Below are 1,029,349 nucleotides of genomic sequence, written 5' to 3'. Positions count from 1 at the left end.
TATCGAACGCTTCATTTGCAAGAGCGTGATTTTAGTTAAAGAGAAGTATGAATAAGAAGATGGCAAGACCAATCTTTTATCATTAGCAGAACATGTATGCATCAGCCTTGGCTCAGCTTGCTAAAAGGGCCCGGTTTCCTTCATTGATCTCCAGTTTCCGCCAAATATCGAAAATGAATTTTTAACTCCCAAAGTCCTTTTCTTGGCATCTGGCAAGAAACCAGTTCCAGTGTGTTCTATTCAAGTAGCTTAGGTATCACCCGGAATGCGGGTGTTCCAGTGTGCAGAATACTTTAAAGGTAAATTGAAACTATCAGTGTTGTGCGTTCCTTCCAGAGTGCATCATCGGTGGGGGCCGTACCTGGGGATACCGGTTCCTTGATTGTGCATGACGGGGTGAGTCATCGGCTGAGGCCCCAGATTCGGAACTTGTTGCCTTTGGTAAACTTTAACTCACTGTAATACATCTAGTAGGCAGGCAAGTACTCCTATACCTTACAGGGGTTGCCAACTGACCAGCTAAAATATATTAGGACCAAAGGTGTGCTGCACCCTATATTTATGATGTTATTTTGTGATCCATGTACTTAAGGTGACATATGGTGATTTATGTGTTTCAATTCATGCACTGATGTTAGGATGTATGTCGTTTTAATTCTTGAACTGTCCAGAATAGTGCGAACTATCTCAGTATTCCTCCTGTGTGCAATGTAGGGTAACTTGCGGGTTTAGACAGGTGCGAGGTCTCCACCCGGAGTAGCATCGCATTCCTAGCTGCCTTTCTGACTACCTCTTGTCTGTCATGGCTGGAGAACAGCTGGAGCTAGGAGGGAGCGACATGCAAAGCGTGTTACTCGATCACCATCTTGCTTCCAAGCAGTAGATTCTCAAAGGAAAGTAATTTTATAAACTGCTTGTTTTATTACATTGCCATTGTGACTTCGAAGAAGTAGACAGTATGGTGTGCTATGCCATCCAGGTATGGCACCCTGGTTACTGGGTGGTACGGTAGGTTGTACTGTTCGATTATACTGTATTATTGTGTCATAATGCTGTCATGTCTTAAACATCTACATGAGAATACAAAAGTGAAACATGAAAAGAATGGGCATGCAAAGAATGCTGCTACAATATTGTGTACTTGCACTTGGATGGTTACAGATGTATGTGTGTTGCGTGTGTGCACGTCAGAATGTGTTTGCATAGTGTTCACTTTATTGGCATTTGTGCATACTTTGGAATATATGTACACCGATGCTGCTTACTATATTGGTGTATGTGCATTCTACGTAATGTGTGACACAGGTGGTGCTCAATGTATTAGAGTGTCCGTGCACACTTTGAAATGTGTGTGCACAGCGGGTAATCACTGTACTGGCATCTAAGCATACTTAAGAATGTGTGCACTGTGGGTGTTGAATGTACTTGGATATATGTATACTTCGGAATGTGTGTGCAGAGATGGTGCTTTCCATACTGGCATATATGCATAGCTTCATGTTGTTAATTAACTCAAAAAACAAAGATATTTGTGTTGGTTGTAGGAAAAATGGCCAGATAAAATGCCGCTAAATTGCAGCTAAATTTCCATGTTTGTGCCGCTAAATTTGCATTTTTGTGCCGCTAAATTTGCTAATTCATGCCGCTATATCCTGGGGGGTCTGATTTAAGAATCGGTAAATGGAACTTACCTACATCTGGCCCTATATCACTAAACAAGTAATGTCAAAGATTACTTGAAATATGTCTATATATGTGTATCAGAGATTCTCAAAAACACATGCTCTTTGCGAATACCGATGACCCCGCGATGTCCAGAGTCGGGGCGAACACTTAAAACACCACAAAAACTATAACATGTCTGAAACCTATGGTTTTTTCAGTGACTTTCGAAGGTTTTTAAATGATAATATTTAAATGTAATAATAGTTATATGTATCTTTTCATACTGATTTTCTACAGTTTAATTGTTCATTTTTACATATTTAATTTTTTTATTACATTATATATTTTTAATATAAATGGAAATAAAAATATTTTTTTAAATATTGAAACTGAAATATTGTTTTTTCTATTGAATGTATAAGTGCAGAACTATAAGTGTGTTGGTTAGTTAGGGGACTGCATGCATAGTGGATAGGGGTTTGAAGCAGTCCATGTGCTAAGGCCTGGCTCAGTGCATGAGTTCTTGGGTACTGACTAAATGATTAGAGTACTACAAGGAGAGTGCCTGGGTGAATTTATAAGTGTTTGGCATTTGGCGCAGTGAATGGATTAGTACATGGTGCTGAATGGGTCACTAGAGGAGTGCAAGAGGAGTGACAGGGTGTTTCCTGGAACTGTATGGATCCTGACTGGGGAATTGAAGGTGTGAAAGACAAGTGTGGATGTGGTTAGAGGACTGCATGCATAGTGGATAGGCGTTTGAAGCAGTCCATGTGCTAAGGCCTAGCTCAGTGCATGAGTACTTGGCTACTGACTGAATGATTAGAGTACTGCAAGGAGAATGCCTGGGTGAATTTATAACTGTTTGGATTTGGTGCAGTTTAAAAAAAAAATTCAGATGGGTAGAGGTGGTAACTGATTCTGACTAACCAGTCTTAGAGCCAGTGCTATGCTAAAAGACACTTAGAATACGGGGGGCAAGATGGCGTCCGCACAGACGTGTGTGTGAGGGGCTCGTTACTCGGCTTATCTGGCGATGAATGCTGCGTGTCTCAGCGGCATCTTCTAGTTGAATCCGTGGCTTTGACTCCCGTAGCTTTGCTGACTGCTGAATGCGGAACACGGGGGGAAAGAGAAAAACTGAGGAAACTGCCTTTGCAGCAAGGAGGCGAGCCGCGGTGTCCGCCACATCGTTGGCCACTTAGAGGAAACGTAGATTGCAGGGCGTGGAGACCAGCGGAGGCGGCTGCCGAACTCTAGCCGGGTGTACCTGCTCACCTGCGGCAATTTGGAGCTGGATGAAGCTGACTTCTTGACCGGAGCTGTTGTCGAAGGAGCGTTTTGCTGGCAAATAGTAAGAGCCGGGTGTACTTGCTCACCTTCGGCCACACGGAGGTGTATGAAGCCGAATTAGTGTCCGGAGCTGGTGCCGAAGGAGTGTTTTGCTGGCAGTAAGGCAAACAGTAAGGCCCGGGAAAAGTGCTTTATTAAATAAATACACTGTGTGCAGCCATATAGAATTACAATTTTAGTGGTTTTGGAACGTGGATGTTGAGAAGATCTGAAGTACTCGGCAAAAACTATAGCTAAATATTGCCGCATAACTAACTATTGTTTATATAAGGATTTAAAAAAATATATTTTCTTGGGAAGAAGCCGAGGAAAGGAAAGACCTTTACTGCTATTAGTTAGTTACTTTTCGACACCAATTGCAATTTGTCTGCTACTGGTGGCTGGTGAAGCAATTGGGGTGTCTTTGCAAGCCGCTTTTTGAGAGATAATATCTGGAACTCTTCTATTATTGAACTTCGTGGTTCTATTGTGACATTGCTAGAGCCTGGCCATGGCACCTAAGGTTGCTCATGGAGGGAAAACTAGAATTGTAGGGGAAGGGGCGGTAGGAACACGTGCTGCATTTGCAGCAAAAACATCTAAAGAAGTTTCGGGTGTTGAAGATACTGAAGGCTTTGGGCACGGTAAAGAATTAGTTTATGGCACCCCTAAGATTTCGCAAATGTTTCAACCAGCTGCTGGGAAAAAAGCTGTGATTCCTGCCGCTAATTTGGATTCTCAGAGGAAAAAGCGATTGCTGTGGCTTTGGAGCAGGGACAGGTACCCCCAGTAGTACTTCCAGTACACCCAGTAGCACCTCCATTGTATGTACAGACACCTCAAATTGTGGTGCAGACTGTGGCTCAGACTGCGACTAGCGGCAAAGAGGTCAGCCTAAAGGAGGATTGGAATGATACTATCAGGGAAGAGGTCAATGGACCTTTAAGTAGTAAAGATTGCGAGTTTAACTCGCTTTCAGAGCGTTCAGAAGGATCTGATCTGGAAGGAGATCTTTTACTGCAGGAAAATTGATCCAAAGATGCTACCTCTGCTATGATGGACGACAGTCAGAGTAAAAATAGCTTTTCCGGAGACATGGTAGCAGAGGCGCTCACAGCTCGGAAGAAAGATAGGGTAGAAAGTGTGGGACCTGCCACTGCAGAAACATCTGACTGGGATTTCTCTAGTGGGGAACAGTTGTTAGAGAGACTGGACTTATCTGGCCAAGCAAATGGGGGTCCAGGTTTAGAGACATGAGGTCAAGTGTCACTGGAGGAAATCTATAGATCTATTTCGGAGCACAGGTTGGAGGCATGAGCGGAGCATTTAAAAACACATACTTCTTGCAGGAAATTGCAAAACACTGTACGACGCTTGGCCAAAACATGTAATGACTTCACCGATAGGATGGTGGAAGCTGAGGCCCGTATATCATCGCTAGAAGACCAGATGGTAACCCAAAAAGAAGTTGTTGCAGATATAAAGGCACATAAGGATGACGTACATGACAAGCTTACCGACTTAGAAAATAGACTTTGGCGTAATAACTTACTTGGGGTCCCTGCAGGCCTTGAGGGGCAAGATACTCAAAAATTCGTAGTAGAGCTGCTTGAGGAAGCACTTCCCGAAGTGAAAGAATGGAATTGGTCCCATGAAATGCAACGGGCACACAGATTTCCATTTAGGCAACGACCTGTAAGGACTGGGCAAGCAGTGCAGCAACCACGGGCTATATTGATTTCTCTGAATAATTTCTTGTCTAGGCAGGTACTGTGTTATCTGGCTAGATTGGACAAGAAGAGATCCGGTAAATGAATAAAAATATTTGTGCGGCCTGACTACTGCCACTCCACAGTTGAAAAGCGATGGCAACTACGGCAGCTGATTGCCCCGTTTCAAACTAAGGGCTTGCAAGTTTTCTTATTGCAACCAGCTACTTTGAAGACAGTTAATAAAGGACAGACAAGATTTCTTACGTCTGAGGCTGATGCTAAAGAATATCTTCATTCTTTGGGTTGAAGGTTTAAGTGTATAGGCATAGTTGCTACATATCTATAATAAGATATTTCAATTTCTGATATTATGCACTGATTCTTTGTTTGATGTCTCGAGTTTTATATATCATTTTTGATTATGGGAGGCCGAGTACTAAGAGAGCCAGTCACCAAGCAACACAAGGGCGATTGGCCCTATTGCCTCATTTAATGGGGAGGGGGCACTTGCAGGGTGGGTGAGGGGGCTTTGTTGGGTGGGAGAAGGGGGATATATGGGGACACTTGAGGTGTGGGGGGATGGGTACTTGGTAAAGGATAAAAAGGGTAAAATGTCAGTTTATAGCAAGTGCTATAAGAATTTTGGAGTACATTGTTTTTTCTTCTCTCTGTATGTTGATGACCAGCGATATTTAAGCCTCAATGACTAATAGTAGTTTACGTATATGATCATTCAATGTTTGTGGGCTTAACAATATCATTAAGCGGAAACGTGTGATTGCTGAGCTGCGGTTAATTAACCCAGTGTAATGAGGAGGTCAACCATTGGTTTTAGATCCAGTTTATTGAAGATATTAGGAATACAGGTGAGCGCCAGGGAGCAGCTATTAAACAGCCTTCCTCCTTTGCAACCGCTCCTCTCTTCTCTCGTTGCACATTCTACATTCTAACCTACATCACAGCATTCCTACCTCGAGGCATACACCTTAAAGAAACACGACTAAGATACAACATAACACCCAGACATTCTTTATATACAGGAAATGCATATCCCCTGGTCTAACCGTAGGATATTATCGGAGTTGGGATTGACTTTATTATCAGCATCTAGACAGTCTACTATGAATAGGGGGTGGCAATTTTGAGGGGGTCGGACTGTAATTGGTACGGGTAGAGAGAGGGTGGACAACTTTGGGAGGTGGGCGATAACTGAATGCATTATAGGGGGCACTAAGACTACAATATGAACAGTTTACGGATCAAACTTAGATGAAGCGGAGATTTTGGAGTCTTTGAATGTAGGGTTAGCACTATGGGGGACCCCTTTCCTACTGTTTGGGGATTTTAATATACATAGGGATTCTCAGATATTGGATGCCCAATTTGTTGACTATAGAGGCCGTAGGCCGAAAGTATTCAGGGCTTTACATCAGCTGCTGCAGCAACATGGCCTTGTGGATGGGTGGATGGTGGTTAATCAAGGAGATCCAGGGTATACGTTTTTCTCTTCTCCACATAAGAAGTTTACTAGGTTAGATTATATTTTCTTACCCAGATTTTTAACTATTGGTGCAAAGATGTAGGTAATGCCCCGCATTACGTCAGATCATGGCCCGGTGGTTATGGACTTGATTCGCTTCAACATTATGCGGGAACAGCGATCATTCACATTCAGTAAAAAGCTCATAAGCCATGAGGAGTATATATGTTATATTCAACTTTGGGCTAAGTGGTTTTTAGAATGCAATAGAGGAACAGCTACCCAACCAATGGTTTGGGACTCTTTTAAAGCCAGGCTAAGGGGTGAAACTTGTAGCTATGGCTGGGCTAAACAGAAGAAAAAGAAAGCCTTAATAGAGGAGCAACTTGAGGATTTGAGAAAGGCAGAGTGTGAGCTTATTTCAGTAATTTGTGCTAACAGGGACAGTCAAAGTGTACAGACTAAGGTAACCTCTAGCAAGGCTAGGATTAACGGGGCTTGGAGTCAGGAAATAGCAACCCAGTTCAAAATACATAAAGCTGAAAGATATGAATACGGAGAATCAACCGGTAGATGTCTAGCTCAAAGACTTCGGGGTAGGCAGGCATCCCAACGAAGTGAAATCTTGAAGAACGATAGAGGGGGTATAGCTGAGGCCATGGAAAGTATAATGGAGTTATTCCACTTGTACTATAAAGAATTATATACTCAAGATTCCGTTGCTGAGGATAAGATCGAGCAGTACCTTAGTGAACTTGATTTATCTGAGCTTGGGTCTATTGAAAGAGAAGAGTTGGAAGCTCCAATTTCCATGCAAGAATTACAGATAGCACTTGATGACTTAGCGCCAGGGAAAGCTGCCGGACCGGATCAACACCCTCTTGAGGTTTATCGGATGCTCTTTCCTATTATAAAGAACGATATGCTTGCCACTTTCATATCTGCTCAATGTGGAAACTCCCCTCCATCTTGGGATGATACAAATATCGTGGTTTTTAAGAAAAAAGACAAGTCCCTCAGACTCCCTGGGTCATATAGACCTCATTAATAAATGCTGATGCAAAAATATATTCAGAAATACTTGCATCTCGGTTAGCACAAATCCTTCCATCACTGGTATCTCGGCATCGGCATGGGTTTCTCCCTGGCAGGAGCATGGTTAACCATCTGCACAGGGTTATAGCGTTGCTGGATTACGCCTCTTCACTACAAACAAAATTGGTATTATATTTTTAGATGCTGAAAAAGCATTTGACCGTCTTGCATGGGCATTTTTATGGGCTACAATGCGAAAGATGGGGTTTGGGCCCAAGTTTTCGCTTGCAGTGCAGACTATGTATAAACACCCAAGATCTAAGATCTGTACAATGGGTCAAGAATCAGCTTTTGTATACATTACTAGGGGCACACGGCAAGGATGCCCATGTTCGCCTTTATTATTTGCTATTTACATTGAACAATTGTTGCAAATATTGGCAACTACCAATGGTATACAATCAATGTCAGTGGGCGAGTATCAAGTGCGTGTTCTAGCCTATGCCGACGACATATCGGTCGTAACATCGGATCCTGAACAAGCATTAAGAGAGATCGAGCATTTGACTCAAAAGTTTGGGATGGCCGCTGGATATAAGCTAAATGTTTCAAAAACCCAGGTTGTCTGCACCGAGGGGTTGTGTCCTGGAGAGCCGCGTGTGACACAAGAGGCTAGGTATTTGGGGATTAAAATTAGGATGTCACTCCAGGAGATAGTCAGTGTTAACTGGGCTGATATACTAGGATCAGTTAAAAGACAGCTGGAAAATGTGGAATGCCTACATTTATCAATGGTCAGTCGACGGAATGTTCTAAAGATGTGTATACTCCCCAGGGTGCTCTATTTTTTCGGACATTACCGCTGGAGTTGACGCATACACAATTAATGCACCTGCAATCTGTTACGGACAGGTTTATTTGGGGTTGGAAGAAGGCCCGGCGTGCATCAAAATATATGACGCTACCACTGGTAAGAAAAGGGTGGGGAGTGCCGAATTTCGCTTTCTATTATTTTGTTTGTCTTTTGCAAAACATGACATTTTTGGTCTTCGGGGGCGAAACAATGCCGTTCGAATCCCCAAATATTTATCAGATGTTACTAGGAGCTCAGGCGCGCAAAGTCTTGCTTAAATTTTTTGAAACAAGTTATTTTAAAAGAACAAGATTTAAAACTGTACTCGCAGCATTTAAAGGTTGGAAATGGATACGTAAAATTATATCCTTAAATTGAATCAGTTATTATACTCCTCTCGACTACACAGAAATATTCCTGTCGATATTTTGGGATGTAAAGATGACGACATGGAGAGATAAGGGGATTCGCGGTTTAGGGGATATCTATATTGCGGGGGCAATTGTTTCCTTTGCGGAATTAGCTGAACAATATATAATATCTAAGAATGACTTCTTAAAATATTTACAGATACAGGATTTTACTTATAAGCACTGTAGATCACTACCTATTTTAGCTAATGAACTTCTAGAAGCTCTGATAAAAAGGAGCAAGACTGGGACCTTGTATGATATATTATTGGCAAAATAGCCAGACAACATAGAGATTCAAGATAGGAAATGGAGGGTTAGACTTGGTAATGCTGGTTCATTCGTGCAAGAATCAATTGACATGGCGAGCAAAGTTATTTTGACCGCAAATTTACGCACCCAACACTGTAAAACCTTGTTTAATTTATACCATACACCTGCTAAACTGATGAAGTGGGGTGGTGTTTATGATGGAAAATGTTTTAGGTGTCACTCAGAGGTAGCAGATATTGTACACATTTTTTTTATTGTATTGTGTTGAGACCATTTTTTAAAAATATTGCACAATTTCTGTCTCAAACGACGAGTGTTAATGTCTCGATATCTAGAGAGATGTTGTTATTGGGGGTGTGTAAAGGCAGGGAAGATATGCAGACCTGTTATCTAGTTCGATATTTTATTTTTATGGCTATGGCCGTTGCTCGACTATGTATTGCCTCGATGTGGTTGAAATCAGAGGCGCCATCATACGAAATGTGGCGAGCAAAGTTTTATAATGTGTTTTATTTGGAATTTAATTTGTATCGTATTAAATCACTGAGGAAAAAACAATTAGGGGTAGAGATTTGGCAGCCCATGATACAACATATGGAAATGTCGCTTTGAAATTATGCTTTTAGATTATGTTATTTTTTTACTGCTTAAGGTATATGTAATGCCTTTACAGCTCTTGGGTTTTTGATTTATTTGTGATTTGTAATGGTTATAAATGCCATGAACTGAACAATAAATAAAACATTTTACATTAAATACTGTTAAAACACCTACACACACTAGGGAACACTATGCGTTGGGGCACCCCTGTGATTAGAATGACCTCCTCTGTAAGCACCTAGTACAAAATAGGGCAGGGAGATTAAAACTACCTCTTAAAACATGCCACAGGGCGCGTTTGCACACTGGTGAAGGGAGGAGGGGACTGAGCTGACGTGTGCAAACACACCCTGTGGCCATTTTAATTTGGCGGATAAAGTCCCCTTGAATCCTGGGTGTCCCTTGAGTCCAACTAGTCCACCACGTATCTCCAGTTAGCGCCACAGAGCTGCGTTGAAGAGAGGTGTAAAAAGTGGCACAGCCTGGACCACCTCTCTGCAATGCAGTGGCACATATTGGAAGCACCTGGTGGACTCGTTGGCCCCCAGGGGCCCTCAGGATTGAAGGCGAATTATTTCCCCATCTTAAAACGCAGAGCATCTTTGCACACGTCGCCTTAGGCCCCATCCCCTCCCTTCATCCTCATTTCCCCCAAAACTCTCTTCATTTTTCCTGGTATCTAGGCCGACACTGACCGAGGCCACCATGCTCACTGGCCGGTTGCTGCTGGTGGCAGCAGGGCAGCTCTCTCTTCACTTGGACTTGTCTACTAGCTTCTGACAGACACCCTGCTCCTTGAACCGGAAGGTAAGATCCAGGGTTAATTGGTGCGTTTTCCTGGAGACCTTGAGCCGGCCAAGTTCCAGCTGATCAGTGCTGCGCGTCCTAAAGTTCCTGAAGCCAGTCTGAGTAGGAAAGACTGTTCGAGGAGAGCAGTACGGATGTCAGTAGGGTACATATGGCTGCCAGAGAGCCCCAGCCTGGGGGCATCTCCCAGTACCTCATTCTTAACCATGGTCACGGAAATGTGGTAGACGGTCTTTCTCTGGGGGGTTCCCCTCTCCATCATCCTGTCGGGATAGGATTTGCTGTCCAGAAGGTGCATTATCTAGCAGGTAGGTGGGAGCACCAAGATAGCCTTCCTTTGCGGAAACAGGGATGGTGGCTCAGAAGTGCTTTGATTGAACCTAACCTTTTAGAATCGACATCCCTTCACAGAGGCCCCAGAGACCTCCATGTGTGCCTCTGAAAAGGGCCCCAGGACATACAGAGGACCCCCAGAGATCCTGAGCCTCTTCCATCAACTGGACACCGACAGATGTTCTGACTCTCACATGCAGAGGCCCTCGATTCCAGGCAAGCCTTTTCCATTCAGTGACGTTTGGAGATGTATCTAAAGGCGATGGGACAAATGCAATACAGACAATGTCCAAGAGACACACATGCAGACAGACAGTCTTTTAACCGGAGCAAAGAGCGATGGTGAAGGGAAGCAGCCCTCGCTGTTCTGGGTAGAATAGAGCATGGGGGCTCTCCTGGGCCCCTGCTTGCTCTGGGCCCCTGCATGTCTGCCCACACCCAAGAGCTCCTGCCCAGGAGAGGGGCCGGGGGCCTCAGTTTGTGTGGCCTTGGGTGCTCCAGCGTGCAGTGCAGGCGGGGGTGCCCCCGGGGTCCATCGTGGGAGGCAGCCGGGTGCTGCTCTCTGCAACTGCAGCCCTCGCGGGGCTCCGGTGGGCTCAGTCTCTCCACTGGCAGACTCTGGGGCAGCGGGCTGCTCTCCAGGGCGGCTGTGGATTGGGAGAGCCGAGCTCCAGGCAGCTGGATCCACCTCTCCCTGAACAATCAGTGATCGAAGCAGAGAGTCCCTCAGCACGGAAGAGGGGAGGGGGCAGGAGTGGCAAGCAAAGCCCGGAGTGGCTGGCGGAATGTAGGCGTGGCACACGGAAGTAGGGAGGAGTGTCTGAGCACCATGCAATGAGACATCACAGGGAACTCTCGGCAAACCCCAGACCGGGAGGTGGAGGTGCACGGCTATTACTGGTGTACCAACACAATAACACTTTACTTGCACTGCCGACGCGTGGCTGTACACAGCATTCATTGCAGCCACGAGGGCCTTAAAATGCCTATATAGTGTGGCCATGTTTTTAAAAGCCCCGGGGGGTGGCGTTCCCTGGGGGATGGAGGGCTGAGAGCCCCCCCCATGTAATTTTATAAAGCCCCTGGGGGTGGCGGTCTGTGGAGAGGGGGCTCTCCTGTACCCCGCTTGCTCTGGGTCCCTGCAGGTCTGCCCACACCCAAGAGCTCCTGACCAGGAGAGAGGCCGGGGGCCTCAGTTCGTGTGGCCTTGGGTGCTCCGTTGTGCAGTGCAGGCGGGGTTGTCCCCAGTGTCCATCATGGGAGGCATCCGGGCGCTGCTCTCTCCATCTGGAGGAACCTTCAGGCTGCAGCCCTCGCGGGGCTCAGTCCCCACTGCCAGACTCCGGGGCAGCGGGCTGCTCTCCAGGGCTGCTGTGGATCGGGAGAGCCGAGCTCCAGGTAGCTGGATCCACCTCTCCCCGAGCAATCAGTGATCAGAGTGGAGAGTCCCTCAGCACGGAAGAGGGGAGGGGGCAGGAGAGGCAAGCAAAGCCCGGAGTGGCTGGTGGAATGGAGGCGAGGCACGCGTAATTAGGGAGGAGTGTATGAGCACCGTGCAATCAGTCATTACAGGGAACTCTCAGCAAACCCCGGACTGGGAGGCGGAGGCGCGCGGCTATTACTGGTGTACCAACACAATAACACTTTATTCGCACTGTTGACGCGTGGCTGTACACGACATTCATTGCAGCCGCCGAGGGCCTTAAAGTGCCTATATAGTGCGGCCATGTTTTTAAAAGCCCCGGGGGTGGCGGTCCCTGGGGCTGGGGGGCTGAGAGCCCCCCATACAATTGTATACAGCCCCGGGGGCGTGGCGGTCCCCAGGGCTGGGGGGCCACTCTGTGCCTCCCATTACATTATGCAAATTGCCTCCGGGACTAATTAACCATGCTCTTTTTCCCCCTCGGGACGCACGGATCCTCCGCGCATCCCGCGATTTTTCTTTTAAAAAGAAAATGTTTTTGGGGCCTTTGGGGTCCTTGTGGGACCCCCTGAGCAGGCCTAGGGGGTCAGGGTATTTCCACCATGCCCCCTCTGCGTGTTTTTTGTGTTTCATTCACTGCTTTCTTGATGGCTGCCAACACTTCCTGGTTTGAAGTGTTGGCAGTCAATTAGAGCCAAGCTCGTGCTCAGGAGGTTAGGCTCCACCCAGATATCACCATCTTTATTTTTTGATTTTCTTAAAAACTGCTGAACGGAATTACACCATTATTTAAAAGCTCTCTTTCTCAAAACAAGGGCTACCTTTTTGTCAAATTTGGTGTAATTCCATTCAGCAATTTTTGCTATAACTGTCTCTAAAGTTTCCTATGGGAATTTTTTTTTACCTCTATTTTTTGAATTTCTCAGGAACTACTAAATAGATTTACACCATTTAACCAAAAGGCACCAGTCTGAACCAGGGGCTACCTTTTTGCCAAATTTGGTGAAATTCCGTTCAGCAGTTCGGGCGATTAAAGGTTCCTATGGGAAATTGCATGGGGAAAACACGTTTTGGGACCCCCATTTTTTTCCCAGCCCCGCTTGATGAATCACCCCGAGACTTTCAGGATAGGAGCAGACCGGAGCGCCATACCAGTTTTGACAATTTCGCGAAGATTCGTCAACCGGCGCCAAAGTTATTCCAAATAGAATGTTGTAGATTTCCTATGGATAATAGGTCCCAACTATAACTACTATATATATATATATGTGAGCAAGGCACCTGTGTGCCGAAACGTTATGAGCCGACAAGCGAATAAAATCATCTAAGCACCGCAAATCTGGTCCGTGCACTGTGTTCCTGGCGCATGCTGAGGCGAGCCGCAAAACGCGCCGGAAAACTCCAGACACGAACATGGACATTGTTAATGTGTCTACGCCTACCAGTCCCAGGATGCAAACTACCAGGGCTGTATGCGTTAGGTATATACCTTTAAGGGGCGGTACACTGTGCAACTTATCGGGAAGGGCTAGATATTACATCTGAGAACCACGAACCTTCCTGAACTATTTACACCCCTGGCGCTGAGGAAGGCAGAGAATACGCCGAAATGCATTCGCCGATTGTGGGTGATGGGGGACTGACACTTACCCATGTGATGGAATAAAAGCTGTTTCCTACGGTTCCCCTGCTGTGGCCTCTTCACTTTTTCTTTGGTTAAGGTGTGGAGTGTGGATATCTCAGCGCGGGTTCCAGTAACGCTCCAAGAGGCCGCCGCTTTGCTAAGTAGGCTCTGGACATCTGGATTCCGCTTCTGTGGAGGATTCTATCCGGGTTACCGGAATTACCAGAGCCCCCCTGCAAGTTCGGGACGAGATACGGCGGTGTTGAGGCCATCCAGCCTCACGATGGGCGAGGTTTGATTTTCAGCCTTGCCCCCGTCTAAAGTGCTCCCGGTGACGGCAGGGTAAAGCGGTTGGGGACAGGAGGAAACGGCATGTTCCACAAGCGTGGGATAAGGAAGGTTTCCCTCAGCAGCTTTGTGTGCCCACCCCACGCGACAGCCTCCAGACACGAACATGGACATTGCATCCTGGGACTGGTAGGCGTAGACACATTAACGAACTACCAGGGCTGTATGCGCTAGGTATATACCTTTAAGGGGGTACACTGTGCAACTTATCGGGAAGGGCTAGATATTACATCTGAGAACCACGAACCTTCCTGAATTATTTACACCCTTAGCGCTGAGGAAGGCAGAGAATACGCCGAAATGCATTCGCTGATTGTGGGTGATGGGGGACTGACACTTACCCATGTGATGGAATAAAAGCTGTTTCCTACGGTTCCCCTGCTGTGGCCTCTTCACTTTTTCTTCGGTTAAGGTGTGGAGTGTAAATATCTCAGCGCGGGTTCCAGTAACGTGCCAAGAGACCCCGCTTTGCTAAGTAGGCTCTGGACACCTGTATTCCGCTCCTGTGGAGGATTCTATCCGGGTTACCGGAATTACCAGAGCCCCCCTGCAAGTTCGGGACGAGATACGGCGGTGTTGAGGCCATCCAGCCTCACGATGGGCGAGGTTTGATTTTCAGCCTTGCCCCCGTCTAAAGTGCTCCTGGTGACGGCAGGGTAAAGCGGTTGGGGACCGGAGGAGACGGCGTGTTCCACAAGCGTGGGATAAGGAAGGTTTCCCTCAGCAGCTTTGTGTGCCCGCCCCACGCGACAGCCTCCAGACACGAACATGGACATTGCATCCTGGGACTGGTAGGCGTAGACACATTAACGAACTACCAGGGCTGTATGCGCTAGGTATATACCTTTAAGGGGCGGTACACTGTGCAACTTATCGGGAAGGGCTAGATATTACATCTGAGAACCACGAACCTTCCTGAACTATTTACACCCCTGGCGCTGAGGAAGGCAGAGAATACGCCGAAATGCATTCGCCGATTGTGGGTGATGGGGGACTGACACTTACCCATGTGATGGAATAAAAGCTGTTTCCTACGGCTCCCCTGCTGTGGCCTCTTCACTTTTTCTTCGGTTAAGGTGTGGAGTGTGGATATATATATATATATATATATATATACATATATATATATATATATATATTTATTACCTACTGGCGGTCGCCAGTTGGTAGTTATAGTTAGAACCTAGTTTCCATAGGAAAAGCATTTTTTGATTTGCTAATAACTTTGGCGTCATTTGATGAATCTTCGCAAAATTCTCCCAAATAAAAAAATATCCAGGTCAGCTCCTATCCTGAAAGTTTTTTGGGGTGATTCGTCAAGCGGGGGCTGAGAAAAAGGGGTGTCCCAAAACACGTTTTCCCGATGTTAATTTCCATAGGAATTTTTGAGACAGGCTACAGCCCGAACTGCTGAACAGAATTACTTCAAATTTAGCAAAATGGGCGTGCTTGGTTCAGAAAGCAACCTTTTTTTTAAATGAGTAAATCCGTTCAGCAGTTGCTGAGAAATTCAAGAATAAAAGTTTTGATATCTATGGCCGCAGTGGAGTCACGATCCCTCCTGACCATGAGCTGTATTCTAATTGGCTGCCAACACTCCAAACCAGGAAGAGTTGACAGCCATCTTGTGACTCGGTAGAACTGAGTCACAAGAAAACAGTAAAACAAAGGTGAAAAAAAAAAGAAAAGGGGGCAGAGTAGAAACACCATGACCCCCTAGGCCTGCTCAGGGGGTCCCACAAGGACCCCCAAGGCCAATAAAAAAATTATTTAAAAATAAAATCAGCCGAATTCACGCTGGGTGCGCAAATCCAGACGAAAAATGAAAAAAAAATGAAATGCGGGCTCCAGCGTTTCATTTAAATGAGGCCCCCGGGTCGGCCAGGTCCTAGGGGCATTGCTAAGAAATATATGCAGGGACCCAACGGATAGGACCGGCCCTGCAGGATGGCGTCCCTGGGGCCAAAAGTGGCCCAGGAGGGGGGAACGCGGCCACCCTCCCCTAAAAATTAAATAAATAAAGTTAAAAAAAGTAAAGGCCGGCCCGAGGGATGGGGTCCCCGGGGCCATAAATGGCCTAAGGAGGGGGGCCACGCGGCCCCCTCCAAATATATATAAAAATAATACTGCCCATGCCCTGGGGGATGGGGTCCCCAGGGCCGAAAATGGCCTCGGGAGCGAGGTCACGCGCCCCAATTCTCAAAAATATATATTTTTAAAAGGATGGCCATGCCCAGGGGGATAGGGTCCCCGGGGCCGAAATTGGCCTCGGGAGGGGGGCCACGTGGCCCCCTTCCCATTTTTTTTATAAAGAAAAAAAGAGGAGGCCTGGGGGATGGGGTCCCCAGGGCCACATTTAATGTAAAAGAAGGGGGGCCACACAGGCACCCTTGTAAAATAAAAAATAAATTAAAAAAAAGCCAGCATCGCAGTTAGGCCCTGCTACAATCCCTTAAGCACTACTGATGCTGTCCAGCCATCTCCTTGTCATTATCCATACACTCCTCCAATCACCCAGCCAGCACCATGTACTTATCCAATCACTCCGCCAAAACCCAAGCACTTATAAATTCACCATGCACTCTACTCATCAACTCAGTACCCATTGACTCATGCAATGACGCAGGCACTAATTCATGGCAAATACTGAGGAGGTCATGCTAATCACAGTGGTACCCCAACGCATAGTGTTCCCTAGTGTATGTAGGTGTTGTCACTGTATTCTAAGTGTCTTTTAGCCTAGCACTGGCTCTGGTCAGTCAGATTCAGTTACCACCAGTACCTGTCATTAAGAAATTGGGGGCAATGGAGGACTTTATGCCCCTCTCTTGGTTCTTTCTGCACATCTCTTGCTTCTTCCTGCACTTTTTTTCATCTTTCTTCACATGTCCTAACTTTGTAGGCATAGTTAGAAATTAGCATTTAAAAAAACATTGAAATTCACCGAAATTCACTGAAAAACCCATAGGTTTCAGCCACGTTATAGTTAGAAATTAGCATTTAAAAAACCTTAGAAATTCACTGAAAAAACAATAGGCTTCAGGGACGTTATAGTTACTTGGACATTTCACTCATAAGAAACCATAGAAATTCCTCCGTTATAGTTAGTTCAGCTAACTAGAACTCTCGCCCCCGCAATGCACTGCTGATGAGAAGTGTGGCTCAATGGTTAGAGCGGCAGACCCTGATGCAGAGGTCTGGCCTGGGACCAGGGTTCAATTCCTGCCTCAGCTGGCCTCGGCTGGTCTCGGCAGATCTTGGGCTCATAATTCCCCCGGACTTGATTTCTCGCCTCGGTGCCTACTCTAAGCATGGGTCCCACGCTGCAACTCTGGGCAATAGCTTGCTTAGTCTCCACAACGGCCCCCTACAGCGCTGGGGATGCCTAGTTGCACCCTGGGGGTGCCCAGGAGTGGACATTTCACGGGGAAAAACCAGGAAGGGTTCCCTAGCGGTATGAGTACAGCGCCAGGACACTCCGTAGTATCAGTGCGCTTTACAAATACGTCTACATTTACATTTACATTTACATGACGTCACATATTACATCATATTACATCATTCTTCCTCGGTATCTGTCCTGACTACTGCCTTCAAACTACAGTGTGGTCAGTAGAGTTTACAACTTGATACCTGTGGCTCATTAGCACTACAGAGAACATTGAATTTAGTCTCGATTTATTTAAAGCAGAGACAATTGTACTATGTCCTCAGACTTTTTTAAAGTATGGACAGTAAGAAATTCAGCCTTCATTTATTGAATGCAGAGACAATTCTACTATATGTCTTCAGATTTTGTTTAAATAAGTGACAACAACCATTCCTCCATGTCTGTGTCAACTACTGCCTCTGATCTACACTGCGGACAGCAGGGTTCACAACTTCAATTCAGCTTTCCATCTACACTATGGACAGCATTCAAGTTAGCCTTCATTTATGTAAGGTAGAGACAATTTTGTTAAATGATGCGACAAAAAACATTCCTCAATGTCTGTACTGAGTACTGCCTTCAAATGTACACTGCGATCAACAGAGTTCACCACTTGATACCAGTTCATGAGTCCTGTATGCAACAGTCAATGTATGGAGTACATTACAGATAATGCAGTGCAGCCTAAGATCTACACTGCGAAAAGCAGGGTTCACTACTTAAATTCAGCTTTCCATCTACACTACGGACAGCATTCAAGTTATCCTTGATTTATGTAAGGCAGAGACAATTTTGTTAAAGGATGCCACAAAAAACATTGCTCAATAGCTATACCAACTACTGCCTTCAAATGTACACTGCGATCCACAGAGTTTGCCACTTGATACATGTGGTGCATCAGCACTACAGACAACATTGAATTCAGTGTCGATTTTTTTAAGGCAGAGACAATTGTACTGTGTCCTCAGATTTTGTTAAAGTATGTGACAAAAAAAGCATTCCTCGATGTCTGTGTCAACTACTGCCTTCGATCTACACTGCGGACAGTAGGGTTCACAACTTGAAGTCAACTTTGCATGTACACTACGGACAGTAGGGAATTCAACCTTGATTTATTTAATATAGAGAACATTTTACTGTATGTGTTCTGGTTTTGTTAAAGTAAGTGACAAAAATCATTTGTTGATATCTCTGCTGACTACTGCCTTCAATCTACAGTGCGGACAGCAGGGTTCACATCTTGAATTCAGCTTTGAATCTATACTACGAACAGCATGAAATTTAGCCTTGATTTTTTAAAGTAGAGATAATTGTACTTTATGTCCTCAGATTTTGTTAAAAGATACAACAAAAGAATTTCTTGATGTCATGATCACTACAGCCTTCGATCTACATTGTGAGGGCTCACGATTCAGGTAGAATGGCGATTGTACATGATGCATTCCAGTAGACAAGAGACATTATACCACTGCGACCCCCCCGAACCACGAATCATCGCAGAGTGCGCACACACTGAGTTCTTTCGGTACCACTAACTCACTGCACCACAAGTCATCTCCCCGTAGCCTTATTAAGACAGAATTCACTAGGCAAAAAATGTTGCTCCCAGTGCAGCCTCCCTGCACTACGCATTATTGCAGGATACATATAAACTCAGCGCCAAAGATAGTACTATCTCAGTGCACCATAAATCATCGCAAACAAGAGTGAACAGTTTTATGTCACGGTGAGACATACTGTCCCTTTTTAAAAGTCCCTGAAACATACATATTTTAATAATGTATTCTATACATGTTCTATCTTTCATTTCAATCATGATTACAGATGATGCAGTCCACCCTAAGATCTACATTGCGGACAGCAGAGTTTAGAACTTGAATTCAGCTTTGCATCTACACTATAGACAGTAGGGAATTCAGCCTTGATTTACTTAATGCAGAGACAATTATACTGTATGTATTCAGATTTTGTTTAAATAAGTGAAAAAAAGCATTCTTCTATAACTGTGCTGACTAGTGGCTTCAATGTACACTGCGGACAGTAGGATTCACAACTTGAATTCAGCTTTCTAGCTACACTACAGAAAGTAGGGAGTTTAGCCTGGATTTATTTAAGGCACAGACAAAAAAAGACTCCTATGGCACTGCTAGTATGCACAAGCACCTTTAATCCCTGCATCCTGTGAACTATGCTCACAAAGATTGTAGAACACTGCAACGAAATGTACCTCCACCACCGGCAATACCAAGAACCTCTGGGGCATCACCTTCAACATCACCAACAGACATACGTCCCCATTTTGAGAAAGTTAGAATGCAGTGCGTGAAATGCAATCATTTAGTTTGTTATGGGGAGCAATCACTAGACCTAGTTTGCAGAGCAATTGATAACCATTGATAGTTTTTTTCTCCCTCAAAGGTCATGCAGTCCAGTATACAACAGTCAATGCTTTGTGTACAGACCGCTAGAACCACGCATCATCGCAGGGTGAGCACACACTGAGCACCAGACGTACCACTAACTCAGTGCACCATAAATAAACACCACATGGCCTTATTAAGGCAAAATTCAGTTGCCAAAAGACATTCTTACCAGTGCGTTCTGCTTGAACCACGCATCATCACAGGCTCTACATAAACCTCCTCTACCTCAGTGTACCACAACTCAAGAACCCTTTATGATAGAATCTTCTGTGTATAATTTCACATACAGTGCTCCTATCTTTGTACAGCAGAGGTCATAAACCGTTTATGATTGAATATCTGTGTATGATATTACGATGACTATTCTACTTGATACCAACACCAACGTAATAAAATGGAGTCGAGCACACATGCCCTTTACCCACTTCAACTATCTATCAACTCCAAGCCTCGAACAATGATTTCCAGCACCAAGTTCAGAAATGCGTCATGTCCACCATCTTTTATGCGAGCATCTATGGATGAATATAGGGTCAGTGATACCCTGTACCTTCCATGTTAGACATATTGTGGAACTTTAGACATAATGAGACATTTGCGTGTATGACCCGGGTGACGGCAGCACTACAACATGGACACCCAAATCAGTAGATTTTTCATATAGTTCATGACGGAACCACGCCCATAGCTCCGGAGTCATCGTTCACAGCCTCGCGCAGCACTGGCATACGTCAGTCCAGCCCACTCCGCTTACTCTTCCAGGAAAACACAACAACGGTACGTACATGGCCCAGATTTCCATTGTAGTGATTTCTTACTTACAGGTCTAGTTGTCAGAATGGCACACACACACTCCCTCATGGCTGGTATACACCCACACCACACACATTCAGCACACATGTCACTACACACATGACCCTACCAATAAAAAAAGAAGGGATGCACGTGCTCTATGCCATTTTAGAGTTGCTCCCATCGCAAGCGTTGTGATGGCCCGTCCTAGTGGTTCGGACGCCTCATGTAGGCCCTAACCACAGAGCAGGGGGACCACCACTACATGCGTGGCCTATTTGGTCTCTGAGTTAGTGGTACCACAAGGACGGAGTGTGTGAGCAACCTGCGATGATGATGGGAGCACGAGTATGTCCTTAGCCATAGCGATATCAAGACTCGGCACCATATGTGCGACTTCTTGGTGGCAGAGCGGGACTGCATGTTGTAGAAGGTGCCCTGTCCACGAAAAGGTGAGCAGTCAGGCCTGAATGCGCAGCGGAGGGAGTAGATGGGGTGCAGCAGACTGGATACAAAAAAGGCGACGCAGCGATTTAGGCGATGTAATTCTACTCCACATTAAGATAGTAAAAATTACCAATCATAACATCTTTCTTTTACTATTTTTTTGATATAGAGCTTTAGGGTGCACTATGTCCCGGCACATGGTCAAAGACAAACCGGTGATGGAAAGGTGAGCTGCAAATATTCTTTTCAGTCACTCTTTTACTTCCTCACTCTTTTGATAAAGAAATGATGCACAATATTAACTTCCTTTTTAACTTACAGGTTGTGTTGCACAAATTAGCGTCACGCCCCCCCTCCCAACACCTTCAAAGCTCAACGTTCGAGGATTTTGCGATGATGCCTTGCCATCATCTGAGAAGGCTGCTTTGACACGTGGTGAACCCTCTTTGAATCACGCCAATGGCACAGGGTGAGCAAAGAAGCTTGTTTCCGAAGCAACGAGAAGTCACCTGTGGGTGGAGAGAGTGGGTAGTGTGCAGCAGCTTGACTGCGTACGAATGTACAATTACCTTCGGGCAGTGGGAGTGGATAGGCTGCAAAAGTCTGAGGAGCAGATTTACAAGTCCCTTGCTCCACTTTTGCGTCACTTTTAACATGGGAAGAGTGATGCAAAAGTGGGGCAAGGAGCTTATAAATCTGCCCCTGAGTGCGCAAGAAGAAGCACTCACCTCCGGACTTTGGGAGTCAATGGGGTGCAACAGTCTGGGTACGTAGTAATGAGAACTCACCGCTATGCAGTGGGAGTGCATGGGATATAGTACTTTGGAAGAAAAACATCGCGCAAACACCTCCTTGCAGTGGAAGTTGATGAAATAAGGTATCCTGAGTATACAAAGGCTTAAAGCAATAATATACTTGTGAAGTTCTATGTACTATGCTATTACTAACTCTATACTATCTTTCAGATCACTAAACTGAAGGGTGCACTATGAACCGGCACGTGCTTGAACACACAACGGAGGCAAAACGGTGAGCTACAAAGATTTTCTCCAGTATTAACTGCTCCATCTATTACTTTCTCTCTCTCACACTTTTAATGCCGTTTTTTCTCTCTTTCTTTCTGTCTCTCACTCTCTCTCACATTGTTTCTATTTCTCTTTTAAAGTTATGGACGCTGCTGTCCACTCTGCCGATAAAAAAATCAAGGCTGAATTTAATACAGTCTGCATTGTACAACCAAAGCTGTGTTGAAGTTGTGAACTCTGTTCGCCACAGTGTTTACACAAGGTAAGCAGACCGGCCTAGATATACAATACCTCCGATTAAATGCGTTCCAAATAAAGAATATTGTCCTGCATAATGACGTGATCTCTCACCTAATTCTGTCTCATCTATGAATCATTTTAAAGACCTGTTGGTCCATACTGTAAATCTGACGCAGTAGGCACTTCAGCACAGACACCTCTTGAACGCGGGCCTATAAGAGAGGTGGAATGTATCAGGCACACTACAGACGTGCAAATTAACAAATATTGCCAAGTGTTACTTTAATTTGTGATCTTTGACCTCTTTCAGTCACATCGATCTAATTTTAAACACTTATTTTCATTTTTGTTTTGCAGGATACCTACCCTTCTTGCATTGGAGTCCATCGAACACTTTGTTTATTATATTGTTATGTTAAAGTTGTGTTTCCAGTTATTTATTATATTGTTATTTTGAAGTTAGGTTTCTAGTTATTTATTGTTGCTTTAATAAAAGTTAATAAAAAAAGTAAATATACGTCTTCTTTTTCTGACATTTCACTATTATTTAGTGTGATAATCATATGCCTACAAAACATTAAACAATTAAAATAGAAATGATGTTTATAACTAGAAGTATAATACTGAGGCTAACTCTTTACCAGGGTCTGTACCTGGGATTAACAGTTCCTATGGAAAATTTTAAAAACTCCAGCACAGTAACTGTTTCGATTAGCAACATTGTGTGGAAAACTTGTAACCTGTGTGCTCACATAAGTGTTCCATCCGCTGTTACTATGGTAACAGGCAGTAAGCAGTTTGGAGGTAGGGTAGAAAGGTACTGGCTGTACAGAAACCGTTATATTTACCCAGGATCCTCTACATGACAGAAAGAAAAGCAAACTAAGACAGAATACTGTGTAGCAGATTTACAAGCCCCTTGCACCACTTTTGCGTCACTTTTCCCATTTTAAAAGTGATGCAATAGTGACGCAAGGAACTTGTAAATTTGCCACCTCGCATATTAAACATGCTTAAGTCTACTTCAGAACAGATGTTAGGATCCGACATAAACTGCAATTAGTGAGAGTTTTCCTATTGGTCCTCAAATCCAGGGCCGCCTTGTAAATACAACGCTATTATCATACCTCCCTCTTCCTTTTTATATTCTCATAGAAACACCTACCTTCCCACTGAGAACAACTACATTGCAACTCATTGGAGATACAAGGGCGAGCCCTTAGCAAACCGGCTGCTAACATGCATTAATGCATCTTAGCGTCACCTAGTAAATAGGGCAATATAATTTTCACCGTATTTTTGGCTTTTTTACAAAAATTGCGGCGAAATGGCACTTGTAAATATATACTCTCAAGTTTCCTATGACACAACGAGAAACTCGACTCACGCCCTGCCATAGCAAACAGCAGTGTCCCGGGGGTAGACATGCTGAAAAACAGCAGGAGCCGCACCTAGGGGGTGGTGTTCCCCAAGGCTTTTGACTGCTCCAGAATGCAGACCACGCGGCCCCCTCCCAAAATATAAAAAACCCCGGAAGACCGACCTTTGAGCTCCCTTACCCATTTATTTTGTAGCACCGAGGAATGGTGGTCCCCGGGCTAAAGGGCCCCTCTGGACCCCCATCAAAAGTAATATTTTAGACCCCGGAATTGGGCCCTCCCAGGTAGCTAATGCTCAAACAAGTACAGGAGCCCCGCTTCGTTTTTATTTTTATTACAGCAGATCCATGCACCCAACGCACATTTCTCAGTTTTTTGCGCAAAAAAAACAATGTTTTTTCGACCCTAGGGGTCCTCGAGGGACCCCAAAAGCAGGTCTAGATGATCAAAATATTTCTTACATGCCCACTTTATACCTTTTGAAAACTTGTCCCACTATTTTCTAGATCCTCGCGTCTACCGAGGCACAAAATGGCTGCCAACTATTCCTGGTTTCGAATCTTAACAACCACTTGACAGCCAATTAGCATTTAGCGCGTGATCGGGACGGTGCGCTTATAATTCGCGAAAGATGCGCGGATCCACCGAGACCATAGATATATATGTACTTTTAATTGTATTTTTCCCAGGAACTACTCAACAGATTTACACCATATAAGCAAAAGGCACGAGTCTGAACCAAGTACTACCACTTTGCCAAATTTGGTGTAATTCCATTCAGCCGTTCGGGCTGTAGCCGTGATGAACGATTCCTATGGAAAATTGCATGGGGAAAACATGTATGGGAACCCCCTTTTTTCTTGGCCCCCGCTTCAAATGCAATATTTTAGACCCCGGGATTTCTCCTTCCCAGGTACCTAATTTTTAAACAAGCACAGGAGCCCGCGCTTCATTTTTTTTTTTTACGGCGGATCCATGCACCCAGCGCACATTTCTCTGTTTAAAAAAAAAATAATCTTTTTGGGGCCCTAGGGGTCCTTGTGGGACCCCCTAAGCAGGTCTAGAGGGTCAAACTATTTCTTACCTGACCCCTTTATACGTTTTAAACACTTGTTCCACTAATTTCTAAATCCTCGCTTCTACCGAGGCACAAAATGTCTGCCAACAATTATATAGATATATATGTACTTTTAATTGTAATTTTCTCAGGAACTACTGAACAGATTTACACCGTATAAGCAAAAGGCACGAGTCTGAACCAAGGACTACAACTTTGCCAAATTTGGTGTTATTCAGTTCAGCCGTTCGTGCTGTAGCCGCGATGAACGGTACCTATGGAAAATTGCTTGGGAAAACACATTAATCACCCCAAGACTTTCAGGATAGGAGCAGACCGGAGCGCCCCAGTTTAGAAAATTTCGCAAAGATTCGTCAACCGGCGCCAAAGTTATTCCAAATAGAATGTTGCAGATTTCCTATGGAAAATAGGTCCTAACTATAACTACCTACTGGCGACCGCCAGTAGGTATTATATATATATATATATTCTGTTTCCAAGAGGATCGTTAACACATGCGTCCCGGAATGCATGTGATCCTCTTGGGAACGGAATAAAGGAATTCGCATTATCGAGCTGGAGTGCGCAGCATTGTTTCTGTGATGGAGACTTGGTGTATTGAAATATTTTTCGTGTCGCCGTCTACACGAACTGCGCACCCGCACTGTTGAGAGCAAGGAAATTGGGCAGTCTTGTGTCTTCCATATATATATATACACATACAAATATGTACATATATATATATATAGTTAGAAATTGAGTTGTTGGTTGACTGCAGTATGAGCCTTGGTCAAGCAGAAACCACAATTCTAGTCAGAGTAAGGCACAAGAAAACCCTAAATCAATCTGTGCTCATCCTCTGGTAGCTTGGCACAGAGCAGTCAGGATTAACGAGAAGGCAATGGGTAATGTATTTGTGCAACACTTCAAACAGTAAAAACACAACATCAGGTATAGAAAAATAGAGTATATTTTAATAAATAAGACCAAAACATCCAAAAATCCAATAATGGAAACCAGAGATATTGAATGTTAAAACTTCAAGGCAAAGTACCGCCAAAAATCACAAAGCGCCAATACTGGATATCTTGTTGCACCAGGCCGGGGCAAAGTAACAAATTCAGGGTGACCACGATAGAGAATCGGCCAGCTATAGGGACCAGGTTAGGCCCACTTAAAAAAGTACCTCAAATCCTGTTTGCATAGTGTTGTAAGCATTTGAGGTACAGACGTGTTGCACAGTCAAAGTGCTGTGTCAGTTCTGAGATGCAGTGAGGCTGTGGTGCAAGGTCTTGTTGCATCGCTGTGAAGGTTCCCGTCAACTGGGCTTGCGATACAAAGTCCTGCTATGGAGGATGCGGCACACAGCTGAGGTGATGCTGGGTTCCAATGAGTTACAAGGCTGCAATGCAGAGGCCGGCATTATCGGCAAGCTGCCGTCAAAGAGAGATGCAAGGACCTGGGTCAGAGATGTGCTGCGCCGTCGGCGATGCGTCATTACTAAAGTTGCGAGGGTGATGCAGATCTTCTGTGCCAGGCCCAATACATGCAACACGAGCCATGTGCCGGTTCTGCTAGAGGGTGTACCGCTCAGCCAAGGAGATCCGTCAGTTTGGCCAGACGATGCACCACTCGGCAGAGGAGATATGTTGGTTCTGTGGGTAAGCACCTCAGGCCCACTTCCAAAGGTAGACTCACAGATGGCAGAGTCCAGGTGCAGATGCAAGGTTGTTGGAAGCCTGTTATGTCCCTGAGGCTTCGGATCAGGAGGTCAGTCCACTAGCACTTGGCATCACTCTGCTCTGACTTCAAGTTATGCAGTTCCAGTCCTTCTCACGCTGGCAATGAGGGCAGCAGGCTGCAGGTCAGCACAACAGGGCAGCAGATCTTCGAGCACATCAGTCAGCAGAGTGGCAGTCCTTCAGCTGCACAGCAGTCATCCTTCCTGGCAGGGTATCCACATGTCCACACATGTACTGAAGTGGTGGTGTCGGAGGTCCTTCTTTTATACACAGTTGTGCCTTTTGAGTGAGGAAAAACCTCTAGAGACATGCCTTCGAAGTGCTCCAAACGAACTACCGGGGTATGCAGCCCTTTGTGTAGGGAGGGCACACAGCCTGTTCAAGTGTAGGTGAGGTTGGATCAAGCTCTTCCCTCCCATCCTGTCAGTGATAGCCCAATCAGTTACACCTAAGTGCCCATTGTGTGTGGCTATCTAGGTGGAATACACAAAGCTCAGCTGCCGACTACACCCAGTCAAGTGACAAGAGACAGGCTGCAGGCACCACATGATTAAGGCAAGAAAATAGCAACTTTCTAAAAGTGGCATTTTCAGACAAATCAGACTTCACAATAAGATAGAATCTTAAATTAGGAATTCAGAGACATCAAATATGAACAAGTTAAGTCTTCCAATTTGGAAATCATACTTATAAAATGTAATAAGGTGTTCTCACTATTATCCTATGGGAGACATAGGCCTTGCAGTAGTGAAAAACGAATTTAAGAGTTTTTAACTTCTATGACAGGTAACATTTTAAAATACATGTCTTACTTTTTAGATATATTGCATCCTGCCCTCTGGGGTGTCCAGGATCTACCGTAGGGGTCACTTACAAGCCTTAAAATGAAAGGTTTGGGCCTTGCAAGAGATTTAACTTGACAGGTCAACATGTCAGTTCAAAGCTGCACAAACAGACTCTGCAAAAGCAGTCCTGAGACATGTTTAAGGGGTTAACTAAGGGGGTGGCACAACTAGTGCTGCAGGCCCCCTAGTAGCAATTCATTTATATGCCTTGGGCGCACTTACTGTCACTTTACTAGGGACTTATAGGTAAACTAATTATGCCAATTGGGTACAAGCCAATTCTACCATGAGTAGAGCACAAGCACTTTAGCAGTGGTAAATTGCACAGTCTTAAAGCCACAAAAACTAATTTGACAACAAGGGGAGGAGGAAGGCAAAATGTTTGGGGGTGACCCTGCAAAGAGTGGGCCCTTTCCAACACATACAAACATCTTTGGGATCGAAAAATGCGTCATGCTGGTGAAGTTGTGTGTACGAACAGAATAAAATGTTGAAGTTGCACGCATCTGTGGTCCATACTCCGTTCTTGAGCGCAGAGGGAAGCAACTGTGAAAAGGAGTTCAATATATATATATATATATATATATATATATATATATATATATATATATATATATATATATATATATATATATATATATATATATATATATATATATATATATATATACAGTAGTAGTCACCACTGTGTAGTTAAATTTGGGTCAGAGTTTCTTTAGAAAGAGCGTTTTTTTTGTGTATTGCTAATTACTTTTCTGTCTTTTGATGAAACTTCGCAAGACTTTCCAAAAATAAGCTCATCCACCTTAGCTCTTTCCTGGAAATTGGGCTGATACGTCAAACAGAGGCCGAGAAAAAAAGGAGGGCCACAAAACATATTTTTCCCAATAAATGTTCCATATGAATTTTGGGAAGTGATCCAAAAAAAAATAGCTGACCGCAATTGCACTAAATTTATCAGAATGCTAGATATTTACTCTGTGTGAAAGTGAGCATTTTGTTATTTGGTGTAAATCCATTTAGCCATTTTTTAGCGGTTAAGGTTCAAAATATGGTAATATCTGGATGGCTGCCCCCACTGGAGCACAACAATACTTCTGCAGTACCGCAAACTCAAACAAATAAAGCAGTCTGATTGTCTGAGAGTGAAATTATGCTGTGGGCAAGACACTAGGGTTGCCTGACCTGATCACCAAGTAAATGCGGGCAAATGAATAGTGCCTGTTATATTTGTGGATACATTATTCAACTTTTCTGGCAGCTTACAGACAATTGTGAAGACTGATGGAACACAGACTCAAATCTTTAGTGATTTTGAGCAATGCCTGTGTGTCCTTGGCCTACCAAAAAATGCAAGGCCAAAAGACTGAATTAGTTAGGAGGGTGAAACCACGTAAATAGCAAAAGTGACAAGATGGAACATTTGGGGGCCCCGCAGGAGAGATACTACAGTGTAAAAGTGAAAGAGGGTATATACTCACAGAGTCATGAAAGCCTAAAAATATCGAAAAGAAGTAAGGGTGGTATCTTGGACAGTGAAGACACAAAGTCTTGTTATTAAGATCTGTTGGCTTATGGTGTTCAATGACACAGACAGGTTTGATAATATCAATAATAAAAGCAGATCTAATAAGTAATGTAGTTCTTCTAAAGCAGCAAATGCAATTGTCTTTGTGATGCAACCAGGACGCAAAAGATGTTTGCATCGGTAGAATTTTTTAATTTCCTTTAAAATGACCTTGTAACTAGTTGCACACCGCTTATTTCTAATAACTTGGATAAGAATGATGTGCATAACAGCTAGAGCTGCCAACTTTGGAACTGGCAAACCTGGTTCGCATCTTGGAGTCGGCTCAACATCCTGTGATTCTGTCCTCAAAGACCAAGTAGAATCACAAAATAAGGCACAGTGCCCACTTCCTAATGAGTTTCCTCATTGTTTTCAACCAGGCACTTTTTTTAGTGAATTACCGGGCTTTTGTAGGAGTGACACTCATTAGGTAATGTATCTAATTCCTCAATTATATTACTGTGTTAATAGTGTGAGGGAACAGTTACTGTATTTTACCAAGCTAAAAATGTCCATCCAGTTTTCTGACGATTGGACTACAGCCTGCTCCTCGCCTGGATCTCCTTCCCTAAAACCCAGGCCTTTGAAACACTCCTGCATCGCATGTACACAGGCAGGGACAATCCTCACCAATCAGATCCCCTTCGCTGAGGCAGTCTTGTAATATATGGAAATTTCTTTGAATAATGCAAGTTTGCTCGACAGTGAGCATGACGCAAACACCACCTCTTAGCTGCGACAGCCAAAAAGGCGAGGACCTTCATAGCTAATAAGGTATAAAGGAGTGAGAGAGTTGGGACTGCGACATGCACATGCCTGCTGGGTGCCCCAAACTAGGCCAAGGGTAATAGTTGTAACGGCGGTAACAACCAGGGCCTCTGGGAACACCAAACTCAGCATCTGCCACCACCATGGCACCTCCACGCTTGGGGAAGTGGTGCAGACGAGGCTGACAGGCACTATGTGGTGTTTTCCTCCGTTGGACCCACCATACAGCTATCGTAGGAAATACGGCACGTACGATAAATATAAAACCACCACAAGAAAGTGTCCCCACCGACCACATGGGGAGAGAAGCTGAGTGTAATATGGGCAGGCAATCACTCGCACCTCCCACTCAGTGCCCTACTATGAAAGTTCCACCACAAAATACTAAAGGATTTCATCATAATTATAATGGCAGAGTCCAGGGGGTTTGACAACAACCCGACCCTAGTGAATGATACTATTGACTCAGAATAGGCCACATGGCTGACCAGTGCCGGCTAAAAGTATATCACCAACAGAGGTCGATAAGCCTGGGCCAGTCCCCGCAGAATATCCATCCACAAAACCAAGCACAAGGGAACCCGAATGCACCTTACACTCAGCAGCAGGGAATTCAGTCAGCCACTGCACCACCACAAAAGGAATCAGGTAATTGCACACAAGTTTGGCAACAGCATCAACAGGCAAGAAGTACAAGTTACTTACCTTCGGTAACGATGTATCTGGTAGAGATGTTCTCTAGCCGCAGATTCCTTAACTTGTTTGTTTGTATAACTTTATTCGATATACAATATCATAAAAGTATAAAAGCAATTTAAAACAAGTTAAAAAGGGGATGGAGGAGAGAGACAACTCTTAGTTATTACATTCTCACAATATGTACAAAAATATATAGCATAATCAATCCTCAATATTTGATAAATGCAGATGAACATAATGAAAAAGTACGAGGCATAAATTTAAAAAGTAGTTCATAATATAAAACAAAGTACAGCCCGATGGGAGATGACGATCTACAAATCTACGGCCTAGCCCTGAGTCATCCTAGAGAGCTTCATTCTAGCCAACCAGGCACAGCCCAGGTACTTAGCTGTCCCACAGATCACGCTAGGGATCGAGGTCTCAGATGTTAAGATACGCAGTGCCTCCCTATGGTTTTTACATCGCAAGTTGCCACAAACGGGTTTCAGCCATCTCCTTCTCGCCTGACCATACACTGGGCAGGCGAAGAGAAAATGGGCAACGGATTCCGTAGGGGAGGCACAGCCCGGACACCCTGTATCATTCCTTAACTTAGAATATCCCCAGGCGTCAGACTGGATCCAGGAAACTTTTTGAAGAAGCACCTCTGTGCGCCGGGGGACAGCGCCACACGACCCCACCCTGACGTCATCCACGTACGTCATGTCAGCGAGGTCATATAAGTCCCTCCCGGTGCGCTGACGTCAGTTTTCTTCAGAGAAACTTTTCTGCGGCACAACGCGGAGGCATCAACAAAAACTGTGAAAGTATGGCAACAGTGTGCGAAGGATGAAAAATCCATGAAATAAAGAAGGAGGATGGTGCAAGACACCATCGTAAAAGACAGAATCAAACACTGTCTACATATAAGTGAAAAGCGAGAGCGGAACAAAGCTGTGGGAAAGAACCCAGCAAAGTGAAGCATAGACTCTTCCCCAAGTGCAAGCAACAAGGGAAGAATATCTCAACAGACAGAAATAGACTGTTATTAGCATGTAGAACTGTGCCGTCCAGCAAGGACGGAGCACAGAAAGAACAACAATCCACTGCAGGAAGATATGAAAAGACTGGCACTTCTATAGTAATAGAGGTCTGAAACAGAGCTCAACAGATCCCCAAAGAAGGAGACTATAGAGGAGTCAAGAGCCCTGAGTCAATAGAGAAGGCGGGAGAGAGGGAAGGCAGCAGAAGAAGAGAAGAAAGAGATGAATCTCGTGATGAAGGTGAATCAAAAGGCACCATCTTACAGGAAAGAAGCCCCTTGAGGGAGGTAGCAGCTTATGGCAATTCTCAAAGGGGCGCAACAATGTGAGCACCCATGAAAGAAAAAACAATGGCAACTGAAAAGAGGCAAGTGGAGAAACCCACTTGGCAAGGTCCTCGCAAAATGGGGAGGATGGATGGGCGTTAAGGAATCTGCGGCTTGACAACGTCTTTACCAGATACATTGTTACCGAAGGTTAAGTACCTTGTACAACTGATAGAGACATCTAGCCGCAGATTCCTTAACTTATAATAGATAACACAGCTGTATCCCAGAGGAGAGGTGGGTCTCCGACAGAACAACAGGAAGTGCCCAAGCAGAGAGCTGGCAACAGAGTGACGGACAATGGGGAAGGCTGTGGCAAGACAGCCATACATCAAACCAAGTAGCTCGGAAGAGCAAAGATAACGGGAGGCAAGGCGTCCCAAAAATGCCAGAATGGAGCTACACCATACCCGTATAAGTATGAGACATAGAAACAGCACCAGCCATATACCAGAACAAAAGAAAGAGAGAGAGAGTCCTGAACTAAGCAGGAAGAACGACCACTCTCAGCTTAATGGCACACTGTGGACACCAACCAAAGGTTGAGGAAAACATGAAAAGATGCAACCAGGGCCTACCAGGCTAGCCCACGGAAGGAAAGCCGGAGAGGCTACAGCTCGGAACATAAGGGCAAGAGGAAGGCACTTAGCACTGTTGTAGAAGTACAGGTGGGAACAAGAAACACGCCAAGTGCCCACTCAGTCAGCTTGGAGTACAGGGGCGAACAGTAACAATCCAAAGCACGCTGAAGCGGGCCACCACTGAAATATGCACAGAGCAGGCAGCCACTGAGACAACAAGGTGGCGTAGCCAGAAGAAGTGTCGGACTTCCCAACCAGGCAGCTTGAAGACTAAGGTGAGAACTAACTCACGAAATACAGATATGCAGGGTGCAGACACTGGAATGACTGATATCATAAGAGCTGCCCCGCAGGCACAGCTGATATAGTATAGGGTGATACCTAATGAAAGGGTCACCTCCGAAGGAAGTGGCAGCCTAGGCTCCACAGTGCCAATTGGTGTATAAATGTAGGAAAGAATATCAGAATTCTAGACCACATCCCCCGACTGGGAGTAAAAAGCAACCCTCATCCAGAAAGAGAGGTATCAATGAGTATCTGAACACCAAGAGGAGAGTAGTGTAAAGCTGGGGAACCACCCGATGGAATGGGACGCATAAGGGACCCTATTTCTGAAGATGCAGCAACGCAGTACACCTAGGTGTACCGAAAGACACCCTGCCGCGCAGGCAAAGGCAATACCAAGTGCAGTCCTGAGAAGCTCCCTAACACATGGAGACATAGGACCAGACCTCGCAGCAGCGAAGAGAGGTGAAGGTGTAAGAAGAAGAGTATCCATGGCAACATATATATATATATATGTATATATATTACCTACTGGCGGTCGCCAGTAGGTATATATAGTTAGGATTTTTTCTCTATGGGTTTTTTGAAAATTCTATGTCTAATAACTTTGGCGTTTGTGGACGGAATTGGCTGAAATTTTCAGGAAAATGGCACATTTTGTTTCTGAGCAGCCCTTGAAAATTTGGGGGGGGTTCGTCAAGGGGGGGCCGAGAAAAAAGGGGGGTCCCAAAACGTGTTTTTAACATTGAGTTTTCCATAGGGCGGTTGGCCTCACTTTTAGCCCGAACGGCTGAATGGATTTGCACGAAACTTGGCAAAATTGTAGGGACTGGTAGCCCGATGTGCCTTTTGTAGGTCTCAATATATGTGCTCCAGTGGATTTTGAGAAATTAACGTTTAAAAAAAGATATATATCTGTAACAGCGGACCTGGCAGCGTCCCAGGACGCGTACTTTACGCGCAACGGAGCTTTGTGAAGCGAAGCTGATTGGTTCTCCGGCGTCTGTCAACATTCCAAAAAGTCCGTAGCGGCCGCCATCTTGTCTCTCGGTAGGATCGAGAGACAAGAGGAGGTCAAAACAAAGGGGGAAATAACTATAAGGGGGCATAGTAGATCCTCGCTGACCCCCTAGGTTTGATGTGGAGGTTTTAAAAGGGCCCCGCGGGGCAAAAAAAAATAATAATAATAATAATCGAACGGCTGAATGGATTTGCACGAAACTTGGCAAAATATTAGGGACTGGTAGCCCGATGTGCCTTTGCTAGGTCTCAATATATGTGCTCCAGTGGATTTTGAGAAATTAACGTTCAAAAAAAGATATATATCTGTAACAGCGCTCCGCTTCGCGTAACGGAGGTTTGCGAAGCTGATTGGTCATTCTGTCACTGGGCTATAGTTGGGCTACATCTGGCTGATATTTGGGCTACATTTGTTTTTTTGTGTGTCTGGCGGCCATCTTTGGGCTACATTGGGCTACATTGGGCTTCATTGGGCTACATTGGGCTACATTTGGGCTCCAACATATATATAGGCCAATGTAGCCCAATATATATTTTTCAAAGTTAATTTTCGTAAAAACCACTGGAGCATATATCTTGAGACATAGCAAAGGCACATCGGGCTACCAGTCCCTACAATTTTGCCAAGTTTCGTGGAAATCCATTCAGCCGTTCGAGCTAAAAGTGAGTCCAACCGCCCTATGGAAATGAAGGAAATTAATGGGTAATTTGTAATTAGCAAATAGCTAATCGCAAACTAGGAATGGTAAAGAATCGCTATTTATTCCTTAAAGTTCGCTATTTAGGAAATGCAAAAAACTTTGATGATACATATGGCGGTTCATCTCTAACAAGATAAGAAGCATAGGGATACATTTATGATGACTGGCGCATCACCAGGGATGTGTTAGTCATTCTGTGCCGCTGTTCCGTCACCTATGGTGTGCTGCATTTACAATGCGGCGCATCATGGGGCAAAAACAGCACAGATGCGTGATGTATCTGTGCCGTAAAGGTGGCGCATTGCTGGAGTTGTATCGCAAGTGTGATGAAGCTCCAGCAAGGGTCGGGGGTGCCCCTGTCGCAGGGTTTCTGTTCTCACACAGAACTGTGGACAGAGGATTGGAACCTCGGCGAATTAGGGTGTCCCAAAACTCACGTTAGTAATCAAAAACTCCTTAGCAAGCTAGGTACAGTGTCACATTGGATATAACAAACTCTCAATGTTTAGACAATCCAGAATATGAACTTATAGTACCTCAGGATACGTGGAACTCATGAACAGTCGGTCGTTATATATTTCTTAGAAACCAGAACATGGAGTTAAGAAGAACACATGTGTATTTGAAATGTTTATTTACTAATGCCGTCTTCTCAGGCGTAGTATCTTAGATAATAGAAGTACACATATTATCAGTAGCAAAATTACCAGCATAGTTACTAGTACATAAAAAGCGAATGGTGACAGTATGTTAACATGCTGTAAATGAATAAGAGTTAGCAACACTTATAAGCAGCCGCGGGCCGTGGAGGGAGTTACGGTGGGGCAGGGAGGCGGGGAGGGGGAGGGGCAAGGTAGAGAGAGCTCCACCCTGCTTCTCCCCCTCCCCGCCTCCATGCCTCACCGTAACTCCCTCCACGGCCCGCGGCTGCTTATATCTCACCCTCCCTAATACACATATTATATTATTTGCTAAGAAGGTCTCTTTGTGTTGGTTTAGGGCGTGCCCATACTTTAGTGTCTTAGATTTGAAGGAATCACATCAGCATACACCAGCTCTCTCTTCATGTGAACCGCATCAACTGTTGTGTATGTGTGTTCGGCAAAGCAATATAAAACCCGCCTCATGCCCAGAATTGGCAGAAGTTGCACTTATGTTATGAGTATGAAGTCGTGGAGATCAGACCTCATAACAATTCTGTATCGTGTTGTTCTTGAAACTTTAGCACTCGCTGTACAGATATAGTTTAACAAGCAAAGCAGATAGTAGAGCAATAACATATTATTCTCATGTAAACCACGATGAACTACTAGGTGGAAAGCTAAAGCAACAACTAAGTGTCGTGTGCAGAAGTTGCAAAAAAGGAAAAATGGCGTTTAAACCGGTAATGAGCCCATGCTAACTTAACACGGTGTAAAGATATCCAGGACCTAGATGACACCTCCCCATGATCCGGAAACGAACTGAATAAGATAATAGAAGTGCCATCTCATGAGAGCAGATTGCAAGTTTATATGTGGACGGTCCGCAAGGTAAAGCATTAAAAACTAGGAAAATTTAATGCTAAAGAAAAATAAAACAGCCAAGTACTTTATCGAGTCTTAAGCCAATAGGCAAGGTAAATAATAAAAACTTGACAAATAAGTCAATGAATTGTCAATGAAATGCTAGTACTCAGCATATCAAACATGAAAAAGGTCTATGACATAACTGTGTATGCAAAATAAGCTGCAACAGCCTCCAATAGGAAGTCACCGTCTTCATCCGAAAACAGTTCAGCCATCCAATTTAAAAGCGGAAAAGAACATACGTGCTCTCCCAGCACCGGATCCTCTATCACCATCAGAGGACAGCTCGGTGGGTTTTCAAGAAAGCTCTGTTCCAAGAAAGACTGTGCTGCCGCCAGTAAATTCCAGGGACCAAGTAGTCCATGCATCAATGCCACAGCCATAATCCTTTCGCCAGGACAAACCAACTCGTGAGTAATGATAGGAGTCATCAGCTGATTAAAGTCGACGTCAGGAGAAACCGGTCCGCAGAGACACAAATCAATGGCCCAATCGAAATCACAGGTCAGGCAGTGAAATACAGGCTGGACACAGGTGAAGTAGGAGAATCGAAAAGATAATCCATATGCCGTGCTTAATATCGCCAACGGCATTGTGCCATAATATTCTAGCATGCGATTGCGGAACAGTGTCAGCAGCTGCAGGGTGGGAGGTTGCATAGGAGGGACATCCATATTTAAAAATGTAAAAAAGCACAAGAGCGTCCGCTGGTAATGCAAGTAAAAATGCCAATCCACGAACCAGAGTGGAGAAAATAGAATGAAAGGAAGCAGGGATGACTCCAAAGATTTTCTCAAATGAAGTCACGAGACCACTGGTAACAACTTTAAAAAAGTGCGCCAGGGTCTTTGTGGAGGATGCGTTAAAGATAGTCGGAACCATCTTGCTGAAATTGAAAGGCAAATCTGAATTAAAAGTATTCCTTTTATCGTAACAGTAAGTGAACGGGTTATTTGCTGCAGAAATGTTCTATTTCCTCCCACACATGAACATAGGGAGTTTTCAATCTGGCCACAAATACCAACCTTGGGACAGATTTCAACGGCATGGCAAGAATAAGAGCTCTTTTATCTCAGAGAGAGGTGGCCTTGAGTTCGGCCCGTGAAACTTTCGTGCTTCACATAGCGAACACCCGTACAGAGGTGCAGACCCTTTTCAATTAACTCAGAACAATCTTCATTATTGAGCATCAAATAACTACCATTTTCCAACAACTTGAACGTGGGGATGATAGCAGGAACTGGCGTGCCTTGCAACACGCAAGCCATATTTGGTCGGTGTTTGTTGCATGAACCGTGTAACTGTATGTGCCTACACATTAGTGAATGATCTGGCGTCTCAGTGCATTCCTCTCCATTCAGATAAACTTCTTGATCATCTTTGAAACATCTGTATGTGTATGGAAGCGACCAGACCTCATGAAGAAAAGCACTACCTAAAGGTTCATAACGACCTATTGGTATATATTTCATACAATTTGAAAACTTATATAAAGCAAAAGGCAGCGTTATTAAACCGTGGATAAGGCACGTTGCCAAAAAACCGCAATCCTCTGCTGATGATGTCACTGAGCATGTCATGAATGATGTAATATGTGACATCATCAGCAGTGGATTACGGGTAATAGTATCTCTAGTTTACTCCCCTATAGCTGTCTTTCTTTTAACATAAGTGTCTGTTTCCTTCCCTTATACTTACTGTTTTTGGTTCGCTTCTAGTTCGCGTACCGGCGAGCGAACTGGGAAGTGAACTAAGAGAAATAGAGGTTGGCACAGTTCCAAATATTGTACCAATTTTTTAATAACGGGGAGGTAGTTCTGAAAAGAACTTTTTTTTTATTGTTTTTGTTGTTTTATATTTTTTTTATTATTTTTCAGAACATTTTTTTACTTTTTTTGAATTTTTCTGAAGTTTTATATTTTTTTGGGTTTTTCTTGGAGGGGGCAATGAAAACGATTCATTGTAAAGGGCTCAACAGGAGCAACAAATCAAAAAAAGAAGTATTTATTATTTTGGGCGTTTCGTACAAACTTGCATATGATAGTCAATAGCTCTGTTGATCAGAGTGATGCTTTTTTCTCCGTAGGAAATGAATCCATCGCAAAATACGCAGGTGTGTTTTACTTCATCAAATTTCATTTGTATATTTGGCACCATCTCCCTGCCCTCTGGTCCCGTTACTTCCGGTACAACAGATCTTCTGGCCATAATAGGGAGATTATCTAGGTCGTTCCGAAACTGTGCAGCACTGTAGTTGTTAGGATGCCACCTAGTCATATGGCGATGCATTGTGTAGTTTCCGAAACTGTATTTTTTCTCGGTTCCTCTGGACAGTCTATCTTGACATATAAGGCAAGTTACGTATCTTGCATTTACTTTTTTCTGACCTTTGGGAATTTTAAAAAATTGCCAAATGAAGTTTTCTTTCCGGTGAGACGTCCTGGGCTGCTCAGGCAAAAACTGCCTCTCTTCGTGCTCGTCGTCCTGTTCCTCTTCTTCTTCTTCTTGTTGAATTATAACTTGAGCAGGTGGTCCACTCTTCCTTGGATGTGGTGGAGGTGGTGGGGAAGCACCAGCTGAAGCTACTAAAGAAGCCATTGCTCAGTGATCACAAAGGGTCTTTCTCTCACAATGATGAAAGTCAGAGTGAGGAAAGAAGGAGGGATTTTCATCATTTGGGAAAAACAAGAGTTCTCAACCAATCAAAAGTGTTCATTTTAGATTATATGACCTAGTCTTACATCATTAGGAAACCAAAAGTGAAATGAACCAATGAAAAGTGTTATTACCAAGTCACATGACTTGCTGTGTTTACGTTAAGCGCTTTGCAGGGCCTCCCGGTTTGCTTCCAGAAACCTGCGCTTTGCGACTCGCTTCGCGTACCAGTTCGCTAACGTAGCACGTCATATGACGTATCACGCGACAACGTGAAACGTCATGCGGACGGGAGGCGTCACGATGTTGTTTTCTAACGCGCCACTTGCGGTAAAGAAACGTTTACCGGCTCGCAGTCTATTTCGCGGCATCAAGGTCAGCTAACGGGAAGCTTCCCGATTCGCGAAGCGGGAACGAAGAAAAAAAAATATTTAAAAAAAAAATTATTCATAAACATATAAAATATATTTTTGGATTTAAAGAAGAATACATTTTACAGCTACAGATATTAGCTGTTAAAAAACCAATGAAATTCACAGAAAAAACCATAGGTTATAGACCATATATAGTTAGGAATTAGCATTTACAAAACCTTGAAAATTCACTGAAAAAACCATAGGTTATAGACCATATATAGTTAGGAATTAGCATTTAGAAAACCTTATTTTACTCACACAAAACCATTGAAATTCCATATATAGTTAGTTGCACTAACTATATATCGTGCACCCGCAATCCACTGCTGATGATGTCACATATTACATCATTCATGACATGGTCAGTGACATCACTGATGACATCACTGATGACATCTCAAATGACATCACTGATGACATCACTGATGACATCTCATTTGACATCAATGACCACATCACTGATGATATCATTCATGTGACAATACAATGCATCTCCTCACATTTTAATATAACCTCTGTTTCACCCAGTGTTAAAAAGAGAGTATAATTTTTGAAACCATTGACACACCAATACTAGTTACTACATACGCACTCACTGATTGCTACGTCTACACACACCTTCACTCATTCACCCATACAATCATTCATACATACAATCACTCATCTTTACAACACTATCATATGCACTCATACACCTATACAGACACTCACAGTCTGCCACTCATCCATGGAGTTACTCACACACCTAGTCAGTCCTGTAAAGAATCAATGACACTTCCATTTTCTTGTCTATACAGTTAAACATAGAGCACCTTACATTTTCAAACATATACTAACACATACTTACCTTCTTATACAATCATTGATACAAGTACAGATTGATCTGCACAGAGTCACACACCTCCCAGCTAGCCACACACACACTCAGTCTCTCATACAAATACTTGGGCAATCAATCAATAACCCATATAGTTACTCATATAGCTACTGATCAACACATGCAGCAGTTTACAGAACAACAGACATAATGATGCACAAATTAAGACAGTTTAGTCACTAACCCATGCAGTCAGTGAGACACATTTAATCACTCACTCATACAGTCAGTCATGCACCTACTAAATCCTTCGTCCAGACACTTACACATCCACTCATTCTTCAATATGTAAGACATATTTAAACTTTATAGAAACAAAAAATCACTGGATGTTGTTATCAATGATGTCATCAGTGATGTCATTTGAGATGTCATCAGTGATGTCATCAGTGATGTCACTGACCATGTCATGAATGATGTAATATGTGACATCATCAGCAGTGGATTGCGGGTGCACGATATATAGTTAGTGCAACTAACTATATATGGAATTTCAATGGTTTTGTGTGAGTAAAATAAGGTTTTCTAAATGCTAATTCCTAACTATATATGGTCTATAACCTATGGTTTTTTCAGTGAATATATATATGTATATATATATATATATATATATATATATATATATATATATATATATATATACACACACACACATATATACGAAGAAGTGTAAAGGAGCCACGACCATGCAACATGGTTGTTAAGGGAGCACACCTAGTGCATTAATGGTAGGTGGCACATTTTAAGCCTGATAAACACTATGAAAACCTCCCAAGGAGGAGAATGAGGCATAGGCATATTAGCAAGACGACTCATGACGCATTGAAGATAGCACCAAGTCACAACATTGAACACCAAACAATGGCAAGATAAGAGCACCAGGGGACGCATAGAGCCCAAAGGGTTCTCTCGGCTCACTTGACATAAAGCAGAGCTATGTGATAGCATACAAGTACCCCACTTGGAGTATGGCACACCCCAAACAATGGGGAACACCTCTTAGGGCAAACCACAGTCAGAGGACCAGACATAACAACCTGTGGAGCACTGCCAGAGTAGGCTTACTGCCAGCTCAAAAATGCATAATGCATCTAAAGGATGCAAAATGATAGGGTAACCACCCAAGAACATGCAAAAAGAAGACCTGGTGCTTAAGGGAGGGTGAAAGCCCGCAAGGAGGAGCTGAACAGCCGATTCAGCGTGGGCATCAAACAAAAGGACCTCATTAAAGTGCAGATCAACAAGGTGCTCCTGGATATTCTCAGGGAAGACGGTATCCCGCAACCAAGCATGGCGCCGCAAGGCAACGGAACCAGCCATAGCTCGACCTAAGTAATCAGCAGTATCCAAGGCCGAGCGGATCGTAAACTCAGCAAAGTCATGGCCATCCCAGAGAAGATGAAGGAGGTCAACACGAGAACCTTCAGAGGTGGCAGAAAGCAAAAACTCTGCAGAGTCCCACAGGGCAGAGGTAGCCCGAGCCAGGACACACACCGTATTCAGTGACCGAAGGGCAGCACTAGTGGAGGTGAAGATGTTACGAACCCACGACTTAAGACATCTGGACTCCCGGGAGGAAGGAAGCATTAACTGAGGCAAGGAAGGGAAGGCAGTTTGCAAAACAAACCCCTGCACGTCAGGGTGGAAAAATAAGCAAACTGGATCATGTGGAGCAGGAAGGTGGCGGTACAAGACAGAACAAGCCACCGGATCACCTGAAGCCGGCAGAGCCCAGGTGCCCAAAAGGGTGTCATAAAGAGAAGCTTCAAAGGGCAGAAGCGGCTCCACATTCCCCAACCCATGGTGAAGGACATCAAGCATAGGGTCCACAGACAAGGTGACCGAAGGGGGCTGCATGTTCAGAACACAAGTGGCCAAGGATTCTACTCTTAGAAAAGCCGCACCATCCTCGCTAGCTCGCCGAGGAGGGGACAGCAACTCATCTGTAGGTGAGGGCTGTAAACTAAGCCGTCCAAGACACTGAGGGTGCGACCAATGGCCAAAGGAAGGGAGCCCCATTGACAAATGGGGGTCCTGATGGGGCTCCTGAGGAGGCAGGAATCCTGCCGGGTCCAGGGGCTCCTGAAGAGGTAGGGGTCCTGCCAGGTTTACAAATTCTAAGGGGGGCAAGGGCAGATCCAGCATCGCCGGACGAGAAGGCGATGTCAAACTCTCTCCAGAATCTTCCGGCAAAGAGTCAACAACCTGGCGTCAATGTGGCGCCAAAACAACTTCGTCTGCGCCGACCTAAAGAACGGTGATGTTTTAAACCCAGATCTGTTGACTGGGTGTGAGTGTTTGATTGGTTCAGATGCTCCGTCCATCACCACCCCCTTTTGTACCGCTTTGTTCACCATAAGTTGGCAGGGTATGCTCAGACGTGAGTCCCTTGCTCACTTTGCCACTGGATTCAAGCAAGCCTGGTTGAAGACGGCTGAAATGCCAGAAACCGGTCCTAGGAAGCTTGTTTCCGGTCCAGGGAAGGCATGGCTTGGCAGTTCGGGCTGGACTGTTCCCATGAGGCACAGGGTCAGACTGATTTGCATATGGCCACGTCTGAACTGGGGTGGCAGAGTGGGCTACAGAACGGTGATGGATTAAAACCAGATCTGTTGACTGGGTGTGAGTGTTTGATTGGTTCAGAGGCTCCGTCCGTCACCACCCCCTGTTGTACCGCTTTGTTCGCCATAAGTTGGCAGGGTATGCTTAGAAGCGAGTCTCTTGCTCACTTTGCCACTGGATTAAAGCAAGCCTAGCTGAAGACGGCTGAAATGCCAGAAACCGGTCCTAGGAAGCTTGTTTCCGGTCCAGGGAAGGCATGGCTTGGCAGTTCGGGCTGGACTGTTTCCATGAGGCACAGGGTCAGACTGATTTGCATATGGCCATGTCTGAACTGGGGTGGCAGAGTGGGTTAAAGAACGGTGATGGATTAAACCCAGATCTGTTGGCAGGGTGTGAGTGTGTGATTGGTTCAGATGCTCCGTCCATTACCACCCCCTTTTGTACCTACCCCGCCTCATTCGGCGCGGACTCGGATCCATCCGGCGCTGAGACAACCCCGTCTGGCGCCAATTCCACGATCACAAGCTCCACTTTCAAAGAAGGGGATGGCGCCGGAGCCGGGAGGCAAGCCTTCGGCACTGCACCGTGCCGACTCTGCCTCAACTACAACAGGCTCCGACTCCGATGTAAGAAGCGGAGTCGGGCCAGGGATGAGAGTTTACGGTGCTGGCCGGGCGCCAACCCCGGCTCAGGACAGGCGGCCGCCTCCCCGGAAGGCTGAGGTGTGCTTGAAGCAAGGCTTTGAGCACTATCAACCACCTGCAATGCCAGAGGGAGACCCACAGGACTATGCGGCACAGCAGGGGTGCTATGGGGCATAGATGGGGACCCAGCGGGGCCACACCCTGATCACACCATCTCCTTTGTCCCTGGAGGGCAAGGGCTTATGTGGCACAGAGGGCGAACCCACCGGCGAGTCCGTCGGGTACCCCGTAAGTAGTGGAGGCCCCGGGGACGCCCCAGGGACAGGAGATGACCCAAGGGAGGCCTGTAGAGCCGCAGCATAGGCCTCCATTTAGCTACGAGTTGCCCCTGCGCACGGATAGGGCAGATAGGGGAGGGGCGACTGCCAGGGGCGCATGTCCGGAGGGATCCGGAAACTAGTGCCCCTGACAACAGATGAAAGTGAGGTTGAGGACCTCGGCGACATGACGTACCCATAAGGGGCGAACGACGTCTCCAGGCCCCAGAGGGCGACCGACGGCGCAACTGGAAACCAGAGGGGCCTGCCGGCGATGAGGAGGTCGGAAGAAGAGACGACTCCGACCGGGACAGGCGAGCCGAAAGAAGCTTCATCCGAGGCTCCCGCCGGGACTTCGCTTAAGGTGTTGGCAGGCATCGCAATCCATCGAGTCGTGGTGTTCGCCCAAACACCACATACTTATAAGATGTGGGTCTGTTGCGGACATTTGCCGTGAACAGGAAGTACATGTTTTAAAGCACAAAGGAATCGCACACTGTTCCAGACGTGAAGCATCAAAAGAGGCCTGACACAGGCCAGAGGAACCGCTTACTCCGGATCCACGTTGCACGCGGAAAGGAAGTAAACTGACGTTAGCGTGCCGGGAGGGACTTATATGACCTCGCTGACATCACATACATGGACGACTTCAGAGCGGGGTCATGTAGCACCGTCTCCAGGAGCGCAGAGGTGCTGCAAAAAAAAATTACGGATCCAGTCTTGCGCCTGGGGATATTCTAAGTTAAGGAATCTGCGGCTAGATGTCTCTATCAGATACCTAGCCCAACAGGGAACAGGGCCACAACTGTGGCAGGGAGTGGTAACTGTCTGGGGCGGTTATGCCTTCGCACAAAAGCAGTGCACAAATGGGCAATAAATAAAACCCCTCAATGCTAAGCGTCCAATTCAGGCGCACCTCAAAATTCACTGTACCAAAATTCAAATGAAGGACCAATCAGACAATATTAGGAATTTTAAGCCTTTACTTATATTTGGGAATTCAGGACTGCTGTTTCTGCTTAGACGATTGGGTATCTTCACTAGAGCCCGCCATTCAGGATAACTGTGGGAGCCTAGTCTCAATTCTGCTTCTCATCTCCTAGGGCGTAGCTGGCTGACATCACCCCAGGGGGAGGACAATCTGACAGGGGGCAGGGTGCCTCCCATCCAGTCCTTAAAAGCAGCCACCCAGGTCCCCGTAGCCAAATCCAATTGGGATGGGTTCCGATCACCAAAGCGAAGGGATCCCATTCCTGGGCACCTAGCCTGGGACCAAAATTCCTTTGTGATGTGAGTTTCCAACAGCAACTCCAAAAAAGCTAGCAGCCTCCAGCCAATGGAGATCCCCTTTCAGTTACAAAATGAAGCTGTCCTCCAGTGTCAGGAGTCAGGTTTCTCGTAGGCTTGGGATAGTAAAGACCCCATAACCTGCAGAGCACACACACAAGTTTTGACAGGTTGCGGAGCGCTGCACATCACCAAGTCAGCCGGGAAGGGGGATTCGCCAGAACAACCAGTTATCCCAGTCCATCACCATCATTAGGCAAGTTTGGATGAATTCTTGCCCTAAAACCCCAAACTCTCCGTGCAGCAATTTTATCCTTCCTTTTCCTCAAATAATCCAAATATTCAAAGTCTGTTCACCGGGTCTTTTACCTTCAAAACGATGACAGAAGCATGTTGCTGGTTTGGAGTCCCTGGCCACAGCTGATAACCACAGCTCTAAATACCCCAGCAGAGACTTGGTCCGAAGGTGAGGCGGGTTCGGGGAAAAGGGAACCCTCAAGAGTCTATCAAAGCTCTGAGTGAGAATAGAATGCAGAATGTGTTCACCGCCGGTATCAGGCCTCGCAATCAGCCAACACACAATACCTTATACACACCATTTAAATGGCTGTAAGCCCAATCACAGACACCGCAATATCAGAGGCCCATGAGGGCTGCAGAACAGCTTTCTGACCCCTGCCAGTTCATGACAATTGAGATAACAGCTCACGTGAGATCTAGGGAAACGCCCAAAAGATCAATAAAAAGATTCCAAAAGCAAGCCCAAAAAGAAGTTTTTTAGAAAATGGGCGGTCAAAAAAACTGAAGCACCCCAGGAGGGCCATGTTGCACGCTGCATGCCGGGACTAGAGGGGTATACACATGACCTCAGGGCACATTATCATCACCAACAGTATTCAATTGAGACACACCGCCTCTTTGTACATCGCCCTGCACATGTGTAAGCCAAAAGACACTGCTCGCACCGATAAGCACCCCCATCCACTCACTAGGAGAGATAGAAGTTTGGCGGGCTGATGCTGCCCACAGACGCATAGAGGCAGGAGGCCCAACAACCCATAAAAAGGAATACGTCACACTCTTTAACATAACCCATCACAAATAGATACCCCGACTGGGGCCACCTTCCGGTGCCTCACTGAAAATTTGCGCGAATGAAGTGTGCAGAGCACAGGAACTCCTGAGAAAATTATTGACGACAGCACAAGCAACAATGCACTGTTTTCTTAACTAAGCAATGAACACAGCTCTTATCCAACAGGTTGGCAATCGAATATCCAAATGCACTACCATTTCAGTGGCCACATCAGCACCCCAACAGGATCTACTGTGTGCAAATTGAGAACTATGAACTGTATTTAACTTTTTGCCTCAAACTTTGTTAACTTAGAGATTCTCCCAATTACCAGAAGATTACAGACATCTCCTGTGGATTCATTCCAAGACCTACTATGTTCAATAAGTTATATATTGTTGCACTTCTTTGTACCTTATGTTTACTATGGGTGTTGTCGAATTTGTTCATCACCACAGAACTGCCAACTCTAATGGAGTCCACCTGGAACCTATCACCGCACTTGCTTAAGGACCTATACCACATCACTTATATTTACATCAAACCCAACACTAGCATTCCACATGCACTATACAGTGCCCTCATACAAAACACATGTATCAGCACATGACTGCTGGGGGCTCCAAGACATCAGCCAGGTCCTGTTACGTCTGTTCACTGATACCACATGCAGTAGGCGCGGACAGGCTTTACTTTTGTTCCAAGAGGTAGTCCACTAAAAAGCAAAACACCTTTTCCACCTATGCCTAAGCAGGATTAGGGCCAATATACAACCTAACAGAATAGCACCCCATAGAGTAGTAGTGACTCTGACCCTATACAACAACAATCCCACAGCATTGTACCTTTTCACTGAGCTAACGACATTCAAACTGAGCTAGATAGGAGGCGCACCATGGGGGAGGATACTGTTTTGCCCCAAGACTTTCCAGAGCAGAGATTTTTGAAGGTAGGAAAACCACCACACCAATGGAGGAACACATCCGCTCCTGCTTCCATCTGTGGAACCCAGGGTTGCCCTCAGCTTGTCTGGGGCTGTCTTCTATAATAACAAATGGACCCCAGACTGGGAGCTCCAGTGTAGGACCTTTTGCCTAAATGATACAAAGGGAATTGTAGGAGAGGGTTGAACAACAGCATAGATACCCCATGTTAGAAAATCTGGGATCCTGAGGTGAATAAATATACTTGATTTGCAGGAAAGGGGCAACCCCTAGTTGTACGGAAACTTACACTGTATTACAAACAAAAGAAAACTACATTCAAACTGAGCTAGATAGGAGGCGCAGGAGGGGCACCATGGGGTAGGATACTGTTTTTCCCTAAGACTTTCCAGAGCAGAGATTTTTGAAGGTAGCAAAACCACCACACCAATGCGGGAACACATTCGCTCCTGCTTCCATCTGTATTCCAAACAAAAGAAAACTGCGGCATAATAATGCACCTTCCGGACAAGCAATGGGGCACCTCCACGCTGATGGATACTTACTGGCAATGCGGCAAGTTCGCCTACACTCAGCTCGTCCCTGGATAGCGTGGCCTCTGCTCTATCATCACCATACAGACCCGACATTGGTCATTCCTGGAGAAGATCTGTCAGAGTTGCACCAACACCCACTAAAAAAGGATAACAATTAGATAGAAAGAATCGGTGGATTTGCTATATTGATTCGCACATCAATGTTAGTTTTCATCAGTCATATCATGATTCCATTTTACACATAACACACAATATGGAGCGCTACTTAGGCATTAGATGTACATCCACCTAGGACATCAAAAAGTGACCTCCTTTTCCCAACGAGAGTCAGGTCAGTAAGTCACAACAATGTAGAGTATAACACCAGTGCACTTCCAAGATAGTCACTTTGATCCATTCGCTATTATAGTGTTTTAAACACAGTCCATTTCCTTGATCTGATGCCAAATCCAACACAAATAGAAGATGTAGAAAGTTCAAGCCTTTATTTTTCACATGCTAAAATCCACAGCCGACGCGCGTTTCGCCCGCTTCGGGCTTTCTCAAGGCTCTTATCGTACAATATGATTCTTGTATCTAGTTAGTGTTGTGGCACTGTTATGGTTGTGTTCTTGTCCAATAAATCTTAATCTGAATAGCCCTTGTCTTGTTGCAGGTTCCTATGTTCCTTCCAATTGCGTACTTTGCGAAACAATTATCCCATAAATATCTTTATCGTGGAGCCCTGATACGTTCCACAACACTAACTAAATACAAGAATCATATTGTACGATAAGAGCCTTGAGAAAGCCCGAAGCGGGCGAAACGCACGTCAGCTGTGGATTTTAGCATGTGAAAAATAAAGGCTTGAACTTTCTACATCTTCTATTTGTGTTGGATTTGGCATCAGATCAAGGATATGGACTGTGTTTAAAACGCTATAATAGCGAATGGATCAAAGTGACTATCTTGGAAGTGCACTGGTGTTATACTCTACAAAAAAGGATAACAAGACTGGTTCATCGGGGTCAAGAAAAAAGAACTACTGATTATTTTGGCTAGGCTCAGATCAAGGACATCCCGGAAGAATTCAAACTGTTTGGAGGGTCTGTACCCTTCTTCACCATGCATAGGAAAGCAAACGCCTGCTGCTTACAAATAATCCGGTGAAAGATGCTCAAGATGATTAACAGCACTGAGCTTGGCCTTAATGTGATCAAGGAAGAACTGAGAGCCATCTATCTCATGGTGATGCAACATTGATATATCTTGGAATTAATGACCGCAATGGAGGGAGGGTGTATGCCAGAGTGGTGAGTCCTGCTGCATGTTTATCCCAGGAAATGACCTGGATAATGTGACTCCGACTTTTGCTATCAAAGCCTAACACCATTTACAAAGAGACATGCGTGAGGAGGGAGGAGCCTCTGAGAAGGAGTGGTACATGAACTGGTCCTCCTGACACCCCTGGTGGCTGACTGGTCTTTGCACATCATTGTTGCCCATTTTCATATTTGTATTGTTTTTGTGTGGGTTCCTGCAATTTGGAAGTAGTAATAATCAAAATTGAAGAATAACAAGGCCCCAATAATGTGACTGTCATGAACTATGGGTTACATAATGTAGTTGGAAATTCAAATAGAAGGGGAATGTTAAAATTGATGGAATCAACACCAATGTTTATAATGATACATTCGTACATAAGCACGAAATCGCATCACTAATATCAAATTTGCCAGTCATGAACTTTCCATCAAACCCAACTTGGAAATATGTGGTCAGGCAGGCTCTGTGACCTAGGCCTGAGCTTACTCATTGACAGGTCACAGGTGGGTGACACGTTGCCAGCATACAAAAGCGTGAACAGGAATCTCAGATAAGTGCAGCGGCACCACAATGGTCCTGGGAGATTGGCCCCAATAAAGCACACATGGCCAGAGGGATGCACACATTCCCAAAACACCATAGAGTCAGATGCCACATGAAGTTAGGAACACACAGCCAATAAGGACACATTACAAGTAGTGATCACGCACCCCTCATGCCGGACATCTGGACATGTTACCCACTGGCTCTCAATGAGGCCCACCTGCATTTTGTCATCACATGTTGCGCGGCGGACCGTGATCAGGCCCACGGTGCGGCCTGCTTTTTCCTCATGGGCCATAATACAGCCCTCGGCGCCTCCCTCTCTTCTTTGGACGTGTTGCGGTGCAGTGTGGCGGCACGCTGTTGCTGTTTTGGCATCGTGGGTGCATCCCGCGGCTCCTGCTCTCTTTCTGTGTCAGGCACGCTGCATACCTAAGCGGTGACCCGTTATCTGACAATTAGCATGAGGGGAATGTCACAGCTCTGGTTTTGGAACTGCGGCTTCCAATTTTCACATGTTGGGGCACCCTATTCTTACCTTCCTTTCACTGGATATATATTTCTTTGTACATTTCTTCAAGGGGCCATCTTGCCTTCCCATGATTCCATAGTCTTCTTCCCAGAAGGCCTTGGGAAGTATCTGCTATACCAATGCAAGATGGCGGCCTTCCTATTCTGCCCACTATCCTTTTCCTTATCCAAGAAGGTGGTTACTTACTTTCTGTTTGATCACTTCCTGTTCGGACACTTCCTATTCATGGGTATTTAAATGGCTGAATCCTTAATTTCCTTGCATTGCAACACTCTTTGCTTCTGCTGCTGTGTCCTCGCTCCTGTTAGTATCCTGTGCTCCTGCCTGATGTATCCATGATTCCTGCTGGTGTCCCTTGTTACCGATTATAGTCTTCTATTCCGGTTTTGATTCCTTACCTTCTAATCCCTCCTTACTGGTAGCTTCTTTCCTCCTTTCCATTCCTGGAGTCCCCACTTCCATCTGAGGTTTTTCCCCTATGGGGTTTTTTCCTGTTGGGACTCCTTTTGGAAGACATAGTCTGCTTTGGCCTCTTTCCTTGTCGGCAGCACTGTGGCTACCAGAAGGTGTCAGCCTTACCTCGGACAGAGCAGAACCCTCAAGAAGCGAAGTCAAGGATCTCTCCGACACGCCAGAACCGGTAAGAACACTACAAGTCATGCCATCAGGGGCTTTATTTATGACTCCACAGACCAGGCTTGCATTCTTTTACCAAAAAAGGATTGATGGAAGTACTTTATGATACCCAAAGAAATTAATAAAACCCTGTGCAGATTGACTGTACTTTGAGACAGTCCTCAGACCCGCTTCTGTATCTGCTCCTGGCCGAAGTGTTTAATTAAACCAACTGTTCCTGTTTTGCTAAATGCCTCGTCTTTTGTTTTTTCAAGGTAAATTCATATTCTAAGAACAATTGGCAGCTAGTAAGAAATTAATTTACATTGTGCTTTTTGCTAATAATTGGAGGGGGTGAGTGGGAGTTCTTGGTCAGCATCTGTCCCATGTGTATTAAATCACTCTTTATACAGAAAATTTACAATATTTAAAGTTATGTGCAGTCAGTAAATTCTAATTTATTAGTCTTGTACTACCATATCAAATGGGAATAGCTGAAATATATAGCTGTTGTTAAGCTCCAGAGTCAGGGCTGGACTGGGAACCCAAACCAGCCCTTGTCTGGTGCATAGCTAATTTAGCGAGCAAGCCTGATCACTACAAAGGGGGGCTTTGGGGTATTCCCCCGAAAAATAATTTGGGACAAAATGATGCATTCTACAGCACAGTTGCCATTATATATTCAATTTATTCGCTTTTAAAGCATACTAAATGGTGACCTTACTGTGCACCAGGAAACGTCAATTTTTGTTGACTCTTCAATGATTCCGTCACTATCACCCTCCACCAGTGCCTCTCATGTCTCCATTGCCTCTCTATCACATGTATTTCATTTATTTTATAGCTCCTCTTATACCAGTGTAAGGTGTCAGAGCACTTTAACTCAAACACACACAGAGACAATTAATCATGCATCTATAAATCAGTGTATAGAAAATGTGTAGGATTCACGCCATCCATACTAATAGGCAATTTTTAAGAGTGATTGGTATGGAGAAGCTCAAACTCAGGATTCAGAACATAACACTGTGGTTAGGGTTGACTTTAATAATAAGAATTTATTTCTATTTAAACAAACTTTTTTTTAGCAACATGAGGATAATGAAATACTGGGGAAAAAACATAACATTCTAACCTGTACCATGCAGTTTGCATGCAGCTGTTTGATGGCAGTTCATAGCTCACTGTGCAAGATTACGATTGTAACTTATGAATTGCACAGTAACAAAGGAATCTCGGAGACAAAAGCAGTAGCCCACTGAGCTATGCACATAAAATACTGTTCTTTGAAATGGTACACATTCTTTGCAGCAGGCATATTAACCCACTGCACTACCTTAGATGAGTCAAAAACTGCTACTAGACAAAACTCCCATCTCTCTCTGGCAGGTACATTAATCACAATAGTTATCTTGACACTTTTATTGTTGCCCTAAAACTGCTGGATATACAAGGGAATTTACAATGCTTTTAAAACTGCTGCACTGCTACAAAACCATCCCTCACTAACAAACTGTCCCTCCACCCTTCCAGCCTCCTGGGGAAACGCCCAATGTCTGGTACGGCCAGTCTAACCTTGGCCTGAATAGTATTACAACACATTGTAAAGGTCAACACATATAAATTCCTGCAGAGCAAAGGCATGTGGGCCAAAGCAATACGTTTTAATGTCTGATATTCGTTTGTCACAGTTGCAACAGGACATTATTGTCTTAATGCAGTAATGCAGTCGATGTGCCTCCTTCAGAGCTAGCAAATCTCAACAAGTTACCTTGGCCTCAGTTCCTGACTGTGGTGTCCCAAAAAGATCAGTTCTTCCCCCTGCTCTCTTTAATATCTAAATGATCCCACTTGCTAATATATTTAAGTTCGATATCCTGAGATTTCAGATGTATTCTGACAATGTCCATATATGCATTAACATGCCCAATGATCCAGGTAATAGTCGAAAATTCATCAAATGTTTTGCAAATGTCCAAAATTCAATGCATTTGAATTAGCGATGTCTCAACACTGAGATACTACGTTTTGGTCTGGCAATCCATACATCCTCCTATTTCACTGACCTCTTTCCAACCAAGCTCACTCTCAAAATATAGTGGCCCATCCCCAGCCAAAGTAGGGGGAGGGGGCCAGAGGAGGGAGGTGGGGAGGGCTTGGGTACAGAAACCCCCCAAAAACATACATTAACGCTGCTGCTACCATCTCCTCCGCATAAGCTCTTCCTGCTTCTGGCTCTGGTGCTGGACACAGGCTCCCAGCCTGCCCTGTGGCCAATCCTGAGGCTGCTCTCGTATGAGAGCAGCTTCAGGATTGGCTGGAGCATCGCAACTTGCACTCAAAAGCAGACTAGGAACCTGTGCCTGCTCTCCCCAACCCCAGCAAAGCAGCCGAGGCTGGAGAGAGCTTCACTGCGCATGAGGGTGTTTGGCCGGCCTGAAACGGCAGGATAAACACCTCATGCGCAGTGACGGGAGTGCCCACCACTCCCCTATCAGCAGTGTCATCCCTGGGACCTGCCCCCAAGACTCGACAGAGTCCTGGGGGCGGGCCCAGGCCCACGGGATTAAAATAAAACAATATTAAAACCGATTTAAAACCTGTTTTATTATCGTTTTATGTACTGATGGTTTCTGGAGCGGCACTCCTCCACCCTAATGGAGCGCCCGCTGCTGCTTTAACCTGTTGCTGACTAAAACTTTCAATGATAGTTCAACTGAAGAATGCTGCTAACAACTTCCTGTGCAATGAAATTACTGATGCTACCTTACCAACTGATTAGATGCCGCAGGCAGCTGCACAGAACAGTCTTGTCATTCAACTGACATGGTACAAATTCTTTGATGGTAGGTCATTCTATTCATAAGGCTCCACCCTCTGGACCTTGCTTCATTTTCCCCATCTGTTAAAAGTAAGTGTCTCAAATATAGGAAATTACTGAAAACCCACATCTTTCAACAGCCTTTGGCCTGTTTCTCACCTGATCTTTAGTTGGTCTTTCCTTTATTACTTTGAATGTGTTAGTGTTCTACCCTTCTTCCCACTTCATGTAACATCACTCTTAAATCACTTGTGACTCACTTGACCGAGTGTTGTACAAAAATCAATCAATAAAAATATAATAAGAATACAAATCAATCACCACTTCCAATGAAGAACAACATTGCTGGATACTCAAGAGAAAAATGGGGTCAAACACAAATACCTCAAATTCTGACAGACTCAATTTAACAAACACCAAATCAGCTACTGCTCTCTTCTAGATTAGTATTAGTTCAACACCTAATTGAAGGTAACTAGCGCAATCTATATTTATCTTCCTAGACACTGTGATGGGAAATCTCTCACCTTCTATTTTAGGACAAATGCTACTACTGGTCTAAATGGATAATTCGATAATTTTATATATATTCTCAGTCAACCATCTACTGGACAATAACCTGATTCTCAAATCATTTATGACTTTACACACAGTGAACCATTTGTTTCTACATGAGAAGGTAAATCCATGGCATTCCTACTGATTATGACAGACTCAAATGAACAATTGTAAAATGAGATATCAGATTTGCCTTATGCCACTCATTAAACCCTGTGATTGACCTAAACGATTTATGAAATGATACCAAATAAAAATATTCAACTACTGGAGAAACCCAAGACAGGATAGGGAAAGGGAGTTAAACTATGCCATTCCTTTAAATGTTTGGCTAAAATGCTAGTTATCTTTAAATCGGGAACAATATATACCCAGCAATGAATTTCAATGAGGTCTTAGTGGACACCAAGCAAACTACTCAAACTAGGTCTTAGAGAAAGAGGATAACTGCTGGAGATGCAACTGCCCAAAGGACAATCTGTTGCACATATTTGTAGGGTGAAGAAAAAGTACATGCTGGTGTATGCAAAAAGCAAAAGAATTCATTTGACAACCTCTATTGGCATTTGTTTGCCCAAGTCCTTTAATTTCTTCTACTGCGTCTCCCCATTACCTACATGTGGCAAAGGTACACATTTTTTTTAATGGATCATCAGAAGATCAATGGTGGCAAAAAAGTAATGTTAACTAAAGAGAGGATACTGTTTAAATGTTGCTGAGTTGTCATTCTCTCTACTAAGCATATCCCCTGCTCCATCTCCCGCTCCCTCTCCTTCTCCTCCTCCTCCTCCTTCTTCCCCCACTACAGCCAACATGCTTAAATCAGCTGAGTGCTTAGATAGGGTCTCTTATTCTTCCTCCTCCTACTCCTCAGATGTTTTGTCAGAATCATTCTGCCCAGGCAGTTTATTTTTCTCAGCCAATGCCAGTACTTTAGCTTTTAAGTCCATTCTTTGCTGGGCATTCCTTCTCCCTCTCCTAGCACCCTTGGACGCTAGGACTGGTGTCGGTGGTGATTGACCGGTTTTTAAAAAGTCCTTTCCTATCCCAGCTTTGGGCTGTTTACTCTGCAGTTTTGCCGCTGCTTTTGTAACTACAGACATCTTCTTTTTTCTGCTTCTTTTCTCCCCCCAGGCAGAGCACTGCAGGGAAGCTGAGGGGGTCACAACTTAGTCACTCCTTAGAGAGCTTAGAGAGCCCCTAGAAGCCTCCCAGAAACCTCCTAAGTGCTGGTTAAGATATGCTAACCTGCTGTAATCTTACAGCTTTATACAGCTTTGTGCTTTGTGCCACCTCAGTCCATGCCAGTTTCTAATAGGGTTGAAGAGGCAGTTGCAGGGGTATTAAAAGATACGAGATCCCCTTAGGCTGTGGAAATAATGTCCTCCCCCTGCCCTCCTACTGAGGGTCCAACTTCAGGTTAAACATTTAATAGTTCCTGCAGGTGTTGGTGCATCCTTCTCACTACCAGCTCCTTGCCTTACGGCCTCCCTCTGTTCAGCAACAGCTCTTATCTTGTTGCAATGCTGCTGCCTCCACTAAGTGTTTAGAGTTTAGCACTGCCGTGTGCATCCTATGTATGCCCTCTTATCCCTCACACATGCAGCACCGGGCATCCACGCACAGTCCAGGGGTTCTGCCTCCTGTGCTTACCGCATTCCTCCTGCTCCTGCTGCCTCACGTATTTCCCCATTCTCAAAGTAGCAGAGGTGAACAGCGGGTAACGTAAAAGCGGGTCCAATGGCGGCCGCAACCCACTTTGCCCACTAGAGACCGTGGATAGTGAGGTTAGCCTACAGGTAATTAAACAAATGAGCAAGCGGGCGGGCGAGTGGTCCGGAGACACAAAGTCAGTCAGGCAGGAGAAGGTTTTTCTACGGTCAATCGATCAAGCATGAAGGCAGACTGCGGCCATCAGACAGCAAACAGCAGCAGAGAGGAAGATGGAGCAGGGGATATGCTTAGTAGAGAGAATGACAACTCAGCAAAACGTAAACAGTATTGTTTCTTTCGTAAACCCCTCGCGATACGGGGGAAACCTACTAGTACGCCACGATCAAACAGGGAGGAAGAAAGGGCAGAAGACGAAACACGCCTACAGGATATGCAAGGCCAGAAAATATTATCTACACCTGCCCGCTCCCACGCCCTCCCTGTTCACGTTACAAATCCGCAGCCCATACTGAAATTTCACTTAGGGCAAGAACTGTTAGCAGCAAGTACAAACACCCATGGGGGGTCACCTCTGATTAGCCAGCCACTGATTAAAGTAGCTCAAGCACTCCTACAAATATCGCAAAAGGAAGTTGGGAAAGAGATATTGACAGACGAGCAGGACACAAGCAGGACACTGTGGCTGAACCTGAGCCAGAATCAGAGTCGGAAAAGGAAAAGGAAAAGGAGACACTTCTCACGTCGAGAATTAATGAAACTCTGAGTAATAAAAGATCTGACCAAGATGCCGTAATACAAGAAATACTTACAACTATACTGCAGGAACTACGGGACTTAAAGACCTCGCAAGCATTTGAAATATCACAGCTGCATAATAGGTTAATAAAGATGGAGGAAAGTCGAGAGCGCGCGACGCGGCAGCCATGATGGCCGCTCCTCCGTGAGCTCCGCAACAGCTGCGGCACTTCGCGCACGAAGGATCTCGCAGAAACGGCAAAACTGTCATTTGGACGCCGATTCCAGCGTCGGAAGTCTCCCTGACTATGAGGGTATGCTTGCTGACTTCCACGCTTCGTTTTTCTGTGGGGAAAATGCTTTTATGTGCCTAATCGAATTCCGGCCGCCATTTTGATTTTCTTCATATCGTTTTTTTTCTGGCCCCGAATTTCGTTTTAAGCTAATTAGCTTATTTTGGCACGTTTTTCTTCTCTTAAACTGGTGGACTTGTCATGTGGAGCACCATACTTCCCCTGGACATGTTTGCCTCTTCAGTTTTTGGATCTTCACCTCCGCTTTCCCTGTGAGGATCTGCCAGTCAGGATAATGGCCGCCATTTTGTACATTAACTTTATTTTTGTCTGATGCTGCATGCCATCGCAGTTTTTCTTCTCTCACTTATGTGGCCACGCTCTCATTTCCTTCACTTAGTATTGTTCCATGGTCTCCGCATGCCATATTTATCTGCTCCTTAGTCTGTTTTGGGTATTGCGTCTGCTGACTTTACTGCTCTTGTTTATTGAGCTTCTGGATTAGTGCAATCCCGTCCCTGGACCTCATTTAGTTGCTGCCTGTCTTCTTTGCCTACACGCCTATTTCTGACTGCTTCAATTTACTCTTTTTTCAGTGGCTTTTTTGTCGCTTTAAGCAAAAGCGCATTTCTGTGTCGTTTTTAAAAAAAAACAGAAACAACATCTGCCTGTTTCACAATGGAGCACGCGCAGAGTTCTAAGGCCTTATCTTTGACTCCTGTGTCTCGCAAAGACTCTGCTAACACTAGTAAACGTGTTAAGAACAATCCTCCTTCGCCTTCCAAGTCTCCTCCCCCCATAACGCTTGAGGATATTATGGAGGAACTCCGCCTTATTAGGCCTTTTATGGCGGACACTACCACGACATTACAGAGAATCGACGAAAAATGGTCTTCCTTAGACAAAAGAGTGACTGATGTTGAACAACGGATTAGTGATGTCCAAGATGTTGCTGCTAAGGTCGACAGTCTTACTAAGGAAGTTGTCCTACTTAAAAAAGCCACTGATGATTTGGAAAATAGAAATAGGCGCAACAACCTACGTATTTATGGGGTTCCAGAAAATTCAGAGGGCTCTGACATCATCGCCTTTCTGAAATCTCAAGTTTTGCCAATCACAGGTATCCCTAAACATCTGGACGTCAACATACAGAGAGCACACCGCCTCGGTCCTAAACACTCTTCTGCTTCCTCGAAGCCCAGGGGCATAATTGCGTACTTTCTTCTTTACTCTGACCTCATGGAAGTCCTTCATTCTGCTAAACAACATAAGCAGCTAGTGTGGTCTGGTAATAAACTTTTTTTCACCCAGGATGTATCAAAGCCGACAGCTGACCGTCGCAAGGAATTTTTGGACTTAAGACCCACACTTCGTGCTATGAATGCCAGATATGGACTCATTCACCCTTGCTTCTTTAAGGTTACATACAAGGAAAGATCCTACAGCTTCGACGATCCTGCAGACCTTCGCAAGTTCATCGATACACATAGGGTGGACAACATGGAACACAGTGGCTCTTAATGCTTCTCTTGTTTTCGTTTTGTTGATTCTATTTTTGTTGTGGCCCGTCTCCTTTTCTTCTTATAACGTGATGTTTTGCTCCCTTCTTGTTTTTTAGGTTGGGTGTTCCGGTCCTGGTTTCTTGGCCTCTCCCTCCCTCCGTTTTGTTGTGTCGCTATTTGACTGTCTCTGTTCTACCCCAGTATGCCGTCCTCCTTCATGGTTGTTTGGTAAGTCTCCTTCATTTGTATTAAATTGTCGGGCCTGGTCTCTCTCCCTATTTTCTGTTATTCTCTTACTTCTAGCTTTTCTTTGAGTCCAGATTCCCGCATTATACTTATTTTATGCGGCTGTCTCTCTTTGCTGCTCCCGCTCTCACTCTATTGTTAGTTCTGTTCTCGTTGTGTACAATCTATGGCTAAAGTTCCCCGACTTCTGGCCATCCTCTCTTTCCTATCTTTTTTCTCGGGAGGTTTCTCCTCCCTTTTCCTCCATTCTTTTCCCCTCTCTTCTTTCCCTCCTCTCTCTATCTCTCTTTCCCTTGTTCTCTTCTTTTCTTGTTTCCATTGCTCTTCATTTTGGCCTATTCTTTCTCTTTTAGGTTTTTTCTTGTCTTCTTCCCTTTTTTCGCTCTGGCACTATGGCATTAAATTCTCCACTCTTTTTCTCGTTCGTATATATTTCCTCGTTTTGCACGTTTGTCTGATACTCTTGCTTTGTTTTCCTTGGTCTTCCTATTTCCATTTTGCTTGCTCTTTTACCTATTTAGTCTTCCTTCCTACTTTGTCTGCTACTCACTTCTTCCAATTCTCCCTTTGCCTATTCTCTTCTTTTACTTGTCTTGTTTCCTTTCCCTATTTCTCTTTTACTCCCTTCTCATGAAAGGTTTCCGACTCATTTCTTGGAATGTTAAGGGTCTTCGGAACCCTATTAAGAAACAGCGTGTTTTATCTCACCTTGCCCGGTTGCAATGTCACATTGCCTTTCTTCAGGAGACACATCTCTCTACACTAGATTTGTCAATGTTACGTCGACAATGGGTTGGTGAAGTTTTCTGTTCTCCTGCTGTTAATCATAAAAACGGTGTGGTTATACTCTTTCATAAGACTTTATCTGTTCAAATACATAAAGAACTTTTTGATGCTGATGGTAGATGGTTGTTCCTAGACTGTACTGTAAATAATGTTCATCTCTCCCTCTGTAATGTTTATGGTCCGAATGGTATTGATCCCTCCTTTTGGCACGATTTCTCCTCCCTCCTTTCCTCCAATGCTAGTGAGGACATGATTGTTGGGGGGGATTGCAATCAATTGATGGACCCATTTTTGGATCGTAAATCACAAACGCGTTATGTTCCTAATAAAATGCAGATATCCTTCCATAAATCCATCTCCTCCAGAGGTCTCATAGATTCTTGGAGAATCTCTCATCCTGATTCCTTGGAGTTTTCTTTTTTTTCTCCTGTGCATACTTCCCTTTCCCGTATTGATTATATCTTTCTAACACACCACGCTTTTCAATTCATGACTAACTCCGAAATAGGCTCCATCCTCATTTCTGACCACGCCCCCGTTATTCTGGATATGGACTACCCTTCCCCTACACCTCAGTCTTCCCGATGGCGTTTTAATAATTCCCTTTTACTGGATCCTGCCTTTACAACACATTTCACTCAATTTATGGATGAGTTCTTTACTAATAATTCTCACACTTCCTCTGATTTTCACTTCCTTTGGGATGCTTTTAAAGCCACTGCTCGTGGCTGTATTATCGACTATGTGTCACGCAAAAAGAAGAAAGCACTTTCCCAAGCTTCTTCCTTTCTTACACGCATTAAAGAGCTTGAACATCTCTATTATACCTCCAATTCCCCCGATTCTTTATCTTCTCTCATTTCCGCTAAAATGCAGTTTAATAAACACACCTGGGACTCTGCTTCTAATCAACTTCTCCAATTTAATGCAAAAATGTATGGTGGTCGTAATAAAGCCGGTAGAGCTCTTGCGAATTATCTTAAAATTAAAAAACAAAAATCTAAAATAGTTTCCATCAAAGACCCGCAAGGTTCTATTCATTCCTCTGATGCTAAAATCCTTGATTGTTTTGTACAGTTTTATTCCTCTCTTTACACCCCTGAATCCACTCCCTCTACTGATCAATTAGATGCTTTTTTTCAGTCAATTCCCAAACCCTCCACTCCGCTGATTGACTTTTCCTCTCTTGACGCTCCACTTTCAGAAAAGGAAATTCTTGCTGCCCTCTCCCTTTTACCCAAAGATAAAACTCCTGGTCCCGATGGTTTTACAGTTCGTTTTTTTTTTCATTTCAAATCTGTTTTACTTCCCTATTTACTTCAGTTGCTCAATCACTTTTTCATCACCGGTGAGTCCAAAGGTTCTTTCACGCAGGCTATGCTTGTCCTTTTACCCAAAAAAGATAAAGATCCCTCCCTTTGCAAGAATTACCGGCCTATTTCATTAATCAATACTGATTGCAAGATCTTTGCGAAACTCTTGGCTCTTCGCATAAACTCCATTATTCCTGCTCTGGTTAATATCCACCAATCCGGTTTCGTTAAAGGTAGGTCCATCACCGATAATTCTAGAAATTTTCTCAACATTATTTACCTCTCCGCTAAAATGAATACTCCACTTGCTGCAATTACTCTTGATGCTGAGAAGGCTTTTGATCGGGTTAATTGGGACTTCATGTTTGGTGCTTTGCGTTGGCATGGCTTTAGCCCCACTTTCCTTAAATATATCCAACTCCTCTATTCCGCTCCATCTACCTCTATCTGGATCAATGGTATGCAGTCCAAATACTTTCCCCTTTATAGAGGTACTAGACAGGGTTGTCCTCTTTCCCCTCTTCTTTTCATTTTGGCGCTGGAACCCTTCCTCGTGAAGATTCGTCAATCCTCTTCTTATTCTGGTTTCATTTTTAAGGATGTGGAAATTAAGTTCACCGCCTATGCGGATGACATTTTGCTTTACATTTCTAACCCTTCGGTCTCCCTTCCCGCTTTTTTTTCTTTGCTACACGACTATTCCTCTGTTTCTGGTTATAAATTGAACATCGACAAAACAGAAGTTCTCCCTCTCAATAAATTCTGTCTCCCACATATGTTTCATGGCTCTGGTTTCCAATGGACCTCTAGCCATATCAAGTGTCTTGGTGTTCTTTATGCTAACTCCACTAGAGAGACTGTTAGAATCAATCATTCTGATATTCTTAAAAAACTCTCTTCACTTATTGATCGCTGGTCTCCTCTTTTTCTCTCTTGGTGGGGTCGTCTCTCTACTATTAAAATGATGCTCCTCCCCATTGTGAATTTCTATCTCTCTATGCTTCCTATTCCCCTTCCTCATTTCTTCTTTAAGTCCATCAACAGTCTCTTCTCTAAATTTTTATGGAACAATCGTAAAGCCAGAGTTGCTTTATCCCGTCTTCAACAGCCTAAACATCTTGGTGGTGTCAACTTTCCAAACATTTCACGCTTTCATTCTGCTTTTTCCCTCAAGCAAATCTGGTCTTTTTTACCTGACTCTCCTTCGCCGCTTATTACGTCCTGGAGCTCTTTAGAATCTGCACAAATCTCCCCTTTCTCTCTTCTCACCGCTTCTAACCTTACTCAGCCTCCTTCAAGATTTTCTTCGCCTATTTTCAAACATTCGAAAGCCCTTGTACTTGCTCTTTTCCGCTCCTTTTCCTCATCCTCTACTCTTCATTTGAATACCCCATTGTGGTACAATAAATCTCTTAAATTTCGTAACCGTGCCCTTTTTTGGAAGGAATGGATTGATAAAGGAATCCTTACTTATAGTCATCTTCTTCTTAATAATTCTCTAACGCCTTTTCAGGTACTTTGTGATTCTTTTGGTATCTCCAATAAATTCTCTTCACAGTTTCTTACACTTCTTCCTTCTCTACACTCCACTATCATACAGGATGCACCCACTTCCTGCACTCCTCCTCTCTTATCCCCTCCTCCTAATTTTCACATTCCCCTCAAAGCCTCAGCCATTTATAAATTACTTTCCCCTTCACCTTTGGTGAGGCCCAAAACGAAACTTGAACTTTCTTGGGAATCAGACCTTGGCCAAACCTTCCTCGTGTCCACCTGGGATTCAATTTGGTCTAAACTTCATTCCACCTCCCGCTCTGCTAGTACCACGCAGACCCTATACTATTTTTACAATAGATTGTTTTATACTCCTTGTGATCTTTTTAAATTTAAACTAATCTATTCCAAAAACTGTTGGTCCTGCTCCTGTATTACAAGTGATTTTAAACATATGTTTTTTCTATGCCCTAAGGTACAACTGTTATGGTCACGAATTTGGTCTTCCCTGAACAAAATTTTATCTACTAATATACCCTTTGATATTTCATTTGTTTTTCTGGGTGGTTTGGCTCCAGTCTGGGATGTTCCACCTTTTACTCGCAAATTCATTGACCTATGTATTGCTATTGCTTTTCAAATCATTACTACCAATTGGAAAGATACCAAGAATGTCGAATATGCTGCATGGTGGAATTGAATTTGTCATCATCATAGATTAGATCGTGCATGTGCCTCTTCTACCTCCCTTCTGATTAAACGTGATTTATTATGGTCCCCTTTAACAGATTACCTATCCAGATGTGCCATTTAGCTTCATACTCATTTGTTTGCTATAGGATGTTTTCCTTTTTTTTTATATACTATTAATATAATTATATTATGTATTAGCTTTATTATTGCTCTATTATTGATGTTTCTTTCCCCCCCCTCCTCCTTTCCCTCTCTCTCCTTCCTTCTTCTTCTTTCTTTTCCCTCCCCAAAATTCTAAAAGTTATAAAAGCATTTTCCCTTGGTATATTTTTTACCTCTCTGAGGTTTTTTATTTATACACGCAAGGTTTAGTTTTGTTTCTCCTGCTACTGTATTTTATCTTTTTGCAGTTGTACTGATGTTTTACATTGTCTTTATTTACTCAATAAAGCTTTTCAAACTTAAAGATGGAGGAAAGTCTAGGTAACCTACCCAGAAGGGTTACAGAAGTGGAGGCTTGTGTCTCAACCCTGGAAGATAACATCGTCATCATGCAAAAGGATCTCCAGGTGTTGAATAAGAGCCAGATGGAATCGTAGCTACAAGATTTAGAGAATTACTGTGCCTTGTGGGAATATCGGAGGGTTTGGAAAGTGCGAAGATTGTGAAATGGACTGAGTCTCTGCTGAAAAAAGCAATAACTGAATTGCAAGGAGACCTCACAATTACGAGAGCTCATAGGGTACCTGCGCATAAACCCGCGAATTCTAAATACCCACGGACCATCCTAATACATTTTTCCGATTATAGAATTAAAGAGCAAATCCTAAATGTGGCAATATCAAGGAGATCCTTCACCACCAATGAAATTAAAAACTTTAAAATTGAGTCTGACATGTCAGCAGCCTCTGCCCATAAACGCAAGGATTTTGTCAAAATGATTGACTCTTTTAAAGCTAAAGGGGCCCAGGCGATGATTGTGCAGCAATCTAAATTAAAAGTTATAGCCAAAGGAAAATTCTTTATTTTCACAGAGATACCAGAAGCCCAAAACCTCTTGGATGACCTAGGTGTATGAAGGAAAGGAAGACCTGGTGTCTATAAGGCTGAGCGGTAAAAAAATAAAAAGAGAGGGGGGATCAGAGGCAAATCGGGGAATGCAACAGGAATGCACAAGATGGCATCCAATAAAAAGGGGGAGGAAGAGGGAAGGACAGTGGGACAAGTTGGGATTCTCCTTCTCTGGGGCGGTGATGGGGGTGGTGATGGATGAAGTTATTAGAAAAAGAGCGTTCATGGACAGAAATATTTTTCTTTGAATCAGTTAAGAAAAGGATACGGAATGCTCCACTGTCTTACATAATTGTTTCTTTGCACATACTGCATATGTTGCATATTGAATACTGCACTTAAATGCATTTTAGTGTTTATCTTGCATCTTGCATAATTGTTACAATTTGTACTGTTGTCTATTGGTCTGATTGGTCTAATAGCTGCGTGATTTTGCACTTTAAATAGCTTTTTGTACAATTGATACAAATTGTACTGTAATATACTGGTCTAAATGCGTGATTTGCACTTTATTGCATGATTTGCACAACTGACAAATCGGATATGGCAGACATGCGTAATTTGCACAACTTAATGGCCTGTATTTTAGTCTCCTTTTGCCTTATTGAGGAGAAGAAATTTAATAAATTGAGCGATCGTCTATCTATGTATTTGCATATTTGCACCAGATGCACTTTAGAATTGCATTTTTGCACATACAGCACAAGTTGCGCTTTGGACAGGACACCCTGCGGTGTATGGATAAAATAGACCATATTTTTCCATTTTAAGTTATATCATGAATAGGAATAAACTATCAATCCTGTCTTTGAATGTTAACAGCTTAAACAACAGGCGTAAAACATGTGCAATAGAAAGCTGGCTAAAAGGTCACCATCCAGATGTAATCTTTTTACTAGAGACACATTTACGAGCCTCAGCAGATGCCTAGTAAAATGTTTAAAAACTGGGCGGGTTTTTAAAGGCTCTTCTGTGTCGGGGATTGCCCAGAGGGGTGTGAGCATCTATATAGGTAAGCATGTCCAATTGCAAGTGGAAGCATTACATTCAGATCGGAGGGGGAGATGAACATTCTTACATGGGAAAATAAACCACACAAAAGTGATACTCGTCACAATCTATGCACCAGTTATGGACGACCCGCTCCCCATTTTACAGTTAAAACAAGCGCTGTCAGGTATACCTGGTCAGATCATATGGGGCGGTGATTTTAATTTTTTGCAAAACCCAGTGGTTGATTCTACTAAAAAAGATCGAAGACAAAATAAACCACAAGTAGCCACTGCAATTTCGACTTGTAAGCCAGATTTAGATATTTTAGATAATTGGCGGTTTAACAATCTGATAAAAAGTGAGTACTCTTGTTATTCGGCAAAATATGACTCATCATCAAGTCTAGACTTTTTTCTAACCTCCCATAATCTGGAAGTTACTAAATATTAACATATAGCAAATGCCTTCTCAGACCACGTACTCATTAAGATGGAAACCCTTTTAGGGAGGAAAGATGAAACATCAAGAAGGTGGTATTTTAATAAACTTAACTTAGCAGATGAGCAATGGTGTGCAGATTTAGAGAAGGAGCTTAAGGCTAGATGTAGGTAAATCATTTTTACCGATTCTAAAATACCGAATTTTACCGATTCGGTATTTTAGAATCAGTAAATCTGATGTAGGTAAATATTTGGTATTTTTTACCGAATTGGTAAGATTCGGTAATTACCGAATCGGTATTTACCGATTCAGTAATTGCCATTCATTCCTATGGGCATGGAGGCCCATAGGAATGAATGTCAATTACTGAATCGGTAATTACTGATTCGGTAAATACCAAATAATTCAAGGGTGGCAGGGTGTCACTTTGACACCCTGTTGCACCCCTGATTAGGGCTTGTGTGCCATGTGGCACACATACATGCCCTCAGGGCATGTATGTGTGCCACGTGGCACAGGTGTACATGCACAGATTTGCATATACACAGGTATTCGTTATTTACCACCAACTAATAGTTGGTGGTAAATACCGAATCCTTGAAGCCCTGTGACACTGTTTACAGTGCCACCTACATCTTAAAATACAGACTCGGTAATTTTACCGAAATCTGTATTTTAAGATGCCCTACATCTCAGTATCCAAGTACCGGTCAGTAACGGCCTAAATCGGTATTTTCGGCCGTTACCGACCGGTATTTGGATACCTACATCTAGCCCTTAGTTCCATCTTTACTATAAATAAGGACTCTGCCCCTATTAATATCTTATGGGATGCTTTTAAGGCTATACTGAGAGGTATAATCACCTCAAAAGAGATACCAAAACAAAAAGCTAAAAAGGAGGAGAGAATGGCAATAGAAAATAGAGTGGCTGTGCGAATCAAAAATACTTTAGAAGCAGGACTTCGGATAAGACGCAAGAAATACTGAACGCAAAAATACAAATGAGGGAATTCTATTATGACTTAGGGGATAGGGCAAGTAGTATATATCTTCAGACAAGCTATGAAATAGTGAGTATACGGGAAGATTGCTAGCTTGGCAAGCTAATGGAAAACAAGTTCGAAATAGAGTTGAATGCATTCAGCACAAAGTAACCAAAACTCGCGTAAAAACTACGCCACTAATAGGTGAGGTGTTTCTTAAACATTATAAAGACATCTATCAGACATCGCACCATATTTCGTTAGAAACAACTAATGAATTTTTACAGGAATTGCCAATTCCGACTTTGGAAAATAATTTCAAAGAGCTGCTACTAGCCGAATTCATGAAGGGAGAATTCGGATGCGGTTATCAGCTCTTTACCCAACTGTATAGCTGCCGGAGAGGATGGTATTCCCGCAGAATTTTTTAAAGCATTTTCTACAGCACTCTGCCCCGAATTTTTAAGACTTGAAAATTATTTATTACAAGGGGGCGTCCCACCGGCATCTTTTCGCACAGCAGTAGTGATCAGTATTTTGAAAAAGATAAAGATAGCGGAAATGTGAACTCTTATAGGGCAATAAGCCATTTAAATACTGAACGTTCACTAAGCTCCTAGCCATAGACTAAACAAGATGGTGGGTTCACTCGTCGGGACAGATCAATAAGGTTACGTAGCAAGGAGACAGCTTTATACTAATACAAACTTTTTATTAGAGGCGCTGGATTTTTTTTAAAATTAATAAGGTCGAGGCACAGATTTGGTTTTTAGATGCTGAAAGAGCATTTGATCTTGTTTCTTGGAACTGTCTTTTTACAATTTTCGAGAAGTTTGGTTTCCCAAATTTGTTTATATTTTTATTGAAACAACTTTATATGGATTCACAGGCCCAAATTTTAATCAATTCTGTGAATATAGGGACATGCCAAATAAATAGAGGCACCAGACAAGGCTGTCCCCTTTCCCCGATTTTATTCGCTCTATTTATGGAGCCATTAGCAATTGCAATTAGGGAAAAAAGAGCTCAAACGGTTCTGGTTCAAGGTATGACGAACATAAAATTATATGCTGATGACAAAGATAGAGACCCAGACGGAAGTTATGAGAATCTTGCAGACTTTGAAAAAATAGGGGGTATAGGATTAATAAGTCTAAAATAGAAATTATATTATGCAACTGCGGTATGAATGAAGAACAGCCATTACAACGCGGGGATTACCCCGCACTGCCATTACAACGCGGGGATTACAACGAAAGTCGTTACAACGACTTTCGCTGGAGGACGCTATTGGATAGGGAATAGTTTAATTTTCTATCCAACAACTTCCCTACTGTCAACGTGGGCTGGAGTTGGAATAGAAAATTAAACTATTCCACTATCCAGCGCCCTCCAGTGAAAGTCATTGTAACGACTTTTGTTGTAATCCCCGCGTTGTAATGGCATGCGGGGTAAAAGCCCGCCTTGTATTGACATACAACCGGTATGAATTCTCTTTTATTGGAATTTAGACAGACATATAACACCCGTCCAAAGAGGTATTTAGGGATCTATGTAACCGAGAAAGTAGAAGATCTGTTTTCACTAAGTTATATGCCATTGTCGAAAAAGGAACACTTTCAGTTAACGGGATGGAATCAGTTGCCATTATCAATCATTATCAATAATAGGAAGAGTTGCATTAATCCGAATGTCTATCCTTCCGTTGTATAATTTTCTTTTCAGTGCTGCTCCTTGAGCACTTTAAATTATTCCATCGCCGATGGAGGATTATCTCTTCCTAATATCAGAAATTATCATGCGACATTTGCACATCACAGTTTTAGATTTTTTTTTTTTTAGATCCCCAAGAGGCAGATAACTTTTTCATGAAAAAGATCTTAAAGGAGTATAAAATACTCTAAAAAGTGTATTACAAGACCCTACAATGGTTATTCAAAAAAAACCCAGATTTTAACATACTACGACATTCTAAGCATTAATATCTCAACTAGGCTTTCGAATATATATATGGGGGAAACAAGCTTGTTAGAGAATAATATACTACGGCTGTGGGAAGAAAACGGGTATACCCTGATCCAGGATTTTATCAAGGGGAGCTGTTGGAAAACCTGGGCAGATATTAAAACGGGGCTTCGAGATCCAAACCCAATCTTAAAATGGTCATTCATTAGATTGAAACCTACATTGGAAAAACTAGATATGGAAAGCCTGTGTTATAAAAACTATTATTAGTAACGCCCTTAACTCCCTAACACTACGGAAAATCAGCAACTGGATTAAAATCTTCGATGACAATAAATCTCTTTCACTATATGGAAAAGTTAGGGATAGAAGGAAGAAAAGGGAAGCTATACAGGTAACTAAGTCAACCTGGAATAGGCTTAATAAACTTAACGCAGTTATATTTAGAGGGGCAAATTTTAAACGCATGCATTACTATTCGAAATGGTTAATATATGGAACACCCACTTTTCTTCATAAAATATACCCACAAATGGAAGGTAAATGTTTTCGCAGACGCATATCATTTGGGAGTGCCCAAAAATCCAAAGTTTCTGGCAGGAGATTGAGAAATATCTTATATTTATAATTGATCCCCTTATCACATCTGATTAAGCCACGGCAGTTTTGGGCTGTTCTCCTGTTAACTCCGCACATGAGGAAGGCCTGTTTATTGCAGCTTTAATAGCAAGATCTTTAATCCTGCAGTTGTGGAGAACAGAGAAGGTACCTACCTTTAACGCATGGAGGGCAAAATTGTCTAGAATACAAGAATTGGAAAAGAAATATGCAATAAGATCAAGAGCAGTTAGAAGGGATGAGAAACATTGGAATGTGTTTGAAATATAAGATAATACCTTATAGTGGCGATAAAAGGGTAAAACGTATGTATCTGTTTGGATATAGCACTTTGCACTTTAGATAAGTTGGATTATTTTTTTATATATATACTCTAGTTACATTTGGTATAACAAGATAGGACACATGTAAATATGATTTAGCACTTTGCACTTTAACCTACTGTGATCTTTCTCTGTACTATGGAAATATCATGATTTGAACTATTGAGTATTTTGAAATGTATATTTATTATGAAGTAATACTTTGTACTCTAGATTCAAATCAATTCCTTCCTTTTTCAATATTTTGAAACATGTATTTATATATGATATTATTGTATGCTATTAAGTCTATGAACTCACACTAAAAAAAAATAAAAAAAAGTAATGTTAAAAACATTGGGAATGCAATTGTGGATTACTGACGTCACAATTGCCCCAACCAAGCAAGCCTTGTTTAAAATGCGAGATAATATCTACACTTTTCATTTGGTATGATTTCCTTAATCACAGTAAATATAAGCACACACTTTTATCCATTACCAAACATTTTATGAAAGGAAATTGTATATATTTTACACTATTCCGACATAATAATTTAAGTCCATTTATAAGTCCTAAATGAATCTTTTTTTTAATAATATTTCATCTTAGAACTATTTTGTACCGACAGAAGATATTGATGGTAGAACTTCTAGCACCTAATCACCAAACTTGAAAACAATTATTTGATATTGAAAAAGTATTTGATAATGGTTAAATTGACAAAGAATCTGCCCAGAGACCTCTAGGTCACAGATCCATAGCACAATCCTTTATTAGCATGAGTATGAGGGGATAGGACGGGTAATATGTGATGATGTTCATGTTAGGCCCTGCAAACATAAAATCCTCATATTAACAAGGGGCTTTTCTCACTAGATCAGTTCTGATACAAAAGCAATCTGTGAAAAGAAGAAGCAAAATGAGTCTGGCTGCAAGAGACAAAGGCCTATTAGAAGAGTATTAGAAGACGCTATATGCAGAGAGAACAGAACATATGAAACTGGACATTTTATTTGGTCTTCACTGAAAAAATTGGACTGTTCTGATAGGAAGTACAAATCTGAAAGCAGAGGAACCCAGGACATATACAGAGATTAAGTTGCACATGTGCATTCGGCTTCACAATATGCAACTGTAGTTCTTTTTCCAGTACCTGACATCAAATGTGGTTATTTTTCATGTAGGGGACATAGTGACCTAGACGAAAATGTATGGTAGCCAGTGAATGCTTCCAGAAGCTTACTAGTTTATTGGATGTTTTATTCATTCTTTGCATTTTATAGCATTCGTGCAGTGCTTCCTTTTTTACTTTTTATTATCACAGGGGTCAAACATCAAATTAAAAAGATTGCAGCAGCTATATGCTAAGACATGTGAAACCAGTTGACTGTGAAATTGTGTGCATATCACCATTCCCACGTATACTGTTATCAATTATCAGGAGGACGTGGTGCGGAAAAGAATAACAACTGAGACCCCAGGATCATCTGGAAAACCATAGTTAATATTCTTACAAGAGATCATAATTAGTAATAAATATGTAATTGGGTTGTGTTACAAAAATGTGTCAAGTGATCTATCTTTTGATTTAAGGAAGTTTTAATTTGTATATAAAGCTGTTCATAATTCAGGCTGAGGTACAGCTGTTTTTAACATTGCTAAAGAAATCAATAAATTATCTTATATAACATCACTGCTTGTTTGCAAGGAGCAACAACTGAATTCATGGCATACAGCACATATATGTATTTTGTGTTGATCGTGGTGGCCAGTTAAAAAAATTCCTGTTAAGACAACATCATATTATTATCATCAGGTAAATGAAAAATACATCCACTGTAGATGGTAAAAGATTGATATATTTTAAATTGTGCATGATGTTACAAATTTAAAATTAAGCGTACAAGAGTTACCAAGATCTCTGTGCAATAGAAATAGGATTTGATGATCATCCTTAAGTACCTGAAAATACAATAAAAGTTATTATACATGCCTTTCATTTTCAGCCATCCCAAGAAACATGGACCTCAATCTTTGCCATAGTGTCAACAGACTTGTTTTAACAGCTGTTCAAACATGGTTGGCTAGATAAAATTCCCAATGTTAAGGCTACAGCTTGTAGGCAGTACCATTTCAAATATACTAATTCACATATTATGATATGTTCCAAACAATTCTATAAGTACCAAGAGGTGATAAAGCTTTAGGCTACCAACTAATTGCAATCATAGTCATTCAAGTACAGTTTTTGTGTAGGTCACTTGTGAAGTACCTTCATTTTGCAACCATGGACAAGAAAGAAAAGATACTGTAAATAGGTCTCCTGTTGCGCAATGGTCCTTGTGGCGCAAGTCAAACACACAAAATAAGATAATGCCCTGTATGGGAAAGAGGTATTCAAACCACAGCCATATATTCATGATTTTACGCTTCAAAAAAAAGTTATTACTTCACAGGAAGACTAAGTCAACCAGCAAGAAGCTGCACAACAAGCCAAGTCCACTGCTCCTGAAGCGGTATGGATGGACAGCTAAAAGATGTTTCTGACAAATAAAAAGCGATGCCTTGCATGAGGAGAGTGGATTCTGTTCATGGTAGTGGGAAACGTCTTGGTGATAAAATGGAAATTTTTCTCTGGATAGACAGGAAGTGTGCAAGAATACTGGCTGCATGATTTCCACCCAACTACTGAACCTTGTCAGAACATGGATGATTGTACTTAAGGAATATAAAAGCTATTCACTCATAACACAGAATGATATGGAACGTCCACTGTCGGCATTCATTTGATTGTTCATATGACTGTTTTCACATCCAAATTTCTAAAAAGATCGGTGTGATGCTTGCAAAATATTGTTAAAATAACTGGACACCATTTGTTGTAAAACCTTACTTTTTAAGGTATTAAAGTCTAGTAATATCACCGTTTTGATTCAAATCTCCAATACTTTCATAGTCACTTTCTCCCTGTGGAAGAGCATTGTGGAAGTCACTAGGTAAGGGTATTGTCCTTTCATCCTCTTTGCACATAACCTGGACTATTTCGTACTCTGAATCTGGCTCATCGTATGTTCTGAGCGATGACTCGGGCTCGTCAAAGTGGTTTGAGGTTTTTTCCAAGTCTCTAACTGTTGCATAAAGTTCACTGCCAATTGATGGAGATCGCCGAGTTGCAATTTCTTGAATGTAGGCATAATTGGCCAGCTCATCTTGGATCAGCATGGACTGACCTGTTTTGTTCACTGAAGAGTACATAGCCGCAATCTATAGAAAAAAACATTATAGCTTTAGAGTACAAACATACTTGACTGTCTTTCTTTAAACTACGCATTCCCTGAAAAAATCTCATGAAAACATACTGTGTAATTTTCACGCTCTTTTCAATAAAACATTATTTAATAAAGTATGCTTTTAAGGATCCTTCTCATAATCAAAATATTTAAAGCTTTTAGAAGTATCATATATAAAGCGCCTTACCCAAAGTTTATGTTTTCTTTGTCGTAATACAGGAAATGTCAGGTGGTGATATTGTGAGGCGGGTGCAATAAGGTTTTACACAACTCTGAGGGATGAAGGACAGAAGTTTGTCTACAATTGAACTTACTGGTTTGGCTGATAAGACAGTTGATGGGGAAAGCAATTCAGACTGAGTGAACGGAGTAGTGATTGAGTCCAACTATACCTGTTGGATCATGGGTAGGCCCAGAACCCTAGTATCTCCACCCCATATATCCCTGCCGGTCCTTTGACTTCCTCTACACTCATGTTGGAGATGAGTGAGATAGGGAGGAGCAGCGAGTCTGGAGGGCACCAGGCTCTAAAAGTTTGTCCTCATGCCTGGTTTCCTTGCCTCAATCTCTATTACTGTTATTGCATTGAGACTGGTCAATGGTTGCAGTTTGATCAGTGCGAGTATAATTAAGGGGTATACACTGACTTTCTTGTGTCTTTTTACAACCAGGCTTCCAAGACGGTCTTGGTGTACAGAGCATTTTAATATCACCAACGGTACTCATTAGACAATGGAATTCTGTTATAAATGCATGCTCTTTTCACATCTATTGCTTTCTCTCTTGTAGCCAAGTAGCAGTTATTATATAAATGCAATGTTGCCCTCTGAATTCCTGTCATGCTTATCTTGCTTCTCTCCCAAAGGATGACTACTCATAATTCACCACACCACCTGACCCTAACGAGTACCCCTTGCATCGCCAACACCCCCCCAAAATGCATCATTGAAAAACTCATCACACCACTCAATGGACTCCAGCCACAGCCAGCAGCTATCACAGTGTGAACTATATAAGCACCTCACAAGCTGCAATGGTGGGGTTGGTCGATACAAATATCAAAGAATGTGATCAGAAGATCCTTCGAAACAAACTAATTCAGTTCCAACACACTGCAACAGGGATAGGAGATTGAGTACTGGGCCTCAGGGAAATACAGCGGGAACAATGGCACCGGACACATAGGAAAATGGTCAAGTGCCAGGTAGAGTACTTTTCAGTGTACTTGAGAATGTGATCCAAAAGGTATGGGGAAATACAGAACATGTACACAGTGGTGCAGTATGCAAGAGCTGACTGCTCAAGCAACAAGGCCTGGGTGTAGTTCACGGATTTTTGCTATGCGGAACTTTGCAAAGTTACAAAAAAACTCTGCAAAGTTCCGCGAGTAGTGGAGTGCAGTGGGAGCTGCAGTTTGTGTTAGTATTCCTGCCGCTCAGGTAGAAATTCTACCCAAACATCAGATCGCGCTTGCGAACTTACTGTTCGCGCTCGTGAACTTACCGTTCGCGATCGCGAGCGTGGAAAAAACTTCGCTGCACATCACGATGCAGAGTTTTCTGCACTCCACGAGCTCCGTTAGGATGTTTCTTGTGTGGTCTAACAACATTAGAATAAGTGTTACACTTGACAATATTATTAAAGTGCATTTACTGTAGGATAAGTAAATTTACTCATACTGTATGCCTTAACTGTATTAAATAAGATGTTAATAAACTATCTCTACTTAGTAGAAAATCGATTTACTTAATGTGTGCCTTAAAACATTAACAGCCTGATTCATCAAGCTAAATTGCACTTGCAAAGGGCAAGATTCTCAGAATCTTGCCTTTTGCGAGTGCAATTTTTGCATTTGGGATTCATCATCCCAAATGCAAAAATCGCTATTAAAGAATTCGCACATTTGCGAAGAATTGCATTTAAGGAATCTCTATTTGAGATTCCTTAAATGCAATTCATGAATCATTTTAAAATTGCGAAATTGCAATTTTGGGCCGCTATTTACCGAGAGGTCAGACCTCGTGGTAAATAGCAAAAACTTAGAAAAATGCATTTAAATGCATTTTTCTAAGTTGCATGTTACACACACACATGTCCTTTGGACATGTGTGTGCGCAACACCAATGTAGATTACATTTCAGGGGTGCTACAGGGTGTCCTTTGGACACCACTGCACCCTTGAAATCGCATCCTTATTTGCGATTAGCTAATTGCTAATCGCAAATAAGGAATAACTCCCCATTCATTCCTATGGGCCTGTAGGCCCATAGGAATGAATGGGGAGTTATTCCTTATTTGCGATTAGCAATTTGCTAATCGCAAATAAGGAATATGTAGGAATCGCAATATTTTTTGCAATTCCTACATGAATCCCGTTTTGCAAGTCCTTAATAGCGATTCCTTTTGAATCGCTATTAGAGGCTCGCAAAACGGGAGAATGATGAATCTGGCTGTAAATGGCATTTGCTGTTTAAATGATTGAATAGAAACCATCCTCACATACATGCGATTACCCTAGAAACTACAAAGAATGTAATGTGTGCACTAATGTTTCATATATCACCTTAAAATGTAGTTCCTAGACATACTTGCATGTAAACCTTTAAGATTTTATTGTATGCCACATGTAATATGAATCTAATTTACTGACATTTTACATTTACGTGTTTAGATGTGCACACGCATATTAAATGTGAACCATTGAGTTATTCTTTTAACTTGACTTTAATAGGCCTGTTTTCCATGCTGCATAAAATACTGTTTTCCATTTTCTGCTAATTTGACTTTTCTTGAAGATATTCACACACAATTAGTTTGAGAATAGACACAATACTGTATTAGTGATAGAAAGAGAGCCTGAGAAGATGTGACCTTAATGAAATTACAGACAGCCAGAGCGTTAACTGAAAGGTCTATTCAACAATTTTACCACCTAGCTTTAGTGAGAAAGGACAATGTTGTTCCCATGTCCAGTGCGGGATACTCTCCGAATGTTGGAGTCACAACATGGGAACTGAGAAGGCCAATGGAACCCCTGATGATGCCAACAGAGGGGTGCTGCCTAAAAGACTCTTGTGTTATAACCATGTGTTCACACTGTTGGAGATCAGATCTCTTCAGAACTATTTCAGAAACTTTCCAGAGCCTTAGAGCACTTTCTCTGGACTTTGACTCTTTCGTAAGTACGGCTTAAGCTAACATTTATCTGTCCCAAGAAGACTTTTGATTGAGCTTCTGAAATGGTGACACTTTTCTACTTATTTGCCTGCCCTGTTCTATTTATTCCTTTATTGAATTTTTCATTTTCTTTTTAGGTCTTTTAGGTTCCAAACCATCCTCTTAGCTTGGAATCTAATTTAGATTTGCTCATACATTGATGAGAAAGTCTGGGACTTTTTTCTGAGCATCAGATACTTTTCTTAATCTTTTGTATTGCTCTGACTGAATTTCTTGTACTTTTGATACTAGTATGCCTAAACTTCTTTAGGAAGTAGGGTTTCACAGTTGTTATTTTGTATCTTTATAGCATGGTGTTAGGAGTTGTATACCTTAACTTATTTGCTAATTTGTAATAAATCTTCGTAACCATAGTTACTGATTCCTGGTCCTTATTGTGTAGCCTAATGAGTTACGCTGTAATTTGAAACTGATTGATGAAATGTTAACACCCATCACACCTCTCAGTCAGAAAATAAATGGTCCATCAGAGGACGTATGGTAAGAAAGTGGGCCTAGAGTGCTGGATCACTCCTTAACAGCATAGCAAGCAGAAGCTCACATCAAAACCCACTATAGTTGTATACAGTTGCTAGCAAGGTACTCTTTCAAAAGTGTAAAACTATTTAATAAGGTACTTTGACCTGAATTCATTTGTTTATTGTCCTGAAAAAGATGTGCACTTTAGACTATTTTCACGTCGTAAGGAAAGTAAAAATAAAAGTGTGTTCAAGGGCTCTGTGTGGTCTATGCAAAATGTCTTCCTATCCAGTGCCACTGTGTGACATTTTTGTCTTGCTCCGGTTTGGACCCAAATCCAGATAAACTTACTTTAGCACGCCCTATGAAGTACCTTTTGTTATGCACTCATTAGGAAATGTCTGTTCAATCCATTTGATGTTTATACCATTTACCTTAGGAAGCCCATATCCATGGTAATGGCCTGCCTCTTTTCTACAATGGATTAGAAGGAAGTTTTGACACACACTCCACGGTAAAATTTGTATGCTAGTCCATTCAAATTCATTTGTTGAATATGGGTCCCTGACTTAATTTACTTTCTCTTGACCCTACTCTGGACTAATAATTTCTGGAATATTAGTTGCTAACTCATTTTCGCTTTTAGAGCTGTATCACAAAAGGAAAATGTTACTTACTCTGTAAGCATCTGTTTGTGCATGTAGTGCTGTAGATTCCCATGTTTTGCACAATCCTGTGATCCAGTGTTGTACTCAGATGTGTATAACTTGTTTTTCTTTGAAGAAGTCTTTCGAGTCAAAAGGTGTTGTGACTCCTCCTATGACTGGTATTGTGTATGTTTATCAGTTCCTTTGTTAGATTGTTTTCCCACACGGTGGGTGAGGATGGCGATTAAAGTAAAGTAGAGGAAATATATCGACAACAGCCGAAGGCTTCCAGGGAAAAGGGTAGGCACATGTGAATCTACAGTAATACATGCCATAAACAGATGCTTAAGGGGCAAGTAACATTTCTCATTAGTGGAATGGGTAAAGGTAGATAAACGTGTGTAGGCTATAAAGCAGTTGTCCCCTAAAGTGGAGGCTAGCCAGAGGATGTTGCAAAAGATTGAAAATGTGTACGTAGTACAGCCTGGCAGGGTTGTGAACCATGGCTGTTTGGCCCACATGGAAGCCACCAGTATGAGAGTGAACGAGCTCTGCCAGAGTCTCCAGACCATATATGGAATAAGTGGAAGAGACAGTAAAGTGTAGGCAAAATCCTCCATGGTGTATTACCTATGGACTGTGGGAGAGGAATCCTGGAGGGAGAAGCTTTGGCATTTGACGTTTTCTGCGGTTGCGAAGAGGTCTACATCGGGAAATCCCTCAACTTTGTAAGTACAGGAGTAGGACTTGGGGATGAAGTTCCTACCTGTGGACTTGTTGCTACCTCCTGCTAAGCAGGTCTGCAAGTCTTTGTCCGCTCCTGGATGTTATTCCGCTAGCAGGTGTACCTTATGGTGGATCGCCCTACGCCAAATGCTCTGCACCAGCTTGGAGTGCTGGGGAGAGTGTGTGCCCCCCTATTTCCGAAGGTAGTACATGGCTGTCATGTTGTCTGGTTTGATGTTATATGTGGCAGTAGAAGCACTTGAGAGCCAATTGTACTGCAAGCACCTCCAGGTGGTTGATATGGAAGGACTGCTGAAGAAGTGTCCATAGACCCTGAACCGTCATATGCAGCAGATGTGCTACCAATCTGTGAAGGAGGCATCCGTGGTGATGGTCACCTGTGGGACTGGGGTTACCAAAGGTCTGGTTGTTGCTGTTCTGCCACTGCAGAGAGCGATGGCCCAAGTCAACACTAGATCCTCCAAAAGACCCTTTGATTGTGACCATTGAGCTGGCAGGCACTCCTGGAGCGGTCACATGCATAATCGAGCATGAGGAACAAAGGCAATGCAAAAGGCCATCATGGTTAGAAGACGTATCATCATTGTGACCTTCAACTGGTGATTAAGCTGAAAAAGAGGCAGCAGGTGCTGGGCGGCTTGAACCCAGGGCTGGGATAAGCTTTACCGATGACTGAGTTCAGAATCGCTCCTAAGAAGGGCTGTATCTGAAGTAGTTGGAGGTGAGAGGCTGACAATTATGGTGAAGATGAGATCGTGGAAGAGATTTAAGGTGATCAGAGTGTGGGCGAGGCACTGCTCCCTGCTTGCAATCTTTATCAGCCAGTCATCGAAGTATGGAAATACGTGGACGCCCCTCCTCCTGAGAGGCTACTTTTGCAAGGCATTTGGTAAAGACTAGGTGCTGTAGTTATACTGAAGGGCAGAACTTTAAATTGAAAATGCTGTCCACTCACCACAAACCTGAGGAAGCATCCATATGCAGGATGGATTGGAATGTGGAAATAAGTGCCCTTCAGGCCGAGGGTGGTCATGAAGTCACCTGCTGCAGCAGTGGGATGACATCCCGGAGCATGACCATGTGGAAGTGCTCTGACAGAATGTACTTGTTGAGGTGCCTGAGATCAAGTATGGGCCTGAGGGATCCGGCTTTCTTGGGGAGGAGAAAGTACAGGCAGAGTATCCCTTTGCAGCTGTGGAACAGGCTCTAGAGCCCCTTTGAGCAGTAGCGCATCTACTTCCTCCTGGAGGAGATACTGGTGGTATGTGCGGGGGGATGTTTAGTGGTGGAACAGTGTGCTCCACGCAACAGCAGTGTTGCACAATGGACAGAACCTATTGATTAGAGTTGATATTTTGCCATTATGCGAGAAACCTTTGTATGTGACCCTCAATAGGTGTGTGATCTGAGGGTAGGGAGAGAGAGTCACTGCTTGGTGGGAGTGGTCCCTTCGCCGCACCACCGCTGCCCCTGCCCTGTCAGTTATTCCCCCTGTAGGCACCCATGGAATAACCACAGGAGGCTTGCTAATGCTGTTGCCTCTGGTGTGAGGTGGATGCCTCTGGAGAGGCGATTTTTGTACTGTCACAACACCGCAGGCAAAGACAGAACCCGCGGGCGATGGGGACTGGAGAGCCCCCATTGACTTGACAGTCTCCAGGTCTTTCTTCATTTCCTCTAGCATATGATCAAGTTGGCAAGAGGTCAAGAGATCAAGTGGTCCAAGAGGTGTTCCCTGTCAAAAAGAATGTTGAACAAATGCTATTGGACTTCTGGCTGAAAGCCAGAGACATGGAGCCAGGCATGAAGGACGATCATGATACTGGAGTTGATATACCTGGCGGCAGATTTGGCTGCACCCTGGGCACATGTGATGGTGGTATTGGAGATGGTCTGGCCCTTGGCCAAAGCTCCTTAGTCCTTTGTCTGTATTGGTCTTGGAGATGTTGGATGAGTTCTCCCATCTCATGCCACTGAGCTCGGCTGCACCTGGAGAGTAGGCCGACCGAGTTGACGATGAGCCAATGGGTGACAGATTGGGTGAGCACACTTTTGTCCACTATTGTACAGAACAGAGGACCCTAGTAGTTAAGGATCACACGAATGATAGACATATACTAGATAGTATATATGACTTCTGTCCAGCCGGACAGGTATTTTATTTTTCAATTTTTCATGTAAAGATTGTAAATATAAAATTTATACAAAAGTGGGCACAGCCTGTGACCCACAGAGGACAAGACAAAACAGGTGACAAAACAATTATGTAAAGGCGCACAAAAGCGGTCTGTACTATTATTCAGTTTTACAGACAGGAATTAAGTCATAGCAACCCATTGTTTTACACAATACGCGAATTCAAACAAACATATGGTGCATAAAAGTCGACGGCATTTCGATGCAATTAGGGAATACATGCATCATCATCAGGACAAAAACTGGTGTGTCATGTTTGTCTTGAGAGTCTTTTACAATTTCATTACCCCTCATATATGCATGAATGCAAACTTGGCGGTACTTGGACTGTCAATAGTGATATATATAACATCATCGCCGGTGAAAGGAATAATGCGGGGAGTTATAGTGGAGGCTCGGTGTTCGTTCTCCCGGCGGTCAATTAGTCCATATTGGGAGTTATCTCGGTTCTGCTAGATAGCAGGACGGGGGGGGTTCTGGCGGTGTCCACAGCATCTATCATTTTGCTTTATATGTCTGGCAGCAGGGCCTCCCTAGTCCATTCTGCATTTGTTTATATACATGCAGTATGCACAAGCAGTCTCCAGGGTGAGCTGCCTCGAATATAAGGTGGATCTGATGGGGAGGCCTTATATTTCTCATCAACCCTGGGCATGACTACTTTGGCCTTAACTAGGTCTTTAAAGATATATTGGGTAGATTTTAGCATGCCCTTCAGCATGGACGGGTATTGGCTCGAGCGCAGTGTGTGTGAAAGTGTCTCAACTAAGTAGACATCCTCCTCAGTGATGGTGTGTAAGTTCACCTTGTGGAAGGTGTCTTCTTTGTAAATGGCTTCGAAATATGAGCTGGTACCATCCAGAGGGGAAGGCTTGGTGGGGTAGAGGTCAGGGTCATTGTCACCTGTGGGAACAACTCCATAAGTATCCTAAGGATAATCTTGGGGCTCTGGGTCATAGGGGGTATCATATGGATCCTTAGGATCTAGAGGGCTACCTTCCCCATATTATGAATGTGTGAACCCCTCTGGTGAAGCTGGTGGAGTGGAGTAGTTGTTTTAAGCGAAGGAGTGGCGGCCTTGAGTGGTGGAGAAGGAAGGTGAGGAAAGGGGAGAAAGCTGGGAAGGCAGGGGGTTGGTGCCCCATCTCGATGTTTCTTGGGTGTTGGAAGAGGTGGTGGATCCAATGCAAGTTGCTCCTTGAAGGCAGCTTCCTCTTGCGAGCGAGGGTGTCCTGTACCTTTGGTGGTTGCTTGGCAACATTCTTACCTGTTTGAGGGTGGATGAATAGTCACTTCTGCTTACTGTCCAACTTCTTCTGGAGGCGCTGCAGAAGTAGGGCATAGAGGTCTTCAAAGCCCATTCAGGAAAGTTCTATAGGTGGGCGTGTCACGGCGACAGGTGGTTTGGCTTCGAATCGGGTCTTGGTGTCAAAGGATGTTTCGGCTCCGAAGAGCGAGGCCCAGCTGATGCTGAGGAACCAGAAGGCATTGCTGGCATTTAGGAAAGCCAGGTCTTATGTGAGTATGTCAGCATAAGAGCTGGGGTCAGCTCTAAGGCCTTGTATCGGTGCTGCGGTACAAAAGGAGGTGGTGATGGACGGAGATTCTGAACCAATCAAACACTCACACCCAGTCAAAAGATCTAGGTTTAATCCATCACCGTTCTTTAGCCCACTCTGCCACCCCAGTTCAGACATGGCCATATGCAAATCAGTCTGACCCTGTGCCTCATGGGAACAGTCCAGCCCAAACTGCCAAGCCATGCCTTCCCTGGACCGGAAACAAGCTTCCTAGGACCGTTTGTATCGGTGCTGGCCAAGGCTAGGTTGCAGTGGTGGACTGGAAGGCTGTTGGGCTGGTAGTGGGCTTGAAGCCCGGCTCCCCAAGGGGAAGTGGTTGGCCGGTTGGTGTGAGTGATGGCGAACAGTAATCACGGTCGACGTCTTCGGGCATTGTCTTAGTGGGGGTGGCTGGTCGTCGGCTTCAGGGTCTGAAGGAGAGCTCAGCTCCAGACTAAAGCAGTCTGGGTACTCTGCTGACACGGAGGTGACCGTTTCCACTTACACTTCAGCGTCTTCACTGAAAATGTTGTGGCGTATCTTTGTCTTGCCACTGCTCCATCTTGCATCAAGCAAGGTTGCATACCAAGTGGTGATCATACCAGAAATATTTGGAGTAGAATTCAAAATGGTACCCTTTACACCATGGATTTATCACTATTTTGACTCTGGGCCCACGTAAGTATTCCATGTCTTTTTGGCTAATGAAGGCTCCTTGTTTCTATGTGAGAATCCCCCTGCTACTCCTCACTTCCCAATATCTTTGATACTGATATAACCAGTGTATTTATATATTTTGTTTGTGGATCTTTACATTAGACCATGCAATATATTCATTATACAGTGTAAGACAGACAAATCACAATAGAACAACAGCATATAGACAATTCTTTAATGTACAGTCAACTCGTGATTACAGTACATCAATTGACTTGTTGTCTGAAAGGCTATCCGTTATCCACATACCTAAGTGTCCAACACATATAATGACACATTATAACTTTAATGAGAAAGTGTCAAACATAACCATTGAAGGTTTGACAGTCACTTTTATTGGCGACATAGTATTCTCCCTCAGGTTGTATTGGTCCAACAGGTACTATATGGCCCTCTGTGGTTGTAGTTGATGGATTTTTGATGCTTTTAGTGGTTTCGGAGGTATAAGGGTACTTCTTGACCTTCCGGTGTCCCTCTTTTATCACAGTATATGTGTCCTGATCACGTTCCTAATTACACCAAAGAGTTTCGACCTTGATGGGCCAGGATTTTTGACGAACATCTTCCTCAGGGCTACAAGTTTACTTGTATGGGACACATTTGTGATTCTTGTCATTCCAGGGAACTCCGCCTTCTATATTAACAGGTGTGTTGATTAGGGGATGGGGGTTTAGGTTGGACTCCATCTCCTCTGTGTCACATAATAAGTAAGGTTAATTTACATATATATGCAAACCGCCAGGGTGGGTGCATCTAATATCCTGCTTTGTGGTGGCTGCTGATGCTTGTTTTAACGACCTCCCCATGCCGAGGCATCTGTGGGGAATGACTATCTGTGGGCGGTGACTCCAGATCCTTCATTACTTGGGCCGCACCTTCAATCCTCAGAGATTCAATCTTCAAACACAGAAAGGTCAAGGAGTACACTTATACCTCCAAGACCAATAAAACCCTCAAATATCTATCTACTTTAACAACTTAGGGCCATATAGTACTAGTAGGACAAATAAACCCTCAGGGAGAATACATCCCCAGTAAAATTGACTGTCAAACCTTCATTGGTTATGTTGGACTCTTTCTCAATGTTATATATATGTGAAATGTATGTTGATAACAAATAGCCTTTCAGACAAGTCAATTTATGTACTGTAATGTCGAGTTGACTGTACGTTAAAGAATTTTCTATGTTCTGTTGGTTTATAAGTGTCACTGTTGTGATGTGTCTGTCTTACAATGTATAATGAATACATTATGTGGTCTAATTTAAAGATCCACAAAAAAGTCTTACTCTCGCAAAAATCTTATTTAGGATTGTCTGCTTTTATTTTTATGCCATTATGGACTATAGAAAATATAGTAAGTGAAGTAAGGCGTAGCAGAGATAATCTCCTAAGGAAACAAGGAGCCTTCATTGCAAAGGAGACACAGAATACTTCCGTGGGCTCAGGGTCAAAATTGTGATAAAACCATGGTGTAAGGGGTGTCATTTTGAATGTTAGTACACCGATCCTGCCCTTATTGCCTTAACTGGATCACTCCCCATTGCGATAGATACAAATATTTGGAGTGGCACTGTGGACGGTACTGAAAAGGGGTTCTTTCCACCATGGCTTGAACATTCTCGAAGCGGGTGGCCGAAGAGAAGGGCTGAGGGGCCCGGGGCCCCAAACGGATCATTGACAAATATACTGGGACAGACCCGACGGAAGCGAGACAGAGTAAGAAAACTGCAAGGAATGCGATTGTTTTGTGCCAATGGGAGTTGAAGTAACAAAGAATCCGACGACAAATGCCACACATTTTTTCCATTAGCAAACAATGAAAATTCACTGTATTATGATGAATGCACTGTCCCGAGGGCAGCTGCGAACTCTCACTACCCAGGGGGCAGCGTATTCAGGTGAAAAACCTGCTTTAAAGCAGCTCCGTGTTTTCACAGTGTTGCCTGCACTTTGAAGAGGAATTAGAGATCCCCTTGCAGGCGGGTGCAGTGAGTGACTGCACCTACCTGCAAGGGGATGTCTGGGGGTCCATAGTACCCTCTTTACCCCCTGCAAAGCGTTGCCATCCTGGGGCACTGATAGTACGCCACCTTTTAGATGGCGCACTGTCAGTGCGCCTCTTGAGAGCTTCTTTGCCTCGGCGCCCGCGTCTGTAATACGGCGCAGGTGCAGAGGCAAAGGGATTCCTTAATTTGCATGGGGCATGCTCGGATGTAAATGAGGGGATGTCCTCTGAAGATAGCGCTGGCGCTTTACGTGCGCCAGCAATATCGGCATTACAGAAAGGGTCGTACAAGTGTCTGCAGCCCTTTCTGTACTACCATAGTGCATCAGGGGCACACAAAATGGACACAAACATCAGTTGCGCCGTGAGGCACTTGTATAATATGGCCCCAGGTGTTCAAATTACACATTTTAGGAATATTTGTCAAACCAAAACTAAATGTTACTCATAGAATACAAAGTATTGTTTCAATAACAAATTGAACAACTGAATAAAGTTTACAAATCTGAGAAACGAAGGCTTTAAAACTATAGGACGTATTGTAAATGGTTTGAGGGAGACAGCTTTTGAATTTGTTGGCTGCCTTTGCTTCATCGCCTAAATAGATTTCCGTTTTTGTGCTTTTCTGTTTATTTGGTTAACACCTGTCTACCCCATTTGAATGTGCTGTGCAAAGTATTAATTAGAGAAACACCACTCAAAATTGAAAATACCTTATATAGGGCAATTTGTGCTAGGCTCGAACATGGTGCCGTTTACTGCTGATCAGTTAAAATACAGCTGACAGCTATGCTGACATAATCAAATAACACCAAGTCAGATCTATTTATGTGTAATATGGGTAATACCACTGGCAATTTTAAATGTGTTCATGGCATATGAATCTGTAGGTACACATGCTCTGCATTCTACTGCCATCTAGTGTTGGGCTTAGAAGTGTACAACTTGTTTTTCTTTGAAGAAGTCTTTCACATCAAGAAGTGTTGTGACTCCTCCTATGACTGGTACTGCACATGGTCATTAGTTCCATTGTTAGATTGTTTTCTTCCGCCCTCAGGTTTCCTATATCCAGCATTTAGTGCTAGATATAAAACTTTTTGCAGTCGCAAACACTCCAATTCAGTGTGCAACTGTAAAAAAAGTTATTTTCAATATAAGACTGGTACAGTTGCTGTATGAATATAGAAAAACAATTTGTAAGGGACGTGTTGTGGGCATCGATTCCAAATTGCAATTCAGTAACATGTATATCAAAGGTATGCAACCAGAATCCCAGTTGTACCTGCTTCAAAAGTTACAGACTCCCAAGGCGGAGTGGTAACCTATTTATAAAAGCGATGGGGTGCCCTTTGGACCTCTTTCCATTTGTACATTTAGGGAAAACTTTCAGGGGGAGTAGCCATTTGTCCAGACAGCCACTGCCAATTCTCTCTGAAACATTTGAAAAAAATAACCTTTTTTATTTTAAATGAAGGCCTGTTTCCTTAAGGGAATTAGGTTGCTTAAAAATGAAAACAAATTTACTTTATGGCAAGTCAGTCACAGAAATGGTGTCTGCTGACCTTTGGTGGCCACCATGTCTGTGATCATTACCAATTGGACTGAGTCACTAATTAGTAGATCAGATTCCGACTCACTCAGAATACTTATTTTGTGAACAGACCTGTTAATGTATAGGTTGGTTTGCAAAATCAGTTTCTGCTCACAAAAAGACGAGTTACAAATAGTGACTGCTTTTCGCAACCATTAAAACAGTACATCTGCCCATTACTTGGGGACTTGGGGTCTCTGGAAGCCCTTGAGAGAGTGTGCATTTATCTCTGTGCCTCAGTTGACTATTTCCAATGATCAGTTAGCCATTCTACCTGACAGTAGACTTGTGCTGGTGCTGTTCGATGCAGGATTGCTCATATGAGAATGTTTTTCATTGACATGTTAAGCTATTAAGGATTTCTCAAATCAAATCCACTCGGTAAAATACCAATGGTTGAGTAACTATTGACAAGAATTTGTCAATGGAGGATGCATTTGCTATCAGTTGTGGCTGAACTTTATTTGACTTTTGAGGTTTCTCTTTAAATGGCAATTACAAATTAACTTGCTTCGGAACATGTATTTATTGCAGGAAAATTCTCTTAAATAAAGACCCCTGGCAGACTCACAGAACTCTACCTTGAATTACTTTTAGAAAGACTACTGAAAATACATATTTCCCAAATTGTCTTTGCCTAATATGTCAAATGATTTAGGTATTTTCAAGACTTACATACCCCTCTGTGTTCCACACAGACACCTTTTATCAGGTACTTATTGTTGCCTTGTATTTCAGGACTAGCAACATTTTGTACTTGATGAAATGGTTATCATGGCCATGTCTTATACTGATGTCCTTCATAAAATCACCCACATCCTCTGTATTTCCCTTTAACTCCTGAGGAAGGCTGTCTAACAGTTCAAAACACACTAAATGGGTCAGGCTGCTTTCATTTGATAACTTGTTGCAAGGACTTTTTGTCAGCAAGAAGCTTTGCGAAATTGAATACAAGATTTTAACTGGACCTTTGGAATTTGATTTAAAATGCAGTGTGGGGAGTTATTTTACAAAGATGTATCCACATTGCGGCAAGTCTCCTGGAAGTGGCTCTATATGCGTGAGTCTTTTACGAGCTTCACAGGTAGTCAACATCTGTGACACGAACTGTGAGGAGTGGAGCAGAAGATGGTGTGATATTTGAATTTTCTTCATGGTTTAGGCTTTAGAGAGTCTTGATCACTTATCAAGGCTTCTGCAGATAAGACGCCATCACATAAAAAGCAGTGCAATGTAGAACATATGATAGATTTCTGAAGAAAAATATGACCTCCTCCCAGCAGGAGGATCTGAAGAGTGGAAGCCTCAAAATATACTTACAACCTTCATGACCATCATGGACAATCTGGAAGGCAAAAGACCTCACTTCCCCTTGCCTAGCCAAAGTCGGGGAAAGGAGTTACAATGGGTCAGCAGATTTGTGATGTGTGCACCTTCCCAGTACAGGTTATGCTAAGGCAATACTGATAAAGGATCTGTTGGGGCTGTGGCACCCTTCAAGGATAGAGGAGTCAGGAGGTGTGCCAGGGTATGTTGCATGGCAGGTGACTATCAATGTATTCTCTGGTCAGAGATTTGTTTTTCCCCGATAGCTCCAGCTACAGTGATAGCCCCTGATGTGCTTCCCAGAATTGCTGAGTAAATCTGACAAGTCTGGATGAAAAGCATGTCATATGTTTACTCTACCAACCTCCTTTCACTGACACTTTATCTTTACCCAGAGGAAGAATCAATCTAAGGCAACCCAACGGCTCCTGTTTAAAACTGCCTGGAAGTTCTCATGTTAGGTGTGAAACCAAAGCAATAATTAGTCTCCTATTGAATAAACAATAAAACATTAAAATCTCAAAATAGAGCTCCTCAAAGGTACAGTACTACAGTTGAACTTACATCATCCTCTTGGACGTTGGACTCATCCTTCAAAGACTTGTAAGACAGTGAACTGTTCCTCTGAAACAAAAAAAAGAGAACATTCACACTTCTGCTGTTAAATGATGCCTATGACACCCTCTCTTTGCATCAGCTATTTTTCAATAATCCCATTTATGAATAACACCATTTACAAAAGCTACCTTCAACAGTGATCAGTTATTGAGCTCAACTCTATCAGTGTAAAGAGTTAATGTAGTATTCAGTCAAGACAGTGGGACTGGTGAAATTAGTGTGCCATGTGTTATAAAGACATCGGTGATGAGGCACAAATATTTAATAAGTATACCAGAAAAGATGCATTGGCATTTTAAATCAAATCACTAAATGTGCCACTAGGAAATAATTTAAAAATAAATAAATTCTGCTATGCCACTTTTATTTTTTGTAGCATATGCGCTCAATGTCCTAAAAAAAAAATGTATTTGAGGCAAATATTGTATTATGTTGAGCAACAAGTGAGGTAGGTCTTAATATTTACAACAGAAAATAAATGGGTTCCTTCCTCTATGAAAAAAAGTTAGTTCATCATTTTAGACTGGACTCAAATTTGGGAGTATTTGAGGATTTGTGGGTGAGATTTACACCCTGACTCAATGCCTGAAGGTCGCTTGCAAAGACTTCTGCTGGGAAGGTGCATGAATGCTGGCACACAGGTGGACCATATTTACATGCAGACATCCACATGTTAATGAGTCACAGCCCTTGTATGTGTTTATGCATTGTTGGAAATGTGTCCTTTCTACAGGGTTACCCTGTATTTTTTTGCTCTGTGGCTGAACCGTATTTTTGCTGGCTATAGAACTCTGTGCACGTTATCTCTGCTAACCAATTGTGAAGCGTGTGCTCCTCTTTTCAACATGATGAAATTGGTATACTTCTGATTGGTGTATTTCATTTGCCTATAAGTCCCAAGTATATGGTATCAAATGTACTAAGAGCTGGTAAATTACATGCTGTAAGTGGACTGTGGCACCTGTTGTGACGTCCAGTTAAGTGGCACTGTTAAGCATGCCTCCAGGCCCACCGGTAGCATAACAGTGCAGGTTTAACTGCAAATTTGACCTGTCAATATAGCCCTTTTTGGCAGACCTAAATCTTCCTTGTAAATGTTTGTAAGTCACCCCTAGGTAGGCCTTATCGCCAATAAGGCAGGGGGCATGGTACCTAAAAGTAGGAAATGTAAACGTTTAGTGTTAAATATGTCCATATAGAGAAAATACATTTAAAGCTATTCTCAATGTGCCAGGACCGGCTGTTCCATAGGAAAGCATTGGGATACAATATTAAGTGTAATAAATGTTATCTTCACTTAGAAGTTAAATCTGTATTTTTCTTTTTCCCCTCTGTCAGCTAGTAGTTAGCATTTCAATGGATGTGAATAAGGTGTGGACAGGACAGGGGCAAATAGCCTTGGGTTTGGGGAGGTGTTGTTATGCCCTTGACATGACATGCCCTCGTTATGCCATTGACATGACATGCCCTTGACATGGGCCCAGCCTGTGGGCCCATGAACTTGATTAGCATCAGAGTCTTACCCTGTCACAAGCAGCTGGATTTAACATCCAGGAGTTCCTGCTTCTTGTGACCCTCAAACCAGACCGGCCTCCATAACAGTGGGCCTCTTGTTGACATCACTGTGTCAGATCCTGCTGGAGTGACAAGAGCTGATTGAAAGGTCTGTTAGGGTTTTTCAAATGGCATTTATGGCACACATCAAAGGAGAAAAACAGAATGCCAAAACAATTTGTGAGTATTCTCTGGTTGCTAAAAGCTGAGCTTTGTTTTGCCAGACATCTGCTTCTGAGTTTGTTGAGGGTACATGCATTGCATAAAACTGGATTTAGTGTTAGATGTGGGAGGACACCAGGATTACAATATTGCACACACAGCACCCCCCCCCCCCCCAACCATTTGTGCCCAAGTTTATTGGGACTGATGACTTTGGCCATCTTGAAAATCCCCAAAATAGGTTAGGTTAGCCCCGGGAACCTTTAATCCATTGGTTATGGGTTCCCCAAGAGTCCTTTCCACACACTAGGTCATATCAATCATAAATGTGGCATTTCCAAATACTCACTTCAGAACACTCTGGGCCCTGTGGGAGATCAGAAGAGGACTGAACCTTCTTTCTGAGACCTGAGAATAACCTAGAAGACTGGACTTGCTCTGTCTCTTGTACCCAGAACAGCAAAGTGGCCTCAAAGGGTCATAAGGCAGGTTTCCTGCTAAGGCCACAGGGACACAAAAAGCTACAAGATACCTTTTTATGCAACTGCCTAGCTGGCAACTGGATCTGGAGTGGACCCTCTTGTTGGCCTTTGTGTGTCACCCTGTGAGTCTCTAAGTCTCTCTCCTGAGATTCTGGGGGAAGATTAGGAAAAATGTACTCTTGGTGTGGAATGAGGCTTTAAAGGAATTAAGGCAGAAGGTAAAATCTTTGATCAGGACAAGCCTGGTTAGTGTATCCGATCTGTGTTTCATCGCGGTTTGCATTCAACTGTGCTTAGGTCCTGTGACTATCATTGGCACTTTGTGCTTCTTGGCACTATTTCTACTTAAATTGTTTTTTAAAAATTATATCATTTAAAAATCATATCACTTTTTTTTGTTTAACATTGTTTTAATTGATTTTACAATAACTTTGCGGTTTACAGTGCATTATTTTCGTTCCTCTGCTTTGATCAAAACTTTTAATACAAGACAGAGCATGGCTTTACAGATATAGCTCGCTCAGTATCTACAAAAACGCCGGCCGATATTAACTGTTATAGTGATCTTTGTCCAGCTATCGGCTTGACATCATAGTGTACTGTTTTCAATTTACTTAATGCTTAGTCAACAACATAACATAAAAAACCTAACAACCTACACCTGAACCACTTACAGTGAACTTATATATACACCCATCTGTGTCGCACCCACAATTCCCCCCGCCCACGCACGTGACCCAACAAGGCCATTTTCTTTATGGATCTTTTTTACGTAATCACCCATTCATCCTAGTAGATAATACATACCAGGCATTTGGTATACCTTGCAGTGTGGGGGCTAGGTATATATACTTAAGAGGGGAGGCCAACAATGCATGTGTGAGCCCATGCAGGATAGCTGGACGAGGCAGTGATCGCTACCTTACATTCCCTACTTTATAGGCCATCTTCACTCGCATGTCCGTTGTCAATTGCAGGCATTCCCGGTGGCGACTGCAGGCGGTCCCGCCAGGCTATGCGAAAGTCCGATAGTATCGTGTCCCACACCGCAGCCCTCTAGCATCCTCCCGTTTAAGAGTAACACATTCCGCCTGCGTGCAGCATAGTGGTGATTGGTACCAGGCCTCTGCTGCCGGGCGGTCAGGCGACTTCCAACTGCATGTGAGCAGCCTCTTGGCGACTATGAGTCCCAGGTCTATGTACCTGGAGGGCACTGTGTTTTTTGGATCTGAGGTACAGACCCAAGAGGCATTGCTCCAACGTCCAGTCCAGTTCCCGGTACGTGCATTGAACCAAGCAACTGGTGACCATGCCCCAGTATGTATGGATGGCAACGCATAACCACAACACATGCAGTAGGTTTGCTCCTATTTCGTCGCATCTCGCACATTTGGCATCAGTGCGATCAAAATATTTATTTATGCGCTCCGGTGTTAGATAAGCTCTGTGAATGATATAATATTGTATGAGTCGGAATCGAACGTTCCGAGGTATTCGCACCGGGCTCTCAAGAAAATGTTCCCAGTCCCGATCAGTGGTGGGCCCCTTCAAGTCCGCGTCCCATCGAGCTCGGAAGGACAGCAGCTGCGGAGCCTTATGTGTGCGGAGGGATTCCGCAAACCACTTGGTTAAGTGCCTGCCTTTGCCCAGCTCGTGCAGATACTGTATACTTAAGTGGGTGGCAGGTTCTTAAAAATCATATCACCTTATTAGATTTTTGTCATTTTGGTATCATTGTTTTTATTAAATTGTACTCTATTTTTCAAATTCATTTTGGGAATTTTATTGTTTTGTATTTTAACTTTATTACTGTTTTAGTACTGCACAAATATTTTTTACATTGCCTCTACTTTAAGTCTGTCTGCTCTGTGCCATAGCTACCATGGGGGTTAAGCTCAGGTTTATTTAATGACTTTGTTTGTTCCCCCTGAAAAGGATTCTTATCCACGCTCTCAACTAATCCTAGCTGTGAAGTAAGGAGCGCCGTCCATTAGATGAGGGTTTGAGAGACAATCATGTATATCAAGTGGGGATTACACTATTAAAATGTACACACATTTAGGCAGTGGAAGATTGCGTTGTTTGTCCAGAATCCCATAATGTTCGGTCTAGTGCTGAGTCCAGGATTCAAATTTGGGTTCCCAGGTTCAAAAGGCTACAGCAAAGGCCACTAGACCACATCTCCCTAGTTCTTCCTGCAACAGTAACCAAATGACCATTATGCAGCTGTCAGTAAACTGATATACATCGCTCAAGATTAGGCCAATCTTTCTCTGGTCCAATCTATTTGCAGTTTAGGAGGTCACAGAGGGGTCTTGTGCTTTCTTTTGTGAGAAGGTAAGTAAACCCAAGGACCCTTCATCAGGAGGAACATTTCTATTTGATGCTCCTATGAAACACTGGTCCATAATTGAACTCCGCGTCTTTGATCTTGAGCAAAAACAATCCTTTTTAGTCTTTACTGCTCTCTTTTCATTTTCCCTTGATATCGGCAACGGCAATATCTCGCGTTCCTTCTGCTAATGTAGACAAAGCCCATAACACAGTATGACGTGTAATAACAGACATTGCTTCATTATGCTTGGGCCTTACTATGGTCGCAAACACTACCTTCTCCTGTAGATTTAGCTCACCTCAACCTGGGGAATAACCATTGACTCAGACATCTCCAGATCGTCAGATCCTCCAATTACTTTTTAATCAGTGTGCACTTCTCTTATGCGACGGGATTCCGCCCCTGCCTATTCTACTATGTCTGGTAAGCAGGAGGTCACCAAGAGAATGGGGGAGAACAGCCAATGAACTGCTAGCCTAAATTTAGCCGGCAACAGAGCCAATGCAGCAAATTTAGGTTGAGTTTTATGATTTCTAGGATTACGAATAACCCCCCAAACAGTGTAGGGCTGACTCCTCTAACTCTATCCCCATCACCCGTCTTAACATCTGTACCAGGCATTCATGTTCATATTTGCAGAGTACTGCTTTAATATTGGACCATATATTTCAGTTTAACTTAATCAATGACATTAAAAGCGCACCAGCCTTCAATAACGAGAAAATATGACCACATTGTGTGCTCAACCAGTGATAAGGACACGCAAAGGAAGCCTGAAGATGTTCTCTTCTGCTCCAGAGCTTCGAGGTAAGCCTTGTGCCATGGCCTCACTTGTGCACACTCTGTGTGTGAACAGAACAAGGACACCTGAATGACCCGAAGCTCTACCTGTGCTCCGCTTCTTCAGGCCTGAGCTCACCTGCGTTTCGTACAAACCCCGTTAATGGGACGTAAAGGCCAGGGGACTTCACCAATTCGTTTTTTTTCATGAATAACCATTTTAAATCAACATTCGGAAAGTCTTGGGTCTTTAGCAAAAGTAATATAGATGTTGGTGAATAAAGTGAGAGAAGAGCTTTATGGCATTAAAGAAAGACTGAAAAAACAAGGGAAGAAGCAAACTGAGGGTCGACGGGACAGGAGCATTCTCTGGGTGTGAAATGAAACATGTAAGAACCAGAGAACTGACACAATTAAAGAAAATACGGCTGAGGCAGGAGCAAGACATGAAGGGAGAAAGCTGCAAAGTAGGGTACTGTGTGGTGTTTTAAGACAAAGAAGCATTGGAATAGCCAATAGGTCTCGCCTTTGAGACCTTAAAAGTGTTTAGCCATGCAGCACATTATCAGACTACCCAATGCGTCACAGAACCTAAAATAATTAAATAAAAATGGTCTGAAAAACTACCTTCTGGAGAAAGCCTGTAGCACGTAATAAGCGCACTCGAAAACAATCAAACGTGTGCTGCAAGTTATGCTCATGGAACGTGAGAACGACATAGTGGTCGCAGTGAGAGTTACTCTGCACAAACACAACTTACATTTTTCTCTCATGTCAAGCCACCAAAAAAAAGCACAGGGAGGAGAATAGTTGCATGGACCAGTGATTGATGTCATTGATGATAAATGGGAACAGGCAATGACAGTACATGAACATTATTTCTGTGGCACACGTTCAAGCTACATTTTCATTACACATGATTACAATTTAAGCAACTCTGTGATTAAATAATTTGGCCAGAATCACACATTTAGTCAACTGCCAAAGCTGGGGTAGAGCCTGATTCTTAGACTTCCAAGACAGCAGCTCAACTAATAGACACCAGTGGTTATGTATGGAACAGATGGCAACCATTTTATGACGTCCCACAGCTATTTAAGCACCAGTCATACTTTCTGAAAACTTTTATCCAGATTTTATTTTCTACCTTGCTAGAAAGTCCATGCAAATAATGATCTAGTACTTGCTGCCTTAAGAAACTGACAAAAAAAAGGCAACATGCTGACTTTCTTGGCCGTTCACCTACTTGTTACCCAGCACAACCCAATTTGGCTACACACCTCCAATTGATTAACAAAATATTCTGAAAGAAACATTTATATTATTCAATTATAAACCCTACGAAGACACATATGGCTCAGCAGTTTACTCACTCAGCACCGGACTCACGCCGGCTGAGCAGCACGCACGCCCAGAGTTCGAGCAGACTGAACCCTGCTGCTCCGTCCCCCTTTTCGAGTCATTCTATTTTTGCCTGGGATTCGGTAACAACACAGGAAAACACCGCCACTCCCCAAACACCATGCGGCCCTTGAACACTTCAAGTGGACCGCTTGTAGGATTTCTTTCCTGGCGGGCTGACACCGATAGAACCAATTCACTCTTGATAGCGTGTGTCGCTGCATACCTTGGAACACACGCCATCCGTCTGGATTCGTTCCGTGACAACTTGCCACACTGTATGGAATTTTGTAACCTGGTTCTGATGATGGCCTAACATTTCAAAAAGGCCGAAAGGCCATCGACCCCCACAGCGTAACTTATGGCGCCTTCACTGTGATTGCCCAAAAAATCCTCATTTGTACATAAATATAACTGTACAGGCATCACTGTATATTTCTAAAGTATATAATCCTATTTGCGCCCCTTCACTGCTGTATATACCCCCTCATGTCACTTTCGCTGTTCACCTTTTCAGAAGCACTTTTGCACGTTACCACAGGTTAAATGACTTTTAATGTATATGGAATTATTTGTTATCGATTTAACCATATAAATCACTTAAATATATGTGGAAAGCAACTGTACATTATCGGCTCACTCCACTTCTTTGTGTTTCCCTATGCCCCTGCACAGCAATTTACCTTGCTCATTAACTAAGCCCCCTTACGAATGATACACCTTGAGACATTGCTTATGTTATATTAAGTAGTTTAAACAGCAACAATTGGACCAGCAACGCAACAAGCAGATATGCAACATACAATGTGTACTTGAATGACTATGAAAACGTGAAGCTCAACGACTTGCTATTGCACTCTGTCCTTCAACTGAGTTGCATGTATCATACGAATCCTCAGTAGTGCAGGGTGCCGTGCCATGTAATTTGCACAAAGGAACACTTGCCAAGCTACATGCAATAGATGCGTTAAGTTCTGGAACCGCACTATAAACATGCCAGGCATTGTAGAGCATCACAAACAAACCTAGCCATGCACAATTACCAGAGACGCCCATGGGACATCACCTGGACCGTGCACACCCTTTGCTGCAGGAGCAAAAGAGAAGCACATGGCACAGAACAAGCATAACCGAATCAACTAGCACTGCACAAGCAGCAGAAAAGTACCTTAAACAGGATGAGCACACGTTGGATCTTCCTGCAAATGTCCCATGTGCAGCAAATACACCACTCGTGTAACCAGTGTTACAAATGCACAACTTGCTAAAACACCCACACACACAACGAAACATCCACACACACTCACAACCACACCCAAACCCACACACACAACCACACACACATGTGTGCACTATCTGATCCAATGCCTATTAGATTCCCCATTTGACTCCTGTTTTGATGTTACCTTACTTTCCCTCAAATTGTAAAGCGCTCTGATATCCTTCGGGATCAAGTTCACGCTATATAAAACTTTATAAATAAATAAATAAATGGCCGTACCGGATATGGACCACTTGTGATAAAGCACTCCACTCGCAATAATCCGTGCTATATGACCCTACTCACATACTGTTTAGTTCACATATCCAAGAACTGCACCAAGTGCTGAACATGGACCACTTATGTTCCCTTTGCTGAACACACACACACACACAAGGCTCTGCACACACAACCAGTACTCCTGAAGCTGCACAAGCACGCTAATGCACCAGTGGTGCACATGCTCAACTCAGACACCAGACACTAAATAAGTTCTACTCAGCACTGGGCCCTGTACATGCTCAACACATACACAAGCAGCAATCAAACATCTATTCCAGCTCATGTACCTGAGGCTGCACATATACTGAACCTGGAGTTGCACATGCGTACATAGGAAGTAGTTCTGCAAGAGGCAATGCAACAATATCACTCATGCCACAGTGCTGCGGTCACCAGTTGTGTGCCTACATTTTGCACGTGTACCATTTATTTTATGTATTTATTTATAGAGTTTTGTATAGCACGAACTCGACCTGAAGGTATCAGAGCGCTTTACATAGTCGGCAGAGTAACAGTTGCATGAGTTACATATGGGATCAATACAATTCCAGTTACAAATGGGCAAATACAATTGCATGGAGTACTAGCAGCAGTGTACACAAGAAGTATACTATAATCAGGCACAGTGGTATGAGTTACAAATGGAGTAGGTTCAATTATATTGGGTAAGCACAGAGACAAGGCAACACTGTATATAAGAGGTATATGATAGACAGTAGGATATGTGGGCGATATAGTTATGAGGTAGCTACGATAGGGCGTGTTGATTTAGGTAACATTGTATGTATAAGCTAAGAGTGTTGGTGTGGAAACAGCAAGAAAGCAGAGAATAACATATAGGCCTATAATAACAATATACACCAGTGTTGGTGTTGAATGAGAAAAAGAGCATATAGGCTTAATATAACAGTGTAGACTAACAGTGTAGACTATCAGTGAAGGCATACGACACAAGATGCTTCCTGTGCACCAGGTGCTGTACAACACTATCCTGTACTTACTTCTTGTTGAACTCCAGAACTCCAATAAGGATGTATGACATTACAACGCATGCTTTTACATCGCATGCTTTTACATCGCAGTTTTTACAACGCATGCTGTTACAACGCATAGCGCTTTGGGGTGCTGGATAGTGAATAGTTTAATTTACTATTCCAACTCTAGTCCCCGTGGACACTAGAGAAAGTGTTGGATAGTAAGTTAAATCTATTCCCTATCCTAGAGCGCCCCCCAGTGCAATGCGTTGTAATGGTTTGCGTTGTAAAAGTTGCGATGTAAAAGCACTGCGTGATAAAAGTTGCGTTGTAAAGGATGTTTCCCCTCCAATAAGGGCTGAACTTGGACCATTTATTCGCCCATTGGTGCACACACATATACCAAAGCACATAGCACTGCAGATGTACAGTTCTTATACACAGTGTTCTGTTCTGCACATACTACAGATGGTCTAATTTCTCGCATGCAATTCCAGATGCTCCGCACCAGCCACTCATGCTGACATGGTACACAAACAGCAACCACCTTTGAATGCACATCGTAAAGTAGCTCCTGGTACACATGGTTCATTGATTAACCTAACACTATCCATGCAGTATTCTTCCAAGTAACTGATAAGAAAATGTGGATGTAAAGGGGTTATAACTTACTTTATTAGTAAAGAACAGACTCGTGTGAAATCTTCAGTCACAGATTAAAATCATCGCAAAATACCCCCGGACAATTATTGGGCTGCTGAGCATTGTGAGGGAAAAATGAACATAAAACAAGCGTGTGTTCTATGTAAGGCAGCTCGGTGGTTTAATGCACCAATTGCAGAGATCCTTGTGTTTATGCTTGCGGACCTTTCAATGAACACACAGACTGTATCTTTGTTTTCCTTGCTGAACCAAGGAAAGAGGCCGGCAGTTGTGAGTATCCAGCTGGGATCCTTTCACCTCCCACACCTTTTTGCCAGCCAGGATACAACTTGGCAAAAAAAGCTACTGCTTATCCTTTTAGTGAAACATCTGGAGCTGCATGACCGCATGCCAGAGTTTCAACCCCCCCTCACGCCTTCCCTAGGCTGGAGCTCTGCTGGGAATGCACTGAATGTGTGCTGTGGGGTCCCGGCAGGCAACAGAGCCGATTCATGGCCAGGCCAACCTGGAGCTCAGCGTCACCCCAGGAGAGCTGCCTGAACCGAATTTCATCGGATTGCCACGCTTTTCCAGCACTGGCATGGGATGGGTATCACTGTTCTGTCACCGGGACATTCATGCCTGGAAGAGGCGGCAGGGAATGAACCACACAGCTGTCCGTCTGAAACTCATTTTATGCCTTCAGATGTTTCGGTATCATCTAGCACAGTGGTCACTGTTCACTCTGCCTGTGTGTGATGTGCATATACAATACCAAAGAAGAAATTCTCTTGTGCATGTTATGTATTTTAGTAGTTTTGTATAGCATGTTATAGGCCCACAAGCGTCAGAGTGCTTTACATAGATCACAAGCAATTCACAAATCAGCCAGTATAAAATTACAAACACACTGCAAAAATGTAGATTTGTATTATCTGTATATTGGATAGTTTTTTGTACTTATTTAATGTACATGGCCTCCAATCTCTTTTTAGGTCTGGCCTACGCAGCGTGCATGTGCTGCATTGGAGACCTTTAGCCGTCGTTCTGCTCTTTTTCGAAGCACATACTCATGCTTGTGGCGGCATACACCTTACGAGAGCGAGCAGGGGCGTGCCACAAGCACGAGTATGTGCTTAAAAAAACAGCAGACTTCACGCACACACACACATAGGCACCTTCTCACTCTCTCTTTCTCCCGCGCCGCCTCCCTCTCTGTGTCTGCCTCCCACTCTCAGATGGCGCCTTTACAGCACCTCCCGGGACTCGTGGACAAGGTACACCTCCCATTGGCTGCCGCCTGGTGTGGACAAGTCCCGTGATGCCCCTCTCCGCCTTGCCCCCTGTAGTCTGTGCCTGGGCTTGGTTAGATGGAAGCCTGATTGGCTTTGCTTCTCGCTCCGTTCCTCCTGCTCCTCCTCGCGGCAACCTATATCAGGTCAGTGCTGCTGCTTTTAAGCTCACTCCGTTTCTGAGCCTGCCCAGTGATGTGCATTGTAAACACTGAATACAGAGCGCTTCATTCATTAACTGTGTGCGCTGCCAGCAGTCACCGCCGAGCAGAGAGGGTACACAGCCTGCACAGGGGCGAGAGGAAGACAATAAACAAGCCCGGGAATTGGCTGGCTTGGGTTGGGGGGCGATGTTTAAATCACTCAATAAGTGGGGGCCTCCTGGGGGCGCACCAGGATTTAAGTGCATGGGGGGCTTCTTCGGAATATGTGCATTCACCATTGTTTCACCCACCCACACCTAGATCCGGGTGTCGCAGCTGCAGGCAGAGTAAGGGCTCAAGCAAGGCGGGACAGCACAGAGGTGTCAGCGGACAGAGCACAAAAGCTAACGGGGAGCCGCTCAAACCTGTGCCTTAGGGATCCCTTAAGGAGGGGTACAGGGAGCAAGCTTCAGATCAGCATGGGGTCAGCAGAGGGCAGACACAGCACTTGCAGCCCGGGTCAGGCAGGTGGGCCACCCACAACATCTGCAGCAAATGTAGCGTAGAAGCCGTAGGAAATGCTAGACCTGCTGAGAAAGGGCATTCGCTCAGGGCGCTGTCACAAATGGTTGTGCTGTCAAGGTTTAAAGACTGGATTGGAACGATCAGAAAAGAAATGGGTATAAATGGGACTGGTTGGAAATAAATGACGTGTTTGGATAACAAGATGTTAATAAAGCTGCGGCCTTTTGCACCATCACCAAACTGGGTCACATGTGAGCATGAGGGTTTTGGGGTGCATGGGTGGGCCAGGAGGGGGAGGGTCTCACCCACTTGGGAGGGATTTGCATTTAGGAGCGGGCACTTATGAGACATTTATCTGGTGTAAGCTCATATGGGGAGGAGTATGGGTGTTGGCTGAAAGGGAGTGTTGGCTATTACCATGAGCAAATTCCTGTGGTAAGGTGGCCATTCGGTGGCGCTTGCCATACAGGTCTGGGGGGCTGCCATCCTGCTAAGCCCATTTCTTCGTTCCCTTTTAGGCCCCTGGTCTTGAGCGAGGCGGGGACAGACACCGCCCATGGAAGGTGTATGGTGTGTTGGACATGGGGTGCATGAAGAGCACTCTCAGGGTGTATTCCACCTGTTGTCAAATGTAGGTCCCCTCCATACTTTGTCGTGCATGTCCGGTCTTCTGTATCCGCATAAGGTCTCGACCCACATTTATCCGCCATATATTTTCCAAGTGGCTGAAGTGAATTCTCCGTTACCCGGGTGTCTGCATCTTGCGAGTATTCGTTAGTGTGGTTGGCTGAGGTTCCCTCGACTCTAGGCTGTCTAGCATGTCGCTCCATATCTCTAGAACACACTCTGCGTTTGTCAGTGCGGACCAGTTTAAGTCTCTTCTCATTCACTATCCCCCACTCCCATAGATCTGCCCCCCATCTTACCAATGTGGGTGGGCGAGTCTGGGTACACTGGATCGCAAAGCGGCGTTTTGCCAGCACCAAACCTAATAGGGCAAATTTATACAGCATCTTGGCCTTTCATTTATAAACTGTATTTGTATCAGTACTGAATATATTGTACATGGAGAACGGTATGTCGTACAGTGCCACTTTACATAGGGAGAGGATCTTTCCAGTTTATATAGAGTTTACAGAGTTTTCTCTGCCCTGTAGACCCATTTGCTGGTGTAACCCAAAATGAAGGGGCCCCTTCTTCATAATGTGATGAGGGGCCAGAGTCTCCTATATCTCTCAGATATTCATTGACCTTATTTAGGTTGACTGCGGCCCCATAAAAGGTTGGAGTCACCCTAGAGGGTTGCAGAGGCATCTGTTACACCCCTGCACCCATTGATGCAACAAATACACAATCCTCACACACCAATATAAGGAGCTGAGTTGTGACAGTATTAATTGTCTGAGAAACACTTCTCAAAGCACCTTCTTGGCATGCCACGTGCATTTTGCACCACCAAGTGATAATAATGAATATATACACAACTGATCAAAACTGATGTCATCAAGCAACAAGACATATTGTTAAATAAACTAGATAAACTAAGTACACCACCAACTTGAAAGCAATATACTAGTTAACATTTCAGCAAACGATTCCTTTACATCCATGTGCCGAGGTGTACTAAGACAACTGTGATTGGGGCTAGAAGAAATAGGATACAGACTATAGCTCTACCAAGTCAGTGGGATGCAAAGTAAAGCCCAGAAAGGCACTATAAAGTGGAGCACACACATACTGGATCATACTCACGTTCACCTCGTCCTCAGGTAGCACTGACCTCTATATGTGACACTAAACTGATGAACATGAGCGCTGCAGCATGCACCTCCCACTCCAATGAACCCTTGCGTTGGTTCTGCTGCTTAACTGAGCAATTCTTCACTTAGAGAGGATGTGTCGTAGCGGTAGAGCTGCCAACTATGGAGCTAGAGAACCAGGTTCGAGTCTCGGCTTAAACATCCTGTGATTTTGAGCAAATCACATAATCTCTCTGTGCCTACAAAAGCAGGCGCATGCAGAAAATAAGAAAAGGCGCTCAACCTTCGAAGCCGCCGCCATACCTAGCAAGGGGGAGCGGAAGGGGCTACAATGCCTTATGCCTCCATGAAAAGAAGATTTAAAATAAAACAGTCTGACGTGGGGTATGTTGGGGGGGGCGGGCATGCAGCACATGGAAAGAGGTGGTGGGAGGGAGGAATGTTATATTAAAATGTAAGCAGCTATGGCACCGAAGCCTAACACAGACAGGCAAACACTCATGCTCCTGGTGGTAGCCTTCTATCACAATGAGGGTAGCACTTTGGGCACCCCTCCTCGTCCACCAAGACCGTAATCCGCGAGACAGGCCTATGATATGGTGCACACATATAATCTGTGTTTATCTATGACAAAAATGAGCATTAGCGATTCAGACAACAATACAGTTGGGCACTCAGGACAGGGGTACACGGATCTTACCAAGCAGAAGGCTTTTCCATCCCAGCAGACAGACTGGTTACTAAATAGGCTTGATTAACAAAGGTAATAATCCGCAGTGAAGAGGTCAGCTTGGGCCTGGTTAAGGGATGCGTTCACCGGGACAGATTGGCTCACTTTATTCAAATTAGTGAAATGCCACGGTCACTGCTGGACCCCACTCTCATGATCAGTGATTTCTTGAACTGTTGTCCCACTTTCTCTTTGAATACAGCAATGGAAATAATCATTTATAATGATAGAATTTACAGTTACCCTTTGGTGTTTCTTGCCTGGTGTCTATCTACATAGACATATGGCCTTTGAACAATATGAGCAAACTGTTCCTGAAAATTTCAGGTTCTAGGTAAACATCATGAATGTGAATGGAAGTGGACACCAGTGTGGGCTCCACGGCTAAAGTGGAGGAGCGTTGTCCCACTGCTCAAAAGGAAAAACAAAATGATAGTAATGTTTATCGTTATCATCATTTTCTTTTTGCCTATTGCAGTCAGTGACAGGGTAGGGCTGGCCGGAGCAGAGGGAGGAGTGGTTTGCACTTCTTAAGTGTGCAAGACTGTTTGGCTGGCCCTTTTGGGCCAGCCAAAAAGTCATGCGCACTTTGCATGTTCCCCACCAGGCTGCATTACACAGCTGGTGAGGAATAAGCGCAGGCTCCCTGTCCCCGTCTGAGTGCCGAACTACAGCGCTCAGACCACTCACAGATGACTCAGATGATCCTGTGTGCCTGGGTACTTCATGCTGCAGACAGGAAGAAGGAAGATGACGGCAGAGAGGAGGCAGATCCAGGTAAGTCCTTTTTTTTCTTTCTTGGTTTTATCCTCCCCCGCCCCACCACCCCCGTCCAGCAGCAGCTGCTACTGGTGGACACAAGCTATCATTGATGACTTTTCTCAAGTGAGTAAAATTAAAATGATTATGGCCCTTGTTAGGAGTGGTGGAATTTCACCTGCAATGATAACTTTACGTGGAATTCTGACATCCACAATTATGAGTACCCCGGTGTCTCCAGGTCCAGAACTTTAAGATCAGCAAACTATAGACCAGATAATTCCAGGCCCCAAGGCACCAGACCTTGTGTATCATGTGGCAGACTGGGGCTGTGGGCAGGAGCATAGCTTGGTCCCCACTCAAAATCTGCAGCAGCACAAGGGGAGGGGGGCAGGCAATTCCCCCACAGACGAGTTCAAGCCTGTTCTTATATGCTGCTCCCACCACTTTGCACTGCCCTCTACTGCCCCCCCGCATGGACACTTTTCACCATTTCTGAGCAGAGGGAATTGCCAGTATTTATTTCGCAGAATAGGTAAAACGTTCACTGAAAAGGACTTGTTATTATTGGGTTCATATTGTTACTCTCCATTATGTGGTAAAAACTTGTAATTGTGGCATCTGGCTTAGCGATGCTGACTGGAATTCGAGACAGTACTTCGGTATCCCTGCATCAAATTGTGGCACACTCATAATGAGCGTCTAAGGGTTTTGTTTTAGATGCTGGCAGCTGTCAAAAAGAGGTGGATGTGCAGTCTTTCCTATTTGGAATGTATAGTCATAAACACACTTATAACAAGGTGGACGGGACCTCTCCCCTTTTTCGGTGGATGTCCTGCATCTACCATACTCTAAATACCCACCTAAGTCACATATAAGAGCTGTATGTAAATGCACAGTATAATGATATAGATTGTACAATAATAAACAATTTTGGTCCATTGTTGAAAGAGTTTTTGATGATTAACCCCCTTGTGCGCGGCCGCGATTCTGCACCTGTGCGGCATATTCCGATCGTGGGTGCGGTCATGACGGCCGGGAGCCGTCATCAGCACACGAGCACTGTGTGCCATGACGGCTCCCGGCCATCATCAGCATGGAAGGGGTTAACTGACCTTGTTGGTACAACCCCTCTAATTAATTATAACCTATGGTCTAGGAACATTACTGAACTTTATGAATGGAGGGGGCATTTTGATTTTATGAGATTCTCCTATATGTCCAGCCACTTTTCTTCTCCAGCTGTTGAAAGTATCTCAGGAATCATCAAAAGTAGCACTTCTAGAGCTGTGGGACCAGATGTCTGCTTCAGGGGCCATCTGACACAGAATATGCAACGATCGGCTCCTCTAGTATCAGCAATATTTGCCAACATTTTGTGAAGTAGGAAAATCACCCAAAAATGGCAAGGAGCATTTAGAACCTCAATGGTTTAAAAAATGGGTGAAAACGGACCATAGCAATAAATGACTTCTGGCTTTAATCATTCCCCTCAGAAAAACATTTGCTTGAGTACTACTTGAAGACTTAGGCCTTCATTTGGAGTTTGGCAGTAGGTGAGCACAGCCAGAAATTGGCCATGCTCCCACCTAAAAAAACTCGCGGGTTTTCCCACCTCATTTAGAGTTGCGTAAACCGCACGGTTTCCAAAGGCAGCACCACAGCTGGCTCCAGTGTCTGAAACCCATACCTGCTAGGCCACAGTAGTGGTTATGTCACCATATTCAAGACAGGGCTATTTAATTTGAATTTCCATATCTACTGGTCAAGCAGATCATGGCAGCACTGGGCAGGGAAAACAAACAATGGATAAGGGTAATTGCTTTTTGGTTTTCCTAAACAAACTCCTGCTTTGGGAATATGGTTCAGTCAAATCAAATAAATTAAAGCAAACAAAGATGGCACCCATTTGTATTGGGTTTTGTCTTCAATGCATTTGCTGCACTGGGGGATGCACTGAAAGCATGGAGATCCCCGCCAAGTGGAGAAGGATCTCCAAATGTGGTGGGAAGTCATCCACCATTGTGGCAGAGGCCAGACTCTCCACCCTCCTGGCGAACCACATGCCACACTTTAAATGCGCCCCGTAATGTCCTAGATCAATAACAGTAATATGCTTCCACCAAACTACAGGATTTAGAAAACAGTATTCCACTCTTCTGAATTCCCTAACTTCTGCCTTATTGGCCTATCGGGCAGGTGACTGTGACAAGCCACCCCATTGCTCTGCCTTAGATATTTACATTGAGCAGTATAAACAAAATTTTGTTAGGGAACAAAATGTTGCTTTTAAATGTCCCATAATGCCTTGTGTACTTTATTTCCAAACCCTACACCAAAATATGGACTCTACTTTCCTCTTAGAGCCAAAATAAAAACATATATACATATATATATATCGAAGCTCAGGGGTTTGTCACACAGGTAGGAAGCACCCGACAGCAGTGAAGGTTCAACCCAAAAACCTTTAATCATAGGTATAGATGGCACGCTACATGGCGGAAGGTTAGAAACAGTCTCTCCGTACGCCGTATGCGTTTCGAATTCCTTCTTCCTCAGCGGCATAGTACGAAATGGTGTGTAATCCCATGACTGCATGATTCATTCATAACACGCCTCTCAATGGCTGCCCGGATGGGACTGTGTGTAATGCAGTCTGGGAGTTGAAGTTTCTTTAATCCTGGATGGATACGCTTGTTTGACTGTTCCACCTGATAAGGCTCTGGATGAGCCCCCGCATGTGCTTCCATCCTCATCCAACACCGCTGCCCCAAACTGAGGTAGGTCAATCACTTTCCTCTTGGCCCCCCCTTTACTCACAGGGTGGTGCCATCCCGACGGCTGGACTGCCGCCAAATATCGAAGCTCAGGGGTTTGTCACACAGGTAGGAAGCACCCGACAGCAGTGAAGGTTCAACCCAAAACGTACGGCGTACGGAGAGACTGTTTCTAACCTTCCGCCATGTAGCGTGCCATCTATACCTATGATTAAAGGTTTTTGGGTTGAACCTTCACTGCTGTCGGGTGCTTCCTACCTGTGTGACAAACCCCTGAGCTTCGATATTTGGCGGCAGTCCAGCCGTCGGGATGGCACCACCCTGCGAGTAAAGGGGGGGCCAAGAGGAAAGTGATTGACCTACCTCAGTTTGGGGCAGCGGTGTTGGATGAGGATGGAAGCACATGCGGGGGCTCATCCAGAGCCTTATCAGGTGGAACAGTCAAACAAGCGTATCCATCCAGGATTAAAGAAACTTCAACTCCCAGACTGCATTATACACAGTCCCATCCGGGCAGCCATTGAGAGGCGTGTTATGAATGAATCATGCAGTCATGGGATTACACGCCATTTCGTACTATGCCGCTGAGGAAGAAGGAATTCGAAACGCGTACGGCGTACGGAGAGACTGTTTCTAACCTTCCGCCATGTAGCGTGCCATCTATACCTATGATTAAAGGTTTTTGGGTTGAACCTTCACTGCTGTCGGGTGCTTCCTACCTGTGTGACAAACCCCTGAGCTTCGATATTTGGCGGCAGTCCAGCCGTCGGGATGGCACCACCCTGCGAGTAAAGGGGGGGCCAAGAGGAAAGTGATAGACCTACCTCAGTTTGGGGCAGCGGTGTTGGATGAGGATGGAAGCACATGCGGGGGCTCATCCAGAGCCTTATCAGGTGGAACAGTCAAACAAGCGTATCCATCCAGGATTAAAGAAACTTCAACTCCCAGACTGCATTATACACAGTCCCATCCGGGCAGCCATTGAGAGGCGTGTTATGAATGAATCATGCAGTCATGGGATTACACGCCATTTCGTACTATGCCGCTGAGGAAGAAGGAATTCGAAACGCGTACGGCGTACGGAGAGACTGTTTCTAACCTTCCGCCATGTAGCGTGCCATCTATACCTACGATTAAAGGTTTTTGGGTTGAACCTTCACTGCTGTCGGGTGCTTCCTACCTGTGTGACAAACCCCTGAGCTTCGATATTTGGCGGCAGTCCAGCCGTCGGGATGGCACCACCCTGCGAGTAAAGGGGGGGCCAAGAGGAAAGTGATTGACCTACCTCAGTTTGGGGCAGCGGTGTTGGATGAGGATGGAAGCACATGCGGGGGCTCATCCAGAGCCTTATCAGGTGGAACAGTCAAACAAGCGTATCCATCCAGGATTAAAGAAACTTCAACTCCCAGACTGCATTATACACAGTCCCATCCGGGCAGCCATTGAGAGGCGTGTTATGAATGAATCATGCAGTCATGGGATTACACGCCATTTCGTACTATGCCGCTGAGGAAGAAGGAATTCGAAACGCGTACGGCGTACGGAGAGACTGTTTCTAACCTTCCGCCATGTAGCGTGCCATCTATACCTATGATTAAAGGTTTTTGGGTTGAACCTTCACTGCTGTCGGGTGCTTCCTACCTGTGTGACAAACCCCTGAGCTTCGATATTTGGCGGCAGTCCAGCCGTCGGGATGGCACCACCCTGCGAGTAAAGGGGGGGCCAAGAGGAAAGTGATTGACCTACCTCAGTTTGGGGCAGCGGTGTTGGATGAGGATGGAAGCACATGCGGGGGCTCATCCAGAGCCTTATCAGGTGGAACAGTCAAACAAGCGTATCCATCCAGGATTAAAGAAACTTCAACTCCCAGACTGCATTATACACAGTCCCATCCGGGCAGCCATTGAGAGGCGTGTTATGAATGAATCATGCAGTCATGGGATTACACGCCATTTCGTACTATGCCGCTGAGGAAGAAGGAATTCGAAACGCGTACGGCGTACGGAGAGACTGTTTCTAACCTTCCGCCATGTAGCGTGCCATCTATACCTATGATTAAAGGTTTTTGGGTTGAACCTTCACTGCTGTCGGGTGCTTCCTACCTGTGTGACAAACCCCTGAGCTTCGATATTTGGCGGCAGTCCAGCCGTCGGGATGGCACCACCCTGCGAGTAAAGGGGGGGCCAAGAGGAAAGTGATTGACCTACCTGAGTTTGGGGCAGCGGTGTTGGATGAGGATGGAAGCACATGCGGGGGCTCATCCAGAGCCTTATCAGGTGGAACAGTCAAACAAGCGTATCCATCCAGGATTAAAGAAACTTCAACTCCCAGACTGCATTATACACAGTCCCATCCGGGCAGCCATTGAGAGGCGTGTTATGAATGAATCATGCAGTCATGGGATTACACGCCATTTCGTACTATGCCGCTGAGGAAGAAGGAATTCGAAACGCGTACGGCGTACGGAGAGACTGTTTCTAACCTTCCGCCATGTAGCGTGCCATCTATACCTATGATTAAAGGTTTTTGGGTTGAACCTTCACTGCTGTCGGGTGCTTCCTACCTGTGTGACAAACCCCTGAGCTTCGACATATATATATATATTTATATATATATATATATAAGCTCCTAAATCTCCCTCCCGTCTCGGAAAGAGAATATAAGCACTCCAGGTTGGCAACGATTTTTATTCAGCACACAGCAACGCAGATGACAGACGCGTTTCGAACAATAGTCCTTCCTCAGTGTCGCCGACATTGAGTCTGTGACGCCTTTTAGTAAAGTTCCCACAGAAACAAAGAGCGGACTTTGTAAAATACACATTTGAACGTATAAAACGAAATGAAAAAATGGGTTAAGTGTGGCAGCCATATTATACAAGGCAAACATCGTCAAGAAATGCATATATACGGGTGAATTACACTGATTCTCTCATGTAAACATTAGGAATCACACCGTCACGCACAAATAAATCACCTGTGTGTCCTGTACTGACTTTTACCACTGCCAGACAGCAATAAGCAAAATTATATCACCGTGTATCGGCGTTAGTCTGACATACGTAACCCCAGGGAGTTAACACTGTTACCAGGTTGCAAAAGGCTGCATATTGAACATCAGAGACCGAAATCGTAATATAGCCGTGAATCGGCAAGGCTCCGGTAACATTCAATTCATAGTCAACCGGACAGTAACCTGTGTGGATTGCACAATATATAGTATTTACAAAACGATAATTTCAAAGGTTCTCTCAAAGGAATATATAGGAGGTTACTATGAGAATCCTTCAACAGGTATATATATATATATACATATCATGTTCTATTTACACAGACATCTTCCTAGGATCAGTAAATCAGAGTTCTATTACATTAAACTGTTCGATCCATACTAATTAAATGTATGTGCTAATACATTGTGCTAAGCCACAGGAAAAGGAGTAAAAAAGGAATTTTTAAGTTAAATGAAAATGGAATGGAATAGGGAATGGGGGAGGGGGGAGGGGGAGGGGAAAGGGGGAGGAGTGCGAGGGGAAGAGGAAAGGGAGGGAAAATGGAGGAAAATGAAAGAGAACTAAAGTTATGATTCACATTAATTATCAAATAAAGGCTACATGATGTATTACAGTATAATCATATTTATGGATCAATGATTGTAGCTTATCTGCCAAGGTGTACTGTCAGTTCCTCCCCTACATTTAATCCCACTGGGTACTTAGTTTGTAAATCTATTATGAATCTAGATTCAAGTCTACGGAGACGGAGTAATCTGTCTCCACCTCTGGGATTTTGAGGCACGTGATCAATGGCGAAATAACGTAACAGATCCCTGTTACTTCCATGTTTTTCGGCAAAGTGCCGGGCAACGGGGTAGGTTATGTCTTTATTCATGATTGCCCTTTGGTGTTCCAGTATCCGGAGTTTCACGTTGTTCATTGTGCTTCCGATATACTGGAGACCGCAGGGACAGACTAAACAGTACACCACAAAAGGTGTTGTGCATGTGATAAATGTATTTATCAATCTCGGTTGGTTGAGTCCTGGGACCTTATAGGTTAGTGTCCTTCTACTGTTATCGCAGGCCTTACATTTTCCACAGGGAAAAAAATCCTTTCATTTCTTTCAGAGTTCCTGTGGATTTAGGTGGCAAAGGCAAAAGATGGCTTTGCACTAGAGTATCTTTGATCGACTTGGACTTTCTGAAGGTTATGAGTGGTTTAGCTGGGACATCCCTTCCTATGATAGGATCTGTTTGTAGGATGTGCCAGTTCCTCATAAGAATTTGTCTTAATTGAGGAACCTCATCAGAATACGTAGTTATCAGACGGAATTTAGTTTTGGAGTCTGTATCTTCAACAGAATGAGACATCTGAGCAAAAAGAAGTTTTCTTGGGATTCTCAGAACTCTCCTGTAGGTGTTATCGAGGAGAGATTGTTCATAGCCTCTTGCTCGAAATCTAGCAATGCTGTCTTGTGCAGCTCTGACGAATTCAGACTCCAAAGAGCAATTCCGTCGTAGTCTAAGTAGCTCCCCATAGGGGATGCTACGGATCAAACTGGGAGGATGACTGCTCTCTTAGTGCAAAATGCTGTTGCCAGCTGTTGGCTTGCGGTAAAGGCTTGTCTCTAATTTGCCCTGATGTACATAGACTCTTAGATCAAGGTAATGCACTTCTTTTTCGCTGATATCAAATGTGAATCTCAGGTTCAGATTATTGATGTTGAGTGCTTCAACAAATTCCTCAGCCTGTGTGGTGGAGCCCCTCCACACCAGGAAGAGGTCGTCGATATATCGACGCCAGACGACAATGTGATCATCCCATTTGAGGTTTTCACCCGATAGGGCAACCTGCTCCTCCCACCAGCCGACGAAAAGATTTGCGTAGCTGGGGGCGAAGCAGGTTCCCATCGCTGTACCACTCAATTGCCTAAATAATTCATTCTGAAACAAAAAGATGTTGTTAAATAGGCAAAATCTCAGACATTCTATCAGGAATTGTCCATGTAGGGCAAATTTAGCTGATCTCTTGTCCAGAAAGTACTTGGCAGCCTCTATACCTTGGTCATGTTGGATACATGTATAGAGGCTGGCTATGTCTAGAGTGATTAGCAAATAGGATGGGTCCCATGTGATCTGGTCAATTATTTGAATGAAGTCTTTAGTGTCCTTCACAAAAGAAGGTAAAACAGTGACAAAGGGGAGAGGAAGGAATCAATGTAGATAGATAAGTTCTCGGTTAGACTCCCCTTGGAGGAGACGATGGGTCGTCCTGGAGGATTCTTGGAGTCTTTGTGTACCTTCGGTAACTGGTAGAAGGTAGGTAATATTGGTTCTGGGTTGCGTAAGAACAAAAACTCATCTGTGTCTAACATAGATTTATTCCGCCATTTAGTTAGCAAGGTGTGATAAGAGCGGATACTTTCTTTGTATTGTTCCATAGTTGTTTTTTGGTAGTATCCAGGTTCCTCTAGTTGTTTCAGAGATTCCTTGCAGTACTGGTTGCGAGTTAATAAAACAACATTGCCACCCTTGTCTGAGGGTTTCACCACTATTTCTTTGTTGTTATGAAAGTTGGATAAAACGTTCGATTGTGCCTGTGTTAAGTTATTCTTTTTGCAAGTTCTATTACTGCTGCACTGTCTGTGATGCATAAGATCTCGTGTTACGGCATCCGCAAAAGTGTCAATAGCGTCATATGGCATTTGCGGATTAAACTGTGATGGAGCTTTGAAATTAGTAATGGGGGATTGTTGTTCAATATTCCCCATTCCTGGCATATTGACATTAATGTCAGTAATTTCATCACTTTGTTCAGCTTGGAGATCTTCTAGCACCCGTGTTGTTTTCAGATCTTTAACGGATAGTACATCAGTTGGATAAATGGTGGTTTTCTTGCATGTTTTCTTTGAACCCTCCGTTTGTGGCTTTAGTTTGTGAAATTTATGCAGTTTTATCTTGCGAGTCAGGTTGAACAAGTCAATGCGGGTTTGAGTATATTCCAATCTTTTGTTGGGGCAAAAACTTAGCCCTAATTTGAGTGTCTCTTCTTCTACAGTTGTTAGGGGATTTTTAGTGAGGTTAACTATGGTAAGACCCGCGTCTACCACTTCTTGCCTCTTCTCTTGCGGATCTGTTGTCCTGCACCTCTGCCCCTTCCTCTTCCTCTACCTCGTCTGGTTCTGCGTCTTTTTCGGGTGGTTTCAGCTTCCCTCCTCTCAACCATGTGCTGCGGATAAGGTCGAACTCCAAATGAAAAGGAGTTTTCTTTCCTTCTCTGCTCGTGGTTGGTCTTTCGTCTTCGCAAGGCTCTTCCTCTGTGGCGGATGATTCAGAGGTAGGTGGTTCTTCCACTGGTCCGATGTTTTTACCTTTTTAAAGGGCTTTTCTAGGACCATCAAATTTTTTAGAGAATGTTAAAATTCTTCCCTGTACATAGTCGCGCTCATCCCTCTCAAACTTCTCTTGTTTGCGTTGACGTATCTTTAGTTTATATCTGACCAGGCGTTTCTTCATCTCCTCACGTAATTGTGTCACTGTAACATCATCTGTCTCCTTTGCAATTTCCAATTCTAGAGAGGCTATCTCGTCAATCGCTTTAGTTCTGTCACTCCATGCGAACTTTACTAAAAGCTCTAGCATGGCCTTACAGAATGCTGTTGTCAACTCCACCCATTGTTCTAAGAGCAGAGGATTAGGGCTTTCATAGGCGGGGACCGTATAAATACGGAGACCTCTAGGCACGCGATCGACATCCATGTAATTTTGTAAGGAGGTAGCCTCCCACCATCTCCCTCTCACTCATCCGTTCCACTTTCAAAAAAAGATTTTTTAGGGTGCTTTGGTGTGCATCCCTCTTGTCTCCAATTTTCACCGCAGCGGTTGCACCTGGTACACGCTTTTTAAATACGTCCAATGCCGCTTAGCGGCGTTCTTCCTCATTGCACATGCCTGTGTGCTAGGTAACCTCAGGGAAGCCTCCCTGGGTTATGGTGCCAGTACCTATTCGCCTCGCTGAGAAGATGGAATAGTGGGCCCTTGCAAATGCAAGTACAGACAGGAGTCAGCAATTGCGGGAATGGCGACTTACCGGTTATTCTTGATCTTCGCCGTGCGCCCATCCGCTATCTCCAGTCACTTCCGGTCCAGTTCGTCTCAGCGGTGCTCCCGATAAATTTCGTAAAGCTCCGTTCAACCAGATACCTCGGGGCACTCGTGTGGCGGGTGCTATCTTCGCGCCGGTTGCACGCGTGATATATATAAGCTCCTAAATCTCCCTCCCGTCTCGAAAAGAGAATATAAGCACTCCAGGTTGGCAACGATTTGTGTATATATATATATATATATATATATATATATATATATATATATATATATATATATATATATATATATATATATATATAGAGAGAGAGAGAGAGAGACGGACCACGATATTGTGCTGCAATATTTTTATTGCCTTACTCTGTCTTGACGCGTTCTGGCTCGGAGTCTGTGCAAAGGTTGCTTTCTTGTGTCTTAATTATTAATAAAAATTCTCAGCAATTTTGGTTTAAGCCTTCCTCAAACATCTCCCGTTTTAGGTAGTTAGCCGCAGCCAGGGCACAAGTCCTAAAAAAAGAAGTGGGGGGACTACCCTAGTTAATAAGTATGCAAGTGGCATCGCAGTGCATGGCATCGCAGCGTGTGACATCACGGCGTGTGACATCACAGCACGTGACATCACAGAAACTGGCATCACAAGAACTGATATCAGATCTTAAGCCCTCACATATATGTTTAGCAGGTGTATCATGAGTACATTTGAGCACATTTCGAGTATACTTGCAAACCCTCCTGATTTAGGCAGAAGATTCATACTTTTGTATGGTACACTTAAAACAATGTTACCTTTTGTCAGCGTTAAGCTTTCTATAGCCATAGTGCTTTAAAAGAAATAGTGATATTTAAATTATTACAATGCCTCCTCAATGGTAGTAAGCATATAAAAATGCTATTTAAGAAAAAAAAGGAGGGTAACTAGGTAAATTTCAGGCGCACAGCAATAGTATGGCAATCAGTAAATCACACAATGTAACAGGGTTCTCAAGCAAGGAGGGGAAGGTCACCCACTTCCCCACAGTCCCAAAACAAAGTTCCAGGTGAAAACACTTAATAGTTCCTTGCCGAGCTCTCCAAATATCCACAATTTCAAGTAATCCACAGTGTAGATAGATCAGGTTATGATCAAATGTCAAAGTAATGTTCAATAGCCACTTCAGCTGAGACACCAACGCACGTCGTGAGTCACAATTCCAATTTATTGAAACTCCTTCCAGTCAATAAAGGGCTTATAACAGCATTATGGCAGCCAACACGTGTTTCGTCAGGCATTAATAACATGCCATACCGACTTCTTCAGGGCTGCAAGCCAAGAAGATATATTAGCAACATAAAAGTTCACAGAAGTAACTATTCAAAGGGTAGAATGACTTACATTAAGTCAAAAAAGCACTTTCTATGTGAAAAGGCATAGTCCAGTAGTGATCATCAAAAAAAACAGGCACCGAAATAAAAAGTGCAACCCGAGGTGTCTCTAGTAGGTTATACTGGGCCCAAAAGTCCAATAACGATAAAATACATACATATTGAATAATTAATTTTACCAAAAGAAATCGTTGTATCCTCGATGAACAAAGTAGTCCTCAGTATGTACAGCAAAATAGGGTTCTGAAATAATATGAAACCATCCTTACTCCCGCAAATTGTGGATATTTGAAAAATGCTATTTAATTTGTGCAAATACTGGGAAAGATCAACACATCTGCCATTCTAACAGCGCATGCATATCTCCTAAACAGGGACTGAACAAAGTGAAAAGCTGCCTTTCTTAAGTATGTGTGAAGTGCTAACAAGGTGCGAGCCTTTATTTCCCCTGTGCTGAATTTGCATCAGGTGTGAGGCTCCTGACTGCTGCCAGCCAGGAGACTCCAACAAAAGGAGTCCTGATGACCCCTGAGACTCGTCCTGTGTTAAGGACCAGCAGGAGTCAGAAATCAGAGAGCCCGTCCAAGCCTGCACATTGTTGTGATCGAAAGCAGACAACAACGTGCAGGCGCTGCTGTATGTGTCCCGGTGTTTGGAAATTACACCGGGACGAATTCAGCATTTTTTTAGTGGAGCCCAACTTCTTGGCAGGGTGGACGGCGTCACCCCTGTGAAAGAAGTGGGGGGATGCCATCCACCCGCTTGGACCCCCGACTCGTGCCCTGGACGCAGCCCTCTACTACAGGAACATTCTGATGATATTTCATCATACCTCCTAATCTTGTAAAGCAGTAGGATCTTACTCAAATACGAATAAATTGAACATACATTTATATTGAAAGTCAAATTATGACATTAGGTAAAGTATGTTACAAGACCACTCAGTAATTGGACAAGATATGCCTTGATAGAATATGCTTGTTACAATATAAGGATTATATGTGACAATGAACTCAGGCAGCATGCCACCCTTGAAAGCAAGAAAAATCCTGCATGCCCACAATCGAGTTAGAGGTTTTTCATAGATTCCAATAAGAAGAGTGTACGCTTCAAATGTTACTTCAATCCTGGCTTGTGGCTGCCCCATCTAGCTTCCATGAATAATTTAAATCAATTGAGGTCTGATCTGGCAGCACATCCTGAACCTTAGACAGCCACAACTTTAGAAGCAAATGGGATGGAGCTAGGTCCAAAGCTCACCTAGGTTCTTTCACAGCAATCAAATTGGTAGTTTTCAATCTTCCATGGTCTTTCAAACCCTGCCACACTCTGAATTCAGGAAGAACTTTCTAAGAGTAGTAGCTGGTTTTAATATGCATGTATTCCTTTTTGCACTTCTTCGTTAACAGTCCTGCTAAATCATAAGCCCTTGACCACTCATAATGAATTAAAATATAAATTGAGGTATTTAAATCAGAACATGTCCTCTGTGGCTGATGTGCGAGATCAATATCTTCCAATTCAACATACTGATAAGATCTATGACAGAATGAACAGTAACTGAGAAATTTGTGATAAGATATTAAATTACTGGAAAATAATAGCGCTCATGTGCACCACGCTGGGTCAAATTTTTAACTCTTGACCAAATTGGTAAATGAAGTAAATCTCCATTTCCAAGTTGCATGTGCTTTTTTGTGGTCAGCACGTAGAAACTTTAGCCAATGTTACTTATGTGGAGGACTCATGCCAATTCATCCACATGAAGAGACAAAGGGCTAGATGTAGGTAATCACAATTTACCTATTCTTAAATACCGGATTTTTCCGATTCGGTATTTAAGAATCGGTAAATGTGATGTAGGTAATAAATCAGTAAAATGTACCGATTCGGTAATATTCCTTAATACCGGTCGGTAACGGGAAAATTACCGATTTTCGGCCGTTACCGACTGGTATTAAGCTACCTACATCTGGCCCAAAGTGATCTGTGGCACTCTCCCTCTTGAAATGCGTCAGAGAATAGCAAGGAGAAAGAAATGCTGGAAAGTGTTCATTTTTATCTGTTAACATAGGAAAAGGCAAAAGGTTCATTGGAAAAAGTAAAATGACTGAATGAATCGGATGTTTTTATTGTGGGACATACAATCCCCCCAAAATAGGGAGGATTTGGGCTACCAAAACCCCCTTGAAACATGCTTGTTCATGGGTGGAAACCACAGGGAATCTTCAGACCTTGTAATGGACAGAATGAATAAAACAAACTGTACACCAGAGAGAAGCAAGCATTGGGGTGCCTGCTGCTTGTTTTTGTACCAGCGAGAGAAGTCACAATGGTGTTAACAGGCAGCAGATGATGAGTGGCAAAGACAGAACACAGCTTCTAAAATGATTCACGCAGTTGCAGACAGCATTGGAAGGGATAGCAGGCGAGTAGCAGACTATCTGAAACTATGAAATGGTACAAGAACACCCATCATGGTAAGAAGAGACATTTTTCCATATCTGTAGCCATGAAACCACAAAACCTATGTTGGCCTCTCCATGGCTTTTCTGGCTCATTGCAACCTTGAAAAGATTCCTTTGTTCTCCCTGGTGAGAGGAAACCGTCAGTAGCACTTCGTCTTACAGCAAGAGACAGGGGCTGAAGACTTCAGCTGGAGAAGCACCTTATCAACGGTGCTTCTTGGAGCATCAAACGTGCTCAGCATCATCCCACCAAGAACAAAGAGCTGCAAACGGACGCCTTCTTGATCAATGCCTGAAAGTGCAGTTATAGCCAATGATTTATTCCAAAATACACTTACCTGTAGCAAAGCATTTGGAACACAAGTGCTGTGCACAAAATCAAATTGGTATATTAGATATAGGTGATGAAGTGAGTAAATAAAAAGGTGCTGTAAAAGAAGAATGGTAAATGGTCACTGAACAAAGACAGCGAAATATAAATCAAAAATTATAGATTAACTATTTATATTACGGTCCATGGTCAGCTGTGGTCCAAGAGCCAGGGAGGGGTTGAAAAGGGCCCCATTCCTCAGGAGGGTCAACTTTCCGAGCTCCTCAAGGCTGAAGTTGGTCGAGGGTCCTTAAGAGTGCATAATTCAGGACCAGAAGGGACACTCTAACCCAAGTATTGCTAGGATTATAGAGATTAGTGCATCAGAGTGCTCTTGGTGGGAAGAGTTTGTCTACAAAGTTAATTATTTGAGCCAAAGGAGAGTAAATATTGTGGGAGACTGATTATGAGGCTGTTGACATCATCAAGACTAATGACCTGCTATGTACAAGCTATTCCTGACTTCAAACAGACTTAACTGAATAAACAACTTTATTCTTCATAAACAGAGACAAGAGTGTGTGTGTTATTTTTTGCCTGAGTGAGTATATAAAAATGGCAGGTGAAATCCAACAGAAACCTTACCATACCAGACTGAAAGCCCCTCAACTCAACTATGTATTAAAAATACATTTATTAGAGGGGTGAACATCACAAACACCGCCCCTGAAGCTACGCCCTTGAACATAGCTAAAAGACATTGACAAAGCCAATAACTCTGGCGTAGGTGAGACCTATTGGCTTTGCCAATGCTAGGCTTTTTTTGTAAAGATGCACTTAAACGTTTTACATTGCAGGGACAGAAGCATGATGTAAGTGCATGTTTTAAATGTTTGTTGGGGTGATTTAGGCGGGAGAGGTTAGAATGTTATTGGCAAAGCTATAAAATGGCTTCCCAGCTTGCCTTTGGGAGGGGGAGTGGGCCTTCTAAATTGAACGACCTCAGTTTTATAGCTAAAGTATGCCCCTGGCACAAATGTGCTGAACACAGCCACTCGGGAAAGAGATAAACAGCGGGAGGGAATCCTTTGTTTTCCATGTGCTCCTTGAGAGCAGGAAGGGAGCAAAGTCACATTCAGCTGCCAAATGGAAAATACTGATGTTATTTACAGTCTGGGATAGAGATAAACATCAACATTGGAGTGTATTTTCTTAGCCATTGAAGAAACAATTGGGAAGTTTATCCAGATGTGGAGGTTTTTACTGCAAGCCTTTTGTAGACCTTGTTAACAAGTAGGACACTTTTAAATAAACATTATAGCTTCAATGCAATTTAGAAATTGCTTACTGAAACGAAGCTCAGTGAAGCTGGAAGAATTTTCGGAGTGGGGGTGCTGTCATCAATGTAACATCACTGAACTCCTAGAGGTCCTGAAAAATCCAGCAAAGACCAAATGTCTCAAATGAGCCACACCCATTTAGCTGGAGAGCGGCAGGTGTGGAAGTATGTTTGTGTTTAGGAGCACACAGTCACAAATATATTACTAAAGCACTGTTATAGCAAACTGTCCTTTACAGACCGCACAATGTCTAGTGACATGACCCCTAAATTTGCACAGACACACAGACCAACTAATAAAACTATAGGTCACACAAACAATGATGTGTGAAAATTGGGTTTCAGCGAATATTTGTCATTTGTTCATTACCAAGTATCTTGATTTCTTTAGATCCTATTAAAATCTTTAATTGCGTGATGCTTTAGAATTCGAAAGAAAAGCTCCTCATTGGTGCTTTCCAAATTGTTTATTTATTTTGAAATATTTGTACAGTTCATTTACAGGTATTTAAATTTTGTTATGTGTCAGATGGAAATGTCTTCCCTCAGCCTTTCCTTTCACAACAGCATGACTGTCACAAAGTAAACTTTACACAATATTCACATCTTGCAGTAAGAGAAAGAAAAGCAAACACCAGTCTCTGTGTTAAAAGAATAAGCAGCAGCTTATCAGAAGACTGGGCCTCTGCCTTTGAAAGCACAGAAAATATAAAAAGATAAAAACAAAATTTAAAGTCCTATTTATTGCTCATTCGCCGTCTGAACTCTGGCGTAGGTATTTTGGGGGTACTGCTGCATCCTGGGCACCCCTATTTCCAGTGCCTATGGCAAAGCTGTGCCAAAGTAAAAATATTTCAAAAACAATTCTGAATAGCTGCTTACCTGTGTTTTACTTCTTTGTTTTTTCCATTAATTGCAAGTGCCTGGCTGAGCGTCAAATCACGTGTTAAAACCATACTTATGTTGGAGAGAAAAACAGAACTGAAATGGAGCGCATCATGCTTCTGTCCCTGCAATTGTAATAACTTATGCAGGTTGCCTCTTTAGTAAGAAAATCAAGTGATGTAAAGACTTTATGTAAGCGCCTCTTTTCAAAATCAAAAGTCAGTAAAGAGCACTTACAACTGAGAGTAACGTTTCACAGGCAAAGCAACAAAAAAATCAATGTAACTCTGATTTACTGATGCAGTTTTACTTATGAGCACCAGTGCATACAGCAACAAGCAATGCCAGCAGCGGAGGTGGGACGGGGACTGCAAAGATTTGCACTCTTATGCGTGAAAGGGCTCAAATAATACGAGTATGTATGGCAACAAGCAACAACACACCGAGGGTTGAAGTGGGACTGTAAACTAATGCACTCTTATGGAGTGTGTAAGACAATAAAAAAAGAACTCCAGTAGCACATGGCTAGTGGAAGGACACTGGCCACAGACAGGAAGCTGTACTGGGTCTTTGCTCTATGGACTGGACCAAAAGATGAAGATAAAGTGAAACTGGGAGGCGTGACCAATGAAAAGCAAGGAAATGAGAGTGACGTTGAAGCCAACCAATGGTAAGTAATGGGCCGGCTCTAAGCCCTTTTTTACAATTTTATTTTTTAAGAATAGAAGACTTTCAAGCGACAGTGCATCTCAGGTGCGAACTAAAAAATTGAAGCTCGGGAAAGTCTGTGTAAGCCGTGATTGACAATAGTTTCGACACACATACTGGAGTAACAGTCACAAAAACCTGAATGGCAGAAACTTTTCAGATACTAGATAGATATTACACACTTTCATTAAGGGATATGGAGTTTGCCAGGGAAGTGGAGCAGTTCAGAAGGTGTACAATCTCAAAAAGTACTTATTAGGAGAGCTTTGAGCTCCATTATTTTGGGTCTCAAATGATTACAGTTATTAAAGTAACACAATACATGATAGAAACCACTATTTAACAGGGCATTCCCCTACGTAACAATGGAAAGAAAGATATAATTCAGACTGAATTAATATTTAATATTCATTCAGACTATCCAAAGTCACTTCTTTTCTCGTTATCTTCAATAAGATGTGCAAGCTGATCCAAATAAGAGTTCAACTACAGTAAACGATACCATATAATACACATATTTTGAAAAAGCTTTGACCTGTTCGTGGTTTTTAATGCATCAGTTGTTCACAACTAATACACTCTGAGTGTTTGATAATAGTGAAAAACTGACATTAAACAACTGAAACTGAATAAAAATTATTAGTCATGTCTCCCTTCAATTGCTTGACCTATAGCATGGAATTAAGGTTGCCACTTTTCCAAGAGAAATATACAGGCATTTGTTGTTGTAAGGGTCTGCAAAGGACCGGAGTTGAAACTAAGTAGGACTTTAAAAAAAATCATATGTATTCATTTGCAGAATTACTTTTCTGCCTTTGTTTACTTTAATTATTAGTCAGGGATCGTTAACTCAGCTGTAGAACACATTGGAAAGAGCTTTCTATTTATATTTGCTGTTAAAGTAAGTACAGATAATGGCAAAAAAAAATTGTATTCTTCTTCCAAAATGTTGGCTTTTATGCTAAAACACATATTTCAAACTCATTTTGTCGACGAAGGAAGGATGAGTGATCTCAAATCATATGCACGAGGAATGCTAAACATGATGATGCCTAAACCACGCATGCCTAAACAATGTGGTCTGAACCATGACTGCGTCTTTCCACACACGCCTTTACAATGAATTTCGTTGTAACAGCATGATTGCTAAAGGAATATGCATAGTAAATTCCACTCCCTAGCCCAACGCCTTGTGCCCCAAAACTTGATATCCCAGCCCTGCAACCCATTCCGCCTCAGCCCATAAAACTAACCAACTACTCACCCTGAGCCCTAATACTCGGCCCCAGCCCAAAAAACTCCCCTGACCCCAGTTCCCCACCCTGGGCCCTAAAACTAATCTCCCAGCACTGAAAAATACCCCTCTCCCCGCCCTGAGACCTAAATCGTGGACCCAGCTTCTCAAACTACCCTGTGACCCCCGCCCCGAGCCCTAAAATCCTACTCCCTGCCAAAAAAAAACCACACCCTCCCGAGCCAAAAAATGCCCTCCCCCAAACATGGCCCCAGTGCGCTTACCAGGCCACGTCCCGGAGCCTCCTCTCCTGATCCCACCTGTTCTTCATCTGCACATCTAGACCACTGACTGCCTTAACCACGCTCATGCATGGTTAAGGCAGATAAGTGGTTAAGGCAACCGTTGTTCCGCTTGTATGGAAACGCCATGCGTGGCTCAGCTTATGTTGTGAAGGCTGTTTCCAGCTAAAAATACTGGCTTCAGGTGCGTTTGCGTATTTCGGTAACGGGCGGGGCATTAAAATTCTGGTGGTGCTGGTAGAAAACCGACCAGGTTGCAACCTGAAATGGAATGTTTCTGCTTTGTCATAACAGCTTTGGGAGAACTTCTATCTGTTTTAGAGGCAATTTCTTAGGATGTTTCACTAACCATCAGAATTTGGTGAAGGTCTTTCTTTTACGTTAGATTACTTTTCAACGTTTGTTAGTTAGGTCTTCCTACAGGTCGGGAATTAATCCAGATATGCTAAATAATACCTTGCATTTTTATATACCACTTGATGCCACAGTTTTGTAATTCTGAAGTGCTCCATGTAAAACGTGTTACTAAAACCATACATGTCAACCCTCCCGATTCAGGCAGGAGACCACCGATTTCAAGGATAGTCTCCCACCTCCTAATTCTTACCTGCAAAAACCCGATCACTCAGCAGGGACTACTCTTGTGTGGCTCAGAATACGCAGAGCCAGTAACCTGCTTCTATAGGCCAGTACACCACATTTTTGTCACACACTCTCTGCCTGCCATAGAGCCTTCTCCATGTCCTGACAGGTATGGAAAAACATTTGCATTTCTCATATCTGACCCTGCAGCAGCACGCTTGCAAGTCCCGTACATGCCAATAGACCCTATGCAGGCCACAATAGAAGTCACTAGGAGAAATACATTCTCCCGATTCTTTTTTAAGAATCTTGCACTTTCTTCTTCCACAATGTTGGTAATTATGCTAAAACACACATATCAAACTCATTTTGTCGACAAAGGAAGGATGAGTAATCTCAACTCATGTCCACGAGGAATGCTAAACATGATGATTAACATAAAACTTCCATATGAAATGCAAGACATCTTAAGTAGAGTGCTCACCTTGCTGGGTCGGCTGGCACCTTCACATTCCTCTTCTACTTCCGGGTTCTGCTCTGTATCCTTTGCATGCACATTCTCATTTTCGTCAAGGAGTTTTTCAGGAACCGGAGGAGGTGCTTCTTCCTCTTTGTCCAGAGAATAGAAGTAAGTGCTCTCTGCGCTCACACACTGTTGACTCTTCCTATTGCGATCAACAGAGGCATACTCAGCAGATTCAGACCTACATTCAGGACTAGGGTCGTTACTCTGAAAATTGTTCGTTAAGATGATAACATCTAATTTCTTGCTTGCCTCTGATCTAGCAGTGATATTGCATTCCTTTATTTCATTCACAGTTTCATAAAGGCAGTCTTCGAGAATATTGTCTTGGGAAATACTGTCTTTGAGCACTTCGTATGGACCCTCTGTAACGAGGCACAGATCCGTATTTACGGGAAGTATGGGTTCCACCATGTTGGGGCTCGGGGGGATGCTTGGTAGCTCTCTGCTCTGGGGATGCTTTGTCGACTTCCCCGTAGTGTCCTGTGGCTCGCATAGGTCAGGGCAGGAGGTTTGTACTTCTTCATAAGGCTCAATACAGGCAGTTGTACTATCTTCTGAAATCACTGCAAAATAAATGATACATAATTTATATTTTAGTTGGCTATAGGTCAGCGTCGGAAAAACATATTTTAGAGCCACCGAGGTTAGAGAAGTTTAATAAACAAAAATTACCACTTACCGAGCATATGTTTAGTTAGGATGCACAAAATGGAAACGTGGATTCTAATGTATACAAAAACATAGATATTCTCTTTTAGATTGATTATTGAATGTCCTATAGCAATCTAATATTTCATAGCCTAAGGCTGCCCCAGCAAGGACCATGAAACACAAAAGTGTAAAGATAAGGACACATTTTCCTTGCAGGTAGACCTCTTTGCTGCTTTCTCTAGTCATCGATTCTTTAGCTTGAACCCAGAGATGGTTACTTTGCTTTTTCTCTAGCTATGTATGTTAAGGACCAAAAAATGCCTTTCTAATGCACCTTCTAAATTAAATCTTACAAGAAATGGCTACTGTTTTTGACATTATTGACACACGAAGACCCCAGTGTGGGCTCTTTGTGTGTTTATCAAGTCAGATAATCTTTCATGGGTAAAAACATACATCTAGTAGATTTTGAAAATGAGAGAGTAGAGATCCACTCTTAAGTGTAACATGGCCATGCCCTTTCTATTTTCAGCTACATGTGGGGGACGCTCAGATCCCGATAAAGAGTGAATAAATGGTTTTGGTATAATTGCATGGCTGAGATAACGGTCTTCACTTAGTGGCAATGAGACATCAGAGATGCTTCCCTACAACAGACTAAAGCTCTGCATTCCCATGACCATATTTTCAAGGGCATACGTTGGCTACTTTGAAACCGGTTAGCAATATAGGGTGTGCATTTAATACATATCTATCATTTCAAATCCTAGTCAAGGAAGTAGTTTGAAATGGTCTTTCCACCAATACAGTGTAAACAAGCATTTGCAATGCAATAGGTCTCGCATTAGGAAAGTTTGAGCTATTGGTCTTGTAAATGACGATTTTCTTTATTTATGTGTTGGTTTTGAAAATAGCTAAATTAATAGCTTTGTCATTTACAATGCCAATAGTTATAACTTTCGCAAATGTGACACCTATAGCATTTGTAATGCAACATGTTTTGTATTTACGTGACTTAGAAGAATTGATATTACAAATAACAATGGCTTTTAATTTTTTTAAATAATTAATACTTAAATAAAAGTGATTGTAATTTATAATGGCAATAGCTTAAACTTTTGTAAATAACTTTTGAGAAGATTATGTTCAGTGTATTTTATTGTGACGAAAATTCATGAACAGAAGGTAAATATTAACATATTTTTCTGACATTTGTAATGAAGCTTGAAACATTGAGAGAACATATTTGAACCAGTTGCTGTTGAATGGTTGCACAGATTGATGCTGTGATGGCGCGGAGTGATGTTGTGGTCGCGACGAGTGATGCTGTGGCGTTCAGTGATGCTGTGGTAGCGCATAGTGATGTTGTGGTGCCCCTGAGTGATGCTGTGGTGGCCCGGAGTGATGCTGTGGAGGCCGTGAGTGATGCTGTGGAGGCCGTGAGTGATGCTGTGGAGGCCGTGAGTGATGCTGTGGAGGCCCTGAGTGATGCTGTGGAGGCCCTGAGTGATGCTGTGGAGGCCCTGAGTGATGCTGTGGAGGCCCTGAGTGATGCTGTGGAGGCCCTGAGTGATGCTGTGGAGGCCCTGAGTGATGCTGTGGAGGCGCTGTGGTGGTGCTGAGTGATGCTGTGGTGGTGCTGAGTGATGCTGGGTTGGCGCTGAGTGATGCTGGGGTGGCGCTGAGTGATGCTGGGGTAGCGCTGAGTGATGCTGGGGTGGCGCTGAGTGATGCTGGGGTGGCGCTGAGTGATGCTGGGGTGGCGCTGAGTGATGCTGGAGTGGCGCTGAGTGATGCTGGAGTGGCGCTGAGTGATGCTGGAGTGGCGCTGAGTGATGCTGGAGTGGCGCTGAGTGATGCTGGGGTGGCGCTGAGGGATGCTGGGGTAGCGCTGAGTGATGCTGGGGTAGCGCTGAGTGATACTGGGGTTGCGCTCAGTGATGCTGGGGTTGCGCTCAGTGATGCTGGGGTAGCGCTGAGTGATGCTGGGGTAGCACTGAGTGATGCTGGGGTAGCACTGAGTGATGATGTGGTGGCGCTGAGTGATGATGTGGTGGTGCTGAGTGATGATGTGGTGGTGCTGCGTGATGCTCAGCACCACCCCAGCATCACTCAGCGCCACCCCAGCATCACTCAGTGCCACCCCAGCATCACTCAGCACCACCACAGCACCACTCAGCATCACCACATCATCACTCAGCGCTACCCCAGCATCAATCAGCACCACGACATTATCACTCAGCACCACCACATTATCACTCAGCACCACCACAGCACCACTCAGCACCACCACAGCATCACTCAGCACCACCACAGCACCGCTCAGCACCACCACAGCACCACTCAGCACCACCACATTATCACTCAGCACCACCACATTATCACTCAGCACCACCACATTATCACTCAGCAGCACCACTCAGCACCACTACAGCACCACTCAGCGCCACCCCAGCATCACTCAGTACCACCACAGCATCACTCAGCACCACCACAGCATCACTCAGCACCACCACATTATCACTCAGCACCACCACAGCACCACTCAGCACCACCACAGCATCACTCAGCGCCACACCAGCATCACTCAGCACCACCCCAGCATCACTCAGCACCACTCAGCACCACCACAGCATCACTCAGCGCCACCACAGTATCACTCAGCGCCACCCCAGCATCACTCAGCACCACCACAGCCCCACTCAGCACCACCACAGCACCACAACAGCACCACTCAGCACCACCACAGCCCCACTCAGCACCACCACAGCACCACCACATTATCACTCAGCACCACCACATTATCACTCAGCACCACCACAGCACCACTCAGCACCACCACAGCACCACTCAGCACCACCACAGCATCACTCAGCACCACCACAGCACCACTCAGCACCACTCAGCACCACCACAGCATAAACCAGCGCAACCCCAGCATCACTCAGCGCCACTCCAGCATCACTCAGCACCACCACAGCACCACTCAGCACCACTCAGCACCACCTCAGCATAAACCAGCGCAACCCCAGCATCACTCAGCGCCACTCCAGCATCACTCAGTGCCACCCCAGCATCACTCAGTGCCACCCCAGCATCACTCAGCACCACCACATCATCACTCAGCACCACCACAGCATCACTCAGCGCCACCACAGCATCACTCAGTGCTACCCCAGCATCACTCAGTGCTACCCCAGCATCACTCAGCGCTACCCCAGCATCACTCAGCGCTACCCCAGCATCACTCAGCGCTACCCCAGCATCACTCAGCGCTACCCCAGCAGCACTCAACGCCACCACATTATCACTCAGCACCACCACATTATCACTCCGCACCACCACAGCACCACTCAGCACCACCACAGCATCACTCAGCACCACCACAGCACCACTCAGCACTACCACAGCACCACTCAGCACCACCACAGCACCACTCAGCACCACTCAGCACCACCACAGCACCACTCAGCACCACCACATTATCAGTCAGCACCGCCACAGCACCATTCAGCACCACCACCATCACTCAGAACCACCACAGCACCACTCAGCACCACCACAGCACCACTCAGCACCACCACAGCACCACTCAGCACCACCACAGCATCACTCAGCACCACCACATTATCACTCAGCACCACTCAGCACCACCACAGCATCACTCAGCACCACCACAGCACCACTCATCACCATCACAGCATCACTCAGCGCCACACCAGCATCACTCAGCACCACCCCAGCATCACTCCGCACCACTCAGCACCACCACAGTATCACTCAGCGCCACCACAGTATCCCTCAGCGCCACCCCAGCATCACTCAGCACCACCACAGCACCACTCAGCATCACCACATCATCACTCAGTGCTACCCCAGCATCACTCAGCACCACCACTGCACCACTCAGCATCACTCAGCACCACCACAGCCCCACTCAGCACCACCACAGCACCACTCAGCACCACCACAGCACCACTCAGCACCACCACAGCCCCAATCAGCACCAGCACAGCATCACCACAGCATCACTCAGCACCACCACAGCCTCCCTCAGCACCACTACAGCATCACTCAGCACCACCACAGCATCACTCAGCACCACCACAGCATCCCTCCACCACCACAGCACCACTCAGCACCACCACATTATCACTCAGCACCACTCACCACCACCACAGCATCACTCAACACCACCACAGCATCACTCAGCACGACCACAGCATCACTCAGCACCACCACAGCACCACTCATCACCATCACAGCATCACTCAGCGCCACACCAGCATCACTCAGCACCACCCCAGCATCACTCCGCACCACTCAGCACCACCACAGCATCACTCAGCGCCACCACAGTATCACTCAGCGCCACCCCAGCATCACTCAACACCACCACAGCACCACTCAGCATCACCACATCATCACTCAGTGCTACCCCAGCATCACTCAGCACCACCACAGCACCACTCAGCATCACTCAGCACCACCACAGCACCACCACAGCCCCACTCAGCACCACTCAGCAGCACCACAGCACCACTCAGCACCACCACAGCCCCAATCAGCACCACTCAGCACCACCACAGCACCATTCAGCACCACCACAGTACCACCACAGCACCACTCAGCACCAGCACAGCATCACCACAGCATCACTCAGCACCACCACAGCCTCACTCAACACCACCACATCATCCCTCAGCACCACCACAGCACCACTCAGCACCACCACAGCACCACTCAGCACCACCACAGCACCACTCAGCACCACCACAGCATAAACCAGCGCAACCCCTGCATCACTCAGCGCCACCCCAGCATCACTCAGCTCCACCCCAGCATCACTCAGCGCCACCCCAGCATCACTCAGCGCGTGGTGCTGTGGTGGTGGAGGGGTGCTGTGGTGGTGCTGAGTGATGCTGTGGTGGTGCTGAGTGATGCTGTAGTGGTGCTGAGGGAGGCTGTGGTGGTGCTGAGTGATGCTGTGGTGATGCTGTGCTGGTGCTGATTGGGGCTGTGGTGGTGCTGAGTGGTGCTGTGGTGGTGCTGAGTGGTGCTGTGGTGGTGCTGAGTGGGGCTGTGGTGGTGCTGAGTGATGCTGAGTGGTGCAGTGGTGGTGCTGAGTGATGCTGGGGTAGCACTGAGTGATGATGTGGTGATGCTGAGTGGTGCTGTGGTGGTGCTGAGTGATGCTGGGGTGGCGCTGAGGGATACTGTGGTGGCGCTGAGTGATACTGTGGTGGTGCTGAGTGGTGCGGAGTGATGCTGGGGTGGTGCTGAGTGATGCTGGTGTGGCGCTGAGTGATGCTGTGATGGTGATGAGTGGTGCTGTGGTGGTGCTGAGTGATGCTGTGGTGGTGCTGAGTGGTGCTGAGTGATAATGTGGTGGTGCTGAGTGATGCTGTGGTGGTGCTGAGTGGTGCTGTGGTGGTGCTGAGTGGTGCTGTGGTGGTGCTGAGTGGTGCTGTGGTGGTTCTGAGTGATGGTGGTGGTGCTGAATGGTGCTGTGGCGGTGCTGACTGATAATGTGGTGGTGCTGAGTGGTGCTGTGGTGGTGCTGAGTGGTGCTGAGTGGTGCTGTGGTGGTGCTGAGTGGTGCTGTGGTAGTGCTGAGTGGTGCTGTGGTGGTGCTGAGTGATGCTGTGGTGGTGCTGAGTGGTGCTGTGGTGGTGCGGAGTGATAATGTGGTGGTGCTGAGTGATAATGTGGTGGCGTTGAGTGCTGCTGGGGTAGCGCTGAGTGATGCTGGGGTAGCGCTGAGTGATGCTGGGGTAGCGCTGAGTGATGCTGGGGTAGCGCTGAGTGATGCTGGGGTAGCACTGAGTGATGCTGGGGTAGCACTGAGTGATGCTGTGGTGGCGCTGAGTGATGCTGTGGTGGTGCTGAGTGATGATGTGGTGGTGCTGAGTGATGCTGGGGTGGCACTGAGTGATGCTGGGGTGGCACTGAGTGATGCTGGAGTGGCGCTGAGTGATGCTGGGGTTGCGCTGGTTTATGCTGAGGTGGTGCTGAGTGGTGCTGAGTGGTGCTGTGGTGGTGCTGAGTGATGCTGGAGTGGCGCTGAGTGATGCTGGGGTTGCGCTGGTTTATGCTGTGGTGGTGCTGAGTGGTGCTGAGTGGTGCTGTGGTGGTGCTGAGTGATGCTGTGGTGGTGCTGAGTGGTGCTGTGGTGGTGCTGAGTGGTGCTGTGGTGGTGCTGAGTGATAATGTGGTGGTGCTGAGTGATAATGTGGTGGTGCTGTGGTGGTGCTGAGTGGGGCTGTGGTGGTGCTGAGTGGTGCTGTTGTGGTGCTGTGGTGGTGCTGAGTGGGGCTGTGGTGGTGCTGAGTGATGCTGGGGTGGCGCTGAGTGATACTGTGGTGGCGCTGAGTGATGCTGTGGTGGTGCTGAGTGGTGCTGAGTGATGCTGGGGTGGTGCTGAGTGATGCTGGTGTGGCGCTGAGTGATGCTGTGGTGGTGCTGAGTGGTGCTGTGGTGGTGCTGAGTGATAATGTGGTGGTGCTGAGTGATGCTGTGGTGGTGCTGAGTGATGCTGTGGTGGTACTGAGTGATGCTGGGGTGGCGCTGAGTGGTGCTGTAGTGGTGCTGAGTGGTGCTGCTGAGTGATAATGTGGTGGTGCTGAGTGATAATGTGGTGGTGCTGAGTGATAATGTGGTGGTGCTGAGTGGTGCTGTGGTGGTGCTGAGCGGTGCTGTGGTGGTGCTGAGTGATGCTGTGGTGGTGCTGAGTGGTGCTGTGGTGGTGCTGAGTGATAATGTGGTGGTGCTGAGTGATAATGTCGTGGTGCTGATTGATGCTGGGGTAGCGCTGAGTGATGATGTGGTGATGCTGAGTGGTGCTGTGGTGGTGCTGAGTGATGCTGGGGTGGCACTGAGTGATGCTGGGGTGGCGCTGAGTGATGCTGGGGTGGTGCTGAGTGGTGCTGTGCTGGTGCTGTGGTGGTGCTGAGTGATGCTGGGGTGGTGCTGAGTGATGCTGGGGTGGTGCTGAGTGGTGCTGTGGTGGTGCTGAGTGGTGCTGTGGTGGTGCTAAGTGATGCTGTGGTGGTGCCGAGTGGTGCTGTGGTGGTGCCGAGTGATAATGTGGTGGTGCTGAGTGATAATGTGGTGGTGCTGAGTGATGATGTGGTGGTGCTGAGTGATGCTGGGGTGGTGCTGAGTGGTGCTGTGGTGGCGCTGAGTGATGCTCTGGTGGCGCTGAGTGGTGCTGTGGTGGTGCTGAGTGGTGCTGTGGTGGTGCTGAGTGGTGCTGTGGTGGCGCTGAGTGGTGCTGTGGTGGCGCTGAGTGATGCTGGGGTGGCGCTGAGTGATGCTGTGGTGGTGCTGAGTGGTGCTGAGTGATGCTGTGGTGGTGCTGAGTGGTGCTGAGTGATGCTGTGGTGGTGCTGAGTGGTGCTGTGGTGTTGCTGAGTGTTGATAGTGAAGTGGCGTCTGTTAGGGGGGCGGGTTGGAGTGTGTCAGTGTAGTCACAGTTTGTACTTGTGAACGTTTCTACTTTGTACATTCCTGCCAGCTTTGGCAGTGGATTGCAAATTAGAGCTAACAAGGGGAGAACAAGGAAACGATCATATAAATAATACCAAATAAACACCTACATAATTTTAGCTTGAAGCATTTAGGCGGATTTACCAAAGTCTACATTTTAGAAAGTGTGCCTTCATGCGAAGCCAGTGTAGGCTAAATGTGACCGGATACTAAACAAGAATAAGGTTTGTGCAAACCAGTTATTATAAGAAGTGCACACCTGCAACTAGCACACCACTTAAAATAAAATATTGAACACCTGGAGACAATCTCAAATAAGCAGCTGTTGGAATGTTACAATGCGCTTTATCCCATATATTTTTAACAAGGAGATGCAAAGAAAATTCCAGATTTCAACATCCTCCAACATTACTTCTCATGAAGGCATGAAATATAAACGTACTAAAAAAGGCTGCATCCGCTTTTACTGCTTCTTGCTCATAGTTGCACAGACAGCAACTCAAGGGACTGTTGGCTCAAGTTACCCCAATAACAGCCTCATTGAAAAGGCTCCCCCTCCATGAATGTCACAAAGAGATGAGCCAGGACAAAGCACTTTAATTTCAACATACATTTCCCAGAAGGTGGGTTAAAGCAGAGAAAGGAAACATGTCAGTCTCTTATGTGCGAGCCGAGATTAACATATTTGGTGAAAGGAAGAAATAAATTGGTTGGGGGAGGGAGATTAAGCAATTCAACTCGACAACTATTTTCAGACAGTTTGAGAAAGCGTATGCCAATGAACTTCCTTCTCAGAACCACCCGACTCCTTCACTTCAAACCCCCCCCCCCCCCACACACACACACACACATACACACACACAACCATCAACAGCTGACATAATATCGGGTAAATGGCTGGGCAAATGAAACGGAAAGATAGAAACGGATGTAAGGACTGCCAGATAAAAGATTTAGGTGTGTAATTCAATATTCAATGAACACATTCAACAGTAAAAATAAATACGGATCCTTTTAAACACATTTCCTAGTAGTAGGGATGCGTCTCTATCAATGGACGGGAATGGCTGTATTTGCTTTGTGTTCACTGCAACACACACCTCTCGTCCCCACCTGCACACATCTCTGTTCAGTGAGCCCCCACAGAAACAGATTCAAGCAGCTATCACATCAACGAGAGATAGCAAACAAAACATGGAACACAAATAAGATGGGAGTGAAGCAAGAGAAACACCGAGCACGGCGTCAGTGTCGGCATTTCTGTGGGGGGGGGGCGAGCGGGGATTAAATAAACAAGCTCTCTGCATTGCTGTGGGGGGGAGGGGTTGACTGGGGGAGAAGCAGCCTTTGATGTGCGAGCGAGTGGGAGGGAACGACCATATGGGGTGTGAATGAGAAGTGAGGCCAAGCGTGCGCTGGGGAAGCGTCGCGCCTCAGTAACTCACGTGCATTGGGGACAATCCTCGCTGGATTCATGAGTTTGTTTCGCCTACATTAGATCTCGACATCTGCAATGCGCAAGCGCATTGGCAGAGGTCGAGACCTAAAAAGGACCAAACAACAGAAAAACCCAAGTAGCTGACTTTTCAGGTGGTGGTCTTCCCCGCATGCTGTATATTAGTGCCTTAACTGAGAAGAATTCTACATCTTCTGCAGTTGATGTAAACTTGGAGGATTGATATGGTGTTTGCGCTGAAGCAATATGATCACAACTTCAAGGCCAAACAGGAGTTGCCATGACAAACGATACGGACACAGTTGGGTTTGGTATATGTAATTATACGGAGATTTATTAAATTACTCCTGGTTCGTTACCAATGTACTCTCCACAGCCATCTGTTCTTGGAGATCTTGGAATATTGCGTTATGTTTTTTGTTGCTTGTTTACCTTTTACTACTGTTTATAACAACTGATCCGGCAACATGAAGAAATGTGCAAGACAAACAGCACTATTTACTTTCTAGTGCTTTTTTAAAACACACACATAGTTGTAAAATAATAGCTTGGATATTTGGCAAAGTTAACTTTAACCAATGTCCATTTTTAAATGCTATTTTTATCCAATGTATGCACCCAGTCCATCCATTAGGTAGCATGTGGACAATCAGTGGAGCCAAGATCAAAAACAGTTTAGACACACAATGTTCATCTCATCCATTGCTGAGAAGCCATGAAACAAGAATTTGCACATTTTCATTTCATGTGTAGGTTCCTTGTACTAAGATGTCTTCTCTGGACGAAAACGAACCCAAAGCAAACATTGTAGATGACACCAAAGTGGAGAATCCCTTTTGTGAAAAATATTCATTTTCGTAAAAAGTGGTTTCATTAAAAAAAATATCTGTGACCAGGGATCAAATTGCAGGTCATATATCTTAAAGAAATGTTATGAAATATCCTCTTGTCACTTTTTGAGGAAATTCAGTTGTACCCTAATGTATAGTACCAGGAAAATGCATTAGTCTCCTTCAGCTAAACTCCTGCCTCTTTCCACCTCCAGATGCCCGAACCTGACGTGGGCATTGGGCAGAGATTTTTCCGAAGCTGAGAGTGTAATGTCCCTCCCTCCTCCACAAGCAGCACATCATTCCAGCATGGGGCAGTGGACCAAGGCAGCTTGGAGTCAGTGAAGCACCCACGGAAAGAGCAGTCAGGATGCCTCCTGTGGTTCATTGAAAAACAGTGTCTAACAGGATCTTTCCAACAGACAAGGGCAAATGTGAATTTTGTTTTGCAATTACTTGACAGATTCCTGGCAAAAGGTAGTTTTTTTCTGCAAGTAGAACTCTCTATCGACTAAGAGGCCTTTGAGGTTAGGAAGCAACACAAATCTCGGGAAAGAACATCTCCAATACCTAATGAGTTGCCTTCCCATCTTAGTTGCATAATTAGGTTTACCCCCTCTCACTAGCAGTATAAACGTACAACATGTATAACTCTTGATTGAATGTAGATATTTAAATCTGATTTGAGATAGGGACTAAGTGGTACATTTTGTGTTTAGCTGAATAGTAAGCAGATAATTTGGCTTAATGAGTAGACTTTTAGGGCTAGATTTAGGTAATTCAGTATTTTCGAATCGGTAATTGCAAAAAATACCGAATCGGTAAGATTCGGTATTTACCGAATTGGTAATTACCGATTCGGTATTTGCCATTCATTCCTATGGGCCTGGAGGCCCATAGGAATGAATGTCAATTACCGAATCGGTAAATACCGATTCGGTAAAATTGGGGAAAAGTCAAGGGTGGCAGGGTGTCACTTTGACACCCTGCTGCACCCCTGATTAGTGCTTGTGTGCACATGTGGCACAATAGTTGGTGGTAAATAACGAATCCTTAAAGCACAAAAGCACTCTTTAAAGTGCTTCCTACATCTCATTTACCGATTCGGTAAATACCGAATCGGTAAATGATGATTTGGTAAATACCGAATCGGTAAATACCGATTCGTTATTAACAGAATTGGTAAATATGACACCTACATAGGAAAAGGCTATTTCGGCCGTTACCGACCGATAAAAGCCTACCTACATCTGGCCCATAGTTCTTTAAAAAAAAAATAATAATAAGTCCATAACTAAATAAAACAGAACTTTCAGAAAGAGACAACGTTTTTGCTTTTTTCCTCCTATTTTCATAAGCACACAAAAGCTAGAAAATGTTTTCTGGAAAAAAGATGAATTTATCGTTTCTTAAATGAACGTTTTTCACCTCGTATTTTCTTACACACAAATCATGATTTCTTCTGAAGCACTAATTGTACTTTTGGTCATCAGTATTTCAGTAATTTGGAGAGAAAAAACGTGGTCATTTTAAGTAGCCTAAAGGTTTAGTTTTTGAACTTTGCTCGCTCAACTCTCCTAAATTGAAGGAAACTTGAGCTGTCTAATGTTTAAGCTCCCGAAATTTCACAGAGCTGATGAAGTTAAAAAAAAAGAAGACACCAAAAAGACAGCTTCAGCATTCCTTTGCAGCAGCAGGAAACAATTGATTTAGCTGTGAGTTGCAACAGATGCAGATTGGCAGTTGTCCACTATTTGAGCAACCACTTCCTCTTTCAGCGTCTAAATCCCACCAAGTGTCATCCCCTGTTTTATAGAAATAGCATAGTCTCCCAGTTCCTTCAGTACTGTACTCGCTGGTCAAGTACCCGGAAGCCCTGCACCGTCATACCCCCTGCTGTGCCTGTGGCTTATAAATGTAAATGTAAATGTACAGGAATTTATATAGCGCAAATCACCGAGCGGTTTCTAAGCGCTTGCTTAGGGAACCCGTCCTGGTATTCCCCTGTGAGATAACCCCGGCAGGGTATCCGCAAGGTGAAAGCCAGGCATCCCGCCGCGAGGGGCCGTTGTGGAGATTAAGAAAGCTATTGCCCAGAGTCGCAGAGTGTGAACCCGTGAATCGAGTAGGCACCGGAGCGAGAATTGCCGAGCCGGGAATTGAACCCTGGTCCCGGGCTGACCTCTGCTTCCAGGTCTGCCTCCTCTAACCAGTGAGCCACACTTATACTCCATCTTCCAGTCACAGGGTGTCCCACCCTCATTGATGGAACATCCTCAGACTAGATATCTATTGCGCGGGCAGCGGGTATATTTGGGAAACTTGTTTGCCATCACGGCTGCAACATGTTTTACTTGGCAAACTTTTGCCCACACCCAGTTAAAACGTGTATAACTTATTGTAGGTGTAAAAAAAATGACAAAATAGGATTACTCACTCTTCTGTTGTTCAGTAAACCTGCAGACGTGGTTTTAGTTTATATATCAATATATATTTATTTATACATATGATTTAATTTGAGTGCATATGCAACTAAATTAATCGTAACACATGTAACAAAAGATTAGTACAGTAAATAACTATCAACCAACTCCAGAGAACTCAATTTAGCAACATGAAAGCTCCAGCAAGTGAAGAGACTGATTCATGTGGGTGTACAACACTATTTTGAGGATAAAATGTGGATTTGTTCTGAAGACCAGTTTGAATTATGAAAACCTACATTGAATCTCATGGATTTTTATTACTGATGTACTTGGAAATAAAATGTCTTTTAGTAAGTGTTTTGCAGGACAAGTATTAAAAAGGGCTGAACATCGGACCGGTAAGTTAAAAGGGACAAACGTACGTACAGGAGTTTAGAGAAGTTTATCATTTCACAATTCCAGGATGTATTAAATACTCCAGCACCTGCAATTGAACAGCAAGATTTACTACTTACCGTCACCATTACTAATGCCACCGTTCTGGTAGGAGCTGGGAGGAGGATCAGTTGCCAAACTTGTGACAGAATGGCTAAACGTCTCTTTTTCAGAAGGCTGAAAAACAAAACAATGGAATTGAATTGCCAGCACATAAATACAAACGAACTACTATAAACCTGTCAAATTACCCCAAGATGGCATGCAGTGTGTGCAACTACTTATGTGTTCTTTATCTTTTAATGCACAGTAGTAGTCAGTTAATGCCCAATCAGAAAGTCTTCATCATTGTAGAATGGTGGCTGACCACTGACATGCCTATGCATTTCTTCAAGTCAGGTACCTTCTGCTTGCTCTATACACATGCTCTTTAGATCTAACTCTGAATACTTAGTAGAAGTTTACCTGCTATTATTCTAAAGTTTCCTTTAATTCATTTACAGATTTTGTCTCAAAAACGTCTTTTAGGTAGCCATTGAAAGTATTCGGTGCAAATGTTTGTGAAACATGCTTCAAGATGGCTGCCACATAGACTAACACACTAAGATCGTGCCAAATATATCAGGCAAAGTCAACCCCTCATTTTCATTACCTTTAGTGTAGCTAGCGAATGTACAATGGAAGTGAAGCAGAGGGGTCAAACTTAACACTTCCACTCCCCACCCATGAACATAGAGTTTATAAGATACACCAAGATGAAACCACTCTGAAACAGAAGTGATTCTAAGATCTCTCCCCTGAGAAATATGCATCCCCTTTGACTATGTATGAGACCGTGGAGAAAAGGCCTGCATGAGTTGGCACCTTAAGTTAATATGTAAATTATATGCATCCTAGAACCTTTTGTTGAATTGTGTATATACAAAAGGTTCATGTGCACTATTAGACTCACGACTAGTCAGTCAGTCAGTCAATTCATGTGGGGAAGGATTTACGTGTTGGCAATTTGTAGCATTGTACAAGATAGTTGTGGAGCACGGGCTTTGGAGAAAAGCTTTTTTTAATCGCTCCCACCTCTTGACAACCATTAGTCACATGCCGAGCATCCAGGTGACATGTTTTTAAACTTTTGGCCAATTTTTGATGGGAAGTTCTCTTCATGACGTCTGCTTTGGTTGATGAGTGCGGCACGTACAATGAGTATAAATGGACAGGTTGAAGCTGAACAACCATTACCTTTTTAATGGTGAATATTTGAAAATGCTTTCTGTGAATGTGTGTTCTTTATGATACAAGTCAAAGCACCGGTTTAAAAGGTAAACTGTGAATCATATTAATTTGCAAAACATTGTAACAGTATACTGTGTTTTACATCATCAGCCATATTCTGTTATTGTTAAAGGTGACAGTGAGGGGAGCGACAAGGAGATACTTTAAAATCAAAGGGCCATATTGTCAAAGCCATTTTAATTTCTAAATTCTACCTGGAGCACAAATGGCTAAACGTACATGTGCAAGAAATGCACAAAATAGGACCAACACACTAAATTCCATTTATTCATGAATCACCACAATGGTGCAATAATATGCATGTTTAAATCCTTTTCTAGGGGTGTGGAGTGGGCACTGCAGGGCAGCCATACACTGCCAATCCAAATCTGAGGACTCCCACATGCACAAGTTAGCAGGAAATTACAAACATTTTACAAATCAGTCCCATCCTGTGAATGGCAGAAGAGTTACTCCTGTTAAAGGCAAGAATAAATCATGTCTAGGGAAGGGTGGATTTGTTAAGAAGATGTGTTTCATTGGGACATACATTTCCCAATTAGATAAATAAGAAGGTGGGCACAAATGTGATGTCATTTACCTATGTGCAAATTTCACATCAAAAAAGCCATCACATCGTTGTATTTTAAAATTCATAGAACCCTGCGACAGCAGGGGTTTCCGGCAGTACTCGGACATTTGTTTATTTGCAGGCATGCAAAGATTTAGCCATAATACTCAAGACCTGATTATGAAAGAACACTATATCTTTTTAAGGACACCAGGATATAGTGTTCTTTCATAATCAGGTCTTGTGTATTATGGTTCAGTGAGTGGAGGGCGACCTGGTTATCATTGTCCCTCTTTTGCTCCTTTTTGTTGATGAGATGAAAAGATTTAAACCTGTGGGTGATTCTTTACAAACCATCCTGCCAAATGTTTTTGAGAAAGACTGCTGATGTTTAAGGATAAGAATGTGGAACCACACGAGAACATCGAGAGGGAAATAAAGTGCACACGGTACGTCCTCCGAGAAGTTAACACATCTAACCACAATAAGTACGAAGCATCAGAAGAGAAACCGGAAAAACATTCCGTCCCGTATTAATTACCCTAGGTTGGAAGACAAGATACAGTACTTCTGGATAAGGAAGCGTCACCCACGTAATGTGGCATGCTTCATCATAGGCTTTGTCACCCCATCCTGGTAAAATGGTACTACCAGAGCGGACTCAACCTCACGAGTATGAGAAAGATCTTGATAAATTATATTTCATGGAAAATTACAGGAATGCAGCGAAAAATACCTTGGGGTAACCCTGTAGGATATCCCTTAATTATCAGGGGCTCTAGGTATGGTTAAAGAAAAGAGGGGATGATTCTGGGTACTACGACACACACCTCTATTTTCTTGCCAAGGTGGATGCTCTTGGGCACTGTGACCCTCACATCTATATTTCTGCCAACATGTTTTTGCCTATGAACTAGCATAACATACGGTCTCGGGTATTGATCAGGGCTAATAAATGTAGAGATAAAAAGATCCCTCCTAAACAAGAATAGCAACTCTACATTCAGGTGAAACAATGACTTCCAACCTTAGTTCCATGGAGGTGACAGCCTAGGGAAGAGACATCCTAGTGAGCATTGCAGACAAAATTGACATACTTAATTTATACTGATATAAAATCAGCACAAGTGGTCCTTATAGTGACACTGCAAAATAAAACACACTACAAATAGCAAACTGTGATTCTGTAGAGGCAAAAAACACATGGATTCATTCATGCATCCTGACTTACCCGACTTGGGCAAATGCATTGTAACACGGTCAGATTGCGGGGGCCGGCTCCTGCAGTCACACGCTATTAGCATAACACTATTATAAATTAGTAACATTTCCAATTGAAAATCAGCTTGGGACAAAAGATTGTTTTCAATAGTGGTAATAATTGCCAAGATTGAATATAAAATGCTGTATTAGTAAGCGTAGAGCTATTGAGCCTGTAATACTATGCAGGAGTGGCTGCAGGACTTCAAATCATACCTATTAAAATATCCAAGTATATTTTTATACCCCAGAGAAACGAATAACAATACCCTTACTCGCATCAGTCCAACAGAGGACTGTTCAGGACACTCACGTTGTTACGGACGGCGTCCTTCTGTGTACCTACATCAGTCTTCCTAGTCTGCAGGATACTAGGCAGAGACACAGGGAGATGCTGTTAACGCCTTCGGCGCTCATGACGAGCCCAGCTCGTCATGAGCGTAACGTGCCCTACGCTGATGACGAGCTGGGCTCGTCATGTAACGCGGGGTTTTGCAAATCGCAGCGCGCAGCGGGAAAACCGCTAGCGCGCATGCGGTTAAAGGTGACGGCGGGGTTTTGCAAATCACAGCGCGCAGCGGGAAAACCGCTAGCGCGCATGCGGTTAAAGGTGACGGCGGGCATCACACTGAGACATGGCTACGCCCCTGTAGTCGACGAATAGTAACCACCAATGCGGCTATGATGGCTATCTTTCGGATGTCGTTGCTTAGAATGACAACAGGATCACGGGAGATGTAGTTTGCTTGATCGTACCCAACAGGAGCGTGATTCTTACATTTAAAGTGCACTATTGGTTATTTTACAGATGACCCGGAGGAATTCTATTATCTGTCTAGACTTAGAACCGGAAGGAGATCAAGGGAGCTGTAGTTGTGTTCCGGAAGAAAGCACAGTATTGTTTTTGACAATCATTCAAATTCATTAGTCATTCGAAGAAAGAAAGGGAAATATTACAATCAAATCCATTTTACTTATGGTTATTATTATAGGCATCCAATACCACGTTTTTGTGCGTGTGTGTCACCACCTAAAGGGATCTGAAGTGTTGTTGGGTTCCTCATACGCAGTGTGTGCATTATGTTTCATACTAGTATAACCCATGGCAAAAACTGGATTATAGAATATCTCACACTTCACTAAAGGGCGGAATGGCAGTTAAAATGCCCACATGAAATCCATTAGAAGCAAGGATAACAAAGAGACTTCCAGGGGGTGCTCCCAAAGAACGTTACTCAAGACACAGTTGTGTTCAGTTGACCCCATGAGATATCCTCATTCCTGTTCTTATCATCAGTCCCCAATCTGTAAATCCAACGCTGTTTGTATTGTAACAGTGGTGCAGTCATATCAGGGGTAGTGACTGTAGTTTTTCAATAAGGTACCATTCAATGTCGTCCGCTGAATGGTTTTTGACAAGGAAATGTTTTGTGAATTTTCTGTTATACTTCTTACATCTAATGATGCTTCGATGTTCACTAATCCTAGTTCTTATTTTACGGGGCGTCATCCTGATGTATAAGAGATTACAGGGGCATTTATTGACATAAATGACATTGGTGGAGTTACAATTGGTGAACCCTTTCAATTGCATGGTGTTACAAGACCTAGTTCCAGCTTTTTTGTGAATGTACACACGCTGCAATTTCCACACGAGAAATGGCCATTATTGGGGAGTTTATTCCATGGCGCTGATGATGGTGTAGTCCTATCTTGTTTCTTTGGGTGTGTGTGCACCAATATGGCAGGAAGACTTCTAGCTTTTCGAAAAGAAAAGAAAGGATTCTCCAATGCCAAAGATCCTGATTCCAGTATTCTCCAGTGTTTGTTAACAGTTTTTTAAAAGTCAAGTGAACTAGGGCAGATAGTTGTTATGCAGATTAATTTCTCTGTTTTCCTTTTGACCTGATGCATAAGTAACCGTTCCCTGTTAATGTTAGCTGCCAGTTTCTTCGCTTTTTTAATGATTGAGTCTGGATAGTTCTTTTCAAACAGTTTCTTGGAACTGACCTTTTCGTCCTCTGTAAATTCATGATCCTTTTTCTACCTTTACCTTTGTTTCTTAGGCATATTCCTGCTCTTACGCTCTCTTTTTATACTTCCCCTCAGCTCTATAGTGCTCAGATTCCTATTAATCTTGATGATCACCATCAAATAGTATAAGCGGTTGAAACGTCATTGACTTTTATACAGCTAGATTCAAGGACTATGCTCTCTCCTGCACAGGTTCTGAGTCTCCAGTCAGCTACATCACTATATACACACATTTCACTTTGTTCGCATTTGTTGCATTGTGTGATCACTTTTCTGAGTATTATTACTAATACATACATACAATTATTTGAACTGGAAAAAAAAGCGTTGGCACTGGCTGACTGGGAGATTTTCTTTTAAAGCGCAAGGGAGGAAACTGTAAAAACGCACAGTTTTCAATATTCCATTTTCTGGGTAAATATGGTGCATTTTTTTAACCAATGGTCTTAGGAAGAAATCGCAAAATTGAGAGAGTAGTTCTAATGCTGAATTTATACCCAACACTATTAGACGTCCTGGAGGGGGAAACTTGTTCTTATGGACCTTGGGGAGTTGTAAGGAACCCTAGGTTGTCGGTTAATCAAAAAAAACGGATTCATAATCCAGAGGCTGTCCAGTTTAGTGCTTACAAGAAAGGTGATTTCTTCCATAATCTCTGAAGTGGGGCCTCTACGAAGACATATATAATTGTGCGCATCATTTAAGAGGCGAAGGCATTCAGCATGATACATTGTCTGTGGGAAGATAACCACCACTCCACCCTTGTCTTCTAGTTTGATGATGTTAGACGGATCATTAGAAAATATCTGTAAATCTTCTCTTTCTCCTCCTTGTTGATATTCTGATTTTTTTCCCTAAAGGTATCTAGTTCCTTATTGACTGCCAGTACCTCTTGGGGCATTTCATGTGTTGCTGGTATGAAGGTGGATTGATAACACAAGATAGTGTTCTAGTCAGGCGTATCTCCCATGTCATTCACCACTGGTTTGTTGAAAAATAGTATGATTTTCCTTAGGAAATCTGTCATTTCCATCTTAAGTTTAAACAAGTCATCATTTGGTGTTGGAACACAACCAAGCCTTTAATAGGAATTTTACCCTCAGCCACTCTCATGACTTTCTCACTGAAATTGACTTGCTTTTTCCGGGGGTTGGAGCCTTATGTTTCGATCCTCTCAGGTCCTGGTCTCTGTCTTTCCAAGACATCCCTCTGTCTTTTCTTTTTCCTCTTTCTCGAACCTTGCCTCTGTTTAAAAAATGCCACCGGCGGGCCAGGTGTGGCCATTAGTACAATTACTAATGGTGTTCTTTAATTGAAATCGGCCGTGATCAAGCAAACTACATCTCACATGATCCTATTGCCATTCTAAGCAACAACATCCAATAGATTGCCATCACAGCTGCATTGGCAGTTACTATAGGTCGACTACATAGGCGTAGCCTCGTGGCAATATGATGGTGGCTGCCACCTTTAACAGCGTCTCTCCCTTGGTCTCAGCCAAGTGTCTGCAGACTGGGGAGACCGATGTAGGTACTCAGACGGACACCCGCTCCTTGACAAAGTAAGTGTCCTGAGCAGCCCTCTGTTGGGCTGATAGGAGTACGGGGTATTGTTAACCATTTCTCCGAGGTTTTTAGATATGCTCTGATATATTAATAGGTATGACTTGAAGTACTGTAGATGCTCCTGCATAGTACTAGAGAGAATTGATGGCCCTATATTTACTAATGCAGCAATTTATAATCAATCTTGGCATCTATAACCAACTTACCACTATTGAAAACAATCTTTTGTCACAAGCTGGTTCTCAATTGTAAATGCTACTAATTAATAAGAAAGTTATGCTAATAGTGTGTGACTATAGGAGCCGTCGCCCCGGCATCTGACCAGGTTATAAAGCATTCACACATGTTGGCTAAGTCAGAATGCATCATTGAATGCATGTGATTTTGTCTCTACAGAACTACAGATTTATGTGAGTAGTGTGTTTTGTTTTGAAGTGTCAATCTAAGGACCATGTGTGCTGATTTTTTATCACTGTGAATTACTTATGCCAATTTTGTCTACAATACTCACTATGATGGGTATTCCTTAGGCTGTCTCCTCCATGCAACTAAGGTAGGAAGTCCTTGTTTTACCCAAATGTAGAGGTGCTATTCTAGGGTAGGAGGGATTTTTTTTTGTATCCCTACCTTTATTAGCCCTGGTGAAGGCCCAAGACCATATGTTAGGTTTGTTATGGGCAGAAACATGTTGAAAGGAAGATAGGGGTTATCATACCCAACAGCATTCCCCTAGGAAGGAAGATAGATGTGAGGGGCATAGTGCACAGAAACATCCCCTCTTTTCTTCTAACCATACCTAGGGTACCTAATAATACAGGGATATCCTATAGGATTACCCTATGGTGGAGAAGTGTGGCTCACTGGTTAGAGGAGGCAGACCTGGAAGCAGAGGTCAGCCCGGGACCAGGGTTCAATTCCCGGCTCGGCGGGGTATTGAGTCCTAAAATGTCCATGGACTCGACAATTCTCGCTCCGGTGCCTACTCGATTCACGGGTTCACACTCTGCGACTCTGGGCAATAGCTTGCTTAATCTCCACAACGGCCCCTCGCGGTGGGATGCCTGGCTTTCACCTTGTGGATACCCTGCCGGAGTTATCTCACAGGGGAATACCAGGACGGGTTCCCTAGGCAAGCGCTTAGAAACCGCTTGGTGATTTGCGCTATATAAATTCCTGTACATTTACATTTACATATGGTATTTGTAGCTGGATCCCTTCAATTATCCAGGAATTATAATTTATCAAGGAGTCCCTCGTTTCTCAAGAGGTTGAGTCCACCCTGGTTATACCATCTTAGCAGGGTGGGGTGAGGAAACCTATGATAAAGCATGCCACATTATGTGGGGGAGGCTTCCTTATTCGGAAATGCTGGATATGGTCTTTCAGCCTAGGGTATTTAATACGGAACACAATGTTTTTCCAGGTTTTCTTCTGGCGTACCATACTTTTTGTGGTTAGTTTAGTACAAGAATTGTCAATTAGATAGGAATCAAAAACTAATTCAGCAAAACATCCCAAGCATGTGGAGATTAAATGCACCAGAAGAAGTATCCATACAAATAATTGGGACCCAATGCTCTGTAATAAAATCATGAATGGAACACAACTTACCACATTCATCAGGTTTTCATGATCCCCGTTCTGATGTTTTGGCTTCTTCTCTCTTTAAAAAAGGAAAACAAACAAAAGTTCATGTATTATAAACCTGTATACATTATGCTATTGAGAAACCTAAGGAAATGTTAATTAATAGGTAGATCTGAAGGGGAGATACTTAAGGAGGGACAGTCACAATAAATAAACACAGGGGTGTAGGTTAATCAACAATATTAGAGGGATGTGGGTCAATGATTTCACAACAAGCGACACAATACACCCAATTAAAAAGGACATGGGATGGGCAAAGTTTGGGAAATTAATTTGGAGCTTTGAAAATTAAGGAATATTTGCGGGAGAATTAATATATAGATGGAATTATTCACTCGCAACAGCTTTGCACATCCCTAAGTGATAATATACTACAAAATCTAGTTGAATAATAAATAATAGCTAGACCATATAATAAGCCACGCATATGACAGCGTTTTGTGTATTGTGCACTATTTTTAGTGCACAATGAGTCCTTGTGTCAAAAATTGACAAGAGGAAACATTTCGTGGTAAAATGGAGCACAAAATGTTGAATTTGCATAATGCATAATTTCTCCAAAATGTAACGGAATTATGAAAAAGCAAATTATGTGAATTTTGCACCCCCTAAATTTGACTTACACGCAGGTAGGTACTCTGTATGGACATGAAACCCATCCTGGAGAAGTCATTCATTTAGCTGCTTGTGACTGAAAAACTAACACTTTTACAAATGCACTCCGTTTGAAATGCAGGGTTCTGCTTCGGCCATTGGGACAATAACACTTGTACAGATACGTACAGACACAACACCCGTGTACACACACACATGCACTCACATAATCACATAATACATGTGTTTATGAAAGACCGTGTTCACCACTTGGGATATCTTGGCACAGAGCAACATATGTTTACTGTTACCCAAGTCAATGGTATTCATTTTATCAACTTCAGAAGGTGAAAGGCTCAGTAGACTTACTTGGATTCAAATCTGTCACCAAAGGCGAAATTCCTAAACTCACAGACACTCAAGTTGATACACATTTATGTGCACACTTGTTCACATGCACACTCTCACATGTGCACATGCTCATGTGCACCCACATGTGGATATGCTTGTGCACTACACTCATATGCATACACATACACACACACACACATACACACACTGTGTGCACACATTTACACACCCTCAAGTGCACACACTAACACGCACTCTTTTTTGCTTACTTTAGTGGTCATACTTTATCTGTGGGAGCAGAACAATAGCACCCTCCCTGACCCCAAGCACACTGAGGCAGGCTCAACCTGCTTGAAAGAAGCAGGGACCTTGGGGAGGGAGGCAGTCCAATGAGTACTGAGTCTATGTGCTGCAGGAATGACTAAGCAGAACAAATCAGATTTGAACTTCTTAAATTGGATGCAGACAGGAGTCAGTCTTTCTGACTTTACTCTCCTTGTAGAAGCCGCCTGTATCATGGTCAAGACAGTGAGAGTTGACCCTAATGCCTTGCCTTGGGTCACAGTGACAAGGGACCGCCAGCGGACAGAGTGTGTTTCCAATATTGTGAAAAGGCCTAAAACAGGGTCCTGCTACAACATCCTACTCTTGGCCAGGGAAATAGGCAACAGATGAGCTGACCACATCAGCTAGTCAGCTGTGCAGATTACCCAACTGAGAGTAAACATTGGGGGTTGTTCCACCTAACACACCCTCCTGAAGATACGCCCATTAATTCATACTTGGAACAAAAGCAGTTGGAACAGTTCCTAAAGATCATATCACACAAACCTACAAAACACATTCCAATTTTATTTTTGCACAATGTAATATTGTGACCACTCTCCAGCTCGTGACACTGCGTGTGGAGTCGATTTTGGAAAAGGGGGGTGGTGATGGACAGAGTTTCTGAATGATGCAGAATACTCTTACCAAGTCAAGAGATCATGGTTTTAATCCATCACCATTTTTTAGCTCACTGCACCATCCCAGCTCAGAACCTGGCTATTTGCAAATTAGTCTGTTCCTGTCCCAGTGCATGATGGGAACAGGGCAAACCAAACTACCAAGCCAATTCTTATACTGGGAAGGAAACAAGCTCCCGGGGACCGGTTTCTGGCATCACAGCCTTCTTCGGCCCGGTTTGCTTGAATCCTGATGGTGCAATGAGCAAGGGATTCACGTCTGAGTATACCCTCCCACACATAGTGTGGATAAAACCGATTTTGGAAAAGGGGGGTGGTGATGGACAGAGTTTCTGAATGATGCAGAATACTCTTACCAAGTCAAAAGATCATGGTTTTAATCCATCACCGTTTTTTAGCTCACTGCACCATCCCAGCTCAGAACCTGGCTATATGCAAATTAGTCTGTTCCTGTCCCAGTGCATGATGGGAACAGGGCAAACCAAACTACCAAGCCAATTCTTATACTGGGAAGGAAACAAGCTCCCGGGGACCGGTTTCTGGCATCACAGCCTTCTTCGGCCCGGTTTGCTTGAATCCTGATGGTGCAATGAGCAAGGGACTCACGTCTGAGTATACCCTCCCACACATAGTGTGGATAAAACCAATTTTGGAAAAGGGGGGTGGTGATGGACAGAGTTTCTGAATGATGCAGAATACTCTTACCAAGTCAAGAGATCATGGTTTTAATCCATCACCGTTTTTTTAGCTCACTGCACCATCCCAGCTCAGAACCTGGCTATATGCAAATTAGTCTGTTCCTGTCCCAGTGCATGATGGGAACAGGGCAAACCAAACTACCAAGCCAATTCTTATACTGGGAAGGAAACAAGCTCCCGGGGAACGGTTTCTGGCATCACAGCCTTCTTCGGCTCGGTTTGCTTGAATCCTGATGGTGCAATGAGCAAGGGACTCACGTCTGAGTATACCCTCCCACACATAGTGTGGATAAAACCGATTTTGGAAAAGGGGGGTGGTGATGGACAGAGTTTCTGAATGATGCAGAATACTCTTACCAAGTCAAGAGATCATGGTTTTAATCCATCACCGTTTTTTAGCTCACTGCACCATCCCAGCTCAGAACCTGGCTATATGCAAATTAGTCTGTTCCTTTAACAGTGCATGAAGGGAACAGGGCAAACCAAACTACCAAGCCAATTCTTATACTGGGAAGGAAACAAGCTCCTGGGGACCGGTTTCTGGCATCACAGCCTTCTTCGGCCCGGTTTGCTTGAATCCTGATGGTGCAATGAGCAAGGGACTCACGTCTGAGTATACCCTCCCACACATGCGTGTGGAGTCAACATTCTCTCACGGATGGTTGGAACGGTTAGATCGCCTGAGGCTCCGATGCTGGCGGTGTTGTTGTGCCAGCTGCTAGGGTGGTTTCTAATGAATAATAAAACCTAAATGCTAAATGTTGTAACATGATTTCTCCTCTTCTTTCTTTGCACCATTACTCTCCCTTCTGTTCAGCCTGAATGACTGTAGAATGTAGGATGATGTCACGGAATGTTGGTGTGGGGTCTTGGTTAGAGTGCGAGTTGAAGATGAGAGGCTGAGCAGCAGAGAGGCTGTTCCTGGTGGGGCTACTACTAATTACCATCTTACTACTATCAACCTTTTTCTACTTACCTGGAACTGGATATAATAAATTACATCCTGGAACCTACCACCTTGCCTACGATTTGGACTTCTTTACATAGTACAATAAACATACATGACTCCGTGTAGCTGCATTACCACATAATTTGTGGCGACAAGGGGCAGCAAATTGTTTGGAAAATGTTCCGCCTCCCTGCAGCTGAGTGTCCGCAAAGTCGGTTGACTCTGTGGTGATCGGACCAGGTGTTCAACAACAAGCACACAACCGATGTCTGGAAGTAAACCAGGTTTGAGGTGCGTGTGAGAAAGCCAGGGCGCAAGTTGCATCTGTTGAGGATTGGGGTGCTGTCTTCTTTCGTCGACTTTGCGCATGCTTAAAGGCGGATACTCCTTCATTGAGCATCTTGCTATGTGTTGAGCTAATTGCTGGCTGGTTGATTGGCTTGATGGAAGAGGGCAGGTTTGATTTCTCCCGAAGTGTTGTAGATGATTGTAACACTTCGCCTCATCCAGCCACATTGGTGGTGTCACCCGAGCAACGCATCATGAAATGAGCAGCATTTTCGACAGGCAAGAAGTGTGCAGAGTCGGTTGTATAGCTCCAAGTGTACAACAGAAAGTCACCGCCCATATTTTTATTTATGTGTAAACCAGTATTTGCCGGTTAACCAGTTTTTGAAGTGGCCTGTGTTAAAGTCTTCTCATTCCTGTGATGACAAACTTAGCTCCAAAAGTACGGCGGCGAGTTGCAGTCTATACTATTTGAGTGTGACCAGATTTGTGCAAACTGAGCAGCTTTGGATGTGGCAGGTACTTGTTATTCCACAGTCTTCGTTTACAGCTTTACCATAGGGTTATAGTACTTTATTGCCTTATTGAAGGTGTTACATATAATAATACATCAGAATAACAGCAGTGTCAGCCTACTTTCAAACGATTGTCTTGTCAGCTGGTGGCTCACAATCTTACCCTGTATATTTCTGACGTGGGAATGTTTCATGCAACAAAAGAGGCCATTATCTCCAGCAGAGTTAGTCTTGCGAGTTTATTGCCAGGATTTACAATGTCTAGTTGATCTATTTATGTGAACAACTGAAGAAGAAACTTACAAGACTAAGGAAAAGAGTATTAGCGCACAGTGATGTGCACACTTATGAACATTTCCACTATTTTTTTTGTTTTTTTAATCCTACAAATAAGACATTTTTAGCACACGGGATGTGCACACCATTGATTTTCACAGCTTTTAAAACGTGTGTGAAAGGTCTTGCCACTGTTGTCAGGTTGCTCATTGTTATAATTAACATTGTACGACAGTGGAATATGTAAGCATAGGATGTTGAACAAACCTCGCACATTATAAGAACGTGCATAATTTATATCTTGTGTAGTTTTGAAAAACGTTTACCTTATTCTTCTACATGCAGTCAGTATCACCAACTCGCCCATTTTTTACTTGTTCATTCTTTAGGTTTACCAAGGTAGATACACTTTTAAACATTTGTCTGACTAGTCAGTAGGTTTGATGTTCCTCCTAGTTTTGTGGTTTCCAAACATACATTTTTCAAGAGGGTACAAATAAAATCACTGAGGATGTGGACACATATTTCTGCTTTACAAAAACTAGTGGCCAAGTGCCAGTTTGAACATTTTAGTGATACGCTTATTAGGGACCAATTTATTTGCCAATATACTGATAGAACCATACACCAGAAATTGCTGTCTTTAGGTAATCCCTCACTAACAGAATGTATTCGAATCGTCAAAAGTAATCGGACCTCGTTCAAATCAGTGAAGGAACTGGATGATAAAAGTAGTGATCATGCCACTCCAGTTTGGTGCATGGAGGAAAAGTCTGTATCCAAGAATTGTCGGTCTAATAGTACTAATTTACCATGTTATTTCTTTGACCAGTCTAATACATGCTTCAGGTGTGGGAATTCATCTTACAAATAAGGGGGCAAAACATGTACTGCCAAAAATGTATCTTGAGGGTTATGCAACAAGATGCAGCACTTTGCTAATGTGCACCAAAGTTCAAAGCATACTAAAGTAGAACAACAGTGTCTGATGATAGAGAGGATGATCCTGAAGATCTTGTACATAAAATGCAGGATACTGTACTAGTGGTAGGTCAAAGTGAAGTGAAAAGTGGTGAACCATCTGATTGTATAGACTCCTATCCAGGATGAAAACAAAGTGTTGCATCTGCTGGTTGATTCAGGCGCACAAATCGCGATGATCACTATGGTGGGGAAAACCACTGCTATTTCCCAATCGCTCACCAGTATCCTATGAAGGATGGAAAATTGATTTGGTATGTTATTTTGAAGACATTGAGTTTTAAAGGAAGATCAATGCACTGCAAATTTTATGTTGCAGTCAGAGGCCTGAACAACCTTGGATTGTTCCACCTAGGTTTGTTTGGCATGGTGCTGAAGCCTGAAGCCACATAACAGGTTCTGCTCAAAAGGGACACTGATATATTGAGGAGTTGCTAAATCTGTACCTCAGAGTTTTCGGGCGACCTAGGAAAGGTCAAAGGGTTCAAGCACAGATTCAAAATAAAAGAGGGAGCAATACCCTTAAAACATAAGTTGAGAGGAGTACTCTTTAGTGTACGAGCCGATCTGGAAACAGAGTTGGAAATGTTGGCAAAGTGAGGGATCATTCAATGGTAGAGCCAGCTCTCTGGCTATCTCCATTGATAGTCGCACGTAAAAGGAATGGGAAGTTGAGCGCATATGTTGATCTTCGAACTCTTAACAAGGAGATTTGGGTAGACTCCCATCCTTTTCCTAAGATTGATGAGATTTTGGCCTTTGATGCTGAGGCGACATTTTTTTTTTACCAAACTTGATTTCTCTTTAGCATACCACCAGATTGAGTTGGATCCTAAATCCCACCACTACACAGCATTTGTTTCCCCATTGCACACCTTCCAATATTGTTTAATACTATTTGGTTTGGCATCAGCAGCATTGGTGTTCCAGAGGGACATGGTAACACTTCTCAAGGGTATCAACAATGTTGCCATATTGCAGGATGATGTGTTGATATTTGCACAGAATCGCCATACTCGTGATGACACACATAAGCAAGTACTCACACTGTTCCATCAACAGCGAGTAGTATTAAAAAGAAAAAAGTGTGAGTTCTTGAAAGATAGTGTTGAGTACTTAGGTCATGTGATCTCTTGTTCAGGCATTAGTCCTAAACCAAGGTTGGTCAATGCCATATGGCAACCACCACCACCCATGGACAAAAGCGGATCAAAGGCTTACTAGTTTTGTGTGAGTTTTACTCATGCTTTATCAAAGACTTTGCATTCAAGGTCAGACCGATTTCAAATCTCTTAAGGAGAGATGTCCAGTTTTGTTCGAGTGAAGAGTGTGCAACAGCTTTTGAATGGATCAAGTCTCAACTGACGAGTGTTAAAACACTCAAACCTTATGACCCCACACTCAAATGTGTCCTGACGGACGATGCTTGCAACATAGGCCTAGGGGTGGTCTCACCCAAAGAGCAGGTACTGTGGAAAACACAATTGGTTTTGCCTCCAGGGTACTTTGTGAGCCCAAATGTCACTCTTCTGTTATTAAAAAAATACCTATTAGCGTGCTGGTGGGCCACTGAAAAATGTTGCACCTACTTTTGGGGAACCCGGTTTGTGCTACAAACTGATCACAAACCTGTAGTGTTCATTTTGGGTGGAAACAATGGTAAAAACAACACATCTAGAATAGCTAGATATTCAGCCAGGTTGTTACAATTTCTGTTTGATCTTGAACACATCCAGAGAGGAGGAAAAGGTAGAGCAGACTGTCTTTCTCATTTTCCAATGAAAACGAATGTACTTGACACTGAATCCATTGACCCAGAGGATGAAAATTTAAGGGAGCTTCAGTTGATCTGGGAAAGGTATGTCCATTTTCTGAGTCAGAATGAAAGTCAGTCACACGTGATGATATAGTACTGGGTGTAGTTTCCAAATACATCATGGAGGGTTGGCTTAAGGAGAAAATACTTGAGCAAAGTATACAACCATTCAGTAAAGTGGCTGAAGAACTATCTTTGGATGATGGATTAGTTATAAGGCTAGACAAATTGATCCCTCCCGTCATCCTTACACCATTGATATTGAAACACGCACATGAAGGCAGTTAGGAGCCACTTTTACCAAGTGTAGGCTGCCGTCAGCATTTTGGTGGCTACAAATGGACAACAAAGTTGACATGTTAGTCAATGATTGTGTTGTCTGTTCAACTAGTAATAAGGCATTTAAAATGACTAATTCTCCATTAGTTCCCATTGAACTTCCGGATGGACCATGGTTAAAAGTTGGAATTGGTTTGGAGGGCCCATTTAATTTTGTTCCAAGTCATTCAAGATTTTCTTTGGTTCTCGTCACTTATTACACCAAATGGCCAGAAGTAAGATTCATTGGGGAACCAGATTCGAAAACAGTGATAACATTTCTAAAGGATCTGTGTATGAGGAAAGGTTTTCTGGAGTTCTTAGTTTCAGACAATGCGGTACAATTTGTTTCCTCTGAGGTGGAAGAGTTTCTTGAAGCAGGTAGTGTAAAGCGTCTCAGTAGCTCACTTTATCACCCAAACACAAATGGGCTTGTTGAGCGCTTTAACAGGGTGTTGGGAGAGTATGTACGATGGGCATTGCATAACAAGTGTGTTGTAAACACTGCTATTCAAACCATGTTGTGGTTTTATGGGAACACACCCCAGTCCCTAACTCGGGTCTCTACTTTCATGCTTCTCAGGGGCAGGGAAACAGCTACTGACTTTAGACCTGCATGAATGTCAAAATGGCTGAAGCATAAGGTTGATGTAGACAGATGGATGTATTTGTGAGGAATAATTATACTCTTTTTAAAAAATAATTGTATTTGATTTTTCCAGCGAGCAACAAAAGGTGCCTAAATGTGCACCCACAACCATAACTATATTGGAGCAGAAAAGCAGTCTTTCACTTTATGCACAGATACATTGTACAATCAGGTATTGCACAGCAGTCAAGCAAATATCAAATAACAGCAATAAAATCAGTCATCAGCAATAAATCATTGTGACTCCAATGATGGGGACATATCACCACCATCCCTCCAATTCATGCATTAGCATTTAGCCCAGAGACCCAAGGCCTTATTACATTTCCTTTGACATCCTCTGGCATATACATGACTTTCTGAAGAATGTTTCTCTAGCCTAACAGAAAGAGAAGGTTTATTACGACATGAAGAAAAAAGTTTCAGATAAACCCATCGTAGTTGGAGATTATGTGTAGATAAAGAAATGTTCCCAGGTCAGAAAACGTGATTCAAAGTTCTCCATACCAGTGCGTTTTGAGAGGGTATGTGGCAATGGTATTCATGTGGGAAGGGGTCATTGGTGGTACAGTTGTAAAGTGGTAAAGGTTCCCCCCGCCCCCAACAAAGTAGTACATGTCTCAATGCCAGGCAAGGTACCATGGTTAAACAGACTTCTTAACAGAAAAACTGCGTGCAGAATGGGTTACCAAAGGACAGCAAACGTTCTACGGCTTCTCAAATCAATGCCATCACATCCTCCTGCTTCTTCATTCGGAGCTCGCTACGCAAGATCTGCAAAGGCTCAAGGTGCACCATCAGACCATCCAGAACTCTGCTGTCAAACTGATCCTCTACCTCTTACAATGCACCCACATCACTCCCCACCTCAGAGAGCTGCACTGGCTCCTGGTCCAGAAACGTTTCCAGTTTAAACTCATCACACACACATTCAAGGCACTGCACAACACATCCCTCCTACCTCAACCACTGCCTCCACTTCCATCAAACCACCAGAATCCTTCGCTCTGTCTCGCTCTCTCACCCACACACCTAGCTTAAGCGGAAGGAGAGCCAGAGGATCCTTCTCCCACCTGACAGTGAAGTCCTGGAATGACCTCCCCCTGTATATATGGACCTCCTAGTCAATGCTGGAGTACCGAAAAAGCGGAAGATCTGGTTCTTTACCTAGCACTCTAGTCTAGGCATCGACCGCAGCCAGACTCAGATATCACCCACATAACACCTGGATAACCTCACGGGTGATAAGCTGCACTCTAGAAATCCACTTACGTAACATAAGCCTTGGGTGCTACCACTAGAAAGGGCCAAATTTCAGTTAAAGATGTGAAAAGCAGCCTTCTCCCACCTGACAGTGAAGTCCTGGAATGACCTCCCCCTGTATATATGGACCTCCTAGTCAATGCTGGAGTACCGAAAAAGCGGAAGATCTGGTTCTTTACCTAGCACTCTAGTCTAGGCATCGACCGCAGCCAGACTCAGATATCACCCACATAACACCTGGATAACCTCACGGGTGATAAGCTGCACTCTAGAAATCCACTTACGTAACATAAGCCTTGGGTGCTACCACTAGAAAGGGCCAAATTTCAGTTAAAGATGTGAAAAGCAGCCTTTTCATTTGTTGATAGGACTTGTTTCAGCTGAAAGAGGATTTTGACAAAAAGGACCGAATGCACTGACAAACATATTTTTAGAAAGAACAAATGTTTATCTGGAATTGCTAAGAAGTCTTGTAATGGAGCAAAGGATTTTCAGTAGAGAGGTAATGTTGGCTACAGGGTACATTGTGTATCAAACTTGGTTTCAAGGGAGATCATTTAACAGAATAGGGTTTTTACAACAGGAGCTTTAGACACAAAACCTAAGCATTACTTTTGTCTTACTTATTCACAAAGATTCATAACCTATGTGCATAATACTTAATTCATTTGGCAGTAATCAAACCAGATCTAAAAGCCTATAATAACAGTTTAAAGAAATAGTAATCATGGGCTGCTTCTCAAAGCCGTTCCTCAGAAGATCAGACAAAAAGTGTAGAGAGTTGAAGCGTGCACGTGGCATATAAACAAAGAAGGTGCCCATGTGTGGAGGAAGAATCATCCATACGACTGTGGTATGGAGAAGAGGCTTAAGGTGATTGCTAAAAGGCAAGCAGATTCAAATGCAGTTCAAGGGGAAAGTGCCCTGGAATTGAGCAGGTCCCACGTCATGTCCTTTTAGGATTTGAGCAACAGAAAATGTTTGTGTGTAGAATTGGGTACAAGAATCTTTTATTGAAGAAGGGTTGGATTGCATTTATTACAGGAGTTAAAAGTGTTCTCTTTTTTCAAAGTATCAGGAAAGCCTGTAGTTTACAGGACATTTGTGAATGAACCCATATCAAGGTGGAGGACAGAGTTAATGTACCTCCAGAATGAAGGATTTTTAGTCACTTCCTAAAAATGTACATAATTTTCATGATCATTCGATGCTGAATCACATGTCCTCATTTCTGCCTCCTTCACGGCCAAATGGAAGAGAACTATCCTTGATCATACCCAGTTGCATGATGTTTGTATGGCGCTGCCCAAATCTGTCTAGATGGGGCAAACTTTATAGAGCTAAGTGCCCCTGTATTACTCATCATAACTCAAAGGGTGACTGGAGACCTCCACACTCTTCCACTCTAACCGTTCATTTAGATTCACTCTAATACAGCGCTTCCAGAACCTTTTAGAAGCGGAACCCAAATCTTAGAATGACAAACTTTCCTGACTCATCTAGCTTTGATAGATATTAAGTGGGGAATTTGATTTATTTTTTATTGAAAGTGTGAAGTCAGAGATAGAAAGCCAATAAAAAAAATAACAGCATTAAAAGAAAGGCATATAGTAAAGGCCATTGGACATGATCATCAATCACAAGCAACTGACATCCATTTGCAACATGTAAATGAGTTGAGAGCCTGCGGTGGCCCACTGTCAATTAGTCCCTCTGGGCAGCCAGCCAGCCAGAGCCGAACAGCAAGCCACAAGCATCCAGTCCGGTCCCAAATATCCCTCGGCCTGGATAATGGGGAAAACATTGTAGCGTTGTTAAATTCAGTAAATTAATGAGTTGATCCAGTTCTCCTACTTTGGAGGTCATCCTCGTCTCCAACAGCAAAATACAAGTCTACACGCCTGCAGCAGTGCCAGGGCGGTATAGCTCAGTAGGATCATGGAATGTCCCACACCCACCCCAGCACAGTGACCCTCGGGTCTCTAGGCACTTCATAGGCTACCATGGTGGAAAGTGCAGTCAGAAGCTCCTCCCAGTAATAATAGATAGCAGGACAGGAACATGAGAGATGCAGAAACTTAGCATCCTTTTGGCCACATCTAACAGAGTTATCGTCCTCCCAGGGACCATAATTGTGGAGGGCCGTTGGAGTGCTAATGTAGAATTTGTTTAGAATATAACACGAAGCCTGATGCTTGGGGATAGTTGCTGGGCTGGTCTGGGCACAGCAAAAAGTCCACATATTCACTGGAGACTCGAGACCCATCTCTTCCTCCCATTTAATGCGCGTGGAATGCACTGGCGTCAGTCCATCTTTGAACGCAGCTCTATATAACTTGGATATTAATAGAGTCATTGAAGTGGCTGCAGGGAGTGTGTCCAGCGCCCCGGATCCGCAGGGAACTTCAGCCCTGGTGCCCCAGAGCTCTCTTTAGTCGGTAATATAGACAAATATGCAGGGGGAGCGCTGCATTGCATCAGCAAACTCACCCAAGCTCAGAAACGTCGTATTGACGTATAGGTCACCCCAGGTCACCCCATGTCACCATGCATCTGTTCTGCAGTTGGGATATCCCTTTGGTTCATGCGTGGCTGTGATTCGTGTATGATTGTGGAAGGGAAGGGGAATACAGAACCCCTAGGCCTGCGCTTATGGCCAGTCCATACCCATAATGTGCAATTCGCTGTGAGCATATTTAACGGATATCTTGGGGAGGCAGAGCCTATAAGTGCTATTAGCAATGTGGGTGCCATTGTATCTGCCGGGACATGTGAGGGATGAACGTCTTCAAGCCGTACCAGTTGGGTGCAAAATGCATCTGGACACAGAGGTAGTACAATCCAGGGTCACAAGCCTACAACTCCCGCTCTCACCACCCCCAGTTTAGAGGCAGTGCAAGTGGCTTTCACCCTAGTCAAGACTGCTTACAGGGCCCAGATTCGTTTTATGAACTGGGAGCGTATCTGACAGAATAGGCATCTTGTGATTGGCAGTGGAATGTTAACGAACAGGTAAAGTAGCGTCAGTACCATTTTGATGTGCCCTATTCTCCTGGCCAGTGTCAGAGGGAGAGTGATCCATCAAGACACCATGTCCATGAGCTTGCGTATAACGGTGTGCAAAATAGCGATGGACTGGGATGCGGCCCGAGTAATTACCAGTGGCTGAGATTAATTCAAGCATTTCATCCATAGCTTTTTTTTCATACTTTAGTCCTGTAGAGCCAATCTTGTGCCTATAACCAACAAAGTCACCCCAATCCACCCAATCTGATGGCTCAATCCCATCAGGACAGTGCCCATCCATATTCCCAGTACAATACAAAACATTCCCCTTAACCAACACCACATTGTAAACAACCAAAAGCGATTCACAACAAGGGGAAACATCCTTTACAACGCAACTTTTACCACGCAGTGCTTTTACATCGCAACTTTTACAACGCAAACCATTACAACGCATTGCGCTGGGGGGCGCTCCTGGATAGGGAATAGATTTAATTTACTATCTAACACCTTCCCTACTATCCACGGGGACTGGAGTTGGAATAGTAAATTAAACTATTCACTATCCAGCACCCCAAAGCCCTATGCGTTGTAATGACATGCGTTGTAAAAACTGCATTGTAAAGGCATGCGTGGTAAAAGCATGCGTTGTAATGTCATACATCCCACAACAAGTTATAAAAATGTGATTCCATCGGGTGTGCCTGCAATGACATTTGTGGGAGCTGATGGGGTCTTTAGATGATGTGGTATTGAAAGGGTGATGTATTCAATGGGACATGAATGTGAGTACATGATGAGACGCTAAGGCAGGGGTGCCTAGTTGTCCTCTCACAGGGATGATGATGCATTCCTATTCAGAATCTGTCTGATATTGTTGCGGGTTCCTCCTGCCAGGGCTTCTTAATGAAGTTGGATGCTTGCTTGGGATTCTGGACTGTATGTTGTTTACTGCCATGTAGGATTCACAAGTGGGCTGGGAATAGCATAGAGGATTGATTGTTGGCTGTGAGGAGTTGTTGTTTATCAGGCAGGAATTTCCTCCTGGCCTCCTGTACAGCTGTGGTGAAATCCGGGTACACTGAGCTATGTATTTTAATTGCATTTATATAGCGCTTACTACCCCTAACAAGGGATTAAAGTACTTTTTGTGAGTAGCACACTACTCCGGAACCCATAAAGGATTTGTGTTGAATTAGTATGGTGAAATATGGAAGTAATTTGAGTGGTGGATATGTTATTTAGTTATTTGGATAGAGAAGGGTAGCGGAGGGATAGAAGAGGGAAAAAGGTTTGCATTTATATAGTGCTTGCTACCCCTGATGAGGTGTTGAAGTTGTTTTTGGGCGAGTAGCACTCTACTCTGGAACCCATAAAGGATTAGTGGTGAATCATTAAAGTCAAATATGAAATTTGAGACGTAGACATGTTAGTCTGTTATCTTGATTGAAAATCATAGTGGAAGGATAGAAGAGCGAAGGATTTAGACTTTTTTTGTTTGTTTTGGAGGTCATAGCAGTAGGAAGAGGCTTGGGATGAGTAAAAAGGGATGTGGAGTGGAAGAGTCAGATAAATGCTTATATACAGAGGGATATGTTGTATATTTCTGTTTGTGCATGGTGCTTATTTTGTGCATGGTGCTTATGTGGGGAAGAGATAATTCTTGAGTAGTTTTCTGAAGATAAGTTGTTTGTTCGTGGATCTTAGGTTGGGGGTAAAGAGTTCCATAGTTTGGCTGCTTGAACAGAGAAGGATGTGCCACCCATGTTTTTTTTCTCGTATCTTGAGATTTTGAGGCTAGGTGACACTCTAGAGCGAAAGTTCCTTTGTTGAATGTGTTTGGTGATTTTATTCCTGACGAAGAGGGGTCCCATTCCATGTAACGCTTTGTGCGTAATACAAAGCAGCTTGAATGTGGATCTTCTGGAAACCGGTAACCAATGCAGGGCTTTCAAGGCACGGGAAATGTGGTCTAGCGGTTTGATATGCAAGAATAGTCTGTCAGCTAAGTTCCGAATCCGTTGTAGTCTTTTTGTGGTCGTTAAAGGTGATCCATGGTAGAGGCTATTGGCTTAATCGAGTTTCGTCAGAACAAGAGAGATGGTAGTTTGGACCTTGTGTGGAAATCCCAAATGGGGAAAGATTTGTTGCAGATTTTGTAGTTTCAAAGCTTGATCTTGCTAGTTTGGAAACTTGGGCATTCATCAATAGCTTGGAGTCTATGGTCATTCTGAGGTTTCTTACTTCCTTTGATACTTTAGATAGTGAACTCAGTTTATCAGGCCAGGCAGCAAGCAGGTCATAATGTTTCCAATCACCACACATAAGTATTTCCATTTTGGAAACATTCAATTTGAGATGGCTCCATGTCATCCAATGATCCACAGCTGAGACAACTGAAAATTGGCGAGTTTCCAATGTCTTTGGGGCATTCTAGTTGAAGGAGTATTTGTGTGTCATCTGCATAGTTATAGCACGTGAGGTGAAATTGATTGATCAGTACCGGTAATGACTTCATGTAGATGATGAAAAGCATGGTTGAGATAATAGAGCCTTTGAGGGGCCCCTGCTTTTGTGGAGTATGGTTTGGATGGGAAAGGTGGATGACATTAGTTCTGTTTTGAAGGTAGGACACGATCCAGTCTAGAGCAGTCCCCTCTATGCCGGCTGTGTAGAGTCTTTGTATCGGAGTGTCATGGTCAACCAGGTCAAAGGCAGTCGAGAGGTCCAAGAGAAGCAGCACAGCAACCCCGTTCAGCGGGTCCAAGTTTGTTTTCTTCAGTAAAGGGCGTATGTATGAATTTTTGAGTTCTTCTGGAAATATTCCAGTAGTTAAGAAATCGTTGATGATTCTTCTTACTGGAGTGGCGGCAGAGGTTGCTAGAAGAATTGTCTTGAAAGATTGCAAAAATTGTAGGTTTAACCTGCCCGTGATTGCATAATTTCTCTCCTGTTTTGTGTTTAAGCTTGTGGTTTTTACTTACCCGTGATGGTTTTAATTTAACCAGTTGAAATGTGGGATTTGCAGTCCAAAGTCTGTAGTTTTTTCACTCTCATTACCTGTGACTATCTGTTTTTCCCTCCTAATTTCTCCCTTGCTCTGTGCTCAGACCTCTGTGTTAAACAATCCACCCCAGCTCCCATTCTGTGTCAGCAAGTGAGTGAAACCAGACCCCCCCTTAGTAACAGGGATAGTCTACATCAGAGAGTGAGCAGAGGGTGCTCTGAGACAGTAGTAATCTGCTGTGAGCTGTTTAAGCTGTGTTTTCTACGGATTGTGTACTTGTTTTTGGCTAGGAGAGTGAATAATGTTTTATACAAACAGTATTGTTAGAGGAAGTTTGTTAGGCCCTTACCTGCAGAAGTCCAAAGTGTGGTTTGGACCTGTCTGTCTCCTAGGAGATTCAGAATAGAGAAGCAGCTTCTCAGACCCCCAGGGCCAGCAAACCTACGCCTGCCTCTCACACTTGCTTAGGCCCCTTAAGGGTTTGCTGGGTGAGCCCCAAAACATTAATCTCCATTTTGTGAGCTGCAGTTTCCCTGTGCCCCAGATTGCAGTGAACCAAAGACCAGGAGGTGGTAAGGAGGCAGACTAGTGTTGCTCTTTCCTAAAATTTAAAAAGCGATTTTCCCCACCCATGATTACATCATTTTAAACAAAATGTTTTGCTTGTAGCCGTTACAGTTTAAAAATTGTAGTTTTAACCTGCTCGTGATTGCATAATTTCTCACCAGTTTTGTGTTTAAACTTGTGTTTTTTACTTGCCCGTGACTGTTTTCATTTAACCTGTTGAATTGTGGGATTTGCAGTACAATATCTGTAGTTTTGCCCTAAACATGTTTTTGTTTTTTTCTTCCTCGCCAGTTGAAGTGCCGGATAGCGATTCCAGATATACAACAGGCATGTTATGATGGTGCGAGCGCACCGAGGATTGGGGTCATCGGTCTCACTTGCAAGGATTTGTGCACTGTCTCCTCCACCAAGAGGCACGAGAAGGCTTACTGTCCGAACATTTCTACTGGCATATTTTCTACGCCCTCTTCCTTGCTGCCTGCATTGGCATATTCTGTTATGCCTGGTATGTGAATATTGTTTCATCTGGATTGGGCTTCTAAATCTTAATTTTTTGCTGCAATGATTGCAGAACTTTCTCCATGTTGTGCAATGTATCACCCTTGGCTGCCATGCCGGCCTCCGCTGTCGATATTTTGCCTCTGCAAGGCGAGCCTCATGCTTGTTGAGTTTTTTAGTGACGGAGTCCATATGGGCGTTTAGAGTATCTATCTCAGAATCTATAGACACCAAACTCTGCTGCATTGCCCATAGTAGGGACTTGATCTCCACCTTACCCCGACAGAGTCTGATGCGTCTTCTGAGGGGTTGTCCAGTATCTTGCCCTGTGGCTGATGTCTTGGGCCCCTGTGGGGCTCGAAGGGGAGGCAGGACTGTTTGTTATCTGTTTTCCCCATATTCACACTCTTTCCCAGTCTTGGTTTCTGCTGCCGCTTCAGAGGCGGCTTAGCAACGTACCTGCTGTGGATCAGGGTCCTGGGTTCCTCTGCTGCTGGTGACTATGTTGAAGCGCCATAGGTAGACTCTGGTTAGTATTTATGAGTCCAACTGGGACTTCTCTTGGGCCAGAAGTGGGGTTCCAGGGCCCTGCAGTGGCCTAATTGATCCCCCTGCATCTACCTAGACCAGGACTTACCCTCTGGGGAAGGCACAAGCAGATCATGAGCAGAGTTATACCACAGCAGTGCAGGGGGTGCTCACCTCCAGTGTGCCAGGGGCCTCCCACTATCAAAGTTGTTTAAATTCCAGTGAGAAGTCCCAGTTCGATATTCATCCCTTCCCGGGGTTTGGGGGGAGAGAATGACCCCACCTGTGCATTGGCCTGCATCGTTGCTCTGGCCACACTGCACAATGAGAGGGTCACAGCCTTTCCTTTTGTGTGAGTCGCCAAGCTCGTCAGCTTCGCAAGGTTACACTATCTCCGCCTCTTCCTGCTACTACTGTCATAAGGCTTATATTTTACCAAGTAAACCTGTGCATTTGTTGCACAACATAACCATCCGAACTTTGCGAGAGTGACTCCACGCACACCACCCAGTTATGTTGGTGGAAATCCTGCTAGCTCATAGTAGACCCACAGTACCCCTAATTTTACAGGGTAAGAAATTGATGTGCAATCCTGACTCCCCAAAGCAATTATCGTAACAGATCTAGAGCCCTTTTGCTTAGTTACTTATGCATACCCAAAGAGATACACAAGAAATACACGGTAAAGTGTTTCAATATTTATGGAAGCATTGGGGTTCTGTAGTAAAATACTTGCACTGTAATAATCAATAGAAGGAAACAGAATAATGTGATTAGCATTATAAGAATGATGAAAAGGATAAGCAGTTCAACCATTTATTTATTACAGAGAATGTATGCTTGCATACAAGTACTGTAATATATTGTACTCCTACCTAACACATCCAAACCTATCATGTCAAGGGTGTGTGGACCTGCAAAATCCCTGTAGGGTGATCTATCCCCTCGTTACATGTGGGTAAGTGTTAGCAAGCCACCCGCCTTATTGTAGACCTGGACAGCATCCCTTTAATGAGGTAAACAGGAATCAACTGGGCTGGAATTCCAGCATGGATCGACCGCTCAGTGCCAGCCAAATGCTCCTCTACATAAATAAAGGCTTAATGTCATAAATATATAATAACATCCTCCATTTTACCATGTCAAAGCCCCAGCCAGGCACTATTGTTTATTCTATTGTGATAGCTCTGTCGTCAAGCGGCCAAAACAAATAACATCTTGCAAGATGAACTTAGCCCTTGACAGATGTTTAAGGTGTTATGATAAGAATGCATATGAAGTGGTAGTACAAGCAAAACTGAGTTTGTAGAATATTGTCCTGTATGTGCACGCAAATGAATGTGTGTCAGATGCCATCGTGTTCAGGGTGAGAAGGTGACTTAACAACGTGAGCATGTTAAATTGCGTTTCTTAACCAGGCCTAAGGTATCCACATGCCACACACTGCGGTTCAGCCAAGCCAATCTTCCCCGATAGTGCCCACGTGCCAGTAAGGTGGGTCCATAGCAGGCCGGCCAGTGTGCAACAACGCCGCTTAGAACGACACCCATGCATGGCACCTCTCAGGCCTCCGCACGCTATTCTATTGCATCCCCGTCCATGCCGCTTGGGTCTGCCACGTCCCAGTGAACTGTACTCTGGCTTTCTCTTTCCCGGTCCCTGCCCCCTCGGGCATAGGAGGTATGTGCTGATATCTCCCCTTACATCGATACTGAGTTTGAGGGCTGATGGCGGCTCAGTTAGAAGACATTTGGAAGCCATTTCCCCTGGCTGCCAGATCTTCACTGAAATGCGGCCATATTGCATGCCGGTTTTCTCGTGCATCCTGAAGCAGGCAATTTTTTAATGTAAATAAAGCATCATGTGGTAGCACACTGTCATTCACAAACAGCATATTTTCCTCTGAAAACTAAAGTTGCACAGACATACAGTTGTTACTGATAAAACTGTACTGCACAGAAAATGATAATTAGCACCAGGGGTTTTAGAATTTCTTAGAAAACGGTTTCATTAATCTCCTTAATACCTTTTTACACTCTGATAAACATCTTCACTAAACAAATAATCCAATATCTGTGTATTTAACAATGCCAGAGTCATACCTTCTTCCCATACAGTTTGTCGAAAAAACAGAAAGCAGATATCTGCTCCCTTATTTACGGATTTATTCAAGTCAAATCAGAAGAACATTTCTCAAATCTCAATAGCTTTCTTAGTGCTACTTTTAGAAAACCATTTACCAAGAAGAAAAAAATATATATGACAAAGAATGGCAAGCTCAAGATTTCAAACTGTGCCCTTATCAAGCAATTCCCGAATTTCCTCAGCTGTTATAAACAAAGCAGAGAATGTAACAGACAGTGGTGGCTCCTCCGCTATGACAGAGGAGCTTGCAGTGCAAAGTTAATGAAATATAAAATGATAATAATTTTGAGTTATTATCATTTTATGTTTCCTTTGTGGGTGGGCGGGCGGGGCTGCTCTTCTCTGTGAGCAGGGGATGAGTGGTTTGCCCACTCCTAAGTGTGCAATGACTGTTTGGTCGGCTCTCTCCGGCTGCCCAAACCAGTCATGCGCACTTTCCCCGTTCTCCTCGAAGGCTGTATTCCGTGGTTAAGCGTCGAACCAGGACACTCAAAATTAATCACAACGCTTATTGGTCAGGGGAGCCTGGGTGCTTACCAATCACATTGCTGCATTGCTGGCTGTTATTCCTGGCTTCCTGTTCCTCAAATCCCACGAGGAGAGTAGGAGCAGAGACGAGACCCCGGGCAGCAAGATAAGTGTATTTTTTTTTGTATATCGCAACCTCTCCGCCCATTTCATCCTCCCCCCGTTTCATCCTCCCCCCGTGCCCGTTCGGTCACCCCCCCGTGCCCGTTCGGTCACCCACGATGCTGCCACTGCTAACAGAGTGACCATGTTGACCATGTTGAAATGCCAGTCTCGTGTGATATCACTCCAAAACTGTCAAAATGTTTTGTTACATGGCTGGACTGCGATCTAGACAAACAAGCTCACATATACTGCATTCTAGAAGCTAGGTCAGCACATCTCTGATCACTAGGAAATAATCCACTCTGGATGAGGAGCCATGGTCCACTGAATAATAGGCATACTGTTTATCATATTAAGTGCATGCTTTCAACAATACCATAAAACAGATGACTTCAACAATATGGGACATGCCCAGTACTTAATTTGAAATGGTGGCTGCAGGTGTGGTCCACCGGCACTCATTTTTGGGACTGGCACAGGTTTTTCCTCATGAGATATTGCCTGAGAACTACAGAGATAAAAATACACAAAGAGGAAAGAAGGAGGAAGAGAAAGACTGAAAAACCATCACTAAGGGAGCCTGCAAGACTAAGATAAAGGAATAGTGTGTGTCTGCTTGTGGATTAAAGAGGCATGGGGTTGATTCAAGACTACGCATTCAGCATGGCTGTAGGTTTCGGAGCACCGCTTTGGGCACCGACACTCATTGATAATTTTTTTCTTTTTTTCTTCTTTTTTTTAAACAAATTAAGCACCGGAGGTGGCCATAGATAGTTGGCTAGAATCAGGAGAGGAATTGTCCCAGGTACCTACCAAGTGCTGTCTTAAAGTTCTGCTTCCCTCGCTTATGAATGAATCTCCAACGAAATAAGGACACAATGTGAAGCGCTACTGAGAAATCAGTTTTACCAGATTAGAACCGTAGATGATCCACAGAGTTTGCTCCCAACATTGTTATGCATGCGGATAGTCTCTTTGACCACTGGAAGCTGACCCTGGTGATTTAATACCCAGGAACGCCTGCTAAAATCGATGGATTTGTAGCTAGAAGAATTATTTTTCATGAGCTCATGCAGCAGAGTGCTTTTGAGACCTCCCTGGCAGCAACCTATTCATGGTACCCTTTTAGGAAATGAATCTCCTGCAGCAGCAGAATGGTACCCTTCAGCTTGTTTGCATGCGATTTCTTTTTTCTAAGCGTCACTAGATTATTGAGGTCACCGTTTTCTAAAATATAAAGTTAATCAATGTACCACCACCTTGTGTGCCCACTATCAAGTAAACGCAACTGTGGGTCTGCAGCGTAACACGCAATGCAAAGGAAGAACCCTAGTCCTGGTAATAGGAGACATTATGCATCAGAGATGTAGTCTCTTCCTTGTTAACAACTGCCCCACCTTCACCATAACCTAGTTCAGCAACTGACCAGTACATGGAAATCCCACTCCTATCTAAATGGGTTCACAAGCAAAACTAACCAAAATAAAGAAATATATGGGATATACCCCAGCGCATCAACAACATTCTGCATGAGCTAAATGACTATTTCCCTTTTCCAAATAAAAGCCATCCAGCAGGGCTTTAAGTTAGCCACCAATCTCTACCAAGTGACCCAACACAATCATCTCAGAAACATATGTACATCTGTACCTGTACAAGCTGTAGTACTCTAACAAAGTATAGGGACTGTTGGTTACCATATGTAGATAAAATACTGGACACACCAGGAACCAAAATGTGGCTTTGTGCTTATGGCGATTTGATGTTATACAATGTTTTTACCTATCTTGTCTGCTACTGTTGCTTTATTACGCCTTGAAACTGGGTTTCAGTGATTGCCATGTGTTATAAGTAAGTGAGCTCAGCTCCCTTTGGTCATCAACAGAGCCATTTGCAGTTTAGAACTGGGTTATTACCTGGGTCTTGTGTTGTACCTTATGCTATAACAAACATAGCGCTTCACAGCAGAGCTTTCAGAGTTTAGTGCTCAAACACTTGACAGCCCAGTTTGCACAACTTCCTAAAAACAGAACAATTGATGCACTTGCTGGAAATCCAGACCCTTAACTCGCAACGTCCTTTTTTCACGGTGATGTTCGGGACATGATTCCCGGCTGCACGTGAGCTGAAACCTTTCAGAGCAGCAGATGTAAGTGTTCAATATTAATTATTCTAAACACAAGTTTTGTATAATGATGTTCCACTACTTTTTTGTTCAAAGCTATTGTGTATGGTGCTTTTCCACAACACCACCAAAGTCAAACGAAATGCCTGAAGTTTCGAATAAAGGATTCAATGCTTCTCATTAAATCTATAGGCTGATGCTCGCCAGGCCCGGACTGACCGTTGCGGGCACATGGCAATCACCCAGTGCGCCACAAGGGTGGGGGCCGGTTTTGGGCCCTTGCTGCAAAAACGGTCCTGTAACAAAATCGGCCGAAAACCGGCCCTGGCAAAGAGCGAGGTCGCACCCCCAACCCCCTGGGGATGGGGGGGGGAGGGGGGCGGCCGAGCACTTTGCCAGGGCCGGTTTTGGTTCCCAGTCCAGCTCTGATGCTCGCAGAAATGTGATTCTTTTATGCCAACACAGGCCTGAAATACAACTTTATGAGACCAAGATCTAAATGAAAGCCCTAGGTCACAGTTTAAGACAGTAGATGGTGCATCGCCACCTGAGTACAGTCTCTGTACTCCGGAAGCAGTCTGGAGTTGTTTACTCCATGGATTTGGTGCACAGTGAAAGCAGTGAGATTCAGGGGCATAGGATCGGGATGCGGGTGTTTGGGGTGTTGCAACCCCCAAGTAATGCATTTTTGGCTTGGTAGTTGGGTCTTGCGGGCCTGAGTCGGATCTGCTGTGCCTCTGTTGGTTTTTCTCGCTGTCATCATTTCGCTAAATAGTTTTTAACTTCTTCATTTTTTGGATTTGGAGATTAACTATACTTAGTGATTGGTATATCGAAAAAGTAGCAAATCTGCACGTATAGAAGTACTCCTTGAATGGATGCAAATGTACTACTTTTTTTAATTCACAAACATTGGCAGCAGTATGCATGAAAAGCTGCGCCGGCCTCAGGTTCACTACTGACAACAAACACTCAATAGGTGATGGGGCGGATGCTTGAAAATAGTCTAAACTGGCAATCCCTAGGGGTATTTCAAATCATTGTTTTTAGCTAACTGTTCCACTCTAGGCAGATGCCCACCTAATGCATTGACAATTCTCCTCATGGGAACAGTCCTTCTCGAACCTTCGTCATCTCACCCCTCCACCCTGGAGCTCACTGATTTTTAGTTGGAAAATCTGAGCTTCACACCCCCAAATATCACCGACTACGCTAAATCCATGTGGTATTTCTGGGGGTTAAAGAACGCCGGGCGGAGGCTCTCGTCTTAGCAGCGGTCATCTTGAAGTGCATGGATGGAGATCAGTAGGAATGATTGTGAGGAGAGTTTACCAAAGGGGTGCACAGTGACATCCCAAGTGGCCGCTTGCCCGACTACTTCCGGAGCTTCTAAGGGCAGTCGGGTGCCTATCCAGGGCTTCCATGAAAGACAGTGCAGCCTGACATCAGTACTTGATTAAATACATTGTCAATAGCGAGTTTTAGTAAATGTGTGTTTAGATATAAAAACACAACAGCAATATATATATTAAAAAACTAAACACAAATAACGCTCTCCCAAATATTATTATCGCTATTATGTAGAGCATGAAAGGTGCCAAACTAAAGTCAGCCCTGCCTAAAAGTAAAGGTCCCATATGAAGAAGGATTAAAATTGAGATGAAATTCTAACATCAGACAGATGAACTGGACATTCGAGTACCCTTAATGGAAGTAGATAACAATTGCTGTTTTCAGGAGATCTAACCCGTGCTGCCGGGAGTTTCTCCATACATACGCCAGCTGGTTGCTTCGTTTTTCAGAGTTATCTCACTCCAAACAAAGATGCCCACACTGAAGCCAGGTCAAAGTTAAACAATGGCAAGAAACACGTTGGCACAGTCACAACACTTTAAATACATCAAACCAGCTCTTGTCTCCACTCCTTGTCGGGTCTTGTCAGCTGAGCCGACGACTATGGTTCTCTGGCAAGAACGCGCTTCTAGCCGAGACCCAAAAAGGACTTCGTAAGATGTAGAAATACACTTTTTAAAAGTTTGATAACTTTAGGGTTTCCATATTCCGTCTTCTTTCACGTGGTTCATCTGTCTAGAGCGGGCATGGACCCGTTCCTGAAGGACCTGGGTGATGCCCTGGAGTCAGCAGGGTGTAAGTAAGAAAGTTGCCTGCCTTGGTGAGGGCCCTGGGTGTGACGGGTGCCACACCCAGAGCTATAGCGGAGTTACAGGGTGATCCAGAGGCTGAATGCTACATAGGGTACCCTTTTCAGAAGCACAAGAACAGTGCAAATGCCAAACAACCCCAGGAGTCCTTACGCAGGACCCTCCAGGAACGACGGTGCCCCGCTAGTCCTTCAGGCGGTTGTAAACCTGACCAACCAGGGGCTTGCCTGAACATGCTTGTCCCTAAAAGGGCGCGACTAAAAGGGTGGACTGGTGGTCCACTGAATGTAAGGGGGCGATTCCCCAAAATGGTTAGCATTGATTGGTTTGGCCACTGTGCAGTGGCTCATCAGGTGGGCAGGGTAGCTTAGGGGAGTCACTTCTGCCTGCCCTTGGATCGCCCGTACGTTGACCCACCATGTTGGCATATTTCTTATTTGAAATAAACCTGCAGCAATATTACTATTACTCTGTCTTGTGTGTTTCTTTATTATGAGATTGCTATGTTGTGCGGGTTGGGTGAGTTGCCAATATTGGCACTAAGATGGCCACACTGAAGCCAGGTCAAACAATGGCAAGAAACACGATTGGCACAGTCACAACACTTTAAATACATCAAAAAAGGACTTTGTGAGATGTAGGAAGACACTTTTAAAAAGTTTGATAACTTCAGGGTTTCCATATTCCCTCTTCTGTCACGTGAGATAGCCCTGTAGTTGTTTGACTATAGGAAATCTTTTACTCCTATTTTCATTGGTCCTCTGTGGGCCTTTTTTTTAAAGAAAATGGATGCATCGCTCTGCGGAGTGGGCAACTATAAAGCCCTCTGCTCTCCAAACACAGCCAGTCTCTGTTTTGCACTGTCTCGCTACTTCCCCCCCCTCGTAGACAAAATGCAAAACACACGTGTCTTTATACATAACATACCAGAGTTTGGTTTCGAAGATTTGGTTTTGATCCAAAAAAGTGTGATTTATATCCACAACAAGTAGTGGCGTAAGTGCAAAATGATGGGCTCACACAGGTGTCCGATTCTTGAATATTTCATAGATATTACTTGGCCTTGAGCTGAATACCCCTCCCCTTGTTAGGTTGTCACCCCCACGTGCTGCAGGGGGGCCTTCGTTACCCCTTGGCTACACGGATTACATAATCCGTCGCTCTTGAGCTGTGGGCCATCAGAACATACTTAGAGATGCCTGCCAACTTAAAGAACAATCTCACCCTGTGAGGAGGGGGTGGGGCCTTGAAGGGGCCGGCCCTCAGGCCAAGAAGTACCTAGAGGCTTTTTGGAACCCCCCCCCCAAAAAAAACCTATCTCGTTTTCCCTGCCACGTGTGATATTGGCTCCTCCCCAAGTGACCGTGTGGTGGGAGCCAATATCATGTCACACAGTGGTACCATGTGAGTTGGCAGGTATGCGTAGAAATGTTTTCTTTCCAAAAAAAGATTAATGATGAGGAAGTCTAGGCATGAGTTATGTCTCTACTCTCTGGATACTTCTGTCAGGTATGATCAGTGCTTTGTAAAAGAATAAGTGCCAGGGCCCTAGTCAGGAGGCCACAGCAGCTGCACCACCCGTTGCCTCTGGCAGCGCTGCCAATTACAGTAACGGTACAAAAGGGGGTGGTGATGGACGGAGCATCTGACTCAATCAAACACTCACACCCAGTCAAAAGATCTGGGTTTAATCCATCACCGTTCTCTAGCCCACTCTGCCACCCCAGTTCAGACATGGCTATATGCAAATCAGTCTGACCCTGAGCCTCATGGGAACAGTCCAGCCCGAACTGCCAAGCCATGTCTTCCCTGGACCGGAAACAAGCTTCCGAGGACCGGTTTCTGGCATTCCAGCCGTCTTCAGCCCGGCTTGCTTGAATCCAGTGGCAAAGTGAGCAAGGGACTCACGTCTGAGCATACCCTGCCACACTTATGGTGGCCAAAAGCGGTACAAAAGGGGGTGGTGGTGGACGGAGCATCTGACTCAATCAAACACTCACACCCAGTCAAAAGATCTGGGTTTAATCCATCACCGTTCTTTAGCCCACTCTGCCACCCCAGTTCAGACATGGCTATATGCAAATTCGTCTGACCCAGAGCCTCATGGGAACAGTCCAGCCCGAACTGCCAGAAACCGGTCCTCGGAAGCTTGTTTCTGGTCCAGGGAAGGCATGGCTTGGCAGTTCGGGCTGGACTGTTCCCATGAGGCACAGGGTCAGACTGATTTGCATATAGCCATGTCTGAACTGGGGTGGCAGAGTGGGCTAAAGAACGGTGATGGATCAAACCCAGATCTTTTGACTGGGTGTGAGTGTTTGATTGGTTCAGATGCTCCGTCCATCACCACCCCCTTTTGTACCGTTTTTGGCCGCCATAAGTGTGGCAGGGTATGCTCAGACGTGAGTCCCTTGCTCACTTTGCCACTGGATTCAAGCAAGCCGGGCTGAAGACGGCTGTAATGCCAGAAACCGGTCCTCGGAAGCTTGTTTCCGGTCCAGGGAAGGCATGGCTTGGCAGTTCGGGCTGGACTGTTCCCATGAGGCACAGGGTCAGACTGATTTGCATATAGCCATGTCTGAACTGGGGTGGCAGAGTGGGCTAAAGAACGGTGATGGAGCAAACCCAGATCTTTTGACTGGGTGTGAGTGTTTGATTGGTTCAGATGCTCCGTCCATCACCACCCCCTTTTGTACCGCTTTTGGCCGCCATAAGTGTGGCAGGGTATGCTCAGACGTGAGTCCCTTGCTCACTTTGCCACTGGATTCAAGCAAGCCGGGCTGAAGACGGCTGTAATGCCAGAAACCGGTCCTCGGAAGCTTGTTTCCGGTCTAGGGAAGGCATGGCTTGGCAGTTCGGGCTGGACTGTTCCCATGAGGCACAGGGTCAGACTGATTTGCATATAGCCATGTCTGAACTGGGGTGGCAGAGTGGGCTAAAGAACGGTGATGGATCAAACCCAGATCTTTTGACTGGGTGTGAGTGTTTGATTGGTTCAGATGCTCCGTCCATCACCACCCCCTTTTGTACCGCCAATTACAGTAACAACACAACTACAAATCGTCACACTCCCATAAGTACAATGCAGACTGTTTGAGGCCACCACAGGTTTAAGAATGGCTTGGGAGCCGGTATTAATTGTTTTTTAATTTATTTTGAACTAACAACTTTTGTTCTGCTTATCATTAAATAACACCACCCGCTCAAATAAAGTACTGGTGCTGATATCACTAAAACCCTCAGGGTTGCTCACCAGACGTTGATTACCACCTACTAAGGGGGCGGGTGGGGGACGGTACATCTAGACTCGGTAAAGCACACGCCCTCTCCACTCTAAATATAATCAAAAGAGCCATGTCACAGAGATTTGTGCATATGAGAACAGTCTGTGGGACCTCGTGGCAAGGGATTCTACGTGTACACGGGAATCAGAGACAGACTTTGATTTCCCTCTCAGGTGGAGCCTCTGCATGAGCCCCTAAAGTTAAAAAATCCGAGGTGCCGCCCTTCACTCTCACGCCCTTTCATGGGGCCGGTGCGCGTGAATCCCTTCAGTCGGTCCCTGAGTGCTGGCATCTACTCTGGGGACTTGTCAGGCCTGTGAATCATCACTTCTTGGATCCAATCCTGCTCCAGGTCTGTGTCCCATGGCCCAAGGAACCTTCCCCACACCTCCAGGAATGCAGAGTTTAACATGGGGGTTTGTAAGGCCTTCCAGTGGAAGGGCATTTGTGCTATGCCTTCCCCGCCCATGTGTAGCACCAAAGTTGCATCAATTAGGTTCACACAAATGTATATGAAACCTAATGGGGAAAGCGAGGATGACGCTAAATGTAATACGCCAAGTAAGGGCCTGGCCTTGACTGACAAAGTCTGCATTCCCTGAACGTGATGGTTTGTGCTGCACACCTTTCATTTGGGTCAGCTGGACCCACACACCTCTCACAGATACTCCACTGGGCCTTACCTGTCACAGCTGGAGCAGAACAGGGTGAGGAGAGTGAGAAGAAGGAATGTGGTGACAGCTGCCAGCCCTCCCAGGGCAATGACAGGAACAGGACCACTGCTCAGCAGACCGGTTTCAGGCCCCATGACATCCACCAGTGCACGAGCTGCCCTGATCAGGAACTCTGAAGTGTTCTTTCTGTAAATAAAATCCAAACACCACTAATGATCATGTAATTCTGGTTACCGTAGAACATAATACATAAGGTAATAGCATTTGGGAATGTTCAAATTACATTACACCATATAAGATTTGTGATGCCAAACTCTTGCATATATATATCCTGGTGCTTTCATCTATACACCAGGTCTGTCTGCAAACAAATTACAGCCCATGAATTGGCTAAAAACATGCTTTGGTCGAGGCAGACCGGTCTGAACATGTGCACATTATATTACAGGAATTTAATTAAGTAAAATAAAAAAGAAAGACTCCTCAGTAAGCTAAGAGCTCACTGATTAGATCTACGTGTAATCAGCAATGTGTAAGCACAAGCAAAGCGGCAATGACTCATCCTTTCATCCAGAAGGACATAATAAGTACCACTGAACTGGGTTATGACAACAGATTACAGTCTTTTTTTGGAAATCCATAAACAATTTAAGGACGGAAGCAGAGAGAGTGGAGCTGCAGAGCAGTGGCCTGTTCAAGCTGATGTTGAAACAACATGAATAGTCATTAGGCGGATCGGTCTTGACAGCCTCTGAACCGCTATTTTATGAACCACACTAGTAGTATGTAGGTTGGTTTGAAAAAATAATGTAGTGGTTGCAAACATTCGGTATGCATACCGGGACAATAGCTTTAGTACATTCGGCCCTAATTGCATTTGTCCACATAATGCTTGATCGAGTAGAAATTAAGCTTTCTGGACCCAATTTTTTTCCCTTCAAGATAGACTAAATTTAGTAAATTTCATGAGCACGTTAAACACCAGTGAAAAAAAAGGCAGGATAAGCAATCACATCTCATATGACAATCCCAAGTATTTCATTCCTGAAACCCACCACACCTAGATTGGGCCATGAAATTGAAAGGTGACTAGACCCAGATGTCAACCACTCTATATTCTCAAACACTTGACCTCTCCCTCAGAGTCCAGATCAGGACTAACCCCTCCCATATGAGCTTCAAAAGACGATTAAAAGATCTTCTCCTCAATCGACACTTCAACCCTCTAGACTCTATCACTCAGCTCACTATTTACTGTAGGTTTGCTCCTCTCCAGAACTTGTGTGACCCAATGCTCAACAAGTCTGTGATTTCTGTAACGTATATTTCCTTAACACTGCTTTGATCATGTCTGTAAAGCGCTCCGATACACCTGGGTCTTGCCAGCGCTATATACAAGGATCCAATAATTCAATTTGCGTTTGCCTTCACCTGCACCAAATAAAGTTGCCCACACTAATGTCTAAACATTCACACAAAGCAGAAAGATTGAGGAGAGAAAGACGAGAGAAACCTCGAAAGGGAGAACACAGGAACCTGCAAGAGTAAAATAAAGGGGCAAGCAGCGCCTGGCAGTGGGATTAAAGAGGCATGAGGTGAATTTAAGGGCTAACTGCTTCGGAATTCTATAAACAGATATTTAATTACACAGACTGGGGCCTCTGAGCAGAGCTTTGGGCACAGAGCTCTCATTCTTTTACAACTGGGTCCTGGTCCAGACAAAGAAACATACTACCCACCTAAAACCAATCAAAACAACCCTACCTGAGCTGCAAACTGCTCTAATGATCTATGTGCTGAACTGAACTTGCTGCTGGGCTCATATTGCCTCCAATTGATTGTTTATTTTAACTTTATGTCTGATTGGCACTTTATGTACATTGCGCTCCTTTTTCGCTATCAGTCTCCTGCTTCCTTTCCCGACCAATCTCTGCGTGCCCCGGTTGTGTATCGTCTAACTGTTTCCATGATTTCTCTCTCCTACCTATTCTCCTTTGTCTACCTATACCCATGAAAAGCGCTCTGATACCCTCCGGGGTCATGTTCGAGCTATACAAAACTTTAAATAAATAAATAAATAGGTTCCAGTTCTGCCACGATGGACTGAGTACACTGGCTCACACCATGTCCCGACAGAACTAGCACTCTCATGCACATAACCAATCAGAGCAAACATTACTGGTTCATGAGTATATTGTCATCCCGCCGTGCAGGGTTTATTTCAGCGCCAATCCTCAAATACTCTTGAAAAAAACCGGATTTTCCAACATCATGGCTGCACCATGTCTAATTTAGCACTTTTTCAGAAGGCTTCTTATAACATCTCTCCAGCACTTGAAATGGAATCTGTCTTATCATCGAGCCCTTCTTGTTCCAGCACCCAGTGCTCCACCACAAACCGCCTACCTGCTTGTTAGAGTAGAGGTTTGAGAAGTACATAAAGAGCTCTACCCAGAATTGTAAGATATAAGAATAATATTGAGGAGACAGGTGCTGTCCCTTCACAGAGCAGGCATCACATTTTTGATATGTCAATCTCCATATAAATATTGTACAGCTGCCCTCTTTTTTTTTTTTTCAGCATTTTGTAAAGCGCGAACAGCTACCTCACAAGGAGGTGTCCCGGCGCTAGCAGAACACAGTTGACCAGAGGGTAAGAAGTGGGAAAGTTAGCGGGGTTGAGAGAAGAGCCAGGTCTTTAGCAACTTCTTAAAGCAAGGTTCGGAGGGGGCTTGCTGGATTGCTGGGGGAAGAGTGTTCCATGATGTTGTGACATTTGGCGAGAAAGTTCGACCTCCTAATCGAGCCCTTCTCGTTCGTGGGACAACCAGTTGAACGCGGCCGTTGGAACACAGCGCGCGGGCTTGGGAGTATCTCGGGAGACGAATTTTCAGGTACTCCGGGCAGGTACCAAACAGAGATCTGTAGGCCAGCGTGAGTGCCTTAAATTTGATTCTGCTGGCAACTGGAAGCCAGTGCAGTGATCGCAAGTGCGGAGAGACTGACTGCTTGAAAGGGATACGCAGCAGCAGTCTCGCAGCCGCATTTTGGACCCCCTGAAGTTTGTGAGTCAGGTATTTTGGTAGGCCCAGATATAGTCCGTTGGCGTAATCCAGCCTGGATGTAACAGTGGCATGGATTACAGTTTTCCGGCAACTCTCTGGGAGGAGCCTCAGGATCTTACGGAGGTTCCTCAGCTTACTCAAGCAACAACCGGCAACTTGTTGAATATGCGAGGTAAAGGACAGGCTATCGTCACACCTCACTCCAAGATTTTTTGCCGAGCGGTTGGGTAAGGGGGCTTGGCCCATCTCTGTTGGCCACCACAGTTCTGATGGGGGAGGGGGGCCTTTACCAAAGAAGATCACTTCAGTCTTATTGGCATTTAATTTTAGTTTGTTCGTATTCATCTAACAGGCTATATCTTGGAGACATCCCCTAAAGTTCGAGAAGGATTCCTGCGATACCTCTGAATACGGAAATACCAACTGGGTGTCATCGGCATAAGAAATTGCCTTGACACTCCAGTTGGCAATCAACGTAAAGAGAGGAGCGAGGTAGATGTTGAACAAAAGAGGGCTGAGTGCCGACCCTTGCGGGACTCCACAGCCGAGGACTCTAGGTGCTGAAGAGACAGTCCCCAGTGCCACCTTCTGTGTTCTCTGGGACAGATACGAGTGTATCCACCCCATTGCTTTGTCACGGATGCCTATCTCGGTCAGTCGCATCAGTAGTCTGGTGTGGTCCACAGTGTCGAAGGCGGCCAATAGATCCAGGAGTACCAGCATCGCTGAGTCTCCTGCATCCATCGACCACCTAACTGACTCTGCTACCTCAATTAGCGCTGTCTCCGTGCTGAAGCCGGGGCGAAAGCCTGACTGTGTTTCATGAAGTATCTTATTTGCTTCAATGAATTGACTCAGCTGGCGCTGTATTACTTTCTCAAACATTTTTCCGGGAGCGGCTAACAGTGAGATTGGGCGAAGATTACTGAGGTCTTCTGGATCCCCATTAGGTTTCTTTTTCAGTGGAAGGAGAGTTGCATGTTTCCAGCTGTTCGGGAATACTCCCGAAGCGGTGGATGAGTTCCAGATTTGTTGTATTGTAGGGGCTACAAAGTCCGCTATGGAGCCCCATAGTTTGGCTGGACATGGGTCGTCCGGAGAGCCGGATTTGCATCTAGCAAGTTCTTGTCTCACCGTACTTAGAGGTATGGTCTTAAATTGAGTAAGGGTTTCACCCATCACATCTTTAATCGCTAGGTCCGATTTCGCCGTTTTTATTTCTGGCCCAAAAGATTCATAAACTTTTTTGATTTTTTTGTCGAAGAACTCAGAGATGTTTTCACATAAAGTAACTGACGGAGGGACCTCCCTCTCGATGCATTTGGGTTTAAAAAAGGACTGTACCACCTTAAAGATCTGTTTACTTGACTGTTCTGCCTGTTGAATAGAATCCGCATAAAATTGTTTTTTTGTTTCTGATAGCTTTCTGCAGTTTTTTGGCTGCTTCCTTATATTTGGCTTTTTCTGCCAGCCCGTAGTTTGCTCTCCATTGTCTTTCCAGCCTTTTACAGGCTGCTTTCTCTATTCTGAGATCCTGCGAGAACCAGGGGGTGGAGGGGGAATCTCTCTTTGATAATGCACGTGAGACCGGAGCAATGGAAGAAACCATATTCCCGACCCACTCATTAAGGAGTTGAGCGTCTGTATTCGCGTCGGCGGTGAGAAGTGGGGTGTTCTGAGCCAGAACAGGGCCCATTATATCGGGGATAAGTTTTTTCCATTGCCTCTTCAAGAAATAGCATTTACTTGGAGCCGGACTATCATATGCCAGGTTCATTGTGAATGGGACCAGTGAGTGGTCTGACCAAGTCAGTGGTAGTGGTGTCTCAGGCTGCACATCCTTAATATTAGAAAAGATGAGATCGAGCATATGGCCCGCTGTATGTGTGGGGCCATCATTGATCAGCCTAAGCTTGGCCGTGTTTAATGTAGATCTGAGCAGCTCTGCAGCAGTACAATTTGTTTTGTCCATATGAATGTTAAAATCTCCTACCACAATACATTGAGGGTGGAGGAGGGAGCACTGAACAATCGTATCCAGCAGAGCGAGTAAATTGGGATCCTCACCGCTTGGAGGGCGATAAATCACTAATCCTGCTAACGATAGCTGTGGGCTCACCTGAAAACAGAAGTGAAGGCCCTCAATTCCCTGAATTATGGTAGGGGCAGAGGATGTCAGTATTAGCTGCTCTTTAAAATTAATGGCTACACCTCCACCTCTTTTTGCACCTGGGCGGTTGGCGAGACATATTTTAAAACCTAGAGGGACTGCTATCGCAATGGCGGTCATGTTATCCTCCTTGATCCAGGTTTCTGTTAAAAACAGAACGTCCCACTCCTGCTCTTCTAGTAGTAACCATACATCATCTGCGTGTTTAACTAGGGATCTGCAGTTCAGCAGGCTCGCTCTGAGGCCTTTCTGAAATAATGGTTTGGGTTTGGGGCACCTCACAGTGTCTCTAGGGCCAAGAGAGACCCCACAGGTCCTACAAGTATGGGGGGGCGCGAAGGTCTGAGGGTCTATCTCATGAGGGCAACACTCAGATGTGGAATTTAAAGCCCTTAAGTCCTCACCTGACCACACAATCCTTCCTCTATGTACTCCTTTCTCAACAGCATGTCTGGTCCCGGTCGCGGTCTAGTCGCGGACGGGCGCAGACGGGCACGCCTTAGGAGCGCCTTTGGCGCGCAAACGGCGCGCCCGCTGCGCTCGTCCGCTGCGCTTCCGGTGCGCTCGTCCGCTGCGCTTCCGGTGCATGCACATACTAAATAGGAGACAGAGAAAGGGGCGTGGCCTGACAGGTGGTGGGCGGGTCCTGAGTGACCCGGGGGGGGCGTCAACACCAGGAAGTGTCCCGCGTCAGCGTTCCTGCAGCTGCGCGGGAAAGCCCAGGGGAGAGAGGTAGGTTTGTTGTAAATCACAAATTACACTCAAATAGGTAAAAATTGTCTTTAAAAACACAGAGTTATGCAATTTTAAAAATAGCGAGGATCGACTCTCCCGGCTTCCGCCTCAGGAGGTCAGCAAGTTCAGACTCGTGCTTTTCTTGGCGCGCTATTTATCTGCTCGAGAAAGGGGCGTGGCCTGACAGGTGATGGGCGTGTCCTGAGTGACCCGGGGGGGGGGGCGTCAACACCAGGAAGTGTCCCGCGTCAGCGTTCCTGCAGCTGCGCGGGAAAGCCCAGGGGAGAGAGGTAGGTTTGTTGTAAATCACAAATTACACTCAAATAGGTAAAAATTGTCTTTAAAAACACAGAGTTATACAATTTTAAAAATAGCGAGGATCGACTCTCCCGGCTTCCGCCTCAGGAGGTCAGCAAGTTCAGACTCGCGCTTTTCTTGGCGCGCTATTTATCTGCTCGAGAAAGGGGCGTGGCCTGACAGGTGGTGGGCGTGTCCTGAGTGACCCAGGGGGGGGCGTCAACACCAGGAAGTGTCCCGCGTCAGCGTTCCTGCAGGTGCGCGGCTAAGCCCAGGGGAGAGAGGTAGGTTTGTTGTAAATCACAAATTACACTCAAATAGGTAAAAATTGTCATTAAAAACACAGAGTTATACAATTTTAAAAATAGAGAGGATCGACTCTCCCGACTTCCGCCTCAGGAGGTCAGCAAGTTCAGGTTCAGTTCTTTTGGTAACAGAAGTAGAACGAAAGGAAAGATAAAATAACCAGTCAACAAATTCATATTGACCACCGTGACATTTTCACTGCTACGCAAAGTTTGGAGCACATCTTTTTGGAGCATATGTTTTTATAATCATACTACAAGTGGGTAATCATTTTCTGATGATGTAGTTGCTTTTAATTCTTTAAGTGCTTCTCTTAAATTTCTGCTTTTAAAATGTGCTCTATTGTCAAATTCCATTAATTTGTTACACAAAAGTTTAGAGTGTTTAGTCAAAATATAGTCAATGTATTATCGTCCTGCATTTTCTGGAGTGACAAAGCTGCATGCACTCCAAATCAAAGGGGGCGAGTGTGCAGCAGGGCTGCACATCCTATCACCCAAAAATGATAACTTCTTTAGAGACGTGCGAAGTTGACAAAAAACACATCTTTCGACCACCGTTTGCCATCGTTAAAACATGTTGATTAACAAAATCGTGTAAGATTGCAATAAAAAAAATATTATTTACCACATAGCAAAATAAATGTTTTGAAGTGTTTTTCCTAAGTGTAGTGTGCACATTCTAGTTTATGCACGTCACGTAGACGTGACGTGCGGCGGCCATGTTGGCGCGCTGCGCGCGCATCCCCATTTGCGCGCCGAGGACGAGAACGATCGGCAGCGCCGACCGGCGCTCCTCAATAAGATTGTAATTGGTTAATATATACTTCTATGAACCCTTAACCAGCAGTCTGCACATTATTACACCCACCAACTTTACAGTGGCGACGAGGTCGGGAGGCTCCAGTCGGCAAGTTCGAGAAAATAAAACGGACCCCCCACGTGGGCAGCAGCAGGGTAGGCAACCCTCCAACCACCTAGTTACAGCGCAGAGCTGCTCCACACAGCCCAATAGCAGAGGGCGTAAGGGGGCACGGCTGAGCCCACCAAAGCACGGCAAGTTGAGGAGCGTGGCAGAGCCACAGCCACCCGAGAGGCGGCGAAGGGGCCGGAGAGGCAGCAGCACGCCCCGCAGAAGATAGCCCCCTGCGCAACCCTTCCCGCAACACCGCGCCGGGGAGGAACAGCGCTGGCTACCAAAGAGGAGGAGGCGGGGACCAGCAATAAGAGTCCCCAGGAGGACACCAACACAGAAGTGACGGACAGCACCCCAGGGAGTCCCACCAGCAAAGACGTCAAAGTGACAGCGATCAGGGAGGTGAGAATGAGCACGCCAGCAGGCTATGCGATTGCACCGGTGCAATTTCTACCGAAACCCGGGGACCCCCTGATGAAGTGGGAGGATTGGAAAGAATATATTGATAATTTCATAGGGGTCCTGGAGGACGAAAATGAAGAATTGTTCACCCCCCAAAGAAAGAAACGAATACTGTTACTGAACCTGGGACCGGAGGGTCTCAGGATTTACAAGAGTCTGGTGCCCAAAAAGAGGGAAGACGCTGATAAGGATGTATATGCCCATGCATTGGAAGACTTGGACGAGCGTTATCGCCCCACTATCTGCGTGTCAGTGGACAGGTTTAACTTCCAGCAGAGAAAACAACGGGCTGGAGAAACCATAGAAGAATACGTAGCGGCCTTGAGGAAGCTGGCTGCCCAGTGTAAATACGCACTGTGGGAAGACGAATTCATAAAGGATCAGATCGTGATGCATACTACGAGCCCAAATGTCCAAGACAAGTTATGGGCAAGCGGCGACACCACACTCAAAGATGTAATGGTCATCGTAAAGAGGGCGGAACTCGCAAGGAGGTGCGCTGACGCGACCAAGAAAGACGTAGCCCCCCCAATGATGGTGAACAGGATACAAGAAGGAGACCACCGCAAAGACCAGAGAGGCAAAGACCCAGTGGCCAAAGGAACAAACAGATGGCAAGGAAAGCAAACAGGTACTGATGGCAGGAAATCATGCTACAGATGCGGCAGTTGGTCCCACGACGCACGCGATAGAAGATGTCCAGCGTTCCGAGCCAAGTGCCTACACTGTGGCATCTTAGGCCACTATGAGAAGGTGTGTAGGAAGAAACATCCCAAGGGAATGGTGAAATGCATCGATTAAGGCGAAGAAGATCTGGAGGAGGTTGCAGAAGAAGAGGTGGTCACCGTCTTATGCATATATGACCAGGTACTGAGCGTAGAAGGGAAGAAATCTACAAAGCCCATCCTGGACATGTCTATGGGCGGGATCACCATCACTGTGGTGGCAGACACCGGATCCCCATTCACCATTGTCCAACGGGCAGTGTGGGAAGAAATGTTTAGACCCAAGTTGGGCCCAGAGTTGGAGAAACTAGACATTCGGCCGGTCACCTACAATGGCGACCGTATTCCAATGGTGGGGTTCCGACGCCTGTTGTTCGAATTTAGGGGCCGATCAGCATGGTGCAAGCTGTACATTGCAGAGAAAGGACCCTCCGTCCTAGGATGGCTAGACCAGGGCGACCTGGGAATAAAGCTGGATCCTGGAGGAAAGGAGCAAATATTACTCGCAGAGCAAGAGGAATGGCCCGACTTGAACAAATGGAAGGAGAATTACCCAAAAGTGTTCGGAGGCACGGTGGGACGGATGGAGAAATTCCAACACAAGATCGTGCTCAAGGAAGGGGCCATCCCTGTGGCTCACAAGGTGAGGAACGTACCGATTGCGGTGAGAGAAGCAGTCCAGAAAGAACTCCAAGAGTTGGAAAAGAAAGGAATAATAGAACCGATAACCTGTGCAGAATGGTTGGCGCCCTTAGTGGTCGTAATGAAGCCTAATGGGAAGGTCCGGCTCTGTGTGGACCTGAGAGAACTGAACAAAAATATCGTGGTGGAGAAATTTCCCCTCCCCAGAATCGAAGAAATGTTGGCCAAGACCAGGGGAGTAAGGTGGTACTCCACTATCGACTTGACATCGGCCTATCACCAAATAGCACTTCACCCGGACAGCAAAAGTCTTACATCCTTCATCACTCCGTTTGGGTGTTACCAGTTCTGTCGTATGCCATTTGGGCTGGCCTCGGCGGCCGCAGTCTTCCAGAAAATGATGCACCAACTATTCAGGGACTGCAAGGACGTCCAATATTTCCAGGACGACATCCTGGTGATGGGGCGGGACAGGCAGGATCACGACCAGAAGCTGGGAAACGTGTTACAAACGCTGGAGAACAAGGGCCTGACAGCGGAGTGGACAAAGTGCCGGTTGGGCCTACAATCGGTAACGTACCTAGGACACGAGATCGGACAACAGGGAGTTACACCCAAGTTGGAAAACGTGAAAGCCATCGCTGAAGCACCGCCCCCCAGGAACAAGGAAGAGGTCAGGTCGTTCTTGGGGATGGCGGAGTACTACAGCAAGTTTGTGGTACACTTCGCCTCTAAGACCCACCACATGAGGCTGCTGACCAGGGAAAGCACCGTGTTCCAGTGGACACCGGAAGCCCAAGCAGAGTTTGAAACTATCAAGAAGGATGTCACAGGAGCTGTTCCTCTCAAGGGTTACGACCCACAAGGCACCACCGTACTGACGACTGATGCCAGCGACAAGGGCCTGGGCGCTGTACTCATGCAAGACAGAGGAAGAGGGGAAATGGACACAATCAGTTTTGCATCCAGAGCATTGACGGATACAGAGAGCAAATACAGCGTGATTGAGAAAGAGATGCTGGCGGTGGTATGGGCCATGACGAAATTTCTGCAATTTCTGTGGGGAACACATTTTCTACTCACAACAGATCACAAGCCATTGGTGAAGGTGCTAACATCGAGCGGACACGCCAGTGCCACCCCCAGGATATCCAAAATGTCCCTAAAGTTACTCGAGTTTAGGTACGACGTGGAGTACATTCCTGGGAACCGGAACCGAGTAGCGGATTACCTGAGTAGGGCAGCCGCCATGGAGCCTGGAGAGGAACACCCTGCAGGAAGTGGGGAGTTGGTAGCTCTCATAGAAGACCAAGAGAAATTAATCAGCCAACAAGAATGGACAGAGGCATACGAGGAGGACACCGACATGAAGGAAGTAAAGGTGCACATCGTACAAGGATGGCCAGAAAAAAGAAACGTGAAGGCGAGCCTCAGGCCCTACTATCAAGTGCGGGAAGAACTGTCGATAGGAGACAAGGGGGTATTCATTTACAGAGGAGACAAGGTGATCCCCCCAAGGAACCTCACCACAAAACTTTTGAACCTGCTACATGAGGGCCACCTGGGCATAGGAAAACTCAAGGCAAGAGCTAAACAAAACTACTGGTGGCCAGGCATGGACATAAGGGCCGAAAGGCATGTCAGAGAATGTCCACAATGTCAGCGAGCAGACAAGACCTTAAAACCCTTGAGGCCAGCGATAGGAAAGTTTGACCCTCCTTCAAACCCGTGGGAGGAACTATCTGTAGACATTTTGGGACCTGTCCTAGATGACCAAGGCACACAGAAATATGTGTGTGTACTCATGGATCGATATTCAAAGTGGCCGGAGTTGAGAGTGGACGAGTCCATGGACACAGAGAACATCATAAAGTTTCTGTCAGAGACCTTTACTAGGGAAGGAATACCCAAATCGATCTTGAGTGACAATGGGCCCCAGTTCACGTCGGAAAGGTGGAACAAGTTCATGCAAAGAAATGGCATCACTGTCAAACACACGGCAATCTACCATCCGGCCGGTAACGGCCTAGTGGAGCGGTTTAACAGGGTAGTGATGGGAGCCATACAAGCCGCCATATCAAGTGAACAGAACTGGGAGAAAGCGCTTGAGAACATGGTATGGGCCTACTGAATAACCCCCACTGGCACGGGGTACAGCCCCTTCCAAATATTGAGGGGGCGAGAACCATTCACGCATGACAACAGGATCTGGAAAGAAAAGGTCGTCACCAGCGAATGGTCCCCTGCAGTGGTGCGGGCCAACCTGGAAAAAGCACAGACAATTTACAGCAATCATTACAATAAACGAAGGAATGTAAAAAGGACAGGCCTGGAAAAAGGAGAGTGGGTGAGAGTAAAGTTAGCCACTCTACAGAAGAAAGGAGACAGCAAGTATAGCAAGCCGATGCAAGTTGTGGAAGTGTATGATCGAGCGGCCCTGCTGAGTGATGGGAATGTGTGGTCCCAGGACCGCATGGCCAGGTGCAACAAGGTTCTGGGCTGGGAGCAACATGGAACTGAATGGGAAGACATGGATGATTCGAACGTGGAGAGGAGACAAGATGCCAGTGAGCAGCAAGACGGAGCAAGAGCAGGAACGGAAAGTGAAGAAGAAGGAGAGAACGGAAGTCAAGGAACAGAAATGGACAAGTTGGAGAGAAACATGAATGAAGGGGGAGCTGTGAGTGAAGGAGCAGAAGGCCATGAAACGCAGAGCCAAGAGACTATGGAGAACCCTGTCAGGGTTACAAGGAGTGGAAGGCAGGTGGTAAGGCCCTCCAGATATCGAGATTTCGAATTGGACACTGAACTGTAAGTGACTCAGCAAAGCTTGGTAAAAAGGGGAGATATGTAGTGTGCGCATTCTAGTTTATGCACGTCACGTAGACGTGACGTGCGGCGGCCATGTCTGCGCGCGCATCCCCATTTGCGCGCCGAGGACGAGAACGATCGGCAGCGCCGGCCGGCGCTCCTCAATAAGATTGTAATTGGTTAATAAATACTTCTATGAACCCTTAACCAGCAGTCTGCACATTATTACACCCACCAACTTTACACTAAGTAGGGTGATTTCTCTCGCCCAACGAAAGCACTTGTTACAGATTGCTTCGAAATTCTGAGACTGCAAGGTATCTAACGATCTGGCCCAAAAAGCAAACCCTCCGTCTTTCCGTCTTTAGCTGCCTACTCAATACTTGGAATGCCTTCAAAGATAGCTCCCACGTTTTCCCTTCCTGGTGATAACATTTTTCCATTTGGTAAAATACTTTCCCTTTCAGCCCCACCAAGTTGATTCCCACTCTGCAAAGCGATGCATTCCAACCGTTGACAAAAGCACATCTCCAGCCTAGGAAAGCGTCCGAGGGAAGATTGTGAAGGGCCTTAAGGCCACTGTCACTTTTATAAGGCCACTGTCACTTTTATAAAACCACTGGTCTAGTAACTATCCACTGTTCTCCGTATGTCTCCTTGAATACTTTTCATTTATGAACACAAGGGGGCGCTGCTTCACCGCCATGTTCTTGATACATTGGATTTAGTAGCAGAAACGTACGATTCAAGTCATGAGAATATTGCAAACGGATGCATCGCAGATGTATACAATGTCGGGGATTCCACGTGCAAATGCCAAGGGTTCGGATGAGAACGCATATTACTTGGGAGAACTGGTAGTACCCATATTTGTAAGTATTTCTTTCTGTTCTTTGACGGGGAATCTCCAGGCTGTATCCCTGAAGCCCTGCAGGAAACAGTCACGTGGAAGGTTGACTAATGTCTCTGATGCCATACTGGAAGGGCGAGATTTTGATCGATACCTTATCACTATTGATCTAAACCCCGATCTGGTCGACTGAACCTTTGTTGCCTGTCTTTGAGGAAGAAAGTGCCTCTCTCCCCAAGTTAGTTCACCCAATAAAGGACCCCGCTCCAAAAGATCACAAACAACTTCTAGCTTTCAAAAGTTTATTGTAAAGATATGATAAGCTGCAAATACAGGCATCTCAGAATGAGATTCACGAGATACACAGGTCCAACTACATACATGTGCTCTCTGAAAGCCCTCAGACGAGCAACGGAAATTACTAACACAAGTTCTAAGAATAATAAAGCTATCAGCATTGACGCATATCTCTCCTTCATTTAAGTTGGAGGAAAACACACAGGTTAGGCTGTCCCTACCCTGCTCTAGATGGTATCCCTACTTAACCAAATCCCAACCTAACAAAGGTGTCAGCAGTGAATGACCCCCAAGGGAAGTCACTCACTCTAAGTCTCTTGGTGAAAACCTATAGTTCTCCAGTCATGACCCCTCTCTGCCTACCCATCCGCTCTCTAAAGGGTCCTCAGGTATCTGCTCTAACTCCACCCAGGGGTGCTGTCCCTAATACAAAACAGTCAACAACATTTGAGACGCCCCTCGTGAGACGCCCCTCACGTGGTGTAGCTTCTGGCTTTTTCCATGCTGCTTTGTATTGGGCCTCATACGTTGGAGTTGACCTTGCTTCTCAGACTCTTCTCCGGCCCGCTGATACCCCTTAAACATTCCAGAACCCTCCTCCATGTCTGGGCCGTCTACTGAACAGACCTCTATTCATATTATTTATAATCGGATCCTCCCTTTCTCTTGCAGACAGACATCTGCAGCCAAGAACCCAACTCTCATAGACTTCCAAAAAGGTTTGCAACATTTCTCGGCCCAGACATGTACGTGTAAATCAATGTTAAAACATTACAGGCCTACAGCATTTCTCATAATGATTATAGCATTCAACTTCTTCATTAATTAAAGCATGTTAATACTCTTATTCTATTATTCAGTAAACACATCTATAAATCATGGCCCATTAATGCAATAGCCAAAACATTATTTCAATCTATGTCGTGAAAAGAAACACCTTCCCCTTCCCTTCTAGCTCTGGCCCTGAGGCCTACCACATTCTGCGTTTAACCACATGCCATCTTACATTTTAACAGCTAAACGACATGAATTCAGGAATAATCACATCTAATAAAATCATATAGTGTCACACATTTCTGTATTAGTTCCACTTCTACTTAAATCTCTACATTAGCTATACATTCAGAATATAATTGCAGATACTACTAGCACTCATGGCATTTCTCCTCATGATTTGTGCTTACTACAGGTAAGTGTGATGCACTCATACATTTAGGTCAGTTTGCGCTCTCTCAGTTCCCCCCTTTGATGACCTCTCGGGGTCATCACTAACATTTAAACTGCAGTTATTGCTGGCATAACTTGTCTCTGCGCTTCCAGAGCCCTCAGACTCCGGTACTGATTATCTTGTATGGCAGCCAATCTCTGCAGCTGCTCTCTTTGGGCCCTTTCTGACCTTCTTGCTCTGTACCATTTGAATACCCTCACCAATCCCCACAATATGATCCCACAGATCAATATTATGATGATAGGTTTTAGTATATACCACACAAAGCTTTTGCCTAAGGCGGAAATCCACCCTCCAACTTCACTCATTCCGTGGCCCACCTTTTCCCAGACATTTTCTCTACTCAAGTCTTCGATCTCCTTGTGAATATCAGTTATGTTCCTAATAACTTTCCCAAGGGGCTTCGAATTGTCTGGAATGTAAGTACAACATTCCTGGACCTTCAAAGCCTTACAGACTCCGCCCTCTTTTGCTAGTAGGACATCTAACGCAAGACGGTTCTGAAGAACCATAGCCCTTATCGATTGCATCTCTCCTTCTACCAACATTAAGGACTGAGCAGTGCTGGCAGACAACCTGTCGACGACTGTTGCCAGTCGTCTAATCTTAACATCATTAAGGATTACTCCCAAAAGAGGGAACATAGCTCCAAAGACATCTCCAACCATTTCTGCATCTCCTATATCTCTCCTTCCCCTCGATGATGTCTTGCCCTCGATGATCACTAAGTCTTGTGCATGATATATTTTGGGGAAGACAATTGCTAGGTAACATGATCCATACCAGTTGTCAGGTAGTCTCACGTAGGCATTTCTTCCACATACAAAATACACATTTGGAATCACTTGCATTCCCTTCAGGAAATCTTTAGTATAGTACTCTATATTGAAAGCATGTTCACAGTCGACTTCTCCCACGTATACATTTTCATAATACGTTTTGGCTCGGTGAAGACATAGCTTTCCTCTCTGCGTCTTATCTAAAGCTATTGGACCACTACTACCCTTTCTCTTGTGTGCCCTCTCTTCCTCGGTCCAATCTGTTTTCCATTGTCCTGATTTTTTCAAAATCTTTTGTCTCCTGTAACGATCATCCACCTGCCCTATGAACTTCTTCTCGACTTCTGACACCTTGCATGTCAGGTTATTTCTACGGGCATGTGAAGTATCTAAGGTAATCCAAGGAATGAAGAACTTGGCCAATCTGTCTTCACTCTTCCAGTAGTCCCATTTGTTCATCTGCTTATAATTTGGGACTTCTGGCAACACTGAATCATAGTTGGAGAAATAGTATTCAAAACTATCTCTCTCATAAAATATACTAAGCAATAAGCTACATGTAATGCCATATGTCAGCGGGAGGTGATGATATCTAATGCCTTCATCTACAGACGCCGGCAACTGCATGCAGACGTAACAGTCCTTAACCTCCATGGCATCCACGTATTCATATAAGAGTTTAGCATAAGCATTTGACCTAAAGTCTCCTTGGGACTCATCTACGTGTAACCTGCGGGCTTCTGCAGCTAATAACGCTTTCTCTTGAGTGTTTTCCCTTTTCTCACCAGCAACAGTGGGTGTAAGCGTTTCTACAGATTTCACATCAGTTACCTTCGCCTCTTCCTCATGTCCCTGTACATAAGAAATTGTTACCACTAAAGCTATTAATATTATCACTCCTACTATTAGTGTACCTATTATACATTTAGCTCTGCGGTTCTGGGTGCCGGCTTCCATTTCGTCAGACAATATGGCTCTCTCTTATCTTGGCACAAAGTTCCTTTCTTCTCGTTCCTTTACAGTCTCTTTACTCTTTTTGTCTTTAGAATCCACACAACTGGAAGCTGACAACCTTTTTCGCAAAAGTCCTTTAACAGTTCAATAAAGACAACCCTAGCCCTTCTCCATCAACTCAAGGGAAGGTCCCTAATATTCTCTGCTTCCTGGGCGCTAGGTAATCTTCTTTTTCTGCTCGCTTTATTTACAAAAGTCCTTTAAGCATCTACTATCAGGTTTGTACCTGCAGCTTCGATAGCAAAGTTCAGTATTTCCAAACGAAGATTGTGCTCTTCATGGGCTGTTATCGTTGTACCAAAGTCGGGGAATTGCAATTCTGAGAGAAACATGTGTTTTAACTTGCTGAGGCGGGGAGGTCTGGGGAGCATGAATGTTAGTGACCCTTCTTGTTCGACTCCGGGTACCAACAGTCGTATTTCCACGGTGACGATGGGCTCAGAACTGGACACCACCACCGCTCGAATCCTCCCTGTCTCCTGCTTCAAAGACATTTGTCGCCAGATATGTCCACTCAGGTGTGGAGTATCTTCTGTTAGGCACACGCACTCTTCTTGACCTTCTTCGGTCCGGTGCTTCAGCGCCCTGAGCACCTTCTTCCGGGTCTGAGTCTTCTGATATCGGAGGAAGGGTTACCTCTGGAGTTGACCTCAGGCTAGAGCTCCTTCTGTGCGGCCAATTAGCTTCTCCACGTGCCCTTCTACTCCTTCTCCTTCTTGTCTGTTCTCGCTCTCTGTCAGACCTGTCAGTGTCTGACTCGTACTCCCAGCTACTTTCCCCTTCTGTAGCGTCGTCTGTTTCGCTGTTGTACTGACCGTCCTCAGCTTGGTCAGACTCGTTCCCTGCTTCCGCTGGCACCTCTTCAGCTTGGCTAGCCCCCTCTATGGCTTCTCGGTCCTCTGCTGGACGTCTATCCGAGAGAGGAGCTGTTTCTTCCCGAGGTGCTGGAACCCTTCGCGTATGTGACGCGTGGATCCAATTGGGCAGGCCTCCCACCTTCACAGCCGTATTCGCAATCAAGATGATCTGGAAGGGCCCACGCCAACGAACATCCAAGCAGCTTCTTCTCACATGTTTTTTCACCAGGACCCAGTCCCCAGGGTACAGGTCATGGCACGGGCCCTGGCACGATGGAACCTCGGCAGCCTGCACCTGAAGGGACACAGAATGAATGGCGTCAGACAGCCCCTTACAATAGTCCAGGATCATATCATCTGTGATATTTAACAGTGCGGTAGTTGGGACAGATGGCAGTCTCATTGCTCTCCCCATTAACACCTCATGTGGTGACAACCCCGTTCTTCTGTCTGGGGTACTACGAAGGCTCATGAGGACCAATGGCAGGGCGTCAGGCCAACTCAGGGTCGTTGAGGAGCACACCTTTGCAATTCGGGCTTTGATCGTGCCATTGATCTGCTCCACAATTCCTGAGGCTTCTGGTCGGTAACTACAATGCAACTTCTGATCGATATTCAGAGCTGCACAAATCATCTTCACAAGCTCGCTATTGAAATGCGTTCCCCTATCTGATTCCAAAGAGGCCGGCACCCCGAAGCGCGGAATGAGTTCCCTAAGCAGTAACTTGGCCACTGTGAGGGTGTCGCACCTACGTGTAGGGTATGCCTCAACCCATCTGGAGAACACACAAACAACCACCAGGACATAGCGGAGGCGGTTGCATCTCGGCATTTCAATGAAATCTATCTGCATTCGATTGAATGGACCTCCAGACCTTCCTATGTGACTCAGTGCAACTGGTGTTCTTTTCCCTACGTTCAGCTGCTGACAGGTCACACAACGCTGGCACACTGCTTCTGCTGCTATTCTAAACTTAGGATTGTACCAAGTCTGTCTAAACACTCTCAGCATAGCGTCTCTCCCTAGGTGTACGGGACCATGTATGAGTCTGGCCATTGGACTCACCATCTCATTTGGCAACACTGCTCTGCCATCTGCTGAGACCCAAAAATGGGACTCACCCACTACACATCCTGCCTTTTCCCATGTTTCTTTTTCAAAATCAGGAGCATTTTCTTGCATGTTTGCCAGTTCGTCCCAAGTATCAACAGTTTCCAATATCATGGCTAATTCAGTCCTTACATTTATTCCACCCACTTCCACCTCTGTGAAAGAGTACCCTTGTTCTGCGCAATACCGCGCAACTTCATCAGCATATCTATTGCCTTTCGAAACGAAGTCCTCATTTCTGGTATGTGCGGTGCACTTTACAACTGCGATACCTGCTGGGCATTGCAACGCCTCTAACAACAGGCGCACAAACTCTCCATTGCGAATGGGAGAGCCTGAAGAGGTCATGAACCCTCTTTGAGACCATAACTGCCCGTAATCATGAACCACCCCATAACCATATTGGCTGTCGGTGTATATGGTGACTCGAATTTGATTGCTTGCCAAGCAAGCACGTGTCAAGGCAATAATCTCGGCTACCTGAGCGGAGTGTACTCCTTCCAGGCACCCAGCTTCTACAACTCCAGTAATTGTACAAACAGCATAAGCTGCTCTCAACTGCCCAACTTCGTCTCTTACACATGAGCCATCGACAAAGAATATTTCGTCTGGGTCGGTCAGTGGCTCATCTACGATGTCGGGTCTGGGTTTGGTGCATAGTTCAGTCACATCGAGGCAGTCATGGTCTGTACATTCATCATCATCCTCGATATCATTTGGGAGTGGCATCAAGGTGGCAGGGTTCAAAACAGAGCATCTCTTGAGGGTCACATTCTCTGCAGCAAGAATAACTTGCTCATAGCGCGTGAGCCTGCTGTTGGTCAGATGCTGTGTTTTGGTCCTGGTCATCAACAGTTCAACAGAATGGGGCACGCACACCTCTAACGGGTGCCCCATGACGATATTTTCACATCTCTCAATGCTGACACCCGTTGCAGCAACGGATTTGAGACATCCGGGCAACGCTGCGGCTACTGGGTCTAAAGTAGCCGAGAAATAAGCAACTGGTCTACGGGCATTCCCATGGATTTGGACTAACACAGACAACGCGCAACCTTCTCTCTCACAACAGTAAAGCAAAAATGGTTTATTGTAATCAGGCATTCCCAATGCCGGAGCACGACACAGGTCCTCTCGCAGCTGTAAGAATGCCATCAAACAGTCTTTGTCCCATGGTACCGGATCGCTCACCTCCTTATGCGTCAGTTTTTGCAAGGGCTTTGCTTTCAGTGAAAAGTTCGCGATCCACTGTCGGCAATAACCCACCATCCCTAGGAACATCCTGACCTCTCTCTGTGTCTTAGGCGCATTCATTTTCATGATCGCCTCTATCCTGTCTGGTGACACCTTTCGCTTGCCTTTCTCTATTCTGTGTCCCAAGTACTGCACTTCTGTCAGGCAGTACTGCAACTTTCCCGGGGACACCTTGTGCCCATTGGCAGCTAGGTGATTTAACAAAGCAATGGAGTCCTCCCTGCAAGCTTCTTCTGTTTCTGACGCCACGAGGAGGTCGTCTATGTACTGGACCAGAACTGACTTCTGGGGCAGCACTAGACTTTCAAGATTTTTCTTCAAAAGCTGGTTAAAGATCGATGGGCTCTCTGTATACCCCTGAGGAATACGACACCATGTTAGAACGCGACCTTCCAGCTTAAATGCGAAAAGAAAATGGCTTTCTTCGTCCAGAGGGATCGAAAAGAAAGCCTGACAAAGATCAATCACAGTGAACCACTCAGCTTGGAATGGAATCTGAAACAGTATCACTGATGGATTCGGTACCACTGGACAACACGAAACGACTATGTTATTAATCTTTCGAAGGTCCTGCACTATCCGAAATTTCCCATTTGGTTTCTGCAGACCCATAATCGGGGAGTTGCATGGACTACCCACGATTTCTTTCAGTATTCCCTGTTTAATCATGGACTCGATCACGGGCTTTATGCCTGCAATCGTTTCTGGAGTCAATTTATATTGGGGTGTTCTTGGGAACTCAGCATGCGGTTTCACTACAATTTTCACTGGGTCCACCCCTTTGACCAATCCAATCTCTTCCCCAGTGAAATCCCATACTTCTGGTGCCACTGTCTCTCTCAAGTCCCAGGGGAGCTCATCTACTGTCAAAGTAGGGTACAGCTCCACGCATATTCTTGAGTTTGCAACTTTGAAGTCTGCGTCATCATCATTGGTCAATACCTCCACTCCCTGAGGTGTACAGTATATAGTACAATTCAATTTACACAACAGGTCTCTGCCTAGCAGACACACAGGACTTGAATCGCAAACCACAAACTGGTGCTCATCGCTGTACTTCCCTATTTTCACCTGTACCGGTTCTGTCAATTGGCTGGTTATTCTCCTGTTTGCGACCCCCACCACTTGTATGGTCTCTCCAGACATGGGCAGGTCTGGAACTGCAGCTGATCTGATCGTGGATCTAGTGGCTCCTGTGTCCACCAGAAATGTCGTGGGGCACCCTGCTACTTCTGCTTCGACATAGGGTCCCCTCTGGTCCACCTCCAAGGCTGCCCCGAGGGTGCAGTCTTCTCTTTCCACTCTCTGTCCGGTTAATGGGTCCACATAATAGCACTCTTCTCCTTCTACAAACAGGGGCATCTGTCTATAGGTCTTACCCATAGTCCCTACTCGGGGAGGTTGCGGGAACTGGGCTCGGGGAGGAGCCCCCCCCCCTTTGAGCACCTTTCCTTGGTATGGCGTCACCCCTCTTGTAGGCGCGCTCTGGACCTCTTCCTCCTCTATCTCTTGCTCTCCTATCTCTACATTGTAGGGACACTCGCGTTTCCAATGCCCCACCTCGTTACACTGGTGGCACCTAGTCGTTTTCTTCAAGGCAGCTATGTCTAATCTGGGTCTAAAGGTGGAACTCTCCTCATTTCCCTTGTTCTGACTGTACTGCTTCTTTCCTCCTGTACCTGTTCCTAGCTGCTGTTGCTGCTGTCCCCCCTTTCCTGCTGCCTGCATCTGTACCACCATCAACTTTTCTTTTAGTTTCCTAGCCTTGGAGTCTATCTCATCACAGCAGTACCTGGCATACCTCAGTATTTCGTCTAGGGGTTTACTTTGCCAACAAATCGAGTGTTGCTGAATCATTAAACTAATATCCGGTCTCAGTCCCAGGACGAACTTGGACACGAATTGCCCTATGTCTTTTGGATCCATTACATCCAGGCCGCTATACTGTTTAAACGCCTTCAGCAATCTCTCGTAATATTCGTGGACGGTCTCTTTGGGTTCCTGTCTGGTTCGGTCTATTCTGACCCAATCTATGTCTTGCATTGGCACTTTCTCTTTCAGCCAAGTCATCACTCTCTCGAATTTTGCCATCACAATCTCGGACGGCCCATTAGTCTTAGCATCTCTCTCCGGCTCCGTTGTGGGCCACTCAGCGCTAACCTTGCATGCTGTCCACAGATCTCCTGGTACTACAATGTCGAACAGCGTGTTCAGATCTATCCATAGGACCTTTGAGATTTTTACAAATCTCTCGACTTGCTTGTACCACTCCACTGGGTTTTCCCGCAATTTGGGGAAGGAGGTGGTAAAAGCAGCTAAATCTCCCCTACTCCAAGGGACATGCACATAGTTCCCATTTGCGACTTCACGCAAAGGGTATGCTTCTATTCCCTGCAGCCTTCCTGGTGTCGTACCAAGCGTGCTTCTCCTGACGGTCCCTTTCTTGGACCACCTCTCTTCCCACTTATCTAGTGCCCTCCATGTCCTTATTCCAGTGATCAGTTCCCTTATGTGCGTTTTCAGCCCAATCGTTCTCCTCTCATCTAGGTCTCGATCTGTGTAATGTAGCCTGTGGTTACCCTGTAATGCTTTGGTTCTTGACAGGTCCACCATATAATTGCCTGCTAGTTCGACTAACTTCTCATGGATTGCTCTCGCTTTTCGAGTGATGTCCTTTGCCATATACAGTATTTCATCCTGCTCATACATTTCCATTCTTTCTAAAGGCAGGGTACCATCTATCATGTCATCCAGGTCTGACCTTAAGCTGGCGACATCGAGTCTCTTAGCTTTTATCTCAGCTCGCAATATGTCTTTCGAAGGGGGCTCACTGGTCTCCCTACCATCCCAACTCCGAGCTCTACGTTTGGGCTCGGGAGAGTTAATGAGTGCTCTCCCTTGCTCCCATCTCTCCAGGTCCCATGCTCGGCCATCCGATCTTGGAAGGTGATGGAACACGGGCCTGTTACCCCCACTCTTGCTCTGCCCACTCTCTCCTGCTTCTCTCCTTTCACCGTACGCCTCTCTGTTATTTTCCCTCTGGTCGCTACTCTCCCTTTGCCTGGTATCGCTCAGTATCCGATACGATCCTTCCTGGTTCCCCATATTCCCTGGGCTGCGCTCGTTTCCGTCATCACAGGGACTATGGTGCGACCTCTCACAACTCCCATTCTGTTCTCTGGTGCCGGGCACACAGTGTGGACACTTAAAGCTGTTTCTGTACTCTTGCGCTCTCCTCTCCCCTTCACTGAGTATTGGGCACGCCACCCCTCCACTCCCGGGGCCCCCGTTTTCCAGGTCTGTTCTATTCCCACTCCGGGCCCAATGGGTGACTCCCCTACTATCTCTCTCTCTACAGTCCCACTCCGGGCTGCTCTCCCCAGCCCCGCAGTGAGTCCGAGCTCTGCTGTCCTGACTTTCCCTTTCAGCTTCTGCAGCTATGATGCTCTTGTGAGCCTCCACTGCCTCATCCCACTTCTTCATGTACTCATTTAGCTCTTGAAAGGATTTTCGTCCAGTTCCCCTCAGATCCGCTGGCCATCTAGGGCCCCCAGGGTCCCCTCCTGGATCCCCTGCTGTGTGCATCGGGGTGCTCCACTCTCTCGGTATCGGCATCTGACTTGGGGAATTGATCGTATCGTTCCTCCTTGCCGTCTCTGCTCTTTCTCTGTCCTTCCGTACCCGTTCTTCCCCTCTTGCTCTCTCTGGGTCATATATCGATACTATAGGACCTATGGTAACAGGTACCTGTAGTGCAGCTGGTAATCCGTAGGATGTGGCGCACTCCGTTTCCGGCGCTCTTTGTACCACAAACCTCCCGACTACCTGTTGCACCTGACTAGGCTGGGACAGCTCTTTCTTTGCCTCAGGATCCCACTCTGAACTGGGAAGCGGTCTATGCTCTCCTGCATTGCCCCCCTTTTCTCCTTCACTATGCTCGACCTCTCCCCCTGCTCTATTATACGGGGGTGGCCTGTCTGTCAATAATCTGTTTATCAGGCTGTCCTCTGTTTCGCTCTCATCATCTTCTTCTAGGGGGCTTTTATTTCCAGGCACCTCTAACACTGGGTACAGTTTATTGACTTCCATGTTATGCACTCTCCATCTTTTAGCATCCGCATCCCACCTGGCATCCTGCACTGCCCTTACCGATCGTTTCACCCTTTCTTGTCGTCTGTTCATATTCTTTTCATGCGCTGCCCTAATCCATGCATCAAGAGCTTCAAACTGGGTCGGTCTAGGCAAGGGTCTCATTGAGGTCATGACTGATTTTAATCGATGTAACACCTCTAACCTGAACGTCCCGTACTTCGGGAACGTCAGTTCCTCATTTCCTTCCGTAATCTTACTCCACTCTGATATCCAAAGGATCGTATGCAACCCAACATTCACTGCCATGTAACGAGCCGGCGTACCCTCCGGCGGGGCTTCTTCCCCTTCATACGATCCCCGCTTCTCTTTTTTAAACACCGCTCTCAGCCATTTAAAACACTTCATAATTATGCGCACAATATCCAGCCTCGCTACTCTGTTTACTTCCTGATGACAATCCACCAATCCTGTCGCGGCTTTGCTAACTTGGCCTATCGCAGCGCGGTCTTTCTCCGGTCGGCCAATCACAGAGCGACAGTTTCTGACGTCTTTGCTAGCTGGCCTATCACAGCGCGGTCTTTCTCCTGTCGGCCAATCACGTCGCGACACTTCCTGACGTCACTTTTCTCCGCTTCGCAGCAGCACCCCTCCTTTCTCAACTCGTCTCCCGGTCATGCATGCGTCCCATTCATACACCGAAAAATGACTACTTCCGACCAAGCGGTCACTTCCCTCGACTGTACGTCCACAGTCTATATGTAATTGTCAACACAACTGACGAAATGTCTATCGTCTCTCTGATAGGTTGCTTACACACACAGTAACCTCCGACCAGCGTCCGTTACTCACGCACTCACTCTTACGTTCCCCCTATCTCGGTCTTTCGGGTGATCAATGGTACCTCATGACCCCCTTCACACTATTTGACAATTACTCTGGGTGTCCGATACACCCGAACCACTTAAGCTCTCCTTGAACTTAAGATTTCCACCGGTTGCGCGCGCTCACAACCTGTTCCACAGTCACTCTACAAACATTCAACTCCGCCAGACATTACAACATAGATACAATACAAAAACACCGCAATCTAACACGCATGACCCTTTATACTCACTCTCGACCGATACTGCTGCTTTTTCTGTCTCACGTCATCCGGATCTTCTTCAGCGGGCGGTTCTTCCGATCATCGATTTCTAGGGGCCTTGGGGTAAGCTAACCTGGCCTAGGTCACCGTCCTCAAGAAGGCAACCATCCTCTATAGCTACCAACTGGAAGGGCGAGATTTTGATCGATACCTTATCACTATTGATCTAAACCCCGATCTGGTCGACTGAACCTTTGTTGCCTGTCTTTGAGGAAGAAAGTGCCTCTCTCCCCAAGTTAGTTCACCCAATAAAGGACCCCGCTCCAAAAGATCACAAACAACTTCTAGCTTTCAAAAGTTTATTGTAAAGATATGATAAGCTGCAAATACAGGCATCTCAGAATGAGATTCACGAGATACACAGGTCCAACTACATACATGTGCTCTCTGAAAGCCCTCAGACGAGCAACGGAAATTACTAACACAAGTTCTAAGAATAATAAAGCTATCAGCATTGACGCATATCTCTCCTTCATTTAAGTTGGAGGAAAACACACAGGTTAGGCTGTCCCTACCCTGCTCTAGATGGTATCCCTACTTAACCAAATCCCAACCTAACAAAGGTGTCAGCAGTGAATGACCCCCAAGGGAAGTCACTCACTCTAAGTCTCTTGGTGAAAACCTATAGTTCTCCAGTCATGACCCCTCTCTGCCTACCCATCCGCTCTCTAAAGGGTCCTCAGGTATCTGCTCTAACTCCACCCAGGGGTGCTGTCCCTAATACAAAACAGTCAACAACATTTGAGACGCCCCTCGTGAGACGCCCCTCACGTGGTGTAGCTTCTGGCTTTTTCCATGCTGCTTTGTATTGGGCCTCATACGTTGGAGTTGACCTTGCTTCTCAGACTCTTCTCCGGCCCGCTGATACCCCTTAAACATTCCAGAACCCTCCTCCATGTCTGGGCCGTCTACTGAACAGACCTCTATTCATATTATTTATAATCGGATCCTCCCTTTCTCTTGCAGACAGACATCTGCAGCCAAGAACCCAACTCTCATAGACTTCCAAAAAGGTTTGCAACATTTCTCGGCCCAGACATGTACGTGTAAATCAATGTTAAAACATTACAGGCCTACAGCATTTCTCATAATGATTATAGCATTCAACTTCTTCATTAATTAAAGCATGTTAATACTCTTATTCTATTATTCAGTAAACACATCTATAAATCATGGCCCATTAATGCAATAGCCAAAACATTATTTCAATCTATGTCGTGAAAAGAAACACCTTCCCCTTCCCTTCTAGCTCTGGCCCTGAGGCCTACCACATTCTGCGTTTAACCACATGCCATCTTACATTTTAACAGCTAAACGACATGAATTCAGGAATAATCACATCTAATAAAATCATATAGTGTCACACATTTCTGTATTAGTTCCACTTCTACTTAAATCTCTACATTAGCTATACATTCAGAATATAATTGCAGATACTACTAGCACTCATGGCATTTCTCCTCATGATTTGTGCTTACTACAGGTAAGTGTGATGCACTCATACATTTAGGTCAGTTTGCGCTCTCTCAATACTATGGAATTGTCTCCTGTTCATTATCATAACTAAAAACAGTCTGTTTTAATTGCTATTGTACAGTATCTGGCAGATGCCAAAAGGCACTTTAGTCAGCAGTACGCGATGTCGAAGGAGTCAGACTCACTTACTTAATGTAAGACAGATTTGCAGTTTGTGCTTAATGTTAACGTGGGCAAATCCCTCCACATTCAATACTTCCTTTGAATGTGATAACTGTAATCATTGCTCTGCCGGCCTTGAGGTGTAGGCAGGAAGCGGTGTACATTGCTCTTGCATTCCACAAAACAAAAATGATTGATTCTAAAATTGAAAAACCGTAGGACAACAGAAAATCCTGTCTAGGTCTGCCGGGCTCTGTCTTACTTACATACAAGGAGCAATGATGAGGATAAGGCCAGAAGCTGAACATCAACCTATGCAGGCTCTTCAGGGCAGAGGGAGCCTGACCTCCAACTCCTCACTCACAGCACTCGGGACCTCCACGCTCAGGGACGCTTTAGGTGCCTCTCGCCACATTCTGCAGGTCTCATCCCTTTACATCACACTAAGGGATCACCCCAGCACAGGGGTGAGTTGTGCAGAGTAGACACATTATTGTGCAGAAGTGTGGCTCAATGGTTAGAGCGGCAGACCTTGATGCAGAAGTCTGGCCCGGGACCAGGGTTCAATTCCCGCCTCGGCGGGTCTTGGGCTCAATTTCCTTGGACCTGATAATTCTCGCCTCGGTGCCTATTCTAATCATAAGTCCCACTCTGCAACTCTGGGCAATAGCTTGCTTAATCTCCACAACGACCCCAACAACGCTAGGATGCCTGGCATCACCTTGGGAGTGCCCAGGAGTGGGCACTTCACAGGGAAAGGCCAGGAAGGGTTCCTCAGCGGTATTCGTACAAGCGCCGAGAGGCTTCCGGGTAGTCGTGCGCTATACAAGTACCTCTACATTTACATTACAACACCCACTGTCTGAGCCTAAAGCCCAGATGCCTCCTCTTAAAAACACAGAATGGATAAGAGGAAATAACATGCAAAATCTTGGTTAACAATGAAACCGCTCAGACAGTGTTTCACCAACTTCCCTTTACCCTCTGAAATGAATGCAGTGATGCAAGTTCCCTAATCAGGCAGAAATTGTTGCCAAATATGAGGCAGGTCACATCTACAGTAATCAAATAGCCAGTAAATGAAGTCTGAAGATTTTGACAGAAAATGGTGAATAAAAACCATGAGTTTTGTAATCTCAGTCCTGACCGCAAGCAAAATGAGCTGTAATTTGTGTTACATACATTCAGGAAATGAGGAGCTGGTCCCACTGAAATGTGCTGAATTTGTCTCAGTGTAATTTGCTGACACTTGGACCCATCAGCAGTGGAAGTGCCCACATTTTGTCTACTTCCCGTTCAGAGCAGCAATCTGCAGGTGGTGAGGGGGCTTTCTTATTTTCACCACCCAGCACAGCACAACACAAAGGCTTCACTTACAGGAACATCAGTTCCCATTTGTTCCAGTCTTATCCTGGCTAGGAGCTATCCGAAGCCTAACGCCTAGATGCCAATGTAATGGAGGAAAACAAAGTATATACAACTTGTTACCCATTTCACAAGTACTCAAGAGAAACTAGGATTCAGAGGCAGGTTTTTGACTTTGTTCAACCCCTGCAAGTAAAAATACGCATGCGCCATAAGAATGCAAATGTATCTATCTATCTATCTATCTATCTATCTATCTATCTATCTATCTATCTATCTGAGTATTTACACAAATAATGATTTAAATAGCACTCAATTTTCCATTTAATTCTTTAATAGTGCTACTCACCCAAATGTTAGATGTCAGAGTGCTTTACATCACACACATTATACAGACAATAAGTCATACAAGCGTGTAACCCAATGTACAGAAAATGTAACACATAACAATGAGGGTTACAAAATGTAGGGGTGACATATGGTCCATAATGGTAGGCAATATATGTTAAGAGTGCTTTGTCAGAAGAAACACAAAGTTAGGATTTAAAACGCAGAGAAATGGTTGAGGTTGTCTGTGTTAATGAGACTTTATTACTATCCAAAGGAACCGTTTTTAGCAACCTCAGAATAAGGACAGATTAAGAAAAAAATAATAAGGCTCCCATCTTTGCAGTTTTCATGCAGCTCCTTGATGCTGGATCAAGGCTGGCTGTAATATATTACAAGCATTGCAACTCACAACCTGCAAATAACAAAAGGATATCTGTGTCAAAAGCAGTAACCAACTTACCTTTCTACATAAAATACAAATCATATGATCTGCATGTCACATAATGTGCTTTGCAGCAAGTGCATTAACCATCTATGCTACTTTATGAGTAAGAACTGTGACTATAAAAAATGCAGATCTCCCCAGGAAGTGCATTAACCACGAGTTATCTTACAGTTATTATCACCCGAAAATTACTGGCCACACAAAGATATCTGCAGCAGGTGCTTTACCCTAGAAATTATTTTTTAAATGTAGCCTTTTTGTGACCAATAAAGAGCCAGAACAGATTTACTGTCACATCTGAACTCGTAGCCAATTTCTTTGTGGCAGAGTTTAAAAAAACATAAACGGATAGGTTGACTGTCAGACTCCACTTTTCATGACTACTCCTCTCGTGACTCCACCTACTTTCCACTTTCACACCTTGACCCCCAAGTTCTGGGTTCCCGGAGTACATTTTTCCTATTTCCAGAACTGGTTACACAAATATTCAATTATGTGGTTAAGAGAAAAAAAGGAGGGTTTAGATTGTGAATAAGAATTAATCTGTATGGAGTCTTGGATGTCTAGATAAAACTATGTTAGAGAAAGGGTTCTAAATGAGCCATGTCTGCCGGGGCCAAGCCCTGGCAAAGCAAATAAGCATTGGTAAAAAACAATAGATTTCGCCTATGTGATTAATCTTACGCTGTGTTATATTGTAAATTGTAGCTTAGTGAGTAGTTGTGCAATATAAGTTATTAAAACTTCATTAAAGTTTTATGACTTGTATATTGAGAAAGGCAATCTATTGTGCTGTTACTGGTGGAATTATAAAGCTGGGAAACTAGGTAAATGGGGGAGGACAAAGAAAAAAACCATGCACCCGACAAGTACAGTGTGAATATGGATGAGGCCGGGGACTGAGATTCGCTGACACTAAGCAGCATGTTGCTGGCTATGCCTTGCTCTGACTGGAAAGACATCTCGCAGTGATAAATACTGCGTCATGCCACAGGAGTCCCTTGTGAGCCTCTGTACAGAGGACTTAATGTTAATCCCTGTAGTCTGAAGGCAAACAATTTGAAAGACCTAAAGATTCGTTTATTGGATATGGGCGAATGATGTCTTAAGATGGAGCTGTATCTGTGGAAACAGAAATAAATAAAATGAGGGGGGACGCAAGGAGGTGTGACCCACAAGGAGGCTGCAAGACACAGGGAGGAGAGAGGCAGCATGCAGATGCACTTGTAAGGAGTGCTTGTTAGGAAATGCAAACAAGCAACACAAGTGATGAGGCTAAGGGCTAGGTGAGCTTTTGGAGGGTTTTCTGTGCTCTTGGCCCTGTCCCAGAAAACGCACTAACGAGACGAGAAGATGTTGTGGTGTAGCAGTCAGAGCTGCCGACTCCAGACCTGGGGACCATGGTTCAAATCTCGGCGTTGGCTCAACATCCTGTGATTCTAGACAAATCATTTAATCTCACTGTGACTATAAAAAATTAATGTGTATTGCAACTGGTGCTCCTTCAAAATACATTTTACTAAACTGCAAGAATGAGAATTGAACTAATTATAAACTAATAACAATTACTCCTCCCTCACACTATAAAACACAAAAAATGTGGCAAAATCAAAAGGCTGCAAATTGTGTGTGTGTTTTTTTTAATGACAGGCTGTTCGTTGAGTTTTGCAGCGGTATATCTTGGATTTTAGCACTGTATAACAGCTGAGGTGGACTAGGCAAACAGTAAACAGTTTGAAAGAGGTGTGATTTTGGAACGAGCGCTGCATAATAAAAGTGTGAAGAAATCTTACTTGGCACTCGCAGCAAGATCCTGCCTCTGCTGAAAGCAAATCTGCTGAAAGCAAATCTGCTGAAAGGGTTGAGTGCCATTTTGGAAGAAGTAGGTAGAAAAAAGTAGAGTGCTCACTCGTAATTAAAATACCAAAGAAGTTCAAGCGGATGGAAAGGAGTACTTCGGCCTTGGGACACTGATAAGAAGAAGGCATGGAGAACAACAAGAAATGGTATTCTACAACCAATAGAAACAGAGGAAAATGAAGTTCCAAACACACGAACAAATGAAAAGGTAGGGTGGGATGTAAGCCACTTTCATGATTTATATGAAATACAATAGATTTCACAAGCACAGTGCAAGCGCTGTGCAGGCAAAACCTAAACAAAGGGGTTTTGAAACAGCCCTGCAAAGCCCTGTAAGAATACTCTTAACCAGCCACAAGGCACGCAGGAAGAAAAACTGTGAATAGCAGCTTTATGTAAACAGTATCCATACTGCAGAGTTTATTTTTCACTTTAATGCACATGGATAGCAGACTGGCTAGGGACGAGGTGACTGGTCAATCTGGGTTTCAGGTTGATTCTTTCTAGGGTGCCAAACTGCAAGCCAGGGACTGTTCTGCCTTGATCCTCAGCACAACCGCCAGACAAAGAGAGTTGGGTGATTGCTTGACCATCACATTGTGAACCTGACCCCCTCTCCATGGCCTTGCTCCTCTCCCTCTCTCGTTCATGGGACTTTAGCTAAGAGACTGACTCGTAGGTGACTGTTGTGATTGTTTTAGTGCAGGAAGGTGTGCCTTCCTGCACAAAAACAATCATCCGCGCAACACAGGCAACCTTGCATCATGGTGCAAAGGTGCTTGCGTCGGCGCATGGCAGCCAATTGGGCGTGAGCGTAGGATAGAGCACAGTGATCCGTCATATCGTTGTCGATATGACGCATACCTGTGCTTTGAAAGGGACTCAGTGTGGCGCAGGAAAATGGCTGGCAGCACTGTGCTGAGTCCCTTTCACGGAAATAAGGCCCTCAGTGTGTAGCCTCTCATTAAGAACGGCATTTTGTGTGGCAATTATATATTTTTTTAAAGCGTTACAACATAACATACATGATCATTTACATACTGCATTCAAGACAGAACATATTGTTCGTACATGATACATGTACTTATTTCAGTCGTTTTCTGCATCACGTGTTAATTAATACATTTTTTAGGATCCAAGTTCTTCAGCTTTCGGCACGGAATCTGCTGAGCACATGATCTACTGTCACAAATTCTCCCACTCGTGCCATATAAAATGGCTGCTTTGACCAAAGGCTGGCATTGTGTCATAACACCGTATATCATGACATTATATCATATCTCCTCCTAATTTGTCTCTTTTTATCATTCCTTTTACCTTCTTCTAACCTGCCTTCATCCTTCCCTCACTCCTTTCTTCCATTCTCTTTCTGTTGCAACACTTTGAAGCAGCCCACAGGTGACCTAAACTGCAACACGACAAGGTGTTGAATGGAGTGTTTGAAGTAATCTCATTAATATGAGCTACTGGCAATTGCTCTGAGCTGCATTCAAATCCATCATTTTTCGCCACCATGCTATTCTAGACATAGGCCCCTCATGGTGCAAATCAGTATACAGACCCTGCTCCTCATTTGAACAGTCTGTCCCAAATTGCCAGACGAGACACCCTACCTTCAACCCCATACTGGTTTCGGGCTACTTAGGTCTCATCGGTGAGGTATAACTTGAGCTCTATGGCACAGAAAGCAAGGGACAAACATCTGGGAATACCTGTCACACTTAGGGTGTAAACTTTGATAAGGTGATGGATGAGTTCTTGAATTAATCCAACCACTGGCAAATTCTCTGGGTCGCATTCCAGTCCATTGTTTTTAACCGCCATGCCACTCTAAACAAAGGCTTGCTCTGTGCAAATCACAGTGGTGGCTCGCAGAGGGAGTGCTGCGAGGCGGTGAGGTGGGGAGGGTAATGGACTCGGACATATGACGGGCAGGAGTAAAGTAAGTAAATAAATAAATAAAACTATTTACCTTGCGCTCGCTGCATTGCTGAGTTCCAGCTCAAACCAGTTCTGGGAGCCGTCGGCTCCTGCTCTGGCACGAAACTAGACAAAAGGTCATGGGAGTAACTTCCCCTCTGTCCTGACCCTCCCATAGGAGGGTCCCCTGAATCTGTCCAACCTCTCCTGTGGGTACATAAGGGCTTACCTGGCTGTAAGACTTTAGATTTTAGGTGGACAAGATTCTGCAACAAGAAACCACTGACCTTCGACCGTCTGGACACTCTGGACTTCGCTGGACTTTGACTGGGCATGACTTTGTCTCCCTCTCTGTCCAAAGCTTTGTCTGTGCCTTTGCTCCATACAGACTCTGTGCAGGACCTGTGGTGCACTAAGGACAACTGAAGAATCTCCCTTGGGGTGAAGGAGTCACTCCCCTGCATTCGCAGGCATTGCAATGCAACTGACTGGTCTGTTGATCCTGAGCTCCTATGGACTCCAAAGGCTCCAGCAACACAGGAGGTCGGTTCCAAAGTTCCCTGAGATCGAGCTGCCCTCTCACTGAGTTTGAGGCAGGATCCCTTGTGATGACCGAGTAACCCAAACCACTGTGCACCGTGTAGTTTTGCAACTGCATATGCTTGTTGGCGATTCCCGAGCTTGTGCATTGGGCTGTGTAGTCCTGATCCTGAGCAGTGTTTCCACTAAAGAACTCTGGCCTTTTCGCACCAAGTGCTCTGTGGGATGGTACTTTGTGATCTTGCTCATGGTCCCCTCGCGACTCCTGGCCATTCGACCTGTGGGTCCTCCTGAGGGTCATCTGGAATTCTGTTGGGCTTTCCTGGTTTCTCCAGAAGTGCCCTGACGCCCCATTGCTTGTTAAGTCCCCTGGACCTTGCTGATCCACACCGGAACCTGCTTGACCTTCCTGAATGGGTTGCTGTTGCCCAGGCTTGTTGGTGCTCCAGTCGGACAGTAACCCGTCAGCACTCAACATCCTTAATGGGACAGCTCGCATCCGGCTCCTGTTCATCGTCGACATCTCCTGGCCCTCGTGGCTGCAGAGTCAAGCATCTCTTCTTCGCACCTGAAGCACCCGACATCGGTGGGCATTCGTTCACTGAGCTCCTGGTCACCCTGAAGTGATCCAGACTCTGTTCCCTTTCCTTTCAGGTTCCTTCCATCACAAATCCACCCTTGGATTCCAACGGACACTTTCTTCCTTCCCGGCAGCAGCTCTTCTTACAACCCTCCATTGAAAATGATGGCGGTTTCCGACACCACTCCAGACCTATGCACCTGGCTCATCTGGGATAGGTAACTCGGGTACTCTGGTATCCACAGGTAGGATGGCTCTCCAAACTCTTAAGATTCAAAGGGTTTCCTCAAAGTCCACCGAGAAGGGTCCTTAAAATTTAAAACTGTAACCGTGACTTCCCCATAGAATTGTATGGAGCCCACAGTCGTGTTAGCACACTGCACCCATCCTCCGTGGCGTCCCATTCTACTCAACTTGGGTGGGTCCTTTGGGTCCCAGTAATTCTACGTGCTCTAGACCCTGTTTCGACTCCAGTCGTGGTTCTTATACCACGATTTTAGAATATGGTCTGGTCTCCCCCTGGAGCCCACTGTGTATTGGGCTACTCAGCACTGTTTCTTTGGGAAAGTATTGTGTGCTTTGTGTTGTATCCTTGTGTAGAGGATACTAGAGATTGTTATATAAATAAATACATATTTTTAGAACTACTGTGTGGTACTCCTTTCATTTAGTTAATACTAAAGTTTATCATCTGGTAAAACAAGCTGCTTTACATTCCTTCAAGATTTAGCCTGAAGACTGCTATCCACAGCTACCACTAGGATAGCTTTCTAAAGGTTATCTTTGACCTCATATATCATAAGGGTTGTTTGAACTGGTGCAAGGTGCCCACTTTAATTAGTGGACAACATATACCAGGCCAACTCCTCAAACCCCCTGAACAGGAATGAGGCAGTATGGGGAACGGACATTAATTTACACACATTTACAGCACTTATAAACGACACAGTGCGACACGAAGCACTGGATCTGCAAGGGGCTCATCAAGCACAGAAAAGCTATCAAATGTCGTGTTTCCTAAACCCATTCCAAAAGAACAAATTATTTTAATCGGTATTTAACCAACCTTTAACTATTAAAAAAGGGTTTCTTGCTGGCAGCTCAGTCACAGAGTCTTTAAAACATGTATTACTTAATTGCATTTTGTGTTTTTATGGAGCATGGCCACACTCCAAGGGGTATCAAAGCCAATTATAGGTAAGGTATTGATGGCCACGAGGGTCTCTTTCACAAACACTTTCAACACCTAAGTTGAATTACAAAAAGTCACCTGTGGCTACAATCACAGGAGCATGTTAAGGACTTTAGTACTGCGGACAATGCGCTGGCACCGTGGGTTACCTACAGTACCAGGTTTAGGGGCAGAGACGGGAAATTGGGTAAAACAAAGGGGGTGGCATGAAAAATTGATAAAATATAGACCCATGTGCACATGCACAAATGTTGGATGCCATTTCCCACTCTGGTAACACTTGTAAAACTAATCTTGCAAGAGGGTGGAATATGTTTCTATGTAGGGAAAGGAATACCCGCCCAATCTTTCATGTGGCAGGCTTGGCAGGGGTTTCTCCACAGCATTACATATGTTTCGTCAGGCGGGGAAAAAAAAGCTGTGTCTAAAAATCCACAAGCTCTTGATGTTGCTGCTGTTGATTGTTAGTGTGATGATCACGCCAAATGTACCCAGAAAGGTGGGACAGTCCGCGACAATCTTCATGTCATTTCTAAACGTTACTAAAACGTATTACCTCAAAACTGTATTTAACAACTTTTGTTTGCTGAAAACATCACAAAGATCTTTCTTTATCCATTCTACTCTCAATGGTTATACTACACTCCCTCAACCTTGTTTTCTATTGCTTGGGTGAGAACCTCTGTGTCTTCCGCCTTGATTTTTTTCTTTGTTGTCACTACTCCTTTTCATTCTTAATTCTCCTCTTCTCTGTTTTCGCTTGGCTTCTTCTGTCTTTTCTTTTTTGCCTTTGCTGGTGTTGGGATGCATATCTACTTACCTTTTGTTGTTTTTCATGCCTCATTTTCTTTTACCCTTGCCATTCATGTTTTTAACTAAACAGGACCTCTAAGCCGACATCTGTAGTGTTTTGTTTCCCCCCTTGCACTACCCTTTTTTTAAAATTTATTTTTAACTGTTTTCGTTTTGCATTTTGCTATCGTACCCTCTATATTTAGGGTTGTGGTGCAAACAGAAAAAAGAACTATCGTAACTACATACAGATTATTTACGGTTCACTTTCGTTACTTCCATGAAACAATGAAAACCCATGCAATTCTCTCACTTTTACGAAATCATTGGAAGTTTTGGGTATTTTCTTGAAATGTATTACCTTCCAGACCCAGAATTTTATACTTTGTCTATGATATTGTTTCCTACGGCTTTTCTTAAATTTGGAATATTCTCAGTTTTGAGTAAGTATTCTATTCTGAATTCAAATGAAGTATTCTTAATGCCCTTTTTACATTAAATCATAAACTATTTTCTCTGCTTGCTGTCCTCACTCCTTAAATATCTGCGAAATACTTTTGCTACACTGAACAGTCATCAAAGCAACACCAACATGGTATGAATGCACTCTTTGACAGAGCCTGTGAAGCATGATTAAAAAAGTACAATAGCAATCAATTAGATAACAGTGAATGAAGGAGAAATACAGATGCACATGTCAACACCTCTATGGTGTTAAACATGAAACGCTAAAATAACCAACAATTTTTCAAACAATTGACTAATTAGCTCATGTTTGACATTAAAATCGATTTAATTATTCTTCGCATCTTACAATCAATCTTTCTAAGTAATACTATCCATTTTTGAAACATAAACTGGTCGTGCACGAGATAACTGAATTGCCCCACAATGACAAAGGGCCACACAGGTAATATGGGAAGGATTAATGCAGCTTTAGCATAATGTTCGAAGGGCCCAAACAAAAATTTGTACCCATCATTGGTTGAAAATTTGCTTTGATTCTTTATACTGTCCCCAATTTATCAGCGCTAACAAAATTGTGGAAGAGTTTTTTCCACAAAGAATATAAATATACATTACGAGGCCCCTAAGAATAACATTCTGGGCTCGAGAGGTGATGTTGGTCCTTTTCGTGTGTTATTGTTTTGAGATTCAATATTAACAGGTGTCATTTTTTGTCCCTCATTGTTAGTTTACAATAAATTCAACAGCTTATGAAAATAACGTTTTATAATATATCAAATAAGTACCATAACCATTTGCAAAATGCTATCTAGCTTTAATTTTCAATAAATGTTCCTCATTTTTCTTTTAGATAATTCTTACCTTAATTGGGTAATGCTCAAGCTGGTTATCACTAAAGCCGTTTTTATCTGTCCAACTAGTTCAGGAAAAGGTACAGATTGTGCACTAATGAAAGCCAATGTTTTACGATTAAGCAAACATTCTAGTTTTCATAAACTTCCTCATTCATAAATATCGTAATCCAAACAGAACCGCCCCACAAGTATAATACCCGTATTTGCGCATCTCGCCTCATTTCAACATCGCATTTGACCCTTGTGCACCTTTGCCTTGTGACAAAAGCTCAACTGGTTTACTCTAATATCTATAAAAGCCATTTTCTTCTTCGCAGATATTAATGTTTTGCTTGAGTGAATTAAAGAGTGCAAAAGCAAGTAAAATCAAAGATTGATTTCTAATCTGAATCTTGTGTGTATATGCAGACAAATCCGAGAAGAAATGCCTTCATCAAATTCTCCAAGGCCACACACTTCAATATCTGGTGCCAACATGGAATGCAAGTGTTGGGTATTCTGCATGGAATACGCAAAAAAAGATTGCAGAGTGGCACCCCACAAGAACCCTCCTCGATTAGTCATATTTAATTTTAGTGTTATTGCAGGTAATTCACAGAGATCCTTCATGAGGTCTTTATACACCTTCATCGGACTCATGTATTTGAAGTATGTGTTGGTTTAGTGTGCTCTGTAAACGGATTGCCTCTTGTTCTCCACCACTATCACGCTCTAGTCACTCACAGAAATGTGGCAAATTCCATATTGAAGGTTCATTGTAACCTCAAATCTCCTGGCACCTTCTCGCCTGCATAATGTTTGGTACTGTTGTCTCGATTTTGCAGTGATGCTGTTGTCTGATTTGTACAAAACAACTTCTTTTCAGGAGTGCTAATGCCCATTGGACTACCTATAGAAAATTAATATCTCTCTCTCTCATATTTGGAACTCACAGCAGTACCAGGTAGTCATATGAGGCAATTAAGTTTCCCCAGGCTTACCCTTCACTCCTCAGCCTTCGACTGTGAACTTTTAGCGGCACACAATATCTCCAGACGTAAGATTAACACAAATATGCACTAGCACATTTTTGTTTTACTTTTTTTTGTCTTTCCAAGTGGAAATACATGATATGCAGATATCCTTGTCTCAACACATCCCAGCTCAAAAAATGGCAGTGTTCAATACCTGCTTTCACCCCAAATGTACCACTTGTGCCTACATTTTTTATGCGCACATTGAGGTGTGCAGCTGTGGTAGGGACTGTATTTAAATTGTTAATGAATACCCACAGTTCTATGAGGTAGTGGGTGCTCAGAACTTTGAAAAAAGTCAACTTACTCACACTCCCTATGGAGCACCCATGTTTCTACCTTTAGCATAGGGATACACCAACGGATTCAAATTCTTTATCTGTACAAACCAAGTTCAGGAGAATAGGAGCAAATTTAGGGCAACTATTGTTCAATTTTAATGTGAAATATTTTGATAGCTACAGCAATCAACACTTTCTCGGCCCCTGGGAGCAGTAACTCTTATCCTTTCTATTAAAATCTTCACCCTGAAATTTCTCATCGGAAGAAATGAAAAGTGAAAAGCAACCACGAAAGGGGATAGCTTGACCAAGAGACAAATTTTAAATGATTTTTTTATTTATAGATGGCATGATATAGATCTCCAAATGTAGGATATTGTTGAATTTCAACGCTGACAACTGGCCTAAAAATAAGAACTCATTTGACAAAGCATGTTTGTAACAATGCAAAACACTGTCCACCAAGGACAGTAAGACACTGGACCTTCTCTCAGGTATTCAGTACCAGAGTTGAATGATACATGTGAAGCAGAAAGGAAAGAGACCAGCGGGAGATAAATCAACCATTCTTCCCCAGGATACTAAGCCGAGCATAGGTATGTGTTTAGCTCAGCGTATTTTTCCATGCACTACTTAAATTTGAGCTCATGAACATGTGTTAACATACTTTTGTGCAAGTTCATAAACATGTGTTAATATTCACATTATATCGGCACAGTTCCAGGTTCACACTAGCACCACTAGAACCACTGCATTCTGCGCCGCATGTGTGGCCTCTAACTATGAAGAGCACATGAAGAAATACAGATGTTCAAACCTAACTGTAGGCAAAAAGTGGGGGGTAACCATACAAAAAAGGGCACTTTCCTACAAAACCTCTTCTCCCCCAAATGAAAGAGTATGAGACTAACCTTTCCCAAGAGAGTCTTCATTGTCTAAGTGGAAAAATCTGGAAAGGCCATCCGCATTGGCATGGGCAGTCCGAGGTCTATGTTCCACTGCAAAGTCCATTCCCTGTAGAGAGATGGACCACCTCAAAAGTTTTGGGTTTTCAACTTTCATTTGCATTAGCTATCTGAAAGGTCTGTGATCCGTTTTTTTTACAGAGTTTTATATAGCGTGAACTTGACCTGAATCGGGTATCAGAACGCTTTACATAGCACCAGTAGCATTACATGAGAACACATTCATTTTTGTTAGTCACGGTGAGATTAAGTGATTTGTCCAGAATCACAGGATGTTCACCGTCATTGCAGAGACTCGAACCCAGTTCCCCAGATTCAAGGTTGATTGCCCTAGTCGTTAGGTCAACTCCTCTGCCCTAACTCCTCTTTCCTCTCAGCTGGAACTATGAAGTGAGTACCAAAAATGTATGGTCTCAGCTTCCTCAGGGACCAGACCACAGCAAAGGCCTCCCTATCAATGGCACTCAAACATGGTTCCCTAGGGAGTAACCTCCTGCCTGCTAATGAAAGCAACAGGCTAGTCTTGGCCATCAGTGTTGGTCTGAGATAGGACCCCTCCTATACCTAGCTCAGAGGCATCAGGCTGCACAATGAACTGCTTGGATTAATCTGGAGCTTTGAGAATAGGCGCTGAGCACATTGCCTCTTTTATAGTGTCAAAAGCCTTTTGACAGCTAACTGTCCAGTTCACTTTTTTGGGCATCTTGTGTGAGGGGAGTTCTGTATGGGAGGTCACAATGGATCCATACAGCTTCACAAACCTCCTGTAGTACCCAGTCAAGCCAAGGAATGCCCCGTCTTGGGTCTGGGTGGTTGGAGCTTCCCAATCCAGAACTGTCTAGATTTTGGGCTGGAGTGGTTGAATTTGGCCTCCACCTACAAGGTGACCCAGGTATACAACAGTTCCCTGCCCTATCAGGCATTTGGATGCCTTGATAGGTAGGCCTGCATCGTGCAAGGCCTGTAATATCCTCCCCCGGTGGGCCAGGTGAGCCTACCAGGAAGAGCTAAACCCAGCAATATCAAGATAAGCTGCACTCAAGCCTTCCATCCAAGCCAGCAAGGACTTGATCCACCAACCTTTGTAAGGGGCATTCTTTAGACCCATGAGCATCATAGTAAACTGGAAGTGCCCATCAGGTGTGGAGAGTGCTATTTTTTCTTTTGCTCCAGGGGCCATGCCAATCTGCCAGTACCCTGCAGTTAAGTCAAAGGTACTGAGAAATATGGCAGCCCCTAACTTAAATATCAACTCATCAGCACTGGGATGGGGTTTGCATCAGTCGTGGTGACAGCATTGAGGCCTCTGTGGTCAACACAATACCTAATTTCTCTCTTCCCACCCTGTGGATGAGTTTTGGGGACTAGGACCACTGGGCTGGCCCAAGAACTCTCAGAAAGGGCAATGAACCCCAACTCCAGCATCTTGTTGACCTCAGCCTTGATGCTCTCCTTAACTTGGTCGGACTGGCGCTAGATTTTGGTTTTGAGAGGCAAGCTGTCTCTAGTGTCCACATAATGGTGTTTGCTCAGGGGTTAAGGAGAAGAGCTGTGAATACTGTTGCAGGACCTGCCTACAATCAAGTTGCTTTTGGGCAGAGAGGGTGTCTGAATAGAAAACCTTATCTATTGACCCGTCTTGGGGGTTGTAAGAGAGGAGGTCACTCTGCCTCATGATCCTCATCAGTAACCATCATCATGGTTACATCAGCCTTGTCACAGAAACATTTAACGCGGTTCACATGTATCACCCTTCTGGGGGACCTGCTAGCGCCCAGGTCTACCAAGTATGTGACCTCACTCTTCTTTTCTAGGATAGGGTGAGGGCCACACAATTTGTCCTGGAGAGCCCCAGGTACCACAGGCTCTAAAACCCACACCTTCTGCTCTGATTGGAACTCCACCAGTGCAGCCTTCTGGTAATACGAGAGCTTCTAGAGCTCCTGGCTGGCCTCAAGATTTTTAGATGCTTTCTGCATGTACTCTTTCATCCTGGAACGAAGGCCTAGCAATAGTCCACAACATCTTGTTTTGGTTCATGATGGGGTTTCTCCCACCCTTCCCTCATGAGACGGGAAACATCCTTTTCAACGCAACTTTTACCACGCAGTGCCTTTACGACGCAACTATTACAACGCATGTCATTACGCCGCATTGCGCTGGGGGGTGCTCTAGGATAGGGAATGGATTTAATTTACTATCCAACACCTTCCCTACTATCCACGGGGACTGGAGTTGGAATAGTAAATTAAACTATTCACTATCCAGCACCCCTTACCGCTATGCATTGTAACAGCATGCGTTGTAAAACCTGCGATTTAAAGGCATGCGTAGTAAAAGCATGCGTTGTAATGTCATACATCCAAGACATAGTGGCCCCCTTACAGAGTGGCCAAACAGAAGTTCAAAGGGGGAAAACCTTGCTCCCTACTGAGGCACGCCTCTGTAGGCAAAAAGAAGGCAGGTTAACAGGACATCACATCTCCTTTTGAGTTTTTCAGGGAGACCCTTTATCATGCCTTTCAATGTTTTGTTGAAACTTTCAACAAGGCCATTGGTTTGTGGGTGATAAGGTGCTGTGAACGTATAGACCACTCCACACTCATCCCACGTGTATGTCAAGTATGCAGACATGAAGTTGGAACCTCGATTTGATAACCCTACCCTGGTGAAGACACCAATGAGGACCTTAGCTACTGCAGGGGCTGTAGTAGACCTAAGGGGATGGCTTTAGGATACCTGGTAGAGTGATCCACTACTACCAGTATGTATTTGTTTCCTGAGGCTGTGGGAGGTCCAAGTGGACCTACTATGTCCACACCTATCCTTTCAAAGGGAACCCCAACCACCGGTATTAGAATTAGGGGGGGGAGAATTTGGGTGTCCACTTGTTTTGCCAATGGCTTTACAGTTGGCATAGGAGATGCCAAACTACTTCACTTTTTGTGATATCGTTGGCTAATAAAAGTGGTTGACAAGTCTTTCCCAAGTTTTTGTCTGGCCCAAATTTCCAGCTAGGGGCTGTCATGGTCCAATGTGAGTAAGAACTCTTTATAGAACTGAGGCACTACCACACCCCTAGTAGCACCAGGTTTGGGGTCTCTGGCCTCAGTGTAAAGGAGTCCCTCCTCCCAATAGACCCTGTGGGAGCCACTGCCATCTCCCTGCTCCTGTACAGCAGCTTGCTACCTCAGGCTTTCAAGAGTGGGGCAGACCCGCTGCCTAAGGCACAGCTGTTACTAGAGGGTCCCCCTAGGCCCAAGAGCTCCACCTCGTAAGGTTCAAGTTCCAGGGACTCAGTTCCCTCTGGGGTTGACAAGTCCTCTACCTGAGGAGTGGGGTCCTGATCTTTTTGCTGTGTGGAAGCTGTTTCAGCAGCCTTCCTACCTTTTTTCTTGGACGGTTGGGCCATAATTTCAGGCTCCAACTATCCTTTATCACACTGTGCTAAGCACTGTGCTCTTGTTTTCACACACACTATCTCATGGATGTTGAGCATTGTTGCATGTGTCCTCCTTTCTACCTCAGCCCATGCTGAGGTCTCCAGATCATTTCTAAGCAGGCAATGGACAAGACATTTTGGAGCGACCACTACCTGTTTCAGGCTAATAACCCCTCCCCAAACTAATGTTACCATAGCCAGGGGATAAACTATAGTGCCACTATCAGCATTGGTCACTGGGAAAGATTTACCAGCTAGTAGCTTTCCTGGGGAAACCAGTGATTCTCTCAACATAGTGACACTGGCTCCTGTATCCCTCAGGACTTCTACACTTGACCCATTGTTCCGGGGGTGCTGCAGGTACTTAGTTAAGTGTGTGGTCCATGCAGCTAGGGTAGCCAAATCTACCCCACCCACAGAGACTAGTGCAGCTTCGGTGTGCACACCATTGATCCTATCTGGAGATAAGCCATTCCAGAGTAAACTGGAGGGGTACAAGGGGCTTGATTAGTGGGACAGGCAGGATATCCAGTTTGGTGTCCCACTTTCTTACAGTGTAAACACCAGGCCTTAGCAGGATCAACGTTTTTCCTTGTATAACCACCAGTGGACTGGGCGGAGTTCTTGAGCCCACCCCCGAACAGGTTTTTGGGGACCTTTAGAAGACTGTTGATTTTTATCTTTGGGCTTCTCATCCTCTTTCCACTGGGGAGGCTTTGTGACCCCCTTTCTCTTGGTCACCCCCAATGGTTGTCTTGGTAACCCTTGTCTTGACCCAGTGGTCCGCCTTCTTACCCAATTTTTGGGGAGAAATTGGACCTTGGTCTGCCAGATACTGATGCAACTTTTCATAATGCAGTTACTTAATATGTGTTTCTTCATAAACAGATTATAAAGTCCATCATAGTCCTGCACTTTACTTCCAGTTAGACAGTCACCTAGTGTTTTTACTGAGTAGTCTACAAATCCCACCCAGGGCTGACTCTGGGTTTTCTAAGCCACCTGAATTTAATTCTGTACTCCTCAGCTGTGAGTCCAAATCCCTCAGTCAGGGTGCACGTCAAGAGTTCATGAACCTCAACCTCTGCCCAGGTAAGGGTCAGGAATTTGTCCCTGCACTTACCAATTTACAGTTCCCAAAAGGAGCGCCCCCCAGTGAGTCTTTCCCACTTTCCTGGCTACGCAAGCCCTCTGAAAGGCTGTGAACCATATGGTGATATCACCATCCTCAAATTTAGCGAAACAATCCCCCTACATCTTATGATCCTTTAGGATCATAAGATCATTCCTTCTCTTTGTTGTTTAAATTGCTGCCACAATTGATGGGTCCTAGGCAAATATCTGCTCACTCTTTTTCTAGAGCTAGCAGCCTAGTCTCTAGCTTCAGTCTTTTGGTCAACCTTGCTAAAATATTGTTTCTTTAGTGAAGTTGTCTACCTCTGTAGGCTCTAGACCCTCTACTCCCTGGTCTTGAGGGTTAGGCACAAATTCCCCATGGGTTTTATTTCTAGAACCAAGCAGAACTTGGCACAAGTATGTAAAATATACTTTCAAATGCAAGGCTGTACACAGAAATGCAAATGTGGATGAAACTGGTACGTTACAGGTTTGTGTTTGCTTTAAAAACAGTTCAGAATACTTTGAAATAACTTTGGATTACTTTTGTGTTACTTTTCAGTTATATCGACTACTCTGGTAATAGGCCTAGATATTACACTGTTGGTACGACAATACAGAGGTAAGTAAGACAATTTATTTATCAAAGCACAGTTACTTTTGTTCAAAACAGAAAGCAGGCTGACAGAACATTTTTCAGAGGAAAAACCACAACATGGGTTCTTAAAGAGAATTGGTTTGCAGGTAGGTTAACAACTTACAAGGCCGAGTGTTTGGGGTTAGAACCAGGGTTCCCCAAAGTTAATGGGGGCACTCGTGTTGCACCACCAGCGGAACTAGGGCGGCTGGATGCAGAGCGCAGGGGCCCAATATTAGCCAAAGGGGCTAGGGGGCTGTCGGTTACGGGCTGCTCACGAGTAAGCCACTTGGTTGTGGGAGCAAAACTCCTGAGGTTACGATCGGGACTGCAAGGACCAACAATCAGCACAGGAGCTGTACCACCAGCAGCATGGGGGTGGCCAGATGCAGGGTGCCAAGGACGTCGGGAGCCCTGTGAATTCCAATGGAGATCTCTGGTTCGGAAGAAAGGCTGCAGGCTAGAGCAAGGAGGTTTCCCAAGGCCGACCATTGGTAAGAGAAGTAAGTTGGGGGATGGGGGAGGCCTGGACACTGTCAGTTGTGCCTCACAAGGCAGTGGGGCATCGCGTCTCGTGCAGGGGTGTCTTTAGGCATTGGGTTTTCTTACCAGCTCCGGTCGGGGGGACCCCTCAGAATGAGGCTGCAGGCGTTGAGTGTAAGGTCCAGGCAGGTCGGGGATCACCATATCCCGGGTCAGGGTCGCTCGAGAGACCTCCTCGTGGTGTTGGGCCACTTGAACTCAGGCCCTGGGCATCGGGTGCAGAGTGGTAAAGAATTGGGATCTGGTTGGATCCAGGGTCTGTGTTGGGAGTCTTTGGTTGAGCAAATCATGTGCTCATGGGAAACAGAGTCTTTTTGGTGAAAGCAGGGTAGGTCCTCTGGGTTCTAGATGGCATCTGGCTGCTGGACACGTCGAGGTTTAACTGGTTGCAGGTCAAAGTCAGGAAAGGCAGATAGGGCTGCGGGCAAAGCAGTTGTTGTCCTCCTCTTCCTCTTTCAGCAAGGCTCTTGGGTCCTTCTTTCTTCTTCTCGAGACTGAGGAGGCAAGGTTTAGGGTTGTCGTTAAATACCAAATCTAGGGGTGTTACAGGAGAGTGCAGGTTGGGACAAATAGGTCCGTTCTTTGGGGTGAGTACACCCCTTATTATGCCACCCTCCAGTGGGAGGGGTCCATGAGCCTCTCTCTGATTGGCTGGGTCCTCTCATCTTCAAGACTGAGGGTACTGAGATGTGTGCTTTACCTCACCATCCCCAGGTGAGGTTTGGGGTTGGCAAATGAGGGAACACCTCTCTTCCTAACTTGGCTTTTCCAGCCGATTCTCCTTCCCAAAGTGGGGGTCAGAAACGGTGGGAGCCAGTTGCTAGGGGCAGCAAAAGGCAGGGTCAGCTCAACAAAGGCAGCAAGCGTTTGAAGCTTCCCCTTCGTGGACCCAGCCCATCCTGGGGAGGAGGAATAACACCTCTGCCAAGAAGAGGCTTAGTTTCTGGACGCAGAGAGCGGAGGCTCTCTACTGAGGGGTCCAGAAACCTGCCTAGTGTGGCAAATGGTGGGTAGCCATTCAGGAACCACATCAGGGTAGGTCATTTTTCAATGGTATCTCTAAGATGCCCTCTCAGGGCATTTTACATTAAAACCCACACTGGCATCAGTGTGTGTTTAATGTGCTGAGAAGTTTGCTACCAAACTTCCAAGGTTGTAGTAAAGCCATTATGGAGCTGTGGTGTTTGTAAAGACCAACTACCAGACCATATACTCTTTATGGCTTTACTGCACTTATAATGTCTAAGCATGGACCTAGAAACTGTAGGGTACAGTGATCTTGCAAATGTACCCTCACCTGGGGTCTAGTGCACCCTGCTAAAGGGGTGACTTACCTAGGCCACAGTCAGTGATTTGCAGCCATGACACACAGGGAGGTGTGCCACATCGACTCTTCCCTTTTCTCTGCACCAAAATACACAGCCTGCAATTGCAGTGTGTGGGTGTTACTGTGCAGAGTCTCTAAGGGTGGCACAATAGGTGCTGCAGGCCTTAGAGGCCTTCCCTGATCACATAGCCCTTGGTGCCCATGGTACATTTTACAAGAGGCTTACCTGTGGCCAGAGATGTGCCAATTGAGGGTACAAAGGTACAGTTTTGGGAAATAATTTTATATAACAAAAAACAACAATCACACTCTGCAACGTTAAATGAATATGTAAATAAGTAATTAGTTCACGGTGCAGGTGGGTATCTATTTTATTTATTTATTAAGAAGTTTTATATAGCGCTGGCCAGACCGAGGGTATCGGAGCGCTTTACAACAGATGTAAAACAGAAATCACATAAAAAGGCATAAGTGAACATAAATGTTCAGACGGACCAGTGTGCTGAGCGTCATTGAGGTAGGGAAGTCCTGAGATAGCCTCGATGAGTTCACAGTGTCTTGGGCTAAATCTCAATCCGGGAGGAGGGAACGAGGAGGGGGTCGGGGAGAGGGGAAGAGGTAGGTAGTGACGGAACATTGTCAAGGGGATGCAAAGTGCAGGAAGAGGTAGGTAGTGGTGGAACATTGTCAAGTGGCTGCAGACTGCAGGAAGGGGTAGGCTGTAGTGGAACATTGTCTAGGGGCTACAGAGTGCAGGCTTGTGCATTTCGGCTGTGGTGTATTGCCTTTTGATCCATAGGTGTGAATCTGTAACCTGAAAATAGCGTCTTCCTAAATTGGAAAAACGTCTCCGCCGTTCACTCCACAATAATTTAAAATCTTTCTTTCAAATCATACGAGTTGATCCATATGTTTTCCAATATTCTTTTATTTCATATAATGTTCCATACTTGTAAATAGTGTTCAGATGTCCACAATAATTTAAAATCTTTCTTTCAAATCATACGAGTTGATCCATATGTTTTCCAATATTCTTTTATTTCATATAATGTTCCATACTTGTAAATAGTGTTCAGATGTCAAACTATTCCAAAATGTTTAACAAGTATCCATATCCATACAGTCCGTTCATTGAGCCCAATGAATTTCGGGACTAGCCCTTCATCAGGGGAAAGTTCAAGTGAGCTTCAAACTGCCTACATTGAGACGCCGATTCCATGCTGTCATGGAGTATGGAACGTTATATGAATTAAAAGAATATTGAATACACATATGGATCAACTTGTATGATTTGAAAGAAAGATTCTAAACTATTGTGGAGTGAATGGTGGGGATGTTTTTCAATTCTAGGAAGACGCTATTTTCAGGTTACAGTTTTGGGAAAGAACACAGGCCCTGGGAACCTGATTGGCAGGGGCCCAGGGCACATCAAGTCAAAGTGCATCAAGTGTCAGGCAAAAAGTGAGGGGTAGCCATGTAAAAAGGGGCACATTCCTACACTAACTTTCCATGACAAGTAGGTTACCAAACTGTGCTGGTAAGCCATGTTCACCTTTCCATGCTAGGACCCTGGCACTCAAATAATTACAGAAATATAGAAATAATAAAACGTCTGGAAGGGACGATGGCCGTAAAGAAAATACACACACTAGCACACACAAGCCCGTTACTATTTGTAAGGGAAAGGGTTAAATGTTGGAAATTTGTGTACACGTAAACACATTTTAATGGATTAAAAAAATGTAAATTCAGTTTATGTTGGTGGAGGGAAATACAAAGATAAGGACAACAGACATGGAATCAGCACTCTTGCGAAGATATCGAATGTTCTCACTTCTGTAACACAGACCCAATTTAGCTATTGATCAATTGATTATTACAGCTCAAACAGGCCATACTCAGCATCAGCACGCTATAAGAGAACACAGACCTCTGAAAAAGGGTGCTACCATTACCCATGGCCGAAGATGAACACAAAATGCTTACAAATGGATACAGCTAGTAACTAAAGGTCCGCAACCGGTGTACCATACACCGCTAATGGGCTGTGGACATTATTAATCAATCCCCGACATCATTTCCACTTCTTCATCTACTGCCACATACATAATTGTTAAATCTGACATTGCAGGCAAGAGAAGTGAACGCTACCGTACAGTCCCTGGAGAAGAACTAGCAAGCTGTATTATCATAGCAGGGCCAGATGTTACTATGAGACCTAATTATCTGAAACTCATTTCATTAAAAAAAAATTAAGAACTAATGAAAAACCAGCCTTTCCTGTCAGGGTGAGTTGATATAGACAGTAGGGAAAGGTCGTTTTCCGTGTGAGAACAGGCCACACATCTAAAACACGGGACAAATAGCAAATAGGGAAAAGATTCACTGCAGTTTTTAGTGGGGATGTTACATTCAACATAGAATCCTCCATGTTATACACATAGATGTCTTAGGGCATGGGCAAAGTGGGCTCTGGTCTAGGGTCCCAGCCTTTCAGGGGGCCCCCAATAAATTGGCTCAGTTCTCCCCACATTCCTGCGCTGAGGACCATGAATGATTCTTAAATATCGATTGTTTTGAATACCATTTTGCTTTAATTTAATTTTAATATGAGTGATGTGTGGGAGCATTTTACAGACATTTTGCAGACAAATGAGGTTTGCTTTTCAACATTATGCAACATCCATAAACAAGTTCCTTTTAGATCTAAACAGGACCTCACATATGAGAAATGGCAGTCGATGGCAGAGATTATTTGAAATAATACTAGTGAGCTGCTGCTATATTACAAAATATAAAAACACACATCCCTATCTCTCAATATTACATGGAAACACATTTGGAATTTGGACCAGTGTTCATGTACGGTGTCGGTGACCTGGCCAAAGAGGGCATGAAAAAGCTGAAATTGGTTGATAAATGCAAAGCTGTTCTGAACAGGGTCCCCCAAAGTAGGTTGGGCCAGTGCCCCCAAAATCCTTAAGATGTCCCTGATTATTCACAGCATCTGCTTCTTTCTGGCTTGCGTCTGGACTTAAATCCCTTGATAAAGATCCTAGTCTGCGGCAACTGATGAACTTTGAAAGTTGTGGGGTGTACATTCACACCTTTATTGGCATTGAGCAACTAGTGAGCCTTATTCTTTTCAAGAGTGGTTCAGAGACTATCTCCCCAAAAAGATTGTGAGGATGTGGCACCAAATACAACACATTTTTCTGATGAAATGTACAAAAGCCAGGTCTTTTCAAGATGTTCTCATGATATATTTCAAAACTTAAGAGTTGCCATCGCTCAGTGTTACACTGTTGTTCCAACTGTAGGTCCGTGGCAAAACCCAGAAAGAGCTGTCAAAAATATGGGCTTTTATACATATTCTCAGGTGGCTCTACAGCCTAGATATCCACACTGACATGTACATGCTTCTAACACCTGCTGAGATGGATACATCCCTGCTTACAGGCCCTTCTCATCCCAGAAGTCAACTTATTAACCCAAGCCCACTTGACACTAATAATATCTACCTGGAAGCTCCTGCTCAGAGCTTAGATAAAAAAAGTAGGCCAGAGCACACAGCAAAACGGATTGGTTTCTCAGTAAAAAAACATACTTTGTCCATTTGAAAGCCCTCCATTGGCTTAAGGTGAAGAAAATGATTAGTCCTAGTTATTGTTCAGAGTGCACCTTTTTAAACTCTCCAAATGTTCTGGATGCCATATTGCGATAGTGTAAACCTACGAGGTCTTTGTGGTCAGTTCATCAATTTCTTTTGATCTCACCTTATTAGATTGTCCAGTCAAGCTTTTTATGTAGAGGTAGAGCGTTGGCTGCAACCACATTGTGGAACTCTCGTCCACTTTAACTGCATAAGGAATCCTCCATTGTTGATTTTAGGAATTATTTGAAGACCTGGGTCTTCGTGCTGTAATGTTCACCAGTCTCATGACCACCTGCTTGGCACCTCTTACGACTGATCAGAAAATGCCAAGTAGCTTCAGTAAACGGTGCATTGCAGAAATAGTTTAACATAACATATCCTAGTCAGGGCCAGTGTGAATAATATTTTGGTGAAACCTCCACCCCCACCCCCACCAATTGTTCAAGGTGGGCATATGTTTGAATTATGACACAGTGGGTGAGTTTAGTAAAGAAATCCTAGTGCTGTGGTCGTGCCTGCTACATTTGAGAATGTGGGCATTACATAATGCTAGAGGAAAACAAAATAGTGTATGATGCACAGCAGAAAAGTCGATGATGTGTTCCCTTTATCAATAAACAGAAAGTTAAAAGAGGAGATGAAGAATCCTGACAGTAGTTATTTACAACCCCAAGGGTCACCATGATCGCAAGTGGCTTAATACCTTTATGAAACATATGAAAAACTTTAAAATGGGTGGAACATGTAGCTTCTAGCAGAAGGAAAACAACTGACATATGTATATGCTTATCCCTAAGGAGCCCTATTTGTCATAAAGGCCTAAATCGAATAACGAGTGTTTATATGGAAACAAACTGAAAAGGGCTGTGAAAATAACTGAACTATTTACTGAAAAATAGAACAAAAAAGAAAACAGACATTGGAAATGCCAGTAGGTCTGCCGTATAACGAAAAGTGGCTCTTCAGTCTCGAACAAGGTTAGGCACTCAATAAGTCAGTCCTCATACATCTACTCTGTCATTCATTCTTGCCCTCATACATCCATTCATCCACCCACTGACTCACTTATGCATTTACCTGCTAACTTATCTGCAGGAAAAACAGATACGCAAAATCCCACAAACATATGGAAGATAAATTGAAAGAATTAAAGTAAGAAAACAACATGTTGCCACTTAAACTTGGTGCCATTGGCGTGCAACACATAAATGAAATGAAACACTGTTGTTAGTGAACATCTTACAATTATTCATTGTTTTAAAGTACAATGTAGCTTCCACATTTAGAAGCAACGTGATGGCCATCTTGGAATATTAAAAACAATAAAAAGCAATGCATACTTCCATTCCAAGGGAGACACTCAGTAAAGATCACCCTCTGTGGACATCTGCGAATGCTAAAGTGTATAGTGCATCACTGTTGTACTTAGTCAACATAATCCTTATGAACATGGTGGCCAACCTGGCAAAATAAAACAATGATACAATATAGACAATACCATTCCAAGATGGCAAACCGGTTTGGAAATAGTGGCTGCAGAGGATGAAGCATACTGCATGTAATGAGGGATAAGTTATCAGCCCGGTAAGCCTGCCTGGAGCGCTGCATGATGCTAAAAAAGGAGGAAGAAATACATACAAGGGGACTTATACATGGGAAACTAAATGGCTGGTCACCACCAGCCCAGCCATGAAGCACACTAACCTCCAGATGTGCACATGAGATCAGGTCAAATGCTGTCACTCACAGCACATCAGAGCCAATGGCAGAAATGGTCTAACTGATTGCCTCACACAGTATGTGGTCATGGGGAGAAGCAGAATGAGAATGACACTTAACAGACAGACTTAGGCTGGTCAAAAGACACTATGTGTGCATTTAGAATTTGCTATGCTGCTTTTTTATAAGGGCCTGGCAGTCATTACCTCACTTAAGTAGGTCTAACAAGGACTACTACATTACTAACTTTCTAGCCCAAAGATTTAATCTGTGATAGCAACCAATACCTAACTCCCTGCATAATAAGATAACCTGGAAAATTCCACATAACAAAATACAAGTTTACAACATTCAACACAATGAAATAACAATCTACCTTCAAAGACCTATTGACTTTAAATAATCCATCTCACAATCAGTAAGACAGGCCTAAAAGCTTTGTTACACCTTTTCCTGATGAACAGATGAGACCAATTGCATCAGCCATAACTTTTCCCAATGAACCAATCAAGCCTTAGCCTTCATCATTGGTTTGTCAACATAATTAACTGAGGTCTCCTGTATTGCTAATAAGCTGATAACCATCAGGAGCAGTCATAGAAATGACTATATGCAAATCTACAGACAAAAGGTGTTGACAGTGGTCAAACGATTCAGGTCCCACATCACAAATTCAGAAGAAGTAAAGAATGCAAACAAAAAGTATATAGCGTGTGCTCGAATGGACATATAACACTGAGTCACCAATCTAGTGTTTAACAAACATCAGAAAGAGTAAACTTTCAAATGTTCATAACATGAAAAACATTCACATAGCACCACAAAGTTGAGTATGATGGTCTGTCAAACCGACAGGTCCAATAGTTTTCTTCAAAAGAACAAAGAATTGACAATCAATGAATTGGAGTCCAAAATACGAAGACAGCATGTGGATCAGGAATTCCAAGAGCTTTTTATTTCTTTAAGCTCCCAATCTCATTTGATGACATTCTCAAAGCTCAAAAATTCATGAGGAGACCTTACATTCCAAAATGGCACCGAAAAAGTTGTTACTCAAGAATGTCTCTGTGCCCCCGAGGGCAAAAATCAATTGATTTAAGACAGTTTTTCAGAAGTCAGCCAAACATTTCGGAAGAAGAGTTCAGTACAATCAAAAAATGTAATTATGATGAGGTCAAAGGAAAAACAACATTCTAGTAAAGACGTTGTGATGCCAACGGCTATGATAAGCCAATAATTGTGAAACTTTCCTTGGAGTATGTTAGGATTAATCGAGGTTGTTCTTCATCCTTTGATCTTTTTACCTCCTTGTTTTTAGCAATAAGGGTGTCTGCTCTTGTTTTTTCCTGGCTCTTGATTCTCCCCTTACTATGTCACTGTTCTTGTATCCACGTTTGAAAAAGCGTGTTTTAGTATCCTTGAATTTTTTCTCCATTTCATCCGGCTCAGAGCAATTTCTTTTCATCTGCAGAACTTCACCATACGGAATATTCTGTTTTAATGACTGTGGGTGAAAGCTTGTTCCGTGGAGGACACTATTGGTTGATTTTTTTTCCGAAAGAGTGTTGTCTGTAACTGATTGTCTTTGATATATACTTTAGTGTCCAGAAAATCAATTTCCTTTTTTTGTATGTTATATGTGAATTGGAGGCCTACTTCATTTTGATTTAGAATTGTTATAAAGTCAACAAGTTGTTGATTTGGTCCTTTCCATAACAGAAAAAGGTCGTCAATAATCGCGCTTTATTGACTTTATTAAGTACAAAATAAGATCACATGTGAATCCCAATTTGTTGTCTATCTGATTGAAGGTTTCTGTTGAAAACGTTACATTGGTTCAACAATATGTCCCCTAAAAAGAATATTGGAACACATTCGGGCAATTCAACACAATGATGAAAGCTATGCCATAGCCAAGCACCTACAAACCCATACCAACAATACCTGGCAGGATACTTAATTGAACATGAGAGAGGTGGGAATCGCATTCAAAAATTGAGACGCTTTGAGTCGAAATTAATAATCCGTTTTTAAGACCAGAATTTCGTGGGGACGCAACGGAGATGAAGAGATGCATGTGCACCTGTAAATACTAAACAAGAACTTGTGAACCAAATTTAACTAAATGATTGACTGTGTTGTCTTTGGTTAAATTTTCTATCTAAGGGAAATTAAGAAAAGTGACAGAATTCCATTTTAAATACGTTTGTTTGTTGGAAATAGTTCATCATGTGAAATCCTCATTTAACTTGATTTTTTCTTTGGTCTTTACTTTGCTTGTGACTTATCGATTATCATCACTGCCTACTGCTCTGTGGACCACTGTATATATGTAGATATCACGAGACTGTGGAAAATGAGAAGTCGTATAGAGTCAAACTGAATCTTTCGTTAGTAATAATTATATCCATTATATCGCACCAGAGTTTGGGTAGGATAGGGAACACCTCTAAGGGAACAGGTCATTATTAGGCACTCAGCCAATAACCATTGGACACTAAGTCCGTTATGCCCCACTGAGCAAACCCGCAGGAAATACAGTGATATTGTGCAATATATTCCAATCATACTATATGTTTGGTATTTACATCTGCCCAGTTTTCTATTTGACGTGAATATTTTCCGTCACTTTGACCTCTTATTAACCACCAAAATAGAGGTAAAGTAACATCCAACCACAAACGAAGGTGTGTAATATGGATAAGCTATGAACATAGCTAGTAACATGTAATTCACTACATAGCCCATAATGCATCATTAAGTGCTAACATGGTGACTCTGTATAAATAAGAGAAACTGACAATGGACTTATGTTTACTACCGTGATCAAGAACCTTAGTGTTCGTAACGCGTAGGTGGAAGAAGTAAAACAGGTCAATAAATCCTAAACTGAATATTCCAAGAGGTGTGCGGTGTTTTCTTACCGAAGAGTTTTGTTGCTGCCATATATATATATATATATATATATATATATATATATATATATATATATATATATATATATATATATATATATATATATATATATATTCCATCACGCAGGTAACCCAAAACAGAGTGAGACCTCAGGCACGTAGATTAGTTCACTATTTATTGGCGAGTTGCACGCAAGCTGAATACACAGGAGAGGCATCCAAATATACAACGCCAGACGAGTTTCGAGAGTCCATGCTCCCTTCCTCAATGTCGTGTATCCCATGAATCAAAGCAAAGTTCACCACACACCTGAGATATTTCAAGTCCCTGCCCCAGTGGGTGTGTCCCTCTCACAGCATCATGGTACTTATGGTGCGTAGTTCGAATTTTCTCATTGAGCATGCTTTAGCTCACAGAATGTTTAATTCAAATGTATACCGATCTGGGCATGACAAGGTTAACTTTCAGAGCTATCTGACTATTAATTTGTGGATGCTCCACAATGCTCCACAGATTCGTGAATCAGCTGTGGCTTCACAAATCAATTAAAAAGAATTGAGGCCTACTATTAGACTTGGGAGCCTTGTCTACCACAATGAAGTGCAGATTCGTGAATCTGGCCGTGGTGTTGCAAATCTGCGCCACTTTGAATGGCTGTTGTGGCTGCAATTACCCAACATGGTGTAAGGAACATGATATTCTTTATTAAGAAATCCTGGACACCAATTCGGTCCAGCAGAGCTTCCTGGATCACAATTCCAGCACCGGATCCTAAAATCATGTTACGAAATGAGGTGAATAGCTGTGTTTAATTTGAGCAGGTGGTTGCTGGTGGGGAGCACCACAATTCTTTTTGGGAACCAGCACTTATTTCTCCGCATAATAATCCACATTTGTATAGCGCACAATCACCCGTTAGGGTCTCTAGGCGCTGGGGGCCGTCGGGAAGATTAAGCAAGCTATTGCCCAGAGTCGCATGGTGCTGGGCTAACCTGCCGCCGGAGCCGGGGTTCGAACCCTGATCCCCAGATTCCAGCGTCAGTCGCCCTGGCCGCGGCGCCACACCTCTCTCACATATCTTACAGAGTGCAAGAGTTTAAATTCGAAAGACTGAGCAAGAGAGACGGCAAAACCAACACAAAGGGAGAAAACAAAAACTTGCAAGTGAGAACAAGCATTAGGAATGCATTAGGGCTCGGGTTTGTTTTAAGTTAGAGATAATGGCATTGTAAATGACAATGTGTTTTAGGCACTCTGCACTACCACTCTGCACTCTGCACTCTCAATCTGCACTCTGCACTACCAATCTGCACTCTGCACTACCAATCTGCACTCTGCACTACCACTCTGCACTCTGCACTACCACTCTGCACTCTGCCCTACCACTCTACACTCTGCACTACCACTCTGCACTACCACTCTGCACTACCACTCTACCACTCTGCACTCTGCACTACCACTCTGCACTCTGCACTACCACTCTGCACTACCACTCTGCACTCTGCACTACCACTCTGCACTACCACTCTGCACTCTGCACTACCACTCTGCACTACCAATCTGCACTCTGCACTACCAATCTGCACTCTGCACTACCAATCTGCACTCTGCACTACCAATCTGCACTCTGCACTACCACTCTGCACTCTGCACTACCACTCTGCACTACCACTCTGCACTACCACTCTGCACTACCACTCTGCACTCTGCAATACCACTCTGCACTACCAATCTGCACTCTGCACTCTCACGCTGCACTCTGCACTACCACTCTGCACTACCACTCGCACTCTCACTCTGCACTACCACTCTGCACTACCACTCTGCACTACCACTCTGCACTACCACTCTGCACTACCACTCTGCACTACCACTCTGCACTACCACTCTGCACTACCACTCTGCACTACCACTCTGCACTACCACTCTGCACTACCACTCTGCACTACCACTCTGCACTCTGCACTACCACTCTGCACTCTGCACTACCACTCTGCACTACCACTCTGCACTCTGCACTACCACTCTGCACTACCAATCTGCACTACCAATCTGCACTCTGCACTCTCAATCTGCACTACCACTACCACTCGCACTCTCAAAACTGCACTCTCACTCTGCACTACCACTCTGCACTCTGCACTACCACTCTGCACTCTGCACTACCACTCTGCACTCTGCACTACCACTCTGCACTACCACTCTGCACTCTGCACTACCACTCTGCACTCTGCACTACCACTCTGCACTACCACTCTGCACTACCACTCTGCACTCTGCACTACCACTCTGCACTCTGCACTACCACTCTGCACTACAACTCTGCACTCTGCACTACCACTCTGCACTCTGCACTACCACTCTGCACTCTGCACTACCAATCTGCACTACCACTCTGCACTCTGCACTACCACTCTGCACTACCGCTCTGCACTACCGCTCTGCACTACCGCTCTGCACTCTGCAATACCACTCTGCACTCTGCACTACCAAACTGCACTACCACTCTGCACTACCACTCTGCACTACCACTCTGCCCTACCACTCTGCCCTACCACTCTGCACTCTGCACTACCAATCTGCACTCGCCACCAGACACGGCGGACTCGTGGAAAATTAATGAAGTGACCTAGAGGGTGAGGATGGGATACTCCGCTACCATCGAGTTCGTAGAAGAACAAGATTACATACGAAAAACAAGCAGCACAGAAAGCATCACTTTCGCGATCACAATTGTTTAAACAAGCAGCACAGAAAGCATCACTTTTGCGATCGCAATTGTTTAAACAAGCAGCACAGAAAGAGATCACTTTCGCGATCGCAATTGTTTAAAAAAACGAGATCTGATTCTCTACATTGCTGGCCGGCTGTTCATGCGCGCACACAGAGCTGAAGGGAAAAAAAACACAGCAGTGCACACGCTCCCAGCACCATCTGCCTTCAATTACCGGCACCTCGGACAGCTGGTAATTGAGGATTTATGTATTCTTCTGCGCGTGTCCGAACACTTTATGCAGGAAGTGGACATTGACAAATTCCTAAGTCCTATGGCGTGCTGCCTTACTTAAACACAGCCTTGCCTGGACCAATTACCATGCACATGGCAAAATACCACACGCAAAAAACACGCGCTTTCTGGAATGTGGCAGCCCGGACCCCTTTCAGAATTCTTTTTTTTTCTAATACATAAGAGCTCGGAAACTCCGCCCCCACTTCGTGGTGACGTAGGCCCGAGCCCTAAAAAGGGGCCGCCTTGGTTTCTGGTGCATTGACGCTCCGGCCCTGGCTTCTAAGCAGAGCTTTGGGCACCAGCACTCTTTCTTTCACAAATTAAACACGGAAAAAAGTATCACAGCTGCTCTTGGTCTATTGCAATGTGGGGGTTGGCCGCACATAGCAGGGTGGGAGTAGAACTGGGAATGAATGACCTCTAAGAAAAGAAAGTTTCAAGTTCAACTACCTGACAAAATGCCTAGTAAAATATAGCGGTCATCTGTCCTCAGTCCTGAGACAAACTGATGGCAGTACTGCCAAAAAGATATGTAAGAGTCATAAAACAAACCAAGACAATTTAGGGAGGAACTCATGGAGACACTGAAGAGAAAGAAACCTGCCTGGGAACATCTCCAAGGCTCAAAAGGCTTGAAGTCGTGCATGTGTCTGGATTCTCCAGAGCTAAAAGTACAAAAAGATCATAGAAGAAACCTCACAACAGCCAGCACTAAACAGGCCATGAATCTGCATCATCCACTAGCACATGTGACTAGGGGAATCCTGTTTCCACTGAGGAAAAAATTTCAAGTTACCTACACACCTTCAGTTGATAGTGCACCACAAAAAGTGAGCTCACAAAGTATAATGTCTGAGTGTATTGACTGTCCCATCAGAACTGTCCTTTCCAACTTCTAGAAAATGTGCCTTTGTGGGCTGCCCAGTAGAATTGATTTGATCTGGATTGGTGTTCTGTGACATTTTGCAGTACTGAATGGAGTAGTTTGGTGTACTGTGGTGTGGTGGGTTAGGGTGGGTGGGTAGTATTATGATGCAATAAAGTGTTATGGCACAGAATAGCGTTGTGTCGCTTGGTTAGCTATGGAGTAAAATACTGCAGTATGATAGGTAGGATGGATTGAAGTAAGAAGAAGCTTGGCAGAGTTGATGTTTTGTGTTGAGTCATAGGCTGTCTGAAGTGTTTTGATATATTTTCTTTAGTTTAATATGGCTAGGAGTGTGGTTAGCTGGTACCTTATGGTTTGATGTGGTAAGCTGTGGCATGTTCTGCTGTGGTATTGTGGAAAGTGTGGGGGTATGATGGTATCAGCATGACGTTACTTGCTGAAAGACAATTTGCTGTGGGGAGTGAAGAGGGAGCTGGAGAAAGGCAGGGATGGTCTGGTCTTGGTTTTTCATTTTCGAATCAAAGTTCTGAGAGAGCAATATGTGCTGCTTGTTTTTCATCAATTACAGCATTAGCCTGACATAAATGCATGCAGCTGGGGCTGTTGTAATGACTTCAAGAGCCAAAGTGTTCAGCAATGGCCAGATCAGGTGATTAGTGTGCAGGGGATTAGTGAGGGTAGTGTAACCAATGGAGAGTGAAGCCAGAAGTTGTGGGTGGGCTGCACGCAGGAGAACCCTATGTTAGAACCTTGCTCGTTTTTTTCTTGGTGGAATACCTCATGCAGGAATGCCACGATATGATGACAATGCACCTGGGCCAAATCTAGCATTAGGAGTTCATAAAAACTGAACCTCCAATACCAGGGGCAAAAGGGGAAAGGGGAATGATGAGAAGAAAAAGACTTGTTGGTACTGAAAATTCTTCCCCTCTTCAAATATTCTGCTTCGGCTCAGAGCATTTTCGAAGACTCTCTGTCCACAGCTATTCTTTCCCTGATATACCTAAAATTAAAAAGGATTCGTTTAAGGCACATTGAAAGTTTCCAGCAGATCTGCAGGCCATATTTAGTGTTACTTCACACCAGGATCCTCATAATTAATTATTGCGTTCAGTGGTGATTATCACACCAGTCTTGCACAGAAGTCTTTATCAAATACAAATAGCAGCTTTGCACAAAAAGCTGCCGTAGCCTGTTTACTTCAGCAATTAATCCTGTCCACCCCCTCCCCCCATCCCCTGCCCCCTAGCATTCACCAGGCAGTGCGGCATCAAGACTATGGCCCCCTATACAGCATCCGGGCTTTCCAGGTGGCAGCAGGGGCATTACTGCACTCTTGAGGGATAGCAAAAGGCTAGGAGCCCTGTTCAAGACTCTTGCAGTTATTCTGTAGATGTAGCTTTTCTCTTTTAAATGGATACCTTTTTATTCATTATTATCCATTATTTCAATGCACTGACCGCAAACCCTCGCACACTGCCAACACTTGCAAGACTTGTAGATTCTTGCTTAAAAAAAAGAAATCTTGCAGTGGACATTCTGAAAGCCCAAGACTATCAACAGTCAACTCGTGATGGTTGGGACCTTGGAAACGTCCATTTATCTTTTACTAGAACTGTCCTCAAACACAAACTCTTTCCTCTATTCTAATCCTCGTTTTCTGGTGTCCTGTGGAGTGCAGTTCCTCTGTCTGGCAGCGTGGCATCCATCATACCACCACTGCAGGTAGGCGGGGCAGAGACAATTACAGTCATCAATCAGAGAAGGTTATATGACTCCTTCCTCCTGTCTGTCTTAGGCCCTGTAATCCGTGTACACAACTATTGTCACTCCTTTCATGAACCCTTTGCAATGCTTTGAACCCACATTTAGAACTGCGCTCCTATTGGTTAGCGCTTTCAAGGCTCCTATGTTTATGGTACCGAGAACTAGTATTTAACTTTCCTGGGGTTCTCTTTTGTTCCAAGTTAAAAACAGAATCCCATCGAAAGCACTGAGGAATGAATACGGCCTGTTGAAGGTTAACAGCTTAAGGGAGGTTTAAGAGCTTTTATAGAAGTGTTTGGCAACTGTACATAAAGCGTATTTCCTGTACTGACTCGGATATTGGCATAGGAGCCCTTGTGAACAATTGTGAACGTACAAGTTGGGGAAGAGCATTGGCACTTTGGCTTCTCCACCTAGTTTGGTAATACAATTATTGATACCAAGATGGTTAGCTATAGCGACTATCGGTGCCATGATTGACTACATGTAAGTATGGAAAAAAAAAGGAAAGATTGCAAATTCAGAGCTACCCGAAGGATAAGACAACATTACCAAAATGTGCACTATATAAACATCTGTTATAACAAACGTTAAATATACCTTTGCGGCATGTGCTTGCAATAAAACAACAACAAAAAAGTGAAAGACCTACTGGCTTGCTGGGGCAAATAGGGAAGAACATGGCGGCGGCAAGCTAGCTCGCCGCGGTGCTCCGTGTTGGTCTCCCTGCAGGATCGTCTCCCGCTTTGTGGGGAAGAGTGTACGAACATGAGGATATGAGTGAACGTCTCGGGGATTTGTGAGAGCGCTCTTTTGCTGAATTCCTGGCTTCGGTAGAAATATATCGGATTTCATTACCGTACGGATGGTTGGTTCCGTGCAGGTCAGCCGGCGGAGTGCGGGAGTCCTCTTTCTGTCTCCATGGTGCCTCGGCCTCGGCCGAAGTGAGTGCGGTGTCGGAGACGGAGACGGCTACAGCTACGGAGGTAGCGGGTGTTGTGGGGGGTATCGAGTGGATTCATCCGACGCAGGCAAGTCGGGTTTTAACGAGCTAAGCTCCGGGGTTTGCCTGATCCAGAGTGTTTGTGTAGCGGGGCGGTTGGAGAGTAAAAATAAAACGCACATTAGTTCCACCGCCCATCTAGTGAGCAGCAGCTTAGCCCCACTCTCTCCCCCCTGAGAAAACGCTCAGAATTACCAACTATTCTTATATCCAGCCCGAGGATTTGTGTAGCCGCGCTGGAGCTAAGGAAGGGTAAGAGATTGAGAAATCTGTTTTCTCCTCGAAGTGTTTCAGAGTCAGAGTCAGAGAATCACACTGATGCCGGTACAATCTTAGTCTCTAAAGAAGGACTACAAGGTCAGTCTCAATATTTACAAGACTCCGCTCCCTTTGCTGCAGTGGAGGGGTCTTTTGGGCAGGAATTGGCCAGAAGTCATTGGTAGAGACCACTCCTATTCTACCTGATTTTCCTATTGATACTGTCGATTCCTTTTTTAGAAAGAATACTCCAAGTATCCCTGGCGCATTCAACACTACTGGCAGCTCGCATAATACTCCTAAAGGCGAGCCTAAACGAGGTCGAGGTCGCGGACGTAAAAAGAAAATAGGACTAAATAAAGTCGGTGTTCCAGAAGGGGGAATAGAAGTTGTGAAAGGGGTCAATATATCATCTAAAACGAAATCATCCTCTTTTTTGAACACTGAATTCAAGTCAAAAACTCCAATTGTGAAGAGTAAAACCAAGGGAAGTCCAAAGACTCTAAAACACTACATCCGACAGGCTAAAAAATTACTCCTTCACTTCGCTCCTATTTTAAAGCCATTCCACAGATTTTACATCTTCCTGAAGGCTTAGACGATCAAGGTATGGCATCTACCTCAGAGAGCAATTCTTTATCTTCTTGCCAATCTGCCATATTAGCGGATACATCATTATCTGGGGTGACAGACCAAGCTGAAAAGTGGCCTGGTCAAGTAGTAGAAATAGCTCTAATTACTGATCTAGCAGCAAGCGCACAAGGATCACTAGACCCAGAATTAGAGCGACAGCTAGTGTTGTCCACGCAGCCCTTCCTGCCAGGACAATCTCAGCTCCAGTCTTCATCCATGCAGGAGCTGAGTTTACCTCAAGATCTCATTACAGTTTACTCTGAAGAGGATGAAGAATTAGACTCTACTGAGTTGGGAGGTGCATCTGGGGGTCCAGACGAAGATGACTCTGTTAACCCTGTCCAACTTGACATTAACTCATTATCGGCCCCTTCCTCTTCCTCTCAAGCTCCGATGACGGCAGCCTCTGTGCTGGAGATGTTTTCAGCTCTTACTTTGGAGATAAGGAAAGGATTTGCGGAGTCGACCGCTAATCAACTAGAGTTCAAAAACTATTGTGAAACACTTGACAATAAAATCGAAGGTCTCACTATAAGAACTGGAGTGTTAGAAGAGACGGTTGGTATTCACTCAGTTTATTTGGATCAGGCGAAGGAGGACATTAAGAAACTTACAAAGGAAGATCTGGCTCGCGAGAAGGGGGAACATCCGTATTTTGAATGTTCCGGAAGGATCTGAAGGGTCAGATATTAAACAATACATCGTCTCATTTCTGAAGGAAGCACTGTCTCTAGAATATACCCCCGCAGAATTGTCAGTCGATATTCAGAGGATACATAGAGATCCTTTTAAACTGAATCCACAGAGATCTAAACCACGCAAAATTTTAGTCAATTTTCACACTTATGTTCTAAAGGAACGCATCTTAAATATGGCTTTAAAACAAAAGTCTTTGTCTGGAAAAGGCTTTACTTTTTTGATAAGATCAGACCTTTCCCGAATAACACTCGAAAAGCAATGGGAATTTGGGAGGCGCTTGGATGCCTTCAGAAAATTAGGTGCAACAGCCCAGCTCATGTTTCCGGCAGCCCTTAAAGTGATGCACAACAACAAGATGTATAACATTAGGTCTGTGCAAGCAGCTGATGAGCTACTAATGGATCTGGGCAAAGGGTCCCGCAAGGTTTAATATTAGATGCCCTTTTTCAAAATCCTAACTGCTTAAAAAAGTCTTGCTATTTAATCCTTCATGTTCTCAATTTGAAAATTAAGAGGCAGATGCACCTATATATATACGCACTACATATGCACTACACTAGTTAAAAACCTCATAGTTTCAATTAATTTCTCTTTTTGATTCAAAAATTTTCATTCACTCATCATTAGTCACTTGAATAGTTAGCGGTTAGACTTTCTTGCAGGGGGTTAACCGGTGGGGCACTAGCTACTGGACATTGTTCCGGTTAGATAATGCAAGGGTTCTTCACGGGGGGAGGGGCTCTCACCCTGAGGGGGTGAGTGCGAAGGGGTGGCAAAAAAGTAAAAAAGTCCTCAATAACCTAAATGGTAGCTTTTGGAATGGTAATTCATATTTCACATATAATTGCTGTATGCAATCATTTAACATCATTATAAATATCTTTTTTGGTATAGTACTAATCATTGTGTTCTATTGGTTAGGAGATGAGTCGTGTAGGTTTCCTTTCCTGGAACGTCAATGGCCTCCGCACCAAGCCCCGAGCCAGTAGAATTATGCAATATCTGAAGGACTCGGATGCGCAGGTCATGGTGTTGCAGGAAACTCACCTTACGCATCTTGAACTGTTGGCACTTATTAAGAAGAATAGATGGATTGACTTTACGGTCTCTACCACCCAAGCTTCTCATACATGAGGTGTTGCGATTATTTTTAAAAGGGGAGTTAAAGCTAAGTTAATCTCGCAGGCTGTAGACTCTTCTGGCAGATGGGCCATAGCTTCAGTTCTTATGGCTGACTTTTCAGTTACGATAGTCGGCTATTACGGTCCGAATCAGGATGACCCCTCTTCATTGGAAACAATTTTCTTGCAGTTACTCTCCATTTCTGGGCCTATAATTTTAGCCGGCGACTTTAATATTGTGTTGGACCCCATCTTGGACAAGTCCCCGAATAATCGATCTATGGTTTTGTCTAAAACTAGATCCTTTTTACTAGACGCTATGAGACAGCATGGGTTTGTGGATGTCTGGCGACATAGGTCGGGAAACCAACAGGGGGTTTCCTATAGGAATTTTAAATATCACCATAAGTCAAGGATTGACTATATTTTGATTACTCAAAGACTGGTTGATTCTGTTAAAACAATAGAATATTTTCCTTCGCATCTTTCAGATCATTCTGCGGTTAAATTGGTGTTAGGTTTCTGTAGTATAAAAAACCCGACTACGTGGTCCTTTGATCGCTCTCTCCTCACTAATGAGGAGGATATCTTGTATCTAAAGTCAGAGACTCACAACTATCATTTTGTCTAATAATGGTACTGCCTCTAATAGAATTATCTGGGACTCGTTTAAGGCAACGTTGAGAGGGTTGATTGTTTCCAAAGTTGCCTTTCGGAGGACGAGTTATAACGAAATGATTTCCTCTTTAGAATCAGAGATGGCTCGTGTTCAACATGAGATCGACCTTAATAGTATAGCTTCGAGGTCTATTTTAGATCCTCTCCATAATCAACTGGTGGCTCTGAAGGGAAGTTTGGCCTCAATCCTAAATTTGAGGGTCCAACAGAGATGGGAAGCCAGTAAGTTGGCTCACTTTGAATATAGCGAGGGCGCTGGCAAATTACTGGCTTGGAAGACCAAAGTAGATCAGGTCCGGAACAACATTGCATCTATTAAAGTAGGAAACATCAATCTCTCTTCCGATGATGAAATTAGGAAGGCATTTAGGGAATTCTTCCAGGAAATATATCAAGAGGATAAAGTAATATCGGCTGAGTCTGCTAAAAGTTGGTTGAATAATATTACTCTACCCTCCTTTTCTCTTTCTCAATACTTGGATAAACCCATTACAGAGAGTGAGGTGATATCTGCTATTAAGAGATCTAAGAAGGGGAAGGCGTCAGGACCCGATGGCCTGCCAGCTGAGTTATACAAGATCTTGGACTCAGAGACCGCTCCTTTCCTCACTAAGCTGTTTAATCAAATCAAATACTTTTAGAAGGAATGTCCCCTCCATCATCTTGGGATAACGCCTCTATTACCCTCATTTTAAAACCAGGTAAACCTAAGGAAGAGTGTGGGTCGTATAGGCCAATTTCCATTTTGAATGTGGATTACAAAATCTTTACCACAGTTCTATCTTCAAGACTGGCCGATATCGCACCTTCTGTCCTTCATATGGATCAAAAGGGGTTCTTGAAGGGCAGACAATTATATGAATTGACCTATGATTTAATTGGTGCCATAGATATTGCAACATCCAATAATCTTCCATTGGCGGCCCTTACGCTAGACGCAACCAAGGCTTTCGACAGGGTTAATTGGGTGTACCTGTCGGAGGCCTTGGCCAAGTTTGGTGTCGGGGAAAGTTTCCATAGGGCGATTGGCCTGTTGTACAGTAATCCCTCTGCATCTCTTCTCGTTAACGGTGATCTATCGAGCCCTTTTTCTATCACTAGGGGAACCCGACAGGGGTGCCCGCTCTCCCCCCTGCTTTTCGATTTTTACATTGAGCCTTTTGCACAATATCTAAGGGAGGAGGTTTCCATCAAACCTTTCTATTATCATGGCTGGAAGAAGAAGGTGGCATTATATGCCGACGACGTGCTTATCTTAACATCAGAAGCCGCTATGGCTCTTCCGGCTATCGTGAAACTGGCTCATGCTTTTGGACAAGTGTCTGGTTATGAAATTAACACAGCCAAAACTGAAATGCTTGTTTGGAATGATGAGAACCCTCCAACAGAACTCCAGCCAGGCATCTCAATGCGATATCTAGGTTTGACAATAATCAAAGATATTAATAAAATAGTCCAAGTTAATTTGTCCACAGTATTTAAAGATTGCCGCAAGCTTCTCCAATCCTGGTCACACCTCCCTCTGTCATTAATAGATAGGGTCAATCTTATCAAAATGTCTATTCTTCCAAAAATTTATTTTCTATTTAACACCATTCCTTTATATTTCAATCCAAATATCTTAGCCAAATTTCAATCAAATATCTCATCTTTTATCTGGAAGAATCATCTCCCACGGATCGCCTGGAAAAAACTAAGACGGCGACGTGATAAGGGTGGTTTGGCAGCCCCAGAATTAAAAATGTATGCCTGGGCCTTTCAAATATCTCACTCACGAATGCTATTGAAGGGTCCCGTAGCCTAGGGCGTGGGTCTTATGTATGCAGCTATGTTGGAGGGGGAAAAAATTAACCATTCTAGTTTTCTTTTTAAGTTCGGAAATCCTAAGTTTTTGAAAAAAATTAAACTGAAGACTCTACAAGGTTTTGCTAGAACATGGGCTGAAATTATGAAATCCATAAAAGTAAATTACTTTTGTGAGAAAACTCCACTGTGGGACTTGCCCGAAAATCCTGACTGGCTTGATGACATCTTAGCAATCCGTCTGAGAGAGGCAGGTTTGGAAGTATGGGGTGACCTCTTTTATGAGGGAGATCTATTTTCGTGGGAACATCTGCAAGCCAAGGTAGGCCCTAATTTTTCCCGTTTCAAATATATACAGATTCACAGTTGGACTGTAGCTTATAAAGCATCTCCTGCCAATAAGAATAAGTTTAAACTTGGAGGGCACAGCCCATTTATTTCTGACTTACTAAACAGAGGTCCAGCAAAGAAAGAAATATCTAAATGGTATAATTGTATTCTGGAAGAGTCAGATGGGGACTTTGTTTTGCCAGACTCATTATGGGGTTCTGTTCTGATGGATCTGAATTTACAAAATCTTTGGAAGTCTTCTTTCGAGCTTCTGTGGAGCATTGTCAAGCCGTCCTGGCTTCGCAGAAATCATATTTGTACCCTGAATAATAGGGCGTATTATTCCCCTTTAAGACTTTCTAAATTCAAAGGAGGCCAGTCAGTGTCTTGTACTAAATGTGGTTTGATTGCTGCTTCGGATACACATATGTTTTTTGAATGCCCGGTATTAACCACATTCTGGCAGGATATCAGCAATTCCCTTACAGAATCTTTAGGAAGACCTGTCATAATGGATTTGTCTCTAATAATATTTGGAGTCCTAGAAGGTGTACAATATCCATTCAGATGTCTAGTTTTTTATTCAATCCTGCTTGCAAGAAGAGAGATCTGCAGGAGATGGAAGGACCCTCTACCTCCCTCCTTTAGAGATTGGCAAAACTCAGTATTGCAGACCTCAGTTACAGATCTGGCTAGATCTGGTAATTACAGAAAAAGGGCCTTTTGGCATTTATTCTCATGGCATCAGTGATTTACCCGTGTTTCCCCCCCCCCTCACAGACCCCCCCCTCCCCGAGTCCATTGATTGATCTCCTAAGGTGCTTCTATATTTTGTACCAATGGCTGCTAAAACTACCCCAAGGTTTGCCATAGATTGGCGGATCAGGGACTCAGTGCCTCTGGGAGAGGTGGCCCCCATAAGATTTGTGTCCCTTCCAGTTTTTCAGATAAACTGAGACAGCTATTACCCGCTAATTCCTTTGGTACTTTGTCTATATGGTGGTTATGAGGACAAAAAAAAAAGACCTACTGGGTTTGCCAAAGCTTATTTGAGAATGTATGTTTTGCAATCATCAGAGTAAGATTGCATACATTTTTATGTCTGAAAGAATGTAGGGGCATATTATCAAGAAACGGCGTTACAATTATCGCCGCTTTAATGGCAGAAAAGTGCTGCTAAAGCGTCGATAATAGGCTTGATAATATGCCCTTGTGAATCCCCATAGAAGCCCATGTTCTGGTGTGAACATGATCTTCTATGGGAATTCACTACGGCGTAGTATCAAGCCCATTATCGCCACTTTAGCAGCAGTTTTCTGCCGCTAAAATAATTTTAACGCCGTGCTTGATAATATGCCCCGAAGTTGGCCTTGTCGGAGGTAAAAAAAAAAAGTGTCATTATTTGCACAGACATTCAGACAAAAACTGCTTTTGTGCTAAAGTGTTCACAAAGTCAAGAGTTTGCAAATATGTTGTTTCTTTTATTTATAAAGCGCGCCGTCACCCATGAGGGTGTCGAGTGCTGAGCAGGTGGGCCCATGGTAGGTTGGTTAATTAAAAAGCCAGGCCTTGCAAACTGTTCTAGACGATGCACTCTCCATCCATGTGTATTTGCAAAAGAAAGTGTTTTTTTGTTAATGAAAACACTACGATGCATTCATTAAATGATGCAATTAATTACAGGAGCCCGCTTGTCCTGACAGGCACGGCTGGCAGATCATATCACTAGTAAAGCAGAGTTTTAACAAATGCTGGTTCGGTTTCTCGTATAAATGACGCACGATCTGAGTTCATTGTAAAGCCCGTCTGTTTTTCGGGGGGGGGTATGGATGGGGGTGTCTTGCAGCGTATAATCCCCGGCATCTTCTGAAGGTCCTTCCCGCGCCTCAGGGTGAACAAGCAGCAAGGCGGCATCATTTATCGGTATTGATTTCTCCCAGCTGTGCAGTAACCTGCCCTGTGACTGGCACTGCCCATTAAGGGCCGGCGCGAGGGCTCGGTCCTATCAGGCCGCTGTGCTGTAGTCACAGAAGGCCAGCAGTGGAGCCCGTTCATTCTTCCCAGATGTACTGGGAATAGGGCTGTGTGTTATTTATGTGCTATTACCAGAGACCTCTTTCCATGATTGGTACCCGGTGTCCAATGTACCTCCGCCAGCAACAGCAAACTGCCTGTAAACAACCATTGATAAAACCAATTGCCTTCTTGGCTTTAAAAAGAAAATAAGGTTGTCATGAGTTTCATTGCAGTGCAATCTTTCCTCAGAGCCTGGAGCTAGTCAAGATCCATACCATGGCCGATTCACAAAGCTCCTTTTGGGAGTAGGAGTCGCTCACTCCTGAGGCTGCAGGCACAAGACACATTCCGTGACGGGAGAAAGGCTTTGTGCATCTCAAGTGTGCAGAGAACCCCAGCAGCACAGGCAATGCACATGTAAACTCCAACTTGCTCTTCTCTCATGTACTGGATACAGACGACGGCTCAGCATACAGAGCACGGTTAGGCAAATTTGCACAACCTAAGGTGTGATGCGGATCAATATGGTGTTAAAAAGCCTAATGCTGAGGAATTTGTGGGCAACATTCAACAGTAATGGCAGTACGCCTATAAATCTCCTAGATAAAGAATTTGAAGGAACTGCCCCCCCTCCCCCACTATGTATAGTTGTCTCTGGAAAGCAGTCAATATTTAGCTTATCTCATGTCTCTTAGACTTCATCAATATTACATGGTGCATATCACATCTGCAGCTTTTCTCTGCTTTGTAACACGTTCTTCGTACTTCAGTCCCCCTACTAAATTGATCAGGTCATTTTACTATTATGTTCATGATATTCATTATTAAACAGCGCAACATAGCCCAAATCGCTTCATTTGCTAGTTATGTATGAACCCCCTGGGCTGAGTAGATAAAAATATCTTACATTTGAATAAAATAAAATATGAGATCCTGTTGAACCCTGGTGATCTGGAACAGCATTCCAGATGAAGACGAAGCTAGCACCACCACTCATCCACGTCTGGGAGGAGCTAAAGTACCACGCCTTCGTGTGACACATTACCCTCAAGAGGTAACAGAGCCTTCCTTTCCAGCACTGGGCACTGCTTGAAGAGTGAAAACTCTACCTGAGCCTCAAAGATGTAGTACCATATTTCATCAGTGCTCCTGTGCACCAGTTGCTTTACAACTAAGTTAGCACAATACAAGTACCATTCATGCATGTTTACAAAATATAAATGCATGTAAATGTTTATCTTTACAAATGTTTGTTGCTATTACTCAAAATCTTTCAGTGACTACAGTGTATCACCATATCAATGTTCTGTGGAGTAATCGGTCTGCTGTATTGGAGAGACCATTGCTTGCTAAGTGGTGGATACTTTAGATACATTCTCGAAGTTCTAGAACATAACAACACTGCTATTCCATCGCTGCTGTATGCAGTTGTTTGAACCTCCTGTTATGATGCTTGCCTTGACTGCAGGGCTAGATTTGCAACTGTGCGTGTAGCTTTGAAAGGAGATCAGCTCTTAAAAAAAGCAGGACAGATCTATGCAAACCAACCATAGTAGATCCCAATGCAACACTACCCGTCTCTAAATCCCTCAGAGTTCGCATTGTTTGTGTGGTAACATTTTTCTTGGATTTATATATTTTGTGGAAAATAATGATGATGATTAATGATAATTATGATGGTCCAATAAGCAAATGTTGAATTAACATGATTGCAGTAGAAACAAGTTAAGTATGGTAAATAGAAGTGTGATTAATAATGTAATTTAATTGTGCCACATTTTTACAAAATCACCGTCATATTGGATAATATCTATGCTGCACTGATACTGATTTGAATGTCACCCCTGTTCTTGTCCACCTCCCATTGCGTTCTCCTGAGCATCTTCTGTCCCCGCAAGTTCTGCAGAAGCGAAAACAAACGAGTGTCATGAATTTTTACTGTGCTGTATGCTTGTGTTGATAACGAACTGTTGCTAACTACCAATGACATGGCCCTTCCGCTGTAGTTCTGTTGCTGGTTCCAGTCTAATTCACTGGTATGAAGCTTCATTGACTAAATAATGCATATTATTATGGACATCTCCGGATAGCAATAAAACAGGAGATGCTCGATAATTTCTTGAAGTGCGTTAGTACTTATGAACTTAACAGCCACATTTAATCCTCTGATTTGTCTAAAACTGGTTAATTATTTTTGATCATGCCACAATGTGATTGTGTTTTTCTAATTTGTTATGCAAGAATTGTGTAATAGAACCCCTTGGTTTTGGGGGTGACCCAAATTACTTTTTCTCTACTAGGGATGCTGCCCAATTCTTTCCTCATTTAGGAGTTGGAGTATTTCAGATTCTTGACTACTCCATATAACTTTGAATTTGAGTCTTCATGGCATTTATTCTGTACTGCTTGATTCTGAATTTTTTGTAATAAAACCCTTTCAGTTTCTCTGATCTAACTCAGTTATTGAGTGGTCCTGGTTAATTGTAATTATTACTCTGCTAAAACTGATGTTGGGGAGGGTGTCTTTTAGTGTAAGATCACCATGGAACAGCACAGTCTAAGGTAAAATTTGTGGTGATCTGAATTTTCTGGTTCCTTGAATATTGGAGTACCATTCTACTTCCACATTGGCATACCACTAATTAATTTTGAATCTCAAGATTTGGGGGTGTCTGGAATGCATGTCCTCTCTTGGGTGCCTTAGGGCCAAACTAGTTTAAGTATTCAAGATTGGGAGTGGGTTTCTGAAGGAGCAGCTTCACAATGCAGTTTTCTAGACAGTTGTCAGCTCAGTAGACCTTAACCCCTTGTCATGAGCCACGGTTCCCGTGTGCTCATGACGGGCTCAGCTCGTCATGAGCCGTGGAACGCTCGCACGCTGGGCTAATTCCCCTGCTGTGCTGAACGTTCCACGAAAACGGGTGCACAGGAGCACTGTGCCTCATGACGAGCTGAGCTCGTCATGAGCACGGGGGCGCTGTGCGCGCCCCCCCTCCCCCCAGCACAGAGGGAATAACCCCAGCATGCAAGGGGTTAAAGAATAACAGAGTGGTCAAGTATTTAATTTGATCAAAGGCTAACCATTTTAGAATTCTTGAGGACATGGACCATGAAATGAGCAAGGGTAATTCTTGGAAAGGACTAGGAAAGGACCCATCTCTGGAATTAGCTAGAAACAATTTGTACAGATCCTCCCTGTGGAGAGAACAACTTTCTACACACAATGGGACAAGGAGTGAAATCATCTTCAATGTCTCATCTAATCTTTTGACATTTTTAAAAATTAAGATGGTAGATAGTGTCTTGAACATTGGGTAGAACAGATGCGCAAGTATTTAACACTTAGAGAATCATGAACATATTTGGAAATTTAGGGGAACTTAATAATGTGATCAGACTTAAGATTTTTTGGCCAGCTGGATTTGTGCTCTGTAATGTAAGAGTTTTGCGTGATAAAACGTTTTTTAATCAAGGGAACACTTTTCTTCCAACACCTTTCAGCCTGATGAGATTTTAAATTGACTTTTGTTAATTTAGAAGAGAGAACCATCTGGCGTTTGTACTTCTATTTGACCTTGCAGCAAACTAATGCTGTTTGCAGGTTGTATACCATTGCAGGTCAGCATGCTCTTTTGGAGATATACCTGAACTGCTACTATGTGCAGTTATTACCCCATCCACTCAGTTTTGTAGATGTATGTCAGGTGTGTTGCATTAGCAGAAATCAAAAGCACAAGGCTAACATCCAAAGTCCGAAGCTCAAATAATTGCAAAAGTTACTCCAGGAAATGTGGATGTCAGGGATAGTAGTATTGGCAGTGGTTGCCTTGACGGTTCTGGAGGCTTTTGCTGGGCCATGTACAAAAACTAGGAACAGTGTATGGCCAAGTAGTAGGTTCTCTGAAATTTGAGGCACATTCTGGGCAGTCATCCATGTGATTATGAATGGCCATTAAGAGTCCACAGATGGTGGACGTTGGCCAAAGTCGTATGAAAATGGTTAAAGAGAGGAAGAGCACAAGGTCAGAATAGAAAGTGAAGAAAGGCATTGGACCATTAACAACCTGGCATGCTAGCCTGCAGTAAAGTTGTTGTCGAGAAAATACACGTTTTTTCTTGTAAAAATAGTCTAAACTACATAGAACGAGGTTAAAAGAACCACAATGTTTCTATTCTGCAGTGCAGTTGCCAGAGGCGGTATTGGCACAGGGCCTCACTGAGGGTTGCGGACACTCTCGCCATGCCCATGCCATAGAGATTTCTAAAATGAGTCAATTGTTGGAGTTATTCCAGCAGGAGTGTGTTTGTGTTGGCACGTGAGTGTGTGTATCTGTGTGAAAGTGCATGTGCTTTCATTCTTAAAAAAATAAAATCCTGGATTGCAAAAACGCTACAACCACCTCTCCCTGAAAGGACTTTCTACACGTTTCTTCATAATGTTCAAACCGATCATCAAATATGGAATGACTTTTGGAGTTATGCAATTAGTCTGTGAATATACCTTAGAAAGTACTAAATTACATACACTATGCAACAATAATATTCAATTCTTAGATTTGTTTTTATTTGTAAGTTTTCTCTGCTCTTATTCAACTTCTCACTCGCATCCTAACAACTGTTGTAATTTTCCTGCAGTTATTAATGCGGCTCTTAAGTGGCTCAAAATGAATAGCTAACTCAATGCTTGCTTTTAATAAGATACTTTTATTGTTTTTTGGCACAATTCAATGTTATAGAAGTATTAGCTGCAAGGACAATGTTAGTATAGCACTCTCCCTTAATCCATGTGTGAAGAGACCCTCTACAAATTAGATTTAAACTATTACCAAACTGGACCTGTGCCTTAAAAGCCCCCTCTTATGAGACACTACCACTTGAGAAATCACAGGACAGAGGCAGCTTCTTGCTGCAATAGTTCCGCGTCTACTGTTTCCTGATTGTCTGAAGACTCCTGTCAGCGACATGTAATATCTGATGTCCAGGGTATTGATCCTGCGGATTCTCTCAACCGTGTGCGCCTGGGCAGAAGGCGAAGGGTGAAAGGGAGCGTAATAAGACAAATGAAGTGTCACTCACTGCTGCATGAGAAAGAATTGCTGCATCTTACCTGGATTATTGGTTCCACTGGCAGCTACGCGGTCCTTTTCACTGTGGCAACTGAAAAATAAATAAAGCGTTGGTTCAGGAAAGAGCGGGTACAAATTGGTTTACTCACACTTCACTGTCATGCGGGGCATTTTAATTAAAAACATATAAAGTAACCGTGCACACAGTATTCATAAATAAATGTGCCACCTGCTCGCTGTGTGTGACAGTATGCTCAGAGTCAGACTGTATAAGGCCACAGAACAAATCAGCCTAATGAGGCCACAAAAAGAGGGAATTTTAGAAGTCAAATTGGGAACCAATGCTATGTGCTATTGAGGATCAGAACAGCAAGACATTCTGGCGACTGGTGAATTCTGAAACCCCCTCATCACCATCGTCCCTTGAGGCACAGATAAGTGAGGAAGACTGGTATACCTTTATTTACTCATTGAATAGTGGTGGAGATTCTGAGAATTGGTCTGCCATCTGTTATCTTCTAGAAAAACCCTAGGAAGTGGGGCCTAATTCTGGGTGGGTTTTTAAAATGGGTAACATATGCTTGCTCCCTCCCAGATTAATTGAAGGGAGCCATAGTGAAAGTCATTCATAAAAAATGCAAAATAGACCAGACCACTAACTATCGCTTGATCTCCCTGCAAGATATTGCGTCCAAACTTTTTACTCACACACTGTTGAAGCTTCTAGTTGCCCGGGATTCAGACACTGGACTGATGCCCATGGAGCAAGGAGGTTTTAGACCTGTGGGGAAGCGCAAAGAGGTATATGGAGGCGGTAGGTGGCCTTTGCTGCTCGTTGACTTCCAAAGCAGCATGACAGAGTGGACAGAGTCTAGCTTTGGCAAAAATTCCACCAGTAACTATATCTGGGGCCCTGTTAGGTCTTCTGTTGAAGCTTCATGGAGATAATACAGTCAGGTCGACCTGGATGGGTTAGGAAGCCTGTCAAGGAAAATCCCGGTAGAGAATGGCTCATGTCAGGGGTGTGTTTTAGCACCTCTGCTGTTTAGTCTGTTTATTGCGGACCTCCTCCAGATTTTAAGTGCCACACTTTTTTTCACCAAAGATTGGGGGCAGGCATATCAACTGCCTTATGTATGTGGATGATCTGGTGGTGATAGATCTCACGCCTTTTGGGCTTCAGCAAAAACTGAATACACTTAACTTGGTCTTGAAAATAAACTAACAATCAATGTTGACAAGACAAAAGCATTGTTTTTCACAAAAAGAAAAAGGAAATTTACTTGGTCATTAGGGAATACGCCGCTGAAGCAGGTCCGAGAGTATAAGTATCGGGGTATGATCTTTTCAGATGATCTGTGTTGGGATACACATGGCCTACTGGGGGCTTATATAATCAAGAGATGTGAATGGCTTGAAAGGTTTTGATCGTAGACACAGCAGCTATACCTATATGCCATTAAGTAAAGTCATACAGGGCAAACTTATTCCCCATGCTCTATATGGAGTGGAGGTGCTGGCAATGGATAGACAAATCTCTTGGGAAGTCTTTGAAAGTATCTTCCTGAATTTGCTTCTTCATCTACCTAAAAATATGATGACCCAAGCTGTAAGGAGGGAGCTAAGAACTGTTGCCTGGAGTGCTCTCACAGTAGCATGTGCCTTGTGTTTTTATTTTTGGATTAAATATAAAGTCCCCGGTGATAACCTATCAGTGCTAATTTTAACTGAGGTAATGCCAATCTTCCCCAGTAAGAGGAACATTGTGACAGCAATGTTGAAGCGCCTGGTAGTCCCAGACATGCGTCTTGAGGCAGGCGAAGCAATAGAAATTAGTCAAACAAAGTGTACCCTCGGTGGATGTGCTGTTGAAACTAGCTGGAGGGAGGACCTTCATTATTTCAAGAACAAGAGCTCAGTTACTCCCTTCCTCATTTCTCAAAAGAGCATTGACCTTTTCCTGTATCTATATAAAATCCCAGATACATTTCTGCTAAATCCTATGGCTGAGGATTGGAATCGACCCATGATGGCGGATGCTAGGGCTAAATTTAAAAATAGCCAGTAACCATGGTCAGTGTCCTTGCAAACGGGGTAGAAAGTACCTAGTTAGACACCTATTGATGAACTGTTTATTCTTTCTCAAGGAAAGAAAGATTATCTGACTTGCTTTAAAAAAAATATGGGATACGGTCGAGAGAAATGGGTCTAAACTAGATATGCGGCCTCAGGTTTCAGGATATAGCAACTGCCATTGGTCAAAACCTGCACAAAATCATAACATCTTATGCTAGACTCTCTACCGCTTAGTGTTTTAGAACGAGGTTAGTACTCTCCTCAGGTCGGTAGTGGCATGTTCTTAGCAGGGTGTCTGACGTTGATCATATTGAGTGGATTCCCTGATTAGGAAACTGGTCTTGAGATAGGAAATCTGGAATTGCTATGGAGGTTGCCTGAATGGGACCCTTGGGTGTACAATAACTTGGCCTTACACACTACACTTTAGAATTTTTTAGACAGCAAGATGAGTTGCACGCCGCTGGTTAATCTATCATTTTTTAAATATTTTAATATGTGTGTGATAAAGGGCTGCTGACCTTCTATTGAGTTTTAGTGGGAAGAAATGTTAAATTGTATACTGCTTTGTACTGAGCATAGGCCAATGATACGCATTGGTGGAATTGATTTATTAAGTGTTATGTATTACAGATCTTATGATATTTGTAATTGTGTATGTCAATAAATTGGGCAATGTGCAATATGTCTGTAAGAATTTATTTTTGGGAAATAAAGACTTTTGACTTGACTGCAGAAGTACATAGAACAATCCCGTCGTTACTCTTCCTTACATTTCCCCTCTATATACTTTTGGCCCATATCGCTCATCTTACTTTCCTCAAACTTTATTTATTGTGTTCCCAATGTACATTTACTCAGTCCCTTGCACAATTTCGTGGTTAAATCTTTTTATTTTTACATTTCCTCATCTGAACTTGTCCCACTTTCGAGTAAACAAACTTTTAAATGCTTAAAAGAGTAAAGTGCTCAATATTTTCTCCAACATTTATCGAACAGACATTTCTTTCAAGATTTTCAATCATTTTTGGTCAAATGTATTTCATACAATCCTTGCTCAATTCACTAACAAGGGTTCTATGTGTTTTTCATATTACATACAGTGCAGGCGAGCTTGTCTAACATTATTATTGTTTGAGTGTTTGAAATGAATGCAAAGCGTGATACAATACAGGGCCTAGAAAGCAGGATAACTTGTCACTTGTGCAACTAATAAATGTGTGCTGGTGTTGCCATGTTTTTCTGAATTCACACTACAACTTCCAAAAGTTCAAAGTTCAAAAAGTACTTTATTCGGTTAATAGATAATAACCATAAAAGCAACAACATGAAATTTCATTTACACAGAAATATAAAAGGAAACAATTAAAGTTCATCCAGACCAACTGATTTCCGCAATTTAAAAACAAGTCTAAAAAATTCTGAGACTACTGCAACAACTAAAACTGTGTCCATTCTTTGCAACTCTAAAAATGCAGGGCGACATCTATTTAAATTCATTTCTTTGAGGATTGGGATAATAAGTTTCCTACGCGGTAAAGTATAAAATTTACAAAAAAATAAAACATGGATGTCAGATTGGCACGAGGATTCATCACATGGACACATAGGCAGAACATGTGACCACGAATTTATTTCCAGTCTGTGGGGCACATACACTTAATAAGCGCAAAAGCTGAAATATTGCTACAAATGAAGATGACCATATGTGTTCCATCTTGTCGGAAGAAAATAAGTAGTAAGCTTCCTCATATATTCTGAACCAGAGCACTGCTGAAATATCCTTTGTAATACAGGAGAAGAGCATAATCCAACCTCTCACACAAAGAAAGCTATGTACAATACTGGGTGAAGGTGCAGGATTGGACACATGAGCCAATTGCTGGAGACGATGCTGAATTATGGAGTTCTGACTTCTGGCTTGAAGGTGGGGCACATGACAATTTGGCTGGCCGTCTTGGGCCGGCTAAACAGTCATGCGCACTTTCATTGCTCTCCATAGGATGTATTGTACTGCCTGGGTTGGAAAACATGCCCAAGCTCCCTGTCCGAGTACCGAACTACGGCGCTCAAACCAGTCATGACGCTGATGACAGTAGCGTTGGGATTGGCTTAGGGGAGCCTGGGTGCTTCATGTTCACACAGAAGGAAGAGAATGGAGGAGAGGCGGTGACCAGCCAGCTGGTAAGTGAATTTTTTTATTTTTAACCTTCCCATCTCCCCCACCCCCGTTTGCCTCACTACTGCTGCCCGGAAGCAGCCGCCACTGTTAGGTACCTGACAGTTGTCTTGATCGAAGAAAAGGTCACAGTTATTGGCTTTGGCCATCTACGAGGTGTGACTCCAATAGCTTAGGGGAAACACGACAAAAGAACTATACACACTTAAATTAAGTAGGTGTATGATCAACTACTAGACGAACCAAAATTGTCAAAATGAGTGTATAAATGTGCAAGCATGCACACACACCTCTTTATACATTCAGACATGAAGCCTGATGCAGTGCAAATTATCTTATGGTGTCCATCTTGCTGCCTACTCCCAGAAATCCATATATGTATTCGGAGTATGGATGCATTTTGATATATTCTCAACTGAACTATACATTAAAATACATATACATTGCATACCATTAATTAAGTGATATATTAACACTTGTTATTTGCAACACTTCAAAAAAACAAAACTAAGGTTTTAAAGGATAAATAAAAAAATCAGGTTGAAATTATTATAATGACTGTTTCCGAGATCGAAAGAATGAAAACTAAAATTAACATAGATATGACAAATTTCGCACATATAATAGGATGCTTTCAATTTTTAGGATAGAGTCCTTCGCTATAGGAAAACACAAGTTAACACCAACCTACACTTATCAGAGACATGGAGAAGAATTAAAGCGCATCTACAGTCTCCAAGGGTGGGGCGGGGGTGTTGTCTGGAGATTATGCTGGTCACACTCTGAACAACTAATGAGATTTCCTTCTCTTGCAGAACAGCTTGATTCTATAGCATTAAACAGATTCTGAAACTATAATCACAGGCTGTCTGCTCTATCTAAACTGTGCAAGAAAATACATCAAATATAATAGGGCTGGCTCTTGCACTTCAAGTAGGCAGCTGAATGCTTAGCCCCTTTGTGGATTATTATTATAATCGTGTGCTGGCAGAGACACTGGGCAGGTGCTTGTTCTGGTCTGCGATGGCTCATCTGCCATTTAAATGTAACTGAAATTTGTATTTTAAAATAAAGTCTTAAATTCTGACTGCACCAATGTGGCCTAAACGTGTTTCTAAGGTGCAGTTCTAACAGTGGCACTAAATTATACTACAATTAGAAGGTCTACAACAAGGCACAGATATGGGGTGGAGATCTACCCATGCAGCCAGTGAGAGTAACAAGCATTGGCAATGCAGACATGCTTGGATTTTAATTTATGTTGTATGTAATAATGGTTACTTTGCTTGAAAAAGCTGTGGAATGAGATTGATCATATGTTGTATGTGTATGCAATTGTAAACATCTTAGAATTGTAATACATTCATATACTTATTCTTATGTTATAAAGGTTAGGCATGGTATGCATGGTAGATATGTTAAGTAGGCAGGTATAATATCTTAAGTTTGGTAACTGGTATGGTCTGTAGGCAAGCTATGATAGGTATATTATCTTAGGTACAGTAGATTAGGAACGGCAGATTTGCAATAGTAGGCAGGTATTTTACATTCTTTTTTTTTTTATTTGTACAGTACTGCCCACCATTATTATGGCATCACATCATATTCTTTTTTCTGGGCACCCTTTCGGATTACCTGTGAACATCAATCAAACTTTAGAAATTACTGATTGAAAGTGTATGTTGTTTGGGCTTAGCAGAGAGTGCGTTCAGCGTTTTAGAAATTGTCTGTGGGAGTTCATTTGGTAGGTATGTAGATACGGTATAATAGGTAGTAATAGTATAGCGGTAAGGCATGATAGGTAAGGTCGATAGGTATGACAGTTTAGGTATGGACGTTTAGGTTGGTAGGTAGTGTTAGACTTGGCATCCTTGGTGTGGTTCTTCCCTTACATATTGCCTTCAATCCTCCTTTTTTTCTGACTTTGTTTTACTGCTTTAGGACTCTGCACACTTTACCACTGCCAACCAGTGCTAAAGTGCTTGTGCTCTCTCTTTAAAACATGGTAGAAATAGCTTACACCCAATTGGCCTATTTAATTTACTTGTAAGTCCCTAGTAAAGTGGTAGTACATGTGGCCAGGGCCTGTAAATTAAATATTACTAGTGGGCCACAGCACTGCTTGTGTAACCCACTTAGGTAGCCCTTTAAACATGTCTCAGGCCTGCCATTGCAGCCTGAGTGTGTGCAGTTTTAAACTGCCATTTCGACCTGGCAAAATAAACCTTCAGCCAGGCCCAAACCTTCCTTTTTAATATAAATGTCACTTCTAGAGTAGGCCCTGAACAGCCCAAAGTGCAGGGTGCGGTGTACTTGAAATGTAGGACTTGTGCTATTAATTTTTACATGTCCTAGTAATGAAAAACTCCTAAAGTTGTTTATCACTACATCTCCTATACTATAACACTGTAGTTACCTTATTACATCTAATAAGCTGTAACTTCAAATTAGGAGCACACAGGCAGATCGAGTTTGGTGTTTAAAGAATTGTAAATCAAATCCTCCTTTAATGGCAAAAGTCAGATTTTATATCATAATTCTGAAAATACCACTTTTTTGGCATTTTCTTTTCCTAACCATTCGGGGCCTGCAGCCTGATCTTGGGTCACATGACTGGGTGTAGATGGAAGTTAGTCTTTGTGTATTGCTCCCAGGCAGTGAGACCAAAGGGGGAATAGGTGTTGGCAGCATGGGCCACTCTGAGTTAACGAAGAGGGGGAACTGTCACTTTCCACACTTGCACATCACAAAGATCCTGCCTGAGCACTCTCACAAAGTTTTTGTCACTAGTGCTTTGTGACCCCAGACAAACTGGATCCAGACAGGGAGGAAGGGGATGTCTGACGCCTTGGATTGGGGAGGAGGGGACCTCTAGAAGCAGATATAAAGGTTGGACCCTTAGACCCAACTCTTCAGTACACTTCTGGACCTGTAGACTCCGCCAGGAAGAAGGACTGCTGTACTGCTGAAGGGACTTCACAACACACAGAAACTGTAGTCGGTTGGACAGGTGTAATTATATTTAGTAAGTACATACTCTAGGAACTTCTCTGTCTAACTATGCTATCTAACTACTTGAAATCAAGGCAATTTCAAGAATTGGACGAGGAAGGCTCACTCACGCAATGTATGTAAAGTAACGTACCCAGGCAAGCAATATAAAGACTGGCACAATTCAATTGGCAAACAGAGCGAGATTAATGATGAAACACTGAATTAGCATGAAAAGTACATTTTAATAAATTTCATAAAAAGTGTCGAAGTAAATCATTGACATATTGATAAAACATGATAAAAACAGTTCCATTAACAAATATATATTGTTTATACAGTAAGGTGATATAGTGAGGAGATGGTTTCCTGTCTACGCGTTTCGACACGCTGAAGGTGTCTTCCTCAGGACACTACCATCATGATGCTGTTTTGCGATCTTTATACTGAGCCGGAACAGCGTGGTTTTTAAGATCAAGGCCCCTGTTGTTGCGTTTCAAATAAGGGAACTTTGCCAGAAAGTAAATAGCCGGCTGTATTTCAGGATGTATAATATATCGGGGCAGTAGTACTATTCCGTTAGAACACGGTCTGTGCGGGCTCAGGATATCAGCTGTCTGTGTTTAAAAAGTATGGTGACTGATTAGCGCTAAAAAGTGAAAAAGCGATCCTCCGTAGAACCGTGTGGCTTCACAGCCGAGTGAAATTTGATCGGGTTCAGATTATCGGCTATCTTTATTAAACAGAATAGTGGCGTGCCGGAGTCACAAAACTTCACTCGGCTGTGTAACCACGTGACTCCGGCATGCCACTATTCTGTTTAATAAAGATAGCCGATAATCTGAACCCGATCAAATTTCACTCGGCTGTGAAGCCACACGGTTCTACGGAGGATCGCTTTTTCACTTTTTAGCGCTAATCAGTCACCATACTTTTTAAACACAGACAGCTGATATCCTGAGCCCGCACAGACCGTGTTCTAACGGAATAGTACTACTGCCCCGATATATTATACATCCTGAAATACAGCCGGCTATTTACTTTCTGGCAAAGTTCCCTTATTTGAAACGCAACAACAGGGGCCTTGATCTTAAAAACGACGCTGTTCCGGCTCAGTATAAAGATCGCAAAACAGTATCATGATGGTAGTGTCCTGAGGAAGACACCTTCAACGTGTCGAAACGCGTAGACAGGAAACCATCTCCTTACTATATCACCTTACTGTATAAACAATGTATATCTGTTAATGGAACTGTTTTTATCATGTTTTATCAATATGTCAATGATTTACTTCAGGACACTTTTTATGAAATTTATTAAAATGTACTTTTCATGCTAATTCAGTGTTTCATCATTAATCTCGCTCTGTTTGCCAATTGAATTGTGCCAGTCTTTATATTGCTTGCCTGGGTACGTTACTTTACATACATTATTTGCCCTGACCCAGGAACTTTATCCAAATCAGGGGGTCCTTGTTTTTTCACATATTCACTCACGCAATGTAACATGCTTCATCATAGGCCATCTCATCCCAACATGGTAAGATGGTACTACCGGGGCGGACTCAACCTCAAGGGGGACTGACTTGAGGGAGTGCTTATAATTATTTATCTGGACATTTATCTGAGATCCAGTTTTCTGTACTAAAAATACCTTTAGGATAAACCACAAGAATTTGTTTATTAGATGGTACCCTTGGTATGAGTAAAAAATACTAGAAGAGTATTTTCAGAGAACATAATTGGGTGTCATGGACTTCACATACCTCTGTGGTGCCAACATGTGTCTGCCCATAAAGGGCATGCCGGCCTGAGTGTGGATGCTTGTGGCACGCATAGGGCATGACGATGACAGACGTGTACCATCCAGCCACGCTCCCTGCACTCCAACACAGCTTTTGCCAATATTACACACAGCCACAACACACACTGAAGAATCTTATTTGCGTGCTTAGTGGTAGGATTAATTTTGTACTTTCTTAAAATAGTTTCAGAGAAAATGTATATAAACATCCACAAAATGCTGTGGGCTGATCTACAGTGCAACAGGCAGCCCTTTGCACCAACGGCTGAAAGGGGGTCACCCAAACAAGCCAAAGGCTATAGAGAGCTGGCCTAAGCCTATGTCTAAAAATGGTATGTTGTATAGTGTGTCGATTGTAGTAGTAAAATCAGGACTTAACTTTCCACCTCAAGGTGCCTGTATCCAGGTTTAAGGAGCTGATGCTGAGGAAATCAGGCTCAGTGGTCTTTTTAATGCAATTTCCTTCATTAAGTAGAAATAGTGTTCCTTGGGGTAGTTGGGATAGGTTTTCAACAAAAACCATGATCAAGCTCTGCAATAATTTGCCCAAAACACCTCTGCAAGCAGCATTACCCTACCCATCTGAATAAACAGCTTTATCCTATTAACGCCCAGTCATATTGAACTGCTGCAGTACCAGTATTTCACAACTAACTACTTGTATATGTTGTATTTTTGCCCCAAGCTTGGATAGTGAGGTTTGCTATAATCCCAGCCTGTGTGTTAAAAAGGTTATGGTCATCCAGATCAATATAACAATGCGATAGGACCTCCACAGGCGAGGAATAAGTTGATATTTGCAAAGGGGAGCAAAATACCACCCTTCACTAAGAAGGGAAGAAAGGAACTGAGCTAGCGTTAACCTATAATTCTTAAGGAGCAGAGCTCCAGTCACAAAGTAGAAAATAAGGCTTTTTTAATACTGTAAAGGATTCTGCTCTCGCATCCATCAAAAGTAACCTCTTCAGGAGGATGTGACTTCAATCACGGGAATTATCCATGGCTTCCAAAAAAGGTCCTAAATGCATGAATTGAAAAATGCAATATGCACAAAAAAGCAACAAAACCTACCAACTGAAAGAAATATTAACACCTGATTTAAGGAGCTCTGATCCCCAGGAAAACATTAGCAGCAAAGGGCAGACATTATGCAGAGACCAAACATAAACAAAATAAGTGCCATTCAAAGAAACAGCCATGAAGCCATGAGTTCTCACTTAACCTGCCTCGAATGGGAGAATTTGTCATTCAAGACACTGTGATCATCTCTACAGGATGGAACCTAGACAGAACTTGGCCAGTGGAAGAGTCAATCAAATTGTGATAACTGAATGAAAGATCCAAGACCACAAAAGAGGTTCCTTCAAAGAAAATCAGAATCCAGCTAAGTTTCCCCGCTGAAGAATAATTTTCACTCAATACACCTAACCACTAAACTTGAATAGTTGCTCCTTGCAGAGTCACTCACCGTATCCAAAGAGGAGTGATATACTTCTTCAGAAAGGACCCGTTATAGGTTCAATTGATGGTGAAGTCTCTTAACAGTTGTCATTGTCAATGAGTTTGTTTTGCATGCCTTAGATGCACGGGGGAATTCCCTTGGAACTGTTTCTCTATCTCTGTCTGGAACACACTGAGCCTCGTTTGAAGCATTATCCTCATTTTGCCAGATCATAACACCAGTTGTAACACCTTCCATGTAACAGATATTGGACACCAGAATGTGAGGGACTGTGTGAATATTGTATAGCATGACTGTTGCCTTGGACATGCAGGAACGGAAAGCTTTTAACCTTCACTCTCCTACTAGGCCCATGGAGTAAGACTTTTACTCAGATTCAATATCGCACCTCCGAGGCGATGGTCCTCCGATGGACCTTTCTCTGTCGTAGTAAGGGGTGAGGAGACAGGATGTCCAACTGTCAACTACCCAATTAGGATTGGTAGTCAACTCACAAGTTGGTAATCAGGTTCAGATAAATCACTCTCAAAACCATGATATGAAGATTAAGGGCCAGATGTATCAAACAGTTTTACCCATTCTGTGTCTATGGGAAAATGTGTTCATACATCTGGTCCAAAGTATAGAAGATGTTTAGTCTAAGAAGAATCATGCAAATTAAGCTCTGCTGTGGCTACGCAGAACAGGAGTAAACAAACTTGATGTTCTGAATATAATCTAGGACTATCACAGTTATGCATTCAAGTCTGGTATCTCACCAAACTGCTCCAAATCGTCCAGAAACTCAATTCATCAGCATAGTTATATATGGTTATATAGTTTGATTTGGTCATGAATTACATCAATGGTGGGTCCACAACGGTCTGATCATCATCTTCCAGGGTACAAATGTAATCCAACATAATTTCCAACACAAGTCACGAGAAATGAATGTTCTTGAATCCTACAGGTAAGTTGTCACATAGCTTTAGGGGGCTATACCGGCTAGTAAAGGCCCTCTCCAGCGTTAAAGGCCCCGAGCGAGGGCCTTTAACAAGGGAGAGGGACTTTAATAGCCGGTATAGCCCAGCTACGAAGGGCTATAAGGCTATTAGAACATTCTGCCACTAGAAGCAGAATGTTCTAACAAAAAAAAACAAAGCCTAATGGGAGTGTGAGGGGATTGGAATCCCCTCAGGGTCCTTGAAGCCTTTGTTCACAGCCAGAGCTGTGAACAAAGAAACATTGGAATGTTGGAGCTCCAGGCTTATACCAGCCATTATAAGCCCGGAGCCCTCCATTGTTCTCAATGGAGCTCCCAACATTCCAATGTTCTAATTAACAGCAGATGCCAATATGCAGAAAATCCACCTGTCATGGATTTACAAATACAATACGGATACTGTCAGGTGTAAAATGTAAGATGACAATACGTTTCGAATAGAATTCATAAGATCAAAGAAAGCTGAACATAAATATGGGTAATCCAGCATTTGTGAATTCTGCATTTGCCCGGTTCAGATTATGAGCATTATCTAATGCATATCTAGTGATGCATTAGAACACAGCCTTAAAATGCAAAATCATTTTAGACAATGCCTTGCACACCTGAGGAAGGGATTTCCTCTATTTTGTAAAGATATAAATATTTTACTAAGTGCCTTCACTTACGTAAAGGGTGCATTCTACAAGATGCCATGTACTTAGTATTTTTTATGTTTGTGTACTTTTTAATGTATTGTATACCTAGAAGTAGTTAAGTAAAAGTACTACCTCTTTCACGGTCTTTCTTATGAAACAAACTTGAGTAATTGTTTCTGTGTTTCTAAACAGGTTTATGATTGGTGTTTAACTGTACGTTTTTGTGTAAAAGTAAAACGCATCGTCAACGTATTTTGTCAAAGAAGTATTAAGGGTGTTTTAATTCCATTTGATGATTCATGAAAATGTGCACTTTTCGGGATGTAAACATTTTTACTTTATGTTGTCTTACGAAATCATGAAACCAAAAATCTAATCGATAGGCAATAAAATATCAGTGAAAAAAGTTTGGGCGAAGTGTTAGATGTACCGGATGAATCTGGGTCTCCCAGTCCAAAACTGCTATGTCTTGAGCACCAAAAATATAAAATTCTTACTATACTATGGTTTATCCTTTTTAAAAATCCACATGAGTGACTTTGTAGAAGCACAGTCCACACATATTTAAGATCTCCATCTTACCCATCCTTCCTGTGCACCAACAGAGATTGATGTCCGCAGTCAAACAGCACGGCTTTTAGTTGTGTCGGCAGTAGAGAGACCGAGGATCCCGCATGGCTCCAGACAAGCGCTACAGGAAAAACAGAGGGCTCAGCTCTGAAGACGTCAGTGCTCCATTTTCTCTGCTATTGGGTGTCTCTGTAGCACCTGAAATACACAACAAATACATAAGAATTACATATTTGAAGCATGCACACAATACATTTTGCTGGTGTGACGCTGGAGTGTAAAACGTTGAGCCTTTGCGCAATTTACATGACTGGAAATTAAAAGCCAACCCATTTTGTGCATGTTTCTGTCCAAGTCTCTATGCCAGCTTCTTTGCTCTCTGCCAAATAGTCATAATATACCGGTATTGTACAAGTATTTGATTTATATGAGATCTTTACCAGGGGTAGGTCTCTTTTTAAAGAAGTGTCTAATCAGACGATATTTGTAGATAGTTCCTCATTGTAGATTAAACTCTGGTTGGATCATTGGAAGGCTTTTACCCAATGAAAATTAAGCAAGTCCTGGAACCACATGATGGAACTGGCTTGCCAGATCTGACAACAACGATCAAGTAACCTTTCCAGTGATTTAAATTTTTTCCACACAGGTATGTTTTTTTAACTGAGCCGAGACATGAAAAAGCATTGCCACTGTTCTATATTTGATTCCCATCAAAATGTGGGTTTCCAAATTTAAAATTGAAACTCCCATCTTTGTAATCCATAAAAAATATTGATAGAGGATATCTTTTGAGAATAGAAGCATGAAGCTTTTGCAGCTCAGCAATGTAATTACTACTCTGGCTCAGCTGCCTGGAAGTAAGGTGAAAAACCATTGGCTCTTCTTGTTATATGACCTAATGAAATTCGTTCAACACAACAAGCGTAACCCCTCAGTATTTTCCTGAAGTTAATCCAATCAGGCACTTGGATTTAAGTCATGCAGAAGTTATAATCTGCTTTTCGTTTTTTGTCGAAGTTAACGCCATATAATTTGACAAATTCTATGGCAACCTCCTACACAGCAGATAAAATTCTTTCTAACGCAAAGGATAAAAACTGCAACATCATCAGCAAAAGTAGCAAAGTATTCATTCTGCATGTGTCAATAAATGTTTATTGGTTTGCACATTAGGGACTCCATATAAACAGGGTGATCGCGGACACTCTTCTCTTGTTCCACATCCTATCAATGCAGGCTGTGAAGCACTGCCGTTTACTGATACAGAAGTTTGCGATTGATTGATTAATGACTTCATCAAAGTAATAAAAAGCGAGCTTTAGTGCACAGATTTCATTACGTCCCATTAGACCTGCCTCAAATTCTGGTCGAACTCTTCCTCTTAATTGAGTAGTATAATTGCAAGGGATGATCTAGAGTTTGTGCTCAATCAATAGGGTTCACAGACTAGTTAGTATGGCAGGTAGCGTCTCTACCTAGGATGAATCTGCTTGCATTGGCCTGTAACAAGGGAGAGGGCCTTCAACAACCAGTTCAGCCAGAGGAAGAAGCGCTTTAAGGCTTTTGGAGCATTCTGCCCACTGAGGGTAGAATGTTCTAAATTAAAAAGGGAGAAATAGAAAGACAAACAGTGGAATGTTGGAGCAGAAGGCTTCATTGTCTTTATTGGAAGTCCCAACGTTCTAATATAGCCTTATCGCCCGCCGTAGAGGGCTATACCGGCTATTAAAGGCCCTCTCCAGCGTTAAAAGCCCCGAGCCGAAGGCGAGGGCCTTTAACAAGGGAGAGGGACTTTAATAGCGGTATAGCCCATCTACGAAGGGCTATAAGGCTATTAGAACATTCTGTCACTAGAGGACAGAATGTTCTAACAAAACCTACAAAGCCTTTTGGGAGCGTGAGGGGATTGGAATCCCCTCAGGTTCCCTGAAGCCTTTGTTCACAGCCAGAGCTGTGAACAAAGAAACATCAGAATGTTGGAGCTCCAGGCTTATACCAGCCATTATAAGCCCAGAGCACTCCATTGTTTTCAATGGAGCTCCCAACATTCCAATGTTCTAATATATTTTCAAATATGTATTTAATAAAGATGTCAGATGACAGTAGATTCTCTATAAGATACTATTCCTTCCTAAACACAATATGTGTCTTTGCCCACATTATATAGATTGGTATGGTTTTATCATTCCTAACACCTTCTTAGAAATAAATCTCAACCCTGTGATTTCCCACTAGCAAGTGATATGATACTTTTCATAACTTCCTCTAAAGATGCTTGATTTTCCTAGTGCTAAGATCTGATTATCTGAAACTCTGCAGATATTTCGTGGACAGCTAGAGTCGCTATTTTTGGTTAGTGCGAGCTCTAGCTGCCAGAGGAAGATGATGCACCTGATGTATAAATTCTGGGCCGCGGCATGCATGTGCTGATGACTGGGGGATTTGCGCCTTTTATATTTACTCCTTTTTAGTTGTTTGTACAGGTTTTGCATTGGAGTATTTTATTCAATCTTTACTTCTCCCTTATTCTGTGCTTGACTCTTGTGGGACGGAGGTGGGGAGCGGGGAGATCGGACTTGTAGTGCTCTGGGGATTTCTCTCTGGACTCTGCCTGTGTTTAGCAGCCTTCTTTACTCCTCGTGGATAGCTTGAGGTGCCATTTTCTAGCTGCCAGAGGTAGACAAGGCACTGGATGTATAAAGTCAGGGATGCGACGTGCCAAAGACAAGCCCATCTGTGCCTGTCAGCTTCCAGTCAGCGACCAGCACCAGCCACTTTGCTTGACCTGAACTTACGTCTGGTAATTGTGTTTGCTATTCCACTCAGGAGCTTCTGGATTTACACCCCAAGAACCCATGCCTGCTTAAATCTAACCCTAATAACATGGGGGAGTGGGGTGTCTTCTATATGCAATTTATGTTGAAATAAAGATGTATGTATCTTCCCTGTGGAAGCAACTGATTTTTTTTTTACTGGTATGATGGCGCCAGGGCTTTTGCAACTTTTTACTTAATACTTGCTCCTTGCATAAGCATGCTTTTAATATTTTTGACATTCTATGCGACAGGCAGTCGGATGTTTTATTTCTAACTGAGATCTGGCTTACTGATACCGCCCTCCTTGTTGCTGAAACGGCCATTCCCCAGGGGTACTGTTTTTTAAATCTTGATAGACCTAGGGTCTACAAGCCAGCATACCGCTGCTCTCCCTTTAAGGATGATGAACATTTAGGGGCACAGGCCTTTGGTTTCTGCTTGTCCTGGTCACCCACCAGTCTCTAGCTGGTGTCCTGATATATAGGCCCCAAGTCTACACAGGGGACATTATCAAAACTATGAACGAAGCATTAGTCCACCTTTCACTTTGATTCTGGCCTTTGATTGTAATGGGTGAATTTAATATTCATGCTGATCGCTCATCAGACAATGAGACTTCTATATTGCTGGACAAAATGTGGTCTTTTAACTTGGCTCAATTTGTCACCAAGCCCACTCACTTGGCAGGACATATGATTGACTTTGTTTTCTCTAATATGCTGGACCCACTTCGTTTACCTTGCACAGACCATTTTTTAATTAAATTCCATTAGTCTGCTCCTACGTTTAATAGTGTGCATGTAAGGGGGCCCCTGAATATGTTTCAGTCGTATAGTAAGATCACGCCTGATGAGGAGGTGGGCTGAGGGATGTGCCTAGATCCCTTACAAAGTGAAAGGCGTGGCAATGACTCCTAGTTTGCAATCCAGAGATTCTAGGTTTTGCTAAACCAATGGTCTTATCTTTGTTCCTGTTAACCTTTCAAGAGCAATTTGAAGTCAGCCTTTTTAGGTCAAGCCAGGGCAGCGCATGCGCGGGGCATGCTGTATTCAAGTATTGACTTAAAGCTCCGCCTACCCTTCGCCCATATTTTTCATTGGCTTGTGTCCTTGTGCTTTGTAAGTGTTGGCGTCTGATTAGTTAAGAGGCTTGTTAGTCCCTCCTTATTACTGCCTTGTCTTCATTTGCAACCTCCCGTGAGGGTTGGCCCTTTCACTTCTGTTGTTACACGGTATGTCTTATTTAGTCTGTAAAAAACACAGTTGATGGACAGAATGTAGAACAATGTCATACATTCACCCCAGTACAAGGATCTGGGCCTAAATCCATCGTTTTTTTGCACTCCACACCACCCTGGGTTAGACACTGGCTATATGCAAATCAGCTCTGACCCTGTGCCTCATCGGACACTGTTCCCATGAGGCACAGGGTCAGAGCTGATTTGCATATAGCCAGTGTCTAACCCAGGGTGGTGTGGAGTGCAAAAAAACGATGGATTTAGGCCCAGATCCTTGTACTGGGGTGAATGTATGACAGTGTTCTACATTCTGTCCATCAACTGTGTTTTTTGCAATTTTCACCCCGAGTGGGCTGGGTATGCTCAGACGTGAGTCCCAGGCTCTCCACACCACTGGAGTCAAGCTATCCAGGCTGAATGAAGGCTGAGAGCCAGAAACCGGTCCTTGAATGCTTGATTTAGGTCTGGGAAAGACATGGCTTGGTAGTTCGGACTGGAATGTTCCCATGAGGCACAGGGTCAGAGGTGATTTGCATATAGCCAGTGTCTAATCCAGGGTGGTGTGGAGTGCAAAAAAATGATGGATTTAGGCCCAGATCCTTGTACTGGGGTGAATGTATGACATTGTTCTACATTCTGTCCATCAACTGTGTTTTTTGCAATTTTCACCCCGAGTGGGCTGGGTATGCTCAGACGTGAGTCCCAGGCTCTCCACACCACTGGAGTCAAGCTATCCAGGCTGAATGAAGGCTGATAGCCAAAAACCGGTCCTTGGATGCTTGATTTAGGTCTGGTAAAGACATGGCTTGGTAGTTCGGACTGGACTGTTCCCATGAGGCACAGGGTCAGAGCTGATTTGCATATAGCCAGTGTCTAACCCAGGGTGGTGTGGAGTGCAAAAAAACGATGGATTTAGGCCCAGATCCTTGTACTGGGGTGAATGTATGACATTGTTCTACATTCTGTCCATCAACTGTGTTTTTTGCAATTTTCACCCCGAGTGGGCTGGGTATGCTCAGACGTGAGTCCCAGGCTCTCCACACCACTGGAGTCAAGCTATCCAGGCTGAATGAAGGCTGATAGCCAGAAACCGGTCCTTGGATGCTTGATTTAGGTCTGGGAAAGACATGGCTTGGTAGTTCGGACTGGACTGTTCCCATGAGGCACAGGGTCAGAGCTGATTTGCATATAGCCAGTGTCTAACCCAGGGTGGTGTGGAGTGCAAAAAAACGATGGATTTAGGCCCAGATCCTTGTACTGGGGTGAATGTATGACATTGTTCTACATTCTGTCCATCAACTGTGTTTTTTGCAATTTTCACCCCGAGTTGGCTGGGTATGCTCAGACGTGAGTCCCAGGCTCTCCACACCACTGGAGTCAAGCTATCCAGGTTGAATGAAGGCTGATAGCCAGAAACCGGTCCTTGGATGCTTGATTTAGGTCTGGGAAAGACATGGCTTGGTAGTTCGGACTGGACTGTTCCCATGAGGCACAGGGTCAGAGCTGATTTGCATATAGCCAGTGTCTAACCCAGGGTGGTGTGGAGTGCAAAAAAACGATGGATTTAGGCCCAGATCCTTGTACTGGGGTGAATGTATGACATTGTTCTACATTCTGTCCATCAACTGTGTTTTTTGCAATTTTCACCCCGAGTGGGCTGGGTATGCTCAGACGTGAGTCCCAGGCTCTCCACACCACTGGAGTCAAGCTATCCAGGCTGAATGAAGGCTGATAGCCAGAAACCGGTCCTTGGATGCTTGATTTAGGTCTGGGAAAGACATGGCTTGGTAGTTCGGACTGGACTGTTCCCATGAGGCACAGGGTCAGAGCTGATTTGCATATAGCCAGTGTCTAACCCAGGGTGGTGTGGAGTGCAAAAAAACAATGGATTTAGGCCCAGATCCTTGTACTGGGGTGAATGTATGACATTGTTCTACATTCTGTCCATCAACTGTGTTTTTTGCAATTTTCACCCCGAGTGGGCTGGGTATGCTCAGACGTGAGTCCCAGGCTCTCCACACCACTGGAGTCAAGCTATCCAGGCTGAATGAAGGCTGATAGCCAGAAACCGGTCCTTGGATGCTTGATTTAGGTCTGGGAAAGACATGGCTTGGTAGTTCGGACTGGACTGTTCCCATGAGGCACAGGGTCAGAGCTGATTTGCATATAGCCAGTGTCTAACCCAGGGTGGTGTGGAGTGCAAAAAAACGATGGATTTAGGCCCAGATCCTTGTACTGGGGTGAATGTATGACATTGTTCTACATTCTGTCCATCAACTGTGTTTCTTGCAATTTTCACCCCGAGTGGGCTGGGTATGCTCAGACGTGAGTCCCAGGCTCTCCACACCACTGGAGTCAAGCTATCCAGGCTGAAAGAAGGCTGATAGCCAGAAACCGGTCCTTGGATGCTTGATTTAGGTCTGGGAAAGACATGGCTTGGTAGTTCGGACTGGACTGTTCCCATGAGGCACAGGGTCAGAGCTGATTTGCATATAGCCAGTGTCTAACCCAGGGTGGTGTGGAGTGCAAAAAAACGATGGATTTAGGCCCAGATCCTTGTACTGGGGTGAATGTATGACATTGTTCTACATTCTGTCCATCAACTGTGTTTTTTGCAATTTTCACCCCGAGTGGGCTGGGTATGCTCAGACGTGAGTCCCAGGCTCTCCACACCACTGGAGTCAAGCTATCCAGGCTGAATGAAGGCTGATAGCCAGAAACCGGTCCTTGGATGCTTGATTTAGGTCTGGGAAATACATGGCTTGGTAGTTCGGACTGGACTGTTCCCATGAGGCACAGGGTCAGAGCTGATTTGCATATAGCCAGTGTCTAACCCAGGGTGGTGTGGAGTGCAAAAAAACGATGGATTTAGGCCCAGATCCTTGTACTGGGGTGAATGTATGACATTGTTCTACATTCTGTCCATCAACTGTGTTTTTTGCAATTTATTTAGTATGTAAGCACTATTTTCTTTAATGAGTTTCTCCTACTGCAGGCACGATATACTTTCCTGCAGCAATTAGCGCGCCATGCGCGCTTTCAGTTTCCAAGCAGCCTGGAACAATGGTGGCTGCTTCTTTGCAGTGAAATAGTTCTCGCATTTACAAGAGCTTGAGCTATTGGCATTGTAAATGACAATGCCTTTTATTTATGTGTTAATTATCAAAACAGATAAATAAAAGGCATTGTCATTTACAATGCCAATAGCTTAAACTCTTGCGAGACCTATTGCATTGCAAATGCTTATTTCTCTAGATAACATTTACAAAAGTGTACAGCAGCATGGATATTCCTCATCTTGTCTCAAGAACATCTGTGTGTTTAGCTACAGAGGTAAAACCACTGTAGTCTATAGCTTATGCATGTGCTGGCATGGACATCTTCTCACGCACTGGTGCCATGCTTTGTCACAATGCACTATCTGCTGCCATGCACTCTGTCTTCGATCACCTCACATTTTATCTGAATTTTACCTCACATTTATTCCTCCTTTATTCTGCAATGATATGTCTTTATCTCCCTCAGTGCAGGACACCTGTATGAGTTTCAAGGTTATTACCATAAAAAACACATGAGACTACCTCCGATGAACATGACAGTCCATAGGGAGCACCCACTCGGGGTCACGAGTGCCTGCCACAGCCTCTGCCACTGCCTGCCATGTCTGTATTCCTGAGATCATCCCTAGTCTTGACCAAGATAAACTCAGGGGCCAAAAGATCCATATTCCAGCTGTCCACATTCATGGCCATATTTGAATATTGAATTTAACGGTGCATTCGCAGACGCCGTCCGTGGCACAGCCCAACACAAGCATTCAGATGCGTTTTCAGTTTTTTTCTTTTTTGCTTTCTGAAAGATGCCGACTGTTTCTTAAAATATATCCAGTTATTTATTACTTGTTACTTGACAATTTACCTGTCAGAAAAAGTATCCTGTAGAATCGTGTGATTGGAGGCAGGCATCGTGTCAAGGGAATTTAAATTAGCAGAATAAAAAATAAAAAAACAGCCACTCTAAAGACTTAAGTCACGGCGACAGAAGTCCGTATGTATGAGTGTGAAAGCCACAGGATAGTGAAAAGAGATGACGGAGACAACGAAGCGCACCAAACGTTTTAGGATGGGAAGGAAATAGACTATTTAGTTCTCAGGCTCCATGTGCTAATTGTTTTGTTATGCACGCTTGGACTTCGTACTTCTTCCTTACTATGATTAAGGAATTTACATATTTGTTTTGCTTCATGCTGCGTCTTCGTAAATGCATGATCAACGCACTAGAATAGATATTTATTTATTTTGTTTGCATTTTATTTAACATTAATAGAGAAGCGACTGCTCTTTGCTAGTTTTGTTTCCACTTTTTAATCGAAAATAAATAAGATAATTTTACTCCTTAAACGGAGGGCTGTGAACAAGATTAGGGAGGGGATGGGGACCCAAACCTCTGAATTTGTAAGGGTCCCACACTCGTGCTGCATCTTACTTATTTATACATTTAAAAGCAAGGGTGCTATCTCTATACGTGATAAGGGTGCTAAAACAGCTTCACTTGATGGCTTCATGGCCACAATTGGCCATGAAAAACACACCAAAGTGCAATGTCTGGGCAGCGTTACACCAATTCTGGTCCCTACAACAGAAAAAACAACCCCCAACTTGGAATCACAAGGGAGTATATATATTTTATCATAAAGTGCCAATTAGATTGGATGAGGAAGCCTCCACTGCAGGTTGTGGCACACATCAGTGCACCACATCCCACCCTGGTAAGGTGGTGCTACCAGGGCATTATCAACCTCATTAAGAGGGACTTCTTGATAAAATTCACTGGACAAGATGGGATCCAGACAAGTTAGAAATACCATAAGTAAACCCTGGGTAATACCTTTAATAGAGGGTACCTTAGGTACAGAAATGATTGGCCGTGGCCATGGCTCAAGGATGGCTTCATATGCTGATCTACAGTGTTTTCCCTAGGGAAAATATTTTTGAACTTTGAAAAACGTCCTCTTAATTCTGAAGGGCCCCGCTTCAGTTTGATGGCTGAGGCCCCACAAGATCGTCTGACATGCCTGCTTTAACCAATTGTACATTGTAGATATTTTGTAGTTGGGCCCCATGTTATAGGCACACCAAAAACCAGCCGTATCATTTTCATTTTCATTTGGTATGCTTACCTTGGCACTGACCATTCCACAAAGCACTTCTCATGCAAGAAGTCTTTGAACATCATCTTAAAACAAAAACATGATAAGTTACTGAATTTAACTGAGGTGCAACATCATAGCCACAATTGGAGGGGCTATGTAGTCCTTCCCAGTGTGCATTAGGAAAGAAGAAAACAACAAATAGCTTCCCGGCTAACAACAGGTAACTGATTTTCAAAGGAATCATATCCAAGCTGTTTCTAACAACTATGTAGCCTTACGGCTAGAGCGGTCGACCTCGAAGCTGGGGAACCGGGTTCGAGTTTCGCCAACGACGCTCAACATCCTGTGATTCTGGGCAAATCACTAATCTCCCTGTGCCTAACAAAAATTAATGTGCCCATCTGTAATGAAACCGGTGCTCATGTAAAGCGCTCTGATACCTGATGTCTCGGGTCTAGTTCGCGCTATATAAAACTCTATTAAAACAGTTTTTTTTTTAACTATATTAACCAGTTTGAAATATTAAGACAGGTTAATCAAACAAAGGGCCTTATTAGGCAACACACAGTGGCTGAACTGCTAAATGACTACTCTTACAAAAACGAAACTCTTTGGGATGGAAGAGAAACCTGGCAATCACTTAACACTTATAAGAAAACAAGGAGAGCTATTGCAGTCCTAAAAGCTATAAAGAAAACTGACCAGGCATATTATTTCCGATATTTTTACGTTTTTTCCCCTGTTACACCAAACTGCTCAATTTAGGCCGAAAACAAGACTGGCTAGGGTGAAAAAGTCCATTAGTCTCTAAAAAGTTGGAAAGCTGCCGGTTAACACATTTCTCCAAAACTTTAGAGGACGCAGATAAAGAAATGGGTCTATAGTTAGTCAAAACACTAGGTTAGGCAGATGGGTTTTTTTCAAAATGGGGAGTAGTTTAAACTGCTTCCAAGCTACAGTAACAGTAAAAAAGAGATTCATTACGTACCTTGTTTACCACAGGGTTTTGCACCCCCCACCTCCCTTGACCAGCGTATCAGTGGATCACAGGTCAGTCGCACAAAGGGTGCTAGAATCATGCTTCTGTGGCCTGCTGCAGCATCCCCACACCCAACCAACACACCTATGCTATTCTTCTCTGCAAATTCAGAGGCATATCGCACAAAAGGCACACACATCCAGCAAACATTGGACAAAAATGTTTTATTCCACCCACCCAATTCCTGAGGGTATAGGAACAGTTGATTAGTTTGTGAGTATTTTGTGGTATACAGCACATCTCGGTGATGCATTACTACCTCAAAATGGAGGGTTGTACGAGTCCAGAACAATAGCCTTATTTCACCAATAACTTAGGGACGCACATTATAAAGAGATTTCTCTCACTTGGGCATAGATTCATCAAGGTAAAATCCGCTCGCAAAGGGGCAGATTCTCAGAATCTGCCCCTTTGCGACCGGTATTTTTGCATTTGGGATGCATGATCCCAAATGCAAAATTCGCAAATTAAGAAATCGCAAAATTGAGTTCACTTGCATTTTGAGGAATCTCAAATTGAGATTCCTTAAATGCAATGCATTAAAGTTTAAAAAATAGAGATTTCGCTAATAGGGCTCGCAAATTACAATGAAGTTGAACTTCATGGTAATTTGCAAAAACTTTGAAAAATGCACTAAAGTGCATTTTTCAAAGTTTCATGTAGTGCACACACATGCCCTAAGGGCATGTGTGTGCGCAACATATGTGCACAGATCAATTTCAGGGTTACAACAGGGTGTCCTTTGGACACCCCTGCACCCTTGAAATCGTATTGTCAATTTGCGATTCGCTAATTGCGATTCGCAAATTGAGAATGTCTTCCCATTCATTCCTATGGGCCTCTAGGCCCATAGGAATGAATGGGGAGGTATTCCTTAATTGCGACTCGCAATTTGCGAGTCGCAATTAAGGAATATTAAGAAATCGCTATTTTTTAAGTGATTTCTTCATGCATTGCATTTTGCTATTCCTTAATAGCGAATCAAAATTTGTTGCTATTAAGGAATAGCAAAATGGGCTCTTGATGCATCTGGGGGTTGGTTCTTACTCCTATCGAGGTACCTAAGCAAAATACAGAATAGGGTGACCAGATTTCTATACAAAAAAACGGGACATTCCATCGACATAAAAGTAGGACTATAGAGCCCTCTTCCACATAGGCCCCGGGTATAACATAGGAGGAGTGAAATTACCCCATGCTTTTATTGGGCTACACCTGATTATAGGTTGTTTTATTTTTCCCTAACAAGTTTTACTGGGTGTGGGGGTACCAAATATGGTCCTTCTGGTTGGTAAAACCAGCCGGAAATAAAATGCATGACACTTTGGCTGAAGGAGTCAAGCCGCAGTACACTTATTCTGCTAGAAAAATGCTTCCCTTTCGCTCCCAGACTCCCCTCAACCTCTCTCTCTCTCACCCTCCATCACACCTCCAAGCCCGCACATAGATTTATCACTTGCTCAGAGCAAATCGTAAATGTATGTGATAAAACCCAAGTGGTTTTACTTCTAATTGCATGGTACTGGTGTGACATTTCCACACTGTGACAGTAAAATCACATATGATTATATGCTTACCCCAGTACTATGCAACTTATAATCAGGCCTTTTTCTTCAATAACACAGAAGCTAGAGACCATGTTACAGATTAGACCATTATAGTGATGCTCATTTCACAACATTACACAGGCATTTTTGTGGCAATCACAGAGAACATTACATTTTTGATTTCATCATTTTCTGATCCATATTAAATGCCCGTTAACAGCATAAAAACATAACAGTGACTAAGTCATGGCAGGTTTAGGGCTGTCAGTGTTCTAGTGCTTTTATTTTATAGCCACACCTGGTTTGCGGGTCACAAAGGAACGCTTTTGAAATTGCTTTTAAAATGGCAAATGCCACAAAACTAAGGCATTCTATGTGACATGTTAAATTAAGCTCAGTAGCTACCCTCTCCGAATGAAACTCGTGTTTTGGGGGAAAAACTCTAAGAATTATCACAAAAAAGAGGGTCTGATTTATGAGCAGCATTTCAAGGGCAGATCTCTGGCTGACCTGCCTGCGTCTCAAAACCAGGACGTCCAGTCACCCTAATACAGAAGGCTGTGAGCCTGCATAATCTTCTATATAAATATGATAAACCCATATTCGAACAAGCCCAAGAATGTGTTACCTGTGTGTAGTATGTATGAGGTGGTCCAGAAATTATTTCTGATGTCACAAGAAACAATCTTGGGGGGATCCTTCACAGTTCCCATCAGTGCACATTAAGACAGAGGGGATCTTGGTATGTTTGCAAGAAGATTAGGAGTTATGTACGCCTGTGTATGGCTGTGCCCATGAGCCAGTGAAATGCAGCAAAGGGTCTTTCAGCAGTCGATGCATGGTTGGACTTAGAAGAAATACAATATAGCACAATAATACAAAAACAACCCCGGCAAAAATGTTCAAAACACCCCATTGTGTTCTGTGTATAAGAGCTCACTGTCCTTGAAGTTCTCCCCTAAGCAATCTTTAACCCCTTCCATGCTGATGATGGCCCCTGGCCATCATGCACCACAGTGGGCGTGTGCTGATGACGGCTGGGGGCCGTCATGAACCTGCCCACTCAATAAAAGTGCCGCACAGGTGCAGAATCGCGGCCGCGCCCAAGGGGTTAAGGAAAAAGAGGCCCATGAGCTGCATTTTACAGCACATTTTTTGAACTGCACTGCATATATAGGCAGTTCTGAATGAGAACAACTTAAATATTCAAAGTCTTCAGAGTTTGTCAGCGTACCCAGGTGCACTATTTCTCCAAAGAAGAAAAAGATTTAGACCTTTAGGATCTGTGTCAGGACATAATGCCTGTTACTATTCCTATGTTGAATAAGAGTCCATCAAATGTGTGCAGTTAAATGTGCAACTGCCTCTCAAAATACCAACTTATAAGGGGTGTCAATGCTGCTCAATACGGTCAGTGCTTCCCATGAAGACAATAGGTAGCTCGCTGTGTATTTGGCTCTTCAGGGTGCCAGGACAGCTGTTCAGGTGGTAAGCGAGAGACAGCTTACTTATTTATCACAGGCTACCCTGTTTTAGGTTTAAACCTCTAATAACTGATAAAACACACTGAAAGGGAAAGCACCCTCATCAGTGTAACATAAAAACACCAATAAACTGCTGCACAACCACAAACTAAAATGCCCTTCAAGGATAGGAAAATGAGAGAGCATAAGTAATTTTAATTCTTTCTGAAGGGCCCAAAACAATGTAACTTTGTTATACAAGGTAGATGGAAGAAAACATTGGCTAATATTATTCTGTTTGAGTTGAGTTGTTTGGGAATGTAAATACAAGAATATATCTTCTTTCTTTTGAAGTTTTGTTTCCTCCAGTTTTGAGTGCTTGGGTTAAAGGTGCAGGGTTTCGAAGTTTCGAAGCGTGTTTTAGGTCTGTTCTGACTATTTTATACATATAGCGTACCAGAAAATATTTAAATCATATTTCATCTTTTATCAGTGTTTAATTCTTTTACTGATTGGTGAAATGGCTGCATTAGAAAATTGTTGGCCAAGCTGTACCATCACATTTACCCACAAACAAAATGGGTAACAGTCAGCCTACTTTCCTAACACGACAGAATTGAAAGCAGGTCACCTGCCATATATCACAGTCTTTAAAACTTTATAGCAAGGTGTAGTGATAGGTACCGATGAATAAAGTGCTGTCACCATGCACATGGGATAGTGGTGAAAAATTGACACAAAACAATCCACATACTAACAAATCTCATAGCTGTGATGTATTCCACTGTAATGTGATACCTTCTGCTAATCTTGGCTTTTTACCCTTTGGCATTTTGTTGCTAGGGTTTTTGAGCTGATAGTTACCACATTAATAGCAAATTTTCAAGCCCCAAAATACAATGCGATGTCTGTTAAAAGGTCAGGACTGACAAAGTGAGACATTTGCCACAGGGACACTTGGTGGTAGCTATGAATATCAACTCAACAGCAGCACCAGCCGTAATGTAATCAGGCAAGACAGCTGAAAAGCAGTGGTGAGCGTGCTTAAAGCGTTAGGTGCCTTAGAATACAGTGCTGCCAATTAATCTGGTGTAATTCAAAATTATAATGGTTTCACAAGGTACTAATCTTTGTACATCTGGTCTCAAGCGCTTTAATATTTTCAGCATACAATTTCAATTATATCCACTGGTAGATTTTATTTACCTACTTCTGAAGTCCTGGAAATTTAAGATTCCATATAGGCCCGCATGGCAATCCTGGGAGGTAAGGCTGGCCAGGAAAAGTGTCAATACACCAGGGTTTGTTTTTCCCCAATATTGTATTACCTCTTTGTTCGGAGTTATGCCAGACAGGATGGGACATAAAAGAGTAATAACGCATGCCTTCCCCCTTTCTATGCTGCAAAACTCACAATATTGTAGTTTTCCGCAAACAGTCATAGCAACAGAGGTAGTTTCAGGAGTAGATGTACTTTGGGCCAGTGTGAGTTGTGATAGCTTGAAGTGTAGCTTGCGGTTGTTCTTTGTTGGTAGAGTTAGTGTTAGGAGATTCTGATGGTGTCTTAAGCTGTGATAGGAATTCAGTTAAATTGATGTTATCTCAGGGGTAAGTTTTGTAGTCAATGTCTGGGGTAGGGGGCGTTTTCAGCAGCAGGATATGAAGGGATGTGTTTGCTTATAGAGTGAATCAATGTAAAAATATACATAACCCTGTGGAGAGTGTAAAATATGGGTGTTGGAAAGAGGTAATTTTTAAATATAATTTGTTATGTCTTGGTAGGATGTGCAGCACGGAGTCTTGTACATACTGAAGCACAAGCATCCACACTGAATAAATGAAATGCAATTTGCATAGCGCGTGGCTACTCCAAGGAGTGTCCTGGCACTCAGCTCGTGAGCGACTTTGCAAATTATAGCAGGACTGCTTATTCTTGCGAAAAAAGCCAAGTTTTCAGCCTTTTTTTGAACAGAGAGATAGAGCCCACTGAATGTACCTTGAGGGGGGAGCTTGTTCCATGCAGAATGCCCCAAATAGGAAAAGGCCCGTCCCCCAACTCTGGTGCAGCGCATCTTGGGGATCTTGGCTTGGAGGCTGACAGTTGATTGCAGGTTTCTGGTGAGGATGGAGAGGATGATTCTTGCCCTAAGGTAGCCTGTGCCTGTATGATGAAGTGCTTTGTGGACTAGTACCTCTTCCTTATTGGAAGCCAGGGTAGGGTACAAAAGTGAGGGGACTCGTGCGTTCTTGGACGTAGGCTAAGAAGAATGAGGCCTGCTGTGTTCTGTAACACCTAAAGTCAATTGGTCTGGTACTTAGGAAGTCCCAGATACAGGGCATTTCCATAGTCCAACCTCGAAGTTATGAGTGCTTGGCTGACCGATTTCCTTTCAGAGAATGAGAGAAAGTGCAGGATCTTTTTTTTAGAATGTGCAGGGGACCAAAGCACGTGCCTACCACAAAATGAATTTGTTGTTGGAAGGTTAGACAGTTGTCAAATTTGACCTCCAGATTTTTGACTGTTCCACCCGGAGGTCCTGGGTGCCTTCAGGGCCGGACTGGGAACCACACCCAGCCCTGGCAAAGTGCTCGCCCCCCCCCCCCCCCCAGCTTGGGGGTGCCGCCAAACTCTTTGCCAGGGCCGGTTTTTGGCCAATTTTGTTGCAGGGACGATTTTGCAGCTATGCTGCAAAAACGGCACTGTAACAAAAACGCCCCCCACCCGTGCAGCGCACCAGGGGACTGCCCAGTGCCCGCTACGGCCAGTCCGGCCCTGGGTGCCTTCAGAGCAGAAGATCTGCCATGTTTCCAGCCAGTTTTGACCGAGGAATAGAATTTCGGTTTTGTCTGTTACATTTTAGTTGATTGGTGGTAATCCAGTGAAATACAGCTGTTTGGCAGGGTTTGATAGACTCGCCTGCACTCTCTTCTCCCTTTTCACAGGAGAACAGCAGCTGAGCCTGGTTTGTATGGCACCATTAACAAGCGTGCAAACATTATCATGTCCTAGATATGTACAACACCATTGTCATGACAGACTACACATCACACAGGTATGCACAGAACCATTGTTGGGCCAGAAGCCCAATTATCTCAGTATGTCAAACCCATTTGAGTGCAAGGTCAACAGACAACATACAACTCATGCCAATTCTTACCCACCCACTCATACCTCATCTCATTCTTTAGGACCCGGATTGTGAATGGCAGAGGAACTGCAGCAGCTGTTCATCCACAGCTGGCGAGTGACAGCTGCTCAGTATACTTCTGCCTTGATAGATGGTAGCTCATGCTTCCTTCCTCCTCCACGGTGGACTGATTTTTGCTTCTGCAGGAATGACTCATGGACATTACTGACCCCGCCCACACCAGAGAGATGCAGTAACAACCTTCTACGTTATGTGCTGTCTTCCCAACAAGTAACCAGCTACCTTTAAAGGGTTGCTTATTTCATCCAGATGAGCAAGAGGGGTGGTCAACTGGGTGCAGGCAACTTCAAGCTTCTGCAGACAGAAAAGGACTATGAGCAGCAGCAGGGCTGGATCAGGGCAGCCAATCCATCGTGAAAGCAGTCCTCCTCACCTGCAGCACACCCAGAAACTAATGATTAACTAGGTTAACAAATGATTACCAGGTAGGAGTGGGTAGGTAGCGGCTGATGCGCACTATGCAGAACCTCAGTCTCACATAGGAGCAATGCCTTATGCGTGACCTACCGGGTACTGTTGAAGCCTGGTTAGTCTACAGGAGTGGGTAGATCCAGGTCCTAGCAGGTATAATAACAAGTAGATAATTGGTTGATGTGAGGATTTTTCCATGTCACCATATTTTTAAGTGTAGATAGTCTCACCTTTCTGGTCCTGATGAATCGCAGGTAGAATATACTTAGAGCGAGAAACATGTTGACCTTCTCTGATCAATAGGGACACTCTAACCCGAGACATTAAGCTTGGGTGAGAGCCTTGTTGCCTGTTTTTACTTAGGGTAGGAGACCCCCAGAATAATGTTTGGCTTTCTTGGTACCCCGAACCCTATTTTAACCACCTCCCTACATCTACACATTCCTGGCCCCTCACCCCCACTTCACCATACGGATATTGGAAAAAGATCTCAGAAAAAGTGCCCCTACTACAGGGAGCCCGTTGGGTATTGCACCGCCGACCCAACAAGGAGCAGCCCAGATGATGAAGCATGATACCTGAAAGGGTGTGTGAGGGCATTACAATCCAATACATGGATCCCCAACTCTAAACCCATGCTGGGGTATAGTTGGTTCCAGTCTCCCTGACTCTTACACTTTGTCACTGAGGAACAGCATAATCTATATTTTTGAAACAAATGATTACATCAATTTAAAATACACTGTTAAAGGGCCCAGAATACAGCCATCCTCCAGAAAGGCAAGGGCGAAACGTTTATAGTACCAAAGCATGAATGAGCTGCCCGACATATTGAAAGCGAGGGAATAACTACCGCACACCCCCGGGATGCATACTTCTAACTAAGTTTTCACTTCCGTTACATGTGTGAATAATGTGTCCACCCTCCCCTTCCCAACTGTTTAATATTTTTTAAGGAAACAACACACTTTAACCAAGCATTTACCAGAATGCACCAATATCTATAGTACCCCTGTTCGATCAGTGAAAGGCAGACAGGTGCATGCCTTGCTCTACTTTGAGTAGGGCATAGGTGTGGGGATGCTATGCAATTGCAAACTTAAATCTCAACTTATACAGCTTCCTAAATCCCATCTTATGCAGCTTCCCTATGTAATCATTTAATCTTGCAAAACCAAATTAGCTTCAGAAATAAATGATACGTCGTACCAAAGAAGGCCTCAGATTCTGGTGGGCAGATTTTGTAAAAATGCATTAGTGGAGCATCCAAGGGCCATATTATATGCAGTGTCCCAAGGGAGCAAAAAGCTGTTTGCGCCCTTTTTCTGCATCCGTGGAGCACTGTAGTATTACAGAAGGGGTGCAGACGCGTGTATGGCCCTGTCTGCATACAGATAGTGTTGGTCAGGGCTTTAAGTGGGATGAAAAAACTGGGGGGTCTCTCAAAGGGGAGTGGTCAATGTAATTAAGGGTGTGATTTAAAAACACCCAGGCCGCCAGACTTGTATTTTGCTGTTTCTGTCATTGTATCCAGATATATGATACAATAAGTAACATCATAAATACATCAAGTCAGCACTATTGGCTTTGTCAACGGTTGTTAGTTGCATAAGATAAATAAGCAGCAATTATGGCCTGTATATAATATTGAAAAAGTTTCCAGTTAAAGCCCTGGTGACACCACGACAATGTTGCTGCTCCTGAGTTTCAAAAAGAGAAGGGAAATCCAGAAAGAAAATGACTCTTAAAAGGATCTCCCTTCCCCTACAACGCTCACCTGGCATGACGTCATGCCGCAACTTCTCCACCAGTGAGAAGTGAGCAGCGCACATCGATGCGCCTGCTGTCACCGCAGTCCAGAAAACAATGGACCGCCTGTGCCAGGGCACGATGGAGACCCGTTTCGAGGCCTCCTTTAAACAAGCATTTGCAATGCAATAGGTCTCGTATTATTAAAGTTTGAGCTATTGGCATTGCTAATAATAATGCAACACCAATTGCTCAAACTTTAATAATGTGAGACCAATTGCATTGCAAATACTTGTTACTTTAGATTGTGTGCTGTTATGGCCAGAACTGCCGACTTTGGAACTAGAGTCCGAGTCCTGGCGTCGCCTCCACATCCTGTGATTTTGGGCAAATCACTTACTCCCCTGTGCCTAAAAAAGAATCTAGCCTTGTGTAATGTAACTCATGCTCGTGTGAAGCGCTCCAATGCCCTTGAGCCGAGTTTGTACTATGTAAAACTGCAAAAAGAAAAAAACGAGAGTTTGAGATATTGGCATTGTAAATGATAATGCCTTTTATTTATGTGTTGATTTTTGAAACATAAATAGAAGACATTGTCCTTTACAATGCCAATAGCTTAAATGCGAGACCTATTGCATTGCAAATGCTTGTTTCACCTGCTCCCAGTAAAGCTTGTTCTAAGGGTACCCGGATGTGTGCGCCGACCTGCAGGTCTGGTTGCTGGCCCGCAGCTGCAGAGGGGTGTGAGTATGCTGCATTCACAGGTTTGGGTCCCGTAAGGTCGGACCTTGCTCTTCACCCTTGTAGATATGACGTGAGTGAGGTTGGTTGGATAATAAGACAGGCGTTCAAAGCGATTTCACTTTGTGTGCATATATGTAAATAGCGTCAATAATACGGGTTTTCTGCATATTGTTTATATTACTGGGGGGAGGGGGTTTAAACCGAGCGCATCCATAGCATGCAGTAGAATGCAAACTTCTTCTGAAACAAACCTCTGTCTCAACAAACAAACAGCAGTGCACTCAGACAACTGTTCCATACAACCAGCTTTAGTCTGGTTCACAAAGCGCTAAATACAGCAGCGTGGGCGTGGCCTGACTCGCAGGCAAGACAGGATTCGTAGAGGTGCAGAGCTGCGCTATATCTGACACAAACAGAAGGATGAGACTCTAGGATACGCGGTGCTGGTGCTGGGGGGGTGCTGCTCTCCAATTAACTAAACCCCGGGCTCTGTGGGAGTAAATGAGCCCACTCAGAAGCAGCAGTCGGGAACCAGGTGCTAATGTTGCTTGGGTACCAACTAAGCATCGTGTTGATAAATAACCTCCGAAGAGATACATAATGTATCAAGTGAGGTGATGAATCTTGGAAATGGCCCCTCGGTCTCAGATTACATCCTGCCTCTTCTCCGTCATTGCCAATTTGGGCTCCAGTAACTCAGCTCAGCTGGAAGTTTCAGCTCCGTCACACTGACGTGTCCAGTCCCGCAAGGCTGCAGGCTATATGATGCCCACGCAGTTGGCACTCGTCAAACGTGGGCCAGATTGCACACATTTAACACCCTGGCTGGGCACCTGTTCCTCGATCATGGACTCGACAGACCGGGGAAAGTGGTCGGCATTAGCTCTGCTCTGGTCGGTCGAATGAAATGTTGTATTAGCTCTGGGCTGTCCACGTCATTGGCTGAAACTACCGTGCACCGGTGTAAAAAGGCAACAAGCCCTATTTCAAGTCGGGGGCAGTGAGTATGAGGCTAGCGAGGACACGTTAGGGGGCGCCTCTGGCCTGGATTCACCATTACAGCCCCGTCCCATCGTCCGCTCCAGTCCCCTCTATCCCTGCAACCTTTTTTAAACATGGTAAAAAGCGCACCTTTTTTGTTAGATCTCTGGCTGTGCTCCATGACATGCATAAACTGATTTTTCATCCGCTGAGCTGCTGTGTGAAAACAACACAATGCTAAATCTGTTTGTGTCACCTATCGTGCGTGTGCCTAAACCCTTCTATTTAAAGCTGTTTACAAACTATTGTGCACCCGGCTAGAATGCCCGGGCGGGCGCGGTCATGTTTAAATGAAATAAAAGTAAAGGCTGCTGTTCCAAACTGTGCCAGAGTCGAGGACATACACAATAACAGTCCGCACTTTTACAAAAACAAGAAAGAACCGAAAGGAAGCAGAGGCGCCGTTTTAGTGTTGTATGGTGCGCTGAAAGTTTAAAGACAAGGTTGACTTCTGCAAAGACACTGACATGCATGTGTCGCCATCCACAGAGGAAACGCTTGGATTAAAAACAGAGTTTGGGCGAGTTCCCGTTGTCTGCGTCCTGTCTTCACATGTCTTCACTACTTTGTAAAATGCAGACTGTTTACTAAGCCTGGAAAGTCAGCGGACGAGCTTGTTTATCCCACTGGGGGAGAGAGCGGAGGGGGATGGTGTGTTGGCCATGATTAATTAGGGGAGGAGAAGCCTTAGGGGAGGAGAAGCCGCAGAGCGCACGCTGGGCGAAGCCCTTTGATGTGCTGTGCTGTGCGGCCGTGAATGCGCGTGCTTGTTTGTTCACGTCATTCATGTGAACTGTAAGAAAACCGCAGTGCAAGAAGCCCTTAGTTTGACGAGGATTTCGAGCACTTGAATTCTCGATCCCTCAATGCGCTTGCGCGCATTGTAGGTCACGAGACCTAAAAACTGCCGGTGCTCAGATTCGGTGAAACCCGGCCCGCTTAAAGCCCTGGTGTTTGTGCTATCTTAAGGGGGCATTTCCTTACTGGCATGGGATCATGGCCCCATGCAAATGAGGGCAACGATGCCTCTGTGCCTGCGCTGCATTATAAACACGCTGACTCTGTGCCACAAAGAGGTGGCACACTGTCAGTGCCACTCGTGAAAGCAGTGCTCTGGAGAGTGGGAAGCAGGTCCCATGGACCCCTGTCTTCCCGGCTATTCCCCTTCAGGCTGAATATGCGCTCAATGCAACCACAGGTGGATTCCCTTTCCCCTTTGAGGTGCTGTGCAGGGGGGGGGGTTGGGTACCAACTGCACAGTGAAAAATGGACCGGCTTCGAGCTACTGATCCACCTTTTACGTATGCGCTGCTGCCAGCATAGGATCAAGTTGGTGGCTGCTGTGGAGGTAGCCCATTATTAATAATAGGGTACACTGTCCATTTGTATGCAGTACACCAATTTGAAAGTGCGCTGCAGTGCAAACAGGGACACTGCATCCTATTTGAAATACAGCGCCCCAGGGGCAGTATTACACAGTGCCCTGGGGGCGCAACAGGCATGTGTGCCAACTTTTTGCACCCTGGTGGCACTTCGATATTGCAGGAAGAGTTGCAGATGCTTACGTGAAAAGAGCATTTGAAGGTTATTTTACCTATTGTAAATCAGATGCATATTTTCCAAATAGTAGAATATCAGATGTTACAACAAAATGAAGTACTTAAGTTTAGTGACCTTTTCAGCAAGTAAAACTGATGTCCTAGGTTGAATTTGATGCTTAGGTGAAAAGGGTCCCAAAAGTGAAAGGTGGCTGGCAATCGCAGTCTTGTTCTCTGACACCTTAATTTGATGCTTAGGTGAAAAGCGTCCCAAAAGTGAAAGGTGGCTGGCAATCGCAGTCTTGTTCTCTGACACCTTAATTTGATGCTTAGGTGAAAAGCGTCCCAAAAGTGAAAGGTGGCTGGCAATCGCAGTCTTGCTCTCTGACACCTTAATTTGATGCTTAGGTGAAAAGCGTCCCAAAAGTGAAAGGTGGCTGGCAATCGCAGTCTTGTTCTCTGACACCTTAATTTGATGCTTAGGTGAAAAGCGTCCCAAAAGTGAAAGGTGGCTGGCAATCGCAGTCTTGCTCTCTGACACCTTAATTTGATGCTTAGGTGAAAAGCGTCCCAAAAGTGAAAGGTGGCTGGCAATCGCAGTCTTGCTCTCTGACACCTTAATTTGATGCTTAGGTGAAAAAGGTCCTAAAAGTGAAAGGTGGATTGCAATTGCAGTCCTGCTCTCTGACACCTTCCTGCTGAAGGAGCTCTTATTAAAATTATTGATGAGGTCATACCGCACACGCCGTCATAACCTGGTGCCTACGGCGAGGCACATGAAGCGCCGATGTTATCCGAAAGCAGGGCGGCCGCGTGATGGGAGCACGGCCTCTGTGCCTATGCGGCATAATGGAAGGGGCAGAGAGGGACAGAGGCCATCGGGAAGCTATAAAGAGGTGCGCACGGTCAGTGCGCCCTCTGAAAGGGGGCAGAGGTGATTCCATGTTCCTCCCACCCATCCCTCAACAGGTGGGTGAAGTCACTCACTGTGGAGAAGTGTGGCTCAATGGTTAGAGCGGCAGACCCTGATGCAGAGGTCTAGCCCGGGACCAGGGTTCAATTCCCCGCTTCGGCGGTTTTGGGCTCAAAAATTCCACGGACCTGATAATTCTCGCCTCGGTGCCTATTCCAATCATGGAGTCCCACTCTGCAACTCTGGGCAATAGCTTGCTTAATCTCCACAACGGCCCCCACAACGCTAAGGATGCCTGGCCTCCACCTTGGGGGTGCTCAGGAGTGGACACCTCACAGGGAAAGCCAGGATGGGTTCCACAGCGGTATTCGTACAAGCGCCTTGAGACTCTTGCGGGTGAGTAGTGCGCTATACAAGTATCAATTTACATTTACATTTTACCCCCCTCGCGGCGGGACACCTCCAGTGCCAAAGGAGCATTTGCTGCTTTCTCCAAAGCACCGCCACCTGGGCAGCGGCAGCAAGCTCGCATCTGTCCTGGACGGCAGCGCATAAACCATGACAGGACGTGGTCCATGTGTGCACACTGTGATGGTGGGCAGCGGCACAAAGAAGAGCAGTGCATCCGGTATGTAACATGGTGCAAATGTTTTTGTACTGGTTGGTCCGAGGTGCTAACATCGATGACAAGTTAATGCACGCAGATCCAGGGCTTTAAGTGGGCCGGGTCTCACTGTGTCTGATCACCTGCAGTTTTTTAAAGGGGACCTCGAAACGGGTCTCTATCGGGCTCTGTTTTGTGCCCTGTCACAGGCTGTCCGTTTTTTTTCCAGACTTCAGTGACAGCGGCACATCAATGTGCAGCTCACACTGCTCACTTCCAGGGCACAAGTCGTAAAAAAATAATTGGGGGGGACGCTGTCACCGGAAGTGACGTCACGAAAGGTGCCGAGCTCCTCGTCCCAGAAGGCCAAAAAGTGAAGTCCAGCTCTTTGGCAGGGGGATGGCGTCCCCCCCGGTAAAATAAGTGGGGAGACGACGTCCACCCGCGAGGTACCCCGACTCGAGCCCTGCTCACTTCTCACTAGTGGAAAAGTTACAGTATGACGTCATACCAGGTGAGCGTTGTAGTGGAAGGGAATCCTTTATTTTAACCCCACCGCCGCGGCGCTGGGGTGGGAGGGGGGCCGCGCGGCGCTGCCCTGCTGATGACGGAACCACTCAGTCACCAGCCACGGGCGCGTTGTGCTTGTGACGGAGTGGTTCTGTCACAGCCCCGCCCACCTAATAGAACATGCCTCGTATGCGCAAAATTAGTACTGCGCAGGCGCGGCGGCCGGACCGTAACGGAACCACTCCGTCATTAGCATAGCCCACCCGTGGCTGGTGACGGAATGGTTCCGTCACCAGATTCCAAGGGGTTAAAGAGAGTCATTTTCTCTCTGGATTTCCCTTCTCTTTTTGAAACTCCAGAGCAGTAACATTGTCGTGGTGTCACCAGGGCATTAAGTGGAAGCTTTTTTAATATATACAAGCCATGGTTGCTGATTATTTATCTTATGCCACTAACAACCATTGACAAAGCCAATAGTCCTGAGTTATTGTAGGTATGATGTTACTTGTATCATATATCTGGATGCAATCACAGGAACAGCAAAATACAAGTCGGGCGGCACACAATGCTAAGCACAGATTTTTAGCTTACGTGTTTTAAGCCGCCCCCATAATTACATTGGCCACGCCATCCCACTTAAAGCCCTACGCAGATCCATTGTAGTTACAGTGATCTGCGCAGAATACAAAGTCGCAAAAGACCTATATGCTCCCAGGGGATGCTGCCGCCTGGGAAGTGGTTACCCAGCGGCCAGTACACTTGTATCCATCTACTGCGCGCCTCAGACTCCGCTCAGAGCACCAAAGAAGGGAGAGGCGAGAGTGCGTGTACGCTCCTCCCCTCGTTAATCCAATTCCGTTTTGTAATTCCGAGGTTCGTGCCTGTCCCGGTCACGCTGCATCTGTATGCGGAGAACAGCTCGCGGCCTTATGCGGCTGCCAAGCCCACCGGGCACCAAACAATGCGGGCTCTGTGCGCGCGCGGGGCGCAGAGCCGCACAATGGCGGCCTGTGTGCGGCCCGTGCAGTGCCCTCTGCAGTCCCAGACTATTGCGAGAATACAGGCAACTGACGGGGCTTACTTCGGTACACAAACATCTTACAGACGCAATATGGGAGAGTACAAGTTAACTGGAGATCAAACGGTGAGGAGAGCGCTGCAAAGCGACGATTTGTTGCTAACTCGAGTTCCAGAGAATGATAAAAACAAGAGAGCGCTTACTACTCCTGAGGAGGAGCCGAAGCGCTTTGCAGCGAGTAAATACATTTCAGCAATAGAAGCAAACGATTCAAAAGCTTGTTTTCCATATAAAAGGTAAAGCAGCTCCTAGTTGCAAAACTTGTGTCCGATTACTGGTAGGGAAGTTTCATGTACTATACAACTTATTTTATTATTTTCAAACAATCTTTATCTAGTATCAATCAAATCGTTTGTTCAGCGATCGGGCCAATAAATGTCACCCCGTTGCTCCAATTCTCTTGAGAAAACTGAGCGCGAGCTTTTCAGTGAGAGAAATGGAGGCTTCCTGACCAGGCCATGGGTTTATTTGACACACCCGTTTACCGCGCTGCCTTTACAAACTACAAACTCCGTCTCCGCCGTTTTCCATCTGAGCTAGCTACTTCTTTCCTTTTTAGGTTTTGCCTAGCGAAAGCTGCGCTCTGCGCAGCTTTTCGCGCAGGCGAAATCCTGTTGAGAACTGTAGGGTGCTTTGGGTCGGCCCTCGTCATTGATTGGCTGGCTCCGTAAACGGAGCCTTGCCATTGGACGAGGGGCCTGTCCGTCAATGCCGGACCAGACACGGGGGCGTTCCTGACATTCTTTGCCTTTTGCCGACGTCACGCGACGCCGGGAACGCCCCCGAGTCTGGTCCGGCATTGCCGGCACCTCCCTTGCTCTACTGTCATCACCACAACACTGCGCCCATTTTATCCCAAGCTAAACACTCGGAGAGGCGCAGTGACCGGGTCTTTGAAGGCCGCTCTCCCAATGAAAACAAGTTTTCTCTCCGAGTCAGCACGAGCAGGAAGACGAGCAGCGCGCCTCCCAGCTGGCCTCTCGCATCAGCATCCAGAGCTGCCCTGCGCGGTGTGTAGCTTCAGTGGAGCTTCAGAGTGCAGAGTGGAGCTTCAGAGTGGAGCTTCAGAGTGGAGCTTCAGAGTGGAGCTTCAGAGTGCAGAGTGGAGCTTCAGAGTGGAGCTTCAGAGTGCAGAGTGGAGCTTCAGAGTGCAGATTCAGAGTGGAGCTTCAGAGTGCAGAGTGGAGCTTCAGAGTGCAGATTCAGAGTGGAGCTTCAGAGTGCAGAGTGGAGCTTCAGAGTGCAGATTCAGAGTGGAGCTTCAGAGTGCAGAGTGGAGCTTCAGAGTGCAGATTCAGAGTGGAGCTTCAGAGTGCAGAGTGGAGCTTCAGAGTGCAGATTCAGAGTGGAGCTTCAGAGTGCAGAGTGGAGCTTCAGAGTGGAGCTTCAGAGTGGAGCTTCAGAGTGGAGCTTCAGAGTGGAGCTTCAGAGTGCAGCTTCAGAGTGGAGCTTCAGAGTGGAGCTTCAGAGTGCAGCTTCAGAGTGGAGCTTCAGAGTGCAGAGTGGAGCTTCAGAGTGCAGATTCAGAGTGGAGCTTCAGAGTGCAGAGTGGAGCTTCAGAGTGCAGATTCAGAGTGGAGCTTCAGAGTGCAGAGTGGAGCTTCAGAGTGCAGATTCAGAGTGGAGCTTCAGAATGCAGAGTGGAGCTTCAGAGTGGAGCTTCAGAGTGCAGAGTGGAGCTTCAGAGTGCAGAGTGGAGCTTCAGAGTGCAGAGTGGAGCTTCAGAGTGGAGCTTCAGAGTGGAGCTTCAGAGTGGAGCTTCAGAGTGGAGCTTCAGAGTGGAGCTTCAGAGTGGAGCTTCAGAGTGGAGCTTCAGAGTGGAGAGTGGAGCTTCAGAGTGGAGAGTGGAGCTTCAGAGTGGAGCTTCAGAGTGGAGCTTCAGAGTGGAGAGTGGAGCTTCAGAGTGCAGAGTGGAGCTTCAGAGTGCAGATTCAGAGTGGAGCTTCAGAGTGCAGATTCAGAGTGGAGCTTCAGAGTGCAGAGTGGAGCTTCAGAGTGGAGCTTCAGAGTGGAGCTTCAGAGTGGAGCTTCAGAGTGGAGCTTCAGAGTGGAGCTTCAGAGTGGAGCTTCAGAGTGCAGCTTCAGAGTGCAGAGTGGAGCTTCAGAGTGCAGATTCAGAGTGCAGAGTGGAGCTTCAGAGTGCAGATTCAGAGTGGAGCTTCAGAGTGCAGAGTGGAGCTTCAGAGTGCAGAGTGGAGCTTCAGAGTGCAGAGTGGAGCTTCAGAGTGGAGCTTCAGAGTGGAGCTTCAGAGTGGAGCTTCAGAGTGGAGCTTCAGAGTGGAGCTTCAGAGTGGAGCTTCAGAGTGCAGAGTGGAGCTTCAGAGTGCAGATTCAGAGTGGAGCTTCAGAGTGCAGCTTCAGAGTGGAGCTTCAGAGTGCAGAGTGGAGCTTCAGAGTGCAGATTCAGAGTGGAGCTTCAGAGTGCAGAGTGGAGCTTCAGAGTGCAGATTCAGAGTGGAGCTTCAGAGTGCAGAGTGGAGCTTCAGAGTGCAGATTCAGAGTGGAGCTTCAGAGTGCAGAGTGGAGCTTCAGAGTGGAGCTTCAGAGTGCAGAGTGGAGCTTCAGAGTGGAGCTTCAGAGTGCAGAGTGGAGCTTCAGAGTGCAGAGTGGAGCTTCAGAGTGGAGCTTCAGAGTGCAGAGTGGAGCTTCAGAGTGGAGCTTCAGAGTGCAGAGTGGAGCTTCAGAGTGGAGCTTCAGAGTGCAGAGTGGAGCTTCAGAGTGGAGCTTCAGAGTGGAGCTTCAGAGTGGAGCTTCAGAGTGGAGCTTCAGAGTGGAGCTTCAGAGTGCAGAGTGGAGCTTCAGAGTGCAGAGTGGAGCTTCAGAGTGCAGAGTGGAGCTTCAGAGTGCAGAGTGGAGCTTCAGAGTGCAGAGTGGAGCTTCAGAGTGCAGAGTGGAGCTTCAGAGTGCAGAGTGGAGCTTCAGAGTGCAGATTCAGAGTGGAGCTTCAGAGTGCAGAGTGGAGCTTCAGAGTGGAGCTTCAGAGTGCAGAGTGGAGCTTCAGAGTGCAGAGTGGAGCTTCAGAGTGGAGCTTCAGAGTGGAGCTTCAGAGTGCAGAGTGGAGCTTCAGAGTGGAGCTTCAGAGTGGAGCTTCAGAGTGGAGCTTCAGAGTGGAGCTTCAGAGTGGAGCTTCAGAGTGGAGCTTCAGAGTGCAGATTCAGAGTGGAGATTCAGAGTGGAGCTTCAGAGTGCAGAGTGGAGCTTCAGAGTGCAGATTCAGAGTGGAGCTTCAGAGTGCAGAGTGGAGCTTCAGAGTGCAGATTCAGAGTGGAGCTTCAGAGTGCAGAGTGGAGCTTCAGAGTGCAGATTCAGAGTGGAGCTTCAGAGTGCAGAGTGGAGCTTCAGAGTGGAGCTTCAGAGTGCAGAGTGGAGCTTCAGAGTGGAGCTTCAGAGTGGAGCTTCAGAGTGGAGCTTCAGAGTGGAGCTTCAGAGTGGAGCTTCAGAGTGGAGCTTCAGAGTGGAGCTTCAGAGTGCAGCTTCAGAGTGCAGCTTCAGAGTGCAGCTTCAGAGTGCAGCTTCAGAGTGCAGCTTCAGAGTGCAGCTTCAGAGTGCAGATTCAGAGTGCAGATTCAGAGTGCAGATTCAGAGTGCAGATTCAGAGTGGAGCTTCAGAGTGGAGATTCAGAGTGGAGATTCAGAGTGGAGATTCAGAGTGGAGATTCAGAGTGGAGCTTCAGAGTGGAGCTTCAGAGTGGAGCTTCAGAGTGGAGCTTCAGAGTGGAGCTTCAGAGTGGAGCTTCAGAGTGGAGCTTCAGAGTGGAGCTTCAGAGTGGAGCTTCAGAGTGGAGCTTCAGAGTGCAGATTCAGAGTGGAGCTTCAGAGTGCAGATTCAGAGTGGAGCTTCAGAGTGGAGCTTCAGAGTGGAGCTTCAGAGTGGAGCTTCAGAGTGGAGCTTCAGAGTGGAGCTTCAGAGTGGAGCTTCAGAGTGGAGCTTCAGAGTGGAGCTTCAGAGTGGAGCATCAGAGTGCAGAGTGGAGCTTCAGAGTGCAGAGTGGAGCTTCAGAGTGCAGATTCAGAGTGGAGCTTCAGAGTGCAGAGTGGAGCTTCAGAGTGCAGAGTGGAGCTTCAGAGTGCAGATTCAGAGTGGAGCTTCAGAGTGCAGAGTGGAGCTTCAGAGTGCAGATTCAGAGTGCAGAGTGGAGCTTCAGAGTGCAGATTCAGAGTGGAGCTTCAGAGTGCAGAGTGGAGCTTCAGAGTGCAGATTCAGAGTGCAGAGTGGAGCTTCAGAGTGGAGCTTCAGAGTGGAGCTTCAGAGTGGAGCTTCAGAGTGGAGCTTCAGAGTGGAGCTTCAGAGTGGAGCTTCAGAGTGGAGCTTCAGAGTGCAGATTCAGAGTGCAGAGTGGAGCTTCAGAGTGCAGATTCAGAGTGGAGCATCAGAGTGCAGATTCAGAGTGGAGCTTCAGAGTGCAGAGTGGAGCTTCAGAGTGCAGATTCAGAGTGGAGCTTCAGAGTGCAGAGTGGAGCTTCAGAGTGCAGATTCAGAGTGGAGCTTCAGAGTGCAGAGTGGAGCTTCAGAGTGCAGATTCAGAGTGGAGCTTCAGAGTGCAGAGTGGAGCTTCAGAGTGCAGATTCACAGTGGAGCTTCAGAGTGCAGAGTGGAGCTTCAGAGTGGAGCTTCAGAGTGCAGAGTGGAGCTTCAGAGTGCAGAGTGGAGCTTCAGAGTGGAGCTTCAGAGTGGAGCTTCAGAGTGGAGCTTCAGAGTGGAGCTTCAGAGTGGAGCTTCAGAGTGGAGCTTCAGAGTGGAGCTTCAGAGTGGAGCTTCAGAGTGCAGATTCAGAGTGGAGCATCAGAGTGCAGATTCAGAGTGGAGCTTCAGAGTGCAGAGTGGAGCTTCAGAGTGCAGATTCAGAGTGGAGCTTCAGAGTGCAGAGTGGAGCTTCAGAGTGCAGATTCAGAGTGGAGCTTCAGAGTGCAGAGTGGAGCTTCAGAGTGGAGCTTCAGAGTGCAGAGTGGAGCTTCAGAGTGGAGCTTCAGAGTGGAGCTTCAGAGTGGAGCTTCAGAGTGGAGCTTCAGAGTGGAGCTTCAGAGTGGAGCTTCAGAGTGGAGCTTCAGAGTGGAGCTTCAGAGTGGAGCTTCAGAGTGCAGATTCAGAGTGGAGCTTCAGAGTGCAGATTCAGAGTGCAGATTCAGAGTGGAGCTTCAGAGTGCAGATTCAGAGTGGAGCTTCAGAGTGCAGATTCAGAGTGGAGCTTCAGAGTGGAGCTTCAGAGTGGAGATTCAGAGTGGAGCTTCAGAGTGGAGATTCAGAGTGGAGATTCAGAGTGGAGCTTCAGAGTGGAGCTTCAGAGTGGAGCTTCAGAGTGGAGCTTCAGAGTGGAGCTTCAGAGTGGAGCTTCAGAGTGGAGCTTCAGAGTGGAGCTTCAGAGTGGAGCTTCAGAGTGGAGCTTCAGAGTGGAGCTTCAGAGTGCAGAGTGGAGCTTCAGAGTGGAGCTTCAGAGTGCAGAGTGGAGCTTCAGAGTGCAGAGTGGAGCTTCAGAGTGGAGCTTCAGAGTGGAGCTTCAGAGTGGAGCTTCAGAGTGGAGCTTCAGAGTGGAGCTTCAGAGTGGAGCTTCAGAGTGGAGCTTCAGAGTGGAGCTTCAGAGTGGAGCTTCAGAGTGGAGCTTCAGAGTGCAGCTTCAGAGTGGAGCTTCAGAGTGCAGAGTGGAGCTTCAGAGTGCAGCTTCAGAGTGCAGAGTGCAGCTTCAGAGTGCAGAGTGGAGCTTCAGAGTGCAGAGTGGAGCTTCAGAGTGCAGAGTGGAGCTTCAGAGTGCAGAGTGGAGCTTCAGAGTGGAGCTTCAGAGTGTCAAGAGCAATGCCAATAGCTCTAACTTTAACAAAGGCAAAACCATTGCATTGTAAATGCTTGTTTGTTGTTGTAAGGTCTCAAAACGGTTACACGAGTAACAGGACTGAATAATTTGGGGGAAAACTGTGTTCTGCACGACACTGGAACACAATTACAACTAGTAGCTTTAACTTTGACAAACTAGCTCCCAGCCACACAAACCACTACAGACATGAGCTACGAATGGGGTTCACTCCCTGGTTTACTTTTAGTAACAATCGCCGGAAGATGGCAAAAACACAACAAAGGCGTCAAACACGTGGGCTGCTAAATAAAACTCAGCATGGGTGTCACAGGAGAACACAAGGCCTCATAATAGGGCCAGCACCCCATTGGACCCGACCATCTGAACTAGTCCTAAAGAAGACGAGTATCAAGAGAAATGTGTCAGAACACACCAAAAAAAGTCCCATCAACACACGACGGCCGGTCCGTAAGAGGAGGACAAAGCAAAGGGATAGTTGACTCTGCGGCGCGTGCTGTGCTAAAGGCCATGCACAGCAGGCATGGTGGGGACAAACCTTGATGTGACATCACAGACAAAGCAGGGTGGGCGCAGAGTGCCAATAGAAATTAGGGCATTATTTGAAATGAAGCCAATGTAGGTATGAGTATGTTGTGCATTTTACTCACTTAGAAATGTGATCTTTTCCCAAACAAAATGAAACGGAATTATTCAAATAGAAGTGGCCACTCTGATGTACAAGTGTCAGGTTTATTATCTCTAAAGTGTGTCCGGTGTGGAACTGGATAGGAGGGCAAGACTGTAAGGAGCTGCCCTTACTATACCCTAGCAGGACAATACCTGTGATGAGGGGGCGGGGGGGGGGGGGCAGCCACACACCCTCGCTACCACCACCTCTAGATTGCTGCCTGAGGAAAGATCCCCTACTTCACCACAATGTCTTTCTCCAAAAGGTCATGCGGAAAGGTGAAACAGGAAGCAGACAGCTCTGGTCTTAACATGAATCGACATCCTCACAGTAGGACTTGTCGTGATTGCCCACCAGTGACACGCTGAGGACTGAAGAAGACTACTAGGAACCAGGCGGGACTCGAGGTTTGAGCAAACAGTGACAAGCCACCCTCGCTCTGGAACAGAATCTAGGCCAGTAAATGGTTGGCTTTGAGGCTTGTATATACATCATCTGTCAACCTCAAAGGAGGGCATTGTGAGTCCAGAGGTGTGGAGATAGAGGGCTGTGTTTCTTGGCTGCACAGCATCGTTCAAGCCACATCGGAAAGGCAATGGCAGTCACGCAGACCCTTACTAAGCACCATGCTACCAGAGGCCATATGGCAGGACTGGACTGGTCGTAGCGGGGATTTGGCGTTTGCCCGGGAGGCTGGAAGGATGGGGCTGGTTCTGTTACTGGGGCCAGTTTTGCAACAATGCTGCAATATCGGCCCCTAGTAACAAAGGCCGCAGTGTTGAGGGCTGGTTTTGTTAACCACTGCATGCTTGCACCCCTCCACCCGGTGGGGGCCGGCCTGACAAAATGACCAGGGCTGCTTTGAGTTCCCAGTCCTTGGGCCTGAGTTTAGCAATGGTGGTGGGAGACCCTAGTCCAGCAGAGATTTCCATTCCTGGTCATATGCCCGGCAGGGGAACACCAGATGCTAGACCCCTCTGATGCCAGGCACATCCCAGACATGCTAATGAGAACTTGTCAGCCTTCCCACAAAAATGTATCAAGAACTCAGCTGTAGAAAGACTTCTTTTTCTATTGGCATGGCCAGAAGGCTTCCCTAATTAAGGGACATGTAACTGGCTGAGTCACTGACATCAGTCCCAAGTAAAAGTTTGATTAAAAACATTTTGCGTTTTGTAGGAAAGATTTCAGTTTTAAGGATGAATTTGGAATTGTTATGACTGGTGATGCAGCAGAGGGAGAAGCAATGGATTCATTGAAAGGGACCAGTGCCCAGGGATCTCAACATCCCGCGTAAGGTGATGAGATATTAGAATCAAGGTTGAAACTTGAAGGAGGGCGTTCATAAACAAACTAAAGTAACCCCCGACACTCTCCATAGCTACTTTTAGTTAATAATACTGCTGCATTGTGTAGAAACTCGCAGACAGCCTTGCAAGGAGCTTCCCTTGAGGTAGCAATTTGGTAATAGAATCTAAGGGAAAAACATCCTTTTCTCGCACCGTCCATAAGTTCATGCAGTAGCCCACCTTAACTACATAAAGAAACCACTCTTCATAGAGGCATTTGTTGTTACTGGCACACAGGATTAGTGGGTGATTCCTGGGGCTACACTGGTTCTGAGCCAGATGCAGGAGAGGCATTTGTGGAGACATGATGTCTCTTCTCAGGGGCGCAACTAAACCCAAACTTCAGGGGGGAGGGGCTTCAGCACTCCCAGCCAGGGCTGACCCTTGCACTGGCCGCACACGGTGCAACAGTCTTTTTAGGCACCACTCCCCCATTTCCTCCTTGAATTCCCTCACTACCACTCACCAACAATGAACCTCATCTCTCTATAGCACCTTTCTGACAAACATTTCATTTTTCTTATAGCGCTACTCATAGTTTACTCACAATCAGTTCTGTGATCTGCATGGTACACGTTCTTTGTAGCAGGCACATTAAACCTCTGCGCTGTGTGGGTAGCAGGAGTGCCCATGTGAGTGCACGATGAACTATGCAACAGTGTGAGTGAGCACAAGTGCATTCTGAGTGCAGAGTGATCTCTGAGTGAGCAGGGTGAGCGGGTGAAAGGTGTGAGTGCATAGTGATCAGTGTGAGTACATTGTGATCGCTGTGAGTGCAGGTTGAGGGTGAAAGTGAAGGGCGAGAATGAGGAGTGAGTTGTCTGAATGCAGGGTGCATTTGCAGACACTTGAAGTAACTCAGCATGTTATTGACGGTGGCGTACCCCTTTTAGACTTATGGGCGTTGCGCGCCTGTCTCTTCTTAATGTGTTTTCTCTCCTCCTTTACAGTCGCCCATCTGGGAAATTTGGATTTACACTAAGGCTATTTTAAGAAACCGGTGTCTCTCTGCTACTGGAGTCGTGGTGTAACAATGACAAATGGTTATACTGTGTCATTTGTGATGGTCTACATCTACACTGCAGTGGGACTGTGGCTTATGACACTCCACAGAAGGTGTAACCCATCCACTCAGTGCCTCACCTTGCCTTTGTGGCCAAAGCTTGGTCTGCTGGGAATGGCAACCTAAACCTCAGCAAGACAGGTGCTACGGTATGCTTTGCCTCCTGCGGGCAGAGGGAAGGTTCTTGGGGTACTACCCAAACGAGAGAGGGGAAACAAGCATCAACAAAGCCAAAAGGTCTCGCTTATGTGAGAGCTATTGGTTTGCCAGTGTCTTTTAGTCATGTTGTACAGCAGTTTTGCTGTTGTACAGCATGCCTAAAAGTTATCCAAAAAAAGCGTTACAAACGTTTTTAAAAAGCGCAATTCTGCAAGAAGGTAAAACAAAGGGATATGACTTAGCCAGTGCTGGGCACGTCCTAGCACTTTTTTTTCATTACGGCGGGCAGGTAGGGGGCCGACACAGACAAAGGTGGATGGTGCTGGGAGGAAAGAGGCAACATGGACAATGGCGGGTGGGAGGGAAGAAGCAACACAGATAATGGGAGGGTCCGTGGGAGGGAAGAAGAACCACGCACAAGAGGGGATTGAGGTTAAAAGAAATGAATATGCTACTTACCAGTATGCATCTGTTCTTGGCATGTAGGGCTGCTAACATTCATATCTTAGCATTAGATCGCCGCCTAGTGTTGGGCTCGGATGATTGCACATTGTTGTCCTGGAAGAGTCTTCGAAGTATCCTGAGATAGGTGGCTCCTCCCCTGGACTACAGTGCGCATGGGCATCGGCTCCATCCCCAGATTGTTTTTCGCCATTGTGGCAGAAGATGGAGTGAAAAGTGTAAAAGATGTCCATGCTAATGAATAAATACAATAGTATATCTGCAGCTGCGACAGGCACCGGGGAGGAGGGCGGGCGATATGAATGTTAGCAGCCCTACATGCCAAGAACAGATGCATACTGGTAAGTAGCATATTCAGTTCGAGGCATGTGGGCTGCTAAATTCATATCTTAGCATAGAATACATAGCAGTCCCTCCATCAGCGGCGGTTGCCCGTGCCAGCTGCAGAAACCTGAAAAAGTGTCTTGAGAACAGCCTGTCCTACAGCTGCTTGCTGCTTGGAATGCACATCAACACAGTAGTGTTTTGTGAAGGTATGTGGTGTGACCCACGTGGCTGCTCTGCAAATATCCTCTAAAGGAATGTTCCCTAGGAAAGCCATGGATGCCCCCAGTTTGCGTGTGGAGTGCGCTCTGGGGGGTATTGTTAAAGTGCGCTTGGCTTTTTGATAACATATCTGGATGCACTTAACAATCCACCTGGCTATCCCTGCTTTGGAAATTGGGTTGCCTTTGTGTTGGGGTGCGAAGGCAACAAAGAGTTGTTTTGTCTTTCTAAAGGGTTGTGTTCTGTCTATGTAGTACATCAACGCCCTCCGTACATCTAAGGTATGGAGCATTCTTTCCGCCACCGTTTGCGGGTTTTGAAAGAATGCTGGTAAGTCAATAGTTTGGTTTAGATGAAACTGTGACACCACCTTCGGAAGGAATTTGGGGTTAGTGCGTAGCACTACCCTATTTGAATGGATTTGAATGAATGGCTCTTGGATTGTGAGCGCCTGCAGCTCACTGACACGCCTCAGAGACGTAATAGCCACAAGGAAAGCTACTTTCCACGTAAGGAACTGGAGTTCACACGAGTGCAGGGGCTCAAATGGCGGTCCCATCAGTCTGGTGAGAACGACATTGAGGTTCCACACCGGAGCTGGCGGTGTTCTTGGGGGAATGACTCGTTTCAGACCTTCAAGGAAGGCTTTAATGGCAGGCACCCTGAAGACAGAGAGGTGCTGCCTGTTCTGGAGATAAGCCGCTATGGCGGATAGATGTATCCGAATGGAAGTGTACGCTAGATTGCACTTGTAAAGATGCAACAGATAGCAGATGATGTTGGGGATAGATGCATCTAGCGGGTCGATGTCATTGGCCGTACAGTAAATGACAAAACGCTTCCACTTTGCAGCATAGCATGCTCTAGTAGTTGGTTTCCTCGCCTCCTTGATGATGTGCATGCACTCCGGAGGTAGGATAAGGTATCCAAACTCTAGGACTTCAGGAGCCAGATCGCCAGGTTGAGCTGTTGTGGATCTGGATGCTGAATGTCTCCATGGTTCTGCGTCAAAAGACTGGGCGTGAGGCGCAGTCTTTGATGCGGCACCACTGAGAGTTCGAGGAACGTGGTGTACCAAGCTTGGCGCGCCCACGTTGGAGCAACCAGGATGAGAGTCATCTCGTGCTGCCTTAGCTTTCTTGCGACCAGCGGTATTAGAGGGGCTGGCGGAAAAGCGTACGCAAATTTGCCTGACCAGTTCATCCATATCGCATTCCCCTGCGACAGTGGGTGAGGGAACCTGGCGGCAAAGAGTTGGCATTTTGCGTTCTCTGCTGTGGCAAACAGGTCTATCTCCGGATGACCCCACTGCTGGAAGTACGGGTGGAGAACAGACGGGTGTATCTCCCACTCGTGCATTTGATGGCTGTATCTGCTGAGCAGATCCGCCATCTGATTGTCCTTTCCTGGGAGGTGTTCTGCCATGAGGAAAATGTTCCTCTGAATGGCCCACTTCCACATGCTCTGAGCCAGATGAGACAGCTGTGGCGAGTGGGTGCCTCCCTGCTTTTGAATGTAGTACATCGCGGTCATGTTGTCCGTCCGGACTAGCACGACTTTGTTGCACAGATGTACAATGAAGGACTTGAGCGCCATGAAGATTGCCATCAGTTCCAGATAGTTGATGTGCATCTTCTGTTGCTGCGTCGTCCATAGTCCCTGCACTGTGTAAGTGAGCACATGAGCTCCCCAACCCTGGAGAGACGCGTCCGTTGTCAGGATAATCTGCGGCACAGGCTCTTGGAACAGTCGGCCCTTGCAAAGGTTGTGTGGAGTCCACCAATGCAGAGAGTCGTATGCCCGACTGGTAACCAACACTAGGTCTGTCAATTGCCCACGAGCCTGTGTCCACTGATTCGCTAAGCACTCCTGGAGCGGGCGCATGTGTAGCCGTGCGTGAGGGACTATGAAGATGCAGGAGGCCATCATGCCTATCAACTGCATGAACACTCTCGCTGGAAGCGAGTGTTGTGGCCTGAACCTTTGGATCAGAGCCTGCATGCTGTCTATCCTGACCTGGTTTGGCTGAGCCATGGCCGTCAGGGTATTGATCGTCGCGCCTAGAAACTGCCGGACATGCGCCGGCTGAAGATGCGATTTTGGGTAGTTCAGGGAGAAACCCAGATCGTGAAGAAGGTGAATTGTAGTCGACATGTCTGCGGCGCACTGTTGCTCCGACTTGGCTTGCACGAGCCAGTCGTCTAGGTAGGGGTAGACATGGATGTTCTGCCTCCTGAGGTGCGCCGCTACTGTCGCCAGACACTTTGTGAACACCCTCGGGGCTGTTGTGACTCCGAAGGGTAGGACTTTGAACTGGTAGTGCCTGCCTTGAATAGTGAACCTGAGGTATTTCCTGTGTGACGGGTGTAGTGGAATGTGGAAATAAGCATCCTTGAGGTCTAAGGTTGCTAAGAAGTCTCCTTGGTTTAGCAAGGGAAGAATCTGTTGCAGTGTAAGCATGTGGAAATGTTCCGATAGTATGTACAGGTTGAGGGGACGTAGATCGAGAATGGGCCTGAGAGAACCGTCCTTCTTTGGAATAAGGAAGTACAGGGAATATACCCCTGTGCCTTCCTCCCCCACCGGCACGAGCTCGATTGCTCCCTTTTGCAGCATCACCACTACCTCCTGCTGCAATAAGAGCAAGTGCTCTGCGGACATAGGCCGTTGCCTTGGCGGGATGTTGGGTGGAGTGGACTTTAACTCTAGGCAATAACCATACTGGATTAGTTGTCGCACCCACCTGTCTGTGGTGATGTTTCTCCAGACGGGCAGGAACCGCTGCAGTCTCCCCCCGACAGGTGTTAGGTGGTCGGGGGGCAGTGACAGAGAGTCACTGTTTGTTGGGAGTAGAGGCGCGGGAGCTGTTGTTTCCTCTGCCGCGACCTCTGTTGCTGTTATTCCTGTAACCTCCCTTGTTCTGTTTAGTGAACGAGGATTGTGCCCCACCTTTTGTGAACTGGGATTGTTGACCCAATTGTCCTCTGGTGACTCCACGTGCACCTGAGCGACGAAAATTGCCGCCACGAAACTGCTGTGACTGTAGGGCCCCCATAGACTTAGCAGTGTCTGTGTCTTTCTTTATTTTCTCTAGGGTGGTGTCAACATCCGGACCAAACAGACTATCAGGATTGACTGGCTGATTAAGAATTGTCGTCTGAATATCCGGTTTAAACCCTGAGATGCGGAGCCACGCTTGTCGTCTCAGCATAACGCTAGTGTTGATAGCCCTAGCAGCTGTGTCCGCAGCATCAAGTGCACACTTGATGGCTGCGTTTGAGATTAGCTTCCCTTCCTCGATAAGCATTTTTGTGCCCTCTTGGAACTGTGGAGGCAGGTGTTGTACGATCTGTTCTAGGGTGTCATAGTGCGCCCTATCATAACGCGCCAAGAGCGCCTGTGTATTGGCAATGCGCCAGAAGTTTGATGCCTGTGCAGCTACTCTTTTGCCCCCTGCCTCTAGCACTTTGGATTCCTTATCCGGGGGAGGAGCTTCACCCGTAGTCTGGGAGTTGGCACGTTTCCTGGCATTGGCGACCACAAGAGAGTCCAATGGCAATTGTCCCCGAATGTATGCGGGGTCCGCAGGTGCAGGTCTGTACTTTTTTTCAATGCGAGGGTTGACCACTCTCGCTCTCGTAGGCTCCTTAAATATGTCCCCAGCATGCTTGAGGACTCCTTTAAGCATAGGCAGTGTCTTTACTGTCCTTTCAGAGACCGAAAAAGTGTCGAAAAGGAAGTCTTCCTCCACAGGGTCGGCATGCATGTCCACATCGTGATTGGCTGCCGCCCTTTCGAGTAGGGCATGAAAACCTGCTGAATCCTCAGTCGGGGATGCCCGTGCATTAAAAGGCTGCGGGTCCTGCCCCGCACCTTGGGTGTTCAGGTCCCCAGTGTCATCATATGAATCCGGTTGCACATCAGGTTCATTGATTGGGAAATTGTACTGGTCGTCCTCATCATACCCCTCACCCTCAGAGTGGTCTGGGGAGGGAGTAGGGCTCCGTCTCGGAGGAGGCTGGATTGGTTCCGTGAGGCCTGAGGCGTCAAGGGGCACCCTTTTCTTCTTTAGTGGAATGACATAGGGGTCCACTGGCTCCGAAGTTATTTTCCTCTTATAGAGGGTCAGTTTGCCTGTGTCAGCGTCAATGAAATGCGCCGAATCGTCCTCGGATTCGAGCACCTGACGTGGAAGTGGGCCAGTCGGTGAAGAAACCACCTGTTTCGGTGCCGATTTGGTTGAAAATGCCTTGGGCGCCTCCTTCGGCGGCAAAATAAAGAGAAGTTTCCCAGACGGCTTCTCTGGAGTGTCTTTTCGCGGCTGCGTTGATGGTATCGGAGCCGACGGGGCAAAGGCCTTTTCCCTGATCCTTTTCAGTGAGTCGGCTATGGGGGACGGCACACTCACAGTTTGTGTCGGCGCCGACGAGGATGGTCTGATTTTCCCCTCGGATCCGACGTCCTTGTGGGCCTTGTGCGTCTTGTGCGCGGATCCCGTCTGTACCGCCTCCGATTCCTGCGTTCGGGGCACAGACTTCTTTCCGTGTGCCTGCGTAGCCTCCTTGGAGCCGACTTTGGCGGGTTTTGACGGCGTCGGAGCCGCTGTCCCGTGCCGACCATCTTTCTTGGAGGACCCCTCGTCTGGCGTCGGTTTCGATTTCGCAGCATCGGAATCGACGGACTTCCTCGACTTCTGCGGACCGGAGGTCGACGGAGTCGATGGGGTAGCAGGCGCCGTCGGTTTCACCGGCACGGCAGCCATCTTAGGGACACTCGAGTCCTTAACTTTCAGTTTCGATTTCGGGTCGGCCATTTTAGGTGTTGTCGATCCCGATGGTTTCGGTTTCGGTTTCGAAACAGTCTGCCCAGCAAGTAAGTCCGTGGCCGGGCCCGAAGGCGGGGCTGTGGCTTGCGGCAACGGGTCTTGGGTAAGGCCGACAGGCGATCCCGTGTCCCGGTCGGTATCCTCGTAACCTTCGGGGCAGAGCTCGTCCGCTGAGCTATCCGCCGCGGCCCCATAAATCTCATCGTCGTCTCCTACCTCGTCGACGTATTCAAGGCCTGGACCCGCGACTCCGTCGTCGTCTCCCGGATCCGCCTCGACCTCCGTCCCGGGTGGGGAGATTTGGAGATGATGACCCTGGTCCTCTTCGTCTTGGTCGCCGAAGATGTTCTCCGGATCCGGTGCCGCTTGTTTAGCTTCCATGCGCACCGCGCGCCGAAGCTTGAGAGTCTTCTTCGATCGGAACTGTGCACAGGCCTTGCACTTTCCGTCGTCGTGGTCAGGCGAAAGGCATTTGTTACACACGGGGTGTAGATCGATGTGTGGGTACTTGGACCCACAGAGCGGGCAGTACTTAAACGGGCTCCGCTCCATGTCCGAAAAGGCTTGCAGTCGTGTCGCGATGAGAAGGCCTCAAAGTTCCGAGAGCGAAGAAAACTCCGCTTATTCCGGCTCCAAGAGACGGAAGACTCGAGACCGTGCGCAGACAATACCGACGCAAGAAAATCGAGGCCTTTTGGCCGCTAAAAGTTAGTTTTACTTGGTTCCGACAGTAAGACGTCGAGACCACATCCGAACCCAATGGCGGAAAAAAACAATCTGGGGATGGAGCCGATGCCCATGCGCACTGTAGTCCAGGGGAGGAGCCACCTATCTCAGGATACTTCGAAGACTCTTCCAGGACAACAATGTGCAATCATCCGAGCCCAACACTAGGCGGCGATCTAATGCTAAGATATGAATTTAGCAGCCCACATGCCTCGAACTGGTATAATATGGCTAGGACATGCCGTGTCATATTGCTTTTTTTCTTGTGATGAAACACAGACAATGGCAGGGTGGGGGGGGGGGAGAGGCAACACAGACAATGGAAGGGTGTAGTGTGGGAGGGAAGTGGCAACATGGATGACAGGGTTAGGGGTCGGATGGAACAAGAAACAGACAATGGGAGGGTGGGGTGGGAGGGAAGAAGCAACGTGGACAAGAGAGCATTGGGGTAGGGGAGGGGAGAAGAAACGTGGGAATAGAATTAAAAAAAAGAAGCAACCAAAAATAATAGCACCTCTTTCACAGCTCCAGCAGTGGAAGGATCCTAATCAAAATTAAGCTATCTGTACTTGGGCCGTGCTCCTGAAGAAAAAAGAGGAAGTGAAGCCAGCAGTGGCCTTTAATTAGGAGGCAGTAAATAAGATTGACAATGAAGCCAACAAATGGTAAACAATAGCAAGGCCAAAAGCCCCTTGTCCCTTGTATACACTATATCTGGCAAGTATGCGGCTGCCCGAGGCCACCCTGTGGCCATCAGGAGGGCGGGCCCTTAGTTACAGAAGGCCTCCCCGCCCCCCTACTCCAGTAGCCACTCTCCCCCCTGGGCAGGCGGAGTCCCGGCGGGAGGGGGTGGGCCAGTGACGCGCGTCCGGGGCGGCAGGCTGGGCGAGGGGTATATATCTTCCCCTCGCCATCTTAGAAGCCTCTTTGCCGCTCCGGACGTCGCGCCTCGCAGTACGGGGACACTCTTTTGACTTGGTGGTGAGTGAGGGTCCTAAGGCCAGTACCCCCCCTCCGCCTACTCCCTCTTCTCGGAGGTAGAGCAGGGCCAGGCGGCCTGCTTAGGAGCGGGCCGCTGTGGAAGAGGGGGTACAGAGACATCATCGTGCCCACGCGGTGGACTTCACCGGTCGCACTGGCGAGGGACCAGGGCAGGCCTTGGCCGTCCCTGACGGGGCATGGGTCGCCTGTGTTGTCCGCTCATCACTACCCGCGGGGGGGGTGGGGGAGGGGAGGCGTCCATGGGACGGGAACTGGATGTTCTTCCCCTTGTCCGCGGCCCCATGCCGCAACCCCAGTCCTTGGGCGGTTTCTCCTACGGGCGTCGGGTGGTTTTGTCTCCGACACCCAACCTTCCCCCACCCGACACACCAGACCACCTCCTTCGAGGCCCGGTACGGGTGTCCTTGGTTTGCCCTGGCCGGAAAGCTGTCGGCCGTCAAGCTGGCTAAGAGCATTAGGCAGCAGGAGAGCAGCCGTCTGAGCCCTCCGGGTCAACTCAGCACGTTTGCAGCAAGCAAAAACCCGTTGGTCTTGCCCACCGGGGGGCACTCAGGCTCGCTGCATCCCATCGCCCGAGCCTTCACAGGGAAGGACTCTTCGCGGCTTGTCAGCGGGTAACTGTCCTGAACGGCATAGCATTCCCCCCTGCACCAGCACCCCCCCATACCTAGGCGGGTTGAGCAGGGAAGCTGGCTTGGTCTGCTCTGACCGGAGCAGCTTAGGGCTCGGCTGTCTGGTCTCCGCAGCCTTTGGATGTTTTGGCTGGGCGGCACTGTAATTTGCCTGGGGGTCTGGGTGGCTTTGCGCGCGGGGGCTGAGGGGCCTCACATCCCGTTGATGGCCCAGGTGCCTCCGTACGCTGTCTATCAGGCTCAGGAGGAGCGCGGCAGCGTGTGGCCTCCACCACACCCCCTAAGGACTCATCCGTCCCGTGCACTTTTCTGATCTGGGGTACCAGAGGGAGATTCTTCCCGGTAATTTCGGCGGGGGGGGGGGGCTAGAGGCCCGGCGGGCTTCATGCAGCTCCCCCATCCTATGTCTCCCTTATTACTTAGAAGGGGTCTCCGGGGGGGAGTGGTGACGCTCTGGTCTTTCTGGCCAGCCGGGCGTCCCCCCCCACTCCGCTCCTGGTACCGGGTTATGTGGCGCAGGCCCCCCCACCCGGCACGTCTCCCTTTTAGCTAACGCCACTACCATGTGGGGGTATCGTGGCATCCTATGTGCACTATTGGCTAGAGAGCGCTGCGGTGCTCCCCCGGTTGGCTCAGAGCAGTCCGGGCCTCCTCAGGGCTCATTATCTCGGGCGTTCCCGCCCTGGAGTCGCCTGCAAGGTTGTGGTTAGGACCGTTTAGTGGACCTGTCCGGAGGCGTACCTGTCGAGGATTATCTGTTCAGTAGACCCCCCGAAACGTGTTACAGGGGAGGATCATATTACATAGCAGGGTTATGATATTATGTTGCAAGAAAAGACTATGATGTACCATAATTCGGTACAGTCGGCGACAGTATTATCGCTTTATGTTGTACTTTCCTGCATGTCACCCTGTCTTGTCAAAGTAAGTACACGCGACAGGCCCTATCGGCCATTCTTGGACCCACCCCCCCTCCTACACGCGAACGTGCATTGCGCGGCTGATCAGCCTCCACCCCAGACATATCCAATCGCGGGTCCATGGTCCAGGGTGTGGCACTTGGGCGGTACGGTTGCAGGGGCCTATGCCTTCTCGAGGCATCATGGCGATCCGCCCCTATTCTCACTCGCCACCGCAGGCATGCCCGCTACAGGCACTTGGTGAGTGGGCTGCGGTGCATGGCCGGACCCCGGCACGCCAGGGGCTGGCGCTCGCGTGCTCTTCGGGCGGCCAATTTTAGAACTGTACAACTCCCCTTTTCCCCGCCTATGTTGTGCTGCAGATGCAGGGTGAGCCCTGGGGGTTGGTGGACTCTCAGGCAGGGGAAGCCTCCATTGCAGCGGGCTCCTGCAGTGGGGCTGGTGCACACTCGAGGCGATGCGGTTGGCTCAGGCTTGCCTGTTGCATTACGGGAGCACTCCTGCCTAGTTAGTAATGGCCTGGACATGATACATGCATAGCGGAGGTGCACTGTTCTAGAGTGTGGGAGTGAGCGAGTTAAGCTGGTCAGCCTCTGTGGCTGTCCGTGGCCCAATCAGGTATGTTTCTAAGTGTGTGGCGGGTTGAGATCCTGATGAGGTGTGCTCTAGGCCTGATTCCATCCACCAGGGCTATGCGACTCCGTGTAGCATCTCCCTGTTGTGCATTCCGAAATGCATCAAGTGTCGCTTGAACTCCTCCTTCGCGCGGTTAGCAGTGGAGCCTGCTGCTGGAGATAACAGCCGGTATTATATTCCTGTTCACCAGATTCTCCAGCCGCCGCCTAGGTATTGCTGTTTCCATTATCCAGCCCGGCCATCCCGGGTAGGGCGTCTTTTCTTACTTTGGCTGCATCGCCAGGCGCTGCTGATAGAAAGATAGCAGATCATGAGGCCTGTGTTTGAGATTGCTGCCGCAGACCACCCCTTATCAAAGCGCATAATAGGTGCGTCTCCGCGGCTGATTCTACTTTAGCAATTTGAGTCACGTTAAGGCATAGGCGCTATATACGTCGGGAGAAGCGCATACTGGGTTCTGCTACGAGATTTTAGAGTGAGGAAGCTGCAGTCTGGCCAGCGCTGGTTGGCAGGCAATAGCCCCGTGGGCACCCAGATGAGAAATGTACTGTTTGAGTCAAAATATGCATTTCCCCCAAAGCAGCACTTAGCACAGCAGCATTAACTTGCGGTATCACCGCAGCGTTTCCCTGATCCATAACACCTCCCGGAATCTGTCCCCGGTAACAGGTCGGCATTCACAAACTCGTGTACAGAATTGAGTGCAGCTACGCCTGCAGGTCATGTTCCATTCTATATGATCATTTGAGGGGCATTCCCCCCCTATTAATATCTCTAAATGGTAGATTTGTCATACCCCTGTAGCCTAATCCAGGTGCGCTATTACCACGCTTATCCTCACGTGACTGTAATAGAAGCCAATGCTTATTTCATGTCAGATGGTATAGCATGCACACGTAACTGAAGGACCTGTAAGCGGGGTACCAGTCGGCAGCAAGCACAGGCTAGTAGTTTAGGGTTAGAGGATTACCATGCGGACTGGCTGTGCTGTGTTTTCATCCTTTGAGCAGGCAGGCTGTGGCCTGTTCAGTCCAAAACAGGAGCTCCTTCGACGTAAAGGTAGTTTGCAGCGTACCGAGCCGTTGCTTTCGCCTGAGTAAAACGTTACTGGACGCATTTCTTCACACGGGGGCGGAGGGTTTAGGCTTCAGTCTCCAGCGTGATGTCGCGAGTTTGAGCCACGCCTTGGTGGTGTGGGGTTTACATGTCAGGTAGGGCGGACTCTGGCCATGTCGTAGTCTGTGGGTGGATCACAGTTCAGTTAAGTAGGCGCTAACAGCTGGGGGGATGGGTGTGAGAGCTCAGTTTCAGCGCGGCTGTGTTAGCATCATGTCCCCCCCTTTTACGTGTGCCCGAGGCGTTGCGGAGGTTGCGGCCATTGTGCCCTGGGGTAGCCTAGAGGGCTGGGTGCTTGCAGCAGGGGTGACAGGCAGTGTTCAGCTCCTGCTGACGTCACAATTGTATGTGCGCAATTTACAGCAACTTTTCCCTCATCTCCCGGTTCGAATTTTTCAGTGATCAATGTTTAGAAGGATTGCATGATTCGAGCGTGGTGCAGCTCATGAGGTAGAGAGCAGGTTTAAGGTACATGGCTCTGAGTTCGATCCTCAGCACCCCATTATTTGGACGAACCTAGGTAGCATTATTCTACATTCCATGGATCGGCAAGCATTCCTATTCCGCGGCGTAATTATGTTTATCGGCCAGGCTTCATCATGTATCCGAACAGTTTGGGGATGCACATTCGATTTGTGCTACAGGCCCCATGTCCTGGGTATCCGTCACGTAATTTGTCAAATCACTGACTTCCTTCTGCCCACACCCCGAAGGAGTCTGTGTGTGAGACAGCTCGGGCCCTTTTAAGCGCTCTACTAGCTTCAGGTCAAGGGTGCGCTATATTCAAAGCGGGTGTGGAAGACTGCCGCGTGTGAGGAAGCTGTAATTTCGGTGAGCGCTTGGGTGGGTAATATGTGTTGCGCTCATGAGTTGAGAATGAGTGCAGAATACTGGAAGTGCTTCAGTGCGTGTGAGGCAACCAGGCCAGCAGCAAGCCGACTCCGCATGAGATACTGTATGTACATGCGACAGAGTGCCTGCATATCAGATAAGATGATACACTCTGTATGTACACAGGACTGAGTACCTGCATATGAGAGGTGTGTGGTGCACCAGGCCATCAGCTAGTGTACTCTGCATGGTGCCGCGAATGTTTACATGTAACTGGGTGCTCCTGCGCAAGAGAGGTGTGTTACATCAGGCATGCAGCAAGCTGGAACTGTATGATGTGGCCGATGTGTACACGTAACGGAGTGCCCATGACTAAGAGATTTGTGTTATTCAGACAAGTGCATGAGGTGATCAGTATGTACATGTGACCTGGTACCCGTTCCTGGACATGTGTGAAACACCAGCCAAACGAATGCTATCTGCATGGTGTGGACAATATGTACACACAACTGATTTCTGGTGTACAGGAGAGGTGCAGTACTGCAGGCCACCAGCGTGCAGGCATTGGATGTTGTGGCTAAACTGTATATGGGAGTGAGTGCCCATCTTCGGGGGACTTTTACTAGAACAAGCCGTCCACTGCATGATCAATGTATACATGTGACTGTGTGCATGTTTGTAGGGGATGTGCGAGACACCAAACCCTGCATGCTGTGGTAGGGCATGTAAATGAGTGGTCATTGCAGATGAGTTGCACGGAACAGACACTGTGTGATGTGTGCCCGGCGTACATGTTAATGAGCGTCTGTCACCCGCAGGAGAGGTGCCGAATAATGGGTCATGTGTGGTCAGCAGACTTGGGAATGACTGCTCGGTCCAAGTTTGGCGCGTAGTTGTGCGCTCAGTGTACATGTACGTGTACGGACAACTGCTCTTGCGCATTTGTAAGTCATTGGAGCGTACTATTGGACAACATCTAACATTTTCTTCTAAGCAAGAAGGTGCTGCGGCTGTCAGACCAGAATGCATGTAGGCTACAACAGTGTGGAATCAATGTGCCAATGGTGCAATTTTCGGTCCCTTTTATGTATTTGGCAGTAAATTTGGGTCTGTTCAAAACAGAGTAGGGCAGCAATTCCCGAGATATTGAGAGGGGCGCAGGATCCTGCCAAGCATTTGTCATAAGGGCTGGGCTAGGGACGTACCGAGGGTCCCCGTCACAAGCTCACCTACTGAGTTACCCGCTTTACAGTCCATGCGATGCCCTGCATGCTGTGGCGCACTCGCAGTTCGAGGCGTCCCTGTGCATTGCGGCGGCCTTTTGCTTAGCCTTCCTCTGAGCTTTTCGGAGCAGCTCTAAGAGCGACTGCTCGGGGAACGCCCTAGGGGTGGCAGACATTAGCATACAGAAGAGCCTGATCATCTCCAGCAGGACATCCAAGACAGACCAAGCGGGGTAAGGGGCAGTTATTGTGTTGGCCCCCTTCGGGGACCGTAGATATTGTACAGTATCAGTCCTACAAGCCTATTTCGCCCTGCGGCCGTCTGGGAAAGGTCCCTCCTTAGTCTTGCAGATTCAGCACACTCACTAGGTACCAAATGGACTAATCGTGCTGGCATGCCCTGGCAGAGCAGGACTGTTGAGTCAGGAGAAGAGGTTTCTAGCCACTCCTTCAGAATAGGGGCGGCGTCTGCATACAAAGCAGGTGTGCCGCCAGCTGGTGTTCAAAAGGTGGGACGCTGGGAGTCCTTTGCTACGAGCGGTACTCCGCCCTTGAGCCGGCTACAGTACCACAATTTGCTGCGTCAATTTGGTATTTATTGGTGTGCAGTGTGTAGCTATGGTGCTGGTTTAATTCAACACGTGCTAGAAGTGATTTGGGTTGGGACGCTTTACGTCAATAGAAGTATGAAAGGTGATTTGTGTCTTGTCTTTTGGCAGGGTCGCTTGTGTGGGTCTTGGGGCATTCGACCGTCCCCAGGTTGGGGCAATGGGCAGCGGTCAGGAACTGGACGCAGGGTTTCTCTAACACAGAATGTGTGTGGTTGGGTTTCCCTGGCATGCGCTGGAACAGTCTAGTACTTAGCGTGAGGGAAGCGCTTCAGATGTAGGCCCCCCCCCCCCTCAGCACTCAGTCATACATCTGGGTGATAATGACCTCACAAACCTGGGAAGGTCTACGCTTTTGCAAAAAGATGAATTTGGACCTTGGCGAACTCTGCGTTAGTGGGACAATGTGAATTGTGGTGGTCCGATATGGTGCCACGCAGGGTGTGGCGGGCGCTAAGTCTACTGAGGCCATAGACAGGTCGAGGCGTAGACTCATCTGCGTGACGTAGAAGTTCACCCTACAGCTGGGCATGGGTTTTCATCAGACTCTAAATGATTTGGGTCTAGGTCAAGGGCTACTTTGAGCTGGATGGGGTCCATCTTTCCCCGGTCGGGTTGGACTTGTTCCTCCGGTTTTATGAGAAGCTCTGCAGAGCAATGGTTGCAGGTAAAGCAGGCAGCAAAGTGGTGGGGGGACCGGACGGTGGCCGCCGGCCGGGCTGTGGCGGAGTTACAGGGCGATCCGGAAGCAGAGAGGTGCAGCACTGTACTTCAGCGGGCACATAGGGGTGCCAGAGCCTAAAACCGGGAACCTCATGGGAGGTCCGGGAACCCATGTCGGCGCCCCAGTAGTCCTTCGGGCGGTTGTGTGCCTGTGCAACCGGGGGTTTGCCTAGATACGCCCCACAAGGGTCGTGAGTAGAGCGATTACCATAAATGTGCAGCATAGGGGTGGTTCGCCACGGTGCTGCTTGGCTCATCAGGCGGGCAGGTGGCGAGAAGGCGGCCTGCCCTTGTATTGTCCGTAAGATAACCCACCGTGATTACATATCGTTGTATGTAATAAACCTGCAGCAACTTTCCCCAAAATAACAATGGTGTCTTGTGTGTTATTTGCGGGATTTTGGTTATGCTGGGGGCGGGGGATTCTGTGGACGTGATGTAACTATGCGGCTGCCCGAGCCCACCCTTTGGCCATCAGGAGGGCGGGCCCTTAGTTACAGAAGGCCTCCCGGCCCCCCTACTCTAGCAGCCACTCTCCCCCCCGGGCAGGCGGAGTCTCGGCGGGAGGGGGGTGGGCCAGTGACGTGCGTCCGGGGCGGCAGGCTGGGCGAGGGGTATATATCTTCCTCTTGCCATCTTAGAAGCCTCTTTGCCGCTCCGGACGTCGTGCCTCGCAGTACAGGGACACTCTTTTCCCTCCCTACCTCTTACCCTGAGTGTCATGAAGGGGGGGCACCTGTTGGAACTTTTAATGTATACTTTTTTCGTTGCAGGCGGAGTGACAGGGCGATCCGGAAGCAGAGAGGTGCAGCACTGTACTTCAGCGGGCACATAGGGGTGCCAGAGCCTAAAACCTGGAACCTCATGGGAGGTCTGGGAACCCGTGTCGGCGCCCCAGCAGTCCTTCGGGCGGTTGTGTGCCTGTGCAACCAGGGGTTTGCCTAGATACGCCCCGCAAGGGTCGTGAGTAGAGTGATTACCATAAATGTGCAGCATGGGGGTGGTTCACCACGGTGCTGCTTGGCTCATCAGGTGGCGAGAAGGAGGCCTGCCCTTGGGTTGCCCGTAAGATAACCCACCGTGATTACATATCGTTGTATGTAATAAACCTGCAGCAACTTTCCCCAAAATAACAATGGTGTCTTGTGTGTTATTTGCGATATGCTGGGGGCGGGGGATTCTGTGGACGTGATGTAACTAAGAGTGCATGCAGCACTCAATGCGTCAAGGGGGTCGTGTCTAGTCAATAGGAGGAGGGAAAAAGCAAAAATGTCAAGATACTTGATGTCTGGAAAAATTTGGAATATTTTTCAGTTTATTTGGGAAACACTTTACGGGATGTAGTGCAGAAAAGTGATATAATTTGTGGTGTCACAATGAAGCACTCGTAGCTTTCTATGACATAACCGCCACTGAATAAACTAATACCGGAGTGGAATTTATTCCCACAATGCTTCATGCTGATTGTGTTAAACGCGGTTGCACTAGATTGCCGATATCATGCAGAAAAATATCAGGTTGTTAGTTTGCAAGTATTGCACGTTTTGGACAGCGCTTATCCCGAATATTTTTTCAACACAGCCTGCACTGCAACGGGAAATCATCTCACTGAGTCGCTATTAATATGGAGTGAGCTTAATAAATTGAACAATAAAAATCAATGACCAAGACACATGTTCTGCCTTTCCAATCACTTCCTCGGCCCATACTGCGCGCCTCACAGCGTGTCGGAAAATAGTTCCTGTACACAGTCCATTTACTGCACTTAATGTTGCTATAAACGCATTTACTATTCCGACTGACAGTTTAAATTAAACGGCTTCTATGCTGTTGTCGGCGGTGACTTTGCATTTTATGAATTGATCTTTGAATAATCAAGGAAAATAATTCCCCTCTCTGCATTCTGCCAGGTGAAAGCTCTCTAAAGAAGCAATGAAATAGAACGTTTGACGTTTGCGTCGCTGTCGTCAGATGGTGACAGAGGTAAACATATGGCGCCATGTTAAGAGGGCCCGGGGCAGCCATCACAGCCGCCCGGGTGATGGTTTTAATAGGCACGAGATTTGCCTTCTTTAAATGGTTACATGTCTTGGTGCAGCAGCCCGTAAATAATATAGGTATATTAGCACAAATGAAAAGGCTTTTCTTCATAAATTAAGCATGAGTCTCTCAATATGAACATATTTTGTCCAATTAAGAAACTGTTCGTCACTGCAGGGCACAGCAACCGCGGAGTGACAGATGGCAGACTTAGGGGCAGAACAGCGTCACTACCAACCATGCAGAAGAGGTCGCCATGTTTACAGCACTAATTAGGGCAGAGCCGGAGGTCCTCGTGCCGACTTCTTCTGACTAGGCCTCGCTCTGGATGTTTTGGACGGGTCTTTTCGCTTTTCCCGTCACCGTCCTCTTTTCCTCACCTTTTTAGCCCTCACTAACCAACCTGCAGGTCATTGTAGTCAGAAGAATATTTGAGATGTCAAGAGCTGAGCCATTTTGGGCTGGTGCAGATGGTGGGGATAATCCATGTGTACTGTGTGGAGAGAAGTGATAGTGAACAGACAGCATTGCAAGTGTGTGACAGATTCTCCAAGGTGTGGCACACACACTCAACATAGCCCCACTGCTCAAATACCAGGCTAGAGGAGTATTGCAAAAAATCCACATGATAAGGCATTGTAGTACAGCACTCCAAACCCAAGGGTCTACTTCTTACAAGCTGGACGGAGACACAGGGCCTGGCATGAGACATGGAGACATAATTTGAGCCTTGTTAAAACCAGTGTATTGAGTGGGATCAAAAAAGTAGTATGCCCCCCGCCCCCCCAAAAAAGGGTCTGACCGTTGCAATTAAGGGTGTGGCTTAAACATATTAACTACACTTCTGTGGATCCCATAGTGTGCCACCCTACCACTATTTTGCTGCCTCTCTGAGCTTTCTGTAATTGCATCCATATATTTATAATGACACAATGGACATACACCTACAACTAGCCAGGATATTTTCTTTGTCAATGACTGCTAGCTGTTTAAGATAAATCATGAACAATTACTTTATTATAAATAATTAATATATACATTGTTTCAATTCTGAAATTGTGAGAATGTGAATAAATATCTCTGAGGCCTGTGAAAGTGGCTTTGGCCTTTAGAGCGTCTCAATAACTCCTGTTATGTTCACTTTCTGTTAGACAAGTACACCCTTTTTCTCTCCACATCTCCTCCATCTGCACATCTTACACCTCATTTCTTTCCTCTTCAGAACTCTCTCCTGAATGCACTTCCTCACACCTCCTTCACGTCACCCCCCAAACACACAATGCACCCACTCATCAGTAAGACCTGCATTTTCTTTTACTTTCGCCTTGCCAATATTTGCACAAAATAAACAATTGTAACTGGAATACTTGACCATTACTCTGTGTGCTCTGCAAAGAGGCAAAAGATTGGTTGACCATGTATTTTGAATACCTTTCTGACCCACTGACAGACACTGGAAGAAACTCACACTGCCTTCAGCCTCAACTCAGCCTCAACTCCAGATCTCTCCATTGTGGCCCGTTATAAATACCTGGCGGCTACACAGTTCAAAGTATGCACTATACAAAAGTAATAACCAGCGTGAAAACGATACAGAACACTACATCTGGGAAATAGCAAACACTCTTACCAGATTAAGTAAAACATGTGAAATGTGAACTAAATCGCTCATGGATCCACTAAACCTTTTTTTATTTTACAATCATTGTTCAGAAATTGATAAAAATATTTACCAGTAGAGTAAAGGACAATGATATTGGGCCCCATAGGGACTGGTTTCATGTCCATTTTTAATTGCTGCCAGGCTTGAGACGCAAAGGGGCCAGGCCTACCTATAGCCATGGATAAAGCTATGACTAGCAGTAGATTCCTTACAAGTAGACCACATCAACAATATGCTTCTATTCCAGCTCACCATAATTCGTGATGGTTACAAGCTAACATTGAGCAAATAATTTAGAGATAAGACTGTAACCTCTTGGCAAAAACCTGCAATAGACCAATAAATGTACAACTAAAGTTGTCCTCAAACACTACAATTTACCGGTTAGTCGGTAAAGCTTTAAACTTTGTTCTTTCTTCTATCCAATGGGATAAAACACATTGGCTATTTCTGAATCTTTCCTTTGCAAGATCTTGAATTTTTTTTGTAGGTGACAATGTCAGCAAAACATAAGTTTCCACTTTGCAGGCACACAGTTCCTCAGCTATAAAGAACAACTATGGGATCCCGTTAAAGAGTACCGTCTTAGGATGGGCAGCAGTCCATGTGGTAATATGTGAACTATTTATATGAGCTGTACCAGGACCAGATTCTATAAAAGAGACAAACTTGGTTTATTTAACTCCAAACCGTAAGGAGCCCCATCGATATAGCCAGAATAATGGCACATTGGGATCTATAATTCTAGAAAGCGAGTATCCAGAAATAATACAGATTTTTGCCTGAACCTAATCCACAACCCACACACAACCATGATTGACTTCTGGTACCGCATTATTTTGACCCCCACCGTTACAATTCACAAACGCATAACATGAAAGTGCACTTAGCACATGTTTCCAGAGTGGCCTAACAGCATTAATAAGAGATGCTGCGCTTGATCATTACTGAACTGCATTCACTGTAGAATTAAAGAACTCATCCATAACACTGTGTGTCCTAACTAACTAAACAAGATTTACTGTGTAGGTGATTGAATAAGAAACCGGCCTCTCTCAGGTAGTATGTGCTTACTTTAGAAACAATAATGGAATTATGTAATGTGTACACTAATGTTACAAGCATATTTCGTATAAAATGTAGCTCTTAGCTATACTTACACATGGTTATTAAAGATTTACTGTGTGCCACATGAAATATGAATCTAATGTACTAACAAGACATATTAATTTGCGTTTAAACGTGCTCACGTATATTAAATGTGCACCATTTATTTATTATTTTAAACTTGCCTGTACTAGGCCGGTTTTCCATTCTGCATAAAATACTGTTTTCCATTTCTGCTAACATGACTTTCCCTTGCAGGTATTCACACACATTGCTAGTTTGAGAATAGATACAACAATGTGTTTGCAGTAGAGACAAGAACCTGAGACGAAGACCTTGACGAAAGAGCATGGAGAGTCAGAGCGTTAACTGAAGAGTCCTATTCAGCAATGTTACAACATGGGTTTGGTTGAGCAAGGACAATGTCGTTCCCATATTCAGTGTGGGGGAGTTTGTCGATGTTTCAGCTTTCAAAGTGAGAATGGAAAAGGACAATGGAACTCATGATAATGCAAACAGAGGAGTGCTTCCTGAGTGATTTTAGTGTGAATAACTGGAGTCTAACTGTCTGATCCTGGAGTACTTTTCCTTGGATTTTGAGAGGTTAAGACTCATGCCTATTTCCTTTGATTCTTGCTGAGCGCTTAGGTTAGACACTCAAAACTTCCCTAACCCAAGAAGGCTCTTGACCAAGTTTCTGCAATTCTGAAACTTTCTTTTACTTTTCTCACTTCCCATACTTTCCCAGATTTTCTATTTTTCTGCAGTCCCTGAATTTTGAGATTCTTTAGACTAATGAACAATCCTCTTAGTTTGGACTTTTACTAAGACGATTCTGGATTTACTCATGTATAGAAGAAAGGACCTAAAACTCGTTTCTGTGAACCAGATCTTAATACTAATCTTTTGTATTGCTGTGACTGAAATTCTTGTTTGCTTTGTACTGTTACGCCTAAACTTCTTTAGAACGTTGGGTTTCCCAGTTGTTATTCTGTATCTTTATAGTTTGGTGCTGAGATTTGTGTACCTTAACTTGATTGCTAATTTGTAATAAACCTTCTTAACTTTAGTCTCTGATTCCTGGTCCTATTGTGTTGCCAAATGAGTGACACTGTTAATTGAATTTGGTTGATGTAATTTTAACTCTCCTCACTTCTCAGTCAGATAAAAAGATACACCGGAGGACGAATCATATGAGGATAAGCCAAAAATGCTGCATCCCTTCCATCCCACCAATGGCTAGCCAAAAATAGCCCATTTCAAGTACAGACAGTAACCTAAGACAGCAGACATAATTTTGCTAAAGCATTCCTAACCGTTCTGTTGTTTTTCTACCAGTGCAGAGGTATTTAACACTGCTTTGCTTTTTCCAAGGACATCCTTCCCACCTCTTTAATCTGCACAATCATCGCCCGCCTTCATGCCTGGATATGAAGTGAATGACCACATTATCAGTGAGTTACTTAGAAAATTTCAATTTGGCTAGATTTGTAGCACATGCCCACTTTTTGAAGGCTGCCCTTCTCTCTGCAGTGAAAAATGCCTTTGGCAAAACTACCTAGTTAGCGTCTTTGCATCGTTTGACCATATGGCCAATTATCTGTGAGCCCTACTAAAGCTTTACCAATAATAGTAACTGAGCACATCAGACAGAAAGATAGAATTGAGTCTGAAAGCTGGAGCCGAAAGTTACTGTATCTTATTCTTCACATTTGCATCACATGAATTTTAAATGCTATTATTTTCGAGCCCAAATCCATACACATTCACTGCAGACTGAATGCATTTCAGTTTTTTCCAGAGGTCACCATAAGAGGAAGTATTGTCTCAAATAGCACTATATATGGATACATTACTGTGTTATATTGTTTCTCCTCATAAAATACTCGGGTTTGGTACACATAGGTATTATGGTCTTTGTTCCCAAAAAAACTCAGATAGCGTAACCCCATGAGTGACAAGTGGGAAAGTAAACCTTACAGCTAGAGTATTCCTTCTCTATGGTTGTCCAAGCTTAATGGTCAACACTGGACCAAAATTGATGCTACGTATTCCTCCTGTCCCATGCCATGGGCTCTCCATCTTTAGCACCAAAGATCAGGGAAAAAACAGAATGGAACAAAAGTCGATGCAGAAAAAAAAATCCAGATCCAGAACACTATCGGGTGCCATTACAGAACATCGCCTGTAAACAATTAAAAACAGAGGACAGTTGTGAAATGTGTGTATCTACCTACACCTTTTAGTCTGCGTTCTCTACCTCCCACCAACCACACCCGTGAACCTGCCTGAAATGGGTCTGTCTGGAAACACGTTTCTCGCTCCTGGAGTGACTCACTAATCCTGCGCTCAAAATGTACTCTTCTATCAAAGAGGAGCTGGAGTTCGTTTTCAAGTAAGAAAATTCACAAGTTGCAGCAGCGGTTTCTTTGATAGGGTGCTGGGGCTCCGCCCAACTTATTTGCATGCGCATGGATCATGCCCTTAATTGCTATTTGCAATTACCATGATGATAACTGCAAATAGCAATTACAAATTTCTTTTAGAATGCTAAGTAACCACAGTGACGATGTTCCTTATCATTCTACAAGAAACGTGGAAGCCTTGTGCCAGTGCTGGAATCGGACTCCTTTTGCGCTGCTGTCGGATGATGCTCAGACATGGGCGTCAGAGAGGGCAGGCAGTCAGGCAGGTTTCTTGTGACACATGTGCAAGTTCACATGTTGAAGAATTCTACAATGGTCCTCAGGAACTATGGGCTGACATGGTGCCAGCCTTGTAATTCAATATATTGAGGCCCTTGGAGACCTCCCACAAGTGACGCGAGGCAGCGTTATGTTTTAAAGCATCTCCGGGCATGTACAGTATAAGCCCTGTACCTCCCAAGGCTGCTTATTTCTCAAGCAGCTTTGGCGACCCACCGTTTCCAAAATCGTCACTGGGTGGGGTCATCAAGGATAACTGACCCACCCATTCCTGTGACGAGATGGGAAGGGTAGGGGTAATTTATACGTTTTTAGTTTTACAGCATAAGCAAGTTACTACAATAATCACAGCACATTGTATTGTGCTGTGACTGCATTTTGTAAAAAAAAAAAAAAGTTTTAGCCAGTATGACGTGACCTCACAGAGTCATGAGACTCAATTCATGACCCTGTGACGTCAGTCACATACCGCATGATGTAAGCAGAGACACTGAGCAACTTTGTACTCACTGTATCTGTTTATAGCATTTGTATTTGCAGAGTCGAGTTTTCACTTTCAGCTCCTCTGTAAACTGTGGCAGGGAATCGGATAACTAACTCCCTCTGCAACAGAGATAGGCAGCACACCAAACATGGCCTCATCTCACCAACCAGCAGGACAGACTGGGACAGAGCCTCTCAAACAACCTGGCAAGGTACGTTTAAAACTGTAAATATTTTATTTTACCGATCTTCCTTTGCCTTAAGCACATTTCACATTTAGAGTGCAAGCTGCACAGAAACAAAGTGTATTTGATTTAACAGACTTTAATGTTGCTCTAGCTATAGGAATCTAGCCCACATGCAGAGTTCACATGAACACTGTCTTGCCTCTTCATGCACTAATGGCATTGTCACCAGAGTGGGGGAAGGGTCAGAATGATTTTAAGTTCATGTTTAAGCACTATCCCTATTAATAAATGCTTTTCAGTGCAGTGCTATAACATGACGCGATAATGTCAAAGCTTCTACATATTACAGAAATACACTTTGAAAATTCAGTCCTATCAAATCTCACGCATCAATGGTCAGGCTAAAACTGGTGTCTGCATCACCACACTAGAATGCATTATTCATTCAAACTATAGCACACCTGGGCACTGACCACCCGGCGCATAGTATGAGGAGCAGCATTTAAGCAGCAAGCACGCTGGCAGCAAGTGCGCTGTGGAGAGTTTTGAAGTTTGTCCCACTTATTTATTTGGCACTTGTCACAATCACATTTGGGTGCTGCAAAGAAAAATATGATGTCCCGAGTATAAAACACTTTCTTCAGTCAGCGCATAGTCATAAACAAAAATATTTCCAGACTTGTCTGGCATCCAGTGCCCCATGTGGATCCAGGATGGATCTTTGCCTGCTGTTATTTTCCTGCAAGGTGCCAGAATATGGGTTGCTTTGAGAGGGCAGCGGGCTTGGTGCAAAATGTTTTTAACCTTGGGTTCTGGTTACTGGGGAATCATCACTGGCTCATCTCTCCCCAGCCCCCTGAATTTTGCTTTTGTGAAGCCTAAACAGACCATCCCTCCTCTGATCACATGTGGTGTTCCCCCTCCTCTGCTCGCTACACCTCCAGGATTCTAGGGTTCTAGGGTTCAGGACCAGGGACGATTTGGGTGTGGCCACTTTTAGTTTGTTAGAGTTCCTTTATAAATGCCTATAGGAACTTAATTTTTGGTCCATTTTTCACAGATATAGTGCTAAACATTTCACCAAAATACACCAATTTTTAAAATTCTTCTCAGAGGGGGGACCCCCCTCCCCCCAAAAAACTCTTCTATATACATGTCGAACTTGCTCGCATGCTCATTAGCAATGTGCCTCACCACTTTAAAACTCCACCAGTCGCCACTGACAAGTTGAAAACTACTTTACGTCAAACAAGTCTTTTGCCTCTCCATGTTAACCCTCTTCTTGTGCTCTTTTAAAGTTGCAGTCCAATCCAGCAAGCAGATCTCCGTCTTTTGATATAGGAGCAAGTTCCTAGCATTTGCTGCAACATATACAGCATCCAGACAACTGTCTTTCACTCCCTCTTTCTCATCTTCTTAGATCAATCTTTCAGTCTTGCAAGGCGAGGAGAAGAGCTCACCATTTGAATGCACGTATGGTTACTTTGGACCAGGGTCAAATAAAGGTCATGCATTGCTTAGATGACAATTTACTGGGAGAACCCAAGGCAGGTTGGTGAATGCTGTTATAGAGCAGCCCAGACTTGGCAAGCTCTGCAGAATGATGTCAGGTGGACTTTTGGGACTTGAAGAGTGGAGAAGTCTTTAATATTCTAGAATTCATTTATAGACAAGCCAAGTATAAGTGACATAACCAGTCAAATGGTTACACAGCATCCAAGTACCTACACGCCATCTCTATAGTATGCCGTCAATAGCCTTGCCAGTCTGGTTACTACCCTGATAGCTTTTGCCTTAATGTTATTGTTAAACACAGGGTAGAAGGAAAAAAGAACAGGGCGAGTATGGCAATGCTCTTCTTGGCTCCATAGGACTTTCATATCAAAGTTTTTTTCATTTGCTATTTTTTAATTAAATGCTTCACAGATCATAGCTTGTTAGAGTACATGCTTGAGAGAGACGAGTGTTCCGAGATCTTCAGCGGGAGACGCAGAGAGAACGTTACAGGAAGAGTTTTTGTTATCTTTTGTCCATACCTTGTGAGAGGGGAAGGTCACCTGGAAAGAAACCACAACATGAGGTCGTATTCACTCTCCAAAACATACCAGATCTTGAGAGGGATTTCTATCAAGTGGTCACTTAATACCTGGAAAGGACAAATTTGATCGAGGGTTTAGGCACTCATTGGCAACTACACTCCAAGAAGAAACATAGAACAGGATTTCTGCTTTAGTCCTCAAGTTTGCTTGTGTAAAGTTGGGAAATTTTGGCCAGTCCCAGGTCAGGGTCGCAGATATCGCGCAGATTAAAGAAGTGATGATCGCAGGACACCCCCGCGCCGCACCCCCGTGCCGCACGGCCACCAGCTGTGTGTGTGCCCCCTTGCTTCGCTGCTGCCCGCAGCCCTGCTGTGACTGCCTCTCTACCTTCCCGCCGCCGTTTGCGTGCGTGTGCTTTGCCTGCTGTTAACTGTATTTAACCCTATTTTTTTCTTATTTTTAACTTTTATTTTCTCATTCTGTAACTGCTATTTTCATTGCTGCTGTTAACTGTATTTAACCTTCTTTTTTCGTTCTGTAACTGCTATTTTCATTGCTGCTATCGGCTCATTGTTGTTACCTCTGTCCCCCTGTGCCCACCCCGCTCCCCGCTTCCCGCCGCCGTCCTAGCGGCCACGCCCCCTTTTTTCTGTGCCCTCCCCGCTCCCGCCTCCCAGCTGCTCCTCCCTCCCTCCCACTTCGCCATAAGTGGCGACCGCGCGTACGCGCAGCGGTCACACGCAGCGGGCGCACCGATTGTGCGCCAAAGGCGTGCCAAAGGTAAGCCCGTCTGTGCCCGTCCACGCCTGGACCGCGCCCAGCGCCACGACCCCTGGCCCCCACCGACGCAAGACACCCCGACAGACCTACGACGCCGCCACCCTCAACGCACTCAATGCCGGCCTGAAGCCCGCCTGCTGCTGGGCCGCCCCGAGCCACTTCCACGGACCCTTCACCTGCACAACCTGCAAATTCACCTGCCTCCGACCATGCACTGCGCCCGCTAAGCCAAGCTCCAGCAACTACCTCAAGTGCATACTGCTCAACACCCGCTCCGTCCACAGACACGCCATCGAACTCTGGAACCTGCTCGACACAACATCTCCGGACGTCGCCTTCCTCACTGAAACATGGATGAACGCCTCCTCAGCCCCCGACATCGCCATCCCGGATGGATACAAGATCATCAGGAAGGACCGAATCAACCAGACCGGAGGAGGCAGCGCCATCGTCCACAAGAACACCATCCGCATCACGACCGACGCCGACAACACCTACACCGCCGCCGAACACCTCCACTTCCAGATCCACACCGACCCAAAGACGACCCTCAGAGGCACCCTCATCTACAGACCCCCGGGACCACGCGCACAATTCAGCGAAGACATCACAGACTTCATCAGCCCCACCGCCCTCCCCTCCGCCGAATACATCCTCCTAGGGGACCTCAACTTCCACCTGGAGAACAACAACGACAACAACACCGTCACCCTGCTGGACAACCTCGCCAACCTCGGACTCAAGCAACTGGTCAACACTCCCACCCACTACGCCGGCCACACGCTTGATCCAGTCTTCTCTTCCAGCAAGCACATCACCTTCAGCCACGCCACCAGACTCCACTGGACCGACCACAGCTGCGTCCACTTCAGCTTCAGAAGAACCACGACCCACCACCACCCGCAACAGGTTCCTCACAGAAGTTGGAGCAAGATCACCGCCGACCAGCTCACCGCCTCCCTCAGCCAGAACCCACCCACCAGCACACCGGACCCCAACGAAGCAGCCCGCAACCTCACGCAGTGGCTGACCGCCTGCGCCGACGACCTCGCACCACTGAAGAACCCTCCCAGCAAACCCAGAAGCAAGAAGGCCTCCTGGTTCACCGATGAACTCAAGGACTCCAAGAAGACCTGCCGCACCCTCGAGAAAGCCTGGCTCCTCGACCGGACCACTGACAACATGACCGCCCTCAAACACGCGACCCGCAAGCACCACTAGCTCATCCCCACCACCAAGAAGAAATCTATGAAGGATGGACTGGACAACAACGCCCACGACAGCAAGGAACTATTCAGCATCGTCAAGGAGTTCTCCAACCCCAGCACCGGCAACAACGACATCACCCCTTCACAAGATCTCTGCGACTCCCTCGCCTCGTTCTTCCACCGTAAGATTGCCGACATCCACAACAGCTTCGGCACACCATCCTCGCACCCAACCGTCGAACCAACGCACCCCACCACCACCCTCCGCACCTGGACCGCAGTGACCACCGAAGACACAGCCCGCACGATGAACACCATCCACTCCGGATCTCCGACTGACCCCTGCCCCCACCACGTCTTCAACAAGGCCGACTCCACCATCGCACCCCAACTCCGAGACATCATCAACACCTCCTTCATCACTGCCACCTTCCCGGAGAGCTGGAAGCATGCCGAGCTCAGCGCCCTACTGAAAAAACCAACAGCGGACCCCACCGACTTCAAGAACTTCCGCCCCATCTCGCTCCTCCCTTTTCCTGCCAAAATCATCGAGAAGATCGCCAACAGACAGCTTGCCGCCTTCCTCGAGACGAATGGATCCCTCGACCCCTCGCAGTCCGGTTTCAGAGCCAACCACAGCACCGAGACCGCCCTCATCGCAGCCACCGACGACATCCGAGCCCTGCTCGACAACGGGGAAACAGCGGCACTCATCCTCCTGGACCTCTCCGCCGCGTTCGACACTGTCTGCCACCGCACCCTAGTCCAACGCCTCGGCAACACCGGCATCCAAGGGAAGGCTTTGAAGTGGATCATCTCGTTCCTCGCTGGAAGAACACAGAGAGTCCGCCTCCCCCCGTTTAGCTCCGAGGCCACCGAAGTCATCTGCGGCGTCCCGCAAGGATCATCACTCAGCCCCACCCTCTTCAACATCTATATGAGACCTCTCGCAGCCATCGCACGCCAACACAACCTCAACATCATCTCCTACGCCGACGACACCCAGCTGATCCTCTCCCTCACCAGAGACCCCGACACCGCCAGAACCAGCCTACACGAAGGGATGAAAGACGTCGCCGAGTGGATGAAGAACAGCCGCCTGAAACTGAACTCAGACAAGACGGAAGTCCTCATCCTGGGACCATCACCCTCCGCCTGGGACGACTCCTGGTGGCCCCCAGCCCTGGGCACCGCCCCCAAGCCAACAGACCACGCACGCAACCTAGGCTTCATCCAGGACTCCTCCCTCTCGATGACCAGACAAGTCAACGCCATCTCTCCTCTTCATGCTTTCACACCCTCCGCATGCTCTGCAAGATCTTCCGATGGATCCCGACCGAAACCAGGAAGACGGTCACCCAGGCCCTCGTCACCAGCCGGATGGACTACGGAAACACCCTCTACGCCGGCACCACAGCCAAGCTACAGAAAAGACTACAACGCATCCAGAACGCCTCCGCCCGACTCATCCTGGACATCCCTCGACGCAGCCACATCTCCGGCCACCTGAGGAACCTGCACTGGCTCCCCGTCAACAAGAGGATCACGTTCAGGCTCCTCACCCACGCACACAAGTCTCTCCACAACCTGGGCCCCAAGTACCTCAACGACCGCCTGACCTTCCACACGCCCACCTGCCAACTACGATCCGCCAGCCTCGCCCTCGCCGCCGTACCACGCATCCGAAGAGCCACCGCCGGAGGCAGATCCTTCTCCTACCTGGCGGGCAAGACATGGAACTCCCACCCCATCCACCTTCGGCTGACCCAGGACCACCTCACCTTCAGGAGACAACTCAAGACCTGGCTATTCGAGCAGTAGCGTACCCCCCCCCCCCCCCCCCCCCCCAGCGCCTTGAGACCCTTCCGGGGGAGTAGCGCGCTATACAAGTGTTATGATTGATTGATTGATTGATTGATGATTATGCCTCTGCCACCTGAGAAAGGGGTGGTGAAGCACATGCCTGTTGTCTTACAAGAGGAAACTAGCCAACTAGATGCTAAACCAGAAATGCCACAGAGGAGCAAAGATTTGTGGGCAACAGATCTGAGAGAGCAACATCAGAACAAATCAATCACTGGTAAATGGCTCTGGAATGATAGGGGATAGCTGCCTGGCTAGTGCTTGCTTGTTTAACAAGTGGAAGCAAGCCCATCGCCAGACTCACTCACTGACCTCTGTCCATGCCGCCTCAGCAACCTATACCTACCTTGTCTACCTGTCCTGCCAATGTTTCCAACGAGGTCTCTCCTGCAGTAGCCAGGTACAGTCAGTTCAGTGCTGATGTCAGTGTAATCATAACTGTGTACCAATGTATTTAAAAAGGTCATCACATAATTCTGTTTTTGAATATTGTGACACGCAACCACTTTAAAAGGCACCCTTTCCTAGTAATCATAACAACTAGTTTAAAGAAAGTATATATAGAATTATAAATGGGTAAACAAGAGGTTGTGAGATCAAATGGACAGAGAGAGCAAAGCTCAAGTGGTCTATGATGTCATTCAGAAAAAGATGTAAAAACATCCTCGTAATTCACTTTTTACACATCTATAATGTTATTTTATGTATGTCTCCCATAATATAAGACCGCCTGCCACCCACTCCCACCACATTGTGAGCCTTCTTACCCCTCTTCCCTCTCCTCCAGAAGATGTTCTTCCAGTGCTGCCCTGATAGGCTCGCAGAGAGCCCAGTCATAGCAGCCTGTAATTGCTTTATGAAGTAGAAACAGTGGTAAAGAGGTTTTGTCACCTACTGTTGCTACATCATATAAGTGAGTTACTGGACTTAGAATCCAGACATTCTCACTAATGGTTGTCCATGTGAGCCACACTTAACAGTATAGATTATAGATGGATAACAGCCAATAACAGGGATGGTTTTCACTGAGGGGGTTCTGAGTGACATCATTTGACAATGAGAGCAAAGCTTGTGTTATCTATGAATATTTGCACATCACCAACACAAAAGCAGGCTCTTAGTGCGGGTGGTGCAAGCTGAAGAAAAAAACACAAACTGTCCAAAACGTTCATGTTAAACATGGTGGCCATCCTGGTACAAGTGCAGAAAAACAATAATACACAATGTACAATACAGTTAAATGGATGTCATTTTTAGACTACATTGGTACAAAGGCCCATGAGCTGCACATTTGAGTGTGTACCCATATGTAACTATGTCAATTCTTTGCCTTATAGTAACTATACCTCGCCCCTTCCATGCATAATGTTATCAATGATGTAATTTCAGCTGTTATTAGTGATGTTATCAGTGGCAGATGCTACTTAACGGCGGTGGGGGTAGGTCACTGGGGGAGGAAATGAAAGAAAAGATTACAAAATCCCTTACCTGCCTGCCAGCTGCCGCTTCTCGGTCCTCTTTCCCGCTTCCAGGGCTCCAGGGGCAGGAAACAGGAAGCACACAGGCTCCCCTAGCCAATTACGATTCTGTGTTACAGCAGCATTGTGATTGGTTTGAGTGCCGTGGTTCGCGCTCATAGAGAGGGATTGGGAGGCTGTGCATGTTCTCCTGCCAGGCTATACAATACAGCCTAGCCTAGTGGAGAACACACAAAGTGAGCATGACTGTTTGGCCGGACCAAGACGGCCAGCCAAACCTTCATGCACACTTAGAGAGTGCCACCCCTCCTCCCCCTGCTCCTCTGTAACTGCCCAGCCCCGCCCCTCTATGTGTATATAGGATTAGCCAGTGTTATCCATGCTGAGCTGTAAAATGACAAAAGCCATTTACCACTCCAGGTACAGTATGGCAAAAGACGTTGTCCCTTTCTATCTCTGCGTGGATGGCACTGTGCTAATCCTATGCTTAAAGACTTTGCTAGAAAAGCAGACATTTGAGGTGAGCAAAGTTAGAGTGTCGCTGGTGTTGAGGGTGCTCTATACAGGAACTGCTTTCCACCTAAACTTGAGAACTACCCAGAGTTCTCTGCTTCTTTTTTGCAGATATATATATATATATAGTATACCTATACTGTGATGTGATGAGGCACTATAAACTTCTTATAGAGACTAAAATACAACTAAAGGTCATATCATTTATCCAAAGGTCCAAATGAAACAACATCAGGAGTTCCATGTTTAAAGCCCAAGACAGCAGCATGTCTTTGTCAAGCCAATTCCCCTCCTCACTTTGGTCAGAAGTGTCATATGTGCACACCACAACAGTCAGACAAATGAACCGAAACAGAAAAACAAGAACTGTTGACTGTCAGACAAATGAACTACACTTGCCTGCCTGGCTTTTCAGGAACTACATCTAACTCTTACCTGCTTGACCATTAGCTGAGCCGTCTGCAGCACTGGGAGGCCTCAGGGTAGCCATCGCGCTTTATAAATATAATTTCATTCATTCATTCATTCAGCACACGCCATACACTTACCAGTGTGTTCATGAGAGGTGATAGAACGTAGTAAGTAAGCGAAATAGAGAGCCGGTTGAATTATCATCTTTTCTATCCGAACAAGATGATATCAAAGTGCTGTTGGTACCAGTAGTGTACTTTGTGAGTTCTGGGGGCACACTCCTACAATTAGAATTTATAACATGTACTAGCCTTCTTAGCTAGTGGGATTAGTTATGGAAAGTATGCAGAGAGAGAAGACATTTGTTTATAATAGTGAACTTAAATTCACCAATAAACTGTGTTCTACCTTGGAGACAGCATAGTGTGGTTGATAAACGTTTAGGAGGGGCTTTAGAAGCGTGCCCAAAGGCACACCATTAGTTCTACAATATATGTGTTGCCTAATGCACTCATAAGTTAGGCATTGATTAACTGACAGCACAGCGCACTTGATCTGCCATTACTAAGGTGTTTAGATGAGGAGTTCACGAGTATTCAGTCAAGAAACACTCATCAGGCGCTGCACCTTACCTCTATGCAAGCATAGATCAGATCCCTCGCACGGCACAAAATGCCCCAGATGTTCATGAACTGAAGATACCGCTCTACATTTGTGAGTGACCCAAGATTTGGGAGTGACCCAAAATGAGGGAGTTAGGGCAGAAGGTCACAAACAAGAAACAGAACGCCAAACGCCCAATATGGGCAAGTATGCTAGGGCTCATTTCCATCCGAGCCCAGCGAAACGACTTAATTTGTTGTTCTAACTGTAGATGTGATAGGGCAGAGAAAAACACTATATAGTGTGTGGGGGACGAGTGGGTGGGTTCTGCAATACAGGCTGTTATGCAGGAAGTTGCGTTCTCTGCACAGTCTCACCGGAAGTTGTTTATTGAATGTGGGTAAGAAGGTCATCATCACTGAAAGTGCAGGGCTTGAGTTAAAAACCAATATTACCAATCCAGATGTCGAAATAGTTTTTTTTTTTAATCAATGCGCAAGTGGTGATACAGGTTAGTAAAACTGAAAGGTTAAAGAATCAAAATGTAGTACAAATACCTAGTCATTAAAACACTGAATAATCCACAGAAACGTAACTCTCAACTCTCCCTGTGTGTGTGTGGGGAGGGGGATTTAATAGGTCACCGACAACTATTTCACCCACCTTGTTGTTACAACATACTGGTCAAAGCTCACATGCTTAAAAAAAGCGGCACTGAATAACCTGGGGCTTTAACAATAACAGCGTATTATTGATATAGCGCTCTGTGCGCTGTAAATAACACATTTCATCAATAGCCAATTTACAGAACTCAATATTTACCTTCAGAAGGGTGGAGGGCTGGGCAAAGATTCACACTTGCAGTTCCAGTTTAAAAATGAAAGGTGTAACTCCTAGAATTATCGCACCAGACTTGTGAATTAAGCATTGGCAAAGCCAAAAGGTCTTGCATGGCTAAAAGTGAGAACATGAGCGCAATTACGTGGTCAGCGATATGTGGTCAGCACTGGCCATGTCATAGCACTTTGATTTATTGCTCGCCAAGACCACAAAGTAGTAGGGAGGCAAAAAAGAGGGAGGGATGGTGGGTGGAAGGGAAGGACGAGGGTGCAAGAGAAATACAAATACAAGTGATATGACACACCTAGCACTGCCAGCATCATCTTGCAATATTTTAATTGCTCCCTCAAGAAACACGGAGGGCGGAAGGCAACATCGAGGGATTAGATACCACTGGGGAGGGAGGCAACATGGAGGGAAGGCAGGCAGGAGGCAACAAAGAGTGAGGTGTGCTCAAGTACCTGAGGCAAAGCAGATGTATAATGGAGTGTGGGAGTGAGAGGCAGGGGCAAGCACACAGACAATGGAGGCTGGCTGAGCTGGGCTGGGGCAAGTAGATGGGAAATTGAGGGTGGGAGGGAGGTACTGGAGGCATGCAGACTGACAATGGGTCGGTGAGCGGGATGGCCTCGAGAAGGAACATGGAGGAGGAGAAGTACGAGAGGGAAGCATTTGGAAAACACACACTATCAAAGAGTGCTTAAATAAAAATAAAAACGTAGCATATGAAAAAAATGTGTAGTGGAAGGAGACAAGTAACACATCCAATCTCCAGGGAAGGGACAAACACACGAAGAATCTCCAATGGCCAATAAGAAGCCAGCAAATGAGAGTGAAAACGAAGACTTGAAAGAGACAGCACATACGTGAGACCTAAAAATAGGTTTGCATGGCAGAGCTCGAGCAGTGAAAAGAGTGAGTGAAAGAGAAAATGTATAACACATATACTTGCTTAATCATGCTATTGCACCTGAAACAACATTTATCCATGGTGTTTAAACGTAAGGATTCAACTACAAGATTGAGAGGTAAAATAATGGCATTCTAAGGGGAAGAAAAGGGGAGTTTCCCTCCAAAATCAGCATAGTCACCCACAAATCTGCTTCAAAAGGTTGAGAGGTATGTATAAATCAGTTACATTTCTAACAGTCTGCCGAAGCTAATATGGAGATTGGAAACCTAAACTCAATAATTCAGCATTATTGAGTATTAATTGTTTTTGAGTAATATCCGCTTCCACCAGCCATCTAATCATGCCAAAAGAAAATTGGTACTCCTTGTCCCTAGTAAAAAGAAGAGTTGGTCGAGATTGTAAGTCTATCCTTTTGCAAATGGTTACTTGTACGTATACGCGAGATGTACTGTAAAGCAAAGAACGCAGTGTGTTTCTATCTCACCAGACCTTATTTTTAAACTCAGTGGTAATATGGCATCTTCTAGAGTAAGCAGAAGAATGTGGCATGTATGTGTGTGTACCTGGAGACTTACAAAACACAAACATAGTTAACCGATGAGAAGAGCTATACAAAGAGGGGAGAGGTATATCTTGGGGGAAGGGGCAAGTGAGGAAGAATGAAAAATAATGGGTGGGATGGTAAGTGGTAGTAGCGGAAGGGAGCTATGGGGGAGAGGATGTGTGGACAAGGGGATGGGGTGGTAAGGGCAACTCTTTATACATGTCTTTGTGTTATTCCTCTGGGAATCTGTCATGTTTGTATCATTGGGGTTTGAAACCAAGTAATTCCCCATGGACGTGTAGTCAGGGCACTGCATAAACCTGTGATCTAGTTTAACTATCTACCTACATTACACCCCATACATGAAAACTGGGAACACAGTAGATTTGAAAGAGCGCCATCACACCTCCTCTTTATCTTTCTGTCGTAGAGCTTTGCCTCTGGCACAGAAACACCCTGGAATATCTTACCCTCGGATTGCTTTTGTAATTACTTTCATTCTAAAATCAAACTCAAGAGATGGAGCTGAAACCGCGCCCTAGGGCTTGGATTCCAAGTGGATAAGATGGCCGCCTCCTGCGCGCACTCCATCAGTTCCAGCAGAGACAGGACTTTCATTTTCCTTTTAAATCACTGCCGCTGTTTATCTGCACTAGCTGTCAGCCAGAATAGAAGAGTATTTTCAGATTTGACAGGATGGAGTTCTTGACAGGCATGGTCAGTTTCTAATCTTTAATCAGACTTTAAGCCACTCCAACCATGAATTTCAGATGCACCAAGGCAGGAATTAAAAATGCAAGACCTATCAAAGTCCTCCATCCTGACCTGGCTAACCAAGAGGAACTCTTTTAATGGAGGAGCTGAGATGCGATCCGTTTAATTGCATGAGTTGAATTGCTGAAGTAGACAGACGCCGGGAAATGAAAAGAAGAGTCATCTATATGAACTGTCAAACTAAATTATAGGCACACGCTTGAGATAAAACTGACAAATAAAGTCCGACAATTCTACAAGCATGAATGACTGTAAATGCAACTTTGTAAAATATGAAATATGAGCAAAGAATTTAAACACAGATGACAGGTCATAATAACGAAAGGGTGCACAGCCATCTTGATCTCGCACAGATACCACGCATCTGCCACTGCCGCACTGGAGGACTCCTTTGCCCACCTCACCACCAAGTCCTGGAACACCCTTTCACTCCAACTCCGTACTTCACCCTCGCAGACTTACTTGAGGAAGGGACTCAAGATCTGGCTCTTCGACTGACACCACTGCACAGAACCTGGATACCCTCTCGGGTGATAAGCAGAGCTATAGAAGTTCTGCTTGATTGATGGATTGGTTGCACCATCCATCCTGTGTAGGACGGCCCGCCGCACACTGAGGACATGAGAAGTAAAAAAAAAATATGCGCCTGGCAAAGCACCATGGGGCACAGAAGACATATTAGAGTAGAGGACCCAATCGAGGAGGGGTCAGAAATGTTCATGGAGGCAAGAGTGTCATGTGTGATGGCAGCCTAATGTTGAAGGATAAGTGTGGCTGACCATTGGGTTCTCGAAGCTGAGGCAAGGAAACTTATGTATATAGAGATAACTCTAATCACTAGTATATGCAGTAGACCTTTGTACTCTCTACCATTCCTATGTGACTCTTAGAGTATATCCATTTGTATCCCTTCCTTATGTATATAGAGATAACTCTAATCACTAGTATATGCAGTAGACCTTTGTACTCTACCATTCCTATGTGACTCTTAGAGTATATCCATTCATATCTCTTCCCTATGTATATAGAGATAACTCTAATCACTAGTATATGCAGTAGACCTTTGTACTATCTACCATTCCTATGTGACTCTTAGAGTATATCCATTCGTATCCCTTCCTTGAATATCTCTTCCTTGTGTGACTTTATAACTTGTACATTTGCAATTTTTTTCTGTTTGTATCTTTGATGTAACGCATGTAATCCTAAATCCTTATGTATCGCAACTGGTTCTTATGTAAAGCGCTCTGACACCTTCGGGTAATGTTCGCGCTATATAAAATCGCATTAAATAAATAAAATAAAAATAGACACGTGGGAGAGGGCAGCCCTGTAGAGTGCATGAACCTTCCACTGGAAGGAGACAAGCAGGGTGCTAATGGAGAGACGGACAGGATGTCAGATGAAAACACCAAGTTGAAGGGGAACAATGTATGTCTGTGGAAATAATGGCTGGTTTCACGCTGTCTGGGTGACGAAAGGACACCGAGTGTTACAAGACCTGAACTACACTGAGGGACCTGTCCCATCTGTGTGCTTTGGAGCAGAGTGCACCTAAGGCTATTTATCTGCTGCGCCATATGTGGACCGATAAAGAAGCTATGGTCCACCAATGGTCCAGGTATTGGCAGATGAGTGTCACTACTAAAGCCAAACCCTTTGTAGGGACTTACCCAAGCTACACTCAGCTCAAACAGAAGAGTTGGATTCCTTTGTTTTTATTTATTGTTATTGTATCGAAGTAAAGGGCCCAAAGTCCTTCCAGAGTGCTTTCTGAGTGAAGGAGAGTGTATGTAACTGATCACATTTGCCATTACAATTATACATTATATACCAGTGACATGTCCGTAACAGGTATAAAAATACACAGTCTCAAAGTTCACAATACCTAGCAGTTTCCTGGTTTAACGGGGGTGGGTTTTTTACAAGGCCTACATATTAATTTGTTTGGCGGCAGGAAAAACCTTACCACGTTATGAACCTTCTTTCTACCTTTGCACACTAAAGAGGTAACAATGGAGACCGTACCATCTACAAGACTCTGTGTGATAATCTGCAGGCCCAAGGTTCCACAACCTTCACGAAGATTTCCAGTGAGTAGACCTGCTTCATCATAGGTGGTACAAGTGGCAAGAAGGCTACCAAAGGTTCTGAAACGATCTAAACCATGGGGATGAGGCTGTCACTATTATAAAATGCCCCTTTATAATTTTAAATGGGTATACAGTGTCTAGAAGTAAGCCTATATTCTCAGATTTCCAACTCAAGATTAAAATATTTCCCATATTAGTGTAGTAAATACATGGAGTACAGTTAGGTGGAATATGACCCTATTTTGCAACTGTGGTAAGTTAAAAATGCTTTTGAATGTATGTTGTGTGCGTGCGGATGAGGAGTCCATATGTAAGAGAGAGTGTATGTATGAGTGAATGTGTGTGTATGAGTAAGCATGTGTTTGAGTAAAAGTACAGGGCAAATGGCATGTGCTCTCACTTCCGCTACTCCTGACATTTTGGCGAACTGACGTCCATGCCCTCGGTGTATTTATATTATGTATGAGTGCTTTGAAAAAGAACAGTCTGACGAGACAGCTATCTCAACGGTAAGATCTTAGAACAAGAAGAGTTAAAACACCAACAAATTTAATGGGGAATGCAAAAGAGGTGGGTGTATGTATAATGAACCAGATCCAGCAGGTTTCTTTGACTGTCCGCACCCAAGCATAACTCGATTTGGCCTCGTCTAGAATAATTGTCAGACGCACGACGTGCAGATCTCAACCATCAAGTTTTTGAGTCAATTTTCGATGGAATTCATTTCAACTCAACAATGTCCTTCCAAAGAAACATCAACGCGTTAATGTACCTGCCAAGAAAGACGTGCACGTCTTCCGTGTGTGTGGGCCGCACGCACAGGAACAGTGCCCGGGCAGCGCGTCACAGGACGGCGCATACCGCAGAATTACACTGCACTGTGCGTCACCCTACGGCACCGACGCAAGCGTGAACCGGAAGAGGGCGCTCGCACAGATTAAAGAGCGCGTGGCACTTACCCCAGATGCGCATCTGTCAAGCATGTATGCACGGTTCAGATTATATAGAACCAACGACGTACAGTGTGCGCAATTCAAGGGCACCGTCGTATTACAATGGGGGATTGCCACGAAGCACTATACACAGACGATCAAAGCACTGTACAAAGAATATGACTTCATGGCTTGTAATTTAAATAATGCATGTTTCTACTTAAACACCTGGCTTGGGTTTTCTTCTTCCAAAAGAAAAGGCTTGCAGTAATCTTATAGCAGTGTTTTTTGCTGAACGTGCTCATTACCCGAGCCTCTCCTGCAGTGATGCTTGCGGGGTTAGAGTGAGGTTAAAGGCAGCCAGACTGCATTAACTGGACGGCTGCCAGAGACAGAGGGAAAGATAAGGCCCGGGCCACGAGGCCTCATTTCTGCAGCCTCGAGCCAGTAAACGCAAGGCGCCACGAAGGAGTGTTTCTTGTGATTTATGGTCCAATGTAAATTGTAATCTCTCGCCGTCCCCGGCCTGCGTACTGGAAGCCCACAACCACACTCGGATAGACAACACACCCTGTTACTCTGCCCCACGTATCCCCCTCCCTATGTATTTAGAGAACTCTAATCACTAGTCTCTTCTTTGTGTGGCTTTACATCTTCTACATTTGCAATTTTTTCTGTATTTATCTTGTATGTAACGCATGTAATCCTTAGTCCTTATGTTTTGCAACTGGTTCTTATGTAAAGCACTCTGACACCTTCGGGTAAAGTTCGCGCTATATAAAATCGCATTAAATAAATAAATAAATAATGCACAAAGAAGAGCCAGGAAGTAAGGGAGCAGGCTTAGATGTTCTGCTTTTTGATGCTGAATTTCCCCAGGGGCTTTTTGCTGCCGAAACCTGTAAAAACAACGAATAAATAAAAAAGCATGTTTTCAGGGAGGTCCACTAACTCTGCACCTTTCTAAGTGCATACAATATTTGGCACTGTTTTAAGTGGGATGAAAAAATAGGGAATTTCTGAAAGAGGCGTGGCGAAAGAAGCAGAACTGTTTTTTTCCTTATGAGGCGTGGCGTAAAGCACGTGAACTAAAATCCTGTGCTTCCGACAGTGTGCCGCCTGCCCAGAATCCGGGTGCATCCCCGCGAGTTTTCTTATATTGAATGCAGACGTCACACAGCAACAAGCATATATACGTAAAACAAGCCAGACCTTTCGGCTTTGCCAATGCTAGTTAAGTGTATCAGATAAATGAATAACTAGGATTTTATTGTGAATAATTAGAATTGAAAATGTTTCGATTCCCAATATGCGACTGTGAATTAAACATTATTAAGGTCTGCGGAAGGTGTAGTGGCATTTGGCGTATCTCTGACACGCCTGTTCTCTCTTTCTTCTACAGTCTCTAACACGGTTAAACACTCACCTTTTCTCCTTACAACTTTAAGAAAACCTCAATCTGCATATCTTACTCTTTTCTACAATTACCATTGGCACATATGCAACTATCACTCTGTGCAATCTGCAGAGAGGCCTAGGATTGTATGTGCATGTAGTCTGCACTCCTATCCCCGACTGACAGGCACTGTGAGACTCTCGCACTGCCTTGTGCCTCAACTTCAGAGCTCTCAAGGGTGGACCTTCATAAGCAGCGACACACAGCCTCAACTCACTCAGACAAGAAGTATTCAGTATACAAGAGTCATAATAGTGTGCAAGAAAAACAAAAAACTACAGAAACACATCATCTTGAGGAACATGTACTCCTAAGGAAGGCAAGATTAAATAAAAAGTTAAATGGAAACAATATTGCATCGCTGAGATGCTGTATCTTTAGAGTTTTTACAGTAATTATTGAAAACTCAACCAGTCAACCAGGCCATTAACGCAGAGCCCGAAAGGGACCCATTTCAAAGTCTGTTTTTAATTACTGTCGGGTCTGAGACCCGGCCCACTTAAAGCCCTGATATTGATCATTCTATAAATCTGAACTTCTTTTTGCTTTATTTGGGAAAAAATACATCAAGGGAAATAAAATCGAAACTTAGGTCAGATTGAGGTATGAAAAAAGTCAATTAACACAATGTAAGTGGGCAGCGAGCCCCTTCTCTCATCCCACTACTTACTCTATGAGGAGAAAGGGCTGTTTCTTGCAAGCAGGCACCCTTGAGAAGCTACCAAAATTCTCATTTGGGAGAGAAGCCCCACTGCATCAGGCAATAAAATATTGATTCAGAGGGTTAAGTGCCTGTCTCTCACAAAGACTGTCCTCTTCAGATTTGAGTTTGAGTCCAGACACAGCCCTTTCAGACCTTCTGCTACCTCGTGCCAGTATTTTAAGGATCATTGCAGCAAATGATGTGTTCCACGGATTTTTGTCATGCTGCAGTTTTTTTTGCTTACCCATGCGCTAACTTGTCACTTATATTAATTGGTTGCTCTTTTTCCTTTTCACTGCCTTTTGACTGGCGCCAGTTTGGGATGACGCAACCTTAATTAGTGGGGTTTCTGACGCAGGTCTGGTGGTGGGCCTCCAGTTTTGGTTATTGTCTGCGTGGATGTACAGTTCTGCAGATCCTTTTAGGTGAGGAAGTTTGCAGTCAGGCACTTCTCCTTTGTACTCTACCCCATATGGAGTTCTTTGTCTCTGCCCTGGATACCAGTCATTTGTTCCAGGGTCTGTGTTCCTGCATTAATCTCAATCAATGGTCACGTTTACACCTTTTGGCCTTTTTGTGCAATTGGCATCTTGGTTCATTGGTGTCTTTGCTATGTGTCGCTGGTTTGTTCCAAGCATTCTTAAGACACTGGACAAGGAGCTGAGCATGGACAACTTGTGCAGTGTTGCTTGCTGTCCTGTCCATGTTTAGTCTAGGCAGGAATATGTCTCTTGCACATCACCTTTTGCAGTCAGATGGATAAGTATGTGAAGATTTGGATCTGTATGGTGATTACTGGCGTTTTTTGCTAGTTTCAAAAGGAATCCATGCTGCTAACAGGACTAGGCAACAGCTTTTAGTTCTCTGTTAAGAATGCTGTCCATACACGATGAGGGGCAAACTTGTGGATGGGAGTGTGACCCCCTCCCACTGGAGTGGTTTAAGTTGATGACAAAACACTATCGTATTTCTCTTTTACTTGATCAGGTTTGTAAGGCCTTTTGTGTTGTGCTATTGCAGTTCTGTCACTCCTGATGTGATTCTTCCCACTCTTGTAGGGCTGGTTAGTCACTGCCATGGTACATTCACTGACTCCTATCACTGTTCAACTAGGCTGACCATCCTCTCTGCATCCTACTTTTCGTCCTTGATTATAGTTTTAATGGTCGGGCTGTACTGATTTTCCTTCAGCTTGGTGGGATTATCCTTTTACTGTAGGATACCTGGCTCTCTACTACTTTACTCTTAACTTCTTCCTCTGTTCAGTATCTGGATGTTGGTTTTACATCATTTTTCCACGGTCTTGAATATGATTTTGGACTGAATTGGCTCGCTTTATGGGTTGATGTGGTGGGACTTGGGCCAAGCTCTCCCTACTACTGGATACAAATGGGTTTATTTATCGTTTTTTCTCTGCAGAGCGTCCTCATCCAGTTGCGGTTCTGTGGCGTCTGGGTGGTTGGTGCCAAGGCCGGACTGGGAACCAAAACCGGCCCTGACATAGTGTTTGGCCAACTTTCGTATAACCTCAGAGTAAGGAATGGGATGAGGAGGAGGTAGGATAATTTACCGGTAATATTAATTACTCAGATTCTCCCTTCATCGTACCAATACTTATGTTTCCTCGCTGCCTCTCGGGAGCGGTTCATCTGCGATCCTGTGACTTGCTTTGTATACTGCAGGATTCGGATTAGACCTGACCTTTATTGAGTCATAAAGGGAGTGAGTAAAACTCTTTGCAATTTTTTTAAGGGATTAGAGGAGTTAGCAAAGGGGTGCTTGGTCTGATGGAACAGAGTGCTCTCATACAGTAAATAATGCAGCAACAAAAGGAGCATCGGGTTAATGAAGATTGCTGGTGAATAACCATTGAGGAATAACAGGGAGATGGAGTAATTTTCCCGCAGTAGTGAGCTTGCTTGTTTTTTTGTTTTTTTTTAATTTCTGCAATTTTTTATTGAAAATAAAGAGCATATTTACATGGTACTGGGTGGAGAACACATGGGGAAAGAGAAAGAGGAAAAAACGCACCGGGAGGGGGGGGGGGGGTTATCAAGCAATGTATACATTGGCTTTAATTAGTTTGGCTCTTGACAGTTCATTCTGCAATTGTTACATCTTCTTCACTCCGTTCTTGCACGTTTCAGTTTCCCCCGTGCCCTTTTGCCACCGGCATGGTTATCTTTCCGCCCCCCTGGTGGTGTGAGGAGATAGAAGATCAAGAGATGAAGAGAGAGACGTAGGTATATAATGTTGTTGAGTAGGGTGCATGTGTGCGATCGGTAGTATTGTCTGGTCTGAGTGTCTAGGGTGGCTTGTGCGAGGACAAGTAGTTGTCTAGTGACAGCCATAACTCGCTCTTTTTCCCTGAGTCCCTTTGGCTGTTAGACGTTATGGTGTCGGCTCCCCTAGCTTGCTTGTTTTTTAAAGACCAGGACATAGAGGCAGAGGAATAAAGTAAGAACGTAGGCGCCTTTATAAAGTTTCAGTCATGCCTGGACGTGGACGCTACCACCACAGAGGACAAGATATCCATAGCACTCAATACACATTAATTTGACATTAATTTGACAGGTCAAACAGATCATTGTTTTACACCCGCCCATTAGCCTCCATTCTTCACCTGACTGCACCACCTTGTGATGTAGACTCTGCTACAATTTTGATGCTCTGACTGCTGAGAAAAAGTTTTACAGTCCAGAAATAAGTGTGGCAGCCAGAGGCCATGAATAAAAACAGTGTTTGTTTGAAAAAATCACAAAGATAAAAACAAACCAGCAATGCCTTTAAATATACTCTGAAAGGAAAATAAATGCAAGTTTCACTTAAAAACATCGGGACTCTACCATCTACAGCGGGTGTAGGCATATATATGAGCACATCTCGAAATCTTACCTGCCATGCTGCTGCTACAGATCAAAAGAGACAGTATATCAATTAGACAGAAAATCCAGTCTTTAAACTGGAAATAATAGCAAAATCAGGGCTCAACCCTTCAAAGCATAGTAAACAATTGGCATTACGTTTGTCATGGACGTCCTGTCCTTTTTTGGATTGGCGAGCCTTCCCAAAAATGAACTTGTAAAAAAAAGCAAAATTATGTTGAAGGGGACTACATGGACCTGGATTTCCTATTTTTGGCTGTAATGGACTTCCTGTGTTGTCCCTTATGGATGGGTTAAAAAAAATGTTTTGTTTGGTGGATGCTGAGCTTTCACCCTCCCCCACCTCCCCCCCCCCCCACCCCAGTCATTTTAGTTGATTATTTCCCTCTCTTTCCACTTGAAGGCTCTGAGAACTTTCAGGTCTCCGAATAAAGCCTTCTTATATTACACAGTGGCAGTTTGCACTGTGTAGTTATAGTTCGATCACTAATGACATTTGCGCCCTTTGACAAAACTTCCCCCCCAAAAAGTTCATCCACCTCAGCTCCTTCTCGCAAAGTTTTAGGGGGATCCATTAAGTGGGGCCAAAAAAAAAGGGCAGGATCTCAAAATGTTGCTTTTCCATGTTAATTCCCATAAGAACTATTTGCAAAGTGATAGGACAAAAAACAGCTGAATGGTATTACAACAAATTTGGAAAAAGTTAGAACTTTATTCATTAAGTGTGGTTTTCTGTTTTTTGGTGTAAATCCCTTCAGCCATTTTTGACAAATTTGTGTTTAACGCTGTGCTCGGGTTGACGTTGGGGGCAGATATTACCATACAAGAAGTAAGAGTGGCCATTAAAGGGCTCGCAAAACTCCAGGAACGGATTGTCTTCCTACCGAGGTTTATGCTTCATTTGTAGAGGAACTGGCCTCCAGACTGGTGAAGATGTACGAGTCGGTCAGAGAAGAGGGTGCTCTCCCCCATACCACACGGGAAGACCTAGTAGCCCCCCTGCTCAAACCGGGTAAATCACCCATGGACTGTAAAGTCTACAGGCCATTATCTATGCTCAATCTGGATGTTAAAATATTGAGCAAGCAAAGAGGCTCCTCCCATTTATGATTACTCTTGTCCACCAGCACCAGGCAGGGTTCATTTCGGGCCATAACACGGCCCTCAACGTAAGACGACTGTTGTCCATAATGGAGGCGAGTGGGGACGAGAAAGGAGAGGGAGCTGTCTTCGCGATTGACATAGAGAAACCTTTCGATAGGCTCGAGTTGTTTTTTTTATATGCGGTTTTGGAATGTATGCAGGTGGGGCGGGACTTCCTACAATGGGTCAAGCTACTTTATACGGACCTCTGGCTAGGGTGCGAACGGGCTGCATAATATCGGAGCAGTACGGGGTGGAGAGGGGGACGCAACATGGGTGGTCCCTCTCCCCCTTGCTGTTCGCTTTGGCCATGGAGCCACTGTCATGCCTTGCTTGGACAGGCAATAGATATCGAGGCATGCAGATAGGGGGACATACCCATCACATTGCACTATATGCTGACAACTTACTATTGTTCCTGAACAACCTGGGAGGGGAACTGTTAGCCGCCAGAGAAATGATGATTGAATTCGGGGCGCTATCGGGGCTTAAAGTAAATTGGCAGAAATCCCGACTCTTCCCACTGGTGGAGGGCAGGGACCCACCAGATGGGTTGGGCGATCATGTGTGGGAGTACCGCTGCCTAGGATACCTCGGAGTCAAGATCTACCACTCCCAAACAGACCTCCAGGAAGGGAACATAGGGGCTATTACAAGGTCCCTAAAAGCCAACATGACTTTTTGGGGGACTCTCCCTCAGTCGGTTGCAGGTAGGGTAGAGCTTTTAAAATGGTGGCTCTCCCGTGGCTACTATACTTCTTCACAACACTGCTTATATGGATACAGAGAACATGGTACACCGAACTGGATTCCCTTATGGTATTATTTATCTGGGGGACAGTCCGTCGGCGAGTGGCCCTGGCTACACTGAAGCACCCGACAGGGGAAGGGGGGGACTCGCAGTCCCCGACTTTGAATCGTATTACCTTGCAGGACAATTACAATGGTTAACTCAGTGGGTGGCAGGAAGACAGACGCAGGGAAGGCAGATGGGGCCATTTATCCCCTAGCTTGACGTGCTCTTATGGACACTATTGAGGATCGTGGGATGCCACGGGAGAGCACAAGTGAACTACAGGTAGTCCGGTATTGCTGGGGAAGAAGTCCACAGAAGACACAAAGCTGAGTCCCCTAGTCGCCAGACCTCCCACTGACTATGGTACGTGTTCTGCAGCACAGGGGACAGTGGAGGGGCTTGGAAGACTGGATACAGGCAGGAGGGACTAAGCTGGGGAAAAGGTACAGGGAAGGGGAGCTCTCCCGTTCGAAGAGTTCCAGGCAGGCTGGGGGATCCCCATGGCCACTTCCTGCTCTCCAGAGCAATAACAGCGGCCATCAGACGACATTGGGGATAGGTACCTCGGAACCTAAACATCACTCCACCGGTCGATATATAGGCACGGTGGGAGGAAGGATTAATGCGGTCACATGCCTATATAGAGCAATAGGCAAGGACTCCTTGCAGCCCTTGACAACACAGAGAATGCTGGGCAAGGGACCGGAGTATCCCTATGGAGGATAAGGACTGGGAGAACGCCCTGGCCAGGAACTCCAAGACCTTGGGAAATGCCTGATTCAAATTAATTAATTTCTATGTTCTCCATTGGGCATATCTCACCCCAGAGCGTATTAACCGATACTTCCAAAGGGAAGATTTGGGATGCCCAAGCTGTGGAGAACTTGGGGTGGGAAAGCTGCATATGTTCTGGGATTGCCCAACATTATACACTTATTGGCAAGAGGTCACGTCTGAAGTGGCGAAAGTAACTGAAAGGGTGGTTCCCTGCGCACCAGCTCACTGCCTCCTTAGTATGTTTACCCACACTTCCAAAATGATGGTTACAGACAGATTCCAAGACCTGGCTTTTATCCTGGCCAAATGATAAATAACGAGGTGCTGGAGGGCACCCGGGGGAAAAAGGAACTAGAAACCTGGGCGGGATACCAGAGCAGAGTGCTACTCAGGAACAAACGTTAGGGGATAGGCACAGTTGAAAGGGCCAGGGCCTGGGAAGCACTAGTAGATGGTAAGAGAGACCCAGAACCAGAGTCAGGCGAATCTTCGCCATTGATACAATCTCCGCCGGAGAGCCCAGCACACCAGTGCACTGGGGGGGGAAAATACGGATGGGATACTCAGTTGAGTAAAAACAAAAAAGAAAGCGGGGGCGTCCTGAAGATATTAGAGTAAGGCTGAAGCAAAGCAGAAGGTGGCTGAAGAATGGTCAGAGAAATGTCATTACAAATAATTGACTCTCAGATGCGACCTGCAGTGGAGAACAGGAGGGGGGTAGTTCTTAAAGTGATGTTCACTTTAGATATAATCAACAGACTCACGATGTAACTTGTAACAGATATAACGATACTTGATTATTAAGAATAATAATAACCATAATGTATTTGTATGAATACTCAAGCAACCAAAATGCAATAAAATAAAATATGTTTAAAAAAAACATGGTGCTCAGATGGTCATGAAATGAAAATAAATGTGCCGCAGGTACCGTGATACTCATGCAGGAATCAGCACTGCCCTTCTGTACTGTGCCACAGTATTCCCATGGGAGTTGCTGCTCAATTGTTCCCCCCTGCATGGTACGCGGGACTGTGCAAGCTTCACTAGATGAAGCTTAAATGGTTCCGTGTACCATGGATGTGAAGCTTGGGCAGTAGTACAGGCATCAGAAGACAAATCTTCACAAAACTTTCCCAAAAAACGTTATCACCTCAGCTCCTCCCTGGAAAGTAATGAAAAGCCGATCCGTCATGCAAGGGCCAAGAACAATGGAGGGTTACAAAAGGTTGATTTTTCATATTAATTCCCACAGTAAAAAATGGTTGAATGGAATTACACACAATGTGGCAGATAGTTAGATCTTTACTCTGAAAACATGCTTTTGATTATTTGGTGTAAATCCATTCAGCTGCTTCTTAGAAATCTGCATTTAAATAAGTGCTGGGGTGGTCATGAAGGGGTTAAAAGCTGGGATTGCAGGTGGCAAGAAATGCTGCGATTAGCCACTTTAAAAGAGATTATTCAATCCTCATTTTTTTAAATTCAATTTCAGGACACCGAGACCATGTAAAACAGTAACAGTTGTCTCAACATATGGTTCAGGTTGTGGCAGCTGTTACAACCGGGCTGGTCTCTGCACCTGACAATGAATTTAAAAAGTATATAAGGGGGCATAGTGAGCACACCCTGACCCCAGGGGGCACGTGGAGGAGGCCCCAAGGGACTTTCATTCCCAGCCCCATTGGCAGGCTGGCCACAACATCAACAACATGTTTGGGCAGCCATTACAGGACTCTGTGACATAAATAGTAACTCCTTTTACTTGGAAGGACAGGCATACCTCATCAATCATCTTCACCAGATTCATAATTAGACAGCATGGCTCCATACTACAGCCCTTTGAGAGAGCATATGTTCCTTTACAACTGAGAATAACATTGATTGCCGGTTGTACGGAGTGTCTAATTCTAGGCCTTTTGCATGGATCCTGGCACTTTTTTTGCTCAGGTGCCTGCTTTTCTGAGGAGCAAACCATGGTAGTATAGAACTGTACCATTACAGAACTACTTGCTATGGTCTTCTCAGCTCCCCCCACCTTTCTCAAAAGTTTGGAAGGGCAGCCAGCCTTCTCACTGCTGACACCATCCATGTCGAATAATGTTCCTTTCTTTGGGAGCTCAGATGAAAATCGATATCACCCTGCGTGTTCTCTCTATGGAACTTACTCATGCTGATGACCGGAACCAAATCAAAGGGCACTGAAAGTGAATCTGTCCTGATCTGCTTGCAAATTCTCATACCATGGGGCATCCATACTGACTTTTCTGTTGCTATCCCTGACTCCCCATTTATCAGGGTCATCCAGTGTCCAGCGTTGTTACTTGTGGCCAGCTGGTGAAAGGTGATCTGCATAGCTTAATCTGTGCAAATTTTGTGCCCGATACAAAGGGTGAAAAACAGTTTAGCAGACCCATACGTATCAGAAAAATGCTAAACTAGTTTCGTTTTTTAACTGAGAAAACAACCGAATATTTATCAGCACCTACTGTATTAGTAGAATGAGAATTAGACTAAACTAATGCACGAGGGAAGACATAGAAAACGAGCATTTGCAATGCAATAGGTCTTGCAGTTATGCGAGTTTGAGCTATTGGCATTGTAATTGGCTATGCCATTTATTTTGGTTTTGGTTTATAAAACATATATAAAAAATATTGTCATTTGCAATGGCTATAGCTTAAACTCGCATAAATGTGAAACCTTGATCTGAAAGGCACAGCCCTGCAGGGCCAATTCAGACAGCCTTCCTCCTCAGGTCGGTCAACCGAGTACCATCACAACGGCTAAAAATAACAACTGTAACTTATAGCAAAGAAGCGCTGTATGGAAAACACGTCATCATTATGCACAAATATAAGCATGACAGTATTAGCCTGATTTAAAACATCTGCTCTATTTCTTTCAATATTGCACAGTATATGTAATTTGACTCTATGGGGTGGACAAGAAAACTTGCACAGGCCGTCTAAAGAGGTCACAGTATCCGAGAAAGTTACAGCGAACTTCAGAGGAGGCGCCAGTCCTCCACCGTCTAAAATACTGGAATTTTGGCAACCTGCAACGACACAACGGAAACCGAAAGCAAGTGGGCGCTCAACTGCTTTCGAAATGGAAGTGGGTTGTGACTTCTCCTGAAGCCCGACACTCAATCCATTTAGCGTTAAATATAAACAGGTTTTCAACTACATCATCTAAAATTTTGTGCGATTAATGTGGCATGATAAGACATCTTTCCAAATGTTAACAACTCCTGTGTGACGGATGAAAATCATTCAGTAAGAATAAACTGTTCGAAAAGCATTGCAACCCAAATGGACGAAAACTACCACACAAAAATATGCGTGCCCAAAAAATGTTTGTCTAGTAATTTTACTATTTCAAAACAGTTTTAACGCCCGGGGTGGACACCGTCCGGCTCACAAGTTGCTTCTGCTGTTTTGGTTTTATGGAAGCCCGCAGGTGTTGTCAGCTAGGGGGCTGGCGTCCTAGGTGTGCTAACACCGTAACACACAAGTGCCCTGCAGCGGAAGCCCCTTGTAGACTCGGCACGGGCAGGCGTGGTGATCGGAGTTAGCGGGTTTCCGTCTGAAGTTCGAAGTGCTACCTGCGTGTCTTGAAGTAGGGCAGGATGCCACTATTATGCGCGCGAGAGGAGGGTGATAGGAGACTTTACCTCAGCTTGCCCTGTCCTCCGGCCCCCAGCAGCTCGGCCATCTGCCTCCAGCCCCTGTCGCCGCTGTGGTCCAGCAGCGGCGCATCAGACATCTCTACGGGAGGCGCAGGTACAGCACCGGCCAGCGCGCTTCCTGCTTCGGAGGAGGTGCGTCACAGGGCAGGCACACTGTGGGACGCAGACGGGCTGTGTGGCTCCAACATCTGACATGTTGTATTAACAGAGCTTAGGTGGCTCCAACTATCGGCACAAGACTCCGTGAACGTGCACATGGGCTGTCAGGGCGCCCTCGCTCGCAAAAGTGAAAGCGTGGGGGAGCGCGAGAAGAGACTCTGCTAACGCCACCTTACACGTTCACAGCTCATGTCTTCAAAAGCGTGCGTTCACAGCTCATGTCTTCAATGGCTTCACAAGGGCGTGCACCTATGCTGTCCCGCATCGCTAAGCAAGTCGGCAACAATAGATCTCGCTTACGCGATCAGCGCATGGCGATGCATCGCTAGGCGAAACCTAAACAGAATAGTAATCCTACAGTGAAGGAAGATAGAGCTTTGACTGCAAGAAATACAGATATGTAATTATATTATCTTAATCGATTGGTGGACTATGAAAAAGAGAACAGGTGGAGTTGAAGGATAATTTATATTTGACTTAATGCTGTAGCACAACTCATTTCATGAAAGTGCAAGAGACCGAGATTGAGGCCAGCAGACACCATAAGAGGAGGCAACGAGTGTGCTGCAAGTGCAGTTGTTAAATTATGATCTTCTTCATAACCCAACCTAAGGCTAATTATTAAAAAGAGGAAGTGGGCTGAAAGAATGCAGGGGGAGGGTGGTAAAAGTGAAACACCTGGGAAAGAGTTATTGTAGATGATACAGCCTTTTCAATGCACCTACCCTTCCCTGCCAAACGAGTCGATTAAATTGATATGAAGGAGTAGGGAGGCTGCCAAAAACTAGTTTACAAGATCCTATTGTCCATAATGTTGTGAAAGTAAATACTCTTTAGTATGCAAAGCTCCCCTGAGACTACGAAAGGGTCGAATGCAGTGGCTGTAGCAACTGGAGATGAAACTAGCATTTGCAATGCAATCGGTCTCGCCTTTGGGACCTTATATATATTTAGCTATGCAGCACATTAGCCTGGGTGCTGAAACATCTACTGTTCTTTAACATGGAGGGAAAGTAAGCACCAAACTGCGTGACACAGCAGGTATGGGAACACATGGAGAGAATATTGTCTTTCAGTGGGCAATGGTATATCCCAAAGCTCTGTTTTTAATATACAATCAGGGCCTTCGGTGGTCATGTCACTGAAAATACAAGATTTGAAAAAAATATTATTGTCTATGGGTGCTCATGGAAGACAATTTCTATGGACTGGAATTTAGAGAATGCTAAAGGGATTCTGGTATGTTACTGACCTCTGCTGGTCGTTTCCTATCAAGAAAGTTAAATAGAGGCAGTCTACAGTTGCTTCCTTTTATGGTATTTATTCAATAATATGCCTGATGCCATAGCCTAAGTGATTAACACTCTCCTAAATCAATAGCAGCCTTTCCTTTAAGGACCATTTGGCCTCAATTGAACCACTGTTACCTCCCAAGCAGCATTGTAGGTAAATCACCTGCGGAGGCCCACGGGTCATCACTGAGCCTGACCCTCTTCAACATCTACATGGTCCCCCTCGCAGCCATCGTCCGTCAACACGGCCTCAACATCATATCCAACGCCGACGACATCCAGGTCTTCCTCTCCAAGGACCCCACCACTGCGAAACTCAACTTGCAGAGAGGAATGCAAGTTGTCGCAGTCTGGATGACCAACAGCTGCCTAAAACTCAACGGTGAAAAGACAGAAGTCCTTAACCTTGGAACCACAACTTCAGTATGGGACAACACTTGGTGGCCCACCGCCCTCGGAAAGCCCACCTACCCGGTCAGACCACGCCAAAAACCTCGATATCGTACTCGATTCATCACTCACCATGAACCGACAGGTCAACTCCGTCACCTCCAGTTGCTTGACCACCCTCGGCATGCTTCGAAAGACCTTCAAATGGATCCCCCTGAGTCAAGGAAGACAGTCACCCACGCACTCATCACTAGCAAACTGGACTATGGAAGCACTCTCTCGCAGGCATCAACAAGTCTCTCCTCCGCAAGCTCCAGACGATACAGAACACAGCGGCGAGACTCGTCCTCAGCATCCCCCAGCACGAACACACCAGCCAACACCTGCGGAAACTCCACTCGCTCCCCGTGGAGAAGAGAGTCACTTTCAAGATCCTTACCCACGCCTACAAATGCCTTCACAACAACGGACCCAAATACCTCAATGACAGAATAAACTTCCACGTACCCAAAAGAAACCTCCGATTTGCCGACCTCGCACTAGCTGAAACCCCACGCATCCACAGAGCCAGAGCAGGTGGAAGATTGTTCTCCCACATTGCAGCCAAAACCATTGAACTAACTACCAACAGACATCAGGCGCGCCCCCTCACTGAACACCTTCTGAAAGGCCCTCAAGACCTGGCTCTTTGACTGACTCGGATCTGCGTACCCCCTCCACCCCCACCCCCACCCCCTCAGCGCCTTGAGACCCTCACGGGTGGCTAGCGCACTTACAATTCCCTAATTGATTGGGGAACTATGCATCTAAAATGGAATCACCATGGAAACTAATGAAAGAAAAGAAACATTTGTTTGGTCTGGGGAGCAATCGTGTTTTGACGCAATCAAAAAAAGAGATATCTGTGGCACCATATTTGAAGTCATTTGAAAGGGAGGCTGATTGCATACTATCTGTGGATGCACGTTGATATGAAATTGGAGCTGTCTTTTCACAGAGACATAAAAGTGGTTTATGGATTGTGGCTTATGCTTCACACACCTTATCACAATCTGAACTGAACTATTCGGTCTTAGAAAAGGAATTACTTGCAGCTGTGTGGGCGGCGGAACAATTTAGCTTGTATGTGTGGGGCAAGAAATTTAAAATGTGTATGAATGCTAAACCATTGGTGAATATTTTGAAACCAGAAGGGGGAAAGACTTTGACAGCAAGATTGGCTAGGTTGGCATCGAAATTGCAAATGTTCCATTATGATATTGAGTACATTCCAGGGAAAAGTAATACTACTGCAGATGGATTATCAAGGTTGTCAATAAATTGTGTGGCAGAGCAAGGAATGATGGAGGATGAATGTGAAGTGGCAATCACTATGAGGATGTAGTAAATGGTGCAGAAGAAATGCAGGAAGGTGAACAAGTTCTAACAGAAAGTTTGTGAGAGCAGGAGATGGAGAAAGATGGAGTTCTGGAGGCTTTGGCAAGGTATGTGGTGTGTGGTTGGCCTTGAGAAGGGCAATTGCAAGGAGAATGTAGTGCATTTTGGAAATTGAAGGATGAGTTGTCTGTATCTAAGGGGGCGATTTTGAGAGGTGACAGAATTGTACCTCCAGTGGGTGTATGGAATTGTATCGTGAGCATTGGTCACAATGGACATGGTGGTACTTGAAGCACTAAAAGGAGGATTAAGGAGAGTTTTCGGTGGCCTGGAGTGGATGGTGTGGTGGACCACTGGGTTAGGAACTGTAAGGCATGCTGTCCAAGTGACTTAAGGCCCGATGTAGGTAAAATAGATTTACCGATTTTTAATTACCGAATCATACCGATTCGGTAATTAAAAATCGGTAAATCTAAGGGGTGGAGATGTAGGAACATCCAGATGTTCCTTTTACCGAATCGGTAAAAATCTGTATTTACCGATTCGGTAAATACCGACCGGTAATGCCCCATTCATTCCTATGGGCTTTGAAGCCCATAGGAATGAATGGGGCATTACCGGTCGGTATTTACCGAATCGGTAAATACAGATTTTGACAAGGGTGCAGGGGGTGTCACTTTGACACCCTCTAGCACCCCCAAAAAAGATTTGGGGGCCATGTGGCAGGCATACCTGCCCTAAGGGCAGGTCTGCCTGTCATATGGCACAGGTGTGCATGCACACATGTGCATGCACACCGGAATCGGTATTTTACCATCAAATATATTTGATGGTAAAATACCGAATCGGTAAGGGTTGTGGGACTCAGAAGAGTCCCACCTACATAGCAAAAATACCGAATAGGTATGAATACCGATTCTGTATTTTACAGATTCGGTAAATTTACCGATCGGTAAATTTACCGAATCTGTAAAATATGTGGCCCTACATACCGATTTGTAAATACCGGTCGGTAACGGCCGAAAATACCGATTTTCGGCCGTTACCGACCGACCTACATCGGGCCCTTGGTGGTTAAACCTTTGACTATACCAATGATAAGGGTAGCATTACCGGAGGGCCATGGCAGAAACTGGCTGTTGATTTTATGGGTCAGTTTTCTACCTTATCGGGAAAGGATAAGTAGGCAATCGTTCTGATGGACTATTACTCAAACTGTTCAGAAGTAAGGATGGTGGAGAATGTGACAACTGATGTTATAATTGAATTCTTGAAGGATGTATTTTTGAGAGAAGGTGTACCAGAGGTATTAGTGTCGGATAATGGGGTGCAGTTCACCTCTAACAAAATGCACAGATTTTTGACCGTGTCTGGAATCAAACATGCAAGAGCAGCAATGTATCACCCAGAAAGCAATGGTCAAGTTGAGCGGTTTAATAGGGTGATAAAGGAGGCTATTCAGTTGTCCATTGTGGCTGGATTACCATGGAAAAGAGCATTACAGGATAGACTATTAGCTTATAGAGTTACTCCCCATTCAGTGAAGGGAGAGATGCCTTTCGAATTGTTGAGAGGAAGGAAACCATCCACAAAGTTGATACTTTGGTGGTTCCTGAGAAGGAATGGGGGGTGAGGAGTGAGGTTTGTGATCAGAATATGAGGGCGAGAGTGGAAAAGCTACAAGACCGTACCATGTCCAATAACAAGTGGCCGGACATTAAAGTGGGTCGACTAGTACGCGCAAGAAATCCCAGATTCATAGCGAAAGGTGTTGCATGTTGGTTGGAACCGTTGAAGGTGAACAGAGAGTAATGGGTAGCGAGTTGGAAGATGGTAGACAGTGGAATCTACGGCAAGTGAGTTTGTGTAATGATAGGAATGGTGGTGTCATGTTGTGGGTGGGGGTGAATAGAGAGTTGAGCGGAGAAAATGGTTATGTGTTGGGGAAGGAGAGTGTGGTGGAATCGGGAAGTAGTGAGAGTGTGGTGTGTAGCGAGGGTGCGACAGAAGGTAATGGAGGTGATGTGAGGAGATGCGATGGGGAGGTTATGAGCAATCCTGAGTTCGTCGGGGGTCAAGGGTGAGGAAACTGCCTGTTCATTTAGGGGATTACCAGTTGGGTTAATTTCTCCCTGTGAGTCATATGATATTACTGTGTTATGATAAAGTTGTATATAATCTCTCTCTTTGGGTAATGTGATGGGTTAGTATGTTGTATTATACCTTATGATAAGTTGTATATAGTTTTGTGTTGTTTTTATAGGGGGGAAGATGTGTGGCATGGTGAAAGAACGTTGGGGAGAGGAGGTGGAATTGGAATGTCTTGGGTGTTCGATGTGCGTCGGTTGAAGGGGTGGAGAAGGAGTTAGCCGCATGCCATGCCGCTCCTGATGCCGAACTTGGATTTGTAAATAAATCACTTTAACCTTACCTGGTGTGCGTGATTAACGTTAACACCTACCCCTAACGAGACTGTGACAGGGGCTCAGTAAAGTATTCCTGAGTTGTTTAAACAACAGGTTAAAGGTGCTGAATGTGTAAGTAAAGGAATAAGTGATGTAGATAATATAACCAGATCTTTAGCTTGTCTGTGCCACCCAAGTTCCCCAGGTCAATCCGAGGAAGGTAAAGCTGAATTTACCATGCTCCTTAGTTTGTCAAAACAAAGATATGAAAACAGACACAGCATCTATCCAGGGTGCCGTGGTTGTCAGCACCATGACAGTTAAGGCTCCTCCTGGGTTTGACACTTGGCCCAATCTCCTTACTAAAACAGAACGGAGCCAAAGTAGAAAGAGGGAAATGTTTAAATCCGTCTTTGAGAGGAAATGAAAGCAGAAATCAGGGGGAGAAAGAAATTTGCTCCTCAAAACTGGTGACACAGCGTCACAATCATATATTTGTGCTTAATGAAATGTTAACCTGTAACATGCATATCCTTTTCGTACGTGTGCACTTAGATTTAGAGAAATACGTGATTTATATGTATTTTATTAAATATAGTTAGAATATGTACTTCTTAACATTGACATGAGTGGGTTTAGGCTCGAGAATCCATCTTGGAAAGTAAATGTACATTCCTGCTAGTTGTACATACCTCTTTTTTTGTTTCAGGCACCAGCGTTATCATGTTCTTGTTAAAAGTTGTTTATGTTACTTTACTGTATGTAGGTCTTGTTTATCGCAAGTAATTGGATTGATAGTGTTTTTCGGCACCTGCACAGGGTGGGAGGCAGAGGTGGTGAATACTCCTTTGTGAAGGTCGCGATTAAGGAAGAAGCTGGCATTGTATTATTTATGAGAATGAGACTGAAATCAAGTACAGTGGGAATGCTGGTTTTTGATTGGTCCATACCCCGTGGGAACATGGAGAATGTATCACTTGGATGAAATTTCATGTTTTGCCCGTGTGAAGCTTTTTAGTTAGAAGACTTGCCCTGTCCACCTTTGTAGGCAGATGTCCCTTTCTCTCTCTTGATACCCAATGCTCCATATTTTTCTGCTCACAGTGTTACTCTTGAGAGGAAACACATTTCTTATTATTCTATTCAGAACCTTAATTTGACTCTTCTTTCGATGCTATATTTGCTGACACATGCTGCTTCTGACACTTTCCAACTTACCCACAACCTTAGTTTACCAATAGGGAGTTTCCCTTTATGGGAATGGAATTGTATCTTATTTTGCATAGGCTGTCTTTAATAACATGTACTTGTGTTTGCCAATGTGAATTGCCTGGATTGTATTCATACATGCTGTATTCATGTGACTATTAGTTTATGCTTAATTGATTCGATTTGAGATTGCAACTTTGCTAATAAATCTTCATGATTTGCAAACTTCTCTCTGCTCTTACTCTGTGACAAAATCTGCTTCACTGTCATTGGTATGTTATTGAATTTGTGATGTCCGGATCAGTTTGAGATAAAGGTCCATCCTAGTGGGCATAGCGGATTTACGAGTTTGCACCAAATGTGCGCGGTGCAAATGCCATCTTTATCTATCAATAGAAGTCTGACCCAGAGCACCATACAGAGACCAATTACTCTGGGCACAAGGGTTGTTTAGGACCATCCAGTAACTAACAGAGTGCTGCATGGCAATCTGTTATTCTCGCATGAAACTGAGAACTGAAGGTAGGAAAGGAGAAGGATATGTCTGTGCCTCCTGATAATAGGTTGTAAAACAACCTAATAATAACATGATATTTCCAAGACAGGTGATATACAGAGGGAAAAGAAGAGCACACTGGATAATAACTTTGGGGACTCCCTCTGCAGTGGGCAAGAAAGGGCTGTTGTAGCATCATTACACAGTGAAAGAGCAGTCATCAAAGTAGAAAGGTAAACATGCATGGGCTGTGGCAGCTATCTACAGAATTGCCAGAAAGGAGGAGAGTTAGACTATGTCAAAGCCACTGGAGAGGTCAAAAAGGGTGAGGACAGAGGAAAGGTGACTGTGGTATGAGACACGGATCCGAAAATCAGACATATCAGAGATATGAAAATTTAGATGAGGGAATTTACAGGGCAGTAGTTGGGTAGAGTGGATGGGTCTGCTGTGGGCTTCTAGAGTACGGGTTGACTGGGACAGTTATGTGGGATGATCATGTAACGATCATGCAGGTACGAATGTTTTGAAATAGTGGGACAATGATACAGTTACGAGTGAGTAGTTGTGTGAGGTGAGTGGAAATCCTTTCAGGGAGATCAACAGCTTTATTTATTTCTAGATTACAGTGATCAGAAGGGTCACACAAGGCCTTAGCGGAGGAATGCAATAAGTTCTGAGGGGAAGGTTGGATTGGTGCAATAAGAGATTGCTGTATCCCATGGTGCAGGAATGGAGGATGCTAGGTTTGAGCAGATGCTGGCTCTCTTGGACAAGAAATAAGAGGTGGGTTTGATAGTATTGTGGAAAGAATGGGATATAGCAGTGTTGGTTGGTGGACTGAATACCCTAAACAGTTTCTGTGGGTAAGAATAGGGTTGCTGTTTCAATTGGTTTTTAATAGCAAAATTGCACACTTGCCTTTACTGACAAAAATACTTTAGTAATGAGCGTAGTTGGTGTAAAAACACCCCACCAATATTGTGTGACATTGTAGAAGAAGTGCTTTAAAATATTTCTTTTTTGGTATATATTTTTATTGCCATTTAAGAATGTTACCCATCACTAAAAGCAAGCAATTTCAGGCACATAATTATAACAACGTCGTATATGCAGTACAGTCGTAATTGTTGCTAACTTCAGGAACATAATAGGTAACCGTATAAAATTCTACATCATAAATATCATATGAGAGTACCCTCCTATTGTAACAGAACGAGGGCGTGTAGAGTCTTTGATCTTGCTATTTGGGTTCACTCATTAGATGCCATATTACGGTCAATTCGTGGGAGAACTCACCAAAGTATTCAATCTAACAAAGCAAAATAGCTAAACATTAAAACAAATAGCACTGGGACATGTGTGATATTCTATCCAAGTGTTGTACTTCTAGTTCTGGCATTTATTTGTTTGGTCTCGGCTTTATCAAGGCACATCTCTTCAGTGTGAGAGCCCGTGGGCTTAAGGGCAGGTTATCTTTTCCATATTTGTGTCAGGTGTCCTAGCTAAACATCACCCACTACTATATGTGGTCTGCATGTTATTTGGCCTTTCTTCTCCAGCCTTAGTTCATATATGTGGAGGCTCTACCCAGTAATCTAGGAGTCTTCCTGTTCTTCTAGGACTCCCCTTCAGCTCGCTCCCTGGGTGACTCAGTCCATTCCTCCCCTAGGCTATCCTTATCTGTGGAGTCTTCTTCTTGCTCAATCTCTAGGTGCTCCCATGTGAGCATCATTACCGTCCATAAATCTGCAATGGGGTGGATCCATACCCCCCTAGCCTCTTCTCTATACGGCGCCCTTTCCTCCGCTTTTGCCCATCTTGTAACGTCATTTCTCCTGAGTTGCACACTGGGGCTCCTGGTAGCCTTCCAATTCATAGCTATTCGTCTCTTGGCTAATACCAATGCTCAGTAAAAGATTTTCCGTATGGGAAACATAAATAACATGTGTAATTTGTCACTGGAATACTTTGTCTGCCCTGCAGACAATTTACAGGAGTAAGTACAGGGAAAAAGGAGCACGTGTGAATTCACCACTAAACTGATAACACCCTGGCCACTGTGACAGCTGATATAGGTCATGCCTGTGCCTATGTAAATTATCGAGAACTACCTCCTCTTCCTGGAGGCTTCTACTGTACAGCGCGTCGTTGTACCTGCCAGGTTCTCGTTACATAAATACTGACAAATCCATGTCTTGTACCGATCTATCACTGTACTCCTAGAGATTGTCGTGAATCCCAAAAACCCCAAATATGCAGAACTTGTTGCAGATGTCTGTGGATTGTTCATTAGGACTATAATACTCAGTCAATGGCGGTTATTATAAAACTGTTTTCCACTACCAAAAAATATACAAATAAATGCTCAGAGTTGCGAGACTGGTCACATTTCAGCACTAGGGAAATAGCGGTCAGTACTGGTCAATTTTGTACATTAGGTCACCGGCAAGCACGAAAACAAACATTGTAAAGTAGAGCATGTACGTTGAACTGGAGGTTATAAATGTTAGTATGAATGTAAAATTAGTTAAAAGTCCCCCCCCCCAAAAAAAAATGATGCATGAAAGTTTTATTACTTTACATCAACAGTTAAAATCCCGATTGATAATCTGAAAACTTTCCTTCAGTTTGGTTTGTTGCCTCAATAGCTAAAATATTGCCCATAAAAGGAAGGTGTGATATGGATGCGATGCCGGATGGATCCCTTCTACATTCCTTTGGCTTGTCTAGCACCAGCCTCACTGTTGCTCGTTTCAAACCCGAGGGACAACCCCCAAGAAGAGAGGCATTTAAACAATTTGCAGGCCCTAGCCAAGGCCGGTGATGGTGCTGTCAGACTATTAACTCTATTTATGACACCTAATGTTGGAAGGCTGGAGGAAATCTGACAAACACGAGAGGGAAATGGTTGAGTTATTGCTAGGATTCCCATTACTTTAAAAAGGCTTAAAGGCAGCAGTATAGACATACATGAGCAACTATTCTAGCATTTCCAGGAACCATAGACATTATTTATAGCCAAATGCTTTCTATTTCGGTTTCTGAATCATCATTCCCAGATTGTTTCTTTTACTCTCACTTTGTAACCTTTTAAATTCACGCTGCGGCAGAGCACTTTAACACTTTCTCATCATGGTTGTTAATCAAAAGTGCTATAAATGCCTTTTCTTAATTCTGGTTTGTGACATTCGGAGGTAAATCGTGCATTTTTCACTGTACTGCATTCTTCTAGTATTTTAATACTGAATCAGGCTACTGCATTCAGTGTTTCCGATAAGGCAGATTTGAAGTAAATAAACATTTTTGTACGCAAATCACAATTTTTGTCCAGCGCCTTAAACGTCATCAACGTGATTGAGTACAGAGGCACAATAAATATTTTTATTATCAGTTTCAGTGTTTGTAATCATTGCTTAGGTTCAGTTATTTGATAATTTCTATGGGGTGTGCACTCCTTATTACTCAAAATTAAAGGTAACAAATGCATCACAGGTAAAATTTACCGATACAAATGTTTGGGTTTGACATGTGATGGAGCTTCTGCCATTCTTGGCAACAATACTGTATTTAATACATACTCTCTACCTACAAACAGGGGCTTTGGTTCCTTCACACGCTAACTTCTTTTCTACAGGACCTTCATCCATTAGCTTGAGACCTTGTGAAACACACCTGGTTCAGAACCCAGGGGTATTATAGACTCATCTTCCTTCTCTGGCTTTTGTGTGCATCTTTTACCTCCACTGTAATGCATAAGGGACTTCGTTAGCTCAGAAAAGTATACTCTGCTGTCACACATTGAATTTTTTGTGTAATCTATGCATTGTGCACACAAAGAAACCCTATCTGTTTTTTTGCTCTGTACTGTGGAAGGCATTTTATTGTTTATGTCAACTGCCTGATGCAGATGTCAATCCTATTGTATTTGTCAATGCTTGCTGAATTTGTAACTGATTGATTAACATCCAACACCAAGCCAAGGTTTCTCTTGTACTGCATTTTCATCCTGTTGAGGAATATAGTGGTCTTAGGTAGACTAACAAGGCCAGAGTATCACTTCCACAAGAAGAACAAGCATTGGAAATGCAATAGGTCTCGGAATCATTTGAGTTAGAGCTAATGGCAATGGCAATGTCTTTTAGCCATGTATTATGGAGTGTATGCATGTGGTGTGTAATGGAATTATGTGGTTTGGATTGGAATTGTTCACCCTGCACGCTCACACACTGTTCACCCTGCACGCTCACACACTGTTCACTTTGCACGCTCACACTCTGTTCACCCTGCACGCTCACACACTGTTCACCCTGCACGCTCACACACTGTTCACCCTGCACGCTCACACACTGTTCACCCTGCACGCTCACACACTCACCACTCACCACTCACCACTCTGCACTCTGCACTCACCACTCTGCACTCACCACTCTGCACTCACCACTCACTACTCTGCACTCACCACTCACCACTCACCACTCTGCACTCACCACTCTGCACTCACCACTCTGCACTCACCACTCTGCACTCACCACTCTGCACTCACCACTCACTACTCTGCACTCACCACTCACCACTCTGCACTCACTACTCTGCACTCACTACTCTGCACTCACTACTCTGCACTCACTACTCTGCACTCACTACTCACTACTCTGCACTCACTACTCACTACTCTGCACTCACTACTCTGCACTCACTACTCACTACTCTGCACTCACTACTCTGCACTCACTACTCTGCACTCACTACTCTGCACTCACTACTCTGCACTCACTACTCTGCACTCACTACTCACTACTCTGCACTCACTACTCACTACTCTGCACTCACTACTCTGCACTCTACAGATATAGAAAATCAGTCACCCATGCAACAAGACAGACGCAGCCCTGCTCACAAACACACATAGACACACAATTATCTGCAAGCTCTTTGAAATGCAAATGAAGCAGCTGCTCGGGTCACGTGGCCGCATTACTCACAGGCGGAGAGCAGACACGGCCCACTTGCCATTTAAAAAGCAAACCCGTTTAAAGCAAAGCCGAGCTTCTGTTTTTATCATGAAAACGCTGCCAGTGATAGATCGACGTCTCTTCCAGTGGACACCAGCCCTTGTACACAGCTGTAGAGTTTTGTACTCGGTGGCGAGGATCACACGTAGTCTTCGGGTGTCACCTGCTGCACTATTCCTACACCTGCATGCTACGCTCGGGATTGAAGGGCTGCCCACGACGTGCTATATTTAGATCGCTGACCCTCCACTTGGCTGACCCCTGGCCTGTTCCTACGTCACAGTAATTATTATAGTCTACAATAGATAGCACAGACTGTGATTTGCGGCGTTCAGAACAGCAACCCTGCTGTATTAAGAACTGCATAAAGAGGCATTATTACTCTGTTGTTAATAATGATAATTATCCTATATTACCGACAGAAAGTATTGTCTGTGAATCAATAACGCTGATTCCATAGACACTAGAAGGATGAAAGACAGAGTCAGCCCTCATTAAAATCAAACCTGCGAAATTCAGGTTTTTGGCACTTCACTTGGATTTACACCTCGCTTAATATTATTAACATGTTTAAGTGGCTGAGATAGCTCAGTGGGTTCGGCAGAGATTGTTCTCACTAATTGATACATAACTGCACACAAGATTTAGTATTTCATGATGATTCACGGTCTTCTCCAGCTGTTGAAGTAGCTGCGTGTGGGCCCAGCATACAGTTAATAAACACATGCTACACATAAATCAGTGTAAATAGTATAAATCAGTGCACCATCTAGGTTGATAATTGTATTTGCTCCTTCTTCCGGGTCTGGTCTGTGAGGGCCTACGGATTACACTTTTTCAGACACTGCCAGAGCAGCGAGACCCTTGAAGCGACTGTGAGGCTTCGTGAATGCTATATCATCAGTATCAACGTAAAGGACATAGCATAGAATATCACTTACACAACCACAAATAACGAAACATAATGGCACACAACATGCAACACGTGACAGATAACACAGTAATACAACGCATCAGATGACATCATCCCTACAGTGCTTTTCCCAGGAACAGACCAGGGCGCCTTGGGTCTGAGGCACACCCCGGCCTGGCGCAGCGGGGCCCCCATGCACGGGTCCACTCACCATTTCACCTGTTTAGCTCCCATGGTCCACGGTGACCTTTCACCTCACCAGGCCTGCCTTCTCGTGGGTCCTGGGGCCACGTGCCCCTCCACTCCGGCCATGTTCACCACAAGTGGGTAAATCCGACGAAGGTGGGGAGGGACCCTTAGCTAACGCAGGGCCCCAAAAGCTGTCCAGACCGGACGGGGTCTTCTTCTGCCGGCGTCAACCAAATGCGGATGAGCATATCAAAGAGCATCTCATTGAGTAAAAATACTCAAACCTTCTAAATCCTGGTGCATCTGGTTTGCAGACGTTGCACACTCAGATATGAAATGCACACAGCTAAAGATTGTCGCACAATCGCGAAAGATATACATGGAAGTCTTAGCCAGTCCAGGAAAATGCACGCTGATGAAATCACACCACAGAGAAAAAATATGTTATTTCGTTATTCCAAGAAAGATCGTGATATACAAAAAATACACATGGAAAAATCTCCCTTAAAATCCGAATGAAAGCAACCATTAACGTGGACACCCCTCCCTTTTATACGAAAAACATCCGCTGGAGACCTCGCTACCACAGGAAAAATACACGTTGACAGATCCTGAACAAGGATGTTTAAGATGTGCGGGTCAAGAGCCGCTCTTCTAGGTGAAACTGAAGCAAAATTCTGGTGCAAGGATAAGGCTGTTTATCATCAGAGGCAGGGACAGATGCCACAATGATAACCCGGAGTCCGGATCTTCTCCAGTGAATAACGTAACAATAAAGGAAATACATGTGGCCCGGAGCCCGCTGCCTTTCAGTTAGATAAGGCCAGCAGTTTTTCACAACAGCCCACAAACTTCTGCTTACATATTACAGGAAGAAAAACAAGTACACTGTGCCCAGAAAAGCGTGAGAATGAGAAACTTTTTGCCATAGCTGTAAAAACAAGCTACAAACTGAAAATAAAACGCTGCGATGTGGGCACTCGTGTGTCTGTGTGCGTGTGTATGTGTGTGGGGGGCCTGTATGTGCGTGCATGGGCGCTTGTGTGTGTGTGAGAGAATGCAGCGTGGGGGGGCCTGTATGTGCGTGCGTGCGTGCATGGGCGCTTGTGTGTGTGTCTGAAAGAATGCAGCGAGCTCGTTCGCGTGCGCGTGATCGTTTCAAATCGCCTCCAAGGCGATGCGCGCGGCCAGGAATGTCTCCTGGAAAGGAGACTCGGCCACAATAAGTTCTCGGCGGAGACTCGCTTCCGCGCGTTCAGCCGAGCCCTAAAAACTACTAGCGAAGCTTTAGAAAACGTTTAGTTTAAAAAAGAAAACGGTTTCCATTTCCTCAGCCTTTGAGCCTCGTTCTGAAGTTCAGTTCCTCTGCTCCTATGTGTTTACCTACTTGTCCTGGCCTAGGTCTGGACAGGACGCAGTCAGGCATATACAAATATCTGAGCTAGCAGCAATTTAAGGCAGGGGTGTGCATCCACCATCCTCACGGGTTGGAATCACACCACATATAATAAACGTAGTTACAACAAACCTAGTTAAAAATTGCTTATACAGTCCACAATAATCCTGAAAACCTGGCATGATTGCAGCCCTCAATGCTTCAGGAGCCATCTTTAGTCAACAGACAATGGCAATGTGAAGGATATTAGGAGAACCTAGGTGACTGAGTATTCAACCAGTTCTTTCTCAGACTTGGTGGAGCATTTATAGGACAATGCAAAACCTTTCTTTAAATAAAGGGATTATGTGAACAGCATAGTCAATTTGCCTGCCATCTTTGAGGATAAACTACCGGTTTTATTTAAATAGGGCACCATGCATTGCTAATGTTGAGATCAGGCTGTACCAAGGATAAAAGTGTTTTCAATGCCATAAATACTGCATTAGAGTTTGTGAAATAAGCCCGTAAATACCTGGCACAGGACACATGTTGGAGAAAATATACAAGGCATTGCATCCCCAGAGGCTATATTGCAAAGGGATGAGGCAATAAAGATGACATAAAAGAAAAAAAAGAGAGGAAACGTTAAGGAAGAAAGCTTCACCCCCCCCCCCCTGTGTGATCAGGTCTACAGTGCGTGATCAGCATGTAGAAAACAGGAATACATGACACTATCTGATAGAAGTAAAATCCCCTCAAAAAATAAAAGAAAGATGCATTTAAGGACTGATGTGCCCCTTTTGAATTTAGCATAAAGTTTCAAGGATTCTGGGTCTGACGTTCAATACATAATCATGTAAAATGCACAGCAATACACATTTGGTGGCGGAGTAAGACATGTTACATCAAACGTCCACTTCCGTTTACAGAGGCTTTGCTTCTGTGATAGATGTCAAAATCTAACGGAAGGGCACCATGCCCCAGGGGCGAAACAGACGCAGAAGTGTATGTTTAATGGTTGGTGTGAAAATACAAGAGTGATTTCGCTCGGTTCTGAGGCGCAAACAGACTTTGTAAAAAAAAAAAAAGACGTCCAGGTCTGGTTTTTAAAAGGCTCATTCATGGAAGTAAAGATGATTTTCTATGCATACAGTAAAAAACTCTTACTCTTCAGTTGTTTTGTGAAAGACTCTCTTGTAGATGCCTTCCTAAAAGTTGGAATGCGCTTAAAATTGATTCTTTCTATCTAACTCGAAAGAACGCAAGTGGAGGCGGGTGTGAAATGGAAGAAAGAGGAAGTACAACGCAGATACCTAGTTCCTGTGGTCACTAACCCCTCCCATGCTGGTGACGGAACCGCTCTGTCACCAGCCACGGACGCGCTGTGCTAATGACGGAGCGGTTCCGCCACGGCCCGCTCGGCGCGCCTGCACTGGACGTTCCATTGAGCGGGCGGGGCCGTGATGGAACCGTTCCGTCATAAGCACAGCGCACCCGAGGCTTGTGACGGAACAGTTGCGTCACGAGCATGGGAGCGCTGCGCGGCCGCCCCACCCCCCTAGCGCTGCGGCGGAATTGCCGCCGCAGTGAAGGGGTTAATGATTGTCTGATACAACACATAGAAAACACAACCATAAAAAAACAGCGCCCCTACTATGTCAGCCAGTGTTTCTGGAATGCCTACAAAGAACAATGTGGACATAGCTGTGCTGGTCCCCTCTAGATGTTGTCAGGGCTTCTGGTGCATTGCTACTTCAGTGCCTTGGCGGAGTAACTGTAGTGAAAGAAATGAATGAACTCTTTGCAGGTATAATGTACTACTTCCCTTTGTTTTGGTTCTTCTTTGCACCCTCCTAAACTGGGATGAAGGATGCTAAGGCTTGGACTACCAGGATTCAACTTTTGGACGAATTGAACGTGCTCTGGTCAGACTCTTCTTGCTTTGCAATCTGGTGAGGGCTTATAGGGAAAAGACAATGCACAACATAATTCTAGTCCCAGGAACAAACATAAGCACATTCCTGATCTTTTCTTATGTGTCAAAATGTGAACAATTTGTGAAAGTCTAATCTGGGTTAACCTGACAGATGTCATCTTTATTTTTTTTATAATGTTGCCATGCTTTTCTTGGCAGAATTAGTTAGCGCTTCATGAAGTTATAAAGGGTGTTCAGAAGAGTTAAATAGCAGACATAATTGAGGAATATTTCAATCCTTCTGTAATATTGATCTCCGATTCCACTACGAATGGTTTACTGCCTAAATACATCATCATAACCACAATGGCGGGTAATGTTCCTCCATTAACTTTGAAGACTGCATAGGCCCAGAAATTGGCAAAATCGTTCAATGAATAATTACATCAGAAAGAGACAGGTTTGTATTTGTGAAAGAGGTTAAATGTGTTCTACAGCTAGGTACTTATATGCTATGGCTTGAAAGAAGTATAACATGCTATCAAGTCCAGCCTAGGAGAATAAGTACCTTTTAAATTAGTTTGTATAAAGCAACTTTTGAGTTTCAGTCCAAGATGACCAAAAAGTACATCCCATCTGTGACTGGAAAGATTGAAAAATATTTGATCCTCCATCCCCAGAAATGGCGTAGGTTGGTAAAGAAGAAAGTCATACAGATAGGAGGGTGCCAATCTCAACATTAAGTATAGACATTAAATGTTGATGTGATAAGGTACTTGATAGTAATTTGCCGTAGATTTGTATTGGACCTTATTGATTTATGAGGGGAAAGTATAAATACAGGACCCTATGTCTGAATATTTTATTACACATTTTTAAGCTAAAAGAGGCTAGTCGCTCTGTCTTCACAAATTCATGTAAACCTTTGCCTACAAATATAACGAACTAATGGAGAAGCCCTTTGGTTCATTCCTTCTAAAATGGCCCCAAAAGCTGATGTTGAACCTGTTAAAGTCTCACCTGGAAGACAAGATGTGGCCCATTTTGTGGAGCCCCACTACAAGCCTTATCTTTGTGTTCTAGGCTCCTGGCTCTACATGGGCTGGAATTTATCAAACATCAAACCAAAATATCTTACTTTGATGACAAGGAGAATTTGTGAGTATAAGAGGAATTGTAAGCATCATCATGGAAAAGGTCAATTGACCCCCAACATCCCGAACAGAATACCCTCGATGAAGCCACCAGTTCTGCATTCAGCCCTCAATGTCAGCCAGGCAGGAGGCAGCAGATTTTATTTATTTATTTTTTTAAGAGTTTTATGTAGCACAAACATGACCCGAATCGGGTATCAGAGCGTTTTACTTGTCACCAGTTTTATTACATGAGGACACATTAATTTTTGTTAGGCACGGGGAGATTAAGTGATTTGCCCAGATTCACAGGATGTTCAGCGTCATTACCGAAAATCAAACCCAGTTACCCAGATTTGCGGTCGACCGCCCTAGCCGTTAGGCCAACTCCTCGCCCAAGATGTTATAAAGCATGATGAAAGTGGGGATGCCTGGCAGATTCCCATTTAATACTATGGCCAACATCCAGAAGGTACAAAATCATAATTCTGGTGGTACAATTCACTGAATAAAAATTTAAACAGAGAAGTGTTTACATGCCCATCCCCCTACACCTTGTAATTTCTGAAGCAGTACCGGATAATACGCAGTTTTAAATGATGCTGAGAGCAACAGCATCAACAGTGCTGGCTAAATGACTACCGTAAAAGAGCAGATGTGTGTAATGCCTAACATGGGAAAGTAACCTTAAATCTTTTTCAGTAAGAACATTCTTCAGAAAAGCAAGGCCCTGCATTAAGGTTCCTATTAGAAAAGAGTGCAATTTAAGGGGACCAGCCATATAACAGGGTGAATCTCACAGCTCGCTCTTCGAGCTTTTGCAGGACTGCATTCCTTCCAGATCAAGATTCATTTGAAAAGAGTGCAACAGAATCCTCTTGAAAAGCAGTAGATTACATGTAGGTAGGTACAGGTTCATTCTCTCAGGAGTGCCTTAAAAAAAGACTTGAAGATGGACCAGAAAAACTTACTAGCTTCGCAAGAATTTACAAAGTGACTCTTGAGTGCAACCAGTTCACTGAATGGACGCAGGAAAATACACTGGTGTGTTGTGTCCATGTCCTTTTAGTAGACAAAGCAGACAGGACAAGTAGCTTCGACACCAAACCCCAAAATGAGAGGCCACCAGGGATATTGGATTACACCACTGGAGCCTGGAGCATTGATGGACTTGCTATGGCACCAGATGTAAAAGACCAGCCTTCAGAAACGATAAGTAGTTTATGTGTATTACTCCAGTACAACTGGGGGCACACGATTACTACGTGAAGCTGTGTAGTCTAAATGCATTCAAGTAATGGCTTCATGCCACTAGACCCTGCCATAGTTGAAGATGAATGTTCTGCTGGCAAATCTGCTACATTGGTAACATAAGGGAAAGATACAGCGCTGCATCAATATGGTTTATTTTGAACTATACATTGAAAGTGTTTTGTTTTATGCGTATTGTTCTATGCTGGCGTGCAGGGACTGACATGGAAAAGAAGGGGGCAATGTAGAAATTGATTTTCTGAATTAAAGGTTTAGAGGCTTCAACTGCTGGGTGTTAGGTCCACAATCCTAGGAGTAGTTCCAAAATGTACCTCTTCCCTTCATGAAAAAGGGCTCCTATTTAGTGACGGCGAATACAGGACTTTATAATTCATGCAGCTTCCCGTTTTTTATCATACTATTTGTTTGCACTCATATCTGTATACACCCATATTTATTTTAACTCATTTTATTTGCATTTATTGACATGTATTATTTGTTCTACAAAAAACAAACTATAATTTTACACTTTTGTAATTACACTATATTAACACAAGCTCTTGGGTATCTGTATGGTTTTGTGTTAATGTTATTGATATTTCTAAAGCGCGCTGTTACCCTAGGGTGTCGTGACGCTGAAATCAGATGTCCTACAGAGGCCTAAGCGTGGGGGAGAGTTGGTCTTTAATTAGACTGGAAAAGCCAAGTCTTCAGGGCCGTCCTGAAATCCAGATGATTTGTTATACATCTAAGAGGAAACGGTAGGTGATTCCATGCCTTAGTAGTTCCAACCACAAAACGTCTACCCCCCCAGTTGGATTTCTTTACATAGGGCACTGATACCCGTTTTGCTTCTGAAGAGCGCAGGGTTCTCCTAGGAACATACCACTGGAAATTCAATTTAAGATGAAGGGGTCCATATCCTTGGAGGGATTTGTGGACCACACACAGGGCCTTGAAACATACGCGTTTTTTCACGGGCAGCCAATGGAGCTTTCTAATCGCCATATGCAACACATACAACATTTCTATATTACAGTTATAGTAAACAAATGTTGTCATGTACTTTTAATGTCTAAATCCAAACTTGTTGCATCCCTGTGATTGGTACTCCTTGTTTTAAATTTACCATACAATGAGCACTTGAAAAAAAGTTCTTGAAGGCGCAGCCACTGGACTGGTAATCCAAATGACAGCAATTGGAGTTAATCCAAATACATATTCTCAGTGTTTAATTTTTATAAATAAGTAGAGTGAAATGGGTTGTTTTGTTTGCATTGATGTAGAAAGATCAGTAAACAGCGAACTCTGACAGTCTAAATAAAGAGACAGGTGCAACACTTACCATCTACACCAGCACCTTCATCCTCCTCGAAGACCTTAATTTTCACCTAGAAGACCGCATCAACCCAAACGCTATGGCCCTTCTAGAAAACCTCAAATGCATTGGCTTCATCCAGCATGTTACCGAGCTTACCCATTCTGTTGGACACCTACTTGACCAGATTACCTCCTCAATCAGCAGCATAACAGTCGAAAATCCAGCAACTATGACCTGGACAGACCATGCCCATGTCAGTTTCAGCATATCTACCCATCAAAGACCTACCACCACCGGAACCACCCACCGCTGCTGGCAAAGCTTCTCAGAGGAGGAGTGGACTTATGCCCTCTCGGAGCACATAACCAAGCCCACCAGCGACTAGCTGAAAGCCAAAACAAACCTGAACAGCAGGATCACTGCATGTGCAGACACCCTGGCTCTCTTCAAACACAACCCAGTGGAAAGAGCCCGGCTACAGGTCAGCTGGAATGCAGAGGAACTCAGGCTGATGAAATGCCACTACAAGCAACTGGAGTGCAAATGGAAAACAAGCTGAGATACCGCAGATAAAGACATCTTGCAAGCATTTAAAGATGCTGCCACCAGCAGATAGAGAACACTAAGCACACACATCTTGCAGATCGTATTGACGCCATCACTAACAACAAAGGAAATCTTCACCATAATCAAAGATTTTGAAGTGCCTTCTGCCGCCGTCAGCAACATGACTCCTTCACAAGACCTTTGTAAAGAGCTCTTGGAATTCTTCTGTAACAAAGCACCTTAATATACAGAAACTTTGACCCTCAACTGGACCCCATCACAATCGCAACTCAACTTCCCATCACGGCTGATGAATGAATCCTGACCTCGTGGCCAGCTGTCACCACTGTTGAAATCACTGCTGCCATGACCATCCAACTTGGCGGCTTCCATGACCCTTACCCCACCACCAAACCTTTACCAGAGGACTCCTCTTGAACAGTAAAGCACTAACACCCATCCTCAATACCTCCATCGACTCAGCCACATTCCAAGACACCTGAAACCATGCTACTGCCATGACCCTGCTCAAAAAAACATCCACTGACCCAGCCACACTTTCCAACTACATACACATCTCCCTCCTACCATATCCGGCAAAGGTCTTACAGAAAATTATCAACCAAAGCCTCAATGACCACCTCAGCAACCAGCAGCTCCTTGACACCATGCAGACTAGATTCAGGCTCATTCACTGAACAGCAACAACACTTATTGCCACCAAAGACGATATCCGCAAGATCCTTGACAGAGGAGACACTGCAGCCCTCATTCTTTTGCACCTCTTTACGGTTTTTGAAATGGTCTCACAACCCTTCCACATCAGGCGCCTGCACAAAATTGGCACCCATGGACTAGCTCAGATGGAGCTGCTCCTTTTTAATGGATAGTACACAAGCTGTCAGTCTGGTATCTTACTCCTCGGAGGCTGCAAAGTCATCTGTTGAGTGTCTCCAGGCTCATCGCTCAGTCCCACCCTCTTCAATGCATACATGATCTCTCTGGCCAATGTCATCCACGCATACGATATCAACATCCTATCCTATGCAGGTGACAAATAATTCATGCTCTCCAGGACCAAAGTAGTGATCTTCGGCAAGAACACCTCAACATGAGACTTTAACCGGTGGCTGGCCAAATTCGGATCCACACCCAGAACCTACACCAGGAACCTCAGAATAATCAGACAACAAACTGGGCATGACCCCACAAGTAAATGCCCTCATTGCATCCGGATTTCACACCCTGAAGATTCTGAGGAAGATCTTCAAATGACTCTCAAGCAACACAAGAAAAACTGTCATTCATCTACAAGTCAACAGCAAGTTGGACTATAGAAACACCCTCGACGCCGGAATGAACAAGCACTTCACTGGAAGAGAACAAACCATCAAGAACTTGGCAGCCAAGCTCATCCTCAATCTCCCACACAGAACTCACATCAGAACACACCTAAGGGAATTACATTGGCTCCCAATACACAAACGTGCTCAACTCCAAATCTTCGCACACCCATACAAGACACTGCACAACTCAGGCCCTACCTACCTGAACAGTAGCGTCTCCATCCACTAACCACCCTGACACCTCCTCACTGCAGGACTCCTACTCGCACAGTTCCCACACATGTACATAACCAGATCAAGAGGACAGGCATTCTCTTATATCACTCCTAAAATATTGAATTGCCTGCCACTCTACATCACAACCTCCTCCTCCCTTCTTGAATTCGCAATAAGCTGAATACCAGGCTTTTCAATTAAGTACCCTATCAAAGGCAGGGCCAGGCTCACACACATGCTCAGCGACAGGATAACCTCACGAGTGAAAGTGCACTTTACAAATAAAAGAACATTACATTTAGACACTGATGAGAAGGGTTGAGCTAATCAGAAGGTAAAACTATTTAAAAGAACATCAACTCGTAATCCACAATATTCACATCGGCAGCAATCATTTGAAAAGACAGCATTTAAGCTCAAACATTTTTTATGTCTGAAAATAAATGAACAATTATTTCACATCATTCTTACTATATCTCTGTTTCCATTGCTGGCATGCTAGCTCAGTGGGGTCACTGTTGAGATAATTGAAAAGCCTGCATGCTACTGGTTTGAATCCTGGCAAGTTTTGCCCATTTCTTCATCCTTCCGAAGGTGATAAATTGAGAACCATTATATTGGGTTATGATAACATCTGCTACTTATAGTGGTGAAAAGTGAATATTCTATGGTGGCAAATGCTACTTAAAGAAGGTCTGACAAAGCTAAAAGGATTGCCTCTAGCTAATAGTTTTAGTGCAAAGACTTAGACAGTGATTACACTGCCCTGTGCCAGTCACGCACATGTTATTTGCCTCTGCACGGACTGCATGTTTAAGGCCCACTGTTCTCCTCAATTAGTTCTTGTTCAATGCCTATTTTGTAGTGCACGAACATCCAATTTGCTAAACTGATTATGCTATGGGTATAAGGCCGCTTCGGTTTCACATTAGGAACTGAGATACATACATTTAACCATATTCGTAAGAAGGCAAATTGTGGGGCCTTTGGAGTTGTGAGTTTGTATGGATCACCCCCTGAGGCTGCACTGCCACTGTACATTTTCTAACCATTCCGCTGCATTTCCTCCAGTGAGATTGACAATCATGAGGGCCCAACTCAGGGTTCTCCCCTCTTATCATGCATAGAGAGTCGGAACTACATTTAAAGGGTTACCCAGAGGGCACCTCTGCTTTGGGTGAGTAGCCACTTGTCTACTTCATGAGGCACAAAACATAGGTGGCAACATACATTCTAGTCATGGAAAATGCCTTTTCCCTGTACATGTTGCGCAAGGGGGTGGCCATTGGTACCCTGAGTAAGAGGTCCTTTGACTTTCTGATGCCTGGGGCATACAGGGAAGGTCACTAAATGTATATGTGTATATTTTGTATCGCGAGCATACCCAGGAAGGTGGAGGATTAAGTCCAGTCATCTTTAAGTCTGCGTGCTGCACAAGATGGTGGTCAGCTTTATCCAGTGGATGAAAGAAGATACTGAAGAAAAAGGACTGGGACTGCTGCTGAGTCAACACCCTCCCTCCACACTGGGACTAAGTGTGGGAAGCCTGCAGAACTTCCTTGCTGCTGGACTTGTAAAGTGAAGGAAGAACCTGCCTGCTTACATGCAGAGCTAGAGGGAGCCTGTAGTGAGGCTGTGGCCAGACCCCTAGACGACAGCCAAAGCTCAGATGACTTAAAGGACTTTCATAGATTACAAGGTGAAGAACTGAGATTGCACAGGAGGCTCAAGGCTGGCCGAGAGAGCTGAAAAAGATCCATCAACAGCAGCCATATTGGTGAGCGCTCCATTACCTTCACAATTGAGAAGATTATAAGGAGAGGCAATTGACTTCAGGGTGCATGCATTTACATCGGAGACAGTCCGTGGGCATCTTGAAAAATCTGGATGTCGCTCCTTGCCTTTAGTCCAATTTCATCAGCTGAAAGAAACTACTCTGATTCCATTCCATCAGCCAACAGGAATCTAGACTTTTCGATGACCGTCGTGGGTGTCCCCTACCCATCAGCACCCTGCCACTGGAAAATCTGAGCTGAGACCAGTGGCTCTGGGTATACACACTCCCAACTCGTGACCATTTAAAGAAGATACCAAGAGTGTGCTAGGACCCTTGCTCGCCATTGGACCCTTCATAGCCCGGTGGCTTCTGGATCTTTGGACTCCAGGCAACTTGACTTCCGCATTCCACCTAGTACCAGTGACGAGACCCTGGAATCACCCAACAGGAAGTGTCTTGATAGTCATACAAACACTTTTTGCAGGGTGGTGGATGGGCAACCATTCTTTGGTTGGTGTGATAATCTGGACTTTAAAGCTCAGGCAGATGCAAGAGATCTATTTCTGGGTAAATTCCTTTAAATAAAGCTAGAAATGTTTTTACTTTGGTACAGGAGGAGCAAGGCACATCTGTTTTTTCATTTAGAATAATTTTTAAAATGTAGACCATTGTGCCTCCCTGTAACAAACTGCTTATAAAGCTGTTATGTGCTACCTAAAGTGTTAGACTGTTTCTGAATTTCTGAGCCCACACCTCCTACTGGAGTAAGACTGAACTGCTTATGACCTCTACCCTAGGCGTCTCAAAGGGTGCACTTGGTTCTTCAGTACGACTATAACAGCATTATGGCCAGAAGCCACCAGTGATAAACATAACCCGGCCAGTTATCACCCAGTAAAGACCGACTGACCCAGGACTCCAAAAGAAGGTCTCACAGGATCAGACACAAAAAGGAGCGCCTCTCACTCAACTTTAGGCCTAAAATATGAGCTGATTAAGTGCCTTTTATCACTGAGGTTCATTATAGCATCAATTTAAGAATGACACCGATGTCCACTATTCCCTCAAGGTCTGGTAAAGTATTGGTTAGGCGACACAAACAAAAAACTCATAAAAGAAGGGCACTAGTCAGAAGTACCGACCAATTGTGGGTCAACAGTCAAGTCTATACAGTGATCTATATGTGCTCTTGGTCAGTTTTAAAACTGTGCTAGAGTGTCTTTAAATTAAGCATAGTGATTCAAGAGTTTGATCGATGCATCATAGTTGTGACTTTGGCTTCTTGGAGATCTTCGGTATGAGTCTGTAGCAGTATTTTACATATGTGTTCAGTGTTCAATATGCCACTCAGTGCGTCAAGTAGGTCATACAAAATATCTTATATGTGTCAGCATTTTAAATCAATATGCTGCTGCAAAAGAAAGACGTCTTGGAATAGGTTTCTCACGTGTGCATGCACAGTTTGATACAGAAAGACAACATTGTCAAAAATTCATATGGATAAGATGGACAGCGTGTCATACTTGATAAATCGCGTCAATCACCTGCTTGTGAATTACAAAGGTGATCCAGGCATGTCTCAGGGCTTGAAGAGGGCAAAGAGGAGAAAGCAAGGGGTCACTCCAGATGGATGATCTTAAAGATGATACAAAATCAATTTCACTGGCGGCATTAAAGGCCTGCACTGGTCAGTTGTCCGAGCTGCAATTGGTGCACGTTTCAATAGTGCACTCCCGTTAGCTGGCTGTTACCCTGAACTGTCCACAACCCTTACCTCTGCCTGCCTCTAGCTGGAGTCAGAACAATAAGTAAGCCCTTTCTAAATAGCGTTAATGGTCACGTTATGGCAGTGTGATGGGGGTCGAGGTTGAGACGTGCATCAATTTTCCAACAGCAGTTCTTAAGTCTACGGAATATTTACACGTATAAAAAGATACATTTGCGTATGTCTGTTAAAAAGAGGATGAATGCAAATAACAGCCTCATTTAAAAAAAAAAAAACAACACAGGCGTCGGAGGGCTTCACTGCTCTGCAGGCCACACACCTGCAGGCCTGTAACAGCCTGTCAGACACCACTGCAGCCGAATGAATAAGTAATACAGCGCCCTGGGGAAATGTCGATCTGAGGGGAAAAATCAATAGACAGCGGAGCAGTCATCAGATCTGCTAAAAGCTGGCTACAGGCGCTTTTATTATTATTATTATAAAAAACAATCTGGTCCAAATGTTCCTAAAGCGTCATGCGAACGGTGGAGGAAAAGCTGGCCTTCCCACGTGCACTTCTGCCCTCCATCTTGGATCTATTCATATGTAAATCACCACAGCGGGTGGGCGCGTGATTAGCGTCAACACACACACTCCGTGTAGACACTCGTGACATTCACACAACTGCGCGTGTGGTTGTGAAAACACCCCCGCTCTCCTATATTGGGACTGTGATCTTACACCTTACCCCGCACGCGCGCGAGCACACAAACACAAACACACCAGGTGTTTTTGTCAGCCTGCTAGTGACTCACTCCAGGCACTGCCAGAACAGCCAACAATATCACGTGCTCGCTATTTCTTCCTCGACACGTGGAAAAGTCTTCCACACAATCCAAGCGACCCTATATTTCAGGACAGTCCATCCACTAGCCGCTCAACAGGTATATACATCCAATGACCTTATGATATGGATTCTACAAAACAGGAAGTCCGGTTACTATTTCTCATGACTTGAATGTTCGATCACTCTGTTCATTGTATGATTTCTCAGCTGAACATGAAACCGTGCTCAATCCTTTTTTCGATTTTTCATTTGCAATTTAAATGGTCCAATCCGATCACACTGACTTGCTTTGTTATATTCGTCGAAAGGCTTGTCAAAAGTGTCTGAACATTTAAAGATATGGAAGCCACATTACTAAAGCCACGGCGAATGCTGTAGTAATGAGTGGAGTGAGTGAAGTCATATTAAGTGGCAAAATTTGACGAACTGTGAAAAACATGGTCAATGGATGGTGGCACTGCACATATTTACCCAATACTGCGCGCAAAAAAATCATCAAACTTTTGTGACATTGTCAACAATCGGCAAACACCAATGCAGTTGACTGTAACCTTGAAAGGCCTTAGAGAATGTAATGCACAACACTCAGGGAAAGAATCGAACTTCTTTTGGAAGTGGGCATCAAATAAGTATTATATTTATCAAAACCTTTTTATTTTCCCACTGTATTGGCTCCACTGCTTAGTGCTTGCTTTCCAGATAATTAAAATTTCCCAGCACCAGAAATCAAGGCATTCTCTGTAATTTCCGCCTCTTACATGGACTGTAAGTGTGCAAACCGTAATCAAAGGAAATCAAAAGGCAATAGGAGAGAACATACCTACAGTGTCTTCAATACAGCAGCACAAACCCTCAGATTACTTACCGGTAATCTTCATTACTCCGAGTCGTGGTTCTTCATGTCTACGTTGGAGGCGGGAGCCTCATTAGTAAGGAATGGGACAAGGAAGACAGATGAGGAGCTAATGCATATGCTTCTAAACACTGGGGAATCTTCGGCACTCTCAGCTCTGGGTTAATTATTGCTCCTAATGCCTCTAGCTAAAGTGCCTCTGGCAGTGCGCCTTCTCCCATGGAATCAATTCCCACTGGATTGGGGCAGCCCCACCACCAGAATCATCGCTGGCTACTGCTCGAAGAGTTCAGGAGCAGAGAAAGCTACCAGTAGCGTAGCAAGGATGCCAAGGGCGCTGGGGCAAGCTAGGAAAATGCCCCCCATGGCCGCTATTGGGTAGTAAAACTCAGCAACTGTCAACAATTAATGGGACCTGGTGCCACTGCACCAACGTAAGCTGCGCCCCTGGAAGCTACATCTTCTCTTTCACAAGATCAGTTCAAACTCAGCATATAACTGTGTGAAATCTTATGGGTGAGGCAGCCAAGATCTTACCATGTTTATTTAAAAATCACCACAGGCGCTCCCATGCCTGCTGCAGTCTACATACAGCAAGACCCGACAGAAAAGGGTCCGCCACATGCATTATTCACGATGGGTCTGAGATCACCTCATTGTCTCATGAACACTTAGGCTCTCTGTCGGGGAGTGGAGCGCCACCCTTGGGAGTGGAGAGGCATGCCATCTTGGGGAACAGTGGGCCTAATGGCTTCTAATTAATTAATAGAAGTAGCTAAATAACTTGCTAAATGTACACATAGCAATGTTGAATCCCAAAAGTAGAGCACGTTTATACGCACGCCACCAAAAGGCAATTCAAATAACTATTCATGTTTTCAAATCAAAAGTAACCTGTGTAAAAATATACATTTATACATCTTTTATGTATTTGGTATTATAGATATAAGAAATCCATTAGATACTTTTTGTATTCTGCTGTAGTTTATTTTATTGTATTGCTTTGGCTTATGCTTTGTATAGAACCTTTTATGAATTTATTTATCCAAAATAAACTTTAATTTGCTGACCGATTGAAAAAAATAATGTTTACAGCATAAAGCCCTGAATAGAATAAAAAACAATGCACTCGTCTATGGCTGATGAAAATGAGCATATCTCACCTCAGCAGCAGTTTGGCAGCTTTTTCTGAGGTAGCTGGATCCAGCCCGCTGCTTCTGGGAAAAGAAGCCACACAGTAGGACGCAGAAGACCAGAGCGTGCCGATAAAGGAGGGGTCAAGCGGGAACAGAGAGCCGCCATTAAAAAGGCGGGAGTTCCCATGCCTCAACCATTAAGCGGGGAGTCCGGAAAGCTGTTCTTCAAATGTCGGGGTTAGAGTTGGTGGCTTCCCATGTTTAACTCGGCAGGCTGCTCCTTTGGGTAGTGAAGGTTGGGAGCAGGGAGCCTGCTTTTTTAAATGAGAACAGAAGCAGCAACCACTTCCGAGTATATTGGAGTAGTCATAATGGGAATCATCTGTAGCCTTTTAAAGGGAGGAGTTTCTCTACAAAATGCATGGTGGAAAGGGCAACAGGAAATGTTCGTTTGCGTGTGCTGCAATCAGTAAATTAGAGAACACGAAAAATCGATGAGTGGAATGCTAGAATTATTCTCTGCCACTGTTAATTACTCAGGCTGCGTTCCAATCAATCATTTTTTAATGAATATCGTTAATTTAGACTTTATCAACAAAGACATGTGGGTGTGATGGCCTCATACCTGAAAAATCTCCCAGCAAACCTCAAGTCATTTACTAAATATGTTGTGGAAAAGATATCCGATTTTAACAAATGTAATTAGAGGACCATGGCATGCATCAAATATTTTACAATATTTGTAAAACTCAACTGAAATAGGCTTTCTGGTTTCAGCAGATATTGCAGTCTCTCATAGCCTCCAGCATAAGTTTTCTCATATTGTCACTGAACAATCCAGAGATGGTGCCTTTGATTGTTGCCCAGAGAGGCAAAATGTGGAATCTCGTGTGGTAGTTAGCAGATTTTTTTGCCTGCTGTTGGTGTCTTTAACAGCCCATGCTTCAGCGGTGGAGGGCCTTGGGACTGAGCCTTTTAGTTGTGATGCTTTAATCACACAATCGAGGTCTGGAACGCGAGCTGTTATGAATTATTTCACGCAGAAAGCAGTGCAAGTTTCTGCAGAAACGTTGGAAGCTTTGCATTTAATGTTCTACTTAATATAACCTTCTCTAGCAAAAGAATTTCATGAGTGACACCATTTTAGAAGGTGGGTGAATAGGATAAAAAAAAAGGATGGGATGGTTTTCACCCCAACATCCTCTCCAATTCAGAAATTTTAGCTTCAAAGAACAACATGAGGTCCTTGTAATGTTGCAGTTAGACACACTTGGTTTTTACATGATTTCTGGATTTGGCAGATATTTAAAAATACTGAAGTTCTCTCAGAAGGATTTTGGTGTCTCTCTAATGTGCTTCGAGAAATATGCCATTTTAGTATCTTTACTACATTTTGAAATTTGTTTTGTCTTTGCTAGTTGCGGTCTCAACACATCTTCATTTCAGTTGACAACTTTTTCTTTTTTGTGCACATATCTCTTTATTGAACACTTTACTTGGTTAGTACAATCCCAGTTTTTATTTCATACTGATCTGATAGGGTCCAGTTTGGGAGTGAATTGGAAATGTTGTGGCAGAGTATTTTAGGCTAATTGTGAAGCTGATATAAACTAACACGTTACTTGACCCGAAGGCATAACATTAAATATTGGGTCACCAAGTGAACTCAGGTTTCATAGCAATGGATTTTAGGACAAAGGGCTTATAAAACAGTAATTAGTGTATCCTTTCAATTAACTTGATTTTATTCCACAGGGAGACACCAAAATCCTTCCTCTGTGACAGGAAAAGAGCATTTAAAAATGTTCCGATTCACAAGCCACAAAAAGTAATTTATACATTTTAAACATTCTAAGTGCGGTTTATAGCTATCTGTGAACAATTAAATACAAGCCTGATTTAACGAAGTCCATCTGGACATTTTTCTTAGGACTCACCACAGTCCTAAAGCAGATCTAGGCTTTCATATGATGAATGCACCTAGAATCCAATACCTAAACCCAAGTTACAAACTTAATGGTCACCTTGATATTTGCTTTATTCTTATATAGTATGACGTAACCTTTCCCAAGGCTGACTTTTGCTGTTGATGCATCTTCAGGCACACAGATCTGAAAAACACATCAACTAACAAACTCCAGTGAACCAGCTTCTTGACAGTAAATTGTTGAAGTGGTTATTACATGAAGCAAACATTGTATATTGCTTGATCAAATGTTAAACTATATCTATCAAAAAATCGGTAGCAGCCTCAAGGAGGAATTACTGTCAAAACCATATAACATTTGATGTCGAGGCTGAATGTAAATAAAAGCATTTCTCTTTTGCTTTTAAATAACAAGAAGTTGAAAGTTAACAGTCAACAGTAAAAGTCGCTAATCAACTACAACGGAGGAAGGAAATCCTAACCACCAAGATTTCTAGGGTGTTGTTAGCCCTCATACCTCAAGTGAAAAACGCATTATACTTGTGGGTTGTATAAGATAACACAAGACACTTTCTGATACAGGAAAATGAGTCATTGACCAACTGTTCGTTGCTATGAAATAGCTTTACTGTACAACCCGTTGCGAGAAAATCACCATTCCCCAATGAAAAAAAACCTAGACGTTGGAAAATTCAGCAAGAAGTCTAGTCCATAGAACTCAGAGAAGCAAATGCTGCCGTTCTACATCTTGATCTCAGTAATGGAAAGATGACAGTTCAAACTGCGTGTCCAAGCCCAGAAAGTTATTCAGGAAAAGCCATCTGCACACGGATGTGGTGGGAGGGCGTGTGCCTGATCATAGCTGCTAAGTTTTCAGTTTGCTTGGGAGTGACTTTTCCATGTTTTCAGTGTATGCATGTGTGACAATTCAATGCCTTATGTGTGACACTTTGAGTAACACTTGACCACAAGTCTAGTAATACACCTGAAAAGCTTATCAATGTCACAAACCTACCCCATTTTTATCATGATCTATCTGCAATATTTAGTGCATGGATAGGGAAGCACATGGGATTAAATCTGTCAGATCTACCTAGGCAACAGTACTACCCTCTTATTGCAGAACTACACATCATCTATGCTCCTATCCATGTATCACTCCCACTGATACTTGAATGTAGTTGGGCAGTAAGTATGGGCTGTAGAGTTAGCAGGGCAAGGCCACTGTCCTGGTCAGGCAAGCATACCCAATATATCTTGCCTACAGATCACTTCTCGACCTCTTTCGGCAGATCTGCGTAGGCAGGTGTGCTGCACTTCTGGTGCGAGTTGGTATCCACCCCTCAGCTAGGGTACAGAGAACTGCGAAAACCACAGGACTGCTCGGAGTGAACAATGAAAATGGAACAGCGATTCAGCATCTATCATCACACAGACCCCTCCCACCTAATCTTAACACGCAAAAGCCCTGCATAGGCCCTTTATTTACAAACGAAACATAACTTATTTGATATTCAACTATACCTTGTCAGTGACTAACTCACTGCTCCACACAGCAATACTGTGCAGCTGTGAGTACTCCTCACTCGCTGCCTATCCCATACCTGGTGATCAGCAAGTCATAGTACTATACTGTTCATCGATCAGCAAGCATCTATCATGAGCATTGCAATGTAAGTACAGGATTCTGATTTTTTTTCTGAAATATGATGCACATTTGTTTGAAAGTAATTTGATAGAACACATTAAGGCTGTTTACACGTTTAAAATGTCTTTTGTATCACTTCCGTCAATAGATTAATTAATTTCATTTCTCATCATTGCAAAAAAAAGTACAGTCTGGACCTGTAGTGAGCTCTAGGATATTAATAGCTGCTGAAAAGCCAAATGCCATGGAAGACATAGCCAAACTTTTCCTTTTAGCCAACAGCATTATTGCATTATGGGACTTTTAGTTTCATTTACTACTACAACAGACTCAGTCTCAGCTTGGCAAAGGTGGCGAAAATGTATTGGTTATCGAGTTATACATGAAGTACTGCCCTTTGCAACAGTGGAAGAAAAATTTCCTAGGCAGTTCAAATGATACAAATCAAATCAATATATTCTCAACATGACTAAAAGGATAATTAGAACTCAGTGTAAAGGAGAAGCAATTGTTTAAAACATATAGAAATTCACTTTATTCTTACGGTATTTATCGGCTCTCGATGATATGGATGTAGGCGTGGGAAAATGGACTGCCAGACAGGTAGGTAAGAGTCATGAATGAGGGGAGGGATGTGTTACCTCAGTGTGAGAGGACTCTATTGGCTAGTATCCGTTTTACTTTTTTTCGTGAGGATGGAGGTGGAAAGGATGCACCTGTGCTCTGTGGGGAGGGAGTTCCAGCTAGTAGGGGGAATTCCATAAAATGATCACATGTAGGTTTACTTTTTGTTGAATTGGAGTGGCTTGAGTAGAAGGGAGATTGTACTTCTAAAAGGTCTGTTTCTGCCATATAGAGCACATTTCTGGGACAGGTAAGAGGGGGTGTTATGGATTTTGATTTTGTCTGCATAAAAAAAATGTGCACGAGGGCAAAAATGGGGAAAAGTGGTTATAAAACCATACACAGTGTATTGTGTGCCATGTTTGTCTTGGCGCACGTTTTGCCAGATTCATCACTACATAATTGGTGCAAATGTTGTCTTGGTAAGTTAGTGCAATACATTCCTTGATCACTTCAACAAGAACCACCTATCAGTTAAGAGCCAACCATATGCATAACAGTAACATCACTCATAGTTCCTTAAGTAATGTGTTGTTGGGGTAAATCATACCTACTGAAAGAACTAAGAATCACTACTCTATTCATACAACACTGTTCACATCTTTCCCCTCCCTCTCCCCACCTTCCCCTTACTGATACTTGCTTGGGGGTTTTCATATCATTTTCTTTTGCAATAAAGTATCATTTATTAGAAGTGTGGGCTGGAATACTACACATTTGTGTAAAACATATTGTCAATTTAGGTGTAAGACCAGAGCCCAGGCCATGCACGAAATGGGGTTAGTGATAGCTGCTGTCAGCATGTAAGGAATGCAATATGAAGTTAGACATGAAATGTAACTCCCCGACAGGGATTACCGCAGGAGCTGCACTGGCCCACACTCCCTGCTGAAGTTAGGTGTGCCGGCTTGGTTGACGCTGTGACACTGCTCCCAGTCACAGCAATCTTTTGAACTGGAGGAAAGAGGGCTGAGCATGACACTGCGCACCTTGGACGTCTCATGCCTGGTGATTAGGGGGGGGTCTCGTCCATTAAAGTGGAGGAGCGTCGCACCACTAGTTTAAATGCCCCCAGATGAAAAAAAAATTATAATAGAAAATACTATCATTTTATTTTTCCTCAACTCTGCAAGCTCCCATCCCGAGAAAAGTCGCAGGATGGGGGCGGGCCGCTGTTAACAGGCAGCAGCAGAGAGGAGTGATGCGCGGGGCACTTTAAAGTGCGCACGTCGCATGTCCCTTTGGCTGGCCGTCTTTCGACAGCCAGCCACACATGCGCACTTTTTATACCCCTCAACCCAGCTGGGTTGAGACAGAGAAAAGGACTCCAGTTTTCCTTGGAGCGCTGAGAGAGCCTGCTCCATCCACTCTTGGCATGGCTCTCATGCTGGTTAAGAGCAACGTCAGGATTGATTAGGGTAAGTGCTGGGCCCGAGGAGAGAAGAACACAGAGATGTAGCGAGGACGAGCAGCAGGGTAAGTGTGTTTTATTTAATATTTTAAAATGTCATTTTTGTGTATACTTGTCCTAAATCGCCGACATGCATTAGATCAAGGGTGCTGCAGGACGAAGCTCCACAGCTCATTCTCGAAGTGGTGCTGCATGCTGCGCAGAAGGCCGCTTGAGAGCCACTAGAATAATTACGTTTCCGGAGTTGTATAGAGCCATTCCTTTTGGGCTGAAAAGAGTCTAATGCCCATCACATCCACTTGCTCTGTGCTGTCCAATCACAGTGAGGAGCCAGGGGCCAAAATTATGTAAAATGTAACCAGATGCGCCCAGAGGAGGTTTCCTTAATAACCTCAGTCACCTCTTCTAGGGGCCCAGTTTACAATGCCTGTGCTGATAGAGCACTTGATGTACTGAGAGCAAAGCCACCTGGCCAATGCAGAGGAGCTATAAATGCAGGACAATTAATTTTAGTGCAGCAATGCGGGGAAACATGCTAAAATGTGTTAAACTAACCCGCAATGCTGGGCACTTTGCAGGGCTGCATGATATGCTGAAATGAGTCTGGTTTACATCTTTAGTTACAAATCAAGTTTTGCGCTCAAGCAATTACCACTGAAAACTTTGGAACAGGTAACATTTATTCTGATTCAGGAGCACTTAACATAATGGCAATCTTCAATGACATGCAATAAAAGTCTGGCCACGTAAAGGCATTGAGTCAGCTCTTACAGAGTTACATACACCTCTGCAGCATTTGAGGCTAGTGGGTTTCTACAAAGTGGTCAAGGACTGACTGTTCCCCTTTTAGATCATTGTTGGAGGTGAGCCATTTGGATGGCCAAAAATCCAGTGGGTTCCAGTTACTTGTGGTACCCTAACGTGGTTCTGCTTGTCACCAAAAATATTTAAGGTTTATGAGTAAACCTTACACCAGCCATCTAGGTCTAGTTTCATAAGCACGTTATGTACATGCAGTTAGTTAGGATATTGCCCAGCGATTTAATATCCAACATCAACAGTTTCCATTCCATGTATGCTGGTATTCAGGATTGGGTCTACTTAGACTGGATGAAGGATGCACAAGTTCATTCTTTGCGCGGTACCTCACAACTGGATGGAGCAATGAATATGTACCTGTTGATTCCCATAGAGTGTAGGAACACTGCCACGCTACCCTTGGCCAAGGCTTCGGGCCTTTCCTGGATTCCACCCTTCCTATAACACAAAGGGAGAGTAGAGGACAGCTGCTCTACCTGCCACCTTTAGCAGTTCTACCTATTATTACCCAAATGAGTCAGCTATGCTAGTCTTGGCTACTGTGTGAGCTAAACTCGGCTGATCTAATACCAGGCACGCGATTGCATCCTCGGCTCCAGGCAGGGGATTCAGAACCAAGCAGCCAGGACTCCTGTGGCACCCCCAGAAGATTCACATTTTTGCTGTCTTGAGTCGGTTACACTGGTTGATAATGAAAGCATATATTTTCAATGTAGAATCAGTTCCTATGTCAGTACGACTGGATTCCTTAAAGACAAAGTTGACGTATTCAGGCCTATATGATACTGCAATTCTGTGATATGACTACTCATTCCCTAGAGTGAGGTTTGGAGTAAGTGGGAGGAGCTTACTTTCCAGGAAGCAAAATTATAACATGGCCTTCATTGGCAATCTGTCAGCTACAGGATTATTATGAATTGAGGAAAGGGAAAGAGACTCTTTTCTTTTTCCTAACTAGCTTTTGTTTCTCTTTGTCCGGCGGAGTGCAGGGTCTGTTTTAGGGCTGTACAAAACCTTATTGCACTTGCTATGAAACTAACTAACGATCTGCCAGAGTGAACCCAATTAATCTACTTCCTTTCTGCCACAACCACCCCCAAACCTTCCACCCACTGACAATATGAGGTCTGCAATGATAGCAGTTGCCAGGCTGACCTCTTCACTTGAATACCTTAGGGGCCCCACTGTTAATTTCACTATACACTGAAAACATGTCTTTGAAGTGGCCTTTTTGTCTCTCCAATAACCTTCTCCGTTGACAATGCGCCCCTTTGACACACAGAGTCTCAGATGATTTTTTACTCTTAAAAATATCCAAAATGAATAAATAATAACGGGCATCCTCAGTGCCTGCAGCCATCTTGTCTCCATTCCTGCAAACATGTTAAATCTCTGTCACGTTGTAAAACAATCTGGATTCTACATAAGACACTGCTTTCTTTGAACAGTGGTGATCCCAGTGGAGGCTTGGACACACACACACTGCCTTCACGAATCTATGTCCTCATTGCATTAACAGACTTCCTGCCACGATCCGCCCCCAGCCCCGCAGGAGTTGGGAGATGCAATCTGAATTACTTCCAGAGATGCAGTAAAACCCGATATCATCGGATTTTGTGAGTTTCTCAGGAGAAACGTCCACATTTGCAGATGGTCTACTTCCTGCCTTGCAGCAGCTGGCTCGAGGCATGTCCGGTCTGCAGTAGAAGAGTATTTCCAGAGGAGACAGGCATCTCCAATGTGAACAGTCACAACGCATTCCCACGGATGTACAATATGGCTGGACCTCGCAATGCTTGCATCACGTGGCGACCTTGGGAGCGTGCGCCTTCTTAGGTCCAGCCTAAAACCAGTCGCCCTGCCACTCTAAGGCAGATGCATGGCTTTAAGCCTTCTAAGCAGCTTTGACAATTGCTCTTTCCCTCCCATAGGTATGTATGTGCTACCATATAGGCACATGCTGCATCCTGTATCCCGAATCTAGACTAAAGATTGGAGTGCATTGCATAATTGTATCTATGTTCACATTTATATCCCTGCTCTTTTATAGTGCACGTGTACCCGTGCCACATACATTGCATGACATTAAAGCATCTTAAGTTGATAATGTACAATCACTGGACACCATGAGCAGTTAATTAAAGGACAGGGACTGTAAAATGTAAGCAAATGTGCATTTTACATGATGTGACAAACAGTGATTTCACCCAGGGTCAAGGGTGCGCCCAACGTGGAAGGCCAGAATTATACATCAGTTGCTCGTTCATGGGGGGAAAACCCTACTCCGCCCTCCTGGGCACGTGGTCACGAGGAACAGGCGCCCACCTTCCTTGTCTTGCCACAGTCACACACAATCTTTGTGCTGAGCTGAAATGGCAGGATCAGCAGTAGTCACCTAGTGGTACCGAACAGCCGCCAAACACCTGCTGCAGAGCCTTTGATAAACATTCGCAGGTGCTCTTCAGGAGGAGCTGCTTATTAAAGGTAAACTGTAGTGCGTTTCATGTCTGTGTATCATATACATTGAGTGCTTGAAATAACTCGGGTTTTGGGGTTTTTCCTAGATAATGCGCCCTCTTATTTTCGTTCCAAACAGCTATAATCTGCTTCTGCAGATCTATTTCCTCACCTACAGATTTCCAAAAACCAATCATAATCGACACAAAAAAAACGCTATACGCCGCGCACCAGAGCAATACCAAGCCAATCCAACACTAGTCCCTGAATGCACCATAACCTGCATGATACCACTAAACACAGCAACTGCAGACCTCAACACTAGTCCCTGCGTGCACCATAACCTGCATGATACCACTAAACACAGCAACTGCAGACCTCAACACTAGTCCCTGCGTGCGCCATAACCTGCATGATACCGTTGCAAACCGCAACTGCAGACCTCAACACTAGTCCCTGCGTGCACCATAACCTGCATGATACCACTGCACACCGCGACGGCAGACCTCAACACTAGTACCTGCGTGCACCATAACCTGCATGATACCACTAAACACAGCAACTGCAGACCTAAACACTAGTCCCTGCGTGCACCATAACCTGCATGATACCACTAAACACAGCAACTGCAGACCTCAACACTAGTCCCTGCGTGCACCATAACCTGCATGATACCGTTGCACACCGCAACTGCAGGCCTCAATACTAGTCCCTGCGTGCACCATAACCTGCAGGATACCGTTGCACACGGCGACTGCAGACCTCAACACTAGTCCCTGCGTGCGCCATAACCTGCATGATACCACTGCACACCGCGACGGCAGACCTCAACACTAGTCCCTGCGTGCGCCATAACCTGCATTATACCGCTGCACACCGCAACTGCAGGCCTCAATACTAGCCCTGCGTGCACCATAACCTGCAAGATACCGTTGCACACGGCGACTGCAGACCTCAACACTAGTCCCTGCGTGCGCCATAACCTGCATGATACCACGGCACACCGTGACTGCAGACCTCAACACTAGTCCCTGCGTGCACCATAACCTGCATGATACCGTTGCACACCGCAACTGCAGACCTCAACACTAGTCCCTGCGTGCACCATAACCTGCATGATACCACTGCACACCGCGACGGCAGACCTCAACACTAGTACCTGCGTGCACCATAACCTGCATGATACCACTAAACACAGCAACTGCAGACCTCAACACTAGTCCCTGCGTGCACCATAACCTGCATGATACCACTAAACACAGCAACTGCAGACCTCAACACTAGTCCCTGCGTGCACCATAACCTGCATGATACCGTTGCACACCGCAACTGCAGGCCTCAATACTAGTCCCTGCGTGCACCATAACCTGCAGGATACCGTTGCACACGGCGACTGCAGACCTCGACACTAGTCCCTGCGTGCGCCATAACCTGCATTATACCGCTGCACACCGCAACTGCAGGCCTCAATACTAGCCCTGCGTGCACCATAACCTGCAAGATACCGTTGCACACGGCGACTGCAGACCTCAACACTAGTCCCTGCGTGCGCCATAACCTGCATGATACCACTGCACACCGCGACGGCAGACCTCAACACTAGTCCCTGCGTGCGCCATAACCTGCATGATACCACTAAACACAGCAACTGCAGACCTCAACACTAGTCCCTGCGTGCACCATAACCTGCATGATACCACTAAACACAGCAACTGCAGACCTCAACACTAGTCCCTGCGTGCACCATAACCTGCATGATACCGTTGCACACCGCAACTGCAGGCCTCAATACTAGTCCCTGCGTGCACCATAACCTGCAGGATACCGTTGCACACGGCGACTGCAGACCTCAACACTAGTCCCTGCGTGCGCCATAACCTGCATGATACCACTGCACACCGCGACGGCAGACCTCAACACTAGTCCCTGCGTGCGCCATAACCTGCATTATACCACTGCACACCGCAACTGCAGGCCTCAATACTAGCCCTGCGTGCACCATAACCTGCAAGATACCGTTGCACACGGCGACTGCAGACCTCAACACTAGTCCCTGCGTGCGCCATAACCTGCATGATACCACTGCACACCGCGACGGCAGACCTCAACACTAGTCCCTGCGTGCGCCATAACCTGCATGATACCACTAAACACAGCAACTGCAGACCTCAACACTAGTCCCTGCGTGCACCATAACCTGCATGATACCACTAAACACAGCAACTGCAGACCTCAACACTAGTCCCTGCGTGCACCATAACCTGCATGATACCGTTGCACACCGCAACTGCAGGCCTCAATACTAGTCCCTGCGTGCACCATAACCTGCAGGATACCGTTGCACACGGCGATTGCAGACCTCGACACTAGTCCCTGCGTGCGCCATAACCTGCATGATACCACTGCACACCGCGACGGCAGACCTCAACACTAGTCCCTGCGTGCGCCATAACCTGCATGATACCACTAAACACAGCAACTGCAGACCTCAACACTAGTCCCTGCGTGCACCATAACCTGCATGATACCACTAAACAGCAACTGCAGACCTCAACACTAGTCCCTGCGTGCACCATAACCTGCATGATACCACTAAACACAGCAACTGCAGACCTCAACACTAGTCCCTGCGTGCACCATAACCTGCATGATACCGTTGCACACCGCAACTGCAGGCCTCAATACTAGTCCCTGCGTGCACCATAACCTGCAGGATACCGTTGCACACGGCGACTGCAGACCTCAACACTAGTCCCTGCGTGCGCCATAACCTGCATGATACCACTGCACACCGCGACGGCAGACCTCAACACTAGTCCCTGCGTGCGCCATAACCTGCATTATACCACTGCACACCGCAACTGCAGGCCTCAATACTAGCCCTGCGTGCACCATAACCTGCAAGATACCGTTGCACACGGCGACTGCAGACCTCAACACTAGTCCCTGCGTGCGCCATAACCTGCATGATACCACTGCACACCGCGACGGCAGACCTCAACACTAGTCCCTGCGTGCGCCATAACCTGCATGATACCACTAAACACAGCAACTGCAGACCTCAACACTAGTCCCTGCGTGCACCATAACCTGCATGATACCACTAAACACAGCAACTGCAGACCTCAACACTAGTCCCTGCGTGCACCATAACCTGCATGATACCGTTGCACACCGCAACTGCAGGCCTCAATACTAGTCCCTGCGTGCACCATAACCTGCAGGATACCGTTGCACACGGCGACTGCAGACCTCGACACTAGTCCCTGCGTGCGCCATAACCTGCATGATACCACTGCACACCGCGACGGCAGACCTCAACACTAGTCCCTGCGTGCGCCATAACCTGCATTATACCGCTGCACACCGCAACTGCAGGCCTCAATACTAGTCCCTGCGTGCACCATAACCTGCAAGATACCGTTGCACACGGCGACTGCAGACCTCAACACTAGTACCTGCGTGCGCCATAACCTGCATGATACCACTAAACACAGCAACTGCAGACCTCAACACTAGTCCCTGCGTGCACCATAACCTGCATGATACCACTAAACACAGCAACTGCAGACCTCAACACTAGTCCCTGCGTGCACCATAACCTGCATGATACCGTTGCACACCGCAACTGCAGGCCTCAATACTAGTCCCTGCGTGCACCATAACCTGCAGGATACCGTTGCACACGGCGACTGCAGACCTCAACACTAGTCCCTGCGTGCGCCATAACCTGCATGATACCACTGCACACCGCGACGGCAGACCTCAACACTAGTCCCTGCGTGCACCATAATCTGCATGATACCACTGCACACAGCGACTGCAGACCTCAATACTAGTCCCTGTGTGCGCCATAACCTGCATGATACCGTTGCACACGGCGACTGCAGACCTCAACACTAGTCCCTGCATGCGCCATAACCTGCATGATACCACTGCACACCGCGACGGCAGACCTCAACACTAGTACCTGCGTGCACCATAACCTGCATGATACCACTAAACACAGCAACTGCAGACCTAAACACTAGTCCCTGCGTGCACCATAACCTGCATGATACCACTAAACACAGCAACTGCAGACCTCAACACTAGTCCCTGCGTGCACCATAACCTGCATGATACCGTTGCACACCGCAACTGCAGGCCTCAATACTAGTCCCTGCGTGCACCATAACCTGCAGGATACCGTTGCACACGGCGACTGCAGACCTCAACACTAGTCCCTGCGTGCGCCATAACCTGCATGATACCACTGCACACCGCGACGGCAGACCTCAACACTAGTCCCTGCGTGCGCCATAACCTGCATTATACCGCTGCACACCGCAACTGCAGGCCTCAATACTAGCCCTGCGTGCACCATAACCTGCAAGATACCGTTGCACACGGCGACTGCAGACCTCAACACTAGTCCCTGCGTGCGCCATAACCTGCATGATACCACGGCACACCGTGACTGCAGACCTCAACACTAGTCCCTGCGTGCACCATAACCTGCATGATACCGTTGCACACCGCAACTGCAGACCTCAACACTAGTCCCTGCGTGCACCATAACCTGCATGATACCACTGCACACCGCGACGGCAGACCTCAACACTAGTACCTGCGTGCACCATAACCTGCATGATACCACTAAACACAGCAACTGCAGACCTCAACACTAGTCCCTGCGTGCACCATAACCTGCATGATACCACTAAACACAGCAACTGCAGACCTCAACACTAGTCCCTGCGTGCACCATAACCTGCATGATACCGTTGCACACCGCAACTGCAGGCCTCAATACTAGTCCCTGCGTGCACCATAACCTGCAGGATACCGTTGCACACGGCGACTGCAGACCTCGACACTAGTCCCTGCGTGCGCCATAACCTGCATTATACCGCTGCACACCGCAACTGCAGGCCTCAATACTAGCCCTGCGTGCACCATAACCTGCAAGATACCGTTGCACACGGCGACTGCAGACCTCAACACTAGTCCCTGCGTGCGCCATAACCTGCATGATACCACTGCACACCGCGACGGCAGACCTCAACACTAGTCCCTGCGTGCGCCATAACCTGCATGATACCACTAAACACAGCAACTGCAGACCTCAACACTAGTCCCTGCGTGCACCATAACCTGCATGATACCACTAAACACAGCAACTGCAGACCTCAACACTAGTCCCTGCGTGCACCATAACCTGCATGATACCGTTGCACACCGCAACTGCAGGCCTCAATACTAGTCCCTGCGTGCACCATAACCTGCAGGATACCGTTGCACACGGCGACTGCAGACCTCGACACTAGTCCCTGCGTGCGCCATAACCTGCATGATACCACTGCACACCGCGACGGCAGACCTCAACACTAGTCCCTGCGTGCGCCATAACCTGCATGATACCACTAAACACAGCAACTGCAGACCTCAACACTAGTCCCTGCGTGCACCATAACCTTCATGATACCACTAAACATAGCAACTGCAGACCTCAACACTAGTCCCTGCGTGCACCATAACCTGCATGATACCACTAAACACAGCAACTGCAGACCTCAACACTAGTCCCTGCGTGCACCATAACCTGCATGATACCGTTGCACACCGCAACTGCAGGCCTCAATACTAGTCCCTGCGTGCACCATAACCTGCAGGATACCGTTGCACACGGCGACTGCAGACCTCAACACTAGTCCCTGCGTGCGCCATAACCTGCATGATACCACTGCACACCGCGACGGCAGACCTCAACACTAGTCCCTGCGTGCGCCATAACCTGCATTATACCACTGCACACCGCAACTGCAGGCCTCAATACTAGCCCTGCGTGCACCATAACCTGCAAGATACCGTTGCACACGGCGACTGCAGACCTCAACACTAGTCCCTGCGTGCGCCATAACCTGCATGATACCACTGCACACCGCGACGGCAGACCTCAACACTAGTCCCTGCGTGCGCCATAACCTGCATGATACCACTAAACACAGCAACTGCAGACCTCAACACTAGTCCCTGCGTGCACCATAACCTGCATGATACCACTAAACACAGCAACTGCAGACCTCAACACTAGTCCCTGCGTGCACCATAACCTGCATGATACCGTTGCACACCGCAACTGCAGGCCTCAATACTAGTCCCTGCGTGCACCATAACCTGCAGGATACCGTTGCACACGGCGATTGCAGACCTCGACACTAGTCCCTGCGTGCGCCATAACCTGCATGATACCACTGCACACCGCGACGGCAGACCTCAACACTAGTCCCTGCGTGCGCCATAACCTGCATGATACCACTAAACACAGCAACTGCAGACCTCAACACTAGTCCCTGCGTGCACCATAACCTGCATGATACCACTAAACAGCAACTGCAGACCTCAACACTAGTCCCTGCGTGCACCATAACCTGCATGATACCACTAAACACAGCAACTGCAGACCTCAACACTAGTCCCTGCGTGCACCATAACCTGCATGATACCGTTGCACACCGCAACTGCAGGCCTCAATACTAGTCCCTGCGTGCACCATAACCTGCAGGATACCGTTGCACACGGCGACTGCAGACCTCAACACTAGTCCCTGCGTGCGCCATAACCTGCATGATACCACTGCACACCGCGACGGCAGACCTCAACACTAGTCCCTGCGTGCGCCATAACCTGCATTATACCACTGCACACCGCAACTGCAGGCCTCAATACTAGCCCTGCGTGCACCATAACCTGCAAGATACCGTTGCACACGGCGACTGCAGACCTCAACACTAGTCCCTGCGTGCGCCATAACCTGCATGATACCACTGCACACCGCGACGGCAGACCTCAACACTAGTCCCTGCGTGCGCCATAACCTGCATGATACCACTAAACACAGCAACTGCAGACCTCAACACTAGTCCCTGCGTGCACCATAACCTGCATGATACCACTAAACACAGCAACTGCAGACCTCAACACTAGTCCCTGCGTGCACCATAACCTGCATGATACCGTTGCACACCGCAACTGCAGGCCTCAATACTAGTCCCTGCGTGCACCATAACCTGCAGGATACCGTTGCACACGGCGACTGCAGACCTCGACACTAGTCCCTGCGTGCGCCATAACCTGCATGATACCACTGCACACCGCGACGGCAGACCTCAACACTAGTCCCTGCGTGCGCCATAACCTGCATTATACCGCTGCACACCGCAACTGCAGGCCTCAATACTAGTCCCTGCGTGCACCATAACCTGCAAGATACCGTTGCACACGGCGACTGCAGACCTCAACACTAGTACCTGCGTGCGCCATAACCTGCATGATACCACTAAACACAGCAACTGCAGACCTCAACACTAGTCCCTGCGTGCACCATAACCTGCATGATACCACTAAACACAGCAACTGCAGACCTCAACACTAGTCCCTGCGTGCACCATAACCTGCATGATACCGTTGCACACCGCAACTGCAGGCCTCAATACTAGTCCCTGCGTGCACCATAACCTGCAGGATACCGTTGCACACGGCGACTGCAGACCTCAACACTAGTCCCTGCGTGCGCCATAACCTGCATGATACCACTGCACACCGCGACGGCAGACCTCAACACTAGTCCCTGCGTGCACCATAATCTGCATGATACCACTGCACACAGCGACTGCAGACCTCAATACTAGTCCCTGTGTGCGCCATAACCTGCATGATACCGTTGCACACGGCGACTGCAGACCTCAACACTAGTCCCTGCATGCGCCATAACCTGCATGATACCACTGCACACCGCGACGGCAGACCTCAACACTAGTCCCTGCGTGCGCCATAACCTGCATGATACCATTGCACACGGCGACTGCAGACCTTAATACTAGTCCCTGTGTGCGCCATAACCTGCATGATACCGCTGCACACCGCGACGGCAGACCTCAACACTAGTCCCTGTGTGCGCCATAACCTGCATGATACCACTGCACAACGCGACGGCAGACCTCAACACTAGTCCCTGCATGCGCCATAACCTGCATGATACCACTGCACACCGCGACGGCAGACCTCAACACTAGTCCCTGCGTGCGCCATAACCTGCATGATACCATTGCACACGGCGACTGCAGACCTTAATACTAGTCCCTGTGTGCGCCATAACCTGCATGATACCGCTGCACACCGCGACGGCAGACCTCAACACTAGTCCCTGCATGCGCCATAACCTGCATGATACCACTGCACACCGCGACGGCAGACCTCAACACTAGTCCCTGCGTGCGCCATAACCTGCATGATACCATTGCATACGGCGACTGCAGACCTTAATACTAGTCCCTGTGTGCGCCATAACCTGCATGATACCGCTGCACACCGCGCCGGCAGACCTCAACACTAGTCCCTGTGTGCGCCATAACCTGCATGATACCACTGCACACCGCGACGGCAGACCTCAACACTAGTCCCTGCGTGCGCCATAACCTGCATGATACCGCTGCACACTGCGACTGCAGATCTCAATACTAGTTCCTGCAGGCGCCATAACCTGCATGATACCGCTGCACACCGCGACTGCAGGCCTCAACACTAGTCCCTGCGTGCACCATAACCTGCATGATACCGCTGCACACCGCGACTGCAGACCTCAACACTAGTCCCTGCGCGCACCAGAACCTGTATGATACCACTGCACACCGCGACTGCAGACCTCAATACTAGTCGTCCCATATACCATGACCTGCATGATACCGCTGCACACAGCGACTAGTCCTCAATACTAGTCCCTGCATGCACCAGAACCTGCATGACACCGCTGCACACTGCGACGGCAGACCTCAATACTAGTCCCTGCATGCATGACACCGCTGCACACCGCAACTGCAGACCTCAACACTAGTCCGTGCATGCGCCATGACCCTCAGGACACCGCTGCACACAGCGACTGCAGCCCTCAACACTAGTGCTTAAGAAGCATTGCACGGCACAAGCAAACACCATAAACTCACAACCATCCATAACATCATGACATCCAGTACATCCAAGATGAAACAACTGTATTTGACAAGCCTTACAAATAACCACACCACCAGTGACTACTTGGAGCTCATATAAACATCTACAACACCACATATGATGTGCCATAACACCGCACACTCACTCACCCCAGACCCCTCTAAACCTCTGGTTTGCATGAACCCACCAAAGCTAGAAACATTCTGTCTAATTGCCGGAGTCACATAACTAGACAGATTAGGATGATCAGAGCACCTTGATGTCCCACTAATGACACATGTTGTACACATACCAACAACATAACCTTTACCTCTAATACAAAGCAGCTCTCGACAGGGTTAGATTAGGATAAAAAAATCGGCCCCGGCACACCAAAAAAAGTGGCCCACATTTGCGTATTGCCTTTCCGCAAAACACTGCTTCAGCCAAGTTTTATGAAAAGAAATGGGTTGGGGGGTATGTTTTATTAACTTCACTTAGATAATTAAAAAAATGCACAGATTAGTTCACACTGCTGAGCCGCACATGAATGCAAGTGAGACCACTTCTGCTCATCTCCCTGACCCATCAGCATTAATGGGCCGGCCCAGCGAGAGAAAGGGAGTGATACCGCCGCCCATTTGCCTCTAGAAAGGCCACTCAGGCACCCACTGGGGCTGGTGGCAGCCTAACAGCTCAGACAGCCCCCAGGCTGTCTAAAAAAGCAGCCCGCAGCTGGAACTCGGCTAACAGCCCTTCGGCCATTTCCCAAGTGCCCGCCTTACCAATCCGACCCTGGCTCTCGATCCTCCTGTGAAAAGGTGTCGGAGAGTACATGCACTGGGGCTGAAAAAATATAGGTTGATTTTGGAGCCCCGGTAGGCTGAAGTAAATGAAAGTTTCTGCACGATTGCAACTGTAGTGACCAGAATATATTTCACGAAGCTTCAGCACCCGATGGTTTTGAAGAGTACGCATTATGCAGTTTGGAGGGCTGTCTCTATTAGAGCGTAGTGTGGTATGTTGTGCACTGTGCAGCCGTACACATGGGTTGATTTAATGACACTTAGCTATGGGATTACTCCAGGCTGCATCCATCTTTTGTTCCTTAAGTAAACATACCTCACTCCTGACCATACTGTAGAGTGCAACGGTCCACACATGGGTATCTACTTTCAGATGATGTGTGCAATTTCACTGAGAAAGTTTAGGCGGGCAAACCATGAAAACACGTTTTCTCTTTTGGCTTCTTGCATTAGGACAGACACAGGTTAAATAAAATAAATCATTAATTCAACGGGTCATGTGGTAATCCTATTATGTTTGGAATGCTGGCGGTCACTACATTATAATCATCATTGTGAGCTCTAGAGATAGAAGGCAAACAAGACAAATATGCAAAAAAAGTTTTAAAAAAATAGAAATTTGACACGCAGGTCACATAATTACCTTCCACTCACGCGGTGCGGTCCAGCTGGCTCGTTGGATGGTGAGGATTCGTCGAAGAATCTTCTGTAAGAAACAAGAAGACAACATTGGGCCTTCATTCCATAGGAACCGACACAGCCGCGTCACTGCTTATACATTCCTTACATCCTAGATTGCTGGACCACTGCACACACAAAGGAGCTCCATATGTGGTGGGAGCGGTGCATACGTCCTATGCAGTAACTCTACCAAAGTCAATGCAGGGTGAACAGTTCTCGTTACCATCAAGAGGGGCCAATGTGGATGGCTTTGAACTTTGCTCCTGCCAGATTTTATTCTAATTTTTGAAATATATATCAATGTTTCAAATAACCCGGATCTCCGGGACCACTGTCGGCAGCGCCAGAGGACCAGACCTGCCGGTTGGCCAGTAGCACCGTCATCAAGGCGCCTACGATGGCCACCTCCAAGGGACTTGGAATAGTTGTGAAGGATCCATAGAGAGACAAGTCCTCGCCTTACAACAAACTATTATTGAATTAGGGAACTTGAGCATTTCTGGGATTTGAAAGGGATCAGGGCTGCACTAGACGCATAAAACTAGCAGCCCATCACCCAGCAGGTTGAGCCATTGAATGGATGTGTGTGTGTCTGTTGTGCATCAGTGGCCTTAAGCGGGCACTCACCAGCACACACATTCAATCAACTGGACATCCAGAACTAGAGTTAAAAGCAAAGATGGTAAAATTATCTGGACAGAAAAGCGTCTGGCACTGCTCCAGATACTGGGTTTACACAATAACTAGCAGGTAAAATGTTTATCATAGCGTATCTGGAAGCTATATACAGCACACTATAATTATTAGTATTTTTGGCCATCTCAGCCTTTTATCTTTAGAGGGTCATAACATTGAGTGCCAATAATTTAGTCAATAGTAAAACATGTTATTTACATTGCTTAGAAATTGCAAAACTATGGTATTTAGCGCTATATAAACCATTATACCTCTACCAGTCAACAACAAAAAATAATAATGATGGTGTTTGACAATTAAGTGCTTAATGCAGCCTTGAGGTCACCCCAGGAGTGCTGGGTTAGCATAAGGAGCAGAAAGGGAGGGCCAGGTAAAAGGGCAGAAGGAACCAGGAAGAAATGGAATGAGGGAGGAGCTTTGTGAAACAAACGCTCCTCTACAAACTGACTGTCAGAATGGAAGTGCATTATTGGTAGCCAGCTTTAGGGATCTGAGGCTAGACAAGAAGGTAAGAACTGAAGAGGCTGGACAGGCAACGAAGCTTCCAGGCAGCAAAGAAGCAGGGAGTGGCAGATGTCATGAAATAGAAGTGAGAGGGTTTAGGTGGCAATTTCTGTGAGGGGGAGAGAGGGCAGATAGAATAAAAAACCTATTAGTAGGAGTCAAGGAGAGAGAAAGAGAGCGAGAGGGAAAGAGACAGAGAGAAAGAGATCAAGAGAAAGAAAGAGAGAGGGAGAGAGAGAGAGCAAGAGAGAGAAACTCCATTGCCATAATTATCAGGTCTCTAACAAGTGAGAACGCACAGAACCTGAAGTTAAACTTAGCCTCTTTGCAAGTTATCTTAAGATCTGCCAGATGAGAGACAGGAACAGATTAAATACTTTATATTTATATACTTGTTGCCAGTTTTATATATAATAGACCCAACCTAATGGGTGACAGCATTTCGTACAGGAAAAGTTTCACACAGAAAAAATAAATTAGTGCTATGTAATATATCATTATGTAATGAAAAGTAAAACAATGTCCCCTCGCCTAGCAGGTCTTTTACCCCAGTCCTGGTCACATGCAGAAGTCTTGCTGAGCTTCCCCTCCCCACACACCTCGTCTAGCTGCTTGGCAGATGACAAGTTTTGGGGTCTCAAACTCCACTTCTTATAATCCATTTCCAGGCACCAAATGGGATTTGGAACCTGGATCTTGAAAGCAGTCACTAGCAGCTGGAGTGACTCCAAAGCTGCAAGTCCGGCCACACAGTCCCTGGAGTGACTGATCAGAGTTCATACCTGGATATCTGGGGGAGATGTCTGGGGGTTCTCTACCTCTTCATGTTTCACCATGCAGGCCTGGGTCTCTCAAAATGGAACACAGGGCCTTCCATGTATTTTACCACTCACAGGAACATATACACCCAGTGCATGAATCAAGGATACACGCTACAAAGCACTGAATCAATCCTGACCTGTACCACTCATAGGCACATATATATCCACCACATCCATTTAATATGCATGCATTGCACAGCACTACATACTCAAACTGCTTCCGTGAAATAGTGTGGGGCTGCACTGCAGACTTCATGAACATTTCTTTCAGTGGCTTATGGATGAAGCCACAGACATGTCAAGACCTCAATAGGTCAACGTTCACAGCAAGCAGGTCAGGGTGTTGGTTAGTTGTGCTGCATTGGTGTAGAGTATTGTCTCCAGGATGCCGTACAGTATAGTGTAGAGAGCCAATATCTCTATGAGGCAATGCTGTGTGATTGGATGGTGTCTTTAGTATGGAGCTGAGTGTAGCAAGCTAGTGTGCACTAATGTACAGTGCAATGTTGTGGGTTAAAGCTCTTAGGATGTAGGGCAATGTGTTGGTTCAGTGCCCTTTGGGTGCAGTGTAGGCTGGCAGGTTAGTGTGGTGGGTCTAAATAAATAGGATACAATGCAGTGTGGTGATGGGTATGTCTAGGATTCCATGCAGTGGTTTAGTATTACTCACTGGCGTACCGAAAATTGAGGGGGCCTCCCTGCAAGGTATGTAGAGGGGCCCCCTCCGGGCTCAATTAGGAGCTCTCCGGACAGAATGCAGTGCCGAGGGGGCCCCCTGGAGCTTCGGCCCCCCCCCGCACCGCGTGGGCTGCGGGGGCCTGTGTTACGCCCCTGGTATTACTGTGATGCACCTGGTGCACAGTGGTGAATTATCATACATCGGATGCTATTTGGTAGGTTAGTGTCCCTAAAATGCAGTGTGATGTGTTCCTAATCCTTAAGAAGCATGCAGTAGCTTCGCACCATTAAGGTGCCTCAAGGATATAATGTAGTGTGGTGGTATAATATCTCATCGACTTAACACAGTGTGGTAGGATAGTGCCCTATGATGCTGTAGATTGATTATTGCTGTAGGTTGATCATTTACTGTCCGCAGCATGTAGGGCAATGTGGTGGCTTGGCATTCGTGGGAAACAGTACATTGTGGTGGATTAGTGGCCCTAAAGGTGTAGTGTGGTCTTCAGGAAGCTCAAGGGAGGATCAGTGTAGAGCAGCATGTTGAGTTACACTCTGGAGTGTTTAGCTCAAGAAACCAAAGTATGGAGAGATGATGACAGAGCTGACTTTAGAAATTCTATGATCACATTTTCAGCAGGGGATTGCTGGTTAGTCCGTCCTGAACATTGACATTTGGCTGATGGTGGCGGAATGGGTGGGGTGAGGGAGCCAGAAGATTCATTAGCAATTACCGTCCCAGATCTCTGCTCCCCTTACAGACCAAATTAATCGAAAAACATATAAATAGACATCTCTCAGAATATCTGGAAAACTCACAACAGTTAGATGTCTCCCAATCAGGATTCAGAGTTAAACATAGTACCGAATCCGCCCTCATTGAAGTCACAGATAACATTTGGATGGCCCTGACAGCGATCAAGCGGCACTGTTGGTGCTGCTTGATCTCTCCGCGGCGTTCGATACGATCTCCCATCAGATCTTATAGGAGAGACTGGACGGTATAGGTGTCAGAGGTCTGGCCTTACAATGGCTCACTAGCTTCTTGACAGACAGGACACAGACTGTTACTTTGGGTACATATAAGTCAACCACGACTAAGGTTAGCAAGGGGGTCCCCCAGGGCTCCTGCCTCAGTCCAACCCTTTTTAATATTTATGTTTCCCCCCTAGCCAGACTGATGAGAGAACTCGGTTTTATCCCGATCTCGTATGCAGACGATACTCAGCTCCTCCTGACCTTTGACAAAAACAATTCGCATATCCAACAGACATTCTCGGAAGGCATGAAAGCGATTGCCGCTTGGATACAGTCCAACTTCCTGCAACTTAACGCAGGTAAGTCAGAGATAATGTTGTTCGGAGGAGCTGACATCTGCTGGACTCCTTCCTGGTGGCCAGAGGAATTGGGCACTGTTCCCACTCCTAAGGAGGCGGTCAAAAATCTGGGAGTCAGAATAGATCGTAAAACTGACTTTGGAGACACACGCCAACACCACGGCAGGGTCCTGCTATTACATTTTAGGCCTCCTGCGCAGGATATTTCCCCTCCTGCCCACTTCTACTAAGAAAACACTGATGCAGGCCTTAGTTCTTCGCAGGATAGACTATGGTAATGCCCTTTTGTTCTCGGCCAATACGGCAGCCATAAAAAATTACAGGTTGTCCAGAATACCGACGCCCGTCTCACGGTCGACGCTCCGGCTAGAACACCCTCTGCTCCTATTTTAAATCAACTACATTGGCTCCCTATTACTAAAAGAATTACGTTTAAAATAGGGTGCATTATTCACAAAGCTCTTAGAGGGCAAGGGCCTATGCACCTGACCCGTAAATGGACCCCCTATTGTCCCACACGCTTACTCAGATCTAGTTCTGATCTGTTGATCACAACTCCTAGGATCAAAAAAGCGCCCAGTGGAGCTAAGGCTTTTTCTTTCCAGGCCCGATGTTTTGGAATACCCCGCCGATACATTTAAGAGCCTGCCCAAATCTGACCCATTTTAGAAAAATGCTAAAAACATATCTCTTCTAATCATATTCAGGTCCTGTTACAATGTTCAGTCCAAGCGCCGAGATACCCTCATGGGTGATTCAGCGCTATATAAACCAATAAACAATAAACAATAAACAACAATTTGTTTTCTTGCCATTATAAACAGCAACTGTTCTTCCAGCACCTAAGTCCAAAACTTTAAAAACCATAGAAATAACAGGACATAATCAGATCTACTCTATCAAAGCAAACCACATTAAAAAACGTATTACCAACCCACTACAATAACCTGAAAAAATAACCCCAGCCTGAAAAATTACCGCAAAACATCAGCATTATCCCCATCTCAACTCTAAAACAAGTATTGGCAAAGCCAGTAAGTCTTGCATACGCAAGAGCTATTGGTTTATCCATGTTGTAGCAGTAGCTGGCCATGTTCTAGCAATTATTGTTTCATAAGTCGTGTGGGGGTGGGCAACACAGACATCAGGAGTAAGGATTGGCAGGACACACAACTTAGGCAATGGGATGATAAAAAAAGTGCTGTGATGTGGCAGCACTGGTAGCGCCATAGCACGTTTTTTTGTAACGGAGGGTGTCACATCAAAGAGGGGCCAATTGTGTTTATTAATGTCACGCATGCAGAAATATATCCAACACCACAAAAGGGGTCACATACCTGAATTAACTGTGTGGGCAGGACTGTGTGCGCATGTGTGAAGGGTCATGGCTCTTTCAGTCCAGAAACTTAGCCACCTGAAAAATAAAGATTCAGACTTGTGCCATACACGGGCCAGTGTTGCAGGCACTGTCCCTGGTACTAGGGTGTGCCAGCACAGGCCATGTAACGGGCTTCAAGTCTATTCAAGTAACCTGTAACATTCATCTTTTTCTAGGCATCACATCTGCATGAGCCCACATCGCTGACAGGGGGTAGATTGACCCTCCTCGGTCCCACCATCAGAGGGAGTAGCAAGCCTGCACTTCCTTTGCCAATCCTTCTTGGCATACCTCAAAAACACTACAGCAATGTGAGTCACAGGCAACAACAATGTAATGTCAGTGGCAGGCGGCAGTCAAGACCCTGCATGATGCAGAAATGGCCACTGTTTCAGAAGAAGCAAGGGCTGAGGGCCTTGTGTGACCTATGCTGGTGTAATGCAACAGCAGTTAGTACTGTGCTGGTAAGGATATGTTCTGTTCACTACAACTAAAGTACCTGCTCTCACCTTAGTGTCTTACTTTCACATGCATAAGCCACAGACTGCTGCATTCTAGCCACCCACCCACTCAATGGTATCTGCTGCAAACTGCCCACCGCTAAATTTACACTACCACACTACACACTATACACTATCTGCTTACTGCTTTATGGTCATTTGTACATCTCAAGCGATGCCAGCCTCTCACATCTACCCATCAAACATCCGTTCACCACTGTCATTTTCATACCGCCTTCAAATCACGAATACTTTCCCAATACTTCAAACCACTAATACTTTCCAACACATCACCTGATATCTCTACCCTCACAGTTTACTATTGACCTACAAACGGCTCACTGCTAATACTAAACTACCAGTTACTCACTGATGCATGCTGATTTCCTACCACCTGCTCACCACTATCTACTAACCTTTCTAATATCTGCTCCCCTCATACCATCCGCTTACCACCTTTTCCTCCCAAACAGTTATCCTCTTATCATCCGGTCTCTACTGTTGTCCTCAGACTACTTCCTACACTCCTATCACTTAATTATCTCTACCCTTCTACCACCTGTTCAGCCCTATTCTCCCTCATGCTCACATAAAAGCACCTACCATTATGCTTACCTCTGCGGCCTAACACTTGCTCACCTCTACTGTACTACGAGTTGCTCATCATTGTACTCTCCTACCAGCTCCGCTAATTAGTAACTTCCCACCGACCACTTACTAGTACTATCTAGACACTTGCTCACCACTGCTAATCTTCTGCCAGCCAGTCACTGCTGCCATCCTCCCACCACCTTCTCACCGCTCATACCACTCTATTTTTTGTTTACCCCTACTCTCCAACCATCTGCTCACCACAGGCCTCACATCACTTGTTCAGTGTACCTCTACTCTCCTACCACCTGCTTGCTAGTACCCTAAGGACAACTGATCTCCAGGCCAACCTCCCACCACTGCTTCTGATGACCTGCTCACCCCACTCCTCCTTCCTAGCCTTAGTTACCAGCAGTTGAATATGTGCCCAGAATGCAAACACAAAGGTGTACAAATTAGTACTTGGACATGCTTGTATTTGCTTGTTAACACTTTAGAAGAATACCTTTAGGCGCTGCTAGCTCACTTGTTTGGGGACACCTCCTCAAGCCATTGACTTGATAGCTTGGCTCATATTTTGCATCAGTCCATAGCACTTTGAGGATGTTTACATGTTTTGGTAAACCTCTGTTGCACCTGTGTTACTGCTTAAAGCCTTCGAAGGAGTTTTCACTGAGCTGTGAGGATTGATAGGGAGCAATGAGTGTGGAGAGTGCTGTAAAGCCGGAGACTCCACGGCTCATGGACCCAGAGTTTCAGCACTCCCCGACATAAGGAGCTAATGAGAAGCAGCGTCTTGCTCCACCACACAAGGAGATAATGAGGAGCAGCGTCTCAGGTGCTTTAAGCTGCTGTCTGCCACTCTACCTTTAAGATCTAACAACACCCCAAATGCCAGTACTGATATCAGTTCATAAGTTCATTCTTACCCCATGATCACACACCTCAAATATCATGATCATATCAATATTTATTCATAGTAGCTTTTTGTTTATTGTGGTGTTCATCAATTTAGAACAGATATTTTATCAAATTTTACATACAATTTTTTGAATACACAGGGACAACAAGATATTTGAAAAAATGGACGAATCACATAGACAATACAAAGAAAAAAGAACACATTACAAATAAATATTCCAAAGCAATTTTTAAGCTCAGGTTCTGCTATACCATAAGCTTATTTAGACACAAAAAACTACCCTTGTGACTAACATTGTAGTGCAATAATTCAAACTTGTTCTACAAGGGCGCAACAAAACAGTGGCCCTACTAGGCTCATAGAAGACAGTTACAAATTAAAGTGATTAATAATGAGCACAGTGGTGCTGCATATGTACAACACTTGTTTGGGTATGAAATAAACAGTTGACGCTTTTTGAACCAATCCATGTCTCTTTTCGGGTTCTCTTCAGGACTCAGAACACAAATGAGGTAAATTCTTCAAAAACAAAGTTTTGATCCGAATTACATTTTTTGATCCAAACTCAATTTTTACTCCACCTCCATATCACCCCAGGTGACAAAAATGCCCGAAGCCTTCCCGTTATAGACATTGCCTGGCAGCAGCAGGGCCGGAAAAGATCTTTTCCTGGATAAAATAACGTTTACCGGACGAGGGGTGTTGCAATGAAATGACAGAATATTAAGGACCCCCAACGATTGATTTCCTGGGAACAATGTGTCTTGCAGGTATGGTGGTGGAGAAACAACTGAGTTTGGATCAAAACATTTAATTCAGATCAAAACAACATTTTTGAATATTTGAGCTCATTTGTGCTCCGAGTCCTGTGGAGAATCAGAAAAGAGACATAGATGGTTTCAAAACACGTCAACTGTTTTTTTCAATCACCAGACAAGTGTTGTATATATGCAACACCACTGTGCTCATTATTAATCACTTTGATTTGTAACTGTCTTCTATGAGTTCAGTAGGGCCACTGTTTGGTTGTGCCCTTGTCGAACAAGTTTGAATTATTGCACTACAATGTTAGTCACAAGGGTAGTGTTGTGTGTCTAAATAAGGTTATAGTATAACAGAACCTGAGCTTAAAAATGGGTTTGAAATATGATTCGTCCAATATTGTAAATATCCTGTTGTCCCTGTGTATTGAAACATTTGTAAGTAAATGTTGATAAAATATCTGTTCTAAATTGATGAACACATTAAAAAAAAGCTACTATGAAAAAATCTCGATATGATCATGGCAATTGAGGTGTGTGATCATGATGATGTATGAATGAACTTATGAACTGTTATCAGTACTGGTATTTGAGGTGTTGTAAGATGTTTCAAAGGGACTAGGCTTACTGATTAAGGGTCCAACCCTATATAGTTTTGCACTCTACCTTTAAGGGCATCATCCGCTGACCTCGCTTTCTGGGCGAGCAATTTTATGGGGTGAAGTGGTACATGTAGCCCAGCACTTGGGAATCTGCTGGTCTGCATACCTGCCAGCACTCATTCATTATGCGAGTGTGCTCCCTCATACTGTCCTACCGGTCTGACACCCGATCAGCCCTTACCTACTGGGAGCTGCTCAGTGCCTGTGATCATTAGATGTGGGACCTTGGACTGCTATTACAGCAGTGCCTGCTGGTGCCCTTCTACTACCAGCAGTGGGTCCCATCATAAACACTGGGAACTTCCACACAACACTGGATGTGGGTGTATATATTATTATTATTATTTTTAAATGTGTATGGTGCACAGCTACCCGGAGGTTTCCCGGCGCCTTCGGACGCGCACTAGAAAGAAGAGAGCAAGCTCTAGTGGTTAAATAGCCAAATTTTTAAGTCTTTACGAAATTTACAGTAGGTAGTTTCATGACGTAGTTGAAATGGAAGTGAGTTCCATAAAGAAGGAGATAAATAGGCAAAAGACTTTCCGCCCATACATGCTCATTTGATCCTGGGGACTTGAAATGTGTATATATGTGTGTATATATATATATATATATATATATATATATATATATGTGACACACACACACATACATACACACACACACACACATATATATATATATACATACTTATACAAATATTTCTATACACACACATATACTGAAAGTTTCACCAGGCAATAAGGAGTGCACATACTTGTACATCGAAAGCAGACACATACACTCAACAACAAGCAGTAGCAAAGGAATTTGGTCTGACATAACTGAACATGCAAGTGAGACCTATTAGCGTTGTCAATGTTTGTTTGATTCATTTTACCTGGCAACTGTTGCTGTTCGTGGACATCTCGCACTATTGAATTCTTTCCTGAAGCATTCAGGGGGCAGCACGAGGCCCCTGCGGGTTCCAGCAGCAGTATTCAGTCCAAACGCTGGTAGAGCGGGAAGAGGGTCTCACCCATTGAACAGTGCGACTGACCTGCATTTAGAACACTATTGGACATCTTGCAGTCTGCATGTGTAATTGCTCATTCTTTCTCACTATACTTTCATCTTGCTGGCAGAACAGCCTCGGCCAGACCTAAAAAGGCAATTGTTTTCCATCATGGTTCTGTCTGGAGAGTTATCCCAGGTTCCTAATCTATCCAAGCAGGGCACAGGCGGCTCTCCCAGCTCCAGGGCTGGTGCTCAGGAACCGCCGAGACAGGCCGTGCTACACAAACACGGGTGTACATGCCTCGCCGCGTGGAGATGTTTATTCAGTTGTCATGTTTAGTTGCTGCTGCGGGCGGGAAGCCTTTGATATCGATGCATCTTTTTATAGTCGAGCTATTAATGCCCGCGCCCCGCCTCGAAGACTTCCTCTCATTCTCTCTGCGGTGACAGGGATTCTATAAATATTTATTGAAACATTGACACGTCGGGCTCTGTGCCAAGGTGCCCTGCATAAGAAACCATGGAGGTGGCCTTTAAGTAACCTTTGTGTGTTTCTTTTGGAAAGTGCTTCATACAAGAAGAGTTACTGTGAGCAGGAGTCCATAGCTTTAGCTGAACTTTATTTGAAGTAATCTGATACCAGCTCTGAGGAGGGAAGCAAGGACAGACACTATTTCTTTGTAATAGGAACTAGATCCTTCCTACTGCCTGCTCTTTGTTTACACTGTACAAGAAAGTATCAACGTGTTTTCTGTGTGAATCTCTGAATGGCCAGCCAGTTTCTGCAATTTTTTAATGAAACATTGTAAAAAAAAAATGCATTGTGATTTATCCGTTATTTTGGGTCAGCGGTGTGACTGCCTCTAGGTGGGACGGCTTCTCATTGACGAGGAGGACCAAACCGTGTATAGCTGCTTTGCAAATGAGGTATTCATCAGCACATCAAATACTTTGGTGGTCTCACTCGTGCCTCCTATGGAGAAGGCATCCTTTCTTCTTCCATCATCAAGTCGCTCTAAGGAAAAGCCCTCCCACACTTTTTCAAACAGAATTCTCAGATGTCCTTAAGACAGGTCATCACCTTCTGCTGTTAAAAAAAAAAAAACATCAATGGATTCGGCCAACTTCCCGAACTTCCGCTTTATTAGCCAACGTACATACATAGGGAAAATCACTGAGAAAGCATTCCATCCAGCTAGAGACCACATCAGCAAAAAAGATCTTCTACAAAACTGCCAATCATGCTTCAGACCATGCTGGAACACTGAGACAGCTAAATTCAAATAGTTGATGACATCCTTCTCCTCAACAAAATTAAAAAGCCTTCCCTCCTGGTTGTGTTTAGCCTGTCTGCAGCCTTCAACACTGTTGACCATCCAGCTCTATTAAACATCCTAAAAACATGCATGAGAGTTTAAGACACCAGCTGCTTGTGCAAATATATACCACAGGATCACAGACACTTCCATCTCCTGCAGATAACTGCAAGGCTCAAACCTCTCTCCCATTGCCTTTAACCTCTACAAGAAACCCTTAGGATCTATTTTTGCAGAATGCATCAACGTCCAATAATACAAAGATGATACACAACTCTACCTAAAAACACTCTCACCCAAATGACATACATAGACCCAAATCCTCCCTCAAACTCGTGCAGTTCAGGATGGCAACTAAATTCCTAAAGGTAAACCCCACAGACGGAAAACATCCCATTTGTCAAGAGCACCAAAAACAAAATATTGAAGCTTGGTTCTCAAAGTTAAACCTATCACGCTCGCGTCCCTCCCTACCCCCCACTCCAGAAGACAGACCTTGCAAGATATTTGGGGTTTACCCTCACCTCTCATTTAAGGAACACACCATCAGGGAGAAGAAGGCTGGTTGGCTTCCAGCTCTCACTCTTGTAGAAAGTGAAGACGTCTTCAGAACAACCATACAGGCCTTAGTACTCTTCCATCTGGATGGGAGCAACACCCTGCTCAGTGGTCTCCCCTATACTACCCTAGCACCCCTGAAAGGATCATCTTCAATACCAGCTACATCACTTACTAAGACACTAACAACAAAGCCCAGCACTCTGTCAATCAAGCTAGTGCTGTGTAGGGGAAAACATCAGATAAGGAGCATGGAAATTGCCTGACGGGAGACAAAGCAATGCAAGAACAAACAAAAAAAACAAAAAGCAAGCCATGTCTGTTCATGCTTCCAGGGTTTGGAGCAGCATCCTTATTGTCATCAGGTCAGCACAAACTCACCTACAATTCAGAAAAAGCTGAAGACACACCTCTTCAAGGACCACTCCCCCTGACCCGGCAGCCTACCTCTGATGTTACCCCACTTAGTGCATCTTTGGAGAGCTATGTACCTCGCTTATTGTTCCTTTGCTCTTAAACTAGGTTCACGCTCTACAAAAACCAACAGACAAATAACTTTATATTTTTTAAAGATAGTGTGAGGAGTACCAGCTTAAGACTGCACAATGTTACCTTCTAGTGGCATAAAATTCCCCTGCATGGCTTTGTAAAGTTGTGCCACCCTTGTGCATTGGTTGTATGTGTTTTCCTCCCTTCAGCTCAACAGTCTTGTGAGTTCACTGAGAATTGTCCATTTTTCTCTACTTAAAGTCATCATAACTGTTCTCTCGTGTTGAAGGGACACCCAAAATGCACCCCTCTTTGTGAGAGTGACTACTATTCGCTCTACTCAAGCTGCATTTGTAGTGACCGTGGCGGCCATGTGATTCTTAGTCTTGGTTATTGCCCTGTATAACTGCACATGTGCGCCAGAATAGGTGGAGTTCACTAGTTTATTGGAATGTATGTGTGTGGGTTGCACAAGATTGAAGATATCCCTGTGCTGGACTCCAAATACTCAAATCGGACATTGGGGCCGACAGTCACACACTTCACTTCCTCCGCTACAAAACCATGCACCTGTTGGGGTAGTAACCTGCCAGATAGATTGATATACCCACAGTTCCCCTTGTCAGTGCCACTGAATTCTACAGCCTCAACCATCACAGAAAAATACTGTAAATGCCATCAAGGGGCATATGCAGAAGTTCGCTGGACCACTGTCCCCCCTTAACACCATTCGCCACCATTCACAAAGTGGAAGATAGAATTCAAGCCGGAACAAATCCCACTTTGCAAATCGGATATCATTCCAACTCAGGTGTCAGAGTCTCATTTGGGACAACAATATCTGTCGTCGGTTTGCGACAGCAATTCTAGCCTCACAGTTAGATTTTCCCAATTGCAGACTAGAGTGTCTCATATTTTGATGTAACGTAAAATTGTTATTATTGTTGTAACTTTGCTGACCTTATGTAAAGCGCTCTGATACCTACGGGTCTAGATGGCGCTATATAAAACTCTTTAAATAAATAAATTAACTTCTTTCACAGTCTCCTTTCTGAAATTCGGAATGCGTTACAAAAGCACACTGCGAGTCAGGAAACACTTTATCGGTGGCAACGTGCCTTTTACCTTTAGGACAGTGAAAGCCATCAATTTGAGGTGGGAAAGTCTTAGTTTGAAAATCACACGCTTTGTGACAGCAAAATCATTCCTAGGTCAGCATGTTCAGGACCTCTGCTACCAGCTGTTTGTAGGAAGGCCTGAAACGCTCCCTTTTTGCCTAGATATTCACCTTTCTAGACAGACGTTGAATTCCTTGCCTAGTTTCAATGGGACAGCACCTAAATATTACGATGTTCTATCATTTTTAATATATTATGCAAATAAAAAAATACATTCACTTTTTTTTAAATGTTTACCAGTTTCCGCACTAAAGGACAGAAAGAAATTGAGATAGAGAACTGAAAGAGGAAGAAGCAGTTATTTGCCAGAAATTGCAATGTTTCTATAATCCTTGCCTCTGTCTGAAGCATCTGTTCAGCTACTTCCTCTAGTATTGCTCCTCAAATTGGTTCAAAACGTAAAACAGTGAGGTAAGGCATACAAGGGTGTCAAGGTATTGCTATGCATGAAAGGTTATTCTGCATCTACCTTTGCCTCACACATTTAAAATGGATGCAGTTGTTTCAGGCCACACACAAAATGGCAGCCATTCCTATTTTTGGAATGGTGCCTGTAAATATGCCAGTTACATGCAAGAAATACATTCTTATGTCTTTTAAAACACTTGAGAGTATAAAGCTGATGAAGTGACTCATACGCGCATAGTACCAGGATTCCTTGAACTGTAATAACACCCCTCCCCCCATGCTCAACTGAATGTGCAGCTGACCACATTGAAGCAATTAAAAGTAAGGCCTGCAGCTAGGGCCACAGTTATCTTTGAGGTAGCAGGTGCAATGGTACCCAAACCCATGAATGTGTGCTCACTGCATCCAAACTACTGCTGATAATTCAACTGGGGACAAGGAGGCCCATTTTCCTCGCTTCCCTTAAGGTCCTGGGCACCCCTGCTTCACCGCTGTCAGCAGCAATCAAAGCCCATCCAAGCAGATCTCCCCACAATTCCCCTCTCCAACTGTGCTTGCTCAGGATCAAAACCTTTAAACAATTATCAGGTGGACAACCCAGTACAGTTACAAGAGAAGTAGTCTATGACCATAAAAACTACTATAAAAGGACTTGTGGAGCAGCTTTGAGTTGCTACCCTATTGAAAACCGCAAACTGTGCACCTATCTCTCACACCTCGTCATCCACCACACCGCTGTGCACTGTGTCTCATAACACGATAACCGCACCTAGGCGGTCACGAGGCACGACATGGTGACACTTCCCACATAAAAACAATAACAAACTAAACACCTTTACAACCACACACCCTATATGGCTCAGCGTGCAGAAAATGTAGGCAAGTGCTTCAGTGCCCCATATGGGGGTAATAAGCGCTATATAAATGCTGCAATACAATACAAAGAGAAAGTTGAGCATTCCATTCCGGCCGCTCTGGAGATATAATCCTGTAAGTAAACCTTGTAAAACGGTAATCATTACCTTTAACAAGCGTATTTTCTTCCCAATTTTTTTTTATCTGTTATTTTACCTGAACGACCTATGAAACAGCTTGAGTTTTCCACAGGAATTTGCTGTGGCGCTTTAATGGACTGGCTTCCCCTGTTTACAACTGGCTTTCTTAAAAGGTTATCTTTATTGACTCTTTTGTCGAAACTAATAGATGAAAGGCGTTCAAACTTTTGTATAAAACGTTTTTTTTATTATTGCACGAACACAAATACCCTCTGCCCTGTCCTGGGCCAACAGTGGCTGTTGCATATCACCTTGGGGATGTATTTCAGATAAGTAGGTCAAAATGTGAATATGAAGATGCGTTTTAAGCGGAATTTCGCCCACCCTGGCTTATGTATGCACTCCGCAAGAAGAAATCTGTAGTCGGTGTCACATTCCAGTATGGATGGCTTATTAATTACAATAATGGCCGAAATCCACTATCACTTAAGTATCAGCCTTCATTAAGAAACCATGCAGCCCGTTTAGTTCATACTTTATTAGCCATCAGGAATTGCTGTCCATTTTCTAAAAATAGGGCACCTTAAAGTGCCGAGAGAAAGGGGTCTGGTGTTGTGCCAAGTAAACATTACTCTTTGTCTGCCGGCCAAGCAGACACCCAGCCGCAAGGCGAACAGAATCCATGTGTGCACATCCTCTGAGTACAAAGCAAACAACCTTCCCATCAGTCAATGCCCCAGGAGGTGGCAGTGACCTGTGGTAGGTGTGGTGAACATGACAATGTATTTAATTAAACACATGAAATCCTCGGGTCTAAAAACACGCATATATGCCTGAAAAAGAGTGACACAGCGAGGGGGTAGTAGCCCCTGGCGGGGCTAGGTTTCCCTGTCAAGAGGAGAATCCCAGATGATGAAGCATGCCACCTTGGTGGGTGATGGGATTACGTCCTAATTAACCCGTTCCATGCTCCCGTCGGCCTACCTCGCGGGTGCTGCCGTGACGGAGCCCTGCCGACTCAATAGAACGCCCGCACCACGACGGAAAAAACGCCGCGGTTAAGGCGTTATGAGATTCCCTTAGTAGCACGATGAGATCATCTTTGCTGTCTCTTTTTCAGGCATATATGTGTTTTTAGATCCGAGGATTTCATGTGTTTAATTGATAATATATAGGGATTCAATCATCGCTGGTCTCTAAATTCCCTAGGATCCCCCCTCCCCTAAACTGTGTTTCATTGCACATGGCAATGTGCCATGGTGCATGCTTATGTGCTGTATACAGTCAGGTACCGTGCTGCATAGCTGCTAACCGACAAGCTGCATAAGGGATATCTTAAGGCAGCTTTGGACCCTTGAGCCAACAGCACTTTGAATTATGGGACTTGCTTGTAGTTTTACTTATCTTATTAAATGTGTTGTCTATGGTTTGTATGAACTCTAACTGGGCGTGTGCTTTTTGACTAATGAAAAGCCAATTGATAAAGAGCTTCGAAGAGGTTTTAAATTTGTATTTTTACACCTATTGGTTTTATTATATGTTACGCTTTTTATCAGAAAGGAGTTGATAAGTATCCAACTGCTTTAGCAGAGTGTTGTCAACATTGTTGCTTTTTATTCTTGAGATGCTAAGGCGAGTTCAATGCAGATGTTGACTTCCTTATTCAAAGTGATGTTTTCTGCCCTTTGCTCACAGCACAAGAGCATTTTTAGGTTTGAATTTTGACAGTGCAGCTGTTTAAAAAACCTACTGCCCAAAGCCCCTTTCAACCATTAGCTTTCTTCAAACTGCCACTGCCTTGAGACTATGAAAATTGTTTCAGCCTAGTAGAGTATTCATTTCTCACCCGTACTGGTGGCTGTTTGGGCGTGTCCTTCTGCCTCCACTCAAATGCTTGCATTGAAGTACATTAGGTACTACTTTACATCTATCTCGCTCTGTCTGCTCCTGCTGGCTTTAAAGGGCTTATGCTGCGTTCAATAGCACATAAGAACAAGCATTTACAATGCAACGGTCTCGGCATTGCAAAAGTTAGAGCCCCCACTTCAAACGTGGACATAGCAACGCGACACGTGCTTATTGGTAGGGTGACCAGAATGTTAAAGCCAAAACCCGGGACATTTCACAAAATAGAAGAAGGACTACAATTTTACTTAAAGCAGGCCCACAGAATGGGACAGCGCTCCTCAGCAGTGAATGACAGAACAGGCAGTTAAGACATGCATACATAAAATGCAATTTTTAAACCCAGTAGCTTGCCTGTTAATTAAATTGCTTTCTTGAAGCAACAACAGTCTATCTCTGCTTGGTAAAACATAAAAAAGCACCACCCGCCGTTTTCAGTCTACCCTCTCTTAAAACCGGGACATGAGCTAAATTCCCTGACATCTGCCGGGACAGCTGGTGGAAAACGGGGACAGTCCTGCAAATCCGGGACGGATGGGCACCCTATTATTGGCCAATATGTCTGAAGAATACACACTTTGTAGCATGTGAAAAGCGCACTAGAAGGCTTCCCCGCCCTCGTGTGTCTGCTTTAGGCAAAGGCGAGGACAAGGATAGGTTACACGAGAGGTTGAGACTAAGAGGGAGAGAAACGGAATCATTAGGTGTGTTTACGTGAGAGAGAACCAGAGGGCGGGGGATGGGAGACAATTTAAGAAGGGGCGAAGAGAATACGAGTAGGAGAAAGAGGGGCAAAGTGAAACATAACAGGGACGAAGAGAGGGGGGCATGGGAGAGAATGAGGAAGCCAGCACGGAGGCATAAGCATAACAAGGGACAGCGGGAGAGAAAAGTGAGGAATAGAAAGTGTTACAAAAAAGTGGAAACAAATTAAAGGGGCAAAGAGAGCGAGATAGAGGAGCGGGAGAATGAGTTAGATAGAGACAGAAGAAACAGAGAAGAAAAGAGGGCGCTAAAGAAAAGGATTCAGTGAGAAAACGGGGGGGCGAGCAGTACGATATAGACAGAACACGAGATAAAGATAGAACAGTGACAGAATGATCGACAGTAAAACAGAAATATACAAAACGGAAGTCATAACTGTGTGAGGGAGACAGAGAGGCGGAGAGAACCATGTAGAGGCACTGACAATTAAATCTAAGGGTAAAACAATATTTCATATGGCTACAAAACAAACAACTGTTCTCAACTCCAAGGATAACATTTTTAATCAATGTCTCTTATTAATTATTCCACAGATACAGAGATCAGCGTGGTGACGTGCAAATCCGAAGCGATCTAACACGAAAAACGACATGAACGACCGGGGGTCGTTCCGATAATAATCTGTACTTGCTTGTGTGTGCGCGCGTGTGTGTATGTGGGGGGGGGTGGGTGTCTGTATGTATGTGCATGGGCGCTTGTGTGTGTGTATGCGCATGCGTGTGTGCTTCCCAGGAGACAGCGCCTGGCCGCAGCGCTCGTTCGCGTGCGCGTGTCAGTTTGGAATCGCCTCCAAGGCGATGCGCGCGGCCAGGATTGTCTCCTGGGAAGGAGACACGGCCACAATAAGTTCTCGGCGGAGACGCGCTTCCGCGCGTTTCAGCCGAGCCCTAAACAGGGAGAAGAGCTATACGTTTACTACACATTGGGTCATGCAGTCTGATTCAGAACTACATGCTTGCCTCAGGAATCATTTATGGACACATTCCAAGGCTTTTTAATGCACACACACACACACACAGAAAGAGAAGTGCCTCGATGGAAGTCAACAGCACTATATCATCCTGTGTGTGATTGCATCACTAGAGTATTGAACAACCTATGAAAAAAAATAGTGAGGAACTTTCCAATGGCAGAGATGTCACATCCCTACTCCCCCCCCCTTCTATTCAACCAGCGCCCTTCTACAGAGTTTTCCATTCAAAACACTGCTTGCAGTGTCCCTTTCCCATTTAGCCCCCAGCCCACCCTCTGGGTTTAGGAGCACTGGATATAGCAACAACAACAACAAAATGCTCCCATTTGTCAGGTAATGGAGAAATAATGAATAAACACCGACAGCATCAGCATCACTTAATCTCCGTGCACTTAAAAGAAAAAGATTAACATCGCCTTGTGTAATGTAACTGGTGCTTTTGTAAAGTGCTCCAATACCTTCGGGTCGCTCGAGTTCACATAATATAATAAAAAATGTTTCACAGTCCCTGGGGAGCTGTCGTGAATGTGCTTTGAAACTAGAGCTCTGAGAGGAGGAGGACAACTGGAAGAGGCAGCAGGGCGGGTATGCAGCAATATGGGAGGAGGTGGGAGGGACAAATGCTTCTCCCATTTGTCAGGTAGAAGGAAAATATTGAATAAGCTGGGGCAGTGTCGACATCACTTATTCTCCCTGTACCTAAAAACAAAAAAAAATTATCCTGACCTTGTGTAATGTAACTGGCGCTTTTGTCAGTGGAGTTTGCGCTCTTTTCAGTTCAGTTTTTAACGTCTTTATTTCGAAGTTCATCTTCATAAAAGACAAGCATATGAAATATATACAATACACACAACAAATATGTACACATTTATACAAACAATTAGAATTTTCATAGATCTTGGTTAAAAAGTCAATTAAATAGCATGGAAAGACGATTTTATCAGAGTTAATACAGATATAAAAAGACAATTCAGAAATGCTACCCATGAGGCAACAAGTTTGATATTCAACTATTGGCTCCTCGTAAACACCTTGCTCTGATAATCCAGGCCGACCCAAGATATTTTGCCACCCCTATAGACAGCCATTCAGCTGTATTATATCTTAGGATTGACATTGCTTCACTGCTCACCCGAGTGTTTAATATTTTACATATTGGTTTTAGCCATGTATGTCGTGGTTCACGGTAAGCTGGGCAGGCAAACAGGAAGTGCCCTAGGGATTCCTTTCGCACATAACACCAGGGACAGAGCAAGGACTGATGATTTTGCCATTTATTAGTGAATTCTCTTAGTGGCAGCGTCCCTACGCGAAACTGATGGTACAGTTTCCTATCAGAACTTTTAAGGATGGTATCCCAATAAGTCTCTGTATGTGGAACTGATGAAGCAAAGCTTCGCATATTTTGCGGCTTGCCGAAATCAAGAACCTCGTTTATGTGTAATAAGGTAACAAAAGTGTATGTTTTACTAACATTTATTTTGTTTAGGCAAAGTTCCCGAAGCTTGCCTATGTGTATTTCTAATGAATTAATCCGTGTCCCTAAAAATGGCCGCCGCTTGTATTTTAGTTACTGCGCATGCGTCAGCCACACTCACGTGTCCTGACGCGTCTGCAGAAGTGGAGGGAAAGTTATGCGCATGCGTAATTCATAGCTGTGCTTATCATGTGGTACTGCTCGTGCCACTGCTCTTGTGTCCGTATCAATGTAGCTAACATTTAGATGCAATAAGTTTATTTCTTGATGATGAGTTAAAAGTACAAACCCTGTGATGTGTTTTCATAATGACATTATTATGTATTAATTTGTTTTCGCGTACTTTTCATGTACCGCGGGAAATGGGGGTCTGAGTGAGAGGAGAGCCATATTGGAGGTCCCTTCTGCGCCTGTGCGACATTCGGCAGCACGAGGGACCTTGGCTGATGGAACATAGCCAGTTGGCAGTGATGGGCGAGATGCTCCTGAGAAAGTCACCTCTGCCCTGCGAGAACAGCGAATGTTGCTCCTCATATGATACAATGTTAAATTGTCATTGTGTTTCTGCACAGTTTCTCCTGGGAACCCCAAACCTGCTAGGCGGTACCCAAATATGTTAATGAAGGCTTCAAATCGTGTATTGTGATTGGTGTGTTACCCAAACCCTACCTTAGGACCAATCGAAATTGAGGGATTCTGACACTTTGCAACATTGGGGGGTGGTACACTGTCCCCAAACTGTATATCTACCATGGGTTCACCTAGTGAACCGTCCGACTTGTCTGGTTTAGCTGACCTGTCACTGACCCAACGCACTCAATAGGTGACTGAAGATACAGAGCGCTGCGGAGCACTCTGTCCGAATTTGACCATAGACTAAGGTTCTACTGATCCTTAAAGTGCTGGCAAGGCACTTAGCTGGGAGTTCGCTGACCCAATCGGGGTCTTGATCGATAGCTGCAGAGCGGGTGGAGCGCAGGCGTTGCTTCCGAACTGTGGGTTCCGGTCCTGTCCTGAAGAGGGTCCTGTCCTGAGGGTTTGCTGTCCTGTTCTGAGGGTCCTGTCCTGATTCCTATTCCGAGGGTATCCTGTCCTGTCCTGGGTGTCCATTCTGCACCTGCTGTCCTTTGAGGGGTATCCTTCCTTGAAGGTTTCCTGTCCTTAACTGACCCGTGGCCAGGGTTTGGTTTCCACACCTTTCTAGGTAAATATTGCTCTGAACCTCTTGAAATTCTTGCACCTTCTGAATTTCTAACTTTTGCTTTAATAAAGTTCAACATTGCATATGTGATATTTTCCATGCCTTTCTGCAACTATTGAAAGTCATTTATAATTTTTGCAAAGTTATTCCTATGCCTTCTCATTGGTTAGAAATTATATTTTGCATAGCAGTGTGTCATTTCCTGATATGGTCTAGAACTTCGTTGCCTAGATTGTTCAAAGGCCCCTTCACCTTAAGTGAAGCGTGTTATTCATTATAAGCTCTCCTATAGTCACCCACACTTAGTCTATCCCTGTCTAGATAATACTGACTTGCATAGTATTTTCTCGCTACATTTTATTTAGTACCTTGATGATTACTCTGTCATTATTTCTTCATGCTTATGTGATTTACGTTATCTTGGTTATTGATTGCCTTATTTTACTGTACCTCATGCAAGAAAATATTGAACTTTAGATAAACATTTTAAAACTTCCAGTTGTCCGTGGTCATTTTAAACAGTATTTGAATGTTATTGGTTGGGTTTGTATTTTGCTGCCTTTCTTTTACAGCTAGCTCCCTGATTCATTGTGGTCATTAGGCACCCGCATCGGTGGATGGTAAGTCGGGTGCACCGAAATTTGGTAGCAGGGAACACACACACATCAACCTGGTAGAGCTCGTGAAGTCACCCGATCGATGTATATGGTGATTTGGAAAGTATATGGGCCCTGAAGCCGGAAACGGCGAAAACTATTGGCCGGGTGGCCTCGCGCGCTCTATCAGTTTTCTGGTAGCTAGAGGATGGTTAGGGACTAGTTGAGAGTAAGGCAGGGATTAGTTGGACTAGTTAAGTCGGAAGCTGCTATTATATTAATGCTGCTATAAGAGCGGCTGTTCTGAGGGAACTGATCACTCTCTTGTGAATACGCTGCTGAAATTCATGAATTTTTGTATTGTCATTATTATTGTTCTTATATTGTTATATGTACTAATCCATGCATTTGTAAATCGAATCGTTAAGTGTTGTCCGAACTCCCCGGGGAATTGAAAGGGCAAGTGGTGAATAGAATCCATTGTCCTGAGGTCACAGGTTCGAGGAAAGTTAGGTGCAGGTTAGGATAACCGGGAAGCACTAACTAGGGTTTTCTGAATACATGTGTGAATAAATGACAGTAACGGGGTTCATTGGCAAAATTCCCATAGTGGCGTAACCTAGTAAGGGTCACATCGGAAGAGTAGCAGGTTCCTCGGAGCTAGCGTGAAAGCAGAGGGGTCCGCTGAGAAACCTTAAACTCGGAATATATCCCGGAAAGAAGTGGATGAGTCTAGGGGAATAACAGGTTCACCGATGCTAGAGTGAAGGGTAGGCGGAAGAGATCTGCCCGCAGCGAGTGAAAAGTAAATGGAAGTAGTTTACTTGCAGTAAAAGAATTCTTTCTCTGTCTAGACACTTGAGCACTGTGGCGAATGTGTATTTGTTGTAAAATAACCAAGCACTGAGCACTTTAAAAGAAAGAAAGTTTCCGTTACCTTGTGAAGGGAGGGAGTCAGTCGCGAAGCGCCTCTGACGTCACTCTGTGCCGCGCTGGGATTGGTAGAAGCAGCGGGCGGGTAGCGGAGCTGAAATTGTAAAGGAGGGGTGAGCGCCGGAGCGTGGGAACTGTCTCACGAAGGGACCGCGCACCCATTGGCGGAGCTTATTTTGTGTCGCGCACCCATTGGTTGCACGAATTTTCTGAAGCGCGTTCTGATTGGAGGTAGTTTGTGAACAAAGTTAGCGCAGAAGTCGTATGTGGCACTCGCGGACTACAGAGACTCGACCTGATCCAAGGCATCTAGGGTTTGAAAGGGATCAGTGGAAGGCTAACAGATACGATATTATGTACGGAACCAAGAGAAAAATGTCCCTTGTAAGTAAGGTGAAAAATTATTTTAAAACGGACAAACCGATTAAATCTAGAGAAGGTGTTCTTGTCCCAGCACCCAATACTCCCGCCTCATTCATGATGTTTGACCGAGGGTACAATACCTGTGTGTGGCTGGAGAATTGGGTGAAGTACACAAAAGATGACGGAGTATTGGCTTTTCCGTTAGATGGTACTTTCAATGGTAGGATCTTATTTAATTTAAGAACCCGAATGAATGAACTGCATCCCAGACCAAGACTAACGCAGTATGAGGCATTAGAGGAATGGGAGATTGAGGCTTTTGAAAGAGAGAGACCCCGAATGGACAAGGGTTTGACCAAGTGGTACCCCAGGCAGAAACAGGAATCCAGGGATAAAAGGATGAAACAGTGGAGGCAGAGCATGATTGTTGAGGGTCTGTTTCCCATGATGACGGCATGTCATAACATTGGAGCGGGTGAGAAAAATACTGAAAAGGGGAAGCATTGGGGGGCCCTGGGGGATTCAGATGATGAACTAATAGATGACATCTGTACCAGAAGTCCGCCACCTTACAATGAGGGAACCCGACCTTCCAGTGTAGGAGATGTTCCCCGACGCCACTTCCTAAAAGAAGAAGACAGGTCCATGGGACTGGGAGGGGGTGGTCAAGTATTGCCCTATCCTGAAAAACCCGAACTGACGGAAACAAGGGATATATATCCCAAAGTGCCCGCAAGTCAGGAAGAAAAATATTCACGTACGAAAACCTTTTTTCCCAGACCCTTGTATGAAAGCGAAGAGAAACCATCGAATTCAGGACTGCCTTTTGTTCAACCTCCATATGGGGAAGAGCGCAGGTCCTTTAATACTGGAACTTTATTCCCGAAACCAAATTATGGGGGAGGACCAAGTGAAACGCATCCTACTGCCCCGAGTTTTACTCCTCCATTGACCCCCCAGATATTACATGACACAACTTTAAGAAGGGTACTAGTGGAAAAGGAGCAAGAGGCTCTAGCTAGACAAAGAACAGAAATAATTCAGAAAATTTCTCAGTTAAATACCAGTCCTGAGGCATTGACTATTCCAGTAACTATTGGACCAGTGGTCCCGTTATACGGAAATGGTCAGGGAAATCCGATTACTCCAGTTATGACCCCAGTCATGGCAACCCCGAGACAGGAACCGATCATCATAGATGATCAGTCCAGTGAGTGCGAGTCTGAAGTTGCGTTTTTGGAATTGCCAAACAAACAGACTGGAAAGGGAATACAGCAGAGGTATAACCCTTTTAATACAAAAGAAATTAAATTAGAGACAGCAACAGGTACTAGGAATGTCTCTCTGGTAACTCCGGATGAAATTGAGAGTTGGAGTCGTGAATTAGAGAAGCAGACTCCGCAAACAAAGCCTTTAGATCTCTACAAGCTGAGGGTCGAAATAGAAGAATTAATGGCAGGAAATGTGGGGTTGGATCGATTGAATACCTACTCTGAAGAAGAATTGTCGTTCATATGTAAAAGCTTTACAAGGAACACCAGAGTGCTCCACGAAAAACTGACCGAAACAGCAGTTAGTATGGGGGTAGATATCTCAAAATCCAAGCCCTTACAGAAACCGTACAGAGCAGACTTCTCAGACAAAGACATAGAACACCTGAATGTGGCAGGGAAGAAGTTGCAGATTAAAGAATTAATGGGGGTACTGCAGAAATGGGGAGATGTGGAAAGATGGAGAAGCAGGTGGGCGAAAAAGAGGGAAGAAGTTCGCTCCCGACAAGTGACTCCCGAGTTTGCTTTAAGAGAGGTAGAAAAACCTGAGCAGTTATGCCCCATGCGCGAAGTTCCAGGGGGGAAATATGTGCATGTCCCCTGGTCTAGGCAGGATATTGTGTCCTTCACGAACGATTTCCCAAAATTACGAGAGAAACCAGTTGACTGGTACAGGCAGGTGGAAAGGTTCGTGAAGGTACAGAAATGTCTGTGGAAAGACCTGGATGGGTTTTTCGACATTGTGGTTCCAGTAGATTTATGGACCCAGTGTAAAATAAACATAGACTGGCCGAGTGAGGAGTACCCCAGAAACAAGGAAACTGGAGAGCCATCAAAGGATGTCATGCGAAAATATGAGCAGGTAATTCAGCATTTGAAAGAAAAGGTGCCCGCAAAGGAAACTGATTGGACAAAAATAGATAGGACAACCCAGGAAAGGGACGAGACAGTGCACTCCTTCTATGAGAGGTTATTGCAGGTATTTAAAACATACAGCGGTATTGATAACATCGACCTGAAGGATATGACGCACTTTATTTACAGGTTTGTAAATGGTTTAAGACCTGAAATTTGTCAGTGGATAAAAGATAATAAAATCTGTTGGCATACTAAGAAAATGGATGAGGTCCTGCGGTACGCTAAGTACTGCGAGGACGAGATGGCAGAAAAGAAAAAGGCCCTTAAGGAGAAGGTTATGTGGGCTCAGGTGAAGCTCGCAGAACAACAGGAAAAACAATTGAGTAACATGGTTAAAAATGCTGAGAACAAAGGTCCTGGGGGAGGGGGTGGAGGAAAGCCCCGGCCCAAATTTAGCAGGGAAGAGGCTATGAAAAAATTTCCCTGCCATCAGTGCGGCGAAATTGGACACTGGCGAAACGAGTGTCCCCAATTAGTCGATGTTAATGAGAAAACTCCTGATTTAACTCCACAGACGCAGAAAGAAAGACCAAGAAAGACTCAACCCCAGGTAAAAACAGTTCAGGTGCCTCGAGCACCCAAGCAGGTATACAGGGGAAGACAGGCAGAAAATGAAGAGATAGAGGTTTGGGAAAGCGGGGAGAACAGAAATACAGCAACTTCGCAGTATCTGCTAAATGATACCTTCCTTTGTAACGATCAGGACTGACGGGGCCTGAGAGGGGAGGACGAGGAGTGCGTACTTGGCGCTTCCTTGCCGGTAGACCAGTCTGGACCATATATTGAAGGAAAGGTTGACGGAAATGATGTCACCTTCCTGTTGGACACTGGCGCTACCCGTTCTACTGTAAGAACAGTGGACGTTCCAAACCTACCCCTCTCGGGAGAAAATATCCAAGTAGTAGGTGTATCTAATCAATTGATTAGTACTCCTGTTACCGAACCAATGGAGATTTCAATTGGAAATTTTAAACAGATGCATAGATTTGTCGTCTGTGACACCAGTCCAGTGAATCTACTGGGACGTGATTTGCTGTGCAAAATGAACTGTACCATCCTTTGCACACCAAAAGGTGTTGAAATACAGACCCCAGATGAAGACGGCATTTATAAATTATTGTTGCTTAGACCTGACTCAGAAATTAAAAGATTGACCCTGCAGGACTTGCCCCAAGAACTACAGGAAGCTGTAAAGCCAGAGGTGTGGGATTTCACTGGAAAGGATGCGGAGTTGATGAAAGATGTGGACCCCATACAAATAGCCATCAAGGACAATGCAGTATATCCTAACACTAGGCCCTACCGAATGAATGCTGAAGTGAAAGCAGGTGTCACTCTGGAAATACAAAAATTATTGGAAGGAAACATCATACAGGAAGTGATGAGCAGCCCATGCAACTCACCGATTATGGGCATCAAAAAGCCTAGTGGCAAGTATAGGGTAGTGCAGGACCTGAGAAAGGTTAACAAAATTGTAGTTCCTTGCTGCCCTATTGTCCCAAACCCTGCAGTGATATTGTACCAGATTCCTTGGGATGCTGAATGGTTCACTGTGATTGATTTGTGTCATGCATTCTTTTCGATACCCCTGCACCCCGACAGCAAACTTCTTTTCTCATTTGCTTTTGAGGGTCACGTGTATTGTTGGAACAGGGTCCCTCAGGGGTATACAGAGAGCCCCTCTATCTTTAATCAGATCTTGAAAAAATGTCTAGAGACTTTGATCTTACCTGGGAACTCTGTGTTAGTGCAGTACATAGACGACCTTCTACTGGCGTCTAAAAGTCACCGGGACTGTGTAGTTGACACCATTGCCCTCCTAAATCATCTGTGTGAGAAAGGGCATAAAGTAGCCCCTGACAAACTACAGTTCTGTGCGAAATCTGTAAAATATCTGGGACACCAAATAGAAAAGGGTGTCAGAAAAGTCACATCAGAAAGAGTGAGAATAATTCAAAAAAATGCAGTTGCCCCGTACTCAAAAAGATGTCAGAATGTTCCTGGGTGTATTAGGGTACTGCAGGCAGTGGATTCTGGGATTTGCAGCCTTAGCCAGGCCCTTGATAAAAATGACCACGAGAGGAATGCCAGATGTTGTACAGTGGGACGATGAAAGTCTAATGGCTTTCACAAGATTGAAGAACTGTCTGTGTACAGCCCCTGCGTTGGGAATGCCAGATTATTCCAAAGAGTTTGCCCTTTTCTGTGACACTCGCGATAATTGCGCATTGTCTGTCCTGACTCAAGAACATGGCACGACCAGAAGGCCTGTGGCTTATTTCTCTGCCACATTGGACCCAGTAGCTGCTGGGTTACCAGGCTGTCTGAAAGCGGTAGCTGCTACCTGTGCAAGTTTGGAACAGAGTGAGTCCATTGTCATGGGACATCCTGTGACCGTGTATGTTTCACATGGAGTGGTAATTCTATTGACCAGAACTAAAACACAGTATCTCACCCCTAGTCGGCTGACTAAATACGAGAGGATTCTTGTGGGTGCAGCAAATGTAAGCATTGTTAGGTGCGGTATTCTGAACCCTGCCACCTTACTCCCCGACCCATTGGAAATAGAAGGTGGGGATGATGATGAACATGATTGTATTGACCTGACAGAGTTCAGTACTAAGCCACGCCCAGACATAAAAGAAGTACCATTGCCTGAGCATGATAAAGAACTATTTGTGGATGGTTCCTGTCTAAGACATGAATTAGGAGGCTTGAGTGCTGCTTATGCAGTAGTGTCTTTCACAAAAATTGAACAAGCAGGTTACCTATATAACATCAAGTCTGCACAAGTAGCCGAATTGATAGCCATGATAAAGGCTTGCAAAATTGGGAAGGACTTACGCATAACAGTGTATACTGACAGTCAGTACTGTTATGGCGTTGTGCATGACTTTGGCCAATTATGGCTACAGAGGGAATTCATGACTTCCTCAGGTACTCCCATTCGGAATGCAAAAGTTGTTCATGACCTTTTAGAGGCCATCCAGTTGCCCAAAGAACTGGCAGTGGTAAAATGTACTGCTCATCAAAGGAGCATGGACAGAGTATCACTGGGAAACGATTATGCTGATCGAGTGGCTCAATGGTGTGCCAAAGATCGGTATATTGTAAATCCAAAACGAGGGGGGCCAGGAACCAGCTGCCAGCTTCAGGTGTTTGAGGAAGTGCCTACATGGGATGAGGTGAGAGAGTGGCAGGAGTCGGCTCCTTGGCAAGAAAGAGAGAAATGGAAGGAGGATGGGTGTAGACCGAGACGTGTGGATGGTGTCATCTTGGGCCCAACTGGTATGCCTGTGTTACCCCGACACTTGCTTGGCACAATGGCTAGATTAATACATGAAGGATCACACATTGGTAGGGATGCCATGATTCTGGTATTTCAACAGACTTGGTACAGTAAAAAGTTCAGGAAAGTAGCAGAGTCCCTTTGCCAGAGGTGCCTGTCATGTCAACAGATGAACCCAGGCAAGAGGACAATGGTTGAACTGAGCAAGATTGGGAGATCAGGGGGTCCCTTTATAAGGATACAGGTTGATTTCATCACCATGCCCCGTTGTGAAGGGAAACGATATGTCCTTGTCATTGTTTGCGTATTTTCAAAATGGGTAGAAGCTTACCCTACTCCTCAAAGTGACGCACTGACAGTAGCGAAGTGTTTACTAAAAGAACTGATACCTAGGTTCGGAATACCATGCATTATTGAATCAGATAAGGGTGGACATTTCCAGAATGACATACTGGCTGAACTCTGTAAGGCCTTTGGAATAAGGCAGAAACTCCATTGTGCATACCACCCAGAGGCTTCTGGAATAGTGGAACAAGTAAATGGAACTATCAAAAACAGACTAGCAAAGCTGACAGATGCTACTGGCATGACCTGGGTGAAGGCCCTACCCCTGGTCCTGATGGGACTGAGAAGTGTTCCAGACCGCAAGACAGGCCTAAGTCCCCATGAAATCATTATGGGAAGAGTGATGAGACAAGCATGGGTGCCAGGAAGCAAACTGTTGAGTATTACTGATGATTTGGTGCTTGAATACTGCAGAAGATTGGGTGACCAAGTGCGTTCTATCTCTCGCCAGATTGGAGACGACGGCATCCTCAATCCAACGACTCCTCTCCACAGCTTGGTTCCAGGAGATTGGGTCAAAATAAAGAAGCACACTCGATCAAGCTGTCTGGCACCAAGGTGGGGAAAGAAACGCCAAGTAATCCTGGTGACAACCACTGCAGTGAAGGTCGCAGGTGTTCCTCAGTGGATCCACGCTGGACACACCCAGAAGGTATTGCCAGACAGAGGATTTGAAGAAGAAGGGCAACCAGCAGAGGACCCTGAAGGAGCCAGACCAGAAGCAACTGACAACGAGCAGCCCAGCACCAGTCAGGTTGCAGGAACAGCAGACGTTGGCCCAGGAGTAGTTGACTACGAACTGCCAAGAATCCAGCCTGCTGAAGAGGTCCAGGAAACTGAGCCAGGAGTAGCTGAAGACGAGCTGCCAAGCATATGGCCAGAAGAATGGATACCGATGATTGATCTGACCGAAGATCCTATCAGAACAAGAGAACGACTTAGTGAAGGTAGAGAGTGGACTAGTCAGGAAAAGCAAGGCACAGGCGAAGAACCTCAGCCGCTTGAGATTCAAATCAAAACTGAGGAAGGAGAAGGTCAGACAGGGACAGAGCAGGTATTCGATACACCACCGCGAACACCTGATGCAGATAAGGGAGAGACTAGAAATAGAGTGATAGTTCGAGCAGAAGAAAATCAAGAGATCGAAGTGCTTGAACAGGATCAGAGAGGGTTAAAAGAACGGGTTCAGGAAACAGAAACAGAAACAGAGACAATCGAAAGCCAAAAACAAAATATTCCTGAACAAGGCCAGATTAGCAACCAGGCAGAAGAATTTGATGCTAGCCCTGGAACTAGTCAGATAAGGGAAGTAGGAGAAGAAAGTGGAGAAGAATTACCACAAGATAAAGAGAAAAAGAGAATAAGAAAAGATAGTGAAGTCCAAGTACCAACTAAGAGACTAAAGAAAAGAAACAACCTTGAGCCTAGGTTTGTAAAAAGATTGAGACTAAGGATAAAGACAGTGGAAGAAAAACGTGCAGAAGCAAGAAGAAGTGCTCGGATAGCAGAGCAAGAAGAAGATTCTTCCAAAAGAAGGAGTGAGCGAATAAAAAGACAAAACAAAAAGTACAAATCTCCTGAATGGACACTGGTTTTGGAGGAACTTGAAGATCTTGATATAACTGACGTGAGCGACGGAGAACCCGTCCCAGAGTACTCAGCTGAAGAGGAGGACGAACCACCGTGAATTTGCACAAAGTAAGCTAGTCGAGTAAAAAGCCAAAAAGAGGGGTGTGAACACTCCTTCTGAGCTAAAATGTCTGATTCAACAGTGAATGGTAGACCTAGTTGCAGCCGTTTTAAGACGTGTTGCAAGGTGTGTATATGCAGTGTAGTAGTACTGATAGTTATCTGGATAGGATTAACAATTTTCATTCCCTTTGCTGTAAGTAAAGATACTAACATTGTCCCTACTGAAGTTGTAAATACTGACAATGAGGAGCTAACAACACAGAGTGTAGAAAGACATGAGAGAGCATTGAGACAAACTAAACGAGACTTAGAAGCATCAGATGAGGGAGGACTACATTATCATGGAATGAAGAACAGGACACATTTAAATGTTTTCGCAAATTTGTTAATACACTATGTAGAGACTATGGAAATTGAAGATTGCTATGTCTGCATGAAGCTACCTACTTCGGTGGCTGAAGGCGTGACATACCATCATCTGCCATTGACATATGGAATTTCCTGTAGCATTTTAGCTAGTTTATTTTACAAAAGGGGACCGTTACAGTATTATTACTCTAACAATGACGTGATTTTTTCTGAACTTCCTATACGTGGGAACTTGAATCCTGTACATACCAAAACTGACACCATAAGATATATGGGAGACTACTTTCTGACTATAGGGAACATTGACATAGCAGACGCACACAGAGATAACTTGACTTGTTCTTTGCGTGAGCAGGAAAAGATGTTCCTGAACATGGCAGAGAAAAGGAGAATTAAAATTCAGAAGAAGGCTAATGACGAAAGTCAGAAAAAGCCAAAGTGGGCAGAAAACATGGAAGGCACCTCATCTGGTGGAGCGGGTCCTGCTCTGTTGCTGGATTTTGAAAAGAAAGGCAAGCTATGTCTTCACCGCGAGAAGACTAGCTATTATAATAATGTTTTCATTGGTTCCAGTGAATGCGAACATAATTACAAGGTAATTGGAGGTTGGGGTTTCAAAAATGGGTCAGAGCCTGTGTTTCCTGGAATTTATTATATTTGTGGGGACAAGGCTTATTTCAAATTGCCGGATCACTGGTATGGAAGCTGCTACTTTGGCATTGTCTTCCCGAAAATATACCATGTGAATGGAAAAGCTGGAAGCAATGAAGATACTAATGGCTTAGTGCGTAGTAAAAGAGAAAGTATAGGTGAAATTATGGGTAGTATTTTCAGTGCACTGATACCTGGAGTGGGAGTGGTTCTGAACACTCACAGAATTTGCAAATTGTCTACTATAGTAGATGTGCTGTCTACTGAAACAGCTCATGGATTCCTGCTGGTCAATACCGAAATGGTTGCGATCAGATCAATGGTTTTACAAAATCGACTTGCTCTTGACACCTTATTAGCGAAAGAGGGCGGAGTCTGCCGGATGTTGAAGGCGCAACATTGTTGCACTTATATTCCGGATAAAAGTGTGCAGATCAAAAGATATGTGAAAAACATTACTAATTTGGCAAAGGAACTCAAACCACTCGAGGTTGATAGTGCCTGGAAGAGACTGGTAGATGGTCTCTCAAATGTAGGTCATTGGCTTGCTAGCATAGGTAAAAGCTTATTATTCAAAATTCTGATGCCAATTGGTATTATAGGTCTTATTATACTTTCCATTTTCTTATGCTGTAAATACCGCAAGCGCACCAAAAAGCACGAGGTAAATGCAAGAGGAGTGAAACGAAGTGTGGATGAGATTGAATTAGAGGAAGTGAATGATCAGATATACAAAAAGGTGAAGACTTCTCACCCTGCTAAAACTGAAAGAGAAAAGTTAGAACGGTTGCTGGAAGAAATAGAACTTTATAAAGTGTGAAAGAAAGTTGGCATCTGGTTCCATTATAATTTGTGATGATAGTAGATATCATCAAAGAGGGGATTGATGAAGCAAAGCTTCGCATATTTTGCGGCTTGCCGAAATCAAGAACCTCGTTTATGTGTAATAAGGTAACAAAAGTGTATGTTTTACTAACATTTATTTTGTTTAGGCAAAGTTCCCGAAGCTTGCCTATGTGTATTTCTAATGAATTAATCCGTGTCCCTAAAAATGGCCGCCGCTTGTATTTTAGTTACTGCGCATGCGTCAGCCACACTCACGTGTCCTGACGCGTCTGCAGAAGTGGAGGGAAAGTTATGCGCATGCGTAATTCATAGCTGTGCTTATCATGTGGTACTGCTCGTGCCACTGCTCTTGTGTCCGTATCAATGTAGCTAACATTTAGATGCAATAAGTTTATTTCTTGATGATGAGTTAAAAGTACAAACCCTGTGATGTGTTTTCATAATGACATTATTATGTATTAATTTGTTTTCGCTTACTTTTCATGTACCGCGGGAAATGGGGGTCTGAGTGAGAGGAGAGCCATATTGGAGGTCCCTTCTGCGCCTGTGCGACATTCGGCAGCACGAGGGACCTTGGCTGATGGAACATAGCCAGTTGGCAGTGATGGGCGAGATGCTCCTGAGAAAGTCACCTCTGCCCTGCGAGAACAGCGAATGTTGCTCCTCATATGATACAATGTTAAATTGTCATTGTGTTTCTGCACAGTTTCTCCTGGGAACCCCAAACCTGCTAGTCGGTACCCAAATATGTTAATGAAGGCTTCAAATCGTGTATTGTGATTGGTGTGTTACCCAAACCCTACCTTAGGACCAATCGAAATTGAGGGATTCTGACACTTTGCAACATTGGGGGGTGGTACACTGTCCCCAAACTGTATATCTACCATGGGTTCACCTAGTGAACCGTCCGACTTGTCTGGTTTAGCTGACCTGTCACTGACCCAACGCACTCAATAGGTGACTGAAGATACAGAGCGCTGCGGAGCACTCTGTCCGAATTTGACCATAGACTAAGGTTCTACTGATCCTTAAAGTGCTGGCAAGGCACTTAGCTGGGAGTTCGCTGACCCAATCGGGGTCTTGATCGATAGCTGCAGAGCGGGTGGAGCGCAGGCGTTGCTTCCGAACTGTGGGTTCCGGTCCTGTCCTGAAGAGGGTCCTGTCCTGAGGGTTTGCTGTCCTGTCCTGAGGGTCCTGTCCTGATTCCTATTCCGAGGGTATCCTGTCCTGTCCTGGGTGTCCATTCTGCACCTGCTGTCCTTTGAGGGGTATCCTTCCTTGAGGGTTTCCTGTCCTTAACTGACCCGTGGCCAGGGTTTGGTTTCCACACCTTTCTAGGTAAATATTGCTCTGAACCTCTTGAAATTCTTGCACCTTCTGAATTTCTAACTTTTGCTTTAATAAAGTTCAACATTGCATATGTGATATTTTCCATGCCTTTCTGCAACTATTGAAAGTCATTTATAATTTTTGCAAAGTTATTCCTATGCCTTCTCATTGGTTAGAAATTATATTTTGCATAGCAGTGTGTCATTTCCTGATATGGTCTAGAACTTCGTTGCCTAGATTGTTCAAAGGCCCCTTCACCTTAAGTGAAGCGTGTTATTCATTATAAGCTCTCCTATAGTCACCCACACTTAGTCTATCCCTGTCTAGATAATACTGACTTGCATAGTATTTTCTCGCTACATTTTATTTAGTACCTTGATGATTACTCTGTCATTATTTCTTCATGCTTATGTGATTTACGTTATCTTGGTTATTGATTGCCTTATTTTACTGTACCTCATGCAAGAAAATATTGAACTTTAGATAAACATTTTAAAACTTCCAGTTGTCCGTGGTCATTTTAAACAGTATTTGAATGTTATTGGTTGGGTTTGTATTTTGCTGCCTTTCTTTTACAGCTAGCTCCCTGATTCATTGTGGTCATTAGGCACCCGCATCGGTGGATGGTAAGTCGGGTGCACCGAAATTTGGTAGCAGGGAACACACACACATCAACCTGGTAGAGCTCGTGAAGTCACCCGATCGATGTATATGGTGATTTGGAAAGTATATGGGCCCTGAAGCCGGAAACGGCGAAAACTATTGGCCGGGTGGCCTCGCGCGCTCTATCAGAACCACTTTATAAATCAGAAAAATACTTGTCAGGTTAGATTTCTCAGAAAGCGCAACCTGTTCTTCTTTAACTACGGACCAGAAAAGTAGTTTAAAATCTTTTTTTGACGGGAAGATATGATTTCCCGGCTCTGTCCATAGCAGATGGAGTCCCATTCTAAATAGGGTGTTCTTAATAGATTTAAACCAGGGAATATCCCCTGCCCCTTGTAGTGCTCTCACCTCCTGTATCTCTTTGGCAAACATTATTAATTCCGGAGTAGACCAGATACGTCTCCATAACGCAACCATCCTATATTGGGCATGATGTTTAATAGAATGGAAGCCCATATCTAGCATAAGTGGAAGTGATGGTGTCGATGGAGGGAGACTCACTAGACTACGAAAAAATTTGTTATGAATTTTATCCAAAGCTGCCAGATCAACGTTCCCCCATAGGTCAGCCCCATAAAGTATGGAGGTACTAATTTTGGCGCTATAGATTTTAAGCGCCGGTAAGACTCTTTTGGTCAAGGAACAACGTTGTTCTTTCACAAGACACCCCGCTAATCGTGCAAATTTTAAACTGAGTGCCTCAATTTGTTCTTTCCAACGCAGCCTATAATCAATGACAACTCCTAAGTATGTTATTACCTCTACTTGTTCTAAGCTCGTCCCATTCATCGTTACATGTCCCCTCAGGGGTTTGTTCTTTGTCAGGACCATAAACTTAGTCTTAGAAACATTAATTTCGAGGTCATTTTGGCTACAAAAGACCACAAACTTATTTATAGCTAACTGGAGGCCCGTCTGCGTTTTTGCCAGGATTAGGGTGTTATCAGCAAAGATTAAAAGGGGAAATTTGGTCCCACCCAGGATTGGCGCATCTGTTGGAGTTGCTGAGAGGAATTGAACAACCTGGTTAATAAAAAGTAAGAATAGGGTAGGGGCCAGAACACAGCCCTGTCTCACTCCACGGGTCACAGGGAAGGAGTCGGTCACCTGTCCCTGGCAACCCCACCTTACTCTGGCAAAATTTTCCTCGTGCAGCCTAATTGTGAATTCAAGAAGGGCAGATGGTATACCCATTCTCTTTAATGCTGCCCACATCTTTCCTCTGGGGACCAAATCAAACGCAGATTTGAGATCCACAAACGCTGCGTATATTGTGCCTCCTCTTAAAAACACAGTCTTCCAATAAATCATCAACGAATCTAAGTACTTGGTCGACGGTGCTTATATTGGCCCTAAAGCCAGCCTGCAATGGAGACAGGATGTTTTCTTCTGTCATTCAAGTCTGGATTCTGCCCAGCAGCATTCTGGCAATAACCTTCTGCAGGGCATCGATAAGACTGATGGGGCGATAGTTTCCCGCAACCGTCTTATCTCCTTTTGTATACACAGGTAGGATCTCCACCCCTTTCCAAGATTCAGGAATACTGACACCTCTGGCTATGGCATAGCTAAATTAGTTATGTAGGGGACCCAATTTTCTTGGTCAAACTTGAAAAGGTCCGCTGGGACACAATCCATACCGGGAGCTTTCCCATTCTGAACAAGTTTTAGAGCATTTACTGTCTCGAGTTCCGTAAAGACTATCTGGTCATGTGAGGGAACTACAGTTGGAGCACAGATAGTCTCTCCTGGGCTATAGGAGATCAAATCTGTGTTACTAAACTGCAATGAGAAATGCTTAATCCATGTCTCAGCTGGAACATGGTTAGCTGGAATTTGCAAATCTCCTGTCCCTCCCCATTTCACTACTTGCCAACATTTTTGCTGATTAGAGGAAAGGCTAGCCTTATATAAATCTAACCAACGTTGTTCATCCCAATTTATCTTTGCCTGTTTGAGCACTTTCTTATAATTTGCCCTTTCTTTCTTAATGTCTGTTGCTAATCTGGTTTTAATAGCAGCTATCAGGGAGCTATGGGCAAGACGACAGGTCTTGTCATACCATTTTGCTCCTGTTTGAACCGAACCGGTTTTCCTTCCTCTAGCTGGTTTGATAAAAAAAGTTTTAATTTTGTTGAAAAGGGACTCGTGGATCACCCCAATTTGTTCCAGTAAACCTGCATCATCTAATATAGGCACCATCAGCTTAGTCGCTGTTGATACCTCTTTCGAAACATTATCGATGATAGCAGGATCCTCCAGAAATCTAGTCCAACGTACCCTTCTGCAATCATTCGTAAGAACAGCCTCCGCTGTAATTAAATTAGTTGCACTGATTCTCTGTAGGTCGCCATTTATTGATAAGTTTATTACTAAGGGATTATGATCACTTTCTGTCCTTACGACTATTTCCATATCCTGTAGTAAACTCCAGAACTCCATCTTAATTAAGAAGTAATCTATACGGCTCGAATTATGGGAGTTGTCAAAAGTGACATTTCCCATCAGGTCAGATTTTGTCCTCCCATTCGCCGCTCGTAGATCCCATTCTAGGCAAAGACCATGCCACTGCATAACGACCTCGGTTACTTTTTTAACAGGTGGAATGGTCAAGTTGGGAATATTCCAAATCTGATCAGCTTCACCATAGCATCCGTTATCCAGATTGGGGACCGGTTCGAATGTACAATTAAAATCCCCAGCCACCATTACACATTTATCTCTACCAATGGTGTTCAGTAGGGGGTCGAGGTCATCAACCGTTTTAGATGACTTCCCTCCTGGTCGCCCCCTGACATACATATTAATCAAGAAGAGATCTTGGCTAGTTTCACTACTTAATTTTAGTGCTAATATATCATTACTCAGTGTGGGTAGATCAGAAATCTTGAAGCCTAGAGATTGTCTGATCCAAATAACAAGACCCCCAAAAGGACGACCTTTTGGACCTTTGCAAGCTGGTTTAAAAAAATTCAAATAACCAACGCGATATATAGCATCCACAGACCAACTTTCTTGCAATATAATTATGTCATGATGTTCCACAAAGGACCCCCAGTCCGCTTCTACCAGTTTCCCCTTCAGCCCAGCAATATTCCAGGATATTATCTTAAGGGTAGGTACAGATGTCTTAAACGGTACATCAACAGAGCTAGCATTCCCCCCACTAATCTCAGGTATAAGAATGTGACTTAAAAATTCCCCCGTCCCTTTACTTCCATGGTGGACTTTTCCAAACTCGGACTCTAACGTATCCCCTGTATTTACAAAATTGGTTATTGAACAATTTTCTGTAGCCCCAGGCAATCTTGGGACCAGGGGCTCGTAGTTGGGTCAATCCACACCATCTAATCCCAGTAAGGGGGCAAACCGATTAGAGAGATGAGGCTGAAACAGAGGATACATTGGTGTTTCAGGGTAGTATCTATCTCTAGGTCGATGCCTTTGAAATTGGGGATGCGGTGTTTGGGCTCTAATGGGGTTAAGTGTAGGATAGAAATAATGTAGAGACAAAGTTTGTACATCCCCCAGTCTTCCATATCTAGGTTCCCTGCTGATACCGTCAGCTACCCAAGGCTCCCTAAAGCTGATTACCACACAATCCCCCTCAAGATCTTTTTTACTATACCCTATCCAATCCACCCTCCTAACGTTAAGAATCTCAGTTTTGGACATTGGAGGGAGTGGGCGGTTTTTGTTTAACCAAAATGTTACCTTGTTGTGCAGATCTTTGTGTGTTTCCCTCTTACCTTCTCCTAATGGAGCCACTCCAGTTAAAATGATGGTATATGGAAGTGATTCGGGGGGGGAGGTTCACACATTGTTTCCTGGGTACAGGTTTGATCCTGGGCCGTAAACTTTGATCAGAATGGCTGGAAGGTTTGGGTGGTATTTTAAGTGGGGGCTGTGGATTAGGAACAGTGGCAACCTTTTGCAAGGATGTACTCCCGGTCATCTGTTTTTTTTTAATAACAGGAACGGGTTTCTGCTGGGAAACCTTTGTAGTAGATGGTCCTGTTTTAACTCTGTTTTCCCTATCCCTTGTATTCACTGGGTTGTTCTGGGAGAGTGTCAAGTCTGTACTATTGGGAGCTGAGGGTATATGGGTTCTTTTTGTTGCAGCTATGTTCTCTTTCACTAATATAACCAAAGAGTCCATCTTGGTGTTTAATAATCTAGTCAGTTCAAATAGCGGTAGGAGTAAAGATTTGATCAGTAATTCTAATTTGGCTAAGAGTATACTTTCTACAATGTTTATAGTAGCATTATGTTCCTCAAGGGGGGCAACTACAGTAGATGTCTGTATGGGGGATGCGTTATTCGCTCTCAGCCCTTTATTTTGTCCCCCCATATCAGTCGAATCTACCCTTTTCCTTTTTCCAGGATTTTGTGTAAGCGAGCACTGAGAAGTAGAGCATAGATTCGCTTGCTCCGTGCTTTGGGTAAGGTTAGGGGAATCAGAGAGACCAGTATCATTACAGGATAAGTCATGGTAAGTGGAACTACTATCCGCTATATTGTCATGAACAGTATCTATAACAACCCCCTCTGAATCCAGAGTTAGACTAATAGGTGCAGTTGCTACCACTAAGTCCATGTTTACGTTAGTAGAAACATTACACAATTGTGTATGGGAAACGGGAGAGACAGCCTCATTCATTTTTCCAAGTGAAGAACGCTTACCCGTGATCAAATCCAGTGATAAGCGATTTTCAGCAAGAGCTATTTCTTTCTCCAAAATACATGTAGTGCGTTTAAAAAACTGATCAATAGTACCTGTAAAGGTGCCATTGGAGGTAGAAACCTGGACCTGTCTTTCCCTACCTGAGCGTAGTGGCATTTTGATACTGGACTCCAAATATTATTTCGCGTCTCACCAAATACAAACAATAAGAGCTACAGCCCAAAATGAAATACAAAAGAGAATCAACGATATGGCAGCACCAGTGTCCAAATAATACACTAAATAACCAAAGACGTATGCTTAACAATAATCAGGCAATCATAATAAAAAGGGGGGTGGCCCGACCCGACCCTTAACGGCCCCGGACGGCCACCGACGGTCCCGCCCTTGTCCCGGGCTTCTCCCGGCCGCTCCCGCGCAGCGGGACTAGACCAGGTGTACGTAGATTCTGTGTGAAAAGGGGAGGAGCCTGCAGGGAGAGCTGCCCAGGTGGTTGCGATAAGGGCGGGCGGTCGCTCCTGGGACTGGTAGTCCTGCGCCTCCGCTCGCTCGCAGCCCTGCAGTTTCAGACACCAAATGTTACCTCCACTGGCGTAATGTTTTAAACAATCCTCATCAACGTCAAGATGTTTACAGAAGATGACAGCCCACACGATGCGAGGGAAAAGAAAGTTCAGCTACTGCCGAAGAGCTGCTACCGAAGAGTCAGGTCGCAAAGTATCCCAGCGAGGGTCCAAAGGTGCTGCCTTTTCTGGTCTTGCAAAAGGGGAGGAGCCTGCAGGGAGAGCTGCCCAGGTGGTTGCGATAAGGGCAGGCGGGCGCTCCTGGGACTGGTAGTCCTGCGCCTCCGCTCGCTCGCAGCCCTGCAGTTTCAGACACCAAATGTTACCTCCACTGGCGTAATGTTTTAAACAATCCTCATCAACGTCAAGATGTTTACAGAAGATGACAGCCCACACGATGCGAGGGAAAAGAAAGTTCAGCTCTTGCCGAAGAGCTGCTACCGATGAGTCAGGTCGCTCTTTAAAAATGCCCCCAAAAACGAATCTGACCTTGTACAAAGTAACTAGCGCTTATGTAAAGCACTCCAAAACCTTCGGGTCGCTCAAATTAACAAGCCTCAGAGAAAATGCGACGGGAGTTGCCCAAGCCTTTCCCTTAACTGTGCCGCAAGTTTGGGTTGCTGAATGTCCGGTGACCGAAGTTTGCTAAGGCAACACGCAGTGAATCGAGAGGGGTGTGGGGGAAATCCTCACACTTTGAAGTCAGTGAAAATTGAAGAGGCGATTTCAAAAACAGCATCTGACATTTCATCTCGATATTGAACAGGACGGGGAGATTAAGTGACTGAACCACTAAAGATGGGCAAATAGTGACACGAGCAGGTATTAAAAAAAAAAATAGTCCCCCAAATCAACACAAACACAGAATCGTACATTGAATAGTAATTGGGCAGTGCTCTATGGGAGGAAACCAAACACAAAAAAGAGTGACAAAGAGGAAGAATTTACCACTAGCAAGAAATCATTTTTGAATGACAATCGAAGGGACGAATAAAAAGGCGAAGGGTGATCTGTAAACCCACAGAGTGAATACAGCATGTATCGAAGAAACAGCGCATGCTCTGCTTAGGCTCGGCCTAACCAGTCCCATTGGCTTGGGCAATACTTATTTCTGCTTGTAGCAGCAACGTGAAACCCGTTTAAATAAATGTTACATTTTAATGTCTTGTGTAAAGAGTGGCATCCAGTTGCATTCACAAGGAGTTGATGGATGGAGCGCTGAAACTTTTCAGACACTCACCCCCAGTCACTATTAGATCTGGGTTGAATCCATCATAATCTTTAGCTAACTTTGCGACCCCAGTTCAGACCCAGCCATATGCAAATCAGTCTTCACCCTGGGAACAGTCTAGCTTGAACTGCTAAGCCAGGTCTTCCCCGGAACAGAAACAAGCATCCCGTTGCATGCGCCTGTGCTAACAAACACTGTTTCACAGCATTAGAAAATGTGGCAGGCAACATCCAGAACATTTTTGTAAAGCTTGTGATCAGCTATAGGTATCAACGCTCTACAGGTTCAGCAAAGGCCATTATAACATGCTATATGTTACAGAATAGAGTACTTAAAGTAGCATCTAAACTGTATAAAAAGAGGTTAGGCACAATTTAATGTATGCTTTACTAAATGACCACATGTTGAAGTAATAGGGTTGGCTGTCCCTTCAAACAAATAGTGCACATCAGATATACACAGATTGGTAACACAAATTAATGTCTCACTGAGGAAAACATAAGAGTGGTGAGTGGATTGCTTGCGTAAGTCTCATTTATGAGAACTCGCTCAGGCCATATTCCAGTTTATTTTGTTATACCAACTATACCACTTCAGACAAGGACCGTCTTATGCAAATCAGACTTGGTCCTGTTCCAATAGAAGCAGTGAAGCCAGAAATGCCAAGCCAGGTCACTGCTGAGCAGGAAAGCAAGCAACCTCAGACTGAATTCAACCAAGTTGGGCCTCTTCACAGAGGCCCTGTTTCAGTCCCAAGCATGCACGGACCCCATGTCGGGGCATACCTGTATATTTAGGGCACCTCACTGTGGAAAATCCAATGGTGGTGGCTGGAATATTTGTGAACGTCTCAGCCACCAACAGACACTTAAGGCCGCATTCCATGACAATTCTTTTCACCCACTATGAGACTTCAGACAGGGGCCAACTTATGCTAATCAGACTCCAACAGGAGAAGCTCATGAATTGTCAAGCCATAATGTCTTGGTAAGAGTTTCAGAAGGCATATGAATTCGTGAGATTTTAATCCATTAAGGACACAATATGTGTTCTACTGTATCACATATTTACAGTAGTTTTATATATCACTGTTGTGTTGACTTTTGTCCTCTTCAAAGTGCTCTAGTAAAGAGATACTTTTTCCCATGTACTTTATGACAGTGGATATGGCATGCCACTGAGGAGGGATTAGTAAAAGGGTGCAATGTTAGTATGACTTTGTGTGCTCAAATTGGCCAAACGTAGATCACGTAGTCAAGGTAGACAAGTGAGCAAAGGTGGGAGTCTCCTTTGGAAAATGTCCACTGATAAAGTACAGTAAGGATGTAGCGTGGATCTTCCTTTGGCCTTCTTCAATCTCTGTGATCCATGTTGATGAGGGTTCCTCTATGGTCATCCTCTGGTGAAGTCCAAAGGTTTGCACAGTGAGAAAACTAATGTCTGTATAAACAAGCTTGTCTCAAGGAGTTTCTTGAATTTAAGAGTGACTTTTAGGCTTTTACAAACTGAACAATTTTCATTCTGACCTCATTGGCCCATTGTAAGTCACTATGCAAGGCCTCATCCTTGCACCATTGTGATACTTTTGTGACTTCCTCAGATCCCAATCTCTTCCAAAATCTTAAAAGGGCCACTTGCACCTGCACGTTACATGATGTCAAACCTAGTTCCAATCTGGGGAGAGGGGTTGGCCTAACGGCTAAGGCGCTCGACCTCGGACCTGGGGATCTGGGTTCGAGTCTCGGTAACGACGCCAAAAACCCCCTGTGATTCTGGGCAAATCACTTAATCTCCCCGTGCCTAAAATGAAAGTGTGTCCTCATGTAACATAACTGGTGCTATGTAAAGCGCTCTGATAACTGATTCAGTTCGGTTCTAGTTCGCGCTATATAAAACTCTGCAAAAAAAAAAAAAACAAGATTGCGTTTGGCTCTCAAGTACAGATTATTGTGAACTAGAGTATCGGTTCTTGGAGTCCGAGGGATCGGTCTACCGGTTTATGAATTTTGAATCTTGGTTCGTGATCTAGTGATGGTCTTAGGGCTCTGGCTGGAGGGTGGTGAGTGAACTATATTCAAGAAAGATTTAATAGTGCTTTCAACAAAGAACTAGATAAGTGTATTCCTAAGTGTTGTGTCTGCATAAACACATGGAAGTTCAACACTAGGAGTAAACTATAGATTTGCACTGCATACAATTTATCATCTTTACATCCCAAAAATACTTTCTAAGAAAAGGATCTCATTCTAAAGCATTCTGATTTCTATAATTATTTCTAATAGATCTGTGGTATATCATTTCATCATTCAATTCACATTCTTAAGTACTGGTTCAACACACTGCAGGCACCGGATTGCTGCACAGTGCACTGTGCCATGTATTTAACAGCATGGGAGTAGTTGGGAATATCAGGAATGCATACCGATGTAACTTAATGAATAATTAGCATAGCAGAAAAGTGTGAAAATAAAACACTCAACAGAAGACTTCAATCAACCATTATAGGTGGCCTGGTAATAACGGTGTGGTAAGATTGTTCATGGTATGACCATCACTGAGTGGTATAACCACACCCCTACAAGTATTGGGCCAGGGTGGGGAATAATAATCAGGTGGGGGAATACCACACATTTGCCTGCTTTTTATTTCCCAGGAATATATTCCATATATTCAATCTGCTTTCAGCAGGTGGATATGTCCCCGGAAATACCAGTACATGTGTAATCCTGTTGTGGTCAAAAATGCTAATTTTCTGGCCCACTTGTAAAGGGGCCCACAAGGGTTTGGAGAATTGCAGCAGAGATAAGGAAGCCAAGGTGAGCACTGTAAAGAGGATTTCCAATCAAAGCTGTCATCCTTCTTACAGAAGAAGGCCTTCACACAAAAAGTAGGAGCATTCTGGAAGCATAGCATTTGATCTCAGAACACGTGAAAAATAATTCATGATTCTGGCCTCACAGTACCGAAGAGATATGGGCCATTCCATTTTTAACTCAAAGCCTGTATTGCAATCATGCATCATTCGAAGGTTGTGCTACTGCCACAGCCATGAGAATCCTGAACTGACTATCAACCTCTGAATCCATAGTCTCTTCTGTGGCTCTCCTCTTCAAATTTACGACTGTCTTTAGCAGCCCAGTACTTTTCTGTTCTCTAAGCAGGCAGTGACAGACATTGACTACAAACAATGACTAACAGGTGTTGAGGCAGCTATGGCAGAAACCAGTATGCATACATTTCAAGCCGCCATCTTTTCGTCTTGGTTAGAGCCAGTAAACCACTTTGTTTACCTTGCGTAGTGAAACTATATTTTGGGGCTGTCGGATGCTATGTTTACAGATGTGGGGCTGCCTCTTATGAGGAATAGAGAGGAAAGTCTGATTTATCTAATGTGAGCTTTCCTCAGAAGGTCAAAAACAACTTCATGTCCCACTGCAGGCTGTAAATTGGAGGGGAAGAAGGCACTGTTGGCTTAGTTGTCCTGATATCTGCGTACTCCTAAATGTATTTTTATTTTTTGGTATAAACTTTCAGATGGTGTTATAATATTTCACCTCTGGGTATTTCTTTTCTTTGACTCCCCGGTGGTCAGGGCTCTATGCTTTGGTACATCTCTGAAACGAGGCGATGACGAGGATGAAATGCCTCAATTGCTTACTGGAAACCTTAATTACTCCAAGTAAGAGTCTTCCTTGCAACAGTCGTGCTTGCTCGGCGTCCCTGCCCATTTGGGGGAACCACAGGGTCTTTTCGGGACTTGGCATTTCAGGATGTGTGCTATGGGCGGATGATCTTTACGGCTCTAACAAGGAGGTGGAGCCTAATGTAGGACCCTTCTACAAGTATCTAAATCAAGGTTATTTTTGTAATAGTTCGACAGGTATATCCTTCCTAACAAGGCAACACCCATGACGTAAGAATAGTGAATAGGATGACGGATGAGGAGGTAAAGGTCTCAATTCCAAAACTCCTTTCTTTGAAAGCTGCAGTAGGACTAAACAGGAGGCATTGACAAGCACTCGGCCAAGGAGACACAGTTGGGTCTTAGCAGCACTTCCTGCTCTAAAAGCTTGCCCAGTTTGCAGCCTGGGAATTGACCGTTGCTGATGAGGTTTTGCACTCCCTGCCTTTGGAATGAAAGGAGTGAGTGTTGTTTTACAGCTAAAAACAATGAATTTCTCTACTGGTTAAGAGTAATGAACTAGAGGTCTTCTTAAAATAGAACTACTCTGCAAACTTTATAATGATGCAACCGCCTGCGGCTTGTTTTTCTTTTCGTTATTATAATGCAATGCGGCACCTAACATAATTTGCCTAACATGCATTGCATTCGGTAAAGCTTAGACAGCCAGATAAATTAACAAAATGATTACTACTGTGTAAAGGGCAAGCACTTTTTTGAGGAGGCACACAACTTCTGCCCAAACAAAACATGTACTTGTGGTTCCTAACATGTGGGCGGAGCCACAGCCCATCTCTGGTGATGCTTACATAATTGTCTAGTGACAGCTATGCTGTCCAGCCCACCAAAAAATGAGCTGGACAGCCAGACCATAACATGTTTTACATATTCCTGTAATGGGCACAGTTTGGCTTTATCGATGCAGTCAGTGTTTCCCACGGGAAGTGTTTCAGTGGAAGGGTTGCAAAGTTCCAGACTATATCAGATTCTTAAAATATTTCTTTCGTCCCATAAATACTACAAAACGTCTAATGGATAAACAATATTTTAAACCTACTAACTAAATGTTTCTGAAAATTATTGGTAGCACTGCTGATGCATGCATCGGGGATGCAAGTGGATTTACATAGCATTGCTTGCTTGTGTTTACATGACGTGATTGCTTTGCATGCTACCACCATGTTAGTCTTGTTCAACTGTATGTAATGGTGTGCACACATTAAACAAGACCGATGATATCGAGACATAGGGTCTTACTGACCTACTATCGATTATTACTTTGGCCCTCTCTGGAACAAAGTTCCACTTCTCCAGGAGCTAGAAATTCACCATGCTGCCCTGTATGAATGCACTTTCCTTCTTCCACTTCCAGACCCTGCTGATCACAGGAACTGAAGGTCAGTGTCCAGAGACTTCCTCTCTTGCAGGGACCTAATGGGCTACCTAATACTGTCACCGTCTGTTGCAAGTTGGGTCACCACAAGGAGGGCTGAGGGGGTCAGTCACTATGAATGCTTGCCTTTTTGAAGGCCCTCAACTGTCACAGCTAAATGTATTTGTGTACCACAAAAACAGGTCAAGTAGGCTTTTGTAATATATATTTTATTAAGCGGATAGTACCAGGCGCTACCAGGTTGCCCTGTATACTGGAACAGCCTAAAAACGCAATGATCGTTTTTATTTTGACTGAGATGCTCATGCTCCAGGGAAGGGCCCCACATGGATTTGGTGATCTGGCAGGCCTGGTTGCAAAGGAGAGATGGCACAGCAACAGGTATTATTACTACACCTACTTTTGGGGTTTCCCTCTGGGATTCGGATTATTTGTTCTTATACTTTTAGAGGAGCTGGTCTCACACCATACTGCTCCTGTACTGCCCTACACTCAAGTGATACTTTTCTCTTCCCCACTTCTGGCAATCTGTCTACAGATTGCGAATCAAATGTGTTCCAAATTGATTAAATGAATCAGAATTTAAGAAAATCACGATTTACTTGCAGGAGTCCGCAAACCCACGCAAAAGTCAATTCAGTTGGCAGACTATTCCATCTGATCAAGGCAGGGTTAGAACCAGACAAAAGTAGAGCATGTCTTTGTTACAGGGGGGATGCTAACTTACTACAACAAACAACAAGAGTAAATGTGTTTTCAGGACATGAACGGGATCATATCACAGCATCACTCCCTCTAATCAATGATGGTGAAGGGAAAGGTAGTTTTCTGTGGAGCTTAACCTGGAGGAATAAAGGAACCTCAGATTGTCACCATCACAGTGCCACCATTTTGTATATCACCCTCTTCCCTCCCACCTTCTCCCGGCTCCTCGCTGGGAAACTGGGACTGGATTAATCACCACCTTCCTGTTCTTCCAATAGGCCCGAAAGACTAAACCATCCACCCGCTCCTGATCATTCACATTGGCCCCTCTGGCGGCGGTGGCGGAGGCTTTTGGTGCCCAGGTCATATCCTACGCTGACGACACCCAGCTCCTGTTTACTTGCAGGAAGGGAGAGGCTTTTGATGGTGCCAGAATCAAGGACTGCCTCAGTTCTGTCTTTGCTTGGTTCCAACGGCATAGCCTAAAATGCAACTCAGACAAGTCTGAGTTGCTTTTTTTTGGGTGTGTTCCTGATCCATGTTGGAAATCGTGGTGGCCGCAGGACATGTTCCCTCCTGAGAAAGAGTCGACGCTAGCCAAAAATCTTGGTGTGATTTGTGATGTCGACCTTTCTTTTAGAACCCAGATCAATGGACTATCGGGGAAATGTTTCGGCATCCTGAGGATGCTTAGAAAATTTCTCCCGATGTTATCCCTACAATACAAAAAAATCGTGGTTCAGGCGTTGATCGGATCGCGACTCGATTACGCTAACGCCTTGTATGTGGGATTGCCGAAATATCTGTTGGCCAGACTACAAATAGTTCAGAATTCGGCGGCAAGAGCCATTTTTGGCCTTCCACGTAGAGCTAGAGCCTCCAATTTGCTCAAAGAGTTACACTGGCTCCCCATCTCAAAAAGAATCGTCTTTAAGACCCTGACTTTGGCGTTTAAAGCCCTTCACTCTGTAGGCCCTAACTACATTAGGAAGCGAATGGCTTTTTATGCGCCCAGGAGAATGTTGCGATCGGCCACTTCAGCTATGATCGTTGTCCCGCCTATCAAACGTGCTCGGATGGGAGGACGGTCTTTCTGCTATCTGGCGGCCCTCCATTGGAATGGGCTCCCGATTTCTTTGCGGAAAGCTAACAGTCTCCTCATCTTTAGAAAGGAGCTGAAGACTTGGCTCTTTTCTGCCTGACCTCTGCGACCACTTGTGAGCTGCTGTTGGTTGTTTTTCTGGATTAAGGTCTCTTTGCTAAAGCGCCGGGACACCCTCTGGGGTAGCCGTGCGCTATAAAAGAGATCGTACATAACATAACATAACATTCTTGGCTTTAACATTCTTGCCATTCGCTGTTTTCTGTTCTTTATTTAAATCTAAAAGAACTGTAATAAATGAGACATTGATATTGAAAGGGTTCATGGTAAAGAATCGCAGGACATGGAAATAACCGTTTTCCATAATGAGAAAAAAAAGCAGAGGGGCAAAAATGCCCAGTTGCACATTTTCCTCACACTAGATGGTTATCTATCTGCAGTCAACCATCAGAAATAGTACCTAGAGCAAAAGAAGTATGTTTAGCAATGTATGGTTTTCGCAGATTTACATAACATGCCACCTATGATTTGGGATTTTTAGGTCTCACCTAGCGTTGCAGAATGAATGCGCTGCTCGCTCTGCGAGGCATCTTGTAATCGAGGAGATTTCAGAAGTGGAGTTTAAGCCCTGCCCATCATTCTTATTGGTTGGCGTCATCGCTTGTGGTAAACGCTGTCATCCGATTGAAAATTAGGCTTCTTTGTTACCGCCCTGTCTCCTTTTTGGACGGCCCATCCGACATCGATCATTTGGTTGCGGCCTTACACGATGGGCTTTATCTGGTGGGTGAGCACTATTTTTAAAATGGACAATGATGGGGGCAATGGCGCCTGCAGCGATATGCGCTCAAAATTGCAAATACTCCTTTTGGGGTTATCACAAGTATTCTCATGCCGCACTGCATCTGCCTTCCCCTTTGAAATTGTACAAAGGCAACAATAAATAGCAGGCCTTCCCTATAGTTTTACTAAACTTTGACATGTCTGCATTTTATTTTGGGAAGGCACAGAGAGCTCACGCCGGGAGTCGAACCACGATCCCCAGTTCCAAAATCAAATATAAAAGCCGCTGAATCTTTATTTCAATATTGGAAACGGGGCTCCTGTAAAAACGAATTTAAAGCATAACACCTTTTCAAACGGGACATTATTAACACATGGAACTGAACTGCAGCAGGTGAGCTCAGTGCTGGGAGTCTGTATCTAGAGAGCAGCTCCCCCCGCGTCAGAGACATGGCTCTTCCAGTGACTCTGGGGGCTGGACATCTGAGAGACGGCTGTGCTGAGCTCCAGCTAGAGCTGCGGAGGCAGGACGGCTCCTGCACCGCTCTGAGGTGGGCATTTCTGCTCTGAAGTTACTGCTTTAAGGGGGTATCCCTGTCTTTAGATGGACTCCGTGTGAGTGTTTCTGGCCACTGTGCGCGGCACTCGGTGCTGTAAATGGCTGCCAGGTCTTCTATGCGCTGTGCAGTGTACCACTGAGCACTATGACTTCAAGGCGCGCTTTGCAGGAATGTGGTATGTGTTCTTCAAAGCAGGAAATATACACAGTAGGAGCATGATTTGACAAACTTTGATAGTATGAACTGTGTTAGAAACCACTGCTCCATGTGCACAGCGTTTTAAAAACACACGATACTCTTAACAACAGCTAGCACTGCTTTGCGAATTGTATGCTTGTGTTCAGCAGGCATTCACTGTGGGGCTCACTGCGTGGTGCTGAGCACTTCTTTTGTGCTCGGTTTCCCAGCACTTCACGACCAACTCGTGCCATTAGTAAGCAGTTAGCACCGAGTTCACAAAGTGGTTTACTGGTCATGATAGAGGCTGCGTTGTACTGACTGTGCGGCACCGAGCATGCCATGAGAGTTGCATTGTTACATAAATGTTACAATGTCCAAACAACCGTCTCGTTTCCTATGGGAAGACACGATGTTGTCACATGTGTTCATTTTATTGCACAGCGCCAAGCACATTACATTAGACTTATCAAAGCCTAGCCTAAATAAGTCTCTATTTCATGATTAAATGTTATAATCAGTACATACTTCGTATTACATTTCAACTATCACCTTTTTAGGTCTCGCAGACCTAGCGTTGCATATGGCACGTGGGCCTCCATCACGAGTGGCCCATTAATTCCAATGGGGGAGGGGTAATGGGCCCATCAGGATTGTACATTTTGTGGAAACAATGCAGATCCATGATCTTTCATCCGAGATTTCACCTGCTGCAATTAGTCAAGGTATACGGGTTAAATACCTGGGAAAATATGCAGAAATCACAGTAAGTCCGATTTCCACATAATATTCCCCCAAAACATATAAACTCAGAAATATAAATGCAATTATCGGGACCTCTGATAGTGGTAATTCTGGAGTGGAGAAGTGATGTACCCTTTCTGGTCTGCGGTAGTCTACCGGGTCCTAATTTGAGGTGAATTGAACGGTAGTGTTCTGCATCTGTTTTACTTTGTTTGATAACATGGCACCGTATTTCATGGTCATACTTTGACTTTAACATGCTGTGCCATATTGCTAGTATTTCTGTGGCGCCCCTATGCTACTGCTCTGGTACATAATGGCCCATGTCTGGTACAGTACTTCCGGCACACAGTAGGTCACAAGTGCGGTATTTGTGTCGTATTCCTACTGTAATGCTGGGAATGTGGTACATGATCGTTATAATATTTGTGTTGTATTCATACGGCAATGCAGTGGCATACAATAATTAAAATTAAGACACTGGCATGGTACACACTTAACGTAAGGCGGCTAAAAGTATGTAAATGACAATGGCTTTTATTTATCTGTTTTGAAAAACAAGACATAAATAAAAGCATTGTCATGTACAGTGCCAATAGCTCAAACTCTCGCAAATGCGAGTCCTGCTGCATTGCAAATGCTTGTTTTCTTTGGATTCTGTGAATCCCAAAAAAAACAAGAATACATATTTAGTTGGCTTAGGTCTAATATACATAGACATGATTATTTGTTGAGAAACAGGTCCCATGTCCCCCACACTATCATCTGTCAATTGTAGTTATTATAACAAAGGCCACTGGAATCTATGCGATTCTGCAGCGATTTGTGCATAATTATGGATTTGCCATTTTTGCCATATAATCCATCATCTGCCACATAATCTGCAAATGTTATCAAAAAAAGAAATTTGTTTCTAGCTCAAATGGAGCAAAAGTTATAAAAACGATGGTGACTTGGGTTTATGCACACAGGAAGGCTTTTTACAAAGGTTGACTGGTCATCTTTCAGTTCCTAATTACTGTATTTGGGTGTGAAATTGGTACTGATTAAGGTGATTTCCTTTTTTAGGCACTCTTACTAGGTGTAAATTGACAAAATAATGAGGCAATAGTCTTTCAAAATGTGCTGCATTATGCCGCATAATGAGCCTTTTCTTGCGGCATAATTTAGTCAAACTGGACGGATAATTTGGTCCTCTTCAGCCACATAATTCCAGTTTTCCTGATTATAACATATGTATAAACTGTCACACTTAGATAACATACAGGCGGAATTACAGTTCACTTTAAATTAAAAAAAATACACTACAACCAATAGCAACTCACAAGCCTCTAAGGCAAAAGACAGTGTTTATCATATCATTTGATTCTAATATTTATGGCAATTGATTCTGCAAAAGCCCTCAGCTTTGGAACCAAAAAACATTTGTTAAAGGAAATTAAATTACATAAACTGTAGCTTCAATTCTTCCCAAGGGAGAAAATGAAATAGCCAAGACAGTAAAACGCTTTATGGAAATCGAGATGAACAAAGTAACAGTTAACAAGAAACACTCAAGTGAATACATACCCTGAAGGAAAGGGGATGGGAGTGTGTTAGCAATTATAATCATTACCAAGCATTGGCAAATCCAATAGGTTTGGATTTTTGTTAAGGAAAGTCTATGGTAGTAATTGAGTCACCGTGTACGAGTTAGCGCCAGCTGTACTAGAAAGAAAATCTGATATATATGCATTATTCTGGGCTACAAAAATGTGGAAGCTGGGAGTAAGGCCCTCCTGCAGAACAGACTGCATTAGCAGAGTTAAGCTGCCTTCAAAGTAGAGCGATATCAAGAGGAATCAGATGAGGTTTTGCTTTGCACAGCTGCCAAGATTTCAGTTTGCTATGTGTGACATTTTCATAGCTTCAGTGTAATTATGAGTGACATTTCAACGATTACGAGTGATGCTTTCTCGGAAGCAAAATTAAGCAATGAAGGCGAGGGAAAAATCCAACTATTTTAAATTACTCCCCACTGAGCAACGAAACATTCTAAGAATATCTTAAAACTGCTGCAAAGCACCAGAAATGGAAAGACACTAACGGGACACAGATTGTTGCAGTGCTCACAGGGCCGGACTGGGAAACAAAACCGGCCCCGGCAAAGTGCTCGGCCGCTCCCCAATCTGGGGATGGGGGGTTGGGAGTGCCGCCGAGCTCTTTGCCGGGGCCGGTTTTCGGACGATTTTGGTACAGGGCCGATTTTGCAGCTATGCTGCAAAAACGGCCCTCTGACAAACCGGCCCCCATCCGTGCGGCGCACCGGGGGATTGCCCGGTGCCCGCTATGGCCAGTCTGGGTCTGAGTGCTCATCAACAGAGGGCAGGCAGGCACCGCAGCTGCTCAACTGCACCATGAACCATGTTGATATTGAGTACACCGGCTGAAGGTGATGGCAGTAGGTCGAAGAAATTGCCACTGGAGGAAGCAACAGGATGTTGCTAACGGCGCCAGAAATCGCTCTGTGATTACTCTGCTGTGTCTCTCCCTGTTAGAGAAACTACATCTCACCATCCAGTTAACTCATATTCTGTAGTTTCAGTGAGTTGTTTTAGTTAGGGGTGGGTGCTTTGGTTTCTGGCGGGCCTGGGCATAGCTGCCAGGTCTTCCGTTTGCTCATGTGTGACGTTTATAGACTTTCACAGTGGTTATAATTAACATTTCGCTTCCTTATGTTTGACACTTCGTAAGGAATTAAAGACAGCTCTCAATATCTTTTTTCTTTCAAGTTTCATTTTTTCATAATTTATTCTTCTAACCAGCCTTTCTCATAACCCATTGACTACAGTGCAAAGTGAGGATGTTTTTGACAATAGCTTTCACCAATATTCCTTCTCCTTTACAGACCCCAAATCTGCTAACATTCTTGTTGGCTGCAGAAGTAGTTACCAATTTAAACCAGTCCCACTTATTAAGTCCAAGATATAACTCAATTCCGATAAAAATGTCATTAGAGGTAAATATTTGGTCAAAGGGCGAAAAATATACCTCTAAACAAATGCACAGTGCTGCTCTTTGAGACATGATTATTTTTTACTGACCTCTCCATTATTGCGGTCCCCGGATGATCGCTGTTTCCCAGAGTGCAGCAGGGCTCTGTTTTGCCTATGATGGCGTGATACAGAGGGCGGGCTAAGTTTAACTTTTACCCATAAAGGAAATCTGTAAGCAATACAAGGGGCCTCTCTTAAATCACAACTAAACTATCTGATCTTAAGGACACATCTTCAGACCCATGGTCCAAATAAGCTCTGAAAATCTAAATCCCATAGATATAGCAGATGTATAAACTTACTTGAATCACTGGCAAACCCCAGCTGCCCGATTCTTTGTTTATGCAGTTTTCTGTTCGCTCCCAGCATCTACCACATGTGGTTGTTTACTCTGTTCCAACTATAGCACCTACTTCAGCCAATCATAACCATGAACTTGCGTTTATTTGCAACAATTTGACCTTAAGTATAAATCAGGTGACATGATTTTGTTTGTTACATTATACTCTATTTTTCTAATTTATTTCAGGATTTTTATAGTATTGCATTTTGACTTTATTACTGTTTGTGAACTGCATATTGCTCCAAGTTAAGCTTATCTGAGTTATGACATAACTGCCAGTGTTTGAGGTCAGGTTAATTTGGTGACTTTTAAGGGTTCGGGGTTCACCCTGACATGGGTTGTAATGATTCTTTAAGGTAGTTAGTCACCTGTCCCAATAAATAATTACATGTCTTACAATTTGCCCCATACAAATCGGAACAGATGCTGTGTACGTTTCAAAGATTCGAATTGTCCATGGATAACTCTCTTATGCCATTTTTAGCGCTCGGCCTACGTCCCACGAAGTGGGCGTGGCTTAAGAGTCCTTTTCTGAGGACTTCAAAAATCTAACCTACGAATTCCAGAAAAGCTCGTGATTTTTGCTAGTTATTTATGGCAGCTGCATGGCAATTGGGCCTCGCATGCCTGTGTTTTTAAAAGGCAGCACGCAATAGGCCATAGGCTGTAGAGTTGCTCCACTTCCTGCATATTCCGTGCGGACAAGAGCTGCAGAAGGCCATATTTAATCAATTACCAGCTGTCAGGGGCCATGGTAATTGAAGCCAGATGCTCGGTGCGCGTTCACCACTTTCCAGTTACTTTTTTTTTCAGCTGTGTGTGCGTGCATGCTGGCTCCCTGCCAAAGCTTGTGTGTGTAGTGGAACGGTGAGCACGATGACTGCGCTGCCACCCCCGTTGCACTCACCCCAGGCCCCCCCTGTTCGCGCGTTAAGCACTTTTCAAAATCACAGCATTTCTGATGACATTGTATTTATAAAGTAAATGTTTTTAAACGTGGCTCAATCAGTTTTCTCAGCTGGCCGGGCGGACTGAGGTGCCAAGGTTCAGGTTTGTGTGTCTGCAGGGCTGCACTACAGGAAGTACGACGCAGGCTGGTACTCTCCCCACCCCCTGCCTCCGGCGCCCAGCGGTGTGGGTGGCATTGTGTGGGCACCTGTCACTTCCCCAAGCACGGGGTTGGCAGGTCCATGCCACAGTTAGCTGTTTCTATAGACGGCGCCACTCTTTAACTGCTTCCCTGTCTCAAATACGATGCGAGGTGGTTTGTGTTCTTTGCGATTTGTCTCTATCCTCTGATGTTCTTTTAATTGTGTACAGTACTCGCATAGCGCTTAGGTAAACCCAGGGCTCTTCCAAGCGCTCAGAGTGGGCCAGAGGTCTCATACTAGTAACAACCATTGCGTTTTTTGAGAACTGCTAAACAAACAACGCGCTGCTTGTGTGATGTGTAAATTAATCTGCATGCCTGTTTTTTTAACAGAGCAGCTATGGGTGTTCGCCTGTTTCTAAGCGCTATTAAATGTGTCTTCTTAGCTAATGGAGACACAGGGAGATTGCAGTGACCAGAACTAAGTCAATAGGGTCAAGTGGGAAATCCAGTGCTAGAATTCAGATGTGTTTTGTCTCACAGCCGCGGCCCCCCTTCGGATTGTCTGGGAGACGAGCAGGGTATTATCAACGGTGTCCTGGGGGTCTCAGTTTTCGTAGACTCTCGAGAGAGAGAGGATGCAGTCACCCTTCCCTTAACCCCTGTTAAATAAATTCTTTCGGAGGTGACTTGGGTGTTGGCGACTGCTGTTCGAAACATACACGCAAGCAGACACACTATATGTATTTAAAAAGTTCAAACGCCGCCAAACAAATACATTTGTCATTTAGGGAACACCATTTTAAATGACGGGGTCAATATTAGCGCATAAAGTTTAATATTAGTTTGGTGAATGCATTTTTTCTCAGTCACAGTAACGGGAGTCCTGTGCTTAAAAACTATTAGCAGTGGCACGTAATTTAAAATCTGAGCTCTCGTTATACGTTTGTACAAAGCTTGAAATAAGTCCGCACCTGGTTTATTATACCACAATCAGTGCAGAGTGAGTAAGTGCAGATTGAGAGTGAGTGTAGAGTGAGAGTAAGTGCAGAGTGAGAGTGAGTGCAGAGTGAGAGTGAGTGCAGAGTGAGAGTGAGTGCAGAGTGAGAGTGAGTGCAGAGTGAGACTGAGTGCAGAGTGAGAGTGAGTGCAGAGTGAGAGTGAGTGCAGAGTGAGAGTGAGTGCAGAGTGAGACTGAGTGCAGAGTGAGAGTGAGTGCAGAGTGAGAGTGAGTGCAGAGTGAGAGTGAGTGCAGAGTGAGAGTTAGTGCAGAGTGACAGAAGTGAGTGCTGAATAAGTGCAGAGGGAAAGTAGAATGACTGCAGAGTGAGAGTGAGTGAGTGGAGAGTGTGAGATAGTGCAGAGTTCATGCAGAATGAGTGCAGAATGACAGTGAGTGCAGAGTGAGTGCTGAGTGCAGAGTGAGTGCACAGTGAGTGCAGGGTCAAAGTGAATGCAGATGCAGAGTGAGTGCAGAGTGAGTGCAGGTGTACAGTGAGTGAGTGCAAAGTGAGAGCAGGTGCAGAGTGCAGAGAGAGTGAGTGCAGAAAGAGTGAGTGCAGAGTACAGAGTGAGTGCAGAGTGAGTGCAGGTGCAGAGTCAGTGCACAGTGAATGCAGGTGCAGAGTCAGTGCAGAGTGAGTGCGAGTGCAGAAAGAGTGAGTGCAGAGTACAGAGTGAATGCAGAGTGAGTGTGAATGCAGAGTGAGTGCAGATGCAGAGTCAGTGCACAGTGAGTGCAGGTGCAGAGTGAGTGCAGAATAAGTGTGAGGGCAGAGTGCATGTAGAGTGAGTGCAGGTGCAGAGTGAGTGCAGAGTGAGTGGAGGTGCAGAGTGAGTGCAGAGTGAGTGCAGATGCAGAATGACTGCAGAGTGAGTGTGACTGCAGAGTGACTGCAGTGAGTGTGACTCAACAGTGACTGCAGAGTGAGTGTGATTGGAGAGTGAGTGTAGAGTGAGTGCAGGTGCAAAGTGAGTGCAGAGTGAGTGCAGTGCAGTGAGTGCAGAGTGAGTGTAGATTGATTGCAGAGTGAGTGGGACTGCAGAGTGACTGCAGAGTGAGTGTGACTGCAGAGTGACTGCCGAGTGACTGCAGAGTGAGTGTGACTGCAGAGTAACAGTGACTGCAGAGTGAGAGTGACTGCAGTCTGTGAGTGTGCAAGGTAAACAGTGTGTGAGTATGTGAGTATGCAGGGTGAACAGTGTGTAAGTGTACCGGGTACAAAGTGTGTGAGTGTCCAGGATGAACAGTGTGTGACTATGCAGGATGAACAGTGTGGATGTGCAGAGTCAACAGTGTATGTGTGTAGGGACACTGTGTGAGTGTGCAGGAGACAAACACTAAAACTAAGTTCACCACACACATACATAGGAGAAGTGGAGAAGTGTGGCTCACTGGTTAGAGCAGGCAGACCCTGAAGCAGAGGTCAGACCCGGGACCAGGGTTCAATTCCCGACGCGGCAGGGTCTTGAGCTCAAATGTCCATGGACTCGATAATTCTCGCTTCGGTGCCTGACCTAATCATGGGTTCACACTCTGCAACTCTGGGCATTAAGCTTGCTTAATCTCCACAACAGCCCCCCTGCGGCGGGATGCCTGGCTTTCACCTTGGGGATGCCCTGTAGGGGCTATCTCACAGGGAAAAGCCAGGACGGGTTCCCAAGGCAAGCGCGGAGATACCCCTTCGGGGGTCGATTCAGGCGCTATATAAGAAACATAATAATAATAATAATAATAATAGGACCACACACATAAAACCACACACACCACACACACATACACCACACACACATACCACACTCACACACACCACACACACACCAGCCTCTCACTACCACACACTCATCACCACTCATCACCAGATACTCACCACCACACACTCACCCCACAGACTCACCACTACACACACAACCACACACAAAACCACATACCACCAGCCGTCAGTGCACGCTTTCACCAAGCACAAACACCACCAGCCATCAATGTACGCTTTCAGCAAGCACAAACTACACCATGCGTCAGTGCAGACTTCCACCACGCACAGAACACCAAATCCATTGATGATTTAAAAAAAAAAAAATGTCATGAGCAATGCCAATAGCTCTACCTTTAATGATGCCGAGACCACTGCATTGTAAATGCTTGTTTACAGTGGCAATGTAAACAGACCTGCAGGCCTGCCACCAGTAGCCTAACTGTGCAGGTTTTAGCAGTCAATTTGACCTTTTAAAATAACCCCTTTTGACAATACTAAAGCCTCCTTTAAAATATTTATAATCCACCACTAAGTAGGTCTTATGCACCATAAAAGTCAGGGAGCTTGGTATTTAAAAGTAGGACAAGTAAAGGTTTAATGTTAAATATGTCCTTACAGTGAAAATGCCCTCAAGCTATGTTCACTGTAGCAGGTTTGGCTGCTGCATAGGAAAACCGTGGGGTGCAGTATTAAATACTAATCATGTATCTCAGAATTGGAACTAGCTAGAAAAACAATAAAACAATTGTTTTTAATAGTTGTTAAAATTCCAATTCAACTGAGAAGTTGGAATGATTTAAATAATACAAAAAGTAACTTTTGAAATGTTAGCTTTGTCCTGACTGAAGTCCCTAGAAACTAAATCTGCATTTTGTTTTCCAACTTTGACCAGTCTGTAATTAGCATTTAAATAGGTGTGTATGAGATGTGAACTTGCTCTCAGGAGCAAAACAATAGGCTGACCAGAATGGGCGGATGTGACCCCTCTGAACTGGACAGAATATGCAACGGGACTGGGATGATTCTTTTTGATATTAAAGTGAAGTCCTGCTTGAAAATCACATTCTGCTGTACAGGTCAGTTTGGGTATACATATGACACCTGGGATGCAGTTCATAGAGGCCTTCCTGTCATAGGCAGCGGTTAGCTCATACTTGATCAGGGTCCTTCTGTTGTCTTTCCAGCTAGTCTGGACCCAGTCACAGTGGGTCTCTATTTATATTACAGTGTGAAAGCCTGTTCGACAGGTCTACTAGGTCCACATATAATATTTGGGGTGCACTTGAAAGGAGGGAAACAGAATGCCAAAACATTGTGTAATATCCACTGGCAGGTTGCTGAAAGCTCAATTTTGGTATACCAGATTTCTGGCTCTGGGGTTGCTGTGGGTGCATCGACTACATCAAATTGGATTTTGGTGTTAGATGTAAAAGGACACTGGGATTACCAAAGTAGACTCCTCACACACATACAGCTCTCAGCGCCCAAGTTTAGTGTGTCTGAAGATTTCAGCCATCTTGAAAATGCCCAAAGTTGGTGGGGTTAACGCCAATAATCTTACTCCATTGACAAGGGCATCCTCAGGGGTCACTCCCATCCACTAGGTCGTGCCACACATAAATTTGACACCAGACACCCACCTCAGAACTCTCCTGGACTTGTTTTAGATCAGAAGAGGACTACACCTGCTGCTTGAGACCTGAGGAAAGTGCCCAGAAGACTTGACCAGCTCTCCATCTTGTACCCAGGACAAATAAGTGGACTCCAAGGGTCACAAGGCTTACCACCTGTTAAAGCTAAAGGGCCACAACAAGCTACAAGAAGCCTTTTCTGCAAGATGACCAGTGGCAACTGGACCTAGACTGGACCTTACTGTAGACCTCTACATGCCACCCTGTGAGTTTGTTTTTATTTTTTATTGCAGTGTCTACATTGATTGGCTTGCTCGCACCTCCCTCTGCTGTCTAACCATAGAAGTTACACTCTGAACATACTACATTAGCCAGTTCCGTTGCCGCTTGCTTCCATTACATTCCTCTGGCTTCTAAACTGTCATAACTGGACTCATTTTCCTTCCAGTACTCATGCTCCTGAGGTTTCCAGAGGTTTACAAGTACTCTTGGCTTGTTACTGGCACCTCCTTAATGAGAAACAAGTAAGTCCAGGATTGGAGTAGGGGCCGCGGCTAGAGGTGGCTTTACCTTGTATTAACCATCTCCTACATCCATTTATCTAGGCAGTACTGGGAGGGCATGTGCAAGTACATGTGTGACTCAAGAATCAGCAATACAGGCAAACCTGGTATGGAATGTCTCAGGTGGTTCTTTAAACTTTATTTCTATTTTCCTGTACTCAAGACTGTGTGCTCCAATCTATTGTCACTCAGAAATATATTAATCTCCAAGGGAGTTACATTGGGTATGATCATCAGAATGCACCAAACATATCATTTTAAGTCTCAAACCGCTCACCTAACACCCTTAGTAATATACCAGAAACCTTTAACCATATATATTAACTCTTAACCTCTTAACACATATCCCTGTACTCTACACCATGAACCCCTAACCCTAAAACCCGTAATCTCTGACAGAGTACTCCAAACCCTTAACCACTGAGCCTATACTCCAAGCCCTAAATCCTGTACCTTTGACCCTATATCCCTGACCGTAACCCCTGACCCTCATCATCCCTTAAACCCTTAATACCTTTCACATGGTCTTTACCTCAATACATTTTGATAACAAACACGTTAGGATGTGTTCCTTTTTCTAAATTCTTATTTCTAGCACTAATAATTAAGAAGTGTTTTTAGAAGTGTTATTTTCCAAGTTTTGTGGCACTCCCTCTTTAAGGTTACGTCTGTAAATCTCACTTAATGGCTAAAACAGAAGGCTAGCCGAACTCATGTCCAGGAAAACGTAAATAGAGAATCAATACATTTACACTTGTGAAAATATGTTTTGGGGTGCAGTGTTCCCTTGCAAGAAGTCTTGGGCTTAAGTCATACAAGATCCTCAAAAGAAAGTGATGACTCGTTTCTACGTATGACTAAGAAACAATTTAACAAAGGCACGAATTACATATGTGACAGACGGTACCAGTATAGAATGTATTTTCTTTGAATTGTTAATGTCGTACAGACCTCCAACACTTGCTTGTTTGAGAGTCATTGCAACCAAAATTATTAACCAGACTCATTATCACTAGTATTAACACAGTGTATTGCTTGCACTCATTAAGGTGATGAATGGCTGTCAGACAAGATGTACGATCATGTATGGGTAATGCTGCGATAAGACCTCCTTCTGACCAATAGTACGGTTCTCTTTAGGTCTGACTTTAGCCAAGAACTTTTTATTTCCTTAAGATTATATCTATAACATACGCTTAGTTGCAGGAGCTTTCCCCCAGTCTTCTTTTTCTATTGGTCTGTTCATAAGCCATTCACGGGTTTCTTCCATCCACTACAGCATACACAAAGGGGATATGGCTCAGCCCACTTCAGTCATTGGCTAACTTCACTCTGAGTGACAGCAGTATTTATTTATTTTATTTATTTTGAGAGTTTTATACAGCGCGAACAAGATCTTTGCAGATATCAGAGCGCTTTACAGGTAAAAATACAAAGTAAAAATACAAAGTAATAAAGCGTATATACAAAGTGATAAATGAGGTAGTTAGGTACAAGGTGCTAGTTACATAGGTAGGTCAAAGGACATGAGGTAGGTCACAGGTGTGGCAGTGTAGGTACACTGAGAGTAGACACACAATTGCGTCAATAGCATAAGGTGCAATACCAAGGAGCATATACTTGCTTAAGCGTGTTTAGAGTATTTAGAGTTTAAAGGTGGGCCAGGTTGAGGTAGGTGTGTGCAGGATGTATAGTCCCACAGGTGCGACAGTAGAAGGGATGTAAAGATCGTTGAGGTGGAGAGGGTAAAGTGTGCAAGTCAACCAGGTGCGTCAACAATATAACAATATACATAATCAACCAGGTGCATCAAACATTATAACAAAATACAAAGAGTGAGCGTATACAATTACGTAATTCGATAATACGGGTGGTACAATAGGCCAAGGTCGGGCAGGACTTACAGAGCAGATTCATGAGTGATACGGAGTAATAGGTCATGTGTATTTTGCCATGAGGATCGCTTTAACTTCTTTCTTAAAGATTGTGTTGGAGGAGATGAGCCTTGTTTCAGGAGGGAGTGAGTTCCAGATCCTGGGTGCCATTCCTGAAAAGGAGCGTTTATACGTTTTTTCCTTCCGAAATCTTCGAGGTTTCAGCAAAAGATTGTTTGCGCTTCTCGTAGTTCGGGAGCCACCCGAGATTGTCAACTTTTGAGTGAGGTAGGCGGGTGAATTCAGATGCACAGCCTTGTGTGTCATGCATGCGATTTTCAGTTGAATTCTGGCTTCAAAAGGTAGCCAGTTCAGTGATTTAAAGTCCGGGGAGATATGCGAGTGTTTTTTTGAGCCTGTGGCCGTTTTTTGAGAGAGTATGGCCGTTCACAAGCAACACATTATCACACAAAGTAGCTTCCTTCAATGGCAGGAACTAGTATGGTAATGTGTGCTTTTTGCAACCGATAAACGTAGTTTTACTTTTCTTTTTATTGTCAAGGGCAGAGCTTCTCCTCCAACAACAATGTTTTACCAAAAAACATGACAAAACAAAACAAGAACAAACCGAGCCAAAAAATCTGGCAGTCAGTGTCAGACCTATCACCTTTGCCTTTGTGTGTTAGAATTGCTCTTGCCACAATAAAAAAAAGGTTTCTCTAAAACGCTCTCTGCTGCTAGATCAAAATTACAGAAAATACTTCAAAATATTAATAAACAGTAACAATAACTACAGCAAATACTCCAACATTTTAATAGCAGTAATAATAATAATAACTCTTATTGTTATTATGAAAGGAACTTTCCAAAAATGGACAGGCAGTCCCTCAGATGGAGATTCTGCACACTGGTTGTTTGGCCTTCCTTACTTTACTAACAGGAGCGGTTCCTGCTATGGTGGAGGAGCGTCGCCCCACTGCTTTCTCGAAGTGCGAGAAGCCAAAACATAATATGGTAATAACTTTTAGGTATTACCATTTTATGTTTGATTTGCGGGCAGGTGGGCAGGACTACTCTGCTCTCCAAGCAGGGGAGGAGTGGTTTGCCCACTCCTAAGTGTGAACAGATTGTTTGGTCTGCCCTCTCGGGCCGCCCAAACCAGTCATGCGCACTTTGCCCTTCTCCATGCCTCCATTGCAGCCTGCATGGAGAACATCCACAACCCTCTAGCCTCTGGCGGAGCGCCATGCCAGGGCGCTACAGACCAATCACAACGTTGCATGCAGCGTTGTGATTGGCTTAGGGAAGGGAGCCTGGCTGCCTGCTACCTGTTCCTGTCGAGGCAGGAAACGAAGAGCAGTTAAGACTCAGGACACAGCAGAAAAATAGGTTTTAAAAAACAAATTACATTATGATTCCCCCCCCCCCACTCCCTTGCGCTGCCCCCCCATCCCTGTGCAATCTCCTTCCCACGCGACACGCCGGCCACTACTGTTTACAAATGTCCTTGTTAAGGCATAATCTTCGGTGTGTACAGTGCAAGCACCATATGATGCAAAGAAGCAGCATAAACTCTTAAAATGAACAGTACCTCCTCAGTTAAAAATGTATAAACGCATGAGAAAAATGCTAAATATAGATATGTTGATGTTATTTAACAGTTCAAAACATGTTACAAGACTTTAAGCTTAAAATTAAAACACAGTTTTGTCTAAAGCACACAGAAACGAGTTCTTCAATACTGAATCAGCAAACCTCCCACTGGGAGGCACTACATTTAATCGAAAAGGTATGCAGACACAAAGAAATAAATGTACTTTCCTCAGCCAAAACTAAGCTTTTTATAGCTGAACTTTCTTTCTTCCAACAAGCTGCCCTTTTATAGCAGGACATCTGCATGAGATTCAATTACTGAGCCAACACATTGTCTGCTATTTGACGCTTATTTATAATACCCTGGCTACGAGCTCGCATCAAGAGGAACTGGCCTGGTTTTACCACTGAGACAAACTGAGGACCAGCGAGTTTGCTTCTGTAAGTCTCGGTGAGACGTGGTTAACGCTCCGTTACTGACATATGACCACGCCAATGAGCTCCCACTACTCTTGACTTTGGCCGACGACGCAGACATTGTGGGCGTGTCCAGACATGGCTAAAGTGCAGCTACTGTGTGGCCTGGAAAAGGCCTTACACAACCGATGAGTATACGGAGGGCTTTAAGTGGGTCGGGTCTCACCGGTGCCGAGACTGGCCGTTTTTTAAAGGGGGCCTCGAAACGGGTCTCTATCGAGCTCTGTTTTGTGCCCTAGCACAAGCGGTCCGTATTTTTCTGGACGGCAGTGACAGCAGGCACATCCATGTGCACATCCTTGTGCACACGCTCACAAGTGGAGAAGGTACGGCATAACGTCATGCCAGGTGAGCGTTGTATGGGGAGGTAAATCCTTTTAACCCCTTGCATGCTTGTGACGGAACTGTTCCGTCACAAGCCTCGGGTGTGCTGTGCTTGTGACGGAACGGTTCCGTCACGGCCCACTCGCCGCGCCTGCACGGCGCGAATACCGCACCTGCGCTGAGCATTCTATTGGGCGGGCGGGCCCGTGACGGAACCGTTCCGTCACAAGCACAGCTCACCCGAGGCTCGTGACGGAGCGGTTCCGTCACGAGCACGGGAGCGCCGTGCGGCCGCCCCGCCCCCTTAGCACTGCGGCGGAATAGCCGCCGCAGTGAAGGGGTTAAGAGAGTCATTGTCTCTCTGGATTTCCCTTCTCTTTTTGAAACTCTGGAGCTGCAACATTGTCGTGGTGTCACCAGGGCTTTAAGTGGAAGCTTTTTCAATATTATATACAAGCCATAGTTGCTGCTTATTTATCTTATGCCACTAACAACCATTGACAAAGCCAATAGTCCTGACTTGTTCTAGGTATGATGTTACTTGTTGTATCATATATCTGGATGCAATGACAGAAACAGCAAAATACCAGTTGGGCAGCACACTATGCTACGTACGGATTTTTTGCTTATGTGTCTTAAGCCACGTCCTTAATTACACTGACCACGCCCCTTAACGAGACCCACTTAAAGCAGAGTATAGGCTCATTAGAACAAAGAGTATGTATGTTACATATTCTTGCTAAAATAATGGTTGGTGGGACCATTTACAAAGGAAAGAGGACATGCAAAAGAAGTAGGTTTATGACAAAGTTTGTCGTAAAGTTACTCTTTTGTTGGCATCTGCAAAGTGCAAACACCTTCTAGCCTATGTACAGGATATACGAAAACCACACATTTCCAAACTTATGGTCAACTCTAAAATGGCGGACTTTCCACCGGCTGAAAATCCAGTCAGTTCACGGTCACATTTAAGGTGCAAATGTACATTCACAATTCTTCTAAAAACATTTTTTTTGTTTCCAAGATAGTCTCCCGATTTAAAGTGTAAGACCATAGACAGGTCTGTCCTCAGCAGACAAGTCAGGGCCAGTCTAAATGGACTTTGAAGCCCCAAACAGCGCTCACATATATTCATCTACTTTCTGGCAATCTTTACAGCAAATGTGCTTGTGGTGGAAAGTCATGAAAAGGATTGCATAATAAAAGAGTACAATATTTCTCTTAGAAGGCACAGCACTTTAACATGGTGTTTTCCTGCGTTGCTAGAGGGTAGACCTGAAAATATTGTGCAAAAGGAGTAAATGCCACTAATACCGTACATCACAATTTCAGTAATTATTAATTAAAAATTTTTTTTTTCTAAGTTATCAGAAAACATTGTGCTATCAGGGGTGAATTGAAATTTGTGTCGTTTTTTCAAAGATGAAGACTTAGGGTTTGCTTTACAGTCTGGCAGATAAGTACTCCCTCACAAACGTGACGGGATATCCCGTCTACCCTGCTACAAGTGCATTTACACTTGTGATAATGTGGACGGGATATTGTAATTGTACTTATATAGCGCTTACTAAACCGGACAATGTGTTGAAGTGCTTTTCGGTGCATAGCGTGCTACTCCGGAACCCAAAAAGGATTACTGGGGAATTAGTACAATGGAAATATGAGTTAATTTGCGCGGTGGACACAGTCTGTTATTTGGATTGAAAAGGATGATGGAGGGATAGAAGAGGAAAGAGTCTAGAATGTGTTTATTGGGAGGTCATAGTAGTGGGAGGAGGTTTGGGATGAGTAAAAGACAGATGGAGGAGGGAAGAGTCTCTATAAGTGAATTAGGGAGATCATAGAAGGAAAATGAAATTTGGGGTGATTCAAGGAGGGATAGAGAAGGGAAGAGTCTAGAAGGGGTTATTGTGGAGATCATAGTAGTAGAATGAGGGTTGGATGAGTCGGAGAGTGGAAGTAGAGGATATATTGACAGAGGAACAGGGTGAAACATAGGGTAGTGCATTCGAGAGGCTCACATTTTTATTTTACAGAAGGAGTAATGTAATAAACTTATAGATACATAAGTACATGGAGGGTATATGTGTATAAGGAAGGTAATATATCAAGATTTAATTTGTATTTAATAAACTCAGACTTTCAAGTGTTGCTGTACTTTAGGCTAATTTATCTGCATATTTTAAAAACTTTTTAATTTAATGTTGTTTCAATATTTCAATAGTGAAGCAATGCAGATAAATAGCTATGATACTATTTACTTATTGTGATAGATTAATAAACAGAACCGTAAGCATCTAATCAAATAACTTATATGAAAACTATGAAGTGACCTATATACATGTTAAGCATAGAATGGTATAGCTATATATATTTTCACCAGAAGTAATATGTACATTTGTTAAGCAGACCTAAAGAATATCTATATATTTAAAAACATAATGTATTATGCATATTTCTACAAAGAAATATCCATCACTTTAGTGATGAAGTACCATCTGTCAAACTCTAAATCGGGCACCTAATGTTTCAGATTGTAGCATAGATTAAAGATTTATAAATGGTGCCAAAGAATCCCATTGTGGCACGTGGTGCCCCACCTCAGCTGTTATCACTCTTTTCAATCAATCAATCAATAATCTTTATTTCGTTGCAATTGCATCATAAAAGATATACAAAATACAATATATCACTCTTTTCAAATAACACCAACACACTGTACTCTGGCAGAGGCACACACTTCACACCAAGAGTGACACCAGGGAAGGAAAGACAATGTGGTTAGAATACAGTGGATAGAATTATAGTCCTCTTATATTTTCCCAACAAAGCCAATGTATAACAGAAGGCTCTTCGCATATATTCAGCTGGTGAGCTTTTGTGGCTGATCTTAAGTGGACATCAGTGTAGAAATGTAATGTCTTGAGTTTAGTGTCTTCAAGGCCATGCACCCAACTAGTTTAATGCATCCGCTTCTGTGTGGGCCTAAAGATAAGTAGTCATTTTGTGATCCAAGAGACTTTAAGAACCGTTGATGGCAAAGAAAACACCTGCATATGCACCTAAATCTGTCCGAACACAATCACGAAATATTCCAATACAGGGTGAAGGCAAGTCAATTTAATGGTGGACACAAAACATTGCTACCTGACAAATCAATAAATCCATTAAACATGACTAATATAATAATCAGATGTGGAATTCTTGCCTCTGGACCTGGATGATTAATTAGCTACTAGATATGTGACTTACAAAATGGATGTACCACTGACAAAGATTTTCTAAGGAGGCAACTTATCGAATAAGGGTGCCAACCATGCATTAACCTATACGATGGGTACTCACAAACATTTTCCCAAGGGCCACAAACTTTGGTTTGTGATGTGACCTTGGTCCGCATTGATGCCAGCAGGGTGGCAGTCTTGGAAGTTTGGGGCAGAGGTAAGGACCCTATAGGGGAAGCAAAGCATGTATATCAAGTGGCTGAATTGCACAATGTGAAACCAGAAAACCTGGGATTAATCCCAGCTTCCCCACTTGTCCAAATTGTGTGATCCCAGGCAATTGTTTTATGTAACTTTCCCTCCTTTTTCTTCATTATCACATATAAGAGGAACTCGAAAATACATGACTTCAGGATATGTACTGTACAAACCTTCTCCTGTGTTAGGTTTAATAAACTATAATATTGATCATGATAATATGAACCCAGGACACCCTATGAGTGCACATAACTGACTTGCCTCTTAGTTCACTATTGGCAATGTTGTTAGTGTGTGTGTCAGAATGAATTTTTCTGATCTCTTGTTTGAAACCTATCACTTAAAAGAATACTTCTCAATGCCCTAATATAATCTGATATACTAAGGTGAAATGGTTTTGCATGTTAATGAAATACACTTTCTGAATTTTGAAGAGACCTTAACATATTTTGACACTTTGATGCAAGATGGCTTCGAAAACAAAGGTGTTCCTAAAGTTAAGTAATGCAGGACAACCTAATCACTTCCTTTCTTTAACTTGAATTAACCACTAAATAAAGACTTGCCTGTGTATTTAATATTTTTTTTAATGTTAGTGCAGAGACGAGTGAACAGCTGTCAGGGCTGCTGTTGCTCAGGGGGCTGCATGTAAAGGTCCGTAGGACCGAATGTGGCCCTGCGTTGTACTTTGAGAATCACTGCTATAACGTTGTAGATTGCATTTGTTTTTCCAAGATTTTGGCACTATGAGATCACTATCTTTAATTATAAGGATTCAGCAGGCAACAAACTAATATGCTCTAACATATTAAAGGATTTGTGGTAGAACAGGCAGTCTTGCTGAGGCAAAAAAAAACAGCAGAAACAAATTAAATCATAAACCCACACACCATAGAATGTGCTGGCCTCGACAAATATTTGATTAGAAGTAGAATTAAACTGTAGAAAAATAAAGCAAGCCTGTATGAACTACAGCATTAAGGAATAATAACAGGAAGCTCATTAGACGAGCTAAAACTGAATCTGCATACGAGCAGATGGAGTGTATGATTGAAGAAATTAAAATGAAATGTGAAGGAAAACGTTCGTCTTTAGTTGCTCAAGCTTGTGAGTCGGCTCGAATAGAAACCTGCTGGACAATAACAACCACAATAATCAAATCACACTGATTGCTTGTATAATGATGCCCAAGTATCCACAATAACAACAACGGATGCCATTGATGATGCTCAGGGCCGGACGGCCCGATATAAGGCACCGGGCAATATCCCGGTGGGCCGCCAGGTTGGGGGCCGGTTTTGGACCCCTGGGGGGCCGTTTTTGTTACCGGAGGCTGGTATCATCCCCCTGTAACAAAAGCAGCTGCAATGTTTTAAACACACACCCCTCCCAGCCCCCCTACCCAGCGGCTGTTGCGACTCAATTACCAGGGCTGGTTTTCGTTTCCAGTCCGGCCCTGATGATGCTGCAGCTGAACTGGATCTCAGTATGAGACTAGAAGGCGTCATTCGCTTATTCAAGAGGCACAGATATGGCTCTTTTTTGAGATCACACAAACTCGTATTGTGTCCCAATCTTGGTAGACCAATCATTTGATACCCATCTAAACAAGTATTGGCAAAGCCAATAGGTCTTGCCTATGGGAACTAATGGTTTTAGCAATGATTTGCAGCCATGCAGTACAGCAATGTAGAGGATTTGCAATGTGGCTAAAATTAATTTTCAAAAGCGCAAATGCACAGCCAGGGAGTGCATTAACGCTTTCAGCATAATAGCCCTTTATTTTTTTATTTTTTTTTAGCCATGCTGCTATACAGCAAGGCTACAAATCATTGCCAAAGTCGGCAATGTTTATGCTGTACAGTCACTAAGGCAAGACCTATTGGCTTTGCCAATGTTTGTTAGGTCTCAGCACAACGACCCTCTGATTCTGAGTAAATCAGTTAATCTTCCAACTTGTGAAAAAGAAAAGAAATGTAATTTGGCAAAGAAAACTATCACAAACATAAAACAATTGCACCCATGTCCATGTATAAGTGAAAATACATTTGGAAGCAAATAATATCTGTTGTCACAATACAAAAAGATAACATCTGCTGTCACAACAAACACTTGTTTCAAAGGAGGAAAGGGCTTCTTTGAAGTGTGTGTGGCATAGTTAAACATAGCTACAAATGGCAAGAGGTTCAACCAAGACGACATATAAGATGAAAAATGAAAGAAGTACCTCAATGACCCAATGATCAGTAGAAGGACAGTAATCAAGCTGAAACAATCAGTACTTGATCCATGCTCTGGCCGAAAGAAGAAGAAGTGACACAAGCACACACTAGCCAATCAGAAGAAAGCAAATAAGAGTGATAATGAAGCCAACAAATGCTAAGCAGCAGGCTGTCTGTAAGCACCTTTTTGTATACAATATCTCTCACGAGCCAAAGTGCATGCAATGCAGGCGCTTTCGCAGGCGAAGTTTTATAAAAAAGAGGGGGGGGGTCTCTGACAGAGGCATGTTTTCTTAACTTTACTTAGATTTAAAAAAATGCACGGATTAGTTCACGCTGGTGAAACACACCTAAAAACAAGTGAGGCGACTTCTGCTCAGGCCCCCTGCCCCTTCTCAATCTGCATACATTAATAGGCCGGCCCAGCGAGAGAAAGAGAGTGGCACCTCTGCCCGTTAATAAAAGGGAGTTAATAAACGCCCGTTTGCCTCAAGAAAGGCCACTCAGACACCCACTGGCCCACTGGCGGCATCCGAACAACACAGACACCACCCAAATCGGCCCCCAAGGCTGCCTAAAAAAGCAGCCCACAGCTGGACTTGGATAACGGCCCCTCTGCCATTGCCCAAGTGCCCGCCTTACCAATCCGACCCTGCATGTCAGGTATGGTTACAACAAAACATGAATGTGTGTCTCCTTACAAGAGTGAAGGATATGTGAGTGTGAAGAATGAGAGTGTGTGGTTGCAACTTATGCAATGAGTATCTGCACCAGGAAGGCAGTGTCACACCAAGTGAATTTTATTATTACACGTTTAAACTTTCTAATGGAATTAGTAACATGATTCACAGATGTACTTCCCTCTATGCCTGGATAACCATTCGGGTGGCTTCAAAACCCCTCACAGGCTGATAATGCGGTTTATACCTCTGTACACTTTAGTGGTGATGCAGACCCCGGCTACAAACCTTAAGGGGCCCCTAATTAATTGTCAAGTTTTGGGATATTTGTGAACATTGAGAGACTCTGTGGCCACTCATCACATTCTGCAGGGGGCCCCAATCTTTTTTTGTTATGATGCTGGTGATGCACTACAGAGTAACGTACCTGAGTACCTGAGCGTACTGAATACTGACTTGCCTTTAAAAACACTCGAAAGGGTGGCGATGCTACACCAGTAGTAAAAAGAAACAAGCATTTGCAATGCAATAGGTCTCACATTTACGAGAGTTTAAGCTATTGTCATTTGCAAAGGCAAGTGCTCAAACTCTTCTAAATGTGAGACCTACTTTACTTTAAAGAAGTGGCCGCCATTGTCCTGGACTGCTTGCGTGCATGGTGAGGAAAGCACGTCGTGCCTGCAGTAGGAGAAATTCATTAAAGAAAAATGGTAATACATGCATATACATTGACAGCTGTCTTGAAAAGTGTTTTCTTTAATAGAAACCCCATTGCATTATTTCCTGTCATATGTTCACATGCATCATGACAGATGTGTTCAAACACGGAAATAAAAGCATTCAAAAGCTAAGAGCTCAGCCGTTTGGAGCAGAGACTAATTGGCTTTGCAAATGCTTGTTATTAACAACAGGTAAGGAACAAGGGAAGGAAGACGGAAAAAAAGAAAATGAAGAAAGCAAAAAATGAAAGAAACAAAGGGAAACAAAGGAAAAGAGACAGCCCGGAGGGGATAGAAGTAATCCGGTAAGTGGACGAGTCAGTGAAAAAACAAAAGAGTAGTGCAGGAATTGAGTCTATAATACAGCCAGCAAAAGTACACAGGTATGCAGCAGGCATACAAAAGACGCAGAACGGCCGAGTCACCGGAAGATGGATGGACTTTTTTTAAAATAAATAGGGAAATAACGTCAATTACTAAAGCCGGACCTGAAAACACGAATGTGACCTTGCGTACTGTAACTGGTGCTTATGTAGACAGTTGCAGTACCTACAGGTTGGGTTCGCGCTATCTACAGGAAAAACTGAAAGCTAGCAGTAATTTGGATGAATTTCTGGAGCCCAAGCTCCCTCGGGTGCCCGAAGGCAGGGACGTGGGACTGCAGTACTCGCCCACACATGCCTCAGTCTTGGCTGTTCAGCAGGGGTTCCAGTGCCGTAAGACACATGACCTTATGACCTCTGCCATAGAATGAATAGGAATTCTGTAGTAAGATAAATGATGTCTGCAGTGGCATCTTGTTTATCTGCGCGTTGCTCAGCACAGCCATAAGGAAGGCTGTTATGGCTCTCTTTACAAGCAGCTCATTAAAACCCTTTGACACCAGACATCGTTTTTTATCACCGACTGTGGCAATAAACGCTGATGAGACATGAGCGTCAGCACCAGGCTTTGTTCACCTGGTTGCCAAGAGACAAAAATAAAAGTGGTAAATGCGGCAATGCAGCCACTTCGGCTCCCAGAGGGGCCCTCGCCCCCATAGCTGATGAAAAACTCTGAGGTTTGATTGGGATGATCTCCTCACTCCATGCTAGCTGGGCCATAGGGTTTCAATTACAAATCAGGTGAGCAACATGCAATGGGATTGAAGCAGGACTACAACTCTCAGAATGCATTGTTAGAATATGAATTCACAGCACAGGACTGGAAGATAGCCTCGTAGGCCCCTCAGCCCGTTGTTCAATGTGCCATATTTTCTATATGTACCTTTTGGTGCAGCGACCAGCAAAATAGCAGGGTGGCTAGGATCGTCCTCGAGAAAACATCTGTGAATAGGGAAATAACGTCAGTTACTAAAGCCGCCGAGCAATGGATTTAGGGGTGATATGCCGCATTCACTCAGTGCCTAGAGTCGTTTCATTCCGTGGTGAACACTGTACAAACAAGTAGAAAAACGAAATTACTGAAAACCGTGACTTGAAGAAACGGTTCACAACCTCTCTTTCCTTCTTTCATTAGGTTGCTTCCCTGTGATATAGATCCAAAAAAGAACAAGCCCGCGAGTGGTGCGCGCCACTGCGAGCCATGTGGTTTCAATTATCGCGCCCATGTCTGGGCACGATAATTGAAACCACATGGCGGCGGTGCGCGTAACAGACACCAATAGGCCATGGGCGGAGCAATGTGCCCGCCTTTGGTCAATTGCGTGCTGTCTTTGATAAAAAGACGCACACAAAGGCCAACAGCGTGGGCCAAAAGGAAAAGCACACGGACAAGCGTGTGTGATTCCTAGGTCTGTTTTCAAACCCCCTACATGAGGTCTCTCGCTGCGCGAGCAGGTTTGCGCACTGCACCGCTAGGCGCCAGACCTAAAAAGTGCTATATAATAACAAATAAAGAAGACTACAGAAACCAGAATGTTATTTTGTATTATTGTGGCATATGAACAATTATGGTGTACTAAGCAACATGGCTGACAGTGTCCTAACAATGTGTGAGAAAACAACAAATCGGTTTAAATTCAAGTCACTTGTTGTTAAGCCGTATCACCTCTTATAGCTTGGGGTATGGATTCACATCGGTATGTAACATAACATGTGTGCACATTTTCACTGTGGGGTCTCTTGTTGCTGAAATAACAGCTGCTTATTGATCTTTGAAGATGAAAGGGTGAGTGGACCACTCAAGATTCGAACCAGTGGCCATGAGGTCAGAAATGGATTCCAGGAGCAGATGTTTTAATTCACTGAGCTACCAAACCAAACAGTACAGTGTAAAATTGATTGAACTGTCCATATTTTTCATTTGTCAGCACTCAGTATTATATGAATGATTGTCCCACCATCAGTACAAGACACACCATCCATAGTCGGATGTATGGGAAAAGTGACCGACCTTCAGTCATCAACATACTGCTCATGCAAACATTTTTGTCAAGATCTTTTTATAGGTTAGAATACTAGGAAGCTGATGCCATGTCTTGTGAAGACATGGCATCGCACAGGGCGAGCACTGGCTGGTATGGACATTCAATGCCATATTTCCAAAATTCCTTTTTCTGTTCTTCCCGGTTTAATCTCCAGAGCATTCCTCGCTCTGTGTTTGGAATGTTCGAATAGCATTATAGCCATTTTGACTGGATGTGTTCATTAAATACCCTCTCCCATTATAGGCCGTTATCTGGGGCAAGCCTTTAACTCCATGAGAGGACTTTTAACAACTGGTATTGACCTCAGCAGTGGACTATGGCACAGTAATCCACAAATGTCTGCAAACACAAAAATTCTGATTCTGTGGGTGCCTTTGTGGCAGCAAATACCAATCACGCTGTTCATTAAATGGAAGGGTCGTAGCCAGTGGTAGTGACTAGAGTGGAGACACTTCAGTGCTTTCAGTGAACGAAGGGGATTCCCTACTTCCTGTGGTCAGTGAGGTAAACCCCTTTCCACTTTGCACACAATACACACTGGAGCAGCTGTGCGCAACGCTGTTGGCAAGACCACGAAGAAATCTGCCAGAGTGTGTTTGTGTCCTCGAATACAAGTGAAACAAATAGCGCAGTTTGCACAATTAAATGATTCATGCGCTGCGCCCTGAGGCGAAGCCGAGAGCCATTGATACGGGCTATTCTAAGCAGGCCAAACAAAACCCGCACTGCACGCTGCGGCCTTCGTGGCACTGAGCTTTCCATTAACCTATTACTTACCAAGCATGTTCGGGTAGGCTTTCAGATTACCTGAAGAACTGTTGAGTGGATGGTTTCAGAGAGGCCTTTCATCTCCCAGCAAATTTACCTCTTCAGCACAAGTCACATGATAGCATGTCCAAATCCGAGCACAAAGGGTGGCTAAAAAGGGAAACACGGTGTCAGGATAAGGGTGTTTTATTCACATAAGCAGAAAGGTGAGAGACTTTAGCTGCTCAGCTTATGTCATATTATATCTTCATTGGTTGTTTCCGAGGACCTCATCACCTGAACGGTGCTGAAAGAGAACACCGAAAGGTGCTCCAGCGGACACAACACGCGACGGCTACACAACAGCGGCAAAGCGCTGCAAATCTGCTGCGTTTACGTTTTGGGGTTTAGGATACTGACCACCTCAGTTCAGGACATGATGGGCCCTTTTCCAGTCGTGAGCTTTTCACCTACAATTCACTAATTTGTGGTTCGCCTCATTTGATCAATGGAAGCCAAACAAGACTTCAATACCCAGAATGCATTAGGCTATCACACAAAGGTCCAAGAGTGGAAAGTGTCATATTTGACATGGAGGGAGGTGCTCACTCTTAGGCAGGGACAGCTCCTCCATAATGGCAGAGGAGTGTTGCCCCACTCGTCAGAGTCAGTCACAGAAAAAGAAAATGATAACAAAAATCATCTTTTATTTTTCTCTAACTGCTCTGGCTGAGGCATTCCTGTGTAGGGCGGGGTGGGGCCAGGCCATGACAGGGAGGAGTGGTGGGCACTCAGAAGTGCATGTCAGTTTGGCCAGCTGTCTTAGGCTGGCCAAACAGACATGCGCACTTCTATTTCTCCAACCCAGCTGTGTTGCACAGCCGGGTTGGAGAAATGCAGCAGGCTCCCAGGCACTGTGAGCGGAAAACCAGGCTGCTCAGACCAATCCTGGCGCTGCTCTCATGCTGGGTTTAGCATGACAGCTGTGTCTGGATTGAGAGGGGAGCCTGTGCTTTCCTAGGGCCTGCCGGGGGAGAAGCACCAAGGCGGGTGTCTGTGGCAGCAGGATGTATGTTTTTAAAAAAAAATATATTTTCCCCTGAATTCCCCATCTCGCCCCCGCATCCACTTTCGTTTTGCAGCCGCCGCCACTGCACTTACGCACAAAACCTACTCTCAAGTCTCTTCATTATTCTGGAGGACTCTGCATATCATAAAAGTCATAATTGCTCTTTATAAATCGGATTACATATGATAATTTTATGAAAGGGCTTCTTTCCCTTTATTAAGAATATAGGGCCAGACGTAAAAAGCCATTTAGCATTTCTTAATGGGCCAAATCGCACTTTCGGCCGGTTAAGAAATGCTAAATGGCCTTTTCAGACGTACAAAGGCAAATGCTAAATGGCCTTTTCATGGTCGCAATTTGCGATTTCTACTCAGTAGATTTAGGAATCGCAACTAGGGATTCCCTATTTGCACTTCCTAGAGCACATGTACATAGCATTTCCTGAATGCGAACTGGGCATTTTGGAAATGCTATTGCCATCAATTTGAAGTCGATGGTAACCATGTGCAAAATAAAAAAAAATGAATTTTATATGACATGAAGGGCACATATGCCATTTGGGCATATGTGCACATACATGTGTACAACGCATTTCAGGGTGCCTCCAGGAGGGCTTTAAGGCCATAGGCACCCTTGGGTTTGGATTTCCTAAATTGCATTTTCTAACTAGGAAATCGCAATGTAGGAAATGCAAACTTTTTCCTATTTTACCCATAGGTGAAAATGTAATGGCATTTCCTATTTGAGATTCCCTAATAGGATTCGTACTTTATAGAAATCGCTATTAGGAAATGACAAAATTAGTACATATCAATTTGCATTTCCTAAATAGCGATTCTTTAGGAAATGCAAAATACCATCTTTGTACATCTGGCCCTTCGTCATCATTTTTAGGAAACACCAAGTTACTTTCATTCCATGATGGTAGACTTTCTGCCTCATCCCACGACGCACTGTAGATTGGTCAGGAAAACCCTGAAATTACAGGGAAATTATAAGGTATCTATCTACCTGCCATATTCAGGATATCAGTGAAGTTCAACAAGTTCCGGGTTTGAATTGTGTGGAATGACTTCAGCATAACACACTACATTTCTTATCATCACACTAATCAGTAAGTGCAGTGGTTTGTTTGACCTGCTAGTGCATGAAAGTATTATTTAAGCCCTTTCTTTTTGTTATCCTTCCCCTCTCGCAGCCATTTTCACTACAATGTGGTCCTTGCGACCTAGAGAGCTTCATCCTCACCACAGGACCATGCTGCCTTTCAATTTCATTATCGACGCCCATATTTATCAACTGGCCTTCCATGCATATTTCATACACACCAGCGATTCCTTGGGATTTTCTTTCCATATGCTTAAAAGTAAATGACTTAAGAGGAGAAAAAACGACATCATAAGGCCTGTGTGGAACAAATACTTTTTTCATTGCTCAGTGAATGGGAGTATTTACAAAGACATCTTATTCACAAATGACTTAAAGATCAGGGTGCATAACAAAAGACACTGGCGCGAGATGGCATAGTTACCTACACTTGCTGCAAAATGCTAGTACATAGGTCGAAATGTTAGAGGAGTACACAAAATAAAAGACAGAATATTACAGGCTGGTGGCTGGTTGTCATACATGCTTGCAATGATCAACTATATTTAATGCATGCCAAGGTTTAGACGTTTTGTTATTTATTCTCCGTACATGCAGGCATTTGTTGAAGTTTCAACCCCATAGCATTTGTCCATAGGTCTTCATCAGGATAATGACAGTGTGGTAAAGCACCACAGCGCAATTAAACTCAAGTGAGCTGAGAGAGAAATCGAATGTCTTACTTGCTCCTGGAGCAGTCAGCAAAGTAAGACAACAAATGAAAATGTGACCAGAACAAGTTCCTGTCAGTTGGTGGCCAGCAAGTTATGATCAAAAGTTATCATAAGAAACTGCATCCAAGTCAGTTCTCAGCGAGGCAGGGCAAACCATTCTTGCTACAAGTACTTAGAAACCACTTTCTAGACGACATTACACCTAGTTTGTACCCTCTTTTAGCTATTACATATTTATTGCTGATATGCTGATTTTAATCCAACTCAAACCCCCAAATTCCATTTAGAAATCACAGGCTACCACACAGCAATCCTTCATTGAACAGTGTTTGTTTACTTATGCTTAATATAGGGAAACACAACACAATGTATTTAACATGGTCATTTGAATGCTCAAACCTCAATTTGCCAGGCTCCTTCCTGATTTATGCTCTCAACCTCATCTGCTAACCATAGCATTCATTTTAACAGTCAATGTCATTACACAATTTTACTGTTCGGGATATCTAACTTGAGCAAGGTGCTTTTTTGCTATTCACTATTGTTAAATTACTGCTGAGTTCTATCTTCATGCAAGCATGGCAGGCACAAGTAAGAGAGGTTGGGCGGGGCAGTGGGGGCTAAGTCAACAGATGATGGGTTAGGTAAAATTAAATGTAAAAAAAATAAAACCCCTTACCTTGCGCTCACCGCATCGCTGAGTCAATGATGCGGCAAGCACAAGATAAGTGGTTTTATTAATTTTCCACAGAACGGAATTTTCCACGGAACGATCCACGGCAATCAGACCAATCACAATGCTGCATTGTAACGTTGTGATTGGCTCAGGGGAGCCTGTCTGCCGCTTCCGTCTGGGAGCCGGGGCAGGAAGATTAAGAGGACGAGGACAGAGGAGAGGCAGCGGCCTGCCGTTAACCCCTTCGGTGCTGATGACGGCTCCCGGCCGTCATGAGTTACGGTGGGCGTGTGCTGATGACGGCCGGGAGCGGTCATGGCCACGCCCGCGTGCGGAATGTCCCGCACCAGCGCGGAATTCCGGCCGCGGCCAGGGGGTTAAAGGGAAGTCCTTTTGTTTATTGCATTCCTACTCCCTAACCCCTCTGCACCACCACCCAGTCCAGTAGCAACCGCTACTGCTCAAAGTTATCCCCTTCTTACAACATCAAAAACTGAAAATACAGACCACTGAAGTTTGACTTTGAAAAATATTATATGAAAATCCATCTTGGTCTCTATAGGTAAATGTCCTATATTCAACATAGTTGAGGCAGCATCGAAGATGCAAAAGTAATGCTTCAAAAGGCAGCGATTTCGGTGAAGTGAAACCGCAAAACTCCCCCATACTGTTTATAAGATATATGCAGAGCCACCGAGTATGAATTAAACTTTATTGTCTGATTAATTAAAATTATCACAAAGTGATACATTAGAATACATTTCAGGCAATTTAGCATATAAACTTCCTGCATTGACCATGGATCTTCGACGATTTGGATTAAAACTGATACACATAAAACGTATTCAGGTTCAAAATAAAGCTGCATTTGTCTTAGCCTGCAGAAAATCATGCAAGTTACTTCAAAGTGCCAAGTGCTAGTAAACATTATATGAGCAAGAATCCATCAGGATTAAAATATGCATCTAAGTGCCATATAAAATCGTTCAGCATTCCGAGTAAAACTAATACATGTAAAAGGTATCAAAATTAAAAATAGACTGCATTACCCTATCCCACACAAAATTATACAGGTTGCATTAAAGTGCCAAGTGCTTGTAAACATTATATTACTAAAACTCCTCAGTGTTAGAGGACACATCAGAGTGCCATGTGATTCAATACAATGTATGTCCTTCATTGACAAACCCCAAACCCCAAACCTATTCAGGCAGAGACAAATATATTTTTGGAAAAGTGCTGAATGCATTATCCTGAGAAAGCACCTCAACCCGACCAAACAGAGGAAAAATATAAAAAGAGGTTTACACCTTAATACAGAAAAATAAACATTCTTGCACTGTAGTAACTTTGCATAACAACTGTTCTATGGGGTTATGCTGGTAAAGATACAAACAGTCTTTCTGCCATGGTCAAAAAAGTTATCAACTGACAAGTCAGTCTGGTTGTGGCACCTGATAAGCATAAAATGAAGGCCTGGTAGACAGATCTCACCCCAGCATCAAGAAATGATGGCTTTAACAATATGCGGTGTGCAGTAAGCAAGTTTAGGCAGACACATACAATATGCAGTAGAGTTTCTTGCGAGAGCCCGCACAGTCCACAAATACTAGATGCTCATTGCTGGATCCATTTTGGAGTGCCATCCTTGGTGGGATATCTGCCAGATTGCACTTTTAGAAATGTGTCCCTCAAAAGTGATGGAATGTAGGTGGTCAAATAAGGCTGAATTTCTAGTCACTGATGAGAACGTATCCCTGTCCAGGCATACTTATTTGCATCTACGGCCTCCTTGTCAGCCATGAACGAGTTAACTTTTATCTTTCTGTTTAGATTCTGTTTAAGACTAGGCTTATTCATATCAGGGAACCCCGACTGTAAATCGACACTTTAGAAGCACTCTGAAAGGTAAGATCTCCAAGCAACAGCATATTCAGAAGGATTTACTTCATACCAGCAATTCTTTTTTTAAGAGCAAACATCTGATAGAAACAGAGAATGCAAACATTTAAAGAACGACCCCTGCCTCACTATAATTTGTCTTCAGAGTCCAAATTCCAAACGTATTTCAGCTTGGCCAATAGCTTTTGTAATTGTAAAAACAGACTTGCAGGTCTTTAATATCAATAAGCCCAATAGTTTGGCTTCCTTTTCCTCGTTGATAGGGGCACCATAAGAAATAGTCGGAAGCAACTTGGCTCCAATTACTTCAAGAAGATGTTCATATGATTGAAATTTTAGTGAATCTCGTAACAACTTCAAAGCAAATATTAAAGATGACGTTTTGCTATTAGCACGTTAAAATGGTGTTTAAATGAGACTTTATTACTTAATAGGATGCCCAAATATTTATATGACTTTACGATCTCAATTGGCCTTTCTCTTGGTTGCCAAGTTCGAAGTTTGGGAATCGTTGGACCAATTGCCATTAACTTAGTTTTCTTGCTGAGGAGTTCCACATTTTGTGCTGTAATATTGCTGTCAAATGCGGCGATTAGTCATTGTACTCCTGTAGCGGTTTGGCTAAGTAATATCATATCGTCAGCATACTGAAGATATTTTAGATATCAGTTGGCAAGTTTAGGAGGATGAGCATTGATGGCTTCTGAGTGCCAGAACAGAACTGAAATAAAAAGATTAAAAATACATGGGGAAAACACACGCAGCCTTGTTTCAGGCCGTTACAAGTTTTGATTCTACGAGACAGACTGGAGCCATCACCTAATTTAACTTGTACCGATGTATTTGAGTACAAAAGTATAATAGCCTCCAACAATTTTTGAGGGATTCCCCAGGCAGCAAGTTTTCTCCAGAATATCGCTTGTGGAACAGACTCAAATGCAGCTTTTAGGTCAATAAAACAGATATATAAATTTTGTTTTTTTAAAGCAGCTAACTCCGCCAGCACGGTGAGGGTCAGTAAATTATAGATACTGGATTGGCCCTTACGAAATCCTGATTGGTTAATTGGAATTAGTTCCTGTACTGTTGCCCATTCTTCCAGCAAACTTAATTCAAAAGTACCACAAAATGAAACCACACATACGGATAGCAACATTTTTGTGACGTGGCCCTACTTTTGTTAGTTACTAACTCCAACAGAAAAAATATTGCCAGTGCAAACATTATTGAAGCTGAGTGGTGGATAAACTAAATTATGAAGTAGGTGACAAACTGTCGCAGCTTGCAACTAGTTTACCATCCTTGAGTCTTTCCTACCAACTGCTTGTACAACACAGGAGAAGAGGACAACACTAGACTGCCATCTTCAAAGTTATTCCCTTCTCACAACATCAACAACTGAGAATACAGTCCAGGGGAGGGCACAGAAATGTGACTTTGAAAACAATTATATGAATAATCCATTTTTGGCACCTGTTGGTAATTGTCCTATATTCAACGTAGTTAAGGCAGCATCGGAAATGCAAAAGTAATGCTTCAAATGTGGCGATTATGGTGAAGTGTGACTGCATGACCCCTTTCATCCTGTTTATGAGATATATGCAGAGTCACTGGAGTCATGCCATTCAGTGACAGCAGCACTTTCTGTACAATTATGGTTTAACACAATTTACCATCAACTGCCTAATTTGCAGATGTTTTTCTTCTTTATTTAGCTCACACCGACCCAGCGTTACTAAAAGACTTGCATCTTTATGCAATGCAGCAGCAGGCCCTTTGCAAAAGTTAACTGGTCAGCCTTTAGTTTCTGATTGTTGCAATCAGGTGTTGCGCTGGTACCACTAGTAATGACATGATGATTTTACCCAGACGGTATTTTGTTAAAGTACCAAAACGCGAACTAAAGGTGTCACAGAATGTGCCATGTTGTGTCACATAATTGGTCTTTTCGTGGTGCAGAAAGTAGGCAACCCTGCCTTATAATTTGGGCGGCCATTGCTGCATAATTCTAGTGGCCCAGTTTATAATCAGAACCCAGTGCTAAAGCGGACAGCAGATGCAAACATCTGTGCACGAAGCACATGGAGCTCCGGAGAAACGAATACTGCAGGATTAAAGACAAACTGTACCCACAGATAAAGAAGGCTTTCACATCCGAACTAATCTAGGAAGCATGCCGACAGCTGCTACAGTACCAGCACGCTCTGTACAAAGCCATGAACACAGTATGCGTCAGCAGCGTCGCCGAGCTTCCCCACCCACGAGAAGAGATAGATACTATTTTAAAGAAAACACAGAGGCAGTGAGGGAGAGCAAACCCTTAAGAAACTGAATATGATTTTTCCTTTATTTTTTGTATTTTTCCAACATGTTAACAGTGACACATGTGCCTCTCACCTGCAAACCAGAGTTTAATCTTGACATAACTAACGTGTGAGTATTCCAAAAGCACACAACACACTGTTTTTTAGTACAAATATCTAGTTGCGGTTTTGGAAACTGTTTCCTGAATGGCACTAAAATTATCGTGCAAGGTCCCAGCAGGATAAATTACTCATATTTTATACAAAACTGAAGTGCATCCAGCTTCAAGGAAAAAGAGGAACTGTTGAAAAGCCAATAACAAACGCAAAAAAATAATGCTGGAATAAACAAATAAGAAAGAAAAACTAGAAGAAAAAAATATTGCAACACTTCAAAACAAAACAAAGGAAACTGCAAAAAAAAAACTAATGAAGGGTCTCTCGCTTCATTAGTTTATTGTTGCTGTTTCTACTGTCTAAAAAATAAAATTTTCTGAAACTGGCAAAAAATAATATTTGGGACAAATATCAGTGTTCCTCAAATGTGGTTCAGCCGCCAAAAATACCTACTTTTGAATAATGCAGTAGGACAACATTTGGAATGTCCATCTAGTTACCTCAGCAGCAGGACAGGGACAAAGTCAACAACTTCTATCCTGCAGTGAAGTGATTGTTAAAGCAGCTGAGCTGACAACTAGCCTGACACAAAATACTGTGGCCCAACCTTCCACAGCTCTATAGGCCCGCCCTCCTACAAGACACAAAATGAGCTAACCTGTCACGCGGACTGGTAGCACCATGATATGGAACTGAAAAATAGATCTTAATAAAAAAGCAATTAGCGGCTGCTCATCCTATGGAAACCAAGCTATGAATGAGGCAAACCAGCTCACAGGATGGCAAAATCCTTACTGTCCATTTTCTGTTATCTTCTAAATCAATGACCACAGAACTTCCCATGAACCTACTATTGCATTGGTTGTCGTTGACCCAAGACTCCCCTTGTGCATTTCTCATTTATTAACCTGCGGGCTTCTGCTTTTTGTTTCACCGCCACCCACATTGTCCTTCTTTCCTTTCTCTGCAGTTAATGTGGTTTCTTCGTCTGCGACTAGATAGGGCAATGGAGAAAATACAACCAAATGTATTACCCCTTTGTCATGAAGAGCTACAGACTAACTGGAAAGCAGTGCTAGTAAAGCCCAATTACAATATACTTCTAAGGGAAGTTTCAAGTCAATCAGCTGGAAAGGGACAGGAGCTGCTCTGTTATGTATGTTTTAATGGACCTTGTTGTGCCTGCTTGTGAACTGACACTACTGCGACATCAGAGACCTTACCCGGATCCTTGGCCCACACTTCCCTTTATTCTTCTCTTTCCTATGTATCTTGCTGAGGAACTTCCTAACCTTGGCCCAGAGTGATGTTACACCACAATTTGTTACACCACAATTTCCAATTAGGACAGCCTATGAGTTGGTTTCAGAGAAGCTTACAGCTATATCAGATGTACTTCTATTTTAGTCATTAAAGTGTGGTAAATAAATGGAATATATTGATGCACCCTGTATTACTTCACTATCACTACTGAAAGATGCTCTAAAAGAAATATACATATTAAGTGATCTAAATCGATAAAACCGATATTGTTGTAGCAGGATTTCATTGATCGAATGAGGCTGCTTTCTCGGACACTGGGTAGGCTCATCTGTAATAGATTTGATGCTTCAGCAAACCTAACACCAACTACATCAGGGTGCCTTGGTCCTCAGTATGGTCCTGAGAAAAGGTGGTGCAAAATAAAAAAAGCAAATTCAGAAAAAAGTATGTTTCATACTACTACCGAGGATTTGAAGTTGAAACCTACATCCGACACTGATAAATATAATCAGAAAAGTGACTCTTAAGGATAATACGTAACAGTTCAAAGTAAAATAACAACCATGAAAGCAACAAATTACGCTTGGGAGCAAGTTAATGGGAGCACTTCAATCAAATAATATTCAGAATAAAGCATATTCTATTTTTACGACTACTAGTAAGACCAAGGAATTAGATGCAAAGGAAGCGTGACTCAAGAGTGAATGTTAATATAATTAATATGCTTGCAGGCTATGACCTCCTCAGTGTAGATCTAAACGGATTCAAACTCATGCTTTTGAGCGGTACAGAGCTACTTTCCAAGTTGCTGGCTGAGACACAACCATTAAGGGGATTACAGCAATATTGGGAACAAATAATCACTCAATACAAGGCCAAGTCATTCATGAACAAGACTTGGAAACACAAATCCCTTGCCTCAATAAGGAAAGCATATGACTATTAATGATGTCATATGCTGAACTGAGGAAGCAGCACATTACGTAATTTCTCGTATAATGCAGTTATTGAGAATTCACAAAGAATACACTTTATTTTTATTTTTTTATGGTCAACGTTACAAAGACAGAGGAAACAGTATTCCAAGTGAATGGAACTTTGGTATAATTTGTTCAGAAAATACCACATAGGCAATAATAGGAATGTCTAATAATTCTACTTTTGTAAATCTGAGATCTGGACCAAAAGACTACTTTGAGCTGTACTAATAGCAAAGCTAGATTTAAACCCTTAAATTTTATTAGGAAGTCTGTAGTGTTACTTTTGGGTTATGCTTCAAAAAATGTAGTGTTCAATTTAACCTCCTAAAAATTTACATTTGCAATACAGCTTGTGATCAACAATGAATTCTGTATATTTAGACCAGCTGATTGTTGGCGTTGTTTTAAACAGACTAATTTTTGTAAAACTGCATATGGTTTTTAGCCGGTGAACAATTGTACAGTGAGCTTGCTTTTAAGCAATGCTGCGATGTTAGAAATGTAAGAAAGTAAGATATGTGGTAGGAAAAGAAGAGTAAGAAAAACGTGATCTGTGCCAAATGTTTGTGATTAAGCAGTAACTGATGTAATGTTTTAGTCAGTTGCAGGGAGATGGAATAAGGAGAACTTCAAGGCCAACATATTTAATGTATTATAAAGAATTTCTCTTCAGCAGCTGAGATACACTTGCATGTCTCTTGCATTCTAATTATTATAAGCTCATTGAAAAACAGGTTGGCTCCAATCCTGCGTACTTTTAGTAGTCCACAGGAGTCAGCTATACACCTCCCTGGATACATTTGCTAAAAGATTGTTATCTTATTTGGGGTTCTTTTCCTTCATAGTGAAAGATAAGAATGGCCCCAGAAGAGCAGCAGGGGCATTCACTGGCTGGGACTCGCATTCTTCCATTCTTCCAACCAGAGTACATCAGATACAACCCTTTTTGGTGCTGTGTTGTGTTAATTTGTAAAGCACATTATTCCCCATGAGTGTATCCTGCCACTGAGCTGGTGCATGTACCTAGCCTCACCTATGATAAATTGGTTCATTGAAAAGCCAGGTCTTCAATTTCTTGTGGAATTCAAGAAGAGGAGGAGGATTTGATGTGGAGTAGGAGGCTGTTCCACGCTTTAGGAGCAATGTACGAGAACGCCTGCCCCCCTGATCTGGTTCTGTGTAAGTGTGGGATGTGTGAAAGTAAGAGTCCTGCTGAGCTGAAGTGTCTGGATGGTTGGTCGAAGGAGATGCAACTGTTTAGGTAGGTGGAGCAGGAGTTGGGTAGTGCCTTGGATGTGTGAGTGAGGAGTTTTAATTGAGCATGTTTGGGTATTGGGAACCAGTGGAGCTCCCTGAGGTGTTGTGCGGTGTGAGTTGTGTGGAAGCTTGAGAAGCAGTCTGGCTGCAGAGTTCTGGATGATTTGTCGTCTTATAGGGAGTTGCTTTGTGATCCCAGCGTAGGGGGTGTTCCCACAGTCCAACTTGCTGGTGACTAGGGCGTGAGTGACAGTTTTTTTCATGTTGCTTGGCAGCCATTTGAAGATATTCTATAGCATCTTCAAGGTTCGGAATGCAGGATGCAGTCACAGTGCTGACTTGTGGGGTCATGTCCAGATTGCTATCAATGATTATGCTGAAGTTCCTGGTGTTGGTTCTGGGTGTGGATCTGTGTTCGGCTTCCCATCCGTTGGAGTCCCATGGGAAGGTGTTCTTGCCAAAGATCACTACTTCGTTTTTGTCAGTGATGAGCTTGAGAGAGATAGGTTTCATCCAGTTAGTGAATTTGGTCATGCAGGTGATGAGGGGGGAGTATGAATTGTAGGTCATCCACGTAAGAGAGGATGTTGATATTGTGTGCGTGGATGACGTTGGCCAGAGGGATCATGTATGAATTGAAGAGGGTGGGGCTGAGCAAGTAACCTTAAGGGACTCTGCAGAGGAGTTTGTAGGGCTTCCAAGAAGTCACATGCCAGGCTAACAGCTTGTGTGCTGTTAAGAAGGACTAGATCTAGCGTACAGCGGATCCTTTGATGCCAATCTCATGTAACCGCCTGATGAGGAAGGAGTTATAATGTGTCAAATGATATAGTAAGTTCCAGGAGAATGAGAGCTGCCGTGTCTCCTCTGTCAAGGATCATGCGGATCTCAGTGGCAGCGATGAATGCTATTTCTGTACTGTGGTAGGGCTGAATCCAGACTGTGTGGCATCGAGCTGCTGGTGGTTGCTGAGGTGATCGATGAGGCATTGGTTGATTAGTTTCTCTAAGACATTTGCCAGGTATGGTAGGAGGGAGATGGGTCTGAAGATGGAAAGCATGGCTGGGTCTGTGTTTGGTCTCTATTAGTCATGACAGTGGCATGTTTCCAGGTGTCGGGAAAAGTGGCTGAGACAACGGAGGTTTTGAGGATGGGTGTTGGTACTTTGCTGATCAGTAGGAGTCCTTTGGAGAAGACATGGTGGGGGCAAGAGTCAAATGGAGCCCCCGAGTGGATGGTCTTCATTGTAGCAGTGATTTCGACTGACTCACAAAGAAAATATTAAAGTTATTCTTTTCAATGAATTAAAAAATAACCCCTAGCCTCTGCACGGCAATCCATCAGTGTACCATTAAGATGTTAACGTTCTTTAACATGTTTTTCATTTTATTCACCGCTGTGAAGACATTTTATCACATGTAGAAAACCCTAAATCTCTTCCCCTCTAACCCCATTACGCATGGAGTATCTGTGTGCATTTTTATATCTAAATTGCATACACCAGCTTGTTGGGATTAAACTGTAGGAGCACCAATTGGTTGCAAAAACCACTGGAAAGGACTGTCACTAACCGCAATTTACAACTTTAATGGTTTTCACTATCTCCCAATGGTCAACCCACTTCCCTTTCTTCCCTGTGAACAGCTATGTTCCCAACTGCTAATCTTAAATGTAATACTATGGCAAACAGGGCCGGACTGGCCGTAGCGGGCACTGGGCGTTTTCCTGGTACGCTGGAACGTAGGGGACGTTTCTTAAGCAGTGGGGGTGGGTTGTGTTACGGGCCCGGATTTGCAGCAGTACTCCTTGTAACAAAAGCAGCAGCAGTGCTGAAGTGGCAGCAGTGCTTCTCACTAGCACCCCCCCCGCTCTCCAGCTGAATTGCCAGGGCTGGTTTGTGTTCCGCCAGGGCTGGTTTGTGTTCCCAGTCCGGCCCCGATGGCAAACCCAGCACTCTTGAAGATATTTTACTGTTCTATATTGCATCGATGGTGTATAATTATCAAGGACCCCCTGTAGACATAGATATTATGATTCCTAGGTCAGGGATTAGTAAACAATTCAATGTTATTGGAAAAGCGGTATATATTCTTCATCCGCCCCACATTGATGTTGTGGCATTTATCATTGGATGTTACAGTACGTGCTCAATGCCAGCCTCATCCAGAGGCACCTCTGGTACAGAATGCAGTGTCCAGAGATTGAGGGATGCCCCCAAAAAAGAAAAAATGTGTAAAGAAACAAACTTAATAGAAATGTTAAAAAAGAGAACGTCACCAAGATACTTTAATGAAGGGTGAAATTCTCTTGGAATAAAATGTAAAGGTACTTTAAAAAGATCGAGTTACTAGATCCATTAGTATTATTAGAAAAAGCTTGTCGACATGTTTCAGCTCCCTTTGGCCCAGCCGGGTCTGTGGAGCTTTCGTCAGGACTAACATACAGAAAAATCTATACTTACACAACTTGTGTAGTACGTTTTTAAGTGTCCACTTTTTGGCACTTAATTCCCAAACGTGCTCTCAGTGATCTTAGCACCAAGAGCGAATTACTTCATCAGGGGGTTGCCGCTCATAAAGCGCAAAGCCGCATGGATTGGAATGCTGTGACTTGTGCTGACTCTGCCCCTGGACAGAAAAAAGGGTGCCTTCTCGCCGTCCGAACTGCCGATTACTTGATGATTTGCGAGCTTAATGGCCGTGCAGATTCCGTCTATATCGGAAAGTCCTCCTGATGTGGGGAAATTCCTTCTTTTTCAGGTTCCTAATTATGATATTGTAAAGAGCTCATAAGGTCTGGAGGTGAGAAGCGGGGTTCTGGAAGCAACACCAAACAACCGATATACCTCGATATACATCAAGTAATCAGCAGTTCGGACGGCGAGAAGGCACCCTTTTTTATATATATATATATATCAGACCCTGCCCTGTCTTGGGCATAAATTCCAGTACTACAAGTACCCATTAACTCGATATTAGAGCTCGACACCACACAAGGGAATAAGGGAAAACGAGTGAAAATAAATAGTTATCCCTTCGTCTCATCATACATCTAGGGAAAGTGATGTCTCTGAGACGCCTCGAACTAAACTTAATAGTTCTGAGACCCGATATTTAGAACACTACCGTGAAGAAAGAAATCGAGCTATTCAGCCCTGACCTTAATATATCACAACTTTATCTAGCATGAAAATTTAGAGACCTGCTATGAAGAAAGAAATCGAGCCATTCAAGCTCTGACCTTAAATACATCACGACTTACTCTAACCTGACCTAAAGTACGTGGCCCCTCCAGAAGAAGGCGCTGGTCGCCGAAACGCGCGTCGAGAATTATTGTGCCACTTTTTATTTTTATTAATAAAAAGATTTTTTTATTGTAATTCAACTTTGTTTTGTTGTACCCATTTGCATTAATGTACTGTGATTAATTTATTTGTCCATATACCTTTTTGATATGTAATTGATGTTTTTAAATACAAATGTTAATAAATATTAGAAACTGATCTGATTGGTAGCTTTTCCTCCTTTAATATTTCACTTAACAAGTTCAAATCATTGATTGCCTAGGTTGTTTTATGTCAATTCTATATTGCATCGATGAACACAAATATCCCTAGCTCCTTATTTTTGTGCACCGAAGTTAAAAGTATTTTAACAAAATGGCAGTCATCAGATACGTTTGTTGTCTAATTAACACCTATGCTATCAACAATTGTGCACCTCAGTATTCGTGCATTCTTATGTCTAAATATATCTGATGCACCAGGATGGGAAACAATATTTCCCTGGGAGATTGATAGTTTCCTACCCTCTACAGGACCTTTGGCCACGTGCTTCTAATTAACAGAGGGCTGGCTTATTTACCTTTATTGGAAACATCTTTCACTTTTTTTTCCATTTATTGAAGTCCCTCAGCAATGTAATCCACACCCCGGGCTTTATTTGAGGAACTACCTCCCTCTGTCAGTCCTTCACAGCAGCGGATGGAGAAAATGGCAGCAATCATTCTCGGTTCCTGACCCAGCTCACTTGTGCCAGGATTCAGCCACAAGGCTGTCCTGGCAATAACGTGTGAATTACGACACAGTGAAGCCTGGCCCGTCCTATCCTGGCGGCTGTGCGTTTAATGGCCTTCCACAAATACATAGAGGGTGGAGGGCGCTCCATCATTCCATGGCAACCTAATGAGGGGAAAGAAAGATGGAAATGGCTGCCAGGGATCACGTGCAGACTCCTCAAAGGCAGCACTGGGAGAGAGCTTTACAGAGGCATTGCATTGTCAAGCAACGGGGCCTTCCAGCAAGCAGCAGCAAACACAGCACATATTAATGGAGCATATCGAAAAGCAAATATTTGCAATGCCACTTTTGAACAAATTAAGTATGCAATAGGGTAAAAGATGTAATTGGAATTGTTAGCAGGACCTCTGCATGGGGCCAAAAGGAAGGATTCTGGTATTTACTGCGAAATCGACGGCCCGTCTAAGATTTGAAGGTATTTACAGTTTGCCTCTTCGAAGGAAATTAAGAATATTTCAATAAACTTTACAGGCCTTCAGATTGGTCCACTGTACTAGAAAAATGGCAATACCTGGAAAACATTCCGACTACTCACAGATACGAATGGGAATATAAATTAGGTAGGTATATTAATAAAAATCCTTGGCGAACAAGAAATCGCTCTTTGAACTAGCAAGGAGCTAGTAAGTGATTATAATTGGATCTATAATACGAAAATGACTAGTACTTAGGAAATATATTTGTTATTAACCCCAGAAATGCTCTGCGCGGACGCCTAATGGCCTTCTACGCAAAAGGAACATTATTTATTAAACCCTCCTGGCGAGTCAATAATAAAGCAATTATCACCGCTGCAAGACACCAAACACGCTTTAATGTGACCTTTATGCGGAGCGTTTTCAACGAAATGCTAATAAGGCTCGGGTCCATGCTTCTCCCCTCAAATTAAATACTTGAAAGAAGCTGAGAGGGTCACGGTTTCCTCTCCTCGCGCCGTGTGCCTCTCGCGAGAGAAGGGAAGCGCCCTCGCGCCATGTTATCACGGGTGAGAAATGCCACCGGTTAACCCTTCGCATGCTGGTGACGAACCCCAGCCGTCACGCTCCACGGTGCTCGTGTGCTGATGACGGCTGGGGTTCGTCACGGCCCCGCCCGGTTCGTTTGTTTACCGCACAGCGGCGGAAATGGGCCAGCAGCGAAGGGGTTAAAGAAGAATACCAGCGCCATGGGCAGGAATCGGAGGGGAATAATGACAACAAGCGGCATCTGCAGCCCGTGGACTCTGAACTAACCCCCAGGTGAATGTCCTGCGTGCTTTAATCTTTGAAATTGTGCGCCACAGGCTGCATGACTGGAGGGCAGCTAAAACACTCTCAAACTGTTAAAACCGTTCCTTTATTGAGAGGGAAGTTACTTTTTTTGCTATAAACGGGCCTTATAAAAAATATCAATTACTTGCAGGAGCCTCTCCCTACTCTAGGGTGACCAATTGGCATGGGTGAAAATTCAGGGCGGTGAGTGTAAAAATTCAGGACGCAGGGTCAACATTCAGGACAAAAATTCAGGATGGAAGGTCAAAATTCAGAACAAAAATTCGAGACAAAGTGTACGTTCAACAGACATTACGAAGGAGGTCGCACAAAAGAATATAAGTAAATAGACAAACGTAAATACAAGTCAAAATAAGTTTATATTAGGTTAAAAAGGTAATTTACAGGCATTTAAAAGTTGTTGTGTGTTACAAAAAAAATTGACAGCTTACATCCTTTGTTTTCACATGTCCTTTACCACCACAGCAAGATTGTCAACTAGTCCACTTTTTTATTATGTCTTTGACTGCAAAGTGAGAACATTTTGTAAACACGAATCAACATGGAAAAGTCCATGGGTTTTCCCAATTCCCATGCAACAGCTATGGGTTTTGACTCTGCCCCAAATTTACTTCAAACTTTCATCACACAAACCTGGAAAAGCGCCTCCCTAGAGCAAGCGTAACAAGGAGAAATATTTTTATTTCTCCCTTTTTCCTCTTTCTATGTGTCCTGAACACATAGAAAGAGAAAAACGCCTCTCGGGATTGCTTTTAAGCAGGAGGGTGGCCCTTTCTGCACAAAAACAACCCTGCATGCAACGGAGGCACCCTTTCACATTTGTGTAGGGCAGTGCAGCCCTACGCCAATTCCCCATAAATAAGCCCCATAGTGACAATGAGACAGCATGCTAGATAGAGTAAACCTTTGGGCATTAGCATATTCACCCCACCAACCATATGAGGCGACATAAAACTGGTGGCATGGAAAGCCACGTAAAAGCAACATTAATACGCAGTGGATATAATGGAGAGCTCATTATTGTGCAGTTCAGGAAAGGTAGATTATTAGCTTCCTTCATGTTTAATCTTGTAAAAAAAATTACTTTTACATCCATTGCGTAATACAACAACAATGTAAGCAAGCACTGGTATAAGTAATGTCATGGGCTGCAAACCCAGTAGATGGAGAGATATCCAGTACTAGCGAAACAGTAGGAAAAGTTGGTAGACAATCCGTTACACAAGTGCCACAATCTACCTGACTTGGAATCATCACCACCAACATAAAGCCGTGAAATATTCTCAAGGTAAAGAAACATACGCCCCATGTGGGTTCATGGAAGCAAATTCTATGTTGGATACCACAGTAAGAAAAGATGGTATGGATTTCTCTCTGCAAAACTCCTCTCACTTACCCTTACCTGTGCCAGAAAACAGTACAGGAATATTTGCTGAAACTATTGAGGACTTCCCTAACATGCTAGGAAACAGGTTCCTCTGACCAATGCTGGGACTATGTTATACGTATGTGTGAGCCATTTCCATTAAATGAACTTCGTGTGAAAGCACCATAACAGGAGCAGTGTTTATTCCTAGCGAGTAACAATGCCATTTAATATTTACAGATTCCTAGAAACCCTTACAAAGGACCCGAATAACAATTTAAATAAGTGCAGGCACCATAAGAATGCCAGTCGTCTTGATCTGTCCCGGTACTTACCCAAATAATAATTTAAATAGCACTATTTTATGCTTAACAGCAACACGCATCCCCATGCAGGATGGCAGAGCACGGTTGGGTAACATGCGCGTCATACAGGGACAATACATTGTGGAGTGGTGAAGGAAACAGATCATATGTATCACATGAGACAGCGAGGGTTACAGGTACAAGAGTCCCACATCCTTCTGAGTCCACAGTGCGATATTTGAAAGAATTCCAGTTTGGTGTGCTGCATAAGTGGGTATGACAGCGGTAGACATGGTGTTTCAGGGGACGGAGAGGGTCACAAGGTACAGGAGTCCCATATCCTTCACAGTCCACGGTGGGGCGTTAGAAGGTTTCTAGTTATGAGCTGCAAGTAAAAAGCTACAACAATTACGGAGCAGTTCTACATGATGATGAGGGCTTTTCACTGCAGGCATTAACGTTATACCTGCCATACCCATCCCTTTGGTTCCTGGGACCAATATCACCGGTCTTCCAGTAGCATCCATGAAACATTGCAAATAACATGCAGAATGCAACAGAGAAGCGGGGCTAAGCAAGGATGTGCGGCTCCTCTTGTAGATATTGGCAGGTAAACAGCCTAATGAAAAGACAACAGGATTCACAAGAGGTGGAGGGCCCGGGGCCAGGTACACTAGTAAGAGGGCAGGGCGCCCCGAGCAGTGAATTATGGGTTATTCAGGTCCCAAGGTGGCAAGACCAATGTAGTGGTAACCAGTCCTGCGAGAATGAGACCTGGCCGAAGAACAGTATCCACGCAACGACCCATTAGAGGCGCGGGTTGTATGGCTAAGGGCGTGTCTACGCAGTCCTCATTCGAGGTGCGGGGTATGTAACTAAGGGCGTGGCTAAGAACGGTATCTAAGGAATCCCCATATTTAAGACCAGGGGAATACAAAATAGCACTTATTGAACTGATACAAGCACCTTATCCTGTGTTGTCCTTCAACAATCTGCTGTTGCGATTGTGTTTAGTTACAGAATAGATACGAGATATTTGCCGAAGACCATGGCTGGTATCCGGTGGTAATTTCACGCACATATGCCGTCAACACAAATGCGATATTAAAAGTACCTACAGCAAGACCCAGCAGTTGATGCCCCTATTAGCTACATGCTGAAACATGGGCTTGAAAGGAATTGCCAACTGCAAGCATGTCCCTACTTGAAGAACTGTCGGCTGCAGGGTGTCGGTAGCTGGGTAGGTGGGGGGGCTCTGTCATCGACGGGGGCCTCTTTCAGAGCTGTGGCGGATTACAGGGCGATCTGGAAGCAGATGGACAGTAGGGGTACCTCTGCGGCAGAAGGATACAGTCTAAATACCTCTGCCCGGCACAGTAGGGTGCCCGAGCCAAGAACCTGGAGCCGAGGGGGTTCCAGCAGCGTCGGCGCCCCGTTAGTCCTTCGGGCGGTCAGGGGGCCTGAACCGACCGGGGGTGTGCCTCATCTTCCGCCCTGACAGGGGGGGCGGGAGTCTAACAAAATAAAGTGAATGTACTGCACCGTCTGAGCATCGACTCGCCGTGCAAGATGGCTCCTTGGGCATGCGGGTCAGCGAGAGGCTGCCGCTTTGGATCGCCTGTAAGATGACCCACCTACCAGTACCTGTGTTGTACGAAATAAACCTGCACCACTGCTTTCCCACAAATATGTCTCATGGTTTTCTTGGTATGTAAGTTATGCATGCAGGGCGAAGTAAGCCTGATGGTGTGGGCACTATGCCGCTGGCACCACGACACGAAGGGGAGTATGGGGGGACAGCGCCCTAGTACCACCCAGCTGGCGAGCGCAGCCAGCAGCGCGCCCTCGTTACCGCCCCCCCCGGACAACAGCCAATAGGGAGGGCTCATTGTGGACGGGGGAGGGCGTTTCGCAAGTATATCCTGGCCAGCAGCGTGGCTCGGCCTTCTCTCTCGCGTGGCTGCTCTGCGCTGTACCCACCCTGAACCCTGACCCAGCTGCAGAGCGGTTGGCACTGTTGGATATTTTAATGATCATGTTTTATGTTGCAGGCGGAGTCACAGGGCGATCTGGAAGCAGATGGACAGTAGGGGTACCTCTGCGGCAGAAGGATACAGTCTAAATACCTCTGCCCGGCACAGTAGGGTGCCCGAGCCAAGAACCTGGAGCCGAGGGGGTTCCAGCAGCGTCGGCGCCCCGTTAGTCCTTCGGGCGGTCGGGGGGCCTGAACCGACCGGGGGTGTGCCTCATCTTCCGCCCTGACAGGGGGGGCGGGAGTCTAACAAAATAAAGTGAATGTACTGCACCGTCTGAGCATCGACTCGCCGTGCAAGATGGCTCCTTGGGCATGCGGGTCAGCGAGAGGCTGCCGCTTTGGATCGCCTGTAAGATGACCCACCTACCAGTACCTGTGTTGTACGAAATAAACCTGCACCACTGCTTTCCCACAAATATGTCTCATGGTTTTCTTGGTATGTAAGTTATGCATGCAGGGCGAAGTAAGCCTGATGGTGTGGGCACTATGTTATACGTATGTGTGAGCCATTTCCATTAAATGAACTTCGTGTGAAAGCACCATAACAGGAGCAGTGTTTATTCCTAGCGAGTAACAATGCCATTTAATATTTACAGATTCCTAGAAACCCTTACAAAGGAGGAGAGCGGCAATTCATCGCTTTGTGTTTGTTAGAGAACAACCCCAACAATAGGCAGTATGTTGTGGGAGCAGACACGGCTTGTGCTTTACTAATTATGTAAGTTTTAATGCTGCAACATAAATTGAAGCACAAAAGCAGCATCTATCAGACATATTACCACTGAGATGCAGAAAGTGCATGGAATCACACAGCGATGTACTGCCCAACGTAATCCAGACAATATAACGAGGGATGATATAAATAGCATTAGTATGGCAGTTTCATGCTCCTTGGTATTTACTTTCGAGATCTCATAGCAAATACTGCTTAATTAGCTCTGTAAAGGAAGGTAGGTAGACAGCAAGCTAGGCAGAATGGTGGCACTCGAGAATTTCTTTGCAGGGGGTAATGGAACCTTACGAGCTTTGGCTGAACTTACAGAGTATTTCAAATTGTAAAACAGCGTTATTACTTTATGTTGCTAGTAGCTAGAAATACTAAAATGTTTAATAATAGGGCGTATGAGACTGTTGTTGTCTGTTTAAATTATCTTAACAGGTGCTAATTGGTGTATTTGGTTGCCCTGTTCCTTTGCGTGGGTTGCCATTAAAGTAGTGACCCAGTGGCTGGCATACAGTGAGGCATACAGTGAAACAGACGTGCCCATGCAGTGAGTGACCTTTTGTGCTGCTGTCTGAAGATTGTCAGGGAAAGAATGTGAGTAGAGTAATTAACATAACGAAAAAGGAAAAAAGAAAAAAAAAACGAGCGCCTTCTGTAGCAGTGAAGGCGCTTCCTCCTCCCACACAGGCGGGGGTTTAACCCCTCTCCATGTTGGTGCACGCAGAAGAAACAACGCAGGGCTGCTGTGCAGTTGCGGTTGACATGCATGATTCGCTAATATTTAAATAAAAATATTACGAGGAGTACTGCATGTCAGAGATTGCAAAATACCTGGCTGTGCCAAAAGTTGTGCTCAAGTTGTAACTACGATGCACACGTAGTGAAAATTTCAATTGGAAACAACAGCAAATAAAAATGTGCAAGTAAGTGTACAAAAAAGCAACCACAGCAGAGAAAACACCAATGCCACATGCTTTTGGGTTGTATATTGCTTTCAGTGGCACCAGTGAACACATAAACAAAACCTTTTAGCTTAATTGTTCAGAAAGTCCCTTTATAGCAGGCCCTTGGAGTCCTGGGTTCATTAGCTCTCAATACTTCTTCACTCTCCGACCACACTTACACCCAGGAGGAATCGTTAGCACTCAGAGGCTGCAGAACATCGATCTCGTCCAGAGATCCGTTTCCTAGCATCTCTCGTGAGGGTTGATTACTACGTTGGCTTCAATCAGTCCGCCTGTCAAACTGTGACTGAAGGCCTCTATCAATAAGAAAGCATTGCAACTAGTGACCCCATCAATTCATATCATAACCTTGAGCAGGGGATATTAATTATACCCTGAATGGTGTGTGTGTGTCCAAAAAGAAATCCTGGCATTTATAGCATAGGGATAATTGTCCTAGAAATGGAATGCCAGCTGCTTCAGATATTTGCAGGGCTAAAAAGAATCCACACTTAGTCTAATATTTAGGTCTAAATAAAAAGCAGAAGGCTTCATTTGCACAAAAAAATTTAAATCTGTAACTATGCCTGGTTACTCACCAGTAACCTTCATTACCTGTAGTCCTGGCCTTCCTGTTCCATTCCATACCAGTGATCAGCATGTCTGTTCTAAAGAAACATTTTACCATAGCAACTGAAAATACTTCCCCCAATATGACGCTGCCTACCCTGTCCGCCATGCATAAAGGGGGAAGTACCGCAGAACAACATCCTGAGAATACCAAAGAAACTCAAGAGAAAAAGAAAAGCAATCACATGAAAACAAAAAACAGGAAGGGAGGGACGGGCCCAGGAATAGAACGGGAAGACTAGGACTCGGAGTAATGAAGATAACCAGCGAGTAACCGGGCATTACCTCCTCGTCCGTCTTCCTGTTCCATTCCTTACCAGTGAACCCATACCCCAGTAAATGGTGATTGAAACACTTTCACCAGAAGGATGTAGCACAACCAACAGGTCAAATTTCATAAAAATAGAAACAGTACAGATCACAAATCATGCGAGCAAAAATGAGCAGATGCAGTCATCCCCAACTGAAGGTGGTAGTGGGAAACAAAAGTATGGGGAGAGGCCATAGTAGCAGCATTTCAAATATCCCACAAGGAGGCACGCTTAAACATGGCCTAGGAGGAGGAAATCCCACAAGTGGACCGCCCCTGGGCAGAAGAAGGAAGAGGACAATGCACAGCCTCATAGGATAGGACCATTGTACTTTTCACCCATCTAGTCAAAGTGGACAAAAAAGGTTTTAGACCCATGCCAGACGCTCCATAGGTAACTAAAAGAGAATCCACCTTCTGAAACTCACAGGTACAGTCCAGATAGATGTGAAGAGCTCGCAACACATCCAGGGAATGCAAAACCTCCTCCTCAGGGGAGGATGGATCAGGTAAGAACACAAGAAGAACAATATCCTCCTGACAGGGGAAGGCAGACAAGACTTTGGGTACAAAAAATGGACTAGACCGCAAATAGCCTAGTCTGAACAAAAACGCAAAAAAGGGGGAGAAACCAGAAAAGCCCCGATCTCACCAATCCTCCTACCCAAAGAAATGGCCACCAAAAAAAGAAACCTTAGCTGAAATAAACTTGAGGTCAACATAAAGCAAGGGCTCAAACGGGGGACAAGTCGATGCCTCAAGCAGCAAAGGAAGAACCCAAGCTGGAACCAGAGAGTGGGAGACCGGCCACTGAAGCAAAACGCTTTGCAAAAGCTGAGATACCAAAGGAGAAAGAGGCCACTGTAGAACCCCGGAAGGCAAGAATAGCGGCCCATTGGGCATGGAGAGTGGAGACAGCAAGACCCGAGACAAAACCATCCCGCAAAAAATCCAAGGCCTGGACAGGATCACAAGAAGAAGACAACAAACCCCCCTCACTACACCAGGAGTCAAAGTCCTTCCAATGCCGCACATAAGACTTCAGGGTTGAAGGCTTACAAGACAACTGAATACTCTGTGCCAACTCCAGCGAACAGCCCTGACTCAACAAATTGAACTTCTAAAGTGCCAAACCCCCAGCCAGAGGCTAAGAAGAGAGGATTTGCTGAGAAGGGGAGCAAGAAGAGGAGACGGGGACAGGGGAAACCGCCAATGGGGACACATCACCAAACCATGAAGGAAGGGAAAACGGGGCCTCTGAGACCACCAGAAGCAATTCCGCTTGATCCAACTGGACCTTCCTGAGGACCCGAGGAATCAAGGGAAAAGGAGGCAAGGCAAAGAGGAGACCCTGGGACCATAAGTTATTATTATTATTATTATTATTATTAAGATGTTGAAGTCATCGATCACACAGGCCAATCTTGAATCACGCTGCAGAAGAGGGGAAGAAGGGCCATCTCCTCTACATTATCTTGCATTTTCTACCAAACGATATGTATATTGCTTATTTTTCTTTTTGTTTTCTCAATTTAAAACTAACAAAATATTTACCCAAGAAAAAAGAATTACCAACATATGCTCTGTGTCTTCTAATATTTAGTTGGAGCTTGGGAGTTCTAATAGAGGACTTTGTATGATGTTGTTTGGCTGTCCAATAAGTGCCGGTTGACAGAACAAGCCAGAGTGAACCCTATGTCTCAAGCCTCCTCTAACTCACTCACCAGGCATTTGTGTGAAGTGTATTTCATAGACTTTGCCTTCTAAGGTTGCTACAACGTGGACATTTAATTTGTAGTTTTAATTTCATATTTTCCACCATGACCTGCATCATAATTAACAAAGATTTCAAGCAAAACAAAGCTGATTTGCTTAGTTGTTTAATTTTTTAGAGAAACAGTGGATTTAATGAAAATATAGTAATGCAATTTGTAGATGGGTTTGGGATTATCCCTCCCCTGCTCTATTTATAATGCTGGTTTACAGCAATAATTTAGCATCTCCTAGCTGCTCTGAAAATCAGAGCTTCATATTTAAGTTAGGCTACATTTTACAATTTGTCTCGTTAAAGAAAAGTATATACGGATGTTGCTGCCTTCTTCTATCTCACATTCAGAGCACATGCTGCGTGTCTGTGAGAGTATGGTAACTAAATCAAGATAGCACCTGAAAGCAGACGATTTTTTGCAACATATGGTAGACCTTTTACAAATATTGTAAAGGTCTGCAGATCTAGTTTGTGCTGCCCATTAGCAGACGCAAGACTAATGTAATAGCTGATGACACCCTCACAGAATCTTGTTATGAACCAACGTGATGACAGATGATGTTTATGGATCCTAGCCCATCTTATGCAATGTGGATTTTGGGAAGGGTGGGCGAGTTATCGCCATCTGGTATCCTACTGCTTCAGATGATGATCGGGCTGTTCTCACAGCAAGATTTCCATCACTATCATAGCATTCCACTCTTCCCAATGCAAAAACACATCTCACATCCTGATTCTACCAGTACAGTATACCGGCTTAGATCCCATTTCTGGTCTTAATATGGGTGAATGTTTGGGGAATGATTACTAAAATTATGCATACCTTGAAAATTGCCAGCTCTACCCCTTTCCTCTTCTCACACGTCCACCGCTCATACTCGCACATAAAATTGAATATGCTACTTACCAGTATGCATCTGTTCTTGGCATGTAGGGCTGCTAACATTCATATCTTTTGCATTAGATCGCCGCCTAGTGTTGGGTCCGGATGATCGCACATTGTTGTCCTGGAAGAGTCTTCGAAGTATCCTGAGATAGGTGGCTCCTCCCCTGGACTACAGTGCGCATGGGCATCGGCTCCATCCCCAGATTGTTTCTAGCCATTGTGGCAGAGATGGAGTGAAATAGTGTAAAGGATGTCCATGCTAATGATTGAATGCAAGAATATGTCTGCAGCTGCGACAGGCACCGGGGAGGAGGGTGGGCGATATGAATGTTAGCAGCCCTACATGCCAAGAACAGATGCATACTGGTAAGTAGCATATTCAGTTCGAGGCATGTGGGCTGCTAAATTCATATCTTTTGCATAGAATATATAGCAGTCCCTCCATTAGCGGCGGTTGCCCGTGCCAGCTGCAGAAACTTGAAAAAGTGTTTTGAGAACAGCCTGTCCTACAGCCGCTTGCTGTTTGGAATGCACATCAACACAGTAGTGTTTTGTAAAGGTATGTGGTGTAACCCACGTGGATGCTCTGCAAATGTCTTCTAAAGGAATGTTCCCCAGGAAAGCCATAGATGCCCCCAATTTGCGTGTGGAGTGCGCCCTTGGGGGTATCGTTAAGGTACGTTTAGCCTTTTGATAACAGATTTGGATGCACTTAACAATCCACCTGGCTATTCCTGCTTTGGAAATTGGGTTGCCCTTGTGCTGTGGCGAGAAGGCAACAAATAGCTGTTTTGTTTTCCTAAAGTGTTGTGTCCTGTCAATATAGTACATCAACGCCCTCCTGACATCCAAAGTATGAAGCATTCTCTCCGCCACCGTTTGTGGGTTTTGGAAGAATGCAGGCAAGTCAATAGTTTGGCTGAGATGAAACTGTGACACCACCTTCGGAAGGAATTTGGGGTTAGTACGCAGTACCACCCTATTTGGATGAATCTGAATGAATGGCTCTTGGGTTGTGAGCGCTTGCAGCTCACTAACACGCCTCAGTGACGTAATAGCTATTAGGAAAGCTACTTTCCACGTTAGGAACTGGAGTTCACATGAGTGTAATGGCTCAAAAGGTGGTCCCATCAGCCTGGTGAGGACCACATTGAGGTTCCACACCGGAGCTGGCGGTGTTCTTGGGGGAATGACTCTTTTCAGGCCTTCAAGAAAAGCTTTAATGGCAGGCACTCTGAAGACTGAGAGATGCTGCCTGTTCTGAAGATAAGCTGCTATGGCGGATAGATGTATCCGAATGGACGTGTACGCTAGATTGCACTTGTAAAGATGCAACAGATAGCAAATGATGTTAGGGATAGATGCATCTAGTGGGTTGATGTTATTGGCTGTACAGTAAATGACAAAACGCTTCCATTTTGCAGCATAGCACGCTCTGGTAGTCGGCTTTCTTGCCTCCTTGATGATGTCCATGCATTCTGGAGGTAGGTGAAGGTATCCAAACTCTAGGACTTCAGGAGCCAGATCGCCAGGTTGAGCTGTTGCGGATCTGGATGCTGAATGTCTCCATGGTTCTGCGTCAAAAGTCTGGGCGTGAGGCGCAGCCTTATATGCAGCACCACCGAGAGTTCGAGAAACGTGGTGTACCATGCTTGGCGCGCCCACGTTGGAGCAACCAGGATGAGAGTCATCGAGTGCTGCCTTAGTTTTCTTGCCACCAGCGGGATCAGAGGGGCTGGCGGAAAAGCGTACGCAAATCTGCCTGACCAGTTCATCCATATCGCATTCCCCTGCGACTGCGGGTGAGGGAACCTGGCGGCAAAGTGTTGGCATTTTGCGTTTTCGTTTGTGGCAAACAGGTCTATCTCCGGATGACCCCACTGCTGGAAGTACGGTCGGAGAACAGAGGGGTGTAACTCCCACTCGTGCATTTGATGGCTGTATCTGCTGAGCAGATCCGCCATCTGATTGTCCTTGCCGGGGAGGTGTTCTGCCATGAGGAAAATGTTCCTCTGAATGGCCCACTTCCACATGCTCTGAGCCAGATGAGACAGCTGTGGCGAGTGTGTGCCCCCCTGCTTTTGAATGTAGTACATCGCGGTCATGTTGTCCGTCCGGACTAACACTACCTTGTTGCACAGATGTACATTGAAGGACTTGAGCGCCATGAAGATTGCCATCAGTTCTAGATAGTTGATGTGCATCTTCTGTTGCTGCGTCGTCCATAGTCCCTGCACCGTGTAAGTGAGCAGATGAGCTCCCCATCCCTGGAGAGATGCGTCCGTTGTCAGGATAATCTGTGGCACTGGGTCCTGGAACAGTCGGCCCTTGCAAAGGTTGTGTGGAGTCCACCAATGCAGAGAGTCGTATGCCCGACTGGTAACCAACACTAGGTCTGTCAATTGTCCCTGAGCCTGTGTCCACTGATTTGCTAAGCACTCCTGGAGCGGACGCATATGTAAACGTGCGTGAGGGACTATGAAGATGCAGGAGGCCATCATGCCAATTAACTGCATGAACACTCTCGCTGGAAGCGAGTGTTGTGGTTTGAACTTTTGGATTAGAGACCGCATGCTGTCTATCCTGACTTGGTTTGGCTGAGCCATGGCCGTCAGGGTATTGATCGTCGCACCTAGAAACTGCCGGACATGTGCCGGCTGAAGATGCGACTTTGGGTAGTTCAACGAGAAGCCCAGATCGTGAAGGAGGCGAATGGTAGTTGACATGTCCGCGGCGCACTGTTGTTCCGACTTGGCTTGAACGAGCCAGTCGTCCAGGTTGGGGTAGACATGGATGTTCTGCCTCCTGAGGTGCGCCGCTACCGTCGCCAGACACTTGGTAAACACTCTTGGGGCTGTGGTCACCCCGAAGGGTAGGACCTTGAACTGGTAATGCTTGCCGTGTATAGTGAACCTGAGGTATTTTCCGTGGGACGGGTGTAGTGGAATGTGGAAATATGCATCCTTGAGGTCTAAGGTTGCCAAGAAGTCCCCTTGGTTTAACAAGGGAAGAATCTGTTGCAGTGTAAGCATATGGAAATGTTCTGACAGTATATACAGGTTGAGGGGACGCAGATCCAGAATGGGTCTGAGAGATCCGTCCTTCTTTGGAATAAGGAAGTACAGGGAATATACCCCCGTGCCTTCCTCCTCCACTGGCACGAGCTCGATTGCGCCTTTTTGCAGCATCACCACCACTTCCTGCTGCAATAAGTGCAAATGCTCTGCGGACATAGGCCGTTGCCTTGGTGGAATGTTGGGTGGAGTGGACTTCAACTCTAGACAATAACCGTACTGGACAAGTTGTCGTACCCACCTGTCTGTGGTGATGTTTGTCCAGACTGGCAGGAACTGCTGGAGTCTCCCCCCGACAGGTGTTAAATGGTCGGGGGGCAGTGACAGAGAGTCACTGTTTGTTTGGGGCAGAGGAGCGGGAATTGTTGTTTCCTCTGCCACGCCCTCTGGTGCTGTTTACTCGATAACCCCCTTTGTTCTGCTTGGGGTACGAGGACTGTGCTCCACCTCTGGAGAACTGTGACTGTTGACCCATCTGTCCCCTGGTGACTCCACGTGCACCTGAGCGACGAAAAGTGTTGCCCCGGAACTGTTGTGATTGTAGGGCCCCCATAGACTTAGCAGTTTCGTTGTCTTTCTTAATCTTTTCGAGGGTGGTGTCAACATCAGGACCAAACAGTCTATCAGGATTGACGGGCTGATTGAGTATGGTTGTTTGAATGTCCGGTTTAAACCCCGATATGCGGAGCCATGCCTGTCGTCTCAGCATGACGCTAGTGTTAATAGCCCTAGCTGCTGTGTCTGCGGCATCAAGTGCACACTTTATGGCTGCGTTAGAGATTAGTTTTCCCTCCTCTATAAGCAGTCTGGTAGCCTCTTGAAACTGCGGAGGCAGGTGTTGTAAAACTTGCTCTAGGGTGTCGTAATGCGCCCTATCATAACGTGCCAATAGTGCCTGTGTATTGGCAATACGCCAGAAATTGGCAGCCTGCGCAGTTACCCTTTTGCCCCCTGCCTCCAGCACTTTTGACTCCTTGTCCGGGGGAGGAGCTTCACCCGTCGTTTGGGAGTTCGCCCGTTTGCGGGCATTTGCGACCACAAGGGAGTCAAGAGGCAACTGTCCCCGAATGTATGCAGGGTCTGCAGGGGCTGGTCTGTACTTCTTCTCGATGCGTGGATTGACCACCCTCGCCCTGGTGGGTTCTTTAAAGATGTCCGCAGCATGCTTAAGGACCCCTTTGAGCATAGGCAGTGTCTTTACTGTCCTTTCAGAGTCTGAAAAAGTGTCAAATAGAAAGTCTTCTTCTACTGGGTCAGCATGCATGTCCACATCATGATTAGCAGCTGCCCGTTCAATGAGTGCATGAAAACCTGCAGAATCTTCTGTTGGGGATGCACGTACACTGAAAGGCTGTTGGTCCTGCCCCACATCCTGGGTGCCTTGGTCACCTATGTCGTCATAGGAATCTTGCTGTGCATCGGGTTCATTGACGGGGAAAGTGTATTGGTCATCCTCTCCATATCCCTCACCCTCAGAGTGGTCTGGGGAAGGTGTTGGGCTCCTTCTAGGGGGAGGCTGGATAGGTTCTATCAGGGCTGAAGCGATCTGAGCAAGCTTTTTCTTCTTCAGTGGGATAACATAGGAGTCCACTGGTTGCGAAGTGATCTTTCTTTTGTAAAGTGTCAATTTGCCCGTGTCTGCGTCGATAAAACGCTCAGAATCTTCTCCTGAGTCGAGTAGTCGACCTGTCAGTGCTCCAGACGTTGACGATTCCGATGTCTTTGGCGCCGTTTTTGGCGTAAAGGCCTTCGGAGCCTCCTTGGGCGGCAGAAGGAAGAGAAGTTTACCCGCAGGCTTCGGCGGCAAGTCCATCGGCTTCTGGTGCGATGGCATCGGAGCCGACGTCGCAGATGCCTTCTCCCGAATTCTCTGTAGCGAAGCGGCGATGGGGGACGCGTCACTCACAGCGGCACTTGGCGCCGACGAGGAGGCCTTCACCTTGCCCTCGGATCCGACGTCTTGTTGGCCCTTCTGAGTCCTGGACGTTGACGCTGCAGCCGTAGACACAGAGTCCTTGGACCGATGTGTTGAGCTTCCAGCTTTCGATCCGTGAGATTTTGCCGGCTCCGTCTCCACCACGCGCCCGACCAACGACGTCCCAGTCGGAAGCGGAGTCTTGTCGCCGGCTTTGGCGGGCTTTGAAGGCGTCGCACCGGTCGACCCGTGCCGAACTCCCTTCTTAGAGGAAACCTCTTCTGTCGACGATGTCGACACTGTCGAATCGACAGTTTTCTTCGACTTCTGTGGACCGGAGGCCGACGGAGTCGATGAGGCAGCAGGTTTCGGTTTCTTTGGTGGAACGGCCGCCATCTTAGGGACGCTCGAATCCGTAAGTTTCGGTTTCGGTTCGGCCATTTTAGGTGTAGTCGATACCGTTGGTTTTAGTTTCGGTTTCGCTACGGGCAGCACAGCAAGTATGTCCGTGGCCGGGCCTGAAGGAGGGGCCGTGGCTTGCGGTACGGGGTCTTGGGTAAGGCCGACTGGCGATCCCGTGACCCGAGCCTGATCCGCATAACCTTCGGGGCATAGCTCATCACCCGAGCTATCTTCCGCGGCCCCATAAACTTCTTCGACGTCCCCTACCTCGTCGACGTATTCAAGGCCTTGACCCACGACTCCATCGTCGTCTTCCGGATCTGCCTCGACATCCGTTGCGGGCGGTGAAATTTGAAGATGATGGCTCTGGCCCTCCTCTTCTTGGTCGCCGAAGATGTTTTCTGGATCCAGGGCCGCTTGTCTGGCCTCAAGGCGCACCGCGCGCCGAAGCTTGAGAGTCTTATTTGACCTGAATCTGGAGCAGGCCATGCAGTTGTCCTCGTTGTGGTCCGGCGAGAGGCACTTGTTACAGACCGGGTGCACATCGATATGTGGGTATTTCGACCCACAGACGGGACAGTATTTAAACGGGCTCCGCTCCATGCTGAAAAGTTGCGGTCGTGTTGCGATGAGAAGGCCTCGATGTCCGAAGAGTGATACGACTCCGTAGAATTTGACTCAAAGAGACGGAAGAACTCGAGACCGTGCGCAAACAATACCGACGCGATGAAAGTAAGGCCTTTTGCCGTAAAAAGCTAGTTTTTCTCGGTTCCGACAGAGAGACGTCGAGACCGCATCCGAACCCAATGGCGGAAAAAAACAATCTGGGGATGGAGCCGATGCCCATGCGCACTGTAGTCCAGGGGAGGAGCCACCTATCTCAGGATACTTCGAAGACTCTTCCAGGACAACAATGTGCGATCATCCGGACCCAACACTAGGCGGCGATCTAATGCAAAAGATATGAATTTAGCAGCCCACATGCCTCGAACACTTCTTTCTCTCACACCAGAAGGTGGAGTGAGATTTCAACTAGACATTTGTCATAAGGGGGGCGGGGCGCATTTACAAATGGCAATGTAACCGTTCTTAACTATTTTGTAAGTAATTGTTCTGTTATGCCAATTGCCCATGTACATCACCTACAAACATTAGATCTCCATGCAGAATCTCTCTAACAGATGCTCCTTGTCTTTTCCAGCCACATATTAAAGGGGTGGGCAGTGGGAATACTAAGCAAAATAACTGGGGTTACTCAAATATTTTACCTATGAACCCGGCAATTAGTTGCTGGTGTCAATGTCTTCTTATGCATTTTGGGGACCCCGGGCAATATATATTGTTGAGACCCCTGTATGGAACAAATTTAAATGTAATTACTAATTTCGAATTCAAGTATGAATGATACCAAACAACATAAAATTATATGTTAAACTTTAACAGGATCACACAAAAACTGTGGAAATATGTATAGCCCAGGACCGCAAAAATCCTTCAGATGACGAAGTATAGTTAGACAGAGTCTGTGGTAGCGGTAGGCTGAGAGGGGAGCGGTTTAGCTAGAGAAATAAAATAGCCAGATCAAAGGGGGTCCTTTGGAAGGTGGGGGCCCTGGGCAATTTCCTACATTGCACATGCATTAAACCGTCTCTGGCTGGTGTCATGATGGTCAGAGGCCCTTCCTGGTCCTGCCCCAGGCCACTTTTTCACCCACTCAAAAACTGGAGTATCTGGCTAAGGAGAGGCAAGGCGAAGGTGTGGAACAAGAGGTAGCTACTCCCGGTTCTTTGCCCCACTCACCAATCACTTCAGCTTCTTATGAATGTGCCTCGCTGAAAGTAAAGTGTCTAATCTAGGTCAAGTGTTATGGAAGCAGAGGAATGAGGAAGGGATTAAAAAACTGAAATAGAAACAAAAAGGTAAGCATTCCAGTGCAGATCAGGAAGTGGCAAGGTGCCTGACTGGATGACCTGCCACAAACACACACTGTTGCAAGATGAATACATACTAACAAAGAACTTGAATTATATGTGCCCACAGGCAACTAGCAAATATGTGTTTTTTTAAGTGTAAGTTTGCGATTATAACATTGTTAACTAGGAAATGATATGTTTGCTGGAAGGTCGAAATACAACGAGTTAGGTAATGGTAACTGTGCGTGTGTTCCTTGCGAATGGGCCCAGATTTGTTCTACCTAGTTCATAACAACCATGTGAAGTTAATAGAGAGGGAGGAAAGTAGGGAGACTTTGAGGGATATGAAAAATGATTTCTGGATGAAAGCCAATTCCATCCACCACCCTACCAGACCACCTTACCTTGACAAACACAATGGGAATGGGGACTGGAAGGGTCAAGAAAGAAGACTGATGAGCATCAGCATTATCCACACACTGGGTCATCAAGAAGAGGCCAGGTCCCACTTCCACAGCCACCCAATGCCCAGTAGGAACATTCTTTCCAGTGCCCGCCAGTCAAAACAAATTTGTAACAGACAACAGTGACTAGTATTTAGGAGCATGCGACAGTTACAACATCCTACCTTCACAGACCCAGGAATGGAAGAGAGGGCATATCAACAGAGACAAATATCATGCCCTACTGCCTACATGGAAACATGTTTATATTTATGAACTTAAGCACTACCCGAGTGACATCAGCAGAGTTACGGCGTTGCGCTTGAAGACTACATCAAAAGCGATGGAGGAGGTGCACATAAATGTTGAATACAAAGGGGAAAAGCACAGGGGTTTCCTCAGGAACAAATGTTCCAACTTGTAATGAAGACACAATAACAGCAACACAGTAGCTGAAACACTTCATAACTTTGACCACACCCTTACCTCCTCACTCAACACAGTAAGAGCAGGAGATCTGCAAACAAATCCAACAGCATAAAAAGCACTAGAGGGCCTCCATCTAATCTATCATATGTCATATGTCATGTCCTGTGCCTACCTGACCTATGTCCTGTGTGCCTCTCTCCCATAGTTCAACTGTGTTCTAAACAGGTTTGTAACCGAATAGGAAGAACGTTCCTAGTATCTTCGGGCACAGGCTGGTAACAGGTTTAGGATGGTGGGCAATGCACAGCAGGGGGTCTAGGATTAGCTTCTTTAAAAGTGAGGCCTTTTATTGTCGTTGCCAGGTGAAGTGTTAAAAGACAGTTAGTGTAGTGGGAACATTTCCACACAATAATAGTTCATTCTAATTGTGGTCAGTGCGGCCATGGATTCTCCTCACATTTTTAGGTCTCGCCTGTCGATGCGCATGCGCATCGAGCTTGCGAGACTATGGGGGCTTAAGCAGTCTTTAACCAACTTGCAAAGAATCGTGGCGATTCCTTGGAGTGCCCGTGAAATTCAAGCTCAATGCGCATGCGCATTGAGCTTAAAAGCGCGTGCACATGCCCCCAGCCGCCTGCCTTGCATGTATTTTCCCTCAGGCGCACTCCTCCCACACCCCTGCTCCGCCCCCTCCCCTGCCTGCCGAGTCGCATTTCTTCAGTTCCCTTAGGCGCACTCCAGGCCCCTGCTGCTTTCACACCCTCTCCCCGCTCCGCCCCCTCCCCTGCCCGCCGTGTCGCATTTCTCCTCCCCCCTCCCCTTCTCTGCCTTCCCTCCGTCTTCCCTCCCACAGGCAACAAGAGGCTAGTTCACGACTCGCGTCCACATCACAGCCATCAGCCTCCCTCCCGCGGGCAGCTTGGCCTCAGGTATTCACCCCAGCACGACTTCTCCTCCCCCCTAATTACATGCCTGCTGTTTACTTCTTTCACGGCCACTCTCTCGCACATCAAAGGCTGCTCACACACACCATATGCCTGCTCCCCTCCCCCACCCCCCACGCCTCGCAACAGACTTCATTGGAATGCGCTCCATGCATTCTCCCCTCCCTGTCAGCCTCTTTCCCAGCTCCAAGCCGGACCCTCCTTTCTCACCTCCTCTTTCTTTATTTACAGGGAGAACTTGTATTTTTCCCCGAGGCAACCAGTTCTGACACTGCCCGTCCCAGCACACACCAACTTAGAGCTTGACTTGTACTGACGCTGTCACCTCAGCAGACATGCAATCTGCATCAAGCATCCATATGCATCAAACATCCACAAGCAACAGACATCCACAAACATCAGACATCCACAAGCATCACAAGCAGCAGACATCCACAAGCGTCAGGCATCCACAAGCGTCAGGCATCCACAAGCGTCAGACATCCACAAGCATCACAAGCAGCAGACATCCACAAGCAACAGACATCCACAAGCAACAGACATCCACAAGCATCACAAGCAGCAGACATCCACATTCAACAGACATCCACAATCATCACAAGTTGCAGACAGCCACAAGTATCAGACATCCACAAGCATCACAAGCATCAGACATCCATAAGCATCAGACATCCACAAGCAGCAGACATCCACAAGCATCAGGCATCCACAAGCGTCAGGCATCCACAAGCGTCAGACATCCACAAGCATCACAAGCATCAGACATCCATAAGCAACAGACATCCACAAGCATCAGACATCCACAAGCATCACAAGCAGCAGACATCCACATTCAACAGACATCCACAATCATCACAAGTTGCAGACAGCCACAAGTATCAGACATCCACAAGCATCACAAGCAGCAGACATCCACAAGCATCAGACATCCACAAGCATCAGACATCCACAAGCAACAGACATCCACAAGCATCAGACATCCACAAGCATCACAAGCATCAGACATCCACAAGCATCAGACATCCACAAGCATCAGACATCCACAAGGATCACAAGCAGCAGACATCCACAAGCGTCAGACATCCACAAGCATCAGACATCCACAAGCATCAGACATCCACAAGCATCAGACATCCACAAGCATCAGACATCCACAAGCATCAGACATCCACAAGCATCAGACATCCACAAGCATCAGACATGCTTAGCATCAGACATCCACAAGCACCAGACATCCACAAGCACCAGACATCCACAAGCACCAGACATCCACAAGCATCAGACATCCACAAGCAACAGACATCCACAAGCAACAGACATCCACAAGCATCACACATCCACAAGCATCACAAGCATCAGACATCCACAAGCATCAGACATCCACAAGCATCACAAGCATCAGACATCCACAAGCATCAGACATCCACAAGCATCAGACATGCTTAGCATCAGACATCCACAAGCATCAGACATGCTTAGCATCAGACATCCACAAGCATCAGACATCCACAAGCATCAGACATCCACAAACATCAGACATCCACAAGCATCACAAGCAGCAGACATCCACAAGCGTCAGGCATCCTCAAGCGTCAGGCATCCACAAGCGTCAGACATCCACAAGCATCACAAGCAGCAGACATCCACAAGCAACAGACATCCACAAGCAACAGACATCCACAAGCAACAGACATCCACAAGCAACAGACATCCACAAGCAACAGACATCCACAAGCAACAGACATCCACAAGCAACAGACAACCACAAGCAACAGACAACCACAAGCATCAGACATCCACAAGCATCACAAGCAGCAGACATCCACAAGCATCACAAGCAGCAGACATCCACAAGCATCAGACATCCACAAGCATCACAAGCAGCAGACATCCACAAGCATCAGACATCCACAAGCAACAGACATCCACAAGCATCACAAGCATCAGACATCCACAAGCATCAGACATCCACAAGCATCACACATCCACAAGCATCAGACATCCACAAGCATCAGACATCCACAAGCATCAGACATGCTTAGCATCAGACATCCACAAGCATCAGACATGCTTAGCATCAGACATCCACAAGCATCAGACATCCACAAGCATCAGACATCCACAAGCATCAGACATCCACAAGCAACAGACATCCACAAGCAACAGACATCCACAAGCAACATACATCCACAAGCAACAGACATCCACAAGCAACAGACATCCACAAGCATCAGACATCCACAAGCATCAGACATCCACAAGCATCAGACATCCACAAGCATCACAAGCAGCAGACATCCACAAGCAGCAGACATCCACAAGCAGCAGACATCCACAAGCATCAGACATCCACAAGCATCACAAGCAGCAGACATCCACAAGCATCAGACATCCACAAGCAACAGACATCCACAAGGATCACAAGCATCAGACATCCACAAGCGTCAGACATCCACAAGCGTCAGACATCCACAAGCATCAGACATCCACAAGCGTCAGGCATCCACAAGCGTCAGGCATCCACAAGCGTCAGGCATCCACAAGCGTCAGGCATCCACAAGCGTCAGGCATCCACAAGCGTCAGGCATCCACAAGCGTCAGGCATCCACAAGCGTCAGGCATCCACAAGAGTCAGGCATCCACAAGCGTCAGACATCCACAAGCGTCAGACATCCACAAGCAACAGACATCCACAAGCATCAGACATCCACAAGCATCAGACATCCACAAGCATCAGACATCCACAAGCGTCAGGCATCCACAAGCGTCAGGCATCCACAAGCGTCAGGCATCCACAAGCGTCAGGCATCCACAAGCGTCAGGCATCCACAAGCGTCAGGCATCCACAAGAGTCAGGCATCCACAAGCGTCAGACATCCACAAGCGTCCGACATCCACAAGCAACAGACATCCACAAGCGTCAGACATCCACAAGCATCAGACATCCACAAGCGTCAGACATCCACAAGCGTCAGGCATCCACAAGCGTCAGGCATCCACAAGCGTCAGGCATCCACAAGCGTCAGGCATCCACAAGCGTCAGGCATCCACAAGCGTCAGGCATCCACAAGCGTCAGGCATCCACAAGCGTCAGACATCCACAAGCATCACAAGCAGCAGACATCCACAAGCAACAGACATCCACAAGCAACAGACATCCACAAGCAACAGACATCCACAAGCAACAGACATCCACAAGCAACAGACATCCACAAGCAACAGACTTCCACAAGCAACAGACATCCACAAGCAACAGACATCCACAGGCAACAGACATCCACAAGCAACAGACATCCACAAGCAACAGACATCCACAAGCAACAGACATCCACAAGCAACAGACATCCACAAGCATCAGACATCCACAAGCATCAGACATCCACAAGCATCAGACATCCACAAGCATCAGACATCCACAAGCATCAGACATCCACAAGCATCACACATCCACAAGCATCACACATCCACAAGCATCACACATCCAAAAGCATCACAAGCATCAGACATCCACAAGCATCAGACATCCACAAGCATCAGACATCCACAAGCATCAGACATCCACAAGCATCACAAGCATCAGACATCCACAAGCATCAGACATCCACAAGCATCACAAGCATCAGACATCCACAAGCATCAGACATCCACAAGCATCAGACATCCACAAGCATCAGACATCCACAAGCATCACAAGCATCAGGCATCCACAAGCATCAGGCATCCACAAGCATCAGGCATCCACAAGCGTCACACATCCACAAGCATCACAAGCAGCAGACATCCACAAGCAACAGACATCCACAAGCAACAGACATCCACAAGCAACAGACATCCACAAGCAACAGACATCCACAAGCAACAGACATCCACAAGCAACAGACATCCACAAGCAACAGACATCCACAAGCAACAGACATCCACAAGCAACAGACATCTACAAGCAACAGACATCCACAAGCATCAGACATCCACAAGCATCAGACATCCACAAGCATCAGACATCCACAAGCATCAGGCATCCACAAGCATCAGACATCCACAAGCATCACACATCCACAAGCATCAGACATCCACAAGCATCAGACATGCTTAGCATCAGACATCCACAAGCATCAGACATGCTTAGCATCAGACATCCACAAGCATCAGACATCCACAAGCATCAGACATCCACAAGCATCAGACATCCACAAGCATCAGACATCCACAAGCAACAGACATCCACAAGCAACAGACATCCACAAGCAACATACATCCACAAGCAACAGACATCCACAAGCAACAGACATCCACAAGCATCAGACATCCACAAGCATCAGACATCCACAAGCATCAGACATCCACAAGCATCAGACATCCACAAGCATCACAAGCAGCAGACATCCACAAGCAGCAGACATCCACAAGCAGCAGACATCCACAAGCATCAGACATCCACAAGCATCACAAGCAGCAGACATCCACAAGCATCAGACATCCACAAGCAACAGACATCCACAAGGATCACAAGCAGCAGACATCCACAAGCGTCAGGCATCCACAAGCGTCAGACATCCACAAGCGTCAGACATCCACAAGCATCAGACATCCACAAGCGTCAGGCATCCACAAGCGTCAGGCATCCACAAGCGTCAGGCATCCACAAGCGTCAGGCATCCACAAGCGTCAGGCATCCACAAGCGTCAGGCATCCACAAGCGTCAGGCATCCACAAGAGTCAGGCATCCACAAGAGTCAGACATCCACAAGCGTCAGACATCCACAAGCATCAGACATCCACAAGCATCAGACATCCACAAGCGTCAGACATCCACAAGCGTCAGACATCCACAAGCGTCAGACATCCACAAGCATCAGGCATCCACAAGCGTCAGGCATCCACAAGCGTCAGGCATCCACAAGCGTCAGGCATCCACAAGCGTCAGACATCCACAAGCATCACAAGCAGCAGACATCCACAAGCAGCAGACATCCACAAGCAACAGACATCCACAAGCAACAGACATCCACAAGCAACAGACATCCACAAGCAACAGACATCCACAAGCAACAGACATCCACAAGCATCAGACATCCAAAAGCAACAGACATCCACAAGCAACAGACATCCACAAGCAACAGACATCCACAAGCAACAGACATCCACAAGCAACAGACATCCACAAGCATCAGACATCCACAAGCAACAGACATCCACAAGCATCAGACATCCACAAGCATCAGACATCCACAAGCATCAGACATCCACAAGCATCAGACATCCACAAGCATCAGACATCCACAAGCATCACACATCCACAAGCATCACACATCCACAAGCATCACACATCCACAAGCATCACAAGCATCAGACATCCACAAGCATCAGACATCCACAAGCATCAGACATCCACAAGCATCAGACATCCACAAGCATCACAAGCATCAGACATCCACAAGCATCAGACATCCACAAGCATCACAAGCATCAGACATCCACAAGCATCAGACATCCACAAGCATCAGACATCCACAAGCATCAGACATCCACAAGCATCACAAGCATCAGGCATCCACAAGCATCAGGCATCCACAAGCATCAGGCATCCACAAGCGTCACACATCCACAAGCATCACAAGCAGCAGACATCCACAAGCAACAGACATCCACAAGCAACAGACATCCACAAGCAACAGACATCCACAAGCAACAGACATCCACAAGCAACAGACATCCACAAGCAACAGACATCCACAAGCAACAGACATCCACAAGCAACAGACATCCACAAGCAACAGACATCCACAAGCATCAGACATCCACAAGCATCAGACATCCACAAGCATCAGACATCCACAAGCATCAGGCATCCACAAGCATCAGACATCCACAAGCATCACACATCCACAAGCATCAGACATCCACAAGCATCAGACATGCTTAGCATCAGACATCCACAAGCATCAGACATGCTTAGCATCAGACATCCACAAGCATCAGACATCCACAAGCATCAGACATCCACAAGCATCAGACATCCACAAGCAACAGACATCCACAAGCAACAGACATCCACAAGCAACATACATCCACAAGCAACAGACATCCACAAGCAACAGACATCCACAAGCATCAGACATCCACAAGCATCAGACATCCACAAGCATCAGACATCCACAAGCATCAGACATCCACAAGCATCACAAGCAGCAGACATCCACAAGCAGCAGACATCCACAAGCAGCAGACATCCACAAGCATCAGACATCCACAAGCATCACAAGCAGCAGACATCCACAAGCATCAGACATCCACAAGCAACAGACATCCACAAGGATCACAAGCAGCAGACATCCACAAGCGTCAGGCATCCACAAGCGTCAGACATCCACAAGCGTCAGACATCCACAAGCGTCAGACATCCCCAAGCATCAGACATCCACAAGCGTCAGGCATCCACAAGCGTCAGGCATCCACAAGCGTCAGGCATCCACAAGCGTCAGGCATCCACAAGCGTCAGGCATCCACAAGCGTCAGGCATCCACAAGCGTCAGGCATCCACAAGCGTCAGGCATCCACAAGAGTCAGGCATCCACAAGAGTCAGACATCCACAAGCGTCAGACATCCACAAGCATCAGACATCCACAAGCATCAGACATCCACAAGCGTCAGACATCCACAAGCGTCAGACATCCACAAGCGTCAGACATCCACAAGCATCAGGCATCCACAAGCGTCAGGCATCCACAAGCGTCAGGCATCCACAAGCGTCAGGCATCCACAAGCGTCAGGCATCCACAAGCGTCAGGCATCCACAAGCGTCAGGCATCCACAAGCGTCAGACATCCACAAGCATCACAAGCAGCAGACATCCACAAGCAACAGACATCCACAAGCAACAGACATCCACAAGCAACAGACATCCACAAGCAACAGACATCCACAAGCAACAGACATCCACAAGCAACAGACATCCACAAGCAACAGACATCCACAAGCATCAGACATCCAAAAGCAACAGACATCCACAAGCAACAGACATCCACAAGCAACAGACATCCACAAGCAACAGACATCCACAAGCAACAGACATCCACAAGCATCAGACATCCACAAGCATCAGACATCCACAAGCATCAGACATCCACAAGCATCAGACATCCACAAGCATCAGACATCCACAAGCAACAGACATCCACAAGCATCACACATCCACAAGCATCACAAGCATCAGACATCCACAAGCATCAGACATCCACAAGCATCAGACATCCACAAGCATCAGACATCCACAAGCATCACAAGCATCAGACATCCACAAGCATCAGACATCCACAAGCATCACAAGCATCAGACATCCACAAGCATCAGACATCCACAAGCATCAGACATCCACAAGCATCACAAGCATCAGGCATCCACAAGCATCAGGCATCCACAAGCGTCAGGCATCCACAAGCGTCACACATCCACAAGCATCACAAGCAGCAGACATCCACAAGCAACAGACATCCACAAGCAACAGACATCCACAAGCAACAGAAATCCACAAGCAACAGACATCCACAAGCAACAGACATCCACAAGCAACAGACATCCACAAGCAACAGACATCCACAAGCAACAGACATCCACAAGCAACAGACATCCACAAGCATCAGACATCCACAAGCATCAGACATCCACAAGCATCAGACATCCACAAGCATCAGACATCCACAAGCATCAGACATCCACAAGCATCAGACATCCACAAGCATCAGACATCCACAAGCATCAGGCATCCACAAGCATCAGGCATCCACAAGCATCAGACATCCACAAGCAACAGACATCCACAAGCATCAGACATCCACAAGCAACAGACATCCACAAGCATCAGACATCCACAAGCATCAGACATGCTTAACATCAGACATGCTTAACATCAGACATCCACAAGCATCAGACATGCTTAGCATCAGACATCCACAAGCATCAGACATGCTTAGCATCAGACATCCACAAGCATCAGACATCCACAAGCATCAGACATCCACAAGCAACAGACATCCACAAGCAACAGACATCCACAAGCATCAGACATCCACAAGCATCAGACATCCACAAGCATCACAAGCATCAGACACCCACAAGCATCAGACATCCACAAGCATCACACATCCACAAGCATCACACATCCACAAGCATCACACATCCACAAGCATCACACATCCACAAGCATCACACATCCACAAGCATCAGACATCCACAAGCATCAGACATCCACAAGCATCAGACATGCTTAGCATCAGACATCCACAAGCATCAGACATGCTTAGCATCAGACATCCACAAGCATCAGACATCCACAAGCATCAGACATCCACAAGCATCAGACATCCACAAACATCAGACATCCACAAGCATCACAAGCAGCAGACATCCACAAGCGTCAGGCATCCACAAGCGTCAGGCATCCACAAGCGTCAGACATCCACAAGCATCACAAGCAGCAGACATCCACAAGCAACAGACATCCACAAGCAACAGACATCCACAAGCAACAGACATCCACAAGCAACAGACATCCACAAGCAACAGACATCCACAAGCAACAGACATCCACAAGCAACAGACATCCACAAGCATCAGACATCCACAAGCATCACAAGCAGCAGACATCCACAAGCATCAGACATCCACAAGCATCACAAGCAGCAGACATCCACAAGCATCAGACATCCACAAGCATCACAAGCAGCAGACATCCACAAGCATCAGACATCCACAAGCATCAGACATCCACAAGCATCAGACATCCACAAGCAACAGACATCCACAAGCATCAGACATCCACAAGCATCACAAGCATCAGACATCCACAAGCATCAGACATCCACAAGCATCAGACATCCACAAGGATCACAAGCAGCAGACATCCACAAGCGTCAGACATCCACAAGCGTCAGACATCCACAAGCATCAGACATCCACAAGCATCAGACATCCACAAGCATCAGACATCCACAAGCATCAGACATCCACAAGCATCAGACATGCTTAGCATCAGACATCCACAAGCATCAGACATGCTTAGCATCAGACATCCACAAGCATCAGACATCCACAAGCATCAGACATCCACAAGCAACAGACATCCACAAGCAACAGACATCCACAAGCAACAGACATCCACAAGCATCACAAGCATCAGACATCCACAAGCATCACAAGCATCAGACATCCACAAGCATCAGACATCCACAAGCATCAGACATCCACAAGCATCACACATCCACAAGCATCAGACATCCACAAGCATCAGACATCCACAAGCATCAGACATCCACAAGCATCAGACATCCACAAGCATCAGACATCCACAAGCATCAGACATGCTTAGCATCAGACATCCACAAGCATCAGACATGCTTAGCATCAGACATCCACAAGCATCAGACATCCACAAGCATCAGACATCCACAAGCATCAGACATCCACAAGCAACAGACATCCACAAGCAACAGACATCCACAAGCAACATACATTCACAAGCAACAGACATCCACAAGCAACAGACATCCACAAGCATCAGACATCCACAAGCATCAGACATCCACAAGCATCAGACATCCACAAGCATCACAAGCAGCAGACATCCACAAGCAGCAGACATCCACAAGCATCAGACATCCACAAGCATCAGACATCCACAAGCATCACAAGCAGCAGACATCCACAAGCAACAGACATCCACAAGGATCACAAGCAGCAGACATCCACAAGCGTCAGACATCCACAAGCGTCAGACATCCACAAGCGTCAGACATCCACAAGCGTCAGGCATCCACAAGCGTCAGGCATCCACAAGCGTCAGGCATCCACAAGCGTCAGGCATCCACAAGCGTCAGGCATCCACAAGAGTCAGGCATCCACAAGAGTCAGGCATCCACAAGCGTCAGACATCCACAAGCGTCAGACATCCACAAGCAACAGACATCCACAAGCATCAGACATCCACAAGCATCAGACATCCACAAGCATCAGACATCCACAAGCATCAGACATCCACAAGCATCAGACATCCACAAGCAACAGACATCCACAAGCAACAGACATCCACAAGCATCACACATCCACAAGCATCACAAGCATCAGACATCCACAAGCATCAGACATCCACAAGCATCAGACATCCACAAGCATCACAAGCATCAGACATCCACAAGCATCAGACATCCACAAGCATCAGACATCCACAAGCATCAGACATCCACAAGCATCAGACATCTACAAGCATCAGACATCCACAAGCATCAGACATCCACAAGCATCACAAGCATCAGGCATCCACAAGCATCAGGCATCCACAAGCGTCAGACATCCACAAGCATCACAAGCAGCAGACATCCACAAGCAACAGACATCCACAAGCAACAGACATCCACAAGCAACAGACATCCACAAGCAACAGACATCCACAAGCATCAGACATCCACAAGCATCAGACATCCACAAGCATCAGACATCCACAAGCATCAGACATCCACAAGCATCAGACATCCACAAGCATCAGACATCCACAAGCATCAGACATCCACAAGCATCAGACATCCACAAGCAACAGACATCCACAAGCATCAGACATCCACAAGCAACAGACATCCACAAGCATCAGACATCCACAAGCAACAGACATCCACAAGCAACAGACATCCACAAGCAACAGACATCCACAAGCAACAGACATCCACAAGCAACAGACATCCACAAGCATCAGACATCCACAAGCATCAGACATGCAGCAAACACACTCACTGACGCTCACACACCCTCACACACCGTCACACACCCTCAGCTTCACACACCCTCACTCACCCTCACACACACACACACACACACACAAATACAGCATCCAAAGGAAGAATAGAAATAAACCATCCTAATCCACACTCTAACTCCAACATAGAAATCCAGAGTCCTAATCCACCCTAATAAACTAACAGCCGAATTCACCCTCCAAATACACCCTCAAGATACGCAACAGAAATACATCCTAGAAAACAAAATCCAAAGGAAAAATACGCCATCCTAATCCACCAGCCAAATAAACAATCAAATTAAACTAAACAAAACACAATGTAAGTAAAGACTAAAAAAATAGCCTCCTATTCCACCCTATTAAAAAAAATGATTGTGCATTTAACAAATTGATAAATTTGATGCCATTTTCTGAGACATAAACAAATTTTAGGACGAAATTAAAAACAAAGGGGGTCAACGGAGTCGTGCATCAGATACGTTACACACAAAATCTACTTCCCAAATGTGAGCTACAGCATGCAAGGATGTTTATCAGGCTTCAGGTCACAAAACAAAAATGATTCGGACAATATAACACCAACAAAACAACGAAAAAATATCTGGCAGGAAGCGAGGACGAGGATGTACAAACACAAATGTGAAACAGCCTACTTTTTATTGGGGGAATAAATAAGCATTATTCCACCGGGGAATGGGACGGATTAAACACAATTGTCAAGAGTTACACAAAAAGCCGTACGCATATAACACGAGCATTTATTCACACGAAATTACATCAAATATACAAAAAAAAATTCGCTACTCTACAGTAATGTGGACATAAGTCAGAATTCTGATAGCAACATGGAGAAAGCATATATAAGAAGACAATATTGCTTTAAAAATACATCGTAACACAAAGCGGAGACATTGCATTGATTATTAACGAAGAGGAAGTATCACAAACCACAGCACGAAATTTACATACACATCAAAATAAAAAGCTATACAAACATACATTTAATAATAACTGAAATAACAGAACGTAGAGTTGAAACAATATAAAATATTCACGCAGATATACAACATACTACACAATTACACAAAAAAAACACTGCTCTAATTATTAACACAACTACTAACCAAAAGCAAATATTTTAAAAATTAGATCTGAACAATAGGATACAATGCATTACATACATAAAGAGCCGACAATTCAAAATAAAACATCCTTCGTTGCAAAACAAAGACACTACTATGCCAATAAAACTAATAGGAAACAACAAATCGAATAATTCATAACACTATACACACACAAAACAAACAACAAAAAACAACTTACCTGTCGAACGATGCACGGAACAGACAACGAAGCCAACACTCCTTACACGGGACCCGCTTTCAACAATATGGGGATTTCCAATTAGACGCGAGTAAATTGTTACGCAACGTGAGAGGATTTTGAAATCTCATTGGCTGACACGGACGTCAATCAAAATAGTACGGGATTCCAAAAAAAAACTAGAACGCAATAACTTAAATACGTTAATATAATTATGGGACTGTCACACTTCTGCTATTTAACATTTCCAAAACATATAATACAACAAAGCTACACCAACAACTACACACACACACAAGCACACACACCACAATCACACAAATACACAACACACACCCACCCTCACCCCCCACCCTTACAACACACTCACCCTCACTAACCCTCACACACACACCCTCACACACCCTCACACTCACACACCCTCACCCACCCCCACCCTCCCTCACACACCTTCACACCCTCAACCTCACACATCCTCACTCACCCTCACACCCTCACACACCCTCACTCACCCTCATGACCTCAACCACACACCCTCACATGCCCCCACCCTCACACACCCCCACCCTCACACACACCCGCCCTCACACACTCTCACACATCCTCACACACCCACACACATTCTCAATAAGCCTCACACTCTCACCCTCGCCCACCCTCACTCACCCTCACCCTCACACACTCACCCTCACACCCTCATCCCCTCACCCTCACACACCATCACCCCCTCACTTACCCTCACCCCTCACAACACTCACACCCTCACCCTCACATGCCCTCAACCGCACACACCCTCACACACCCTCACCCTCACACCCCTTCACTCACCCTTACACTCTCGCCCTCACCCACCCTCAACACCCTCACCCTCACAACACCCTCACCCTCACTCACCCTCACCCACCCTCAACGCCTCACCGTCACTCACCCTCACCCTCACTCACCCTCAACACCTCATCCTCAACCCCTCACCCTCACTCACACTCACTCACCCTCACCCTCACTCACCCTCACTCACCCTCACCCTCACCCTCACTCACCATCAACCGCTCACCCTCACTCACCTTCACCCTCACTCACCCTTACCCTCACTCACCCTCAACACCTCACCCTCACCCTCACTCACCCTCACCCTCAACTCCTCACCCTCACTCACCCTCACCCTCACTCACCCTCAACACCTCACCCTCACTCACCCTCAACACCTCACCCTCACTCACCCTCAACCCCACAGCCTCACTCACCCTCACCCTCACCCTCACTCACCCTCAACTCCTCATCCTCAAGCCCTCACCCTCACTCACCCTCAATAATCCCTCACCCTCACCCTCACTCACCCTCAACACCTCATCCTCACTCACCTTCACCCTCACTCACCCTCACCCTCACTCACCCTCAACACCTCACCCTCACTCACCCTCAACAACTCACCCTCACCCTCATCACCCTCAACTCCTCACCCTCACTCACCCTCACCCTCACCCTCATCCTCACCCTCACTCACCCTCACCCTCACTCACCCTCACCCTCACTCACCCTCAACACCTCACCCTCACTCACCCTCACCCTCACTCACCCTCAATCACCCTCACTCACCCTCAACACCTCACCCTCACCCTCACTCACCCTCAACACCTCACCCTCAACCCCTCACTCTCACTCACTCTCACTCACCCTCAACTCCTCACCCTCAACTCCTCACTCACCATCAAACTCACTCACCCTCACTCACCCTCAAACCCTCACTCACCCTCACCCTCCCTCACCCTCACCCTCAATAACCCTCAATCCCTCACCCTCACCCACCCTCACCCTCACCATCACTCACCCTCAATGCCTCACCCTCACCCTCACTCACCCTCACCCTCACCCTCACTCACCCTCAACACCTCACCCTCACTCACCCTCAACCCCTCACCCTCACTCACCCTCACCCTCACTCACCCTCAACGCCTCACACTCAACACCTCACCCTCACCCTCACTCACCCTCACCCTCAACTCCTCACCCTCACTCACCCTCAACACCTTACCCTCACTCACCCTCAACACCTCACCATCAACACCTCACCCTCACCCTCACTCACCCTCACAACACATATTGTGTTACAATAGGTGTCACATTTGCGGAAGATAAAACTATTGGCATTGTAAAAAACAAAGCTATTAATTACGCTATTTTCAAAACAAGCACATACATAAAAAATGTGTCCTTTACAATACCAATAGCTTAAACTTTCCTAATGCGAGACCTATTGCATTGCTGTGCTTCTCTCCCCTGCTGCACTCTCCTGCTCTCTAGAGATGTGGCATAACGACCAGAGCTGCCATATAAGTCACGTAAATACAAAACATGTTGCATTCCAAATGCTATAGGTGTCACATTCGCGAAAGTTATAACTATTGGCATTGTAAATGACAAAGCCATCAATTTAGCAATTTTAACAACCAAAAAATAAATAAGATATGTCATTTACTAGACCAATAACTACAACTTTTCTAATGCGAGACCTATTGCATTCCAACCCCACTCATCCACGCAACCCCACTCATCCACGCAACGCCACTCACACACGCAACGCCACTCACACACGCAACGCCACTCACACACGCAACGCCACTCACACACGCAATGCCACTCACACACGCAACGCCACTCACACACGCAACGCCACTCATCGAGGCAACACCACTCATCGACGCAACGCCACTCACACACGCAACGCCACTCACACACGCAACGGCACTCACACATGCAACGCAACTCACACACGCCACTCACACACGCCACTCATCCACGCAACGCCACTCATCTACGCAACGCCACTCATCCATGCAACGCCACTCATCCACGCAACGCCACTCATCCATTTGCAAAATGAAAAAGGTCAAACTCTTCTATTGCGAGACCTATTGCATTTTCAATGCTTGTTCTACTTAATATTCACTGATTTTAGTTTACGATTCAGGAAAGCACAAAACGTATTGGTCAGTTTTGTTACTTTATATTGTTAGCATGCATATAGATATTGATTCAAGATTACAGAGTTGCATCAGTGAATGTATTGATTGTCCTGGTGACCAACACGATTAAGGTGGTAGATATGGCCCCCCTACCGAAAGGCACTACAAAACAAGCAATGGCAAAGCCAATAGATCTAATATTGGCTGCCAGCCTTTTGGCTTTGTCAATGTTTGTTTTGTATTACCATGGTTTTTGTTGTAAAAGTGTGTTATTGGGGTGCTGCTAGTATCCTAATCATATAAAAAAAATTGGCTACAAACAAATATATTTTTGATCTGAAATAGCGCACATTGTTCTACTAGCTCCTAACACTAAAGGGAACTACTTTGTGTATAGATGTGTTCCTTGTGAAAGAGCAGAGTGCTGTCACTCAAGGTGGAGTTAGCCAATAGTTAAATTAGACTGAACCACTGCCCCACACTGTATGCTGTAGTGGATGGAAGAAACATGGGAAAAACATATCAGCAGATGAATGGATGACGAATGCTGGATGAAAATCCCTCAAAGTATGTATATTATACTAATTCAACACTAATCCTCTATGGGTCCCGGAGTAGCGCGCTACTCGCCGAAAAAGCGCTTTGACGCCTCATCAGGAGTAGTAAGCGCTATATAAATGCAATTACAATACAATTAGAATTTTTGTAATGTCAAAAGGTTAGGGCTGATGCCAGATCTTATAAAACAAGCACTGGCAACGCCAATAGGTCTTTATCAATGTTTATTTGACAAGTTACACAGCAGATCAACTGCTGTGCAACATGTAAAACACTGACAAAGTCAAAAGATTTTGCATAGGCGAAACCTATTAGCTTTGCCAATGCGTTTATTTTTAATCAGGCCTGACTTTTGTTCTCCAGTCTGGCTCTGTCGGATGTTCTGCCCATTCACCTAAACTCGCAATGTACTGATTAAGCAGGAGGGGAAACATCATTTACCACGAAGGCATTACCACTAATAACGTTTACCACGTGACACTTACCACGCAAACGTCTTTACAACGAGGGTGCCTTCCAGGACGTCTTTACCACGGGCTGGGGGGGAGACGTGGTATTCCTTCAAGTCGTTCTGCTTGGGGGGGCAGGGGGTGGGGGGGCAGGGGGGGCGTGGGCTTGGGGGGCAGGGGGGGGGCTCGGAGGGGGGCTGGGGGGGTCTCCCCCCCAAAAAACAAACAAAGGAGCGGATTACTTAAATTAAAAAAACGAACTTCAGTACCACCGAAGAAAAAGGAAAGTGCCTCCCCCAAAGACGTGCCGTGTACGTGAAAATAGCAGTCCTTTTTTAGTTTTGGTAGACGTGTTTTGACGCTTGTTTCGATGGTGAATTGAAGTACGGGCTGCTGGTGAAAGACAGGAAGGTGTCAGGTAAGAAATTAATCTTTATCGTTTGTGCTTAAAGGACGTTAAAATGCGTGGTATAATCCTTCGTTGCAAATTCCAGCGTGGTAAAGCCACTTGCGAACTAAAATTCGCGTGGTAATGCCATGCGTGGAACTTGTAATCGTGGTAATATCATATATTCAGCAGGAGGGGTGGGAGGGAGGGGACATGCAAGGATGGGATGGTAGGGAGGGGACATGCAAGGACAAAGTGGGAGAAGGTGGAAGGGAGGGTGCCTGTAAGAACGAAGCAGAAGTGTGTGAGAGCTCTTTTTTTGCATCTGTTTGTAATGTAATCCATAAACATCAGCTCAAATAAGACAAAAAGCAGGTACATGCCGATCGAAGAAGATTTTTTTATACAAATACTCAGATTTAACTACTCAGTAACACTCAAATTTGTGTATTTTTGCGTCTTCTCTGAAATGATGCAAAGAGATAAATAACTTCACAAAAGAAAAGAAAACCAGTACTGTATTTAAATAAATATTTTACATGCTGCTGTTCTTGGGTCAATTCAAAACTTAATTCACCCTCCTGGAGTTACATGCGCAGCTGTTCATTCTAAACAAGAAGCGGTGCAGTGAACTCCCACAGGGGCTATGGTTTAGTTTTGTATTTATCTAAAGGGTGCTCTAGTCCCCAAATGAGGATGGGGGCATACAAGGACCTGGTGGGAGGGAAAGGGCATGCAAAAAGATCAGGAGGATGGAAGGAACGGGGAGGGATAGAGAGGGCCTTAAAACACATGCACTCTTATGGAGTGCGAGTTTAAACATTTTAAGAAAGTACCTCTGGAAGTGCGCGGCCAGTGGAAGGACACTGACCGCAGGCCGGGAACTGTACTTTGTGCAAGCTCCAACAAAGACAGGAAGAACTAAAGAGGAAAAAACTGAAGAGAAAGGGAAGGAGGTGCTGCCCAATGAGATGCAAGGAAAAGAGAGTGGCGTTGGAGCCAACAAATGGCAAGCAAAGGTAAGTAATGGGAGGTCTTGAAGCCCGTTTTTAGTTTCTTGTTTTTCGTTTACAAAAGATTTTGCAAGCACTGTGTGTGCGAAACCCAATAATGGTACAGGGGTGGGGATAGAACAATGTACTGTGAGAGTTAAGTGTCCTTCCCTATCAGATGGTTCGCCTAAGAAAACAAATCCCTTAGTTGGTGGAAAATAGGCTTACGCAGTCTTGCTTTCACTTCCTCACTATGAATTCTTTATAACTCTAAATAGACAGCAGACAATATCCGAAGCCCTTGGAAGAATCCCACTTCTCAACAACTTGATTGAAGCTGACAATGTGCTTTATTAGGCAAGGGAGGCTTGGGCCAAAGGAATAGATGGAGCAGGACAGTGGCGAGAAAGTGTACGCGAGAAAGTGTAAGGGGTCTGCCTAGCACTTCCTGAAGCTGGCCAGAGGCATAAACTAAACAACCACAAGAGCTGCACAGGAAGTGGGCTGACCAAGCAAGTCAGCTAAACCGCAGAAATATATCAAACGGGGAAGACTGTGGAGAGCAGATCATGCGGTCACTCTAGACAAACATCCACTCCCTTTGAGTGCTGAAAAAACAGAATAAAATATGGAGAGGCAGTGGCCAATCTGGAGTTAGGAGTGGATGAAAAATGTGGAGTTATGTGCAGTAGCAAGGTAACCCTGCTGGGATTGATTTTCCATATTTGATGCAATCTATAAGAAAAAACACCTCTGGTCTCAGCCCAGTGAATAATATATCAATGATTTTGAAGGAAGGGGAACTAGATATAGGGGGATGGGAGATAGCACTATTCTTCTGACAGTCTGACAAACGCAGAAGGAGCTTTTGTCATAAACAAAGGGTCGACTGAGAAACCGCGGTCTAAATTTGTTTGGTTATCTGGGAATGGAAAATCATTCATGCATGCGAGCATATAAAGTATTAATAAAGGAGAGCATACGTTAGCACAGGTCAGCGACTTGTGATCCGCAACGCTTCATTTAACATTAGTGAAGGCGGGTCGCTGCCTGTGCAGTCTGGCAGGAGTAGGGTGAACAGGGCAGGGTTTGAGCAGCCATTCATTTATGTCACAAGTGTTGTTGAGTTCATGCTTCACAAAGGGCAAGATCTACGAAGAGTCTGTTCACAAAAAGTGGTCGCAAACTGCACACCAACATTTTGCGCACGGACTGATTTGTGATGCAACCTATGTACTAATTGGTCGCTTCGCAGGACAAGGATGTCCCCTGTTTCCGCTCTTATTTAACTTGTATATAGAGCCTTTTGCTAATTTAATCAGGGCGGACACTGCGATTTTTCCTTTTAACCTTAATGGGTTGGAAGTAAAACTGGGGTTATACGCAGATGATTTGATTATATACACTGTGAATCCCCAGGAGGGGATACCCATTTTAATGAGAAGGGCGGAAGAGTTTGACACAATCTCTGGATATAAGGTAAACATAGATAAAACAGAGATTATGCAATGAATCAGAGAATAAATATTCCAGGAGTCAGAACCCAAATGTGATACCTGGGTGTGAAACTCACACAGAAGTTAGAGGATATCCCGAGGGAGAATTTGAAGAAAATGAGCCAGGAGATATCGAGTTTATTGGTAAAATGGACGAATTTACCATTAAACATCTATGGCAGGGTAAATCTCACAAAACTGGTTATACTCCCGAAGGATGTATGACGTTACAACGCATACTTTTACAACGTATGCCTTTACAACAATTTTTCCAACGCAACATCCTTTACAACGCATTCCATTACAACGCATGCCATTACAACGAATTTCCAAAAACTACCATTACAACCATTCCATTACAGCGCATACCACCTTTACAACGCATACCATTACAATGCATGTTTGGTAAGTATTGGATAGTATAGGGGTAAAAATTACTATTCTAACTCCAGGGGGTGCAACAGTAGGGTAAGTGTTGGATAGTGTAGGGGTAAAAATTACTATTCTAACTCCAGGGGGTGCAACAGTAGGGTAAGTGTTGGATAGTGTAAGGGTACTATGCGTTGTGATGGTATGCGTTGTAATGGGATGCTTTGTTTTGGTATGCGTTGTAATGACTGCATTGTAATGACATGCGTTGTAATGGATCTTGTGTTGTAAAAGTTTCGTTGTAATGGTAGTGCGTTGTAAAAGTTGCGTTGTAAAGGTTGTTTCCCACTCCCGAAAGCCACTTTTCTTTTTAATTCTATCCCTCTAATTTTTAGGACAGCGGATATAGCCATGATACAGGGAAACATTTTATATGGGCTTCAAAGGGCCCCAAGATAGCATGGAGGAAGTTGAGGAAGAAACTAGGGGCAGGGGGGTTGGCATTACCGGCCTTGCTTGCTTATTGCTATGCTTTCCACTTTAAAAACTTCTGCATGTTAGCAAATAAGCCTGATAGGTCATCTTTGGGCTCATTATTTCTGCAATGCTTGGGGATGTTAGTCAGGGCCAGCACTATTTTCTTTTTAAGTATGGAGACCCAACGTTTTTTTAAAAAGGTCAGATTGAAGGTTTTACGCACGCGTGAAGGACATGGATGTATGTCCGGAAACAAAATGTGATTTACATACTATTCTGCACGGGCACCGATCTGGGAATCTCCGGGCACCCCCGAACGCTTGAAAGATCAATAGAGCCAACCATTAAAAGCAGGGGGCATATTTTATTGGGCAGATCTTATAAAGGATAACAGATTAGTGAGCTGGGAAACACTCAGCAACATGACCAGGGGGAACTGACAAGGTTTAAATACTATCAATTAGGCTCCTGTTGGGCAACTCAAGAATAGACGCAGGATGAGGAAGATCTGAAGTTGGATCAGGTCACAAGAACAGACGATTGGAAGAAGGACATTTTCTTTTGGTATTGGTCCTTAATAGAAGCAGAGGACACCTTTGGCACTGATATTAGAAATCTAAAGGGCAAAGAATTTAGGGAGGAGGAGGTCAAGACTCTGTGGACGGACTCTTTCAATATGCTAAGAGTAGTTGTAAAACCTGCCTCATTAAAGCGTAATCATCTATTTACTGTTCACAGAGTTTATTGGTCCCCGTGGAAATTGTCGAAGGTCACAGGTAATCAGTATTGTTGCCCAAGATGTAAGCAGACGATCTGCATATGTTTCTTGAATGTCCAAAAATCATGCAATATTGGTTGGACATATGTAATTTTCTAGGAGAGGTCAGGGGGAAACAGATGAAGGTAAGCCCTCATTTAATATTTTTTGGGCTTTCGCAAGAAGAAGGGTTGGAGAAGGAGGTGGGTTCTATGTTTACCTTTTATGTGATAATATTGCCAAGATGCGAAATATGTATGAAGTGGAAGTCTGAAAATCCACCGACCTTTGCTGAGTGTTTAAAGAGTGTTATATTAACAAGCGAATCAGATATGGCCTGTGATGTAAGAAGTAGAGATAAGATCTGGACTTTACTGTTGGAATGGAGAGAAAGGACAAGCGGGTCCAATGATTAAACCAAATAGTGCTGGGGGCTCTGGTGTCTCCAGAAATTCTCAGCAGGGGCATACAGATAGAAGCGGAGATGGGACCAGTAACAGCATTTCCCTTAAGGAGTACTCCTTCTCCTCTCTGATGGCCTTTACACCGAATATAGAGAGACAGGAAGAGAGACTCAATATGAGAGTTGGCAAAATGAAGGCAAAAAAACAACATTCGCAGAGGGGCACAGAACAACCTTCCTATTGAATACTAAATTTGGCCGGTCCTAATTTGCAGCCCACAGTGATTGGCTATACACAAAGGGATGGCAGCTGTAAGGGACAGCAGACCACCAGCCCTCTGTTTGCATAACCTAATCGAATATTGTGTTGTTTTTTTCTTAAAGCAGCCTGCATTTTCTAAAGGAGCCCTTGCAGCTTAAAAACACCATAAACGTTTTCCTATTGGTAAAACATCAGGGGGAGTACCACCTACTCTCCCCCCCGAGGTTGTCAACAGAAATCTCAAAAGGAAGTTCAAGTTCAAGTTTGGCATTTATATAGCGCACTACTCACCCATAGGGTCTCAAGGCGCTTTGAAAGGTGGGAAATTACTGTTTTCTGAAAGAGAGGTGGTTTTGAGTAAGGCGGAGGTGGGTGGGGAGGGAGTTCCAGGTTTTGGCCGCTAGGTAAGAGAAGGATCTTCCCCCCATGGTGGACCTGTGGATGCGTGGTATTGCGGCGAGGGCTTGATTGGATGATCGAAGTTTGCGGGTGGGGGTGTAAAACGAAAGACGCGTGTTGAGGCATTCGGGTCCTAGATTGTATAGGGCTTTGTGTGCGTGGGTGATGAGACGGAACGTTATTCTCTTGTTGACGGGAAGCCAGTGGAGGTCTTTCAGGTGATTAGAGATGTGAGCTCTGCGGGGGACATCTAGAATGAGTCTGGCTGAGGCGTTTTGGATACGTTGGAGTTTTTTCTGTAGTTTGGCTGTGGTTCCGGCATACAGGGTGTTTCCGTAATCTAGTCGGCTTGTGACCAGCGCGTGGGTAACCGTCTTTCTAGTTTCGGTGGGGATCCAACGGAAGACTTTTTTGAGCATACGTAGGATGTTGAAGCATGAGGAAGAGACTGCGTTGACTTGTTTGGTCATTGATAGGGAGGAGTCTAGGATGAAGCCCAGATTACGTGCGTGGTCCGTAGGTGTGGGGGCGCTTCCTAGGGCCGGAGGCCACCATGAGTTATCCCAGGCTGAGGGGGATGATCCTAATATGAGGTCTTCTGTTTTGTCCGAGTTGAGTTTTAGGCGGCTGTTCCTCATCCATTCGGCTACTTCTTTCATCCCTTCGTGTAGATTGGTTTTGGCTGTGTTTGGGTCTTTGGTGAGGGAGAGGATCAGCTGGGTGTCGTCTGCGTAGGAGATGATGTTGAGGTTGTGTTGTCGAGCGATGGATGCGAGGGGACTCATGTAGATATTGAAGAGTGTGGGACTAAGTGAAGAACCTTGTGGTACGCCGCAGATGACTTCGGTGGCCTCTGATCTGAAAGGGGGGAGGCGGACTCTTTGCGTTCTTCCGGCGAGGAACGAGATGATCCAGTCCAGTGCTTTTCCTTGTATTCCAATGTTGCTGAGACGATGTATAAGGATGTTGTGACAGACTGTGTCGAAAGCCGCGGAGAGGTCAAGGAGGATGAGGGCAACTGTTTCTCCATTGTCCAGTAGTTTTCGGATGTCGTCTGTAGCTGCGATGAGGGCGGTCTCGGTGCTGTGTTTGGCTCGGAATCCGGATTGGGATGGGTCGAGTGATTTGTTGGATTCGAGGAAGGCGGCTAGTTGACTGTTGACAGCTTTCTCAATGACTTTGGCAGGGAAAGGGAGGAGGGAGATAGGGCGGTCGTTTTTAAGTTCGGTGGGGTCTGCTGTGGGTTTCTTCAAGAGGGCGCTGAGTTCGGCGTGTTTCCAGCTTTCTGGGAAGGTTGCGGAGTTGATGGAGCAGTTGATGACGTCTCGAAGGTGGAGAGCGATGATGGAGTCTGCTTTGTTGAAAATGTGGTGGGGACAAGGGTCGGTTGGCGATCCTGATTGGATGGAGTTCATCAGGCGGGTGGTGTCCTCTGTGGTGACTGGGTTCCAGTTGCAGAGGATGTTAGGAGGGGTATTTAGTTCGGAGGTGAGTGGGGTGGGCTGGTCACCGGACTGGTTTACGAAGCTGTTGTGTATGTCGGCGATTTTGTTGTGGAAGAAAGAGGCGAGGGAGTCGCAGAGGTCTTGGGAAGGGGTGATATCGTTGATGCCGGCTGAGGAGTTGGTGAATTCTTTGACGATGTTGAACAGTTGCTTGCTGCTGTGGGCGTTGTTGTCGAGTCGGTCCTTGAATGCTGATTTTTTTGTGGAACGGATTAGTTGATGGTGTTTGCGGGTGGCGTTTTTGAACGTGGCTAGGTTTTCGGTTGTTGGGTTTCTTTTCCAGGTTTTCTCGAGGGATCGGCATGTCTTCTTGGATTTCTTAAGTTCATCATTGAACCAGGGGGCTTTTTTGTGATTTTGTTTGGTCGGGTTGTTTTTCAGGGGTGCCAATTCATCAGCACTGTGGGTGATCCATTGTGTGAGATTGGTGGCTGCTTGGTTTGGGTCTGATGAATGGGCAGGGGGGTGTTGGTGGAGCGATGTGAAGAGTTGGTCGGTGGTGATTTTGTTCCAGTTTCTGCGGGGAATTGGTTGTGGGTGGTTGTGGTTCGTAGTCTTTTTGTAGTTGAAGTGAACGCAGTAGTGGTCCGTCCAATGGAGAGTGATTGAAGGAGATGTATTTGCTGGATGTGAAGATTGGGTCGAGTGTGTGTCCGGCCCAGTGTGTGGGGGTGTCCACAAGTTTTTTGAGTCCGAGATTGTCGAGGTTGTCCAGAAGGGTGGTAGTGTTGTTGTCACTGTTCTTTTCCAGGTGGAAGTTGAGGTCGCCTAGTAGAATGTAGTCCTCAGAAGGGAGGGCGTGTGGGCTGATGAAGTCAGTGATGTCTTTGCTAAATTGTGTGCGGGGTCCTGGTGGTCTGTAGATGAGGGTGCCTCTGAGTGTGGTCTTGGGGTCGATGTGAATCTGGAAGTGGAGGTGTTCGGCGGTTGCGAGGTTGTCGTCTGAGCTGGTAGTGATGCGGATGGTCTTCTTATGGACGATGGCGATGCCTCCTCCTATTTGGTCGGTGCGGTCCTTACGGATAATCTTGTAGCCGTCAGGGATGGCTATGGCGATGTCAGGCGTGGATGAGGCGTTCATCCATGTTTCAGTAAGAAAGGCGACGTCTGGTGATGTGGTGTCGAGTAGATTCCAAAGTTGTATGGCGTGGCTGTGGACTGAGCGGGTGTTCAGAAGGATGCATTTCAGGTGGTTGTTGTCGGGATTCTGTTTGGTGTTTGTGGGTTTGGTGAGGGGCCTGATGCAGTCAAACTTGCAGGAGTTACAGGTAAATGGTCCATGGGTGTGTCCTGGGGCGGCTTGGAAGCAGGTAAGGGGTCGTCCGGGGTTAAGTGCAGAGAGGGTAGCGGCGTCGTATGTAATGCGGGAGGGGTGTGTTTTGCGGGGGACAGGGGGTCTTGCGCTGGGCGCGGGCCGGGCGTAGATGGGCTTACCTTTGGCGCACCTTCGGCGCGACCGCTGCGCGTGGACGCTGCACGTAGGTCCATCTGTCTTAAATATAGAGTGGAGGGGGGCGGAGCGTGGGTGGGTCAGCTGGGAGGCGGGAGCGGGGAGGAGACAAGGGCCACGAGACAACAAACAACCAAATGGCAGGAAGCGAAACTGGCGCACAAAGACAAAAATGCTTTTCAAATCGATGAAATTACACAGCAGTGCAGCACAATTAATTTAAATACTAATACAGGGAACTTGGCTAAAATGCGAAGGCAGATAACGATACCAGGCGCTATGTCCACGTTGCAGCGCTCTGAGATTGCAGGCGATGTAGCCGAGGCAGGCAATCCAATTTAGCTGGAGGAGGGGTGCAGGCAGAGAAGGGGCTGAGGCAGGGAGCGTGTGGGAGCGACCGCAACGGAGCGAGTCCAGCAGGTCACAAATTGGTAGTAGGAGGAGAGAGCTTCCTCTACCAGTGGGTGGGCGGGTCAGCTGGGAGGCGGGAGCGGGGCGGAGACAAGGGCCACGAGACAACAAACAACCAAATGGCAGGAAGCGAAACTGGGGCACAAAGACAAAAATGCTTGATGAAATTACACAGCAGTGCAGCGCAATTAATTTAAATACTAATACAGGCAACTTGGCTAAAATGCGAAGGCAGATAACGATACCAGGCGCTATGTCCGCGTTGCAGCGCTCTGAGATTGCAGGCGATGTCGCCGAGGCAGGCAATCCAATTTAGCTGGAGGAGGGGTGCAGGCAGAGAAGAGGCTGAGGCAGGGAGCGTGTGGGTGCGACCGCAACGGAGCGAGTCCAGCAGGTCACAAATTGGTAGTAGGAGGAGAGAGCTTCCTCTACCAGTGGGTGGGCGGGTCAGCTGGGAGGCAGGAGCGGGGAGGAGACAAGGGCCATGAGACAACAAACAACCAAATGGCAGGAAGCGAAACTGGGGCACAAAGACAAAAATGCTTTTCAAATCGATGAAATTACACAGCAGTGCAGCGCAATTAATTTAAATACTAATACAGGCAACTTGGCTAAAATGCGAAGGCAGATAACGATACCAGGCGCTATGTCCGCGTTGCAGCGCTCTGAGATTGCAGGCGATGTCGCCGAGGCAGGCAATCCAATTTAGCTGGAGGAGGGGTGCAGGCAGAGAAGGGGCTGAGGCAGGGAGCGTGTGGGAGCGACCGCAACGGAGCGAGTCCAGCAGGTCATCTGCTGGACTCGCTCCGTTGAAAAGGAAAAGGTCCCGAAGGTACCTCTTAACCATTGCAAATCAGTTACCATGTCCTTTAAGGCATCAGTAACTGTTTAATAGCTTGCAACTGAAAATGAGGTCGACAACCATTGAAACATTGCATACCAAATTGCAATTTGGAAAAAACACTTTTTATGCCCCTTCAACGTTACTATATGGCCTGCATTGCAAACATTCCTTTTATTAGTTGGGAAAGCTTTTCCAACTCATAAAATTGGGTTTGTACATTAGAAAAAGGCCTTTCGAGATTGCAAATCCAGTGATTTTTGCTAATTGTAGGTTTTGTAATTACAAAATCCTTTTGTGTAAGTGGCCCCTAAAGTGAGCTATAGTGCATCAAGGAGGGTGGAGGAACAATGTTGGAACAGAGAGAGAAGTAGTGTAAATGGCAGCACAAATGCATTATTCTTCTAGGTATCACATAAAATAAATTGCATCTTAATTGTTTAAAACAACATCTTTTGACTGAAACCTTTTCTTATGATGAAATACTTCTACGACCACTGCTGAACTCCTTCCTAACTTTCTTGGAGTGGAAAAGGACTCGGAAGGCAAGGACTGTCAGAGCTTGGCAACAGAGATACTTATGTGGCTACACCAGGTCGTTTTGTAAGCAGGCCCGATGATGAAGCATGTCACATACTTCGGTATGTGAGTGAGGGCAGTTTTTTCAAATAGAGTAATTTGCCCTGTTGGGGCTTTCTCTGTTTGGTTATTTTGTTGATATAACTCACTCTATACACCCCTCTTGTGCATACATTAGAGTCTCCTGGGGGTCCGGGGTGGTAGAGTATAAATGTTCTTGACCCTCACCCCTCCTTTGTGTTTATATAACAGAGATACTTACCCAGCAAAGGACAAATTATGGTCCAACATATCCCACTACCTGCATGTGCGGTGGACAGTGTGAAAGTGAGTCACCCACGGATGGCAAAACTGAGTAGACCGGACTGCCTCACAAATGCTAAACTTCTACTGCGTTCACAAATGAACCCTCTCAGGGTACTCTACAGAGGTGCTTCTTGCACATCTCGGTGACCATCATGCAGTGGCATAACCAGAGGTGTACGGTCCCACCAGTGCAAGAATCACCACGCTCACACTGACCAGACAGGAATGAGCATAAAAGTGCAATTAAAGAGGGGACCCACCTCATATGTGTAATACTGAAACCAGTCACCTGCTTCTAGTAGCAGCCACATCTAGAGTATTACCCAGCTCTATGTTCACCTGAATGTGCAGTAAGATAAAAAAAAAAAAAAAAGAAGGGCAGCAGCTCCCAATGACATTTCTGGTGGTGATTTTGAGCAGAGCACTTTGGGTCAAGGAGCGCACGGTTTATATTTGGAATTAGGCTGCAATTATTTGGGCAAGTGTTAAACAGCAAAAAAGCATTGGCAAAGCCAATCAGTTGTGTCACCTTTAAGAGCTATTGGCTTTGACAATGTGTTTTGGCCATGTTGTACAGTAGCGTGGTTGCTATTCAGCATAGCTAAAAGTTAGTGGCACAGAGGAGAGTGGCGTGGAATATTGTAGAATGAAGTAGTATAGAGTGGAGAAGAGTGTTGTAGAGTGAAGTGGCGTATAGTGTCGTGGAGAGGCGTCGAATGGAGGTTTGTGGTGTGGCATTGAGAGGAGTGTCATTCAATGTCAGAGTGGAGTGTCATGGGGAGTTGTGAAGTGCCATGGAGTGCCTTGGAGTAGAGTGGAGTGTCATGAAGTGTTGTGGAGTGGAGCAGAGTGGAGTGTAATGGAGTAGAGAGGTGTGGAGTTGAGTAGAATAGAGTGGTGTGCAGTTGTATACAGTGGCCGTAAAGTGAAGGGGTGCATAGGGGAGTAGAATGTCATAGAATGGAGTGACAGAGTGTCATAGACATGGGTGGCATAGAGTAGACTAGTGTATCAGAGTGGAGAGGCATAGAGTGGTGATGAGGAAGTAGACTGTTGTAGAGTAGAGAGGCATGGAGACGAGTAGAGTGTCAGAGTGCAGTGTCAGAGTGCAGTGTCAGAGTGCAGTGTCAGAGTGCAGTGTCAGAGTGCAGTGTTGTGGTATAGAGAGGGGTGTTGTGGAGTAGGATGGAGTGTCTCAGAGGCAAGTGTAATAGACTGGAGTGTCGTAGACTATTATTGCATAACGTGGAGGGTCGTGGAGTGGAGGTTATAGAGTGGAGGTTCATAGTGTGGCATGGGGAAGCGTCGGGTAGAGTAGCGTAGAGTGGGGCAGGATAGAGTGGATTAGAGTATGGTGGTGCAGAGTGGAATAGGGTAGAGTGGCATGGTGTGGCGGGGCATAGAGAGGAGTGTCAGAGGGTCGTAGAGTGTCATTGAGTAGAGAGAGGTAAAGTAGGGTGGCATAGAGAGGAGTAGGAGGGCACAGAGTGGTGTAAAGTGGAGTGGGGTGTCAGAGTTGAGGGGGTAGAGTGGAGTCGCTTGTAGTGTCATGCCAAAGAGAAGAGTGGCATAGAGCGAAGTCGAGTGACATAGTGTAGAGTGGAGTAAAGCATCAGAGTGAAGTAGAGTGGCAAAGTGTGGAGGGGCATAGCATGAAGGGGCATAGAGTGGAGGGGTATAGCTTGGGGGGCATAGCGTGGAGGGGCATATCGCAGAGGGGCATATCGCGGAGGGGCATAGCATCGAGGGGCATAGCGTCGAGGGGCATAGCGCGGAGGGGCATAGTGCGGAGGGGCATAGCGCGGAGGGGCATAGCGCGGAGGGGCATAGCGCGGAGGGGCATAGCGCGGAGGGGCATAGAGTTGTAGTTTGGAGTGGAGTAGAGTGCCTTGGAGTGTGGTAGAGTGGAGTGGAGTGTCGTAGAGTGGAGAGGTGTGGAGAAGGATAGAGTGGAGTCTCAGTGTTGTGGAGAGGCATAGCGTTGAGTGTCATGGAGTGTTGTGGCATGGAGTGGAGTGGCATAGCATAGAGTGGGGTAAAGTGGTGTAGAGTAGAGTAGTGAAGAGTGTTGTGGATTGTCGTGCAGTGGCGTAGAGAAGATTGGCGTAGAGTGTTGTAGAGTGGAGGGGCGTAGAGTGTTGTAGAGTAGAGGGGCATAGAGTGTTGTAGAGTGGAGGGGCATAGAGTGGAATAGAGTGGAGTAGAATAGAGTGGCATAGAGTGGAACAGAGTGGAGTGGGAAAGGATGGAATAGAGTGGAGTGGCAGAGAGTGGGACAGAGTGGAGCGGAGTGGCACAGTGCTTCTGATGTGCTGTCCTAACTCTGTTACATTCTGAAATGTTTTCACAGTTAATTTACAAGCATTTAAATGTTGTTTTGTGCCAGAAAAAAGCCTTTAGCGAGTAAGTAAAATACATTTGTAGTGTACATAGTGCCCAAAGGTGTCAAGGCGCTAGCAACACCCAGAACCGGCGACAGGGAGAACAAATGAAAAAAGTGACTAAACCCTACACAGAATCAAAGGTAAAAAAGCCACCCCCTTTCAAACTCCCAGAGCGTCAGATAAAGCCTCTCAAATTGAAGTCAGTGAAAGAAAAGCACATACCAAGTTCCCTCAGAAGACAGAGGCTGACATTTTACCTCTGCCTTTGAGTGTACAGCAAAAGTGACAAGAACAAAATGTAAAGGCCTGTTTACAGAGAGCTTGCACTCGTGGAAGAATCCAAGGAGCAATGGTAAACAGGCTATAATCCACGGAAGGGAGACACACATGGTGGACAGCCTAAAAAATAAGGCCAGCTAACAAAGCAGGCAAAGGTGAGTTAAAAATCACAGAGGCAATGGTAAGCAATTGGGAGAATGCATTTGGAGGTCAGCTTTCTATACGTCCCCAGGAATATTTTAGCAAACAAGACAGCTGCCGCGTTTGGTAGGCTTCGACCTAAAAAGAGGAAAAGTGCTGCTGCAAAGGTGAAGTATTCAGCTCATACTAACACAGGGGATCCTCGGTAGTAGAGAAACCTTCAACACCTGTACCAAACGAAAACAGGGAGAGTATCAGAGAGGAAGCAGGGTTTGTGGACACCCATCTCAGCTTTGATGAAAGAGATGAACTCATCTGCTCAATCTGGGTTGTGGTGTCTCCTACAAATGTGGTGAGACAGCATCTTTCACTTAACGAACGTACAGTGTTCACTATATAGCGTGGTACAGAAAGAGAACTCTTTGCTGCATGACAAATTCACTACTGAGTCTCATGCTGAAACCGGCATTGACAAAGACAACTGATATTTTGTCAATCCTTTTTTTTGTTTTTGAAATTCTTAATTACATACAAAGAATGCATGCAATGCTTGAACACGAATGCATACATACACAGTCAGCCATCTTATAACGTTTTTGTAATAAAGTTTAGCAGCATTGTTTTGTAACCTATGAAATTGCCTATCTTTGATCTCCAATAAAAAATTATGACACAAAAAAAAGATTAGCAGCAACATTAAAGACGGCTGTCTGTACGTGCAAACACAACTGGAACCATCTATGAATGTGCTTAAAACGTGTTCAATTAAACTTCAAGGAGAAAAAATTAATCAAAAAATGTACAATGCTCAAAGTTCCAGCACGCGAAGCGCTGCACTGCATGTGGCAACAATGGTCCAAGAGTGGCGTCAAAAGAGCTGTTTGGCTTTGCAGAATGAAAAAATATTTAATGATATTACTTTTTGGTAGCAATATACATTGTGCACAAGCACAATGCTGTCATTCACAGTAAAGTGAGCCAATGGCTCAAATGGGCTGACCCATGCCCCATAGTATATGGTGTGGTAGGCAGAAGCAAAACTAGAATGACACAAAAAAAAGACCAATGGGTGAAGAGAGCAGCCTGAACGCCCGTATAAGTAGCCATATTGTATGTACAATTTTAGTAAAATAAAAATGTCTTGGTTATAGCCAGACCTCAAATAAGTATATTGCTGCATTAAACCTCCGATCTCCTTACCTCACAAAAATAAAGCACCAGCCGAAACTTGCTTTGTGTGAATTTTGACCCGAGGGCGCCATACTAAGATTTTCTTCATGCAGCATGTCTCCAAGGAAGGCTGCAGTAAGTGTGTAATTGGGTTTCATTTGGCCAATGTCTCAAGGATTATGGAATTGTTCCTGTACAGTGGAAGTTTCTAGGGCAGATTCCCAGACCCCAGAGATTTTAAGAATGCTGATTGCCTGTAACTACAACCTAACATGCTGTGCACTAGCAACAGAAACACTGTTGCTCCACAGCTAAGGGCATATGGCGAGGCACACTTTGTCGGGACTTTTTCCTCGTCACTGTACACGGTACCGAAAAGGTACGAAGCATACACATCTCAACTGTCGTCATCACCGACGGTCCCCGAGCCATTAATGCCAGCATGGCCGCTCTGACCTGGCATACATTAGAGTCTCTCGTCCACTCAGAGCCCCTGAGGGAGCCGTAGAAGGCCTCTGACAACTCTCCCCGAGCCTCATTAAATTTACGACCATTGACTCCCGGGGGACTGAGGGGAATGTTGTTAATAGAAATGCAGTGGTTAAAACAGAATACTAAAACTTTACGAGAAAATGGCTGTCTACACACAAAGCAGCCTGCGTAGATTATTATGGACTCCTGCAATGGTGTCCTTTCAGTTCTAATTTTATTTTAACCTCCTGGCTTCTTTAGAACCTCATCACTGGACGTGGCCCTTACCAGGGCTCTACAGAACATGGCCATGTCTTGTTATCTTCTTGGTGGCTGGCAGACTCCTGAAGTCCTCTAACGCTAAGCATGTGCGCAGAACTAAAGATGCCAGGAGAAGCTGCTGGGGAGCCATTGTGGCCATTTTGAGAGCCATCGCTGGCTCTTGGCTACAAACAGGCTGTTCCGCAGATCCTGCAGGCGCCCGGTGCGATTTCAGAATGGTCCACTTCCCAAGTCCAGATTCGCAGAGGATGTGCGTGCCTGGCTGCCACAACCACAGAACAGGCAGGGATGGAGGATTTCGCTGCAGGCCAAGCGTAGAAACAATGACAACTCAACCTCATTCCTTAGAATATCTACAGTACTCATGTTAATAACTGAAACCAACAGTCATTTTAATTTGCTATGTGAGCATCTTGAATAGGAATCAAATCTGACAGCCATGTCTTGCAGCGTCCTTGGTTTCCCACCAAAGTCTGGCTTTGACGTTTATTGTAGCCATGATTCCGTTCTGCTTATATCACTTCTTGAAAGTGTGTAAAATAGGATCATGGTAACAGACATACACAATGGCCACTCCCTTTCGTCGTTTTAAGGCAGTAATACAAATTGAGGTTTTTGTAGGACATTCATTAGAAAAATTGGTTGCATATCATCAATACAAAATAAAATCTCCAGTTTCAACAAATGTTTTAAACATTTGGCATAGTTTGCAGTCGGCCTTGAGCATGAAAATGTTGGGATACATAAATACTTTATAACATTGGTTTGAAAGTAAACAAATGTCATTGGCCTGAAAAAGACATTTGATCAGGTGTCGAAACACAGACTACATCTGTAGACCACACTCAAACCTCAACTCCCAGAAATATAGTGTTGCACAGGCCGAGACACACACAGTGATAAACACCCTAGCAAGACACTCAGTGTTATGTGCACAAAAACACACGGTTACAAAGACTAACAAGCACCTGGTGAAGACACACTAAGACTCAAAGGCACTCAAACAAACAGTAACACACTAAGACATACACTGACACATGGCATCACAAACACACTAGAAATACACATGGTGCTATTCTCACAAATCTGTACGCATACACACAAACATGTATAAGGTACAGAAATCCACACACAAACATGCTTGCATGACATACAGCAACATTTAAACAAATTTACAGTCACACAAATGCACAATAACAGCTCCATAAAATCAGACAAACACACACAAAGAAATACTCTGCCATACGTCTATACAAATGCACTAGCTAGACACACCATGCTATGCACAAGCAAACATGAACCAGAGGCATTCAGTGGCATGTTAAAACATATACAGACATGCACAATCTTATAACCATGCATAATCCGGTCCACCCAAAAATACGCATGCATAAAAATGAAAAGCCTGTTTCGCTTTAACAAATGGTGTACCTGTGGAAAGGCCACACTATTATTTTCATGTGCTGGGCACACATTCCAACCCTTAATAAAAAAAAGTGTAATTATGAAACAGCTCCATAGAGCTCTACTTCTATTTTCTCTCACGTCTCACCCCTCCCCTCCTTCTTTATTTCAGCTTGCTGGAGTACCATCCCTCTCTATGCTCTGTAATCATTCATTCTGTCATTCGCTGATTTAAGGTTTTTGCAATTGTCTCCTTAGAAGAATTAATTTTGTAAATTGCTTTCTTTTTTATGACACACTCCCTACCTGTGCTAGGTTTCTGGATGCTATATTGTAATTGTGGACATCATTAGGTCTGGCATCCCAGCGAGTACAAACTGCCTAGTTTGCAAAAAGACATACTGTCAGCTTAGAGTGGGCTTAGATCCCACCTATTGCTTACCATTGGTTGTCACTCATGTGCTTGCTTCTTATTCATTCGTTTGTGTACGCTTTACTTCCTCTTCCTGTGTTTGTCTCTTCCCTGGAGCACTGGCACATTACTTGTGTCCATCCACTGCCTACTTTTCAGGTACTTTTTTTCTTTATGGTAAAACACTCCACAAGATTGTATGTGTTTTCCAGCTATCTCACTCATATACGTCTCTTCCCCACTCTACTGTGCTCCGTGTTGGGCTCGCTCTTGACCACGTGCTTCTTCTTTACCCCCTCCATGTTGCACTCGCCCATGTGAGCTTCTCCTCTGCGTTGCTTTCTCACCTTTATGCTTCTCTACCCCACTTTTCATGTTACTGTCTTTCTAGCTCATTTGCATTCCCTCCTGCTCTCCAAGTTGTTCTTTGTGTTGTTTGCTTCCCCCACCCATTCCCTCCATTTTACTACCCCACACATGCCCTGTGTTGCTTCCTCCCCTTCTCTGCCCCATTTTGCTTCCACCCACATGTCGCTTTTCCCCCACCTGCTTAAAAAAAACCGTTTTTACACATTTGCTTTCTATTGAAAGATCCAATCAAGACTAGTGAATACAAAATAAATAGTGACTACGTCATTTTGTAGGTACATGCATGCATGATGTGCATGCCTACAAAAGGAAGCAGCTCGCAGAGGCATGGGTTTTTCTTATTCCTCTTACTATCCTGCTCAGCATCGCTACAAACCCTTGACAAGGCTAATAGGTCCCAAAGACGAGTCCTATTGGCTTTGCCAATGCTTGTTTCTACAGCACTGAAACATACTCATTCACTCTCATAACTTGGCACAATAATTCACGACTGCTTCATTTCCAGACTGGTATTTCCTGTGCTGATGCAATTATGCAAAACATCGATCCTTTAGGTAGACTTGAATCCCTACAGGTGCACACCTTTCAGAAGGCAATTCAGGGCCTTAAACATGTCAGCTTCTCACAGAACGCTCTCCACAGCAACAGAGGCCGTCATTATCGATTGTTCTGTATTTATATGCAAAGTTGGAAGGATTCAGCACATACCAGGTATTCTCAAATCCGCTCCTTTGACAACCTTGATCCAGTTTAGTATTCGATGCCACGGATGACGTATGGCGCCTCAGACAGAGGATCCCTATGGAGACATAAAACAGAAAGGTTAAAGAGCTCCATCATTAGGGAGGGTTTCAGTTCAGCCACCTACAGATCAATAGCTCGGTTTCCATCATTTTCAGAAGCAACGTCGATAGCCTTATCAGCCACTGCGCTGCCGATCGTTTCTTTTTCATACTTATTAACATTTTAGGTCATTTGTGATTGTATAGTTAACTGCTGTTTAAATTCTAGCAGCATAGATAGCATGGCTCTAAAGCATCAGCAGCTGATGTAGCAGGTGTCAATGTATATTCTTAATTAAACAAATACATCAACATTTTGGTCTATACATAGCCTGGTAAAACGTGCAGAAGCACTAAGAATTCATAGCATGCATAACTACTGAAAACCTTTGGGAATGAAACAATTTTCTGCTTCAGAGACAGGAGTTTAGCTCCAGATGTACAAATGACCGTTCTAGTCGCAAACCCTGCAATTTGGTAAATCGTGCTCGATTAAGGAGACTTTACAGTTCAGATTTCCTACCTGCTCGTACTTGGTGTTAATCTGAGAATGAAGGTTACTCCAGGTCATGAGCAGGGACAGTGGCAGGAGTGCCCCCCCAGTGCAACGGGAGAGTGTTGGGTGGGGTCTGGGCAGGGACTCTGACCAGGATGGATGTTTCTGCATTTGCACCCAGTAATCCCAGGTGGAGGGTAACCAGGTACTTCCTCTGAGAGTTAAAAACTGTGAGTGACTCATAATGAAAGGTCTTGTGTTCCCAGCAAGAGTTTGAGTTTGAGTTTTAAAATACTTGTAGAGCGCTCGTTCACCTGCGGTTTCTTGGCGCTGCTGCTAACCAGATCCAGGGCTAAAAAACGGGGGAGACTGCTGGGGATTTAATCAAAGGATTTTGTGAACAAGTGGGCTTTGAGATGTTTGCGAAATTGCGGGCGGGCGGTGGATCGCAGATCCAGGGGAAGGGAATTCCAGAGGATCGCCTGTCAAATGGTTCTCTTGTGTGAGATTACCTGTCAATGATGATCTAGACTAGAGCATACCCGATCAATCAATCAATCAATCAATCAGGGGGTACATATCAAGCGTGGCTTATCACACCGGAGGGTATCCAGGTGTGTGCAGCGTGTATCAGTCAAAGAAGGCGGGTGGAAATTCAGGCGGTGGTTCATGTAGTCGGGTCCTTGATCATGCAGGGCTTTGGAGGCGTGGGTCAGGAGCTTGAATTGGCATCTCATCTGGATGGGGAGCCAGTGGAGGTCTTTCAGTGTTGGGTGATGTAGGTTCTCTTGGGCGGGTTGAGGATCAGCCTGGCTGCTGCATTCTGGATCGTCTGGAGTCTTCTCATGAGGTTGGTGGTGGTGCCCGTATAGAGTGCATTGCCGTAGTCCAGTTGGCTGGTGATGAGGGCCTGGGTGACAGCTCTGTTGACGTTTCGGTCTCAAATGGCACACCAGAACCACAAGACCATCCTCAGGACTAAGTGTAGAGAAGGAGTAAAGCCTGTAGGTACTTGATAACACATCACTTGGGAAATATGATTCTAATCACCGATCAACAGGCCAACCAAACTGATCCCGCCATGGACGCATCAGTGACCACAATCATATTTCCTGAGTGAATAGCACGTAGTTCAAATTACTTGATGCATAGGGCATCTGCTGAACCCTTTGTGCAGAGGTATATTTGATTTATTGGCAAGTCCGTACAGGCTTTTCTCCCTCTCAACACTGAATACGGAGGATGGTTTTGCAGACCTGGTGTGCCATTTGAGATCGAAACATCAACAGTCTGTCCTCTCTAACAGCATTAGTGACACTGTATGGTGCTTTCAGTCCTCCATTCAAAGTTGAAATGTGATGATTTGTATCTCATGGACTGTGGTGTCTTGTACCTTTATGTTAGGGAGGATCTTTGTGCTTCCTAGAATCCCCAAACCTAATGAATGTTCATACAGAGATAAGGTGGCTTCAGTGTTGTTTTTTGATGTACTTGTGTATATAACAATTTTTATTTGTACTGTAATTATGTGCAATGGATGTGATGTTGTGAGGATTCAATCCCTATAAGTACGTCATTGGTATTGTGCATGAGTGATTTGTTGATGTCATTCGACCATGCTTACCAGCATAAGATTAAGTTGAGTACAAACAATGCCTCCAGGAACATTTTTCGTTTGTAGATTACATTACCCAATTACTTGGGGGAATACTGGGTTGCCCCGTTTTAATACATACATAGTTATGGAAAGCAACACACACCAGGGACCACCACACATTGAAAGAGATGAATTTGGAGCCTTCTTAATGTAATATGATCATTTGTTTTTGGCTTCCAAGCACCTGTCCAGCATTGGCACACATTGATTACATTACCACTAATGTCTTACGACACCAGGCAAATGATCAGCTGCAGTTGAGAGTGGTTTGGTAACTGTACATATACGACTACTTTTGGGCCGTTCCCTTCACCTGAATCATTGTACTACCACAAAAATAAAACGATTGGCAAAGCCAGTTCATCTTGCTTTAGCAAGCTGGCATGACGGTTATTTTTTAATGCACAATTGTGTCACTAAGAACAGAAGAAAGAAAATATGCGGACACCTAAAGTGGCAGACCTATGCTTGCAATACTAATTTTAAATAAAAGAAAAAACACTTTTAAAAAGAAAAATGACAGTGCTTGTGCTTCTTAGCACACACTTGGACATGTAAAGAAATCCCTCTTAGCAATATTCCATATTACAGGTTAATATAATTGGTGCAAAGAAAAGGTGCTATGGGATTTGAAATAGTGTAATGTGAAATTGTAGTTTAAATGTAGAAGGTAACTTTAAAACAAAAAATTATTTTAAAAAATGAATGAAAAAGGTACAAGCAAAGCACAGCATTATCTATAACCTTGGCAATACGTGCACTTCTTTTTAGGTAGAAGTGCACATGATCAGGCAAAATATAGTAATTCAAAGTGGAAGAGGGCCAAAGGCGAGCATTGCTTCATGCTGTACTGGGCAGAAGTAAAATGTAAATAACAGCTGGATAAACCAATGGACGAAGAGGTAACCAAAACATATATATATATATATGTGAAAGTGATGCTATAGTTAGGTGACAATGTTAGTTACAACATAACGAAACTAAAAAACAAAAACGCTGAAATTCACCAGTTACTGTTAGCTGAAGTAACTAATTTGCATCCTGAAGTAATTCTAACTCGCTCCCTGCCATTTAGTGTTGTCATAAATTCTGACATTTCATTTAATATGTGAGAGTATAAGCAGTATATGGCGAGGGCATGAGTTACATTTTCTTCAGGGCCCGAGTTATAGTAAAAAAAACTCTGCAGCCTGCCTAAATCTGGAGTACTCTGGCCATCAAAGCCCTTGCTCAAAAGGTGTCCCAGAGAATGTAAGGAACATTTCTTACTCGCACTAGGACTTCTCACTCCTGCAACTAAGTACACGTCCTGCATGATAAATAGGAGTCATAGGCAAACTCGTTCTCATTTTGATTAATATTCTTTAGCAGAAAAAGAATCCCACCTAGCCACAGCCAACTTACATTTTAAGGGGATATTTTGGCCACCTACCTACTAGCAAAGGAAGGGGGGGGGCTGAGACAAATTTTAGCTTGAGGATATTGCAAACACCCACGGTCGATTTGTGGTCATACAAAAAGATGTGATGCCCTTTGTGGTTACATCTACTTATGGTCAACGCGGTACCTTGAAATTAATGTGGTCATGGAAAGTGGCACGTGGTAGGGTAGTGCATGCCAAACTCTCACCCTCCTCATATGACCTGCATCATCACTGGATTTGCTCCTGTCTGGAAAATGGACTCCTCCTTCCTCAATAGTGAGCAAGGTGGCTATTACATAGTGAATCAATAGGCAAGGAATATCAATATGACAGAAGATCACACAGTCGGAAACCAAGCTATAACCCAGGGATCCCTAACCATTCAGCACAATTCCAAATACAAAACTATTGCAGTATGAGAGACCACCCAATCTACAACAAAGGGGACAAGAAACATTTTTGGGTAATATTGTGTTGACATGCTCCTTGATATTTTCAGATAGTACTCTTGTAACCTTGATCTTCATTTTCTGATGAAAGTCTCGGACCCATGGGTTTATCCAATGGAGTAGCGTGTTGATAGCATAAGACATGAAGGCGTTGATTTGTGCACTGTTCACAGTGCAAGCACGAGTTTGTGCCTGTGCTCTCAATAGGGTATTGACTATAATGGAGTGCACTGTCCCAGTCTGTTGCTGGCACACATAGTTAAGGGTGTACTGTAGCTCAGAGTGGGACAGTGTGTCCTATCGGTAATATGGCCTCAGGTTTCAAAGCGCTAATGGAACTAGCCAGTAAAAGTCATGAAGATTTTCATTACTTTTATTTGGAGAGGAACTAAGCTTTCTTTTCTCCTGACTTTTTTCTCTGGGGTAGATCTCTTTCTACCTTAAGAAAAATGTGTTGATTCCACTATTAAGAAAGATAACCCTGAACAAAGTCTTTGCAGCTAATTGTCAACCTGTCTCATAATTGCATTACTCTACTAAATTACTGGAGAAAGCAGTCGAATGAAAAATTCAAGTTTGCTTTTTTTTTTTAGACAGTGACTGACTTTACAAATGCCAGGAGACTGAATCAGTGGTACTAGCTGCAATGTACAACCTGGGGTCCATGGAAAAGACTGCAGTGATGCATAGATGGTATAATTTGATCTATTGGCAGTTTTCAACACAGTTGACCAACAACTTCTTATATCCTGGATATACTCAACTGCAGTTGAGAGTGGTTTGGTAACTGTACATATACGCCTACTTTTGGGACATTCCCTTCACCTGAACCATTGTACTACCACAAAAATAAAACCATTGGCAAAGCCAGTTCATCTTGCCTTGGCAAGCTGGCATGACGGTTATTTTTTAATGCACAATTGTGCCACTAAGAACAGAAGAAAGAAAATATGCGGACACCTAAATTGGCAGACCACTGAAAGATCAAATGGTGGCTAGTCTGCCGTATCACTGGTCCGGTTGAGCCTTGACTTAGGGAGTACCCCGCGGTTTGGCCATCTGTGTTCTTTTACCGTATACATGTTTCTCCTCTTGCATTCTTGATTAATTATTTTGCTTTACATTTTGCACATATACTGATAACACTTCGGTCCTCTGTGAGCTATTTGAGAGACGTGGGGTGCCCATGAACTCTTGTTGCCCTTAAAAGAATTCAGCGGTGGTGCACCTCTGATATCTTTAAGGGCAGCTTGAGTTTTGTAGATGATTGGCTTTGCTAACCATCTGAAAATGAATGGTGCAAGATGGAAATCCTGGTTCCATTTCAGGAGACCTGCTATGGTGTACAGTCATGGCCTCACACCCCTAAAGAAGAATCACATTACAATTACTTTTTTAAATATTGTCGAGGTACAGACTGATTGATAATTACCCACAATCCAGCAGATCAAGAAGGCTCTGATCAGCTCCTGTTTTTACAACTACATTTACTAAAGTGATTTAGCCTACCAACACTCCTGAGTTTTTTTGAACTCGATAGCTGTAACTCAATATATTTAGGCAGGCTGCAATTGCCGCAAGATGTGGCAACTTATCTATATCTTACCAAAACTTTGACCCTAACACCAGCCTTGTTCTCCCAGTATTCACTGCCTGTACATGGGAAATAGCCTTCACAGTGAGGTTTTTACCCGTTGTGCCTTTACCACGCATTTGTTAGCACGCATATTTTTTACCTCAAAAATGCATTTACAACACATGTCAAAACCACGCATTTAAGATAAGTAGTAGAGGGTGGGGGTCTCCCCCCACAAATGCATTGCTTTTAAATCTAAAAACAATGCGTGGTATTGGCATGCTTTGTAAATGCATATTCGCTGTAAAAACATGCACGCTAATAAATGCGTGTCTAAGGCATGCAAAGTAATTACATGCGTTGTACCGCCGTACAACCCCTGTACATGATTGCAGTAGATACTGGGATAAAGGTTTGGTTCACAAGGAAATGTTCAGCAAACATTCTTTCCTTCTGGGTTCTAGAGTCACCCACTAAACACAGAGAAGGAACCTCCGCTTCTCCAACAACAAACTACTTTGTAGTCCATCAAATACAATGATGTCTCTGGAAGGCAGACAATTCATAGTACAGATTGCCAGGCAGTGGACAAACAAACAATCGCAATTTCAAAAGAGCAGAAACAACATGCCCTTATCAATACCAGCTATGTACTTGCCTATGGGCCCACCAATACTCTACAGTGCCATCAAACCCATACATACAACTCTGATGCATCTTCTTAATGTCTGTAAACGGGGACACAAATCAATGTCTTCAGTTCTACAGCAGTATGATGGATCTATTATGATACAGTGGCGTAGGAAGGTGGGTGTGGTGGGTAAGGGCCGCCCCAGGTGTCATCACTGAGGAGGGTGACAAAATGGCAAAAATATGTGTTTTAAACACATATTTTTGTCAAGCTGGGGGGGTGACAAGTGTCATCACAGAGGGGGAGGGGTGGCAAAAATATGTGTTTTAAACACATATTTTAGCCTTTTTGTCAAGCCGGGGTGACAAGAAATTTTCCGCCAGGTACCAACTGACCTTGCTACGCCACTGTTATGATACAAACCAAAAGAAAGAAAAACACAGGAAACACTGTTCTGTTTGTCACTAGTCGACAGCTCCAAAACCCACATCCATGACTTCACTGTTCCAGGTAATCCGAACACTCAGACACAATAATTAACCGCATGCGTGCGGCGGCTTTTCCCGCTGTGTGCGGCATTTTTTAAATTACCGAGGTTCATGACGAGCTCAGCTCGTCATCCGCGTACGGCAGGTAACGCTGATGACGAGCTGAGCTCGTCATCAGCATTAAAGGGGTTAAAGGCAGACATGACAAGCCAAGTGACGTTAGGAGATGATGTGGGTCACCTTCCTCGCACACAGGTAGAAAAAGAAAAATTCAAATGATTCTTAGTCCCATTCCATGAAGACTAATTAATGTCTAATTTCTCAGATCGAGGCTGTTCTGAACCAAGCAGCCTGCAATGTCGGTCAAGGTCGAAAGAGGCAGCTTGCCACTGGGAGCAGTTTGAAGCGCTACAGGCCGCCTATGAAAACATGGATAGCTGTACAGACTTCACCTCAGTGTTTGGGGGCACCCACAGGCTGGACCCAGTGTGTCTGCAGGCGAACTTTGAAAGACACAAAGTAAACACACCTCAGGTACCATCCCCAAGCCATCTTTTACAGTTCAAGTTTCAGAGATCAGAGAAAGACGAGAGTTTACTGAAAGATTAAAAACTATCCAACACAGTCTAAAACTTACAAAAGAAAACACACAACCTGCGTATACAGGCTTTTCACAGAAAGGCTGTTACAGTCAACCACCAAATATTTTCTGTACATTAATGAACGGTCAACAAACAAATGGACCTTACAATTGCTAACAAGAATATTTACAGTTTCTTTCTCAAACAATTCTCAGAGAAAAATTATCCCAGAGCATGGGTAGATAGCTGGTAATTTCGAAAAGTTCACGCTAAAACATAATAAAAAAGAAAGCCAGACTGATGTTCTATTAAAAACGAACCAACTATACATAATTGAATGAGGTTGATGCTAAATTAAAGTTAACAGGCGAACGCCGATCCATTGGCTTTGCCAATACTGTTTGATTTTTACTACACAGTTCTAAAATAGCGGGCTCTTTTATGCATGCCAAATATTCATATAAACCATAGCAAAGAATGGGTAAAAAAACAAGTCAGTAAAAGTTATCCAAGTAAGAGCGTTGCTATAAGTTGCATAAAGAGAACTTGAGATCTACTGAAAACTTATTTTTCAGGACAATTTCAAGAGCATTGGTGATTGAGTGTCTGCTGCACTGATCTATGTGTGTTAGTGTTAGCACACTTGCTATCGTGATGCGTAATGTGACCGGAAGGGTGTCCTAGTAATAAAGCACCTGCGGTTAATGCACCTGCTGCGCAGTATCTGTGGGTCACTTGCAGGTCCCACCTTCTAATGACAGTTACAAAGTGGATGCAAAAACACACTGAAGCAGTCTTAGTATGATGGCTGTGGTTTCATCTCCTTTCTGCAGCAAGGAGGTGTCTGTCTAATCTGCAGGTTACATATGAATAACAGAGTAGTATTGTAGTTTAGATTGATAAAGTGCAAGAAGGTAGTTAGAGATTAATCTCTGTAGGGTAGATCAGAGAGGGCGAAGGGAGCCTGAGTCTTCTGCACAGCTCATCCTAGAACCTGCTGTTTAGTATCTGTGAAATGCTTTGCTTGCTGTAAACGTTTGTGCGCATCCTTAAGATCAGAATCCCTGCAGGGTTAAATTGGCTATTAAGCCCTCTTTGGTCCATGCAATGATTACATTTGATCGTGATAAAAACAGATGATGTTCAAATTTGGGTGATGCGACTCGGGACCTGTGACTTTTTAAAATTCTACCTACACCCCCTCTCCAAACCCCTTCCATAAATTTAAAATGTGTCTTCAAACATTTGGAGAAGTGGATCATGAGAATTAAAAAATTAAGTAAAGCAAATGCAATCTCATTGAATATGTGTCTCAATCTATAGTATATGAGCAACCGGCTCAGCTCGGCACTGCAGACTGGCCCAATTTATGCATCCAACCCACTCTGTCTCCCACATCCTGCACAGCACAGAAAGGAGCATTATATTGTATATGCCTTCTGATATGCTAAAGAACTGATCACCTTGACCCATCTACTTAAGCAGAAGTAGAAGGCGAAAGACCCTTATGGGCTAAACCAAAGGTGACAAATAATGAATCTACATGTTTGAAAGAGTAAGTTCTTTAGAGATGAAGAGAGAGAGAGCTCTGTGGAGATCCAAAGAATCCCACAGGTTTTCCCGATTAGAAAGACGGGAAAAACAAGAAGAACTAGGTCCAGAGAGAGGCGGAAAGAATGCAACACCTTGGCTAAAACAACAGTATGAGATCTTAAGACAACCTTGTCTTCAAACAACCATATAGAAGGTACATGACAAAGAAGGGTAACAATTTCTCCAAACTTAAGGCCTGAAGAGATTCTCCCCAAGAAAACAACCTTAAGCGCTAAGAACTTAAAGAAAGCTGATCAAGAGTCTCAAAGGAAGTAATCTAAAGAGGTCCAGTGATGCTAGAAACATTCCTGGAGCTACCAGCTGAAGGATATGTTGAAGAGTCACCATCTTGAAAAATTGCTAAGGTACCAAACAATTCCCAATCTTTAAGTCCAGGACAGGTTGAAAATCTCCTGAAGATTTTGTACCAAAAACATTAAGGAGTAGCAGCCCTGCCCTCTTTTTGGGTATTGGCATTATGGCAGCTTTGACTAACAACTCCAATACCCCTTTTTGCAAACACTGGTGTTTGGGAGGGCACTACTAAGTTGGGGTTGGAACACAGCAGTAACCTTTTTGAATAAACTGATCGAGCCGGGAGTCTGAGATGGTTGATTTCCAGACCTTGGAGCAGCACTGAATTCTTCCTCCCACTTTCTCGACATAGTCATCAATTGGCAGCTGCTGGCAAGATGGTTGGTTGCTGCTGAGACTTTACAGGAACGGAACTGCCCCGGTCACTTCCTCTGCCCTGAAAGGGCTGACTGAAACCCCTCGAAGAAGTTGATGAAAAGACCGGCAAATTCCCAAACCTCCCTCTCTAAATGGAGTAACGACTAGAGCCCAGAGCTTATTGATTTTCAGAGGGATTCTAAAATAATTCCTCCAACTGGGATCCAAAAGCCTGGATTACACAGAATGAAAGATGAGTAACAACAACCTTTTGAGAGTTTTCATCCCTCCAAGACCTAATCCAGATGCATCTTCTGCCTGTTATATCTGGACCGAAGGCTGAAGCAGCACTGAAGAGCATGTCAAAGGAAATGTTAGACAGAAATCTGTCTTTGCTGCTCATGCTCAATTACAGTAAATTTGAAAGTTAATCCTCCCTGTGCTGTAAGTCTTCAGCTAGAATTTGAAAATCTTGCAGCAGACATTAAACTATGTAAGTGACATAAACCCGGGCTCTAAGGGCAGAGTTCCACCTTCTAATCTATGGTATCAGCAGGGGCTTGCCCTTCAGAAATAACAGAGCAACTTGAAGCATGACCAGCTATTAAGGAGTCGTCTTTGACAGCTGCAGGGATCTCCTCCTGGAAGCCTACTAGCAGATACCTACTGAGAGGAAAGCTTTGGAAACAACATTTTATAGTTTTTAAATCAGATCAGTACTTAAGACAGATGTCCTCTAATTGCCATATTACTTGGAAGTGAGGCTTGGTCCTTGTATCTATATTGATTTAAATCATCGTCCTCTATCTGTGAAGATGCCTCAGGGAATGATAAATCCTCAGGTGATTTATCACTTTTTAAAATTATGATCCCTGTATATCTCCCACAATATACACAATCCTCTTCAGAATGGTCAGAGACAATACCGTTAAAGGTTGAAATTTAGTCCGGTTTTGCAGCAGGCTGACCTTCTCTGAATGCAAACCTAACCGCAACAGCCCTATTAATCATAGCTAGCAGTAAATCAATGTCTGACTGAACTGGATCAGCATCAAAAGCAACCTGGGATCTTCCTCCCCAACAGAACTTGAGGGCTCAGTATGCAGAGCTCTTTCCCACCATTTTTCTACCACACTGGAGCTACACCACATAGTAGTGACAGAAACTGCTGTGTTAAATAGCAGAAAACACTTCCAACAAAACCCAGGTGCAAAGGCAAAGAGCCACAGTAGTTAGAAAAGTCTTGTAGGAACATCACCATGTTAAAGATGGGCATCGCGGTTTTGCCTGCTTAAAAACGACATTTCTTAAGTTCATTTCTTGAGCTATTTCTTTGAGCAAAGCCTTTAATCGCCCAGTAGAGGCGGCGGGCATGCAAATCTGAATCAAAATGCAGATCCTGAAAGTAAATACTACTCAACATGAAAATGAAGAGTCAGGTCACGCTCGGGGAATCAAGCAGGATTACAGCAGGATACAGAACAAGGTCTCTTTTGACAGGCATATCTGCTGAGTTCTGAAATATAAAAAAGTATTAGAAATGTGTAATAAAAGAAAAAACATGAAGCTAATCCTTGTTTCATGACACACAGAAGAAGGTTTTTCCCTTATGGGTCACAGCATAGGAAGAGTAGTGTCAGACATGTTGGCAAGTGCAACAAGGAGCCGGCAGGTTTTCATGAGTATTAGCTGAACTTCTGCACTGTCAGCAGCAAGCATCTATCTGACTGAGGCATCCAGTTGGCACATATGAATGAAGTAATCCTATGAATGTTGTACTTGGCTATATGGAAAGTTGGGAGCTTTTGAGGCACCCCACCTGCTGTAAGATCAAGGATTGCCAGTGATCAGCAGGTTCAATGTAAGAAAGTACTGAATAAACAAAAGGCTAGCCAATTTTGGGGTTAGCCTGCAACTCCAACAATGCAGAATTTATTTGGTTGCAAGAAGATGGCCAGCATCAATTATCCTGAGACTCTAGGATTTACTCATACATACTGAGGCGATGTGCAGAACCAGAGAAAAGTGCAGCAATATTCACTGTAAGCTCTGTGAGCTGTAATTAATCACAGGTGTCACGCACTCACTCGGTTTTCATGGTGCTACATGTTTAAGAGAAACACCATAAGGTGAATGAGATTCCTTATCAACAATGAGAACTTGAGTGTAGGCTTGGAATTGTCTGTCAGAGCTGCAGCCTATATATTTTTCCAGAAAATGCAGAAATCAAGTTTTATCATCACTAAAACATCATTGTGCAGTATTTGTGCTCACCCTACTGGAAACCGTTTACATGGATTTAGCGGCCACAGAGTGAAACAGAAGGCCCGGATTATGAGTTAGGCGAAATTCTGAGTGGAGATTCCCATCAGCCAGAATTACCATTGCTGGTAAGTTTCTCCACATGGAATTCCGCCTTTTACGAGTTAGACCCCACAAAATTGGGAATAACTGTGCAGATATATGGTATTCCCTATTCTGTTTTTTTTTTTAATATTTGTATTAGAGTTTTATCTTTTCAAGCACAGCAACATAATGAAGTAACTATACAGAAATCGTCTGAGATGTATACATGATATCATAATGACCAGAGGAAAACACAGAAATTATACCAAAACATCAAAGGAAAAAGCAACAGAATTTCCACCTATAAATTCATCAACCATATGGATCATGCAAAAATAGGAATAAATCCCCGGTATGTACAGATATTAATCATTACTGCTTCTCCTTCCAATTGTTAATGGGTTCCCATATACGCTTCCCAAGTGCTCTCCCCCTTTTGCCCTTCCTCGCATAAATTCCTTTCTCTAGGTTATAGGCTGAGAGCAGCCTGGCAAGCCATTGTTGGAATGTTGGTATTCCCTATTCTGAGTGGTTTAATGCTCCCATTTACCATTTGCTTTAAACAGGTGGTAAATGGGAGCTATGGCTTTCCCATGCGACGGGGCTGAAGGGAATGGGGGAAGGGTGGGTAGTGGAGGGAAATGGAATAAAAGTTTTGGCATGGGCAGCCAGGTGTGGAAACAACAGGTGATTCATGATCAGGCAGAGGGGTATCCCACCCAGGGACACTACTCTGTGTAGCACATTAGTTTGGAATTGTGGTAAAGTCCCATATTAGCCCACTTACTGTCACTGTGGTCAACAGCTCACCGTTTCAATGAGGCAGGGTATGTTTGGGGATACATCGGACATAACACCCTTTACTGAGCCCTGCAGTAATAAAGAATCACTAAAAAAGCCTCTTCCAAGCAATGAGCATGGGTGTTCTATTTTTGTCACTCAGGATTCACCCACCAGGTCCCAGTCCAGAGAAGACCCTTGGAAACATAAAAGGTTTAATTATGTCAACACTGCATTGGGGAGCCAGGGAATGTGTGGAAAAAATCCCAGTAGGGCAGATTCAGCATGCAAAAATACTTGGCTCTGCCTCAGAGAAATTGTTTGCTCTTCACCCACCCCTGGGACACACTGAGTTATACTGGAACAATGGAAGTGCTCCAACCACCCATGTTCCAGTTGAATAAAATATTTATTTGGACATGAAATCCCATGAAGAGTTTACAGTTTCGAAAATGAGGATTTAGTCTAGATGTACAAATAAGTGATGAAGACTCCCATGTACTAATAACTAGTTCACTGTGTGTCCACTATTCACTGGTGATGTTTTTTCTGCAGCTATATGGTTCAACACAGATGATGTATGTTCATTGACGCTTTAATGTAATATGACATCATTATAATGAACAAAGAGAAGAAAATCTCTTGACAGGTTTGTTTTTGTGGAACACTTCATTTAGTCAACTGTTCCTGATAAACATGAAATGAATGCAGAGGTGGCAGGTCATTCTCGGAATGGATGGCCAAGTTTTGGAACTCCCTCCCCATTCATGTTTGCATAGGCGAGTCCGAACATGGTTTCAGGAAAGAGGCTCTTCAATCAAGCTTAGATAGTGATGGCAGAGTCTATTCTTCAGTCTTGCTTTAAACGCCGGGGTGAGGTAGCTGCACACTGTACAAAAGTCCGATTGATTGATTGAATTCTGGGGAGGTATTGTCTCTTGTTTGTTTACAGTGCAAGAGCTCTAACCTTTGCTAGCGTAAAACGAACCCAACCCCTTTTTTGCATAATTCCCTTGGTGACTGAAGGCAGGCGAAAGCATATACACTTGCACATCACCACCCGGAGACTAACAGAACGACCAATTTTGTTTTTTTCAATACCAGGGAGGGGCCAGAGTCACACTCAGTCACAACTGCAGGTTTGCTCACTAACTGCACACACACAATAACGGCACTAAAAGACTGAATGGAACCACCAGAAGATGCTGGTTGTAATCCTGTGCAAATGTATTTGGCAGTAACTCTCAGAAAGCGTGTTCAGCGGTAAGACGGAAGTGACAATTCAAAAACTAGACTCCACACTCCAAGCCTGCCAGGGTTCACCCCATGTCCCATGCAAGCAATCGGATCCTGGCACCGGTCGAATGGTTGTGGGTGCGGAGATAGAGAGAGCACGTAGGCCACTTGGGTGATTGAAAAGTGTTTGAGTAGAAAACTACTTTAAGATGTTTACATTCACAAGATGCCATGGGATGAAAGCCACACCGTAGGGCTGTATTTATAGCCAGGGGCAAAAGCCAACAAAATCACAGTAGCCAATGGCTGAAAAGAGCTGGCCAAAATCCCATTTCTGTCTAGGTATCTATTTAGGTTTATCTAATAGTTGTGTGTTTGTTGTTATGTGATTCAGAAAAGGGGGTGGTGATGAACAGAGTGCCTGAATTAAGCAGACCACTCTTACCCAGTCCAAAGATCAGGGCTTGATCCATCACTGTTTTTTAGCTCACTGCACCATCCCAGCTCAGAACTTGGCTATATGCAAATTAGTCTGTTCCTGTCCCAGTGCATGATGGGAACAGGGCAAACCAAACTACCAAGCCAATTCTTGTACTGGGATGGAAACAAGCTTCCGGGGACCGGTTTCTGCCATTTCAGGCGTCGTCGGCCCGGCTTGCTTGAATCCTGATGGTGCAATGAGCAAGGGTTGTTATGTGATGACATGAGCTCTGGCAGGACAACTAAAATGATCTGTATGCATAAAAAGGAGTCATTGGATAACTTTTAATGTACTCTCTCTAGTTGCATTTCAGATATCCTCCTTGAATTTATTTTGCCCCTAATCAAATATTTGGTGTAGTCCTAACAAACAAGCATTTTAGGCCATTGAAAATGTAAGTTAAAAGAAATATAGAACTTCTGCCATTTAGATTTGCCTATAAAATGGAATCTGTAAACCTTACCACATTATGTGGAAGATAAGAGTGTAAGAATGGAGCTGTACTATTGATTTGTTGTCCTCTTGTTTCTCTTCAAACTGAATAAATCTATCGCCTTTTACTATTGATTTGTTAAGATTCCTGTACAAAGAACCAGCGTTTGACCATTCAAACTTGATGTAAAATATTGGAAGATCAACCAGTAACCAAGGTATAAAAATCTGTGGGTACTAAAAAAAGTCAGTAACAGAGGTTCCCATTCAGCTGGCTTGTGGTAGGCTAGGTGCTTTTGATTTACTAGTCATGGGTGAAATTCTACTGTTTTCCAAAGAGAAGTTTAATCCCACATATGAAAAATGTGAAATGTTGATATGTGTTGTCTGCATTTACAAATACATATGTTTCCTTTTTCCACCTATGTGTCTTTAGCCCCTAACTTTGTCTTGGTCATTCACAATATTCTAGAACGTCCCACAAATGTATTAGCTCTAAGCAAAAGGACACGCAACATGCAGTTTCACAAATGTTAGTTGAATCCTTTAATAAATGTATCCACCTCTCATTTCGTCAATGTGGATTTCACTTTGGTCCTTTACAAACAAATCAAGCTTTCACTGACAAAGAGGCAAGAGTGGGAAGGGATAGGTGTGACTATGCATTATAACTGGCACAACCACGGTTGCTTAGGATGACGCAGTCCAATTTAGGTCAATATTCAGTGCCTTCAAATGTGAACATTCTTGAGACTTTAAGAGGTGATTGGTAGAGACATGGCAGAGACATATAGGAAATCTCATGAAAAAGTGAAAGTGACTTTCAAATGTACAAACAAGAAGACAGATCAAGCAAAGATTAATGATTAGAGCATGATGTTAACAAAGGTCTAGACATCACAATCAATCAAGGAAAGGAGATGGACGTATGAAGTGTCCCCAGAAAGTCTGTTTTCAGGAGACAAAACCTAAACTTATAGCTTATCAGAATGCCAAGAAAACCCATGCCATAGGAACGGAAATGACTACATTAGACCAGCCTCTCTGGAAGTGATGGAGTCTATCAGTGACTGCTCTGCTATTGCTGGGAAGTGAGCCCCTTCCACCATTCCTCCTACCATAGCTTTTCCAAGGTGTCATGCTATGATGATCCAAGATATCACTATGACAGCACAATACTATAGTTTACCATTTTGAAAGGGCTAGTTAGTTGAATTTGTCACTATGATGACTCACTAAATCTACAATAAACGTTACTAGACGAAGAAATGGACCATCAAGCAAAATAATTTCTACACAAACTAATATAACAGATGCAATGGCTCCTTTTTGAAAAAGGGGTTACCATTTTATGTTATTTGTATTTATTGAATACAAGATCGCAGATGTTATTGGTAGTGTGAGAACACTAGTAATTTCCCTCGAGATAGCTTCCTTAAGGTAGCTCGACTCGTTTCAGCTCACACATAAGGCTGGTAGCTCCATAGCAGATATTGTGAATGACCGGTCTTCATAAGAGACCGTACTTCTTTGGAAACTGCCAGGAATGCAGTAAATGAGCAGTGCGATACGATTGATCATTAAGCAGGGCTTTTGTTATTTATGACCTTGTAAATAATAGTCAATGCTTGGAAGATGATTCTGGTATGGCTGGACAGTCAAGGGAGGGAGGTAAAGATGGGAGCAATGCAGGCCTGTCAAGATATTGCAGTGACCACCCAGTCCACTTCATTCTGGGCAAGCTGAAGATGGCAGACATTTTTATCTGAATCGGACATTTAAATTGCGTTTGCATAGTCTAATCTTGAATCAATGAAAGAGTTTACAGCAGGGATGTGTAGGCTCCTGTAAAGCGATAGAATTCTTTTCAGGATGCATAGTTGGGCAAAGTAGATATTGGTTACCATTAAAACGTGGGGGGTTTCATAATCAATCTGTAGTCAATACATTATAATCCAGTATGTGAATAACTTTAGCAGAGGCAGGTGGAATGCCCATTGAATCTGGCCAGAAAGCGAGTTCCCATTCTTGTGGAGGTAATGAGGAGAACAGATCTCCATTTTGGGCATATTCAATTTAAGGAAGGTAGTGAACTGAAGATAGACAGTTTGCCATCATGCCCAGGCTCTGGTGAAGTGATCTGGTAGGGGATGTGTGAGACAGACCAAAGATTATCTGGGTGTCGTCCATAAAAATGTAGAGTAGAGTGGATACCTGCTTGATGGAGTAGAGATACAAGGGGCCATACATTGAGATTGAACAAGAAATAAGAAAGAATAGATCCCTGTATTAAACCACAACTTAAAATTAAGTCTTTGGACAAGAAGAGGGATATTGCAACAGTTGGAGTTAACCTGGGAAAAAGGATCTGTTCCATTTACATACTAGAAAAGGGTCATACAAGCTAGTAAGACCCTTGACACTTGAGATGTTTCAGGAAAATGGTCTCTTAGGACAAGAAGTGTGTGCTGTATGAAATGAAAGAGGAGAGGTGAACCAACCCTCTACCCAAACTAAGGATCACTTCAATCACTATCTCTCTGTCAAGAGTTCCAAGGCCAGGAATCCTCACACTTAAACTTGTAAATCACTACACAAGTAGAAAATGCTTGTGGTATGATTTCTACTCCAACTAAACGGAGGAAGTATTGGTCTTGGGCAACAAGACCACCCCATGGGACTCCACCTGGTGGCTGTCAGAGCGATGACCAACACCCACACCCACAGACCACACAAGAAATCTAGACGACAATCTCAAAACATGATGGCTCAAGTCAACTCAGTGTACACCTCCTGCTTTTACATCCTAAGCATGCTGCAAAAAACCTGAACACCAGACGACTGCCACACATGCACTCATTGCCAGCAGGCTGGACTACGGCAACCCTCTCTTTGCTGGAATCTCCAAACATCTCCTACACAGACTACCGACCATCCCGAATACTGCTGCAAGACTCATACTCAACCTCCCACACCACACCCCCATTACACCGCACCTCTGGAAACTTCACTGGCTCCCATTCACAAGCACAGCCAATTCAAAATTCTCACACACACTTTCAAAGCACTACACAACACAGGATCACAATACTTGAACAGCCGCTTACACTTTCATCAATCCACCAGACACCTACGCTTTGCCTCAATCTCACTTGCACACATTCCCCACATTCGCAAACGCAAAGCTGGAGGTCGCTCAATCTCCTACATCACATCCAAGACATGGAATGACCTACCTCAACACATCACAGCCTCCTCCTCACTTTTTGAGTTCCACAAGAAGCTGAAGACCTGGATCTTCGTATACGCACCTTGGGGACCACAAAAACTACAACCTGCCGGAGCGCCTAGATGCCCTCTCAGGTAATTAGTGAGCTATACAAATCAGCATAGCATAACATAACATATGATGGACTTATGCAGCATCTATCCATCTGCCCCACAAGCCATCTTCAATCAACTTTATTTTAAGCATCTTCCCTATCCAGGCATTGGTTAAAGATGTAGGATACAGGTTACCAGCTGCCGGCTAGCAGAAGCAGCAAAATACTTTTTATACAATGGGAAGAGAGGCTGACCACTTTTTCTGTCCCTCCAGTTTTAATATTTTAACTACTTGTTGGGCTGTAATGTCACTGTATTAACAATTGACTTTCCAAATATTTATTGCTGTCAGGCTCAGTTTACGCACAACGCATTGCATGCTTAAATGTATCTAGTAGGTACCTTGCGCTCTTCTGAAGAGGTAAACCAAGCAGCGCAACAGGGCACATGATATTTTTCTCTGGGAATGGGGAACAGAAGGGAATACTTACTGGAGTAATGTGGCATTTCTATATCCAGTTTGCTTTATGTCATTAGTGTGTTTCTGCAATGTACACACAGCATTCTGTGGCATCTGTGTCCACTGAGGAGTCCTATGATGCATTCATACATGCTTTGATAAAATAGAGGGAGTCATTCTGTGACATCCATTTCGTATTCTATTTTACTTTCATATAGGGGGCTTAAACTTGACCTGTATTTGTACCAACCACATGGTGTCTGCTTTGTAATTTGTGCATCATCATAGTGTCAATTACATTTTTGGAATCTAACAGGTCCTCAGATTGACTTAATGGATCTGTAGTCGCCTTGGCCCCATAAGACATCCAACCTCTAAAGCTTTAAAGCCCTTTAACTTTGCATTTGTCCATGCAATATCATTCACTTCTATTTAGGGACAGTTCAAACACATGTCCAAAGAGGTGACTGTTTAGATATATAAAATATAGCATTCCAGGAAGTTTAACACTGTGAAAAAGTAATACTATTACGCAGAGGAATGAGACACTCGTTTGTTCTTGATGGCGCCCAGTTGTTACAGCCCATGTTTTTCCATGCCTCTGTACAAAATACATACTTCCCCTTTCGAGTAACACTGAACTGTCCATTCTGGCAGCTTTATACATTAACTAGAGGTGATTGAAGCGTCACCTGAAGTCATACAAAAAGACATTTCATGGATCGTACCATCCAATTAGGGTCAGTTTGTATACAAATAATAATCAAAGAGTAGGGAGGAGGAATAAATGTGTCCATTCAGTTCCCCTAATCAATAGTTCAAAATCAATGATGGAATGGACACTTGTAACCGTGAAAACTGGTTACTTAAAAAACCCTCATAAACGCGGTGTATGAGTCGTACAAAGCGGTGTATCTTTTTCTCCGCTCTCCACTCGCGTTATGGCACAGTCATTGGGTTTATTAAGTTGTAATATGCCAGCCTCAAGCCTGAGGCACACTCCGGTTCCACACGGTAGTGTCCAGAGATAGTGACTCACCCAAAGAAAAAATTAAAAATTAAAAAACAGATTTGTTCTCTAAAAGAACTTTAATATGAATGAGAACTGGTCTGTTATTAAAGGAAGGTAGGATATACTCAAAGACCGTATAACTAGATCTCATTATACCACTTGTGATTCGTCGACATGTTTCTGCCCATCCTCGCCCAGCCGGGTCTGTGGGGCATTCATCAGGACAATTAAAAGTAGATACGTACTTACACAGTTTGTGTAGTTTTAGGAGTAGTCTTGTTTCACTACTTGATTATCTGCCAAGGTGTCTTGTACCTAAATTGTAGAGAACAAAAACAAACACAAACATACAGTGGCAAGTGATGGCATATATATCTTTAAAACACATTTGCGGTCTTGCGTCAAACTACACCTAATTCTCTTAGGTTATTTTCAGCATTTGCGCTGGATATTCGGACTAGTGGAGGTTGTACTTCAATGGTGACTGTCTTGTATAGGCTACTCGGTGAATGTAGTTATTTATATTTAGTAGTAAGATTATTGTTGTTTAATTATTGTGGTGGTAATTCAAAATTGAGAATTAGTCCCCGGGGCTCTGTACTCTACTGTAATATGTTGGACTGCCCTCGTTTTATAGTAGATAAGATACGTGTTAAAAAACGCTGTGAGTTATTGTGCCGATTCTTGCCTAGAATCAAGTAAAGAAGGGAGGCATGAGGTCGTTACCTGGCTACATGAGCGTGTTATCGTCCTCGGGATAGCAGGCTGTAGGAAAGGGAAATAGGTTAGAGCGGGTAGCCGTTAGTTTATAACGTTACGGTATAGCCGGTTGAGGGAGTGAAGTTACACTTACCCGCAAATGGAGAAACTGCTCCATTTGTGCTGACTCTGCCCCCAGAAACAGTTAGGCCATGTCGGGCGTTTTTTTTGTATTGCACCAAACGTAGAAGTAGAAACGGGACTAGGCGGCAGGTCGTAATGATAAAATACTGCAGTGTCCAAGGTGATTCAACAAAACTATATTTATCGAATTAGAAATGTCTCAAGCTATTCCGGCATTCGTAGAATAAACTGGTAAACATTAAACATTGAGGACGGGGCTATTGGTACTATTGTGTATGTTTACAGCGGGGGTCAATAAAGCTTTACGCAAAGATCAACATGGAATACATTTAACCCTTCCCATGTGTAGTGTTCAGCAAAGAGGTGCTATAGAGTTATGGACCGAGAGTAGAAATTACGTAGTCTATAGCACATAAACATATGTATTCCATTATTCCTTTTAACATTTGAGTAAAAATGGTGTTAGGTAGACTGTATGATGAAGTCTTAACAGCCCCTAATAACAGTGTACCCTGGCATCAATTTTCTAAATAGACATCCACCCTCAGGATCATCTAATTCATGTACCATATCAATACAGGAAAGGAGACTAGCTATAACCTCTCTCCCTTTTCCATCTCTTTCGGTGGAACTCTTTCTTCACCAAAGAGAATGATACACTCAACAGGCACTGTGAACAATATACACTGTTATTAGGGGCTGTTAAGACTTCATCATACAGTCCACCCGATAAACCTGTGAAGTCGGGCGTTTTGTTTATAGCTTTTCCGGCACATTGCAGACCTCTATGAACAAGAGAGCCTTTGGTTTCTGCCAGACACTTACATGTAAAGCAAACTTTGACTTTAGCTACAGGCGTACTCAAACCATGTTTCACTTCTGGGGAAATAGCCTTAATTATTGGAGAGCACGAACAATCATATTAAGTGAAGTCAAATTGTTGCCTCTTTCGTTAAGTATGGGTTCAAACCATATATGGTCGTATGCAAGAGCACTGCAACCATTATTAAAGCAGGTGCAGCGGTGCAGTGACCCCTGGGTCTGTGTGTCTCGCAGCAACCTCTTCATATTTTACTTCCCAAACATGGGGTCCAATTTCCTTACTTGAATATCGGCCCAAGCTCCCTCGCTACGCCACTGCCTTCCAGGCCCACAAATTGATGGATATTGCTAGCCTGTTCTCATGGGTCGATAAATGGCTAGACCAGGGAGCCAAGGGAAAGCAGCACATACTCCAGGAGTGGAACATACTGCACTTAAAAATAAAGAAACACTGCTGCTCCAGTCATCCGCGTGTATTTAAAGCTGATGTTTGTGTGTAAGTTGAACATCTTTACCTAAATTTAAGCTTATAATAATATAGAAATGTGACTTAACAGTAATATAAAATAGTGGCTGGAGAATGTGCTTTTATTAAAATGTGCAAAAAATGAAAATTCTGCTTATTTCTGCAGGAAGCTCCAGTTTCTCATGTTCTATCACTGCTAGGCCTCAAATAGTTCTTGATTCATTCCTGTCCCTGTAAGAATAAAAATGCCTTTTTATAAAATATTGAGTTCATGTTGGAGCTGAACTGTAGAAGATGACATCTTTGTGAAATGTGCTGTTTGCTGCAAAATGTATTTCTTTCCTTCCTCACACCATATGACTTCATTATATTTTAGATTGTTTCCTTTCCCATATCTTATAATTAACAAGCATATTATTAAAAGAAATGCTCGTTGTAGGTTTGAATTCCATGACCTAACCAGGACGTGTTAGATATTCATGTTTCATTTCATAGAGCAGACCATTGTTACACAACAGGACCCTGAGCAGCTAACGGAGTAGGCTTGCAAAAGTTTCTCATGAGAACCTTCCTAGATTTATCTTTTTGAAACACGCTGTAGCCTCATTCAAATAACTACATGTTGACATGGACGTTTACCGTGGAAATCGAAGGCGACGGACCATCGGGACATCCTTCCTCATTGGCTACAGATGACATAACCACCAGCTGTTGCAACATGTTATGCGTTTCTAAATTGTACATGTGCCTAGCAAGAGTTAAGGCATTCTATGCACCCCTACACGCTGCCATGTCCTTTAGCACTGTATCGTGCTAACCTGAATTGCCATAAGCTACTAATAATGGGGATTTCTTTGTTTTCCTTACGTTGTGTGAGGAGACTTTCTATTTTCTGCGGATCATAGCTACTGCTGTGATTAATTCTTTTACTGGTTTTAACGGTTGCTACTGCAGCTGTTCGGGAACTTGGCTGAGTTTCCAGAACTGCTCTTTATGGGGAGTTCGACCTTTTTCATAGCTATTAGACATTTGCACTAAAATCCTACTTTCTCTTTTCCAAAAGGAACTCTTTATGGGTTCTTGTTAGGATAGGTTAGGTCCTTAAGTTTAGGACAGGGACTAATTTGTTATGGGACAGGCTGTTAGTTTGTCTGCTTGTTCTAACCTAATTTTATCGAGATTTCTGTAAATTAATTTATTTAACTAATCCGAATAAAAAGACAAAAATACAGACTAATCTCATAAAAAGTGAAAATAACCTTTTAAAATTTCACCGAACCTCTCATTATTGACTGAACATTTAATGTTGAAGACTATGTTTCTTTTGGAGATGTGCTTGGGCTGTGCTCCATTCTAATACGGTAGCAAAGATTCATCAACTCAAAGAGGCATGGAAATTTGAAGTTTGCTAAGTAAGTATGAAGTGGAGCTACTTATAAAAAATAATTGTGAGATTTCCACGCTTCCATCTGTGAGGAGTCATCCCTGCTCTCGCCTGCCGGTCATACCACTCAGGAGAGCACCTTGTAATGAGCGTGTCGCTAATGGTGCACCAGGCATAGGTAGTGCCTGTTCCGATTTTAGCTTTGCACCACCAAGTTTAAAACCTCAAACACTTCATTCACATCTTTCATAAATATGCAGTGTTGCACTGGCCTGACAGATCAGAGTATGTGCTGTTTTTGTTGGTTGTTTGTAGTACTGTTTCCAAGTTCTGCTGGGCCGGTTTTTAGGTCTTGCCTACATAGTGCATGTGCTATGCTGCGCGAAATATTGTTTACAAGTTAGTGGGTTCGCAACCCGCCCACAGCATACCATTAGTTGTTTTTGTTGTCACTCTCATTTGCAATATTTTGATTGCTTAGCTCCTGAAGGCATCCTTTCCTTTCTTGTGAGCTCCACCCTGTAGCATGGACCAAGTACGTATTCTTCCTTGTCTTTTTGCAATGCACCATTTTTTTAAATAATTGTTTTGGTATTATTCCTGAACGTGCAGTGTGCTTTCCTATTTCTTTTATCACAGGCATACATTTTCTTATGTATGTTGCTTTAACCCTATCTGCCATCTCTATTGACACTTGAATTACCTTCACCCACAGCTGTACTACTCTAAGCCACTCTACTTCATGCTACTCCACTCTACATCACTGCACTCCACTCTTACTTCACTCCACATAATGCCACACTACACTACGACACTGTATGCCACTCCATGCCACTCTACTTTATACCACACTACACCACTCTATTCCACTTTAAGCCACTCTATGCCACACTCCTCTATGCCACTCTCCTGCATGGTACCCTGCTATACAACACTGTACTCTATGACACAACACCACTCTATGCCACTCTACTCCTATGTCACCCTACACCACTCCATTCCACTGTATGCCACTCTACTCCATGCTTCTCTGTGCCAATCCACTCTGCACCACAAGACTTTGCGCCACAACACACAATGCCATTTTACTCTGCGCCACGCTACTCCCCTCTATACTACACCACTCCATGCCATTCTACTCCACACCACTCCATTCCTTTCCACGCCACTCCACACAGTACCACTATACCGCACTGTACTTGCCGCTACTTCACACCATGACACTCTACTGCACTCTACACCACTCAACTCTATACCAATCTACTCTACGCCACTCTACCCTACCCTTTCTCACTCTACGCCACTCCTCGTCACTGTACTCGTCACTCAACGCAACTCCACCCCACTCTACTGTGGCACTCCACCCCTCTCCACTCTACACCATTCCACTCCATGCCACTCCATTCCATGCCACTCCATTCCATGCCACTCCATTCCATGCCATGCCACTCCATTCCATGCCGCTCCATTCCACTCCATGCCGCTCCACTCTACCCTTCGCCACTCCACCCTGCACCACTTCATCCTGTACCACTCCAGCCTGTACCACACCACTAACATTTAGCCATGCTAACTACAGCCATGTTGCTGTACAACATGGCTAAAAGACATTGGCAAAGCCAATAGCCTTCGCGTAGGCAAGACCAACTGGCTTTGCTATTGCTTGTCACACACAAGTTCTCTGATTTTGTAACAAACATTGATGCAGCAAGGACAAATGCATAAAGTCTCGCACACCTTGCAAAAAACGTATACAGCTTGGCTTTACAAGTTCAAAACTGCCCCCATTTGTAGAATGTGGGCCATTTTTTAGCTATCTGTTTCGCTAAGGAGGACCACTTTTATTTTGGTGCCCGGGCCCTAATCTCTGTCCCCGTCTGACCCTGGAAATATGTGAAATCTTTTAGCTTTGTTTCCTAACTGCAGTTCAGTTGTTACACAGTATTGTCCAGAAATGGTGTATAAAAGGAATATGTGATACCTGGAAGCATAAAAACACGCAACTCAGCCACTCGAACGTCAAGTCTTAATTGGGCTCTTAAGGGCAAACAACACCAGTTTTTTCTGAATGAGACGCGGGGGAGTGGGGAAAAGCATTGCACCAATTTTCTGTGCATGCTAAAAAGCAATGAACACAATATACTGTGCAAAAACATCCAACATGCAACACTAGAAAATAAAAAATAAAAACATTTGAAATCTTACTTTGAAAGTGACAAAACAGACTTTAAAAAAATACATATGATGCAAAATCGGTTCTTTATCCCATGCTTATGACATGTCCACACTTCGATATCAGGCTCAATGGGACCCACACACACTTTCCATAAAAATAAGCAACCACATAGCCAGGACAATAACAGATCAGAAGGCATCATCCAACCAAAGGAAAATAAATCAGAAGGGGGCAAACCCTTCAGAACAGATGCATTTAGTATGCATGAATGTATGTATGTATGTAAGTGTTTGGTATTGGTATAGGGTGACCCTAGCTGACTTTCAGAGTAGCGATGCTTAGGGTCAAAGGCATAGGTAAAATCAGAGAGAAATTCCAAGTAGGGGGTGCTGGGTTCTGAAAGTGGACTGTTGCTTCGTCGTAATGTAGTGTTTTGCCCCTTTCCTGGTGCTCTCCTAGGGCCACAGAAGGGTAGACCCTAGTGCCCATTAGGTAAGGTCGAAGAATTGGTCCTCAAGAGTGCGCATTTATAAACAGAGCACACTTCCGCATCTTGGACCTAGCTAAGTGACATCCCAATAGTGGTTTACCTTTTTTAATTTTCAAGGTGCGCTGCTGTCAGGTCACTGTAGACAACTCTTAATGCACAGATCATTGGAAGTTGTTCTGGCCAGCCTTGTCAGTCAGTGCATGCATCTCAAAGGTTGGGTGAAGATTAGTACCGCCTGCCAAGCAGGAGGTAGAGTCATGTATATGCTGTTGGGGAACTATGGAATATGTGGTAGATCATATTCATGGAGAGGCGACTGCTCGACGGCCTGCACCACAATCTTAAAATCCTCTTTCAAGAGAAAGTGTGTGATATTTCTGAATAGTTGCAGTAGAGGCAGGCATTGTTGACATCATTGCTGATGCTCTCCACATTCTAAATGCTGGAGGTGTGCGCATCCTTGTTCTGCTGGGTTTATCAACAATATGTTATATGGCCAACCACAAGGCAGTAATTTATTCAGCAGTTTCAGCAACTCACATCCTCCTACCCCTCTCTTGTGCTTTTATCTTTTCATATACTCCCGGGTTCGATCTTCGCATCAGCCCAATTTCAGGTTTATATGGAGATGCTGGCAGATCGGTTAGAGGAAGAGGGCATGTCCATACACCTTTAAGTGTATGATACATAGATTTAACTTGAAGCCGATATTGCACATCCAGGACTCGCTCAGTCGCAGTGAGATTAGGACGGCTTTCCATTTTCAGTATGGATGGTGGACAATTCCTTAACCCTCGAATCATCAAAAACTGTAATTTGGTCTTTGGAGATGTCACCATATGGGACGAAATTTGGTGGCTCCATACACTTGGCCCTTTCTCTCCACCCTGTTGTTCTGAACAAAATATTGGTTTCCAATGAACCAAAGATGCATATTTAAAGATCTCTGTTTTTGCTTTACAGCCACTATACAGCAAGTTCGGAAATACATTGATTACATGTTTTCGAGCTAAGTTGCTTGAGATTCCCAACAGATAATCAATCAATCAATGCATTTATAGAGCGCGCATCTCACCCGTGAGGGTCTCAAGGTGCTAAGGCGGGGTGGGGGGGGAGAGAGACGGGGGGGAGGGACAGCAGCTACTGGTCAAACAGCCATGTCTTGAGGCATCTCCTGAAGGTCAGCAGGTCCTGGGTCTTGCAAAGATGGGCGGGGAGGGTTTTCCATGTCTTTGGGCCGAGGTAAGAGAAGGATCTGCCGCCGATGGTCGTTCGATGGATGCCTGGGACGGTGGCAAGGGCGAGGTCGGCGGAGCGCAGTTGGCGGTTCGGTGTGTAGAAGGACAGTCGTTCGTTGAGGAATGCTGGTCCGGCGTTGTGGAGAGCTTTGTGCATGTGGGTGAGGAGCCTGAAGGTGATCCTCTTGTTGACTGGGAGCCAATGCAGGTCTCGTAGGTGGGTGGTGATGTGGCTGTGGCGGGGAAGTCAGAGGACGAGGTGTGTGGAGGCATTCTGTATGCGCTGGAGTCTCTTCTGGAGGGTTGCAGTGGTTTCTGCGTAGAGTGCGTTGCTGCAGTCTAGCCTGCTGCTGACGAGCGCTTGGGTGACAGTTCTCCTGGTTTCGGTGGGGATCCATCTGTAGATTTCTGGAGCGTTTGGAGGGTGTTGAAGCAGGATGAGGAGACGGCGTTGACTTGCTGGGTCATGGTGAGCGTCGAGTCCAGGATGAACCCCAGATTACGTGCGTGGTTTATGGGTGTCGGGGGAGTTCCCAGCGCGGTAGGCCACTAGGAGTCGATCCCATGTGGAGGGGGTGGATCCGAGAATGAGGACCTCCGTCTTATCTGAGTTCAGTTTCAGGCGGCTGGTCTTCATCCATTCTTCGATCCATTCTGGATTGGGTGATCGTTCTTTTCAATTTGTTACGAGTGCACTCTGGAATAAAGTTCTCTTATCGCGCGGATCTTCTTCTTGATTTCTGACTTTTAGAAAACATCTTAAAGCTTAAATGTTTTTGCACTAATTTATGTAGTAAGGCTGTATCAGAATTGATTTCTTTCGGTTCAGTGCCAGGACACCCAATCTTCGGTTGCAGCGTGCTTTATAAAAGTACAATCAATCAATCATCCGAAGTTGAAACTATTTTCTCCAACTAAGAGAGTATTACCTGTTCCGTCTTGTTTATCTACCTTGGCAGTAAGCAGGGTTTCTTCATCTTTGGTTCTAAGCAGTTAAATCCCTTGGATTTTAATTTGCCTGCCTCCAGTTTGTCAATTCAACAGCCAATCGCTAAAGAAATTCAAAGTATTAATTGCAACCTTCGATCGATGGCTAGACAGCTATAAGACATTGTACCTGCAAAAGACTGCCAGATAGAGGTGGAGTTCTTTGAGCTTCCACACATTAACTGGTGGAAATACTTTCTTAGTTGGTGGTAGCAAAGTCAAACAATCCAAGTTAGAATATCTCTCGGCAGTAGAAAGCTGTGTATTGTGTCTTTGAGAGGATTAATGTGAGTACATGTTCTGCCATTTAGGGCTCAATATCTCTGAGACAGATTAGGGCGCTCTAAGTATATCTAGGATCAATTACTACTTTCAGTGTTGTGTTCTATGATTTGCCAAGAGTGAGACAGTGTGCGCTGGTCATCCCGTGCGCCAAGCCACTTCTCTTCTGCAGATTGTTCTAGTACTATATCTAATATCCCTCTTCATTCACCTGTTTGCCTCTATATATACACACTTCTCCTCAACTATCAGTCTTTTTCATAATATTTAGCTATTGCTCTCTAGCTTCATTTCCAACTACCTCTTTCCTGCTCTTTCCATGTCTGTCTTGTAACATTTCTCTCAATCCGACTTGGGCTCTCGCCTTTCACCTACAGACACCACTTACATTACCCACAATACACTGAGCATATAGTGCCCAACAGTGGTTCACGAGGGAGGGAGGCATTCCAGGTTTTCAGGCAATCCACTAAGCATGTACACTATTTAACATTTGGATTTTTTACATGTCAGATTTTGGACATCTGGATAATGTGGCCTACAAACAGCAACACTAGATACCCCCAAATATTGTGTTCATCCGGACACTATTTTAGGCAGGTACCAATTTTAAGAGTTTTGAATGAGTCGGCTTTGAACTGAATAATATGAAAGCAACATTTGATGAACATAGCACCCTGTTAATGCCCATCCTACACGAATGCCACGCGCTCTGTTTTTCAAGTTTCCTGCAATGGGTTCTCTTTCAATTTCCAAGCCTTCTGACCCAGGCAGCAGGGCAGTCTGTTCGATATTAGACAAGGCCTTCAGCAGATAAATATTTACCCTGATGTCTCGTGCACCTTTATCTTCTCATAGGGCCTTGTGCCAAGTCTTTTTATTTAATCACACTGTAACAGTTGCAAGAGAATCCACAAGAATGTGCTCATTGTGTCAGTGTTGGTGAGGCTACAGTAGCAATTCCAACATAAGGACTGGGGGCCTGAATACTAAACAGAAGAAACCTGGGTGCACTGGGAGTTCAGATGTCCAGGACACTTCAATGCTGCTCTGTGGCTGCTGCTCGTCAGGTTGAGGGGCACATGTGGGTTTTTTTCGGTCCCCTGCTGGACAGTTTTCTTACCGACTCTTTCTGTCCAGATCACAGATCACTTTTGTGCAGGGCTGCCCTCCAGGGCAAGGTTATGCTTGTTGTCCTAGGTCACTAACCAGTATCAACTGCCCTGGATCTTTAGGGCTCAGATTTGTCATGGTGATTATTCTATAAAGGATTTCCATCCTCTGCCTGGATTCTTAATCAGGGATTTCCTTCAAGGGTCTTTATGGGGAAAATACTGATCTTGTTAATGTCGACCGCAAACAATCTTGTCTGTTGTCTCTCTATGGCAGTTTATGTCAGGTTTTCGGGTAAGGAAATGAGTTTTGACCACGATGTATCCATAAAGTACCAGCATAACTTTGTGCCTCCCTATTTTGGAAAAAATCGTAATGGCATCTATAATTTGGGCTACATTGATTAAGCAGAAGATCAGAGATAGATGGTGTACCTGATATTTGGTCTTTAAACAATCTTTGGTGCATATGTAAGCAGTAGAAAACTCATCTTGCTGTTGTAAGGTCTTCAATAGATTCAAAAGATCTGAAGTGCAAAGCTGTAAACTGGCTTCATTCTGCCTCTTAGTGTCTGGCCTCAAGGCCCGACACCGCAATATAAAGCACACGCTCTGCTATCGCTGGAGCTGCACTCCTTAGGTACAGAGGACGGGCTACGGATGAAGATCAACAAAATTTCTAGTAAGATAGATGGAATACAGAAGGGTTGATCATTAAGTAAGAAGGTCTCTCCCAGTGTGAAATACCTGTGAGCTTTAATGTTCCGTAGAGGTTTATGAGGGAGGGAATGTTGAGATCCCCTTTGCATTCTATTATAGGAGTAGAATCAATGTAGGCTTAAAATATAAGCCCTGTATGGAATAACATCAGGGCTTTAAGTGGGCCGGGTCCCACCGGTGCTGAGCACTGGCAGTTCTAAACAGCAGGTGTTGAGACGGGTCCCTATTGGGCTTTCCCTTTTTGCAGTCATCCTCCGGGTGAAAAAAAAAATCTTGACTCTGCAGCAGTACCACCCTTCACGGCCTTTGGGGTAACTTAAGAGAGGCTCGTTAAAATTCTTTCACAGACTCATCGTTTCAGAACTGAAGGGTTGTCATATTATATTCAACAAAGTCATAATTGTTGCTAATGCAACTAACCATTGACAAAGCCAATAGTTTTGGCTTGCTTTAGGTGTAATGTTACCTACAGTATTATATATTTGGATGCAATGAAAGAAGCAGCAAAATACCAGTGGGGCGGCACACTATGTTAAGCACAGATTTTTCGCTTACTTATTTTAAGCCATGCCCTTGATTACATTGGCCAAGCCCCTTTGAGATCCCCCCAGTTTTTTCATCCCACTTAAAGCCCTGCATAAGGTTACAACTCAAGCACGCCTACAAAGCTAGATTAATCAAATTGAAGGATGGTAGATGGCTTATATTTGATCATTTGCAGGACACAGTTGAGGCTGTCAGCAAAATGCCACCCTCTTTGTGGTGCAAAATAGTCATGGGACGTGTAGTTAGCTTATGCTTGTGGACAAGAAATGTGTCACAGGAAGAACTTGACGTACTTGAGGAAGGGGTGCTAGTACATGAATCCATCTAATCCTAAAGCAGGACTTTTAAGATCTCTGGGAATTCAAACAGAATTTACACTAATTCATTTCTAAAAGAAGCAGAGTGGTTTAGAGAAGATGCAAAACAGGATGGAAGAAATACACTGGTGCAGTAAAACACAACACCATCTTTTAATGAAAAACTGAAAACCTATATTGAGATATTCTTCCGATAAGATACTCCCACCGGCATATTTGTCTCTGTGGTGTCTTCAAACTGACAATATTTGAGTGCTCTGTATAAATGTTACATTTAAATTTTAAGATGTGTGCCAATTGCACAATGAACATACAAAGATAAGCGCTACAACGGAAATCTGGGTACAACCTTATCGACGGGATTAAGCTACCGTGATCTCCAATGGAGATCATCAAAAACGTCACTTCTGGCAGACCGTCAATACAAATCCAACTGCCTGAATCCAGTCATAGACTAAGTAGACGATGGTGCAAGGTTCTTTTGCAATAATGTACACAACACCAGGATAACCATACGAATGGTGTCGGATATTAAGCGGCTAAAAGTAGTGATCCGATTATCAGATAATTAGCTACTTAGTTCTGACATGGTTCACTCCTGTTCTTTTCTTAAACCAACCTATTACGGGCAACAAGCAGACACCCTCTAATCAACGGAGCCTGTACTTTCCTTCCAATAGATAGGTAATAATATTACAAATAGTTTTCTCTTCCAGGGCCCAGGCCCTATAGCATATAAGAAGGCATAACTTACGAATATTTATTGAATATATTATTGATAATATTACAACAATATGAAAACTGGTTTATGGGATTCTATATGACGTAGCCGGCATAAACAGGTAACCCATTCACACAGGAAGCGGTTACAAGGATGCATTGCTCCATGAAGTCAGGAGCCACGGCAAGTTATCAGGATATTGACGGGAGAATACTAAAATACAGTAAATGTAGAGAACAAATATGTCCACAGTTAGTGGTTATTTAGAAAATCTGGATTGGCTCCAACCCTCAAAGACCAAGGTCGGCTAACCCAGCATTAGGACTTGGGTGTCTACAAAGTGAATCGTCACATGATCACATAGCTGTTCTCCACTTCTAAATATTTTTAATTTCAAGATGCAATAATGTCAATTACAGTGACAACGCTTCCTGATGGTATATGCTCTTTCGACTGTCTGAACAGAAATGTTTTTTGAATAGTATTTATTAGCAATAGTCTGATTCTAAAGTTCATTTTGCACACTACCACTATTTCTTTGCATTGAAAAAGGAGCCTGTACAGGTGTCATATTTAACCTGATTGTCAATGAAAAACTGAGCATTCCTTGTGCATAGATAGAGTTCACTGTGGCTTATGATGTATGAAGCTCACCTGCAAAAACTGAGTAATTGGACAAAAGTAACAGTCAAGTCAGCTTCAACATGGCTGCTAGCCTCAGTAGCAGATGCAACACCCATTTGCTGGTGAGGGAATTCTTCGCTCTCCATTTGCTCACACTCTGCTTCAGACATAGTCAAATATTGATGCACTATAACTGTTGCTAAAATGTAGGGGAAAGTCCTGCAAAAGGAGGCTTATTGAATCTCAAGTGGGTACAAAGTTGATAAATTATTCTCTTATGAACTCTCCCTGATACTTGTAAAAACTACCATTACTACCTGTACTACGCTAGGCAAAGTTAAAGCATGCGTGTTCTCAAGTGAAAGCTGGACTTTTAGGAACCCTTTGAGTTGTCATAAATCCACTTTCAAAATCACAAGCAAATCAGAATTGAAGTTATATATAAAAAAGAAAGCACACCCATATTCGGCAGAACCAAGCACCGGTTAAGAAATAGTGCCAGGTTCCATGGGACACGTATGGGATGCTAAGACATAGGAGAAGCGGTAAACTTGGTGATTGCGATTCGCAAATTGAAAATCGCAAATTGTAAATGCCTTCCCATTGATTCAGGAATCAATGGGAAGGGTTTTCCTTAATTGCGATTCGCAAATTGAGAATCGCAATTAAGGAAAAATACTGAATCTCTAAAAAAAATGCGAATTAATCATGCATTGCCGTTTGCGAATCCTTAATTGCGATTCCTTAATTTTCGCAATTAAGGATTCGCATACGGCAACATTGATGCATGTGGCCGTAAATGTTTAAGATTTATCTTCCAACACATTCATGACTGGGGGTTTTGTCTTCATTTCAAGTCGGAAAAAGGCTTCTGTTGAAAACAAAATGGTTCTAGGTTGCTGATGTGTTTGCACAACAATCTATGGTTATTGAATATTTTGCTCTGAGGAGAAACAGCATGAGCTAAACCAACTGAAGGCTTCGTTACATGACTAAAACTTTTCTCAATACAAAAGTGTGGAAGACCACAAGACAACTTTAACAAGGAAACCCCTGTAGATGACATACCTTGTTTGCATGAGACCACACACTATTTGGCTATTGCAGTAAGGCTAATCCTGTGCTCTTCACCAGTATGAACTAGGTCTGTATCATGAATAAAGATTCTTTGTAAAGTATGTGAACTCTCTGAGCACAGGAAACACTGATACACATCACTGGTGAATCATCTTCCAACAACCCAGACCGCAAAGAAGCACTATGCATCAGGAGCACACACTGTGATCTCTACCTATCGGCAACACAGCAGTTTATGTGCTGAGCCAACTGTTTGTTCAGAATCGGAGTCAGGAGTTCCTGATAAAACATCACATTTTAAACTTTTGAGTTTGACCAGATGATACTGTATTCTTTTTCAGGGAGGCCGCCTTCAACTGCAGTAGCAATTAAATGCTCTACGCCTCTCCCTTATAGTGAGGCATTTCCATGGATTTCTTCCAAAGACAAAATAACCACATTACATTGAAATCTCTCCTCTCCTCAACCCACCACATCATTATTATTATTATTCAAGAAGCAAAATAGAATTTTAAGTAATTACATAAACAAACACCTACACCAACATAGTGAGAAAATATAGGCCAGACTACTGAACTTATGAGGCAACATGTGGTATAGAAGTGTATACAAAAAATGCACAATGACACGAGACCTTTGAGTGTGGGAGGGCCTGTAGTTTAGAACCCTGAAGACTAACTGTATGAATATTAAGGAACCTCTCGGTGACAGGCTGAGACAGGTCTTGATCATAGAGATATACATACAAAATATGTACAATATGAAACCTCTCATCATTGTACGACCTGGAAGTGTCTGTAGTGTAAAGCAGCATTCAGAGTATGCAAAGCATAGATAGTAGAGACCACTGAAGGTGGCTGGGCCTTTGTAACACAGGATAGTGAGGGCACAATGCATGTGTGATTTAACGTTTTTTAAATGGTAGAATATAGTCCACAAACATTACTGCTAAATGCCCTTTTTGCTGTTCACGAAATTTCATGTAATCCTCCTGAGATGTCTTTTTGCAATTATGCAAACAGGAAGAATGCACATATTCTACCCCTATTGATGTCCTCCTGAACTCTAATACGGGCTAATAGCGATTTCTCTCCCAAAGCAGCGTCCTCCTAGCAGGAGGACCCTGCAGCAAACGTTCACTCATGACACAAGCGGGTGAGGAAGTCCTTTCACTCATGCTTTGTGCAGCACAAGTGACTCATGGACCAAAGCAACACCATCAATCAATACACTTGAGGGCTTGAGGAGATTTAAGGACCTGTGTGAGCTGACTCCCCACCAAATAAAGTAACACACGAAACTAGCCACGGGTCCAGGTTGGGAGGAGGTTAATGTGTCGTCATGCAGGGGGTGGGGGGGGGTGAGAATTCCCAAAGCAACACCAGACAAAGGCAGACACTGTGAGGTACAGCTGATAAACATCAAGCGATCGAAGGAAGTTTGTGACAAAGAAATAGAAGAAGGCGCATGTCCATAATATTACAAATAATATACTGGGGCAAGGTAGGCAGAATAAGCAAGTCCTGATCGTTATACAATGAGGACTAAAAAAAGGTTCTATTGTCATTCCCCAAGTCCCAAAGTGAAAGGACTAACAGCAAGCTTCTGCAGACGAACACAGGAACAAAGAACCAAGCGAGCCTTCAAATCTACATATAGAAAACTCCCCCATCAAAAGACTACTCCAACTTTAAAATGCGAAGCAGCATACCTTCTCTGCTGGCTTAATGGTCTTTAAAGACATTCTGTTGACACCTCAAAGTACTACCTGCTTTCACCTGAAGGTGCTTTTGTGCCATAATCAACAGTAATTAACGTGCATCTTGTCATGTCCTCCTAATTTCCAAACCTCCGTCATTAGGCAGGCTGCAGGGTACTGTCACATCCTCTCCATTTCCAAACCTCATTCATTAGGCAGGCTGCAGGGTACCTGAAGTCTGAGAAGTTCATTTACTACTTAAGCACATTGCCCCCCTCCCCTCAGATGGCATTGCTGGTGGACACATCGCCTCTCCCTAGGCAACTCACCGATTTGTCCATGGCCATTGTACTTGCAAAGAGGTGTGTCGTGTGGCAGCAGTCTGGATGCAGAAAAAGATCCACACGATGGGTCAACACCTTAAAGACCTGACCTACTGTTGTGACCAAGTTGAAATCAATACAGCAGATGTGCATCCCAAAGCCCCACCCCGTAAAGAGTTTTGGGGTCTGCTTAGAGCATACTTGCTACAGTCAGCAGAGGATGCTCTCCTGACTTGATTTTGCGCTTACCTGGTACTCACTCCTGTATATTATCTCTAACACCAGGAAACTGCAGATTGATATGTACCTTCAATGTAATATTTTGCGTTAGTGGATATGTAAACCTGGTCGACATCGTCTATTTACTGTTCGTTGCTGTGATTTTCTGTAAAATTTAACTAATTATTTACACACGGATCTTGCTAAACACTTTTATTTACAAATATAAGTGTCATCTTTTCGGAAAATCATGTAACAAGCAGACGTAAGCATCCACAGGAGGGCGAATATTACAGATTTAATACACTATTCAAGTAAAAGAGTCCCCATGCTGAAGATTAGGATACTCCCAGTTCACTCTATGACAAGTGTGAAGGAGTTTGTTTCGTTTCTCAAGTTCATGATTTCCCAACCACATCCATTTGTTAGCCTAAGGATAGTTTGAAGTCTATCAGGTTCTTCACCACTTGAAGTGGTTCAGGAGCACTTTAAGTGAGAAGCCAAAAGATCATGTGTCCAGAATAGAATGTATTAAAAATGTGGCAAAATGACTGCCTTATTTCCAATTTAGCTTAAATTTCTTCAAGCATATACAATCATCAATGACTATCAGGAATACCTGAAATATTTGCAATGAGTGGTACAGGACATTGCCCTCCTTTAGTATAACCTAGGTATTATCACCATACAAATAAAATCAATATTGAAAAGATTCCACTATGTGTCCTAATGGAGCAGTGTGGATATTAAAAGAAAGGGCAAAGAGCAGATCTTCATGGACTCTGCACATCAATGGGTGCAGGGAAGCTATAAGAGGAGGAATAGCCACATATTGGCGGCATTCAGAGAGAAAAGAGTCAAGTCAAGCATGTTCTACACCTGTGAACCCAACTTCCTGAAGCTTCATCAATATCACATTATCGGTGACAGAGTCCAAGGTCGCTAACAGGTCCAACTGGACCAGGCCTGCAACCTCAATGCTATTACCTTGTGGCAGGCTTCATGCATCAAATCATTCAAAAGAGAAACACTTCATGATCACACAGGCCGACAACATTCTTGTTGAAGGGGTTTGTTAATGTCAACAAGTTCTTGCAGTTGGACTGCAACCACTTTCACCACTATTTTAGAAAGATATGGGAGTTGAGGAATAGGTTGGTTGTCCCCAGGAATAACTGAGCCCAAAGAAGGCTCTTTCAGAAGAGGAGTAAATACTGCTTTTTCTCCTCAGTGGAGCAGACATCACTTCAGTACTAGAGAGTCATGGACCGGTCTCTAAAAGTCCTCGAAGATCACCAGACAGGGTGACTTCCCTCACATAGATGGGGAAGGATCTAGACAAAATCAACTGCAGGAAGGCTTATCTAGGCTTGTTCTGATGTGCTCCATTTTATTTTGGAACTAGGCAGCAAGTGATGTACAAAGATCAACTCACGGCGTGTTTGGATGCATGGTGGCCTTGGGTGTATGAAGTTCTCACATGACTGAAAAAAAGCTACTTCACTGTTTTAGAAGTGTTCAGAATATTGCCAGAATAAAACACCTCTACTTATTGATAGCACAGTTGTAGAATATGGTCTTTCTTTTCCGTGAAACGTTGGATTCAGTGCTGAAGAAATTAGGTCAGCTTTTCTCAAGCTGATGCAACTTTTCCTTAACAACAACCACATCCGCAGACAACTAACCCTTGTGTTTTTATTAGAGGTCATGTATCTATACAAGACATAATATACTAATATGCCCGAGTAAATTTCTCATTACAGTCCTTCAGTAGGAGGCTGAGGTTAGATTTGTTGGGCTAGTTGCATTCTGGAACGGATGGTAGTGTAGGAAAGTCACTGGGGTTGATGATGTTCTTGTGCGGGGACACTCCGTAGGAGTAACCATGCGCTTTATAAGCTAAATAATAATAATAAAAATACTATGCAATGATCCTAAGAAGAGACCAGTTCCAATTTCTGTATTCAGATTCAGCATTGTTGGGAAAGTGCCTACATTTTGCTTTGGTGTAACACAGGGAATTCATTAGACTCGCCGAGGTCATCTGCTCAAGGTAAATTTCCTCCCAAACTGCTTTGATGCTAGAAGGAAACGATCATTTTACTCAGGTCAGTTCTTTAAAAGGGCAGGTGCTGTCAGGATCGGAGTACAGGCACTTATTTATTTTGAGAGGGTGAGTCCTTGTACTTCTCGAGAGAGGTGCAATACTTTTAAATTAGAGTACCCGCACTTGTCAGAAGCAAGCAGGCACTCTGGTACTGGGTATCTGCACTTCTATTTTTCCATTTTAAGCACTGGCGCGGGGTCTGACAATCCTTGCACTAGAATGATCTACAGATGCACGTTTATAGGAAGCAGGTGTACATATGGAGCTAGAAAGATCACGGATTTTGTTGCACAAAATTTCTGGAACAGTGAAAAGATTTGTTTGTACTGTGACTCAGGTCACAGCGGTTTTAAAGAGTGTGGCTTATATGTCTAATTCATGTACATAGGGTAGGGTCAGCCAATAACACAGACAATTGCTTCCATGCTTAAAAGAAATGGGGGGGAAAGTAATGTGCATGTGGATGCCCTCATTTCTTTGTGGCTTGGTTCTGAGAAACTAGACCACACACCCTCTCGGGAACAATGTGTAAATAACGAAGCAGCACAAAAAGTATCTGCTTGCACTTTAAACACAGGTAAACCTACTTCTTGTTAAGAGGGTTGAGATCAGCAAAGCCAGCTTTGATTCGCGCATTTGTACAGAATTATCAGTAAGCAACAAACGAAAAATTCAAAAATGCGTGGAGAAGATGTTAAAATGCAGTACTTTCAGGTTATAATGAGTTTGTTTTGCGCTAATTGTTAAAATCCCATGATTACGTTTTCAAGTTTTTATACTTCAAATATAATTTGAAAAACTGGCAAACGTTTTCTAGGGAGCTTTGCTGTGTTATTGTTTCACCTATTGTCAAGACCCTGCGAACAATGTCTGCTGTATCGATTGTACGGTCTTCGTAAACAGATACAGAGCCAAAGCAGATCAGAGTGAAAGTAACAAACATTAGCAAAGCCAGTGGGTCCGATTTATGAATTAAAGTGCCGTTTGTATAATTGAGGGTTCAGGCACTCACTAGGACATCATAACTTCACTCTGTCACTCATCTTTACACTCATGCATCCATTTATCTATCCGGTGATGCACTCTTGCATCCACCCTCTGACACAACTGCAATAAAACACACACAAACTCAAGAACGTATGAAAAATATATTAAAAGAAGTAGAAAAAAGAAAAACATGCTTATTGTCTATGCACAGCTGGAATATGGTTGCAATAATGAAATTAAACTTAGCAGTGGGAATCTATTAACGTTTTAAAATTCCAATATGCGCACCATATTTAGAACCAATGTGCTGGCCATGTTGGAATGGTAAAATAAGATACATTATGGACAACAGCATTCCATAATGGTCACCTGGTTTAGAGGAGATGTCCATGTTTGATGTAATGCACTGAAGCCGAAATGAGCCCGTTAGCACTGCCTGGAGAGCTGTAGTATATTATCTTAAGAAAAATTTAAGTGAAAAGAGAAGCCAAGAAATGAAAGGGGCCCTAAAAAAGGAGGAAATAGAAAACTAGAGGATTGCCAACCAGTCTTGACACTGAGGCACACTAATTTTCACTATTTTTTTAGTTTTTGTTTTTGCAAGAGCCTGAGGGACAGCTAGGGCTGCCAGGTCTACTGAATAGATTTTAGCGGGAATTATAACAGTGCAAATGTTCTATCCCTTGGGTTTGTCAAAGAGGATAATTAGCTCCAAAATCCTTCCTTACAAAGGTAATCTGTGAGATTGCATGTGACAAAATCCCCAACTGAAGGCTTTAACATACTGCAAAAAAAACCACCAGAAAAAATCAACAATTTAAAAATCAACCTTTGAAGGCTTATCGTCTTGTACATAGTTAATAATTCATACCTATTGCCTTTGTTGTAACATTTCACAATCAACAAATCAGACCACCAAATCAATCAGGCTTCGGTAAGAATATGGTGACTATTACCAATATCTTAAGCCTCTCACTAATAATAGATGCCGCACTTGCAATAAAACAACCCTTGTACATATGTTTTTTTGATTACAGCTCAGCGTTCGATCATATAAATCGAAACATACTGTGGCAAAAACTACAAAAGCGGAAAATTCCACCTCTACTCTTAAAACAGCTAATCCTCCTACATACCAACACTTGGGTGCAAGTAAAACTAGGTGCAGGAGATAACTTAACAAAGAAGATCTTCACGACCTCTAGTCTGAAACAGAGCTGCGTGTTAGCCCCAATACTTTTCAAACTCTTTATGGCGGATTTAGCAGCCAGGCTGAACGAAAGCAACTTGCATGCCCGAAGCTTGGGGGCCTGCACCTATCAAATCTTTTCTATGTGGATGATCTTGTGTTCCTTAGTTGGACTCCAATTGGCCTACAGCTCTTGCTCGATATAACATCCCAACATTCAGAAGACAACGGACTTAGCATTAATCATGAAAAAACCAGAGTAATGAGCATGAATATCCGCAAAACAAAGTCACTCTATCACAGGCACCTGGGAACAAGCAAGCTGGAAGCTGTACAAGAGTACAAATACCTGGGAGTCAACATAGACAATGAAGGGAACTTTCTGCTCAACGCGAAGCCATAAAAAAAGAGGGGGATAGTGACAGCTGTGGCACTAAGAAACTTAAAACACAAGATCTCTGGCACAATCTTCTCCTTGCTGATTAGGGTGATACCGGCGAAACTTATACCATCTATCACCTATGGAAGTGAAGCCATGAGAGGGAGGGACACAGACACATTGGATAGCATCATAGCAAGAGCAATACAAATGAAATATGAGCTATCAAGATAAACATCCCCTGCACAATTGAGATTTGAGTTTGAGATACAAAGACAAGAGCTAGCCCATAAAGGAGCATATATCAAAAGCTGGTATAAAATTAGAAAGGGGGAACAAGAAACTCTAAATGCCTACTTATGGAAAGAACTGCACTAGATCAACTCGGCCTACAAGACCTCTGGGAGACATCGGGTACTTAAGCAAATAAAAAAAAAGAAGTTAACAACGCTGTAAAAAAAGAGTCCCTAATACAAGACAAAGCCACCTTGTCAGAGCGAGCACATGGCTGTTTCACCATTCAGACCTACATCAAAGCCACGCCTCAAACATACCTTTATACTTGCTTTTCGAAAACCACCAAGGAGAAGTTCCTGAAATTCTGTTTAAGCATACTACCCTCTGCGTACCACCTGCCGCTGTGTTCACGCCCCCAAACACCAGCAACTTGTCGTCTCTGTGGGGAAGGGGAGGAGAATATCCTGCATCTTCTAACTATCTGCAGGGAACTATTATGGGAGTGCAGAGTGTTACTCAGACCACTTTTTAACAGGAAAAATATTTGGTCTTGTAGACAAGCAGTGCTAGCAAGCTTCTCTGGAGAGGATGTCCAACTGAGCTGCCATTTGGTAAAATTCCTATCTATTGTTGGCACAAGAATAAAAAGACAAATTAATCAACAACTGGCTGCATAATGGCACGATGGACAAACTGAACTTAAAGGTGAACTCACCACATCCCTCTTCTTCATCCCAGTCATTGCTTATATCGTGGACTCCACCCAAGAGACTCAACCTTTGTAACCACATCTGGCTTGCTCCCATTTGTTCTGCGTGCCCTGCATCTCCTAGCAGTGATGTAACAAAACTTGAGGGGACCACCCTGCAAAGCACATGGATGGGGCCCCCTGATCCATACAGGAGCTCTCAGGCAAGGGTCCTGACCCCAGTGCATAGTGCTGCAAGGGGGGCCCTGAGCTCGCCGGCCACCCCTCTCCATGGGGGATGTGAGGTCTAATGTTACACCACTGCCTCGTAGGCAGCTTGCAAGCATACATCATATAGGTAGTCTTTCTGCAGAGTGCCTTTAATGAGCAGATAACTGACAGTTCGGCTTTTCATAGGAGCGTCTCCCCGTTAGAAATGGTTGCGGCTGGGACACTTCCCCAGAGAGAAAGTGGTACAGTTCAGCCTTAGAGTCAAGTTTGACAAGCAAAATCAAACTGTTGGTGAGAGTGGGTGTGAGCTAAGGCAGAAGCACCTTCACCTCGGAGTCATATCAAGATTAGTTGTCTCTTCATGATGGATAAAGAAGGTAAATGAGGCTCCGGAAGAAAAGCATTGGAGAGCTGACAACTATCGAAGAGCTACAAGCATTATCAAAGTGCTTGGCTTCTGCCAGAAACAATGGTCAGACGACATCTTCATGCCCATGATTAAAGATGGAGTTGGGTGTTTATCGGCCTGAGCTTTCAGTGATCATCAGGTGTTAGCGTTCGGGTAGAGTACCGAAGACCATCTGAGCCTACAGACCACAGTTCAGATTTACAGTCAACTTGACATTTAACCATATCATGGTGACGACGTGATGGGCAGTGTAGAAAGAGAACCAGGCAATTATGGCAAATCATTCAAATGTACTTTACATGGTGCTGGCCCCAGCCCCGATGAGTTAAGAGGAGCGAAAACTGCATATTTTATGCGCCCCTGCTGTGCATGGACCATGGTAATATGCCAACATGAGCAGAGCAGTGCGCTTTAGCACCCTGATATAGGCCTCACTTTACAGCCCCCTGTTAACTGTGACTGGATAGAATGTACTCATTGCTGAACTATACAGGGCCATTGCTTTAGGAGGCTGCATGTGTTAGGCATAATGTCAGTACAGACGAGTTGATCTGTCATTTACTTAACCGAAGGTTGATGACAGAATAAATGTTGCTTTTATTAGGTCAACCTCTTAATGGAAAACACCTCTCTGAAGTGACATAAAAGCCTATTCTACGCCTCCTGCAAACAACAGGGCAACTGTTGGCCCAATAGAGGAACCACTGACGTTCTGGCACTAACTGCCAAACTGCAAACTCGACAAACTACAAAATAAGAGAAAAAAAAGAAATCTGAAAATAAAAATTTCCTTCCCACGCGTACAATGCTAAAAAAAAGGAAGTGTTTGCTTGCAAATCACAGACTCTTACCAAATTTACTGTAATACGTATTTCAATTAAAACAAGTTCAAGTTAGTTGATGATACACACAGACACACATGCAGGCACACACTAGCAGAAAGAGATGTAGACATAAGTTACTAAAACTCAGCATCCTGCCAAACGTACCTTAAACAAGAAATGTCAAAGCCAAAATTTCTGGCTCTAGCTGCCAGCCTTTTGGCTTTGTCAATGCTTATTTTGATATGATTTATGTAAAATGTATTGTTGGTGAAGCTACTGTGCCCTCTCAAAAAAAATAGAACCATTAGTTAACAGCAAAAAACATGCCTTCGTCCTCACACCACACATTGCCAGAGTAGTTTGTGGCACTGAAAAGAACTTTTCTGAGCGAGGTGAAATAGCAGACAGTAAGTTAGCCAATGGTAGCAGTGGGCTGACCAGTTGCTCCTTGCTGTATGCTGCAGAAGGCGGAAGAAAAATGTGAATGACACAATAACAAACAAATAGTTGAAGAAGCCTGCCTGAAGTACCCCACTCCCCTTTACACACACATTCCCCAAGTATAATTTTTGTAAAATCAGACGTCCATGTCTATTGCCAGACCAAAAAAGTTGCATGCAGCACCATCCACAATATTCGAGTGACACCACTGATGCTTAATGAGCACAAATTGTTTGCTTACAGTCATTTTCATGATCAGCTATAATGGAACACAAAACACACATTGTCAGTGGGAATGCAAACTGTTACGTTCAGCTAACAACTTAATTTGTAAGAGTTTTGCATCAACTTTAAGATCGGAAACACATGTAATTGAAGAGCACGCACCGGTAGTAAAAACCAAGAACATCTATGCAAAGTTAACTAGTCATGCCCTTAGATCACACAAGGGAGCTACCTTTAGACAGAAAGGATTATTCCTCTGAGGCAGACAGAAACCGCGGGAAATGCGAGGGGGCGTTGATCGCTCATGAATGAGAGCTCTGTACTGAGGTAATCAACTGAGAGATCATATGAAGACACCGTGATCCGCCCTCGGCAGGCGACACAACTCGAGAAAGAAGTAAAACTGAGGGCATGACAAGCCGCAGGGATTGTTGGGGATCGCCACAAACAAACAAAGATTAAACAGTTGTACCGAGAAGATCGACACCGCAAAAAAAGGGCCCCATATGCCCTCAAAAATACTCGCCCCACGCAAGTAGGAAAGCACTACATTATACAGGGTTAACAGAAATAGAGGCTATTCTTAAAAGGATTAGCCAGCCTCGTACTAATAAAGGATGACTTTGAATGCACAATATTTTCCACAATAATGGACTGTGAAGGCATTAATAGCATTTCAAAGGGCAATGCCTACTAATGTCAGCTTCAGCGGCTGAGCTCATAAAGATATGGTCCCTACACGATGCATGTGAGGTCACATCAACACGGGGAGCCTCCATGCTGGGCACGGCATTAAAATTGAATTTTTACAATTGGCATATTGTAGGAGCAAACGTCATGATTTTTCAAGGCTGCCCTTCCCTGATTGGCTGCTTTTCCAGCTCAGAGGCAGAATTAACATCGATTGAATAAATCTTGAATTGTCTACCAATGCTCACTTGGCATATGTGGGTAGTCTTGGAGGCAAGCTTAGTGGTGCAAGTTGCATAGGTGGTCACTGACATTCATTTACTGGGGCACTATCCGACTGGCATGCGCACTGACATTCATTTACTGGGGCACTACCCGACTGGCATGCGCACTGACATTCGTTTATTGGGGCACTATCAGACTGGCATGCGCAATGGATGCAGCACCGATATCGCTAAGCGACTGGCGATAAAGCACATTTGTCACATACTGGGCCACTGCAGCGCCTCTCGATTTTCCTCAATCTCCAATTGACCCATCATGCAATTTATCATGGTTTCCTCTTTAATAAATGAATGAAAACAGTTGTTTTTATGGTGGGAGTTAAGTCTGTTTTCCTTCGTACTATCAAGCCACTCTCAAAGGGCGAGGTGCATGTAAGTGGATTCTCTGTCAGACTCACTTCCAGTTTGCCCACTGGTTCCAAAGGGATCCTAGACATTGCTTAATTTGTGTAACAATAAGCACTAAGCCCAATGTTTTGTTTAAAAGCCCTCGGCTGGTGCTAGCGAAAGTCAATGCTTTTTAGTCTTGATTTCACCTCATGCCTCTTTCATCCACCAATAGACACTCCCTGCCCCTTTATCTAACTCTTGTAGGTAATTCTTCACTTCTGCTTTCTATATTTGTCAATGTTTTTTCTGTCTTTCCCTCGCTTTTTCATTCCCCCTTTTGTGGTTTTCTCTATTTCCTTCTCAGGGTGAAAGTCTGATGAGGAAAAATAAGTGCCAATCTCAAAGATTCAGTCCCTGCGGGCTCCACCTGCAACAACGGACTCAAATTAAGCACTAGGGATTCGTCTAGTTAGCTGGGATAGTCAATTCTTGCAAGGAGCGGTGGAAGTCCTAGTTGATTTATAAATTTGCTTTTGATTCTACATTGCATCTGCACATTGTGCTCATTCCCAACCGCAGACATCCCAGGCACTGCCTTAATACAGTGAAGGGGAAGAAGTCCCAGCCCTACAACCGAGCACAGAATCTATCAAAAAGGATGCCCATTCACTGGCCGATCAAGGAAATCCCAAAAATGTTTTTTTTTTAAAATAGGTGGGCTCAAGGTTTGGACTGCCCAGGTAAAAACATTGGGCTTCACTTTGACTTGAGGTTTAAACTAAATCTTCATCCATGGGTCACTGTGAGCATCCCAAATTCCACATCTTTCACCTCCGCAAGTTTCGCATCAGAAGACCAGTCATTCAGGCACTGATCATTTCTTTGCAGGAATCTTCGAAAGCAAAGTTGGCAGGCATTCCAAAAACGTCTCGTACCCATCCCTAAGAAGTGCTGCATCCTAGAGAGATCTCACTTCATTGTAGACAGAAGGTTAAAATTGTCTAGTCTATAAAACGAATCGCCTGGGAACACGCATATACCTTGCAAAAACCCTTACTGTCTCAGGGAGAGCTTGCAACAACAGGAGTAACTTCGGGACCCCACGATTTAAAATGTTTATGATTATAAATCAGCCCTATACAACACTGGCTACAACAGCGTAGCATTCTTTAGCAGTTTCTGTGAAATTAGAAAACAATTGCCACTATTTCTGAAAATTGAAAACATGGCTTTTCAAAAATATATTTACATTTCTCTTTTTTACAAGAATAGGATTTCATTTTTAGTGTTCACATATTATTTTTTTTAAGTTTTTAATATTTGTGGCAACAATTTTTTTCTGCTCGTACGGTACTATGAGTCCCTGGGCACTTCGGAAAGAAATAGAAACTCAACACGTAGAAAATACTTGTAAGCACTTGGTAAACACTAACACGATGGCTAGCCTGGAGTCAGACATCACACCAGGTCTTTAGATCACAAACAGGTTACCTGATTTCCTGGGCGTTTATTATGATAAATTAAAGTGCAACACCATGGCATCATGCATATTAAGACTCTTTCAAAGCTTGTACACTCGGTTTAAGAGATATACTTATGTGTCCTGGCAGCATTAGCAGTGGTTGCATTCGCACAGAACTGGATATCAAGCGTGCTTGATTTGTAGGCAATTACTTTCAAGAGGTTTTCATCAGTCACCGTATGGATAATTCTGCTGTGATGCTAGGTGCATGATGGGTAAGGAATTCTTTGTCTCCTCTCTAGATTTTCACAGATCACTGGGATTCCTAAAATGTTGGTGCTAGTAGGCTTCCCCGTTGAAGAACTTCACAGGTCTAAATCTAACCCTACCACTGATCTATGATAGGACACCCCTCTCTTCACATCCTTTCTATTGACCATAACTAAGGATGCTTGAGATAGGACAGAATGGCTAATCCAAAATACCTCCTTTTTTCCTTGCTCACCTTCTCTATCGCTTTCTCCTTTCCTGTTTACTTTACCTTTTCGCTCTTGACAATCACTCAAGTACGACAGACCGTCTTCATCTATACTTGTATGTCCCTATTATTTACTCCTCCTCCTAACTGAACTGTAGAGATGTTAGACCTCCTACGACTTGTCACGGAAAGATCCGTTTTGATCTTCGCTATCTCACTGTTGCATGTCTTTGGATTTAAAATGGATTTTTGAATCCTGGACTGAAAAGTAATAAAAAAATGTAACCCACAAAGAAGAAGGAAACTTTGATTCAACTCAGTTTTGCTCACAATAGGATCTCTGGTTTGTGTTTTGTATCCATACATAATGTCCTGCCTCTTCTTAACTACAGGCTCTCCAGTCGCTAGCTGCCATTTTAAAAAGCTTTACATGCCCTTCGAGGACGTGCAAAGCCAGTGTATGTTGTTTCCCCAGATCAAGATAATCCCTTAGTGCCCAACATGCACTTTCAATTCAGCCAATAAGCATTTGCTGCCCGCACTCATTTTCAGAGCGAGCTTATGGAAAAGAGAGCATTTTGTCATCGGTCCACTGCGGTACAACATGTTGCCAATATTACTTTGTTCACTGAATTGTTTACATTTCCACAAACACACAAGTCTTACACATTTCATTGAGTCAATTAAATTCCGTCTCTAATCACTGGTTTTATTATCAACATTTTGCTATTAATCTATACTTCTTCAGCTGTTAGGCCCAATAGCCTTTGGATGTATGAGTACTATCAAGAGTACTCCAGCCCTTATACAATGTGAACCCGCCCTTAGCAGAGATTAGTGTAGCATGCAGATTTCATCAATTTTGTCTCATTTGCGTTACGGCATTTGTAAAGTGCAGACTATACCCAAGTAATGTAGAATGGGGTTACATTGTAGCAGGTTTGCATATCAGACAACAGCACACAGAGCCAGAGGCGGTTCACATGCATAGCTTACAAGGCCATACCAAAGAACACCTGATACAGCGGTGGGGCACACACGTAAGGGGGTTGGAAGAGGTTCTACATTTTCCCTTGCCACTTATTCAAAGGCCCAGCTTCACGCTTACAGTTTGAGTGACACGCAAGGCCCAATCAGGCCGTGTGTTGTATATGTGACACCAGGCCTCCCAATTCGCTGGCATATTTGTGTCAGTTCTTGATATTTTTGGGCCCTTCATGCTGGCCCCTGCATACGGGTGGCAATTCTTGACATTATGGACCATCTATGCTGGTCCTAGAATATTGCTGACAATTCTGGACGTTCTGGAACATCCTCTGCATGATGGTTCCCCCACTGGGCAGAATGCTGATCCTGGTACATTGATGGTTACTCTTTGCATAATATGGCCATCACTGGAATAATGGTGCCAACCCTGAATAAAATGCCAGGCGCCGTACATACTGATGGCAGTTCTTGTATATTGGATATATATTTGACATTGCAAGGTGATACATGGGCATGCAAGGCTAAATATGTCCATGTGTCTGCTACATACACGTTATTGATGAAAATTATAAATTGATATTGGGACACCAAACATTAATTTACCATATACGAAAAGGTGGTATTAGTTCATAACAAAAAATACATTGTCTTAAATGATAAGCTCTTCTTTGGGGAATCAAGTTTATTGTTCAAAGTAATAGGGTACATTTAATAGCAAAATGTATGTATTTTCGAAAAAACGAGCTGATGTCTGAAGACAAAGTGATTGCATTTAGAAATAGATCTGAACCTGTAAGGTTTTTGTTGTCAGAATATTATCGCTGCTGTACGAACCCATTTAGTTAGTCGAGATCTGCTATGCACCGCAAGAGCAAGACTGTGTAATTTTATTTTATTTTTGCACCGTGGCACTCCAAGGTGTTCTCAGTAATATGGGTGGGAATCTACTTTACAGGAAGCAGGCTGGAAAATGTAATTAACTGAAAACTACGAGGGTATACAAATACTGTGGTAAATGATAGGGGGCAAGTGACATTTCATTTTTAGAGCTACCCATATTACCTATGTTATATCAGAAACTTTTTAGGGGAATTGGGCCCAAATAAACTCCACATTGCCTTTATTTTCCCAAAATTATCTTGGGGCAGGTGAACCTGCAACCCTCCTGTGGAGGGTCAGGTTGAATTAAAAAGCATGAGCATATTGGGATAGTTCATGATTGCCCAATGGGGGCCTATTGCTCTTTAACAAATTTATGCTAAATATGTGGAATAAAATACACTAATTGACTCTGCGGAGACTGTCTGGGCTCCCTCATTGAAACTTTAATGCTACAACTTTTGGAAGTTAGTAGGAGACTATGGCCATAGAATACTCTGAATAATTGATGGTAATTCACAATGTATCTTGAAAGAAGACAAAGTCTTCATTTTGGAGTTCATATTTGGGCATACTACATGAAATCAAACAATACTATCAACAGAGCACAAGTGGCTATTCTTGACACCGAGTTCAAATATGAGGCACAAATTAATTCAACATGACTTAGTTATTAGAACTGTCATACTTGTGAGTAGCTGAATTGGATAACATAGATAGGTCTCCTTAAAAAGGATCTTTGCCCTTCAAATATGTTTAAATAATTGATTGGTGAATTTAGACAAGACAATAAGTGGACATGTTTACAAATAAGTAAACATACATGCATAGAAGAGACCAAACAGATATCCTGCAAAGAAGATGGAAACAGTTATGACTCAGAAGTTAAATATAAAAAAGATTGTATATGAGAGATTATGTGAAGAGTCTCTGCTGTGTGCAAGAAGCGTTTTACAGAGGAGGCAACTATAGCCAGAAACAGGTCGCAGATGTCAGTCTGCGTATTAAATAAACTGTGAAAATGCCTGTGTCTTAGGTGCAACCACGACTGCAAACTATTTGTTATCTTAATAGCAGTGTTCATTGGCTATGGCGGCAAAAGAGTTTGCATTGGTACAAGTTTGTATTTTGTGCTCTACAGAGGTTTTAAAATTATATTCTTTAAAAAAAAAAACATTGTAGATTGATGGGCTAGAGCGGGTCGAAATGGCACAAAGTCCTATCACCAATTTCCTCGAGGACGTAAAGATGGTGGTTCGACATTTGAAAATCCTGGCTAATCAAGCGTACAGCGCCAGTAGAGCACCGGATCAATACAAAGCAAAGAAGAGAGGGATATTTCATTTCATGTGCAGGTGGAAAAATTGCTCCCACGCAGCTTTTTCGCAGATCCACCGCTGATGTTGCCAGCTGTGCACTAAACGTTTTACCAGCTGTGCACTTAATGTCATGAGCGGAAAAGTAGCTGTTTCATGCAAAAACTATCCTTTTGATACAGTTTTCAACATTCTCTGTGCCTCGTCTGGATCTTTCATTATGAGGTCCATTTCCTCTCCTGTCTTCATAGTCTCGACAGCTCAAGTCACTTTAGTGAGTCGCGTGTACTCTTTGTCCCTTCATTTCTTCTTCTTTTTTTCCATTTTTCTCTTTATTTTTAAGCCGGATATGCCATTTGTTCTACCAGTAACAGACAAGTCCATTTACAGTAACAAATCTACACAGGTACCATTAGAGCTGTTTGCAGGGGCGTTGCTGCAGGGGCGGGGCGGGTGTTTGGGGTCTTACAGCCCCCCATATAAATGTATTTTCCAATAAATATTGGGGTACAGTTCTTTCAGTCGGGTATGGCGAGATGTCTGTCGGATTTCACCAGGTATTTTTACATACACACACATACAAAAATGCACACAATCTCTCTCTCTGTTTTGAAAATCCTCAAAAAATTGGTTTTATCACAAAATTCTGTGTTGTCTCTCTAAATACTCCTACAAATTCGCATTCCTTTCCATTTCTACTGCTCCTTAGGCCCCTCTGATGCATGCTTGTCCTATAATTTATTTAAACATTAGATGCCAGTGTGATTGACAATCTGAAGCTCACATCCCCCGCCCCCCAATCTTATTGACCAAGCTACATCCCTGGCTGCTGGCAAGAAGACAAAAATGCCTCACCAAATCAAATGTTGGCACTAGTCTCGTCTCCTGTGAATCAGGAGCTTCTCTAAGGAGAAACAGACAAACCACTTTGTAAAAGAGCCATCAATATGGATGTACCAATGGATGCCAGGCCATTCTCAAAATTGGGCTCCTGCCAGCCTCATCAAATTATCATATGAATCCATCCAAACCTAGACAAAAGAACGTCAAAGATGTCTACCGTGCATCACTGTGTGCAGGGTGAAGGGCGCATCTTTCGCCCCAACTCTGCAAATTTAATTTAAAATTAAGAAAGTATTTGCCTAGAAAGCAATGGGGCCAACTGACTTGAGGAATACATTGCTCCTTCCTTGGGTGACATTGGGCGCTGGTGCCCCTGCTTACAGTAATATTTCTTCTGACTGCCACGTAGATAGGCGCACAAAGGTAATGGAATGAAAAGCCACTCGCAGGTCAAATAATATTGTGCAGCACTTAGTGTCACTATGCACTGCACCAGTGACTGCAATAACCTCAGTACCTGCGGGATCACTCTTGTGCAATCAGAGGTTTGGGGGCATGGAGGCAGTATTGACAGTTCTGTATTCCTGCATGTTCCTTAATGATGGAGGGTGACTGGAGATGGCCCCTTCTACACTGAAAGCTAGCTTCCATATAAGGCACAGGTTCAACTCAACATTAACAGTGCAAGCAGTGCGCTCCAATCACTGTTGGAGCACCATGCATTGCTACAGGAAAAATGTGGACACTCAGATAATCTTCTCAGGTAAGCTAACTTCAGCGGGCACCAGGTACCTTTACATTGGCTATATTGTAGTATATAATCCCATGCTCCTCCCTTGAAATTCAAAGGTGCTTTTCATTTCTACCTAAATAGACTGGGATCTATGGCCATAATTTGCACGAAGAAGCTATGCTATCTTTTAAGGAAATGGTGCCAGATATCACGGAGATGTTCTGTTTCATTCCTCACATGCAGTACCTAAATTCATTTTCGTCTTCATCGCCAATGAACATTTGCAAGCAGCACAGGGACTCAACGAATCCCCTCCTCCTCAGGCATTTGGTTCCTAGCCAATGGCACAGCGTACCCACGAGAAGTCAGCTTAAAACTGGGCTTACGCACAAGATCCCATAGAGAGTGCACCTGTCGGCTCAACGAGTGTGAAATCCTTCTTCAACCTGCCAAAAAATACTGCATGGTCTAAGTCACGACCAATGCTATGCACCCGATCTCTGGCTACTGATCAGAGAACGGTGCTTCAGGGATAGAGGCTAGAAGAAAGGAGGCAGAGATGAGTATAAGGGCATAGACGTGGGAAGCGTGTAAAGGGACATCATTAAAAGCAATTATATGACAAGACAGAAGCTGAACGTAGAGAAGCAAATGACAAAGAAAAGCAGCAACAGACCAAAAATGCTGAGAAGACAAATAAAACATAAAAACAAACTTTGTAGTAAACAGTTAGCAAAGGCATGTTTTACAATTTTGGGCTTACATTCTGTAGCGTGACTTTTTGGAAAAGAAGCATATATAACTCTGGGCGTGTTATTTATATAAATGTTCCTGCTTTAAACATTCAGTAAATGGGGACCACAAAGTTAAGCAACATACAAATAAGCATTCCTGTACATAAATTCCCTTACAACATTTTGGCTTCTATATCACACCGCATATTCAGCGAACAGAAAGCTTTGCAGTCAAAATAACATCAAGGAAGCACAATCACAAACTGAGAACTGTGCAACCTACCAAGGTTAAGGAAGCCTAACACATACTAAGAGCTACATAACCTGAAATGACAAGGAAGCCCAATCACAAAATGAATTCTGCCTGACATACCAATTGTCAATCACAAAATTGAGATATTTGAGACATTACAAATGACAATGAATCCCAATCACACACTAAAATCTGAAGAACATACCAAACGTCAACGAATGCCATTCCCAAACCGAGATCTTCACGATCTAACATATGTTAGGGAAGCCAATCACAAATCTCTTCATCACATTTTGACATCAGTGGGCTGAAGAGTCAAAGGTGCTCCTGTTTACAAACTGAATTTGGAATATCGGAGCAGCATATAGGAATTTAGAAGGGTAGCGGTCAACAACGAGGACATTTATCACTGAGTGGTTCTGAGTGAAATCATAGACAACAAAAACCAAAGTGGAATTGTTCACTGATTTACTTTTATTTAGGGACAATCACTTTTCCCGTCTGAAAGGTCATGTCATTTATCAGAGAAAAGTATTATCTGAAGGTGTTTTATGGAAAAAGTACTTTGCTTTGAGGGCTTATATCCTTTAGTTGTTGCTATGGCGAGGCTTCTTTGCTTCGAGGAGGCACTGCTTGGTTACATGTTCTTTCTTTGAGAAGGGGTGTTTTTTCACTATTGTGAAATCTGAGTAGAGAATTGTTGTATTTTGAAATGCATTGTTGATAACCATGTATGGGACTCATGCATGTAAATGTACATAATTATAGAAGGGCAGGTTTTTGCCCACTGACACTAAGAATGCACTGTCCTCTACTAAGGTTTAATTCTGCTGCCCAGTCTTTAACTCAAGATCACTGGCTGCAATTTGAAGAGAGGGCAGGGTTCGCCTGCAGGTGGGTGGAGTGTAGTACTGCACCCGCTGGCAAAGGAATGTCTGGGGTGGGGCGGGTCCACGAAACCCCCAGAACCCCTCCCAAGGAAAGTCCTTGGGAGAAGCACTCACGGTATACCATCTTTAACGTGGCCACACAGATTCTCCTGACAGCTTCTTTGACATGGTGCCCATGTCATCTGGGTGCAATGGCAAAGAGTTCCCTCATTTTGAACGCACCTTGTGATCATGCCATCTATATTATAGCTAGGGCCAAGAAAGCTTTTGCAGTCCCTTCCGTAATACCAAAGTGCACTGTGGGGGCCAACAAGAGCTGTATACACTGTTTGAGCCCCCAGAGCGCTTTGTATAATACAGCCCCTGGTGTACTGACATCTCTCCACCATCACCCCCCTTCTTCCTTCCTTTGAAACCTTCTAAAACATACAACCTGCCCCACACACCTCTGAAATTGTGTCTCTCTTTCTTCCTGGGGGGATCATGTTTTGTGACCGCAGTGGAAGTGTGGAGAACGGGGGCGAGGCCAGCAGCTTCCCCATCAGAGCGGCTTCAGTGGATGGCATATTTACTCTGGCACCTGCAGGTCCCTGTGGGCCCCCGGAGGCACAGGAAGGAGTTGGAGGCGATGCACAGTGTCAACCACAATTCCACCACGTCTCGCAGGTCTGTGGAGACCGGGGTGAGGCAGTAGGCCAGGGAAGTGACTGCATCACAGTCTCTGCTGTTAGGTCACTACAGTATATTGCAGGGATTTCAAGCCTTAATTTGGGTTAACATTATCCTATGGAATCCATATCCAACATATTTAGCCAATAGCTTGTAAGGATAGAACTAACGCTTTAAGACCAAATTTGGAATTGGCTGGTAATAGAAAATCCACCAATTTCTGAAGAGAATCAACTAATGAATGTCCTCCACCACAGAAAAAACGTGGAGGAAATGTCACGGGTGGATTGATTTTCTTCTTATTTGAGCTTGTTTTCAGAAATCTAAGGAATTTCCATTCGCACCAAGCTCTAAATGAAGCCCTTAGCAATCCGTATTTATAATTCTCCAGCGTGGATAGAGGTTGAACTCTCCAAAAAACAAAGATCGCGCACCAGACCTGCTTAAGGTCCAGGGCCGTGAGGTTTTGTCCCCAGAGACAGCCTAAATAGAGAACTAGATATCACCACGTCTGAAATGTGACAGATTTGATATAAAAGGCTCGAGCCGAGCAGCTACATTTTGCTAATATGGTCATGGGCTAGTCTGGCACTGTCTCACCATCACTGCCCACTGTATAATAAAACATCCACACTTTGGATATCTCCATTTTAAAAATGCAGCTGGTCCACCGCTGTTGACAACATATGAATTGGCAATGTCAGATGCAAAAAGTAATATATGGGGTGGATCCGGTCTGCGCACCCACGATAATCGAAACGACTATTTGAGAACAAGTAGCACGTGATAGCCAACGTTTCTTTGGCACTCAGTCCAGGGAGAAATATCAGATCCATATGGGAATTGAATTACTGACACATTTTTTATATGCGAAACCTTTCCTTTCAGCCATCTGTTGTATTTCCAGCCAGCCTCACGTGGTCGATGCTTGCTTTCATGGTACGTCAGTATTTAATCCGATCACGTCACATGACAGCGCATATCAATAGCGCTTAAACCCGCGTGGGTTACTAATCACTTTCTAGTCTGGGCGTACCGTGATCGGAAATGCACCGTGCCGATTTCCGGCCGAATATTTGTCAACACAAAGAGGGTGCTGTTGCCTTGCTGAGAACAAACTGTCGACTAGCAGCATCGACCCCGGCATGGACTGAAATGTCCACGCTGCTGAGGGGGGCGGTGCAGTGATCTGTCTATGCCACAGCGGGCCTGGCACCTGTCATCGTTTTTCAAGTGCGGCTCGTCTGTGTTGGTTGACATTCCACCCGTCTGGCAGCAGCCTGTATTTACTCTCTTTAGTTGTGTGACCTGAGGAGCGCCATGGCTGTAAGACTTTGTGTAAAATGATTTCTTATCCCAAATTCACACAATAAGTGTGTCTTTACACCACGATACCTTATCGATAAATCAGAGGCACTTCTAGCAGGGCGGCTGAGCTTTCAATGGAGAGCCCTCAGAGACGGTAGGTGCCTGCACCAGTACTTTAAGAGGAAATATAGAAGTGCAGGTATTCGCTCTTTAGGGTACCTGTTTGCTTATGTGAAGTGCCTTTACTCTCCCATTAAATGCATTGCAGCAGTGCAGATAAGTGCAGGCGCCCTCCCATTCAAAATAAACAGTGCAGGTACTCAGTGCCTGCCCATTTAAAGCACTGACCTGCATTACTGCTGCCACCCTTTCCATGCACCAGAAGTAGGCAGTACTCTGCCACCTTCAGTCCAACATGGTTGTCACCAGGACTCTTCCCGCAAGCAGCAGGTGCCGTGCAACTCAAGGGCTTGCTCAAGTTTTGCAAAGCAATGGCACACAAGTTTCTACAGAAGAGGGGAGCGTCTCTGCGTCTGGAATCTCCTTATGCACCGCAAAACACGCACTGCCCCCACCACGGAATGCATAAATGAGGGAAAGAAAAATAGCAGCCACAGGGGATGGGTCCACAAACACCAACAAATGTTCATTTGTACACCGCAGTGAAGAGGCGTCCGACCAGCATATACCACCTGTCATGGGGCTGCCCTCAACATGCACCCCGAATTGAAGGTCAGCTGCACTGATCAGTCTGGGATTTTGGCACTGAGGTCTGACACCACAACCCCCTCCCCAGTCTTCTCCCCAGCCCCCTCCCCTCTCCACCCATCATCGCGGGAAAGAGCTCAGGCAGCATCCCAGAACAGATAGAGAGGCAAAGTCAACAGTGAATGGTGGTGCGGGCGCTGCACGCGTCGCGCGGTCCAGCTATGCGTGACACCTCGGGGTCCTACTCACCAGCAGCGGAGTCCCGCGGGAGCAGCAGCGGCGGCGGCGCGGGCACCGAGCGGACCCGTGGAGGCAGCCCAGAGGGAGCCGCGCTTCCCCCGCTCCCGAGCCGGCGCCGCAGCCCTCGGAGGCGGCGCGGCGGACTGCACGGCGGGCACCCAGGGCACAGGGCGAGAAGGATCCTCCCTCAGCTCCGCAGCCCGAGTGATAACGGGACGCGCTGCTGCCACTGCCGCCGATGCCCTCGCTCCTCCCCCGCCTCCCGGGCAGCGCCGCCGCGGCCTGCAGCCCCCGCCTCCTTCTGCTGCATATTCAGCGGCGGCCGCCGCGGGGAGGGGCGAGCAGCGAGCTAGGAGGAGGCCTGCCACTGCCCCCGCCGGCCGGGCGAGCGCCCCCGCCCGAGGAGACCCCAGCCATACACACGCACAGGCAGAGCACGTGTACGGACGGAGAGCGCTGCTCCTCACGAGCCTCAGGCGGGCTGTACGTGAGGGCGCGCAGCACCCCTCTGCTAGGGCATCTGTGGGATGGGCACCTCACCCATGGCATCAGGGTATCGAGTTCAATCATGGGTCCCGCTTGACAGCCTAATCCCTCGTGCTTGTTGCCTTGGATTGGTGCGGACAAGCTAATTCGTCTAACAGCCCATACATTATAAATCTGCTGTCCGGGGTATTTTATTTAGTTATTCACTTTTTATGTAGCTCTTTCAAGGCCCTTTTGCATCAGCGCTCGTTACAAAGGCAATAATTAACCAAATGATAGTATGAACAGGTAGGGAATTATACTACAACCAATATTCTTAGTGCCAAACACGTCCATTGGTAGTGTAATGTGTTGCTTTTGAACAGTACATTTTCATCACAGGCACACAACACATCATGCACACAGAGAGCCTACATATAAAGGCAAGGAGACACCGAATAATTACAAACCTAGCCTAGGCGCACACAGACCAAAACATACAGACATTCGCTCTTTACACTTCCCTTTCCAATTCCTCACACGGGAGCGCAGTGTGTTAACTAAGAGTTTGGAATTGCAGCACATGGCATCGCCAGCAACACTATGCATTGAATAGCTTGTGCCCAGTAAGAGAACCTGGACAGGATAGCACAAGAAATCTACAACCCTTGTGCCAACTGTGCAATGCAGACAACAGGAAAACTACAAGTTTCTCGCTGAGAAGGGTTATCGCTAAAACTTGGAAATTAAGGTACACTCATGGCTGGATGGCTTTCAATTCCACAAACATTGCAGACTCTTTTAATTTATACATCTCTGTGCCTGGCAGGAAACATTAACACGTATGTGAGGACATTTTGGGCAAAAAACTATAATACTTTGATTGTATGTTTTTGTTGGAGTAGTTTTCACGCAAACTAGCGCAGCAGTGACTGATCCAGTAATAACTGGCCCCGAGGACAGAAACTCCCTCGTCATGCTGCACCAATTATACGAGGACATGTCATGTTAGTCTCACAATAGCTAAGCTCCACAAGCCATGCATGACAACTGCATTCCTCGCCAACCACCAAGCACAAAGCATATAATTCTGCTGTCTGGGCCTGGCTTGTATAGTGCCAATAGAGCCATCCCTAAACCTAGGAAAAACAGAGAAACTTGGGAGTTGTTTAGCCCCTGTCTTAGAAGATATCAAAATAAAATCCATGTCTTACAGTCGTAATTATTGTGACGAAGGACACTTTTATTCAAATTTTAGTTTCTAATGCCTCTTACGACGTAATTTGAAGTCTATTGGTATGGATAGACATTTTGGACAGCTTATAATAGTAAAATTGCCCTGTAAGAAATGGGGGTCTCCAGTGGCAGTGGTATGCACCCTGTCCAAGTAGGGACCCTGCCTTCCAGTCACAATAAGGGAGTTACACACCTAGATAACCCCTGTTCACCCCCTTGGTAGCTTTGCGTGAGCAGACAGGCTTATCTCAGAAGCAAGGTATAAAGCATTTGTACAAAACACACATAGTAACACAGTGAAAACAATACAAATAGACATCACACCTGTTAAGAAAAATAAAATATCTTTATTTAATTCAAACAAGACAAAAACGGCAAAAATCCAACATACACAACTCAAAATATGTCTTTTAAAATGTTACATTCGGTCCATAGAAATCTATTGATGCGTGATTTTTACACAAAGTACCTATAATGCTTCAAAATCCACAAGACAAAACAGCCGCAGAGGAGCTAAGCGTTGGAAAACACAGCAATTCGTCAGTTTCTGTGTCCTTGGGGAGGCGATACAACAGTTCTGTTGCATGCAGAAGAAGTGATGCGTCAAATCGAGAAGGTAAGGGGAAGTGATGCGTTGAGTCCAAGATGGTTCTAGTCTGTGGGTGATGCGTCGGTGATGCCTGGTGCACAGGCACGATATGTGGAAATCCAGGACATGCTGGATGTTGATGCAAACAGGCGCTGTGTCAGTTTCTTCAGCTGGTGTCCCAGGATGTGTAGTTTATTTAGGCGCACAGCTGGGCCTGCATTGGAGTCGGTGCGGGGGTCTCGGACTTCGGAGACTGGTTTGTCAAAGTTGGCGTGCGGCGGTTCTTCGGGCCGATAATAGGCGCTGTATCAGTTTCTTCAACTGCACAGTGGTGCTTCATCAGGAAATTCAGTCGCAAGAAGAGCAAAGCGTTGATTTTGCAGGTTTTTTCAGTTTTTGTAGCTCATTGCAGCAGGAAAAACCTCCAAGGGCCCAGAACTGAATTTGGTACTACAAGGCAGGTCAGAACGTAAGATGCTGCAGGTGAAGTCTTTGTGTCCCTGAGACTCCTTAACCCTTCCCCTGCTGATGACGGAACCGCTCCGTCATCAGCTGCGGTGGCGCTGTGCTGATGACGGAGCGGTTCCGTCATGGCCCGCTCGGCACGCCTGCGCGGCGCCGATTCCGCGCCTGCGCTGAGCGTTCCATTGAGCGGGCGGGGCCATGACGGAACCGCTCGGTCATGAGCATAGCGCAATCGCGGCTGGTGACGGAGCGGTTCCGTCACCAGCATGCGCCCGCCACGCGGCCACCCCGCCCCCTTAGCACTGCGGCGGAATAGCCGCCGCAGTGAAGGGGTTAACAGGAGGCAAGCTCTATTTCAAGCTCTTGGAGAATCTTCTTCAGCAGGATACCACAGCAAGGCAACAGTCCAGTCCTTTTCACTGCCCACAGACAGAAGCAGCAACTGCAGGCCAACCTAACAAAGCAACACACAGCATAGGAGCAGTACCCTTCCTGGCAGCTCTTCAGCTCTTCTTGGCAGGGTCTTCTTAGTCCAGAAGTAACGTAAAAGTCTGGAGTTTTATGTCTAATACTAATACTTATTTTTAGGTTGAGCCAGGCAGTGCTTGCGCTGTATGCAGGTAGTGGTGTTTTCAGTCTATGGGCTGTATGCACGCCCATGCATTGCCCTTGCTTCTTTGATGTGCCATTCAGGAATGCTGGCTTTCTATTGGCCCATTGTTTTCAAATGTCCCTCCTTTGTATTCTTGGTTCAGCCCAGGCGATTTCACTAAGTGATGGTTTTGGTTGGTCATCACACACTTCCTCCTCGCACAGTGCCAATGGCCTCTCCACGAGGGAATGTCATTTTTTACATGTCGTGGAAATCATTATCTTTTTTTCATAGCGTGAACTCAACCGAAGGTATTGGAGCACTTTACATCCATCGCCTCAACTTTACTTCCCAATTCCCTTCTGATTTGGCGGAAGTGACGAGACGTGACGCGGAGAGAGAGGGAGAGGCTACGAGATGCTGCAACATCCGCTGAGGCAGCTACGTGGGGAGGCCGGTGTTTCCCTGGTAAATCAGAGCTGCAGCGCACCGCTCAAAATAGCCGGGGCCAGGCAAGTGAGGGAATAGGGACGTGGTTAGTCCTGTTGCGTTTCCTGTTGTTTGCATGGAGGCAGCCCGTGTTAGGCCAGTTCGGCTTCAGTGCTAGTTAGGGTACGCCCCTTTCCTGAGACCTCCAGTGCTCTTGATAAAACACGCACTGCACTTCGCTTCATTTTACGTGCCCTCTCGCCCACGCACCCTTACCTTCTATGGATTCTCCACTCCGGGTGGGAGGTGCACCTTCATGTCACCGGTAAGCAGGCAGCATCGTCTAGCACACAACCAGTATAGTAACACTGCAACTAAATGGTGACTAAACAGTGACAATCCCAACAGGAAGTCACCCACAGCACAAAACCACAAACAACCAATTAAATAAAAGGGATATTTAATGAAGCAAAAGGGAGCTAAAAGGAGGAATTAAGAGCGAAGGATCTAGTACCAAGGAGGGAAGGGTAGGGCTGGGCTGTGTGAACTGGTTCTTCCTCCCTCCTCCCCTCAGCCCTAACCGGACTTAGCTAGAACAGCCCAAAACCCCCATGTAAGCAGCAGCCCATACCTGCATCATCTGATCTCAAGAGTGCGGCAGTCGCTACTAGGTGGCCGCAGAGAGCGGCAGCAGGTGGACCGCGGAGGCGGCCTGGAACTAGTTCAGGTGCAGCCTTCGGCACACTTGGTGGCCCCACTTACCATTGCTGCCACCCAGCCCAGCAGCTCGTCACATTAGGACTCAATCGGTCCAATTATAAAGTGGCACAGCAGGTCCTTAGAAGGTCACTAAAAGTCTCTTCTTACAAGCCTTAGGACTCCCTAAGCCGGGAGAGCCCAGGACTTCAGTAGAGCAGGCGCTGAGGGCTGGAGCCCGCAGTATAAACCTGCAGGATCTCTAGTAATCTAAACAACCAACCGTACTATGCGTTCTGTGAAGCAGATGGGTCCGGAAGCCCCGCCCAAGAAAAGGAACCAGAGGGCTGACCGCATGAAACCCACAGCAGTACCTGACCAGATACTCGATCTGACATCGAATTCACCATCGAGAAGCATGGCAACTACCCCCAACCCTCATACCTTGGAAGTCAGACCAGCGGGCCCCAAGATTATCAATCTTCAACCAAAAATCACCTCCAAATTTGACTTTCTAAAAAACGCATGCTCCGCCATCTTCTCCAGCAATATGAGCATTAAGGGTCTACCTATCCCCTGAGTCCAACAGTGATTGTCAGTAAGGAGGGCTCCAACGCCAAACCTCCACCCCACTACTTGGCAAAGCACTTTGGCATAAACAACTTTTTAGAGTCTGCCGTGCAACACAGGCCTGCCCCACACTCCGCTGGGCAGTTCAGGGGCTCTACCTTCGGATGCTCATCCCAAAACTTGGAGCACAGTAGGACCATCACAAGAACCGAATACACTTCTAAATAAACCTTCAATCAGTCCAGATAGCAAGAGTACTTCCACCAACATGCCAATAGGGAACTGCACACAGCCCTTACTCAATTCATCTATGGATGGAGAAGACACCGCCTTTGCTCTTTTAGCTTGGACAAAGAGGCAGCAGCATTGGCAGAGGCAAAGAAATGGGCCCCCTATCGAGAGAAGGAAAGCTCTGAAACACCAATTAAGACATCCACTGATCTAACAGTGCATTTATCACTACCCAGGGATGCTGCGAGCAAGCCAGACTCAAAAACTTCACAGGGGCAGGGACAGGGATGACTCCTGCTATCTCCCTACAATGAGGACTCCTCCGACCCTGAAATGGACCTCTCCTACAGAGTGGGCAATCATGCTTTCATCATACAGAAAAGAAGTTCTTCACAACCTCGCTCCCCCACCTGCTCCAAACGAGGGGAATGAGGAATACAAACAAGAGTCGGCCTGGGCCACAACTTTGGATATTCTACAGAGGTCGGTGGACCCCATGACATTTCAAGCCAACAAAATGGATATACAAATACGTTTAGTAAACACGTTGGCCATATATGTTGCCAATATAGATGTAAAAATAACAAATCTAAATAACCTGATCAATCGGGCCCATGCGGATGCCGATCAACCACTGAAGGAAGTGAACTGATTAGGGCAACTGGGTCACTCATGACCACCTCTCAGCCTTCCTCACAAATGAAGAGTTGGTCAGACAGTAGAGAATACAAACCAAAGATATTTATTGAATGTGCACTCAAGTGGAGTCCAGTCTGACTTGCCTCCTTAGATTGCTACAGAGGGACTGACTTCTACCCCCAGGACATTGTATAATGTACATTTTCAGGATCACTAAAGACACGCCCAGACTGGAAATTTCCAGTTGGTAGCTAGTGAACAATGGAGATACAGAAGGATGAGTTGCAATCCCAGGACCGGGTACATGTTATCTCAGCTTCAAGGTTACTTTGCCTGCACCCGCCGCTCTAAGGGTGGGAGCAGGTCCATCTAGTGAGAAAGGTATACAATGGCAAAAACAGTCTATTCATTAGAACAGCAAAGCTCAACCTTGGAGAAATACAAACAGGAGGAAAAAATAATACAGCTGCTGCCTTTGCTGAGGCAGACAAACGAGTGAGACAGAAATTAGTTTTTGTCATGGCTTAAAATGGCGACTCAACTTAAAATGGTGCCGCAAATGCTAACTTTACATAGAGCAATACACTAGCAGAATGAATGCATAACATTTACATTTCAACAGACCCTCCTTTTAGCATGAGCTAACCATCTTAAGGTGAGAGAATAGAGAGTGCAGCATAGCGTGTATATAACAAATCAACTTCAAAGTTCAGAGCTCTCCATGTATTCAGTAGCAAAGGAAGAGGAGTCTTCAAATATACCCATGTCTATCTGCATGAAGCTCTTTCTGAGTCATAATCACAACATTAGTATCATGGATGGGGCCCTTCTGCTTTGGGCTGAGGAGTGTGATACACTAAGAGCAACAGGCTTGGAGACATTGTATACTGAGGCAACAAGGGAGGAAAATACCAGTGATTACCGCTAGCAAAGCAAGAATCTTCCAACCCCAGGATGCAAATATGCCCCAGAACCACCCAGAGAGTGTCCAGGTACCATTCTATTGGTGTATGTCGGGTTAGAAGCCTATGCAACTTCTGTATGGCAGCATATACATTGGGGCGTGGTCTGGGATGTATATACAACAGCTACTGCCAATGACGAGACAGGCCCCTCCCCGATCAGCAAGAATGATGTCTAACACCATCTGGTTCTGTAAAGTAATAAGCCTCGTAGCCTGGAGCTCAGCTGTGATACTCGTCAGTATCCTCGCTGTTGTATTAATAACCCCTTCTACAACTCTTGTGAGCCTACGAATTTTAAGGCTGTTGGACTTGGGGCCCCAAAAAGGAACAATACCCTTTATGGCATCTGTGAACTGTTGTAAAGTGGTATCTGTCTGATCTATATCTTCTGTGTTAATAACCCTTCTAACTTGGGACAGGGAGGCACTCCTACGCTGCAATTGATGCTCCCTATGGTAATTAGATGGTGCTATATACACCGGGGGAAGAAGAAAAGGGAGGTAACATATACCTGGCCACCCCCCTCAGAAGCCAAACATAAGCTTGGGATCCACAAACAAATTAGACATTATGTGGTGGGAGCAGAGGCGGGCTACTAATCGTACTCAATGTGGATGTGTAATTGCAATTAGTCTCTCCTACTTTCACCTTCCCAATGCCCTGAACGCAGAAACATGCTGTTGTTTTGACTACTGACACTGGCATTGCTTTGTCCTTAGTAATAATGCGTGATTGGAAAGATCAGTGGCATTGAACCCTTGAAATCTAACATTTCATTTTGAAGCCATTTTTCGTTCTTTACCTTCTCATATACATTCATATAAGCTATTAGAGACAATGTGCCAGGGGCCCCTTGTTCTCCTAGCCTCATGGGAGTATACCCTTGATGGAAACATACATATTCCACCACAGTACGGGAGTCAGCAGATGTCCTATTTATAACAGAGAATTGAAAATGATAATGCACCATAGTAAACAGCTCTAACCACCCATCGCAACTTCCTAAATAGGATAGTGGCATCGATAATAAAACATCACTCTTATGTGTGACTGAGAGGAGCAATCCACAGATCCAGCAATTAGTAGCATTAGACGTATCATGGACCTGATGCAACATTTGTAAAAATACATTGTCTGCATACGTTTTCCGATGTTCCACTTTGTGAGGATATAAACACAAATGGGGCAGTCCCTAGTTGGGATTTCTACAGGACTTTTAGAGATGCGTGTCAAGTGGGGGCATCTCACAAAAAGTGAAGGACTGGCCTCACACACCATCTGGTGGCATGCTTCATCATAGGCCATCCTCGCCCTCTAAAAACTTTGATAGAGGGTGGGAATACACCTGGAGACAGGGATGCACTTCTAAACTAATTACAGTTGTCAAAAAATACTCATTTAATTAAATGGACAACTGTATGGTATTAAAAGAAGTGAGCAGTGATTTGGGAACTAATTATCCCCTCACCGTGTTAGATGTGGTCAACATGTTTCTGGTAAGGGTCCCCAGAGGGTACATTGCATTCGTCAGTAACAAGTGTATTAAAGGGCTCCGTCTTTATATACAAAATGTATAAATAAAGATCAACCACTAAAGGAAAGGGGGTGGTTTATAGATATTACTCTCCCCGCTAGAATAGTGTTCAAAAGAAATGCCTGTAGATAAAGAAGAAAAACAAATACATACAGAATGTGAGGGTTTCTGTTTGTAATGCTTTATTGCATACATCACCACACTTAAAGGCGCGCATGGTGGTTTCTAAGTGAAAAACATGCGTCATTCCTATGTGTCAACACATGTAAAGGAGAGAAGAATTGTCTCTCACTGCTTACCCTAGATCACTATCCTACTTACTCCCTGGGAGGTCGAGGGTGGAAGGCCCTACTTTGACATTCTGGAAAGAGAGACACAAAATCACAGTCTGGTGTTGATAAATCAGGTCCATGATAGGGAGAAAAAGCATATACACAGATGCATGTTAAAAATGGTGCGTTCCAGTGGTAAGGGTTAAAATGCACCAATACGTTTAAATACGCTCTTACATCCATCCACAACACACAGACTCTTACTGTCTTTTTCAGCTCCTTCCGCCGTGTCTCCTATAGTTGTCCGCTTCGCCTCCCCGCCAATGGATAATGGTGGGAAGGGAGCGGTCTTTTATAGTGCCCCTGGTTTGTCTAATTGCTTGTTAATTCTGAATCAATCGGTGACACCCGGACAAGGACCGGTGTCTTGGTGGGATCGTGCCTGTTTGCCTGGTTAGGGGCATTACCTAGGAAGTGATCCGCTCGTGAGATACTGCCTCCCTGCTCGGTAGGCGTTGTTCTAGAGGAAGTGTCTGCGGTCCGTGGGAGGAGAACGTGTATGCCTTCAGTTCTTCTCCCCGTTTCTGGAAAGACGTGCAGTGAATCTGCAGCGCACGCGTCCTGTGCCTCTATTTCAAAAGTGCATGCTCTTTGCGGCCATGTTTTTTGAAAGTCAGGCACTGCCTGACTCGCCGTGCGCCTGCGGGTGCCTGCGTGCTAGTGTTGGCATAACCAGAACGCTGTAAACAAGTGAATGGTCTCAATCATGATGCTCCTTTCAGTAATCCCAGTACCATACCCAAACCACATGTGAGCAATATCTTTGGCTTTCATATATGGTACATCTATTTGTAATCTCATTAATATAGCCAAACCACAGGATAGCCAATACTAGTGTGGACATCACATTTCATCTTGTAAACGGGTATATATAAAGAACAGCAAAATTACTCATTTGTTACAGATACAACCCTGTGGAATTGTGCCACGTATGATGTTGGCTGTTATTTCTCCTTCCTACCATCTCAAACGAGGGGTATTTTACTTTATAGGTCATGTATGTTTGGCGCACATTCTCAGTTTGCCCAAGTTAGATAATGTGTGGTTGGTTAAGGTGTGTAATTTCGTTTCAGTTTTGGATTTGTACCAATTTAAGTACCTCATGTCTTAGCTACATGTGTATACATGTGTTCTTAATGTTACTTCATTTACGCTATGGTACTTTGAATGGGTTACCGTGCCAGCTGCAGCCCCGGGATTTCGTCATTGAGGCCTGTGTCCCATGTGCTCAACCGGTATACCCAGCGATGTTCCCTGACATGCAGGTTTCTACTGATGTCTGTTTTTTGTTTCTTCATAACCTCTAATACCACACATTGCAGATCTGATTCCTTGTGGTTTAGGTTTAGGAAGTGTTTTGTCAGTCTAGTATTAGATTTTTTTTACAGAAGATTGTGCTAAGGCGTTCGTTGATAAATATTTTCACTTTCCTTGTCGTCATACCAACGTACTTTAGGTTGCACAGACAGTTTAAGAGGTAGATCACATTCTCAGTGTTGCAATTACTGAAATCCTTCAGTTTCCATGGATTGTAGGTGCCAATATCCACTTCTTTCGTGGTGATGGTCAAGGGGCAGCAAACGCAACTGCCGCATGGGAAATGGCCTGTTGGTTTTGGTTGGTTGGTTCCAAAGGGTGTTCTGACCACTGTCATCCTCGTGTTTGTTTTTGGAGTGTACCAGGTCGTCCTCGAGATTCCTACTTCTCTTGAAGGAAAAAAAGGGGGGTACCCACTGTCGTTGTCTACTATTAAGAATTACCCATTTTTTCTTTATCATGCTTTGGACTTTGTTGGATGCAGGGGTGTACGTGGTTACGCAGACCATGCGCTCTGATTTTTCTTTTGGTGTAGTGTTCAGCAGTGCTTCCCGATTATTATTCCAGGCCCTTTTCTTGGCTCTACTGATCATTTGTTTCGGGTAGTGTCTTGACAAGAGTTTGGTATCCAAAAGTTCTGCCTACTCTTGAAATGTTTCCCGCTTAGAACAATTTCTCCGAATTCTGAGAAATTGTCCCACTGGCAGATTTTGGCACAGTGCTCTAGGATGGTAGCTTTCATACAGTAATAGGCTGTTCCTATCCATTGGTTTCATATGCACCTTTGTAGAGATCCAGTCAGTCGTCAGAGTGATGTCCAAGTCGAGGAATATAGTGTGATTCTTCTCGATAGTGTGGGTGAAGTTGAGATGATTGCTATTGACCCACTCCACAAATGTAGTCGCTTCCTCCGGTGTACCGTGCCACACAATGAAAATATTGTCTAAGTATCGCTTCCACGTTTTCATCTGTTGGGCAAATGGGTTGTTAGCATTGAAGATGTAGTCTTCCTCGAACTGGTGGACATACAGGCACGCCATACTGGGTGCGAAAGTGTTGCCCATAGACATGCCCTTGATCTGATGGTACAGGGTATCCTCGAACTCGAAAAAGGTTTCGGTGAGGGCCAGCTCCGCACATTCCATAATGAAGTGTCTTGGTGTTATGTAGATCCATTCTTGGTTCAGGAGGATTAGTTAAACCACCTCCAGGGTGCGTCTTTGGGGGCTACGCGTATAGAGCGCTTTGATGTCCATGGTTATAAACAAATCTTCATTGATATTGACCTCCAGATCTCTCAGGTAGCATAAAATATCCTTCATGTCCTTAAGGTAGGACGGGGACTTCTGCACGATGGGTCTTAAAAACCAATCGCAGAATTGCGACAGAGGTTCTAGTGCTGAGTCGATGCCAGACACTAGAGGCCTTTCTGGGGGTGCTGTCCTGTTTTTGTGGATTTTGGGAAGGGTATAGAACCTAGGTGTTCTCGGTTCGATGTTTATAAGGAACTCTTCCTCATGTTTTGTGATCCAGTCACAGGTCATACCCTCACTGACCAGGCTTTCAATCTTGTTCATAATCCGTGTCGTATGGGTCACTCAGATGTGTCTCGTAGCTTGTTGTGTCTGATAGAAGGCATAGACACTCTTCTCTATACATAGTATGGCTCTTAAGAACTATAGTCCCGCCTTTGTCCGCCAGTTTTATTAGTAACTCATAATTGTTCTTGAGTTGCTGGAGTGCTGTCCTCTCTCCCTTGGTCAGGTTCTGGAACCCCTTAGTATTGTTGAGGTCAATTTATTCGACCTCTTTGAGAACTGCTTGTTCAAATGCCAGCACGTTGCATGAGATGTTTTGGGTCGGTGGAGTGAAAGTGGACTTTTTTCGTAGGCCTGTATTTGAATTTCCATCATCATCTTTTTGTCATTCACCAAAGTAATCCCTCAGCTTGATCTTTTTAAAGAACTGTGCAAGTTCGGTGTTAAGAGAAAATGGGTCATTGTTTGGTGTAGGGATAAAGCAGAGGCCCTTTGTTTCTTCATTTTTGCTGATTGTATAATCACTTAGATTCACAATATTCGTCACTCCTTGTACGTTGCTGGGCCACCACCCCTCCCCCTGCTCTGTGTGACTGAACCTCCACTGGTTGTGGGTTTATTCTCTCATTGTACTCTGGGGTTCTTCTTGATTTTTGTCTGCCTCTTCCCCTTCCCCCTCTCCTTCCCCTTTCTCTTCCCCTTCCCCTTCCCCTGAATAAAAAAGGCTGTGGACCTTGTTGGAAACCACATCCGGGTGGGTATTATTGTTGTGGCCAAAAGGATGCATAGGTGGGCCAAATATTGTTTGCTGTGGGTTCTGGTGTTTTCTAATGTATTGTCCTCCAGTGCTCTCATCACTGCTACTGTCACTCCTCTCATCACCCGAGCTGAAGGTGCAGTTTTGGGGAGTTGGTCTGAAGCGTTGTTGACGCCTTGGGGCCTGTTGCTGTGGAGGTTTCACATAATACTCATCGGTAGTGTAGGGGTATACTGTTTCTCGACTAAACTTCTCTACATCCTTTTGTAGTTTGGTAATTTCGGATTGGGTAGGATATTCTCTGTATGCTGAATGGTCGTTGTTTGTTTCTTCTAGTTTCTTTTTATAGACAGTAATGTGGACTGTGGTCTTCAACTTGCTCTCACTCTGTTGTATTTCGACCATTAAGGCATCCGCTAGTTGTCTAGCCGTATTGATGATTAACACCAACCAACCCTTAGTGCACTTCCAGGCGATACTCGACCAGTTGATCCTAAACTCTTTATTGTTCAGGAACAGCCTTGGCTCGTTGGTAACCACGAGTCCTCGTGGGGCCGTGTTCTTTCTCAGGTACTCCTTCATAAAAACCCCATGCAGGGCCGTCCGTTTCTGTTCTTTTTTCTTTGCTGAGAGTGCTTCCCACTCGTCAGTGGACGAGTGGGTAGCGCAACTTGACGGTTTGCGCTATCACCGTTTCAGTTAGGAGCAAAGGGATTCTTGGCATCTCTGCATATATGTTCTCATCGAACGTCAGTTCGGTATCCATTTTTAGTGCTAGGGTTCTACGTTGTGAGTGTAATCAGTTATAACACTCAAAAACGTTAATGGTTTCTAAGGGGCTGGTTTATAAAATAGCCGGTCCTCCAGTCATATATGACATAAAATTGCCCAAAGGGTGTTCCCACAGCACAAAGCTGTACGGAAAGTCAAACATACTAGCCCTAGTTATTAACTCGGGATGGGAACTAGAGGCACAGGGTGCCTCTAGTTCCCATCCCGAGTTAATAACTAGGGCTAGTGTGTTTGACCTCTCTTTGAGGAGCCAAAGTGACAAATGTGTTCAGGGGGAACAGGTGTTGTCCCAATCAAAGAGCATGCAGGATACTTTTCCTCCAAAAACCAAGATATCCCTAACACAAATATCAATGCTATTGCAATTATAAATGCGAAAACTATTTTACTTTTTGTGCACCAACCCCGCTTTGAGCGTGGGGGTGCAAATGGCTGTTCTTCCTTAGTAATAGGCCGACCAAACAGATACATTGTGGAACTAGAGAAAAGGGATGCAATATGACTAATAGCAAAAGACAAGAGTTCCCAGAGTTCGTTAGAGCCTCACTGGCAGACTCCTATTGTTCACCAACGTTGGCGCTTTTGAGCATCTGACTTCTCCTTTGGTGCACTGTTCCTCCATTGAGGGCGCAAATTGTACCTAGCTACTCCAGGCACAGAGGGGTCAGTAAAGAGGGGCTCAGTCACAGAAGGGCCAGTAGAAGGGGGCTCTTGAATTGCCTTAATCTCTGGGTGCACTGCTGCAGTCAGTGCCTCATCATTCTCAGCCTCTGTTGGGTCCACGTAAGTCTGGCATCCGAAAAGGGGACAAAACGTGGGACTTGTTCAACTCTGAGTCCCCAAACCCGTCATTGGCCCACTGATCCTAGGGCAAGGGAAGAGGCCCTCTGCAGCAATGCTGGCAGTGTATCCAGTTCTTTCGGCCGGTGACCTTGATGGCAGTGCATGTGGCAAGGATCTTCTGGACCGGCCCCTTCCACCTCGGCTCCAGACTCTTCTTTCTCTTGAAATTACAGACTAACACATAATCCCCAGGCCGAATGTCATGGCCTGGCCCCTCAGATACTGGTGGAAGGCATTCCTGGATCTGTTGGTGAATAGAATGCAGACTTTTAGTTAACTCATACACATAGTCCACCAATAGAGGATATTCAATTTCTGAGAACCGACGAGGTTGGGGACGCCCCAAACATTTGTCGGGGCCCAAACACAACCTCGTTGGGTGACAGTCCTTTTCTAGAATGGGCTGTCGTTCTTGTGGACAAAAGGGCTAATGGTAAAGCTAATGGTAAAGCATCTGGTCACTACAACCCTGTGCTCTCCTAAATGTTTGCTAATTTCAGTTTAGAGTACCATTGTACTTCTCAACCAAACCCATAGACTGGGGGTGATTTGCACCATGAAACTTTTGTCTGATTATGCAGTTCCTCACAGACTAACCGGATACCTTTCGCGTTGAAGTGACTTCTGTTATCACTCCAAATCAAATGGGGCAAGCCAAAACAAGGAAAGAGCTTCAGGAGTACTTTTGCAGTCGCTCTGGCTGTATTTTCTTTGGTGGGGTAAACCTCAACCCATTTATTGAATGCACAGACAACCACTAACACATACTTCAAATTGTTGACTCGGTCCATTTCTATATAATCGAGCTGGAGGACCTCAAAAGGAAAGGTTGGAGGTGCAAAATTACCTTGTGGGGTAGGGGTACCCTTTCATGGATTGTGCATCTTACACACCAGACAAAACCCAAATGACCGGCCCTCTTTGGGATGTTATTATTTTGCCATACAGGGTCTAACAACTTGCAAATACCTTAAGCACTAATATGAGCTGGTCCGTGTGACTGCAGGAAAGACATATGCATCTGGTAGCATCCATCTCTGTTTCCCTGACTTATCAGTCCAACACCCATCCTCATCCAAACGTGCTGTGCTTCCCTGCCATATCTCTAATTCCTCAATAGTTGCCTCACTTTGTATTTCTTTGACATTTTCCAGCATATCCTCAAACATGGTGGCCTCGGGCATCCACCTAGCGGGACCTGCTACAACATCCTTTTCATCTTTGTTTGGGTTGTCTCCTTAGCTGTCTGGTCTGCAAAGGCGTTCCCCTTACCTACGTCATTAGTAATTTTCTTGTGTGCGCTACACTTCACTATCGCTAATTTCTTGGGGAGTGTCAAAGAAGACAAAAGCCTATGTATTAGAGGGCCATGCTGAATTTTCCTCCCATGTGAAGAGAGAAACCCTCTCCCTGTCCAGCGCCATCCAAAATTATGGGCGACTCTCAAGGCGTACTGACTGTCAGTATAGATATTGACAGCCAGTCCATCACTCAACTCACAGGTTTGAATAAGGGCAACGAGCTCTGCAGCTTGGGCTGACTAATAGGTTACTTGTGATGTCTCAACTACTGTGTGCAGTGTTGTGATTGAATATGCAGCTGTTGTAGTGCCATCTGCTAACTTTAAACAAGAGCCATCGACATATAGTTGCCCTTGGGGGTTAGATAAGAGAACATCAGTCAGGTCTACTCATCCTTTCGTCTCTTCCTCTGCACGGAAGATCCAATCATGCATGTCAATTTCCTCACTTTCATAAGGGAGGGGTAGTAACGTGGCTGGGTTCAGAGGGGCACATCTTTTGATTGTGACATGCGATACAAAGAGAGTTAGCTCATAACCAGTCAGTCTTGCACTGGTGAGGTGCTGTGTCTTGGTCTTATTCAAAAGGGTATCCACAGCATGGGGCACCAAGACTGTGAGGTCAGTATCAAGTACGAGCCCAGCCGATTGTCTTATTGAGTTGGCCACAGCCACAACCGCTCTTAGACAGCTCGGGAGGGCTCTTGTGACAGGGGCAAAAAGTGCAGAAAAATAAGCACACGGCTGTTGCTTTCCTCCAAAGGCCTGTGTTAAAACAGAAAGCACACAACCAGCCGTCTCATGTATGTACAGTACAAACGACTTCGCATAGTCAGGCTTAACAAGCACAGGCGCAGAGCAAAGTGCGACTTTTAATTGCTCAAAAGACTGCTGACATTCAGGTGTCCAAGGAAATGGTTCATGCACATCTTTAGTGGTTAAGGCTAGCAAAGGCTTTGTTAGTAACAAATAGTTAGGGATCCATTGCCGACAATAGGAATTAATGTCAATAAAAGTGTGCGCATCCTTTTGAGTTTGAAGGATAGACATTTTAACAATGGTACTGATGCGCTCAGGAGTCAATCTCCTACCCTCCTTCCACAGTGGGTGCCCTAAATAGGTGACCTCCCATCGACAATATTGAAATTTTGAAAGGGACACTTTATGTACGTTGTGTGTCAAATGCAGCAACAATTTAACCTTACTGTCTTTGCAACCCTTTTCATTGTCAGAAGCGATAAGAAGGTCATCTAAATATTGAAGCAATACATTACCTCAGGGGAGTGTGAGGGAGTCAAATTGGGCTTTCAAAGCTTAACTATATATACTAGGGCTCTCAGTATAGCGACAGAATCTAAAGCTTCTGCCACCTAGTGTAAAACCGAACAAGTACCTGCTTTCTGGATCAATTGGGTTACTAAAGAATGCATTTTTTAGATCAATGACAGAGAAGAATTCAGCAGTAGAAGGAATCTTTGGCAAAAGGGCAGTAATGTCAGGGACCACCGGGAACTGATTGCGTAGGTCAATACCAAAATGATAAACATCTGGATGATCATCAGAGGAACCTGAAGGTGCCCTCTTAAGAATGGGAAGAATGGGGCTACACACATTCACAATCGTCTCTTCGACAACCCCCGACTGAATCAAGTCTTGTATAATTTGCAACAAGGCTCGCTCCCGTGCCTGCAGTATCTTGTACTGAGGAACACGAGGAAAAACAGCATGGTCTTTAACTTTGATAGAAACTGGGGGTATCTGTAATAGTCCTACGTCTGTGTCCCCCATTGCCCACAACGTGGGCGGCATATCCTTAAATTTAGCAGGGAGGGGGGCATCTTTGAACAGAGACTGTTTAGTGCTGACTATGTTCGGCCCATCATCATGTAAACACCTTCTGGGGAACAATAAATGGTTGCATGTAACTTCTTTAATAAATCTAAGCCCATCAAATTTTCTCCACAATTCGAGGTCAACAAAAATGGTGAATCCACAATAAAGGGACCTATAGTCAGTGTAAGAGGTTTAGAAATGGGGCTTACAACCGGTACACCAGAAAATCCTAATAAAACATTATTATGGTCAGACAGAGCTGCCCCGGGGACCAGTGAACGGGAAATAGAGCTATTCATAGCACCTGTATCCACCAAAAAGTCCTTAGCTGATTCAAATCTGCAGTAACATAAGGACCATGTTTATCTACAGGTATCTGAGCTGGTTCCTCACCCTGTCCCTGGCTGTCCTAGCTGTGAGACATCCCTGTCACCTCATCCATGTCATAGTCATCGTGATAGTACTGTCCACCCCTAGTGTTGTCGAAGTAGTTACTAACCGACGATCCAGCGAGGCTGCGACATACTGAGCTCTATCCTGTCCGCCAGCTCCATGACCCCATCCACAAGAACCCCGTCCTCTAGGGATGCAACTTTCTGCAGCAACATGGACACTCACTACGCCAATACCCCTCCTCTTTATAATACGCACACTGATTCGGCCCTCCAGGCGTAGCATTCCGGTTGGTATGCGGAAGCTGCCGGTCCAAACCATCACATCCTCAACCATTCCCTCTAGAAGCCTGCTGCTACAACACTTTTGTCTTCAATTCTTTATGCTTTTTCTCCACCTTCTCCTTCTCCTCCTTCTCCCTATGTTCATAATACTGCACCATACTCAATATTAAGGAAGGGGAGGAAGTAGTCCAGGTACTCTCCGAAGCCTGTAACCTAGTCACAATCGGACACCACCCTCCACCGACAAATCCTGTCCGCTAAAATTCAAAATTACCCCTTCAAACCGAGTGAAAAAATCAGACACACTCTTATCTTTCTTCTGACGACATGCTGTTAACTTGTCCCAATCTACCCTTCTCGGAGAAATGAGAGAGCGCATATACGTAATATTTCGACCAGGCAAAGCTAGTATCTCAGCCTTAGGCTTCTCACCAGGCTTTCTCTCCTGGTCCCATGCTTTAATCTGAACCCATGAACCACCCGATTCCACAACGTGATCCTATGTGTGTACTTGCCTCCAAATATCAACGGGCACCAGTAAACCAAAGAACATTTCAATATCCACAAGCGTCATCACTCTGAATGAAGCGGCCTCAGTCAATTCCTTACAATATGCAGTAGGATTTTTCCTATGGTCAGGTAGCTGAGTCTTTAGGGATAAAACTTCACTCCTTTTCCATGGAGTGGAAACCCACGGTTCTTGAAACCGGGCCTCTGCCTGTGGTCTAGTCACATTATCATGCTGATCCCGCAGCTCAGGTATTTCGGGGTGATATATGGGGTGGACTTCCCTCATTGGAAACTGGGTTACTGTGTTCAGGCTCTTTTCAAATGGCCTGCTTCGATAAGCGACCAGAGTCACAACATTACTAAAAACCTCACCAGGTGCCATACCAGGAGCATATACATGATCCCTAATATCGGAAATAATTTGGGGTGCTACATCATTAAAACACTGTTCCCACAGTCCAATCAATGCTGCCGACATGTGCTTAAGAGCATGCTGCTGCACAAAAGGCTCATAATCTTTCATTAGACTCCTTACATCTTCCACACTGTAAATGGGATTAAGAGCCAACTGGGCTGCTTGATTAGCCACCACCTGTTTTTCAGGTTCCCCCACATCAGATCTTATCAACGTCCATCCTAACGGGCCCTTGAATTTTAGCCAGTCCCTATCCTCTGGGCCACGTTCTGGTGTCTCAAGATTCTGCAACATCGGGTGATAGGGGAAAACAGTGGGAGTGATAACAGAGGTACCAGGCAATGACGTTGCTGCTGGCTGGGTCGTGGGTGTAAGAGTTGGTGAAAGGGATGTTGAAGTGTTAACAGTCGTAGTTGCTACAGACGGTGTTGACAAAGAAAGGACAGAAGGTGCCGTGGCCAAGGCAGGCAGAGTAACAGTAGCAGAGACAGCAGAAACAGAAGAACTGGGTAGCTGGGGCTACGGAGAAGTTCGGAGTATACCCTCTGAAGCATACGGAGGCGGGGATCGAGCATCCAACAGTTCCTCCACAAAAGTATCATTCTCTTCTCGGGCAACATAAGACTTTTCACATTGTAATCTAAAGTACCTATCAGCACACTCTATTCCCTTTTCTATTTCTCTCTATCATACGCTACAGCTTTCTGAGTCAATGTCTGCATTCTCCCCTTCTGGGACTCTTTCTCTGCTTTCATTCATCTCTGTTTAGCTTCCTTTTGCTATGTTCTGAGGAAATCAAACATTGACTGCTTACTCCTTTTTGCAAACAATTTATCCTGTAGAAAATTAATTTTCTGTTCATCAAAAGTGCCCGTCAATGGCCCCTGCAACTCGGCATTGCCCCTCGTATATTTGTGCCATAACACACTAAACATAATAGGGCCAAGGCCATGTTTGACATACATGTTGAATTTTGGAGTGCCTTCCGGAGGTGCTGGCTGACTTTCTTCCAATTGAGCAGCATCAGCAGAACAACAACGACAGCCCAAACAAAACACCTTGCTAAGATACAGCATTTTTCAAAAGAAAAAAGTTCACTATTTATACCGAGCAGATATTTGCAAATATCTTTACCCAAAATTGGTCCTCAGACCTCATCAAATACAAATCAAAGTGGTACCATGTTCATACAGAATTCAAACAAATTCAAGCGCTGTTCCAAAGATGGTCCTCGGACCGTGTCAAATACAAATCAAAATGGTGCCCTAACCACAAAGAAGCAAAGCAAACTCACCTGGTGCACACAGGTCAAACAAATGTATTCTCCACTGCAGACTCTTTGGACCAAACAGTCAGATCCAAGGGTTTCGCCATTCAGGACCCCAGTTGGGATGACCACTGGATGAGGCACCACCAGGTCAGACAAACTGGGCAGCTGCGAGCACAAGACTCTCTCATGCAGGGATACCCGGTCCGCTGGTCCGACCCGACATGGCCTCGACCTCCTCACCCAGGATGGGCCACCCGATGGAGTTCCTGTTCAGGCGCCAACTGAAGGAAGTGACCCGATTAAGGCCACCTGGGTCACCCATGACCACCTCTCAGCCTTCCTTACAAATGAAGAGTCGGTCAGACAGTAGAGAATACAAATCAAAGATATTTATTGAAAGTACACTCGAGTGGAGTCCGGTCTGACCAGCCTCCTTAGATTGCTGCAGAGGGACTGATTTCTACCCCCAGCACAACGTATAATGTTCATTTTCAGGATCACTAAAGACACGCCCAGACTGGGAATTTCCAATTGGTAGCTAGTGAACAATGGAGATACAGAAGGATGAGTTGCAATCCCAGGACCGGGTACATGTTACCTCAGCTTCAAGGGTACTTTGCCTGCACCCGCCGCTCTAAGGGTGAGAGCAGGTCTATCTAGTGAGAAAGGTATAGAATGGCAAAAACAGTCTATTCATTAGTACAGCAAAACTCAACCTTGGAGAAATACAAACAGGAGTGATAAAATAATACAGCAGCTGCCTTTGCTGAGGCAGACAAATGAGTGAGACAGAAATTAGTTGCAGTCATGGCTCAAAATGGCAGCTCAACTTAAAATGGTGCTGTTAATGTTACCTTTACCTAGAGCAATACCCTAGCAGAATGAATGCATAACATTTACATTTCAGCACCGCGCCAAAGCTGCAATTGCTCGCCGATTTTAGGCAAACTAAGTGCACTCCCGGATGTGATGTCAAAGCTTTTGGTGGACCTAAAGGAACTTACCAAAGTAAAGTCCACCACATCAAGTGAAAGAGCCTGGGACTTGGGCGAAAATCAAACAAGCAACTTGCAAGAGGTGCTACAACCAGGGGCAATGGGGAGTCTGAACACTGACCTACCGCAGCTTCTGGGCATTTAGACAGCTGTGGCAGTATTAACAATTCGCAAGTGTTCATAGCAGCCGACAACTTTGAGTCTACATTCCACTTTCTCACCATATCAGAAAATGGTGGAGGCCAACTGCAAGGGGAAACAAGCAAAAAAGAGAAAGGGTCGAAATAAGACCCGCCCCACAACACAGGAATCAGTCCTTTATCCACTTTTTAAAACCCGAATACGAGCAGACTCGATTGGACACAAGGACTTAAATTGGCCCAGCGAGTCAGCAAAGGAAATGGACGAACCAACTCCTGCACCTAAACAGGCCAAAAAGCAACGGAGCGCAATCTCACCACCTTTTGAGGTGAAGGCTTACAGCAGCTGGCAAAGACCTTGCCGCTACATCAGTAAGGATTACCCTTGAGGCAACCGCCAATACCCAAAGGCAAGCCTGGATTCCATACCCTTGTGCCAAGTGATGGGGCCAAATAGCATTTGGACAACAGTCACACTTGCCAGCAATAACATATTGGTTAGATATGAAACAACTTACCTTGAAGAACCTGCACAAATCGGCATGTCACACACTAGCCCTGTCATAGCTTTAAGGAGCACCAAAAAACCTTGCGTCACACTTCCTCTGCCCCTTCAACAGTAAATCCTCCTCTAGTCTCCAATATGTATGTGGGAACCTCATTCATGCTCCGCAGCAATCGGGCGGTGGCAACTCTGGGTATACCTGGGGTAGCCTCTGTGTGGGCAGACCCTCCCATGGAATCCAGTCTAACAAGCCACACTTTTCCTTACCCAGGGAATAACCTTCATCAAAAAGAAAGGGAGCAATAGAGGGAAAATAACCAGGTTGTCCTCCAGTCACTAAACCATACAAAAAAAGGACCTGATTATGGAAGAACACTATACAATTTCAGAATCCCAGGGGCAGTCTGAATCTATCTCTGCCAGTGACTGGCTTTGCCAGAATGCCAGTCATGCCCAGTTCCAAGTGTTCTATTTCAAAAAAGTTTGTCAACTCACCGGACATCATACCCATCTCATAAAACAAAACCAGAAAAAGGTGTGAAAGATCAGAAAGTACCTCACGTAAGCATCACCAAAGGAGCTGCTGGTTGGTACTCACCAGTTTGCTCACAATATCATCATTGGAAACTTTTATAACCGCAAAGACAGAAAAATATTGTGCCCAGGTTTTCTAAGAGGGGAAAAGGGAACTAGAAAGAATAAACGAAATGCAACATTGATGCTTGTGTCATTTGTCAACCAATTGGACCCCGTGGTGTAAAAGAAGAAAGTTGCTTCTCCAAGCTAAAATGAGTTGTGACTCACTTGCAGTTATACATACTTTATTGGTCTCAGTGATCACGCTCAGGTTAAAAGAATTGCATGTTTTAGACAATTTCAGTTAGAAAGGTTACGTTTCATTGCCACTCACTTTTGGCAATTTCATCAGGGCTTAGGGACCGGTCTCCACCTCACCAATACTTCAAGCACAATCCAGTGGTTGCCAACAGAACTTGTACCAACAACACAATCTTGGGGGAGCACCCACAAATTTTAGCCACACATCCCCATCAGGAAATCACAGCCACTGACCGTCAGCCGCTCTAGTGGTCATCTCGATTCAGAAAAGGGGGTGGTGATGAACAGAGTGTCTGAATTAAGCAGACCACTCTTACCCAGTCCAAAGATCAGGGCTTGATCCATCACCGTTATTTATCTCACTGCCCCATCCCAGCTCAGAACCTGGCTATATGCAAATTAGTCTGTCCCTGGCCCAGTGCATCATGGGAACAGGGCAGACCAAACTACCAAGCCAATTCTTCACCAGAAAGGAGACAAGCTACCGGGGACCGGTTTCTGGCATTTCAGCCTCTTCGGCCCGGCTTGCTTGAATCCTGATGGGGCAGTGAGAAAGGGACTCATGTCTGAGTATACCCTGCCACACCTATAGTGGCCAAAAACGATTCAGAAAAGGGGGTGGTGATGAACAGAGTGTCTGAATTAAGCAGACCACTCTTACCCAGTCCAAAGATCAGGGCTTGATCCATCACCGTTATTTATCTCACTGCCCCATCCCAGCTCAGAACCTGGCTATATGCAAATTAGTCTGTCCCTGGCCCAGTGCATCATGGGAACAGGGCAGACCAAACTACCAAGCCAATTCTTCACCAGAAAGGAGACAAGCTACCGGGGACCGGTTTCTGGCATTTCAGCCTCTTCGGCCCGGCTTGCTTGAATCCTGATGGAGCAGTGAGAAAGGGACTCATGTCTGAGTATACCCTGCCACACCTATAGGGGCCAAAAACGATTCAGAAAAGGGGGTGGTGATGAACAGAGTGTCTGAATTAAGCAGACCACTCTTACCCAGTCCAAAGATCAGGGCTTGATCCATCACCGTTATTTATCTCACTGCCCCATCCCAGCTCAGAACCTGGCTATATGCAAATTAGTCTGTCCCTGGCCTAGTGCATCATGGGAACAGGGCAGACCAAACTACCAAGCCAATTCTTCACCAGAAAGGAGACAAGCTACCGGGGACCGGTTTCTGGCATTTCAGCCTCTTCGGCCCGGCTTGCTTGAATCCTGATGGAGCAGTGAGAAAGGGACTCATGTCTGAGTATACCCTGCCACACCTATAGTGGCCAAAAACGATTCAGAAAAGGGGGTGGTGATGAACAGAGTGTCTGAATTAAGCAGACCACTCTTACCCAGTCCAAAGATCAGGGCTTGATCCATCACCGTTATTTATCTCACTGCCCCATCCCAGCTCAGAACCTGGCTATATGCAAATTAGTCTGTCCCTGGCCCAGTGCATCATGGGAACAGGGCAGACCAAACTACCAAGCCAATTCTTCACCAGAAAGGAGACAAGCTACCGGGGACCGGTTTCTGGCATTTCAGCCTCTTCGGCCCGGCTTGCTTGAATCCTGATGGAGCAGTGAGAAAGGGACTCATGTCTGAGTATACCCTGCCACAAGCCCTGATCTTTGGACTGGGTAAGAGTGGTCTGCTTAATTCAGGCACTCTGTTCATCACCACCCCCTTTTCTGAATCTAGTGGTCATCTCAGCTGTAGAATCGTCCAGGGAATAACCTATCTGCAAATAAACCTGACAGCCACCCTCATACAAAGTCAGTACATGCATCATCTGCATAGACATTATTCTACCCAGACTACAAGTCAAAAGGCAGTTTCAACATTCTAAATCGAGGAAACATCCTGAAGTTATTACAAGCAACAGGCCTGATGGAAGAAGTCACATCGCATGAGATACTCTCCATAGAGTTCATTGCACCAGGCTGGGACAGTCAAATGAATCCACTAAAGTCATCTGGTGATCAGTTGAGTCAGCAAATAAGATCTTGAGGCACACGGACATGTTTAAGCAGTGGGGCATATCCCTCATCCCCGGGAAATAACCAGGCTACCCTTACATCCTTGATACTGCACTAGATGTGGCGAGTTCAAGAGCATCACCAAGACCGGTCTACTCGGTCTTGAGGAGCGCCTTAAGCAAAACCCCTATCTTTATCCCAAGGAAGCTTAGTGGTGGCCGCAACACTCAATTTGTGGGACCGGCGGGAGTTGACACCTGGTCAAGAAAGCCGGGGACATTGAACTCAACTAGATTGCTACGGTGACAAAGAAACAACAACAATCACCATGCAGGAAGCCCACTAAAGATATGTTCCTGGAACATAAACGGCCTAGCAAATAAATTGTACGGCCAGGGTACATATCCTTCTTAGGTTCCTTTGAAATCATTCTACTGCAAGAGACTTGGCTTCAGAAGCCGCAGCACCTAGAAGGGTTCAAAATCCATCATACTCCTTTAATCAAACTAAAGACCCTTGGCCGCAGCAGTGGAGGTCTAGCAATCTACATATCGGCCACCAGTGCAATCCACTCCTGGGACCATGCAAGCGAAACCCCAGGGCTTCAGGTAGTAGGCACCTCTTTTAGGACCCCCAATAGTAAGTCAAGGACTCTAATCTTGATAAATGTTTACATTCGCCCAAACTCGGTCTTTAGGTCAGAGCTAACTGAGGAGCTAACTTCAATGGTACTAAACATGAGATCTGGAAATCCCAATACAGACATTCTAGTCTCAGGAGATCTCAATATGTGGTTGATGTCCGATCTTTATCTTAATGAGATAACGCAGCCGCAGGAAGGCGACTGGGCCATACTACCGCAGGATCGCCCTGGGTGGGGCAAAAAGGATCTAAGGGGACAAGCCCTCCAGGGCAACTTGTAACATCCTGGTCTAAGAGCCCTCAGTGGCCGTTTTCACCCAAACAAGCCAGTTGGTCTCTCATATCTAACCAAAACAGGGCCCCCCCTGATTGACTACTCATTTTCCAGCCTCCCTTTATTGAATCAAGTCTCCACTTTTGGCTTTGGTAATAAAATGGACAGTGATTACCGTCCCCAAGAGCTCTCTCTCAACATTAGGTAGTTGCAACATGATACGGCAGCGGACCAAGACTGCGAAATCTTTACCATCAACTTAAAACGCATTAAGTTTACAGCCAACAATCTCTAGTCCTTGGCGATGGAAGCTAAGCAAATACTTGTTAACACCCTCGGGACACAGGGACACCCACTTGTCAAGTGGTCAATGTTCTCGGAAAACTTGGCGGCCCGGTTTGCAAGACCACAAGTGAAATGACCCACACAAGTGAATTTTCTCCGCTCCCGCAATATGGTCCGCAAAACAAAGTGTAAACCGGTTGTGGCAAAAACTTAAAACGACACAAATGGATTCAAATACCATAACCAAATTAACCCCTTCGCTGCTAGGCCTTTCCCCCCCTGTGCTAAGCCTTTTTTGAGCTATTTTGGGTAGTTCGCACTTAGGCCCCTGTAACTTTTTGACCACATAAGGTATCCAAGCCAAATTTGCGTCCTTTTTTTCAAACAACATGGGGTTTCTAAAGGTACCCAGGGTTTGCGGATTCCCCTGGAGGGGACCCAGAAATTAGCCAACATACAGCAATTTTTTTTTTAAATGGGGAAAAAAGGGCTACAGAGGGCATGTTTCTGGGACATAGCCTATTTTGCTATTTGTTGTGCTTTCAACCTCTTTCCAGTTAATGGTAGAAATGGGTATGAAAGCACTAATGGATCCTGGAAAGCTATACATTTTAGAAAAGTAGAAAAAATTCTGAATTCAGCAAGAGGTCGTTTGTGTAGATCTTTCAAGGTTTTCTTATAGGAACTAACCGTTGAATATAGGAAAATTGAAAATTTGTTGAAAAAAACAGTCATTTGTGTCAACATTTTCACCTGTAACTTCTTCTAATTGTGACAGCTGTTTAAAAGCAATATACCATTCCATCCCCTGGACCTCTCTGGTTGTGGGGCTATATAGGAGTTGTAGGTTCACCAACAACCCAACAAACCCAGAGCCAATAACTGAGCAGCGTCTTAGTTTTTTATTATATACCAAGTATATAGCAATTCATTTGGGAAAATATATACATGGAAAAATTGGTATGAAAGACACATTAGTATTTCTGAAATTGGAACAAAGAGTTTAGAAACAGTAGATATTTGCACATTTCTGAAATTGTGAGTACCCATACTAGCATTAGAATTATAGGTCATTTTTCAAAATGACTTCTTTTTTACATATTGTCTTTCATTTGGAAGGCAGAAATGCATTGAAAGTCAATAGGTAATAACAGTTGCTCTACAATTCTGTGTTACCCTAAGTCTCCCAATAAAAATATGGGTAGGCCTAGTGCCTGCGATAGGAAACGGCTCAAAACACAATGTGGGCACACTTTATTTTTACAGTGAAAACTGGCCCTTCAGTTGTAAAGTGACTAGCTGTAGATTTTGAACCCTATCTCTGCCGGTACCTAGGGACCCTAGCAAACCTATACATTTCTGAAAACTAGACATCCAGGGGAATCCAGGATGGTGTGACTTGACTGGCTCTCACAAGGTTCTATTACCCAGAATCCCTTGCAAACCTCAACATTTGTTTAAAAAACACATTTTCCTCACATTTCTGTTGTGCAAAGTTCTGGAATCTGCGTGGACCCACAAAATTCCCCCCACCCAACCGAATCTGCGTGGACCCACAAAATTCCCCCCATCCAACCTTTCCAAAAGGTTTCCAAGAAAAATGGTACCTCACTTGTGTGGGTAGGCCTGGTGCCCGCGACAGGAAACAGCCCAAAACGCAAAGTGGACACATCACATTTTCCCTGTGAAAATGGACCCTTTTTTTGCAAAGTGCTTAGCTCTAGATTTTGTATTCTAACTCTACCAGCACCTAGGGAAACCTAGCAAACGTATACATTTTTGAAAACTACACACCCAGGGGAATCCAGGGTGGTGTGAATTGACTGGCTCTCACCAGGTTCTGTTACCCAGAATCCCTTGCAAACCTAAAAATGTATTAAATAAACACATTTTTCTCACATTTCTGTGGTGGAAAGTTCTGGAATCTGCGTTGAGCCACAAAATTCCACCCACTTGGCGTTCCCCAGTGTCTTCCAAGAAAAATTGTACCTCACTCGTGTGAGTAGGTCTAGTGCCCACGACAGGAAATGGCCCAAAACGCAACGGGACAGACCACATTTTAGAATGAAAACTGAAACTATTTTGCAAAGTGCCTAGCTCTAGATTTTGATCCCTAGCTCTGCTAGCACCCAAGGAAGCCTAGCAAACCTATATATTTTTGAAAACTAGACACCCAGGGTAATCCAGAATGGGGTGACTTGTCTGGCTCTCACTAGGTTCTGTTACCCAGAATCCCTTGGAAACCTCAAAATCTGTGTAAAAACAAAAAAACACATTTTCCTCACATTTCTGTTGTGCAAAGTTCTGGAATCAGTGTGGATCCACAAAATGTCCCCCACCCAGCGTTCCCCAAAGTCTTCCAAGAAAAATGGTACCTCACTTGTGTGGTTAGGCCTAGTGCCCGTGACAGGAAACAGCCCAAAACACAACGTGGACACATCACATTTTCCCAGTGAAAACGGACCCTTTTTTTGCAAAGTGCTTAGCTCTAGATTTTGTACCCTAACTCTACCAGCCCCTATGGAAACCTAGCAAACCTAAACACATTTTAGAAAATAAGACACCCAGGGGAATCCAGGATGGGGTGACTTGACTGGCTCTCACCAGGTTCTGTTACCCAGAACCCCTTGCAAACCTAAACATTTGTCCAAAAAAACACATTTTCCTCACATTTCTGTAGTTGAAAGGTCTGGAATCTGCGTGGATCCTCAAAATTCCACCCACCCCCATTTTCCAAAGTCTTCCGATAAAAATGGTACCTCACTTGTGTGGGTAGGTCTAGTGCCCGTGACAGGAATCGGCCCAAAGCGCAACAGGACACACCACATTTTAGAATGAAAACTGAAATTATTTTGCAAAGTGCCTAGCTCTAGATTTTGAACCCTAGCTCTGCCGGCACTTAGGGAAACCTAGCAAACCTATACATTTCTGAAAACTAGACACCCAGGGGAATCAGGGATGGGGTGACTTGTCTGGCTCTCACTAGGTTCCGTTACCCAGAATCCCTTGCAAACCTCAACATTTGTAACAAAAAAATTATTTTCCTCACATTTCTGTGGTGGAAAGTTCTGGAAACTGCGTGGATCCACAAAATTCTACCCACCCTGCATTCCCCAAACTCTTCCGAGAATAATGGTACCTCACTTGTGTGGGTAGCCTTGTGCCTGCAACAGGAAACGGCCCAAAACGCAATGTGGACACACCACATTTTACAGTGAAAACTGAAACTATTTTGCAAAGTGCCTAGCTCTAGATTTTGAACCCTAGCTCTGCCGGCACTTAGGGAAACCTAGCAAACCTATACATTTCTGAAAACTAGACACCCAGGGGAATCATGGATGGGGTGACTTGTCTGGCTCTCACTAGGTTCTGTTACCCAGAATCCCTTGCAAACCTCAAAATTTGTAACAAAAAAAAAATTCCTCACATTTCTGTGGTGGAAAGTTCTGGAATCTGCGTGTATCCACATAATGCTACCCACCCCGCATTCCCCAAAGTCTTCTAAGAAAAATGGTACCTCACTTGTGTGGGGATGCCTAGTGCCCGCAACAGGAAACGGCCCAAAACGCAACGTGGACACAACACATTTTCACAGTGAAAACAGACCCTTTTTTTGCAAAGTGCCTAGCTCTAGATTTTGAACCCTGACTGTGCCAACACCTAGGGATACCTAGCAAACCTACATTTAGTTGAAAACTAGACATCCAGGGTAATCCAGTATGGTTTGATTTGACTCGCTATCACCACGTTCTGTTACCCAGAATCCCTTGCAAACGTAAACATTTGTCCAAAAAAACATATTTTTCTCATATTTCTGTGGTGGAAAGTTATGGGATCTGCATAAATCCAAAAAATTCCACACACTCGGCACTCCCCAATGTCTTCCGAGAAAAATGGTACCTCACTTGTGTGGGTAGGCCTAGTGCCCGCGACATAAAATGGCCCAAAAGGCAATGTGGACACATCACATTTTCACAGTGAAAACTGACCCTTTTTTCGCAAAGTGCATAGTTGTAGATTTTGAACCCTTGCTCTGCCGGAACCTAGGGAAACCTAGCAAACGTATACATTTTTTAAAAGTAGACACCCAGCCGAATCTATGATGGGGGGACTTGACTGGCTCTCACCAGGTTCTGTTACCCAGAATCCCTTGCAAACTTCAACATTTAAAAAAACGAAAAACAAATTTTCCTCACATTTCTGTGGTGGAAAGTTCTGGAATCTGCGTGGATCCACAAAATTCCACCCACCACGCATTCCCCAAAGTCTTCCGAGAAAAACAGTACCTCACTTGTGTGGGTAGGCATAGTGCCCTTGACAGGAAACAGCCTAAAATGCAACATAGAGGCACCACATTTTACAGTGAAAACTGAAACTGTTTTGCAAAGTGCCAAGCTCTAGATTTTGAACCCTAGTTCTGCCGGCACCTTGGGAAGCCTAGTAAACCTATATATATTTGAAAACTAGACACCCAGGGGAATCCAGGATGGGGTGACTTGTCTGGCTCCCACTAGGTTCTGTTACCCAGAATCCCTTGGAAACCTCAAAATTTGTTTTAAAAAAACATATTTTCGACACATTTCTGTGGTGGAAAGTTCTGGAATCTGCCTGGATCACAGTGAAAACTGACCCTGTTTTTGCAAAGTGCCTAGCTGTAGATTTTGAACCCTAGCTCTGCCGGCACCTAGGGAAACCTAGCAAATCTATACAATTTTTTTTAAACTAGACACCCAGGGGAATCCAGGATGGGGAGACTTGTCTGGCTCTCACCAGGTTCTGTTACCCAGAAACCCTTGCAATCCTCACATTTTTTTTTTTTAAACACCTTTTCCTCACATTTCTGTGGTAGAAAGTTCTGGAATCTGTGTGGATCCACAAAATCCCACACAGCCTTCAAGAGCAAAATAACCAAAGTGACAAAATAGCACTCTAAGATTATCTAACACTCTCCTGAGTGCAAGGAGAGCACATCAGCGGGCAAATCACAGACTATAATTATCCGACCTAATCGTGAACCAGGTGTAAGAGCCAGAGTCAACGGGTATGGGCCTAGAAACCGATGCAGGTGCCAGGCTAAGGCAGAAATTTCTTCATCAGGAGCCCTTTGACCTCTTTCTTGAAGAAGACAGTAGAAGGATTTACCCTGACTTCGGAGGGAAGTGATTTCCAGATCCTCAGAGCCATCCCAGAGAAGGCTCGGTTATAGGTCTTCTTTTTCTTAAATTTCCGAGGTTTAAGCAAAAGGGTACTAGCGCTTCTGGAAGCTCTAGACCCACAAGAGAGTTCCAGTTTCTGTGCTAGATACAATGGGGTCTTGAAGTGGAAGGCTTTGCGAGCCATGCATGCAATTTATAGTGCATGCATCTCCTGCATGCACTATGCTGCTTCATGGACAGCTGTTGTGCTTGATAATTTTAAAGTACTTTCTTTAAGCGACTGCATGCCTGATATGGATGCTACACTTGGTACCAGCCTGGTACCTGCCCTCCTGCTCGGCCGTCCTTTCTGCTGCCATGGCGAGGTACTCATCACGGGTGTAGAGAGCAAAGAGGTGCCTGTGCTTGGTGTCTGCACGCTCATTTGTATCATCACGCACATAAATCTGATATGCACGGGCGCCGTGCTACAACATCAAGCTTTGTATTTATAGTCGTTGCTCAGGAGAACAAAGACTGGAAGTAACTGCGTCTCTTTTACTCCCAGCCTTGCCTTGCTTCTCATAAGCAACGACTATAAGTACAAAGTGGGTGTTTACGCACCGCTCGCAGGTTTTAAAAGCACACAAATAAAAGGCATTGTCATTTACAATGCCAATAGCTCAAACTCTTTCAAATGGGAGACGAGACCTATTGCATTGCAAATGTTTGTTTGCTATATGTTTGCACTAAGGCTGTTTCAGTTGAATTAGAAATTTTATTTTAGACCCAGTTCCAGACCAAAGATGTGGATAAAGGTAGAGCTATATGTAAATATATTGACAAAGGGCTATGCAAATGTTGTTGAAGACATTATATTTCTATAAAAAACGTGTATATGCTGAAAAGGATACTAAGGCCTAAGTGCTTTGCAGATTCAAATATTATTAGGCAAAGCAGCAATTATTTTACTCTTTACTTTTCTTGTGTTTTTTCCCCATGGACTTTGATGTTGCGAGAACTACATGCAATAGAATGCAATGCGTAATTAGGAAAGCAAACCTGTTGAAGGTGCTTCAAAGCTATTTACTGCACCTATCAGGCATTCGGATGTTGTATCTTTCCCCATCAGCATTTCCTTTGCCCTGGATGCCTTTGTTTTCGCTTTTATTTCATCTATTCGACGACAAAAACGGGAGCTGATCGAAAGTATGACTCCTACGCAGTTCAGGTGGGCCGGAAGTTACGTCACCCGCAAAGCCTTTTATGTGGGGGTAATTGCGAACGTGAGATGGTGGAGAGCTGTTGCGGGCCTTGGAAGTGTTATGGCGTTTCTCGCGCTATTTATTTTCTGTGAGCAGACAAGAGTTTGCGTGCTTGCTGCAACATTTGATAAGCTACGCACGCTGCGGAGATCTGATGAGATTGGATTCTCATCTCTACCAGCAGGACGAGTCGGGTAATAATAATTGCTTTCTGATTTGGGCGGAGATTTATGGCCTTCTGCTGTCAGATTAAAGCAGACGTTTTTGAACAACTCGACGGGCACAAAAAAACACGGCTGAAAAATGCAATGGCACACTTAATTGCACACTGTATTTTTGTAAAAATGTTAAAATATAGTCAGTCGTGCTACAGGACTGATTTCTCGCATGGCAATTTCTAGTAACTGGGGTATAGCAGAACTGCACATTTTGAGAGGTAAAATCTCTTGCGCATTTCACTGTATTAACCTATTATCTTTTAAGGGATTTAGTGGCTTGAAGCAGAGGTGGGTGGTGTTCTAGGTGTTCCTGGAGATGGGCGATTTCTTGGGTAAAATAAACACTTCCTTTCTAACTGGACAAGGTGCTCGAATAACTCTAGTGTATGTAAAAGAGAAAGTTACATTTTTGTTGGGTTGAAAAGAGGGGAGCTAGTTGTGGTGATGTTTTGGATAGTTTAACAGCAGGGGAAGGGATGAAGAGCTAATTGAAGCAAAAACAAGTTCAGAGCAAACAAATGCTCCCTTTTAATGAACACAATTGATTTCATACTTAGCATTAAGATGTGCGAGTACTGGAAACAGGCCCGGCTCCAGGAATTTTTATTTGGGTGGGCCAAGGGTGCATTTGGGTGGGCAACTGCGGGCTCGATTTGTCGCATATATGTCTAGGCAGACCTGCTTCAGGGCCCTCCTTTATCTCTTCTTAGTCTTACACTGCCCAGTAAAACGCACTCTTTTCCAAATCTCTTTCCATATATTATCACTCTCAAAAGTGTTTTTTCCATGTAATGTTCCTTTGATGGGAAGAGGAGGTTTCTGAGGTGGGAGCATCAGGCAAGTGACACTTCTCGGGCTCCGTCTGTGCGAGCCTTCAGGGAGAATCCCTCTTCATACCTACTTCCACCTGACCCTGGACTCTGCAACGCACTCCCTTACAGGCTTGATTATACCCACTCCTCCCCAAAGCACCTTATCTCACAGCTGACCTTGGGCCCCAGCCCCATATCAGGCACCATTGGGCTCCATTTTCATTTTTCCCCGTAAAAACATTATTAAAATCACCTTCAAACTTAAAACATTAACTATAGCAGTAAATATAATTAGCACGCACTTTGAAGTATGTTCCACAGTAGCCCTTATGACCCCACCTGCTAATTAAATAAATAAAAAACAGAAAGGCAATGACAGGGCCGGCTTCAGCGCTGATGCGAAAGTCTTTTTATGGCGCCCCACCACGGACCTCTTTCTCCGTAAATACCGTTACTACCACCTTCCAACAGTGCCCCTCATCCCCCCATGGCCCCCCTATTGGGATTGGTGTCACTACAACGCATGCTTTTACATCGCATGCCTTTACAACGCGGTTTTTACATCGCATACCATTACAACGCATAATGCTTTTAGGCGCTGGATAGTGAATTATTTAATTTACTATTCCAACTCCAGTCCCCGTGGATAGCAGGGAAGGTGTTGGATAGTATATTAAATACATTCCCTATCCTAGAGCGCCCCCCAGCGCATTGCGTTGTAATGGTTTGCGTTGTAATGGTTGCGATGTAATGGTAGTGCGTTGTAAAAAATTCGTTGTAAGTGATGTTCCCCCCCTATTGACCTCCTCCTCGGATTTCCTCACTGCCACGCCACAAGTGCCCCTCATCTCCCCATACCCCTCCCCCTTATGACCTCCTCCTCCGAATCCCTGTGACACCCTCCACCAGTGCCCCTCATCTCTCTGTAGCCCCTCGCCCTCATGACCTCCTCCTCAGACTCCCTCACTACCACCCTCCATCAGTGCCCCTCATCTCTCTCTAGCTCCCCCCTCCACCCCATGACCTCTTCCTCGGATTTCCTCACTGCCACCCTCCAACAGTGCCCCTCATCCCTCCATGCCCCCCCTATTGACCTCATCCTAGGATTCCTTCACTGCCACGCCACAAGTGCCCCTCATCTCCCCATAGCCCCTCCCCCTTACAACCTCCTCTTCACATTTCCTCACTGCCACCCTCCACCAGTACCCCTCATCTCTCTGTAGCCCCTCCCCCTCATGACCTCCTCCTCAGACTCCTTCACTACCACCCTCCACCAGTGCCCCTCATCTCTCCCTAGCTCCCCCTCCACCCCATGACCTCTTCCTCAGATTCTCTCACTGCCACCCTCCACCAGTGCCCCTCATCTCTCCCTAGCTCCCCCTCCACCCCATGACCTCTTCCTCAGATTCTCTCACTGCCACCCTCCAACAGTGCCCCTCATCGCTCCAAAGCTCCTCCCACTACCTCCTACTCGGATTCCCTCACTGCCACCCTCCTCCAGTGCCCTCATCTCTACGCAGCCCCTCTCTCATATGCATTTCCTTTGTTGTATAGCGCTACTAATATCAGTGTAGTTTGTGTCAGTACTTTACACCACGCACACATTAAGCAGAGACAATGAATCATACAAGTATGTAAATCAGTCTACAGGGAATGTCACATTAGCCAATGAGGATTTCAAGGTGTATGAATCACGTCATCCATACTGGTGGGCAGGATATCTTAAAAAGGTTTGGTCTGGGGAAACACAACCTTAGGATTTAAAAAGTATTCCATGGGTGTCAGCTTTACTGATAAAAATATATATCTGCCCAAACATACTCAGTTTAGCAACATTAGAATAATGAAAGACTGAGGAAGTTCTAACTATATCACAAAACAAAACAAGCATTTGCAATGCAATAGGTCTCGCAGCATTCAAGTTTGAGTTATTGGCATTGTATATGACAATGTGTTGCATGAATTCTTTTCCAAACTCTGTATTGGCTGGTGGTGTTTGTGCCCGGTGAAAGCGTGCACTGACGGATGGTGGTGTTTGTGCCCGGTGAAAGCGTGCACGAACAACTTATGGCGTCTGTGCCTGGTGAAAGTGTGCACTGACGGCTGGTGGTGTTTGTGCCTGGTGAAAGGGTGCACTGGTGGCTGGTGGTGTTTGTGCCCGGTGAAAGCGTGCACTGACGGCTGTTGGTGTTTGTGCCTGGTGAAAGGGTGCACTGGCGGCTGTTGGTGTTTGTGCCCGGTGAAAGCGTGCACTGACGGCTGGTGGTGTTTGTGCCTGGTGAAAGCGTGCACTGATGACTTATGGTGTCTGTGCCTGTTGAAAGTGTGTACTGACGGCCGGTGGTGGGTATGCCTGATGAAACCATGTACTGATGGCTAGTGGTGTGTGTGTGCCTGTTGAAAGTGTGCACTGATGGCTGATGGTGTGTGTGCATGGTGGAAAAGCGTGCACTGACATGTTTAGAAGTAAAGTGCGCCATACTGCGATTGCTACAATAGTTAATTGTGGATGTGCTAACCATTGATGCGTGCACTGATGGCTGGTGGTGTGTGTGTGCTTGTAGAAAATGTGCACTGATGGCTAATGGTGTGTGTGCCTGGTGGAAGTGTGCACTGCCAGCTAGTGGCGTGTGTGCCCCGTGAAAGCGTGCATTGACGGCTGATGGGGTGTGCCTGGTGAAAGTGTGCACTGACGGTTGGTGGTGTGTGTGTGCGCCTGGTGAAAGCGTGCACCGACGTCTGGTTCTGTGTGCGTGTGGTGGAAGCGTGCATTGATCGCTGGTGTTGTTTAAATAGCAACATACTTGGGTCCAGCATAAAGAGCACTCTTTTTAAACAGGCATTAAGAGTGAGACAGCACACAATGATCCAATGGTAATTACTAGTTGAAGGCAAATCGCATATAGAACATTAGGAACACTGCAATTCTTTACATTGATTCAGACGGTCCTTGCTGCATTCAGGACATTATCAAAAATCAGTGTGTTTCGTGAGAAGTAATACCTTACATCCTAAACAGCTGTTTTAACAGAATGTTCCCGACTTTAAAAAGAGAGATGACTAAAACATTGGCAGGGAGGCAGCATCCTGAATTTAGGTTGTATGAATGTTACTTTATTGTTTGACTGAAAGAAAAAAGCTCAACTATAATAAACTCCTAGCCAACGCTGCAACACCATTCTGCCAGCTAAGCAAGCCGAGTAAGAAGGGATGTGCGGACTTCACCCGAAGGTGTCAGAGCGAATTCACAATAGAAACAGAACTGATACATGAGAACATTACTAGTGAACAAAATACAAAGGCAAACGTTACATTACATGAGGCAAAAGTGACAATGATAACAAACCGTGCCTTACACAGTGTGTAAGGCACTTTTTGTTATCTTAGTCTAAGCCCGCCTGATTCTATGAAATGGCGGCGGGACGCGGGACAGGCCTTTATCCTTTTCTTTCACTTTCCGTTCCGCACTTCCGCCGCCGCGTATGCGCGTGCCGCGTGCGTGGGGGGCGTGGGCAGCAGGGCTGGCTGCTGCTGAGTGGTGGTGAGCAATGCCAGGCAGCCCCAGGGCACGCACAACATCATGCGGGCCAATAAGCAGTAAGCCCCTGTGCGTGGCATATGGGGCGCGGCAGGCGGCGCGCATAGCCAAAGAAGAAGACAAGAGAAGAACAACGAAAACTACGAACTTAACTGCCTTCCAAGTCCAAGACAAAGCAGCCAGGCGGCCAGGCCCGCCCACGCTGAGCTGCCCTGTCCGATTTCCGAATCCGAGTCCGAAGACCAAAGTAAGTCACTCAGAGTCTGTCACTCCGTCTCCGTCACCGACCGGCGGGGCAGGGCTGCTGCTGGCTGCCTGCCTCCAGGCCTGCTGCGTGCACTAATTAGTTGCTTTCCTGTCGCGCATTTGCCTGCTTCTTATTTATGTCCCAACTTGTCACTCGTGTTTGTCCCTCCTATAGAACATGCTTTCTCGCTTCTGTACTTCTTTGCTCCCGGGGCCGCACTCAGTGTTGCTCTCTGTTCTTGCCTGTGTGCCGCTTCCCTCCATATTGGGTTCGCCCTTGCACTCAACCAGCCCCCCAACCCCTGTTGCTTCCTCGCCTGCTCCATTTGCCCTCGGCTGCTGCTGAAGCAAGCAAGCAGGCAAGCCTATATTATAATAGTTACAGTGCGCAACGCACGCCAGGGACGGATGGTAACGGGCCCCGGCCTATAAACATTAATTATGGTGCCGTGGTGCGCACGCCCTACCGGCCTGGCCTGAGCCTTTTTAAAATTAATTAAATAGTTGGTAGTGGTACGCACTGGAGCCGGGCCGGGTCTTCATAATTAAAATGGTGCACGGGAGTGGCGGCGCGCAGAGTAGTGCTATTTTTATTTTGTATAGTGGTCATTTTCCTGCAGTTTTGCTCTTTTAGACTACTGTAAATAAAATGCGCTTTTATCAGCCAACGTAACGGTGTTCAATGCATTGGTCTTGTTAAGATGAATAGCTAAAATACTAGATTGTTATTCCATCATGTTTTTAAATGTTCAGCATCACATGCTTACTTTCGTGAGCTTTCTATGTACTTATGACATATGCATCATCGTTATAGTTGCTTCAGTCAAGGAAAAAATGCGTGTCTCTGCATCAGATGTTTGGTGATTAGCAGCTGTCCTAAGCAGGTGTTACAAAAGGAACCTTACATTATTAATCTAGTATGTTTGCACTCCGGAATTTTTCAAGCTAGCTCAGTTGGTTGATGCACCTGTTACAATGATGCAACTGCAACCTAATGGCCACTAGTTTGGAATCAAAGCAAGTTCGGCTCAGCATTTCATCCTTCTCATGCTGAGAAGATGAGCACCATGCCTCGAAATTGTTTGAACACCTTCTGGGGCCTAATCCATTTTTAAAATAAAACGTGTTCTAGCATCACTTCGTAATGGACATACACAGGTGATATTCACGTGGCTCCTTGCTCGTAGTGGGGAGTAGAATCAGGCCAAGCCCCTCTCCTGTGATAACAAAAACAACACTCGCAGGCAACAAAATACACATAAATGAGAGAGCTGGACCAAAAGCAGCAGAGTGCGGATCATCCTTCTCTTGCTCTGTCAGGGTAAGCTGCTGTCTGCTGAGCTACAAATGGGATCACATCTGAAAAGAACCCACCCGAGAGAGGAAGTGTAAACAAACACAGCGCGGTGTAATTTAGATTGATTATTGCAGTGGATTCTCGTGGATCGAAGCGCTCTCTTGTAGTGGGCTCAGGTGCACCAATTATCCCTAGACACCTGCGACTGACCTCTGTCTTTTGGGGTCATGAGACGATGAGAGAGAGGCAATGTGACCTGTCATCACTCAAAGATCTCTAAGCAGTTGCAAGACCTGGCATCCTTGACGTGTTTTCCTCTGTCTTTTTGCTCTACCACCTGTATTTTTGATGTTATGCTGGACTTCTTTTTTGCTGTTTTATGTACTCCGTACACTTTACCACTGCTAATCAGTGCTCAAGTGCAAATGCTACCTCTGTCATTTTTAATTCTGCTGGGTTCTCCATAATTTGCATATTTGATTTACTGGTAAGTCCCTAGTAAAGTGCACTGTGTGTGCCCAAGGCCTGTAAATCAAATGCATCTAGTGCGCCTGCAGCAGTGATTGTGCCAACCATATAAGCACCCCTGTAAACGTGTCTCCAGCCTACCATTGCAGTGCCTTTGAGTACAGTTTTAAACTGCCAAGTCGACCTGGCAAGTGCAGTCTCTTGCCAGGCCCTAAGCCTCCCTTTTACTACATGTTGGACACCCCTAAGGTAGGCCCAAGACACTCCCAGGGGCAGGGTGCAGTGTATGTTAAAGGTGGGACATGTGTAGGTATGTATTACATGTCATGATAGTGAAATACTGCTAATTTCGTTCTTCACTATTGTCAGGACTAGCTCGCCAATAGGATATTATTGGAGCTGCCTTGTATGTTTGCTGACTGGGAACACATTTTAAACCTAGATTGAGGACAGATTCCTCATCCCTTGTCAATACTTTCGTGGATAAATTGACTACTGTCGATGGTGGGATTTCTATTATTTGTAAAAGTTTCTGCGCGCGGGGCGCTGTAGAGTGCGGGGCGCTGTAGAGTGCGGGGCGCTGCGTTGCACTGTAGAGTGCGGGACGCTGCGGTGCGCTGTAGAGTGCGGGGCGCTGTAGAGTGCGGGGCACTGCGGGGCGCTGTAGAGTGCGGGGCGCTGTAGAGTGCAGGGCGCTGTAGAGTGCGCTGTAGAGTGCGGGGCGCTGTAGAGTGCGGGGCGCTGTAGAGTGCGGGGCGCTGTAGAGTGCGTGGCGCTGTAGAGTGCGGGGCGCTGCGGGGCGCTGTAGAGCGCGGGGCGCTGTAGAGTGCATGGCGCTGCGGGGCGCTGAGAGCGTGGTGCGCTGTAGAGTGTGTGCGCTGTAGAGCGCAGGGCGCTGTAGAGTGCGGGGCGCTGTAGAGTATGGGGCGCTGCGGTGCGCTGTAGAGTGCGGTGAGCTGCGGGGCGCTGTAGAGTGCGGGGCGCTGTAGAGTGCGGGGCGCTGTAGAGTGCGGGGCGCTGTAGAGTGCGGGGCGCTGTAGAGTGCAGGGCGCTGCGGGGCGCTGTAGAGTGCAGGGCGCTGCGGGGCGCTGTAGAGTGCAGGGCGCTGCGTGGCGCTGTGGAGTGCGTGGCGCTGTAGAATGCGGGGCGCTGTAGAGTGCGGGCGCTGTAGAGTGCGGGGCGCTGTAGAGTGCGGGGCGCAGTGCGTGGCGCTGTGGAGTGCGTGGCGCTGTAGAGTGCGGGGCGCTGTAGAGTGCGGGGCGCTGTAGAGTGCGTGGCGCTGTAGAGTGCGGGGCGCTGTAGAGTGCGGGCGCTGTAGAGTGCGGGGCGCTGTAGAGTGCGGGGCGCTGTAGAGTGCGGGGCGCTGTAGAGTGCGGGGCGCTGTAGAGTGCGGGGCGCTGTAGAGTGTGGGGCGCTGTAGAGTGTGGGGCGCTGTAGAGTGCGGGGCGCTGTAGAGTGCGGGGCGCTGTAGAGTGCGCTGTAGAGTGCGGTGCGCTGTAGAGTGCGCTGTAGAGTGCGGTGCGCTGTAGAGTGCGGTGCGCTGTAGAGTGCGGGGCGCTGTAGAGTGCGGGCGCTGTGGGGCGCTGTAGAGTGCAGGGCGCTGCAGAGCGTGGGGCGCTGTAGAGTGCGGGGCGCTGTAGAGTGCTGTAGAGTGCATTGCGCTGTAGAGCGCGTTGCGCTGTAGAGCGCGTTGCGCTGTAGAGTGCGGGGCGCTGTAGAGTATGGGGCGCTGCGGTGCGCTGTAGAGTGCGCTGCGGTGCGCTGCGGGCGCTGTAGAGTGCAGTGCGCTGTAGAGCACGGTGTAGAGTGCGGAGCGCTGTAGAGTGTGGAGCGCTGTAGAGTGCGGGGTGCTGTAGAGTGCGGGGCGCTGTAGAGTGCGGGGCGCTGTAGAGTGCGGGGCGCTGTAGAGCGCTGTCGAGTGCGGGGCGCTGTAGAATGCGGGGCGCTGTCGAGTGCGGGGCGCTGTAGAGTGCGGGGCGCTGTAGAGTGCGGGGCGCTGTAGAGTGCGGGGCGCTGTAGAGTGCGGGGCGCTGCGGGGCGCTGCAGGGCGCTGTAGAGTGCGGGGCGCTGTCGAGCCCGGGGCGCTGTAGAGTGCAGGGCGCTGCGGGGCGCTGTAGAGTGCGGGGCGCTGTAGAGTGCGGGGCGCTGTAGAGTGCGGTGCGCTGTAGAGTGCGGGGCGCTGTAGAGTGCGGGGCGCTGTAGAGTGCGGGGCGCTGTAGAGTGCGGGGCGCTGTAGAATGCGGGGCGCTGCAGGGCGCTGTAGAGTGCAGGGCGATGTAGAGTGCGGGGCGCTGTAGAGTGCTGTAGAGTGCGTTGCGCTGTAGAGTGTGTTGCGCTGTAGAGCGCGTTGCCCTGTAGAGTGAGGGGCGCTGTAGAGTATGGGGCGCTGTGGTGCGCTGTAGGCTGCGGTGCGGGCGCTGTAGAGTGCAGTGCGCTGTAGAGCGCGGTGTAGAGTGCGGAGCGCTGTAGAGTGCGGGGCGCTGTAGAGTGCGGGGCGCTGTAGAGTGCGGGGCGCTGTAGAGTGCGGGGCGCTGTAGAGCGCTGTCGAGTGCGGGGCGCTGTAGAATGCGGGGCGCTGTAGAATGCGGGGCGCTGTAGAGTGCGGGGCGCTGTAGAGTGCGGGGCGCTGTAGAGTGCGGGGCGCTGTAGAGTGTGGGGCGCTGTAGAGCACGGGGCGTTGTAGAGCGCGGGGCGCTGTCGAGCCCGGGGCGCTGTAGAGTGCAGGGCGCTGCGGGGCGCTGTAGTGCGTGGGGCGCTGTAGAGCGCGGGGCGCTGTAGAGTGCTCCACTCTGCACTCTGAAGCTCCACTCTGAAGCTCAGCTCCACTCCGAAGCTCCACTCCGAATCTGCACTCTGAATCTGCACTCTGAATCTGCACTCTGAATCTCCACTCTGAAGCTCCACTCTGAAGCTCCACTCTGAAGCTCCACTCTGAAGCTCCACTCTGAAGCTCCACTCTGAAGCTCCACTCTGAAGCTCCACTCTCCACTCTGAATCTCCACTCTGAATCTCCACTCTCCACTCTGAAGCTCCACTCTGAAGCTCCACTCTGAAGCTCCACTCCACTCTGAAGCTCCACTCCGAATCTGCACTCTGCACTCCGAAGCTCCACTCTGAAGCTCCACTCTGAAGCTCCACTCTGAAGCTCCACTCTGAAGCTCCACTCTGAAGCTCCACTCTGCACTCCGAAGCTCCACTCTGAAGCTCCACTCTGAAGCTCCACTCTGAAGCTCCACTCTGAAGCTCCACTCTGCACTCTGAAGCTCCACTCTGAAGCTCCACTCTGCACTCTGAAGCTCCACTCTGAAGCTCCACTCTGCACTCTGAAGCTCCACTCTGAAGCTCCACTCTGCACTCTGAAGCTCCACTCTGAAGCTCCACTCTGAAGCTCCACTCTGAAGCTCCACTCTGCACTCTGAAGCTCCACTCTGAAGCTCCACTCTGAAGCTCCACTCTGAAGCTCCACTCTGAAGCTCCACTCTGCACTCTGAAGCTCCACTCTGAAGCTCCACTCTGCACTCTGAAGCTCCACTCTGAAGCTCCACTCTGCACTCTGAAGCTCCACTCTGAAGCTCCACTCCACTCTGAAGCTCCACTCCGAAGCTCCACTCCGAAGCTCCACTCTGAAGCTCCACTCTGAATCTGCACTCTGAAGCTCCACTCTGAAGCTCCACTCTGAAGCTCCACTCTGAAGCTCCACTCTGAAGCTCCACTCTGAAGCTCCACTCTGAAGCTCCACTCTGAAGCTCCACTCTGCACTCTGAAGCTCCGCTCTGAAGCTCCACTCTGAAGCTCCACTCTGAAGCTCCACTCTGAAGCTCCACTCTGAAGCTCCACTCTGAAGCTCCACTCTGCACTCTGAAGCTCCACTCTGCACTCTGAAGCTCCACTCTGAAGCTCCACTCTGCACTCTGAAGCTCCACTCTGAAGCTCCACTCTGCACTCTGAAGCTCCACTCTGAAGCTCAGCTCCACTCCGAAGCTCCACTCCGAATCTGCACTCTGAATCTGCACTCTGAATCTGCACTCTGAATCTGCACTCTGAATCTCCACTCTGAAGCTCCACTCTGAAGCTCCACTCTGAAGCTCCACTCTGAAGCTCCACTCTGAAGCTCCACTCTGAAGCTCCACTCTGAAGCTCCACTCTGAAGCTCCACTCTGAAGCTCCACTCTCCACTCTGAATCTCCACTCTGAATCTCCACTCTCCACTCTGAAGCTCCACTCTGAAGCTCCACTCTGAAGCTCCACTCCACTCTGAAGCTCCACTCCGAATCTGCACTCTGCACTCCGAAGCTCCACTCTGAAGCTCCACTCTGAAGCTCCACTCTGAAGCTCCACTCTGAAGCTCCACTCTGAAGCTCCACTCTGAAGCTCCACTCTGAAGCTCCACTCTGCACTCCGAAGCTCCACTCTGAAGCTCCACTCTGAAGCTCCACTCTGAAGCTCCACTCTGAAGCTCCACTCTGAAGCTCCACTCTGCACTCTGAAGCTCCACTCTGAAGCTCCACTCTGCACTCTGAAGCTCCACTCTGAAGCTCCACTCTGCACTCTGAAGCTCCACTCTGAAGCTCCACTCTGCACTCTGAAGCTCCACTCTGAAGCTCCACTCTGCACTCTGAAGCTCCACTCTGAAGCTCCACTCTGAAGCTCCACTCTGAAGCTCCACTCTGAAGCTCCACTCTGAAGCTCCACTCTGAAGCTCCACTCTGCACTCTGAAGCTCCACTCTGAAGCTCCACTCTGAAGCTCCACTCTGAAGCTCCACTCTGAAGCTCCACTCTGAAGCTCCACTCTGCACTCCGAAGCTCCACTCTGAAGCTCCACTCTGAAGCTCCACTCTGAAGCTCCACTCTGAAGCTCCACTCTGAAGCTCCACTCTGCACTCTGAAGCTCCACTCTGAAGCTCCACTCTGCACTCTGAAGCTCCACTCTGAAGCTCCACTCTGCACTCTGAAGCTCCACTCTGAAGCTCCACTCTGCACTCTGAAGCTCCACTCTGAAGCTCCACTCTGCACTCTGAAGCTCCACTCTGAAGCTCCACTCTGAAGCTCCACTCTGAAGCTCCACTCTGAAGCTCCACTCTGCACTCTGAAGCTCCACTCTGAAGCTCCACTCTGAAGCTCCACTCTGAAGCTCCACTCTGAAGCTCCACTCTGAAGCTCCACTCTGAAGCTCCACTCTGAAGCTCCACTCTGCACTCTGAAGCTCCACTCTGCACTCTGAAGCTCCACTCTGAAGCTCCACTCTGAAGCTCCACTCTGAAGCTCCACTCTGAAGCTCCACTCTGAAGCTCCACTCTGAAGCTCCACTCTGCACTCTGAAGCTCCACTCTGCACTCTGAAGCTCCACTCTGAAGCTCCACTCTGAAGCTCCACTCTGAAGCTCCACTCTGAAGCTCCACTCTGAAGCTCCACTCTGAAGCTCCACTCTGCACTCTGAAGCTCCACTCTGCACTCTGAAGCTCCACTCTGAAGCTCCACTCTGAAGCTCCACTCTGAAGCTCCACTCTGAAGCTCCACTCTGAAGCTCCACTCTGCACTCTGAAGCTCCACTCTGAAGCTCCACTCTGAAGCTCCACTCTGAAGCTCCACTCTGAAGCTCCACTCTGCACTCTGAAGCTCCACTCTGAAGCTCCACTCTGAAGCTCCACTCTGCACTCTGAAGCTCCACTCTGAAGCTCCACTCTGCACTCTGAAGCTCCACTCTGAAGCTCCACTCTGAAGCTCCACTCGGAAGCTCCACTCGGAAGCTCCACTCGGAAGCTCCACTCGGAAGCTCCACTCGGAAGGGGCAAAGATCGGAGCATCACGGAACTAAAACAAATATAAACAAGGGCTGTGAGTTACTCTGCGCATGCGCGGGGGCAAGCCTGTTCATTCCAAGCCAGCCTCAGCCAGCCTCGGGAAAAACGAAAGTAATAAAAAAGCGAAACTGACACTGCCACTGCAGACAATGCTGCGCGCTCCCGAGGTGAAATCCGGCACTGAAAACGCTCGTAACACTTTGGTGTCCACTCTCCTAAAAACGGATCACATTAGTTGTCGAGCTGACAGCATTCATGCTTCGCATGAATGCTAACGTCAGCTCGACCTAAAAAGCGAAGTTCTAACTATACCATTCATGTTTGAAGGCAGCTCTTCGATGACAGTTCATTGGTCACTGTCCTATGTTAGGATTGTAACTTCTGAACTGCAAGTAACACAAGGATCTCTGTGACAAAGGCAGTAACCCACTGAGCTATCCACATAAAATACAGTTCATCTGCATTTAAAAACTAAGACAAATGATTTGTCCCCAACAGGATCATTAATCACCAGCATTCACTGGGCATTTTCTATTGTCTTATTGTAGTCCTGCATCAGCCATGATAATGATAAAAACTGTTTAAATGAAGCGCACATGAAGTATGTGCAGTGCTGGGCCTGTGCAGATTTTTAAAAGAAAAACAAATAGTAACACATTCTCTTACCTACTACTCCATTAGTCAAACTTTGTGTCACAGGCAGCCTGATGTGATAAGCAGCTGCAGGGATCAGGAAGGGTGAATAGGAATAAACAAACTTCTTTTCTCCTGCCCTGCATAGAAAAAGAAATATCCACACAGCAGAACAAGAGGCAAAGGTTACCCATGTCAAAGAAACGATTTGTCGCCTTTCGCCATGTGGAGATGAAGGGGTGTTAAAATAAACAAAGCCTCGTTCATATGTAAATGGTCTTAAAGACCTGTGAAGTACTCGGGGGCGGCTGCGATAATCTCAAAAACGGTGTGTATGTGTGCGCGCCCCGGGAAGCTGTCTCAGCCCGGGGGCGCACACACACAGACACCCTTTGTGGTCAATGTCCTTGCACGCCTGCCTTCAAGCCCTCACTGGGAGGGCCAAGGATCCTGTTTGGGTGGGCCAGGCTCATGTTTGGGTGGGCCTGGCCCACCCGGCCCACCCGCTAGAACCGGGCCTGACTGGAAACGCAGCAGAACGCAGTGAAATTGGGGCTTTATGAAAGGTAGTGGAAGGTGTGAAAAATCCACCTGTGCTTGAGTTTATGTAGTATTTTTAGTTGTGTAATGGAACCTCGCGTGCCGGTTCCACGCAGTCTGTACAACGCAAGTTTTAACCACTAATATGCCTTTACCACGCATGCCTTTAAAACGATTTGTGCGTTGTCAAAGCATGTATGGTAAACACATTTCCGTGGTTAAGAAGACCCGCCCAGAGCCCTAAAACTACTACTCTCCTGAAAACTAACCCTCTCCCCGAGCCCTAAAAACTTCCCTGCCTCCAGTCTGTGATGAGCCGAAGTGCTGGGCAGCAGGGGCCTAGATGCGTGGGCTGCATAGCAAATAATTACACGGGCACTGAGTATGCTATGGTGACCTTCTATAATTCAAGGTGTCTGTCATCAGCCTTATATGGGGCCGGAGTCTGGGGCTACAATACTCAAAGTGGCAAGCTAATTCAGAATGAGGAGAACTCATTTCTGAAATGCTTGCTATGTGCCCCGGCCTCGGCCTCCACTGTGATAATCCATAAGGAAGTGGGCTTAAGACATGTCAAGGATCTAACAGCTCTGCGCCCATTGGCCCTATGGCGTTCAATTTGGTCTAAGACTGAAACAAAATTTACCCAGGACGTGATAATTGATTGTCTAAGGCTCAATCATTGTTCACGTATACCATGGCTTGCCCATATCAAATGCTGGTATAAAACGCTGTATGAAATCGATTCCTTTCGCGAACCTGAGTTGGTGGCCTGTATATCTAAAAAAGAGCTTGCTGTGTCCCTAGTGAAATATATGGAAAACATTAGATCTATCGAATGCATGAAACAAAAAACTTTTATCCTTTATCAGGAGTATAGCGTTAGCGAAGGCTTTCAATCATATTTAACATTAGTCACAAAAAGCACACATCGTTTTGTACTAACTCGCTTTCGCTTGGGCATTGCACACCATCTAGTGGCATTTCCCCTGATTAACCAGCACAGCATCTTTCCCTGCCCTTATGACGGAGTATCTATACAGAGTAGCTGTCATTTTATGCTGTTTTGCACATTTTATATTCCCATGAGGAAATATTATCTAAAACCCATCTTTTTATCCAATAAATTATGATGCACTAAGACAGCTATGCAGGTATTGTTTAATTTACAGAGCCCTGTCATATGTTTCTGCACGGCAACATATATTTTAAAATGCATATCTGTACGGAAATCGATGATTTTATGAATAAATTGAACTAATTGTCTTATATTACTATAATAGGGAAAGAAATATTCTTTTATTACATGATGTGTGCAGTGCATTAATGATATTTTGAATTCTAGATCTGTGTTTTAAGTTTATTCAATCCGGGTATTACTGTAGTTGTGATTCTGAATTCTAACTTTTGTTAGTCCTTGCATATAAATTAAAAGACTGCCATTGCACTTTCCGAATGCTAACTTTGCATTTCCATTTCCATTCTATTTCCATTTCTAGCATGTGTCACTTTATGGCAAATTTTGCACAATATCATGTATTTACACTAGTGGCACTTTGAATCTTAGACTTGTGTTTTAAGTATATTTTTATTTTTAGGCACATTATTGCAACAGTAATTTCTGTATCTTAATCTTTCTTTTTTAATTTGTGCTTCAATTCCTATGTATCTTATTAGTGCTAGTTTCCGCATACAAATTAAATTTAAAAAAAAGGACTACTGCATTTTGCGAATGCTAATTTTGTACATATATTATTAATTATTAGCATGTGTCACTTTATTGCAAATTTTGCACATGTTTTACATAGATACAGTTATAAAGATAAAAATGTTTTTTATTATGTACTCGCATTTAGGAATTGCTGCTGATATTCATATTCATGGGCTGAATATATTTTGTATATGTACCTTTTATGTTTTGATGATTGTTGCTATATGGTCATATACTTATATATACCGAATAAAGCATTTTGATTCTGAGTATGCTAGTCAGGTCTGGACTGGTCTTGTATGACCACGCCACCCCATTTATTAATCGCGATTCGCCACTCCTGGCGTAAGCACGTGGGTACGACAAATCCGGGGTGTGACGGGTTAACAACTACACCGCTGACTCATTACACAGCCCTAAATACTGCCCTCCCCTAAACCCTAAAAATTACCCCGACCCTGCCCTCCACCAATCCCTGAAAACTACTCCGAACAACTCCCAGCCCAACTTATCTGTCCATGTCCGCTTGCGATGCACCTCTTTCAAGTCCCTACCCATTCCGAACACTATTGCGCATTTGCCTTAACCTGCATATGCGTGGTTCGGGCAGATTCCTTGTTCGAGCAAGCGTGGTTACGCTTGCGGGATTACAGAACCTCGTGATTCTGGCTGCTAGTTCCGGTTGTTTCCTAGCATTTTTACTTTAAAGAAGTGGCCAAGGCTTGCAGCTGGTACCATGACCCAACCTGTAAGCCATAGCGTTAAGGCCTGGCTTGTCCATTCACTGCGTTTCCCTTTAAATCATCTGCAGCACTACTAGTCCACTACTGGGGTAGATCGTGCTAAATACAAACAAGCATTGATAAATGCATTACGTTTTGCCTATCTGATTAATACTAATTTTTTTGTTGTAATAAGATTTAGCCTGGTGAATAGTTGCGCAGTGTGTGAGGGAGGTGTGCAGTGTGACCAGGGGCGGCTCTAGGCTCATGGCCGCCCTGGGCAGGGAGCGTAGGTAGGGGGCCCCAGAAGAGGTGGTCCGGGCGGGGCAGAGCGTGGAGGCCAGTGAAGAGGGGGGAGGGGGCGGTGGTTGGGTCAGGGTGCTTGGAAGTGGAACAGAGCCGGAGGCCGCCAAATCCCTGCCACAGGCCGCCACGCAAATATGTATCCATCCTCAGAGGATTATTATATTAAGGATATATATTATCGTGGTGGCCCCTAGGGCTTGGTGGCCATGTGCAGGTGCACAGCTTTCACATGCCTAAGGCCGCCCCTGGTGTGACAATTAAGTGTGCAGCACTAGAGACAGGAGTGCAGAGTGTGGGGTGGCGTGGAGCCATCCTCTCCCAGTGCAGAAACAGGAAGGGTGTAGTAATGCACTATGTTTCGTAGCTCCTTCACATTCATACGAACGTGTGCAAGCCAAGTACGGCTCATGCTTCTTCAGTTTGCCTTTAGTCCCAGTTTGTCTTGTGTTTTCCGTGGGGTGGTATTTTACTTTTTTAGTTGTTTGCTTAAAGGACACGTCTGCAGAGCTTCTGGGGAATGTGGGCAGATGGCTGTTGTGCTCCACCTTTTACTGTCTGCACTGGAGCAGCAGACTACCATGAATTTTTGGGAGGGGATATTCTTCGACATGAGCTTCCAGATGTCAGACTAATGCCCGTAAGTAGATGTGCTTTGCTTAAAAATGCAACCAACCATTTGCAATTGTTTAACTGAATATTGAATTCAGCACTTGGAGGCATGGTTGTGCATTAATAGGATATTCATAAATCTCGTTGGCTGGACAGCAGGTTTTTTGCTGAAGTATCCTGATAAAATACCGGCTCTTCTTGGTCGCAGTGCTGGCATGCACCTCTACCCGCCAACTACTCCCAACAGGGTAAAATACACACAGAAATCATACATATATCAGGTGCCTCCTTTCCCCTCCTCTTATCGGGTCTCGTGTGCACGCCTCATAGATATCACAAATGCCGAGCACACGGCAAATGTATAATTATATTGTATTCCAGTTGGTGGCGCAAGAGCACAACAAAGAAGGCATTCCTGTCTTGCAGTTCAATTTGGACTAAAATACTGGCATCAACTCATCCTTTTCCTTTCGGCTCTTTCATTTCGAAGACTTAATATCAGCAATATTAACAGCTTAAATGATTAACGTGCTAGTGATATGAAAAAATAGTTTTTTGTAGTGACTCACTTCAATCGGCTACAGATAATTTTGCCATGCATCTTACAACCTTTGTCTGTCTCGGATGGTGGATAAAGTGAACTGAATACCAGCCTCTATGAAATCCTTTAGTTTTTGGAAATGCAGCTTATAGTCATGGCTCTGATATCACTTTGCCAGGAACTGGACCCCCTCCAAGTCGTGGCACTTGCACTAAAATCGGTCTAATAAAGAAAGCACATGCACTGTGTAGCGTCCGTGCTTGGCATCAAGAAATGTCAAATAATCTTCGAGTGTGAAGCAAGACAATGGAGGGCGAGAAGTTGGCATGGTAAACGGCTACAGTCGGAGGGGAGGCGACTGCAAAGAGGTGCACTCTGATAGAGTTCTAGAACGTAAAAGGCAACGTCCTGCCAGGCAGCCATATTTGCGGCTGCCTGCGGCCTACCCAGGGGGGCCACCCTAAAAGGGCGGCCCTCTTAGTGCCAATTAGGCACGTACACCACCCCTCCAGTGGTGGGACTCGGGGATGAGTCGGCCCTTGTCACGCTAGGTGCTTCACTTCCAGCGCATAGAGGTCGGGAGAGGGTACCTCCTCCCCCTTTCTGGCATCCTCTTTGTACCGGACATGCCGGGTTGCTTCTGTTATGCATAAAATTCCCGCCATCATAGCCAGAGTAGACAGGCTAGTTATGGAAGCGGTCATCTAAACAAGTGTGCTGCTGTTCCATAAATGCAGGAAGCAGGTGTTAGGCACAAAAGTGCTAGAGGGGTAGCAACCACAAGGCAGGAGGTTGGAGCCCAGATTAGCTTGAAGGGTAACATAGCTATGGCTAAGAGTAGAACTCCCTCCTGGGTGGCCATCGCATTCCTACAGGTCATGTAAGGCAGTCGGACAGTCCCGGAGAAGGATGAACAGCGCCACGCACAAGTTCGCAGAGCCATGGGGCTTTGCTTCATCAGGCATGGGCTAATCCAGACAAACACCAAAGGTGATTGTGGAAAGTTGGGGGTGTGCTTGTCACAGGTGGGAATGGACCTGTTCATTTTGGTTATGCAGGAGGCCCTGGACATTGCAGGTGAGAATGCAGCTGTGTTCATGCGGGGGGATCTGGCGGCGACGTGGGCCGCCTCCAGCGCTGTGGCGGAGATACAGGGCAATCTGGAAGCACATGGGTACAGAAGGGTACCTCTGCAGGAGCACAATAGAGGTGCCAGAGCCAAATCCTAGGAGCCTCATGGGAGGTTCCTGGAAGAATTCCGTTGGCGCCCTGTTAGTCCTTCGGGCGGTTGTGGGCCTGAACAACTGGGGGCTTGCCTTGCTACTCTCTGCCCTGAAAGGGGCATGAGTAATAAGGGACCAATGTGTCACATGATACGGAAAGAGGATCACCCCATAAGGTGTAGCACTGATTGGGTTCTCCACAGTGTTGGGCTAATCAGGCGGGCAGGGCAGTATAGGTTGGTAACAGCTGCCTGCCCTTGAATCGCTTGTAAGATAACCCACCCTATTGCATACTTTCGTATGGAATAAACCTGCAACAATATTTTCCCCAAACAAAAGTTGTGTTGTGTATTTATTTATGTCATCATGCATGCTCTGACTGTGGGTGGGGAGTGTTGCCTATAATGGCTCAATATGGCTGCCCGCGTCTCACGCAGGGGGCCGCCCTAAAACGGCGGCCCTCTTAGTGCCAATTAGGCACGTACACCACCCCTCTAGTGGTGGAATTCGCGGAGGAGTCGCCCCTTCCCTTGACGTTCTAGATGCGTCACTTCTGGTGCACAGAGGTCAGGGGAGGTTATTTATACCTCCTCCCACCTTTCTGGTGTCCTCTTTGCGCCGGACATGCCGTCTCCGCTTACCCGGTGTGGGGCTGGCAGACAAAGTACGTAGAACATTGTAATGTTTTCTTTTGTCGTTGCAGGCGGAGTTACAGGGCGATCTGGAAGCAGATGGGTACAGAAGGGTACCTCTGCAGGAACACAATAGGGGTGCCGGAGCCAAATCCCAGGAGCCTCATGGGAGGTTCCTGGAAGAATTACGTCGGCGCCTGGTTAGTCCTTTGGCTGTTTGTGGGCCTGAACAACCAGGGGCTTGCCTTGCTATGCTTTGCCCTGAAACGGGCGTGAGTAATAAGGGACCAATGTGTCACGTGATCCGGAAAGAGGATCACCCCATAAGGTGTAGAACTGATTGGGTTCTCCACAGTGCTTGGCTCATCAGGCGGGCATGGCAGCATAGGTTGGTTACAGCTCCCTGCCCTTGGATCGCCCATAAGATAACCCAACATATTGCATATTTATACATGCTCTGACTGTGGGTGGGGAGTGTTGCCTATAATGGCACTAAAATTCAGGCTGTCTGTGCTATGAAGCAGAAATTGACGAGGCACATGTAGTTAGTATGAGATGGGGACTCGATGAGAACTTGAAATGCAGTTACACTCAAAGTACGGCCCGGGGGCCGCTTGTGGCCCTCCTGACTTTTCAATGCAGCCCCTTGATGCAAAGCAGCACTGGTATGCTGTTTACCTTGACTGAGCAATTCCATCCTGACTGGAAGCCCTGCACCACCTAACTTTACAAACCCCTAAAAAATGTTAAGACATTTTACAATAAAGTTGTAAAAAATAAATGATTGTCATTTCAAAATTCAAAAAGGTGGACATTGCCTAGTGTGCGGCGGCGCAAAAGCGGTGGCCGGTGGCTCTGGTGCGCGCAGAGGCGGAGGTGGGGGAATTGGAGCGTCGGGGATGATCGACCGGGGGGACCGGTGAAGTGAGCCAGCTCCTACTGGCGCAACAGTCCTATGCAGCTCTCCTCCTGGATGAGGCAAGGCAGGTGTGGTTAGCCACACGCAATAGAATCTGCCAGTGGGGAGATAAGTCAAGCAAAATGCTACACCGGCTCTGTCAGGGACCTTTCATGCGCAGAAGTTACCGGGGATTCTGGATGGAACAGGGAATCCATTGACGGACCACCGGGAATTGGCGGAGAGCTTTGCCGTGTACTATGCGGATTTATACGCCCCGCGGGAGTGCCTGCCTGAACATATGGTTGACAAGGTCATAGCTGACTTGCCCCCTAGAGCATTGTCAAACGAGGTGCGAGATAAGTTGGACCTCCCCCTGACAGATGAGGAGCTTGGCACGGCCCTGGGCGAACTGAGCTCCGGGAAAGCTCCCGGTCCGAATGGTTTCCCCAGTGAGTTTTTCAAGAAATACAACACGCAGTTGGCCCCCCACTACCGGGCGGCTCTGGAGGAGGCCAGGGACTGAGGCAGGCTCACTCCAGATTGGAGACATGCTGAGGTGGTGGTATTCCACAAACCGGGTCGGCCCCCGGAGCAGCACGCCTCCTACCGTCCGATTTCGCTCCTCAACGTGGAGGCCAAGGTCTTGGCCAAGGCGTTGGCCAATTGGCTTCTCCCCTACATTTCGGGGCTGGTTCACCCGGACCAGGCCGGTTTCATGCCTCGGAGGGCGACCAGACACAATATCAGACGGGCGCATGTGGCAATGGAGGCTATCATGGGCACTGGACGGCAAGCTGCGTTTCTCCTTGCTGACATGGACAGAGCATTTGATTCATTAAGTTGGGTGTATCTGTTCTCGTTACTGCCGCGGCTTAATCTGGGACCTCGCTTCCTGTCCTATCTGTGCCTTCTCTATACTGACTTAACGGTTTTGGTTCGAGTTGCGGGAGCGATATCGTCTAAATTTCAAATTCAGCGTGGGACCCGGCAGGGGTGCCCCCTGTCGCCTTACTTGTTTGCCCTGGCTGTGGAGCCCCTGACGGCGTGGGTGCACATAGATGCACAGCTGAGTGGGTTTGATTGGGTGCAGGGCCCGTCAGACAGAATTGCACTATATGCAGATGACGTCCTCTTCTTTCTAACTGAACTTCATAGGTCAGGGCCGCACCTTCTACAGATCCTACAGATCTTTGGGGAGACGTCGGGAATCTATATGAACCCCCACAAGTCCACATTGTGGGTACTGGGAAAGCGGACGCACGCGGTGGGCGATTGGGCCGCTCTGCTCCAGGTGGCGATAGGGGGCCTTAAATATTTGGGGGTCTTCCTGTCAGATGTTCCGGCCGTGTCCTGGGAGCGGAATCTGGTGCCGGTTTGGGACCGGGTGTGGGCCGACCTCAAAACCTGGTCGCGTATGCCGCTTACCATTTATGGCAGGTCGGTAATTTTTAAAATGGTGGCGCTCCCTCGCCTGCTCTATCAACTGCAACATCACCCGTATCCGATATCGCCGGGCAGGTTCCGTCAGGTGAACTCTGTATTGGGACAGTTTCTATGGGGGGAGGGGCGGTGCGCGTGGCGCTGCGCACATGTTTCCTTTCCACTTATTGTGGGGGTCTGGCGACGTCGGATATCCTCTCCTACTATCAAGCCTCCCAGCTATTAGTATTAAATGAGTGGTGGTATGGGGATAAGAGCGACCCGGCATTTATTTATTTATTTATGTGTCTTATAAAGCGCACTATCACCTTGCAGGCATCCTGGTGCTGGTGGCTCAAAGAGGGCGGAAGTGTCAGACAGAACCTGACAGGACGGGCAAGTTACATATACTAAGGAAACAGCCAGGTTTTAACCTTTTTTCTGAAAGGGAGAAGCTCCTTGATTTGCCTAATTTCGCACGGAAGCAGATTCCAGAGCTTGGCCGCGGCCTGGTCTTCCTAAACCTAGGCACTCTCACCAACCTAGCTGCTGAGGAGCAAAGCAGCCTGGTTGGGGAATACCACGCAAATTTGGATTGCAGGGGTAGAGGGCCTATTCCATGTAAGGCCTTGAAAACGAGACAGAGGGCCTTGAATTGTACCCTTTGTCGCATAGGGAGCCAGTGCAGCTTCGCCAAGGCCGCTTGCGCATGTGCTCTCCTAGGAAGCCCCAGAACCAGCCTAGCAGCCGCTGATTGTAGTCTTTGGAGCCTGTCCAAAAGGAAGCCAGGGGACTCCAGTAGCAAGGCATTATAGTAGTCCAGCCTACTGAGGATCGTACACCTTGCCACCTGGGCACGCGCCTGAGATGGTAATAATGGCATGATCTTCCGCAAAGACCGCAAAATAGCAAAACAGCAGGAGGTCGTCTTATTGACATGTGTCTCCATGCTGAGCTTCTGATCAAGCATGACCCCTAGGTTGCGAACTGATTCCACTGGCCGCACTTTAGTCTCTGTCTCAGGAGGCCATAAATTCTCTGTAAATTGCCGGGAGATCTTATTCCCGGTGCTAAAGAGCACCTCCGTCTTCCCAGCATTAAACTGGAGGGAATTGTTCTTTAGCCAGCATGACGTATCACGCAGGCAGTTGTGGAATACATCCACAGGTGTAGAATCCTCTCCCTCAAAGGAGAGGATCATCTGCGTGTCGTCAGCGTAGTTTATTATTTAAATTTTGTAGGCTTTAATAAGTGAGATCAGAGGTCTCAAATATAAATTAAAAAGAATGGGACTAATTGCTGATCCCTGTGGCACCCCGTGTGAGACCTTGGAAAAAGCCGATTGAAAGGGAGGCAGGGACACCGCCTGCTGTCTGTCCTGCAGAAATGACCGAAACCACCTCAGAGCGCTACCTCCCACCCCAGCATCACTTAAGCGGCCCAGCAGGATCCCATGGTTAACCGTGTCAAAGGCGGCAGACATATCAAGCAGGATCAAAACCGCTGCTTGTCCTCTGTCTGCACGCCTTTGAAGCTCGTCCACGGCAATAACCAGTGCTGTTTCGGTCCCATAAGCCGGCCGGAAGCCAAATTGATCTTCCTCTAATAAGTGATGCTGTTCCAGGTGTTTGGAGAGGGTTAGACTGACCCAGCGCTCCACAATTTTGGTAGGGAAAGGTAGCAGGGAAATGGGTCTGTAGTTCTTGGAACAAACCGGATCTAAAGAAGGCTTCTTCAGCAGGGGAGCTAGCACCGCCTGCTTCCACTGGGCTGGAACCGTACCCGTGGCAAAAGATTGGTTGCAAATCAGGCGGAGAGTGGGAAATAATTCCTCCTCAAACTCCTTCCAGATCTTATATGGCACTGGGTCCAAAGGAGAACCAGAAGAGATCCCCCTTGCTAACCCGCCAAATGCTTCTTCCGTAAGTAGCGGGAACTCTAACAGAGGTTCACCCAACGACCAAACCTGCTCGTTGGTCTTGTCTGCCAGCGCCCCATGACCCGTGGCCAACGGACAGTCAGTCATAGAGGAGTCCTCCAAGTCCTCAATGATTAGCTCGATTTTCTCCCTAAAGAATTTGGCAAGATTCTCACAAAGTTCCAGAGATGGAACAATGGAGTTCTTAGAACACTCAGAGCTAATAAGACTGTTTAGTATATTAAAAATGCTCCTAGAACTATTGGTATCATTACAGATCACGGAAGAGTAGTAGTCAGCCTTAGATTTCCTAATCTGGTTCTTATATTCTAAGATTTTAAGCTTCCACTGCGTCCTATAGGATTCCTCATATTCGCGCCTCCAGTTTCTCTCTGCTTGTTTACAGCCACGCTTCAGGTTCCTCAGCATGTCGTTAAACCAAGGGGCAGAGATTTTCCCTTTGCAACGACGAACTTTAAGGGGAGCATGAGAATCCAACACTGTTAGAAGCGGCTGTCTCTAGTTGGCAGAGGTATACACTTCTGACAAATAGGGACACACCTTTTCTAGTCAGGGCAAGGGGATCACACACTCAGATAACCCCTGCTCACCCCCTTGGTAGCTTGGCAAAGCAGACAGGCTTATCTCAGAGGCAGTGCGTTAAGCATTTATGACCACATACAGTAATAAAGTGAATACACTACAAATGGACACGACACAGTAGTATTATAAAAATAAGGATTTTTATATAAGGCTTAGCACAAGACCAAATAACGACAAAAATATACCACAATCTTAATAAATACTCTTGGAAGGAAAAATAATAGTTCAAGCGTAGTTTCTTCTTAGCACAAAGTCTTTAGTATCAAAAGCAACTCTTCTTCTTTAAAACACAGTTCTTGGCAACAATGTAACCCACACGGGAGTCACACAACATCGAGGCAAAGTTAATCCAAAGGTTCGGCGTCGACCGCGAGGAGCGCTACGTCGAGCCCGGAGTCGCACAGACCCCCACAACATAGTACCTTGGAAAAGTGAAGCACTCGATGATTAGCGGCGTCGAGATGTCCGGCGTTGCGTCTTCGGCGTCGATCGGGCCTCGGAGTCGGGGCGATCTGCAGCGGCGTCAACAGATGTCAGGCAGGAGCAGCGCTCACGAGGCGAAGCAGGATACGGCGTCGTCGTCGATGTCGATGTTGCAAGAGTGAGCAGCGCTCACGGCGTCGAGAGGGCTCGAGGTCGATGCGATCAGCGGCGGCGTCGACACAGGGTCACTTGGAGCTGGAGCCGAACTCGCTACTCACTGGCGTCGCTACTGGCGTCGATCGGGCCCGGCGGCCGGCGTCGAAGGTGCGGGACACTGGAGCCGTTACTCACGATGTCGAGCTGGATTCGGCAGCGTCCGTCGGCGTCGAGATTGCTGGATTCTTTCAGAGGTGCTGGATTCACAAGTTCCAGCAAACAGCACTTTAAGCAGATAAAGTCCTTTAGCCCTGTGACTTCAACAGAGGCTGGCACTCTTCCAGCCCTTGGAGATTTTCTTAGCAAAGTTTGAGAGTACACACACAGTTCCTCTCTCCTGGTTCCTTGGCAAAAATAAAGAAGCAATGCAGGATTCCCCCCAGCAAACAGCACACTGGCAGAAGGGGTAGGCAAGTCCTTGGATCAGCAGGCTTCTTGTCCTTGGTTTCAGGGTTCCTTGTCAGAAGTGATCTAAATTCTTGGTCCAGGGGTCCTTCTCTTATACCCCTTTTTGGCTTTGATCCCTTTGTCCATGCAGGGGAATTTCCCCCCATCTTGGGTTTGTTGTGGGTGTTGCCAGGCCGAAGCACCTGGCCTATTCACTGTGCAGGGCAGAGTCTTCAGCCGCCCAGCAGGAGCGGAGCCAGCATTGTCACTGGCAGGGGCAGGGCCATCAGTTGCCCGGCAGGAGGTGGGCCAGGAAAGTCCCAGGCAGGCACAGAGTCATCAGTCGCCTGGCAGGGGGGCGGAGCCAGCATTGTATCAGGCAGGGCAGGCTATCAGGAGCTACTCTTCCCCTACTCTCAATGCAAATGCCCCACTCATCCCACACTGACTCATTCAGACCTCTGGAGCCACCCAGCTCCTGTCACACGCACACCAGAACCAGCAGAGACCGGTAGACAGTTAGACAAGAAAATAGCTACTTTCTAAAAGTGCTATTTTCAAACACAGAGTCCAAAAACCATCCACCCAAACGGATGCGTTATTAAACCCTGAGTTCAGGGATACCAAACTCGACATTGCACCATGCTCCCCGAGCCCGCTAGGATTATAGCATTAATAATCCTGGCAGCCCATTCTAACTGATGGAGAGCAGGTAACCTTACAATAGTGAAAAACGAATATGGCTGTAATTCACTATTAGGACATGCCAACCTTGTCAGGCTTATCCTACCTTATGCTTACAATGCACCCTGCCCTTGGGCCTACCATAGTGGTGACTAACATGAAGTTAAGGGAAGGTTTAGGAACTGGCAAGTAGGTGTACTTGCGCAGTCTGCGTGACAGTACCAGACTGCACGTAGGTCTAGCAATGGCAGACCTTTAGACATACTTTTACTAGGCCGCTCTTGTGAGTGGCACAACACGTGCTGCAAGCCCACTAGCAGCATTTGTATTTACAAGCCCTGGCACTCCTGGTGCATGCTATTAGGGACTGACAGTAAACCAAATAAGCCAAACATGGAATTCAATCAATGCAGCAATTTCACATAGGGAGCACTTGCACTGTGACACTGATCAGCAGTGGCACAGTGCCCAAAGCAATATACCAGCAAAAACATCGTAAACAGAGGAGGCAAACAGAAAAAAATGGAGGAGAGACTCATGCCAATGATGCCAGGTCTAACACGTGTCCCCTCCAGCTGAAATGTGGGGAGAACTACCCTTACCCTAGGGAGTCCTCATCACTAAGGCGGAAAAATCTGGACAGACCATCAGCATTGGTGTGATCTGTGCCAGGGCGGTGTTCCACCGTGAAGTCCATCCCCTGTAGGGAAATGGACCACCTCAACAGCTTTGGATTCTCACCCCTCATCTGCATCAACCATCTGAGGGGCCTGTGGTCTGTCTGAACCCGGAAGTGAGTCCCAAACAGGTAGGGTCTTAGCTTCTTCAGCGCCCAGACCACAGCAAATGCTTCTCTCTCTATCGCACTCCACTTCTGTTCCCTGGGAAGTAACCTCCTACTGATGAAGGCTACAGGTAAGTCTCGGCCCTCTTCATTCACCTGAGCTAGAACAGCCCCCACGCCATGCTCTGAAGCGTCCGTCTGGACAACAAATTCTTTAGAAAAGTCGGGTGCCTGGAGTATGGGTGCTGTGCACATTGCAGTTTTCAAGGTGTCAAAGGCTGTCTGACAGGCGTCAGTCCAGATCACAAGTCGTGGCTGCTTCCTGGAAGTCAGCGAAGTCAAGGGGTGCACAATGTTACCATAATCCTTGACGAACCTCCTGTAGTAACCCGTGAGACCCAAGAAGGCTCTCACCTGAGTCTGGGTTTTGGGCGGTGCCCATGCCAGGATGGTATCAATCTTGGGTTGTAGGGGGGCCACCTTGCCACTCCCTACTTGGTGCCCCAAGTACACCACTAAACCCTGCCCAATCTGGCACTTACTGGCTTTGATTGTGAGGCCTGCTCTGCGCAGGGCCAACAACACTTCCTGGAGGTGGCGCAAGTGTTCCTCCCAGCTGGCGCTGAACACTGCGATGTCGTCCAGGTAGGCGGCACTGAAATCCTCCAGTCCAGCCAAGACCTGGTTGACCAACCTCTGGAAGGTGGCAGGGGCATTCTTCATCCCAAAGGGCATAACCCGGAACTGGTAGTGCCCATCTGGTGTGGAGAATGCTGACCTCTCTTTTGCCCCATCAGTCAAGGCGATCTGCCAGTACCCAGACGTTAGATCAAACGGACTAAGGTACCGGGCAGCCCCTAACCGATCTATGAGCTCATCAGCTCTGGGGATGGGGTGCGCGTCAGTCTTGGTGACTGAATTGAGTCCTCGGTAATCCACACAGAACCGAAGTTCCGGTGAAGCACCAGGCGCAGCAGCCTTTGGGACCAAGACCACTGGGCTGGCCCAAGGACTGCTAGAGGACTCAACCACACCCAAGGCAAACATTTTGGAGACCTCCTCCTTGATGTATGCTCTGACCTTGTCAGTCACTCTGTAAGCCTTGTGCTTCACAGGAGTGCTGTCCCCAGTGTCCACATCATGGACACACCACTGAGTGACACCAGGAATCAAGGAAAACAGATCAGGGAATTGTCCCAACAGTTGGCGGCAATCCTGCTGCTGTTCAGGGGTCAGTGTGTCAGAGAGGACAACACCATCCACTGACCCATCTTGCTCTTTTGCATACAGGAGGTCAGGAAGAGGCTCACTCTCCTCCTCCATTCCAGCATCTGTAGCTAGGAGCATGCCCACTTCGGACCTTTCTAAGTGGGGCTTTAAACGGTTGACATGCAGGACCCTCAAGGGGTTCCTGGGAGATTTCAAGTCCACCAAGTAGGTGACATCGCTCTTCTTCTCCACAACCTTAAACGGTCCAGTCCGCCTGTCCTTGAGCGCACAAGGTTCCACAGGGGACATGACCCAAACTTCTTGACCAGGCTGAAGTTCCACCAGAGTGGCATTCCGGTCGTACCACCGCTTCATCTCTTCCTGGCTGGCCTCCAGATTTGCCTGAGCAAGATCTCTGAAGCGCCTAGTCTGGTTCCTAAAGGCCAGCATGTAACTGTATACATCCTGGGGAGGTTTCCTGGGAGATTGCTCCCAGCCTTCTTTGACCAGACTCAAAGGTCCTCTTACCGGGTGACCATACAAAAGCTCAAAGGGGCTGAACCCTAGAGACTTCTGTGGCACCTCACGGTTAGCAAACAGTAGGCATGGCTAGAGGACGTCCCATTTCCGCCTCATTGGTTCTTCAAGACCCATGATCATGCCTTTAAGGGTCCGGTTGAATCTCTCAATCAGCCCATTTCCTTGAGGGTGGTAAGGAGTGGTGAACTTGTAGGTTACCCCACACTCCTTCCACAGAGACTTCATATAGTTGGAAATGAAGTTGGTGCCCCGGTCTGACACCACCTCTCTGGGGAACCCCATTCGGGAGAAAACACCCATCAGTGCCCGTCCCACCACGGGGGCCGTCACTGTTCTGAGAGGGATGGCTTCCGGGTACCGTGTGGCATGGTCCACCAAGACCAGGATGAACCTGTTGCCCAGGGCTGTCTTGGGGTCCAGTGGCCCAACAATGTCAATCCCCACCCGGTCAAAGGGGGTACTGACCACCGGAAAAGGTTGGAGGGAAGCCTTCTGCTTCCTTCCGCTTTTCCCACTTGTCTGGCAAGTGTGACAAGTTTTACAATGGATGTCTACATCCCTTCTCATCTGAGGCCAATAAAAATGGGTGACAAGCCTGTCATAGGTCTTGTCCTGCCCCAGATGTCCTGCTAAAGGAACGTCATGAGCCAAACCCAGTAGGAAGGCTCTGAAGCGCTGGGGTACCACCAGCACACGGGCTGACCCAGGCTCAGCAGCCTTAGGCTCACTATACAGGAGGTCGTTCTCCCAGTAAACAAAATGTGACCCTGACTGATCACCTGAGGTTTGGGCTGAGGCCTGCTGCCTCATACCCACAAGAGAAGGGCACACTTTCTGTTCTGCCCAGAATTCCTCCCTGGAGGGACCACCATCCTGCTGCCAATGGGTCAGCTCGGGTAGGTCTCCCAGTTCAGCAACTTGTTTCCCTGTGGGCTGCAGGGCATCCCCCTCAGGGTCTACCTCCTCCTGGACCACGGGAACGATGGGGGCCGGTTTCCCGCGCTTCCTGCCTCTTCTCTTCACAGCTGGGTCCTGGGCCATACTTTCAGGCTCCGGGACCCCATCAACACCCTTACTTGCTGTCATCGAACGAGTGGTTGCACACACCCAGTCTGGCACACCCAACATTTTCAAATGTGTCTCCCTCTCCACCTTAGCCCAAGGGGAGTCTTCTAAATCATTGCCCAGGAGACAATCAACAGGCATGGCGGGCCTTACAGCAACTTGAAGAGTACCTGAAACTCCCCCCATTCAAAGGGAACCTGAGCTACCTCACACTCTTTCTGGGAGTTGTCAGCAGCTATCACAGGGTAGAATGCGTGGGGAACCACCTGCTCTCTGGACACCAAGTGACACTTGACAGCTGTCACACCCGCTCCGGTGTCTCTGAGAGCTTCCACTCTATGGCCATTAATGGTCACCCACTGCCTATATTTATTAGTGTTACTAGGCAGAGGGGGTGGAGGGACCATTTCCATGTCTCCTAGTGAGACCAGGGACATCTCTGCGGGACCCCTCCCACCAGGGGCAACCATCTCCTCCCCTCCCAGGGCTACACTCGCCAACTGATGGGGTGGTGCACGTGGTGGTGCATTAGAATTCTTCATGGGACACTGGGGATCATAATACCGGTGTCCCACCTGCCCACAAACGTAGCAGGTCAGTGGGCCCCTATGAACAGGTTTACCTGTCGGGGCCCCTGGCTTCTTCACAGGGGGAGGCTGGGAACCTTTCTCTTGGTTCCCTTGGGGATTACTTTGGGGCCCTTTCTGGGACTCCTTCTGTTTACCCTTGTCCCCCCCACTCTTCTGCTGGGGACCCTGCCCACCTTTGGCTGAGTCTCCCACTGGACCCTTGTGGACCCTGGTACTGACCCAGCGGTCCGCCTCCTCAGCAAGTTTTCTAGGGTTAGATATCTTGCTATCAATAAGGTGCTGGCGCAGCTCTGGAAAACAGTTATTAGACAAATGCTCCCAAGCAAACAAATCATAAAGAGCTTCATAACTTTCCACTTTGCTGCCCTTTACCCAACCATCCATGGCTCTGCAAAAAAATGACACATATTCAACCAACGTCGTACCAGGCAACTTCTTACATTCTCTAAAGGTTTGTCGGTACTTTTCTGGGGTTAGGCCATACCTTAGCATTAAAGCATCTTTCATATGAGCATAAGACATCCTATCCTCAACAGGTATGTCTAACAGGGTATCTCTCCCCTCATTCACAAAGCGACCCCACAACCCCGCTCCCCAATCCTTCTCAGGGACCCGGTGGGCCAACAATGCTAACTCATATGCTTTAAACCATTGACCAATATCTTCATTCTTATGATAATCTTTTATCACATCTTTAGGAAAATAGAACCTACTTTCTGCAGGCACAGATGGGATGCTGCCACCAGAGGGATTCAATTCTAACTCTTTAGCTTTGAGCTCCAACTCCCTCAACCTGGTATCACGCTCCAAAGCTAACTTCTCTCTTTCAAACTCTAACTTTTTGAGCTCCAAATCAGCTTTTCTTCTGCCTCTTGCATTTTCTAACTCCAACTGCCCATTTATCTTAAGTTTTGCCATTTCCATGTTGTAAGCTCGCTCTTTCTCCCTTTCTTCTCTTTCTTCAGGGGAAAGACCCTTGGTGGAAACACTGCTGCCAGGAGGGGATGGGGGCCTATTCACTGGCACCCTCTCCTCCCCTTCCCCTTCCTCTGTTGGTACCACCACCGGATCAGAGGGATCTCTGGCCTCTAACCAGGCCACCAATGCTTTGAGATAATCGTCTTTCCTTGAGATGCCTGTGGTAGGAACTTTCAACTGCTTGCAAAAGGATTTCAGCTTCTTTAACGGATAGTCGTTTATCTTACTCCTATCAAATTCCTCCACAAGAACAGGGGTAGTGCTTCCAGCATCACTCATGGTCAAAACTGGCAGTGTTCAAAAAAATCAAGCTTCAGAAAAGCGGAGAACAAAAAAATAGAATCCTTCCAAATTAGATTGTGGCTGCGCTATGGTCTGCTTTCACTATGTAGCGCACACTAATCACTGCACATGGGTCATGAATGCAAAGTTCAAATCCTCACCGCTGACCCACCAATGTTAGAAGCGGTTGTCTCTAGTTGGCAGAGGTATACACTTCTGACAAATAGGGACACACCTTTTCTAGTCAGGGCAAGGGGATCACACACTCAGATAACCCCTGCTCACCCCCTTGGTAGCTTGGCAAAGCAGACAGGCTTATCTCAGAGGCAGTGTGTTAAGCATTTATGACCACATACAGTAATAAAGTGAATACACTACAAATGGACACGACACAGTAGTATTATAAAAATAAGGATTTTTATATAAGGCTTAGCACAAGACCAAATAACGACAAAAATATACCACAATCTTAATAAATGCTCTTGGAAGGAAAAATAATAGTTCAAGCGTAGTTTCTTCTTAGCACAAAGTCTTTAGTATCAAAAGCAACTCTTCTTCTTTAAAACACAGTTCTTGGTAACAATGTAACCCACACGGGAGTCACACGACGTCGAGGCAAAGTTAATCCAAAGGTTCGGCGTCGACCGCGAGGAGCGCTACGTCGAGCCCGGAGTCGCACAGACCCCCACAACACAGTACCTCGGAAAAGTGAAGCACTCGATGATCAGCGGCGTCGAGATGTCCGGCGTCGCGTCTTCGGCGTCGATCGGGCCTCGGAGTCGGGGCGATCTGCAGCGGCATCGACAGATGTCAGGCAGGAGCAGCGCTCACGAGGCGAAGCAGGATACGGCGTCGTCGTCGATGTCGATGGCGATGTTGCAAGAGTGAGCAGCGCTCACGGCGTCGAGAGGGCTCGAGGTCGATGCGATCAGCGGCGGCGTCGACACAGGGTCACTTGGAGCTGGAGCCGAACTCGCTACTCACTGGCGTCGCTACTGGCGTCGATCGGGCCCGGCGGCCGGCGTCGAAGGTGCGGGACACTGGAGCCGTTACTCACGATGTCGAGCGGGATTCGGCGGCGTCCGTCGGCGTCGAGATTGCTGGATTCTTTCAGAGGTGCTGGATTCACAAGTTCCAGCAAACAGCACTTTAAGCAGATGAAGTCCTTTAGCCCTGTGACTTCAACAGGAGGCTGTCACTCTTCCAGCCCTTGGAGATTTTCTTAGCAAAGTTTGAGAGTACACACACAGTTCCTCTCTCCTGGTTCCTTGGCAAAAATAAAGAAGCAATGCAGGATTCCCCCCAGCAAACAGCACACTGGCAGAAGGGGTAGGCAAGTCCTTGGATCAGCAGGCTTCTTGTCCTTGGTTTCAGGGTTCCTTGTCAGAAGTGATCTAAATTCTTGGTCCAGGGGTCCTTCTCTTATACCCCTTTTTGGCTTTGATCCCTTTGTCCATGCAGGGGAATTTCCCCCCATCTTGGGTTTGTTGTGGGTGTTGCCAGGCCGAAGCACCTGGCCTATTCACTGTGCAGGGCAGAGTCTTCAGCCGCCCAGCAGGAGTGGAGCCAGCATTGTCACTGGCAGGGGCAGGGCCATCAGTTGCCCGGCAGGAGGTGGGCCAGGAAAGTCCCAGGCAGGCACAGAGTCATCAGTCGCCTGGCAGGGGGCGGAGCCAGCATTGTATCAGGCAGGGCAGGCTATCAGGAGCTACTCTTCCCCTACTCTCAATGCAAATGCCCCACTCATCCCACACTGACTCATTCAGACCTCTGGAGCCACCCAGCTCCTGTCACACGCACACCAGAACCAGCAGAGACCGGTAGACAGTTAGACAAGAAAATAGCTACTTTCTAAAAGTGCTATTTTCAAACACAGAGTCCAAAAACCATCCACCCAAACGGATGCGTTATTAAACCCTGAGTTCAGGGATACCAAACTCGACATTGCACCATGCTCCCCGAGCCCGCTAGGATTATAGCATTAATAATCCTGGCAGCCCATTATAACTGATGGAGAGCAGGTAACCTTACAATAGTGAAAAACGAATATGGCTGTAATTCACTATTAGGACATGCCAACCTTGTCAGGCTTGTCCTACCTTATGCTTACAATGCACCCTGCCCTTGGGCCTACCATAGGGGTGACTAACATGAAGTTAAGGGAAGGTTTAGGGACTCGCAAGTAGGTGTACTTGCGCAGTCTGCGTGACAGTACCAGACTGCACGTAGGTCTAGCAATGGCAGACCTTTAGACATACTTTTACTAGGCCGCTCTTGTGGGTGGCACAACACGTGCTGCAAGCCCACTAGCAGCATTTGTATTTACAAGCCCTGGCACTCCTGGTGCACGCTACTAGGGACTGACAGTAAACCAAATAAGCCAAACATGGAATTCAATCAATACAGCAATTTCACATAGGGAGCACTTGCACTGTGACACTGATCAGCAGTGGCACAGTGCCCAAAGCAATATACCAGCAAAAACATCGTAAACAGAGGAGGCAAACAGAAAAAAATGGAGGAGAGACTCATGCCAATGATGCCAGGTCTAACAAGCACCTTCGTAATCTTAGTGCAAAGTGAGGCATAGTTCTCCTCCGTTTGTTTATCCAAAGCAAAACACTCTCCCACTTCAAACACCACGGCGGAGGACTTCAGTCGGGCAAGACCCTTCCAATCTCTACACTGAAACTCCTTAATCGCCTGTGGAGTCCTTGTCAGAGAACCCTTGCTTTTGACATAAAATTTGACAAGGGAATGATCTGTCCAATCCATAGGCAGGATTTCCCCCATAACCACCAAGTCAGGGACACTAAACACCAAATCCAAGAGGTGCCCCGCCAAATGAGTGGCTTCAGTAACTTGTTGATACAGTCCAAAGCTTTCACATGAGTGAAGCAAATTTGCTAACCCTACATCCAGGGAACCATTTTGCCAAAGGTTAAAATCCCCTAAAATTATCAAATTATGATGGGAAGCTGCCATATTAGTTAGGGTCGCTAATAGCGATTGTTGCTGCTGAACGCTAAAGGACCCTGGAGGCCTATAGCATAAGACTCCGGAGAGGATAGTCCCGGAACAACTCTGAATAGATAAGCCCAGCAGTTCCGTACCCTCAGCCGGGTCCATGTCAATAATACCAATCTTCCAAGCGGCTTTGTAAATAACCCCTACCCCCCGACCCCTCCCATTAGACCTGGGGAGATGTAGGAATTTAAAACCAGGCGGGCACGCCCAGCCGGGGTCAACTAAACAATCAGGGCGAGTCCATGTTTCAGTCATGAACAGGACGTCAAGTTCATGTGTTTCAATTAGCAGCTGAATCTCCGCACTATGCCTAGGCAGGGATCTCACATTCAAAAGCCCACACGACAAGAGATCATTGCTAAGAAAATCAGCCCGAGGGTGGGCCGAAGGCAACAGCCTAAAAGTCCCCCTGTCTGCGTGAAGCTTACCAATATGTAGCAGCGTCTCCCTGGGGTATAGCGGGCCAAAAGATTGTAAACAGTCCTTGGTGTGACCCAAACGGGCAGCATAACTGGCACTAGGCGCCTCTGTGGCGCGGACGGGCGCAGACGGGCTTGCCTTTGGCGCGCCCGCTGTGCTCTCCCGCTGCGCGTTCGCTCCAGCCCTCTTCTTATGGAGCCCAGAGTGGGAATCCCCGAGCACTAGAGCATGTCCCAAACTACCCCCAAGATGGCGGGTCCGCTCGCATGGACGGACCCGACCAGGGGAAGGCACCCAGACACCCAGGAGCCTCAGGAGACCACTCAGGTCCCCCACAAGGAAGGCGCTGTGCAAGATGGCAAATTAGAGCAGCAATAGTGATTTTAGCAGCAAATTACAATTTTTAAAAAACGAACCAGTTTTAAAATAGCGAGATTAAAAATCAACAGATAGCTTCAATAGAGCACCGACCGTGCTGACAGAGCCCTGCCAACACGACAGCCACCCTTTGAGCCGAGATTAGGCATATGCCATGGAACGTTATTTGATGGGCTCTCATACACTACACACTATCCTTTATTCGACCTCCAGTTTCGCCACGCCTTGTCCCCTAGCCTACAGGGGTTGGAGACCCTCCCGGAATTCAGCCCGCTGGCGGCGAAAGTGTTCATGGGGGATCTGGAAACCAAGAAAATATCCCGCATTTACCAGACGCTGATCACGCACAGTGCACCTACACTACAGAGGCTCAGGGAGCATTGGGAGGAGGACGTGGGCGGGCTGGAGGAGGAAGACTGGAGAGAGGCGCTGGCCTCTCCCCGGGGGGTGCCGCCATAGCTATGCGTCTTCGCCTTATTCAATTCAAATACTTGCATAGGGTCTACTTTTTATTTTATTTATTTATTTATTTGTGCATTTTTATATAGCGCAGACTTTACCTGAAGGTGTCCGAGCGCTTCACAATAGGAAACAGAGCTGATACATGAGAACATTACAAGTGAACAAAATACAAAGGCAAACGTTACATTAAATGAGGCAGTAATGACAATCGTGAGCCAACAAAATACTAGAGGTAGCAAACGGTGCATTACAAAAGTGACATTCGTAAACCAACAAAATACAAGAGGTAGCAAACGGTGCAATACCGGAGGAAAGAGTGACGTGTGCAGGTTACAAAAGCGTACAAAGTAAACATAGAGGTATAATACTGCAATATATGGAGGGCCCTCAGGCACAAGAACAAACGTTACGTGCAGGTATCAAAAATAAACATCTGTAAGAGGTAGAAAACAGTGCGTTACAAGAGAAAGTGACGGGTGCATGTTACATACGAGTACCAAACACAGGTAGAAAGATAATACCGCAATAAATGGCCGACTCTCAGACCGCAAGAACACACTGGGAGGACACTTCCAAAGTCATGTACAGTAGATTTTTCTATAATGGAAGGGCTTCATTCAGCTAATAGAGAGGGCAAGAATTACATTTGGAAGTGTCTTTGGAGGAGGAGAGCTTTGAGGTTAGTTTTGAAGGCCTGGGAGGAGGAGGTGGTCCGGAGCTGCGGCGGAAGGGAGTTCCAGATTCTCACCGCGTTGCCTGAAAAGGATTGTGCCATCGTTCTTTCCTTCTTGAAAGTGGGAGGTTCAAGCAGAAGATTTTCCGCATTACGTGATGGTCTCGAGCCTCCAGAGAGTTTCAGTTTATTCGCCAGGTAGCGAGGAGAGGAGGAGTGCAAGGCTTTGTGGGTCATACAAGCAGTCTTGTAGATAGCTCTAGCCTCGATTGGAAGCCAGCGGAGGGTGGGTAACATCGGTGTGATGTGGTCGCTTCTTTTGGCCCCATAAATGAAACGAGCTGCTGAATGTAAAACAGATTTAAGGGGGGACAGGTGGGATTTGGGGAGGCCAGTGAGAAGAGAATTGCAGTAGTCAAGTCTAGAGAGGACCAGCGATTGCACCAGGGTTATAAGGTCCTGCTCTGAGAAGAAGCGACGGATTCCCCAAAGAAGGCGCAGATGGTATCGAGCAGACTTTGCAATGGAATTGATGTGGGGGGTTAGATTGAGTTTTTTGTCGAGAGTGACACCCAGGGATTTTGCGCTGTCGGCAATGATGGGTTTAGTGTTCAGTAGATTCAACTGATCCATCCATGATTGCACCGGGGGAGGAGAGATTGAGGAGGAGAAGAGGAGGAATTCGGTTTTGGCGGGATTCAGAATCAGTTGATGAGTAAACATCCAGTTTTGAATGGAGTCGAGAGTGGAGCTTAGGATAGAGAGATCGTGAGTGGAGGCAACCTTGAGGTAGATTTGAGTGTCGTCAGCATAGAGATGATAGTGGATCCCGGATTTACTTAGGAGATTTCCTAGTGGTTCTAAATAGAGGTTGAACAATGTGGGTGCAAGTATAGAGCCTTGAGGAACACCTTGACCTACCGCCACAGGAGATGAGAGACTGTTCGCTATTTTGATCATTTGAGATCTATCCCAGAGGAAGGAGGCAAACCATTTAAGCACAGTGCCCTCCATGCCATTCTCTGTTTGAGAATGTTGAGGAGGGTGTTGTGATTGACAGTGTCAAAGGCTGCAGAAAGGTCAAGGAGAATTAAAAGACAGGACCCCCCCGAGTCGAGGATCCTCAGCGCGTCATCAACCACTTGCAGTAGGGCTGTTTTAGTGCTGCAGTTTTGAATGAAGCCGGACTGGAAATTGTCAAGAAGATCATTGTCCTTGATATGACGAGAGAGTTGTTTCGCTACACATCTTTCTGTAATCTTCGCAAGAAAGGGTAAGTTAGTGATGGGGCAGAAGTTGTTGAGGTCAGACGCATCAGCAGTTGGTTTTTTAAGAAGCGGGGTGACCTGCCCAGTTTTGAAGGGGACAGGAAGGGAGCCTTGATAGAGGGAGAGGTTGATCAGAGTGGTCCAATAGGAGAGGGAAAGGGTATAAAAGTCAAAGGCAATGACACTGGGGATGGGGTCAGATGATGGTTGGAGGGCTTTGTTTCGCGGATGCACTTGAGGAGGGCATGTTCAGAAATGGGATCAAAGTTTTGCCAAATGGCTAAGGATTTGCACTCCTTTGGAGGGATAGGATGAGCGACCTGATCCACACGTGATTTCACTTTTTTGTCGAAATCCGCTGCTCTCTTTGCAGGATCCTCCAGCTTGGAGGCAGGGGGAGAGCAGTCAGGACTCTTGATGAGATCAAATAGTTTTTTGGGTCTATTTTTGGCTGAGTCTAGGAGGGTTTTGAAGTGCGCCGCTTTCCCAAGGAAGATGTGTTTGTGGTACTTGGATCTTGCTGAGCGAAGCGTGGACAAGTTATCGGTGGAGGGCACTTGCCTCCATTGTTTCTCCAGGAATCTTAGCTGCTTCCTTTCTTCATAGAGGGATTTGTTGAACCAAGGTGCTGAAGGGGTGGGCCTTAACCTTTTGTTTTTGAGTGGAGCGACGTTGTTGATTTCATCTGCAAGAACTGTGAAGCATTGGGAGGTGAGATTGTCAACATCTAGGTTCGGGTCTAGCCTTGGAAGTGATAACAAAGCTGATTCACAGAGGGGACCGACATCAATATTCTTAACATCACGGAACCAGGATAGCCCTCTTGGGTTGGCCAAGTGTTATAGCGTGTGATAGTTGAATAGAGAATGGGATGAGGAGGTGGCCAGACCAGTCTACGTGAATAGGGGTAGTGATGGAAAGCATGCCTGCTTTAGAAATAACAAGGTCCAGGATTGAGCCCTTAGAGTGTGTTGATTCTGTGCAGTGTTGGATGAGATCGTTGACAGAGAGGAAGGTGGCCATGGAGTTTGCGGAGGAGTCTTGCGGTGAGCCCCAGTGGAGATTAAAGTCACCCACGAAGGTCTGATTGTCACTTTGTGAGTATTGGTCACTGATGAAGTCAGTGAGTTCCTCCAAAAACAAAGGGCCACTACGAGGCGGGCGGTAAATGACATGGAATCTAAGGGATGAACAGTGGTGCACTTGTAGCTCAAATGAAAGGCATTCGAAGGTGTGGAAGGAGCTTATAGGAGAGGCCTTAAGTTGAAGGGAGTTTCTAAAGATGACTGCAACACCACCCCCGTGTCAGTTCTGTAATTCCTAAGTATAGAATAGCCTGTGGGTAAAAGGAGATCAAACATAGAATGCGAGGTATCTTTGAACCAGGTCTCTGTGAGGAAGAGTATCTCAATATTGTGGTGGGTGATGGTATCTGAGATTTCAAGTTTGTGTTTTACTGCAGATCTGCAGTTGTGGAGAAGACAGCGCAGCTCTGTCAGGACTGTTTTTTGTGACAGGGGCACTAGGGCTCTGAAGGGTGATCGGGATATTGTGCTTATGTGGGGGTGCTCGGGAGGGCTTAGGTGGAAGCTTGGTTCTGACAGAGGAGATGGTTGGAATAGTGTAGATAGTAGGGTTGCTCGGGTAAGCAGGTTGAGGAAGGGCGGCGTTCAAAGGCTTGTGCGAGTTAACAAAGTTTGCAGACTGATTGAGCTTGGCTAAATTGAGATTAGGGGGCGAGGAGCATCTCGTGGGAAGTTGGGAAGGAGAGGGGGTGCAAGGAAAGGTGGAAAACTTAGAGCTTAGAAGTGAAATTGCAGCTGTAAGCTGGGAGATGGAGGTGATAAGGGAACCTATCTTATTTTCCAGCGAGAGTAATGCAGAGCACGGAGGGTTGGGTGGATCGATGGAAACAGGTGGGGGTGGAATTAGTGGTGGAAGGCAGGGAGAGGTGGGGGGATAGGAGGCGAGTTGGGGTGTAAGGTTCAAAAGTGGGGAAAGGTGGAGGTTGAGAGCGGGAGTTAATGAGTCGGAGGTTAAGGGAGAGTTGCCTTTGTTCGTGTTGCAAGAATGAGAGGAATTAGGGATAGCTTTAGGGGGAGAAGGGTGCGGAACACAGCGATAGGGAAAAAGGAGAGGGGAGGACTGTGTGGAATCATGGGAGTGAAGGAGGTTTGGAAAAAAAAGAGGTGAGGTGGTTGTGGAGGGCATGTCAGGTAGGAGAGGAGGCTGTGAGGGAACGGGCATCTGGCAGAGTGGGGGGGGTTGAGAGGAAGGGAAGTTGGGGAAAGGAAGTGGTACTGTTGGACCAGAGGGAGGGAAATGGACAAGGTTACCAGGGGGGGGAGAGGGAGTAGTATAATATTGCTGGAGGAGTGGGAGGGAGGAGAGAGATGCAGTGGGATTGAGGCGAAATCCGGGTGAATAACGAGGGGAGGGGGAGGTGGACAGGAGGGATGGAAGAGGGGATGAGGGGAGCGAAGGGAAAGTTCACTGGGGGAGAAGGTTGGAGGAGAGGTGGACTAAAAAGGGGGGTGACTGGAAGGAAAATGGGGGAGGAGAAGAGATTGGAGTACCGGGATGATGCAGATTGGACGAGGAGCGCATTAGGTAGCGGTGAGGTTGAAGTGAAGTGGGAGGGGGCATAATGTGAGGGGGGGAGGAGTAGGAGAGGAGGTCACTGGGTAGGGGGCGGGAAGAGGGCCGACCTGTGATTCTTGAGAGTGCAGCCAATTGGAGTGTAGGGGGGTCAGGGGAGGAGAGAGGGAGTAATGGGTGGAGCTAGAAGGAGAGTCGAGGCAAAGCCCGGTCGCAGAGGAGGGGATAGGGAGGGGAAGAGGTGGTCAAAGAGAGAAAGATAGGTGTCATTGCCTTGGATCATGACAGTACCGTTGTTAAAGAGTGAGATAGTGAGGTAACCGTTGAAATGCGTGGAGGGGGAGATTTTTAGCTGTTTCCCATGAGGGATAGAGGAGGAGGAGGTGACGTAAAGGGAATTGTATAACCTGGTGGACCAAGAGGAGGTGTCGTGAGTGAAGAAAATGAAATCATTTTTGAGCCTCCCAAAACGACTATTGTGAAATTGATCAACAAAGAGGGAATCCGGGAAACGTTCAATAGTATTGTCCTTCAATCGTTTTGTTGCAGCTTTAGTCAGGCTGGGCGGATAAATGGTTTTGTAGCAATTAGTTCCAGCCTTAACTCAAGTGGTGGCCATGATGGGAAAATGAGGCGGAGGAGGGTAGGGGGGATGAGAGGAAAGTGTTACTGGGAAAGCGGTGGAGAAGAGAAATAAAAGGGCATAAAGGGGGCACATAATCCAGGCGTTAAGGTGAGGATATCAGAACTAATGTGCTGTCCAGGACTGGCAAAGCCTAAGTATGCACAACAGCCTTATCATCTTAAGACCACCTGAAGAGGTGCACATAATAAGGTGCGGAAAACAAAATACATGAAAAGCATTTTCTAGCACTAACATATATGTACAGGCCTGGCGCCCTACAAACATTGCAGACTCCCTGGCCAAATGGCCATCTCAGAGGGGGAGTCAAATGCCCTGAAACCATAGTGTCAATGGTGCTGTCCCTGCAGCAGGACTCCAACTTAATCAGACTTGTCCCCACAGGAAAGTAACTTAAACGGTGCAGCTGGCACTAATAGCCGCGCAGCTGAAAAAAAAAGTAAAACCAAAGCAGCTGGAAACAGCTCAACTTGCTGCACATCTGTAACCGGCCTAAACGATGCAGCTGGCACTACTTGCTGCGCAGCTGAAAAAGGCCTAAACGGTGCAGCTGGCACTACTTGCTGCGCAGCTGTGAAAGAGGCCTAAACGAAGCAGCTGGCACTACTTGCTACGCAGCTGTAAAAGGCCTAAACGGTGTAGCTGGCACTACTTGCTGCGCAGCTCTCGCTGGTGGTCCGGGGCTCCCACTCCCCAACTTGGAGGGCACTGGGGCAGGGTTACCCACTGAGTTTGGACTGCAAGGCAGGAGATCTCTCTAGATGCACGGCCACTTGCTCGCCGCCTCGACAGGTCCCTCCAGCCGTCTTACGCCCCACAGGTCGCTAGGCAGAATTGGGTGTCGTGTGTAAGTCCTCCTGCAGGCGTCGTTTGCCGGGCGTCGTGATGCTGCCAACATGCCCTACAGCCGCTCACATACCATAGTAGGACTGTCTTAGTGGGGTAAGGGAGCAAACCACAGGGTTCGACGCCATTTCAGGGTTTTTTGCCGGCCGCCATTTTGGAGTCAGGCAGCCGGCACTGTGGATCCGGCGCTTATTACCCTTGCCGCCTGCCAATTCTTCTGTTACGCACACCTGCTACTTATCCCTACCAGCATCTGCTTCCCAAAAATCCCTGTCTGGGCCAATGCTGCGTGGTAGTGCCGTTCAGGGCTAACCGCTACCTCTAGGTGTCCCGCCGGCCGCCATCACAGGGTCAGGCATCCGGGTCTGTGCTCCCAAAGAGTGTTTACTTAAGGGCTGCCAAACTAATTGTAGACAGAGTGCAAGGCGGGCAGGGGCATGACTGAGCGGGTCCCGCGGTGGCCACGGTTACAGTAATTTAAGTGGCCCTTTTATTATAGTGGGAGGCAGGCCGCAAATATCGCTGATTAATTCCTAGCAAAGCAGTGTGGAGGGGGCAGGGGGGCAGCGCTGCATGCACCTAGGCACCGGAGCTCAGCACAGGTATTGCTAACGAGAGTACCGCAGATATACAACAGTTGGGGTTGGCATCTGAGCCCAATGCGGAAGGTTAGCGAGGCCGACTCTGCCTCGCAATTTTCTCTTGCGGCTCCCGGGGCTCTATTTACGAGCCACAGGGGAGGTCAAACGGATCCCCGTACCGCAGGGCGTGCGCTGCTCTGCTGAAAGAGCTCCGGCTGCCCGGAGCCTCACACAGCACTTACCGCACCGTCCTCACTGTTATCTCGGCCAGCCTCTTCATTCCGCCGCAGGCTCCCTACTCGCTGAGATCAGCGCCGCCGCCATTTTGTTACAGACGCTGCGGCCAGGAGCGGAGCAGATCTCAGCCGTTTCTTCGTTTTCGGGCTGCAGCTTACTCTGCTGCAGTCAATTATCATGGGCACGCAATGCTCAAGCTCGATTCTAGGCGTTCTGTGCCGTATCGGAGGCTGGGAAACTGTTCCTTAGTTGCTGTGGCCTGAAGAGCTTCAGCTCCGAGCGGTCAGCTCCTCAACCCCCCCAAGTCTGACTTCACCAGGGTTCGCCTCTGGCGGGCGGGATTGATTGCCTCACCAGACTGTCTCCGCTGCCACGGGGAGGAGGGGATGTTCCTGCATACGGTCTGGAGCTGCGGAGCTCTGGGCCGTTTCTGGAGTGGGGTCTTGGCCTGCCTATCTGAGGTATTGGGGTAGGAGCTCCCTCGTACACCACAGCTTGCCCTATTACATGTAATGGATGGGGTGGGGGGTAACCTATACAAAAGACACCTGATGTTGCTGGGCCTTACGACGGCCAAGAGAGACATAGCTAAAGGGTGGAAGGATCTCCGAGCCCGGTCGGTGGCCGTCTGGAAGAGAGGACTAGATTTTTATATGGGGCTGGAGCAAGCGATATTTGTGGCCAGGGGGTGCCCGCAGAAGCATTATAACATTTGGAAGCGTTGGGCTGATTATAGGGGTCTGTGGCTGGATCCCCCTATGGAGCAGGAGGATCTTCCCCAGGAGGGGTGAAGGGGAGAGTGCGTGGGTGCGGTGGGACATGGTGCTAGGGGGACAGGTGGGCTGGCATATGTTTTACCTTCTGTGCTGTACATTGCTTTATGAGAGACTGGATTGGGCCTAGAGCTGGTTGTGCGATTCGGGGGGCGGGTGTTGTGGTTGGGAGTGGTGTGGGGAGTTGGGGGGGATGGAGACCGGGGAGGGAGGACTGGGTGAGGGGAGGTTGGTTAGGGGGGATTGTTTATTTCTTTGCAAATGTATGTGTTTACAGTGAAAAATCGATTGCTATTGATGCTGTCATGTCTATGTTGCAGTCGTCCCTGGGGTACAGGGCCCTGCATTACTGGAGCAATCTGACAATAAAATCTGTTTTAAATTTTGTTTTCAAAAAGGTGTATTTTGTTAACATGCAGAACCTTTTTAACTTTGATGATTTCGTTGCATTGAGAGGTATTTTTTTTATAGTTTTAATACCTGAATTTAGAAACATTGATGCTTTCACTGACGCTGACAACAATGCCAATAGTGAACTAAGAGGCAAGTCAGTTGTCATGTGTGCTCTCTGGGTTGCTATTACAAATGGTCATCATCATAGTTTATTAAATGAAATACTAGAGAAAGAAAAGGAGGCAAAGTGTGTAAAAAAACAGTTGCCTAGGATCACACAATTTGGTCAAGTGGGAACGCTGAGATTGATCTCCGGTTTTCTTTCTGGTTTCACATTGTGCAATTCAATTCAGCTACCTACTACATGTGCATGCTTTGCTTTCCCTACACCCACCTTACAAACTCCATATCTGCTTACCGCCATCCTGCTGGTATTATTGTGCCCCTCGGTCACACCGCATACCATACTTTGTGGCCCCTGGGAAAATGTGAGCACCAATGCTCTGTGTGCTGTGCAAGTAAAACTCTTTAAAAAAAATACAGAAAACTGACAAGAAAAGCAATAGGAAGAACAAGCATTGGTAAATGCTGTAAAATATGCTACAGCCAATAGAATTAGTGGAAAAGTAAGTGGCAATCACAGGAACCAAAGAAAAGCCAGGAAAGCGAGGGGGTGGGATGTATGCCCCTTTTAAGATTCATATTGAATGCAATAGATTTTACAAGCACAGCGCAAGTGGAACCTACAAATGGCTGTCAGTACAAGTGCATGTGTATTACATGTGTACATGTGTACACACATGCATGAATTTAAATTTATAGAAGGGATTCTGGTCAGACCAAAGAACATATGTTAATTCTGGACTTTGTGCACAACGGTTTTATGTGCATGCTCAGGGGTGTCATCAGCCCCCCCTGCTTTAGAAGCTACAGTGGTGGTGAAGTTCTTTATTTGCCTCTTATCTGCAACTTGGGAGACAGAAGCCCAGAAAATAACATGGAAGGTAGGGTGGGTGAGTGAAAGGTTGGATGGAAGGATGGATGGATGAATGAGTGTAGGATACGTGAAAGAATGGTTGACTGTAGGAAGCTTGTTCTGTACATTCTTTACCAAAGTAAAGAATAGGGTGCACTTAGTCCAGCGGATCTCCAGGGGCTTAAGTAGATAGTACTAAAAGCTCTATTTGTGGTAGTGTGGTTGAGCAGTTAGGCTAATCAGAGAACTGGGTTAAGCATTTGTTGTGCACACTCAAGCAAGAAATGATCACACACACTCAAAGACTGAGACCAGACCAATTGTTCTGTATTAAAAATAATTACTTTATTTTCTGTTAGAATCAAGAGGAACTCAATTGCAGATAAGTTTTAAAAGTAGCATCACTTTTCAACCGCAGTAGGAATTGTTCAACAAGGTAGTAAACAATGCTTTACAGTAACAGAAATACTTTTTGTAATAACAGTAGAACTGTAGAACTTTCCAAAAGTAGGAGATAGTTGTTTGTGTGCAATAGGCTGAAAATGTAATGAAATCTGATGCGAAGAAAACAATGTTATGCATTAAGAGGTAAGTACACATCTTACTCTTCCAGTCTTCAGAGGTTTAGACCAACACTGGGCAAGGTTCAGTTAAAGGTAATTACTGCACCACCAGCGGTGCTGGGGTGACCAGGTGCAGAGGGCCCTGAGCCCAATGTTAGTCAAGTCCTAGGTTAGGAAGAATTGTGTTTCCTAACCTAGGCCTAAGTAGCAAAGTGACCTTTTACCTACATGTAGCACTGACCTTTTACCCAGTTATGTGCTGAATAAATGTTGATTGAGTTCCTTGACATTAGCTTAATTTACTATGCATGAGGATTCTTAGTAAAATCCCCTGCACATGACGTACATAACAGGATTAACATGCTCTGTACAAAAGTCATCGCTATCTTCATCCTAGGGCGACATGGCTACTTTGCATAATTACATTGATTTAGGCTCATCTACATAATCATACTAATAATATATAAATTGTGGTAGAACCCTAGAGGCTACCTTTTTGGTATAAAAGAACCACACCTTCACTAGGTAAGAAGAGGAGACTCTTCTATGCTGACACATGACACGGAGGTCCCTGCAAGCTGAAGCTTCAACACCCAATAGTCTGACATCCCTAGTAGGGTGTCTAACTTGTGACCAAGACAGGGTCCTTCATTCTCTCCCATCAAGTAATGTGGTTGGCTCTTTCCTAGGTGATTCTAGGTGATTCTTGACTTCACACCCACATACATCGTAGTAACACTTAGGTACACTTAGGTAGGTACACTTAGGTAGGGTCTGCATCGTAGGAGTACATTTGATTACTATTATGTTTTATGTTTTATGCCTGCATAGATTCACTGTTTTAGCACCATTTATTTATTTGAGATTTATATAGCGCTGATTGGACCCAGAGGTGTCAGAGCGCTTTACATGAGGAAACAGTGTGTTACAAGTTGCAAAAGTTTCACAATAGTTACAGAATGAATAAATATACAATACAGGAGTAATTTAACGAACATGAAAATCAGGATCAGAAAGACCAGGGAAAGCTGGTAATCCACAGGCAGGAGACAGCAGCAGGGAAGAAAACGAGACAAATGTCCGAAGTCTGGCTGGGCAGGTGATGGCCATAGCGGTGTGCCAGAGCCAATCTCCCCTATAGCTGTCAGAGCAGCACCACAGGGAATCGACCATGTATGCATTTCGGTGCTCCGCCAGACTAGAGTGAGGAACAGGAGGTGATCAAAAGTATAAAATTCAAAGACTGGAGGTAGGAGCTGGCGAGGATAGCAGGATAGGAGAAGGAATGTGGTTTGGCAGCCATAGACTGAAGAGGGGTAGAAAATAGAAGCCTGAACTTCAACAGAGATAAGTCCTCAATAGGCAACCCATGGGGACATTGAAGAAATTGAGTCTAGGTGCCATTTTAGAGTCAGGCAAGACCCAGGTAAGGAGTGATGCTAAAGGGGGACTGCTTAACCATGGTAGAATTCTACCTTCTTTTTACTATGTTGGTGCTTGTAATATCTTACGTTAGCTTCTGTCTATTGACTGTCGCAGCAAACATGTTTTATACTAAGATGACGCTGGTTCAATAAATGCTTATTGAAAACGTCGCCAATGTTTATTCAGTGTATCTCTCTGAGACTAGGTGAGCACGATTCAGTGAGAGAAAAGTACTGTAGTGTGTTTCCACGATCCCTGAAGGTTCCAGGGTTGTCATGTTCAATGTCTGCCAGAAATGATTTGCTCCTTGGTAAGGTTTGGGGGCTTATGGTGGTACTATGAGATAGCTGGTCTACAGGCTGACATATCCTGTGGGGGTGTTCGGAATCAGTCTAGACACCAATCCCTTAGTTTGTTATCCAACAAACTCACAGATCCTATGTAATTTTAGGAACTGTATGACCATTGCAGGTAGGTACCTGTGGTTTCAGGGCACAGGCCCCGGGGGTTAAGGCAACCACAGGGGGGGCACTAGGCAGCATCAAAACTACATCACCACCGGTGCAGGGGCAGCTGGGTGCAAGGTGCAAATAGGCATCAGGCCCCCAATGCAAGCAGGAAAAGGATCTCTGTCGCACAATGATTTGGACCAGGAGGCTAGAAGAAGGTGACCACTGGCTGGGCAGGTAAGTTGTAGTGTAGGGAAAGACTGAGGCACCGCAGGTTGAGCTCCCCAAGGCTGGAGTCTGAGGATGCAGGAGTACCTTTTGGTGTCAGATTTTTTTGGTTGGAGCTGGTCGTGGTCAGTGTAACCCTTCGTGTAGAGACTGCAGGTGACTTTGTAGGGTCCAGGAGAGATCAGCCAGTGATGGAGTTGAAGTCTGGATTACTGGGGAGACATCACTGGACAGGTAAGCCACTCTGACTCAGGCCATGGGCGTTTGGTGCAGATTGGGCAGGGGTTCGGATCTACCTGAATCCAGAGTCCTTACAGTTTTTCTGGACAGGGCCACGGGCCGCGGGAGATCTGGTCTTTGTTAAAAAATGCCAGTCTTCCTGGAGTTCTTGGAAGTCACTGGCCAAGGGACAGGTGCCATCATCGCCTTCACAGGGTCCTTGAGCAGGAGACGGGCTGGTAGGGCTGGGGCCAAATCAGTAGTAGTCTTCCAGGCTTGGCTGCGCAGCGTATTCTTCATCCTTTTCCACTTAGGTTGCAGGAATCTGAGCATCAAAATTCAGGGATGTCCCTAAATGCTGACTTCAGGGGCTGGTAGCCAATGGGCTCCTTGCCTTTTTGGGTTACTACACCTTTTCTAACCTGATTGGATAGAATCCGTTCGTTCAAGATGGAGGCTTTCCTAGGGAGGGGGTCATGTCAGTCCAGGGAAAATTAGAGGTGGTCCTGGCAGAGAGGGGACAAACCTCTCCTGATTACTAATTTTCCTGCCAACCTTGCAGCCAAAGGTGGGGCGTGGCTATAGGGGCAGGCATCTCCAATGGCTGGTAAAACTTTGGCTAGCATTACATAGGACAGGAAGCATTTGAGCTTCACCGGCCTGAATGCTGTTCATGCTGCAGCCCTCAGAGGCGCGTCTAGTCTAGTCACAAGGCCCTTGGCCCAAATTCTCACTTCTAATCCTCTACTTGAACTATATACGGGCTGCCCCAACTTTGGAGAAGATCGGGATGCCATAGCAGACAACTCAGGACAGTCACACTTGGACCTGAAAGGAGTACGAAATGTCTGCAAGGGGTCCAACAGATATATGAAAAGTGGAAGATGACAAGCTAGAAACGGGGGCGAGGAGTCCCCGCCTAATCCCACATAGAAACCAACTCCGTTGATACCCCGAGAAACAAAACCGAAAGGGTCTACTCATCGGAACACGGGTTCTTGTGAAGAATCGTAACGGACGCGCAACCCCAGGAATGAGAGAAGGGAGACATGCTACCTCCTGCCAGATCCTAAGATGGAGACATCCCACACAGAAAACAACCCCCACGAGTACCCCGCGTAATGAATACGAAAGGGTCTACTCACTGGAACCCGGGATCGTGTGAAGAATCGCAACAAACACGTAACCCCAGCAAAGGAAGACAGGTGACATGCTACCTCCTGACAGACAGATGAAGGCACCCAACCCTTAATCTGACTTCCAGCTACAGGAGAACCCCCATATTCTCTCTGCATCACTGTCACTAGATCTTTCCTCCCCCCGAACCTGACAACTATCTAACACAGACGCGCCAACCTCAGAAACGGAAGGTGCCTAGACACAGAGAGGGCTACCTACCTTCAACTCCCGCGAGTCTTACCCTCTCAGACCAGTTGACTGAACACAGCTCCGGACAACCACCCACCCTCCTAACCTTGATAAAATGTCACCTCACAACTCATCCCCCCCGCCCCCCCCCAATACTAATGGACTGAAACCACACAGCCCGAACTCCTTCTCCAACATTTTACCTCCTAACCTCACACAAAAAGCAAAAAGAAAACACAAACACAGACTGATTAGACGATTCCCAGAAACTCTATTCCAAAGGTCAGTTAAAAATGTATCTAATTTTTCTTACCACAAGACCTATCTACTGGAACGCCAACCTCAAAACACATCTTCTCATAACCAAAACAACTAACACCCTCCACAGATGCAAACTAACAATCACACTCCCAAACCACCCTATATGAAGCTGAAACACCTCTGTGACCATCTACACTAACGGCACAGTCATGATACAAGCCAATAATGACAACCTAGAAGCATTCGACTCCCTCTTCCCCTCGTTCCGTAATGCCCCATCACACCCACTCAGCTCCCGCCCGTCGAACTCCCTAGCCCCCAACAGACCGCCCCTTGAGACCGCATAAAGCAACCACAAGCAACCAGAAGCAACCACAACCACCTTTGCCACAAAAGTCAACCACCCCCTCCAATAACCATCCTCCCCTCCACATACTCCTCCACAATAGCACTAACTGTATTCCCCCACCAAACCAGTTGGAGCCCTGTCTCAGATGAAGCCCATCAACTCCTTACTGGACAACAATCACCCCCCAATCCTCAAACCACTACTCCCAACAAACAAACAGCGAACCTGACCCGCAGGTAACGACTCCCAATCCTTGCCCTCCACCGACACACTAGAGATGGTCGCGTGTACCACATCATGATCGTCTACACCCCATATCCAAGACAACCCACAGGAATAACAGGGGCAACTCCAAGACAAAAAACCAACATTAAGAGCTCACCTGCCACCCCTACATGACACCCACATTTACGGAGACCAAGCTCCCAAGGCCTCCTAAGCCTCAAAAACTTGGCTCGACCACCACCCCCATCTCGAACCTGACGCAGAGACCCAAAAGAACAAGAGCCACTTTGTCCTCCCTGGATGCCCCCACCCACCCCACCATAGAGTCAACCCAACGACTTGCCCTGCTAGAAAGCCAGCTAGAAATGGTAATACGGGGTCTCACCAAAATCCTACTGACCCTCCCCTCACCCTGAAAGCCCAACTGACACCCACATCCGACACCCACACCAAATGACACTTATCATAGAAGGCCCCTCAAGACCCAACGGCTAAAATGGTCCACAACCCTCTTTGGAACCAGACCGAGAGATCCAAAAGAACAAAACCTGCAATGTGCACAAACAAAGCGAGGGATCTTGCCATCTCGCATGACACAGCCACAACTGTCACCTCTAGTTTCAAGATCCAGGTCATCACTGGACTTGGAAGAAACCGCTTCCCCCTCAGACCCTCAAGACCCCCTGCCTCCCTCACTAACATCCCCATGGCCCTCTTAAAGAAGAAACTCAAAAACCAGGGATCCAATACCAACTGCATGCTCATTAACTGCAGATCGACCACCAAACATGCTACAGAACTATCTGAGACCATCCTTACCCACGACATAGACATCACATTCATCACCAAAACCTGGCTAAATGAGTTTTCTTCCCCAATCATGGATAGGCTGGGAACATGGCCATCCTCAGGGGGAGATGCAACAGCAGGCCGAGGACAGCTTCTCGGGGCTTCTGTAACTTAAGTGGCACAACACCTGGAGTGCACACGCCAGAGGAAAAGGTATGCTCATAGGAGTGAAGTGTTTAGCTATTTCACTACATGCGCTGGCCCCCTCCCTGCAGCAGCCGAGATTAATAGCCGATGTCCACCTACCCCTTCGCCTCTGCCACTGTTGTGATATGGCCGTAGCTCGCAGAAATGGCTGCCATTTTTTGATCGGCGGTACAAAAGGGGGTGGTGATGATGGAGCATCTGAACCAATCAAACATTCACACCCAGTCAAAAGATCTGAGTTTGATCCATCACCCTTCTTTAGCCCACTCTGCCACCCCAGTTCAGACATGACTATATGCAAATCAGTCTGACCCTGTGCCTCATGGGAACAGTCCAGCCCGAACTGCCAAGCCATGCCTTCCCTGGACCGGAAACAAGCTTCCGAGGACCGGTTTCTGGCATTACAGCCATCTTCAGCCCGGCTTGCTTGAATCCAGTGGCAAAGTGAGCAAAGGACTCACGTCTGAGCATACCCTGCCACACTTATGGCGGCCAAAGCGGTACAAAAGGGGGTGGTGATGGACGGAGCATCTGAACCAATCAAACACTCACACCCAGTCAAAAGATCTGGGTTTGATCCATCACCCTTCTTTAGCCCACTCTGCCACCCCAGTTCAGACATGGCTATATGCAAATCAGTCTGACCCTGTGCCTCATGGGAACAGTCCAGCCCGAACTGCCAAGCCATGCCTTCCCTGGACCGGAAACAAGCTTCCGAGGACCTGTTTCTGGCATTACAGCCGTCTTCAGCCAGGCTTGCTTGAATCCAGTGGCAAAGTGAGCAAGGGACTCACGTCTGAGCATACCCTGCCACACTTATGGCGGCCAACGCGGTACAAAAGGGGATGGTGATGGACGGAGCATCTGAACCAATCAAACACTCACACCCAGTCAAAAGATCTGGATTTGATCAGTTCAGGCTGGACTGTTCCCATGAGGCACAGGGTCAGACTGATTTGCATATGGCCATGTCTGAACTGGGGTGGCTGAGTGAGCTAAAGAATAGTGATGGATTAAACCCAGATCAGTTGACTGGGGATGAGTGTTTGATTTGCTCAAACGCTCCGTCCATCATCCCCTTTTGTATCGCTTTGTTCGCCCTCAGTGTGGCAGGGTATGCTCAGACAAGAGTCCCTTGCTCACTTGGCCACTGGATTCTAGATAGCCTGGCTGATGAGGATTATGAATCCGAAACCGGTCCCAGGATGCTTGTTTTCGGTCCAGGGAAGACATGGCTTGGCAGTTCGGGCTGGACTGTTCCCATGAGGCACAGGGTCAGACTGATTTGCATATGGCCATGTCTGAACTGGGGTGGCTGAGTGAGCTAAAGAATGGTGATGGATTAAACCCAGATCAGTTGACTGGGGATGAGTGTTTGATTTGCTCAAACGCTCCGTCCATCATCCCCTTTTGTATCGCTTTGTTTGCCCTCAGTGTGGCAGGGTATGCTCAGACGTGAGTCCCTTGCTCACTTGGCCACTGGATTCAAGATAGCCTGGCTGATGAGGATTATGAATCCGAAACCGCTCCCAGGATGCTTGTTTCCGGTCCAGGGAAGACATGGCTTGGCAGTTCGAGCTGGACTGTTCCCATGAGGCACAGGGTCAGACTGATTTGCATATGGCCATGTCTGAACTGGGGTGGCTGAGTGAGCTAAAGAATGATGATGGATTAAACCCAGATCAGTTGACTGGGGATGAGTGTTTGATTTGCTCAAACGCTCCGTCCATCATCCCCTTTTGAATCGCTTTGTTCGCCCTCAGTGTGGCAGGGTATGCTCAGACGTGAGTCCCTTGCTCACTTGGCCACTGGATTCAAGATAGCCTGGCTGATGAGGATTATGAATCCGAAAACGGTCCCAGGATGCTTTTTTCCGGTCCAGGGAAGACATGGCTTGGCAGTTCGGGCTGGACTGTTCCCATGAGGCACAGGGTCGACTGATTTGCATATGGCCATGTCTGAACTGGGGTGGCTGAGTGAGCTAAAGAATGGTGATGGATTAAACCCAGATCAGTTGACTGGGGATGAGTGTTTGATTTGCTCAAACGCTCCGTCCATCATCCCCTTTTGTATCACTTTGTTCGCCCTCGGTGTGGCAGGGTATGCTCAGATGTGAGTCCCTGGCTCACTTGGCCACTGGATTCAAGATAGCCTGACTGATGAGGATTATGAATCCGAAACCGGTCCCAGGATGCTTGCTTCCGGTCCAGGGAAGACTTGGCTTGGCAGTTCGGGCTGGACTGTTCCCATGAGGCACAGGGTCAGACTGATTTGCATATGGCCATGTCTGAACTGGGGTGGCTGAGTGAGCTAAAGAATGGTGATGGATTAAACCAAGATCAGTTGTCTGGGGATGAGTGTTTGATTTGCTCAAACGCTCCGTCCATCATCCCCTTTTGTATTGCTTTGTTCGCCCTCAGTGTGGCAGGGTATGCTCAGATGTGAGTCCCTGGCTCACTTGGCCACTGGATTCAAGATAGCCTGACTGATGAGGATTATGAATCCGAAACCGGTCCCAGGATGCTTGCTTCCGGTCCAGGGAAGACTTGGCTTGGCAGTTCGGGCTGGACTGTTCCCATGAGGCACAGGGTCAGACTGATTTGCATATGGCCTTGTCTGAACTGGGGTGGCTGAGTGAGCTAAAGAATGGTGATGGATTAAACCCAGATCAGTTGTCTGGGGATGAGTGTTTGATTTGCTCAAACGCTCCGTCCATCATCCCCTTTTGTATCGCTTTGTTCGCCCTCAGTGTGGCAGGGTATGCTCAGACGTGAGTCCCTTGCTCACTTGGCCACTGGATTCAAGATAGCCTGGCTGATGAGGATTATGAATCCGAAACCGGTCCCAGGATGCTTGTTTCCGGTCCAGGGAAGACATGGCTTGGCAGTTCGGGCTGGACTGTTCCCATGAGGCACAGGGTTAGACTGATTTGCATATGGCCATGTCTGAACTGGGGTGGCTGAGTGAGCTAAAGAATGGTGATGGATTAAACCCAGATCAGTTGACTGGGGATGAGTGTTTGATTTGCTCAAACGCTCCGTCCATCATCCCCTTTTGTATCGCTTTGTTCGCCCTCAGTGTGGCAGGGTATTCTCAGACGTGAGTCCCTTGCTCACTTGGCCACTGGATTCAAGATAGCCTGGCTGATAAGGATTATGAATCCGAAACCGGTCCCAGGATGCTTGTTTCCGGTCCAGGGAAGACATGGCTTGGCAGTTCGGGCTGGACTGTTCCCATGAGGCACAGGGTCAGACTGATTTGCATATGGCCATGTCTGAACTGGGGTGGCTGAATGGTGATGGATTAAACCCAGATCAGTTGACTGGGGATGAGTGTTTGATTTGCTCAAACGCTCCGTCCATCATCCCCTTTTGTATTGCATTTTTTGATCGGCAGCGCCGCCCGCCTCTAACGGCGCTTATCGATGGGGCTGATTCAGCGGGACCGGGCCCTGCGCGGCAGCGAATCCCTACCTACTGGGTCACCCGCAACGAAGAGCACTGCTCCTTGGCACAAGAACACGTCGAGTCAGCCGGTGAGCTGTGCTCCGCGTCATGTGTCTTAGAAATCCCGGCAGAGATGCTGAGATAGCTCGAGGGTCGGAGTGCTTGCTGCTGCTGCTCCCTTGATTGCATACAGAGCCCAGGGTTGAATTTTCAGACCCGAAGCCTCCCTGTAAGCAGAGACAGGAGGGCTCTGGACCTGCTGGCGGCACTTCAAGAAGAAGGACGTCGCGGCCAAGGAGCGGGCGCCAGCCGGCAAGGAGGACAAGGAGCGGCTGCTGCTGGCCTAGGAGCAGCAGTCGGAGCCGGGCGCCCTGCAGCCGCTGCACATCCAGGACATCAAGACGGAGAATGGCGCCCCGTTGCCCCCGTAGGCCGCCTCCCCGGTGCTGCACCCCGTGCCCAAGATCGAGAGCACGGGCAGTAGCAGCAGCATGTTAAACGGCAGCACCTCGGGCCGCTCCCTCGGCCTGGAGGGCCCCGACCCCCACCAGCAGCGGCAGAACCCGCAGCACCACGGCCAGGGCTTCAGCGTGGATAACATCACGACCTCGCTCCTTGCCGCACCCAGGACTGGCATCCCTCCCTCCTTGTCTCTCAACTACCTGCCCAGCCAGGGCTCCCTCTACAGCTCGCCCTGCAGCCAGAACAGCAGCAGGTCCAGCGCCGGGAGCTACCACTGCAACATGCAGGCCATGAGCCTGTACTCGGGAGAGCGCTTCCTGACTTTGATTTCTGAACTATGTACCCCCCGGACTTCTCCTGGCACTCTAATCCATACTCACTGGGTTACTCTCATGGACTTCTTTACATTTTTTTTCTTTTGTCCTGGCCGCCATTTTGCTGCTGTTCACGGCCTCTTTTCTCTGGACCCTGACCTGCCATCTTGTCCATTCCCTCGTCCTTTCCCCTTTTCCCTCATGTCCCCCTTGACGATCCTTAAATGAGTCTTCTTTTTTCTGATTTGCCTTTTCTCCATAACCTTGTATCCCTCCCACCCTCCCTTGGTGTTGTGACTGTGTCCCCCCTCCAACCCCACTTAATGGAACTCTGCTCTCCTGTTTTTTTGGGTCTTGACCTGAGAAAATCTATTTGTATAGCTATGTATATAGTGATAACTCTAATCGCTAGTATATGCAGTAGACCATTGTACTATCTACCATTCCTATGTGACTCTTAGAGTATATCCATTCGTATCCCTTCCCTATGTATATAGAGATAACTCTAATCACTAGTATGTGCAGTAGACCTTTGTACTCTCTACCATTCCTATGTGGCTCTTAGAGTATATCCTTTCGTACCCCTTCCTTATGTAGATAGAGATAACTCTAATCACTAGTATATGCAGTAGACCTTTGTACTATCTACCATACCTATGTGACTCTTAGAGTATATCTGTTCGTATCCCTTCCCTATGTATATAGAGATAACTCTAATCACGAGTATGTGCAGTAGACCTTTGTACTCTCTACCATTTCTATGTGACTCTTAGAGTATATCCATTCGTATCCCTATCCTATGTATTTAGAGATAACTCTAATCACTAGTCTCTTCTTTGTGTTGCTTTACATCTTGTACATTTGCAATTTTTTCTGTTTGTATCTTTTATGTAACGCATGTAATCCTTAGTCCTTATGTTTTGCAACTGGTTCTTATGTAAAGCGCTCTGACACCTTCGGGTAAAGTTTGCGCTATATAAAATCGCATAAAATAAAATAAAATACATTTTAAGAAAAAGAAAAATGCTTGTGCCCCTGGGCTTCACAATCATCCATAAAGACAGAGAAAACCAACGTGGAGGAGATATAGCAATCATACACAAAGAGAACATTTCCGTGACAGAGACTGACACCCTCAAACATAATTCTTTCGAGTGCCTCACTGCCACCATTAAGACGAACGACAACAAAACACTACTCTGCCATCTCCTCTACCATCCGCCAGGAAACACCCCCTCATTCGGAGAACACCTCTTCGACATGATAACTCAGTACTCACTCGGGGACTCCAAAAACATAATTTTAGGCGACCTCAACCTACACTGGAACGAGGAAACCCTCGCTAATCAAAACCTTAAACGATCTCCTAATCAACAACGATCTCACCCAACACTGCACAGAGACACCCCAAAACAGAGGCTCAATCCTGGATGTCATTATCACACAAGCAGATATTGTCTCTATTGACCTCGCCTTGCCTGTTGACTGGTCTGATCACTATATCATGCTATTCTACATCAACCAAGCAATCCAATGACAGCCCGTTAAGCAAGACCCCTCCCCCCGCTCGGCGAGAAATCTAAGTCAGATTCCCCTTGCAGACCCGGAGGAAAGGGTAAGCTCCCTCCTCCCTATCCACACTGCTGAGCTGTCAACAACAGAACTCACCACGCACTACAACACCACTATGACTTCCATTATGGACCAAGTAGCCCCCCTGAAAATAAAAAAAGGCAGAAACATACCATCTAGATCATGGTTCAACACAGACGTAAACTCCAAAAGAAGAGAACTAAGAGCAGCAGAAAGACTCTGGCAGAACAACCCCTCCACTATCCTTCGAGACAGACTCAAGTCAGTACACAGGAAATACAACAAACACATAAAGAACGAAAAAACCTCCATCTTTTCTAATGCCCTTAGCAATGCAAAAAACAGGCTCAAAGAACTCTTTAATCTCATCAGGAAACAAACTAAACTAGACCTCCTCGACCCCTACTACAGCCACCAAAGACCTATGTGATAACTTTGCCAATGTCTTCAATGACAAAGTCACCAATATAGAACTCTCCTTGAAGGCACACCACAATCCCCCAGCAGTAAACCACCCCTGGGGAAAGAAGATATCACACCCAAGCTCCCCCCTAACCTCTGGAATTCTTTCAACCCCATCTCCAAAGCAGAGGTCATCAAAATGATCTCCAGCTCCAAACCCTCAACACACGTTCTGGATCCCATTCCTGTACAACTGACCAAAAAACTTAATCTCTCTCTAGCCCCACACTGGACCAAGATCAACTATAGCTCCATGACTACTGGAGTCATGCCTGATTGTCTTAAAACCGGCAAAGTCACAACTCTACTGAAAAAAACGGGCTCTGACACTAACGATCTGAACAACTACAGACCCGTCGATTTTGGAAAAAGGGGGTGGTGATGGACAGAGTTTCTGAATGATGCAGAATACTCTTACCAAGTCAAGAGATCATGGTTTTAATCCATCACCTGTTTTTTGGCTCGGTAGTTTGGTTTGCCCTGTTCCCATCATGCACTGGGACAGGAACAGACTAATTTGCATATAGCCAGGTTCTGAGCTGGGATGGTGCAGTGAGCTAAAAAACAGTGATGGATTAAAACCATGATCTATTGACTTGGTAAGAGTATTCTGCATCATTCAGAAACTCTGTCCATCGCCTTTTCCAAAATCGATTTTATCCACACTATGTGTGGGAGGGTATACTCAGACGTGAGTCCCTTGCTCATTGCACCATCAGGATTCAAGCAAGCCGGGCCGAAGAAGGCTGTGATGCCAGAAACCGGTCCCCGGAAGCTTGTTTCCTTCCCAGTATAAGAATTGGCTCGGTAGTTTGGTTTGCCCTGTTCCCATCATGCACTGGGACAGGAACAGACTAATTTGCATATAGCCAGGTTCTGAGCTGGGATGGTGCAGTGAGCTAAAAAACAGTGATGGATTAAAACCATGATCTATTGACTTGGTAAGAGTATTCTGCATCATTCAGAAACTCTGTCCATCACCTTTTCCAAAATCGATTTTATCCACACTATGTGTGGGAGGGTATACTCAGACGTGAGTCCCTTGCTCATTGCACCATCAGGATTCAAGCAAGCCGGGCCGAAGAAGGCTGTGATGCCAGAAACCGGTCTCTGGAAGCTTGTTTCCTTCCCAGTATAAGAATTGGCTCGGTAGTTTGGTTTGCCCTGTTCCCATCATGCACTGGAACAGGAACAGACTAATTTGCATATAGCCAGGTTCTGAGCTGGGATGGTGCAGTGAGCTAAAAAACAGTGATGGATTAAAACCATGATCTATTGACTTGGTAAGAGTATTCTGCATCATTCAGAAACTCTGTCCATCACCTTTTCCAAAACCGATTTTATCCACACTATGTGTGGGAGGGTATACTCAGACGTGAGTCCCTTGCTCATTGCACCATCAGGATTCAAGCAAGCCGGGCCGAAGAAGGCTGTGATGCCAGAAACCGGTCCCCGGAAGCTTGTTTCCTTCCCAGTATAAGAATTGGCTCGGTAGTTTGGTTTGCCCTGTTCCCATCATGCACTGGGACAGGAACAGACTAATTTGCATATAGCCAGGTTCTGAGCTGGGATGGTGCAGTGAGCTAAAAAACAGTGATGGATTAAAACCATGATCTATTGACTTGGTAAGAGTATTCTGCATCATTCAGATACTCTGTCCATCACCTTTTCCAAAATCAACTACAGACCCGTCTCCAACCTTCCTCTCCTAGCGAAAATCCTGGAAAGATGTGTTCTTCTGCAACTGACTCAACACCTGGACAACACCAACCTTCTAGACTCCTACCAATCGGGTTTCAGAAAAGGCTGCATCACAGAGACAGTGATCCTAAATGTAATTGATGATATGCACAAATCTCTTGATATGGGCCAATGCTGCCTACTTATACTCCTGGACCTATTGGCAGCCTTCGACACGGTCGACCACAAACTACTCATCAAGGCACTGCAAGAAACGGTTGGAGTGGATGAGGTGGTCTTACAGTGGTTCAGCTTTTTCCTACAGAACCACACCCAAAGACTAAAAATCAAAAACTTCACGTCGGACCTACTCCCCATTAGCAGGGGTGTCCCCCAAGGATCCGTATTCTCGCCGCAACTCTTCAACATCTATATGGAACCCTTCACCACCATACTAAAAAACATTCCCCTCCACCTATATGCTGATGATACCCAGATCTGTCTGGAAACCTCATCCATGGAAGACATTCAGAGACTGAACAAAACTCTAAAAGAAGTCCAACACTGGTTATCACGCAAGCACCTAAAACTAAACCAAGACAAGACTGAAGTCTTCCTCATCTCCAACAAGGAGAAGAACCCCCAAATCATAGAATGGCTCAAAGCTATTGAGGCTCTCAACTACAACCCCACCCTAGCTGATGATGCAAAATCTCTGGGAATCACTCTGGACCCTAAATTAGACATGAGCAAACATATCAAGAATAACACAAGGAGCGTCTTCATCAACCTTAAACTACTCAACAAAATAAAACCCTTCATCCCCCCGAATGACCTCATACAAGCCACTCAATTCCTGGTGCTGTCCAGACTGGACTATGGGAATGCAACCCTCACAGGATCAACTAAATTTCATCTAGCTCCGCTCAGAACAACTTTGAACGCAGCAGCCAGAATGGTCACCGGAGTTAAAAAATATGAACACGTCTCACCGGCACTCAGAGAACTAAAATGGCTCCCAATCGAAATGCATGCCAACTTCAGAACTGCCTGCCTTACCCACAAAGTGCTGCACACAGAAAAACCTGCATACCTGGCCTCCAAACTCAAGAAGGCTGGTCAGACAAGAAGCCTAAGGAGTACCAACACCTTACTCCATATCCCTCTGAAAACCCACAAACAAACGTTAACTGATAACTGACTTGAGACAATGTACAGACTATTATGATTATTTATCTCGCGAATGTCACTGTGATCTTTATGACAAGACTATGCAATGGGTCTGAGGCACTGTACGCATTACTGTATTAATGTATCATACGAATGTTAAGGCTGTTAAACGCTCCGATACCTCCGGGTATGGCTAGCGCTATATAAAACTCCTAAATAAAAAATTAAATTATATTAAAATAAACGTTTACAAGAGACTTACATGAGGACCAGAGGGGTGGCAATTGTGAAAACAAGTGTACAGTTTTTAGAAAGAACATAGGCCTTGGCAGGGACCAAAGGCACACTCAAAGTGCATCAGATATCAGGCAAAAAGTAGGGTGTAACCATGCACAAAGAGGCACTTTCCTACAATGACTGAAAGAGAGAGGAAAGATTAGTAAAAGGATGAATGGATGCTTGAGAGAGTGAAAGTATGGATGGCTGAGTGAAAGGATGTTTTAATGGGTGTGTGGATGAAGTGCTAAAGCAGCTGCACTGGGGTGAAGTTCTTGATGGGCCTCGTCTGTCTGCATCTTGGCAGACCAAGGTAAGTGAGTGATTGGATGGATGTGAGTGAAAGGATGGATGGATGTGAGTGAAAGGATAGATGGATGGATGGGAGTGAAAAGGTGGATGGATGGGAGAGTGGATAGATGAGTGAAACGAAGGGTGACTGGATGTATGGGTGTGAGAGTATGGATGAGTGAAAGGTTGGATTGGGATGAGTAAAAGGTTGGATTGGGGTGAGTGAAAGAGGATAAATGGATGGATGGAGTGAAAGGATGAATGAGAGAATGGATGAGAGAAAGGATGGGTGAGTGAAAAGATGGATGGAGGGAGGGATGAGCGAAGAGAAGGTGAATGGATTGACAGATCATTGAAGGCGTGGATAAATGAGTGGGCAGGTTGGATGGATGGGTGGAATGGTAAATGGATGGGTGGATGAGTGGCTGGATGGAGTGAAAGGATGAATGACTGAAAGGGTGTATGGATGACTGAATGGATGTATGGATGAATAACAAAGGATGGTTTAATGAAATGGTGAATGGAGATGGATGGATGGATGGATGGAAAGATTTGGAGATGATGGAAAGGTTTGGAGATGGACGGGCATACAGCAGAATGGTGAAAGACTGAATGATGGATGACAGAATGTAAAGGTAAATTAGTAGAAATCAGAAGGTGGATGAAAGGATGACTGGCTAGATGATTGGATGAAAGACACAAGAGAGCTCTTCTGGGGAGGATTGTGATGACTTGCTTTGTTTGCTTGGTGCCATAAGGCCTTTTATTGGATGTGTGGGTGGGGGGGGATATTTTAATTTTCTGGCTACTCCCTTGTGCACGCTAGTACTCAGTGCAATTAAAAATGAGCATTAGTAAAGATTGTAGAGGTGTCTGTACAATACAGAAGTGTAAAAGAGTGCATGCCAGTGTGATTCCGGGCTGCTCCCACAGTATGGAGAGCATGTTTGTGTGCCCAAGGATATATATTTACAAAACAAAGTTTGCACATGTTTGTGCACAGGCTTATGTTACACAGTTGTGCATCTTGGTGCATACTTGTGAAGAAATATGTGTTTCGAGAGTCTTGTTGTGAGTACTGTGTATGTATATTCACCAGAGTGCATGTGCTTATTTCGAAGTATATTTTCTTGTATTTGGCACATACTTCAAACTAGTTTGCGTTTAGGCATTATGGGCACTTGCTTACATTTGGAGCCCACATTTTTATTTTCCACCGCCCGCACTGTCAGCCTGCAGACCTCGCCAGGTAACTTCATGCCCCATAATCACACATGCCGGGGAGGCGCCGACGCTTCACTTTCCCGCCAGAAGGCGCTGAAGAGAGGGCTTGGGCTCCCGTAGTGCGGGATGCGTGCGGGAGTGCCTGGGCCATGCTCGGGCCAAGGACGGCCTGTCTACGCCTTTCAGAGCCTGGAGGAGGCCGGGCTGGGCTACCCCCTTAACAACTTTGGGAAGGGATAACAAGTCTTGGCTGAACAACTTTCAGGTACCGTGGCGTACTTGCGCTGTCCCTTAACACCTTTGCTGCGGCGGCTATTCTGCCGCAGCGCTAAGGGGGTGGGGGGGGCCGCGCGGCGCTCAAACGCTGGTGACGGAACCGCTCCATCACCAGCCTCGGGTGAGCTGTGCTGATGACGGAGCGGTTCCGTCATGGCCCCGCCCGCTCAATAGAACGCGCTGCGCAGGCGCGAAATCAGCACCGCGCAGGCGCGTCGGGCGGGCCATGACGGAACCGTTCCGTCATCAGCACAGCGCCACCGCGGCTGATGACGGAGCGGTTCCCTCATCAGCATCGATGTGGTTAAATCAATTCATCCATAGTGGTATTTGTGCTATGGCCCATTCTTGTTCCCACAATGAGTAAGCTTAAGGGAGTTGCGGGGACCCTGGATGCTTTCATTGTTAGGGCTGAATCTATGCTCAGTCATGAAATAGAAATAACTGAGAGGCGACTCTCTTCAGGCCCTTTTTCTCTACATAGGTGTTCTTCCCTAGGCTCTACTTTCCCAGGTGATGCCTTTCAGCTTCGCTCATCCCCCAATGTACAAGGGCACCAGCAGCTATTCCCCACACCAGTTTTGGATTCACTGTCTTCGGATCCTTGTAATAGGCAAAGTATAGTCACAAGGACAAGGACCCAAACCTCTAAATCCCATAATGAGGTTAAGACATATGAGCCATTGGTGAAGCGAAGGAGGGGCATCGGCTCACACATATCTAAACAACAGAAGGGGACTATTAACGCCAATACTGAGATAAAACAAACTTGCACCATCAGCACACAAACGGATGTTGTTTTTCCTGTTCCCACTAGTATTGTCCCTGGAGGTGCTGTTCTGGACATTGCTGGGGAGACCTTGTAGGACATCGTTCTTGCACGATTTAAATAACTATTAGACAATAAATTTGTTACACTGTGGAGGCGTTTAGAACACTTGGATACTGCAATGGCCAAAATGATTAAAATGACTGGTCAAAAAGAGTCACTGCAGATTGCTGTTGGAACTGGGGAGGGACCAGGTCTGGAAGAACCATCCACGCCGTCAGGCTAGCTTAGACTGCCAGGGGAGGCCTTACATAGTGTGCCAAAGTAAGCAAGCAGAAAAGAGGCCCGTAACACTGAGATAGCAGCAACTACTGCTCCGCAGCTGGCTAGGTCAGACACGCTGCAGAACCAAGCTCTGGCCCCAGGGGCCTAACTACTCAAAAAGGACCCTGTAATTCCGTCCCCCATATGGCTGACCCAAATGATAAAGAACCTGTCCAAACAGTGTCAGGGGTGGACAGGATAGGAGGGGACCCGGTGGGGCTACTGACAAAGGTCCAGGAACTGTGATGCTTCCGACTATTAATCTACCATATTGACCAGAGTACCTGTGCTAAAAACCTGTCAGAAAGAAACACAGTTGGATCTAAGGAATACGTGTTTATTCTGGCTTGCCAGACATGGGCAGTTTTCCTATGACCGTGCAGGAGAGATCATATTGGTTTATAGAGTTGGCTGGGTGGGCACAAGACCCAATGCAAGGGGATTGCATTGTTATTGCATTGCATTGTTATTAACATCAGCAACCCTCAGGCAGCTCATATCTTGGCTTGCTACGTCACTAGCCCCCAAGTGTCATCTACAGGGGTTAGGACCTTTACTTTGGAATATTTTTATCTCCAAAGCCATATCCATAATAGGCCCAAAAATAACTATGCTCCAGTCAACTGGCCTTTAGGCCAAACTACGGTGTCCCCATACCCCAGACCTCTCTTTTTTAACATCCCAGTAGCAAATAGGTTTGGGGCTCTAGAGGAGGTGGATTGACTTATGTGGATTAGTGGCCCTGACCTGAGTAGCGGCCAAGGTGCTTGGACAGGGAACTAAAGGGCTCTAAGAGGGGGCAGACAACTCAAGCTGTTTCATGTGGTATTGGGGATGTCCTAGGGGCCTTGATACTTGATTATCAGTAGGGAATTCAACTGTCGTCCGTGCACAACTCTCCATCTTCTGGTATAACCAGCGGTGCCAGGTCTGTGGCACAAAGCTTACAACCAAAACCTACCAAAAACCTACAGCTCGCAACAACCTACTACAATTCACAAGCTTTCACCCCAGACCCTTGAAAGAAAACCTTCCTTATGGACAATACTTACGAATCAGACGCAACTGCTCTGAGCTCCAAGATTTCAAGATCCAATCTGCTGATTTAACAGACAAACTGAGGTCTCGAGGCTACCCCACCCAGATAGTAAATAAGGGTTACAAGAGGGCTCGCAACCAACCACGAGAGTCTCTCCTCGAAGACAGGGTTACCAACAATCAAACCATACCATTGACCTGTGTAACCACATACAGCACAATGTCCAACTACATAAAAAAATCAATCAACAAAAATTGGCGCATTGTGTCCAGTATTAAAACAGATTGGGAGAAACCTTTGTTCTCCTTCAAGAAAGGGCGCAGCCTGAAAGACACCCTTGTTCACACTCGACCCAAAATTGAGGCACCGACCACAGTAAGGTCAATCACGGAAATTTGGGGTCTACCACAAATCACTGGACACTTCCCCTGTGCGAACTGTAGTGTGTGTCATCTGACGACACACACAAAAACTCTTGAGCTTGAACCAGGGAAAGTATGGACACAGAAATGTCACACCAATTGTAACACGCAAAATGTTATTTACCTGATCACCTGTTCCTGCGACCTACGTTACGTAGGAATGACGACCCGCAAAGTTAAGCAAAGGATAGGGGAACACCGTTCCAATATCAGGTGCAAGAAACTGACCACCAAAATGAGCCGCCACTTCTTGGAGCACAATCACACTCCCAACGACCTGCGTTGGACTGTCATCGAGCATGTGACTGGCACCCTGAACCTTCCTAATCTCCTTTTTGAGAAAGAGCAAAGGTGGGTGTACAGATTGGGTACCCACCTTCTAGGTCTTAATGACGATATCCCTTGGAATACGGTAATGAAGTGAACCAGATTAGAGTCAGTGGATTTCAGATAACATAGAACTGCACAACGGGCTCTTTAATACATAACCCTAACCCCCTTCAACCGATTCTGGCAGTAGCTGGCTGCAATATCGACGACCATCCACATGAACTCCCTTGCTAAGTTTACCTTTGTGTTTAACTGTTTGCCAATAGTTGTCTGGATATACATCCTTCTAAGGAACACTGCACATATTTGACACATATGGTTTAGCTTTGCCAATGATGGTATCTGTCATGTGCCGGTTCATAACTTGCAACCGAAAGTCAGAGTCTGCACAGCGTATATGCGCCAATCAGAATCACACACCTTCCGTGTCTAACCAGGTCACCAAGCAACGAGCAATCACATGACCGATTACGCTCCTTGTACACCCCTTCCGTGTTTACACGGGGCACCTAGTAACGAGTAACCTCGTGACCGTTAGTAATAGCCAATCGAACGCTCTGTTCGGTAGTACTGGTATGAACACGTCATTTTGCCACGCCCACCCGGAAGCAATTGCCGCCTCGCCTTTTTGCTTTTATACACTGAACCGAGCGCGCGTTATCATCTTCGGGGTCCAGTTCGAGGGTGACGTAGGTGGACTACGGGTGCCGAGCGTCAAGGGCGTAAGTGGGAGTCTTCTGCCGAAATGGAGCTAAGTACAGATCGCGCTCCGTTTTCCAAGGGGCTTTACACTATTCTAATGTAGTTTGTGTTTTTCCTTTGCTCTGCCATATTACAGGGTGTGCCGAATACGCTTCCACCCCCCTCCTGAGACCCATGGTGTTTATTCATAACACCCTATAAGTGAGACAATTTTAACTTGATGGCGATCTTTACGTATTTCTATATTGATCGCAAGGTTGACGATCTTCTATGAAGATTTTCACTGTTTTTTATCCCTTAGTCACTTCTAGTTTGTACCACGAATAGTACACTACACCTCTCCTAGCTCATGAGAAACCGGGGTTAATAGGTGGTGTTAACCATAGCGCTATTCTACCACAGCTAGAGTGCCTTTCACTTTTGGAGCACGTTATTCACTACAGAACCTATGACAACCAGGAGTAATTCTAAATGTTTGTCTTGTTCTACTTGTATGTCTCTGTCCTCTTTCTTCCAGGTGCAGAAACGATCAGTAGAAGCCTCCTAAACCAGGAGTAATTAGGAATAAGTTCACTATTCCTAATTTTTTTGCACTTTTCACATTTTTTATTATTTTCACACCCACGTCCCTAGGTAAGGGTGGGCCTTAGTGTGCCCATACCGCCGGGGTTTATCACACCCAGTCCTGATGAATTGCCGGGTAAATTAACACCGTTTCAATGGCAAGAAACATGTCGACTACTCTGTAGGAACCCACCACTCAATTAAAGTGGACTGGTCCCTCACATCTTTTAAGATCTATTGTCTTTAGTGATCATTTAATAAATTGTTATTTCAGATACACTACTGACATTTTTTAATACCTCCATCACTCACTAATTTTCATTTGCACGCAACACGCCCTCTACTCACCATCCCGCTCCGCAGTAATCCTGGCGTTGCAGCACACCAAAGAGACACTCGGTCTCTTTGGTGGGGCCCGATGATGAAGCATGTCATCACTAGGTGGTGAGTGAGGGCCTTCCTCAACATCCCAGTGTGGTTGTTCTTGTGCTCCCGTGAACGGCATAGTCCTTTCTCTATGGACACTCTTCTTTTGTTCATTGAATACTGACCGGGGAACAAGAGTGTCAGAGTACTCTCCCTACCTCTCTCCTTGTCATACACCCTTAAAGAAGGCACAGAAGCCCTCTGCCTGGCCCAGCACGTGGACTTACCAAGCCCAGATCTAGACAACCACTTCCAATGCGAAGCATTGCGTACAGCGAAGTATCTATTGTTGGCCACTTTCTGGGAATCTGAGATAGGGGATGTGCACATGCAAGCCCTCGGTGATTTCACCTCGTGGACGTGCACGTACAGCCCTGCGCAGGACACATCTCAAGTCCCACATTCCCAGCAAGCCTCTCACAATCATGCGCGCACACACACAGCCACACTCACGCATGCACACACACACGCATGCACACACACACATGCATGCACACACACGCGCATTCACACACACAGTCACACACACACAGCCACACTCGCACACAGCCACCCCACCCCACTCACAGGGCACCGCATCACCTGGCACACGTGGGGCTCTCCCTCAGGCATGGGAGCCCCGCGTCAACACTGCTCCCGGCGTGACGCTCCCGAACTTCCATTTTCGGCCGGTGTACCGTAGTGATGATCTCCCACATACAATCTGCGCATGCGTATTTCACCGCGCATGCGCAGATGCTACAATTCACCTTTCTCAAGTCTGTATGAGCTCCCCAGCACAGCCGCAAATTATCGTCATTGGTCTCATGCTTCCATGACATCAAGGGCTACACGCTTATTGGTCACAGACCGATAAATTCTCATTGGCGGCTACCTCTACCAATTAGAAATCTTTAAATCTTTTTCTCGTCCTCCGCGCTACCCTCCCAACCCTCTCGAAACTTTTACACGTAGCAGTCACACCCTCTCTGAAATTTATTTTTCTTCATTTGCAAGGTCAGTAATTATTCTTTTATTTGTTTTATTTTTCAGAAATGTTGCCTTTATGTTGCCTGAATACATAGATTTATAGCTGCCAAGGACCAGTGATACTTTATAATAAAGACCAAACCGACAGGGGAGCTCAGCTAGTTAGCTTCAAGCTGTATTTCTAATCTCCCCTCTGACGTAGGGGGAGACCAAACCGATGGGATAGGAGAGTGTGACCGCTTGCTTTCTTGTCTCCTCCACTGCCTTGTTCGATTTGCCTTTGAGTCATGGCACAAACAAAGGAGAGAAACCGCGTTTTTTATAATTCCATGTTGCTGTAAAAGTGATTTCCTGCTGTGACTCAAAGACCTAGCGAAACTAGTGGTTGTTTTTCTAGCCAGGGCTGCTGGCCTATCTGTAAAGAACATATTTGTATGTTGTTGACTCGAACTTAATTGATATTAATATTGTTCAATGCGCCAGCACAAATTAAGCTCGAATTTCAGATAACTCGTATTACTTTTAGTTGGAGCCACCCAGCATCAGCTCAGTTACCGACCTCCGAAACATGAAGCGCAGAGTTGGCAGCGCCAGTGCTGTGTCCTGCAGCGAGTGTTTTCTGCAGCAGGTGCATTGACTCGCTGAGCTATGTTACAGGCTTTGGAACCAGTCCCGGCAGCGTTCAGGTTTGGCTCGCTGAGCAGACCGATCTAAAACACGAATCCCTTTTACATCTAATTATCACCTTGGCTCTGGTATCAAATGGGTGCAGTATGTAGACGCACCTCATGGGCATTGATCAGGCATGTCAGGAAATATAAAAACATGAGCCTTTAAGTAAATATTTACTCAGTAGTGATGGAGACACTATGGTGTTCACTGCACAAACCCATAAAGACGTCAAAACCCCCATGACCTCGCTGTTTTACATGATCAGTATACCGTCCAATAAATATAATTAATTGCTTCTTATTACATTTGTTAATAAAGCATTTGAATTAAATTGGAAAAACACAGTGGCCTGAAGTTGAAACTCTCAATTGATTTCGAAACTGAATGCACTTAAACCATGTCAGTGCATTCTGATATGGCCGGAGTGCTTGGGTGTGGTTTGGTGACGTGCAACTCTTCATCAGCCAGCACTGATACCTGACGGGGGCTATAATTAACTATAATTCCAACAAGCATTTTAGATTCTCTCATAGCCCACATCAATGGTTCTAAAGCCAAAATTAAGTGAAGCCGTGATCGTGAGCAGTCCTGCTGAGTAATTCTATATAATTTTATTGGATTTGATGTGTTACTTTTAACCAAACGTGTACCGAATCAGGAGTTAAAAGTAGCATCCTTATAATATTGATAAAACAAGTAGGTGTGTAAAATGTATAATATGTTGTACAGATACAACACCAATACATTTAATTTTGTTCAGAGATCCCTAAAATATGTTCTGCCTAAGGCCTCAGCAATTGAATACCCAAGACCATCAAATTTCCAATATCATTCATGAAATCTATGTGGATTTCGTATGTGAAATTTGGCAATATTTCTCTCTCTCTACACCCCTCTCTCTACTCCCCTCTCTCTCTACACCCCTCTCTCTCTACACACCTCTCTCTCTACACACCTCTCTCTCTACACCCCTCTCTCTCTACACCCCCCTCTCTCTACACCCCCCTCTCTCAACACCCCCCTCTCTCTATACCCCCTCTCCTCTCTATACCCCCTCTCTCTACACCCCCCTCTCTACACCCCTCTCTCTACACCCCTCTCTCTACACCCCTCTCTCTACACCCCCTCTATACTCCCCCTCTCTCTACACCCCCTCTCTCTACACCCCCTCTTTCTACATCCCCCTCTCTCTACACCCCCCTCTCTCTACACCCCCTCTCTCTACACCCCCTCTACACCCCCTCCCTCTACCCCCCTCACTCTACACCCCCCTCACTCTACACCCCCCTCACTCTAAACCCCCCTCACTCTACACCGCCTCTCTCTACACCCGTCTCTCCACACCCGTCTCTCTACACCCCTCTCTCTCTATACCCCTCTCTCTCTATACCCCTCTCTCTCTATACCCCTCTCGCTCTACACCCCTCTCTCTCTACACCCCTCTCACTCTACACCCCTCTCTATCTATCGCCATCACTCTATCTATCGATCGCCCTCACTCTATCTATCTATCGCCCTCACTCTATCTATCTGTCGCCCTCACTCTATCTATCGCCCTCACTCTATCTATCTATCACCCTCACTCTATCTATCGCCCTCACTCCATCTATCTCCCTCACTCTATCTATCGCCCTCACTCTATCCATCTATCGCCCTCACTCTATCTATCTATCGCCCTCACTCTATCTATCTATCGCCCTCACTCTCTCTATCTATCGCCCTCACTCTATCGCCCTCACTCTATCTATCTATCGCCCTCACTCTATCACTCTATTGCCCTCACTCTATCGCCCTCACTCTATCGATCTATCGCCCTCACTCTATCTATCGCTCTCACTCTATCGCCCTCACTCAATCTATCTATCGCACTCACTCTATCGCCCTCACTCTATCGCCCTCACTCAATCTATCTATCTATCGCCCTGACTCTATCACCCTCACTCTATCGCCCTCACTCTATCGCCCTCACTCAATCTATCTATTGCCCTCACTCTATCGCCCTCACTCAATCTATCTATCGCCCTCACTCTATCGTCCTCAATCTATCGCCCTCGCTCTATCGCCCTCACTCTATTGCCCTCACTCTATCTATCTATCGCCCTCCCTCTATCTATCTATCGCCCTCACTCTATCTATCTATCGCCCTCACCCTATCTATCTATCGCCCTCACTCTATCTATCTATTGCCCTCACTCTATCTATCTATCGCCCTCACTCTATCGCCCTCACTCTATCTATCGCCCTCACTCTATCTATCTATTGCCCTCACTCTATCTATCTATCGCCCTCAGTCTATGTATCGCCCTCACGCTATCTATCTATCTATCGCCCTCACTCTATCGCTCTCACTCTATCTATCGCCCTCACTCTATCTATCTATCGCCCTCCCTCTATCTATTTATCCCCTCACTCTATCTATCTATCGCCCTCCCTCTATCTATCGCCCTCACTCTATCTATCTATCGCCCTCACTCTATCGCCCTCACTCTATCTATCTATCGCCCTCACTCTATCTATCTATCGCCCTCACTCTATCTATCTATCGCCCTCACTCTATCTATCTATCGCCCTCACTCTATCACCCTCACTCTATCTATCTATCGCCCTCACTCTATCTATCTATCGCCCTCACTCTATCGCCCCCACTCTATCGCCCTCACTCTATCTATCTATCGCCCTCACTCTATCTATCTATCTCCCTCACTCTATCTATCTATCGCCCTCACTCTATCTATCTATCTATCGCCCTCACTCTATCGCCCTCATTCTATCGCCCTCCCTCTATCGCCCTCCCTCTATCGCCCTCCCTCTATCGCCCTCCCTCTATCGCCCTCACTCTATCGCCCTCACTCTATCGCCCTCACTCTATCGCCCTCACTCTATCGCCCTCACTCTATCACCCTCACTCTATCGATCTATCACCCTCACTCTATCTATCGCCCTCACTCTATCTATCGCCCTCCCTCTATCGCCCTCACTCTATTGCCCTCACTCTATCGCCCTCACTCTATCGCCCTCACTCTATCGATCTATCACCCTCACTCTATCTATCGCCCTCACTCTATCTATCGCCCTCCCTCTATCGCCCTCACTCTATTGCCCTCACTCTATCGCCCTCACTCTATTGCCCTCACTCTATCGATCTATCGCACTCACTCTATCTATCGCATCACTCGGCACCACCACAGCATCACTCGGCACCACCACAGAATCACTCGGCACCAGCACATCATCACTCGGCACCACCACAGCATCACTCGGCACCACCACAGTATCACTCTGCACCACCACAGCATCACTCAGGGTCACCACAACATCACTATGCGCTTCCACAGCATCAATATGTGCAACCATTCAACAACAACTGGTTCAAATATCTTCTCTCAATGTTTCAACCTTTATTACAAATGTTACAAAAAGATGTTAATATTTCACTTCTGTTCTTGGATTTTCGTCACAATAAAATTCACTGAACATAATCTTCACAAACGTTATTTTCAAAAGTTTAAGCTATTGCCATTATAAATTACAATAACTTTTATTAAATATTAATTATTTAAAAAAATAAAAGCCATTGTTATTTGTAATATCAATACATCTAAGTCCCATAAATACAACACATATTGCATTTCAAATGCTATAGGGGTCACATTTGCGAAATTTAAAACTATTGGCACTGTAAATAACAAAGCTATTAATTTAGCTGTGTTCAAAACCAACACATAAATACAAAATGTGTCATTTACAATACCAATAGCTCAAACTTTCCTAATGCGAGACCTATTGCATTGCAAATGCTTGTTGTACTTGGGTGGCTGCATACTTGAATTGTACAGTGGACCTCTTGAACACTCTGTCTAATGACATCCGGTGCACCATACTTACATTCCCACCTAGCCTCAAAATTGCTTTTATTAATATCTATTCTCAGCCCGTAAGTAACTACCAGGAATCTCAGACCTTTGAACTACTGAATACTTTCATTAGCACTGTCCCCCCGAGTCTAAGATTAGTTATAGTGGGTGACTTTAATTGCCAATTTGAGCCTCTTGATGCCTCTCTTGACGCTCCAACTAGTGTTGAGGATCAGCTATGGTCAATCCCTGACCCTCAAACTCACATAATTAAGGTTTGGACACCACTGGCACTGCAGATTAATGCAGTTACATTAACCCATGGCCGCACTAAGTCAGAAAGACCAGCGAAGCCCACGTTTAACAGATATGGGAAATGCTCCCTGCTGGATTACATCTTAGTTGAATTGAAGCAAGGTCATGGAAGTGGGTTGCTGATTTGGCAGTCCTGCCAAGGTATGACAGCGATCATAATGCCCTGAAATTGGAGCTGTGCTCCCAAATTTTGACAAATCTATAGATAGAAGCACCCCAGTAGCTAATATTTTAATTCTGGCTAACAATAGAAGGAGAATCAGATGGGGCGCACTAAAGCAATCACCTGACAAGACAGCACTTTTCTCTCTAACCATATTGCCCATTCAGGAAATGGGGGATATTGCCAGGGCAAAGAATATTCCGCAATCGATTGATAGAATAGAGGCGCTGCACTTAGAATTGACAACTAGTCTGACAAATATATTTAAACCCCCATCATATTCCAAAGCAAAGCAGGGCTCCCATCTAACCTGGTACAATGGCGTATGCCGTAAGGCTAAGAGAGCCCTCCTAGATGCTAAAAAAAGTAATGACAGAGCTCTGATCAAGCGAACAAGGCGATGTTATCGTGATTCCATCAAACCAGCTAAGAAGGATTGGGAGACAGATAGATGGGATGCCATCAGTTTAGCCCTTTCCAAAAGAGACATGAAGTTGTTTTTGTCATTAGTTTGTTCAGAAAGCAACTTAGGCCAGCCTGCTCTAGAGTCAAACATAGCTGCAGCTGCGTGGAAATCACATTTCCAAGCCCTATATTTTATGGATGAAGGTACTGACCTGAATGCTGGTAGCTCCCATCAATCCTTGGGACATCCTCTGAAGAGGGCCATGGTATCACTATAGCTGAGGTCCACAATACTATCAAGAAGCTCTCTCTTGGAAAAGCACCAGGTTTAGATAAAATTCCAGGGGATTTATTCAGAGCCGAACCAGAAATATGGGGACCCTACCTCTGGATTGTCTTTAATGCTATACTGCGAGGTATGGCGATTCCAGCACGTGGTTGGGGGCTAAAATCTATCCATTTTCAAAAAGGGCTCACCCTTCTTACCGACCAACTATAGACTGATCAGCTTGATGGATGTCACCCAGAAACAGTTTACTAGGATTCTCCTAGATCGCCTTCAGGTGTGGATGTAGGAGAGTGAAATCTTGAGTCCTTACCAGGCAGGTTTCAGGAAAAACATCTCGACCATTGACCAAATATTAAGGTTGCAGGTACTATACTGGAAGACGGTATCAATGGAGGGTAGCAGCCTCTATTTGATATTCTTCGACCTAAAAACAGCCTTTGACTTGGTTCCCAGAGATATATTATGGGATGTTCTCAAACACCAGGGAATCTCCCTCTATCTCTTGACATTGATCATGAGATTGCATAAGGGCAAATATGCCCAAGTAAGGTACGGGAAACTTGGGAAATTAACCCCTTGTTTCCAAGTCAATAGAGGAGTAAGGCAGGGGTGCATGCGGGCTCCAACCCTCTTTTGCCTCTTCATTAATGCTTTGGTCACCCATTTAAATGAGTTAGTGGACAATGATACCCCTAAACTGGTGCATAGCAAGGTGCCAGCTATGATGTTTGCGGATGACACCTTGCTTCTTTCTAAGTCACCCATGGGCATCCAGAGGGTTCTGGAAAGCTTTGCAACCTTCTGTACTGTAGTGTAGTTCCTATATTCCCAAAGGGCTCTGCACATTGGAATAATATATCCTATAGTTTAGACGTAGGACTGAGGTCGACTAGGTCTCTATCGAATATACTAAACTTAATAGTGAGTGCCAGCTAGCTCAGAGGTCACTAGAAACTTTCTCGAATTCACAAGAAGGGATTTGTGTCTGACAACCGCATAAACATGACAACTTTGTTTCCCAAGAAAAAGAAATATATCTCTAGAGTCGCGGAAACAATAGATAAGTATTTCACTCAGTCAATCGTGCATGCTTCGTTTCAACAGAGCTTGTAGAGAAATAGAGAGACGGGCGTTTTCAATAAAAAGGTTTATTGAACAGTCTTCTTTCTCATACAAGAGAAGTGAACTGCTATAATCATTAAGCAAACTGCAAAGTATAATGCGTACAGCGAGAATAGTATTATGAACAAATACTGTAAAAGCATTGTATGGTATCTAGCCATATACAAATACATACATAAATAACATTGACTAAAATACTCAACTGTTATTTCTAAATACGCCTACCCCAATGTACCTAACCTAAATCTAGTACGCGGGAAGAACTAAGTATTGTGTAGCATAGGTTTAATTGTTTTTGCCAAGAATCTACCAAAGGTTTCTCTAGGTTCTAATCAGCTCCATACCTTGGTTTAGAATGAAGGAGGTGTGGTATCTCTGTCTCAGTACTCTATTTCCCAACACCCCGCAAGGGGAGCTTGGAAACGCCGGAGCTGGATTCTCGGCGAGAGAAAGGCAGCCTCTTGATCAGTGTGCGTCAGCTGGAGGGTCGGCTTCCTTCGGCACTTGCTTTAGCGAGCTGCGTCGGGCAAGTAGATAGTCGAACTGCTCCGAACCACCGTAGTTTGCTATAGCAAGTGAAGGTATATTTATACCTTGAAGGTGTTTAGGAATGCCATAGATTGACGTAAAGTCGGGCATAATAACGTCAGGAAAGAACACCTAGGGAAAAAGTTGTTCTTTGAAAAGTATATGAGTTCTTGGACAAATCAATATTCAAGCAAGGGGAAGTTCCCTAACAGCTTAAGCCGATTTTCCAAGAAATCGTTGTGACGTTTGGCACGGGTGGAAGTAGCCATGCCTGTATTTGGTCTGCATGGGCTATGTCTAAAAAAGGGATTGATTTTATGCCTATATAAGGGTAATGTGAATTGTACCTATATAAGGGCATGAGTCGGGAAAATTTACTCAGAGCTCTAAACGCCACACAACACCCACTCCACTTTATTATTTACGGCATTACTAAGTTCTAAACCCCTTAAAACATATCTAAACATGATGTGTTAAAACCCACCCAAAAATACATAAAAAATGCATTTGATTTGGTTGTACACGAAAAGCATTTGTGCTGTACACATTTTAAAGCATTGTTTCATTCAAAGCATATAGTTTGACATTTCGAAATGCTATCCGAATGAATCATGAAAATTCATTTATGAAATGGCTCTTATTCACAGAAGAAAGAAGTTGAGACCATTCCATGGCAGATTATAAAAACTTTGTGAATGTCGACAAGGTCAAATATTGTCTCTTGGAAGTTTTTTATCAAAGAAGTCTTGTTCTCTATGAATAGTTCTACTATGAGCAGATTACTTTGTGCCAAAACAAAAAATATTACAAATTTGGAAAAACAAAAAGGGTGATCATAGAAGAAAATAGAGTTCAAAAGTTAGAAACTTGTTTTGAAAAAATGAAGGCCGAATTCAGAGTCTTTCTGAACACTGTGTGCCAATTCAAAAGTCAGTGTTATTGTTTGGAGAAAACATCAAATCTTCTAAATCTGAAAAGAATTTGTCTACCATTGTAGGTGAAAGTTGGATTACCTCATTAAGAAGATTAATTGCACAAAGATGAGAAGCATCGCCTTCAGCGTTGGTCGCGTTAGCAATGTTCAAGTTGGATGGTACCTGTGTGCCTCTCTCCTCTCGTACCTCACTATCAGCATTTTGCGTCAGTGAGATCTCAATGAATGCCGTCATCAGAATCGGTAGCCGCTGGGGACAATACTGCGCATGGGTCTTTACCGGGTCCAGCAAAGCATCAACATCTGTTGGCATGACTGATGGGAGTGTGAGACAGATGTCAAACATGCATTCTTCTCCACATAGCAGGCATCGTAGAACAGATAAGATGCAATCTTGCCAGATTGGTCTGAATGACATAAACCATGTGGTATTTAACCGCATGCGTGCGGTCGATATTCTGCTGCTGCGCTGGGCTTTACAAAAACCCATTATTCATGACGAGCTGGGCTCGTCATGAGCGTGCGAGGAGGCTACCTCATGACGAGCCCAGCTCGTCATGAGCGTCGAAGGGGTTAATTCTCTTAAGCAAGTTAATCCCAAAATTTGGACTATGCGCTCACAACACTTCATCGCCAGAAGAGTGTTTTTCACGGTGATCTGGGTATCGCTGGTGATTTGGCTTGCCATATCGGAGCAAAAGGAGCAAAAATAATACCCTGCTGTGAGTCCCAAAACGAGAGGCTGTCCGCCAAACACAGAGTGCACGAAGTTTGGAAAAATTCCTAGGACTGCTCCAAAGGGTGCGAACAGTCCTGATGCAGGGTCTAGTTTTTACCCCAGGCCAATTCTGCCCACCCTTGAAGCATGAGACCCCCCGAAATACATGTGTTTTGTGCAATAAAATGTCACCCAACTGTAATCTTGTTTGCTTGTTCCTTATTCCTCAGTGAAGTATTGCGTCGGTGACATGTGCCCACGGCTCGAAACCACAGGGCAGGGTGGTTTATGGTTTGTAACTCGTGACCACACCCCTGAGGGCTTCAATTCACCCTTCATCAGCTGGCGCCCAAACGTCCATCATGCCTCATACGTCTGCAGTGGGTTTGGCGCACACCACAGACAGGTTCCTGAGAGCACCGCCGCCGCTCCTTGGGGCAGAGACCACGGGTAAGGCCAGGGGTTTTGTACTTCCTTGGATTTCCTGGGTCTCTGCTGCCTGGGGGTGCGACTGACTCTTTTGTGGACTGTCTCTGGCTGTCACCTGTCCCTGCGGCGCTATCTCTGGTCATGATTTGAACCCGAAATGTCTGTCCCTTTGTGTGGTCACGATTTGTCGCTTTGTCAGAGGCCAGTATCGGCTTTTCTGCTGCTTATTAGTTCATACCAGTTGTGCTTTCAAGGTTGGGGGTTTTCCTGTTTTGCACTCTTGTTTGCCCTGCCGGTTCCGGTCAGTGGTTCTAGGTTTTTGATCCCTCTCCAGTTAGAGTCTGTGTGCAGGGTATCCGCCGGAGCCTCTGTGTCCGGGGTCGGAGTTAGAGTCTCCCCTAGTTCTCCATTTTCGCATTATGGTTTGACGTGCGATTGCATTTTGTTCTTTGCCATATTCTAGGTTGATAACACATTACTACTTTGCACATTGTATTGTATTGTATCTTTCTATTTTCTTGTGTGGTCGCAGTTTTTTGCCTTCCTGTCAGATACAGCGTGTCGGTTTCTTTTTACATATGTTACGTGGGCAGTGGTCTTGGTACAGGGTTTGTGGCTTTGTTGGGTGCCTCAGGCTTGAAGTCCTGAGAAGTATTTTTGTTAGCCTCAGGGTGTGTCCTGAGAGGTACTTTGTTAGCCTCAGGTTTGATGTCCTGAGAGGTACTTTGTTAGCCTCAGGGTGTGTCCTGAGAGGTACTTTGTTAGCCTCAGGTTTGAAGTCCTGAGAGGTACTTTGTTAGCCTCAGGGTGTGTCCTGGGAGGTACTTTGTTAGCTTCAGGTTTGAAGTCCTGAGAGGTACTTTGTTAGTCTCAGGGTGTGTCCTGAGAAGTACTTTGTTAGCCTCAGGTTTGAGGTCCTGAGAGGTGTTTTTGGTCAGCCTCAGGGTGGGTCCTGGGAGGTACTTTTTAGCATCAAGTTGGAGTCTTGGGAAGAAAATATTTATCCACCTGTACCAAATATTTGTATTAGTATTGTATTTTACTCTTGCTACACTGGTTTCCGACTCGCTTAATGAGCTCTGTGCGTTATTTATTATTATTATTTTGTTCCCATTAAGGTTTTCAACCTTGTGGTCTCGATCTCTGGCCTGTGCTTTCTTTCACGGGCATTCTTCTTGTCTTTATTTCCTCTCTGCGAGGATTGGGTAGCTTTTGTTCGACTGCTCATTCTCTCTCACTGTTTGCACCATCTCCCCAGTGTTGTTTGTCTATCATTCGCCGAGCAACTGATAGCCAAAAAGGGGGGGACAGGTATTCAATTAGTCCACCGAACCCCTTGACATCCTCGTCACATCCTCTATATTCGTGATGGCCAACACCACCACACATATTATAAATTGCTCTATGCATCTGGTGCATGACGTTCCTGTGGCAATACATAATACCGCTTTTAACACAATAAAAACACTTGATAGCAAGAGCCGAAAGCGCCTAGCTAAGGCTTGGAACATTCTAGGGTTCCTGTTCACTCCCAATACCCAGGTGACCGTCTCCACTATTTCCATGATTGACGTATTTGCCTGCACACATGCATTTTTCTGCAACGGGCCTAGCCCATCTCGGTCCACTCATTCTATAACTCATTCAAATTATCAGGGTCCATCACACGGCTCAAATTCCATTGTCATCTCTGATGAAGAAGACGCAGAATAATAAGATTCTACGCAGTCTGTTGTAGGTCCACTCATTCGGCACTACCAAAACAAAGAGCCCCATGCAAAAGATTCAGGCCGTGTTTGAGAAAGGAACACTAGATCGATTCCCCAAATTTCCCAACATCTAGGGTAAAGATACATAAGCAGGGCACACCCGAGCAATAAAATAGCATCTCTCCTCACAGGCTCACAGTGATCAACATAGACACTAGTGTCCCTATGAATAGGATACTGAGTTCTACTATATATAAGAATACATACTGCCGTTCACATATACTTTATCTTAAAAATTGAAAGTTGGGAAAGACTGCTAATTCTGTCAAGCTTTTGAACAGGATACTCACTTCAGTCTAAAATTTGCCAGTTTTAGCGGGCAATGCCACCCTGGTTGCTGCACAGGATCAAGAATTACGAGACAGTGTATACCGCTGTGTCATTAAGGGTATAGGAGAGGGACATATACCAGATCTCAATTGCAGCCACTAAGAAAGAATAGCCCAGGCAGAATGTGGTTCACACCGGAAAGATACATTTAAAAGAATATCTTGCATTTATACATTTAACAGGGGGGGGTTTAACATGGAATGCTAGGTAGGTAATAAACAGCAGCTAAAGCTTCAATGCCCCCAACGCCAAAGAAATAATTTGAGGAATAAGCCTCCCAATGCTGCATGATTTATTTACTCAAAAATAAGCTTTACATATATTGGCAAATTCGAAAATTGTTTCTTCAAAAATAACATTACGTGTTCAGAAAATATCTATATTTTCTATCAAATATATGCTTTTCAATTGATATACATACATTAATTCAACAAAGCACAAAATAGGGTTTAATTTCGTAAATTGAGCCACATACTAGAAAGCTACCAGTGGCTCCAGAGCTACTGGTTGGAGAAGCCTGTTGCAATTGCTAAGCAGTGGTGGTTGACATGAGCATGTAGTGTGTTTTTCATTATGGGTCACATTTTGAAGTATTTCCATAGATTTAAAATATTATTCTTTGCACTTGAATGAGGTTGATTTGCACTCCAGAAATGAGCATTTAAATGGATTAATACCCTCGACCCCCCCCCCTCTATCTCTATCTTTGTGTGGTAACACTTTGTAGTTTTTTTCTCGCAACTACCAGTTATTATTTACAGTACCCGTTTCAGTGGTTCCTGTGGGTTCAAAAATGTGCCTTTCAACTCCGTTACTTTGTGGCGTTACACTTCTGTGGCGTACTCCTGTATATTTAGACTCCCTCAGCAGCTCAAGGATTGTATGGGGTCCAGGGGTTTAATTCCTGGACAAATGATTTGATGTGCCTATACTCAGTGTGTTTCCTTAGTGTAATTTCCTTGTATAATAACTGCCTTACACTCCGGTTTCGTTTCCATTTTTTCATTTCATAACAATGTCATTTCATCTTCATTGTGCTGTCCTATATATAGACATCATTTAAGGGTTTTTTATTCCTCATGCTTTCAAAATTAAACGATGTCCTTTAGGCACCTGGCCTCTCCCAAATTCATTTCTCACCCCTCCTTCCATTGTCGGAAGGATGGCAAGGCGAGACTTACTGCCTTTGTCAGCTTGCAATTTGCGCGCACAAAAAGAGGAAGTGCTCTGTGCTCTGTGTCAACAATTTCCTGCCACAGTGGTTCCCTTCGCCGCATGGCACTTCACCCAACACGATATTAAACACCGGTCTTCCACAGTCTCTTTCTCTCTCCTTCACTACTAACAGTTCTCTCTCTCTCCAGCTCGTCCCCCAGATGCCCCCTCTACTCTGTGCTGTGCAGCAGCACACGTCATACTTCCATTTTTCTCCCGGGGAAGGATATTACTTTTTTTGCCTCCATCTAAAAATACGTTTTCCATTGTTTTTGCTTTCTGTCTGTTTATGTGTGTGCTTCATGGTTATCTACAAACTGACTACATGTGCCTTGCCCTTCGCCCACTTCCAGTAAATTCTTTTGCCTCTCATTTTGCGCCTGCAAAATGATTGCCAAAAGAGGAGGGGTGAGAACTGTATTCCATCCTGGCACTTGACTCCCTTTCGCTACCCCCCCACACCGGTCATGCTCCACCTCTCCTTATCTCCGTAATGTCCAGCACCCCCCCCACATATCCTTCATTGCACTATTCAGTTCTCTCACGGTTACCTGAATTAATTCACAATACCGCTACCAATGTATTGGTACAGCGGCCCAGCATGAGCGTCTACTTAATGACCAAGATGCTGAATATGTCTGCTGAATATGTCAAAATACTCCGTAGGTCAGACGAGGAAAAAGCGAAGAAAAATGAGCAGGCCCAAGGTACATTTAAATGTTATGTTAATAACATGCCCTGGATACCCCCACTGGCTGTAGGGGGAGGAAGTATTTTGCAGGCATTAATTGACCACATCACACAGCAACGTTTTTTATGTTTTCTGGTTGCTATTACACCCTATTACACCCTATTACACCCTAATAGTACTTACTAGTATAGTCTAGGTTCTTCAAAGTTGCAGGAAATATTGTGTACCTATAATGGAAGGTGAGCGTACTAAAATGCTTTCAAGCAGTACATAAGCCAGGGACTACAATAATGGGTGTGCATTGACAAAGCCAAGAGGGTAACAAATAATTTTGAGACCTACTGAATTTGCCAATGCTTGTTTATTTTTATGTTGCAAAGAATGGTACCTACCTTATGTTGGGTTGGGTGAAATATTTTTTGCATTCTGTTTTGTGAACATTTTATTTTGAAAGAAAAGAATTATCGGTCTTGCGTTGAAGCTTCTGCATATATTTGCATCTAATTGGGGAACATCCTGTGAGCAATATGCATAGCATCACATTGCTAAATATTGAAAATACACAGTGTACACATTTTTATACTCTAACAAGTATCAAAATTGCAGTCTGGGCTTCAAAGATTTACCTAGAGCGCTCATCCTAATAATACAGCCTTTTGCATTAGTGAACAAAAAGAATACGATGTAACACAGGGATGCCAATATAATGTTTAGGCTGTTTTCTTCATTTGGAGCGCCCTTCTTACGTCAGCTGGCAAACATACAGCATGCATCAGTTCAGTAATAGCACATTTATTGAAAGGTCTGTTGCTATTAAAAAGAGTTTCAATTGTAGAATGTGCTGCACACACCTCCTCCAAGGACTGTATATCACGAGGTAACTGGTTGTATGTACACAATGGTTCAAATTGCTTCTTCTCCACATGATATCACGATATGAAGATAGAAGATAATGAGATGTACTATTTCCCTAAAGTCTTTTTCATTGTCTATGACTTATAGGATGTGATCAGATTGTTACTGTGTTTTTCTAAAATGCTGGTACTTAGGTTAAATGCACATGAAATGGACTGCTTCATCTCACCTTGGTGCCGGGACTCATCATAGCCCCCTATTTGAGACTGCAAGTACGTGTTGGTACAACTATCCAAACACTGCAATGTATAAACTTTTTTCCAAAATGCCTCCTGAAGGAGTTCATTTCACACTTTTAAGTGCCTTTGCTTTTGTGTTCTGACAATTGACCACCGTTCATCTCACATGTCATTGAAGGGGTGTGCAAGGGGCAAGGAGCTACACAGACTGGATTGATGCACTTCCACTTGCTCTGTTGTCCATGAGTGGCACTACAACGACTAACATTGTTAAGTTCTGAAAGGCCTTCCTGAAGAAGGGACACCAGAAGCCTGGCCAGACAAAGGGGGGCAAGCTCAACTTGCATCAAGAGTGTCATCTAAGGTACCCCACAGGTACAATGTGCACTCCAGCAGACCAGCAACGACCAGATGGATTAGAGGAGAGGCAGATCCCTGCTTGCTGCAGGCCAGGCTTCCTCCAGGAAAGCACAACTCAACGGAGGCAGCTCCCTGCTAAACCAGAGCAGGCCAGGCCTCTTGATACTATCATCCAAGGACCCCTACGTTCTCTTCCAGTGCTAGTGACTGACTTTCTTGATCCATGGTTCTCCTACAAAGAAAGCATTGACTCCGCCCCATGAAAAGCACCAAGTGGGGATGTTATCCCAAGATCATCCTGATGGGTTGCATGTGCTACACAGCAGAGGAAGAAAGAGTGTAAGCAGACCCCAACGATACATCACCTAAAGACGTCTGGAACTTCAAATGCCCCAACCCCTCAATCTGCAAATTGTGACGAGATATCTTTTCCGTCTTCATCACTTTGTTTTTTCATATTTAAAAGTGCCTAGGTAATAGAAGTGCTTGCAAACCTCTCAAATTACCTGAAGACAGGCACCAACGGTTACTTTGTCTGTTTACAGAAATGATCACTGAAGATCTGTTTAATTTTTCAGTTTAAGTTTTGAAAAGACTTAAAGTACAGCAGAAAATAAGACATTCTTCCAACTAATCACACCAACCACACGTACCAACGATTGGAACAATGCCTCAAGACTTTCAGAACAAAGAATAAAAATGATAATGAGTGCTACTAGCAGTATTGAACACTATTTACTGCCATTATAATGACTATAAATGTATTATGATCACAGTGCTATACAGAAGATACTGATTAAATGAGACAGAGATATTGTACTAAAATTGAATAGCCAGCACCACATGTCCGTAGCACTTCCTGCACCTCCTGAGAATGGCAGAATTGACACGTAGCACGTATAATTTCGTTCTTTTTGAGATGAACGAAAAGGGGGGAGATGATGCAGGGTCTAGTTTTTACCCCAGGCCAATTCTGCCCACCCTTGAAGCATGAGACCCCCACCAGCCAGCATAAAAAGGAATCTGTTAAATTGACCCATTTTGTCCCAGCTGCTCTTTTTCTATGAATAGGCCCCAAAGTGTCTCTCTCATACAAATCGTCTCAGTGAGGCCCAGTTCCCCCTGGGCCCCCACTCCCTCGATCTGCACGTCGTCTCTTACACACACGAAGATGCTGCAAGAATAGCAATACCACAAGAACAGGGATCTTCCTAAGCTAAGAGAGACATCACGCAATACCTGATGATCCACTTGCCGTCTGTCATCTATCATATTAGTGTATCTGTTGCTAGCCATAATGTAACTAAGACATGCGACCAATATCTTTCTAAATGTTTCTCCTTTTTTTTATAAAAATTTCCCTGAAGTGACGCAAATCCTGGTCAATCGGTGTGCAATTTCATTATGATTCACGGTCAAACTTCCTGTGACCTTTTGAGAAACATAGCGTGGGTGAAACTTCTGTGTTCTTAAAAATGTTCCAGACAAGACCAAAATGTGTCATGTCCTGTACAGACACCTGATAATGTCGTCATCCTCATATCAATAGTTCATCAGTGAAAAAAGTATAAAAATCTGTTCCTCAGACCATCCAACAGACGACCTCGTGGCAGTGACCCGTTGGGTCACTGGCGCCTGTGTCGTTTCCTTCAGCCTATCTATGCACCTTTGGCTGAAGCTCTAATTCTTTCTGACACTTTAAAATTGTATTTTTCTCTCTCCTCTGCTCTGCCTTTATTCTAAAAAACATTATTGCAATTGCAAAGCAATAACGTTGTTCCACCCACACTTGACAGGTACATTAAGAGCTTTGCAGTCAAGAGTAGGTTTCATCCCCTAAGTAATTTAAATTGTGCCGCCGTAATAATGCTGGCCCCTCACATTAAACTATTCAATCTGCAGGAATTATTCTCTTCATGAAGGCTGGTTTCAAGTTCTTTCCATTTTCATAGAATATATTCTGTGTCTTTTCTGAGACTCTAGCTGATTTAAATGTGAATTTTAATGGCTCCTCACTCCAGCTGGCCTATAGTTCTCATCAGAAAGGCTTGATTCTAGGCACTATGTTTTCATAAAAAATTGTACTCCATGTCTTGAGTCTCTGGCACTTTAGAAGCAAGTTCTATTTAGCATATACTCCTGGCAGAGTGAAGCCAGATTGTCTTAAAGAATATTCACTAGAAATGCGTTTTATCGAAATACATGTGTTTTGTGCAATAAAATGTCACCCAACTGTAATCTTGTTTGCTTGTTCCTTATTCCTCAGTGAAGTATTGCGTCGGTGACATGTGCCCACGGCTCGAAACCACAGGGCAGGGTGGTTTATGGTTTGTAACTCGTGACCACACCCCTGAGGGCTTCAATTCACCCTTCATCAGTCCCGAAAAATTGGTGTTAAATACATGTACAATACCACTCGTATCAGACATGTTTAAGATACGACCTAACATTTCTGAGAAATGCACAAGGCAGTCTGTAGTTAATAGGGTGTGTATCTCTGCAGAAGTCCTTGCGACTTGCAGATCATACGTTTCTTTGGCCGAGGTCAATGGCACAATTTTTTGTAAAAGAATGGCTTTCATTCTGCTCAAAGTATCAATTCGTATAGAAGAGATGTTCAGTGAAGGCCATAATGGCGACTCCCGGTCTGACTTCGTTTTTGGTAACAATACTTGCATACAGCAAGTGACCCTGGCTGACACAGTTACGAGATAGGCTAAACCTGGCATTATGCCACAGCAGCTGTGATCATTCAACATAATGTAACTTCCATTAGAAAGCTGCCTAAAAATGGAATCAATCACTGCAGCTGGAGAACCTTGCATGTGGCAGGATAAATTGTTAGAAGAACCATTGCGGGCCCCGTGTAAATTTATACCCTGACATAGGAGAGAACCGCTTAGTGCGTTTTCACAATTATTACCACTAAGAAACACTTCTTTCCTCCCACTCCAACATCTGTGTGTATAAGGTAAATCCCAGGATGCCTTGATGTATTCTTTACCCAACCTTTCATATAGGCCTGCTGGTATACGTTTTAAGCAATACTGAAAGTGGAAAATTGTAACAGGCAGAGTGATTGTACTGTGTATTATCCATTCAATAGCTGGTTTTTCAGCGACTGTAAATGGCAATCTTTCCAGTTTTTCAATGCTCAGCACTGTATAGTCTGCTCCCCTCCGCACCAATTTGATTTGTTTATCTGAGATTAAATTCAGAAAACAGTGACGTTGTGTTAATTAAATGCCAAGGCACATAGCCTGAACGAAGGTTTTGTAACTTCCAGCCTAATAGCATTATAGAACGCAAATGTGACTGACCATGTTGCAACATGACCAAGTCCTCTTCCATTAGGTCTATGGCAGAGGATACTATGCTGTCCAAAGAATATATTCTGGATGACAGAGTAGTTAACCCATTGTCAACTACAGAGAGAGATTTCTCTAAATTAATATGATCAATTTCTCGTATACGTTCTGCAGTCTATGGTTAAGTAATCTTCCATGCTTCATAATATAGCGCATAGATACCGGAGTATATAAAACGTTTATGACGCGGCTTCTTCAGTCCTTGTAAGAAGTCCCTCAGGTCAGCACCATCTTTGAGTAAAGATAAATGTTGTTTCACTTCCTTCAGTGTGGACTTTTGTAGCCACTCAAGGCACAGTTTCGCTACATTGTATGATGTTACTATCCCTGGATGCTGTCTCTGAACATATCTTGGATCTGGCCCAGTGTATGTGAACCCTTTGGTCTTGTTCAGGAATCTGTCTTGACAGTTGTTTGTGTCTGTGTGGGCCAGATTAACCATTTTTTTCCATTCAGGATCTGTTCTGTTGTGTAGCAAAATAGTATGTATGTCGACCACCCTTCTGAAGTGTTACTGCTATCAATCGTAGGTATAAGTGTGGACGGTTTGTTTAAATCTTTTATCTTGGCTAACCCAAGACAAGATGTCTGTTGAACAGTGTCATTCAAAAACATTATTTGCTCTGGAATGATGCAGGCTCTGAATAAAGCTTCTAATCCCTGCACTTGCCAGTCTTTTGTGCCCCAGACAGTTTTTGTCTCAATGGTGTCTCTCCAAAAGTCAAAACCTAATGTCGACAGCTGAGCATAAAATGCCGCTGAATAAATTTGCTTTGTATTTGTCAACATACTTTTCATTCCTGTCCTATTAACATTTTTAAAGTAAAATGATTCTAGATGTGAAACATTATACCCTGAAAAGTATGGAAATTTGCCCAAAAATATTTTTGAGCTACCCTTCGGTGGCGTATGACAATGTTACCATTGGTTATAAGTTAATACATTTCTAGGATTTGCAGATTTATGCAAGAAATGATGATCATAGTGATTATAACAATACATTTGTTCATAATATGATGAACCTTCTAAGTATTCATGATTTGTAAATTTTGCAGTCATTTCTAAGTCTGACATCATATTATTAACAGTCTCGAAGTCCCAATCATCAGAAAAGGTACTAGATGAAACAAAGTCACTCAAGGAAATCTTGAATTGGTGTGGAATCTTCAACAGCTCTGCCAGACCAAAAATGTCATATTCAGTTCTGTCCCAAGCTATACCACATGGTATAGGAACGGCTGTGATGTTCACTGATGACAAGTCTCTTTGTTCACGATGAGATGATTTGTGTGGCTTGAGGAGTAAATTGATGTTTTTACTTGCTTTGTCCTTTTTAACATATCTTCCATTTATCTGCATTCCCAAAGTAAATACAAGAGTCGACCAAATTAGAAGAAAAAGTACACCCAACCCAATCCAAAGTTCAATCCATGGTGAAACCAGATAAGTCTTTTCCGGTTGATGAAAAAGTTCTGTAGCTTGTTCTTTGAATGTTTTTTTAGTTGGCTTTGTTTCAGGTTCACTGGGATCCTCGGAAAACGTGTCAAAGTTAATGAAATAGCCAGAGGCAGTTCTGTCAATTGTAGGGATTGCATCAGGATTTGGGAAAATCACTGGAACCACTTGATCACTTGTTACATTTGTATAGTCAGTTGCTATTTCATTGTAGACAGGCGTTTCTTGACGAATTGTTATTTGGGTCTCAAGAGGTCAAAGTTCCATGGCTTTGTTGCATGGTCCTTCTTTTCGCACTGCAGATTCTTCAAAGGTGAGGAGTCTCTCAGTTTGAACCTCTTGAATAGTAACTATATTCGGGCGTCTGCTACATCTTTGGAGTCCTCTTGACCTACTGCTTATGATCGGCCACATGGTGTGGTTTTACCAGGTCAATGGACACGGACCTGTTCTCCTTTCTTCCAGTAAGGGGCGGCAGTAACATTGTTCTTGATCCATAGATGACTAGGAGAGGTACTGGTTGGCTGTAAGAAGGACCAAATTCCTTCTTCTCTGCAATATTTTCTCTGACTAGATCCCCAATCTTTGGAATCCAGACAGGTCTTGCTGGGACAGATGGTTTCTCTTCAGTGGTTGTTGGCTTCTGGAGTACGTTACTTTGTCTGGATCTTATTTCATTTAAGTCCTGCAACACAGCCAAACGATCTTTGATATTAAGGGTTTTTGTTCCACCACTGAAGTGTGACAATCGAGGTCCTGCACAATCATTCTAGTTCCAAAAAGGATTTCATATGGAGTAATACCCCCTAGAGAACTTCTTTGGCAGATTATTAAGACTACGTTGGACACTTATTAGATGTTTAACCACCCGTCACCCGAGCCTAGTATCCTAGCTGTTATAGATTGCTTTACGTCCCGTTTTTTTGTCTCCACTACCGAATTTCCCTCAGGATGGAATGGACTAGAACACCGCAATGCAATGCCCATACTGGCCATGGTCTCTTTGTAAGCTCGAGAGCTAAATGCAGGAACCTGGTCAGAATGTAGCGTGCCGACTGCGTATGTGCCGATAAAGACTCGCAAATCTTTTAGAACAGTTAGAGCGTCAGCCGAGCGCTGAGGCCACATCCAAATGAATCTTGTCTTAATATTTATGGGACCGCATATATCCATAGGGACGTCTGCGTGTAGAAAGTCTAATGCTGTCTAACAATGGTGTCTGTACTGGGCTGACTACACCGTAGTCAGGTATCTGGCGGCGTTCTCTGCTGCGATCTCTGTAGCAGTCATCGCAATTAATTGCAAATGTGTGAATGTGACCATTCCTCCCTGGCAACCAGTACGTCTCTTTTAATTCTAGTATAGATTTAGTGATCCCCTGATGTTTCAGACCCTCTCCCAAATGTGCTTCATGTATCAAAGCTACTGTACGTTTCCTGTTTGGAATTACTCTATCCCCCACTCCAGGGATTCGAGCAAAAGGAACGGAGTTTGCATCAATTATGTATGAATATTTGAGTGGATAATTTTGAGGTAACGCTGCACCGCTGCCTTTGCTTGTCGCATTGACAACTAGCATTATTTCGCCGTTTATTTTCGCTTTTGAACGAGTGATTGTAGCTAAGGAAACCGTTTGCACAGCTGCTTTCGCGGCTTCATCAGCCAATGAATTCCCTGCAACGTGAACACCATCACGTTGATGACTCAGTGTATGGATCACGTGAGTTTTTTGTTGTTCTTGTCGTAACTGACCTACTTGTTCCCATGGCTAGCAACATATGCTTGATTGTGCCACCTTTTGCATCTTTGAAACTGTTTTCAATCCAGTTCTGCAAGTATTCATTGTAAGATTAAACGCAATAATATGAATCGCACACTATGAGTGTGGGGAATTCGCGATCAGTATTTTCAAGCGCCATCTTGAATGCTTGTAGTTCAGCTCGCTGAGCTGTACAATCTCCAAGAGATTGAGTTTTAGTGACCATTGGTCGGCTTTGCCATCTCGCTAGCGACCTTTAACGATCGCGCACGCAGCACTATAAGCTTGTTTACCCCCAATCGCGGGCTGTGCTGATCTGTCAGTATAAATGATACATTCATACTGCTCTAGGGGAAGAATTTCAGTAGGCAGAGGACATTCATGTTCATAATGTAGAAATTCTTGTTTTATCAAATAAGGGTCAAATACGTATTCAACGTCTGTTGCAGCAAGAAAATTATCCCATTGTAACCATCTCGGATGTAAAGCCTTTGCATTTGGAATGCTCGCTTTTGTCACTGCCTCTAAGGCAGGTACAGGAGTGACGACCATTATGCGCTTACCCTGTGCAAGGGCTCTCTCTTTTGCTACTGCAATTTGAACCGCTGTCAGAATTTTTTCTGTAGAAGTGAATTTCATTTCTGCTTGTGTATACAAGTGTGATTTGTAAGCTATTGGAACTTTTTCTCCTTAATTAAAAGTTAAGTATGTGAATCCGCATTTTCCTGGAATGATTCGGATCACTAAGTTGCGTACGTTTACACAAGTCTGTAAATGTGTTGTTGCCAACATGTCAGTTTGGACAGAACGCAAAATTTCTGTGTGTTTTTGTGTCCAATTAACTGTTTTGAAATCAGGTTTGATTAATTTGTTGAGAGTTTTAACCCTTTCTGCGTAATTTAGAATGTATGTTCGTCCAAAATTTAGGAAACCTATCATCGAGTGTAAGTTTATCAGCGTTTTTGGAGGTTGGAACAGTGCACATTTCTCCAGAAAGTTTGCTGCCAGGCTTTTGCCTTCACTTGATAACTCATATCCTAGAAAAAGGACGTTTAGGTGGCCAATTCTCGATTTCTTAAAATTGAATTTGTACCCTTCAGAGGCGAATACCAAAATAATGGTGTTCACTCTGTTCAAGTGCCTATCTTAGTCATCGTCCATGAGATAGATGTCATCGACATATGATAATGCCTCATCATCATAGGTTTGTAGTAACTCTGTTACTCTGGCTGAAAATAACCCCGGATTATTCTTGAATCCCTGGGAGAGACGACAGTATGGACGCTGTGTCCCCATCATTGAGAAAGCGGTCAAGCACCTACTTTCTGGTGCAATGTTTTGACAAAAGAAACCGTTAAAAATATCTAATGTGGTTTTATATTTTTTACGCACAATATTATTCATTAGTGCTGCACTGTGTGCATTCTGTACTGCAAAAGTTTTGCAACAAAAGTTTAAATGTCTGTAATCCAAAACTAGACGATAAGTGTTGTATGGTTTGGAGAAAGGAAACAAAGGATTGTTCATGGACGAGGTGCATGTTTCAATCACCCCTTGGTATTCAAGTTGACCTAAGATCTCCCTGACTTGTTTTTTAGTTTCTTGCTTAACTGGATACTGCCTTTGTGCAGTTGGTTGATTTTTTAACTGGATTTTATGTTGAGGAGAATCCTCATCCCATCCTACATGATTTTTGTATAATGCAGGAGCCTGGGCTACTGCCCATTTCCTGGCATAGGTATATTTTTTATGAATTGGAATATGATTGGAGAAAGCTGCCATAATGATTTCTTCGCCATTTAGGCACTCCCTGACAAATTCAGGTGGCCAGTCTTGTTCAGCTAAAAGTATATAATAACCCTGAGAGAGCTTCTCCCAAAAGAGTGCTCTTATTTTCCTAGTTATGTCCCCCTCCATCCGGAGTGTTACTTCATATAACTTATGTGGGATACTAACCCTGGTATCTGCTGTTTCAACTTGGATGTACTCATTCAAGTCCACTGTCTCCAGATGATCCTTCAAGTTCTTGCGAGCCATGGTGACTTCTGCTGCGCTGTCCAACATTGTCTGAGCCCATTCCCCGTTCTTGAGTTGTGTCCTCAAGATCCTCGGCATGTCTGATTTTTAGACCTGTTACCTTCTTTATGGTGAATTGAGTTTTCTTATTTTTTTGGAATGTGTTGATCGTCTTTGGACTTCACGCGTTCTTCTTTCTGTTCTGATCATCCTCTTCTTTCCGATTTTTGAGAGGAAGTCTGAAAGGTACGAGAGGAACGTGTATCAGTATTTTGATATCTATCAGGTTTTCTCAAATTATCCCTATTCCTGAGAGTGTACCTCTTTTCAGAGGGCTCCTTTTGAGGAGACCTACCTCGGGATTGAGAACGCTTCTCTTTAGAAGTTTGTTTAGTATTCTCCCACTTCTTTTTAGGAGGAATAATAAAGACCTTTTCAGGACTTCCATTCAGTTGGGGGTTCACTGGTTTACCACCCAAACTGTCACTACCTAGTTCTTCATAGGATTTTTCAATTATTCTGGCCAGTTCATATGGTTGCTCAGTTACATCAAATTCTCCTAACTTTTGGCGAATCGTCACGGATGCTGCTTCACCTTTAATATTAGCTAATATTATTGTTGAGACCTGTTTGAAATCTTTCAGTAATTTTTATACCTAGATTTAAAGCAGGCTCTACCTGGTATACGTTTTGAATCTGTTTCAGGACGTCTGGTATTATCGCCATAGACGGAAAACCATGTGTTTTGGTGTAGATTGCAGCAAAGACTGTACCCCAAGTGTTGCAGTCCTCCAGGTGTGGTGCGAACCCCATTGATAAACAGATTGTTAGAATTCTGTGTTTCTCATGAGGGGTAGTATCAGGAAATACTGCCTCAATTTGAGTAATTTTTTGAGCTATCCAGAATGGAATTTGTACCCGTTTTGCGGGTAATTTACCAATGACTGATTGTAATTTTATTTGTGTTCCCCTGGTAAAGGGTGTGTTGCGGAATCCTTATTTGTGTTTGGACAGTAAAGATCTGCATGAAATATTGAACCAATTGTCTGTGGATTTTATTTAGCTCTTTTATTTGAACTGGTAGTTCCTCATCTGACATCCTTCAAATGGCAGGATGAGGAGTATAGCTGGCTAATACCGGCCATGTTGCTCATGGTCTACCTAGTGAACTGAGCCTGGTAATGTGTGTATGTTTTAGGGCGTCTTTAAACCAGAATCCATGCTCTTGGTATGTTAGTGGAATTTCAACATCCTCGAAAGGAATGTATTCCTCTGGAGCTTCATCTTCTTTGTAGAAGTGAAACACTTTTGATACTGGATTTGGTTCAGGGAAGATTATCCATAAATAGAATACCTCTGTCTGATGATATTCATGTGCCTCTATCACAAAAACTACCCTACCATCTCTTGCTGATAGGCCATTTCTTATATGTTTCATAGTGATGGCTTTCCTTAAAGTTTCTGGGATGATTATAGCATCCAGGTCGGTCTCTTGGAAACCTGTTATATCAAAAGCTGCTGGATTTACTTCAGCTCCACCCGTTGCGTTGTTGTCGCCGTTAACCGACATTGTTTAATGAAAATTGCAGAGCAAGTTTCAAGGAAACAAAGATAAGGTGCACAATATTTTGGAACACTGTATCCTTCAACGTTGAACAAACCAAAAACGAATACATAGGATTTTCGTCCTACTCAGCTATGGCGGATATTTTATCCCTTTACCCACTCCAGATATCTATTGGAATATTTTACGGTAAAAGGGGGTCTCTGAGAAAAGCACGACCGAGTTACTTGAGTATCTAGCTTTAAATTAGTGCCTTACCAAAAATTGGGTGCCATGTAGTGTAGTTCCTATATTCCCAATAGGCTCTGTGCATTGGAATAATATATCCTATAGATTTGACGTAGGACTGAGGTCGACTAGGTCTCTATCGAATATACTAAACTTAATAGTGAGTGCCAGCTAGCTCAGAGGTCACTAGAAACTTCCTTGAATTCACAAGAAGGGATTTGTTTCTGACAGCTGCATAAACATGACAACTTTGTTTCCCAAGAATAAGAAATCTATCTCTAGAGTCGCGGAAACAATAGATAAGTATTTCACTCAGTCAATCGTGCATGCTTCGTTTCAACAGAGCTTGTAGAGTAATAGAGAGGTGGACGTTTTCGATAAAAAGGTTTATTGAACAGTCTTCTTTCTCATACAAGAGAAGTGAACTGCCACAACCGTTAAGCAGACTACAAAGTATAATGCATACAGCGAGAATAGTATTATAAGATAGTACTGTAAAAGCATTGTATGGTTTCTAAGCCCTATACAAATACATACATAAATAACTTTGACTAAAATACTCAACTGGTGTTTCTAAATACGTCTAACCCAATGTACCTAACCTAAGTCTAGTACGCGGGAAGAAGTAAGTGCACCTGGTAAATCGCTAATTATTATCCTGCAACTATTTTGAACATTTGTATCTAACCTGTTTCTTGTTTATATTTACTTTATACTTTACACTTACGGGCATTGAGTAGTCTTACAGACTGCTCATTGATATACATTACGTTGCCTGGTCAGAACGAAAGCTTGTGATAATTTTTCCGAGTGTATGTCACCACCAAGCATAGGTTTAGTTGTTTTTGCCAAGAATCTACCAAAGGTTTCTCTAGGTTCTAATCAGCTCCATACCTTGGTTTAGAATGAAGGAGGTCTGGTATCACTGTCTCAGGACTCGATTTCCCAGCAACCCGCAAGGGGAGCTTGGAAACACCGGGCTTCCTTCGGCACTTGCTGTAGCGAGCTGCGTCGGGCAAGTAGATAGTCGAACTGCTCCGAACCACCGTAGTTTGCTATAGCAAGTGAAGGTATATTTATACCTTGAAGGTGTTTAGGAATGCCATAGATTGACATAAAGTCGGGCATAATAACGTCAGGAAAAACCCCCCTAGGGAATAGTTGTTCTTTGCAAAGTACATGAGTTCTTGGATAAATCAATATTCAAGCAAGGGGAAGTTCCCTAACTGCTTAAGTCAATTTTCCAAGAAACCGTTGTGAAGTTTGGTATGGGTGGAAGTAGCCATGCCTGTATTTGGTCTCCATGGGCTATGTCTAAATAAGGGATTGATTTTTATGCCTATATAAGGGGAATGTGAATTGTACCTATATAAGGGCATGTTTCGGGAAAATTCACTCAGAGCTCTAAACGCCACACAACAGTACAAATAGAGGGCTGGAGATTAACATGCTAAACAACAAATTTATGTTTTTTAATCCAGCCAAATCCTCCCGTCCTAATCCCTCTTTAGATGATACCTTGTTAGAGAGGGTGACAGTTATTGCTTATCTCGATGTCACACTGTCTGAAAAGTTTGATTGGGGCCCAAAATTAGCTAAAGCTAGCCTCAAACTTGCCCAGATGGTAGGGGGAATATTAAAAACTTACAGGAGCAAACTAGCTGCCGCAGTGGCCATGATTTACAAAGTGCAAATTAGGAGTGCTCTAATGCATGGGGCTGGGCTTTGGGGGCATTGTCCCCCTGGTGGTTTGTCCAAAATCGAGCACAACTTTGTGAGACAGCTGCTGGGTCTTCCACCTGGTACCCCACTCATCCCCTTACGCATGGACCTTGGTATTAGACCCATAACAGAGGAGATAGGTCTTCGACCATTAACATTCTGGCGCAGATTGTGGGTGACCACGGAAATTGCAGGCTATCGGATGGAATTAAAGGAGATTCTAGTCTTTCCGGGAGTGGTTAATCTGCCTTGGTTCACACATATTATGGACACATGTCACAAGCTAGGTCTCCCAAACCTATGGAATTACCCGGAAGTAGCATGTCAGGCCATTTCACGTCTCGCACTAGTCAATATTTATAGATTGCTTAAACTAGCCAACATACAGGGGAATACTCTATTAGGTTATTTAACAGTCAACTTTCTAAACATCAAAGCAGAGTACCACTTTGAGCACTTTTTGGATACCATTCAACCCTTCTTGGCAAGGAAACTCTAATTCCAGTTCAGAATAGGGACTCTTCCTCTTTGTGCCTTTACCAACAAGTGCTCAAAAGCCTCCCCCTTGGGGTGTTCTGCATGTAACTGTACTGATGAGACTGATATCCATGTTTTTCTTTTTTTGTCCTGTGTACCAAAGAGCTAGATGGCGATGGTTAGTTCCACTTTGCAGGAACCTGGGGTGTAGGCAGTATGTGGAGGCATTCAGATTATTGCAAGCGGACTCCCACCCTCCTATATTGCAGTTTCCCGCTTTTTGAACTCTATGTGGCACAACCGGAGGTCAATCCCAAATTCAGCTGTGCAAGTCTAAACTTTTTCATAGTCCCCATCTTGTCATTCCTTATTTACATTAGTCTTTTTTAAATCTATGTTTTATTTATTTTTTAACCTGCTACATTTTCAAAATCAACACTATTGAATAATGGAAATTTGAAGATATTAACTTGATTTGAGGTAATTGTTGGTTGCGGACTAGTAGCACCTTATTTATATCAATTTCTCCCCGTTATAATAAATGTTATCGAATTTTTAACTGAGTTTCGTCTTATTTTATCTTCATATATTGCTCTTTTTCCATGTACTTTATGTATTACTGTTTGTATTGTTCACTTTTTAAGTTCTCACTGATCGTAATAAAGTTTGTTGGAATGGAAATGGAGCCTGTGAAAGGTGCTGAATCGAGATCACTAGAGATTAGGGATGGGCATATTTTACGTCCGTTGTTTTTATGTAAGTTTCCACCTTTTGAGTTCTGTGTTGCTATGATTGTTTTGTTGAGGTGGGTCTCCATTTGCGGTTCTTGTGATACAGTGAGTTATTGTTTTTCAGTATTGTGATGTTGTGAAGTGTTCTGATATGGTTAGTGTTGTGAATAGCTTGTCTTGTATGAGTCTACAGTTTGATTCTCTGATGCTGTGAGAATTTGAACATGTTTATTTTGAGTTGAGTTTTGTTCTGATGGTGAAAGACCCCTCACCGTGCTACATTCAAAGCTGTGTTTTGATTTTGCAGGTGTTGAAATTTGTGTGTAACATTTTTTGTTGTTGCTTTTTTTTTATTAATCTGACAAGATAGCTTTGTGTAAAAATGCGACTTCTGAGGTCTTGATGCAAACTAAACATCTCATGCTTCAAGGTTGAAATAATCAGTACTGTGAACTTTGTGTTAGTGAGATATTTTTGTCTAATCTGTAAGGCTTAGGTCTTAGTTATGACATTGGGCCCCCAGGGGCACTTGGCAAAGCCAATGTCCCCCTGGGGCATTTCGCGCGAGGGACGACCTCATGCGCCTGATTGGGTGGTGGGAGGGACTAGGTCCAAAGGAAGGGAGGGGAGGGAGGGCTGACGTCACTCAGAGCGAGTGAGAGAAACGGTGGTGTCGCGTTTGAGGCGCCCTGTTTCCTTGCCTGTCAGAGCTGTCATTTGGGCCTTTAGGAGTGTATTTGGACGCGATTTTTTGTCAACAAACGAAGGATGTCATCTGAAGATATTGCCTTGGAGGCAGTTCGCGCTTTGGTGGCTGTTGGGAGGAGCGACTTACTGAGGCCGGGCGCTGTGATGGATACCTCAGTTTCTGTAAAGAGGCCGCGTCGCTTGGCAGCTGAGGGTGTGTCACGAGCGGTGGCTGCTTGTCAGCAAGTGCATCGTAATTCCCAGGAAGAGGACGGAGGCAGGAAGATGCCAGCGGCAAGAGCCAGGAGAGCGCGCTCGGCGAACAGAGGAAGTAGGGGTAAGAAGCTGCCTCCCCCGCGTTCGTCATCGGCCCCTAGTGAGTTTCGGGGGGTTCATACCCTAAGTGTGGCACCGCCCAGACGTAGGGCAGGCAGGCGAGGAGGCAGCGTTGGTGGAAGTTTTGACACGCGAGTGTCTCATGTCCAGCTGAGGGAAGGTGAGGCTGCCAGTGAGTCTGAGGTGCTGCGCGCTACTACGGCACAAGTGAGTGAGGAGGCTGTGTCACGTCCCAGCATGACGGCTGCTCCGAATTTCAGTATGAGGGCAGCAGGGCAGCAGGTGATCTGCAGGAGACTGGACATAGCGCCTGAGGTAGAGGCTGACAGGCGGAGTCCGATGTTAGTGGACTATTCCAGCGATAGCCAGTCTGAGGAGGAGGAATTTTCAGGAGTTGAGGAAGGCGGAGATGTCGAGGGAGGAGTGCCAGATGTCGATGAGCAGCCCCAGCAGGCGGCCTTCATGGACTGCCAAAACATTCTTGTTCCCCGGCCTAGAGGCCCCCCGAGACAATTGGTTGAGGAGGATTTTAATGTGGAGTTAACATGTGATTTTCTTTCACAGGATGAGCAGGGGTTGAGAGGTTTGAGGTGGAAGCCTCGAGCCAGGCAGTTCAGGGGTGGGAGGTGGAGTGACATGGGTGGCAGGGGTGAGGGCAGGCAGGTACAGGAAGCCACTGCAGTTTTCCAAAATGCCAGGTGCCCGACTGAGTGTCCTGAGGTAATCCATAGCACGGGGTCTGCGGTTCCGCAAGGTCAATGGGTGTGGGTGGAGCACACAGAGTTGCCGGTGCCTGTGAGGGCGGGTACTTCATCTTCTCAGGTGACGGGTAAGTATGGTGCGGGTCCTCGCTCGAGCGGCGAGTACCTCTCTGAGGCTGTTGGTCTGGTACCAGATGAGCAGTTCTGCTATTCTCAGGCGGCGCCGCAGAGCGCGGTGCTTAGGGGGGGGCTATTTTGAGAGGTGGATCTGGTGCGGATTTACTACCAGCGACTGGGCGCTTTGCACGGAGGCCTGAGTCAGATTTTCAAACTGGTTTTAGTAACTTTGCGTCTGGCAATAGGCCAGGTATGAGTTTTGCAAGGTTGGAAAATGAAAAGCACTTTGAAGGTGATGATGGTGATTATGATAAAGAGAATGATTATGAGACAAGAGGTGGTCGGCCTCAGGGTGGTAGAGTTGGGGCGGGGAGGTGTGGGAGGAGATTAACTTCTGCCAGTGTGTTACAGAGTTCTGGAGCGGTTCTCTCACCGGCACACGGGAATCAGAGCGGACATCATCGGCGTGATGGTCTGGAAGACTTTCGGCAACGGGCTGCGCAGTTACCAGCAGGTAAGACAGACTGGTGGGCTGCTTGGACACGGCCGTTGGCTGGTGGTTCAGGTGGGGCACCTGCTGAGGGTGGTCAAGGAAGGGGGGAGGAGGGGGATGGGCTGGGGTCAAAACAAGGTGAAGGTGTGAAGGTGGGGCATGGGGGGAGGACGGGGAATGCCAGCCCAGGTTCATCGGTTTCTAGTTCAGAGCAGAGTGTGACGCCTAAAAGGAGTGGTTCGAAACTGCCTTACATGGGGGTGTCCATGCCATTAGGTATACATTTGTCAAGCAGAACTAGGCAGCGGATTTGGGACCATGAGTACGTGGATGTGTTCAGGCTCCTTCATAGGGAACTGCAAGCAAAGGAAGGTTCTAAAGAGGAGGAGGTTGAATTGTCCCGCCGGCCCAAAGTCCCAAAAACGATAGAGAACTGGACAGCGGCCTTTCTGATCTATGCCAGTGTCTATTGTGAACGCTACCCAGAGAGGGCAGTTTCGCTTTTCAAGTATGTAGATGTCATTAGAAGGGCTCACTTACAAGCAGGGGGTTATGCGTGGCTGAACTACGATGAAGAGTTTCGGGCGAGAATGAGTTTATTCCACGATAAGCCATGGGGTGAGGTTGATCAAGAGCTGTGGTTACAATGGCTGTCAGGTCACTCTTCTACGAACACGATCCATACAGCAAGTGGGCTGCCGATTCCTTACCGGCCCTTTTCTCAGCGTCCCGCCACACAGGGGGCGGGTGGCGTTGGACGGGGACAGTTGCCCACAACTGGAGCATGTTGGAGCTTTAACCGAGGTTCCTGTGTGCGCCCGTACTGTAAATTTAAGCATGAATGCTCTCAATGCGGGGGCAGGCATGCTGTCTTTCAGTGCTTTCCCAACCAATACCCGGGAGAACATGTTAGGGGGCAGAGGGGGGGGAGAGGATCTGTACCACCTCTTATGCCAAAGGGCGCCTACTCCAATTAAATTACGGGCCATGTTGAGCGCATTGGAGGTATATCCTGATGTTGGAGGAGCGGCTAAGTTGTTTTGGGGGTTTCGACTAGGCTTTCGGATTGGTTACCAAGGACCCAGGGTTTCACGCTGGGCTGATAATTTGAAGTCAGCAAAGGAGATGGCGTCAGTGGTAAGGGTGAAATTGCAAAAGGAAGTGGATTTAGGCAGAGTAGTTGGCCCTTTTGAGTTTTGCCCCTTGCCAAACCTCATTGTATCGCCTCTTGGTGTCATCCCAAAGAAGGCAAAGGGTGAGTTTCGGCTGATACATCACCTATCTTGGCCGGAAGGGCAGTCAGTCAATGACTTTATTTCTACTTCTGATTCTGCAGTGACTTATGCGTCAGTGGACGACGCTTTGGAATTGGTGCGCAAAGCGGGGATGGGAGCTGAGCTGGCTAAATGTGACATACAGGCCGCTTTTCGCCTGTTACCTATTCACCCGGCGGATTTTGGTTTGCTGGGCATGTATTTTGAAGGAGAATTCTATGTGGATCGGGTGTTACCCATGGGCTGTGCTATCTCTTGTTCACTTTTCGAAACTTTTAGTACGTTTGTGGAGTGGTGTGTGGTCCAGCGTTCTGATCATGTGGCTGTATGTCATTACCTGGATGATTTTTTGTTTGTGGGCAAAGCAGGGACGGAGCAATGTGCTAAAGTTTTGGCCTGCTTTCAGGACATGGCGGAGGAATTTGGTGTCCCCTTGGCGGAGGACAAAACGGAAGGTCCAATGAACAGTTTAACATTTCTAGGCATAGAAATAGACACGAAAGAGATGGTGGCCCGTTTGCCCAGGCAAAAAGTGCAGGAGATCAGGTCTTTTTTACAAGAAATTTTGGGAGCTAAGCATGTGCAGTTGAGACAAGTACAGAGGCTTTTGGGCTATTTGAATTTTGCTTGTCGTGTTGTCAGGGCAGGCAGGACGTTTTGCAGGCGGCTGGGATTTGCGCTGGCTGGGGCGAGTTTGCCGCACCATCACATACGGATGACAGCAAAAATTAAGGAGGATTTGAACATTTGGTTGCGATTTTTGGACGAGTTCAATGGAGTGTCCATCAATTTCGTATCGGAAGACACTGTCTGGCCAGTGCAGATTTTCTCTGATGCGGCCGGGGCTTTAGGTTTTGGCTTATTTTGGGATGGACGGTGGTGCGCGGAGCAGTGGCCTGCACAGTGGTTAAATCAAGGACGCAGCATTGCTTTTTTAGAATTTTTTCCCTTGTTGGTGGCGCTGCAGATTTGGGGCGAAGAGTTCAGAGACCGATGTGTGTTGTTTCATATCGACAACATGGCGGTGGTGTATCTGGTGAATGGGCAGCGGGCAAAGGATCTGGAAGTATTGCAGTTGTTGCGGGCTTACATGTTGCGGGTGCTGCAGCTGAATATTGTATTTAAAGCGCAACACATCCCTGGTGTCAACAATTCAATTGCCGACGCTTTGTCTCGTTGTCAGTGGCAGAGGTTTCGGGATTTGGCACCGGGAGCAGACCATTGCAAGACACCGATTCCACCGAACATATGGGACCTGGGGAACTGAGAATGGCTGAGTTTGTCGAGCAATCCTTGTCAGAATCTACACGACGCAGCTATCAGCTGGCATGGTCTGGTTTTTTGGGTTATACGGCTCAACATGGCAGGGAGGGTACAGCGGTGAGAGATGAAAAGTTCATGTTGGGCTTTGTGCTGAGTTTAATAGACAAAGGTTTGTCTCCGTCCACCATTTTGGGCAAGTTAGCTGGCATTTCCTTTTATAGCCAACTGGAGTTGGGGTGTGAGGTTCGGAAAGGTTTTCGTTTACAGAAAATGCTGAAAGGTTTTGGGAGGTGCTTTGGTCAAGCATCAAGGTTGAGGGACCCTATTACTTTTGACTTATTACATAAATTGTTGGGTGTGTTGCCTTCATGCTGCTATGATGAATGGGAATGGTACAGGTTCAGGTTAAGTATGATATGGTTGTTTTTCGGTGCATTTAGGATATCAGAATTACTGGGATTACGAAATCAGGGTGGGATCCGTTCGTCTGATATTGTTCTGCTGGATAATGATGTATTGCAGATCAAATTGAGAAGGTCAAAGACGGATCAGGCAGGTAAAGGGTCATTGGTGCGACTTGGCAGGAGCGGGGTGATGGGTTGCTGTCCAGTGGGAGAATGGGAGGCATTTGTGGGTTCAAAGGTCTTTCGGGATGGTGATATATTCTGCCATGAAAATGAAATGCATTTAACTTGTTTTCAATTCTTAGCAGTTTTGCGGAAAGCATTGAAGTTAGCAGGGAAAAATCCACATTGTTTTGGGACGCATTCATTCAGAATAGGTGCGGCTACCGAAGCTGCGAGGTTGGGTTGGGGGGCAGAGGAATTACAGCGCATTGGCCGATGGAAATCCAATTGTTGTTTTAAATATGTTAGGTTTAAAAAAAAAAAAAAAAAACACAACAATGCCATACGCTTTATATGGCCAGTTAGTTATTGTGTTTTTTCCATCACAGGTCGAGTGGCAGATTTTCCTCGGAAAAAGAGGACGTGGATTGTCGGCCATTCCATTGTGAAGTGGGCGGCGAACTTTGCTGAACAACAGCTATGTGGTAGAGGTTTGGGGTTGTATGGTAATGACCATGAGGTGATTTGGAGGGGTTTAGGGGGGATGAAATGGGGGGAGTTGTTTTCGGTTTTAAACAAAATGGCAGAGGTGTGGGGCATTCCAGACTTGTTGATCCTGCATTTAGGGGAGAATGACTTGGTGGAATGTTCGGGGCTTGCTTTAATCAAGCAGATGAAGCTGGATTTGGCGGTAATCAAGGACAGATGGGAAGGGACCAGGGTAGTTTGGACTGAATTTCTTTACAGGAGCCAATGGAAAGGAGCCAGAGTTCAGACAGCCGTTGAGAGGGCCCGCAAAAAGGTTAATAAAGCACTGAAGCCATACTGCGTGGCAATGGGCATTACGGTCATTGCACACGAACATTTTAATGGTGACATGCTGCATTTGTTACGGAGCGATGGGGTTCATCTGTCACAAATGGGTCAGTCCTATTATTTAATGGAACTAAGAGATACTTTGGCAAACCTTTGGTGTGTTGACTTGTGGTGCTCCAAACCAACGAAATGAGTTGCACTTGAACAGTTTTTCCTTCACAGTTCTTCTGCATTGACTTGAGCAGTCCGTTTTCTAGATTTGGGGGGGGGGGGTTTGGGTGGGGCAGGAAAACTCAAGGGTTTTCCTGGGTGGCGTGTGGGATGGGGATTGGATAATCTAGAGCGGATTCATCCTTTCTCTAAGGGGGAGGGCTTGGGAGGGTAGGTGGGGAAGAGATGGAAAGAAGAAGGAAAACACAAGGATGGTATTAAAACAAGTTATGGTTATTGGAAAAAGAAAGAATTGGAAAACGTTATGGTTTAGATGAAAAAGGTTTGGAGAAGAAATAAAGATAAAGTTTGGTTCGAAAAGTTATGTTGCGGGTCTGTCTCTGGCTGTCCTGTAATAAAGGTGACCTTTTATACTATATTCAGAGTTGTGTGAGAGTCCTTATTTGCGCGATGGGCCCCCAGGGGCACTTGGCAAAGCCAATGTCCCCCTGGGGCATTTTGCGCGAGGGACGACCTCATGCGCCTGATTGGGTGGTGGGAGGGACTAGGTCCAAAGGAAGGGAGGGGAGGGAGGGCTGACGTCACTCAGAGCGAGTGAGAGAAACGGTGGTGTCGCGTTTGACCCACCCACCCACCCTGGTTGCAAAATCAAAAGGGGGGTGCTTTTTGTTGATTGTCACGTCTTCATGTCAAAAAAAAAAAAAAAAGAATATGCAAGCAGTTATACCTCTTGCTACAAGTCGAAATGTCAAGATGTCACCTCAGGACTACTCAGGCAGACTCTTTTGTTGTCTTTGTTGGCGTGTGGGATGGGGATTGGATAATCTAGAGCGGATTCATCCTTTCTCTAAGGGGGAGGGCTTGGGAGGGTAGGTGGGGAAGAGATGGAAAGAAGAAGGAAAACACAAGGATGGTATTAAAACAAGTTATGGTTATTGGAAAAAGAAAGAATTGGAAAACGTTATGGTTTAGATGAAAAAGGTTTGGAGAAGAAATAAAGATAAAGTTTGGTTCGAAAAGTTATGTTGCGGGTCTGTCTCTGGCTGTCCTGTAATAAAGGTGACCTTTTATACTATATTCAGAGTTGTGTGAGAGTCCTTATTTGCGCGATTGTGTGTAGACCTGTTTTATGAGTCCTTTTGCACTTAAACGTGGCTGGTGAATTTTTTGCCTCATCGTTCATCGAATTCTTGTAAGTCGCTTACAAGAATTCTTCTGATGAGAAATTCCCTTTTTTTTAACCTACCTTCATACTGTTGATCACAACAAAGAAGACGAAGGAATAAAAGAGCAAGGCCTGTCTAAGCAGAAATTGTTAATTTTTTTATTTTAAGTTTTTGTCTGACAATGTAAAACAAATATGGAAATGCAAAATATATGCTCCTTGTAATTTTCAAACAGATGTGCCTGAACTAGTATTTTCATAGGCATAAGATCATCCCAATTCACAACACAACACAAGCCTCACGTAAACGATGTGTTTTTTTTTGTTATTTTACATCTAAATGTAAGACGACGTTTCTTACGTGGTGCACGAATCCACTCGATTTAATATTTACGAACTTGTGCCATCTGCTGGAATAGAGCGTAAGTGCACCTGGTAAATCGCTAATTATTATCCTGCAACTATTTTGAACATTTGTATCTAACCTGTTTCTTGTTTATATTTACTTTATACTTTACACTTACGGGCATTGAGTAGTCATACAGACTGCTCATTGATATACATTACGTTGCCTGGTCAGAACGAAAGCTTGTGATAATTTTTCCGAGTGTATGTCACCACCAAGAAGTCTGCTCATACAATGTATTAAAAACAAAATGTGAAAACCTATCACTGTTTATTTGCTGGGTTTTTACAGAAAACAATTATCGAGCAGTAGACTACAAATCCCTAGATATCGGATCCCTTAGTCTCCGTTGTGTGCGGCACTTTATTGAAAATGCCTGCTGGGATATGTAGTTTAATGTTTTGATTGGCTACTATCGGAGAAGGTGACAGGTCAGGGCGCAAAGCAAGATGGCCGCGTCCAAGAGCGGAGTGGTGCTGAAATCGGTGAAAAAAATCGTAATACAATTTTGCCCTTTTGAGTCTAACGTAAGGTCGACACGGTAAGACACTGTTATAGCGACAATAATTTCTCGGGTGGTATGTTTTGACACATCAAGTAATATACAGAATGCATATAATTTAAGCAGAGTTAAGGAGATGGGAGATCAGGGATGGTAACATTAGTTTTATTTCCTGGACAGTGGATTATATTTGTGTCTGTTCAGCTTGAGATAAAAGGGAAGGATTTTCCTTTTCGATTCTAGCATTATTTTGCTTGCTAATGCTAATTCGACTTCAGTAAATTATATTGTTCGTGGTGCACGATTGTTTCTGGGTGGTTTTATATGATTCAATAAAAGATGGAGAGCTCTTTACGAAATGGGTGCTATTACTGGCAAACAAATATCGTATCTCTTATGCGAAGGTAATTCCTATGCAGTACTGGCAGGTGGTTATTCAGTTTTAGGACACATGACTCGGAGTTCAAATATAGCTCACAACCCCATTTTCATACGGTGTTTTCGGCTCTGCTCCTTTCTCTACCTGCTCAATTGTATTTTCATTATGTCCCTTTTCGCGCTCACTTCCTGGTATCTGCAGTAATTAAGTGAAGCAAGGGTTGGTCTTTAATCTGACGGTGGGCTCGGCTAGAAAATTGGCACTGCTATAAACCGAAATCCCGCCCCTTTTGAACTCCACTTCTCCAAAGCCCATGCTCATTGTGAGTGGTAAATCGCCTTTTAAGCTACTCTATGCAGTTGAAAATTCAGTTAATGATTGTAACGTTGAGTGACCACCACCTTCTAGGAAGTTACAGACACTGTTTCCAGTACCGAAATTTCGTGTGATCACTGCTGCATTATGGGCATCGCTGCCATGCCGTTTTAGGTCTTTGCTAGGCAGCACACATGCGCGGTCACTCCGAGACTTTAAGTAATCTATATCAGAGGTGAAACTTGTAACTCCTGTGTCATTTCTCCTGCTGCTTGCCATTTGTTAACTGTGGCATTGCTCTTCTTAGCATGCTTATGGTTGGCTGTGGATATGATAAGTCACTTCCATTTTTTCCGGAAGCAGCACCACCTAACGACAGTTTTCGTCTGATTTCATGTTTTAATTGTGTCCGAGGGGAACTTTTATTAGGATTTTTGCAGCCCAGCATGCTCACTTGCATACATAATTAGCATGGAGCTCGTCACGAGCGTCGCACTCTTAATTATACATAATCAGCACGGCGCTCGTCATGATGCAATTTTATACACAATCCGTTGTTTAGATAAGGGATTACTTCTTACATTTTTTTCACCATAGCGCCCGATTTACGGGCTGCCATGCACATGAGTTTAATTTTCACGGGCGCCACACTTCATGTTATATGTGCTGGCGCCATGTTTCATATAATAGCGCGGTGCCCACATTTTTATAACTTGTATTGTATTAGCATGGAAATGTCACACGTAAGCCAAATGAAGAAAGACTAAAATAATTCACAGAGCCCGACTAAAGCTAAAACCCCGTACCATGCTTACATTTTAAAAACTGCACAATAAGCTTTTGCGGTTTCTAAGTGCTGTAAACCTTTACTGACCTCAGAAGAATAACAGGGTGAGTGTCCTCAGCAGATTGCCACATTTGACAGCAGCAAGAGCTCGGCTGCCTGAACCATACTCCAATTTTAAACAAGCTTTCAAATGAAATTTGAAGTTGCATTATAGTAACCCAGCACAAAGGTAGATTATTTTAACCAACTTTATATACATCACTTGTTGCTAAAACATCGTTCCAATTTCAGATATATTTGTTTTTGTAAAGATTTGGGTTCTGTAGATCAGTAAGTATTCAGAGAGGTTTGACTATATTCAAAGTGTCTCACTGTCACTGATTGTGACACCCTCTCTTCCACACCTTGGACTATAAAAACTTTTGACTTTATTTCCAGTCAACAGAGCGACGTGCCTCCTCCTGCTGGACAAGGGGCCCTGCAGGGTGCTCCTTCCTCACTACTATTATAACAGACACACTCAGAGCTGTGAAGAGTTCTCCCTCGGTGGCTGCAATGGAAATGACACCAATTTTGAGACGCTTGAGGATTGCGAAAAGTCTTGTTGGATGATCAAGAGTATATGCACCTCGCCCACTGGCACCGGGGCATGTGCTCGCTGCTCGTGCAAACACTGGCACGAAGACCTAAGTAACGTCGTCTCTGCTCGATACGGGAGAACAGGTTACAGCATCACAGCCCTGGTGCACTTTCTTAGGCACAACAAGTGTACAGAAGCCCCGATGCTCTCTTCTGTGGCCTCGATAAACAGATCTTGGGAGCCAAGGCTCGTGACACTCTCGCCTGCAACGTGCGCGCACGCATATGCAGCGAGGACAGAACTCATTGGCACCCACTCCACGCTGCATGCACATGCAGGGCACTAGAGAAGACCTGAGGTGCACTCACTCGTTGCACTTAGCAGGCACACCAACGTGTCGCTCTGCAATATGTGGTGCTTGCGCAGAGAGCAGCAGAACTCCTTGGCATGTGCATGATCCAAGGAGCACTGTTAGCAGTCCAGTGGTGCATATGCACAGTCTGGGAACAGTGACCCCTGGCGCCTCCCCCTTACATGCACAAATGCTGTGGGACCAGGTACCCGTTTGGCACTCTCCTCTGATACCAGCACGCAGACTGCCACCGTAAACCTATAATGCCCTCCCAAATGCAAGCATGAGGTATGTGGCGCTAAATTATTTAAGGCTCACGGTGTGTGGGTATGCCAGTGCGGGATAATGTACTGCATTGCTAAACACTTATAAGGTTCCAAAGCCGAGACCTATTGGCTATGCCAATGCTTGTTACGTTTCCAGTGAGGCTGACAGTAAACTCAGAAGGTTACCGCAGTAGCATAAGTAGTAAATACGTATTAAATACATCTTCACTACCTATGCTCCTGCAGCCATCTTCTATGTTTCCTGTGGGTCTCTGTGACCTCCCATATTGCACGGAAAGCTTCCCATAAGGCCCTTTAAAAGTCAGCTGTAAGGGCTTTCACAGCTGATTTTTAAAGGGCCTTTGGGAAGCTTCCCGTTTCGCATTGCCCATGACGTCCTATTCTCCTGCAGCCTCTTCTCCAGCCGCAAAGACAGACACACAGAGACAGACACATACACAGAGACTCCCAGACACACACACACACAGACACCCAGACACACACACACACAGACACCCAGACACACACACAGAGACACACACACACCCCACAGAGGCCGAGACACACACACACAGAGACAGACAGACACACAGAGACAGAGACATACACACAGAGACAGAGAAACACACACAAAAACACACACACACACGCGCACACACACACACACACACACACACACACACACAGACAGACACACAGAGACAGGCACACAGACACAGACCGACAGAGATGGACAGAGACACACAGACAGAGACATAGAGATACACAGACAGAGAGGGACAGACAGAGAGGGAGGGACATAGACGGACAGAGATACACAGAGATGGACCAACAGAGACAGATGGACGGAGAGGGATGGATAGATGGGCGGGCAGACAGAGATGGATGGACAGACAGAAACGGACGGACAGAAACGGACGGACAGAGACGGACGGACAGAGACGGATGGACAGAGAAGAACAGAGATGGGCAGAAAGAAACAGACGGACAGGTACACAGAGACGGTTGGACAGAGACGGTTGGACAGAGACGGTTGGACAGAGACGGATGGACAGAGACGGACGGATGGACAGAGACGGACGGATGGACAGAGACGGACGGATGGACAGAGACGGACGGACGGACAGAGACGGACGGACAGAGATACACGGACAGAGATACACGGACAGAGACGGACGGACAGAGATACACGGACAGAGACGGACGGACAGAGATACACAGAGACGGATGGCCGGAGACGGACGGCCGGAGACGGACAGATGGAGACGGACAGATGGAGACGGACAGATGGAGACGGACAGATGGAGACGGACAGATACAGACGGACAGATACAGACGGACAGATACAGACGGACAGATACAGACGGACAGATGGAGACGGACAGATGGAGACGGACAGATGGAGACGGACAGATGGACAGATGGAGACGGACAGATGGAGACGGACAGACGGACAGATGGAGACGGACAGATGGAGACGGAGAGAGACGGACGGACAGAGATGGACAGAGATACACAGAGACGAACGGCAAGAGACGGACGGACAGAGACGGGGGGACGGACAGGGATGGACAGATGGGAGGGCAGACAGAGACGGATGGACAGAGACGGACGGACAGAAATGGACTGACAGAGACAGACGGACAGAAATGGACTGACAGAGACAGACGGACAGAAATGGACTGACAGAGACGGACGGACAGAGACATAGAGATACACAGACAGAGACATAGAGATACATAGACAGACAGAGATACACAGAGCCGGACAGGGGTGGGCGGACGGACAGGGACGGATGGACAGGGACGGATGGACAGGGACGGACGGACAGGGACGGACGGACAGAGACGGACGGACAGAGACGGACGGACAGAGACGGACGGACAGAGACGGACAGACAGAGGGACAGAGACAGAGGGACAGAGACAGAGGGACGGACAGAGACAGACAGACAGAAGGACGGACAGAGACAGACGGACAGAGACAGACGGACAGAGACAGACGGACAGAGACGGACGGACAGAGACGGACGGACAGGGACGGACGGACAGAGATGGACGGCGAGACAGAGACAGACGGACAGACAGACGGACGGGCAGAGACGGACGGGCAGAGACGGACGGGCAGAGACGGAAAGACGGGCAGAGGCGGACGGACAGGGACGGACAGGGACGGACGGAGACGGACGGAGAGACAGAGACGGACAGACAGAGACAGACGGACGGGCAGAGACAGACGGACGGGCAGAGACGGACGGGCAGAGACGGACGGAGAGACAGAGACGGACGGAGAGACAGAGACGGACGGAGAGACAGAGACGGACGGAGAGACAGAGACGGACGGAGAGACAGAGACGGACGGAGAGACAGAGACGGACGGGCAGAGACGGACGGGCAGAGACGGACAGTCAGAGACGGAAGGACGGGCAGAGACGGACGGACGGACGGACGGACAGGTACGGACGGACAGGGACGGACGGACGGACGGAGACGGACGGACAGACAGAGACAGACGGACGGGCAGAGACGGAAGGACGGGCAGGGACGGACGGACAGAGACGGACGGAGAGACAGACGGACAGAGAGACAGAGACAGACGGACGGGCAGAGACGGAAGGACGGGCAGAGACGGAAGGACGGGCAGAGACGGAAGGACGGGCAGAGACGGAAGGACAGAGACAGTCAGGGACGGACACAGACGAACAGACGGACACGGACGGACGGACATGGACAGACGGACGGACACGGACAGACAGGCGGACGGACACGGACAGACAGACGGACGGATGGACACGGACAGACAGACGGACGGACACGGACAGACAGACGGACGGACACGGACAGACAGACGGACGGACACGGACCAACAGACGGATGGACACGGACAGACAGACGGACGGACACGGACCAACAGACGGATGGACACGGACAGACAGACAGACAGACGGACGGACACAGACAGACGGACGGACACGGACAGACGGACGGACACGGACAGACGGACGGACGGACACGGACAGACGGACGGACACGGACAGACGGACGGACACGGACAGACGGACGGACACGGACAGAAGGACGGACACGGACAGACGGACAGAGACAGACGGACAGAGACAGACGGACAGAGACAGACGGACAGAGACAGACGGACAGAGACAAGCAGAGACAGACTGACTGACAGAGACAGACGGACACGGACGGACGGACACGGACGGACGGACACGGACGGACGAACACGGACGGACGGACGAACGAATAGAGACAGACGTACAGAGACAGACGTACAGAGACTGACGTACAGAGACTGACGTACAGAGACTGACGTACAGAGACTGACGTACAGAGACTGACGTACAGAGACTGACGTACAGAGACTGACGTACAGAGACTGACGTACAGAGACTGACGTACAGTGACTGACTGACAGACTGACTGACTGACAGAGACAGACTGACTGACTGACAGAGACTGACTGACTGACAGAGACAGACTGACAGACTGACAGACAGAGACACACTGACAGACAGAGACAGACTGACAGACAGAGACAGACTGACAGACAGAGACAGACTGACAGACAGAGACAGACTGACAGACAGACTGACAGACAGAGACAGACTGACAGACAGAGACAGACTGACTGACTGACAGAGACAGACTGACTGACTGAGTGACAGACTGACTGACTGACAGTGACAGACAGAGACAGACTGACAGACAGAGACAGACAGAGACATTGACAGACAGAGACAGACTGGCAGACAGAGACAGACTGGCAGAGACATACTGACTGACTGACAGACTGACTGACAGAGACAGACTGACTGACTGACAGACTGACTGACACAGACAGACAGAGACACACTGACAGACAGAGACAGACTGACAGACAGAGACAGACTGACAGACAGAGACAGACTGACAGACAGAGACAGACTGACAGACAGAGACAGACTGACAGACAGAGACAGACTGACTGACTGACAGAGACAGACTGACTGACTGAGTGACAGACTGACTGTGACAGACAGAGACAGACTGACAGACAGAGACAGACAGAGACAGACTGACAGACAGAGACAGACTGACAGACAGAGACAGACTGGCAGACAGAGACAGACTGGCAGAGACAGACTGACTGACTGACTGACAGACTGACTGACAGAGACAGACTGACTGACTGACAGACTGACTGACAGAGACAGACTGACAGACAGAGACAGACTGACAGACAGAGACAGACTGACAGACAGAGACAGACTGGCAGACAGAGACAGACTCGCAGAGACAGACTGACTGACTGACAGACTGACTGACAGAGACAGACTGACTGACTGACAGACTGACTGACAGAGACAGACTGACTGACTGACTGACAGACTGACTGACAGACAGACAGACAGACAGACTGACTGACAGACTGACTGACACAGACAGACAGACTGACACAGACAGACAGACTGACTGACTGACCGACTGACTGACAGACAGAGACAGACAGACAGACAGAGACAGACTGGCAGAGACAGACTGACTGACTGACTGACAGTGACAGACAGAGACAGACTGACAGACCGAGACAGACTGGCAGACAGAGACAGACTGGCAGAGACAGACTGACTGACTGACAGACTGACTGACAGAGACAGACTGACTGACTGACAGACTGACTGACACAGACAGACAGACTGACTGACAGACAGACTGACTGACAGACTGACTGACACAGACAGACAGAGACACACTGACAGACAGAGACAGACTGACAGACAGAGACAGACTGACAGACAGAGACAGACTGACAGACAGAGACAGACTGACAGACAGAGACAGACTGACAGACAGAGACAGACTGACAGACAGAGACAGACTGACTGACTGACAGAGACAGACTGACTGACTGAGTGACAGACTGACTGTGACAGACAGAGACAGACTGACAGACAGAGACAGACAGAGACAGACTGACAGACAGAGACAGACTGACAGACAGAGACAGACTGGCAGACAGAGACAGACTGGCAGAGACAGACTGACTGACTGACAGACTGACTGACAGAGACAGACTGACTGACAGAGACAGACTGACTGACAGAGACAGACTGACTGACTGACAGACTGACTGACAGAGACAGACTGACAGACAGAGACAGACTGACAGACAGAGACAGACTGACAGACAGAGACAGACTGGCAGACAGAGACAGACTGGCAGAGACAGACTGACTGACTGACAGACTGACTGACAGAGACAGACTGACTGACTGACAGACTGACTGACAGAGACAGACTGACTGACTGACAGACTGACTGACAGACAGACAGACAGACTGACTGACAGACTGACTGACTGACACAGACAGACTGACTGACAGACTGACTGACACAGACAGACAGACCGACACAGACAGACAGACTGACTGACTGACCGACTGACTGACAGACAGAGACAGACAGACAGACAGAGACAGACTGGCAGAGACAGACTGACTGACTGACTGACAGTGACAGACAGAGACAGACTGACAGACCGAGACAGACTGGCAGACAGAGACAGACTGGCAGAGACAGACTGACTGACTGACAGACTGACTGACAGAGACAGACTGACTGACTGACAGACTGACTGACACAGACAGACAGACTGACTGACAGACAGACTGACTGACAGACTGACTGACACAGACAGACAGACTGACACAGACAGACAGACTGACACAGACAGACAGACTGACTGACTGACCGACTGACTGACAGACAGAGACAGACAGACAGAGACAGACTGGCAGAGACAGACTGACTGACTGACTGACAGTGACAGACAGAGACAGACTGACAGACAGAGACAGACTGGCAGACAGAGACAGACTGGCAGAGACAGACTGACTGACTGACAGACTGACTGACAGAGACAGACTGACTGACTGACAGACTGACAGACTGACTGACAGACTGACTGACACAGACAGACAGACTGACACAGTCAGACAGACTGACTGACAGACTGACTGACACAGACAGACAGACTGACACAGTCAGACAGACTGACTGACTGACAGACTGACTGACTGACACAGACAGACAGACAGACTGACTGACAGACTGACTGACACAGACAGACAGACTGACACAGACAGACAGACTGACTGACTGACTGACCGACTGACTGACAGACAGAGACAGACAGACAGACAGAGACAGACTGGCAGAGACAGACTGACTGACAGACTGACTGACAGAGACAGACAGACTGACTGACTGACTGACAGACAGAGACAGAGACAGACTGACAGACAGAGACAGACTGGCAGAGACAGACTGACTGGCAGAGACAGACTGACTGACTGACAGACAGACTGACAGACAGAGACAGACTGGCAGAGACAGACTGACTGACAGACTGAGACAGACTGACAGACTGACAGACAGAGACAGACTGACAGACAGAGACAGACTGGCATAGACAGACAGACTGACTGACAGACTGGCTGACAGAGACAGACAGACTGACTGACAGAGACAGACAGACTGACTGACAGACTGACTGACAGAGACAGACAGACTGACTGACTGACAGAGACAGACAGACAGACTGACTGACTGACTGGCAGACTGACAGACAGAGACAGACTGATAGAGACAGACAGACTGACTGACAGACAGACTGACTGACAGAGACAGACAGACAGAGAGACGGAGAGAAACAGAGAGAGACAGACACAGACACAGACAGAGACAGGCAGACATGTGTGTGTATGCTGGGTCTGGTGGCTCAGTGGACTAATGCGTCCATTGCAGGGGCATGTGTTCACTCTCATGGCCACAGTTATTTTTTTTTAAACTTTAGCCCCGCCCCTACTGACCCCGCCCCCACAGGTGCGGCCCTCAACCACAAACCAAGAAAGTTTGTGAGAACCCAAGATTTAGACTAACACACCTGAAAGCAAAGATTTGTAGGTGAGAAGTTCAGGAAAGGAGACAGTGTCTATAATTACTTAGAGTAAGCTGGTCCCCCTATTGTAAATTATACAAATCACCTAAAATGTTGCTCTAGTCCTCATGTCTTATTGAGTAGCCACTATTTACTTTGCTAATACAAAATTACTGGTTTGATTTGAATCTTCTTTCCTTTTAATTTTTTATCCCCATGTGCGATGTGTGTGTACCTTAGTGAATGATGAGATGTTCCACTTTGACATCAAACCACTTACTAATTAAACATATGGAGAGAAGTGAGGTTCTTCCTTGCAGTGGCCATGCATTCAAGTGTTTTTGCTATTTAGTTAGTCAACTAGTACTTACATTGACTAGTAATGCACAAAGATGTTTTTTGACAAGACAAACCGTGCCAATCTGAACTGTACAGACCACCAGAACCTATATTCCAGGAGAAAGAATAATCCTAATATAACCTTTGAAAGGATATATTTCTACCATCAAACTAAGGCCTTCAAAATGTCTTTGAAACTGAATCTAGCTATCGGGTTCGCGTGCCACCTATGCAATCTGAGTGTTGGTTTCAGAAAACAGAATTGTCTTAATACTTGTTGATACTAGCAATTATATAAATGTTAAACATATAATTAATACAATGAAATACATAAATCTGGTGGAGACTAGATGTATCCTGTCAATGGAATCAAATAAGAATGTTCATCCAGGTTGTGAAAAATCCTAAGCCCCCTACTCGAGGATGGAGTTTTTAGGAGATTAGATACAGCAAAAAATCGAGCTCCATTTTTAGAGCAAAACTTAACAAAGTATGTTCGACTTGGTTTAGCTCTGCTTTGAAGCCTAGTTTGTGTGATGGGATCTGTTTTCATAGATATTCAGCAGCTGTCCTAATTTCATGCACTGATTTGTGCAGAATCATATTGTTGCTATTTTATTTTATATTTGCAGTTTGCAAATTGAGTATAATAATAAATGACAGTGAGTGTTTTTAGCTTTGTGTTGACTGCAATTGTAAGAAGTTGGCCTGGTATATGCTGTCCACTAATTAAAGTGGGCACCTTGCACCAGTCCAAAGAACCCTTATGGTGATTTAAGAGGTCAAAGATAACCTTAGAATGCTATCCAAGTGGTAGCTGTGGTGAGCAGCCATCAGGCTTAGTCTTGGAATGTTAAGCAGCTTGTTTTACCAGAATGCAACCTTATTGTATTGGTTAAATAAAATGAGAACAACACAGTAGTTATACAAATATGTGTGTATTAATATAAGACACCTTAAATACCTCACAGTATCTGCTACATGCAGATAACACAAAGCTCACAATACTGTAGCACAGAAACAATCGTAAGTAGCACTAATACACAGTGGGCTCCAGGGGTAGACAAAACAATATACTAAAATAGTGGTATAAGAACCACGGTTCAAGTCAAGACAGGGTCTAGAGGTTGTAGAATTGCCGGGACCCCAATGAACCACCCAAGGTGAGTGTAAGGGAGGACCCCACGGATGACGTGTACAGTGTGAGAACACGACTGCGTGCTACGTCCAATTCAATGGGAGAGTCGTGGTTGCTGTTTTAAAGTTTAAGGACTCTTCCCAGTGGATTACGAAGAAACCCTTTGGAACATAGACAGTTGGAGAGCAAACACACCATTGGACACTGAAGTACCAGAGTTACCTATCCCAGGGAAGCCGGGTGCATAGGGCTGAAGTGGCGTCGGAAACCGTTGTCAATCTCAATGGGAGTCTTCAAAAGAAATGCCACTACTGGAAAGGAGGAAAGTGTCCGGTGGAACCCACAGGTGGATTTTTGATGGAAGGAACATGAAAGCAGAGGGGACAGAGTCTGTGTCACTCAGGAGTGACCAGGGGCTCGGTAGTCAAATGCCCACCGTTGTTGGGTGCTTCAGGTGTGAAGAGGGAGATCTGGACTCTGTAGGCACGGGGACCAGGAGACGCCGAGGACAACTAGGAGCCAGATACGAGCTGTCCCACAAAGAACGTCGAGTGCTGAGGGGGTCAGTGTCCAGTGGGAGCAACAACAAGCCTCGGCAGCGGCAACCCACGAAGAATGTTGAGGAAGGCACGGTCTGGCCCAGTAAGGACCAGGAGACTCACACATAGCAAGGGGAGTCAGGGCAGGCCTGGAGAAACCAGAGGAGTCTAAGAAAAGCAGTGTTGTCTGTCAAATGGACCCATAGGCCAGAGGCACAGGAGTCGCGAGTGGACCTCTAGCAGTTTCACAAAGTAACAGCTTGCAGGGTACAGAGTGCGAGGAGGCCGGAGTCCTTTGTACAAAATGTGCTCAGAGGTTGGGGCTCTCGATAGCCCAATGCACTCAGTTGGGGAACGCCAATAAGCATATGCACTTGCAAAAGTACGCAGTGCACAGGGGTTCGGGTTATGCGGCCCCCACAATGTCATGTTTCATATAGGTGCCCTAATATAGGCCCGGGTAATATCATACACCTTCAGCTACATTGCCTCCCTTATACTACACAGTAAAGAGCCTTTAGGATTGAACCTTTACCTAGTCCTAATTCTGGGCGCAGAAGGAGGGTTTCCCTGAACAATAGCGTTCTATGACTTCATCTTTAGACTGACACAGTATGAATGAATATTCATAAGGATTCTTGGAAACCCGGCAGGGGCTACATCCACCTGCATATTATTTACGTACAAGGTTCATCCCATACGTCATCCTCAAACCCAACAATGGCTAAATACAAGAAACAAGGGACAAAGGAACCCTAGATACTTTTCTATATTAATACAGCACCTCTTGTTAGTATTAGTCAGAGGGAACCAAGACTTTCAGGCCGACACACCGACCAGAGACGCTGAGGCTCCTGCTTGCAGACGCTCCAGCTGACAGTTGTCTAACACATCCCTTGTGGGGTGTCCAACTCGAGACCAAGACGGGGTCCCACACTCTCTAATTTCAGGGAATGGGGTAAGACTAAACCTAAAGGGATTCTTCACTTCACACCTACTCACATGCTAGGTACACTTAGGTGCATCTAGATAGGCATCGTAGGAGTACGCACACTTTTATCCTGCATTTTATATTCATCTAATTATTCATGCTTATTGCAAGATGGTAGAGCTGTACTATCATTTTATATTCACTGTACTGCTGATCATATATATCTGCTACTGTCTTAACGGTTGTTGCACCACATACTTTACACTAGAAGAACAACTGTGCAATAAACTATTATTGTAACACGCTAGACTGTTTCTTCTGTGTAACTCTCTGAGACTGAATAAGTGAGCACGAGTGACTGAGCGAAAAGTAGCCATATTGTTTCCACGATCCTGAGGAATCAGGATTGTCATGATCTAAGGTTGCCAGAAACTATTCTCTTCCTGATAAAAGGAGACTCTAGTGGCACTGTGAGCTAGCTAATGCAAACCAGGTTAACATTCTCGGTGGGGTTGCACGGAACCAGGCTGCCAAAAATACCACAGTTTGTTATCTAAACGTGCAGGTCCTGCGAGGGTAATATAGGAACTACATGACATGGCGCCCAATATTGGTTTGATACTTATTTAACAATAGAATCTGAGTAGTTCAGTCGTGCTATTCTCAGAGACTCCTACTCCCAAAACGCCAGAGACGTCTAGAGTGGGAGGGCACAAAATGACGCTACAGCTTAGTAGGCGAAATATCCTATTTATTGGTTGTCGGTTATTTCAAGCTTGAAGGGCACTGTGTTCCTAAAATTGTGCAAAAAAAAACAACCTTATCTTAGTTCCCTTGAACAAAGTTATTTGTTACAAAAATGGCTGAGGGCGTAGATAACCCAGTGGTGAATCGACGCCTCGCTGCAGGAGATGAGGAGGTGGATGGAATTCGAATTGCACCTAAATTCAGACTTACTATTACCCAGAAACTATTAGACAATGGTTTACCAGCAAGGGGTGGCTTAGTAGCTTTCGTGATTGAAGCACACAAATCAAATAAAACAGAGGTATTTTATTCGTGGGTTACATTTCCAGCAGCAGATGCACAAACACAGACATTTCACTACTATACAGATGGGGATGTATGACGTTACAACGCATACTTTTACAACGCCTACCTTTATAACGCATTTTTTACACCGCAACATCCATTACAACGCACACCATTACAACGCATGCCATTACAACTAATTCTTTGACACTACCTTTACAACGCATACTACATTTACAACGCATACCATTACAACGCATTACATTGCATTGCATGTAAGGTAAGTGTTGGATAGTGTAGGGGTAAAAATTACTATTCTAACTCCAGGGGGTGCAACAGTAGGGTAAGTGTTGGATAGTGTAGGGGTAAAAATTACTATTCTAACTCCAGGGGGTGCAACAGTAGGGTAAGTGTTGGATAGTGTAAGGGTATAATGTGTTGTAATGCTATTCGTTGTAATGGTATGCGTTGTAATGACTGCGTTGTAATGGCATGCGTTGTAGTGGTGTGCGTTGTAGTGTCATGCGTTGTAATGACTGCGTTGTAAATGCATGCGTTGTAATGGATGTTGCGTTGTAAAAGTTTATTTGTAATGGTAGTGCGTTGTAAAAGTTGCGTTGTAAAGGTTGTATACCTACAGATGGAGATGCACCAGTGGAATACGGTCTGTTAGTGGCCATAGAGATTCCACTCACGTACCAGGAACACCAATACTGGTTTAAAGGCACCCCACCCCACTTAAGAGGAAGAGTAAGGCTTGGGCTGTTAGGAAGACCAGGAGCAACATGGCCGATATTAGCAGGCTACATACCTCATCCTGACATTGAAACAATGCCACACGGGGACTTACTCATCCAACACAAAGATTTAATTAAAATGTGCAGAATCTTGACACAATTTGCCATGAGGACTTTCACAGTCCAACCAGCAAAAGTTGCAACAAATGAAACTCAATCTCAGGATACAGCAACTAAATTTACTCCACAAACATTACACGCAGTAATGGGCAAAATGCCCACAAAACACAAACAAATGGTATTCTGTGTAGCTCAGAAAGTGTTACAGTTAGAGGCAGTATTCCCGGATACTACCCAATTTGAAAAACACAGAATGCTAACAATCTGCTTGCCCATGTGGATAACACCACAATTAGAGGTTTGTACCACTTTGGGTACAGTCTTTGCTGCCATATATACCAGGACTCACGGTATTCCTTCATTAGTGGTGATAACAGATGTATTAAGACAAATACAGAATGTGTACAGAGTAGAACCTGCTCTGAACTTGGGGATGAAGTTAATAAATAATTATGACCAGGTATCAGCCGTAATACTAGCTAATATTAAAGGGGAAGCAGCGTCAGTGGCAATCCGCCAACGCCTAAGGGAGTTCAGTCTGTTAGACCAACCGCACAAACTACCTAAAGTAATTGAAACCGCATATGCAGAATTAGGCAGAGACAGTTTGGGTGGGAAAGCTTTAAAACCACAACTGATGGGCAGTCCTGAAAAGGACAATTCTAAGCAGACACCTCCTTCTTCTAAAAAGAAGTGGGACAATAAAAAACAACAAAACTTTAAAGACATATCTCAATCCCGAGGTAGAGCTCCTCCACAGGAGCACTCTGAAAAGAGATACAACCTTAGGAATAGGGATAATATTAGGAAACCTGACCAGTATCGGGATACTGATGCACGTTCCTCTTGTTCCTTTCAGGGTTTCGTCGAAAAATTATGAGAGATGGTCGGTCAGAGCGTACAAAGTCCAGAGACAAACAGCACGCTCAAGGCTATACTTCCAAAAAAGAAGAAAAGCCAAAATCAAAACCTCAGTTTAAGAAGAAGAAAGGTGCAGGCCTGAAGATCAGACATGCCCAGAATTCTGAGGACACAACTTCTGGATGGGGAATGGGCTCAGACGATGCTAGACAGTGCGACATAAGAAACAATAGCTCGCCAGAAGCTGAAGGAATTTCTGGTGACAGCGGACTTGAATGATTACATCACGGTGGAAGCACCAGATACGAGGGTGAGCGGCCCACATAAGTTACATGAAATAACACTCCGGATGGAGGGGGACAAGCGAAGGAAAGTAGAGGGTTTCTTCTGGAAGAACCTGTCATCTGGTTATGACATCCTATTAGCTGAACAAGATTGTCCGCCAGCATTTGTTAGGGAAAGCCCTAGTGGAGAAACAATCATTTTTCCAGCCTTCTCTGACCTTGTTCCCATTCACCTTAAACATGCATATGCATGGGAGTGGGCAGTTGCCCAAGCTCCAGCATTGTACAAAAATCACGCCAGATGGGATGAGGATTCAACCCACCAAATGATCCCATTAAAGGTTTTACCAGATGCTCAAAGGTAATATCCAAATAAAGCAGGAAGCTAAAAAACAGGTCAGGGAGATCTTAGATCAACTTGAATACTAAGGGGGGATTGAAACATGCACCTCACCAATGAACAATCCTTTGTTTCCCGTATCGAAACCCGACAATACATATCGTCTAGTTTTAGATTACAGGCACTCAAACACTTTCACAAAGACGTTTGCTGTCCAAAATGCACACCGAGCCGCATTAATGAATAACATTGTGCGCAAAAAATACAAAGCAACACATGATATCTCAAATGGATTTTTCTGCCTAAATATAGCACCTGAAAGCAGGTATTTGACCGCATTGTCAGTGTTAGGGGCCCAGAAGCAATTTCATTGTCTCCCCCAGTGGTATAAGGACAGCTCGTGGTTGTTTTCAGCAAGGGAAACTGAGTTACTCCAAAATTTTGATGAAGAAGCATTGTCCTATGTGGATGATATTTATCTGATGGACGATTACTTAAAAAGGCCCTTGCCCAGGTTGAGCACCATTATTATGGGATTCGCCTCTGAGAGGTACAAATTTAATAAAACAAAAAAAATAGCCCACCTCAGTGTCCTGTTTTTAGGATATGAGCTTTCACGTAAAGGAAAAAGTTTGGCAGCTAACTTTTTATAAAAGTGTGCGCTACTCCAACTTCCAAAATCATTAAAACATGTACAATAAATACTGGGATTCCTAAATTTCATCATAACAAACATTTTGTATTACGCAGAAAGAGTAAAACCTTTCTACGACTTAATAAAACCTGACTTTTCAGTTAGACAAAGGACACAGGAGCACACTAATATCCTACGTTCCCTACAAGAAGACATGATAGCTTCAAAACACTTACAAACAAGTGTAAACGTATGCCACTTGGTTATTCGTGTAATAGAGGGTCAATGCGGGTACATCTACTTAACCTTTAATGAAGGCGAAACAGTACCAATCGCATAAAATCGCACTTGTACACAAATGCAGAAATGCGTTTCACTTCAACAGGAAAAATCCAGACAGCAGTTCAGACCGCTGTAGCAATAGAAAGAGCACTGGCTCATGGGAAACGCATAATTGTCGCAACCCAGGTACCGGCTTTAGAAGCTGTTACGAAGGCTAGCATTCCAAACGCAAAAGTCTTACATCCAAGATTGATACAATGGGCTAATTTTCTTACTGCAATGGACGCTGAATACAGATTTGATCCAAGTCTAAAAACACAAGCATTCCTGCAGTACGAACAAGAATACCCTCTACTGAATGAAATCTTGCCTCTATATCAGTATGAAGATATCATTTACACTAATGGATCTGCTCAACCGGCCATAGGGAGTAAGCAACAATACAGTGCAGCATGTGCTATCTTTAAAGGTTGGATGCGGGATGGAAAGTTATATCCAAGTTGCACTAAAACGCAATCTCTAGGAGACTGCATGGCACAGTTGGCAGAGTTAAAAGCACTGATACTGGCACTTGTAAATGCGGATCACAAATTCCCCACACTAATTGGGTGTGATTCCTTTTACTGTGTGCAGTCATACAATGAATATTTACATAATTGGGAACAAAATGGGTTCAAAGATGCAAAAGGTGGCACAATTAAGCATAAAAAGGTAGTTGAGTTGAAAAACGAACCACCAAGGGCTCATGTGATACACACACTGAGTTATCAACGTGATGGCGTTCACGTCAAAAGGAATTCATTTGCTGATGAAGCCGCGAAGGAGGCTGTACTAGGGTGACCAGACGTCCCGGTTTTCCGCGGACAGTGCCCGTTTTTGGAGAAGTGTCCCGGTGTCCTGACACTTTTCTCCAAGTTAGTGAAATGCCCGGGTTTTTAAACGGTGTCCGGGTTAAACATAGATATGTCCCGGTTTTTTATTGGTGTTTCGGTTGAGCATGCGCGCGCATGCTCTCTTTGCACTGCTGAAGGCGTGACGTCACTTAGGTGAGTGTTGTAGCAGGAAGGGAAATCCTTTGAAGAGAGACACTTTCTCTCGGGATTTCACTTCTCTTTGTACAACGCAGCGCCACCTGCGGGTTAGGATCAAACTTGGTGAAGGAAACTGCATATCTAGGAAGGTATAAATGACTTGAAACAGGGTTATATGCTTGCCCCAACATTGTTTAATATCTTCATCTGTAATGTCCCGGACAAATTAGACTTTGCAAACACTCATTTTCTGAAAATCCAAGGAAAGTACTTAATGAGCAGGACTACGCAGACGGTATTATACTCCTAGGTCAGACCAAAGTCGGCCTGCAAAAACTTCTCAATATCTGGGTGTTTGTACTGCTAGAAATCATCTTGAAATCAACGTACACAAGACAAAGGTGGTCCCCTTCACAAGGAACACATCAATGTTTGTCCCTTAGCATTTAGACAACAGCAAGGTTTCTCATGTCAGAGAGCCCAAAACCTTGTCATAAACATTGGTTCTAGATGCTCTTTTTCCTCCCAAAAAGCAGAAATTAAAACCAAGAAGGCCTCTTTATTGTCAGCATTATTCACATTACAAATAGGAATCGGTGGGGGGGGGGGGGCAAGTCAGTGAGGCCAATGCTGCAAGTGCTGAACGCCAACCTGCTCCCCCATCTCTCCTATGGGTGTGAATCCAAGTGTGGCCATGAGGCAATACGATGGAGTCACTCATTCTTAATATCTACAGGCAGCACTTCCGTTTGCCTCGCCACACCTCTTCTGTCTGAGTTTGTCCTTGTAAGCCAGCAGAATGGGGAGGTCCACACAAGCGGGCTCACTGCTTAGTGCTAGAGTGCAGTGACAATATGCACTTCAAGCTGATTTGCACTTGGTCTTAACAGCGTCAGTACTTTGGGCATAATTCACAATGGTAACCTTAGACCAAAAGTTAAGTTTATGAATTTTGGTAGTCACAAAGGGACTTATAAGAAGTATCTTTATGACTTTGGAGTTTTTACACTTGGGCAGAATCTTTACACTCTGGATGGAATATCCACACTCATGGTGGAAACTTTGCACTCAGGGTAGAAACTAGGGGTTGGTAACAAACTCCGCTCTGCTGATGGAGTTTGTAGAGTAGAGTAGTTCTCAAAAACTCCATAACCGCCACATAGCGGAGTTCACCAGCGCTCCCCACCCCGTACGTGCTAACTATGTCCAATTAGGCTCCCAATCACTGACTTCTGTCATAGAAAGCACAGGAACTGCAAAAGCGCGCATGCGTAGTCAGATACCTCTGTCGCTCCTCTTGATGCGCTGCCTGAGAGTCACTGTTTCACTGACACTGGTTAAGGCAGGGGTGGGGGAATCATATTGCCCGACGCCCGAGCCATGTTGTTTTTTGTGACGGGCAGGAAGATTTATTGTCTCTTTTGTCCGATGGACTAGTAGACATTTAATCACGTAAGTAATACAGTTCGAGTACCCACAGCCAATCAGAAAGGCTGGAAGAGAGCCAGAGACCCGTTAGAGGCCTCTGATTGGCCAGCAGCCCATGACTGGGCTCGAGCCTAGCCAGTGATTGGCTGGGGGAGTGAAATGTCAGTCTCACTCAGAAAATTTAAGTTTCTTAGCCGGCCGCCGCCGTGAGGATTAAATTTCTGGCTATATTGAAAATAAGCACTGCCTTAGTGACCACTAGGAATGTGTTTCTTCTGGCAACCAACTCGCTCTAAACATGAATAGAAAGTCACTGGTTGCTGTGATGGAAAGCGCCGAGTGAATCGTCCTTGTGGCTGCAGGGCGGGCTCATATTGATGTAATCGCTGCTATTGGAGCACTGCCTTAGCCGTGCTGGCTGCACCATTTAATTGGTCGGCGCAGAGCAGATTCAAACGCCCCTTTCGCGCCAGGCATGCTGCAACAATCTTGACGAAAGGAAGGCTGAGACGCTTCCTTTGAGCAGGTCGGTGTTTAGTGCTTTGCCCGGTGTCATGGCGAGTGACTGCAGCACTTAATAGGAGCAGCAGAGGAAGACCGGCCATGTGGGTGCGCTGCATCACTGCGTGTGAGTGCAGACTACAAACATCGCCAGCCTGTGTCCAGCACCTTAGTGAGGCATCTCCTCCGCAGTCGGATATCCTGCCTGTGCGTCACGTCTTCAGTGCTTTTCATAGCCGTTCTTCAATTAAGGTACGTGAAACTTTTAAGTTGAATATATGTCTGTGCGGGGGTTATCTCCCTTGCTGTATCTGCACTTGCCCCCACTGTTTACTAAGAGGACTCCTGCCTCGTCATGTGGTTCCCAAAATCCGGACCCTGTGGTTTTCCCGATATCGAGGTCCAATACCCGTGTCATGAAACCTCAACGTACCGAGACGATTTTGGTGTCTACGAACCGATAATGATTAGGACATCATTCCTATGTATTTGCGTTACAATCGAGGGTTGCCAACACCCCTAAATCACAGTTTCCGTCCCATCCCTTAAACTCCATTTCGTGAACGGCATCCATCTTGCATCTTGCCCTCATGATAAGTCAATTAAAGGTCGAGCTTGATCCAAATAGACACGTCCACCTTTCGTGACTTTCCCCTGACCTGTCCCAACTGACTCCACTGTCTTCGGCCAAACCTGTTTAGGCAGCTCCTCGCCCAGTGGCCGAATACGATAGCATCTACGCATAACATTCCACGAACCATTCACTACATACAGCCCATGTTTCCTTCAAACACGCACCTGTCCCCGTATCTTGTTTATGGCCCTTTTTATGGCTGGGTTGTACCTTCCTTTATTGGTGGTTCATCTATATCTGATGGGAGTTCCCGATCCAACTGGGTAATCTATCAGCAAACTGGACATCTAAAATATGGGCTTGCTTACATGATTTCGCTCTTTGTATTGTTGTAGAAATATGTGTGTTGCCATACCATAAACTCAAGAATTCTTGCTTGAAGCCATATATTTGATATATAAGGAGACGGCTGGTTCTGTAAAAACGAACAGTCTCCCAAGAACCTACTCTCTGTGTGGTGTACTTCTGGGACACGTGTTACTTGGTAGCTACCAATAAAACTTGATCTTTGACTGCGACTAGAAGACTACGTGTTTCTGTGGTCCGGAACAAGGGAACTCAGAGGTCTTCGGGTGTTATCCCCTGACACCAGCGGGTTCCTAAAAACCCGTTACCTCAGTTGGCGCCCAACTCGGGGCGATATCAAGCGGTGACGGTCCAAGCCAGATGTTCGTGAGGAGCTTCGTGTGAAAATTCCGGAGGACGGCCAGCCACTTCAGCGACCCCTGTATGTCGACGTGGTTCCGAAGGTCTTTGCTACGAGGTTCCCCGCGTCCCGACGGCTACGAAGGACTGCTGCCCTGACTATCGCCTTGTTTTGGACCCAGTGATCCTTGGTAGAGCGAAACGATAGACGAGTCTTCTAGCGACGTCATCGATCTTCAAATACTTCAGTTAAGTATAAGTGGAGCGTCTCCTAGTCCTTAGTTTGTTCTTAGTTTTTGGTATCCTTGAGATACGACTTGATTTGGAACTTGCAAGCCCCAAAGCCGAAGGACTCGTGTATTCACGAGAAATATCGTAACAGATAATCCTTTGAAGTTTGAAGCTAGACCAGTGAGCGAAGATGCCTGGTTTTAGCAAACTTGGAAACTTGTTTTGTGTTGGTTGTAGTAAGGACTCCCAGTTGGAAGATTCTTGTCCGGTTCCTCCAATTGGAACTCCAATGTATGAACTCTATGTGAAGCACGGCGTAGGTCCTATCACATATAACGAGGTATGGATAAAATACACCCGCAAGGATGGTGTTTTAAAATGGCCCCAATATGGTAGTTTCGACCAAGAAATATTAGATAACTTAGAGGTCAAATTGTTCAAGAAGAAAGCCCGGCCGGCAATGTTTGACTCTTTCCCCTTATGGCGCAAGGAAGCCAAACAGAAAGAAATAAGACTATCAAAAAAGAATAAAAGAGGTATGTCAATGGTGCAAGCTGCCGTTGCATACAGAGATAACGAGGAAGAGCAGGAGAGCGAACAGATGCTTAGGAGCAAGAAACTAGCGATAGATAAATGTTACCCAATGCTGCCAAATAGAGGAAAAGGTCAACAGGAAGGATCCGAGAAAGATCCATTGATGTCCCACCTATTAAATTCTCCGCCACCCTATGCACAAAATGCCACAGCACCTCCGCAACCTTTCGTTGCACCTTTGGTAGCTGTAATACAGGCTCCTTTACCGCACTCACCAGCTACTCTTCAGCTGGCTCCTGTTTCTTTGGCACAGCCTCCTCAAGGCTCACCGATCACATCTATTTCTCCTACCAATCCTTCTAAAATTTCGCCTAGCGCACCTTCTAGTCTCTCTGATACTCGTTCTACGAACATTTCTGTTTCTGCTTTGCGTGACTCTGTTCTACTACCAGCTATTCCTCCACTTTCACCTTTCGTCTGGCATAAAACGGCCAGCATTGTTACTAACTTTCCTTCACCACTTTTTCGGTCGCCTAAAACGACCCCTAACACGGAACGAAGACAATTGCGAAGCCAAATGCCTGATTATCAGGAAAGGGAAACATTGAATAAGTTAGCACGAAATTGGGCTATGGATACAGCGAGATATGATGTAGAGTCTGTCATGAACGTTTTCCGTCAATGGGATGAACCAACGCAAAGATACGTCTTTGAGCAGATGTGTGTTTTCCTGTGTGAGGATTTGGAAGATAATGGTCAGAAGAGCAACCTGCAGGAGTTGTGTAGGTTACGATTTAAATTTGGGGAGGGTATGATAGTTGGTCCCGACGTTGAAAGAGCAGTAGAGATATTATTATCACATCGAAGTACAGGTGGTAATCCTGGGTCATCCTCTGACAGTGGTACGTATAGTAGGAAAAGAGCGAGACAGTACCCCATGAGAGAGGTTCCTCCGGTCTGGAGGGAAGGTGACGCAACTGCAGTTCCACCGGTTCTGCCTCATTTCCAGCGTGTATGGGTACATGTCCCCTGGAAAAGATCCGAAGTTCTAGCACTCAAGCAGACACTACCCGATCCCCGTAAAAACCCGACTGGGTATTATAAGGAGTTGTCCCAAACTGCAAGCTCATGTATAATGAATTTAGCGGATATAGACATGGTGTTTGGGAACATTGTTCCACATCCTTTATGGAGTAAGATACGTCATACGGATCATGACCAAGAATTAGGTGACTCATGGGCAAACATTGCGACTACAGATGCTAGACAAATCGGTGGTTTCAAGCCTGAGCCGTTAATAGCTGCACTTCCTGGTAGAATTATCGCACACATGAAGACAATTATGCCTGAAGTACGTGTAAACTGGGACAAGCTATCCGCGTGCAAGCAGAAGAAAGACGAGAATGTGTCTGACTTCTTCACGAGATTTGAGGAAACCTTCACTGACCATAGTGGTCAGGATATGGCTACCGAGGGTGGCCAAAGACTGTTTGTAGACAAGTTTGTACACAATTTGCTTCCTGAATTGTGAGCTAAACTAAAAGACTCAGAAAGTGCTTGGGCTGTCTCTACGTCAGCGCAGATTCTAGCAACAGCCCAGTACTATGAAAATAGGCGTAAAGACGAGTTAGACAAGGCAGACAAAAAGACGAAAGATTTGAAAAATAAAGTTCTTCTCCAACAGGCCTATCAGCCTCGTATGGCTAGCCAGCCTAATTATCAACAGAATCAGCAGTACTCTAGAGACGCGCAAGGAAACGAGCTTTCCCATCTGCGTCCTACGTATGGCCCGAATCAATGTGCGTATTGCAAAGAAGAGGGCCATTTTAGGAATAATTGTCCGGCTCTTGCACGACGTTTAAACGGTGCACAAGGTGTAAGGGAAAGAGGTGTTCAGCATGCCTCTAGAGGTAGAGGCCGTGGAAATTTCACTCAGAATATAACTTCTTTTCCACCTCAGAAATCAATGAATAGCTTTGATCAACAGGGTAATTCATCGTCCAAGTCGTCTCAGTACTATGCTGACGACTATTACACCGAACACGACAATGAGGGTAACGATCGCTAGGACAGCCATGGACAAAGAGAGGGAGTTGTTTCAGTTCCAGTAGATCAGGATGGACCTTATGTCGAGGTAATTACCTTAGGAGTGTCAGAGCCATTTCTGCTGGATACTGGTGCTACAAAAAGTTCTATTATGCACTCAAAACTTCCTGGCGCACCTTTGTCTGGCGAAATGAATGTCTCAGTAGGCTTCTCTGGCGCCCCTGTTAGAAACCCGATCTCTAGTCCTGTTTCCGTTTCTGTTGGCCCCTGTGAATTAGAAGCACCCCTCATTCTTACAACAGGTTGCGGTGAAAATTTGTTAGGATTGGATTTGCTAAAGAGGTTGTACGCGACTTTGTACTGTTCTCCCTCGGGAGTACAGCTTACTTTAGGGAGAAAAGTCATTTCTCCAATGTACTTGTCCAAAGAAGGTATCCCAACCGAATTGTCATCACTTCCCGATATACTATGGGCTAATGGTTCCAACGATGTAGGTCGTTTAGAGATAGCACCGTATGTCATAACTTTGAAAGCAAACGTCAGATTGCCACGTATTCCCCAATACAAAATTTCTAACGACTGCAAACAGGCATTGTTAACGATCGTTTATGATTTGGTCGATAAAGATGTTATCGAGGAAACAACAGGAAACATTTGTAACAGTCCAGTTTTACCGGTCTTGAAACGTACTGATCCTTCACAGCCCCCTGTGTATAGGTTTGTGATTGACCTCCGAGAAGTAAACAAGGTAGTTATACCGCAGTTTCCAGTCGTCCCCGACATTACTGCTTTATTGACAATGGTTCCAGCTTCAGCAGCTTGGTTCTCGGTGATTGACCTGAAGAACGCTTTCTTCAGCATCCCTATCGCCGAAGAGAGTAGAGACCTTTTCGGCTTCAATTTAGGAGGACGAAGCTTCCGCTTCAAATGCGCTCCTCAAGGCTACTGCGAAAGTCCATCAATATTCAGTCAGGCTTTGAAAACACAACTAGACACAATTGTACTGCCAGATGGGTCAACATTGATTCAGTACGTAGACGATCTACTGATCGCTGCAGACACTGAAGAGATTTGCAAGGAAGCTACGTTGTCGCTATTACGTCACCTATGTGACATGAAGCACAAAGTCTCCCTGTCAAAACTGCAATTTTGTCGACAAGAAGTAACCTACCTAGGTCACATCTTATCGAAGGAGGGAAGGAGACTGACACCAGAAAGAATACAGGCAATCACAGAACTAAGTGCCCCAAGGACACTGAGAGGTGTCCGAGCTTTTTTGGGCATTACATCGTACTGTAGACAATGGATACCGAATTTCTCACTACTAGCCAAACCCTTACTGTCACTACTCCGCAAAGACACGCCTAAACCTATGCCTTGGTCTGAAGATTGTCAGACGAGTTTCCGCGAGTTGCGCGATGCATTGTGTTCGGCTCCTGTGTTGGGAAACCCCAACTACAGTAAGCCTTTTACATTGTATGTCCACGAAAAAGAAGGTTGTGCATTATCAGTCTTAATGCAACTCTTTGGGGACAAACAGCGCCCATGCGCGTATTTTTCGGCAACTCTGGATCCAGTGGCTAAGGCACTGCCAAGTTGTCTAAGAGCAACAGCCGCAGCAGCTGTCTGCATTCGACAGTCTGCTGGATTAGTCATGAATAACACTCTGATCGTTATGGTTCCGCATGCAGTAGACATTTTACTAAATAGGACAAAGACACAACACCTTACTAGCGCTCGACTATCCAGTTACGAACTTACCCTGCTAGCAAGTCACATCCATATAAAGAGGTGTGATACACTCAATCCCGCTACGTTATTACCCATCCCGACAGAGACAGACAAGATTGACAAGCATGACTGCTGTTTCAGGACAGAGGAAGAGACAAAATGGGGGAGAGTAGACTTACAGGACACTCCCCTTCCCGAATGCAATGATACTCTATGGGTTGATGGTTCATGTTTCAAGTTGCCGAATGGTGATACGACTACAGCATATGCCGTAACGACGTTACACACCATTGTAGAGACTGCACGCATTCCCCACAGTTCTGCACAAGCTGCAGAGTTGATAGCGCTTACTAGAGCATGTGTGCTGGCGAAAGGAAAGCGAGTGAATGTGTACACTGACAGCCAATATGCCTTTGGTGTGGCTCACAGTTTTGGGAGATTATGGCGTGAACGTGGGTTCCTTACGTCCCATGGTGCAAAGATACAACATGGCCAGCTAGTTAATGAGCTCCTTGAGTCACTCACCTTGCCCCTACAAGTCGCCATTATAAAATGTAGTGCACACAGAAAGATTCAGGATGATGTTGGCCGCGGAAATGCATTTGCAGATGAGGTTGCGAAAGGAACTGCAAGGAACACAATGAATCGGATGTATGTCATGGGTCCCGCTAGATGGACTGCTGATGTAGGAATGTGTGAGGACACCATTGAAAGCGTAAAATCAATACAAGCCGAGGCCACTGAGAACGAGATGAATGAATGGAGAGAAAGCACAGGTAGATTGGATGCGAATGGTTGTTGGGTCGAACTATCGGAACACCAGCGATGGTTACTACCTAATGCATACGTACTTGCAGTGGTAACGATGGCTCACGGAATGGCACACATCAATTCGAGAGGAATATGTAAACTATTGGCCCCAGTATGGCAGAACAGCAATATCCCAAAGTACGCAGAAAACGTGGTCAGAAAGTGTATGGTATGTTTGAAGTACAATCCCGGTAGGGGAACGCCAACTCCAGCTGGTCATTTTGCGCCTCCAACGTACCCGTTCGAGGTTTTGCAGCTAGATTTCATCCACATGGAGAGGTGCAACAACCTGAAATACGTTCTCGTTGTTGTTTGCGCCTTTTCAAGGTGGGTGGAAGCGTACCCCCTTAAGGACAACACCGCCTTATTGACTGCCAAAGCCCTTGTCAAAGAGTTCTTCCCTAGATTCGGTATGCCTAGAATTGTCTGGAGTGATAACGGAAGTGAATTCGTAGGATGCGTGATGAAGAGAGTGTGTGTGTGTCTAGGCATACACCAAAAATTCCACTCTGCGAATCATCCCCAATCGGCTGGATTAGTAGAATGCTACAACGGCACTCTGAAACTCAAACTAGCCAAAATCCAAGCCAGTACAGGTCTTAAATGGCCTGATGCCTTGCCTCTAGCACTTTTGTCAACCAGGACGACTGTCCACTCCAGGTTAGGACTTAGCCCCCATGAAATCGTGTTTGGCCGCCCAGCCAACGTCTGGGGCGTGCCAAGACCCAAGAAACTGAGCGAGATAGAGCACCCCGTACTGCTTGACTATTTGTGCGAATTGACAACTAAATTGCGTGTTTTACACCAACAGGTTCACAGTTCTTCTCCACCAGCCTCTGACGATCCAGGTCACCTCATCGAACCCGGTTCGTGGGTTTTGTTGCGGAATTTTCAGCGCACCAACAACGGACAACCGAGGTGGACCGGACCGCACCTGGTACTACTTTCAACAAGATCTGCTGTTCGGGTTGAAGGCAAGAAGAACTGGGTACATGGGACCCACCGCAAACGGGTCCCTCTACCCCTTCCATACGACCGGTGGGTCAACAAAGGACTTGCTGACTCTGAGACAGAATCCGTACCTCGCTTCATCCCTTTCAGCGATGCCCGTTTGAAAGAAACTAGCACCGAAAAGAAGAGTGATCATATTTTGCAAGGACTTGTGTCACCATCTATGCAATTGGACACTACTGACCCTGAAACGCTGTTTGAAGATCACACCGTACCTGGGAAACGACGATACAACCTGCGGTCTAGACAAAAGAACTAATAAAAGCTTGATCTCATGTAATTTCCTCTTCTCCCCTAAGAACTATTTTTGAATTTTCAGCTCTCTCGTCCCAAGGGATCTAGCTCATTTTTGATTTTTCGAACCGCCATCCGGTTCTGCTGCTAGGGTCGCGGTTGAAGTCTGGGGAGTGCAACTGGGAAGTTCTAGGTCCACGGTTCTGATTGGTCCACGGGAGTTACCCCGGACTGAGCAGAGCGCGCTTCCTGGGAGAATCAATCAACCACCGCGGGCAGCAACTAGAGGATGGAGTTTCCAAGGGTAGAGAGACCTGTCAGACTCACGAACTTCGAAAAACAGTTATGCACGATACTGTCCAGAAGAAGATTCCTGATATTATGTGTTTTAATGTTATGTAGCATACTTGTGTTTTTTATTGGTTATACCTTGTTCGTATTTAAAGTTACCTTTTCGAATGACACCCAGACACCACCTCCTCCCACTATTTCTCCACACTACTTTCACCCTTTACCTGAACACGAGTCTGCCCGAAGACTCATTTGTAAACAACTCTTTCATCCAGTTCTACACCAACACCAGTCCATAATGAACAGGTCAAACGGTTGGATATGCGGACTTATGCTACACACAACCGATAAGGGTATCCCATACTTCGTTTTGCCATTTAGCTACTATGGTTCTCTGTGGGCTTTCCAGACCATGTTCCTATTCGCCCTAGAACCATACCCGACCCGTTCCGCTGCGAGCGACTCCAGTAACAAGGCACTAATTGCAGGGATAAGGAACATGAATAGGGATATCGACACCTATCTGACAATCCCCAAAGATGAACTGAGTCCCTACACCCGTTGGAACGTGACCAAACATGGGGTTTACCTGGTCAAGAGCCAGGCAGCACAGAAATCTCGCCCAGTTTGGATAGTTCCCCACCGAGGTCACTTATGCTTACAGGGTATTGGTAGGAACCCCACAGCACAGTTAGGAAAGAGCATTTGCACGGAAACATATGTATTTGCTTCCCGAACTTCCCCGATACTCTTGGCAGCTAAAGGCACGTATTTCGTTTGCCACGACCAAGCCTACACGTGGTTGCCCCCTGATTTCTCTGGTATATGTTTCATTTCATTTCTGCTGCCTCCTACCTACACGGCCCGAGCAGATTACCACCGGACAAGGACAGCTAGAGGTGTCGTGAGTAAAGACGACACCACGGGTCAGGAATTCGCTGACTTCGCAAAGGGTTTTCTGCCATTTTGGGGGCCTATGGTGAACAGCAGGAATATTCGCCAGTTAGCGAGGATAGTTGAATCCGCCGTGACCACAACGGCCGGAGCACTTTGCAATTTGACAACAGAGCTTCAGTCGGATCGACTTATGACCCTTCAGAACCGAATTGCCTTAGACATTATACTCGCCGATCGTGGTGGTGTGTGTAGAGTCATCCAATCCAGTTGCTGCATTTTCATCCCTGATAACGCACCAACAGTATACCAGGCCATCTCCAAACTACACGAAATATCTGGTTCCCTTCACATTGAGAAAGGGGATTGGTCCCTGCTGGGGTGGTTCTGGGAACTGATCACTGCCTGGGGATGGAAAACTTTGATTTTCATCGGGATGATCTTGGCACTTCTGTTCATGTTTTGCTTGTGTATACAGTGTGCTCCTGCACTATGTGGCCTCTGTGCTACCTCGTGTGTACGGAAGCCTGTGTCACAGGACGAGCTGAGTAGCAGAATGATGCTCCAGCAACATCTCCACGAATTTCTTCATACCGATTTGGACTCAGATTAGCATGAGTTATTGCCTTATATGAGGGCAAAAGGAGGGTCTGTGGTTCCCAAAATCCGGACCCTGTGGTTTTCCCGATATCGAGGTCCAATACCCGTGTCACGAAACCTCAACGTACCGAGACGATTTTGGTGTCTACGAACCGATAATGATTAGGACATCATTCCTATGTATTTGCGTTACAATCGAGGGTTGCCAACACCCCTAAATCACAGTTTCCGTCCCATCCCTTAAACTCCATTTCGTGAACGGCATCCATCTTGCATCTTGCCCTCATGATAAGTCAATTAAAGGTCGAGCTTGATCCAAATAGACACGTCCACCTTTCGTGACTTTCCCCTGACCTGTCCCAACTGACTCCACTGTCTTCGGCCAAACCTGTTTAGGCAGCTCCTCGCCCAGTGGCCGAATACGATAGCATCTACGCATAACATTCCACGAACCATTCACTACATACAGCCCATGTTTCCTTCAAACACGCACCTGTCCCCGTATTTTGTTTATGGCCCTTTTTATGGCTGGGTTGTACCTTCCTTTATTGGTGGTTCATCTATATCTGATGGGAGTTCCCGATCCAACTGGGTAATCTATCAGCAAACTGGACATCTAAAATATGGGCTTGCTTACATGACTTCGCTCTTTGTATTGTTGGAGAAATATGTGTGTTGCCATACCATAAACTCAAGAATTCTTGCTTGAAGCCATATATTTGATATATAAGGAGACGGCTGGTTCTGTAAAAACGAACAGTCTCCCAAGAACCTACTCTCTGTGTGGTGTACTTCTGGGACACGTGTTACTTGGTAGCTACCAATAAAACTTGATCTTTGACTGCGACTAGAAGACTACGTGTTTCTGTGGTCCGGAACAAGGGAACTCAGAGGTCTTCGGGTGTTATCCCCTGACACCAGCGGGTTCCTAAAAACCCGTTACCTCAGTCACCCCCCTTCTCCACCCCTCTCCTCCGTAATAGAAGATACCAGAAGCTGGCCGTAGTGACATGTCACCCCGTGACCTATAGACCTGAAGGCAGTAAAGCTGACATCACGCACAGCAGTGGTGATTAGCAACACAGCGGCGCCGCACCCCCGGGGGCTAATTACTGCAAGTCAGTGGTGGCAAAATGCAAAGGTCACAAATGGGCACCACAGCCTGGCCGAGGATCGACTTCCGCCCACACCTCAGTGATTAAACCCAGAATAGGATCGGGTGGGGTAGTAAATGCTTATTTGAAGATAAATGTAGACTTTCTCACACAAATCATGAAATAAAAAAACACAATGCCATACTCTATTTTGGTTTTGCAACTGAAGCGATCTGGTATCTATTTTGTTTCCTAGAGCTGTGTTGTATTCTTTAAAGCGCTACACCAAAAAGAAAGAATTCTGAAATACTAAAAGTATATTGTCCTCAAGGGGTGAACATTACCCAGTGAGTCCGACTCCACTATGGTGTTACCTCTACTACTTCCCACCAGAGGCCAAGCCAGTACTGCCTGGAGGGCGTATGAAGGCCTCAGTCACTGCACACTATGTGACTGTGTTGATATGTGTTGTGCAGGCATGGGTGATTTATTTGGGCGCGTGTCTTGCGCAGATAGGTCATGGTTTCACGCGAGCATCAGTGACTTGTACTTAACTCGCCATTGTGAGGATTCGCATTACTCCTCCTTTGCTTACCTTGTAAAGCTTTAATGGAGTGCAATGTACTTCCAGAAAGTTCATGTTGCTCGCTGTGTACTAAACTCTGAAGCAGAAATGTATGTCTGGCCCACAAGTCATTAGAATGTTTGTTGTAGATATTCTGGCTTACCTATTTATTCTTCCTCTCACAAAAAACGACAGACTTCAGCAGCCAGTTTGCTAAAAGGGTCTCCCACTTCAAATGTGAAAATATAGGGATTTGTGGCTATATCATTCTTTTACTTTCTGGTGCCTTTTTAAGGATTCCCCTTCCCCAGTAGTCGAGGCCCTCCAGTAAACAGGTCAGTTTGGTGTGCGTGGCCTGTTCATCAGAGACAAGTGCTGAAGGCTCAATAAATGGAATTGTTGTGCCGCCGTGGAGATGCAGCGGTATTGCTATTCTTGTTCTGAGCCACATCCTCTGACTTTTTCCATGACACAATTCCTAGTAAGTAAGAGGGTTTCCAGCCGGATGGATTAATTTGAAGAAAGAGCAGGTAGAAGCACCCACATAAGAACAAAGCCAGAGCCCTCAGATAATAGAAATCCCAGCAGGCCTTGTTTTAAATGACCTGCAGAATCCAGGGAGTGGAAGGACTAGATGAGTTATGGTAGCGCTGGGATAAATAACTGAACTACCGAAAAAAGTGACCTTGTGTCATGTTCTCTCCCTGAGCAGAAGTCGTTATCATGGATACAAAAACTTTGACAACTGTGTTCCCTTCTTGCCTGTCAAGAGCCTTAGAATTATGTCCCAGCATTCCTGCGTCTCCCACCTCTAGGTCGATTCTTAGTCCGTGAGAAGGCTGGCCACAGACTTTTGTGTAGTGTGCCCTGCCCAACCAACATCAGTGGAAGTAACACCTTTCACACTTCTGCTCTTTTAGCAGCAATACATGCTACAGGAAAGCTGTAAAGCTGGAGGATAAGATGCTTTTATAACCTGAATTTAATGTTCATTAAAGTGGTCCATTGTAGTACTACCTGAAGGTGAAAGACCAAAATAGGTTAAACAATATTTTGGTTTTTTTCGCTACTGCTTTGACCACACCCCCAGACTCAAATTTCACCCTGCATCCTTTCTGTGAAGCAGAACAGTTCCCATTCTTTTATAATGCACTTCTTCGACCATTGAGCATATAGCACCTCCTTCTCCAGCTCACATACTGTGCCTGCTACAACTACTGCGCTCACACTGCCCCTGCTACCACCGCTGCGCTCACACTGCCCTCTATATACAGTATTCAGAACAGGGCATGAGAAGGGGTAGGGCCAGGGCCTCCTGTCACAGACTTAAGACTGGGCAAAAGGAGCAAATAGTCACCTACTGTGAAAAGAGAGTGGGGCTGCTTCACCATATTACCAACCACCATCCAGATATGCCATTCACACACACAATACCAACCCTGCTCCTGACCACCCCTTCCCCCACCCCCACACCCTGTTACAGCCAGAGCTGCGATTTCAAACCTTGGGGACCAGGTTAGAGTCTCAGCGTTGCTAAACATCCAGTGATTCTGGCCAGTTCCCTTAATCTGCCTGTGCATAAATAAAAATGAAGATGACCTTATGTAAATGTAACTGGTGTTCATTAGAAGCGATCGCCTTCGGGTCATGTTTATGCTATATCAAAAACCAGAAAAACATAAGCGACCACACCGGGCTCACATTACAAGCTTGGTGCTTTCCTTTCACAGATGAAGCAGACTCCTGGTTTAAGGATGAAAGGCAAGAATCATGCTCATGCATCGTGGACTCTGACCTGCCCTACCGCCATCAGTGAAAAGGTAGAGTGCACGGAAAGTGCCTCAGTGCCTAGGTGCAAAAACAACAGTTGATGGACAGAATGCAGAACAATGTACATTCACCCCAGTACAAAGATCTGGGCATAAATCCATCGTTTTTTGCTCACCATGCCATTCCAGTTTGAACCTAGCCATATGCAAATCAGTCTTGACACTGAGCCCCATGGGAACAGTCCAGCCTGAACTGCCAAGCCAGGTCCTCCCTGAACTGGAATCAAGCATCCTGGAACCGGTTTCGGGCTTTCAGCCCTCATCAGCCAGTATAGCTTGATTCCAGTGGCATGGAGAGCACGGGGCTCACGTCTGAGCATACCCGTCCCACTCGGGGTGACAGATGCAAAAACAACAGTTGATGGACAGAATGCAGAACAGGGCCTGCGTCCTGGCTTGATAAGTCAGTGTCATCTTCAGGTCTCTTGTAGGAACTTCCAATCCATACGCCGTCTGTGCATGCAAGACCTCTTGTACATCATTTATTTGATCGATAATTGACGTTGTGGGATGAAAGGTGGACAATAGCACTAATTTTGTTCACAGCGCAAATAGCACCCCCTGAGGTTAGTGCCTGGTGAGATGCTCTGGTCACACCACCCTAAAGCCTGCCCTGCCAGTGTATATGCAAAGCAAACTGTCTTACCAAGGTGGTAGGTTAGAGTTTGATGACTTCATGAGCTGGCTGGTGTGCCATTGGAAGATTTGTGTCCCCGTCAAAGATTGATAACTGGTTATTGCTGGTGTTTGGAATCGTGCATTTTTGCAGGATAATTAATTGCGCACACTCTTTCCTTTAGTTAGCTGTACATTAATTTGCACAGTTTATGCCACCCACAGCCATTCGATCTTTCTCAATCCTGGTATGACTACATTACAGTTTTACAAAGTAATGGTAGGAAATAAAATATTTTCTTTTGAGGTCGGGGAATTTGACTAAAATTACACATATTCTAATAGGAGTTTTCAGCCAGCCCTTCCTATTTAAGGTTTGGTGTGTCGTTAATAAAACATTTCTTCTGCCCCAATGCAGTGCATTGGTTAACTTCGCTGTGACTCGGTTTTAAGTAACACAAACAGACATACTCCTCACGCATGCATGTCTAAGTGGTATGATATGGTTGCGTCATCACTGCTTTTCAGGTCTGGCTTTAGCCAAGACATTTTTATTTTACTAAAATATTGATATGTATAATATATACTTAAAGGGGCTTCCGGACACCTCTTTTCACACAATGATCCGTTATTCCCATTTTGCTTCTGCCCATTACAGCATGGGGCAATTGGTCAGCATACTTAAGCCTCTGGTTAAAGTCCCTTTGAGTGGCTGCATTTCTCTCTCACAAGGTTCATCTCATTCGCAATCAAAGAGTTCTCCTTTAGTACCAGTGTTGCCTGATGTGATAAAAGGATACATGAAGTGAGCACGTGGCACATTACAGCATTATCACTTCCTATCTCCTTCTAACGTAGTTGTAAATTCCGTTTGTAGTGTATTGCTGTAATTCATGTTCTTTCATACCTTAACACAGGGGGAAAAAATACATTTTATAGTGTTTCATTTTCAGCAATTTTATTGAAATATAGGTGGGCTATCTGTATAAATTGTTTTTTAGAAACTAATATTTTTTTATTCTAAAGCTAAATACCCTTTTTCCTTACATCTTCTTTCTTTCTTGCCTTCCTTCTTTTTTGCAGTTTCCCTTTTTTGCCTCTTCTGTTTCTTATTTACCTTCTTTCATTCATTATCATTTTTCTTTCCTTTTTTTTGCTATTTTTTTCTCGGTTTATTATTTCCTTTATTTATGTTATCCATCTTTCTAACACGGGCACTAATGACACTTAACTTCTATTTTTTTTTAATGGTGAGATGGTAGATTTGAATAGTCTATGTAAACTTGTACTTTTCCAAAGCTCAAATACTTGTTCTTAGTATAAATCTTTTCTTGGCTTCTAGGTCAGAATGCAGCCAGTGTAGCATCAGACAGTTCAGTGTGCTCACAACTTGGCATGAAACAGAATCACTACGAGCTGTAGTTACTAGCAGCATAGAAGTTCATTGCAGCAGGCAGCCTCAACCCTTGGTTCTCAAAGAGTTTGGAAAAGTGTAAGAGGAAACGTGTATCATTCAAGATTAAGTGCAGTCTCGTTTGTGAAACGTCTGTTGCAATAAATAGCTCAACATTTCTGCACAGTGAGTTTAAACTGTAAGAAGTATAGTCTCAGACTTGATCACTTTTCTCCAGCTGACAGGCAAAAATGTCCCAACAAAGTCTATTCAGCTTCGGATTCAAAAAAAGTAAAGACACTGATAAAGAAAATCCAGGAGAAGGAAAGCAAAAAGAAACAACTGAGGTTGGGCCTTGTACCACTGTACAGAATCCTAACCTAACTAAGAACAAAAAGTATGATGCTGAAAAAAGAAAACGAGTTTTTCAGTCACACTGGGTGGAATCCTGGCCATGGCTAGCCCTGAAGGAAAGTCCAGAGGGAGAAGGACCAAAAATGTACTGCACGATTTGCCAAAAATATCCTACTATAGCAGTCAGCTATTCAGCATTCTTAAGTGGATGTGACCAGTTACGCATTGAACCAATCAGAGCTCATGAAACTAGTAAAGCACATATGACATGTGTTTCATGGCACCGCCAGGAAATGAAAGAATCTGCCTTGCAGTCTCAGACTCCTACAGCAAGTACTTCAAATTCTAGTGCCTCTACCGAGCAGCCCCTCATCATGCAAGCACTGCAAAAACTGAAGGAGAGAGAAAGAAAGAAACTCACCATCTTATTTAACAATGCTTACCTAATTGCAAAACAAGGTAAGCCACTCTCAGACATGGACACCTTATGTAGGGCTATGAAGAAGCAGGTGTGGATATAGGAGAAAATTATGGAAACCGTGAAAAAGCCGCAGAGTTCATAAGATGTGAGGCACATATACTTCGGCAGGACATCAAAAAAATAGTTTCAAATTCTCGCTTCATCTGCATTATTGCTGACGGAAGCACAGATAGTGCCATCATTGAACAGGAAACTGTGCTGGTGAGAGTAGTCAATGGTGGAAACCCTACACCCTATTTGCTGATCTTGTTCCACTCGAACATGCACATGCTCAAGGTGTTCTGGATGGTATAGTTAAAGGAATCAAAAGGTTATCTTTGGATTTAGATGATATGAGGTCTACAGAACATCCAGGCCCATCATTAATAGCTGTCAATTTCGATGGTGCTGCAGTTATGATGGGATCCAAGGGAGGGGTTGCAGCACTCCTAAAGAAAGACATTCCTTTTCTTCTGCCATTCCACTGTGTAGCCCATAAGCTTCAGCTTGGTATTCTAGATGCTGTAAAATCCAAACCCTCCATTTGTCAGTTTGAGCAAACTTTGAAATGGATTTTTAAATTTTATTGGTATAGTCCTAAGAGGCGAAGAGATGCCAAAGACATTTCAAGAATAATTGATGAAAACTTTGCACATTTCTCAGACATTAAACAGGTTAGATGGGTATCCAGCAAAACCAGGGCTTTGGCAGCAATGCAACAAAACCTGCAGACAGTGGTTCTACACCTGGGACAGGTTGCAGCTGGTAGTGATGATTCTGCTGCTAAGGCAAAAAAGTACCTCTCAAATGTAACTAGCTTTACATTTATAAAAAACCTTTACAGTCTGAGAGATGTTCTGAAGCCAGTGTCTCAGCTTTCAGAATTCTTTCAGTCTAATGAACTGCTTTTATTGCATGTTCCACCTGCTGTAGAGAGGTGTGCATTGACTCTAGTTGGCCTGAAGAGCGAGTTGGGTGAATATATGCAGCAGTTTAAAAAACTGTACCACCCTGAAGAAAAGAAGTTTGGAAACATTTCTACTGATGGCTGGGAAATAAAGTTATCAGGACACTGCCCACCAGCAGCATCAATCCAAAGTGACAGTGAGCTTATCGACAGTGTGGTTAAGTATATTGATGAGAGGTTTGCAAATTTTAATTGCATGCCGGTTAAAGGATTTCAGGCATTTGATTATACACTGTGGCCAGAAAGTAGAGAGGACCTCTATACATATGGGCTCTGTGATATTGAGGCAATTGTAAAACATTTTGAGGTACTTTTCACCACAGATGAGAGGTTGGCAATTGTAGAGGAGTTTTGTGGACTTAAAACCCATATGAAAAGCTTTCAGACCAAAGGCATTTCTGTATTGCCTGCATATTCCACCCTGCTAGCAACAAACCCTACCACGTTGACTAATATATTAAAGCTTGTGGAAATGATGTTCACATTCAGCGTATCTACAGCAGAAGCTGAACGTGTGTTTTCTGCAATGAATATCATTAAGAACCCACTAAGAACACGGTTAAATCAAGATGTTCTCCAATACCTAATGCTTCTTAAAGTAGAAGGACCCAACTTTGAGGATTATGACCCCAGCAGAGCTATTTATCACTGGCTTACAACAGGAGGCACAAAGCATATGTGCGGACATAAAAGGCCACATCTATCATAACCATTGAATTATTATCAATGTGAATGTTAGAGCAGCCTGTCATGCAAGATCATTTATTGTTGTATTGCTATACAATTTCTATGTTTGGATAAAAGGGATAATTTCACTTGTCAAGTTTTACTTTAGCATTATTGCAAAGCGTTTAATTGTTTATTGATTAATAAATCAAAAATATATTAAATGTTTCTCTGTCAGCCCTTATAATTGATCTAGGGATGGGAGTAGGTGGGACAAGTAGATTTTACAGGACATGTAGATCTCAGTGGCATTTTGTCCCTTGGCCAAGTAGATTATTTTAAAATTTCCACACCCCTGTTAAGGACAGGTCTGCGGGTCCGCAGAGTGTTTGGTTGATCCCCATCTGCTTGTGTGCTTCCTTGGGTCACAGCAATGAATGATGGAGGATGGGAGGACAAGTGTCATTGCTGTAGGCGTGTGTTGCAAGCTCTGTTACTCGGTTATTGCAGTGAGTTCCACCATCGGTGAATGCAAGATAACATGGTGCTTCAGCAAATCCATTCTTCAGATAAGTACTGTGTGTGTGTGTCTGTGTATATATATATATATATATATATATATATATATATATAATATCTCGATCGCGGTGAACTCGTTCACTTCCTCGCGGCGAAAACAAGAGAGCACAAACTCCTCTTCAATTGTGCGATGTTCTTTATTGTTCACAGTTAAGTCATTACATATATATATATATATATATATATATATATATATATATATATATATATATATATATATATATATATATATATATAATAGCTCCAGTCCTTTTAAACCTTTACCCAGCCGGGTCAGGAACAAAGACACAGCACTCCCGGGCTCAATTCAAACAGCGGAGGTATTTTATTCAGGCAAACGCGTTTCGGGACAGCGTCCCTTCGTCAGTGGTTCAACCATGAATCACGCAGTTACATCTTTTTAAATGAGACGCCAAAATTAATAATAGACATTGAAAACGGACTATAGCGTCCATAATAATATGGCGCCATCTTAGAATGGTTTCAAACTGTGTTTTCTTCATGGTAAATCACAGTGTTTGCTAGTAATTACATTTTAACATTTTGCCGTGTATCGGCCTTAGCATGAGAAAAGCCCGATTTCATAATTCCATTCATGTATGGGAATTTACTTTCGCGGCAATGGTGTAAAGTATAAATTATTCAATAGTCTCAATGACAGTCAAGGCCCATCGACCTTGATACAGTTTCAACTGGAATTTACCTCAGACTAAATCTTGCCGTGTATCGGCAATGGCAGCCTTCTTGGCTGCATATACTTATACCATTATCTCGAGTCTTACCCAAACAATTATATCTAATCAAATTTGTTAAATGATAAAAGTCTCATTCTTGCATAATTCCCACCACCCACCTGTTCAATATTTCATAAATATACAATCATTTCAAATTTTCTCAGTTCATATTTTCATTTCATCACAGTTTCTCAGTTTCAGAAATTCCAGTTAACACAACCTTTACAGTCCATCACTCCCCTTATCCAAGGTGAGTTACCATCTCCTCTCCCATGTTCAGACCCCCTGGTGCCTTAGTTTCCAAATCAATAATGTAGCGCGATTCAAGCCTTCTAAGGATCTGCAGTCTGTTACCTCCCCTTATATTTTCCGGTACACAGTCTAAGCAGAAGAACCTAAGTAAATCTCTGTTACTATTGTGCTTGATCGCAAAATGTCTAGCGACAGGGTATGTAAAATCTTTGTTCATAATCGCTCTCATATGTTCTAAAATTCTTAATTTTACAGAATTGATTGTGCTGCCAATGTATTTCAGTAGGCAGGGGCACTGTAAACAATAAACTACATGATCCGTCTGACAGGTCATGAATTTGTTGATTTTCTTTTCACCTCGACAGCCTCTTACTTTATAGGTGAGTGTGCGTTTGCTGAAAGCACACGCTTTGCACTTCCCACATGGAAAGAAACCTTTAGCTTCCTTCAGCGTACCTTTGGTATTTCGTATAGGGTCTAGATGGCTGTGGACCATATGGTCCCTTAGGGATCTTGCCTTCCTAAAAGTGAATTGAGGGGTGGCAGGTATATCCGACCCCACAATCTGATCTGTCTTTAGAATATGCCAATGTTTCGACATGATTGTCCTTAATTTAAAGGAGTTTTCTGAGTAAGTTGTTACCATGCGAAACTTCCCTTCCACTTTAGGCCTTTCTTTCTTTTGGAATAGTGCATCGCGTGGCAGGGCCTTTACACGATTGAGGGTGTCCTGTAAAAGTTTTGGTCTGTAACCCCTTTCCTCAAATCTGTCCATACTCTCTCTGACTGCTAGATCAAAATCCTCCTCATGGGTACAGTTTCGTTTCAATCTAAGAAACTCCCCATAGGGGATACTATTAATCAGTTTTCGGGGATGACTACTAGTGGCAAACAGCACACTGTTCCCGGCTGTTGGTTTCCGGTACAGGGGAGTTGATATTTTCCCACCCTTTATAGATACCTGTAAATCCAAGTAATTAACTTGTGATTCACTGATGTCTCCCGTGAACCTGAGGTTGCAGTCATTGTGGTTTAACGACCCAATATACTCTCGTGCTTCGTCTATGGACCCATCCCATACCAGGAACAGGTCGTCAATGTACCTGTGCCAGGTTACCACTTTGTTGTTCCATGTGGCCTTACCCGGACCCCAGGCTTCCTGCTCCTCGCACCAGCCCACGAATAAATTTGCGTAGCTGGGGGCGAAGCAGGAACCCATCGCCGTGCCCGATCTCTGTCTGTATAGAGTGTCCTGGAAAAGGAATATGTTGTTATTTAAACAAAAATCCACTAGTTCAAGTATCATCTTGTTATGCATAGCAAATTTCAGTGATCTCTTTCCCAAAAAATATGCGATGGCATTTATTCCCTGGCCATGCTCTATGCACGTGTACAGACTTGTTATGTCCAATGTTATCATTACATAGGAGGGTTGCCATGTCAGACTTTCAATCTTCTCAATGAAGTCTGTCGTATCTCGGATGTAAGACTTAAGTTCCAAAACAAATTCGAAGAGATAGAGGTTTAAAAACTTTGAAAGGTTTTCTGTTAAACCTCCTATGGAGGAAATAATGGGTCGTCCCGGTGGTTTATCCATACTTTTATGGACCTTGGGTAGGTGGTAAAAGGTTGGTATGGTGGGGTTAGTGGTCTTCAAGAATAGGTACTCTTCTAAGTCCAGCATTTGTATGCCATGCCACTTTTTCAAAAGTTCATGGAGAGTTACAATGCTTGTTAGATATTCTTTTTTATCAATTTGAGTGTAACAGTTGATGTCTTGTAGCTGACGTGTTGCTTCCTCAATGTAGTCATTGCGTGACATGATGACAACATTCCCTCCTTTGTCGGAGGGTTTGCAAACTATAGTTTTGTCTTCCGCCAATGTCTTTATTTCTATTCTCTGGTCCTTCGTGATGTTAAATGTATTGGGTCCATTATTTATAGTTCTCATGGCCATCAGGTCCCTGATGACCGCCTCAGAGAATATGTCAATGGCATCCGTTGCAGTTTGAGGTACAAATTTCGACGATAGCTTAAATCCACTTGTCGGAGCCTCTTGGGCAATATCTACATTTATTAATCTCTGTGTGAGAGAGTTTTCCGAAATGTTTTCATGTTCATTACCCTCTCGCAGATTTTCCAAGAGTTCACATGTGGTTAAGTCATTAACACTCAACAAATCAGTCCCCTTCTTGTTGCCCCGTAGGTACTTCATCTCTTTGGCTGTTGGTTTCACCTTAAAGTATTTGTGCAGCTTGATCTTCCTGACAAATTTATAGAGATCGATCCTCGTTTGTGTATATTCCATCTGCGTGTTCGGGCAGAAGGTCAATCCCAATTTTAAGACTGATTCCTCAATTGAGGATAGAGCTCTATTTGACAAGTTGACAATTGTTAGGGAATCATTCTGTGTTACCATCTTTGGCCTCTCTTGCTTCTTGTTGGTCGCGAAGTTGTGTCGGCCTTTCCTCTGCCCCTTCCTCTTCCAGCCACCTCTTCTTGTTTGTCTGCCTCCTCCGGTGGCTTGTTTTTTCCACCCCTTAACCAGCTGTGTCGGATGACTTTGAATTCTTGGTGAAAGGAGTTTTCTTTTGTGGAGTGGGTGAACTTGTTGTTTCATCCCCAGAGGCTTCACTCAGATTAATATCTGATTCCGATGTTTCAACTCTAGATTCAGGTGGCTTTTGATCTTTCTTGGCCAATTCTTTTAGTGGCTGATCATATTTTTTAGCAAAGGTGAGTACTCTGCCCATGGCATAATCCCGCTCATCTCGATCGAATTTTTCCTGCTTTCTCATTTTGATTTTTAATTCATATTTTTGCAGTCTCTTTTTCATGGATGCTCGGAGTCGTTCTTGTTCATCCTTGTCGGTGTTTTTCTGTAGTTCTTCCTCCATTGCTTCAATCTCCTTGACCGTCCTATCCCGGTCACTCCATGCAAACTGCACAAGGATTTCAAGCATTCCTTTGCAGGATAAGGCGATGTGAGCAGCCCAAGCTTCCAGTAGGAGAGGGTCGGGATTTTCATAGGCAGGTATGGTAAATATTCGTAATCCCCTAGGTACACGTTGCACTTCAATATACCCTTGGAGTGATGTACCCTCCCACCACTTTCTCAGTTCTCTTTCGTAAAGTTTTTCTAACTTCTGGAACTGTGTGGCCAGGATGTTAGTGTCTTCCGTATTGGTCTTTGGTGGTGGTTTAGTAATATCCGGGTTTTTGTTTTTAAACATGTCCCCGGCTGCATCCCTGCGTTCACTCATGTTGAACATTTTGCGGCTTTGTATTGGTCAGGCGGTCCGATCCCGGACCCTCGCCTGCCCCCTCCTTTGCTGAAATTACAGATTGAGCCCTCGACACACCTTCAAATAGTTTACAATTTTGGGATACCGGGTAAGGTGTAGAGAGATATGAAAATTGTGGCTTACCGCTTTACGTCGCGGAATTTCCCTTCTTTTATCAGTCTCTCGTTTTGTCCTCACATGTCTTTTCAGAATTCCGGTTAACAAATCCTGTTTTCCCAAAAGCAAATCCAACGGACTCCGGAGAATCACTCCTTTTACTCCTCGTTCGTGGATGTCGGTGGTGCACCCCCGTTTAAAAAGATTCTGGCTCCAGTTTGCACCGTTGCGAGGGTCACTCTTTATGTCGGGTGCCGAAAAAACGCGCCAGTGCGTCGCGTTTAAAATTATAGCTCCAGTCCTTTTAAACCTTTACCCAGCCGGGTCAGGAACAAAGACACAGCACTCCTGGGCTCAATTCAAACAGCGGAGGTATTTTATTCAGGCAAACGCGTTTCGGGACAGCGTCCCTTCGTCAGTGGTTCAACCATGAATCACGCAGTTACATCTTTTTAAATGAGACGCCAAAATTAATAATAGACATTGAAAACGGACTATAGCGTCCATAATAATATGGCGCCATCTTAGAATGGTTTCAAACTGTGTTTTCTTCATGTTAAATCACAGTGTTTGCTAGTAATTACATTTTAACATTTTGCCGTGTATCGGCCTAAGCATGAGAAAAGCCCGATTTCATAATTCCATTCATGTATGGGAATGACAGTCAAGGCCCATCGACCTTGATACAGTTTCAACTGGAATTTACCTCAGACTAAATCTTGCCGGCAAGATTTAGTCTGAGGTAAATTCCAGTTGAAACTGTATCAAGGTCGATGGGCCTTGACTGTCATTGAGACTATTGAATAATTTATACTTTACACCATTGCCGCGAAAGTAAATTCCCATACATGAATGGAATTATGAAATCGGGCTTTTCTCATGCTTAGGCCGATACACGGCAAAATGTTAAAATGTAATTACTAGCAAACACTGTGATTTAACATGAAGAAAACACAGTTTGAAACCATTCTAAGATGGCGCCATATTATTATAATAATAATAATACTGGATTTTATACAGCGCGAACAGCTACCTCTCGAGGAGGTGTCCCGGCGCTAGTAGAACACAAGTAACCTGAGGCAAGAGAATAGGAGAGTTAGCGTGGCTGGGTGAAAAGCCACGTCTTTAGCAGTTTCTTAAAGCAGGGTTCGGAGGGGGCCTGTTGTATTGCTTGTGGCAGGGAGTTCCACAGAGCAGCGACGTTAGCTGAGAAGGTCCGACCGCCTAGTCGTGCCTTTTTTGCCCGCGGAACGATCAGTTGGACACGGTCATTGGACCGTAGTACACGACTTTGGGCGTATCTTGGAAGGCGGTTTTTCAGGTATTGTGGGCAGAAGCCATACAGAGATCTGAACGCAAGCGTCAGAGCTTTGAATTTTATTCTGTTGGCGACTGATAGCCAATGCAGGGTTCGGAGATGCGGAGAGACTGACTGCTTGAAAGGAATTCGCAGTAACAGTCTCGCAGCCGCATTTTGAACTACCTGGAGCTTGTGCGTCAGGTATTTTGGAAGGCCAAGGTATGAACCATTGGCATAGTCCAGCCGTGAAGTGACAGTCGCGTGAACAACCGTTTTTCTACAGCTCTCCGGTAAGAGTCTAAGGATTTTCCGGAGGTTTCTCAGCTTGCTCATGCAGCATCCGGCCACTTGTTGAATATGGGATGTAAAGGACATGTTAACATCCCATCTCACTCCAAGATTTTTTGCCGAGTGACTGGGTGAAGGGGGCGGGCCCAACTCCGTCGGCCACCAGAGTTCAGGGGCGGGGGGTGGACCCTTGCCGAAGAAAATGACTTCGGTTTTATTAGCATTTAATTTTAATTTATTGGTGTTCATCCAGTGCGCAATGTCCCGGAGACAGCCTTTAAAATCAGAGAAGGAATCCTGCGTCGTCTCCGAGTACGGAAATACCAACTGGGTATCGTCGGCATATGAAATTGCCTTGACACCCCAGTTGGCAATTAGCGTGAAGAGAGGGGCCAGGTAGATGTTGAACAAAAGGGGGCTGAGGGCCGATCCCTGCGGAACTCCACAACTGAGGGGTTTGGGTGTGGAAGAAATCGTCCCTAGTGCCACCTTCTGCGTTCTAAGTGAGATGTAGGAGTTTATCCACCCCAGCGCTCTGTCCTGAATACCTATCTCTGTCAGCCGGCTGAGTAGCCTGGCGTGGTCCACCGTATCGAAGGCGGCCGACAGATCCAGGAGTACCAGCATTGCTGAGTTTCCTGCATCCATCGACCACCTCACTGACTCGGCTACCTCTAAGAGCGCTGTTTCAGTACTAAAGCCGGGACGGAAGCCCGATTGAGTTTCATGTAGGATGTTGTTAGTTTCCACAAATTTGCTCAGTTGGCGCTGTATAATTTTTTCCAGCATTTTTCCCGGGGCCGCTAGTAGGGATATTGGGCGGAGGTTCGTAAGGTCATCTGGGTCCCCGTTAGGTTTCTTCTTTAGGGGTAAGAGGGTGGCGTGCTTCCAGACGTCGGGGAAGGTGCCTGAAGTGGACGCTATAGTCCGTTTTCAATGTCTATTATTAATTTTGGCGTCTCATTTAAAAAGATGTAACTGCGTGATTCATGGTTGAACCACTGACGAAGGGACGCTGTCCCGAAACGCGTTTGCCTGAATAAAATACCTCCGCTGTTTGAATTGAGCCCGGGAGTGCTGTGTCTTTGTTCAGGACCCGGCTGGGTAAAGGTTTAAAAGGACTGGAGCTATAATTTTAAACGCGACGCACGGGCGCGTTTTTTCGGCACCCGACATAAAGAGTGACCCTCGCAACGGTGCAAACTGGAGCCAGAATCTTTTTAAACGGGGGTGCACCACCGACATCCACGAACGAGGAGTAAAAGGAGTGATTCTCCGGAGTCCGTTGGATTTGCTTTTGGGAAAACAGGATTTGTTAACCGGAATTCTGAAAAGACATGTGAGGACAAAACGAGAGACTGATAAAAGAAGGGAAATTCCGCGACGTAAAGCGGTAAGCCACAATTTTCATATCTCTCTACACCTTACCCGGTATCCCAAAATTGTAAACTATTTGAAGGTGTGTCGAGGGCTCAATCTGTAATTTCAGCAAAGGAGGGGGCAAAGGAGGGGGCAGGCGAGGGTCCGGGAGGGTCCGGGATCGGACCGCCTGACCAATACAAAGCCGCAAAATGTTCAACATGAGTGAACGCAGGGATGCAGCCGGGGACATGTTTAAAAACAAAAACCCGGATATTACTAAACCACCACCAAAGACCAATACGGAAGACACTAACATCCTGGCCACACAGTTCCAGAAGTTAGAAAAACTTTACGAAAGAGAACTGAGAAAGTGGTGGGAGGGTACATCACTCCAAGGGTATATTGAAGTGCAACGTGTACCTAGGGGATTACGAATATTTACCATACCTGCCTATGAAAATCCCGACCCTCTCCTACTGGAAGCTTGGGCTGCTCACATCGCCTTATCCTGCAAAGGAATGCTTGAAATCCTTGTGCAGTTTGCATGGAGTGACCGGGATAGGACGGTCAAGGAGATTGAAGCAATGGAGGAAGAACTACAGAAAAACACCGACAAGGATGAACAAGAACGACTCCGAGCATCCATGAAAAAGAGACTGCAAAAATATTAATTAAAAATCAAAATGAGAAAGCAGGAAAAATTCGATCGAGATGAGCGGGATTATGCCATGGGCAGAGTACTCACCTTTGCTAAAAAATATGATCAGCCACGAAAAGAATTGGCCAAGAAAGATCAAAAGCCACCTGAATCTAGAGTTGAAACATCGGAATCAGATATTAATCTGAGTGAAGCCTCTGGGGATGAAACAACAAGTTCACCCACTCCACAAAAGAAAACTCCTTTTCACCAAGAATTCAAAGTCATCCGACACAGCTGGTTAAGGGGTGGAAAAAACAAGCCACCGGAGGAGGCAGACAAACAAGAAGAGGTGGCTGGAAGAGGAAGGGGCAGAGGAAAGGCCGACACAACTTCGCGACCAACAAGAAGCAAGAGAGGCCAAAGATGGTAACACAGAATGATTCCCTAACAATTGTCAACTTGTCAAATAGAGCTCTATCCTCAAGTGAGGAATCAGTCTTAAAATTGGGATTGACCTTCTGCCCGAACACGCAGATGGAATATACACAAACGAGGATCGATCTCTATAAATTTGTCAGGAAGATCAAGCTGCACAAATACTTTAAGGTGAAACCAACAGCTAAAGAGATGAAGTACCTACGGGGCAACAAGAAGGGGACTGATTTGTTGAGTGTTAATGACTTAACCACATGTGAACTCTTGGAAAATCTGCGAGAGGGTAATGAACATGAAAACATTTCGGAAAACTCTCTCACACAGAGATTAATAAATGTAGATATTGCCCAAGAGGCTCCGACAAGTGGATTTAAGCTATCGTCGAAATTTGTACCTCAAACTGCAACGGATGCCATTGACATATTCTCTGAGGCGGTCATCAGGGACCTGATGGCCATGAGAACTATAAATAATGGACCCAATACATTTAACATCACGAAGGACCAGAGAATAGCAATAAAGACATTGGCGGAAGACAAAACTATAGTTTGCAAACCCTCCGACAAAGGAGGGAATGTTGTCATCATGTCACGCAATGACTACATTGAGGAAGCAACACGTCAGCTACAAGACATCAACTGTTACACTCAAATTGATAAAAAAGAATATCTAACAAGCATTGTAACTCTCCATGAACTTTTGAAAAAGTGGCATGGCAAACAAATGCTGGACTTAGAAGAGTACCTATTCTTGAAGACCACTAACCCCACCATACCAACCTTTTACCACCTACCCAAGGTCCATAAAAGTATGGATAAACCACCGGGACGACCCATTATTTCCTCCATAGGAGGTTTAACAGAAAACCTTTCAAAGTTTTTAAACCTCTATCTCTTCGAATTTGTTTTGGAACTTAAGTCTTACATCCGAGATACAACAGACTTCATTGAGAAGATTGAAAGTCTGACATGGCAACCCTCCTATGTAATGATAACATTGGACATAACAAGTCTGTACACGTGCATAGAGCATGGCTAGGGAATAAATGCCATCGCATATTTTTTGGGAAAGAGATCACTGAAATTTGCTATGCATAACAAGATGATACTTGAACTAGTGGATTTTTGTTTAAATAACAACATATTCCTTTTCCAGGACACTCTATACAGACAGAGATCGGGCACAGCGATAGGTTCCTGCTTCGCCCCCAGCTACGCGAATTCGTGGGCTGGTGGGAGGAGCAGGAAGCCTGGGGTCCGGGTAAGGCCACATGGAACAACAAAGTGGTAACCTGGCACAGGTACATTGACGACCTGTTCCTGGTATGGGATGGGTCCATAGACGAAGCACGAGAGTATATTGGGTCGTTAAACCACAATGACTGCAACCTCAGGTTCACGGGAGACATCAGTGAATCACAAGTTAATTACTTGGATTTACAGGTATCTATAAAGGGTGGGAAAATATCAACTTCCCTGTACCGGAAACCAACAGCCGGGAACAGTGTGCTGTTTGCCACTAGTAGTCATCCCCGAAAACTGATTAATAGTATCCCCTATGGGGAGTTTCTTAGATTGAAACGAAACTGTACCCATGAGGAGGATTTTGATCTAGCAGTCAGAGAGAGTATGGACAGATTTGAGGAAAGGGGTTACAGACCAAAACTTTTACAGGACACCCTCAATCGTGTAAAGGCCCTGCCACGCGATGCACTATTCCAAAAGAAAGAAAGGCCTAAAGTGGAAGGGAAGTTTCGCATGGTAACAACTTACTCAGAAAACTCCTTTAAATTAAGGACAATCATGTCGAAACATTGGCATATTCTAAAGACAGATCAGATTGTGGGGTCGGATATACCTGCCACCCCTCAATTCACTTTTAGGAAGGCAAGATCCCTAAGGGACCATATGGTCCACAGCCATCTAGACCCTATACGAAATACCAAAGGTACGCTGAAGGAAGCTAAAGGTTTCTTTCCATGTGGGAAGTGCAAAGCGTGTGCTTTCAGCAAACGCACACTCACCTATAAAGTAAGAGGCTGTCGAGGTGAAAAGAAAATCAACAAATTCATGACCTGTCAGACGGATCATGTAGTTTATTGTTTACAGTGCCCCTGCCTACTGAAATACATTGGCAGCACAATCAATTCTGTAAAATTAAGAATTTTAGAACATATGAGAGCGATTATGAACAAAGATTTTACATACCCTGTCGCTAGACATTTTGCGATCAAGCACAACAGTAACAGAGATTTACTTAGGTTCTTCTGCTTAGACTGTGTACCGGAAAATATAAGGGGAGGTAACAGACTGCAGATCCTTAGAAGGCTTGAATCGCGCTACATCATTGATTTGGAAACTAAGGAACCAGGGGGTCTGAACATGGGAGAGGAGATGGTAACTCACCTTGGATAAGGGGAGTGATGGACTGTAAAGGTTGTGTTAACTGGAATTTCTGAAACTGAGAAACTGTGATGAAATGAAAATATGAACTGAGAAAATTTGAAATGATTGTATATTTATGAAATATTGAACAGGTGGGTGGTGGGAATTATGCAAGAATGAGACTTTTATCATTTAACAAATTTGATTAGATATAATTGTTTGGGTAAGACTCGAGATAATGGTATAAGTATATGCAGCCAAGAAGGCTGCCATTGCCGATACACGGCAAGATTTAGTCTGAGGTAAATTCCAGTTGAAACTGTATCAAGGTCGATGGGCCTTGACTGTCATTGAGACTATTGAATAATTTATACTTTACACCATTGCCGCGAAAGTAAATTCCCATACATGAATGGAATTATGAAATCGGGCTTTTCTCATGCTTAGGCCGATACACGGCAAAATGTTAAAATGTAATTACTAGCAAACACTGTGATTTAACATGAAGAAAACACAGTTTGAAACCATTCTAAGATGGCGCCATATTATTATGGACGCTATAGTCCGTTTTCAATGTCTATTATTAATTTTGGCGTCTCATTTAAAAAGATGTAACTGCGTGATTCATGGTTGAACCACTGACGAAGGGACGCTGTCCCGAAACGCGTTTGCCTGAATAAAATACCTCCGCTGTTTGAATTGAGCCCAGGAGTGCTGTGTCTTTGTTCCTGACCCGGCTGGGTAAAGGTTTAAAAGGACTGGAGCTATAATTTTAAACGCGACGCACTGGCGCGTTTTTTCGGCACCCGACATAAAGAGTGACCCTCGCAACGGTGCAAACTGGAGCCAGAATATATATATATATATATATATATATATTCACTGAAAAAACCATAGGTTATAGACCATATATAGTTAGGAATTAGCATTTACAAAACCTTATTTTACTCACACAAAACCATTGAAATTCGCATATATAGTTAGTTGCACTAACTATATATCGCGCTCCCGTAATCCACTGCTGATCATGTCACATATTACATCATTCATGACATGGTCAGTGACATCACTGATGACATCACTGATGACATCACTGATGACAACATCCAGTGACTGTATGTTTCTGTAAAGTTAAAATATGTCTTACATATTGAAGAATGAGTGGATGTATAAGTGTCTGGATGAAGGATTTAGTAGGTGCATGACTGACTGTATGAGTGAGTGATTAAATGTGTCTCACTGAGTGCATGGGTTAGTGACTAAACTGTCTTAATTTGTGCATCATTATGTCTGTTGTTCTGTAAACTGCTGCATGTGTTGATCAGTAGCTATATGAGTAACTATATGGGTTATTGATTGGTTGCCCAAGTATTTGTATGGGAGACTGACTGAGTGTGTGTGTGGGTGGTTGGGAGGTGTATGACTGTGCATAGATGTGTGAGCAGTTGATTCACTAGATGTATGGGTTCAAAAGTGCATGTGGAAACTGCTGTATGGGCGGTTGACTGTGTGCATGAGTGTATTGGTGAGTGAATGGATATCTCAGTGCTACATGTCAAAGTAAGTACATATGTAAAACACAGTACATGTGAGAGTTGACATATATAAATAACTGTGCATAAGAGCCAGTGAATGTGTGAGTGGCTGTATGGATCATTGTGAACTTGTATCAGGGATTGTATAAGAGAGTAAATATGTGTTAGTATATGTTTGAATAAGTAAGGTGTGTATAACTGTATAGTTGAGGAAATGGAGGTGTGATTGATACTTTGCATGACTGACTAGGTGTGTGAGTAACTCCATGGATGAGTGACAGTCTGTGAGTGTCTGTTTACACTGAGTGTATCTAAGGTTATATTAGAGTCTGAAGAGGTTCATCGTATTATCACATGAATGATGTCATCAGTGATGTGATCAGTAATGTCAAATGAGATGTCATCAGTGATGTCATTTGAGATGTCATCAGTGATGTCATTTGAGATGTCATTTGAGATGTCATCAGTGATGTCATCAGTGATGTCATCAGTGATGTCATTTGAGATGTCATCAGTGATGTCATCAGTGATGTCATTTGAGATGTCATCAGTGATGTCATCAGTGATGTCACTGACCATGTCATGAATGATGTAATATGTGACATGATCAGCAGTGGATTGCGGGTGCGCGATATATAGTTAGTGCAACTAACTATATATGCGAATTTCAATGGTTTTGTGTGAGTAAAATAAGGTTTTGTAAATGCTAATTCCTAACTATATATGGTCTATAACCTATGGTTTTTTCAGTGAATTTTCAAGGTTTTGTAAATGCTAATTCCTAACTATATATGGTCTATAACCTATGTTTTTTTCAGTGAATATATATATATATATATATATATATATATATATATATATATATATATATATAACATTTCTATGGCAAAATGAAACCCCTCATTTTGTTCCTTTTCAAATTAAATGTATTAAGTGTTACCACTTTATTCCAATCAAGATGACTTCAGGTGTGCCATACTTTTGTCATAAGTAAGACTGTTAGCGTTCTAGTTGTTCTTTAGAACACTCTGGGACATTCTGTCATTGGGCTATAGTTGTGCTACATCTGGCTGATATTTGGGCTACATTTGGGCTCTTTTTGTCTCTGGTGGCCATCTTGGGAGACTGCATATCAGAATGTTTTTAATGAAATATAAGAGGATTTGAGAAGTCACTCAAAATGTGCCCTAATTTTTCTTTTTTCAGCACTAATCATAATTTCTATGGCAAAATGAACCCCCTCATTTTGTTCCTTTGCAAATTAAATGTTTTAAGTGTTAACACTTTATTCCAATCAAGATGACTTCAGGTGTGCCATACTTTTGTCATAAGTAAGACTGTTAGCGCTCTAGTTGTTCTTTAGAACACTCTGGGACATTCTGTCACTGGGCTATAGTTGGGCTACATCTGGCTGATATTTGAGCTACATTTGTTTTTTTTTGTCTCTGGTGGCCATCTTTGGGCTACATTGGGCTACAGTTGGGCTCTAACATATATATAGCCCAATGTAGCCCAATATATATTTTTCAAAGTTAATTTTCGTAAAAACCACTGGAGCATATATCTTGAGACATAGCAAAGGCACATCGGGCTACCAGTCCCTACAATTTTGCCAAGTTTTGTGGAAATCCATTCAGCCGTTCGAGCTAAAAGTGAGTCCAACCGCCCTATGGAAAACTCAATGTCAAAAACACGTTTTGGGACCCCCCTTTTTTCTCGGCCCCCGCTTGACGAAACCCCCCCAAACTTTCAGGGGACGCTCAGACACGAAATGTGCCATTTTCCTGAAAATTTCAGCCAATTCCGTCCATCAACGCCAAAGTTATTCAACATAGAATTTTCAGAAATCCCTATTCAAAAAAATCCTAACTATATATATAACATTTCTATGGCAAAATGAAACCCCTCATTTTGTTCCTTTTCAAATTAAATGTATTAAGTGTTACCACTTTATTCCAATCAAGATGACTTCAGGTGTGCCATACTTTTGTCATAAGTAAGACTGTTAGCGTTCTAGTTGTTCTTTAGAACACTCTGGGACATTCTGTCATTGGGCTATAGTTGGGCTACATCTGGCTGATATTTGGGCTACATTTGTTTTTTTTTGTCTCTGGTGGCCATCTTTGGGCTACATTGGGCTACATTTGGGCTCTAACATATATATATATAGCCCAATGTAGCCCAATATATATATTTCAAAGTACATTTTCGTAAAAACCACTGGAGCATATATCTTGAGACATAGCAAAGGCACATCGGGCTACCAGTCCCTACAATTTTGCCAAGTTTTGTGGAAATTCATTCAGCCGTTCGAGCTAAAAGTGAGTCCAACCGCCCTATGGAAAACTCAATGTTAAAAACACGTTTTGGGACCCCCCTTTTTTCTCGGCCCCCGCTTGACGAAACACCCCCAAACTTTCAGGGGACGCTCAGAAACAAAATGTGCCATTTTCCTGAAAATTTCAGCCAATTCCGTCCATCAACGCCAAAGTTATTCAACATAGGATTTTTTTGAATAGGGATTTCTGAAAATTCTAACTATATATACCTACTGGCGACCGCCAGTAGGTAATATATATATATATATATATATATATATATATATATATATATATATATATATATATATATATAATGAGAAAACATACTTGGAATTTCAAGGTAAGGGTGGTCACCAACTATAGCAAATGTTGAGGGAAAGTCTGTTTAATTGGAATTAATAGTTACGGCCAATAGAAGACCTCTGATTTGTCATCTGTAATGCTTCATCTCGGTCTGTGGAGGGAGCTGTCGTAGTCCTTTTTCTATGTCTATGACAGCGGTCACATAGTCCTACTTTTATGTCGATTGTTACTGCAAACCGTAGTCCTACTTCTATGTCTAGAACCTGTCCCCGTTTTTTGTTTTGAGAATCTGGTCACCCTAGGCTGTACGCACGGCTTCCATAGCTGCAATCACTCGTTCAAAAACGAGGATAGACCGCGAGATTATGGTTGCTGTCATTGCTTCGCGCAAAGGCAGCTCAGCAGTACCAAATAAATTTCCACTCAAGTACTCCTACAACTTAGAAGCAAACAACATTCCATACGCTCAGATTTCTGGAGTGGGTGATAGAGTAATACCAAATATGGATCGTAGATAAGGTTTGATTATTGCAGCACACAAGGGTTTGGGCTCTGCGCATACAGGCGTTACAGCGACTATTTTCTTGTTGAAACAGCGCTATTGGTGGCCAGGACTAGCAAAACAAACTAAAGACTATGTCTTGAAATGTGACATCTGCCAGCAGATGAAAGGCTCCACAAAGACACCATTGTTCAAATCTGACAAACCGCTCGCTTGTGTTTATATGGGCCACTGTGGTCCTTTATAATCCGATGGGCTTACAAGTATATCTTGGTGGCAGTGGATTCCTATGGGTTTGGTCTCAGTGCTCGGCTGACGCTCGAACTATTATCAAAGATTTGCGAGTCTTTATAGGGACATACTCAGTTATCACGTTACATTCTGACTGTGGCCCGGCGTTTAGCTCTTGGGCTTACAAAGAGGCCATGGAAAGTATGGGCTTAGCATTGCAGTACAACTTTTCGTACGATCTTGAGGGAAATTCGGTTGTGGAGAGGAAAAACCGGGACTTAAAGCAATTTTTAACAGCTAGGGTATTAGGCAAGGGCGGTATTTGGATCAATCATTTATATGGGGTACAGAGGGCACTCAATAATCAGCCAAGAAGTTCTCTAGGGGGTGTAACTCCTTACAAGGTCCTGTTTGGGACAAGAATGTGGGTACCTGATCTTGATTGTGAAGGCACAGTGGCAGATGAGAAACAATTTGATATCCATGATCGTTTGGCTGTTTTACAAGATCTAAATGAATCCAGGACACAACAAAGTAACGTCCACCTAAAACAGACCGCCACTGGGGAAGTCAAGGCAGTCGCGGCATGACCTGTCTGGATCCCTCACCACATATAAATCCCTTTTATGTTTTGTAGTGTCCGACCCTGTCCAGAACTCTAAGAAAGTATTGGGTTCAGAAATGCGTCGACCCCCCCCCCCCCCAATTCCCCACCTCACAGCTAGTAACAGCCACTACCAGCTTATGGAATGCACCATATACAAACAGGACTTTCTGTCTGTTGTAACCTCGGTTGATCTAGCTGCATCTGGCATGTTGCTTGTCTAACAAGTATCAATTATTTGCACTGCCATATAAATAAGGACTGGTCTGATGTTTATCATATTGTTTTTTGTATACACTTATTTGTTCATTGTGGTTCTGTTAAGTATTTCTGTTTGTAATATGCTTTACGTCAATGTTTAACGGTAAATTTGAATATTGTACAATGTCTTCCTCTATGACATGAATCACATGTCGTAATACTTCATATTTTGAATGAAATAAGAAAAGGTGAAATAAAAGCACCTTAACCACTTAATCATTAAAGGTGGTGATTTCTGAAAGTATCATAGGAACAGTGCACGTCCTAAACACCCCCTCTATTTCTTTAGTATTAAGGGGGCCTAGTTTGGACGTAAGTATAGGCCTAACCCCTTGTTGAAATAATGTTCTTAATGTCTGGCTACTGCACAGTTTGGTCACTTTATTAACTGTTGCTTTCTAAGGCTGTGACTTCGACTGGAGTACTTATTTTGTTACGCCATGTGCAAGCCCGGCATGTGCAGGTAAGAATGGTGGGGCAATTGGGGTGAGTTGGGATTCGACATACTACCACGAGAGAAACTTAAATTAAATTTAAAAAAACATTTATTATTCCCTCGTGTCTTATTTTTAATACCCTCCCCCTTCAACCACTGCTCTTACTAGCATGGGCTCCGCCTGGCCCTGTGGCCAGAAACTTTACCATATTGAAATGTCATAAGTTGTGGTCAAATTCAGCCTCTGGCAACCACACTTATGGTCCAGGGTTTTATATCACTTTATTAATAGTAGCCCTTAATGAATGAGGCCTACAGCAGAGCACAATCACGCAAGTATCCAAGAACTTTCCATGGTGACAATATTTCGATGGGGCATTTTCCTCGCTATAGTACGGTAACTTTGTGCTGTCACCTGTTCACTTGCTTAAGGGACAATAATGATATCTTTTTTTATATTTCTAAGTGGGATCCAGTTGATTGATTCAAGAATTTACATGAGGCCACCCGCTGGGGCTATCTATACTCAGAAGGTTTGGTTAGTGATCATTTCACATGGGAATGATTCTTTTGAACATTATGGCTCACGTTTGATTTTTTAAACATGTGTTGTCATACGTGAGCTTGCTCTTTGATTTGGTCCTTAGGAAAGATCCCATAGGATGTCCTTTGTCACACACATTGAGCATGGGATCCAAACGTCAATGCTTTAAATACAGTACTTGGACAACAAACACTCAGTTGAATTAAGGAGACTATGAGTGACATTTGTAAATGTAGCTGAAACCATTCTGACAGAACCACTTGTGATTTGCAAGGAGTTAAGCAGCATGAGCAGACCATAGCATGACTGTGGCAGTATACTGTGCAGTGATCAGTAGGAGTGAGCAGGACTTTGTACCTGGATCACTGGAGTTAGGCCTGCCGACTCGCTCATTTATAGTTCAGCTGCTGTGTGCATAAAGCACCTTTGTCCTGCATCGGTTTGGTATGTAGTGCTGCACAGCGAGTGTGTGTTATACATGTGCTGGGTGTATTTGTGCTTGTGAATGGTACAATACATGAGAGATGTAGTGCTGCGCAGTGCATCTTTGTTATGCGCATGTGCTGGGTGTATGTGCGCCTGTGAATGGTACAATACATGGAATATTCTGGGTTTCATTTTGGGAGTCCCAGGGCTACCTGGAGGAACATGAGGAGGTAAAGGTATCCCCCAGATATATTTTTAGGTTGCTGCAATCTTGTAATGGGACATGCTGGAGGAAGAGCGCGCCAGGCTCTTCAAAGGGTGGTCTTTGATTCCGAGAGAGATTACTAGGGAGGAGCTATAGCACATCTCAAAAAGGAAATGGGGCTAATAGAATCATAAAGAGTAGGGCCGGGTCCCCGTGTAACCTTTTGATACACACATCATTGTGGTGGCATCCAATTCTGAACCTCTAGTCATTCTCATGGTCTGTGTTGTGGGGATATCAGATTTGGAATTGCCCTTGTTGTGATAGACTGCTTTTTAGAGGAAGGGCAGGGCAGAAGGCACTTGAAAAAGAAGCAGAACATAACATTCAAAGACACAGACCCTAAATCACATTTGGTCACTGGAATTGGATTATAAGAAGGGGTAGCTTGAGGCCCTCAAAATTGTCAACTGTCATGCAACCAATTGGGCTGTGGGAGGAGGGCGAAGCTCTGCAAGACTTCTGCCTGTGATCAGGACTGGAGGCTGAGGCCTGCCAGTCTCCCAACTGGGCGAGATAACATCACCCAGGGAATCCACGACAACCTGCCTCTGAAGTCTGGAGCACCTTTGCCTGCATGCTTGCCGAGACCAGTGTTCCCTGGGAGGAATAGGAGAGCACTGGAGGGAGTGAGTTCCAGCGGGAGATCCTGGAAATCGGATCTCTGAAATGAGGTGCGAGTGGACAGCTTCTGCATTAATTGAGTCGTAGCATGTATGCAGATGAAGTTGGCGGCCCGGTCTGTATGCCAGGTGGGACCACCATGAAAATTGCTGCTGTGCCGATCGGGCCATAGCCCTTGATTGGAGTGGGCCTGCTGGGAAAAAGGGCAGTAGCGTGGTATAGTTGAAACTAATTTAGAAAGGTGGAGGCCACTGGGATGGCACAAGCGGACCCAAGACCTGACTGAGGTTCTGTACCAGGAGTGTAGAAAATGCACTCCCCTGCCCGCATATGGGGAGGATACAAGGAAACCTAACGGTAGTGTAGGAGCGTCGGGAATCCCATCGGCTGCTGCATCCATAGGACCGTATGTGAGGAACTGAAGGAAACCCGACCTGGCCTCGTGTGAAGAATTTGCCGGAGACAGTCACTTCAACTTCAGCGCCCATGAAGGGGATGTGCTCAGAGACTCTGGTTGTTCGGGCCCTGCTGTTGCAGGTAAGGCTGATTTACAGGTCAGAAAGCCCCCAGGAAAACTTGCCGGCCATATAGCGCTTTGGCACTGGAACCATTTTTTGCTTCAATAAAGAGCTTGAGTGGGACTCCTGAGGCCTGGCCTACGAGTGGGGCATAACCTAAATGTCGCCACTAGTGAAGGGGGAATAATTGCTACCGCTAGAGGGAGGGGTGTAGGACTCAGGAACCTGCCTATAAAACACCAGAGCCCTGACCTCAAGGGACTGTGTTTATTGTTTGTGAATGCCATACTTTGTGTTCATATATAAATATTCCTTTTTTCATAAAAGAAAGTATTTGACTGGACAGCCATTTATTGCTGTTGCAGTATATATTTTGAGTTGTGAGCCTGTGTTCTCCCTCCTCACTATACCCCAGCAGGGCTGCAGGATGTGGGACCTGCCAATGACCATGTGCAAGATGTCATTATCATGAAGTGGATTTCTTCCATCTTGCATGCATCTGCCCATCTGCTGCTACATTCTGGGAGGGGGTTGCTTGATAAGCTCTCCCAGATGGTAATATTTATCTGCCCAATCCCAATTATGACCTTATTGAAGGATTTACCAAAGCACATACTCAGAGTTGCTGTGCTGGCTCTTCTGCTTGCTAAATGTAGAATTTCCATAAGGTAGGGAAGAGGCCCCACTCCTCGAGTGAAGGACTGGACAGAAGACCTCTCTTACTGCAATGACACATTGGATATATATGCCTCTACAATACCTCCCACCTCCCGACCTAAAGACATATAGTCCCTATTGAAATCCTATTTGTTAGAGAGTGACCCTTAGAGGTATTAATTTTGTATTACTGAATACATTGGTATTCAACATTTTGTATCTACACTCTCCACAGATGTTGGTGGAGAGCCTATAATGCTCACAAGTCTTAGTGAGCGCTGGGTAATAGCAAGAGCTGGAGTTGACTCATTGTGACTAATCCTTTATAATTTCATAAGAAAGTATGAATGTGTATAACTAGCATTTATTCTGCTTGTTTCCGATTGTTTACACTTGTGTAAAGACATTGATTAAACTCAATAAAAATAATAAAAAAGCTAGGGAGATCTAAACTGTGGGTAACTAAATATTCTCTGTTTGGCCATTTGAAAGACTAGTCAATCCTGATTAGCTGGCGACAACATGAAGAATATGTTGTCACTCCTACTACAGGACTCTGGAACATGATCCCCACAACATGAAAATTAATATAAAAAAAGATATAAGGGGCCAGTATGAGTACACTCTGTAACCTGAGTGGCATGTGTGAGAGAGTCTCAAAAACCACAATATGATTCTCTTACCTCAACATGGGCAACATGAACATGATGTGGCAGGTGTTCTAGAACACAGGGGCATGGTCCCCATTGAAATTCATGGGACTGGAAACAGAAAAAGGCACAGTGTGACCACTGGGCAGGTCTAACCTGGTGTCAGATGTGGCTGGACTCCACTTTCTAGGAAGATTGAGAGTACCCTCAGCCCCACGCCAGGCCCCGAGCTGAGGAACTACACCCGACGATTGCGGGTGACCATCAGTGGATCCCCGTTTTGCTTTCACAGAGGACCATTGTATGGTGTTGTATTGTATTTCTCTTTATTCTACGAGCAAAACAACTAATCAGAAGCACTATCACTATAGGTCCTGATGAATGCCACAACACTTCACCTTGGGGTTATTGGCAGAAATATGTTGACCTACCTTGGTGACACATCCCCGTGGTTTAAATTTTCCTGCACTGTTTTTCATGTTGAATCCTGACTCAGGGGCGCACGAATAAAGTTGTTTGTGTACCCTGTAGCAAGTTTAAAATATCACATCACATGATCTGCTTACATCACTATCCCAATATCATTATAGGGTATTTACTATACCTCTGAAACCATCCTCTGTGCTCCTCTCTCTGTGAGAGGGTTGTAGCCCACACAGTGACTAGGAATCATGGTGTGTGGAGGTTCCCGATGATGAAGCATGCCACCTTTAGTGTGGGAGAGGAAATGTCATTTAAAGGAATACTCCATTTTATCTAGGTTATTTTGTTTCTTGTTTTACTTTTTCTTGTTCAGAACCAGGGGTTCTATTGTGTTACATAGTGTTAAACTGGGGAGTTCATTCCTGCTTGTCTCTAAATCTCCTCTGGACCTCCTTTTTGGGTATCAATATATATAAGAACATCATAGATATTGTTACTAACCAAGAATACTTTAATCTACCATAAAAATTATTAGGAATTTGAATATCAGCAAATTAGACACACATTATCAATCAATGAAACATAAATCAGATTAGAAAATCATTACATTGTGGGAACGTATTGCAAACTTTAAAAATGAACCTACAGCTGAACATACTTCAAGACAATCAAGGTGCTGCAGATACACATATGATGGACGAAATACAGAACAAATCAGTCACCCCCAGTCAAGAGATATGGGTTCAATCTATCGTTCTTTTGATACCACGCCGCCCCAGTTTAGACCCAGCCATAAGCATTTAAGTCCTCATATGAACAGTACAGCCCGAACTGCCAAGCTAGGTCCTCCCTGAACCAGAAACCAGCATCCTGGGACCAGTTTCAGGGTATCACCCAATATCAGCCAGGCTAGCTTGAATCCAGTGGCACAGTGAGCGTGGGACTCACGTCTGGCATACCTGGCACACTTATCGACGAGTGGGATGGGTGTGCCCAAACGTGGGTCCCTTGCTTTCCTGCATTTTTCATTAAAATAGTTTGCTGTATTGCTTCGATGCTCTCCTTGTGGGTTAATACATGTTTGGAGTGCCTTACCATGTGAAACTCTTATTTGTATAATTTCCGTATTGTGTGTAGTTGTGCAGCATTGTAATAATTGTGCATTTTTTGGAAACTCACACCTGAGGGGCTTTCAAGACTTTACTATTATTTCACAGATGTTGCCTTGCCAAATAAAACGAAACGGTTCCTCAGGGAGGCTCCGTGATTTGCCATTGTGTTCGAATGGATAGGGCCTGAAATGCATATGTATATAGCAAACCTCAGGGTAGTGTTTAGTTTAGTGGCTAAAATATATCCCGCCCAAAGGCTTAGATGTGCTGCACCCTATTGAGCTCTTTCCTGATATTCTGTAACAATGCTGGCCTGTTAACCCCGTAGAATTGACTGATTCCTGTGAGTTTTATCCTTAGATATTTAACAAAATGTTCAATAGTAAGGTAAGGCAGCCTCTGTGTTTTGTGTTTTATCCTATCTGATTGAATTTACATGGTGCATCTCAGACTTGTCTGTGTTTATTTTACATCTGGTTGCAGCACTAAAGGGCATCGAAATATTGAACAGTGTTGAGTTCAAAACTTTTTGATACAGCATTACTAACCACACATTGTCTGTAAAAAATTATATTTTGTTTTTATGTTGCTAAATGGAGTACCTTTGATTGCATCAGGCAGTCCTGTAATTGTATTCGTTCTAATTAGACTATAATAAAAGCCAGTCAGTCATTCAAAAAAACTTTATTTCGTCTTTACAGCCATAAAAGCACAGATTGTGAAAACATTACACAATATTGCAAGAGTTACAATAGACAACATTTATAAACTTATAACAGTATAATAAAAGCAGTAAAAACATACAGATTGATACAAACCGCAATAAGATCGCACAACACACCGATTTCAATTAAAAGACAATAAAAAGCCATTCAATACATATAATATTAAAAATAGAGAGACCCATACAAATACAAGCAGGTAGAATAAAAGTGCATCAGTTACCACATAATCAGCGTTGCCCTCTGCTTTATAGCACACTAGCTTAACCGTCGCGCGTTGCTGCGATCTCCGAAGAAAGGAAATTTAAGGAAACTCGTTATGATAACATTCAATTTACATTGTCATTTTTATTGAAACTTATTCATTTTAATATGGAAAACATTTCAAAGTGTCGTTTTAATTTTATTTATTTTTTCGAGTGCTTGTGGATGCACGATTTTTTGTTTTTCCTTCTGGTGCGTACATCAGTATTCTAAAGATTGAGGGCCCTGGGGGGCCGATATTAAAAAAAATGTTATGCCAGAAACCTCCGCGGTAGTGTACATAACAACCTCCCAAAGTTTCCTGCCGATCGGATGAATGCTGTTTTAATTCTATTTATTTATTTGAGTGCTTGTGGATACATGATTTTTGGTTTTTCCGTCTTGTGCATACATCAGTATTCGAAAGATTATGAGAGCCCTGGGGGGCCGATATTTAAAAAACTTTTATGCCAGAAACCTTCGGGGGAGTGTACTCAACAACTTCCCAAAGTTTCCTGGCTATCGGATGAATGCTGTTTTAATTCTATTTATTTATTGGAGTGCTTGTGGATACACAATTTTTTTTTTTCGTCTTGTGCGTACATCAGTATTCGAGAGATTATGAGGGCCCTGGGGGGCCAATATTTAAAAAATGTTTATGCCAGAAACTTTTGCGGGAGTGTACTCAACAACTTCCCAAAGTTTAATGGCGATCGGATGAATGGTGTAGTAATGCATAAAGGACAAACAGACAGACATACATTCGTTTATATATATTTATATATATATTCATGGGGATCGGATGAATGGTGTTTTAATTCTATTTATTTATTCGAGTTCTTGTGGATACACAATTTGTTGTCTTTCCATCTGGTGCGTACATCAGTATTCAAAAGATTATGAGGGCCCTGGGGAGCCGATATTTAAAACAAATTTATGCCAGAGACCTTCGCGGGAGTGTACTCAACAACTTCCCAAAGTTTAATGGCGATCGGATGTATGGTGTAGTAATTCATAAAGGACAGACATATATTCATATATATATATATATATATATATATATATATATATATGTATATATATATAATACAAGTGGCCGTTAAGAAACAAATGTTTGAAGACAGGAGAGTCTGCAATTAGTTAAAAGCTGCTTTGCAATATCGCTTTTTTTACAAAAAGGTAACACATAGTGTTTTCTCAGGGATGTGTAAGATTTGCAGAAAAACAGGAAGGGAATTTTGTTTCGTGATAAATGACTGTTGCAGGTACGGGCAGCTAAGCCATGGAAATAAGAGTTCAGAAAGTACCATGGAAATAAATCAGCCAGAAAGTGCACTTTGTATAGTCAAACTAACAAAAGTCTGTGGTGCTGGTTACACACCCAAGTTAAGTAGGGTTCAGTGTCAGTGTTTTTCACAGATCCGCAAATATGCTTGAGCAGTAGGCATATCAACCACCCTCCGAATTCTCTTCTCAATTCGACTGGCTAAAAAAGTGTTTTTTAGAGAATTGAGGGAGGCCACTGCCGCACTGCTAAGGGACGTAAACAGATCTTCGCATCCCAAACTTAAGCAAGTGTCGGAAATATACCTTATCCAGGAAATTGTCAGGCCTCTGTCAAGTTTCAGATAATCAGTGAGCATGGCACTGGTGAAAGAAGTCTGGGTTCTGAACCAGATTCTAAGCCATAGGAGGAGTGGTTGCAACATTACAAAATCATTTATGTACCTAGTTCCGACCTCAGAGGCATATGAAAGGGTTAGTACTTCTGGGGACAAATAGAAACCTTTTATTAAAACCATTCTCAATTACTTCCAGACTCCGCTGTTCATTAATGCCCCCCAACCCCATAGGTGGCAACAGCACAGCATTTGAGTTTATCGATGGCTATACGTTTCTTAACTGGCTTGTGGCCCAATCTAAGTTGAGGAGAGCCTCAATAGCTTTAGAGACAGCTGAGTCTCAACTAGTCTACAGGGGACACCCTGCTGAGTGAGTGTCAAAGGGAATACCTAGATATGAGAAGGAAGGTACAGTGCTAACACTGGAGCTATTAACTACAAAAGCGGTGCTGTCCTTTTTCTTCTCACCAAAGATGATAACATGCGTCTTGGCCTGATTGACCCTTAAATCTAAGCTAGAGATAAATATGACATAGCGATCCAGCAAGCGTTGTATGCCGAATACTGCCCTGACCTTTAGGACAGTGTCATCAGCAGAGATTATTGTGGGAACATTCCAGTCACCTATGTGGGGTCTCTCGGCCCTAAGATCAATCAGATTCTCCTCCAGGCTATTAGTATACAATGAGAGCAGGGCCAAAATACAGCCCTGACTTATGCTTCTTGCCAGGTTAAAGGCTGAAGTTGTCTCTCTGCCAGGGCCACATCTCACACTGGCAGTGACCTTATTGTGAAGCTCTCTAAGGAAATTGACAATCTACTGGCCAGCCCCTATATCAGTCATCATACTCCAGAGCTTGGACCTGTTAACAGAATCGAAAGCAGTACTCAAGTCCATAAAGGCCAGGTACAGCTTGCCCTTCCTGGCTACCGTGTAGTTACTTATAAACAGATGTAAATTTAGGGACTGCTCCACTGTGCCTAAAGCCGGACAGAAGCCAAATTGGACTTCTGAAAACACATTTTGTTCATCAGCCCATGTCTGGAGGCGATCAAGCAGAATACGTCCTATAATTTTGGCAGTTGAACTTATCAAAGATATCGGGCGATAGCCTTTCAGGTTGCTTTTCGAGCCCTTTTTAAATATCGGAACAATGATATTATATGACCAACCTTTAGGCAGGCCAGTCACAAAGGCTACATTAAATACATTGGTCAAGAGGGGGAACCGTAATGAAGTATTAGCATTAAACATGTCTAAATGTATCCCACCAGGGCCTGGAGTACGCCCGGCCAGGCAACTTGCTTTTGCCAGCAGGAACCTCATTCAATTCTATCTCAGGGGCAGCCAAGGATCTCACCAGAGACTGGGTATGGGGAAGCCTAAAGACAGCCCAGCTAGGTCTTTGATGTCTGAGGTCTTCGAGTCAGGGCCCTCATAAAGCTTCGTAAAGTGGGAGACTCAAACATCAGGGGGATCACAGTGTCAATATCAGGGCGATTGACTTTCTCAAAATAGTTACAATTAACTACTGCCCAAAATGCCTTCATGTCCCTTAGCTCACTTGCTTGTGAGAGCGAGGAAAAAGGCTTCTTCTCTAATGGCAATTTTCCTTTTTCTGAGGGAACTCGTATATGGATGTACAACTTCTGACAGTTTTCTGATCTCTGGCTTTCTTCTTTAGGGCAGCTCGCAACTGGTTGTGCATCTTCGAACAGTCACAATCGAACCATTTGGAGGGCAGTCTGTTACCTGTCTTAAGCGGGACCAAAAACAGTTCATAGGCCGCACTGTAAATTCTACTGAATCCCTCCAGAAGCTCCCAGCCACAACGCAGTTTGAAATCATCAAGTAGACATTTAAAAAAATCAGAAATCGAAGAAATCATGAGCGGAGGTAGAAAGGTTGTTTCATCAATCTTTGCCCAGCTCTCGATCACCCCACGATTCTTAGAAAATGTTAATGGGAGGGAATAATTCACGACAGCCTTAACAGCAAAGAGTGAGGTATGCAGTGAAAGGGCCAACAATCTATGGTCACTCAATGGAGAGTCTGCAGGGCTATATTCCAGTACCCATTCCATCGTGCTCTGTGAAAAATTAATAAAATCTGTATGATTCCGAGTGCCCATCCCAACATGAGTGAGTATGGTAACTGGTTCTGCACTTAAGGAGTCAAAAAAGAAAAAAATAATTAAGTTTGTTCAACAGGATGTTGAGTGCCTCCCCCTGAGGGCATTGGGCAAAGACATCTACCTTGCCACAGATGCTGGCAGCAGAGAACTGACACAGCCTCATATTAAAGTCTGCCAATAGAATCACCCCGAGTGTGCTGGGTATGCTCAGACGTGAGTCCCAGGCTCTCCACACCACTGGAGTCAAGCTATCCAGGCTGATGAAGGCTGATAGCCAGAAACCGGTCCTTGGATGCTTGATTCCGGTCTGGGAAAGACATGGCTTGGTAGTTCGGACTGGACTGTTCCCATGAGGCACAGGGTCAGAGCTGATTTGCATATAGCCAGTGTCTAACCCAGGGTGGTGTGGAGTGCAAAAAAACGATGGATTTAGGCCCAGATCTTTGTACTGGGGTGAATGTGTGACATTGTTCTACATTCTGTCCATCAACTGTGTTTTTTGCAGTTTTCACCCCGAGTGTGCTGGGTATGCTCAGACGTGAGTCCCAGGCTCTCCACACCACTGGAGTCAAGCTATTTAGGCTGATGAAGGCTGATAGCCAGAAACCGGTCCTTGGATGCTTGATTCCGGTCTGGGAAAGACATGGCTTGGTAGTTCGGACTGGACTGTTCCCATGAGGCACAGGGTCAGAGCTGATTTGCATATAGCCAGTGTCTAACCCAGGGTGGTGTGGAGTGCAAAACAACGATGGATTTAGGCCCAGATCTTTGTACCGGGGTGAATGTGTGACATTGTTCTACATTCTGTCCATCAACTGTGTTTTTTGCAGTTTTCAACCCGAGTGTGCTGGGTATGCTCAGACGTGAGTCCCAGGCTCTCCACACCACTGGAGTCAAGCTGTCCAGGCTGATGAAGGCTGATAGCCAGAAACCGGTCCTTGGATGCTTGATTCCGGTCTGGGAAAGACATGGCTTGGTAGTTCGGACTGGACTGTTCCCATGAGGCACAGGGTCAGAGCTGATTTGCATATAGCCAGTGTCTAACCCAGGGTGGTGTGGAGTGCAAAAAAAGATGGATTTAGGCCCAGATCTTTATACTGGGGTGAATGTGTGACATTGTTCTACATTCTGTCCATCAACTGTGTTTTTTGCAATTTTCACCCCGAGTGTGCTGGGTATGCTCAGACGTGAGTCCCAGGCTCTCCACACCACTGGAGTCAAGCTATCCAGGCTGATGAAGGCTGATAGCCAGAAACCGGTCCTTGGATGCTTGATTCCGGTCTGGGAAAGACATGGCTTGGTAGTTCGGACTGGACTGTACCCATGAGGCACAGGGTCAGAGCTGATTTGCATATAGCCAGTGTCTAACCCAGGGTGGTGTGGAGTGCAAAAAAACGATGGATTTAGGCCCAGATCTTTGTACTGGGGTGAATGTGTGACATTGTTCTACATTCTGTCCATCAACTGTGTTTTTTGCAATTTTCACCCCGAGTGTGCTGGGTATGCTCAGACGTGAGTCCCAGGCTCTCCACACCACTGGAGTCAAGCTATCCAGGCTGATGAAGGCTGATAGCCAGAAACCGGTCCTTGGATGCTTGATTCCGGTCTGGGAAAGACATGGCTTGGTAGTTCGGACTGGACTGTTCCCATGAGGCACAGGGTCAGAGCTGATTTGTATATAGCCAGTGTCTAACCCAGGGTGGTGTGGAGTGCAAAAAAACGATGGATTTAGGCCCAGATCTTTGTACTGGGGTGAATGTGTGACATTGTTCTACATTCTGTCCATCAACTGTGTTTTTTGCAATTTTCACCCAGAGTGTGCTGGGTATGCTCAGACGTGAGTCCCAGGCTCTCCACACTACTGGAGTCAAGCTATCCAGGCTGATGAAGGCTGATAGCCAGAAACCGGTCCTTGGATGCTTGATTTCGGTCTGGGAAAGACATGGCTTGGTAGTTCGGACTGGACTGTTCCCATGAGGCACAGGGTCCGAGCTGATTTGCATATAGCCAGTGTCTAACCCAGGGTGGTGTGGAGTGCAAAAAAACGATGGATTTATGCCCAGATCTTTGTACTGGGGTGAATGTGTGACATTGTTCTACATTCTGTCCATCAACTGTGTTTTTTGCAATTTTCACCCCGAGTGTGCTGGGTATGCTCAGACGTGAGTCCCAGGCTCTCCACACCACTGGAGTCAAGCTATCCAGGCTGATGAAGGCTGATAGCCAGAAACCGGACCTTGGATGCTTGATTCCGGTCTGGGAAAGACATGGCTTGGTAGTTCGGACTGGACTGTTCCCATGAGGCACAGGGTCAGAGCTGATTTGCATATAGCCAGTGTCTAACCCAGGGTGGTGTGGAGTGCAAAAAAACGATGGATTTAGGGCCAGATCTTTGTACTGGGGTGAATGTGTGACATTGTTCTACATTCTGTCCATCAACTGTGTTTTTTTTGCAATTTTCACCCCGAGTGTGCTGGGTATGCTCAGACGTGAGTCCCAGGCTCTCCACACCACTGGAGTCAAGCTATCCAGGCTGATGAAGGCTGATAGCCAGAAACCGGTCCTTGGATGCTTGATTCCGGTCTGGGAAAGACATGGCTTGGTAGTTCGGACTGGACTGTTCCCATGAGGCACAGGGTCAGAGCTAATTTGCATATAGCCAGTGTCTAACCCAGGGTGCTGTGGAGTGCAAAAAAACGATGGATTTAGGCCCAGATCTTTGTACTGGGGTGAATGTGTGACATTGTTCTACATTCTGTCCATCAACTGTGTTTTTTGCAATTTTCACCCCGAGTGTGCTGGGTATGCTCAGACATGAGTCCCAGGCTCTCCACACCACTGGAGTCAAGCTATCCAGGCTGATGAAGGCTGATAGCCAGAAACCGGTCCTTGGATGCTTGATTCCGGTCTGGGAAAGACATGGCTTGGTAGTTCGGACTGGACTGTTCCCATGAGGCACAGGGTCAGAGCTGATTTGCATATAGCCAGTGTCTAACCCAGGGTGGTGTGGAGTGCAAAAAAACGATGGATTTAGGCCCAGATCTTTGTACTGGGGTGAATGTGTGACATTGTTCTACATTCTGTCCATCAACTGTGTTTTTTGCAATAGAATCAAAGCATAATCTCCTTGAGTGTTTCCAATTAATTTTCCGATATCCTCTGACAATGAGCCTAGGAAGTCCGTGTTAGAGGTGTCAAAAATATTATTATACCGATTAACCACCAACAGGCAAGTTGATTGACATTGGAGCAAGATAATCTGATAATACACAGAGTGACCTCAACACCTGGGCAGGGAAGCTGAGGGAAATAAAGGTGTTTTAGACCTCCTTGGCCTTGCCCATAGTTCCTGCAATGACCGGTGTGAAGTATGTAATCGTGGTAATAGAATGAATGTAACATTCTTTATATCTTTACTTGCATGCTCGCTGTTTCTGTTCCAACTGTGCTTGTATTCTTTTGAATGCATTGTTATGATGCCATATTCTGTAGGATCTTACAGTTCAGTTGTACTGTTGCTCTCCAGAGAGGGGGTGTTTAATTAAACTCTGTCTCAACCTACTCTTACTACCTACAAGGCCTCCTTATTTTTTACAGTAGTGTACCTGTTCATGAAGACTGGGTCTTTGCGCCAGGTCTCTTGCAGTCAGACGACTGCATAACTATCTATTAAATTAATCCAGTCTAGGCTACCCAACTTTTTTGACAGACCCCCAACATTCCATGAGTCTGTCAGTGTTGGTTGACCTGTCTCCGGCGGGCGAAAGAGGCATATTGAGATAAACTGATTTGGGGGGAACTATGCTCCATCGACAGATTGGGAGTAATTTTTTTTTAACCATTTTTATTTGCATTTTTTCATAACTAAACATTACAGTCATTTCAGTAGTAAGGTGCACACCTCTCCCCCCTACTCCCACCTCCCCCGCACCATTACCCAGTTTAGTGTAGATAGTCCAAAAATGAGAAAGACCACAAGGTTAACCCTCCAGAATATCAGCAACAGTCTAATTGTCATATGATCCCTCTGGAGTCCAGTATACGCCTCCCACATTGTCCCATTACAGCCCACCATCCAAGCCGTGATAGTTTCTCCATTTCCCCCACACTTTGCGGAACTTCCTAGGACATCCCCTTGCTTTATATGTGACTCTTTCAGCCGCCATATATAAATCTAGGCCTCTCCTCCATTCTTCTAACAATGGTACCTCTGGTGCCCCCCAGTGTTTCGCTATGTCCCTCTTGGCCACTACCAAGGCCAGAACCAGAAAGGCAAGCAGAGGGCGTGTCAAGTCTACATCATTTGTCATGCCCAGTAGAGCCAGCTTAGGGTCAACTTGTAATTGGATCTCCAAGACCGCAGTTAGTTCCGTAAAAATGTCTGACCAGTATCCCTGTATTTTAGTGCATGACCACAGAACATTGAAGAAGTCCCCCCTGGGATCCTGGCATCTCAGGCACCTTGCATCTTCTATCTTCCCCATTTTCTGGAGCCGCTCCCTATCAAAGTAAGTCCTATGTAATATGTTGAATTGGATGAGACGGAGTCGGGATTTAACTGCCACCTCTCTAGGATGTGTTAATACTAGGTCCCAGTCAATGTCTTCCATGCCACCCACGTCCGCTTCCCACTGCCGCCGGAGCTTGGCCAAATCACCTAACATGTTATTCGTGAGGGTTTTATATGTTAGAGAGACCGCTTTCTGCGGAATATGCTCCTGCAGGAGCCTGCCTTCAAGTGGGGCAAATTCTGCCAGCTCTGCGGTGTTGATATTTTGGGCCCCCAAGGCATGTTTCAGTCTGGTGTATTTGTATCTCTGTGTGGGGTGTAATCCGAATTCCGAGGTCAGTGCCGCAAACGACTTCAGTTGCCCTTTGGCAATTATGTCACCTAGGGTAGAGATTCCTATGTCGTCCCATTGTCTATAGCCCGTTAGTTTGTGTAGTTCCGTCAGCCACGTGCAGTGCCAGATTGGCGTCTGTCTCGAAGGCTTCTTATCCCATCCCGTGCGTTTCGTGGCTGCGTTCCAGGCAAGTAAAGTAATTTCAGTCGCCGGTAGGAGATGTCTCCGGCCAGTCCCCCCATATAGGTAAGAAAGTATGTGTCTGGGCGCTAGCTTGTGACGCTCTAACGCATAGGAGGGATGATCGGCCTGTGCATGCAACCAATCGTTGATCGGGGCTAAGTGTTCCGCCCAGTAATATGCCTCCAAGTTCGGACACGAGATCCCCCCGTTGTATTGGTGTCTTTGTAGCGTGGCCAATGCCACTCTAGGTTGCTTACCCAGCCATATGAAGGCCCGTAAGTCTGCATGTATCTTGGAGAAGACTTTTGGGGGGAGTGGATAATACTCGTTTTGTAGAGCGTACAAGTACTTGGGAAGAATAATCATCTTGTACATTGCCGCGCGGCCTAATAGGGTGAGTGGGAGTAGTCTCCAGCGGTCCATATCTTCAATGGAGTTCACCATGATGCACTCTATGTTACGTTTATACGCAATGTTTCTATCGAGAGTGAGATATACCCCGAGATATTGAAAGCCCTCTGTTGTAGTCAGTAGCCTTCCTGGAAGGTCCGACCACGCTTCCCTTCCCGCGGGGTCATACAGAACCGACTTATGCCAATTTATTCGGTATCCTGCATAGCCACCGTATTGCTCCAATTCATGGAACAGCTCTGGGATCGACGTCTCTGGTGATGTGACATACAGAAGTACGTCGTCCGCGTTCAGCGAAATTTTTTCCTAAATCCCCTAATGCCTCCGTTTTGGCGAATCCTAGTCGCCAGTATCTCAATAGTCAGGGCAAACAAAAGGGGGGAGAGCGGGCATCCCTGTCTGGTCCCCCTTCGCACCCGAAACTCACGCGACAAGACTCCGTTTACCCTCACCCTGGCCCTCGGCTCAGTGTTTAGCAGCTGCACCCACTTCTGGAACTTCAGCCCAAAACCGAATTTTTGTAGTACGCCTTCAAGGAACGGCCAATGAACTGCGTCAAAGGCTTTCTCTGCATCAAGAGATAGGAACCAGTGTGGGTCTTCTCTGTCCCTGACCTCTTGCAGCCAGTTGTGAGTGCGTCGGAGGTTCATTCTGGTGGCCCTGTCCGGTATAAATCCCGTCTGATCAAGGTGTATCAGCTGCGATATCACCAAGCGCAGCCGCATTGCCAGGATAGTGGCTAGTAGCGTCGTTTCCGTATTTAATAACGAAATGGGGCGATAGGACGCACAGTCCTCTTTCGGTTTGCCTTCTTTGTGGATTGGAATAATGGTCGCCAGGACCAGGTCAGGAGGGAGTCTCCCTTCCTGCAGGGCACCCTCATATAGGCCCTTCAAGTGTTTCGCTAGGAGGTCCGCCGTACGTTTAAAAAATTCTGCCGGTAAGCCATTTGGTCCCGGTGTTTTCCCCGGTCGCAGTTTGGCCACAGCCGTAGAGATGTTGTCGAGGGTAATATCAGAGTCCATCGTTTTTGCGTCCTCAGCGGACAGAGTCGGAAGTTTGATTTGATCCATATATTGTATGGCCTCTTCACGTGTCCCCCAAAGTCCTAGCCTCATAAAAACTTTCATAGTGGTCTGCGAACGCCTCTGCTATGCGTGTATCCGATCGGAGGACCACTCCCTGAGGATCTTTAATCTGCTCCACCCACCTCTCTGCGCGCTCTTTTTTGCTAAGCCAATGCAAGAGTTTACCTGATTTGTCCCCTACATCTTAGAGGCGATGTAGGGTGGCTAGGGCTTGGGTTTTCGCCTCTCCAGTCACCAGTTCTCTATATTGTGACTGTCTGTCCGTGAGCCTCCTAAGTGCCACTGAGTCTCTCGAGGTCTGGTATTCCCTTTCCAAGGTCAGTAAGTCCTGTTCAATTAGTTTGGCGTCGGAGTGGAGCTTCCTTCTTTCCTCCGCCAGTCTACTTTTCGCCCTATCCCTCATAACTGCCTTTAGCGCCTCCCAGAATATCACTTTCGAGGACACCGAATCCTCATTTTCGGCGATGTACACTTTTATATCCGCTCTCAGGCCCCGCAGGACAGTTGGGTTCTGCAGATCCCATGCCGTCAATCGCAGCAGTTGCGTGTTACCTTGGCGTTTCACTCCCTGTCTAATGAGCAGTGGTGAGTGATCTGATACACCTCTGGCTTTATATTCCGCTACGTCCTGTACTGTCAGATACTGTCGTGACATAAAAACATAGTCCAGTCTCGAGAAGACCTTATGGGCGCCCGAAAAGTACGAGTAGATCCTCGACTCCGGGTGTAGCCATCTCCAGACGTCAGTAAGGCCCAGGTTAACCGACCACTGGGACAATGGGGTCTTGGTCTCTACTCTCTGCGGCTTGCCTGTTCTATCTTTCGCGGCATCCAAGACATCGTTAAAGTCCCCCCCTACAATCTGTATGGTGTCGGCCGTTTCAAGTAGTATGTCCGCTACCTTTTTTAATGTGGGTGCTTGTAGTTTCGGTGGGGCATAGACCGAGATTATGGTGTAGGCATGTCAGTTCCACGTCCCCTTTATAGCCACGTAAGTACCTTGGGGGTCCGTCCATGTCTGAGTTATAGTAAATGGAGTGGTCTTTTTTAGAATGATGGCAACTCCTCTAGAGTCTGTAGTGTATCCCGCATGCGCCAGAAGCTTAAAGCGGCCTCTGGCTAGGAAGGCGCAACTGGTACCTTTAAGATGGGTTTCTTGTAACAGTGGGATATCTGGGCCTAGTCGTTTCAGATATGAGTTGACCAGTCCTCTCTTAATGTTACTACCCATGCCATTGACATTCCAGGACAGGATGCTAAGCCCTGTCCCACCTTCCCCATGTGTCTCAGGGTCACCGATCATGATTTGGGTCTCGTGTAGTCAGGTAGGCATTCCCCAAGTATGGGGCGGCCCGAGGATTCACATATTGTGTACTGCTGCATTCTTGGGCAATGCTAGTGGTATAAGAATGATGTCCAGTGCGAAGGTGTGGCATGAGGTATTGAAATACATGACTGCATTTATCCAACTTTCCCACCCTCCCCCCCCCCGTTCGAGATCCCCCCAACAAAACTGTTTCAACAATCCCCGCTCTTCCCTCCCCCTCCCCACCTCTCCCCCCCATCCATCCCATCCGTGCAACAATTGACCAATAGGACTTTCAGGTGGTGAAGGTCTGTCGCCCACCCACTGGATCCCAAATTAAACTATATCCAAGGTTCAAACGTGAGCCCCAGTAGGGTTAATCCTTTTGTGTGAGTGTCCTGTATATTGTGTCTCGTCCTGCCGGAGTAAAGCATTCACCAAACTGCAAGTAGTCCAAAATACGGCGGCGAGGTTAGTTCTAAATGCTCCACCTAGAACTCCCTCCCGACCTCTGCTTATAGAACTACATTGGCTCCCTGTGCGGCAACGCGCCCAGTTTAAAATTCTTTGTTCCATTCACAAATGTCTGATAGGATTGGGGCCAAAATACCTGACTAAAATCTTTCAACCCTATGTCCCCGGGCGATCATTACGCTCAAGTAACCTTCAGCTGCTGCAAGTGCCCAGAATAAAAAAATCTAGACAGGGAGGCCGAGCCCTGGCACACACAGGCCCAGCTCTCTGGAACTCTCTCCCCCAGACACTGAAACAAATCACCAACCATCTGGCCTTCCGGAAAACTCTTAAAACCCATCTTTTCACCAATGGTTAATTCTTATCACCCCCACTCAGTCACTCTTGAGCTTGTATTCTGCACATCCCATGTTCTCCCACCAGACAAAAGCGCGGAGATACCCCTTCGGGGGTCTATTCAGGCGCGATATAAGACCATAAAATAAAATAAAAATAAAAATAAGCAGGACAACAGGTACACCAACAATAACCCCATTAACTGTGATCTAAGTCAATAGAAAAAGAAAAAGAAAAGTGTTTGTAACTTGCGCGGTTCCATCAGCAGAGTGCTGCAGCTACGGGTGGCAGTTCCAATCTTCCTCATGATTGGGAGTCTTGTGTTTCAGTATCCTGTTCATCTGTACCGCCAGTAGCTCCCTGTTCCATCTCACGGATTGCCTCGGCCAGGGGGTGTGTTGTGCGATCTGTAGAGCCCTCCACATCCGACATGTGTTTGTTTTCCAGGCTTCCTGCCTCGGCGTCATGTAGGTGAGCTAGATAGCCGAATCTGGATCCCTGTTCTGAGAGATCAGTTGTAGGCACCTCCCGGCCTCCCCTCCCTCGGCCCGCCGCATGAAGGTCTGGATAGGGTGACGGGTGTGAGCCTCGTCTCATTCTCGGGATTTGGGACCTTTGAGTCTTAGGTGAATTCCTTCGGAAGTTTGCCGCCGCCATTTCTGTTCGGATTCTTCGGCCTTCCTCCACCGCCTCTCGGAGTAGGGGTCGCTCCTCCAGCCATTGCCAGGCCTCCTCTGGGCGATTGAAGAAGTGTGACTTGCCTTTGAGCATCACTTTCAGTTTCGCCGGGAAGAGCAGCATGTATGAGATATGTAGATCTCGAAGTTTCGCTTTAACCGAATCGTAGGATCTTCTCTGCTTTTGGACTTCCTGGCTATAGTCAGGGAAAATCATGATGGTCGTGTTCTCCAGCTTAAGTTCTCCTTTCCTTCTGGCTTCCCGGAGGATAAGGTCTCTGTCAGCATAATTCAGAAAGTGTGCAATTATCGGCCGTGGTCGTGCTCCTTCTGGCGGTTTCACAAGCAGCGCCATATGCGCTCTTTCAATAATGAAGCAATTTGAAAACTGGGCCTGCGGGAATGTTGTTCGTATCCAGTCCTGTAGGAAGGCCGCTACATCAGTCTTTTCAATTCCCTCCCTAAAGCCTACGAAACGGAGGTTGTTTCGCCTCGCCCTATTTTCGGCATCGTCCACCCTCCACAGCAACTGTCTGTGGGATGCCTGCAGCTCCGCCATTTCCTTACGGAGGGTGGAAATAGAGTCTTCCGTCTCACCAATTCTGGACTCCGCCGTCGTCACCCTCTCAGTGAGATTCCGGAAGTCTTGGCGTAGTAGAAGGACTTCAGAGCCCACCTCGCCTATTTTTGTCTCGAGTGCCGCTCTAGAGTCCTTTATGTCTGTCCTGGAGGCCTGGATCGCCTCCAGGAGCATGGCTGTGTCCATGTGTGTTCCCGGCAGTTCCTGGGTCACCTCCCTTTGCGCCCTCGTGGTGTAGTTCTCGATAGTTTCTTGTCTTGCTGGCCTTGCAGACGGGTCGCTCTTCCCCATTTTGCTTCTCAGGTATGGCCCAAGTCTCTTGTGGATGTTCGACTCGCCGGGGGGGGGGGGGGGAGGGTGGGGGCGCCCTGTCCGCTCCCAGCCTCACCACCCCGTGGGCGACAAGCGCACCACGCCGCGGGGACAGGCGCTGAGTCTGCAATCAGATACTAGTCTTTGTCTCCCCCGTGATATGGCTGTTCCCCCAGCCTGTGGTTTCCTTGTGGGGTGGGTCGCCTCTTCTCCTGTCAATGACGACGGGGTGTCCCAGGTGGATTCAGCGGGTTGGGTTCAGGGACCACGGCCCTAACCTGATGTGATGTGTCCCCGGGATAGCCGGGGGGGGGCACCGCGGTCACGGTAATGTGTAGGTCGCCACGCAGGCCCCCTTCGCAGTGACGCAGTGCATTTCTTCCCGTGATCCCCGTGGAGCAGGCTATGTGTCTGGCCCGAGCTCTTCAGGGCAATTATCAGGCGCTCCTCAATTTATGGGGCTCCCCCCTCTACTCAGCACAGCCTTCCCATCCGGTCGTGTAGCCCGCCTGCCGGTCTCGTCCGGCGGTTCCCTCAGCCCGTTTTCTCTCTCGTGGGGGGGGAGAGGGGCGATAGAGCGGGAGGCGTAGCCACGCGGTCAGGCCTGGCACTCGGCTCCGTGGGGGATCGTCCTCTGTACCCTCGCGGGCCGGTTCACTTTTGTCTTCGCCGGGGTCGGGGAGCGGCGTATCTTTCGCCGCTACGGCACCTCCCGCTGCTCACCCGCGGCCGCCTCAAGCTCCGCTCCCAGGAGGCAGGCCCGCCGGGCATCTCCCTCGGTCGTCTCGGTCGCTGACCCCCGCCGCACTCCAGGCAGGCACTCACCGGAGACAGTGGTATGGTGCGGGCACCCGATCCCTCCTCAACCGGCTTCGCCTTCCCTCCTGCCCCGATGTCTGGGGAGCCCCACGGTGAGAGTCTCTGATGCCGGGGTGGTGTCAGAGCCAGAGCGATGGATTCCGCCCGGTCGCCATTTTGCTGCAGCGATCCTGCTTCGGTGTTCTTCTCTCCTCGGCCGATTAGCGACCTCAATCTGTCAGAAGTACTCGCATTGGCGGCAGCAGAGGTATCGGGGCCAGTCCAGGGTACTGTTTTGGGTTGTGTTTAGGAAGTTTTGGAAGAAATGAACGTCGGATTAGTGCAGCATACCGGGAGCCGAGCCGAGGCACGTCTTTCTCCTCCATGCTGCTAGCCACGCCCCCAGATTGGGAGTAATTTAAGGGTTCACCACGTCCGAGTCAGTCCAGCTGGTCCAAGTTTGAAATAAGGGCAAACCTATTGAAGGTTGGGATGTGATCACTGTACAGCAGCAAAGTGGGTGAACCCGTCTGTGGTTTGTAGAAATCAGCCACCCTTCTGCCTCTAAAGTTAATCACAATACAGTCAGAGGCATCATGTTTAGGAGTATTACCCACCCAAGGGTCTCAGCTCACAAGGTAGATATGGCTGTGAAGTAATATAGGACCTCGTAGTCTTCTATTTGCAGAGGAAACCACTTTATTAGCTAGTTGGTTGTGGTCCTCCCGTATACCACAACTCGGTGGGGGGGGAGACTTTTTTCATTATTTCCACAAAAGGAATCGCCTGGGGCAGGAGATGCAGCATGTGGGCCCTAAGGGATGGAGAGGGTGGGGCTGAGAAGGGGCAGTGATAACTAACCTGGTGGCTTGGGGCCCTGATGGTGGAGTCCATAACAAGCCCCATGCTCCAGTGGGGACTTGTGAGGCTGCCCTTGGTGCAATGGTGGGCCTGTCCTGCCTGGGGCATCCTACTATTCCTCTTATTACTGCTATTTCTTCTGTTCCTAGAGGGGTAGCACCCAAGCCACCCTGAGGCACAAACAGTGCCAAAGGCATTGCGATGGTGGTGGTGTCTGTAGGAACAGATGGCTGAGGCTATTAATACAATGCGCTACCACAACATCCCTTAATTTAGTCAAGGCTTCCTCCGCCTTCTCCAGGCAGACCATAATAGGGGCCTGTGCATTTGAAAAGAAAGACACCACACTCTTAGTTGCCTCTCCAGCTATATCTGCCAAAGCTGTCTTAAGATGATTTGAAGAAAAAATGCAGGAGTCCGATATTGAATAGGGTGGGATGAGCCGCACCTGAGGGACCAGGACATTGACGTTTTGACTTGCCCCCTCTAGCAGCCCTTTTTCTCCCCACCAGCAGACTTCTGTTCTTTCTGGTATTAGGAAGACTGGAGGGAGAGGAATGCCTCCTGGGGTAGTCTCCAAATTCTGCGGCAACAGAGTCATCCAGAGTACACCAATCTGGCCAATTTGACTCCCAAGCCGATGCCAGTCCGCGTCTCTCCTCCGTCAAACTCCACTGCAATAGCCGTCGCGTGCCCATGCTCACCCAGCTCCCCCTTTAGATGAGTGCAGTTGTGGCAACCGGCAAGCGGACTGGAAGTCTGAGAGAGGTCTGAGAAAACTTTTATATGGAATCTGTGAAAGGTACCTCTTGAATGCGGAACATTCCAGAGACTGACTTCCCCTCACAATGGACACGCTGTAAAACACCCCGCTCTACAACAGACCTACACTGGCGGTGGGTCCACTGTGAACTATCGATAGCCTTGTAGATCCCCAGCGCTCTTTGGCGCTTAGCTCAGTGTGCTTGTGTGTGGGCATGAGCATGGCAGCAGGGGAGGTGTTGTCAAATGGATTAACTTTGATTGCATCAGCCGACCTTGACTCCACACCCAAGGGATTTGTGGTGAACATGAGTAGACGTGAAGGCGCAGTAACACTGTCTATTTCCCTGATATAGCCAAAATGACTTGAAATACAGTCTATTACCTAGCACTCTTTGAGAGCAGTGGTACCGAGCTAGAATCATATTTATAATTGTATTCCTCCTCGTGAAAGCTCTTCAGTTCTGTTGTAATTAAGTAGAGTCCGTTCCATGTAGTATCTTCAAGTTGATGTATTTAAGTAGATGTTACAAGAGACAACCCCACCAGGTGATGGGCTGAGCAGCAGTGAGGCTGCTCCTGGTGGGGCTCTCTCTTATGTAATATCCTTCCTGAATAAAGCTACCTAAAGAAACTACATGGACCAGTCTAAATTTATTTACAACAAGTACTCTCTTCATAAAAAAACAACTCAGCCTCTCAAAAACGTTCTCAGTAGCTAGAAATTAAAACCGCCTTACATTGTTCCTTGCTCATCTTCTTGAAAACGTGAGCTAGTGCATGAGTATACTCAAATGTTTGACATTCTTTGACAAAGCTTGTTTAGGCCTCGTGCTCGCACAGGAAGGAGAGCTCAACACTTGTTGGTAAATGCCTTCATTTCGGTTTTAATATCCATGGTTCGGAGGTCGAAGGGTCTATAGGACCCACATTATTGGCCATCTTTCTAGGTTTGCGGATAACTATTACATCTGTTTCTGTCTGCCCAACTCAGTGAAGGAAGTTCCTCGTCAGCAGTGCGGCAAGAACAGACAGAACATTTCTAGTACTACGATGTTGTTCATATCAACAGAGATAGCTAGTAGGTCTGTCTATATCTCAAAGATAATGAGGAGTGTTACCAGGTCCACAAAAGCAGTTTCTTTTTCACCCCATTTGTTCTGAGTAAAGCGAACAGTAAAATAGAAAACAATGTCAGCCATCAGTATCTCCATTTAAGCCAGGATGTCCCTTGAATACCAGGATTCTAGCTTGGATTCAAAAGTTGGTTCTGCAGACTGGCCGCACCTGTCTTATGCTATTTTACATTTTTTTCTCCAGATTGACTTGCAAGAGTGCTTTGAGTGCTTTTAGGTTTTGCCTCCAGGACTCATGCACTGTCAACAAAAGCTATTGTCACTTTCATTTCCTTGCTTCCCATTGGTTAAGCCCCCTCCTGCTTCCTCTTTCTCTTCTTCGGTTGTCCATGGACCTTTGCAGGGCCAGACTGGCCGTAGCAGGCACCGGGTGTTTCCCCGGTGGGCCGCTAGGGTGGGGGACCGATTTTGAGCCCTGGGGACCGTTTTTGTTACAGGGCCTTATATGCAGCATATCTGCGAAATCGACCCCTGTAACAATATCGTCCGAAACTGGCCCTGGGAAATAGATCGCCCGCTGCCAGGGGGGCCAACCGAGCTCTTTGCCAGGGCCAGTTTTGGTTCCCAGTCCGGCCCTGGACCTTGGACAAAGAACAGTTTCCAATCCCTGCGGCCAGTGTCCTTCCACATGCTGCTGCTAGTAGAGGTACTTATTTCTATTTTAAATCTAGCACTCGTTAAGAGTGCATTTGTTTGTAGGCCCTCTAGCCCTCCGCCTATCCTCATTGTTTTCCCAAACCCTCCCGTTTTGTTGCTAGTTTTTAAATTATTTTTTTTACAGATTTTTTTTTAATATACAGCAAACTTGATCCAAAGGTAGTGGAGCGCTGCATCGTTCTTTTTCACCCACTCACCTTGCCGCCATTTTATTTCCACTCTTCTCCCTCTAATTGCTTAAAAAAAAGAAAACATTTTCAGAAGGTTTATATAGCGTGTACTGGATCCAAAGTTATTGGAGTGCTTTGCACAAAGCAACATTTCCTTTACGCAAGGACACATTCATTTTCATTTTTAGGCATGGGAGTTTGTGTTGTGTCCCTAATCTCTGGATGTTGATTTGTTGCTGAGACTCAAACCTGTTTTTTCAGTTTTGCAGGCGACAATTTTGGCTGTTCACTAAATTCCCTATAAAACACATTAACAAAGCCAAATAGCTCGGGCAGAGGCTAAACCTATTGGCTTTGCCAGTGATTTTTCCCTTTTAAATCATGAGATCAATACTAGGAGCTTGCCACAAACTACTACTTTTTGAGTGTCACACAAGACATGTCAAAGAATGGTAAGGTTATGATCTTTATTGTGATGGCTTTGAAAATCTCTGCTCTGTTTGCCTCTATTGGAGCAGGTAAACTTCAGAGGTTAAAATTACTCCTGCTTACAGATAATGCTCGACCTCCCAGGAGCCGTTGACACAGCAGGCCGTCCCACCTTCATACACACCCTGGAGTCTCGAATGGGAAACAAGTTTGGGCATCTTCAGATCCCAAATTATCCCTATCACTCAGAATTCCATACTGTCCCCTGTCATCTTCACTTGCTACATGGAGCCACTTGGTGCTCTGCTCACAGATAACAGCATCAACTCTACTTAAATTTTCCTTCGCTTCAGACATACCGTGTGTCAAACATTGCCTGCTTATCTTTAAGACCTGGATGTCTTGTGCTTACCCTTCAGCACACCTTCTCCGGTGGGTATTGGCACACCTGCAGTAAGGACACTATCAGGCTGCAGACAAAGTGTAAACAAGCATTTGCAATGCAATAGATCTCGCATTTACCCAAGTTTGAGCTATTGAAATTGCAAATAACAATGCCTTTATTTTTGTTTTTGTGTTTAAAACATAAATGAAAGGCATTGTCATTTACAATGCCAATAGTTTAAACTCGCGTAAATGCGAGATCTATTGTATTGCAAATGCTTGTTATTGAACAGCGTCCCGGGGCTCTCTCCCTACGGCCCACTATGTACCAGCACACTCCGCTTTTTGACATTTTTCAACTTGTCTTTCATACATTCATTTACTATATTTATGTCCTAAATTCTGCGTGAACCATTTATAGTTAAACATTTCTTCAAAACCAATGGAAGTGCTTTTAAATGATGGTTTCCTAACTGCTGCACCGCTTAATATCTCTGCATCCGGCCATAACCTTCCCACCTCACGAGCCTAATGTTCATATGTAATGTAGCATGTAGCGCTGCTTAGATGTTTGATAGAAGCTAGGTATTCCTATTACAGCACAAAATTTATGAGTGTTAGACACGCCATGGCACCTAATGTAAACATGGAAGGGGGGGCCTCTCTTGAAGTCGATCAGATTTTTTTTTATAAGACTGCCACACTGCCCATTGTGCAAATTGAAAACCAGGCAATGAAACCTGCAATGAATAAATGAAAATAAGGGCTGGCTGGGGTGGTCTGGCGCGACGGTGCGGCCTCTGGCATGCCCAGCTGGCAGGCTGCCCTGCGGATGGTGATGCTTGTGACTCACTCCATGAGTGAGGCCGCCCTCGGAAGGAGATTGGCTTTCTCTTCCATTGGTGAGGAAAACAAACCTAAACTGTTAGTGTTCTTGCGCCGCTCTACCTCTCCAGATTGTTTGCGTTATCAAACCCTTTAATATCAGCCTGTTTCTCTCTCCGTTCTACGGGTCACATGGCCCTTCCCGTTCTTTTTACTCCAAGTGCCTCAGTCAGCTCGTGTTTATGGTAAACCTCAAATCCTAGCACTTTGCTGGAGGATTGATGTAAGTCTTCGGCAATTAACATAATGACAAGCCTGATAATAGTCTAATTGCATTATGATTATTTGGTGTTTCACTGTACAAATTTGGGAAAATTAAAGAGGAGCAGCTCCCGTGGCGTGAGTGTCATGTTTTCTGCAAGCGAACTAAAAACGCGTGTGTTTCTGAGCACGGGGTTGTATCAGTTAAATGATGCTGGCTGGGGGTCGCTTTATGTCAGTTTTGGCCATTTTTCATTTAAAATGGAGGCAAAAAGACGGCTTTATGTCTGCCTTAGAACGTTTCTAAAGTGGATGGGTGTTATCAGAGGAAATTGTTGCAATATTTGCAGAACAGTAACTAAGATTGCGTCTGTAAATATTTTCAAAGGAAATGAAACCCCATTAAGCACACATGGGAATCATAACCAGCGAGGGGCCTTAATACCTACCGCACACAGAACAGTTGCAGTAGCGGCAACAGGTCAGGAGTGCGCACATTACTACATGCACAGCACAGGTGCTGCACAAGAATTGATACCCGAAGCTTCCCTTACATTAAATGAAACAATGATGGCGTAGGGCTGTCCACATGGGCCGTCCTAAAAGTGGACAAGGAGGTAACCAAGAAGCCAGATTTCCAATCACGCGCCATCGTTTACCATTAAAGATGACGCAAGCCAATGGGAAACAGGGGCGGGGCTTCAAGTCCCTTCTGAATCCTTATTGATTGCAAAAAGCCCTCGCATGGCGAAGGCAGCGCATCCACGCTGCTAACCCCAGGCGAGACCTAAAAAGAAAAAAAACAAGACAGCATGCCATTTCCATCTATGTGGTCAGGATCTGGAACAACATCCCCACATCCATTAGGACCGCCACAATGTTGCTTAAGAAAGTTTCAAGAATACTACTTCGCAATACAACAAAATTCCAAAAACAGCTAACTCTCCTATTACTCATTGATCTTATGTTTGTCTTTGACCCTGTGAAATGCTCCTCTACCTTTCAGCTAGGTTTGAACTGTAGAAATATCACCTACAAACATGAATGCATGCATACCTATAACTGCTCAATTTCTGTTTTGTACATCTGTGGCCAATCACTATTCCTGACAGGGTAGTCTTGACTTAAGCATGGTCATGCATCATAAAATCTTCATATGTGGCTTTTGAGGATGATATGTCCTGGTAGATTTCTCTGCCTAAAACTATGGTTTTCTCCAAGAACCCTGCTCTTGCGGAATAGAATTAATAGAAGGCAGTCCTGACACTGATTGGGAGCATATGCTGCTTTTCCAGGTAGTGCCTTAGTTCATCTCTTAACCTTAATCAGAAAACATGTCCCATGCTTACCTGATATTGTCTCATGAAGGATAAAGCCCATAGAGATCTTGAACAGGATAGTCACTATCTACATTTTGCTTACAAACGATGTGAAGAGCTGATTGTTGTACAATGTGGATTGAAATGTGCCTGATTCCCCTATTTTTAAATGTGTATCTTGATGTATCAAAAAAATGTGCCCTCATTAAAGCTAAATATTTGTGAACCCTTGATCTAGGCATAGGAGGGATAAGCTCCTTCACATTACTTGTAAATTGTAAATTGTAAATTGATACTTGTATAGCGCACTACTCACCCGCAAGGGTCTCAAGGCGCTTGTACGAATACCGCTGTGGAACCCATACTGGCTTTCCCTGTGAGGTGTCCACTCCTGGGCACCCCCAAGGTGGAGGCCAGGCATCCTTAGCGTTGTGGGGGCCGTTGTGGCGATTAAGCAAGCTATTGCCCAGAGTTGCAGAGTGGGACTCCATGATTGGAATAGGCACCGAGGCGAGAATTATCAGGTCCGTGGAATTTTGAGCCCAAGTCCCGCCGAGGCGGGGAGATTGAACCCTTGTCCCGGCTAGACCTCTGCATCAGGGTCTGCCGCTCTAACCATTGAGCCACACTTCTCCAAAACTAATGAGCAAGACATTGTTACGTGTATGAAATCAATATGCCTATAAGTAATGAAAGTATACCACATGAAAGCCAACTGAAAAGCAAATCACAACTAATAGACTAACATAATAACAAAAGGATATCTACAAACCAAACAGCAGTGCCCTGTAATCCACATGAACTCCTGCATCTGACTTTGTTATTGGGCCTGCCTCGTCACCCTTGTGAGCAACAAAGAAGAAAATGGAGCACAACACTATTGCCAATTTCATCTGGTCAGCTTCAGTGTTCCTGGGACACAGAAAAAGTCACTCAAAAGGATGTAGACTCAGTGAAATAGGAATGAAGCATTGCAAAGAGGGCCATCATATTCATCGAAGGGATGGTAGCAGTGATTCAGTCTTCCTCAAGTTCTCTATATCTTCCTCTTTGGTTTCTATGTCCTTGCCCTTTGAGAGGTCCGTCATTAGGATTTCTACCTTCTGGCCTCCAAGGCCAAGTTGAGTTGTCATTGCTCATCAGGACATTAAATGCCTCCATGACTGATCTCAACATTTTCCTTTTCACTAAGGTATTGAAAGCCAGGTTTTGGAGCAGAATCGAGCTTCTTTCTGGAATTGAATTGAATTGAATTTAAATAGCATTTGTATAGCGCATGGCTACCCGGAGGCATCCCAGAGCTGGCAGTAGCAGCAATGAGGTGTTCAGCCATTTAGGGAAAAAGTATTGTTTGTAGGGATCTGCGAAAAGAGAGGTGGTTGGGTTCTTCTCGCAGGTGGGGGGGAAGGGAATTCCAGAGTCTGTCAGCATTAAACGAGAATTGTCAGCCTCCACTTCTGCTCTTCCTAATCCTAGTAGTGTGGCCAGAATCATGGTTTTAGGGCGAAGGCTTCTATTGGGCTCATAAGACTGGATGATGCTATGAAGAATGGGGGAACCTGTTTTGAATAGGGATTTATGGACAATACACGGGGACTTGAACTTAACTCTCTCCTGGACTGGCAGCCAATGGAGTGATTTCAGGGCAGGTTTGCCTGAATGATGTTTAGGGATGACCAGTAAGAGTCTTGCAGCCCAATTTTGGATGGTCTGTAGTTTGGAAAGTTTGGCAACGGGGGCACCCAGATAGAGAGCATTTGCTATGTCCAGCCGGGATAAGACACGGGCCTGGACCATAATTTTCCTTGCATGAAAAGGCAGGAGAGGAAGAACTTTCCGAATCATTTTAAGGGCACCATAGCATGATGCGGCTGTTATCCGTGCCTGAGTTTTAAATGTGAGTTCTTGGTCGATCCATGCACCCAGACTCTTTAGCTGGGTCTTGGGAATGGAGGCTGAGCCTAGGGAGGTAGGCCATATTTCCTTTAGATCAAGGGGAGTGCTATTGGCCAGGATCATGATTCCACTCTTTTCCCCATTCAATTTAAGAAAGGAGTCGCTCATCCAGCTCGCGATTTCTCGCAAGAAAGAGCGCAGGCAGGGAGGAGAGGTTTCTGCTCTATTAACCCAATCACAAATTGCTTGTCATCTGCATAGGTGACTATGAGTATTCCAAAGGGTAGAACTGCCTCTGCAAGGGTGCAGGTGTAAACATTAAATACGTGGGGCTTAAGGAGGATCCCTGAGGCACTCTACAGCAGAGGGGTGTATGTTTGGAGGTCACCTCATTATCAAAGACTTGGAAGGATCTGTTGTTCAAGAAGGAATGTAGCCATGCTAGGGCGGTTCAGGTGATACCTAGTTTACTGAGCCTGTGGATCAGGATACGATGGTTTACTGTATCAAATGCCGCACTGGGGTCATGAAGGACCACCGTGGTGCCACCGGAGTCAACTATCTTTCTTGACTCCTCCACTACTGAGAGCAGGGCCGTTTATGTTCCCTGTAGTGAGCTGAAACCTGTCTGGGTCCGATGAAGGAGTTTGAGTCTCTAGGAATGAAGATAATATTGAATTGAAATATTTTTTGGTAATTTTGATAACCCCTGTGAGCAAGGAAATGGGGCAGTAGTTTCCCAGGTTGGAGGGATCAAAACTGTGTTGTTTTTTTTAGAAGAGCTTTTACCATGGCTTCCTTCCACGAGGGGGGACCACCCCCGAGGAGAGTGAGATGTTGATCAGGTCTAAGATCACAGGGGAAACCACACCTGCCACCTGTCTCAGTATCCATAATGGGGCTGGGTCTTTGGGTGAGACACTTTTTTACCTTAGATAGGAGGCTTTCTAATACAGGCATCTCCATCACCGGAATTGTGTCCAAGGTGGGCTGGTTACCGTAGAGTTGAGGGGCTTGGAAGTCATTTTGATGGGGGAAATGAGGAGAAAATGGTTTCAATTTTATTTGAAAATAACTCTGCTAGTTTGTCACACTGTGCTCCCGAGGTATCAGATATAGCAGGTGGGGGATTATGGGGGGACCGGGACTTTGGAAAGAGTTTTGGCAATGCTCAAGATCTCACGGGTGGAATTGGATGCTGCTAAAATGTTATTTTCATAGTAGGCTGCCTGTGAGGCCCTGATTTCAGCTTTGTAAAGATAGATACTTTCACTCTATTTTTTTTTCTTGTCCTGTGAGAAACTTTACCTGCAGTCTCTCTCAAGTTTTTTGCAATTTTGTTTTAGGCCCTGTAATATAGCTGAGTACCAAGGTTTTTGAGTATTTCCTATTTTGATTTTGCACCAATGGTATAAAAATAACACATATCTTTATATATATTTAGGGTTCCAAATCAATACGATCAAGTAAGTATGTTCTGAGTTAAGAATACTTTAGTTTTTCAAAAGTAGACACAGTGCACTTTTCATTGGCTGCAATGTTATCCTATAGGAGGGAAATCTAATACAGCAAACAGGTAGAGTACAGCAAGTTATCAGACTAATGTCCTGGACTTAAGGTGAGTATGGGACAAGGTCCATGGCAACACCAGCAGGTCACCTCTAGCAGCACTAGGCCGGTTGGATGCAGTGGTGAAATACAGCGTTGGGTGCCCATTGTCAGTCTATGGGGCTTACTTTGTGAAAAGAGGCAGCAGGTTTGGACTGGGAGGTCAGTTGTACTGAACAGACAGAGGGGCTCTGGCCTCATGATGTTTGGTGACACCTTTGGTCCTCTTCCCCACGGTCCAGGGGCGACAGGTGCGGAGATGTCCCTAGGCGTTGGATTTTTTTGTCACTGGGACTGATCGTGGTAGAGTGGGCTTGCGTCAATAAGTTTACAGTGGGGGAAGCCAAGGTGGGCTTTGAGTCTGGAGGGTCTGGGGACCAATTTGGCACAGTTGGCCTACTTCAGCTCGGGTGCAGTGGTGTTTTCCAGCGTCAGGTTTTCGCGGTCTTGGACCCTCACAATTCTTTCTTTGTACCTGCAAGGTGCAAGAGAGCAGCTCCACTGTTCCATGGGAGTTCCTGGTTCTTGGACATAGTGCTGGCAGTTCTCACAGACGTTGGATACACAGTAGCTGCAGGATAAGTTATCTTTTGGTGTAATTGTCAAAGACCATGGACAGGCCAGCAGGATTGGCACCAAGTCAATTGCTTGTTCTTCTGTTCTTGTGACTCTTCACTCGGTCGTCTTCTTTCAGGTTGGCAGGATCTGATTTCCTGGTGCAATGGTTTCGCCTTTGGAAAATTTAGAGCTACTGGCATTGTAAATGACTAAATTTGTATTTATGTGTTGGTTTTGTCATTTACATTGCCATTAGCTTAATCTCTCGCAATGTGAGACCTATTGTACCCTACGGACGAGCTCAGCAGACAGCAATTACTACCACACACACACACACCCAGAGCCAGCCACACACACACGCCCAGAGCCACACACACACACCGAGAGCCACACACACACACACACCCAGAGCCACACACACACACACCCAGAGCCACACACACACACACCCAGAGCCACACACACACACACCCAGAGCCACACACACACACACACACCCAGAGCCACACACATACACACACACCCAGAGCCACACACCCAGAGCCACACACACACACAGAGCCACACACACACCCACCCAGAGCCACACACACACACACCCAGAGCCACACACACACACACCCAGAGCCACACACACACACACCCAGAGCCACACACACACACCCAGAGCCGCACACACACACACACACACCCAGAGCCCCACACACACACACACCCAGAGCCCCACACACACCCAGAGCCACACACACACACAGAGCCACACACACACCCAGAGCCCCACACACACCCAGAGCCCCACACACACACACACACCCAGAGCCCCCCCCACACACACACCCAAAGCCACACACACACCCAGAGCCCCCCACACACACACCCAGAGCCCCCCCACACACACACACCCAGAGCCCCCCCACACACACACACACCCAGAGCCCCACACACACACACACCCAGAGTCCCACACACCCACCCAGAGCCCCACACACACACAAACACCCAGAGCCACACACACACACCCAGAGCCACACACACACACACACACCCAGAGCCCCACTCTCGACTGTTCAAGGTCAGTTTTTAACATTTACCAAGATGCACCCTAACCCTCCCAGAAACAATCACAATGAAAGTTCGCCATTTCACTCATTGAGTCATCCTTCCTTTTAGTCATCCATCAATTCGTTCACACCATCCATCTATCCATACACTTCTCCACTCATCTATCCATACCCCTTGCACTCACCCATCCATCCTTTCACTCATCCTTCCGCTCAGCCACCAAGTCATCCATCCATCCATTCACTCTTTCACTCATCCATCCATCCTTTCCTTTACTCTTTCACTCATCCATCCACGCTTTCACTCATCTGTCTATCCACTCTCTAATCACTACTACTCTACTACTCACTCTACTACTCTCTACTACTCACTCTCTACTACCTACTCTACCCACTACTCTCTACTACTCACTCTCTACTACTCTACTACTCACTCTCTACTACTCTCTACTCACTCTCTACTATTCACTCTACTACTCTAATTCTCTTTACTACTCACTCTTTACTACTCACTCTACTACTCTCACCTACTCTTCTACTCACTCTACTACTCTCAACTACGCTCTACTCACGCTCTACTACTCTCCACTCTACTATCTACTACTCACTCTCTACTACTCACCCTCTACTACTCTACTACTCACTCTCTACTACTCTCTACTCACTTTGTACTACTCTAATACTCTCTACTACTCACTCTACACTACTCACTCTACTACTCACTCTCTACTCTCTACTACTCTCTCACTACTACTCTACCTCTCACTACCTCTACGCACACACATATGCACATGTGTGTGTGTATATATATATATATATATATATATATAAATATATATATATGTATTTATATTTATTACGAAATCCAAAGACTCCCCAACCGGCGATGGAGAGACACACGAACTCCAGTTGCTGTGATTAAGTTATTTTTTATTTATTCTTGTATGCTTGTAGTGCTCCCGTGAGCAAGAACAGTAATCTGTTTGAAACGCGTAGGTGAGGAAGTCGTTTCCTTGATGGATTAAACAAGCTTAATCAAAACCTAGAAGAGTGCGGTGTTTTATTTCAAATTTGCTTTGGAAAAATATATATATATATATATATATAAATATATATATATGTATTTATATTTATTACGAAATCCAAAGACTCCCCAACCGGCGATGGAGAGACACACGAACTCCAGTTGCTGTGATTAAGTTATTTTTTATTTATTCTTGTATGCTTGTAGTGCTCCCGTAACCTGTCATTACGCGCTTCGGCCAGCCTAGCTGGCCTTGATCACATATATATATATATATATATATATATATATATATATATAAGTATGAATTTATATATATATATATATATATATGTATGTGCCACCTTTTATTTATGTTTTGGTTTTTGAAACATAAATAAAACGCATTGTTATTTGCAATGTCAATAGCTCAAACTCGCGTAAATACGCGACCTATTGCATTGCAAATGCAATAGGTCTCGCAATGACAATGTCATTTATTTATCTGTTTTCAAAACCAACACATAACTAAAAATGTTGTCATTTACAATGCCAATAGCTCTAACTTTTGCAAAGGCGAGACCGCTGCATTGTAAATGCTTATTTGCACATATAGCAGGATTTTTTCCTGATGCACGGTCAAGGATCTTTTGCGGGTAACTTAACCTAATTGTGTCAGGAACTTTACCTAGCAATGCAAATTGACTTCATTTGGACCTCTCACAATATCATGACTCCCCTTTCAGCAATAATTCCCTTACAGCCGCCTGCCACTATCATCATTACTCAATAAAAACATGTGCTTTCTCCCCTTCCTTTTAGCTCCTTAGACATTTCCTTGGCATCACTGACTGCTTAGTTGTACACGAGGAAATTATTTTATTTTAGAAACTAAAATAACCAATGCTGCTGTACATTCCTGCTGTGGCGTTACCAGTATGAAAACACAATCATACTTTATGGAAACAATGAAAGAAAAGGCTTCCGTGCTCCATAGGTGTAAATGAAATTATCAATTAGACCTTACAGGGTGACTTCACATTTTTCCATTTCATCTTTGAGTAGTTAATGCAATGCATTCTGATACTTGTAATCCTGTCTAAAATGAGAAAACAAAATAACAAGAGCGAGGTTTAAAAACAAGATACATCTGACAAGAGAGGTTGAGATCTCTCATTCAAAATCCTGCAACTTGATGTGGTTAATTAAATATGTAATCACTGATTTTTTTATACACAGAGGCATTTTTTTTAGTTTTTTAAGAAAATACATGAAGCATTTGTAAACATTTCAGTAAAGCTGATCACTTTCGTGTTTCAATGCTGTGCTTTTATTGATCTATATTCGTCAATTATTTTTAAACTATATGTATCGCATATTACTGTTAACTTTGTCGTGGCACATTATTCAAAGTTATTTAAAGCATGCCCAAGGAAAATAAGAACTCTGGGTTTCCATTATGTCTTTTAATGGAAACATTGTGAAATCACGTGCAATGACTAGCATTTACTGTCCTGGCCTTATGTTTTTCCTCTTATCAGCACATTCTTTAAACAGCTAATGTAAGAAGAAAACACTTTAGAATGTACTCTACAGCAGTCTCAATGACCCCTGACTGATAACTTACGTAAACAAAGATACTAAGATAAAGGCAATATTAAAATGAATACAGATTAATTCATGCAATGTTTACTTAACAGTGGTTTGTAGGCTTTTGCAGAAAATGTGAAGAGTGGGATGGCATTTTCCTCTGGGAAAGGTGGATAACCTACCTTTACTCAGTTTGTTCTGTGCTGCCTTTTCTCAAACGTGCAGTTCTTTGTAGAGGGCGTTCTCTCTCAGGCCCCCTCTCCTCCAAAAAACGTATCCTGGATCTTTAGTAAAGATACCATTTAATTAATGAGTCAGGGAGTGTTTGAGTGCTGCCATGATGTACCATGTGCAGAATGACTTTTGGAGGATGACGCAGTCCCCTGAAAGATCTTTTAATTAATGTCTCTCCGGTGATCGGATCGAAATGCATTGTATCACTGACAGTGTGAAGAGTGATTAGAATATAAACAATTGAAATATTATATACAGAAAGTGAGACTTGGTTCTCCTCTTCACCTCCAGCTGGAAGGCTTCGCCCTTCATTTCTATGGATGGCCCTAAATTGAAAGGAAGGCCCCTTATTTCCCATCTGTGTATTTACACATTTAGGATCATGTGAATTGGTGATTTCACTATAAAAGCATGAAGTACCTTACAGTTTTGTTACGTGATCATAAGTTTCACTACCCTTGTTTCGGTAGGGATTTTGTGACATTTGTTGGCACTATTGTAACGGCGTTTATGTGGAATTGTTTGAAAAAGCATAATATAGTGGCATTTAGATACAGGCTTTGTATTTGGGTTATATTTGTTTTCTTAAAATGTCTAGAAGTTGTTTGAAGATTGATTAGCATTGACATTAGAAAAAGGTCCGTACATTAAGATGGCATAATTTATAAGTAAATTCATTGTCAGTTTAGTCAGCGTTCCTTATCTGGCGGCATCATCAAAGTTCTTAAAGTGCAACCTGCATGGTTTATGGTGTTTCACCGTTGGATGATGCTGGGTGGTGGGCATCCAGTGCTTGGGCTAACATCAGTGTACATCTGTTTTCTTGTTTGTTGGGAAGATTTATAAATAAATAAAAGAGGACCACAAGCAGCCAAAAAATAAGCATTTGCAATGCAATCGGGCTTGCATTTGTGAGAGTTAAAGCTGCTGGCTTTGTAAATGATAATGTCTTTCACCCATGTGTTTTGGTTTGGAGTGGATGTTTTTGGTTTGGAATGGAATTATGTGGGTTGAATTGTAATTGTTAGGGGTGGAACGGTGGTGTGTAGTGGAATTATGTGACATAGTGAATAGATGGGGTGAGAGCTGCATATAATAGAATAGATAGAAAGGAAGATAGAGAGGGATAGGCAGTTTGTGCATGAAGTTGTTAAAGAACTCCAGACAGAGGATCAGAAAGAGTGTGTGAGAAGAGAGAAAGAAGGGGAGAGCAGGCCACAGACGCATAAAGAGGGTGCACGCCTGTGTATGCAGAGACACCCCAAGAAGAGGAGGAGAGCGTGGTTTTGAGGGACGGAAATGTTGAACAGGCACCGGGACAGAAACTGTGATTGAAGACCCGAAGTGAACGAATATGAGAGAGGCGGGAAGAGTGTGTGAGAGAGTAAGAGAGAGGTGTGAGAGAAAGAGAGGGATGAGTGGGAGGGGCACCCCGGAAGGGTGGAGGCGAGAGGTGGACTAGTGCACAATGCAAGGAGATACAGGAAGATAGCATGTGTGAACAGTTAGTATAGAGAGGATTTTTCCCCACTATAATCCTTCCAGGACATTACGATCTGCAGGAGACAACCTAATAAAATAGGCCAAATTCAACTATAAAACCAAGGGGTAAGACCGTAACCTTCCTCTCATCCAAAGCTTGGAATTCAATGCCTAAGAACCTTAGACTTCTGACCCAGGAAAACCAGTTCAGGAAGCATCTTAAAACATGGATCTTTAATCTTCCAGACGACTACGTAATGGCCACCATCTAATATTGTCCTTGTAATTGTATGCACACTGCCTCATAAGCGCCAAGATGCTCCTTCCGGAGCGATAGTTGCGCTCTACAAATAAACCATACAAATACAAATACAAATACATTTAGGGAGTGTGAGAGAGGGATGAGAGGGGTCAATGGAATTGCGGGATGAGGGGTTAGTCGGATTGTGAGGGAGAGATGAGTGTTGGTGGAAGTGCGATGTTGAGATAGGTTGTATTGGAATTGTTTGTTGTGGAATTGTGTGGTGTTGGATTGTGTGGTGTGAAGTTGTGCAGCAGAAACATGTGGCATTATGTGCTGTAGAATCTTTTGCTAGTAATTAAATTGTATTAACTGTTGTGGAATTACGTAGAGTGAGATTGTGTGTTATGGAGTTAATTATGTGGAATGGTGTTGTGGAGTTGGTTTATGAGGTGTGGTACATTTTGTGGCATGATGTTGAAATCTGTGTTGTGTAGTGGAGATATGTGGTGTGTTGTGGAAATGTGTAGTGTGTTTGAAATATATACTTTGGTGTGGAGTTATGTATTGTGTTCGAAATGTGTGGCATTGAGCTGTGTGAGTAAAATTATGGTTATTGGAATTGTGTGATAAGGTATATAGCGCTTTTATGGGCATTGCTAGTATGTGGCTTAGAGTGCATTTATGTGGGGTGTTTTTATATTACATTGAGTAGAGTACATTTATGTGGAGTGTAATTATGTGACGCTGAGTGGTACTACGTGGAGTGTCATGTTGTGGGGTGCAGAATTGTGTGGTATTGAATTGTGTGTTGTGTCATGTATGTAGCATTGTGTGGAGTAGTAATATAAGGTGTGGAATTAAGTGGCATGTTGTGAATTTGCATTTATTTTGTTGAGTGTAATTATGTATTTTGGACTTTAGTGGACTAGATGCTGGAACAAAACAGAAGATGGGCACAGTGGGTAAAAAGTTAACTCTCTCCCATGAACATTGTGAAATTGTATAACTCTTTTATCCACACAGTAAAAGAAACATAGCCAAAGAATCAAGGTCTTACAGCTTTCAAGCAACTTCCGTCCATTTTGTGTAATGGGTGCTGTGTGAGCTTGGGGATCTCTGAAAATGGACAGAGGACTGGTTGGTGCCATTCATCAAGTTGGCTTGACGTGGACATTCATGAGGGGCAGGAGATGCACTTTTGGGACTGCATAGAATAGTCACGTTTGAACTATTGCTGCTTGCACTTCTGACAGCCTCTGTAGGATACCTATGTGACGTGAACCTGTGCTGAGAGTAGGCTGGTGGAAGTGATTGCTAACAGCAGGCAGCACAGCGCTCATCATAGATGAAGATAGAGTGGCTAGGGTGGTGGAGCTCATATTTATAGCTGGGGCCCAAGGGCTCGCCAGTTGCAAAGTGGCTGCTGGTGATTTGGAACTTCTTAGCGCTGTGGTTGGGACAGAGGGGCTCAATAGTGATATACTGGCATAGAGAGCCATTGGTGTTGTGATGTAATTTGTCCCATGTGTATGCTGCCTGCCCTGACTGTTTACACGCGCACCTGCAGCAGGCTGAACATGTGTGTACCCAAACTCTTTTGATAATTTGTATGGTGTGTTCTATGCACTACTAAACACGTAAACATGTAAAAAAAAATATGTTTTCAAATAAATCCTCTAAAAAGTAATGGAAGAAGTTTAAAGCCTGGAGTTGTGAGAGTCCCCTGCATAAACAACAAGGTTCTGATTGGCCAACACAGGCCTGGATTCCAGCCAACCAGGTTGCACATTTCATGCTACCTGGGAGATGCAAACTTAGGCTGGGGAGGGGATGGGCCCGTAGCGTACTTCAATGACAAAGGCGAAGATGTTTTGAGAAGTAATAACTAAGCAACCCTTATTTATTACCTGGTAACTATGGGAATTGCCACTCCGTGATATTCGTTGCAGAGTGTGCTAGAGTAATGAATGGCCACGGTCTGGCACTTGCCCTCAGGGAAACAACGTCTGACATTTGATCCCAGTTTCGCATGAACAGCAAATACGACAAGATAAGAATTACGGTCCTCTATACAGCTCAGAGGAGGGAAAACACAGAGTGCTCCCTTGTGTGAACTGTTCTTAGAAAACTAAAATAAAAAGCAGTTGCTATAATGGCACAAGTGAAATGATAGATGTAATGGGGGCAGTCCTCATGGGAGGTTACAGTAGACCAAAAGGAGGGACTATTAAGCATTTTCGCCAATCAAAAGTAGACATTTATGAAGGGCAGTAACAGGAACCAATGGAAAAGATGGAATTTGTTCGAAGCCCACATTCTAGATATCGCATGTATCGAAAACACAGCGCATGCCCTGCCTAGGTGAGACTGAACAAGTAAAGTGACCTATCAGACCAGCCCTCTGGGCACTGCTTGATGGCCAGACCAATCCTATGTCAGCACAGGTGGTGATCCAGTCGTTGAAGTTGGAGAGGGAGTCAGGGAGGCTGTTGCTGCCTTGTTTTAATCTAAACACTTGACCCACCATGCTTTCCATAACACCACTTAAACCAAACTGAACGTAGCCTTTTGTACCATTCTCTTACTATCCTCTTGCTCTTTTTGCACGTAGAGAGGATTGTGTGTGAAGTAAAAATGATATAGAAAGTCCAGTAGCTCAAGGATCACAACAGAATCATGAGTTAGTTGCAGTAGGCATCTCGCTAGGCCTCTCTAATCTTCTTTTACATCGTTTTGTGACTTTTTTTTAAGGTTACCTCCTGTCTCACTAAATTTTCTTGGCATTTGTATTGTTCTCTGTGGTGTCTTCATGCAGTGACATCGTTATAAGAACCAGTTGCCTCGAAGCTTTGTGGCAAGGAACACTGCCAAATAAAAAGAATTCAATCACATAACTTCATATAAATTAGAAGCCGGAGGTGCCTTGTTAATTCTCCTTTCAGAATTCTGGACACGCTCTCTTCTGGTTTTGATTCGGAATATAAAAGTATTTTATGTGTGTTTTTTAATGGCAGCCTACGTCTGAAATGTGTCAACGTGCAGCAATTCGGGAAATATGTGTTTTTTCTCGCATCTTTGCCTCTGACTCATCTATTATTATTCCACAAATTAGCATTTTAATTGGCAGCTTGTTAAAGCTGCTTCGGCGCAATTAATGTCAAGTACTGGCGTCGTGGTTGTGAGGGCTTATGGGCGGCACGCCTGCTGTAGTTACACACAGCTGTGTTGACGTTCACTCAATACCAATATTGCTGAAGCTTTCCTGCAGACAGGTGCACTGTGTGCCTTTTACGCTGAGAAATAAGCTTGAGTTTTAGTGAGTGGTTTATTTTATTAGTCTGCATTTGTTTTATCGTTCTATGAATTTTAAACCTCCTTGTTTCTTTTCCTCAAAATGCCTGCAGGGTATTTTTCTTTGTCGCGTTTGCTGGCGTTTATTGAACAGCGAAACTCTGTAAATTCGTTGTTATGCTTGTTCGTTTTCCTTTAATTACGTATGCTGCTGCCTTTCAGTGTCTTGGCTCAGAAAAAGCTAGGGCCACTTGGCATAAAGGCTGATTTTCGTATTTCTGTTTCTTCAAATTCAAAAGGAGACTGTTCTACAACTGAGTAGTCCACATAGAGAATGTTTGTCCATCCGTCAGCGGAGTGGTGTTCTGCTCACAAGGGAGGCACTCAAATGTGTATACCCTTCTATTCGTGCTATCCCTATAGACTATGTGGTGAATGGCAGCTGCAATAAACACAAGAAAATATAACACAAAGGGAAGATCTTTTCTAGGAATGGAGGAAGTGACTGAACTTCCTCCAATCCGGCTCCCCTTCAAGGAACAATGCCAATTCAAGATGCTGACACATGCCTACAAAAGCCTTCCACGACCAAGGATCACCGCTTGAACTTCCACCAGACACCTACGCCCTGCACCCCTCATCCTCACTCATAGCCCAGCATCTCCTGAAACTACAGTGGAAGGCACTCCTTCTCCTACCTCACCGCTAAAGCCTGGAACGGCTTCCCCACCGAACAGCATCCTCCCTCACAGGATTCAGTAAGGAAGTCAAGACCTGGCTCTTCAACTGGGTATCCAGTCCCGGCGCCTGGATACCCTCGCGGGTGATTGGCCGTGCTCTACAAATCCCGTTTATTTTATTTTTTCTAGCTTTGAAAAGACAACCCTTGTGTTGGCCCTGGCTTCTTGCCTTGTCAACCAGAGGCAATGTTATGGCTCATTTGCACCACTACCTTGTATATCTAAACAGTTACACATGTGCAAAGCAAATATCTTGCCAGTTGTGAACCCTTTGCAGAATTGCTGCTCTTGCACAAGGCAGGACCTAAGTCTGTATTCCTGTGACCTCTGAAATGAAGTAATGTTTGTCTGCTGGTAAGGGGCTGTACTGCTCCTATCACAAGAAATGCTGGCCTCATTCCAAAATCTGCACAAAGCTCAGTTGATCTATATGAAGGATTCCTCAGTGATCCAAGACTGCATAAGAGATAGGAGACCCTGGAAGCCAAGCTAGCCAGGAGAAGAAGCAAAAAACTAAAATCTGTATCATCTTTTTTGTGGCACTGCAGCAACTCCTCTGCAGCACTGAGTATTTATTGCGTCTGCACCCTGGCCATTAGTGTGCCTCTATCGCCCATTCTACAGTACCAGAGAGACACAAAGGTTCTTTACCTTCACCTCCCCACCACAGAGTCTGTTTCTTTGGCTGGTGTAGCTAAGAACTCATTCAACCATCTCTAAAACCCTCATGGATTAGAGAGATAGTCACAGTTGGTCCCAAACCTGAAAGTCTGCTTAGTCACATCAGTCAAGTCCTGAAGTTCAGTTGTGCCCCTGGTAGATGGAGCATTTCAAATGTGGTGTGTAGAGTCTTACACGCGGGTCCTTCAAGACCACTAGAGAACCTCACAATTAGTGCTAGTCTACTGTTTTATTTGCCCCCTATTAAGGGTTAGGAATTTAACTAGTTTTTGGAAACAGCAAACTGGGCCCTTCCTGCCTGGTCACCATTGCCATGAACACTGAAACTCTGAAGTATCGCAGAATTCCATATTTGAATCTACGGTGTCAGATCATTTTAAGTTCAGACATCTTTTCATATGAGTGCTGGAAACTCAGCAGCTGAAACCCTGGCCCACTAAATGGCCCGGTCGAGTTGTCCCACCTTGCACCTAGAATCAGCGCTGTTGAAACTGAGGGCCTAGTATATCATAGCAAGATTGCTACATTATGTAATTTATGTGTTGTTCCTCTGTCAAATTGACTGAAACCTCAGCGCACAATAAACATCATATTAAAGCATACAAGTCCCAAAGTACTCCAAGTTGACTCAAGTGCTGTCCCATATGATGATATTGGCTAGAGGGTCTGTGCTACAGATAAGTGCATAGAAGCTATAAACGCACTTGGGGCATATCTCTGTCCCAGAAGGTGTTGGCATCTGCTATTTTGTGTGTGGATCATACTTTTGTCTTTTTCCACAGATCTAGCTATAAATAAATCCCGTTCTTTTTAGAAGTTATAGTGCTGACTGGCATTGGGTGTTGTTGAGTGAGTAAAAAAACAATGGGTTTGAACACTACCCCGAGCGATTGCGAGTGGTTGGACTTTTTGCAAGAATTCGTACCATTACCATTTGTATATTTTTTTATTGAGTATTAAACCATTCCTGTGATACATCATTTGAAACAACTAGTCAACAAGTTTGTGTATGTGCGCAGCCGCTTTTGATAGTGAATAAAACAAAGGCCCCCTGAGTAACAAAGAATAAATAATTCCTAGATCAGGGTAAAATCATGTGTGTAAATATATATCTAGGCAATTACAGTCGCTTGTATCAAGAAAAAGATTAAAGGCTAAAGATCATTCTCAAAGGTATAGTGCTAAAATTATTTTATTGACAATATTTCAGTTCATAAACATTTTTTAGATAAAAAACAATCATTTAATGCAACAAAAGAATAAAAATGACCCTACTAAGGGCATACAGTACAATTATAACAAAAAATTACAAACAGGAGTAAATGAGTAAGGGGTACAGAATAAAATATGTGGCAAAAAATATCTATTCTCGATGCGCGTTTCGGCGACCAGCGCCTTCTTCAGGAAGAGCCACAAGGTAACCTAAATGGTAAATAACATATAAACTACGTTAGAACACAAAATAATTAAGCAAATAAAATATATATAAAAACATTCAATAAAAACATTCAATAAAGAACATTGAATACAGAGAATTAATCAGAAGCCTATAAATTCAACAAGTCTATCTCATGAATAAACAGGAGCGAAAACATTAAAATTTAGATTTCTGTGCTCATTCAACATAGAGTTGGGGCAGGGCATCCCTTAAAAGGAAATCATGATAACCACCCCAGGAAGAATTATAATTATCTCTTTCAAGGTCTGTTGAATGAGCACAGAAATCTAAATTTTAATGTTTTCGCTCATGTTTATTCATGAGATAGACTTGTTGAATTTATAGGCTTCTGATTAATTCTCTGTATTCAATGTTCTTTATTGAATGTTTTTATTGAATGTTTTTATATGTATTTTATTTGCTTAATTATTTTGTGTTCTAACGTAGTTTATATGTTATTTACCATTTAGGTTACCTTGTGGCTCTTCCTGAAGAAGGCGCTGGTCGCCGAAACGCGCGTCGAGAATAGATATTTTTTGCCACATATTTTATTCTGTACCCCTTACTCATTTACTCGTGTTTGTAATTTTTTGTTATAATTGTACTGTATGCCCTTAGTAGGGTCATTTTTATTCTTTTGTTGCATTAAATGATTGTTTTTTATCTAAAAAATGTTTATGAACTGAAATATTGTCAATAAAATAATTTTAGTACTATACCTTTGAGAATGATCTTTAGCCTTTAATCTTTTTCTTGATACAAGCGACTGTAATTGCCTAGATATATATTTACACACACGCAGCCGCTTTTGATACAGCAGGTATACAAAAATAGCCAAACAATTGAGAACATAACGTACAACTCTTATTTAAATAAACTTTACCTGGCAATCATCCTTCAAAGCTCAACCACCCCTGCACTACTATCCCTCCACTACTATCCCTCCGTCCCTTCCCTAATAACTAAGAGCAGTAAGACCAAATACCAAGAATTCTTACTTGAAACCTTAATAATGATACAATTGCAATATTATCCAGCACTTAAAAAGGGGAGAGAGAGATCTGACAGTGTGATTTACATATATTCCAGTACCCCCACTGGAACCTGTCGGGCACCGCCTGTTCAATAATCAACATAATGTACCCACTCTTAAAACTGTACAAACATTTCTGAATCTGAAAAAACTATCCTCAAATCTTTCTGAAAATAGGTAGGCAATCCTCCAAACTATATGACTCACTCATAAGATGCCATTCAAAAGATCTCTCAAAGCAGTAAGTCAACAGTTGGAATGGTATCAGAATTCCTAAAATGGAGAATATACATTTTCACTACTGCTAAAGCTGTAGAGAACCAGTGACTGGATTGCGGGTAATCCTTGAGTACTAGGAAAAATCATGAAGCATTACTGCAGAATGCACCAAAGACCCTGCTACCCCAGATATGGGTTTGATTTTCGTCCAGTTGCCACCTTAAAAATGACCTCAATTTCTGGCACTCCCATTCCATGTGAACTAGGTCACTATCTGGGCTCTGGCGTCTCCATCAAGCTGAGTTTCTGGAGATCCTCTTCTGCTTCAGTCAATAGATTTACCAGTGCCACCCATTTAAAATGTTGTAGTAGGCTATCTTTAATTTGGCCTCTTTTAGCCATTTATCATTGTGTAGTGATAGCTGTGACCAGTCATCATCTCTGTCTTCTAGATGTAGTCAGGTGGACTATCGATTTTGAGCTGGGTTCATAGTTTGGGACAAGAAGTTTGAATCAATTAGAATTTTAAGAAGCTCCGAGACCGCTCCCTTTTGCGGACCACAGGTCTGTAGGTAAGGTCGCAGTGGAAATTTCAGGATGATGCAGGGTTGTGGATCCAAGATCATAGTCAGGCAGTGTGATATCTGATTATACTACCAGGACTGGGAGAGGAGTTGGCCTAACGGCTAGGGCGGTCGACCTCGAATCTGGGGAACCGGGTTCGAGTCTTGGCAATGACGCTGAACATCCTGTGATTCTGTGCAAATCACTTAATCTCCCCGTGCCTAACAAAAATGAATGTGTCCTCATGTAACGCAACTGGTGCTTTGTAAAGCGCACTGATACCCGATACCGGGTCAAGTTCGCGCTATATAAAACTCCGTAAAAATAAGAAGAATCAATAAATAAAAACTGTTGCGATGAAAGCATGTAGGTGGTGTGGGCTTCTCCAGAGGACTTTATCCTGCCTTGTGTCAGCACATGGTCTTTTTTGGTCTCCCCATTCCGTGCTGGCATTTAACTTGTCTGTTTTCAACCAGGGTTTCCTCCCTTCTATATAAACAATTTTAAAACAAGATAAAGGTCTGGCATCAACATCAGGAGCATTGAAAATACATAATTGACCGTAGGCATCACATTCATTTTAACAACTTGTACTTTGCCCCATAGGGATAGCTTGAGAGGAGACCATCTGTCTATACCCTTTCAAATCTTGTCAAGTAAAGGAGTCCTATTATCCTCTAAGACATTTGGAATCCAGCGTTGAGCAAGATCCCCAGGTATTATAATTTAGTCTGCTCTGATTTAAAACGATGGAGCCCAGGGTGGATGCAGTGGAGATTTGATTTAGTGGTATTGCCTCGCATTTCCCCCAGTTAATATGGTAGGTAGCCAGAGAAGGCTGAAAGTTTCAAAATCAGGGTCAATAGAGGCATGAGGGAAGCTGCAGGTGTAGATCGTCAGTAGGATGTCTTTGAAGTAAAACAATACCTTCTACTCACCATCTGGGGATGACTTGCATCGCTGGATAGTTTTCTATGGCGATTTCTAATGATTTAAGGGCAAGTACAAAAAGCAGTGTGGCAAGTGGGCATCCCTGTCCCGTTCTCCTGTGAATTTGAAAAGGTTGTTCGAAATACTTGTTGCAAGAGCCCGATATTTTGGTTGTGGTGTAGAGCCATTTTTCTTTCATCTGAAGACTCTTACCCTGATCCAAATAGTCTAGTAGCCTAAATACGTATCCCCATTCCACCCAGTCAAAGAAGGCCTTTTCGACATTGAGTGAAACCATTATTTTCTTGCCTGTGTTTTCCTGCACTTGACAAAGAACATGTGCCAGTGATCTTAAATGAGAGGCTGATGTTCGGGGGGTATGAATCCCACCTGATCAGTGTGTATCAATCATGGTAGCAGGCCCTTCAATCGTTTTGCCAAGACCATAGCCATTATCTTAGATCAACATTAATCAAAGAGTTCAGTCTATAGCTCATGGAGTCCTAAAGATCTTTGTCAGGTTTGAGTAAAACTGCTATTCTCTCGTTAGGATCTGCGAGTGGGGAGGAGCCTTCCTAGATTTAATTAAACATCTTGGCCAGAAGGGAGTCTTTACTTTTTGTGTCAGTCTTGTAATATTCAACTGGGTAGCCATCTACCCCGGGGGCCTTGGAGGCGGGGAACTCATCTATAACCTGACCCACCACATCCTCCTTGATGTCATCTGAGAGTTGGACTGTCGCCTTGGTAGACAATTTGGATAAGGACAGTAGTGGGGAATTTCTTCTCCTCCTGTATGAAATTACAGCTTTCTGTTGCGCAGAAGGGCTCATAGAAAGAACGAGAGGCCTGTAAGATGTTAGTGGATGTGTCTGTATCCCCTAAAAATTATTCCTAATGGGTGGAACAAGTGAGACTTCCTGCTGTCTTATCTGTAACGCTAAGAGGTGCCCTGCTTTCACAGTACTCTGTGTCAGACTAAAGAGGAATCTTTCTGCTTTCTGGTTTTTTTTCTGCAAAGTGTGTGGCATTATAATTTGCAGTAAGGAGGGCTACCTGCCTTTTTAAAGGTCATTGGACTGCAAGTGCCTGTCTTTTTGCTTGGCAGAGACTCGCTTTAAATCCCTCCTTTATACTTGTTTTCTCAGCCTCTCAAAACAGATGTGAGAATGTCACAAAATAACAGTTCTCCTCCAAATAGATATTTGTTAGGGCCTGTACTTTACGTTTGGCTTCCTGAGTTTTGAACCTAGAGCTATTGAACTGTCATTGACCCAATGGAGGTGTTAGAATACCTGTCCCAATCTAGAGCTCTACAGCGTCATGGGCTGAATTGCTATTCAATATAATCTTTATCTCTGCAATGTATGGCAAGAGAGCGAGTGCCAAAAGGTAGTAATCAATCCTGGTGCGGGTACCATATGTGCATGAGGTGAATATGTAAACCCGACTAAAGGGACGAGTAAGCCTCCATGGGTCTGTAAATAAATGACCCCATAATACAGGGCTCGACAAATCTGAAAAATTGTACTAGTCCTACAGGTCTAGTAACTTGGAAAATCCCCTCCTGCACCATGGTAACATTTATGAAACACAGTGTCTAAAACTTGATTCTAGTCACCTCTCAGGAACACCTACAACCCGGTCAGGAAGAGAAGGAGCTGGTCTAGTGCTCTGAGTAAACATGCGTTGTCCCCCCTTTGGGGTGTAAATTGAGCCGCTGATCAGGATTATGCCTTGTATGCTAGCCTTAACAAGTATATAGTGCCTTTCTGTGTTAGGCCATGTTTTATGTACTCTTAGCGGCAGTCCCATCTGGATCAAGATAGCCACCCCTTCTTTGCGGTAAGGTTTATTGGGGGGGTGTATCATCTTCTTGCCGTGGGTCCCTCAGGGATGATATTCTTTGCCCACACAATCTCGTCAAACCTTCTAGCTTTCAGTTTGGGGAGGTGTGTTTGCTTAATAAGTGCTATGTTCGGGTGATGTGTGCAGGAAGGTCAGTATTTTTTCCGCCGAATAAAGTGGTTAACTCTATTAACATTAAGGGAAAAAACATTAAGATTACTGGTATGTTGCATATATATATATATATATGCCACTGGGATACATGATTGCGTGGTGCCCTGGACAAAACTGAGAACCCAAGAAGCAACAGATCAGTAACTGTTACGCAGCAGTGGCACTAGGTGGTGGCCTTTGGTTGGATAGGTGTAAGGGTATGTAGCACGGTTGGAGTGTTGTGGAACAGTGAACCTAGTAAAGCTGATGTGAATCCAAAAGATGTGTAGCAGCAGATGGCTCTACATGTTACTTAGTTATCGACCACCAGAATGGAACAAGGGAAGCCACAGGGGAGGGAAGTGGAAGGAATCAGAGAATCCCTGCCTCCTCTGGGTGTGAATGGAGTCATCAAGGCTGGTGGGCAAACATTTGCAACAGCAGGTCATGTCTATTGTTATGAAGAAAGGGAAGGAGAGTTTTGTAAGTGAGCAAAGCATTGTGCAGTGAGTTAGAATGGTGTGATGGTGATTCTTGGTGGCTGAGAGGGTCTCTCCTGTTATCCCATATTGTTTCACTTGCATTGACTATGTGCACTTGAGGCCTTGGGGGAGAGTATGTGCAGACTACCAGTGCACTCTTCAGCATATGTTTGGTAAACTTACTAGAGTCACAGTATTTGCCCTCTCCTTTTATGAACAACCCAAATATTCTATACTTTGCCCAATAGCAATAAGATATAGTAAGTAACCTTTAACCTGGTCCCACCTACAGGTGAACCATCACACAAGACAGAAGGGAACATAATAAAGGAAAACTGATTAGTCTTTCTTGAGAGGAGATCTCATGTTATATCGCACATGTGGCAGACCGTACTTACTTTTGTGTTTCGGGCCTGATGAGTGCATCCAGCAGTTCCCTTTTCTGTCGAGCAAGGTCTTCCGTTACTTATATGCTCCTATATGGAACAGGTGTTCGCGGGTCAACAGGGTGAGTTGGATCCATGTAATTTGTAGCTAGAGAATCAAGAAAGGTCTCAAGTTTGCCAGGATTATCAAATTCTCTTGTGGGGTCCTCAATAATGATCAGCATTCTTACCAGGTTTAGCAGACGAAAGAGCATGTCTATGCATTTCAAGCAAGGTCTTCGAGATAGGCAATGTTTCCTCTTGATCATAGTTATTTGATAGAAGTCTTTCATATTATTCAAAGAGGAAAGGACCCTAGTTGAATCACTTCTCTGGCTTGCTGGTGTCACAGGAAGCAAACAGTTACCTGGCAAGGAATGTTGTTGACTCTGTTGCTTCATGTTTTGATCCTGTGAGCCCTCTAGTGCTCCAGAAGTGGTTTGAAGCCAGTATGTCTATGGATGAAATGAATTGGAGCATAACGGCCATCGATGTTTTCTCCTTACAATATCCCATGAATACCAGCAAAGCACAAGTAATCCTTTCTGTTTTATTCATCCAGTTCCTTTAGATTCCAATGGTGTCCGTCCTAGTCAGTTGCTGTAGTGAGTCAATGCTTCACAGCAGCTATTCTGTCTTCCACTGCAGGCAAATACTAGTTAAAGGTGCAAGATCGTCCCTCATAATTTTCTGTGAGATTTTAGTAGTGTGTTCATCTATTGATGCCATTGTGGTTCTGAGGGCCGGTAGAGCTTTGAATATGTTATTTAGAGCAGAGTCTTGTCCCATAGTGTCCTTGACTATTGGAGGTTCCAACAATTTGACATGGGGGGTAGAAGACTCGAACTTATCTTGAGGTGAGTCACAGATTTGCTACCCCTGTTCCCTGATAGTTCTTTAGCCCTTTTACTGTGGAGTAGGTACGTGGGTGATAGTATATATAATTCGCAGGCAAACCCACATATCTTGTCGCTGTATGAGTCAGGGGTTACTCATGCACTGTCTGCAAATGGAATTTTCGGGAGTCTTCCAACTAAGAAGGTCTGTCGAGCCCTGCCGCTGCTTAATTAGTTGCTTAGGTCATATAGTCCTATTGAATCAGAGAAGGGAGAGAGAAGCTGAGACCCATTCAGCTTCCTGCCAAAGGTAGATAATCAAAAGGGAATCGACGACTTGTACCTGTGTTCCAACCAGAGTCAGGTGTGTTAGCCGACTTAAAAACCCTCATTCATGTGTAGGTATGGCGGAGCGGTATGTCTTGATTATCTGCTTCTTACATAACATGAAAGCATCATCATTGATTCCTTAAGTCTTTTTTAGACAATATGCTTTCCTCCACCTGGAGGTTGACCATCTGGTGATTATAGTAGTGATCTAGCCATGTAGGGTGAGATGAATAAAAATTGCCTACAACTTCTTCCCAAGTAAACTTTATTCGGTTGAAGATGAGGCAAGGTTAAAAGTAGTGCAGTGCTCTCATAGAAATAATTATGTTCTATAGCACCTTGTTGTCCATGAGAGAGGTCGACATGTTTCATCCCTTCTTACGCCCAAGTGGATCAGGGGGCTTTCTTCAAGACCTGTTAGAATGTGAAGTAGCTAATTAAGCTCCTGGTAAGGGTAGGGAAAGTGACTTACCCTTCTTCTTAATAGTTACTGGTCAATAGTACCTGTAACTTGCAATTCCCCAGTCGGTCTTCCTCGGGGGACTGGCGGGCTTGGACACCTGCTGATCTGGAAGACTTTGCATAGTGTGCTCATGCCCCCTCTCCCATTTTTCATTAAAAGCCCCTTACTAGAAGAGTGAGGGGTGCTAGAGCAAGACCTAGGGCACCGGCTACCAGTGATGCACTGCAAAGAAGTCGCAGATATCTCCCTCCAGTCCATGACTCCGTCTTTTGGGCTGGTGTTTCACAATCAGCCCATTTCAGCCCACATTATCATGCATTCAGGGAGAACATGGGGGGCAGGTCAGCATATCACCAACAAGAAGGTGGGTGTGAATAAAGCTTCCAAGCAGCCTGCAGGAGAGATGTATCTGTCATCACTAAGGCTGAGGTCGGTGAAACCATGGTTTAGCAAATGCTATCCCACCAGATTGTATGCACGATTGTATGACTCTTGAAATCACCATTGCCTAAGCACCTTAGGATCACGGACTATTACTTAATTTCCAATATCTCCTTCTATGGCAGTAGGGACACGAAATCTGTGAACCCTGTCCCTCAGCCCGTGATATCCAGGTGCCCTTTAGTGCCACACAAGGAAGCGTCCACGAGAACGGGGAAACAGCCATTACAACGCAACTTTCACAACGGACTACCATTACAACAAAACTTTTACAACGCAAGATCCATTACAACGCATGCCATTACAACGCAGATGCTATTACAACGCATGCCATTACAGCGCAGATGCTATTACAACGCATGCCATTACAACGTAAGTATGGGTAAGTATTTAATTTAATGTTAACCCCTACACTATCCAACACTTACCCTACTATTACACCCCCTGGAGTTAGAATAGTAATTTTAACCCCTACACTATCCAACACTTACCCTACTATTACACCCCCCTGGAGTTAGAATAGTAATTTTAACCCCTACACTATCCAACATTTACCCTACTATTACATTCCCATGAATTAAAATAAATAAAAAATACTTACCCATACTTACGATGTAATGGCATGCGTTGTAATAGCATCTGCGTTGTAATGCCATGCGTTGTAATGGCATGCGTTGTAATTGATCCTGCGTTGTAAAAGTTTTGTTGTAATGGTATGCGTTGTGAATGTATGCGTTGTAACGTCATACATTCACGCTAATTACGGCACCCTGGACATATGCCGCACAACACTGATGCTGCTTCACTGGGTCATTCTGATCTACTGCCGCTATGGAAAGAATGTAATTTACAGCACAAATCACTCTGCAGTCAGAGTGATTGGACACATCGGCATAATCTCCGTACCAACTTCTGGGATGCCTTAATCAATAATTGGGATGCAGTTTCAGCATCCCTGTCCTATAATTCCAACAAGCACGATATGCAAGTAGACATTCTTAGCGCCCTAGCAGACCACATTATGGTAATCGATGCTAAAATTCTCACTTTGAATAACCAAATTACCAGGGTCCAGTCAGATTCAGCTGTTGTGTACCTTACTTGTCCCTGCACATCTACCATTGACGCCATTACTAGGATATCTGAAAAGTTGAATGCTATTCTCGATCGAATTTCCTCAGTGCCCTTCCCACAGACAGGCCCCCCCTGCAAAGCAACAAGATATTACAATCCTTAGTACGGCTCCTGTATGTCTCGTGGCATCTCTTGTCAACCCAATTTCACTGATTGCAGGCGACTCTCTCCCCGTTTCTAACCCTGATCCTGCTGAGGCAACTGTGGGGTCTGCCTTGGAGCAACCATTATTATTTGAAACTGCGCCGCTAGGCGCCACAACTACTAGAGAGGGCACCACAGGTTCCATTTCTCCTAGCCCACTATTAGCCAATAATGGCCCTTTCTCTGAATCAACAGCCACAGCAAGGCTACAAAAGAAAAGGTAATGCGAAAGGCTTCGAAGGCAAGGCGCAAGCGTAGCGCTAGCCGCTCCTTGTCTCTTCCCTGCTCAACCGCTGCTTCACAAGTTGTTACCAGTAATGACCACTTAGCCGGCTTTGCGACTACTCACCTGCCTCCAGACAAGCAGCTTTCTAGAGACATTAAAATCATCTACCCCCTATTTAATTGTAACTTAGTACAAATACCAGTCCACAAAGAGGATAGTGCCACAGTCGGGGAGTCCCAATTTCTACCACATCAGCAAGTCTCTGCAGTACGGGCACATCCTCCATGCGCACCCCATTCACCAACACCATCAATAAGCACTCTGCCAATTCTGCCATTACCGTCGCTGGTTCCATTATGCACCCTATGAGTAGGGATGTTGTGAGATCTACTTGGCCCGGATCACTAACAGACCTGGCAGCTGATCCATCGGCACTGCCCAATCCTACAATTCATCCTGCCATCCCTGTATCTGTCCTTGGCCTCTATCAATCTCGCACAGAGAACCCTCATACAGATCCTCAAAGGTCTACTGCCACCACTATTCATCTTCCCTCACCTGAAAGGACAGTAACCACTTCACTGAGCACGTGGACCAACAACACCGAGTCTTTATAAGCAGCGGCGCTGCTAGTGGCACCTACCTACAATTTTCCTACAAACAAACACAAGTTTGTTTCACACTATGTATCCAGGGGCGAACATGTAATTCTTAACATGAGTACTCTTCTGAAGCTTCTTGGAGTAGCGGTCTTTACGAGATATTTTTACTCTACACAGAGTCCATTGAGTCCATTGAGTACAGGGAAAATCCAGCCCAAAGGGGGGGTGAAATCACTGTCATGACGTGGAGTACTCCAGACCTGGCTACCACTGTTTGGCAGTTCAAGGATACATTTTCTACATGGGGAATTGAAGTGTCACCTGTTTTACCACCCTGCTCTCCCAGGCCATTGCTTCTATCTCCAAGCAAGCCTAGCTCACCAGCAGGTGGAATTCTACAAGGTGCAATCGGCTCTGGATTTTATAAATCCCTGCTGGTGAACCATGTGAATGCACTGGATCATTCTCGAGATGTTACCTCACAATTTCAAAAGTCTGCAAGTAATTCCACAAGAATGCGCAGCTTGTCTCCATCCACCACCTGCACATGAACTCATGATGAAGCTCTTATTAGGATCCTCTTGGTGTACACTTTCAACTTTGCAATTAACTTTGGAGGTACTCACATCCCCTCTGTTGGGTCATGTGCTCTCCTGCTCCCATTTTCATCAACATTCATTGTATCTTTGTGTGGTTTGTCCACACCTTCTCATTCAAAGCAAGAGCCCAGGTTCGTAGATGCCTAGCGGGGATTGAAAATCCTTATCAGGCTTGACCACCAGCCCTATCATTTGGCCCTAGGTGCAACACAAGATGGAGGCATGCAGCTACCCAGTAGTAGTATCTGAAGCACCCATTCCCCCAAATTCTCCCTCCTTATGTGGAGTGTGGTCAGAATTAAAGGTAAAATTGGTAACCACACGTGGACTGGTTTTGTGTGCTCTCATTCAATCCTATGTGTCCAGGAAACAAGGGCCGTTTTGCCTGCCCACATCAATGGGTTCAAAACACTCCACCCAACTGCCATTCCATCTTCTTTTGGGCGCCTGACCATCTTTATTTTAGCCATGGTCAATGCAAAACCTTTCTATCATGTCGCAGAAACCCCATTCTTCAACATCCTGGGACTTGGATTTGCCACAGGTTGGTTTCATTTGTTCCTTTTGCCCAGGTTCATGATTGGACATTGTGAACTTCTACAATAATATCCCAACAGCAGATAGAGGAAGTATCCTGTCGAAATTGGTCTGTGATCTGGACTACCTTAACTCCAGAGCAGGCACAGAGTTTGGTATGATCTGGGGAGGTGCCCCTCTGATCTCAAAGATTCTTGTGGCATAAATGACTGCGAAGGGAATCCTTCTCTTAATTTTTCTCATAAAGTATTTGGTAGTAACACCATTCATTTGATGAAATTGAACCTGTGTTTTGCGAATGAATACAGTTTTGTGAATGCTGTTTTCCCTCCAACCTTTGTGGGTAAAAGGCAGTGCTCTGCAATTGATTTTATGCTACTGTCTTTCACCCTAGCTGCCTAGGCAGGGGAAGAGTTGGTACATAATCATGCCATGTCCCAAACTCTTGTCCTTGACATCAGCAGCTGGCAGGCTTTGATGGATGGCTCTAGAAGAATCACTGGCGCTACTGCCAACAAGAATAGAGGCACAAGCATTAAAGGGAAGTTTGCTTGTTAAGGGCAACTGTGCTCTATTTGAGATCTGCCTAGATGCAGAGGCTGATGCAGCTAGCATCTAAGACTCTTTCATGAGTCTATCAGAAGCTGTGTTGTGTGCATTATTTAAGGTGCCTCGTGAGGGCTGTGGTAAGGCAAGGGGTTGGTTTGATGCTGCATGTTGAAAGCACCTTAAACAGTTGATGGTTTTCCTCCACACTCAATCCAGGTCTGCAGTTGAGGTTGTGTGTTGTAGGAAGCTGTGAGAAGTTGGCCTGATATATGAGGCTCACTAGAACTAGTGAGCATCATATATCAGGCCAACATCTCACATTGGTGTGCAGCGGTTGGGATTTGAGCTTGCTGTTGTTTTTACCACATATAATCTTGAAATATCATTTGAAAGATCACATAAGGTACCTAGGTACATATAACAAGCTTAGAAATACTCTGAGTTCTACTGAACCAGCTGTTGTAGTAGAAAGGGCCTAGCACACCCTGACTACAACTCTTAGCAAGGGATCAGTAGGAAAACCCATAGTGTAGGTAGGTGCATCACTTACACCTCACGAGAAGCATGTCTACCCATGGAGAGTCTTCAGAGACTCCCCAAGTGGTTAGTGACCCTCCACAGGTCCTTTCCAGATATGCAGCTCTCAGTTTCCAGGAGATGAGACAATTGTGTACCTCCAGGAAATTGAAACAGGGTTCTAACCCTACCACTCCTTTTCTGTTAGGTCTCTTAGAGACATATGATGCTAGAAAGGCTTCTAATACAGATGGGAGCATGCCAGCCTTAGAGGGTACCCTTGGAGATCCAGACCTCCCTGAAACAGAGAATGTAGAAGAGGAGGAGGAAGAAGAGGAACCATCTGGGTATGAGGCAGACAATGGTCCTGAGTTAGTCAGCAGACTTACAAGGGCCAACCTAGACCTACATAGGGAAGGATCTGGGGGACCCCCAGTACTGACCCTGAGCAGGCCTAACTTTGGAGTTAGAAGAGATAGGTCTCATTCTAGGGACTCCAATAGATCTGTGCACTCTCATGCATCCGCTCAGAGGAGAGAGCATGAAGCAAGGATGAGACAGGCTAATCTGAGGATCCAGAGGGAAGAACTTGCCCTTGCCAAAGAGAAGCTTGCCTTTGCTAGAGAGCAACAGTTGAGTGGGGTAGTCCCCACTGGTGGCAGCACTATTCCTAGGGATAGAGACAGGAGTTTTGATAAGACACCTGAGTAAAATAGTGCCCCCCTATAAGACAGGGGATGACATCCACAAGTGGATGACTGCTTTGGAGAGAGCCTGCAAAGTACAGCAGGTACCCCAGAGCCAGTGGGCAGCTATATTGTGGCTCTCCTTTGAAGGTAAAGGTAGAGACAAGCTCCTCACTGTTAGAGATGAGGATGCTAATGATTACCAAGTCTTGAAACTTGCTCTGATTGATGGGTTTGGCTTAACCACTGAACAGTACAGGTTGATGTTCAGGGATACCCAGAAAACTCAGGCTCAAGATTGGACTGACGTTGATTGTGCCACTAAGGCTTTGGAAGGCTGGTAACTGGGAAGTAAGGTTACTGATTACAAAGGATTGTATAATCTAATTATGAGAGAGCAAGTCTTAAATAATTGTCAGAACCAGTTATTACACCAGCACCTGGTAGACTCTGATCTGACCTCTCCACAAGAATTGGGTAAGAGGGCAGACAAATGGGTCAGACCAGGATTAGGCCTAAGAACCAAGGTGGTGACCAAAAGAAGGAATCAACCAAGCCTCAAGAGAAGGGGGGAATAAATCTACAGATCAAACCACATCAGGGCCCCAAAAATCCTCTGAGGGGGGGTGGGTCCCAGAATCCTTCCAATACCCAGAAGAAACCTTATTGCCATAACTGCAAACAGGTAGGCCATTGGAAAACTGACAGTAGTTGCCCAAGGGCCAACAACAATAAGGAGAACATACCCCCAAGTAACACTTCCAAACCTCCTGTTACTACTAGTAGTAATCCCCCATGTGGTGGGAGTGCCCCCAAGAATTTGGGTGGTTTTACTCTGGGAGTTCCTGGGGACTCTGGCCTAACCAGGTCCCCTAACTCAGATACTCCTGTCTGTGAGACTGGCATGGGGTTTGCCAACTTCACTGATTGTCCCAACACTTTGGGCAAATACAGACAGGAGCCCCTCATCAATGGTCTGAAAGTTGAGGCCTATAGAGACACAGGGGCTAGCATCACCATGGTGACTGAGAGCCTAGTCCCCTCAAGGCAACTTTTACCTGGTGCCACATATCAGGTGACAAACATTGATGGAGTGCAGAAAAATCATCCCATGGCAGTGGTAAATCTCAGCTGGGGAGGTGTCACTGGCCCCAAGAGAGTGGCAGTGTCATCAAACTTGCCTGTAGATTGCCTACTGGGGAATGATTTAGAGATCTCAGCCTGGGCTGAGGTAGAACAAGAAACCCATTCTAAGATGGTAAACCTCCATGGAAAGGTTAGTGGGGCTGTGATGGCCACAGCCCCAGTCCAAGATTTCTTCCCTGAACAGGTTAGGAGGGTTGTGCCAGTCTCAGCCCAATCTCAGACAGATTCCTTCCCTGAAAAGGTTAGCAGGGCTGTAATGGTAACAGCCCATACCCAAACTGAGTCCCTTCCTGAAAAGGTTGGTGGGGTTGTGATGGCCACAGCCCAAACTCAGACTGATAATAGTGTTGTGAAGCCTGAAACTATGGATCACTCCACTCAAACAGAGAGCACCGAGGAGGAAGAGAAATCTCCCTCCCACCAGACTTTAGGAAAGGATCAGCCTCCTCAGGTAACTGATCTTACCCCTTGTGAAGAAACTGCCCCAGAGGTAGTCAGGCCTAGCCTGGCAGAACCCCTGATGTCAGTGGACCCTTCCAAGGTGGGACCCAGTCTGGAGCAGGTAACCTGCCCCTCTCTACCCTGCCTCAGTCAGCCCAGGTCTGTAGAGGTAAGGGAGGCCAGTGGTGGACCCCAAAGGGCCCCCTGTCCAAAAGAACTCCCCAATCAGCAGATTAAGGGCACTGAAGCTAGTAGTCCTAGCCAAGTGAAAATAAAACAAACTCCTGAGGGATCCCCCTTAAAATTAGTTAGGGACCTCCCACAGATGGAGACTCTTGGGCACAGCCAAACTTGGGGCCTAAGGGCCCCAAACCTGACCTGTCCCTCCAGTAAGCCAAACAGAGGGACCCAGCCTCCAGCTTTAGGTAGCCAGAGGTTGACCCTGAGAGCATACAGCAACTCAGTCCTGGAAAGAAAGGCATATATGGTGGATAGTGATTGGAGGAAGTTGAGCCCAACATTAGTGGAGCCTCACTTCAGTACTCCATCCCAGCACCAGCCTTTTACTTTGCCAAAACACACCACAGGTAGAGATTCCCTATGGTGGAGACCCTCAGATACCCTTAGGGTGAGGGATTGCTTAGTGGACCATGAGATAGGGGGTAACCATGCCAGTGCATGCACGTCCTCATATGGCCACTCAGGCAATATAGGCTTACCTGGTCAAGGATAGCCTTATCTCCTTTCGTTTGGGGGGGGGTTATGTAGGAAGGTGGATATCTGACTATGGTTACCCCCAACTTTTTGCCTAGTGTTTTGCTGGTTTTTGACTTAGTTGGCCTGGGATCCTGCTATTCAGGACCCCAGCCTTCCTGCTCTCTCTGTTAAAATGGATTCCATGTACCCTAGGTACATATCTAATTAGATACTGAGTCACCTTATCAGTCCCTGTACAATATACCTTAGGTATCCAGGGCATAGGTGTACCCAGGGACTACCAGGGGCTGAAGCATGTATTATGCCACCCCTGGCTGGCCATCTAAATCTGACACAACTGGCTGCATGACAGCTGGGGCAAGGTGGTGTAAACACCCTTTGCTGTAGATATAGTATACCTATATCTAACCCTAAAATGGACACATATATTCCTATCAGTCACTCCTATAGAAGGCCTTATCAATCCTGAAGGCAGAGTGCTTGGAATTATGTGAGATGGTGCTCTGGCATGAGCTGAGCCCGTTTGCAGCTTGCGGAACCAAGTCCTAATAGCTGTTCCATGATAACGCTATACCATATACTCTTAAGTGCATTATCAACCTCGCGGTTAAATGCTAACTCTGGTATAACATTATCAAAACATGTCGAGTAAGGTGTCATACGAATTGGAATACTACCCCCTCGCCAATTCTGGCGACGGGGGTAGCATTCCACCCTTCTAGAAGGACACGACATGTATGTAACTGTGAACCCCGGTTAAAGTTAACTCGAGCCTCAGCATCACAAAATGGATGCTGCCACCACAGACACAAGTCTGACCTCCTGCTGCTGGGAGTCCTTCCAGCGAGGATGGCTTGGACAAAGGGTTTCCTGCCTTGGGAGGTGCTAGCACCACCCCAGACAGGATTTTGTGTATTGAGGTAGGGAGGCCTGAAAGGAATGAGACATGCCTGGGGCACACAAGGTGCCCTGTGCATACACCGGTTCAAACCAGTTGCTGGGGCATCCCTGCCCCAGCTCTGGCGGGAAACCGGACAAAGGATAGGGGGTGTAACCACCCCCCTTCCTGGTCCCACCCAGGGGAGGGACCTAGTCAGTAGTGCAGCCCCCTTTAGGAGAATAAAAGTAGGAGCTGGTCCCATTCCAAATTAGATTATCCTGACCTATTCAACAAGAAGAAACTCTGGCCTTCGACGTTCTGCTCCACAGAAGACTGAAGAATCTCCCTTGTGGACAAGGAGTGTCCACCCTGCAACTGCAGGCACCATCAAGCGTCCAGCGGCTTCACTTTGTCGTCTTCCCTCGAGGATCCAGACTTCAGAGCCCGACGAGACCCGGATTCCCAGACCTCTCTGACCTCTACCTACATCTGCAGCAAAGCTGAGACCCGTGGGTGCGACGAGACACGTGGGACCGGCCATCTTGAACGAACCTGCACTTCGCTTCCAGCACGACTCCTACTCCACAGAAGACTGAAGAATCTCCCTTGTGGACAAGGAGTGTCCACCCTGCAACTGCAGGCATCATCAAGCGTCCAGCGGCTTCACTTTGTCGTCTTCCCTCGAGGATCCAGACTTCAGAGCCCGACGAGACCCGGATTCCCAGACCTCTCCGACCTCTACCTACATCTGCAGCAAAGCTGAGACCCGTGGGTGCGACTAACTTCAGGTAAGTACTAGGAGGCCCACGGAACGCGTGTGCAGAGTGTGAACTCACACGCGAGATGCGTAACAACGTCTATGGACAGTACAGTTCAAAGAAAAGGTGAGTACGGACAATCCTGACTAGGTAGGACTATAACGACTGTTGAACTCGACACTAGGACAGTTAAACTACCCTTAAGCACCGAAATGCTCGTGTTACCTCACCCACGGGCCGCGGGTGCATAGGTGTCAAAGTGCGTCGGGTTCTCGCGTTGAAGTCTATGGAGCCTGAAAGAAAAGATGCTGCAGGCGACCAGGAGGAAGATGTCCTGTGCAATCCAAGGGTGGATTGTTGAAGAAGGAGACCTGAAAGCAGAGGGGACAATGTTCACAGTAACTAGCCAGTGACTGGAGTGGAACCAGGAAGGAACCAGATGTCGTCGTCGCGATCAGGTGAAGAGTGGACGCTTGACTCTGCAGCCACGTGGACCAGGAGGTGTCTTCGACGACCAGGATGGAGGCACGAGCTGTCCCACGCAGGCTCTCGCTGTCGGCGGTGTTTGATCCGGGATTGGAGGCAAGAGGCCTTGGCAAAGGCAACCCACGCGGTGAGTGAAGAAAGCGTCTGGTGCGGACTAGGAGAGTCCGGGGTGCCCCTCTTTTGGAAGGGAGCAAGGGCCAATCTGGAGCAACCAGATCAGCAGTGAAAATTCAAAGGGTCGTCGTCTAGGAGGCCACTAGCCAGCCGGCAAGTGACCAGACAACGCGTCGAGCAGGAACCAAGCAGAAGGGCCCCACGCAGATCTCGTGGATGCTGGAGGGCTGATCTTTGGTGCAGGGGCTGCTCGGGGTTGGGGCTTCTCAGTCCCCAAAGCACTTGGTCGAGGTTACCTCGGGAGTCGTGCTGGAAGAGAAGTGCAGGTTCGTTCAAGATGGCCGGTCCCACGTGTCTCGTCGCACCCACGGGTCTCAGCTTTGCTGCAGATGTAGGTAGAGGTCGGAGAGGTCTGGGAATCCAGGTCTCGTCGGGCTCTGAAGTCTGGATCCTCGAGGGAAGACGACAAAGTGAAGCCGCTGGACGCTTGATGATGCCTGCAGTTGCAGGGTGGACACTCCTTGTCCACAAGGGAGATTCTTCAGTCTTCTGTGGAGTAGGACGTCGAAGGCCAGAGTTTCTTCTTGTTGAATAGTTCAGGATAATCTAATTTGGAATGGGACCAGCTCCTACCTTTATTCTTCTAAAGGGGGCTGCACTACTGACTAGGTCCCTCCCCTGGGTGGGACCAGGAAGGGGGGTGGTTACACCCCCTATCCTTTGTCCTGTTTCCCACCAGAGCTAGGGCAGGGATGCCCCAGCAACTGGTTTGAACCGGTGTATGCACAGGGCACCTTGTGTGCCCCAGGCATGTCTCATTCCTTTCAGGCCTCCCTACCTCAATACACAAAATCCTGTCTGGGGTGGTGCTAGCACCTCCCAAGGCAGGAAACCCTTTGTCCAAGCCATCCTCGCTGGAAGGACTCCCAGCAGCAGGAGGTCAGACTTGTGTCTGTGGTGGCAGCATCCATTTTGTGATGCTGAGGCTCGAGTTAACTTTAACCGGGGTTCACAGTTACATACATGTCGTGTCCTTCTAGAAGGGTGGAATGCTACCCCCGTCGCCAGAATTGGCGAGGGGGTAGTATTCCAATTCGTATGACACCTTACTCGACATGTTTTGATAATGTTATACCAGAGTTAGCATTTAACCGCGAGGTTGATAATGCACTTAAGAGTATATGGTATAGCGTTATCATGGAACAGCTATTAGGACTTGGTTCCGCAAGCTGCAAATGGGCTCAGCTCATGCCAGAGCAACATCTCACATAATTCCAAGCACTCTGCCTTCAGGATTGATAAGGCCTTCCATAGGAGTGACTGATAGGAATATATGTGTCCATTTTAGGGTTAGATATAGGTATACTATATCTACAACAAAGGGTGTTTACACCACCTTGCCCCAGCTGTCATGCAGCCAGTTGTGTCAGATTTAGATGGCCAGCCAGGGGTGGCATAATACATGCTTCAGCCCCTGGTAGTCCCTGGGTACACCTATGCCCTGGATACCTAAGGTATATTGTACAGGGACTGATAAGGGGACTCAGTATCCAATTAGATATGTACCTAGGGTACATGGAATCCATTTTAACAGAGAGAGCAGGAAGCCTGGGGTCCTGAATAGCAGGACCCCAGGCCAACTAAGTCAAAAACCAGCAAAACACTAGGCAAAAAGTTGGGGGTAACCATAGTCAGATATCCACCTTCCTACAGAAGCTATATAAAAGGTTGGTTACTGCAAGGAAAGAAACCCTTAGACTATAAGACTTGGAGGTGCCCCAGGAAGCATAAGTTAGAAATTACTAGAAAGCCTTCTGGTCTATTATTAACCAATCATTTCTTAAAGACAATGATGCTTCCTTGATTGACTCTGCCATATCTGTCCTTGAATGGACTGCCTTGTTTGAAGGGGTCTACTCCAGTAGTGAGGAAGTGGGTAATGTTAGCACATCCTCTGCTGCAGTATCGGGGTGTTTTCACCCCAAGCTCTGCCCTTCACTCAAAGAGGTGATTATAGCTGTCAAAGCCAGCCCTGTTTGCAAAGCCCACGGTCCCAATGGAGTCCTTCTGTATCTGCTTAAGGGCAATCTGGAACGATGGACCCCTCTCGTTGCCAGTGTCCTCAGAGTGGTGAGTTCCTCCACCAAGATCTCCACATGGTCTACCTCTCTTATTGTCCTGATATTTAAGAAGGACAATCTGGAGGACCCTGCTTATCACCCCATTTCCCTTCTGACTCCACCGTGAAGATGCTGGGCATCATCCTGCTATCCCATCTGGAGGTTTGGGCAGAGGAGAGCGGTGCTTTATCATATACCGAGTACAGGTTCAGGAGAGGAATGGGGACAGAAGACCAGTGCATTACCTGTGCCTTTTCTTAGGGAAACTTACAACTGCCAAGTGCACCACTCTTCACCTGGGCTTCGTGGATTTGTCCAGTGTGTTTGATCGTGTATCACATTCAAAACTTTTGGGGTATTGTGGAAGGCTTGAGCATAGATAGAGCAGTCATTAACACCATTAGGGAAATTTATTGTGACCCCTACAGCACTGCTATTATTTTCGGGTGGGTGGAGAGTGCTCTGAATCGTTTAGGGTGTGCGCAGGGGCATTAGACAGGAATGTCCTCGCTCTGTTCCTACCCTCCCTCTACATACACCTTCTGGAGAGGGACTTAGTTCTAAGATGTGGGGACTTGCCCCAGATTGAAAACCGCCCATTACCAGCCTTATTGTATGCTGCCGACGCTGTTATCATGGGTCGTTTATTGGTAGCTCTGCAGGGTCTCATGAATGCTTTTGCTTCCTTTATGGAGGGGCTAGATATGAAGATTAACACTACCAAATCTTTCATAATGTCTTGCGCCTATAGGTCGGTCCTGAGGCCTTCTATCAAACTTCAGGCAATCCCTGTTAAACATGTGACTAACTTCATCTATCTTGGGGTTACCTACAACTGCTGGGGTTCCTGGTTCCTGCAGATAGATAATAGAAACAATCAGTTTTAAAGAAGCATTAATGCAGTATTTTGCTTTGCTGCCAAATTGGGCAAAATTGGCCATTTATCATGCTAAATATGTTTACTTGGCTAACTAAGGCGTAGGGGTGCGGGGCTGTCAGGCGCTATCACCACCACAGACCACTGAAAATAAATATACATGCCTCCTTCTGGGTTTACCACTGTCTATTTCTCTTTTATCACACACAGGTAGTTAAAGCTTATGCACCTTGAGGATGTTTGAAGAACTCGGTCATTGTCATTGTGGCGTAGGATCTGGGTCAATGAGGCCCTCTCCCTAATTATTTGAAGAGCCCTTGCAATCCTTGCCCACAACACCCAGATAGTGGGGGATACACGCTATATGTTCTGGGAAGAAGAGAGACAGGCTAGAATGTCTGCACTTCCCTCTGTCATTCATTATTTGCATCTTGATCCCCCAGGGTCATGCAACCATTTTTTTATTTTTACTTTTGTCCTCATTCTGCAATAGTTTGTGTACAGAGTTGTCGGGGACCCCACCTTTCTGTTTCCGACCCTTCACTACCCCGTAGTTCCGTGACCCGACAAGGGTGTCTCCCATTATTTTATGGTAGGGGTCCCTTTTTTTCCATTACCAATTCCAATAAATGTTTCCGAGGGAGGGGAGCTAGCCTTCCTGGCTACTCAAACAGGCATTCTGCCTGTTTATTTATTGCCATCGCATAATCATTGGACTTTGGACAATCATAGTTCATATTTTCAGTTAAAATATTGTTTGTGGTTACTGACTGGGTCGGTTAAAGTGTTCCAAATTTCTCAAAAGTTATATTTTTTACTCGGTTTCCCCCTCCTGTCCATCCCGTTTATTTTGTGAATTGATGTCAGCCATTTCCAGTGTGTAGGGGGTACGGGGCTTATCCATTTGATACATGTTTCCCTTCTTGCCAATAAAATTAACAAAAAGAGTAGATTTTCTTGTTTCTTAGTTAACTTAAGTAGGAATTCCGATTGGTCCACCCCAAATACAACAAGATCAATACTTACATCAATTGGTCTTTCTAGTAGGGTGTCAAGAGTCTTACCCACTTCCTGCCAGAATCTTTCGAGCTGGGGGCACTCCGAAACAGGGCAAGTCGTCTGCTTTCTCCTTACCACATTTGGGGCAGTTCTTCGTTTTTGACCCACTGAACTTTGATAACCTCTTCGGGGTCCAGTAAGCTCTATGAGTGGTAAACAAATGGTTTCTCTTTAAAGCAGCAGATTTTACAATGGACCAACATTTTTCCATAGATACTCCCCATATTTTTTGTACATCCAGCGTCGGCAGGTCGTTCCCCCTGGAGAAGTCCTCCTCACCAGCTGATATAAGGGCCCAGTACCATTGTGAGACTTCTTCTTTTAAAGGTGCATTTTCCTGCATTCCCTTCTCCAATGTACTGTTTCCTTTTTTACTTTCTGTTAAAGTTTTTGCCCAACTTGAAAGTTGATAAAATTTAAATTTTGATAGGGTGCCATTTGTTGTTATTGCAAGTTGGTCCCAATCGATAATGTTGTTCTCTATTACCAATTGGCCCCATTTAAGTATTCCTGATGCTCTTAACGGGATGGCAAGCCTATCTTTAAGTCATTCCGGAGTCCCCGGAGAATCCTATATAGGGGCATATTCACTATAATAAGGCATCTTCAGTCTGCATCTAATATGACACCATAGCTTTGCTGCTGACTTAAGCACCTTCAATTTAACCTTTTTAAAATACTTTGGTTGTCCAAATGTGTATAAAAAGTGCCCTTCTACACCAGTCATTGCTTGTAGGTAGGCAGGATAGTGCTCATACTCATTCAAAAGAACCCTCCTATACTTAAACTGAAAAGCTCTATAATATTCTAGTATATCAGGACTTGCTATCCCACCTTGTTCTTTTTTCCTCCTTAGTTTTTTCCATGCTATTCTTGTCCCTTTTGATGACCATGCAAAGCTGTTTAGTTCCCCTTGTAGTTTCTTTATTGATTCCCTCTTAAACTCTAGTGGAATCGAGCTAAAAATGTAGGTGAATCTCGGTAAAATTGACATTTGTATTATATTTGATCTTCCCAGGAAGGTCAGTTGGAGACCCCCCCCATACCTTAAGTAGTTTCCTGGTCTCAACAACATTTTTATTAATGTTTATCTGGGCTATTTTATCTAAGTCTCTAACGAATTCCAGGCCTAAATATCTTATCCTTTCCTTTACAAGTTGGTTATTACTATGAGTATTCCATTCCATGATTTCCATTTTTGCCTGATTAATCAGATATCCCGATACTCTCCCAAATTGTTCCAGAGTTTCTTCTATGATGTTAAACGACCCCACAAAGTCATTCGTAAAGATCATTAGGTCATCTGCGTAGAGGGCAACTTTTTTCTCCCACCCTTGATAACGAAAAGGTGATATATTTCTGGATTATATCTGAGGTTTGCCCTAAGGGGTTCGATGTATAGATTAAAAAGTAGGGGAGACAAGGGACAACCCTGTCTCGTACCTCTCTTGATCCTTATGTTATCTGTGAGGTTCCCGTTAATTAATATCTTGCCCCTTGGATCTCTATATAGTCTCTTTACCATTCCTTGAAAATGTTCCCCCAGTTTGTATTTTTCCAAGACGCTGTTCAAAAACGACCAGTTCACTCTGTCGAATGCTTTAGCTGCATCGAAGGTGATTATGGATAGGGGCAACTTTTCTTGTATGGCTAAGTCTATTGTTCCTATTAATTCGTGGGTCAAGTCTTGAATCTGTCTCCCTTTCACGAAACCCTTCTGATCGGTGTTAATTAGGGCTCCTGCTACTTTCCATAGCCTCTTTGCCATGATCTGCGTAAATATCTTGTAGTCGCAGTTTAATAGAGATATGGGCCTATACGACTCATATTTACCCGGGCTTTTTCCAGGTTTTAGTAGGATGTTTATTACTGCGTCATTCCACAAATTCTCCTTTCTCAAAAAAAATATTGTTTATCAATTCCGTGAGGTGGGGACCAGGACATCTCTTAGTTTGATGTAAAGCTATGAGGTAAAGCGTCCGGGCCTGTAGCCTTGCCTTTCTTTAAACCTCTAATGACGTCTTCTTCTTTATTTGTAATTTTGTTGTTTAGGTCTTCTCTTTCATCTTGTGATAGTATTGGGAGATCTAAACTATCTAAGTAGCTGTAGAGTTGTTCGTTTGTTGGCATAATATCTTCGGTGTATAACTCTTCAACGAATTTAACAAATTCCTGCATAATCACAGCATCTTCAGAATTTATTTCTGCGGAGTTCCCGGGTTGGATACCTGCTATCTTGTTTCTGGTCTGGTCAGTTTTCGGCTTCCATGCCAGCATCTTGCCGCATCCTTCTCCGTATTCGTAGTGTGACAGTTTGCCGACTTCCCATTTCTCTTTCACTATATTCTCCAGAGTTTCTGCGAGGGCTTCTTTTTTTGTTGACGTTTCAGACTCTTATCTTTTCCCTTTCTGATATTAAGGTTTCTGTTTGTAGTTGTATATCCAGGGTTTTTATAGTGCCTTCCAGTAGACTAATTTTGTGTTTCAATTTTTGGGATTTGTGTGCCGCGATACTTAACAGCTTTCCTCTGATTACCGCCTTATAGGCATCCCAAGTTACTTGTATAGAAGTACTCTTTTTATTAGCTTGGAAATAGTGTTCTGTTTCTTTTATAAGGGCTTCTATGTTTTGTGGGTCTGCTAAGATTGGGAAATCAACTGTCCATCTTGTTGGAGTAATAGTATGCTTCATTTGAAGTTTTAGTAGGACTGCTGAGTGATCAGATAAATGGGCGGGCAAATGTTCCACTTTCTGTGTGCTGTCTACCAGGCTTCTATCCAACAGAAAATAGTCTATTCTGGAAAGCTGTCCTAATTTTTTATTTTGAAATGTAAAGCATTGCGCTTTATCTCCTTTCTCCTTCCAGATGTCAACTAAGCCCAGGTCTTTTATGCAAAGCCCCAAACACTCCCTCATTTTGAAAAGATTTCTCTTCTAGGTGGAAGACGATCCACCTTAGGATCCAGAATTATGTTGAAATCTCCCCCCATAATTATTGGGGAGGCAGCCGTTAGTAGTTGTGTGTACAGCTTTAGTAGTGGGTCTGGATCGTCTGTATTTGGCCCATAATAACCAACAATAGTGTACTGTTTGTTGGTTATTCTTTTTCTCGTTATCACCCATCTCCCTTTCCTGTCCACCTCAACTGACTATTCTTGCCCTGAGGGATTTTTTGAATAGTATGGCTACTCCTTTAATGCAACAGTCCTGACGTTGCATTAAAGGAGTGGAGTCTACCCATCTCAGAGACTTTATTATTTCCTCCCATTCGTTTTTCAGGAGATGCGTTTCCTGTAGTATTATAATTTCACTGCCTATTGTTTTCAAATATTCTCCTTCTCTGGCTCTTGGTTCTAAGGCCATTAACATTCCATGAGAGTATGTTAACTACTGCTGGGTCTTTCCTCATTGTTTTTTTCCTTTTTACTCTGGTGTCATCCTACTGATTTGCTGGTCCCTTTCTCCTTCATCTTGTTTTGTGAGGACTCATTCTTGTTTTTTCCCTAGTTTGCTCCCCACCCATGTGCTTATATTTTTTTGCTTATGTCTTTATTGATTCATCCCTCCCTGGGGAAGCCTCCCTTCTTTCTTCACTGAGCAGTATTGATAGCCCTCTTTGAGCTCCATGCTCACCACACGGTTGTTTATTTTCATTTTCTACTGTTGCTCTCGCATTTGATCTCTCATTTGTTCCAGGAAGTGCTCAACCTCTTTTGGCTCCCTAATGTTGTGCATTTTGTTCCTCCACATAATTCTTAGGGTGAAAGGGAACTTCATCTGGACTGTCGCTCTTAAGGATTTTAATTGCTGCATCTGCTGTCCAGGCTCCCATTGTCTATCCTTGGTTGCCTTCGAAATATCTGATCGAATTCTGAAAGACCACTCATCTTTGTTATAGGAGCCCTTTTTTAGTGCCTCACTGAGAATCTTTTCCTTGAGGGTGAAGATTTTAAAGTTTATCAGAATTTTCCTCTGGGTTTTCCTCATCTTATTTTGTCAGAAAGGTGTCTCGATGCACCCTCTGTATCGCTTCCGCTAAAACTACTGCCTTTGCCCAGGGGAAGTTCTCTTCTAGTAATAATATTATGTATTTTTTAATGTCATCATCTTCTTGCCCTTCTGGCACATTCAAAATTCTTAAGTTATTCCTCTTTGAGGCTTCCTTCATTTGACTTCAGAGCCCTGATTTCCTTCTGGTGCGATTCCACTTTTTTGCTCAAGACCTCTACTGCTGTCTCTACTGTTGTTACTCTCCCCCCAAGTTCATTCAACTTAGTGCCCAGCGTCTCACAAGCCTCTTGTATCTTAGTTTGATTTTCCTCAGAGATTGCAAATTTAACCCCCATTTCTTCTAACATTCTCTCCGGTATTTGATCTGTAAAGTTATGAGGGAGCTCAGAGGTTTTGGGGTACTGCTTACTACGTTCCCTGCTATCTGTGATTGTAGTCGAGGGCTCTTTTGCTATGTTACCCTCTGTTTCAAGCGTCTGTAGTGACTCTTTTACAATTCCTTCCTCCATACTCTCCCTCGTGTTGTCAGGAAGATTGTGGACCGAATGTTTTTTATTGAGATGTAGGGTTTCGGCAAGCTGTTCTTGCACTTGAGCTTTAAAGAATGATCTCAAAGATGGGGTAACTTTGACCTTAGGTCCTAGGACTCTCCTACTCCTCCTGATCCTTTCCCTTTTGTTTGTTTCCCTTTGGGTCTGGGGAGGGTGGGGTGCTGTGTTTGTAGCCTTCTTTTTAGTGCCTAAGGGGGCTATGTTATGCTTTGGTGCAACAGTCGGGGTGCTCTCAAGAAACTGCCTGTTTCTTAAGCAGTAGCTTGTGCCTCTATTTTGCTCACTACCTGCCGTTGTGCCTAACTCGGGGGAGCAGGAGGTACTTGAAATTTCCCCGCACTCCTCTCCTGATATCACAATGCCTTTTTCCCTTTCCCCCTGTGTCAGCGCCATTCCCTTTAAAAACTCACCCCGCTAGGTTGATTGACTCGCTTACCCCTTTCATGCGCTTCGCTTCATAGTCCTTGCCTGCAGCTGTGCGTGTCTCGAGTGGTCCGAAGAGTGACACTTTTGTTTCTCTTAGCAGCGTCCTGCTCGTTCTCGCTGGGGGGAGAGGAGGAGGTTTGTTTGGTGTCGCTATTACTCTTCCCAAGTTGCCCCGGAAGGAGATTCTGGCGGCAGCCCTGCAGTAGCTCCGCTGAGCTACCGAGGCTTCCGACCACACTCCAATTAATACACGCTGTGCACTGCAGACTGCGGATTTCGCCCCCTCGCTACGTGGTAAGGTCGTGCTTTACCTCCGGTTTAAAGATAATTATTCTCGATGGCAACATATCTCCATTAAACACTTTTTCTTTTTACGGGGAGATCGAGCACTTCTCAGTCCGTTTTTTTTCACCAGGCGAGCATGGAGCTCCCAACCGGTCAGTCTAGCCAGCCGCCATCTTCCCCCTCCCTCATGCAACCATTTTTGTCAAACAATGTTCAGCACTGTATTTTTCTCAGGTTTAGTCTCAACATATTGTACAGGATGGTCACCTTCCCTCAGAATAATGACTGGTTGCGTAACCTGGTTCCCTGCCCATGTGATCAAGCTTCTGTTCAAAGCACTTTACATGTAATGTTTTTTGCACTTTTTACTCTGCTTATAGATCCATGGTTCTCAAACCTTCAAACCTTTTTTAAATTAAGCATTCCTTTTGTCGTTGTACAGAAGCTTTGCACCATTTACAATCTTTGAGAACAGAGGAGATTACTTTCACTATCTATTCCTGTTTGAGGTTGGTACTCAAGACAAGGAAATTGCACGGGCAGCTCTGTCCATAAGAACATCGGATTTGTGCACTGAGGCCACAGACTCCTTTTAATCCTGTTTCCTGTATTGATAGAGTAACTTTTACTGTTGTGCTGTATTTTACTCACTGTATTTTTAGTATTCTTATGGCAGAGGTTTTAATCTTGTAGCACTAAATCAGGAACCAAAGCTTTGCGACTACCAGACTAATGGAAAGGGCATGATATCATTTAGCTTGAGAGCACAAATTAGGAATAGAGTTTGGTGTAGACCAGTAGAATGGGATTTTTATCATGGACAACCACTTCATGTGACATGAACAGAGACGAGCAGCTCTTAATAAAATTCTTGGGCAGATGGCACCCAGTTGAGACTGCATATCATAGACTGCAGACAGTCAAACACCTGATGGAAAAGCTGAAGTGTGGTGGCCTCAGTATTGCACATCTTTTGATGCTGCCGTACAAAAGAGTGATTGTGGGTGAATGTTCTTGAAACAATTGGAAAAACTACAGGAAGTCAGATGCGAGCTGTCCAGAGGTGGCATCACTGGGTTGCCTCTTGGCGGGCATCTATCTCTCCTATATATAAAGGGTAACATGATTCCACTCATGCTACTGGCTGCAAAGCAAGTATTGTTGGGGGTCATTGATGGTCTCCAATATTGGTGAACAGCTGGAATCAATCTAGTCACTGCTGGGCATGGAGAAGTTAGCATATGGAATACAAGAGAGGGACAACGCCTATGAAGATGCCGGGGCCATTAGTGGCATACACAGCCAAGAATTGTGATGTGCGAAGAGATTAAGGTTATTATGCATCCCAGAGGGGTCTTTAGGATAAGTGCTAAATAGGCTGGGATGATCAGAAGTAAGACATGGACTGGACTGGTCTTATGGAAGAATACAAAATTTGGAAAGACCACTGAGGTGGAGGACAGCTTCGCGGCTTTTTAGCACTGAGGTATTGGAGTCCTAGTTTGATAGGGGGTGGTTGTTTCTACTGCTCAGCTATGGACAATACAGAGATATAAAGTCAGAATATCTGTCTTTAAAACTGGCATCCTGATTTAGAGCTCAGCGGATCAGTTACTCCGTCACAACGGTGATGAATATCCCGTCCACCGAAATATAAATTCCATTATGTCCTCTAGGATTTATATTTCGGGGGACTGGATATCCTTCAACATTGTGAAGGAGTAACCTGTCCACCGAGGTATAAATCAGTCTCTGAGTAGTTTACAAAATCACAATAAAATTGAGGGAAATGTAAGAACAATGGCGTAATTAATATTTAATGTTTTTTTCCATTTTTCTTGTAGAGAATTTCTCAAGACCATAAACCAACAGAAAATTCGTTCTACCAATATCAAATGTGAAACTGTGACCGATATAAGACATGACAAGTCTGAACCCCTGATTGACGTCACATTTGGTGAGTTTGGCGGGTTACAAAATGTAGGCAGAGTTTTCTGGTTCATTTTGATTGCAATATTAAATCCGTCTAGTTTGTAAGTGGAGATGTATTGCTGGAGTGAAGTTTTACAGCAACATCCTATTTTGCAAGAAACATTGCAATTAGCCATTTATTTTAAGCAAATGCTCCTTGTGTGTTTGTGCTTGCTTGGATCCTCGCTTGCTTGGATCTTCATTAGTAGTGTTATCTCCAGTAACCAGACCTTGGAACCTTAAAAAACAAGAATTTAAAGTTAACAGTATTATCAGCGGTATTATCCATACTAATATTATGAGTAATTAGACTAGGCAGGTGGACTGCAAAATATATCTAGTCTTTAAGCTATCTGAATAGGTTGTCTGTGCTCTCTTCACCACAAACTCTGTAAGTATAAGCTGTTGATAAACACTTATAAAAGACGTCTGCCTAAGAGTTGCCAGAGAAACACGAGTCCTATCTAAAATACGTGATAAACTTGTATTCAAGACAGCGCATGTTCCTTTAAATCTCCTAAGGGCTTCTTTTAACCCTTTGATCCTGAAAAACTATCTAGTTTCATAGATTTCTGGGTGGACCAAGTCCCTTACGAAATGTGCAGCAAGGAAAATCAATATCTTTTGTAAAAATATGCTTTTTTATTGCATTCTTTACAATTCGACTTTAGGTTTAAAGTATTTTATTAAGGCATAAAAAACACGGGGGGGGGGAGCAGGAGGTCAGGTAACCACACAATACAAAGAGCAAAACGTTGCAGCGAGTCAGAAGAAGAGGAGGAAGGTAGGGTGCCCCAGAGGGTAACAGGGCAAAAACAGAAGGCAATAAGGCATTGTGAGCAACCCCCCGTAGGCCCCCACTCCCTAGGCAAGGCGAAGCCAAAAGAGCACTCCGCGACACAGCTAAGGAGAAGCAGACCGTTCCACCAGCCCCCCGACCCCAGAAAAGAGAAGAAGGAAAAAGCAAGAAGGAAAGAAAAGAAAAAAGAGAAAACAACACCCCAACAACCCCGTCCGAAAGTCAGCAATAGAAGCATAAAACCCCCCCACCTCCCACCCCCGATCCCCGGTCCCCAACCCACAGAATCACTCCGCCGCTGGCACTGGCGGTGTCAGCCTAAGGAGGCGCAGGTACCGTGGACACGTAATCTCGTGAAATTCCGTGGACAGCAGCGCCAAAAAGGGCTGCCAGAGCTCCTCAAACTGGTCAACCTTCCCAGCCACCGTTAGCGACATCTTCTCCATACCCAGTACCTGCCAGAGCCTATGCAACCAGCCAGTAATGGAGGGGGCAGTGGGTGTGCGCCAAAGGACAAGTATATTCTGGACGGCTGAGCCTAGCGCAATCGCAATCTGCCTACCCCTGCGGGATTTCAGCGGGTACATTAAGTCATTGGGGAGGCCTAGCAAGACATACGCGGGGAAGCGCGGGAGCTCAATCTCAAAATGCCTATCCACCTCATCTAAGACCTCCTTCCAGTAGGCCGACAGCACCGGGCACTCCCAGAGAATGTGCGTGAGGGTGCCCTCCTGCCCGCAGCCGCGCCAACATCCCTTATCGCCTAGCTTGCGCATCTCGTAGAGCCGCACCGGGGTGTAGTACCAATAGGTGGACACTTTAGTGAAGGTTTCCGTCAGCCCAGTGTGGTACGCAGAGTGCCTCGCCCGATATGCAATCCCATCCCATTCCTTGTGGCTCAGGGTCCTGCCCAGTTCCCTATGCCAACGCTCCCTCCCTGGGTTATGGTAGTGGAACGGCGGGGGTTGGAGAAATTTATACAAATCAGTGATGAGTTTGGCGTCCGAGGCCCGGGTCACCAACCATCGCTCATAGGGCGTAATCGTACGGGCGGCGACGTCACGCACTAAGGGCTGAAGAGCCCAATGGCGGACTTGCATGTAACGCAGTCTATCCCCCTCCGTCAAGCCAAACTCCTGTCGGAGCTGCTGGAAGGGGAGCACGCCATCCGGGCCGTAAATCTGGAAAAGCGCTCTACATCCCGCATGCACCCAGTGGGAAAAGGCCCCCGGCTCCAGGCCCGGAGGGAAGTCCGGGTTGCCAGCAATGGGAGTGAACGGCGACGGAAAAGTGGTGAGCTCCCGAAGCTCACACACCGCGTCCCACACTCTTAGCGGGACCCGGGTGATAAAGGAGGCGTAGAGATTAGGCGGGCGGTGAATGCGCCGTAGGAACGGGACCTCCTGGAGGGTACGGCCAGCCACTGCCTGGTCCTGAAAGAGCCAATGTTTGTCCGATTCCCACCGGCTCCACTCAACCAGGTACCTAAGCTGCGCCGCCTGAAAGTACTTCCGGAGGTCCGGGATTCCGAGCCCTCCCGCCTCCGGAGCAAGCATGGAGAGGACCCGCCTCATCCGAGGCTTACGACCCTGCCACACAAAGCGGGAGATGTCTGTCTGCGCCTGCCGTATCCAACCCACGGGGGGCTGAAGAGGCAGAGCGCGAAAGAGATACAGGATCTGGGGCAGTATCGTCATCTTCACCGCCGCAACACGGCCCAGCCACGAGATTAAGCCCTTGTTCCATCGGCCAAGTTCCTCCTTTATCTTGTTGCCTAAAGAGGAATAGTTAGCTGCGACCATGGCAGGCAGGGTGGGAGCAAGCAAAATGCCCAGGTAAGGCACCGTGGAGGAGGACCACTGCAAAGGGAAGAGACTCTGAAGGTCCCGTCTGGTGTCGGCAGAGAGTGACACATCCAGTGCCGCCGACTTGGCCACATTCATTTTAAAGCCCGCAACGCGGGCAAAAGCATCCAGCTCCTGGACGCAGGCAGGGAGTGATCGCCTGGGGTCATCTAGGGTCAGCAAGACATCGTCCGCGTATAAGCTGACAGTGTGTGTGTATTGCCCCATCTTCACCCCAATAGCGTCCGGGTTGTCGCGGATTCTGTGCGCAAACGGCTCCATATAAAGGGCGAAGAGGAGCGGCGAGAGAGGGCAACCCTGTCTCGTGCCGCGCTCAATGGTGAAGCTGCTGGAGCTGTGCCCATTGACACGAACTGACGCCGACGGTCTCCTATAGCAGTTAAAGACCATAGTGCGGAACTTCTCACCGATCCCCAGTTTCCCAAGGACCAGCTCGAGGTACGGCTAATGAACCCTATCAAAGGCCTTCTCCGCATCGACCGATAGCAGCATCCGCTCCCCCGGGACGCGTGAGGCCTTTTCCAGCACATGCGCCACCCTCTTCGTATTGTCGACCGTCTGCCGACCAGGCACAAAACCGGCCTGATCCGCCTCCACCAAACCCGGTAAGAGGAGACCCAGTCTGGCCGCCAAAATTCCGGTGTAAAGTTTGAGGTCCACGTTCAGGAGCGAAATGGGCCGGTACGAGCCACACAAGGTCCGGTCCTTCCCCGGCTTGGGGATAACCGATACAGTCGCCGAGAGGAGGTCCGGTGGGATGGCGCCCGGTTCGGAGAAGGAATTGAACAAGCGAGCCAAGAGAGGAGCGACAGCGGGACAGAAGGTCTTGTAGAACAAGGTCGTGTAGCCATCCGGGCCCGGGGCTTTACCATGCTTCAGCCTTGCGATCGCGGAGATGACCTCCTCCACGTGAATGTCCCTCTCTAGGTGGTCCGCCTGGGAGGGGTCCAGGGCCGGGAGGGTCACGGACTCCAGATAGGCCTCAGCCTCTCCCGGTGGGGAAGACTCCGAAGCGTACAGCGCCTCGTAAAAGGATCGAAAGGTATCCGCCACCTCCGCGTCCCCGGAAACCGGGATCCCATCCACTCCCACCAGCTCCTTCACCACATTGCGTTGCTGCGCAGCCCTGAGCCTATGGGCCAGAAGCTTACCGCATCTGTCTCCGCCGGTGTAAAAGGCATGCTTCAGGCGCAGCGCCGCGTACTCCGCCCGATCAAGATCCAGCGCAGAGAGGAGTTTCCGTGCCGCCTTCAGTTGCCTCCAAACGCGAGGAGCCCCTGTACGGCGGTGTACCTGCTCAAGCTCCCTAACCTGCGCCGTCAGCTCGTCCCTCTTGCGCTGGCGTTCCTTATTTTCGGCCGAGGAAATGGAGATAAACTCTCCCCTGACGACCGTTTTCAAAGCCGCCCACTGCGTAGCCAGGGACGTGTCAGAGTTGTCATTGTGGGTCTGGAAGTCCCGGATGACCTCGTCCACTCGCTTCACCACCGATTTCCTATGGAGCAGCGTGTCCCGAAGCCGCCACATCCCTCTCGAGGGGGGGGCCGCCGGCCACGCAAAGACCCCGGAAACCGGCGCGTGGTCGGACAGGGACAAGACCCCGATGTCCGCCGCCACGGCGGCCGAGCGAAGCGGGCCGCTCACCAAGAGGTAATCCAACCGCGAATAAGTGCGGTGCGCATGGGAAAAGTAGGAGTAATCCCTATCGGTGGGATGCATGGTACGCCAGAGGTCATGCAAATCCGTCTCTGCAAGCCGGTCCCGCACCGCCGCAGAAAGCTCCCCCGTTTGCGGGAAGCGCTGAGCAGACCTATCTAGAGCGGAGTCGAAGACTATATTCAGGTCTCCCCCCAGAATGATATGGCGATCGGGCGAGGCAGTAACGTCCACCAACACCGACTCCAGGAAATGATCCTGGTGGTCGTTTGGGCTATAAACCGAACCAACCGTAAAGGCAACACCCCCCAAGCGCATGCGGTACACTAAGAGCCTCCCCTTCTGCTCGGCATGTTTATACAGCACCTCCCCTCTAAAAGAGCTGGCTAGAAGAATGGCCACCCCAGCGGTCTTAGTCGCAGCAGAGGAAAATAGTTGCGTGGGGAACTTGGCAGAGCGCAACCTATGGCAATCTCCGGAGAGTAAATGAGTCTCCTGCAGGAGGCAAATATCCGCCCGCGACCCTTCTAACAGGGAGAGGATCGCCCTACGCTTCACGGGATTATTCAGACCCTTGACATTAAGGGTCACTACCTTCAGGGGCGGCATCGCCTCCAGGGGAGCAGCACGCTATGAAGCAGATGGGGGATCAGCGGAGGGGGCGCGCGGGGCAGGGGCGCAGGGAAGGCCAGTGGCGGCCTCGTACTCGGTCGGACTACATCGGACGGGACCCCCCCCACAACAAACCAACAATGAAACCCCCCCAAAAACCACTTATGGCAACCGGCCAAAACAAAAAGGAAAAAACCCCACCCCATAGTCTCAGTCTAGCCCAAATGGGCGAGTCTGCAGAAAACAGTCAAGTGGACGTCCAGCCACGCACCACCCCCCCGCCCCCCCAGCCCCAGCCCAACATCGTTAAAGCTAAGAACCTCTCCCCCCGGAGAAAAATTAGGCCGTTAAGGCCACACCAGTAGATGCAGGCAAGTCCTCGGCCGCAGTCCTCAGGGCCTCCGCCATTTCAGCTCTGATGGTGGGCGAGTCCGGACGACTCACCGGCGCTGACGATGGGCGCCTTCTCGACCTCCGTCGGCCCCGCCGCTCGGGGCGCCTCCGCGCGGGCGTAGCCCCGTCCTCCGCCGTAGTAGTAAGACCCAGCACCCCGCAAACATCCTGTAAGGAGCGCAGCTGATGCAGTACCCCATTCCATCGAAAGATAAGACGGAAGGGGTGGCCCCAAGAATAGGCCGTCTCGTGCTCTCGCAGAAAGTCCGTAGCGATGCGAAAGGACCTGCTCTTTTGCAGCGTGATAGCGGACAGGTCCTGATAAAGCGCCACAGGTCGGTCGCGGAAGGTCAGCGGCTGCTTCCTACGGGCCTCCGTCATGATGCGCTCCTTTAGAGGGAAATCCGGCAAGAACGCCAAGATATCAGGCGGGGGCGCCGATGACTGGCGCTGGCGGCCCACCCTGTGCGCTCTGTCAATGCGGATGGGGAAATCCGCTCCCTCCTCCAAGATGTCGCGGAACAGGTCCTGCAGATAAGCCACCAGGTCCGCACCTTCGTCGGCGGATGAAACACCCCGCACCCGGATGTTATTCCGCCTGGACCTGTTCTCGAGGTCCTCCGAGTGGGCCTGGAGCTCGACACATTGCTCCCGGAGGCGGAGGACATCCTGTTGGAGATGGGTTATCTCCTCATCGCGACTCTGAGCCGCCGTCTCCACCGCGTCGACCCGTTCACCCAGGCCCTCGACATCCCTGCGCACCTCCCGGATCTCTCCTGCCACCTCAGCCTTCAGAGTCTGAAAGTCCTCCTTGAGGGAGGCGAATAAGTCCTCCATGAAGGACCGCGTGACCGGCGGCTCGACCGCAGTTGCGCCCGTGGACACCCGGGAAGCCCCCGGGGACGGCAGCGCCCTGTCGCGTAGTTGCTGGGGCCTGCCGAGCATTTCCGGCAAGGTGCGATCTCCCCGTGCTACGCCACGTCTTCCAGCCATCCTAGGGCCCAGCAAAGTCCAGGGTCAGTTGCCGCAGGCGATCGCCACCGCTCGTGGGCTCAAGATGCGAGGCCCTCGCCGAGGACAAGGGTAGTGCGTCACAGGCGACAAGATGGCGGACCGGGCGCGGGCAAGACGGCCCCCGGACCAACAGGGCAGGCAGGCAGCAAAGTCCGAAGAGCAGGTCTCCCGTCCCGGGTTCCCAGGGAGGGCAGCAGATGAACTGGCGCCAGAACGAGACGAGGCTCCCGTGTGAAAAGGGCGCGGGCAGGGTTCACCAGGTACAGCCAAACAAAGACAAGATGGCGGGAGGGTGGGACCCAAGAAGGCAGCCCGGGCCAGCAAGTCCGTGGGCAACACTCAAATGAGGACGGGTCCGGAAAGTCTGAAATCGGCGCTCCCCTCCACTACCAGTCGAGTGCCCGGCTCGGGCTCCGTCCAAACACCGCCATCAGCGCCTCCGGGCGCGGGATGCGGAAGGCGCCGCCCTTCGAGACCCCGGGCAGTGGGGGGATCGCGGCCAGGGCTAAGGTCCGTCGCCCAGCTGTGGTGCCCGCCACCAGGCATCGGTCAGGAAGCTGCCTCACTCCCCGGAGTCCGTCCAGTCCGCCGTGCAGCGCCCGGGCCAGCCAAGGCGCGCGGACAGCGCCGCTCCACGCTCCGCCTCCAGGCTCTTCTCCTCGGGGCGACCCGGCTCCAATCCTCGGAGCGATCTCTGGAGAGACCTCTCGGGAACTTCCCCCGGGGCCCCAGAAGTATAAGCGGCACCAAAATGTGCCCCAGGCACTCCGGCACAGTACCCTCGCCCGCAGTGCAGCCGCGGGGGGAGAGAAGCGCTAGAATCGGGGCTCGAGTTGAGCCGGGCCGGAGGAGCTACGGGAGGAAGCGTCCGCTCACCCCGCCATCTTGGCCACGCCCCGCCTACAATTCGACTTTAGATTGAGATTGGGCTTAAATATATATTTAAATGTTGCCTAATTAAGATACTATTGTCATCTTTAGAAAAATCCTGATACTTTATCATTTATAAATACCCTTTGAAAATGGCTTCCACAGGCTCTTCTATATACAGCCGATAATATTTGTTTGGAGGGATGCGTGCTTGCCTACTTGGCACACAGTCCACAGATATACATTTTCTCTGTTTTGTTCCTTCATTTTTCGCATGATGCCTTCCTATCCCCACTACTGTTAATCTGCATATCTAACGAAGGAATTTGGTTTAATCTTTGGGCGTTACATTCTGAACATGTGCAATTGAAAGAAGCTACTGGTAACACTCATTTCGCCAAGTACAGCATCTATATTCTTCTCTCTGCACCCTTACATCCAGAACGTTACTACTGAATTACTACCACCCAGGGTTTGAGCTTGTCCCTCACTCAGGGAGATCACACTGTCCTGAATCTACATCTTATGCTGTCAAAACATAAGCATGAGTAGGGAGATGCTCCACATCAGATGCAAATATGTTTATATGTTAAAACTGTACCATACAGCTTATCCACATTTTGTCATGTTTATTAGCTGTCTGTCAAGCAAAATCAACATTGTTGTACAAATGTCTCAGCCATCTAGTTTATCAGTATTTATGCCAGTAAATCTGTGTACTGCTATCTTTCATGCTTATGTGCAACATTTCTGTTATAAATTACCCGCTACACACAGAAATAAACAAACAAATAAACAAGTAAATAAAATAAATTGTTTTCACCACATAAAGGATCCTTGGAATCTACAATTAACAGTCTCCTAGAATAAAATAGTTGATGTTCTTAAATATAACATAATCACTCAAATGAAGTTTAATTCAGTGGCCCATAGTGAACAAAGTATTAATGAGAGGCAAGGTGGAGATCTTGATTTGAACTTACATATTCCCCTTCCAGGTCCTAACATTGTGTACCTTTTTGGCAAGGTGACATAATAAGTGGGGGTTTTCGTGGTAAAAAATAAGCTTTTCTGATAACTGGCTAACAGAATTTCAGTCTTCATAATCAAAAAGGGGGCTTTCATGTATATCTTCAGCATCTTGTGTAAACACGTGCTTAAATACCTCTTGGTCCATTTATTTTGTGACCAAGTACAGAGGGTCCAGCTCCTGATGAGAATGTGGAACCCATCTTGAAACTCCCACTAAGTCTTCTAAGTAAGAAGTATACCAGGTTCATGAAATGTTGCAAAAATCCCGCCTGTCTCCAATCTATAATTCTGTAGTCTAAATGATTTCGAAATTAATTTAGACTATACATTGATTTTGCTATCAGTGCCATTCATCGTCATCAAATCCCCTTCGTCATGGAATGTGTTTGATATTGTTACTAATGTTGTTCTCGTCGAGGAGGGGTTCACTGAAAAATGACTGGATATAAAAACCAGTTCTACCAATGACTGCAGTCATTGTGTCCAGCACAGTGCCTGTAATAACCAAATTAGCAACACGGTTGTGTTTTGTCCGTTGCATCATATCTTCAGGAGTGAATGTCTTTTGAAGATGGATTAACATATGTTTGGACTCCAAACTTGTTCTAGAAACCTTGTACAATTATTGACTGCCTTTTACCATTATTGAATGGTGTAAGTACTGCCTTATACCATTATTGAAAGACGTATACCATTATTGGATTTCCTCATTTAGCACCTTGCGAATGTTGTGTTGTTTTCTGATGCCAGTTTCCGAATCAAGGTCTATATACTCTGTTACATCATTTGCCACCCAATCAACATGAAAAAAGATGGCCTTGTGGCAAATTTCTGATGATGTCCTTTGCTTGAAATTAGTTTGACACTGCACCTCTTGCATTAGTAGTCAGTAACTTTGGAACCATGTAGTGTTTCAGGACCTGTGTGCCTTTCAGGGAGTTTACATTCATTTTATCTGTCTTTCATTTAAGTGGCCTCTCACCAACAGAATTTAGAAGTGGCTTATGGGTCCCATATTTGCTTTCCCTTAACTTTCTCTGTTCTTTTTGATGTGGATCATAGTTTTCCTTTTACCAAGGGAAGCAACAGGTCATCACTTAAAGGCATAGGCTCCATCGCTAGCCAGTCTTTTCCTTCAATCTTGATATAGATTTTCATCATCAGAGCTTTGGTTATACAAAGATACCCTCCGCCTCACAACCAGCTCTGACAGCCTCTCACCCGACATGGAGCACCTCCACATCCTGGCCAACCCGAATGCCACCCTCCATGGCAACCTCATTTACAGTCTTCCTGGACCCCGGCCACCTTCAGTGAAGCCACATCCGACTTCATCGCTCACCACGCTCCTGCCTCAATGGACTAAATCCTCCTCAGCAACCTCAATTTCCACCTGAACAACCTCGAAGACCACAACACTTCATCCCTACTGAAGAACCTCGCAACCATTAGACTCAAACAACTGGTCAAATGCCAACCCACTCAGTTTGACACATAGTCGACCCCATCTTCTCCACAAGAAACAACATCTCTGTCAGCCACACCTCTAAACCACACTGGACAAACCACCACTGCGTCCACTTCTCCTTCACCAAACCCACCGCTCACCCCCTTGCCTAACACGATCCTTCACTGAAGATCAGCTCACTCGCCTCCCTCAGCAAGACAAAACCACAGACATCCACAGATGCCAACACCTCGGCACGCAATCTCCACTGCTGGATCTCTGACTGCGCCAATACACTGCCTCCCCTCAAGAAACCCTCAGGCAAGCAGCCATTCAAGAAAGCCAGCTGGTACTCTCCAGGCGCACCTACAGACGGCTCGAGAAAAGATGAAAGAGCAGCAAGATCATGGCAGACCACCCAGCCTCGAAATCCGCAGTCACTGCACCCCATCGCCTCATCAGAACAACAAAGAAAGCAGCAATCGAGGAATGTATCAATGTCAACGCACACAGTAGCAAAGGACTCTTTGCCGTGGTCGAAGAATTTGCCAAACCCAGCACAGAGACAGCAGACATACCCCCATCCCAAGACCTCCGCGACAACCTCGCCACCTTTTTCGACAGCAAGATCAAGGAGATCTACAATAGCTTCGCAACCCGGCTCAACCAACCCACCCGCAACCAAAACAGCCAATTGCTCCTGCCCCCAGCAGACCATGACCAACTGGACTGCCCTCACCTCTGACTACACCTTCAGGATCATGAAGAGCATCAACCTCGGAGCCCCCTCGAATTCTTTTTTTTTTTTTTTTTTTTTTGAAAACCTTTATTGTACAAAGAAAGCTCACAAATACGGGCCTACAACCCACGAGGGCTGGCCACCACATGGTAGATAACGTAATAAACGAAAAACAAATTCTCAACAGGATATGTCACCAGGAGCACAGGAGAAACAACAAAAGGCATCGAGCAATCAGCAAGAACAGGACAATAAAAGGTTAATTTTCTAATGCGGGGTGGGGGAACAGAAGAACCATGGGCCGTGCAAAAAACAACCAGGGAGGGGCCGCGGCAAGCCGCCATCTTATGATCACAGAATGACAAAAGAGGCCATACAAACATAGCTATCAAAGAGTATAAACATAATCGGAATATAAAGAAACGACAATGGCATCAATCAAACTGCACCTACCCGTCGCCGCCCCCACCCAAATTGAGGAGACATGATCAAAAAGGCCCACATAATAAAAGACAATACGATACGCACCCCAACAAAAATAAAAGGACCCCCATAAAGGAGGAAAAAGGGGAGAGGGAAAAAGGGAACGAAAGAAGGGACTCCCACCAAACCACGCACCCCCAGGAGTGAAAGCAGGATAATAGAGTCCGGCAAGCGACGTAGCAAAAAATCGATACCGAATTACCCAGCGAGCCACAATCAGATACACACCGGAATACGAAAGTCACAGAAACTCCCCAGGGGGATACAGGAGGAGACGGAGTCCCGAAAAAAGTGAACACACAAGAGCCATAGAACAGAAAAAGAGGAAATAAGGGAGGAAAAAGACCCCCCAATACGGACAGACCCCCCCAACCCACCCTTAAAGCCCACCCTGCACCCCTGCAGAAGGCTACGGCCTACCCCCCCGCAGCGTGCCTGTCGCCCTAATTAGAACCCGAAATATAGCAGAGCAAAGTTAAGTCGGAAACAAAAGACAAAAATGGGAAGGGAAGAGAAGGAAACGAGGGATGGGAAACACACACAGACATACACGGGGGAGGGCCGGGAGACAGGAGTAAACGCACCCAGCCACCCGCCTGAGACGAGGAGCCAAGTCCCCGGGAAGCCAAAGAACATCGGGTTAAAGTCCAGGGGCACCAGTCAGTCACACAGAACCATACCGGGACAGGTTGACCATCCAAACCAGTGCAAGACTACCGCACACAGATGCCAGTATACATCAGCCCTGTCCTTGTTTGTCCAAAGTGGAAACGGTCCGATCCAGCGAGGACCAGGCTACGAAGAACAGGAGACAGACAGCAGGAAGATCCAACGGCAGTCCGGAAATGGCATGTAAAGTGGAACACGGAAGATCCAGGAAAGTCACGAAGTGTAGCAAACGATGCAGGCACAAGTCCAAGGATATGTCCAGAAAAACCGACCCATCTGGGCCAGCACAGGAGACATCGCCGGGCAGCAGCGACCGAAAGGAAGCGGGAGAGTCATGAAGGCCAGGCCAAGCAAAATCCAGCTCCCGGGCCTGAGAAAAAGAAGGTAGCGCAGGAGGAGGAGGCGCCATCAAGTTCCGTACATCAGCAGACGCGGTCGGAGCCGGGGCCAATTCCGCCAGGATAATTCCAGCCGCACCCCGCGGCGGCACAATCACATCTGGCCGTGGGGGCCCCGGAGGCCCGCCGTGAGGAACCATCTCCGAAGCTAGGACAGGCGCGGTCACACAGAGCCGCCAGGAGAGCAGGGTGTCCAGTACCTCCTTAAGTGTAGGAAAACCTTTACAGTATCCGGCACCCGGGCCAGGCGGCGGGCCTCCAGCGCTCGCCCAGGCCCGGTCAAGACACCCGGGGTCGGGCGCCATTTTGAGAGTCCGACAAGGCAGCGCGGCTGTAAATCTCCGCCGGGGCGGCAGCAAGGCAAACAAAGTCCCGCCGACCGGCAACAGAGCACCCCGGGCAGGAAGGGGGGCCACCAGAAGAGAGGGACTCGCCGGCCACCCAATGCCGCCGGTCCCGTTCTCCGAGTCCGGGCGGCAAAATCAAAATGGCCGGACCGGAGAACAAAGGGAGAGCAAGCCGGACACACGAGGAGCTCCGACCACGGAAGGCAGCGCCTCCACCATAGGCCTCCTCCCCACGGGAATCGGCCAGGAAGGACCTCCGGCCCACACAAACAACGGCCTTCCGACCACCTCCTCCGCGCCCCGGAGGGTAGATCTGCAGGCTCCGTCCGGCCCGGGAGCCGGCAAGAAGATCCAGGCCAGTCCGCCTCCGACACCCCAATACGATCGGGGGCACTGCACCGGATCCACAGCAGCCAGGATAACCGGAACAAGAGGTAAGTGCCTGCAAGGCGTCGTAGCACTACCACACAGCAAACAGGGCTTCCCGGGGCAGGATTACAGCAGGATAAATGTGAAAACACAGGCGGGCGAACGGAGCCGAGCTAAAGCGCGGCCATCTCGGTCGCGAGCTAGGCTCCTCCCCCCCCCTCGTATTCTTGATCTCACCACATCTTTAACAGAGCCGGCTCCTCCATCGCACCAGAACTCTGCTGCACCATCAACTCTTCCATCGAGTCCACAACTTTCCCGGAAGACTGGAAGCACCCAGTGATCAAACCCTGCTAAAGAAACCTTCTGCTGACTCAACGGACCTCATAAACTACAGACCCATCTCTGTGCTCCCCTTCCCAGCCAAAGCCATTGAGAAAGGTATCAACGCCCAACTCTCTGACTTCGTCGAAATGAACAACATCCTGAACCTCTGCAAGTCAGGCTCTAGAAGCAACCACAGCACTAAACCGATCTCATTCACTGCTACAGAGGACATCTGCACCCTCCTCGACTGAGGCAAGACTGCAGCCCTCATCCTCCTGCACCTCTCATCACCCTTCGACACTGTCTCCCAACACACCCTGTTTGCAAGTCTCCACAACGCCAGCATCCACAAAAAAGCCCTATAATTGATCCGCTCCTTCCTCACTGGCCGAATGCAGAATCAGACTTCCACTGTTCAAATCTGAACCCACTGACATCAGCTGCAGAGTGCCTCAGGGATCTTCACCAAGCTCCACCCTCCTTACCATCTACATGGCCCGCTTACAGCCATCGTCAGAAGCCATGAACTCAACATTCTCTCCTACACAACGACACCCAGCTGTTTCTCTCTCTCACAGCCGAACCCACAGCCGCCAAAAGCAACTTCCATGATTAGCTGAAGGCAGTCGCCACCTGGATGAGGACATTTGCCTCAAGCTTAACCCAGACATGACCAAAGTCCTCATTCTGGGCACCTTCTCCTCCGCCTGGGACGACTCTTGGTGGCCTGCAGCGATCGGAATCCCCCCATCCACGGACCACGCATGAAACCTCAGCATCATCCTGAACTCCTCGCTTTCAATGAACCGCCAAATCAACACTGTTTCGTTCTCCTGCCTCAACACACTCTGCCTCCTTCGTAAGATCTTCAAGTGAATCCCCACCTAGTCCCAGAAAACGCTCACCCATACGCTCGTCAGCAGCAGATTTGACTACGGCAATGCACTCTATGCTGGCACCACCCAGAAACTCCAAAAGAAACTGCAGAACATCCAGAACACCTCTGCCAGACTCATCCTGAACATCCCATGCTGCAACTACATCAATGGCCACCTGAGAGACCTTCATTGGCTACCTGTCAACAAGAGAATCACCTTCAAGCTTCTTACTCACGCCTACAAAGCACTCCACAATGCCGGACCTCTGTACCTCAAGCCCCGCCTCTCCTTCTCCCCTGGGCCCAGCTGGCCCTGGCCACCTACCCATGGATCTGCGAGACCACGGCTGGAGGAAGATCCTTCTCCTACCTTACTGCGAAGAACTGGAACTCCCTGCCCCTTGCACCTCAGGCAATCACATCGCGACCGCAATTCAGGAAGGACCTCAAGACCTGGCTCTTTGACTGAACTGTAGACCTTACCCCCACACAGCACCTTGAGACCCTCACGGGTGAGTAGTCACGCTTTATAAGAGTACTAATTGATTGACTGGTTGGTTACTCTAATTAATGCTGTACGGCACAACACCTACGTGCTCAACTCGGGGAGGGGAGGAATTGTACATGTTTAGAATTTCATCTGTAAAAAAGACCAATGTTATTCTTCATTGGACATTTATTCCCTTTTTAAACCTTCGAGAGTTATGCCATTTTACAAAATAATTTTTTGATTAATATGGTAATATGTCCCATCACAAGCTTAAATACAGGTGTCCTAAACCAAAGTTGGTTTAAAGCATTCCTGTTTCATTTATTTAGTGGTTCAATCAACATATAGCAGGTCGCAGGCACTGACATGTGAGGACTTCAGTGTAGCACCTCACAGGTGGGAAGGGTCTGTTTGAAATAATTCTTCCTCATTCCCACTACATACAGAAGTTTTCACATTCTGATGAAAAACAGAACTAACTGTGAACGTACCTTTTGGCATGGTTGAGACTTCTTCCGGGTGCAGATGCTCCTCAAGAAACAAACCAATGGTGAAAAGTATAAAATCTTGGACTGGGTACTCATAGTGAATAGCAACACCATTTAGAGTTCCTTTTGGTAGTTTTAATCCAACGATGACCATCAAATTGGTATTTTAATTGTCTCTTGAAGGATCATTATTGGTGGACAGAATGTGGCAACCCTTGCATCATAATCTTATTACTGACATTTACCTGTCCTTTCACTCCGAGCAAGATTTAAATCCTTACATACTTTAAACAGAAAAACTATCCTCAATTCCAGCAGGAAGGGTGACATATTCTTTTAGCTACACTTCTAAGACACAAATAAGTACATGTTTTTGCACTTTAACTTGGCCACCAAATTCCACAAGTTACTTTCATGGCAGTGCCCAACCAAAACCTATAGATTGTTACATACGTTTATGCAAAATAATAATTTTGTATTTTGCCTGTTACAACAAACATAGTTTGTATTTTATTTAACTTTCGTTGTTAATATTGCAGTATTCGCTGCAATTACAGAGCATATGTGAGTATTATGAAAGACCTTTGGTTATGTTATTAGAGCAGAGATATTACCCCCCTCCCCCCCAATTTTTGGTATGAGATCTAAGCGACATCATTCCTTAAATAATGGCCCTTGATCCTTGGCATTGCGCATCTCAAAAAAATTTCTTCAAATTTGTCAATTTGCAAGAGACTGAAAAGGGAAGTGCCACTAATACTATTGAAAGGTTTTTGGGTGACTAAGCCAAGAGTATAGTTGAGGAATACTATGCGTAATACAGTATCAATGAGTGGACTGATGTCAAGTAATCAACTTTGAGACTTAGCATTGTAGTCCTTCTGTCAATTTCATATTTAGGTTTTTATAATAAACATTTGACAGCGAGATAGAACTGTAATTCTCCATTCAGACATATTGCTCTTCTCATTTTACATTTGAATGGTACACATAGGCCAGGCATCTAAATTACAAGCCGTACATCATCATTAAGAAGCACATACTAGCATCCTTCAAGACTATTTAAAAAAAATCACAGATTACTGTCTATCAATTATGTTCACAAGGCAGAAATAGATGGGAAGTATGGGGCAAATCATAAAGATTAATTCAGAAGTCCTTTTCAGGAATCAGGGAATGGGAACCAAGCATATTCATGAATCAGCAAGAGGCAAGAAACAGTGTACAGGCAAAGGCAGGGCACTTACCCAAAAGACATCTGGCAAGTCCAACAGACCATAAGAAGATACTGGGATTTATGAATAGGCGGCTCTGGAAGACAGAATGATGATGCTTGGTGGACAATTAACACATATTTGGCAGTTATCATTTCTGGGTAACTAGCCTACTAGCCATTTAGGAAACATGGGTCACACAATAGTTCCAGGTCATGATGGGCAGTATCAATAGAAAGAGGTTGGAAAGATTTAATTAAGCCATCTGGCAACATTTCTTTTGAGTTGTTTTGACTTCTGCTACTAGCTGAGTTAATTCACTGGCCTTGGATTCTCTCACCTTTGTTATTCTTTTTTTTTTTTTTTTTGAAAACCTTTATTTGTGCGTACACAAAATACAAATACAAGCCTACAACCATCAGGCCGGCCACAAAATGTGAGCGAAAGCGCATGCAAAATGACGACGCAATAGCACAACGATAGCAACAATCGAGCAGTCAGGAGATCCACTATAAGCACTCGCTATCGCGCCTCAGGAGCACTGAAGGTTAATTTTAAAGGTTCCATAGCAACTATTAAAGTCCAACTGTTACGTTTTGAATGAAAATAACAACATATACACTTAAGAAAAAAGGGGGGTCCCAATAGGCGTGACATAACAGCTGCCACGGATTACACAAAGCCAGCAACCCAATGTCAAGCATCTTCAGGCGGCGTGGCGGCCCAGAAACAGCACAGCAGGGGTATCAGAGCCAATATCTCAATAAAGAACCACCGCCGCCCGCCCTCCAGCCACCCAGACACGGACCCAAGGTAATAAGAAAAGGAAAACTAAAAGAAGAAGAAAAAACAAGGCACCATAGAAACAGAAGAAACCGAAATACCCAACCCCCAACCCCCCACCCTACAAGCATGCAGAGGCTACGGCCTACCCCCCCCCCCTGCAATGTGTCTGTCGCCCAATAAACCCGAAATATAGAAGAAAGAATAAGAAAGGAAGAAGAAGTATCATAACACCGAAGATATAGGGAGCAAGAAAAGAACAACCTAATCTAGAACTCCCATGTAACACCTAACCCCGGAGGAGGGCCACAATCACAGATTCCCGGACTCCATCGCTCGCACCAAACTTCCGCCCCTTACACAAAGTCAAAAAGAAGACAGACATTACACGCACATGTGAAAAGGGATATAAAAAATCGCGCCCCTAAGTATGTCAGAATAGCGGTACAGTCTGGGCCCCCACCAGCCGATCGACACAAATAACAACATCACGAACAGCAAGATGCACCCCCGGCCCACCAAAACACCCGCCCCGTGAAAAAGGGAGCCAAATCGGACACATTGTAACCTAAAATAGCAAAGGATCATTTCAAATAGCACGCACAGGTATCACAAGAAAGCAGCGCCATTCAGGTCCACGCCAGCCAAGAGAGAAAGACAGCGCAAAATAATGCAGTTTGGGGGAACCTAAACAAAGTAAGGATATAGCCGCACAACTCAAAAATTAGCACTGTAGGCGCCCATAATTACAAGGAAAACTTCGAAAGAGCAGTCCGAGGAGAGTCCCTGCCAGCCAGTCCAGAAAGAGCATCGATGGAGAGTTCCTCAGCCCTGGCCAGATCGTGAGCGTTTCCTCAAACATGGCCACCGGGAGAGGTACAACTCAGACAAAGCCGGAGGACAAAATGGCCACCGCCGATGTAACGAAGGGGGGCCAAGACAAAATGTGCAGCACCAGTCACTTGCCGAGCCGCAGGCAGACAGGATAAGCACCCCCGCACACAGGAATAGACCTCCAGTCCGTCGCCAGAAATCAAATGTTCGCAAAGCTGCAAGTTCCAGGGGGACCGATGTTGAAAAAGTCACAGGATGAAACACTAACCTCTCCGTATACACAGTCTCAGACCCCGACAAAAAAGGAAACATTGTAGCGCCACTGAAGCAGTCGGACGGCCGTTCACAGGCATCACGGCGAATAGGGAAAATCAGCCCCGACTCGCGCTCATTCCAAATTTCGGCATCCCCAACAGAGACAGACAAGGGCGAGCCAGAATAGTCCTGAGCAGCGATCGTATTCCCCCGAGTCGAGAGAGGGATACCGTCGAGCCGCTCACTCAATGCACCGGAGAAGGCAAGCCAGTCACGGCGGAGCCCGGCAAGTTCGGACAGGATGACCCCGTACGGGGATAATGTCAGCCGACACTCCAGCTCCACAGTAGGGAATAGTTCTCCAGGCGCAACATCCAGCTCACCAACGGGCAGGGTGGCACAATCTTCACACGAGATAGCCCTCACCACCGCAGGGAAGGCAGCCGCCATGCCTTCAGCCCCGGGGCGTGCACACGGAGATAGGGCCGAGCTCGGTTCCAAACAAGCGTACTCCGGGTCACCACTGCTAGTAAAACACTCGGCCTGGGAGCGCCGTACGGGGAATACCATTGCCGGTTCGCATCCGGGTGAAGGCGAGCACAGGGGCGGTCAGCAAGACAGAGCTGCTGCGAAGAGCCGCAGCGTCCCCCAGGGAGGCAGTCACAGCGGGTAGACGGCAGCACGACGAGTCGGGTTTATGGAGCGGGGCACTGGGGTGGTCAAGGATCCAACAGAGTCCCCTTTGAGCAGCAACAGGAAGGAGCGCACCGGCGCACCTCCGGTTCAGTAAGCCGCTGCCGGGCCAGTGACCGCCGGCGGAGAGGAAGCAGAGGGGGTCCCAGAGCCAGGGCTATGGCGGTCATCCAGACAGCACGACGATATCTCTCCCCAGACAGCACGCAGGGACCTCGGAAGACCACAAATAGAAGCAGCGCGGTCAATGCTTCGCCACACAGCCATCAAAAGACAGAATAAAAGTCAGGATGTCGGTGCTGGGCGCACAGGCTCGCGGAGCCGGGAATCAACACGTCCGTTCAGGTCGCCATCTTGGCTCCTCCTCACCTTTGTTATTCTTGACCGTACTCATTCCCTGTCCCTCCCTTTCTTGATTCTGTTGGTTGCGTTGTAGACTGAATATGTTGGTGTTGTGTTTGACTACTTCCTTGTAAGTGTTTTTCAGCAGCATTTCGATTCCAGATGGAGTCTTGGTATTCCTAGGAGTCTGTTACAGATTAGCTTTACAGAATTAACTTTACTCTAGCGCATGCTGGTTAGTGATTTTGTATTCACCACGAGTTCAACTTAAATCCATTCCAGTGTTCAATGACCACCCAGCATAACACAGTGAAGACAAGAGTTGAGCAGAAATTTAACATCACATGGTACCAGTCGCTGAAGTATATCACCCCGCTTCTCTTTGTTTTTTCTTCTCTTTTCCCCTTAGAGCCTATACCATTGAGCCTTACAGAGCTCCGTGAGCAGACATTGGCAGGAAGGCAGCATTTGCGTTAAATCTGCTTGCCACAAAACTCACCTGTGTTAGTAGGTCTTACCAGTCCTGTGAGTGTGGTGGTGTGCCCCACAAACGCTAGCTTTTCACTGGATGGTTCATTAATACTGTGTTTATAGCTGGTTTAGAGGCATTCTGTCAGCTAATTAAGAAACATCACTATGATTGCTGATGTCTGACAGTACCATATCAAGTTAATTACATTTTATAGACTTAGTACTCATTCTGCAGAGCTAACCATGTTCCACAAATCTTATTAGTTGTGAAATGTGAGAGATAAACTATTCCCCTTGAATCACAAATCTCATAAACTTTTGCTTCTTATTTGTCCGGTTCCTTAGGCTTGCTCTCCTCTTCTTGTGTTTGTGCCTCCGCTGGGGCATTGAGGCATTATTTTCATCTTTCCACTGCTCATTTTCAGGTACCACTTTTTTAGGTCTCGCCTAGGCAGCGCATGCTCTATCTCGTCGAGAGATGCTGTATACAGTATAGTGGGGGAAGCTGCGCCCACTTTCCAGCCTTATTTTTGATTGGCTTGCATCCTATTTTCTGCACTCTGATTGGTGCTTGGATTGGTAATCCCGACTCCTGACGGGTATGTCGTAATTTTTTGCCTTCCGAGGCTATTGGCCCCTTTACTTCTTAAACAGCTTTGCTCCTCTGCCTCTGCCCTTTCCCTCCCATACTCCGTGACTTCTTCGACCACCAACACCTTCCCACCCCCTCCTGTTCGTGCTTTCTTTTACGTCTGCACCTCCGTTAAAAATGCAATAGGACTTGCGTGAATATGCGTCCTATTGCATTTTCAGTGCTTGTTTGCTATTTGATTCGTGGGTGCATTCGCACTATTTGTCTTGCATGCGCGCAATGCCTTACATCGTACGCATGCGGGACAAAACACCACAGGTATGTCCGGGTTACCGTAGGCCCAGGTTGGTATTTGCAAACACCACACGCATTTACGGCTTGCTGTAGACCGGGGAGCATTATCAGCATTGGACGGGAAGAAGGAGGCCCTTTTCCCTGTAGACGGAGCCATGGTGAGTAGGATAGGCTGTGGTTGTGCTTTAAAATGCGTTTTTAATCTACCTTCATCCTGTCCTTGGAGTGGCGCTGCTTGTCTTTTGACCCGCCGGAGCTCACAAATGCAAGTAGAGGAATCCGCCGATCTTTAAATACAGGCGAAAGTGGTGTCATGGCATCCTATTTGTCAGAAGCTATAGAGATGGGCTTTTTGAATTTTTAACATGTACAGGAGTGATAGAGGGAAGGAAACCGAGACATTCCTTATGTTTACACTCGAACACCGGAACTAGTAAGTGTGGAGATGATGTTGGTAACGTGACATATGACCGTGGAATCAGACTTATTACTGTTGGGAGGCTTGCCTTAAATAAGGAGATCCGTACACGTTGTGAGCGTGTCTGGTTTAACTGCAGCGCCTGCAGTGATGCTAAGTCAGGCATGCTGAGATTTTTCAGAATATGCGAGGAGACCGACTAAATGTCTGCAGCAATTTGTACGAAATGCAGGCTCCTCCATCTTCCTTTCACATATGAGCATTGGCAAAGCCAATAGGCCTCGTCTTGCTGTCTAAGGAAATGGGGGAGTCCTCCGGGAGATTGCAGTCACGTTACCAGAGTGGTTGTCCATCATCTGAAGAAAGACGACAAAAGGACAGCGGCAACCTGTGAGCTGGTCAGTTGGGGCAATATCAGCCCCTGTTTCGCGGCTGATGAGGGAGGGAAAAAACACTTCTGTACTTGCAGTAAATAGCTGTTTGGCGGGGAATGGTTGCGACTATGCCAATTATAGCCTTTAGTTTAGGGAGCGCTTTAGAAAACTTGGCCTGCAGGGCTACTCAGGTTTCAAATAGGCTCTGTTCAGTATTTCAAGTTTCGGAGTGTGCTTAACGTGACTTTTGAAAAGTGCTGTATTGTGGCAGTTGAATAGAGCTTGTGGGGCATTGGAAGTGTTTACCTGCACGGATAGTAAGGTAGCCATGTAGGGTGCGTTGTTGGAAGAGTTTTGTCTTTGCTGTGGACCTCCATATAGGAAGTGTTTATGTGTAGCACCAAAGAACGACCTGAGCGACACACTGTTATCCACAAAACATTATTTTAAGAAATTTACACTGTAAAAAAATAATAATATAGGGTCCAAGAACCGAATTCCAAACTGCTGTGGGCAGTAAGCTTGTAGCGATAGAGAGGAATAACTATTTCCGTTAACTTAATCGTGTGCTGATCCCCGTACATGCAGATAGGTCTTTGCGGACATCTGTCAGTCCAGGTGCTTGTGTAGGTACCCACTTCATTTATGACACGTGTAGCAACCTGATGGATGATAGGTGGTTTTGAATACATTGGTACTTTTAGCTGACAAATAGTGGATGCTATGTTAACCCATATGTAAAGACCACCATTACTCAACGGTGGCTGGTGCTGGAGAATTCATGACAAACCAGTGGAAGCAAGATTATTTTTTGTTGTTGCGATTTTATATAGCGTAATCTTGGCCCAAAGGTATTGGAACACCAGTTACATTACACAAGGACACATTAATTTTTGTTTTAGTGTGCGAAGGTGATATGGGCACTATAGAAAATGCCTTAACTGATAACTGAATAAGGGCAAAGTGACTAGCAGCTTCCCGGTACCAGCACCTCCTTCCTTTCACAAGCAGTGGCAGCCAATTTCAGCAAGGCCAGTAACACTCAAGAAATGACACACACCTGTGGGAAGGAAGCTTACGATGGTAACAAATAATATCATGGTGCACACTAGAAAATCAGAAGCCTCTAGGCGCTGAGATGAAAGGTGATGTTGTAATCCAAATCAATGGTACCCGTTAACGGTCAACAAAATGACAGAAGGCTGGGTCGTTAACCCTTGAATTTAAACAAGTCTCTGGGCAGGCACTAAGCCAACTGCGTTAACTTACTTGATTCTGCGTACCGTGATAATGAATACTTTTTATAGCGCATATTCCACCAGACTGGTGACTTCACAGCTCTGTCAGTCACATGTTACTACCATTCAGTTTAATTAGGCACTCGTTTACACCTATGAAAGTTGAAAGGCTGAGTGTACCCCGCTTTAGTGTGAACCCATTAACCTTCCATGTCACATCGAGCGTCTGTGGACCTCACCTGTTTTGAAAGCATTTTTACAACCAAAACAATCTCACACTGCTGTGGTATTGGCAGGATACTGAGACAGCCCACTGCCTTCTCTGAAGAAAGCACATTTGTGAAACTTGCAGCGCTTCTGTCACTTGTGGGACAGGCGCCACTCCTAAACATACAGATGTTATTTTATTGTTAGACTATCGCAGATGACTGCGAAATCTATTCGTCAATGTCGATGTCCTTTCAACATCCTTGCTTGCTATAGGCAATCCTTCTTTGTCCCTCATTGTTTTTTGTTTCCTCCCACTACAACCCAAAACACACCGGTAAATGACATTGTCGTTTACAATACTATTAGCTCCAACTCTCACAAATGCGAGACCAATTTGCATTGCAAATGCTTGTTCTTTTTGTTTAAGCACTCTTAGAGTGGTTGTGTTTTCCAGCTGTTTCTTCCTCATGTATTTCTACCTCCTCCGTGTTATTTTTCTTGCCTTCCGCTAGTTGCCTTCCCTTTAACCTTCTCTTGCCTTTATTGTAGGGGTGGGCGGAATTTGCGTAGTCGCGCTACGCAAAGCTCAGCGAAACAGTAAAAAATCTCCGCGAGCATGCAAAAGTTCCGCAAACACACGGAATGGCTTGGTCTGCCCGTTCACGATGTTTTTTTCCTGTTCACGAACTCTGTTTGCGTGCTTGGGGAGCAATATCTTGCAAAAACGCATTTTGAAAGCGCAAACACGCAAAAAATTTCGCAAAGCCACGGATCGCGATATTTTTGGCAATTCCGTGTTTTCCGCGGAATGCAAAATTACCCAAATTCTGCGAGCGGAACGGAATTTACCGCCCAGGCCTACTTTATTGCTTTCTGACCAGCACTTTACTTGTTTGCTTGTGTTGCTATTTCATCGATCTTATGGTCACTGCTTGTACTGCTGCCTTTTGGGGAAACTTTGGTCCAAATATTTTTCCATGCTCCCCTGAGATGTTGTTCTTATAATAGAATTCTTGAACACGTGTAACGAGTACATTTTTGCATTGTAATTCCCAAATGTTAATGCTCAGTTTTGATTCACGAGAGTATAAACTGGAAAATAAGTGTCTTACCACCTCCTCTCATATTTGGCACAATTCTTCTTTTTCAGATTTTCAAATATGTGGTAGTGGCATTATTATTTCTCTCAGTCTAAAAAAAGTTGCTGTTTCTCTTCCAGATGATGGGGAAAAACTGCAGATGAGAGGAGCACTGTTGACTTCCAAAGAAATGCTTGCTGCCTTTAACTCCAAATGCACTGCAAAGGAACTTCAGGCAAAGGAGAATGCAAAGAAATAGGCTCTAGGCAGAGGAGCAATGTTTTTAAAGCTTCGTACAACCAACATCTATTATTCTGTATGCAACGGACTTCCTGAGAAGTAACATGACTGGAATGGTTTAACCTTTTGGAAGACTTTGAGGTCCTTATCTGTGTTAAATGCGGCAATATGGTTACCTTTTTCTAATTTTATTTAAGCAGGAGAAATTTCAGAAGAGAATGAAGCCATTACCCATCACTGCAACGGACAACTGCAATAAATAGATTCATATACAGTGTTGCTACTTAGTGTGCATTTTTTGCCATTCTCTTTGTGAAACAACATCCTATTATCCTTTGACAGGTTGAGTACAGCACCAGAACTGTAAGTATCACCTTGCTGAACAAGGGGACGGTTGTAACAAATAGGAATTCCATCCCCAGCTAAGGAACATTCTGATGCCCTTTTGCCTTTACGGCTGAATATCATACATTTATCTCTGTAACAAAGTATCTTTCCAAGTTCCCTCAAAGTGAACATATCTGTCCTCTTTTGAAATAAAACAACTCAGACCCAATTAACCTTGAAAATGACCAACTAAAATTATTATAACTGTGTGACCACTCAGCTGGAAAACTTCACACTGGAAAACAGCTTCGGTAATCACATCAGTCTGATTTCAGATCTGAATACAGCACCAAAACTGCCATTCTCAATTTCTAATGGCTCCCTTCAATTTTTTTGATGAAGCAACTCCTGCATTCTGGTACTTCTTTAGCTATCATTTGTCTCTGATTCTTTTTACCATAACCTTCTTCTTCACAAGTTGTTTAGACAAAATATCAGGTAAAAAATATTGTGTCAAGAATATTGAGGACAAAAATATTGTGAAGCTAAATTTCTATAGGTAAGTAAAGTTTTACTATATATAACTCCACATATATGTACAGTGAAGAAGAGTAAATATATACACTTACCTATTTGCCCTTACCTTTTCGATATTTTGGTCCTCAATATTTTTGACATGGTATTCTGTCTACATGATACTTTCTGATATTCTGTCAGTGATACCCTTCATACACTCCAAAATAGAATGTGTGCCAAAAGGACCATTCCAAACTGGCTCAAGTCTTGAGCTGTTGAGAACAAATGGAACTTTAGGTAACAAACTTAAATTCTTTCACAAAATATCACGCTTCAAAAAGATACCCATAATGAAGCACTGATTTTCAGGAATGCCAGTTAGAATAGTGTATATACTTCCCATTGATATTATTTACCCTGCACAATCAGGATGATAACACTCAAGTTTAAAGAGCATTTACTCTAAAAGATTGAAACGTCCTTTGTAACCCTCCAGCAGCCAATTCCTCCATTTTGCCTGATTATCATATATATTACCTTGTTTCTTGAATATCGACCATTGATTCACCTACGTTACGAATTAATAATGGTATATATACAGTTCTCAACACCAATGCTTCTGTTGTTGTCCAAAGCTACTGGCATCAAGGTCAGAGTATTATATGCGTCACCTTTACATTATTGTCTCTTACCATACTACTCTAAGCTATTTTGTTTGTCTAGTATTACATATTGCCCATAAGGTTTGTCTCTGCTAGGCGTATCTCTGCTCCACAGCAGTCTGTGACCCATAAAATGTGTAGGAGCACTTTATAAAAAAATACTAAAAAGAAAACAATACATTTGACTAACAAACTGCCCTAAGCAAAATGGCTTGAAGATTACACAGTACACCACATATATTACCTTATCAACATGCTGTGTTTCTATTCAGCAGCATTTTCACCATTATGTGTAAAGTTTAAATAAATACCATGATTTTTATTATATAACTAACCAGTTTTACAGTAAGAGTAAAACATATCCATATCAGCAAAAAAAGTGAACCATGATGTTTCATGTAAAAGAAATTATCTAAGAAAAGTTAATGAATGATTTAAAAAGACCCACATTATATCGCTTACCTCATTCGGTAAAAAATAGAAGAGCCAGGTTTTTGCTGTTCATAGAACTGTACACTTGTAGTAGCCCTTCTACTGTGATTTTGGAGGCCACTCTACATTTTAGGCCCCAAGCTTAAAAAATCATTCTTCCTCTTCAGGCTTACTTATATTGCAAAATTACCAAACAATAGACTCCAGAGATGGGTGATTAACAGGTGAAGCATGACTTGAGCATTTTGTGGACTTGTGCTTCTGAGCCCTAAAAGCTCTTACTACCACTAAACACTACACATTCATGAACCTTAGAAACCCATAACCACTCTTAAACACTCATTACACCCCAACCACTAAAAATCCTTACCACTCCTGAAAAATACCTATCTCTGTGCTCCAAAAACCAACATACTTTTAAATTAAATCACAATTAAAATTAAATAATAATCCTATTTTCATTTCAGTCTACCATATATTTAATTATTAAAACTTAGACTAATTTTAACTAACAAATTAACAAAATTAATTTTAAATTGAAATTAATTTTTGACACTATTATAAATTAAAGACACAATCCTAACTCTGTCTTTCTATATAGATAGATAAATAGATAGATCGATATATATATATATATATATATATATATATATATATATACACTGAAAAAAACAGACGTTACAGGGACTTTATAGTTAGGCTGACATTTCAATCATACAAAACCAGAGAAAGTCAGCTGTTATAGTTAGCTGAGCTAACTATAACTCGCGCCCCCGCAATGCACTGCTTATGACCTCACATATTACATCACTCATGACATGGTAAGTGACATCACTGATCTGAGGACATCTCAAATTACACTGCAAGATGTATTGGTAAATCTGTGTGTATGAGTGACTATATGGATGATCCAGTGGATGTGTAACTGTATAAGTGAGTGATTAGGTGTCTCATTGAATGTATGGGTGAGTGACTAGGTTGGGTGAATGTCTATCAGACTGTCAGTTGGTGTATAAGTGGCTGTATGGGTGTGTGAGTGGGTACGTGATTTTCTATATGGGTGAGTGATTTGTTGTCTGAGCACCTTTATGGGTGTATAAGTGTCTGTGTGGGATTGTGAAGGAGTGTGTGACTGCCTGTATGAATAAGTGGATAAGTCAGTGGCTTTATGGGTTAGTGAGTGTGTGTGTGTGTGTGAAGGGCTGTATGGGTGAGTGAGTGTGTGTATGGCTATGTTGGTGAGTGAGTGCATATGTCAGTGGCATATGTGTGGGTACCTGGGTATGTGAAAGGCAATATAGGTGAGTAATGGGGTATATGAGTCATTGTATGGGTGAGTGAGTGAATGTGAGAGTGGCTGTGTAGGTCAGTGTTTGTTTCAGTGACTATTGGTGAGTGAGTTTTTGTTAGTATCTGTATACATAAGTGTGTGTGTGTGTAACGGTATGGGTGAGTAAGTGGCTTTGTGATTGACTGGGTTAGTAGGTGTGTGACTAACAATGGGTGAATGACTCGGTGTTTGAGTGGCTATATGAGTGGATATGTCAGTGGCTTAGTGAGTGAGTGGGTGTGTGAGTGCCTGTATGGGTGAGTGAGTGGATGTGTGTGTTGATCTATGAATCAGTATCTACCTGTGGGGTGTGTGAATGGGATTGAGAATACTAGTGTGAAAGTTAGGGTGGGTGTATGAAAGGTTATATGGGTGTGTGAGTGGGTGCATCAGAGATTCTGTGAATGATGTCATCAGTGATGTCATTTGAGATGTCATCAGTGATGTTGCTGACCATCATGAGTAATGTAATATGTGAGGCCATAAGCAGTGAATTGCAGGGCTGCGAGTTACAGTTAGCTCAGCTAACTATAACTGCTGATTTTCTCTGGTTTTGTACAAGTGAAATGTCAGCCTAACTATTACGTCCCTGTAACCATTGTTTTTTTCAGTGAATTTCTAAGGTTTTTTTTCAATTTTTTTCCTAACTATAACGCCCCTGTAACCTTTGTTTTTCTTCAGTGAATTTCTTTGATTTTTTAAGTAGCAATGATGTTTGCAAAGTGGTGGGGCAAGGGGGTGGGCCTCTGACCCGCTCTCAGCAATCCCACTGTGTATGACCAAGAGGGCTTCTTGGTCCCTAAGGTCCCTTAGCATTCAAGAGAACTTCATTCCCCATCCAAGAGACGCGTTTGCAGAGTGGTAGAGAAAGGGCGTGGCCTCTAAAGACCTCTTAGCAAACTCAATGTGTGACATTTTCTGGAGGTGACAGGAGGGGTAGTTGGCCCCCAATGACCCTCAATAGCCAAGGGGACTTCATCCCTCTACTAGTAGTGGGCCAGGAGGCACGTTTGCAGAGTGGTGGAGAAACAACGTCCTTGTGATTCCACAGGTAGTGCCTGTTTGTTTCAATGAGTGCAATTGCCAAAGACACACTGTGAATACCGGGTGTTTTTCACAAAGTATAAAACACATATATAGACATATTTTACATAAAGTTTCAGTTTAGCTATTTAATAAGATACTAATTCAACGTTCCCCTTTGTATTCTTTTGTCAAAATAACAACATCAAAAATGCACAGCAACACCGGAGGTCACAATGACATCAGTAGTAATGAATACAAATGACAAAGTGTAAAACAGATATATAGACATATTTTACACAAAGGTTGAGTCTAGCTGTTTGCAACATATTGTTTTAACTTTATTTTAACAACATATTTTTAAAAAAAACAACAGTTTCAAAAAATAACTTTCAACAATCAAACTCAACGAACACAACATAACCTCCAAACAAACATCAAACCATCCATTGTTCCCCAAACTCATGGGCAATCAAAACTGCTGCAAAACTAGTGGAATGCACAATGTGTGACAAGCCCCTCTCTAGTGGGACAAACAGAAAATATTAATGTGGTACGACGTCTGTCTTATATTATTTTAAAGCCTAACAGAAAACGTCTCCAACTGGCGATCTACCTAAGGGAAGATGAAGGACCATCTACATCAGTGGCAGCAGCAACAAAACTCGGCCAGAAAGTCCCTTCCGAGGTGAAGACTACTGTAACGAATATGGCTCCAGAGTTTTCAAGAATGACCACGTATTGCATGGACTGTAGTATTACTATAAGTGCTGGTGAGCAGTGTGTTACAACTATTCGCAATGCTGCAAAAAATCATACATGCTAATTTTTTCTCCCCTTATATATTTTTTACACATTTATCAGTACGCATTTTTCGAATCCTCCTGTTTCAGTAGCCATTTTTGTTCCCATAAAAAAGAAAAGTAAAATAGACTTTTTAAACGCTCTAAAAAAAATGAAATTTAAAAACAAAACAGAAAATCGTGTCACCGATAAATAACGGAGTATCATTGAATAATACACTTTTCAACTAAAAAATAAGAACACACCAATTTATCTATGTAGGATATTCTTTAAGAGGCGTTCATAGTGAGCAGATTTGGGCAATGCACAATGTTTCACAAGACATTGTCAAGGGGGTACAAATAAAAAATATTCTTGTGGGACTACATCCATGCTTTACCATCCAAAAACAAACCACAGCAATAGAGTAAAAGCAGCAAGAAGGACCCTCAACTTTAAAAGCAACTGCAACAACACTTGGGCAGAAAGTCGCTTCAGAGGTCCATTCTCCACTTCAAGATTTAGATCCACACTTTTCCTAGATGGCATCATACTGCATGGATTGTGGAGTTGTAGTGAGTGCTGGAGAGCAGTCCTAACAGCCCTTCGCAATGCTGAATCATAAATGTTGATTTATCTTTTATTTTTGCCCCTTCTTTCTTTTTTCTACTTTAGCAGGCATTTTATTATCTTACACAATGGGTATCTAATATCAATGTGGTCTTCATTTTATTTTTTTCAGACTTATTGTAACACTTCTTACATATAACTTGCCGTATAAACAAGTCAAAGCATTCTTCTACAAATAAATACACAGCTAACTTTTGCGAGTTATCATGATTTACTTTTTCTCTTTTTAAATACAAGTCAACAGTCTGTGTTGAATCTTCTATTGAGTATGTCGACAACATCTACAAACATACACAGTTTTTTTTTCTCGAAAAAAGCACGGTCTCCCAAGCTTGTTTCTAATATAGCACTTGGGTGGACCAGGTCCCGGGGCATGTGGCTTTTTTTTTTATAATGAGGGGGTTGCAGGGGTCCTCCCTCCTAAGTCTCTATTGTGTTCAGGGGACCTCCACCTCACTGGGGCTTTATAACGATAATGGAGGGGAGGGTGTACGGGCCCCCCCTCTATGGACTCCAGGGAGCCCAGGCACCACCACCTCCCCAGGGCTTGATATCTTAAATGAAGGGGCTATGTGGACCTTTCCTGCGGCTGCTTGAATCCACATATATTTAAAGGGGGGTTGCGTGGGTCCCCCTGGGGGACATGACCTCCCCAGGTCCCGGGGCCACCACCTCTCCAGAGCCATGAAACCACCCAGAGAGATGGACCACCACCTCCCTGGGGTCAGCCCATGCCAATTAAAGGAGGTGGCGAAGCGCCCCCACCCCCCGATGGAGCCATTAATGGCCCTGGGGACCGCCACCCAAGGTTTGGTTCCTGCTATCTTCCTAGGTGCCCACCCTCAGGAGATAGCTTTTTGCTTTCGCTTTGCGGTAGCTTTGACAGCTCCCACCAATCTAGAGTAAACGCTAACTCCTTTCCCAGTGGGTGGGAGCAGCAAAACCGCTCCCACTCACTGGGAGTGAAGTTTTCATCTTTTTCTTGAAAACAGATGAGAAAATTGCCCCCACTCGCAGGGAGCCGCACTTTTGGCTGTGAGGGAGCAATGCCAGCTCGGGCTGGAGGCAGGGAGCCAGCAGGGACCGTGGGGCATTGGGACTCCCCCCGCAGTCCCCAACAGTGCTCACTTGGTGCCTTGGGCCGGCACTCAGCCTTAGTTTGCCAGGCTCCAGGGGATGGGGTCCCCTGGGCCAATATCAGCCTGTGGAGGGGGCTGTGCAGCTCCCCCTCTCATAATTGGCCAGACCCGGGGGATGGGGTCCCTGGGGCTGAAATCAGCCCCGGGAGGGGAGGCTGTATGGCCCCCATCGGTACAAAGCAGGCAGAGCCACGCATTTTCCAACAACGCAAGAGCTATCACACTTGCCATAACCACGCATATGCGTGGTTAAGGCAGTGCACGGTCTAGCTGCTGCTGGGCATAAGCCGGTAACAGGAAGGATCAAGAGAGGACACAGTGAGGTGAGTGGGCTGAGGCCGGGTTTTGGGGGGCAGTTTTCAGGGCTGGCGGGTCAGGGTTGTTTCCAGGGCTGGGGGGTTGGGAATGTTATTAAGGCTCAGAGGGAGGTTGGGGTAGTGTGTAGGGCTTAGGGGAGAATGGGGTAGCTTTTAGGGCTTATGGAGGCAGGGAAGTTTTCAGGGTTCGGGGAGGAGGTTAGTTTTCAGGAGGGGTGGGTAGTTTTAGTACTCAAGGCAGGATATGGGGGCTGTTTTAGGGCACAGGGTGGAGGCAGGTATCGGGATACTTTTTTGGACTGGGGCAGGGTAGTTTTTAGGGCTCTGGGTAGTTTTAGTGCTTGAGGAGAGGGGGTTGGTTTTCAGAAGGGAGGGGGCAGTGTTAGGTCTCAGGGCAGGGGCAAGGGGTCAGGGTTAAGACTTACCTGATAAGTCTTAACCCCACATCTGTCTTTGCCAGACATGCCTTAAGAATGCATATTTTGTTGAAAAGGCATGTGTGGTAAAGGCTTATGCGTGGTTAAGACCATGTGGAACTGGCATGCATGGTAAATGCATGTGTGGTTCTGTCACACTACCGGACCCCTTTGAATTATGCCTGGGCCCCAGGGGATGGGATCTCTTTCTTCTCTTCTCCTGGTGAGAGGAGAGTTCATGGTACTGCCTTTGAATTACAACGAGTATGCAAATGTGCAAATCACCTGGAAGTTCCACCCGTTTGGTCCCGCCCCCTAAACAGTATGCAATGGACTTCCTACCTTTTGCCAGTACGATGAGCAGCTTACCAAAAGACCCCCCAAGCACATTTCTGGCTGAATTTGGTGAAACCTTGATGATGCCGAGGAATATGAAAACATCTCCACCAAACAAAGAAGCACTTATTTCATAAAGTTAAGATAGTCCCTTGTTTAGTGGAGATTTACCTCTTTCTAGCCTCGTTGTCTCCTCTATAGTGTGATCCATGTTATCACAGATTTCTGGATAAAGATGCACAAGGAACAATAAAAAAGTTGAAACCCACACTAGGTCACTGGAGACATTTTCTTGTGGTCTATTGCACAGATGTAGTGTAGAATACGCACTGGACATTTTCCCAATGAGATAGCAGTTAGTAATTAACCAGAAAAAAGTACTCCAGTTGGGTAGATATTTTGTACAGAACTGTGGACTTTTGTTGGATAAACAGGAAGGTGAGGTTCCTTTCTGGCCCAGTCACTACCACAGCTACAGACACACCCACACCGACACTCAGACCCTCACTAACACACCCATACAGACCCACACAGACACACTCAGACACTAATGCAGCCCCTGGCAGACCCACTGAGAGACTTGAGCACCCACTCAGAGACCCACTGAGGCACTTATGTACCCACTCACAGAACCACTCAGAAACTAATGTACCCAGTCATGGACCCACTCAGACATGCACACAGGCACTCACAGGCCAACAGAGCCACACCCACACAAGCACCCACCAACCCACTCACACCCACTCACTGACCTATACACCCACGCACATACGCACTCTCATAATTTACAGGCAGGTTATAGCTAGGAAATAAAATTAAATAAAACTTTGAAATTAAGGAAATAACATTAAAAAAGTAGAAATTAACAACAAAAGAAATCTAAGGTTACAGGGATGTTTTTATGTAGGAAATACAATTTTAAAAACCTAGAAATTCACTGAAAAAAGCTAACATTACATGGGCATTATTGCTAGGTTCAGATTTCACTCATACATAGTTCCTTATGCAAAACTATTAAGATTTTCCTTGATGGCTTGTGCTGTGAATCTTCAAAAGCAGAGGCTATTCAGGAAACAAGGTTATTTCCTTATCTCTATTTTTGGGATTCTATTCATGACTGTTAATACATTGTATGCTCATAAAACATACATGATTAAGCATATTGAAGGGTTTGCTGTAATTGTTCTATGCTGAAAATATGTGCAATGGATGAATAATGAGTATTCATGAATGTATAATTTTCTTGCTACCTTAACAGGGGTTCCGAGTGATGGTGTGGTTTGAGGTACCTCCTGTGATTCAAGACATTTTCTTTTGTTTGGTGGGTATGATTTGAATATAATGGTCATTAAAAAAGAGAGACTTGAAGTTAGATAAGGATTATTTTAGTAAACCTTTATTCCTGATTTCAGCAACAACACGCAAATATTATGCTGGAGAAGTAAAAAGGACATGACGGAATGTTATCCTCTCTTCCTCTGGAACCTATTTAACTATATCTTTGTTTACCTGTAACCGAGCTACATAAAATGAAAAATATATATAGAGAAATAAAGGACGAAAGATGAGGCACATGTATCAGGTTTGCTTGTGGAGTTTATTTTCATCCTAGGTCTCCTTCCCTGCTGTTACCTTCCTCACATTGATCACCTCAACCTTCTGTGCTATTATAGCAAACGGAATTGGGGCGGTCAAGAGGTAGGCCCAATTGAGCATCAAACCGATCCTGAGAGTTTGGAAAAGAGATCTCACATGGCCTCACATATTACATAACTCATGATATGGTCAGTGACATCACTGATGACATCACCCACAGAAGTACTCACACACCCATGGTATGCAGACATACTATCGATGTCTAAATATCGATATACCATTATATCAATGTTTAAATATCAATATGACAGAATATCGACCATCAAGAATATCGTCTACCAGAATATCAACATGCAGGTAAGAAATATCGTTTTAATAATATCGACTTTAGTAATAGCGTTATGAGTGGGTTGTGGGTTGATAGGGGAGTAGGGTGGGAAGTAATTTAATTTTAATACCATTTTTATTATTTTTTATATACAATATGTATTTAAAGTTATAGTGTTAATTGTGTAAACTATTTTTTTTTTAATTTGTTGTTAATTGTTAAATATTTATGTTAATTGTGAAATATTTTAACAATATTGGTGGTGACGTTTATAGGGGAATATAGTGGGAGGTAAATACATTTTTGAAAAATTTATTATTTGTTAATAGGGACATATACGCAACACATGCAGACTATTGAAATGCATCAACACAGAGATAACATAGGTACAGACAGAATGGGGGACAGTGTCTTCATGTTAAAGTGTGACACGCTGCCAGTGAATTCGCCTTTGACTATATGATAATTTCAAAGAAAGTGTTGTAGACGGTATGTAACGTTTATAACGCAACTTTTACAACGCACTACCATTACAACGAAATTTTTACAATGCAAAAACTATTACAACGCATACATTTACAACGCATGTTTTTACAACGCAGATACTTTTACAACGCATACCATTGCAACGTAAGTATTGGTAAGTATATAATTATATTTAAAATGTTATATGTTTGGTATTTTGGGTAAAGGGGTATTTTTAGGGTTCAGGGTCAGTTTTGGGTTTTTGGGTAAAGGGGTATTTTTAGGGTTCAGGGTCAGTTTGGGGTTTTTGGGTAAAGGGGTATTTTTAGTGTTCAGGGTCAGTTTTGGGTTTTTGGGTAAAGGGGTATTTTTAGGGTTCAGGGTCAGTTTTGGGTTTTTGGGTAAAGGGGTATTTTTAGGGTTCAGGGTCAGTTTTGGGTTTTTGGGTAAAGGGGTATTTTTAGGGTTCAGGGTCAGTTATGGGTTTTTGGGTAAAAAGGTATTTTTAGGGTTCAGGGTCAGTTTGGGGTTTTTGGGTAAAGGGGTATTTTTAGGGTTCAGGGTCAGTTTTGGGTTTTTGGGTAAAGGGGTATTTTTAGGGTTCAGGGTCAGTTTTGGGTTTTTGGGTAAAGGGGTATTTTTAGGGTTCAGGGTCAGTTTTGGGTTTTTGGGTAAAGGGGTATTTTTAGGGTTCAGGGTCAGTTTTGGGTTTTTGGGTAAAGGGGTATTTTTAGGGTTCAGGGTCAGTTTGGGGTTTTTGGGTAAAAGGGTATTTTTAGGGTTCAGGGTCAGTTTTGGGTTTTTGGGTAAAGGGGTATTTTTAGGGTTCAGGGTCAGTTTTGGGTTTTTGGGTAAAGGGGTATTTTTAGGGTTCAGGGTCAGTTTTGGGTTTTTGGGTAAAGGGGTATTTTTAAGGTTCAGGGTCAGTTTTGGGTTTTTGGGTAAAAGGGTATTTTTAGGGTTCAGGGTCAGTTTTGGGTTTTTGGGTAAAGGGGTATTTTTAGGGTTCAGGGTCAGTTTGGGGTTTTTGGGATACAGGGTAAAAAAAAAAATTACAATAAATTAATTAAATGAAATTAAATTAAATTATATTAATTTTACTTATATTACATTAAAAAAATGATATACTTACCAATACTTACGTTGTAATGGTATGCATTGTAAAAGTATATGCGTTGTAAGAATTGCGTTGTAAATGTATGCGTTGTAATAGTTTTTGCGTTGTAAAAAATTAGTTGTAAAGGTAGGCGTTGTAAAAGTATGCGTTATAACGTCATACATCCGTTGTAGTCATACATTTGAAATAGGAATCATTCTTGTGAATGACAGAATATAGCACGTTACTACATGTGCTATTACCATGCAGTAGGTTACAATGCGGTTGTTAGAAAAACCACGTTGTTACCGCACGTGGCTTTACATTGCAAGTCGTTTCTACAACTTGCGCTAGGTGGCTCCCTGGAGTTAGTAATAGTATAAATTACTATTCCTACTCCAGTTAGCGCAACAGCAAGGAATGTGTTGAATTTAAAATCCAACGCATTCCATGGTGTTGCATGCCACCTAGCGCAAGTCATAGAAACAACTTGCGATGTAAAACCACGCGTGTTACCTACCTGCGTGGTAATACCAGCGTTGTAAACGCTGTTTCCTGAATGACATTAGCTTTAGAACAATGGTTGAGTCTTATGGTAAGTTTGTCTGTCTAGTAAGTCCAACTTCTGCAACCAGCGAGCTAGGCTTTTAATTAGTCCCACTCCATCCAATAGCCAAGGCTTGCTAAATACTCATACTGACATATTGTCATTTTTCAGAGCTTCTTTCACCACCCATATATTTTATTCTGTTTTACAAGGTATCTCTAATTTTCCAGTGGAACAACTGGTGACATGAAATCCCCATAAATATACTATACCAAATGGTGCAACCTTTCAAAAAATACCAGGCTACCCTGACCACAATTTATTCATCCAATGTCTAAGGCAACATGTCATAACTGCACTGATTATCACATATCTTTAACATACCAACAGTGCACACATTAACAGCGATAGGAGCTTGTGTATATGTCTCCTGAACAAGTACAGGGTCTATGGGTGGACCCTAGCATACATGCTGGCTATCATCAATTGTCACTGGGTGCTGCCACTTATGTGACGGATAAAAGTATCTAAGTATTAACTGCTCCTAACTATATATAGGCTGCGAACCGAACCAAGTTACTTAAAATTCCGAAAGCTCCTTAAAAACGTTTCTTTTTCCACAGGATGTGTAAGAGCTAGGCCCTTTCTCAGTTGTCCTCTGTTCTATAGAGCTGGGACGCTCCCGGGCAGCCATGCGCTTTATAAATCAAATTTAATTTAATTTCATTTCATTTCATATAATCCTCATCCAAGTTACAAGCCGTACCTCGCCTAACTGAAATTCTAACGCCTATTCGACAGGACTCCAGCTCGATAATGTTTATGAACAATGGAAAGGACTATCGTAGTAGATCAAAACACTGTTAAAGTAACACCTGTAAACATTTAGTACATAACCTCCAACTCCAAGCACAAAGCTGGGCTGGAAAAAGAAAAGGAACGTGCTATAGCAAGAGTGCAGAGTCATAGCTAAGGTAAAGAGGATGACGATTCTTAGGGTCATGGAACAAAGAACTGGGGATCGGAGTTTTAGATCATTAGTGACATTGGATAGTGAAGAAATCAGGAAACATGGGGAAAGAGAAACATGGGACCACTGGGATTGAGAAACCTTATGACAGCTCATAAGAATTATAAAACACAAAAATAAAGGTGACAACCTGCATAGATTGTGGTGGAATGCGAAACCCCATACAACGTAGAAGTAACAAGAACAAACTATCAGTTCAGTCTTGATTAATGAAGTTTCACCAGACAAGGAAAAGGGCTGACTCCAAATGCCACATGTCGAATGGTCTATCATGCCTAACCCAAATATGTGGAAAAAGAACTACCCCTTTGTTTCTAAGCACATCTAACCAGATTCTGAAACTGAGAGATAGGTTATAAGAAGACTCAGATTGCTTGAAAACACATGGCACATATCAAAGTGAACACCGTTAAAATGGAAGGTAACAAACTAGCCGGGCCACAGAATATTCAATTAACTCCGTCCAAAGAGAAAGCAAGCATTGGCAGAGCCAATAGATCTCGCCTTTGAGCCTGATGTTATGCGGCATGACTAAAATACAGAAAAAAGTTATTTTGTAGTTGCATGCAACAAGCCTTTTTTTTAAATTTTGTTAACCAATTTATACCAGTAAAGAACATTTTTAAAAAGCACCAGTGGGCATGACCACGCAATGCAAAAGAGAGAAGCAACACTGAGGGCGAGAGTGAGTAAAAGCAACATAGAAGGTGTGGGGAGAGTAACAAACAGAAAGGAACATGGAGTGGGAGGGAAGCAAATGGATGAGAGACAGCACAACATGAAGCTGATGGGCGATGCATATGGGTGAGAGTAGGAGAAAGAAGCACACAAGGGCAAGTGCATTACAGAGAGAAGCACATCGGCAGAGAAAAAACAACACAAGCGTGATGAAGGAGGGCAGTACACAAGGGTGACAGCTGGAAAACACATGCACTCTCGTGGAATGCTTAAACAAAATAAAAAATGTAGCACCTGAAAACTGAGCAGTAGAAGAACTCAACTAGCATGTCCACTCTTCAAGGGAGGGATGAACACGCAAACAGGAAATAAAGCCCACACAAGCTATTGAATATGAAACAAGTAAATGAGTCTGGATATATTGCCAACCAATGCTAAGCAATGGCGGGCTATTAAAAAAGTAGCACCTGAAAAATGAGCAGTAGAAGAACTCAAATAGCATGTCCACTCTTCAAAGGAGGGATGAACACCCAAACAGGAAATAAACCCCACACAAGCTATTGAACATGAAGCAAGTGAATGAGTCTTACATTAATGCCAACCATTGCTAAGCAACAGACCGCACATGTGCTGTCTAGTAGGCGAGACCTAACCAATTCAAAAGGGCTCTTCCATGCTGATGTTTGTGCTAGCTCGTAGTGTCAAAATGTTTTTCTTAAAAAGTGCTCTGCCCTCTGGGTACCTGCTCTCAAAAGCAATATTCAAAAAACATTAGAAACACCCTTTGCTTTAGAGTCCTGCTCTTGCATGCATGCATGGGAAGAATTAGTGTTCAGGAATCACTTGGAAGATTTGATCTTCCAGCATAATAATTAACTAAACAATGTATTCTTTTGGGAGATCCACTGAATCTGCCAGGCTTGTCGAATCTCCCTGAAGTTTTGACATGTACCCAAACCTCATTTTAATGATTTGGCACATCTGACAATCCACACTAGACGTATATAAATTATGCTCCAGAAATAATGTATTTTCTGAGTTTAACTCATATTACTGTACTGTCTTCAGTTTTATGTCTTAGCATCTATAAAATACACAAATATTAAAATACATAGAAATCTATTTTGCAGGTGCTTTCCACTAATTTATCCAATCTTCAAATAAGCAAGGAAATGACATTGGCATTCCCCACACACTAACTGAATCAATCTGTCCCAAACTCCAGGTTGCCACTTATTTATCAAATAAAAATATTTTCCAGCCTGTGTACTTTCAAACTTTAAGGCACAAAAGCAGAGGAGCATAAATAGTGATGAGAGGAAGCGGCTGGGAGGAAAACTGAAATACCTCTGTTGCAGTGAAAGTGCGATACAAATGTTATTACTATATTCTCCCCCTTCTACTCTAATCTTACTGGACCCCTTACGATTAGACAATCTGGAGCATTTCCATTTACCACAGAGGAAATGATTCTCCGACTAATCTTTTTCCACTGATAGGAAGCGTGGAAATTAAGGTAGCCAAACACCTCATGGATAGTCATACAACCATTCTTTATTTTTACAGTATAGTTTTAAGAGTGATATACCTAAATCTGGTCTCAAATTTGTGAGTTAGCGGTCTTTTAATGGTCCTCATTAGACAGCTAATGAGGTGTTTGGCTACCTTAATTTCCACGCTTCCTATCAGTGGAAAAAGATTAGTCGGAGAATCATTTCCTCTGTGGTAAATGGAAATGGGTTGTATGACTATCCATCGTAAGCCAACTCCTCGCGGCCGTTCGCATCGCGGCCAATACATCGCAATGACACTTACATCGGCCATTTTGTCATCGCACGTCGTTGCAACGCAAATGCGGCCGTGGCCTAGGATCGCGTATCACATCGGCGACATTACATCGCGCGACGTCACAACGCGATGTTTCACAGACTTACAAGATTTTGGAAATTATTATAGCAGCTGTTTAAAAACATAAAATGAAGTCAAGTGTTCCTTTGGAAATGATTATAGAAGCTGTTTAAAAACATAAAATGAAGTCAAGGGTTCCTTGCTGACATCTGGTGTGATGCCTATGGTCATGAATTGAAACCCTGGCCGGGTCAACTCAACCTTTCATCCTTCCGAGGCTTAAGTGCCATCACATTGATCAAATATAGCACAAATTGATTTACTGCTTAGAAATTACAAGAGTGCCCTATGAAATGCTACGCATTATTATTTGTGATACAAATAGGGCCCATACGCACTAACTATGCTACTCAACCCATCATTTCATGAGCCTATATTTCAGACGTAAAGTTTCCCAAAACTCTACATTTCTACACAGTACGACCTCTCAGAAGCCCCCCTTGTAAAAGTCACATAAAAGCATGTGTGCAAATTCAAAATTAAGACTGAATGTTGGCGTGAGCTCTGAATTTAAAGTGAATTATAAGACCACAGAACATTTTCAGGATATCAAATAGTTTGACATTTCACAGCACACCCGTCCGTCTGAGTAAACTGTGCGAGTCACAGGTTTCAGGCTGGCAGGACTGAACTCTCTGCTCCTATCATGCAGCCCACCCGTGTCACACAGTTAGGTTTCCAGCCTCAATATGATTGAAGAAGAAAAATCTGACCCTAATTGCGGCTAGGTGCACCAGCCTACCTGGTGCCCGGCTTTGTACAGGGATTTACGAAGACTGTGGGCACTGTGCCCTGGCAGAGGGTCAGAGAGCAATGATTATTCAAGCACTTGGCAGGAATATGGCTTTGGCACAGCAGGGAGACCACCTCTGTGTGCAACAAATCACAGAAAGGCAGACAAACATTGGCAGTGTCAACTGTTATCAACCTTTTTACAGAATGTGTTTTATAACCTTCACTAACATGCACAACCCGCGTGAGGAGCATTGGGGAATTAACACTGTATATATATCTGGACCAGCACATACAGCAGGAGTAAAACTAGTATCACAGGGGTGGAAAGGATGTGGCACAGCGGCCAGAGCGGCTGAATCAAGAGCTGAGGATACCGGTTCGAGTTTTGATGAGATGTTTATTAATTATGGTGTATTGATTTGACGTTAGTATAAACATTGACAGTGTCAACTGTTATCAACCTTTTTACAGAATGTGTTTTATAACCTTCACTAACATGCACAACCCGCGTGAGGAGCATTGGGGAATTAACACTGTATATATATCTGGACCAGCACATACAGCAGGAGTAAAACTAGTATCACTGGGGTGGAAAGGATGTGGCACAGCGGCCAGAGCGGCTGAATCAAGAGCTGAGGATACCGGTTCGAGTTTTGATGAGATGTTTATTAATTATGGTGTATTAATTTGACGTTAGTATATTGTCCCAATCCGCCGCTCAAAAAAATGACCTTAAATGTGCGTGCTAAATACACTTTCCATCAAAGGTTTTAAAAAAAAAAAAAGTATATTATCTTCGTGTGCCGGCGCGAACCGTGTCTGTCAGCACCAAAGTCTGTCTATGTTTCCGTTAGTCCACCTGTTGTTGCAGTGTGATTGTGCGCATATTACAAATACTTAAATAAAAATTATTAAAATATTACGTAAATAAACATTAAATAAACATTCTTTATATGTTCTTCATATGCGCTGCTTCCCGTTTTAATGTGAACCAAATTCGATGTCATCGTTAAAGAAACATTCTTCATGTTTCTATAAGTAAAATAAAATACTTAAATAAAGATTAGTAAAATCATTGCCGGCGCGAACCGTGTATCTCAGAACCAAAGTTTGTGTATGTTTCCGTTAGTCCACCTGTTGTTGCAGTGTGATTGTGCGCAATTAATGAAATACTTAAATAAATAAACATTACTAAATCATTTAGGTAATGCGTGTCGGGGGGGAAGGCCAAATTCGCCAAAATCGATGTAATCGTTAACGATGTAATAGCTAATGCGATGTACTTGCATGCGCCCTGATGACATGCGATGTGATGACGTGCACGATGTAATGACCGCGGTGCAAAGTCAGCGCGATGCGATGTATCCGATGTAAGGGGTGCTTCCCCTCTAACAGCATCCAGGTGATGCAATATCACACCACCGTGCAAGACTATCATGTGTTCATATTCACTTGTCACCTAGAATACTGCAAAACTTAGATGCTTTCCATGCTGGTCACGAGAAACAAGAGATTTGGAAGTCCACATAGGACTAACATCGGTGAAAAACAGCTACAAAGTAGCCATCTATGGCAGCAGCTGAAATCCTGTCTTCACAGGAATATTTTATTGTGCAATTGAAGAAACATTCAGAAATGTCGAGATATATGCATGTACAGGACAAATAAAGCAATATTTCACTAGTTAGTTGTAAATGGAGCATTTAATTAGGTCAGGGGAACAGTAAGCATTAGAGAAAAAGCATTTTAGAAAATTAGCCCATAAGTTGGCTTTACACATTTTAAAAGAAATAAACTCTAAACCAACACCAAATATAACATAATTAAATCACTTCAAATGGAGAATGGATAGAACTTTCACCAGACATTATTAGATGGAAATGTCTAATGTTCTAAATACCCTACTACCACAAATTTTCTCAACATTTATATAGGTGTATAATTTCCTAAATTCTTTCTACAAAATGTGTTTTTCACTTTTAATAAACTAGAGAATCTCTAGTATTGATATGCAAAATTTCAAGATTGTATTTAATTTCTACACGTTTTGTAAAGACTTGTCTAAATGGTGCATTCTAACAGAAAGTATTTGAAACACTAGGCCACCTTATTAACATCACAATTTCCCAACATGTTCATATGAAATGCATTAGTGCAACTTGTTTATATGCGTTAGTACTACTTTATATGTGTGTGTTTCTCATCTCACACTTTAAAGAACGCTGTTACGGTACTTCTACTGGACTTGTCTCAGTATCATGTGTCACCGTGTCTAACGTATGCAAAGTGTACTTTCAGCTCTTCATGTCTTTGATCTGTAAATGTGTCATGTATTGAAATTTTCAAAATCTTGCATCAGGCCCCCCTCTAATGGTGAATCAGGCCATCACCTTATCTACCATATCAGATCACCTCACAGATTAGGGGTGTGCTGGCTTTAAACTTTTCCTTCTACTCTCCTCTAAAGCTTTTATTTCATTATAATATTTACATTGTTCTTTCTCCGTTTCAAGATCAGCTCTTGTTCTTTTCACTCCACGATGTTGATTATTTTTGTATCTGCAGCATGTGCTTGATAATCTCAGCAGCATTATGAACAAAGAGATCACCAAAAATGGTCTCAAGATGGAAATCACTCATCCATTCCCTAAGTTTCCCAACCAGTTGCTAGCATTTGACAATCCCTTATCTTTGATTTCCAGGCACCATCTGCTTTTAAGTGTTTCAAGTCCTTGTTTAAGTCAGAAATGTTTTTAATGTAACCCTCTAAGTCTTTACCCCTGTCTGGTATGTAAGCAAATCAATTCTGGACCTTTAACAAACGGCAGACTCTGCCTTCCTTCGCAAGAAGGATATTAAGGGCAGTTTTTGAATTGATCAGGTTCATAGGGGCTCACATCTCTGTTTTCTCACTTACAGGAGAGAAAAGCATAGATTCCTTTGGCACTTCAGGCATTGTTGGAGCATTAGGGTTTTCAGCTGTATTAATATTTATCAAGTCTCCTGTCTGTGACTCATTATAGGGTTTCTTCAATAAATCATTCAAACACTCGTCATCTATATCACTCTCTTCTTCCACCTACTCTGAATCAATTTTGTCTGTCTTCGAATGCTGCTTTTTATCCCTTCGATTGGCCTATACATCTTCCTCAACCTCTAACACCAGACACAATTGTGTTGCGTGTATTACATCTGCTGTCCACATTTTCTGTTGAGCATTCCATCTAGCTTCTGTCTAATGGTCCATAGTTCTCCTATGCCTCCCTTGATATTTCTCTTTGTCCTTCTGATGAGCAACATGCTCCCTGGTATTTAAAGCCTCAATTACAGTGGCTTTAACAGGATCCTTCATTTCATACATTCTTTTCCTTACATTTTCTAAAATCCTCAAATTAAATGTTTCATAACGAGGGAACTGTGAAGTCTCATCTTTCTCAGTAAATCTGATAGAGACTTCAAGCTGCGGATTCCTTACCTTTGAATTACCCAGGCGTCAGTTTGGATCCAGAAACTTTTGCTCGAGCAAAACCCCTTGCGCGCGCCGTCCGGTGGCTCCATTCGGCTCCATGTGATGTCATCTGCATCATTAGCGTTGGTTATGACGTTGCGGTCACCTAAATAGGAAGGGATGAAAGGTTTTATTTGGTAGAGAAGTTTTAGTTTGAGGAAAGCGCTCTTTGCAGTGTTCTTGATATGTTTGATCATGTCTAATTTGGGATCCAGAGTGATTCCCAGTGATTTAACTGAGTCGGCTGGGGTGAGCTGGCAGTTGAGAGCATCGATAGATTTAAGCCATTCTGTGATTTGGGGAGTCTGTTCTTTATTAGATATGAGAAGGATTTCCATCTTATCTTTGTTGAGTTTCAGGTGGTTGAGGGATAGCCAGCGGTGAACTTCTTTTAGGGTGTTGTTTAGTCTCTGAATGTCACCGATGGAGGAAGTTTCTAGATAGATCTGGGTATCATCCGCATAGAGGTGGAAGGGAATATTGGCTTTTTTGAGTATGTTGGTGAGAGGCTCCATGTAAATGTTGAATAGTTGTGGGGAGAGAACATATCCTTGGGGAACACCCCTGTTAATAGGGAGTGGATCAGACATGGAGTTTTTGATTTTTATTCATTGAGTGTGGTTTTGCAGGAAGGAGGAGAACCATTGCAAGACAACCTCTTCAGCCCCGACACTTTCTTGAAGTACCTTGATGAGTAGTTTGTGGTCAACCGTATCGAAGGCTGCCGATAGATCTAGGAATGTGAATATGCTGAATCGGTCTGTGTCTAGAGATTTATAGATATCATCAATGACAGTCAGGATCGCTGTCTCTGTACTGCAACCTTTTCTGAAGCCCGATTGATGAGTGTCTAGCAGGTTGTTGCTGTCGATGTGCTGGGTGAGTTGAAGGAGAACACAGCTTTCCAGTATTTTTGCTAGGAACGGGAGATTGGAGACAGGTTTGAAGTTATTGAGGTCGTTTGGGTCAGAGCCCGTTTTTTTTTTGTAGTGGCGTGACTTGGCCGATTTTGAGGCAGTCTGGCATGACTCCGGTTCTCAGGGAGCTATTTATAATCCTGGTCCAGAGAGGGGCAAGTATGAGTTTAAGCTTTTTAGCCAGTTGGGCCGGTATGGGGTCAGCAATGTGTGACGAGGGTTTGGAACTGGTAATCATTATGGGAAGAGCTGCCTTTCTGTCACCTTTTGATTTTTTCTTTGTGTGCGAGGATGTCTGCGAGGAAGACAGGATTTAAACCGTGCGGTGCCTGTCACCACGCCATGTCGGTAACTGACCCTCACCTCGTCTGTCTTTAGTGTCTGAGCGCGACCACTACTCGTCATGCTTGTACTGTTGGGCCATGGCTTTGAAGGCCTTGCAGGAGCAGGTTCTAAAACTTCTTGCAGCTCGGCAGTCAACACCATCCAGTGAGACTCCGCAAAGGTCTCGTTCCCGATCAAGGAAGAGGTCGGGGGACCCCTCTCAGACCCCCCTAGTTTTTTCATTCTATTTAAAGCTCTGGAAACAACACCATGTCAAAGTTGCCTTACATCCAGGCGCTGCACATCATGCATGACTCATGCCTTCCAATTTTTTAGATTGCCTATGTGCAGGGGCATAGTGAACTCTCCCCCACCCCACCCCTTGCTTTAGGAACTACAGTGAGGGTGGAGTTCTTGATGGCTCTCTTCTGTCTGCAACTCTGCAGACAAAGGCTCAGCTCACAATTAATGTGAAAAGGTGAGTGAGTAAGTAAGCAAGTGAAGGGATGGATGGATGGATGGCTGGATAGATGAGTGAAATGACTAGAAGAGTGAAAGGGTGGATGATGGGCAAGTGACTGGGTGGATGGATGAGTGAAAATGCATTGATGAATTGAAAAGTGAAAGGGTGAATGGATGGAGGGATGGGTAAAAGGGTGGATGTAAGGGTGGATGAGTGAGTGAAAGGACGGGTAGATGTCCAATAGGATGGATGGATACATGAATGAAGGAGTGAAAGGGTGGATGGATGAGAGAAAGGATGGGTGGATGGATGAGTAAAAGTGATATGTTCAATTGATGGATTCATGAATGAGTGGATGAGCAGATGGATGGGTGCGTGGATGGAAGGATGGATGGCTAAGTGAAAGGGGATGGAGAGAGAAAGGGAGGATGGGTGAATGGATGAATGTACGGGTAAATGGGTGAAAGGATGAGTGACTGGGTGGATGAATGAGTAAGCGAAAGGATGGCTGTATAGGTAAATGGCAGGATGGATGAGTAAATGGATGGATGAGAAAACGGATGGAAAGGGTGGATGGATGGTTAATAGATGGATGAGTAAAAGGGTGGATGGAGTGATGGATGAGTGAAATGATGGATATGTGATGGATAGGTTTGTAAATGGTTGAATATGGACATGGATGGGCACACAGATGGGAGGACAGAATGAATGGTGAAAGACTGAATGATGGATGAAAGTATGATTAATAAACAGAATTTTATACAGAACCGTCACACTCGTGGTTCATACAAAGTGGAAAAGATGGTTAGTGTATGTTGGTGCTATTTGAGATCTTCCTTCTGGGTCTTGGAAGAAATGAAACAGTGGATTGTAGCGTTATTCCAGCTGGGAATGACGTCCTCAAAAGCACTCAGAAAAAACAATTCCCTTTAAAGTTTGTGCGTCTTTCAAATAAAGGTTTATTCAAAAATTTCAATTCTTTGAATTATTAATTTCTTTCACAATCAAAGTTTGTTGTTCATCATTAGAAATTATAATACATGGCCCTATGCATTTCGGGCGATTTGCCCTTTTTCAGGGGCATAGTTATTCTGTAGAAGGAAAATATACACAACTATAATAGCTTGTAAAACAGTATTTCCATCATCAAAGAAACTTTTTTTAAGGTTCATATTACATCAATAACAACCTTATATCCCCATTTTTTGACTTCTACGGGCTCATCCGAAACTATCCAGCCAAGAACGAATGGTATTCGTTTAGAAATATTCAACTGAAAGCTCGAAGATTAAACTAATAATACTAAGATATTGGCCACTATTGGCAATGGAAGATGATTTTAACAACATATTCCAGCACACCCCAAGGTTTGCATTCCAAAGGTCCCGGAATATCAAAGAAATTCTCAATAAAAAAGTGCAAGAACGACTAGAACCATACAAAGGCACAGTACCCTGCCACAACTGTGGAAATTGCAATGCTATAATAAGGGTAAAGAGATTAAACATCCGAGTAAAGGTACCACCATTTCACTACGTGTCACTGCGACTTGTGATAGCCGTAATGTCATTTACCTTATCAAATGCCCGTGTGGCTTGGCTTATGTTGGGAAGACAGAGCGTAAAATCAAGACACATATAATTGAACATAAGAGTAATATCCGGACAAAAAATTCCAAATCACCCTTGGCATGCCATTTCAACAATTACAACCATACTCCAAGCCAGTTGAGATTTCTGATTTTGGAAATGATACCAGTATTACCTGGCAGAGACAACACACAATACTTACTGCGCAGAGAAGTCTTTTGGATGACCTTTCTAAATACATGCCAACCCAAGGGTCTCAATGATCCTATGGATTTGATCTGTTTTCTATGAGCTATGGACAATTGTTTATATTTTGAAATGTGTTAGCTGAATCGCATTTTCTTTTGTATTTTGACGCTATTTTGTACTTTGATGCTAACATGTATGGATCATTGTCTATCACTGCATGATTATATAGGATAATATATGATAACCTATTAGCACAGGCTTCGACTATTGACTTTGGCTCTAGAGTTAGTGTAGACACATTCACACAGTTTAGTACCCCAACCCATTTTTCCCTTTATATGGTTTTGAAGTCCGTTAAGCTTTTATTGACACCCTTGTATATAATATGTCACTTTCGTTATATCGATACGTGCCATCTTCTGGTGTGTGTGTTTCGAACGGTAAAATAGTCCGTTTTCTATTTTTACTATCTTCACTGTTCCCACCACCGGAACAGTATCATACACTTCCGGGTTAAAAGCGGCAGTATCCGTGCCACAAACAAACTCGCTATTTACACCGACGCGCCTGACAACAGAACTCTTTACCGGGAGCCACATTGACTTTACAATGGGTGAGTGTCACTCATTTCATTCGCGTACCGTTTTAGAAGTAATTTTCGCGTATCAACGTTTGATTAGTTTAACGGTCGGGTTCTTTCATTTTTAGAACTCGGCCTGCGACCTTAATCGCTTGTACCATTGACAGTTGAGCAAGTCGACGCTGCCGGAACCCTAGGTACGTTTATTTACCTATCTGCAACCTTTACGTATCAGACCGTTTAAAAGTTTGTTATAATTGTTACACCGTTCTTTACAGGCCATCAGTCGGGATTACATTGCCAACATGAACTCTTTTCTAATAGTGAAGGTATGAATTATCTTCCATCACCCGACACTGTTTTTTGTGATTTTTAGGAGAGATCACTGTGTTCTTTACATTTAGCCATGCATGTATGTCATTGTTGGTTTGACTGGAACCACTTTTTAACATTATTTTCACTTGGGCAATTTTGATCTTTTGACGCTCCCAGCGGACACTTCCAAAAATGGGGATATATGGTTGTTAATGATGTAATATGAACCTTAAAAAAAGGTTGCTTTGATGATGGAAATACTGCTTTACAAGCTATTATAGTTGTGTATATTTTCCTTCTACAGAATAACTATGTCCCTGAAGAAGGGCAAATCGCCCGAAATGCATTGGGTCATGTATTATAATTTCTAATGATGAACAACAAACATTGATTGTGAAAGAAATGAATAATTCAAAGAATTGAAATTTTTGAATAAAACTTTATTTGAAAGACGCACAAACTTTAAAGGAAATTGTTTTTTCTGAGTGCTTTTGAGGACGTCATTCCCAGCAGGAATAACGCTACAATCCACTGAAAGTATGATTACACATTTTAAGCCCCATTCTCTTAAGCAACATTTCCTATGCATTGACTTTCACATTTATATGAGTCATTGTCTCTATATAATATGTGTGTGTTGTGATGCACTCCGACACTCTGCCCTACATACCTGGGATGATTAACACTATAAAAGAAATTAAATACACATGAGAGAGGGTTTATGTGAAAATGAGGGGCACCATTGGAGGGTAGTAGCAATGGCAGACTGGCCAGACCGGGCATCAGGCGTTTTCTCTGGGAACTGGAAAGGTGGGGTTGGGGCGGTTTTGTTACCACAAAAAGACCTGCACATTTGGTTAAAGCTGCGCGTATACTGAACAAGCATTCGCAATGCAATAGGTCTCACATTAGTGAAAGTTTGACCTATTGGCATTGCTAATATTAATGGAACGGCAATAGCTCATACTTTCAGTAATGCTTTGCTGAAGTCATCGACGCCATATCATTGCGCTGTGACACACTTATAAATATGGAACTTACTAAGAAAAAGGGTGCCCAATTTGCTTTCACATACCTTGTGTTGTAAAAAATATTTTTTTTCTAAAGGATCATGCCCTTTTTATGCAACACTAAAACCATTCAGTATTAATGTAGTATATTAAAAGTGCTACAGTACTCATTTCACCAACTTCTGTATGATGAAACGCTGAGTTAGCTATCACTCACCATACAGGACCTTTTATTGGTGATCCGCAGGAGCTGGGAAAGGTATTTAGGCTGAGACTTGACACATTAGGAATGAGTGTCAAGGGCACTTCTTCACCCATGCAAAGTTTCCCACAATGCCACATTTCAATACATCCAACACAATATCCTATTCAGGGCCTATCGAGGCTTCACAGAATATTTGGACGTGCTTTGTATTGTTAGTGGTGTCAAGAACCAGATGAAGATATGGCACCTATGTAATGGAACTGCCCCACTATATTGTGGCAATAAGTCTTGGACGCGCTGGCTGTCATTACAGGCCATGTCAACCTCTATACCATGGCTAGTGGAGTCTTGGGAGCGCCAGAAAATTGCTTCATAGACATGGCGATGCTGATGGTTTATTGATTGATTGCCATGCACTGGAAGGCCACCATGCTGCTCGGGTTGGGACACTGGCATGCAGCGACACTTAAGTGGAGTAGGGCCGAATCGGTAGCGCTAAGGCAGTAAGAGGCTCAAGGGCTGCGTAAGATCCCCATATCAACAGACTGGGAAAGCTTGTTGGAAGAATTACAGGAGGAGCTTCCTGCGCGAGAATGTGGTGCCTATCCTTCGGATGAAAGGCGCCGCGCTAAGAGGCTGGCTGAGCTCCAGATGGAATGTTGTATGTGGTTCCCCTTGGGGCATGACAGGAGGGTGGTGGGAGTACTACAAGAGTTTTATTTGAGGCACATTGGTGACTCCTTTCGGGATGGAGTGCTACACAGCTTGGAACAGGTGCATGTGCAGGAGGGGACACACTTTGATAGCTCTTTGTTTCATTATTTTAGGGCACATCACATGATGCTTCAGTTATTAGGGGAAGGTTTGAAGGAACCTCTATAGTTTCCGGCCCTGACTTATCTGCTGCAGACTGCAAATCACCAAAGCCTGAATGTGAAACTGTACACAAACTCCCAAGACACGGGGCTGCCAGGAGACATTAAAGATAGACTGGAATGGCAAAAGGAGTTCGGTATAGTTATCAATGATAAGCAATGGACTTATTGCTCTTCTGTTGTCAAAACGATATTCCTGAACAGCTGGCACTGGCTGATACATTTTTAAATATCTTAACAGTGTGTGTTACACTCCAGCCCGCCTATTACACTATGGGTTAAGGGACACATTGTGCTGCCTTAAATGCGGAGAAAGGGCAGGCTTTGCTCATCCCCAGGCAGAACCATGCCACATTTAGCACTATTGGGATGCTATATTGGGAGAGCTGAGCGAGATAACGGGTGAACCTTTTGAGCCTTCTCCCCTACTGCCACTGCTCGGCTACAACAGGGGCATCCTGAAGACTGTACGACATCTGGTGGCATTGGAACTGTTTCTGGAAAAGCATGAAAAAGCACTGCAATGGGCGTAGGGACTACTGCTGATGATACAGGAATGGCATCTGGACAGGACATATTGTAACACTTCATCCAATGCATACCAATCCCTAATGCCAATCTGAAGCCGACTGAAGGGCATCTGGAGACCCTATCAGGCATACCGGATTGAGACAGAGAATACGGAGACCAACAGCACTGGAAATGGCGCTGTGGTGATGAGTGGAGCTGCTTTGGAATGGATGCCATTAAGTCCTGTGAAGCTCATGGTGTGTGTGGGGGCGGCTTGTGGAGTTGCTAGGGGTCAGTGAGCGATTTTGTATATACTGCGCCCCAGATTGGAAATATCGGTATTGTGTATCCAGTATCCCCACCTGGTATGATGTAGATGTATTGAGTCACGGATTGTGTGTGGCCACGCTGAAATGTTCCAAGATATATTATGCTTAGCCCCTGAATGTGTATCCACTAGCTTTCACTGCCTTAATGTGCTCTGTGCGTGCAAAGTTTGACACATGTCATTGCATTTTGTATGGTTGTCACAAATGAAAATAAAGTTTAAAAAAAGTCTCAATACATTCAAAGAATCCCATCAAGCAAAAGATGCAAACTAGATGCAATGAGTGTAAGAAGTTGGTTGCAGTAATACAGATGAGCAGCACACCTCTCTTTCCTTCTTTCATTTAGTTGCTTCCCTATGAAATGGATCCAAAACAAACAAGCCCGCAAGTGGTGCGCGCCACAACAAGACATGTGGTTTCAATTTTCGCGCTCGTTTCTGGGCACGATAATTGAAACCACAAGGCAGCGGTGTGGGTAAACGACACTAATAGGCCATGGGCTGAGCATGCACCCGCCTTTGGCCAATTGCTTGCTGTCTTTGATAAAAAGACGTACACAAAGGCCAATAGCGTCTCCCAAAAGCAAAATCACACGCACAAGCATGTGCGATTCCTAGGTCAGTTTTCAAACCCCCTACACGAGGTCTCTCACTGCGTGAGCACTGCTGCGCACTGCAATGCTAGGCGCGAGACCCAAAAACCATGAGGTGCACAATTGTCTCAACCTAATATAAACTTATTTTTGCTTGTACTTAAGTGGTTGTCTATATACTTACTTACATACTATTGCGCAACCTCCTCTGATGTGTCTGTAAAACTTACCTTTATTCCTGAATTTTGACCTTCTGTCCTGAATTTTTATCCTGAATTTTGACCCTTTGTCTGAATTTTTACACTCACTGTCCTGAATTTGCCCCCATGCCAGTTGATCACCCTATGCACAGTCCTTTCTTCTCAGCGTGCTGTTCCTGGCGTCTGTGTGATCTCTGCTGTGCCAGTCTTTCAGTGAGGTTGCTTTTGAGATCCAGATGAGTGCGGCAAGTCTTTGCTTCTTTGTGCAAACTATTCTTGTGGCCAGGCCGGGGGTGTGTCCTGATGTCTCTTCAGCTGCTGCCTGCCGGCATGACCTGAAGTGCCTGTGGGGTTGGGAGGCCGCGCGCGTCTCTTTTGGCTTTTTGGTTCCTTGTGGCCTGAGGTGCAGCTGAATTCAAAATTTGCAAACATTCGTGACAAGAATTTTCAATTCTATTAAGGACTAGGAGGCGAGGATTATGCTATCTCATTTCTTTAATGAAATGCCCAGCAGCCATAGAAACAAATAAACTACAATACCCAGAAACACATGGGTAACAACCATAGAGTATGTGGTATAAAAGGTCATAGAGACAGTCACTCTTCCTCTTTCTGTCGTGAGAACAAATCCAGGAAAATAGAACAAAGCCATTCCGGAAAGTCAAACAAGGAAAACAGCATCACCAATCCAGGAAGGCCAAGGAACATCCCGAAGGCAACCAGGTGAAGAAAACTGAAGGTAGAAGACTCCGACGGAGCAGGAAGGTTGACACCAGACAGTTCAGAAGACTCTTCATTTGGGATCAGATCCTGAAAGGAAGACAAAGCCGTAATACCAAGCTATGCAAAATACTGTGCATAAAAGTAAGGGAGGGTGAATAAACAGTATGCATATAAGGAAAAAACATCATGAGCATAAATGCAGAATATGACTAATAAGAAATGCATACAATAACGGGTGGGATAATCCTCGCCTCCTAGTCCTTAATAGAATTGAAAATTCTTGTCACGAATGTTTGCAAATTTTGAATTCTATTGCAGGACAGGAGACTCCGATTATGCTTGTTTAAAGCTGTTCCACCACCACAGAAGCAACAGTAGCAATAGGTTTAAAATAAAATCAATCAGCGGCCTTCATAATGTCAAACAAAGTGACCCCCATAGAGTAAGCTTTAGAAGCCATGGCTACACGAGCTGAGTGTGCCCCAAATACAGAAACATCAATCCCAGCCTCAGCCATGAGCCAACGAACCCATCTAGCTAGAGTAGCAGGGGTGACAGGGTGGAAAGGCTTGTGCAAAGCAATTAACAACTGACCCTGCATATCTGAACGAAAAGGAGCAGTACTTACTTCATAATCCTTGAGGCATTGGACGACACACAGATTAGGACGAGCAGGGAAAGCGGGATAAGAAATAACTGTAGTGTTTGTCTTAGTACGTCTGGTAAGGTGAAAGGTAACGCCATCCGGTGTGAACCGGCGACCGGCCAGATCTAAAGCACGGACATCAGACACTCGCTTGCAAGAGATCAGACACAGCAACATAATCAATTTGGCCGACAGTTGCTTATGGGACAGCAAAGAATTAACAGGCCAGGCCTCCAGAAAACGGAGCACAACCGACACGTCCCATAACGAGACGTATTTAGGCCGCGGAGGGTTCGCGAGATGAATACCCTTTAGCAGCTTAGAAACCAGCGGGTGTTCACCTGCAGGCTTACCGCCCACCGGGAGGTGGCCCGCTGAGATGGCAGAACGAAAATTGTTCACTGTGCGATATGCCAAACCAGAGGAAGCCAGGGAAGCCAAAAAATTGACTATGACAGAGACATCCGCTGAAGTGACATCTACTTGCCGTTGAACACACCAACGCTTCCAGGATCCCCTGTAACGTTTGTGGGTGCTGGAAGACCAGGCGTCAGTAATGAATCTGGAAGCGTCCGCAGAAAGGCCTGGGACCGACCAGCGTTCCCCGAAATCCGCCACGCTAGCAAGAGGAGAGAGCCTGAGAGAATCAGGGGATGCGGATTCCGAAGAGGATCTAACAGGAGATTCCACTTCTGGGGAAGAAGGAGCGGCACTGCACAACTCATCTCGAAGAGAACCGGGAACCACGGTTGAGCCCGCCACAGCGGAGCAATCAAGATGATCTCCGACTGGAACCGTTTCGTGTAAGCCAGAACCCTGGGTATCATCAGGAAAGGAGGAAAGGCATTATGTGGTATATAAATAAATAATACCGGATCTAGGTTTGACTGGACAGAGCAATAACAGATAGCTCAAAAAATAAGAGTCAAGATTCGAGGTAGTAGGAGTTTGCAGGTTTAATACAGCATAAAGGACAGGAACAGGACAACCTGCACAGGAATAGGATGGCAGCCCCTGGCAGCGCTGCCGGGGACAGGATCAAGGGAATCGGCGTAACATTTAATAACAGTACACAAGCATATATACTAAAACAGTTGCATTACAATGAATACAGTAGGCGGAGCAGTGGGTGTGGTCAATAGCAGTCGCGAAAGATAAGGGTGAAAGTAGGTGTAACAAGAGGCGTATACATAGACATGTGATGTAAACGTAACAGAATATGTCATAAATGGGGCGGAAACATGGAGGGGGCTACCTAAGGAGCCGGGACCTCTAACCTAATGGTGCGCACAAACTGACAATGACGTGTTACTAGGAGAAGCTGGGGGCTATGAACTCTGTGCTAGGAGTAGAGACTGAAGTCTGGAGAGTCAGGGCGACATGTACCTAACCCACTATCTAGTATCTGATGTTTAGAGAACATGTTGATATAAACTAAGAGTTATCGGGGTAAAGGCTAACAGACTCTAAGACTGGAGCATGCATTATTCTACATGTAGTGTGTGTTGAAGAATATAAAATGACCATTAATACAGTATTTCTCCTACATGGAGACGTAAAGGCTAGACAATGACGGAAACTATTGATGCGATTCAGTAGCTTAGGAATGCAGAGAAGGAGGGCTGGACTGATAACTAGAATCATAACATACTCTTGGCAGACTAGCAGGCAGAGCCAGGCTGAGCCGGGCACTGTGAGGCAGGAAGTAAGTGAAGGGTCGAGGATACAGGTGGGGGCTGTATCGCTCCTCAGCGAGGGTTCAGGAGACAGGAGCTGAATCTGGTGTCCGGGCCCTTTTGAGGCCTAGAAACGGGGACTTTTCAATGAAATAACGTGCACACTGAGAAACATGGCAACGTAGCTTTACATAGGCCTAATACTCGTAGCTTTCACGAGAACTGGAAACTGGCATACTAGAGATGGACACAACTGTAATTGCGTCTTTAATCGATCATGGGGAATACATATGCATATTAATCATGCACATATAACATAAGATGGGGAACACGTAGGGACACAGAACATGGCAAAATTTACTTTTCCACATTCCCTCCTTGTCACTACGTTTCCATCAGGAAACATCAATATTCATGATACCATCTATCATTTCATACAGTATCATTTGCTCGTCTCGAATTTTCTTGGAACTGGATTTAGAACGGGACTTGGGACTAGGAATACAAGAGGTAGCACAAATGCCACAAATCGCAGGGCCACATTGTATACAGAGGCAGCAACTGAATATGATCGCTACTGCAATACCTAGAAAAGACAATACTTTCCATCCCCAGGCGGAAATTATATTCCAGAACCAACCGGACCATGTCCAGGTGCCTGGATCTTGGTGTAACATATGGGCAATTTTATGGAGTCTGGTTATAGCTGAATAAACAGACGGCGCGTTATTAGGAATGAAAATGCAGCAACTAGATCCGATGACTCTACATGCCCCGCCCCTATCGGCCAGTATGACGTCAAGGACGAGACGATTCTGGAGCACGACAATTCTCATAAAGGATTGCTCTTCGGTCAAGTTACCTAGAGCAGAGGTAGTCTCAATCACTACTGCTTCAAGGGTTCTGGTTAATCTACGTATCAGTTTACTATTCACGACAGTACCTAAATAAGGGAAGACACCTTTATTGATATCTATGTATTGTTCTAGGGCAGTTTCAGTATAATCGACAATCGGGAGATCTCTCTTGTGTCTAGTATGTACTAGGTGGGAATTCCTATGGTAGTCGGGTGGGGCTAGGAAAACTGGTGGCAGTAGGAAGGCAATGTAACAGGTTCCCTCCCAATCGAGGGGCAGACGAACATATGCGGTCTGACCACAAACAAAATAAGAATGGCGTGAAGCTTTGAAAATAGATTTCCCACTGTCACTATACTTGACAATAGTAGTACAATCACTATGTCCTACAGGTACGGAACCATTCTTTCGGACACATAATTCACCTTTAACTGGTAGTACTGACATAGCAGGTAAGTCTGGAGTAGTATCAGACTGAACATTCAGGACCATGAAATTCGAAGAATAATTACCTAAATTATAAACTTCATTTTCTAGATCTAACCCTGTTCTGTGGGGAAGACCTTGCTTGTCTGGAAAACATGTACTGTTAAGAAAAGACATATCTGTTGAGGATGACGTTAACGTGGACCATGCTCCACACGAACCGTTATGTGAAAATGGATAAGGAAAGAGTGGCAGAACTCCCTTCGGTGTCTGGAATGGGGGGAGTCGACCACACACCCAACAATTAGTGGCATTGCTGGTCTGGTGTGAATAATGTAACATGCGGATAAAGGAATTATTACGCATAGCAAGACGATAAGAGAGTTCATGAGGAGGCAGATCACTAAACGTGTGCTCTACTGTAACATTAGAAGACTTATTTACATGAGAAACTGAAAAACACAAATAAAATGCATAACTTGTGCAGGTAAACATAAGGCTGAAAAACAATATAAAACTTAGAAAAACGATACATCGGATTGAGTTTTGACTAACTCTCTCACTATGGGGGTCTATTTTATACATGTCAGAAACCAGTCTAACCGTTTCACCTAGGGGAGGACTTAGACAATCAAACTGGCTGACTTATTTTACTAGACCTTAATTTTAGCTTATACTCCTGTTGCGGAGTTTTCTCTAACAGGGAGGGTTTAGTATCATTGTCTTTTGCGGGACAGTCCTTAAGAATAGTACTTTGGCAATCCTTAAAATCCTCGGAAATGTTCTTTGAAACAGTCTTTAGTCCGTAAAATCTTTTCACATGAGACAGGTGGACCCAGCCCTTCCTGCCTTCCAGCTTGACGGCAGTACGGGTGGCCAGGAGGACCTGCTTGAGCTCCTTCCAGCGGGGCTCCAGCGGACTTGAACGATCAAAGTTCCGGACAAGAACCATGCATCCAGGAACGATTTCATGCGGTGCCACCTCGGTATTGTCTGGAAATGCGGCGGCAACCTGTGAACGACAAGAGTGTAGGGCAGACATCAAGGAAGCTAGGTAATCTGTCAGCATATTACTTGAAACATCTGTAATACTTCGGGGTCTAGGCGTACCCCACATATTAGGGGGGCGGCCGAATACGACCTCATACGGGGACAGACCTGATCTGGAATGTGCGACCATGCGCATATAAAACAAGGCGACTGGCAGAGCTACTAGCCAGTCCACACCTTTCTCTTTACATATTTTAGCAATGCGGATTTTCAGGGTCTGGTTATGTCTCTCTACGAGACCGGCTGCTTCAGGATGGCGTACACAATGGAACTTCCACTGGTACCCTAACAAAAGGGAAACATGTTTCATGAGTTCAGATGAGAATGGCTGGCCGTTGTCAGAATATACGACTCTAGGGAGTCCATAACGGGGGAAGAACTCACGAACCAGCTGCTTGGCAGTGGTCGCGGCTGTGTAATCTGGGACCGGATATGCTTCTGTCCACCTGGACAAAGCGCATACAACTACAAGGACATACTTGAAACCTCGACATCGCTCCATCTGAATATAATCCATCTGGAGGACTTCAAAAGGGTGGTCAGGGGGCTGGAATCCACCTTGTTCCACCGGGACACTTTTACCTGGATTAAACTGGCAACATATCATACAAGTACGGACTTTCTGCTTGGCTGCAGCTCGTAAATGCTTGTTGAACCAAATGTTCTGGATACTATCTAACATAGCTTTTTCTCCTAAATGCGCTGGACTATGTGCGGTATTGATAATGACTTGAACCATAGAGTCGGGGAGAAACCATGTGGCTCTACCCTTCGTTACCCATCCCTGATCTGTCTGGACCCCTCCTTGTTCGGACCATTTCTTGATTTCATCGGGAGTAGCATGTAACTGGATATATATGACATCTTGAGTAGGGTCCTTAACTGTCATACAAGTAGTCGGATCTGGAGTATGTGTCTGTGTTGGATTAACTGAAATGTCTGGAGTCTGTGCTGTGAGCTTGGCTGTGCGATCTGCTAGATCATTACCTTGAGAAATAATGTCAGTAACTTTCGTATGTGCTTTGCACTTCATGATAGCAATAGATGTCGGTAAATGTATGGCATCTAACAGAGCTTGAATAAGGAGACCATGCTGAATCTTGGTTCCATGAGAAGTCATGAAACCTCTCTCCTGCCAGAGTACTCCAAAGTCGTGTACGACTCCGAATGCGTAACGTGAATCTGTATAAACATTAACTTTCAGGTTCTTGGCGTGTATGCAGGCTTGGGTCAGAGCAACTAGCTCTGCTGCTTGAGCAGACAGGGTGTCAATACGGTGTGTTTCTATAACTTCAGTGTCAGTAGTCACTGCATACGCGGCTACTAGTTCTCCTGTACTTGTTCTCATACATGAACCATCCACATAAAGTGTCAGGTCGGGATCTGGTAATGGAATATCTGTCAGATCTTGTCTTGGCTTTGTCATGGTGTTAACTATTTCCACACAGTCGTGTGTGGCAGGATTTGAAATAACTGACGGTAACAGTGTAGCAGGATTTAGAACGTTGCAGCGTCTGATTTCTATGTGTGGCTGTTAAACGTGCAATTGTCAAGTGCTGAGTCTGTGTACGGTTTAAAAGAACTTCCACGGAGTGTGGAACTTGTACTGTCAAGGAATGTCCTAATACTATGGAATCACTTTGTCTGATAGCTAGTGCTGTGGCTGCAACTGACTTGAGGCACGCAGGCAGAGCCTGGGCTACAGGATCTAGTGTGCTCGAAAAATAAGCACAGGGCTTGTATTGTCCTGCTTGATCTTGTGTGAGAACAGATAATGCTGTACCTTCGCGTTCAGTGACGAAAAGTGTAAAAGGCTTACTGTAGTTCGGTGTAGCTAGAACTGGAGCTTGACATAAAGCTTTCTTTAACTCATTGAAACTAAGTGTATGTTCAGATGTCCAAGGGAGGACAGTCGATAGGGCTGCCTCCTGTGTCGTTAACTGTATCAGTGGTTTGGCTAGAAATGCATACTGAGGAATCCATTGTCTGCAATAAGAAGTAAGGCCGATAAAAGCACGTACCTCCTTCTGTGTCTTGGGCTGAGGAAGACTCGCTATTAACTGGATACGGTCTGGTGTCAACTGCCTACCCCACTTGGACAGTAAATGGCCTAAGTAGATCACTTGCTGGACACAGAATTGAAGCTTCGAAGGGGACACCTTGTGCCCCATCTCGGCAAGGAAATACAAGACTGTAAGTGATGCTCGCTCGCAAGCACGTTCAGAACGGGCTGTGATCAGTAGATCATCGACATACTGGAGCAGGGCAGTGTCTGTTGGCATGTGAATGTTGTCTAGTTGTCTCTTAAGTGCTTGACTGTAAATACTAGGACTTTCTGTGAAACCTTGAGGAGCTCGTGTGAACATATAGCTCCTTCCATTTAAACAAAATCCGAAAAGAAACTGACTATCTAGATGAATGGGGACACTGAAAAACGCGTTCTTGAGGTCTATGACTGTAAAAAATGAGGCTTCTGAATCAATGGCTGTCAATAGGGAAGAGATATCTGGGACAACTGGATACTGGGGAATAATACATTTATTAAGTTCTCGTAGGTCAATCACTAATCGATATACTGGCGGTGCATTTGGATCAGTACGTTTCATGACTGGAATGATCGGAGAATTACATACATTGGAGTCAGTTTCTACAACTACTCCTTGAGCGATGAGCTCGTCAATAATTTTGGATAAGGCTGCTACAGCCTCAGGTGGCAATCTGTACTGTCTGATTCGTGGCAGGACTACACCTGGCTTGAGAGTCACACGATGGGGTGTGATTTGCATATAACCTACATCAGTTGGACCTTGCGCCCATAGATGCTGCGGAACATTAGACAATCTCGGATCAAAATCTCGTAATACATAGTGACCCTTGAAGTCACGTAGAAACAGGCGTATTCCCTCTGGGGAACAGCAAATAACTGCACCTAATTCTTTCAGTGTCTTAATACCTAACAGATTTTCTGGACATGACTTCGTAAGTAACAGATTAGTAGTGCGGGACAATGGACCTACTTCTAGAGTAACTGGCTTAGATATCTCGTTTACAATAGGCTTTCCTGAAAATCCAAGGGAAACATTTCTAGAGCCTGAGAGCGGAGCCCCTGGAACTTCGGCGTGACTGATGGTGGTCCTACTTGCCCCTGTATCAATCAGAAACTTTCTGTCTTTCCCTAGTACTTGACTATGAACATAGGGGCCCTCTTGATCTACAGGTATCTCGATGAGAGGCAAGCCTACCTCCCTCTCTAGGCTGTTTCATGAATATGGCTGATACTCTGGATACTCAGACTGTGCATACTGGTACATCTGCTGTGTAACATGCTGTGTTGCAGCAATAGGCTGCGGTGCTGGAACTGTCTGTTGTGCATTCTGTGGCTGAGAAGTCTGTGAAACTTGTTCTTGTCTAGGCGGACGTGGTCTTTCTTTAGTTTTACCAGTAGCTATATTATGTTTCAGAACTGCACACTCGTTTATAAAATGACCTGGCTGTTTACAATAATTGCATGTCCCTTTAACGGGAGCTGCAGAATGACTGGCTTGATTCGTACCCCTCTTCTGACTGTCTTGAGGAACAGATTGTGCAACTAGTACTTTCATTTTCGTGTCTTTCATACGTTTTCTCTCGTGTTCTTGCTCTTCTCTGATTCTATTCTGATGGTACTGGAGCATCTGTAACATCTGGGACGGGGTACTAGCTTGCCAGGTACTTTCGACTTTCAAAACTCGATTCTTAACTTGTGGACTTGAATTCTCGACTAATTTAGTAACAAAGAGATGAGGGTATGACTCGCTACTTGTCTTGAGGCCACTGTTTATAATAAAACATTTTTCAAATCTAGAATAAAAATCACTAGTGTCTTCGTCTTGTTTCTGTTTACAGGCTGAGATTGCATCCCAGTCTTCCTTTTTAGTGGCTAATAATCTGGGCAAAACTTGTATTAACAGTTCTGGTAATTCTTTACATTTCTCTCCAAGACCGGTACCTGGTACTCGTATCTTATCTTCAGCTTCTAGAACTGCCCAATCGATCTTTTTCTCTCCCACCTCCCATTCTTTTTCCTTGAGTTTCTCGTATACCCCTGCGGGCAACAGGACCTTTAACATTTTAATAATATCTGGATAAGTGTATTCTCCCATACGGAGCATGTCTTTTAATTCTCGGTGGAACCCTGCTGGATCTTTGTTGTGACAGGGAATTAATTTCTTCATCTCTAAGAGTTCCATCTTTGTAATCGGAGTGTAAACAAACACTCTTTGCATTTCACCATCTGCTGTCCTGACTGGGTGTACTTCTCGCAACGGATTCTGTCTATCTATGTAAAACGGTTTACTTTCTGGAGGTGAAACATGAACAAAATGCGGGTTCAGAAACGTTCTATATTTGTGACGCTGTTCTAGAATGACACTAATTAAATCGGTACCTAAACCTTTCCATCTATACTGGAGTAACTCGTTCAGGACATCGTGTAACGGACCTGGATCAGAATGTTGACCCTCATACAGAGTAATGAGGTGCTGGATCATATACATACCCACCAGTCGTTGCTCGGCTGGGGGCAGTTTCAGAAACATTTGTGCCACTATTTCGTCTGGAAAAGTGGTAGAATCAGTAATCCATCGGACTGCTGATCGGGCTAGTTCTTGTTCATGCATAGTACTTAACTTACTATAACCGATTCGTGATTTCAGAATATGATCGGTAGCTTGAAATACTTGTTCTAGAGAACCTTGTTCTGGTGCTGGGTGATGAAAAACTGACTTGTGTTCTAGGCGTAAATGGCGGTCTGGAAATCTAGATTTTCCTACATACGCTATTCTGGCGGGATTCTCGTCCTCTACCTCTTCAGTAGAAGAGTCATTCTCTTTCTCGCTTACTTGTGCTGCTTTACGTTGTTCGTGTAACTTTATTATTTCCTTACGAATTCTCTTGTACATACTCTCTATACTACTGATAGTTCTGTGCTTACCCTCGGCTATATTATCACTCCACCTTGTCAGGATTCTCATTTCGGCCGGATCTTTGGTCGGGTAATCTTGTTCCCTTATTAAACAATTAATCAGAAACTTTAATAACATGAGCTGGATCTCAGCTTTCCTTTGAGACATGGCTTCACCAATACTTTCTGGATCATCCCCTGTACGGATGAAACGATATATTCTGTCTAGATCTTCTTTCATATTCGGTAGGGTGTCCAAATACCCGGTCACCCGTCTTACACGTATGGAATATATAACCGTACTATCATCACCTGTGACTGGATCATAGCGGCATTCAGTAAGAGCTCGTCGGATATCTGCGACGGACTTATATTTGGGCGTACGCTGTAACGCACATTCATGTAACTCGACTAACGTTACACGTTGGTGTGGTGGCGGGGTACCAGGAGGACCTCCTCCTGCGGCCCCTATACTGGAATCATCGACTGATACTCTTCGTGCTGGCGCGGCGGGAAGTTGTAATGTAGGCTGGACCGGGGTTACCGTAACAGGTACTCCGGTGACTGGAGGAGCAGGATTTACATTATTTACAGGAGCTGGCGGAACAGGATTTGTATATTCTGGAACCGTGTCGTCCAAGTAGGACGAGATGAAAATATCAGCTGCGGTCGGTTTGTGACGTAGTTTGGTCGGAACTAATGGTGGCGGAAAATTACTGGATGCCTCCGGGGTCGCTTTTGGCAAGCCCTCGGCAAGAAGAGGATACATACCCTTAATGAGGGCATTCCTCTGTCTGTCGGACTGTTCGGTTTTGACTCGTTCACCTATCTCGATTAATTCCCTTTCTTGGGCTCGTTCTAAGGATTCTCTACTTAGTTCTGACTTTCTGATTTCTTTTTCGGTTCTTTTATGAGATTCTTTGCGCCATAACTCGATGGCATCTTTCTGTGACTGTCTGGCTTTCTTTTTCCATAATGCTTCTTCTACTCGCATGATGCACTCGGCATCCCATGTGCCTGATACGGGCCATCTATACTTTTCTTCTAACTGTTTGGTATACTCTACCCATAAATCTAGATATAATATGGCACTTATGCCATGCTTCTGATACATAAAATGACCTGGACTGTCCCTAGGCGGGACAGGAACTGCTGCTTCTAACAGACCTTTTCTAGTTCTTAACTGACGTAGTCTGGAAAATAACGGCATGACTGAACTGTAATCTGGACATAATTACAATACACAATGAACACGATAATTACACCACTCTCATACCACGACATTAAAATACATGAAGAACATTTAAAATAACAGTTCGGACAGAATACTACCTGGAATACTGAAAACAGAATACATGAATTTCTCGAGAACAGAACTGACTAGAACAGAAACTAGATGCACTGCTAAAACAGTACGAAACTTACCGGTCTCATAAAGAGACACGTCAGGACCCGCATCCACCGAAGTGGGCACTTCGTTTTTGGTCTGTGTACCACCAAAACCCACGGACCAGAGACAATTAGATTGACCCTGTCTAGATACTACCCCAGCAACGGTACTCACCGGGCAGCAAGAACGGAAGGCCTCGGACTGGACGGGACTGCTTCGACGCCGGACGGACGAACTTCGGACTTCAGTTACGGGTGGGCCTCCGGATACCTCGGACCTTGGACTCTCGGCTTGGGCTCTGGTCGGGACTCGCCGCGTTCCTCCACCGCCTCGTCTGGATGCTGGACCGCCACCTCCGTCTCCTCCGTGGGCCTGAGGGATACTTGAAGCAGAAATATCTGCACGTGCACGGTATGGTTCCGTCACGGCTGCAGAGGGTCAGGGGGCCGGCGTGGCTTCACCGGCGCGTGGGGAAAGGGCAAGTCCCTATTCGGGCGCCATTATGTGGTATATAAATAAATAATACCGGATCTAGGTTTGACTGGACATAGCAATAACAGATAGCTCAAAAAATAAGAGTCAAGATTCGAGGTAGTAGGAGTTTGCAGGTTTAATACAGCATAAAGGACAGGAACAGGACAACCTGCACAGGAATAGGATGGCAGCCCCTGGCAGCGCTGCCGGGGACAGGATCAAGGGAATCGGCGTAACATTTAATAACAGTACACAAGCATATATACTAAAACAGTTGCATTACAATGAATACAGTAGGCGGAGCAGTGGGTGTGGTCAATAGCAGTCGCGAAAGATAAGGGTGAAAGTAGGTGTAACAAGAGGCGTATACATAGACATGTGATGTAAACGTAACAGAATATGTCATAAATGGGGCGGAAACATGGAGGGGGCTACCTAAGGAGCCGGGACCTCTAACCTAATGGTGCGCACAAACTGACAATGACGTGTTACTAGGAGAAGCTGGGGGCTATGAACTCTGTGCTAGGAGTAGAGACTGAAGTCTGGAGAGTCAGGGCGACATGTACCTAACCCACTATCTAGTATCTGATGTTTAGAGAACATGTTGATATAAACTAAGAGTTATCGGGGTAAAGGCTAACAGACTCTAAGACTGGAGCATGCATTATTCTACATGTAGTGTGTGTTGAAGAATATAAAATGACCATTAATACAGTATTTCTCCTACATGGAGACGTAAAGGCTAGACAATGACGGAAACTATTGATGCGATTCAGTAGCTTAGGAATGCAGAGAAGGAGGGCTGGACTGATAACTAGAATCATAACATACTCTTGGCAGACTAGCAGGCAGAGCCAGGCTGAGCCGGGCACTGTGAGGCAGGAAGTAAGTGAAGGGTCGAGGATACAGGTGGGGGCTGTATCGCTCCTCAGCGAGGGTTCAGGAGACAGGAGCTGAATCTGGTGTCCGGGCCCTTTTGAGGCCTAGAAACGGGGACTTTTCAATGAAATAACGTGCACACTGAGAAACATGGCAACGTAGCTTTACATAGGCCTAATACTCGTAGCTTTCACGAGAACTGGAAACTGGCATACTAGAGATGGACACAACTGTAATTGCGTCTTTAATCGATCATGGGGAATACATATGCATATTAATCATGCACATATAACATAAGATGGGGAACACGTAGGGACACAGAACATGGCAAAATTTACTTTTCCACAATAACACAGAGTCGATGGCCACTGCTGAAGAAAAGCATCCGTGGCCAGGGCCTCCGGATCCGGTCTCCAACTGAAGAACAGAGGGAGTTGAGTATTGAGCCGAGAGGCAAACAGATCCATGTGACACGGACCCCAAGTCCGGAGAAGAGCGCGAAAGGCGCGGGGATGCAACCTCCAGTCGCTGAAGTCTTTCAGGTGTCTGGAGTGCCAATCCGCAATCTGATTGTCGCGGCCGGGAAGGTATTCCGCAATAACTGTGATCCTGTGTTGCAGACAAAAATGCCAAAAATCCTTGGCAATCTCCGCCAGAAGCTTCGAGCGAGTACCGCCCAGCTTGTTGAGGTAACGGACTGCAGACACGTTGTCCATGCGGAGAAGAATGCAGCATTGGGACTGCAGGGGTAAGAAGCACTTGATCGCAAAGGATCCCGCCAGGAATTCCAGACAATTGATGTGCAGAGAAAGCTCCTGAGGAGACCAACGACCCCCCGTCGAGACGGAACCGCACCAGGCTCCCCAACCCCATTGACTGGCATCCGACTCGATCACCAACTCCGGAGAGGCCCCGAAGAGGGCTCGACCATTCCAGGCCTCCATGTGGTCCAACCACCACTGCATGTCCCATTTTGCTTCCTCTGAAAGAGGAATGTGGTCTGAGTAACGAAGACCCTTCCGGAGATGACAGATCTTCAGGCGTTGTAATGCCCTGTAGTGTAGAGGCGCCGGAAAGATCGCCTGAATGGAGGAGGCCAACAGACCGACAACACGTGCTAACGACCTCAACGACACAGTTGGTTTGGAAATAACAGTAGTCAGCTCTCTCTTGATATAACGTACTTTCTGAGCGGGTAAGAGAAGTTGACAGGTAAAAGAATTGACCTGGAAACCCAAAAAGTCCAACACCTGAGTTGGGACCAAAACAGACTTCTGGACGTTCACAAGGAATCCCAGAGATTGCAAGAGATCTATGGCCCAGTTCAGATGGGTCAACACCCGAAACGGAGAGTCCGCCAGAATGAGGATATCGTCTAGATAAATTATTAGAGGGACACCCCTCGAACGGAGAGACTCCACCACCGGCCTCAGAAGCTTCGTAAAGCACCAGGGTGCTGACGATAGGCCGAACAGGAGAACTCTGTACTCATACCATTTCCCCAGCCATTGAAACTGAAGGAAGCGCCGATGAGGGGGAAAGATCGGGACCGACAAGTAAGCGTCCTTGAGATCCAGACGAACCATCCAATCCTTCTCCCGCAGAAGATCCCTCAACAGATGGATGCCCTCCATCTTGAAATGCCTGTAAACCACTCCCCCATTGAAATCCATTAGGTTGAGAACCAAACGGGAACCCCCGCCTTTCTTTTCCACCAGGAAAACCGTGCTGGTGAACCCTTGAGGATGACGCACGGTCGGAACAATGGCTTCTTTCAACAGAAGAGCTTTCAGTTCCGCGGAAATGAATTCCTGATCCTGCGTTGAAAAGGAAAGAGGAGAGGGAGGGTGGGACTGATGCGGGCGATGATAGAATTCTATTCGGAAACCCTGAACAGTCTCCAGAACCCAAGCATCGTTGGAGATTAATCGCCAGTTGTCTAGGAAGCACTGTATCCTGCCCCCAAGAATCACACTGCATGCAGGAATTAGGCTCACCTGATGTGTTGGAATCCTGGTATCCACCATAGGATCCTCCAGAACGGCCTTTCTGGTACTGGCCACGTCCTTTCTTTGAAGGGTAGAACTTGGACCTGTTGGAATAACTGGAATCCTGCTGATGGCCTCTGTGGGACTGGGTTCCCCTTTGGGTGGTTTGACCACGGCCGGACGGACGTCCCCTACCACGTCCGGCCCTGCCAAAAACCGGACGAAAGGCCCGGCGTAAAGAGGCTTGATCTTTGTCCAAGCCACTAAAGGTGTTGACAAATTTCGTGAGCTCTTTTAAGAAAGGTTGGCCAAAGAGCAAACCTTGAGCCTCCGGACCTGCCTCTGAAGTGCACAGCTCAGCAAGCTTGGGATCAAGTTTTAACAGAATTGAACGACGACGTTTGCTAGAAATGGCACAATTTGCATTGCCGAGTTGGCAAATGGCCCTCTGAGCCCATTCAATCAGGTCGTCAGGATCGACCATTGTGGAGGACTCTTTCGCCACAAAGCCAAGGTCAAGGATCTTAATGAGGGGACCCATAAGGTCTAACACCTTATCCTGGCAAGAGCGCCAAGAACGGTCCAGCCCTTTCTTAGGGTCTTTCGCAAATTTGCGAAGGTATGTAAGCATCGTGGGATCTACTTCAGGAGTATCTGCAAGGTGATCCGCTATGTCTGGACGCGGACACTCAGAACGAAGACGGGCCCTCACATCTCTATCAAAAGGCTGGCGTATGTGAGCCTGCACGTATTCTGCCACCACAGGGGATGGAAGCCAGGCAGAAGAGTTAGGGTGGACAATGTCAGAAGGCTCAAAAGATAGGACAGGGGGGTGCGTGGGCGCATCCACAAAATGTTCTTTGCAGACCTTCTTTTTAGGAGGAGGACCCGCATGGTCAGAGGAGGAGGAAGAATCTTGATCATCCGTATCCGCAGGGGAAGCAGCCGTAGATGCCTCAACTCTGGGCACTGGTTTGGCAGTTTGTAATGCTTTAGCCAATTTCTTAAAGTCCGAAGAATGAGGGTTGTTAGGGGAGGTAGACTTGTGCGAAGCAGGAACCCATCCCTGCTGTTTCGCATACTGGGTCAAATGCCGCTTTAAAGGCGTTATGGCTCTCACCAAGGCCTTATTGACCGAATGCTGGACCCCTTGGTCAAGCGGCTCTACCAAATCGTAGTCCGAGGACTCAGAGACTTTGTCCTCCTCATAACAGTCATCCCCATATGAAGTACTCATTGTCCCACTGAGTGAGAAAGTAATTTTAGCCCACTGGATGACCAGAATCCTGTATGCCAAAGGCAAAATGCAGGGGGAGTGCAAAAACCCCGACAGCAAGCCAATAAGCAGAAAAAATAATGCCAATTTTGAACTTTTTAACGTGGAGGGAGGGCTTGCTGAGCACCAAAAACACACTCTAGGCAGAGCCTATGCCAAATTTTACAACCCAAAGCGTCTATGCAACAATGGGCGTCTGAGGGGTTAACACGCCGGCCGTGGGCGTCGACGCCGACAAGAGGCGTCTCTCAGGAGGCTCCAGGAATCGGAAGAGCCAAGGAACCAGGAAATGACTACCGCGCATGCGCGGGGTTCCAGGAAGCCAGAAGCGTGTGAGAAAGAGCTTGCGTTGCAGCGCGCGAGGCTCTTAAAACCCCCGGTCTCCTGCTCCACAAACAGACACACAGGCGCTGAGCGCCCGAGTCACCAGGAAGGCGAACACACGCTTCCAGAGATAAACGCCGAGAAATGGGCAAAACCAAAGCGCCGATAGAACGGGCAATACAAACAAACGCGTGCAGTACAAACAACAAAGCGCGTGCAGTATAAACAACAAAGCGCCAAGAAGCACAAAACACGCAATAGCAAGTAACAGTCAGACAATACCAGCAAAAGCGATAAGGTAAGACAAAATGCACTTAACTGGCTGCGGAGCAGCAAAGAAAGAGGAAGAATGACTGTCTCTATGACCTTTTATACCACATACTCTATGGTTGTTACCCATGTGTTTCTGGGTATTGTAGTTTATTTGTTTCTATGGCTGCTAGGCATTTCATTAAAGAAATGAGATAGCATAATCGGAGCCTCCTGTCCTGCAATAGAATTGGGGCAGAGTTTCCTGTGGTGTGCCTGATGCTTCGGTGGGAGCCAACAGGATGTCTGCCTACGGTGCTGCAGATTCTAGTCCTCTTCATTTCATCCTTCTTGCATGCTTGGGATGGAGGTCTGCTGTAATTGCCTCCAGCCGGCTGGGGTCGTACTTTCGTTGCGTAATTAAACAAAGGGAGAGTAAGTTTTTTTTGGGTTTTACTCTTAGTCCCCTAGGGTTTTGAATATAACAAACAAAAGAAGGAGTATCCCCAGGACACAGAGTCCTAGTGATCAAAGTAAAGAAAATGAAATGCAAATAAAGAAAAGCACTATTTTCCTTATAAATCCCTCACTCACAACCTGGTTGGTGACATGCTTCATCATCGGGGTCCACCTGAGTGACCGAGTGTCACTCAGGTGTGCTGCGACGCCTGCAACTGCAGCGGAGCTGCTGATTTTGTGAGTTTTGTGAAGAGTGATAAAGAATTAAAATGTGTACTGCATGTACTCACTAAATGTCGTTATTCTGGAGTCACGTGTCACAATTAAAATCAAGTGAGGTACTTGTACTGGTATGTAATGACCGGAAAGTACCAATGTTAAAATGTGAATGTGGTACTTTGGTTGCCAGGGAGACTAAGGCTCCTTGGCATTCTGCAGCAGGCGGTAGTGCTGATTTCTAGTGGCGGTGTTTCCTCTGTAGTCTGGCCACAACTGCTTACGGTGTCCTACCTTCTTGGACGTTCGATCGGGGGGGCTGCTGTGCTTTTCTCCAGCTGGCTGGAGGAGGCGTGTCTCGGTTGCTGGTGGGCTGTAGAAACTTTGGCGACAAGCATTTCTGGTGGTTCTGGGCATGTTCGTGTACCCACAACCTGAGTCGCAAGGCGCTGGCCTTCTGGCTCAACAGTCTGCTCATTGTTCTGCTCATTGTCCTTCCCACCTGTTTTTTGGTGCTGCTGTCTGATGCATTCATTTTGATGTGCATGCAGTACTGGCTGCTCTTAATGTTGTTTGAGTCTTTTCTGATGAGTCTTGACTCTCCTTTTGGCTGGGTTGCCGTAGTTGTGCTTCTCCTCAGCAACATCCTGTTTGGCCTGCTGGGCTCCCTGGGATTGATAGATGGGCATGCTGCCCAGCCACGTCTTTTTCTAGGGCTACTGTGTTCAGTTCTTCTCTTGCAGCCCTGTGATGGGTTTTATACAGGGGTGTCTACAGTGCTGTTTGTTTTGCACTGCTCTACCGTGTCCTCTCCAGTATGCCGTGCAGCGTTGTTGTTTGGAGGTCCAGCTGTGCTGTCATCAGTCCACTGGATGGATGCATTTGTGGGATTTTCTCCTTGTTGTAGAGTGAGTGCATCCCCAGCCTCTATTGTGCTACATCTGGACGATTTCATTCACTGTGCTGTTCTCTGCTCTCTTTGCTAGCTCTGCCTTCCTTTGGTCCGTGTTGCCCGGCTGTGTCTCCATCTCTGCTGTTGGGCCCTTTGGCCTCTGCTTCCTCCCCTGTCCTGAGTCACCCTGGCTGGTCGACATGCTGCTTATGCGTGACACACAGGATGTCATTTCCTGGGCAGTGAAGACATGTTTGTGGCCTGTCTGTGTCCTGGGTCTGTTTCTAGATTTGCATCTCATCATTTGTTTTGTGGTGCCTGCAGGCCATCGTTGTTTCCACGGGCCTGGTGCTCTGGTGCCTCTTTTTTCCTACTTGCGGTGCGTCATTGGATGACTACCTTCTTGCATCCCTAGGTTGTGGGCCACCTGTGATGGATGCTGGGTGGAATCTCATGTCTGGCTTTCGCCTACCTTACCGCACTTCCACATTGTCTACTTGGCAGTGACTGTGTCAGTGGATATGTATCTCTTTGGGCGGTTGTACTCCTGCCGGGGTCATTGTTGTGTGCACCAGTGACAGTATGGGCTCTTGCACATCTCTCTTGTGGCTATTCAATAGTGGGGATTTCTCTCCCAGAGGTGTGGTGATGGTCACTGTTTCCTGCTTCTCTATTGTGCTGGTTGGAGGGGTGGCGCTGTTGCCTCTTTCCAGCCTGCTTGTTCCTTCTTGGCTGCTCCTCATTCAGTCCTGGAGCTTTTTCCCTTTAGATCATGTGGATCGCTAGGTGGATGGAGGCTGGACAGAGTTGTTCGTGGCCTCTGGTTTGTTACCTCAGCTGCCTCATATGGGGTTGTAACGGAGAGTCTGGCCCAGCCGAGGGGAATATCAGTGAGAACGATTGGTGGGTCGCTAACTCAAGTGTGCCTCCCTCTTTACCTTTCCTCCAGAATGAGTGGCCAACAGGCGGTGAGGAGTTGTGGAATATGCACAGCGAGGAAAACGAGGATGGCCCCTTTAACCATGCGAACATGGACTTCATGTACACGCCTGCGGATGACGTAGGGACCACTGGATTGGTGAAAAAGACGGAAGAGAGAACACCGGGGTGTGACATCACCGACGAGCGGCTGGTTTGCAAGGGTGAGCTGGTGAATCGAGGAGAAGAAGCACCGCACGAGACCGAGGCGAAAACGAGAGGTACCGAAGAACCGAAGAAGGGTGTTCCTGTGCCTGGAGGCCAACGTTTCTGTGCATCGCCCAGCCACACTCAACGAGGACGAGTGTGGCTCAGCCAGGTGTGTCACCGTGTGTCGGGCTGGTTGGGGAGGCGGGGAGAGGCTGTAGCTGACGCTCACAAGTAAAACGCTGATAGCGATATGTACATTTTTGTAAATAGTGTCTCACTGGCTTAACTCTCCCTCCCCACGTTACCCGCACTTCCCTCACGTACACCACCACCCGATTGTTGTGTATATAAGATTTGTATATACACTCGTGCACTGGTGTTTCCTCACTACCCCCGTTCCTTTAGTGGGAATAACAGACTAAAAGCAAAGAAACTGACAGTGGTATTTCTTTCCTCTCTCGCATGTCCCGCGGAGGAGAGCTTCACGGAGGGTATTCAACCAGAGACCTTTCACCTGTCTCCAGACACGCTAGAAGACCGCCTGAGGAGTTAGTAACAACGGACCCGGGTTCTTGTCCCGGGAGAGACTTACTGTGAGAAAGAAAAAAACCTTTGGTAAAATAAAACCGTATATCCCAAGACCTGGTCTCTGTGCTGTTCCATCCACCCCGCCACAGGGGTGTTGTTGGTTTGCTCCCTGGGGCAGAATTTTGAGCCTCTGGCTACAACTGTGCTGGTGGGGGTGAGTGTGTCAGATTTCCTTGTCTGGATGGCTTGCCATGTTGCATTCCTAGCTGTTGTGTCTGCCGTTCTTATTGGGTTGTCTGTGAACCCCTTGCCTATATTGGCCTGTTGATTCTCTGGTTGTGGCCTGGTGGACGGTTCTGGCTGTCCATTTTGGTTCTTCGGTTGCCATTGGTGGTGCAAAGCTGTTTGGTGAACTGTTGGCTGGTTTGCCCGGCTTTTCATCATGGATGCATTCCATGCCTGTTCCTTTGGTTCTTGGGTAGTGTCTGAGCATTGCCAGGTTCACCGCTTTCTTCAGCGGTCCTCTGCATTGGATATGCTGTTGCCACCTTCCATTGGGTTGTTTTATTTTTGCTCCTCTTCTTGGTAGGTCCTCATTCAATCCTGATGGTTGTTTTCCTTCTGTTCATGTGGATCACCAGGTGGATGGTGGTCTGCTTCCATCTGTTGCCTTGTCTTCGCGGTGCTTGAACTGCCTCTTATGGGACCCTGACTGCTCGTTCCTTGGTACCGGCCTTTGGGACTTTGGCTGTGGCCTGGCATGAGGGTCAAGTGTATTATTGTCTTGGTACATGTAGCCAGTTGCCTTGCGGGATGCAGGTTCCTCGAGGTGACTTTCCTGGCCTGGCTTGATGGGTGGCAATGTATGGGTCGGCTGGGCTGGCATTCCTTCCAGTGTTAAAATGTAAAACCTGACCTCCCCTCGTTGCTGTGTTCATATATGCGTTATCCATTTTATCTCTGTCCTCTTTGCCAGCCCCTGCTCTGTCCTTGGCACTCCTCTTGCACAATCGTGTGTAAAGAAACCTTTTGGGGTATTGCAAAATATGTATGCATGCAGAGGCAGCACAAAAGAACAGCTGGTGTTTGCTCTGAGTTTCCTGACAATGGTTAATCCATGAATAAAGTGTACATAGATAGTGTATCTTGTTATGCAGCCCCAAGACTCAAAGTTGCTTAAACACCAAGGCTGTTACCTCATTGTGTGTATCTTTCTTAAGCTCTATTTACACCATCGGGCATCCACTGTTTGTGATCTTTTCCTATAAAAGCCCATGTAATCATTGCTCTGTGTGCTTCCTCCATGAGTATCTCTTGGTGCTTATTGGATGAGGCCCACGCTCAGGAGTGTTAATAAATGATCTGATCTTTACTTCACTCCAGTGTCGATTCTCCTTACTTGTTTTTTTTTTGTTGTTTTTTTTTTTTTAAAGCAAAAACTTTTATTGCATCATTCAGTTACACTGCGGAATGCCTACAACCCGATGGGCCGGCCGCTATATTATGGTCGAGTTCTCGATGTAACACCACATAGATTTCCAAGAGTCATTCATCAATACATATCGCATTACAGGTGTCTCAAGAGCAAGGTGCGGCATTTATCGCAGTTTTCCAGAGATTAGTGGTTTTTGATTTCCCATTTTTACAACCTAGAAAACAAACAAATTAACTGTTAGGAACAAGAGTGTGGTCATTTGTAATTGAATACTGATCATCTGTAAGTATCTTCCCTAGGTGTCCCATGATAGATCCCGGCGTAAGCACACCATTCCCCATAAGGGTCTAATCTGTAACTAATCAAGTAGGCCTTTAACGTGGAGTTCCATGTGCTTCCGGCCCTGTAATCTTGCGAAGCCACATAGTGAGGGTCCCCTTTCCTAAATCTCGTCCCTCTTGCTCTCCTACAACGTGTCGTGCGCTGTCACTCCTCCCCTTCATCATCCGACTCGTCTGGTTCAACCTCTGGCAAGGGGTCACAAATCTCGCCTCTATACACATTCCATTTGGACCAGATCTTATTCCATTTCCCCGGGCAGGCACGGTTAGAGTATACCGCCCTTTCTGTCACCATTACCTTATCCATATTTGAACACCAGTGCGACTTGGTCGGCACTTCCGGCGCCCCCCAGCGCTGCGCGATATCTCTCTTCGCTACTATCAGCCCTACTGTAACCCAAATCCGTCCGAATCTGGAGAGATCTGTAGGTTCCCATACATTTAGAAGGCATCTCTTCGGGTCAGGTAACAGTGTTGTTTCTAGTGTTTGTGAGATTGTACGAAGTATCTGTTTCCAATATTCTTGAATTCGGGGGCAGTCCCATATGGTGTGAAAGAATGTACCCTCTTCCCCGCATCCACGAAGGCAGTAAGGGTGTTCTATCCTGTGTATGCGGTGTAACATTGTTCTAGTATAATATACCCTATGTACTATTTTCAATTGCACCAGTCGTAGTCTTGCAGAGATGCCGACCTCCCTAGGCGACGGCAGTGCCTCATTCCACTCGTGTTCATCCATCTCGCTAGTGTCCCCCTCCCACTTTATCTTTAATGTCAGTGTTGGGTCTGGTAAATTGTTAAGCAATTTGCGATAGGTAAGGGATGTTGCGCGCTCAACCATGAATTCCGTAAGAAGGCGATCCTCCAGCGGGGATGACTCAGGCAAATCTGTGTCTACGGGCAAAACCGCTAGTAATGCATGCCGTATCTGGATGTATCTATACAGTTCCCTCTCACTGAGATCATACATTTCCTTCAGCCTATTGAAGGGTATTACCCCTCCCCTTTCCCAAAGATCTCCCACCGTGGAGATCCCTATAGTGTCCCAGTGTGAAAATCCTTTGCTGTTCCTCATGTGTCCGAGGACTCGAGAGTCCCACAGTGGAGTTAGCTTGGTGATTTTCCCTTTCCAGCCCAGAGCAGCTGTCGCCGTATGCCAGATCGTGACCGTTAATTTGGTGGGTCCCACTAAAGTGCGGATTTTACGGTGGTCATATAGCGGAGCTAGCATGCTGTTAGTGCCCAGTTGTCCCCTGTCAGCCTGAAAAGCTGGCTCGGCCTGTGAAGCGTGAAGCCAGTGGTTGATGGGTTTGAAGTGAGCCGCCCAGTAGTAAAATTTTAAGTTGGGCAGGGCAATTCCACCATCAAACCAACCTCTATGTAGTTTTGATTGGGCGATACGAGCAGGGTGAGTCCCCCATAGGAGGTTGGAGACCAATGCAGCGACCGTTTGAAAGAATTTAGGGGCTATCGGGTAAGGCGTGTTCTCAAGGACATATAAAAACCTGGGCAGAGCCATCATTTTGTAAAGTGCAGCTCGTCCCAAGAGCGTTAGCGGAAGTTCTGACCAGAATTGGACATCTCGTCTGAGCCTATCTAAGTGGGGTTTCAGATTTTTGTCAATGAACTCTGCGGGGTCTCTAGTAATATGAATGCCTAAATATTTAAACGATGAGCCCGCCATCTGTAGAGGACAACTCGGGTCAAGGGCTGGAGACTGCCCCCTCAGAACATATAATTCCGATTTATTCCAATTCAATGTGTATCCCGAGATCCTGCCATGGGCGTCACAAAGCTGTAATAGGGCCGGCACTCCATCGTCGGGATTAGTGAGGTAGATCAGCATGTCGTCTGCGTATAGGGACAGCCGGTCTTCCCAGCCCTCCCTCCAGCAGATGCCCTTAAGCAGGGGCGAGGTTCTAATGAGCGTGGCGAGTGGTTCCAGCGAAATCGCAAATAGCAAGGGAGAGAGGGGACAGCCCTGTCTCGTACCTCTCCCCAGCGAGAACATCCGCGAGATATGGCCATTGGCCACCACTCTGGCCACCGGGTCAGTATATAACAGTCTGACCCATGCAATAAATCGGGGCCCAAATCCCAGGCGTGACAGCGCCTCAAACAAGTACGTCCATTCCACCAGGTCAAATGCCATCTTGGCATCAAGGGCTAATATCACTGCCTGGGACGGTACCGAGTCTGCTCTGGCCAGTACCCCGTGTAGGCGTCGTAGATTCAACGCTGTATTTCTGTGTGGCATAAACCCGGACTGATCCGGGTGTATCAGAGAAGACAAGTGGGGCAAGAGTCTCATCGCCAGGAGTTTAGCGAGTATTTTTGCTTCTGCATTAAGCAGCGAGATGGGGCGGTAAGAGGAACAGTCTTCAGGCGGTTTGCCCGGTTTGGGGATGGTCACTATAGTCGCTACTCTTTGGTCTGGCGGGAGTGTGCCCTTTTCCTGACATTCTTTAAACATTTCCAGCAGATGTAGACTGAGAGTCTCAGGTATTGCTTGATACCACTCTACCGGTATCCCGTTAGGCCCCATAGCCTTACCCGGGTTCAAGGCACGAATAGCCAATTGTATTTCCTCAGCGGTGATATCAGCCTCCAGTTCACCGGACACCTCCGAGGACAGTGTCTGGACCTCGATCGGCGCCAGCACGTCTCTGGCCATTTCCGAGGTGATTACATGGTCAGGGGTGTACACCTGCTCAAAGTGGTCCGCAAGCAGATCCACCATTTGCTCTGGGTCAGTATGTAGCGTTCCATATTTGTCCCTCAGACGTAGGATTCCCCTAGAATTCCCTTCCCGCTTGTCAAGCCACGCCAGTAGTTTCCCCGCCTTATCACCCACCTCATAGACCCTATTCTGGGTGTCCGTCAGATGCCCCTTGACATGTATACGTAGGTGGTCGTTATAAAGCTGTTGTTGCAGTGTCAGTGCATGCAGGGTGGAAGGAGTGGGGCATTGCTCGTGTGCCTTCGTCAAGTCCTGCAAAGTCAGGTCTATACCATCCAGCTCCTGAGAACGTTCACGCTTGTAACCCGTGATGGTGTTTATGGCTTCCCCCCTCAGGACCGTCTTATATGCCTCCCACAATATCTCGGAGGAGCGTACTGAGTGTACATTTTCAGTAAAATACCGTGACGTTGCCTTTTTGAGAGCTTTACGGACTTGGGGAATCCTGAGATAAGTAGCCTGTATGGGGTACATGCGCCTGTGAGGATAGTGTGAGCGTAAGCGGAGAGTGATCTGAGATCCCTCGAGGGTGAATCACCATTGTATCTACATGTTGGAGACCGTCTCCCAGGGTTAGAAAGTGGTCAATTCTCGACAAACTCCCATGTACTGTGGAGTGGAAGGTGTATTGTTTAGTGCTGGGGTGGAGGTGTCTCCAAATATCAGTCAGGCCTATGGCTGTTAAGAATCGTTGGAGGCGGGGGATTCCTCCCGAGGGGGCCTGTATGGGGAACCTGTCGAGTTGTGTGTCTAGAATCGCGTTAAAATCCCCTCCCAGGATAACCTCCCCTTCAGGGAGAGTCAGAACAAAATCGCCCAATTTAGGGAGGTGTACTGAGTGCAATGCCGGCGGAATGTACACTGAAACCAGGTTGAGAAGCTTCCCCTCCCACTGCCCCTGCAGGGATGCGAAACAGCCTTGGTCATCAGTTTTTGTAAGTAGGGGGATAAATCGTGTGTTTTTCTGTATCAGGATACCGGTCCCTCTGGAGCCGGACGTGAAATCCGAGTGGACTATCATCTTGTAGCCTCGTCTATCTAAGGCTTTAACCGCTCCCCCTGTTAAATGTGTTTCCTGCAGCAGTGCTATCATGGGTTTCTGTCTCCTAATCGCGGTAAGGACCAACCCCCGTTTAACCTTGTCCCCCAGCCCTCTCACGTTCCAGGATATGATACGCAAGGCAGGGCATTGTGTCTCAACTTCTACATCACTCCTCTCAGGAATTGAAACACCCGCCATTGGATATTCTGTGGTTAATAGTGTAACGATGGGGAAGTGCGGCTTGGGTGCCGGGCGTACAATTGCCCATGAAGGATCCGGAGGACCTCATGTGAGCCCCATGTACCCGTCCTCTCCTCCCGCCTAGGGTTGATCCATTGTCCAAGGCTCTGCTGGGAGCCGTACCCCCCTGCTCGCTTCTCTTGCCTTGTCTAGATTCATATGGAAGTCTAGTTACCTTCCTTGACCGTGTAAGTGTGTTCCTAACTTTAACAAAACCATCCCCCCCCAACTCCCCCTCCCTGCATCCCTGCCTAACGGACTTTCAACTGCCCGCCTCCGCAACTGAGCAGAGCGCTTTACCCATCCCACAACCAGAGTACTTGCGTGTAAGGGGGAGAGTGTCTCCCCGAGCAGGCGGCATCCCTGCGTGCTTCCGGGGTAGTGTCGCCAGAGTCCAAATGCAGCTATTAAATGATGCGTTGACGATCAGCAGTCTTCACCGAAGCCATTTTCCGAGTAGGGGTCATTCCTCACCGCCAGCTCCTGCAAATCCACGTGAGGGCGATCCCTCTGCTCCACCTCGACTGGATGACTGTGAGCCTGTCCCGTTGTTCCCTCCGCGGTCGTGATGTTGTCTGGGCGGTTTCCGCTGTCGGTCCACAGTACGCCATCCCTCCAACCAGTCCCGGGCAGCGTCTGGGGTGTCGAAAAACCATACTTTTTTGTCTGCTACAACTCGCAATCGGGCTGGAAATTGCATCGAGTATTGTAGTTCCTTTTCCCGCAATGTTTTTTTTACTTCCAAAAACTTCCTCCTCCTCCTAGCGACCTCCGCCGTGTAATCTGGGAAGAACGCTATTCTTGAGTTTTGGATCTGTATGGCCGGTGCCACTCTTGCGGCCTGCAGGATGGCGTCGCGGTCCCTGAAATTGAATAGCCTTGCCAGTATTGGCCGAGGTGGTCCTCCAGTCTTAGGCTTCCCCCCCGGCACCCTGTGGGCCCGCTCCACCGAGAAGAAATGTGATAGCCCCTTAGGCTGGAGCCTGGTTTTGATCATTTCCTCCACATAGAGGTCCATTGCCCCCGTGTCTTCCGATTCCGGTACCCCCAAAATTCGGACATTGTTGCGCCGAGAGCGCCCTTCCTGGTCATCCAGCTTGTCACGAAGCAGTTTGTTGTCCGTCTGCAGTCGCTCCATTGCCGTCTGCAGTTCGGACACATCCTCGACCAAGGATTTGGTGATAACCTCCACCTGTTTGACCCTTTCGGACATTTTGTGGAGGTCTGCCCGGATCAGGGTGACCTCGGTAGCTGTAGCTCCCACTGTCGCTTGTACCTGCGCCAATGCCGCCAAGACGTCCTCGATAGTGGCCTTTTTGGCCCCCTCCGTCTCCGTCGTTTTCCCGGCCGTCTTGCGTTGTTCCTGGGGTGGAGAGTGCCTTTCGTAGGCGAATTTGTCCAGCTTGGCCTGGGTGGCATTCTGTCGGGGGCCTCTGTGTGCCATGCTTCAGAGCGTGCCCGGGTCAGGGCAGGCCGGTTACCCTCCGAACTGTAAGGCCTGTCGTGAGGGTATACAGCGACTCCTCTCGTGTCCGTGATTGCTGGCCCTGTCCACAATCGCCATGCAGGGTAATGCAGGGCGCCGCGTCCACAAATGGCAAGTGGCGCGGTTTCTCCCCCCACCTCCGATCAAGACACGTTGTTCACAGCTCCTGTGGTCAGCGGGGTGCTATGGGTCCAGGTAGGTTCCCGGGTGTGACCCCGTGTGTCGCCGACATGAGGCGTACCCCCTGGCGTGTGTATCGCCGATGATCTCACCACCCCGAATAAAGTCGTATTGGGAAAGGAGGGGGGGGGGAGATTGCTTGTCCCCCGCCACTCGCGGCCGCCGCCGGCCGTCCGCCGCCGAGAGTGAGACAATTGAGGTCGCGGAGTCCCCTTCAAGCACACGGGACCCCGGCCCGACCTCCGCCAAACGGGGGCCGCTGCCGCAGAGATGTGATGCGCGTCTAGCGCTGAAGATGGCGGCTCTGTTGTTCGTGACCAGCGGCGTAGGTTGAGTCCTCGGGTCTGTTTCCACGGCCCCCTCGGCCGCTGCCGGAGGTCGCGGAGCTCCGCCCGTGCCACCGGGCTCCCGGGGAGAAGGTCACGGATGCCTGGGCAGCATCCCCGACGAGCCGGCACTTCCGGCCAATTGCGGCCGCCGAGAGTCAACTTCCGGTCGGACCCAAAGGTGACTGCAGCTCCGCTGCTTCCAGGCTGTTGTCAGGCCCCACCTCTCCTCAGGCTTCGTCAGCTCTCTGGGTCTGCAGCCTCGCCGTCTCCGCTTCAAAATTGCAGCGCTGGATGCTGCAAGGTCTCCGGGTCTAGTCCACCCCTTCTGGCACCTTCAACTACAGGATCATTATGCCGGATGAATGCGGGAAGCCACCACCGCTCGGGAGCCTCTCTAAGCTGCGGCCGCCATCGTTGGCTGCTAGCCACGCCCCCTCTCCTTACTTGTTTGAACCCGTGGACCAAGGGTGACCCTGCACCAGTGTGTCTGGCAGAAGGCACACTTCCACAAATTGGCACCCAAACGTAGGGCCCCATCGAAGGCCTGCAGTTGGACTGGGGAAAGAGATTGTGTCGGTGAGAAGAACTTTACTAGGGGGCCCACCTGATGAGGACACTAGTTCTCATGGCCAAGGTGAATTTTTCGTCTTCCCGGCCTCTGCTGACCTCGACTGGGGCTTCCGGATGGCTATTTGGAATTGATCATTTGATCACGGAGGATCGACAGGTGGGAGTTGAAGGCTACGAATAGGTAGGATTGTATTGAACCAGTTCTTGTTTGTTTAGTATTTGTTTGTTTAACATTTGCAAATGTTAATACCACAGGTAATGTGAGAGACTTCTCTCGTAATTTCTGTCTGAAGAGTTATTATTTATATATTATAACCATGCCTGTGTTTAGTAAACTATGGAAGTTTTATTGCTGCTACGATTAGCAGCGCATTTTGGAAGAAAGTCAGCTGCCGCCCCCAGAAGGTATGCTGAATTTTAAAATTTATGTTAAACATGGTATTTATTTGTCCCGTCATGTACAGTGCATTGTGGAACAAATATACAAAGGAGGAACCTCAATGCCAGTGGCCATTAGAGGGGATGATGGACCCTCATAAACTTGAGTACTTAGAGAAAGAATTGTTTGCTAGGAAAGTTAGACCAGCTATGTTTGACAGTTTGTGTATGTGGCAGAAGGAAGTGAAGGAGTGGCAGCTCAAGGCAGAGAAAGTGAGAAGGAAACAGAGAAGGAAGATAGTTTATCAAAAGTTTAAGGAGTTAAAGGATAAAGAAGTTCAGGAAAATATAGAATGTTTAGATCGAGAACAAACATTGACAACATCGAAAGAATATGTTGTTAGAACAACAGCAACGGCTCAGGTCCACCATGATGATGTTGACTGAGAACCCAACCGATTATTGATTGAATGACCCACATACGCACCTCTGGCACCCCCTCTTCCTGGACCACAAAATCCTGTACTTTTTTGCACCGCTGACCCCACCTCCTCCACAGATGATTGTCCAACCCCCTACTTTTCAACCTGTGCAGATCCATCCCGTATCCCCCCAATCCCAAACCAACGCGCATGAATTGGCAGATGGTCCTGTACCAATCCCAGCTCCCCGAATTCTCCACTCTGGTACACCAAGATCTAATACAACAGATATTATTGCGTTGGTTAAATGATTCGGAAATGGAGGCAGGAGAAATGAAAGACCAAATACAAGATTTCTCTGAAGGCGAGCTCCTTTGTCTTGTAAACAAACGTTCTTACCAGTTTTTAGCCCAATGGTAGATGATTACAGGGGAAAATGGTCCAGATGATGTTAGAGCCATTAATCGGCAGTGTCAGGTAGGGGCCTTCCCTGTAGGAAGGGTTAATACCGCCATAGCAACAATAATGCGGCACTGTGATGATCTTTTTGCCTCTCCCCAGATAAGACCTATGAGGGAAGCCGCACCCCATTTAACCCCCTGGAGAGAAACGCAAGCAATGATGATCCTAACAGCCCCACTGCTAGAGCCCATTTCTTGTAAAATTTGATATACACGCCCTGGATAAGGACGGATGTTCTCACTCTTAAAGCCTCTTTACCTGATATTTGAAAGAACCCCAGAGGTTTTTATGATGAAGTACAGGCAGCCATTGACTCTTGCATTATGACGCTAGCTGACATTGATATGTTTTTCGGCATATTCTTGCCGCTGGATATGTGGCGACTCACCCGGAAACAGGATCATGTTGTTGAGTTAGGAGGAGATTGGACTGCAATAATAGGAGCTGTAACTAATAGGAAGCCTGGTAAAAAAAACAATCAGCTCATACTGGACCTCCCTGGCAACATACTAACTATATAAAGACAATATTTCTGGCACGGAAAATGGATTGGATGCTCCTTACTGCTTGTAAACAAAGACAGGGCGAGTTCGTCCCTGAATTCTTTACTCGCTTTGAGGAAGTTTCCTCTAATGTATGTAATAGCCCTATTCTTCCTGTCCTTAAAAGAGGGGATGGAATACAGGATAAAAGTTTATCAATTTGTGATTCATTTGAAAGAAAGTAACAAGATAGTAGTCCCTCAGTATCCTGTTGTTTCTCAGGTAAAGTGAATACACCTTTGGGATTTTCTGGCATCTCCGTTCAAAGCCCTATTTCACAACAACTGAATGTTAGTACAAGGGTCTCCAACATTTTCTGTAACAAAAGTCACTAGTGATGAAAAAGTGACCACCCCATCCAAGAGTTTCAGGAGTGATCACATTGGTGCATTAGCCAGGGTTTTCAGCAGTAATGGAAAAAAAGACTTTGACAATTTGAATTGAAATATTACATGGGTACTAGATACAAACAATACTTGCAATACTCCCTTGCACCAAGATATAATTATGAGTAATAAATATCTCCAACTGAAATAATAGCTGTAAGTACATTTTCAAAATATCAACTATTTTTCCGTAGATATCAGTTTATGAGCTGTGAAAATACAAATGAATTGTTGTCTTGAATGGATGAGTTTTATTTTTAAAATACAGGTTGGACTACACATAGGAGAGCTACTCACAGGTACCTGGTGATCTACTGGTAGCTCACAAGCCACTCATTGGAGACATAGCAATGCAGCAGAAGGTTGCAAACAGTCTACAGTGAAATTATTGCATCACTTAGCGTCATTGGGACAAAGTATCTCTTTTCCAATTACAGTATTGTCAACAGAAGGTTACCTATTTAGGTCTCCTCCTGTTGAAGAGAGGTAAGACCTCACAACAACATAGGATATAATTGGTGTAGAACTTGCAGAAACCACTGACTCAATCTAATATCTGTGCGTTTATTACCAAATGTTTCACTAATTGCAAAACCCCTGCTTGCTTTAACATTAAAGCACGCATGCATGCAACTTCCTCGGACTAATCAGTGTGAAGCTGTCTTTTTGCAATTGAAAAATGATTTATGTAATGCTCCTGCTTTAGGTAAAATCTGATTATTACAAATTTGTGCATGCAAAAGAGTGTTGCAGCTTGACACGATCTCATGTAGGCAGGAATAGGTAATGCGCATATTTCTCCTCCCCATTGGACCCCACTGTGGTAGGGCAATCCGAAATGTATATTTAAGGGCACAATTTGACAGTTATGGTACCACATTTAGTGGATATCTAAAAAAAATGATTCAGACCCAGCACCTGACCAGTGCGATATTAAGGAGTTGACACTTTTTGCTCCAAACATCACTCTGAAATGCTGTAAAATTTGTAATCCAGCCAATGTACTGCCCCTTTCTGAGTCCGAACAAGATGAGAAGCATGATTGCATATTTATTACTGAGAAGGAGACTAAGGGATGGGTAGACCTGACAGATACCCCTATACCTGACCCATTAGAGGAACTGTTAGTGGGTGATTCATGTTACAAACTACCTGATGGCTCTAGTACAGCGGCCTATACAGTTACTCTCTTGAAATCTGTGGTTGAGTTATGTAAAATACAACAAATGTCAGCACAATCTGTGGAGCTGACAGCTTTGACTGGAGCCTGTGAATTACGTAAAGATTTGACTGTAAATATCATTATATATGCCTTTGGAGTGGCCCACTTAATCTAACGACTCTGGGAAAAAAGGTGTTTTTTTTACTTTGCATGGTGATAAGATACAGTATGTGGAATGAATAGTAAAGTTACTGGATACCCTGATGTTACCAAAAAAAGTTGCTATTGTTACATGTTTTGTCCACAAGAAAATTATAGATGAAGTAATCCAGGGAAATACTTTTGGCAATGAAATAGCTAAACAAACAGCCTATTTAGAGTATAGTTTAATGTACATTGTAGAGACAGCTAGATGGGCACCAGAAGTGCCTATGTTTAATCAGACTCTAGATTGCATTAGGGAAGTACAGAAAGAAGCTACGGAGGAAGAGAAGGAACAGTGTAAAAGATATGGGTGTCAGGATGGGACAGGATGTTGGATAGATCTGTCAGGAAAGCAAATATGAATGCTTCCTAATTGTTATGTGAATGCTATTGTTATCATGGCCCACAGTTCAGCCCACATCAGTGCTAAAGGAATAGTGGCCATGTCAGATCATGTATGGTTTAATAATCTGATTCCCAGGGTGGCAGAGTTCTATGTCAAGAGGTGCATGATGGGCCATACTTATAGCACAGGAAAAGGTACCCTGTTTCAACAGGATATTTTGCACCCCCAGATCTGTCCTTCGAAGTCTTGCAACTCGTTGAGGTGGTTATGGGGAGGCCAGCAAATGTATAGGATGTACCAAGATCAAGGACAATCTGACATTGAATTTACCTTTCTTGTTGATTACTGTGTTGACTAAAGATTTGCATTTGATCCATTCACAGGTGAAGGCCAGTCTCTTTAAAAAAAGTATGTGGCTAAATTACTGGACTGTAATCACTATGCAATGGTCAACAATCACTGTATGTATTACACAAATGCAAATTTGTGATCCCATCCCTGCCACATATGTTAGAATTGGGGGTCTCTGGTTGGCACAGGTATGTACTTGTTACAAGCAGGGACCCTCTCCTTTAGTCAGGGCAAAGGACTACTCCTAGAAATAACCTCTGCTCACCCTCTAGGCGGCGTGGCGCGAGCAGACAAGGCTAATCCCCAGAGCGTTTGGCATTAAGCATTTGTAGCAACATACACAGTAATTTATCAACCCACCCCAAAGAGACACAAGGCTGTTTTTATGTAAAAACATACTCTTTATATTCCAATTCTCAACCAGGCTTTACGTACAGTCTTAAATGGCGTAATATGGTTCCAGTAACTCTTAAAATGATGCCACAGTTTTTAGAAAGGGTTCAGTTCTTCGTAAAAATGATTAATTAACAGTCAGTGCACGTTGTATAGCTTCCTGTGCACTTTGTGTGGGGCGATCTCGCCGGCCTTGCCAAGTTGCATGCGCCTCGCGGTTCGACACGTACAGCGCTGGCGGATTTACACGAGGGTACGGGTCGTAGCCAACCTGTGCGACGCGTACCTCGTTGGGGATGCAAAGGCTGGCGGGCTTGATATGCGCCTCGCGGGCACTTCAGTCCGGGACGCAGCACAACACTTAACGATCACAAGGGGGACTGCGGACACAAAGGCGGTGCGAGTCGTAGGGCTCTGGGGCGACTCGTAGAATGATTAAACAACAAGGGTCTCCAGAGACTCCAGAGACTCACGCGCCTCGCGGTGCGAGGTGCACGACACGGTCACAGTACCTTTTAGTCCTTGGGAGTTCGAAGCGGACGGTGCGGAGGCCAGATGTCCCACGTCGCGATGCTTCCCCGGTGCGATGAGAGCTACGGCTCGAGGCTGGGCAGTCGCGGTGCACTCGGGTTGTCGGTGAGTTGTGGGGGCAGGCTCTCGATGCGGCGTACGCTTCGACCCTGGAGGGGGAGCAGCCGGCTGCGGTGCGAACGGTGGTACGATCCACAGGTACGCGACGTACCCAGCCGTAGTACACGCCGCAGCTGTTCGCTTCAACATCACTGGGGCGCTTCAGCAGCCCTTTGGTCAGGAGAAAAGGGAACGCAGGCGGAGTCCGTCTTTATGGCGCGCTCTACGGCTCGAGGCCTGAAGATCGCGGTGCTCGGACCGGACGGGTCCCTCCTTATGTTACGATTTCCGCCACAGTCACGGGGCTCGGGCCGGCAGGGGGCTGGTCCTTGTGTGTGAGTTGCGGCGCAACATGGCAGGAGTCGCGTTGTTCGGCGGGACGGAGTGGCACAGGCTCTCAGAGTCCCTGATGCAGATTCACGACGCACTTCGCTTTCCTTGATCAGGGCTGCAGGGATAAGCAGCACAGCTAGCAGCTCTTCCTTCAGGGGGGTAGCGCCCAATGTTCCTGGGGCACAGTTCAGGGGGCAGGCTCACACGCAAGCCCTTGGAGATTTGTTCACAGAAGGCACACGTTGAAAATAAGTAAAGTCTCTCTCAGTCTTTGTCTTCTCTCCTTCTTGCAGCAAGGCACCCCCCACAGGCCAGTCTCTCAGGCTAGAGACAGTAGTCCTCCATGTAGCGAGTTTCTTCTTGGCGTAAACAGGATCTAATTTCTTGGGAGCAGGGATCCTACATTTATACTGAAAATCCTTTGTTCTTGCAGGCCAGGGGGCCTGAGCCTGGTTCAGCCCAGTTTTGGAGCACTTTGTTTTGGTGACTCTGGCTTCTTCTTTCAGGGTGCAGGGCAGAGACATCAGACGCTCTGCAGGAGGTGGAGCCAGCATTGTGGTGGCAGAGCACAGCCCTATTCAGAGTCAAGGGGCACTCCTCCCACCTATCCTGGGGTAATCCCTCTATTCACCACCTGGCAGCCCAGACTGTCTCCTGGAATTCCCCAGCCCTGTCACTCACACAAACCAGACAGCAGATACACATCCTAGCAGAGGCCAGCTGAAATGGTTAGGCAAGCAAATGCTAACCTTCTAAAAGTCGCATTTGCAAGCACAGGATATTAAAATAAACTTTACTAAAAGAAGTATTTTATTATTCTGAGTTCAGGCATACTAAACTTGATTTTCTACCATGTTCCCTGAGCCTGCTGGGATTATAGAGTGTAATAATTCCAGCAGCCCATTCTGGCCTATGAGAACAGGTAGCCTTACAATAGTGAAAAACTAAAATGGCTGTAATTCACTATTAGGACATGCCACACACATCAGGGCTTGTCCTACCTTATGCTTACAATTCACCCTGCCCTTGGGCCTACAATAGGGGTGACTAACATGAAGTTAAGGGAAGGTTTAGGGACTGGCAAGTAGGTGTACTTGCGCAGTCAGCATGACAGTACCAGACCGCACGCAGGTTCTGCAATGGCGGACCTAGATACATTTTACTTGGCCGCGTCTGTGGGTGGCACAACCAGTGCTGCAGGCCCACCAGCAGCATTTGTATTTACAAGCCCTGGCACTCCTGGTGCACTTTACTGGGGACTGACAGTAAACCAAATAAGCCAATCATGGAAACCAATCAATGTATACACTTTTCATAGGGAGCACTTGCACTGTGGCACTGATTGGCAGTGGCACAGTGTTCTGAGCAACTAAAACCACCAAAACACATGAGGCACATCAGCAAAAAGTGGAAGAGAGACTCACTCCAAGGTGCCAGGTCTAACAAAGTGCCTTTTGGCGATGGTGATCATTTTGAAACACGGTGAAGTGGTGGCATTGGAACAATAACTTGCTATTATCATGCCTGACCCAGATGAACAGATTCGGTATGAACATCCTGACATTGTTCAGCCCTGATACAAAGTGTGGCCAAGGGCTGAAAAGAACTATAGACGTTGATTGAAGAAACTATCTCTGGAGAGGTAGCAGCTCATGCCAATGGTCAAGACCGCCATTGTCCAGACTGGTACATAAGCTTGCAAGTGAGGCTTTAAAGCAAAAGACACTTGGGACTTAATGCTCTTTGATAGTGTAGGGAGGGAATTTTTGGAGAATCGAGATTACATTGCTCTGTTTCTAGCTGATTGTTACTCTACTCTTTGTTACCTTGGCAATCAAACAGCAAATACTACAGTAAGAGGAAGGAATGGTGGTGAAACATATTACCATGTTCTTAGCCTATTGCCCCCTGCTCCTACTGCATCTGAACACTATCACTTCACCTTGTCCTCTCTAAAGGATTCACACTGCCAAATATATAAACACAATACATTTGTTCAATATTTACATAAAACGCCCTTAATGTTAATTGAGCCACACAAAAGTTTCACCAAATAGGTGCAGAAATATACCAGGAAAAGGGAACAAGGACTTGGTCAGAATGGTTTTGGGGTATGTTTTCTACTTGGGGCTGGAAAATATTGATGGTAATAGTGATAATAGGAGCCATTGTTCTTACTTGCTGTTGTTGCATTCAGTGTGCCCCTATGATATGTACAGGTTGCATGTTCGCCTGTAACAATATCAAGCCTCAGTTAACGTCCATGCATTGAATAAACAAATGATGGTACAACAGGACATTGGTGAACTTATGATGGTTGATTTCCAGGACTAATATATTTATCTTGAAAATGGATTAGCATAGGCTACTCCTCACCCACGCACACAAGGCTCTCCACGACATGGGCCCCAAATACCTCAACAACCACCAAACATTCTACACACCCACCCGCCAGCTCCGTTCCACCAGCCTCGCCCTCGCCACCGTCACACGAATTCGCAGAGCCACCGCCGGAGGAAGATCCTTCTCCTACCTGGCAGCCAAGACATGGAACTCCCTCCCCACCCACCTACAGCTGACCCTGGACCATCTCTCCTTCAGGAAACAATTCAAGACCTGGCTGTTCGAGCAGTAGCGGTTCCCCCCCTCCCAGCGCCTTGAGACCCTAGCGGGTGAGTAGCGCGCTCTACAAATATGTTTGAATGATAGGCTAAAAAGGAGGGACTGTTAAAATGTAAAACCTGACCTCTTCTCATTGCTGTGTTGACCTATGCGTCATCCATTTTATTTCTGTCCTCTTTGCCAGCCCCAGCTCTGACCTTGGCACTCCCCTTGCACAAGAAACTAGATTGGGGTATTGCTAAATGTACATACATGCAGAGGCAGCATGCAGAGGCAGCACAAAAGAACAGCTGGCGTCTGCTCTGAGTTTCGTGACAGTGGTTAATCCATTAATAAAGTTTACATTGATAGCGTATCTTGTTATGTAGCCCCAAGACTCCAAGGGCCAGATGTAGGTAAATCTACTTTACCACTTCTTAAATACCGAATTTTACCGATTCGGTATTAAGAAGTGGTAAAATAGAGGGGGGGGGGATGTAGGTAATTCCAGATGTGGAATTACCGAATCGGTAAAATTCGGTATTTACCGAATCGGTAAATACCGAATTCTGCAAGGGTGCAGGGGGTGTCACTTTGACACCCTCTGGCACCCCAAAAATTGACATGTGCGCAATGTGGCACACAGACATGCCCTAAGGGCATGTCTGTCTGTCACATGGCATAGGTGTGCATGCACACCTGAATTCGGTATTTTAACACCCACTTGGATTGGGTGGTAAAATACCGAATTTGTAGGGCCTTTGGGACTCTGAAGAGTCCCACCTACATCTGAGATTTACAGAATCGGTAAAAATACCGATTCGGTATTTTACAGAATCGGTAAATTTACCGACTCGGTAAATTTACCGATTCTGTAAAATTGTGCCCCTACATACCGAAAACCCATTTACCGGGCCGGTAACGGCCGAAATCGGCCGTTACCGGTCGGTAAATGGCTCCTACATCTGGCCCAAAGTTGCTTAAACACCAATGCTGTTGGTGTTTATATGCATATTGCATCTTTATTCATACACTATCTGTAACACCACACCAAATGTTTACGGTCATTTTCCTCTTGCACACTTCACCCATTACCACCAGTCACCCTCCTATGCCAAACCTCCCAGTTTCGACCACTTCAATATGGCCGCCAACTTTTTTTACGTTTTGTCCTCTTTCTATTTTCATAACCTTTGGACACTTGAGTCCTCTGAGTTTTCGACACGCCCCCAACAATTGCCTCAAGCCGGTGCGCTCCGTTACCGGAGAAGCCGCTGAACCTTGTCACCTCGGGACCACGAACTCTATCAGACGATTTCGTTTTCGTCATACTGTAAGTTCAACAGCCTCTGTTTCACCCTCGACGCACCACGGCATTAACTTGTCACCCACCCGGTCCACATTTCTAACAGCCCTTTTTTCTCGTTTCCAAACAGACCCTCTCCCCAATTCCGACCACCAAGCAAAAACAAACATGGTATGTCTCACATGTCTTTTTGTTCTCTCATTTTGACCGCGTTTATGACCGTTATTTTTACATGATTTGGATCTCATTAATGTTTAACCTGAGCATCATGATAATGCATTTGAATAATTTATTTGTTGATGTATCATGAAAAGATACCAAGTACATTATTGTTTCTTAAAGACTGTTGCGTTCACCAACAGAGCTCCTGGAAAAAGGGCAAAGCCCGAAATGCATTGGAGCAGTTGTACATACAGGATTAATCATGATGAAACTCAAATGAACTTACATTGATTGAGTGATTTCATTTTCAAAATAAAAATCATATGAATTGAACAAATTTTGGTTAAACGTATCTGGAGTCAGTCTAACTTAGACGAACCACCACGGAGTGCGTATTCAACAGGGACGCATTAACGGTGTTTTTGCGCTATTCATACACAGTTCAACAGCGTACCAGGACGGTTACGCCACCTGTTTACTGCACCCAAAATTCTTAAATTTAAACATCCATCTTTATTGAACTTATTATTAAACTTGCTGTGCACTTCGCCATTTCTACGACTTTTGGTGTTTATATTACCTCATTGTGTGTGTCTTTCTCTAGCTCTATTTACACCATTATGCGTCCCCTGTTTGTGATCTTTTCCTATAAAAACCCATATAATCATTGCTCAGTGTGCTTCCTCCTTGAGTATTTCTTGGTGCTTGTTGGACGATGCGCCCGCTCATGAGTGTTAATAAATGATCTGATCTTTACTTCACTCCAGTGTCAATTTGCCTTACTTGTTTGAACCTGTGGACCAAGGGTGACCCTGCACCAGTGTGTATGGCAGAAGGCACACTTCCACACCAGCATGGGTGCTTCCTGTTGGCTTCTGTCCTGAACTGTTCCCATGAGGCACAGGGTCAGACTGATTTGCATATAATTTACAACAAGGGGTGGTGAGGGACAGAGTCTCTGAATTAAGCAGAATACTCTCACCCAGTCAAGAGATCAGGGCTAGATCCAACACCGTTTTTTAGCTCATTGCACCATCCCAGTTTCAGAACCTGGCTGTATACAAATTAGTCTGTTCCTGTCCCAGTGCATGATGGGAACAGGGCAAACCAAACTACAAAAGCCAATTCTTACACTGGGAAGGATTTGCATATAGCCATGTCTGAACTGGGGTGGCAGAGTGGGCTAAAGAACGGTGATGGATCAAACCCAGATCTTTTGACTGGGTGTGAGTGTTTGATTGGTTCAGATGCTCCGTCCATCACCACCCCCTTTTGTACCGCTTTGGCCGCCATAAGTGTGGCAGGGTATGCTCAGACGTGAGTCCCTTGCTCACTTTGCCACTGGATTCAAGCAAGCCGGGCTGAAGACGGCTGGAATGCCAGAAACCGGTCCTCGGAAGCTTGTTTCCGGTCCAGGGAAGGCATGGCTTGGCAGTTCAGGCTGGACTGTTCCCATGAGGCACAGGGTCAGACTGATTTGCATATAGCCATGTCTGAACTGGGGTGGCAGAGTGGGCTAAAGAACGGTGATGGATCAAACCCAGATCTTTTGACTGGGTGTGAGTGTTTGATTGGTTCAGATGCTCCGTCCATCACCACCCCCTTTTTACCGCTTTGGCCGCCATAAGTGTGGCAGGGTATGCTCAGATGTGAGTCCCTTGCTCACTTTGCCACTGGATTCAAGCAAGCCGGGCTGAAGACGGCTGGAATGCCAGAAACCGGTCCTCGGAAGCTTGTTTCCGGTTCAGGGAAGGCATGGCTTGGCAGTTCGGGCTGGACTGTTCCCATGAGGCACAGGGTCAGACTGATTTGCATATAGCCATGTCTGAACTGGGGTGGCAGAGTGGGCTAAAGAACGGTGATAGATCAAACCCAGATCTTTTGACTGGGTGTGAGTGTTTGATTGGTTCAGATGCTCCGTCCATCACCACCCCCTTTTGTACCGCTTTGGCCGCCATAAGTGTGGCAGGGTATGCTCAGACGTGAGTCCCTTGCTCACTTTGCCACTGGATTCAAGCAAGCCGGGCTGAAGACGGCTGGAATGCCAGAAACCGGTCCTCGGAAGCTTGTTTCCGGTCCAGGGAAGGCATGGCTTGGCAGTTCGGGCTGGACTGTTCCCATGAGGCACAGGGTCAGACTGATTTGCATATAGCCATGTCTGAACTGGGGTGGCAGAGTGGGCTAAAGAACGGTGATGGATCAAACCCAGATCTTTTGACTGGGTGTGCGTGTTTGATTGGTTCAGATGCTCCGTCCATCACCACCCCCTTTTGTACCGCTTTGGCCGCCATAAGTGTGGCAGGGTATGCTCAGACGTGAGTCCATTGCTCACTTTGCCACTGGATTCAAGCAAGCCGGGCTGAAGACGGCTGTAATGCCAGAAACCAGTCCTCGGAAGCTTGTTTCCGGTCCAGGGAAGGCATGGCTTGGCAGTTCGGGCTGGACTGTTCCCATGAGGCACAGGGTCACAATGATTTGCATATAGCCATGTCTGAACTGGGGTGGCAGAGTGGGCTAAAGAACGGTGATGGATCAAACCCAGATCTTTTGACTGGGTGTGAGTGTTTGATTGGTTCAGATGCTCCGTCCATCACCACCCCCTTTTGTACCGCTTTGGCCGCCATAAGTGTGGCAGGGTATGCTCAGACGTGAGTCCCTTGCTCACTTTGCCACTGGATTCAAGCGAGCCGGGCTGAAGATGGCTGGAATGCCAGAAACCGGTCCTCGGAAGCTTGTTTCCGGTCCAGGGAAGGCATGGCTTGGCAGTTCGGGCTGGACTGTTTCCATGAGGCACAGGGTCATACTGATTTGCATATAGCCATGTCTGAACTGGGGTGGCAGAGTGGGATAAAGAACGGTGATGGATCAAACCCAGATCTTTTGACTGGGTGTGAGTGTTTGATTGGTTCAGATGCTCCGTCCATCACCACCCCCTTTTGTACCGCTTTGGCCGCCATAAGTGTGGCAGGGTATGCTCAGACGTGAGTCCCTTGCTCACTTTGCCACTGGATTCAAGCGAGCCGGGCTGAAGATGGCTGGAATGCCAGAAACCGGTCCTCTGAAGCTTGTTTCCGGTCCAGGGAAGGCATGGCTTGGCAGTTCGGGCTGGACTGTTTAAATGAGGCACAGGGTCAGACTGATTTGCATATAGCCATGTCTGAACTGGGGTGGTAGAGTGGGATAAAGAACGGTGATGGATCAAACCCAGGTCTTTTGACTGGGTGTGAGTGTTTGATTGGTTCAGATGCTCCGTCCATCACCACCCCCTGTTGTACGGCTTTTGTCCTTGCAGCAGCTCCTTCCCCTGTTATCAGCTGGGGTCTTTGTGGCTGATTTCATTCTGGAGGTTACGTTTCTGCTCATGTACGTTCGTCCTTGTCTTCAGCGGTTCTGTGGTTTGCTGTGTAGTAGTGATTTTCTGGTTCCTGGTCCTGCCGAATGGCCTGTATTCCAGTCCCTGGTTTGTTCATTGGTTTTTGGCTCCCCTGCTGGCTGTTCTTCATCTGCTGAGGAGGTCCTTCTTCCCGTTTCTGGTCGGCTATTGGTACACAGGGGCTTTTTTCCCCCTGCCCTGTTAACGTGTGCTGCCAGTGCAGGGTTTTCTGCCACGTCATGGCAGCTTGGTGTGGCGAGGATGTTGTTTCTCTGCATTTTGTTGTCCGACATTGCTTTGACCTGTGGACCTGCTGTTTGCTTTCCCTCCTTTTTACGTGCTCTGGTAAGGAGGGTGGTGGCTTCCATTGTCTGGAAGCTCTGGTATGGCCTGTTCTGTTTGTTTCTTCTGTTGCTGGAGATGGTTATGGGTCTGGAGTGGCTGTTGCTGTTGGTTCCATCCCCTGTGGTTTCTGTGCCTGGGTTTTCTCTTCTGTGACGATGTCTGGAAGGTTGCTGCCTGTTCTTGTTATGCTCATCCTGGGAGTTGTTTCTGGCTTGGTTTGCTCTGTTGCTTGGGGTTCCCCTTTTTGCTTCTCTGCTTTAGTTGCTGGTTTCCTCCCAGGCAGGGATTGTTTGGCAATCGGTCCTCTTGTGGGGGTCTGGTGGTTATTTAGGGTCTGGCTTCCAGTGACCTTTTGGGGATTTTCTACTTTCTCTTCCGTCCCTCTGCTGCTGGGCCCATTTTGGGTTGTGCATCTAGTTTTGCAGGCTCTCTGGGTCCCACGTTTGTTCCCTTGGTGTCTGTGGAGCCCTGTCTTTTCTCCTCTCGCGACTGTGTCTGCTGTGACTCCTGGACTTGTGGTGCTTCTTTTGCTTTCTGAGCGGTTGATGGTTCTGCTCTTCCTGATGGAAAACAGTGTTTACAACACTGTCGGTACAACGTGGTACCATTACAACGCGGTCAGTACAACAACTGTGTTGTTACCACACATACCATTACAATGTAAGTCATTACAACGACTTGCTGTAGGGAGCTTTAGGTGCTGGATTTGCAATCCAACACCTTCCCTACTGTTGCACAAACTGGAGTTGGAATAGTAAATTATACTATTCCAAATTCCAGCGCCCCCTTCAGCAAGTTATTGTAATGACTTGCGTTGTAATAGTATGCATGGTAACAACGCGGTCGTTGTACTGACCGCGTTGTAAACGCATGCGTCGCAATGCCATTTATTCTTCCTTGCCAATGGGCAGATGTTCCAGGTCCCATCTGCATGTTTGTGTGCTTGGTCCCACTCACGGCGGGGTTCTGTTTTCGACTCTGGCATTGTGCCGGTGGGTCAGTTCGTGCTTCAGCTTGTTTTTGAGCAGTTTGGTGTTTCTTCTCCTCTTTGGATCCTTGGGAGGCCCGTGGTTGTAGTTCATGGTTCTTCTGGCTGGGACTCTGTCGGGCTGCCTTTTGGGCTGTTGTTTCTCCATTTGGGTCTCCTTGTTAGGTGGTCTGTGTCCAGCGGTTCCGGATTTTTTGGGTACAAGGCTTCTGCATTTTACATTGCTTTTGCTGGTGGCTTGACCTTCTGTTTGCATTTTCTGTGCAGTTGTCCTGGCTGCTTTTTGAATTGGGTACATCTCCCATTATGGCGAGAGGGACGAAGGGGTAATGCTACGATTACTTACCGGTAATAGCATTACTCTGAGTACTTCTCTCGTCATGATGACTCAGGCCCTCCCTCCCGTCCTTTTCGACCAGTCCACCCTTGTGGTGTTTGGGACTGGTACGGAACAGGAAGTAAGGAGAGGGGAAGGGATTTTTATCTGTGGAAATGGTTGTGAGTGGAGCCACAGGGGCCTTAATGAGTGAGTCATCATGGCGAGAGAAGGACTCAGAGTAATTAATGCATTACAGGTAAGAAATCGCAGCATTTCTAATGTATATTGAATTAATAAACAACTGTTGCTGTGCTTATCTCTAAATAAGACAGTGCCCCCATGAGGCAGATTGTCATAAGTGCTGGGCTGAGAAATAAGTGCTGGTGCTGAGCACTGGAAACCACAGGCTCAAATTAAGCACTGGTCACACTTAGGCCCTGAAGAAGAAGCAGGCAGAGGGGAATTACTTTGTAGAATTCTGCTTCTCAATCACACTGACGTACTGTTTCGCACCAGAAGTCCGGTAATACCGTTTGAGGCTTTGGGCGAACCAGCAGCCAAGCCTCCGAACTTTTCACCACTAAACCGTTTTATCTGGTAAGCTAAAGCTTTGCAGGTGCCCTCTCTTCCAGAATTATTATTTGTCTCCTAGTTTTTCTGCCCTCCACCCTCACCTCACACAAAATTCCATGTTTGCACAGTTATGATAATTAGCTTTGTGGCCGCCCTCTAACCCCATCCAAGCCCCTTTAGTGCCGTCCTAACCAGGCCCTTAGTAGGTAAAAAGCAAATAGCAGTGCTGGAAACACATATTTGACTTGCTTTTTCAATTTACTAAGCCCGCTGCCCATTCTTCCCCCAGATGCAATCAGGGCCCTGTTACAGAAGAGCCAAACTAACGTTATACTACCTACTGTACACTTCTGCCATCTAGAGGCATTTCCGTAGAATTATTTAATTTAGCGGTTCTCCTTAAATCTTTCTGCATAAAACGTTGTGTCTGGTTGTCAGCATCTGAATGAACAGTATCACTCAAAGTGTGTTCCGCTAGGATTTCATATTGAATTCTACAGAGCGTATTGTCATTATGTCTTCAACAATCAGGCATATCAAACGACGGTGAGCCAGCAACTGAGGTGCAGTCAGCAATTCTTACAATAGAGATCCATATTGTACTCCATACAGCTAGTTCAGCGTGTTCCGTCCAGACCAAAGCAAGGAAATCGATCTTCCTTCAAAGGTCTCGTAAAGCCAAGAGGTAGCATCCTGCTTGTTTCTGCGCCTGGGTGGACACAATGTATGGCATGTGATCTGAACCAGGGGACCACCGGGTTATCCAGGGCTGTATCTTGATGCCATTCAACGTAGGGTCTGAGGATTTGTCATACCCCTCCATCCTCCCTTGAAATGACCCTGTCTACAACGCATATACTAGCCCCGTAAATCTCTGAGTTGGTGCAGACAGCATAGGTGGCAAACAGTGATTGCTCTTTGGTTTCCCACGCTATGCTGCCTGCAGCCCAGGAACTAACCCGGGTATCTTCTGAGTTAATGCACGAGTAGAGGATTCTGCACTTTTGGGAAGAACAAAGGGGCAGATTTACAAGCCCCTTACGTCACTTTTACGCTGCTTTTGCGTCACTTTTGTGACGCAACGGTGGTGTAAAAAATGCTATAAATGTATTACGTGACGCATCTAGGGAGATGCGTCGCGTTGTAAAGCCCTGCGTGAGATTATACCTGCGTCAGGTATATTGTATGCAGGGTAGGCGTTCCCACTCAGGAAAGCCTCGTAAAAGTGACGCTGTGAAATCTACAAGATTTCACTGCGTGACTTTTAGGACGCCACTGCATCAAAACCTTACACCTGCTTGAAGCAGGCGTAAGGATCGACGCAGTGTATTGGAAATAGGTCACAACACGCATTGCTGAAGTTGCGTTGTGCTTGGGACACAACTCCAGCAATGCATTTCTGAAGCATCTGTCAATCCTTGAGCCATAGTGCGACCATATTGTAAATACGACGCATCTATGGCGGCTGAAGAGTTTTTCACTCAGGCGCAGGGAAACTGACGCATCAGTGAAGTCAGTTTCTTGTAAATCTGCCCCCAAGACTGTCTGTCTGCACTCTGCTCTGAGTGATATCATGACAGCCCTCTTTCCTGCGGCCTTGGCTGTTGGGCTGTTACCTTTCCGTGCGTTCCTTGCTTCGGGTGCCAGTTGGGAGCACGGCCCTATGCTGTAGTTCCAGGAGGTTATGCTGTCCTTTCTGGAGTAGGCAGAGCTTTAAGTGAGGCAGGTTCTAGAGAGCTCACACCCGGCAGTAATTAAAAATGTACTTGAGAAAGAGGCCCTACAGAGCCCAATTTTCATATACTTCATTTTGGAGGCTAAAAGACTAACTAATTTCTTAACAATCATTGTAGAAACCCAGTGCATTCCATGTCAGCAATGCAGTCCCTTTTTACATTTCACATTTTGTACTTCACCTTCACTATTGGTTTTCATAGAGGTAGCAGTTCTGTAGTTTTTTCAAGTAGCATATGGTTCCTTTAAAGTGTGTTAGAGAACTCTGAAGTTGAGGTTAGAGGCAGTGTAAGAGGCTCACCGAACATGTAACTGGGTCATAAAACTGTTAACATCTTGTGGTCATCCATTCCTTGGCCTCTCTGCAGAAATTAGTAATGGTCACATATGTGGCAATTGAAATTACCATTTTATGAGAAAGTGTGAAGGAGGTATACACAGTTGTTTAAATGTTGATAACACCTAAGGAAATGAAGATTTCGCGTTTACAGGTGAGCAGAGAGAGTATGTGTACTTCACAGTTTGTGTAAGAGGAACAAGGCAGAGTGAAGGGTAGATGACACAAGGAAGTGCATGAGGAAAGACAGAGTGAAAAAGCAGTGCTGGAGAGAAAGGAGAAGATATGTGAGATATGCAGATGGAAGATTGCAGAAAGATGTGGAGAGAAAAAGAAAGGACATACTGTCTAGTAGAGAGATTGCAGAGAAAGGTGGTGTGGGAGGCAGAGGAGTGATTGAGTCACTCCGGAGGCCACTACTTTTTCCTGTGACCTCAGCAAGGTTGAATTCACAGTCAGAAGTGGAACAATTTCAGTTCTAATTATTCACAACAATATTACTCATTTATCTGATACTGCTAACAAGCAATGACAAAGTCATTTTTTTTTTTAGGTGCGTGTGTTTTAGCTACCAGTTTCCATAACCCTGTACAAATGTTTTCACAGACATCCTTTTTCCAGCTTGGTATAACGATAGCATGATAGCATGATGCTATTGTGGCTGTTAATGACTTAATTCCTTTAGATGGTTGTGGAAGTGATTCTATTTTTATGTGTCCAACCTTTGTGGGGGTGGTGATGCCAGTTCTATTGATGTCATGCTATTAACAAGTAATTATACCAGCCTTGTGCAAGATTTTAACATTACACCAAATTGGGCCAGCGACCATAATCCTCTAATAGTGCATCTTAATGTAAGGCTAGGGATAAAGCAACCTTCAGAACCACCCATCCAGTAAAATCTAAATAAAGAAATTAGGCTGAAATGCAAATGAGCGAATTCCCCAAAAATTGAGCAAAGAATTGCCTTTGAAAATTCGAGGCATCTATATAACTGCCTGAAGCAGGATGGTATTCCCTTTGAAGTAGTACGGGACTTTGAAGCACTCTATTCAGCTCTTTCTTCAGCTTTGGTAAAGAAAAGCCCCATAATAATTCGCCAATAGTGCGTTGATTCAATAACGCATGCACGAAATCTCATAAAGATTTAAAAGGGGCTTTAAACACAATTCCTCGGTATAAAGAACGAGGAATGTCTAAAAATCTGTGATTAAACAGAGGAAAATGGAACTGAGGAGTGAGGCGTGGAAGCATTTAGTGTCAGTAGGGTTCCTTAAGAATACAAACAAATTCTAGGAGGTTATAAGTTGCCCAATGTTTTTAGTAGACTCGTCCTAGATGGATTCTTAGATTTTGGGAGATGTTTGGGGGGCTCATTTTATTCCTATTTTTAACCCTTTAACCCCTTCGCTGCTAGGCCTTTTCCCCTCCTGCGCTAAGGCTTTTTTTGGCGTTTTGGGGTAGTGCGCGCTTAGGCCCTTGTAACGTTTTGACCACATAAGGTATCCACGCCAATTTTGCGTCCTTTTCTTCCAACATCACGTGGATTCTAAAGGCGCCCAGGGTTTGTGGATTCCCTTGGAGGGGCCCCAGAAATTAACCAAAATATAGTGAAATTTTTGTTTTTTTCAGAAAAATGGGAAAAACGGGCTGCAAATGAAAGCCTCTGGGTTTTTCCCTGAAAATTTTTATCAAAAAAGGGTTTGTGGGGCTGAAATCTCCATTTTCTCAGCTTTTAGGGAATGACAGTCTTTTGTCAGAGAACCGACATTTTTCACACAGTTTTGGCATTTTTCTGGGACATAGCCTATTTTTGCTATTTTTAGAGCTTTCCACCTCCTTCCAGTTAATGGTAGAAATGAGTTTGAAAGCAATAATGGATCCTGGGAAGCTGTACATTTTCGAAAAGTAGACACAATTCTGAATTCAGAAAGGGGTCATTTGTCTAAATCCATGAAGGTTTCTTTATAGAAACTAACAGTTAAATATTGGAATAATTGAAAATGTGTTGAAAAAAACAGCCTTTTGTCTCAACGTTTTCACCTATAACTTTTTCTAATTTTGACAGCTCTTGGAAAGCAATATACCGTTACATCTGTTAGACCTTCCTGGTTGTGGGGATATATAGGACTTGTAGTTTCACTAAGAACCCGACGAACCCAGATCCAAAAACTGAGCAGCAACTTGCAATGGTATTTTTTCATTTACTGGGTATACAGCACTTTGTCTTGGAAAATGTATACATGGAAAAATCTGTATGAAAGACACCTATGTATTTCTGAATGGGGTATAAATTATAGAGTTCAGAAACAGTATATAATTGCACATTTTCAAAATTGGGAATACTCATACTAGCATGAGAATTATTGGTCATTTTTCAAAAAGATTTTTTTTTTACACAATGTCTTTCATTGAAAGGGAGAAATGCATGAAAGCTCGATTGGTAATAACAGTTGATTTACAAATCTGAATTACCCCAAGTCTCCCGAAAAAAACGGTACCTCACTTGTGTGGGTCGGCCTTGTGCCTGCGACAGGAAACGGCGCAAAATGCAACGTGGTCGCACCTCAATTTCCCAGTGAAATCTTGCGCTCTTTGGACAAAGAGACTACCTTTTGTTTTTGAGCCCTAGCTCTGCCGGCACCTAGGGAAACCTAGCAAATCTATACATTTTTGAAATGGAGACACCCAGGGGATTTCAGGATGGGGGGACTCGACTGGCTACCACCAGGTTTTGTTACCCAGAATCCCTTGCAAAGCTAAGAATGTGACAACAAAACACATTTTCCTCACATTTCTGTGGTGGAAAGTTCTGGAATCTGCATGGATCAACAAATTTCCACCCACCCAGCGTTCCCCCAGGTCTCTCAATAAAAATGGTACCTCACTTGTGTGGGTCGGCCGTGTGCCTGCGACAGGAAACGGCGCAAAATGCAACGTGGTCGCACCTCAATTTCCCAGTGAAATCTTGCGCTCTTTGGACAAAGAGACTACCTTTTGTTTTTGAGCCCTAGCTCTGCCAGCACCTAGGGAAACCTAGCAAACCTATACATTTTTTAAACCTAGACATCCAGGGGAATTCAGGATGGGGTGACTCGTCTGCCTACCCCCAGGTTTTGTTACCCAGAATCCCTTGCAAACCTAAATATTTGACAAAAAAACACATTTTCCTCACATTTCTGTGGTGGAAAGTTCTGGAATCTGCGTGGATCAACAAATTTCCACCCACCCAGCGTTCCCCAGGTCTCTCGAAAAAAATGGTACCTCACTTGCGTGGGTAGGCATAGTGGCTGCGACATGAAACAGCGCAAAACGCAACATGGTCGCACCTCAATTTCCCAGTGAAATCTAGCACTTTTTGGACAAAAAGACTACCTTTTGTTTTTGCGCCGTAGCTCTGCCAGCACCTAGGGAAACCTAGCAAACCTATACATTTTTGAAAACTAGACACCCAGGGACATTTAGGATGGGGTGACTCGTCTGCCTACCCCCAGGTTTTGTTACCCAGAATCCCTTGCAAACCTAAAAATTTGACAAAAAAAACAAATTTTCCTCACATTTCTGTGGTGGAAAGTTTTGGAATCTGCGTAGATCAACAAATTTCCACCCACCCAGCGTTCCCCCAGGTCTCCCGAAAAAAATGGTAACTCACTTGCGTGGGTAGGCATAGTGGCTGCGACATGAAACAGCGCAAAACACAACATGGTCGCACCTCAATTTCCCAGTGAAATCTTGCACTTTTCGGACAAAAAGACTACCTTTTGTTTTTGCGCCCTAGCTCTGCCAGCACCTAGGGAAACCTAGCAAACCTATACATTTTTGAAAACTAGACACCCAGGGAAATTCAGGAGGGGGTGACTCGTCTGCCTACCTCCATGTTTTGTTACCCAGAATCCCTTGCAAACCTAAAAATTTGACAAAAAAAACACATTTTCCTCACATTTCTGTGGTGGAAAGTTCTGGAATCTGTGTGGATCAACAAATGTCCACCCACACAGCGTTCCCCTAGGTCTCCTGAAAAAAATGGTACCTCACTTGCGTGGGTAGGCATAGTGGCTGCGACATGAAACAGCGCAAAACGCAACATGGTCGCACCTCAATTTCCCAGTGAAATCTTGCACTTTACGGACAAAAAGACTACCTTTTGTTTTTGCGCCCTAGCTCTGCCAGCACCTAGGGAAACCTAGCAAACCTATTCATTTTTTAAAATTAGACACCCAGGGAAATTCAGGATGGGGTGATTCGTCTGCCTACCCCCAGGTTTTGTTACCCAGAATCCCTTGCAAACCTAAAAATTTGACAAAAAAACACATTTTCCGCACATTTCTGTGGTGGAAAGTTCTGGAATCTGCGTGGATCAACAAATTTCTACCCACCCAGCGTTCCCCCAGGTCTCCCAAAAAAAATGGTACCTCACTTGCGTGGGTAGGCATAGTGGCTGCGACATGAAACAGCGCAAAACGCAACATGGTCGCACCTCAATTTCCCAGTGAAATCTTGCACTTTTCGGACAAAAAGACTACCTTTTGTTTTTTTGCCCTAGCTCTGCCAGCACCTAGGGAAACCTAGCAAACCTATACATTTTTGAAAACTAGACACCCAGGGGAATTCAGGATGGGGTGACTCGTCTGCCTACCCCCAGGTTTTGTTACCCAGAATCCCTTTCAAACCTAAAAATTTGACCAAAAAAACACATTTTCCGCACATTTCTGTGGTGGAAAGTTCTGGAATCTGCGTGGATCAACAAATTTCCTCCCACGCAGCGTTCCCCCAGGTCTCCCAAAAAAATGGTACCTCACTTGCACGGATAGGCATAGTGGCTGCAACAGGAAATGGTTCAAATCGTACGGTGGTGAATTTACAATACCCTATTGCAAAACTACCTTGATTTTGGGGGGGGGGGGCACCTGAGTTTTTGGCCCGGGGCTCGGTGGCCATCTTTGGAAACTACCAAACCCAAACAGTTCTGAAAACTAGACACCCGGGGGAGTCAGGGAGGTATGGCATGCGTAGGTCCTCCAATGTTTTCCTACCCAGAATTCCTTGCAAACCTTAAAATTAGGTAAAAATATCACTTTTCCAAACATTTTTGCGTGGGATCTCCGTGCCGGCAAAAATGTCCTACCACCCAGCATTCCCCTTGTTCTCCCGAGTAAAAGGATACCTACAAATCAGCTAACACAAATTCTTAAAATAAAAACTTTGCACTAATGCCAATCCTTGAAACAAACAAAACATTTTTTACAGAATGCAGACCAGGCAATTCACTTTACAGCTCATTAAAACTCTCAAAACTTCTTTTGCGTGTGGTACGATTTAAAACAAGCTGACAGACACAATGCAGGCTTAGAAGGACAGTCAGGACAGTATATACGAGACTCCTTCCGCACGCCTCTTTGCCAACAGACTCTGCATCTTCTAGTCGGAAAGTCTCTTGCGGTAGTGGAAGGAATAGATTCAGGAAAGTGGCGATCTTACAATCTAGCCACTTCCTCCACCACTCCAAATCTAGGAACACTTGCCTGCTCCACAAGTACAAGGCTGCCTATTATAGACTCCTGAAACTTAACAAAAGACATCTTCTTCTCAGGACAAGACTTCTGGTACACAACGAAAGCATTAAAGGATGCCAAGTGGAACAGATGGATAGCCAACTTCTTGTACCAAACGTAAGCCTTTCCAAGAGCAGCATAAGGTTCCAACCTCTGTTCTACTCTGTCAACACCACCCATGAACTTATTGTAAGCTAAAATGCACACAGGTTTGCGCACTTCAGCACCCTGACCCCAAACAGGCACAGGTTCTGTGCTTTCATCGTGGATAGTAGTCAGCATGTACACATCTCTCTTGTCTGAAAACTTCACAGCTAGAAGCTCCCCACATCGCAATGCAGTAGACTGTCCCCGCACAAGCCTTTTGCAAACAAGTTCCTTTGGGAAACCTTTACGGTTACTGCGCATTGTGCCACAAGCAACAGTGCCCACTTTGGCCAACTCCTTGAACAACCGCACACCAGTGTAGAAGTTATCTACATATAAATGATGGCCTTTGTTAAATAATCCTCTACCTAGTTCCCACACAATTTTCTCAGTCACTCCAAAAGTAGACAACCAGGAGGGTTAATGCTGGACTCCTTACCAGTGTACACCCTGAAATTGTAGACATATCCAGTCTCACTGTCACACAGCATATACAGTTTGATTCCATAGCGTGCCCTCTTACTAGGAATGTATTGCCTAAAAACCAAGCGGCCCTTGAACAACAGCAAAGTCTCATCCACTGCAATTTCTTTACCAGGGACAAAGATCTCAGAAAAACGATCAACAAAGTGATCAAGGACAGGCCGAATTTTAAACAAACGGTCACAATCAGGGTGATCGCGTGACAACGCTAAACTATTATCAACAAAATGCATCATCCGAAGAAGAAGCATATACCGATCACGACTTATGACTGCTGGAAATATAGCTGTTGCCATCAAGGGACTAGTGGACCAATATGAAGTCATTGATGGCTTCCTTAGCTAGCCCATCAAAAAAGTTAATCCCAAAAACTTCTTCATCTCTTCAACATTTGTGGGAGTCCACCGGATTGCTCTAGAATAGGGCTTAAGGCTCTCACTGTTGGCCCTCAAAAATTGTTCTGCATACAAATTGGTTTGCTCAACAATCTCTTGCAAAAACACATCGTCAAAAAACAACTGAAAAAAATGTATTGGCAGAAAATTCTCAGTATTCACTCTACACCCAGGAACACCAGTGAACTCTGGCAATGCCGGCTGCACCAAGCCAGGGGGAACCCAGAGGCCATCCCTATCAACGGGGGGAGCAGCCACCCCAGCCTGCAGCCCAGAAGCCTCTTGCTGCTGTTCACCAACGGGAAGCCTAACAGCCACAGATACTTCTGGCTGCACAACACCAACAGAAGACATAGCATCCCCAGAGGGCTCTTCCTGCACTACACCAAAGGGAAGCCCAGCAGCCTGAGATGCTTCTTGCTGCACTACACCACTGGGAAACCAAGCAGGCCCAGATGCCTCTTGCCGCTCTACACCAATGGGAAGCCTAACAGCCACAGATACTTCTGGCTGCACAACACCAACAGAAGACATAGCATCCCCAAAGGGCTCTTCCTGCACTACACCAACGGGAAGCCCAGCAGCCTGAGATGCTTCTTGCTGCACTACACCACCGGGAAACCAAGCAGCCCAGATGCCTCTTGCCGCTCTACACCAATGGGAAGCCTAACAGCCCCAGATGCCTCTTGCTGCACTACACCAGCAGGAAGACCTAAAGCACCAGACGCCTCTTTGCGCACCACAGCAATGTGAAGCCTTTTGGGCGCAGGCTCCAGCCCACATGCCTCTTGCCGACGTAAAAAGAAAGGAAACCTTGCGGCCCCAGGCAGCAGCACAGGTGCCTCTTGGCCCACTAACGGCACCTCAATGTCCTCCTCTAACATAGGCCCTTCATCAGCACTAGAAGAATCATCATCATCCGATGATGATGATTCCATGCGAAGAGAAAACTCACTGCCTGAATCTTCTGCCCCTACCTGGGAGTCCGAATCGGACTCAGTCTCTGAACCATGGTCAGAGGAAGACTCAAAAAGCAAACCAAGAACCTGCTGAGCAGTAATCCTGCGACTAGCCATTATCCTTACAAAGCAAGAAGACTGCACACACAAGTGAACAACAACCTACACTGTGCAAAGTAAGAAGTAAACAAGGTAAGGCTTTCACAAAAAGATAAATACAATCCAAAACAATTTCACTCTTACCAAATATAGCTACACTCACCAGCACCTACTCTGCTGAGACACAGCAAAAAGAAATGATTTCCCACTAGTAAGATAAAAAGAAATGACAGATTAGAAAACAAAGTGCACATCAAACACTAATGCTGAAAAAAAAAATGAAAAAAAAAACACAAAGTCACACAAACTGCTAGAAGTACAACCTTTTTCAAAAAGACAAACATCAAGGGAAAGTAGTACAAAATACATTCACTTACCAAGCACAAGCAACTACACAAGCTGCAAACAGACACGCAACCTACAACGATCCAAACAGCAAAAGCCTGGAACAAGACAAAAATAGAGAAGAAAAAAAAATTACTACCACATTTCACAAACAATATAACAATTAAAACAACAACACACAAATTTGCCCCCCAAATTTAAATTCGGCCAGATGGGCCATCAAATAGGGCTTAGACCAATTGGGATTAGATGAGGTTTAACATCAAGACACTGGTTATTTTTTTTTATTTTTTTTACTGCCTGACCCCTTTGGTGCCAGTCAGTCTTTTGCTCCTACCAGTACCCCCATCACACAGGGGCAGTAAGGACATTCAGACACCTTTTGTACGTGTGACACATACAAAACATTCACACCGCCAGCCGCCAGCGCCATTCAAGGGCCTATCACTTTCACACGCCCACAAATCTGACATAGTAACTTCAGAAAAATATGGACTGCGTAGAGTGTCACTCAACTAGCAGTGAGTGTAGTGACCAACAGAAAGTAACTACTCACACACCGCCAGCCGAGTGCCAGTCCACCCACACCACCATCCAAGCACCAGACCATGCACACCGCCAGCCAAACATCACTCAGCGCACACCGACAGCCAAGTACCACTCCACGCACACCATCCAGCCAAGCGCCACTCCACACACACCGCCAGCCAAGCACCACTCCGTGCACAGACAGCCAAGTACCACTCCACGCACACCACCAGCCAAGCGCCACTCCACGCACACCGCCAGCCAAGCACCACTCCGTGCACAGACAGCAAAGTAGCACTCCACACACACCGCCAGCCAAGCAGCACTCCGTGCACAGACAGCAAATGACCACTCCACACACACCACCAGCCAAGCGCCACTCCACACACACCGCCAGCCAAGCACCACTCCGTGCATAGATAGCCAAGTACCCCTCCACACACACCGCCAGCCAAACACCACTCAGCGCACACCGACAGCCAAGTACCACTCCACACACACTGCCAGCCAAGCACCACTCCACGCACACCGCAAGCCAAGTGCCACTCACCGCCAGCCAAGCACCGCTCCACGCACACCATCCAGCCAAGTACCACTCCACACACACCGCCAGCCAAACACCACTCCACACACACCACCAGTCAAACACCACTCCGTGCACAGACAACCAAGTACCACTCCACGCACACCACCAGCCAAGTGCCACTCCACACACACCGCCAGCCAAGCAGCACTCCGTGCACAGACAGCAAAGTAGCACTCCAAGCACACCACCAGCCAAGCGCCACTCCACACACACCGCCAGCCAAGCAGCACTCCGTGCACAGACAGCAAAGTAGCACTCCACGCACACCACCAGCCAAGCGCCACTCCACACACACTGCCAGCCAAGCAGCACTCCGTGCACAGACAGCAAATGACCACTCCACACACACCACCAGCCAAGCGCCACTCCACACACACCGCCAGCCAAGCACCACTCCGTGCATAGATAGCCAAGTACCCCTCCACGCACACCGCCAGCCAAACACCACTCAGCGCACACCGACAGCCAAGTACCACTCCACACACACCGCCAGCCAAGCACAACTCCACGCACACCGCAAGCCAAGCGCCACTCACCGCCAGCCAAGCACCGCTCCACGCACACCATCCAGCCAAGTACCACTCCACACACACCGCCAGCCAAACACCACTCCACACACACCACCAGCCAAGCAGCACTCCGTGCACAGACAGCAAAGTAGCACTCCACGCACACCACCAGCCAAGCGCCACTCCACACACACCGCCAGCCAAGCACCACTCCGTGCACAGACAGCAAAGTAGCACTCCACGCACACCACCAGCCAAGCGCCACTCCACAAACACCACCAGCCAAGCACCACTACGTGCACAGACAGCCAAGTACCACTCCACACACACCACCAGCCAAGCGCCACTCCACACACACCGCCAGCCAAGCACCACTCCGTGCATAGATAGCCAAGTACCCCTCCACGCACACCGCCAGCCAAACACCACTCAGCACACACCGACAGCCAAGTACCACTCCACACACACCACCAGCCAAGCACCACTCCACGCACACCGCAAGCCAAGCGCCACTCACCGCCAGCCAAGCACCACTCCATGCACACCATCCAGCCAAGTACCACTCCACACACACCGCCAGCCAAACACCACTCCACACACACCACCAGCCAAACACCACTCCGTGCACAGACAACCAAGTACCACTCCACGCACACCATCCAGCCAAGCACCACTCCACACACACCGCCAACAAAGCAGCACTCCGTGCACAGACAGCCAAGTACCACTGCACGCACACCATCCAGACAAGCGCCACTCCACACACACCGCCAGCCAAGCACTACTCCTTGCCCAAGGGGTCGCTTCCTAAAAACTAGATTTAAATTCCCTGGTGCTAGTGGGCATTTTCTGCCCCCCCCCCCCCGGGGGCAAAACGGCAAAAAAAAGGGCAGATTTGCCCCCAGGGTGGACAGAAAAACAAAAACACAATCGCTTCCCAAAACAAACACATTGCCCCAACAAAAATCCCTGGTGCTAGTGGGAAATTTCTGCCCCCCCTGGGGGCAAAACGGCTGAAAAACGGGCCGATTTGCCCCCAGGGGGGGCAGAAAAACAAAAAGTTAAGTGTGAGGCCACCTGGAAGTGACCCTTGCCCAAGGGGTCGCTTCCTAAAAGCTAAAAACAAAATCCCTGGTGCTAGTGGGCATTTTCTGTCCCCCCTGGGGGCAAAACGGCAAAAAAAAATGGGCCGATTTGCCCCCAGGGTGGACAGAAAAACGTAAACAAAAAACATGTCCGCCATCTTGGCTCCAAAAAACAACCCTGGTGCAAGTGGGGAATTTCTGCCCCCCCTGGGGGCAAAACGGCCAAAAAACAGGCAGATTTGCCAGAAAATCGAAAATATTATGGCTGCCCACCTGGAAGCGACCCTTGCCCAAGGGGTTGCTTCCGAAAAGCTAAATAAACAATCCCTGGTGCTAGGTGGGGGCATTTCCGCCGCACGATCGCAACGCTGTGCGCGATCGTGAGGCAGAAATGCCCTGCAAAGAGACATCAGGGGAGAGGAAAATCTCTTTCCTCTCCCCTGATGCCTCTTCGCTGCCCCAAACCCCCGCAGGACTCGAGAAAACCCACCTTTCCCCTCGGCGCGCAGGAAGCAAATGGCTTCCCGTGCGATGGGAATCCCTGATGATGTCAGCGTGCACTGTGCGCGCTGACGTCATCAGGGATTCCCACGGGGGGGGGGCGGCAGCGGAAGCTCTTCCGCTGCAACCCCCAGCAAAACAACGAAGATCGGAGACCCTCGGGGGGAGCGCCAGCGCTTCCCCCGAGTGTGGGGCTGATGACGAGCTGGCCTTGTCATCCGCGCACGACCGGTGCGCGCCATGACGAGCCCAGCTCGTCATTAGCCCCGAAGGGGTTAAATAGGGCGGTAGATCCACTGGCACAAGATGTGGAAAGGATCCATAATTTAAATCAAGCTATCCAGCTAAGTCTGTCTATCTTAGTGATGGATGTGAAGGAAGCTGTATCTAGAGGGCATTTGCCTCAAAACTCCTTGCCTCGATGGGGTGCCCTCTGGCCTTTTTTAGGGCAACCCTATTTTGTGGCCACCGCTGCTAACTAACATTTTCAAAGCATCTATCATTGTTTTATTTTATTTATTTAAGAAGTTTATTATAGCGCTGGCCTGACCCGGGCGAATTGGAGAGCTACATATGATACAATGCAGATAATCACATAGAACAACAATAGGGAGGTTGGTGGCGGAGAGTTCTGCTTCGATGTCTAGCTGACGAAGGGCCTGTTTTCGGGTTCCGACTGCTCCTAACGATTCCCTAGTGAGCGGTCGAGGAAAGAGGCTTTGAGTTGCCTCTTGAATTTTACAAAGGAAGGGATAGTTCTGATGTTGGGGGGAATGGAATTCCAGATTTTGGGCGTACTGCCGGCGAAGGGTCGAGCCGCAGTTTTTTGTTTTCGAGTTTTCAACAGGATGAGTAGGAGAGAGTTCGAGCTTCTGAGGTTTTTGGCCTGACCAGCTTTTTTGAGTTTAGCCGCCAAATATTCAGGTTTGCCCATGTGCAGGGCTTTGTGAGTGAGACAGGATGTTATGAAACTAGCCCTCATTTCCACTGGGAACCACTTGAGTTCTCTGAGTGCAGGAGAGATGTGGTCTAATTTCTTGATTTCGGTGACCATTCTGGCTGTCGCATTGATCGTTGTTTTGAGAGGAGCTAGATGTGATTTTGCTATTCCTGAGAGGACTGCATTTCTGTAGTCCAGTCTTGATAATACCAATGTTTGGGTGGCCTGTTTGAGATCATTGGGCAGGATGAAAGGTTTTATTTTGTTCAGAAGTTTTAGGTTACTGAAAGGCGCTTTTAGCTGAGTTCTGGATGTGTATGGACATGTCGAGTTTCGGGTCTAGCGTGATGCCTAGAGATTTTACTGAGCCGGCCAGGGTGAGGTTGCCGTTGAGTGCATGAATAGCTTGTAACCATTCAGCAATTTGGGGGTTCTCCTCTTTGTTCGAGATGAGGAGTACTTCGGTTTAGTCGGGATTTAGTTTAAGGTGGTTACTTGACAGTCACTGTTGGACATCTCTCAGTCCGTCATTGAGTTGTTGAATGTCCCTAATGGAGGTGGTTTCCAAGTAGATCTGTGTATAATCTGCATAAAGATGGAAGCGGATGTTGGCTTTTTTAAGTAGTTTGGTGAGGGGTTCCATGTAGATGTTGAAAAGTTGCGGAGAGAGCACTGAGCCTTGGGGGACTCCCTTATTGACTGGATGCATGTCGGACGTAAAGTTCTTGATTTTGATTTTTTGGGTGCGGTTATGTAGGAAAGAGGAGAACTGTTGGAGGACCACCTCCCCAAGACTGGCTCTTTCTTGGAGAGTTCTAATGAGAAGTTTGTGGTCTACCGTGTCGAATGCTGCCAATAGGTCAAGGAGAATGAGAAGGCAGCATTGGTCTGAGTCGAGTGATTTGTGGATGTCGTCGATGATGTTAAGAATCGCGGTTTCCGTGCTGCAGCCTTTTCTGAAGCCAGACTGATGGGCGTCGAGGAGTTTGATATTGTCCAAGTTTTGGGTTAGTTGTTGGAGTACGCATCTTTCTAGGGTTTTGGACAGAAGAGGGAGGTTAGCGACCAGTCTGAAGTTATTTAGATCCTCTGTGTCAAGGCTGGGTTTTTTCAACAGAGGCGTGACTTGCCCAACTTTAAGGCAGTCTGGCACAACTCCATTTTTCATGGAGCTGTTTATGATCGTGCACCAGAGCGGTGCATGGAAGAGCTTCAGCTTTTTGGTCAGTTGGGGTGGGATGGGGTCTAGGATATGAGATGAGGGTTTGGCGGTGGAGATGAGATTGATTATCTCCGTTTCCTGCATGGGGCGGAAGATTAGCCAGGGAGTGGTAGAGGGAGAGGGGGTGAAGTCATCTACCTCCGACGAGCTGTTCTTTGTGAGGGGGTGAAGTTGTTGTCTAGTGAGTTGTAGAGTGAGGTGAGTTTGGTTGTGGTGAGTTGATCATTGGCGCTGGGAAGGAGCGAGCTTATCCTTTCTTCTATGGCGGCCATGGGAATCTGGGAGAGGATTCTAGTCCATTTGGGGAGGTCTTGCGCGGGTGGCTGAGAAAGCATTTTTTGGTTAATGTGGAATAGGACCAAGTGATGGTCCAACCAGTCCACAGAGAGAATGTGGTAGATCGTAAAAGAGTCTTGTTGAGCAATAAGGGCATCCAAGGTTGCTCCTTTATAGTGCGTTGCCTCTGAGCAGTGTTGGGACAAGGAAAGAGGTGATAGTGGTCACCGTCTTTAAAAAGGGGGCCGAAATGACCCTGCCTCTTATAGGCCATTATCATTGATTGTTGCAACAATAAAGGTCTTAGGTGGGGTCCTTTTGGCATGATTAGAAAATTGGATGGCCACTGATAAGGTTTTTTCAAAAACACAATATGGTTTTAGACGGGGCATTGGTATGAAAGAACAGTGCCTCAATCTGTCACTGATTGTCAGTAAGTGCGCCAAATCCATGATGAGCTCTATACATCTGGCCTTCATGCACTTATCAAGTGCTTTCGATACTGTCAATCGAGACAGATTGTGGGCTATGATGGGAGACATGAGAGTGGAGGAAGCATTAGTAGTCCTGTTAAGCAGGTTACATTCTAACACAAGTTAGGATACAATATGGCAGTAAGGGCAAGAAAACACAGTCAATAGCTTCGACCAAAGGGGTTCGTCAAGGTTGCACTTTAGCCCCTTTTTTATTTTTTTATCTATACAAATGGGTTAGAAACATTTTTATTGCAGAGGAAGCTGGATTTCCAGAGGATTGGCAGTGATTTCGTCCCATTACTTCTTGCTCTGGTCCTCCTTCTGTCCCTGTGCCTACTGCCATACCATTGGCTTCCCCAAGGCACGCTCTGCTATCCTTCTCTACTGTGGATCTGCCTAGCTCTCTCAACATTTTGAAGGGCTTGAAGTCGGGCTCTCCCACTGACCCCTGTGCGGCGAGAGGGCTTGCAGCAGTAGCGGAGATTATTAACCCTGAAGTTAACTCAATCATAAAGGCCTCCCTTTGTGAGGCCCAGGTACCGGTGGACTGGAAACAGGCAAAAATCCTTCCTCTTTTGAAGAAGCCTACTCTTGACCCTCTGATCCCATGGACCTATCGCCCTATTTTCCTCCTGCCCAGTTTAGCCAAAGTCTGTGGGAAGGTGGTCTCCAGACAACTCACAGAGTTTGTTGAAGAGTCGGATGCCCTGCACCCAGCTCAGTCTGGGTTTCGCTTCTCCTACAGTACAGAGACAACGCTGGTGGAGAGCAGCCTTGGTAGTGTTCGACCTGTCGGCAGCGTTCAATACAGTCCCGCATTCCAAGCTGCTCACCCGACTCATCGAGATTGGTGTCTCTGGCGCTGCTTTGGGCTAGTTGAGGTCCTTTCTGGAAGGGCGGGCACAACAGATTTGGCTGCCACCGACCGTTTACACTCCGTATTCGGTTATCACTGGTTCCGACAGGGGTGGTCCCTTAGCCCCCTTCTTTTTAATATCTATGTTACTCCTCCGGTCTATTTAGCAAGCAGTTGGAGGCTAAAGTGATAGCATATGCTGACGACACCCAGCTCCTCTTTACGTGGGGTAAGGATGAGGATTCAGTATCCACTGTACAGCTATGCTTGTCTTCGGTTTTTGAGTGGCTCGCGACGGCCCAGCTCAAGTGTAATGAAGACAAGTCTGAGATCCTACTTTACGGTAACTTTTCCCCTGACTTCATAAATACAATCTGCCTCCTGGATTTCGGTTACCAACCTCCAATGGGAAATCCGCCAAATATCTAGGGGTGTAGTTTGAGGTTAACCTCTCCTTTTCTGCTCAGGTGAAAAAGATCTCAGGCAGCTGTTTTGGCCTCCTTAAAACTCTGAGGAGTTTTCTTCCTCTCCTTCCTAGGTCTGCCAAAGAGACGGTTATCCGGGCTTTAATCCTGTCTCGATTAGATTACGACAATCCGCTGTATATTGGCATCCCTGGATATTCCCTGAATAGACTTCAGGTAAGTCAGAATGCAGCCGCTAGGCTGTTTCTGGGGATCGCTAAAAGAATTAGTGTGCGTGACCATCTCCGCACCCTCCACTGGCTTCCTGTGGTGGATAGGGTAAAATTTAAATCCCTGGTCATTGCTCATAGAGCCCTTCACGCTCACGGTCCCGCCTATTTACAGAAGCAGTTCTCTTTTTATGTCCCGCTGAGACAACTGCGATCTTCTGCCCTTCTTCTAGCTAGGGTGCCTCGTTTCCTCCTCCATAAGCTCGGTGGTTGCTCTCTGGCTGTTAAGGCCGCCCAGGCTTGGAATGCCCTCCAATTTTTACTATGCAATACTCAGGACCCGTTAGCCTTCAAGAAACTTTTAAAAACTCACCTGTTCCCGTAGATGTTGGTTGTGCAGTCAGAGACTCTTCTTGGTTCCGCACTGGGACACTCCTCGGAGTAGCTATTGTGCATTATAAAATCACTTAACAATAACAAAATGAAGATGATACCACCAAGGACAACTATAAGCCTTCAGAAATCCCTTGCTGCTTTTTATAGGTTTTATTATATCTCTTTGTTTAAAAGTTAATATTAAGAAATTGTATATAATGGTATGTGGCCCAAAGTTGACAAAATCTAAAACCTTTTTGATGCAGGGAAATGGGATTGAAACAGTCAAATGTTTTTCTTATTTGGGTAATTTATTTTACACACCGCTGTCAGAGGACGCTTTATTGACTCTAAGAGCCCAGCAGAAAACCAGGGCAATGGATGCTCTTTTTTGGTTTGCAGCGAATTTGGGACAGAAACCGGTAAAATTAATGCTAATCCCCTATAAAGCAAAATGCCTCTCTATTGCCACCTATGAAACAGGAGTCTGGGGGTACAGTAGGACTAACTAGCTTTAAGTAGTAGAGAATAACTCGATTAGAAGACTTCTGATGGTGCCCAAAAGTGCTTCTATAACATGCTATCATTGCAAATTGGATTTGGAACATTTCGAGGGCCGCATTTGTCTCGTTCCCTTGCTACTATGGGCAAAGATTTGCCTCTCAGAGGATTTCATTTTGTCGAGAGCTATCATCAGGGATTGTCTTGCTGTGTTTAATGCTGAGAAGATCCCTTGGTTCAGCCATCTTAAGTGTACCTTTTTTTTTTACATGGGTTTACATGATTTTTTCAAGAACCCTCAAAATATGCCCCCTAAAGCAAAGGACATTATTAAATCGTCTTTTTTTCTAGGGCTAGTTTACAGTATTAGCAGTCCCAGACACAACACAGAATGCTTAATCTTGTTGAGGATAGTCCTTTCACCAATCATTTGCAATTGTATTAACATTTAATAATGAACTCACAATATAGATTTTATCTTACAAGTTTTCGGTTAGGCATAGTGCACTTTTTGGCAGCTTTTACATGTCAAGGAGGTTGGCTGGACAAAATGATGCCATGTCCCTGTGATAATTTACCTAAACAAAGCACCTTACACTTTGTATTATTTTGTGCACTTTATAAAACAGTAAGAGCAAGATTTTTGCTCCCTTTATTAAGAGAGCAATGTCCCTGTTTATATAGAGATAGTTTTAGATATTTGTATTAATTGGACTTTATTGATATTTCTACTACTGTTGTAAATTTCATAAGGGGAGCCCTTGTAATTAGAAAGCGGTACGGACAAAGTGACATTTTTATAACAATTGTGACAAACATTTTTAAAAGCAATTCATTATTATTTTGGTTGGAAATGTGTTTATTTATGATATATAGTCATCTTAGTTCTCTATCTTAATATTTTCTGAATATTGTATTTTAATTAGCTTTGATAATATAAAATTATAATGAGTGTACCTCCTTTCCAAATTGCTGTGTATTTTTTTTTTTTCATACAATCTTGATTCGGCATGTAAAAATACCATAAAAGTAGCAATTTATAAAAAAAAAGGTTACAAGTACGAGCTTTAAAAAAACAGTTCATCAATCTGAGTTCTACATAATGCAGTTTCGATATATAAGTAAAAAGTATACATATCACATATGACCTGTCCCTCGCTAGTCTAATTCATCTTCAGGCTTGGTTTGGGCCTGTAGCACACCATGATTAAAAAGGTACCAAATGGAAAGGTAAAGAAACCATTTTTAAAACAATATAAAAGAATGGCAAGCAGGAAATCTATGGGCTTCCGCTACCCCTTGTTGTCCTTAATCTAAATGCAGCCCTTAAAAAATTAGTGATACAAAAAAGTGTAAAAGCATCTGGAGCCAATTTTTAAATAAGATGGCCATCCACGCTAGTTTAAATCTGGCTTTCTTTAAGATGCCCTTCAGGAAAAGAATTCTGGGGTATGAATAAAATGAGCATAATGAAACTAAATGAAGTGTGTCCTGTGGAGACCTGTGGTCGCAGCCACAGGGGCCCTTCATCTCTATAGACGATGTGAACCCTGCCGGCTCTGCGAATACATGATGCAAAAGATTTAGCCTGAACCGGGTCATTAAAAATCTATCTTGGGCACTGCTTAAACAAGACAAGTATGGTTCGATGGCCTCGGTAGACTTGTCTGCTAGATGTTCTCTCACGGATGTCTTGGCTAAATCTCTGTCTTCCCGGAGCATCGAAGCACACTTTAAGAACCGATCCTTGACCAGTGCCTTATCCTGCATGCTCATTTTGGAAGGATTAGTAAATAAATCTGCACCTCCAATTTTCTCAAAGGACTCCTCCACATATTTTAGCCAGGGGATTTTTAGCCCATGGTCAAGAGAGACAGTCTTCTATGACCTGCCTGCTTAAAGCCGCCTCCTCATTTGCCCAGATCTTTACCCAGCAAACTAGGGGTTTGACTGCCATCCTATCCGTGATGTATCGGACACCCAATTCTTCATGGTGTGTAATTATAGGATTTACCTGGCTTTTCCCCCACTTCCATAACATAGGATTTTGCAAGATTGGGGGACAAGCCCAGATTCTCCATAAATGACACAAAACCATCTATTAAGAGCTGCAGGCCTTTGGGGGTACGGGCAGGGAGTACTGCGTCGTCTGCATAAAGCAGAACAGGGATAACACAGGTACCTATCCTGGGGGTGTCTGCCTGTCAGTACCTATCCTGGGGGTGTCTGCTTGTAGGTACCTATTCTGGGGGTGTCTGCCTGTAATTGTATTAAAATATTATAATGAACTCACAAAATAGATTTTATCTTACAAGTTTTCGGTTAGGCATAGTGCACATTTTGGCAGCTTTTACATGTCAAGGAGATTGGTTAGACACGATTATACCTTGTCCCTGTGATAATTTACCTAAACAAAGCACCCTACACTTTGTATTATTTTGTGCACTTTATAAAACAGTAAGAGCAAGATTTTCACTCCCTTTATTAAGAGAGCAATGTCCCTGTTCATATAGAGATAGTTTTAGATATTTGTATTAATTGGACTCGATTGATATTTCTACTACTGTTGTAAATTTCATAAGGGGAGCACTTGCAATAAGAAATCAGTATGGGCAAAGTGACATTTTTATAACAATTGTGAAAAACATTTTTGAAAGGAATTCATTAATATTTTGGTTAGGAATGTTTTTATTTATGGTATATAGACATCTTAGTTCTCTGTCTTAATATTTTCTGAATATTGTATTTTAAATAGCTTTGATAATATTAAATGTTAATGAGTGTACCTCCTTTCCAAATTTCTGTGTATTTGATTATGTGCTTTTTTGATTTGCTTGATGATCAAATAAAGCTTTGATGATTTGATTTGATAGCATGATACTTATAAGTTCATGAATTCATGAACATTCTAATCCATATATCAGTAATGTAACATAACCTCGCGAAACCCTCTCCCAGGAGCGCGACATGGTAAACATTAAACCTTGGTTCCTGACAAACAACAGTTTACCTGTGAGTCATTATATAAGGTTTTAGTGATATGCAACTGGGATTCAATATTCCTTGAACACAAATGCTCACTTATTAACGGTACAGATATTTGTATACATAGTTAAATTGAAGCATCTAGGCTTCCCGGAGGAGAAAAGTTTAGTGGGATCGCAGAGGGTTGAAAGACCCTTATGGCACCTTAAAGTGTACCATTCTTTTTCCATCTTGTGCGGTCCATTTTCTCTTGCACATTGGACTGGAACACGGAGCCTTGTGGGCGGTATTTATTGCAGGTGGATTCTGTTATCGATTCCTCTAGCAGACTTTCAGGCTCTGCTAGATTGTGAACCCTGAAGCAGACGTTTGGGCTTTGCTGGATTAGGAGATGCACCCACTGTACCCACACTCACAGTGGAGGATGTATACTGCCCCCTCTATAGCTTGTCGGGAGATTGATGGTTGGTGGCAGCTTTTAATTAGTTAAATGTGTACATGCCTTTCTTACTGGGTGAAGAATGCACTGGACCTTATGCCAAAATTTGCTCTGAGTCGTGTGGCTGGTACTCTACTTTTTCCTTTGTGTGTTGATTATGTGTGTAGTGTGCTTTGTGGTAACTGCATGGTTGTTGTCACTTTCAGAGAGGCACATTGAATGAAGGGGAAAACTGAGATCCTGTTGAGATAAATGTTAGCCGTAATGACTTCAGTCCACTAGAACGTGGTACTGCCCTCCCCTATCCCACCCCCTCGGTGACTTCACTTTCCCTTGTTGGGGTCCTCTTTCTGTGTTGTGTTGCTCCGACGACAGGGGTGGCTCCTCCACTATGGCGAAGGAGTGTCGCCCTACGGCTTTTAAGCAGTGTGAAGAAGAGAAACATAAAAGGATAATAACTTTAAGCTATTATCACTTTATGCTTCTTGACGGGTCTTGCTGCTTTGCAGAAGGTGGGCTGCTCTGTTCACGGAGCAAGGCACCTAAATGCACAATGACTGTTTGGCCGTCCAAATCAGTCATGCGCACTCCCCTGTTCTCCATGCAGGCTGCATTACAGCCTGCATGGAGAACATGCTTACGCCTCCAGCCCCTGGCTGAGTGCCGTGTCACAGCGCTCAGACCAATCACAACGCTTCATTGCAGCATTGTGATTGGCCTAAGGGAGCGAGCCTGACTGCCTGCTTCCTGTTCCTGTGGTCGGAGACAGGAGAGCAGGAGCAGCGAAGTGGTACAGCCCTCGAGGTAATTTTTTTTTATTTTGCCTCCCTCCTCCCACTCCCCCCCCGAACCCATTCTACCTTGCCCACTATGCCCTGAATGTGAAGGGCTGTGGGCGAGGTGCTAAAACTAACACTGTTTCTGGGCTGCGTGGGCCCCTGGGGGGCCGGGGTGAAAATGGCACAAAGGCCTGAGCAACACCTGGCCCCCAGGGAGGCCGATTTTTGCAAACAATCACCCCCTCCCCAGCCCACCCTCTGCGTGATTGCTTTGCAGGGCAGGGGGTGAAGGAGAGGCCACAGCGGATAATCGCTGTGCGGCCGCACAGTGAAGCTGCATTCATTTTTTAGGTCGAAGCCTGGCGTTCACTGCGCAAGCAGTGTCGCGCATGCGAGATTTTTTGATATCCAGTATGGGGCTTTAACCCGCCTCTCTCTTCCATTGGCTAGCTCCATAAATGGAGGCTAGCCATTGGAAGAGAGATGTGGCAATCATTCTCGGAGCAGATTTATGAGCGTTCCTGTCTTTTTTTTAAGCCCCGCACCTTTTTTCCGTCATGAAGTTGTGGACGTTTACTTTTTTTTTTTTTACATCGATGTTTTTCTTCATTGTTAACCTTGTCCCTGTCCCGCGTGGTTGTATCCTGACCACCTTCCCGCTGTCCGTCCCCCCTCCCGCTGTCCTTGTCTTTGTTCCCGCCCCCCCTCGCAGATCACTACAGTCGCCGCTTGGGCAAGAGGTGTTTTTGTTCCCGCCCCCCCCTCGTTCCCACCCACCCTCGCGGATCACCACAGTTGCCGCTTCGGGCAAGAGGTGCTTTTAACATAACCGTGTGGGGAAAGCGGGGGGGGGGGGCTTGTTCTCATTACGGCTTCCAGATACTGGGCACCATCTGCAGCGTCGCCCGGATACTGAACCCAGGCGAAGGGGCTTCGCCTGGTACCGGCGCTCTGCTGCCTACACGTGTTACCATGCACAAGTCAGTGCCTGGATTGCTTTGAACATGTGTGTGTTTGTTTGTATAGAGAAAACCTGGCTAGGGAGCAAGGAGGCACTGGAATAGTCCTAATGTTTAGTGTCTTTGGGCCTGTACAGCGCTCCGTTGCCTCTCGGCGCTATAAAAGGCGAATGCATCAGAGAGCGGGTGTCCTGTGAAGAGAAGGGTCTTCCGATCCGTTCTGGGCGGCAGGCGAGTGAAGGGGCTCTGGTGCTGGTTCGGATTAGGTTTCTGAACTTGTTTTTAATGACAGATTCTAGTTTGCAGTCCAGCGACGCTGTGCTTTCGTGTGTGACGTCGACAGCCACAGGCCGTGTTACTGGTGTGTACACACAACACACCACCAGGGCTCACTGCTCCACACAGACACACCTTTAGTGTTACACTCTTTTCAGCAATACGATACCCATCAAATCAGTGCTCAGCTGCTCCTGAGTCCTGCAGGGGTTTGAACAGGCAAGCACACACAGACACGCACACACACGCCCACGCACACAGACACGCGCCCACACACGCACACACAGACACGCACACACAGACACGCACACACACGCACATCCACCGCCTTGTAGCTGCCGCTCTGCTACACACATTCTTGTATGTGAAACTACAAGTTACAATGTTGCGTATTCACATTCGAAGTGTTGACTTTCTCGATTAATACAGATAACTGCTTCGAAGCGCTAACAACGTGCGTGCAGCTTTAAATACAAACAGTAGGTTTAAACGACATAACAAAACGTCCCACATTGCGTGAAACAGTGCCCCCGCCTAATTTCTCTAGTCGGTGCCTCCCCTGCTGACACTCCCAACCCACCCCTCCCCCTTGAGATCTCGGGCCCGGGGTGCGACAGATTCACCACTGTCTCCCCCCTCCAGCCTCCCTGTCACCCACACGTCACTGCTCACCTTTGACCTCTCCTTCAATACCTACAAAGCCCTCACTCGTCATACCTTCTGTCACTCACACTGAACCCCTCCTTCTCGCCCATAACTACCTTAACCCTGCCCTCTCCCCACACCCGGCAGCTCCCCCTCCTTCACCGGCACACATGGACACTTCTTGAATTGGAAGACCCCCCCTCCAGTCTGGAGCCAGGGGCAAACCCCCTACCACTCTCTCCTCTCACACGCCCTTGCCCCACCGGCATAAGTTAACACTTCATGGAAGTCCCTGTGGACTCTCCCTCCCGAACCTCCCACCCCTTCAGCCTGGAGCCAGGGGTGAACCCCCCTCCCAGCTCCCCCCTCTAAGACTCCCTTGCCCCATCGGCATAAGTTGACACTTCATGGAAGACCCATCCCTCCAGCATGGAGCCAGGGGCCGGGGTGCAGCCCCCCACACACTCCCTAACCCCACCGGCATAAGTTGACACTTCATGGAGGTGCCTGTGCCCTTCTCTGTGTAGATAGCTTTTTTTGTAGGTGGCTCTATGTGTGGGTGGCTCTGTCTGTGTGAGGGTGGCTCTGTGTAGGTGGCTCTGTGTGCGTGAGGGTGGCTCTGTGTAGGTGGCTCTGTGTGTGTGGGTGGCTCTATGTGAATGACTCTGTGTGGGTGGCTCTGTGTGTGTGTGTGGCTCTGTCTGTGTGGCTCTGTCTGTGTGTGTGTGTGTGGCTTTGTGTGTGTGTGTGCAAATGCAATAGGTCTCGCATTTGTGAGAGATTAAGCTATTGGCATTGTAAATGACAATGCCATTTATTTATCTGTTTTCAAAACCAACACATAAATACAAAATTTGTCATTTACAATGCCAATAGCTCTAATTTTTACAAAGGTGAGACCGTTGCATTGTAAATGCTTGTTCTGTCTCTGTCTCCATGCCCTCTGTGGGCCGGTTTTTTTCTTCTCCCCTTTCCTAGTCCACAGAGACCACGGAGACAGAGACAGAGAAATTAATGCAGCTTCACTGTGCGGCTGGGAAAGAGGAGAAATAAAACGGCCCACAGAGGGCACGAAGACACCGGCCCTTCGGCCCATGCCCGAATGCCCGCATTGCCAATCCGCCCCTGCCTCTGTTCCAACCCTCCGCTCACAATTGTAAGTAGTTTGTGAGACCTTGTTCTCTTTGCGAGTGCTTTCCTGTAGGAATAATATGTACCTTTAGAACAGCCATCTTGAAAGGTCTGATCCCGTTACTCATCAAGTCATCATTGCCAAAGAGAACTCTACACAACTGGAGGCGATTCTACCCTGCGACTGGTCAGATCATCACATTATCACCTTCTTTATCAATGAAAAAGTTAAACCTAACCCTGCTCAACCAATCAAATCCAAAACATGGAAAAGGGACATGAAGAATCTTAACCCCTCTACCCTGCCTCCCCACATCGGCAATCTCCTCCTTCCCCCTTCAGGTGCCTCGGATGTTCAATCACTGATCGACCACTACCTTGACTCTATGAATACAATAGTCAATGAAGTCGCCCCACTGCAACTGAAGAGAGTCTCCACCAAAATTTCTAACCCCTGGTATGATGATAGACTCAATGACGACAGGCGTACTATGCGAATGGCAGAGCGCACCTGGAGATCAGACCCTTCAGCACTGCACCACAAAAGGCTTAAGAACAAGAGAAATGCCTACTTCAGGAAAATAAAGTGCACAAAGTCGGACTTCTTTAGCCGCCAGCTGGACCAAGCAAAAAACAGGCCGAGAAAGCTGTTCGAACTAATCAAGACCCAAACAAAGACACAACCCTCACAATCAAACAGCACAACAAGCGACACCCCACACTGTGAAGCCTTCTCTGCTTTCTTTAAGCTAAAGACGGACAACATAAGAAATGACCTCGTCATGGATGTAAGCCGATTCCCCAACCACACCAGAATGGCTCACACTCAACCTAAAAACAAGGCATTTTGGCTGTACTTCGATACTTACTCGGAAGAAGCAATACACAAACTGCTCTGCACCTTGAAGCCCTCTAATCACCTCACAGACCCTCTACCTGCTAATGCTGTAAAAGACTCCATCCCCTTGCTCCTCCCTCTCTGGACCAAAATCATCAACAGCTCCCTGCAACAAGGCCTCATTCCAGACTCCCTCAAGGTGGGGCAAGTCACGCCTATACTCAAGAAACCTACAGCTGATCCGTCTGACTTAAACAATTACCGGCCCATCACCAATATCCCCACCCTGGCCAAACTGCTGGAGAAATGTGTCCAACTCCAACTAACAAAACACATTGACCAATTTGACCTCCTCAACCCTCATCAATCAGGCTTCCGAGTGAAACATAGCACGGAAACAGCTATGACACACATAATTGATGACGCCCTCCAAATTCTTGATCGCAATGAGTCCTGCCTCCTCATCCTTCTTGACCTCTCGTCAGCATTTGACACGGTCAAACATGAGAACTTGCTGGAGCTGCTAAGCACTAGAATGGGTCTATCGGGAACTGTTCTCAAATGGTTTTCGTCCTTCCTTCACAACAAGTCTCAGAAGTTCAAGATCGACAATGTGCTATCTACACCTGTGCCTGCAGATCTAGGTGTTCCACAAGGATCCTCCCTCTCCCCCACACTATTCAACCTCGTCATGGAACCGCTCGCCACCTTGCTCCAAGCTTCCAATGTCCAATTCCATATGTACGCCGACGACACACAACTTTACCTAAAGCTACAATCCCCGGAAGATATCAAACATCTGAATTCCACGCTTATTAACACTCAATCTTGGCTGGCCGATAATCACCTCAAACTAAATGCTCTGAAAACTGAGTTCCTACTTATCTCACCCCCGGCGAAAATTTCCACCACCCAAACCTGGCTCAATAACCTAACAGCACTCAATGTCCAACCTACCATAGTCGATTCGGCGAAATCCCTAGGCATCACACTCGACGCCAAGCTCGACATGCAGCAGCACGTTAGCAAAGCCACAAAAGCAGCTAATTTCCAAATCAACACACTGAGGAAAATTAAACTCTTCCTCCCTGCCGAAGACTTCCAAACTGCTGTACAAGCTTTAGTCATCCCTCGAATAGACTACGGAATTGTGGCCCTCAGCAGACTCCCGCTATCCACAACAGCACCCTTAAGAGCCTCCCTGAACGCTGCCGCGAGACTCATTACTTGCTCAAGAAAACATTCGCATATATCCCCAGACTTAAAGTCCCTAAAATGGCTGCCTTTTGAAGCCAGAATACAGCTAAAAATTGCAGTTATGACACACTCGGCCGTGCACCACAATGCACCCAACTACCTGGCTCAAAAGTTGTCTATATCAGGAGGTTCGAGATCCAATAGAAGTACAAAAAATATACTCCTGGAACCTCGTAGATTCCGGAAGGAAAAAACATACAAGCGCTCCTTATCAGGAATGACACCCAGGATCTGGAATGCGCTCCCTCCTGAAACCAGGCTTATCTCCTCCACTGCAATCTTCAAGAAAGAGGTGAAAACCATCCTTCTGGCCAAGATCTCCTGAACCTTATAGGTGCTGGATCAGAGACTCTGCATTGCTCTGTATCACTGTTCACCTGTCCTTTGGCACTATACTTCTACTTGATGGGGTCACTACTACGCTACTCTCTTACTACCGACCAATATATGATACACGCTGGTTTACTGATTCACTCTCCCGATGCCCCCACTCAGTGTTCTCTCTATACTAAAACATTGGTATAAGCCATCCACACACCCAAGATGTATCTGAACACCTCTGTAGTGGGATCAATGACTTGTGCCGTCTTATATTACTTGTTTACCTGATTGTATATTGATATGATTTATGTATGTTATTATTATCCTACCATGTTAGTGACTATTATACTGCTCCCATTATCTCTGTTCAGCCCTACTGCCCCTACCCTGTCTTTGTGAAGCGCTCTGATATCTGTAAGGATCTTGTTCGCGCTATATAAAACTTTGAATAAATAAGTCATCCTCTATGTGTGTGTCTTGAGATGTTTACACCACAACTCTGTGTGGCCCCCTCAGAGTGGGCCCTCAGCAGTCTGCTTATGCTGTTTTCTTGTCCAAAACCAAAGTGTGAGTGCACAATATCAGCTGGTGGCGAGCATGACGGGGCCTGTGTAATGGTTAATTTGCACGTGGTAACACCCCTTATCTGCAATGCTTCATTAATTGCCCTTGAAGTTGAAGCGTCGGTTGACTGACTGAATGACCTGTTTACTTTTAAGAAGTCTCTTCACACACAGGACATTTCATTCTTTCTCAAGCAAGGGCCTAGACCCACCCAGAGTCTGGGACCCGGGGCCCTGGTCTCCCTGCTCCCTCTGTGCGATCAGTCAAGGCACGTGTGAGGTGGGTGCGTGGAGGCTCCTCGCCAGCGTGTAGCAGAGCATCAGCTTTTGGGGGTACGCAGGCCCTCTGTTACAGTCGACCATTTGTATGACGTATTGCGTTTTGTGCATAAGTATCGAGCTGCTTACAGGTATGATTCACATGTTTTTGAAGGTTCAAACACATCGTGTTTTTGTGTCACTAATAGAGCAATTAAGTCGATTTTGTTGCGTTTAAAAATCATGATAATTAACCTTTTCATGAGAACTTTCATTCAAAAAACAAACGCCAGTTTTACTGCTGCGTAATGTCCGTGCTCCATAAAGAGCCGCTGCCCAGCCTAGGGAGCAGAAATACAGAAGAATGTCTGATTTTCAAACTTAGAACCTAAGTGCTGTGCTGTTGCAGTTCAATGTTTTGTTACTGTTTACCTTCTTGTAAGGCAGGGCATGCGTGCAAATGCCATAGTTGACCTACAGGCAGACAGCATATGGTAAATGTCAAAGATGGTGTGGTCAATCTATGGATAACTGAGCTGTCAGCCACAGGAATAATCACTCAGTACTTCAAAAAATAAATGCTAATTGCAAAGGACAAAGAGGTCGCGTGCGTGTTTATAGCTCACGTGGCCTGAGAATGGGGTCAGGTGACAGACAGCCTCTCATTTGCACTCACGACTGAGGGATCGAAGAGCCGGCTCGTTCACCCGGATCCCACCAATGCCAACGTGCTCTCAAGGGCTCTCTCAGTACAACGGGTGCCCTCGCTGTGTGCTCAGCTCACAGCACGTGGAGCAAGTTGCCTTCAAGCCCCACTGACTTCTCATAAACAAAGTCACTGGTTAGTTCCCGGACAGCGGCGCAGAAACATCTTTAGCCCTGCGCTGACCAATAAAAACAGTGTCCCTGTGCGGGGGTCAACACATTAAATATATATCGAAATCTGTCAACTTCTGTTCTCAATTTTTCAATGATCAGTTAAAAACTTTACAACACTAATAAAAATATCTCCACCAGCGATCTTGACTTTTCAGGGGCGCCCTTCACTAGCAATCCGTTATTCTTTAACGATGTAACTGATTGTTTCTTTAGAGAACATGTATTGTAAATAAAGCTTTCCATCGTGTTCCTGATATAATTTTTTGAAGAACTCCGTTTTTGACTTGCTAGCAATTGATGTATTGGTCTTTGTTAGAGAATGTTTCATATTGTGTTTTGCATCTCTGGATTTCTGTTGCTGCGGACGGTAATGGAAGATTCTTGATTACTCTTAAAAGTGGGCTAGTGTTATAGATTTTATTGTGATCAACCATTTTCTGATTTGCCTAAAATGTACTGCCGATAATCATACTAGTGCATGATAATCTGTAGTTTTTCCACATTTTCTATGTGTATAAACCCCCTTGGCTTTATGTGGCTGGAACTCTGTCTATTGGATGAGACTTTCATTTTTCTTACAACTCTGTCCAGTTATTGAGAGACCTTCTTCCCCTTTTAGAAATGCTGTTAGTGTTCTTTAGTTGACCCTGACAATTATAGATATTTCGAATGATTTCTGACTTTGTATTTCTATATCTGTGCTTTCATGGCATGTATTGATTTACATTGTATTGCCTATTCTGAAATATTTGTAATAAAACTCTTTAACTTCTCATTGATCGAGTGGTCGGGTCCGAGTCACTATTTTTGATTTTACTCTGCTATTCATTTAGGTTTGATCAAAAAATTGAGGTTCTGTAATTTATTGGGGGTTGGTCTCCCACAACAACAAACCGGTTCATTACGTTTGCTGAGTTTCTGTGTCATGTATTTTCATATTTACCACTAAATAGTTGCTCCACCTACATTGTTCAAGATCTTTCTTTACCTAATGGCTTATATCCACAGTATTGTTCATGCCACAAAGCAAACCCTTTTGGCAACATGCAAAGGTCCCATTGTGCTACAATAATGAATCAGTACATGAATGCCTTAGGTCCTTGAAGGTACCTTAACATTTCTGAGGGCATCCTCACTCAGAGATTATTAGGTCTCCCCACAAAATGATACACGGAAACTTTCTTTTTTTAACAAAAACAAATTTTATTTATCAAATGACACATATGGATCAGAGCTCTGTAACCCAAAGACGTCTGCACAATCAATATTCAGCTTCATGACTTTAACTTTTCACTGATGAATTCAAGGAGAAAGTGAGAGCAATACAGATGAAATATGTCAAATGAGAACCCCCCCCCAACTACCCCCCTCCCCCGTCGCACTAACAGCCTTGCAAATAACAGCCTAGCTGTAAATTATACACCATTACCACTCCCTCCAGGGAACTTAAATACTAAAGACAACAGCCTGCACCAGCGAGGAATCATTAATTCGGGAGGAGGTGTCCCGGTGCAGGCACTGGCTCCAGCAGCAGGCCCCGATAGTCTGCCCAGCGCTTACACACTTTAAAATTCTTCTGCTGGCACCCTCTTGCAATGAAAATGAGAAGTTCCAGGCCCATGCAGAAGTCCAGTCCCTTCTTCCATGTCGACACCAAAGGTGGTGCCAGCGCCTTCCATGCCCTAGCAATATCCCTTTTTGCCAAGGTAAACCCCAAAAGCATAAGATGGAGTTTATAGACAATGACCCCAATCCCATCCATAACATGTAAAAGCACCAGTTTCAGCGAATGGGTCAAGTCCCAGCCCAGCACTTCAGAAAAGCAGATCACAACCCCTCTCCAAAACAATGACAAAGAGAGACCATGCCAAACCGTGTATATTAGGGCCCATCTTCCCGCTCACATCTAAGACATATTGGGGACGCCACCAATCCCGCCCTCCACAGGCGGATCCACGTGACGTAGACCCGGTGCAGATATGTAAGCTGAACTAGGTGCAGCCGCACCGCTATGGCCGCCCCCCCGGGGTGAGGCAAGGCCCTCCGTCCAGTCCTCTTCATCAAGTGGACCCACATCTTCATCCCAGGCCCCTCTGAGCTTCAGCAGTGTGGGGGAGCTGTGAGTCACCAGGGTTTGGTAGATCTTAGATATTTTATGATCCTGGAAGTCCCCTATTAACACCTTCGCTTCTATCGGGCTAAACTCCACCAATGACTCCAGGCCCTCTAAGCTAGGGGAAAGGGCGTGCCGAAACTGTAGGTATTTGTAAAATTGGGTTTTTGGCATCTGAAAATCCCTTTGTAGGTCTTGAAAGGACCTAAGAATCAGCCCCCCGCATGACGTTCCCCAAGGGTAGAGATACCAATGTTGTCCCAACCACTGAACCCTGGCAGAGTAGCCAATTGTGGCAGGTGGCCATTGTTCCACAGGGGAGTCTACCCTTGTCAATGTATTCCACCACCCCATCCTACCCAAGGCTTGTCGCCAGAGTTGAAAGACCACCTGTATTGCCGGGGGCAAGGATCTACGCACCGGTGCTGAATACAGGAACGCATGGAGGGAGCGATCCCCCATAAGGTGCCATTCCACAACCTATGCAGGGTCATCTCTATCCCCATACCACCACTCATTCAAGACAAGTAAGTGCGAGGCCATGAAATATGATAGTATGTCAGAGGTCGCAAGTCCATCACAGTACGTGGAGAGGAAGCATGTCCGTAGGGCGACACAGAAGCCTTCTTGGTTTCAAACTTAACATTCTGGTTGCATTTGTTGCTTATGCTATCCATATTCATTTAATATGAATAAACAGCCTTTCCCAGTAACTAATCTTGATTGAGTAAATGATGGTGAATGCCTTTTTGTTCTGAATAATAGTCGAGTGGATGTGTGGTACAGTCCAGTGTAAACCTTTTTCAGCCTGTGGGCTGTTGTTTTGGCAGAATGATGAAAGGCATTAGAGGCAGGACTGCCAATGATCCCGCTGTCCCCAGTGCTTCTGCTTCTCCCACTGCTTCAACTTCTCCTACCCAACCACGGCTCTCCTGTTTGGCCTACGTGCTCTTTCTGGTCCTTGACACCCAATCAGTAATCTAGCCACTTGGTACTACTGCTCACGTTCCACATTAAACAAGCCGGCTTCTTGCCCTGGCGCTCCTCACTTAAGTCAATGGCTTGCTTCACTTTTTTACTCTGAGGCTTTTCTTTCCAAACCTGGTGTCACAGTTCCTCTTTTAGCTGGATGGCCAGTAAGCGCTAGTTCACAGTCCAAATGGCAGTCAAGGGCTTGGGACAATTAAATTATAATCCTGGGCGCTCAAGGAGTTTACAACGGCACTCAAGAAGCAATATACACTTGTATTAGCTTCTACAAATTCTGTTACTTGGGTGCTTACAATGTTCAGGGGAGGAAAACACCCTACTCCTCCCTGCGTAATCAGAATGATTAGGCACACCTATAAAGTCACACAGATTGAAGCACTCCACAATAATAGCTCCAATTAGCTCAAATAATTAAACCATCCAAGAACTTTTGAAGATTTTCTTCTTTAATTCCAATTCCAAATCCAATCCCAAACCAACGCGTTTCGCCGAGGTCTTTAAACACCTATCGGCTTCATCAGGGCTGGAAATAACACAAAGGTTTCTATCTTAGCAATATATACAAATATTTACAGTCACAAATTTGAACAGAAAATAGAGCCCCATTATGGCCCATAGAGAAAACCTGTGCCACTCAAAGCTCATTATTTAGTGAATACATGCACATTACTCCTGATCCAAAATACTTTGTTATAACAATATTATTGAAAACATTTCCGAGACTGCATCCATCATGTGAAAAACATAGTCCCAATACGTATCACAGTGGTGTCCTGAAAAGACATATACCAATTCATGCATAATTGAAAGTGAACATCCTCTTGTGACATTGCTTGCATAAGTCTACTTATAGCCCCAATTTTTTTCATATTGACTCTGACAAAATGTTACCTTGTCTTCATACATACAGTTTCCTGCCTGAAGGGAGAAACATTTTCCTTACTTTTAAGTTTCGGCATGAAGGAAGACTGATCACACACGCAACATTAATAAATGCTGCTTTCTTAAAAAACGAAATTTCCTACCTCTTAACTTCAGGGAGGATGCTCTCCATAATTTCTCACTATAATCCACTGGTTGGAGAAAAGCCTCCTATTATGTCCGTGATTCCTATAAGAATAAATAGTACCCACATCTCAAACCTCCTGCATACATTTATTTTTTCTTTACACACCATTACAAACTATCAGCAGGAATAACTATTTACCACTTCACTGATCTCACCTGCAGTATTGTTCAGTAAATCGATTTGATCCAATTTCCCTTATTTCCAAAATTCAATTTCAAACCCGCTTCTATCTCGCTTGTATACCTGAAAATTATAGAGAGCATCCTCCCTGAAGTTAAAGAGGTAGGAAATGTCGTTTTTTAAGAATGCAGCATTTATTAATGTTGCGTGTGTGATCAGTCTTCCTTCATGCCGAAACTTAAAAGTAAGGAAAATGTTTCTCCCTTCAGGCAGGAAATTGTATGTATGAAGACAAGGTAAAATTTTGTCAGAGTCAATATGAAAAAATTTGGGGCTATAAGTAGACTTATGCAAGCAATGTCACAAGAGGATGTTCACTTTCAATTATGCATGAATTGGTATATGTCTTTTCAGGACACCACTGTGATACGTATTGGGACTATGTTTTTCACATGATGGATGCAGTCTCGGAAATGTTTTCAATAATATTGTTATAACAAAGTATTTTGGATCAGGAGTAATGTGCATGTATTCACTAAATAATGAGCTTTGAGTGGCACAGGTTTTCTCTATGGGCCATAATGGGGCTCTATTTTCTGTTCAAATTTGTGACTGTAAATATTTGTATATATTGCTAAGATAGAAACCTTTGTGTTATTTCCAGCCCTGATGAAGCCGATAGGTGTTTAAAGACCTCGGCGAAACGCGTTGGTTTGGGATTGGATTTGGAATTGGAATTAAAGAAGAAAATCTTCAAAAGTTCTTGGCTTGGGACAATTATATGGCTGGATGGCAGTGTAGGACTGGGATCCCAATTAGGCTTAGGCCTTCTTAAAAAAGTGTTCCAGAATTGTTCCTTTTTGGGGTAGTTTATATAGTGTGAACACGGCCTCCGGCAGTAAAATGAGGGGGCGGGGCAATAGAGACTAATTTATGCCCCCTTCCTTCCATGAGGGTAGAGGGACACAAATAACCTGAGAAGCTTCCTCTTAGGCCCTAACCAGCCCTCCACCAACCTTGAGGCCTCTGTTGCGCCTGTTGGGAGCCATGCTTTGAAGCAGTCCATTGACATTTTGCATCTGGCAGCTAGCCCAGCCTGAGGTGGTCAGCCTCAGTATATGTACGCAAAGGCTGTAATAACCGCCTTTTACATTGAGGCGCTTACTTGTAATCCAGCGGGTTACCAGCAACAGGTAATCTAACACCACAAACTCACCTGGGCCCGTAAATTCATTCACAATGCACTGGTAATATCCGCTGGGGTCATGTTTTTGTAATTCTCAAGATTAGTTATCTCTAGTCCCTAACCAATCTTTCACTGATCAAAAGTTCTTTCCTCTGGTCAATGGATCATTAGTTGGAACTAGTTGATAGTGAATGTTGTAGGTAGAATAATCACTCCACACAGTTCTTGTGGTATGAAGCTCCAACCGTTTAATTGCAGCACAGAATAAACGTCTGTCTCACCAGCTGACCAGGCTCCAACTGCCATAGCTGGATGAAGTCACAACACCAAAGTCATAGAATCATTCTAACAGCATGTAAAGAAGAGACACTAAAGAAAGACTAACATCATATTTACAACACATCTCCTTCCCTAGGAACTTATAAATGAAAGAAAACAATATTGCATACAGAAAACAAGAACAAAGATCAACAAATATAATCATTAAGATAAAAGGGTGGGCGACGTAATCTTGGACTTCTCATGGTAAGATTTGTCAAATTAGCATCAGAATTTGTATTACCTGAAGATCCAGAATCCTCCTCAAAGTGCTGAGAAGCATCACTACCACCATCCTCCCTACTATGAACATACGAATCAGAAGCATTCAAACCTTCTTGGATTGAGAACATATACCCACTGTTACTTGACGCATACTCATCATCTTTGTTCCACAAGCCACCGTTACCTCTCTTATACAAGGCAACCCTACGGAAATGCCACTTCTCACCATTCTCCAGTACCACATAATGAGGAAACACTTTTTTCACCAAAAATGGTCCTCTAAACTTCATAAGACCTTTAGTAACTCTACCTGGTTTAACCTTCACCCAATCTCCTGCAGAAACCGAAAAATAAGACATTTCCTGAATATTTGAAGCAAGCATAGGGCTATTATGATTCTTTAACCAAGAAGGTATTAATTTTGTGCCAGGCAATCTACCATGCATCACCTCAAACGGAGACCTGGCATCTTGTTTATGCGGTGTGGATCGATAAGCCCAAACCATTTCCTGAACTTTTTCCTCCGAAAAACACCCTAATGCACAAGTCATTTAAATTATACCTTTCACTAACCTGTTGACCCTTTAACAGATTCCGTTACCTTGAGGGTTATATAAACTAGTGCGATGATGGCTTATCCCACAATTCTCCATGAATAACTTCATCTTATTAGACGTTAGCTGAGTACCATTGTCAGTTATTAACACAGATGGAAAACATCCTTCAAAAACTTTATGGTGTTGTCAGTAGTAATTTCCTTAACAAATGAAACTGTGAGCCAATTAGAAAATACATCCTCAATTACAATTGCAAAGCGCTGGTTGTAAGGTAATTCGTCCATGGGACCAATAAAGTCCAGACATATGCTATGCCAAGGTTGATCTGGTGCATTAATTTCCCCTTGCTGTTGACTGGGCACAATCTTAAGCCTTTTTTCACCTTCTCTGCAACTGTCACAATGTTCAACAAAAGAAGCAGCATCCGAATCAATGGAAGGCCACCAAAAACTTTCTTTTATCCTCCACTGAGTGAGAGTTTGACCCAAATGGCCCTCGTGTGCCAACCTCAACAAATTGTGTCTCAAAGAATTTGGAGGAATAAATCTATCTCCCCTCATCAAAACTACATCACTAGACACTGACAATTCATCCAAAACTCTTAAATACGGTCTCACACTACGTTCAACGGAACTCTCACCTTTAGCACCCAACTTTATGAGATCCACAAATTTCTTCAACACCAAATCCTTCTCCATGCTGGAACTTCACTCAGCCTTAGAAAAGAGCCTTCACCACAAGAAATCACATCCTGTATAAAAGCTATAGCACTTTCTTCTTGAAACTCACACTGGCATTCACTAGAGATTTCATCTCTCACTGGAAGTCTCGATAAACAGTCCGCTTGACATTCCGCCAGCCTTGCACAAACGATAAATCAAATTGGTACTCTTGTAACTTCGAAGCTAGTCTCGCTAATCTGGGAGAACCTTTACCCACACCACCAGGAGCCAAGACATTCACCAAAGGCTTGTGGTCGGATCGCAATTGAAACCTAGTGCCCCAAAGATAAGTCCTAAAATAATGTGTGCCCCACACAGCAGCTAAGGCCTCCCTTTCTATAATGGAGTAATTCCGTTCTGAAACTGTTAAAGGGAGTGAAGCAAAAGTTACAGTCTTTTCTTCCCATGTCTCTGTAATAGCACTGCGCCTAATCCAATGCTACTAGCATCAACCATCAATATAGAAACACGCTTGATATCAAACGGAGTCAACACTCCCGCATCACACAACTCTTTCTTTATGAGCTTGAAACAATCTGCATGCTCTTCATTCCAAGAAAACTTTACACCTTTTTTAAAAGAGCCCTTAGAACAAATGTTTTATCTGAAAAATCCCTGACAAATTTTGCATAAAACTCAATCAAACCCATAAAAGATCTAAACTGGTCTTTGTCTACTGGGCAAGGAGCTGATTCAATGGCAGCTAGTACATTTTTTTTTGGTTTAATTCGATTACTTGTGATGACATACCCTAAGTACTCTATTTCCTGAACCAAAAATGAGCATTTTTCTTTACGCAAGGTAAGGCCTGCATCCTGAATTCTTGATAGAACTGCTTTAAGTACATCGATGTGTTCACATATTGTGTTTCCAAAAATGAGTATGTCGTCCTGAAAAAACAAAACTTTCCCTATACGCTTTAATATTTCTGTCACCATTCTTTGAAATACACTGGCCGCAGATATTAGGCCAAAAGGTAATCTTGTAAATTGAAATGTGCCTTCACTAGTATTGAACGCTGTCAGATGTTTTGATTCCTCGTGAAGTTGTATCTGATGGTACGTGCTCTTTAAATCAAGCTTACTAAAATATTACGCACCTTGCAACGTTGACACAAGTTCCCCAATGTTAAGTAAGGGAAAAACATCTGCAACCACACTCTTATTCAATGATCTCAGATCAACACAGAATGTAATTTTTTTATCAGCCTTCTGTGTGATCACTACGGGAGAAATCCAGTTAGCTCCTTCCACAGGCTCTATTATACCCCCTTGAAGCATCTCTTCAATCACACTCTTCACTTCTTCTCTCACATCAATAGGTACTCTTCTCGCTCTGTGTTGAGTTGGTATTGCACCTTTCTTCAATAATATTTTGTGCTCATATCCTTTTAGTTCTCCCAACTCGTCCCTTAATACACTTTTAGCATCTAACAAAATGTCATTTATACTAAAATCATCAATGACCATCACCTGTTCACGAGCCCTCGGATTGACAATAATGTGTAGTTGTACTGGTGCATCCATCCTAATATGGCCGGACCATCTACAGATACATATACCTTACCCAAAGTTAACCTTCCCTTGAAACAAATCTCACTTTCAAAATAACCTAACAGCTCTATCTTTTCTCCTTGATACCCTGTGGGAGAAATGTCACTTTCTAAAAGAATTCTTTCACCCCACACCTTATTATGCAAAGAAATAGGAATTATTGTCCATCTAGAACCTGTATCAACCATAAGACTAATATTTTCCTGGTCTATGGTAAAATCAGTTTTTGGTCTTATTTCTCGCTTTTCTGAACATAGGCTCACACAAGAATCTTCCACTACTAATGTTTTGTTGAGATACCTCTTGATTTCACTCGATTTCTCCTTGGCTAATAATTCCCACTCTAGATTTCGCTCTGCCCTTACACATTCTTGCTAAATGTCCAATTTTACCACACTTTAGACATTCCCCGTTATTTGCAAAGCAAAACTTTGCATCTGAGTTATGTGTGTCGCTGCCACATTTTGAACACATTTTGTTAACATTTTTGTTTGTAAAACTCTTTTGTAAAATAAAACCTTTTTTTTTAACTGAGACAACAATGCCATCATCACTGTTGTCACTGTCAACTATGTGCTTGCCAGATATCTCTGCGACCCTCTGATCAGAGTTACATTTCTGAAGCTCTCTCATGCATTTTTCGGATTCCTCAACTACTTTAGCTAGATCTATTGCAGTTTTTAAATTGGGGTTTTTTGCTGCCCACAGCCTCTCCTGTATCTTTCGATTGTTGCATTGAACAATCAACTGGTCACAAATTAATTCCTCCGTCATCTGTCCAAAATTACATTTTACAGATAGTTCACGTAACCTGGCAATACATTCATCAATGGATTCCCCCTCTCGTTGTTTATTCATGTAAAATTTGTACCTGTTCATAACAAGGTTTTCTTCTTTGGCAAAACAAATTTCTAATCATGAGACTGCTTCTTTAAATTCATCTAATGATGACTGGCCACTAGCTGGCAAGACTTGTGGAAGGTATTTAAATACTCTTTGACCCTCTTTCCCTAAAGTGGTCATCAAAATGGCTTTCTTTATTTTGGGTGAAAAACCTTCCCAATCCAAAGCTTCAATATAGTTGTTGAACATAATTATCCAATCTTCCCAAGATATCTGGGGATTACCTGGTTCACTTAGAAATTGGGGTGGGAGAGCTACATTAACTTGTTGAGCCATAATGTATTTTCTAAGTCCACTGTAGATATACAAAGTACAATAATTATTGGCAAAAGCACATTAAGCCAAAACACTGTGTATATAGTTAATATCTATCTCTTTCCCAAAGAAGTTCCTTCACTCAATGTGTGTGCTCCTCCGATTCAAGTTGCAGTAACATTCGACAGACAGCAGGAAACTGATTGTAACACCACAGTCACCTTGAATCTGCAAGACACTCCCACGGCGAATTTCAGGACTCCCAGAATAAGGTGAGCGTATCACCGTTGTACACTCGACAAAGACGTTTCCTGGATCCTCCACTCTGTGTAACAAACAACTTTATCTCTGCTACTCACTCGACGATATCAGTCGCTGTAGTGCCCGGTTGGATGACAAACAATCAAGATGGCCGCTAGCGTCTGACGTCACCCCGCAGCACGACGTTGCCGATTCTCTCTTAACCTCCGTTCTCTAAGCTTGCTTGTGTCGTTGCTCATGCGCCTCAACTTGAGTCGACACCTCTGTAGACGTCACGCATTGTTGAGGTTACTAGGCAACAGTAGTTCGAGAATGCTTGGTTCGCGTTGTGGAAAAGTAAATTTTGCCATGTTATATGTGCCTACGTGTTCCCCATGTTATGTCATATGTGCATGATCGATATGCATGTATTCCCTATGATCGATTAAAGACGCAATTACAGTTGTGTCCATCTCTAGTACGTCAGTTTCCAGTTTTCGTGAATACAACGAATATTAGGCCTATGTAAAGTTATGTTGCCACGTTTCACAGTGTGCACGTTAATTCACTGAAAAGTCCCCGTTTCTAGGCCTCAAAAGGGCCCGGACACCAGAATCAGCTTCTGTCTCCTGAACCCTCGCTGAGGAGCGATACAGCCCCCACCTGTATCCCTGACCCTTCACTTACTTCCTGCCTCACAGTGCCCGGCTCGGCCTGGCTCTGCCTGCCAGTCTGCCAAGAGTATGTTATGATTCTAGTTATCAGTCCAGCCCTCCTTCTCTGCATTCCTAAGCTACTGAATCGCATCAATAGTTTCCGTCATGGTCTAGCCTTTATGTCTCCATGTAAGAGAAATACTGTATTCATATTCATAGAATATTCCTCACACACACACTACATGTAGAAAAATGGATGCACCAGTCTTAGTGTCTGTTAGCCTTTGCCCTGATAACTTCTGGATTCTATCAACATGTTCTCTAAACACGAGATGCTAGATAGGCTTTAGGTACATGTCGCTCTGACACTCCAGACTTTCGTCTCCTCTTCTAGCACAGAAGTCATAGCCCCCCAGTTCTCCCTAGTAACACGTCATTGTCAGTTTGCGCGCACCACTAGGTTAGAGGTCCCAGCTGCTCAGGTAGCCCCCTCCATGTTTCCGCCCCATTTATGACCTATTCTGTTACGTTTACATCACATGTCTATGTACACGCCTCTTGTTACACCTACTTACTGCCTTATCTTTCGCGACTGCTACAAACTCCGCCTACTGCTACGCCTACTGTATTGAATTCAATGTATTTTGTTTAACTATATAAACCAATGTACTGTTATTAAAAGTCATGCGCATCATTCCCAGACCCTGCCCGGCAGCTGTCGGGCCCTTGCCATCCTATTCCCGTACAGGCTGTCCTGTTCCAGTCCTTTATGCTTAATTAAAGCCTGTCAACTCTAGCTACCTCGTATCTTGACTCTTATTTATTGAGCTATCTGTTATATTGTATCCAGTCAAAAATAGAACCGGTAATTAATTATTTATTTACCACATAATGGCGCCCGAATAGGGACTTGCCCTTTCCCCACGCGCCGGAGAAGCCACGCAGGCCCCCTGATCCTCTGCAGCCGTGACGGAACCATACCGTGCACGTGCAGATATTTCTGCTTCAAGTATCCCTCAGGCCCACGGAGGAGAAGGAGGTTGCGGTCCAGCGTCCAGACGAGGCGGTGGAGGAACGCGGCGAGTCCCGACCAGAGCCCAAGCCGAGAGTCCAAGGTCCGAGGTATCCGGAGGCCCACCTGTAACTGAAGTCCGAAGTTCGTCCGTCCGTCGTCGTAGCAGTCCAGTCCAGTCCGAGGCCTTCCGTTCTTGCTGCCCGGTGAGTACCGTTGCTGGGGTAGTATCTAGACAGGGTCAAGTAATTTGTCTCTGGTCCGTGGGTTTGGGTACACAGATCCAACACGAAGTGTCCACTTAGGTGGATGCGGGTCCTGACGTGTCTCTTTTATGGGACCGGTAAGTTTCGTACTGTTTCAGCAGTGCTTCTAGTCTGTTCTAGTAAGTTCTGTTCTCGAGAAAATTCATGTGTTCTGTTCTCAGTATTTCAGGTAGTATCTTGTCCGAACTGTTATTTTAAATGTTATTCCATGTGTTTTCAATGTCGTGGTATGAATGAATTGTTCTTTCAAGTAATTATTGTGTTCATTGTATATAGTATTGTGTCTAGACTCCAGCCTAGTTATGCCTCTGTTCTCTAAGTTACGTCAGTTAAAAACTAGAAAAGGTCTGCTCGAGGAAGCAGTTCCTGTCCCGCCTAGGGACAGTCCAGGTCATTTCATGTATCACAAGCATGGCATAAGTGCCATATTATATCTAGATTTATGGGTCGAGTATACTAAAGATCTAGAAGAGAAATATAGATGGCCTGTATCAGGTACATGGGATGCCGAGTGCATCATGCGAGTAGAAGAAGTATTATGGAAAAAGAAATCCAGACAGTCTCAGAAAGATGCCATCGAGTTATGGCGCAAAGAATCTCATAAAAGAACCGAAAAAGAAATCAGAAAGTCAGAATTAAGTAGAGAATCCTCAGAAAGAGCCCAAGAAAGGGAATTAATCGAAATAGGTGAACGAGTTAAAGCCGAACAGTCAGACAGACAGAGAAATGCCCTCATTAAGGGTATGTATCCTCTTCTTGCCGAGGGCTTGCCGAAAGCAACCCCGGAAGCACCATGTAATTTTCCGCCGCCATTAGTTCCGATTAAGCTACGTCACAAACCGACCGCAGCTGATATTTTTCCCTCGTCCTATTTGGACGACACAGTCCCAGAATATGCAAATCCTGCTCCGCCAGCTCCTGTAAATAACGTAATTCCTGTTCCTCCAGCCACCGGGGCACCTGTTACAGCACCTGTTACGGTACCCCCGGTCCAGCCCGTAGTACAAGTACCCGCTACATCGGTCACTCTGCCAGCACGAAGAGTATCAGTCGACGATTCCAGTTTAGGGGCCGCGGGGGGAGGTCCTCCTGGTACCCCGCCGCCACACAAACGTGTAACATTAGTCGAGTTACATGAACGTGCGTTACAGCGTACGCCCAAATATCAGTCCGTTGCAGATATCAAGCGAGCTCTTACCGAATGCCGTTATGATCCGGTCCCAGGCGATGATAATATGGTTATATATTCATTGCGTGTAAGACGGGTGACCGAGTATTTGGACACCCTACCGAATATGAAAGAAGATCTAGACAGAATATATCGTTTCATCCGTACAGGAGACGATCCAGAAAGTATTGGCGAAATCATGTCTCTCAGGAAAGCTGAGACCCAGCTCATGCTATTAAAATTTCTAATTAATTGCTTAATAAGGCAACAAGATTGTCCGACTAAAGATCCGACCGAAATGAAAGTCCTGACAAGGTGGAGTGATAATATAGCTGAGGGTAGACACAAGACACTCAGTAGTATAGAAAGTATGTACAAGAAAATTCGTAAGGAAATAATAAGGTTACACGACAATCGTAAAGCACAAGTAAACGAGAAAGAAAGTAACTCAGATACCGAAGAAGTAGAAGACGAGAATACCGCCAGAATAGCATATGTAGGTAAATCTAGATTTCCAGACCGACATTTACGCCTAGAACACAAGAAAGTCTTTCATCCTCCAGCACCAGAACAAGGTTCTCTGGAACAAGTATTTCAAGCTACCGATCACATTCTGAAATCACGAATCGGTTATAGTGAATTAAGTACCATGCATGAACAAGAACTAGCCCGATCGGCAGTTCGATGGATTACTGATTCTACCACTTTTCCAGACGAAATAGTGGCACAAATGTTTCTGAAACTGCCCCCAGCCGAGCAGCGACTGGTGGGTATGTATATGATCCAGCACCTCATCACTCTGTATGAGGGTCAGCATTCTGATCCAGGTCCGTTACATGATGTTCTGAACGAGTTACTCCAGTATAAATGGAAAGGTCTAGGTACCGATTTAATTAGTGTCATTCTAGAACAGCGCCACAAATATAGAATGTTTCTGAATCCGCATTTCGTTCACGTCTCACCTCCAGAAAGTAAACCATTTTACATAGATAGACAGCATCCGTTACGAGAAGTACACCCAGTTAGGACAGCGGGTGGCGATCTAGAACGAGTATTTGTTTACACTCCTATTACAAAGATGGAACTCTTAGAGATGAAGAAATTAATCCCCTGTCATGACAAAGATCCAGCAGGGTTCCATCGCGAATTAAAAGACATGCTCCGTATGGGAGAATATACGTATCCAGATATTATTAAAATGCTAAAAGTCCTGTTGCCCGCAGGGGTATATGAGAAACTCAAGGAAAAGGAATGGGAGGTGGGAGAGAAAAAGATAGATTGGACAGCTCTAGAAGCTGAAGATAATGCACGTGTACCAGGTACCGGTCTTGGAGATAAATGTAAAGAATTACCAGAGTTATTGATTCAGGTTTTGCCTAGGTTATTAGCCACAAAAAAGGAAGACTGGGATGCCATCTCAGCTTGTAAACAGAAACCAGACGAAGATACTAGTGATTTTTATTCTAGATTCGAGAAATGTTTTATCATTAACAGCGGTTTGAGGACAGGTAGCGAGTCATACCCTCATCTTTTTGTTACTAAACTAGTCGAGAATTCAAGCCCACCAGTTAAAAATCGAGTTTTGAAAGTCGAAAGTACTTGGCAAGCTAATACCCCGTCCCAAATGCTCCAAATGCTCCAGTATCACCAGAATAGAATCAGGGAAGAGCAAGAACACGAAAGGAGACGTATGAAAGACACGAAAATGAAAGTACTAGTTGCACAATCTGTTCCACAAGACAGTCAGAAAAGGGGTCCGAATCAAGCCAGTCATCCTGCAGCTCCCGTTAAAGGGACATGCAATTATTGTAAACAGCCAGGTCATTTCATAAACAAATGTGCAGTTCTGAAACACAACATAGCCACTGGTAAGACTAAAGAAAGACCACGTCCGCCCAGACCAGAACAAGTTTCACAGACTTCTCAGTCACCACAGAATGCACCACAGCCAGTTCCAGCATCACAGCCTATTGCTGCAACACAGCATGTTACACAGCAGATGTACCAGTATGCCCAGACAGGGTATCCAGAGTATCAACAGTATTCATGAAACAGCCTAGAGAGGGAGGTAGGCTTGCCTCTCATCGAGATACCTGTAGATCAAGAGGGTCCCTATGTACACAGTCAAGTATTAGGGAAAGACAGAAAGTTTTTGATTGATACAGGGGCAAGTAGGACTACTATCAGTCATGACGAGGTTCCAGGGGCTCCGCTCTCAGGCTCTAGAAATGTTTCCCTTGGATTTTCAGGAAAGCCAATAGTTAACGAGATTTCCAAACCAGTTACTCTAGAAGTAGGTCCATTGTCCCGAACTACTGATTTGTTACTTACGAAATCATGTCCAGAAAATTTGTTAGGCATTAAAACATTGAAGGAATTAGGTGCAGTAATATGTTGCTCCCCAGAGGGAGTTCGTTTGTTTTTGCGTGACTTCAAAGGTCACTATGTATTACGAGATTTTGATCCAAGATTGTCCAATGTACCGCAACATTTATGGGCGCAAGGTCCAACAGATGTAGGTTTTATGCAAATCACGCCCCATCGTGTGACCCTCAAGCAAGGTGTAGTCTTGCCACGAATCAGACAGTACAGATTGCCACCTGAGGCTGTAACAGCCTTATCCAAAATTATTGACGAGCTTATTGCTCAAGGAGTGGTTGTAGAAACTGACTCCAATGTATGTAATTCTCCTATCATTCCAGTCATAAAACGTACAGATCCAAATGCACCTCCAGTATATCGATTAGTGATTGACCTTCGAGAACTTAATAAATGTATCATTCCCCAGTATCCAGTAGTCCCAGATATTTCATCCCTATTGACAGCTATTGATTCTGAAGCTACATTTTTTACGGTAATAGACCTCAAGAATGCATTTTTCAGTGTTCCGATTCATCTAGATAGCCAGTACCTTTTCGGTTTTTGTTTAAATGGAAGGAGCTATAAATTCACACGAGCTCCTCAAGGTTTCACAGAAAGTCCTAGTATTTACAGTCAAGCACTTAAGAGACAACTAGACAATATTCACATGCCAACTGACACTGCCCTGCTCCAGTATGTCGATGATCTACTGATCACAGCCCGTTCTGAGCGTGACTGCGAGCGAGCATCACTTACCGTTCTGTATTTCCTAGCCGAGATGGGGCACAAGGTGTCCCCTTCGAAGCTTCAGTTCTGTGTCCAGCAAGTGTTCTACTTAGGCCACTTACTGTCCAAGTGGGGTAGGCAGTTGACACCAGACCGTATCCAGTTAATAGCGAGTCTTCCACAGCCCAAGACACAGAAGGAGGTACGAGTTTTTATTGGCCTCACTTCTTACTGCAGACAATGGATTCCTCAGTATGCATTTCTAGCCAAGCCACTGATACAGTTAACGACACAGGAGGCAGCCGTATCGACTGTCCTCCCTTGGACATCTGAACATACACTTAGTTTTAATGAATTAAAGAAAGCCTTATGCCAAGCACCTGTTCTAGCTACACCGAACTACAGTAAGCCTTTTACACTTTTTGTCACAGAACGTGATGGTACTGCATTATCTGTTCTCACACAAGATCAAGCAGGACAGTACAAGCCCTGTGCTTATTTTTCGAGCACATTAGATCCAGTAGCCCAGGCTTTGCCTGCGTGCCTCAAGTCAGTTGCAGCCACAGCTCTAGCAATCAGACAAAGTGATTCCATAGTATTAGGACACTCCCTGACAGTACAAGTTCCACACTCCGTGGAAGTTCTTTTAAACCGAACACAGACACAACATTTGACCATTGCACGTTTAACAGGTTATGAACTGACACTGTTCCAGCCACACATAGAAATCAGACGCTGCAACGTTCTGAATCCTGCTACACTGTTACCGTCAGTTACTTCAAATCCTGCCACACATGACTGTGTGGAAGTCATTAACACTATGACTAAGCCAAGACAAGACCTGACAGACATTGCATTACCTAATCCCGACCTGACACTTTATGTGGATGGTTCATGTATGAGAACCAGTACAGGAGAACTAGTAGCCGCGTATGCAGTGACTACTGAAACTGAAGTTATTGAAACACATCGTATTGACACCCTGTCTGCTCAAGCAGCAGAGCTAGTCGCTCTGACCCAAGCCTGCATACGTGTCAAGAACCTGAAAGTAAACATATATACAGACTCACGTTACGCATTCGGAGTTGTACACGACTTTGGAGTGCTCTGGCAGGAGAGAGGTTTCATGACTTCTCATGGAACCAAGATTCAGCATGGTCTCCTCATTCAAGCTCTGTTAGATGCAATACATTTACCGACAGCTATCGCTATCATGAAGTGCAAGGCACATACGAAAGTTACTGACATCATTTCCCAAGGTAATGATCTAGCAGATCGAACAGCCAAGCTTACAGCTCAGACACCAGACATTCCAGTTAACACAACACTGACACACACTCCAGATCCGACTACTTGTATGACAGTTAAGGACCCTACACAAGATGTCATAGACATACAGTTACATGCTACTCCTGAAGAAATCAAGAAATGGTCCGAACAAGGAGGGGTCCAGACAGATCAGGGATGGGTGACGAAGGGAAAAGCCACATGGTTTCTCCCCGACTCCATGGTTCAAGTCATTATCAATACCGCACATAGTCCAGCACATTTAGGAGAAAAAGCCATGTTAGACAGTATACAGAACCTTTGGTTCAACAAGCACTTACGAGCTGCAGCCAAGCAGAAAGTCCGTACTTGTATGATATGTTGCCAGTTCAATCCAGGTAAAAGTGTCCCGGTGGAACAAGGTGGATTCCAACCTCCTGACCACCCTTTTGAAGTCCTCCAGATGGATTATATTCAGATGGAGCGATGTCGAGGTTTCAAGTATGTTCTTGTAGTTGTATGCGCTTTGTCCAGGTGGACAGAAGCATATCCAGTTCCAGACTACACAGCAGCGACCACTGCCAAGCAGTTGGTTCGTGAATTCTTTCCCCGCTATGGACTCCCTAGGGTCGTGTATTCTGATAACGGCCAGCCATTCTCCTCTGAGCTCATGAAACATGTTTCCCTTTTGTTAGGGTACCAGTGGAAGTTCCATTGTGTACGCCATCCAGAAGCAGCCGGTCTCGTAGAGAGACATAATCAAACCCTGAAAATCCGTATTGCTAAGACATGTAAAGAGAAAGGTGTAGACTGGTTAGTAGCTCTGCCAGTCGCTCTATTTTATATGCGCATGGTTGCACATTCCAGATCAGGTCTGTCCCCTTATGAGGTCGTATTCGGCCGCCCCCCAAATATGTGGGGTACACCTAGACCCCGAAGTATTACCGATGTTTCCAGTAATATGTTGACAGATTACCTAGCTTCCTTGATGTCTGCCCTACACTCTTGTCGTTCACAGGTTGCCGCCGCATTTCCAGACAATACCGAGGTGAAACCGCATGAAATCGTTCCAGGATGTTTTGTACTTGTGAGGAACTTTGATCGTTCAAGTCCGCTGGAGCCCCGTTGGAAGCAACCTCAACTAGTCCTTCTGACCACCCGCACGGCCGTGAAGTTGGAAGGCCGCAAAGGCTGGGTGCACCTGTCCCACGTCAAGAAATTCCATGGATGTCACATAAAAACATTGGACTGCCAGAATTCTAAAGACTGCCCTATTTTCAAGGACTCTCCCGCTACAAACTTTGAGTCCAAGCCTCCCCTGTTAGAGGAAACTCCGCAGCAGGAGTATAAAAAGAAGCTCCAGTCTAGTAAAATAAGTCAGCCAGTTTAATTGTCTAAGTCCCCCTCGGGTGAAACGGTTAGACAGGTATCTGACATGTATGAGATAGACCCCCATAGTGAGAGAGTTAGTCGAAACTCTATCAGATGTATCGTTTTTCTAAGTTTTCTATTGTTTCTAAGTTTGATGGATACCTGCACAAGTTATGCATTTCATTTATGTTTTCCAATTTCTCATGTAAATAAGTTTCCTAATGCTACAGTAGAGCACACGTTTAGTGATCTGCCTCCTCACGAGTTATCCTATCGTCTTGCTATGAGAAATAACACGTTCATCAGAATGTTACACTATTCACACCAGACCAGCAATGCCACTAATTGTTGGGTGTGTGGTCGACTCCCCCCTTTCCAGACACCGAAGGGAGTTCTGCCACTCTTTCCTTATCCGTTTTCACATAATGGTTCGTGTGGAGCATGGTCCATGTTAACGTCATCTTCAAATGATATGTCCCTTCTGAATAGAACATGTTTCCCAGACAAGCAAGGTCTCCCCCATAGAACAGGGTTAGATCTAGAAAATGAAGTTTATAATTTAGGTAATTATTCTTCGAATTATATGGTATTGAATGTTCAGTCTGATACTACTCCAGACTTACCTGCCATTTCAGTACTACCAGTCAAAGGCGAATTATGTGTCAGAAAGAATGGTTCCGCACATGTAGGACATAGTGATTGTACTACTACTGTCGAGTATAGTGACAGTGGGAAATCTATTTTCAAAGCCTCACGTCATTCTTATTTTGTGTGTGGTCAGACCGCATATGTTCGTCTGCCCCTCGATTGGGATGGAACATGTTATATTGCCTTCCTACTGCCACCAGTTTTTCTAGCCCCATCTGATTATCATAGAAACACACATCTAGTACACGTTAGACATAGACGAGAGATCGAGTCCCCAATTGTCGATCAAACTGAAACTACTCTAGAACAATATCAAGATTTCAATAAAGGTTTCTTCTTCTTTATAGGACCTATCCAGAATAGTAAGTTAATACGTAGGTTAACCAGAACCCTTGAAGCAGTAGTGAATGAGACTACTTCTGCTCTAGGTAACTTAACCGAAGAGCAATCTGCTATGAGATTTGTCGTGCTCCAAAATCGTCTCGTTCTTGACGTCATACTGGCCGATAGAGGAGGAGCATGTAGAATCATCGGATCTAGTTGCTGCATTTTCATTCCTAATAACGCGCCGTCTGTTTATTCAGCTATAACCAGACTTCATAAAATTGCCCATCAGTTACACCAGAATCCAGGCACCTGGACATGGTCCGGTTGGCTCTGGAGTATCCTATCTGCCTGGGGATGGAAAGTATTGTCATTTCTAGGTATTGCAGTAGCGATCATATTCAGTTGCTGCCTCTGTATACAATGTGGCCCTGCGATTTGCGGCATTTGTGCTACCTCTTGTATTCCTAGTCCTAAAACCCGTTCCAAGACAATTCGAGATGAGCAAATGATGCTGTATGAAATGATAGATGGTATCATGAATATAGATGTTTCCTGATGGAAACGTAGGGCACAAGGAGGGAATGTGGAAAAGTAAATTTTGCCATGTTATATGTGCCTACGTGTTCCCCATGTTATGTCATATGTGCATGATCGATATGCATGTATTCCCTATGATCGATTAAAGACGCAATTACAGTTGTGTCCATCTCTAGTACGTCAGTTTCCAGTTTTCGTGAATACAACGAATATTAGGCCTATGTAAAGTTATGTTGCCACGTTTCACAGTGTGCACGTTAATTCACTGAAAAGTCCCCGTTTCTAGGCCTCAAAAGGGCCCGGACACCAGAATCAGCTTCTGTCTCCTGAACCCTCGCTGAGGAGCGATACAGCCCCCACCTGTATCCCTGACCCTTCACTTACTTCCTGCCTCACAGTGCCCGGCTCGGCCTGGCTCTGCCTGCTAGTCTGCCAAGAGTATGTTATGATTCTAGTTATCAGTCCAGCCCTCCTTCTCTGCATTCCTAAGCTACTGAATCGCATCAATAGTTTCCGTCATGGTCTAGCCTTTATGTCTCCATGTAAGAGAAATACTGTATTCATATTCATAGAATATTCCTCACACACACACTACATGTAGAATAATGCATGCACCAGTCTTAGTGTATGTTAGCCTTTGCCCTGATAACTTCTGGATTCTATCAACATGTTCTCTAAACACGAGATACTAGATAGGCTTTAGGTACATGTCGCTCTGACACTCCAGACTTTCGTCTCCTCTTCTAGCACAGAAGTCATAGCCCCCCAGTTCTCCCTAGTAACACGTCATTGTCAGTTTGCGCGCACCACTAGGTTAGAGGTCCCAGCTGCTCAGGTAGCCCCCTCCATGTTTCCGCCCCATTTATGACCTATTCTGTTACGTTTACATCACATGTCTATGTACACGCCTCTTGTTACACCTACTTACTGCCTTATCTTTCGCGACTGCTACAAACTCCGCCTACTGCTACGCCTACTGTATTGAATTCAATGTATTTTGTTTAACTATATAAACCAATGTACTGTTATTAAAAGTCATGCGCATCATTCCCAGACCCTGCCCGGCAGCTGTCGGGCCCTTGCCATCCTATTCCCGTACAGGCTGTCCTGTTCCAGTCCTTTATGCTTAATTAAAGCCTGTCAACTCTAGCTACCTCGTATCTTGACTCTTATTTATTGAGCTATCTGTTATATTGTATCCAGTCAAAAATAGAACCGGTAATTAATTATTTATTTACCACAGCGTGCTCAACGCTGCGGTAACTAGGCAACAGCAATCCCGAAGTAGCTTTGCTTAAACAGCGATTTTAATGATATTGCCCTGAAAAAAAGTTAAGATTATCTCACCGCAGGTTCAACAGAGTGTTCCAAAACATATCCTGCACAACGTGGATTCTTTCTTAGGTGAAGACGCTCTTTTTCTGTAACTTATCAAATAAATAAGTCTTCCACTGCAATCAAGAAGCCTCTTTCGCTCTGGTCAGCATCAGTAACTCTCGCCAAATGTTGTAGGTAGAATATTCACTCCACACAGTTCTTGTTATTTGAAGCTCCAACCGTTTACACAGAGTAAACGTCTGTCTCACCAGTTGACCAGGCTCCAACTGCCATAGCTGGAATGTCAGCTGGATGAAGTCACAACACCAAAGTCATAGAATCATTCTAACAGCATGTAAAGAAGAGACACAAAATAAAGACTGAAATCATATTTACAACAGTGAAATGATGTAAGATTTCAATATACTTACACATAGGAAATTATCACAGAGTCAGGAAATTATCACAGAGTCGGGATGTCTTTTAAAATGGTATCTTAGAGAAAAAGTCATGTGAACCACTTACACAGTACAGAACAAACTGCGTCTCTCTCAGGAAGGAAGATTCAAATATTCAATCATATGCATACATTTATACTTTGCAATGACACTGCATGCAAAGGAGAGGACAGAGAGAAAAGCACATATGCGCATTCACTAATGTAGAAATATTTACCCAGAATAGTGTGAAAACCAACTCCCAGGCCTAGGAGTTGGGAAGGGTACCCCAGGAAAGATCTGGCGAACAAAGGCTTCAGGACAGGAATCCGGACAGGACAGACGACCTCTCTATCACCGACGCTTGCGTAGCACCCCTCTCTGACACTTTCTTCCTCCTTGAGATTCTTCTGCAATCTTCTTCTAAATTAATTTTACTCAGAGAATTGGTTCAGTAACTCAATTCTTCTTCAGCATCTAAGTCTGGGACTACTCTATGCTCTCCGACAGCATCCCGGCCTCTGGCATCTCTAGACTCCAGTCTAACTTAACTAACTAAGAACTACCTCAAATATACTTTCCTGTATGATAGTAGCACCCATTAATGTTTCAAATTTATGAAACTCCTTATTCTGATTGGATAGTCAAGGGGAGGTGATCATCACACCATGCTTTATTTTCTCATTATTTCTCTCAGTTCTCTGTTTAAAATCCTACCTCTTAAGTTTTATACATCAGTCTTTATTTCCACCCGTATTCACAATGTAATTGTCACATTTGAGAATAAAAATAAGTAGTTCTCGGGGACTGTCGTTCCGGTTCCAATGAAAGTAGCAATTTTCAGCCTTGGACGATGTTCAAGTTGACATGGCCTCTTCCAGCTAGCGTCATCTCGCATGCGTAGCAGAACGAGAGGGAATAGACCGTGGCTTATGACTGCAGGCTCATAATAAGCACTATTGAAAGAGTCAAAAAAGACAAATGTTAAAATTAAAAATAAATTATTTCACTGTATACCACCTATCTCTACTCTAATCCCATTTACTTAATATTATTCTTCCTGCATTAGCATTAGTAGAATAACTGGAATTAGTTTTCAGCAAGCAGGTGGCAAGCATGTGAGTTTCAAGCGGCCATCTTGTTAGCTACTGTGCAAGTGCAGCAAGTTTCCCTCCAAGCATAGATATGTCCCACTACATAGGTGCACTAGACGCGTGCTCACTAAAGAATTTCAGTTAGCGGCCATCTTAGCATCACTCTCAAGTTACTGGTTAGTAAAACATATAGGCAAGCTTCGTTCTAATACTCAAGTGTCATGTAAATGCATGTTATTTCCGCAAACGAGTTTTAATATGAGGTTAGTAGTTACATGAGAAGATTGAATCCCAGCAAGTCTCCTTTTTCACGAGACCTTGCTCCATCAATCCCCTCTCTGATGGCATTTTAAAGCCATCACAAAATTACCCATCCCTCATTAGATGCCAACTTCAGAAATTCTCAATTTTACTTCCCTTTCCGTTCTTGTACTTATCTTTGTTCTTTAATCATTTAATTTGCTCATATAACTTGCCTTTCATCTCTTCTAACTGTATTTATTCATAATTTCTTTTGTTGTCCTTTCCATTTATTTCATATCTCCTTCTTCTCAGTTTATTAGTACAACACTTACAACATATTATTATTGATAACACTATTATTGCTATACCTACTATAGACAATATTATTTGTCTGAAGAGACTTTTCCCTATTTTGGAAATCCAATTTCCTACTGAAGAAATACTTTTTGTTAGTTTTTCCCATACATTGTCAACTTCCAGTGGTTTCAATTCTTCTTGCATTTTTGTAATATTCTTTGTATATCCTTTGATTTCTGTGCTTTTATCTAGAATATAAGTGCAACAATGTTGCGCCTTCAACATTTTACATACTCTTCCCTCTTTAGCTAAGAGTATATCCAGCGTAAGTCAATTTTTCAAAACTATAGATCTAATCGCAACCATTTCTGTATTAATCATCAAGAAGCCTCCAGCAGTATCAGTCGATAGACGATCAACTACTGTTGACAATTGACAGATTCTATGAGAATTTAGTATGACTCCCACTGAAGGTATCATGCACTGAGTGTATCACCTACTATTTCTGAAAAACTAGCTCTCTTTCTATGGGTTAGTTCATTAGTGTTTTTATTGCTTCCAGTGATTCTTTTTTTACATGATATATTTTTGGAAAAACAATTCCAAAATAACGACTCCCATACCACCAGGCAGGCAGCTTATAATAAGCTTTATTCCCACACACATAGTAAATTCCAGAAAGACTGGATCAGTTCCCCCTTTTAGTCCCCAACCTCCCAGAATTAAGAAGTTATGTTCACATTCACTGGAACCAATAAATACGTTATTATAATCTGTCTTTAATCTACTGTGACATATTTTCCCTGTCTTTACAAAATCTAGAGCCATCGGAGCATGTTCTTTGCCAGCTGTATAAATTCCTTCCTTTTATGCCCATGATGGAATATGATGTTTCTGTTCAATAGATTTTCTTTGAAAATCCTGCCTCCTTTCTTCAAATAAATTCAAAATCACTTTTTTGTTCTTCACATACTGAACATGTTAGATTATCTTTATGTGCCTTTTCTATATCTAGTTACTTCATTGTTAGGAAAAATTCGCCCATAAACTGTCCGTCTGAACTACTCTTTACTGGGTTCCTATTCTTTCGAATAGGAATTTCTGAAAACACTATTTCTATATTAGAATATTAAGATTGTAATTTCCCTGTTCTACAGCCACTATGGATAAACGGTGGAAATTGCGCAAATTTATTGACCCATTTAAATCTAAGGAGGGGCAAGTGTTCCTGCAAGAACCTGCCCGCCTCAAGGTTATTAAAGGTGGCCACACATATTTTTTCACCGATGAAAAAGAAGCTGAGTCAGCACTTGTAAAATTTGCTTAATTTACTTTTTTTTAGAAAGGGGAGATAAGCTCTGATAAACTCATATGTTTAATTAAGGGGGAAGGAACACATTTTTTTTCTCTTCTTCTTTTTTCTGTTAAGACGAATGTTCTCCGTCAGTAGGGTGGAGGGGTTGCTCCTTGGCTATCAACTCTTGTGGCTGCTCATCCAGCGGCAGCGGAGGTTGGAGGGGTGTCCCCCTTGGAGGTTGGGGTACTGGGGGTGGGGGGTGGGTTTTTTCGGTTCTCCGCAGGGTGGTGTTGTGTTTGGGGTAAAAAGTTTTTGGAAAAAAACAACTTAAGAGGGAGACATGTTGGAAAGGTTAAAAAAGAGATATGTTTACCTTTTTTTGTGCAGAAGCATTACAATCGTTTAAATTATTATAATTTTTTTGAATGTATAAGTTAAGATATCTGGCATGGAATGTTGCCGGGTTAAATAGTAAGAACAAAAGACGCCTAGTATCAGAAGAGCTAAGATTGTACAACCCACATTTTGTGTTTTTATCTGAAACTCATATTGCCCATAAAGATAAGAAGCTATTGGGTCAACTCGGCTCTGGTGTTATAATTTGTTCTGCTTTGGGTGCTTCAATAAGAGGGGTTGCGATTCTTAAAGACAGACGATTTAGAACAGAAGTTCTCAAAACTGCTCACTATAAAGATGGAAGATGGGCTATTGCGCAATTAAGTATTGAAAAATATAAATATGTGTTTTGTGTGGTATATGGACCGAATTTGGATGAATCTATTGTTTTCGATCGTTTAAATGTAGAGCTTCTGAATTGGGAGGGGGACCTTATTATAATGGGGGATTTTAATTGTATTATGGATTATCAAAAGGATATTACAAGACAAGGGGCTTTTCAACGCATGCGTAAATCAAGGGCTTCAATATTAGAAATTTGCCATATCCATAAAATAAGGACATTTGGCGCAGTATTTATCCTAACATTGCTGGTTATACATATTATTCTGCGCCTCACAAATTGTGCTCCTGCATTGATATGGCTATGGCTACTGATAATTTATTAAAAACAAGCTCTATTGAGGTATGCCCCAGAGTATCCTCAGATCATAATCCCATTTTGCTTACATTTTCTAGAAAAAGAAGCAGCTATCTGATTTGAGGTTATGTTTAAGCTCATCTTAGTGCTCCATTTCTCCGCTAATTTTAGACAATCATTCGTTTTATAAGTACTAAGGCACCCATAGCATTCGCTAATTAAAACTTTATTCTTAGATGAATATAGACAGTTGAAGATTTCAGAATCGGAGATTTCTCATAATTTAGTCTTACGTATTATTGTTTGTATGTTTATTCTGCCATTTTGCCCAAATGAACCGCATTATTATGCCCTTTTTTCTTGTGCCCTCATGAGTTGTCAATAAAAAATATGTAAAAAAAAAAGAAAAAAAGGAACCAATAAATACGTTATTATAATCTATCTTTAACCTACGGAGGCATATTTTCCCCTGTCTCTACAAAATCTAGAGCCATCGCAGCATGTTCTTTGCCAGCTGTATAAATTCCTTCCTTTTCTGCCCATGATGGAATATGATGTTTCTGTTCAGTAGCTTTTCTTTGAAAATCCTGCCTTCTTTCTTCAACTAAATTAAAAAACACTTTTTTGTTCTGCACATACTGAACATGTTAGATTATCTTAATGTGCCTTTTCTATATCTAGTTACTTCATTGTTAGGAAAAATTCGCCCATAAACTGTCCGTCCAAACTACTCTTTACTGGGTTCCTATTCTTTCGAATACGAATTTCTGAAAACACTATTTCTATATTAAAATAATAAGATTTTAATTTCCCTGTTCTACAAAATAAACTTGACAATACACTACAAGAAATGCCATATGTTAACTGTAAATGGTGAAATGTTACTCCTTCAGCCACTGATGTAGGTAATTTCATACAAACCTAACAATCACTAATCTCCATTGTGTCTACGTATTGAAATACGTTTAAAGAGGTATCATTGTCAGTTACTGTGTGGTGTAAATCTGTCTCATCTGATGCTTCTAATTATACTTTATCTCCTTTCATGTTAGCTGTCTTTTCATTTATGTTAGTGTCATTCTTTGTATCTGTCATCAAAAGATAAGGAACTGCTATAGTTAAAAAAAGCCAAACTAGTATCACTAATAACAAACTACCTATACAACATCTTTTTATACAGTTTCTTTTTGGTCTTTCTGTAACTCTGATCTCAGCCATTTTGATTTAAAGAAGATTTCTCTTCTTTCTTTTAATTTGAAATCAAAATATTTTAAGTACTTCAAGGAGGCCCTTCGTCAATCTGTTCTACGCTTGCTTCTTCTTCAGATTCTTCATTTATGTCTAGATTCTCAGACTCTTCAAGAATCACATTGGCCCATTCAAGTACTTTGAACTTATTGTTTAATATTTTCAATCTTGAACTTCTACAAATACTTTTTGCAATTGACTGTTCACCCTGAGTTGGACTTGTAACTTCATTTACTTGTTCTGGATCTTCATTTATTGCTTTTAAACGATATCTTAATCTTTTGACCTAACTTGGCCAATTGTCACCTTTTCTGACCCTTTTGACTTGCACTGCCTTTTCACCTTCTTGACCTCTTTCAAGGTTTTTTTTTGTTTTCTTTACATTGTGGAACAACTTGATTTTCTGAGTTAATTTCTACTCGTTCTCGTTCAGGACTTGTTTGTGTTGCTTTTTCTATCTGAACTCGTTCTTCCGTTTCTACCTGTTCCTGTTCGGGTATTCTGTAAAGTTCTTCTTTTTCTTCTTCTTCCCGAACTTGTTCTTTTACTCCTAACTGGTCCTGTTCAGGTATTAATACACTTTTGTCCTTTGCCGCCTGAACGTGTTCTTCTACACCTGTCTGTCCCTGCTCAGGTCTTACGATTTTTACGTTTGCCAGAGTATGTTCTTCTGTCCTTATCTGGTCCTGCTCAGAATCTTCAGTTTCTTTGTTTAATTCTTCCTGAGTATGTTCTTCTATACCAGTCTGATCCTCACTATTCTCCTGTTCTTCTAACTTTGCCCTACTCCGTGTTTTGATAAAGACTTCAGGTATGTTGACTATTGGTACCCAGTCCTCCTGACTTGTGTTTGGTTGTTCTTTGACAAACTCTCAAGAGTCTCTTGCTCCAGGCTCTTCAACTGTTCAATCTTCAGCAGCTTCAACTGTTTGCGTCAGTTGTGGTCTTTCCTCATCAGGGGCTGGCACCCTCTTTTTATGACTAACATGTACCCTGTTTGGCAAGCCTGCAAATTTCACTGCTGTGGTAGTGACCCGTATGACTTGCCGTGGCTTCTCCCACCTTGATGCTAGGCACGACTCTCTGGTGTTGTTCTTTATCACCATCCAATCTCCAGTACTCAAATCATAAGCTTGATCCGGCTGCCTGGTCACTGCTTCTTCTCCAACCTGGTGAGAGATAGAATGCACTAGGTCAGCCAATCCTTTGCAATAGTCCAATACCAGATCTGCAGTTATATTCAGAAAACTATGTCTTTGTATAAATTCCTGTCTCAATGCCCTTCCCATGATGATTTCATGGGGACTCAATCCTGTGTTCCTGTCAGGAATATTTCTGAGTCCCATCAGAACAAGAGGCAACGCATCTGGCCAACTCATTGAACTTGAAGCACACATCTTTGCCAGTCTTGTCTTTATTGTGCCATTCAATTGTTCTACCACTCCAGAAGCCTCTGGGCGGTATGCACAGTGCAGTTTCTGTTTGATTTTGAATGCTTCACAGATTATTCAAATTATTTCATTGTTAAAGTGAGTTCCTCTCTCTGATTCCATAGTTACTGGAAAACCATATCTAGGGATGAGTTCCCTCAACAATAGTCTAGCAACAGTCATGCTGTAGTTTCTCCTTGTGGGGTATGCCTCCACCCACTGTGAAAACAAACATACAAACACTAGGATGTACCTCAACCCTTTGCATGGTGGTAGTGCTATGAAATCTAATTGTAGCCTCACAAATGGTCCTTCTGCTTTCCCAATTCTTCCCCAACTGACCACTGTTTTTCTTCCTGGATTTATTTGCTGGCATGTTAAACATCTCTGGCAAAGACTCTCTGCAACCGCCCTAAATCTCGGATTGTACCAATCTTGTCTGAATAGTCGTATCATTGCTAGGGTTGGGCGGAATTTGCGTAGTCGCGCTACACAAAGCTCTGCGAAATGGTAAAAAATATCCGCAAGCACGCAAAAATTCTGTGAAACACGCGGAATTGCTTGTTCCGCCCATTTGCAATCCTTTTTCCCTGTTCGTGAATGCTGTTTGTGTGTTTGAGGAGAAATATCTCGCGAACGCGAATTTTGAAAGAGCGAACAAGCCAAAAATTCCGCTAAGCTGCGGATCGCGGAATTTTTGGCAATTCTGTGTTCTCCGCAGAAAGCAAAATTACCTAAATTCCGCAAATTCCGCGAGTGGAACGGAATTTACCGCCCAGGCCTAATCATTGCATCCCTGCCTACATCTGCATCTTCATGATACGTTCTTGCCATTTGTGAAAGCAAACAAACTGGCATAGCTGGTCTGCCATCATGGTATATCCACACACCATCTGCTTCCCTTTGTTCATAATCTTGTCTTATCCAATTTTCCTTTTCACTTTCTTCCATTTCTTCCTGCAACTGTATCACCTCCTCCCATGTTTCAAGAACTGAAAATGACATAAGTTGTCAGCTGATTCCACTTCTTTCCATTTCTCTGTTTATTGTCATTTTGCTTTTAGCACAATGCTGAGCAACTTGGTCAGCGTAAAGATTACCAGCTGTCACTTTGTCATTTCCTGACTGGTGAGCAGCACACTTGACCACTGCTAGTTCTTTTGGCAATTGTATTGCTTCTAATAATTCCTTAATACATTTTCCATTTCTAATAGGGGATCCTGAAGGAGTCATGTATCCCTTTTGTGACCATAACTGGCCATAATCATGCACAACCCCGTAACCATATTAGCTATCAGTATATATTGTTACTTTCCAATGTTTCCGAATTTTGCATACTTTAATTAAAGCGATCAATTCAGCTACTTGTGCAGATTTGACTCCAGGTAAATACGAAGCTTCAACAACCTCAGTAAATTTGCATACAGCGTAAGCTGCACTCAGTCCACCTTCTTCATCTCTTAGACAGGAGCCAAATAATTTGTGTTCTGACTCTTTCAGTGGTTCTTCCTGTATATCAGGACATGGCTTAGTGCATATTTCTGTAACATCTAAGCAGTCATGTTCAGTATCATCCTTCACTTCGTCACATGTCGGGTCTGGCAATAGGGTAGCGGGGTTCATTATTGTACATCTGATCACTGATACATTCTCTGCTCCTAAAATGATTCTTTCATACTTAGTCATCCTACTAGGGGTAAGATGCTGTGTTCTAGTTCTTGTTAACAACATTTCTACTGAGTGTGGAACATATACCTTTAATGGATGTCCCATCACAATTGACTCACTCTGTTCTATGTTCATAAAGGCAGCAGCAACTGCCACAGGATCCAAAAATAGGCTACTGACGTCGGCTTAATCCATGTCTTTGTGTTCAGACTGAGAGTGCACAACCTTCTCTCTCACAACAGAACAGTGCAGATTCTTTTGAATAATCTGACATTCCTAGGGCTGGGGCCTCATATAAACAACTTTGCAATTTCACAAAGGCTTCTACACTTTCATCATTCCAAACTATTGGATCTTTTGCTCTTTTCCCGGTCATTTGGATTAAAGGCTTCGCCAGTGAGGAGAACCCAACAATCCATTGTCTGCAGTATCCCACCACCCCAGAAACATCCTGTTCTATCTCTGTCTTTGGGGTAGTTGCATTTGTCTAATTATTCTGATTCTCTCTGTGGTTACTTTCCTCACTCCTCTTTCAATTTGATGTCCCAAATATTTTACGCCTTGTTTTCAAAATTTTAATTTTTCTGGAGATACCTTGTGTCCTCCAGTCAAATGATTTAATAGGGCAATTGAATCAGTGACACAATCATCTCTGCACTTTGATGCCATGAGCAGGTCAACAATGTACTGCACTAAGACTGAATTTCGGGACATAACTAACTTTTCTAGACACTTTTTTTAAAATCTGCTTAAAAATAGATGGACTTTCAGTATATCCTTGAGAAACACGATTCCCTGCTAAAATAAGATCCTCAAATTTAAACGCAAAAAGGTACTGGCTTTCAGGTTGTAAAGGAATTGAGAAAAAGGCTTGACACAAATCAATAACAGTGAACCAGCCAGCATTGCAAGGTATCTGATATAAAATCACTGCTGGATTTGGCACCACTGGACAACAAGGTATTACAATGTTATTGATTTTCCTTAAATCTTGCACTATCCTGTACTTCCCACTAGAATTTTTTAGACCTATTATAGGCGAGTTAAAAGGAATACTCATTATTTCTTGTAGAATGCCTTGCTCTATCATTCGATCAATTTCAGAAGCTACTCTTGCTTTAACTTATGGACTCATTTAGTATTGTTGGTTGTTTGGCTAAACTGCACCTTCTTTCACAGTCACTTTCACTGGGTCTACATTTACCATTAGACCTATTTCTTTTCCGGTGAAATCACATACTTCTGGATTTACTTATTCTTCAACTCATTTGGTAAGTTATTTTATGTCATTAATGAATACATTTCGTCAACTTCAGTTCCTTGCTTAGCTAGCATAATTTTGTAAACCATGCCTTCGTCAGGGGTTTGGAAAGTGTTGGACTTGGCCCTTTTTGCAGGGTCATCCCTGAACTTTTTGCCTTCCTCCTGTCTGACCTGTTGTTGGCTATTTTATGACTCTGGGTACTTTACCACTGCTGATCAGTGCTAAAGTGCATATGCTCGCCCTATTGTAAATTAATGTATGGATTAGTGATTCCAGTTCAGTTTATAAACTTTATTTCGATTTAAAAATAAATCACAAAAGTCATCTCGAAATATACATAAAAGCTAGGTTAGAATATACATCTATTCCATAGAACCACACACATGATTGTACCAAGGACATTGTAAAACATGTTAAGACAATAAATAGTATAAAAGGGGTCTAAAACACTCAATGTATAAAAGCCTGTTATTATAAAGAGCATCAGTTCTAAACACAAAAATCCATAAAATCAATTTGAGTATGCACAAAACAGGGTGATAGTTTTAATCAATTCCTCCCTTCTTTCCAACAGATCACCCAAACCCAGCCCAGAAACTTAGCTATAGAAATCACAGAGGGACCATCTACTGCTGTTTTAAGTATTCTAAATGCCTGGTTATGTAGCCTAGTACCCAGTCGCAAGAAAATCGGTTTCAACCAACATTGCCTTGGAATTCTATAGGCTGGGCAAGTGAAAAATATGTGGGCCACAGAGTCTGGTCTCTCTGGACAAAACGGTGTTAGACACATCAAAATTGGACCATTTTGAAGTGAAGACTTTCGTCACTAGGGTCCCCACTCGAAATTGGTGGAATCATTTTCTATCACGTGTGGATGTGATTATGTCCCATTATAATTCTAATAGTGGTTCATATTTGGTTTCAAGAAAGGTACTAGACAGGGAGGAAGTACTGACTGCCGAAAACCTCTTGGTGTAAATCAGGTGCCAATAAGCCACCTTTAGCTCAAGTTTGCTGGGAAAAGTACTTCCAGCCGGACATGTCCACAGCTGGCTTAGGCCCATCTCAAAAGATATGTTTTTAACACACCTAAACCACGCTAGCTTGTTGTTTACATCCAGCTCCCTAACTTCCAATACAGCCTGGGCATAGTTGTCTAGCTCTGGAGTCACCCAGATTTGTCTCCAATATGCGATTTGTCTATACCTTGCTATGTCCCTAATGGAATGACATCCCAAATCCAAGTACAGGGGGATCAGTGGAGTGGATTGAGGGAGGCCTATCTAGGATCTTAGAAATTTATTTTGACCCGTCACTAGAGAGTCTAGGTTAAGATGACCCCACAACTCCGCACCATAGAGGATGGAGGCACCTATTTTGGTATTGTATATCTGTATTACTGGTGAAATGGGTTTAGTATGGGAACATCTGTGTTCTTTTAACAAAGCACCCAACAATTGGGTGTGTCTTACTGTGAGACAGTCTATTTGGGGCTTCCAGGTCAACTTCTTATCGATGGTTACCCCCAAATATGAAAAATTGGATGTTTGCTCTAAGACACCTTCCCTCATACTGACCCTGCCGACGACCGTGTTTGAGTTCTGGAAGACCATGAACTTGGGTTTGTCAACATTGAAAACCAGTTCATGGTCTGCACAGAACTCCTCAAACTTTAAGAGGGCACGTTGTAGGCCCTGTCTTGTTTTAGATAAAATCAGAGAGTCGTCGGCAAACAACAGTAGAGGGATCTCTGAACCAGCTAAGCTGGGGGTGTCTGTAGGATAATTATCAAAATATTTCAAGACACCACACAGGGTAGGTGCGAGAACGCACCTCTGTCTTACCCCCTTTTCCACCAAAAACTTTTCGGTTGTATTACCTGCCATGTCCCATCTAACTTGGGCATAATTGTCCGTATGTAATTTAATAATATAACCTAAAATGTCCAATGGCATACCCAACTTAAAAAAACAGAGCCAGAGCTTGGAACACGGGACTAGGTCGAAGGCGGACCTTAAGTCCACAAATGCGGCATAGATAGTGCCTCTCCCCAGGGTAACTATGCGCCAAAGAATAAGAATGAACCTTAGGACTTGATCCACTGTGATAACACATTGGCGAAACACCGCTTGTAAGTCAGAAAGGATATGACATTCGTCCATCCAGGCCTGCATTCTTCCTAAAATCACCCTGGCCAATACTTTTTGAATGCAGTCAATCAGGCTTATTGGCCTGTAATTACCTGGTTGGGAGCGATCGCCCTTTTTAAAAATTGGAAGAATGACAGCGCCCAACCAGGTGCTGGGAATTACTGCTCCCCTATCGATAGCATGAATATAAGTTGACTAAGACTCAAGATTTTGAGACAACCTGTAGAATGAAAAAATACATGTCGGCAGCAGGGCATTTGGATGGTAAAATCAAATGAGAGACATTGGAATTCTGTCCTGGAATGTTAATGGCCTGCACGTACGAGGGAGAAGACATAAAATCATGCAGTATCTCAGAGACTCACCCGCGCAGATCATAGCGATCCAGGAGACACATCTAAATAAACTGGAGATTACGGATATACTAAAGAAATTGAAATGGGTAGATAAATTTATAAGTACAGACCACAACGCCAATATTCGTGGAATAGCCATCATCTTTAAAAAGGGTGCAAGGGTTCAGATTGCGGATTGGAAGACGGACTCGAGCGGTAGAGGGCTGATAGCTAATGTTCAGCTGGACTCAAGGCGATTTACCCTAGTGAGCTACTACGGTCCTAACCAGGATGACCCTTCTTGTTTAAATATATTACAGAATCATCTGATCACCATCACTGACCCAATAATATGGATGGGAGATTTTAATTTAGTGTTAGATCCAAAATTAGATAAATCTCCTAGTTCTAGGGCCGTAGTGCATAACAAAATGAGAGATACACTTCGGAGATGCATGTCTAACCTGGGATTAGATGATCTTTGGCGGCAAAGAGCTGGGAAAACCATGGGCACCTCCTTCCACAACCACAAATATAAACATAAATCACGTATTGATTACGCCCTGTTCAGCTTCTCCTTAAAAGACTCTATAAAAAACGTAATATATTTACCTCAGCATATGTCAGACCACTCAGCCATCCTCTTCTCGTTAATGCTAGATCAGGAACCCACTTATGCATCATGGTCCTTTGACCGTACCATCTTACTAGAGGAAGAAGAAAGAGAACACCTCATATCTGAATCCGCCTCCTTTCTAGAGTGGAATATAGGCTCTGCCTCCCTGGTAAGTGTATGGGAGACATGGAAAGCTTATATAAGGGGTTGCATCACTAACAGGGCCTCCCACAGGGAAAAAAAATACAGAGAGGAGCTACTAACAATAGAGCAAGATTTGACCCGACTGGAGTCAGCAGATCAAGCTCCCTCAGCCAATCTAGAAAAGAAAAGAGAACTAAAAGGCAAATTAGAAATATTATTGCAGGAGAGACTAAATAAACGATGGCAGGCCAGTAAACTCTCTCACTTCGAATACGGCGAATCGGCAGAGAAGTTGCTAGCCTGGAAAATAAAAGCTGACCAGACTAGAAACCATATAAAGGAAGTGAGAGTAGCTGGAGAAACGGTTAATAGGAAGACTAATCTCGAAATCGGGGAAGCCTTCAGTGCTTTTTTCCAAAACATATACACAGATGAGACCAATGTTAACACTGAGGAAAGATCTGAATGGCTGGATAAGGTGATCCTTCCAAAGTTAAACCGGCTCCAAAGTGAGAATCTAGACAAAGAGATAACTGGGGTGGAAGTTGAAAATGCCATTAAACAACTAAAACAGGGGAAGGCTGCAGGACCGGATGGTCTTCCGGGAGAATTATACCGGGTACTTAATTCTACCCTCACCCCGGTTCTAACGAATCTATTTAACAATATACTAATAAGAGGGGAGACACCACCTAGCTCCTGGGAGAAGCAAATATAGCTCTAATATTAAAAGCAGGCAAAGACCCAGTAGATTGCGGATCATATCGTCCAATCTCGCTTCTCAACAATGACTATAAGATCTTCACGTCAATTTTGGCTGCACGTTTGGGAAGCGAGATTGGAACAATTATCCATCAAGATCAAAAGGGATTTATTAGAGGCCGGCAACTGGCTGACTTAACATACGACTTAGTCGGAGCCATAGATATCGCCTCAACCTTTTCTTTACCCCTTGCAATCATTACACTTGACGCAACAAAAGCTTTTGATAGGGTTAGCTGGTCCTATCTAAATGCAACCATGGGAAAATTTCAACTTGGCCTTAAATTTTGCAGAGCAGTAGGCTTACTATATAATAACCCTAGAGCCTGTCTATTAATCAACGGTACACGCACAAATCCCTTTGAAATCAGTAGAGGGACAAGGCAGGGGTGTCCCCTTTCCCCCCTCCTATTTAATTTATATGTGGAGCCATTTGCTCAGTCTATAAGAGAAGATACCAACATCCCGCATTTCTCTTTTTCTGGATGGGAGAAGAAAGTCGGACTATATGCCGATGACATTCTCATCTATACAACGGACCCGGCCCAGGCATTTCCAATGGTCATTAAAAGGGCGGAGGAATTTGGAAAATACTCAGGTTACGAAATAAATCCCGGAAAAACAGAAATAATGACTTGGAATATCACAAATCTTCAGCTTCCGGTGAAATCCTCAATAAGACACCTGGGGATAACAATCACTAAAGACCTAAATCTCCTGACCCAAAATAACCTAGATCGGATCTCCCGCGAATCCAAAAGATTGATGAAATGATAGTCCTTTCTCCCTCTCACCATCTATGGGAGAACCAGCCTAGTTAAAATGACTATTCTAACCAAATATACATTTATTTTTAACACCATCCCACTAATATTTGACACCAAGCAACTCTCAAAATGCCAACAAAACATTAATTCATTTATTTGGTGCTATAAGTCAAGCAGGCTGGCATGGAAGAAGCTGAGAAGAAGAAGGGAAAAGGGAGGACTCGCCTTGCCAGATCTGGAATACTACGCCTGGGCCTTTCATCTGACCCACTCCAGGATGCTACTTAAGATCCCGCTAGACAATGCAAACGGCAATATGTTTAAAGCAATGTTATTGGGCTCCGACCTTCCACTGAACGGCTTTCTATTCAAGTTCGGACACCAGAGATTTTTTTAAAAAGTCAGGCTAAAGACACTATATGGTCCCATAAAAGAATGGACTCAAATTAAATCTAAGGCTGGGATAGCATATTTTTCTAACTACGCACCGATTTGGGATTGACCAGGGTTCTCCCCACAATATACTGAGACAGTTATAACGGTCCTTCTGGAATCAGGGATATCACGATGGGGAGAGTTAGTGGCAGGAGGATCCCTTATGGAATGGGAAACATTCAAGGACAGGGTAACATCACCACTCTCCTGGCTTGTGTATATACAACTGTCCAGCTGGATACGAACTCAAACCAAGAAAAAAATCAAACTGGGAGGATACAGTTCTCTAGAAAACAACCTAGTTGAGAAACCCGCCAGAGGCAAGGAAGTTGCGCTGTACTACTGGAATATTATGGAAGAGGGGGAGGGCGAGTTTGACCTTCCGATAAAATTGTGGGGAGGAGAAGGAGAACCCCAAGCAGAAGACCAATGGGCAGAATCCTTCACCCTTCTCTATAAAATCATAAAACCAGCGTGGTTGAGGCGCAATCAACTCATCACACTACATCGGGCGTATTATTCCCCCAAAAAACACTCGAAATTCCAATCCCGGAAATGATGCAGTAAATGCTTCCTCCCAGCAGCCTCAGACCTGCACATGTTCTGGGAATGTCCGAACATCGCCAATTATTGGCAAGAATTCAAGATATCACTTGAATCAATTCTCAGAATCTCTATCCCACTTTCATGGTCTTTAATTATCTTTGGGTTAAATGAGAACATCAAGGGATTAGAAAGAGAATTTCTATACTATGCTATTCATCTAGCAAGAAGACAAATCTGCAAAAATTGGGTCAATATTAACTCCCCGACTCATGTAGAGTGGTTGTCTTCATTATATGCAACATCGAAAGTAGACCTAGCCAGAATGTGTAGCCCTCGTACTGTGAGATTCTGGAATTTCTTGATTGAGTGGAGACGGGACAGTTAACGTACCCAGGTTTTTTTTTTTTCTTTTCCCCGGGTCCGATGATTAAGCCAATGTTTCCATGTCCAATGGGAGACACCCCACGCCATATTGTTATTGGACTATCAGCCAATAAATGGCTCGTATGGAGATAGTTTGTGCGGGGCTCTTCGTTGCTGAGGCATCATGTCTGCCTTCCTGGATATTATTATGAGATCATTTTCTGGTCTCTTGATGATACAGAGGCGACTGGGTCTTGCGGTTGGAGCACCCATGAATCGACTAAGCGGCTAATGAGGACAAAAAAAAAAAAAACTCAAGATTTTGCAAAAAAAGATCAGCTGGAATACAGTCAAGTCCAGAAGCCCTAACCCTGGGGACCTGGAGGACAGCGGCTTCCACTTCTTTTGTTGTAATACACAGCAACGGGGGAGAGGGAGGCAAGACAATGACAACCTGGGCACCCAAATCACTTGCAAATTGGCCCTTAAAATGACGGACCCAATGGTTGGGTTCCACGTGATTAACTGGGACATTCCAAGGTTCCCCACTCCCCCATTTAACCAGGTGCCAGAATCTTGTCATATCTCTCCCTGTGCAGGCATTAAGTAAATCGGCCCAGTGGGCTTCGTCCCATTCCCTTTTAGCTTTAAACTTAGCTAATCTATATGCCAGTCTCTTCTCCCTAATGGTAGCCTGGCCTTTGCTCCTAATTGCTGTCGCCAGTGACCTATAAGCTTTTCGACAGTTTGAGTTATACCAAACTGCTGTCATGGAAATGGGTAATACAGACACTCTCTTATTTTTTACTCTAAGAAAACTTTTGCGTTTGTTAAAAAATTGCTTGTGTACCTGGCCGACATTATCCAAATATGCATCCAGTTCGACATCTGACTGTACACTATTTATGGTTTTCTCTACTAAATTATTGATTTCCTTTAATTTCTCCGGGTTTAGAGCCACCTTCGCCCAATTAAGACGTCTTGAGTCATTGGTTAGATGGCATTCTACAAAATCAAGACAGGGTGGTGGCTCTATCACTTCATCTATTTCAATGATCTTTAATGTTGCTAGAAGGGGATTGTGGTCACTTTCAGGCCGTACTATCACCACCATATCTAACATTTTTGACCACATCTCCTTATTTATAATGTAGTAATCAATACGACTAGAGCGCGTCACACTGCAATAGGTTGACTTCCCTAGTTTGTCAGAAGTCGTGCAGCCTTTTGCGGCTCGCAGCCCATGTTCAAGACAAAATACTTTAAGTTGAAGGGCTGCACCTGTCCACCTTTTAATGGGCGGGAGTTCAAGCGGTGGAATTGACCACAGCTCGTCCTCTTCCTGACTAAAATTCAAATCCTCACCATCAAGTGGTTCATATGTACAATTAAAATCCCTAGCTATTATGATATTACAATGACCCCTGTGACTTGTCAAAAAAGCATCCAAGCATGCTATTGTGTTAGATGCCTTCCCGCCTTGTATTCCTCTTGAATAAACATTGATAAGTAAAATATCTGGGGTACTGTACCAATTTAACAATAAGAATGTCCTGGGAATGAATAGCAACCGCTTCTAATTTGAAGAGAAAACTCTGTTTGACCCACAATATCAGACTCCCCTTAGGTCTACCCCTAGCCCCCCGGACAGCAGGTAATGAAAAGTTTACGTAGCCCTCCCAGAATACCTGTTCCACCGCCCAAGTTTCTTGCAGAAATATTATGTCAAGGTTCTCAACAAAAGAGGACCATTCACTAGATGGAACTTTACTCTGAAGTCCCGCGATATTCCAAGAGGCTAGTTTGATAGCAGTGCTAGATCCTATAAAGGTGGTAGTTGTAATTACTGGGTCTTTGCCTTGGATAGGCCCAGATGAATCTTCAGTTTGACCAGACTATTAAAGGGGGACCATTCCGTTGTCCCTTGCGGTGGTAACACCAAGGGGACTCGTATTAGGGGGTAATGGGCACGTATGACGTGTTAACCTTTTTTGATTAGTTTGGGTATCTACCATGCTCCTCATATGAGCAGCGCCCACTAATTCCCTCTCATTCCTAGTTACTTTATACCTTCCAAGATCGACCAGTCAGTCAACCCCCTCTAAACCATATAACGCATCAAAGCGATTAAAGGTGGGAACTGGAAAATTACTTCTAACTCTACCCATCATCCCTCCATGTTGTGTTACAAAGGGGTTGCAGTGGAAAGACATCCTGGGATTCTGCTGGTAAAAGTAATTAAGGTCATACGTGAAAATATCACTTCCTTCACTTTGATCATTACCATTGCAAAAACAACCAACCACCCGCCTGTCCCTGAAGTTGACAACAATATAATCTCCCTCTATGCCCTTGACTCTATTCCCAATCCAACTTACTCTACGTACATTCAGTATTTTCCCATCCACATGTCTTGGGAGGGGTCTGTTCTTGTTCAACCAATGGGTAACTTTGTTTTTCAACTCTGAATAAGTTTCTGACGTATTAGCCTTCAATACGGGAACACCCATCAGTACAACAACGTATGGACATGACTCAGGTGGAAGGTTGATACAATTTGAGATTGTGTTGGACTTTAAGGTATTGGATTTATCCCTACCTACTGCTGTGTTATTAGTGACCTGCCTTGCGGGACTTATAGTAGCATTCCTGCTCACCTCCCTCGTGTCACCATTACTGTTCACTAACCCTCTACTCCCTTTGTCAAGTAATGGTGTCAAACGATTTGTTCCAGGGGATTCCATAGCAGTTCTTCTAACTCCATTCTGAGAAGTCGAAGAGGTTACTTCAGCTACGGGAACTTTGGGCGTATTAGATTTACCTTGGATAATACTTGTTAAACACTCAACCTGTTTCTTAATCTTTTCAAAATTCTCTTGCGTTGCGTGCTCAAAACTCACCACCCTCTCATTTATTACCTTTAACCTTTCTAAGAGGGATAGGATGAGAGACTTCATCAATTGCTCCACTTGGGGCATAAAACCAACCGGTGGTTGCAGCTCTGGCGGTGTAGGGTCCAGCGCATGGACATAAGTGGATTTTGGCTGTGTAGTAAGTGCTAGGGATTGGATAGGTACTGTCCTAGGTTCAGCAATCTCAATGTCCTCTGCAATATTAGTGGGGAGTATCGAGATTTTTATCATCTTAGGGTTTCTCCCCTTATGGGTGCCCCCCTCCTGTTTCCTCTTTGCAATGGTGTTTTTACGACCCACTGTGGAATAATCTTTGACGGTTTGGCACTATGTTTCACAGAGGATCTAGTAGTGGGGTGTGATACAGCAGTAGTTTTAGATTCATCTCTAACTCCAGCATTTATAGACACACCGGGGGAGGTCTCACTATATGCGGATTTATCCAGTGCGTTATTTTCCACAAGTTCAGTGCTAACTTCCTCACTAATCAATCTATTGCTAGTGGATTGCCCTACAGCTTGATTGGGAGAGACTGCCAACACAATGGGACCTAGGGAGGAGCCTCTTGCATACTGAGGGTCAAGGGACAAACGGCGCTCCGTCAGGGCTATTTCATGTTCGAGCACCGATGTTGCCCTCATGATAAATTGGTCTAGGGTACCGCTAACAATCCCCCTCCCCCCCCCGTAGCTGCCCTCCCTCTCTTGGGTGCACGTGTAGTCATTGTGTATGATACAAGCAATCAACATGCACAGACAAATAATTTCCAGTCTATACAATGAAACGAACAACAAATGGAAATATACAATACTGGATATGTTAAGGGAGTGGCCCAGCCCAGTCTCCTCCGGGCTACGACGGGCTTAGACGGGCCCTTCAGGCACGACCCGCGCGCGATCCCACGACGCGGGGCTTCTCTTGAGATTTAATCGCCTCCTGGCACGGAAAAGGCGCCGGCGGCTTCCTGCCGCAAAGGGTCCTGGTAGTCGTGGTCCCCCCCTCTCTGCGGCCGCGGAGGTAGACCAGAGATGACAGCTGCGGGTCAGCGGTACAGAATGCGGGACAAAATGCGGAAGTAGGTAAGAGCCCCCAGGTTTCAGGAAGCACCCGCTCCACCGGGCTTCTCCTGAGATTTAAGCGCCTCCTGGCGCGGAAAAGATGTCGGCGGCTTCCTGCCGCAAAGGGTCCTGGTAGTCATGGTCCCCTCCTCTCTGCGGCCACGCGATGGCATTGAGCTGCGGCAGCGGAGCGAGACTAGAGATGACAGCTGCGGGTCAGCGGTACAGAATGCGGGACAAAATGCGGAAGTAGGTAAGAGCCCCCAGGTTTCAGGAAACACCCGCTCCACCGGGCTTCTCCTGAGATTTAAGCGCCTAAAGGCGTCGGCGGCTTCCTGCCACAAAGGGTTCTGGTAGTCGTGGTCCCCCCCTCTCTGCGGCCGCGCGATGGCGTTGAGCTGCGGCAGCGGAGGGAGACCAGAGATGACAGCTGCGGGTCAGTGGGTCAGCGGGACAGAATGCGGGACAAAATGCAGAAGTAGGTAAGAGCCCCAAGGTTTCAGGAAACACCCGCTCCACCGGACTTCTCCTGAGATTTAAGCACCTCCTGGCGCGGAAAAGGCATCGGCGGCTTCCTGCCCCAAAGGGTCCTGGTAGTCGTGGTCCCCCCTCTCTGCGGCTGCGCGATGGCGTTGAGCTGCGGCAGCGGAGGGAGACCAGAGATGACAGCTGCGGGTCAGCGGGTCAGAATGCGGGACAAAATGCGGAAATAGGTAAAAGCCCCCAGGTTTCAGGAAACACATTATACACTGGAATTACGTCAATCAGATGCTGCAGATGTTTCACGGTTTCCCTGGAGATCTGCCATTGATTGGCTTATTTGGTTTACTTGTCAGACCCTAGTACAGTGCACCAGGAGTGCCCAGGGCTTGTAAACCAAATGCTGCTAGTGGGCTTTCAGCACTGGTTGTGCCACCTACAGAAGCAGTTTTGTAAAAGGTGTCTAAGGTGTCTAAGGTCTGCCATTGCAGAGCCTGTGTGCAGTCTGGTACTGTCATGCTGACTGGGCAAGTGCACCCACTTGCCAGTCCCTAAACCTTCCTATTTCTTCATATCAGACACCCCTATGGTCGGCCCAAGGGCATGGAGCATTGTAAGTATAAGGTAGGACTTACCCAGGTGTGTGTGGCATGTCCTAATAGTGAATTGCAGCCATTTTCATTTTTCACTGTTGCAAGGCTGCCTATTCTCAATAGGCCAGAATGGGGAGTTAGAATATTACCTCTTATTTAGTTTGCCTGGACTCAGAATGATAAAATACATCTTTTAGTGAAGTTGGTTTTAACATTCTGTGTTTGATAATACCACTTTTAGAAAGTAGGTATTTTCTTGTCTAACTATCCAAAGCCTGCCTTGGCTAGGTTGTGTATTCCTAGTCTGGAGTTTGAGTGACAGGGCTGGGGGATTCCAGGACACAGAATGAGGCAGCCCAGTGGTGAATAGAGAGATCTGCATCTAGATGGGTGGAGTAGCACCTGGGACCTGAATAGGGTTGTGCCTGCTTTCCACAATGCTGGCTCCACCTCCTGGGGTGCGGCTGATGTCTCTGCCTTGCACAGTGAAAGAAGAGAAGGAATCCTGTCAACAAAGTGCTCCAAGGCTGTGCTTTCCCTCTACGATGCTGGCTCCACCTCCTGTGGGGCATCTGATGTTTCTGCCCTGCACTGTGAAAGCAAAGATGGAGTCATGTAAACAGAGTGCACCAGAACTGGTTTGGACTAGGCAAAGGCCCCTCTGCCCTAAGAGGCCAAAGGAATTTGGGGTATAAATATTGGGACCCTGATCCCAAGAAATTAGATCACTTTTGGACTACAAGAAGAAACCTTTGCTTAAGAGAGGAACCTGAAGAAGCTGAGGAGAGACTATCCCTAAGCTGAAGTGCTGCTTGGGGGATTGGCCTGCAGTGGTTTCCTGACTGCCAAAGAAAGGAGAAAGAACTTTGTGTGCTTTATTTTCAACTTGTGAAGGGCTTGGAACAGAGCTCCTGCTGAAGTCTCAGGGTCAACAGACTTCAAACCCCAGCTCCCCAGAGTTCTTTGGAAGTTCCTCCTGCTGTTTTGGGCCTTCTGAGGGACTGCGTGTCGCAAGGAGCCGGAACCGTGACTCAAGAAGAAGAAGCGTGTTGCCGTCACTGCTGCTGCCGTCACAACCCAGAAGGAGGGTGTCGCCGCTGTAGCTGTCGCATTGCACTGCATCGAGAGAAGCGTCTCACAACATAGAGGAAGCGTGTCAATGCTGCTGCCGTCGCATCGTGAATGTCGGTACTGTAGCTATCGTATTGCACTGCATCAGGAGAAGAGTTTCGCAACGAAGGAGAAGCGTGTCGCCGTCGCTGTTGCTGCCGTCGCATCGTGGATGTCGGTGCTTTAGCTGTCGTATTGCACCGCATCAAGAAAAGCACCTCTCATCCCCGGAGAAGAGCACCGCCGTCGGAGCTGCTGCCGTCGCATCTTGGATGTCGCCGCTGTAGTTGTCGCATTGTGCGTAAGCCTCTCGCAACGTCGAAGAAGAGTGCCGCAGCCAAGGCTGTTGCCGTCGCATCGCTGAACAAGGGTGTCGCCGATGCAGCTGATGCATCAAACCGAGACTTGTCACATCCTCGGAGAAGCGTGCCGCAGCTGGAAGATCTTCACGTCTTTATTTCTTTGCACGGGAACTTTGCCGCATTTCCATCGCTGCAACATTACTTGTTGTGGAAGCGCAACGCATCGTAAGGTACATTGACGCAAAGTGTTGCATCTTAAGAACTATACTGAACTAAGCTAAAACTACCATCTTAAATATAGTATTGTGGACTTTTGTCGTTTAATGGTCTTGTGTTAAGTCTATATAAAGAATGCCTATTTTTTATATAAACCTTGTGTGGTGCCCATTTGTAGTGTTGTCACTGGGTTACTGTATGTGGTCACAAATGCTTTACACACTGCCTCTGAGATAAGCCTGTCTGCTCATGCCAAGCTACCAAGGGGGTGAGCAGGGGTTATTTTAGGAGTGTACCCCCTTATCCTGACAAGAGGCAAGGGTCCCTATTTGTCACAAGTACCTACCTGTGCCAACTAGAGACCCCCAAATCTAACAGAAAGCAACACCATCCGGTGTGCAATTCATTTTGCACAAAAGGTCTCTACCTAACAGATTCACTGGACTTGAATCGCCGACTACAAAACTATGCATATGTTTGAAGGTTTCAATTTGTACCTGGGGTTCTGATCTGCCACTCCAACAACTTGGATACAGTCTCCCGAAAGGGATAGGTTTGGGATGTCTGCTGTTCTCACAGTAGAATGGGTAGCACCAGTGTCCAATAGAAAAGGTATGTCATTACCTTCCACCTTCCCATCTACAAATGGACCTGTCTGATCTACCGGTAAGGATGCGCCAAGTACGCATTCTTCTTCCTCCCCCTCATTGCATGTACACATCTTTTTCAGAATTATTCAGTAGAAAATATTGTGATACACTGAGTTTTTCTTACCACTTCCTGGAAATCCGGCGTCCACACTGTACTGTGCCTGATGCACACAATTTTGCATAATCACTCTGACTTTGTTCCTTTGTCTGTCCACTTGTTTAGCCATCTAAATGTATTCTTTGCTGCTCTGCCAATTTCACTTGTGCCCACATCATCTTTTCTTTCAGCTTCTTATGCCTATCCTCAATGTCATCCCCACAATTTATGTATTTATAAAGTTTTATATAGCGTGAACCAGATCCCGAAGGATATCAGAGCGCTTTACATGAGGATCAATTGAATCACAAGTTACATATTACATCCAAGCATAGTACGACACAGGCAAAGAGACAATGTAACAGTAATTCATTGGAGGGAGAGGGAGGAAGATGACACAGCGGAGAGATGGGGAGAACTGTGCCCAATATCCAGCTGGGTAGACAATACGTAGCATACTTTATTCTCTCATCTATGGTATTACTCTGCCAACAAATAATATACTGTTGAATCATCTGACTATTCTCAGGTTTCAATCCAGTAACAAATCGATGTACGAAATGTCCCATATCCTTATCTCCAATACTCTCAAATCCACTGTACTGCTTGAATACCTGCAATAACCTTTCGTTATAGGCATGTACAGATTAATTTGTCTCTTGAGTAGTTCTATCTATTTGTATCCAATCTGTTTCTGTTGGGGGTATCTTTCCTTTCAAAAATGTAATTACTTGATATTTTTTCATCACGTCATCCAAGGGTTCTCCTGTTTTTGGATCTCTTGGATATTCTTCGATAGGCCAATCAACTGTGATCTCACATTTATTTGTGGGTTTATATAGCGCTAGGAATCGACTCCCGGAGGAGTATCTCCACGCTTCGACCGCTGGGGAACCCGTCCTGGCTCACCCTGAGAGATGGTCCCTGATGGGTATCTCTAAGGTGCGACCAAGCATCCCCGGCGGTCTGGGGGGGCCGTTGTGAAGATGAGGCAAGCTGATGCCCAGAGTTGCCGAGTGTGGTTTCTGACTAGAGTAGGCACCGAGGCGAGAATTATCGAGTCCGCTGACCCTGGTCCACGACCCTGCCGCGTCGGGAATCGAACCCTGGTCCCGGGCCGTTCTCTGCTTACGGGTCTGCCGCCTCTAACCAGTGAGCCACACTTCTCCACTCCACATTCTGTCCCTAAGTCTGCAGGCACCACTATATCAAACAGACTATCTAAATCTTTCAACAAAAGGTTTGAAACCTTCACCAACCTTTCAACTTGTGTATACAATTCAACTGCCTTCTCTCTCAATTTTGTGAAATCATTTGTAAAAGACAAAATATCCTGTTGATTCCATTGAACAATACGTATCCTCCACCAGGTACCTCTCTCATAGGCATAATCTTTCTACTTTCCCTGTTTCTTTTATTAGATATGCATAGATGCTTCCTTTGCCTGTGCTTCTTCCTTTTTCCTTTGCCATCTCACTCTCAACTTTTCAATGTCTCCCAATTTCTGCAAAATATTCAACAATTCCTTCACTTGCAATTTTCTTCCTGACACATTCATATTTTCCAAATCCTTGCAGGAAACTCCACTCGGTAAGGCTTCTGCAATACCTTTGATCTTCCTATATCTATTCCCATCTCAGAGGGTAGTTCAGTCAATTTCTCGTGAAACAACCTTGCATGTCTTGTTGTACTCGGGCAACAATTCTTCTTCATCATAGGTGTTCAGTCTATCTAGTCCCACATTTCCAGCAATCAATTCTTCCAATTCCACTTTTAATTTATAAATATCTAATATTTCAGGAGGTGAACTCTGTTTTTCAATTCCTTGTGCCCATCTCTCTAGATCTTCTGGGGTTACTGATGTGGCACTCCTTATTCCCGAGGATGTTACTGTCTTTCCTTCCTTTGAACTGCTAGGTATAACTCTTTTGGGAGTTTCACTAACATTATCTCTCAACGATAAATCCATTAATAAAATTACTGAATCACACTCACTGGCTTAGTCATCAGTTATTATGATTTCTTTTCTGGGATTATTTAAAGGGATCACTGTATCTGGTGTTTTTGGACAATTTACTTTATCTCCATACAAAGGAACAACAGGACCTATAGTTACAGATATTGTCAATGCTTCAGGATGCTCTCTGACAGCATCCCGGCCTCTGGCATCTTTAGTCTCCAGTCTAACTTAACTAACTAAGAACTATCTCAATTATACTTTCCTGTATGCTAGTACCACCCATTAATGGTTGGACAGGCAAGGGGAGGTGATCATCACACTATGCTTTATTTTCTCATTATTTCTATTAGTTCTTTGTTTAAAATCCCACCCCTTAAGTTTTATACATAAGTCTTTATTCCCACTGGTATTCACAAGGTAATTGTCACATTTTAGAAGAAAAAAAAGTAGTTCTCAGGGACTGTCGTTCCGGTTCCCATGAAAGTAGCAGTTTTCAGCTTTGGACGATGTTCAAGTTGACATGGCGTCTTCCAGCTAGGTTGCATCAGGCATGCGTAGCAGAACGAGAGGGAATTAACTGTGGCTTATGACTGCAGGCCATAATAAGCACTATTGAAAGAGTCAAAAAGATAAATGTTAAAATCAAAAATAAATAATTGCACTGTTTACCATCTATCTCTACTCTAATCCTATTTACTTAATATTATTCTTCCCACATTAGCATTAGTAGAAAAGCTGGAATTAGCTTTCAGCAAGCAGGTGGCAAGTATCTGAGTTCCAAGCTGCCATCTTGTTAGCTTTTGCGCAAGTGTAGAAAGTTTCCCTCCAAGCATAGATACGTCACACTACGTAGGTGCAGTAGACGCATGCGCACTAAAGAATTTCAGTTAGCGGCCATCTTAGCATCACTCTCGAGTTACTGGTCAGTAAAACACATAGGCAAGCTTTGTTCTAATACTCAAGTGTCATGTAAATGCATGTTATTTCCACAAACAAATTTTAATATAAGGTTAGTAGTTACATGAGAAGATTGAATCCGAGCAAGTTTCCTTTTTCACGAGACCTTGCTCCATTACTTGCAGTGGGGACAGGGATGGTCCTGACTGGACTGCTTAGTCCACCCAAAAAATTCGGCCCGCCAGCTGGCCGTGGCAGTCTTCGGCCCATGTCCGATTGCCCACCTTGCCAATCCGAGCCTGCTGGATGGGACATGGCAGTGCAGAATGCACGGTGAGGTTTGGCGAGAACGTCATTAGAAAAATGCTAAAGAGAAGATGGCTGGGATGTAAGTGAGTTTCTGTCTCCTCCTTTCTCTTTACATGTTCATATACGATAGAGAAATGATGGGCCTTGTGGGAAAATGCAATAAACCACATCAATAGGGAAAGGGGTTAAACCAACTCGGCGATGGTGCTGGACAAACATTACACTGCAGAAGGGAGGGAAATGTTTGAGTGGGGCAGAAGAGGAGGGCCCCTTTGCTAAAGCTCAATTTGTTTTTCTGTATCAGACTTCACAACACCTTCACTGGGCGTGTTGTCGTGGCTGTAAAGGATACTTCGACGGAGACCTTGATTAGAAGTGGGTGGGGGCGAAGTCATTTCTTATCCCTAATGAAAGACATGGTTTGCAAACTTGTTGGAATTCCATGCTATGCGATAATTATTGTACCCCCCCATACGCCCCTGTATTTGCCTGGCAAACTTTGGCAGGCGAAATCTACAGAAATGTATTAGGGAAAAAGACCTAGATTCCACGTGTGCTTTATTACTAAGTAAAAACAAATTGGAATAGATAGTAATTACTGCACACAATGAATACCTCCCCACTGGATGGTGGTATTTACCTGGTGCGGTAAAGCTCTCACCCCCACTTGACCCACTTGATATAGATATAGTTCCAAAACAGAATAAAGGCAACACATAAAGCCCATGAGACAGCAATAATCAGCCTCCTTTAAATGTACAAGCGAACAGTCCAAAACGAAGAACTTGAAACGTCCGAGTCCAAGATAATCTTTAGATGTAGAACAAATGAAGAAAGTGAAGGATGCCATCGATGAGGAAATGGATGACGAGAAGGAATCCATCGATTATAATGATAAAGAACCAGCAATCAAGGATATCTGAAAAGAGAAGGAAATTAGATCGCAAAAATAATTTGCAAAAAGCAAAAAATTCCAAAATAATATAGTAATAGAATGCATTACAATGAAATGTTATAAACAACATTGCTAATGAAACACCACCACCACAGGGTGGGAGGGAGGGATAATGTCAGCCTCCGTGTCTTTAATGAAATCCAGATTCTCTAGTCATTTTAATATAAGAATCACAAATTCATCACAAGACCTGTCAGGCTCTGCTTTCTGGCCTCTTCGGGGCTGTGTTGAAATGCCTATAACCTCCCCTATGAACGACCTCCGAGTCTGAAGCTTAAAACACAGACTGCTAAGTGAGTTCAACCGGGGAGGGAAAGGAAGGGGACAGCGAGGAGGGAGATCTGAAATGACAAAGAACAACGTGTTTAGAAAACCCTCCTGGGTGTGCGATCCTATCCCACCCACTACTCTATGTCCCCTTAAACAAAAAGGATTTACAAAAGCCACACTCGTACCTGTAAAGGAAAATGCAACTGACTGTTTCTTTAGAAGACACGAAGTGAGGCGGTAGCAGGGACTCTACCCAGCTGTAAAACGACAAACAGAGAGGCTTCTCATGAAAACCCTAACTTAACGAGGGCTACGCAATGTCAATGGAGGACTTACACACCTACCTAGACATGGAATACATATACATCAATGGGTGAGAACAATCCCTCTGTAATGGTACCCCTCCTGTGTCTCCTGAGTTGGGTAAATGATGAACAAATGTTGTGGAAGGAAAATCAGAGAATATAACAACAGAAATGGTAACGGAATCACTGCTCCTTCACAAATGAATGACGAGCCTTTGTTGTGGGCATTAAGAACACACCCCGGACTATTTGACTCCGTTAATGAGTATCCAGGCTAAGTCACCGTGGTTTGCTATGAGGAAAGAGCAAACGTGACGGTTCCCTGGACAAGCTCCAAAGTAACTTTCACTCTTAATGAACACTTGTTCCCCCTCAGCCGAGAGGAAAGCAACAGATAATCAAGGCGCCACGCCGAAAACGTGGCTCGTATGGTACAAAAGAATCAGGCAGCAAATAACAGGGTTTCGCGGGTGAGATCCGCTTTCTTACCGCTACTCCGTGGATACCAACCGTCACTGAGGCAATGCAAGGAATTATCGGCGCCGCCTGAATCCTCCGGAGTCCCTTTGTTTCTGCGATGCGCATGCACCGTGCGTCGCTTACGTGACGTCCCCTCGGCATGATGGGAAATGTAGTTTTAGTCCTTCCGATGCGGTAGGAGCGCGCTGACCGAGTTGCCGCTCTGTTTGCCTTGTGGATCTTGACAGTACATCCCCCCTTACAAGGGGCGGGGACCGGCAGCGGGACTGTCCGGGCACAAACGATGTAATCTGCCGACCAATCTGGGTGCATGTACAGCCCCAGCAGGCTCCCAGGAATTCTCCTCCGGACCATAGCCCTTCCAAGAAATCAGGTAGTGTAGGCGACCCCTCGCCTGTTTCTTGTACTAGCCTTGGCTCTTACCAGGTTCTTGCGTGTGGGTAGGAGCACCTTGCGAACACGCAACAATCTCTCTCTGACGTCTGGCAGCTTAGTACCAGTGTTTGGCAACAACAGAGGATCAAACCGGGGATGATGCCCATAAGAACTAAAGAAAGGTGTATGCAAGGTAGAGGAGTGTTGAGCGCTGTTGTAGGCGATTTCTGCCACCCACAACCAATCCACCCAAGAATCAGAGTTGTCCTGTACGTAACAACGAAGATACTGTTTCAGGGTTTGATTCAGCCTCTCCGTCTGTCCTTCGGTCTGGGGGTGGAAACTGGTTGACAAAGAGGTTGTAATCTGCAGCTCTGAACACCAAGTTTTCCAAAAGCGTGCTGTGAATTGCGCTACCCTATCGGACACTATGGGCCAGATGTAGGTAGGCATTTACCGGTCGGTAACGGCCGAATTCGGCCGTTACCGACCGGTAAATGCAATTTGAGATGTAGGGCCCTGTATTTTACAGACTCGGTAAATTTACCGATATGTAAATTTACCGATTATGTAAAATACCGAGTCGGTATTTTTAAGGAATAGGGACAATTGATATGTAGGTGGGACTCTTCTGAGTCCCACAAGCATTAAAAAATCGGTATTTTACCATCAAATACTATTTGATGGTAAAATACCGATTCTGGTGTGCATGCACATGTGTGCATGCACACCTGTGCCATATGACAGGCAGACCTGCCCTTAGGGCAGGTATGCCTGCCACATGGCACCCAAACCCGTTTTGGGGGTGCTAGAGGGTGTCAAAGTGACACCCCCTGCACCTTTGTGTAAATCGGTATTTACCGATGCGGTAAATACCGACCGGTAAATGCCCAATCATTCCTATGGGCTTCAAAGCCCATAGGAATGCATGGGCATTTATCGGTCGGTATTTACCGCATCGGTAAATACCGATTGTTTCCGAATCGGTAAATGCACATCTGCATTTACCTACATCTCGGTACTTTTATTTTACCACTTCTTAAATACCGAGTCGGTATGATGCGGTATTTAAGAGGTGGTAAAATAAAATGTACCTACATCTGG

At 45.1% G+C, this 1,029,349-nt stretch overlaps 2 protein-coding genes across 2 annotated transcripts; one reads left to right on the top strand and one right to left on the bottom strand.

Moving 5' to 3' along the window:
* Window positions 1–70,460: 70,460 nt before the first annotated feature.
* On the bottom strand, window positions 70,461–588,767 carry PAG1 (phosphoprotein membrane anchor with glycosphingolipid microdomains 1). Its single transcript, XM_078687109.1, has 11 exons — window positions 588,533–588,767; window positions 532,246–532,336; window positions 389,088–389,150; window positions 257,949–258,134; window positions 245,277–245,326; window positions 171,620–171,796; window positions 143,286–143,337; window positions 135,056–135,152; window positions 121,648–122,252; window positions 86,960–87,019; window positions 70,461–71,883 (listed from the first exon to the last, which is right to left on the bottom strand). Exons 6-11 carry the CDS (start codon window positions 171,742–171,744, stop codon window positions 71,524–71,526), a joined length of 1,299 nt encoding a protein of 432 aa, XP_078543235.1. The 5' UTR covers window positions 171,745–171,796; window positions 245,277–245,326; window positions 257,949–258,134; window positions 389,088–389,150; window positions 532,246–532,336; window positions 588,533–588,767; the 3' UTR covers window positions 70,461–71,523.
* A 135,818-nt stretch (window positions 588,768–724,585) lies between these two features.
* Window positions 724,586–875,978, top strand: MRPL53 (mitochondrial ribosomal protein L53). Its single transcript, XM_078687108.1, has 3 exons — window positions 724,586–724,710; window positions 851,666–851,778; window positions 875,605–875,978. Exons 1-3 carry the CDS (start codon window positions 724,619–724,621, stop codon window positions 875,721–875,723), a joined length of 324 nt encoding a protein of 107 aa, XP_078543234.1. The 5' UTR covers window positions 724,586–724,618; the 3' UTR covers window positions 875,724–875,978.
* The last annotated feature ends 153,371 nt before the right edge of the window (window positions 875,979–1,029,349 follow it).

The sequence above is a fragment of the Lissotriton helveticus genome, chromosome 4_1, assembly GCF_964261635.1.
Source record: "Lissotriton helveticus chromosome 4_1, aLisHel1.1, whole genome shotgun sequence".
Lineage (NCBI taxonomy): Eukaryota > Metazoa > Chordata > Amphibia > Caudata > Salamandridae > Lissotriton > Lissotriton helveticus.
The sequence above is the reverse complement of the archived record's forward strand: the minus strand, read 5'-3'. Positions and strand labels throughout refer to the sequence as shown.

What these genes read in the sequence shown, in the direction of transcription:
- PAG1 (XM_078687109.1), bottom strand. Translation starts at nt 171,744, where the DNA reads ATGGGGCCTGAAACCGGTCTGCTGAGCAGTGGTCCTGTTCCTGTCATT. An exon ending in ATGAAAACCTGATGAATGTG is followed by an intron (nt 135,153 to 143,285) that starts GTAAGTTGTGTT and finishes TTTGTTTTTCAG; the next exon opens with CCTTCTGAAAAAGAGACGTT. An exon ending in TGGCATTAGTAATGGTGACG is followed by an intron (nt 122,253 to 135,055) that starts GTAAGTAGTAAA and finishes TTTATTTTGCAG; the next exon opens with TGATTTCAGAAGATAGTACA.
- MRPL53 (XM_078687108.1), top strand. Translation starts at nt 724,619, where the DNA reads ATGGCCGCGTCCAAGAGCGGAGTGGTGCTGAAATCGGTGAAAAAAATC. An exon ending in TCTAACGTAAGGTCGACACG is followed by an intron (nt 724,711 to 851,665) that starts GTAAGACACTGT and finishes TTTTTCTTGTAG; the next exon opens with AGAATTTCTCAAGACCATAA. An exon ending in CCTGATTGACGTCACATTTG is followed by an intron (nt 851,779 to 875,604) that starts GTGAGTTTGGCG and finishes TTTCTCTTCCAG; the next exon opens with ATGATGGGGAAAAACTGCAG.